Here is a 1153433-nt window from a genome sequence, read left to right on the forward strand (position 1 = left end):
TTTTGCACCCTTTAAACACCCTTTTAGGAGGGTGTAAAGTTGTTAAACACCCTCCTAAAAGGGTGTTTAAAGGGTGAAAAAGAAGGCATTTTTAAGGAAAAGCACCCTTTCAAAGGGTGTCTTACACAGAATACACCCTCTGAAAAGGGTGTTCTAAGACCATATGGTGTAAAAAGAGGTGTCAGTTATAGGACAAGCCATTTACACCCATAAGGGTGTTTTTCAGTTTACAGTGTAGCGACACATTATACGCAATCACCGCAGCAACCGTTAGATATACCTAGAAACACCAAATAGAAACTGCTGTTGTCAGAAATAGGTAGAGAATGAGTACCATTATTAGCAGTGGCGTAATTAACCGATGAAAAACACAAGGGCAGGATCACTGTCTGTCTCAACACGTGCCGTGACAAGCATTCTGTGGACTATTCCTTTTACCCAATCGAAAGTCACCTTTTGTGAATGTCTGCATATCCCATTGGCAGGACTTGTAGCTAGCACCTTGTAGATATTGAATTATTCATCATCTTTCCTACGCTTTCTCCTCACAATGTAGACCAAACACCCTCAAAAACATAAGGCCTCACCAAAGGTTCTCCAGTGGATTTCAGTGGTCTGTTGGCTTCCATCGCTCTGACGGGAAAGAAAATGTAACTTTGATCTGATATATTGTGGTATAACAACTTTTGACACGATACCTTTCAAGAGGAAAATCATACCTTCCTGTCGCAAGTAATGTGGGCGATCTTATAGCAGACGACAATCGTGCGCTGGCTTAAGATGCAGACGACAAGCCACTGAATACACCATCTGTATTCAGGCTGTAACTTTTGAAGCCTGGCAACACCACCTGTGTCAGACAAGATCAACCCGAACGCCCCTGGCGTCATGTCATCATCACTACCAATCCAGTAGTTATTATTGACATTGTACCAATGCGATATCGTTTCGAAAGGGCGCGGTTACGTGCAGTGGTCTGCGAACTGTTCAAGCAGACGAGCGCGTGGCTTTAGCAGACGACATCGAGACTGACCATGTTGCAGACAAGGGTGGGAGCTTTAGTAGGTCGGGACGTGCTCATGATAACGATTCCGAAAACGTGACATACCAGTCGCGCTTTAGGTGGTGTTGTGTGATGACATTTTCATAGATGGCGTGGACACGAGGATGAGGCCTTGTATTCTAGATGGTGTTCGTAGAAAACTTTTCAGTAGTATATACCCGAACCAAGTAACTGCTATACTTGCAATTCCACTGTTCCAGAACCATGTTATACATAGCACCGAGTCCGACCAGCATTTCGCGTTATAGAGTGCTTTGTAAATTGAAGGTAGTCATATATCGAGAGGTTCCGATGGAATTCCATGGGGTATTTTGACCAACTGTTGTCTCCAAGTGCTATCTGGTTTCATGAGCTTTGTCTGTATCCGTCGAGATTTCGCTGACCTTGTCCTCCGGCTTTCTGTGGACCACAAGACGTTTGTGTGTTTAGCACTGTAAAGAGTGAAATAGCGTTGTTTCTATTTTCTGAAGGCCATAGAGCGGACAGCTTGTGGAGCAGATTTTCGTTCGGTTTTGCTGTCATACGCGGGAGCAGTGTGCAGTTTTGAAGTAGAAGTGCTCTTTCATATGATTATCTATCGTTTGAGTTTTTTTTTTTTTTTCCTTAAATTAGGTTTTGTCGCGTCTCAGTATGTGTATGTTTGCTTGTGTGTGTCTGCTGCACATGCTCTATTTAGCGTATTCATCATTTTCTATTAATAACACGCGGGAATTGTAAAGTGTATAAAGTTAATGAGTCAAACCAATAAAATGTATATATCCTGTTTTTGCAGTCAGGTAAGAGTTTTTTTTCTTTTATCTCGAGTTATATTCCTATAATCAGACTGATAAAGCTCGCATATAAGGAGCTTGTATGACCCGCTGAAGTCTTCACTAGCTTATTTGTTGCCTCTATAGTGAAGACTGGGGTCACTAAATAAGCTTCGCTTCTGAGTAGCGACACTGAGTTCCCAGGGCGAGCAGGTGAGGTAATGGGTGCTTTAAAGGGACTATGAAGAGATCTGAAAAGCATATGTAATGCATTCCTAGGCGCTGATTCATTCCATCCATTCCATCCATGTGGGGTATGAACCCGACATTGGCTAGAATAACGGGAATATTAACTAAAACCCAGGGGGGAAAAGTGGCGACTGCTCTGACGCCACCGCTGCAGGCACGACGGAGAAACTGGCTGTGACGTCAAAAGCAGACGACCTTAGCCACCATGTTTGCCACTGCCGGGCTAGCTTGGTGCAAGCTGGGAGTGAAGCAAGGATGTAAGTGACGTCAGACCGCTTGCAGGGGCTGTGTCTGGCGACCGCTCGACGATTTCTTTTCTTTTTTTTTTCTTTTTTGTTACGCGTGAACTGCGCCCGCGTTGAATGCAAAGCCAAAAAAGGATATATTTCTGATAACAGTCGTCCACAGCGATCACGAATCACGAAATTCGAACCAGGACAATAACGCTGCTGCCAACGGCCACTATACAGTCACCCCTGAGGAAGGAGCCGAACTGGCTCTGAAACGTCGGGTATCCCCTTTCTGTTCCTTGGTCGGAGATTTTCGTTACCGTTATTAATGGGGAAGCATTACAAGGCTGATGTTGTGCGAACTACGCAATAATGTCCCAACAATGATATCGAGCGATGTCGGCAGTGGAATGCAGGGTACGACAACACTGTGCCTCGCTGAACACCTCTATCGTACTATATGAACTATATGAACACAAAAGAAAAGGTGTGGGCAAAAGCGATGGCCCCCGGCCTTCATTCATTTATTCTTATTCGTTTGGTCTATTAAATTTTTACACCACATACAGTATGCATTTTTTTCTTAATTCATGTTAGTACCGCGAAGCAACTGTGGCTAGGAGCGGAGTACAGACGTGGACAGATGGAGAGAGAACAGCAGGAAACGAGTGGGGGACAGGGATGTTAGTATGCGTCCTGGGCCGACTTCAGGGGGAACTGCGCTGACATTCGTCTGGAAAGTCTGCCGGAAAACCCAGGGAAAACCTCGGACAGAACACAGCCGGTGACAGGATTCGAACCCGCGTCACCTTCCAGTCTCGGCGTGGAAGGCGATCATCCGTATATACGACTACGCAACGCGAGCTGCATGGTGCAATATGTTTGTGAAGGTCTTAATAGGCAACAATGAACATTGCTGCAGTCGACCAGGTATAGATAGGGCCTGACTTTTTAGGGTTAAACCCGTATCCGCCCGATATTTACCCCCGAACGAAATCTGTAAAATTCCGGTTTAACCCGAATCTACCCGAAAACATCCGGGTCGCGTGGCACACTCATAAGCGTGCATGAAAATAAAGTTTGATAACATTGCTAAACATTAGTTCCATGTTAAGACAAATTTTTATTTTAAAAAAAAATCACCCGAATACACCCGAATTCCGGACGACAGAATATGCCGTAACGGGATTTAACCCGAATACACCCGAATTTTCAAATGAAAAATATCACCCGATATTTACCCCCCGAATTTGGCCAAAAAGAAAACCCGAAAAAGTCAGGCCCTAGGTATAGATAGCACTTATTCACGTAAGAAAACAGAGAAACGAAAATAAGGGAAGATGACCATGCTATATAAGTAGGGAGTGACTTTTTCGGGTTAAACCCGATTCCGCCCGGTTATCCCCCCCCCCCCCCCCGAACTGACCTCCGACCAATTCGGGTTAAACCCGATTTCTCCCCGAATTCGACTCACTATGAAATCCTCAAGTGACGTTTCCACTGAAGACGAACAAAGGTCGCCACGTGTAACACATGTAAGAATGGGTCACTTACGTTCCCAGCAATACACCCATGTGTGTTAACACTGTCTATGTCTTCGGGGATTACCACTTCAAAGTCAGGATCCCGCAAAAAAAAAAAAAGAGAGAGAGAGATTAGGAAATGACTTAATAGACAAGAGGAGAAACAAAAGACACCCGATAACACCCGAAGGCACAATTATCACCCGATTTCTCCCCGAATTACAGATGTAAAAAATAGCGCCCGATTTTTACCCCCCGAATCTGAGAAAGGCATTTAACCCGAAAAAGTCACTCCCTATATAATATAAGTCCAGTAGGCTGCACCAATCGTGATTTCTTGCCTCTCTCGTACTCTCCACGCGCAGGCAACAGTCACGTCATTCGTCCTGCCGCTTTAAGAAACCGAAAGGAAAAGAAACGGAAACGGGATTTGCTTTTAGTTCTTTCAGCGACTGGATCCACGGAAATGAAACACGCTTATGTTATGTGCTTGTGGGGGCAAAGAACGCCTACAGTGCACACATCTGGATGAAGTTCCTTTTGACTTGCATCTCAAGCCTAGAATATCTTGGTGGTAATGCTGTATAGGGATCAACACAAACCCGTATCACTCTGTTGGTCAATGCGCCTGAGAGACTTCACAACATTGCGCAAATTGATTCATTTATAAATGTTCTTACACGCCCTATATGACTACATCTTGTGTACGTTCGAAGTAGTGTGCCGGGTCACCAGATGCCAGATGAAGAGCGTGCTGGTTGAAACTCCGCATGGGGGTCACCAGGCTACCTGCTTGGGCACATGCGCAGGCCTATCTGTATATGTCCTCGGTATGGTATCTACTGAAGGCTAGTACACTTGTGGAGCCTTTGACAAAGTCACTCTCCAGGTTGCTAGCAAACAGCAATTTACCTCCTTTCTCTTTTGTAAATCCTTTATCGCGTCTGAACTTTGCACTGCTCACAAACAACGCTGCACGAGGCGCAGTTTGTAAAGGAACTACCAAACGCGTCACCTACCAGGGAGACGGGCCGTACCATGACTAAGTGCAGAGATAAACGCATCACCTGAATCTTCATCTGGATCTCTTGAGTTGCGCTCGGATATTCCCAACGCGAGATAAAACGAAAGTCAGTTCCGGACTGGTGGGTCCTGATATCTTTGGAACGACGCCTGCCTGAGAGAAAAAGCCAGCGTACGCCCCCTTTGAGAATCACTGCCCCAATGCGAAGGAAAAGGAAGCAGCCTGTCTGCACGGAGCTGGCCCCAGACAACAGCAGCCACGGAGACGCTGCGCGATACTCCTCGGATAACCCACGTCCTGCCGAAATGTCTTCGGTCGACGTCAAGTTCGACACTCTAGCAAAGCCCATGCACAACGATGCCTCCCTTCTGGAGCTTTTTGCGTTGATTGAAAGCAATCCTTGCATCTGGAAGAATGACTCGAAGAACTTCAAGAACATTCACTTGAAACGGCGTCTATGGCGTCGTTTTGCGTGTCACCTTCAGCAGCGATATCCCTTGATGGGGCCTTTTACACCTGGTAAGCAGCATTGCACAAATTTCGATTTTTTTTTTTTTAGGAATTTTTCCAACGATTGTAGAGATAGCTTGGTTAGAGGTTCGTTCGGATCTTGCAGGTATGCGGTTTCACTGTTGTGGACTGTCTGCGAAGCTTACGCGAAACACGTAATTACATCGAGAATAGAAGTATAATGACACTTGAAAATCCTTTACCAGTGGTGTCTTTCGCGTTGGGGGAGTTGTCTTTTTCGAAGTTACGGAACAACAACAGATATGTTCTGATGATGAAGTGGGGAGGTTTTCCACTCTAGGAGTGGAACGCTACCCCATAGCTAGGGGTCTAATAGGAGGTTGCCATAAAGTTCCCGAATTCTACTCTCCATACTCCAGCAAAATTCAGTATTTGAATACAGTCAAACTCCTTTACAACGAAACTCAGGGGACAGCAAAAAAAATTCGCAGTAAAGGTATTTTCGTTAAAAAGGATGTCCATTATTGGACCTATAGGGCTCCAGCGGGACCGCAAAAAAAATGTTGTAGTGGTATTTTCGTTAAAAAGGTGTTCGCTATAAAGGAGTTTGACTGTATCTTTTCTGTCCGGGTCTACATCTCCCAAGAACAACTACATATCTAATGGCATCAAAGTGGAAGTTAAGTCGCATGGACTCGCTCCCTCTAACGTTTTAGTGCCAACTGTAGGATGGGGACGTGCGCAAATGCTTGCCCACATCACGGTTCAAAAATAGTACTGCCCTCGTCCTGATAACGAAGCGCTATAGGCCTGCGCCCCTCCACGGCGATCATAAGAACGCCGGTCTGAAAGGAGACTGCCGTTTCGAGCTTCTTGGCTCTCATTGGCACAGCATAGGATGAGACAAGCGCAAGCTTGCCCACATCACGTTTCAAAGAAACTAGAGGAGATTTGGGGGGGGGAAAATCCTTGCATCCGGGAACAGCACTGCAAACCTTGCCGCAACCACAAAAGCCTTGCGCAAACCGCAGCACCTTGCCGGGAATAGCAGGGTACTGGGGTACTGCCCCGACGACCGTATTGCGGGCCGCGCATTTAGAGACACGGCTCACGCGGTGGGCGGACCGCGTTATCAAGTGGGGGGGGGGGGGGGGGGGGGGTAGTCCCCGTCAACCGAAACTTACGGGGACGTCGCACAAACAACGCTGAAAAGTCTCGCAGTACTGGAACATGATACAATACCGAACTGTGCCTCGAACATTCCGTTACCTATCCAGAGGGCCGACACACAGACGCATGATCTTTTGAAACTGCGTAGATCTCACGTTTACATCCGCTCTTCTATATACCTACTATGCCCTAAGGAACGCCCGCATATCATCATGGCAGGGCCACAGCGTTCGTACGGACGAAACTTGTAATATATATGCAGGTTAGATCTCAAGTTCTGTATTTTGTATTCCCCTGGAAGACAACCTACGCTACGTGTACAGCATCAAGCGACGTCAGTACTACGACGAGCTCAAGGAGAAGACTGTGCGACGCAAGTCTGGTGTCCTGGAATATACAGGTCGTTGGAAGTTCTTCGATTCTCTCAGCTTCCTTCGGGTCCACTCTGAGCCTTTCCGTTCTTACGTGCAGAGCGCAGTGCTTCACTTTGAAGAAAGCGAACTCGTGAGTGCGCATTTTCTTTCTAACAGCTCCATATTGCGTTGGATTTAGGAAGATCTCTTGTGCTGATGTTCCGACAATGACTAAGCTTTGCCCATAAGCTTGTTTCGTAACTTCGACGTTGTTTTGATAAGCGCGTACTAACGCGTGAGTATATACGTACGTGCTCTCGTTATCCACAGAAAGCGACAAAGAAACAAATTCCGGCATTGAATGAAGCTGTAAGAAGTTCCCGAACGTTTACTTTGATGCATAGTTCATATGGTAGCTCACACACAGGCAAAACGAGAGAGAAAATGTGCTTAAACCAGACTTGTGCGTAACGCGTTACTAGTAATTGCGTTACTTGTAATCAATTACTTTTTCGAGTAATTTTTCGAGTAATCAGTTACTTTACTGAGTAATCGATTACTCAGTAATTGATTACTTTTCCGACAGAGATTATCTTTCAGATGTTCTGCCCCAAGTCAAGCACCTCAAGCCTTTGTTGGGCCGTTCTACTATAGCCAGCGAAGGCCATTCTAATAACGTTCTGGAATTGCAGTATCTCTCTCCCTAACCTCTTCCTACACCAGTGTGGTGGTACCTGAAGCTTTGGAGGTTTAGTGAGTCATGGGGAAGTTTCACGCAATGCTCTTCAACAATCGGGTCAACGTCGTCCCTGTCGATAAATACAGCAGACGTACAGATCTACTACTCCTACACTTTTTCGTGTTATTTCAGCTGTTCCGCTGTTGAACCTTTTTCTTCTTTCTTTTCTTTTCGGAGGTACACAAAGACGGGTATAATTTGCGTGGATGCAGAGTAAGGACCGGAGTAACGCGTTACTTTTCTATTCGCTACTCAATTGCATTTGGAGTCGAGTAATTCGTAACGGTAATCAATTACTTTTTCCGTAGAAGTAACGGTAATCAATTACTTTTTCCGTAGAAGTAACGGTAATCAATTACTTTTTTCGAGTAACGGGCACAAGTCTGGCTTAAACATTACAGCAGAGTCATGTATATGTGTGATCTCAGCACAGTTCCGCAGCAAAACACCTCGCAGATGACGCGGCTCTAGCAGACGACGTTTTATATCCAAGAGACTGAACTGCGCTACCTTGGGGACTTAAAAGGAGACTTCGCAAGGATCCGAAAAAAACTTAGGGGAGCATCATACCAAACACGGACCGCTCCCTTGATACCGAATACAACATTCGCATTCGTTTTGTGCGAGTAATTAATCCGTAAAAGATGACAATACCAAACCGAAACCAAAATGCAAAGCGCACAGCGGTTCGCCCGGAGGATGATGCTGTGACGTCAGCCAGCATTGTCGTCTGCTACGAAGCTTGCACTCTTCTATGCCGGATGACGCCAGCAGTGTTGCTTTCAGCGCCCTCTTGCTTCACAGAGACGAAACGCTCACTTCGTAATAATTCGTTGGAATAAAATCTGCGCACTTTGGGAACGCGATATTTCGTATGTATGTTACTGACACCCCAGGGGTTACCGCTATGTCCTAATCTTTGTGGTGATTTTGTTGCGGAGTCCCACTTTAAGGCTGGTTTAGAGTCCGACGTAGTCTTCGCCCATCGCCGCCCGCGTTCTGCGCAGACAGCTAGCGTTCGCTATACCTTCCTCATCTAAACGGAATCATAGTCTGACGCGATTCGGCGCAGCGCAACGAAAACACTACCGGAAATTTTCACATTTTGTAGTGGGAAAGAAGTCGTGTCTGGCAACTGTACCCGTGTGCTGGAATTCGACTAAAGGCAATCCGTGTTCCCATCGTTGGCACTGTTGTTTGTACAACTGTAATACGGTTGGTACCCCCGAACGATGACATTGAATTGAAGAAGAAAGTCGCACGTCTTCCCAGCTGTTCTCGTCCTTTTGCTTGCCTCTATAGTCCATCAGTCGCGTATTATAGGCACAGATATGTTTGTTCACAGCTTCGATCAAATGCTTAATCCGCATCCGACCTCTCGCCATCCGCATCCGATCCGCACACCTCAGTAAGCGTTAAATTTTTATCCGAATCCGAAAGTATCTTGAGGATATCCGCGGATATCTGCTTCCATCCGCGGATGGTGCAGGGCTCTAGTGCGTTGCCGCTGCGCTTCGCCTCGCCGAGTGTCGTGGAACTATAAGCTCACCGGCGGCGGCTCGCGCTGCGCGGCGGTGCGCTGCGCGTCGTTACGCCCCGTCGTACTCCGTCGGACTCTACACCAGCCTTTAGTGACGGTTCAGACGAATACCTCTTTCTGTTACGTAACGTTTAGACAGTGTTGGCGCCTGGATTCCGTATATGCCGTTCAAACGATCCTGTTACAATCCTCCACTACAGCCGAAACCCGGATGGCCAACGACTTTCATCTGTTCTTGCTTAGCGATGAACGCAAGATTACAGGAGACCGGGCTGAACACAAATACAACCACCATATTCATGACGACGTTCTTACTAGCCGCGGTTACATGAACCCGACAGAAACGGGTCGAGTTGGCTTATCACACCTCCTTGCATACATATCATTCCTCCCTTGACTATATTGGTAGACACGGCTTGATGGGAGAGGATTTGCTGCGATAAACCAACTCTACCCGTTTCTGTGGCGTTCATGTAACCGCGGCTACAGTCGCACTCAATGCTTTAATTTCTTACCAATAGGCTGTCCTCGATGAATGCGCCGACTCCACATGCTTGGAACAAGACAGTGGGATAGCCGTCGACATCGACGTTGAGGACTCCCCCTTTGGAGCCCCAGAGATTCGAGAAGGCCCCGTGGACTGCACGCTCGCGTCATACCAGAAGCAACGGTTCACCGGCGAAAGATCTCCACTTGCAACTGAGCAGAGTCCAAGCTTCCCCGACGCTAAAAGACCCCGAACGGACACTGATGACGTATGGCAGACACCCAAAGTTGAAGCTGTACGGTCTCTGACTCCCTGTGTTCCAGCACCATTGTATGACGAGTGTGATCAATTCGGCAACATTATCGCGAACTACATGCGTCGCTTATCTGAGGAGGACAGGTTGGAGTTCCACTGCCACATCATGAATAGTATCAACGACTTTTTCAAATGTTTGAGTAGGTACGCGTAGCGCTGTTCGAAGTCTGTTTACTCTGTTTACTTTCTGTGAATCCGTGTAGATGACACGTGATCAAGCGGTTGCGACATGTGTGCGACATGTGATCCGCTTGCAACAGCGCCAAAATGGTACGTGAAATTGTGTAACAATCCATACCTCAACAGGCGCATTCTTTGCGACGACTCCCGAGCGAAATTCCATCAAATAAAGTCGTCGTCTTTGTTTTCGATGCGACGTATTGAGCATTGTCATTTCTCTCTTCAAGATCTCGGCCATGTCTTGAGTAATCGATGCTGGGGGTAAATTAGGACATTCACAAGATGCCAAGTTTGCAGGACAGTACCCATGGAACATACAAGTAATGATGTCTTGCACCCTCGGTACCGGGTTCGAACCCGGTCGAGGATGCCAGCAACTTGGTGGGTGGCAGGGTACAAGTTGGACACGTCGTCTCCCGCGTGGTGAGCGGTGTGCTGTGGTGAGCACCTTATGGAGTTTGACATCAACGAGCCTCTCTGCCGTGCTTTGATCACCTGACCTGCCATCTCCATCATCATCCTTCATTCTCTACAATTGGCACAGGGGCAGCGCCCAGCCTGCTGGTCGGCATCAGCCCCATCTTCATCGTTTCTTTATGTGTGTGTGTATGTGTGTTTCATCGCACGTTAAAGAACCGTCAGGTGGGAAAAAGGAATCCACAGACCGACCGCTGTGGCGTTGCTCGTGACCTCAGTTGTCTCGCGCCGTAAAACCCCCAATTATTATTATTGTCTTGCACCAGCTGACTTAAAACTAACCATGATTATCCGCCTAACGTTCTGCTCTTTCCTCGGCGTCTTTTGGGAATTTATTGCAACACCAGAGATATAACCAGCAGGACCATGTATAAATTCCACGAGTTTAAACCGGGTTATGGAACAATTCACACTACATTCGTGCGTTTTAGATCCGAAGGAGAATGGAAAATATGATAATATTGAGGCTTTGTATGTATTTGTCCCTTCTGTGTTGTTCCAGCCTCAGAACATCAGTTCTTTCATGTTCAACAGTTGCCGCCTGCGTCGATCCCGTCGTATGAATGTGTGTGTGAGTGAGCAAAAATGTAAGAGTGAAAGGAGGATGAGTGAGAGAGAGTGGCTGGTTTGTCCCTTCAGATGGACGCACCCTGGAAAGTCCCTGAGAAGGCGTGTTAGCTTAGCTCGATCGCAGTGTTTCTTTGAAGCGGGTGACGTCACATTGCTAAGCTTCGATTTGATAACTTCAGTATCGTTTACGGGGGTGGTGCTATGAGTAATCTTAAGTAATTTATTGACGAACAGTGAAAAGGAATATTCTTGGAAACAGTGTATCATTTGTTTGTGTATAGTCTCCCTGCTCCGGGTGCCTCATACCCCCGATTTGGGTGCGCCAAAAGAGGGGCGCCTACTTAACGCTTACGTGACCCTATACTTGCTGTGTGAACCTGATAAGTTCACCGGCATCTCTGTTGTTCGCGACTTTCGCGGGGTACGCTGATGTAGTGTGAACGGAGTGTTTTTGAAGCGGAGGACGGTATATAGTGCCGGCCTTCCCGGGCGTTCGGAGCACAGTGTGAACGAGAGGGTCGCGAAAGCTGTAAAAGCGGTGAATGAGTTTCCGGCGTTCGCGGCTTTCGGTGATGTAGTGTGAACATGGCATTAAACGTGAAAAGAGAATAAAGAAAAGAAAACGCTGGCGACGCAGTAAAGGTAGATCGAAGCAAAACCTCGTGTCGCAAAAGAATGACGGTGGGGAACCCCCGATATTTCGAACATCGGCAGTGATGATGATAAGAGGTGATGACACCCACGCCAGCGGAGCGTCCAGATAATGTTCGCTTTCCAGGCCCCCTCGCCTGATCGCCATCTCTCGGCGCGCAGTAGGACTGACAGGACCGCCAAAGGTTATAACTATGCCTTTCCCGGCGTTGCAAGCGAATGTCTTCTGCTCTTGGCCTCGGCAGCTTGCGCACCGTCAGATGGCGATCAGGCGAGGGGGCCTGGAAAGCGAACATTATCTGGACGCCGCCTTCGCATGGCGAGACAAGAGAGTGTCATTACCTCTTATCTTTATCTTACACCGTGGTGATGATGATCCGCTTATCTAGTTGTCTCTGTCGCAGTCTCTGTTCCAAATGTAGTCGGATCCCGTCTGTAGGTGAACACTTGAAAAAAGAAACTGCAAAATTCGGTAAAAAAAAAGAACTTTATTCTGTATAATAAGCCCAGAGTGAAAATAAAAATGCAAAATTGCCGGGCGTTTCTTTTTTTTTTTTCTCTCTCTTTTTTTTTACAGTATCATTATAAATGTGCACTGATTGCATATGGTTTTCTGAAGCCGTAATGTACCTCAAGGCGAAGCAGCTAGAGAACGCAGTCATCATTTTCGCATAGCACTTACGTATCTGTGTGCATTTTCCCTGTGAGTACTGCGAACTTTTGCAAAGCTGTTTGTCCGCGCGACACATGGGCACTTGGAAACATCACCACGTGCGAATCGTGGCCTCCAGGCAAAGGGCGAGCAGTCTGCAAGTAGCGTAAAGTGTCGCACGGCTTGCCTCATGCTTCACGAGACACCCGCTGTTCTGGCAGGCATCCGCGTCACGCGACGAAACTGGTCTCAATTTTGGAAGTCTGCACACCAAACTACGCAACGTGGTCGCGGGGTAACGCGGGCGAAAACTAGAGTACGTGCACCCCAACCTCAATGTGGGAAAAGCAAAAGCAAACGTCTCCTGGCCCAATGGTACGAATTCAGATCGGAGTGACGCAGCTCTACAGTCGGTGTCGCTGGATACGAAATGCGATAGGCCTGTCGTGATCCTGCAATGTTACGGAATAAATGTACGGACAAAGTAGGGGAATGCAAGCTGGCTGGTCCACACGTGAGAAAGAGAAACAATATTTCCTTCGGTCTTAGGAGACACGTATGGACAGCACACACTCAAAGTCAGCGATGAACATTTGCTTCGTTGCTGGTCTATCACCTGAATCTTCAGGAAATGTTGCTCTTCTCATACGAATAAACGCATGGCACGTTTTTGTTTTCTTCGTGCAATTTCAATTTTTTTCTAAAAGACAGGAAACAGTCCTTTTTTTTTTACCATTCAAAATTTCCTGGAATTTTACATCTCTACTCCCGACGTGAGACTTTTGCCTGGATATCCAAGTACATAACGGCGCTTCGTGAATACCTCGCAGCCTATCTTGAACAAATGGCGCAATACTTTGAAGAAACCTCATTCTTCCTTTTTCAGCGACGTGGAAATCTCCACAGTAATGTTAAGTGTGGCTCGCACGTCTCTGAAACCGAAACCGAACCTGACAAGTTCGTGAGCCTCGTCCTCACGCCAAACACAAGTCTCGTCCCAGACGCCGTGCGCAGTGCACGTGCGCACTACGTCTTGTGAATCGTCGTAGGATGCTTTGTTACAATTGTTGTCATTCAAGTTGTTTGTTTACATCCCTATTACATTAATTGTTCTGCATCAAGATGTACACAACTTCATTACGTGCCAATCCACGCTGTTTACGTCGTGTAATACTTCCGACTGTGGTGAAACGCGTATTAAGGTAAATTCACTATTGCGGGTATAGCAAACTTGACTTTCAGATGCTTTTCTGCTTTGCGTGAAATGTACATACAAACCGCAATTTTACATTTTTTTTTTAGTCTTGCAGTTTTTTTGTCGTTGTGTTTCGAAGTCGTGCTTTGTTTTCGTGTTTTGTTTTCTTTGTGATGTTTCCCAAAGTGGGACGTTTGAACACGTGTGTGTGTGTGTGTGATTGAATGTAGCTTGTGAGAATTTGCGAAATAGCTTCGTGGCCAACTACTTGTCTGTCTGCTCTAACTACCACCTCAAACGCCACTTAGACAAAGCTTACGATGTCCTTCAGGAGAATCGTTGAAGACGTACAATGAGCAGCGTTTTCCATTCCGGAGCATACGTGCTCCCTGGAAACCACTACTATGAAAGCCGAGCCTCAAGTGCGGAGATGTACCTGCACCGCCTCTCTGGGCAAGAAAAGGAGCCCAATATCGTTGTCATGGACCATTGCTACGCGAAAGCGTGGAATGCACATCCAGATTCTCACCACGCCAAGCCTGCGAAGCTCCTTTTTATGAAAGATATCCCATACCCTGAAGGTCGAGACGTTACCTGGTAGGTGGCTTTCGTTGACGTTTATTCTCTGAATGATGTTTCACCCATGTACGCGATGTGAAACGGCGTAGTGTTCATCCTAATCCCTTATCCTGCCAGTGAGGATGTGCAAGTGGATGTGGAAGCGTTCACTGCAAGATGCCTGTTGCCATATGACGGTAGTCGAGCCCGCAGCCTTATGACGGAGTGTGAGCGCAACACAGCCCTCTGTGCCCGTGCCGAAGAAAGCCTGGACGATTGGGAGGAGGCAGTAAGTCGGTAAGTCGTAAAGGGCGTTTCACACTCCAAAACCAAACAGTGACAAGACCCTGGGGACTTGAACCAAACAGGGACGCTGTCGCTGCCCAAAATCCCCTAATTAGATTGTAAATTAATGAATTTTAGGTAATTAGTCATCTTGTAGTTGCGTACCTTCTTCGAGGGGATGTCAGCCTGGCTGTAGAACTCAACTGCAAAAACGGCATCTATTTTGCTCTTCTAGATTTTTAATAAAAATTCCGTAACGAATAAAAATAAACACCCTGTATATTAGGCAGCCACTTCAAAATGGGCTATTTACAGGAACTAAGAAATACCCCAGCGGAATCAACGCTTTTCTAAATCCATTTAATCACTCGAGAAGGCACGACTAAATGTTGTTGTAGTCTTGTTATTGCGTTTAATGAAGCCATTAAACACTTAGTTTGCCTATTCTTTCAGAGATGGCTGGACTAACCAGCAGAACAGGCTGTTCAACAAAATTGCCAAGATTCTCAACAGTGACCGTCTGGCTCATCTGTCTTATGAAAATGTCACAAACGAGCCCATCCTGAGACGCCTCGCCGTGGACACTGCTGCACTTAAGTTTCGCCAAGTGTTTGCCCTTTTCGGCTGGGTACGTCTGGTCTCCACGTGTCTGATACTGAGCTTCCCCGTTTGTACTTTTCTACGTGTGTGTGCGCAGTTCTAAATTTTGTGTCCCCGCAGGACATGAAATTGTTGCAGTGGCTGCATGGCATATTGATGGAAAAGACGAGTTTGTCATACCTGGCAGTCTACTTAGATATCCTGCAGGCGTTAAAAGCCAAGGTATGTCGTGCGAATCTTCGAAGAAGTAGGTTGCTTTTAACGTGTGTTGCGCGATCCCGTAAGGTTAGCAAGATCACGCTTCGTAAGTGTGATCTCCTCCATAAGTATCTACGTAACATTTGTTTATACACATGTGATGCACTGTAGCAAAAGGACAGGGACACACACATAGAGGAAGGCAGTTTGCAGTCATCGTGTTGTGTCCTCCTCTGTGTGTGTGTGTGTCCCTGTCCTTTTCCTGCATACTATCTACAGTGGGATGCATTGCCTTTCAGGTTCCTACGCTCGTTGACAAGATGCTTTCGAAAGCCGTTGCGTCTGGCCGAGCTCACACTATTGCACCCGAGACGCTTAACATACTCCTGAGGCGACCCTGGGACCCTGTAGCTCCGTTCCTTAGCCAACATAAGCCAGTAAGTTTTGCCTCTCTTCTATACGATAACGTGCGCATCATGTTGGCACAAACGCAGTGTTCTCGGGATCCTGGAAATCTTGGAATTTTCGAGCTTCTCAGAAACACTTGCATAACTAGATACTATGCATAACTAGACCCTGATGTTTTAGGGTTAAACCCGATTTTTCCCTCAATTTGCACCCTGAATTGAGGTTCACCTATCTAGTGTTAAACCCGATTTGTACCTGCAAAACTGCACCTAGGCTAGGCACCTCAAGGCATCGACATACTAGTTTCTCACAAAATATGTGACTGGCCCCTTACTTCCGGCACTCTGGATAGACGGTACAGTGAACGTTTATTCTACAATAATGCCCGATTTCTCCCCGAACTCAGTCTGATGGTAATTTTTCTGCTCAAATTTGCACGAATTTTCGACATCAGTTTATCAACCTGATTTCTACCCCCCCCCCCCCCCCCCCCCCCCCGAATTTGGAAAAATATAAAACCCGAAAACTTCAGGGTCTACGCATAGCACATTTCCCTTCTTGAATCCTAGAAACGACTTCCTGGCTCGCCACTGCTGGTCCTCTGTCCGGGCATCCCTGGCCAAGCGATGAACCTCGGCCAACCGCGCGGTCGCTTCTGGTTTTCGCAGCTTTCAATCATGGGCAAACTCATCATGGTCAATGCATCTGGGACAGACAGCGACGGGAACATGAATAACACGCTCGAAAACATGGTTGGCGCGGTCAAGGCGAAGGTGCTCGAGGCAAGTGCCTGCGACTAGGTTCTGACAGGAATTTTGTGTAACGCTTTCAATACGTTGCTGTTTTGTAGCTGAAGAATCACTTCCCGTCGCGGCCCATTGTTTTGATTGGATGGATGATAGGGGGCGTGATCGCTTGCCAGGTATGTGTATGATAGTTGGGTATGTTATCGTAAATGTGCTCACAAATTTTGCGAGTCTTCCGTCGTTGTAGCGAGTGTGTAAAACCCCCGTTTTGTGATGAAAATGGTGGTTTTTGCGTGCATGGTACAGTGAACCCTCGTTAATATGACCCCTGATTATCTGACATACGCGCTTTACGACCATACTCCTGGGGAACAATGCGGTGAAACCTCCGCAAATCCCCCCCATTAATATGACAATTCCGCATTATGACAAAAATTTTCGGGAACGACCATGGTCATAATAACGAGGGTTCACTGTATCTATGCCCTTTTTTCTCTTTCCCCCCGCTTTGTTTTAACATATCCTGCTTTTGTTAGCCTGCTTCTTCTCCTTTGCCAGTGTTATGAGGCTGTGCTGCTAAGCTGCCATATGTGACAAGGACACATTTCTTGTAGTCACTTGTTTCTGTCACTGGCACAAAAATTCCACGATGCAAGAGAGGTCATTCTGTGTGTCATCGTGTTAACGTGTACACACGCACACAATACTCTCTTAATTACGGTGCTGTACGACTTTTTTGTGTGTAAGTGTCCCGTCAGTTTCCCATGTGCAAAACAACATTTTGAGTAAGTAGAAATAAACTTCTGACGAGCCGTCTAGATTCGTGTCTGCTACGAAGGCGTTTGGATGTGGGCAGCTTGCAAAGTTGCTCTCTAAACCTGAATTAGAAAGATCCAGGCCCTGTACCTGACCCCGATGTTTGAAATTTAGGTGTCGCTGATGGAATCGGTCGTGGCCGTAGTATGCCTCGGCTTCCCGCTTGTCGGCATCTGCGGAGCAAGGGTGCGTGGCCTTTTATACTACGTTCTCTCTCTCATAATTGCTCTTGAATGATGCACGTAACACATTGTTGCCCGCGTTTCAGGACGTGGACGATCCGATGTTGGACAGCCACACGCCCACGTTGTTTGTGATTGGCCAGAACGCACTTTCTTGCGGGATTGACGACATCGAGAACTTCCGAGAGCACATGAAAGCGGAGTCGGGCCTGGTGGTGGTCGGCGGAGCGAACGACAGCCTTCGTGTCTCGTCTCTGAAAAAGCGAATGGAAGGCGTGACACAGTCTGTCGTGGATCGATGCATCGTGGTACGCTCTTGTTTGGGATTGCACCCGTTTGTATTCCTTTTATGGTGCCTGTCGTCTGCAATGAGCGGAATTATGTTATTTGCTAAATAATACCTAAATGTCGTATGATTAACGCCTGACTTTTTCGGGTTATATTTACCAGCAAAATCGGGGGGGGGGGGGGTAAATACCAGGTTATATTTCGCTTCGATAATTCGGGTGTAATCAGGTTGAACTGAACCCGATTCAACCTAATTCTGGTCGAATCGGGTTGGATCAGGCTTAAATCTTTGGTTTACTCGGCAGAATACACGACACACCAGTAGACACAGAGTGTCAATATTTAGTCTATGCATCTAAGAGGCAGCAGGGTCTCTGTTTTGACAGTTTGTATTTATGCATTTACAACACAGTTTCCAAAGTTCTGCGTTTGGTTGTGATGACTTCGGATTCCCCTGGTCCGGCAGTTTTCGGGGAAATACCGGGTTAAACCCTGTTTTTCCCGATTTGAATCGGGAGGTAAATATCGGGCACAATCGGGTATAACTAGACCCTGAAGTTTTAGGGTTAAACCCGATTTTCCCCCAAATTTGCACCCCAAATCAAGGTCCACCTGTTTTGGGTTAAACCCGATTTCTACCCGCAAAACTGCCCCTAAGCTGTGCACCTGAAGGTAAGGACATACAAATTTTTCAGAAAATACACGGTTGACCTCTACTTCTGATACTTCTGACAGTCTGGATGAGCACTAGAACGAACGTTTGAGCTGCAATAAAGCTCGATTTCTCCCCGAATTCAGTCTGATGGTAATTTTTACACCCGAATTTGCACGAATTTTTGACATTAAGTTATTGACCTGATTTTCACCCCCCCCCCCCCCCCCGAATTTGGAAAAAAAATAAAACCCGAAAACTTCAGGGTCTAGGTATAACCCTAAAAGGTCAGGCCCTACGTGTGATGCGGGGTTTTGTTCCGGAAAGCTAATCGAGTGTTGATTTCATGTGCCAGGATGAGATGGGTGCATTTCTGGCCTGGGTGCTGACATCTCAGCATGGTGGAGGAGGCGCCACTGGCCACTCCACTGCACCGTCAAAGGTGAACGACCCCGGCCTACTGGTGGGCGGGCGCCGGCGCCGCGTCGGAATCCGAGAGGTGCCCGGACGTGTGGCCGAGTTCAGTAGACGCCGCGGCCGACAGGTAATGTCCGCATTCTTGCCTTCCGCACTCCACGATCACGGTGGGGTGACTAGGGTACAGGAGTAATCCACAGTGGCCCCGAAGTGCTTTAAACTACGGCTGTTGGTAGATTTTGTTGGCACACGTCACGTCCATAGGAACAGTTACAGCGTTTTCATGTTTACTCTTCGTTAATGTCTGTTTCGTTAGATGCGCATAACGATGTTGTTTCCAACCTGAATGTGTTCTGCGAGACAACTTGGGGGTACACTTGGGGGTACAGTCAAACTCCTTTACAACGAAACTCAGGGGACAGCAAAAAAATTCACAGTAAAGGTATTTTCGTTAAAAAGGATGTCTATTATTGGACCAATAGGGCTCCAGCGGGACCGCAAAAAAATTTGCTGTAGAGGTATTTTCGTTAAAAAGGGTTCGCTATAAAGGAGCTTGACTGTACAAACATTTTGTATGCTAACTTCTCACGGTTATGCCTTGTGACTTCAGTGTTAGAAGGACCTTTGAAAAGGTGTTTTGTTTGATAGGAGGTGCTGTGTTGAAATCTGGGGTTCATGTGACTGCCCTTTATTTTTTACTTTTGGCACGTTTTCACATTTGCTGCTGTCTTTTGTTGTCTTTGGTACATTCCTAAATGGAATGTGCTATTCATGTGTATTGGAGCCCACATTGTCTTTGAAATCTTTTACATATTTTTGTTATCTCTGTGTATGTGTATTATTTAGTTAAATGAACCTTAAACAAGCTCAGTGTAAACTCATATTTCTCATTTGGAATACTATAAGTAGAGCCTTGTGTTTCAGAGTTAAACTGGATAAAATTCATTTTTACCTGTCTCCCACCATCTCACATGTTCTTGTTTTCGCTATTGCCTTTCTGACCTCAAAATTTGCCCTTTCACATGATATCACCTGGTTTACGTGCTGTTTTTTGCAGCTTCAAAATATAACACCTGATTTTTATCCCCAATTTGCAGGGAATAAAACTCCAAAATACAAGGGTCTTTATGTAAACATGCCTGCTCTGTGTGTTTTGTGCCTTTGAACTGTTCCCATGCACACTATGTAGGAGAGGGGCGTCTGCCCTACTCCAAGGGCTGGAAGACTTGCCGAGATTGTCCACAAAGCTTGCCACAAAATGGTACTTCATGTTGTACACCCTAAACGGCTGTCCCATTTGCACCCCTTAAAAAATGGTGGCACTGGATCCTTGGCAGCTACCAAAGATAGAACGGATACAACGTGTGGAGAAAAAAACGGTGTCATTGATTCATTTTGTTTTCCCAATTCATTGTAGTACTTACCACCATCCCGTTCTCATTTTGTAACTATTGTTGCATGGCATTGTTCACAGACAGCCAAAGCTTCAAACTGCAAAGCTGAAACTATTAACCCTGTGTTTCGTGATCGTGTAATTACCTTTTTGTCTGAAATTTTAAACACCATGTAAAATGTGTGCATAATACATGCAGAGAGAGATTTGTCCATGTGGTTTTGCCATGTCTTTATTTCGTGCACACAAACATCCACAGACATCGTGTGAGTTGTAGCATCTGAGGACTTCGAGTCAAAGGCGATTAAACTTCACAGGCTGACATGTCTGTGAAGTTGACTGTTTCAGGCAAGAGCGCAAGTGGGATGGGCGGTAGCACGCGAGATAACTGGAACAACTGGTATACGTGGTCCTCTTAAATAGCAGAGCAACAACAACAACAACTTTATTGTGAGATGATGAATGGGGAAACTAGCAGAGCAAAAGTAACAGCACAACTCAACAATGTTCAACAATTTCAATGTTCAACATATCTTCTCATATAGTTTTACCCTGCTTTAAAATACAAAATGCATTCTCAGAGTTTTGTGAACAAAAATTCTAGTACAGTCGTCGACTGATTTTTCGGACTCCCACAGGAAACCGTGACCTTCAGCATAGGATTAACACATTATATTACTAAAATTTTTCTCGTCAGATCGAAATCCAAAGGCCCGATTTTCCGGACTAAATCGCTCGCGGACAAGCACCAATACGACTATTTTCGGAACTACGGCGGCAACTTCGAAACTGCCATTTTGGGTTGTGTGCTTGGATTGGATTGGTAATTAGAATCCTAGGTGAGACTGCTCTAGAAATGGTAGTCAGTAACAGTTGTATCCTAAACCTTTTTTGTCAGGGTGAACACCTTCAGTTGACCAAAACCGTACCTCTAGGTTATGCCTAGAGATGCGAAGCCCCGGAAAAAAAAACATTTTCTTTCGTTTGTTTTCCTCATATCCGGAAAAATAGCCCCAAATTTCCAGGCGACAAAGTTCAAAAATGTAAATTCTCGTGCCTTCGATGCGTTCCAACCCGTCATTAGTGCCTTAGGTGCCTCTAATCCGCCAACAACCACCAACTTAGAGCTCCGCCCGGCTGCTCCAAGCGATCGCCATCTCGTTCACATAATGTCGGAGTTCTGGTCTGAGTGGACGGGTTGTTCAAATTACCGTATTTCCCTGTGTGCTATAACGCGCACTCCTGTATTACGCGGACCCCTAAAAACGAGCCGAATTTGAAAAAAGTTCCATGTATAACGCGCACCGCAATGTTGCTACAACCTCCTGTGCTGCCACCACTATACACAATAAACCAAGGCGGTGTATAATATATGCATATTCTTTATTCGAAACATATTTAGTTTGAAAGTGAACATATTCGACACAAGTGTGTCTGGTTGGGCGAGAACTATGATAGTAACGGAAATCTCCAACCAAGTTACAGGACGGGGATACCCGACGTTTCGGAGCCAGTTCGGCTCCTTCCTCAGGGGTGACTGTAGTGGCCGTTGGCAGCAGCGTTCTTGCCGTGGTTCGAATTTCGTGATTCGCCGGATTGTTTTTCAGTCACGTGACGGAGGCCGCTGACGTATACGCTGGGTAACGCTCCAACAGATCGGTTAAGGTTTCCAGGTGTGGATTGTATATGCCAGGACTCTACAAACATTCTTTTGATCTGATTACCCTCAAGGTCGATGATGCAGGCGTTTTGAAAGTCGATAGGATGGTCTCGAACTTGACAGTGTTCAGCGAGAGCGCTTCGTTCGATGTCCGACTTCCGTACATCATTCTTATGTTGCCGTAGCCTTTCGGGGAAGTTCTTTGTCTCGCCGATATATGATGCGCTGCATTTGGTGCATGGAATTTTATAGACTACACCTTGTGCTTTTTCTTTCGGTGGGCGATCTTTCGGCCGCGGTATATAGTGTCCGATTGTTGAGACGGGTTTGTGAGACACACGTATTCCTTCCTTCGCTAGTATACGTGTCAGAGACTCGCTGATTCCCTTCACATATGGCATGGTGATTCGTCTAGACTGACAGGACTGGTCGTCAGTTGGACGTGGTCGGTTTCGGAGACCGCGAGCTTGACGACGGGCGACTCTCTGAACAAAGCTACTTGTGTATCCGTTCTTTTTTAAATCGGAAGTGATTGCTGCTTCTTCTTTTTTCCTGTCTTTCTCCGACAAACAAATCTTCTTAGCTCTCGAAAAAAGGGACGAAACCACCGAAGCCTTGTGACACGTAGGGTGATTGGAATCAAACCTTAGATATCGTCCCGTATGAGTGGGCTTCCTGTACACGGTGAACTTTAGGTCACTTCCTTCTCTCTTTACGAGTACATCGAGAAAAGGCAAAACGTTGTCCCTCTCGATTTGCCTTTTCTCGATGTACTCGTAAAGAGAGAAGGAAGTGACCTAAAGTTCACCGTGTACAGGAAGCCCACTCATACGGGACGATATCTAAGGTTTGATTCCAATCACCCTACGTGTCACAAGGCTTCGGTGGTTTCGTCCCTTTTTTCGAGAGCTAAGAAGATTTGTTTGTCGGAGAAAGACAGGAAAAAAGAAGAAGCAGCAATCACTTCCGATTTAAAAAAGAACGGATACACAAGTAGCTTTGTTCAGAGAGTCGCCCGTCGTCAAGCTCGCGGTCTCCGAAACCGACCACGTCCAACTGACGACCAGTCCTGTCAGTCTAGACGAATCACCATGCCATATGTGAAGGGAATCAGCGAGTCTCTGACACGTATACTAGCGAAGGAAGGAATACGTGTGTCTCACAAACCCGTCTCAACAATCGGACACTATATACCGCGGCCGAAAGATCGCCCACCGAAAGAAAAAGCACAAGGTGTAGTCTATAAAATTCCATGCACCAAATGCAGCGCATCATATATCGGCGAGACAAAGAACTTCCCCGAAAGGCTACGGCAACATAAGAATGATGTACGGAAGTCGGACATCGAACGAAGCGCTCTCGCTGAACACTGTCAAGTTCGAGACCATCCTATCGACTTTCAAAACGCCTGCATCATCGACCTTGAGGGTAATCAGATCAAAAGAATGTTTGTAGAGTCCTGGCATATACAATCCACACCTGGAAACCTTAACCGATCTGTTGGAGCGTTACCCAGCGTATACGTCAGCGGCCTCCGTCACGTGACTGAAAAACAATCCGGCGAATCACGAAATTCGAACCACGGCAAGAACGCTGCTGCCAACGGCCACTACAGTCACCCCTGAGGAAGGAGCCGAACTGGCTCCGAAACGTCGGGTATCCCCGTCCTGTAACTTGGTTGGAGATTTCCGTTACTATCATATTTAGTTTCGCGTCCCTTCATAATCACGCCAGCCTTCTGAAATGAATTCAGGAGTATTGACTGCTCAGTAGCATCTTTAAGCAGCATCATTAATTTTTATGAAGTCCAAGGCCCTTTCGCCGGCTTTGTCAACTGACCCCAAGTGATTTGTGAGAAGCTCACAGCACACCCTGGAAGAGGCTAGAATTTGTACGACACCGACCAGAAAAGGAACTCTGTAGGAAAATATTTTCGTGTATAAGGCACACCGTTAGATAACGCGCAGGACCTCTTCAGAGCACTTTTCTACTGGATAACGCGCGCGTTATACACCGGAAAATACGGTACCTATTGCCGAGTAGACAGCAGTCTCATGGGATGCTCTGCTCCGCATTTATGCCTAGAGGGTGAACACTACTAAAGTTTCTAGCTCATTGTATGCTGTGGCTTGGCCGGCAATGTTTTGACTCGGCAGTAACCGCGTTGGTTTCCGTTTTTTCAAAATTTTCGGAAAAGAACTGTTTTTTTTTTAGCGATTCACAATTTATGGAAATTTTGCATCTCTAGTTACGCCACAGCGGAAGTGATTTCGAGTGGGCGGGGGATGCTAATAGAGTTTGTTCGGGCGCGCTGTCGCTGTTCACAAGCTTTCGACGCTGTGGCCGTGTCTGTTTGGTGTGTGCGGCAAGTGCTTGCGGAGCCAGAAAGCGAGTCGGACTCTGAAGACGATCGCAGACACGGTGAATGCATTGTCGCTATTGTTGAATGTGTACGACCAACTTATGACACTCGCGCAAGTGCAAGCGCATATCATGACCACAATGATTCATGACACGCAGGCACTACATGTGGGAGGGCACAATTACAGACTTCTTTAGTGCAGTTGAGGGTGAAATACAGTTTAATTTAGCGATCGTCAGATTTTTTAGACTGTCGTATTATTTGGGCTTTTTTCCGGTCACCGCCAAGTCCAGAAAATCAGTCGGCCACTGTAAACCTCAGATGCTATTTACGTCGTGAATGCTTTCACTAAAGCTTTGCACATGGTATGTGTGGATCCTTTGAATGCTCTATCTTACATGTGATACTTCTCTATGACAATAGTGCCGCCCCCCGTATTTCTACGACCAATCACACTACGGAGGCTCGAGTACAGACACGACTCCTGGCTCAAGCCCAACAGCACTCTTTTCAGCTTTAGGAGGTAAAATATGCCTTTGATGCATATCACCAAATGTAACATGGCCCTTGAAAATCATTATGACAACACAACTGGTATAATCAGGCACTTACAATTAAAGGAGCAATTTCTCAAACAGTTTCTAAGAGAGAGAGGGAAAAAAACAAGATATGACCAAATCATGCAAATCATGACTGATGCAAAGTTTGGTGTCCCAGTCTGCACTGATAACAGAGGCTTCTGTCTGCAGTCCCCCCCCCCCACACACACACCTGAAAACACTTGTATGCAGTTATGGCAGAATTACTCATTCGGACTGCAGGTATTCACAACTCACAATATTCGAGTGGCAGCTGAACAAAATTTCAATATTCAGTTCAGCATGGCAAACTCGATCTTTATTTGTCACGCTGCGCCAGTTGTTCAATACACATACACCCTAAGGGGTTTCCTAATACCCTCTTCTAACAGTGTTACAGTGGTTTCCACTTTACAAGTTTCCTCAAGCATCCATCCCTCTTCACAAAAATCCTAGTCGGAGTATCAAAAAAATTTGTGGGGGCGGAGGGGGGGAGTTACAACCCAAAACTCTATTATGACGTACGTACTATCAACACTAGAACCATTACTAATTAAAATGTGAAAAGTTCAAAAGTAGTGGAGTGTGTTTTTGGCAGTGCCCTAGGCTGTGGTGAGTCTAAAGCCAGACAAACATCTCTTTAAACTTTCAGTGCAAAAAAAGCGTGGCACTGGGCGAAGAGTTGGGCGTCCTCCGAAGCAGGTCACTCAAAAACGAAAGTTTGGTGCGTTCTCCCTGGGAGGAGCGGGTCTTCCGACACCGCCGAAGCAGGAATGCCTGAATGTTGACGACGCGGCAACAAGTAGCGTAGCACGTGCGGAGCAAGGGATGCCCTCCGCACTGGAAGCGGGCGATCCTTCTTCTGCCCGGAGCGAGTCCTCGCTTAGTCTCGCAATGCCGTCCTTCCAAAAGCAGGGAGATACCCTCACGCACGCAAGTCCGACAGACAGCGCGGACCTCGTACCGACGCCGTCCCTCTGGACGCAGTCCCTCATCGCGGACTCCTTTACCAGTCCGTCCCCGGTGTCCTCTCCCATCCGCTGGTTCCAGCAGCAGTCCAACATCATCACCAAGTCTCTGCCCTCTTCGTCTCCGGCTTCCGTTCCAGACGCCGCGGAACCTCAGCCTTCCGTCACGGAGTCTCCGAAGACGGAGAGGGAACTTTCGCCGCAGTTACATCCCGCGGTTATATCTGCCGACCCGACTACCCTCGAAAGACCCGGCACGTCAGGAGAGTCGTTGCTTTTCTCAAAGCCGAAAGACGACGGAAGGTTCGTCAGTCTCTCGGCTTCCGGAATCAAGGTTAGCCTCCTGGAGAAGAGCCTCGTCGGAAAACTGCCCACCTCGCGCGTCGTCGCATCCGGTGGGGACTTCGTAGCCTTGCCTCTCCTGAACTTCCAGACGGGTCAGGCTAACCGTGTCGTCCTGCCGATGGCCGGTACCATCGACATGGCGGCGGACTTGCCCAGCTCGGAGTCGGGGATACCCGCAGACGAACCCCTGCTGTCCTCGGACTTCATGGTGGACGAGTGCCCGGAGCACGATGGGGACGATGAATGTCCCACCCCGCTTGTGGGGAGTACGGGCTATAATACGCTAGAAGGCCTCATCAGGAATGGGGAAGAAGAGCCGGGCCTAGCGAAGCTGCATCCCGAGATAGCGTCTGCTCTCGCAAGTCCGTCAAGCCACGCCTCGGACAGCGAGACTTTGGTGGAGCAACACGGTAGGACCTTGTCAAGCCGATACAGGATTCCGTTTCCAACCATTGCGGCAACGAGGACCAGACGAGTGAGGATGCCTCGGTTCTTTGACGTCTGAGAAAACTGTGTGTGTGCTTGTGTGCCAACAACATGTTGCATGCGTGGAAACGTGGTTTAATGGGCTGTGCTTCTGCTGCCTTTAAATTAGTCAGCTGTATCAGTTGTGTATATAGTACTTTTTTTTTTTCAGTCTTTTAATGTTCTGGAAGAGTGGTCTCTAGAGCAGTGGACAATTTAGCTCTGTGAAGTTGTGTTTCTAATTAATGATTCAACCTTATTAGCGACAAGCTTCCACATATTGAAACTTTTGTCGCATGCATCCCTGGGGTACTTGGAGTAGTTTTCACGGGGGCTTTTTCCAAAAATCCAACAAAATCCCTTCCCAAGAAAGATTTTCCATATGCATCTGTATACTGACCAAAGAATGTATACTTTGTAATGTTGCAGTACACACTTTTACACAGGCGCGATGCCTCGGAATCCGGACCGAACAGATTTCCTTAAATTGCAAGGCTTGCTCCTAAGCTTATTTTCTCAGATACAGTGTTGTAGAGTGCAGAGCTATGTTGTAACATTACAAACATGCCAAAAAGAACAATTGAGCTTGCAACATCTCCAGCGGAAAAGTGGACAAATTCAGCTTGGAACAGAATTGTGCAAGCTGAATTTGTTCCACAGCGTGTTGCATTAGTCTTGCTAGTTGGACAGCATCTTCTTGCTACAGAAGCACTGATGCACATTATTTACCAGTGCAATGTTCTCGTGGAACCCCTGGGCAGAACTCCAGGATCCACGGCACCCCCAATTGAGAACCACCTTTCAAGTAGACTTAGGTGGGGCGCTTAAATGGGTGACCCTAGCACACAAGCCAATTTATGTATGTACACCTGAGAACTCTTTCATCATCTCCTCGATAGCAGGGATAAATCCGGTGGGCTTAGAAATTTAACTAGTCACACATCTATTTATGCACTTCAGTAATTACTGAACATTTGGGTCCGCGGTCAAATTTTAGAATTTTATTGTTTTATTAACATGTTTCAACTAGGCGCTTCTCACTATTAGCACCAAATACTGCTAACAGAACTTGAGAGACTCTGGAATAATGAAAGTTTTGTCCTTGTTCTGCCTATTTTCCATTATGCACGCCACGAGGCTGTGAATGTTTACGAGGCTACCAAATAAAGTATGCACAAAATCACTGTCATCTCGTTTGTCGCCGTGTGCTATGATCAGACGTCTGCTGACAAAGTCGTCCTGAAGCGATAGGAAACCACAGGGAACGTACACGTTGAGAGATGGGGACCACACGTCGATAGACACTTCCATGCTGTCGATGAAATCTAGATCCGGTGGCTCGACCAGGGTCAGCTTGAATGGAATTTCTAGTTCTTCGTACCAAAGCTTGACATTTAGCAACATTTCTTCTAGTGCGTGCATTGCATCGTTCTCGCAAGCACAAAAATAAGTTATCCTTGACGATTGTGTTAATGACAGCAGTCCCGGTAGTAGTGCATTGCTTTCCGGGACGTAGAGACGGCCGAGAGCGTAATGTTTCAGGGGCAAGTCCTTCACCAGCCTCCTCGTGAAGTACGCCGCAAAGGATTCCAGTGCCGATGCCCCGACTAAATGAAAATGGTGCCCGCCGCTGTGAAGCTTGCTTTCCATCGCAATGGTGTAGTCCAAGTTGTTCGGATTGAGCCCACAGCCCTCAACTACTGTGTCCACGACTATGTCGGGGCCGCTTAGCGGCACAATGCCGGCATTTTGTAGTTTGGTACAGAAGTATTTTGCAATGCCCAATTCCAACAGAGCAGGCTTGTTTTTTAAATAGCATAGTCTAGGATGGCTTCTCCAAATAAAGTCCTTGGAGCCAATGTCCATGTGGGGAGCCGGTTCAAAATCTAATTGTGGCTTCGTCCCGTATTCTTTGCAAAGGGCTAGAATCTTTTCACTGGGTGTCCGAATGAAGTTTGGGATCTTCAAAAGGACCGGCACGATCTCTTCCTCTTTGGCATACAATGACTGTTTTACTTCTCGCTCTGTCTTGTAGTAAGTCTCCAACTGTGACTTCGTTTCTGCGTCTGTTTTCGCTTTATCTTCGGCCTGCCCTGCTCCCCCTGCGTCCAACTTTCGTGCCAGCTCCAGCATCGATAGCTGGACGCGTTTTAATTCGTTTTTCACAATTCGTAACGATGGAAGCTTTGTACTTACTTGCGAAACGTCCAGCTCTATATTTCGCGCACGCAGTGTTCGCTCGATTGCTGGAATATCACCTAATATCTTGTCGATTTCTAAGTGAGGAAGCACTAGTGCACGCCGGTCCCTAGCATCTTTGCCGCGAATAAATAGTGACGAAGTCTTCATAGTTGTCAATGTCCTGCACTGCTGAAGAAGGCATGCAACGTATCGGCGGGAACAAAGCGCATTCATGACGGGATTTCGTTGGTTTCGCCTTGTGAAGAGTAACGTTTACATCGGTAATCTTTGCGTACCGCAACTACTCGAAGGGCGCAGCCATTGTTGGAAATGGTTGCCAACCGAAGTTACTCGTTACACGCGAGAAAGAGCGTACGCGTTGAAATGAAACATGCGTGGGTTCTGCATCTGCAGTCTGCAACGTGTGGCATTGCGTTGCTTAGTGCCGTCCTACCACTTGCAGGGTTTTGGTTCTCAATATGTGCAGAAAATTGCGCGGAACTGCCGACCATCAGGCTGTTATGGTGAACTAACCACAAGGTTGAATGTGAATACTGTATTTCGAAACATGTGTCTGGTTGGGAGGAAGATGCAAATAGCAGTAGAAATCGTCAACCAATTTGACAAAAAAAAACCTAAAGTTGTTCAGCAGTATTTGCATGTTTCTGTCAACTTGGAATATGTGTCCATTGCGCCGCTTAAAAATATTCTACCCTGCATAAATATCACTAAGCATAAAAATTCTGCCGCCGCCATTACCTTACGTCCATACGCTCTACGACAGTTTGTCTCTGCACAAGGGGAAGGTAAAGCTTGTAGGAACCTCCTCACGAAGTGTCCGTCGACTCACAAAGCAGCAATACACTTTGGTTGACCGTGATGGGTCCACAAAAGAAACCACGTGCGCCTCAAACCTTGAAACGTTACCCCTTATTTGGGAAGGACAAATGAGATCGCTCCACGCGCAGTAACGGGAAGAGGGAAAGCGGGGAGCTGCGCACACAGCTGACCTACTTGCATGGCGTATTGTACAGTATTTCGAGAAAACATTATGTTGACGCGTTCTGTTCTGAAGTGTAGCTCGGTGCAAAAGGCAATGCCCTCGAGAAATGCCTCTAAGTCCGTGATATATCTGTTAAAAAAGTTTTAATCGAGAAGAATAACGTGCTCCATTTGTTATGACAAAGGCATCGGGAGCATGTATGCCACAGACCCGCGGTACGCATTATAACCACGCGGATGGATTCCGGTATCTTAGAGCGCAGGTATCCGGTAAGCTCATCAAAGCTTGTGCACTGATTCATCAAGCTCGGTATATGAACCGAAACGACAAATAATAATAATAATAATAAAATGAAAGCAAAAAAGAAAAAGCAAGCACAGCAGTACTTTGAAGGGTCACAAGGGGCACACAGAACGCCTCTTGAAACAATCTTGAAATGACATGAGGTCAATAATAAGTTCCCGTTGCCTCCCGCAGTCATTTCTTTTCTTTCTTTTTTTTTTTTGCGTACTAACAACCTAAAACGTTTTATGACAATAAGAAACGTGGAGCCTTTCAGAATTATTAGATGAAAAAAAAAAAAGATACTGGAAAATTTTCCGTAAAGTTGTTCCGGAAGGGCGATATCGCATCCGTTCAGGCTATCAGCAATTTCATGCCGATAGGGTGAAGCACATGCATTCGTGTTCGGTATGGTCGGTAGGCGGTGAAGTACTCAGGCGAGAGCGAAGTCGATAAGAGTGTAGCCGAAAGGCTCCAGAAGCACAGGATACGGCATGGAGGCAGCAACAGCGGTAGAGGGGTTCCTGGCACCGGCCAGACCACGCGCCGACACACGTTCGTCTTGCCTCAGCAGGTATTACTGGTGACGCCACGTTTCAGTGGATTCTAATACCGTCGTTTGCAGTCACGATGGAGACGCAGAACAACAACAAGAAGAAACAGGTAAGCCTCTGCGAGGGGCGTTATCGCGCTGGCTGCACACTTTCAAGACCGGTGTCCTGGTATGCTTGCTCATCGCCTGTGTGGTATGTTGGACGTCTTTCTCGACTCTTCGGTACAGATGAGCGCCGTGCACATGCGAATGTCCGAGGATACCTGCGAGGTGTCGCGATTTTCGTTAAAAAGTCGTGCTGGCTGAGAATTGCGGGGAAAATGCGTGTATACCCGCCTTACCCGCAGTCTCTGAATTTCCCCCATTATTGCCGCGTTCCTTGGTTCACGTATCCACGTATGGGCAAAACTCCGGAGGACTGGGTAATACTTCTAGTCGTGTTCAGCCAAAGCACGCTGCCGTCATGTCTTAATGTCGTATTGACCGCGTAGAAGAGAACCGTAGCCCCCTATATGCTAAGGGCTTTGACTAGTCCTGTAGTATACAGTGAACCCTCGTTAATATGCCCCCCGATAATCTGACATACGCGCTTTACGACCATACTGTTGGGGAACAATGCTGTGAACCCCCTGCAAATATCCCCCGTTAATATGACAATTCCGCATTATGACCAAAATTTTCAGGAACGACCATGGTCATAATAACGGGGGATCACTGTATATGCTATATGAATGCATATATTGAATGAAACATGCCGAATAACTCGCTTGCGTGTCGTATACGTTATAGGTGCTCTCGGTGAGTGTAAATCTGAGTCATGTAATAAGATGGTGCTGCTTCTGCAGCACCGATGTTGCCGTTCTCAGGTGGAATACAATTATAGTTATTCATGTCAGCTTGCAAACTTGTTACGTGAACAATGTTGTCCTCCGGTGAATGTCATCTAAATTTGATTGTTCTCAATCATGGGTTTACCTTAGCTTATTAGAAGCTGCAGCTCGCTATGCTTCAGCACCTGGTAACTCGGGTATACCGGGTGTCGGAGTCAGAGCTATTACTATTAAATCGGGGAGAGCACAAGCAGCACTTCTGTCTACACGCGCTTGTAATATTACCACTTGTAATATTACCACTTGTAATATTACCACTTGTAATATTACCACTTGTAATATTACCACTTGTAATATTACCACTTGTAATATTACCACTTGTAATATTACCACTTGTAATATTACCACTTGTAATATTACCACTTGTAATATTACCACTTGTAATATTACCACTTGTAATATCCGCTCAAGTTGAAGTTGTCTCTCGCAGGTGATTATGAGCTTTATAAAAGAAGGCGAAACTACGTGGACGTCTCTTCGTCTCAACGACTCTTATTGTAAGCACTTTAGTCGCTGTTTATTAAGCCGCTGTTTATTAAGCCGCTGTTTATTAAGCCGCTGTTTATTAAGCCGCTGTTTATTAAGCCGCTGTTTATTAAGCCGCTGTTTATTAAGCCGAGGATAAGCTAGACACTTGGGTACCTGTTGCAGATCTTCCGCTGGAGGCAAGTTGGACTGCTGCGCGGGTTTCCCTACGTGGCCCCTTCTTGCCGCAGTCACTGCTGAATACCACTGGTCTGATCGCTGCTGCCATGTCCCTGAAACTGAATGGGACTCTAATCGCGAAGCCGTTCCGTCTGCCAGCGGGTCTTCCCGCTCACGACCTGCCTATGACGAGGGTTGATAAAGTATTTCAGCTGGCTCAGCACGGGTAAGGGTCTCCAAGCTTGGAAACAAAGAAGGGGACGGTGCAGCACTCCAGGGACTCTCTTATTCATTTTCTCGAGCAATTTCGAGAGAGAGAGAGAGAGAAATCAGAGAAATGACAATTACTGTTGACAGAATGGGCTTGCCTTCCCCTCTGCGTAACATAGAAACTTTGCAAGGGAAACGATACGAAGGGCTTGTGCTTCAGCGTTGATATAGCTAAAAAAAAAAGTATAATTCCAAGGTAAAGGGGCAAGGGTGGGCCCTTAGTACATGCCGACTTGTTATTATGTTCTTGTTGTGCAAGAGCTTACCTAGTTCCTCGTCTGAGGTTTGCTTTAGTGATCAATGGAAGACCATTTTATTTTGCAAACTATTGCCCATCAACGGTCTCTACCCTCAAAGCTCGCTTGACCTTTTTGGATAAGATAGGACTTCGATCCTTATTGTGAAGGGGGCTCACTATTTCATTCCCCGCATCCCCACCAGCAATGGGGTAGAGTATCGCCCCCTGGCGATGAAACTCCCCATTCATCCCACAATAAAGTTGTTGTTCTATTTTAGCCACACTTCGGAAAATACTTTACAGTCGTCCAATTTTCATGCAGGAGCCCTCTTGTCCTGGAGCTGTACCCCGAAGGCGAGGGTCCCTTGGAGCTGGAGTTGGCCATTGCTCCACTGCGGGACCGCGAAGGAATGATCCTTGCTGCTGCTTTACTCGTTGGACTCTACGTGCTCATTATATTTGAGGTGAGATTTCCTTTGTTCTCGTGACACTCCACATAAAAATAAAAATGTGGGGAATGCAGCTGGTTCACCGTACGTTGGCGGCATTGGTGGGTGCAACATTAGCCGTGACAGCCTTGTCTCTCGTTGGGGAGCGACCTAGTTTGGACCGCGTTGTGTCCTGGTTGGATGTGGAGACGCTCAGCTTGCTCTTCGGCATGATGGTGCTCGTGGCCATTCTCTGCGAGACGGGGGTCTTCGATGCGACCGCCGTTTTGGTAGGTGACTTTATTGCTTGAAGCTCCTCAGCAGAGCTTTTTCTTTTCTTTTTCTTTTCTTTTTCTTTTCTTTTTCTTTTCTTTTTCTTTTCTTTTTCTTTTCTTTTTCTTTTCTTTTTTTTTCTTTTTCTTTTTTCTACAGGCATACAGAGTAGCACGCGGTCGCGTCTGGAGCGTGTTATTAGTCCTGTGTCTGATATCCGGCGCAACATCTGCTTTCTTGGATAACGTTACCACAATTCTATTGATGACCCCTGTCACTATCAAGTAAGTGTTAGTCCTCCGCGAAACTCTCTCTGACTTTCTGGGACATGGAAGATGTAATCCCAAGCAGCAAAATGTACTGAAAGTCGAGTGCAATAGGGGTGGACGGGTAGGTGGAAGGCCTTGAACAGACTCGTGAAACTAAAGAACAATGATAAGACACATACCGTCCACCCCTATTGCACTCGACTTTCAGTGCATTGTGCTGCTTGGGATGTTTCTTGCAAGAGTTATTGATGGTACAAGGATAAAACTTGGGCGGGTTGGTATGGCATTTTAAAATCGATAAGACCCCAGTGCGAAGGTAAAAAAGGGACGAGACGAACACAAACAAAGCGACGACACACAGCACTGAACTACAACCATATGAGTTTATTTCCGTCACTATCTTCCTTTTAAACCTAATACCTCCTCTCCACACTACCACAGCATCACGTGAGAAACTTCCTACGCGAGAAAACGTTCTATCTTACCAGACGTCGCGTAGGAAGTTTCTCACGTGATGCTGTGGTAGTGTGGAGAGAAGGTATTAGGTTTAAAAGGAAGGTAGGTGACGGAAATAAACTCGTATGGTTGCAGTTCAGTGCTGTGTGTCGTCGCTTTGTTTGTGTTCGTCTCGTCCTTTTTTTACCTTCGCACTGGGGTTTTATCGATTAAAAAAAAATTATTGATGTGTGCCCCGCCACCAACGAATGTGTGAAGGGAACATCTCAATTGGTTCTTCCGCCACTCATCGCGTGCCCTTCCCCCTTGTAGGTTGTGCGAAGTAATGGGACTGGATCCTAAGCACGTGCTTATCTTAATGGTAGTCTACTCCAACATTGGCGGAGCAGCCACCCCAGTTGGGGACCCTCCGAATGTAATTATAATATCCAACCCTAAGGTGCAATCTCTGGTGAGTAATTTACAGTGTAGCGTTGCGGTGCAGCGTACAGTGTGGTATGTGGTTCTTTTCTAGGGCATAAACTTCGCTTCGTTCACTCTGCACATGCTTCCTGCCGTCCTGCTCAGCGCTTTAGCGACTTGGCTGTATGTCCGTTTCTGGTGCTACCGGGATCCTGCGCAGCTGCGCTTCAAAGATCCTCCGGAGTTTGTTGGTGAGTTAATCGTTTTCGTTGGTGTACTTTTTTCCAGTGATGGCCACTAACTACTTCTACAGTAGTTTAACTATAACTGTAACTACTTTGCGATTGAGTAGTTTAACTAGTAGTTCAACTACTTTTTAGGGGAGTAGTTAAAACTACTTTTTTAACTACTGCAACGTAGTTTAACTACATCTATAACAACTTAATGTCGTCCACCAACACCAATCCCTTGTAGTGTTGTTGGACACCTAAATATGAATCACAAGCAATGATAAACTTTGGCTCAAGCCATTGCTACGATCGTCGAATACAAAGCTTGCGGCGGGATTCTTTCCGTGCCTACGCGATAAACTAAGTTGCAGAATTATTTCGCAGCAAATGAGGCTTCACTAGACAAGCATTAAAAGTGAAGATTTAGTACACGTGCACGGCGCAATTGCTCTGCACCTCCGTTCTCATCAAACAAGTAGCTCAAGGTAAAAGTCGGAAGCGCAATCGTGCCGTAATGCTTGCGGCACAATTGGAAGTAGTTGGCGCCTTCAGTAACCTAACTACTGCAGTTAACTACTCAAAATAGCAGTTTAACTAGTAGTTGCAACTACATTTCTGCAAGTAGTTGATAACTATGTTTTAACTACAATCAGGTAGTTTAACTAGCAGTTCAACTACATGTAGTTGACTACTGGCCATCACTGCTTTTTTCTTCCCCTAAAGTGCGCGTGCATCAGTCTTTGGATAAAAGAGATGGCGAGAGAGAGAGAAAAGAGATAAAAGAAACGGAAGGGCGCGTTTTTGATCCTATAGTACTGCAATAGATTAACAACGAAGAACCGCAGCGCACGAATGTGTTTTTATCGTTTTGTCCGTTTCTTCAAATGCTCGTCGCTGGAATTAGTGCCGGTAGTCTGCTTGCGCTCCCGGCCAAGCAGCACAATGTACTGAAAATTCAAATGCAGTGCTGGACAAACGTTTACGATACACTGTCCGGCGCATCCTTTCCTCAGGGTGACCCCCTAGCTGCGAATGTAACCGTACGGACTTATACCCTAGTCAGACAGCATTTCAAATGTCAGTTGCGAGAAATGACCTCCGGCCTCTCAAACGACCTTTGTTCGGGGGCGCCTGCCAGACAGGTGGGAAAGGAGTGCTCCTCAACTGACTGCCCTCACCGGCTCCCTTTTTCGGTTTCGTTTTCGGTTTCGTTTTCCCTGTCTGCTGTGGAAATTTGAAGTTGGTCTGTGCGTCACAAATCAAGATGCAGAAGTCATATATACTTCTCTAAATAGGATCTAAATACGTTTACACGGTTTCACTCCATTATCCGCATTTTATAGGTTTTCCTACATTCAGCTGCGAAGGTAGCGAGGGTACAATGGCATAACACTGTTGTCGAGATTGCTCCTTTCGGCACCTCAAATGTCGTTGGTGGCCTCCTTTCGCGTTGATGGTCATTTCTTAGAAAGGTCCTTTGAGTTGCCGTCTGACGCGACTCTGAGAGGTCATTTTTTGCAAATGAAATTCCCCGAAGTCCTTCGAGCATGCCGTCTGACTGGGGTATTAGACATGTACCTATAGCTAACCCAGTCACCTGCATAGGTCGGCGCAATCATGATCGCAATGCTTTATCAAAGCCTGATGATCGCGATCATGAGTGCGATCACGAAGCACTGGCAAGGCTGCCGCGATCATGATCGCGCCGACCTATGGTCACCTGTTTGCAAGTCCGTACGGTACATTCTAAGAAAAAAAGGAGCACTTTTACTCCTTTTGGGGACTAAATGCATTGCCACAAAATAGTCCCTTTCGGAAGTAAATGAATGTCAGAGTGGAGACTGTATTTCACGCGCTGTTGTAAGAGTCCCAGGTACATAATTGGTGTGCATGCATGAAAATACTTTGAAGCAAACCGTCAACCGTGATATATCGAGTGATATAAAATCTTGCGCCATACTAGGGCACAATTTGCGAAGAAAGATGCGCTAACTGTTTCTTACTCTGTGTGGCTGGAAAATTGCTACGTTGTCTGAGTTATACAGCCTTATGTCGTTCAAATTGACCACGGACACGTATTTACGTAGACTGTTACATTCAGGAGACCATTCGCGAAGTTTACTGACAATTTGCAGCCCTGGGGAGTAAATGTCGGGTTAGGGGACCAAAATGGGGAGTAACTGCAGACTACGGGAGTAGAAGCTGCAATTACTCCCCTATTTACTCCTTTTTTCTTAGAGTGTACCATTCGCTGCTAGCGTGTCATTCTGAGGAAGGAATGCGCCGGAGCGTGTTCCGTAAACGTTTGTCCAGCACTGTACATGGGGATGATTAGGTGCTTCATTTCGGAGATGTGACCACGAGAAAATGTAGCCTGATCTGGCCCCCTCTAAACACCCATGCACTCGCACCTTCAGTGCATTGTGCTGCTTAAGTGTGTTCCTAACGCGTGCCAACTGCATCCGAAGGGTTTTTATGCAGTCGTGCTGAAGATATGTGCAAGCATCCGCTGGTTACGTGGATTTGCTAACTTCCACTCGATGTGCAAAGGCAACAGACACCGTGGGTACAGCTCGAAGCAGAGTTAACTTGAACGCGCCTCCGTCCTGCGGAGCGGGAAGAGAGCCACACTAGCGGCGCTTGCGAGAAATAAAGGGAGTGTTTCGACTGGCCCACACTTAAAAATGAACTTCACCACATAACACGCTCCTAGCCAACCATCATCCCGAAAGACCTCGTTCTCTCCCCTGATTTGATGAAAACGAGAGGCGTACGCCTTTTTGTGACTTATGCAGAAATGTTAATTGTCGTAAAAAGGCCCCGCGCTTTCCACAAATCAACAGTGATAGAGGTATCACAAAGGTATATCTAAACAGGTAGCGCAACTCCCATAGGCCCCTGTGTCTTCAGAATGACGCCATGATAGAGACTGTCAGCGCAATCCATCCGTTGCGCGGACTACTAAGATTGTAAATAAATGAGGTCAGAGGTGACGTCAGCAGTATGAATAATAAGTAGTGCATAATTGGCCATGGCACGTTTACGTTCGCGCACTTCGTTTGCGTTGTATTCCTCTTTTCCTCACCCGTGCAACAGTACCAGACGAGAACACAAAAAATAAATCGTATCAGGTTTAATGAAACATATCAATATGAAATACATATAGTTATCACATATATTGACAACTCCAAACAGAAGGGCACCGTGATGATCACACAGAAACTAGGAAGGTTCACTTAAGCTCCATTTCTCACCCAGAGCATTTATTCAGTGAGTGGCCATTGCAACAAAACATGACATCGTTGGTGCACGGCTGATTCCTGCTAGCACTCACGCTATCATGGCCGCTCGTCCCACGATTTTTTTTTTTTCGCGGGGCCAGCAACAGGGGATGCATTGTATTCATCAGTGCACACGTGTTGATCTTGGCCTACAGCTCCGAAATGTGAACGTCGCTTCCTGTTTAACCCAAAAAGTGTACAAACTCCGCATTACAACGCACGGACACACGGCACGGATACACAGATCCACGGATAAACACGCCCACTGTGATACACGCCTAAAAGAGCAGGATACGGAAATGTACTCGGGTGGTAGATGATTTCGTATATGTGCACTAGTGGGGCAACAAAGTTTTTTCTACATTGAAATTATGAATAACTTATTAGTACGCGCACAACCCATGCCCGCGTTCTAAAGTTTTTGTGTTTACTATCGTACCTCTACTGTCAACACCCAGGATCGCTCGCGCCTCATGATTGTAGCCTTGCCGATGGGTCTTATTTAGTATTTTCTCTTGTTTTCGCTACCAGTTTAGATATACGATGGTATCACTGTACAATGGTTGGCCTTCAGAGTGCTATGTGGTGAAGTTCATTTTTCTAGTGCAGTTGTGCTGCCGGCCCAAGCAGCACAATGTACCGAAACTCGAGTGCAATAGGGGTGGACGGTATGTGTCCTATCAATGTTCCTTAGTCTCACCAGTTTGTTCAAGGCCTTCCACCTATCCGACCACCCCTATTGCACTCGACTTTCAGTACATTGTGCTGCTTGGGGGGTTGTCCGCCTTGCCGTGGGCGGTTGACTTGGCATCGCAATCCCGTTAGCTGTTGCTATCATCGTGACGTTTGTTTGGTTTTGCGGCAATTAGGTAGAGGTGTATGCTGGCCGGTACCGCAAGGATGCAATACCGTTATTTCATTGATACACGCGAAGGTGGCCGCGTTCGCTGAGTGGGGCATTTTCAGCATTGTGATAAAACAAATGAGGATGCACGGGCTCTTGTCGGCAAATTTGTTGGATTCACAATGACTTAGGAAAGAACTGAGTTGACCTGTTGTAGTGATCGCAATCAGTGCTAGACAACTCGATCTGTCTGGCATCATAGAGATATCATATCAATAAGATAACAGCGTCGCATCCTTGCGATATCGCCCAGCATACACCTCTATCGCCACAAAACCCAAACAAACGTCTCGATGAAAACAGCCCAAGCGGCACAACCCAAGCAGCACAATGTACTGAAAGTCGAGTGCAATAGGGGTGGACGGTATGTGTCTTATCAATGTTCTTTAGTTTCATCAGTCTGTTCAAGGCCTTCCACCTACCCGTCCACCCCCATTGCACTCGACTTTCAGTACATTGTGCTGCCTGGGAGCTGATGGTAATGCAGTGCGGAGTTAACAGTTCATAGCAAGGCGGACACCTCCGCGGCACAAGTGGGACAGTCGAAACACTTTCCCTTTATTTCGCCTAAGTGCCGCTAGGGTGTCTCTCTTCCCGCTCCGCAGGTCGGAGGCGCGTTCAAGTTGACTGTGCTTCGAGCTGTACAGACAGTTGCACCTATTCTTGGCTCGGCACCGACACTGAAAAATCACTAACACTTCATTTGGATGATAGCGAGACGCTGGTTGCGACGATCAGGATGCGGAGGACGCTAATTCGGTCATGACTTGGTCTAACAACGGGGAAGGGAATTTTGCAACCTCAGATAACCTGCTACGAAGGAATCGAGTTGTTAGATCAAAGATAGGGGTGCAGCTTTGTTTATTTATTTTTGGTGAAGAAATGGGCTAAACGTACCTCACACGTAACGATGCGTGTGACCTAGCACACTTCATTAGGCAGTAGTGTCTCTTAGCGTATCGTACGCTATCCCTTACGTACGCGAATACTATAGCGTAGGATGCACCAAGACTCCGTGGACCGTTGGTAAGGTTATCGTGCCAATCGGAACCAATTTTCGGAAACCTCAGAATTTTATCTCCCGATTGGTTTCGGTTGATACGGTTCGACGCTTGCCACGTTATTAACGGTTTGCTGAAGCCCTCTATTGTACCATTTATGAGATAACGCAGAAGTTGGTTATTTTAGTCATATATGGATTGTTTCAGGGATCCAGCACGAAATTGACGTGTGGCGGAAAGCGGTGTGCTCTCTGTCCGAGTACTCGCGGGACGAGAGCCATGTCCGGGAACTGCTCAGCAAGAAAGTTCGCCGCCTGGAAAGGCAACAGAGTCGCAGGACCACAGCGCTGCATACCTCAGACGACCACTTCCGCGAAAACCTTCGCTTGCTCAGCGACAAGTACCACATCCGCAACCGTGCTTTGCTGGTCAAGTCGGGCCTCGTTCTTGGAACGGTCATTTTACTTTTCTTCGCCCAGACGATTCCGGGTCTGCAGCTGAGCCTCGGTTGGATTGCCATCTTAGGTGCCATCACGCTTCTCTTGCTGGCTGACCTGGACGAACTGGAAGGCGTTATCGCCCGCGTCGAGTGGCCCACGCTCATTTTCTTCGGGGCCTTGTTCGTGGTGATGGAGGCTCTGAGCGAGCTGAAGCTCCTCTGGTACGTTGGTGAGCAAACGGAAGCGTGGATCCGTAGCGTGCCGCCAGAATCCCGGCTCATTGTTGCCATCTGTATCATCGTCTGGGTGTCTGCTGTTGCGTCTTCGTTCGTGGATAACATACCGCTGGCTACGGTCATGGTGAAAATCGTTACTGGCCTCGGTAGCGAAGAACTGGGTCTAAGCCTGACGCCCCTGGTGTACGCGCTGGCATTTGGTTCCTGTCTTGGTGGCAACGGAACTCTAATCGGAGCCTCTGCCAATGTCGTCTGCGCCGGAGTGGCTGAACAGCATGGGTACAAGTTTACCTTCATGGACTTTTTCAGGTATATTTTTTACCTCCCTAATTTGGGGCTTTATATAGGTTTGTCTGCTATCTATTGTAACATTCTCCCTCTTGCCAAATTTCCACGGGTAAACGAATACGTCCACTAAGACTGAAAACACGAGAAAAAAACTAAAGCGTCTGGAGCAATCCATCATCTTCACATCATGTTCCACGTGCAATGGGGTAGGGTACCGCACCACCGCGGTGAGACACCCCAACTCATCGTCATCATTTATTCTTGTTGTTGTTGTCCACTAAGACTGTGCTGTGCTGTCATTGGAGTTCGACTTTTTGGATCTTCCTGAAACGTCGTAGTTATTGCTTACGTAAGCGTTTTACTTTCTGTGCAGGGTTGGATTCCCAGTGATGCTAATAACAACGAGCATCTCTACAGGTTGGCTCCTGATCTGCCATGTTCTCCTTCAGTGGGACGACTGACCCTTTTTATATTAGTGTTGCACATTTTACGGCGTCAAGACTTTTACATCTGCATCTTGGCCTATAGGATTAAATTAAATGGTTTTACAACTTTTCAATTGTATCATGTCGTCAATGGACGTCGGTTCTTCTTTCTGTAAAGTGTCATCAACCAAATAGTTCCTGAGGCGAAACTGTCATGCAGCATTGCAAACAATTAGGGAGTTAATAGACCGTTGATAACGTCACCCCGAACTTACCGGAATCAATGTTAGCGGGAATGACTCTGAATCTTATCACTGATTGGGTGCAGTAGACATGGCACTTCCCACAAGCAGCACAATGTACTGAAAGTCGAGTGTGCAATAGAGGTGGACGGGTAGGTGGAAGGCTTTGAACAGACTCGCTAAAGTAAAGAACGTTGATAAGACAAATGCCGTCCACCCCTATTGCACTCTACTTTCAGTACATTGTGCTGCTGGGGGGAAGTGCCATGTCTACTGCATCCAATCAGTGATACGATTCCGAGTCATTCAAGCCGACATTGATTCCTGTAGCTTCGGGGTGAACCATCAACGGTACCGCTTACGTACGCAAAGGCGATAGCGTACAATACGCTCTATCAACGGTCTAACACTCAATAAGTACAACAAGCACGGGTTGGTACCTTTGGTAGTAACGCTTAACCAGGGTATAGCTTAGGGCGTGACCTACTAGGGACGTGGACATGCGTAAGTGCCCACAGACGTCGTGGAACAGCCCAGAGTGGCCCACTAACTTAACCAACCCTTGAACCGGCTCTCTCATAGGCGATAGCCGTATGTATCGTAGAAATTAGTAGTATGTAAGTAGTGCGGCGTGGACTGAGTAACATAACCCCGTGGCAGCGTTGCCACTACATACAGCTCGTGTTCAAAGCCTCAGAATTGGAGGGGAGGCATTGAAGGAATTGAAGAGACGATTTTGCTTATTATTGCGACCAGTAACAAATTTAAGTAATATTTGAAGCAGACTAGACGACGACAACAACAGGGTGGTTAGGACGAGTCAAGTCAAGGACGAGGCGAAGACGACTGCAAACTCTCAACTGGTGGTTTATCGACTACTGTTTTCATAGATTACTATAGAAATCCGGGAATCTTTTTAGAGAAAATCCCGGGATTTCTCGGCGAGAAAAACGGCAGGGATTCAGGCAATCCTGGATCCTAACACTACCCCGGGCGTAATGTAGGTAACGGTTAATTTATGGGTAGCTGCTTACGAGCATGAGGCAGCCTTACCTCACTCTTTGTCACCACTAGCTGATCTGGAATTTTGGGTACGGTTCGCACAGCTGCAATATCAGAGAAAGCAGCAGCACGTCAGATGTTCCACGGATAGAGTGAAAGTGCACGTGTGAGTAAAGGTAGAGGGGTAGTTAAGGTCGTTACTCGTGAGCACTCGTTCACAGAGTTCTCCACTGATGACTCTTTTGTTTTATTCAGTGTTAGCGCCGCGAAGCAACTGTGACTATGAGCGGATGTGGATAGATGGAGAGAGGACAGCAGGAAGGAGTGGGGGACAGGGGGGGATCCACTGATGAGGCACCTATCGACTAAATCTATGCATTTGAACTTCGATGCTTGCGCGTGCTTCCGCCTTTGAAATCCGCATGCGGATGTTATTTTCGACAAGGAATGTCACTGCTCGCGATTCGGATGCTGATACTGACGGGTTCCGTTCCGAAACCCGTTCCACAACAGGCGGTGTACTCTATCTGCTCAGCAGCGTTCAAGAACGGCCAAACGGCAGCACAGTGGTCAGGATATCTAAGGTGCATCATGTCTGCTGCTGCCAACTGTTGAAGAACTATAGCTGACACTTGATGACCGCTTTATGGAACCAGCAGATGGAACCTCGAGGCCAGGGACAGATAGGGAGAGTGATGGCAGCGGAAGCGACCACGGAGGGGTTGCGGGAACTGTTGGGTGGATTATGAACGGAGGGAGCTTGGGCCTCACTTCCATGAGACACTTGAAGACAGCACTTTGGTTTCGCCGATATATTTTTCACTAGAAGGGGATGACGGTGGTGCGTTCTGACGCGCGTGTCGAATGGTCTCCATCTGCCGTAAGATTTCTATCGGTAACTCATGGGCTTCGGCTATCACTATCCGCGTTTCCGCGAATCAAGTCAAACCTTCACTGTACCCTTTGCAAAGTTCGAAAGAGAACATGCCGCTTACCTTGTGCAACGACGTGGCCCGCGTCACCACAACAACATCCAAGCAGACAAACACAATGCATCGGACACAGTTTGCACAACTAGACGTATCTTCACTGCACTTAGCAACTTTATTTTCTCGATATGCCCATGGGAATAGCGAAGGAAACCGTCTGCCGTCAGAAATACTCATTGCGTTGCTCACGTATAGATAGTACATCTGGGGACTTGTACAGTCAGGTGTTTTCTCTTTGGCTTTATATAGCTGAAGTTCAGTACACAGCAAATGTTCACTTTAACATTTCCCTGCTCTATAACGGTTACGCTTGGAGATCGTACTACGAAAATAGAGAGAAAGGTGGAGTTAAAGCGAAGGATCTCGAGGAGCTGACATTATGGCGAAGACCAATTTTTTGGCTTAAACTGGCCAAAAATTTACCTTGTCTCGTCTTCAAGTGTTTCTGAGGTCTTTCAAATCGCCCGTTAAAATACGAATCCCATAATGTCAGATGCGGTGTTGAAACCTATACCGATTCCGGTATAAATGCATTCATAAATGCCGTACCTTTCTCTGCACTTTTACAGTAAGACCTCTTCTGAAAATAGTCCACTTATATGCGCAGAAGATACAGCGATAACCATTCTGTAACAGACACTCGATCACTCATGCAACTGTGCGGGTGATGGAAACTATGGAACAAGGATGTGGTAATACACAGGGGACAAGTGTTGAACCTGTACAGTGGCCTGCAGTTGCCCGTCACAATTGGTCTCCGTACTGTTAGTGATTTATATATATATATATATATATATATATATATATATATATATATATAATCGGGGGTATACGTCGCGAGACAACTGAGATCATGAGCGACGCCACAGCGGTCGGTCTGTGGATTGCTTTTGCCCACCTGAGGGGAGTGATGTCTCAAGTGTGGTGTTATACGGATAAACAGGAAGGCATTTCGCTTACATTGTTGCAGTCGTTTGGTACGTTGTTGTTTGCAGCGTATTCATAATACGGCTAGAGGAAATCGACACAAAGGAAGAAGAAGAAGAAAAAAAACCTGACAGGTTGAGTTCAGAGTCATGTTGGAACGCGGTTATTCACTAAATTAATGTCCATTCACGAAATTCATTCGGAAAGAGACTTCGTCAACTCGTAGTCAACTAAATAGTGAACTATGCCTTCTTTGGGTAAAGCAACAGTGCGCATCTGAGGCTGATTATTTCGATGGCCTGCACGCTGCAGAGCTGGACAGCTTGACTTGTCTGGTCAAATCAGTCGACCTCGAAAGAATTCCACAATTTTCACCTGGCAAATGGCTGTGTCGTCGTTTTTCTCAAGCTGTCGCTAACACGTGATTGCATTTACATCCCTCCTTCCATACCTTTTCCAAGGGGGCGAATGAGCCACTTTTCCACCGGGTTCTTCCATGTAAAAATTGCCGAAAAGAGAATTATTGGTAGATGAATGTTTGCAATGTATTTTCCAAATTAAGTTCAAGAAGACAGTATACTCTCGGCACAGTAACATTTGTCACCGAATTTAACCACGGTGTCGGCAAGTTTCCATCACTTTCAATTTCGAATACTGTTTTCGAAGTCCTTTGCTGACAAAATAGGTCGACCTACGGTGCAGTACTCACTAAGCTCTTCTCCAGTAGTCGCTATCCGCATAACATCCCAAGGTTACCAGAATATCTGCAGTTCGCGGTTACCTAAAGAATTCGACATTCCGCAAAGCGATGCGCGTAAGTGGTACCAGTCCCCTTCAAAGCAGTCTACTAAACGATCCCTCTCCAGCCTAGTATAACAGACGTCTGGTCTTAGCAGCCGAACGTTGCAATAAAATGATCGTAAGGCCGTTCAAGCAGCACAATATATGAAAAGGTCACAGAGGAAACTGACAGGAGCAGTGCAGGTGTTGATATGCAGCGCTGGGTGAACGAAAGAACAACAACATACAAGTACCTGTCCATTCCGGGGACTCTCAATACGTTGTGTTGCTAAATACACCCAATCACTAGACAGCCTGACATATCCGTTCACCGGCTGCTGGAGTTATAAGTACCTGCAGAACGACACTAGCCACAATTTTCTAGGATATCCTCTTATGCTATACTAGATAGTGGTAGTGCGGCGGGTAAACAAAAGTGCAGGCACCATTTGCGCACTTTCCAATGTTTGGCTTTCCAACTTATTTGCGTGAAATTTGAAGACTCTCTGGGTGAATACTCTCTGTGACCGTCACCAACTGGAAAAAAAAATAGTTAGGGTCGCATTTTCAAATACAGGTGTTTGTAATGCAAGTGTATATAGCCACCCGGACAGCTCCTTCATCTCTTTCATTGACTTTCTGAGAGAGAAGAGAGAGACTTGTGAAAGGAGGTTTGATCCTCCACCAATCTCTCTTGCACCGTTCGAAATGAAGGTTGCCTGGTGGGTATAGCCATATTCTGCCCTTAAGCCACTTTTTTTTTTCTGACGTTTGAGACGCCCTCGAGATGGACTGTGAAAGTTGAACTTGATGAATTGATGACTAACACAAACACGTACTCAAGAACACTGTCTTAATGGTGATCTACTGCCGTGGTGTTTATGATCCAGCCAAACTATAGTATAAGGAAAACACGGATGCTTGTAAACACTGTTGAACAAGCTTATCGCAACACTGCTAGTCACATGGTTGAGTGACGATGAACACAGTCGAATAGACGTGATTTTAAACTCACTATCAACACGTATCACAACAGCTTGTTTTCGAAGCATCGTTCCACATCTAAGAAGGTTGGATCCTTGAGCGCCACACTGCTGCGAACACAGCATTATAAAAATGCCCAAAATATTACCACTGTTATATACTCATTCTTTATGCTATAAACAATACACGACTTGAGTCTCTGTCTATCCTTCCAGTTGTCTCACTGTTCAATCAAGAGTGTGTGGAATACAAGAACACGTGAAACACCAGCGTAGAAGTCAATCACGTGTCTAAGCATCACTCACACTGGTGCACGAAAACAGGTGCACGTACTCTGGACGCGACACCTCGCGTCAAGGCTTGTCTGGCCACCAATTCCAATTCGCAATGCACTGCCTTTTGTCTGTGAAGACAAGGCGAGAGACTGCTCGTCGGCTGCGATGACTTCCTGAACCTGGCCGGTCTGGGTCACACAGACTTCGCTGTCGGGGGCGTCCCGCCAACAGACACGACACTGTTGAAGGCGCCGTTGTTGATACTGGAGCGGCTCTTGAGACTGCTCTGGAACGTGAGCGAAGTGCTGGTCTGTGTGTTCGTCGTGGATTGCCGTAGAAGTCTGTGACGTCGACAGCCCAGGAGCCTGCAGAAAGCGTCTCGAAACTTGGAGGAGATGGCGTTGTAGAGTATCGGGTTTATAGCCGAGTTGAGGTAGAGCATGAGCCGACAGACATAGAGCAGGTTGTAGAAGACTTCGAGGCTTATGTGCGCCTGGACTGGCTCCGGCGCGGCGATAATCCACACGATGAAAACCCGGTAAGGCAGTAGGCACAGGAAGAAGGACAGCACAACGGCGACCAGCATCATCACGACCTGGCGGCGGGCCCTAATTTGGGCTTGCTCCGAGGACGAGCAGCTGAGGGCCCGACCGTGGATCATGAGATGTTGAGCGATACAGGAATACACGATGACCAGGATAAAGAAGGGCAGCACAAAGAGGAGTGCGATGGTCGCAAGGATGTACACTTTGCGCCACAGGACGCCGTACGAGACGCCGCACGATAGCACGTTGGATCCGTCGTAGTACTCCACTGAGCCGTACTCGGACACGGCCAGCATGGGGCTGGTCACCAGCAGGGCCACCACCCAGATGGTGGCGATTATGGCGAGCGCCCGCATCTTGGTGCACGTGTAGCCGGCTTTGAGCGGCTTGCAGATGGCGTAGTAACGCTCGAAGCTGATCGCCAGGATAGTCAGGATGGAGACATGGGCTACGGCCAGTTCCAGGAATGGGATCAGTCGACCTGCGTTGAAAATACACGTTCGATACAGCCATTGTTGTTAACGAAACAGCGCGCATGCATAATGTGCCAACTCTGTCAGACGGCTCCTGCTAGCCGTAAAATACGCCAAAGCTTGCACGCTCAAAATCGATTTTGCAAAGGAATAAAGTCTCGAGAAGGTGTGACGATGTGATTTCATAAGAGCTATTCTGTTGAATAAACGAATCGGATCCCGCTCGTTTATTCCCAATTTGAGGAGTCGTACCCGGCTATGGTCGCTAGCAGTTGGGGGGGGGGGGAATGTCAAATTGACATTTTGCGCATGCGCTGCGGCGCCCATGACCTTGGGAGCGCCGGACAAGGTTATCTCCATGTTCAATAGCTGGATGGGGGGCCCACGGCAGTGGGGACCAGTGGGGGCACCGCGCAAACTTGTCGGCCCCATTCCAAGATCGGTTTTCATCCTCTATGCTACCCACATGAGTTTGTTTCGGCGCGCGCCGAGGGTGGTTCGCTGGAGAGCTGGTAGGGTACGACGCCAGTGTGGAAAAGGTCCACCCGGTGCCATCGCAAAAGTGGCTTGTGTACATCGCTCCCGTTCAGGAACTGTGCGCCTCTTTTTTCAAGCTCGCGTCGTATCCTAGCGCTCTAGAAAGGAAGCTCTAGGTGATAAGGTGACAGTGTCACCCTCTATAGGTCGATCTCGCAAGATCAAGAGTGCAAGATCAAGAGAGATCTCGCAGCGATAGTCGCTGCGAGATCGACCTATAGAGGGTGACACTGTGTGTGACTAGTGTGGTATGGTCATTCTAGCCCGCCATAAGTGTGGATAACACGTGGGCCGATGTCCGGAGTCGATGGTTCTTCTTCGTAATTCTTGTGTATATTCAGCGGAAGATCACTTGTGCCGCGATGGTATGATACTGTTCGGTTACCCAATGCTCAACCTACTGCACTGAACGCGGCATAAACGTGTAAAAGCAGACGCCGCGTCCACACTACGGTAGTTCATTGTTTCTCCGCAGCGCGCCGACACCGTTCGAGCTCGGAGCGGAGGAAACATAGGGTCGCCGACAGCACTAAGAACCTTTTTCACTTAATGCTGTTCTTGTACTTGTTGAAGATAACAGAGGTATGACTTCTTGATTGATTGATTGATTGATTGATTGAAAGAAAGAAAAAAATGGGGTATGACTTCTTATCTCATCAGTGCTACTATACTATAATGTATTGAACATGTACATGATACATAATGTAGTGACGATGACGTTCTCCACCTGTCCCACCTGTGGAAGACAGCCTCATCCACGAAAACTTGCAATTAAATGTTTTTTCGAGAATACGGAGCGGTAAATGGACCAAGCGGAAGATGACTTATTTCAGTAAACGTTTTGATCGGTTCAGGAGGTTTTATTATGAATTCTTCTGAGTTGCGCTGTAAAAAGGAAGTTAAATACCAACGGTACATTACGGAATTCAAATATTTTGAAATTATGCGTTGGATCTTTTTTTTTTTCGAACAAGAGCAGAGTTCCGTGTCTGTTCGCCACCAACTGAAACGCGTCTTTGTACCAGCTGTAATTTAATAAACGTTGCACGTTCAATATTTGATCTTGAGACGGGCCATTGTAAACAGGTGAAAGATTAGCTGGAACAGCAATCTCATTAAGTCGCTGCACACGAACAAGTCACAAGCACCAGGCGCAAACACTAACCTTGAACATCTTCGACAACCGTTTGGGCACATAAAGTGTGTGAGAAAACAAAGAACACGAAGGGTACCAAGTTCTCCTTTGTAACGAACGCAAATTCTCCTTAATGACCAGGCTTAAGCTGCATTTTTCTAGCCTTGACTATCTATGAGCCTGCACTCTGCAGAGGGTTGCATGTTGCAAGTTATAAAACTGTTTTTCCGGGTCGTCTCAGATTACGCTACTTCATCCTTTATACGTACTTGAAAGAGAAGAAGAAGAAAAAAAGATGCATGGGAATAACGAAGGGACTAAAGGGGGCTTGGTGTGACAAATTTCATTCTTTTGTATTTGGCGTTATCTCCGGTGTAGAAGAAACTGTGTAAAGCTCAGAATTTCATGTCTGTTGTAACAGTTGCTGCTGGTCATATCTGGGTAAATTACTTCTGAAATGTAGTTAAATTACATTACTCATTACTCCAGTTAGAATTTAATTAAACTACATTACTCGTTATTGCAACTGAAATGTAATGAAATTACATTACAGTTACTACGAAAAAGTAGTGACATCACAAAGTCATTACTGCGAGTTTAGTCGCAACGATATTGAGGATGTGGAAATTCATTGTCAGACAACACAATGTTGTAAAAACGAGACATATTTTATACTGTGCCGATTGCGTGTGTCACCGTTCGTAGTGGGCGTTGGAATTCTTTTAAATCGCTAGTTGGCAACTCTCTTTCTGCCAAGTGCCAACGCAGAACACACACTCGATTCTTTTGTAAAAAGCAACGAGTAATATCATTAAATTACTGCCCAAATGTAATTAAATTACATTACAAATTACATAATGTCAAAAGTAATGCATTACATTACAAATTACCAGAAAAAAGTAATTCATTACGGTAATGAGATTACCGTAATGGCATTACTGTAATTCTGTGACTCATTACAGAATTCATTACTCTAATGAAATTACAGTAATGAATTACTTTTTCTGGTAATTACTACCCAGGCATGCAGCCAGGTACGACATTACTACCCAGGCATGCAGGTGGTGTTGTTTCACCCGAACGTCCTTCTGGTCGATGTACTGTCCGTTACAGGCAGCTCACTGTGAATACGGTCTGAGTTCACCGTGTGCCTCATCTGCGGGGCAAGATCGCGCGACGCGTTTTCAGCAAAGAATAGCGGTAGAATGTTCGCTTGAACGATATGGTGTTATTGTGCGACCACAGAAGTTACCGACATTCACTGAATGCGGCTCGCAATCACTGCGCGCTATCCAATTTCCCGTCACGAACCTGTACGCAAGACATCCCTTCACATTATCCTACATTAGCCTCACACGCACCACACGGCAACCTAATGCGTATACGACAGCCAGGTAATGTCGCTACAATGTAGCTAATGCCACCGCTGCAAATTAGGAAGATGTCCCTTCGGTGCAACAACCAAGAAATAGCCCCGGATATGCAGTCCTTGTCAAGGTTGGTCAATAATGAAGCTGGAATGCTCTCTGCGAAGACTGTTCTGCTTCCTGGTTCAGAGGCGTATATCGGGGAAGGCTAGATGTAGATCCTGAAGAAATATGGGTGTGACACGATTGATCGTTGGATGAAGCAATGTCAAACTTTCCACACCACCGTGTGAAGCTCATTTTACCTCACCTTGCGTTTCTGAACCTTTCCCGTTTCGAAGATTCGGTACATCGGGTTGATTAGCACAACCCAGCCTTACAATTTCACCCGCAAGCATAGTAATATGGAACATATCTCCATTTATTACAGTAGCAGCGAACGCCCCGCTACATAAATTTGGTTAGGTCTCAGCCTCACAGGAAAAGAGTTCATGCACTCAAAGATTTTCCCACGCACAAAGATCCCCCTATATCAACGTCGGATAGATTTCCTAAGTGTTGCACATATAGAGCTGTTCAAGGTTTCTATTGCGCCATAGGCCTCGCATTCTTACTGGCATCAAAATGATGCAGTTACAGTCACCTGAAAACTAACTGCCACGCGTTCTCCGTTCTGTGCTAAGCACTCGTACGATGCAATTTTGCAGCCCACTGCTCTTATATAAAAGAAACGACATTCTAATACAAGGTGGCGGTGATGTTTCCCCTTTCGCCGAGCCGTTTATGCCTTCTCGCAACCTAAGGAAACGCAAGTGATGTCGCCTTTGTTGGCTATAAGCGCGTGCAGAGCAGGCTATTTCACGCTCCATGCAACCAAGGCATGCTCGAGTGTTGGTCAGCGCGCAAGGAACTCGGTGACAGTAGACGCTTTCGGCTGTCGCACATTCGACCCGGCGAAAGTGATGCCTTGGGACAGTTCCGACAAAGGTCGGGCAGTAAACTATCGCGCGAGAGGAATGTTGCTCTACTTCACGTTGAAGCATGGCTGAGTTTCTCTTCTTTGGGATGAAGAAGGGAAACCTCTTTTTCATCCTTTGGCGGTTTTGCGCCGCTTTCGTTTCGAAGCTTTCGCTTTTTTTTCTTTTCTTTTGCAAGAAGACTGCATGTCGACAGGAGGGGAAAAAGAATGGAATACACAGCGAAAAGAATGCCTTTCTTTTCGCGGTTGCCTAACACATCTGGCACATGAGCGAAATGAAATGTGGAAGAAGGGTTTACATGTTGTTACTCGCGGTGAATTTGGTCAACGTCACTAGAATATTGACGTTGCTTTCAAAGATGAGTTTATTACTCAGTCTTATCCGTTATTATACGGGGTGGCTTTCTTTTTCTTCATTGCCCACACTACCAGCCTTCCCGAACCGCACTCTCCGGATCTCTTAATCATCCGGATCTCTTGTTGTTATTTTATTTATTTATTTTTTGTAAAAGAGCTATGAGAGACATATGCCGTTTTCGCAGACGGGTTATACGGCGAGACGGACATGCTACGCGAGACTAATTACCTAAAAATTCATTAATCAACTTTGAATTAGAAGTTGTTGAAGTTGTTTGGCAAACGTGAGAATAAATCCTGAAACCAGAATCCTAAAACGAGCACGTCGTTTGAGATATCCATCGAAAGATTTTGCCATACAAATCAGCTGAAACCGAAATCACGAGTGTTACACTCTTAAAAATGAACTTCACTCCATAGCACGCTCCTAGCCAACCATCATCTCGAATGATATCGTTATCTGCCCTCATTTGTTGAAAACGGGAGGCGTACGCCTTTTCTGTTATTATGAACAGCATAAGTGTCACAAAAAAGGCGTACGCCCCCCATTTTCAACAAATCAGGGCAGATAACGATATCATTCGAGATGATGGTTGGCTAGGAGCGTGCTATGCTGTGAAGTTCATTTTTAAGAGTGCAGGAGCGCGAAAAGGACAACCCCCTTCGGTGTCATGGCGGCTTATCTGGGCCACAGGTCCTCTTCCTACCAGCCCGGTCGCTCCCTAGCACGTGGCCCTCCAACATGGAATGGGGCGTGTCCTTACTACGCTCGCGACGTGCGTGGCTTTCCGTTTCGGCTGATTGGCAAAATCTAGCCGTAGATATCTCAAAGTATGTGCTCATTTCAGGGTCAGAGCTCGACGCGAAGGCATTTTCGAGGGTATATGTTGTCAACTGACACACTGCATTAAGAGCAGGACTCAAGCTTTAGGGTAACGTTTAATGGTGGATGCCTATAGGGTTATAGTCTAGCAAACGTTACACATTTCCATCGCATTGTAAAAATAGAAGACAGCAGGGTTGGCCCGCACCAAAAGTTTGCAGACTGATAGTCATTTGTCTGTAGTTTTATTTGAATTTTTTGTAAGCGCTATGGTCATGTAGAAAGAAAATAAAAACTCAAGCAAAATCTCGCCCAATGCATGTTCAATGGCCTATTCCACACAAACACCGCCATTTTTTCTTGTGCCTGCTTCACCATTCACATCACCTCACAGCGATGTCTGACAACTTCGCGGTCTCTGCAGCCCTAAGCGCTTCATTTATTGCCATCAGTTCTGCGTCGGTAGATGATAGCTCTCCTCCCAAGCTCTCTGCCCACTCTAGCTTCAATGATGGTATGCAGTACGCTATGCCGCATTTGCCCATTCTGTTGTCGACGCTGGCGTCAGTGTAAATGTGGGTAGCAGTGCCGTAGACGTCGTGAATACACTGGGCGGCAAGGTACTGAACAACGGCGTCAGAGAGCTCATTTTTCTTCTTAAGTCCAGCTAGGTATAGCTCGTTGTGAATTTCGGAAATTGTCCGAGGCGGCTTCTTACGGGGCATTGCAGGTGGCGTGGGCACTGCCTCGGTGACGGTGTGGACGGTCCCTGCGAAGCGAGATTCCGTGCGGTTTTTCAGTCTCCCGATGATGGGCCTTGCCAGCGGTGGTTCTCTGTGTAAGCGCGTAAGTTGTCGGAGGAGCTGCTGAGTGACGAGCAGAAGAAGAGGTAGCGCTGGACCCTCCGCATACACGGCCTCCTTACGCGCCAAACCAGGAAGGCCGTGGGCGTTTCGTAGGCTTTTCCTATCTACCTGCTCATGGCTCTGAAGTGCAGATGGACTTGGGCGAGCGAATGGGAGGCCACATAGGATCTTGGCATAGGTCGTAGTCTTATGAATGACCACCCCTGTCACACACCACAGCCGGCGGTGAGGTTCGATCCCACCAACTATCCACACTACCATCCATATCGCGGGCAAAGAAAATGGGACAAAGCAATGGACGTCCAAATGACAACAGAATATTTACGCATGGAAGACACGCTCTGAACTGTGATTGGGCAAGGTAGACCACGTGGCCTTAGAGCATTAGTTCCATTTCCGTAAGTAAGACGCAGCAAATGGAAAGCGTTTCTCGGACGAAGCATGACTAGACTTTCCTCGCAAAGGATCGGTCGTGGTGATGGGTGTTCCCAGGACTTTTTCGAGAAGGGGGGGGGGGGGGCAAAGCGTGCACTCTCATCACCTATTTTGTCTGGGGACAAACGCTGCGGACTGTGCGGGTTTTCAGGGCTTCATATTATTATGACATCTGTGAAAAATCAATAAACAGCACACAATTTTCACAAGTGACCTCGAAGCTCCAGGGGGGGGGGGGCACGGCCCCCATTGCCCCTCTCTCGGTACGCCAAGGGTCGTGGTGGAGTAAGGTGCTTTTCTCACCTGCCCCAGTCGGAGTTGGTGCGAAAGTCCAGTTGTACATGTGATTCAGACGGAATAAGCCCTGCTGGATCTAAGCGAGTGCAAAGTGTGGCTGATGATCTCATTCCGGATAATCCTATTGTAGTGGGCGACTTTCTCAAAGTAGAGCTTCTTCATTGTAACGTTACTGCAACGTTGATGCTGCGGAATGACCCACCACATCATCATCCCATTTATGTATGTGTGTGTGTGTGTGTGTGTTTGTGTGAGTGCGTGTGCTGCGGAATGAAAATCTCGCTGGATCTTCTAAAAGATCACCTCGTTGTAAAGCTCAGCGTTTCATGCGGTACTGTGACTCCCGGTAAAAATGCACTTGGCTAGCTCCATTTTAGCCAAGTAGAGCGCCTAAATCTGCCCTCCACTATTATTATTATTATAGTCAAGTAGAGAAGAAGAAACGCACGAGCAATGAAGCCACTCGAGCTCATGCTTCCTTGTTGTGTGTGTGAACTAACATTCGTCTGGCAGGAGGTATGACACGTAAAAGTAAAATCCAAATTATACTGGTAACCCTGTTAGAGGCGCCGATAAAGCATATACGGACACAACGTGTAGCTGTAGACTGCGCGTAACTATCATTAATTTGCTAGTAGCAAATTACAGCAATTAGCATTTCCCTGGAGCAGTACTGCTCCAGGGAAATGCTCCGACCACCAACGTAAAGTAAGCCACAAAGTAAAAGAAACAATACTTCATCAACTTGATAGACGGCGGCAGTTACAATATTCTGTCGACGTCTCGAATGCATTAGCCGACATCTGCATTCTATTTTATTAAATTCCATTTCATATTGAAATGGCGAGCATTAATGTAAAGTTGTTATGCGTCTGTAAAGCGTGCTTTGCCTGCATAGCTCCGGTGCATCGTGACAGAGCACACTCAGCATCCACCGAAGGACGCCAAAAGAGTTCCATGATGCTCATGTTTGGCAGAAGAGCTCAACAAGAAAGATATGGCGCAGACATTTAAAAATATGCGACTGATTATAGCCTCGGTGACGTGTACCTGTGGCAAGCTGTGTAACGGTTGGGTGACAACGAACACCAAAAGGAAGGCGAAAAACAACATACAGTGAACCCTGGTTATTATGACCATGGTGGTTCCCGCAAATTCTGATCATAATGCGTAATTGCCATATTAACGAGGGGATTTGCAGAGGTTTCACTGCATTGTTCCCCAGGAGTATTGTCGTGAAGCGCCTATGTCAGATTATCGGGGGTCATATTAACGGGTAACCGGAGTTCACTGTATATAGGAGGGGTCACTTTTATCCCTCTCCCCGATCAAATATGGGAGGTCTATCCTTTTAAATACACCTTTGGTTACAATACACCACCATTACCACACACACACACACACACACTGTGCAAGGAAAACAAAATCCATATAAGAACATCCTGGAAGATGTGTTTACCGGAAATGGCGTATCGGCGAGTAAATACGATCGGAAAGTGTCCGAGAAAAAGCACCCCCAGAGAAAACCCTCACCCATTGTAAAATAGCGTCAACAACGAATCGAAACAACCGGGAGTGGCGAAGGTTGCGACTTCCCATCTATTACCATTCTGAGCGCCAGAGACAACGATTTCAATCACGCGGCACAAAACAAACCTCGGCTTCGTGTCGTCTCTGCCCAGGGACACCAATTGTTTTTCTCCTGCCTCCAGGGGAACGTTCTTTTATGGGCAGTCTTTCCGCATACATTCTCTCGGTCATGAGAAGAGCGCACTCGGTGTTCTAAGTACATATTCCTGAGCAATCGGAGCTCAAATTCATTCCATTCATATCCGGTTCACACCGAGAACACGGGGCGGAGACGCACAAAGCATTAAATCGACCGGCGGCATTCATCAGAGCTGTTACGAAATGGTCAGAAAGTGACAGCTCATTTCCTTCATGTTGTCAACGAGTTTCGCAGTTCGGCGCTGTCATAGTTGGGACTTTCTGCGCGGACAGACTGATGCGGTGCCCTTGAAAGTGACAATGGAATTGCGTGCGAAAGTGGTAATGAAATGATAGAAACGTGCATAGCTTTGCAAATGACTTTGACAAGGGGGGGGGGGTCCACGTTAGCGCGTTCGACGTCTCATTACCGCTAACTCTTGTTTCGTTTTGTTTTCACTCGACACAAACGCTGTTAGTCTGTCACGCAGTAGCAGCACATGCTGCAGAATCAGTATGGGGTGGTGGTCAGGTGTGGTGGTGGTGGTCGTCGCTTGCCGTTGCCGGCTTACTTACAACAGACCACCCGCAGCTCCACGTCACACCAAGATATCAAGTGATTGTGTATCGTTGGCAAAACAAGCGCACGTTGGTGCTGCCGCCGTGTAACTTCGTCGTTTTCGCTCTTCGTGAGATGAGGTCAGGGTTCGCGCAATGGCATCCATCATCGCAAACAACCATCAAAAGAACGCATGGGATCTCCAGCCGCCAACGCACGTGGCTTTCAGTTCCCAACGACGGATAACGACATCTCGTGGTCTTATATCGTCTGTGACGTGTATTGTTTGCAACCAGCCAGTCGTCTATTGTGGGCAGCGTCACAAAATTTGCCAGGACTGCGTCGCTTTCAGAGATTTGGATGTAGACTCTCCACCTGCATCGAGTAATTGTTGAGCACGGCATATCGGCACTGCGGTAAACTTTTATAGGTCACTATCCTGCATATATTCTAAATTCACATCCAGATACCGGCATACAGTAAACACGTTTCCTCATTTTCTCTCTCTTCCTTTTACCGTGTATTCACACGAGCGACGTTTAATCAGAAGCGGAAGACGCGAAAAACGTCATAACTTTCTGATGTCACGTGAGCGCGAGCGCTCAACGCCGTGTCTTCACGTACACTGCTAACCATGGGGAATATCCTGCGCCACAGCCACAAGGTATTCCGTAGCAGACGACAGGAAAAGACGCTGACGGCATCGTCTGCTAAGTGTCGTCTGCTAAATGCGCAGTACGCCACGCCGTATTCCGCGCCGTGTGAATGCTCAACACAACACGGGACCGAAGTTCTGCTCTGTAAGCAGTGTTTTGGCTTATTCTTCTGGTAGAACCTTCCGTGAGTATGTCGCTCGTGTGAATACACGGTTACTGAGTGTTGTTTTCTCTCTTTTCCCACGGACGCAAGAAAACAAAATACGGGATTCACTCTGTGCAACTTCTCTGTCTGTCTCTCGTGTTTTGTTTCGTCCGTTCTTCCTGAAATTGCCTTCCCGACTTATGAATCACCCCTGGATGTATATTGCTTCTGGTATAATGCAGTGCGAATTCTTTCTTGGCATACAACACTGCGAAACGTGCCTATATGCAACCAACATGCTTACTATATCGTTATCGCCCCTAGCAAATATTGTGGAGAAGTTTTATACGTGCCGCGACTCATCTAATAAGTCAACAACGCAAAAGTTTTATATCTCAAGAAGCCATGCTTGTATGCTAACAACGTGCGTGTGAAAATGCAGCATCACGGCTCGATCGTTAGCGGTCCTTGTACAAAAATTTTGCCGGCTAAAGTGGTTCCAATATTTCATAAAGTACAACTTCCAGAGAGGCGCGAACGTTTCCGTGAATCGCGGTTTGCGCTCGCTTCAACTAAGACGTATTGAAAACACTACGACGTTCAGAAGTAAGGAAGTGTCAGAAGTTGTCATATACAGACTTTTCCTCTTTCTTCTTTATTTATTTATATATCATTAAGGGACCCTGGGGGGCATTACATAATACTTATACATGTGTTCGTATAGACAGAGAACATACAACACACACTACTGGAAAGTAAAAAAAAAGTGATTGGGGGGAGATAACGGCTCTGTGAGCTGGTCAGCTAGAAGCTAAGCATTGGTGACACGATGCTTCAAAGCGATCAGGATCAGCTATGAGAGCTATACGTTCGGGAAGGAGGTTCCAGCCATTAATAGACCTCTCCCTGTTCACAAAGAAATGACGTCAGCTGGTACAACAGCGCCTCACACTTGGTAGACTGGAACTACTATAGCAAAAAAAAAAATCAATACGTCACAAGAAAGCCACGTTTAAACATAGTTTTTCGTGAGACAAAGAGACAATTGATGTTCTGAGGCTGGAACACATAGAACGGACAAATACATACAAAGCCTCATATTGCAAGGTTTTTATGCAATTTCTTGCATATTATTATAGTTGTATGGCCTTGTTCCGCTCCATTCTACATGTATGCCCTATCTTTTCGGCAGCCCTTTCTAAAGATGGCTACCGGGCTCTTCCATAAACGAGATAGGGCGCAGACTAACTGGTGCATGATGATGAAGGAACGAATAACCGAGAGACACGGGACACGAAGGTGTGTCCCGTGTCTCTCGGTTATTCGTTCCTTCATCGGGCTCTTCCATCCTCTGGAGCCTGAAGGGCACGTGTTTCTTCTCGGAGTGTACGTGGTGTCTCTATACCAGTCTTGGGTAAGTTACTTCTAAAAAGTAACTGAGTTGCAGTTATAGTTACTTTCTTGGTTAAGTAACTAAGTTACAGTTATAGTCACTTTCTTGGTCAAGTAACTAGTTACAGTTACAGTGACTGAGAGAAAGTAACTTAGTTATATTACAGTTACTTTTTATAAAAATGACCATGACAGTGTGATACAATCGTTAAAAACGTACATTTATTTACATTTACTTAAGCGCGATAAAAGTATTATTGTACTTGTATTGTATATTATAGTACTTAGCCAGAAGCTGTATAAGTCAATATGTGGCTCTCCCACAGGGAAAAATACGATCTGTGTACGTACGTAAAAAAGGATCGACATTTATTCGAGTAACTAGTTACATTTTGCAGGTACATTCACAGAAACTGTAACCAGTTACAGTTAAAAGCTACTTTTCTGGAAATGTAACTAGCTACTGTAACTAGTTAACCCAAAAGTAACTAGTTACAGTTACAAGTTAGAAGTAACTTAGTTACTACCCAAGACTGCTCTATACTAAGTAAGCGCGAATTATTAAATCGTAATAACAAAGCACATTCCGCACAGGATTACGGCGTTGACTTTGAGAGACGTAGCAAGCAACCCTGGATGGAGCCTTCTTTTCTTTTCGCGGTGGACCGGGAACAAGAACAGCAAACACGTGACCTCATTTGTGTGTACCACTGATACAAAGAAGCGACCCTTTAACTTCGTAAAGGAATATACGGCTTTGTGAAACAGCGGTGTTCTCCGTCCGAGCTAGGGTTGCGTACATTTCGCAGTGAAAAATACCGGCTGAGAGAGAGGAGATGGAATAGGGGGAGAGGGAAATGCTCGCGGGAAAGGGAAAGTGGGTGAGGGGAGGACGAGCAGAGAGAGAGAGAGAAAAAGACCGAGCGTGCTTGCTCAAATAGGGGAGGAAACATATGTTCCTGTGTGGGGCTGGATTATTGATGTTAGAAATTGCTATAAAAAGGCATGAACGCCACACTGGATTGTATTGGAGCAACTGGATTGGATTGCCACTCACTTTGAAAAACGCATCGACGCAGACAAACCCTTCTTTGCAGGCGGGAATCTTATGATAGTTGTATACGGCGTAACTTCAAGCTGGCAAGACACAACCACCAACAGCTTTGCACAACCACTGCTCTTGTCCCCTCCGAACACAAGACTGTAATGAATAACTAAAAAAACGACCGGTGACTGCGGAGTTGGGTCTGGGCTTCAGTTTATTCAAGCTGTGGTGGAATGTTGAAGGGAAAACCCCGAAAAAGCCCATGTGAAAGGTCTTGAGCACCAAATACCGGCAAAAGGCAGCCGGTATCATCCTTCTACCGGCAACCGGCAGAGCCAGCAAATAACCGGCCCTGCCGGTATAATACCGGCCTGGTGGGCAACCCTAGTCGGAGCTGTTTCGGTTTCGCTATGTCTACCAAGGTCATGATTACGCCACGGTGACGTTTCTTTGGTAGAGGTCTGTTGTATTGGGGAGGCAAGATTTCTGAAAGGTAGTTGTACGGCATACTGGTCGCTTCAGTTTATGTATATGATAGTGGCGTGATGAGCTGAAAAAAAAAAAAAAAAAGGCGCTCTCTGGTGAATATGTTGTTAAACATATGTTCTGAGGAAAAGAGACAGCCTAGCAACGAAGCGCCCTCCTAGGAAGGGGTTCTACTGTACTGTTGTTGCTCTGTGGTACTGTTAACTATACATGTTAAATCTACGTATGCAAACACTATACGATGAAATTATTCCGCACGTTGAATTTACAATATGTGCGCCTCTTGGCCTAAATGAATGTCTCTCAGCCGCGCTCCGCAACTGAGGAGGGCTTCCCGTTTTTCTGTTTCCCCCTCGTTAAAAGCGGTTGATCATTATTTTCCAATTATTGATTAGCTTGTTTCGTTTGACTCTACACAAACCTGCGTTAAGCGGCAGACCACTCGAAACACTTTTGCGTGCTCATATTTCTCAGATTCACGCGAACATCGAGCGAGGAACAGCCGGTTCTTCGTGTTTGCCGTTATTTCCTTTTTGTATGTGCCAAGCTAAGACGAAAATTGATTAAATACTTTCGCCCTATATATATTTTCAAATTTTTGTGCATCGATTAATTAGTGAGAAGATTTATAGAAGAGGACAGGAAATGCAGCGCTGCTGTTCTGGCTCATCCCGAGATGATGGTGATGATGAGCTCTATGACTTTTCATTAGTCCTTGACTATTTGAGAGTTGCCTTTTAACTGCAAGAGTTTGTTGCCATGTTTTTTGTAATCCTTTCTAGATGTGTTTCGTAACAAATCTGCTTTCGTTGAGTGATGTTCAGTCCAATAAAATGGAGAGAGAACAGCAAGGAAGGAGCTGATGATATCAAATTGCCGCGGGCAATGAATATAGCAATTCACCGTAGCGATGAAACACTCCAGCAATCATCATCATCATCAAAATGAAGTTGTTGCTGATGGTGATATTGGTGAATTGATGTTTAATAGCGGATGAGCAACTATGGCCATGGTGCGTCAAACAAAACATCAATAGATCGATAATGAAATGTGTTACGCTCCGAGATAACTACCGATGCGGACCACGCCTAGAGATGCAAAATTTCCGGAAATTTTGAATCGCTCGAAAAAAAAACCGGTTTCTTTCGGGGTTTTTTTTTTTTTTCGAAAAATTGGACAAAATGGGAACAAACGCGGTTACTGCTGAGTCGAAGCATTGCTGGCCAAACCACAGCATACAATGAGCTAGAAACTTTAGTAGTGCTCATCCTCGAGGCATAAATACAGAGCAGAACATTCCATGAGACTGCTGTCTACTCAGCGATAGGTAAGTATTAGAGAACAACCCGTCCTCTTCGACCAGGGGGCTTAATCGCTTCATCGTCGTTACGGTCGTTACAAGCTAACGAGTGGCGGGAAATTCAAAAAGGCGGGCGGGAAATTTAAAAAGGTGGGCACGTGATAAAACACGTGCACGGTGCTCTTCGCGCGATACGTGAAGGCCGTGGTATACGTCACGCGCAATGTGTCACATGCCCACATTTTTGAATTTCCCGCCACTCGTTAGCCTGTAACGACCGTATCGACGATGAAGTGATTAAGTCCCCAGAACTCCAACATTATGTGAACGCGATGGCGATCGCTTTGACCGGCTAGACGGAGCTCTAAGTTGGTGGTTGTTGGTGGATTTGAGGCTCCTAAGGCACTGTTGGCGGGTTGGAACGCATCAAAGGCAATTGAATTTGAATTTTGTCGCCTGGAAATTTTGGGCAATTTTGCCGGAGACGAGGAAAAAAACAACAAAAAAAGTTTTTTCCCCAAAATTCCCGGGTTTTTTCCGGGCCTTCGCATCTCTAACCACGCCATGGTAGTTGCCAGGCTGTAGACATAGCCCGGTGGAGGCCTTTTCAGCGTAGTACACTAAAGCCGGCACAGATACGCCGTGTAAGGTGTATCAAGTTTCTGGTGTGATGCGACTAAACTATTGGTATGATCAGCAGAACACGAAGCTGACACCTTCGGGTCGAGAAACAACAATAACAACAACAACTACTGAATTACCATTTCCGGTTAAAGGTACGGTCGCACCCAGAAACCCACGGAACAGATGCCACTAATGTTCGGCATCGGTCTACTTATCAATTTTTTTTTTGTCGAAAAAAGTGAACGAACTTTGAAGGCAACAACGTGATCAGCGTGAAGGCAAGCAGCGCGCAAGCAGCGTGAAGGTGCAAGAAGGAGAGGGAAAAAGGGGGGCCTCAGTGGGTCGACTTCTGGAAGAACTCTACCGACATTCGTCTGGAAAGTTCGCCGTAAAAACCTCGAGGAAACACTCCGAAACTGGCGGTGAAGTTCCATCCTGCCTTCTCTAGTATTCAGCATTGCCTTGGATTAACGAGCGGATGCTGTGGCATGTCGCGGGTAAAAAAAAAATAAAATAAAAATTAGCTATATATAAAATAAAAATAATAATTAAATTAAAATAATAAAAAGTATGTATTATTCTGATGACACGATTAAGTTTGGATATTCGTCATTAACGGCAAAATATTAAAATTTAATCGGACAAAGTTTCTGCGCACTTGAAATGAACGTCATGCACATAACCAAATATGATTTTTTTTTAAATTCCGCGTTAGCGCAGGTGGAGAGAGGCCAGCAGTGGGAGACAGGAGGGTTATTGTGCGTCCTGGGCCGACTTCAGGGGGAAGCGCGCGGACATCCGTCTGGAAAGTCTGCCGGAAAACCCAAGGAAAACCTCAGACAGCACAGCCACTGGTAGGATTTGAACTCACCACCTCCCAGACTTTAGCACGAACCTTGACTACCATCAAGGAGCAAACGCTTTTATCCACTCGGTTATGCCGCTGGTGGTAATTTAGGTAGTCGTGCGGCGTCGGTTTCGCCACTAGCGACACGCGCGAAGGGATTTTCGCACTCTTATAAAACCACGGCATTTCTTTCTTTTTTTTTTTTTTTTTACTAAGATGACATGGAAAGGTCTCGACTAAATTGAACCTTGCCAGGCTTTCAGTCGCGTCGAACTTGTTCCCGTGCAAATGAATGGAATATGTAAATGAGTAACAAAGCTCGGCTTTATTGCGCTACAGATTTGCTATTGGGACAAAGAATTAAGCGAGCGTCTCCTTCGCATGGCTCTGTTCTCGTGTCGCCGAGAAACTAACCGTATCATTGAGAACAAGACAAGAGTGAAGCGACGGAGAACTGGTGTCTGGAAAGGCAGAAGATCAATAGCATGCTCGTTGGTTGCCCTTGACGCATTTGCAAAGTCAGCCAAGCAACCTAGCTAGACCGGCCTAATGAATTTAGCTTATTAAATTACGGGTGTTGTAGCGACTCGAAACCTGGAGGACTTAGTAGTGTACAGACGTCCAGTCAGTGTGGAGTTGAAAATATTTTTATGGAGGGGGGGGAATATAAGTCTTACTGGGGAACGCTGCACCCGACAGAGCAACGCAACCGCTTCGGGAGCAGTCGCTGGTGGCGCAACATACACGACACAGTTAAAGTCACCGGATTGGGGAAAGTCACGCCATCCTTTCCCGCTTGCCACGACCTTGGAGCAACAATGGCGGCCGCAGTATCTGTTGGCATGCTACGGCCGCCATTTGTTGCTCCAAGGTCGCGGCTGCAAAGATCAGAGGATAGCGGTACGACACGAAGCACGGCACACGGAAGCAACGCCACCTAGATAACTCTAGGTGGTTTTGACGCAGCCCGCTTGTTATGCTCTATTTAGTCGTAGGAAAAACGGAACAGCGTGAATTTAGCGGGTGCGCTACGTGTCATTTTCTACAGTGCAGCACTGTGTGGTTTCGCGACTCGCAAACGAAGCATGTCTGTCTTGCCATGTGGTTCTCGAAAGAATGACCAATAATTAAATATCAACTCGAAGAAGCCATCGATGCAAACCTTCTGGAATGAGCTGGGCGTCTCGCTAGAATAACGCGATGCTTCTCGCGGGAGCGTTATATTTTTGAACTGCTGCAACTCTCGGAAGAGAACGGGAACTCATCAATTCTTGCGGTAAACTTCATTCCATTAAGTCACGAGACAAATATCTCCCGTATAATATTTTACAAAGACGCGCGCCTCACCAGTCGCGCGGCGCAAAGCAGCATGGGAACTTTGAGCGACACTGCTCCGTCGTCTGCTTCGGTTATGGTTTACCCAGGCTGACGCCGCTGCTACGCACACGCGAGAATGTTGTTGTTCTTCTTCTACCTCCGCCTCTGACAGTCTCGTAATGCTCTAAGGCGCCCTAAGTGCCCCTGAGCCCTGAACCCTTGCGTGACACAGGTGACGCTTGCTTTTCTAAAAAGGTCTATTCCCATCCTACAGTTGGCAATACAAGGTCTATTCTTAGTTGGCGATACAAGGTCTATTCCCATCAGTCAACAATCAGACAACAATACAAGGTCTATTCCCATGAGCCCTTGCGTGCCACAGGTGACGCTTCCTGTTCTAAAAAGGTCTATTCCCATCCTACAGTTGGCAATACAAGGTCTATTCTTAGTTGGCGATACAAGTTCTATTCCCATCAGTCAACAATACAAGGTCTATTCCCATGAGCCCTTGCGTGCCACAGGTGACGCTTCCTGTTCTAAAAAGGTCTATTCCCATCCTACAGTTGGCAATACAAGGTCTATTCTTAGTTGGCGATACAAGTTCTATTCCCATCAGTCAACAATACAAGGTCTATTCCCATGAGCCCTTGCGTGCCACAGGTGGCGCTTGCTTTTCTAAAAAGGTCTATTCCCATCCTACAGTTGGCAATACAAGGTCTATTCCCAGTTGGCGATACAAGTTCTATTCCCATCAGTCAACAATCAGTCAACAATACAAGATCTATTCCCATGAGCCCGTGCGTGCCACAGGTGGCGCTTGCTTTTCTAAAAAGGTCTATTCCCATCCTACAGTTGGCAATACAAGGTCTATTCCCAGTTGGCGATACAAGTTCTATTCCCATCAGTCAACAATCAGTCAACAATACAAGATCTATTCCCATGAGCCCTTGCGTGCCACAGGTGACGCTTGCTTTTCTAAAAAGGTCTATTCCCATCCTACAGTTGGCAATACAAGGTCTATTCCCAGTTGGCGATACAAGTTCTATTCCCATCAGTCAACAATCAGTCAACAATACAAGATCTATTCCCATGAGCCCGTGCGTGCCACAGGTGGCGCTTGCTTTTCTAAAAAGGTCTATTCCCATCCTACAGTTGGCAATACAAGGTCTATTCCCAGTTGGCGATACAAGTTCTATTCCCATCAGTCAACAATCAGTCAACAATACAAGATCTATTCCCATGAGCCCTTGCGTGCCACAGGTGACGCTTGCTTTTCTAAAAAGGTCTATTCCCATCCTACAGTTGGCAATACAAGGTCTATTCCCAGCTGGCGATACAAGTTCTATTCCCATCAGTCAACAATCAGTCAACAATACAAGATCTATTCCCATGAGCCCGTGCGTGCCACAGGTGGCGCTTGCTTTTCTAAAAAGGTCTATTCCCATCCTACAGTTGGCAATACAAGGTCTATTCCCAGTTGGCGATACAAGTTCTATTCCCATCAGTCAACAATCAGTCAACAATACAAGATCTATTCCCATGAGCCCTTGCGTGCCACAGGTGACGCTTGCTTTTCTAAAAAGGTCTATTCCCATCCTACAGTTGGCAATACAAGCCTATTCCCAGTTGGCGATACAAGTTCTATTCTCATCAGTCAACAATCAGTCAACAATACAAGATCTATTCCCATGAGCCCTTGCGTGCCACAGGTGACGCTTGCTTTTCTAAAAAGGTCTATTCCCATCCTACAGTTGGCAATACAAGGCCTATTCCCAGTTGGCGATACAAGTTCTATTCCCATCAGTCAACAGTCAGTCAACAATACAAGATCTATTCCCATGAGCCCTTGCGTGCTACAGCTGGCGCTTTATTTTTGAAGCGTGATGTGGGCAAGCTTACGCTTGCCCCATCCTACAGTTGGCAATACGAGGTCTGTTGCTGTTCGTGCGATTTCGCAAGAAAAATGGTGCTTCTAAGCTTAATTCCCGCGAGATGGCATTTTGTCAACGCACCCAAGAACCGGTCACGGCCGAGCAACATATTTTGTTACCTCGAAAGCGCAAAATAGACTCGTCTTTAACGTCGCGACGAGTCTCCAAACTAGGATGAAACGTGCCGTCCAGTGGCCTGCTGTTCGTTTTTAGGGCGAGGGCAATAATATTTTTGAAACGCGATGTGGGCATAAGCATTTCGTCTTGGTCCATCCTATACAGTGGGCAATACAATTGTCCCGACCGACCGAATGGAACGAGGATGACAAAGAAAACAGGCGTCTCGTTAGCTATGACTAACGTCTGAGATTTACTTTAGGGAAGTTTTAGCTGCACAATATCATGGTTGCTTACCTTAGTGAAAGTACCTTTGCGACGCAATCTACTTGAGCTAAATTCGTGTTTTATATTTGTCTGTTTCGGTTGTCGTAAGTGAGAAGTCAATTCAGCAAGATACGTTTGTATTGGTAAAGGGGGCTTCCCCTTTGTCCAGTGGTATATGTGTTGGGGCACGCTTTAGGGAACACGGCGGAACAAAAGCTAGATAGGTAGCTGTTGTACCATAGATTAAAAAATAAAAATAAATAGAGACGTAGGTTGCGCTGGTGGATCAGCTCCTTCATGACGCATGGTTCGTGACAGCACTGCCCATATGTTCTGGTTGGTGCTGTTTTGAACTCCCCAATACTTTCTCAGCGCTGAAGGGCGTTCTTCGATGCTTACCGACTAGAGTCAAAGCGTCGGTGGGTGACAAGCACGTCATCCAGAGTTTCGCATGTTCGATAATTCGGCGAGCCGACGACACTATCGTATGCAGGAATGCTGCTGCTAACGGGACATTGAGTCGTATAGGCGATGGATTACGGATTCTAACGGCCGTGGCACCTTGGATGGGGGCAGACTTGTACGTATCTTGAGTACGTACTCAAAATACAGTATTTTAAATACTTTTTCCGGTATTTTGGTACTCTACTCAATACTTTTTGCGACAAGTATTTTTAATGTATTTAAAATACTTTTTTCGGTATTTGCTACTCAGTACTCAAAATACTTTCCTTCCTCGTCAAGCCATATCCAGCACGCTTCCCGCCGTGCCGAGATTTTCAGCTCACTGGAATTTAACCCCCTTTTTCTTCTTTTTCTTTTTTTCGGGAATTCGCGAACCTGTCATTTATCCTCTTGTACAATAGGCTGATCCCAAGCCTGGCCTTGCTTGTCAATAGCCAACTTCGTCCGAAAACCGTTCCTATTAATATTGCCAGGTGAATCACCAGGGGATTAGGTACAAGATAATCCCGGCATTTATTTCCTTGGTCATCAAAGCAATAAACACGTGCCAGAGGTTGAAAGACCCGAACCGACATACAGGAGGGATTACAAAGTTTTGCGTCAGAACATATCAACAAAGTTTACTTGGGTTCACCAAAGTTCACAAAGCATTACTTACGCCAAGACGTTGCAAATGAAAGATATGCATGGCTGATGAAGTTTATTCCTTTCATTTGTAAGGCCACGTTCAGAATACGCGTTTCACTTACTGCTAATACTAAAGTACTTTAAAGAGTATCTTAAATACTTCTTAGAGTATTTAGTACTCTACTCAAATTACTTTCAGTTTTGAGTATTTTGTACTCTATTTTAAATACTTTTTCCGTAGAGTATTTAGTATCTTATTTTAAATACTTTTGCGCAGTATTTTGTACAAGTCTGGATGGGGGGCAATAGGTGCAGCTGCGGTCGATTCGTGCGAGGAACGAGTGTTGCATGTTGTCGCATAGCAACATGTTCTTAGAGCGCCGCTTTCGTGTGAGCAAATCCTCAGCAAATAGTTGCGTCTGATTTCGCGAAGTCCATGACATGCTCCCGGACCATGCAGAGGCATTGAACTGCAAAACACGCTCTTCCATCAAATATTGGTGGCACACTGCGATAATCTCTTTTTTTTTTAGCGATGCTTCACCGATAGCCCCGAAAATATAGCTGGAATAAGGCTTTCGGAGTATGAACCTTAATATTTATTTATTTATTTAAAGTACCCCAAAGGCTCATCAGAGCGCTACATGGGGGAGTAGGATGGTACATGCATGTCAGCAACACAAAAACGACGAGAGAGAGAGAGAAAAAAAAAAGTACAAAACACTGAACCAGTCATATTGCCTGGCTGGCACGAAAAGTAGAGCATACAATAGAAAAACATAATAGTACATTATAAAAAGAATACAAACATCAAACGGAAAGTTGGCCACGGAAATTATCGTAGTCAACGAGCTCAGCTAAGTCAGAGGGAAGATCGTTCCAGTTAATTGGCGGTTCGACAAAAAAATGATTTCGCAAAGATGTCTGTTCGACATTGAAAACGATTTACTTTGCATCGATGGTCGAAACGTGGGAATATAACTGTAGAGCGGGAGAAATGTTAGGTGGGATACTGTGGACGAATCTGTGAAAAAGTGATAACCTTGCGACGGTTCGGCGACTGTCCAGGCTAGGGAGCTCAAGTAGCTGTCTAATTGCCGTTACCGAGGAACTTCGTGAGTAGTCGCTGACAATAAAACGAGCTGCTTACATTGCACTTTGTAAAGGCAATATATCGCCTGTCCATAAAAACGCAACAAACAATTTCCTCGCAGATACAATGTTAAAAAAATCACGAAGAAATTCTCTATTGACAATGAAACTTGAATCCAGCAGTGAAGATCGGAAACGAAACACGCTTCCGAAGAGCAGTGCTCTGCCAGAGGTCAAGCGTGTACCCAAACTTCCAGCTTGAGGCTTCACCATACGGAAGATCTCGTGCAAGTAACACAACGCCGGGGATCGATCGCCCCCGCTGCATATGAGCTTCTTCCGCGATCCGTGATAAATAGCGTACCATATCGCAAAAGAGACTGCTTTGCACACCTCCAGGACCCGACCATATTACATAACAAGCACCAGCACCATTATATATATATATATATATATATATATATATATATATATATATATATATATATCGCCAAGACTCTGCTGGGCATTCGTTCAGTTTACGGAGGACTGCTCAGATTTGCATTTGCATCGAAGGCTAGCTCTGCTTCCAGAAGCGAACTTGAGCAGAAGAAAAAAAGAAAAGAAAAGAAATAAGAAAGAAAAAGAGAAGAAAAGAAACAGGAAAAAAAAAGGGAATTGATAATAATAGAAACCCCCATGTATCACTTGTGAGATCAGCTCATTGAAATTCTGGAAGGAAAACGCGGCGAAGCAAGAACGAAGTTACGCTTCAGGCTTTTGTGTGGGGCCGGTGGACGTAAACGTGTCCGGGGCGACTCTTGGAAATTGCAAATTCTTCACTCACCGCCGAGCTTCTTAAAGCCGCCACGCGAGATCGCTGCATTATCTTTACATATACGCTCTAATTAACGCTGACAGAGAGGAAGCGAGGTGAGGCAGTCATTTCGGGGACGCTCCTTTGTAGGTGCTGTCGGATACGCGGGAAACATGGAGACAATGTAAGCTTAACCACGTTTTCTTCCGTCAAATATTGCGGCGGATCGCTCCACGATAAAAAGTAAAAGAAAGAAAGAAAAAAAAAATCACAGAAGGTCACGTGGACTCTGTACCTGGAGGCGTATGCTGCCGTTTGCAGGCGGTGTGAAAACGGCCATTTTACGGCTATACGAGCAGTTCCAGCGGTTTTGTATTTTTCAGTTAAAGTATCTGTACAAGGAACATTGTTTTAGAAAGAACAGTGTCTGTTACCGTTTCTATTTCATTTCACAATTTCTGCGTCACAGCCGTTCATTGGAGAGGAGAGGTGCTGAAATTATGCGTGGGACATGCAAAAAGGTATATGTGTGGTACAGGGGTACAGCCCGCACAAAGGACACATGTCGGTCTGTATCGCTCAGTATAGCTTTTTGTGTGTTCGTGTAAGAAGCGGTGTGTGGCTTCAAGTTGGTTATTCTTTTTCGGGAGGATTGTCTGGACTTTGGTGTGAGCTTTGTTTCATTTTTTTTCTCTTTTTTTTCGATTCAAGGCAGGAGGATATGGGACAAGACGCAATGCTCCACATCACGTTTCAACAATATTACTGCTCTCGAGTTAGGACCGCGAAGCAGTTGTTTCTGTTCAGAATGTTTATTTACACCGGACTTATATTCACGCGTATAACATACATACATACATTATTCTGCACATTCGTCCCCTTGCTAGATCAATTAGCATACGACTCTTCCCGAGCGCGGTCGATAAATTGCGGCTATGTGGCGCAGAATATTATTGTTATGGGAAAAAAATTATTTCGGGTACGGCTTTTTCTTTCGATATGATGCACATATTTCGTTCGTACAGGCGATACAGAATATTATTTGTTGTATTGTTGACTAAGCATCACAAAAATAGTGAGCCCAAAATATTATTCCTTTTGCCAACTGAAGGATGGGTCAAGACGTAATGCTTGCCCACATGGCATTTCAAACGTATTGCTGCCCTCGCATTGGACGCATTGCTTCCGGACTTATCAACGAACGATTTTTTTGCGGACCGTTGCCGCCACCATTTGGCCATCACACAGTTTGGACGTTGTGTAATGCAGCGCCAAGTCCTGCACATGTTCTTTCCTTGCCTGCTTTACATAAAACACTGCATATCCGCAAGTCAAAACGATCACTTGTGAGCGATGGCTCTCGGAAAATCGTGGTCAGTGTATTGTATGGTGTGTGTATGCGAGTTGTGCGTTTCTTGACTGGCTCCGTTCCTTTTGTAAACCATGTTGTACCACGGTGTTTTTGGACTGTCCATTGAATATATTCTGAACAGAGTTAAAATATGGCCGGCATTCTCCACCGGTACGATGTCAAGTATCCTGCCTGGCTCTTGCATAAGTTCCATAGCTCTTTCTTTTTTCACGCCTCATCCTTTACAATAGTTTGAGGTCTCAACTGAACACTGTCGGAAAGGAGGGACACTGTTTACATCCCTATTTATTTTTTCCCCGCCTAAATGAGACTCACCCACCGCTACCTCTCTCGCCTATACAAATACAAACGCCCGCAAAGGCAGTAGAATATCAATATGCTTAGAGTCGAGAGTGGACATAAGCTGCTGCTGCATTCGTTGAGTGAGTCTCCGTGCCAACACAGCTGGGGACGGCGCTCAACATCGGGAGCTGTCCTTCAAAAATTCATATCCCGAATCTGCAGCGAGGCGACAGTTTGTAGACTTAGCTGTCTGTTCTCGCTGCTTGGCTGCGAGAGCATCTTGTTGTATATTGGTCTTGCGAGTTTGCTGCGCTTGCATTCGTCTTCGTAGGGAAGTATACTTTGTACTGCGGAGCACCGCTAGGGCTATATGCGGAATTACGTTTTGGTTTGGTACGAATTCGACCCGTTTGCATAAAGCTATTCGATCGGATCATTCACGCACTCGAGTTCGATGGGTTGGACAGAGCAACAAAAAGCAAACAAGCTGGTGGTGAGGTGAAACGGCAAAAATGTCCTTGAGTCTGAGTAGAAGAAAATACGGCAGCGGCACGACCGAGTGGGTAATCGTGTATTCGCACGAGCGACATACTTACGGAATATTCTAGCGGAAGAAAAAAGCGAAAATACTGCTTACAGAATCGAAGTTCCGTCCCGTAGTGTTGTGTTGAGCATTCACACGGTGCGGAGTACCGGGAGTGGCGTATTGCGCATTTAGCAGACGACACTTAGCAGACGACGCCGTCCGCGTCTTTCCTGTCGTCTGCTACGGAATATCTTGTGGCTGTGGCGCAGGATATTCCCCATGGTTAGCAGTGTACGTGAAGACACGGCGCTGAGCGCCCGTGCTCACGTGACAGCAGAAAGCTATGACGTTTTTCGCATCTTCCGCTTCTGGGGAAATGTCACTCGTGTGAATACACGGTAAAAGGAACAGCTCGTTGGTGGTAGCCAAAGTCGTCCTGAAGGCTGGGAGGTGGTGGGCTACCACCGGCTGCGCTGTCTGAGGTTTTCCCTGTGTTTTCCGGCAGACTTCACAGACGAATGTCGGCACAGTTCCCCCTGAAATCGGCCCAGGACGCATACTAACCTCCCCTGTCTCCCAATCCTTCCTGCCGTTCTCTCTCTATCTGTCCACGTCTGTGCGCCGCTCATAGCCCCGGCTGCTTCGCGGCGCTTGCGCGGAATAAAAAAAAAAGAAAGAAAATATGCTGGGGCAACAAAAGCAAGTAACGAAATTACTTCCATTAATTACTTCCATTCACACGTTACTTCCGGTAACTTTTAGCTTCCCTGTCCCACCATGTAATGTGGTAAACGGATAAATTGAATTGAATTGAATTGAAATGAAATGGACGCAGAGACTCACAAGGAAATGAAGAAAAAACAAAGCGCGAATAGACACAACAGAAGAAGAGAAGACGGGACAGGCGCTTCTCTTCTTCTGTTGTGTCTATTCGCGCTTGGTTTTTTCTTCATGTCTAGTTACCAACGTGCCCAACAGCGAGTCCTCTTGGATCACAAGGAAATGTCGTCCCAATTCCCTGTGAAGGTGGCCCAGGAAGTGTATACGTGTATATGGAGTGGGCCCAGGAGTGGGCACAGGAAGTGTATATGTAGTGGGTATGTATATATACATACATCTATTGGATGGTGTGGGCGAGTCACCGCCGCTGTGGAAGTACACTGTCCTATTGCTCATCGGGAACGGATGAGGGGATGATGCATCATAAGCACCCTTAATGCTGCACATGTGAGCAGCAGCTACGACGAATGTGACGATTGAAGACGATATAAGCGTCAACCACACGCCGCCCCGCGCGTGCATTTACAATACAGCATGTCAAAGATGAAGTCACGTCCTCAATGGTACCACGTACAAAAGCACCTGAAGAAATGTGAACTGTTACATCAAAGCTTATGCAGAATAAACATAGAAAGTCGCATTGTTTTATATTCATCGTGTCCATGCACCATGCGTATAAATTATACTGAGAGCAGGATTTGAATAGACGAGAAACAAACAAAAAACACAAAAACGTAAAAATCGTCGTCAGCCAGAGGATGGGCTGGCTACTCCAACACGTGAAATTCACGCTTTGAAAGTATTCAAATATGTGAGGAGTGAGCGAAATACTCTGAGAAGTGAGCGATTCAGAACGTCTTCCTGGATTAGAAAAAAAAAAAGCCGCATCCTAAGTGATGCGAAGGCTTGTTGCTCCGAGCCAGAAATTTCCGCAAAATCTTCTCAATCAAATTCTCGCATATTTGAATGCAAAACTAAGCCGCAGCCAATGCATAGAGGGTTTTACGCAGATCCCCGCAGTGAGATGTCTCTACCCACAGGGGATGGATGAAGAGAATGGAGTTAACGGTCCATGGGTGAAGCTAACGTAGCGGAAAGAGAAACAGCTAGGGCCGATGGACACAGGGATACCAGATGGATTCCTCTGACCTTCTTTTCGCCTAGCTGAGAGAAAAAAAAAACGAGTGGCACAGGAGCTAGGAGCTTCTCCGCTTCCTGTGTCTCTTTAGTGTTCGAGGCAGAGAGGGACAGCGCGAGGGGCAAACACAGGTCCAGAGTGCGAGAAGGAAATAATTGGATATTGTTTTTGTCCGAAGCAATTTCTCGTTCGCTTGGGTTGCTCACCATGATCGAAACGCGAGAAGAAAAAAAAAATCCATCTTCAAACCTGCACTTCGTTTGCCGCGTCTTGTTATCGTTTCTTGGACGTTCGAGTCACACTTGTCTGAAATCCGAGCCTACAAGATCCCGTAGTTTTACGAAGTACGTTGTTGAGAGAGCAATATCTGAACCGTAGATTGTGAACTGCTTTTACGACAAAGGCTGATTTAAAGGTACTGTAAAGCAGTAGACAAGCATTATATGCCGGTGATATGACTAGAGACTTCGTTGCTTCTAAATACCATATGCGGAACCATACGACCGACAACGCGCTATAAATATTTTTAATTTGCCATGAAAGATGCGGCGTAGTGGAGCGGTGCGACGCCTGGTGTCAAACAACCCCCTGTACAGCGGGCAACACTGAAAATTGGTATTACACACTATGACATCGGAACTTCGTTATTTTAGTAACCATATTATTAGTTTTCCTGTTTACCTATGCATTCTGAAACCCCTGTTAACAGTTTAACCTGTTAACCCCTGTTTTTGCGAATTAACCCAGTGCTGGCCGCTGTTCGATGAGGGCTCTCCCTACTTCTCTGCTGCGCCTGCGCGCTCCTTTTGTTCGCGGCCTCTTTCGAACGAACAAACTCTCTCTGTGAACAAACAAGTCCCGACGCTGTCTGGCTTCTTGAACGTCTGACACATTTTTTTCAACGGCTCAGTATTTCATTTCAGTTCGCTTATCCGTTTATCCTCAGATGTGGATCGTTGTGTGGATTGCAGGGGCGGATTTTATGGTGGATTGTGGTGGATTCTTGTGTCGGGCCCAGTGTTATACGCATGCAATGTGGTTGCCGCCGTACGTGTCAGAAGTACGGATTCATTTCGAATACCTAGTACAGTGTTGCCCGTAATCTTTCATTGTAATTTTCTAATGAACTGCACCGTCGATTGGAATGAAACTTGCACAGTTTTTGTCCTGGTGGCTTGGACTATCGAATAGCCACACTAAATGACATTTGATCGGTGCTGCTTTACAGTACCTTTAACTCTCACACTTCGATGAAAGCGGACTAGGCAATTTCGGCAAATGTTTCGCAAGCACCACACGTGTTGCGCGCTAAGAACAAGTTCCGTCTCGATGATAAATTTCCGTTGAATATCAATGTGGTGCTCATATAGCTGTCTTCGCTCGATTATTAAGGCTGTATCCCAAGCAGATAATAAAGAGCTGTAGCAAACTGTTACACAGCGAATGGAACGAACGCTTGTTAGAAGAAGCCGACAACACTGCGTGCTCGGGTGTGCGTGCGTATCTTCGCGCACCTGTGTATTCTCAGTTTTTCCATTAAACCTTTACGTCGGTATACGGACTCTACTGTTGCTGACGCTCGACTCCAATAGGTTATGGGCCCAGGCACCTATACTGAGACCGCGGAGACGGAATCTGAGTGAGGACCAGCGATGGGAGACGCAGGCAAGTTCGCGGCGGCCAAACTGACGGATGGGAACTACCGGTCTTGGAAGTTCAAAATGAAAATGCGTCTGATTCGTGAAGCGACATGGTCCTATGGAGCTGAGGCCGAACCTGAAGCTGAGGGTCGTACCGCTTCGTGGGTTGCGGGAGGTTGCAAGGCCCAGAGCACAATTTGTCGGAGCGTAGACGACAGTCAGATAGTACATGTTTGCAACTGCACAGCTGCAAGAAGCACGTGGGAAGAGCACCGCAAGGTGCACGAGAGGGAGAATCTCAGCAACAGGCTCTACCTGCTGTATCAGACGAAGCTGGACTTGACGGCGGACATGCAGGGTTACATCAGGCGCACTTTGGAGTTAGTGGAGCGTCTGAGAGGAATGATGATGAATTGATGCTCGCCCGGATGGAGATCTGGCATTAGAGTACGTGGAAGGGAAGCTAGTGGACGAGTATAAGAGAAAGGCGAAGATGTCTTCCACAGCGGTGGTGTCTGATCTTGCGTTCGGGACACAGGGGAAGCGTGCTGGGCCCATAATCTGTTGGAGTCGAGCGTCAGGGGCAAATGAAGTATCATAACCTTCTCCGTATTTCTGGGAGAATCATTGTGCAACCAGCATGGCTCTTTATACCGCTCGATATTGCCCAACTTATCTCTCTCCGTTTTAAAGATCAACTGGCAGCGGAATGCGCGTTTTCCGGATGGCAGCTCCACAGGGTCCCAGGTGTGAAGCGCGTGCAGAGAATCGAATTCCCCTGTCGCGAAGCTCACAACACTGCGCGTTCTTCTAACATTGGCGGTGGCACAGAGGGCTTCATGTTCGTCACTACGATGTTAAAACTGCGTTTCTGATTGGCGAAATAGAAGAAGACATATATATGAAACAACCCGGGGTCTCATTCTTGAAGGAGAAGAACACCTAGTTTGCCGTTTGAAGAAGAGCCTGTATAGGCTGAAACAAAATGCGAGAGCTTGGAACATTAAGGCGAACGAAGTGCTGCTCCGCGAAGGCTTTACACGTAGTGAAGCGGATCCATGTTTGTACTTGAAGCATCTTCGTGTGAACTGTGTGTATATCCTGCTTTATGGGGATGACATGTTGATCTGTCATCAGGATAATGCAATCATCACTGGACTGGGCCGAAGGCCGAACGAGCTCTTCAAAGACTAGCGTTAGTCGCTATCTGGGCATTGAAATATAGATAGGGCCTGACTTTTTCGGGTTTTATTTTTGGCCAAATTCGGGGGGTAAATATCGGGTGATATTTTTCATTTGAAAATTTGGGTGTATTCGGGTTAAATCCCGTTACGGCATATTCTGTCGTCAGGAATTCGGGTGTATTCGGGTGATTTTTTTTTTGTTTAATAAAAATTTGTCTTAACATGGAACTAATGTTTAGCAATGTTATCAAACTTTATTTTAATGCACGCTTATGAGTGTGCCACGCGACCCAGATGTTTTCGGGTAGATTCGGGTTAAACCCGAATTTTACAGATTTCGTTCGGGGGGTAAATATCGGGCGGATACGGGTTTAACCCTAAAAAGTCAGGCCTTAAATATAGAGGATTGGAGATGACTGCTTCCTCCTGCACCACAGCAACAAGATCGACGCTCTGTTGGACAAGTGTAATCTTACAGATGCAAAAGGGAGTGCAATAGCCATGGAGTACTCAGATTCACTAGGGAACATGATTTACTAGCTACCAACGAGCCCTATCGTCAGGCTGTGGGAGAGCTGTTCTACTTGGGCACCACTACACGGCCGGACATCGCGTGTGCTACAGGGATATACTTTGCCGACGGGTGAGCAAGCCGCGCCAGCGTGACTGGGATGCTATAAAGTTGTTGTTGCGGTATTTAAAGGCTACCCAGGATACCTACCCACTACCCGGATTTCGGCGGAAGCGAACCTGGAAGTAGTGTGCTACGTGGATGCAGACTTGACAGGGGACTTGTCTGACCGGAAGTCTAGTAGTGGTTTTTACGTCAAACTTGGAGGTAGCCCGATCTCCTGGTCGAGCAGAAAGCGGTTGTCCAGCTTCTACAGAAGCAGAATACGTAGCGGTGGTGTACGCTTCACAGGACATTCTCTGGCTTCGGCAATTGTTAACGGACTTCGGACTGGTTGTGGATGCACCCACATGTTCGTTTGAAGACAATCAAGGCTGCATCAAGCTCGCACTATAGGTGAGGACGTCAGCGCAGGAACAAAACACAGCACCATGTGCGACAGCATCACCTTCGTTTTTTACTATGAATTTCTATCACGCTTGGTGGACCAGCCTGTATACAACAACGTTACAAACGCAAACTACATTACAACCTTCGTTTTTTACTATGAATTTCTATCACGCTTGGTGGACCAGCCTGTATACAACAACGTTACAAACGCAAACTACATTACAAATAGCCGATCAGGCTCAAATCCAAATTTTATTGAGTGACGGTCGTGTATCTTTTATTGCCGCGTTGAGGACACAAATTTTTATAACTTTCCTCGTCGGTATAATATTTTCCTCTCTCTTTCATTGAGGCAGTAAAAGATATCTCTGGTGAAAAATGAGCACAAACGGGGCACAGCGATGTAAGCTCAAATATACTTCGCCAGACCGTCGACATAAAGTGTCTGACTTTTTCGGGTAAAGCGCGGTTCCATCAGATAGTTACCAACCGAGCCGACTGCGGTCTAGGAAGAAAACAAGGTGTTAAACATGACTTCTGTGCTACTTTAACACGGATGCACTTACTACTCCCACCTAGAACGACGTGAATGGCACAAATACCAAAGAAAGTCCTGGAGGTACACGATACACGTACACATCTCAGGGAACAGAAAAGAGTCTTCAAGTATCTACGTCCTTCAGCTGATCGCCGCATAAGAAGCTGCTTGGCTCGCAAGCGTTCCAGAACGAAAAGAGAAGAAATCGCTGATCCAGCCAACATTCGAGGGAGCCGCTGACAAAAAAAAAGAAAAAAAGAAAGATGGATCACTGCAGAAGCGACAAGGAGACCAAGAAGTCCCAATCGCGTTGTCATTAGTAGCAACAGTGGGTTCTCTGTGATCTGTCAAGTCGGGCAGCTAAGCTATGTGATCGAGTAGAACAGAAAAAAAAAAAAAGAAGAGGAAAAAAATAAAAAAAAGAAGACGAAAACTTTCGGATAGAGCAAGGCTTTTTGTTTACTCGTTTGCCTTCTAAAAGGTTGTTTTTTTGGAGGGACAGAAAATCCGTACAAAAATCCCGATGATCACGATGATCATCGATCATCACGATGATGATCACGATGATCACGATGATCCCGAGCGTGAAACGCACGCGTAGCATCGCATTGACTGCATATCTCAGCAAACTAAAAGCGACTGGAGTCTGTACTCATTTATGCTAATGTCATCATTAATGATCTACGCTCTCTATACTCATGGTCCCCAACTGCGCATTACTGCGACCAAAAGATAAGAATTTAGGTTAGTACTCACTGTCCTGCACTCTATTCGCTTAGTTAAGAACAGTACTTCAATGTTGCCATCACGAACACAGCATGTTTCATGCTATCACAAAGCCTTTTTTCTTTAAATTTAATTCCGAGTTAACGCCGCGAAGCAAATATGGCTATGAGCGGTGTGCAGGCGTAGATAGATGGAGGGAGGACAGCAAGAGGGAGCGGGATACGGGGGGGGAGGGGTCAGTATCCGTCCTGGACCGACTTCAGGGGGAACATCCTTCTGGAAAGTCTACCGGAAAACAAACGGAAAGCCTCAGACAACAAAGCCGGTGGTACAGTTCCGAACTGCCACCTAGTAGTTTTAGTCACGACCTACTAGATTATAACGACCATGTCACAATCAGCGACCCCTATGAGGAGCCCGTCCGCACGATCCGCCAGGGGCGCTGCTCATCGGCACGCCACGATTGGACGATGGAAATTTGAATTCTGAACGCGCAGAAGCGTATGTACGACTACCGTAGCAGACGACAGCGATAGCTCCTATGAAAACGCGTAGAATGATGATGATAATAAACCTCAGAATAACACATCTGTGGAACGTCCACCGCTTGTACAGAAATACTAAGGTAAGCTGAAGTGCAAAGTATTGTAGAAGTTGAGGAAGCAATAACTGGGACGATGAGAAGCGCCACCGCTAGCTTCCAAAAATGCGGCGCTGGGAAGGGGTGCCCACGACATGTGTTATATACATGTGCCCATGACATGTTATAATCTAGTAGGTCTTGGTTTTAGTATGACCTCGGAACCATCGCCGACAAGAGGTCGTAGCCGTTTGTCATTCATAACTAGGGTTTCGGAATTCATAACTAGGGCGTTTTCGGAATTTGACGAAAAATGAAAAAAAAAAAAAAAAAAGAAACACTCGCACTAAGTATACTCTCGCATATGGTGCGACATGCAGAAAATGCCGGTAGCCGATCGCACTTTTCTTCCTCCGGGGCATCACTTTTTTTTCCCCTTCACCTTCACCTTCCTTCACCTCGTTTCCAGGTGGAATGCAGTGAATACCGCCCTATACGGAGCCTACTAGTTAAGGGACAAACCTGCCTCTGTAACACTTTGATCAGGGGGTCAAGAGGGTTCGAGTACACGTGGAACCCTCCAACAAATGAAACGAAATTCTTTGCGTTCTCAATGTCCTACTAACCAAGCTATACTCTCCTTCCATAAGCCCTTCTCCCTTGCAATTAAAGCTGCCGATTTTTTCATAATCTATTTTTGGCGTAAACGTTTTAAAATGCGGAAAATATCCCGAGTTGACAAAACATGTAAATACAAAAAAAAAAAAAAAAGAAACGCCCGCCGAACCTCCCGAGGAATAAATGCCGAAAACGTGGAATCCCATAGTCATAACAAAGGGCTCAGTGTAGACGGATCACCTAGTAAGCGAACGTGTCAGGTTTACTGCAGCAGATTTGCGTAGTATCCCATATTTGATGAACATAAGGATGTGTGTGTGTGTATGAAAGCGAGACACTGCGGGAGATAATGCAATACATAATACAATACGCGCTCCATAGTACCTTCAGCAGATGCTCCCGAAACATGCTGTGAGCGTGGCATTAAAGCTTCCTAAACCCGACAAAGAAGGACGATGCGGGCAAAATGGAACCTGCTTCCTTCCCTTTGCCTAACATTTTCTCTTGGCAACTCTGCATTTCACGTCGTGTTCTCTTTTTGAGTGGATGCTGCCGCATCCACAGCGTGATCCATTTGAGGCGAAATGGTCTTCTGATGCATGCTACGGTTCACCGACTTCACTTTTTAGAAAACAAAGTGCGATTGCATTGCCTCGAATTCCGCATCCGCTCGGCTGGCAGCAGTTCCGAAGGGACCGGCGGCTTCTGGACGCGATTCAAGACATTACGCGCCGGTCCGTTTCGAGCAAAACTGACGAATGGTCTTGTGATGTTGGTTGTTAGCGTCGGTGGAAAACGCGTATAGGAGCTTCGCTTGAACAAGGAGTTCGTAGAGAGAGGAAAAAGCGTACGTGTGTTGTCGAAGTAGGTATAGTGTGGACGACGTCATTACACGGCCAGGCGGCTTTCTTCGCTGGAATCATTTGGGTGCAATGGCATAGTAAACGGGTTCTTCGAAGATTGTGTTTACACTAATGCGGCAAATCGTCGTGGAGCAGCACTACGAGTAAACAGGAAATGAACGAAGAAAGCAGATACGAAGAGAGAATAGGTTGAATGAATAGGGTTTCTGTTTGTGCGAACAATAGAGCGGCTAGAAAGAAAGCCTAGGGGGTGAACGAAAGATACCCATATTAACAGCCGTATTATATCCGGGCTACCGGAAAGAGAAAAGAAGGTAATTCACTACAAGGCTAGATCCGCTCCATTAGGAACCCGATGCTGGCAGCACCATATCCGGTAAGTAAGTACAGTTGTAAGTACATTAGGTAGCGATGGCGAAGTATGCGTGTTTCCGTGTATTCACAGGAGCGACATACTCACGGAAGATTCTAGCGGAAGAAAAAGCGAAGCGGAAGAAGCACTGCTTACAGAGCCGGAGTTCCGTCCCGTGTTGAGTTAAGCATTCACACGGTGCGGACTACCGGGAGTGGCGTACTGCGCGTTTAGCAGACGACACTTAGCAGACGACGCCGTCAGCGTGTTTTCCTGTCGTCTGCTACGGAATATCTTGTGGCTGTGGCGCAGCATATTCCCCATGGTTAGCTGTGTACGTGAAGACACGATGATGAGCGCTCGTGCTCACGTGACAGCAGAAGGCTATGACGTTTTTCGCATCTTCCTCTTCTGGGGAAATGTCGCTCGTGTGAATACACGGTTTATGGTATTCGTGTAGTGTGCATGAATGGCAGTGTGTGTGGTCGCAAATACATGCCTGTAAACGCTGATATTGCCTGTAACATATGGTTGTGCGCACACATACTGCCTTCGTGACCGAGCACGGAATAAACGTTTACGGACTATATGTACTTTCTTGTAAAATGTATGCGTGAGTATGCGGACGATATGAGTTTTATTATGGCATTTATCGTGGGCTTAAGTGCAGCATCTCGAAGATGGCAGTCCCCTTGCCGGACCAACCATTAGAACAGAAGTGTTGCTATGCTGCATTCGTATATTACCAGAGGATCCAGGTGAAGACTGTGCTATATCAGTGTGCGGGTTCGGATTGTGTAGGGAATTGAATCATTGTGTTGTGGTGCGTAATTTACCCCAATCTGCTGCCTATTTGCGTATTCGAAAGGTAAAAAAAAAAAAAAAATGGTAATTTGGCTTCACTGCAATACATGTTCCCGACTGAGACGTTGTCGGTCTTCTGAATGCTTCCAAGAGAGCAGTCTCTCTGCGACGGAGGGCCACGATGCAGTGGCGTCACTAGGGGGGTGCGGGGGGTGCGGTCCGCACCTGGTGATGTGACAGAAGGGGGTGACGTGCTGCACCAGTACCGCCTCCTCCTCCCTTTTTCTGTAGCGAGGTGACGCCAAAAACAAAGAACTTCTCGGCGAGCATGTGACTTTTTTCTGCGTACGATATGATATCGTGTATCGCATCGGAAGGAAAGGGACACATTATTGCGGGGTGGGTGGTTGGGTGGGTGGGGGTTGGGGTGACGGAGCTCTCGCACCCGGGTGACGCATACCCTAGTGACGCCACTGCCACGATGTGGCTTCTTTACATTACCAAGTATAAAATTTCATGTTTATTATTATTATTATTATTATTATTATTATTATTATTATTATTATTATTATTATTATTATTATTATTATTATTATTATTATTATTATTATTATTATTATTATTATTATTATTATTATTATTATTATTATTATTATTATTATTATTATTATTATTATTATTATTATTATTATTATTAAGTCCTCTGGCCCGTGTGCAGCGTGTTTATAATAATGAAATTTGTGACATTGACGTTTTTGATTCTACAATGTTTAACTAATTAATTTTCCACTGTTTTGTACTAACCATTGTGCCATATTAGAAGCCCATCGCGCTGCTTATGGACAAGCTAATAAAACTATAGCAATAAACTATAATAATAATAATTACCAAGTATAAAATTTCATGTTGATACCCTGATATGGACATGCCGATCATTCTGCACGGCGTTCGAACCGAAACCGTTCGAAAAAAAAAGGGGGGGGGGAGGGGTAATGGCAGGATCGGCTGAGCATGCGGCAGTGAGCTTCGTCACGACTACATAGCCTCGAACCTCAGAGATTGCGAGACCAACGTTCCTTTGGCCAATGAGGTGGCGACGTCCAAAACAACACCTTCTCGTTTTTCGCACGCTAATTTTCGCGTCCGTTGCCACCGCTTATCTTCTTGTTTTTCCGACCCCCTGAAGCCTGAACCATTAACAGCGTCAAAAATAGAACGTAACGGGCAGGGCAGCAGAAGCATCACAATGAATGCAACCGCGAGCGACTATATATACAGGTGCATGACACTCATTGAAATGTGAAGTGACCATGGACGTATCCCGGGGAGTCACGTCAAGCGCGCGACATAGCGGCGATGGCTCCGTTTTAGTGGGAACACGAACAACGTGATCTCTCGTCCTGACGTTTCTCTGCGTCACCACTTGCGCCGTGACGTCGTGTCGCGTCTTGCATCGTCAAGCGGGAACCAGGCAGGCATTGCCTGTAACGGCAGATGAGGTTAAATACCGTTTTCCTATCTCGTTGTACAGTAATTTCACACGTATAAGCTGCACCGCAGATATAAGCCGCAGGACGCGTTTTTAGGAACGTTTCGAAAAAATTTTCTGGCAGATAAGCAGCGGGCAATACGAGGCGTCTGATTTGTGCGACAAAGGAAACCATAGAGAAGGCCATAAACCCTGTGGTCCATACTCCGGGATCGGCATAGTGTACAACAAAGGTGGTCAATTCTAGAGTTCTACCGAGATCGGATTGTGCCCTTGCTGGGCGGTTTTCGTGGATATCAATGGGTGGACTTCCAGAAGACGTGAATCACTGTCACCACTTTCGTTAAAGCTGCTTGGGGGAATGCACCAGGAAGATCAATCTACTCGAATGTGGACCCGTCCCTGTTACCCACCACTATTCGTGAGTTCAGCGCTGTTCCAGAGAAACTGTCGGCCCTTTCGTTAAAACCGGCGTATGGGGAAAATACCAGGAAAAAATATAATAAGATAAGCCGCACCGGTGGATAAGGCGCAGAGCGTCCGCGAGAAAGAAAAATCGCGCACAAACCGCGGCTAATACGCGTGAAATTACGGTACTTCCTGCGTAGTGGGGTCTGCCAATGCTAGGAGCGAATTTTTGGCACATTAGAGGGGAAAAAAAATTTCTCTATTTTTTTTTAACCATTTTCACCACACTTAATAGTCTGGCGGGTTCTTATATGCAAGCTTATGACTGAACCGCGCGAAGTATAAATGCTCTTAATGCGCGTTATGGTATGTCGAAGAAATAGATATAAATGAATCGATATAGAACCGAATAGCGTACGAAGCAAATAGCTGTAGTACTGAAGGGGATACTTGCAAAATCAAATTAAATGTCTCGCATGCCCTCAGCCAAACGCAGGAGCGCGAGCTACTTAACACCCAAGCCCGCGGCCTCCGCATTTGTCTGGAAGTACCACAAACGTCAGCGACTTACTGTATACTCTTGCTGGAGCACGCGAAACGCCTGTTCCCATTCTGCGGAATACTGAATACCCTTCGAGTATATACTCGGTATTTCACCCGTCACCGGAGGAGGAGGAGGGGTGTCGTTGGGAGGAACCCGAGAGGTCTGCCTGATTAGGCGGCATGTTTCTCGGGAAGGGAAAGGTGGTGGAGAGGAGGAGAGGAAAGGGTGAAGTGGAAGACCGAGCGGAATCCGCTCAGGGGGAGGATAGCTGCGTCCATGGGCCGACTTCAGGGGAACTGTGCCGGCATACGCCTATTACACATCTGAGGGAAACCCAGGAAAAACCCCAGACGGCACAGCCGGCCCGCGGATTCGAACCGCGGACCTCCCAGTCTCCAAGCGCACGCGTTACCGCTGCGCCACCGGAGCTGGTTCACCCGTCACCCTCACCACTATCTCCGCCATATTGACGACGACTGCCCTGGCTTCCCTTTCGGGAAGGCCCGGCCTAGAGGATCATCTTCCTTCCCCCTCATCCGCTCCCTCTTAGGCGCCAGCAATGTGGACCTTTGCCCGTCCTGATGTCTACTCCTCCATCCCCGGTCTTCAGCGCAAAAGGCGTGACACTCCAGCACCTGTAGCCCTCCAACTCGCTCCCGACTTTCTGCACTCCGCGTATCAGAACCATCGCCACGTCTATACACGGACGGCTCAGCGACTCCAAACAGCTCGTGCGCTGCACTTTATATCGAAAAGATGAGGGTAACGCGTATGAGCGTGAGAGGCGAGGATGGGACACTGAAGAATGAGATGGCACGACTTGAGTTCACAGGCTGTTCATGAGATCTGTGTCACCGAGGAACGTCAAAACTGCTTTGGTCACAGACCGCTGAGTGGGATGTCGTACTGGGCCGTCTGCACAGTGGGTTTTTCTGACTGACAGCAAGGCTTCACTGGATCTGCTGCTCTCTTTTCGCCACCAGCACAATGTGCACTCTGCGGCCACTGTCCATTCTGTGACACTTCAGTGGATCCCGGGACACGCAGGCCCTCTTTGGTAACACCCGCGCAGACACAATGGCGAGACTCCCAACATCTAGTATATACAGTGAACCCTCGTTAATATGACCCCCGATAATCTGACATACGCGCTTTACGACCATACTCCTGGGGAACAATGCAGTGAAGCATCTGCAAATTTCTCCCGTTAATATGACAATTCTGCACTATGACCAAAATTTTCAGGAACGACCATGGTCATAATGCGGAATTGTCATATTAACGGGGCATTTGCAGAGGTTTCACTGCATTGTTCCCCAGGAGTAGGGTTGTAAAGCGCGTATGTCAGACTATCGGGGGTCATATTAACGAGGGTTCACAGTACCAAGAGCTCTCCCTGCTACCCCTCTTGAGCTTTCTTCATGCCTCCGGCCTCTCGACCAGCCTCTGGTGCCCCCTTTTGTGTTTGCGTGTTTCTTTTTCTGTTTTGTTTTTCTTCTTTATATTTTAAAGGAATAGCAAGTCGGACTATAAACCATATTTCTCGTGCGTTGTCGGGCTTATAAGCGCGCAGCTTCAGAATTATTCCAGCATACGAGGTGTGTAAGTAAAATAATGAGACTGGGTAGCGTGACGTTCGATCTGGCAACACTGGGGACTTCCGGTTTGGAAGGAGGGTGGGTCAACGTGTGATGCGCCGCCAGTACGAGTTTGAACTCCGTAGAGTTCGAACGTTGTTTGTAGGAATTTTTTTCGTAAAAGTGCGTTCTGAAAATGAATGACATCAATTTCGAGCAACCTTGTGCTTGTGTGCAAGCAAGTGGTGTTTTTGACTTGTGTTTGTTCGGGCCGCTGCCGCCGGTGGTAAAATAGATGGGACGCCGCCTCCAGTTAGTTCCATCGGCGCACACGTCTATTCCATACATTCCGGGCGCAGGGTTGTGACATCTTTTTACTTTCCCACGCTCGTGCGACACTAAGTTATCTCCATCGTGATGTGATGTGATGTGATGTGATGTGAGTAAAGAAAAAATTGGGGATGTAAGTTTCGACGAAGTCAAACTGGCTACCCCAGTACACTTAATACAGAAAGTTCAATCTGATGATGAGATGATGAAAACGCAAAAGGATGATGTCCAGAGACGAACAGAGATGATAATTGAGTTCAACATGTAGGTCAAAAGTTCAAGAGCTGCGCCCAAGTTAGAGTAAAGTGGCGGAATCACCGGGGGCACACACAGGACACATCACACATTCACCGTGTCATAGGATGTCCATAAGCCCGGTTGCATGCAAAAAGTCTTCAAGTGCCCTTAGCGCCTTGTCGGACGAAGGAGGACCTAATAGTTTCGTGATGTCGAAGGCTCGGGAGTCCAAACGAGAGAGGCTTGTCTCTAATGCCCTTCGAGCAGCGACGTACTTCTGACACCATCTCCATCGTTATGTTTGCTTTCACCTTACTTGCTCACAATTTAATTTTTTTCTTTTTCTTCATTTGTCCTCCAATTCCAAGCGGTTCTCTGAGCACTCAGCTTTAAGCGTCATGGAGTAAACGGATCCACGGTTGTGGAACCGCCGTCTCGATATCCCCCACCGCATATTCATCCATCCATCCATTCATCCAACCAGCCATATTTTGAAACTCGGCTAGCTGCTACTTTCGGCGCTGTTTTGCCGGAAGAAAGCTTTTAATGTTCTCGTCAATAACACCACGGAAGAAACGCGGTGGGGAACAGGAAGTCCAATAAGTCTTGCTAGATAATCCACATATTCTCTGCAGCTCTCGCCTTTCATTGAAAGCGCCGATGACAGAAAAACAAGCAAAACAGCGCGTGCGCTACAGAACAGGGACAGAAAGAAGCAATAAATTGCCTATCAGACGACGTACTTGTTGCCTGGAGCTCTAGCGTTGAGTCAGGAAATGTTGAACATTTTGAATGCACGTAAAATATGCTTAACGGAAAAATGAAACTACATTCCTTGAACTGGATACCGATAGCGAGGGAAATTCATTTTAAAGATGGAAGTAAATACGACGTGGGGTGCGTTCCGGCTTTTCCACAGAGCCGTGTATAAAAAGGGAGTCTGGCCATTAATGGGACCTGCCTATACCTGGAGCTCCACTCACTTTTTGAGGCGTCTGGCCAATCAGCGGCCGAAATGCAGTTCGGAATTATTACAGGCCATCCAAAGTTATGATGCGCCCTTATTTACTGGGCGCCACCATGTTGGGGAAACTGGATTGGTTGGGATTGAAACGGTCTATCCCTCCCCACATACCAAAAACAATGGGCTTTGCGGCCACTTTTATCAACGCCACCTGGATGGAGAAGATGGAGAGAGACATGTCGGGAACTGAAATCTAGCAGAAATGGTTGATGGTATACACCCTTAAAAATGAACGTCACCGCGTAGCGCGCTCCCAGCCAGCCATCATCTCGAATGATATCGTTATCTGCCCTGATTTGTTGAAAACGGGAGGCGTACGCCTTTTCTGTGACACTTATGCTGTTCATAATTGTCACAAAAAGGCGTACACCTCCCGCCGGAGCCGGCACGGTGTATAAGAAGGGGTTCAGTTCTAGTGTTCTACCCAGATCGGATTGTGCCCTTGTTGTTTGTTTTTCATGGATCACTGCAGTCAGTGGTCTTCCAGAAGACACCAGGAAGGTCAATCTACTCGAATGTGGACGTGCCCCTGTTACGTATGCACGGCGGTGCTGTCCCAGAGACACTGTCGGTTCTTTCGTTAAAACCGGTGTATGGGGAAAATACCAAGGAAAAACAGGGATCAGCTAAGCCGCACCGGTGGATAAGCCGCAGAGCGCCCGTTAGAAGAAAAAATCGCGCATAAGCCGCGGCTAACACGCGTGAAATTACGGTAATATGAAGCTGGTAATTTTGTCATGTACATTGGTAACTATATGAGTCACTTATTCTTTGAAGCGGGGGTATTGCACCAAAATGAAATAAACATAATGTATGGTTATTCATCACGTCATACTGTGATATGTAGCATCATAATAAAGACTGATAGTACCCTCTTCTCTCCTGTATAGCGACGATATCTTTTCCTTGGGATGTGCACCAACGTGCTTTTAAAAAGAACATCTACGTGTGTACCCGCGCTATGTTCCGTATCTGCCGGTAAGATCAGAAGGTGAGCTCCCATGGGACACCCTTGTCTTACTTGGCCTTTATTCGTAGTGGGTTATCCGTCGCATTCTTGACCGTAACGACCCTCCTGTTGGATCATGGCATTTCTTTACGTGATATGTCACCCTCCTTCGTACATTTCTACTCTCTCGCACAGGCTGTGCAACAGACTCCCCTTGGTACCGTGTCCTTGAGCTTCTTATTCATGGCCCAACTGATTATTGATCGAGGCTAGTAGGTTACGTTGTATACTGGTTAACTACTGTCGATAGTCAAGACTAGACTAGATCACCGGAATGCCTCTCCCCCGAGCATCGTGTCACCAGCCTACACTCTTAAAAATGAACTTCACCGCATAGCACGCTCTTAGCCAACCATCATCTCGAATGATATCGTTGTCTGCCATGATTTGTTGAAAACGGGAGGCGTACGCCTTCTCTGTGACGATTATGACCAGCATAAGTGTCACAAAAAAGGCGTACTCCTCTCGTTTTCATCAAATCAGGGCAGATAACGATATCATTCGAGATGATGGTTGGCTAAGAGCGTGCTATGCGGTGAAGTTCATTTTTAAGAGTGTAGGCAGGCCGACCGCTCGTCTACCCAACGTTACCCCCCCCCCCACTTTACCGGAATGCATTATGTAGTTGTCGCAGTATGCAGCAATCATCGTTGCTGTACGTTACTAGTTAGTATGTGTTGTTAGTACTACATACTATGAGTGTGGTGATCATATGCGTGGCATGGTGCCATACATAATGCATATTGCAGTTCATATGCGCACTTGAAACTGACCGTTTTGACGTTTGTCGTCAAAGAAAAACAAAAACTGGTGTGATTAAAATATATGGCCTCCGTGGATCAGTGGGTAGCGCGTCCGTACACTGATCCCAATGTTGCCAGCTCGAAACCGCGGCCGGGGACTCCAGCAGCTTGGTGGCAGGGCACAAGTTGCTGTGATGCGCCGTCTTCAGTGAGAGACGCTATAAATACTGTATGTCGCTCATCGCTCATCGTCATAATTGTCTCGCGACGTAAAACCACAAATTATTCCAACTTCTGGCTTTCGCTGTTACCTTTGCTTTTCTAGTTCCAGCTGTAACTGTTATTTTCCGATGTCCTCGTTTCAAAGTCATTACCGCCGTTTGCAGTCGCAAAAGCTTCTTATCCCGCCAGCCAATCTCTCTCTCTCTCTTTTTTCACTTTTGTCTTTCCCTGTCGAAGGAAGCTGCGTCCGCAATAAATGATGCATATTATCACGCATCAACAGCCATGTTTTCCTTTAAGAACTTCCCTCGAATCATATCCCACACAGGATAATCCCACCCTGTTCTTTCGAAAGAGTCTCTCCGGGAGCTTTTGAATATACAAACTTGCCCACTCACTCCTCTCACCCATACACACACACAATACTGTGGAGGGTTCGGGTTTCTTACTCTTTTTTTAAATATATAATGCGATGGAGGAGTGGGTCAACAAACGCCTCCGATAGAAGTGAAATGAAAACAGGATGATGTAACGCGCAACACGAAGAAAACAAACAGAAAGCAAATTGAAAAACAATACTGCGAGAAAAGAAAAGCATTTTCCTTTTATGAAACGTTCGCTCGGCTGTTTCAAGTATTTATACTGAGGCAGATAGCACGTTGGACGGCACCAAAGATTTTTCGTCCTTGCTAATAAAAAGAAAAAAAAAAGGATGATGTGGGTAAAAATAAAATTTTACAGTGGGAGCATAAAAAGACTGTACACCATGTCTAGTGCCTGTTACACGCCGATGATTTAAATTGTGAAATGTGTTAGCGTAATTTTTAGTAGAACGTAAGTCGTAATATCGGATATTATATATAATATAAGATATAGATAGATAAGATAGATAGATATAGATAATATAGGTATAAATAAGATATTCGTCAACAATTGAGACACGTGCAACAGGTTAAGGGACGATGAATGTATTCCAAGAATCATATTCCTTCTCCCATTCCCTCCCCCATGAAGCAATAAATTAAAAATTGATCGCAATTGTTTCAATTGCATTGATTAGTGCAATCAATGTCTCCCGCACTCAGAATGCATGAAATGGCATTGTTTGCAAGAGTCCAGAAAATGTTGTTCAGCGTCATCAAACATTCACTCCAAAGACTGTCGTCTGCCGGGACCCGGGACTCCTTCCCTCTTGAATTCGGAATGTAGCGCAAACAGCTACGGGGCGACCATTTGCTACGTTTGCTCCGCCTGGGAGATATGCCTAAGAACTACCGATGAGTTTCTGCATGCTGATCGGGTGACTGCCATGAGATAGAACGTACTCGAGGCAAGGGAACGTAACCTGAATACAGAATGCTGCTATTGACGACAGCTATGGCGTCGAATAGCACAGAGAAGGATAACGTCGCTAGGGGTGGCTTCAAGCTTAGGACCATGAAACTGCGCTAAAGAGAAAACACAGCAGACTCGAAGGTCAAAGGGCAGTCTGTGATGCAACGCGATATAAACATCAAGAGACCGGTTGTGAGGGTAGGATGCCTAGTCTACTTTCCGTATCTAATCATCACCCGCATTTCATTCTATAATTCCATCTACAGGGCGTCACAGCTCAATGCGAACATATTTTTAATATATATATATATATATCACTTTTTTTTAGGTTAAGTCAGTTGCAATATAGATTATGCTGAAGGGCACTCCTTTTAAGAGGGCATACCAGCAAACTCCTAAGGCAATGTCCTAATTAACTTTCAATAATTAACTTTTTAGTTATAGAAGCTACGAAGTTGTCCCAATGAGAACATCTGGTCTCTTCGGTCACCTGATACCGTAGCCATTTTCAGAACAAAAATCCGTCCGATAGATCGTCCGCAAAAAAATTCGTGAAGGAACACCATTTTTTCTTTATTTTGTTCATTGCGCATCTCCAGAGACGCGTCTTCTCTTCACTCCCAATGTGAGAGGGTGAAGGAGCACAGTGCCGCCTCATGCTTCGAAGATTAGCTTTAATTTGAGGAAACAAAACAAAAAAGAATGTATTGGGTGACGCTATCGGTAGTTCGGAACTGCCCTTATCTTGGGTTGCATTTTCTGTTTTCTTTTAATCTTTTGCCAGGACTCAAGAGGTGATAGTGTGCTCTTTCACCCTCTCACATTTGGGGTGAAGGAAAGACGCGTCTCTGAGGGTGCGAAATCAACAAAATAAAGAAAAAATAGTGTTCCTTCATGAACTTTTTGCGGACGATCTATCGAATGGATTTTTGTTCTGAAAAGGGCTACGGTATCAGATGACCGAAGGGACCAGATGTTCTCATTGGGACAACTTCGTAGCTTTTATAATTAAAAAGTTAATTATTGAAAGTTAATTAGGACGTTGCCTTAGGAGTTTGCTGGTGCCCTCTTAATGAGGCCCCCGTATATGCTATATTGATATTGACTTCATCTCGAAAAAAGTGATATATATATATTTTTTAAAAAATCCGTTCGCATTTAGCTGGGACACCCTGTATATAGGCCCATACATCATACAACAAAAACTGAGAATATGCATGTAAACCCATCATGCACGCTAATATCTACTAATACTCTCTACTAATACTACACTAATACCTACACATATATGGGTACTAGACTAATATGGGCACTACACTATAATACCCATCGCGTACACTAATATCTCTCCACTTGTTTATTTACTGTGGCTTCTAGCCTTTCTGTCAGCCCTTCACTGTTTGTTAGTTTATCCTTTATTTCGTAATTCTTTTCTTTTCTTTTTATGCATTTTATTCTTGTTTTATTTATCTTTCGTTTTTCTTTGCGGAATACCAAGCCGACGTCCCGTTTGGCTGACCTTTCCTCCCTTTTTTTCCTTTGTTCTAATAAATATATCTCTCCCTCACCCCTCTTCTGTCGGCTCAGAATGCTGCAGCCTCTAGCAACTTCCAGCCTCTGAGCCCTGAATCCAAGTTCATTGAGATTGAAGACATTATACCTTGAGCTTGAGGAACTGCGTCGTGGTTTCTTCAAGCTCAGGAAAACGTCTTAAATCTCAATGTCGCACAAGCTATCTTGCTATATTATCCTTGCTTCCAAGTTCACGTTCCAGGATTAAAGATGGCCCTATGCAATTGGGCGTTGTGAAGTGTTATGTTCGTCCTTATAACTATGTTGCATTGCCTCAGCTACTACAACGTCATGTTCCGGGATGCGTTGCATATGACAAAGATGGAGAGCCATGCATGCAAGGCGCCACGAAGCATAATCAATGCCTACCGATATTCCATGTGACAAGCTGAAAAGCCGTCCATATCCTGCCCTTGACGGCTTCTACGTGGACTGATTAGAATACTTACGCATCGCCATTAAGCGAGCTTTATCGATGTGGATCTAATTGACCGTTACCTGACAAGGCCCATTAAGAACCGCGCATAGACCCTATGGGCTCCAGCAACGTAATCGAGCGGAAACCATCAAAGAAACAACGGGAAAACAATATGAAGGAGCTCGACACGTCGTGTGTAATCCCCCTGAATTCCAGAACAGTGAGCCGTGAAAAATGAGACTGATACATCAGTGTGGCTTAATTTAAATTGTTGAATGCGAAATCGACCATGCCAAAGTAATTATGCTAAGGATTATACAGCGTCCGAATAATTGTCGGGACCAAAGAAGCCGGATACTGCAGACAAGATGTTCATTGCAGCGGACACGTAGCACCCAACGACCTTCTTCTTGGGGAGCTTCTCTCTTTTGCGCACCGCTTCGAAGGTGCGGTGCACAAAACAATACAATACTCTGTGCAAGTTGAACTACTGCGCATGCACTGTAAACTGAAAAACACCCTTATGGGTGTAAATCGCTTGTCCTATAATTGACTCCTCCTTTTACACCGTATGGTCTGGAACACCCTTTTTAGCGGGTCTATCCCGTGTAAAACGCCCTTTGAAAGGGTGCTTTTCCTTGAAAATGCCGTCTTTTGCACCCTTTATACACCTTTTTAGGAAGGTGTTTAACGATCTTACACCCTCCTAAAAGGGTGTTTAAAGGGTGCTAAAGAGGGCATTTTCAAAGAAAAGCCCCCTTTCCAGGGGTGATTTACACGGAATACACCCTCTAAAAAGGGTGTTCCAGACCATGTACGGTGTAAAAATAGGTGTCAGTTATAGGACAAGCCATTTACACCCATAAGGGTGTTTTCCAGTTTACAGTGCAGCAGGAGAGGTGAAAATGGGCGGAGAAATCACGTGGGCAGCGTTCCTCCACTCACCAGTCGGCGCGGAGTAACCAACGTGTTCGATGTTGTGGTTGCGGTTACTTCGTTCCTTCCTTCCCATGTGAACCGACACAAGTGGGCTCTCTGCGTCCAGTTTGTTGTGCTGGGGGGCGGCCAATCACGTGCCGAGTTAGGTTACGTCAGAGGCTGTGGGGAAGAGCGGAACTGAGGAGCTGCGCAGAAGCGTGGCCTACTTGCAAGGCGTGTACCGGAAGTTCGCATGTTTGTCGTGCATATATTTAGATTAATGTTCCTGTTGACCTTGTTGTTCTATGCGGATTACCCTTGAGACATAAGGCGCTCAGTACACTGTAAACTGAAAAACACCCTTATGGGTGTAAGTCGCTTGTCCTATAATTGACTCCTCCTTTTACACCGTATGGTCTGGAACACCCTTTTTTAGCGGGTCTATCCCGTGTAAAACGCCCTTTGAAAGGGTGCTTTTCCTTGAAAATGCCGTCTTTTGCACCCTTTATAAACCTTTTTAGGAAGGTGTTTAACGATCTTACACCCTCCTAAAAGGGTGTTTAAAGGGTGCTAAAGAGGGCATTTTCAAAGAAAAGCGCCCTTTCCAGGGGTGATTTACACGGAATACACCCTCTAAAAAGGGTGTTCCAGACCATGCACGGTGTAAAAATAGGTGTCAGTTATAGGACAAGCCATTTACACCCATAAGGGTGTTTTCCAGTTTACAGTGCAGCAGGGGAGGTGAAAATGGGCGGAGAAATCACGTGGGCAGCGTTCCTCCACTCACCAGTCGGCGCGGAGTAACCAACGTGCTCGATGTTGTGGTTGCGGTTACTTTGTTCCTTCCTTCCCATGTGAACCGACACGGTGGTGGTGGTGGTGATAGGGCTTGCCGTTGTCGGCCTCACGTATGTGGGCAAGTGAACCGACACAGCACAACAAACTGGACGCAGAGAGCCCACTTGTGAACCGACACAAGTGGGCTCTCTGCGTCCAGTTTGTTGTGCTGGGGAGGGCGGCCAATCACGTGCCACGTTAGGTTACGTCAGAAGCTGTGGGGAAGGGCGGAACTGAGGAGCTGCGCAGAAGAGTGGCCTACACTCTTAAAAATGAACTTCACCACATAGCACGCTCCTAGCCAACCACCATCCCGAATGACAACGTTCTCGCCCCTGATTTGTTGAAAACGGGAGGAGGAGCCTATTTTGTTTCCATTATGCACGGCACAAAATAGGCTCCTCCTCCCGTTTTCAACAAATCTAGGGCGAGAACGTTGTCTATCGGGGTGATGGTTGGCTAGGAGCGTGCTATGTGGTGAAGCTCATTTTTAAGAGTGTACTTGCAGGGCGTGTAGCGGAAGTTCGCATGTTTGTCGTGCATATATTTAGATTAATGTTCCTGTTGACCTTGTTGTGCTATGCGGATTACCCTTGAGACATAAGGCGCTCAGTAATTGCATCGATAACTAACTGGTGTTTAGAACGCATACTATACAGACATGCAGTAAAAAAAAGTGTGCTTAATGAATAGCACGGGCTATGAAGTGTTGCCTCGATGTCACTGGATACTGTTCAGCGACAATCGGTGGATTGGCTGCTGCCTTCTCCGGCGTCCGTTCACGCTGCTGGAGTTTTTGCGTATGGTGGACCATATACTCCATACAGTGCGGTGTCGACGACAATGACGCTAATAACGGGAGCTCGTGACGAAGGATGGAGGTTATGGGATGATGGAGTGGACGGCAGGGCTGGCGTCTGTCAAATGTCAAATCGGTCATAATGAATTCTCTAGAACGTACCGGGGGGATCAGTGCGTACTGTGCGGAGTGTTATGTCTGTGTGTGGGGGGGGGGGGAGAGGTGTTACAGTGTCAACGACAATGACGCTAGTAACGCGAGCTCGTAACGAAGGATGAGTTGGTTCGTTGGCTCGTGAGATGGTTGAGTGGAGAACTAGGAACCCGAGGGGGAAGGGATATGTTTAATGCTGATAGAAAAAAATAAATAAATAAAAGAAGGCAAACCGAGGGAATAAACTGGAAGTTGCGGATTTCCTGGTTCTCTCTGGAGCTTTGGAGGGCAACCGCTATACGCAACATCACTGGACAGTTATTTTGCGTTTCGTGATAAGAGTTGCTGTAGAACTCGCCCGCATGGCTGCTCGAGAGGGCGACGGAATCGTGTCTTCCGGTGACGTCAGTATGACGAAACGGGAAACAAACGACTAACAGACTCCTGCCAAGAGAACAGCCTGGGCATCTAGTCATTTTAAAACGGGCAGATTCCAGAGTGACAGCGCGTGCGTCGACATTCCACGACAGACTCTTCGACGACAGTATATTCTGGGAGAACCCTCGGCGCGGTTCACCTTAACAAATACGGGCGGGAAAGAGGACAGATTTAAGGTAGAAAGTTGAGATTTTCCGGAGAAGTGAGGGTAGAGACGTCAATCGAGAGTTCTTCAAATGCAGGGTATTATTGCGGAAGACTTACTGGACAACAGTAATGAGTCAAATCAGAAATTCAAGGGCAGGGCCTCAATAGCCACAGGATGTCTTGAGGTCTCTAGCGACGTCATATCCTATACGCTCTTGACGATAGCTGTAACTTACTTCTCATTGGTCCTTTCGGGTTACGTGACCGTTACAGCGGGTCGAAAAAGCTGAATCTCGTTTCTTATTCGTACGTCGCTTGTCCCCAAGCCTTTCTCCTCTCGAATGCCCCTCAGGGCACCTCCATAGTTTCTTTCCTCCATGATACGAAGAATGAAACACGGGTCGGCGATTTCTCTCGGAGTTGCCGAGAGGCTCATCCTGTATCAGTACACTTTATGTAGAACCCACACGCCGCATACTTGCACTCTTATTGAATATCTCGCTGCAGCCGCATATAGGGCTGCACGGCTCCATCTGAAGAGCACGTCGTGCAATTTCGAAAGCAATCTGTCGCAACGAAACTTCGCCAAACCTCACTTCACGTTTCGAGAGGAGGAAATAGGATTTAGTCGGTAAGTTGAGCAGAGTGTACGCTCACTCTGGTTTCGACTGTTAGGCACGTGGCCTTTATGCTTGGCCTATATTTAGCTCTCACATTAGAAACGTTGAGTTCTTTATTGGAGGATAACGCAGGCTTGCCTGGACAGTCCAGTTATCAACCCCCCCCCCCTCCCTCCAATTATCAACCGCCCGTGCTTGATATATAGAAGCGCTATAAATAACATCTACGCCACACAAAAGGTAGAAGGAAACATGGGATAGGGCGTTCTCCTTGCAAACACAGTACCGCTAATGAAAGTCAATACCGATAAGGTTGACGCATTTGTACCCTGTTGGAGATGGCTGCTTGGTGTACAGGCAGTTACTTTTAGTTACAGCGCTTTCCTCCGACATCAGGCACCGGATAAGTACGACTTGTGGACCATGTAGTAGGGAGCAGGAACAACCGGTATGCAAAAAGGCTGTCTCTAGCACGGGATACCGTGAAGTGTAAAGAAGACATAAAAATTGTTTCAGTTCAATGTCTTCCATTCGGAACACACTTCGCTGGTAGATGGGTAGAAATCCAGCGAACCGGTAGAGATGTAGGAAGGGAGTTGCCTCAGGACAGAAGCCTGTCCTGAGGCAACTCCCTTCCTACACTTCGCTGGTGCCACACAAATGCCAAAATCCTCACAGGGTTTATTCACACGACGTCATCCGCAGGAGACCGCTATACCATGCAGCGCCACTGCGGCCACTGCACTGTCATTAACAGATTTGCCGCCATAATGGAGGTCCCCAGATTTTGGCTGTCTCCACGCCAGGGATTTTCCCAGGACTGTAGTACCCATATTAGTAAAGGGGGGGGGGGGGGGTACCACCTTTTCGTCGTTCAATCAGCACAGTACTGCGTACAGATAGTCGAGGACGGCAATATAGACACCCTTCTGAAGGCAGGTGCATAAAAATGGCCATCCTAGCCCTCGGTGTAACGCACCTGCCCAAGCAGCACAGAATCTTGGCCCAATATTGGCTGAATATTTAGAATGCCGGTCCAATATTTGGCCCAGTATTTCCAAGGTTCTGCCAATATTGGTTCGTCATTGGGCATATTGGCCCAATTTTCCCAAGACCATGCATATGTTGGTTCATCATTGGCCATATTCGCATTTGCCAATATTGGTTACATACTGGAAATACTGGCTTTTTTTCATATTAAACCAGATAACAGATAGACCAGATTAAACCAGGTATGACACTTATGCTGTTCATAATTGTCACTAAAAAGGCGTACGCCTCCCGTTTTCGACAAATCAGGGCAGAAAACGATATCATTCGAGATGATGGTTGGCTAGGAGCGTACTGTGCGGTGAAGTTCATTTTTAAGAGTGTATTGTGAGGATAGGGGCTAGAGGAAGGGCATGCCACAAAGTTGTTTTCACCTATACAGGCTACACTCCAGGACAGATTAACTCCTCCAGGTCAAATCCGCCCACAGATCTTAAGACGTCCGTGATTGGCTTAGGCGGTTAGAGTGTACGTTTTCAAGTATGCCTGTAAGAAGATGCGACAAACAACTTTCGCTGGTCCTGCTTGTCTACAAACTTGTTCTTCAGCTCTGTTCAACGGAGAAGATTGTCAGGAAAAAAGAAAAGAAAAAGATAAACACTCATCCCGGTGACAAGAGGGATATCTTTACATTCCTCTGGCAGACAGAAACCGGTGTATTGGAAACATGATCGGAGTTGGGACAATTTCCCGCGCGGAGCTTTCCATCTGAGCGGGATTTTGTTCCGCAAAACGAAAGTAGAAACAACTTGCTTAATCCTCCGAACACAGATCCCATTCTGCCTTGAAGATCCAAAAAAAGGATGTTTCCTTTGTCGTTCCTACAATATTGCTCGCAGCTGCAGCGCCTGTGATGGAGGATGGCGAGTGAGTGGTTGAATGACCTGTCGCAGACGGAGGAGATCGAATAGTCCTCAAACTTGTAATACGAGCATCACCCGAACCGGGACGTACTCTGACAGTAGTTGACTCCTCGCTTCATTGGTAACGTGGAGCCGTGGATTTGGTGCCTCACGCGGGCGGCACACCTCGCGAGCTTATAGATAATGAAGGAGAGTTGAAGATTGCCTTATCAAGATCAAGATGGGATAACGGAGAAGACGAACACTCTGCAGGAGCCGCCATCACAAAGCGCAATTTATGTATCGTTATACTGCTCTCGGTACGTGCAAGAAGATGTAGAGCGTGTCGGTTGTCTTCAAATATGTCGAAGCAAGGCGTGTCCGTCATCGTCTGCTTCGAGACTGCTCCGTACAGTAAACTTCACCGAGGCAAAGATAGATTGTGAAGGTTTCTAAATTAAATAAAATATGTTCGAAGTCGACAGGGCGTTATCCGTTATGTGAGAGCCAAACTGTTCATTCGGCCTCACCGTCATTGCATGCGCGCGCCACGTGCTGTTGTGCGTTCTTGATTGATTGATTGATTTTTAAGAAAAAAAAATGGAGATGTTAGTCTCGAGTCACTCGGGACTGGCTACTCCATGACGCGTGCGTGCGTGCTTCACTGTACGACGTTCATCATCATACGTCGTCACTCATGGATGTTAGATCCTTGCTTTAGCTCATTCGGTCCTTCATCATCACCCAAATCGTTAGGTATATCTGTTTATTCATTTCGCATCGTATGTATCATACCAGAGTGCTATAGTAAACTGTCTCTGTGTTATCCAAATGCCGTATTCTTGAATCTTTTGGAGTTTGGCAGATAGCGCCAGGGACATCGGGTCCGTCACGGACGCTTATCTACATTCTTCACCCCCTTTCCCTCGGTCTATCTTGCCTCACAGCTATGTTGTGAATTTTACTACTGTTACCAGCTCCCCTGCATAGTGGTTAAGATGATCGCTTTCCACGCCGAGACTGGGAGGTGACACGGGTTCGAATCCTGTCACCGGCTCTGCTGTCTCAGGTTCTCCCTGGGTTTTCCGAAGACTTTCCAGACGAATGTCGGCACAGTTCCCCCTGAAGTCGGCCCAGGACGCATACTAACCCCCCCGTCCCCCCCTCCTTCCTGCTGTCCTCTCTCCATCTGTGCACGCCTGTACGTCGCTCATTGCCACAGTTGCTTCGCGGCGCTAACGTGGAATTTTTAAAAAAAATACTACTGTTATCTATTCGAGGAAATGTACCTCGAAATAAAATGATCGAAATCCCTGTTGCAAAATAAACCCTATATCTACTCTCACTTGGAAATACAGTGAACCCCCGTTAATATGACCTCCGATAATCTGACATACGCGCTTTACGACCATACTCATGGGGAACAATTTAGTGAAACCTCTGCAAATGCCCCCCGTTAATATGACAATTCCGCATTATGACCAAAATTTTCGGGAACGACCATGGTCATAATAACGTGGTTTCACTGTACATGTTTCGCGGTCCCCCGATTGAAAATAAGCTGGCTAAAATGCAGTGTCGCGCGCGAGAAACAGCGAAATTACACTAAGCTGGACAAAAAAACGCAAACACCGAACTTGGACTAACCTGATAATAAGCTAACGAACATGCCGTTCCCTCGTGTCCACCCTGCTAAGCCTAACGGCCACTAAAATGTGGGTTTCATTCGCTATAACTATACTTCCGCAGGCATCGCAAAATTCGTGAAGACGAGAGGTTGATTAGCGATATCGGAGTGATATCTTTGGAGGTGTCGCGTGTAACGCAGTGTGAAAGTGTGCTGCTGAGGGTGCCCAAGTCTGCCAGTCAGTCTAAGTGTTAACGAACGGAAAGTTAGGTAGCAAGCGAGTTGGTGGTGACGATCCATGACTTGAAAACCCGAGACGAGGTAGGGACAATAACAGACAAACACAAGCACGGTCTCAAACGAGACAACGCATATCGGAATAATGTGTTGCAAAGTTTCCTGTTAGGCGCAGCGTTTGTCGTTCATATACATAAGAGGAGCCATCATGCATCAAAATGAATCCGAATTAATTTTCATGCTGTTACAGTAGGTGACGATCCTAAAATGGCACACATAGACTATCCATGACTTGGAAACCCGAGACGAGGTAGGGACAATAATACACAAACACAAACACGGTCTCAAACTCCACAAACTCTTTGAGGAGTTTGAGGAGTTTGGGTGTATTATTCTGTATTATTATTAAAACAAACACGGTCTCAAACTCCTCAAACTCTTTGAGACCGTGTTTGTGTTTGTCTATTATTGTCCCTACCTCATCTCGGTTTTTCAAGTCATGTATAGTCTAAGTATGGTATAGTCTAAGTGTGCCACTTCTGGATCGTCACCTACTGTAACAGCATGAAAATTAATTCGGATTCATTTTGATGCATTATGGCTTCTCTTACGTATGAACGACAAACGCTGCGCCCAACAGGAAACTTTGCTACACATTATTCCGATATGCGTTGTCTCGTCGGCCATCTTGAAAAACAAGACAAAGTCTTTTCATCTGCGCTTCTTCTTCATAAGCTCCCCGCGCGGGGCTACGTTGCTGCCTCCATTCCCTTCCTGTCATTCAAAGACACCTGGAACATGCTTGGCGATTCTATCGAACCGGACTTCTCATTATAGATTATGGAATGTCACATAGTCGGACTTTTGAATGTACCACTGCGAATATTGAAATGAAATGTTGAAAGAATTCAAAACAAACGCGTAGAGCGCGCAAAACGCGGTTATGAAACCGCGTAGCTCAAAAATATCTTTCACAATACACTCTTAAAAAAAGGTGTACTTTCACTCCTTTTTTTGCCACATATATGACACCCTTTTGGAGAGTACAATTACGCTCAAAAGGGTGTCTCCTCACTCCCTCAAGGGAGTAGCATAACACCTTTCTCCCCACTGGAGAGTAATACTACTCCCCGGCAGGGAGAATGTGTTATGCTACTCCCTTGAGGGAATGAGGAGACACCCTTTTGAGCGTAATTGTTGAGCGTAATTGTCTCCTCACTCCCTCAAGGGAGTAGCATAACACCTTTCTCCCTACTGGAGAGTAATATTACTCCCCGTCAGGGAGAAGGTGTTATGCTACTCCCTTGAGGGAGCGAGGAGACACCCTTTTGAACGTAATTGTACTCTTCAAAAGGGTGTAATATATGTGGCAAGGAAAGGAGTTAAAATACACCATTTTTTTAAAGAGTGTACTCGTATGTCGAGACACTTCCGTTCGGTTCTCACCATTTTTGTGTTGTCTAAATGTCGAGATACTGAAACGGACGTACATAACAGGGAAGCTAGATATACAGAATGGCGTAAATGCAGGCTAGCTGGTGGATAAATTCCATGATGGGCAAGACACGCGTGTTTGCAAGACTCGTGTTTGTTTTTGTTTACGTGTCTTGCCCATCGCTCAGGCTTGCCTATCATAGCTAGATATACAGCTTCGTCGCGCCGTTCTTATAGGGCACGAAGGAAGACAGCCAGGCTTTGTTACCTCGGTACTCTTGGATTGGGAACTGTGTATGCGTCCAAGCAGCATTCAAGTCACGCTTCCATTTGGGGAGGTAGACATGGCCAGCAATTCACAGGAAGAAGAGGAACCGGGAAGCATAAAGTGGAGGACACGGCGTGTCATCCTGATATTTGCGCCCGCGACGTTTTGTGACAAAGCGCACCCCATTATCCTTTAAAAGCACCGTGCGAACGGGGCATGAGACTCTACGAGTGTTTGCGTGGCTAAGTAACGGTAAAATGCAGTCCTCGAAAAAGCCACTCAATAGCGGGAGTCGAATACACATTTTTTTTTTATTATTATCAGTCTATAGTGTGCTATCGAATACACAGCACTGGGATGGATCCTCGTCGACTTGTGAAGTACATCATACAGATGGACTGTGTATACTTAGAGTCGTGTATACTCTATGTATACTCACTCGTCTTCTGCACATCGTCTCTTACAGACATGTCGTCTAAAAAGAGTAACATTGCCTAAGCTTTCAGGAGATGTCAAAGAACACCAATCCACGGAGCGACCGCCGTGGAGGTAGTCCAGTTCAAGTGTTGTCCCGTATCCCGCTGTCCCCTTTTTCTTTATTGTTATTCTCTATGATTATTTATCTCGAAATCGACTGGGGCACAGAGATAGAGAGACAGAGGGAAAGGGGGAGTTTGAGGACTTTCCTGTTAAGTATTCACGAAGACCTTTCATATGGCGCACAATTCCGTAAATTCTTTAAGACGTAGATCATATAAGCATCCGCCAGTCTTTACGGCATAATCGTAAAATTTAAATCGTTCGTAAAGCGGCTACGATTTTTTTTCTTTCTTGTTGGAAATTACGTCGTTGTAGCACCAGGCGCTATAGGCGAAAACAAACTGTAAAACAGGCGAATTTCGAGGCGTTACGACAATGCGTTGAGAAAACTACCACCCTCTTCCTTCCGGTATGCTGCGGAGTTGTTAAAAGCCGAGGAGTCGGGGTATTCGTGGTCGTGGTATCTGATGCGCATAGGTATGACTGCGCGAAAAAGGAGAATAAAAAGCTACCGTATGGAATGGGACCGCTGGCCGTTAGCTGTGACCTGCTTTACGGTGAGGGGCATGCACGGATGTGAAGCGCGTGCACGGCAGGATAACTATTTAATATGTGAACTGTAAAATCCCTTCTACTGCAATATAGGGTTGCCACCTTTCGTAGTGAAAAATACCGGCTGAGGGAGAGGAGGTATCATAGAGGGAAAGGAGGAAATGAGACTCGCGGGAAAGGGAAGTGGGCGAGGGGTGGAAGAGCACGCACAGGAAAACGAGAGAGAGAGAGAGAGAGAGAGAGAGCTCAAGACAATACGAGGAAACGTGTTCCTGTGTGTAATAGTAATAATAATAATAATGAGTAACTAAGGAAACAACGGCTGGTGACTGCGCGGAGTTGGGTCTGCGCTCCAGATTTATTCAAGCTCTATTGGAATGTTGAAGGGAAAATCCCGGAAAAACCCGTATGAAAGGTCTTGAGCCATAAATACCGGCAAAAGGCTGCCGGTAATACCTTCCTACCGGCAACCGGCTCAGCAAGCAAATAACCGGCCGTGCCGGTATAATACCGGCCTGGTGGCAACCCTAACTGCAAATGATCATTGCTAAACGGAAGGCAACAAAGAAAGAGAATGAGGAAAGTGCATATAATCTTTCTTTCGCGTAAGGAACGAGGAACCCGAGAAGGTGCTCGTGGCCGCGAAAGAGGACTGCCCTATATCAATATTACCATATCGAAAAGCGTCTTTCCACTAAGGAGCACACTCTGTCGTGTGCTCCACTTATTTCGAGGATCATAGTTGTCACGCGACGTAAAACTGCGAATTGTTAATATTATTGTTCCGTGTTTATATCCTGACTTCGACTGTGGTGCAGCGTATAGCTATATTCTCAACGTGGTTTCGTTAGAGCTTCGTCATGACGTTGCGCCGCCTAGCGGCCAATTAGAAACAACTGAAGCAGACGATGACATCGTTGGGTGACATCACAGTTTTGGTTATTATCGTTATATTGACAACTACAAATTGTATTCAAGCTGAAAAAAAAAAAAAAACATATAGCGCGCAAAGGTCTCATCATCACCATCGTTTTAGGTGAGACGTCGTCAATATGTTTTCAGTGGAATCAGCAGGTGTATAGCTTGGTATAACTCGCACCGAAGACGTGCATATTCATACACTCGTCCTGTAGACAGGCAGATCGCTCGGAAATAGCACACCACCACCACCATCCCTTCCTCCTAACATGTGCCCACGGAGTGTCATAAGTATCACGCTGCTCCAAATTTCTCAACCCCGTTCACAATGTCGTCGCCTCGAATATCTAGGCTGACTGCAATCAGCTCGTCGCGTCCCTTTGGCCTTGGAACCAAATGAATGGGCTGTCTGCTCGTTAGGCCGCATTTGTCGGCATCGAGTGGCCAGGCCTAATGACTTGAATGGGAGATCCAACCACTGTTTGCACCCTTCCCTGAGGAAGTAACTCGATTAAAGTAATATAATTAACGTACTTCAATCTCTCTTCTCGTTAGACTGTCTAGAGGGACACTGGTTCTCAGAAGATGTAATTTGGCATCGTAATTTGATTCTATGTCTTTACTTAGCGTATTAGTTCGCGGTATTCAGTTCCGATCATATGGGCGAACGAGATAACCGGCTCGACTTGCTTCGTTCAAGTGGTTTTCCCGACAATGATTACAAGAATGCGTAATGAAGAGAGGAAATATTATTTCCATCCGCGTGTGTACAAACTTTGCGGAGCCCACTTTAACATTTATTCGCTCATCGCTCTCGTTATACGTATTTGTGCACGTTTTCCAGGCGATCTGGAAGTCACATGAATAACAACAACAACAAAAAAAATTGCCATTATCATCATAGCCGTATCGGGGTCCGAGTGCATCGCATATACCGGGCCTATCGTGTAACCTCTGAATTCCTTGGTAATACGGTGAACTCGAAACGATCTGTACAATCCCCAGACACCACTTTCTATAAATTGCTTTCGTTAAGGTGAGTCTACGGGGAAAATAACAATCAAAATTAGCCTGACAAAGCTATCACTTTATGAGCCCCAGTCCCCTCTGCGCCAACGATAAGAAACTATACAAATTTCAACGCACTGTGAAAACTTACATCACAGAGGTGAAAGGACGAGCAAAAGTCAAGATAAAGGGCCCGCAGGGTACACAAGATCTCTTTTTCAAATCAACTCCCAAACATTGTAACCTTTATGCAATTGAATCACCCTCCTAACACTCTGCGAACAGCAGCAATGTTGTGCTTGCGTTTGATTGGCAACTCTAATTGAATTTTAAGTCGCCGCCCAAGTATGGTTTACTTTGACTTCGCGAGAACGCCATAATTGAATAAGGACAGCATAATCAGCAAAAATGGCTGCTTTGAACAGCGGCTAAAGGTCGAAGCAAGTTTTAAACATCTTGACAGGAGGGGCTGCTGTTTCTTAAAAGATGGTGTCTCTTCAGTAAGGAAGAAAGGGCTTCGTTAATAAGGTAACTTTCGTTAAAAGAGACACGGTGCACAAAGGCAGCGATTGTTCTTGCTACTATATGCAGCTCGGGGCTTCACCTGGGACGGCATTGACTTTATCACTCTATATGTCGATCATAGAAAAGAAACAGGCGCAGATCGTGCTGCCTTACAATTGCTGATTGATTGACTGATTGATTATTTAAAAGAAAACCAGGGAGAAATTGAACTTGTCTCCTGACTACAATTGCTGCATTTTGTGCATTGAACCTGTTACATGCGATCGAGTTCCACAAAAGGAGAAATGGACCGCGTTCGAACCGATCGAAGGGCTAGTGTCAGTATTGCACCGGCAGGCTACTTCGAATGATTTCGCATATTTAAGGAAACATACGCGCGTACCCGAGATAAAAGTATCTGAGCTAACGGGTAAAGGGTGTACCAGTTTCCTCGTTATCTCATGGCGAATTGCATTGATAGTTTTAGTACAGTAAAGCTTACACTGGCAGTGTGCACTTCAGTGTGCATGGTACAGGTCCCGACAAAAGTTTACGGAACACACGAGCGGTGTATTTTTTCCTCGGTACGACACCCTAGCGGCAAGCGGAAGCTGGCGAAATCAGGCCAGTTCACTGCCTCAGAGGGGTGGACGACAGCGCTCTCAGCGACACACAGCGGTAGTTTCGGTATGATTGCTGTTGTATGTGCCCGCGAAGTGAGTTGGATTTAACTGTTGTGCTCGTCAACAACTCGTGACTAACGTCAGTTGTTTATCAATCAATCAATTATCAATGTCAGCGTCAATTGTTTATCAGCTCGTCACGCATCGTCCATAATAAAGGAACTGTAAACAAGATATCTTTCTTTCTCTTGTCTACATATCATAGCTTTCCAATAAAAGCAATACACCATCAAGTGTTGCCACCATGATTCATCCTTGTTGTCACGATGATAGCGGCGAGCTCACTGTCTCAACAAGCGTTGAATCACGTGTTGTTGGCGACCACAACAGTAAAATCCAACTCACTTCGCGGGCACATACAACAGTAATCATACCGAAACTACCGCTGTGTGTCGCTAAGAGCGCAGTCGTCCACCCCTCTGAGGCAGTGAACTGGCCTGATTTCGCCAGCTTCCGCTTGCCGCTAGGGTGTCGTACCGAGGAGAAAATACACCGCTCGCGTGTTCCGTAAAGTTTTGTCGGGACCTGTACATCGGTGTTCTTTCGTTTCTAGACTGAACCCACACCGGCACACTACACTGCGGAGCGCAAGCGACCAGCGGAACTCGACCATCGCTGCTATATATCTACCGTCTGGGCTTGGCTCAAATCGAATATACAGGGTGTTTCACCTACAGTGACAAAAAAATTCTAACTGGCGACGCACCCGCCGGAGGATTGTGGGACGTTCGGCAGTTACCTTCTGGAAACCTTTGCCGCCATTTAGGAAGGCTTTGAACATATTTTAATTGAAGGAAATTTATCTTTTTCAATCGAACTTTGAAAATTGCCAAGCCAACCTCACTTTGTTTTACAGAAATATGAAATCTTCCACTGATAATCGCAGACCCAACAAAAACTATGCACAGTATAGCAACAGAAATAGTCGAAAAAAAAAAGTAAACGTGCTGCTTTAGTCCCGCCCACTTGATTGTCGCAAAAAAGCGCGCGCGAAAGGTGCGGCGATAGGAGGAAGTAGTGTCCCCGCCTTCTTTTGTGTTGCTGATTTTAGCGCTTTGACCTTGGACAGCACTTTTATCGGAAGTAGCTTCCCAGATAAATCCCTTTTTTTTATTTGTGAATGGCAAATGGGAATGAAACAGGGACCTATCTCGTGAGTTCTTTGTGATAAGACGGTCGTCACCAGCATCAAGGTCAAAGCGGAGGAAAGAAAGGTAAAACAAGAGGCGGGGACACGTCCTCCTATCGCCGCACCTTTCGCACGCACTTTTTGCGACAATCAAGCAGGCGGGGCTAAAACAGCACTCTTACTGATGATGGTAATGATGATGGTGACTATTTCTGTTGCTATGCTGTGTATAGGTTTTGCTGGGTCTGCGGTTATCCTTGGAGGACTTCATATTTCTGTAAAAAAAAAGTTAGGCTAGCTTGGAAATTTTCAAAGTTCGACTGAAAAAAAATCCCTCAATTAAAAATTGTCCGAAGCCTTCAGCGGCAAATGTTTCCAGAAGGTATAATTTCCGAAAGTCCCACAATCCTCCGGCGAAAACGTCGCCAGTTAGAATTTTTTATCGCTTTCAAAATTAAGCTTTCACGAGCGCTTCGCAAACACAGCGATGACAGGAAACCGGATGATAACTTTACGCTACTTGTGTAAGAAACTAGAAGAAATAGGTGCTGCTAATTATGTAGCACCTGTTTCTTACTCAAGGAACAGAAAAATAGCACCAGTTTTGCTTTTGTTCGCCTATTTATAAAGTGCCAGTGAAAGCTTAATTTTGAACACCCTGTATAGAAGAAAGAGAGAAAACGTGGTCACATAATTCAACTTGAAGCTTGATATTTAAATAAAGCTGGTACCAACTACTTATAATCGAATTTCATACAATGCCGCAACAAACACAAGACGAAACGAAAATGTGTTGTTTCTATATTTGCGCAACTTAAACGTTACCTCCACCATTTATCGACGGATTCTCATCAACCAGGCTAATTTACGCAATCCAATAATCTTATTCCTCACGACTCGCGCAATATATATATGTATATATACGAGGAATAAACCTTCCTCTTCCCACTTTTCCTTCAGGTCTGTCCTGTCCGTCCGTTTTTAATGAGACACCGCGGCCGAAATGTGTATATATAGGAGGGATCCGCTCTCAGGAGGTGGAATTGAGGGGCGAGTACAGTTGAAATGTACGCGTAACCCCCATTTCTCAGCGACAGCGACCTTACGTGTCCTCGTTTCCTCCCCTGGGATGCTTTGCGAAATATCGACCTCCATCAGATACACTTTGCTACCACTCGTCTCAGTGGCTCCACTGCAGACAGACCGTTACATGTTTTCTGGTCACACGTAGAAAGTGTCTATATATTTCTTAATTTCTCTTCTTCCGTTCCTCGGAGGAGTTGCATTTCGCTGAGTGGACGGTGGGCCGACGGTCGTTCGGTCGTCAACGTTATCATCCTTTTTGGATCATCACTAGTCTTCTTGGCGATGCACTTTCGTCGTTTCGTCTGCGCGACAGGCAGTGTGCAATGCTGCCGGACGGTAGACTGAATAAAAGATGTCAGACGGGGGTTTGATAACTCTCTATGTATTCTTTTCTTTGTATGTATTGTTTTTCTTTCTTTCAATCAATCAATCAACTCTCTATGTATACATGCCGTCAAGAGGGGCGTTAGATGATGTGGGAATGCGTCGGGGCTGTGTTTATGCAGGAAACAGCAAACGCAAGTGATTTTAGGTCCTCTATAGTCGTGTTCAACTTAAGAACGGCACGTTTAAGCCCACCTTACCCTTGGTGCCCCCGATATTGGTGCCGACGATAAGTTTTGACTTTTGTGCCTTTGTTTCCGTTTCTGTTATTTTTTATTTTTATTTATTTATTTTTTATTATTAATTTTTTTTTATTGTTCTGACTTTGTGTGACTATTCGTATCTGCTTCTAGTGTATATCTGAGTTTTCTGAGCTGTCTACGTGGTATAGAGTAGTCGGCTTCTACGTTGGTGGTGCCAATTTTGTCAATTTTTTTTTTTTTTCGTTCACTCACTCACTCACCTTACCCTTATTCCTATTGGCTACCATAGCTGCCACATCACTCGGCGCCGCGACAAGTAGTGCGCCCATAGCAAAACTACGTATAGGAATCCAATAGGGGAACCTGGTGGCGCTGCAGAATAATTTCTCTGACGGAGTAGCTGTGTTATAGGGTTGGCAGGCTACATGTCGAGTCGTTTTTAGGTAAACATGGGCATAGTTGCGCATGTGGTCTGTTTCAAAGAATCGGTTAAGTGGTTTGCAATAGTCACACCACTTTTAACAAAGCGCAGAACCTCGCTCTCACTCTCGAAACGCTCGATGTTTGACCAGGCAGTGTCAATGCCGTCTAAACTAAAGAACCTTCGCTATACAGGCACGTAACGTTGGATTGTCGCCCGCTTTCAACCGATATTCACAGACGATCTCAGGGACAGAAAGCCCGCGACTGAGAGTAACTGCTTCTACGGCTGAAAACACGGCTGAAAACGGCTTGTTTCCATGACAGAGGAAACACAGCACGAAGCGTTCAAGTCTTCTCGCGCTCCAAGCACTCTCTGCCTTCTGCCCATTGCTCAGGCACCTTCGTTATGGAGTTCGTCCACCAGCTAGCCCGTATCTACGCCATTTAATGTTTCCATGGCTACTAAAGCAACTGGTGGTGGTGGTGGTAGCCTGATGTGTAGCCAGGATGAGATGAGATGGTATGATAACAGATGTTGGAATGATGACGGCCGAAAGTTAAGATGTAAGCCGGTCACTGACAGGATTGGTGAGAACTCGGAGCAAAGAAAGCCTCATCGATGGTCTTTGGTCGAGGCCAGACTCCTGCGGAAAGCAGACGAGGCTGTGAGGTTTTGAGTGTCTTTCCGTGAATGAGCCTCTGGGATGTAGGACATCATCCAGCGTACAATTCCTGCAGTGTCCAAGGTATTTTGCCCGCACCACAGCATATGCACTGCAATGAAGCAGGATATGTTTGATAGTGCATGCCACGAATCATCTTCGATAAACTTTCAGGGCAGGCACGAAACGGTATACTCATCCCGGCGCGTGCTGAAGAAGAAGCAAGAAGATTCCGGACACATCGCCTGCTCTCTGGCAAACGCACGTGCAATTTCTAGACTTTTCGGCGCGACGCTTAAATGCTGGTGCGCTCCAGGCTGGAGCATTCATGCTTTGGACTCCAAGCTACCAAGTAGTTTAATAAACCGTTTATTGTTTATTCGACGACTCACCGGCCCATTTCGCTTCGTGACAATAGTTTCAGTTTGCTGACAATGTCTGCAACTTGCAAACTGGAAGCGTGGTTGTGATTGGATGGGTCACTAACGAGGCATCACGTTCGAGCAGCTATCAGGCCCTGTTAAAGCGTTGACAGCGTGCGCACTCCTGCTGTGATCACATCCTTAGTCACATCGTGCCGTATACATATACTCGCGATTTGTGCCGTGATCTGTACGACAAATGACATAGTAATTAGCAATAACCTGCATGCTGTGCGCTCTCCATTAGTGTAACGCTCACATTTTGTGTGAAAACGTTATGTAATGATCGAACACAGCACGAGAACCAAACTATACCGTGGCTCTGAGCGTTCCTTCGGGGTGGCGCCGATGTAACCCATTTAAAAATAAAATGCTGAGAATTAAACATCTGACGTCCAACTTGCAAAATAAACTTTTCAAAAACAAATCGTGGCAGCTCATTCGTCTACTTGGGGTTTCGTTGATGTTCGGTCAGATCTTACACTGCCTCTGGCAGAGGGACTTGACCAAGCGATCACTGTAGGTTCGTAAAAGAGAATCCAGAAAATGAGCTAACCCGTAATAATCACACATTTTTTTTTAGAATGACACGAAGCCGAAAATTATACCGAAATTGAAATTTTTGCATAGTTCCCACTGTGGTACATTCGTCGTTCTTCTTTCTTTTCTACATCATCATCGCTGCACACCCTGTAATATGTTTTAGTTACGTAACAGAGAATGATTTGTAGTATTAAGCTAACTGTAGTAAAGTTCAGCTACCTTTTTCAAGGAGCATGCAACTGCGCTCACTTAACTTAATTCAGTGTTCCAGTGACACCCTGAGACCAATTCGTCAAACCCTGAGAAACGATCAGGAATAAAAGTTGGCTTCTGCGGAAATGTGCACCCTCCGAGAAAGTTTTAATGGTTTCGTTTCCGGTGGACGATCACCATAGTAACCGGGTTTCGATTTGATAACAAGCTAACGTCAACTGATGCGCAACGTGACCATCTTCCCTATAGACGGGGGATTTTCTCTGTCGAGACGCAGGGAAGCGGACAAATCGTGATAAACCATTTATGCCTGCGACCTATTCGTTTTTAAGTTCTTAACTTCAATGACTAGGCATTTACGACAATGTCGGGCTATTGCACTTAAAAGAGGATGCGGCACTGATAGCATTGTGCTGTCTTTTGATCAGCACATGAATGTAATGACTAGAGCACGAATTTTCATGCAAATGATTTGGTTTGCATGCATTTCTCTCGATGATGGTTTCTTGTCTGGACGATGAAAAAACGCTTTTGGCCTTGGGTTCGGACCGATCAGAACGGTTGTATAGTGCATATAAATGCGTGTTTTGCACGTTGTGTCATATTTCGCGTGAATGCGAAATGGAAAGTGCGTATTTTGCCATATTTTCTGGTTCGAGAGTTTACTTCTTCCGTTTCCGTGGATGGTTTTGCGGGTTTCAGGACGGCGTTGGGTCGCCTTTCGAGAAAAAACAGGTCGGAAGCGAATATGTTTCGGTGCGACGTATAGCGTTGCGCAACCAGAGGACGGGAGTTCAAGAGTTGTACTTGCACATAACTTCATTTTCATATTTCACATCTCATGCTTCTCGTGTAATGGGGTAGGGTACTGCTCTCAAGCGGTGAATCACCCCAGGCCATAGTCATGATTTAGTTGTTGTTGTTGTGGTTTCGGTGGTGTAAGGCGCGCTGTTCAGCACGTACCCTGTCTGCTCCATCCTCCAATGTGTGCATGGCTGACGGGCCGTACTACACCTTCGCCATATTACCGCTACGAAGATGGGCGGCGTTCGCATTTTAATCGGCATGATGCAGTGTCGAATACTGAAGTGCCGTTCGTAATGATTCGTTCAGACTGAACGAGTCATTCCAATGAACTGAATGAACCCGTTCACCGACGATCAAAAGATTTGTTCACCAGTTCACTTGGCTTGACTGACGCTTCTTTGCCTTTCGTTGCTGGTTGCACAATTTCTCCGGTCCGCTGACTGGCGGCGACGGCAGCGTAGTCACCATCTATGTTGCCGAACGGTCGCGGAGCAGACGCAGCCGCGTTGCAGCACTGCTCCTGGATGTGGGTGAGGAAGCCGCCAGATCAGCCAGCCGGAGGGCGAGGAGAACCGTTCGTCCTCTGGGAGTCGACCACTTAATGAGCTGGTCGTCGCGGCAGTTCAGTTCCTTCGCCTGTGAACGATTCGTTCACCTCGAACAGCTCTCTGGGACGCGGTCACTTAATGAACGGGTCGGCGCGGCAGTTCAGTTCATCCGTCCGCATTGAACAGCTCATTGGGAACAGGACTGAATGAACACGGTGGCTCCGACAGCTCACTAGTGGATCATTTGTGAACGGTTCACTTGAACGTTGAGGAAGGCGTGCTTCTAGCATTCATCTAAGGACGGGCGTTGGCAATTCGATTAATATAACTTTTTTTTCTCTCTTTCTCTTTTTGTCGTGCACACACACACACACACACACACACACACATACATTGAATGGTGATGGGGTGGGCGATTCACCGCCGTTTTGTCGTGCAACGAACTTGGAAGCTTCGGAAAAGTCATTGAATGGTTAGAGTTGAGTCGATTTTGTTTGCAATGAGTCACCCAACAGCGGCAGTCCGGAGCATGGGGGTGTGACGGCCATTTTGTCGTGATCGCCGGAATCGTAGGAGAACTATTTTGGGGAACTTTCCCAGCAGTTGAAAGGGACAGTGAAGGTCTCTTTCCTGGAAGTCTCAAGGCCAGACGCGAAAGTGGACCACGGGACAAAGACACCACCTGCTATATAAGCGGACGCCCAACAAAAGACGGCATCTTCGGAATCCTCCTGTGAGACAGTCCGCAAGGCTCTGCGCCGGAAGACTGCCTCTGCCGTGACCCACATCGTCCTCAATCGGCTCGCCTGCCAGCTCCCGGGCTTTGACGTTCTCCTGCCGTGTGTAGCCATCCTCCACGAACGCTTCTGTCCCAGTCCCAGGACCCAGACCACCAACTTCGTCGCCAGTACGCTTCACATGAAGACAACGGACTTCAAGGCGGTGAGCTCCCACTAGCTGTGTGTTGGAATTCCGTGGCTTGACGCGCATAGATTGTATCTCATTTCCCCTCTGTAACTACGTGTTGTATATAGCTCGGGATATTAAACCCATATTTATTTGCACTGTTGCTGTTCGGAGTTTTCCCTTACCTTGTGCTGAGTCCATCGATTTGTTTTGGTCGTGTACCGTCAGCCCCGTAAACAGGGCTACGTCACACTTGGTGGCAGCGGTGGGATCTTTGCACAAGGATTAAACGTGGGACACGATTTGTAGCCCCCACGTTCAAGGGAAACCTCGCAGGATGGCAACAGCTCCGCAAACGGCCCAGGGAAGTGCGTTAGGCGCGGGGGTGCTCGCGTTAGGTTCCATGCTGCCTACATTCACGGGGGATGGAACCGGTATAACGATCAAAGAATTCTTCGCTGTCCTAGAACAGTTGGGGAAGATGGGCGGCTGGCAAGACAACCAGCTCGTAGGTATGGCGAGGTGCAAGATGATGGGCACTGCACATAGCTTTGCTTGGCAGGACGAGGAGTCGCTCGCTCTAGAGTCATTCAAAGACTTCAAAAAGCTAGCGATAACCCGCTTTGACACTGAACCAAAGAGCGTCAAAATGGAGAAATTTCTCTCCGCTAAACAGGAAAGAAACGAGGACGCGCGGTCCTTCGCAAATCGCGTGCGCTCGCTCGGAGAGGACACATTGGGCGATTTTACTGGGGAAGCAGAAAAGGCAAAGCTGGCAAGAGAGTTGTTAGACGAACAAATGCTGTCGGTATTTCTGAGCGGTATGCGCGACCCTGTACGGAGATTCGTCCTAACCAGAGAGCCGAAAACCATGAAAAACGCGGTCGAGGTAGCCGTAAAAGAGGAACGCAACGAGAAGCTTGTATCAGAGCGAGCTGCCGTACGGGCCACTTCGACAGGCGGTTTAGAAGAGGTCGATGAGATGAGGCGTAGACTTGACCGCCTTGAAGCACTACTCGAACAGAGTCTCCGACTATCGCAGGAGCATGCCGCAGAAAATGCGTCGAGACGTATAGATCGCCCTCGTGTAGAGTGTTATAACTGCGGGAAAGTCGGACATTTCGCGAGAGATTGTCGCACTCGACGTTTTAGTGCAAGGCGAAGGGAGAACCGGGAAGCTGGCGACCGCATGAGGCCCGGAAACCTCGAGCAGAACCAGGGAAACTAGAAACGCCCTCCTCCGTGGACTCCGCAGAGGAGGGAACAGAGCTTTTGGTTGTCAGGTTTTGCGGGGAAACCAGTCCCATTGTTCGGTGCAAAATTGGTGACAAAGAGTGCGATTTCCTCATCGATACTGGGTCAAAAGTAAGCCTCGTCAAACAAAGTGTATTAGAGCAGTTGCATCCAAATTGGGCTGAATGCTTCGAGATCGCGGTTGGTAGGCACACGCAGTTGGTGGGCATAACAGGCAACCCATTGCACACAAAAGGGACGTACAAAATACCGCTTCAGCTAGGAGAGACGCGCTTTGAATACCCGTGTTTTGTTGTTACGGAAGACATAACGCTATCGGCCGCGGGTATTATTGGTCAGGACATGATTATAGCCCAAGGCATCGATATACTGTCAAGTAAAGGGGTCGTCACGATAAACGACGAATGTGTTGCAGTAGTAAACAGAAAAGTCTCAGGGGATGAGCGCGTTAGTAAAACGATTGAAACGACGCATCGGATGCAGTCCACAGCGATACGTCTTGTCGAGGAGTGTAAAATCCCGCCTGTGTCTGAAGTAATTGTAACTGGCCAACTGGAGAGTTGCGTACGCCCCGGAGAGATGGGTATTGTTGAGGGAAAAATTGAGGTTAACGGGCTTGCTGGCGCAAACTTATTGGTTTATGTTTCAAGGGAAGGTCAAGTGCCAATAAGAATAGCCAACTACAGTCTAGCTGAAGTCCGACTACCGAAAAATAAGGTGGTAGCCTCGTTTACCGGCGCAGAGTACGCGGACCGCACGGAAGTGTTGAGTTGCGACAGGGTGGACGCGGCGACTGCCGAAGATTTAATCGGGAAATTCGAACTGAGTCATATTCGCCCGGAAGAACGCGCGGAGGTCACAAAGTTAATAAAGAGTTATAGCGCTACATTCGCATTTAGTAGCCTTGATCTCGGTCGCTGCGACGTAATTAAACATCGAATACCAACCTCTGACACACATCCCGTGTACCGCAGAGCGTACCGCGTCCCCTATTCTAAGCGGGAAGAACTCGACAGACAAGTAGATGAGCTGATAGAAAAGGGAATAGTGGAACATTCGACCTCTCCGTGGGGGGCCCCTGCTTTGTTAGTGGAAAAACACGACGGATCCTTCCGGTTAGTGGTGGACTATAGGGATCTTAATAAGGTGACGCGTACTGACCCTTACCCGCTCCCGAACATTCAAGAGACCCTTTCGACACTCGGCGCCGCCAGGTATTTCACTGTGGTTGACATGGCATCAGGTTATTGGCAGATCGAGATGGATCCGAACGATAAGGAAAAAACAGCCTTCAATACACCGTCCGGACATTTTCAGTGGTGTAGAATGCCAATGGGACTCAAAAACAGCGCTGCCGTGTGGCAGAGAACCGCGGACGTAATTCTGGCAGGCCTGCTAGGCAAATCATGTCACGTCTACCTAGATGACATAATCATCTTTAGTAGCAGCTTTGAAGAACACCTTAAAGACATTGAAAGTGTGCTTAAACGCTTGAAGGCAGCTGGCTTGAAATTGAAGCCATCGAAATGCCAGTTTCTCAAGGCAGAAGTGAAATACCTGGGGCATATTGTTTCCGCGGAAGGCGTCCGGCCCGACCCTGAAAAAATCACTTGCATAAAAGAGTTTCCGGCGCCGAAGACCATCAAGGAAGTTAGGCAATTTCTGGGATTAGTAGGGTACTACAGGAGACATATAGAGAAATTCGCGCAAATTGCTAAACCACTAACTCGGCTGACCTCTAAAAAAGTATCTTTCCATTGGAATGAAGAAACTGAAAAGTCGTTCCAAACACTGAAAGAACAGTTAACAATGGCCCCAGTATTGCGCTTTCCCGATTTTTCGAAGCCATTCATTCTAACGACAGACGCGTCTAAAATAGCACTCGGAGCAATCTTGTCACAGGACTTCGGAGGTCAAGAGCACCCAGTAGCGTTTGCAAGCCGGCAGCTGGACAAAGCAGAGTCCAACTATGGGGCGACAGAGTCAGAATGTTTAGCGGTAATTTGGGCGGTGAGACATTTCCGCTGCTATCTGTACGGGAGGCCATTCACAATAGTCACCGATTGCCAGGCCCTCAAGTGGCTAATGAACGCGAGAGACCCCAATTCGCGACTCTCACGCTGGAACCTTTTGCTTCAGGAACACGTGTTCGAGATTGTGCATAGAGCGGGGGTGAAGAACCAAAACGCTGACGCCTTGAGTCGCGCAGCAGTACGAGAAGTACATGCCTTTTCGCCTTCTCCTGAAGAAGCTAGATACAGAAACGAACAGCGGCGCGATCCCGAATTGAAACGCATCATAGAGGTATGCAAAGAACGGCCGAACAGGGTATCAGGCAACTTCTATTTGGACAGCGTTGGACTCTTGCGGTACAAGCATAACGGTGAAAGAGGGCGAGGAGACGGGAGGATAGTGGTACCGCGTGCTCTTGTCAGGGAAGTAATTAAGTCGTACCACGATGCTCCGTACTCAGGACATCTCGGAGCAAGGAAGACCCGAAAAAGAATAAGCGAAGCATATTTCTGGAAGGGCATGCGCCAATCTATCCAAAGTTACTGTGGGGCCTGCGAGTCGTGCATGGTCAGAAAGACCCCGAAAAATCGTAAGCCAGTACCGATGCAGATTTTTGAAGAAGTAGGTCAACCCTTTGAACGCACAGGTATGGACATTGTCGGACCTTTGCCGATCACAACCGCCGGCAACCGGTACATACTAGTTTTCGTAGATCACCTTACAAAGTACGCTGAGGCATACGCCATGACTGATCAAAAAGCGGAAACGGTCGCACGGCTGTTTACTGAGCGCATCGTGTTGAGACATAGCGTCCCCAAGCAGTTGCTCACAGATCAAGGGTCCAATTTCACCTCTCAGTTAATGAAGGAAGTGTATCAGCTTTTGGGAATAAAGAAGTTGCAAACGACGGCTTATCACCCCCAGTGCAACGGGGCCGTCGAGCGGCTTAATCAAACAATAGTTCAAATGCTGTCCCACTTTGTGGCTAGAGATCAGAGGGATTGGGACCTCTGGCTCCCGTATGCCGTTTTCGCATACAATACCGCGGAGCACGAAAGTTCTGGGGAAAAACCCTTTTTTCTTCTGTACGGTCGTGACCCCGTTCTCCCGGACGCGATGCACGAAGCCCCTTCAGGGCATTACGGAACCTTAGAGAATTATCGCGCGGAGTTAATGCAGCGTCTTGCGATCGCTCACGACGCAGCCAAATCCACACTGAAGTCGGCGGCTGAAACTCGAAAGAAGAAGCACGACATTAAATCGAAGGCCACTGACTTCGAGCTCGGAGACAAGGTTTATGCGCAGAATATCGCAGTCGCTTCCGGCACGGCGAAGAAGTTCTCGCCGAAATGGAAAGGGCCCTACCGTCTCATTGAAAAGTTGTCTGACGTAACTGTACGGATTAAAGGGATGCAGAAAGGGGACGAGAAGATAATCCACGTGAGCCGCCTAAAACGGGCAGGAGAGCTAAGTGCCAGTAGTTTAAGCATTGCGGAGAACAACAGCGGAACCGACGGGATCGCGCAGGAGGAACATACCGCTCCTCAGAATAATACTGACGGCATCGTCCATGATCTCTTGCTGGCCGAAGCGGCAGCAAATGATTCCGCTTTGTCCCTACCTCAGAACACGCCTTCCGTGTCCCCCCCGGCGTCCGCGGCGATTCCAGAGCATTCCTATCACCTCAGAAGCAGGGGCCCATTGTTGGTGTAACATATGCCAAGCAGAGTTACGGCCTTGTCTCGTCTAATGCAAAAAGAAAATCAAAAGTACGACGGGCAAAATTCTCGCGTCAATAGCATGTTTCTTGATGTTTCATTGAGTCGACATTTTCCTGTGCCGTGTCCCTAACTGTCAGATTAAATGATGGCGATTGTACGCCAAATGAAGTTGTAGCCACGGGGTCTTCAACCGAAGCTCGGCTGGGAGCAAACTGTGCGCTGATGGATTGTTGCGACGCCTAGGTGGAGACAAACACTGTGTTGATGTTGTGAGGTTACGCGAGGAATTTTCATGTACATAGAAAATTCTCCTTCTGGTGGGAGCGGATGTGACGGCCATTTTGTCGTGATCGCCGGAATCGTAGGAGAACTATTTTGGGGAACTTTCCCAGCAGTTGAAAGGGACAGTGAAGGTCTCTTTCCTGGAAGTCTCAAGGCCAGACGCGAAAGTGGACCACGGGACAAAGACACCACCTGCTATATAAGCGGACGCCCAACAAAAGACGGCATCTTCGGAATCCTCCTGTGAGACAGTCCGCAAGGCTCTGCGCCGGAAGACTGCCTCTGCCGTGACCCACATCGTCCTCAATCGGCTCGCCTGCCAGCTCCCGGGCTTTGACGTTCTCCTGCCGTGTGTAGCCATCCTCCACGAACGCTTCTGTCCCAGTCCCAGGACCCAGACCACCAACTTCGTCGCCAGTACGCTTCACATGAAGACAACGGACTTCAAGGCGGTGAGCTCCCACTAGCTGTGTGTTGGAATTCCGTGGCTTGACGCGCATAGATTGTATCTCATTTCCCCTCTGTAAATACGTGTTGTATATAGCTCGGGATATTAAACCCATATTTATTTGCACTGTTGCTGTTCGGAGTTTTCCCTTACCTTGTGCTGAGTCCATCGATTTGTTTTGGTCGTGTACCGTCAGCCCCGTAAACAGGGCTACGTCACAGGGGATTGAACCCACGTCTATGGCTACCCCTGTTTGACTTTTACCATGCTAAGACATTCTTCGAGTGATTATTGCGATAAGAACCCTTGGAAGCTTTTTAGGCTCTATCAACGATGGTATCTTCTAAAGAACACGTGCATGTATTATATAGTTTACAGACTCCCAGGGGAAGTACACACTACTATAGCGTCTATCATATTGTGGCCGACTCTTTCCCTACATGATCAACCTCGCGGGAAAGAAGCTCACCCCATAAATTGACGTAAAGTTAGAATGTCGAACGAGGACAACTGTGGTATCCCGATCGGCACTGATATCATCACATGCGTATATAATCATCCACAGTTTTCTTTTTATGAAGGGAATAGCAAGTCGGTCTCTGCCTGACTAACCTTTCCGCGTTTTTTTTTCAATAAACATATCCCCCCCCCCAACAGTTCGATAAATGTGCCATTCGCTGTTCCCCGTTGTACTAGTGCATACGGTCGACGTCTGAATGGATGGATGGGGGCATATCGCGGCGGTTTTCGTAACTAGTCGTGCCGGCATTTATCACTGCATTTTCTACAATGACCTTTGTAGCAACTGCAAGTGGCTTTATGGGACTTGCCCCACCACCGGTATTTCTGGAAAGACCCGGATATCCCATGGATGCGGTGGCGTCGACACTTTGAATTGTTTCTGGGTGCCTCAGGAGCACGGAACTTGCCAGTGGAGCAGCGCAGAGCCATTCTTGTACATTCTATAGGAACGGAAGGCCAACCTGTTTACTTCTCATTGCCTGAAGTCATTCCGCAACGCGGGGACAGCATATCGGCGGAAAGAGGAGCAGCAAAGAAAGAGACAAGTTCGCCAGACGTTTATGAAACCGCCATGGCTACTCTGGATGCACATTATGTAATTCATACGAATGTGATTTCTGAACGACATCGATTCCGACAGCGCAAACAACAGCCCACGGAGAGCGTTCACGATTTTGTTAAGGACCTTCGGGTCCTTGTTATGCAATACGCATTGTGACTTTGCAATGCTGCAGGAAGATATGGTGAGAGACCCAACTTGTAACGGGACCAATGCTACTATACGTGTGCTGTGATTCCGTTTACAGAAAGTGCACTTGTGGGGGAGAACCTTTTTATTACGTACTGACCACCAAGCTTTATTGTCCTTATTGATGACACAGGAATCTGGGCACCGACCGTGCAGAATTGTATGATGGGCTTCACGTCTAATACAGTATACGTTGAGTGTGAAGCGTAAGAAGGGTTGTGATAACCTCATTGCAGATGCACTGTCAAGGTTGCCGACCCAGTCTGAGGCAGGGTTGCGGGGCTGCCATTCCGGAATTGGAATGATTCCGTAATCATTCCAGATTTATCAGAGCCAGGAATAGAATTGGAATGGAATGGCAGAAACTGTCCTGGGAATGGAATGCGAATGGAATTAGGCATTTTTTCGCAGGCGGAATGGATTCGAATGTAATGGTCTGGGTGCCACACGGTCAAGGGCGATGGTTTGGTTTGGTTTTAAGAAAAAATAAAATGGAGATTTTTGTTACAACACCGATAGAGAAAGAGGAACTTGAACAGGAGGCTGCAGCGGAAAAGCTTCATAAAGGATGGATGGCCAACAAAGAAAGCTTCGGTGACTTCTGAACTGCAAGTATTCTGGAACGTGTGCAATGATCTCGCAGTGGTGGACGACTTAGGACCGATTTCACCAACGCCGATTAACATTTGAACCGAGACCAACGGCCCCTTAACTTGAATTTAATGCTTAACTCTGCTTCCCTAAAGAAGGTTATTGTCACTGAAACATTCACCACTTCACCAGGCAGCGTTTCTGAAAAAGAATTGAGTGTTAACTTCAACTTTTAGACAACCTTGATCCCGGTTCAAAGTTAACTAGCGTTGGCGAAATCAGGCCAGTGTTGCGAGGTGGTCGCATTATCCCACCTAAAGTACTCCGACAGAAGCTGGTAGAAATGGGACATGATGCACATCGTGGCATAGTTCGTTGCATACAACGGCTACGGGAAATTTATTGGTGGCCGTGTATGCATGTTGAAGTAGAATGACAAGTGCGTACGTGCATGTCAAATTTGCCAAGCAGTTGACGAGTCGGCGAAACCAGCGCCAGCACCATTGTGCCCTAGCTGTGTACCCCTGCCGGAGGAACCATGGAAAAAGATCGCCATCGACATCGTTGGGCCGTTTGACGTTCGACGGAGCGCCGGAGACGTGTCGTTTTGCTGGGACACTTGTAGACTATTTTAGTAAGTGGCCTGAGGCGGTGTTTCGCGAACAATGTTACTACGAGTATACTATGATTCCGTTTTTAGAAAGTGTTTTCAGTCGGGAAGGTCACCCATGTGAACTTGTATCAGACAATGGACCGCAGTTTCGTTCCACGGAGTGTGCAATGTGCGGCGAGCAGACTTGTACGTAACGCGTTACAAGTAATTGCGTTACTTGTAATCAATTACTTTTTGAGTAATTTTTCGAGTAATCAATTACATTTTTGAACACGTAATTTTTCAAGTAATTCTATTACAATTTTGAGTAATCAATTACCGAGTTACTTTTGAAGTACAGTCTGACTGAAAATAACAATTCTCTGTGACAAATTTCCTGTGTCTTTGTTGGGCTATTCCCCACTGTAGTAAGCGGAAAAAATATTATTGTTACTTCTCACGCGCGCTATTTCGGCTGTCCCAATCATTTGAGAGTTGGGTTTTTCTTTTTCTTTTTCGAAGGACACAGGGGCGAAAATTTTTGCATGAATTGAAAGTAACGGCCCGAGTAACGCGTTACTTTTATACTCGTTACTCAATTACATTTTGAGTCGAGTAATTTGTAATGGTAATCAATTACTTTTGCTAGAAGAGTAACGGTAATCAATTACTTTTTTGGAGTAACGGGCACAAGTCTGGCGGCGAGGAATAAGGCACCAGTGTTTACCATCCCCAAGGGAATGGACATGTCGAACGTTTTAACGGGACATTCAAGAACGCCATTCAAGTCGCACTGCTGCAGCGTGATAACATCATCAGTTCTGAACTTTTTACCGGTGTATCGTTCGACACCGCAGGGAACGACAGGCGTTAACCGGCTGCCTTATTACATGACCGGGTGATGCGTATATACTACTCTTCATGTAGTAGGGATGAAGCTGTCTGAGTGTCCAGACATACTTGTTGTCCAGACTTCGCCCAACGACTGATTTTCGGCTGTCAAATTTTTGTAGAAATCGCGTGAAGAAACACGTGATTTGGATTGGAATAGTGTGTGACGGTCATATTGCTTAGATTTTTTTCGAGTTTATGATTGCGCAAATTAGCTTAATTAATAGGTCACACGAATGCAAACGGCATCAATCTGTGGCAAAAGTCTGTATGAGTGTATTCCAAGTAGTTTTATCATTTTTGGAAGTAAAATCTATTTTTAGGAATTTAGTGAAATCCTCTCGTGGAACACTACGCCACCTAGAATGACGCGGTCAACGGCATTTGTTCTTACTAGTTTTTTGTCACCTCCTGGTGTGAATGTCTAATTTAAATTTTATTATCTCGTTTTTTACGAACTGAACTCGAAAGTTTACCAAGCAAAGGTCGCTTTTTTACTCCACCAATGTGAACCGCGTGTCGAATTTATTCAAGTTCATGATAGTTGACGCCGATATTGAGGAGCTACCCCATCGGAAGAAATAGCCGAACATCATGCTTTTCGAAGCGTCCAAAGCCTTGCGCTCGCCGACTTTTTGAGCGCTTGTTGTCAGTTCGACGAAAGGAGGTTCTTTCAGTTCCATGAAGAAGACCGAGAGACACGGACACAGAGGGGGGGGGGGGGGGGGGGGGGGGGGCGTGTCTCTCGGTCTTCTTCATGGGTCTGGCCTGCGCCATTTCCCTTGTTTCTACAGTTCCTTTTCCTTTCTTTCCTTCATTTACTTTTCCGTTTTCTCCTCCTTCCTTTTTTGGGGGAATAGCAAGTCGGCTCTTTGCCTGACTAACTTTTCCTTTCTTTTTTTCTTAATAAACATATACCCTCCCCCAAGCCCACAGAGGGATAGTAGAAAAAGTGAGTTCTTGAAGCTGGGAGAGGGAAGGTATGATCCCAAGTGAAGCTAGATGCGATAAGCCATGCCTGTCTTATCTCTTTCCACTATCTCTGTGTAGGCTGAGTCAGCAACATCCTTTCGTCGGACTGACTCCGAAACGCGTGATGCTCGGCTTTTTTTTTTCTTTTCTTTTTTTTTTCGATGGGATAGCTTCTCAATGTCCCGATCAATTATCATGACCTTGAGTAAATTCGGCATACGTTTCACTTCGTGGGTTAAAAAAGCGACCTTTACTCAAATTTTAGAGTTATTTTAGAAAAATTAGAGCAAATTACTCAAAATTAGAGCAAATTTTAGAGTTCAGTTTGTAAAAATTGACATAATAAAACTTAAGTTGGATGGCTTTCACATCAGGAGGTGGCAAAAACCTAGTAAGAACAAATGCCGTTGACCGCGTGCTTCTATAGGTGGCGTAGTTTTTTTTTATTATAATTCAAATGACATGTTTTACCGGCCTCGGTAGCTCAGTCGGTAGCGTGTTCGCCTTCTGATCCCGAGATCGCGGGTTCGAACCCGGCCGAGGACGCCAGCAACTTGGTGGCAGGGTACAAGTTGCTTAGACACGCCGTCTTCCGCGAGGGACGTTAAATACGGGGTGCCGTGTGATGAGCTTTCATCGCACGTTAAAGAACCCCCAGGTGGGCAAAAGCAATCCACAGACCGACCGCTGTGGCGTCGCTCATGATCTGAGTTGTCTCGCGACGTAAACACCCAATTATTATTAAATGACACGTTTTCTGGGACACCCTGTATATCGATATCATTAAAATCTTTGTGTCGAGTCGGTAACTCTATTGCTTGGCAAAAGAGAAACCGGAACGAACTGACTGAGATAGCAAGGTAGCAAAGCACTGGCTATAAATTTCTGTTATAAATCATTGACTGCGAATTTAATTGAAATATTTCGCGCGGTGACTTTGTCTGTTTGTTTTCCTTTAGTTTCGGTGCTGACTTCATATTCAGGGATATACACGAGTGGATGTTTTTTTAAATATTGTTTTCATAATTTAAAGCTGGAGTCAAGACCGTAAGACGAAGCGATTTATTCTGTTGTTTTTTGTGATATCATTAAGTACTAGTCGTTCATGGCATGAACCATTCACATGACTCGTGGTCTGTTGTATGGCTATGCGTGCGTCGAGTATGTGTCGCTATCGAGCGAGTAGAGGCAGCAGGGACAATACTTTTGGCTGTCAACTTGGCCATTATTTTTCGTCCACCCATACTATATATATCATCGTCTTCATCATATCTGGTATATGAGGAGTAAGGCAACATTAGCGGTTATTGATAATGCTGCCGTGTCTGTTTACTGTCACATCTATTCCAGCGTTTCATGCCTCGACCAAATTATATGCAACTATTGCGCCATTTTATCTTTGTTTTAATATGAAAACTGGTCTTGTGCGTAAGAACGCCCTAAGTTTTCCTTGAAAGCAATTCGCAATTGTTCTTTTTTTTTTTTTTGTATAACTGTAGCATCCGCAAAGCTCCTACTGTGTCGTCAGAACGAAGCCAACGAAGCATTCGAGATGTTCTTCTGGGACGACATTTAATTAAATGGAGTACAATATGAACGTGCGACGCACTTACTCCGTTCTACGAACCGCGAACATGGCGCAGGTTACGCACAACACGCCCTCCAGAACCAAAGGCAATTTTCACAACTTGCTTTAAAGGTCGAAGATGGATTTATTCTTCAGAATGTAACGATAATCCGATCGGGTGCGGTGTGAAAAATGATCAGTGAAAAAAAAAAAAAATAAAAAAAATCAAAAACACAAATATAGTATCAAAATTGAGCGTTTGTATACCATTCGAGGATACAGATAAATACGGAGATAACTGCGGTTTTCGAAGGCGGGTAAAAACTCCCATACTCCTCTTCCATACTCTACAGACAACCAAATTTTTCTGACCTCCTTGAGGCGAAATCGCTTCTGGTGTTCAAAATGGCCACTGTGCACTATAACGAGCACGATATATAGGGAGTTTATTTTTTACTTTTATATTAACCTTTACAAAATTTTTATTAAAAAAAAACTATGAGAGCAGCATATAGAAGTCGTTTTTTCCAGATGAGTTCTACAGCCAGGCGGACATCCGCTCGTGTCTCAGCAACTATAGTACCCTGTGACCGTAGAGGCGCGAGGGAACATTAGCGAGTTTTAGTTACATCAGGAAGTGTTCGCGATAACAGTTCCGAAAACATGGTAAGCCAATCGCCTGGTTTCTTTGAAGTTGGTGACGTCACATTGCCTTGATTGATTTGATATCTTCCTTTATCGTATCGTTTTCCTAGAGTTCTTCCGATGTACTAAAACTCCCTATTGTTTCTACACTGGGTAGGCGGCGTTTTACGTGTCCGATTCAGGCGGAAGTCCTCTCTCCGAATGCGACGCATGCTCAGGAAACACGACACCGGTGGGTCGACTGGCACAGCTAGAAGATGAATTATGTGATTAGGTGTTACGGTGCTATATACACCTGGGTTTGTTTTGGGGCGTGACAAAAAGCGGTTCGCTGAAGAGCCGCTACACTCTTAAAAATGAACTTCACCACATAGCACGCTCCTAGCCAACCATCATCCCGAGTGACATCGTTCTCTCCCCTGATTTGTTGAAAACGGGAGGCGTACGCCTTTTTGTGACAATTAACATTTCTACATAAGTGTCACAAAAAGGCGTACGCCTCCCGTTTTCAACAAATCAGGGGAGAGAACGATGTCACTCGGGATGATGGTTGGCTAGGAGCGTGCTATGTGGTGAAGTTCATTTTTAAGAGTGTAGGCTACGAGTTGCATAAGAACAAAGATCCATTCCATAGATCCTCCGAGGCCGGTCCTCCACAGGAAAAAAAAAACAAAAACAAAAAACAGACGGACATATATCAGGCTCCGGAACATATGATCTTCACGAATTTCATTACTCACGACATATCTGCCCTACCTAACAACTAGCTCCTCTCTCATACAGCACCTCTCCCAAAAAGAGAAGAAGAAGAAAAAAAAATCATTCTCTGTATACAGTGTAGTTGAACAAAGAGATGCTTAAACCTGTGAAACCGCGTTCCCGTGCACAATGACTCGCAGTAAGCCACCGGCCACGGAAGAGAATTGAAGACGACATCGTTGACTGCAACGCAATCCAACGAGACCCTAACAACATCCGATAAGCCACTAGTATATCGAACGGACGAAGCGGGCAGGCAGGCGAAACAAAGGGTTCCGGCTCAGAGATCACCGCGATGCGCTCGGAGTGAAGTGGTGCTGCTCTCTTTTGCAGAAGAGCTATGTCAACGTCATGCGTAGTATAAATGACGAGGAAGTTGTATTGGGGGGAAAAAGAGTGATGCTAATGACTCTACAGAGAGAACTGAGTGCATGCTAAAATGAGGTGGAGTGTAGGAGTCGTGCCTCTGCTGCCGCAGTATGCAGGTGCGACCAGGATTGGTGCTTGAACACTCGGCTACTTCTATAGTCTGTTGTAATTCTTAATTGGTCGGAAGCGTTAGCCACGCGTAAATAGTGGAGTTCCAGTCCGAAGCAAGAGAATAGCTCTTTTGTCGGATAATTTCAATATTGAGTCATGTTCTGAGCAATTGCTCATAAAATTGTACTACAAACAACTCTCGAATACTGTAGAAGTGGTTTTTTTCGCGCGGAATTATTTTTCGCGTTTTTCGCGCACACCTCCAAAATCGCGAAGTTAAGTTCCCGCGAATAACTCTGGCCATATGAAGGCGAAAATCGTTAGGCGTTCGACGCTATACCGCGACTACCTGACACTTTCTACTCCATGTAGCATAGGCAGTTTAAGCAAGCGCAGAAGATTGTTTTATCCCATCAGGCAAGATGAAAAGAAATGAAAATTCATCATGCTTTTGTTACTCCTATAAACGCTTTGCACTATACATGCAATATACCACTATACCACGAAGCCAGAACATGCCTTTCCCCGCATTCTCAAAACCAGCTTGAATGATATAGTACCACATCTCAACCGAACTGGTCAGTGCCCCGAGTGCTAATTAATAAGAACTGCTAAAATAAACTGGCTAACTTGCACACGGCCAGTACTATGGCCTCCTACAGGGTCCCTAAAGGGCATTTGACAGTACCTTTCCTCCTATCTCTGTGAGGAGAAGAAAGGAATAGACCTAGAATGCCGCAATCCACGTGAACAACGGATGTCATAGTACGTGCCGAAATATGCCCGAGTATTGACGGCTATTGATATGAAAGAGCAAAGCACTCCCGGAAACCTGTGTCGCGAATTTAAGTTCTCGCAAATCAATCCCCAAAGCAGCTCTGCTCGAAAACGCGAAAATATTTTCCGCGCGGAAAAAACCACTTCTACTATTTTTGATAACCGGAATTGGACTGCTTTCTTTTCATCGTGTCACCACATGCTGCCCGTTGGATTGCTATGGCTTGGCTTCTGGCTTGGCTAGCACAGTTTGCTGCCCGTACGTCCGTACGCCTACGTCTGATCGTAGCAGATGGCAAAAGCTCGGTTCAACACATGACTCTGAAGGCGACAGTTGTTGGATTCTAAGATCCAGAATACTCATTCACGCGAGTAAGCAGGCACGGATCCGGCAGCTTTTATTGCAATCCAAATGAAAAAGACGAAAAACTAAAAACACCTCAAAACCGAAATGAAAAGACAATGGTTGGCAACGTGTTGTCCAACGCAATTGGGGGAGCCACCCTTGTGTCTCCGCGCAGCATTCGGTGACATTTTCGCGGAGTGTGAACGTAATATTACAGAAGGCATTATTAAGCATCATGGAGGTGTTATCCAGCATTACCAAAAATGTCTGGAATTACGATGAATCTGTACAGAAAGGGCGGAAAGAGCTCCCCACAGAAACGTGCCTTTTGGCGGCTTCCAGATGAGTTGCGCTCGCTCAATTATGACAAATTGAATTACAGCGTTTATGGATAGCCAAAACAAGAATGGAGTTATCGTGGTATAGCTGGATCAAAGATAATGATGATATGACTGCACCCAGCGTAATGGCTGAGGATGACAGTCGTGTTCCGTCTGCAAATTTAAGTTTGGCCCCCAGTTTAAGTGCCCACCATAACTAAATTACTCACGCCCTGAGGTTTAATGGCTTTGATTTCGCATGCGATTAATCTAGGCCAAATGTAAGGAGACAAAAATATCGTTGTGCATTTTGAACCAACGTCTAGATGACAGTCTAGTTTAAGTTTTGAGTGCTTTACTGTTCTTTTTCTCTCTCCTTACACTAATAACTATATTGCTATTATTGTTGTTGATGTACTTGTGTTCTTTGTGAGACCTTTTTCACAGATTTTCTTGTAAGGCTGTTACACGCCAAACTTTAAGACATAGTGAAGGACGGGTATAATCGAGTACAAAAAGTAAAAGGAGTGCTCCACTCTGCGAATGCCCTACTAACAGCTGAACATAAAGGAACGCTGAAAGGGCCTCGTAAGGCACCACATATACGACTGTGTGTACCATTTAGGACGCTGCTTCCATTACCCGTGTGAAATTGATTTCAATCTCACATCAAACTCACGTCCACATTTTCCGAAAGCTTCGCCGACACCCGCATTGTCTTGCCAGTCGACTAAATGCCCTGTGGCGGTCGCCCTTGCAAGGCTTCAGTCGAACACGTTATGCAGAAGTGAGTTTTAGTATATCGTACGCTATACCCTTTGCGTAGGTAAGGAATAGCGTTGGTGGAATAGAGTTTTAGTATATCGTACGCTATACCCTTTGCGTAGGTAAGGAATAGCGTTGGTGGAATAGATTTTTAGTATATCGTACGCTATACCCTTTGCGTAGGTAAGGAATAGCGTTGGTGGAATAGAGTTTTAGTATATCGTACGCTATACCCTTTGCGTAGGTAAGGAATAGCGTTGGTGGAATACAGTTTTGCGCATTACGCGGAACCACCATGCCATCCCTTACGTACGCAAAGGCAACAGCGTACGATACTAAAACTCACTAATGGCTGGTAAGGCCGTTGCTAGTAAACGTGCAACAGTGGCAATCAATTCAACGGTCGCGACTCTCTACACAAAAAACAACAAAAAAAAAAAGAAAAAAAAAAAAAACTCGTGGTCTCTGTGCTGATCTAACGAGGCGTAACGCGGTAGCGTTGCTGTTGTGAAGAAGATGCGCGGATAAATTTAAACTTCCGCGCAATGGTTTGTACAAGATATTGCTAAAATTTAGCAGCAGAATCGCATTGAGTTGCGTTGCAACGAGAGAGAGAGAGAGAGATTATTTAGCTATTGTTACGTTTCACGTCAAGACACTAAACGAACATGACTTTATATGAAGAAGAACAGCCCAGAAGAAGAACGGTCTCTGTTCGAAATATCGGCGGCTTCTGTCCTGAGGCAACTCCCTTCCTATGACTTTATATGACTACCGTATATGACGCTTTGACGACAAAGCTTTCATTTTATCACGAGACACTTGTGGTGACAGGTGGACAATCGCTACCAGTGGGTCAGTTCCGCGCCCTGCTGCGCCGCGCATAGGCCGCTCCAGTGGGGTACCCGTGGCGCGATGCATCGCCGCTCAGAGCTAGTAATGGACTTTCGCTCACACCATACAGAAAACTACTGGCGGAATCCACAAGAGCGCAATCGTATTAAAAGTTGTTTAGAAGGCTGTTGCAGTTTTAGAAATACCGTAATTTCACGCGTATAAGCCGCACCGTAGATAAGCCGCAGGACGCGTTTTTTGGGACGTTTTGAAATTTTTCTGGCAGATAAGCCGCACCCGCAGATAAGCCGCGGGCAATACGAGACGACTGATTTGTGCGACAAAGGAGACCATAGAGAAGGCCATAAACCCTGTGGTCCGTACTCTGGGATCGGCACAATGTACAACAGAAGAGGTCAGTTCTGGAGTTCTACCAAGATCGGATTGTGCCCTTGTCGGGTGTTTTTCGTGAACTGATGGGTCACTGATCTTCCAGAAGACGTGAATCACTGCCACCACTTTCCTTAAAGCTGCTTGTGGGAATGCACCAGGAAGATCAATCTACTCGAATGTGGACCCGTCCCTGTTACGCACTGTTCGTGCATCGGCAGGGCAGTGCTGTTCCAGAGACACTGTCGGCCCTTTCGTTAAAATCGGCGTATGGGGAAAATACCAGGAAAAAATAGTCATCAGATAAGCCGCACCGGTGGATAAGCCGCAGGGCCCCCGTGAGAAAAAAAAATCGCGCATAAGCCGCGGCTAATACGCGTGAAAATACGGTAATGTACAACGGTTATATCGCATGTCAAGACCTGTGCTGTGATGCATTGAAAAAGTGTTTCTAATGTGTTTCCAACAGCGATATTCCGCGTTTCTCGGCTTTCCATCTTTCTATTTAAAGAATGATGCTGTGAACCCCATGATGTACAGTAAGAGAAAGAAAAAAAAAAAAAGGTTAAAGAGAGCGTTCACTTATTAAATTTCTTTCGCATCGATCACCAAAGGCTTTTCTTCCGTTAATAAGTTTTATCCGAAGGTCACAGTTTCCCTCGAGCGTAAGTCGACCTCCATTACCGTGGCGCTTAGAAATAGTTTATGCAAACAAGGAGCAGTTTAATCAGCTAGAATAATAGAGGGTCTTAGTAGATCGCGTGCAAAGGTGATAGCGTACGTAACGAATAGCGTCGGTGGTTCTGCGCACTGCGCTTTCTGTTATGGGCGTGCGCACAACCATCAACGCTATCCCATACGTACTCAAAAGCGATAGCGTACCATGTACTAAAACTCTCTACTGTCTGCAAACGTTGCATAACAGAAACAGCAGCAACAACAAGTAGATCATGACTATATGACCTGGGAGTGATTCACCGCTGGAGAGCAGTACACTATACCCAATTACACGCGAAACATGAGATGTGTATGAAAATGGCGTTATGTGCAAGTACAACACTTGAACTCTCCTCCACTGGCTGAGCAGCGCTACGTCACACAAAAGGAAGGTGAAGAAAGGAACACATGAAAGAAGCGCCAATGGGCATTGAGATGCAGGAGAGGACCCTACAGCGTCTGGAGCAAACCGGTAGACAAGAGGAACTCCAAGAACATCAGAAGACATCGATGGCTCTGACATATGGGCCAAGAATGGCAGCCAGGTTGAACGTCTGTCGGCTAGCACCACTCAGCTGAGCACAGAGTTGCCGCCTCTCCGTTTCGTAGCTTACATTCTATTAGGACGTGCTCAGTGGTCGCTACGACGCCACGTTTGGAGTATCTGTCACAGCATCCGATCCGGTACTTGAATTGGGGAGCGAAGGCTACATTGAGACGAAGCCTGTGCAGGACGTAAAATAGCGTGGTAAACGGTCTGGAACTGAGAAGGACAAGGTTGGATCTACCGAATACATGAGAGACCTGTCATAGCAGAAACGAGAACAATGGACGTTAATACGTTTTCGTATCACGCCATAAAATAAAGGAAATCATGAAACGTATGGAGCTAACTGGTATCAGAACTTGCGGCACATGGGAGATGTTGCTGGAAATCAGTTTCGTTCGATAATAGACGGCGCCGTTTCTTTTTCTCGGTTCCAGGTTTACACCGCGAAGCAACTATGGCTATGAGCCACGTACAGAGGTGGGCAGATGGAGAAAGCAACTACAGGGAAAAACGTGAGAGAGGGGGATTGTACGCGTCCTAGGCCGACTTCACGGAGAACTGCAGCGACATTCATCTGTAAAGTATGCAGGGAAACTCAGGAGAGACTGTCCTGCGCCTGTAGTATGAGGCATCACAGGGATGGCCATGTCCGGCCATTTTGTAACCATATACCCTCCTGGCCAACTATATAATGGCCGGCCATTTTGTAACCATATACCCTCAAGTGGTCACAACATCACAACAGGGCATCATTTTGAGGTCACGTGACAAAGTTTATATTCCGTGTTGGCGCTTGCAGATATTTCTCCGAGAGCACAAGACTTTCCGATGAGAGTGTTTTGATGGCGTACATTATTTATTTATTTTCAATACCGTTAGTTCCAAGGAGGACCGTTACATGTACAAAATCAGTTCATTTGAACTTAGACATTAAGAAAAGGGCTGCTAAGCTCTGAACCTGTTCACTGTGGAGACGTAAGCTTGGTCGTGTATGGGGGCCCACACTATGTTACCATATTCCAATAGCGGGCGAACAAATGTCTTATACGCAGTCAATTTAACTTCGCTCGAACTGGGCTTCAGTTCTCTTTTGAGTAACCAGAGTCGATTCCTAGCCTTGGAACACATTTCATTGACATACTTGTCCCACTTTAAATTAGATGTAACACGATGCGATTATACGATGCTTCCTATAGTCGACATGGCAGTGTATTCCTCCGAAGACCCAGCGGCAACGCGCTTGATCAGTGAGTCTGTGCACTGGTGTCGTTATCACATCTTTGCGAGTGGACAGCGGTACGGGTCCATATTTCGAAACCTACTTGTTTTACCGCAAGAATATTGGATAACACTAATTAATGAGGTGTAACTACAAAACGACGCACAGAAACAGCAATCGCGTTGTTGTTGACGAGCGATATGGCCGTCGATCATAGGCGCGGCCATTTTTATGGTCGCGTGCATGTTTGAGGTTGCTTCACGACAAGTCATTTTTAACTCATCGTTTTTGTTTTTTTAAATTTCACAGCGTATGTGTGTATTTTCTCTCCCGAGGCTACCTAATTCTGTGCATTATGAACTAATCATTATTGGTGGGTAGGAAGCCAGTTTGCTTGTTTTAAATCAGTTTCGCTCATCAGATCAATCGGTATATGATTACATGTGGTACGCAGGAGAACATTATTGACGCCATAGCCTCACGTTGGCGGTGCGGTCCTGCGTTATATCTCACAACGAGGTTAAGGAAGTAATGTTGACAGAAAATGTCTTTCACAAAAACTTTCCGGGAACATCTTTGCAAAACACTTTGGATATAGAACCTGACAGAAGCACGAGAGACTAAAAATCTCCGTGCTTTCGCGTAACAGGTTTGATGTACCAATATTCAACTCTAAAGCGACGAAACCGCAGGAAAAAGCTTCCATAAAAAAAAAAAGAAAAAAAAAAGACATCCATCTCCAAGCGCAAGGCTACACATTGCAATCAACTTAAAATGGCAGACTACTAAAGCCCACGATGCGTTGACTTCACCCTCATAAAAGGAGGCAACACTGAATAACGCAGAATTTGCTCGTCTTTTTGCCCGTGCTGCAAGAACGTGTAATCGTGCATCCACGTGGATCTGGTGCTGTAAGCGGGTCTTCGACCCAGTGATGTGCTCGGCATAATAAACGCGGTATCCAAATATGAGCTTCTCCATACCGCCTGAGAGATAATAAGCCCATGGCCTTAATCAGATAGAACTTCCTACGCCGTGGACGTGACGAGCGGTAAAAGGTTTGCCGCCCTGAAAAAGCTCATTGAGCAACCTGTGGCTCAAAAGTTACTCCTCTTTTATTGTACGTTTGAAGTTTTTAGACAGAACTTTGAAAGTGAGACTATCATACGTACGACAAGAAGCAGCATGTGATGGAACGGTTGTTTCAAAGGGCGACTTCGCCGCAAATTACGTGTACTACATAATTCAGATCCCACAATGTGTCGGTAGACGAAATTACCCAGCGCTAGGTTATGATGGCAATTTGACATCGTTTATTTATTGCCTTTTTTTTCGAGCACCCTCCATACTAATTGAGGTGCGCTCTAGCAACACTGTTCATTACGTCGCGACGTCACGCTGAGCAACGCAGAAAAGAGAGGGAACTTTTGGGAGTTTCGGTTTCCGTAGGACGTTTTATCGTGATCTGTTTCCTCTTTTCCTTCCTTTTAGCAAGCAGAGCGCCAAACCAAGTATACGATCCAGCTTCAGAATTCATCGTAGTCGTATAGCTTTGCTATTTTATTTGTGCCTTTTACTGCACAGTCGTGCCACGCATATTACACTGTAACTCGAAGCGCACACTGCGCGTGCTGAAGCAACAGGTATACAACACGCCTAATACACCCCGCTCATAATCCGGCTGAATAAACCACGTTGGCAAACATCTGTTGCGTCATCATGCGCCTTATGAGTAAGAGGGGTATAGGAGCAAGGGGTAGGAGAGTGGTATTAAGACGATGAGAAGGGCTGTATCCGTGGCTTCTTTAGAGATGTTCCTTTTAGAAATGCCAAAGTAACACAGCAAGATGTGCAGAGACTTGCGAATGTCCCATTCGCGGGGTGATGTTCAGAAACAATGAAAATGCTGCTTTGCTGACGCGCAGGACTGGTAGGCGGCACTCAGATAAAAATGTACAGAGAAGTCGATGCTGTTAAACTCTGTAGGGTTTCCGTTGCGACGTATACTTGCGTGGGAAGACATGCATAAAACATTTACCGCATTTGCAAGGCGGAAACACGAACTAGCGGAAAGTGCGGGTGTGTAGTACACTTAGGAAAAGTTTAAAGCGGGAAAGTTAGGAAGACAGCTTTTGGGGGTAAGATAAAAGGGATCCAAAAACTGAGCGATCCCAGGGTTCAGACCGCGAAGGCCCAAAGTTTACGATCTCACAGGAACTTTACGTGTAGCGAATATGAGGTGCGCCTGAGTTTACAACCGCATGCGATAAACACTGCAGCGTTCATGTGTCCAAATCTCGTCCCAGACTTGAAAACTGGAAGACGCAGTGGAAACTTTCAGCGCCCCAAGTATAAGGTGGCGATATTTCCGATGGCGTCGCAGTTTGGAGGAAAATGTCACAGGTAATGTCGGGACGGGAGGAATGGGTTTGTGAAGGCGTAACGAGGAAGCGAAAGAAGGGAGAGGTTTTTACAGGGGAGTGCATCCAGGGCAAAGAGGTGTGAAACATGTCCATACTTCAGGACATGCGTTCAAGATAAAAAGAAAAATTTGCTTTTGGGTTGTAGGTCCAATGCTGATGCGAAAATGATGAATAACACTTTGTGCTTTCCTTTATGTTTTCTTTTTTTTTTAAACGAGCACGCGCGTTGGAATATCCATCGCCGAATATTGCTGTGCAAATGATCCGAAACGGAAACCGAAACCGCCGCGCGTGTGACCTTCATCTTCATGGGCTTGCGGTCGATATAGCCAGAAGAGCAGCATCAACTACAATTATCTTCATCGCTCCAAAGCCGTGGCCGTCTGACATGGAATGAGAGTTCTGCTCCCCGTGATGCTAAGACATACGGTTTCGGCTCGCGATGGAAATTTCAACGTATACGTGTTCGTTTCAGGATTAACAAAAAAAAGAAAAGAAAGATCGGCTTTCAACGAAGACTGTCTCCCGCTCTGCTGCCTCACTTTTACCCGAAAGCTCCTAATTAAAGGCAAAATCATTAAATTTTAACTAATTACTCATCTAGTAGTTACGTATTCCCTTCGAGAGGTTATTCGTCTGGCTGATAACTCTACTGGAAATATTAGATATCGATGCTACAGCTTTTTCTTTTTTTTTACGCTAGTGCAGCTAATAAACAATACACCCTGTATATGCGCTACGGCATGTTCTGAATCTGTAATAAATTGTACGCTATTCTTGGAATTATTGAAACTGTATTTTATATTTGTATGGCGGCGCATAACTATTTAACTTCACTGTATTTCATTTGCACGGTGAATTTGTTATGGCTCTGAGAGAGGCTCTGGCATGCGGAAAGCGAGCGCTGGGTCAACTCTGCGCAGCATGGCGGGGTTGGCGGGTAGCCAGAGGAGTCACAAGGCTTCGAAGTATGGACCGCCGATCGCCCCTCAGCACATTTTCACAAGGCAACTGCCACACATATAAACAGGCGGAGGAAAAGGGATTAAAAAGGCCAACCAACCTGAGACAGAAAGATACCAGGTCAAGCGAGAGCATAGCGAAAGTAAGGATGTTAGGTCACAGAAGGCGCCCGTATAGGCTGGATGAATAGACACCGATGCGACATTTTCACACACGCAAGCACTCTAGTCGTATTCTCTAGGCCACGCTGTTCCACCATTCCGACCAGTGTCATGTCGGCATCGGGCTCTCAAGGCAAGGAACATATATTCTTCAAGTGTCCAAGTCTCCTCCATTCTGGGCACGTGTTGTAAAAAACACGTGTTGCGTTGTAAAGAATAGAAAAAGCAGGTACGCGTCGCTCGGCAGGTCGCTCCCTGTAGACACGTCCCATGCGTTTCGGGTAGTCGTGAACGCGCGCGATCCCTCACCGCGCGAGCAAAGACGCCGCGTGTGCGCGGCGTTTTGACGCGAGGGGAACGTCCCATGCGTTTCGGCCTTAATACTTTGCTTATTATTATTTTTTTTTTTACCTAAAGGAAAGGTATAGAAGAAATCATCGCTTGGACTCACGCTGTGGCCCTGAGCTAGTTTCTGCCAGAGAAGCACAGCCATGGGCGTCGGCAGGGGGGTGGGCAAAAGGGGCGGTTGCCCCCTCCCTCAAGGCCTGCACATCACAGCCACCGGTATGCACGCTGACTTTCGTTTCATACTGTTCTGTTGCACGTCACATGTAGAAGTGCTGGCGATCGTGTTGTGATTGTTGTAGACTCATGTTCTTCTTGTGATTTTCGCGTGTCTAGCTTGAGACCTGCATTGCCCCATCCGCCAGTTCCGGAGCTGCTGCTTGACTTCCTGTTTTTTTTCATCGTGCAAAGCGCTGACGGGGTCCGCGAAAGAAGAATTCGGTGAACGAATAAAATAGGGCCATAAAACATCTGCGCTGCCTTTGTAGGAAGGGCTCGGACGTAATTACACAGAAAGAGAAATACACAAGAGGTGCAAAGCGGGAGAGAGAGAAAACACACCGCCCTCGTGGCCTTCGAGCAGTCGTAACGGGGAGGGGAGGAAGGGACTGTTCAGATCCACACGAACTCGTATCTTTGATAGCGCATTGGGGAGGAGAAAAGGAAGAATGCAATCCTCCTCCTAAATGTAACTATCCATGGAACCCCTCCCGAAGTATTTTGTATTTTCCTCCCTGTATGTCACTGCATTACACAGTCTTAAAATAGGAGGGAAAAGGGCAGCTTTGGTTAAATAAAAACGCTTCGAGCTCTTCAATATAGAGATCTTCCGCGCCAGAAATGACACGTGACACGTCTTCTTTGTTCATTGGGCGAAATTATTTGATAGCGCATTTGGGAGGAGAAAAGGAAGAATGCAATCCTCCTCCTAAACGTAACTATCCATGGAACCCCTCCCGCAGTATTTTGTATTTTCCTCCCTGTATGTCACTGCATTACACAGTCTTAAAATAGGAGGGAAAAGGGCAGCTTTGGTTAAATAAAAACGCTTCGAGCTCTTCAATATAGAGATCTTCCGCGCCAGAAATGACACGTGACACGTCTTCTTTGTTCATTGGGCGAAATTATCGAGGAGGCATTGGAAAAGCACCACAGCCGTTATCCCCGTTTGTCAATGTGTCGTTAATTGTCATTGGTATCATACTGTCACTTATACGTCGGGGTCTCAGAAAAGAAAAAAAAAAAAGCAGTTTCTTTGTTCCCGCGTATAAGCGTGCGTGTCCGTCTGCAACTGTTGAAGGTAAATGTTGTTGTATTACTTTTTCTCGTCATGCTGTAGCTCATTTTGTGTGCACGCAAACTTTATCCCCTCACTGTCTTCAGTCCGCGTCATCGTCAATGCCTTCGGTGATCGAGGTTCGAGACGCTCGTAGAAAATGTTCGGAAGACCGCGATGCTCGGTCATTTTTCTAAACCATGAGCGGGCATAAATAACATCCAGCCACTGTGCGCATAATTCGATTTGTGGACTTTTAATACCGCTCGTCACTGTCGCAGAATTTGCATGTTTGGTGCAAGCACCTCGACGAATGCTCCTTCCATCCCCTGGTGAACAGTATAAGCATTAAAGTCCACGCAGTGCTGATGCAAAGATGTTGTCGCCTATACGCAGTATGTGATCGTTAAACGTTTCAGACTACCAGTGCAAAGATGGAGGTGCGTAACATGCGGCCTTGTTTGAAAGACAGGCCAGAGCTTATTTTCAAGTAAATATCACCGGTGTATCGTGTTATGCCGTGTAATACCCCTGTCACACGGGCATTTCGATCCTTCTCGAATCCGATCTGCATCGAACTTCCCGAGCACGCTCGAGTTTTGACGCTGCTACACGGCCACTTTCAATGCGCATTGAATGGTTGACCTGTGCAAATGAATAAACGGAACTCATTAATTTCGCGTTTCCTGTATAACAGCGATATTAGTGGTAATTTATCGTATACCGATGTAAGCATCATTTGTAGCTTCGCGCGCATGTCCGTCTTAAGTTATGACAGTTCACCGGGGTCGAGGATGCAAATGGCGGCCGTCGAGCCGTCTTGAAATTCTCAATCCTGTTATGGGAACTGTCTTGAGTCAAGCAGGATCAAAGTTCGATCCTGCTTGGAAGCGGCCGTGTAGCACCATCCGATCTGCATTCGGTTCAAGCAGGTTCGGTCGAGCAGGATCGAAAATGCCCGTGTGACAGGGGTATAACAGTTAGGAGTGTTGAGCATGTCCATTGAACTGCAATCGTTCAGTTGTCAGTTGTTGTCTTTCCCGATTTTCTCCGTTTCCCCAAACCATCTCCCCCATCCTCTCATTTCATGCACTGCCGACGCCCATGGGCACGTATCCTTCGTTGCCTGCATGTAATCAGACGAGATTCTATCATCATGTCTGGAGCACGTGTTTTTTCGCATTGTGCACGGATACGACAATATAAAACACCAAGGAACTCCATGAATTTTGTTTAGCATTTTCTTCCTTTCTTTCTTTTTTCTTTTTTTTTTTCGTATAAGCATATGCCACCGAACTATGCAAAAAATTACAAGCGGTAAACAGTCCTCGAAATTGCCATTGCCAAAGCAAGTAACCATGACTACGGATTGCATGAGGATGCGAAACACAATATTACCTCCGAGGTGCTCCTACGCGTTTGTGAGAGCACTGCATATTAAGAGAGAGAGAGAGAGAGAAAGGGTTGTTTGCTTTGTGCGGAAAGCTCCGAATGCTGATACTCACTTCGACATATCACATGAGGCAACGCGTTCTTTTTTTTTTCTATTTTTACTTCTCCGTTTGCGCGTCTAATGGCACTGGCTCGCTTTAACGAAGCTCATTTCCAAAACTACTTACGGATGATGAGCTAGCAGTAGTAATGGTAAGAACTAAAAGGGGGAAAAACAAAACAAAAGAACAATGCGGTTACGGTCAGATTATGGGTAGCCCACCAGAGACTGCTACGCAATAGAAGGTTTTCGAAGCAAAGCATCGCTTACTGCGGCTATGAATTTTTTCGTAGCATTCAGGAAGGTGTCCTTTATGTATAAATATGCGTATATGTACTTAATGTACCACGGAATATTGTATTAGTCACGCAGAGAACCTTTTCCCAGTTGCGAGAGGTAAAACGAAACATATATATCAGGAAAAGTAAAAGTGGGTAAGGGAAACTAGAGATAAAAATCCAACTATATATACATGGCAACGACTGATGGTAGAAGACATCAGCAAAGTTTTTCACCTACATATAAATTCCTCAGCGAAGAAGTGAAAAGCTTTTACTAGAACTTTCTTTTTTCATCGGAAACACACGTGGTAAAATCCTGCTTCCAGCAGTCTGCTTTGAAACTCGTTCGTATGGAAATATAGATCCATTAGGCCTGCATATGCATCAGCAAGCCTTCTAGCGTGACGTGTATCTGTTGAGATGAATTATTGAGACCTGCTCTCACGTAGCAACCTAAAGATGTCTACTCTTTCGGCACGTGTACTCTTTCCTTCTGCTTTTCTCTCTCTCTTTTTTTTTTTTTTTTTTTTGATGGTGCGTAATATCAACGTTGTGCATGCGGCTGTCTAGAGTTGCAAAAGTATTAGCATGTTGTCAAGGTCATTGGTGGAAGTATGAAAGCTGATAGGGCGGAGATTGGTATAGAAACATGCAACGGAGAAAGAGACGTGAAGAGACACGCATTCTGAGTCTCGTAGATGCAGAATTGTGCATACTGTCAAAGACTAACTCACTTTTTTTTTTTTTTTAACCTGAAGAAGTGCAGTCTCGTGCACGAAAGTCTTCCCAAGCAGCACAATGTACTGAAAGTCGAGTGCAATAGGGGTGGACGGGTAGGTGGAAGGCCTTGAACAGACTCGTGAAGCTAAAGAGCGCTGATAAGACACATACCGACCACCCCTATTGCACTCGACTTTCAGTGCATTGTGCTGCTTGGGTTGTTAATATAAACCATGTGTAAATAAATAAGTTGCTCCTACCGTTTAATATCACTCTGTGATTCACTATAGTTTCTCAAAGTTTAGGAATTGTACAAGAATGAAGGCGCAAAACAGAACCAACACGTACTACAGTTTTACTCGGTGCTATACGACAATGGGGTATCTTTGCAACGTCTGCCAGTGTATTCGCTACAGCGTAATAGCAAACGCGGGAGACGTTACTATTAAACTGGAACTTCATTCACAATTCCAGCTGTCCCAGTCCATTGCAAAATTGTAGTTATTGCGCATCTTACATTCACAATGTCAATTCACGTGAGAAAGGCGGCAACAAAAGACAACGCAGCAAACGGAACCTGTCTGACCGCGCGTCGCTTGCCATTTCGCCATACACGTGACGTCAGCAGAAAAGCGAGTATACGGCGAATTGGAGTGCACTCTTTTCCGTGGACAGAGCAGCTCGATATACGCCGTACTCACTCGTCGTACTGTTCACCGAATGACGCCATTAGGCGAAGCGGTTCATATACAATGTGTAAAACCCAATAAAAAATTATCTACAAAAATAAATAAATAGAGAGAAAACTCGAAGCGTATCGAACTGTTTACGTCCATGAACAGGAGTAATATTTACCTTAAAACACATATGTGGGAACTCTGAGAAAAATAATTAGTTACTGTATCATATCGGGAAAGGTTTTTGGGCCGCTATTAAAGGCAACGGCTGCTTTCTGGAAGAAAACACGCGGGAAAAACGCGAACTCAAGCCTCCGAACTGAGAAAAGATTTTCTTTGATTGGATAAATTCCCCACATCCTTCCGTTGGGAAATTTTTTCCACGTATTCGGCTTAATGAGTTTCTAACGGTAAATGCGAAGCTATCAGCGGAATAAATTTTCTGCATTCCTGGAATCGTTGAGATGCCCTGCAATGTGACCCTAATGACTTCAGGAGAAACGTAGCTATAAATCTTTATTTCACCTTCGGTATTGTTACTTGCATTTTTACCTTGTGCTTATGCAATGTACTTGGCGATATCATGTTGCCAGAAAACTAAGACCATGAGCGACGCCGCGCGGTCGCGGTCTGTGGGAGGAGTTTTACCATCTTGGGGGTTGATTAGCGCGCGCTGAAATGTTGGTACAGAAAACGCACTGTTTCATCTTCCTTGCGGTATCTCAGCATTGTACTTGTAGCATGTGACAACATCTTTTGCTACAGTCAGGCTCAAACGCACAACCTTGGTAATCAACGAATCGACGGTTGCACTGCTGAGCCACGGAGTTCAGTCTTAGCTTTTTAAGTGCACCTCAGGCAGCGTTCACACGGGGCAACTTTTTCCAGCATCTATGAGCAACTTTGGAGTTGCTGTTAGCCGGCAACCTCCAGCAACTCGAGTTGCTCCGAGTTGCTGCGAAACGCTCGCCGACCGAAGACTTGAGAAGTTGCTCGTGCACCGGCCAATCAGCGAGGGGAGCATTGCCCCGTGACTCCCGATTGCGCTGTGGATTTTGTTCGTGGATTCATGGGTTCAAATCCTGAAGGTGCATCTGAGAAATAACTTTTTCTTTTTTTACAAACTTCACGTAAACATATCAGTTGCCATTTCTGGAAGGTAATAATGATCTGTTGGGGCTATAAAACTGACTGAAATTTGATAAACAGCAGCTAAAGAAAAGATTCCACCAGTTCGATTCGAACCCACATTATCCGGTCGTCATAAGGTTGCTTGTGGGTGGAGCTACAGAGTTGCTGCGTGTGAACGCGGACTCGAAATTGCTCGAAAGACGTTGGTTTGTGTTGCTTCGAGTTGCTGGGAAAAGTTGCCCCGTGTGAACGCCGGCTCATGTGAGTGTGACGACTTAGTGAAGGCACCCCTTCATAAATATCCCGTTTTGCGCTGTGGCGTATTGTGCGACAAGTCATACCCCGTTCGCACTGCATCGCACACCAATCTGGATCAGCACTCGATCATGATCGCAGCTACCCAGTTCGACGCCCGGGTTATACCTACGCCGTCCGCTCTTGACATTCGGGATCCAGGTTTTCATCTGAAGTTATCCGGCAGAGTGAGGGAGAAAGGAATGCCACTGCGCCTGCGCCAACCATCCTTGAAATGTGTAATCCCGATCACGAGGAGGATGTTCATCTAGGTCGCGGAGGCACACTTTGTGTGCACGCAACACTCTTAAAAATGAACTTCACCTCATAGCACGCTCCTAGCCAACCATCATTTGGAATGATATCGTTATCTGCCCTGCTTTGTTGAAAACGGGAGGCGTACGCCTTTTTTGTGACACTTATGCTGTTCATAATTGTCGCAAAAAAGGCGTACGCCTCCGGTTTTCAACGAATCAGGGCAGATAACGATATCATTTGAGATTATCGTTGGCTAGGAGCGTGCTGTGCGGTGAAGTTCATTTTTAAGAGTGAAGGGTGATCACGATCGCAGCCTGCGATCACGATTGGGCGCGATGTGGATCCTGCGTCAGCGTGAACGGCGTCAGCGTTGCCCACATACGTGAGGCCGACAACGGCAAGCCCTATCACCACCACCACCACCACCACCACCACGGGGTACGACATTTGAAATGGAAATAGGCGCGAATGGACGAGACGGAGGATAGAAGGCACACACTAAGCGCGGGGTACAACTTGCTCCCTTGCGCAAGAACGCTCATTAGAGCTGACCTCTAGCACGCACTGTGAGAGGGTGAAAGAGAGCGGTTTTTGACCTGCGCACCTGCTAGAAACCCCCTCCTTCAGAGAGACTGTGAGTGAGTGATGGATGCTGACGTCACTCCGTGACGTGGAGACTCCGCCGCCAGTAGCGCCATGCCGTGGCCGAACCGGACGATTTTTTCGGTTGGCAAGTGAAAGGTCGCGATGCTCGCTACGGTGATGCTACATCACGCCACAAGATCGGGCCGAGTCTCCAAGGTCACGCCACAGTGCTCATGTTTCAGGGCTTTTTCGTCGTGACAGGACACACGAAAACAAACACACAGCGCGCAGCGAAAATATTTTGCAGGATGGCTTCTGATAGGTTGTTTCATGAACGAAGCAGGTTTTGTTCCTTTAACACACCCACGGCAATAATAACACACTCCGATTCGATTAAATGTGTTGTTACAATTAATGGATCACGGATCGATATTTGATAAAGAAAGGGAAACAATAGGACAAATATGATAGGTTGGTTCAGAATTATGCCCACGGCGTTTGCATAAATTGAAGACTTGTGAAACCTTCAAATTGTAGTTCTACCCATTATCATTACTGGGAGTGAATAATCGGTGCGTTGCACATGAGCTTGCCATGAAAGCAAGTGAAGGCAGCGCGGTTGAAGAGTTTATAACAACCATAAAGTGGGCGTCCTAAATTACCATGGAATGCCAAGGTACTTTCATAATCAACCGTGTAGTTAGCATTACTGTGCTATTACATTAGCATGTCCCATATTCCTTCCGCAGAGTGGGAAGCCACACTCGTTTGCACAGAGGAAACCGGGTGCGAGGACCTTCTCTACACTTGACAGTACCCCAAGCCGCCACCAAATTTATGACTGTTCTCAGCGCCCTCACGGCCAAGACAGAACAGCGTTCACCTCCACCTTCATCATGGACTGAGTACTTTGAAGATGCTTTACTGACCATGTGATGACGAACTTGAAGCAGAGCGGTCTTCTATTAGAAACGTCGCATGCCTATAATTTCGTTTTTACTTGTTTCCGCACGCATTAAATAAATCCAGCCATTCTACAAAATACTTTCCGCGTGAAACATCTTTATCGTGCCACTGACGTGTCAGCGTCATTTCTTCCGACTAATGTTTAAATAGTAAATACATGTAGCGAACCACTTAGTACAACGCACGCTATAGAAGACAGTGACAGATGCCATGCCAAGCTAACCTTGTCACGAACGATATTTCAAGAGCAACCCTGCACTTCCATTTCCAATCACTCTTCCTAAACACGTGGGGTAGGCGTTCCGGGCAACATAAAAAGGGGCCACCTCAGCCTCTGTGCTAAAAGCATCACCTTCCTCAATGCTGCCGAGCTCGAATAGTGGCACGCAAGAGTGCTATCCGTCCCCTATATGTCAGTTGTACAAATGGCACTAGAATGTACCAACATTTCTGTTTGTTTGTTCGTTTGTGTAAGGAGAGAGAGAGAAAAAAAAAGAGGAGAAATTGAACTCGTCTCCCCGAATTGTTCTGCTACTCCTAACATAAATTGTCATGATAGCGCAGGTTAAAGCATGTTGCAAGGTTGCGTGGTTAACGCTTGTAAGGATAACGAGTGCTAGAAAGCTTAAAAGTTGTGTTACGCACGCGAAATTTCCAGACATTAAAAATTATTGCTAGTTTTATCATGTCCAGTGAGAAAGCAGCGATGAAAGTCCTAAAAAAAAAAAATAAAACGTTTTTAAAGAGCGCACTCCTAAAACAGAACTTCACCACATAGCGCACTGAAGGCCAACCATTGTACCGTTATCACTCTCGCTTTGTGGAAGGCGTACGCCCTTTTGTGACAACGGACCTTTTTCTCTTTCGTCAGAGCGCACGCGTGGGCGCTTGTCCTCCTCTCCCGCTTCCCACGTGTTTCCTAGCTGGTTGGAAAACAGACGCGACGTGGCACATAACTGTACAAGGCACGGTTTCACCCACGCTGGCTAACTTTAAACTGAGATCAAGGTTTGCTAAAATTTGAAGCTACCACTCAATTCTTTTTCGCATGCGTTATTTGGTGACGTGATGAATGTTTCAGTGACAATAACTCCCTCTAGTGCAGCAGAGGTAAGCGTTAAATTCAGGTTAAGGGACCGTTGATCTCGCTTCAAGTGTTAACCGAAGTTGGTGAAACCGTGTCTAAGTGTCACAAAGAGGCCTCCCGTTTTTAACAAATCAGAAGAGAGAACAATGTCATTCGGGATGATACACTCTTAAAAATGAACTTCACCACATTGCACGCTCCTAGCCAACCATCATCCGGAATGACAACGTTCTCGCCCCTGATTTGTTGAAAACGGGAGGCGGAGCCTATTTTGTGCCCATTATGCACGGCACAGAATAGGCTCCGCCTCCCGTTTTCAACAAATCAGGGGCGAGAACGTTGCCATTCGGGATGATGGTTGGCTAGGAGCGTGCTATGTGGTGAAGTTCATTTTTTAAGAATGTAGTTGGCTAGCTGCGTGCTATGCGGTGAAGTTCTGTTTAAGTTCTGTCGTGACGTTGCCCACCTCTGTGAGGCCGACAACGGAGATCCCTTTTTTCACCCCCACCACCACCATCTGTTTTAAGAGTGCGATGTTTAAAAATGTCGAAGACACGATATAAAATCAATGAAATAACAATAACAATAGATAAAAAAAGGTATTAACAACGTTGAAGGCACATATACTTCGCATTAATTAGCAAAGTCCGCACCAATATTACAAAGCGCACACATCGTTCTCTGACGTAAAGCATACTTTCTCGCATGGATACTATGCATGCAGCGAAACAAGCTTTACAGGAGCAACGTTTTCTGCCGTTTTGATTTTGTCGTCCTCTCTTGCCCAGTCGGCCCCGTGTCCGGCAAATCATACGAGCAAAAAAAAAAAAAAAAAGTCTCGGCCTTTTGTTGGCGACACTTTCGCGGCGACGCAAAGGGCGATCACTGTCTCCCACTGCAACACCAGCAGCCGATACCTTCGGTTATCACACTTTACCTACTCTGCAGAACATCTCCATCAAACCCTGCACAATGAAGTCTTTCTTTTACTAACATCCCGGCAAGTGCCGCACGAAAGAACCTGTACCTCATCTTTCTATCAAGAGTCAATCAGCACCCTTCCGGCATCCCGTCCAGGAGCTCAGACGTCTCCTCTGCACACCGAAGAAAACCCGAAGAATCAATTAGTTGTATAAGAAAAGCGACAGCGCATTGCATCTAGAATAAAAGGGTTGTAGGTGACCGCCATAAGACTCTCATTCTTCTCTTTACCCGGGACACTTTCCCAAAGCGGGAAATCCGGCGAACAAAGAGCGAGAAAGTGTCAGGGCTTCTCCATTACCGGCGAATTTTCCGCTGGCTGGACCGAAATTGTTTGGGACTGGTCGTTGGCTCCGCAGCGGGCCGCGACCTCAACGGGAGCGCTGTCAGCGGGATGGGGAAAGGCATATCGACGCAAATCCCAAATTGATGGTGCCTCTTCCATTAAAGGGATTTATATTGGCCGCCCTCCGTAGTTTTACTGGGAACATACGTGCACTGCAACGCAAGAAACCTATTTCGTGCCGACGAACAGTTTAGGAGCGTTAAGCTGGCAAGCGACAAATCGTCGGTATACTCGGCGCAATTTGTACGCTGAGACAAAACCCGGGAGTCGGAGTGACGTGATTTGTTCGCATCGACTCGGTTTTCCCGGCGTGCCTCGCGCGTGCCGGGATATTCTCGATAGGGATAGACGGGTGTTCAGGCTGCTCTCACTAATGGCGGTGACAATCAAAGTTTAGCGATTTATTTAAATATAATATTTTATGCAAATATTACTTTTCAACTCAATTTAAGATATTGGAAGAAAGAGGCATAGCGTTAAGATCTGGTACACATCATAAACTCCCCTTTTGTGAAAGAGAATACGGCAAAAGTACTAGGAACTATATTATCCCCCATGAATTTAACACACCATCTGATGAACTCAAGAAGCTGAGATCTATGTCTAGCGTGAAAAAAAGAAATGAAAAAGTGACTGTTGAACACATAAAACGCTCCTAGCCTTATTATGTATGTTCGCTACAGTAAGTTTAGGTTTTCAGTTGTTGTGAATTAAGTTGGTAGTTAGTTTGTATGATAGTAGTAGTAAATAGCAATGGTATGTAGTTGTAGTGGTGTGGTTGTAGTAGTGGTGTGTGTTAGTACTCTATTTGTGTTACATCATCCAGTTTGTATGTTAGCTTATTGTTCCTATGACCTGTATATTTCTATTTATTTATTTTTAGTTATGTCAGAAGAATCTGACAAAGAATACTAAGTATGGTGCGGTTGTCTGCAACCTGTAAACAAGCCTTAAGCAGGCTTAAGGCTTAACAAGGCTTAAGCAGGCGTTACTGTATTGTAAAAAACTTGTGATGAAAAATAAATTATTATTATTATTATTATTATTATTATTATTATTATTATTATTATTATTATTATTATTATTATTATTATCATCCAAGGACTTCAATTAGGCCGACCATACACTCTTAAAAATGAACTTCACCACATTGCAAGCTCCTAGCCAACCACCATCCCGAATGACAACGTTCTCGCCCCTGATTTGTCGAAAACAGGAGGAGGAGCCTATTTTGTGCCATGCATAATGGCACAAAATAGGCTCCTGCTCCCGTTTTCAACAAATCTAGCGCGAGAACGTTGTCGTTCGGGGTGATGGTTGGCTAGGAGCGTGCTATGTGGTGAAGTTCATTTTTAAGAGTGTACCCACTGTTTTTGGCGCTCTATGGCCTTCGTCGCTTCTGCGCCAGACCCCCCCCCAATCAATCAATCAATCAATTGGGCCGACGAATAAACCTGACACACGGGCAGCCCTTTCCAAGATAAGGACACCGTTCCGAACAGCGTCTGCTTCCCATGGTACACGCTAAAGGAGATACTGCCTTTCGAAGAACGGGCCTTTGTGGAAGAGGAAAATGCATATCTCCTTTACGAGCGCGACGGGGCAGCCTCGAACAACGAATAAGGACCAATCAGAGACGTCGTCAGGAGTACAACACAAAGTGTGAGGTGGCTTTGTTTACGGAAGATACGGATCAGGAGCACCAATAAAGTTTACGGCCGAGCCAGAAGATCACGTCGAAGGTCTCTCACCTTGATGTCCCAGAACGATCCCGCACAACAACGTCGATGTTTTGTGCCGGACGCGTTCATATTTTATGAAGCAGACAACGCAACGAGGGTGTCATAAAAAACGATAAAGCGAATGAACACGAAATAAATAAGGCCTCCCGACGGGTGCAAACTGTACAGTCGTGACATGGCGTTTTCGTTCTTACTGTCACGTTCTTGACGACTAGGACAACCACGGATAACATTCCCAAAGGATATTGACTCTGGAGCGGTGGTTTGTACTGAATATAGTGGCAAGAAGAGATATGGGGCCACGAAAGTACAATGCGGACAGCTAGACAGAGAGGAGGACGAGAAGGTAACAAGAAGAAATTTTTTTCGTGACAACTGGCGGCTCCATTGCTAATGAAAAGTGAGGGATATGTATATATTTTCTTGGCTGTTGGCCAGATTACACATACTCCTGTTCAACGAAGTGACAATTGCTGTGCATGATTTACGAAAGGTCTTTTGCACTGTCACAGCGCAACATTTCCAATCGGTCTCAATTAATACAGATATATGGAACCGACCTGCAATGAGTACATCAGCAAGTGGAGACTTTCACGCGGTTAATGAACACCGCAACCTCATCGAATAAATTAAATAAATACATAGCTTAGCTTTACGTACACTCCTCATCGCGGATAAATGTTTCGTTGTTATTAACCACACTTGAACTCTCGCATAAAAACGAGTGACACTATGGGTTACGTACCCTGTTTTCTTCTCGCCTGTTTATGCTATGACGTCCGATGGCGCATTGGCGACCGGCGTTGCGTGGCGCAAGCGGTCTGCTACGACGCGCTACGTCACATTGTTTATAATCGGTCGTGAACCAGCGCAATAGAGCGACGAGCTTTCCCTTGAGCACGTGCATCACCATATAGCGATGCCCGTGCATAGCGAGCCGCGTGGGGGATTGTAGCAATGCGTGTGCCGGTACACACTGTCGTCCAACGTCAAGAGTATCCGTGTATCCACACGAGCGACATTTCCCGCAGAAGCGGAAGACGCGAAAAACGTCATAACCTTCTGAGCGCGAGCGCTCAACGTCCAGTTTTCACCTACACTGCTAACCGTGGGGAATATCCTGCAACACAGTCACAAGATACTCAGTAGCAGACGACAGGAAAGATGCTGACGACGTCGTCTGCGAAGTGTCGTCTGCTAAGCGCGCAGTACGCCATCTCCCGATATGCCGAACCATGTGAATGCTCGCATAACGCGGGACGGAACTTTGTCTCTGTGTGTTTTTGCGTTTTCTTCCACTAGAATCTTCCGTGAAGATGTCGCTTGTGTGAATACACAGTATCGAGCATGTTCTACCCTTGCAGCGAAGCACGGCCAGAGCACGCTGGTCCGCGCCATTGCGTTCTCTTGCGTCCGAGTAGAAACGCTCAGCGAGATGGAGTCAACGTGGCTGCAATCGCTCGCTCGTTGGCGTCACGTGTCAGCACAAAGAGGCCTTTACGCTGCGAAACGGCTATCATAAAAGAAATATGGATATTTTGCGCCGCACTCTGAGCACACGAATTCAATAAGCATTCTGTTCCCGCTTGCAACCACTAAGGAAGTCACGTTGTCGAGAAAGGAGTGAATAAAAAATATTTGTTCCTTATTATTTTTGCAGGATCGCGGAAACGTGGATAATCTCATCTGCGTTTCGAGAGAGACGAGTGTCGACCGCATGCGCAATCATAATGGGCTTTCGTAGCGCGCGTGCGGCCGGGACTGTCTTGAGGAAGCACGACTCTATAGGCCGTGAAATTTTCATTACCCTCCATTTTTTTCACATTTTTCTCTGTCCGTGGGAACTTGCCGCCCGTCTCGGTAGGAAGACCGCCCTCTCTTTCTTATTCTTTTTCTCTTTCTTTCGATAAGCGATACCACCTTTTTTCTAAAGTCATCCGGTGGAACGTCTTTCTAAGTAGGACTGTCTTTCCGCGAGTGACAACAGCATTTTCCACGCAGCTTCGTTTCAGCAGGAGCCACGTCCTGCTTGATGGACAGATACTGGACCATATTCTTAAACAATCCTCGTCGCGACCCTCCACTCGAGCGGACAAAAAATCCTACGCGCCTTCCTCGAGTACTCCACGGCAGCGCCGGTGCTTCCTTGAAACCTTTCCTCAAGTGAAGGAGCGCTTCTTTCCACCTCCCATTGGAGTGAAGGCGGGATGCCGCGTCGAAAGGATCGTCTAAGAATACGGAGGACTATTTTAGAAGAAGCTATCTTAAAGATCTACCTTAAAGGGACTATGAAATTTCTTCTCTTCTAACTTTTCTGTTTTCTGAGTGAGGAAGGTCCAACATAGCTGACACCGAGCCACGGGAAGCCCGAAGAACATGTTACATGATGTCTCGCCATATTAGCGAAGTGGCCTCGCATCCCACAGTGGGCTGGCTATCCCCATTACCGCAGATGCAATTGTACAGACTCAAGAACCACACGCAAGGGAACCACCCGTTCAATCTCAGTAGATGGGTAGAAATCCAGCGAACCGGTAGAGATGTAGGAAGGGAGTTGCCTCAGGACAGAAGCCGCCGATATTTCGAACAGAGAAATTCTTTCTTCTGGGCACCGTCCTCATCATTGGCATGGTATTTAAAGGGTTAGGTGTGACGTGTTTAAAGGTTCATGCGAATTGTGGGTCAACAGCCCGGAGGGCTGTCCCGGGCTGTTGACCGGGCCCGGGCCCGGGCTGTTGACCCACAATTCGCATGAACCTTTAAGCACGTCACACCTAACCCTTTAAATACCATGCCAATGATGAGGACGGTGCCCAGAAGAAGAACATTCTCTGTTCGAAATATCGGCGGCTTCTGTCCTGAGGCAACTCCCTTCCTTCCCGTTCAATCTCATGCCGTTATGCGGGCACTCATGAAGGTTACCACTAAGCGATACAGATTTGACACATATGGACTTGTAGAATAGTTCGAGACATTCCGCTTTGGCAGAAGACAGTACGCTTCGCAGTTATATAGGACGATTTTCAATACTCCTTTCGCAAGACCATGAACAAAAGACCGGCATAGATCAACAACATAGACAAAAGTTATTGCAGCAACATGTTGCCTCTTTACTATTGCATGTCGCGCCATATTGTTTTAGTAAAATACTTCGTTGGTTGGTTGGTATAAAAAACATACAAATTTGACATATGGACTTAGAGAATAGTTCGAGACATTGCGCTTTGGCAGAAGACAGTACGCTTCGCAGTTATACAGGACGATTTTAATACTCCTTTCGCAATGCCATGAACAAAGACCGACATAGATCCACAACATAGACGAAAGTTAGTGCAGCAACATGTTGCCTCTTTATTATTGCATGTCGCGCCATATTGTTTTAGTAAAATACTTCGTTGGTTGGTTGGTATAAAAACATACAAATTTGACATATGGACTTAGAGAATAGTTCGAGACCTCCCGCTTTGGCAGAAGACAGTACGCTTCGCAGTTATATAGGACGATTTTAATACTCCTTTCGCAAGACCATGAACAAAAGACCGGCATAGATCAACAACATAGACAAAAGTTATTGCAGCAACATGTTGCCTCTTTATTATTGCATGTCGCGCCATATTGTTTTAGTAAAATACGTCGTTGGTTGGTTGGTTGATTGGTTGGTATAAAAACGAAAAATATTTCGTATAGAGTGTACTTCCTAGTATCGTCCTATAAAATTCAATTATAAATCATTTCTTACGAATTTAATCAAAGTATTTTGCACGGTAACTCCGAGCATCATAAGAAAGCGCGTGAGAGCGTTTGGTTTGGGTATAGCCTTTAAGCTATAAGCTGGCCTAAAGCTACACATCATTACAATGTCCAAACAACATAATACACACTCATCCAGTGCACAAGTATATCATATAGCGAGGAGCCCTTGACTACACAAAGTACATAATATACTTGACATTTATTAAGTTCATTGAAGCACGGGCCCTTCAACACGACAAAATAGCTGCTACTCCTATGTACATCTCTAAGCTACACCAAAATTGCTCAGAACTATCAGCTCTTCTCTCGTAGAATTCGCAGTGGCATAATCTGTAAGCTGTGCTACACCTCTCAAGAAATGAAGTAGCAGACGTCCTGATGGAGTCACCGAACCCCAGCAGTTTGACCCAGCTAGAAGACCGCAATATATTTTAGTTATCTAGCAAAGGAGCTGATTTTCTGGATGACACAGTTCAACTTAACAACTTGTGGCGACAGCGTTAACGGGACACAAGTGTAAATATGCTATATATTCAGAAGAAAAAAAAAAGCCCTTAAGATGGTTGCAAGTCGAGAATGACTCCCCATAATTAACTTCAGTGCACAGCCTCTGGAGGCACGGACCAGCCTACAATGAATTATGAGACTTGTGAGAGTTAAGTGTTTTCGCCGGGCTCGGTAATTGATTCACCCTGCACTACTCATTACTGCATCCCTGATGACTGCCAAGCGTTCCAAACTTTGTACGCAGCCTTCACAGGAAACGTGAGTTTGGTCACGAAGTGGTGTCACATGTAAAAGCAAAACCCAAAGAAAAAACCGAAATACGAGGAATGCTAGGAGGGGGGTTGTGTAGGCCAGCCTAATGCAACCAAGCCTATTCGTTGTGGCTCTCGTGTTATGATGAACTTTGGGGGGGGGGGGGGGATATATGCCACTGTCGAAACGTCGACCATTCCTTTTTTAATCTATGTGTTAAATAGCCCGTTAAATAAATTAGTTTTTGTTAACGTTCCTGTAATATGTAGTCCAAGTCTTATTATTTCACTTTTATTCAACTTCGTAGCCGTCTGATATATTAACCTATTTGTCCTATATATATATAGTCTCCTTCTTCGGAAAACGATGAATAATCAAGAAGATCAATACGATGTTACAACTACCAACGAAGCCAGAGCTGAACGAAGGACCTCCTGTAGGTAATAAGTGGCCGTTGTAAGAGACCACTGAGGAGGACAAGCAAGAATAAAGCTTTATATGAATGATGATGACTGGGGTGTTTTATCGCGATAGGCGATACTTTGCCCCATCTCTACCAGGCTCTACTCGTGGAGGAGAAATCTCAGCTCCTCCATCTTTTTCTGATACGCCAAACGTCTGTCGTTTCCATCTGATTGCTTTTTTTTTTCCCCATATCCTTCTTGCGTCAATGTGCCATGGCCAAGCGTTGACATCCCGCAGGCTCTCAATCTTCGTCAGATTTACATAGCGGCATATTGGTTACTCTAGGCCACACTGCAGATACATAAATAAAGGGCATTGGTTCCGAGCTTCATACCTCCTCTTTAACGCCCATAGAAAACTGCTAACCAGACTTGTGCGTAACGCGTTACTAGTAATTGCGTTACTTGTAATCAATTACTTTTTTGAGTAATTTCTCGAGTAATCAGTTACTTTACTGTGAAAGTAATCTTTCGAGTAATCAATTACTTTTTGGAGTAATCGATTACTCAGTAATTGATTACTTTTCTGGCAGAGATTAACTTATTTTTCAGATGTTCTGCCCCAAGTCAAGCCCCTCCTGCCGTCAGCCTTTGTTGGATCGTTCTACTATAGCAAGTACAGGTCATTGTACTAACGTTGTGGAATTTCAGGGTCTCTCTCCCTAATCTTTTCCTACACCAGTATGGTGGTACCTGAAGGTTTAGAGGTTTAGTGAGTCATGGGGAGGTTCCAGGCAATGTTCTCCCACAATCGGGTCAACGTCTTCCCGGGCGATAAATACAGTAGACGTACAGATCTACCTGTCCTAAGTTGTTAAGTTTTTGTTGTTCGTGTTATTTCAGCTGTTCCGCTATTGAACCTTTCTTTCTTTCCTTTCTTTTTTTTTTTCTTTTTTTCTGGGGCACACAAAGACAGGTATAATTTGTGTGAATGCCGAGTAACGACCGGAGTAACGCGTTACTTTTTTACTCGTTACTCAATTACATTTGGAGTCGAGTAATTGGTAACGGAAATCAATTACTTTTTGCATAGAAGTAACGGTAACAGTAATCAATTACTTTTTTCGAGTAACGGGCACAAGTCTGCTGCTAACTAGCCGGGAATGTAGTTATATTCGAGTACCCGTTATGTCTGTCCTCCCATAAGCACCATTGTCCTATACAGCACATGTTTTTATGTACTCGTATTACGTAAAGCTTTTTGCTGTCTTTTTTTTTTGTTGTTGTTGTTGTTGTAATATTTGTTTTAGCGCCGTGAAAACTATTGCTGTGGGCGCTGGCGCACAGACGTTGACAGACGCAAAGCTATCCAGTGACTATCCCAAAGGATATCCTAGAGCGCGTCTATGTTAGGGTCTTCGGTGTTTTCAAATAAACTGTAGGCTCTGATAGAATTAATCGTGCCTCGTAAATGTTGAGGAGCTCCGCGGTTCATTCGATATTCTTTTTTAGTTACGTGTCAGTACCGCGACGCAACTATGGTTATAGGCGAAGCAGAAGGTAATCGCTGAGAAGACGGACGACAGGTTGCGAAACGTGAAACTTCTTGTGAACATGCGAATAGTGGACTTCTGAATAGCGAACATGTGAGTAGAGCACATGTGAAGTTTTTTTTTTTTTTTTTTTTTTGTTAGGTGGAGGTGAGAATTTATAGTAGAAGAACAAGTCGGGAGACGAGTTCAATTTCTTCTCTTTTATTTTTTCCCATCTACAAACAAACAAACAAACAAACGTTGCGAAACGTGCTCGTGGACAAGGAACATGTCAGGAATGGAGGCACATGTTTCGCGTGCGCACTGAGACGACCACGATGAAGCATTTGCCTAAGACGCGGAAAACAAATGGATTTCTTAAGGATTGTCGTGACCGATGAAGAATACTGCGGTTGTTTGTAGCAAGCTATTAGAGTATAGGACTCGTCATTTCGAAGAAGAAGAAGAAAAAGAAAAACAAAAAGTAGTTTCGCGGTGTACCCTTCCTGCACTGTCACCGGCCCAACATTGCTGATCGATTGCAATAGCTGACGACGATATTTATCGAGGATGTTTGATGTGACTCGGTTGCAGGCTCGTACAAGGTACTCACAAAAAGTATTTAAATTAAGTTACTGAATACCGGGCCAAAAAGTCACCGAGTAGAGTACTATATACCCCACCTTGAAAAAAATATTTAAGATAGAGTATGAAATACTCTTAAAAATAACTCGTTACTTTCAAGACACTTTGACGTCACAGTGGATCGCTATCAAAGAAATACGAAGAGCGTGAAGTTGAAAATGACGTGACCAGAAGCCTTTATTAGCTCGCGTAAACAACGGGGGGTATATGTTTATTAAGAAAAAAAGAAAGGTTAGCCAGGCAAAGAGCCGGTTTGCTATTCCGAAAAAAAAGGAAAGAAAAGGAAGGAGAAAGAAAAAAACCAAAAGGGGGAATTAAAAAAGAAAAGGAAGGAAAAAGAAAAACGGGGGAATCGAAAAAAAGGAAGGAAGGAAAGAAAGGAAAGAAGAAAATAAACACTAGCACAACGTTACATGCAGTTCATGAGCTTTTCAACATTACTGCCCGACAGCCTGACCGGCTTTTTTTAAACACAATACTTACAATACTGAACAGGCGCTCTATACAGATACGAACGAATGCTCTACCAAAAAGACAATTCAACTGTGGCGTTTTTCTCCTTATCGTTGCTTTAACCTTATAAAGAGTTATTAATATTTTACGTGCCCTCTCTCGCTATGGCTCTCGGCACGGGTCTTCTATCCTGCCGTCAGGGGTCTCAGTGGTTTACCAGCATATCCTTCAGGACAACACATCGCCTCATGCATGCTCGCAAACCCGAGGCGCTCCACGCGCTCCCCTTCCCAAGAGGGACGTGGATGTCCGGAATATCTCGGACGCCGAAGCATATGTACAGCAGAAAGCGCAATGCTGAGACATCAGAAAATCTTTCTCACGACCTCCGTAGCCATGCACAGAGAAGTATCTTCAAAGTAACTTGGAAAATGAGTAGAAGTTACTGAAAAAAGTTTTTAAGTTAGATTACTGAACGTTGACTTTCGAAAGTATTTGCAAGATACCAAACTATACTTTATTTATACTATTAAAAGTTGGTCGGGCCAGAAACTTATGAAAACCCTCGTAAGTTCTTCAGTAAGACCACACCTGTTTAATGTACTCGGGAGCGAATACTCGAGTGACAGGAACCCATAATTTGTTCGTGGCCGCGGAACATACCAATACTCGGGATGCCGAGTGGGCCGGATTATATTATTACTCCTTAATCTAGCACAGCCAGCGAGGGTACTTGTTCTTTTTTCTTTTTTTTTTACGCGACTGAGATCTTGCAGAGACTAAAATCAGATTGAATAGACTGAATTGAATTGAAGGTAAAAATGTCAATCAACAGTGGAGTAGACCGATCCTTTGTAAAGAACAACATACACGGCAAATTCGGGTGGTCATTTCGTGGCAACACGGACAGTGGCAGCACAGAAACTGCTAGGTCGGCGCCCGCGCTGGGTCACGTGACCGTTGCCATTCGAACATGAGTGCCAGGAATCGAGCGGTTTTAGCCGCTTGGATCACGCTAGGGGAATCACAGCCGCTCGTCTTCGGGTTTCGTCGTCTGCTAACCCATGAGAACTTCGACGTGCGGGTCAATGCGCCACCCTCGCAGTGCGGATGTGATGCCCCCTCCTCAATGTGAGGGTCTTCTAGATCCGCCCCTGGTTTCAATGAGCCCACCGCACACGAAGATGTTCTCCAAACTTCATCTTCCTGTTCCTCATTCTTCTTCTTCTCCTCCTCCTCGTCGTCGTCATGCAGCCTTCTCATTTCCAACATACCCTTTGCGTTGGAGGGACGCACCCAGAGCGCCGCAGCGTCAGCTGCATTATTTCTTGTAATATCAGAATGTCCGAGCATCCACCGAAATATTACACCATGGCCATTCAAAACACAAGAGCGGTAAGTAACAATCACGTCATGTACAGCTGCAGAAAGGGTGACAGACGCGAACACATTTTGCAGAACTTGCAAGCCGCTCTCGGAGTGGCTGCAGGCGATCAATGATCTTGAAGGAGCAAAAGACTCTATGAAGTACAACGCCAGTATCATTCCATGAACCAACCAGTAGTGGGGGACGTACGGTGCTATAACCGAGCAGCGCCCCGAAGAGGGAACTACGTATATACGCACAATTGATCACATCCCCACGTCCAAAAAGCTTGTACGTACGAATCATGCTAATTACTACATTGCGTTTCAACATGTTCACGTCACTTAACATAACGTTTCCTATGCACTACCATGTCAATATATTTTAGCATGTCGTTAGCCGACAACATGAATTATCCCTGTGGTATGCAGCATTGGTGGTATGCTCTCGCTCAAGAGAACAGAACGTACTCATGACGACGTGCGTTATCACGAAGGCAATGTCCTCTACTACACTGCCTCTCACAAAGTTGTAATAACATGAAGCCGTGGCATCCCGTAGCCTCCAGTTTTACAATTCGCAGGAAAACTAGCCGGCTGCGTTGTAGCTGGGCTCAAATTTCATTTGGTGTAGAGCGCGGAAAATCGCGCATCTGATAACAGTAATTCAAGATGGGCTGCGTGTTTATAAATGCAGTCTTCAACCCCTTCATTAGCAGATACCCAAAATAACCCTCGCTGTTCGAAAAGAACACATATACGCTCTCTGTTCAATGACTCAAATGTTCTGGGAACATTCCCTTTGCGAGGAACACCCACACTCTTAAAAATGAACTTTACCACATAGCACGCTCCTAGCCAACCATCATCCCGAATGACAACGTTCTCGCCCCTGATTTGTTGAAAACGGGAGGAGGAGCCTATTTTGTGCCGTGCATAATGGCACAAAATAGGCTCCTCCTCCCGTTTTCAGCAAATCAGGGGCGAGAACGTTGTCATTCGGGATGATGGTTGGCTAGGAGCGTGCTATGTGGTGAAGTTCATTTTTAAGAGTGCACGCGGAACGTCCCCACGTATCCTTAAAAAGTCTATGCTTTGAGAACATAGCGGTGTTTGGCAGCCACTTCGTGGATATCGGTGAAAGCTTTCAATGTGCGAAATCGACGAGAAAGAATTTCAGGTAAGGAGGAAAAAAAAAATCACGCATCCACATCGGTGTTGGTACTGGGGTGATGTAACCTTAGCATGTCAACGTTCGCTGATGTACTTGACATAGATGCATGGCCGTAGTAAGTACAGCTTAGGTTTTACGGGCACTAGTGAGACAGGACCCGTGCGACGTCATCGCTACATCGCTACAACACCAAATGTTGTCCGTCAACCTTAACCAGAGTTACTCCGCCGGAGAAGTCACACTGCAGCGCCACCAGGTGTCGCCTTTTGAGCTCCTGTAGTTTCGGTATCGGACGCACGCAGAGTGATGCAACTATTGCAGCCAATATGAATTAACAAGCGTAGGACGTGGCTTAAACGTGTCATTCTTAGATTGAACACCACTATCGGAGCCTTGTCGGTGACAGCCTGGTAAAAAAAAGGCGTATTTATAGCGAGAGGTTCAGATTTGCCTGCCAAAATGCCTGCCGTCAAATCCGCGATGACGTCACCCCAAATGAGACTGGTGGCAGACGTTCGAACTATAGAAGAAACCAACGGTTGTTTTCCCTTGAATTGGACATTTCGTGTTTAGCTTTCGCATACCACGGGAGGTCAACGTACCGTTGAATTATCCGAGGAGTTTGTTTGCTTATCGTTTCAACTGAGATGATGACCTGGGTAGCGGATGACTTTACAGTGACGTCACTAACATAACTGCCCATGTAAAAAACCCCGTTGCGAATATCCCAGCCTCTTATTATAACCCATCAATCCACAGAGGTGACCCACCTTGTTCTCTTCGTCTAGAAGGTGCGTAAACGCAAAGACTATGCAGAGCAAGGTTCCCGCGAAACCTAAGCAACTTAGTCTTCTTACTATAGGTAACACAACATCATACTTGGGTAAATTACTTCTAAAATGTAATCAAATTACGTTACTCATTACTGCAGTTATAATGTAATTAAATTACATTACTCATTACTGCAATTTACATGTAATGAAATTACATTGCAGTTGCTACGGAAAAGTAATGACATTCTATTTGTCTCTTCTACATGTCAGGCTAGTGTGCCACATATCGTTCCACGATGTAGAGACGAAGATGACACAGTGTATCACAACAACAGGAAGATTATCTGGAGGATGGGGCCCGCAAACAATGATTCTCCGATGCCACAAACCGGAACACTTGATTCTTTTGTAAAATGTAATGCGTAATGTCATTAAAATTACTGCCCAAATGTAATTAAATTACATTACAAAGTACATAACGTCAAAAGTAATGCACTACATTACAAATTAACAAAAAAGTAATTCCTTACTGCAATTTCATTACACTAATGACATTGAAAAAATGGCTAAGAAGCAAGCGAGCTGGTGAAGATGATGCATAATGTAAAAACTCCGAGACTAGGGAACACGAAGGGACAGACACAAACACGAAGTCTCAACATGAGACTTCGTGTTGGTGTCTGTCCCTTCGTGTTCCCTAGTCTCGGGGTTTTCCATTATGCACTAATGACATTACTACCCAGGTATGCACAACGTGAGCAACGGAAATATCGAGTCACATAAAAAAAAAAAGAAAAAAAACTTGAGCATGTTTCCCAACCAATTATGAGTGTGCCGGTCCGTAGAATTGGGAAAGGCTCGAATTAGATTTATAATCTGTACTTAATTGCCTAATACTTGCACTAAGCGCAGCCAAGGCACTGAAATAACATAAATAAATTGTTCCTGTGACCATCATTGACGCCGTGTTAGCTCCTACCCAAAGATTACCAAAGAAAAAAAAAGAAGAAAAGCTGAACTCTGGAATCACTGCCCTAATCAGAGATTCTTACTATGCAACAAACTTCTGTAAAGCGTTCCACCCCACTTGGTTCAGATAATGGTTCGTTAAAACAGCAAAATCTTACTGGCCGCAGCGAGGACTTTATTTATGTATTTTTTTATTTTTTGTTCGCGGTTCGCTAATTAACCATCAGGGGCACACACACACACATCAGGACAGGAAACAAAAAGAAAAATGCATACGTAATGAAGTACAAGAAAAATCACAATTTAAGAACGCCGTATCGGTAAGAAAAAGAAGGGAAAAAAAAGCTGTAATAGTTGAGGAATCCCTCAGTGGCGCAAGTGTCGGGTCTAAGGACGTTGATTTTCAACGAAAATGAAGGAGGTGATTATGTAGCGTTCACAATAGACGCCGTTCATACAGACGTAGAATGTTCTCTAAACTTCAGCGTGAAAATTGGTCAGGACGATAATCGCGAAAGCCTAAGAATTTTGCTGGAAAGTGGAAATAGTGCATGGTTGTGAAGGTCGTCAACCTCGCGAGGGGGCAACGCAGAAGGCCAAAAGTTGCTTTAATGTAAATAAATGAAGTTGCTCGCCTTATAAAGATGGTCACTGCACATCTGCACTGACACCTGCAGCTGGGTCTCAACGGCAAATCCGGGTGATCGTAGAATACGCTGTTGGTATTGAGACCCCTTCGCATATTGTTGTTAATGGGGCTATTTTTCATAACTATACACCAAGAACGATTCCTGCGTTCATCAACACGAGCGGAGACACCCCAAGCATTGGCGAAAAGAGTGTGCCTCTCGCGCATGCGCCGCCTCACAAGTGTTTCCAGAAACAGAGGCACTAAGTCATGGCCGACAACAACAAGCAGGTTTTGCTGCACACGTTGCAACCGTTGGCGGAGATATACTTGATGAGCGTGAGCGCTCAACGTCATTAGAGACCTTCTGAGAATTATAAGCTCCCTACGATTTCGACTCCGTATCGCTGTCAACCAATCAGAGCACAGCCCGCTGAGTCGGAGGCTAATACATTTTACGGGATAACGACTCCCTAAGCGTGAAAGGAAGCCGAACCCGTCTCGTGAAATCAATATGGCGACCTGAGGAGGGTACACTCTTAATTTTTTTTAGACCACTGATTCGGGAACCTCACGAATTCCATGCAAGTGCTCAACGATGAACGATGATTTATTCGTCATTTGTGAAGTACTTGATAGAAGAAAGAAAGAGATAAAGAGATGACACAGCAGGTTAAAAAAAAAATAGCTAAACGGATGGCATCTCACAGTGACCCATTCAATCCATCGCATCGGCGCTGCATACCGCGTCGGCCTAGTCGGAATCGTACCATGGGAGAGGCACTCATTACACTAAAACACTTCGAAGGGCGCTCCGCATCCGATTCTCAAGACGTATAGGGAGTCAGGGAGCGCTTACAATTCTCTAGAGCAGCGGTTCTCAACCCGGGTTCCACGAGTGAAAGCACACTCGGCTGGCATGCCACGATGTCCCGTTGTTCAAAATCCACAGTATCAAAATCCCAAATTACAAGGTTACAGCCTATACCTGCGGAGGTCTCAGGGTTACCGTGTTTCAAAATGTAGGATATCACTGAGCAACTTGTCAGCTTCACATGCTTTCGATGTCGGTCGAAGCAGTTTTAGGGAATGAAATGCACGTGTTACCAACGATTAGCCTTAGTAAGGCAGCCGCGCTGGAGCAATGTAAAATGTGGTTAATTTACGGTTAGGTAACTTGCACTAACCAAATTTGAAGACGAGATATACCTCGTGCTTGTTCTGTACGCGGTGCCGGCATCACGGTGTAGCAATTTTTCGGGATACCCCGCGCTCGACCTCAGCTAGCCTCCTCATCTGTCCCTGTCCCACATCTGGTCGATGTCATTCGGATTGGCATCCAGGTCGCTGGACCAGGTTGCCACTGCAGGTCGCCCGTTGAGCCAGCCGTTAAAATTGGACAAGAGATAAACTGATGTTCTGAGGCTGGAACAACATAGAGGGGACAGATACACACAAAGCCTCAAATTGCCTAAGAAATCAACGATGAAAGATGAAAGTCACTGAAAAGGTTAGCCAGCTGTAGGGATCGAACCCACATCTTCTGGATTGCCGCAGATGTGGGTTCGATCCCTACAGCTGGCTAACCTTTTCAGTGACTTTCATCTTTCATCGTTAAAATTGGAGCTAACAGGTATCCTCCTCATCGACTGACCTGGGGTTTTCGCGGCTTTTCTCTTGTGTTCGGAAGTGGTATAGCAAGCATCTGGAAAGTCGAAGCTATTTCGGAGAAGCTTTGGAACTATTTACCTGCATATTGACTTGAGATTTAGCAGGATCAGTTGTTATTGTGGAGAAATACTGTCAAATAGTCCAACGAATCTGGCAAACTTCAAGCTGACATCTTGCGACAAAACGAGAATTATAAACTCATTCGATATTTGTACGCCGCGTTCGATACTTGTACTTCTATACGTCGATACTTATATGTACTTCGCCTGACCCCCTTCTACACTCTTAGAAATGAACTTCACCGCATAGCACGCTCCTAGCCAACCATCATCTCGAATGATATCGTTATCTTCCCTGGGGGCTTAATCGCTTCATCGTCGTTACGGTCGTTGCAAGCTAACGAGTGGCGGGAAATTCAAAAACGCGGGCGGGAAATTTAAAAAGGTGGGCACGTGATAAAACACGTGCACGACGCTCTCCGCGCGATACGTGAAGGCCGTGGTCACGTCACAAGCAATGTGTCACGTGTCCACCTTTTCGAATTGCCCGCCACTCGTTAGCTTGTAACGACCGTAACGACGATGAAGCGATTAAACCCCCTGATTCGTTGAAAATGGGAGGAGTACGCCTTTTTTCTGACAATTATGAACAGCATAAGTGTCACAAAAAAGGCGTACGCCTCGTGGAGAACCAAGTGGAGAACCGCTGCTCTAGAGGTCTATATCGTCTTTTCGTGCACTGCTAACCGTGGGGAATATCCTGCGGCGCAACCACAAGATATTCCATATAGGGCTCTACCCCGGCTCTTACCAGGACAACTCATACCGCACTCAACTCATACCAAGGCAACTCATATACCAAGACATCTCATACTAACACAACTCGTACGCGGAGAACTCATACCAGGACAAATCATACCAAGTAAACTCATGCCACACTCATCTCATTCCAATTCAAGTAGTTCAAGTTGCGCCGGGAAAGACCAAATGAGGGGAAAAAATATCACTTATAGTGACGGAAATGTATGAATCGCACAAATAACATTTACTGAAGCACACTGAAGGGTCGTTGAAGCGACACTACATAAGAAATAAGGAACTTTGAAAAGACACCAAACGGAAATTGTCCCACACTTCCGTCGTCGCGTGAAATACAAGACACTAATCATACGAGTAGGTGAAAGGTGAAGAGACGCTGTCGTCTGCTAAGTGCGCACTACGTCACTCCCGTTATTCCGACACTGTGGGAGTGCCCAACATAACGCGCGGCGGAACTTCTACCCCATCAGCTTTTTTTTTTTACATTTTCTTTAACTACAATATTTGGTGTGGACGTCGCTCCTGCGAATACACGGCGTCTGTAACCTTGGGTAAACAACAAGTATGTGGGTGGATTCTCCGTAAACAGTGTATACAATAGCGAGCTGCGTGTCAACGTGGAGTCTGCGAATGAGCACGAACATTGCTGAATTGGACTTCAAAAGCGAGGTTAAATACACAAGCTGGGTAGAGCAAGATGGCAATGTCTGCGCAACCGTGGGAGAATTTCTTTTTCTTTATTTCTTATTTCTTAATTTTCTTTCTTATTTATTTATTTCTGGAGTAGCAAGCCGACGTCCCGTTTGGCTGACCTTTCCCCCGTTTTCTTTTCCTTTTCGTCTAATAAATATATCCCCCCCCCCCAAATGCTCGAAACGTTTTCCTCATATTAGGCCTCGCAGAAGCTCGTGTCCCTTAATATGAACACAATGCTAACGCATCGAATAATATCGGGTTTTGTCGCTTCAACTCGAATGTTCTGCGTGATTCTTCTTTTCGTTTTTTTTGCAGGCTAACTTCGTTGCGGCGTATTCGCGAGAAACTGCAAATGTATTCAGAGTGCCGTAAGGAGCTTTCCTGACTAAATGCACACCTGAGCCGTTTTACAAGCATAACATGACGCGGGGAAAGTTCCCTTCTTCGACAGAGACATTCACTGTGCAGCGCAGTACCGCTCAAATATTTGTCATGACACTTTTCTTCTTCTTTTTTTTCTGTTCGTTCATTCGAATTTTCGGCGTTTATTCGCTTCCCTCTTGACACAGGAAGTTCTTTCGTCTCACTGTCAACCCTGAGGAACAATGTGGACCATTGCATCGGAGTCCAGTCGTCGGGAATTGCATCACGTCCGTCTCCTTCGCCACGCGCGGAAACCGGAGCATATCAACTAGTTCTCTGCGAATTGGTTTGTAGACAACACTTTGTCTCGCATGTAATCCTGAGTGAATTTCACTCGGCTACTGTATACGTGCGCGTTGACGGAATAGTAAGTGCGCCATTTGTACGAAGATCTGGAGGCAATGGTTTCGTATTGAAATAGCGAGGCATGTTGCCGAGTTGGAGGAATGAAAGGTGTTTTCTTCGGGAAACGGCTAGACAAAACAGAAGGCGCGATCCGTCTCTTGGCGCGTTCGAAACGAAACCGAAATTGCGGCCAAATTCTTCAAGTTTATGTAAAGCGCGTTCTCATTCAGAGAGTCTCGCAAATTGATTGTATACAATTGATATACGGGGTTATAAAAGTGATAAAAATACTGCAGTGCATACTTGAAACTCAACTATTTGTATCGCTTTTATAATGCGTTACCAACAAACTCGGATGTCGACTCTTACGGTATATACAGGTTTTTTATTAGGTGCAGATTTTTTTTTATATATAAACAAGCTATGACAGCAGAACAGATGGCGTTTTGCAGTTGAGTTATACGATCATGCGGGCATCCTGTCGAAGAGAGTATGTGGCTACTAGGTGACTAGTTACCTAGTTAGTCTTTAGTTAGTTAGTATTTAGTTAATTAGTGAGTCTTTAATTAGTTAATCTTTAGTTAATTAGTCAGTCTTTAATTAGTTAATCTTTAGTTAATTAGTTAGTCTTTAATTAGGGGCTTTCGGCAAAAGTGAGCGGAATGGGAGACAATCCTCGTTGAAAGCATTTCTATTTTCCAAAAATCCTGAAACGAGCACTGCGTGCGTTGAAATATCCATATTTTTTTAGTAATTAGTAATTTTTTTGTAATTAGTCACATTGTATTACATACTCTCATCGGGAGCCTGCCCACCTGGCCGTATAACACACGCGCGAAAATGGTATGTATGTATGCTGCTTTCATAGCTTTTTTATATAAAAAAAACGTGTAAATAATTAAAAATAAACATAATTTGCGAAATGTGCACTGTGCAGGCCAGCGCGTGAACTGGCTACCTCGGGCGTTGAAGATGAAGTGTATTGCTTGGGCGCTCGAAGGGCGCTCGAAGTTCCCATAAGCCCTTGCGTGCCACAGGTGGCGCTTGCTTTTCTGAAAGGGGCTATTGGCAATACGTTAATGGCGGCTATAAACGCCCTTCGTGGAGCAAGTTTCGTCATTCCCTCGCAAGACACAACAAAAACGCTCTGTATAATGTAACACATTGATAATCCAAGCAGGCTCCGCGACGACTGACTGATTCACCACTGTATGAGGGTTGGCGAGACCTGATTATTGAGTGCAGAAAAAGGAAAACACGTTGCAAAAGTGTTTAATTTGGCTCTCTTAATAGTTCGTCAGTTCGCTATATGCCGGGCGTTTAGGACTGTTTTTTTTTTCTTTTTCTGTGTATGTCTTATCTACAATGCAGTTGCACCATATGGAGCTCACGCGGGTCTCGATGCTGGAAGTTTGAGGCTCCGCCGGGATATCAGGAATTGTCTGTGCTTCTGGGACACCTACGTAAAATCAAATCTGTGCTTGGTGAACTCGGCGTTGACGATCAAGCACACATTATAGACTTGAGGAGGAGGGGGAATGAAGAAATGATGTTCCAATGAGTGTGTACCCCATGTCTGCATGATGTTGCTAAAGTGTGCTAAAAATGCGTACTAAAATAGTGCCACACTCTCAAAAAAAAGGATGGAGCAGTTACACCTTTTAGGAGGTAAGAGTTGTCGCATATGTTGTGACTAAAAGTTGCAAAGTTCTACCCCCTACCTCACTCTCTGCCACGAATGATAGGGTTACCGCTTCTGATTCGGTGAGCGAGGGGGGCGTACGCCTTTTTGTAGCAATTTGGATATATGATAATTGCTTTTGCCACCCTGTTACACCCTTTATCAGACGCTATGTTGACCTATAGGTGGTAACTATAGAAGTCACCACCTTTTCGCACCCTTTCTTCTTAGAGTGTAGAGGACGTGTAAAGCTACTCCCAATGATCATTTTTAGTAAGTACTGTAAATTACACTTGGTGGGTCAGTTCGACTTGTTGAAACCCATTCGCTCCAAATTACAATCCTTCTATGCTTTCCTGTCATCGTTAACAATATTTCGCTAGAGTTCAAACTTTCCGAGAAAATGACGCTCGCGAAATTCGCAAAACTTGGGTCATCGGGAGAATTACTACATTCACTGAATACTATATCGCTCGTAAAACACGAGCGATTATAAATGTAAATAACACATCACATTAAATAACACACTTACATTAAAAATGTAAATAAACGAGTGGTAGAACACACATCGCATTTTGGTAGTTAAGACTGACCCGTTTGAAGCACCCTTCTCATATATCTTTCTTGTAGGTATATACTGAAAAGGCGCTGCCGATATTGGGCAAGTAAAGATGTTTCAAATTTCGCAAGTGTGAAACGCTTTCACCAGAGCAATTTTAGTCGTCTTCAGCCACTGCACCAGCTCTACTTGAACCTTCCACAACAACTACGCATCCTAGAGATAGAACGCTATTTTTTTGGAATCTCATTGCCCAGTAGGTGTCACTTCCGAAGCAGCAGCCGAAGAGCTGACGTTGTCAAAGCACCTACAATATCGCCGATGGTTTTGAACCCATAAAATGGTCTAGACTGCGCCGCGCAAAGAGCGCCTGCATAACGACCTCCGGCTTCCAAATCCACATCAATATAAGACCGACAGCCAATGATATAGTTAGGAGAAGATGTAGGTCACCCTAACGTCGCTCTCGGGGCCACTCGTCGTAGCTAGTTATAAGGCGACGGACGACGGGATTACTAACACCAGACCCGTAAAGGTGAAAAACTGCACAGTTCATATTCGGCGTGCGCTCACAAATCACGCAGCTCGCGGATTTCTCAGATGACGGGTTATCGTGCTCCCTAGGGCGATGTGAAACGGTACCCTTGCTTTCCGTGTATTCACACGAGCGATATTTCCCCAGAAGCAGAAGATGCGAAAAACGTCATAGCTTTCTGTTGTCACGTGAGCGCGAGCGCTCACGTGACACCTGCTGTCTTCACGTACACCTGCTAACCACGGGGAATATCCTGCGCCACAGCCGCAAAATATTCCTTAGCAGACGACAGGAAAACACGCTGACGGCGTCGTCTGCTAAGTGTCGTCTGCTAAATGCGCAGTACTCCACTCCCGGTATTCCACACCATGTGAAACTTCGGCTCTGTAAGCAGTGTTTTCGCTTTTTCTTCCGCTAGAATCTTCCGTGAGTATGTCGCTCGTGTAAATACACGGTGACTATCCCGTATCTGACTCTCGGAGTGAACAGAGCATTACCAAATGACAAAACATGGAGTATACGCGACGATAAATCTTTTCTTGCCAGAACATGTGTAGCACATAGCATGTACGTAGCATGTAGCATGTATCTGATTGAAGACCTATCCGAAGGCGAAACGGCGAACGACGAAATTTCACATGCCACTACGTTACCCCTAGCGTCGGCATTCAACGCACTTCAGATGTCAACTATACACCATTGAACGGGTAGACCTTCCTTCCGAGCGCCGCCGACGCAACCTGTTGCTTTTCCACATTATTTCTCGCCAAAATTCTCGAGTCGGGGTTCAGTCTCGCCAGGGTATAAGAAACAATATCGAACCCCCATTGATCAGCGTCCCATTCGCGTCATACAGTGTCACAAATTCGCGTTGCCGTTCACACTATGCGTTCGCCGACCAATGCCCTCTAAAAGGTGATATAATGGATGTGAGGACGGGTCAGATAAGCCGCAAAAATAAGCGCCATTTTGGACAACAGTAGTCCTTGAGCGGCCTTTATGAGTTCCCAAAGGATGTCCGCTCGAAACAAACATGGAATGCGAAGAGCTAATACGAGGTTTGTGTCGAGCCAAACGGGTGCGGATAAGGCACGCCGTCGATTTTTCCAGTTTATTTCGTCTTATGGAGTCAAGTCAGCGAACCTTCGCGCGAGCATTTGATAAATACAACAGACTTTTTTTTCTTTCTATCTCTTGCTTTCTTACGTTCTACGCAGAGTCCTACTGAGATTTTCTGTCCTGCAAGGTAACGTAGCGCGCCTGTAAAGTGTTCTTTGGCTGCCACGCACCCTATGATGCAGTAAAGCGCACCATACAATGGTGTGATGTGATGTGATAAAGAAAAAAAAAAGAAGAAAAAATGGGGACTTCGTCGGAACCATACAATGATATGAGTTACTTTGCCATACATTCTTATTCTCTTTGCTCGCAAACATCCCATGTCATCATCACTTCTTCATTTATTGTTGTTGTTGCTCGCAAACCTCCCATGCCATCATCACTTTCCATCATTTATTGTTGTTGTTATTCGCAAAATGCAGTTGCACGCGTGCTGCATTTACAGTACTTTGACGAGATTGTCGAACAGTTTATCGAGAGAAAAAAAGAAAAGAAAAACGGTATTTTCAATTAATCAAATGCTTGCTACTGTGTAACACATACGCTAACAAAATAAAAATAAAAATAATAAACAGATATGGTTGTGGAATGCAAACACTGTCAGCCATCAGAGTCAACATTGCATTTGGGCTAGGTTGTGACATGGTTATGACTGGGTATAATTAGATGATTAAACTACAGCTCGGCCGTGAGACGGCTTGCGTCAGTAGTTTCGGTAATTTCCTTATCGATTTATTGCCTAGATATAAATGAGTGCCCGCCAACAGCCAGCAGCCTGAATAAACGGTGCACTCTACACAACGAAAATAAGTAACACAAGGGAAGATTAAAAAAAAAAGTTACAGACGGTTAAGTCAATACGCCTGATAATGCGACGTGCGCAGCACTCCTGAAGCCTCGTGTCTGGATAAAAACACCTATATATCGTGTTGCAGTCTAACCAACCAACCAACGAACCAGTCTAATGAATGCACGCAGGTGAAAACAAACGTACCTGTGGCTAACACAAAACAAACTTGTCGTTGTGCAACTCCACAGTGATACATGAAACCGTACTGTTGAAATAAGGTCTGGGCATTCCATCTGCCCGCTTATAATTTTAAACAGAGAAAATGTGTCAAGCTCAACTCTGCGGCTGTGCAAAGTAGTTAAACCAAGCTTTTGCGACACCCAGAGAGAATCAACTTGTCAAATACGTATGAAGCGCCTTTGTACTCCTTCAATTTTAGCAGACGTGCACAAGAAGAAGTCGACGTATACTCCTTCTTGTGCACGAGTCCTTCCGCTGGTTTGCTCTAGAAAAACAGAACTGAGAGCCTCCAGCGCTTAAGCACACTGACACATTGGAAGGAGGCACACTCTAAGTCGAACCCTCACTGCTTGATTGCGTGTGCTTGCACAATGTACCAACTAGCCCAGCAATCCACACTTTCTGTTGGAGTTGGAGTTGTTTATCTACCACATTAAGCTTGGTTCCTAGCTATCCTGCAGTGCCATAACCAGGGATCAAACATCTTGAGGAAAGCATGCCCACGTCCTTGATATCCGTACATCTTCGTACGAGCTTCCAGAACGTCTGGAAGGAAGCACTGACGACTGCTACTACTGCAGCAATCAAACAGCTCCAGGGGGCTCTGGGGAGGCTGCGGTTTCAGCCGGTTTCAATCAGGTTAGATTAGGTAAAGTGAGTTTACGTAAGGCTAGTCCAGGTTGTGTCACTATGTTTTCCCCGTGCACGCTCTAGGCGGTGCCGGCATTTGTCTAGGCCCTCGTGTCGACATCAAACTGCGTGTTTTTAGAAGACGTCCGCATAGCTTGCGAGTATGTTATTTTCGTATTTAACTGTAAAAAAAATTGTCGTAAATACGCCTCATTTCGGTTTATTCGCGACAAAGAATTCAAAGGACATTCGTACAAGTGTAGTTTTCTAACTTTAGGCTTTGTTACTTAGAGAAAAAATATTCATCAGTGCTGTCCGCACTGACACTCTCGCACTTGAACACGAACGCATACTTTGTTATGCGTCATCTTGCTTTCGAAAACATAGTATGGATGGCCTAGCACTAACGCAACTATAATGCTGGCAAAGCTGAGCCCTTCATAAATTCACAGTCTTGCTCCGCCCTGCATCTGCTCGAAGGGCATCAGAAGCTCTTTTCTGGTCTGCGTGAATCATTTAGATACGTGTTTCGTAAGTAAAATAAGGGAATGTACATACACTCTTAAAAATGAACTTCACCGCATAGCACGCTCCTAGCCAACCATTATCTCGAATGACAACGTTCTCGCCCCTGATTTGTTGAAAACGAGAGGAGGAGCCTATTTTGTGCCGTGCATAATGAGCACAAAATAGGCTCCTCCTCCCGTTTTCAACAAATCAGGGGCGAGAACATTGCCATTCGGGATGATGGTTGGCTAGGAGTGTGCTATGTGGTGAAGTTCATTTTTAAGAGTATACATACACTCTTAAAAATGAGCTTCACCGCATAGCACGCTCCTAGCCAACCATTATCTCGAATGATATCGTTATCTGCCCTGATTTGTTGAAAACGGGGGGCGTATGCCATTTCTGTGACACTTATGCTGTTCATAATTGTCACAAAAAAGGCGTACGCCCCCTGTTGAAGGGCGTCGCCAAACCACGCGCCGTAGAAGAATGGACATTCGAGCCCGACCTATGCGAACGGACATTCCTTTTGATATGCATTCCATGTGAATGTATTCGCTCTCTTTTCTCGCTGTCTTCTGAAATAAATGTAGATCAAAGAGTGATATTAAACGGTAGGAGCGACTTATTTATTTGCTCCTACCTGCTATTCTATGCTCCTATACCGTTTAATATCACTCTTTGATCTACTCATCACCGGCAACTTGAAATAAATCTAGGCAAAAGAGAAGAAAGCAGAAATGGGATACTGTATTACAACGTTCAACAAAGATTCGGTATTGGATGTGCATAAACACTAGGCATAGAATATATGTCAGCATTTTCAAAATAACAGAGGCCTTAGATTTTGGAATGTAGGGGCTGCTGGATAATCGAGGAGGAGATGTTGATCTAGACGGGAGAGTAAACAGTTATGGTCAATATACAAACGACGGACGCAGCGTGCGACTACACTAGAGTTGTAACTAGCGCATAAAAAAATTCTACTAATGTATTAATCAGTCGTAAAAATTATTTGAGACAACGTGCTTTTTTCTCAACAAGCGTATGAAGGCGGGGTCGTTGGTACGAATTCATGTTGCGTACACTCTTAGAAATGAACTTCCCCACATAGCACGCTCCTAGCCAACCATCATCCCGAATGACAACGTTCTCGCCCCTGATTTGTTGAAAACGGGAGGAGGAGCCTATTTTGTGCCCATTATGCACGGCACAAAATAGGCTCCTCCTGCCGTTTTCAAGAAATCAGGGGCGAGAACGTTGTCATTCGGGATGATGGTTGGCTAGGAGCGTGCTATGTGGTGAAGTTCACTCAGTTCAGTTCAGTTAAGAGTGTACACTCTTAAAAATGAGTTTCACCGCATAGCACGCTCCTAGCCAACCATTATCTCGAATGATATCGTTATCTGCCCTGATTTGTTGAAAACGGGAGGCGTACGCCTTTTTTGTGACAATTATGAACAGCATAAGTGTCACAAAAAAGGCGTACGCCTCCCGTTTTCAACAAATCAGGGCAGATAACAATATCATTCGAGATGATGGTTGGCTAGGAGCGTGCTATGCGGTGAAACTCATTTTTAAGAGTGTAGACAGCAAAAAGACGCGGACAGAAGAACGACGACACGGACGTGCTTTTTTCTCCTTGCTCGCGTAGGCCGATGCAAAACTTCACATGACGAACATACTGTACGCGTGAACATCTAACATTTGATCAATGAACGCATTAATCCTTTAATTATATCGGAACACTGCGCAAGGACGTACTCTACACTCTAAATCTTTTCACACTTTTAAAGGTGTAATAACGTGCATGGCGCACGCCTTTTTAGGTGTAATTTTGGTAACATCATAATGGAGCACGGTTTCGCACAAATTTTCTTTACTCGAGTGTTCTCTGTCCTCCAAAAATTCAGCCTTGCAACATCTCAACATTGTTCAACAGTATTGTAGACACTTGCGCGTGCTCGATTATCGATAGCGATGCATATATGCATTAGCTCGTAACTACGATATCCAAGGCATAATGAAAGCAAGATTTGCACTGACACTTGATCTTTAGTAATGCTTTCCAAATTTTGTAAAATATCGTGCTGGAGATGCAATGTTATGCAACCAGGTTGAATGTGCATAGCGCACACCTTTAAAGGTGTGAAAAAGTTTACAGTGTAATAAATAAATAGGACGCATAAACACGTCTTCCTCTTTCCTCTCCCACATGCCTCTACAGAGGTGATTGATTGATTATTTAAAAGAAAACCAGGGAGAAATTGAACTTGTCTCCTGTCTAGTTCTGCTACTCCTAAAACAAAACAACAAACAAACTCTACACAGGGGTACTCCGTAATACACCATACCGATCCGGGGAAGACTATTGGGGGGGGGGGGGGGGGGGCTCTGCTATACTGAAGCAACCGTGTGACCGACACCCTAGCTACGTGACCCGCAAAATAGTTTCGACGAAGGAAGCCGATCGAGCACACGCAGCCAACAGCGCCGTAGACAACATTTCTTTGTCGTTGGAATGGGCAGCACGAACGGCAAGATGCGCAACAGCATTGTAGGCGTAATAGGTCAAAGAACGAAGGCAACATACCGCGGCATTTTTTTTTTTCCTTTTTCTTTTTCTTTCGACAATACGAGCCGTACGATTGGTCAATTGGAGGACACGCAGGCTACCTCGCCGTTGTCAGCCTCACAGAGGCGGGCAACGTTACGACTAACGCTCTGGGGGAATGTGCGTCCTGGGCAGACTTCTCAGGGAACTGTGTCGACATATATGTCCGAAAGTGTTTGAGGAAAACCCAGAAAAAAAAACCCAAACGCATTTTTTGTGACACATAGGCTGTTCATAATTGTCACAAAAAGGCGTACACTCTAAAAAACAGAGCTTCACCGCATAGCACGTTGTGTGCCAACCATTGCCACGAATGATAGGGTTATCGCTTCCGATTCGAGGAGAGAAGGGGGCGTACGCCCTTTTGTGGCAATTTGGGTATATGGTAATTGCCACAAAAAGGCGTACGCCTCCCTCTCTCCTCGAATCAAAAGCGATAACCCTATCGTTCGCGGCAATGATTGGCGCAGTACGTGCTATGCGGCGAAGTTCTGTTTTTAGAGTGTGCGCCTCCCGTTTTCAACAAACCAGATAACGATATCGTTCGAGATGATGGTCAGCTACAGCGTGCTAGCAGGAGCGTGCTAGGCGGTGCAGTTCGTTTGAAAGGGTATATGCTGTACTAGAACGATTTAGAGAATCCGATGTGGGATCCAAACTGGAAGGCGAATTTTCTACTACTAATCCAGGGCTTACAAAAATTGCCGTTCGAAAACGCGGCAAATGTGCTGCAACGTAATCCGCAGTCATTATCGATTTTTTCTTTTTTTTTTTGCGAACTCTATAAGAAAAGAAAAACATTTGTGCTCACTAAGTGCTATAAACCATTTTCCATTACTAACCCAGAGCTTACAAAAATTAGTGTCGCTCGAAAACGCGGCAAATGTGCTGCAACGCATTCCTCAGTCATGGACTTCTTTTTTTCTTTTTTTGCGAACTGTATCAGAAAAGGAAAAGAACTGCGTTCACTAAGTGCTATAAACCATGTCATGCCAAGCATAAACTGAGTTGAAAAAAAAAAAAAAAACCACATGACCAATACTTTCCTGACTTCATCCGCACATTTCTGCACTCGAATTGAGTTCTGCTACACATTCGAGAAAGTTCGTGACAGTGGCCCTATAATACACAGAACAAACCCTCAACGTAACAGAGTGAATAAATACATTCGTACAGTTTACAAATGAAAAGAACATACCAGAAAACTGAGTGGGAACGCGAGTACGGCATACGAGGTCATTTCCAGTAAACCCATAACATAAACTGACGCAGAACTAAATAATCTGCTGCAGAGTACAAAAGCCGCCGCACAAGTAGCTCGCATGCCAGCTTACAAGCGTACCACCCTTCTGCGCGGGAACCCAAATAATTCCATCGACTAATACATCAGCAGAGCTCTGTCACTCGCTGCAGCACTCATTACTTGCCACATCGCCACTCATATCGGGATAAGCAAATCAAGTACACACACCTCCCGCAACAGTTTCTATCGACATGTCCCAACACATATCCACAAATGGCGCTCATCCGGAAGACAATCAGTGACAGTGGAAACGCATCAGGCGACGCGGGCACCGGACTTCGTCCTTGGAGAGGTCGACGGACTCCTGGGACGTCCATTAGGAATCACCACTCGATAACGGTGCCGGCAAACGCGCGCTGCATGGAAATGAGGAGACCCCCTTGACGCAAGCCTGACTGACAACGTGGCTTCCAGCCAAGTAGCTTTGTCGCCTTTGGGATCAGTAGTGGCGCTTGCTTGTCACGTATATCTGCGGCACGATAGATATAATAATGTCGTCGTTGGAAGGTTACGGTCACCGTCGAAAAGAAAGGTTTTGTTAAGGCTGCTGAAACTAATGTTTGCTGTTGGGGTCTGGTCCTGAGTATTCTGATGCACGTTTAGTAATGTATCGAGAGAGAGAGAGAGAGAGAAAAAAAAAAGAATATATTGCGAAAAAAATGTTGCTGCTTTGATGCAGTTAGGGCAACCTCCATGGAGCGAATTTTTTGCAACGAAGTTCGCGCGGCAGACTGCCACGCGCGTTCCGCGGCCAGTTGTTCGCCGGCACCAGCTCCATGGAGCGAAAAACCAGCGGACGGCGTCGGGAAGTCATGCTGTGATGTCACTGTTGCCAGGGTACAAGGGAAGGTTTAGTGAAATCAGTTGCTCGAAAACGTGCATTTAATGTCACAAATTTTGCAACTAAATGCAACAACTGTCTGAAAAGGTGCGCCCAGTAACGTATCGAAAGGCATATTCACTACTGCGAAAGGAAAACATGTTTCTTGGCAGAGAATGCCTCACGTTCTAACGATGCAGTTGGCGAAACAGCGAGCAGACGACAGCACCCAGTTGCAACAAGAGGACGATGACGATGATTCACGAGAGCAGACGACCACGTGCAGACGATCTGGCGTAGATTCGTAACGGAAGAGCACTTTGATTGGTTCATCTGCAGTTGACGCTTCCGGAATCGCGGACGCTGGGCGAATATATCTGGCATGGGCAGATCGGCGGCGGACGCTCACATTTTTGACGCGTCGCCCAGGGCGTCTGACGCTGAGCGAAGTTCGCAGCTTTTTCGCTGTACATTCGCTCCATGGAGGTTGCCCTTAACATGGCGACAAGATCGAGAAGGGGCAAAGGCCAGGCAAGCTCGTAGCACGCGAAGAAGAACGAAGATGGGCGAACGAACGTGAAGAAGAACGAAGATGGGCGACAAAGCAAACTGCTGGGCCAGCTTGGTCCTCCTCGCTAGCTCAGTCGGTAATGTGTTGTTTCGCTGAGCTCAACATCGCGGGTTCGATCCTGGCCGAGGGCGGTAGCAATGTGGGGGAGGGTAAACATTGCTTCCAGCACGTCAAAAGAAGCCCTGGTGGTCGAAATTATCCGCAGTCCTACCCTGCGGCACGTGCAACATGTCCCCATATAGGCAGACAAACCTTAAAGGTACTGTAAAGCAGCACCGGTCAAATGGCATTTAGTGTGGCTATTCGATAGTCCAAGCCAGCAGGACAAAAACTGCGCAAGTTTCACTCCAATCGACGGTGCAATTAATTAGAAAATTACAATTAAAGATTACGGGCAACACTGTACTAGGTATTCGAAATGAATTTGTACCCCTGACACATACGGCGGCAACCACATTGCATGCGTATAACACTGGGCCCGACATAACAATCCACCACAATCCACCATAAAATCCGCCCCTGCAATCCACACAACGATCCACATCTGAGGATAGACGGATAAGCGAACTGAAATGAAATGCTGAGCCGTTGAAAAAAAAATGTGTCAGACGTTCAAGAAGCCAGACAGCGTCGGGTTTTGTCTGTTCACAGAGGTTCACAGAGAGAGTTTGTTCGTTCGAAAGACGCCGCGAACAGAAGGAGCGCGCAGGCGCAGCAGAGAAGTAGGGAGAGCCTCCATCGAACAGCGGACAGCAGTGGGTTACTTCGCAAAAAACACTGTTAACAGGGGTTTGAAAATGCATAGGTAAACAGGAAAACTAATAATATGGTTACTAAAATAACGAAGTTCCGATGTAATAGTGTGTAATACCAATTTTCAGTGTTGCCCGCTGTACAGAGGGTTGTTTGACACCAGGCGTCGCACCGCTCCACTACGCCGCATTTTTCATGGCAAATTAAAAATATTTATAGCGCGTTGTCGGTCGTATGGTTCCGCATATGGTATTTAGAAGCAACAAAGTCTCTAGTCACATCACCGGCATATCATGCTTGTCTACTGCTTTACAGTACCTTTAACAGTTTTCATCATTTTTCATTTAAACAAATCACGACAGCTCTGCAATTGTGTGAGGTGCAAGCTTGATCGCCCCCTTTAGCACTACAGTGACAGTCACGCATATTGCATAGATTGAACGCTGTCATCGGCGATCACATGTGTTGCTATCTTGTGTGTGCGTAGTAGTTTCGTTCCGGACGCCAGCAGGAACTTGTATGTATATCCGTCTTTGTTTCATTAATACTATTATTGCTATATTGTACAGTGTGATGTCCAAGTCCATGAATTACTCTACAGTGGAAACAATACAGCAGTGTAACACCTTTATTCCTACATAACTAGCTGGAGATATGTGACTGATGTGATACAAGTTTTCTCCAGGTGTGAGACCTAATCTGTATCCTGCGACAACGGCAAAGCACTATACGAAGATATCGATAGCACAATAAACGAAATCGCCCAAAAACATATCTGACAGTGCAGCGCAATGACGATTTTCTCAGGCCGGCTTTTTGATGGAGGCTTGTCGAGCATTCGTGGGTAGATTTCTTGACGCCACAGTATTTCGTTCCTGGTAACAACGTTTCGGACCTGGACGCCAAACGAAGAGCACCATATTGTTGCAGTTTTCTGTCCACCAAGCAGTACCTTACCCTTTTATTTCATTCCGACGTACGTTTCGGCGAAATGCTCCGAACATGCCTCATTAGTGCACCAATTTTTCTGGCGCTCGCTTTCCGTTTCGCAGCTTGATTATCAAGATAATCATAATATTATAAACTTTTCATGTTTCGGCTAGTTCTGGAAGTTCATTCCAAGTGTAGCTGATGACGATTTGCAATTAAAAACAGCGCAATACCGTATAAACACGAGCAAACGCGGTCACTACCGCAGACACGCATCCCGTTGTTTGCACACTACCGGCGGATCACGTGACTTTTAGAGCGCCCCCTGTAGGTCGCGCTCGCCGCCAATAGCCCCATGCTCTTCAGCGCACCGTCGAAACGAACTGGTGACGATTTAGCAGGTCAGCACCGTGGCGCTTGTAACTCGCACTCACTAATTTAACGCCATCTGATAAACCAGTACTGTAGCATCTGCTCTGGTCTACATATGTCTGCTACATATGCTCTGGTCTCCCTTCAAATCCGCGTATTGATCTTTCGATCTATCGCGGTGGAGGGAGGCGAAAGGGAGCCGGTCCTTCATATTTCGAGAAGGGCCCCTTGATAACGCGGTCCGCCCCCGGGTGGGCCGTGTCTTGGAATGCGCGGCCCGTAAAACGGTCGTCGGGGCAACATCGCTTGCGGTGTTGTTTCCGGGAAGATTTTTTCTAAAGACTGTAGCATCGCATTGGTGCGATGGTTGCGTTAAAAGGAGCCAGCCAATATGGCTGGTCTTCCACGATGATGCCAATACATATATGGAGCATTTGATGCCAATACACACTCTCTGTCTCTCTCTCTCAGTCCTTGTGACTGGTCTTTCGCCAAGCTTTCGCTTGTCCCATCCTACAGTTGGCGATACGACTGGTCTTCCGCCTCGATGCCAATACACACACGATGCATTATGGTGGTGTTGGTAGCCCCAGCTGGAGTCAATATGCAATTTTAGTAAGGGATACCCAAGCGCTTGGGGACCCTGAAGAAATAAGGGATCGTCAGTGCGCATGCTCAGATGGCAAACAGTTGCTTGCGCAATTCGTAGTAACGACTCCTTATTCCTTTGGAGGCTCCGAAGCACTTGTGTTCCCGTGCTAAAACTCTCCAAGCCGCTGTCACTGCGTATTGCGGAAAACACTGTTTGGGCTGTTGGCGTGCGCAGTGGCGTTCCCTTATTTCCTTCGGCCCCCAAAGCTTTGGGGTGCCCTACACTCTTAAAAATGAACTTCACCGCATAGCACGCTCCCAGCCAACCATCATCTCGAATGATATCGTTATCTACCCTGATTTGCTGAAAACGGGAGGAGGAGCCTATTTTGTGCGCATTATGCACGGCACAAAATAGGCTCCTCCTCCCGTTTTCAACAAATCAGGGGCGAGAACGTTGTCATTCGGGATGATGGTTGGCTGGGAGCGTGCTATGGGGTGAAGTTCATTTTTAAGAGTGTATACACTCTTAAAAATGAACTTCACCCCATAGCACGCTCCCAACTCGAATGATATCGTTATCTACCCTGATTTGTTGAAAACGGGAGGCGTACGCCTTTTCTGTGACAATTATGAACAGCATAAGTGTCACAAAAAAGGCGTACGCCTCCCGTTTTCAAAAAAATCAGAGCAGATAACGATATCATTAGAGGTGACGGTTGGCTGGGAGCGTGCTATGCGGTGAAGTTCATTTTTTAGAGTGTATTCTAAAACTGCCTAATAGCTTACAGTTGAAGTTAGCGTCATTCGGCAAAGCATATTAGGAGATTTCCTTTTTCTTTTTCTTTTTTTAAACGTTACGTCAGTCCAATTACGGTGGAGGTGAATGTATATGGAACTCAAAGTCGACGCCAGGCCTACGTTTGGCAAAGTCAAATAAAAGCAGTACTTTAGAGTAATATGTTTGTGTGCTTCAAGGAGCCATCTGTGTTCTGTCACTGTGCCTTGCGCTAAACGGAAGGAATGGCCTCTTCGCGACGCAAGTAAAAGAAAACAGAGTAATTAACGGAAAGGACGACGATGCGTTACACACTCCAGAAGCGAGACAGTGATAATGTCCGCGCTCATTTTCTACGAAGTAGGCTTAAGTCTCACGCAGCGTGGATATTTCAGCCTGTCTTGGGATGAAGGTTCTGCTCCGTCGAAATTTCTATCTAATAATCCTTTAAAAATCCCTACGTATTGCCATAAATAGTCCATAAAATGACGACGTCGCATCGCTTCGCAAGAAGGATTCCTGGAAAGTCGCGGCTTCATGTTCAGTCTACGCAGGGCCAGTACTAAAGACTCAGAAATTGTGATGTAAGCTTAAGGTCAGAAGGCCTTCAGTCTGAAAGAGTATTAGCATTCGAACATTAAAAAAAAAAAATAGAAACGGTCACATGACCATATGAACAACATGGGGGCGGCAAATGTGTGACATTCATCAATTCCACTAATAGTTTTCACCAAGCGCATTGTGGTACGGTAATAAAGCAACGGTAAAGTAAAAATAAAGTAAAAAAAAGCGATAAATGTTTTATGGCAACGAAAGCCTCGTCGCTCGCTTCAGCGATTTTTTTATGGATACTGATATTTTGCATGTACGTACTATAAGTCCTCCGCTCCTATCTTTTTCTTCGTGGGCTATACTAATAAGCTTTTTATAACAGCGTCAAGTACTGCAGTGGCTGTGCTGATCCCGCAGGGAGCTATTTCAATTCCATTGCTCGTACTCGTATAACAAATGCTTGAACAGGGGAAATTGGAAAACTATACTCTGTATGTCGAGGAAATCTAGTCGGGTCAAACGGTTTTAAATGGACCCCGTCCACACTAATATGACACCTTTTATAGCCCTTCCCTTACGGAGAGCGAAGGGGAGCAATGCTAACACGACGTGCACTGCAATTCATGGAGTCGTTTTAGAGATACTTCGAGGCAGAGCAGAGACATGCCAAATGGCCACTTGAAGACAAATGTACGATTTTATCCGGCGCACCAGTTGGGGGATCACCGCTTCCGCCTCCCGCGTGGCCACATTTCTAGTAACGCTTCCTGGACGGGAAGGAACCATTTAGAATGGAAGTCACTTTTCATCTCACAGCTGGGAATCGTGTTCAGTAAAGTAGCGGTCAGAACCAATTTTGCAGTTGAGTTGCGACTCGACCGCATCCGGCAGCGGCTGCGAAGAACAAGCTCGTATATATAGTCTGCGCCGGTGTACCCGGAGCCCAAGAACTTTTAACGAGGTTTTTCACGGAGCGAAGATCAGTCATGGGAGGGAATGGCTCGAGGAACGAACATAGAAAAAGAAACGGGACGGAAGAAAAGTGTTGCCTGTTAGTTGCACAAGTAGGACGCACATGCAAAGTGTCCAAACTAATATGGATCAAGTTTTAGAAAAAGACGGAACGATCAATGCGAATGCAACCGATAGAATGTTAGCACATTAAAAGCGCTAAAATACGGACAGAGGACGAGACGCGCTAGTTTTGTATTTTTTTTTTCTTTTAGCGCTTTTAATATGATACTGTACCAACATACCCAAGCTGACATTTTAAGTAGAATTGAATGTTGTTAGCGGTCGTGTACCGTAGCCGCTAGTATATTTGTCTCATAAGCTTAATTAATTATATTGAGCTATACTGAGCATACTTCGAAAATATTGGTTTAAGGGCCGAGGTGTCAACCTGAAAGTTGCAGAAAGGCCTTGATGCACATCCGACCACAGTGTTTCGAACAAGGTACACTTTGTTTGGCTTTTTTTCTCTTTGCCTAAAAAGAAAGCTGGCGAAGTACCGTAGAGTACCGCTTGGTGGCGATGAAACGCCGCGCAATCGTCATAATTAAAATAAAGTTGCTGTGGGTTATCAGCGAAGGGACCACCCCACCCCATTAACTTAAAGTGAAAGAATACTGCCACGCAGTGCTGAAGGCGACCCCATAGTGATCTCACACTGTGGCAACCCAATCTTTCAATCCCAGCGCAACAAGAAAATATGTTTACTTGACAGTTGCGAAGCAGTGTTTACTAAAAATCGGAGGTCGAAAGGAGGTCAGATTTCCCTCTTAATAATTAGAGCATCGTATAAACATGGTTCTCCTGTTGCTCTAAGCAATTAGGTTTCGTGTTACCCCTGTGCTCTTTTGCAAATTGAGTTTATGCTGGAAAACTGGGACGGCTTTTAGTTAACGCGAGAGTTAACGATAAATTGATGTCAAAGTGAAGGGGCAATCACGATGTAGAAACCCATCTTGAAAGCAAAGCTGCACAGTGCGGACCATATCCAATCTCGCAGAAAAAGTCTCTTTCAAGTTATTGCAATCAGGATCAGTCAACCGAATCATCGAGATATAAAGGACTGACAAATGTGATCGTAATCTAAACGGCATCGTATTACAGAAACAAATGTGGCGCCATCACCGGCTGTGCACCAGCGGCACAGCCCATTCGCTCATGTAGCTCCAATGTCACGATCAGGACTGGAAGGTCATGAGTTGCTGTCTTACCACGGCTATGCTGCCAGAGGTCTTCCCCAGGTTTTCTGCTATACTCTCCAGACGGCATAGTTCCTCCTCCTGAGGTCGGCCCAAAACGCACACTATCCACTCCCCCCCACCCTTGTCGCCGAGTCATTGCTGCTCGAATAATTGAATACCATAGCACAAACACGAAACTGAAATCGACAGATATTCTACTACGAGCTGGTCTGCTTTCGAAGAGTTATCCGTTAGTATGCACTACCGCTGGCATTCAGCAAAATCCTTCAAAAAACTACAATATTTATGTGCCATTAGTACGAGGTGTCCTTGATTTTAATTGTGAGCAGGCTTTGTAAAAACAACTAAGTGAAAGGAACTACCTCACTTAGCGCGTTCGTTGGGATGTGCCCTAATGAATGAGACTCAGTGCCATGGTAGATGTTCGCTAACGCGGTGGGGGTTCACTCTAATTAGTACTACAACTAGATATCGGTAACGAACTTTATTACTTCATTAGCGAACTTCATTAGTTAACAAACGCCGGCGTAGGACAGACAGCCCCGAAACTCTGCTCTTTGTCTACCAATGCCACTTCTTGTGTCACAGTAGAGACCAGTGTTCCACTGACCTTACACTCTTAAAAGTGAACTTCACCGCATGCCATCACCTCGAACGATATCGTTGTCTGCCCTGATTTGTTGAAAACTGGAGGCGTAAACCCTTTTTGTGACAATTATGAACAGCATAAGTGTCACAAAAAGGCGTAGGCCTCCCTTCTAGTGTCCACGTCTGTATGCCGGTTATAGCCACATTTGCTTCGCGGCGCTAACACGGATTTTAAAAATATATATACAGGGTGTCCCAGCTAAATGCGAACATATCTTTTAAAAAAAAATATATATATATCACTTTTTCCGCGATGAAATCTATTGCAATATAGCATATGCTGAAGGGTACTCGTTAGGAGCGCACTATCAAACTCCTAAGGCAACGTCTTAAGTAACTTTCAATAATAAACTTTTTAATTATACAAGCTACAAAGGTGTCCCAACGAGAACATCTGGTCCCTTCGCTCACCTGATAACGGAGCCGTTTTCAGAGCAAAAATCCGCAAAAAATTCGCGAAGGTACACACTTTTTTCTCTATTTTGTTCATTGCGCATCTCTAGAGACGCGTCTTTTCCTTCACTGCCAATGTGAGAGGGGAAAAGAGCACACTATTGCCTCTTGCGTCCTGGAAGAAGATGCAACCCAAGATAAGGGCAGTTCCAACAGAATCACCCGCTACATTTGTTTTTGTTTTGTTTCCGAGAGTAAAAGCTCATCTTCGACGCATGAGGCGACACTGTGCTCCTTCGCCCTCTCACATTAGGGGTGAAGGAAAGACGCGTCTCCGAAGATGCGCAATGAACAAAATTATAAAAAAAGGTGTTCCTTCACGAATTTTTTGCGGACGATCTATAGAACGGATTTTTGTTCTGAAAACGGCTCCGGTATCAGGTGACCGAAGGGACCAGATGTTCTCATTAGGACGACTTCGTAGTTTTTATAATTAAAACGTAAAGTTAATTAAGGCATTGCCTTAGGGGTTTGCTAATGCCCTGCATGGCTGACCCTTCCCTTTTACCTTTCCGTTTTACTTTTCTGCTAATAAATCTTTCCACCCTCCTAAGAAGTGCAATTCAGCATACGCTATATTGCAATTGATTTGATCTCGGAAAAAGTGATATATATATATATATATATAATTTTAGAAAATATGTTCGCATATAGCTGGGGCACCATGTGTATATTGCTAATGCTTTTTTTTATTTCTATTCGCTACCACGAAGCAACTGCGGACCTTAAAGCAGGTTGAACCTATTTCAGAGAGTAATTTCCCGACATCTGTCTGGGAAGCCTGCCAGAGAACACAGACAATATTTTTCTCTTTTTCTTTCTTTTTTAACGCGAGGGGTAATCAACGTCTTCAACGTTATTGCCTCGGATTCTGTGTTCTCGCACGCTGCTCCCCTCTGAACACACATTGCCAAATGTAATTTCTAAACCGAATTTAAAAAAAAAAACATCTCACGTGTAGCGATTGCGACGGTGGTGTCAGCAGTGAGAGGTTAGGTCGTCAGCCTTGGGGGAAGCATGTTTACTTTCGCTCTCTCTTTCTCCGTTGAAGTTCTCAAGAAACGCATCGTGTAGCGCATCTCTACTATTTGCACTCTTTAGGAAATTTTCTATTTGTTCGAGTGTGTTATCAAGTTGAAACGAAAGTTTGAGCACCTTCCTTCTGTAACGTCACGGCTGGGCTGCGCACAAAGGCCTCTTGCCTCCAACGCCACTTGCGACAACTTGGTTACCCCAACGTCTCTTTGACCTCTCTGCTCGGTCCAGTCTTACACAACCAGGGGGCGGTTACGACTGCCCCCTTCAGCTTCCTTGATGCCTCCAGCCTCTCGACCAGCCTCCAAGGCCCCCTTTTGTGTGTCTGTGTGTTCTTCTTTACTTTTTTTAGAGGAATAGCAAGTTGGCCTTCGCCTGACTAACCTTTTATTCCTTTCTTTTTTCAATAAACATACCCCCCTTCTTGCGTAACTGCTGCACGCATTGCGTGTACTTAAATGTGTCTATTCATTAGCCCTCAGTACTCTAGCGTCGCAATTTTCGTCACAATTGCTCGCATACTTTTTTAATAGAAAATCAGAATTGAAAATTACGGGCAACACTGTGGCCACCAACTGCGCAATCGCTCGTCAAGTACGGCGGCACAACTACTTTGCATGCGCATAACACTGGGTCTAACACAAAAGAAGTCGTTATTAAAAGCAATGCTAGGCCTAAAACGGGATAAAATGAGGGATCAGAGGACGATACGAGGAACGGCACACAACAATTGCACTGACAGCAACAACTGCAACACCTGCATCACTGCACTTGTTGTGTGTCTTTACACGGAGCTCTGAAGAGAACTCCGACCTGTCTTCGCTTCGTGGGGGGGGGGGGGGGGGGGGGGGGGGGCAATATGTTTAATGCAAAGTAAGAAGGAAAGGGAAAGGTTAGCCACGGTGTGGGCTTGCTATTCCCTAATGCTTTCAAGCAAACAGAAGAAAACCGCTGGGGTACAGAAAATTATCAGAAATTATCAGAAATTATCAAAAAATACAGAAGTAACAGCTCCTTCGCTTCGTGCTTTCATATTAACCTCTGTGAAATGGAGTAGGGTCCTGTGGGGAAACATCCCGTGGCATCATCCCTTCTCCATCATTTATTGTTGTTGTCCTCTGTCCATCTGTGAGGCCCAGCACTGGGGCGTTTATTGCTTTTAATAATGAATAACCAACTTGCCCATATTTTAACCTTGTTCAAAATAAGTCATCATGAGCAGCAACTTCCACCAGCAAGCTAGTCGGGAACATAAATCACTGTTGACCAGCGGTATGACCGAGTGGGTTAAGGCGTGCTGAAGGTGGTGGGTTCGAATCCTACCACTGGCTGTGCTGTCTGAGGTTTTCCCTGAGTTTTCCGAAGACTTTCCTGACGAACGTCGGCACAGTTCCCCCTGAAGTCGGCCCAGGACGCATGCTAATCCCCCTATCCCCCTGTCCCCCATTCCTTCCTGCTGTCTTCTCTCTTCTCTCTGTACGCCGCTCATAGCAGAGTTGGTTCGCGGCGCTAACAGGAATTAAAAAGAAAGAGGATCACTGTTGCTTGACAAATTATTTCCCACCAGACGTCGCCCCGAGCCGTTTTACCGCAGAGCCGTTTATAGAGAGAGTTTGGGCATTCTCCGATCTTTTGCCGCCTTGTGGGTGGAGCCTACGTTAACGTCAGAGTTGTCGTCGCGCCTCCCAAAAAAGCCTTTATCCAAGCATAATCCGTCCAGATTGCGCCGTGTCCCCATCGCCTTCTCAGTTATTGATGCAGAATATGAACGGTTGCGTGCTATTCGTCGTCGGGCTGAACGGAAAGCTCGTCGTTCTGGTCTCCCGTGTCACATCGCTGAAGCGCGACGCATTCAGAAGGCCATACAGAGACACCTGGCCAACCTTGCAAGAAACCGTTGGCGGCGCTTTGCGAGCTCTTTGTCTCCGCGGACGCCACTTTCCCGAATATGGAGCATGCTCAGGGCACTCTCCACACCTGTTGCTCAACGGCGCCCTTTTCAACCACTCGCGCTAGCAACCGCACGTTTCGGAAATCGATGTTGCAAACGAATACTGTGCCCGTATGTCACAGGGATCGTCAGCTTGCGCCATCCCGGTCGTCCTGGAATCGTCACAGGAGCAATCTTTCGATGTTTCGTTCTCCTTCATAGAGTTAGAGGCTGCCCTAAGGAAATCACCCCCCCCCCCCCCATACCTCTCCTGGGCCTGAGTGTATTACGTACAAGGCACTCCAAAATCTACATTTCCATGGCCGACACGCCCTCCTCAGGCTCTACAATGATTGCTGGCGAGATTATGTTTTCCCAGCAGAATGGAAGAATACAATGATAGTGCCGCTCCTGAAGCCAGGCAAGTCTCCGCACCCCATTGGTGCCTTCCGCCCAATCGCCCTCAAGAGCTGTGTCGGGAAGATTATGGAACGGATGCTATCCGCACGACTGAACTGGTATTTTGAGAGCACCCGGTTCTTTTCTGAGGCATTGGCTGGCTTCCGGCAAGCGCGGTCTGCAATCGACAATGTCATCGATCTCGTCTCCTCTATCCAGCAAGCAAAGGCTGATGGGCTCCTAACGGCCGCTGTCTTCCTCGATGTGGCGAAAGCATACGACAGTGTTCTCCATAATGTCGTTGTTGCATCGCTTCAAGAAGCTGGTGTGGGCGGCTGTACCTTTGCCTGGTTGCAAGCCTTCCTCTCTGACAGGTCTCTGTTCGTACGCACAGCAGAGGGTGACAGTGCCAACTACTCTGTGCATCGTGGAGTTCCACACGGAAGCGTCCTCAGCCCGCTCCTGTTTAATGTCATCCTGGCACACCTCCCTTCTCTTCTGCCCAAGCATACGCATATCACGATCTATGCTGATGACATTTGCATATGCACCTCTGCAGCGCGCCGTGATGCCATCCAGCGTCGTCTGCAACATGCCTTAGACCTTATTGTGACGTATCTTGCTGACAGTGGGTTGTCTGTCTCGCCGACTAAGACAGTAGCTATGGCATTCACGCGCCGCTCCTTCACCAAATACCCCCTACTGCTAGCTGGCTCTAGACTGAACTACGTCTCGCACTATCGGTACCTAGGCATAATCATTGATAAGGGACTGACACCATGGTCGTGACAGATTAACTCTCTCCCTGCTAGCGCCCGCATCTACTGTAATGTGCTCCGGCACCTCTGTGGATCCACATGGGGCCCGTCCTGTGCTGACCTCCATCGTGTGCATTGCTCCCTGTTGGTTGGCATTATGCGCTATAGCCTGCCTGTCCTCTATGGGATCTCCAACACTCACGAGCGGGAGCTGCTCAGTATTCAAGCCAGAAGCCTCCGCCTCTGTTTGGGAGTACCAAACACAACGGAAACCTTCTCTGTTTTGGCGGAGGCACGGGAGCCATCGGTGCTTATTCTTCGCGATAGTGTCGCCTTACACGCGTACACGCGCTATCTTGCCCGCCATATCCGGCCCATTACCTCTGTGACATTGCGCAACGTTATCCCGCATCTGCATTCGGTCAAGCTATTCTTCGTTTACGAGGCAACATCCCCTCAGCCTCGGCTCGGACCTCCTACGCGCCACCCATGTGGACACTTCACTACCCCACTGTACAAACGTCCATTCCGGGTCTTAGGAAAAAGAAGGCTGTGCCAACAGTTGTGGCCTGCCAACTGACCTTGCACCACATCTATACAGTCACAATCGGCATCGAACCCAAGTGTACACCGATGCTTCAGTTTCTCTAGTTGGGTCGTCTGCTGCCTTTTGCATCCCAGAGGATGGAATTGAGCACGGCTTCAAGCTCCCTCTTATGTCGTCTGCCGAGGCTGAGGCATTCGCACTAGTGGCCGCTTTGAGACACGTCTCCTCGTCGGCGCCCAGGGCCTGGAATATCCTCACCGACAGTAAAGTGGCTCTGGAGGCGCCAGCCTCTTACTCTGCTGCAGTCATCAGCGACACCTACGCTACGATCATCGCCCTGCACTCCGAACTTGTATCCCTGGGACACGGCGTGGTGTTCCAATAGATTCCGCTCTATATTGTCCCGTAGTCAGCCGGCCGCCGACGCCATGTTGATGCTGAGCTTTGCTTACGATGCAAGAAAGGAAGACGTACGTGCGTAATTTGCCCTTCAAAATCCCTTCGTCCTTTCAGTTTGGCAACCATGCCCCCTCCCCCTCCAAATCACAGGAGGATGTGAGTTCATAAGCCGGCGATCTCTGTAGATTACATTGAGCGTGACGAAGCACCTGTGGACAGCATCAAGATGGCGCGCCCGATCTTGGACGTGGGGGGGGGGGGGCATGGTTAATGCAAATAAGAAAAAAAAGAGAAGGGAAAGGTTAGCCATGATGTAGGCTTGCTATCCCCAAAAGCGAACAAACAAACAAAAGAAGATAAAAGCAGCAGAAACACAGTAAATTATGGGAAAAGACAGCTCCTTCACTAATCGTTGTGCAGACAGTCATGCAGGACGTATCAGAGAGTGCCCAGGAGTTTAGATTCCCGAAGGAATCGCGTCGGCGCAGACGTGATTCCAGCGTGCTGAGTAGGGCCAAATAGCACCACCAGGGAAAGCTCCCGGTATAGCCTAGATGAGCAAGACGGCGCCGGAGACCCGACCGGTGATCTTCGTACCGCTGGCAAGCAAGGAGTATGCGTGTGGCATGTCAGCTTCTACTTGACATGTGGGACAAAGAGGTGATGGATGCTGACTCATCTTAAACAGGAGGAGTGGAGTTCTTGCCACATTCAGCCGCAGCCGATGAAGCAACGATTCCTCGATGCGCGGGATGCGGCCAGGCACAGCATATGTCATTAGAGGGTCAATGGATTTAAGGAAGGCATTGGTTCGTATAGCTTCTTGCTGAAAGAGCTGCGTGCAGTTGGCAATAAAGCGGCGGATTTTCAGCTGGCACATGTGTGAAATAAAATTCAATTCAATTCAATTCACATAGAGAGCGCAAGGGCAAGGCGACTTTACATCTGAATGGCGAGGAAGGTCATTCAGATGTAAAGTCGCATGACGCGCTTCAAGTTGGGCTCCTCCCAATGACCAAACTCTCTCTATAAACGGCTCTGTTTTACCACAATTCTACTCGCAAACTAAAAATATTTAGCTTTCCACTTTCGCATGTATAACTTGTTGTGCTGGCTTTACGAGCAACAAGCTCTGTTAAACTACGCCGCCAACATAACCTGTTTATCTGCTGCTTTGAGCGGTTTCCGCGGGCCTCTGTGGCAACTTTGCTCGATTGAAAGCGGGAGTACCTGCGACTTTACTAGATGGAGCAATAACCATTTTCGTTTCGTGGGGCACAACGTCATGCTAAACTTCTCACCGGAGCGATCACATTGCGGGCCACAAGAGCTGTGCGTGCGGCGTACGCAAAAGGCTCAAAGGAAATACTGAAACTCTGTATTACGTAAGAGGATAACGTGTTCAGGAAGTTGGCACGGTAGATGTGCCTTCTAATCCTCCTTAATCCTATCACAACATAAAGAACTTTCCCCCATGTCATCATCATCATCTAGTTATTGTTGCTTCGCTCGGGAGGAACATCATAGACGACTGCTCTATGTTTTATTGTTGTTATTTCTACTGCCTCCACTTAGCGATCTGAATTTCCGAAGCAATAATATATACGTGCAATGTCGTGTACATCATCACCCCATTTATATAAATATGTGTGTGTGTGTGTGTGTCGGTTTCAGCCTTTCAGACAGAACACGAGCGCAGCCTTTATAAAGCGAAGCTTATTGGATCAGGTTGGATAGAATAGCAATAGTGTTTATTCGTTAGGTGGATGTAACGATGCGTAAGGTCGCGAGACAAATCGGATACGGGACATCATGCAAAATCACCAACCCATACTTCCCACGAAAAGTCTACCCCCGGTCATGTAAACCATGCTGCAAAGGTTACGCACAGGATCTGCGTTCACCAACTCACGAGTATGCAAGATGGGCTCTAGGGATGATGCCGGCAGCGGACACTGTCAACAACCGGAAACCATCGAACACGACCTGAAAGAATGCCGCACATACAATACTACCTTGCACACTCCAGGACTGGCACTTCGGCAGACGTCCTGTATACCCGGAGATTCTTATGCTGATCGATCTACAAAAGCTCGTAACCTCTTGCATTTTCTTCAGGAAACTGGCCTTGCGCAATGACCCGTCTAACGTACCTCCCACCCACAGTGAATCTCTCTCTCTCTCTCTATCTCATTCACCCTTTCGCCTCACCTCAAGCCCTTCACTACTTCACCCTCCACCTCTTCATAGTCGTGACGATGTCCACCCGCCCATGGCTGACAACGACGAGCCAATACCGACACCCCCCTCGCGAGACAGACAGTACACCGCCTGTAGCAACAGCGGCTCTCTTTCGTGTGCACTCTAAGAAAAAAATGAGTAATTTTACTCCTTTTGGGGAGTAATTGTATTGCCACAAAAAATAGTCCCTTTCGGGAGTAAATGCACGGGAGTAAATGAATGTCACAGAGTGAAGACCGCATTTCACGCGCTGTTGTAAGAGTCCCAGGTACATAATTGGCGCGCATGCATGAAAATACTTTGAAGCAAACCGTCAGCCGTGATATATCGAGTGATATAAAATCTTGCGCCATACTAGGGCACAATTTGCGAAGAAAGATGCGCTAACTGTTTCGTACTCTGTGTGGTTGGAAAATTGCTAAAGTTGTCTGAGTTATACAGCCTTATGTCGTTCAAATTGACCAAGGGCACATATTTACGTAGACTGTTGCATTCAGGAGACCATTCGCGAAGTTTAGTGAGAATCTGCAGTCCCGGGGAGTAAATGTCGGGACTAAATGTTGTGTTAGGGGACTAAAATGGGGAGTAATTGCAGACTAGGGGAGTAGAAGCTGCAATTACTCCCCGTTTTACTCCTTTTTTTTTCTTAGAGTGTGGCCCTTAAAAACCCCAAGGAAGACCCACGTGCTGTACCTTTAAAACTTAGCACATCGTACCTCAAATAAGGATGGGCCCAGATACGTATCATGTTTATGGCTCAGTATCGATAAATCCCATATTTTTTACTCCCTTCACTGTGACAGTACGCCAGGAAACTGTTGCAAATTTGGTTGCAAATTTGGTAGCATGAAAGGTGACGGATCAACCGTGCTTTTTTTTTCTTCTTCTTCTTCAAAAGGAAAAAATGCCGGCAAAGTGAACGCTTTTACATATGGCCGAAGACAAGCTCCTGGTACTCCCCAGCAGAGTACACAACGCGGAGCATACACAAACAAGAATGGATTATTTCTGTAAGCTTTCATAGCGGCGCCATTTCTGGGCTTCTAAATCTTTAAATCTCGCGGCACTCGAGATTTATCTCGAACGCAGGAAAGCCGTCTAATGTGTGGGCATATCGGAAACGTTGTTTGAACTCGACTGCGTATCCCGGAAGGATGGATAAGGTGGCGTCTGGATCTCGCAGATGCTCTCAGTGTGTTTGAAAGAAACTCTATGGGGTCTGACGCAATCATATACTTTAAATGTTCAACTATTTTCCACTTTATTCAATAACAGCTCCAACATTGTGGTGTATTTTGTGTCACGAGCCGCGTTTCATACTGCTTAAAGAATGACACGTGGTGGAAACCGAACGCCACGAATGTGTTCCTCTGTGTGAATGTGAATCTGCGCTGCGCTGACGGTGCGCTCCATGAGGGAGAACGCTGGGAAGGGAGAGCAGCAGCACGTATACTGCAAACATGACGGGCGCGTAGTCTGCTGTTTACCAAATTAGAAATAATAAGGATCTAAAATAGCACCAAATGCCGTACGACAGCAAATACATGGGGTACAGAAACATAAATACGAGGACCGTCTCATTGCGGCAACTGAGAGGAACTTGAGGTAAATGTGTCGGGTGTGTAATCAAATGCAGAGATGTAACCGTGTCCCGTTCGCAGTGGGCATCGTTTTCACCTCGCTGAGCGACACATATTTTGTAACTGATGTCGGGGTTTATCAGAGCAACTGTACCCGTATTACACGAAACCGACCTTTAGCACACGACCTTTAGTGAACGAAAGGGCCGCGACAGTAGCAAAAGGCGTGAATGAATTCACGGCGCTCGCAACTTTCAATGTCGTATTGTAAACGTAGCATAAGAAAAAGTTTCCCTGTGTTCCTATAGCGTGACTTGATGTGATGATGAGAAGGAAGCTCTAGCATGGTGTATTTGATAGCACCTTTGACCGGAAATCAGAGGGTGTGGGTTCGGTCCCCATTGGTCGTGCCTTGCCATCAACACTCTTTGATCGAAATATGCAACTATAGGCGTTGTTCGTCATTCTATGTTTCATTGCCTCAGCTACGTTCCATAAGGCGTTTTCAGTTGTCTGGGTATATTATATGCTGTATAATCTGTATTTAACACATGTACATAGGGAGAAAGAAACCGAAGCTCAAAGGCTGCACGTGAAAAAGAGGTTTATAGTTGGTCGTGCCATTCCAACTGCGGACGGCCGTTTCGTCCTATTTCGGACTCATCGGCGCGGCGCAGCGAAGTGACACGATCTTGGGCCGGCACAGACAGTGTGTCTCGGCGAGACATTTGTGTTCCACGGTGGGTCAGCGATACCTGTGGCGGCCGCAGTGCATGTCAGAATGTGCATATACGCCGAAACCCGACTATTTGTGCCGACCCGAGATCGTGTCACCTAACTATACGCCGCGCCGATGAGTCCCAGGTATAGGACGAAACGGCCGTCCGCGGCTGCGATGCCACGATCAACTTATAAACATATTCGTACTTGAAGCAGCCCGAGAATCTTGAAACCCTCAGCTGCTTCAATACACCATACTGCACGTTGGCAAACGTTGTAAACATATTGTTCACGTGCAGCCACAGAGCTTCGGCTACTCTCCATATGAAGGAAGGGGCATGTCGAGGAATGCTGAGGTATGCTGAGGCATATTACTGAGGGAGGCATTCAGCGAAGCTTTTTTTCTTTTTTTTTCTTTTTTTCACTACGAATATTCGATACGTCTGCATTGTACGTGTTTCGATAAAGCCGAGAAAAGGTACAGATTTTGAGAGAAGAAGACATATAACAATTCTACGAGTAGTGAATATATTTATTAAGAAGAAAAAAAGAAAGCAAACGAGGCTTCTCTCAAAATCTGTACCTTTTGTCGGCGTTGTCGAAGGATAATGCAGGCGTATCGAATATTCGTAGTGAGAAACAAAAATGGCTTCGCTGAGTGCCTGCCTCAGTACTGCCACGTGCGCTAAAGCAAACCAACACAAGCAGGCCTTGACGGCGAATGTGATACATTAATGCAGTCTAGTCTAATCTATGACCGCTATCGTCGGTATGTAAATAGCAATAAAACCGATGTCGTCGCTGACTTCGCTTTCTGGTTCTATGTTGAATATCAGTAATGGAAGGAGGACAGTGTACTAGTCTGAAAGCAAAGCTGCTAATATTACTTAGCACACGTTAAACAGCGAGAGACCTGCACACGACTGACGCTCAATCCTCGTTAAACTCTAGACGCGTAATGGCCTATTACAGGGGTTTGGACACGATAACATTCGCGGCACATACTTCTCATAATGGTTGGTTAGTTGGAATAAAAAGAAAAATATGGAGATGGTGGTTCCTACAAAACACAGGAGCCGGCTACTCCAAAACACTTGAAAAAAAAAAACACAGTAAGACTAAAAAGTTAGAGGTGCTGCAATGTCCACAAGAAATGTCATTAGAGCAGCTCTCGCACGCTGTCTAAGATCCCTCGGCCATTCTCCGAGGAGCTTCACTAAGTTTAGAGGACGGTGGTCCAGTCTTTCCAAGGCGGCTCTGAGGTCATTACGTTGAACACTGTATCTGGTGCAGTTAATTAATATATGTTAATGTGTGTCTTAATGTACGTAACTAATATATGTCTCATAATGATAGTGGCCGTATATATGTTTTTCTTACAATCTTTTTGTGTGCGCATGAATGACTCTGCGGAGTTTGTGCGTGAAAACTAGACGTGCTATAGTATACTTTGTACAGTGTGTCGCACCGGATGTGTCTACCCTATCAAGAAAAAAAGAAAAGAAAAAGAAGAAAAGAAAAAGAAGAAAAGAAGAGGAAGCATAAGTTATTTCAAATTGGTGGGGTGAAAGCATTTACTTTCGCAAAACGTTTGAAATCGATTTCTCAAATTCAAAGAAATACATTCATTTCAAATTGATTGCTCAAATTTCACAACAGCACGTGCGTCGCCTAAATTGATGCAACACCCGCCCGTTGGTGAAAGCTTCATACCATACCGAGGATTTGGAGGCAGTTCCTTTCGAATCCTATACCGCGGATCCTGCATTCTGAGGTTTTTCTGAGACTTTCGAGGAAGGTGCCGGCACAGTTCCCGCTTGAAATCGTCCCAGGAAGCATTCTGACACCCCCCCCCCCCTCAATCGTTCCTTCTGCCATCTCTCCATCTGTCCACGTTTGCACGCCACTCATAGCTACAGTTGATCCGCGATGGTATAAAAAGAAAGAGTCAAGGTAAAGCGCACCCTGGAAGTCGCTGAGAAGGCGTGTTAGCTTAGCTCAATGGGTAGAGCCCTGGACGGGTAATCCAGAAGATGTGGGTTCGAGTCCTACGGCAGGCTAACCTTTTCAGTTACTTTCATCTTTCATAAGCTAAAGCGACTTCTTTTTCGTGTGAGAATATGGAGGCGCACTAAGGACCTATAAGACCTATACCCCATAATATAACGCTTTCTGCTGCAATTGTGATCAGATGGAAAAGGTTACGAAAATCGGTGCTTGGAGAAGGTGCAATTCGTCACCAATATATTAGAAGAAGGAGGGCCGGTAGAGCAGTTTCCTTCTCAATGCTTCTATATACCAGGGTTGCAGGGTTGCCACTTCGGAGTTGGAATGATTCCGGAATCATACCAGATTTAGCAGAGCCCGGTATGGAATTGGAATGGAGTGGCGGAAACTGTCCTATAGGAATGGGAATGGAATGGTCTAGGTGCCCCGGTGGCAGTTTTGGTTTCAACGTAGGCTGGTCTCGGCCCTCGCACCCTTTGCACCGCACCTGCACACCGGGTCAAGAGTGACAACCAACAACAACAACATAGATGAATGGATGATGATGATGTGGGATGTTTCCCTGCGTTGAGTGCAGGACCCTACCCCATTCCAAAGAGGTTCATATGAGAGGATGAAGAGAGAAGGAAATCCCTACAGTTCGTGAAGGAGGCCGGTGGCCCTCAGAAAGGAAAGAAAAGCGCCAAGTGCACGGCACTGATGTCCAGGGTTACTCCATGGGCCGAGAACTTTGCAGATGTTGAATGGCCTCTGATCGAGCATTTCAAGTTGACATTTAAAGGCCCGTCGCTCGCATATACGTACTGGCTGCAGTCTTCTAAAATGTGTCGGATTGCTGCCGGGACACCACAAGTTGTACACAGCGCCGTGTTGCTGTGGCCCAGCCTATACCGGAGTGCAGGGGTGAATGCGACGCTAAGTCGTGAACTGTTGGCCAGTTCTCACTTGGCGACGCCCGACGCGGCGTCGTGAGCGGGCGGCGGAAGTAGAGGCGCATTTCCGCCGCCCCGTCAGCGCGCACGATTTTCATGCTCCCACCACAGTGGCATTCCGTCGTCCAAAGCAGACGAAAAGTCAGGAGGCGTGGCCTTTCTGTGGCACCTAATTGGTCGCCAGCTGTCGTTCTCGGCAGCTCTCTCCGACGTCGTGAAAGAAGGTCGGCATGGCAGTTTTTTTTTTTTTTTCGCTCGGCGTATTTCCGCCGCCCGCTCACGACGCCGCGTCGGGCGTCGCCAAGTGAGAACGGGCCCTTAAGCATGATTCTAAAAATCATGGAGGAAGGAAAGAGAGGAGGGGCCCTACAGCTCCGAGAAGTGAAGCCGAGATTGGGGGCCACTCCAGTGACGTCATCGCTCGCCTTCCCCCCCCCCCCCCCCCCGTTTCGGTTCCATACATCTCTATGGGAGGCCTCAAACGCATAGTTTCGGAATACTTGGAGAGGTGTTGTGGTAGCGCGCCGAAGTGGCCCCCAAAGTGGCGTGTGCAAAGCGACCTCATTGGGCTATTCAGGTAACGTGACCCTCTTGGGGCTCCAAAGAAGCTACAGCTCATCTCCTATCCCCACGTCACTTGCCCCACGCTTCTGTCTTCTGTCGAAGAGTCGTTGGGGCGCCTCTTTTTCTTCTTTCCTCCATGCTAAAAATGATCAACGGCAAGCTCAGTGAAGTAATGCGAAAATTTCGGCTCGTCCGCCTTTTTCTTCCGATGCCCAATGTTGTTGTATCGGACACTCGAGGAAGCAGCACCCGAATAGAAACGGAACGTCCGTTTATTGCGCACCTGCTCTCGATCCACGATATGGACTTCTATAGAAGCTACAGCCTTCCTCTCCTGTTCGCTTGCCTTCCCGCGAAATTTTTCCCACAGAAATTTGGAGACACCAAGATTGCCTGCGACGTGAAGAGGTGTACTTGACGTGCAGCGGAAAGAGGACCCAACTCCAACTCGTTCATGCTGCTCCTAATAACTATGTGACTCCCGCAGATGCGCTTCCCTCCTGTGCGCGATTCAGGCTTAATTAAAAGGAAGCTCCATAGGACACATATCGTTCGCAAGCCGTTTACTGTCTCGTTACCTGGGAAATTACTACTAACACGCGACGTCTGTTGGACGTATACAGTTTTGGGGAGATACGGGATGAGCTATCAACAGCGCTATACGCGCCGGTGCGCTGTGTACATTACTCATGCAACACGGGCTTCTGATGATGATGATGATGATGATTGAAAGAAAAAAATGGGGATAACACGGGCTTCTGTTGTCGGTAACATGGTTGACAATATGCGTGCGTAATAAACTCGCGTTACCGCGGAGAAGTTGATTATGAGCATATTATTATGTTTATAGGTATCGTTCTATGAGTGGCGTGTCCACCACAGGCTGTGCTTCTGTGTGTTTTACGTGTGTTCTCCCGAAAACGGAGATATACTCCTATACTACAAGGGACCGACGCAAACTTCGCGTGGCCCTCTTTTTTTCTTTCGCTGAGCGTTATTAGACGTTTTGACCAACATCTACCTAACATCGAAATCCATTCACATATTAATATAAACCAGCGGCATGGCTTTCTTCTTCTGGGACATCTTCCAGCGTGCCTTCAAGAAGAACATCTACCTGAGTGCGCGGGCTATTCGGTACCTCCCGATCCGTCCAGGCGGCGAGCTCCCGTGGGACGTACTTATTTTGTTAGGTTTGTACTCGTTGTGGATATCTCGTCGTATTAGAGATCGCAATGATCCTCCAGTCGGCTCCTGGCCTTTCTTCAGGAGGTACGTGACGTCACTGTGTAGGTTTCTCCTCTCCCGAATAGGTAGTGCGGAGGACCCTATCTGGCTCAAAGTACTTGAGCTTGTTCTGTCAAGCCCCACGGAGTATTAATGGACTGACCCTGGTCCTCAAATCACACCCACACTTTTGTACATACTTCATCTCAAGCATGTATTCTTGTGTCATCCCTCTCAATCACATACCGCATCTTGCATTGTAAATAACATCTACGTCTTGAACTGTAACAGTGTGAAATAAACCGTTCTTGGAAAAAAAAAAAAAAAACCAGCGGCATGGCCGAGTGGGCTGAGGCGTCCGCTCGTTGGTGGTAACCAAGGTCGTGCTGAAGACTGGGAGGTGGCGGGTTCGAATCCTACCGCCGGCTTTGCTGTCTGAGGTTTTGAAAAGTCTAAAGTTAAAGTCTGAAAAGTTAAAATCCATCACGCCAATTCTTCCTCCGACTCATTTTTTTCATCCGCACCGCACGTGACTGGAACAGGTTACCGCGTGACATTGCTACCATACAGGATCTGCCCTCTTTTAGGGATTCCATTACAGAGTTGTTTTCTCCCATTTTCACACCCATATGCTCTCCTGTTTTCCGGTTTCTATGTGCTATGTCTTATCATATGTTAGCTATTATACGATAATTGTTGCTTCTTTATTTATTTTGAGGCTTCAGACTGTGGCTCTTTTGCAATATTTCATAATTTTTCACCATGTACACTTACATGCTTACTGTCCCTCTTGTGTGTGTTCACTCCGCATTCTTTGAGCGCCCAGTGCGCCTTTTTGTAACTGTTTGTATGTGTTTTGTATTTATATATTCAAGCCCCTCCCCTCTTTTGTGCCCTTGTGGCCCTGAGGGTATTGAAAATAAATAAATAAATAAATCCGTGACTTTACCTAATGATATTATTGGTGTTTTAATAATAATAATTGGGTGTTTAATAATTGGGTGTTTACGTCGCGAGACAACTGAGATCATGAGCGACGCCACAGCGGTCGGTCTGTGGATTGCTTTTGCCCACCTGAGGGTTCTTTAACGTGCGATGAAAGCTCACCACACGGCACCCCGTATTTAACGTCCCTCGCGGAAGACGGCGTGTCTAAGCAACTTGTACCCTCCCACCAAGTTGCTGGCGTCCTCGGCCGGGTTCGAACCCGCGTATTGGTGTTTTGTGATCTCAAAATTACGCAGACTCGACTCTATTGCTTCCGACAACACTATACAGTTGAAATATATATATATATATATATATAATGCAGGGGGAAAAGCCATTAAAGGAACAAATAAATGATGCTAGACGTGTTTGTAATTCAAACTTACAGATTAACATGGCTTCTATGGCTGCACGCACAAAAACAGATACTCATGGAACGATGCGGCAGCACCAGAGGACACGTGTTTCGCCGTGTTTGCGGCTCGTCGGCCCTGGGTAGCTGCGCATCGTTCCGAATTGGCCAACCAATGGGTTTTCCAATTCGGGGGTAGCTGCGGGGGTACCAATCGGGGTACCTTCGGGGGTACCAATGGGGTAGCTGCGCATCGTTCCGAATTGGCAAACCAATTGGTTTGCCAATTCGGAACGATGCGCAGCTACTCAGGGCCGACGAGCCGCAAACACGGCGAAACACGTGTCCTCTGGTGCTGCCGCATCGTTCCATGAGTATCTATATATATATATATATAGGTATAGGTATAGGTATAGGTATAGGTACAGCGCGAAAGATACAGCGCCACGAAAGCTTTTCAAGGACGACATACCGTACTGTAAGATAGCGAGGTAATTGAAGTAATCATCATATCTATGAATCAGCAAGCCTGAACAACACATATAGTAGCTTCTCCCAGAGACGAAGAAACCAGCCATCCCAACACCACGGAGTGCAGGAAACAAATTGACGCGACGAGGCCGAGAAAGAATAAGGACGCGAACCATGGCTTGCTGTTCATTCGCTGCCATTCGGGCGTCCCCTATTCAATACGTCTGCTTCGAATTCCGTAGCTCCCACATTTATCGTCGAGATTTACGGCGCCTGTCGGACCAGACGTGCTTTCGTCCTTTCCACACGCTGTGTTCTCGTGTTTTTTTTTTGTTTTTTTGTTGTTTTTTTTGTGAACGGAAAGGGGGGGGGAGGCAGGTCCGAAGTCAACGAGTGTCCACTACAATTTCACTTGGAGATCCAACTGAGAGAGCCTCAAAAAGGTCTTTCTTCCCAAAACGCAACTAGAGTGGCTCTTTAACGCCAATCCCAGACGTGACCGGTTTTCCCTGTCGCCCTTTTCTCGAGCTTGCGTGTAATATGATAACATGAATCGTATATATATCGCGGCCCATAAAACCAAAGGCTATAAGGGAGGGTGGAATGATTTAGGGTCGATCCATGTGTATATATGCCGGAGGGAAATCTCGACGTAAAAATGCTTGCATATATACTACGTACGGCGAAGGGGATCAATGGCTGCCGTTGTTTGTACGGGTGGGAATGTTCGGAATGATGAACACAGAGTGGCGTTATAGCGGTATTAATGTGTGAGTAAGCCTGGATATATCTTACGTTGTGCGTGAGGTTCAATATTGCTGCGTTGATGCCCGCGATGGGATTACGGCTGACCTTCGAGCACTATTCGGCCATCGTAAATTAGGAGTTGACATTGAGGATGCAGCTCCATTATTTTTCTTCCGAACGAACACTAGTTGCTCGAGACAAGGTCAGAAGAGTTGATAAGCATTACATTTAAACGCGCGTTTTTGTGCGAACGCCGTAGAGAAAGGCATTCGACCAGTAGTCCTAGCCGTAAGAAGTTTCAGCCGCCGTTCTACTGCAAAATGTCGGCGCGGAAACGTACTCGGGACGAGCTCCCTAATTATGCGTATATATTTTCCGTTTTCTGCTGAAGAACGAAATAAAACCCTGAAACCGATTCAAAGACGTTCCTCGAGAGAATGTTCGCACGGCCATATAACACAACTGCAAAAACGGCATCTAGTTTGCTCTGTTAGGTTTTTTATAAAACTTCTGTACGGAATTAAAGAAAAAAACACCCTGTATATCGCGATATAGCGACCTGTTCCACCACCACAGACAAAGGCCTGATATCGCTTGAGCGATGTGACGTAACAATTAAGAGTCCGCCAATCACGACGCTCTCAGCGGCCGCAGCTATGGAAACAAAGCCACCATCAGCCGCATAGGCAGCCATTGGTAGCCACAGAAAGCCTTTGTTTTAAAATCGTCTGCGGCGATTGGCTGACATCTTGGCTCGCTGCTGCGACTGGTGGTGCGACGTGAGGCCGAAAACGGCAAGCCCTTTCACCATCACCACCATCACCACCACCACCACCACCACCTGGTGGACTTTATATGTCTACGTGCGAAGGAGTGAGAGGAAGCATTGCCTGTTCCCACTCGTAACGCTAAAAAGCCGCGGTCCCATCGGCTGCCGTAACGTAGCAGCCAACCGCCGTCCTCCCGATCGGCACTCACATCGGGTCCTCTTGCGTCACAGAGTGACGTCAGCCTCACTCATTCTCTTATGGGGTTCCGGAAAGAGGGCGGCACGTGGAGACGTCGCGCGCGCGCTATGGGGCAGCTAGGATCACTGTTCTTGTGCAAGAACGCGTGGTATTTATCTTGCAACCTGCCGCTGCCAAAAACGAAAAATTTATGGAGTGGTCTTGCAGAGCTCCTTTAATGGGACTTTACGCACGCGTGACGATTAATGAACCTTCTGTTGACTTTTACAGAATCTCTTGCGTAAAATTTCTGTTCGTTCATTGACGCGAAAAGAAACTTATAGTAGACGATGTTAACAATAATGTAGACTTTTCTAACATATAGAAAGCTCATAACAGTCTGTAACTGCACGGAAATACGACGATTCTGAACATCGCACACAACAGGAGAAGGAAAAGAAACCAACAAAAACAAAAGGAGGAAAACGCCAAGTTGTCTTAGAAATCTCCAAAAATTGTTGCTTACGGCACTTCAAAGAGAAGGTTGTTTTGTTGATGTAAGCGATAGTAGACTTATAGTATCCTTTTAGAAGTTGTTACTGGTCTCCTCGGTACCGAGGACAGCTTTCAGCCGTCCGCCGATTATCACATACCGTATTTTCCGGTGTCTAACGCGCGCGTGCGTTATACAGTAAAAAAGTGTTCTGAAGAGATCCTGCGCGTTATCTAACGGTGCGCGTTATACACGGAAATATTTTCCTGCAGAGTTCCTTTTCAGGTCGGTGACGTACAAATTCTAGCCTCTTCCAGAGCGTGGTGTGGCTTTCTTCCATATCTCTTAGGGGCAGTTGACAAAACCGGCGAAAAGGCACTGGACTTCATAAAAGGTTAATGATGCTGCTTAAGGATGCTCAGCGGTCAATAATTTTGAATTCATTTCAGAAGAATGGCGTGATTGAGAAGGGACGCGAAACGAAAAGCAGAGAAGAGACTGAAGTATGCTATGACACGAACGGCTGTTGTATTGGAGTTCAACGGATTTGACGAAATGTGTTTCAAATATAGCGTATGCATATATCGTGCACCGCTTTGGTTTATTTATTATTTATTTGTTTATGTTTATTATTTGGTGGCGGTATAGAAGCTTGTAGCACCATTGCGGTGCGCGTTATACACGCGTGCGCGTTATACACCGGAAAATACGGTAATTACGTCGTATAGAGTAAGGTACATACGCGCAGATAATCATACTCAAAATTTCATTCAACGAATCGCCGTAATTTTGGAATTACACACACACATACACCAAAAGGTTCATACATCCGATTTTCGGTTTAGAATGACGCAAGCATAAGCAGGCAACAACTTTGCAGGCGACGTCAAATGGATGTACAGCTTAGGACAAAAGTTTACGGAACACGGCACTGGCGTATTTCTTCATCGGAACTGCTCTCTGCTAGCTATCAGGAAGAGATCGAATAAGAAACGGGTGACTGGCTGTTCTATATCCATCTCTCAGTATGTATGTCCGCTCTATAGTCTTCTGTTAGGGTGTCGCTCCAACTGAGAAATTTGGCACCCTGGTGTTCCGCAAACTTTTGTCCCAAGCTCTATTACCAACATAAAGGCGACAGAAGATTGTTTTGAGAATTCCTATAGGGACTATTAAGTAGCACCATATCTAAGAACTTTCCTCTCTAACCTGGTATGACTCACATGTCCTGCAAGAAAAGAAAAAAAAATGGATACGGTGACTACACTGAAGAGCGTTCTTGCAATCAAATTTAACACTAAATAAATTGGCTGCGGGTTTCATTGTGCTCCCTCTAGTTATGGGGTAGAGTTCCACTCCTATGGAGTGGAAAACCTCCCCACTTCATCATCAGAATATATATGTCGTTGTTGTTGTTGTTGTGCTCCGATGATGGACGCACGGGTCAGCGTGTCGCTTTTAAACTGATCTGGCTTTTAGCCCCGTTTTACAAATACGTGCCATTTGCGCTCGGCGGAAAATTTATATTGCTTAGTTACATATTTATTTGACATTTCCAAATCACTTCCTTGTCGCACGTTTATCCTTCATGCAACGGCAGTAGGATCAGTACCAAAAAGGAAGAGAAAGCCATCGAGGCGTGAAAAACAATTTCGCTGTCGACTAGCCATTCGCCAGCGGCCGAACAAATACAATAAGCAATCCCAGCGGACCGAAACACAGTACTGCCTGTTTGCGCTGACGCCTTTCTTGCTGCACTGTCCACCCTGTTGACATGCGCAACTGCTGAGCCCTTTTGTTTAGAGATTGCCGTTTTTGTCACCTTACAAGCGCACCTGAGGGCATCGTAATGCTCCCGGGGGCTGCGTCGGCACAAAGGAACAAATCAATAATGCATATCCTTCAAGGGCAAGAAGGTATTGAGAAGAAGGTCGAGGGGCAAGCACATCACGAGCGAGTAAATTGCCAAGCGGAGGTGATCATTGGCTACTGTGAGAAGCTTCTGGTTCTTTGATGGCCCGGACTACGCTGACCCGGCAATGACTTTCAGGCAGTGATTGACTCACTGAAGGCTCGTAGTACAGAGGGCCACAAAAAGAAAAAAGAAAAAAAGAAAAAATCAGATTAAGACATCTGATGAAGGTGTGTGTGTCATTATACCGAATAACCCGAAAGGTTTTGATGTGTGCAATTTGTTTCCCAGAAAAAAGAAAAAAAAAAAAAGACATAAACATGGCTGCGCGCGTTCACCCTTAACTCGCCACTTCAGCTATAACGAGGATGAGGAGGTATGATGCCACTGTCACCGATGACATTATAAGGAGAGCTCGTTCTGGTTCGCTGGTCAGTGGGGGTCAGCGCCTTGTCCCTCTGCCGCCGTGAACCAGTTTTGCCAGTTCCGCCGGAGAATTGGTGATAGAAGGAGCGGCCGAATCATTACCGAGCCAGGAGAAAGGCTTTTTCGGAACCCCGAACAGCCGAGTAGCAGACGACAGTGGAGTAGCAGACAACATTTCTCTAGACCAATCAGCGAGCGTTCTCCTTATAGCGTCAGCGCGAGGTTCCAGGCAGATCGCAGGCTCTTCACCGCCGTTGCGCACGGTCGCTTTTTGCGGCGTACATTCAATTCAATTTCTGCGATAATTATGACTCTGTGGTGCGAATTACTTCTCATGGTGCATCTTACTGGACTACTTAACAGTTTTATAGGAAGAAAACAGGGTGTTAAAAATGACTTCTGTGCTACTTTAAATGGTAATTGCACGTACCAAATAAAAAGCAGTGATGGGCAAACTACCCCAAAATTAAAGTAAAGTACAATGTATCTTGCGTCAATGGTACTTGAAGTACAGTACAAAGCACCATATTGTAAAATGTACTTAAAATAAAGTACAAAAGTACTTTAAGGCTCCGTGGAACGTTTCCACGTTTCAGTATTCAGCTTTAAGCGTCATGGAGTAGACGGGTCCACAGTTGTGGCACGTTGGGTACACGGGCGGTCTGTCTTCAAGGGGCAGAGGGGCATAGCGTTGAACCTATGACTTTCACAGGGCCACCCAAGCGATTCCATTCCCATTCCATTCCAGTGGAGACTGGGCGGAATGATTCCATTCCTATACTGTAGTAATAATTTCGCTGTCACCATTTCATTCCCATTCCATTCCAGGCTCTATGAAGGAGGAACGATTCCGGAATAATTCCAACTCCAGAGTGCAACAGATATATAAATATTCGCGTTAGAGAAATATGTGAATCGGCTACCGCGTCTGCCTGTCATCCGCCATCTTATCCCACATGCCCAACTCTCTCAATGGACGGACTACATTCTCCACTGGTTGAGATATACATCTGTGACTGCATTGTCTTCGAGTATGGTTATCGTAGAATGATCAGCTCAGACAGGGTGTCGAATCAGCGCCCTCTATAGTCCCGTTCAGTCTACGAAAGGTACCTGTGCGTAGAAAAGTGCCACTCGTGAAGCGTAACATGGGTAGACGTCATGTCTCACGTTTCCTTCAGTATTGTGGCTTTCAGATGGTAAACACCGAGGGACGGAGATATAGCAGGTTCAGCATGAGTATAGAATAGAAGGCCTTCCCGATCTTGTGAATATACCACAAAGTGCTGTCCAAGGGGTTTTCAATGACTTGGCTGCTGGCTTCGCTACCGCCTGTTTGCGCTTCTCGCAAGAAAAGGAAAGACGCCATTTTCTGCTTCTCGTTGCGATATGTATATCGTGTGACAGAACAACTACTCATCTAAGTACTTTTCCGTCCGTATGTTTATGAGCACACGACATAGCAGACTACATTGATAGCAGACGACATTCATGCAGATGACAATCGCCGACGACAATCGTGCACAGGCGCCGTCAGACACTCGCCTTTGTTTGCAGACGACAACCTACTGGAAGAGCCATCCTTGAGCAGCCGGCAGAGCAACAGACGGACAAGTGATAAGGCCTGAGGACGGAGACGTGTAGAACATCTCATCTTCTGGTATATTCTTGAGAGGCTGGGAGGGGGCAGCGTTTTCATGTCGGGATGTTATTAACCGAAGACAAAGCATACAAGCGGAGGAAGTAACGTTGCAGTTTAGTCGAACTATACCCAGAGACAACTCAAGAGCTGCAGGCCCAGAGGTGTTTCTCCGCCAGAGGAGAATGTAGTCCGCACATTGAGAGTGGGCATACCAGGAGGTGGCGGACGCCATGCAGACGGGGAAATGTTTTGTTAGCGCGAATATTTCACGTGTTTGCTCTGAACACATGTAAATGCGCTCTAAGTAGGTAGTCTCCGACGAGTGTTTTCGCAACATGGTCAGTGTACAAGCATCAGTTTGAAGCAAGCGGGCGCACGAGGTTGTGACTCCTAGTCATCACGCGCCCGCCTAAGCCAATCACGTTCACGTTCTACGTGACCTTCTGACACCACCCACTCGAACGTTCCCTTCCTGCGCACTGCTGACGATGGCCCGATAGGACCGAAACAGCTGTCCAGTGCTGATATGGCGACGTTTGGCACTCGTGCACGGCCTCCACCCTGCACTTTTGCACATGTTCAGGCTTGCAGAACAACCGTTCGACACGCGTAAGAGTACTGTCGTGTACGCCTCCTAACAATGAAAATTTGAACGAAGTTGGCAACACCTGATTAAACAACCGAAGAGTGCATTCTCGTCCGCGTCTGTGGCTTGTACGCACTCTTCGGTTGTTCAATTACCTGTACGCTGAGTAGAGTACGCACCTGATTATCATATTTATCGCTACCGTGTTCTTCAAGCTTCAGGCCATAGACTTTATGCACTTATTTTATTCCCCACTCAGCGGGAACGTAGGGAGGACAATGAATTACGTGGCATCTGTGACGTGTAACTGAGTTGTAGGACACTATGATGCGTGCTAAACAATATTACTCGAGGCAAATAATATCCGTCCACCAACTTTCACGAAAGCGTGCAGAGGTACGAATTCTTCGTGACTTCTGGGCGTGCCCTGAAACCTTCGTTTAGACTGGACTGGACGACAGCTGCTGAATTCATTAATGCTGCAGGGTGAGTAGGAAACAAGAGGACATTTCGAAAGCCGTCAGATCCCTTTTAATCACAAGCTGCTCTCCGAAGCGAGATCCCGAGCTTTGTTCGCAGCAACACGTACATATCCTATGCGTGCGTCACAGTGTGTGTGGTTTGTGAAGGTTCCACTGTACACATTAAGTATGAATGGGCAGCGAGGACGCAGTTGTAAAGGAACGAAAATACGGGAGCAGCCCCGTCAAGGGAGAAACGCTTGAAATGCGCAATTTGGAGGAGATTCAACACGCCTCATGGATAGAGATCTCGTGTGTTTGGACCAGCCGAGTAAACGCATGTCAGTGGGAGCGTTTCGATCTTGATGTTGTATATACTTGATGTAGGAGCTTGTGTGCGCTCTTGTTGTGTGCACAGGGTGTTTCGCGTAACTTTAGACAAGCTTTCTTTAAATACTTATGGTAAATGTACAAGGGTGAAACCAACCAATGCAATTACTATATATATATAGAAGTTCAAAAAAAGACGTGGAAACAGATTTTAGGGAAGTTACAAACACTAGTTTATTACATAGGGAGACGTTAAAAAGGGCAAGGGGTCGACGTTTCGACAGTGGCACTGTCTTCGTCAGGACATCTCAGGACGTCAGGACGTCTTTGTCCTGACGAAGACAGTGCCACTGTCGAAACGTCGACCCCTTGCCCTTTTTAACGTCTCCCTATGTAATAAACTAGTGTTTGTAACTTCCCTAAAATCTGTTTCCGCGTCTTTTTTTGAACTTCTGTAAAACTTCGTGGCCGTTTGATAATCCTTTTACCTCACCCTATATGTATATATATATAACCTTTTTTGTCCCGAAGAAGGCGGAGCTTCCGCCGTAACGTAGACATCCTCCCTAACTTTTATAATTTTTAAGTTTTAATAAACCCCGTTTTTGTTACTTCCCCTACTTTCGTCTTCTGTTTCCCATTTATTTCAATTATAATTACGTAGCCGTCCGATCCAACTCCAACTTTTCAAGATATATATATATATAGAAGTTCAAAAAAAGACGCGGAAACAGATTTTAGGGAAGTTACAAACACTAGTTTATTACATAGGGAGACGTTAAAAAGTAAAATGGTCAAGGGGTCGACGTTTCGACAGTGGCACTGTCTTCGTCAGGACAATATATATATATATAGATTATACAGCCGAGTAGAGCGCCTTCAGTTGTGTGCAATGAAGTACTTCTAAAGTGGTTCTTTTTCTACAGGCAAACACACACAAATCGCGTGCAATTTGAAAAATACCACGTAACAAAATGGTTCCGGGACTTTAGTTCCGCCACGGCGCACTTTATGGCGCTTGTATCAGCATCTTCTAGATAATTTAAGATCTCCGCACTCTTTCAAAAACGGATTCCACGCATCTGGTCCGGCTGCCGTACATTTCCAATGAGGCAACTTTTCTCTCCTTCGCTCTTTCGGTGACGTCACATCTATCTATCGCCAACAGCCGCAGCAGGACCAGATGCGTGGCGTAAATTGAAAGAATGCAGAGGCCTTCTGTTATCTAGAAGTTGTTGACTTGTATCAACAGCGCAGTGAAGTCCCGCATCCGCGTTGTCAAGTGGTATTTTTCAAATTTCGCGCGCTCTTTTCCCTTTCGTTTTTCATTTAGCGAGGAGGGGGCAACCTGAAAAAGAATCACGTAACGGGTACTTGATTGCAAATAACTTTTTTTTTTTTTTTTACAGTATGAGGTTTCTGAAAGCACTCTACAACATTCGCCGCAACTTCAGACTCGCACCGCTCAACGTAAAACTAACACTCTACCGAACGCTAATTCTTCCTAAATTAGAGTATGCCGCTTCGGTGTGGGATCCAGGGCAACAATCACTCATTCACCAACTGGAAATGGTTCAGAACCGTGCTGCACGGTTTATTCTCGGAAATTATAGTCGTACAGCCAGTGTCACTGCGATGAGATCAGCCCTTAACCTATCTTCCTTGACTGTTCGCCGCCAGTTTGCTCGACTCTGTCTGTTCCATAAGATATATTACTACAACGAAACGCTAAAACTCCATTTAATTGCACATCCATCATACGTCTCATCAAGGCTTGATCATCGCCAGAAAGTTGGTGTCCCATCCTGCACTACTAAAACGTGTTTTGACTCATTTTTACCTAAAACCTCACTGGAATGGAATCATCTCCCGGGTCACCTTTCTCCATCACTGACGATAGACAGTTCAGAAAACTGCTTTACGACCACTTGAATGCAGCGTAAGAATATTTAAGCTTTACATATACTAATCTGATTGTCCACCAGTGATACTATCTATGCTCGTGTTTTTGGTTCGTTGTGTGGTTGTTGTTTTTTTATTATTTTTTTTTATTGTATTCCACATTGTTCCTGCTTTGTTTCAAGCCCCTCCCCTCTTTAATGCTGTAGCCCTGAGGGTAAATAAATAAATAAATAAATATTCTTTCTCGGGGGAGGGGGGAGATATATTTATTAGAACAAAGGAGAAAAAGGGGGAAGGTCAGCCAAACGGGACTGACCTTTCCTTTTCTTTCTCGGCTCTAACATTAACATTTAATGTTGGAAATACGAGCGGTCTAGCTGCCTATAGACTGGTGGCACATTGCACGGGGTAGAGACGGAAAAGGTCGGTAGGAGAAGGCGGAAATGAAAGACCCATTAACTTTGTGGCCTAGCGTGGTCTTGTACAGAGTTGTGCCTAACTCGTTACAAGTAACTCGTTACTTGGTAACGGTTACTTTTTTTGGTAACGAAGTAACCATTCAGTTACTTTTTCAAAAGTGGTAATAGTAACGGAATCAGTTACAAAAATTGGTAACTCGTTACTGACGTTACTCGTTCCTTTTCTTCAGCGCGGGGGAGCACATTTCGGCACTCCGTGTGGCGCAATGCGTGGACCTACGTGACCCACGACCACGTGTGACTCAAAGTATTATTGCAGTCCCTCGTTGGATGTGTTGTTGACGTGCTGAATCGTCTTAAACGAAGGCCCTTGTCTTTTCTCTTGTTTCCGTAATCTCCGACCATCACTCCTTCCCAAGGATGGGTACCAATTGTGCTATGGCTATAAAAAACGCGTTTCGACTTCTAGCCTTTTCTTGTCTTTGCTAAGCTTCTGAGAGCCCTAAATTATGACGCAGCCCCTCGTCTGTTTTTGGGAACCGTTGGTGATCGGTGGCACGAAAACCGGTGTCTTTTCTTGTGTTTTCATAACCTCCGATCACCCCCACTTCGGCAGCAGGTGTCATCACACGAAAGAGAACGAAGATCACTGATGTAAATTTCGAGTATTAGCTTCTTGTGAAGTGCAATTTCTTATTAATAATGAGTTGAAGGCAAGTGACGGCATGTTTGTTGGGTCCTCTAACTATGCGGCGGTAACGAAAAAGTAACTCGTTACCTGTGAGTAACGAGAACTCGTTACTTTTATATGTTGGTAACGAGTAACGTATTTAGATACTTTTTTCTGAAGTAACGGGTAACGGTATTTAGTTCCTACTTTTTGGTAACGGGCACAAGTCTGGTCTTGTAGCCACCCTCGAGCGCCGACGGCCTTCGGGAAACATAGCAGATCTCTTTGGAATAGCTTCCAACGATAGAGATTCGAGCGTGAAGACGTGGGCAGTCTCCTTACGTCGGGAGTCACCAATATATGGCAATTTCTAAAACAGTTCTACTGTGACCGGACCGCAATTCTACTTCTAGAAGAAGAACAGTCTCTGTTCGAAATATTGGCGGCTCCCGACTTGTGAGTTTGGCTTCGATTTATCGGAAAATAAGTTTTGAATGAAAAAGGAAAAAGAGAGAGAGTGAGAGAGAGAGAGCAAGAGAGAGAGAGAAATCTCATTGGAGAGATGGACACTACATTTGGCGCAGGGGGACTTGACAACAAGGGAGGCACGCTCTGTAGGGCAACAGCGTGATTTTTGGAAGAGCCGAACGCCATACAGGAACGCAACCCCATGTCCCTGTGATCCCGTAAACGTTATTGGAAGCAGTTGACGATGATCCTCGGTGGGCACGAGGTTTAATATCGAGTCGGAAGTAAACATTCCTAGCCTCTTGAAGCGGCCGTTCCTTCTAGATATGAAACTCAGGGACCTAAAAATGTGAAGAGGCGGCAAGATAACAAAGTCAGCGTTCCAACCTGAGTATACAGTGGGCCCATATTTACCTTCATCACATGCGAAGACTATATTGCCGAGACATTGTAGCTGTCATTTTTATTGCAAGGAATTCGGGTCGTTCGCAGTTCATGAGGGACGCTTTCTTTCAGTCCTAAGGGTAAACAACTGGAGTGTCAGACGTGTCGTCTACGAATTTCAAGCGCGGAATCTGTGCGGGTAAGCCTCGACGCTCGCTTTGAAGTCGCAGAGAAAGTTCGCCCGTTTCTGCTTTTTTCTTCTTTTTATGTCACAATTAAAAGTGACTCCATACAACGAAGTGAAGTGGGTTGGAAAAGGCGGTAACTTTGGAACTATGGAGTTTTTATTTACTTTGCACTTCAAAGGGGTGAAGGAATCGGTAATGAAAGCCTGAAACAATTGCGTTTGGCATCTGCATATACATAACTTGTTGCAGGTGGCGAGTAAAGCGGTTGCGCTGCTCACAAACGCGAGAGGTTCCTTGCAGGTTACCGGGTGCCGAAACTTTGTTGTCACTCTTGGCCACCATGTTGCTTTCATATTGCAGTGTAGCAGCGCTGCAACCTGCAACAGGACTGAGTGTATACAGGATATGATTTGTTCGTTAGTAGTAGCTCGAAGGTCATACTGACGACTGACAAGCGGTGGGTTCAAATCCGGTCGTGGCTGTGCTGTCTCAGGTTATCTCTAGCGTTTCCGCCAGACTTTTCACACGGATGGCGGCCCTGACGCATACTAACCGTAAAGCATGGTTCACACTAGTGCGTTCTGCTGCGCGCGGGCGCCTGCGTGCGTATGCGCGCGTTGTAAGCAATCCGTTCCGCTGTTCACATAGCTGCGTTCGAATGCGTGCGTCACCAAACCGTAAGCCAATCAGCGCCGAGCAGGATTTCCACTCCGCCATGTTGAAAACCAGGTCCCCCAAGGTCGCCATTTTCCCATGTATTTGTTCCTATCCCGATGCCTGCAATGCCGGAGGCCGCCCTTAGATACCCCATTGTTACCAGACGTTGGCTTGCGTTTGATTGTAGCGCGCTAAAGATCCAGTTGAAGCACAATCCAAGCCAGGCCAAGTCACCGAAGGAGAAATGGACGACTGCGCCTGCGGCGCCTGGTACGACAGGTACGCTATCTGATGCACGCAGCCGTGCACTAGATCCTTCCGACGGCTCAACACGTTTAAAAAACGGGACCAAAAAGTGAAACACGACACAGAAAGTTGTTATACGCGTTTTATTTGGACATATAAAGACTAGATTCATTCGCAGAAACAACAAAAACGTTTTGCCGCTAAACTTAGCGCGCTGAAGTGATCCGGAACGGCAACAGTGGGGTATCTAGTGGCGGCCTTCTTCGTTGCACGCTTTTCCGAGGTGAGTTTGGGGGACCTGTTGAAAACAGTCTCGCAGTGAGAAACCTACTGCGCACGCTCTGAAGGCGGCCACGCGATTCGTTCTCCGCTTGCGGGCTGCTGAGTGCGTCGGAAAAGTTGAGCTCGGGCGAACTCCTTGCGTCCTGCTGCGGGAGGTCGCGCGCGTATCTGTTGCCACGGTAACCAGCGCCCGCACGCATCCGCACGCAGCAGAACACCACTAGTGTGAACCACGCTTAACGCATACTACGTTGTGCCAAAAATTCAGCGCCGTCAAAGGATGTGCATGATAAACATCGCGCATAGTCATAACCTCGATTCTAAATAGCATCTGCGCACCATCTACCCCTATACGGTGAAAATCACTCTCACTATAAAACACTCCCAGCTGTCATACTGAACCACATACGCCACAAAATTTTAAGCGACTTCGCAAATATCCATAACGATCCTCTGCCATGCCACAGCCACGCGCGCCCCCCACCCCCTCCTCCTCTACCCACGTGTACGCACGCAAACTTTCCTATTAATCTAAGCAAGGCACATTATCCAAGAGTATACTGTCACGCATCGCCGATAGCATAGCCCTCATCGCCCGCAAACAGGCTCCAAAAATAAAGGTACTGCTCTTAATGAAGGGAGCTCTATCAGCAGCCTTCCAAGGTATTCCCTGCGCAACGCGTGAAGCCTGTGGCTGAGGCTTGGTTGCCGGGGCGGCAACAGAATAACGCGCCGAATTAACGGCGATGATAATTAGCGTCGCGTCACTGAAAGGAGACGAGTTTGCGGTTTTTTTCGGTTACATGTTTTTCGGTTCAAGGTCAAATGAACCGACTTGTTAGTCTCATGTTGCATATGTCGCGAATATAGTATTTGGAATGCGGACCCCACTCATCATCGTAAAATAAAGTTGCTGTTGTTGTTGTTGTTGTTTCGAATACGGAAGGCGCATTGTTGTTATTTGGATAGCGTGTCATAGACAATTTCTTAATGCATGACTACGGGCGAATATATGTATTACTATACATCAATCTTGAGCTTGTGGCCCATCACATAAATCATCCCCTGCATAGTATGTGTGTATGTGCAACCATTCCCATGTAAACATAGAGTACGTACAGCTATTGAGCTCCGACTTTTCTTTCTTCACGTACTTAGTCATCCGTTTGGGTTTCAATTCTGCGTTTAAACATGCAGGAAAATCGTTAAAATGGTTATCAATTGCATTTTATTACCATTATAATTTGTCAGCAGCTTAAGAAACAATCAATTTGTCTTTGGTCACGATACCGTCACTCACCGTACAGCGCTGTAAGCTGTCGTATTTTTAAAACACGGTAATAGGCGTATAAAGTTTTCCCTATTCAATCTGATCCCCAGAAAAGTAGTGCAGCGAGCACACCCCTATACCCATACTCTCAGTTTCTCCCTATATTCCCGATGGTTCCCGCATCATTCTGGCTTCTTACTTTTCATAATTGAAAATAGGTTGGTGAAAAACTCGACTCCCGGCACCTTATCTCCGAATTACTCTCGGAATACATCGGGTACAACTTTCTCCCGCTGAAGATTTTGCTCGAGGGCAAAAGCCATTGGCGAATTGGTAAGAGCATATAGATCGCCACTTCTGTACGCTCCTTTTTGAAACATTTTTTCTTTGAGACGTGTCAAAGCCGCTACTATGGAAGAGAGTCACGCCCGGAATGGGATCCTGAAACTTCGTTCCACCGTTGGTTAAAACATTCCATTCGGCGTATAAAAGAAAGATGGTCCGGGAATTCAATTTCCAGTGCGAGATACACTCGGTATAGTCCGTCTGCATTGGCCAGCCACTTTCTTAACCTGATGGACGGGCTGCGAAGCGCCCGTATCTGCCTCTTTACCGTACCAGATTAGCGTCGGAAGACTTCTACGCTGTGCTCAACTGCCTGAGGGCGAAATTGAGGCGTCACCATTCTTGGTGGAGTAATCTCACGGAGCATTTCTCGCGCGTAAAAAAAGAAAAAAGAAGAAGAAGAAATTATTATAGGAGAATTCGCCTAATAACGTGTGGCCAACAGGATATCTTTCCACAGTATTTTGCAACGAAGGGAGGAGGGCGCATCATCAAGCAAGATGAGTATAATATAGCAATGTATACCTAGGGTTCTTCGTTTTCGGCGTTAAACCCGATTTTTCACGATAGTTCCCGCCCCCCTCCCCCCGAACAAGTTTTCAAGAACTCGGGTAAAACCCGATATCGACCCGAAATCCTTGTGGTCCTTCAACTTGTCGTTAGGTAAACCGTCAGAAAAGTGAATCATAATATCAGCAGGGAGAGGATACAGCCTATCCCAGGTCCCCCAAACTCACCTCGGAAAAGCGTGCAACGAAGAAGGCCGCCACTAGATACCCCACTGTTGCCGTTCCGGATCACTTCAGCGCGCTAAGTTTAGCGGCAAAATGTTTTTGTTGTTTCTGCGAATGAATCTAGTCTTTATATGTCCAAATAAAATGCGTATAACAACTTTCTCTGTCGTGTTTCACTTTTTGGTCCGTTTTTAAACGTGTTGAGCGATCGGAAGGATCTAGTGCACAGCTGCGTGCATCACATAGCGTACCTGTCGTACCAGGCGCCGCAGTCGTCCATTTCTCCTTCGATGACTTGGCATGGCTTGGATTGTGCTTCAACTGGATCTTTAGCGCGCTACAATCCACGCAAGCCAACGTCTGGTAACAATGGGGTATCTAAGGGCGGCCTCCGGCATTGCACGCATCGGGATAGGAACAAATACATGGGAAAATGGCGACCTTGGGTGATCTGGCCTATCCTATTTGTCCTCCTTTTATAATCCCCTCCTGCAGGAGTCAAAGACGAGCTTTTTTTTTTTTGGAGCTGGGGCAAGTGTTTGAATACCGCGGTCATTCACTGCCCCCGGTTCCGAGCGGAAACATAAATATTCTCTTTTCTCGTCCCAGTGTCACAGCAGTGGCTTGTTTCATAAGCCTTTCGTTTCACCCGAAAATTCCCCGATGACACATCAAACAGAGATCGTAGCGCCCGATTTCTCCCCGAATTCTCGTGTGTAAGTAGCACCCGATTTTTCCCTCCCGAATTTGAAAAATCATAAAACCCGAAAACGAAGAAACCCTATGACAGTATACCTAATAGGCAGGGTTTCTTCTTTTTGGCGATTATTATACATTTTTCGAGGTATTATGACGTAGGGCGAAGGGAAGTGAAAAAGAGAAGCTATACCCCGTTGTTTTATGACACAGTTCAAGCTCTTATCACTGTTCACTCTAAATCTTTTCACACCTTTAAAGGTGTAACAACGTGCATGGCGCGCGCCTTTTTAGGTGTAATTTTGGTAACATCATAATGGAGCACGGTTTCGCACAAATTTTCTTTACTCGAGTGTTGTCTGTCCTCCAAAAATTCAGTCTTGCAACATCTCAACATTGTTCAACAGTATTGTAGACACTTGCGCGTGCTCGATTATCGATAGCGATGCATATATGCATTAGCTCGTACCTACGATATCCAAGACATAATGAAAGCAAGATTTGCACTGACACTTGATCTTTAGTAATGCTTTCCAAATTTTGTAAAATATCATCCTGGAGATGCAATGTTACGCAACCAGGTTGAATGCTCATAGCACACACCTTTAAAGGTGTGAAAAAGTTTACAGTGTTGTTTGGTTTTGCGCCCATGTTAGCCGCGTTCTCAAAAAGTATAATCGCCGAAAACGAGAAACCCCATCAGTGGATGAGAGCAGAGACCCAAGTAACCATTTCATTGTTGTTGTTGTTGGTGGTGGTGGTGATGGGATGTTCTAAGGAAGAGGAGTGAGGTTTCATTGTTATTATAATGTTTTGGCACGTCAGATCCATGCTCAGATGTCGCGCGCCAAACTTGTGTGACGCTATCACTTTGCCCAGAACAGTATTAGTCGATTCCGCAAATAGCAGAATCTCCGTGAAACAGGGGAAGTCAAGCCCGATATGAAATGTAGCACAATACAATAAAGCAACACTAAAGCTACCTTAGTTTAATAAATACACGCTTCATCAGGTACAGGTTCTGAAGTCCGCCTATAGAAGTGTATACAGAGTTTACAATATGTCTCGTGGGCACAGACACGACAAAAAGTGTGTGTGGGGGGGGGGGGGGGGAGGGTACACACTGAAAAAGGATACAATACAGAACCAACTACAAAGCCACCAGTTTTAGTGGCTTTGCAGTTGTTTCTGCAACTTCATACCCTGTACCTGATGAAGCGCGGTCTCCCACGCGAAAGCTTGTATTTATTAAACTACGGAAGCCCCAGTGTTGCTTTTTGATTGTGCTACGATTCTGCAAACTAAAGATGCTAATGATGCGTGAACAATTCGATAACATTCGCTTTAACCGCTTCAACGTTGCTTCAGACTATTTTGCGCGTCAAACTGACATGACAGGTAATTTACTACAGACTATCGTCTAACGAACGTCAAAACTTTAGCCGCTTGTTGAAAGCGTAATGCTATTCGGTTACATACATTACAACAAGTTGTAACGTTTGAATCTCTTGCGCAACTTTTAGGTTAGATTAGATTACACGTCAAACCAGTCTATGGAGACAGAAAGGATGGAGAGAGAGCAGGCGAGCTGATGGCAACGGATAAGCATAAAATATCCATCGTGATGCCTTGTCTGCCCCTCATTCTTAGGGTTATGTTATGGATGCGGACGCGTTATTACCGACACGGTCAGGACTGGCCACTCCAATTCATCTGGTAAAATAGATACCCTCACCGAATAAGAAAGTCTCGTTAGAAAAAAGAAAAAAAAAAACGACAACACATAAATCAGAATAAGGGATAAAAAGCTGGAGAGACAAATACCTCAAGCAAGAAACAAAAGAAAAGACTTGAGGTTTGAGACTTAGGTACTAAGTACTGAACGAGGTAAGAGTAAATTAATAACATGCACCATCTTTATTACTGAGCTTCATTGCCCCCAAAAGTAGTACGTTTAATTAATTAAGATTCCGCTATAATCCGCTGAGTTCCATCCAGTAAGGATCCACATTTTTGTTCTTTTCTAAACATCCTACATACCTACCTTGTCCGCGTAGCATAAAATACATGCTCCTCTACTTTTCCAGTTTCAAGTATACCGACGCTAAACTCATTGTGACCGATCTTAATTAAACGTTACGACTCAGTACCGCTTCCAGTATTAACTTACTGTCCCGACTAGGGAAGCCCTCGTTATGTAAATAATTTCGTTGTTGTCGTAACTCATAAATAGTTTGCTCTCCGTGAACTTTTTCGGAAATAGCCTCGCGGCGCTTTTGAGAACTGGACACTGTTATTCTATGGGCACAGACGCGGGATATTGTGACTGGAAAGCAGACGGTAGTGGTGGCACGGTACCCTTCAGGGAGTTTGTAAAATGGGCTGCGCCACACAGTAGATTATAATGCGGTAAAGCACGCTTTACAGGCAGCGCCAAACCTTGAGTGGCATTGTTTTGCGTCTACAGGGTGTCCCAGAAAACGTGTCATTGAATTATAATAAAAAAACTACACCACCTAGAATCATGCGGCCAACTCCATTTGTTCTTACTAGGTTTTTGCCACATCCTGATGTGAAGGTCGTGTAACGTAAGTTTAATTATGTAAATTTTTTCGGACTGAAGTCGGAAATTTGCCGAGTAAAGGCCACCTTTTTATCACACCAATGTGAACAGCGTGTCTAATTTATTCAAATTAATGATAATTGACAGGAATATTCAGCGGCTATCCAATCAGAAAAAATAGCCGAACATCATGCTCTACGGAGCTAGCGCGCGACAAATTTTTGAGCGCAGTCCTTGTCAGTCCGACGAAAGGAGGTTGGAAACCCAGCCCACACCTGCAACGCAGAAAGTGATAACACAGGTATGGCTTATCGCGTCCAACTTTCGTTGGGATCGCACTTTCCCTCTCCCAATTTCAGGAACTGTCACGTTTTCTACTATCACTCTGTGGGCTGGGTTTGGAACCTCCTTTCGTCGGACTGAGAGCGATTGAGCTCAAAGTGTCGTCGCGCGTTATGGTTCAGTGCTACGAAAAGCATGATGTTCTGCTATTTTTTTCAGATGGGATAGCTCGCGAATATCACTGTCAATTATCATGAACTTGAGTGAATTCGGCACGCTCTTCATATTTGCGGGGTAAAAAAGTGACCTTTACTTGGCAAATTTCCGAGTTCAGTTCGCAAATATTTACATAATTAAACTTACGATACATGACATTTACGTCAGGAGTTGGCAAAAAACCTAGTAAGAACAAATGCCGTTGACCGCATGATTCTCGGTGGCGTAGTTTTTTTTTTTATAATTCAATGACACGTTTTCTGGGACACCCTGTATAATACGTGTGCTTCAGTGCAACCAACGTTCTCTGTAACTCAAATGGTCTTGAGTTTTACCGTCACATCACCGCATTACGTCCGATCTGTTTTCACCTCCTGGGATGAGTTCTGCGTCATCGATCAAGTAACGTTGTCTGCAAATGTTAGGAGCAAGAAACGTGCGCTGGTGCTGCGAACCGGGTGAACCGGCGAACCTTATAGTCCCCGATGGTCCCGTAAACTGTGCCGGGAATTCTGATTCATTTGAGCTCTGGCACAGATTGAAAATAACGCGTATTTGATTGTTTTAGCTCAGGTTGTAGTGTGTTTATGCCCGCTGGGCTGGCGTTACTGCCCATAATGCGAGCGGTGCTCGACAATCTCTCCATAGCCGATATTTCATTGGGCCTCAAAGTTTTCGTTCGGTTCAGTTCACCTCTCGAAGTAAAGTACAGTGAACCCTCGTTATTATGACCATGGTCGTCCCCGAAAATTTTGGTCATAATGCGGAATTGTCATATTAACGGGGGGATTTGCAGAGGTTTCACTGCATTGTTCCCCAGGAGCATGGCCGTAAAGCGCGTATGTCAGATTATCGGGGGTCATATTAACGAGGGTTCACTGTATTCCGCTTCGGAACACGAAGGACAGACCGAGGCCCTTCAGAATCGCGAAACTTGCGGCAACGCCCTCTGAGAAGAATTTTATTAATTCGTTTATATTGTGGGAGTGACTTTTTCTGGTTAAACCCGATTCCGCCCGGTTATTTCCCCCGAACTGACCTCCGACCAATTCGGGTAAAACCCGATTTCTCCCCGAATTCTAGTCACTATGAGATCCCCAAGTGACGTTTCCACTGAAGACGAACAATGGTCGCCACGTGCGCCACATGTAAGAATGGGTCACTTACGTTCCCAGCAATACACTCATGTGTGTCAACACTGTTTACGCCTTCGGGCATTACCGCTGGAAGGTCACGATCCCGCAAAAAAACAATAAAAGAGAGATTAGGAAAGGACTTAATAGACAAGACGAGAAACAAAAACACCCGATAACACCCGAAGGCACAATTATCGCCCGATTTCTCCCCGATTTATAGGTTTAAAAATAGCGCCCGATTTTTACCCCTCGAATCTGAGAAAGGCATTTAACCCGAAAAAGTCACTCCCTATTCATATTACATGGGATATCAAATTATAATAATTACATTTTATGATCAACACTCTTAGAAATGAACTTCACCGCATAGTACGCTCCTAGCCAACCATAATCTCGAATGATATCGTTATCTGCCCTGATTTGTTGAAAACGGGAGGCGTACGCCTTTTTTGTGACAATTATGAACAGCATAAGTGTCACAAAAAGGTGTACGCCTCTTGTTTTCAACAAATCAGGGCAGATAACAATATCATTTGAGATGGTGGTTGGCTAGGGGCGTGCTATGCGGTGAAGTTCATTTTTAAGAGTGTAGAATTTAATCAAAAATTGAAGCGAAAATGTCTCAGGGAGGATTAGCGACCAACCTAGGGAGCTTCCTCTGTGTTACAACAGGGAATCTTTGGATGCACAGCAACCATCAATCTCAGCATCTCCCGAGATAGCAAGCGGAGCTCGGCCCGAAGCAGCAAGTGACACGAAGAGATAGCACAGATGGACCCCATCTAATGAAGAAATCGAGGGGCGCGCCGCGCAATAAAATTTATATCCTCTCCCCTATGAGTGAGGATTGCGTTCGCTGTTGGCACGGTCATTAGGCACTACCTAACACTGGACTACCTAAATACGCGGAGGGGATTTAGTCCCTGCTGATCTGGCACTCCGGTGAACTGTATTTCGTGACCAATATAAGCCGTACACGTGCTGGAAAAGGCGTAATCCCGAGGGGAGCCTTGTTCCTGTTGGAGAGAACGTCAAATCATGGCATCCTCGGGGATTTCCGTTTATTTCTTTGAGTAGGGCCATGATTCTCAGTGGATCTAGATGCTATAAAACTCGCTAGCCAAACATCGACGGGACGTGTTTGTATATGGGGATGAGGTGTATGGATTCTCTTTCATAGCAATCGAGAAAGCGCCTGGTGTTTGTAAGGGTCAAGACGTTGGGAGACGGACGGATGGGGTTACTCCGTTAACACAGTATATGGTGTGTTCTCTTTTAATTGCGAATGGCTGATGGAATAATTCGATGTTTCCCGTCACGAGACAACTATGGTCACGACTGACAAAATATTCGACGAAATATCCTTGGATATGAATCGGTTATCGGCGTTGCCCATGTTTATGCGGTTTCTACGCCGTGCTGCGCACGACAAAATGCAGGTTCTCTTTGTTGTTCCCCTAGGTACTGCCCCGTGGTCCCTTTGAGGTACTGCCAAACATACATAAGTAAATACTGCACGTCTAAGTAAGTAGAAGCACGCTGTATACCAGTGATGGCCAGTAGTTAACTACGTGTAGTTAAACTACGTGATTGTAGTTAAAAAGTAGTTATCAACTACTTTTTGTGCAGAAATGTAGTGTGCAATTACTAGTTAAACTACTATTTCGAGTAGTTAACTACAGTAGTTAGGTTACTGCTAGCGCCAACTACTTCCGATTTTGCCGCAAGCTTTACGGCACGATTGTGCTTCCGACTTTTACCTTGAGCTACGGAGCTTTGAGCTGTGCTTTGAGCTTGAGCTGTTTGTTGAGAACGAAGGTGCAGAGCAATTGTGCCGTGCATGTGTACTAAATCTTCACTTTTATCACTGCTTGTGATTCATATTTAGGTGTCCAAGGACACTATAGAATGGGATTGGTGTTGATGGACAACGTTAAGTAGTTAGAGATGTAGTTAAAATACATTCCAGTAGTTAAAGAAGTAGTTTTAACTACCTCCCCTGAAAAGTAGTTGAACTACTAGTTAAACTACTCCATCGCGAAGTAGTTAGTAGTTATAGTTAAACTACTGTAGAAGTAGTTAGTGGCCATCACTGCTGTATACATACCATAGGGAAGTAAAAATACACTGTATACTACGTAGATGGGTAGAAATCCAGCGAACCGGTAGAGATGTAGGAAGGGAGTTGCCTCAGGACAGAAGCCGCCGATATTTCGAACAGAGTCTGTTCTTCTTCTGGGCACCATCCTCATCATTGACATGGTATTTAAAGGGTTAGGTGTGACGTGTTTAAAGGTTCATGCGAATTGTGGGTCAACAGCCCGGAGGGAAGAAAGGTCCGTACGGGTTTTTACGGCGGGAGTGAATGGCTGCTTTGTTAGAGTGTGGAGGGGATTATGTGAACGTAGTGATCTAGGCTACAGACCGGTTGCAGAAGAACGGAAGGTTCACGAACACGTGGACGAAACGGGATAACAGGCAAGAATTCGCAAGCATAGCGAAAGATAAGGAGGTTAGTGGTTACGTGGGGAAAATTCCAGAACGAGCAAATTTTTTTTTTTGTTAGTATATATTTGTAATACAAAGTTGTGGCATGCAATAAAGAGAGCAGAAAGCAGTGGCCATGCAGAACATAACAGATGATAATGGAGGTAGATGGGAAAAGCATATTTTATTTGTGAAGTGTTTCTAGGGTGCCTTGTGATTTGTTGATACCGGACGGGTGAAGAGCGTTGAACTTGTATATGAGATAAGACTCCCTATCACGTCTGTCACGTGTGGATCTAAACCCGGTTTCTAGAATATATAGTTTAATGTTGTCAAAATTGTGACCAGGAACATTAAAGTGTTCGGCGACTGCTTTGGGGAGTTTGTTGGACGTGTCGGTTCTGTGTCCGGTAAGGCGGTTGTTCATTTGTTGGCCGGTTTCACCAATGTATTGCATAGAGCAGTCGCCGCATTCAATGCAGTATATAACATTGGAGCTTGTGCATGTGAATGCGTGGTTAACGGGGTGGGTGTAATTGCTCGCAGTGCTTTTGATGGAGTTAGCGTGTTGAACGTGCTTGCATGTTTTGCAGCGCGGGAGGTTGCAGGGTCGTGTTCCCGTGTACGGGGCGCTCGTTTTGCTGATTTTGGCATTGACCAAGGAGTCTGCCAGGTTTCTTGCGCGTCGGTATGTCACCTGTATGGGATTTGTGAATATGTTGTTAAGTCGGTCACTGCTTTGGAGGAGGGGCTCGTGCTTCTGTAGAATGGCTTTGATGTTTGGAAGTGCGTTGGAATATCTTGTGATGAAGCTTATTTGGCACGCGTCGGGATTTTTTCGGTTTTCCAGAACCTCGTTTCGATCGAGTGTGAGTGCCTTGCGACGGAATTCGGTTAGGAGGGAGTCTGGATAGTCCCTTTGGGCACGTGTACTGCAGAGTTCGTCAAGCTTCTCAGCGTAATCTGTGTCGTTTGAACAAATTCTGCGTAGTCTTACACTCTGCCCATTAGGAATTCCAACCTTACAGTGACGCGGGTGGTGACTCTTGAAGTGAAGGTATTGTTGTTTGTCAGTTGGCTTTTTGTACAGGGCCACAACTTTGTGCCACAACTTTGTATTACAAATATATACTAAAAAAAAAAAATTTGCTCGTTCTGGAATTTTCCCCACGTAACCACTAACCTCCTTATCTTTCGCTATGCTTGCGAATTCTTGCCTGTTATCCCGTTTCGTCCACGTGTTCGTGAACCTTCCATTCTTCTGCAACCGGTCTGTAGCCTAGATCACTACGTTCACATAATCCCCTCCACACTCTAACAAAGCAGCCATTCACTCCCGCCGTAAAAACCCGTACGGACCTTTCTTCCCTCCGGGCTGTTGACCCACAATTCGCATGAACCTTTAAACACGTCACACCTAACCCTTTAAATACCATGCCAATGATGAGGATGGTGCCCAGAAGAAGAACAGACTCTGTTCGAAATATCGGCGGCTTCTGTCCTGAGGCAACTCCCTTCCTACTGTATACTACAGGGTGTTGTTGGGTCCTGTGGCCACCACGGGGAAACATCCCATGTCATCATCACTTCTTCATTTATTGTTGTTGTTGTTGTTATTTTTATTCATTCCAAATTTTAATCAAAAGCTATAACAGCAGCACAGATGCTGGTTTTGCAGGTCGATTACTATACGCCCAGGCGGACATTACGTGAGGTATAGTATGTAAATAGCAGATCACATAATAACTTAATATTTGATAGTTAAATTTTTAAGTCGAGGGTTTCGGGAAAACTGGAGATAATAGAATGGGGAGCCAGCAAAAGACACTCTATTTTTTAAAACTCTCGAAACGAGCAACGTTTAAATATCTATAACCAAAGTTTGCTACGCAAATGAGCCGACACCGAAACATAGCGTACCAGGAGCGCATAACGACGTTTCATGAAATGGCATTTCACCACCAACTTAAAAAGTTGACGAATACATTTTAGGTAATTAGTCATCTAGCAGTTGCACACTCTCTCCGACAGAATGTTCGCCTTGCCGTAAAATGGGCCTGTGAAGCTGGCACCTGTGCTGCTCTCGTAGCTGTCTTTTCTTAAAAGTCGGGAACGTTTAAAAAACACCCTGCATAGATGTATAAGGAGACCATTATTATGCCAAGACAGGTGAAGCTGCCGCTCCGGTCTCGAAGGTAAGGGTAAAAAATTACAGGACGGTTACGACGCGTGTAACGCGAAATTCAGCGCCAGCTGTGCGTGTGGTGAAATGAGGCCGGATGAAAGCGTGTACAGAAATTTATTTAAGCGTGATGAGTATTGATTTGTGGTCGCTGAAGTGGTTGGCGCGGTGAGTGGCGTGCTTAAAGAGGGGGCTCTTCTGGAACACCGCGTCTATGCATGAGCCATGTCCAGTTGTGGGTTGGCGGATGTCGGTGCACAGCGCAAGGTCCAGTTGTTCGGACCTTAGGAAAGTGGTGTTCTTGGCCAGTGAAACGTACACTTTGAAGTCTCCGACGACGAGAAGCTTGTACGTGCGGTCAGGCGCGAGCACATACACGATAAAGTCGCGAATGCGTTCCGGCGCGGCGCGAGGCGAGAAGCAGCACACAGCCACCACGAGCCCTGTTGGAAGCTGCACGGCGCATGTTTACGCTGTAAAACAGACGTACTTTGGTTTTTATCTCACTTTCCATCGATAGCGGTTGTGAACTGGCGGTATGCTCCTCCTTACTCTCGCAGCGCTGAGCGCACACGCGATAAGAGTGTTTTTTTATCTCATTTTCCATCGATAGCGGTTGTAATCTGGCGAGATTCTCACCCCTTGCTGTCAGCGCTGAGCGCACATGCGAATGCCGACGACGCCGACGCGATTTCGGGAAAGTCTCCACTATAGAGCTGACGCTGTAAAACGACAATAGTAATAACAAGAAACACAGGACTTGGTCGAATGTCGTGCTTTCGTTAAAAAAAACAAGCAGAAAAAAATTAATGAAGAAAAACTATAAAGACTGAAACTTGATATTGTTCGATAAGTAGCTATCCACGTGGCAGACCCAATTCAATGCACTAGCTGGAGAAACCAGAGAGGTACTGCTATCGACATTGTTCTGTTCTCAGCCCAAGCCTCGCCGCAATATACCGCGTAATTACGCACGCATTGACAGGCTCTTATTGACGCCCCATTGTCGTAAAACAGTTGCGCCACCAAATGAAGCACCATTAAGTTAAAGGTCAGGTACTAATTGAGTGCCAGCTTAAGCACGGCTGCCACTTGACGCATTCAAACGGAGATCCTCGCCAAGTGCATCCGGGACCGTCTGCGCACCCTTCGGTAGATAGCGCCAGAAACAGGACTGAATGTTTCTTGTGACACTAATAGATGGATGACATGCACGAGAGAGACCTAATATATCTGCCGTACATTACTGGTCGAGATGTCATGTCAGCGATAAACAAGTGGCGTATCTTATGCGGTATATTCCGCCCGAAGGCGAAAAAAAAAAAAAAGAAAGAAAGAAAAAGCTGTGTCAGAGTTTATCGTGCCTCTCTTCGAATATTTCTGCTTCATTCCATGTGCTGGGGAATGTTCTGCAGCGGAACGCAGCCGATTCCGAGAAGAAAAAGTATACGGAGCATTCACGGTGCTCCTTGCTGGGATTTATTCCAAGCTTTTGGGAATAGCAAGCCTACACCGTGGCTAATCTTTCCCTTCTCTTTTTTGTTGCTTTGCATTAAACATATCCCCCCCCCCCTCCTTTGTAGAGCAACAGAAGTGACTGAAGAAACGACTTAATCTCGGTGATGAATTATATCTTCTAGAAAATGTAACGTAATTAATGAATTATTACTCAATGGATAACAATTAATTAATTAATTAATTAATCAATTATTTAGCGTATAGCCTTCAAGAATACGTGAGCCATCAGCGCTGTCTTCTGCCGCCGTCTGCCCACTAACGTCATCTATACTACACGCAAAAAGTTTAAGTGTGTAGAAGTAAGCTCGCGTACAATATTTATTCGTGAACAAACGTCAAAACAAAATTAAAAATGTAAAAGAGGCACAGCGATGATGGCAGGGGACACGTTGCCTACTCCAACTCCTCCACAACACGTTGTACGCGTAAATACCGCGCACTTTTAAAACAGTGTGTGTGTGTGTGTGGGGGGGGGGGGGGTAATGGCAGGATCGGCTCGCCGTTGTCTTAAAACAGAACTTCACCGCATAGCACGCAGCTAGCCAGTCATAACCCCGAATGACATCGTTGTCTCTCCTGATTTCTTGACGATGGGAGGCGCACTCCTCTTTGTGACACTTATGCACCAGTGTAACATGCCACCAGTGTAACATGAACGCTCGAGCCAATGTTGAAAGACACCTTCACTGCAAGACACCTGTATTCTAATCTGGCTCCTCCCACACTCGTTTCCTCTTCTTCCACCTCGGGGCCTACAAATATAATGGCGAATTCTATTTTTCGTTGTAGAGCAGAAAATCTTGCACAGGCTTGAGTGTGCCTGTTACGCCGAGACTGGGAGGTACCCGGGTTCGAATTCTGGTGCCGGCTGTGCTGTCTGGGGTCTTTCCTGGGTTTTCCTCAGACGCTGTCAGACATATGTCGGCACAGTTCCCTTAGAAGTCGGCCCAGGAAGCACATTCCTCCAGAGGGTTAGTCGTGACGTTGCCCACCCCTGTGAGGCCGACAAGGGCGCCCTCTCCCATTGGCGCCACCACCATGTTACACTGGCCACTTCAGTGCAACGTGCGTCGATCGCGTTTCATTGGTCGTTCGTTCTTCCACTCAACCTATCCTGGAACACTACACTGCGCTGCACGAACACGACCAGCGGAATTCGTCATAACTATTTCTGCACTACAATTACCATTTCGCCATTGTGGCGAATTCCGCTGGTCGTTGTAGTGCAGAAATAGCTAAATTGGCCCCAGCGTGCACTGTGCACCAGTGCACTGTGCAAAAGCGAGCACTGTGGACAAGTCGGGTTAGAGAAGGGGAAGTTGAGCTTTAGTGCATCGTACGCTACGTACCTTTGAATACGTAAGGGATAGCGTGCACTCTTAGAAATGAACTTCACCGCATAGCACGCTCCTAGCCAACTATCATCTCTAATAGTATCGTTATCTGCCCTGATTTGTTGAAAACGGGAGGCGTACGCCTCTTTTGTGACAATTCTGAACAGCATAAGTGTCACAAAAATGGCGTACGCCTCCCGTTTTCAACAAATCAGGGCAGATAACGATAACATTCGAGATGATGGTTGGCTAAGAGCGTGCTCTGCGGTGAAGTTACTACCGACGCCATCCCTTCCGTACGCAAAAGTGATATTATTATTATTATTTATTAATCCATCAAGGGCCATTAGGCCATTACATGAGGGAGTGGGCACGTATGTAACACACTGGCACTGTACATCAAACAACAAATATACACTGAAAAAAAAACAAGAAAAAAAACAGCACACAGAAAAAGATTATAACAACATGAAAAGCAAAGAATATATCTAGATTAGAGAGCGATGATGTGCGTGTACATGGAGCGACAATGATCAAGTGAACTCGGCGATTAATGCGTTGGTAAATTGGATATGATCCGTGAGTTCTGCAATATGCCGTGGGAGTTTATTCCAATCTGATGATGTTCGTTGAAAGTAGGATGCCTCGAATGATGTTGTACGTGACCGAGTTAGTAGTACCTTATGTTGATGGTCAACGCGGCAGGAAAGATAAGAAGGGGAGCGGATGTAACTACTGCGGAGCGCGGGAGAGTGATAGAACTTGTGAAATAATGACAGCCGTAATAATGATAGCCGTATACGACGCACTAAAACTCTCTAATACCTTCAGCGTCTCCTCCAGCTGTTCCCTATCTTCCATCACCCTCGTGTGTGAACCAGGCAGATGCGCACTAGTCTGCCCGAACACATGTCTGAGGCACGACGTGTACAGAAAGCTGTCCATAGGCACTTGGTTAAACTGGCACGTACCCACTGGCGGAACTTTGCGACTTCACTGTCGCCGCGCACGCCGCTGTCTCGGCTGTGGTCGGTGCTCAAAGGGCTTCATGTGCCCGTCTCTCAGCGCCAGCCATTCCGATCGCTTTCGCTTGCCTCCGGGCGTCAGGAACTCGAAATAGCGGAGGAGTACTGCGACCGCCTCGCCTCAGCCCCCACCAACTCACTAGCCTCATCCAAGGACATCCCCGTAGTTCTGGAGTCGTCGAGCGAACCTCTCCTAGACATTCCATTCTCCTTTGCTGAACTTGAATCTGCGCTGGAGAATGCACCCGTGCATACCTCGCCAGGCGCGGACCGTGTGTCTTACAAGGCGCTCAGAAATCTACCGCTTTGCGCGCGCCAGTCTCTTCTGAGCATTTTCAACGCGTCCTGGGCAGCCGGTTCCGTCCCGACAGAATGGAAGTGTGCGATGGTAATCCCCATCTTAAAGCCTGGCAAATCGCCACACAACATCGATTCATTTAGGCCAATTGCCCTTACCAGCTGCATCGGGAAGACTTTCGAGAGAATGGTCCATTCGCGCCTTGCCTGGTACCTTGAAAGTACGGGCTTCTTCCCGCAGGTGATGGCCGGATTCAGACAAGGTAGATCTGCCGTTGACAATGTCATCGCCGTCACCTCCTCCGCGCAGCAAGCCCGATCTGAAGGCCTACATACCGCCGCTGTCTTCCTCGACGTGATGAAGGCCTACGACAGCGTACTCCACAGTACTGTTGTGGCGACACTCCAAGAGGCCGGCGTGGGGGGCCGGATGCTGTCGTGGATTCAGGACTTCCTATCGGACAGGTCTTTGTTTGTGCGCACTACGGAAGGGGACACCCAATCCTTCCCTGTTCGCCGCGGCGTCCCGCAAGGCAGTGTGCTCAGCCCTCTTTTGTTCAACGTTGTCATGGCCTCCCTACCAGCTCACCTCCGAGGCAACGTCAGTATCACCATCTACGCCGACGACATATGCCTGTGGACCTCCGGCACCCGCCGTGACGCGATTCAGCGTCGCCTGCAAGGAGCCCTTGATGATGCTGTCCAATATCTTTCCGACCGGGGATTGTCTGTTTCACCATCCAAGACGGTCGCCATGGCGTTTACGCCCAGGTCATTCCGCCAGTTCCCGCTACGGGTTGCAGGTTTGCCGGTGGAGTTCGTGCCACACCACAAGTATCTGGGCATTACCATCGACTGGGGCCTCACCTGGTCCAAACATATCAAAGCTCTGTCCTCCCAGCTGTCGGTCCTCGTCAATGTCCTGCGACGGATCTCTGGAACGTCATGGGGCCCTACCTGCACCGACCTTAAGCTCGTCCACACCTCCCTGGTGACCGGAACCCTGAGGTACAGCCTCCCAGTCCTCCACGCCGTAAGCAAAGCCAATGAACGCGAGCTCCTCAACATCCAGGCCCGCAGCCTGCGCGTCTGCCTGGGTGTTCCCAAAACGACAGACACATACCTGGTTCTAGCAGAGGGCAAGGAGTCTCCAGCACACGTTCTGCGCGACGTGGAAACCCTCCGCGCCTACTCACGATACCTTACTCGTCATCCCGCCCACCACTTGCGGGACATCGACCATGACTGCCCTGCGTCGGCATTCGGTGCCGCTGTCCGGCGACTGAAGGTGTCGGTCCCATCAACTGCGTCTACTTCGTCTTACACCCCACCAATGTGGTCGATGGTCACACCCACCGTGTACACACATATCCCTGGCATCACGAGCAAAAACGACCATCCCCCGCCTGTCCTGCGGTACCTCGTGCTGGAGCACCTGGACGCCCTACACAGCCAGCGACTGCAGATATATACCGACGGCTCGGTCTCCGCGGGCGTCTCCACAGCAGCACTGTTCCTCCCTTCCGAAAACATCGAACAAGCCTTCAAGCTTCCCCACGAAACGTCGCCCACCGAAGCGGAGCTTGTAGCCATTCACGAAGCACTGAAGCTTGTATCCGCTCGTCCACCTGGAAGCTGGACAGTCCTCACAGACAGCAAGTCGGCGCTGGAGGCACTGTCTTCGCCTCGCTCGCAAGTGGTTTCTGACATCCGCTCACTGATCCTGGTTGTGCACAACCTCCTCGTCACCTCCGGCCACTCCGTGTGGTTTCAGTGGGTGCCAAGCCACATTGGCTTGCCGGGAAACACACGTGCCGACACAGCAGCGAAGCGCGCTCATGGCGCAGCTGAGTGCAACACTGTCATCCCGTTATCACCATCCGTCTGCCGCATACACATCCGCCGGCGCGTTTCCTTCGACACCCACCTCTTCATGGAAAACACTGTCGCAGCCAACACCTTCCTCCACCGCATTGACCCGAAGATGGCCTTCAGTGTGTCGCTACGGCTGTCTCGAAAGGAAGAGTCGGCTCTGCATCGTCTTCGCCTGAATGTCGCCCGTACTCCATCGTTCCTGTTCAAGATCAAGCAGCGTCCCTCTTCGGCGTGCCCCTCCTGCTCCACCGACGCCGACACCCATCATTTACTCATGACCTGCCCAAGATATGCCGCTCCTCGGACCGCACTCACGCACCGTCTATCTGCCCTGGGGCACAGAGACCTGTCTTTGGCCACCCTACTGGGCCCCGTAGGGCAGAAGCAATGGGCTGTTACCAGAGCGCTCATATGCTTCCTGGGTGACACTGGGCTCCTGGACTGCCTCTGAGCGGTCGTGTACTCATGCCCCTCTGCTGCCCATGTGCCGCTTGCGTCTTTCTCCCTTTCTGTTTTTTTTTCCTTTTCTTTCTTTTCTTTTTACAAGGAATAGCAAGTCGGCTCCTGCCTGGCTGACCTTTCCTTTTTACCTGCCTCTTTTTTTTTCGCAATAAACATATTCCCCCCCCCCCCCCCCCCCCCCAGGCAGATGAACACGCGGGAGCGCCAACAACCCCATTCATAAATTGGTACCGATGCAGGGCTTTCTGGCAACGACTATTTAGTCAACCGCATCGTCATACATCGCAATCTGGCACTAAATAGCCGTCGCGATTAGCCGTCCATGGCACGGTAGCAATTATAGAGCGAGATTCCCGTCGTGCGAATAATGAAACTGGAGTCGCAATAGGAAGTATAGGGAGAAAACCGTAGGGAATGACTCGGTGTATACGGAGTCATGATCAGCTCCCCGAATGAATGGCAATCGAAAAACACCGCACCATTTATTCAAGGGCCAGTTGTGTAAACGCCCTCTACAGGCATTTTTGGGTGTCAATAAATTGAATAAATTGGAAAGTATACACGTATATCTCAGCAACACTATGACGCTCCTGTTAAAAACGAAAAAAAAAAAAGCGAATCACATCCTGGCACATCAAGGGGGGATATGTTTATTGTAAAAAGAACAAAGAAGGCAGGCCTTTTACCAACTTGTTTTACCAAATTATCATTACCAACTTATTGAAACATTTCTATCGTCCGCTTCGTCTTCTCTTGCTCCATGTCATACCACCTAGGAGGCGCACCGTTCGAGTCAATTCAAACGGGACAGATGATAGTATGATGCTCTAGAATTCTACTGCATCGTAATCATACACTCTTAAAAATGAACTTCACCGCATAGCACGCTGTTAGCCAACCATTATCTCGAATGATATCGCTATGTGCCCTGATTTGTTCAAAGCGGTAGGCGTACGCCTTTTCTGTGACACTTATGCGGTTCATAATTGTCACAAAAATGGCGTACGCCTCCCGTTTTCAACAAATCAGGGCGCATAGCGATATCATTCGAGATAATGGTTGGCTAACAGCGTGCTATGCGGTGAAGTTCATTTTTAAGAGTGTAGGCAGAAGTATGACACGCTAGAAGCAAAGTAGAAGCAAATCAGACATGAGGCGCTGGCAAGGCAGACGAACTTTAACTAATTACATTTTATCGTACTGTTGTTGCTCGTCTCTGTACTCATCCAATACTACACTCTTAGAAATGAACTTCACCACATAGCACGCTCCTAGCCAACCATCATCCCGAATGACAACGTTCTTGCCCCTGATTTGTTGAAAACGGGAGGAGGAGCCTATTTTGTGCTTATTATGCACGGCACAAAATAGGCTCCTCCTCCCGTTTTCAACAAATCAGGGGCGAGAACGTTGTCATTCGGGATGATGGTTGGCTAGGAGCGTGCTATGTGGTGAAGTTCATTTTTAAGAGTGTACGTGTTTAGCGCTTAGGCTGGACGTAGACACTACATGCAGAAAATGTTTTATTTGAACTGCACTTAGCCAATGGCCACAGTAGTAACGAACGTATAGCACGAGAGCCGAGCTCGCGCGCTGGATTTCACGTACGTTGCTATGAACGGTCTTGCTTGTGCCGCTGGCTACAGGTGTATAGTACGGTCCCGTAGCTGCCGACAAAAACCTCAGTGACTAACGATGCTACGACGAGCCGGCGCCCCTGCAGGTACTTCCAGATCTGGTGGCCAACTTCATGAAACGCCCGGTTTCATCAACACTGGTTATCTCTCAACAACTTGAACACGATACTTGAAGCTCACACTAAATTCTTCATTTTTTTTAATTTCAAACGTTAGTTGGTGACGTGATGAATGTTTCAGAGACAATAACTCCCCTTAGTGAAGCAGAGTTACTCGTTAAATTCAAATTAAGTTCAAACTTTAAGTTCATTAATTAGTTAAAATTAATTAATGAATTTAAGTTAATTAATTGAAGTTCAAACTAAATTTAAATTAAGTTCTCGGTTCAAATATTAATCGGCGTTGGTGAAACCGGGTCAAAGACGTACAATACATGTGAAGTTATTTATTCCATGCACCTTTTTACAAACGCGTTTTACTTTCATGCCACAGACTTCATATCGTGAGTATACACTGTTAAAACAGAACTTCACCACATAGCACGCTCCTAGCCAACCATCATTCCGCATGATATCATTCTGTGCATTGATTTGTTGAAAATGAGAGGAGGCGCCTATCTGGGACAGATTATCTTGTCCCAGATAGGCGCCTCCCCCCTGTTTTGAACAAATCATGACACAGAATGATATCATTTGGTATGATGGTTGGTTAGGAGCGTGCTATGTGGTGAAGTTCTGTTTTAACAGTGTAGAGTAGAGCAGGAGACATTGGTGGCGTTAAGTAGCGGCTCTACCCAACGCGCTCGGTGTGCTCCGTACTTCGTACCCCGGTGCCTCTATACTAAAAAGGTCTTTTAGAGCCGCGAGCGCGACACACGCCCCGGCGAAGTTTTCGAGGAGGCTCATTGGTCTTCCGGCCTCCCATTCCTCCATACGTCACGGAGCAGGAGCAGCAGTTACGCGCTCCGACATGCAAAGCTGGAGAGTGAGAGTTCATGAAGAGCACCACGCTCCGGAAAAGGAGTGACACTGACACCATTTAGTAAAAAGGAGCCGCGCTGTTGACACTGTCTACAAACGTTCGAAGCAGACGACGCTAGGCCCCCAGTGATGACGTGCTTTTCATGAGCATGGTTTTTGGTATCTATAGGCGCCGCTGGTATAATTGGATCCCTCCGGCTTTTGTCGCACTTGAATCTACGAGGTCTACAGTCTACAGGTCTACGAGGTCTACTAGTCTACGACGCCCAGGTTCCAGTCTTTTCAGGGGAGCAAAAGTGTAAGGACCAGCGGCATGGCGTCCCCAAAGAGAGTCCGTTCGTTGGTGGTATAGCCAAGGCCGTGCTAAAGACTGGGAGGTGGTGGGTTCGAATCCTACCCCCGGCTGTGCTGTCCGAGGTTTTCCCTGGGTTTTCAGCAGACTTTCCAGACGAATGGCGCTTGAGAAGTCGGCCCATGACGCATATTAACGCCCACTCCTTCCTGCTGCCCTTTCGCCATCTGTTCACGTCTGTGCGCCGCTCATAGCACCAGTTGCTTCGTGGAGCTAACACGGAATCAAAAAAAAAAAAAGTCTGCGCACTCCCCCTGCAGACTTTTCACTATGACTTACGTGAAGGAAGTAAGTCAGAACAAACTTACGTTCTGTACTTCCGACAGGATATACCCGTCTTCCTGGACGGGGAACATAATTATCGAGACAGCAACATCCGTATTATAAGGTAGGAAGAGAAAATAGGATCGATGGGTCATTTTCCTGAAGGCGATGATTAGCGCCTCGCCGCTGGTTCTCCTTTAGTAAATCCAGCTATGGGCGCCTCTATGATTACAGCCATCAATTTCTGGTCTCTTTTCTCCTTAACTAACCATAATTAACCTAGAGAGAACAATTGCCTGACAGTTCGTCTAAATCCATACCAGATCGAAAGGACTGAGGCGCAATCGATTGATCCATAGGATCCAGAAGAGAATCCCCTTCAGCTCATCTGAAAATGTTGATCCGCGAATTCATGGTAGACTGGGGCTAAACCAGTTAAACACACACACACATGAGATGGGGCTGATGCCGGCAAGCAAGGCTGGGCGCTGCACCAGTGCCATTTGTAGATAGCGAGAGATGATGATGGAGATGAGGATTCAGGCGATCAAAGCAGGCTGGAGAGGCCTGTTCCCAAATCCAATCCTGAGAGGCATGTGGCCAATCCCAAAGGTGACGGAGACCTTGGTGCATATGAACGCTACTAGACCAGGGGCCCAGCACCTGGCCTATATGGTAAAGGGGCGGTGGTCCTGATGCGCTCTTGATACGTCAAACGCTTGTGGTTGACCAATCACGTATCCACTCCACCACGTCTCCATTCCGCAGGCAGCCATGAACGGGCAACGTGATGTGGTCGGCGAAACTTTGAATCTCTGAATGAATCTCTGTACTCGGCTCGGCGTGGGTCGTAGAGCCACGGGTATTTCTCGACCCCTGAAATTAGAGCTTCTTGTTTTGCCAACGTGCTTTCACCGGAGGCAGCCATGTTGGAAAAGCACGCGACAGCACAGCAGTGATGCGCTTGCGCGGAGCGCGTTCGCTCATTGGTCAGCTGCATCTCCGCAGGTAGCCCGTACCGCATGGACTTCGGTCGTGCTAAACTCTTGCGGTGCGTGTGCTTTTCGGAGTGTCGTGCTTCGTTGTCATGACAACCGTGTCGCGCCGCATCCGTAACGCATGAAAATGCAACAGTGTGAACCAGGCATTACATGCATTCCGTGCAGCAAGATCTCGCGCTCCCGCTTGTAGACAGGGCAGTCCGTAAGTAGGTGGTGCAGGTCAGCGCGCACATTGCATGATGCACAAAGGTCCGATGGTGCAGGGCCAAGGCGCTGCCTCATGACTGGGGTAAATGCAACATTCAGCCGCATACGGTGAAGAAGAGATGCGTAGTGTCGCGGAAGGCGACAGAGAGAGAGAGACATATCCACTGAGTGGAGCAGAGAGTAGGGTGTCATGTCGTACAGCCACTGTGATCTCGTCTTGTCTGCAGAGATAGCATGGACAAGTGCCCGATGGTCACCTTTGGCAAGATGATAGAGTGCGCTGAAGGTATCTGATGACCCCGTGCAGCCTGGACAGCCTCTTCATTGCCTGCGTATGCCCACATGTCCAGGTACCCATTGTAATACTATGCAGCGACCCAGGTCCGGCAGCTCCTTGTAGGATTCAATCACGTCAGCAACAATGGACACTAGAGGACCGCGAATGCCCGTTGTTGCGAGGCATTGGAGAGCAGCCTTTGAGTCTGTGTAGAAAACCCATGATCGAACCGAACACTGCAGAGTCTTGCGCATGGCAAAGAGCAAAGCATGCCGCTCAGCACATGTTGACGACGTCGGATGCGAAAGACGGGAGATATACCAACTATGTCTTCGGAGGGAATAGGCGCATGCGGAGCTGGTTTTTTTGTGGATGAGCCGTCCGTGAAAACAGGAGTGTAGAGCCAGCATACAGGTCGCTCGTCATAAGCAATGTGAGAGCCTTGGACACACATGCAGCAACAACATTCTTTCTCTGCAGCCCAGGAACGAATAGCGAAGCAGATGGTGGAGCGTTGGTAGAGCGTGGTAGATGGTAGAGGTGGAGTTGAACGCGCTGGGGCTCAACTTGAAAACGTGGCAGGTCAGGCTTCAGCTGTTGAATGCAGGACCAGAACTTGTCATTCCTGCGGCGGGAAACCTTCAGTAATAAAGGATGCCGCCGGTGATGGGCACAGTGACGGCTCGTCTCAACAAAGCGCTGAACGTTATACTAGTAGTTGTGCGTTTCTTGAAGCTGAGATACTTAGATCTTTTCGTTAACGCGGCTCCTGTAAACACACTGTGCTTTATACGTCAAGGAAAACGTTGCGTCTAAAAATGTTCGTCCAGCCGCTGTTCCATTCGCGCCACCAAAGTTTTATTTCTCTGACGATACGCACGAAATCTGATTATATCATCGTCCATCAGACACGAAGATGCATGCGTAGAAACATCGTTTATGACCTAATAAAAAAGTTTTATAACTCGAGGGAACATTTGTTTCTGTGATCAGGCTATGCGTATTAAAAACACACACACTCGGTAAATTGTTCGAAAATGCCAGTAGTCGCAGACAACCGAAAACAATTTAGGGCCAAACAGCCCATGTCCTGGTCATCACAGTTTTTTTGTTTTTGTGGGGTTGCACACCACAAGACATCTATGACCATGAACAAACGTACAAATCCGAAGTTTTCTGTAAGCCCGTTCACTCGGATTAGGTTTCTTGAAAAGTACCTCTATTGTACCCAAGTTACGTTAACAGTGGTAACCATAGTTGTAACTAGTTATATTTCTTAAAGTATACACTCTAAATCTTTTCACACCTTTAAAGGTGTAATAGCGTGCATGGCGCACTCCTTTTTAGGTGTAATTCTGGTAACATCATAATGGAGCACGGTTTCGCACAAATTTTCTTTACTCGAGTGATGTCTGTCCTCCAAAAATGTAGTCTTGCAACATCTCAACATTGTTCAACAGTATTGTAGACACTTGCGCGTGCTCGATTATCGATAGCGATGCATATATTCATTAGCTCGTACGGCGATATCCAAGACATAATGAACGCAAGATTTGCACTGACACTTGATCTTTAGTAATGCTCTCCGAATTTTGTAAAATATCATACTGGAGATGTAATGTTACGCAACCAGATTGAATGTGCATAGCGCACACCTTTAAAGGTGTGAAAACGTTTACAATGTACAGCTGTTGTTGTTGTTTCTAAGTGTTGAGAGAGGTCAGCTGTAGTAGCAGTAATTCAGTTACTATTTTGACGAGGTAACTCTGACTCACCCACGATTGCGTAGACCGCCACCAACGAACTAAAAATTCTCCGAATCATTCGTCAATCTGTAACAAGGGATGAGGTAGAGAAGCAGGGAGGAAGCCCGTTATGCCCTTCCTACCAGTACTGAACTCTATCCACAGCTATACATCTCGCACGACTTCTTCCCAAATCATTAAAATCGTTCCCCGCTCCTCGTCTCTTCCTTTTTTATGTAGACTCCGCACCATAACACAAAAGCCAACCTGTTCCCTTCGCAATTCAAATGCGGCTTTACAGTTTGCTTCGGAAGGAAACGTGTGAGGGGGGGGGGGGGAATTCGCAGCAAAGGCAGAAGTGACGCAAGAGAAATGCGTGAACAACCATTCACTCGAAAAGCTGCCTGCAAAGCCACACACAGAAGCACCACTGTGTCTGAGGGAAAAACAGCAGGCAGAGAGAAACGCCTGTTGGGAAGAAGCAGCCGGAATATTTCCAAGTCGGAAATGGGGCGCCCCCTACGCCGGAAGAAACGATAGCAAACATGTTGAAAGTGAAAGAAAAGTAAAACTTATTAAGCGCTGTCTTAGGAGACAATGACACCAGCAAACAATGAATGGGTTCAGTGGTCTTAGTCAAAATGGATGCCTCTCGTAATATATCTTGCGAAAAGGAAGCGCGCTCGGTTTCGGGTTTAAAAAAAGCAAAGACGGAATTTCTCCGGGAAAGAAAGATGGGGTCGGGACAAAAGTTTCCACCTTTGCGTTGTTAATGATTCAAGGTGCCTTTCGGGTTACGGTGCCGCCTTGTGTGTGTCTGCGGTGGGATTTGGAAACGTCGGTAACGGTACTTGTGTCCCTGCCAGACTTGTACGTATTTGGAGTATTGTTTTTAAAATACTGTATTTGAAATACAATTTGCGGTATTTTGGTACTCTACTCAATACTTTTTGTTTTGTGTATTTGTACTCTATTTAAAATACATTTTATGGTATTTTTTACTCAATACTCTAATTACATATTTTGGATCTCCCTCTCAAACTTTCTGTGTCTCGTCTTTCCATTATCTTGCGTGTTCAGTGGAAATTTCCCGAGTCCCTCGGACTTGACCCGGGCATTGGCCCTTCTTGGATGTCTCCATTTAGAGATCTTGCCCCGTATGTACTAATCCTTTGCGGATGAAGGTTCTATTATGTGTGCCCTAATGTGGTAACGCCGAATTCTGTCCTCGCCGAGCAGGGACCTGCTCGAAGTTTGATTTGTTCTGGGTCGCATATACTTAGTGGAGTCATATGATATCTCTTTGTCATCTTTTTGGGACTTCTGTTTAGATGACTCCTATCATGCAGGGACGGCTTGCATAGTACGCGGGTTTTAGGTTATTCATGTCACATAACGGCGACTCGCCGCATTGACCAGTGACTGGTGACCTTTTTAGTTCAATGATAAATGGTATCTTAATTGTATTTCAAATACTTTTTGAAGTATTTCGTACTCTATCTTAATTACTTTAATTTTCATGTATTTATACTCTATCTTAATTACATTCTAAGGTCAGTATTTGTTATCTTATCTTAAATACATTTTTGAGTATCTTGTACATGTCTGGTCCCTGGTTATGTCCGACGCCGGTACTACATAGTTTTCTTATCCACACATATTCCCTGCAAGGAAGCGTATCGGATGAGACGTTCGCGAATAATATATCTTCATGTCATCCTTGCATCTGGCCATAAGGGCTTCAGTCAGACCAAGGACAGGGATGTCATATCAATATTCATCCATCATCCCATCACGTCATCATTTCATGTCTCATAACCAGTGCGTGTAGCGAGCCGCAAATTAAGTGTCAAATTTCCTCACTCACCGTCATTACATGTATTCGTTGTTGTTGCTGCATCGGGCAAGTATTATTTCCGAGATGACGCGTAATGAGAAAACATTATGAGTATTCTTACAGCACCGAATGTGCCGTTCTTAGGTTAGCCTATCGATAGGTGATATAGTCGTATATTTTGACTATGGTTTACACTAGAACCTGCCCATATACTTGTCAGGCAAGGAATGCGACGCAGTTCATTGCAGTTCTCACCGCAGGCGGACGCACGAAACGCGTTGTCCGCGTAGGACAACGTAGGACATGTAGGACTTCGGTCCTCCTCACTGTGAGACTCGATCTGCATAACATTTTCCACAAATGACCCCCAGCAACGTGGCTGAGTATCGCCTGTGACGACGGATCGGTCATAATCCTTAAAGTGGTTGTGACACTTTGATGAATGACGTTCATTACATGACGTACACATTGTATTGCACACTACAGTATTTAGGAAAGAATTATTATTTTTCTACATGTCGTAGTTGGCGAGATAGCGCGCGTACTCGTCAAGCACTGACATCAGTACTCTGGTCATTCCCATTGGCAGTCGCAAGCACGTGACCTCTCCCGCGCGCTTCCTCACTGGCGGCGACGAGGGCTTGTGATGTCAGAGCCGCATGAGGTTCGGTATTCGCGCTGCCGATTTTCTACGCTACATGTCTATTACCCTCTATGCTGTAAAACTTAGAATGCAGGTTCACATCGATGCGGATAGTTGCAGTTTACATTTATCCGTGCCGAAACCCCTTTAATATGAGAGTGTCGTTGTTGTTTTCTTTCATGCCAAGAAAATCATCTTTTAGGAGCTTTCGCGCACACACTGTTGCGAAAAAGCCATTCAGCTCCCTAGGAAGGGAGTTGCCTCAGGACAGAAGCCGCCGATATTTCGAACAGAGACTGTTCTTCTTCTGGGCCCAGAAGCCCAGAAGAAGAACAGTCTCTGTTCGAAATATCGGCGGCTTCTGTCCTGAGGCAACTCCCTTCCTACATCTCTACCGGTTCGCTGGATTTCTACCCATCTACATTCAGCTCCCTAGACGGTTCTTTAAAGGTACTGTAAAGCAGCACCGATCAAATGTCATTTAGCGTGGCTATTCGATAGTCCAAGCCACCAGGACAAAAACTGCGCAAGTTTCATTCCAATCGACGGTGGAATTAATTAGAAAATTACAATTAAAGATTACGGGCAACACTGCACTAGGTATTCGAAATGAATCCGTGCTCCTGACACATACGGCGGCAACCACATTGCATGCTTATAACACTGGGTCCGACCTAACAATCCACCATAAAATCCGCCCCCGCAATCCACACAACGATCCACATCTGAGGATAAACGGATAAAAGAACTGAAATGAAATGCTGAGCCATTGCAAAAAAATGTGTCAGACGTTCAAGAAGCCAGACAGCGTCGGGACTTGTCTGTTCACAGAGGTTCACAGAGAGAGTTTGTTCGTTCGAAAGCGGCCGCGAACAGAAGGAGCGCGCAGGCGCAGCAGAGAAGTAGGGAGAGCCTCCATCGAACTGCGGCCAGCGCTGGGTTACTTCGCAAAAAAACACTGTTAACAGGGGTTTCAGAATGCATAGGTAAACAGGAAAACTAATAATATGGTTACTAAAATAACGAAGTTCCGACGAAATAGTGTGTAATACCAATTTTCAGTGTTGCCCGCTGTACAGGGGGTTGTTTGACACCAGGCGTCGCACCGCTCCACTACGCCGCATCTTTCATGGCAAATTAAAAATACTTATAGCGCGTTGTCGGTCGTATGGTTCCGCATATGGTATTTAGAAGTAACAAAGTCTCTAGTCACATCACCGGCATATCATGCTTGTCTACTGCTTTACAGTACCTTTAATATAAAGTTTGGAACTTAGGCAATCAGTTCTTTTTTATATACAGGGTGTTTGCTGTTACGTGTCCCTGAATTATATAAAAAAAATCTAGACATTGTACAAGGATGCCGCTTGCTGCATTGGTCTTTGCAGCACTTTTGTCAGCAGGGGAGACTGATTTTGTAAAATTTCAACTGCAATAAACTGAATTTTTAAAATTTATCTCGCTAATTTGCCAAGTCAACCTCACGTTTTTCCAAAGGAAATGGAAAGCGCGTGTTCGATTTACCCCGAAACATCACCGAAGGCGTCCTCAGTTAAGTTTTTACCTGGTGTTCAGTTGCTCCACTTAGATATATTTTTTTGACTACTTCGTACAAATCTGTAAACACGCATTTCAACGTCAGGACATTGTATCTAATTGCCGAAACTTTCCTCACTTCGTGGGCACTGCAAGAGCCGACATGGAAAGAAGACGAGCCCGTTAATACAGGTACACGCCCACCAGAAATACTGTTTCGGCCACTTGAACTGGCTGTGCGCCCCCAGGTGAGACGTGCTCCAAACAGAGTGTAAGGACACTTTGACCTGGCTGCCGGCAGTCGGGGAATAGTTTCAGCATTCATTAACGAAGTTTCCCAAGATTTTGAACCTAATGAATGTAAAATCTCGAGGAATAATTAAACGCCTCTTTTTTTTCTTTTCTTTTTTTTTTTTTGTTTACAAGAACGGACAGAGAAAAGGAAACCTCAGTGGGAATTGGGGTTGTCTACAAGAGAGGTAACGACCAGATTTACGTCGCATACATGAAAACAGCTGCCCAGATGCTTTACCAAGAACGCTGAAAAGTTACATCTGTGACTATTCTCGTTTACAATGGTACAAATGAGCAGGGAAATTAAACCTCTTCGTCATGCAGCCGAAACCTCTCACAAACGTGCATTCGCATAAAACAGCTATAGGAGCAGCGGGTATACGTATAACGGCCTTACAACGCAGCTACAGCACAATTAGAAGGGAACCGACTAGAATTCAAAAGGCTCGTGACTACACAGCGTCAGTTAGTGGCGAGGTTGAAAGCACCAGGCTCTATACGTATGTTGAGGAATGTTTTACATCACATTTGCCTTGTTTGACCTCACGCAGATGGTTCATGTGGGCTGCAAATTAGGAACATAGAGCTTGTCTCGCGTTAGTGCACGATTTCACACTGGCCAGTAATCTCAGTAAGCTCAGCAGCGATTCTTGCATAGCTATAGAAGGCTGTTCCTTCCATATACAGGGTGTCCCACCGAAAAAGGACCAGGGCCTAAAGAAAAAACGGACTGCTGGGCACAAATGGAACCAACTGTACGTGTTTGGCAGTTGTGTGGTCTATCGAAAAAAATTTTTTTTCATCGCCCCTTGTTAATTAATTAGCGGTAATTAATTTTCTAACTTTTTAATTCTAAAAGCTACGAAGTTGTTCCAATGAGAACATCTGATCTCTTCGGTCGCCTGATACCAAAGCCGTTTTCAGAACAAAAATCCGTTCGATAGATCGTTCGCAAAACAATCGTGAAGGAACACAATTTTTTTTTTTTTTTTTTGTTCATTGCGCATCTCTAGAGACGCGTCTTTCCTTCACCCCCAAAACGAGACGATGAAAGAGCACACTATCGCCTCTTGCGTCCTGGAAAAAGATTAAAAGAAAACAGAAAATGCATGCTGCTTTGATAAGGGCAGTTGCGATATAGTCACCCGATACATTTGTTTTTGTTTTGTTTCCGCAAGTTAAAACTCATCTACGACGCATGAGGCGGCACTGTGCTCTTTCACTCTCTCACACTGGGGGTGAAGGAAAGACGCGTCTTCGAAGATGCGTCTGGGAATGCGTCTGCGAATCTGCGCGTCTTGTGCTGCACGCCGGTTTGGCGATAAACTGTTCTAGCTTCATGGGGGCAGGAGCATGTCCTGCCCTCCGCGCATTTTTCCGACTGATTTGGTGCGCTGTTGAATACCCGAAACTCTGAAGCATCAACTTCGGGACTTTTTTGGGGCAGTTCCATTTGTAATATCGAGCGGATTTCTTGGTGGATCTGACTAAGTTCGCTACAGGCTCTCTGATTCTGTAAAAAAAAACATGAGGTTGATTTGGGAAATTTTGGAGTTCAATTAAAGAAATTCAATTTATTTTAATTAAAATCAAATGAACATATTTTTGCAAGATGGCAAATTCAGTTGCCACACAAGTGCCGTTTACCCCGTATTTTTCCGTCGCCCCGTTTTTTTATAAAGTCCGAATGACACGTTTTTTGAAACACCCTGTATGGTGCAAGGAAAGGAGTTAAAGTACACCTTTTTTTAAGAGTGCATGTACAGTTGGTTCCATTTGTGTCCACAGCACTCCGATTTTTCTTTAGCCCCTGGTCCTTTTTCGGTGGGACACCCATGTATGCGTAGCGGGGCACGGTGAACCAATGATATTTATTTCCACACACCCTATATTTACGTTTGACGGTGCAGAGAGCAGCGTACATAACTGCACAACCCTTAGAACTTTTATAATGGTGTAAAATTCCCTTTAAAGCAACGTAGTACTATAGCTGACACAAACACAGCAAGGTCTGAGCACCAAGCTTAGCCATCTTCCATGCTCGCGCTGATCCGGTGTTGTTGTACAGTCTGTAAGCGCTCGTGTCTTATTGTTTTACCATGCTCACGCCTCAACAGCCACGCCTCATGCTCAGTTGGATACCTCGACAGTATTACGACTGAAGAACGGCTGTTGACGAAGATGACAGAGTAGTGGAGCTCGAACCTCCTGTTTACGCATTCGACGTTTTCATTCGACGCAAGTCATTCGAGACTCAACAGATTCCCGAAAAACAAATCATTTTTTTCTTAAAGTCGCGTGGCCAATCATTTTCAACCCTCCAGTATCCATTATGCAACAGGAGGCAGCGCAGGAGAAATAATATTAATAATAATAATAATTTATTTGGTCACAAAGTTGACCGGGGACAGCGACAAAAAGTCACAACGTGACTTGACGAGGTCACTGTAACCGTACAGCAGCATCACATTGTATTTCATTTTCTATTTTATTTTTTACAGAAAAGTGAGGTATTGGAACAGTGCACCTTACAGAAAAACATAAACAAAACGATACACTTATTCGACACACTTCTTAACTTGTAAAATATTCCCTAACCCATTTCCTTGTGGCTCCTAGTAAGTTAATGGAAATGTTATTTAACAATGTAGGCAGAGCATGTTGTATCTGTTGTTCACCATATGATGTTCTACATTTTGGAATGATCCATTCATGCTGATGACGATGAAAGTATGTATGTATCGCAGGTGCGAGGGTGGCGATATTAAGAAATACGCATAGACATTCTCGATGCCAACGTCGCTTCCCTTTTGCGAGCATCGTCATTGTCGTCAGATACCATCACAGTGTGTTCCCAAACCGTACGCAGTCCAGTTGAGACCTTAGCAAATACACACACACACACAAGCGAGCCTGTATATTTGAAAGCCAACAGCGCCGAAGTGCCACTTCTCTTTCCTTTCTTCTCGGAGTCACAAACGACACGGCACAGGTGCCTCTGTGGAGAAGAAAGCTCATATCTTCACACAAGCAGGTGACGACAACTCTCGCCTGATGAACGGCGCCAGAGAGAGAGAGAGAGAACACGTACCACAGAGAAGTGGCCGTGTATTGCTGCCAAAAGAGCCTCTTGTCCGTATAAATAGTTGCCGTCGTCCGTGAAGCAGCTTTTTCAATGAACATCGCGCATGAATATTTTTACACTTGGCCAACTCACTCTTTTTTTTCTCGGTACTCGCGACCGCAAAATAAGTGACACCAGTGTTGAAAACTGGAGCGTGAAGCTGGCGCTGAAAGGATTTAACGCTTTTGTTCGCTTTTCTCGACGTCGAAACGGCCGTCGTCACCTGCGGGACAAAATGGCGTCATTTAAGAGCACGTTGGCTTAAATGCGGTCGTTGGATCCGAGCCTCCGAAAAGCGACTTCGCAAAGAAGAACATTTGTTTCAACTGTAAGAGTACAGTCAAACTCCTTTACAACGAAACTCAGGGGACAGCAAAAAAAAATCGCAGTAAAGGTATTTTCGTTAAAAAGGATGTCCATTATTGAACCTATAGGGCTCCAGCGGGACCGCAAAAAAAATTTGCTGTAGTGGTATTTTCGTTAAAAAGGTGCTCGCTATAAAGGAGTTTGACTGTATTCGTAATACTTGGTATCACTTAGGGACTCACGTCCGCCGCTCGTATTTTGGTTCAGTTAATAGAAATCGTAAGAAAGACTAGAAGCAAAGATGTGAGAGCGAAATGAGGGGGAAGAAAAGTGTCTGCTTTGCGAGGTGGTGGAACCCATTCCCCAGCGTCCAAGTTCGGGAGTCGCCGTGATGGATTCCGCCATCACGGTTGCAACACTGAGTCTTCGTCGTTAAAGTTAAAGGAGCTATGAACTGTACGAAGCGAGCCCGCCGACTGTGTCGGCTCCAAACGGCGATTTCAACGTGTTGTCTGTGACACCTTTTGTATAGCTAAATTCGATAGGTGCGTATCTTCAGCACATAGCATGCTCTTAGCCAACCATTGTCCCGAGTGACAACGTTCTCGCCCATGATTTGTTGATAACGAGAGGCGGAGCCTATTATGTATCTATTATGCGCGGTTACAAAATGGCTACGCCTCCCGTTTTCAACAAATCAGAGACGAGAACGTTGTCATTCGGGATGATGGTTGGCTAGGAGTGTGCCACGTAGTGAAGTTCATCTTGAAGATGAACTTCATCCTGCACTCTTAAAAATGAACTTCACCGCATAGCACGCTCCTAGCCAACCATTATCTCGAATGATATCGTTATCTGCCCTGATTTGTTGAAAACAGGGGGCGTACGCCTTTTCTGTGACAATTATGAACAGCATAAGTGTCACAGAAATGGCGTACGCCCCCCGTTTTCAACAAATCAGGGCAGATAACGATATCATTCGAGATAATGGTTGGCTAGGAGCGTGCTATGCGGTGAAGTTCATTTTTAAGAGTGTGGGTTTTCCTCAGACGTTTTCAGACATATGTCGGCACAGTTCCCCTAGAAGTCGGCCCAGGACACACACTTCCCCAGGGCGTCAGTCGTGACGTTGCCCACATACGTGAGGCCGACAACGGCAAGCCCTTTCACCACCACCACCACCACCACCTCATCTTGAAGAGGGTAAAGCAGAACGTTATGTGTACCTCCGCGTTGACGTCTGATTGGGTGCTACAGTTCTTCGGATGACGTAACGATGGATAGAGGTATCTGGACGGCGGTGAGTCGACTCGCCCGAATACGAAAGAGAGTGCGTTTTTGTATTGATGCTGCACAAATTATGAAGGAGAAGAATTGAACAATAAATTGGTAAATAGAATTACGAAGCACAGAAGAACAATATTACATCTATTAAACCCGTAACTAAATGCATGCAGATAAGAGTTCTTACCTCCTTTAAGGAAAGTCGGTAAAATAAGAGCAAAGTTTGATATTCGCCTAATCCAATCAAAGTCTTTTTTTTTTTTTTTTTTCATGCACGACCTGGGTTTGCTCAGAGCCGTGATTCGAATCCGAGTCACTTCTGATCTGATAGTGTACCAGTGCGTCGACGAACTTTTGCCTGGGAATCAGAGAACCAGACCGAGAGAGAGTCCAATAGTAGCTCGATTTCTCGAAAATTTATTACAAAGGATAAACTTTCCTGTTGGGTCTGAAAAAAAGAAAAAGAAAGAGCAAATGTTGTCAACATGTACTGAAAAGGAAACATAAGTTCGCATATTGCCTTTAGACCAATCTTGCGGTGATATATCAGGTTGCGTTATCTACAGTTGAAACTACAGTCATGCTCAACGTGAAAACGGCACATTTTAACCATATATCTTTCTCGTTTATCATATTTCCAACGGTTCATACCTAAAGGTATTGTCTTTCTCCACGTTATTTTTCTTTTCAGCTCAACTTAGCAGAACTCAAAGATCTGTGGAACATGGCACCCAGTGATGTTACATGTCGGACTGCGACGGTTATTTTTCTTTCTAGGAAACAGACATCAGAAGGCACCCAACCCAAAACCGCAGGTGACGTTCTTAGGCCGGAAATGGCAATAAGGATATCGTGCGGCTCGAAAAATAGGAAACAATCGGAAAGCACGCGAACCGTTCAAAAAGCAACCGGCATGCCTTCAAGACACCCCCTGAAGGTTTTCCAATGTGTTTGATGTGAAGGTACGTAGAGCATTCGTACTACTTTAAGCAATATAGGCGTTTCTTTTCTTGGAACGATGGTGGGCGATACCGGCGTGCCTTTCGAAAAATATTCAAGCGCAAAGAATTCGGTAATAAAAGGCACAGCAATGGTCATAAAATCTTGAAGCATCCAGAACAGCAAAGAGAAGAAAAAGTGAGTGGACGCAAAACTACGAAGGGATGACGCGGTCGCAATGGTAGTGTTCTGCGGCTTCCGGCGGCAGCCACGCTTTGCCCCTTTGGGCTATTCCAATGTCACTTTAGGTTAGGGTGCCTCAATACTAGCTCCTTCTGCATATAGGGTGAAGACAACCGCGTTGTCTGCTACGAATTTCCGCCATATTGACTCCCACGCACAGCTCGCGATGCGCGCACAAAAGTGTAGCGGTACGCTCAGCGACACACTGCATTTTAGAGTTGAGTAAATACTTACGTAGCAAAGGAGGTTTGAAAAAGATGGTAAAATCAGTACACAGCATTCATGCATGGTAAGCGTGGGAGTCAATATGGCGGCTTGGCGGCATTCGCTTCTACAAAGGGTGACTCCTGCCTATACACAGAGGGAGCTAGTATTCAGGCGCCCTACTTTAGGTCACACTAAAGAGACCTCTATGGTGAACAGAATGTACGAAGGTGGGGCAACGGAACGGCCGAAAGAGAGACCAGGATGGCAAAACAGATGCACATTTTAAAGATCCGGGACGGTCTTCGTCTTCAGAACGGGTAAAAATGATCCTGGCTCGCTTGCAACGAACGTTGAGGAAGTTACCCAATGGTGTCCTCACTAGCTTCGGTAGTGCGTCGGGCAACACTCCTCTTTCTTAAAGCACTGGCAAAGCTACTGAGGGCGACACTGAGGAATTGCCTCGACGCTCGTGCAATTTGCTAAATTATGGTACCGGTCCCAACTCCCACGGTTGCATTTTCCATCCAGGCCGAAGACGCTAGCCACTTGGTGGCCGGGTACGAGCTGCTTAGACACGCCGTCTTCGGCGAGGGACGTTAAATACGGTGTGCCGCGTGCTGAGCTTTCGGCGTACGTTAAAAAAACACTCATGTGGGCGTTTTCCTGGAAGAAGAGTTTTATAACTTTCGTAGCAGTGAGAAAGGTTCAACTCTCAAAGTCTTCCTATACTGAGAAGCAGCCCTAGGTCAAGAGTTGCCGATGGTTCGAACACAGAACGATCTTGTGAACAGGTATATGAAAACCACTGTTCAGCAAGATGTGACGTGGAGTGACGGGGAAATCCGGAAGATAGGCAAAAGGACAGTGGATTCACTGCGTGGAATAAATCATCAAGTACACTCTTAAAAATGAACTTCACCTCATAGCACGCTCCTAGCCAACCATTATCTCGAATGATATCGTTATCTACCCTGATTTGTTAAAAACACGGGGCGTACGCCTTTTCTGTGACAATTATGAACAGCATAAGTGTCACAGAAATGGCGTACGCCCCCCGTTTTCAACAAATTAGGGCAGATAACGATATCATTCGAGATAATGGTTGGCTAGGAGCGTGCTATGAGGTGAAGTTCATTTTTAAGAGTGTACACTCTTAAAAACGAACTTCACGGCATAGCACTCTCCTAGCCAACCGTCATCTCGAATGATATCGTTATCTGCCCTGATTTGTTGAAACCGGGAGGCGTACGCCTTTTTTGTGACAATTATGAACAGCATAAGTGTCACAAAAAAGGCGTACGCCTCCCGTTTTCAACAAATCAGGGCAGATAACGGTATCATTCGAGATAACGGTTGGCTAGGAGCATGCTATGCGGTGAAGTTCATTTTTAAGAGTGTAGAGGAACTACCTACATGCGGGTAAGCCTCTTTGCACGGACAAAAGAAAGAAGAAAAAAAAGAAAGAAAAGAAAACACGTTTGCATACCGGATAACAGCACCGGAAAAAGGAAGACTTATACCTTCGATGACGCTATACTTAAATGTCATTCTTACTATACCCGACGCTGTAAGCCAGACTTGATGGCAGGCTTTTGCTCGACAGTGCGCTCTCCATAAAATTCAGGAATTCATGAATCACTCAGCGTTAAGCTGTCCCTTGCTGACTTTGTGTGCATTAGACTCTTCTGAAAGCTCCATGGAGATTCTATCATGTGTTGACACGTAATCGCTACCACTCCAGATTAGTGTCCGCAGACACATGGTTGACATTAGTGACATAAAATAAACATTTTTATCTTTTTTCGTCAGAATTCGTGGTTTCGTGGCTTGTGTTATTACGACGGAATTACCGCGTCTGCCTGCATCGATGTGTGCCTTGTTAGGTTTTGAATCCTTTTCTAGCGCAGTTTTCTGGGGAAGCACGCGCTGCTTTTTCTCGCTTAAAAGCTGTTTAATGACGCAAAACTAATTAGCAGATACAAACTACAGCGCTGTTTATTACTGCACTGAATATCCAGCTCATTGCTTCGTTAAACGTCGTGCATTATCTGTCTGTTCAATATTTTCATGAAAACAAGTTTCTCCCATGTTCCAACGGAAGTTCCGTATGCGAAAACAGAAATCATGCTTTTGATGTGAGCGCGCAATCGGCATTAATGGAGCTACCGAAGCGTTTTATCAAAGCAGATTAAATTTAATTGTCATTTCTCTTTTATTGTGTTTTTTTTTCTTTTTCAGGCCCGCCTGTCATGGTAAAAACAGCGGGCTTAATCGCTTCGTTGTCGTTACGGTCGTTACAAGCTAACGAGTGGCGGGAAATTCAAAAAGGCGGGCGGGAAATTTAAAAAGGCGGGCACGTGATAAAACACGTGCACGGCGCTCTTCGCGCGATACGTGAAGGACGTGGTACACGTCACGCGCAATTTGTCACGTGCCCACCTTTTTGAATTTCACGCCACTCGTTAGCTTGTAACGACCGTAACGACGATGAAGCGATTAAGCCCCCAGGTCTGCTAGCCTGCAGAGAGCACGAACCTTTGAGGGATGCTCAATAACAACATCGTCTCCTTTTTCACCCGCGCCGTCTGGCAAAATTATCATGCCTTCTCATTATGTACAGGAAAAACAGGGTTATATGTAGTTCAAAAGCATTAGAAAAAAAAGGCGGACTAACCTTACGTGTAAACCCGTTCCCATTTATTAAAATTATTACGTAGTCTCTATGACTATGACTATCTATTTTCCCGGCAAATTCGCTGACGGGGGTATGTGGTTATGAAGAAAAACAAAGAAAGGAAAGGATAGTCTGACGGGTTTTCCGATCTAAAAGTGGAACGCGTCAATACACCCATCTTTTGAAAAAAAAAAAAAAAAACAAAGCAAAAAGAAAAGAAAGTGTTGAATCTTCAAAAAAGTGATTTATTCTAAACTATAGGAAGCACTAGAGACTCCCCAAGATTGGTGCATTCCACCGCATGAACAGCCGCACTGACTAGAAAAAAAAATTGACAAATTGACAAACAGCCGCTCAATATCTCCCGAAAGTTACAAAGCAAACGAGGCCCTCTTTTTTTATTTTTTAATTGTGCTAGCGCCGCAAAGCAATGCTGTGGTTATGGGCGGCGTATACAGATGTGGACGGATGGAGAGAGGACAGCAGGAAGGAGTGTGGGACAGGGTGGGGGTTAGTATGCGTCCTGGGCCGACTTCAGGGGGAACTGCGCCGACATTCGTCTGGAAAGTCTTCGGAAAACCTCAGACAGCACAGCCGGCGGTAGGGATTCGAACCCACCACCTCCCAGTCTTCGGCACGAACTTGGCTATACCACCAACGCGCGGGACGCCTTAAAGGAGCTATGAACTGTACCAAGCGAGCCCGCCGACTGTGTCGGCTCCAAACAGCGAATTTCAACGTGTCGTCTGTGACACCTTTTGTATAGGTGAATTTGATAGGTGCGTATCTTCAGTACATAGCACTCTCTTAGCCAATCATCTTCCCGAATGACAACGTTCTCGCCCATGATTTGTTGATAACGAGAGGCGGATCCTATTATGTATCTATTATGCGCGGCTACAAGGGGGGGGGGGGGTCGAGGTAGCTTGCCGTTGCTGGCCGCACTCAAGTGGGCATCGTCACGACTATTGGCGCCGAGAAGTTTGGTGTTCACTGAACGAACCGTGTCGTGGGGATGTCCCCGGGCAGTATTCGCATATTGCATTGCGTATCAAGGCATTGCACGTGTAAGAGGCTGTCCAGCGTTGATATTTCCTGGTGATTCATGACGAAAACGACATATGTGTTCGAAGTTAGTCGCATTTTCGCTCCAATATGACAGTTTTTACTGTAAGTAACAGAAACGAAACCGAAACGGGGATCCCCACCAAGAGGCGGCACAGTGGCGCCCCTAGTGAGGGTCTCGCCGCCAATAGCCAAACAAAAAAAAAGGAAAGTGGGAGAGGGGAGTTGAGGACTTCAAAGTGATGCATAGCGCGCGGCTACAGAATGGGCTACGACTCCCGTTTAAAACAAATCAGAGACGAGAACGCTGTCATTCGGGATGACGGTTGGCTAGGAGCGTGCCATGTAATGAAGTTCATCTTTTTTTTTTTTTTTTTTTTGCTATAGTCGTGACGATGCCCACTTGAGTGTGGCCAACAACGGCAAGCTACCTCGACCCCCCCCCCCCCCCCATCTTGAAGAGGGTAAAGCAGAACGTTATGTGTACCTCCGCGTTGGCTTCTGATTGGGTGCTACAATTCTTCAGATGACGTAACGATGGACAGAGATATCTGGACGGCGGTGCGTGTACTCGCCCGAATACGAAAGAGAGCGCATTTTTGTATTAACGCTGCACAAGTTATAAAGGAGAAGAATTGGACACTAAATTGTAAATGGAATAGAATAGAAGGTGTCTTTAACTTCCCTACCGTTAAGACTATCTACGAGAAACTAACTTTTTTTGTTTCGTAGTGTAAATGAATGGAACATCATACCACCAAACATAAAAAGCGTCAAATTTTTGTTTATTTAAAAAACTAGCGAAATTTTTTTTTGCTGTCAAAAATGTATAAAGGTTAATTTAACTATATATTACATAAGGTAATATTACTGATTTGGGGCACAAAGATGTGCAGCTGTGTCTAGTTGCTATTACATGTGTATTATTCTTGTGCATTGTTTTTCATCTTTGCATTGTTTTCATGTATTACGTTTTTATGTATTTCGTGTATTATGCTTGTGTATTGCTTTTACCTTTGGATTTGTTTTCATGGTTCTAATCTTTGTATGTCACACGGAAGACCCTTTAACCGGGATACTTTTCCCTCTGGGTCTTCCATCTGCATAAATTGTACTATTCATTAAGCACTGTCAAGTTTAAATAAATTCAAATTCGCACGTGAGCACTTCTTGTGGCTCACGAACCTCACCAAATTACGGACACAACAACCTGGTCTTCGCGTGCACTTCCTTAAAACCATACCAAAAATATAGAGACGGAACAGTTATGTACAAGGGCCATTGTATTTCAATTTGGAGTCATATTAAAGCAGCAAACCCGAAGCCATCGATTGGCAATAATGTCAGCTATAGCTGTTTCTCTCTGATTTTTCCTTCTTTTTCCAACTTGAAACGCTAGGCGAAGGCAACAATATAGAGTGTGTAAGTAGGAAATTATGGCAGCGCTTTTGAACATTGTCATAATCGTTTGTGAAGGACTACATACTCTTCTCGAATCATTTTTCATATTTTCAGCATATATTCGGTAATGGATTGGATTCCGACCCAGTCAGAACTGGCTACTCCAAAACGGTATATTCGGCAATGAATTCTGCGTACATCGTCCGCCTCCACTATAACTACACCGCTTCTGTACATTTCGTGTACATTTTTATTTTATTTTATGTTATATCAGGGTACTTTATTTCAATTACCGCCATTCTTTTCTCCGTGGCCCTCCATTAATAGGGAGTGCCTTTTTTCGGGTTAAATGCCTTTCTCGGATTCGGGGGGTAAAAATCGGGCGTTATTTTTAAATCTGTAATTCTCGGAGAAATCGGGCGATAAGTGTGCTTTCGGGTGTTACCGGATGTTTTTGTTTCTTAATCTCTCTTTTCTGTTTTTGTTTTTTTTTGTGTGTTCTTCTTTTTTTTTTTGCGGAGGGGGGAGGGGGGGATCCTGACCTTCCGCCCCGAAGGCATAGACAGTGTTGACACCCATGGGTGTATTGCTGGGAACGTAAGTGTTTCATTTCATAGCGACTGGAATTCGAGGAGAAATCGGGTTTAACCCGAAAAAGTCACTCCCTATCCATAATGTACACCCTTAAAAATGAACTTCACCGCATAGCACGCTCCTAGCCAACCATCATCTCAAATGATATCGCTATCTGCCCTGATTTGTTGAAAACGGGAGGCGTACGCCTTTTTGTGACAATTATGAACAGCATAAGTGTCACAAAAAAGGCGTACGCCTCCCGTTTTCGACAAATCAGGGCAGATAACGATATCATTTGAGATGATGGTTGGCCAGGAGCGTGCTATGCGGTGAAGTTCATTTCTAAGCTTCCTCAGCACACAACAGCTGCAGCCCATCCTTAGCAGTCCCGGCCGACACTGACAGGCTCTTGGTCGTCAAACAGCTAGTTGAGGTGCGTCACCCTGGCATACAGGACATCATGCAGAATCACCGACCCTCTCTCCCCACGAAAGATCTTCCCCGTGGTATGCAGACAATGCTCCATCGATTACGCACAGGATCTGCGTTCACGAACTCTCAACTGTGCAAGATCGGCTCCAGGGAGGATTCCAGTTGCGGACACTGTAATCATCCGGAGACAATTGCGCATATCCTGACAGAATGCCGTGCATACCATGCCATGCGGGAAACCCATCTTCCCCACGCCAGGCCTGGTATACTGACGGACGTCCTCTTCCCCGAAGGTTCTTGTGCGGAACGACTTTCAAAAACTCGCGGCCTCGTGCGCTTTCTCCAAGCAACGGGCCTAGCGGAGAGACCACTCTAGTGCACCTCTCACCTACAGTGTGCTTCCGTCCCATCAGTACCGGTCATCCTGCTTCTACATCACTTTGAAGTCCTCAACTCCCCTTTCTCCCACCTTCGTTTTTTTTTTTTTTTTGGCTATAGTCGTGACGATGCCCACTTGAGTGCGGCCAACAACGGCAAGCTACCTCGACACCCCCCCCCCCCCCTCATTTCTAAGAGTGTAGTCTAAGGTCAATGCTGCCCTCGACTCGGATTTGAGTGTGAGGCCCCCGTTGCACGCGGTGACGGAGGCGATGAACCGTATTTGGAGGAGTCGGAGGATCAGTACCGGGGACCGATCTGGAAATGCCGCGCGTGACATGTGTCCCGTCAAGACGAAAAGGGCCGGCAGACAGACAACGGCTGGTGTCAAAGGTGCGCGAGGAGGAGACACTTATTTCGAGGCCCCTTTGGAGCGAGCCGACCGATCCAATTGTGGGAGCTCCAAAATGCGCTCAGTCGACCGGCACGAACGCACCGACTCGTTGCCGTTTTGACGGGCGACGACACCGCGAGGGAAAAAAAACATTTGCTCCGTGCTGGCTCACCAGCTCCCGCAACGTTTGACGTATGTCTTACGACGCTAATCAGACGAAATGTTCGCACTGTCGTCGTCTCACACTTCTTAAAAGCTCTCGTAGTACGGCTTAATGCCTAGGATGACACGCCCGGGTTTCCTGTGAAGTCGACCCAGGAGGCACGATCCCTCACCGAGCAGAACGCTCGGCAATCATACATCACAAACTAAGGAACGCGCCGGCTCCTTTTTTGGGCCACTCACCATATTTTTCTCTCTTTGAACCAACCCAGAACCACCAAATTTCTTTGTTTTCTTTGCAACACATGCAAAAAAGAAAAAGAAAGAAAAACACTTTTGAGCGGTGTTTTCTCGTGCGTAATATCGTGCATCTCACGCGGAATAGCCCCCAACATTTGCGTTACGTTGCGTTTTATATAGAATTACATGTGCTACCTTAATAGTTAATGGACAGCTTGCCACCCTTGGCTGCCGTCCCCTCAACTTGTCGAGCATCCTCGGCCCTTGGGACACCGCGGCCCACTCCAGGACGGCCTTACGTCATGTGGTTGGCTTTTTTGAGGCGACAGGCCTAAAGGACTCATTGGGACTCCAACAGCGCTCTCGGACATTCCCACGATCACGATCAGGATCGCCATCCCCGCTCCGATCATTCCCGTCATCTCTCATCGTCATCGCTCACCATCGTCATCACTCATCATTGTCACCTCTCATATTAGGCCCCCTATAGCTATGGGGTAGCGTTCCACACCTATAGAGTGGAAAACCTCCTCACTTCATCATCAGGATATATATCTGTTGCTGTAACTTGTGCCGAGTTTATTTTACGGGTTTTGACACGTAACCCCATCTCTTCAGGACACCTGGAAGGCTACAGCCACTAGTGGTCGTCGATCTCGCCTTTGCCCTGAAGCGTTGCGTCAATCGATTTGGAACTTTGCAAACCCCATCCTGCTTCCAGGGCCGAAGAGCGAGGAACACTTCACGTGACTGCTAGAAAACACCTGTCGGCGTCAGCGAGCATCCATCAGTGGCGTCACTTCTTCTCCGTCCGTGTCCTTACTCTGAAGCAGCCTTTATACAGCCGCGAGCTGGTACGCGATACAGATTCCATGCTGTCCCGCACACTGTCGCAACTCAATGATGACAGCAATTAGATGTCAACCGCTCCCTTCCGTGTTTTTTGTTTTTGTTTTTTTTTTGTTTTTTGTCAGCCACGATACACAGTTATTCTTTCCGATTAGCCCGCTCTTTAACCGTACCTTGCCTATTCCTATTCCTGAGTCAACAACCGAGACAAGTTCCAAAAACATTGCCACATTGCTATTCAGTGCGATAGCAATGTGGCAATGTTTTTGGAACTTGTCTCAGTTGTTGACACAGGAATAGAAATAGGCAAGATACGATGAAAGATTAAAGTCACTGAAAAGGTTAGCCAGCTGTAGAACTCGAACCCACATCTTCTGGATGGTCCTACAGCTGGCTGGTCCTACAGCTGGCTGGTCCTACAGCTGGCTAACCTTTTCAGTGACTTTCATCTTTCATCGTTAATTTCTTAGGCAAATTGAGGCTTTGTATGTATTTATCCCTTCTATGTTGTTCCAGCCTCAGAACATCAGTTCTTTCATAGGCAAGATACGGTTAACAAGTGGGCTAAATGGTCGGGGAAAGCTTAGGAAAATGAGCACACAATCTTCCGTGGCTCATCTCATAGAGTCAATAATGCAGAGTTGTAAATGAATAGTCTATGGCGGCAAGGGGCAAACTAGAGCACTATTTCTGAAGAGACAAACTATTTTCGAAGCGTGATGTGTGGGCAAGCATTGCACTTGTCACATCCTAGAGTTTGCAATACAAACTAAAGAAGGAAGCCTGATGATCCCTGAGGCTCCTCTCTAAACATCTGGTTTCAGCTCAACCGCCTATGGAGGGTATCACAGACAAGAGCAGACGAGTCACCCCACAAGATGAAATAGCCAATGGTGCGCCGGAGTTTTACATAACCACACTCTAAGAAAAAAAGGAGAAGAAAGGAAAATAATTGCAGCTTCTACTCCCCTAGATTGCAATTACTCCCCATTTTAGTCCCCTAACCCGACATTTAGTCCCGACATTTACTCCCCGAGACTGCAAATTGTCACTGAACTTCGCGAATGGTCTCCTGAACGCAACAGTCTACGTATGATGTGTGCCCTTGTTCAGTTTGAACGGCATAAAGCTGTATAACTCAGCCAACGTAGCAATTTTCCAGCTACACAGAGTAAGAAACTGTTAGCGGATCTTTCTTCGCAAACTGTGCCCTATGTATGGCGCAAGATTTTATATCACTCGATATATCACGTTTGACGGTTTACTTCAAAGTATTTTCATGCATGCACACGAATTATGTACCTGGGACTCCTACAACAGCGCGTGAAATGCAGTCTCTACTCTGTGACATTCATTTACTCCCGTGCATTTACTCCCGAAAGGGACTATTTTTTTGTGGCCATGCATTTAGTCTCCAAAAGGCGTAAAAGTACTCCTTTTTTTTCTTAGAGTGCATGTTTGAGAATGGGTTCACGGAAAGTGGCTCCTTTCATGGAGCAAAACGCCCAGGAAAAGGCACAGAGATCAACTGCAAAGAGGTGAAGCAGGCGGTTTAGAAGCCTGAAAAGCAGTCTTGGGAAAAGTTACTTTGAAAAGTAACTAGTTATAGTTACAATTACCCGAGCAAAAAAGTAGTTAAGTTATAGCTATACAGTTACGTCGCGAAAGTACTAGCTAGTTAAGTTACAGTTACTAGTTACAGTTACAAATTACAGTTACTAATGAAGATGGCGTATCAACTTTTATCGCAGAATTACTTTTATGGCACATGTTATCTGCACATATTGCACTTAAGAAGCAGCTTCTGCTCCAAGTTCGCATCACTGAGGTTGCCTCTCTTAATTGCGAAAATATCTCGGCCCACGCTGAAAAGCCGCTCAACTGGGGCGCTGGAGGGAATGCCGGTATTATATTTAACGAATATTATTCTTATATTTGGGAAATCATTCAGGGCAGCTAGGGTGCTGCGGCTGCCTTCTTTCCACCTCTTGAATACCTCGGCCTCCTGTACAGTTGTTCGTAGTCCCGTCCTGATTTCCGTTGTTTCCTTGCGTGCAGAAAACTCAAGGCTGTCATATGACACATGCTCCGTTTCAGTGGCGGTCTAGGCTGTGCCAAGTTTATATTCTTCAAAGATGGCATTCCTTATTGTTTTGAGAGTAAGGAACTACAGCATAACCGCAGAGGCGGCCAAAGGGTCGTTAAAAAGGGAAAAAAGGAAAAGAGAAGACAAATTAAGTGTCATGCCAGGTGGCCCCGGAATGGGAAATCTGCGATTTCGAAAAGCAGTAGCTAGTTACCCAGAAACGTACGTAGCTACAGTTAAAAGTTACATTTCCCGTACCAGTAACTAGTTGCAGTCAGTAGTTACATTTTTGTACCTAGTTACTTGAAACTAAGTTACTTCCCACGACTGCTGAAGAGTGGAGGGTCGCCGGGAGGCGGGACCTGACGCGTTTCCGGCAGGATTCTCCAAACGGCATTGGAACGACTTATACCCCAGTCAGACGGCATGCTCGAAGGACTTCGGGGAATTTTCATTTGCAAAAAATGACCTCTCAGAGCCGTGTCAGACGGCAGCTCAAAGGACCTTTCTAAAAAATGACCATCAACGCGAAAGGAGGCCCCCCAACGACATTTGAGGTGCAGAAAGGAGCAATCTCGACAACAGTGTTATGCCATTGTACCCTCGCTACCTTCGCAGCTGAATGTAGGAAAACCTATAACATGCGGATAATGGAGTGAAACTGTGTAAACGTATTTAGATATCCTATTTAGAGAAGTGCATATGACTTCTGCATCTTGATTTGTGGCGCACAGACCAGCTTCAAATTTCCACAGCAGACAGGGAAAACGAAACCCAAAAAAGGGAGCCGGTGAGGGCAGTCAGTTGAGGAGCACTCCTTTCCCGCCTGTCTGGCAGGTGCCCCCGAACAAAGGTCATTTGAGAGACCGAATGCCATTTCTCGCAATTGACATTTGAAATGCTGTCTGACTAGGGTATTAGGCCCCTCTCTGGTGAAGCTGCTTAATGGGACACTTCAGCAAAGATCGTTTCCCGGCAGAAACCTCATACAGGAATCGTTCACTCTGCTATGCAAGGATCAGAAGCGTGAGTAGGAGGTGGACGCCTGGAGATCGACCTATAACATTTTAAGATTTAGATTATAAGACATTATAAAGTAAAGGAGATAAAGTATCGTGTAGTAGTTCAACGAATACACTGAAATCGTTTTGCCCCGAGGGTTGGGTCAAGATGAGACAATCTGCATTTTTTAATTTCTTGTTCTGTGTTTTTTTCTTAACCGGCTGCGTCCGTTCTCCATTTACAGCTCAGAAGCTTTATACGCCTAAGAATGTGCCTATGGCTTGTTTCTTTCTTTTTTTTTTCACGAAAAATAAAAAATGTCATATTCCATTGCAAATTTCTGTCTCATCTTGCCCCATAGGCAAAGCGTGAAGTTGGCTTTGCGTTTGGCGCGTGCGCGGGGTGCAACGGTTATTTCGTTGCACATGAAAAGCTCCCATTTTACGCTATGCTAGAACTCTCTGAAATGACAAATATGGCGAGATAGATACGTGAGGTAGTTCCTCTATCCCTGTAAAGCGCCCTACCTCTATGGCGCTATACCGGTATGGTCCTATACCGGTATGGCACTAACCTTACTTGATGATAGTGTACGCACACATCATCGTAGTACATATCGATTCCGCGGTCTCTCTCAATTTAGGCGCTACTTCTATAGAACTGGGCACAGAAGGGTAATTCTTCTAATAAACCAACAATGCTGAAATAATACAACGGTGCCCAGCATTGGAGTGTTGCCAAACGGACAATCCGAAACCCTGAAGCGGTGGGTGTGCTGTGCTTGCACCCAGCGGTTCCGACATTTTACACTCACTTGGTTGAAACTTTTGAACTATACATGTGTTGAACTCCATCATTTTAACTCGTTCATCTGTTTGTATTTTCTGTGTGTAAGCATCCTGGGGTATAGCCAGTTCAACTTCGTCTCACTCACAACCCCGTTTTTTTTTCCTCTCTCTCTCTTAATCACGTCATTATCACCATCCGCTCTACCCAATGTTACTTGCTTGGAGTTTTAAAGATGTGTGTATCGTATATATATAATATTTCTTTTTATTTCTACAATACATAAATTCGGGTACACTCTTAAAAATGAACTTCACTGCATAGCACGCTCCTAGCCAACCATTATCTCGAATGATATCGTTATCTGCCCTGATTTGTTGAACACGGGGGGCGTACGCCATTTCTGTGACACTTATGCTGTTCATCATTGTCACAGAAAAGGCGTACGCCCCCTGTTTTCAACAAATCGGCAGATAACGATATCATTCGAGATGTTGGCTAGGAGCGTGCTATGCGGTGAAGTTCATTTTTAAGCGTGTACCGGGAATAAAGGCACAAGCCTGACAGAGCACCCGGACCCTTGTGGCAGTACACTGCTAACTATGCATTTAATCCACAGATATATTGTACGAGACTCTAACAGAAAAACAACTAATGGGTTAACAACTAACGCGGAGAGACAGAAACATAACCTGATGGCATTAAGAATCTGCAAACAAGTTGAGTGCAGAATCCTTCGTACGCATTTCTCGAGACGTAAACTTGAGTCCGGGGCGAAATGGTTAGTCGTCTGTTTCACAATATAGACTGGATGGGCGCCATAAAAGCTATCTGTAATGGCTGTTGTTTACCGACTGCAGTCAACGTGATCTACCTATAGCGGGCTAAGTCTGTGTGGGGCAAGGGATGACAGAGCCAGCAACATCTCAAGCGCGACTTGGAACAAATTCAAGTTTCCTACATTTCCTGTCTTTTATTCTCTCTTCTTTGAGGATTTCGTAGCCATTTCCTATGAATGTGACTCGTGAGCTGTTTTTGCTGCCTAGCTTCCAGATAACGATCGGATGACGTAAATTCGGAGAATTATTTTGTCCTCGGCATCTCTCTCTCTCGGGAAATTTTGGGCACAGTGTAGTAAAGCTTCCGAACCACAGGAATAGAATACATATTGTTGTAAAAAGAATTCTCACCCATGCAGCAACAGATAAAGGAGCATCATGGGAAACAAAAACAATCCCGCTATAAGCACACACACACAAAAAAAAAAGGACTGGAAGAAGGTTTTTGTTCGAACCAACACTCTTAGAAATGAACTTCACCACATTGCACGCTCCTAGCAAACCATCATCTTGAATGATATCGTTATGTGCCTTGATTTGCTGAAAACGGGAGGCGTACGCCATTTTTGTGACAATTATGAACCGCATAAGTGTCACAGAAAAGGCGTACGCCTACCGTTTTAACAAATCACGGCACATAGCGATATCATTCGTGATAATGGTTGGCTAAAATCGTGCTATGCGGTGAAGTTCATTTTTAAGAGTGAAGTATGCACTGTTTAAAATGAAATGCACCGCATAGCACGCTCCTACCCAACCATCATCTCGAATAATATGGTTATCTGCCAGGACTTGTTGAAAACGGGAGGCGTACAGCTTTTTTGTGACACTTATGCCGTTCATAATTGTCACAAAGAGGCCGTACGCCTCCAGTTTTCAACAAATCAGATAACGATATCATTCGAGATGATGGTTGGCTAGGAGCGTGCTATGCGGTGAAGTTCATTTTTAAGAGTGTACGATAATTGCCACAAAAAAAAAGCGTACCACCCCACCTCTCTTCGAATCAGAAGCGATGACACTATCATTCGTGGCAATGGTTGGCGAACAGCGTGCTTTGCGGTGAGATTCTGTTTTGAGAGGAAAGCCCAAATGTACCCTCTCAACACCACACAGAAGACTTGTACACTATTGCCTCTTGTAAGTTATTCATTTCAGCTTTCTTGTCTCTGTGAATGGGGTTGTGAACGACGCATCTGCACTCTTAAAAATGAACTTCACCTCTTAGCACGCTCCTAGCCAACCATCATCTCGAATGATATCGTTATCTGCCCTGATTTGTTGAAAACGGGAGGCGTACGCCTTTTCTGTGACAATTATTAAGTGTCACAGAAAAGGCGTACGCCTCCCGTTTTCAACAAATCAGGGCAGATAAGGATATCATTCGAGATGATGGTTGGCTAGGAGCGTGCTATGCGGTGAAGTTCATTTTTAAGAGTGTGCTACGAATGCGGCTTCAAGAAGAGGACGCGAAAAAGTTGCATGGCTAGAACGGCCCCATAGGCAGTCATAAGGAAAACACAGATACCCTAGCGTGGTTCACCTCTGCGACTAAACAAAAAAAAAAGGAAAAAAAGAGAACGATAACCCACCACGCCTTGATGCCAGTACTTTATATAACTCTTTTTCCTACCCAATTCACCTTTCCCCTTCCCCGAAAAAGAGAGGAAAGCCTTGAAGGGCTCCAAACGGCGACTTCAACATGTTGTTTGTGACACCTTTTCTACCGGTGAAGTTGATAGGTGCGTATACTTAACACATAGCACGCTCCTAGCCAACCATCCTCCCGAACGACAACGTTCTCCCCAATGATTTGTTGATAACGAGAGGCGGAGTCTATTATGTATCTATTATGCGCGGCTACAAAATGGGCTACGCCTCCCGTTTTCAACAAATCAGAGACGAGAACGTTGACATTCGGGATGATGGTTGGCTAGGAGCGTGCCATGCTGTGAAGTTGATCTTGAAGAGTCAGACACATGTCGGCACAGTTCCCTTAGAAGTCGGCCCAGGACGCACATTCCCCCAGGGCGTCAGTCGTGACGTTGCCCACATACGTGAGGCCGACAACGGCAAGCCCTATCGCCACCACCACCACCACCACCTGATCTTGAAGAGGGCAAAGCAGAACATTATGTGTACCTCCGCGTTGGCGTCTGATTGGGTGCGACAGTTCTTCGGATGACGTAACGATGGATAGGCGTATCTGGACGGCGGCGCTTCTACTCGCTCGAATACGAAAGAGAGTGCGTTTTTGTATTAACGCTGCACAAGCTACGAAGGAGAATTGAACAATAAATTGTAAATAGAACTACAAAGCGTAGAAGACCAATATTACGTTTATTAAACCCGCAACTAAATGCATGCAGACAGCAGTCCTTACCTCCTTTAAGCTTCGTATACAGGACATTGCATCCGCCCCTCCATTCAATCAACTCCCACCTGAATGACCTCGATTTAACGCAGACACCACAGGCATGCCCGATCTTTCAGTTCTAATTCACGATAAAAAGATAGAAACACCGAAACTACCGTTCACTAACATACAAGCTTTCTTGATTCCTCTGAAATTCCCATTTGTCCACACTATTATACCCTCTTCTCTCCACACTAGTCTTCGCTTCCACGCGAACTGGCTTTGGTGACCGCGTTAAAGCAATCAAGCAAAGAGCTACGGGCCTGTTGTCAGACGATATAACGTAGTGTTTTTTTTTTTTTTTTTCAGTGCGTGTTTTTTTATCTCTTTCTGAGAAGGGCTTTCGCGAATTGGTAAGATCGAAGAAGAAACCGAGGTGGCAGAGCACTGTGCTCTCACAGCTCAGAAGAAAGTCCTCGATAACGCTCTATCCCGCCAGCCGTAAAAGCCACTCTCTCTTTGTAGCGAAGAAAGCAGCGACAACTCTCCGCGAGACTTTACGTATGGGGTAGAAAGAAAAAAAGGAACAAGGAAACCAGAAAGGCGGTTCTTGATGTGCTACCACTGCAGATCGTCCCACGCAAAGAGCCGAGTCAGACACTGTCGCGGATCAAATATTTATCCTCGGTCCCAGCGACACGACCATCGTCGTGGGTGTACCGAAGTTTCGGAAAGCGACTTTCGCGCACTGCGCTATACCGTTTCAATTAGTGAGACGAATCGGTTTTGCATGTTTTTCCACCACGTGGCTTTCGCAAGATACAACACAGAAAGCGAAGATATTCACTTCGCGACATTCGGGAGTTCAATTAAGTCTTTTTCGGGATCCCGAGAAGAAAAAAAAAGAAGAGAAAAGGAACACAGACAAAAGGGAGAAAACGATAGACCGACTTCATCTAGACATGCTGAAGCTTCCCTGCAGTGCAAGGAATACAGTTTCGCCGGAAATCTAGGAGATTTCGGCGTATTTACTTTGTGGTGATTCATTGGCATTTCGCGGGAGGCTCAGAAGCCAAACTCCTTTCCATAGAGACAGGCCCGAAAATGCTCTATGAAAAAGCCTCGACAGCGGGAAGTTGTGCGCCGCGACCGGGATTCAAAAGAAGTCTAATGAGCCAGCGTGCATCAAGACGGTGTACGTTCCTCTTTGAAGCCAATTCCGGAACAGATAATGTTTTTTAAGGCTGGGAAAGTGCACTTTGCTTAGCTTTGATTTTTTTTTTTTTTTTTTGCAGGTAGACTGTTTTCGTGGATGGGTCTTCTTATTTATGCGGCGTCCCATAGTCTCAGCGAGGCTGAACCTAACGGTGTGGTCGGTTGTTTGGACGCTGTCGTTAGGGGAAGTAGAAGACCAGGGTTTTAAAATGAGCCGGAACGGTTTTGCAGGCACTCCTCGAATTATCTGGCTAGCACTCTTGCGAAGAGGCCGTCGTATATTTTAAGAGGAAGCGGAGAGGCTGCTGTTGCGTACGCCACATTAAAAGATTTCCGGTAAAATTCTGGGGAGCCCTTGACTGAGTCGGTGTATGTTGAGTTGAGTGGGCTGCAAAGAAACGTAATAGGAACAACGACTGGCTCTCGTTAAAATTTTGTCATTTTGTCAAATTGGGATTATTGAAGAATATGCGTTTTCTGAACGAACAAAGGCAGGAAGTCGAAAGGACCTAAAACTCGAGAGATTTTACACTCGTCTCCAACACTCGTACACTCGAGAGAGAGAGAGAGAGAGAGAGAGAGAAAATGTTGCGATAAAAAAAAAAAGAAAAAGAAAGGAAAAAGGAACAGCAGAGAGAAATGGCCAGCATTGCGTATTTGGTTTCTGTAATTCATCTTACATCTCATTCCGTCCATTGTGCCTTGGGGTACACTCTTAAAAATGAACTTCACCGCATAGCACGCTCCTTGCCAACCATAATCTCGAATGATAGCGTTATCTGCCCTGATTTGGTGAAAACGGGAGGCGTACGCCTTTTTTGTGACACTTATGCTGTTCATAATTGTCACAAAAAAAGGCGTACTCCTCCCGTTTTCAACGAATCAGGGCAGATAACGATATCATTCGAGATGATGGTTGGCGAGGAGCGTGCTATGCGGTGAAGTTCATTTCTAAGAGTGTGGCCGAACAAGGTAACAATTCCTTCAGTCTGAGGAAATAGAAAGAGACAAGACGGGACACGAAGTATACAACAGTCTGCAACACTTCCTAATCGAATCTGCAACCATCCCAAATAGAAGATAGCAAAATATTCTTGAATCGGAGGAAAGATCAACTCGGGGAGACGAACACGCACGAAGTGGACAAGATGGACTCAAAGCAATTTTTACGTTCATCCTCAGGTTCATACCAGCTTGCTTGCCTCCTTCTATACTATGTTCCCCTATCGCAAATACTCGGATTTGTATCAGTAAGTCAGTGCTTCCGAAACTGTGGGTCGCCACACCCAGGGAGGTCGCGGAGGGGCTCAAGTACTTGGAAAATGGACCGCAACAGTTTCCGTTGAAGTTGCTTTCCGAATTGTGGGCAGGCTTGGCAGGAACGTACACGCTCTAGAAGTGGGGCGGGGGGGGGGGGCGGGTACTGAAGCCAGGAGGATTCTTCTCCCCTTTGCCATGGTGCGAACTTGCCGTACACTCTTAAAAATGAACTTCACCGCATAGCACGCTCCTAGCCAACCATCATCTCGAATGATATCGTTCTCTGCCCTGATTTGTTGAAACGGGGAGGCGTACGCCTTTTCTGTGACATTTATGCTGTTCATAATTGTCACAAAAAGGCGTACGCCTCCTGTTTTCAACAAATCAGGGCAGATAACGATATCATTCGAGATGATAGTTGGCTAGGAGCGTGCTATGCGGTGAAGTAAGAGTGTACTGCGGCAAGCCTTTTATCTTTCGTACCTAATCTCCCATTCCCCCTTTTTCAAAAACCTTATTTCACAGTTTTTTTTTTATTTCACACAACTTTATTTCACAGTTACCATCCTGAGGCAACTTTATTGATCCCAGTTTCCACTAAGTCGAGATCGACCTTTGCCGAGCAGGGGTTTTTCAGAGGTTGCCAATTACGCTTCAAGTTCATTTGCCAACAATACTTCCCTTTATATACTTCAGTTCATTGCATGTAGGCCACCTTGCCACATTAAACTTTCATTGTTGGTGACGAGTCTTTCCTGTGCACTTCGTGTACTCCGTCTTGTGTGTGTCTCTCTCTCCGCAGTCTCAAGGAAATGTTCTTCGAATCTACACTAACGTACTTGCATCCTACCTTTATGTCCAATAGCATAATATGTAGTGTATCGTACTTATAGCACACCTTGGTGCGCAGAGAGTTGGTTTCAACAGGCAGTGGGGACGGTGTCGTAACTTTACCGAGCAATAAGAATTGTACGAGGAGAGCTTGATCCAACTGCTCGAAACTGACAGTGCACTCTAAGAAGAAAAAAAAAGGTATGATTTTCTACCCATTTCGGTAGAGCTGCATTGCAACCACATTTCTATACTCCAACCAGTTTCACCTTTTGGGTATAACTGCAGAGTAGAAACAAACTACGGAGTAGAAACTGTCGTTCTACCAGCTTGGGTAGGAAATTCTACCATTTTCTCGTAGAGCAAACGTGAGAGAGAGAAGCAAGGGAAAGGGACGCCGCCGCTTATACCCGCGGGGGAGAAGTCACGTGTGAATTGGCACGAAATGGTAGAAGTACACTGTAAACTTTTTCACACCTTTAAAGGTGTGCGCTATGCACATTCAACTCGGTTGCGTAACACTGCATCTCAAGGATGATATTTTACAAAATTCGGAAAGCATTACAAAAGATCAGGTGTGAGTGCAAATCTTGCTTTCATTATCTCCTCGAAGAGCTCTAAACAGAACTCCGACCTGTCGTCGCTTCAATCTCACCATAATTCATCCTCTCATATTAACCACTGCGAAGTGGGGTAGTGTCCTGTGGCTACCACGGGGAAACATCCCATGTCATCATCACCTCTTCATTTATTGTTGCTGTTGTTGCTTTCATTATGTCTTGGATATCGTAGATACGAGCTAATGTACATATGCATCGCTATCGATAATCAAGCACGTGCAAGTGTCTACAATACTGTTGAAAAATGTCGAGACGTTGCAAGACTGAATTTTTTGAGGACAGACAACACTCGAGTAAAGACAATTAGTGCCAAACCCTGCTCCATTATGATGTTACCAAAATTACACCGAAAAAGGCGTACGCCATGCACGTTATTACACCTTTAAAGGTGTGAAACGACTTAGAGTGTACCGTCCCGCTGCAACTCTGGGTAGGAAATTCTACCTTTTTTTTTTTTTCTTAGAGTGTGGGTATATTTAAAAGCGGAGGCGGTCCGTCACACCCTGTTCGCAACAAGCGTATACGCTGTCCAATTCAAGGCGACTCTTCCGCAGGCTGTAATCATTACTATATCCCACTTGGAGTATCCGTATACGCGAACAATATGAGCGACCACATAATGGAGCAGTTCTATACAGGCCAAAGGCCGAGTGGCCACACATTTCTATGGCTCCCCCCCCCCCCTTTCAGCAAACAAGGTTGGCTATTGCCCTGTTCGGGCTCAACACTCCAAAGACCACTTGAAAACACTTGTTTTTGTTTGCGCAAATTTGTTTACGCGTGTGGAAAGAAGGACAGTGAGAGCGCAGCAACGTGAACAGTATTGGTGCCAACACTGTCGAAACGGGGACTGCTGTACTTGATAATTAAACAGACACGAGCAAACAACACACACTGAGACACCTATTTTCTTCCGCAGCACGGCGTGCAAGGCTCGGAAGGACAATAAGTCGACAGCTGAAATGCCAATATAATGATTACAAACGTATGCGTGAGCCATGGGAACTCTACTCGAAAATTATATCGTTACCTGGTGTCATAAAAGACACGAAACATCCTCCACGCATGTAAACCAGAGGGACACCCAGGAACACAAGGACCTCCACGTGTTCCGGGCTGTATCATTTAATATTACGTGCAAAGTGAAACTGACAGGGTAATTGGAGGAACGTGTTTGCCGCATCGATCTCGCGCTTTTATTTTTCCTTTTTTTTTTTGCGTTTTAGAAACTGACAAATTCAGAAATATCGCCGCCTCTGGAAGTAGCGGCCGATACCCACACCGAGTAGCGGAGATTAAGCTAGATTAACGGCTTAGCGGAGCGCCACGGCGGGGAGTTGATGCAGGCCTGCTGCACCTGACCTTCGATGACGGCGGAGGTGAGACGCGTCCAGACGAGTAAATCTCGTTCCTGACTATAGGATTGACCGATTACGTGTTTACGCTCGACTGACGTAAAGCATGAATGTCGCGACACGTTGCATGTAAGAGAGAGAGAAGAAGAAGAAAAAACCTCTTTCGTCTTCATCTCCAGACGGGGTATTATTGCTTTCGGTACGTCACAGCATTGTTGCTTGTAATTGGGCGTCCCCAGAACATAATCCGCAATGCTAGAGTATTGAGATAACAATTCTACACTCTTAAAAATGAACTTCACCGCATAGCACGCTCCTAGCCAACCATTATCTCGAATCAGACTTGTGCCCGTTACTTGAAAAAAGTAATTGATTACCGTTGCCGTTACTTCAACGCAAAAAGTAATTGATTACCGTTACCAATTACTCGACTCCAAATGTAATTGAGTAACGAGTAAAAAAGTAACGCGTTACTCCGGTCGTTACTCTGCGTTCACACAAATTATACCCGCCTTTGTGTGCCTCAGATTAAAAAAAAAGAAGAAAAAGTTCAACAGCGGAACAGCTAAAATAACACGAAAAACAAAAACGCGTAGGACAGGTAGATCTCTACGTCTACTGTATTTATCACCCGGGAAGACGTTGACCCGATTATGGAAGACCATGGCCTGGAACTTCCCCATGACCACGTGCCCACGACTCACTAAACCTCCAAAGCTTCAGGTACCAGTACCACCACACTGGTGTAGGAAGAGATTAGGGAGAGACCTGAAATTACAGAACGTTATTACAGTGACCTGCGCTTGCGACAACAAAGGTCGACGGCACGAGGGGCTTCACTTGGGCCAGAACATCTGAAAGATAAGTTAATCTCTGCCGGAAAAGTAATCAGTTACTGAGTAATCGATTACTCCAAAAAGTAATTGATTACTCGAAAAATTACTTTCACAGTAAAGTAACTGATTACTCGAAAAATTACTCAAAAAAGTAATTGATTACAAGTAACGCAATTACAAGTAACGCGTTACGCACAAGTCTGTCTCGAATGATATCGTTATCTGCCCTGATTTGTTGAAAACAGGGGGCGTACGCCTATTCTGTGACAATTTTGAACAGCATAAGTGTCACAGAAATGGCGTACGCCCCCCGTTTTCAACAAATCAGGGCAGATAACGATATCGTTCGAGATAATGGTTGGCTAGGAGCGTGCTATGCGGTGAAGTTCATTTTTAAGAGTGTAATACAGTGGAGAGGAACAGTGATAACAATGGACCACACTAGATCAACTCCCCCCCCCCCTCTGCAGCAGCTTTAGATTGGATTAATTTTACGTACTCAAAATAAAATGTATCACTGCTATTATAACTCATTCCAGATGTTTCAGAGCAATCTCTAATACTTTGAAACTGACTTTGTTCTTAAATTTCCGTTTTCTTTCATTCGAAATCGATCTTATCCTTTCTAAAACGTGCATATAGTAATTCAAAGACGTGCGGAACCAGCAAAAGCCAGCTTAACGAAGCTCTCCCGTTGCTGAGACGCCTTCCCAAATTCACTTCGTACGATTAATAGTTCACGACTGTATCGAACAGGTTACAGACGAGGCGTCTGGGACGTGCGGTTTATGGGGCAGGTTGAACTTCTGACATTCTCAATGTTCCAAAGTGTAGGATGCGTTTACCGTTCATCGATATATCTGGCTCCCGTTTCCTAATGGCACCGAAAATTACCGGGGGGGTCATCCGCTAATTAGAAAGCCGACCGCAATCAAACAGACCCTCAACGTGCGAGCGACAATACGCTCGCAAATTAAACGGCTTGCTCGTCAACAGCATCCCGCCCTTGAACGTTTGTAATCCCTCGTCGAGAGGACGGTTGGTTGAATCGTTCACCATCCTGTAAATATACGGAGGTTTAGGAAACCGCGGTCGCCCTCCTATTCCTCTTCCGTATCGCCATCAGCCAATGGGCTCGTGCTACCCTGATAGCTGATTGGCTGATAGCGAAACGGAAAAGGAATCGGAGGGCGATCACGGTTTCCTAAAACTCCCTAATGTGAAAGCTGAACTCGAAAAGTGCACTCTTAAAAATGAACTTCACCACATAGCACGCTCTTAGCCAACCATCACCCCGAATGACAACGTTCTCGCTCTAGATTTGTTGAAAACGGGAGGAGGAGCCTATTTCGTGCCGTGCATAATGACACAAAATAGGCTCCTCCTCCCGTTTTCAACAAATCAGGGGCGAGAACATTGTCATTCGGGATGACGGTTGGCTAGGAGCGTGCTATGTGGTGAAGTTCATTTCTAAGAGTGTGGGGCTGCACCGTAAACAGTCGATACTGATCGCGATGTTCGCCGCCAATCGAGCGCTTATCGGAGAAGATTACTGGTTGCACGTATAGATATACTTGGAGGGTTGAGCTGACGAAACTACGAGCAAGGGATAACGAACCACGCAATTCAGCGAAACACGAAAATCACTAATGAACACCTCTGTGCCACCCATTTTTGTTTGCCGAAACTCCTGCAACTATGCTATTTTATCAAAAAGAAAAGAAAAAAAGAAATTAAAAAAAAAGAAAACCAAGAACAAGGAAAATAATTAAGAACACGATGCGAACACCGGTATGCAAAACGATAAATTCAAAGAATGACTGGAGAGCGATACCCCGAGGTTAGACATCGCTTATTTAAAGTGTACGCGCGATGGATGATGAGACCACTATTACATGCTATAGACACGGTGGTCTTTATATGAAGACGGTCATAACTGCACTGCGCTGCCCTCATATTTCCTTTTGCCGTAGTACAGCTATAAAAGGACACAGGAAGCAGCACTATAGAACATTCCTCGAAGCAAGCACCGCAATGGGAAGGCTCAGACGGCGATAATGGTTCGGAAATGAAGAAGCAGTCTAGTCCCACACAATTTCATTGCGACATATCATGCTAGGATCGCCTTCTCTGGTAACGTTCAATTTGGGCGTATTCACTAATATGGATTCAGTGCAATGCGGATATCCCACTAATTCCGTTTTGCGCGCACCAGCTTTCTTGGAACTACGTGGACACGGCGGTAATGAGGCGTCGGACAGGTTGCACAGTGTATTCCAATTTATCAGTAACGTTAATAGGCTTTACTACCCCTAGGTTTCGCGTAGAACGAACCATTTTATCGTCCATCGCGTAGATAACAAGTAAGAAGGTAAACTTCGTTACGCGTAAAAAGTATAGCTTTAAAAATGAAAAGTTCTCGTTTTCTTGCCTTTTTGCAACCGCACGAGGTAAAACATGATGACGGATGAGAGATGAAAGTCACTGAAAAGGTTAGCCAGCTGTAGGACTCGAACCCGCATCTTCTGGATTACCGGCCCGTGGGCTCTACCAACTGAACTAAGCTAACACACCTCCCCAGCGACTTCCAAGGGCGCGTGATCTGAATGGACCACGACCATCTCTATGATGAGATGGTCGTGGAATGGACAAACCAGCCACTCTCTCTCACTCATCCTCCTTTCACTCTTGCTCACTCATACACACATTCATACGACGGGATCGACGCAAGCGGCGACTGCTGAACATGAGAGAACTGATGTTCTGAGGCCGGAACAACGTAGAAAGGACAAAGGATTTTGTATGTATTTGTCCTTTGTTTGTATTTGTCCGAAGACAGGACGGAGAGACCAAAGAGGAGAACTGCGTACTCACAACTAACAGTAGTTTATTCTAGAACACACTCGAGTTATCCTACGTCCTTACGACGAATCAGAAAGGAATGCATATTGCACGCCGAATTTCAATGTCGCCTATAGAAACAGACGTCTTGGAATTGTGTGCAAAAGCATTTTTAGCATGAATTTAAATACATTTAAAACGTATAACACATAAGGATACATATATTTCCTTCTCCTCTTGCTTACGTTAAAATACGATGAAAACTTCGCGAATGTTCATCAGAGCACACGACGGTAGCAGCCATAAAATGTCATGCGACATACAGCGCGTGCATAAATATACCAGCGAGCACCACCAGCAGCACCAGCAGGACCAGCAGGACCAGCGGCATGGCGTCCGCTCGTTGGTGGTAACCAAGGTCGTGCTGAAGACTGGGAGGTGGTGGGTTCGAATCCTACCACCGGCTGTGCTGTCTGAGGTTTTCCCTGGGTTTTCCGAAGACTTTCCAGGCGAATGTCGGCACAGTTCCCCCTGAAGTCGGCCCAGGACGCATACTAACCCCACTATCCCCCACTCCTTCCTGCTATCCTCTCTCTGTCTGTCCACATCTGTACGTCGCTCATAGCCACAGCCGCTTCGCGGCGCTAACACCCAATCAAAAAAAACAAAAAAAAAACACAAGGACACCCCTGAAAAAAATGCCGCTACAGCGTCCCAGCCCCACTTTTTCGTGAAAGACCCTGTAAATGTATTTTGTAATTCTATATAAGCAGAAGGAATATTACATCACTTAATACTTCCCGTACTTCGCAGCAATAACGTTGAATTGAGTGAACGCCATTGAACACTCTCAAAAGGTTTTGTACGCTCTTAAAAATGAACTTCACCGTTTAGCACGCTCCTAGCCAACCGTTATCTCGAATGATATCGTTATCTGCCCTGATTTGTTGAAAACAGGGGGCGTACGCCTTTTCTGCGACAATTATGAACAGCATAAGTGTCGCAGAAATGGCGTACGCCCCCCGTTTTCAACAAATCAGGGCAGATAACGATATCATTCGAGATTATGGTTGGCTAGGAACGTGCTATGTGGTGAAGTTCATTTTTAAGAGTGTGGTGTCGGTATCGATGGGCTCCCACGCATCCATTGTCTCTTTGAGCTTTTGGTACGTATCACACTGGCGTCCGTTCGCGTATATCACGAGCACAATGATTCTCCAGAGGTTTTCCAATGGGTTTAGGTCAGGGCTATGGGCTAGCCAAGGCAGGACCGTGACCTCGTTAGCCTCAGCAGAGTGGATCTTTGGCCTATAGCCGGTATTCCAGGAGCGTGAGAATAGCGCTAATGCAGGAAGTAGACAGAACGCAGACGAATATATAGGCGTTGACTTCCAACTGTTTATTGGCGGGACTTTCACGGGTTTATGAGGGAAACAATAAAACAACAAATAAACATGATAAAGGCTATGCTCTAAGAAATTGCAATTATTTATGTGGAAGGGCTATACATGGTTTGCTGACGCAGGTCGACCAATAGCGCCTCGCTACCTCCACCCATGCTCGGGTGGACGGCTCGTGTGTATTGCAGCATTGTTTTGCTGGAAGACCAGGTCCTGACGACGTCGACGACGAAGGAACAGGATAAGGTGACCTTGGTGGACTGTGTGATACGCTGCTGAGTCCATTCCACAGCTGACGAAGGCGACCTTAATCACGCCAATGCAGCAGAAGGTGCTCCAAACCATCACTGGTACACAACCGAAGTTTCGCTTGGAATGGGCCCTTGGAATGGGTCCTTGCGCAAATCCCTCCAGTTGTGATGGGAGCCGTCAAGACCGGCCGTCCAGGTTAAACTTCCTCTCATCGCTGAAGATCACCCCAAACGTGAAACTTTCGAAAGACACGTCCACGGGAAGCCAGGCCTTGCCATCGCCCAGCCGGTGCTGATGGGCAAAGCCCACAAAAAGCGGCAATATGGTTCCCAACGCTTTCAAAACAGCATGTCCTTCGGAAGCGGATGAAGCTTTCACCCCAATCTTAAAATAAGACAGAAGTTGCAGAGAAATGGAGCATACCTCCTATGTAATGTGTAGGTTTACTTAAATAACATGTTGCTCTTGTTAAAAGTAATCCCAAAGTACAACTGCGTGTTACAAAATACGACCGTCAATGCAGAAAATCAGGAGCTAGAGTCAGACACAGCCCACAACGTCTCCGGGGAAATTAATCTCTTTTTGCCGGTTCCTGACGTCTGACAAATTGAGCCTGGGTGATAAATTGTTCAGAGTTTCCAGCACCCTCTTCCTGAAGGCTAGTTGTGGATTCAAGGTACTTGAAACTATTAGTTCACGACTGCGCAAGAGAGACATTATGTGAAATGCCACACATTGATCTGCCTGTTCATTGACAGCGTTTGATGTACACAAGGATTTTTACCGGACAAACCTTTCCAACGTGCTGTATTCATGATTCCCCGAAAGGTGAACTATTCAGTGGTGGCAAATGGAGTAAAAAAAAATACTGACTAATTGACAAACGTGCATCGATCAAGCTGATTAGTGCGCACAAAATTTCAGAAAGCGCTGCTAACTTCTTGTACCGCTGATGGATGGAAGAGAGGATACACTATATATATAGTAGTGTGGGATATGCCATAAAAATAGGTTTCCAGTACAGAAACTGTCGTTCATGAATTTTATTTTTATTTTCTTTTATTATTACTTATTTTATTTTATTTTATTATTACTTATTTTAATTTATTTTATTTTTTATTTTTTTAATCTGGCGAAATCTTACTGTGGTTGTGATTAGAATAGTGTGCACAGATTTCCGAAACCATGTTGAAAAATGCTATACTCTTGCTAAACTAATTTTAGAAATCAACAAAATTTAGTTAATTAATGCGTGGCACGAATGCAAACTACCGTGGTGTGTGACAAACACATTTATGAGTGTCACGCAGGAGGTTGCGATGCTTTATGTCGTGCCGCTTACTTTTAAGACTTAAATAGCATTTTCTTGCCCGTATAGGCTTCTACGAGTCGCAAGTTCTTCTTCGGTCTCCGTATTGGCTGGCTCGTTTGCGTTTTACTACCTATAGCGATCGCCCTGCTCATATGACGCCGTGTTGCTTGGAGGAATCGTGGTCGACAGTTACGTTGCAGCGCCTGAGAGAGAGAAAAAAAACACCTACAGTGAACCCTCGTTAATATGACCCCCGATAATCTGACATACGCGCTTTACGACCATACTCGTGAGGAACAATGCAGTGAAACCTCTGCAAATCCCCCCGTTAATATGACAATTCCGCCTCATGACCAAAATTTTCGGCAACGACCATGGTCATAATAACGAGGGTTCACTGTATATAATATAACACAGCCAGTGTCAGGATTCGAGCCTGAGTCGCCTCCCAGTCTCGGTTTGGAAGGAGATCATGTTAGCTACTGAGCTACGGGACATAGCCGGTCTATCGACCCATTGATGGAGTTCGTCATCACTTGCCACCGCGGTCGCAAAGAAGAGTCCTTTCTCCACCGCCTACGACTCAATGTTGCCCGTATACACCCTCATTCCTCTTCAAGATGGGTCGGCTCAATTCACCGAACTGCAATGTCTGTGGAGTGAAAGCTGACCTCCCACACCAGCTCCTGTATTGCCAGCAGCAACTTCAACATAGGGACACCCTCCGCTGCCGTCTGCTCCAGATTGGATGTAACGATTTTTCGTTGGCCGCTCTTCTTGGCCTGTAACGTTGTGCTAGTGTTTATTTTTTATTTTCTTTTTTCTTTCCTTTTCCTTTCTTTTTGTTTCCCCCTTTTTCTTTTTTTTTCTATTCCTTTTTCGATTCTCTTTTTTTTTTCGGAATAGCAAGCCGGCTCTTTGCCTGGCTAACCTTTCCTTACTTTTTTCCTGAATAAACATATATACCCCCCGTTGTCACTCCGTACCTGGAAAAAGATAGCCGACTAGAACTTTTTGACAGATGACTCTTTATGTCGCAAACAAATTTGAGAAGTTTTTGCGATTATTAGTAATCAATTAATCGCTTGAAGTGCGTAGTTAAACGTTCTGTTTTATTCAGTTGTACAGAATTGATCAGCCATAGGTTTTTGTGAAAAAGGTCACGAGTTATCGTCTGAAAAAAATAAAAGTGTCGTATCAAAGTGTAATTGTCAAGAGACTTTGATTGAGTGACTCAGTTAGAATATTGCAAAAGCTCTCGTGAATCGAACGGGGCACACAATCGCGTCCACTAAATTTCGCAAATTCTGGACGCTAAAAGCCACATTTCGCATGCTTGTGCCAGGAACTAGTTCAAATGCTCACCGGTAACACGTGCGAACAACTATAAAAATAAAGGTTCCGATTTAGTTTTCCAAGCGCCAATGCTTGTTCGAAAGCTTCGTACGCCATTAAAATTCGCGATGTTTTTTTTATATACGAATTTCGCGAAAATATGAGGCTCTCAAACATTAAGAGGTTTACCGTATCTCCGTCAGTTTACATTTTACTTGTTTCAATGTCGACGACTGTGTAGTTCACCACTTCAAGAAACAGCTTCCTCCAAAACACATTACGCGCACACATTACGACAAAATTACGCAACATACAGCGCGCACGCGTTATCTCGTTGATGGCAATTGCACCTCGTATACATTGCTTTCATCTCGAAATCCACTTTGCGTACCTCCTACACTCTAAAAACTGAACTTCACCGCATAGCACGTCCTGCACTGTTAAAACAGAACTTCACCACATAGCACGCTCCTAGCCAACCATCATTCCGAATGATAGCATTCTGTGCATTGATTTGTTGAAAATGAGAGGAGGCGCCTATCTGGGACAAGACAATCTGTCCCAGATAGGCGCCTCCCCCCCTGTTTTGAACAAATCATGACACAGAATGATATCATTTGGTATGACGGTTGGTTAGGAGCGTGCTATGTGGTGAAGTTCTGTTTTAACAGTGTGCGCCAACCATTGCGACGAATGATAGGATTATCGCTTCGGATTCGAGGAGAGAGGGAGACGTACGCCTTTTTGTGTCAATTATCATATATCGAAATTGACACAAAGAGGCGTACGCCCCTCTCTGTCTTCGAATCAGGAGCGAAACCCCTATCACACACTCTTAAAAATGAACTTCACCACATAGCACTCTCCTAGCCAACCATCATCCCGAATGACAACATTCTCGCCCCTGATTTGTTGAAAACGGGAGGAGGAGCCTATTTTGTGCCGTGCATAATGGTCACAAAATAGGCTCCTCCTCCCGTTTTGAGCAAACCAGGGGCGAGAACGTTGTCATTCGGGATGATGGTTGGCTAGGAGCGTGCTATGTGGTGAAGTTCATTTTTAAGAGTGTACGTGGCAATGGTTGGCGCAGAGCGTGCTATGCGGTGAAGTTCAGTTTTTAGAGTGTATACCCTTAGCTTTTTACAGTGTGCACCTTCCGGCACCATTGTTCGTCATCCATCTGCCACCGTGAAAGTGAAAACGGCACCCGGATTAGTTTCATTCGCACGCAGTGCTGGGCTCCAAGTGTCCCGAAACCGCTGGTTTATTTCCAGACGCGGCGCCCTTGACCGTGGTGAGTGGGCCCTTTTTAGATGATGGATGGTGTCGCGTATAATTCCGCGTTCTTGAACACACATACGGCGCAGTGACAAAAAGGCGCTGGATGTTTTAAAAGTTCAACGATCTTCGCCTTCATTTGGTGGATTTTAGCGCGTCGCTGTCGCAAATGATAATGACGAGGCTCAAACTGGTATGTGTTTCTTGTTTCGAGATGATGGATTAGGGGATAGTTTGAACAGGCACCCAGCTCAAAATGCAGCGTGGGTCGATCATGAGCTTACAGCGATGGTGAAGTGAGCTCTCATTAAGACACGTGGTAGGAAATAACGGGGATTCGGCTTTGTAGACACGCATTACAATACAAGGCCTCTCTATGGGCTTTTCAAGAAATGCCATTACACGCTACATGTTGTGGCATGAGGTGGTGTCCTAGAATAAACCTAGAACCGAGAATAAACAAATCTCAACATTGCTCAATAACAAAACCCGAGATTAGGGGAAAATAAATAAAAAAAGGACGCACACAAACACAAGTCTCTACAGGCTCATTCACACATGCGTTTCAAAAAGCGGCGCCGCCGAGAGGGGCCTGTCACACATAGCCGAGCCGCCATCCTGAAAACGCGCTTCGTTGTTGTTGCTACGTCAAGATCGTACCGACACTTCCAGCTCTCTTCCTCAAAATTTACATTGTGAAGCATGTAATCCATTTTATAATTATCGCGAAGCATTTCTGCTGGAACCATCAATCGTTGGAACGGCAGACGTGACACAATAGCAGCGAAAGAACGGCAGAAGAAGCGAGACACACCCTACCGACGACCAGCACACGGCACTCAGGCCGTGGCAGTGGTCAGCCGAGAAGTGACACGGCTTCGCGAAGGAGAAAAGGCAGTTGTCTGCTTGGCATGCGCGGTATTGTATGCACAGGTGACGTACGGTAGCGCCTGGTCTCAGTTATAGTGTGAGTAGACGGAACATACACAAACATCATATCGGTGATGGTGCGGTCTAGGCGTTCCTTTAGGACATTCGTCTGCGGGTGGTAAGGTGTGGTGGCACAATGGATCGTATTGTTGAGCTTAACGATGTTTTGTACGGTTTCCGAAAGAAGACACCGTCCTCTGTCGCTGACAAGACTTTTCGGAGCACCATGTCGAAGGATAGTATTCCGTACAAGAAAGAATACGACATCGGACGAAGCACCAGAAAGGACTGCTTTTGTCTCCGCATACTTTTAGTCGACGGACGTAATTACCCACTTGTTGCCGGAAGAAGGCAGGGGAAATTGTCCCAGCAGATCGATCCCGGTCTTCTCAAATGGCACAGAACGCCCTTCCAGAAACATTTCCTCCGCAGACGAGCGTGCGGTCTTGAAAACGGCCAAGGTGTCCAGCATTAGGATCGTCACGGCTGGCGCAGATGACTGACCGCTCTAAAGTACGAGGAACGCGACGAGGAGTCACGCTTTACCGTTCCCTCTCATATTCTGCCTACACAGTACGCCGTTGATGACCGCAAAAAGTTGGGAACTGCGGGAAGAAGAGGCCACAGCTTGGTCTTGGAACAATGGGGCTAGCGCGTTGTCCATAAGTTGATCTTGACTTAGTTGAACCGGCAACAAAGATACAGGAGGAAGTACAAGACGAGGGACCGGAAACAGGATTGCGGGACAATGCATCGGCGTCCAGGCGACGCTTTTCTGACCTTTACCTGACAGTTATATCGCATTCCTACATTGACTTAAAGGAGCACTAAAATGCGAAAACAAGTTCACTTCAAATAGACCTCTCCCTGTTTGCAAACAAATGACGTCACAGTGTTCGACAGCGCCGCCAATTTGGTAGAGTTGAACTACGCTAGAAGCTACAGGCGAACAAGGTCGCGCCCGAAAGCCACGGTCTTGAGGGGATTACGATGGTCCCTGAAAGGTACGCGACCTTCGGTCCTACTTTTCTTTCAATAGGAGGCAGCGAACAAATACCCATTCGTGGAACCCAGCTCTCCTCTTTTCCCCGATTTCTTTCGGTTTCAGTCTCTCTACCAAAGCCATGATGACGTTCCTCGGGTAGAGTTCTATTACGTCACACGCTATGTTAATTTCGTACTCGTTATCATAATTCAAACCTTTGAGAACGTTACGAAGCTACAGCCAAAACTGTACCGAACTCTTTCTTGCTTCGGCGCTAAGCAGTGAACGCCACTTCAGCTCGTGCATCGGTGTTTTTAGTCCATGCTTCGCGCGCACGCGCGTGGTACGCCATATGGAGCAGTCCCGGGTTGAATTCCAATGGCAGAGTCGGAGCAAGTGGCAGACACGGCAATGGAGCGGCATGATCTGGGCTGGAGCAAGTGATCCGAATCTGCGACTGGAACACTTGCGCCCTACTTGGAGTTTAGCCCTGGCCAACCTCCCTCGGTGGATGGCGGCCAGAGACGAAGGAAGAAAAAGAAGGTACTCATGTTCCATTATAACGCCATGTTTTGCAACATCAAGGTCCTTCTAATCTCCTAACGTTGCCCTGGTAATGTCTCACTTATCGCTTCCTTCATGAAACAAAATCGCCAACGTACGACGCGAAAGACTAGTCACGGCGAAGACGCGTTGCGAAGCGGCCATGTTGGCGAAGCAGAGACAGGAAATAGGAAGCACGAGCGACAAGTGACACGTCACGTAGAGTTCCGGTTGAATCTACCTATTTTGGCGGAGCAGTCTGGGTTGCTCCCTGGAGCGACCTTGGCTCGAATGCCGCTCCGAAGCTCCCATTGGAAGACTCCAGAACTGTTCCCAATCTGCCAATCGAACAGATTTGCTCTCGGCGGAGCAACAAAACCTGCTCCGGAGGCGCTCCGAATCTGCCATTGGAATACAACAATAGTGCACGTTGCGAAGCGGACTGGCGTCGCTATCCGAAGCACGTGAAGATAAATGTTGTCAGTGGAACATTCGCGAGAACTGTTGTGGGTTACAATTCAGTTAATTCCTATTTGAAAAATTCAGCAGTGCGCATCATGCCGCGCATATACGGAACACTACGATGTGACCCGTTCCAAATCCACAAGCCCACGACAGGTATGCGCACGGTTCTCCTGCTGTCTCATTGGATGCCGCCAGTCTTTGCCACCAGGGGGATCCCATTCGTTGCCGCCACAGACGGCACTGTTTTCATTGAGTTTTTTCTCCTAAACGGTAGCGTTGTGTGAACTAATTTTATTTGAATCGTACTAATTGAAACACGGACTTTCATTTGAAAGGAAGTTGTTTTTGCATTTTAGTGCCCCTTGAAGCACCCAACGACCCAGTCGCCCAGATGGATCCTTAAAAGAGGATAACCGACGGAGAGCATGATGATCTGTAACAACTGAGAGGGCGTTCATATAAAGATGGGGGGCGAAACTTAATTGTTAACCGCCCAGATGACAGCAAGGCACTCCTTGTCTCTAATTGCATAGTTTTGTTCTGCGGGTGGTACAGGGAGCATCCCACTGAAGACTACTGCGGGATGCCCATATGTTTTCTGTGGTGGGTAGTCCTCTTGGACTACCCAAACCCTAGAGCAAGAGGGTTAGCACACCTCTCCCTCTCCTGTGCCACCATCATCTCTCCCCTGCCTCTTTCATCCTCCCCTCTTCTCCTTGCCCTGGGTGCACCAAGCTGGCACCTAAGAGCAGGCTGACCGCACCTTCCTTTTACATCACACCCCCCTCCCCCATCTCCACCAATTTTGTGAAGAGGAAAAGTACAGCCGAGTAAAGCGCATGGACAGAAGTTTAATGACAGAATGAAGCAGCGTTTTCTTGAGTCTCATGAAGGGGGCGCAGGAAACACGGACGACGACTTACGAAGACTCACTTACGACTGCCCGATTTGGGATTACAGTGAACCCTCGTTATTATGACCATGGTCGTTCCCGAAAATTTTGGACATAATGCGGAATTGTCATATTAACGGGGGGGGATTTGCAGGGGTTTCACTGCATTGTTCCCCAGGAGTATGGTCGTAAAGCGCGTATGTCAGATTATCGGGGGTCATATTAACGAGGGTTCACTGTACATCAGCTCGCTTGCCTCCTGCTGTTATGTGCTACGGAATGAATGAACCTCTGAATGAACACAAACTTCTTTTTTTTTTTTCGTTACAAACAAACGAACGAAACGAACGAACTTCTTCATCCTCTCCCTCTTCGTAACAATCTTTATTTTACGCGTGTCTATCGACATTGCTTCATTGAACCCGTCTAAAAAACAGAACGAAATCGTTGCAAATAGCGTGCGGTGTCGCAATCGCATTTTAAATGCGTGTGGTTGGTGTTTCACAATAGGGCTGGTTCCAAAATTATCGGTATCTTCGTTACGGAGGCGTCATAAATCGTTGCAAGCGCACAAACTCCCTTTTAGGATGTGGTGACGATAATAAAATTGGAAACTTCGTTTACGGAAAGGTGGTTCTTAAAGGGACGCGGAATTTGTAGCGCAGATAGCTGTTGCGGTGGAAAAACAGCTCCCTGGCTCGTATTTTCATCTATGTATACTCTGCCCCTGATGAGAATATCGTCGTCACACCATATAGTCAGTCTTCCTCGTCTCGATGACGATAGCCGTAACGCGTTTTTGGCTGTGTTTTCGTAGGAAACTTGTTACTATGCCATGCCATTCTCCTACCTGATGCGAAGATTTTTGTTTGTTTCGTGTTAGCGCCGCGAAGCAACTGTGGCTATGAACGGAGTACAGACGTGGACAGATGGAGAGAGAACAGCTAGCAACAAGGAGAGCGGGACAGGGGTGTTAGCATGCGTCCTGGGCCGGCTTCAGGGGGCACTGTGCCGACATTCGTTTGGAAAGTCTATCGGAAAACCCAGAAAAAACCCTCGACAGCACAGCCGGTGGGAGGGTTCGAACCTACCACCTTCCAGTCTTCAGCACGACCTTGGGAAAGTGGAGGAGACTGATCCCATACTCTTAACAATGAACTTCACCTCATAGCACGCTCCTAGCCAGCCAGCACACCGAATGACAGCGTTCTCGCCCCTGATTTGTTGAACACGGGAGGAGGAGCTTATTTTGCGCCGCGCATTATGAGCACAAAATAACCTCCACCGCCCGTTTTCAACAAATCAGGGGCGAGAACGTTGTCATTCGGGGTGATGGTTGGCTAGGAGCGTGCTATGTGGTGAAGTTCATTTCTAAGAGTGCAACAGCCGTATATACACAACGGAAACTGAAGTGGTGTATTCGGAGTGCAAAACTTCAGTTTAAAAGCTATAAGAGACGTCAAGATGGAGGAGGATGGGGGGGGGGGGGGGGGGGCGTCGGATATATTATTATCATCATCTAAGTTTCCCTTCTTCTTTTACTCTGGGCAATTATCCTTGGGTGCAATTAGCAGTTGAAGACATTCTTGTTTTCACACACTACGCTGCGCAAGAGTCGCAAAGGCCGTTGCGTGTAAGATAGGCTGTGTGACGTAACCAAGTACTAGATGCAAAAACTGCGAGAAACGTATACATAAGGGTGTTTCACCTAAAGTGATAAAAAATTCTAACTGGCGACGTACTCGCCGGAATTTTTACTTGAGGGAAATTTATATTGTTTCAATTTCAATAGGCGGGGCTAAAGCGGAAATTTTACTAATTTATTTCGACTATTTCTGTTGAAATAGTCGAAAAAGTAAAATTTCCGCTTTAGCCCCGCCCGCTCGATTGTTGCGAAGAAGAGCGCACGGGAGATGCGGGGAGAGGAGGAAGTGTTCCCGCCTCTTGTTTTACCCTTCTTTCCCCCGCTTTCACCTTCACTCTTAAAAATGAACTTCACCACATAGCACGCTCCTAGCCAACCATCACCCCGAATGACAACGTTCTCGCCCCTGATTTCTTGAAAACGGGAGGAGGAGCCTATTTTGTGCCGTGCATAATGGCACAAAATAGGCCCCTCCTCCCGTTTCCAACAAATCAGGGGCGAGAACGTCGTCATTCGGGGTGATGGTTGGCTAGGAGCGTGCTATGTGGTGAAGTTCATTTTTAAGAGTGTTGATGCTGGTGACAACCGTCTTATCACAAAGAAGGCAAAAGGCGGGGACACTTCCCCCTCAAGACGCACATTTGGCGCGCGCTTCTTTGCGAAAACTAAGCAGGTGGGGCTAAAGTGTAATTCTTAGTAATTTTTTTTTTACTATTTCTGTTGCAATACTGTGCATATAGTTTTTGTTGGGGCTGTGGTTATCCGTGGAGGACTTTATATTTCTGTAAAAAAAAGTGAGGTTCGCTTGGCAATTTTCAAAGTGTAATTGAAAAAATAAAGTTCCCGCAATTAAAAATTGTCCGCAGCCTTCCTTAATGGTGACAAAAGTTTCCAGAAGGTAGCTGCCGAAAGTCCCCCAATATTCCGGCGAGTACGTCGCCAGTTAACACGTTAGGTGAAACACCCTGTATATCCCGTAGCAAAAGAATATTCATATACCCTTGCCTTTGCTATAAATTTTGAGGCTCAATTCCGTAAGCCACGTTCGCTGTTCGAGGCGACGTGCGCAAGAAAAAGAAAGAATATGAATGTTTGTTTCTAATCGAAAAAAAAAAAAGGAGAAATTGAACTCGTCCCCCGACGTGTTCTGCTACTCTTAACATAAAAAAAAAAGAAGAAGATACGGATGTCTTTCTGGACACGACCTTAATCTATGTACTGAAATCACATCAGGCTTCCATAATGTTAATACGCACGTTTGCGTCGCGAAACAACTGAACCCGTGGGTGCAATAAAGGGATAAGTCGACTTATCTCGTTTTTAGTATTTTTGTTGCTTATGACATCTACATACTAGTATGTACCTGCCAAATAAAATTTAGGACCGCATTGCAATTCCCTGACCCGCTACAGGAAGGTAAGAAACGGGAAATGCATGTGTGTCGATGGAATGGACAGTCAGATCAGGCCCCTTTTCTACACACGCATTCAAATGGTGTAGATTAAATTTTGCTACGATGCAGAAATGAACTTCGGCACGTTCTTCCTAGCTCACGTGACCGTGTCAGCAGTGCTGCTGAGCATTGTTATCGGAAAAACGCGTGCACTATGCTAATATAGTAATAAGTCGTATTGTGCTGGTCGTCTTCTAGGACATGATTTTCAAGTGTATGCTCGTTTAGCACCGCAATCAGCCCGATCATGGCTTTTCCACTGCACACTTCATCCTACCTGGCATCACCATTGTTCAGCCACCGAGGTCTGACAACCCTGTGTATGTGTGTTATATTGAAAAAGGGGATAAGTTATGTTCCTGGATTCTGTGCAGTTTCTGCTAAACCACACACGCCAAAACGATGCTAACAGGACACGCATGTAGAGTATATAGACACATACATATATGTCACACATTTTGCATTTGCGTTATTCGAGGAAACCCAGCTGCAGTTACTTCACGAAATATTCATTTCTCGACTTATCCCCTTATTGCAAACACAGGTTCAATTATGAATCGACACCGCAGCGGCCTGTCTCGGGATTTTGCCAAGCTGGGGGCTTAATCGCTTCATCGTCGTTACGGTCGTTACAAGCTAACGAGTGGCGGGAAATTCAAAAAGGTGGGCACGTGACACATTGCGCGTGACGTACACCACGGCCTTCACGTATCGCGCGAAGTGCGCCGTGCACGTGTTTTATCACGTGCCCACTTTTTTAAATTTCCCGCCACTCGTTAGCTTGTAACGACCGTAACGACGAGGAAGCGATTAAGCCCCCTGGTGGGCCTTTACCGTGCGACGAAATATCAGCCCGCGGCACGCCGTATTTAGCGCCCGTCGCGTAAGACGACTGCGTACTCTAAGCAACCTGTACCCTGCCACTATGTTGTAGGCGGCCTTAGCCGGGTTCGAATGGGTCTCCATTTTGGGACAGATTAGTGTGACCATGGTTCGGACCTGCCGTCATATCAGATTAGTGTCAGTAATCAGATCTAATGTAAGGGTGCCTTGTGACTACAAGAATCAGCATACCACCAGCACGATGGCTTCTTTGTCGTGGATAACAGGGGTACTGGGTGCTATATGGGGGCCAACGAGGTAAATTTGGGTATTATGTCAAAAGAAAATCAAATAAATGGCAAATAGGTGTCAAAAGAAAGACCAATTGAAGTCATAAAAGTGTCAATTGAATGGCAATTGCAGAAGTTCAAAGGAGATTCTTTTGACAAATGTCAAAAGGAAGTCCGTACCAAATAACCAAATGGAGTCAAAAGAAGTTCCAAACGTTTTTCCAAATAAATTCAAAAGCAATTCTACTGAATTTCAATTGCCTCTTTTGACTTTTTTCAATTGGAATTCTAAAGCATGTCCAAAAAAAATTTTGCAAGGGACGAAGCGGCGTCCCCATGACGGCTACAGAGGCCTGTTGCGGGGCACGTGGAGTTCTGGGCTGGGTCAAAAACAAACACTCGTACGCAAGCATCCCCTAGTTTAAAGCACGACCTACTAGATTTTAACGACCATGTCATAATCGGCAACCCCTATGAGGAGCCCGTCCGTACGATCCGCTAGGGGCGCTACTCATCGGCCCGCGAGATCTATACATCGTGATTGGACGGTGGAAATTTGAATTTTGAACGCGCAGAAGCGGACGTAACGACTACCATAGCAGACGACAGCAACAGCTCCCACGAAAACGCGTAGAATGATGATGATAATCTTTAAACTTTAGAAAGAAGCATCTCTCGTGGGACATCCACCGCCCGTACAAAAATACTCAGGTAAGCTGAAGTACAAAGTATTGTGGAAGTTGAGGAAGCAATATCCGGGCCGACGAATAGCGCCACCGCTGGCTTCCAAATGCGGCGCTGGGAAGGGGTGCCTATGATCATGGTCGTTATAGCTTATAATCTAGTAGGTCGTGGATTAAAGCAACACCTCAATGTCACCTGGGCCTACGAGGCGAAATGTTACCGTCACCTTTCGCATCAGTACAGGCGAACACGCGGCCAACTCATTCAGCTATAGGTCAGACGTCCATGGGCCCCATTGCAACACAAAGAACACGATGTGCCGCAATCACTGCTCACTTGAAACAGTGGGAACCGGCTGTGCGATAATATTTATTCACAGCCTATATGCACTGTGGCGTCCTTCGCGACCACGCTATGACCAGAGCGCGTGAGTCCATCCATGAATCCATCTAACCACCGAATCGATGCACTCCTTCCATAAGAATAATCGCCTCATTGGTCGTCCTTTCCAAGAAACCTCTCTCCTCGCTATATTGATTTCCGAAAACGCTTCCTTAAGTGGACCGTTAAGGTGAAGAGACAATCCGAGACAAGACGAGTGCGCGTTATACCATCCACGAGATGCGGGACATGTTGTGTAACTCCCCCGCTCGGAGTGATGGGAAGCCCATGTTGTTTCCTTTCTGCCGTATAATCACGGCAAAAAGCCGGAAGGACGCTCAAACGAAGAGGTAACTTAACGCCTACGTCCCGACGAGAGATGATGATTGGCCTCGTGTACGTTTTACTTCTCAAAGGAAAACTGCCTCCATACACTAATGGATGTCATATTTTGATGTGCAACTAAATTTGTGAACGGTAGCGATGAACAGGGTGTGTTTACGTTATAAATGAGATGCCGGATAGCTACTGGAGTAGCAGGAGACGCAGGCGAATGTATATTGACGCTGAAGTGGCTGCTGCTGCTGCGGGATATGATTAGCTTGAGTCGAGGAAGCGAAAGTTCGCTGTCCAAAGGGGCGCTGGTATCAAGGGATATCTGCACAGGGATTTGATTCGTTTAATAACGCTTTTATGCGCTAGACGGTTGTGCAAATAAGAGCGAACAGTGCCATGGACGCTTTTCCATTATGCGACCACGTGACGAGTTCAAACAACCGTGTTCCGTTTACGTTTAATTGATTTCTCAAGAAGTTCAAGTGCGGTACAATTCCCCACACAAAGACGGCCTAGAGATGTCAGCATACATTAAAAACACTCAGGTAGACAAAATCATGACAGTTATACCGCAAGGTAGAGCCACGAATCATCATCATCATCATCATTATCAAGAGGTCAAAAATCGTTTCTATACTTGCTCTCGCACGAGTATTGGTATTGGAAAAAAGAAAAACTTGAATGTGTATGCTCCATCCGTCTGATTTCCTTGACGAGTCTATATATAGGCACTGGGCGTTATGTGAAATAATGTGATTTATCATCGTGTCAAGTAATGGATCATGTCCAAGTCGTGTAGCGCCAACGGAAGGCAAGGTAAACTGCATTCGTCAGGAGGACCGCCAATATGATTAGGATGCACTTTCATCGCTATCTCTGAAAGGTAGCCATAGAGAACACATTCTATCAGGTCGCCCATGTATCGCGCAGCGAAACAGTCACGTCTGAGGAAGGTGTGTGCAGACGTGTTCCGAAAGTCTGACGGGCAAGTTCGCCCTGGAACGTGTACGAAGGGACGTAAAACAAGTTCGCGTCGACGTACCAGCGCGAAGTGCAGTGTTCAGCTATTGCTATTGCGGAATGTTCCAGCAGTGCCTATACGACATTTAGCCAGAAAGAAAGAAAGAAAGAAAAAAAGCAGAAAGAAACCTGAAGATATGCAGCCTATACTGCATGAAAGTCTCGTTTTTTAATGTGTATATTGTAAACAGTTGATGCTCTTAACCGTCTATGTTATTTTTGTTATTTTTGAAAAAAGAAAAAAGCAGGATAGCAGGAAAAGTTTTATGAAGTTCGCTGGAGAGTCCACGAAAATTGCATAGAAATCGGGACAAAATCGCCGCCACAATAGAGCTCACCCTCTCTAGCGTTTAATTTTTTTAATTTTTTCGTTTGTCATAGAAGTACCTAACTCTCTTAACTTTCTTGTTATGTTCGAAATACAACACTCTTCGGGTATTCCCAGATTTTCAAAGTGCCAAAATGACGTTAATAACGTATAATCAAAGACTATACGTGGGTATACACAACCGACATTCCACAAGCGTGTTTTCTCTATGTCCACGTACTTACGCTTTTATTTGGTCCGAATCTATCCATACCTAGCCTTCATGCACGCCATATCGAGCCAATTAGTAATGAAATCCCCAACGTGCAAACCCACAGAAGAGGCAATCATGCCTCTATAATCCTTCGCTTTGCACGCGATCCTGTCTTCCAAGAGGCTTCCTTCCCTATCATCTGATCTTGACTCTGAGCCCCATCAAAGGAGATTTTGGTGCATCTTAATCAGATTTTCGAAAGGTTCGTGGAGGTGTAATTTAAGTGCGGTTTTCCTCGCACATTTTACGGATGGCCTCGTCAATTAAATGATGACCTTACGAATGGCTTCGAACGAGAGTTAACTCACGCTCGCGTGCTAACGAAGGAGGTCAATCTTTATTGTTGCGCGGGGATTTCGCTATACGCTAACTAGATTTACAAGTTTAATGCGCGGTGGAACACCAGTGCGTTTGTCAAGTCGCGTACGGCTATATTTATCATGTCACGCTCGAAAGGTACGATCCTGTCATTTACAAAGAATATAACGTAGCATATTCATACCCTATACCCAAATGTGTTGCCTAGAATGGATTACGAGAGACTTCCTGCATGCCTTTCTGCACGAATGTAGGGGAAGACCCTAAGTCGTCCCAATTAGGACACCTAGGAACCATAAAAAGAATTCTGGGACATATTTCATTAACACAAAACTTTTAAACGAACATACAAAATAGCGGGAAAGTGTGAACTTCGAAAGATGACATGTTAGAGGATCTGCCGGACTTTGATTTTGGTTTTGTGCTGTTCGACGGGGCTTATCCTCTCAGTCCTGTTTTCTACGTATGAATTGCTTACTGTATTGAATAAAAGAAAGGAAGGAAGTTTTAAGTGTGAACAACGACGCCAATATTAAGCGCAAAAGAGGTAATTATTCGATAAATATGGACCACCACTTCGTTCGGCACAGTACCCTCCTGTGGCAGCTATTCATGGACGCCGGACTGCCATTCGCCGAGATTAGCTGATGCATGTCGTCAATGAATTTCACCAGCATCAGCTGGAAATCCCCGCAAACTGAAAGGGGGGGGGATGACGTTCAATAATAATAATAATAAAAAATAGAGTGAGGTCTGCCAGCTCAGCCAAGGCAGCAAGTTTCACCCCCCTTTTTTTTTTTTTTCTGCCAATAAGTTCTCTCCCCCTTTGAAAAAAAAGAAAAGAAAAGAAAATGGGGAAAACTCAAGATACGTTCCTCACGTGGATACCACCCCCGAACCCCGTCAACTTTTTTTTTTTTTCTCTCTCTGGTTGGTCGAACTGCGGTAGAGTACGCCATGTTCCTGAACGATAACAAGAAATGGATTATAACAGTGACACGGGGTCCTGGATGATGTTTCATACGAAGCTTCCATGCGTCCCATCCATTATACATATTACAGAACGCGGGAAACAGTATCCACTTCCCATCAAGAAAATCGCCTACTGAAGTTCATCTGAATGAATTGTCGTTGGTAGCGAGGCTAACGCGCACCCTCCACGTGCCGGTTCGAGGCTATAACGCGAGAAAGTTCATGCACCCCGTATGTCTATACTCCACCTGTGTTGCCTAATCCTTGCAGATGGAGATCTCTGGACATGCATTTCCAAAAGTACTCCCCAAATCTAGGGGATATATGAGTAAAGCAACTTTGGAACATTGAAATCTTGGAAGTAAATGAGGTCCGCGGTTGGCTGATTCGAAAGGTGGATGCTCGCAAGGGCGGCGAACAATGAGTGAACAAGGGTGAACAATGAATTTCTGCAAACCATAATAAGTGATGTTAAGTAATGCCGCAAGAAAGCGTATGAGAAACGTCTGTTTGTTTGTTTGTAAGAGAAAAAAAAAAAACAAGGAGAAATTGAACTCGTCTCCCGACTTGTTCTGCTACTCCTAACAAAAATTATCACCCCACCCCACCCCCCAAAACTACTTCCCAGGTGCTCTGAGAAACGTCTTATTTTGTTCATTGCATTGAGACTTGGGTAGAGACAGCTCCTAATATCTTGTTCCTTGTCAGAGCAGGGTATTCGCTTTTTTTTGCGCATTTATTCGCTCATTATTCGCACGTCGACACGCCTTGCATGTTACCCAAATAGTGCTGTTTACTAGCGTTCGTCTAATCCAGTTTCACGTCGAGACACTGTTTAACGTAGCATAAGCCCCATTTCCGCGCCCGCCGAACTCAGTGGCCATGTTTACCCAAAGAACAGATAACGGACAAACGTTCTAGGAAAACACGGACGCTTGGGCCGATCAAGTATAGTTGCATCAAGGGGGTATATGTGTTTCCCCGTCTTTAGTGTTGTGCGTGGGCAGGCTGAAATAACAGCGGCGCATTTCCCATACAAGCCGAGGTCAGACTCCAGGAACGCGTCGACTGTTGTTTCATTTCCTGCCAATAATCAGCAATGCAGCGTTGTCTCGCGCTGTTATTGTGCGCCGTTTGTGTACTGCGGCCGGCATCGATCTCGTGTCGGTTCTGGTGGCATTACACGGCCGTGTGTTACCCTGCTGGACGTTTCCTATATAGGACTCCGTCGTCGGGGATACAGTCAGCCCTCGATTTATGAACACCCTCGGTTCCCCGAAAAATCGTTCATAAATCGAGGGATTCATAAATCGAAAATTCAGTTAACTGAGTACTATCGAGCAAATGCAACAGTATTTCTGAGTTGGGATTGTGTTTATAATGTCATATATTGTGTAATTTTGCTTTTGACCATGCCTTCTGCTGTATCGATCTCACAAAGAACAGACGTTAGCGCATTCACACTCTGTTTATTATGCAATACTAAATTGTTTAATTTTGCTTTGGACCATTCCTTCCGCTGTGTCAATCTTGGAAATAAGAGATGCCACCACATTCGCACTGGGCTGGTCTCGGATTTCCTCCGGGATTTTTAACCTCCGTTTATTAATCTCCGGGTGACAACGACCACCTTATTCATCAACTGAGGTCAGGAACGCTTGGTCACACCTTGTGCGACCCTGGAAAACCCGTTTGTTGTTCGGGTTTCGAGGGGTTAAGAACCGAGGGTGCAATACCTGGAAAACGTTTTGTCTGTTCAGGCGTCATTCATAAGACCACGGAATTATCCCCTTGAAGGTTTCTGTTGACCTCGGAACGATCCGTTCATAAATTGAGGGCAAAAACGCTGGGCAACTCCTGGTTGGTTCCCAGAAATTCCGTTCATTATTCGAATATCGAGGTTCATAAAACGAGGGAAAAATGAATGGAAAAAGTTTGGTTCCCCATGCACGTGTTCATAAAACGAGGGAATTCATAAATCGAAGGTTCATAAATCGAGGGTTGACTGTATATGCAATTCTCCAATGAGGTGGCACACTGAGATTTTGTCGACGGAGTGGAGAAATGTACGTGGGTTAATTAAACGCGGTACCATAGAATCCGTGCCGTGTTTCCGACATTGCGAATGACATGAAAGACGACAGTCGACGATATAAGTCAGCGCGTGCTGGGAATCGTACACCCAGACCTCTCTGATTGCCGGTCAGGTGTGGACTTGCCTAACAATCACCTGGTGCTATGGTAACACAACGAATACATCACTATGGTACAACGGAGACAACAAATCGGTGCAGACCCATTTAGGGCAGACCCAATGTGATGTGGGCAAGGTTTCGTTTGTCCCATCCTATAGTCGGCAATACGACCCATTTAGGAAGATGATTACACAATCGTCTGTGGCTCATCTCATCGAACCAACAATACGACGACCCATATGGTGCATCTACGGCTATACGCTCCTCGGCAAGACGATCTCGTTCTTTGTTCAGTTCCAGAACACGCGTAAGATCTGCAGCAAACTATCTAAACTGTTTATTCAACCTACCCAAGCAGCAAAACGTACTGAAAGTCGGGTGCAGTAGGGGTGGACGGGTAGGTGGAAGGCCTTGAACAGACACGTGAAACTAAGGAACATTGATAAGACACATACCGTCCACCCCTATTGCACTCGACTTTCAGTACATTTTGCTGCCTGGGTAAGGCCGTGGTTCGCAGGGGTTACGAAGGCGCACTCTTCTTCAATGTGGCCAGCCACCGCTACAAGATCAACAAGTAAGGTTCGGCTCGTGACAGCAGGAGGCCACCTAGGTGTTACTTCACAACGCACGCTGTAACCTTGTTCATTACTTGTCAGAGATAAAGTGTTGTTCTTGTTCGCGCACCGGTTGGTTTAAACAAGCACAAGTACATAACGATAACGATACGATAAACGATGCTTATTGCAACTTCCACATAAAGAATACAATCAGGGGGAAGCCAAAAAGCAGCACGAGGCTGCTTGACACGGGCATTACCCCTTTAACATAATCTTCGCGACGGCATGCAGCAAATGAACAAAATCATCTGTGTAGTGTGAAATATGGAACGCTATTTTAAAATTAACCTTTAAACTACCTAATCTTTAAACATAACCTTTAAAACTAACACAACCATGATAAAATACTGCAATGTGTGCAGTTCGGTAATACTGCACAATACTACACAATACAATATGCACAATACTACATTGTGTATAAAATAACAAGAAATTGAGCTGCTATCCCGAAATATCAAATTAAATAAACGACGATCTTAAGGAAGAAAAGGAGAGGTCATTGATATATACCTTCTGGGTATGAAAACTATTCAAACCGTACGGAAGGCTATAAGACAGGGACTGATGGCCGTATAGTTGGTCCTAAACCTGGGTATTGTCCATTTGTCACAGTGACGAGTACGTTGCATAAGCCACATGATGTGTGAACCCAGCTCCAGGTAGCATTTGAAGTGGTACAGATGTCCTGCTTCTGCTACCGTACAACAATGCAGCGGCAAATATCTGAAGGGCCGCCAAATTTAACGGCACTGCTCCTAAAATGAACAGCGGCCCAAGTCCTGCCGCCACTGCAAGTCAGATGCAAGCCGCAGAACTTGTGCTGAAGAAATTGAAGGCGTGCGCAAACCCATTATACCGCTTCAGCATTGCGACTCCTGCAAACCCTTGCCTTCTCTGCGTTTGTCGTAGTCTATAGACACGACAAACCCAGAGAAGCCAAGGGTATGTAGGAGTCGTAATGCCGAAGCGGTATAATGGGTTTGCGCACGCCTTCAATTTCAATTCATATCTTCTGAGTTATTTATGTGGTATGGAGTAGCCGGTTTCCACATTGGTGATGCCAATTTTCCTCTCTTTTTTTTTTCTTCTTCTTTTCCATTCATTCACTCACTCACTCTCTGGGTTTGTCGCTCACAGCCTATTTCATGAGCAATTATATGATATTGACGCGTCGTTCGGCACACGCAGGCAGAGCTTGCTAAATTAAATGGTACTGCGCAACACTGAACGCAATTTATTCGCTTCAAATGACTGGAAACACCTTTCATTGTAGTGACAGGTAATCCTGTTTTCTGAAACTTAAACTTCCGAGTCCAAAACAGGATCTAACTTTGGAAGGCTGCGTCGCATGTGTGCCTAATTAAGATTATAAGGGTTGTATCATCTACTTAAGGAGCGTTCGCTCTCCTCGTCGATTGCCTAAGTGAATCTCGTCAACTCGCAGGAATCGATGGCTTTGTTCTCAACGTCTTACTCGTCGCAAATATTATCATATAGACCCTGGGCGACGTGCAAACTTGGTGTCTCCTGCAAAATAGCCGTTACATGTAGGCTGAGTTGTTCGTAACGCGTTACTAGTAATTGCGTTACTAATAATCAATTACTTTTTTAGTAAATTTTAACGTAATCAATTAATTTTGTGAGCAAGTAATTTTCCAAGTAATCTGATTACAATTTTCGGTAATCAATTACTGAGTAATCGATTACTTTTTTAACCTTCTGTCAACAATGGCAACACTTTTCAGCAAGCCAATCTGATCTTCTGTTCCACCACGAGTTCGACTGAAGCAATGACGCAGAGGTCACTGTGACGGCCGTCTCTAGTCTACAACCGCGACCTACTGGAGCAACAGTAACAATAGTAACAAAACGAAGAGGATGTTTCGACGCCTATACAGTCACATACGGTCATCTGGGACAGGAGGCGAGACAATTTAAAAGTAACGGAAAAAATAACGCGTTACATTTTTAATCGGTAACGTATTACATTTTTGATGAAGTAATTTGTAACGGTAAAGAATTACTTTTCGCGCAGTAGTAACAGTAATTGTAATCAATTACTTTTTTCGAGTAACGTGTACAACTCTGCATATAGGGAGTTACCATCGGAATTGACAATTGTCACGTTTCTGCGACAGTGAACAGTTGGCTACGTCAGAGACGGTATCAGGTGACAATTCCGATTATCAGGTCACTATAATAGGGCCAGGAAGAAGAAAATGTAAAGGATATCCGAATCTGTGTATAACGAAGCTTTAGTACAAAGTATCCCTTATCCACACCCACATAACGACGGGGGCGATAAAATTTTGAAGTCCTGCCAATTACACACATTCCGAAACGGACGTGTTCTTTCGCAACATCTCCGAACTTCAGCGACGACCGATGTCGTCTACAAGCAGTTATTTTGTAGCACAGGCTGTAGGGAGGAGCTGGTGGAGGCGATGGTCTAACAATCCCGCTTCACGTTGTTCATGTCACATAACACGCATGGTCAGCTGTTGCATGTGAACGCCGGGTGTTATTTGCAGAATATCACGAAACGACACTTTATTTTGATTGCATTGTGCCCTTGTGCATTCACGCATGTTTGGTAGCGTAGCATAGATTAAAGGGACTATGAAACGATTTTTTTCTTCGTTTCGTTCGAAAGAAGACATTTTTCTGAGTCTAGAACCGAAATTTTACTTTCGTCGCGCGAGCGGATTTCTCGGGAGCGAATTTAAACGGAGCGGCGAAGGGAGGACAGCTAGCGCCGCGCCGTGGCGAGCTGCCGAGCGGAGACACAACAGGCAACTTGACGCGACCACGGCCGGCTCAGCAACACGTCATCGTGACGTGTCGCCGAGCCGAGGAATCCCGCCAGGAGCATGCGCCGTAGGATCCCGCGTATGCGTTCATCGGGAGTGGAAAACTCCATGACAGCAGCTTTCGCGTGATCGGCAGATTTCGGCAGTGGCGGCAGCCACAGCGCGAGCTCGCGGCATTACTTGCCATTGTGCAATACCGGTGACGTAACGGGGAACCGAAGTGCGGTCCGTACAGTTACACCATCGGCAGGGAAATATGCGCGGGAGAGGAGGAACGCGGAAGAGACATTTCCAGCGCGCGCTCCTCGCAGAGTGGAGCGATTTCGTCCGGAAAAATTTGTGGCATATTAGTTTCTCTGCGGGAAGAACAGTTTCCATCGAAAAAAAGTATGGGGGTTCGGGAAATTTCATAGTCCCTTTAATACTTAAAAAACTCAATCTGAATCTACCGAAGAAGTACAAAAGAATTTTGCACCCCGTCCAATTGTTGTAGAACGCGTGAACATTATATGACGCTATAGACCCAGTGGCAACAAACAAAATTGCTGAAGTGAGTCATTAACATATTGGCACCCCTGGAGGTGGGTACCTTTCCTTTCCGTGGTTTGTGGGGTCAAAGACATTCCGCGTGCGGGGACTGGTAAACACGTAAACCATGGAGCGTAACGTACCACACCTCAGACCCCAGACTAAGGACGTCGTTTTTGCACGGCTTCACGAATTTTTCTTCGGTGATTTCCGTTCGTGCATGTCGGGAATTCAAATGGCAGAAGCAAATTAAGTTGCGTTTTGTGCCCACAGACCGTAAACAGTCCCCAGTCTGTAAACGGAGGTCGGACTGCCTTTTGTCATTGACATCAACAAAGGTTTCATAAATGAGGTGGATTGGGTCGATCGCGCGTGCCTTCAATTTCACTTTGTTCGCCAACGATGCGTTGCGGAGAACTTCACGGCATCGGGACACGGAATGCCATTTTATATCGCGTCAGCCGTACGTTTGAGGGCTTTATCGAAGTATTTCAAGGATGTGTTCATCTGTTGTACTACCAAAAAGATGTCCTGGCTACCTCACTCTGAATCAGAGTTGTACGTAACGCGTTACTAGTAATTGCGTTACTAGTAATCAATTACTTTTTTCAGTAATTTTTTAACGTAATCAATTAATTTTGTGAGCAAGTAATTTTCCAAGTAATCTGATTACAATTTTCGGTACTCAATTACTGAGTAATCGATTACTTTTTTAACCTTCTGTCAACAATGGCGACTCTTTTCGGCAAGCCAATCAGTTCTTCTGTTCCACCACGAGTTCGACTTTAGCAATGACGCAGAGGTCGCTGTGACGGCCGTCTCTAGTCCACACGTGTTCCATGCACACCACAGTAATATGATAATCCCTTATACCGCGACCTACTGGAGCAACTGTAAAATAGGTGACTGTATTGACAAATTGTGCCGGCTGAACATAACAATAGTAACAAAACGAAGCGGATGTTTCGACGCGGATGTTTCGATGTTGTTTTAAACGTGTATATAAATTTGTAATAAACCCGTGTATGCGTTGTGTATGTTGCTTTCAAATGTATTTGTGAATTTCACTTGTCAAGTATGTTGGTGTCTTATATTAGAATTTGCAACAAGATCTGCATGGTTACATTCACTGCAGGCTTGTTGGCTTTGCTATGGTCCACAATTTAAAAGTAACGGGAAAAGTAACGCGTTACATTTTTAATCGGTAACGTATTACATTTTCGATGAAGTAATTTGTAACGGTAAAGAATTACTTTTCGCGCAGTAGTAACAGTAATTGTAATCAATTACTTTTTTCGAGTAACGTGTACAACTCTGCAGTCTGAATTAACATTTAGGCGTGTCTCCTATACCGTGGCTCCATGGTTCGGCTTTCTAAAGAGCCCTCTTGCGTTGACAGTATAAAACGTGACAGCGTGCTAGGTGCCTACTAGGTACTTTCCAAAGTGCTGCGGAATCGTGAGTACGGCAAAGACATCCTCTTCTTTCGAGCCATGATCTATATAATATGACCTGCGGAACCAACTGTGACTAATGCATAAGAACGACAACAAATGGTAGAAGTGCAAGGGTGCAGGCGATCTGGTACATTGTAAAACGACGATAACAACCGGAGACACGGAACAGAAAAAAGACAACACGACACGTTCTCAGACACAGCAACCCATTTAATGAGAGCCTACGTTCCCAATAACCTCCTTATATATAAGAGTAATCAGACGTGGCCTATCGTCACCGTGGCTGCAGAACAACTGCACGTTTATTGAGTCATATATACGAGCGGGGTCCCCTGCCCCTCGGCCTCATTCTTAACATCCCCAGTTTTTAATTCAGAGTTGTACGTAACGCGTTACTAGTAATTGCGTTACTAGTAATCAATTACTTTTTTCAGTAATTTTTAACGTAATCAATTAATTTTGTGAGCAAGTAATTTTCCAAGTAATCGGATTACAATTTTCGGTAATCAATTACTGAGTAATCGATTCCTTTTTTAACCTTCATTCAACAATGGCAACCCTTTTCAGCAAACAAATCTGTAATAAACGCGTGGATGTGTTTTGTATGTTGCTTTCAAATGTATCTGTGAATCTCACTTATCATATATGTTGGTGTCTCATTTTAGAATTTGCAACAAGAGCTGCATAATTGCATTCACTGCAGGCTTGTTGGCTTTGCTATGGCCCACAATTTAAAAGTAACGGAAAAAGTAACGCGTTACATTTTTAATTGGCAACGTGTTGCATTTTTGATGAAGTAATTTGTAACGGTAAAGGATTACTTTTCGCGCAGTAGTAACAGTAATTGTAATCAATTACTTTTTCCGAGTAACGTGTACAACTCTGGTTTTTATCGTCGTTTTACTTAAAACAAACACTGAGTAGAAATATATACCTTTTACGAAACGAGACATCGTACTCCAGTTCTTGCGTGTATATATGTGACACATGTGACGTGCATGCAAGCATTACACATATTATGTGTAATGCTTGCATGCACGCTGAACGGCTTCAGAGAAAAATATACTGTATCTGCTTCCTATCTTAGAGCTCTTATGCCCTCAAAATGACATTCCGGACCCAAAACGAGAAAAAGAATTCAAATGTGGCCGACACACGGACCATTGCGGCGCTGAAAGTAATTATGCTAATTATTTCAACAAAAATTGCGTTCCTTATTAATAACTGGGTCCTAAGAAAGCGGTCCCGTTCTAGTAACGTCACAAATTACAGCTGCGTCAAATATTTCACGCTCCCGCCGTGGTTGGTCCGACGTGGATTAAATTTTGCCCACGTGAAGATTCTTTAACGTGAGCTCGAATCTCATATAACACGGCGTCCCGGTTTTAACGTCTCTCTCGCTGCATGACGTGTCAGAGCAATTCGTACCTTGCCACTGAATTGCTGGCGTCGTCGGCAAGACACCGAACCTTAAAATCAGTCTGCTGTCGTTGCATTCAACTTTAAGGTGCACTAAAGCGCAAAACTTTTTACTCGCGGAATGAAAGATGGCTTCGCCTGGTTAGGAACACAGAAGGAGCAATTTACGATTTTCCTCTTCTCTCCTACTCAAGATGCACGACACGGCGGCTTGGATATGGTGTCCAGTGATCGCGGGAAATCGTTTGCGGATGCCAATGAGAGACCAATCCGCATATATTCGTGCCTGTCCGGCTCGAGGCACGAAGCGAGGCAGGTCGAAGTGGGGTGGAATAAATAAACTGATTGTCGTGGCAAGCTTGAGTTGCTGTTCTTTTGGCCTGCGTGACCCCGGTGGATCAGGCCCAGAACCCAGTGGGACACGGAGGGATTTCCACAGCTATTGGTAACTTTTGCTATGCTAGCAGGAAAGCAGCGTGACTAGATGAAAGTTTCAAAGCCTCCAGTGTAATATTTATCCTTTTTATCCGTGGAAACGGGACTGTGCCGCCCCAGAGAAAGTCCGAAGTATGAAATTAGTGCAACGGTTGACGTACGTCTTACAAACCCTATCCAAACTGGCTATACACACTGATTCTCCCGTCCTTTGTGTGCACATCAAAAACTGCTGGCCCACGAACTGTTTCTTTCGAATAAACCGTGTGCTCCTTATTGAAGGCATGACGTCATATATTCATCGCATCAACATCAGCCATCGATTTTCTGAAGACATTTGGAAGTCATTTTGAGGGCCCCATTCAGTCCCTTTCTTACTTCTCCTCGAATGTATCTTTTTCTTCTTCTTCCTGCGCTACATCGGCGACCATTTCCGACTCTTGCGTTCCTACGCGAGACAGCTACTTGAGTATCGGGTCCTCGCCAGAAGCCGTTATTGGCATGCACCCACGCCTGACTAATCCGCGGGCTGTTATTCAAGCACTAACGGCTACTTAATCACTATCTCGTTTTTCTTCAACTAGCTCCAACTATGGCTGACGAGTGTTTGTTGCTTTACTGGCATTACTGGCATACGTGCGCGCGAAACATCGTCGGGGCCAGTCACGAATAGAGTAAGAGTCTCCGCCAGTGTGTGCGAGCGCAATCCGTTGCTGCATTTTGAGCCAACACAGCCGTGCTGTCAACGCTTGTCCATCATGAGGAGTGTCAACCGCCATTCCGTGGATGAGCGCCGCTAACGATCTGCCTTTCAAGTTATACTCCTTCGATATTTCACTATGTTGCATGCATAAACGCAGTACAGTTTAGACATTAGACGCCATATACAGGGTGTTCAAAATTAAGCTTTCACTAGCACTTTATAAATAGGCGAACAAAAGAAAACTGGTGCGACTTTTCCTGTTCCTTGAGTAAGAAACAGGTGCTACATAATTAGCAGCACCTGTTTCTTACACAAGTGGCGTAAAGTTATCATCCGGTTTCCTGTCATCGCCGTGTTTGCGTAGCGCTCGTGAAAGCTTAATTTTGAACACCCTGTACATAAGACATTACAAGACATTGGTGTGACACCCGCAATAGAAAGGATAAGGTACGCTTCTTAAAAAACGAGCAATGGAATGACAAAACCTGATTCATTCATCGAGCAGTTTACCAGAAGCCATATGCAAAATATTTTCGCCGAATGTTGTTTCGTCACCGGGCAATTAAATTTACAAAAACGCCCTCAAAAAAAGAGCCATGAGTGGTGACCTTGGGGGCCCGGCACGGCCTACTGGCGTGACGTATTCATATCACTATATGACGTAGCATCAGCGTAGCTATATAGCTCTCGTAAGGTCTCATTGGACGGCGCTACTTGCAGCGTACTCTTACGTCACGGAGTAACGTGAACATCACTCTTTCACGTACGGGTTCTCTGTGTATACGAGTTTAGGGGGTGTGCAGATCAGAAACTTTCCTCTCACGCTACAGGTAGGGTTGCGCCACTCAGCCAGTTATTTGCTGTTCGTGCCGGTTGAAAGGCCACATTGGCAGTACTTTGCGGGTATTTTACCGCAGATGGCTTTTCCCGACGAAACCTTTCAAAATAAGTTTTCCAGTCTCCTTTTTCTATGTACGTTGTAACGCGAACAGTGTGAAGCTGAACAAACAAACAGTATGTTTTGGTACCACGCTTCACTTTCCGCCTCTTTCGCCCAATCCTCTGCTCCTCCTTTTCACTTTTAGCGTCACTCACTCAGCCTGTACTTTTCATGACGAAAGGAGGCAGTTCTACAGGTACAGGTCAGCTACCATTATCGTTCTTAACGGCGCATGTTATTTGTTGCACGATCCGGCGCAGTCCAAAACGCGAAATTTATGGAGGGGGCCTTCCACTGCTTCTTGAACGCATACAATACTTTATGCTCCAAGTTGCTTGGAGACGTCGTCCTCCCATGAGGAACGGGGTCCCAGCTTGGCTATATTTCCTGCCACCAACGCCTTGTCTGGTTTCTGCGCGATGAAGCGTTAGAATTTTTTTTTTTGTAAACGACCCTCTGTTTTTTTTTTTTTTTTCGACGCAGAGATACAACGCTATAACGTCTGCGGAAGTCTTCAAACGAGCATGATTCACTATCATTAATGATATTGCCTCTAAGTAGCAGCACTGTTCAGCATGCAAAGTGAGAAGATTCCACACTATACAGCCACAGCGAGCCGCAGAACGGAAACGACGGCCAGGGACACCACAACAAAGGTCACTGAATGTGTTGGTGCCCAGGACACGATGTTGACTTTGGTTCCACTAAACAGGCAATGTAGCGCTAATGGTCTAGAAACGTAGCTCGCGTATCTTGTACGGCAACAGCTCTGAGGGAAAACATGCGGCTGTTTAATCACTTCGTTGTATTTCGTACTCCCAGAGCTGGTAATTGAACATTAATTACTTTAAAAATAACAAAGACGGTTAAGAGCATCAACTGTTTACTATATACATTAAAAACAAGACTTTCGTGCAGTACACTGTAAACTGGAAAACACTCTTATGGGTGTAAATGGCTTGTCCTATAACTGACACCTCTTTTTACACCGTACATGGTCAGGAACACCCTTTTTAGAGGGTGTATTCCGTGTAAATCACCCCTGGAAAGGGCGCTTTTCTTTGAAAATGCCCTCTTTTGCACCCTTTAAACACCCTTTTAGGAGGGTGTAAGATCGTTAAACACCCTTCTAAAAAGGCGTATAAAGGGTGCAAAAGACGGCATTTTCAAGGAAAAGCACTCTTTCAAAGGGCGTTTTACACGGGATACACCCTCTAAAAAGGGTGTTCCAGACCATACGGTGTAAAAAGAGGAGTCAATTATAGGACAAGCGATTTACACCCATAAGGGTGTTTTTCAGTTTACGGTGTAGGCTGCACTTCTTCAGGTTTCTTCTTCAGGCTAAACCTGAAGCAGTGCAGCCTACTGCACGAAAGTCTTGTTTTTAATGTATATAGTAAACAGTTGATGCTCTTAACCGTCTTCGTTATTTTTGATTCTGCACCGCCGGAAACTTGTACATTGTTTTTCTTCACATTAATTACTTTACTTTGATTTAATGGACTCTGCCGGAACCTCAGCAGCGGCTAGACAAGACAAGAAAATTGAGCAGAGGCGAGACCCGATTGAATAACGCATAATTAGGAGGTGCTTCTTTCTGGGCCCGCTTGCCTCAGTCTCGAATTTACATTGTCGCGAAAATTCCAGTGCATATCATCATCTTCGCCAGCTGGGCATGTCCGTTAATTTATCACGCAGACTGGAACTTCCAAGAGCGACGAACCGGCGCGCGAAAAATTTCCCTACGCGACAGTTCTTGGTACCGTAAGGCCGTATACCAAGCCGTTCGTGAACCAAGACGTCCGTGCGGTGAAACGACAGAAACGTCCGTGTACCGAGATGTCCGTACCAGAAGGTCCTGTCCCGAAATGTCTTGTACCGAACCCACGCGGAATGAGGTGATATTACAAAATCTTCCCCGCGCGTGAGATCGAGACTTCCCGCCGGTTTCCACACGCGAAGCACGTACCACGTCGTTAATGAACAGCTTTGCATTCGCGACACAGTCAAATAAATGAGTGTGCCTCTCTCGAGAGAGAGAGACAGCGGCAGCTGCGTTCACTTCGGAAGCGCCTGAACCGGTGCTGACAAGAAGTGCTTGTCCCAAAGGCACGCGCATTGTTGCGTCTCGAGGGAGAGAAAAGAAAAAAGTGTTCAGTTGCATGGTGAACGAGAACCATTCAACCGAGTGTTAAGTAGAGGGTTTGTGCCCAAGTGATACTTCTTGCGTTAGAGGCGTTCAGAAGCGATAGATGCGCCCCACACTATAGCACGAGCTGAAGGCGCGCTGTGCTATAAGTACGTCCAAAGTGGGTCGCTGCAAGTATTAACTTACTAGAGTACGGAAAAAGAGGGCGTCGAAGTTACGACAGCTGTGAGAATATCAATATAAAGCCCCCAAACATAGACGTTAGATTGCGGAGGAATGTGATGACGCGTTGAACGGCTCGGATGAGAAATTCGAGCTGCGGTGTAACAACCTTAAAATGTTACGCCCAATAGACGTCCATACACATCACTGTCACATCACCTGTCACTACTAAGAAGACTCCTCATGAAACTAACTCAATCGAATTCAGTTAAACCCCTGTAGAAACCATTTAACAAATGAAAGAAGAAAAAAAATACAGGACGGTTACGAGTCGTGTAACGCGAAATTCAGCGTCAGCTGTGCGTGTGGTGAAATGAAAATGTATAGACAAATTTATTTAAGCGTGATGAGTATTGATTTGTGGTCGCCGATATGGTTGGCAAGGTGAGTGGTATCCTGAACGAGGCGGCTGTTCTGGAACACCAAGTCCGGTAATGGGCCAGGTCTAGTTGTGGGTTTGCGGATGTCGGTGCACAGCGAAAGGTCCAGTTGTTCTGACATATCACTTGGGAAAGGGGTGTTCTTGGCCAGTGAAACGTCCACGTTGAAGTCACCGACGACCAGGAGCTTGCGCGTGCGGTAATGCGCGAGTACATACACCATAAAGTAGCGCATGCGTTCCGGCGCTGCGCGAGGCGAGAGCTAGCACACAGACACCACGAGCCCTGTGGGGAAGCTTCCCGGCACACATTTCTCCGACGTCGTCTCCAGGAAGGGTGACTCCAAGTGGTGTAGCCAGTACTCAGGTAAATGGCAACTCCGGCCTCTCGGCTGCCACTCCGGCCGCACTTGAAGCCGTCGACTTGTATCGGTCTCTCCGTCTTCATTCAAGTCTCGGAAAGACACAGAAGTGATGTCTTACGGAGGACATAGTCGTGTGTAACGTCTTCTGCGTGGAGCGGTACTGAGCGTACATTTAGGGCTGCGAGTGTCAACCGAGAGGAGCTTGTCTATAGTTGTTCCACGCACTGCGTAGTGATGGTGCGTAAGCGGTGCTTTTGCAGTCGATGAAATTCGTCCGCCAAAGTTCTGTCGACATTCGCCTTTCCGTGATAGAGGTTGAAGTCATTGCCACCTCACTCAGCTATCCCACTTTCCGTCTATACCCAAGCAGCACAATGTACTGAAAGTCGAGTGCAATAGGGGTGGACGGTATGTGTCTTATCAATGTACTTTAGTTTCACGAGTCTGTTCAAGGTCGTTCTACCTACCCGTCCACCCCTATTGCACTCGAGTGCATTCAGTACATTGTGCTGCTTGGGTAGTGGTTGCAAACTGGTGGAATTCTCCTCCTTGCTCCCAGCGCTAAGCGCACGTGCGATAAGAGTTTTGTGCGGACATGCGAATGCCGACTAGAGATGCGATTCCCCGGGAAACAAAAAAAACGGAAATTTTGGGGAAAAAAACAGTTCTTTTCGGGTTTTTTCCTCGTCTCCGGAAAAATAGCTCAAAATTTCCAGGCGACAAAATTCAAAAATGTAAATTGTCGTGCCTTTGATGCGTTTCAACCCGCCAACAGTGCCTTAGGTGCCTCTAACCCGCCAACAACCACCAACTTAGAGCTCCGTCTGGCTGCTCCAAGCGATCGCCATCGCGTTCACATAATGTCGGAGTTCTGGTCGGAACGAACGGGCTGTTCCAAATACGTATCGCTGAGTAGACAGCAGTCTCATGAGGTGCTCTGATCCGCATTTATGCCTATAGAGGGTGAACACTACAAAAGTTTCTAGCTCATTGTATGCTGTGGCTTGGCCGGCAATGCTTCGACTCAGCAGTAACCGCGTTTGTTTCCATCTTGTCAAATTTTCCGAAAAAAAAACCCGAAAGAAACCGTATTTTTCTCATTTTTTTTTTTCGAGCGATTGAAAATTTCCGGAAATTTTGCATTTCTAATGCCGCCGACGCCGCCGACACGCTCTCGGGAAAGTCTCCACCATGCAGCTGACGCTGTAAAAGAAATGGTCAGTAGCACACGGAATTAGGACTCGCCCTTCAATTCAGTTCCAACCGGAACTGAATAATTCACGGTTTCACGTCGGGACAAATCTATTATCATGGGCGACGCCGCAGTAGACGGTTCAGGTTCCTACCCACAGTTTTGGGATCAGTGAGCGGTCACGTTACTAACTGATTCACCGAGGGCTCCTCTGCTTTGACTCGGGTGCATGAATTCCTAATCACAGCGGAACACCCGATCAGTGGCGTCACCCTCGTGGCAGAGTAAGCTAACCCTGGCTGCACCGAAGTGGTGGACCCAATATGTATAGGACCGACAATGAATGGGTGTGGATGAAAGTGGGGATCATCCTTCTTTTGCCGTATCTCTGCTGGAAAGGGGTCAGAGATTCCTGGCTCACTGCGCACAAGCGACACTCCCCGAAGGAAAATAAACCAAACTCCTACGCTATAGGATCACGTATCGAGTCGGAAGGGTGGCAGAAAAAAGGAAAGTATAGCCGCCAGCAAACAGCGTTTCTCGGGCGCGGTCAGCTGATCTCCTCACGCACCGCGTTCGTGAAGCCGTCGTGCGAAAGAATCGGGCGAAGGCGTCTTATTAAAGGCAACGACAGCTTAGTACCACTTCTATTTGTAGCGTTACCAGTTGACCCTTATTCATGGACCAGTTAAGTATGAACGATGAAAAATGAAAGTCACTGAAAAGGTTAGCCAGCTGTAGGGATCGAACCCACATCTTCTGGATTACCGGTCCAAGGCTCTACCAATTGAGCTAAGCTAACACGACTGTCCAGCGACTTTCGGGGTGCGTCATCTGAAGGGACGACAAACCAGCCACTCACTCTCACTCACCCTCCTTTCACTCTTACATTTTTCGCTCACTCATACACACATTCATACGACGGAATCGACGCAAGCGGCACCTGTTGAACATGAGAGAAACTGATGTTCTGAGGCTGGAACAACAAGGAGGGACAGATACAAACAAAGCCTGATAGAACAAAGCTTGGTAGAGCCCTGGACCGGTAATCCAGAAGATGTGGGTTCGATCCCTACAGCTGGCTAACCTTTTCAGTGACTTTCACCTTTCATCGTTGATTTCTTAGGCAATTTGAGGCTTTGTTTGTATCTGTCCCTCCTTGTTGTTCCAGCCTCAGAACATCAGTTTCTCTCAGTTAAGTATGTTCATCGTTCGACATTTAGAAAAAAAAAAGTATTTCGTTTCTTTGGTCTGAGAAAATGTGTAATAACGAGTTGGAGTAGATCGGAAGGTGTTCATGGTAACGGTACGAGGTACGTGATTTGGCAGTCGCCTGATTCCTTTGAAGTGACATGCCATCACGGATTTGAGACACTACCGTCTTCGGTCGTCTCAAATATTTTTTTTTCTTTTTTTTATAATTGCAGCTTCTGGTTTTGCGTGACGAGATGATTTTAGTGATAAGCAACACCACCTGGTTTCGACTTGGGAGCTGAAAACTCCCACAGCATAGGATACTAAGCAATTACACAAACGCAGGTGAGGCCGGTTTCATTTGGGCATAGCAACATACTGCAACCTCATTCAGGAAATAATTAGCGCGCAGCTTTCAAGTGAGCGGCGTCACAAAGATGGAATGAATACTAAAAATACGTCATAAAGCAGACAGTAGGAGTACAGAATCCCCTTTAAAAAGTATAAGGAAAGTTGATAATCTTAAAAGGATAGTTTGCTCTTGACGGATCAGGTCGTATATGTTTGTTGGAAATGGTAGTACATTTTCTACTTTACCAAGGTCTGCGTTACTTTACGTGAAGCTGTATCCTAAAATTTAGTATCAGCACCGCAGAACACTGGAATCCGCGCGATTTGAAAATCCCGCCCATAGAGACGTATGCGAGACGTCACGTGAAGACACTCCAACGTTACGAGGGCGTTTCAACCGCCAGGTAGCAGCAGCGGCTTCGTGGCCTCCTGTCGGCTGCCATCTTCGCTCCCACGTGACCATCCCAGAATGCACGTCATGGAAAGTCACGCGAGCGGATGAGAGGCTCTCTAGTTTCCTCCCCCCTGTGGATTTGACTGCGCTGCAAGCAAAACACAGAGAACTCGCTTATCCGGAATTCAGGTATCCGGAAATTTCGTTATCCGGACTACATTACCGGGAACGAACCTGCTACCATTGGCTTTTGTCTTGGATATCCGGAATTCATTTCATTTTCATTTCATTTCATTTATTGGAACATTTGTAAAAACATGTACATCACAGGGTGGCCAAAAAGCAGCAAAAAAGCTGCTTGACTAGGGCACGACCCTTTATCACTCATCATTGATAGTTATATCAAAATCTAGCTGTAGAAAAACATAAAGGAACCTATACCTGCACTGCACATTGGAAACAAATCAGCGTAATCAGCTACACAATGCACCACGTATGCTTAGTGTCCTTAGGAAGGACAATGACACATCATTAACGTGCAAATTCAGTGCGGAAAACCTGTTTAGTATATGTGGAAGGCTATAGGTTAGCGACTGGCGTCCGTAATCTGTCCTCAACTTAGCAACTCCAACTTGCTTTCTCCAAGCAACGGGCCTAGCGGAGAGACCACTCTAGTGCACCTCTCACCTACAGTGTGCTTCCGTCCCATCAGTACCGGTCATCCTGCTTCTACATCACTTTGAAGTCCTCAACTGCCCTTTCTCCCACCTTCTTTTCCTTTTTTTTTGTTGGCTATAGTCGTGACGATGCCCACTTGAGTGCGGCCAACAACAGCAAGCTACCTCGACACCCCCCCCCCCCCCCCCCCCCCCTCAACTTAGGAATCTTCCATCTTGCAGTGTGGCGCGTACGCTCGGTGAAAGATTGAATTCGTTATCGGTATCCGGACAGCAAGTAGGGGGACCAACGCTCCAGAACATACGTCATTTGGATTCACTTATCCGGAAATGTTTCAACGGTCTCTGTCTTTGGCACGTGCCATCTACTCTGTTCGCACTATTTGGAAAAGGGTAACATCCCACCGGGGCCTTCCTTACTGTTTCCCTCCCCTTTCCCCAGAGAAGTCACTCCCTTTTGATGTGTGCGGGTAAGGATGCTAAACGCGGAAGTGGTGTCCTGTATCCACCGGGCACAAGGAATCCATATGTTAACGTCGAGTGTCAGGGCCATCCCAGAGCATATCCAAAGTCTTAGCCTGAGCCACGGATGCCCTGAACATTCATTTTGGGAATTCCATGATCGACGACGTTCTATCCTACGACATCTCATGCAGAAGCAGCCCACTTTGCGTGACTTTTTGAGGTAACGAATACCAAGGGCGATGTTTTCCTTTGTTTTCTTTCTTCTGGAGCAATAAACAGGACCTTGATCAGGTCCAATAAACAGGTGCTTGATTCGCTTATCCGGACGAAAAGGGACGACTCCCGAGGTGTCCGGATAAGCGAGACATGACTTACAATAATTTCGAGCGAACGGTATTACACGAGAGCTGTTTGGAGTCGAACCACTCCTGCCACGTACAGGTTGGGACAAAAGTTTACGGAACACGCGAGCGGCGTACTTTTTCTTCGGTGCGACACCCTAGCGGCCACCGGAAGCGGTTGAGTTCACTGTTTCGGAGGGGTGGAAGGATGTGCTGTTAGCGACACACAGCGGTAGCTTCCGCATCCCAGACACTCCCAAGCCACACTGGAACTACCACTGTGTGTCGCTAACAGCGCACGCTTCCACCCCTCCGAAGCAGTGAACTCACCCGCTTCCGCCGGCCACTAGGGTGGCGCACCGAAGAAAAAGTACGACGCTCGCGTGTTCCGTAAACTTTTGTCCCAACCTGTACATTTCTTTCAATTAGCGGAGGAACCGCCCCTTTAAGGCTTCGTGGCATCTCTAGATGGTCCCGTCAGTCTCAGCCTTCGCTTCCTCTTTCAAAGGTCAAGCAACGCAAAGTTTCATCTTACAGCACTCCCAACCAACCAATAAAATCACTATCCAACGAAACGGATTCTTCTACCATTCAACGTAATATGTGATAGCCTTGACCAGCCTTATAGGAATACCTGTCACGGACAAAATTCGACGATTCAGATTTCGATGTAAGCCGTGCTTCAAAATTGGCTGTCGTCTCGCAGATTGTCAGCCGGACGTGACTTTGGGACGGGAAACGATTTCCGCGCTATTTTGTTATTGTGTTTCGCGTCCGCGGAATGGACGCGGGATGTGATCTTATGCGCCAAAATGGCGTTGGCTCGTCGCTGTCTAGTCACTATTGTGTACCACGCTTTCTGAGGATCCCCGACGAACCTGTAAAGTAAAAAGAAAACGAGCACGCCGGAAGCAGGAAAGCAAGGACAGAAAACAAGGACCTTCCGGAATGCTAATATACGGTGGTTACTTCTAGCGTCATCTCCATATTTTCCTTTATGCATGCATCCATCCATCCAGCGCCTAGGTGCAGAGTGGAATATTGACTTCATTTTCCCTAAGCTGCAAGCCGGGCGCTAATTACAAAGTGACGTCTGACGACAGCAGCTATGGAAGTTTGTGCGTAATGCTAACTACGAAATGATGAAACGCGAGCAATATGTCTGCGAAAGCATGATCACCCCCAGCCGCTTTAATTTCAAACAACCCCCAACCGATGTTCACGTGTTGTTTTCACCTTCCTTAAATGGAATTCCGAAGATATTAAAAATGAATGATTTCCGTTTAGTTGGATATATCTTGTAAACAATTAGGACCGTAATTGTATCCTGGCGTAAAACCCCGCATTATTATTACAGATTAAAATGCTTCAAGAAAAAAAGCTTCAACGATTGACTGGAATACACTCTTAAAAATGAACTTCACCGCATAGCACGTTTTTAGCCAACCGTAATCTCGAATGATATCGTTATCTGCCCTGATTTGTTGAAAACTGGAGGCGTACGCCTTTTCTGTGACAATTATGAACAGCATAAGTGTCACAAAAAAGGCGTACGCCTCCCGTTTTCAACAAATCAGGGCAGATAACGATATCATTCGAGATTACGGTTGGCTAAAAACGTGCTATGCGGTGAAGTTCATTTTTAAGAGTGTACGTGCAACTTTTTTTTTTTTCTGACGGATGGTGATGGTTGTGTGATAAATAAAAAAATTGGGATGTTAGTCATGACGATGACAATGGCTACTCTAGGACACTTACATAATCATAATCTGATAATACGATGCCTACACTCTTAAAAATGAACTTCACCGCATAGCACGCTCCTAACCAACCATCATCTCGAATGATATCGTTATCTGCCCTGGTTTGTTGAAAACGGGGGGCGTACGCCTTTTTTGTGACACTTATGCTGTTCATAATTGTCACAAAAAAGGCGAACGCCTCCCGTTTTGAACAAATCAGGGCAGATAACGATATCATTCGAGATTATGGTTGGCGAGGAGCGTGCTATGCGGTGAAGTTCATTTTTAAGAGTGTAGGATTGTGTGTCTATAAGATCACACATTCTTGTTGCATAAACGCGGCACAGAAAAATTTTCCCCTTCCTCCCACCGGCCCACGGCTTTCACGAAACACTATTCGCACCAGAGTTCGAGGTAACTCGTTACTGTAACTAAGTTCCTTTTTTTTTTTTTTTTTTGTGACTCGTAACTTAACTCGGTAATTTTGCGCCGTGGTAACTTTTAGAGGAACTCGTTTCTTTTTCAGGTAACTTGGCCAAAGTAACTTTTAAGCTAAGTTCCAAGTTACTTTTAATTCGCTTTTCACTCACGCCCACTTATTTTCTTGATTTCTCTCCGGTTCCTTTCATGGCATTTTATGCCATAAAGCGTGATATTCAATCATTGACAGTATTCTATTCAGGAAGCAAGAACCGCTGTCATTGGAATGAAGCTGAACCATTGTGCGCCCACAGTGAGTAAGATGCAAAGCGTTCGAATTGTTGTATATAAACGAAAACGATCTAAGCGTGTTGCACTCCTTCGCAGGCAACACAACGTCGAACTCAACTGCTCATGCGCGCTGCACCTGTATAGTGCTATTTTGTGCCCGAAGGAACTTGGAAGTAACTCGTTCTATTTTTGAAGTAACTCCGTGACTGCGAGTTACATTTCAGGCTGAAGAATTTCGTTATTAACTTAGTTACATTTTTCACACGGTAACTTGACTCGTAACTACGAGTTCTTTTTGACGGGTAACTTCTCGATCTATGATTCGCACAACAGTGTATATGCTAACACCGTGCAAGTATTTAAATCCTCAGACATTGCTCCGTGTACTTGAACTATACCTCGCGAGGAATGAGGATTATCTGCTACCCATACAGCCCATCTGCCTTATTAGAAACCAGCACATGTCTTGTGACCTTCACTCGCCTTCAATATTGCTCCCCAATCTCCCCAATACGCTTGCCAGATGACGTAACTTGGCCAAATTTCCCCGTCGTTACCACGGTGCGAGGAGCCAACCTAATGAGGGAATTGGAAGGATGCTTGGATGGTTTTCTGTAGCGCGGTAACTGTACCAATCTACCCTAATCACACAGTCGAACGCCGACGTATCGAACCGGCCGTTACATCGAATCAGTGACGGCCGTCTCGTGGAATTGCTTTTTACTTCGTTGGAAGTATACTATTGGTTACAGACCACTCGAGCTCAGTCTTAAGAACTTACTCGAAGCACCTTTGCCCTGTTGGCTAAGAAAACGCGCCATTAGTTACTATCATTCTCGTGAAGCAGGTTACCCCGTTCGTGCCTGTCCCCTGAGATTATTGCAATAATTCAAGTGCTATGGGTCTGATATAGGGAGAAGGTGCAAAAAAAAAAAAAGTAAAAGGTCGCAATATGAGGAGAGGGTGGGCACAAACTATAGTGCCTGATACATGCGTTGTTGACCACCAGCAAAGTGATGCCCACCAGGTGCACCAAAAGTGCCCACCAGGGAGACCACATAGCTCCAGACACCATCCAGTTAGACGAAGAAGAAGAAGAAGACGGTTAAACACGAAAGGGCACTCCTGTGTCCAAGCTTCGTGGTCAGAGGACGTCCAATGAGCAAGTATGACTGTCAAACTAGATGACAAAACGAATGCCTCGTAATTATTTATTATGCATGCTACATTGCTGCCCTGTGCAAGGCCTGAGGCCTTTCGTTCGTAATCCGGCCTTATGAACCGTTTCTTTATAGATGGCTGCTGCTCGCAGAGCATCGCTTCTGTCTTGTTTTCCGCACCCTTATATTCTGTGTACCTCGAAAAAACTCACTCATGCTCATCGTGACGAATGCGCTGATCATGAGGAGCAGACGGAGAGCTAAGCTGAGTGGATGACGAAAGACTCCGGATGATTGCGGGTGCGGTGCAGATCAGCCGAACAAGAGCCACTGAGTGGATCTCGCTCCACAGTGTGATCTTGAACATCAAATAGCGCTTTAAGTCCTTCTTCATATACTGAACGATTACAATGGCAGCGTAAGAGCGTGGACAAAGGGCAGTCTAATGGCCAAAGCGCCTGCAGCCGTTATACACGGAGACTTGGCAAAACTCATTCATGAGCATTCTCACTCATGCTCAATGTGACGAATCTGCTGAGCATGGAGTGAGCAAACGGAGAGCTTTCTCTATATAGGTATAAGCGCTGACCTTTCAACGACTATCCTGGAGTCAAGATCAGGTCACGTCCTGAGTTTGGCAGTCCTAAATTAGTAGGCTATGGCTGTAGTGACAAAGAAAACGGCAACGCCACTATGACGTGTCGACAAAGCCGTCTCTACTCGACGCGAACGTGCCCTACATATTCGAAAAAATGAACGTTAGAATATAGGATCATATCGTAGAAAGGATTTCCTGCGGCAACACTGCAACGAGATTCCACAGAACCTGAAACAGCCCTGAACATACAAGCACGTGTCTGAGCAAAGAATCGATTTCTCGGGGACATCGAACGTCGGTAGTTTCGGGAAACAGGTGATCAGGAATGGGCAATATTTAAATATATTGTATATTTAAACTGCTATTTATATAAAATTTTGAATGCGCGTATTTATATATTGTACTTAAATACAATCTAAAATGTATTCACGTTTAAATACTGTTTTGGAGCATTTATTTGCTTAAATACTTTGTAAATACATGTCAATACACCAAAATGCGCATCTTTCCAAATTTCGCAGCTGCATTTACTGTCGTCACTGAGACGTTGCTTAGAGGCTAGAGGTTATTCACCCGCATAGTTTGGAGCCATTCGTACACTTTTCTTATTTCTTCTTCACACACCACTACTATACTTCTTCTCGTACACACAGAGGTTTCTTTTGGGCATATACGTGGACACAGCACTTGTGTCAGCAGTCGAGTGGCATCAACGTGATTCGTTTCTACCAATACCGCACTCAGTACCAAATATGAACCTTATGTGGAAAGAGGGGAAAGCTCAAGTTTAAGGACCTCACATTCAAACAACAACAACATAGATGAATGGATGATGATGATGATGATGTGGGATGTTTCCCTGCGTTGAGTGCAGGACCCTGCCCCATTCCAAAAAGGTTCACATGAAAGGATGACGAGGGAAGGAAATCCCTACAGTTCGTGAAGGAGGCCGGTGGCCCTCAGAAAGGAAGGAAAAGTGCCACTCGGTAATCACACACGAAAAAGAGTGCGCAAAGGTTGTACAAGTATCTCAACCCTCAGGGTGACGCGGCTTTGTCGGACAGAATTGAAGAAGGACCTAAGTACCTGCATAAATGACAAGCTTCGCATGGTGGCACTTACAAGTCCTTATATGCTGAAATTTCTCTGACGCATGAATTTTCCCCCACAACCACGTTGTCTTCCACGAAACATCGCGGACATGCCCACTCTCCTACAGTTTTTTCTCCGTATCGACCCTATTTAGCATCGTTCATCACCTCATCATCAGGACACATCTCATCCTGCCCATTGTGCCTTGGGGTAGTGGGCCGCACCTTATGTGGCGAATTTTCCCATTCGTTATCATTAATTTATTTGTTGTTGTTGGTCTCCCTTTCGAATAATTCCTTATCGGAAATTGGAAACTTCGTATCTAATAAAAGGCAACCCTACCGAAACGTTTATACTAGACTTGTATGGTGACGCGCAGCGTCGTCTGCTACTGCCTCGGTGCTCCCAATACAATTGGAGCGTTTCTCCGCCAGGGGTGCGAGCAGCGGCGCCCCTACAGGCCCTGCACACGTCTATACATAGACAAAGGAAGCAGATGACAGCATGTTCGACTCGGACCAGACCGTTCAAATGTATCAGCGTTACATTCAAGTTCATTTTAACAATACGTCGCTCGCGGCAACGTCTGTAACAATATCCATGAAAATGCAACAAAAATATTGCGCAAAGCTCGAGTCAGGTAAGACATGGTTCAAAATTGTTTCAATTCCATCAGCAGATATTGGCTTGGCTGGACTGCCCTATAAATGCCAGACGCAAACACTTCCAGCAGTTTTCCTCTCCCGAGTGTCCTCTCCCCGAAATACTAACGTCGAAAAGAAAAAAAAAACGAAAGAAAAAGAAACGAAGGAAGCTAACAACGTTTACTTCGCCGAAACTCCATCACTAGGTCGGCTCGGATGACACGGAGTTGACAACACAGATCCGTCCGCACACGGTCAGTTTCGAAATGTTTTACTTCAGCTCTGTATACTGTCCCTTAGTTTGGGGGCTCTGTACATATTGACTCTTTTTGCCATTACAAGCTGATAGAAAGATAAGCAGAGTGTTGTCGGGCTAAGACGAGCATTACCCACTCGTTAACAACACACACACACACATAACACCACTCGTTAACAAGGAGGTGAACGCACTACGGACAAATAAGTGTTGCTTGTTAGGCTCTTAAGGCTGGCTATTTTTATTTAGTTTTTTTTTTTTTTATACGGTATTATCCATTAACGAGGCTTTTGTTGACACTCATTAACGGAAACTCTTGGAGATTCCAGAAAACGAGGTGAACAAAAAAAATAAATAAACATAAGGGGCAACGGCGCTTCTCTCGGTCACTGCACAATCCTTTAGGGACGATTTGTACGGCACGCGGTCTTCGCAATGAAAGAAAAATCCTACAAAGTTCACGTCGTTAACGGTTACCGTGGTGATGCTGTTTTGATCGTGGTTTCGAAGGAAAGGTAAGGAGTGATATTCCGAACTGCCCCTTTACTTCAACGGCACAGCTAGTATGCCGAGGTATTATACCACTGTAAACTTTTTCACACCTTTAAAGGTGTGCGCTATGCACATTCAATCTGGTTGCGTAACATTGCATCTCCAGGATGATATTTTACAAAATTCGGAAAGCATTACTAAAGATCAAGTGTCAGTGCAAATCTTGCTTTCATTATGTCTTGAATATCGTAGGTACGAGCTAAGGCATATATGCATCGCTATCGATTATCGAGCACGCGCAAGTGTCTACAATACTGTTGAACAATGTTGAGACGTTGCAAGACTGAATTTTTGGAGGACAGACAACACTCGAGTAAAGAAAATTTGTGCGAAACCGTGCTCCATTATGATGTTACCAAAATTACACCTAAAAAGGCGTGCGCCATGCACCCTATTACACCTTTAAAGGTGTGAAAAGATTTAGAGTGTACTATGCCAGCAGGTTTCCGATTGTGGCTTCTGAGCCAAATTTTAACGTTTTAAAAACAAAAAAATTTAATTTAAAGATATAAAAATTTATTTTTAAAAATTTAACAATATTAAGAAAAATAAAAAAAATTAACTGTCCTACACTGGCAAAAAGTAATCTGTGAAGTTACGAAAACCCAAATGTGCTGATGTTGTTGTAGCTCTTAAAGTTCTATATGGCAGAAAACACAACACTGCCCTCGTATCGTAAAACTAAAGTGGTGTTACAACAAAGACTGCAGAGCGACGATGGCTTCATCGAACACAAGCCGGCTGCTCGCATTACCTTACGCTTAGAGCAAAGGTGTTGTATATTCATGAAAACTTTTATAGGATTTTTTTTTTTTTTAGTTCCAGAGCAAATTACGTAACGGTTTTAGGTAACGGTTACGTAAACGTCTTTACGGTTTCGGATTAAAAAGTACGCGTGCCCGGATGGGTGAGTAGCGATAAAACACTATGGCGTATAATCTCAGAAATGGTGCGTGCATGTGCACGTGGTGAGTGGTGTTTTTAGGGCTCTGTATGATGATGACGATCCATAACAGCATCATCCCTGCCACTTTCAACTTTTCGGGTAAGGCTCTACTACAGCATTTTGTGGGTCTCTTTACAGTTCCAGTGGAGTGGCCGCGCGTTCACCTTACTATATCGTTTCAGAGATTCGTTTCTATGTTAGGCTCATTAATAAAGATCCACTATTCAGGTGCAACCTTTTCCTGACCTTTATGTCACCCTGTTTATCTATGTTTGTTTATTTTGAATATTTTTTGTAGTGTGGTGGAGTAATCCTCCTGCGTAATGACGAAACACATGCTTTCTCTCTCTCTCTCTCACGCTCTCACTCTGTGTGTGGTCTATGGGACTATGACCCACCAAGGCTTTTCTTCTTACACCTTACATTGGGTTCTGCCTCTCCACGCTGTATCGCCAACCATTGCTCTCAAACCTCCTATCATACCTTCCCGCATCTTCGGTTGAGTTTAACGCGTATCACAAATATGCTAATAAGCACACAAAGTTGTACATTATAGGACACACCGTGCGTATAAAGCTCTTGCTTGGAAAATAGGGAGAAAAATGATATACAGCCGTGTTTATTTGCTACACGTTGTGGGGGGATATGTTTATTGAAAAAAGAAAGTGAGGAAAGGTTAGTCGGGCGTAGGCCGACTTGCTATTCGTTTAAAAAAAGAAAAACAAACAGAAAAAACATACACACACAGAAAAGGGGGCCTTAGAGGCTGGACGAGAGGCCGGAGGCATGAATAAAGCTCAAGAGGGCTGTCGTAACCGCCCCCTGCACTCTAAGAAAAAAATGGAGTAATTTTACTCCTTTTGGGGACTAAATGCATTGCCACAAAAAATAGTCCCTTTCGGGAGTAAATGCACGGGAGTAAATGAATGTCACAGAGTGGAGACTGCATTTCACGCTCTGTTGTGGAGTCCCAGGTACATAATTTGTGTGCATGCATGAAAATACTTTGAAGCAAACCGTCAACCGTGATATATCGAGTGATATAAAATCTTGCGCCATACATAGGACACAATTTGCGAAGAAAGAAGCGCTAACTGTTTCTTACTCTGTGTGGGCGGAAAATTGCTACGTTGGCTGAGTTATACAGCCTTATGCCATCAAATTGACCAAGAGCACATATTTACGTAGACTGTTGCATTCGGAAGACTATTTGTGAAGTTCTGTGACAATTTGCAGCCCTGGGGAGTAAATGTCGGGGTTAGGGGACTAAAATGGGGAGTAATTGGCAGTCTAGGAGAGTAGAACCTGCGATTACTCCCTGTTTTACTCCTTTTTTTGTGTGTGTGGTTGTGCAGGACTGGGACGAGCAGAGCGGCCGACGAGACGTTGGGGTAACCAATTTGTCGCAAGTGGCGTTGGAGGACACATTCTGGAGTTTTGATATCACTGCCCCACATCGATGAACGTGTAATATACACTCTAAGAAAAAAAAGGAGTACTTTTACTCCTTTTTGGGAGTAATTTCATTGCCACAAAAAATAGTCCATTTCGGGAGTAAATGCACGGGAGTAAATGAATGTCACAGAGTGAAGACCACATTTCACGCGCTGTTGTAAGTGTCCCAGGTACATAATTCGTGTGCATGCATGAAAATACTTTGAAGCAAACCGTCAACGGTGATATATCGAGTGATATAAAACCTTGCGCCATACTAGGGCACAATTTGCGAAGAAAGATGCGCTAACTGTTTCTTACTCTGTGTGGCTGGAAAATTGCTACGTTGTCTGAGTTATACCGCCTTATGTCGTTCAAATTGACCAAGAGCACATATTTACGTAGACTGTTGCATTCGGAAGACTATTTGTGAAGTTCCGTGACAATTTGCAGTCCTGGGGAGTAAATGTCGGGGTTAGGGGACTAAAATGGGGAGTAATTGGCAGTCTAGGAGACTAGAAGCTGCGATTACTCCCTGTTTTACTCCTTTTGTGTGTGTGTGTGGTTGTGCAGGACTGGGACGAGCAGAGTGGCCGACGAGACGTTGGGGTAACCAATTTGTCGCAAGTGGCGTTGGAGGACACGTTCTGGATTTTTGATATCACTGCCCCACATCGATGAACGTGTAATATACACTCTAAGAAAAAAAGGAGTACTTTTACTCCTTTTTGGGAGTAATTTCATTGCCACAAAAAATAGTCCATTTCGGGAGTAAATGCACGGGAGTAAATGAATGTCACAGAGTGAAGACCACATTTCACGCGCTGTTGTAAGTGTCCCAGGTACATAATTGGTGCGCATGCATGAAAATACTTTGAAGCAAACCGTCAACGGTGATATATCGAGTGATATAAAACCTTGCGCCATACTAGGGCACAATTTGCGAAGAAAGAAGCGCTAACTGTTTCTTACTCTGTGTGGCTGGAAAATTGCTAAGTTTGCTGAGTTATACAGCCTTATGCCATCAAATTGACAAAGAGCACATATTTACGTAGACTGTTGCATTCGGAAGACTATTTGTGAAGTTCCGTGACAATTTGCAGTCCTGGGGAGTAAATGTCGGGGTTAGGGGACTAAAATGGGGAGTAATTGGCAGTCTAGGAGACTAGAAGCTGCGATTACTCCCTGTTTTACTCCTTTTTTTCTTAGAGTGTGGTTGTGCAGGACTGGGACGAGCAGAGTGGCCGACGAGACGTTGGGGTAACCAATTTGTCGCAAGTGGCGTTGGAGGACACGTTCTGGATTTTTGATATCACTGCCCCACATCGATGAACGTGTAATATACACTCTAAGAAAAAAAAGGAGTACTTTTACTCCTTTTTGGGAGTAATTTCATTGCCACAAAAAATAGTCCATTTCGGGAGTAAATGCACGGGAGTAAATGAATGTCACAGAGTGAAGACACGCGCTGTTGTAAGTGTCCCAGGTACATAATTGGTGCGCATGCATGAAAATACTTTGAAGCAAACCGTCAACGGTGATATATCGAGTGATATAAAACCTTGCGCCATACTAGGGCACAATTTGCGAAGAAAGATGCGCTAACTGTTTCTTACTCTGTGTGGCTGGAAAATTGCTCGTTGTCTGAGTTATACCGCCTTATGTCGTTCAAATTGACCGAGGGCACATATTTACGTAGACTGTTGCATTCAGGAGACCATTCGCGAAGTTTAGTGACAATTTGCAGTCCTGGGGAGTAAACGTCGGGACTAAATGTTGGGTTAGGGGACTAAAATGGGGAGTAATTGCAGATTACGGGAGTAGAAGCTGCAATTACTCCCCGTTTTACTCCTTTTTTTCTTAGAGTGTACTAAACACTGACAGAGCAAAACTTCTCTTCGTGGTGCCATAAGCCCGTGTCTATCTTTGCAACGAAAACGAAGTGAATGTCCCACTCGATATTACTCGTACATGCACATCCCCACGAAAGAAAGAAGTAAGTTGGGGAGTAAGTGCGACTTCCAGTTCCGTAGACTGCCCCCCCCCCCCCCCCCCCAATTACACCCCATTTTAGTGCCCTGACCCTGAAATTCACTTCCCAGCACTGCGTGTAGAGCAGCAGACAGACAGGTTATGTTTATGTTGGCGGTGTAGGTTAACAGAGCTTAGTGCTCGTAAACCCAGCAGAGCAAGTTATACATGTGACAGGGAACGCTAAATATTTTTAATATGCGAGCAACATTGCGGTAAAGCGGCCCGGGGCGAGATCTGGTGGGAAATAATTCGTCAAGCAACAGTGGTCTGTGTTCCCGTCTGGCTTTGCTTCTCCTGATGGCTGCGCAGCCGACACGTATAGCCGACTTCTTTTGTTTTTAGGCACAGTGTTATGCGCATGCAATGTAGTCTTGCCGCCGCAATTGCCGAGCAATGCGCAATTGGTGGCAACTTCGACGCAGCGTCGAGCGTAATTTTCAAATTCGATTTTCTAAAAAACTATGAGGGCAATTGGGACGAAAACTGTGTGTTATACCCCTGTCACACGGCAAACTGAATGTCATTCCCAGCGAATGATATTCGCACTGAATGAAATTCGTTTCGTGTCACACGGTGAAATCAAATGGCGATACATGCGAATGATATTCGCCCAGCGAATGAGTTCGGGGAACTCATTCGCTTTTCCTTCTCGCACCGACAGCGTACATTCGCAGTAGGTAGGTAACAAAAACAACAAGATAAACTGTTTGAAGGAATGAAAGACGAATGAAGAGTTGCACTCCAATATTTTATCACGAATTTGATAACTTCTGACACGAAGGAAGAAATGCTAAACGCTGTTTTTCGGTGAACTTCCCTCGTTCCCAGTCGCAACTTTGCCAAGTGCGCTGCAGATAGGCTTCTTTGTTGTCTTTGCTTGCGGTACTTAGTCAATTAAATGTCCTTCAAAAAGAACGATTTTGTGAAATAATCTAATGGTTCGATAGTTCCACCAAAAGAAATGAAAATATAACGAATGTACCTGCATAATGCTTCATATTTTTGGCCCTGGTGTCTTAATTATCCACAGTGACATCGTTTGCGAATGACATTCTGTTTCTTCGTGTAGCTCGATGTAAGACAAACGAATGACATTCGGTGCGACTGTCATTCGCTGGGAATGCCATTCACTTTGCCGTGTGACAGGGGTATTAGAGTATCGAGGGCTCGAGCTATTGAACAGATAAATTTTTTCTGAGACTGCAGCTCTACCGCTTAACAGTACCTTTAAACTTCACGAATTCGCGTGTATTTAGTCTCGAAAGTGACTCACGGTTTGTAGAACCCCGCCTTAACCACCACCCCACCCCCCTACCCCAAAAAAAAGGGTTAAAATTACTCTCTCTCTCTTCTCTGTTTCGTCTTAGAGCGTGCGAGCGGATTTATGGGACACGTATATCGGCGGTTGCCGTAGTTCAACCGCGTTGATATCCGCAGTGACAGGGCCTACACAGACGACAAAAAAAAAAAAAAAAAAACTGCAGTATACAGAGTTATAAAATCAGCAAAATGAGTGACCGATTTCTCCGGAGGAGACAACGGCCCCGCAACAAGGTGGTGGATTCCTTGCTCTTTTACGGCTCTTAATTTGGAATGACTGCGAAGTTTCAGTCATGAAGCGTGAGATGGTTTTAATATCCGAGGGCGGGGGGGGGGGGGGGCGTTCCGTTAATCGGGTCTCCAAGTCGTAAAGGCGGAAGATCGCTAACTGCCTTAGACAGTTTGGAGAAGGCGTACGCTAATCGTCCTTTCGCGCTGGCCGCTTTTAGAAAAGACCGCTTTTAATGGTCGGAAGGAACGCCGGGGGGGTCCGATGCATCGAAGACGACGCCATTGGCGAGTTTGCTCCTTCCATGTCGCCACAAGTATATTCGTAGTTACACGCGGTGTGTCGTTACAGGTTTCAAGACGAACAGAAATACAGTTCTTTCTTCTTTTTATGTACTTTTTTAATTTTTTTTTAACTTTCAGCGTGTAAAAGGGGGCTTCCCACAAAAAACGGGCGGCTTTTGTAAATAAACACCGTTTTTCATACCGAAGGTTTAAATGAATAGCGTTGAACCAGTGTTGAAAAAATGTTTTTTAAAACAAACATTTAAAACGGTGTTTTTCAAGTGCAATACAATCCCCTGAAATGGTGCTCTTTGTAGAATACACCATTTTTGATGGGAAACATTGTGAGTGCTAGGAGCAACGAAAACACAAGGACAAGACGAAGTGGAAAAACATAAGCTCCGATTCACAACATTTTACGGTTTGGGTTCAGGTTCCGGTTCAGCTCCACAGTTCGCATATATCGGTTCGATTAACCGGCTCAGAGGCTGTAGACCGGTTCGAAACCGGTTCGAGGTTTTAATATGCTAGAAAATCATAGGTATAGCCACTAAAAATGATACAAGATCTCTTAATTGCGTTTTTTTTATGCATTTATTTCTGTTTTCGACCAACAGGATATGATTCAAATTGCGAAAAACAAAAATAAATAAATAGATTATAACGGTAACACGTCATCTGAAAGTGGCACGTCGGTGTGACTACCATGAAATATGGGGTGGCACCTTATACTTCAGACGCCAGGATGACATGAAACATGTTTCTTCTATAAGCGGCGGCGAGAGGACAACTTCCTTCACCCTTGGCCTTGTATATGTCCCGCGCTACCGAATGGACCGCCAGGTCACGAGTATTACGTCACATAATACGGATGTCGCCACCTCACTCTAAAAACAGATGGTGGTGGTGGTGATGGCGATAGGGCTCTAAAAACAGAACTTCACCGCATAGCACGCTGTGAGCCAACCATTGCCACGAATGATAGGGTTATCGCTTCTGGGGGCTTCATCGCTTCATCGTCGTTACGGTCGTTACAACCTAACGAGTGGCGGGAAATTCAAAAAGGTGAGCACGTGACACATTGCGCGTGACGTGTACCACGGCCTTCACGTATCGCGCGAAGAGCGCCGTGCACGTGTTTTATCACGTGCCCACCTTTTTAAATTTCCCGTTCGCCTTTTTGAATTTCCCGCCACTCGTTAGCTTGTAACGACCGTGACGACGAGGAAGCGATTAAGCCCCCTGAATCGCTGAAATCACGTCTACGCTGACACGATTCCTGCGTGAATCTAAACTCCTGGGCACTGTCTGATACCTCCTATATGAAAGTCTGCACAACGATAAGTGAAGGAGAGAGAGAGAGAGAGAAATACATGATGACGATGATATGGGGATGACTTCCGCTCAAGGAGCAGAGAGCTGTGACGTGAAGGAGCTGTCTTTTTCTGTACTTCTTAATTTTCTGCGTCTCTGATGCTTCATCTTCCTTTTGTTTGTTTGTGTTTGTTTTTGGGAATAGCAAGCCTACATCATGGCTAACCTTTCCATTCTTTTATTTTTTTTTTTCAGCATTAAACATATCCCTCCAAGTGCCCGCTATCATGGCTAGCGGGGCTTATTCGGCTCTGTCACTGTATAAGCAAAGCCTCAATCGCGTTAATACCAAAAGAGATTAGGCTTTTGGACGGTAGAATAAAAACCTGAAACAAGTGTAGTTCAGGGGAAGGAAAAACGGGGATGTGGAAAAACGGGTTACTTGTTTCCTATAAGTACGTGTTGGTTGTACATGTGCTAAGCAATGTTGATAGTCGGAGCTTATGTTTGTCACCTTCATCTTGTCTGTATACGTTGTCGGTGCTCCTGGCGTTCACAAGGTATTCATATTTTTTTTTTAAATAGCAAGCCGGCATCAGCATGGCTGACCTTTCCTCTTTTCTTTTCTTTCTATTAAACATACCCCCCCCCCCCCTACCTCATTCCAACAAGCCCACTACCCTATCTTAATTTGATGGCAAAATTGGGAAATGCGAAACCCTAAACATTTGCACCCAGAAGGTGTAAAAAGTACTGTGTAGGATGAAGCCACTGGTAATCGGGGAACATTAATATATATATAGACTTATGTGTTCATTTAAAGTCCTCGCACTTGAAAGATCCTAGTTGTTGTGCCTTCCTAAGAAGAAGCGTGCGTAGTAGTTGATTTATACAACGGTCACAGCTATATCATTGAAATTTCATATATCATTGTACGAACACACTATGTTGCTGTACGTTGCGGTACTACTATGCTGGAATGTTGCACTATTTGCGAAATAGTAAGATAACATACATGGTGTTTCACCCAACGTGTCACGCAAATTTATTTATCCGAAAATTATGAGGTCGGCGGTATTTATCTTCTGCGAGCTTTTGCCACGACTTACGACCACTTTTATCTTTTTTTTTTGTCGCGACAAATTGAATTTTCTGAATTGAACTCCGAAATCCGCCAAGTGAAGGCAACGTTTTTTTTTTGTGTGTGTGTGCGTGTCATCCGTGTGTCATCATTTTGTGTCATTTGTGTCATCCGTGTCATCCGAAACGCACAGACGAAACGAACAGAAAGCGCATGCCGCATTTATAACATTCCATTGCAAGATACATTCCCTGTTAGAATGGTAATAGGTGAATAAAAAAAATAAAAAAATAAACTACTCTCTTAAAAATGAACTTCACCACATAGCACGCTCCTAGCCAACCACCATCCCGAATGACAACGTTCTCGCCCCTGATTTGTTGGAAACGGGAGGAGCAGCCTATTTTGTGCCGTGCATAATGGGCACAAAATAGGCTCCTCCTCCCGTTTTCAACAAATCAGGGGCGATAACGTTGTCATTTGGGGTGATGGTTGGCTAGGAGCGTGCTATGTGGTGAAGTTCATTTTTAAGAGTGTAAGGTGAAACCCATCGCTTCGACACGCCAAAATTTTCGGCTGACGTCAGTTCTCCATCAAGTTATTGCAAGAAGCGGCGAAAAACTAAAACGGTCACCCGCCTATTCCAGTCTCCTTCTCACTGTTGTTGTTGTTGTTTTTAAGGCGGACTCACTTCTTAAGAAGTCTATGGGGAATTTTCGTTCCCAGGGTTCTCGTAAACATCGCTACATTTCTACACGAAACAGGTACAGGCATGTTCCCCTCGGGTTTATCTAGGGAATGACATATTTTTGTAGGCCTGATGCGATCTACTGATTTGCTGCGAATTAAAGTTTGTCAGATTTGCAATACATGGTAGTCTATGGGAGAGGCAACAAAACCGCTTCCCTCGGCACGCCCGCCCGCGATATTTGGGCGAAAATGATGTCACTCCCTACAGTAACAATCGGGGAATTGATTCCAAACAACAAATCCGACAAGCTTACTGCAGTTTTCCAGATCCCTGGGAATGAAAATAATGGCTATGTCGCCTGCTATCATGTTCTGCAGGCTGGCGCCGATTACATTACTTCCTTAAAGTGCGGGAGGAAAGCAAAGCGAAGAAAACAATTTTGCGACGGTGCAGCCAACTCTCTCCGGAAGCGAACGCTAACTAGACCGCATGAGTCCGCCTAAAGTGTTCAGAGAGGTCAGCCAATATTTGGCTTGCTTCGCACTGTTGTTTCAGATAAATGGCGTGTAACCTTGCTGCCGGTGTCAGCAGACTTGTGCCCGTTACCAAAGAAAAGGAACTAAATACCGTTACGCGTTACTTCAGAAAAAAGTAACTAAATACGTTACTCGTCACCAACATACAAAAGTAACCAGTTCTCGTTACTGACAGGTAACGAGTTACTTTTACGTTACCGCCAACAAACATGCCGTCACTTGCACGTCTGTTCTGTTCTGTTCGTTATGGGGTAGGGAAGGTTAGCCATTGCACTCCGAAGTGGGGGTGATCGGAGATTATGAAAATACAAGAAAAGACACCAGTTCTCGTGCCACCGATCACCAACTGTTCCCCAAAACAGACGAGGGGCTGCGTCATAATTTAGGGCGCTCAGAAGCATAGCAAAGACAAGAAAAGGCTAGAAGTCGAGACGCGTTGTTTGTAGGCATAGCACAACTGGTGCCCATTCTTGGGAAGGAATGATGGTGTGAGATTACGGAAACAAGAGAAAAGACAACAACACATCCAGCGAGAGACTGCAATAATACTTTGAGTCACACGTGGTCGTGGGTAAGGCAAGTCAAATCTGCACGCATTGCGCCACACGGAGTGTCGAAATGTACTCCCCCGCGCTGAAGAAAAGGAACGAGTAACGTCAGTAACGAGTTACCAATTTTTGTAACTGATTCCGTTACTATTACCATTTTTTAAAAAGTAACTGAATCATTACTTCGTTACCAAAAAAAGTAACCGTTACCATGTAACGAGTTAGGCACAACTCTGGGTGTCAGTAGAAGCAAGGGAAAGGAAACTGAAGGGGCAGATGCATGTCCTCCACTCGCCGCTTTTTAACTCGACGGAAAACGGATGGCGGCCGACAAATTGCCCACCTCGAAACGAAGTTTTTCGCATTTATTACCATTGTAGAACGGAATATATTTCGTCACGGAATTAGGTAAGTAAATCCCACATAAGTTTTCTGTTTCTAGTAAACAAACAAAAAAATCACGAATTTCAGAGTTCAATCGAGAGAATTCAGTTTGTTGCGACAGAAAATTGAGTAAAAGGTGGTTAGCCAGGGCAAAAGTTATCAGAACGTAAGCACCGTTAACGCTATATAGTTTTCGGACAAGGTGAAACACTCTGAATATGTCTTTTTACGGAAGCATGCCGAATACCTTCTGCGTTTTGTACGCGGTATGAAAGAGGAATAGTCAATAAGTAGTAGTATAGTTCTGAGAGCACAAATGAGCAAGGACGGCGCAAGTTCTATGTAACAACTGGGCAGCAGTTTAATACAGGTAATATCTAACAAGAGGAACTATTTTGTGAACCGACTACCCTTGTTAGCACAGTGCCACGAAAGTAGTAATTCATAATTTTGCATGAAACGCCTAGGACTGACTGATGCCCCGTGCTGAAGAAGTACGAATCCGGGCACAGAGAAAAACGACGACAGGGCACAAAGAGTTTTCCCACCAATATGCCTGCATTTATGCCCTACTATCATTGGCTGATACCTAGTTTCACAAGAGGGATATCGTGCCTAGTTTAAATACTTCGAAGACTTAGTTACGCATTTCTGTTATTTTTAGTTATTCCTTATTTTAATCCAATATTCAATCGATATAACGATAGAAACGATAGAAAAAGCAATGTCAAAAATCCAGTAGCCAGTCCCTAGTGGCTCGGGGCTAACATCTCCATATTTTTTCTTCGAATTTCTTTCTACAAATCAATCAATCAAATGTCAAAAGTCCGAATTACCGTGAGTACGACGAATAAAAGAGAACCTGATGAAGTGCAGGCTCTGCAGGAAAGTCTTGTCAACAATTTGTTTTTATAAATTGCTCCGAAGCGCCTTTTATTCGTTGGATTTATTTGATATTTCAGGAATAGTATACTCTAACCTTCACAGGACTTTGTTATGACCGACACATACACATATCATATACATATACAGTTCACATAAAATACCGGCGTCAAACATAAATTTGAATATTAGTCAACGCCATGTCAACGCCTTGACATGGCGTTGACATGGAAAACCTCGCCACTTCATCATCAGAATATATCTGTTGTTGTTGTTGTTGTTGACATGGCACAATACTTTCGCGCTTTCCTAATGTGAAGAGCTACACTTACTGTTCTTCTGCTACAAAAGTGAAATAACTGTATTTCCCATAGCATGTGGTAGAACAATTCTTGCGCATTTTTCTTTCCCATGTCACAGTTAGCCATTACAGAAGACACGTCCCGTCTTCACTCTGTGTTATTCCATAAACTAAGAAAAGAAAAAAAGAAAAACATTGCGGTCTGTTCTCTCTCTCTCTCCCCTCCCCCCTCCCTCCCTCTTTGATTATGCGCCATCTTACGTTTCGCGAAGTCCTCATTCACTGTCGTCCGGTCTATGACCTCCTTGTGCAACTCTATTCAGCGTTCACACCGCGAACCAGATGTGTACATTTGTCCCGCTTCGATCTCTGTTCATTTCCCCCCCACTGTCTTCTGAAACCAGAGCATATCTCACTCCCTCTACGTCTCTACTCCGCGATGCCTTCGCAAGCGTCATCCACTGCACATCCACTGCACAGCGACAGCTGCGAGTGCCTCATGGACATCGCATTGGTTCTGGGTAAAAAAAGAAAAAATGAAAATGAGATATTTGGTCTCACGTGCTGAGAGTGCCCTTCTTCAAGACCGCGAGGACAACGCAGAACGTAACAAAATTAGAATGAATATTACAAAAAAAATGGAAATTGCAATATAGGTATGGGTAGCCTAATTACAAGAAGGCGCCTGTATCTCAACAACGCGATTCAACAACCAGTATCCCATTTTCTTGCCATTCCTTGATGATATTCACTTCATTCACATGCATTGTGGTGTGTTTGTAGCGTTGTAGTTGTGCTTGCGTATTTAACATTAATCCACCTAGTTGTACTACTTACTATATTTCGGGTAAGTGTATCACTTAGCTGTGCTTTGTTCCTTTAGCTTCTTGCCATTTTGCTGTCATATATATTTTATTCTTACGCTCAAGTTTCGTTATGCAATACCTTCTGGCTTTTAATTCACCAACATAAGTCTCATGTGCAAGAAAGGACAGCCTACACAATCTCCTTTTCTTTTTCGTTTTTGTTAATCCAATCCAACCCGATAGAAAAGCGAACTTCTTGTCGTCGGTTGTTCGAGCCAGGAGCACTACACTTTTCCATTTTTCCACACTGTCTCACACGTCCCTCTCCTCCTTGTCTTACCGCAGTCTAATACGCCACCAAGGAGCACCATGATAAAGACGCCCTTGCACTTGTGAAATTTGTCCAGAGCTGTGGGATGGATACAACCTTCTAGCATCCTGTGTGCATGATCTTGGGATAATTGTGAATAGTGTTTAATGGTGGACTTCTAGTGAACATGTGGATAGTGGACTTCTGAACAGTGAATAGCGAACTTGAGAGTAGAGGACCTGGGAAGTAGTTTTGGGGGGGTGGGGTGGGGTGATAATTTTTGTTAGGAGTAGCAGAACAAGTCGGGAGACGAGTTCAATTTCTCCTTGTTTTTTTTTTCTTACAAACAAACAAACAAACAAACGCCCTTGCACCGCTCGTATTCTACGCAGCACAAGCCAATACCGGCCTGCATTTCAAGCAACGGGAAGGTTGGTGTCTTTTGCGAATCGAATGAGCAACCGGTGTTGATGAGAGCTAATCTAAGGGCCGAGGTTTGGCGCCGTCCAGTGGGCGCGTTTAGCGCTGCAATTAACGCCAATTATGGTCGTCATTTGCATAGCAGAGAAGAAAGCTTTCCGCGTCTGTTATTCCTTCGGACGAAGGCTGTCGATGAAGAAATCGCTTTAGTGCCGCTATTACATTAAAGAAGCGCACTTCATTAATTTATCGATAGCGAAGGCCTGCCCTCCGCTGACTCTTCTTTCCTCAGTTTTACGGCTGTGTTGAATAATTATTGGGTTATTTTGTGGCTTGTTCCTCCTCACTATAAGCACGAAGCCCTGGATGATTCATCGGCGTTTTTGTGCACATAATGGAGGCCCGTCGTCTTCAAAAAAAAAAAAAAAAGCGCCAGATTCTTTGCCCAGATTTCATTGTTTATTTGTTGAACGAGGCTTCATCGAAAGCAGATATTTTTTGCTTTGCTCTGAGCGATGAGTCACGCAGAAATATTTATAACTTTGATTGCACGGAAAATACAAGGCCGAGAATTATGGATCAAATTAAACTGTGCGTCAAACTGTCAAACTAAAGTTTTTTTTAATTGTTTTGCCTCGTGATGCCCTTCATCTGCTACAAAAGGAGGAAGGTCTAATGTTAATGACGAGTGAGATTACTATAAGCATACGCTAATTCGGCTTCAGGAGCAAGAGCTGCCTTAACCCAGTGCAGACTTGTACGTATCTTGAGTACGTGCTCAAAATACAGTATTTTGAATACTTTTTCCGGTATTTTGGTACTCTACTCAATACTTTTTTGCGACAAGTATTTTTAATGTATTTTAAATACTTTTTCGGTATTTGCTACTCAGTACTCAAAATACTTTCCTTCCTCGTCAAGCCATATCCAGCACGCTTCCCGCCGTGCCGAGATTTTCAGCTCACTGGAATTTAACCCCCTTTTTCTTCTTTTTCTTTTTTTCGGGAATTCGCGAATCTGTCATTTATCCTCTTGTACAATAGGCTGGTCCCAAGCCTGGCCTTGCTTCTCGATAGCCAGCTTCGTCAGAAAACCGTTCCTATTCATATTGCCAGGTGAATCACCAGGGGATTAGGTACAAGATAATCCCGGCATTTATTTCCTTGGTCATTAAAGCAATAAACACGTGCCAGAGGTTGAAAGACCCGAACCGACATACAGGAGGGATTACGAAGTTTTGGGTCAGAACATATCAACAAAGTTTACTTGGGTTCACCAAAGTTCATCAGACATTACTTGACACCAAGACGTTGCAAATGAAAGATATGCATGGCTGATGAAGTTTATTCCTTTCATTTGTAAGGCCACGTTCAGAATACGCGTTTCACTTACTGCTAATACTAAAGTACTTTAAAGAGTATCTTAAATACTTCTTAGAGTATTTAGTACTCTACTCAAATTACTTTCAGTTTTGAGTATTTTGTACTCTATTTTAAATACTTTTTCCGTAGAGTATTTAGTATCTTATTTTAAATACTTTTGTGCAGTATTTTGTACAAGTCTGAGTCCCAGTGTCAAGAGTATGGCACTTTTGCAAAGAAGCCTAATGCTGTGGGGTCACCTCATACTACCCTTTCACGTAAGTTCTTTCTCACGCGTACGGTGAAATGCGTTGAATCTACAGCATGGATTCTTCAGACAGTAGCCGTCCAGCTGAACAGAATATTTATTTCACTCGTTTACGAAATGTGCATGTGGCCGTCTTACAAACCGATATGTCTGCGCATTGCTATTACGCGTTTTACTCCCGCCTCTTAAAGAACTGACGTTTTCCTCTCGCGCTGTTTTTTTTTTTCTTTCTCCTCCCCTCTCTCTCTCTGTTGAACGTCAAACGGATGTGACCCTTCAAACCTACCGTTCCATGAAGTCGCCTAATTAAAACAGGAAAACAAAAAAGGACGGACGAGAAAACGAACACGAACAAATAGACACCATATATAGGAGATGGAATGCCACCATGTGACACCTCCAAAATCGACAGTTGGATGAGCAAAGCCCCGAACACGCACTTAATATTCCGAAATCTCTCCTTTTTCCTCCGGGGCGATCTGCGACAAGTTGACACAAGGCACCTCCGAGACAACGCCGGACAGACTGCCCAGGGATAGATGGGCAAACGTCCGTGAACGAAGAAGAAATACACACGCGTGCAAAGAGATATATCAAAAAAAAGAAAGAACGACAAAGCCGCGAACCTAGTTCGCCTCCTGTCGCAGCTTTTTTTTTTTTTTTTTTCGAACTCTCAAGTTTGTTCGCTAAGTGTACTTTGTAAACGCTTTGGACGGCTCGGCTTCTTCTTTTCGGAAGTCAAAAAAAGAAAAGAAAGGAGGAGAGCAACCCGAGTGGAATCACTGAAGCGCGGCTTCAAGTACACTTAGCTTACACTTGAGCGTCTTCCAATGGGACGACGCACGGGACCATTAAAGTATTAAAGTACTTCGTGCGTGTATGTACTAAGTACTCACATTGGGCAAGTACACAGTACGAGTATCGAGTAAATGTGTTCCGTAAGCTACTTTGCGAACTAACCTGTGTTCATCTCACACAAAAAAAAAATCTAAAGCGAGCTGATTATTATTATTATTATTTTTTTACGGTACAGTTCAGCGGCCTAAAAGCGGATTTTTTTCCAACGCTGAAGCGAATCATTGCGTACTATAAACGTATTTTTATTTGCTATTTATTAATTTTCGCGAATTTCGCGACCGCTGAAAAATCGCGAAAAATTGTACTCGAGAACACTCCTTGACGTTCATCCCACGACAGGAAACAGGCCTTGGAATCGCGAAATTAAATACTCGCCAATAACTTCTCAAATCACTGAACGCGCGATCCGCGAAAATTAATTTCTTTTTTAAATTTTTAATTAAACTTAAAATTAATACATCGCGAATAAAAATGCGTGTACAGTATTCCTAGGGTTCTTCGTTTGCGGTTTAAACCCGATTTAGCACGATAGTTCAACTCCCCCCCGCCCCCCGAACAAATATTCAAGGATTCGGGTAAAACCCGATATCTACCCGAAACCTTTGCGGTCCTTCAACTTGTCGTTCTCGGTAAACCGTCGGAAAAGTGAATCATAATCAGAGTTGTACACGTTACTCGAAAAATGTAATTGATTACAATTACTGTTACTACTGCGCGAAAAGTAATTCTTTACCGTTACAATTTACTTCATCAAAAATGTAATACGTTACCGATTACAAATGTAACGCGTTACACTTCCCGTTACTTTTAAATTGTCTCGCCTCCTGTCCCAGATGAGGACGATCGTATAGGCGTTGAAACATCCGCTTCGTTTTTTTACTATTGTTACTGTTGCTCCAGTAGGTCGCGGTTGTAAGGAATTATCGTATTTCTGTGGTCTGCATGGAACACGTGAGGACTGGAGACGGCCGTCACAGTGACCTCCGCGTCATTGCTTCAGTCGAAGATCGGGCTTGCTGAAAAGTGTTGCCATTGTTGATAGAAGGTTAAAAAGTAATCGAATTACTCAGTAATTGATTACCGAAAATTGTAATCAGATTACTTGGAAAATTACTTGCTCACAAAATTAATTGATTACGTTAAAATTTACTGAAAAAAATAATTGATTACTAGTAACGCAATTACTAGTAACGCGTTACGTACAACTCTGATCATAATATCAGTAAAGAGAGCTATTTGTGACAACCTATTTGTCCTCCGTTCATGATCCCCTCCTGCAGGAGTCAAAGGCGAGCTTTTGCGGAGCTCGTGCAAGTGTTTGAATACCGCGGTCGTTCCCTATCCCACTTCCGAGCGGAAATATAAAGATTGCTCTTTCTCGTCCCAGTGTCACAGCAGTGGCTCGTTTCATATGCCTTTCGTCTCACCCGAAAATTCCCCTGATGACATATGAACAGAACTGAAATGGCGCTGAAAAGCTGCTGGTGCATGACTGTGAAGTAAGACCCGAGACAAGGAGTTCAGACAAATTCTCGTTTCATATCAAATCAGAGATCATATCAGACATATCAAACAGAGATCCTAGCCCCCGATTTCTCCCCGAATTCTAGTGCGTAAATAGTACCCGATTTTTCCCTCCCAAATTTGAAAAATCATAAAACCCGAAAACGAAGTACCCTACGTATTCGACACCTATAGACAGAACACCCCTGCTTACGTTGCTCCCAGCACGTTTTGTGCCAGGTGCAATCTCATTGTTTAAAGATTGTTTAAGGATTAGAGATTGAGGATGTGATGTGATGTGATGTGAATAAAGAAAAAAATGGGGATGTAAGTTTCGACGAAGTCAAACTGGCTACCCCAGTACACTTAATACAGAAAGTTCACTCCGATGATATGATGAAATCGCAAAAGGATGATGTCCAGAGACGAACAGAGATAATGAGAGGATAATGAGATTGAGGAGTTATGAAATGTCCCGGTGCTCCGGTATGAACTGGTTTCTCTTTGATAATATGAAATCTACTTTCAGCATCCGAACTGTCTCATGGACACGGTCGCCGCGATGGAACGAAGACTATTTCAAAAGCAATACACACACGAGCCCTTTTCTACTCCTGCTACGTGCGCTGACACGCAACATACGCGTTGCTTTATCTTCACGTTCTGGAACTTTGGCACGCATGGCATGATTGTCCCCCAGTATGGAGAAAGGAGAATGCGAGCGAATGCACGTATTTTCCGTTTAGATCACATTAGAAAGGAAAAGTACGCAAGATAAAAAAAGCACGAATCGTATAGAAAGGGACGCAACGCGGTAAGCGGAACCCCGCAACAGTCGAACAATACAACCCGTGCTTTGAATATGCAGTGAGCATATCCCTTCCGTGAACGCAATCCCTTATAGATCTGACGTTGCCGACAGGGATGTCGACGATGCACAAATCACCAGAGTTATGACTAGACCCATTTGGAGGATAATAGCGAGGGAGCGATGGCTTCCGTAACAACGCAAGGAGATGACTTTATGGGGAAATATTACCATAAACGACGTCAGAAGTATGGCCTGAAGAACGATTTTTTTTTTTTTTTTTCATCGTCCCGATGGCTTTCTGCGACGACACGCTGCGGTAAACACCCCGTTTCCGTCATTGAGCCATGGACATTGCGAACTACTCGACACAAAGATGCATATAGTCCTGCATGTTTAGATAACGTGCGTGGTACATCGCTTTTGTCGCGTACATTTGAAAATGCGGAATTGATTGAAACACGGATTTCCTTTCTACATCTATCTATCCTGCAGCCTTTCGAGATATGTATCGGCATACAAGTATATTAGAAAAATTTATACCTTTTGGGGTATAAACGGCTTGTCCCGGGGCGTGTACCTTTTGAGGTATAAACGCTATACCTTCCTCAAGGTATACTATCTTTATACCTCCCTGAAGGCATATTATTTGCACCTCAGGGTATAAACATATACCTCCTAGAGGGTATATTTTTAAGGGCTTTGTGGTATAATTGAAGAAAACGGTAATATTCGACTTGTTTCAGCGTCATATCCGAGTGATGGCTTCCCAGCGCAGCTTTCTACAAATATTGAAAAAAAAAAAAAAAACAGGACGAAAGGAACGATAACAAAAAAGAAAATACCTGGAGACACTCGCGCTTAAACTCACAAAAGCATGGATGTGAATCGGAGAGGAAAGAAATTAAGTAACAATTAGCATTAAATTGGAAACCAAGAAGCAACACCAACAAATATTAGGAAAAATATTTCCAGGAGCAGTTGGCATTTGCTGGAGAACAGATACATATACAACACACCGCGGCTCACATGGTGGAGACCATCCTTCGCGCGGGAAGCAACTTAAGAAGTGAGGGCGTGTAAATTTATTTATTTTGGGATCAAATAATTGGCTTCCAGTAGTCACTACCCAATATAATTAGAATGCTACTGTATTACTGACTATGTTTTTAAATTAACTTATTGTTTAACTGAGATGATATAGTCGCCGTCACAAATTAATGTGATCCCAGATGTTGCGGAAGAAAAGGTATACAAAACGCTGAAGGTATAAACGTAATATAGAAGTACTTTTTTATACCCTCAGCTGCCGTGGAAGGTATAGAATCAGTGATCTGTACCTTACACATGGTTTAAACAGGGTATAGACAATGGTGATGAGGTATAAATGTCCTATTCTAGACCTTATTTATACTTTTTTTATACCTTTTATATACCTTTTCTTCTAACAGTGTAGGATGCAAGCGAGCTGGTGGTAATATGAAGATGATGACGTTCCTTGAGACTGAGCAAGGACACAGGGACCAACGAGTCCTGTTACTTCTCGTCCCTGTGTCCTTGCTCAGTCTCAAGGAACGTCGTCATCTTCATGTATCGGCACAGTTGCCCGCGAAGTGTACTCCAGTACACTTGTGAAGTGTCACGATGCTGCCTGATGAAGCAAATGTGATTTGACACATTTGCTTGTGAATGGAGTTTTCCTTCGTAGTCGATGTGGTCGCACCGGACTGCAGACTTGTGCCCGTTACTCAAAAAAAAGTAATTGATTACCTTTACCGTTACTCTCCTAGCAAAAGTAATTGATTACCATTACAAATTACTCGACTCAAAATGTAATTGAGTAACGAGTATAAAAGTAACGCGTTATACTCGGGCCGTTACTTTCAATTCATGCAAAAATTTCCGCCCCAGTGTGCTTCGAAACAACAACAACAACAAAAAAAAAAAAAACTGTGATTGGGACAGCTGAAATAGCGCGCGTGAGAAGTAACAATACTATTTTTTCCAGGGTGTCGAACCGAACCCGAACCCGAACCGAAAACCGTACCCGAACCGTTATTTTTGCCGGAACCGAACCCGAACCGAAATTTTTATGACACTGTTGAACCCAAACCGGAGCAGAACCGTAAAAAATAATAGCGGTAACCGGTTCGCAACAAAACGGTTCGGACATAAAAGAAGTCAGCATAAGAGTTCCTCTCTATCCCCGAACGAAGACACATTGGTATCATCATCACGCGCCTATATCATAAATTTCAGAAACGTACAGACGACGACGTATAGTAAGTATACTTTCAGCGTCTTTTTAACATGTTGAAGCGCAGTTGTCCTTGTGAGTGCCGCGGTTAGCGCCCCACGCACGCGGTGCGGCGTCTACTCTTCAGAGACCAGGTGCCACGCGGACGAATGAAACACGAATGGAGTAGGCCAGTTATATAGCTCTACAGGACGAATATGTGATCAAATAAGCGCCCAAGATTTCCCTTTACACGTGAGCAGCACAAATTAAACAAGTCAGAAACATGAGAAGTGGAGAAGGAGCGTACGCAGAACGGTGCCTGTTTGATTGGTCGTGCTTGGAAAAGTAAATGTGGTTGTGCTTATTGGTAGCGCAGTTGTGTCGTCGTGACACATTGCCGTTGTGTTGTGGATTAACAAGTACACTGCTGTGAGCTCGGACAGAGTAAGGCTTGCAGGCTTATCTTCGACATGCTTCAGTACGGTTTCAGATCGATTCACGCTGCGAAGGCAGTTTGCCGGCAAGTACTGTCGTCTATGTTACGCTGTCCATCTTATTAGGCTTCCTTTAAGTGTATCTTGCTGGCACTGTGCGTGTGAAAAAAGATATTTTGGGAACAGAAAGTAGCAGGACTACACCGCTTCAACAGCGTGAACTCTAGTTGCAATAAGTGTTCATCCATTTCTCATTTCTCTCACTAAAGGGCTACCTCACCGCTCGAGACGTCAATGCAGACAACAGTAGTAAGCTATTAGCCACGCATTTCCTGATAAAAGCAGTTTTATGGAACATATATAACGGAAGCGTTGAACCGGTTCGATTTCTGGCCTGGCCGAACCGGAACTGAACCGGAACGACATCAAAACAACGCGAACCCGAACCCGAACCGAACCCGTATTTTTTGCGGTTCGACACCCTGATTTTTTCCGCTTACTAAAGTGGAATAGCCCAACAAAGACACAGGGAATTTGTCACAGAGAATTGTTATTTTGAGTCAGACTGTACTTCAAAAGTAACTGATTACTCGGTAATTGATTATTCAAAATTGTAATAGAATTACTTGAAAAAATACGTGCTCAAAAATGTAATTGATTACTCGAAAAATTACTCAAAAAAGTAATTGATTACAAGTAACGCAATTACTTGTAACGCGTTACGTACAAGTCTGCAACGCAGTCATATGATGCAGGTTTGCGTACTGCATACAAAAATGGGCGAAAGCAAACTTATCATTACTGGAAACAAGCGCCAAAACTCCAACCACAAAGTGTCACGCGATTTTCGGCAAGGTTTCATCGTCGCATACAAAGACCAAGCAAACCCTTTAACGAGAAACCCAACTAAAAAGGCCGCGCTTGGCCGATTTTTTATTTTTTTTGCCAAGCCTCAGCGGCGGTGAACTGCCCACCTCATCACCATCCAATGTATGTGTGTGTGGGCCAAGCCGCATTTTTTCACTGAAAAGTTAGATGACGATGACGCTCGGGCGGTGTGATATAGAGATGCGCTGAAACACAACGCGCCGTCTTCTGATAGACGATTCAGACGTAGCTGTGACGTAGATCATGAGGCAGACGTTCGTAAATGCGTACCGTTTGAATGTGCTTATATTAACGTTTCCGACAGCCACGAGACGTCTTTTAGACTTGTCACAATTGCCGGTGTACCGAAAATACTCGAATCCTGTCACCGGCTGTGCTGTCTGAGGTTTTCCCTGGGTTTTCCGTAGACTTTCCAGACGAATGTCGGCACAGTTCCCCGTGAAGTCTGCCCAGGACGCATACTAACCCCCCTGTTCCCCCACTCCTTCCTGCTGTCCTCTCTCCATCTGTCCACGTCTGTACGCCGCTCATAGCCACAGTTGCTTCGCGGTGCTAACACGGAATTTAAAAAATAAATAATTTTACTCACTTCGTAAAAGGGGCTAAATTACTCAAGTAACGCTTTCACCTTTCTCATTTAACTTTAGAGTGATTTACAAGCGGCTTTTAACTTTACGGGAAGGGACGCAATATACGCTTCTCATTATAGTGCAGCTTATGCTGAACATGTGATAGCATTCGTGCAAGCGTTAGTCCTCCGTCAGGCTTTATTACAAAGCTGTGGTATTGTGATAGCGAAAAAATAAAAAAATAAAAAAACATTTGCAGCAATCGCGTCTAAGTTTCAAACGTCTTTCGGTTCTAATGATTAGGCTAACGGAATGTCGGGCAACGAATGTCGTTCTTCGCGCTGCTGTGTGGCACTCTGATTAAGTTTCGCAGACAGAAAAAAGAGAGAGAGAGAGAGAGAAAAAAAAATCGTGCAGTTCGAGAAAATAGAACTAACATTTTTAGCGACAAGGTTTTTGAAACCGCTTAGAATTGTATTTGTATTGGGCGACGATACCTTATCGATATTGTTTCTAATGCCGGGAGATCAAACATATCCTTATTTTACCCATATCATATCGATAATGTATCAATAAGCGCACCGACAGGAATGTCGACATTTGCGTGGCCATCGTTACTTTTTTATGTATTAGCCCGCACATGTAGGATACCTTGCAAACGGTAATAGATAACGTACTTTCGCAATTTATTCGAATGAATGAGATTAAGCGATAAGAATTATTTTAAATGTAACTCAAAGAAATGCTGCTAACTTGTGGATATTTGCTGGTATGAGAGAAGCGAACACACCCTAGCCGGATTTTATTTTATTTGAGTGTTCAAAATGATCGGGACATGGTCAGAGCATAATAGAATATTTATTAACATAAACAAAACTAAGGCAGTGCTATATAGGACACGTAATAAACCTGGATCCATTCCCTTTAACATCATGTTAGGTAACCAGTCCATTGAAATTGTAAGGTCGATTAAAATCCTAGGGGTTCTATTTTCAGATAATCTGACTTGGGATTGTCACTTGACGTATCTTCACAACAAAATTGCGAAAGCCATTGGCATCCTGTCTACTTACCGTTACGCATTCCCGAACTTCGTAAAGGTTATTCTTTACAATACATTAATACGGTCTCACCTTACCTATTGTCACCTCGTGTGGGGTACGACATCTAAGACTAACATTACTAAACTTTATCTATTACAAAAAAGGGCAGTAAGATTGATTGCAGGCGTTCCTTTTGATCATCACACAGCAAATCTTTTTGATGGCCTAAAAATTATGAAGGTAGAAAATATTTACGATTTCCTCCTGCTAAAAACATACCTTAAGGCTGTAAAATATAACAATACGTTAATCTTGTCAATATGCAATCTACAACGTCGAATAGTTAGCAAAACACGTCAGGATCTATTTTGGAAAGTCCCAAGGACGCGAACAATATGCGGAGATCAGTCGCTACCCCATAACATCGCAAAGCTGTTGAATTCTTATTTAAAGAAGGGAATTGATCTTAACTCCATGTCGGCTGTTGCACTACGGGCCATGTTTATGCTCTAGTGTTATGTTTATTGTTCTAGTTAATGATGTCTCTTATTTTGCTTTTTTTTTCTATTATGATGTCTAATTTTCTATGACGTATATATGTATTTATTCCGTTTCCTTGCTACACTATAGTATTTTTCACGACTAATATTGATGTTCACAATTAGTATATTCCGCTTGCTGTTGCTGCACTAAATCAGGGGGATGCGCCCTCGTCAAACAGCATGATGCTGTTTTTTGGCCACCCCTATGTAACTCTGACTTGTATTGAAATAAAGATGAATTGAAATTGAAAAAAAAAGAAACGAGACAGGAATTAGTAGACTGTCTTCGCCTTGCTCGAGAATCCGTAACAGATTATTTGTCAAGCTGTGACCCCCGATACGATCAACCATTCGTTGCTTATAATCATTCAGCATGTATCAGATATTCCTTTATCTTGTGAAGCAAAAGGAACTACTATATTCCAGTTCTATAGGCAGCTACAATCCCAAGTAGGCTTTCAATTGCGAGCAATTAAGCAAGTGTTTGATCACTCGCAAAGAATGCTGCATGGTTGTGATGTAACGAAAAATAAAATGAAGGATGTGGCACTCATGAAGAGAACCTGCTACTCCGGTTCAATTAAATATCCAGGAAAGTAAATAAAATGGTAGTTAAGGAATAGAAATTAAAAGAAAATATAGCACATTCAGCTGAAATGTTGTAAATCGCTGTTCCACGCGCTCTACATTATGAAGATGTCCGTGGGCTCGGTGCAGTATTGGCACCTGTAGCTTACCAAAGGTCAGTATCGAACAATCAGTTGTGTTCTCAATGAGTCATCAATTATCCGGTATGACGCTAACTTTAGTGTAAATCAGAAGATGCGTGCTTGCTAAATCAGCAGTGACACTTCCAGGTCACTCACACAAGTGTGCTTTATCAGATAACAACCAAAGATATCAAAACACGATTGACTGCTCAAATAGAATATTCAAATATAATAGAACAGAAATAGTCTATAGAATATTCAAATAGAATAGAGAATATTCTGTCCTGGGCACTTTGCGATTCACTCAATGCCTTAAGACACTATACTATAGTGTCGATCATACTTTCTGAACACACTGTATGCCACAAAGCTCAAAAGTCTACAAAACGACAGCGGAGAAACAGCGAAAGAGTGACTTTTGATCGATCACTTTTTCTTGAAGGTTCCCCAAACGCTTCGGTAGAAATTCGTCGCGTGCCGCCTCTATTTTGACTTTACAGTCGACCCCGACGGAATGCAGCTTCTGCGTTACACCCGAAAAAAAAAAAAAAAAAAAAAAAAAAAACGCACGCGGAAACCTTGCGAACGCTTACATGGTTCACCGCTTCGCGGCTTCGTGGCTGCAAACCCACACGGATACATGCACTTACGTACTGCAACTGGGACGCGTCGGTAAAAGTTTCACAGTATAGTTATACTGCACTTGCGCAGCGAAGCAACCTCCTCTAGGAGTGTATGACACTAATATGTTGCCACGTCAAAAGGGTACAGGGGAGCTGACACACGTGCGCGAGAACGTGTCGTTGCTTGTTCCTTGTCTCGGGTTACGCTGTTAAAACGGAGCACGACCACATAACACCTGCCCGAGAAACTGACTTGTAGAAAACAGAAAGTGTACGCATGTTTTGAACACATTATGTGAAATGCGAAGTGTCCAAAACAGGCGGATCCATCCAGCTACCTACAGGGAGTGGTAGTGATATACCACTCTCGTCTGAAGGCTATGCCTGTTACACAGACGAATTTCGGTACCCGGATCAAAAGATGGCCCAGTCGAAAATCAGTTTACATGTATGCGAATGGTGTACGAAGGAACGTACAAAACGTTGGAGCTGGACAATCCTTAGGCAAACACACACACACGACACGTCAAAGTGAAACACAGAAACTTTCACTTCCTTTTAGCTCCGAAGAAACATTTTAAGCATGCGCAAAGCGTTACAGAATGAACAAAGCCAAGACTACAGAGTAACGCACGCCGCGTTAGCGTCGGCGTCACCGCATAGCTTGCTCTTGTTCGCATTGCTTTGCGACAACCACATTGCTAGAAGCAGTGAATGAAGTATACAAAATATTTCGCGTAGACTATGTCAGGTATTTTATACTGCAACCAAAGTCCACGGTCTTCAAGAAGCCTCAGACTTTGTGGTATTACGCAAACAAACTACCGTAACAAACGCATTGTGCTTCTTCATCCGACTCGAAAACTCTCATAAAAACCTCTCCAAAAAAAAAAAAAAAGCCAAAAGAAATGTCACTCACACATTCCTTCACCAAGGATCCAGACTTCAGGCTGAGAATGCAGCTCGACGAGGGCTGTAGGCATGCACACCAGAAGCACGAGAAGATCAGATACGCTGAGGTTGATGAGGAAAAGGTTCGTCGAGTTTCGCAGGTCCTTAGTCTTGCACACCACAAGCGGCACGAGCAAATTACCCACGGTGCCCAAGGTGAGCAACAGGGCGATGGCCAACGTTGCCGCTGTCCTGATGTACGGTGGAAACTCGAGCGCCGCAGTCAGCGTGCAGTTCCCGGACACATTGAGCGCGGGACAGGTGCTGTTCAGCATGGCGTCGCTGTCACTCACCATGGCAGCGAGAATCACAGTTCCAGGGGAAGGAACACAGTAGCATCGCGTCGTGCGTTCCTTCAATTTGCTGATCCAAGTAATCCGGCGGGATTTTGAAAGTCGACTTCCGTGCACGGAGTCTCGAGGGGGGAGACGCGTGATCGGGATGTCAGTGCACCGGGTGACGAAGGGGAAATCGCGTTTCTTCCACAATCGATGACAGCTCTGTCAAACACTCGTTCTGCACCGCGGGAGAGGGATGGACGCCGGATTCAATTAGGGAGCGCCGGACGGGACCCCAACTGTGATCGACGCCACCTGAACCGGCGACCGTCGCCGTCCGAAAAAAGCACCTACTTAGCCCGAGAGGTTCAAAGCGATAACACGCTAGAAGACGATGAAGAAATGGACGACCGAAGCAAGAAAAAGTGGCCTATATTCGAAGCAGAACGAAAAGCGAGGCTGACGAGCATATAGTTGGCAAAATAGCTGGCGTTCTGCGACTCCAGGCAAGCAGAAAAGTCTGTACGAAAGTGTCTACCCTTCCAACTGTTCTTAACGGATGCATCATTTCAAAACCTGTCTTTCTTGTTAGATAGAAAGAGACAACAGCGAAGCATGTCAGCAAAGACAACGGGGAAGATTATTTACATGGAAGGTGTCGTTTTCCCATGTTACGAGAACGAGGTCACTAAGCAGAATTCCATTGTTACCGCGGGAGGTCCCGTTTAAAGACAACCACAATCCGAATCAGAAGAAGCTCACACCAACATCCTTAACCAGTCGGAACTGTTTTACTCCGCCGCTGGTAGCAAAGGCGATCCTTAAAATGAATGTCAATACCGGCCTACCAATCTGGGTGGACAAATCTTCCGGTCGGTGGACTTGTGAAGAGAATTCATTCCCAACGGGGGCAAGTGATTGGGGACCTTACCTCGCAGCCCAAGTTAGGGCGGAGATCTGAAAGAGGAACTGCGGAGAAAAAGCGCTGACCCCCGGAGGCACATCCTCCACAGGCAAAGGTTCGAGACCATTGACATCACTGGAGTCGACGGAGGCGACTTGCGAGGCGTCCGATACCAAGTCCCACAACGGGATTCTGGCTAAGCGGGAGCGCACGCTGTCCCGAACTACTAGCGGGTCCTCTTGAAATACCGCCTCGCGGAGCGCTGTCAGCGCCGCGCTGCGCTCCCAGTGCCAACTGTGCTCAGAACCCCGCCGGTTCGGGAGGAGGAACAAAGTTTCCCCGCTGCCTTATATACATATAAAGCGCTTTCCGCGTCTCTTCAAAACTTTTGTTTTTTGGACGCGACGGATCACGGGTAATTAGTTCGAATATGCGCGGACGCCATTCTGCAGGTGAAAATTATGTGATATTTGAAATTGAAGGAAAAGCCTCAGGTTGGGACAACAGGGATTGTACTTTCGAAATAGGCGCCTCATCGACCAGATTCTTCTTCTTGTTTTTTTTTTTTTTTTTCAGTTTGCCGTCATCGGATCGCTCGTTCTTCCTCTCCTCCTACTTTTTCGTGTAGTACTTTCTTTTCAAAATTGGCGGAAGATATAGCTGATACCAGGTTGGACAGAGGACAGTAAGAAGATGTGGAGGACAGGGGGGTTAGTATGCGTCCTGGGGCGACTTCAGGGGGAACTGTCTGGAAAGTCGGCGGAAAAATCTCAGACAGCACGGCTGTGCGGGGTTTCGAACCGTCGTCACCTCCCAGTCTCGGCGTGGAACCACTACGTCGCTCCTCACCACTACGTCGCTCCTCACCACTACGTCACGTGAGCTGCTAATAGCTGCATGTAGTATTGTGTAAATATGTAGGCGTATCTACTATGTAAGCGGGGTCAGCATACGGCGTGGCAGAATAGCAGCGAGTGAGCTGTTCTTAAATGCTTAAATGTTTAAGCTGTTCACGAATGTTAATGGAAACGAATAAGATTAAAACACTTCATTCCTGCCCTGTTCTTTTTTTTTTTTAAGCACTGCTCTCAGAATCGTCCTCGTATTGTACTTTTTCTTTTTCTTCCGCGTTTTTTTTTTTTTTTCGACCTAAATGTTTCCATCGTGAAAACTGAATTCCTAGCGATCGTTTACACTGCATCACAAAGGTCTTATTTATGCCGCTAAACACAACTGTGTAAGCTATTAACCGTGTAAAGAGGTGGACAAATGAAGATATATCAGCAGGAATGAGGGGAAAACAGAGGGGTTACTACGCGTCCTGGGTAGACTTCATGGGCAGCTGCGCCGACGACCGTCTGGAAAGTCCGTATAAGCAGACCCTGGAGAAACATGAGCCTGAGCAGAGCCCAGTAGCAGGATCCGTAGCGACCAACTAGCCACTACCAACGATCAGATGCTGTATGTAGAAAGAAAAAGAAAAAAAAAAAAACAAGAGAAAATAACAATGCCAATTCAAACGTACGGTATGTTTTTATTTTCTTATTATTCTGGGAAGCTTTGGAATTGTCCACCCTATGACGTCCGTGACTCCATATCGCTTTATGTGTTTCGAAATAAGATTATTTCACATCTTGAGTGAATTTCGATGGTTCCTTTTTTCCATTTATGCAGTTGTTATGCTCCTGCCCTGCGGCTGTTGTATTCATGTAATACATTGGTACTACACAACATGTTGTGCAATACTATATTGGTGCTCTGTTGCTTTGATCTTACTATCGTTTTTCGATTTACTTTATCATTTCGCTTGCTGCTATTTATTGCTGCTTGTGACATTGTTTGTTTTATGGCGCTCCCTTAAGTCTGTGTTATCCTTGAAGGGGAACCGCTTCACGGGCTTGCCCTGCGGTTCCGATTTCTATGTTCCATTATTTCCTGACTTTCAATAAAGAAAAGTTGAAGTTGAAACGGGGTATGTAAAGACGAAAAAAAAACAAAAAAACTGTCCAACCACACAGACTGGGAGGAATGAAAAATGAAATCCACCAGTCGTCCAGCCAAAGATAAGACCAGCGATAGGGATGACTTCCGCGAGATACCTAACGCCGGCAATTTATTCCTTATCGATTCACCGCCATGTGCCGCGATAAGATTCATAAACGCCTCCACCCCGCGTTGACCTAAGCTCAAAATGGAAATTAATATTGAACCCAGTGGAAGTACAGCAGTGGACGGAGATAACTGGGCTCCGATGGCGGAGCACAATCTGGTTGCCACGGGCAACGTGACGTGGGAATGGGCAGAAGCGGAACTGCTTATATCACGTATTAATGGTGTCCATAATGAATCCCGTCCGTGACCGCGCGATTCGAAGCGCTTTCCAGCGCGCTTCGATTTTCGCGAGTCCAGCCGCGCAACCAAACAAACGGGGGGGAGAAAATCGAGGGGAGGATACATCTCGCCAGGAAGAGAATAAAGAAATGGTTAGACCAAGAAGATGATCGCAACACATTCCGCCAATGCAAGGTGTATGAGGTTGGTGTGGGCGATGCGCATTATTATTCAGAGATGCGTTACAGTGTGTTGATATCCTCCGGTTTCCGACAATGTTGTCTCGTCGCAGCTGTGGCGGAAATAAATATTTTATTAGAAAATCAGTATATGTACGGGTCAACATTGGCGCGCCGAGGAAGGAGGAAAGTGGGGAAATGCGCGAGCGGCGGGAAAGACGCGACGAACTGTATATAGACGAACGGTGACGTGTGGGTAATTTAGAAATGCGAACGATTCTGAAAAGCGTGTATTTTTGTCACTGAGGGTGTTGTTCTACAGACTGCAGTAAGGCCAGCTAGCAAATGCCTATCGGTGTCCTATCGGATAAAACATTCCACACATAGCTTTCATATTTTTTATCGCTGCCCTAGCAGCACAATGTACTGCCAGTCGAGTGCAATAGGGGTGGACGGTATGTGACCTATCAATGTTCTTTAGTTTCACGAGTCTGTTCAAGGCCTTCCACCTACCCGTCCACCCTTATTGCACTCGGCATTCAGTACATTGTGCTGCTTGGGTGGGATCACTGGGCAATATTCACAAATCGCACAAATTGGTCCTTGCTAGTCTGAAAGGTATTTATGAAACGTAACTGCCTAACGGTACTATTAACAGCTGTTAGTATTAAACATCCTGAATGTATCGCTGAGTAAATTGGTGACGTGTCCGCCTACTCATCTCAAGGTTGTGGGTTCCAGCGCGGATGATGCCGAAAAAAAAAAACGCATAAGGGCAATAAATGCACGTAAAAAATAATGCCTAAAGTATACCATTGACGAACCCTTTATGGTGCGTGCGTGTCTGTTTTGCAGTGCTGCGTTATATCACAGTGTTAGATGTGTGTTAGATATGTTAGATCACATCAAGACTGCTCTGAAAAAAAAAAAATTAAATCTTGGGAAGTTTTGTAGACATCTATACGTCACACGATGCTGTAACGATGCTGTCATTAGAGCGTTTTAGTGCATCGTAATCTACCGCCTTTGCGTACGTAAGAGATATTGTTGGTTGTTCTGCGCACGCGCAAAACATAAAGAGAGGTTCGCGCGTTGCGCAGAACAACCACGCTACCTCTTACGTACGCAATTGCCTTTGAGCACATAAAGGACAGCGTGGTGCTTCTGTGCAATGCCCGATGCACTCTTTATGTTTCGCGCGTGCGCCATTGTATACTGTGTTGTGTCCATCGGTGGGCATTTTCCTGCGGCCTCACTCATCCTCACCTCACGAAGCACATACTTCATTTGACTCACTCACCCTCACCAAATTTTCTTCACCAGTAACTAAACCTCAGTCGCCCTCACCCTCACATTGCATTTTAAATTTTGCCCTCACAAACCTCACCTCAGGGCATCGGGATCCCGAGGGGCCTCACCATCCTCATCCTCAAATGCCTTCACCTCATGAGGGTCCTCATCCTCACGTGTCCTCACCTCATGAGGGTCCTCATGGCCTCACATACCTTCTTCTCATGAGGACATTCATGGCCTCACGACCCCTCATCCTCACGAGCCCTCATGGCCTGACGTTTCTTCAAGTCACTAGGAGGCACATGAGCCTCAAAAGAACTTTCCGTCATGTTCACATGACACGTCGGCGTTGAACTACTGCGTCGGTAGTTGGTACTAATGATACTGCCCGGCATTAAACTGTTTATAGGGTTTCGTGCTGTGCTTGGATAAATTTGGTAACAGTTGTTATTGTCACAGTGAGGTTTAGCGTTAGTGTTTGGCATCAGCAAAGAGGAGCCCGAACCCATCACCTCATCCGTGAGGCCCCTCACGAAAGGCCTCATGGCCTCATTCGTGAGATCCCTCACGAAAGGCCTCACGGCCGCATCCGTGAGGCTCCTCACGGAATACATTGTACACTCTCACGTATTGATGGCCTCACGACGACTGGCCTCATGAGGGCCCTCACGGTGGACCTCATGAAGGACAATGCCTCACGACTGTCCTCGTGAGGAACGTTCAGCGTAGTCTGGCCTCACTCACCCTCACCTCATCCAGAGCTGTACGTAACGCGTTACTGTTTTTGCTAACTAAGTAACGACTTAGTTACTTTCTAAAAAATATAACTGGGAACGTACTTAGTTACAAAAATTGGTAACGCGTTACAGCAAGTTACTCGTTCCTTTTTTTTTTCTTTTTCTTTTTGCTCACTGTCACCAACCACGACCACCAGTTGTGGTTTTTCCCGCGCACACGGCGGCATCCACGAGGCTAAAGCATGCGGAAAAATTCCCAGAGAAGAGAAAAGGATTACCAGAGAGCAACGCCTTTCTCATTGCTCTATAGTGTCCACAGTGTTTCAGCACACTCAATGTGTTCCTTCTTTCAAGTATTCACTGCGCTCAGGGCGTCTATTGTGCCTTGTCTCTCTCTGTCCCCTACTCTGGAACTCATGTCAATGGTCAAGGGTCCTCATGAGTGAGGACGCCCAGCTATGGTTGTGTCGTGTACGTGTTTTTGCCCCGCTCACGTTTGCCGTTAAGACGATAAAATGACTACGTCGAAATAGGCCGTGTTCACGTAGTCTGCTAAGCCTAGTTCATAATTCGCATCGTCTCTTCTCGCTTACCAAGTGCGTTGGAGTCAGTAAGTATATCGACCTTTCAGATACGCTGACGCATTTGTTTCATAGCTGATGGAAGAACATCGGACGAAATATTATGCACCGCTCGTTCCGAACTCGTTGCTTACGCAAAGACGGTAGCGTCTACGTGACAAAAATAAATAAATCAAAAGGGGAAAGGCAGACGACACGACGCATCATTCATGCGTCGTGTCTTCTGCCTTCCCCCTTCTTCATACGTCACGTTACTCAATACGTGTTCACAATATTACATCAATAACACGCATGCTATTATTGGTTGGTTGGTTTGGTTTTAAGAAAAAATAAAATGGAGATGCTAGGATAAAGTGCTATTATTCATAGCATCCGTTCTATCGATGTAATGTTGTGAAGACGTATTTCACACTTGAGTGTTCAACGCCTCTGACGGTATATTAGTCTCCAGCGTTTTGGCAGTTAATGCTTTGCAATGAGTGTAGATGCAAGTTTTCATAAGCAGGCATGCTAAAGGGACTAACCAGACTCAAATCAAGGCCGTCGTTGTTCCAGGATATCTTTCGACGCGCAGCATCTTCATGCAAAATGTTTCAATGTAATTCGAAGCCTATCATTTACGATTACATTTTGTCGTCACCGTGAGCAGCAGCCCAATTCTGCTCAGTGACGCATCGGAGTCACGCATTAATTCCAGTATATCCAGCACTAATTGCAGTCAACTTCTGCACAGTTGTGTCCGGCACTAACATAACGCACGTGTATGTTGAGAACTGCATAAAGCCAGAGCGCGGCACCGCAATGCTTACTGCACACCGTTTCAATAAGGCTACAATATCTGACCGTGTTCAGAAAAGTGTAACTGATAATAACCGATACGTAGGCGTCGCACCTGCACGGCAATCGCATATGCGGGGAGCCTTTTAAAACCAGTAAAAAACATTCTCGGACATAACTTCTTCAGCTCGAACACTCCGTGCCTTCTCAGTATTCATATCCCAGCAGGATGGAAGCAGTCGCCATGGCGCGGGGGAGGATCCAGACTCCCACCTTGGGGGGGGGGGGGGGGACCAATGTATAGCTTAATGTTTTGGGGGGGATCGCCCCCTCCCTCCTTGATACGCCACTGCCACGGCGCATGTCTTGCACGCGCACACAGTGTAACAGCAGCAGAATGCGGGAGATCCCAATGTGGTTTGCAGTGGCACAGGTTGGCGATGATTCACTTGGGGAGCGGGCCCGCATCCAATTAACAGTCGGTGAGCAGAAGAACTGATGAGCGACCAGGACCATCAACAGGCTCTTCCTGCCAGCAGCAGGTGCTTTTCGCTCACATCCATCTTGAAGGATCGATACCCCGATTAACAGAAACGTCGTCCCCACACGGGGAGCAACCACCGCCGCCGCCACACGTGCGCAATCTTCTCGCAATCCAGCAGGTGCGCCTGTACGCTCGGAAAAGGGTTCGAAGGGGACGTGCGAAATGAATAAGCAAGTCACACTGAGTGGCCAGCCCTAGACCAGCGTTTCCCAAACTTTTGGCGGTGACGGACCCCCGGAAGCGATAAGATCCAATTCACGGACCCCCCCCCCCACACACACACACACAAATATACCGGGATACGCGCTGTGTACACTGCATTGCAGACCGCGTTTAATATGCGCGACAGGGTACAACAAGGAACGAAATTACATTTGTGCAAGCATAAACATGGTCAAGTGACTGTCTAGACAGAAGCGAAGTTGACTTCGAACGCCGCGTTCAATGCGAGGTATCATCTGTAGCGCCACCATCGCTGCAAGAGGTCCGCAGGCTGCCAAATATAAAATGCGCTAAACACAGGAACACTCTCAGTCAGTTCGAACTGGAAGCAAAATGATATGACGCACTGTATTTCCCATGCTAGCCAGTGCATATCCAGCAACCTCGTCAGCTGCTGCGTGCTTTCGATACAGCTTCTGAAACGATTCCGGACTGGTTTCTTCTTGTTTGTATGTGTATGACGCGGACAAACGTGGATTGCAGGACTTTTCTATCAGAAATTAGAAGCTAGCCGTTGAAGCATGCTTGTAGCAATTTTGGAAGCTCTGGGTGTTTGGAAATCGGGCTGCATGTATACGAGCGCGTGTTTGTGGGGACGAAAATGCTCACTGAAATGTGAGAGACGGTCGCGGACCACCACGGACACTCTCGCGGACCCCCAGGGGTCCGCGGACCACACTTTGGGAAACACTGCCCTAGACGCGTCACATAGTCACCGGAGTCAAGAAGAAGTACTACGTACCAAGATTTTTTTCTTCGTAGGAATGCTGGCTTGCTTGCGTGTTAGCGCCGCGAAGCAACTGTGGCTATATGAGCGGCGTACAGACGTGGACAGATGGAGAGAGGATAGCAGGAAGGAGTGGGGGACAGGGGGGTTAGTATGCGTCCAGGGCCGACTTCAGGGGGAACTGTGCCAAAATTCGCCTGGAAAGTCTTGGGAAAAGTCAGGGAATACCACAGACAGCATATCCGGTGGTAGGATTCGAACCCACCACCTCATAGTCTTCAGCACGACCTTCGCTACCACCAACCAGCGGGACGCCTATAACCCGCTCGGCCCTGCTGCTGTGGGACTCTACAACAGGTGTCATAGGAACGGGAGAGTCGATTTCGGGGAAAGCGTAGTTTATGGAGGGTGGAAAGGAAGAGCAGGTGACACTACCCCAACAACACCGGATATCCTCTGGATGTACGAATGATGTCCTGACGAGTTCGTACGTCCGACGGATGTCCCTCAGATATCCATAGGACGTACGAATCCGTTAGGACATTCTTCGCACATCCAGAGGACGTTCGGTGTTGTTGGGGTATCGTTCTTGCAGTTTATTGAAGGAGCATGGAAAGGGCTCGGGGGAAAAATAGAAGGAAGCATGCCAGGAGTAGAGGGGTAGAGGGGTAGAAATAAGGACTACTCGTGCCGTTATCCCGGTGGCAGCTCTCCCAAGTTATGGACACGGTTGCACGGAGACGACTTACACGTACATCAATCTCAGATCAGATGTGAGCTGTGGCAGAGGGTTGACATTCAGTTTGTGTTAGCCTATAAGTTCGTTTGCGGCGTTATAGGGAGGCGACCCTTGTGGTTAGTCTTCCACTTTGATGCCAATACATCTACGTAGTTATAGTCTAGTCCGCGTGAAACGTTAGAGGGAACCACTCTCTGTGGCTGGTCTTCCGCTCCGATGCAAATACATATATTCATACTCATAAGAAACGCTGCACGGTGCTAAACGGTTAAGGGAACTTTAAGGAATCTTCTGTGGCTCATCTGTAGAGTCAACAATACAAAAATACAAACACATATTTTTTCTTAATCTCACCTAGGGAGCGTTGTTATACTGTATGTAAGAGTTTCCGTCAGGGGACTACCTTCATAGGTAGTTCTCCTACTTGATGACAATAAGTTGCACCCCCCGATGCGTAGTTCTACTATTACTACTACTACTTGAGCTGTGTGAGCATTATCTTAAAATATTTGCGTTCTGCCGTCTCAGTAGTAGTACTTTTGTTTGCAACGTATGGTCATTAGTGCTGTCATTTTCAATATCTTTGTAGAGTTCATTGAGCTTTGTACATTTTATTGTGCATCGTAAATATAATCAGCCATTCGATCACGTGTAAATACATTTTGTGTATATAGTTATCCTACTTCACGAGAATACACACGTTTGCAGCGATTTCAAATTTCAATCTCCATGATGGGGAGAGCAAGCGAAACAACACTTCTGTTGTGTTGTTGTGTGTTGTTTTGCTTGCTCTCCCCATAAATGGACCTGTACTAACTAGCCCGTCTTGATACGCTTAGTAACTGTTCATCTTCCGGCATGTGTGAGCCGGCAGAACAATGTCTCTTGCGCTGCCATGGGACACTGTTACTATGGGGTCGGGTGGCACGAATGTTTGAGCTTCCCGCCCTTGAATGCTTTCACCCTCTCACATTGGGGGTGAAGGAAATAAGCGTCTCCGAAGATGGGCAATGAACAAAATAAAGCAAAATATGGTGTTCTTTTTTGCGGACGATCTATCGAACGGATTTTTGTTCTGAAAACGGCTACGGTATCAGGTGACCAAAGGGACCAGCTGTTCTCATTGCGACAACTTCGTAGCTTTTATACTTAAAAAGTTAATTATTGAAAGTTAATTAGGACATTGCCTTAGGAGCTTGCTGGTGCCCTCTTAAGGAATGCTCTTTAGCATACTACATTGCAACTGACTTCATCTTGAAAAATGTGATAAATATATATTTTTTAAAAATCTGTTCTCGTTTAGCTGGGACACCCTGTATGTGCAACAAACTGACAGAGCCCACCCCCAACTACAATTCATGCATCGACCTGGTCTTCGAGAATAGAGCATTGGTGCAAATAGTGTCAACTCTCACGACGCATTTCTCAGATCACAAAGGTGTCATCGTCACGCTACGTAAGGGACAATGAAATAAAATACACTCAGTAGAAACTCTGTTGTTAAATCCTTTAATCACCATTTGCCAACAACGTAGCGACGAAAGTCTCTACACCGCCCCTCAGCAGCTGCCGCTGCTCATTCGTGTTAAATCCAAGCGTTGGGTGTCCCTCATTAGGACAACGCTGCCCTCCGCAGCGACTCTTCCGGAGTTTCAGGATTGTTCGCATAGAATGGGGGGGGGGGCATGTATACAAAAAGCAATCTCCCCTAGGGAGTGTTGATGTCCAGCATGTGACACAGGCGTTACACAGTTTTTGAAACGCGAGGTGGTCAAGTACTGGTCAAGCATTGCGTCTTTGTACCTGTCCCATCATCCAGACATCAATAGAAAATGGGGGATGCGTGTACCTTTCGCATGATTCATGTAATTAGTCAACAACATAAACGGGGGCGATTTGAGCATGTATGATGTATGAGAGTCAGTTTTTGTGGCTGGTCTCCCACTTTGATGCCAGTACACATACTCGAGCATGTAGTATGAGTAGTATGTACTACACACTCGGAGTGTTACATATACGGACGGTGGTGGCGGGACGGTGGAGGATGGTGGTGGCGAAGGACTCGCCGTTGTCTCAACTGACGCCCTGGGGAATGTGCGTCCTGGGCTGACTTCTAAGGGAACTGAACGAAAAGGACGACACGACACGAAGTCTCTAAACCAGCGAATGAACGTTTATTTGCGTCAGAGTTAGTCGTATACAGATTTAGCCACACAGACGCACGGAGTAAGCCCCCTTGCGTCCCCGACCGGGAGGCTAACGTGTTGCTGACGCATACGTCCGTCGTCTCACTAGCCACGGCTTCTCGGAATACATGTTTCTTATTGTGGGGTTCCAGCTTGAAAGCGCCAAATTGTATGTTCAGCCTCATTGCCATTATCATCAGTATGCAGCTGCTGCTCATGTTGTTCTTCGTTTGTGATACTCCTCCACTCTTAAAAATGAACTTCACCGCATAGCACGCTCCTAGCCAACCATCACCCCGAATGACAACGTTCTCCCCCCTGATTTGTTGAAAACGGGAGGAGGAGCCTATTTTGTGCCGTGCATAATGGCACAAAATAGGCTCCTCCTCCCGTTTTCCCAAAATAGGCTCCTCCTATGCGGTGAAGTTCATTTTTAAGAGTGTGGGTGTATTGAGATGGGGGCAAGGGGGGTCGTGCACCCCCCCCCCCCGGAACTCCAAGGTCGGTTGTCAAAATAGTGCACTCTTTAGTAAATGATTATTCTCAGATGTCATAATAGGAACCTCTGGACACCCACACAGTGCGCAATGTCCGCCGCCTCCAGAATAAAATTTGGTAGGGGGTGGGGTTTGCCCCCCCCCCCCCTTGGAAAAAATCCTGGGAACGGCCATGGTTATATTCCCACTAGATCGTGATGCATTGAACCTGTCTGTTAGCTAATCCGGCTCATCAGCATCGAAATCGTTAGGTGATGTATTTGGCTTTTCATTGTACGTACACCATAAATTCAGTAACCATGTCCGTGTGATTCTGTAAACCGTACTCCTGAATCTTTTATAAAGTCAGGCGGAGAGGGGTTCGTCGGCGACGTTTGGTTCATCAGCACTTTTTCACTCCCTCGTCTTTCCGCCTCACAAGCTCACAGAAGAATAATTCTGTTTACTCGCTACTTTGACGTGCTCTACAATGCGTACATCGGTGAACAGAACACTGATGTCTAACTGTCACAATACCTTTACGGCAGAAACGTTCGAGCACAAGTTGCGGAGGCGGTTTCTTTAACTGGTAAATCATGGAGACAGCCATTGTCAACAAGTGTTCTCTATAGGTCATATGACCACCGTTCTGACGTCAACGCCCACGGGAGAGCGGTGTTCAATTCGTGCTACGCATGCCGCCCCGTTGCCTTTCTTTTCTCCGTGGTCCAATCGGGCCTACCAATGTACACACGTACAATCAGTGTTGTACCCGCTACCCGAAAAAGGTAGCGCAATACCGATACGCGCTACCTGAGCAAAAAGTAACGAAATCCCGATATCGTTACACGTACCTAAAAGTAGCGGAATACCGCTACCGTTACCCGTAAAAAGTAACGCGATACTTCATGCGCTACTTTTTAGGAAATAAATAAACAGCATCGTTGATGACGTACTTCAAAAGTCTTAAAATAATAAATAATCAAATAAAACAATATCTCAAAATAATAAATCGACGTCCAATGGAGGTTACACGTAGGTTGCCTGAAGGCTAAAATTTTGAAAACAGTTTTTTTTTAAGATTTACTAAAGCCTACTCGGTATCCTGCATATCTTTTTCTTTTCCTCTAAAGCAAATAAAGCACAAAGCAGGTCTACCGATAAAAGGCTCAGCAGCTTTGTCACAAAAAGAACTCGGATTGCCCGGAACGAAAAGTTAGCAAACATACCATAGTGTGCTATTTCAAATTGGACGTTGACTTCCTTGACGCACAGATAAAGCTTTCCCACGGAGGCGCATAGTAGACATCTGAACACCACGCTACTGTTTTGTACTGTAGCAGGCAATGGCCCCTCCATTGCAGCGGACAAGAAATGGCAACTGTCAAGCACCTGAGCGTACGTGGTGCAATGTATGTCATGTGGAATGTCATGACTCATAGCTAGCGAGGACGGCTCCAGAATGGAGTGACGTCAGTTTGCAGACAATGCAGCAAATCTTCAAGAAGGTTCATCCCAAATAGGGAACACGTGGAGGACACATCCTCTTTGTAAGATAACGGCCTCTGTGTCCTCCTTTCGGCTATTTGCCCGGTCTTTCCAGAATGAGTTGTGATATCGGGCAGCTTGATCGAAGGCAGGCAGAGTGGAGGTTTGATGATAGGTCGAAGTCGAGTTGTCGGGAACCCCAGCTCGGAAAGTAGCGGTAGCGCTCAAAGATTGCGCTATCGCAAATTTTTAGCGGAAGTACTTCTTTCGTTACCAGTTTAAAAAAGTATCGCGATCTCTACTCCGCTACCGAAAAAAGTAACGGATATGGTAGCGCCGTTACTAGTAGCGGCGCTACGTACAACACTGCGTACAATGTGGCCTTTCTCAGTCACGTGCGTTCAGTGTCACTAAAACGACCCGCACATGCACTTGCGTTCCATTCATGCGGTAAACATCTATTTGAGCTTCCCTGCGCAATAATGCCAGGCCTTCACCGAAAGGGGTATAGACGCCGCTGCTCCTGCGCGTCCCATACCCCACTGTCCCTTTAGTCGCCCGCCACATACAATAACTTTTCATGACAATTCATACACTCGCTTCAGAATAGCAAGGTTATTACAGGCTTTGGCCCGAAATATAGAAATCAACGCAGCCGATTTCATGCACGGACAACTTTACAAATTGTCACAACAAATGTGCATGGTACACGAGAGTCGCGGCGTGGCAGATGTCATGCCGAACACTCGGAGGTGATGGGGGCCCACGGACGAATCCCAGCTACCTCTCTCTTTCCACAACCGCCGACTGTGACTGTCGACGTCTGTACACCGGTGATAGCTACTGTTGCTTCGCGGTGCAAACGCGGGATTTAAATAATAGCTACACAGCTTAGCACTAAATTGTCAATGGTGCAGCGTACTCGCTCATACGTACACTCTTAGAAAAGAAACTTCACCGCATAGCACGCTCCTAGCCAACCATCATCCCGAATGACAACGTTCTCGCCCCTGATTTGTTGAAAACGGGAGGAGGAGCCTATTTTGTGCCGTGCATAATGGCACAAAATAGGCTCCTCCTCTCGTTTTCAACAAATCAGGGGCGAGAACGTTGTCATTCGGGATGATGGTTGGCTAGGAGCGTGCTATGTGGTGAAGTTCATTTTTAAGAGTGTAGGAAGTCTCTGCGTGTGTGTGTGTCGTCGTTTCCTTTCGTGTGTGTCTTCGAAGCTCCGATATATGATGCCTTACTCACAGACCCAACAAGCCGAAATTTGCACTCGCTTGCGCCGCCTGTTACACACGCAGTCTTTAATGATCATTGAAACCAATCTCCATTGAACATGGACGTGGTGCCACCAAGCATGTAACGTGTCAACTTCCTCAAAGGGCATTAGATACAATTACTCCCCGACAGGTTGCCGCATTACAGGCTTGCTGGCGCTACGCGCATGTTCAAGAGACAATAGCTTGAATGATCATTAAAGACTGCATGTGTAACAGGGGTATATAAGTACCACACCTCAAGCAGGACATCCGAAGCTAGGTTTGCTATGATCGTTATGTTCATTCATCCCAATCATAACTATACGCCAACAATCAGTGTAACTATAACGCCCTTATGACAAGACTACGAAATGCCAACTTTGGATGCTGCTCCCCCAGTCAGATACGAGCATTTCATCAAGTGTGCCCCCGGTTTTTTTTTCTTCCTCGGCATCGCGTATACGCGCCCTTGAGCTCCCACCACGGCCATCACGAACGAGAGCCACGCGCCAAATGAATGACTGCTTTGTTGCAACGCGTCCGACACTTCATTTCGATTCCATCCTCCTTTACTGATTCCTTCGAGGACATCACATATTTGGACCGATTTCCCCCCGGCAATTTCGCACCGAGTTACAGCGGGTACAACGACAGGGCTCTATAAAATAGTTATACGCATCATACGATTAATCTTCCGTCCGCTATTGCACGACGAGCGATTTTTTTTTCGTAACGTTTAAGACACGCTCGCGTCGCTTTTCTTTATCGGTAAAGAAAATTAGATTGTACGTTGTTTACTGCTCCTCCGCGGCAGTAAAAGAGCGACGGCACATGCAATCGCGGATAGTTACTGAGTAAATAGTTATCGATAAGGCGTAATTTCTAACTGTAATATCCTATATACGACGAAACGAGGGAGGAGAGCGGTGTGCGTCAGCAATTGTTAGCCGTGACAGGAAATTTTTCAGGCACGACAATAACCGCAAGAAATAGATGAAGTGATCATGAATGATGAATTTTGCCACACTCTTAAAAATGAACTTCACCGCATAGCACGCTCCTAGTCAACTATAATCTCGAATGATATCGTTATTTGCAGTGATTTGTTGAAAACGGGAGGCGTACGCCTTTTCTGTGACACTTATGCTGTTCATAATTGTCACAAAAAGGCGTACGCCTCCCGTTTTCATCAAATCAGGGCAGATAACGGTATCATTCGAGATTATGGTTGGCTGGAAGCGTGCTTTGCGGTGAAGTTCATTTCTAAGAGTGCACTTTGGTTCAGGATTCAGGTAATGGGTTCAGGGAACCCCTTACGCAACTTTTTCCCCGCATCTCAGCGTCCATCAACGTATATAACAGTTTCTGATGACTTCATGCCTGCCTGTGAGATAATGCAAGTTGCATCAGTTAATGTGGTTATCTAAAAACAGATGACTTATGAGCAGATGCGAGCTTCCACGAAGATGCGCACAAAAAAATGAATTAGAAAGCAAAATACTTTATCGAGAAATAACCACATACATAACCACAGCCATAACCACATCTCTTGCCATAGCCACACTTGCCTTTCCCTAATGCACATTTCGGCGCGCGTTAGAACCCTCAGGTGGGCGAAACTAATGCACAGGCTGCTCATGATCATGGTTGTCTCGCGACCGCAATAGCAACGAATTATATATAATGCTGCTTACATAATTATACTTTCTCTAATGCTGCCGTATAGAGAGGTGCGGTCGCGATATTAACGTCGTGAAAAACAAGCTGCGAAACACGTAGGCTAGACCTGGATACGAAGAACGCAAAAATATGTCATAGATATTAAAAAAAAACGTATGCCCTGCTATATGCAACAACAGATGTACAAAATAAGCAAACTGCGGATGTAATATTCCCACATTCTAGAACACGTTGTGCTACATAGCTTTGGAAATATGTTTTACCTATTCTGGTACTTGTGTCGTCAATCGGGCAAAGTCTTTCGAGTGAAGAAACGTGCATTAGCTGCGTTTACATAGACAGATATGTCGACTGAAGACCCCAGTCGACTGATCGCTAGGGTCGACTGGCGACGGTTTACATGACTGCCGACTAAGATGCCATGGAGCTCTGCAGCATTCAGTCTACAGATCCTCGACTGGAGCGCCATTGTACCCTTGAAATTTACATAATTTACACACAACTTTGTTATCACGTAAATTCTTTTACTTCTCCAACACTTTTGCAGGCTTTCGGGAGGCCATTCTTTTCATACACAGCTTTTCTTCTGCTTCTTCTTCTGCGTCTCCGATTGCTTCAGCACGCCATTCTTTTCATGATCATACAACCGTCACTTGTATTCTTTTGGACGTACTGTTGCCTTCTACCAGCTATTTTTCTTCTTCCTCCGTCTCTGGCCGTCATCTAAATATTGTATTCTGACATACAAGGGTGGGTAAAAAAATAATGCCTCCTCATTTACTCTAACTTTACTTAAAAACGGATCAAGGCAAAAGTTACATATATGATGGCCTGATGTGTGGCGGCCTGTAGACGACGATGACGACGTGCCTCTGCTGGCGCGCCGCACTGCGCCTGCCAGCCAGTTCTACCGGCACAGTCCTAGCGTGAGGCCACGCACATCTGCCCGCTGGGACATTCCATCATCGCCGGTCAGGACTCATGTAGAGGAACCTCCTCTACATTTGGTGACCCGAACAACGAACACCATGTTCGGCGTAATTCGGCCATTCACCATCCCAAATTCTTCGCAAAACCAGCAGCGAACCACCCTCTAGCAGGCAAGGCGCACCGGGACCACTGTTCCACCGGGGACCCGCAGGGAGACCACAGTAAGCTGACTTTCCGGCCTCCACCAGCTTCATGATGGTCCTCCCCGGCACTTCTCTGGCGGCAACCGGCATTCACGCTGTCGTACCGGTCGCGGTACTGTCGCCCACTCAGCAACGCACTCACCCAGCAACAATCAGCACTCTGCAGCAAGCACTCAGAAAGCACTCAGCGCACTCAACAAGGGCTCAACGCACTCAGCACACACTCAACACAATCAGCAACCACTCAAGCACCCAACCACTCAACCAATCGGCATTCACATCCCATCACTGGAACCCGCCCGGATCGCAGCGCTCTTGTTCCCGCCATTCCGCTGCTGCTGCATAAACAGCCACAGTCACAAGCCGTGTGTCGAGTCGTCCACCATCCACGAGTCGTCCTCATTCTCCCCATCACGGTATCGACGCGGACCTCAACCGCATGCACCGCTCCGCGTCTGAGGGAGGGGGAGTGATGTGGCGACCCGTGGACGACGATGACGACGTGCCTCTGCTGGCGCGCCGCACTGCGCCTGCCAGCCAGTTCTACCGGCACCGTCCTAGTGTGAGGCCACGTCCATCTGCCGCTGGGACATTCTATCATCGCCGGTCAGGACTCATGTAGGGGAACACCACCTATTCTACAGATGTCAATTATGAACAGCATAAGTGTCACAAAAAAGGCGTACGTCTCTCGTTTTCAACAAATCAGGGCAGATAACGATATCATTCGAGACGATGGTTGCCTAGGAGCGTGCTATGCGGTGAAGTTCATTTTTAAGAGTGTAAAGCCAGCATGGTTATCAGAGGGTCATTAATATTGAAATCGGACACGGCTTGTTTGACATCTTTGTGACATTTCACAAACATTGCTGGTAAATATTGCTTAGCTTCGCTGTATTAAAAGTGAAGGCGCACAAGTTTATATTCCTTATTACTAGATTGGTAGCAGGGTCCCGTATGTTGTTTGTTGCGGTCAGCGGGAAGGATTGGTATGCTAGACGATGGGAAGTCTTATGAGTAACAAGTTTGGAGTGCGCCCTCTTCGCTATCCTTGAGAGTGTCACAGGGAAAGAGACGAAAACTGGGCCAGGCTATGCTTTTTTTTGGGGGGGGGGGCGACGCCCCCAACGCCCCCCTCCCACCCTTGGGACCGCCACTGGCTGCTTGTGTGGCGCGCCTACTGTCCCCAACAGTGGTTTATCGAGAAACCCCCTCTTTCTGTATCTTTTTTTAAGGAATAGAAAGTCGGCCTAAGCCGGACTAACCTTTCGTCACTTTCTTTTTTGCAATAAACATATCCCCACCCCCACCCCAAGCATGTGGATTGTTGCAAAAAAAAATGGGTGGAAGGATAGCAACGTCTCCACATTGTAGGGAGTGCACAGGTAAAACGTTAGGGGTGTGTCGCCAAATATTTCCGGGTGTTGAGAGCGCAGGGGGTTCTGGATAAATCACTGGTCCTCGGCTTCTCATACCTTATGGTCCAAAACAGTCATTATAAGGTAACAGAAATTCATGGCAAATAGCATACCTGTTGAGATTAGCGTCGTCAGGAGCTTCATTATTATAGCCATGATAGGGAATGCTCAACGGCACACTGTAAATGTAGCCTGAGTTCCCTTTACAATACATTTATTTTCTTGCTCAAGAGTCTCATCCAGTGTCGGTCTTTCTCATTCGTTTGATTTTTCAAGCATGTTCCTTGGAGCTTGTTAGCCCGATCCGAATAATGATCGGACGAACGTCGCGGTGGACACATGCTAGAAAATGACCTTTCCTGAATCGAAATGCTTCCAGTCGTTCGAGCACGTCGCTGGCACATTTTTATCTTTTCGAACAGAGAGAAGACTATGCTGTATCATTCCGCGATACATAAGCACGGACGCGCGCGACCAAAGGCGGGCCAAGACAGCGCGCTCATTTCCTTGTTATTTTGGTTTCGTCACTGGTCATCCTCTCCCATTTCGGAGCGAATCAAATCTTCCTTACCTCCTGAAGAGAAAAAAAAAAAAAACTGACCTGAGGCTTTAAAGGCCATCTACACACCCGCAACACAAGCACACGGAATCGAGTGGTGGCCTAACTCTTATCCCAGCGCTATGTCAACTCCCAGTTGCGTTGGTAATGATGGGATGATCCCTATCTCATCCGTGTCCACATTAACATAACTGGGACTCCTCTAGCTTCGCGCAATGACCATTCTATTCATCCATCTCTCCAGCGACGACAGTGTAGGGATTACAGCTCTGCTACCTAAACGACAACTTGCGGACGTTTCCAAATTCAAGGACCCTATCGGGCACCCTAATTAAGCGAGGGCGATACAGGCTCCGTGGAATTTCTCATCAACTATAATCCGACCATTAATTGTTCGGATTATATCGCGCGACATATTCCGGGTGGCTTAGGGCGAGAAATGTCCGAGGAGGAATAATTGGGACCAATCTGTATCAGAGCTTTCGTAAAATAACTTTTTTGTATAGCTGTGACGGGTGTGCACGTGTAAGTAATACAGTCCTACAGTCCAATAGAAACAGTCCTACCTCAGGTATTGCGATGAGACGCAGGAGAATATTGAGGCAGTAGAATTGTGATGGTGAGGGAGTAGTATTTGGGAAAATATAAACCGGGTTCTTCAACCAAATAGTGGCAATAAATCAGTGACTCAACTATGTTTAAATGGTATTTATGTATCCATCCGGATCTCAATTAGCATACGCAGGGTGTCCCAGAAAACGTGTCATTGATTTATAATAATAAACAAACAAAACAAACTACGCCACTTACAATCATGCGGTCCACGTCATTTGTTCTTACAGGTTTTTCCGCCTTCTGATGTGAGTGTCATCTAACTTAAGTTTTATTGTGTCAGTTTTTACGAACTGAACTCGAAAATTTGCCAAGCAAATGTCGCTTTTTTACTCCACACTCTTAAAAATAACTTCACCACATAGCACGCCCCTAGCCAACCATTATCTCGAATGATATCGTTATCTGCCCTGATTTGTTGAAAACGGGAGGCGTACGCCTTTTCTGTAACAATTATGAACAGCATAAGTGTCACAAAAAAGGCGTACGCCTCTGGTTTTCAACAAATCAGGGCAGATAACGATATCATTCGAGATAATGGTTGGCTAGGAGCGTGCTATGCGGTGAAGTTCATTTTTAAGAGTGCACCAATGTGAAGCGCGTGCCGAATTTACTCAAGTTCATGATAAGCGACACAGATATCGAGGAGCGATCCCATCGAAAAAAATAACCGAACATCATGCGTTTCGGGGTGCCCAGGGCCTAGCGCTCGACGACTTTTTTGCGCCCCCCCCCCCCCCTTGTCAGTCCGATGAAATGTTGTTGCTAAAGTCAGCCCACACAGGGATAGCGGAAAGAGATAAGACAGGCATGGCTTATCGCATCTGGCTTCCGCTGGGATCATGCCTTCACTCTCCCATTCAGGAACTCACTTTTTCTACTATCACTCAGTGGGCTGGGTGTAGTAACCTCCTTTCGTTGGGCTCGGACTGACAACTGGGCGTGCTTTTTTACTGAACTCGAGTAACCCGCGAGTTGGGTATGACGTAGCGTCACGTGACCATAGATTAGTCACCTTCGACAGGCTTTTTCTAACAGGGGGAGTTATTCTGCGCTGCAAGATGGCGGACGTTGAAGTTTCGAGCGCTGCTTTGTGCCAAATTGTTATGGGCATACAGGAAAAGGACTGGGGACAAGAATCTGGTTCTATTCTTAAAACTCGTAAATTTGGGGTGAAATCGGAAACAACAACAACAGATATATTCTGACGATGAAGTGGGGAGGTTTTTCACCCTAGGAGTGGAACGCTACCCCATAGCTACGGGGGTCTAATATGAGTGGTGACAATGTTGACTGATGACGAGGATGAGAGATGACGAGGATGATCAACGCGGCGATGGCGATACTGATCGTGATCGTGATGGTGGGAATGTCCGAGAGCGCTGTTGGATTACAATGGGTCCTCTAGGCCAGTCGCCTCAAAAAAGCCAACTACATTACGTAAGGCCGTCCTGGAGTGGGCCGCGGTGTCCCAAGGGCCGAGGATGCTCGACAAGTTGAAGGAGCGGCAAGCTGTGACTGCAGTGTACGCCTCTCGTTGATACAGGTCCGACAGCGGAGGGAACTCACAATTTCTTGTGAGTTTCGCCAATATGGCAGTGACTCGTGACACTCTGTAGCGAGCACCATGTGCTATCGTTTCTTGTTTACAACTTGTTTGCTCTTTAGTAGCGGATGGATATGCCGCTATTTTTCAAGAATGCACAGGAGGCTTTCATTGCCTTGTGTTGTTGTTGAGGGCTGGGCCAAGGTCCAAAAATCTTGTAGAAGCTGAATGGACGGTTGTGAAGTTTTTCCAGTGTCGTTTGAAGTGTTCTCAGACTCTAGGCAATGCGTTATGACGTGACGCGTATCTTCAGGGACGGTGCAAGTTCTGCAGAGTGGGAAGTTTGCTAGCTTCATTCTGGGAAGTGTTTTTCTTTTATATAGTTGTCCCAGTCGGATCCTGTAAATAGCTGTTTGAATAGTTATTTCTAGGCTGACAGGGATATTTGTTGTCAGACCTTGTTCTATTGTAGAGAGGTAATCAGCAGGCTGTTGAGATACCTTCCAGAAGTTTCTAGTGAGTTGTTGAATTGTGTTCTTCAGGTGGATTCTGCTGTCGGCCTTTGAGAAGGGTATGCCACTAAGCTTGGTCTTCTGCAATGCTGCTTTTTCTGCCTTGTCGGCAGTCTCGTTGCCTGGAATTCCGCAGGGGGAGGGGATCCCCTGTAGAGTTACATCGTGTCCATTTTGTATGACCTCTTGGAAGGTGACAAGAATTTTATAAACCAAATAATTGTTGTCACACTGTTTGGCGATGGCCTGTAGAGCTGACTTGCAGTCGGTACATATTAGCCAACTTTTCTGTACGGATCTCTTGATAAAACAGAGTGCCTTCAGTATGCCGTGAAGCTCCGCTGCGGCATTGTAAATTTCAGAACACCTTTTTTGGTGTGTTTGAGGTGTAATTGGGGTGTAACATTGCATATACCCCCTATTACACCTTCTATGGAAAAAACAGTCACCAGAAGTGGTGTTAATGGGGTGTTAATGTTCCGAAACACCCTCTTTCCAACGTGTTATCACATTTTGGTGTAAATATGGTGTAAATGAACAACATATATACTAATGAGACTTTTATTTTGGGGATATCCACAGTGGGTGAAACATGTGTTCCGGTTTGACATTTTCTTAAGAAAAAGGCAATGAGTGGATATGTACCTGTATCATTTATCTGTATTTGTTTATTTTATTTTTATTTTATTATATTTTATTTATTTATATGTATTCATCTGTATCATCCGTATCACTTATGTATCTGTATCAGTTTGGCTTACAGTGGTCACTGGAATTAGATTGCTGGGATTCCAAAGCCCAGCCATGGCATCTTCAGACATTCCTCAGACGCGTTCGCGGACTTCATTTTGCCGTGTCTCATATACGACACATGGTGTACTCCATTTACACCCTTTCCAGAAGGGTGTACAGATTCCACTGGGTGTAAGATTACACCAAAAAGGGAGTCAGCTATGATACCGTTGAAATACACCAACTTGGGTGTAAGGAATACACCTTTTCGGAGGGGTGTAACTTTTCCAAAGGGTGTTGATATACACCAAAAAGGGAGTCAGTTATGATACCGCCGAATTACACCAAAAATGGTGTTTTGAAATTTAGTGTGTGGAGGATGTGTCGTGTGAGAGCCTGTATCCTTTAGCTGTGTTCTCAGCGGCGAAGGCACTTGATGATTTTCCTGCGGCAATTGAGCCATCAGTGTAGATCACTGTGTCCATAGGGAAGTTGTCTTGCAGGTGGGCGAGGGAGAGTGTTTTTAAAGGAGCTATGAACTGTACGAAGCGAGCCCGGCGACTGTGTCGGCTCCAAACGGCGATTTCAACATGTTGTCTGTGACGCCTTTTGTATAGGTGAATTCTATAAGTGCGTATCTTCAGCACATAGCACGCTCTTAGCCAACCATTGTCCCGAATGACAACGTTCTCGCACAGTTCTTCAGATGCTTCAGGTGGTACAGCTCTTCAGATGACGTAACGATGGATAGAGGTATCTGGACGGCGGTGAGTCTACTCGCCCGAATACGAAAGAGAGTGCGTTTTTGTATTAATGCTGCACAAGTTATGAAGGAGAAGAATTGAACAATAACTTGTAACTAGAATTACGAAGCATAGAAGAACAATATTACATCTATTAAACCCGTAACTAAATACATGCAGATAGGTGTTCTTACCTCCTTTAACACGGACAATCACGGTGGTACCGGTGCATCACGTCGCAACGAGATATCCCGTGACTGCAGCAGGATAGCGCTCTGTGCTCGGTAGGGCAACCGGAAAAACAGCGCCAGATTTTGAGCGCTATTTTCTAGCGCTATAAAGCGAAACCCGTGATGGGAATACGTTTCACCGGTACTTACAAAACGTCGTCATTGACCCTCGTGAACAACTCGACTTCGTTCAGAGACATTCACTCCCCAGTGTAAAGAACAGACGCAAAGACGCAAATGCTCCTTGACATGACCCGGCACACGAACTAGAAACAGCTCCACCTCCCCCGCACCGCTCGCTTACATGAAGATGTGGAACAAACGGGATAATATGACCATGGACCTCTTGCTATAGCCGAAGCATATATTAAGCATACGTACTGGGGAGCAATGCATTGCAACTGAGTAATGAATGAGTAACGGTAATGTATTATTGGGAACATCACATTTAACACATTACGTTTTGAGCATTACTCATTACTTGGGTCGAATGTTCTGACACTTGTCTAAAGCCAACAGTCAAGCCACAGAAAAATATTTTTTCTTTCTTTCTTTTTTTTTCATTGCAACTTTTACGATGACCAGGAGGTCACAAAGAAGGACCAAGCGCAGGATATTCTGGGGTAGGCCAACACCAATCAAAATCGCGTGTCATCACGCTTTTTCATATTCTCGATTTCCCGATTTTCTTCTTGTGTGTGTGTGACAGAGAGAGATAAAGAGTGTGAGTGTGTGCCCTCGCGCGTGCGTGCATGTGTTTAACATTTGCTTGCATTCTAAGATGATAGTCTGCAAGCGATGCTCACGCGGCTGCTGGCGAGGTACACCGCTTACCCCCAGGAGTGAGACCCACAGCGATCGCTGTAATATACGCTTACAATATAGTTTTTGCATGTCACTCGTTCCTGCACAAATTCGCTAGTATACCGATTTGGAGTTCATTCGTGTGACCGTTACCTATAATGCAGGGCGTTGCTGGAGAGTTCTGAAGATAGAATGTAATGCCCGAGTATTTACATTACTTTATGAAAGTAATCGCATAAGTGAGCGGGGACTCTATCTTGCACGGAACGTTTATTGAGGCGATATATGATGAGCTTCCATATCCAGCACCTCCCTATCTCATTTCGGACATCTTCATATACACGTCCGCCAAGGCATGTGTTCAGAATGGATTTTCGTGCGAAACAGCCTCATCGTAATAATACGGCTGTTGCTGTCGCTCTGCGGTTACCTATAGGAAAAAGCAGCCGAGGCTGCGAAAAAACTGCGCACGCCGCGTGGGACAGATTAATAAGCCGCATCAAGCACCCCGGCATGTCCCGCCTCCACCACGACCACCCGGTCGTCACTGTTCACGGTCGTACCAACGGACGTTACCAACGAAAGAGGGGAACAATGTAATCGTTCTTTAGAAAAAATCTTCCCGGAAACAACACCGCAAGCGATGCTGCCACGACGACCGTTTTACGGGCCGCGCACGGTCCACCCGGAGGCGGACCGCGTTATCAAGGGGCCCTTCTCGAAATATGAAGGACCGGCTCCCTTTCGCCCAGTGTTGTATCCGCTACCCGAAAAAGGTAGCGCAATACCGATACGCGCTACCTGAGCAAAAAGTAGCGGAATACCGCTACCGTTACCCGTAAAAAGTAACGCGATACTTCATGCGATACTTTTTAGGAAAGAAACAAATAGTATCGTTGATGACGTACTTCAAACTCTTAAAATAATAAAATAAAACAATATCTCAAAATAATAAATCGACGTCCAATGGAGGTTACACGTAGGTTGCCTGAAGGCTAAAATTTTGAAAACAGTTTTTTTTAAAGATTTACTAAAGCCTACTCGGTATCCTGCATATCTTTTTCTTTTCCTCTAAAGCAAATAAAGCACAAAGCAAATCTACCGATAAAAGGCTCAGCAGCTTTGTCACAAAAAGAACTCGGATTGCCCGGAACGAGAAGTTAGTAAACATACCATGGTGTGCTATTTCAAATTGGACGTTGACTTCCTTGACGCACAGATAAAGCTTTCCCACGGAGGCGCATAGTAGACATCTGAACACCACGCTACTGTTTTGTACTGTAGCAGGCAATGGCCCCTCCATTGCAGCGGAAAAGAAATGGCAACTGTCAAGCACCTGAGCGTACGTGGTGCAATGTCATGTGGAATGTCATGACTCATAGCTAGCGAGGACGGCTCCAGAATGGGGTGACGTCAGTTTGCAGACAATGCACCAAATCTTCAAGAAGGTTCATCCCAAATAGGGAACACGTGGAGGACACATTCTCTTTGTAAGATAACGGCCTCTGTGCCCTCCTTTCGGCTATTTGCCCGGTCTTTCCAGAATGAGTTGTGATATCGGGCAGCTTGATCAAAGGCAGGCAGAGTGGAGGTTTGATGACAGGTCGAAGTCGAGTTGTCGGGAACCCCAGCTCGGAAAGTAGCGGTAGCGCTCAAAGATTGCGCTATCGCAAATTTGTAGCGGAAGTACTTCTTTCGCTACCAGTTTAAAAAAGTAGCGCGATCTCTACTCCGCTGCCGAAAAAAGTAACAGATACGGTAGCGCCGCTACTAGTAACGGCGCTACGTACAACACTGCATTCGCCTCCCTCCACCGCGAAAGATCGAAAGATCAAGAAAAGATCTTCCCGGAACAGCACCACAAGCGGTATACTGCCCCGACGACCTTGTTATCGGCCGCGCGTTCAAAGACACGGCCCACCCAGGGGCAGACCGCGTTATCAAGGGTGTATCAATGTAATTGTTACTCCTGCCCGATGCGGTGACCAGTGGCTGAAGAAAACCCTGACAGTGTGATCCGCCTCTAACAGCTTGACCGCGCGAGCCGACAACAGGTGGGTCTCCTGCAGAAGAAGAACATCAGCGCGAAAACTTTTTTGCCCATCGCAACACAGAAAACTGATTGGGGTTACCATTAAACCCCCTACGACTTAGCGCCACTATTCTCAACGACATCAGAAAAAGAAGGAAGAATAACCCCATTAGGCTTCCTAGAGAGGAGACAGGGAACGCACTTACCAGGGCTTCGGACAACAGGGGATCCGATGCTTGTCGTTTCACGCCCTGACGGCATATAGCTCGTACGCTTCTGTGGCGTCGCTGCTCATACTCTCCAACGAGGAGCCACTAGGGAACCAAGGAACCTCACCACAGTCTCGGACGACTGGTGCACCGTACGCCACGCCCGGAACCGCAGCCCGGTCCACAGCGGGCGCAGAGGAGTCCTCAGCGCGATCAGCCAGTGGCGCGACGTCGCAAGAACGCTGAAGCAGCACTGTAGACTCGCCAACAGGGCCCGAAGGTACATCAACCTGTGGCGCTGCGGCATCGACAGCAACTTCAACTTCAGTTGCACTGCTCCCGCAGAACGCTGTCCGCCCGATATAAAGGGAACGGTCAACACGATCATCATCATCATCATCATCATCAGTTGCCGCAGAAGGAACCACGTCAGACTGTTGTGGGGAACCAAGGGGATGATCAGACGCGCGAACATCGGTCTCAGAGTCGTTAGGAACGGCTGCCACACGACAGGGCCGAGTACAAGTGCAAATCATCAATTTTTTTAAGAAAAATTCTTTCCCGGGACAGCACCGCAGGCGGTACTGGCCCGTCGACCTTTTTATCGGCCGTACCATTCAAAGATACGGCCCACTCAGGGGCGGACCGCGTTATCAAGGGGCCCTTCTCCAAATCTGAAAGATCAGCTCACTTTCGCCTCCCTCCACCGCGAAAGATTAATACGCGGAGTCCAGAAAGGGAGACCAGAGCATTTCATCATTGCAGAGCACATATCATCTATCATATATGTATTGACATCTATATATATATATATATATATATATATATATATATATATATATATGTATGTATTGGCATCATCGTGGAAGACATCTCCACGATCATACTGAATAACTTTTACAGCTATGTACAGAAACGCAATAGAGCATGCTGCATGCTTTGCAGAAATATGGGAGTTCGGTCTTCGCGGTGTCGACGCTGGTAAGGTTATCAAGGAACAGAACTCATGCACATGGCCGGCCTTTGGATTATGATTTGGATTGTTCATAATTTGCTACTCAAAATAGATTCGTTGTTCGGCTGATTGTGGCTCTTGCATCAGGAAACGGGTGGCGTGATCAGCGTATATGGAAGTTGGTCAGTGCAGTCTTCGGTCGCTTTCCTGGTTTCCCCGACTCTACCTCTGCGTTGGCAACCTGCATCCTTTTGGGGCACGTGATGTGCCTATAATAATAATACATAATACTAAGTGGTAGTAGATTTACATGTAAGGTGAGTCCGCGCGCAATTGTGTGGGTACATGCTGCAAGTGCCGCGGTCTAGGACTGCGGGTACTTTCGACCCCCATCAGGGGTTCTTTTGATTTGCGCGGGAAATCTCTGACGCATGATTTTTCTACGTAGATTCATTATAGCGAATAACGGCACTCAGTTGTGAGCACTATGTCTACCTGCTTGCTTTTCAAAGGTTGAAAATGGTCAGCAAAAAAAATAAAATAATAATAATAATAAAAAAGCCCTGCCACACTTGTCGAGATCGTTGTCCATTCCTGATTTCCACGTCTCCTGCGGACGAGACGGTAGTCCAGATCTCAGCTGAGACGCCTCGATGCATTGAGGAAGTCCAAACGCATGTTCATGAAGTGACTGACAAAAAGGATGCTGAGGGAACCTATCAAACTTTTCAGTTGAAACGTACCGTCATCAACGGCCATTCGGAGGAACTTCGTTCCAGGCAATGGGGACACTGACTGGAAGTTTCTTTGTCGTCCAGTGTACCAATGTCCAGTGGCATATGGGAGAATCTGCACTGACTGACTGATGGAGCGTCTCCCTCGAATTGTATACCTTCAAGGGGTGGCCCTTTCGTGGAACCGGCTAGAGTCCACAGGGGTGGCACTCACTGTATTGCTCCGTAGAAGAAAGCGTGCTGGGCGAACGCTATGCACCCTGGTCAGGTCCTGGTCGCACGTCGCAGCAAACGTCAAGGCACACGTGACCATAAATATGGCGGCGCCCGTGATCGGCGGCCAAACCGTTCGTAAACAATCCGGTTCTCGTTTATGCGCAACGTTTTGGATGTCTTTCGATCACGGCAATTATTTTTATCCGATAATCTCGCAGTAAAACGCGCAGTTTTGCACATAAGGCCTCGTACTGTTTACGACCTCCAAAGATGTGATGACGACCGCGCGTTAAGACTCACCGAGCCGATGCGATGTACTTAAACTAAGGAGAAATGGGATACCATGTTGCGGAAGAAGAACCGCATGGTTTACCTTAGCAAAATATGTTCATCTCTTGGCTTTATGACGACGGAGATATGTCGGAAGGTCACGTTACCTCAAAATGACGTTTTCTATGACGTGCGACCAGGACAAGGTAGCAGTTCTGCCAAAGGCACCCGCTTCAGGGTATACTCTTAAAAATGAACTTCACCGCATAGCACGCTCCTAGCCAACCATTATCTCGAATGATATCGTTATCTGCCCTGATTTGTTGAAAACAGGGGGCGTACGCCTTTTCTGTGACACTTATGCTGTTCATAAGTGTCACAGAAAAGGCGTACGCCCCCCGTTTTCAACAAATCAGGGCAGATAACGATATCATTGGAGATAATGGCTGGCTAGGAGCGTGCTATGCGGCGAAGTTCATTTTTAAGAGGGTAATTACAACAATGGCGGGTTTGTGTCACCTCTGTGCTAGAGTCACTAAATAGGCTTCGCTTCAGAGTATCGACACTGAAGTCCAAGGGAAAGCAGGAGCGCCATCTTGTTTCCGCACCACACCGGTGCTATCCCCAGTTGAGGTTCAAAGACGGCTAACGTAATGCTCGCTGTGGGATAGAGAAGCGTGCAATGATTGTTGTGCGATAATCCATGTAATGTCCACCAGACCCTCCTAGAGTCACTAAATAAGCTACGCTTCAGAGTAGCGACACTGTGCCGCCATGTTGTTTCGAATGACCTCCAGCGCCATCCATTTAGGGCTCTTCGAAGTGTCGTCTTCTTCCACTGCTGAACTTCACCTTCATCTATTTCTACTGCCAAAATAGAGGTGGAGCTGGAGGTCATCCGAAACAACATGGCGGCTTAGTGTCGCTACTCTGAAGCGTAGCTTATTTAGTGACTCTAGACCCTCCAGAAGATGTTAAGGTGAGCTCAAGGCCGTCAACTGCTGCTTGCAAACGAAAGGAACATTTCACCCGCGCGCGATAGATGGCATCGTGCGCAGTGCGCTTGCGCGTAGGTAGCGTGGCGCGGAAACAAGATGGCGCATGCTCGCTCTTGGAACTCAGTGTCGATACTCTGAAGCGTAGCTTATTTAGTGACTCTAGAACCGGCGACACTGCCCGCTCTTGCATTGTATCTTCTTTTATTATTATAATTCATTGCACGTGTAGACTGCCGCAGCACGCTGATAGCACTCGCCTCTGGAAATCAAGCTTCGTGATTGAGTTTTTGTGCATCCACAGTATGTTTCGGCCTAAGTATGCCCTTGCAACAACAAAACCTTCAGGTCTATTCATATTCATTCATCCGCAGTATGTGTTGTCGATATTACAACAAATCGCTTCTGATGCCGTAGACACATCACCTTGTGGACAGCAAAATCCTTAAGGCCAGTTCCCACATATGGCGCTTTCCTACATAGCGCTAGAAAATTTCCCTATATGTTCCTCCTCGCATTGCTGCGAACCGCTATAAAACCACTCTTGTCGAAGTAGAGCCCCGGTCAACTTTTCTAGCGCTATTTTGAGTGGTGAGTCTGTGTTAACCAATCGTGAGCGTCTTTCAGCCGTGACGTCGCGGGAGCTGGGGTTTGTTTTGCTTCCGATCATTCGAAGCAGCGAGGCGGGAAGGCGACGACGACGACGACGTGAAAATGGCCACGAGTTTCGTCTGCCCGTGCATCTGCCGATGCTATATGGCTGTTTGGTTACTATAGTTCGGTATCGCGATCACAGCATCGAAAGTGTCATCCCCGTTCATGCTACGGGTATCCGGCGCGGACCATTTGTTTTCGTCTTTTTAGTTATTCCTGGGAGCTGTGTGCTGATTTTCGGTTCGAAGGCTATAGAACCTGCTTTACCTCGGGGAGTTGTTGGGCTTGTGGGAGAGACACAACACTCGTGTCTACACACGACACACTCTCCAGACACAACACAACACACGTGCGGACAAACTGTCCGCACGTCCGAACGTCGGCGAGTAGGGTAGCCTTGTAAGTAACGGTGTAAACAAAGGGGAACAAAGTAGGCTTAGCGGCTCTATGCAGGCTTAGCGGCTCTAGGCTTAGCAGCTCTATGCAAACACGTTCTTACTCGTTTTGTGGAGGAAAACAATGACCCTCCCCTTCAGTGTCCTCCAGAATCGTCTGAAACATTGAAGAGGAAACTAACTTTTGTTTCGTCGTTTCTTGCATGAACTTGACGGCGAACTGAACACGGCCAACAATTTTCATGTCTCGAAACATGCAGCTGCGTCCTCTCTGTATCTTCGTCTATGGTTTTTCTTTTGTAATACTGCATGCGCCTTTTTAACAAAAATTATAACTTCTTTTCCAAGAATTAGTATGTGTAGTCCGGTACATACCAAAATCTAGCCAGATTTAATGTGGCTAGTGCATTCGAATTCAAATTTTTCGGTCGAGGGGAAAGACAACGCTTTCTTCATTAAAAGTGCAATAGCGATTACTCGAAATCAAGATTCGGAAGTCTTCGGTATCCTTATGACCAGCTCGCTGCAGTATAGCGTGAACAATCTCACGGCCAAGAACGAGCTGACATCTGGAGGGCTATTGCATTAACGCGGCGGGATTTTACATCCAGCGCCATCTGCAGAGCGCTCTTCGAGCCAACTTGGCTTCTGCATCATCCGCATCTCGCATCTTCGTTTTCATGGAGGAATAGGAACACCTTGCAAAAGCATCGCGTCGCAAAACACATAAATCTTTGCGAAAAAAAAATTGCGCGACATTCATCTGCAATTCTAGACGACGTAATTGCTTTATTCCGAAATTGCCACCAACGCGGGGGGTTTCCTATCGTTCCTCCGCAACCTGAGCGGCCTTCCCTTCATCCGTGACTCATTCGTCCGCTGTCTCGCGTCGCTGCCGCCAGGTGGCTGCTGACGGACTGAAGGGTGATTCTAACATCTCGAGCTTTCCCCCCCAGGTTTCAGCCCCAACTATTCACCATGTGCTTCGCTCCAGGTAGCTCCATTTGGTTCTGCGTGGTGGGGAAGAGTTACGCGGACGGGATATGCCACGAGATAACACCAAGTCGTCACGGATAGCATGACTTGATTTTGTCGTCTGCATTGGAAGTGAAAAGCGCGCCATGGCTAGCCGCAAGAGTCATTCTCCGAAAGAAGGATCTTCCGCGTGGAGAAAACAGCCTCCAGATGGCTTGTCCCCCGATCTGTTTACAAAGATGTCCAAGAAAATTGCGCAGCTCACGAAGGTGAGTGACCGCTGCCTTTGCGGTACCGTTTTTTGGCTTCTATTTCTAGCATTGCGCGCTGCCGCTAATTAGAAAGGTCTATGTGTTTTATTGTGACAATTTTAATATTTACGATTCTATGTAATGTCGACACAATCCCAAGCCAAAGACCGTATCATCCTTCGTTTTATGTTCTACACTCTTAAAAATGAACTTCACCGCATAGCACGCTCCTAGCCAACCATCATCTCGAATGATATCGTTATCTACCCGGATTTGTTGAAAACGGGAGGCGTACGCCTTTTTTGTGACAATTATGAACAGCATAAGTGTCACAAAAAAGGCGTACACCTCCTGTTTTCAACAAATCAGGGCAGATAACGGTATCATTCGAGATGATGGTGAGCGTGCTATGCGGTGAAGTTCATTTTTAAGAGTGTATAAGCAAAAAATGACACTGAAGCTTTCTAAAGATCTAATATGCACAAGCTTCCGCGTGGTTGACCACACTTGATCAGGTAGCACCTGGTCATCTTCATCAGATCCGCCACGCGAAAGGTTGTACACGGTGTCATTTTTTGTGTGTGTGTGTGTGAGTGTGTGTGTTCTACAGCCATGTCGGTCTTGACTCACTATTGTACCCACTTCTCTAATGTTTATAAGCAAGCACCGTGCTGTTCACTCCGTTTACATTGTTCAATCCGTTGCACGTTATTGGATGCCAGTGCATACAAAAGCCCTTTCAGTATACTGTATTAAAATTGCAGTGACATAACGTTACGCTAATGTTACCGACGTCACATGCTAGCGATAAAAGAAGCGCTTTCTCGTACGCTTGAGATTGTTCAAGAGTGCTCAGTGTCCATCTTGCAATAGAGGAAAAATACAATGTAGCGAAACACCACAGGGAAGCAGCACTTGGAGCCTCGATCATATATCAACCCCCAGGAAGAGGCATTCAATGAAAAGAAGGCAGCTGTCTGACCATCTCCTCTCTAGTCAGGTCATCGGAGAGGTGTACACTCTTAAAAATGAACTTCACCGCAAAGCACGCTCCTTGCCAACCATAACCTCTAATGATACCGTTATCTGCCGTGATTTGCTGAAAACGGAAGGCGTACGCCTTTTTTGTGACAATTATGAACAGCATAAGTGTCACAGAAAAGGCGTACGCCTCCCGTTTTCAACAAATCAGGGCAGATAACGATATCATTCGAGATTGTGGTTGGCTAGGAGCGTGCTATGCGGTGAAGTTCATTTTTAAGAGTGTAGGTTGACAGGAGCGCGCGGGGAAAGGGGTGCACGTGCAAAGCTTTATCACTATTGTAAAGAACCGTCCTCCGGACCGTCTTAGCATACCCGCTTTCAGCGTGGCTTAAATTATGCACTTACAGATACACTTGCACATGGATCGCAGTGCTCAAGATAAGAAACCGATTAGGCACCGCCGCACTGCCTGGTTCCACCAGTGCGAACATACGACTCCATTCTTTTTTGTCACAGTATGGACACGCTACACTCTTAAAATTGTCACTTCTAATAGAGGTAAAAAATGTATATGCGTTTTTACCTCTAAGAGTAGAAGGTATAGGAAACCCTCTAACAAGCTAACCGAAAATTCGCACGGCATTGCAAAACATCGCGTAATACTGGGATGTGGCTGTCTGTCAAGATTGATAGTATGCCGAAAATACACAAACTAATTCTTAAATCTGCTCTTTCTCTGCACTGTAAGGGGTAATATTTGTGCACAGACATTTACTGGCATTTACTGACATGCACTGGCGCAAGTGATGTCGAGTTGCGGGCCTCACATTAGTGAAGCCAAAATCTCCATTTTATTTTGTCTTTAAAACCAACCAACCAACCACAGACATTTATGAAATAGGGCGTGACTACTTCGTCTCGCGGGACAAATCTGAAAGTATTCCGCTCGTACAGTGCCCATAAAACCCTCATAAGTGTTACCTGTTTATTCCTATTTACGAGTAACAGTTTGTTTACGCGTTACATATTCATTTCCTCGCTGGATCATCCATAGCGACTCAAAATGTGCGTTACAGACTCTAGCTTCCATGTTTACAACGAGATCTCTGGCATCAGCAGGGCAAGATGTCCCGCACGCATACCATGCGGCAGTTTTAAAATGTCATGACATCCAAATGCAGTGGATCCCTAGTCACTGTGGCATTGCAGGCAACGAGGCTGTGGACACTGCTGCACGTCGGGCTCTTCAACTCAGGCGTGTCCAAGTGATGCCCATTTATTTTCACCTACACTCTTAAAAATGAACTTCACCGCACAGCACGCTCCTAGCCAACCATCATCCCGAATGACAACGTTCTCGCCCCCGATTTGTTGAAAACGAGAGGCGGAGCCTATCTTGTGGCTATTATGCACGGCACAAAATAGGCTCCGCCTCCCGTTTTCAACAAATCAGGGGCGAGAACGTTGTCATTCGGGATGATGGTTGACTAGGAGCGTGCTGTGCGGTGAAGTTCATTTTTAAGAATGTAGGGTGACGCGGGGCGAATGCTGAACGAGCTCAAGCAACAAATGTGCAGCTCCTCCGGGCTAACAGGATCTGCTCGGGATTCGCTTCTGTACAAGGTCGATCCAGAGTTACGCTTTCGAGAACCACCTTCCTTCACGCGACAAACCACGATAGTCCTACACTCTTAAAAATGAACTTCACCTCATAGCAGGCTCCTAGCCAACCAGCACACCGAATGACAGCGTTCTCGCCCCTGATTTGTTGAAAACGGGAGGAGGCGCCTATTTTGTGCCGTGCATAATGAGCACAAAATAAGCTCCACCTCCCGTTTTCAACAAATCAGGGGCGAGAACGTTGTCATTCGGGGTGATGGTTGGCTAGGAGCGTGCTACGTGGTGAAGTTCATTTCTAAGAGTGTACATATACACTCTTAAAAATGAACTTCACCGCATAGCACGCTCCTAGCCAACCATTATCTCGAATGATATCGTTATCTACCCTGATTTGTTGAAAACAGGGGGCGTACGCCTTTTCTGTGACAATTATGAACAGCATAAGTGTCACAGAAATGGCGTACGCCCCCCGTTTTCAACAAATCAGGGCAGATAACGATATCATTCGAGATAATGGTTGGTTAGGAGCGTGCTATGCGGTGAAGTTCATTTTTAAGAGTGTAGGCTACGGCTCAATGTACCGTACAGCGCACGTCTCCTCTTCAAACTTCGAAAGCGAGACTCTCCGAACCGTAGTGAGTGTGGCGTTGTAGAGCACGTAGAACACATCCTTCTCAAGTGTCGGAAATAACGTTGATGCTCGAAGGGTATTAGAGACGAGCCTCTCTCGTGTGGACTCCCGAGCTTTCGACATCGCAAAACTGTTAGGTCCTATGTCGTCCGACAAGGCGCTGAGGGCACATTAAGATTTTCTACATACAACCGGGCTTATGGACATTCTATGACTAGCTGAATGCGTGCTGTGTGTGCCCCCAGCGATTCCGACATACTCAATTGGTCGAAACTTTTTAACTGCATGGTGAACACCATCATCATCTCTGTTCTTCTCTGGTCATCATCATCTTTTTTTTTTTCTCTCATCATCTGTTTTTACTCTCTGTGTGTAAGCGTACTGGGGCAGCCAGTTCGACTTCGTCGAAACTTACATACCTTTTCTTTTTTTTAATCACATCATCATCACCATCACGGGTTACATCGAGCAATGCCACTCTTGCGGATGATCATGACGCTGCCTGTAACCTCTGGCCACCAGAGAGTTTCGCCTAAGCTCGTTACCGATTCTGTAACCTCTACAGCAGGAATCATCCGTTTTCAGAGGTAACGTGAGAAGTGACCGCTTTAAGAGTGTACATGGAGCCAGACACACACACACACACCTCTCGACAACAATGCCGAAGTTGCGACTACTATACCCGCGAACAACGGGCGACCCCACGTATTTCAGGAAGTCTGACCTAACAGGGACCTAGTAATAGTCAGCTTGCTGGAAATAATCTGCGCGTCTAATTCAGGCGGACGAACAGATGCTCAGTCCTTTGCATGTCTTGCTTGGCTAGATCATGATTCCGTAGCTTTAGCTGACGGTGCCAACAGCTGGCGTGCTTTCTGGCGGCCAACAGATAAAAGGGACGCTGGTTTCATTAGAGAGCCCACGATTCCACCTCCCTCGCTGTCTCCGTTTATTTTGGGGAACGCACCGGCTGCATGGCTGCGTACGGCAGAGCCACGGCCTGGTACAGTTCACGAGTTTGTCACCGCTGAACAAACAACCCTGTCACCCGCCGGGGGAATTCCCCCGAGCCTTGCAGTTTCTTGGTGATGTAAGGCTGCTGTGGGGGGGGGGGGGGGATGTGTGAGAAGAGACTATAAGATGGTGGAAAGATTGAAGGCTCATCGCAATTGTGGGCAGCGACTAAGTGACAAGTAACTTGTAAATCTAACTGTACACTCTTAGAAATGAACTTCACCACATAGCACGCACCTAACCAACCATATTCTCGAATGATATCGTTATCTGCCCTGATTTGTTCAAAACGGGAGGCGTACGCCTTTTTTTGTGACACTTATGCTGTTCATAATTGTCACAAAAAATGCGTACGCCTCCCGTTTTCAGCGGATCAGTGCAGATAACGATATCATTCGAGGTGATGGTTGGCTAGGAGCGTGCTGTGCGGTGAAGTTCATTTTTAAGAGTGTAGTTACGTTTCTCAATAACTGCTTAGAGCAAGAAGCTGCTTTTCTGAACTTTATATGGCTTTCTGTGGCAATATAGACAGACGTATACGTAAAACCTGGACAAAGCAAAAAAAAGAAGAAGAAAAAAAGGTGTGCGCCGAATAGCCCCCCCAAAGCAGAAGACAGAACAATACGGATTTTTAGGGTACCCAATCGTTTTGGGGCCCCAAAGTCGCTTGGGTGTTCCCATTTTGAAACCGCCTAATGTCATTCTGAACGACCGTCGGCGTGTTATGTGGCGAAGCTCTGTTTCCAGAGCACACTAGTCTCGCAGACGAAAACGGCTTCGCTGCTCGATACCGCTCCGCTGGAACTCGCTTTTTTTTTTCTTCTTCTTCTTCTTTTTACAATCCGTGCTGGCACTGCAAACCAACTGTGGCGATGAGCGTTGTACGGATGCAAAACAGTTGGAAATAACATAGAGAAGAAATAAATACATAAATAAATAAATAGAAATTAAACACAGCAGGCAGGAACGGGAGACATCCCGGGTGTTAGCAACATGGCTCTCGCGTGTGGATGATTGTAAAATAATCGGAAGAGGACTTTGTGCGAAGCCCAGCTGGGATGTCACATAAGAAAGGCGCGCGCTGTTTGAAACAAAAAATATACGAGAATCTCCAAAACGTGGTAAAATTCGAGAGAGCGTTCGTCAGGTGACGAATTCAATATCTTCCTCTTTTTTCTCTCTGTCTCTCTCTCTCTCTATAATCAAAGTCAAAATCCCACTCTCGAGAGAGAGCTATCGGGAAAGTGTTTTCTACAAAATGTGAGAGGTCCCTCAGATTCATACCTGGGTAAATTACTTCTAAAATGTAAATAAATTACATTACTCATTACTCCAGTTAGAATTTAATTAAATTACATTACTCATTATTGCAATTGAAATGTAATGAAATTACATTACAATTACTACGAAAAAAGTAATGACATTACAAAGTCATTGCTACGAGTTTAATCGTAACGATATTGAGGATGTGGAAATTCATTGTCAGACAACACCGCGTTGTAAAAACGAGACATATTTTATTCTGTGCCGATTGCGTGTGTCACCGTTCATAGTGGGCGTTAGAATTCTTTTAAATCGCTAGTCGGCAACTCTCTTTCTGCCAAGTGCCAACGCAGAACACACACTCGATTCTTTTGTAAAAAGTAATGAGTAATGCCATTAAAATTACTGCCCAAATGTAATTATATTACATTACAAATTACATAAAGTCAAAAGTAATGCATTACATTACAGTAATGACATTGATTGATTGATTTTTAAAAGAAAAATGGAAATGTTAGTCTCGGGTCACTCGAGACTGGCTACTCCAGGACGCGTTATTAAGAAAGGGAAATAAAGGGGAAAGAAAGGGAAATTACACAAAACTCGACGACTCGACTCGAGTAATGACATTACTATCCAGGTATGCTCAGAATAACTCTAAACCACGTTAAAGCTTAATAAGCTGAAGGTTGTGGTAGGGTCATTATTTGCGATATACTTACATTCTTGTTTCGCTGTTGTCTGATGCGTCAAGACGAGAAACGTCTTGTAAGAGTGTCCGTCAGCAGCACTGACTTCCCACATGATCATTCCACAGGTCATCTTCACATTAAACACGCGTGTGGAAGACCAAGAAGCCCTGATACAGGCCATGAAGGAGTTTCACGAAGAAAGCATGCAGAAAATCATAGCCGACGCCAAGGAAAAAATTGCACAGTGCCAGACTAAGGTGAGACGGCTACATCAGTGGACATTCACAAGGTAGGGGAGTTACAAGGTGGGACGTTACAAGGAGAGGGCATCACCTGCCCTCCTAACTCATACGGAGTGCTTGGTCAATAATCCTATACGTTGGGTTTAATCCCGTTTAGAGAATTCACTAGCTCTATCTAACCTGTGCCCATTGACTTTCCCCCTCTAAACCCAGTGGGACATATTCTATTCCTACGTCACCTTTTAAACATACATACACAGATGAATTTTTATTTAAAAAAATATCCAAAATGCAGTGTTAGTTTACACATACCTTTACGCAGTATTAGTAAATATGTGAAGGGAAATAGTAAAAGGACTTGTAAGACTATGCGGTTATATTATTGAAAAACTATCACTCGAGATTGTCTTCGTTGTAGTTTCTTGCTCGGCCATTGTGACTGAATGGCCCTTGTAGTTGTACTGCCTTTTTTTTTCCCATCAACTTTATATCAACCTTTTATCGAGCTCGTTGTCATTCCCGAACAGCGTTTATACCATGCCATGACTGCGTTCTGCAGGTGAGACGCGAAGTGGACCTTCTCCAGCAACTGGGCCAGCTTGAGAGCGAACTTCTGCAGGAGCGCGAAGATAGGACACGATTGGAGCTCGATATGCAAATGCTTCGACAGCGGATCGCCACTGCTCCGCCGGCCAACTGTAACGGGGTGTGCGTTTCGCGGAACCAACAGCTCGTTGCCCTATACCAGGATGTTCGGGCAGCCGGAGACGCATTCAGGAGAAAAGTAGACGACTTCGAGCTACTTCACATGAAGATGATGGTACGTTCTTGTTCGTGAATGACACACAGAAGACAAAGCACTGGTCATTGACGCAAACTTTAAAAGCGATAAAACCCCCGTGCCGGGGAACAAGTCAACAGACGACACAACACACAGGCACAGACTGACGAACAAGGGTTTATTATCAAACTTGGTTTATATCCTCTAACCTAACCAACAACGCCCTCTTCAGCAAAGTTCCCAGTCACACCCCCAGCATGCCTAGTGACTTTATCTTTATCAAAAGCATAAGACTTATCTTGCGTCCCTCCCTTTTTAAAGTATGCTGTACCGAACAGCCCAATTTTTAACCATTTTCATTGACGCAACCAGCTCAAGGATCGAATTTATTTGTCTGTGTCTGGCTTGGAACGTTACAGGACCAGCAGTCCCCTGTACGCGGTGCTCTTTATCATACCCTGTAAAAACGCTCGAAATCAGCGTTCTTATGAGCACTATACGCAAACGACGTGCTAAGAAGTTCTTCCATGTATAGGTTTATTATGTTCGGTGGCAGCGCTAACCATCTGGTGACAATCTAAGTATGGAGTTCAGACGAAAAGGTAAGGATGAGGTGCAACACATAGAACATTCACGCGTAAGTTGCAATAGGTTCTCAAACAGCACAGGTGTACTCAAAATAGAAATAGACAAGAGGTGTCTTGTCGATGTGGTGTCTCATTCCACAGAGAAGCCCAGGAAGAAAACAACATTGATCTGCCCGTCCAACCCTATGCACTCGCACTTTCACAGTACGTTGTGCTGACTGGATTTGTTCTAATAACGTTACGGACAGACCTTATCAAGCGCGCAATGTTTAGGAAAGCAGAATTAGCAGTAAATTAGCCGTCCAGTATAGTTACATACGCTCTCCGGCAGGATGTCCGCCTGGCCGCACTACCTCATCAGTGGCACCAGCACTGTTCTCACAGCCCTTTTTTATTAACGAATCTTAAGAATGTATAATAGAAAACACCCTCTTCCTTTAGTGTGCCACAGTTGGCTTCCGGAAGATTGCTGACGTATCATGTTGTCGAGCAGTGGTTCCAGGACCGAAGTTTGAAGCATGACGATCAATCTCTGAGAGATTTCTTGCTTTCTCTTTCGTTTTTGGAGGGGTCGGGATGGCACACACCCTTGCCTACTTATCCGCTTTATGGATCCGCCTCGTCTGCAAGAAACTGTTCAGCCAACATCCCCCAAAAGACACGGCTCGTAATGCTGACACTGCACGTCTGACGGGCATGTCTCACTAATCCCTTTCAAATAACGTCCTTTCATGTGGGACGTTGCATATATCTTCACTGCTATATTCTGACGTCTATATGATGCTACGAATTTTAGCGAGACCCCTATATTATATCGTTCTTTAAGCTTAAAACTCACCAAAAAGTTGCTTACAATACTAGATGGGTAGAAATCCAGCGAACCGGTAGAGATGTAGGAAGGGAGTTGCCTCAGGACAGAAGCTTCTGTCCTGAGGCAACTCCCTTCCTGCTTACAATACTAATAAGATATGCTACTAGTATACTGTATCGTTTCTCGTAAACCGACATTGCAGCCTTCCAGCAGATGATGTTTATGCGCTCATTAAGACGAATCCTGTTTCTCCCTCCAGCTTGCTCTGGAGAACGGCTACCAGAACGGCGACAATTCCGTCGTGCCGAGCAGCAACGCTCTGGTGAAAAGCGACTATGAAAGCAAAACCCTAGCGGCGTCTTACGAAGCAGAATGGGGACACGTTGCCAAGAAGAACGAGTTCTTGCGAGAACAATGCGACCGGTAAGCTTCGGGACGCGTCGCGGCAGACGATAAATTTACGTTATTGTTGTGCAGACTGTTTGATGAGAACAGCAAAATACGACGCGAATTCGAAGGGAAGCTGGCCGAACTGAAGTCCTTCTACGAGGATTCCTTGCTGAAGATCCAAGGCAGCCATAAACTGGAGCTGGCAAATGATTACTCACTGGCTTGCTGCGACAAGCAGGACGCAGCCGGGAAGACGTATGAGAAACTCAACCTAAATTTCCGCCGACGGGTGGACGACTTGCTCCTTCAGCTGTCCAAGAGCGAACAGGAAGTAGAACGGTAATATATTTACAATATTCAAACGACACAACTGCCGTGTGGAAGTGATGGATTGTTGCGCAGGATGTTCTACTTAGCCGCTAACAAGGCTTAATGTGGTTCAGCGTATATCTCAATTGAGGTAGTCAAAGATGCAATGGACGACTCTCTGTGCCACGGCAGCTCTTGTGTCATGCACTGGCTCTGACCTTGTTTGCCAGAAACTGTGTCTGTCGCCGACTGGCCCGGCTACGATTCAGTTGGTGTGCGCTGGCACAGGTGGCGCAGTGGGTGGTGACGATGTCTTGCAAGTGAAATGGCGTCGATCGCTCAGTGAAGACGCTATGCACTTAAGGTTATTTATAGCTTCTTGTCTACTGTATACTGCTCTTTCCCTATTTTGTTCTACTCTAGTGCCAACCTTCTGTGCTCTACTCTACTTCCTAGCCTCTCTGTGGTTTGCTAGCTTATGTCTGCTCTGCAACCCTATTATCCCTCTCACCACTTTACTCTGCTACTTTCCCTCTACACTCTTAAAAATGAACTTCACCACATAGCACGCTCCTAGCCAACCATAATCCCGAATGACAACGTTCTCGCCCCTGATTTGCTGAAAACGGGAGGAGGAGCCTATTTTGTACCCATTATGCACGGCACAAAATAGGCTCCTCCTCCCGTTTTCAACAAATCAGGGGCGAGAACGTTGTCATTCGGGATGATGGTTGGCTAGGAGCGTGCTATGTGGTGAAGTTCATTTTTAAGAGTGTACTTGTTTCTTGCACAGTCTTCTACTATCCCTCTACTATATCATGCTACGCTCTCTACTTCATTCTAATATCCTCTCTACTTTCTACTATGGAGTTTCTACTACATGGCCTACAAGGTACGCAGAAGCCCCAATTGGTGATCGATCAGAAACTTCAACTGGGAAAGGATTTTCGTTTCCTTACGCGAGTCTCCTTCTCAAGCGACTTTTTTTTTCTTTCTTTTTCTTTTTTTTTTACTACAGCTTGCTACGATATGATGCCACAACTGCTGCACCGTTAAAATAGGAATTTGAGACGTTACCAGAAAACTTCCGTCAAAGAGTAAAAATAAGGCACTGTTAGATTTTGGGCAAAAACGTTGAACGCAGAAAGTGTTCTAGTGAGGAACTAAAGCGGTTGGCAATACATCGATCCACGTGCTGGACACTGATGCTTGATTATGACACCTCTGTATTTCGCAGGTATAGCAAAGAAATGAAATTTCTCTGCGAAGAACTGCAGAAGCGCGAAAAGACCTTGAAAGTAATGGACGATCAGGTTTGTACACGAAGTTTTCTATGTCGGAGTTTCAGCGCCATCTCTACACTGTAAGGACTAGCGCTGCGCTGAATACTATAGGCTTGAAGTATAGATGCAACATGACTGGATATTGTTTCACTTCACAAATATTAACGTTTCAATACTACGTTGCGTTTTAATTGTTCATCTACCGGTTTTGAGCCTTCGCGTCGTGTAGTTCTTTCAGTGTCCCTCAAGCCCATTCCTGTTCTGGTATGAATGTGCACCACCTCGACGAATGTACTCCTTTATTTTTTAAATTCTTTTTTCAGTTTTCTATGAGTGCACTCTTTTTGTGTAGCTTACAGCCCTTGTCATTATCGCGTTCCCTTCCAGGTTAATTGCGGCAAAGAAGAGCAGCAAAAGTTAGTGTCTAGGCTGAAGCAAAGCGAGGCTGCCCTCACGCAGATCAAGTCTTCCTGCTCGCAACAGAAGCAGGAGCTGATGAACAAAACTGGTGAGAGGCAACATCGTCTCGCTCCTGCATGAGATACGAACCTATAAAGCGTGGGCAGCACGCCATTGTAGAACGCGTGGAAGTTTTAAGGAGGGAATCAGTAAGGAGCTTTGTGCAGTATGCCCGTTGGGATCAAGATCGTCCCGGATACTGTAAACCACACTCTTACAAATGAACTTCACCGCATAGCACGCTCGTATAGCCAACCATAATCTCGAATGATACCAGTATTTGCCCTGATTTGTTGAAAACGGGAGGCGTACGCCTTTTTTGTGACAATTATGAACAGCATAAGTGTCACAGAAAAGGTGTACGCCTCCCGTTTTCAACAAATCAGGGCGGATAACGATATCATTCGAGATGATGGTTGGCTACGAGCGTGCTATGCTGTGAAGTTCATTTTTAAGAGTGCAGGAGAAAGGTATACGTGATTGGTCCTCATTTCTGTAGACCCTTTTGAGCTCTACGTACCCCAGAGCACAAACTCCCCATACTCATCAGAAAAGAGCACAAGTTTGAAATCGCCAAATAAGAATTATGAACGGCTTCATTCATCCATGTCGTTTTTTAAGAGGCTATATTTTCCACCACTTTTTGAGGACAAAACAATGTAAGTAAGCCTCACCTGCTTTTCTAAGTAAATATTACAGTGCTTATAACGACTATATTCGTTCGTCGTAGTGCTTTCACTAAGATGTACGAACATAGTCGTGATAAACACTAATATACATGCCGTTTTCACCGCCAAAACGACATCCGGCTTCGTAGCACACACGCTCTGCGCCGCTTGCCACCACTGTGCCGATTGATACAGTTAGCGCTTCTGATTTGAGGAGAGAAGGGTCGTATACGCCTTTTCGTGGCAATTCACATTGCCACAAAAAGGCGTACGCCTCCCGTTTTCAACAAATCAGGAAAGCGAAAGATATAATTCTCAATGGTGGCTGGTTCCGAGCATCCTTAGTCGCGGAGGGACCGGAAGTTTTCGTGGCACCGGAAGTTGTGGCGGGGACTTATGTTTACCCCGCGACCTACTAGATTATAATGACCATGTCATAATCAGCAACCCCTATGAGGAGCCCGTCCGCACGATCCGCTAGGGGCGCTACTCATCGGCACTCGAGATCTTCACCACGATTGGACGATGGAAATTTGAATTCTGTACGCGCAGAAGCATATGTACGACTACCGTAGCAGACGACAGCAATAGCTCCTATGAAAACGCGTAGAATGATGATGATAATCAACCTCAGAATGAAACATCCGTGGAATATCCACCGCTTGTCAGAAATACCAAGGTAAGCTGAAGTACAAAGTATTGTAGAAGTTGAGGAAGCAATAACTGGGACGATGAGTGGCGCCACCGCTACCTTCCAAAAATGCGGCGCTGGGAAGGGGTGGTCGTTATAATCTAGTAGGTCGTGGTTTACCCGAGAATGTCACCTATTTACTTAGAAAAGCAGTTGAGGTTGATTTACTTGATTTCATTGTTTGGCCGATTTGGTGCTTCTGCGATCTGCCTTTGAAGGTCGCAGAAGCACCAAACTGCTAAGTGGGATGGGGCGTGTAACAAACGACGCGAGAATTGTATTTCTAAACTCAGCCATAAAAATGTACGCCGTCACAGTGCAGACATTGTTCGACGTATACGGGGAGAAGCACGCTGGTGCATACCTTCCGAATTATCCGCAAAATCTACCGCAGCGCTGGATATAGCTCGTGATTACTGATCCGTCCGAGGTCTCTCGCGCCCCGTGGTTCTCACGCGTGAGAGTGTTCGCTTAAAATAACGATCCCCCTCTATGGTTTTATCGGTTCTTAATCCCGCCTTCAAGGGCCATGAACTGTCAGCTCCCTCTTTCCGGTATCGGAGGGCGCCGTCTACACCCTCTTGAAAGCAGAACTTCACCGCATAGCGCGCAGCTACAGCCAACCATAATCCCAAATGACATCGATCTCTTCGCTGATTTGTTGAAAACGTGGGGCGTGCGCCTTTTTGTGATGCTTGTGCAGTTATGTTAATTGTCACAAAGAAGGCGTAGGCCCGGCGCTTTCCACAAACCGGGAGTAATAAACGTATCATTCGGTACAACGGCTGGCCTTCAGGTTGCTGTGTGGTGAAGTTATCTTTTAATAATGTGCCACGTCAGTTCGTGGACTCCAAAGGTACCACAGTGCAGCTTTACAGCGATGACGACTGAAAAGGTACTGTTGATAGGGCATGATGGCAATGAGAAAATGTTCTAAAGTACACTCTTAGAAATGAACTTCACCACATAGCACGCTCCTAGCCAACCATCACCCCGAATGACAACGTTCTCGCCCCTGATTTGTTGAAAATGGAAGGTGGAGCCTATTTTGTGCTCATTATGCACAGCACAGAATAGGCTCCTCCTCCCGTTTTCAACAAATCAGGGGCGAGAACGTTGTCATTCGGGATGATGGTTGGCTACAGGAGCGTGCTATGTGGTGAAGTTCATTTCTAAGAGTGTAGCTGCACGGCAAGGAGGTGGTGATCTTGAAAGGGCTCGCCGTTGTCGGCCTCACAGAAGTGGGGAACGTCACACGACTGACGCCCTGGGGAATGTGCGTCCTGGGCCGACTTCTAAGGGAACTGTGCCTACATATGTCTGAAGGCGTCTGAGGAAAACCCAGGAAAAACCCCAGACAGCACAGCCGGCACCGGGATTCGAACCCGGGTACCTACCAGTCTCGACGTGACATGGCCAGCACGCTAACCACTGAACCACGCGAGCTGGTAGCCACCCGGCAAACTTAATGCATTAAACGGAATGGCAGTAACTTCACCTCCTAACGAATCATGATCTCGAATGGCATCGTTCTCTTCCCTGATTCGTTGAAAACAGGAGGCGTACGCCTTTTCTGTTACAATTATGTTCCGCATAATTGTCACCAAAAAATGTGTACGCCTCCTGTTTTCAACAAATCGAGGAAGAAAACGATGTCATTCGAGATCATGGTTCGTTAGGAGGTGAAGTTACTGCCATTCCGTTTAATGCATTAAGTTTGCCGGGTGGCTAGGGTATTAGATGCTTTTCGTTTCAAGGGTAATGCACATACTGTACGCCTCAAAGATGGTAACTACGATAGCCAACGGTGACTGCCGATCGTGTCTCCTTCCTTCACACCCATTTCTTCCAGGCATTTTTCTTCTCCGTCATATCATAAACCATTAAATAAAAGGTCAAGTGGGCATTTGAGTCGTACTGCTTTTCATCCTTTCCGTCTATATGCACTCTAAAAATAGAACTACACCGCATAGAACGCTGTGCGCCAACCATTGCCAAGAATGATACACTCTTAAAAATGAACTTCACCACATAGCACGCTCCTAGCCAACCATCATCTCAAATGATATCGTTATCTGCCCTGATTTGTTGAAAACGGGAGGCGTACGCCTTTTTTGTGACAATTATGAACAGCATAAGTATCACAGAAATGGCGTACGCCCCCCGTTTTCAACAAATCAGGGCAGATAACGATATCATTCGAGATGATGGCTGGCTAGAAGCGTGCTATGGGGTGAAGTTTCGTTTTTAAGCGTGTAGGGTTATCGCTTCGGATTCGAAGAGAGACGGGGGCCTACGCCTTTTTGTGGCAATTTTCATATATCCAAATTGCCACAGAAAGGCGTACGCCCACCTCTCTCTTTGAATCAGAAGCGATAACCCTATCATTCGTGGCAATGGTTGACTCACAGCGTGCTATGCGGTGAAGTTCTATTTTTAGAGTGTTCTACACTAGCGTATACGAAGAGGGGAGTCAAGTCCTGTAGATCACATAAACAAAATCTACACTCTTAGAAATGAACTTCACCGCATAGCACGCTCCTAGCCAACCATCATCTCGGATGATAATGCTATCTGCCTTGGTTAGTTGAAAATGGGAGGCGTACGCCTTTTTTGTGACAATTATGAACAGCATAAGTATCACAAAAAAGGCGTACGCCTCCCGTTTCAACAAAGCTAACGATATCATTCGAGATGATGGCTGGCTAGGAGCGTGCTATGTGGTGAAGTTCGCTTTTAAGAGTGTATATTACATATTCACGCAATACAAGTTTTTTTTTTTCTCGAACCATTAGGGTAATCGGGCAAAGTAGTGTGCCTGAGAGTTGTGTACCATGACACCTGGTACGCTCTGCAGATATGTACAGGTTTCTTCGCACACAACATGGCAAACACGCAGATGAGGAAGCAAAGACCTCCGACGTTGCCACACGTGCGTACTATTTCTGAGCTGACGTATTACGGCGCGACCGAAAAATAGCGGGGGTTTCGCGAGAAAACAAGGTCATATCTGAAGCTCAGCGCGCCGCGTTCAAGCAAGGTTCCATCGTCAAAAATCGGGGACGAGGTTTCCGTCCCATTGGTCCAGTAATACATGTTACGAGCTATCGCAGCAGTATTAGCTAAAGAAAGACTCCTCCTGAAGTTGTCACTCGAAAATATGCAGATAACAGGTGAAAGCTACTTTAGGCATTCATGGTTTATGGCCCACGCCACATGCAACCCTCCGTGCCAGGCAGGCTTCAAGGCAGTGACATCGTGGTGTCTCGCTTCACCACTTGTACTACTGCAGGTTCTTGGCGGACAGCTGCCGGAAAAGAGACTTCTATCGTTTCGTGGTTAGAGAAGCACAAAAGAGAACGGAGAGCGAGCTACATAACGTGATTTTTCGAAACATATGGTTGTAGGTGCACGCCACGTTGTTTGTTTGTCTTCGTTTGTTTAGCTGTTTATTCAACAGGCATACAGCATTCGAACGATCCCGTGCATGATCCCGTGCACAGTATAGTATCTGGCAGAGTGGAGCCAGACACTACAACTACTACTGAGACTACTGAGGGATTCGTCAGGGGGATTCGCTAGAGGCAGCAAACGCACGGCAACCACGGACGTCAACATGTGATGGTGGGGGTGAATGGGCTACAGGAGAAGACGCCAACGTCCAGTTCACCTCAGTTCAGATCAAAGAAAAGGAGGGTGGCATGGGCGCACGCACGCTCACGGACCCTAAACAATCGAAGATTGGAAAAGGATAGAACTTCACCACATAGCACGCTCCTAGCCAACCTCCATACCGAATGATATCATTCTGTGTCATGATTCGTTCAAAACGGGGGAGGAGCCTATCTGGGACATGCATAATGTGTCCAAGTTAGGCGCCTCCTTCCATTTTCAGCAAATAAGGACGCAGAATGATATCTTTCGGAATGACGGTTGGCTAGGAGCGTGCTATGTGGTGAAGTTCTGTTTTAACAGTGTACGACGAACCCGCAGGCCGCAGCCATCCGTGTTGCGCTACACTCTTAAAAATGAACTTCACCGCATAGCACGCAACTAGACAATCATCACCTCGAATGATATCGTTATCTGCCCTGATTTGTTGAAAAGGCGTACGCCTCTCGTTTCCAACAAACCAGGGCAGATAACGATATCATTCGAGGTGATGGTTGGCTAGTTGCGTGCTATGCGGTGAAGTTCATTTGGAAGAGTGTATACAGACGTCAGGGCAAGAATACGTGTGGCGTCAACAGCACGATGGCGTAGACTCATGCGGTCTAACATGAACTAAACACTGCAGTAGCGGGGAGTTAGAGTGTAGGGGCTGTTGCGCAAGTACCCATTATGTGTACTAGTAGGCAAATTTTTTGAATGTCACAACTGCCGCAAGCAATGTCGCGGATCCATCCTTTCAGGTCCACTCTCGGCAAGACAGTGCCATAAAGTTACGTTTACGCAGAATCTCATGACTTCTGGTAACGCTTCTGTATTTCCCTTGTATGTGTCTCGTAAGCACATTATGTGCCGCGTTCCTTAGTGCCTACACTCTAGAAACAGAACTTCACCGCATAGCAGACTGTGCGCCCTACCATTGCAACGAATGATAGGGTTATCGCTTGTGATTGGAAGACAGAGGGAGGCGTACGCCTTTCTGTGACAATTTTCATATATACAAATTGCCACAAAAAGGCGTACGCCCCCCTCTCTCTTCGAATCACAAGCGATAACCCTATCATTCGCGGCAGCGGTTGGTGTACAGTGTGCTATGCGGTGAAGTTCTGTTTTTAGAGTGTACGTCTAAATATGCAGGAACAACACCATCTAGAATGCGATGCATCGGCACTTCCACTTGCAAATTTGCAAAAACTTCACGAGATGTGGCCCAGTGTCTCGATCAGTGGCTTTTCGTCTGCAAACAAAAGCCAGCGTCTGACCTTGATTGTGCTGGGCTGAGCTTCGTCTGTAACGATTGCTCGAAGGGAAAGGATTCGCTCTCTCTTTTTTCTTTTTTTTTACGTAAAATGACTTTGTCACAAAATGTAGAAGTCACAATAACAAATGCAGAGCCCATCTTCTATTCCTTTCGAGCTATGCCAACAGATGGTAGCGAAGAAAGCAGCACGACCACCGGAAAGCCATTGGTCAACACTGGGTGACGTCAGGGCGAGCGGGAGTGGTCTTATATATTCTTGTAGGAGTTGGTAACAACCGTACGAAAAGGAAGAAAAACGGGGGAAGGAAACTTAAGCGACTTTTCCGATTGGAATATACCTTGAACCACAATGCCACGTCAGTGTGGTGCAATCGATGTGAATCAGGGTTGTCCACGTTAAAACTTTGGCACCTATGGACGACAAAGTTTCTCATAAAAAAAAAGAAGAAAAAACTTCTTTCGACGTGTTAACCCGCAGTCTAGTCTTAATCAACAGTCACCGAGCTATTGACGGGTGTCTCCATGTTGACGTGTCTCAGTTCGAGTTTCGCTGTCGCATTCTATATGTGTGTCACTCGTGTGCACGACGTGTGAGTAACACGCTTATATTTGAACCGCAACTGCTCCAGCTTTCTTTCGGCCATTGTTCCGCGTGTGCTTTGGAGGCCATCCAAGGGGTCGGCGCCAGAGTTCCATGTACGCATGCGCATTACGGGCGAGAATTACGTCACCGTTCATGCTGATTTAGACGGAGAGCAATGCTAAAAGAACACAAAGGACAAAATCCCGGGAAGAGGGCCATCAACTCGAAACGTCTGCTGTTAACCCAATGCAGACGGAGCTCACTCCTTGCATTCTCCTACCAGCATCTCCTCTGATCTCTTACTTCTGAGTCTGACAACCACGCTGATGGAAGACGTCTCCTTCGTGGCCTTTTCTCTACTATATATACTCTCTATTTATATACTCTCTACTATCTAGACGTCTACCACGGCTATGACAAATACACCCAGACATATAGGACGTGAAAGAATTCAAATACTGCTCCATTTAATGCTTATTGTAGTCAACGAAATGTGGCGCACGCATATAAATGGCGTCGTGTTTGCTATAGTATCGATATTTTATGTAGAAGTATGTTGTGGGGATGGGGAAGCTTGCATTTCAAGCAGTTGATAAGGCTTTTGATATTTCCGGTGGTGCAGACGGCGATGTCGAAGCGAATGACAGTGGTATGCAATGTACGTCAGAACGTCGTACGTGGTGGATAGACTTTATGTATACAGGGTGTTCAAAGTTAAGCTTTCACGAGCGCTACGCAAACATAGCGATTACAGGAAACCGGATGATAACTTTACGCTAGTTGTGTAAGAAACAGGTGCTGCTAATTATGTAGCACCTGTTTCTTACTTAAGGAACACAAAAAATAGCACCAGTTTTTTTTTTTTTTGTTGTTGTTGTTGTTGTTCGCCTATTTATAAAGTGCTAGTGAAAGCTTAATTTTTAACACCCTGTATACCTCGGAAATGAACAACTATCAACAATAAAGAAAACGGGCTTCATCAATACGTTGCTACGTTGGTTGTGTTCGGATGGTTAATTTCTGCAGTCATTCCTAATGGACGGGTAAGATGATACAAAACGGTAAAGTGCGTGTCAGGTGTTTGTGAGGCAAGACAGACCGAGGGAAAAGGGGTGAAGATGGAGTTAAGTATCGGTGTCGTAATTGTCTTTTTTTGTCGTAATCGTAATCTTTATTTAGTTAATATTGCAAAATGTACAGAAAGCGGGACGGTGAAGCCAAGCCCTGTAGTATACAGTCCCAGCACAGTTCAAGAATTAACAGCTAAAAGCAGTGATGGCCAGTAGTTAACTACATGTAGTTAAACTACTAGTTAAACTATCTGATTGTAGTTAAAAAGTAGTCATCAACTACTTGCAGAAATGTGGTGTGCAACTACTAGTTAAACTACTATTTCGAGTAGTTAACTACAGTAGTTAGGTTACTGCAGGCGCCAACTACTTCCGATTTTGCCGCAAGTTTTACGGCACGATTGTACTTCCGGCTTTTACCTTGAGCTTCTTGTTTGATGAGAACGGAGGTGCAGTAGAATTGTGTCGTGCATGTGTACTAAATCTTCACTTTTATCCCTGCTTGTGATTCATATTTAGGTGTCTAAGAACGCTATAGAATGGGATTGGTGTTGATGTACAACGTTGAGTAGTTATAGATGTAGTTAAACTACATTGCAGTAGTTAAAGAAGTAGTTTTAACTACCTCCCCTGAAAAGTAGTTGAACTACTAGTTAAACTACTCCATCGCAAAGTAGTTAGTAGTTATAGTTAAACTACTGTAGAAGTAGTTAGTGGCCATCACTGGCTAAAAGATACAGTTTAGTTGTGATTAAGATATTGTTAAATCGATATAAGATTAAAAAAAAAAAACAGTACATGGGGAGTTACCCGACAACTAATACACTGAGTTACTAAAGAACACACGGGGAGTTACCCGACAATAAACAGACAGGTACGTTATTGAGTATAGCCTTGCGAGCACAGCAGCCTTATACAGTTGTTGAGAGAAACAATTTTAACCAAAACATCATATATGTTATCATATAATTCATCACATGGTTACATCTACGGTGATGATGGGGTATTATGCTGGGAGTGTATAAGAAACTGCGTAACTGATACTTAAAATGGGGAAAAGATGTTAGGGACCGTATATGAGACGGCAATGAATTCCAGACATTGGATCCGAAATAACTCGGTGAATGTGAATTCGTGCGAGGTTGAGGTACCTGTAGCATACCAGGTTCGCACCGCAGCGAATAAGGTTTTTGAAGATGTGTGATTGAAATAAGATGATCTGAGATCATGCCGTTGCATAACCTGTAGATTACGATGGCAACCTTATATTTCAGTAAATTGTATATGCTCTGGATAAACAGACACTGGAATGCAAATGAGATACTATCGCGGGCATGTGCGAACATCATTATGCGCATTGCTCTCTTCTGAGCGTGAAGTAGAGGAAGCAGGTTGGATGAATAAGTGAGCCCATAAACCTCCAGGGTATAAGAAATATGCGATTGGACTAGAGCATGGAAAACCATTAGGAGACAAGTGACGGGGACCAGGTATCGAATTCTTGAAAGAGCATAGAGCCCGCTGGTGACCTTGGAACGCACAAACTGGATATGGTTAGTCCACGATAAATGTTCATCCAAGATAACGCCGATGACGGACCCGATGCCCCTGGCTACCTGCCTAACTCAAAGAATTCAAGAATACGGCATTTGCTTACGACAATGACTATGAGGCTGATTCAACAGTTTGGGGTTCACACGTTGAATTCCACTGGTCGTTATAGTGCAGAAAACCTTACACTTGCTAGAGTGTGCGTGTTACACCTCGCTTGTATGCAACGTACATGGCGTTTTATTGGTCTTTCCGTTCGCTCTTCGTTCGTTCCTACACTCTAAGAAAAAAAGGAGTAAAACGGGCAGTAATTGCAGCTTCTACTCCCCTAGTCTGCAATTACTCCCCATTTTAGTCCCCTAACCCAACATTTAGTCCCGACATTTACTCCCCAGGTCTGCAAAATTGTCACTAAACTTCGCGAATGGTCTCCTGAATGCGACAGTCTACGTAAATATGTGCCCTTGGTCAATTTGAACGACATAAGGCTGTATAACTCGGACAACGTAGCAATTTTCCAGCCACACAGAGTAAGAAACAGTTAGCGCATCTTTCTTCGCAAATTGTGCCCTAGTATGGCGCAAGATTTTATATCACTCGATATATCACGGTTTGCTTCAAAGTATTTTGATGCATGCGCACCAATTATGTACCTGGGACTCTTACAACAGCGCGTGAAATGCGGTCTTCACTCCGTGACATTCATTTACTCCCGTGCATTTACTCCCGAAAGGGACTATTTTTTGTGGCAATGCAATTACTCCCCAAAAGGAGTAAAAGTACTCCCATTTTTCTTAGAGTGTACACTGAACCCACACGGGCACGCTGTGCGCTGCGCTGCACGAAAACGAATATTCGTCATGAGGTTCTCTCCGTCTCTTTCTCTCTCTATCTCCTCTCTTTCTCTTTTTCCTGCAAAGCCACTGAATGCTACCTTTATATTACTATTGTTTCTGTCTCTCATAATAGTCGACTCTCTGATTACGTAACGCCGCCGCGCAAAGCATGCTGGTAGGCACTATCAGCTTTATCAGCCCACCAGACGTCGCGTTCTTCCCGCTTCTTGCCCACCACAGCAATATAACCTCGAACCGGTCTTCTGTTACGTCACATGCGTCACATGTTTGTAAACAGAAGGTTGTCTCTACCATCCTGGACACGTCCAGAAAGAGCACGGACTGATTTCAGATTGTTATCTAAGCTAATACGCTTAATATTGTCACCGTACCCCATTTTGGCAACACAGCTGATGTACATGAAGTCAATCATAAAATCTTTCAATCTTAAGTGTGATTCAAATACAGTCAACCCTCGATTTATGAACACCCTCGGTTCCCCGAAAAATCGTTCATAAATCGAGGGATTCATAAATCGAAAATTCCGTTAAGTGAGTACTATCGAGCAAATGGAACAGTATTTCTGAGTTGGGATTGTGTTTATAATGCAGTATATTGTGTAATTTTGCTTTCGACCATGCCTTCTGCTGTGTCAATCTCACAAAGAACATGTGTTAGCGCATTCACACTCCGTTTATTATGCAATACGAAATTGTTTAATTTTGCTTTGGACCATGCCTTCCGCTGTGTCAATCTTGGAAAGAAGAGATGTCAGCACATTCGCACTCAACTGGTCTCGGATTACCTCTGGGATTTTTAACCTACGTTTATTAATCTCAGGGTGACAGCGGACACCTTATTCATCAATTGAGGTCAGGAACACTTGTGGAAAACCCGTTTGTTGTTCGGATTTCGAGGGGTTAAGAACCGAGGGTGCAAAACCTGGAATACGTTTTGTCTGTTCAGGCGTCATTCAAAAGACCACGAATAATCCCTATGAAGGTTTTTGTTGGCCTCCGAAGGGTCCGTTCATAAATTGAGGGCAAAAACGCTGGACAACTCCTAGTTGGTTCCCAGAAATTCCATTCATTATTCGAATATCGAGATCCATAAAACGAGGGAAAAATGCATGTAAAAAGTTTGGTTCCTCGTGCTAGTGTTCATAAAACGAGGCAATTCAGAAATCGAAGGTTCATAAATCGATGGATGACTGTATACGTATACCTTCCCGGGTAGGTATATCTTCACTTTCCCACTTATATTACGCTATAAAGTTACCGGAACACTGGCTACCGACGGCGTCGTCTTCGTATCAAACAATAACCATCCCCACAGGAGCACAGCCAGGATTTTTTCCAAGGGAGGGAGCGGGGCAGAATGTTTGGGGTGGTGGTGCGTCAACTGCACCCGCAACTACATTGTCTTGGCTCTTAAACCCTACGTTTCTGGAAGCCAGGGGAGGGGCGACGCCCCCCCCCCCCCTTCTGACGACGCCCATGCTTCTCCACCGCACCGGAAATTCGTACCCGGGACCAGTGGCGAGCGTTTCGGCTTGGTAACAGCGAAAAATAACTGTCCCTGTTTTCGGTTCAGCTTCAGTACCCGCTTCAAACTCACACACCGCGAACGCCAACAGCGGGCAGGCAGGAAGGAGCCACGTCTTTCGAGCACCGTGTCTCTCTGCCACGACAGCGCTGTCTGACTGGCGAGCACCACCTGGTTTCTTCTGAGCCAAACTATTTTGGAAGCCCACGAAGAGAAACGGAGGAAAGAGAAGCGGCGAACAGGTGAAGCTCTCTCTCAAGGAAAGTTACCACGGTCGACGCACGCCGAGGATTCGTTGCTGCTGCTGCTGCTGCTGCGAGCAAGTTCCACGACCGTGGACGGCTCCCTGGTTGGAACACATCATGGAGTCTTTCTTCCTGGGCCATTATTTCGGTGGGATTTTTCTCGTAGTTTCTCCGCTATTCATTGACGGCGAGGATGCTTTAGGAGTGCTTTGCGGCCTCGGGAGATGAACGCGTTTCGGTGCTCGTCTATACAGCAGGCACGTGCCGGATATGTTGTTGTCGAGTATGCTCTTAAAAATGAACTTCACCGCATAGCACGCTCCTAGCCAACCATCATCTCGAATGATATCGTTATCTGCCTTGATTTGTTGAAAACGGGGGGCGTACGCCTTTTTTGTGACACTTCTGCTGTTCATAATTGTCACAAAAAAGGCGTACGCCCCCCGTTTTCAACAAATCATGGCAGGTAACGATATCATTCGAGATGTTGGTTAGCTAGGAGCGCGCTATGCGGTGAAGTTCATTTTTAAGAGTGATACCTCTAACTATTTAAATTTGACAGTGTTGTACTGCTGTTAAGTTACTTGTTCCGCGGTGGAGTACAAGTAATGATAATGGCTTTACGTCACGAGACGAACTATGATCAGAAAGAGTAGTAGAAGTTGGTGTGAAAGAAACAATCTAATGCTCTCAAAGCTGGCTACTGGTCCGTGACAGAGGCATGCTTCAGAAAAAGGCATAACATCCGTGTAAAAACTTGAGGAACCTTCGAAAATGTTATTCAAAGTTTTGAGACCGCGCGATCGTCGTGTACACAACAAATGGGTGACGTTTTAAACTATCGCCAAGTTCAACATTATATAGCGTTTCATCACGTCCTCGAGTGTCCAACAGTGGTGCCTCACTCTTAAAAGTGAACTTCACCGCATAGCACGCTCCTAGCCAACCATCATCTTTAATGATATCGTTATCTGCCCTGATTTGTTGAAAACGGGAGGCGTACGCCTTTTTTGTGACACTTATGCTGTTCATAATTGCCACAGAAAAGGCGTACGCCTCCCGTTTTCAACAAATCAGGGCAGGAAACGATATCATTTGAGATTATGGTTGGTTAATTAGGAGCGTGCTATGCGGTGAAGTTCATTTTTAAGAGTGCTTGCAAGACACGCGACATAGAGGAGATCACGTCGCATCACTTTACTCCACCATTGTAGTTGCTGGAACTGGATTAGCATGTTACAAAGTTATCATTTACGAACACACTGCTCGCTGAAGCACAGGTTCGTAGCTCAGACGTACATTCACCGATTATGCTGATTTCATTTGTACCACCCGCGTACGGTAGACTTTCAAACCAGTATTAGATAGAGCATAGTCTTTGTATATGTCTCCGGTATCGCTGTCAAAGGATGTACATAAGCTAGGATAGCGTATATTCATCGTTTTGAGCGTATACGTTGATTTTCCTTGAAGTATGTACAGCCTCACAAATTATTTTTAAGTTCGGCCACAGAAAAGCATGCTGGTCATAGTAGCGTATAGAGTGATGTGGTGGAAGCACAAGACAAGGAGAAAGTGAACATAAAAAAAGAGTCCGTTGTTGCGCTTGTCGTATGTGTAATGTCTCCTTGTGTTCTGTTTAGTTGTCACGCTAAGTCTTCTTGTCATGCTGCTCAGTTTGAGTTCGTGGAAAACGTGTGCTAGCCTTTAGTTTACGTTGCTGCGCTGACGAATGGAGAGTTTGTTTGTAACAGTGGGATATTAGAATGAACAATTATTACATATACGCTCGCCTACCAAGAAGCAGGTGTCCACGTACCCCATCCACCGTTGTGCAGGAAGCAAAAATTTCGGCCCAGCAAAAGTGCTCCATCTGTCACTCGCTTCCGGAGTTTGTACCTTGTTTAGAAACACGAGTTTTTTTTTTTTTTCTCTGTTGTTCCTCTGGCGCACGAAACAGACGGCTTGGCGTACGGATGTCAAGGGGTCATCCACCCTGCCCCGCAGTTGGTGACCTGCCGGATACACACATATAGCTTTTCATTAACAGAGCATGGAAACGCGTTTTAAAATATGCCAGACAAATAATGTCAATTTCGGAGACAAAGGAACAATTTTCTAGAACAACACTGAAAGAGGTCACGGTTGACAGAGAGGGCAGGTAACGGCTTCGCTGACATGTCGACAATCTTTTTCACAAAAGAAAATGTGTAACAGTGGTGTAACACAGAAAGTAAAAACGGTTCGGAAGCCATGCGACTTCCGTCATCAAGAGACGAGAAAACGACAGCATATACAGCGAGAGCCTATTTATAGACTAATGGTTACGCCACTAATGGTCTGGTTGTATGCTCTCGTTTTCTTGTCTTCTGACGACGGCGATGAAGTCGAGCGACTTCAGAAACGTCAAGTTAACTGTTTCTACTTGTGGTGTTGCATCGGCGTATTTTATTACTTGTAGTAAAGATGTCCTATATACCCGGTGTTTGGACCGTTTTGAAAACAATATGTGTGTAGGAATGCTGCGTGTTCCTTGTCATTGAAGCTTGATGCAGGCATATTTATTGGTGACGCAACTACTTTTTGGGCCATCCCACTCGATCTGCATTGTTTACATCTGTCTTGATCGAAGTGACGTCATTATTACATCATAACTGTCGCTCGCTACCCCTATCTCACATTACTTTACGAGCTGGGACTCGGTGGTGTGACACATAGCATTCTTTGCTGGTCATCTTTGTGTTTTATTGTCTTTTTTTTTTTTTTTGTTATCATTATGTTTATGTCTTGCGGAGCCTCCGTTCCTCGTCTTTTGTCTTTATGCTTGGGACAGGAACGTCTCCCGTCTTCGGAAGAAAACCAAACACCACAGAGTCGATTTTAGAGCGCAGAGCGGAACCCTGTGTATCTGTCTACATTTTGTGGGCCTTTATATTCCGACCTCATAACTCACAGTCCGCTAAACAAATCACGAAACGTGAGGCGTCTTTTGCCACACCTGCGCTTCTATTGGATCCCAAAGGAAGCATGCCATCCCAAACAAACAAGCACGTTTAGAAAACAAATGGAAGAAGACGTGCGGTTCCTGCGTTATTGCCGACCAAAATATCCTCCTGCGTCCTTCAACTCGATAAAAGCCCGACGAATAAATAACATTTTTCGAGATTGCAAAAAGAAATATAGTAGGGGGCGATTTCTGCTCCCGTAATTTTGGAAGCCATAAAAGACGAGTGGACAGCGTAAAAGCTGCGCCGCGTCTTTCGTTAGTGCATGCCTCAAATGTCTCCGGAGCAAGCGAAAGAGAGGTTGGCCTTTGCCACTTCCGTTTCTGTGCCTGTTACTATCTTTACAGCATCTCCCGTTAAAACTGCTTTCTTATTGCAGCCATTTTAATGTTACGAGATGAACCTAGTAAACAAACCCGTGTGCAGCATTCAGCAAGGATGGAGGAGACGTCGTGCAGCGTTGTTTGGAGACTTTGTGTGGTAGACAGTGCAGAGGCTGATGGTATGCTATATGGAAGGCGCGTTATCTTTTTCAACTCGCCTGCCTCTTGGGTACACTCTTAAAACTGAACTTCACCTCATAGCACGCTCCCAGCCAACCATCATCTCGAATGACATCGTTATCTGCCCTGATTGGTTGAGAACGGGAGGCGTACGCCTTTTCTGTGACACTTATGCTGTTCATAATTGTCACAAAAATGGCGTACGCCTCCCGTTTTCAACAAATCAAGGCAGTTAACGCTACCATTCCAAATGATGGTTGGATAGGAGCGTGCTATGCGGTGAAGTTCATTTTTAAGAGTGTAGGGCAATGACGCGCGATCCTCGGCCGAATACACGGACGTATGTATAGACGGAGAGCATGCATTCGCGTACTATAAACCGAAGAATACGCACCTCCCTATCCTCCGACAGGTCCTCGCTCACCGTCGGGGCGGAGTTTCAGGATGGAATCCATCTCGTAGGCGGTGAAGCAAACTGTATGGTATAGCAGGCCGTATATCTTCGCAACCTAAAGAAACCGGCTTGTTTTGTATTCCGCAAGGCGCCTCTATTTTCGGGTCTTGCGCGTCTTCTTGGCGCTGCCAAAGTTTTTTCCCTGGTAGACGAGTAGATGAATGAAGTTTCTTCGTATACTTTAGGTTATATTAGTGAGCACGGTTCACGGCAGAGTTTAAAATAGCCCCGTATCCGTAACGCGCTTGCAAACAAGAAGCCAGAAATATGTGCATGTTTAGCTCGTACGTCCAACTCTTTCCATGATGATGAAGTGAGCGTGCGTATTCACTGTTGAAAGGCGTTATGTGCCACGTAAATTGGCCCGCACGCTTATAAGTCTTAGTATCTCTACTTATTTTTGCACGGTGCTTGGTATAGGACGCCGAGGATTTTCTTCTTCTTCTTTTTTTTTTTTTATTCTGACTTCTTCGCTTACCGGGTTCTTGTGTGGATATTTGGCGTATCTTACTCGTCCTCGCTTCATGAAGGGGGTGTTGCATAACTTATCTTATATATTCCTTACCTCGGTATCCAAACATCCTCAAAAAAAAAAAAAAAAAAAAGAAACAGTTTCGAATTAAGCAGGGGTAAACACCGAGAGAAAAACCGCAGAGGTAAGCCCGAAGCTTAAACGCGTGCAAAGCAGCTTTTCCGCACGACGCTGCTACCGAGTGGGGAAGCGCCCTTTACGGTGCGCGCGCTCTGCAACTGATGTTTGTTGTTTCTTGCGCTTTTCGTGTATATGAGATAGAAAGAAAGGACCTAGCTAAGACGTGGACACACGTGAATTTATCCTACGTAACATTTTACGCACTACCAGGTGGTTGTCATTTCCCCTTGCTAGCAGCCTGCATCATGCAGATCGTACACTCTTAGAAATGAAGTTCACCGCATAGCATGCTCCTAGCCAACCATAATCTCGAATGATATCATTATCAGACCTGGTTTGTTGAAAACGGGAGGCGTACAACTTTTTTGTGACAATTATGAACAGCATAAGTGTCACAAAAAAGGCGTACGCCTCCCGTTTTCAACAAATCAGGGCAGATAACGACATGCTTCGAGATTATAGTTGGCTAGGAGCGTGCTATGTGGTGAAGTTCATTTTTAAGAGTGTAGATCAATTTTGGCTTTCGCCATAAGATGTCAGCCAGATTTTCGCCAGCAGGAATGTACACACCTTTCATCGATGCATCGCGCATACTTCATTTACGTGCCGTGTCTCTGTTCCGATGGATGGTCACACAGGTAGCGAAAGTGAAAATTATCGAGCAACTGAAGTTATTGTCTGCGTGTAGGCTAGATCTTATTAACGCTAAAGTTCTTAAAAAAATACAAAGCAAACATCTTCATTATACCTGTGTGCCACTTTCACGCAGTCCCTTGATCAGGGCGTGGTCCCGAGTGACTGGCGTCTGGCGAAGGTTATTCCCGTTTTTAAGAGCGGGGCCAGGACATCACCTCTCAACTATCGACCGATCTCTTTAACCACACTCTTAAAAATGAACTTCACCACATAGCACGCTCCTAGCCAACCACCATCCCGAATGACAACGTTCTCGCCCCTGATTTGTTGAAAACGGGAGGAGGAGCCTATTTTGTGCCGTGCATAATGGCACAAAATAGGCTCCTCCTACCGTTTTCAACAAATCTAGTGCGAGAATTCTCATTCGGGGTGATGGTTGGCTAGGAGCGTGCTATGTGGTGAAGTTCATTTTTAAGAGTGCAGCATATGCTGTAAGATCCTTGAACACATCATTTGTTCGGCTCTTTCTTGTCATTTGGAAACTAATAACTTATTTCGATATCAGCACGGCTTTCGTAAAGGGCTCTCCTGCGAAACCCAGTTATCATCATTTCTCTTCGATATCACATCTCACATGGACTATTATATCCAAACTGGCGCGTTCTTTTTTTTTTTTTTTTTTTCTGGACTTCAAAAAAGCGTTGGATTCTGTGTCCCATGCTGGTCTTCTTCGTAAACTCTCTCTGCTCAATCCTTACCCTGATGTCCTCCGTTGGATCTAGAGCTACCTTTCTGATCGAACGCAGGCTACACTCATTAAGAACGTTCTTTCTCCTTTCCTCCCTGTTTCTTCCGGTGTTCCGCAAGGTTCCGTTCTCGGACATTTGCTTTTCCTTATCTTCATTAACGATCTCCCTAGTTCTTTAACATCTTCTACCAGGCTCTTTGCAGACGACTGCGTCCTCTAACGACCCATGCGTTCTCCTTCTGACCAGTTGGCCCTCCAGCAAGACCTCAACTCCATCTTTGCTTGGGGCACTTTATGATGGGCGCTACTGCTAAATGCTTCAAGGTGTCGGGCACCATCCTTTTTCTCGGTCCAGATCTGCCCTAGCCCATCAATGCCCTCTCTTTTTTTCTTAATAAACATATCCCCTCCCCCCCCCCCCATCAATGCTGCATTGGTCCTTCTCCCGTCCCTTTGTCCAACTCTTACAAATACTTGGGCCTTAACCTATCTGCTAGCCTCTCTTGGTCCGACCGTATCAGAGCTGCTGTTAACGACGCAAATCGCGGCTTAGGATTCCTTCGTCGTACTTTAAAATCAGCACCAACCGCTGTAAGATGTCTCGCATATCAGACACTAGTTCGGACCGAACTAGAATACGCATCCAGCATCTGGGACCCTCATCATGCTAATCACATCAGCCTTTTAGAATCTGTTCAAAATCGCGCCACCAGGTTTATCCTCTCTAATTTTTCTTACTCTTCCAGCATCACTTCGCTTAAGTCGTCGCTTGGTCCGTTGAGTTAAGTTGATAAGAAAAGAAGAAGAAAAAAATGGAGAAATAGGCACTCATTACGAGAGCCGGCTACTCCAGATCACTTAGGAAAACACAAATGGCTATCTACAATAAAACCGATGAGTGGCAAATACACTCAGTCAGTCACTCACACACACTGTCCACACACACGGTCAGTCACACTGTCAGTCACACTGTGTCCACCATCTTGGAGTCTGCTTGTCTTGTCGTTTTGCTTGGTCCGTCTTTACTCTCATCACGTAGGAAATGTTCCCGCTTATGTCTCTATCACAAACTTTACTATGGTTCTTCCATTCGACCTTAATTTCATACGTCCTGCAAACTACACCTCATCTAGGCTAGATAATTCCTCTAAAGTAGAGCCCACCAGTTGTCACAATTCCCACTTCATGCGCTCGTTTTTTTTTTTTTTTTTTCCTAAAACGATATCCGACTGAAACCACCTGCCGCAGCCACTCGTATCCATAACTCACTTTGCCTCGTTTCGTTCCAATCTTATTGCATATCTTATCATATCTTGAATGCTAGTGTAAGCCAGCATATATTTGGTCTTTATATTTACGTATTCCTCCCCCTCATGTATCGCACCAGGAGGGCATTTGAGGTTATTGTCATAAATAAATAAATACATAAACTCGCTGGATTATTTACGATAACGTTGTGGAAGCCATTAATCTCCTCTTTGGTCCCCGTGATGAATAACTGCGACTAATCGAACTCTGATCGAATAGCAAAAATGACCGGCTCAATCAATGTGCCCAGAACGGGAACAGATACGGGATTCACACTGTTCCAGGACCAATTCATTTCCCATGTGCTGTGTTGTGAAAAGTATTGCACTAGCTTTCACCTTACACACCATTGCAAAGAAACCAATAGCTCTGTGTGTTGTTTCAGCTGAAAATTTGCGCTTAGACACCCGATATCGCACATATATATTGTTTATCATAGCATGACGATGATAATGTTGCTGAAGAAAAATATGGAGATGTAAGTATTGTTTATCAGCACATAGTCTCTCACATTATACAACCAACCACGAGTTACGTAAAAATCCTCACTATCAACGACTACAATATGGGTTTATAGTACACTGTTAAAACAGAACCTCACCACATAGCCCGCTCCTAGCCAACCATCATACCGAATGATATCATTCTGTGTCATGATATGTTCAAAACAGGGGGAGTCGCCTATCTGCGACAAGATAATCTGTCCCAGATAGGCGCCTCCTTCCCCTTTTCAACAAATCAATGCACAGAATGATATCATTCGGAACGATGGTTGGCTAGGAGCGTGCTATGGGGTGAAGTTCTGTTTTAACAGTGTAGTCGCGTTCATGGATGCACTCTTAAAAATGAACTTCACCGCGTAGCACGCTCCTAGCCAACCATTATCTCGAATGATATCGTTATCTGCCCTGATTTGTTGAAAACAGGGGGCGTACGCCTTTTCTGTGACAATTATGAACAGCATACGTGTCACAGAAATGGCGTACGCCCCCCGTTTTCAACAAATCAGGGCAGATAACGATATCATTCGAGATAATGGTTGGCTAGGAGCGTGCTATGCGGTGAAGTTAATTTTTAAGAGTGTGGGGATTACTGATGTAATTTGCAGTTGATTACAAGTTTCATTACAGTTTAGTACACATAGTCTTGTGTACATGTGTATAGTCGCTCAAATATGTACTGCTCGCGACACGATTGTCTGAAATCGCCTGTCAGTAGTCCTGCAGTCCATATTTCCTTGATTGCCATCGAAAATATTGCTCCACTATTGTATTTAAAGGTGAACCATATGCCGCACGTGTTACTCGAAATAAATGATCGTGCAACACCTCGAGATTTGAGATGGGGCAAACCACGGGGTGCTGATTTCAGAACCGTGTCGCAAGCAGTACCTACACTCTTAAAAAAAGGGTGTACTTTAACTCCTTTTTTTGCCACATATATAACACCCTTTTGGAGAGTACAATCACGCTCAAAAGGGTGTCTCCTCACTCCCTCAAGGGGGTAGCATAACACCTTTCTCCCTACTGGAGAGTAATATTACTCCCCGGCAGGGAGAAGGTGTTATGCTACTCCCTTGAAGGAGTGAAGAGACACCCTTTTGAGCGTAACTGTACTCTCCAAAAGGGTGTTATATATGTGGCAAGGAAAGGAGTTAAACTACACCCTTTTTTTTTAAGAGTGTAGGGTACATATTTGGCTATAGCGCTTACACCCGTCCTTTAGTAATATGCATTAAATAATATGCCAGATTAATTCATAAAGTTACGTATTATTTATTATCCATATTTATTTATTCGTAACTTTGCGTAAGTCATGCCCGATTTCTTCATGTTTTAAAAAATAACACCGTACACTCTAAAAACAGAACTTCACCGCATAGCACGCTGTGCGCCAACCATTGCCAAGAATGATATAGGGTTATCGCTTCTGATTCGAAGAGAGACGGGGGCGTACGCCTTTTTTGTGGCAATTTTCATATATCCAAATTGCCACAAAAAGGCGTACGCGCACCTCTCTGTTCGAATCAGAAGCGATAACCCTATCATTCGTGGCAATGGTTGGCTCACAGCGTGCTATGCGGTGAAGTTCTGTTTTTAGAGTGTACTACATTACCGTGGAAGGCACACTCTTAAAAATGAACTTCACCACATAGCACGCTCCTAGCCAACCATTATCCTGAATGACAACGTTCTCGCCCCTGATTTGTTAAAAACGGGGGGCGGAGCCTATTCTGTGCCGTGCATAATGACACAAAATAGGCTTCGCCTCCAGTTTTCAACAAATCTGGGGCGAGAACGTTGCCATTCGGGATGATGGTTGGCTAGGAGTGTGCTATGTGGTGAAGTTCATTCTTAAGAGTGCAGCTGTAGGTATGTTCTTAGCCCAGTTATCCTCGTAGAAACGCAACCACGGAAATTTCGAAACGTTCAGACAGGGTTGTTTACATATTCAGACGTGCCAAAACTAAATGCAGCGGGGAAAGCGAACCCACTGCGATTTCAACAGAACAGAGCACTGTCCAGTCTGCTAGACGATTCCACAACACAATAACAAACGCGTGGCTTCCGCTACTGTTAGCTCAAAACTAAACTGTTTTGAATGGCAGAAATGTTTTCGGCAAATAGCCGGGTTTCTAAAGTTACGCCTGCAGGAGAAGAAAGCTGCGTGAACGAGTCAATGTACGGGTTGCTGTGAACAGAGGAGTACACGCTTAAAAATGAACTTCACTGCATAGCACGCTCCTAGCCAACCATAATCTCGAATGATATCGTTATCTGCCCTGATTTGTTGAAAACGGGAGGCGTACGCCTTTTTTGTGACAATTACAGCATAAGTGTCACAAAAAAGGCGTACGCCTCCCGTTTTCAACGAATCAGGGCAGATAACGATATCATTTGAGATGATGGTTGGCTAGGAGCGTGATATGCGGTGAAGTTCATTTTTAAGAGTGTAGGTATCCCGGGGGGGGGGGGGCTTCCGATTCTATATTCTATTCTACATAAGTTTTGTATTCCGTAACATGGTCTTGGCAACAAATATATTCCGCGTGGTTGTAAATCGGTCACAAAAATCTTGTTTGTACATGGAACGTACACGTCGCAAACAGTGTTAATTGGTACTAATCCAATATCTCAGAAGCCTGCATTACGCAAATGCATATAAACACATCCAAATAGAAAATACAATGAAGAGACGTTCCAACTATGCAAATTCCGTAACCTGCAAAGTTACGAAGGCCGCGTGAATTCCGTATTCTGTGACACCACACTCTAAGAAAAAAGGGTGTGAAAATGTGGTAAATTCTATAGTTACCACCTATCAACATAGCGTCTGATAAAGGGTGTAAAAGGGTGGTAAAAGCAATTATCATATATCCAAATTGCTACAAAAAGGCGTACGCCCCCCTTGCTCACCGAATCACAAGTGGTAACCCTATCATTCGTGGCAGAGAGTGAGGTAGCAGGTAGAACTTTGCAACCTTTTAGGCACAACATATGCGACAAATATTACCTCCTCAAAGGTGTAACTGCTCCACACTTTTTTCTGAGAGTGCAGTAAAATCTCTCTCTATATATATATATATATATATCTGTGAAACTGCATAGGCGTCCAATACATCGCTGTCAGCAGTCCCTGAGAGTAGAAGCTCGTTTTGCTTTGTCAGTTTCAGTATCGCTTTGAAAACCACATCGACTTTGAGTATCAACACGCTTCTCTCCAAAACAGCAGAAAAGGGATCACTGTTTTTATCTATATATTATTTATCCATTGTTATCGCGTTGTTAATATCATAATTTATCAATGTCGCTCCGAACTCGGCATTTGCCCATGTTGACTCACTAAAAAAAGAAAGCAACTTGTTTTTATCAGATTCATTACTGCCATTCACATTGAGGTAAGTGCGTTACGGAACGACCCCGCGATAGAAACATAAGGCACAAGTAGAAATAACATGCGGAGTGACACGCTCTTTTTGTCCGTTTCTCTTTTGCTGTATACGAGCAAGAACACTTCCTGTTATGCCCCCTTTTCCTGCAATCCCAGATCCGGTGAATGGGGATGTATTCAACGCAAGGGGATTTTCAAACATCTTATGGATTAGGATGCAAGCCAGACCCACTTCATGGCACATTATTCAGGAGACGCACATCGTACACTCTTAAAAATGAGTTTCACCGCATAGCACGCTCCTAGCCAACCATCATCTCGAATGATATTGTTGTCTGCCCTGATTTGTTGAAAACGGGAGGCGTACGCCTTTTTTGTGACAATTATGAACAGCATAAGTGTCACAAAAAAGGCGTACGCCTCCCGTTTTCAACAAATCAGGGCAGATAACGATATCATTCGAGATAATGGTTGGCTAGGAGCGTGCTATGCGGTGTATAGCAAATGTGTGGTGAAATAAATCCGATGCTTTCTTTTGCACGACAATCCCAAATCGGGACCGAGCACAAACTGGGCTCAGAACGTGGATTAACCAGAACGTTATTTTGTTTGCATGAATCGATGAGCAGTGGTGGTTTTCTGTGTGAGCAACTGTGAACCATAGTTAGTCGTTGGGCGCGCAGTATTAGGGGAGACCGGGGAGAGTTGTCACAAACTTATCACAAAGTTGTCACATACACTCTAAGGAAAAAATGGTGTGAAAAAGTGGTAACTTCTATAGTTACCAGCTACACTCTTAAAAATGAACTTCACCGCATAGCACGCTCCAAGCCAACCATCATCTCGAATGATATCGTTATCTGCCCTGATTTGTCGAAAACGGGAGGCGTTCGCCTTTTTCTGTGACACTTATGCTGCTCATAATTGTCACAAAAAAGGCGCACGCCTCCCGTTTTCGACATATCAGGGCAGATAACGATATCATTCGAGATGATGGTTGGCTTGGAGCGTGCTATGCGGTGAAGTTCATCTTTAAGCTTGTAGGTCAACATAGCGTCTGATAAACACTCTTAAAAATGAACTTCACCGCATAGCACGCTCCTAGCCAACCATCATCTCAAATGATATCGTTATCTGCCCTGATTTCTTGAAAACGGGAGGCGCGCGCCTTTTTTGTGACAATTATGAACAGCATAAGTGTCACAAAAAAGGCGTACGCCTCCCGTTTTCAACAAATCAGGGCAGATAGCGATATCATTTGAGATTATGGTTGGCTAGGAGCGTGCTATGCGGTGAAGTTCATTTTTAAGAGTGAAGGGTGTAACAGGGTGGCAAAAGCAATTATCATATACCCAAATTGCTACAAAAAGGCGTACGCCCCCCTCGCTCACCGCATCAGAGGCTGTAACCCTATCATTCGTGGCAGAGAGTGAGGTAGCAGGTAGAACTTTGCAACCACTTGGGCAGAACATGTGCGACAACTATTACCTCTCCATATTTTGCTTTCTTTTCCAATCCAATCCAATCCAACTATTACCTCCTAAAAGGTGTAACTGCTCCCACCCTATTTTCTGAGAGTGTACTTTCACTGTCATCGAATGCCTGGCTGCGAGTACACACCACAAAGCATATGTTTCAGTGACGACCGACGAGTAATGAATATTTTCCGTTCTTGCAAATTTCAAATTTTGCATTACGCGTACAAAAGCTCTAGAGGATGCACATGTTTTGCACACTCGTTCATATTTCGTGCATCTTTTCACGGACTTCCAGCAGGATATGTTGGACAGTTACAAGTTCCACTGATGAGGTAAATACTCTGTAGGTTTAAGTGGGTTAGGTTAGGTTAGGTTAGGTTAGGTTAGGTTAGGTTAGGTGGGTTTTTGGTGGGTGCGGTAAGCGTCCCACTTCTGGTGAGGTGGCAAGAAACTCCTTCTGTGGCTTTTCTTTTTAGTATAGCTTAGGGTTCGTGTAATATTTTTATTCCCGCTTTTTGCATGTACAATGCCGGCCTATACGAGCGAAAATCGGCGAGCTCGCAGTGAACACATGAAACCTGCACAGCTATATAGGACAGTCCTGTCCATTCAAAATGTAGGCCTTAAGATAATAGGTTCTTTCCTTCTCGTTTAGTTTGTTTTTCATATGCACTGCTTGTATTGTTGACTCTATGAGATGAGCCACAGAAGCTTGTGTACTCATCTTCCTAAGCTTTCCCTAACCATTTATCCCGCTTGTTACCCCACTTGTTATTCCTATCTCGCCTATTTCTATCCTTGAGTCAACAACTGAGACAAGTTCTAAAACATTGCCACATTGCTATCGCACTGAAGTGCAGCATCCCATCGTATACTCTCGAGGAGTGCCAACACCACTGTGCTTCACATTTAAACCGCCCCGCATATCTTACCAATTCCCTCCCCTGGAAAGCTTTCAAATGCTCGGGAAACATAATTTCATTCATACTTACTCGCTCAAGTGGAACTTGATGATCCCGTCCACCACTCTGAAGCCTTTGCACTGCCACTGTTTGAAGAAATTTCGCTGCCCCAAACGTAACCTTTCCCTCCCAAGCCACATGCGGACATAATAGCTCACAATATTTCTAAATTTCGCCTTGCTCCAACAATCACCTCCATGAACAACCCTACACCTATTAAGCCACACTTGATAGACAATTTCTGCGGCGACCAATAGATAGAAGCTCTGCTGCTTCTTAACTACTTGCCCAATGTGGATCCCCACAGCTTGTTCAAACGTAAGACTACTTAATCCAAAATATTTTTTGAAGCATAACCAAAGGTATGCAGGCACTTTACACTCAAAAATTGCATGTTTTACTGTTTCTGTGCGACTACAAAGCGCGCAGTTCCGTCTACTGGTCTTACCCCATAAATAGAATCTGTCTTTCACAGGTAGTACTCCATGCCCTATTCTCCACAACAGCGATTTCCTTTTACTATCCAACCAGAAGCTATTCAGTCTTCTCCATCCCTCTCGTGGTATCTGGGAAGAGGAGTTCTCAACAAATTCTTTCCTCAAGTCATTGTATATTTCCACGACCTTGCAATCGCCATAGTCCTTATTATTGTTCAACGTTTTAAGCTGCACAAGAGCCTGTTTCGCTACTTTGTATAGTCTTGGCTGGTTTTCAGACATTGGGACTCTATGATCAATGCTTTCTTGCCTAAAAAGTTTTATGTTAGTGCCCAGCCAAAATCTCGATAAGAGTTTCCCGGAACCTTCCTGAGTTAGCATCCTGTAAGCTCCATGTACCGCGTATGCCTGTGCCAAATGTCGAAAGTCCGGAATTTGCAGGCCACCATCCTCTATTGGAAGCTTTAATCTTTCTTGCGCCACCCACTGGGTCTTTCCACTCCAAATGAAGCTAAAACAACATTTCTCTATTCCTCGGCATACATCCCGAGATGGGTGAATGACCGAGAACAAGTATGTGTACTTTGGCACCACGATCGCTTTAATGACCTGTGCTCTAGCCATCAGTGACATTGCAGGCTCGTCGTGATCGTTCATAATCTTTTCGACTGCTGCCTTCAAGTAGGACCAATTCTTGCAAGACGCTCCATGCTTATCAAATAGGATACCTAAAATTTTTACTTCATCAACAACTTTGAGCCCTAGATCTCTCCTTGGGTACTCGCCCCCCATGTACAGCATTTTCGATTTCTCTTTGTTAATTTTCGCTCCACTTCTTGTCCCATATTCTTCTAAAACCTGCAATGCGTTCTCCACGTCCTTTTCACTCTGAACAATCATTGACAAGTCGTCTGCATAGGCGACTATTGTCTTTGTCTGTGCTGAGCCAGGTATTCCCACTCCCTTGATTGATGAACACTGATAGAGCTCCCGCAAGAGGCGATCAAATGCCAGGACGTACAAAAGAGGAGAAAGAGGGCAACCCTGCCTTACACCTCTTCGAATAGTAAATTCCTTCCCTAGACAACCGTTGATGAGCAACCTGCTCTTGCATCCTCTATACATCGCTCCTATAGTGCTTACTATTTCATTTTCTGCTTCGACTTGTTCTAGCGTTTCCCTCAAAAACGCATGTTTCAACCTATCAAAGGCCTTTTCTTGATCAAAGGCCATTAAAATACTTCGTACGTCCCTCTCCGCTAACCACTGTATTACATCCCTGATTTCCCAAAGTTTGTCCTGTATTTTTCGACCACCGACTGCAGCCCCCTGAAATGGAGATATCCAGTTTTCCATGTTTTTTTGTAGCCTCTTTACTAGAACCTTTGCTAGAATTTTGTAGTCTACGTTTAAAAGTGTTATCGGCCTCCAGGCTCCCAACTGCTCCTTTCGCTGGGGGTCCTTGCATAACAAAGTAACGGTTCCCTCCATAAACTCGTCTGGTAGTGATCCCTGTTTTAGAGAGTTATTAAGCACCTTAACCAGAGAGGGACCCAGGAGGTTCCAATACTGCTTGTAGAACTCAGCAGGCAACCCATCGGGTCCAGGTGCTTTTCTGTTTTTCAGGCTACGGACAACCTGAACAACCTCCTCGCAGTTCAGTTCAACACCCCTGCGGGTGTAATCGGAACTGAAACGGTCCGACTCTGTGAGGTCTCCCCCGTACAAGTCTGAGAAGAACTCTCTGGCCATTTCAGCTATTTGTCTCTGACCAGTGATTCTGCTGCCGTTTTTCATTAGAGCCTCCATTGGTGGCTGAGCTGAAGAAAGATGTTTGGAGAGGAGCCTTCGGGAGCACCAGGCTTCCTTCTCAATTTTATTTTTCGCCGCCAAATACCTTACTGCCTCCCACCGCTCCTCCCTCAGGAGTGCCAGGTGATCGTTGGCAGAAGAAAATGTCACACCGGAAAGAAACCCAGTGCCAGTTTGTTGAAGTTGGCGCAGATGTGCCTGAAGTCTGCATGTCAAAGCACGCTTCTCATGGGCCTTTTTCCGGCCCCAGGCTCTCAGACAGTTCCTGATGTCATCTTTGAGTTTTACCCACCAAGCAAATGTACTGTCACTCTCCCGGACCGCTCTCTCAATTAAGGTCTGTATGTCCGCATGAATTTCTGGACACTGCAGTAATTTGGTGTTCATGCGCCAGGGGTGTCGGGAGCCTGGAAAACCCACTTTTGTCAATTCAACTAAAACTCCCTTATGATCAGAGATGTCAATGGTCTCCATCGTCTGAATATTTTCTACATTACCCAACAAGTGACTTGACACATAAATTCTGTCTAGTCTACTTCCCCCCAATTTATTTAGTCGTGTGAACCCATTTCCTCCTCCTCTAGCAAGTGTCCAAGCGTCTGCCAACTTAAAAGCATCTATAGCCTGCCGCAACTCTGCAGCTCCAGAAACGTTTTTATGTACACCCGATGATGTATCTTTTGCATCAATTACACAGTTGAAATCACCTCCCACAATGAAACTGTAAGCTCCAATGAAATAGTAAGGAAGCTCATCTCCATAAAACTCCCCCGACTCATTTGCTTTATTTGGCCCATATATATTGATCAGTCTAAGCAACGTGCCATCATTATCTATGTCTACGGTTACTATTCTCCCGTGCAGGTCCTTCTCAAACTTGATAACTTTGACCTCTCTTGGTTTTAAGAAGATAATGCCGACCCCTCGTGAGTTATGAGTTCCGTAGCTCCAATAAGACAATGTGTTGAAACATCTGTCAAAGTCTTTTGCCTCCAGCTGTTTGTGCCAATGCGATTCTTGAATGAATATACAATTCACGCCTAAAAAACCTTGCTAGGTCTATGACTTCGTTTTGTTTCACTCTACTTCTAAATCCCCTTACATTAAACGTTAATAATTTGAAAGTCATTGACGAAGTCGGGGAAGGGTTCAAGAAAAACACGCCGGAGAACAGCAATCTCATCTAGACACGCACCTTAGGCGCATTTACCCGCCCTCTTCCTTCTCTTCGATATCCTCCTCCTTTTCAAAGTCATACCCCTATCATTCCTCTCACTACTGTCACTCACACGCCCTTCACTTTCAGATACCAGAGTAGCTACGCTCTCTCCACTATCCGACGCCTCGTTATTTGACCCAGGAGACGCACAAAGCGTTGGGGTGGTTGATGCGTCCGACACATTCCCTGGGTCACCACTAGAGCGATTTTCGAGCACCTCAACTTCCTTTATGTCCACCCTACTACACCCTTCTACATCCTCCGGCTCCTCCGTACCCTGGCTTTCGTCATCCTCAGCATCTTGCTTGTTCTGATGCTGAAGCTGATGAACCACTGCACTTTCCTCCTGAAGTGCGCGCTGATTTTCTTTATCTTCTTTTCCCGCGATATTTTCCTGCATTTCTACCGAATTTTCACCGCCATCATCCACATCTACCGAATTTTCCACATCCTGAGCGACACCATTGTTCCCCTCCTTGTCCTTGTCCGTGTTTCCCAAACAAGGAAAATTCTCGTCGGAAATCCACGGAGTGTGAACAGGATCAGGAACTCCTCCCCACACCGAATCTCTAACGTCGGCTGGGACGTTCCGTTTCCTCTCCTTTGCTGCCTTACACTTCCCACATTCTCCTTCATAGAAGGAGCTACACCACCGGCATCTAAGGGCCTTACAGTCACGAGCTAAATGGTCTGTCGCGTCACACTTAGCACACCTTCGAGTAACCCCGTGGTACAGACATTCAACACGGGTCCCTCTCACCGTCAAAAAGTTGGGAAGTTCCCCTCTAAGCTCCATGAGAACGAAACGCGTACCCGTCTCGCAGTCGTCGTGGTCACCACCGTACTTCTCCCTCTGTGTCTTAATTACAACACCGTAGTTCCCAAGTTCCTTCTCTAAGTCTGTGTCAGGATAATCAATCGGGTACCTGAACACCGTGACCCTCCTCATCTTTGCTCCCAAATAAAACGCATCAACTTTTTTCCCCCCAATCACAACCGATCCTTCCTCCTTAAGCAACCTCACTCCTTCCAAATCATTCATTACCACCTCATAATAACCATACCCTTGATTCTGCGCACCACGAACTTTACCAGGCGCGACACGTTTACAAGCATCCAACACATCTTTTCCGAAATAACCCTGCGGGGCTCGCACTTTGAACACCAAGATGCGGTCATCTTGGTTGTCGTACATTTTAGCTTAGCCGGTGTCTCAACCGGGAGACACGGCTTCGCAACAACAACCACAAAGTGCCAGTTACAAGCAACGAAAAGTGAAGAAATTATAAAGGAAAGAACTCGGTTAGGCCTAACAACAACAGAGCAGCAACAGTGCACGTCTTACCACCTCGTCGTCTTCCTTTGCACTGCTAACGGGCATTCTATTCGGTATATATCTACAGTAAACATTACGAGAGAATGTCGACCTGCCCCAGCCCGTATGACAACCTGCCCCGCTACTGGTGCGTATTGTCACACTTGACAACATTCGCGCGGCGTGTTTTTTATATACTATTTTTGAAGCCCGCTTTAGTTTAGTTTGTGCGTTGTGTAGCCAAAAGATCGCACTAAAATCCAGCTTTTATTTCGTCAGCCTGACGAACGTACACTCTTAAAAATGAACTTCACCACATAGCACGCTCCTAGCCAACCACCATCCCGAATGACAACGTTCTCGCCCCTGATTTGTTGAAAACGGGAGGAGGAGCCTATTTTGTGCCGTGCATAATGGACACAAAATAGGCTCCTCCTCCCGTTTTCAACAAATCCAGGGCGAGAACGCTGTCATTCGGGGTGATGGTTGGCTAGGAGCGTGCTATGTCGTGAAGTTCATTTTTAAGAGTGTCCTTTCGTCAAAGCAAAATCAGCGCTAAAAAATGTAACCCTGGTCTCACCTTCAAGGTTCCTCTTGACGTAAAGAGTGGGAGGCCGTTCTGAGTGTAAAATCGACGAATTCAAAGAAGATCTGGTTTGACGACCAAGCCACGTGAACGACGACACGGATTGGCCCGTTCCATGCATGAACACCATTACAATAGCATTCTTCCTTTTTGGCTTCCGCCTTAATTTTGCTACGAAGCCAAGAGGTGTAGAATGGGCAATCCTTGTTCAACACTTCGATTCGCTTAGCACAACAGCTATTCTGGATGCGGTCTTTGTCGACGCCTATTTCGGGCGGTGCACATCGCGGAATAGGCTCTGTCGCGTCGACAGTTTTTGACGGCTCACTCGAGGAAGAACAAAAGGCCCTCTGTGCCATCGCGGTTCCTTACGGACTTCACTTCCTCGAATCGCCCACTGTGTCAGCTGGTAGTTGGCTGTTATCGAATCTCTCTTGAAACTGTCTTGGGGGGAAAGCAACGTGTGTAGAAATTGAAGCATGTCGAATGAAACGCCAGGGAGTCTCTTTGTTTGCACATCTTCGTTTACCATTCAACGCGGTATCCACACTCTTGCAGATGAGAGCGTCCTGTATAGCTGTCTTAGGAATGCCCTGTACGCTTCTTCTAGAAGCCCTGCTCTAAATCGTTCCAGAACATTTCTTATTCCGCGTTAACGCCCCGAGACAACTGCAGCTATGAGCGCTGTATGCACGTGGATAGATGGAGAGAGGAAGTAGGATGGGGAGCCTATTACGCGTCCTGGGTCAACTTCAGAGTGAACTGTGCATATATCGGACTACCGAAAAAAAAAACAGGGAAAACTTCAGATAGCACTGTCGCTCGATCCCATAGACAGCCTAGATGCCCCCATACAGTTCCTGTGTGTGCATGACCAGACATTCAATGTGATGAAAGAGGAAAGTCACTGAAAAGGTTAGCCAGCTGTAGGACTCGAACTCACATCTTCTGGATTGCCGGTCCAGGGCTCTACCAGTGTTCTCTAGTGTTGCATCTATGTTGTTGCAGCCTCAGAACTTCAGCTCTTTCATATTCAATGTGATGTTGCTCTTGAGCTTTCAGAATTATGTTTTTTTGGGACAGGGCGACGTTCAGAAGATGCCGCCGTTGTTTGTTCGCGGATAGTGATTGTGGTGCAGCCCTGCAAATCACATATGTAAATCGTTACACACTTGTTATCGGTGTAGAGGTATATCGCCTTCCCTCGCAAAGGTATCGCTACGTCTCAAAGGCCCCTCTACGATTTCCCATGCCTGATGCCACAGAACATCTGAGTCAGGGACTGCAACGGCCGCTTTGTCCTTTAGAGTGTTGCAAATTGCTCGCACCATAGCATCGAGGAACGCTAACCTAACAACTTTCAATGTGCAGACAAAATCAGCATGCTGGAAGCGACGAAGAGCGAGCAGGAAGCTGCCATCTATCGGCTACAGACGGAGCTCGTATCGCTGAAGGAGAAACTGCGGGGTATCGCAGTTCTTAAAGAAGATTGTGCTCGGCTCCAGGCGCAAGTTAGAGAACACGAAGCTTCCAACGCTGCCCTTAAAGCCGTAAGTACCATTCGGAGAAGTGAGAACATTAGACACGGCGAATATTCCACTGGGTCTACACCATTGAAGAATTGGAGTAACGTGGCCCATATTCAACAACAACAACAACTGCATGAATCACGATGGGATGAGGTGTTTCATCGCAACAATTGCGATACCATATCTCAGTGCATGTTGGTCAATATATGAGTGGGATTGCGATGAAACGCCCATAGTTCTCCAGTTTATTTTTTTCTTATAACCAAACCAACCAAAGGCCCATAGTCGAATATAGGGCCTTCTGCGCAAATTTCAACGTTATGCATGGTTGACTGCAACCTCTAACTAAAGTGCTCTGCGTTACAAAGTGCTACGCTACAAAATTTGTTTAAAAAAAATGAAACACGGACACAAGAATGTCCCGCAACCTCAAAATTTCCTCTGAGCTGAGTTTGAGTTTGATTATAGGAAAAAAAAAAAGGAGATATTGAATTCATCACCTGACGAATTCTGCTGCTCCCACAAAGATACGGAACGGAAAAAGAAAAATGAAAGGATAAAAATAGGAAAACATCACCCCTCCCGGTCACCGAACTGTACGTGCACATGCGTAGCCACATCCCGTAAAAGTGAAACGAATTGCGAGTAACTAACAGGGGAACGAGGAACTGGACGACACATGCCTAGAACGCGGTCCTATAAAATACAGATTCCATATCACTGCTCACTATGAAGTTGACAAAAGCGCTGATAACGCCGCATCTCTCTTCTTGGGTTCCCATACTCCCTGCACACATTGACTATATCGAAGGTTCTATGGTCCACGTGGTCTATAGAGCAGACTTCAATGTAGCTCTTTGGGATGCATATCTTGTGCAGCGCATAACGATGTGTTCCGTGTTTTCCACAGGTGCACAAACTGGGCAGCTCTGAGCTGTTCTGGTGTACCACAGCACTTTGTAGTCTGAGCCCGTTAGCTAGGTGAAGTCTTGAGGGATACGGCCTCTTATTAGGTTGCTCATGGTGGTGTTTCTATGACCGATGGCATGACCCTCATTACTCGCAGAAGTTTGTATCACTTCTATGTGACCCATGTTTACAAGGATATTCGGTTGTAGCGAAGCATATAGAGTTCGCTGGAGTCATAAGTGTACCCTGTGGTCCAGGCTCATGAACGGGAGGTCGCGGGTAAGGATTCCAAGCTGGAAGGTGTAGAGAGGATGTTGCAGACATACAAGGAGGAATCTCGGTGTCTGAAGGCCATTCAGGAACAACTGAAGGCCGCTCTGCAAGAGGCCCACGAGAAGAACGAGGAGTTAAGCAAACAGCTGAAGGAGCGGATGGATATACAGGCCGCTGAAGGCATTCTGGCAAAAGCGCTTCGGCAGGAAGTGAAAACCCTCAAAGTGAGGTCCTACACAGAACGCTGTGAAAAATGTGACGTACACACTGACACATGTTATTTGTTACAGATACAGTTAAAGAACACCATAGAGGAGCAGGAGTCCTTTCTTCAAGTTACGTTGAAGGATTTCAAGCGAAAGGAAAACGCGCTTAACAGGACGTGGGAGGAGAAACTGTCGTAAGTTTAATGACTAGCACGAGTCACAAATCAACGGGGTGTTCCGACTAAAACGTTACAATCGCAACGCGTTTCTCTGCCGTTCTTTGGATGCCCCTTTTTGAGGCCCTATACATACACTCTCAAAAACGAACTTCACCACATAGCACGCTCCTAGCCAACCATCATCCCGAATGACAACGTTCTCGCCCCTGATTTGTTGAAAACGGGAGGCGGAGCCTATTCTGTGCCGTGCATACATTATGTACGGCACAGAATAGGCTCCGCCTCCCGTTTTCAACAAATCTAGGGCTAGAACGTTGTCATTCGGGATGATGCATCTCTTAGAAATGAACTGCACCGCATAGCAAGCTCCTACCCAACCATAATCTCGAATGATATTGTTATCAGCACTGATTTGTTGAAAACGGGAGGCGTACGCCTTTTTGTGACACTTATGCTGTTCATAATTGTCACACAAAAGGCGTACGCCTCCCGTTTTCAGCAAATCAGGGCAGATAACGATATCACTCGAGATTACGGTTGGTTAGGAGCGTGCTATGCGGTGAAGTTCATTTTTAAGAGTGTGGTTGGCTAGGAGCGTGCTATGTGGTATAATAGACTGATTTTCCCACAAATCGCCTTCGATAAACATGTCTTTTGTGTGGTATAAGTAAAATCAATCTAAAACCGGATGTGTACGCTTGCTCGCCGCCCACAGAATCGCATTAGCATTCTGTTGTCGGTTATCGGTCTTGTACGTGTCAATGCATACACTGTAAACTTTTTCACACCTTTAAAGGTGTGCGCTATGCACATTCAACCTGGTTGCGTAACATTGCATCTCCAGGATGATATCTTACAAAATTTGGAAAGCATTACTAAAGGTCAAGTGTCAGTGCAAATCTTGCTTTCATTAGGTCTTGGATATCGTAGGTACGAGCTAATGCATATATGCATCGCTATCGATAATCGAGCACGCGCAAGTGCCTACAATACTGTTGAACAATGTTGAGATGTTGCAAGACTGAATTTTTGGAGGACAGACAACACTCGAGTAAAGAAAATTAGTGCGAAACCGCACTCCATTATGATGTTACCAAAATTACACCTAAAAAGGCGTGCGCCATGCACGTTATTACACCTTTAAAGGTGTGAAAAGATTTAGAGTGTAGTATGCACCGCGAATTTTATATGCGCTCCTTTTTGTAATGACATTTTTCTGTTACGTAACCTTGTAGGATTCGATCTGTAGTAGGTGGCTTACTAGCGAGATGGACGAAATATACATTCACCACGAAACAACTATAACGGTTTAGAAGGGACACTCTGCTAGCCGGAAACTTGTACGAGAAATAAAATGATGCATATGTGGAATCGGTTACGCATACATTACGTAAGAATGATTCCTGCAGTTAACAATGGAATGTTACCTTTGTATAGGAGAGAGTTGGCAAAGGAAAGGGAGCTCCTAACTATAAACGGGGAGCAAGAACGGGACAGAGCTGTCGACACAGTGACAGCGGAAAAGGACGCCAGCATTCGAGCCCTGGAGCTCTCTTGGACTGAGAAGTACCAAAGTCTCCACGCAGAGGTGCGTACAACTTTTGACTGTGTAATAGTCCGTTAGATTACCCGTAGCTTCGATTCTATAGTAGCAGGTCGAGCAACAGCAAGGCATTCGTAGCAGGGCGATGAGCCACTGTGTCGCTTGGACACCACTCCATATTTCCGATGCGGAGAATCATAATCCTCGTGCAGACAGATGCGTCTTTTACCGCCTAGATTACAAGGCCGCAGCGTTACCTAAACACCATCAGCAAGAGGTCGTTGCCAAGCACAACACCAGTGACAGCCCACTTTGTACGCAAATAACTACCGACTCACGCAGTCAGAATCTTTCTGGACTGGAGTGATGGCGACATTCTTAGCTGTGGTCAGGCCTTGGAATCTATAAATAGCGTTGGCCTTAAAGGCCCGTTCCGACATACAGCGCTTTGCTCCAGAGCACTGGAAAACAGCGCTGTTTTTCCCTCCTCTCCCGGCTGTGACTCGATGGAAAACAGCGCTTGGCGAAGTTGAGCTTCGGTGAACTTTCCCGTCGCTGTCTCCCAGCGATAGGCTCCCTGAAACAATGAGAACGCGGCGCCGCGTTGACGTGACGGGGTTGCCTTTTTTTTTTTTTTTCGATCACGTGAGATCACCAAGTACAGCGCTGGGACAAGCGCTGCAAGTGCGAACCCCACAGTGGAAATACAGTGCTGTTTTGCAGTGCTGTGGTGCAGCGCTGTGGAGCAAAGCGCTGTATGTCGGAACGGGCCTTTATAGGAAGACAACTAGCATTCTGCCTGTTTTTTTATAAAGAATAACGCTCCTGCGCACGATAGGTTGACCGAGACTTTTACTCGACAAAAATCAGTGAGTAAATGTAATTGAATAACACTTTCGGAGGACGAAGTGCAATCCTCCAATCAGAGGCATGTGCAGCACGTGCAGCAGCGGCAGCTGTCATGGCGGCGGGCACTGTGCCTGTATGCTGTAGAACAGCGATACAGAATCAACGTCGTTGTGAAGCAGAACGTCAAACCAGCTGAGATTTTGCAAAGGCTATACAGGCACAGTATGAGGAACAAACGATGTCAAGGCGAAGAGTGTATGAAGGTGCATACAGTTTGGCGATGGACGGGATACGGTGACGAATGAACCACATGAACACGTCACTCCGACTGCAGTCACGCCAGTGAACATCGCAGGCGCTGAGCAAGCCATTCTGGAGAACCGGCGTGTAACAGTTCGTGGCTTGCAGCCCAGCGTATTAGTGTCGGAAGTGTGGAGACAATCATTCACGAGCACTTACTGTTCCGTAAGGTCTGTATAAGATAGGTTCCCCGACACCTTACTTGTGAGCGGAAGGGAGTGCGCATGGCAGTCTCTTACCAACCGGTCGAACCGGTTTCCTGAACCGGTTTCAATCCGAGCGGGACGAACTTTTGCAATCAGTCCTCGCATGTGATGAAACCTGGATGCATCGTTTCAGCCCAGAGAGGAGAAGAGAGTGCGCATGGCATGGCGACATAAGGCTTCCTGGCTTCATTTTCCTGGGGAGAAGAAGAAGAAGAAGAAGGCTTCCCCGCCGCCGGAGAGCAAGATACAGCCGTCTGCTGCGAAGTCCATTGGAAATGTCTTCTGGGACATGCGGGGTGTCATCCATGCGGACTTATCGGAGCAAGGGGTCACGATTAATGCCCAGTACTACTACAAGTTGATAAACACTCTAAAAACAGAACTGCACCGCATAGCGCGCTGTGCGCGAACCATTAATCCGCCTTTTGAGAAAGAGCTGGCGCCACCGCGCGGCTAAGCCGCAAAATAAAGTGGTATAGGTATGAGTGCAGCGGGTGAGCACGTTATCTTCGTATCCACGATGGACATGGAAGGCTATTTTCGTTCTTTGGACCGCTGAGCCCCAGGAAGCAACATCGTCTACTTAGGACACTCATTCATTCATCACATATAGCAAGCTCGAGGAAGATCGTAAGCAGTTTTCTGTGCCGCAGCTGCGAGCAAAAAAAAAAGGATTTACAGGATAGATACAGGATAGGATACAGGATAGAATGGCGTAGATTCAGGCTAGCTGGTGGATAAAATTCATGATATAGGCAAGCCTGAGCGGTGGGCAAGACACGCAAACACAACACGAACAGGACGAACTCGTGCTCAACAACAAGAACTCGTGTTGTGTTGTTTACGTGTCTTCCCCACCGCTCAGGCTTGACTATCTTGAAATAGAGGACTTCTTGCGTGCGCCGGATCTGCTACGTTCACGCCAAGCGAAGAAGCGATTTCCACTTACAAAAGGAGGAATACAGTTGCAACATTGATGTCAGCGAGCTGCGAAATAACAGTTTTGTGCGACTTTTTAAAGCACGCCACTTTTTATGCCTGCCACCGCTGAGGAAATGCATAAACGGTATATACGTTGCCATTAAGATGTGAAGCAATGACGTCGACGGTGCACGACCAATTTTAGGGTGCTGCGCTGCTCTAGGATATACAATTATCTATACGGTTTATCAGGGGGACAAGAAACGTTGTTCGACCTTCTGCAGTTTTGCAGTCGTGTCGTGCAGTTTTCAATCCCGGGAAAAAAAGGGACGGAGCAGCAGGTAAACAAAGGTGCGTATGTTCCGTGTCAGTAGGCGAGAAAATGTCATTTAGTCTAGTTTCACGTGATGTCGTTTGAGATATCATTATATGTGTACCGTCGGGAAATAAACGTTAAGGTCCGTACTGCCTTTGTGCTGCTGAATTAATGCGGGTGAGTAAGTTACCACTGCACTTGAACAAGATCTGCTGAAAAAGCTCTTCCACGCGTAAAACTTGTATACCAGACCGCGGAACAAAAATGTGCAACAAAGAGTTGCGGCCAAAGTTGAAGACAAATGTCCTGGGTCTACAACGCCCAGCCCGCGCCCAAAGGCAAAAGAACTGAGATCGCACGCAGAATCCAGTGTGCAAGCTCCTGGTTTTCTGGTGTGGGGCACGTTCCCAGACTTTAAAACCAAATAATGATAATCAGCGCCTGACCCCGATTTTCGTCCCAGTGCTGTCCGTTGCAGCGCCCTAATGGCTCTACTTCGAATGCTAGCTTCTGCTTCACGTGCCTTCGCGCTTCGCCACACCGGCGAAACAGAGCAGCGAGCGGCTCCGTGCCTACCAGATCGTTTCGGCATTCTGCCGCCCGCGCGGTGCGCAGCGACCTTGCGCATGCGCTGTACACATTTTTAGAAAAGGCGGATTGCCACGAATTTCTTTGAATATCTTTGAAATGTGACGTGGGCAAGATTTCGCTTGTCCCGTCCTACAGTTGGCAATACTATTGCCACGAATGATAGGGTTATCGCTTCTGATTCGAAGAGAGAGGGGGCCGTACACCTTTTTTGTGTCAATTATTTTATGTCCAAATTGACCACAAAAAGGCGTACGCCGTCCTCTCTCTTGGAATCAGAAGCGATAGCCCTATCATTCGTGGCAATGGTTGGCGCACAACGTGCTATGCGGTGAAGTTCTGTTTTTGGAGTGGAGGGTGCCATGCGAAACGCAATTCACACGAAAAGGCCTCTCAAATCTCAAATGATATCGTTATCTGCTCTGATTTGTTGAAATCGGGAGGTGTACGCCTTTTTTGTGACAATAAGTGTCACGAAAAAAGCGTACGCCAATTCTTAAGCGAGTAATTGCTTTTGTTTTTCTCCTTCAAACTGAAGCCGCGGGACCTCTTTTTTCTGACCTCTTTTTCGGGACCTGAAACACTTTTCCTACCACGAGCTTGCTTTTTATTTGTAGCTCACGTGTGTCAAGGCCGAGCTGGAACAAACAACGAAAATGGTCAGGAACCTCGAGTGCGACCTAGACTCAAAAGCAGCACGGTGGAGCGCCGAAAAGGAACAACTCGATCGGGAGCTGTTACGGGCCACTGCGGAATACGAAAAGAAGCTGGAAGACATCGCCTCGAAACATAGCAACACAATGGCTGCTGCCGTCCATGAGAAGGAGGCGCTGATTGAGGTATGCCAACAGCAACAACAACAATAAATGTGTGCATAGCGATGATGACGTGGGTGTTTCCTCGCGGTCGTCGTAAGACCCTAGAGGTATGCGACGTATAAAGTATCAGAAGCGCAGAAAGATGCCGAGCGTGAGGTAGTTGTAGTAGATTTACACGTACGGTGTTGTCAGCCTACACTCTTAAAAATGAACTTCACCGCATAGCACGCTCCTAGCCAACCATTATCTCGAATGATATCGTTACCTGCCCTGGGGGCTTAATCGTTTCATCGTCGTTACGGTCGTTACAAGCTAACGAGTGGCGGGAAATTCAAAAAGGAGGGCACGTGACACATTGCGCGTGACGTGTACCACGGCCTTCACGTATCGCGCGAAGAGCGCCGTGCATGTGTTTTATCACGTGGCCACCTTTGTAAATTTCCCGTCCGCCTTTTTGAATTTCCCGCCACTCGTTAGCTTGTAACGACCGAAACGACGATGAAGCGATTAAGCCCTCTGATTTGTTGAAAACGGGGGGCGTACGCCATTTCTGTGACACTTATGCTGTTCATAATTGTCACAGAAAAGGCGTACGCCCCCTGTTTTCAACAAATCAGGGCAGATAACGATACCATTCGAGATAATGGTTGGCTAGGAGCGTGCTATGCGGTGAAGTTCATTTTTAAGAGTGTACTTGTGTGGCGACATGCCGCACATGCAGAGCGTGTTGGTTTACTTGAATCATGATGAGCAAACGCAAAGACACGCCAAGACTATAGAAAGACACAAAAGACGGATGGACACCGACAGCGCTGACTACAGCAATCTGTGTATTGGGGCAATCAGAAAAGACAATGGTAAACCCTGGGAAGCCGAGGGGAGAGAAAATGGCTAACCTGGCATGTCTCTAGCTACAAAAGTGACCTCTGCTTGGGAAAGGTCCACTGACCTTTGACTCACGTTACCGTGGGAGAGGTCCCATAAGCGTGGTTTGGACAGTCCACCTCCCGCGCCGGGAGGGATGTCTCCAGCCAGGGCCGGCGAGAGGGTGGAGCAGCCTGGGGATGGCGCCCCGGGGCCCACGGGACTTAAAGAAGAAATACTTGGACTGTGTTATCGAGATGTGAGAAGGGGGCCCCCGGGCATGACCCATCCCAGGGCCCGTATGTTCCCTCGCCCGCCCTGTCTCCAGCTGACCATAGTGTTCTTGAGAACGCTGTCTTCGGCGGAAGACATCCTTCCAGGGGCACGCTGGAGACTGTCGAAACGTTATGGACCTCTCCCACGGCAATGTGAGTGAAGGCTAGCCGCTGTCTTGTCTGTTTGTCACATTTGCTAGTGAACGCTGTCAATCTGTCAACCGGTAATCCAGAAGATGTGGGTTCGATCCCTACAGCTGGCTAACCTTTTCAGTGACTTTCATCTTTCATCGCTGTCAATCTCTCATGCATTCGTTCATCATGTGTGGAAAGGCAGATTCCATATCTGCTTTGGGAGAAGAAAAGTTTACAATAAATTGAACGAAGAAGAAATAACACGGGAAGCAAACAAGCCATTGTCCATCTTAATTAGGTTGCAAACTCATGCCAGTATATACCTGTTTCCGCACGAAAACCGGAAAAGCAAAATCAGAACGTTAATTTCGCCTCTTCTTTTCATCTCTTGTCGCCGAGGCTATTGAAGACGAAAAAGACGATGATTGCGATAGAACTAACTAAACCGCGCACATCTTACATGTTTTGGCACGACAAAAAAAAAAAAAAGAAAAGAACGCGGCTCGACTTGCCAGAGTATGATGTTCATAAAGTACCATCACAATAAAGCGCAACGAAAGTGTAAACGGAAACGTTCGAAGGCTGTTTGACGGCCTACTTTGTACGTCAGAAACGTCAGATATTGGAGTAGCGATGACAAGGCCCTCCAACTTTCCTCTTGCACGACATTGTGCATTAGTGTTCATGCGCATACACTCCGCGTCATCTTGTTTTTATGTCGTGTGTCATCTGTGTCGTGTCGCAAGAACTCGCATCAAACCTTGTTCATCTTTCGAAACTGTCACTCCACCGTTATTGTTCCACCTTCTCCCAGAATCTAAAGCAGCAACATCGGCGAGAGCTCGAGTTGCAGGCCGCCTACTTCGCAGAAACGACTGAGAAGCAAAAGCACGAAGCAGACGCTCGGCATAACGAAGAAAAAGCGAAACTGATTCAACAACAAGTTGAACAGCTAGGTAGTGTTTCATTTATATGTAGCCATAACTAAAAGACGAACACCAGTTTCCTGACAAATGGTAAGAAATCATCTAATCAATCGCAGCGGAACTTGAGAAGAGGCTCAACGAGGAACACGAGCTTGTCAAGGCAACCATATGCCAGTCGTACAAGTCAGAGACGCAGAAATTGAAGGCCGAGTTAGAAAAGGTTCTACAGCAAGTCCGTTCTCAGGTAAAAGGGGGCGCTCTTCTACTAAAGGTAAAGCTCGTAACCGTCCTTATCCTGCAACGTACCTTTCCGTTTGCGTTGGTTTGTCAGTGTGCGGATATTGGGTGAAAAAGAAAAAAGAAACATTTATGGCGTCTTCGAATGTCTTGGTGCATTTTTGTGTGCTTCAAAGGAAGCTAAGGGAAGATTCTTTATGGTGAACCCATAAGCAGTTCTCCTGAAGAACCTGACTCCTCGAGCCAGAAGGGCGCGAAGACATGGCCTCTTAGCTGTTGTCGTTTAGTAACTGCATGGCGTGGCAGCCGACTTAATTAGCAGTGGTAGCTCGTAAGCGACAGACGCAGTCGACGATATTGGTTTGACAAAGTCAGACGGCAGTGTTGTGGCGCTTATATGTGCGGAAGGGGGGGGGTTAAGGGGAAGCGTGAGAGGTCAATCCTCAGCATCAGTCTGTGGACATAATTTCGTCCGCTCGAGCGTTCTTACGTACAATCTCAGCGCAGATCACCTCGGGTTTGGCGTCTCTACGGACTGTCGTTTCTGTGTTCTGGAGAAGATAAAGTTGGCGTTAAGTGTAGGGAGTTTGTATTTTTACGGTGACGCACAAGTAGAAGACTGAAACGTTCTTTTCTCTCTCACTCTCTTAAAACATAGTGTTATGACGATAAATCCCGTTTAAAGCGATAGTCCAGATCCAAATCAAAAATAAAGTACCGCCTGTTCTCTAATTCCTTCTTAACATATACATCGCCACGCAGGATAACTACATTAAATCTGCTAACGATTTCTTTGCGGTGACGTCGCCGTAAGCAGCTTCCGGTTTGGGTTCTGCGCAGCGTCAGTGACACAGGTTTCAAGTAAAATTGTTAATTATGGTTTGGCAACGCTTAAGACTGTCCTCGGTTGGCTTTATCTCGGCCACACGCACCTGTGACATTCAAGTGCTAAAACTTTAAGTAATCGATACAGAAACCTGGTATACAGGTTGTTTCCTACGTTTACCTGGAAGAGCTTTGCGTACAGTATCTGTACATATAGCCCACAATATCGGACACCAGCTCAGGACACACACACACAACCGGTAAAGTGCTCTATAGGCTGTCCCTATACCTCCTCGCACACTTTTCAGGAAAGCGCCTTCGCAGGAACAGAAAAAGTCCTCCAACAAAGAATCATGGCACAGTCGTCGGACATCAAACAGCTAGAAGCATCAAGTGACAAGTATCAAAGCGAGCTGGGAGCAGTCACCAAAGAACTCGAATTGAAGAGGGACGAAATTCTTCGAGTTCGCACCGAAGCTACCCAGCAGATCAAGTAAGGAGCTATGAATATAGTTACCATTGTATTCCGTGCGCCGACTCAAAAGAAACGTCTCAGCATAGCCAATCCAATTCGTCTCGGGCGTGACGGCACATGTACGGCGAAGATTGCCCAATAATGATCTTTTCAAAACGAGCCACTTCCCGTACAATTGCACGTATAGCATGAACTTCAACGCGATGAAAGAAGCGACAGCTGCTCCAGAAATTGACCCGTTACAAAGAAATGGATCGTTGTGCTTTCGACAGTGCCAGTGATTCTGAAACTTTTATCTTTGACCAGAAACTTGGAGCTGTATTGGCAGGGGAGAATAACGAAGGAACTCAAGGATAACGCTGCAAGATTCGAGCGGGAGAAAAACCTAACGCAGTACAAATTTAACAAAACGCAGCAGTTGCTAAGGGACAAAATTTCATCGTTAGAGTTCATGTAAGTTTCATCTTTCGTTCTCGGCTCCTATAACGCCTTCACCAGTGTTGCCAACTCGGAAATACTGAAAGCTGGTGCCACGGTAGAGTGTATATAGAGCCGTTAACCGTCGATTCGACATCACGCGCGTTATCAAATTAATATGATATCGGGGGATATGTCGTGTCGCTAAAACAACAATGCACGATATTAAAGATGTAACTGATATCAGCTCATTTAAACCGATGTTCAAGTACGATTAAAATACAAAATTATTGGAAGCAATAAGCGCTATTACTATTTGACGTGCTGCATATGGGTGGATGTGGATTTGTAACGTCAGTTATGCTCACGTTATCATGTTTAGTACTAAACTACATTATCATTACTGTTAACTGACTTTAAACAAAATCGAATTTTTCATTTTTTTTTTTTTCAGTATTCTCATCAGCTGTGTCGCATTTAAAAAAGGTGTCTTAGCTTTCGCCAAAACTCCCATCGAGAGAGACTGAAATCCTACAAAAAGACGGGACTGTTCGCAGGACGTGGCAACACTGGTTCTAACCACGTGGTTCTAACGCATCTGTGTGTGCGAAGCGTGCTGCTTTCTAGGTCTTTTTCATCCCGTCATATTAACGACCTGTCCTCTGCTTTGTGTGTCGTGGCGCAGTATATATACCTTCGCCTCCGCTAAATACCGCCTCGCCATCGTTCCAGGTTAAATCGTAATCCAAAGCATACACCCGTGGACGAACCACTACCTACCTACCAAACTATAGAGGTAAGGGATACACCTCTTCTCTATCTTCTGACGCATGCCTTGAATGCGAATTTGAATGAGTATATATATTTCACGTGTATAAGCCGCACCGCAGATAAGCCGCAGGACGCGTTTTTAGGAACGTTTTGAAAATTTTCTGGCAGATAAGCCGCACTCGCAGATAAGCCGCGGGCAATCCGAGACGACTGATTTGTGAGACAAAGGAGACCAGAAGGCCATAAACCTTGTGGTCCATACTACAGGGCCGGCATAGTGTACAGCAAAGGAGGTCAGCTCTAGAGTTCTACCAAGATCGGATTGTGCCCTTGTTGGGAGTTTTTCATGGATTGATGGGTCAGTGGTCTTCCAGAAGACGTGAATCACTGTCACCACTATCGTTAAAGCTGCTTTGGGGAATGCACCAGGAAGATCAGTCTACTCGAATGTGGACCCGTCCCTGTTACGCACTGTTTGTGTATCGGCAGGGCAGTGCTGTTCCAGAGACACTGTCGGCCCTTTCGTTAAAACCGTCGTATGGGGAAAATACCAGGAACAAATAGTCATCAGATAAGCCGCACCGGTGGATAAGCCGCAGAGCGCCCGTGAGAAAAAAAAATCACGCATAAGCCGCGGCTAAATACGCGTGAAATTACGGTAAATGGAACGCATGTTTCTCGGAGCAACTAAAACAACTTTTCGTTACTTATGTGTTTACCTCATGTTACCAGAAGCCATACTAAAAACGTGTTTATATTCACACAATACCTGTTGACTACCTTGGAGGGGTTGTGACATTTTGATGTACAGGTTCAATTTTTTTTTTTTATTCGTTACGGATATTTTATTAAAAAGCCTCGAGATGAACATGGATGCAGTTTTTGCAGGGGATTCTGGAAATTCTGCTATAGAGAGTATGTAACTACTAGATCACTAATTACCTAAAATTCATACAACAACAATAAATGAAGGAGAAGTGACGATGACATGGGGATGTTTCCCCTAAAATTCATACTTGAGTTTTTAATTATGGGTTTCTGGGAAATGTGATAGCAGAACTGGAGTCTACACTACTACTCTACTTTTGAAAAATCATGAACCGAGCAAATACGTTGAAATATCCATCGCAAAATTTTGCTATGCAAATGAACCGAAACGGAAACAAGCGGAAACAGAGCCTCCAAGCGCGCAAGGGACAACGTTTGGGAAACAAGAGTGTCGCGAGCGCAGGGGAGAACAACGCTCATTCCACGTCTGAGGATCACGTGCTTTGAAGCGATGAAGCTGACTGGAATAGATGCCGATCAGCTGACCAGATAAACCGCTTTGCGGCCCAGATAGGCAGCCGGAGGGCGAAGGTCGTGTCTGTTTCCGCGCTCCTGATGGGAGTGATTTCGGTTTCAGTTCAAAGGTTGGCGACGTATACTTCAACGTAGTTGCTCGTTTTATGACTTATCTCTCTCTCTCTCTCTCTGTTTCTTTTTCTTTTTTTTTTCAAGTACGGTGGCCCTAAGTAAGCACTGGCTCCAATTCCGTTATCTCACATTTCCTCGAAAAAAAAAACAATCAAATGACAGATGTAATTAGCGAGCTAGTAGAATGCTCTCTTCGACATAATGTCCGCCTAGAGCCGTATAACCCACTCGCAGAAACGGCAGCTATGCTGTTCGCGGTGCTTTTTCTAAAAAAAAAGAAAAAGAAGAAGGAAAAACCTGCAACAGATCAACACAAACACCCTGTATGTGATAATTACATCACATACAGCCATCGTACTGCACGCCAGCGTACGGAAGAAAAACAAAGAGCAATTTTTGGCGAGATACAAACCCATGAACGCACCTCAGCGTCGAGCTCTGACGCCCGAGGAGCAAGACCCTCGATCATTCGTATTGGTTCCCATGTGCACGTGACCTATCCCACAACTGCTTCACTGGCAGAGGTGCTTGCCGTAATGTTATAGAAGCGGACGTGTTTTGGTCTTCGCGGTGCCGACTTTCTGCGCGTCTATTTGGCCGTTTACGGTAAAACTTGCAACGCAGGTTCGCGAAAGAAGCAAATAACCTTTGTCTTTTTATTATTTTATATTATATTTTATTTTTACTATTATTTATATATTTTTATATATTTATGCTCAAATGCCACCAACATTAAAGGTCTCTCGAAGTGTTCAGCTGCAAGTATAGGAGTAACCTATCACGTCCGTAACGCTCTGCTTGTGGCCAGACTTGTGCCCGTTACCAAAAAATAGGAACTAAATATCGTTACCCGTTACTTCAGAAAAAAGTAACTAAATACGTCACTCGTTACCAACATACAAAAGTAACTAGTTGTCGTTACTTACAGGTAACGAGTTACTTTTACGTTACCGCCGCATAGTTAAAGGAGCCAACAAACATGCCGTCACTTGCCTTCAACTCATTATTAATGAGAAATTGCACTTCACAAGAAGCTGATACTCGAAATTTACATCAGTGATATTCGTTCTCCTCCGTGTGAAGACATCTGCTGCCGAAGTGGGGGTGATCGGAGGTTATGAAAACACAAGAAAAGACACCGGTTTTCGTGCCACCGATCACCAACGGTTCACAAAAACAGACGAGGGGCTGCGTCATAATTCAGGCCGCTCAGAAGCTTAGCAAAGACAAGAAAAGGCTGAAGTCGAAACGCGTTTTTTGTACCCATAGCACAATTGGTGCCCATTCTTGAGAGGGAGTGATGGTCGGAAATTACAGAAACAAGAGAAAAGACAAGGGCTTTAAGACGATTCAGCACGTCAACAACACATCCACGTGGTCGTGGGTCACGCAGGTCCACGCATTGCGTCACACGGAGTGCCGAAATGTGCTCCCCCGCGCCGAAGAAAAGGAACGAGTAACGTCAGTAACGAGTTACCAATTTTTGTAACTGATTCCGTTACTATTACCATTTTTTAAAAAGTAACTGAATCGTTACTTCGTTACCAAAAAAAGTAACCGTTACCAAGTAACGAGTTACTTGTAACGAGTTTGGCACAACTCTGCTTGTGGCAAGTGGTGTCCACGAGACCCTGGTACACCAACACCCCCACGCTGACTCTTGGTTTTTTCAAACGTTCACCCGTGACGTAGGAGAGCGTTTAAAAGGTGAACCCCACGTTGCGCCGTCCACTATAGGCGTCGAAAGATGAAAAATATTGCTCGAAACGTAGGTCGCGTGACAGATCCGTTTTCTGGTAAGGTTGCGAGACTTAAAAATACACTGGATGCCTCATGCACGTGTGATGACCTGTTGCTTCAAGGGTATACTGTGAAGCGGTCCAGTGTATTAGCGTGGCAAGGGTGAAGCACGTGCTGATATATCATCCATGACAGAGCTACAAGGCACAATACACCGGATTTCTGTCTCGCCGGGCTCAATTAATATGACGTCAAGAGTGGTTGACAGGAACACGAAGACAATGGGAATATAGACCGATAGCGACTGTGTTGCGGAGATGCGGAACTCTCGTTTCACAGGAGGGATCTGTCTCACGTAAGTTAGTTACATGAAACAAAGGATGTATCACGTATATACAAGATGCCTAACGAAAATGCAAGTACAAGTTCCCCATGAGATGTCGCGCGTTTCGAGATAATGCGGGGGCGGATGAGGGTCGTGAGCATGGAGGTCTGAAGATAGAGGCGAAAAGAACCCGCGGGGAAGCGACATGGAAGGTCGGTTGGCAGCGAAACACGACTTGTACCTATGATCATATCAAGTTTGAACTGCTCGCTGTAGAGCGCTGGAAAGATTAACTTGTCGATATTCCATGGCAGGGTTGGTGTTGGGTGGTGGTGGAGGTAGTGGTGCTGCCGTTGTCGACCTCACAGAGGTGGGCAAGGTCACGACTAACGCTCTGGGGGGGGGGGGGGGGGAATGTGCGTCCTGGGCCGACTTCTAAGGGATCTGTGCCGACATATGTCTCACAGCTTCTGAGGAAAACCCAGACAGCAAGGCCAACAACAACAACTTTATTTTCAGAAGGACAGTGGGGAGGTTCATCGCCAGAGGCGATGCTCTACCCCATTGCTGGTGGGGATGTGGGGTATAAAATACAGAGCCCCTTCACAATAACGATCGGAGTCCGATGGTGTCCAGAAATGTCAAAAGGGCTTTGAGCGCTGATCGTTGCTGGGCTGGATTGGGCCAGGGGCCAAGCAATTTCGAGAGGGAGAAGGGGCGAGAGTCCAGCAGACGAAGAGTCTCGGAGAGTGAGGTCCGGGAAGGTTGGTAGTGAGGGCAATGAAGAAGAATGTGCTCCAGATCCTCTAGAGCACCACAGTGGCAGCAGGTGGGAGAGTCAACAGTCAGCAGGTGGGAGAGTCTCAAGCGGTAACGCCACTGAGCTGTAAAGGCCACATCGAGTAATCACAGCAAGGCCTATCATGACATTTCTCCGAAATCCTGGCCTACCAAAACGCTTTTCACGTGCCCCGTGACATTTTGAGCGCGCCAACTTCAAAAATAACGACAACGCGTGCTATGTGAGAGTTCAAGATCGGGGCCTGGAAGTATCGGTTTCACATTCACGTGTTACTCGCTCTGATCAGAACTGACGTTGCCTAGAGTCAAGAAAATAACGCTTATGCGCCCACTGAGCACTGGGCTGTTGAGAGTGATGGGTAAACCCATGTATTTCCCCCTTTTTGCTGAGAATGTCTTTCTTAATTAGCTATGCTCGTGACAAAGGGAATCAACGTAGTGTGCAGAAACATAAACGAATACCAGCAATTAATGCTCCGAGTGCTCGGAAGATAAGATAGCTCTGCCCCTGTTCTAGAGCATGGTTACGTTTCCCGTGTAAGCCTGATTTGTCTGTCGCAGATGTCCACTGCCGTTCATAGTACCGACGCAGAATCTTCAGGAGCGCATGTAACTGCGTCATCAAACTCTTACATGGCATCTGCACTCTGTTCTCCACGATTGCTTAAGGTGAGACTAAAATCAATTTCCTAGACCATTACGAAGTCTGCCATTTTTCGCTTATTCTAGGGTACAACATGTTAGGGCTTATAAGCGGCTGTGTAATAAAGTTTACGCATGACGGGAAGAGACGCCAAATTCAATTTGTGTGTGTGCATATATATATATATAATCGTGCTTGAAGCTCTGGAATGCCTCCTCGACGTCACTGCAATCTACGGTCTCTGACTGCATGGACAGCGTTTTTCGCGATAAAGATCATCTATATGTGACAAAAATATCACTGAGGAATGAGGTCTGAACCAAGAGGAACCAAATTCAGCGAACGTAGGTCGGGGGCGAAAGACATAGGTTGGGCATTGCCAATATTTTGAAGACAAGGCTTCTACTGAGCCATTAGAAGTACAGTATTTTATTCGAGATATTGGCAGCCATTAACATGAGTGCTTTCCTGTTTGAACGCCTCCTCAAATCTAATAATTTAGAAGTACTGCTGGTGGCGTGCAGGACATCGCGAACGTGCGGTATATGTAACGCCTCGCTGGCGATCCTCCCACGTAAAAAACACTTGCAACTAAAACACCAGTTCACTTGCACTTGGGATTTCTCGCCTGCAGGGTATACGGACGTCAACTGGTTGCGCCAGAACGCCTTCCTACATGAAGGGCTGGGCTGCCGCATAATTTTTTTTTATTTATTTATTTATTTATTATACGTCAAAGGCCCGTAGGCATAACATGGCGGAGTCGTGGGTTGCATAGTAGCAACGTACAAAGCAAGTTATAGGCAAAGTGCAAAAACACTTATATGAACAGAAACAAATAAACAAGCAATGGACAAAGTGCATGGCAAAGTGCAAAAACACTTATATGAATAGCAACAAATAAACAAGCAATGGACATTACACAGTATAACTAAAGAACATTGTGGGCACTAAATGCTCAAGTCACCCATTACATCAACAATTCTCTTTTTGAATGAAACAGGATTAGTAATGGTTGCAATATCATGGTCAAGATCATTCCAGTGTCTTCTTGAACGAGGCAAGAAAGACTCCTGATAAAAGTCGTGCTTACAAAATGGCCTCATTATTTTATTAGGATGGTCAAGGCGCGATGAACTGTAATATGCACTCTGTAGCATATCTGTGTGTAATGCCTTGTTGTGAAAAATCTTGTGAAAAAGTGTGATGGATGCGATCTTGCGACGCTCAGACAGCAAAGCGAGCTCAGCCTTTTTCTTCATGAGGGAAACACTGCTGTACGGAGAATAGTCACTGAAGATAAAAATGAACGGGGACGTACAACAAGCTTAACTCTACAGACTATACAAGAGTGCGGTGGCTTTCCACAGATGTTTGGCAGACAGAGGCAATAGGAGCGCGTGGCAAATGCCTGTCGCAGGGCCTGCCTAGCGATAAAAGAGAACGTTCTTCGCTATGCAAGCATTCTAATTTTGTTTTTCAAACTTGGAGTCGTACAAAGTTTTCAAAGACTATAGCTTATGACACATGATGCGATCACTCACCTATATTTTATAGCAGCGATTTTACATTGTTGTCGTGGAAAACCATAGCATCTTTCTACTAGACAGCGGACACATTTCCTCGCACTTTGTAACACGTCAACTCTTATTAATGGGTGTGAAGGATTGCCAATGACGTAGTCTTAAGTAATCACGTGACCTACCCAGGCGCGTGGCATAAGGCGGCCGGTCGCCTCGCTGGGAAGTCCACTAGTGTTGGCGCTTGAAGTGGCGCTTGGGGTAGCGCTTGGGGTAGCGCTTGGACATGCATCTGTGGAAGCCACCCGCAAACCTTCGTTCGACATGCTGATGCAACATACCTTGTATGCTTTACTTTCAGAGAGCCGTGAACTTCAGTGAGTCATCTTACCGTTCCCTTCTGCCACGGAGGCCCTCCCTCCCGGCCACCAACGCGCCACATGACAGCATAGCCAGCCGGAGTCCAGTCCCTCGACCCTGTGCTCAGATCCCATCTTATGTCCCTACTAGAAGCCTCGAAACAGCATCGTCTCCAGTCACATCACCAGAACTCCTACGACGTCTAAGATCGCCAGAGACACCGTCGAGGATAGCCTCTCTAGAAAGGTCCCCAGACCTCCATCGAAAGCGCTCCGTCTGGTTTTCAGACGGCCCTCGACCGAGCACGTCCGTAGAACCTTCAAAGGTTGACAGCAGCAAAAAGAACTCGAGAGACCACGACGCACGGAACAACAAGGACGGCGCGCACACGCAAGATGACAATAGGTCCTCTGGCTACAATATCCAGAGGATGCTCGGTGACACGTTCAGAAGAATGAAGTCGCATAAAAGGGAAGAGAACGGCACGACGGACGTCGAAGTCAGGAAGAATGGTTCGCGATTTTGCGCCGCACTATCAAAAAGTCCCCGGTTTACGCGGCGTACCGGTTTCGGTACGATTCGGGAGGCCGACGAAACCGCGCCGGACAAGTGAGAGAGAACGCAGTTCGCAGGACGTATTTTGTGTATATTGTACTTACTGCCTCGAAGCATGACGAACTGACCTTTTTTGGATGCCAACAACCGTGCGCTCTGCTACCGAGAACTGAACTGTGACCTATATGTAAAGAGGACTGGATGTGAAAATGTGTGACCGTTGATACGCGTTCGAGAAGTCGTGCCTGCGAACTCATGATTCTCCATCCTTTATCGTTCGGAGGACATTGGAAGCGCAAAGACTAGAAGCGTGTAAACAGAAGTTGATGGTGCACCCCGAGGCAGGACTGGCAGAGTCTGCGTATCTTAGTACAAACATCGATGAGACTAAGCTCTGATGAGACTTGGTCTGCGTGTATTCTCTTCACAAAGTGCCTTGGATGAATGGACCCATAAAGGAAAATCCAGCAGCAGCCTTTTTGTTTCTCACAAGTCTGTTCCCTAAATTTCGGGTACCTTCCGAACGAAAATACGTGAAAACAAAAGAAAGAACACGGAAAAAGCGCAATCCGCTCACCCACGTTTTTTGCCATTTTGTCAGTTTCTGTATCCTGTACAGGTGTCTCCCAGCAGACCTTGCAAAGTGGCCAGTGATTGTATGCCATTCCTGCGCGTTATTGTCCAACGAGATATTGGAAACAAACCGCTATCACAATAACGTATACAATTTTACGAAAACCGCGACTATATCCGGAGCGACAGGTGCGCTCCCCGAGTTAAATAAATTTAAATTAAATTGAAGTGAATTAAACTTGCAAACTCTGATATAAAAGAGGGCCGAATATACCTGGGCGATTTAAAGGTATAGTTCGCTCTCCAAGCGTAGTTTCGTAGTTTGTATTACCACCGATACTACGATTCCAGATTTATCGAATCACGGCTTCACTTTTCGTCGACTTCAGCAGTACAATTTATTACCGGCTTTATGAATCATAGGAATTCACACGGCTTGAAAATCCCGCGCAGAGAGACGTATTTGCGACGTCAGCGTGACGGCATGAGGGCGTTTGTATAATGACATGCCTGTTTGGCTCACTATTGGTCCGTTTTCCCGTGACACCCAGCAGTGTGAATGATATACTCCTGCCGCTCCTGTTGCGTGTCGTGCCGCCGTGTGGAGAATAGTCACAGGAACGTCACGGGAGTTGATGAGGTGATTCTTCTTCTTCTTCCTGCTTCGTCCTCCCCGTAGGTCGGAGCTCGCTGCCGGTGGTCAGGAGGAAGCACGAATAACTCTGGAAATATACGTCGATTTCGAGCGCGAAAGAGCTCACAGTTTGGAGTCAAATAACTCTTGTCAAGCATATTATTTAAATTATCGTAGGAGGCGAACTTTCCCTGTAAGGAGTATGTTGAAAGAAATTGGTAAACAGGTCTGGACAATCTATTACAGAAGGTACAACGTTATGTTAGAAAGCCTATATAAACATATAACATGTGCCTGAAAGATGCCGCTATACGTGTTTACGGACGACGTACAGGTTGGCAATTGATGTTCTGAGGCTGGAACACATAGAAAGGACAAATACATACAAAGCCTCAAAATTGTGCCTCGGTGTGTTAGCTTAGCTCAGTTGGTAAGAGCCCTGGACCGGTAATCCAGAAGATGTGGGTTCGAGTCCTACAGTTGGCTAACCTTTTCAGTGACTTCCTTCTTTCATCATTGACGTACAGGTGTTTGTCATAGACATATGTGTGTGGTAGACTATGCATAGGCTACATCGCATCCTAACTCAAGTGAAAAAAAAAAAAAGAACGGATGACGAACTGTCTATAACTAAAATAGCTTACTCTATTCTGAGTCGTTATTGAGTAAGCTGTTGAGTTAGGTAAGCGCTGTTTATATAGCTCTCTCTCTCTCTCTCTAAAAGACCAGAGCACGTCCCCCGAAGACCAATCAGTTGTGCGAGCTCCTATTTCCCTTCGTCGTACGTTCCACCAGTGAAGCACTTATCCTTCATCTCTTCGTGGACATTGTACACGGAACTTGCAGCGAAGAACTGCAAAAAAAAAAGAAAAAAAAAAGAACAGGGCAAACTTCACCATTCTGGGACATGCACAAACACATGGACCCCAAGAAATCCAGGGATCATGTTCTCTCCTGAACGGACGTGAGGAAAGGGAAATGCCTTTTGCTGTTATTACACGCTGCTTATTGTGGGTGAGGAGCAATGGGAAATCTTATCCTATAGACGACATTTTCGTCCTCATTGTATTCCCCGGTAGTACGTAATCGAGAATATCACCAAGAATTATTATCTATCAACATAAAAAAATCAGGAAAATACTTGCGGCTTCAGTTTCCAATGTTTTCTTTTATTTGACATAAAACAACGTTACCCAGATCGACGAGGAAAGTGTTAACAGTGGACGTTCTGTATTTTTATGTAGCTTTTAAAAGATCGCGAAACTTTCACTTGTTTCGCCCATGCGAGAACTGGAGGCGCGTCCGTCAGGGAATTGTATCGATACGGGGTAACGGGATACAGATACAAGGCAACGGTACGCGAATCTTTCCGCTCATTCAGCTTGAATAACATGTCGGGCTGGCTGTGGCTTGCGAAGCAACAATGTTGTTGCCAGGCGTCAACCACAGCGCTCCCCTAGAATACATCGGAGCACCTCAAATCTGAAAATTATTTTAACGTTACCTTCCGCGTGATGAACAATAAAGAGAGGTTGCCTGACCATAATGCAAAATACAGTAACATTGCTTAACTAAGGTGCGAAGGCGAAGCCGACGGGAAATTGGAATTTAGAGTACAACAGACCGTGAGTATACTAACTAGCATTATAATAAGCCTGGACGGGAACACGCAGAAAACGTGACACAACGGAACTGTCTCAAAAAAGCTATCTCTCGATTGCGTCAGTGGTGTCGCGTCGCGTTTTCTCTCTGAAGTATGGTGGCTAATTCTCTTTTTTTTTTCTTCAGTTGTGTTGCGCCTTAGAATTTTTCTGAACGGCCTTCGAATGAATTCCTGTCGGTCATTCCCTCAACATCCTGTATATTGAAGGAAGTGGAGAGGTATCGGTATCGCAAAACCAAAAGACAGATGTTTATTTTTCGACTGCTTCGATGAAGGGAGGACACCGGAAAAAAAAAAGTTTCAGCTATCCGATCTCCAACAGAGGTGTTTAATCCTCCTCTCCTCACAGGCAGAGACTGGTAATAAACGCCCATGGAGAATTCGCCGACGCTGAGTGGACGCGACCGGACTGCAAGATGATTTCAAAACTGAAAACACCAAGAAGTAAAAGTGAACTAATAGAATTGAGCTAAATGTCCACATTTCGCAGGCAAATTTCCCGAGAGTAATCGATGTGATCTCATCCGATTAAACCACTGTGTGCAGCTGTGCACATAATTACTTTCACTCTCCGCCGCCGTACATCGCTTCCCAAAGCGCCTAGTTTTCAGGCAGCTGGCAATTCAAAACAGCCGTCACCTCTCCCATTTTCGTCGACCACGACGAAACACCGAAATGCGTACTTTCGAACTGGCCCGGGGAGAGCGCCTTCACCTACGAGTGACGTCACACGTGTCACACCAACCAAACGTCACAGCACTGCCACAATATGGGGCCGCCATTTTACTGCCCGTTCGTCCCCGTTCCTCCCCGGCGTCCCGAAGTTCTCCAACCCGCCACGTTCCAAAAGCGGCCGCGTGATGGCGCTGTGCGTCTTGCCACGGTGCGCCATTTGAGCCTTCCAAATGACCTGCCTGCGCAGCCACAGCGGATGGCCAAAACTTGCTCCTCTCAGCTAGGAGTCCCATATTTTCTGTGTCGGTCTGTATATCCCCCGAGAAGCGCGTGATTGCCGTTTGTGTGTGATTATTTTTCGGTTTTCTACCCCTCTAACCGTTGAACCATGTCTGAGTCGGCAAACGTCCCCAACGCTGCTTCTGACACTCCAGCGGCGGCCACTCAAGAACCTCAGGTGCGTATTCTCAAAAAACTTGGATTTCCTGCGTTTGCTGGATGTTGTTTTTGCCACTGCAATGTTTTTTCGGGTGCGCCACAGCACTGCAGCAGCGGTGACGAAAGCCGACGGCTGCGGGGGTGTGGCGCGCCAGTTCCCTTCGCTTGGTGTTTCTTTTTCTCGCCTGTGGTTCGATTTGAGGCCGCGTCCTCCAAAGCTCTCCCAATAACCTTTCCTGTCCTGCACATACCGGAGGGAGTGCAATATGCTGCACTTTTCAGGCCGTGTCTCGTAGAAACAGGATGTACGCGCACGAGTTTGACCACACGAGCTACGGTCGATATATCACGTCACGCGTTTCATAAAGGTTTCTGCTTCGACATCGCCTGCTGTGTGCGTGGTTTAGTATTTGGCTTCCCGGCATGCAAGACGCGCCTACCTTTTCTTTTCGAGTCGGCGGCAGTTTTGAAAAGGTTACGTCTAACTGCAACGTTGTTGTTTTGCAAGGAATGTAAAAAGAAAAAAAAAAAAAGGATCGATTGCATCCTTCGGTGGCTCGTCAGCGGGTTTGATTTCGTTAGCCCTGGGGGGGCAACGTAGCTCACACCACAGTGCAGTGGGAACAGGATGGGGCGAAGGGCGCGGAAGCACGGGTCGATCTTCTGCGCAACTGCTCCCCTTTTCCGTCATGGCTGGGGATCGAACGTAAACAGTGCGCTGCACCAGCAGCTTCCATAGTCTCCCCATTCGTAATATGGCATTGTAACGTCTCCCAATACAATTAAAAGTGTGCGACAGCCCACACCGTTTGCTGCATGGACTAGTCACGCCGCATTTCATTATTAAAGTTACAAGTGAAATCATGGTGTGCGTGACAGCGAGGTGTCTGCATTCGCACGACGGTGCTGGACGACAAACGAATTCCCGGATGTTATTCTTTCCCACTTTTCCGTCAGTTGTACTTTGGTGAAATAGAGGCCGATACACTTCGTATCGTGAGTTCGAGCTGGCAAGCTCTGAATGTGCACCATATTACGCGTGCTTTCTCTTCATTTGTTACACAATTTGTCGTCTGCAAGCATTTCTCGTCTGCGCCGATGTGCGTGACCATGTCGGGACGCAGTTTGCTCTCGCGCAGCTGTGTTTGTAGAGCCGTGGAAATAGTGTACAGCTGCCAGTTACAGCTGCGCCTCACTCTGGAAAGCGCGTTGTTCCAATGGAGCGTGCCACCGACATGACTGACGATTTAATACAAGCGCGTAATATGATGCTAGACTTACGGGCACCGCTATCCACGGACACGAAACATATAAATGCGCGCTGAATTCGCCGGCAGTCTGTTGCATACTTTCCAAGCTCGCGTTTTATCTCTTCTTCTTCCATTTTATCCGAAATCGTTAGGACGCTGCCAACGTTGGGAAAAGCGAAACGCTTTGGGTCGTAGTAACTCGATATGTTGTGTAACGTCGAAGCGGAAGTTCGGAAACTTTGGAATCAATGTATACTCGTATAGAAACGAAGTTCTTTGAAGGAAATTCGAGTCCATTTTAGGGCGAAAAAATCGCCGGACAAAATACCCCGGTAGCAAAGCCTAATTATACCGCAGAATACTTTTCTTTTCTCTCCGATGAAAGTATCCAAATACTGACTTTTTTTTTTTAATATTACTTTTACTTTTCTTCGTAGGACCGAAACGTGATCATAGTCAACGGAACAAACCATTGCCTGGGTACGGAAGTGTTTTCTCGATGCAATCCCTTTGAGCGTACTTGCAGCCTATAATATAGCGTAGCTGACATAGAGTGCAAAAGCTTCTGAGTAACCATGGCATCGATAAAGGGCTCGTACATCCAGGCATTTAAAGCTGAGCTCGAACGAAGTGCTTCCACTGAAGGCCGGGATTAACGTCAGACGGACAGAAGCGGCGGGCATTATGGCTATCAAAAGCAAGGATTAAAAAAGCGTACATTAATAAAAATACACGGCAAAGACTATACAGATAACGGATTGCGTAATCTCTTTATTCTGCTTTCCTTGCGTGGTGGGTTGGCAGCCCCCGAAATGGTATTGCGTCATGAAGAGTATCATGAATTTTTTTTTTTTAGTCGATGCATTACGTGAACGGCCCTGAAATTATTTGCATACAGAATTTTACATGGTTTAATAATGTAGGGTTTACATCGTGAGACAACATGATCAGGAGCAGTTTCGATTTGCCGGTCTGTGGAGTCACTCATCCAGTGTGGGCTGATATGTATACATATAACGAATACACACATTTCACACGCAAGCAGTGCAACACGTCGACACGTTCAGCTAAAGAAACAGCGGTTTCGAAGCTCGGTTTCGAGTTGCAGTTACTGTGACGCCGCAGGTGGTCTCGCGTGTCGTACATGGCCATGGCGAGAAACACGGGCGGGTCCCTGTCATGCCAGCGGTCCCTCACCACAAACAGGACACGAAGCAAGCATGTATAGCTTGCTGTTACCGTTAATAAAAACGCGTGTGGCGTTATATGCAGCCTAAGTAATGACGTCAGGGAAGAAAAATGCGAAACTTTCCTTGTGTACGGCGTTTCGCTAAGAAACCAAAAATTTCGGATGAGGGCTAAAAGATTCAAATAGACAGTCTCAGTTTGCCTATGCAAATGGCGCACGCCATTTAACCTCCATCGCCGAAGGTGACGTACATAAGCAAGTTGTATCGTATCAGGATATCACTGATCTGCTCGGTTGCTTTTGAATACTAGAGTATCAATCCAACAGCATAATCACGGGTCAGGATCCAGAGGTGTGCTTCAGTATTAATTCGACTTGAGCCAAATATTACGCTCGGATATTTTTCCTCGTTTTCTATAACAACGACGTCGATGATGTTAGGAGTAAAAAATATGAAAAAAAAAAAAAAACGTTGCCACTGGTTTATTCGGACAACATGAAAGCAGTTGAATCCAGTGCCGAATAATGCACCTTATATAGTACCTTGTGCTTCTTTTTTTCATCTGTTACTTCTAAAGATTAAGAGTCACTGCACACTAAAATTCTAAAATGACCCATCTGTGAAAAAATTCCATATCGGGAAGTCGTTCTTTCTCATGAGACAAGAGCCGAACTGTACACTTTTCCTGTCGCGAACAGAAACCCCTTTGTGTGTTATGGCGTCAAGAAATAAAGCTCACAAGGACGTCGATGCCATCTCAAAAGATGTGTCGTCGCCCAAACGAACCAGCGCGAAAGATTCGAAAGCAATAACGGCCGAAGGAGGAAAACCGGGTTTTGTCTTGTCATCGTCTCCTTTGACAAGCGCGTGTTGACGTTACTGATCAAAGACACTATAGCGCCACCATACCCCGTAACGCAGCCAGTTCATTCCCATATGAACAGCATCACCCTTTGTGCGATTCACCTCTCGTACACTCTAAGAAACAAAAAAGAAAAGAAAGGAGTAAAATGGAGAGTAATCGCAGCTTCTAGTCCCCTAGACTGCAGTTACTCCCCATTTTAGTTCCCTAACCCCGACATTTACTCCCCAGGACTACAAAGTGGCACTGAACTTCACAAACGGTCTTCCGAATGCGATAGTCTACGTAAATATGTGCTCTTCAGTTTCAGTTTCAATTTACTACTTCAATTTTTGCGGTACAGCAATTTGGTCCATGTACAAAAGGCCCAGGCCTGACGAGGTACATGGACCAACATAATGCAGCCAGTGGAAGCACAACAAGATGTATACCAGTGAACATGAAAAGATCACACATCATTTGAAATACAATCAGTATTCAAGCAAAGTAATGACACCCAAACATAAGTCATTGCACATTAAAATCCATTCCGCACTTCTCTCGTTCAATTTGATGGCATATAAGACTGGTATAACTCAGCCAACTTCACAGTTTTCCGCGCACGCACAGCAAGAAACAGTTAACGCTTCTTTCTTCGCAAACTGTGCCCAGTCAACCCTCGATTTATGAACCTTCGATTTATAAATTCCTTCGTTTTATGAACACGAGCACGGGGAACCAAACTTTTTCCATTCGTTTTTCCATCGTTTTATGAACCTCGATATTCGAATAATGAACGATATTTCTGGGAACCAACTAGGAGTTGCCCAGCGTTTTTGCCCTCAATTTATGAACGGATCGTTCCCAGGTCAACAGAAACTTTCAAAGGGATAATTCCGTGGTCTTATGAAGGACGCCTGGACGGACAAAACGTTTTCCAGGTATTGCACCCTCGGTTCTTAACCCCTGGAAATCCGAACCACAAACGGGCTTTCCGGGGTCGCACAAGGTGCGACCAAGTGTTCCTGACCTCAGTTGATGAATAAGGTGGTCGCTGTCACCCGGAGATTAATAAACGGAGGTTAAAAATCCCGGAGGAAATCCGACACCAGTCCAGTGCGAATGTGGTGACATCTCTTATTTCCAAGATTGACACAGCGGAAGGCATGGTCCAAAGGAAAATTAAACAATTTAGTATTGCATAATAAACAGAGTGTGAATGCGCTAATGTCTGTTCTTTGTGAGATTGATACAGCAGAAGGCATATGGTCAAAAGCAAAATTACACAATATATGGCATTATAAACACAATCCCAACTCGGAAATACTGTTGCATTTGCTCGATAGTACTCAGTTAACTGCATGTTCGATTTATGAATCCCTCGATTTATGAACGATTTTTCGGGGAACCGAGGGTGTTCATAAATCGAGGGTTGACTGTATATGCCGCAAGTATTTTGATGCATGCACACGAATTATGCACCCGGGGCTCTTGGAATCAGAGCGTGAAATGCAGTCTCCACTCTGTGACATTAATTTACTCCCCTGCATTTACTCCCGAAAGGGACTATTTTTTTGTGGCAATGCATGTAGTCCCCAAAAGGAGTAAAATTACTCCTTTCTTTCTTAGAGTGCGTACACTGTCGTGTGTATATCACATGGCAACCTTCCGCTCGCTGTCGTTCTTTATGAACATCCATAATTTATTTGTGTATACAGGATCGATTTCAGCGAAAGCGATTGCATTTTGCTTGTCAATATACCGAGTCTCCCTCACAAGACCATTGCCTGCAAAGATATTTCCGTATTACACGGCAGGTCGCACGTGTTGCATTTGTCCTGCGTCGCCGCTTGCGGTGGTGTAGTGGGGAATGTGCACAACACACTGTACCCCTACAATTGTTGCGTACCCTTGTCCCGAGTAAAGACGCAAGCCGTACAAGTTGCTTCCACATTTCCTCTCCTGGGAAAGATATTGTAATCCGTGTGCCCTAGTCCGGAGATTTCATCGCGCTTAAAAGGATTTTCCGGTGAACAAAATCATAACCTTCATCATTATATCAGTTAAATGTGTGTTGGTGTCGATCAGCTGAATGTCAGTGTATCCATGCGGGTTACAGGAGAGACAGTTTGTACCTTCTGTACATGGTATAGATGCAACATTGTTCAGACAAGAGCAAAATGTGGGAGTCTGTAATAAAATAATATATATAATTGGGTGTTTACGTCGCGAGACAACTGAGATCTGTAAAAAAAAAGAAGAAAGAAAATCAGAAATACCAAACGCTAAAGAGAATCTCATTTCGTGAATACCTCTGAAGATACAGCACTTGATAGCATGATATGCTTACCACTAACGAACTGTTGCTGTCCTCGTCGCTTGACGTGTATAAGTAAAAACCTGCAATGAGATTTAGTTTAGGAAAAATTCTTGACAGAGCAATCAACAAAGGGGGGGGGGGATATGTTTATTGAAAAAAAAAAAGGGGGAGGAAAGGTTTGTCAGGCGTAGGCCGACTTGTTATTCCTTCAATAAAGAATAAAAGAAAGAAAGAAAAGAAACACACAGACAGACACACAAAGGGCTTTAGAGGCTAGTCGAGAGGCCGGTGGCACGGAGAGAGCTCAAGAGGGTAGTCGCAATCAACAGCATTGGTAATTAGGGCACGGATACCTCCAGAGCTCTGGCGGGTTAGGAGACAAATCTGTTCGTACATACTCCAAGCGTCTTTGGTATAATCTTTGGTAATCTTTATTTAGTCTATGTTGCAAAAATGTACACAAAGTTGGACTGTGAGGGCAAGCCCTGTAGTACAGTCCCAGCACACCACCTCGACCATGCCAGCGTTTAGATTGTAATCGTGAACATGCTATATATTTTTTTTATAATTTTTAGGCAGAGCGTGTCTAAGTTCAATTGAGAACCAAAAACGTATTTTTATTCGTACACCCTCGAGGGACATACAGATGGATGTAATTTTTCACTCTCGACGCAAAAGGTTCAGGAGCAACATTCCCGTCAATAGACCACCTGCTGTTTGCAAACAGTCTACGTCACAACGCCAGATGTCGCAACCCGTCGTTGGCAAAATAAAGCCACGTTGGCAGTCGCCGATCACATGAGTTGTTTTGGGGCTTGTCTCCGATGATGAATGCCATTGCGCGAAGGAGATACGAAGGAAAACTTTATGCGCGAGGCGGATACTATCCTGACCTCATCTCACAAAACGCTGAAGGCTGGTTTAGAGTACGACGGAGCGGGGCGTAACGACGCGCAGCGCACCGCCGCGCAGCGCGAGCCACCGCCGGTGAGTACCGTATTTTCACGCGTATTAGCCGCGGCTTATGCGCGATTTTTTTTTCTCACGGGCGCCCTGTGGCTTATCCACCGGTGCGGCTTATCTGATGACTATTTTTTCCTGGCATTTTCCCCATACGCCGATTTTAACGAAAGGGCCGACAGTGTCTCTGGAACAGCACTGTCCTGCCGATGCACGAACAGTGCGTAACAGGGACGGGTCCACATTCGAGTAGATTGATCTTCCTGGTGCATTCCCCCAAGCAGCTTTAAGGAAAGTGGTGACAGTGATTCACGTCTTCTGGAGGATCACTGACCCATCAGCCCACGAAAAACACCCGACAAGGGCACAATCCGATCTTGGTAGAATTCCAGAACTGACCTCCTCTGTTCCACACTGTGCCGTTCCCGGAGTATGGACCACATGGTTTATGGCCTTCTCTATGGTCTCCTTTGTCGCACAAATCAGTCGTCTCGTATTGCCCGCGGCTTATCTGTGGGTGCGGCTTATCTGCCAGAAAATTTTCAAAACGCCCCAAAAAACGCGTCCTGCGGCTTATCTGCGGTGCGGCTTATACGCCTGAAATTACAGTACATATAGTTCCACGACACTCGGAGAAGCGCGGCGCGGCGGCAACGCGCGATACCTCAGACGCCGTCGGGCTGTGCACGGCGTGGGCTCCGGTGGACTCGCATTTCCCAACATGGCGTCGCCCATTAAGCTTTTAACCGAAGCTGTTAAGGAACATCCGTGCCTATATAATACACGACTGTATAGAGACAAGCAAAAGAGGGAGAACAGCTGGGTAGACGTGTGACTTTATTCTTCAATTCAGTGTATATGCACACACAGAAAAATAACCGTTCGAGAAATAACTTTTTAAACTTCTTCAGCTTGTCCGTGTTTTTCACCGCGGAAACGTTCTTCAGAAGTAGGACGCCAGGATATCCTTAGCCATTCTTTCGTTCTCGAAGATAGGAAAAGTTCAGAGAAAGGTTGTAGCACGATGAAGAACTCTTGAAGAACGGTTATTTTTCTGTGTGTATGTTTGGGGGTGCCAACCAGACTTGTACACGTTACTAAAAAAAGGTAATTGATTACCGTTACCGTTACCTTGTACGAAAAAGTAATTTTTTACCGTTACAAATTACTTGCCGGAAAAAGTAATGAAGTAACGCCTTGAAAAGTAACGCGTTACTTTGCCAATTACTTTCGATATCTGAGAAAACGATATAAAAAAAAGATAGAAAGAAGATATCCACACAAAAAAAAGGGTTATCGGGGTCAAGAGTTCTGTGAAAAATGTGTCGAGAGGTTGAGAGTTTTGATAGTTCTGTGAAAAGAGTCCCAACTGGAACTCCCACAAATGACTCATCAGGTTCACGGTACAACCTACAGTCCAACTTACTGCATACAGGCCGGGTTACGGATAGATAGTACACATGAATGGGGAGAGGACAGTGGACTCAAAAATACACTACACGTGCGGAACACTGTGGCAATTGACCTCGGGGTCCTCGGGTAAGTAATTGTTGCGGGAAAAGCCCTAGAGATAAGACAGCTGCCTTGCACCGAACTTGCAGAGGGCAGTTGGTTTTGTCTTCTCGCGGCGGTGAATCATCCCATATATGTGTGTGTGCGTCGTCCCGAACAATGTGGATTCTTTAGTTTCCAAGTAATCGATTACTTGGTAATTGATTACTGAAAGTTGTAATTGAATTACTCAAAAAATTACTGGGCCCCAAAAGTAATCGATTACGTTACAAATTACTCAAAAAAGTAATTGATTACTAGTAACGCAATTACCCGTTACCCGTTACGTACAAGTCTGGTGCCAACCGTATTACAGTAGTACAAACATAACAGTGCCAACGACGAGAACACTGATTGTCTTTAGTCGGATTCCAACAGGCGGATACAGTTGCCAGATGTGCTTGCTTTCCCACTACGACATGTGAAAATCCGCGGTAGTGTTTTCGCTGCGCTGCGCCGAATCGCGCCAGACTATGATCCCGGTAGGATGAGGAAGTGTGGCGTAACGAACGCTAGCTGTGGGCGCGGAACGCGGGCCTTAAACTACGCCAGCCTTAACACTACGAAGTTACACGACGGCAACAACCACGCGCTTGTTTTGCCGACGATCCACTCTTTCCCAATCTCACGCTATCTAGATGTGACGTGCCGCGGCGGGTGGTCTGTTGCACCTAGAACTGGTAACTAGAGTTCAGTGACTCTAGTGCGGAAACAAAATGGCGCTCCTGCTCTCCCTTGGACCTCAGTGTCGATACTCTGAAGCGAAGCTTATTTAGTGACTCTACTGGTAACCAGTCCAACTTTTCAAACCACTTAACCCTCTCTCCCCCACCTACACTACCACCGCGCCTTCTTTCCCTTTCTTTCTTTTTCCCTTCCTGTACGCATTACTGTTTCCATTGCACCGATGCAATACGGGAGCTGGAAATGATTTGCGAGTTCTTATGTTTTCATCAGTGAATGTCGCTGGGAGCAGCCAGCTTCCACTTGTATATAGGTCTATTTTAGGGAATGTTGCAGTCGGAACCAAACCAAACGCGATCGCAGAAGCGTAAAGTTCGCGTTATTAGTTGCGACATCTAGAATTTCGACGTTTCTTGCCGGAATTAAAAATATCGACACGTTTCACTTTTATTTTGTTCAGGCTGCATCAATGCGAATTTGGGGGCGTATATGGTCACACAGCCGTCATTTCGGTGTTGAGACGTCATGCTTTCGAACTACATATGGTGTTGTGTTACGTAGCAAGCAGATACAGGTGTACGCGTGTGTCTATAACTGCACATTAAGATTTCTTCAGCTGTGCAGAAATCACACTAAAACTACCGTTCTATAGCATCTTTCGCTGTATTTGCGGTAAAAGGTGGTGATATTGTGCTGCCCAAGAAAGAGGTAAAACTTGATTTAGGCCGACAAAATTTGATATACTGATTTGGTAGCAAAGCCCATTTATACCCCAGGGGGAGCCCGTGGCCATGCTTGAAACCCTGAAATTAGGGAACATTTTGACGAACATGACTTGCTTAGAAGTTAGAACCTAGTAACAGCATGTAATCTATACAGGGTGTTTTAGTTAAATCCCCGGGCTAAATTCTCGAACGGGTGCACCAACCGCAGAAGTTTCTTTTTTACAAGTATCGGTCCGATACCACCTACAAGCCGCGTACCGTGTGAATGAGTTGGGGGGGGGGGGGGGCGCTCATTATTTAAATAAAAATTCAAATGAGTTTCGTGAAAAACATAACTTCTAAAGCAGGGCGCCGTCGGCATTAAAATGGGTACTGCCCCTTTTGGGACTTTCAGTGGACACCTTTTAGAGGAAAATCTGCCACCGAAGCGGGTCATTTGTTGCAGTAATTAATTGGTTTCGGTTTACATATTTTTGTCGCGGCTGGTCGCGGTGAAGCGCAAAAGGACGCTGTTCCACTCCCTTATCCACCAATGAATTACGTCCGTTGGTCTCCTTGGTGGTAGCCAAGGTCGTGCTGACGACTGGGAGGTAGTGGGTTCGAATCCCACCACCGGATTGCCGGTCGGAAGGCCACGTGGAAGGCCACGAAAGGCCACCGTCGGAAGGCCACGTGACCTTCCGACGCCACTCGCTCAAACGTCGCCCACCTACGCATTGCTGATGAAGGCCCAATAGGGCAGAAACAGCTGTCCAATGCTGGTGTGGCGACGTTTGGGACTTATAAACATATGTTCAACGTGCAGCCAAAGAGCCTATGCTATTTTTTTTTCACTATATATATATATATATGTATATATAGATACTCATGGAACAATGCGACAGCACCAGAGGACACGTGTTTCGCCGTGTTTGCGGCTCGTCAGCTCTGGGTAGCTGCGCATCGTTCGGAATTGGCAAACAAGGGGTCGCTCAGCGAGCTATATACACCCTGGAGGGTGACTGAGCACTCCCCAATGCCACACTGCAAGCCAGTGAATTATAATGAAGGAAAAAAGCCATTAAAGAAACCAGTAAATGACACTAGTCACTGACCATGTTTGGTTGGAAATGGATTGCTGAGTGTGTGTGTGTGTATATATATATATATATATATATATATATATACACACTCAGCAATCCGGCTCCAATATATATTTTGCTGTTGCCCAATAGCACAACCGATAACACGGAACAACCCTGTGAATGCATTTCAAAGACCACCCACAAGACTTCCCATGTGCGCTCGCTCGCGTACCATACTGCGCGTCGCTCAATAAAGCAATTTACCCCGGCACTTCACCTCTCTCTTTGCATTTCAAGCATATTTTCAATGGAGAATGCCAAGTGAGACCGATTGAATCCATCAACAAAGGCGCAGGCCAAGTTCGCTGGCGCATAATAGAAATCTGGGCGTTGTGCCAGCGTTTGAAACAGTTCGTCTGCCCAGGGTCTGCGCTATCTGGCTTTTTCACGTGTCAACCACCATCTGGTTCACACTGGACCAATCTTCTAGGCGTCTGTTAGCGGCTGCCTTCGGGAGCAGCTCGATTGCCTGCCACCAGAAGCGGCTTGGGAATATTTTTTTGGGTAAACACAGTTGTTCAGGGTTTACATCTGTTTGTGTACCTGGGAGCGAGACGATTTTACGCAGACGACAGCGATATAACAGACGCCATATGCAGTAGTCTGCTCTAGAGGCTCAAGTAGCGAGTGCAGGGAGCAAGTTTAGCTCGAACACATCAAACGGCTGTGGTTTACAATGTCTTGTAAGCTTTATTTGCAGAGTATAAAAAGTGTACGAAAAAAATTGTGATGAAACTGCGAGAAATTGGCGAGCAAATTTGAGTCATGTATTACACCATCTGGTATTTGAATTCATGTAAAGAGCATAATGTATGGATGAATAAGCCTATTGGTCGTTGCTCAAATTCGAGGAAGCGCTTAGAGCGATGACGTCTGTGGCAGGTTCTGAGTAATACTGTGTATACAAGAAGCGGTAAATGATGAGTCAGATTGTGGTAGCCACTTTACAGGGGGGGGGGGACGAAATTATGGACTGTGCCTTTTTAACAGCCGAGTTTGAATCGTCCAGAGTCTTGTAAACATCATGCGAAATGGAAACAGGTGCACAGCCCATATATTTGTGGACATCTAGCGATTTACTAAACCGCATTCGCCTATAGGATTGCGTGCCATACTAACTCGAGTTGATGAGTGCGTCGAAACAAGATCTCGTTACAGCATGAATGTCGTGATCAAAAAGCACTGCAGTTACACGCAACATTTAGTTCTCCTATTTCGGATGCAATAATGTTCACAAGAGGCGAGTTTTATCACAAGTAACGTCTCCAATGAGTTTGCTAGAACAACGGTTCACAGGGTTCCTCGGACCTTCTTCTGCGGTTCTGGAAACTCGATGATGTCATACCAGCCTTACAAAATTCAATAATAGCAAAATATTCTTCATCAGTCGGTTCCTGCTAACGTCCAAATACAAATGCATCTTTTCGGCTCATGTCCCGTTCCGTGCTCAGTCTCCTTTTCGTTATATGGCGTAATCAGTTATGGAACGTACTGTCCTTTGAAGGACTTAGGCCCGGTTTCACCAACCTCGATTAACATTTGAACCGAGATCAGCGGTCCGTCAACTTGAATTTAACCTTTAACTCTGCTTCACGAAGAGCAGTTATTGTCACTGAAACATTAATCACGTCACTAAGTAACGTTGCACATTGCCAAAAAATAATTGAGTATTCACTTGAAGTTTTAGCGACCCTTGTTCAAAGTTAACCATACCGCGTTGGTGAAACCGGGCCTTATATAGAAGGAGAAAGGCTCCGAAACTTCTGTATATCTTCAAACTATTCCTCGTTTAAAGGCCCACACGAGATCTACCTCTACACGGTGCGCAATAGACTCGTGCAAAAATTTTAAATTACATCCCTCGGGGGACGCGTTCAGATTGAAAAGGAACGAAGAGAGCGCAGACAACAAAGCTGATCGCTAAATTCGCATCCCAGCAGAAATAAGGTCCCGTCTGCGCTTCTTTATGTATTCATTCGCTTTCTTTCGTGATGGCAGAACATTGCGACTGTATACTTCCCAGTTTGTGTGTTTGTTTTTTTCTCTTACCAAGAAAGAAATAAAGGAAGAGAAAGATACGAGACTCTGTAACAAAGAAAACCACGCATTCATGAGAAGATATAACGTGCAACGCCATCACCATCATCATCGTAACGTGCATAAGCAGAGTGAAAGACGCCGACGGCGGAGCTGCGCAGGACTGCATGAAAATCGGCTTTCTTTTGCATCTTCTGTACGTTGCCTTGACAGGCACTTCGTTCCATGGTGTTTTCGTGGAGCTGGTATGTTTGTTTGTTACGAGAAGGCGAAGAAACTGCTTTCGCCTACGGCGTAACGCGTCTGTTTGTGCTTTCGTTATGCGAACTACACGAACTACGAAAACAAACGGAAAAGCCAGCCGGCATACAATAGTGCGAAAAATAAATAAACAAAGCACAAAAGGTGCAGACGTAAGGGAGAACTTATTTAAATGAGGCAGCAGAGCTTGGCGACAAAAAAAAAAAAAAATAGAATAAAGGCGTCACGTCAAAAAAAGAAAAAGAAAAGGCTCTGCGGCGCAGTCAGAGTTGTGCCTAACTCGTTACAAGTAACTCGTTACTTGGTAACGGTTACTTTTTTTGGTAACGAAGTAACGACTCAGTTACTTTTAAAAAAATAGTAATAGTAACGGAATCAGTTACAAAAATTGGTAACTCGTTACTGACGTTACTCGTTCCTTTTCTTGAGCACGGGGGAGCACATTTCGGCACTCCGTGTGACGCAATGCGTGCAGATTTGACCTGCGTGACCAGTCCCTCACTGGATGTGTTGTTGTCCTTTCTCTTGTTTCCGTAATTTCGGACCATCACTCTTTCCCAAGAATGGCCACCAATTGTGCTATGGCTACAAAAAACGCGTTTCGACATCTAGCCTTTTCTTGTCTTTGCTAAGCTTCTGAGCGCTCTAAATTACGACGCAGCCCCTCGTCTGTTTTTGGGAACCGTTGGTGATCGGTGGCACGAAAACCAGTGTTTTTTCTTGTGTTTTCGTAATTTCCGATCACCCCCACTTCGGAAGCAAGGGAGAAGGTCCAGGCAAACTGATATACATTCATGGTAACGGGCCGAGAGACACGGAACACGAAGGACGGACGACAAATTTCGATTATCAGCTTCTTCTGAAGTGCAATTCCTCATTAATAAAGAGTTGAATGCAAGTGACGGCATGTTTGTTGGCTCCTTTAACTGAAAGTATGCTGCGGTAACGTAAAAGTAACTCGTTACCTGTGAGTAACGAGAACTCGTTACTTTTGTATGTTGGTAACGAGTAACGTATTTAGTTACTTTTTTCTGAAGTAACGGGTAACGGTATTTAGTTCCTTTTTTTCGGTAACGGGCACAAGTCTGGGCGCAGTAGGCCTGCTCTTTTGGTATAATGCATTTCCTGGCTGTAAAAAGTAGCGGTTCCTCCCGTGACGAGCATGGTGGTATCACATGCGATGCACCGCTTCAGGAAACGCGTGTTCATAAAGGAGACACCAAGGCTGACCCGGGAACGAGAAATATCTTTTCTTTTTTTTTTTCAATCACGCGTCGTGCATTAAACAAAACGAATAATTGAGCCGAGTTTCCGTTTCGCCCTTGTGATGACGTCGCTGAGTCAAATTTGGCGATGGCGTGAAAAAAGAGAGGGTCACAAAGAAGGCGTTTAGCAAACAGGTTTAGCACGCTGTGGCATTTCGTGGAATAAACCCGAGAGGGCATTATAGTACAACTCAATTAGCCAGTGTTATAGTGCCGTAACCAAGCTGGGATACCCGACGACAGAGGGCGTCCCGGACTTTCAGACCCTCGTTAGTCAGGTACACGGAGGAGCGATCGGCGCCATTTCTTTTTCGCACGTGCTGACGCCACTAACAAAGCCACCTGTCGGACGCACTGCGAATGTGTGTCACGGCAGTGTGGGCCTTGTTGGCACAGGGGTGACACAAACCCGCCATTGTTGTAACTACCCTCAAGCGGGTGCTTTGGCAAAACTGCCATCTTGTCCTGGTCGCACGTCATAGAAAACGTCATTTTGAGGTCATGTGACTTTGTTTGCATGTCGTTGTGCCGCTTACCGACATATTTTCACCGTCATAACACCAAGAGATGACCGTATTTTGCCAGCGAAAACTAGGCGGTGCTTCTTCCGCAACATGGTAGCCCATTTCACCATAGTTTAAGTATACATCGCATCGGCTCGGTAAGTCTTAACGCGCGGTCGTCATCACATCTTTGGAAGTTGTCAACAATACGAGGCTTTATGTGTAAAACTGCGCGTTTTACTGCGAGATTATCGGATAAAAATAATTACCGTGATCGAAAAACATCCAAAACGTCGTCCAGAAACAACAACCGCATTGTTTACAAACGGCTTGGCCGCCGATCACGGGCGCCGCCATCTTTAAGGTCACGTGTGCCTTGATGTTTGCTGTGACGTGCGACCAGGACCTGTCCAGGATGCATTGCGTTCGCCCAGCACGCTTTCGTCTACGGAGCAATACGTTGGATGCCACCCCTGTGCTTGTTGGTCAGGGGCTACAAGTTTCCGTCACTCTTTCGTACTCCGAACTGAAGTCTATCAGTAATAATGACAGCTGCTCGAGGACGGAACGGAAGCAGCAACTGCAATTTCGCGCCATGTGGACACGGCCCGAGAAAGACGTAATAGAATGACGTGTACGGGTTTACGAAGAGAATGGAGAAATATTTCCATTTCCTTCACAGGTTCCTTCGGTATTATCTGGTTACCTCAAAAGACCCTGGCTAAGAATATTTCCGGTCCAGACATCCGCCGAAAGGTTCAGAATGAGATTTCCCCTTGTCAGTCATCTAATAGAGGCGTCCCGAGATTAAGGACAAACTGCGTTCCCCTCTTTGCGTCAAAATCCGTTCAAGTCAACTAACTTCGCTGGATGACTGTGCAGAAATTGATTTTCTACCTCTTCCTCCCACACACAACAGCTAGCACAGACGAAGTACATCAAGAAAACAATATTAAGTGTATTTATAAGTTAGGTAGTGATAGACAAAAGGATTGCAAAATTTATGACAGCAAACTTTTTTTAAGTCTAAAGAAAAAACGAAGTTGCAAACCCAATATGGTGTGCGTGAGAGCGCAGCTAAAAATATTCGCAAGCACGTTATCTCTCCTTCAGGTTGTATGTTTTATCTATTGGCTGCCATATATATAGACCTTTTCTAATCTACAGAATTTCCGTTTGCGTCTGAACCCTGACAGGGCTGTTGCAGTCACCGGAACGAAACTCCTAACATGTCGATTGGAACACCTTCTTTAATTTTTGTTGACCGCGCAGGCATAGTAAATGCGGGGAGATCTGCAGTAGCCTATGCACTCCCACGAAGTTCTGGTAACAGAAAGAATGGCTAGAACGCAGGCGAGCTGGTGGCACTGCTGAACATCCCTACTTAGGACCCTAACATTGAAGGGTGCCTTCTTTCCCCTTAATCTCAGAGTTCTAGGTATGGAAGTTCTGGTGTTGGAAAATGTACTGAATGTAGAGAAAGTTAGAACTCAACCCCCAAAACATACAACAACAAAAAGATTAAAAAGACATTACTCTTATGATTCATTACGATGCTTCAGATGTCCACGCAGGATATTTCCATGAAATTCACGGCCAATTATTAATAATTGAGTCATGCTTCCGACTATGTCTCTCCCGTAACATTACGAAGGCAGAAAAATAGGCGATGTCAAGTTGCCGGTGGTGAGTAAATCAAAGCGTGATATTAAACGATAGAAGCAACTTATTTATTTACACGTGATAAACAAGTCTCGTGCAGGAAAGTCTAGTTTACCACGTGAAAAGAAATAAGTTGCTCCTACCGTTTAATATCACTCCGTAACGTTACCGTCAGGCATTTTCCGGTTTCTTGTTCAGAGAAGCACCGGAGCCACAACAGATCCGAGACAAAAGTTCCTTTAATTTAGCGATTCTCACAACAGTCATCGGCTGCTTCATTTCAGTCTCTCACAGAGGTGATATCTATAAATTGATTCTGCTACGCTTACGTCACACCAACAGCGAGCAACAAACAATGAATTAATAAGTAACCCGCTTCGTTCAACAGACGCATACATACAAAAAAAAAAAAAGAAAGAAAGAAAAACGCCATGCCGCGCAGTTCTGCGCGCTGACATTTAAACCGTGGCTGCTGAAGAACATCGATTGATTAACTGCGGCGGCCTTTCGAGGATCTCCGTCTCGGCGAGACTTTCCAGCGGCCTGGTCGCGTTATTCCAATATTTTGGAGCGATGGCGGTCATATTGGAAAGCTATCGATCGGCGGACATTCGGTGAAGCTAGCGTGAGTCGAGCCAGGAGGGTCGGGCTTCGAAACCTGAATATTAATGCACCTAGTTACTGACAACTGACTCCTGAACTGACATCGAAATTGGAAATAAAGCGTAATTGGCTGTGCAAGCGGGCAGTTGAAAAGCTGCACACCTGCAGTAATTCATGGAAACGGGACAAGGCGCAGGGCTAGCTGGTGAAGCACGATGATGGAGGAATACCCTGAGACACGGAACCGTGTTGTGTCGTCCTCTTCTTCGTTCCATCATCAGCACTGGCAAGTTTCCACACTACGTCACAATCTGACACAGCTCGCGTAAGCCTGGGACCATCGTGTGTAGCGTTTAGAACGACTCCTAGGATTGAACAATTAATTGTCCTTTAGGTCGAACGTGGTAGTGAACACGCAACGCTTCTGAAAGGACTTCGCTGGCTATCCTGTGCTGGCCATGCTTGCAATGCTGTAACGAGCGCCTAATGAGACAAACCAATCAGAAGTGACATCAGCCCATTTTCCCGTGAAAAAAAAACAAAAAAACTCTTACTTTTCGCTTTGTATTACCACCGCGAAGCAATAATCACGACTATGAGCGGTGTACAGACAGATCGGATGGAGAGAGGCCAGCAGGAAGGAGTGGGACCGGGGGGGGGGGGGGGGGGGGGACGTCGCGGGTCGACTTAATGGCGAACTGTACCAACATCTGTCCAGAATGTCTGCCGGAAATATCAGGGAAAATCTCAGACATCACAGCCGCTGGGATGGGAGAGCTCAAACCCACAGCGTCCCAGTCTCCAGCATGACCTTGGAAAACTTTGCTGGGCTGTGTTCTACGATGAACGATATCTACGATATAAAATCTACGATACTGGACGTTTCGCTCGCCTTCGAACGATATGGATCAAAATTAAGGTCACGTAAATCTAGATAAAACGTAGTAGCTCTGGCTGGATGAAACGCGACCAACAGAACGTCTTCAGTTCTAAAACGCCCAGTTACATCGCAGATTAAACAACGGCGATTTCACTGTTTCAATTCGGATCGCTCGTGCACGTGCGCTTACCATATTAAATGGGACGCAAGCTCCATATTCGGTAGAGGTGCCGAAGGAAATGGGCAGCTAACAGTTATAAAATACGCGCGCTGTGCATCGTCCCACGTCCTCGCTGTGATCTTGGACAAGGAGACAGGATATGTTTGGCGCCAGCTCGTGTTTCGCAGCCGCCGCTTTTAATCTCATCGCCGTTGCGGCAAAGCGATAACGTTCGCGGACACACGACAACACATCGTCGCAATCGCGCGCGATAAAGCGCCGGTATTGCACGCTTCATTGACGACCCAATGTGTCAGGGTATCGACGAGTGGTATTTATCGGACCCACAAAGGGTGGTACTTGAGTTGAAAAACAAACAAACAAATATCTGGCATTTGTCCTAACTCCTTCTGCCCCGCACATGTGTGGATCAGATACACATTCCCGGTTGGTTGTGTATTCGTGCGTAGGATTCCCCGCTGACGCACTGGCAGGCTAGAATCGGTTGTGGGGGTGCTTGACAACTTTGAAGGACTCCTTTATTGGAAAGGAGCTGCAGACGCCCGACACTGCTGATATCACTTGACTGTTTCTCTCACCGCACGCTGCTGGAACTATGGCACTATACACTCTTTAAAAAAAGGGTGTACTTTAACTCCTTTCCTTGCCACATATATAACACCCTTTTGGAGAGAACAATTACGCTCAAAAGGGTGTCTCCTCACTCCCTCAAGGGAGTAGCATAACACCTTCTCTTTGCCGGGGAGTAATATTACGCTCCAGTAGGGAGAAAGGTGTTATGCTATTCCCTTGAGGGAGTGAGGAGACACCCTTTTGAGCGTAAATGTACTCTCCAAAAGGGTGTTATATATGTGGCAAGGAAAGAGAGAGAGAGAGAGAAATACATGATGACGATGATATGGGGATGTGGCAAGGAAAGGATTTAAAGTACACCCTTTTTTTAAGAGTGTAGCTGTTCAGACGGGAAATGACGGAGCAGCAGAAAGTGTTTTCGAGCGGGAAATTCAATTTTTATTTTAAATATTTATGTAAGTAACATAAATATTAACGAATCCCGATGATGGGCTTTGAAGATGAAGTCGCATGGTGGGTTTTGGAGCTGAAGCGTTGTGATGTTGATGGTTATGGATGTTGATATAACGTACATTGTTCTCACCTCTTGCTGTAGAAGCCTTACGCAAAACACTTTCCTGAAAAATAGAGAAGGCTATTTGAGCACACCTCATTACGGAAAACAAAACAAACGTAGCTTGCACACGGTCTTCACAACCGCACAATTTCGCACGTATGTCTTGGATTCGATTAGATATACCCTGGAGAAAGTATGTTCAAACGGGACTGGCACCACGGAAACCGGGTCAGACCCAGCGTTGCAGCAATGTATGAATCTATCATGTCGACTCATCTGCTTGGACACTGACAGGAGCATAGAAATCTTACGGAGAGAGGCTAGAAGGAAAGTCGGGGAGGAGGATAGGCGGAGAGCAAAGAACTTGAACGAGGCTCTTCCCTCTCTCAATGTATGCGCTCGGAGGCAGCCATATTGAATCAGCCGAGGAAACGTCGTGTATTTCCAGCCCGTGAAAGCAGCCACAGTTCCAAAAACTGTTGCAACACTTGCTCGGTTGCTCCTCTGCTTCCGTCGGCTACATATTTTGTCAGTGTCCGCCCCTATCCAGGCTTGTAGTTAAGGCTGGTTGAGGCAGCGGCGGAGACGGCGTCACCATGTGGCGTCCGTGTCGTGTGTGTTTGGATTGGATTGGATTGGATTGGAAAAGAAAGAAAAATATGGAGAGGTTAGTCCCGACCCAGTCAGAACTGGCTACTCCAAAACTACTACTGTGTGTTTCTTCGTGTGTGTGTGTGTATGTGTTTTCATATATCTTACGGTTTAATGGGTTCTGGCGGTGTGTTACTGTTCCAAAAACATTTTTGGCGTTATGTTTGCTGTATGCTTACTGGATTCCTTTGTTTGCATGCGCCGCGGCAACAGTAGCTGATTCAATATGGCGCTCCCCTCGTCCGTACGTCCCAGTTTCGGAGGTTTCCTTCTAGCATACTCCTTAAGATTTCTATGGACAGGAGGAACCACTTCCTTAGAAATCCCTTGCTTTCCTCGGTTTCTCGTTGGTACACCGCCAAACTGGAGATGGCTGACCGGACCTTTCTCAAACCCATCCCGTTCATTTCTGTATCCCTCACAGTTCGTTTCCTAGCATCTCTTCACGATTTCTTTGGCTCTATGATATTGATTTCATTGATGGATGAATTTGGTTCTCAATCAGCTGGTGCTCTCGACAGCCCCACCTTTAGATCTACCACGGAGTGATTTTCACTTTAGAGCGTCGTCACTAAACACTGCCGACCGACCCCCATTTCTTATCAACGCCACCGAATGACAATTACTAACCCATCTTTTTAGCACACAGTGATATAGTGTCAGCTGCGCGTGTCGATCTGGATGTGGCGCAAAGGAGCGGTGGCTGAGCGGTGCACTTAAACGTCGACATACACGTGACCTTAAAAATGGACGCGCCCATGAACAACGCGATTGACCCCCCGCTTTGTTTTGTAACCTCTTTCGACGTCTTTAATTGGTTCCATCCGATATACTCGCAGTAAAGCAAGCAGATTTGCAAGCAAGGCCTCGTACCGCTGACCACTCCCAAAGACAACGACGACACCGACACGCTGCACTCAGACATCGGAGGAGTAAGCTACCATGTCGCGTAAGAAGCGCTGTCTAATATGCACCGAAGAAAAAAAACAGGACGTTCTCTGGGTCTTATGTGATCCCTAGCACCAAAACGGAATATAAGGTCACACGCCCCCATAATGATGTTACCTATATCACTTGTGACCTTTTGAGAAATCAGAGAAGTAGGCGCCGCGTGGAAGGGGGAACGTTGGATGAGAGAACGATAGAAGGTCTCAAAGGGGGAAAATACCTTGCGTACGTTGAGTGAGAAAACAAAGGCTGAGACGACGTCCTAACTTACAGCAATCACAGTCCAGACTTGTGCCCGTTACCAAAAAATAGGAACTAAATATCGTTACCCGTTACTTCAGAAAAAAGTAACTAAATACGTCACTCGTTACCAACATACAAAAGTAACTAGTTCTCGTTACTTACAGGTAACGAGTTACTTTTACGTTACCGCCGCATAGTTAAAGGAGCCAACAAACATGCCGTCACTTGCCTTCAACTCATTATTAATGAGAAATTGCACTTCACAAGAAGCTGATACTCGAAATTTACATCAGTGATATTCGTTCTCCTCCGTGTCAAGACATCTGCTGCCGAAGTGGGGGTGATCGGAGGTTATGAAAACACAAGAAAAGACACCGGTTTTCGTGCCACCGATCACCAACGGTTCCCAAAAACAGACGAGGGGCTGCGTCATAATTCAGGCCTCTCAGAAGCTTAGCAAAGACAAGAAAAGGCTAAAGTCGAAACGCGTTTTCTGTACCCATAGCACAATTGGTGCCCATTCTTGGGAAGGAGTGATGGTCGGAAATTACAGAAACAAGAGAAAAGACAAGGGCTTTGTTTAAGATAATTCAGCACGTCAACAACACATCCACGTGGTCGTGGGTCACGCAGGTCCACGCATTGCGTCACACGGAGTGCCGAAATGTGCTCCCCCGCGCTGAAGAAAAGGAACGAGTAACGTCAGTAACGAGTTACCAATTTTTGTAACTGATTCCGTTATTATTACAATTTTTTAAAAAGTAACTGAATCGTTACTTCGTTACCAAAAAAAGTAACCGTTACCAAGTAACGAGTTAGGCACAACTCTGAATCACACCATATGTTCCCGAAGAAACATCACATTATTGATTGTCAGGTGCTGCCTTATGGTATGACAGTAGAATACACTCTCTGCACGACCCGCTGGAAAAGCTACTGGCACCTTGCGCCACCGCCATTTTCCGGAGAGCGCGCGAAACTGTGGTACTCTCGCACCTGTCTGTCCTTACTCAATGGAAGAGTGCATGAGGGATCGCTAACGGTTGAGAATAGAGAGTTTTAGTACATCGTACGCTATCGCCTTTGCGTACCTATGGGATAGCGTCGATATGATAACAGAAAGAGAGCTTCGCGCAGTGCGCAGAACCTCCAACGCTATCCCTCGCCGGAAAGGCGCTAAACTCACTATTGAGAATATTTATTTATTTTGTTACCGCGGGCCATAAGCTGGACCAGGCTACAAAAACAGTGCATTAGTTATTAGAGCAGCGCTTATATGGACACTAACCATAAATATCGATAGCAGCTCTTTCAAAGCTTTCAATGCTCTCCATGGAGACAGCAGATTCAGGCAGTCTATTCCACTCCTCCGTTGTTCTCACACACACACACAAAAAAATGACGTTTAAAAAAAATGGAAAAAGCAAAAAGTGATGCTGGTGTCTCCTCCGTCTCACTCGGTGCGGTTTCAGCAAACTCTGTGCGCTAAAGAACGCCTTACATCGAACTGCTCGCTACATAAATTTTAACCTATTAATAGCTCTACGTGTTTAAACAGTAGTAAAATCGTTCAATTTCATTAATCGTATAGCCTACGGTATTTGTTGAAAATGAACGTAACTTCTGTCTCTTTGTACATTTTCTATCATATTAATATCACGTTTAGTAGCCGGATCCCAGACAATATATCCGCATATTCTAATTTGGTTCTTATAAAAGAGTTGTACGCCAAAAGCTTTAAATCGGAAGAATCGACGGATTTGAGAAGATCGGAAGGCGCGCACGATAACGGGTTCGAAAACAGTATTTGAAGTGGCGGACATCACGTTGGAGATTTTACTTTGATTTGACGACAGCGTCCTTTACCGTGTCGTTTTCGTCGAGTGAATCCGCCCTACTGACCCCCCCCCCCCCCCGCCCCCCAAATGCCAGTTTCGCTGCGCGAAACGTCAATAAAGGAGCTTTATAACCGTCAAACTGCACTTCATTTAAGGTCGTTACATATTGAGGGCGTGTAATGAATCGTGCGATATTACAGCCGCATGCGAGCCGTCGTCAACTGAGGCTTGACATTTATTTCGGCACCTGGAACACATTCGAGGAGTGGAGGAGACCAGTGGTATTTATAAACGCAGCATCGCAGCTCCGGGTCGAGAAACTCCTCCCAAAAGTTGTCCGCTTTTGCAATGCAAGGGAAAACCGGTCAAAAGATATTCCGCAACTTCCTGCTTACGCAGCCGCATTGTGATGACTACACTACAGGAACGCATTGTTTGTTCAGCTCCTAGCTCGCCCGAGTTATCTCAGCCAGCCGAGAAGAAACGGATAGCTGCGTGTATGGCGCACGAGTTGCGCCAAGTTCTATTCTAGGAATCGTAATTGTCTCTCATATAGTACGCACTATAAGCACGAGCGGAACAAACAGAGCTGCATTACTGTTGCCAGAGAAGCGCGTGTTCGTGAAAGAGATACCGCATCGAAAAAAAGGACGATGATAAGAACAAGGTGGCTTCAAGTATCCCACAGAAATGGTATTGGTGTAGTCTAATAATGTTTACTTCATGCAGAGAGTAGAACAGGACGTTTCTTTTTTCTTTTCTTTTTTTTCGGAACATTTGGGTTTGGCCAAAAACTTCTCGCTCCGGTTTAACTCGAAGACAGCCATTTTTTCTAGGATCAGTTCAGCTACCTGTACACACACATACACATAAATGGGATGATGATGGGGTGGGTCATTCATCGACGTTATGGCGGTACTGTGCCCCATTGCGCTTGTGGAAGGGATGAGAAAGTGATGATGATGAAAAGGTGTCCTACTAGAGTTCGTCCATTAGTCCAGTGCTGGAGAGGAACTCAGCAACAACTCGTAGGCCTTGCATCTGATGTGAGGGGTCCAACCATGGTCCGAGAATTTTGGCTAAACTGAATTGGCGTTGATCGACGCGTTGCAGAGCAGTTTCCATGAGGACGCACTCGCGATCGTACTGTCCGCAGACCAGAAGGATGTGATTGAGGTCACCGCGCACACCTCACGTGGACCAGAGGCTGGATGCGACGACACCGAGGAGGTGTTTGAAAGCCGGTGTAAAAGCCACATTAAGTCTCATGCGGTGGAAGACTGTGGTAAAGGAACGTGGCATTCGGCGGGGGAGAGTAAGGGACAATGGTGGGGTCAACGGAGTATAAAGCAGAGAGTGGGTGGTGATGTCATGTTGCCATTGAGACTGCCTGTACGTCATTGGCACCTGCTGCCTGTATATCGCCATTTCCATTGCACCAACGAAGCTCACTCTGAAGCTCGCTTCCATTGCTGGCCGGTTCTTGATTAGATGGACTTCTCTATTGGCGCTGCGCTTTGCCCTGCTTCCACAATTACGACTACATTGAGGCCTCGCAGCGGTTGCCAAGGCAGGCTCTATCCCAGTTCGTGGAACTTGAATTGCCGGCCCCGTTAGATAGCTGACAGCTGCACAAACACCGCTCTGTCAGCTGGTTCCATAAACACTTCCCTTGTCGCTGGTCATCAATTGGAATTACGTCAACTGTGACGTAACAGCTCGGAGAAAAATGGGGCCGGAGGCGGCGGTGATAATGCACTCCTCGGTTGAGGGCTGGCCGTAAAAGAGCACAAGAGGAGAGCAATTTACTCGGGCTTTGGACGATTCAGGGGTGTTAGCTGTACTTAACATCTCACGTTTGAATCCCCATCGAGAGACCGTTGAAGGTGTTAGCCGAAAAAAAAAAGCCGATAAAAATAACGTTATTTATTTTTCCTATGCGGCCTATTTTCGAAACTTGTCTACCCATACGCCTAAAAGTGTTTTTTTTTTTTTTTTTGGAACTTGATGTGGATTTCTTACTTCTAACGAATGACGATGGACCTCCCGTTTAGTCATAACTATAGTTCACTCGGTTTGGCATGCACACTTTGTCTTTAGCGCCTTTAGACGGCTTCAGAAGTGTAACAAAGGTTGCTAGATCCAGTTGTACAAAAATCGCTCAACAATTGCAGGAAAAAATGCCGGTTGCAAACTTGCAATAGCGGGCTTCAGGAGCTTGTTCTTTCGTTCCGACGATTAATGGCAGACGTCACTCCCGGTCAGGCACTGTCGGCTCCAGGCTAGCCAAGCCGAACCAAGGCCGAGCCAAGCCGAACCCAACAGACAAGACCCACATAATAACGGCGAAGTGTCTCATAATTGTGGGATGATTTGTCCGCAAAATGAGACGAGCTTCTGGAGCTGAAATTTTAGCCACGATTGTCGGAACGGTGCTTTCGTTTTCAAAAGCATCAGCAGCCTAGAAAGAACGGTCGCTTGAATAAGGTTACAAGAGGTGCGCATTAAAGCCCCCCCCCCCCCCTTAATGTGCCAACACATTAGCGTTACAGTTTGTGAAAATACGGAAAATATGAATACTTGTTAGATAAATTTCGCGCTACTCGTGTTATCTCTTGAACGCTTGTCGTACTGGAGCTTTGGTTGCGTATTCAATACCGGAAGTAGTCGGAGTTGAATGAGACGAAACATTGGTACCTCGCTTGACCGTTTAATGTTTTCCGCAAAAGAATACTGGGTGCAAAAATGAAACAGGCAAGGTGAACCGAAACTGATGCAGTAGCGTATAGAACGGCATTCCACTAGAAGGTGTTTTTCCTCATGACGTCGCGTGACGTCATCATTACCAAGAGAGGGTCACTTAATTCATCCGAGTGCTGCCTGGTAAAGATGCCGACCAGAACCTATCGCGGGCAGTAGTGTCAACAGCTTTACGTCCTGCAAAAATTACTTAGAGACTTTGTAAAAAAATATATGTGAGAAGTATCAAGTGCAGAATCCCTCGTATTTAGGGTAGATGGTTCAGGGTTTTCGGGTAAAGTCTGATCGTGCCTCTACCTCGCCAATCAAATTTAGTCTCGTGACGTTAAACGAGATTTTTTTACTACGCTGCACCAAAAGAGCACAGCCAGCAGCATCTTTTTAAACATAAGTTTCTATTTTTGTGCTTTCTACTTCTACTCTGTTCTATTCTATTCTATTCTGAAACACACGTGTGCCTTACACGTTCGCAACAGCTATTCCTGTCGCAGTACAACACTCTGAACGTTTCACACCTGTGTATACACGGTCTGTGCACAACACACGATAGCGTTTTACTACGTATAGGGTAAGGTGGTCTATGTTGAAGACAGTTGAACTATTTTGTTAATAGCAGTCGGAATAAGCGCCTAAATTCGTACCGTAAATCGTTAACTGAATCCCCAACCCTTTGAGAAATGGTTCACAAATTACTGTGGTGCTAAACCAGGTATTTGTTTCGTACGAGCCAAAAATGACCAGCTACATATTTTCATCAACTTACCCCAACCTATGGGTAAGTTGTGGACATAACAAAATTAATACCGGATTTAAATTTTGTCTTTTGTTTGGGCCAGCCGAAACGGTCAGCCACGAGTAATGCACATGGAAACACTGGGCAGTGACACAGCATCATAACGGCCATGTCATATTTTATTAGCCGACGAGCAGAAGTGAGCAAACTGGAAGGCAATGCTCGCGAAAGTTACAGATGTGACAAAAAAGGCCCCTCTTACCTCGACCACATCTGCAAAACAGCGTCTGACGTCTTCCTAAAAAGCCACGTGCAGAACGTCAACACGTTACTTCAAAGCCCAGACAACGACTGTGCTCACCCCGGTGTCACAGACGAGAAACAAATATTGAGCTAAGAAAATGCCACGCGAAAACCCCAAACTGTCCTCAGCTTGCCCCCGTCTTCAAGTAGCACCACTTTACCCTATAGTTAATGCGGTGTGATCTGGTGCAGTGTTGATCAGAAACTCGCTTCACTTTATCGCGAGAAGACCATAAGGAGCACCGGTTGTTCGTTCCGAAGTACGCGTTAGAGCCAGTTAGCGGACAATTTTTACTCGTGAAATTTCTGAGAAGCATTTGAGCCGAATACGTCTGACTTTGTTTATATTCTACAAAGTGTTCACGACGCACACTGCTCTGCAACAGCAAAACCGAAAGCAAGCAGGAAGGAGAAGTAGTGAAAAAGGTGGGAACCACTGAAATATGGCAGACAGCGGCGGGAATCGAACCACGCACCTCTCTGTCTGTTTTTTTTTTTTTTCACGACTACCATATTTCAGTTGTTGACGATCTTAGGCACCTTCAGGCTTGTTTTGTGTATTTCAACCTCAATACCGTTACTCTCCAGTATTTATGCTATTTTTAGCTTGGTTTTCTTTCTGCTTTGGTATTGTAGAGCCGCATATTTTGTGAATACTTTCTGCAAAATAAATGAGGCTTATTTAAACGCTTTTCAAAGATTTGAAGGATAAAAATCGGGCGCTGTTTTTAATCCTTTTAATTTAATGTTGGGATAAAAACGAGCGCTAGGAAAGAAGAGCAGAAAATGGACTACTAGGTGCAACCTACACCTCCATATTTTTCAGCCGTCGTCAGAACAAAATATACCGCTTATCTTCCAATCCAGTCTATCCAAACAAACCATTAAGCACAATGACTCATTTGAATGACGTCGCTAATACAACAATATCAGAACCCCGCCCATCACTTCATTCCATCGTCATTCATGTAGTTGTTATTGTTGTTCAGAACAAAGTGAGAAGCACGGAAGCAGCTGCGTGTCTGCTTTTTCCGAACTGAGCCATCAACGCGGGAAGATATTCATGCATGGCCACCCGCGCCATAACCGCTTGCCCAGATACTTTCTAGCGATGAAAACGGCCGTTCGAGCCGTTTATTTAGAAACGAGCAAAGCGGCCGCGAGACCAGAGTCGCCCTTGTTGTGCAGCGGTCGTCGAGCCATTGAAGCGCTTGTTACGGCCAGGAGAGGGCGTAAATATAAATAGTGCGCCCTTGAAGAGGAGCCAAGACTTGATCTCCCCCAGCGCCGGCAGGACGACGTTGTCCGCTTTCCGGCCCCGCTATCGTAGTCAGTAAACGCGGAAAGGGACCCTCCTTGTATGCAAGATAGCTCGCACAATCGTCATCGTCATGAAAATCGCCGCCCTTATGGAGGCAGCTTTTGTTTAGGGCCTGTTCTCACATATATACTGCACTTTGCTTCAGAGCGCTGGAAACCAAGGGTTATTTTCTACCTCCGTGTCCTCACTTGCGAAGCAGAGCGCTCCGCCGGCTCAGCAGCTCAAGTCTCGTTAAACGTCATTGGCGACGTTACGTAGCGTTCTTGCGTCTTGTGTCGAATTCGTGATTCCCGTAAGCTATGCGGACGCACAAGCTCAATTAGCTTGGTAAGCGGGGGAAATCGTTCGTTCAGTTCATGTTCGGTTCACCACGACACCAACAAAGCACTGCAAAACCAGGAAGCAAAACAATCCCGCAGCTTCCGCGACGTCATGAAGACTAGGAGGTGCTGGGTTCGAATCCTTACCATCGGTTGTGCTGTCTGAGGTTTTTCCCTCGGTTTTCCGAAGACTTTCCAGGCGAATGTCGGCACAGTCACCCCTGAAGTCGGCCCAGGAGGCATACTTATCCCATGTCCCCTAGTCCTTCCAGCTGTTGTCCTTTATCCGTCTGTCCACATTTATATGCCGCTCATAGCTACACTTGCTTCGCGGCGCTAACGCGAAATTTAAAAAAAAAAGCTTCTAGATTGGGCACCACTAATCAGATATGAAAAAGTTGCTGAAAAAGTTGACAGGAGCTGAACTCCGACAAAAGCCCTGTTTTCAGGCGGTTCATATCTGTGCGAGGAGGAAAAAAGCAGCGTTGTTTTCTAGCCCTGTAGAACAAAGCGCTGTATGTGAGAACGGGCCCTAAGTTTTCATATCGAAGGGAGGCATTCCGTCAGTATCCTACATAAACATCACTTAGGTTTATCGCCCACTATGTAAGTCTTACGTTCCACTTTATACACGTCATCCGAGTTGCAGGTTTCGCAGAAGAACACACACAGCCTTCATGCGACAATCAGTTAGTTATACACACCACGCGAAGCTTCATGTCGGAGATAGAAACGAAGCGAGGCTAGGCCACACCACCTATAGATAAAGAAAGCCTGACGGCTTAAACGACGCCAAGTATAGCCATTAAGATCAGTAGGGAGGCTTGCTGGGCTAGTTGGTGCATAGCTACTTGAGTATAGAGCGGAAAGAGCTGAGTCATGAACCACCCGCAGCGATGGGAGAAAACAATGTAGCCCAACATGCTCTTGCGTTACGCGTGCTATGGGACGAGGATCTATGACAAACCTAGAGTCGGGTCACATGGACATCATAGTACAACTCGCATTTCAGTTGCGGTGCATTTTACGTGTGGAGTGAAACTCGACTTGGATCTGCCTTGCCTACAGTGCTCAAGACAGGCTTTGCCCTTCGATGTGCGCAAGTGTTCGTGGTCAGCGCACTAACATAAACGTGAACTGCGCGTGGCGCATTCATCCAGTCACAGTGCGCACGTAACAATCAGACGAACCACATCCTTGGAAGCGTTTTGGACTAGTGGCCCAAGTTACTTCGACCACCGCCATCGCAATGAAACGCCAGTAAAACATTTTCTGCGTGTTGTTTTTTATGCCGTGTTAACGCCACGAAGCAACTGTGGCTATGAGCGGCGTACAGATGTGGACAGATGGAGAGAGGACAGCAGGAAGGAGTGGGGGGTTAGTATGTGTCCTGGGCCGACTTCAGGGGGAACTGTGCCGACATTCGTCCGGAAAGTCCCTTTTCTGCGTATACCGTTATACAGTATTTTTTTTACTTCAACATATATATACGTGTATATATCTATATGTCAAAAGCCCCTTCAAAAAAAAAAAAAAAAAGAAAGGAACGAATGTCACAACCGCAGGCAATAGGCCACAGCGTATAAGGGGATATTGACCTATTGCGCACCTGGGCTGCAGGAAGACTGCTTCTCCACTTTCCGTTTACACTTTCGTGTACCGGATAGCACGCTTCAAGACAACTGCCAGGGTTACCCGATACCGCATCACATGCTTCACGTCACCTGACAGATCGCCCGCCACCGACAGACAGGTGCCCGCCACCGAAAGTGCCTGTCGATTTTTTTAGTCTTGCCCTTTTTTGGTTCGTGTGTTTTTTGTAATATCATAACCCGGGAGCCCTTGCTGAGTCGGTCGAGTTCTGGACGCCGACTCATTAAGACGCAAGTGTGGCGTCTTTTCTGTAACTGTGGATTGGTTCCCACTAAGTGTGAATGTAGCGACACAGAATAAACCAGTTATCCAGTTTAACGATGCGACGCTTTGCTCCTCCGGGACGACAACATATATAAACTATTAAAGCTGCATAAATTTCGTTTTCGCACTTGGGTCATACGGGCAGGAGGACGTCCTGCAGGGCAGCGTACGCTACTACTGGAAAACTAAAATTCATTAATTAACTTATTAATTGCTTTTTTTTTTCGGGGAAATAGCGAGATAGCAGAGTTGGTGCCAGTCATTATTCGAATCCACCGTTCTTGATAAACACCATATGAAGCGGACGTACCTTGAGATATAAATTGCCAAATTTCGCTATGCTAATGAGTCGAAACTAGAACTACGTGCTTTTCGAGCCCAGAAACGACGCGACCTTCGCTTTATCGGAAAGTGGCGTATCTGACCAATAGATTAGCGCCTACGCCAATCAGCTCCATGGCTCCAAAGTACGTGGCCCTGTCACGTGGATTGTCTGTCGCTCTCTCCGCGCTCGAGTCTAGCGCGTAGTTCTGGTTTCGGCTCATTTGCATAGCGAAATTTATATCTCGAAGTACGTTCGCTTCTCAGGGTGTTTAATAAGGACAACGAATGGGTCCAATTCTGCTATCTCGCATTTCTCAGAAAACAGCTAATTACTAAGTTAATTAATGCATTTTAGATAATTAGTCGTCCAGTAGGTGTATGCACTGTCAGGATGTCCGCCTGGCCGCATAACCCGCCTGTCAAGATGGCATCAGCGCTGCTCTCACAGATTTCTTAATAAAAAAAATCTGTGTCGAATAAATAAACAAACAAACAACAAAAGAAAAAAACACCCCGTATATGTACATAATCATCCGTACCACCATGTGCCACAATTTCTACTCGGCGCATATTCAAGCCGGTCCACATGTCAGGAACTCGTCAGGTGACAAGTTCAACCTCTCCGTATTATTTTTAGTCCGTCCAACTCCGGTCCACATGGTACATACAAGCAGCGCGTAAAACGCTACGCGAAAGCAGCGTGCGTAAAAAGCAAAGCCACCAACACGGGCGCGTAAATGTGTCAAAAGCGAGACGCCCGTGTTGTCAAGGCAACGTCGAGGCTGGCAACAACCGGAAACACGTCCGTTTGCCGTTTCTATTTGGCGACTGCGCATTTGCGACCTGTTCGTCCTGCACGAAATTCGAGTCCGCGCTGCCCTCGCACTGCCCTGCGTGCGTGAAATTTTAAGCAACGCGTGAACTCGCAGATTGATGTACTGGAATGCGTAACATGCGGAAAAACCTTTCCCGTCATCGATCACTTATGCCGAATTTCACTTGTCCAAATGGAGCAAGCACCCACAGCGAGAGCGAGCGCCACAGAGCAACAAGATCCGGTGGAAGCGATTCCGCAGAACAACCGCGCGCTCCAGCCTGGCGGAAGTCGTTGCGTGTATCCGGTAAACTCAGTGCTCCGTTGCAGTGCCGGCCATATACCCGTGGTTACTCGGCAGAGCAAGAAGCAGTGGTCCCTGGTGGAGCTACACTCTTAGAAATGAACTTCACCACATAGCACGCTCCTACACTCTTAAAAATGAACTTCACCGCATAGCACGCTCCTAGCCAACCATAGTCTCGAATGATATCGTTATCTGCCCTGATTTGTTGAAAACGGTAGGCGTACGCCTTTTTTGTGACAGTTATGAACAGCATAAGTGTCAACAAAAATGGCGTACGCCTCCCGTTTTCAACAAATCAGGGCAGATAACGATATCATTCGAGATTATGGTTGGCTAGGAGCGTGCTATGCGGTGAAGTTCATTTTTAAGAGTGTAGCCAACCATCATCCCGAATGACAACGTTCTCGCCCCTGATTTGTTGAAAGCGGGAGGCGGAGCATATTCTGTGCCGTGCATAATGGCCACAAAATACGCTCCGCCTCCCCTTTTCAACAAATCAGGGGCGAGAATGTTGTCATTCGGGATGATGGTTGGCTAGGAGCGTGCTATGTGGTGCAGTTCACTTTTAAGAGTGTACTTTAGCTGAAAAGAACAGCGAAACTCAGTTCAGGATCGAACAGTCATTCTTCGTCGATCCAGGAGCGAAAGATCAACTACACTCTAAGAACAGAACTTCACCGCATTGCACGCTGTGCACCAACCATTGCCGCGAATGGTATGGTTATCGCTTCCGATTCGAAGAGGGAGGTGGGCGTACGCCTATTTGTGGCAATTTGTGAAAATTGCCACAAAAAGGCGTACGCCCCTTCTCCCTTCGAATCAGAAGCGATAACTCTATCGTTCTTGGCAATGGTTGGAGCCCAGCGTGCTATGCGGTGAAGTTCTGTTTTTAGAGTGTAGTAGACTTCGCCATTCGATCACGGTACCGAACCGTTCACAAAATCACGTCTGTTAGTTCTCGTCAACTGTGCTCTTCAGCGTGTTCTATATAGCGTCACAGGCTGCCATCCACTTTTTACGCGCTGTGTGCTTGTTCTACAAATACGTGCTTCGCCGCGCTTCCTAAAGACTGCGTTGGGGAGGCTTAAGTGTTGTGTTTGTCCTAAAGTTGTTGATTTAGCTCTGCAATTTACATCGATTTGCTACATTTCTTTCGCGTAGCTGGAGAACGGTCAATATTTAGGCAGGGAGCCGGTACACAGCAATATCATTCATACAAAGATAACTTGCGTTGAGTATCGCCTCAAGAAACCGGCTTTCAAAGTTCCCTCGAAACTGCGATGTCGCCGGCCCCCTTATTATAGTTAGGCGCGTCGAACGTGCTACTAGTGTTGCCACACGTTTGAAAAGGAAAATATGGAGAATATTCAGTTTAAAAAATCTGAAAAAAAAGGTGAAAGTAAACACGCTTCCACACGAAGTTTATGCCGTTTCAGAGGTCAGGTTTTGTTTCAGGTTTCGCTTGTATTCCTTCTTTTCTGTATAAATTTTTATTATTCGCATCGAAAAAGCAGCAATCAGTAAGCGTCCAGAGCAGAATGCACTACACATAGTGCTGTTTGACGCAGGGCAAACATGCAGTCACGATGGAGCTAGAGGTGGAGCCACAGGCGTAACAACAATTCAAATTACACCCATACGTAAAAATGCCTACAAAAATTTTCACTTTTTCAGCAATACTTGAGACATTCATATTTGACTAGGCGGCGCTGTGCTAGCCTCCGCCACGCACTCGACGGCATTGCTTCACTTGCGGTTTTGACTTCATAATGCGTGCGACGATGCCTTCTGCATATTCTATCGCTTCAACATTCACTGACGCGTTAGTTCGTAATGCTTCGCATTCGAGCAGGACGTGGCGTAGGCAGTCGGAGACTCGTTAGTTGCAAAAAGAGCTGGGAAGCTCAAAACGAAACCGAAACTTCTCAGAGTTCCCTCTCCTACCTCCTGTCCCATGCGTGACGTCATTGGTAGTGTGGTCACGTGTGGGCGGCATAGCTGGGAGTCCTCACTCATGAGGACCCTCATGAAGACGCCTCACCCTCACCTCACGACGATGAGGTGAGGGTGAGTGAGGCCAGACTACGCTGAAAATTCCTCACGAGGACAATCGTGAGGCATTGTCCCTCATGAGGCCCACCGTGAGGGCCCTCATGAAGCCAGTCATCGTGAAGCCATCATTACGTGAGGTACAACGTATTCCGTGAGGAGCCTCACGGATGAGGCCGTGAGACCCTTTGTGAGGAACCTCACGGATGAGGCTGTGAGGCCTTTCGTGAGGAACCTCACGGATGAGGCCGTGAGGCCTTTAGTGAGGGACCTCAGGGATGAGACCGTGAGGCCTTTCGTGAGGGACCTCACGAATGAGGCCGTGAGGCCTTTCGTGAGGGACCTCACGAATGAGGCCTTTCGTGAGGGGCCCCACGGATGAGGTGATGGGTTCGGGCTCCTCTTTGCTGGTGCCAAACGCTAACGTTAAACCTCACTGTGACAGTAACAACTGTTACCAAATTTATCCAAGCACAGCGCGAAACCCTATAAACAGTATAATGCCGCGCAATATCATTAGTGCCAACTACCGACACAGTAGTTCAACGCCGACGTGTCATGTGAACATGACGGAAAGTTCTTTTGAGGCTCATGTGCCTCCTAGTGACTTGAAGACACGTCAGGCCATGAAGGTATTCACGAGGCGAGGGATCGTGAGGATGAGGGTCCTCATGAAAAGAAGGTACGTGAGGTCATGAGGGCCCTCATGAGGTGAGGACACGTGAGGATGAGGGCCCTCATGAGGTGAGGACACGTGAGGATGAGGACTCGTGAGGCCATGTGGGTCCTCATTAGGCGAAAGTACGTAAGGCGCCGTGAGGACATGAGGGCCCTCATGAGGTGAAGATACGTGAGGCAATAAGGGTTGTGAATAGCCTCATGAGGTGAAGGCATGTGAGGATGAGGATGGTGAGGCCTCTCGGGATCCCGATGCCAGGAGGTGAGGTTTGTGAGGGAAAAATTTAAAATGGAGGGCGACTGAGGTTTAGTTACTGGTGAGGAAAATTTGGTGAGGGTGAGTGAGGCGAATGAAGTCTGTGCTTCGTGAGGTGAGGATGATTGAGGCCGCAAGAAAATGCCCACCTATGGTGGGCTTTCTTTCTGCTTCCTCAATTTCGTACTAAAATATTCGCCAGCGGTAAAAGCAAAACCTACAGAAAGCCGTACACGAGGAATACCGGTGAGGTGAAACCCAGTGTTGCTGAACTGCTTTTCCGTTGGAGGAGCGCCTAATTACTCAAAGGAAAATGTTCCTTTTCGAATTATCTGTGCCACTTGGGGATGCAAAATTCTGTTCACTGAAATATCATACGGTACGGATTAATGTCGCACCGTTACCTCAACACATTTTTGATGCGGAGTCTCCCTTTAAAAGCCCAGGAACGGATATAGTCTTATTTTTCTCGAAGACTCGCGTAAATTAAAAATTCTAAAGCGTCACTGAAATACTTAACGCACAGTTTAACAAAAACGTGGCACGACAAAGACGTGAAGTGACTGGCCAGCTGCGTGAAGACCGGACGACTGGCCAGCTTTTTGTCAGTTTAAGCACGTCCTCTTCCAACTTTAAATTAAAGCAACGCGACGGGTTCTGCAACCAATTTGTGTGCAAGAGACCGGTGCCGATGCTGCTAATAAGACGGTTCGTTTGACAGCCGACGCCGGGGGGCGGACTAAACGTACAGTCACTGGAACCCAGAGACCAAAAAATTAAGCGACGCATTGGGAAAACCTCAAACCCTGTATCCGTCGCTCTGCTTTCGGTCACTCAGAGTGGCGCAGCGCGACGTAAAAGTTCGTCCACAATTTTCCTAATGAGATTTTAAAAACCTGTATATTTGATGAACAATTCGCAAATGTAAAAAAAAAAAATCTCGCCGAGAATCTGTAGATATCCATACAAATCTGTCGCAACACTTTTGACGCTGCCCTGACAATAAAGGTCAGTTGCGACTGTGTGGTCTTTGAACGGAAGCGTGTCCGGTCGCAGGGCGGAGATCGTTTCCGCATATTATAAATGTGCTTCTGTTGACGTCTACCTTACGTTGTCCAGGTGAACCCGTTCCAGGTCATGTTTCTTTCCTTCCTCCGAAACTAGAAACGCTTTTGTGACACCAGCAGTTTTATGGTATATCAGCGTTGCGTCCTTTGCCTTTTGCTCCGTGCTGGGAATATAGTATGGATGGTTCAGTTGCTGTACTTTCATTGCTGCTTTAAACGAAACTGTGTTGGTTTCGAGGCAGTTCTACTAATATTAGCGATTACCTTAAAACCCTACCTGGCCGTCAGGAAATTCCGGCGTTGGCATGTATACGGGTGCGCTCTTGGTCGTCATCATCAACGTCCGGGACATTTTGCTCGATACCGTTCATCCCGCATTTTCTGTTTCTTAGCATCGACGCAATTGTACAGACGATCGTACACATGTGGCAAATTCCCATGGAACTCATAGTGCATCGAGGGCCATTAGTACAAGAGAAGACATCACAGTTTATCAGAGGGAAATCTCTTTCGCACACGCAACTCTTTCACATACACACGGCTTTTTGCTCCGAGAGCGAACGGTGTCGGCGCGCTGCGGAGAACCGATGAACTACCGTAGTGTGGGTAGCTTCCTCGCGTCGTCTGTTTTTACGCGTTTATTTTCCGCGTTCAGTGCAGTAGGTGGAGCATTGGGGAACCATCGCGGCACAAGTGATCTTCCGGTGAATATACGCAAGAATTACGGAAAAGAACCATCAAATCCGAACATCGGCCGCCGTGTTATCCGCACTAGAAAGGTGACGGTGTCGCCCCCCATAGGTCGATCTCGCAACGAATTGCAGCGCAGGAACATGAATGTTTAACCTGATAGCTGAAAGAACCAACATCGGGTCTTTGACGAGAGACACGCTTATTCAACGCCTGCGCGATTCGTGTAACGATATATCCTTTAGCAAGCTCCGCCACGTTGTCGCAAAATACGCAGATGTGGCTACACTCTTAAAAATAAACTTCACCGCATAGCACGTTCCTAGCCAACCATAATCTCGAATGATATCGTTATCTGCCCTGATTTGTTGAAAACGGTAGGCGTACGCCTTTTTTTGTGACAATTGTGCATAAGTGTCACAAAAAAGGCGTACGCCTCCCGTTTTCAACAAATCAGGGCAGATAACGATATCATTCGAAATTATGGTTGGCTAGGAGCGTGCTATGCGGTGAAGTTCATTTTTAAGAGTGTAGGCCACAATTTTGACTTAATCATTAAAGAGCGCATAATAAGCAACAGTGAACTTGAAGGTAATAGTCAGTTTGCCAAAGTAACTTCAAGTTCATTTTGACTAGTAACGAGTTCTGTCGTTTGAGTTTCGTCTGTCTCGTAAATAGCATTTTGAGGGTTCGAAAGAACACGCAGTAAGGAAAGTGCTGAACATGAGAGAACTGATGTTCTGAACTGAACTGAACTGAAGAACTGATCTTTCATAAGGAAAGTGCTTACGGTAAAGTGATCCTACGGCATCAACAGCAGCGTTCTCAGCGTGAACATGTCCGTATACGTCCTGATTTCATGGAACATGGAGGAACCACTATCCGTTGATGATCCTACACGAAATGTTCACTTAGACATTCCAACAAGCCTGTGGTGTGAAAGCAATTGCCCCGAATTAGCCGGTGCGTATAGGAAATCAAACCCGACACGACGAACCGCTCGAAGACGCAAAACGTTACGTCGTTCCTTCTGACGGTGTTCACACACATCTCATTCCTCTTCGTTGGCTCGGGATTTCACGTGCAGCCTTGCCACGCGACAGAAAGTGTTTGTGATTCTTAATGTTCTGGTGTGTCTTGTTACTTGTGTGTCGGTGACCGCAGCCACATCCAATCTTTGTCATATCTCCGTCAGTGAGTGCGATCCAGTTGTTTATCGTAAGCAGTTTACCACGGCTACCAGCCCATGTCGTCCGAAAGATTGATTTAACCGTGGATTATCGCGGTAGTGGAGCCCCGAAAGTTTTTACGGTAACCAGACTGGATCGGCGGCTTTATTGATTCTCTGTGACATGATTGAGCGTTTCTCTTTTCTTATCATCCATCTTAACACTGGCTCTCTCCTTTTCTTCCCTTTTTAGGCTCTAGGAACAGTATATGAGGAAGTTAATTGCAATGTGAGACACCCATCAGTGAGCTATCTGAGGCAAAGTAAATCCCTGTGTTGTGTTGGCAATCGTGGCTGCTCGTCAATGCATGCTGGCCTGTCTTTCTGTTTTGATCGCTCGCTCGCTCTCGTTTTGTGCTGCTCTTGTACTGGCCTCGTCAACACTGTCTTCGACGAGCGTCCTGTCTGTGGCACGTTGGCTGCTACCGGAAGTCGCCGGAAATAGCGAAACTAAGGCTGCGTTGCAATACCCCGGTTAGTGGACTGCCTAGCGGTCTAACCGGAAGTGCCGCCATGTTAAGTCTCGTTCCAAATCTCGCCAAGTCCGCTATTCAGTCGGCTACCGCCTAGTGCGCATCGATGCAGTCTAGTTATACGCCTGACCATCTGACAGCCGGGATGGAGACGCGCGTTGACGGTACCAGCGTGCCCGCTGTTTCTGCTGGCTTTAAATGTAAAGTTGCACATAGTGGTATGTTTTTTTTTTAACTGCGTAGAGAGTTGCAACACATGTTTAGTTGCGAAGGTGACAGTTTATGCACGATGTCCTACAAACTTAGAGCATTACAGTCCTGCTGCGCTTGCGCCGTACGCATTTCTTGCGTGAGCAACGAGATGGCGCCACAGGCGCCTCGGCTAGGCAAGCCTGTTCCAATAGTGACAAGCAAAGGGGTCTACTCAGCTGCCTAGTCAGGCGGCTTCGCGGGCGCGAGGTATTGGAACGCAGCCTAAGATTGTGGGCTACGTACCCGGGTTGCCAACTCAAAATAGAGATTTCTGTATTTAAAGTTCTGTTCGATCGTAGTGGATCAGGCATCGGGTACGTGCACAATTTGCCTCTGTTTGTTAATGTTAACTTTCCCTCGGCTCTCGTACATGCAGACGAACATGTTACAATGGCATGACGTAAGGCTGAATTAGTTACTAATAATCACAATTATTAAAAATCTCGTTTTCGGTTCTGAACAATAAAGAGCACAAGAGAAGGCAAAAGGATAAAGTGCACACAAAAGTGCACATCTAGCGCAAAAGCTTCAGTTGTACCGCACTGGCAACTTTGTATTTAGATGTTACGCCATATTTGGATCCAGCTGGATTGTGGATACAGCGTTGAGAACACAAAGTTGTCAGACCCTGTGATACCCTACAGCCGTTTAACAGCCGAAGTCGCGGCTTGACTCCGCAAAAGGACATTGGAGATGTAGCGACCTTTAAGAACCCACTACTTTTGACTCATTTCCGGCAACTTCCGGTCTTCACCAATGTGGCGTAGATACGACCGAACCACGGGCATATCTATTTAACACGATGTTGCCGAGGCCAGTACTCCACTTTGGAGAGGCAGGTCCGAGCGTGTGCCCCTTGCAGGTCTCTCGCCAAGCTCACCTCTCTCCTAACAGAAGCCATAAACGGACAGTATCCGGCATAATAAACATATACAAACGTGCCTCAGTCAAAAATTGGAAAACATTAACCGCCGTATAGATGAAGAGAGGTGAGGTTTGGGTCGTTCATTTCCAGTTGGGCTCTGGCTGGTTGTTTCAGTTTGGCCGAACCGCTTTCCTTTCCGTGTGTGGGCGTTCCAGGCTTGCTCCATTGCATCGATGTCCTGTATCGGTCATGTAGAACCTCTTGTAGTTTCCAGCGAGTTGTCGTTGCCATGTTCGACTCAATGCTGTTGGTGCTAACAGCTTTTTTTTTTCTTCTTCTTCTTCTTTTTTTCAACTTCCACCCCATTACCGTTTCTTGGGGTGACGGACTGTGCGGCTGTCGATTATCGTTTAATGTATACTTGACGTTGAACTATAACACTGTGTAAGTATCATAACATGTTCAATATTGCACGGTCTGTCGTGTGTGCAGTCATTCATTAACCACTAACGGCTTCGCGAAGTAAAGAGCGCGAATTATAACTGATTGCTTCGCCTAAAAGAAAGATAATGCAGCTTATAAAACTTTGCTGAAACACGCCGAGCGCGGGTAATTATGCTTATCCCTATCTGGATCTCGCTTAACAACGCGAACACTTCAGTTTAAACGGCTTAAAAAGGAGCAGCGCTATTTGCTGAGCGCTTGGAAACAGCAACTAAGCGGGGAATGAACACAGTGTGCATATGTACACTATTAATTACAATGAATAACACTGTTTCCGCTTCTGGTAGACAAGAAGACGGGTTTCTGTTTCCTTTACTGGATTCCTTTCAGTTCACTTCTGTTTTCGGCTTGTCGTTCTGTCTAGTTAAAGAAAAAGATAAAATGCGTTACAGAACTATCTTTTTTTTTCATCTTACCGATACTCAGTACAGAATAGTTTAGTTCAGAGCTTACGTACAAACGCCATCGAGGGATTCAACAACAGTTTTACGTGCACATGGTGAAAGAACTGTAGCAAAAGGGCTATAGGGCACGGGTTACGTGCACAGCCGTGTGAAAGGGTTAAGTATCTATTCTCCCTTCAAGGTACTGTTTGATGCGCCAAAAAATCCAAATCATCATCATCATCATCATCCCTTCAAGGTCTTCATGCATTCTAGTGTAACTACACATAAATATATCGATTAGTCTTAGTATTAAATTTAGTTGTATCGTTGTAGCGTGTTCTTCCCACTAAACGCGACGTTGGTTCGGTAGTGACAGAGAGATAAGAAAAGTGCTCCGTGTTGAAGTGCCGTTCATTTCGGTTGGAATAATTCTTTTAACGGAATCCGGACTATACAACGAGAGCGTATATCATGCCCTACCACGAACGAAGGTACGCCTGAGAGAACTGAGAGAACTTTCAACTTTCATCGTTAATTTCTTAGGCAAATTGAGGCTTTGTATGTATTTGTCCCTTCTATGTTGTTCCAGCCTCAGAACATCAGTTCTCTCATGTTCAACAGTTGCCGCCTGCGTCGATCCCGTCGTATGAATGTGTGTATGAGAGAGCAGAAATGTATGAGTGAAAGGAGGATGAGTGAGAGAGAGTGGCTGGTTTGTCCCTTCAGATGACGCACCCTGGAAGTCGCTGAGAAGGCGTGTTAGCTTAGCTCAATTGGTAGAGCCCTGGACCGGCAATAATCCAGAAGATGTGGGTTCGACTCCTACAGCTGGCTAACCTTCTCAGTGACTTTCAACTTTCATCGAAGGTACGCCGTCAACTTTTATAAGCGTACACCTATCGACAGAAAAGAAGCCCCACTTTCGAATCAAAAACAGACCTAAACCACGACCCTAAGCGGCCACAAAGCTTCCAAACAGGTGTCCCCAAAAGTCTTGCGCTTCCATTGTGCAGCCAGGCGACAGCATAGGTCGATGACTATGCGGCCGCTGGCAGTCGCGCGGAAGGCTTCTCTATTTTTAATCGGCGCGAACCCAAGAAACGTGACCGGGGCCTGGTTGACCTGGGCGTGGTCGACACCAGGGACGCGGGCCCTGACGCGCAAACCACATTTCGCGATATTACCCGCTGTGTGGGCACGGCACCTCGGTTGTCCACAATTCACTACGGTTCTCAGCTTTTTGAGAATAAATTTCGTTTGCATTGCACAATCCGCTACCACGCTGCATATTGAAGTCGTAAGTATACGCTGGATTTCTGTAACTGATTAATATACTGTTTGATAATAATCATATATTTGAGTGAAGGCAAACGCATTGCCAGCGAAGCGAATGTAACTTGTTGCGTTCGAAGTTACGAGCACGTATAAGTACATAAAAATACTTTCCAGACGGGTGTTGGCACAATTCCCCCCGAAGTCACCCCAGGCAGGGATGGGCATAAATACATTTTTTGAGTATTTAAATATAAATACAAAATACTTTGTTGAAAGAGGTTTTTAAATACTCTGCATAAATACTTTTCAACATGAGTATTTACATACAAAATATAAATACAGTATTTAAATACCGTAACTACAACCATAAATACTATGAGAAAAATGTCACCTGGAATTACAGAAATAACGATGATCATAACAACAAATCAGCAACGAACAATAGCATTTATTTGTTAGATTATCATGGCAATTTTAATATTAGAAGTTTCTCGAATATTGCATCTTTTAGGCATCTTCTGTTCGGCCGTACAATCAGATTCGCAAAGGAGAAGAGCATCTCCACAGGTGCCGATGAACAAATGCTTTTATTAAATTTGACGAAGATGCTTCGTACAACAAGGTAATTGGCTAGCCGCGACCGTTGTCCGCAGCAACAGTGAAAAACTTGCCATCTAAAGGAATAGCAAGTCGGCCTTTGCCTGACTAACCTTTCCTTGTTTTTTTTTTTTCTCAATAAACATATCCCCCCCCCCCTTGCCATCTAAAATTTTTTGTCGCATGCGCATGGTAGCGCAAACACAGCATAACTGCGCCCCAAACTCTCTCTTCTTCCCGAAAGGTCAAATGGAGGGCAACTTTAAGATATGAGTCAGTATATACTGTATTTAGGAGTATTTACAAAGTATTTACAAGAATAAATACAAAAAATTGGTATTTAAATCTATTTATAAATACATTTTTCAGGTCTGTATTTAAATACAAAATATAAATACATGTATTTATATTTCAAATAGTATTTTAATTACAATGTATTTAAATACTGCCCATCCCTGAGTCCCCAGGACACGTACTATCCCCCCCACCCTGTGTACCCCCACTCCGTCCTGCTACCCTCTCTCAACCTTTCCACACGTCCGTATGGCGCTCATAGCCACGGTTGCTTCGCGGCGCTAACACGGAGTTCAAACAGCAAAAGTACATACAAATTAATTACTTGGCCCTGCGGAATCCAGTATAACTAGTTTGCAGTATAAAAGAACAAGTTCGTTTTCATGATGATAGTTGAGGTGTGCCGGGGATGATGTTGGGTGAAGTATAATCCAGTAGTTCTATATAACTTCCTAGTTACAGTGTTACTAACTTGCGAGTTACAGTTACAAGTAGTTCATGCAACCTCCGGTGCTTCCCCGAATGTCTACCAGCTAGCAATCGTGCTATAATTTGTTATTGCTGTTAAGCCTGATGATGGCTAATGACCAAAAACGACATGACATGATTTCTTAAACGTTGAGAACGACACCACACTCAATGGCACACTGATGCTTCCCGAGTTAATTTTGCCCGGCCTTACGATATACCTTTACGAGCAAGTATAAGAACGGTCTCTGTGAGTATAGTCTAGAGCTCTGGAAAACAAATTACGCCGCTCCGGACAATTACCTGGCTTGACTCATTTCGCACCTGCAGTTCCTGCATTCCTTCATGACCACCCTGCGGTGTTATTTTATTTAAACGACGCAAAGGAACTGTATGTCTTTACTGGCGTCATAATTGGACACGAACGCGCTTCGGCATTAAATATTGCATTGTACGGCAGCAAAAACAGAGGACCGCGAGCACGAAATTCGTTACGCTTCCTCCTGAGACAGTTTCTGTGCACGCCATCCACGTAATAGCTATTCCAGCATGCATAATGAAAGACGTGTACTCGCGCAGCGTGAAGAGAAGGGTCGCATACCAGGGTTGCTTGATCCTATAGTTCGAAAAGTACAAAGAGCTCCTCAGGGAGCACACATACCATGCTTGTGCTGTGGGATTGTGGGCTAACGAGTTCCAAATCTAACGAGTTTGAAATGGCATTTGTGTGCGCTGATTGCACGCGGAGCTAGGCTAAGTAGCAGAGCTGTAAATTTTTTCGGAAAATTGGCTTTCGAGGTGTGTTTTGACTTTCGCAAGCGGTGACGAAATCTAAGATTTTGGTGTTTCATGCCGGCACTATCCGGGCGTGAAAGCACGGGCGGATAGAGCGTGTATAACCTTCCGTTACTGATTGTGTCCTCAAGGTGTGGAACTCGTTGCCACGGTGACCTGGTCAACAGACGTGACTGACTAGAAACAATATAGGAAAGAAGGAACTCTTTTAAGAGTGTCTGTAACGTTAGCAACACCAACGAGACCGACAGCGAAACAGGGAAGAGTATATAGAATCGCAGGAATTTCTCAATAGGCAGCGCCGTATAGGAGTGGCCGGACACCAATTTCAGGAAATATAGCTCTCTATAGGAATAGAAAACAGGAAAGGGAAAGACTCTTTTCCAAGGAAGGAGTCAGAACCGGGCTGTAATGTCAGCATGGTTCCGTATTTGCCACCTCAGCTTCTTCTCAGATTCAAAATACGTTGTAGCCTTCATATCGACACACTCTATTGTCTCCTCCTCCATTCTACGTTCAACAGTCGCGCATTGCCTCGAACAAACGTTTGCATTCGTTCGCAGACGGTAAGCCCCCCATTGAGCCGCAGGGCAACTCGTGACGATGAGTTTTGCGTAGGACTAGCTTATTTAGTGAATCTACATAGGACGAGGAAAACCGCAGAGGCTTTGCATTCTGCGATGCTTTGCTGCGTGTTCATGCAGTCAGCGACGTTCGTCGTCTGCAAACGCTCCGCCACGTGGACATATAAAGCCGGGATGCCGTCAGCCAATCGACGCAGACTGTTTCAAACGCTTGGTTTTTTTGTGGCTGCTAATGGCTGCACGTGCGGATCGTCTCCATAGCCGTCGAAGGCGCAGTCGCCATTGGCAGACTCTCTTTACCACGTCACGCCGTTTAAAAGGACTGTCGCATCCGTCCCAGTCGATTCCGAAACTATAATGCCGTTGTTCCGTAATGAACTCCTCGTTCATTACCGACAAAAACGACGACTGTCCTACACGAAGAGAGCAGTAGTTTCTGTGGAATTTGAGTGCATGGCAAGAGCAGAAGACGGATGTTGAGAGTATGCCGGAACTCCCTCTCTAGAAATTGGAGAAAACGTCAGTCGGACAAGGCCAATCAGGGAGCGCCCTTTGACGAGGACAAGTCCAATCAGGGACCGACGGGAGGGACCTTGGCGACATGCGGCCGGGTGGGACGGCGTCTGCAGGTCGCGGAGAGTCTGTGATCCGCTTGTGGAACGTGGTACTTCTGGGTTAGCGTCGGACACGTTCGTATGGCCAGAACTCACACTGGTAAGCGAAAGTCGGCGTATTTACCGAGAACTTGGTATACTGTAGTGCGAACGCGAAGCAGGCGAGTTCGGAAACAATTGGCTGCACTCCCATTCGTGTGCCTTGCTTACGTCATCATGATGTCACTATCGCTGGGACTTCCTTAGGTGCAGAGGGAGTGCCAATCTTTAAAACTCGTTTATTTAATAGCGCGCTTTAGCATACCGTACGCTGTCGCCTTTGCGTAAAGGGATAGCGTTGGTAGTTCCGCGCACGCGCAAGACATAAACAGTGCTTTGCGCATTGCGCAGAACACCATCGCTATCGCTTAGGTACGCGAAAGCGACAGCGTACGATATACCAAAACGCACTAATATGCAAGCTGCTTTCGGAAGAGAAACGTAGCCAAGCAGACTGTGAAGCGGTATCGAACATTAAGCCGGAAACAGAGGCGGAGAGTTTTCATTTTCCCGGGGGGGGGGGGGGGGGGGGGCAAGGGCGCACCGCGAAGTAAGTACTCTGACGGGGGGGGGGGATATGTTAAGAAAAAAAAAAAGAAAGGAAAGGTAAGCCAGATGGATGTCTGCTTGTTATGCAAAAAAAAGTGAAAGGGGGAAGACAAAAGAGGCAAAGAACAAAGAAAGCAAAAGAAAACAGAAAGAAGGAAAGAAAAGGAAAAGAAAAATTAAGAACACAGAACGAAAGCTGAAGAATCACACACTCTGGCGGGATCCTATGATGTATGCACAACTGGTATAGAAATAAGAGGAAGGAAGAACAGAAAAAACAAAACAAAAAAGAAGAAGAAAAACAGAGAGTACGTAAACAGTGAACATGTGCACAACTAAAGGCAATATGCCTTTGAAAACTGAGTGCAAAAAAAAAAAAAAAATGCATTGAATCCTCGGTGTCTGATCCGAAATGCGCGCAATATAATGAATATGGTCAATGAAATGGAGCAGCGGGAGTTGAACCCGCTCCCAACGGATATGCGTTCCGAAGACTGGCAGCTGGTGGTGCCTTTTCGACTGCTTCGTTTCATTGATCCGATTGCTTTGGGCAAAATTCAGGCTATGTGCTGTGTCATCCTCTATGTTTCTTCGCCTCACCTTCTACTGTGATAATGAGTATGGTGGGCGGATACATATTTTACAAATTGCAAATGCATTTTTGGGGTTGGTGCCTCTTCGCTCTTCGGACTTCCCGGGGGAGGCGGCGCCCCGCCTAGTTCATGTTCCGGGGGGGCAAGGGCCCCCGTGCCCCCCCCCCCCCCCCCGCAGTCGGCGCCTATGGCCGGAAATGCATGGGACGTTTTCCCAACGTTAAAACGTCGCGCGCACCCCATGACCTTGCACACGCGGCGAACAAACGCCCGCGAGGCGAACACCCGAAACGCATGGGACGTGTACGGAGCGAGTGACGCGCGCCACTGTTAATATATTCGTCTACCACAAACGTCTATTAGAACGTGCAGATGCTTTTTTTTCCCCTGTGGTTCCTGCGCTCATTCATTCCAGATACCATTAAAGTGTACAAGTAAATTTAGTGTGGTGGATAATGTCCCAAAAATTTACGCGAGCTACTCATACGCAACCTTGTCTCCCGCACGGCGGCCATCGTTCTGTCTACTTCTCGGAAAACGCGCCCAGACGCGGGCGAATATCTGTAGTCGAGAGATTCTTGCGTACACCCTCGGCGCGCGTTGAAAAACTGTGTTTTTTTTTTCTAGGTCACACGCACGCCGAGCGCGTCCTGAAAACGTCCTCAAAACGTTAGGCCTTTAGCCTATCGGTTTCGTACACACGTTTCCGGATGCTGTAGTCACTTTAAGCGATCGGGCTTTGCTTACTCTAGGTGACGTTGGCTGATCACGTCTATAGACGGCTGTCGTCTCCTGCGATCGCTTTTGCCAACAAGCCGAGGCAGCTCATAGGAAGAAAGCACATCTTCCTCCCTTTCTTCTATACGGGGCGATGTTTCCTTGTGAAATATCGCGGCAATCACGACAACAACGGACCACGATGCCCTTTATAAATAAGCCGAGGTGGAGCCGCTGTTAGTTCCTTGCCAACTTTCACGTCACGTCAGGGGCCGGCTGGCGTTGTAACGGAGCGCCATTTATCCCTTTATTAGAGAATGAGAACTGTGTTGAAGTATATACCCCTTTTTCTACACACTACAGGCTAAACTGTAGCGGGAGCCTCGTTATCGTGCAACAATTTTACACTTGTGAGACCCAAATGCTGCTACGTATATGTTATGTGTAGTTAACCGAGACTACGTTAGAGGCTTGCGCCTAACGACACTCCTGCGTCTGGGTACATGAATCATTCCCAGGGTTTTGCTGGAGCAATGAACGCACGATGTTTCCCGCTTCTAAATTATGTTGATTCGTCCTGCTCTTTCAGTGCACTGATGTATGCGGCCGCTGAATATTTAGAACAGAAGCGCTAGGCCGTCCGATGCCGAGAGAACATTGTGATTTTCAGCTTACGTTATGCTTCCGCGGAGAAAATGTACTGTATTAATCAGTCGAACTATCTCCAGCGTGTATTCTAGCTGTACCGCGTACTTCTCCACACAGCGGCGTAGCCAGAAAAATATTTCGAGAGGGATTCCATGGGGACTTTACATGGGAGAGGAGGGTTTCCCTCGCGAACTGTGCCGACATTTGTCTTAAAACTTAAACCCAACTTGGCACAACTTCGGTATAAACTCGAGCACAGCACACAGTTAGTTGCGGGCTTACGGCGTTGCGGTATTGTCCGGATTGGATTGGATTGGATTATTTTAGTATTAACGAATTCAAACAACTCAGGGAAAAATCCCCTAATTAAACAAACTAATCAAAAAGTCCCTAATTGTGGTCTGCTTCGGCCAATTCTCGTTGTTTATTTTAGCATTCCGAGAAGCTTTTGAGCCTCCAACTGGAACCTCTGTGCTTGAATCATTCGTATTGCCTACACCTACTTATTTCACGATGACTGATGAGATGTGAATGACAGAATACTTATATATGCATATTTATTTGCTTATTTAGTAATACCCTGAAGCTACGCAAAGCACTACAGAGGGGAGTGATGTTTAGTTATAATTTGCGTATCAGGATTCATCCAAAACAATGACGATGGGAGGTGATCCACTCCACACTTGTTCTATAGGTGTGAGGGAATTAAAGACATACATATTCAGAGGGAAGTTAGGGGAATTACGTTTCGTGAATTCCGCTTCCGTTAACGTTTCCAGGTTTGAATTTCGTTTCCGTTTCGGTTTCCGGTAAAGGTAACGGAAACATTTTTGTTTCCGTTTCTTCTTTCGTTTCGTGTGGAATTTGGGTAGGTAACGTTTCCGTTTCCGGTAGCCAACCCTGGGGGCTTAATCGCTTCATCATCGTTACGGCCGTTACAAGCTAACGAGTGGCGGGAAATTCAAAAAGGCGGGCGGGAAATTTAAAAAGGTGGGCTCGTGCCAAAACACGTGCACGGCGCTCTTCGCGCGATACGTGAAGGCCGTGGTACAGGTCACGCGCAATGTGTCACGTGCCCACCTTTTTGAATTTCCCGCCACTCGTTAGCTTGCAACGACCGTAACGACGATGAAGCGATTAAGCCCCCAGGGTGATCTAAGGTGATCAAGCCACGAATGCGGAGCTTCCATTTGTACTAGAACGCATACGATACTTATTGACCAATTAGTAAGATCTTCGGGCAAAGTTCTTGAGGCACGCGATATCTTCAGAAAAAAAAAAAAAAAAAAAAGGACCAGGGTCGTGTCGACGCGACGCGTTCCACGCGAAACATGACCAGAGAACGGAACATAACAAGCCTAAGTGACCATACCATAATCAAGGAGATCCCTCATGGTAATTCGTGTAACGATAAGGCGCTTCTTTACGTTGCAACATGAGCGACACTACAGCGTAGGGTCGGTGGATTAATTTCACTCAACCGAAGTATATTTATCCAGTGCTAAAACCCGAGCACAGAAGCAAAACAGCCCGGAGGACATCATACCGATTGAGAAAAAGGTCGATCGCATCAAGGAATTGACGAATAAACGCATTGTGCGCACTTCGGCATTACAGGTACACTCTAAGAAAAAAAGGAGTAAAACGGGGAGTAATTGCAGCTTCTACTCCCCTAGTCTGCAATTACTCCCCATTTTAGTCCCCTAACCCAACATTTAGTCCCGACATTTACTCCCCAGGACAGCAAATTGTCACTAAACTTCGCGAATCGTCTCCTGAATGCAACAGTCTACGTAAATATGTGCCCTTGGTCAATTTGAACGACATAAGGCTGTATAACTCAGACAACGTAGCAATTTTCCAGCCACACAGAGTAAGAAACAGTTAGCGCATCTTTCTTCGCAAATTGTGCCCTAGTATGGCGCAAGATTTGATATCACTCGATATATCACCGTTGACGGTTTGCTTCAAATTATTTTCATGCATGCGCACCAATTATGTATCTGGGACTCTTACAACAGCGCGTGAAATGCGGTCTTCACTCTGTGACATTCATTTACTCCCGTGCATTTACTCTCGAAAGGGACTATTTTTTGTGGCAATGCAATTACTCCCCAAAAGGAGTAAAGGTACTCCGTTTTTTCTTAGAGTGTACGTGTCGCCACTATGAAAAACCATCCCATTTTAAGCACACAGAAGCCCCAAATGTAGCGCCGAGGAGCATCCGCAGAGTAGACAGAAAATAGCCAAGTCGCCATCGCCAAAATTTCGTCGCCACGACAGTCAGAAAGTATAGCCCATTTGGCTCAAAGTAGCCAAATCTGGCAATGCTGTTCTGACTGGCGACGAATGTTCGCTGATTTCGCTTCAGTTCATTTCAAGGCCGAAACGATCGCGGAATAACCATAATCTGCGTAATGCGCCAGTACGGAAAATTCGAGGCAGGTGGGGAAATGAGTGATCGATTACCTGTGCAGCCGTCGCAATGGCTAAACGTCGAGAACACCCAGATCCCTGGCGGTAGTCAGATGCTGGATGGCCGTTGATTAAGCAAAATTTGAACACTCGGTAAAAAGAGACTCCTGTCAAACTGAGGCGTCAAGAATGAGCGCAAGCGGCAGTAGTGGCAAAGATTACCATAGTATTGGAAAATGATAACAGGGTGATAGCCGTGGCGGTAGCACTTTTGTTGAGAAGACGAAACCGAAACTAAAATCTTCCCGTCACTTTATCGCAGACGTCGGATAGGAATTGAATTAGCTGTCGGTCCAGGAGTATAGACATGGTCGATTCGAAAGGCCTGACATCTTCGAACACTCCGTTGTGTTCAAATAGCTGAATATCTGCAGTTCGTTATATGCCTTCCTAACATATTTCTACATACTATAGACACTTTGGTAATACATAGTACGCAACCCTAGTTGTTCAAACAACTGCCTGCCGAATGTATTCCACGTGGAGAAATTCCTTCCGGCAAAAGAGCTCAATACAGCCTTAATGTAGCTGGACACGAATATGAGGCATACCTTTCAGATTGAGACCGTGCAGTTAGTTTATTCACGTCGATGACGATGTTGATATAAGATATTTTCCGCGGCAATACGCTGGCCGACAACGGTGAAATATAGGGTAAGATGATTCTGATTAGGAGCCGTCGTTTGTCCCAAACCCGTCCTCTTCCCCAAACTAGTTGACAAAATATCGGGAAATGATTATTGATCCGCCGTTCGATTGCGTGCAAACTGACCTTAGGCTGCGGCATTCATACGCCCCCGTCTGGGTTCGACGAACTGTGTCTCTTAAAGGAGGACTTTCGCGAAGGAGTTGCTGTTGTGTGCGTGATTCTTGTGATTCTCGTGAAATACATGAGAACCAAAGGTCTTCATAGGAGGGCGTGTACTGTCGCTAACCAGAATAACTTACTTATTGGAGCTTCTTCACAAACACACCGGAAGCAAACCCAGCGTTAACGCGCGCAATACAACGCGGTTTTAACCAGAGAGGTAATACTGATGTATTGGCTTCAAAGTGGAAGCTCACTCACACGAACTGGCTCCCGTGTAATTTGAAACGGACTAGGGTATAACGTGTCGAATGAAGAAACACGCACTCCTGAACAAAAACACGCATCAAGTCAGTATTCATGTGCGAGCAAGTCGTCGCAAAGCACAGACCGAAAACTGAGAAAAGTTCAGAAATTGAATGCACACACACACATGCATTGGATGATGATGAGGTGGGCGATTCACCGCCCTACCTCTGAAGGCAGTACCTCTGGAGCCACCTAAAAGTGACAACATATACCCACCATAGGCATCGTCGAAGAGGACAGACGATGTCTGCCACAGCCTGCAGAAATAGACAGCTCCAAGAACTGCTCCCCACTCTCTTTAAAGTTCTGAGCGAATTTCCACTCCAGTCGGATCTATTGCCACACTCTGCGTGCAGATACCGTTTGCACTGCAATGCATTGCGCTATCCTTACTCTAGGTTAGCAGAGGAATATGCCGTTCTGCCGTCCTAGACATGCTGCAAGGTCATATTATATATATATACATATATATATACGTTTGATCATGATGATGAGGTGGACAATTCACTGCGATGAAGCAAGCTAGCTGGTGTATGCGGAGAAAAGGCATTTCCTTGAGTTTGAGGGAACATAAAGGTGCGTCCTCACTATGGCGATCGGCATAGGGAGCCATAGGCAAAGCACACCGAGAAAGCCGATCTGAGGACACACCTTAAGGAACCCAAGGAGGCAGTTCCCTTCCTCAAGGAAATGCTGCCTTTTCCAAGGAATTGAGCTCACCTGTCCTGCCTCGTTATCGTGGCTTCTCCCGCTAAATTTACATTTAACTTAAACGTACATGGGTCTAAATTTGAAGTAGATTCTGTATTGCCAACTGTAGGAAAAGCTAAGTAGATGTGTGTATTGTCAGTAGAGTAAATCTACTGAGAAAAATGGAGGCTAATGTTATTGTAATCACTCCCGCACGGGGCAGGCCGCTGAAGCGACATGTTTTTGTAATTGTCCAGCCCTCACGGTGTGTGGCACTAAAACATAATAATACAAAAAAAAAAAGAATCTGTGGTCGTAAACTTCATGTCGCAATGAAACTTAACTTGCTTAGCAACGACACGGCGAGTCGAGGCACCTCGCGTGCCGCCGGTTACTAGCCTCTCTCTCCAGTTAATGGGTTCAGTGCGACAAATAGACGAAGAAAGAAATGGTCACGTGATCGTCGTCTGCGGGGGCGCCGGACGTTATCGGAGCCCCAGCCGGGTCGCCACACCCGCTAATAAATATTTCCCACCGACATCGATTTTCGACGGCCAAGAATATCGCCGATGGCGTGACGAACCTATGGGGTTGTATTGTTCGTACGTAACACGTCGGAGTAACTGGTCGCCATCACGTCGCAATAAACGCATTCCCCTACCAACTATGTTTGGCAAAAGCAGCCTCAACGGAGGCAACCGCGCTGTTTTTATTCAATATAGTTTAATGGGCGCGTAATGCACAGAGTTCAAATAAAGCCGTAGAGTATTAAATGCTCTTAAAAGTAGCCCCCCCCCCCCCGTCAGTTTCAAGATACAAGTTGGACTTCGCTATCAAAGAAATACGAAGAGCGTGAAGTTTAACAATGACATTACCAAAAAGCTTTATTAGCTCGCGGGAAAAGCTGCTTTTCAAACTGCCTATCCATTTTTCATTTCATTTTCATTTATTGGAACATTTGTAAAAACCTGTACATCACAGGGTGGCCAAAAAGCAGCAAAAAAGCTGCTTGACTAGGGCACGACCCTTTATCACTCATCATTGATAGTTATATCAAAATCTAGCCGTAGAAAAACATATAAAGGAACATATACCCGAAATGCATGCACTGCACATTGGAAACAAATCAGCATAATCAGCTACACAATGCACCACGTATGCTTAGTGTCCTTAGGAAGGACAATGACACATCATTAACGTGCAAATTCAGTGCGGAAAACCTGTTTAGTATATGTGGAAGGCTATAGGTTAGCGAGGCTATAGGGTAGCCTGCCCCCAACGCTGGACAAGCGCTCTACAGATGCGAGCGAATACGCTACAGAAACGACAGAATTTACCGTCGTTTTTCTCCTTATATCGTTGCTTTAACCTCATAAACAATTATTAATATTTTACGTGCCCTCTCTCGATCGCTACGGCGTTGGGCACGGGTCTTCTATCCTGACTGTAGGGGTCTCAATGGCTTACCCGCATACCCTTCAAGACAACACATCGCCTCATGCATGCTCCCAACCCAGAGACGGTAACCCTACCCAAGACCAACGTAGATGTCCCGAACGTCTCAGACCCTAAAGCATATGTAGAGCACAAAACGCATTGCCGAAATAAAGGAGAATGTTTCGTTCGACCTCCGCATCACGCACACAAAAGTAACTTGGCAGAGTGAGTAGAAGTAATTGCAAAAATATCTAAGTTAGACTACTAAATACTGACCTTTGACAATATTTGCAAGTTGCCAAGTTACTCTCAAAAGTATTAACTTAAATACTCTACTCAAGTTACTGTACAAGTCTGGTCCTTCCTCACCTCTTTGGCGGATCAGTTGGAAACATATCCGCTTAGTCGTCTCAATGTTGCCGGTCTGGAGGACGCCAATAGACCTCTACCCGAGAAACGTCATCATGACGTTGATCATGAAACCGAAACAAATCGGAAGGGGAGACCTGGGTTCCACGAATGGGCACTTGTTGGCTGCCTCCTATTGAAAGAAAAGTAGGACCGAAGGTCGTGGCCCTTTCCGGGACCATCGTAGTCCCCTCAAGACCGTGGCTTTCGGGCCCGACCTCGTTCGCCACTAGCTTCTAGCGTAGTTCAACTCTACCAAACTGGTGGCGCTGTCGAACGCTATGACGTCATTTGTTTACAAACAGGGAGGAGTCTATTTGGTTCTCCCACCGTCAACCAAGGGTTACATGTTGAGTCACCATTGCGAGTCTATGCACGACGAAATTAAAAGCGAAACATTAGTGAGTTTTAGTGTATCGTACGCTATATCGCCTTTTGCGTACGTAAGGAATAGCGTTGGTGGTTCTGCGCACGCGCAAAACAAAGTGAGCTTCGCGCATTGCGCAGAACCACCACGCTATCCCTTACGTACGCAAAGGCGATATAGCATACGCACTGTTAGAAAAATTTATACCTTTTAGGGTATAAACGGTTTGTCCTAGGGCGCATACCTTTTGAGGTATAAACGCTATACCTCCTTCGAGGTATAGTAACTTTATACCTTCCTGAAAGTATATTATTTGCACCTCATGGTATAAACATATATCCCCTTGAAGGTATATTTTCGAACCCGGGATGTAATCTTGAAAAATTGGAATATTCGATTTTTTTCAACGCTATTTAAGAGTGGCACTTTTCTGATCCAGCTCTTAACAAAATTATAACAAAATAATATAGAGCAACAAGTGCTTTAATAACAGCAACTACCGCGAGAAGGAGAGAAAGAAAGATACCTGTACACGCACGCACACAAACGTACCCACAAGCTCATATTCACAAAGTGCAGTTGTAAAACGTAAAGGAGAGCTCGTGCAGATTACTCGTCACGCAAGAAGCAACGTGGGAGGATTTGGTGGAGAACAGATGCTGGTGTAACACATCGTGGCTTCGCAAAATGTGGGGCACCTTCGCCCGACGAGCAAGTATACGAGTGAGGACGCGTAGATTTGGTCACTTCAGGAATAAATAGCACGGTGCTATAAACCACTCCCCTATTAATTACGATGCAACTGTATTACTGACTGTGTTTCCTAATTAAATTACTTCTTAGCTGAAATGGTATATACTGTTTCCACCACAAATTAATGTGGTACCACAGGTTCATATCCAAAGGTATACAAAATACCGAAGGTATAAATGCAAGAGAGAAGTATCTTATTATACCCTCAACTGGCGTGGAAGGTATAGCCTCGGCGATTTATACCTCCCACATGGTTTAAACGGGGTATAGACATTGGTGATGAGGTGTAAACATGGGTTTAGTCCTGGTTTATACCTTCGTTATACCTCTTCTATACCTTTTCTTCTAGCAGTGTGGTGCACTAAAACTCCCTATTTTTACCCGAGATATAGGAGTGAAAGCTTCAATGGGTGCCCGTAAGCTTCAATGTGCCCTGAGGGAAGACAATGTCAAGCAATCGATACATGCGTGTCACAAGCGCGTTGTTCCTTTCCATGGTAGACCCGCAGACATGGCACGCTTTGTTGTATCGAACGACGCTGTGCACACACGCGACGATTGTTTCGAATAAGAGATACGTTTCGACGGCCTTGCTAGATGTTTTCCTGTCTGGCAAAGCCAGACTTATCGATGTCGCAACATCGAGGCGAGGCGCATCTTCATGCTCGGAACAGCAACATGGCTCGATGCCAAGTAGAACATATCTCGAGCCAACATGCTGCGCGTCCAGGTCAACATGATCCTTGCGTCGTACACGCCAACTAAAGGTGTATCGTCCTCTCATGAATGGGTGCATTGACGTGATATTCATTCGCAGTTGGGCAACACTGTAATATTGCATTGGGTGCCCTGAAAGTGCAAGTGTAATTTTTTTACTGCACTCTGAAAGAAAAAAAGGGTGTACTGTAACTCCTTTTTTTGCCACATATATAACACCCTTTTGGAGAGTACAATTACGTTCAAAAGGGTGTCTCCTCACTCCCTCAAGGGAGTAGCGTAACACCTTTCTCCCTACTGGAGAGTAATATTACTCCCCGGCAGGGAGAAAGTGTTATGCTATTCCCTTGAGGGAGTGAGGAGACACTCTTTTGAGCTTAATTGTACTCTCCAAAAGGGTGTTATATATGTGGCAAGGAAAGGAGTTAAAGTACACCCTTATTTTTTAAGAGTGTGCTCGCACAGTCAAGCAGATGCTCAGGTACTGAGCTTTAACAACAACAACAACAAATAAATCGTTACTATGACATTGGGTGATTCACCACTGGAGAGCAGTACACTACCACATTACACGCGAAACATTAGATGTGAGATATGAGAATGAAGTTAAAGTTACGTGCAAGTGCAAGAATTGAGCTGTCCTTCACTGGCTGCGCTACGCCGCAAAAAGGAAGACGAAGAAGAAAAAAACGCACTTGGAGACCGTAAAAGCTCTAGCAGCCACGTGAACGTGAACTCTAGAACGTGAACAATTAGACAAGGAACTAAGAAAGCTTAGTCACACGCCTCTCACCTTTGCCAAGATAATGGGCAATTGGAATACAAGCTCAGATCGAAAAATTGCACTCAGTGTGCTGTGTGACTTCCTCAAAGAAACGCAAATCGTGCAGAAATATTAGGACAGGTCCACTGAAGAAGGAACTCCGCATGTTGACAATCAGCAGATAGATCCAAAGGGCAAAGGATGATCCTCCTGCGATCTATAAATGTAATAATCAACAAGCTACCTAATCCAGCTAACCCCCTCCCCCCAGCCGACATACAAGCGAAGAAGAGGAACATACTCCTCAACTAAAAGAAATGGAGCAGCAGACCCCAAACTCGGGCGTCACCAAGCTCCAAAACGCAGCTACTTCTACTCTACTCTCTAGCAGCCATGGCAAACAATTTTTGTGATGTCGTTCCCTGATCTGTGCAGTCTCCGGGCCTTTTTACACAGATAATATATCAGTGTGGGACAGAACGTGTGGGATTAGGGGTAGAGAACTGCCTCGCTGATATCAATGCTCCATGTCCGGCCGAGGTCGTCAGCACTTCGTATGACAAGGTGCGCCTCCTTGCGTGCAGAGACAGTGTACACGGGGGAGCCGTGTCCTCAGATTTCAGCCCACGTTAGGGATGAGCAGAATGAAATCCGCGGACAAGCTACTGTGGTAGTGGGAAACAATAGCTCCGAATCACCCTTCCCCTAACCAAATCCTCCACTAAGGGGTAGTCATACTCCTCACGATATCATTAAAAGGTGTCAAATGATGCTCAAAGGATCACCAATAGGAAACTCGCCAAATATGTTTTTGTTGTTTTGTTTTTCTTGCAAAGAAAAAGTTTTCTTTGAAATGAGATACGGTAAGCTCTTGATTGAGAGAGTGACGTGATGTGATAGTGGAAGAAAAAAAAAGGGGGGGGGGATTTAAGTCACGACAAAGCGAGGCGTCTTGACTGAGAGTCTTCTACGGGAGTATGCGTGAGACCTGATATATCCTTGTCCAAGGCGTGTTCTGACGTCTGTTTCTTCTTTTAGGCAACGAAGCCTCCAACGGGAGCTACTAAGAAGTTCTTGAGGGTAATTATTGTGTGGCTAACACAGCGTGCCAGGTGTGCTATTGTGTTGTGTGGTTGGCTTGCCGCACTTTAAACGCCAGCTTCGTTTATCTTGACTTTGTCACACTTTGCAGCGCGCTTGTGCTCATAATAAAGCATGTACCTTTTGGCTTAACTGACCACGCAGACCACGTTCTGCGGAAGCGCCAGCGCCAGTGAGGATGCCGGTCCGGCGTCAACCGAAAATAGTAGTCGTGTGTCATTTTGTGGAACGTTATCTCAGCAGGAAGGTACTACATGGTGAAGAGCTATAAGTACAACATCTTCCAGACTTTGACACTGCATGCGCCTTAGTTCCTAACCACACTATATGTCAGTGTACGTGTAGATTATTCTAACGAGCGCGTACGTTTCACTGCGTTAGCAAGAACCATACTGTGACTCAACACTTCGCGTATGCAGCTGATACTCGTATAACAAACTTAATTGTATGGTGTAAATTATTCGTAGCGTCCTCTTTTTTTTCTCTTCTTCTTCTTCTATGAGAGTGTTTCTTTTCCACGAATCCCGTAGAAAGTATAATAATCCTTAATGATGTCGTGCATTATTGTTCTGAAACGACCCTCCATATGGCTTTCTTTCTTTTATTTCATTCTTTTTTTTTACATTTCGTAAGTACAGTCGCAACAAATGATGAAGAACAAACGTGAACAGGACGTAAGCACACAATGGACCTTTTCCATATTCGCGTCGCCCCTGGCGGTGGAATGTCGGACGTCGTGTCTTTCCCCTCAATAACGCTTTACGAACTGGCACGTACGTTGCGTGGGAAAGTAGCAAAGGAAGATTGGAAGAAACATGCGGAAAGGGTGAAAGCGCATTGTGCTCATTACCAGACCTCAAACGTCCGCTAACCTTGAAACTGATTATCTCCCCACAATGAACATGACAGTAGCCCGAGGTGGGACCATGGCGATGTTTTCCGCTCAAAGATGGCGGACTCAAGGGCTGGGCATGCGCATACGCGTTGTCGGAAACGGTCCATTCCGTCCTGTCATCTTTCCGCGCCATGTCTACGTTTGATCCAAAGCAACTTGCTCGCATCAGTGCTTTCTCCAAATGATTAGAAATTATACTCGGAACGTCCGCATTAAAAGTAATGCAATGCACTTTCTTCGCTTTTTTTTTTTTTTTCCTTTTCAGTATAAATTCACCAATGCCAAAATATGTGCCAAAATCGAATTATGCTGACAAAAAGCTCAAACCACGCCCAGGAAAGTTATTGCTGGCTACGCGAATGAAAAGGGGGAACGTACCAGAATGACTCACGTGGAAAAGATCGGCTCTTGAGAAAGAACCATAATGTAGAAGCATAAAAATAAAAATAAGAGGTAGGTGACTGAATTTTCTTCGGCTCACATCTTTGAATAACATTAAAATTCGAGCACGTCGACGATTTACTTGCGAGAGTTCCCAAAGAGTATTCTCAAGTTTTCAGGAAAGCTAGATTGGATTCACGTATCGGGCTTATTTTGTTTTCTGTTTGTCGTTTAGTACGCAGTGGAAGTAAACTTGGTATCGGCATAAAGGGGTAGACACTGCGTTAGAGAGAAAGCCAGAAAGGGAATCAACATCTCCGGGAAGATTTGTGGCACGTGATTTTATCGTAACAAACGAAAAAACAAACAAACAAACCTTTCCGAAAAGGTTCTGTCGCGGGTTTCCGTTGAAAATTTCGCTATTCCTGGCAAACTGTTTAATAACTTCGTGAGCGCGATTGGATTTTCTTCCTCGTCTTTCACAAGATGGCACGGATGGCGTCCGAAAATGCGAATACCTCTAATAGAAAACATCGCTAAGAAGTTTGCGCAGAGATAGCCTACAGTCGGCTTTTGTTATCCTCGTAGGCATGTTGAAGGATTAAATTTATGATTTTCTTAACCGTTTAACGAAAAAAAAAGAGGGAAACAAACTGCGGCATCCGTGGCCAGTGTGGCCTAATTGGCTTCTAAAACTGCAGACAGGATTGATTGTACGACTGGTACATACAAGACATAACTGAAATCTCGCGTTACCATATCACACTGCATGTAACCCTAGGGGTAAACGAACTTTCTGTTGTTAATACTCCAAGCGTTCAATTCAACTCTTCACTTCCGGGACCTCGATCTCGAGTCCTATTGAATAGTGAGAATTGTGACCATCTCCCACATCAGAGCCATTTATAGGGAGAGTTTGGCCATTCTCTGATTTTTTTTGCCGCCTCGTGGGTGGAGCCTATTTTGACGTCACAGTCATCGTTGCGCCACCCAAAAAGTCTGAATCCAAGCGGAATCCGCTTATCAGCTATCTAGTCCGCGCCATATTGATGCTTTCCGCCAGCTGGTCGGCAGTTTCGTGGTCGCGCTGAATGTAATCTACGGGAATAACCGGCTTATGACCCACAGGCGCCATTGATAAGGGGGGCTTTGTTGCCGGACTGAAAGAGTTCAAGGACGGAAGGCTTTCGAAGCAAGAAGTACGCACATGTCTTCTCGCCTTGGAGTGTAAACAACGAACAGCATCAATATGGCGTCGCCGACAGGTTGACGACTGGATAACAATGGAGTACGACGAGGGAGGTCGTTCAGCCGTGATGTCACATGACGCGCTGTATGTTAGGCTCCTCCTAATGGCCAACCTCTCTCTATAGGGAGCGCACTTCTCTTTCAAGCACGCACCGGATGCCTTCTAACGAACCAGAGAAGGAGTGAATTATTTGAAAACGTTGATCCTACGTGCCAGTTATGCGGAAAAGCGGCGGAAACCATACGACACATTTTAATCGAGTGCGAGAAAATCCAAGAGTATGCTCCCAAGATCAAAAAAATGGATGAGAACATGCAGTGCTTGTTCAAACAAGCTGAAACAGAAACTGAAAGCGAAGTGGAAGACCCGCCATCAAACGAGCCCTTCAAGCAGATACAGAGCCGCCTAGTGCACTGGGAGAAAATCAAACACAGACTCACGAGACCCACGAGACAACCACAGAAGTGACCTAAGTAACAAACAGAAACGAATTGAACTCATCGAGAACTATTTTCTTTTCTTTTTATTTTTACACCTGTGACTCCATCCTGGAAATCTGCCCTGTATCAAAAGGGATTAGGTGCCACTATCACTATCTATAAACGGCTCTGTCCCACATCAGAGCCGTATATTAAAAGGGAGTCTGGCCATTGGGAGGAGTCGCAAAAAGAGGCTCGACTTGTCAATCACAGTTTCGCTCCACTTATTGGTTTGCTCTTTATCAAGGGGGTCGCCATGACACCTCACTGCCACCCAAAATGGCGACGAAAACAAACACAGTGAAGCGGGGATTTCGTGACAAAAAATTTTCACAGACTACTCTGATTTTATGCCGCAAATGTACATCCTCATATACGTTTCTTGGAAATCAGTTTCAACTGATGCTCATCCATCGATATCTAACCGAAAATAATACGTTTTGTCGCCGGTGTTAGGCCTAGTGAACACGGCGATCGCGGCGATCACAACGAAATCATAACAAAAAACGGCACTGTGCTGTACAATCTTATATTTGATTGCTGGATTTCATGGATATAATCATTCTTGCCTTTTATATTCCAACTATTCATGTAGATTTGTTTCAAAAGCGTACCGACAGAATGTGCCCCCAGCAGGTGGTTCTGCCGGCAGCGGTACAACGACTGAAGCAGACGACAACTCCCGACGTTCCCCACGCACTCTAGGTGGTGTTCATCAAATTTGCACCAAAAATCCACTAGTTTTGCAGATAGCGAGAGGTATCCATTTCAATCCCATCCAAACCACTTGCCACCCAAAATGGCGCTGCCCATGTTGGATAGGGGGACAAGTAGTGAAGATAGGTTGATTGATATCGCCCGATATTTCAAGACTCTATTGGTCAGAAAGCTGAAAAAGTGGGTGGAGCTTCAGGTATAGGCATGACCCATTAATGGCCAGACTCCCTTTTAATATACGGCTCTGTCCCACATAGGCCGTTAGCGCCATCTAGGAGAGCGCGTCGATGCAATCTTCAAACCTAAAGCTGTGCGGCGCACTCTTTTTGGCTCTGGAGTATGAAGACATATGCTCGTTGGTTGCGTCTCCCGAGGTAATGCTACCAACTGGAAGGTAGCCGGATCGAATCCCACCACCAGCTGTGCCGTCCGAGAACCTTCCTGAGTTTTACGGATGCCGGCACAGTCCTCCATGAAGTCTGTCCTGCACGCAAACGACCCTTTGTCTTCCATTCCTTCCTGCTGTCATTTTTCCATCCCAACAACAAAAACTTTATTTCGAGATGATGAACGGGGAGCTTCATCGCCAGGGGGCGATACTCTACCCTATTGCTGGTGGTGATGCGGGGAATGAAATAATGAGCCCCTTCACGATAAGGATCGGGGTCCTATGGTGTCCAAAAAGAAGAGCTTTGAGGGCAGAGCATTGGTGGGCTGGATTTGGCCAGGGACCAAGCAATTTTGAGAGAGAGAGAGAGAGAGAGAGAGAGAGAAGGGGGGGCGAGAGTAGAGATGCAAAATTTCCGAAAATTTTGGATCGCTCGAAAAAAACTGGTTTCTTTCGGAGTTTTTTTCCGAAAAATTGGATAGCATGGAAACAAACGCGGTTACTGCTGAGTCGAAGCATTGCCGGCCAAGCCACAGCATACAATGAGCTCGAAACTTTAGTAGTGTTCACCCTCTAGGCATAAATGCAGAGCAGAGCATCCCATGAGACTGCCGTCTACTCAGCGATAGGTAATTGTAACAACCCGTCCACTCCGACCAGAACTCAGCATTATGCAAGAGATAAACTGATGTTCTGAGGCTGGAACAACATAGAAGGGACAGATACAAACAAAGCCTCAAATTGCCTAAGAAATCAACGATGAAAGATGAAAGTCACTGAAAAGGTTGGCCAGCTGTAGGGATCGAACCCACATCTGCTGGATTGATCTTCTGGAAGTCGCTGGAGAGGCGTGTTAGCTTAGCTCAACTGGTAGAGCCCTGGACCGGCAATCCAGAAGATGTGGGTTCGATCCCTACAGCTGGCTAACCTTTTCAGTGACTTTCATCTTTCATCGCAGACATTATGTGAACGCGATGGGAATCGCTTGGAGCAGCCAGACGGAGCTCTAAGTTGGTGGTTGTTGGTGGATTAGAGGCACCTAAGGCACTGTTGGCGGGTGGGAACGCATCGAAGGCACGAAAATTCACATTTTTGAATTTTGACGCATGGAAATTTTGGTCCCGGAGACGAGGAAAAGAACAGAAAGAAGCTGTTTTTTTTTTTTTTTTCAAAATTTCCGTTTCTTTTTTTTTTTCGGGGCTTCGCGTCTCTACCAGTGGGACGACCTTACTTGGAACCACCTCTAACGCGTGTACACCTCCCACAGCCGCAGTACCTCCGCGGTGGTAACACTAACGGGTGAAAAATATTTCTGCTGGGACTCGCTTCGACGATTCGGCTTCAAAACGAAACTCTCGATGGCAAAATACAGTATGTGCGATTGTGGCGGCTATAAAAAGCCGTCGTTCAAATTGCCTTTCGGACAATCTGATCAGTACACACGGAGAGCACTCTCAAAGGAGAGATTAGAAAGGTGCAACAGGTGTTGCAAATGCCGAGGCAAAGAAGTAACGGGTCATTTGGTTGGTTAGTGGCAGTGATGGCCAGTAGTTAACTACATGTAGTTCAACTACTAGTTAAACTACCTGATTGTAGTTAAAAAGTAGTTATCAACTACCTGCAGAAATGTAGTGGCAACCACTAGTTAAACTACTATTTCGAGTAGTTAACTATAGTAGTTAGGTTACTGCAGGCGCCAACTACTTCCGATTTTGCCGCAAGCTTTACGGCACGACTGTGCTTCCGACTTTTACCTTGAGCTACTTGTCTGATGAGAACGGAGGTGCAGAGCAATTGTGCTGTGCAAGTGTACTAAATCTTCACTTTTCTCACTGCTTGTGATTCATATGTAGGTGTCTGAGAACACTAAAGAATGGGATCGGTGTTGATGGACAACGTTAGTAAGTAGTTATAGATGTAGTTAAAATACATTGCGGCAGTTACAGAAGTAGTTTTAACTACCTCCCCTGAAAAGTAGTTGAACTACTAGTTAAACTACTCCATCATGAAGTAGTTAGTAGTTATAGTTAAACTACTCTAGAGGTAGTTAGTGGCCATCACTGGTTAGTGGCATGTTATTGCCGACCGGTCTTTATTTAGGGGTTCATTATTTCGAAGAAAGAAAAAAAAGAGGGGGGGGGGCGATTTCCACAATCGAAGAGATGACAAAGCCAAGTGCAGTCCTCTTCCTCAACAGCTTGCGCATAAATAAGTAAGAAGAAGAAGGCCAGGACCAAAAGAGTGCCAGAAGGACTGAAGTGGAAAGTGAGGCGACGTTAGAGATCGATCAGTGTTATCCATAGCTTGACTTGAAGCTACAACCCTCTGCGCATGTATCAAACGAAAAATTGCGAAAGGATTGGAAGTCTGGAAAATGGTCGTTATCGAAGAAATCAAAACGATTCGATTTCATATTCACAAGCGATACCTGTACTTCCTACTGTCGTTTCGCTTTTTCTTTTTTTTTTCTTTCTTTTTTTTTGTGTGTCTCATCGCAACGTTAGTAACAGCAGCCGTTATAAACCTTGGATTGGGTCGGATGACGCAATATGAAATCGATGCCCTGTATTGTAAGCCAGCTTACGTAAGCTTGAGATGAACGCTACTCTCTAGGCATTTTTATAGCTCCTGTTTTCAGTGAGATTATCACGGCACCTATTTGTGTTGAATCATCACCACCCTATAATAAAAGCATAACATCAATGCCTTGTACCACGAATCGAGCACGGCGCGTAAGGACACGGAGCAGCCACCTTGCTAATCAGCACACTGTGCCCAGACTGCAAAGGCGCCCACAGCTGTCTGTTGAGAGCACAGAAGTCTCATGGCTGAGCTGGTCAACCATCTGTCCGAGCCACGCCACAAAAAACTTTGCCCTAATCCGCTCAGCTGTCAGGCCAATAGCTAATCCGCATAGTTGTTTAGCTCACCCACAGCGAACTCACCAAACAGATTGTATGAAGGCGCCATTCTTGTTTGTTTGTTTTTTTTTGGGGGGGGGGGATTATGGAGGATTTTAACGCGAAGCGAACGACATTAATCACCATTTTACAGGGCGATAGATGTACAGACATACGAACTAGTTCTTTAATGCGTGCTACTTGGCTATTGGTTACTGGTGTAGCTAGTCCGGGCATGAACAGCCTGTGAACTCAAGTCCTCGTTCTTCAGTGTCCCACCCTCACCTCTCACCCTGATACGCATTACCCTCACCTTTTTTTTTTAAAGTCATCTTTGTCTTTCATCTGTCTCATCTTGGTTTCACCTTTTGTTAGTTTATCCTTTATTTCCAAGTTCGTTTCTTCTCTTTCTTTTTTTTTTTGCGGAATAGCAAGCCGACATGCCGTTTGGCTAACCTTTCCTCCCCTTTTTTTCCGTTATTATAATAAATACATCCCCCCCCCCCAGGACATGGTCGGCAATTAACGCCCACACATTTTTTTTTAACTGTCAATCGATCAATCATCGTGAATTTATTTTACCTCCGCACTTAATATACATAAAGTCTCCAACTTCGAACGCCTCTCCTTTCCTAGCCTAAGAGATCCTCCGGCAAATCGTAATCACCCGAGCGTCTAATTGGCGCGCACATCTTCGACGGACGTCATCCTCTTCCCCGAAGGTTCTTATGCAGAACGAATTACGAAAACTCGCAACCGCGTGCGCTTTCTTCAACAAACGGGCCTCCTCGCGGAAAGACCACTCTATAGTGCACCTCTCATCTACAGTGCACCTCCGTCCCATCAGCATCGTTCATCCTGCCCATGCCTCACTTTGAACTCGTCAACTCTCTTCTCCCCCCGTTTTCTCTCTCCGTCTTTCTCTCTCTCTCTCTTCTTTTTTCTTTTTTTTTTTGCTATAGTCGTGACGATGCCCACTTGAGTGCGGCCAACAACGGCTAGCTACTTCGACCCCCCCCCCCCCTCCTTGTCGGCAGACTTGTGCCCGTTACTCGAAAAAAGTAATTGATTACCGTTACTTCTACGCAAAAAGTAATTGATTACCGTTACCAATTACTCGACTCCAAATGTAATTGAGTAACGAGTAAAAAAGTAACGCGTTACTCCGGTCGTTACTCGGCATTCACACAAATTATACCTGTCTCTGTGTGCCCCAGAGAAAAAGAGAAAAGAAAAAAAAAAAAGAAAGGAAAGAACTACTGTATTTATCGCCCGGGGAAGACGTTGACCCGATTGTGGAAGAACATTGCCTGGAACCTCCCCATGACTCACTAAACCTCTAAACCTTCAGGTACCACCATACTGGTGTAGGAAGAGATTAGGGAGAGAGACCCTGAAACTCCAGAACGTTAGTACAATGACCTGTACTTGCTATAGTAGAACGATCCAACAAAGGCTGACGGCGCGAGGGGCTTGACTTGGGGCAGAACATCTGAAAATTAAGTTAATCTCTGCCGGAAAAGTAATCAATTACTGAGCAATCGATTACTCCAAAAAGTAATTGATTACTCGAAAAATTACTTTCACACTAAAGTAACTGATTACTCGAAAAATTACTCAAAAAAGTAACTGATTACAAGTAACGCAATTACTAGTAACGCGTTACGCACAAGTCTGCTTGTCGGTAATTTGAGCGACACTCCCCTAACGTCGCTTCATCATTAACGCACTCGCACGAATCATACACCGTTTGCAAGAAACATTGTCTGCTACGCGCAAAAAAAGCCCATAGCACCTACGTAAGACGGTGCTTGTCGAGTGGCCGATTTAGCCTGGGAGGCAAGCAGCGCGGAGAAACATCAATCAGACACTATCCGTGTATTCACACGAGCGACATCCTCACGGAATATTCTAGTGGAAGAAAAAGCGAAAACACTGCTCACATTGCCGAAGTTCCGTCCCGTGTTATGTTGAGCATTCACACGGTGCGGAATAACGGGAGTGCCGTACTGCGCGTTTAGCAGACGACACTTTGCAGACGACACCGTCAGTGTGTTTTCCTGTCGTCTGCTACGGAATATCTTGTGGCTGTGTAGCAGGATATTCCCCACGGTTAGCAGTGTATACGGGAAGACACGACGCTGAGCACTCGCGCTCACGTGACAGCAGAAAGCTATGACGCTTTTCGCATCTTCCGCTCCTGAGGGAATGTCGCTCGTGCGAATACACGGTGTATATAGTGCAGCTATTAGGAGTGCGACAGAAAGGAGAGGAAATATTTACACGTCGGAAGGAATTGCGGAGTCGGCGACGATACGGCGAAAGGACGAGATACTGGCAGTTTCAGTCCCGTGGGTGTCGTGAGAGCAGTTTGTAATTGAGTCGGCGGCACCCTTATGTTTTATACAGTGTGGGCTGGTAGACGACACTACCTGGGTCTTGGTCGCCTATTTGACTGCACTGAAATGTCACTTGTCGAAGCTACGGGAAAGAGAAAAGCAAAATAATGTCCCAGAAAAATCGGTAGGCCCTATAGTGAAGGAATAATGAAATGGGACGTAGAATGAACCGTACTTATACAGCAGTAGTTGCAACAACTTCATATATGCAGCCGGACACCAGCTGTTTATCTATACGAAAGCGCTGAACGAGCCATTGCGTCCATCTGAAACGTACCCCGTATAGTTTGAACACCTAAGGCGATCTAAGCCGACTGCCGTTCAGACTGGTATTTCGGTCTGCATACTGATTTCGTAAATATTTGGAGCGTAAGGCGTTTCTGTTATATATTTTGACACTGGACATATCAGATGAAGTTCTGGTATTACGAGATCGTTTAGTTGGCATTCTATACCCAAGCAGCACAACGTACTGAAAGTCGAGTGCAACAGGGGTGGATGGTATGTGTCTTATCAATGTTCTTTAGTTTCACCCCAAGCAGCACAATGTACTGAAAGTCGAGTACAATAGGGGTGGACGGTATGTGTCTTATCAATGTTCTTTAGTTTCACGAGTCTGTTCAAGATCTTTCACTTACCCGTCCACCCCCCATTGCACTCGACTTTCAGTACATTGTGCTGCTTGGGTAACTATTGTAGCTACGTTTTTCGCAACCACTGCAGCCGCGTCGATAAACCCCATCGCGAGCGAGATAACCCCGTTTCTACACCCCCCCCCCCCCCAACTTCATGTCATAGAACCTTACACGGCGCGAGGCTCGCTGTTGAACTGCTGAGCTGCTCTATACTTCCGGCAATCTCGGCGAACGTGCCCCGTACGCAGAATTTGATATGGTGCATAGAAACCCAGCAGGGAAGCAGGCACGTGACTGAGTATGTTGACGGTGTGGACCATCGATCGTCAGGGTTAGTGCTGCACCATTTGGATCACGCCGAAACGCCCCGAACAAGAAAGAAGACGCGCCCGCTGGTACTGCGCAGTTTCACTCGTCCATGTTTCCTCCTCTCCCAGGCGCTACTGCAATGTCGTTAAAGCACAGCTGCATCGGTATCTGCGTAGTTTGAAAGGGGTCAATACAACTGGCACGTATGGTAATATGAAATACTCGAACGTATACGACTTCATGGTCGTCCGATCTTCCACCCTTGATCCTGTATACGCGTTGCGATATGAAACGTCAGACGGCCACGAAGCGATAGAAATACAAAATAAATTACCCGGATGCGGAATTACAGCAGCAGGAAAGGTATCAAAGGAGGGTCTTTATTGAGGGGTGTTAAGGGTGTTAAAGGGAAGTTAAGAAGAGCGCCTACGTTATAGCGGAAGCCTCCATCTTCTTAAGGACAAAGGCTTTGCATAATCTAGGAGCGCTTTTAAAGGTACTCTCAATGATGCCATAAGCTGGTGGTGGGCGATTCACTCGAATGCTTCTTTTGTGTGTGTGTGTGCGCGCATCTAATCTATTCTCACAGTGCGTAAACAAAAATGTCGCAGATCTACCTGGCAAACGGACAGGATGTGGATCAACGAGGCCTCGAACGTTTGCAGGTAAAGAATATCATGGCAGCAATTTATTAGGATCGAATGGGGACAGATAAATTTATATCCGCCCGGGCCTCTAGCCTATAAATGGCTCGCTGTACCTAAGAATGTCGGTGTCTGTCGTAATTTCGTCCGCGACACCCCAGAGAGATAAAAAAAAAAAAAGAAGAAGAAGAAGACAACGTTCGGCTGTCGAGAATGGCACCTCGCTGACAGAAGCTTCGTATAGGGACTCCACCCAGCGAACGAAAGTGGGTCGAGCTGGGCGTCGGCGGTCGCCCTTCCTGGTCCGTGTTTTACGATCCGCCCGCAACGAAAATCGCCGCTATAATCACTCGTAATTGAACTAATCATTTGATAGATGCTGAGGCAGTGCTGGACGTTCATGCGTGTTTTTTTTTTTTTTTTTGGTGGGGGGGGGGGGGGCTTCGCTGAACGATGACACCGTTTATCGACTTGTGCCCTGAAAACCACCTGTCATGGCGGCCCGGCTCTAGGGCGCCGTCTAGGTGGGGGCGTTACACGAGAGGCATTATAAGGATGTTTTAGAGAATCGTAAGCGCCTTCCGACTCCAGTCAATCCGATATCAGCAACGTGACGTCAGCCACTCCAAAAGGAATCAGGCGACTGGCTTTCGCGTTTTCAGAAACGTTATCGTGAAAAAAGTTTTCCTAAAGCTCGGTACTGACTTCGTTACGCACGTGGGAAGCAATCGTTACGGTAACGTGTTAACACGGCTTGAATGGGGCTGTCGTGACGCGATGCATGGCAAGAACAGACGACGGATGATGAGAGCATAAAGGAATTCCCTTTCTGGAAATCTGAGAAAACTTCGCTCGGACAAGACCAATCAGTGAGCGCCCTTTGGCGCGGACAAGTCCAATCAGGGAGCGCGGCCAGAGATGCTTTGGCGACCGGCTGGCGGCACGTCGCGGAGGGTCTGTGATGGGCTTGTAGACTGTTGTTTCAGAAGCAGACGAGCTTGGAGACAATCGTCTACGCTGCGCTTGCATTCGTGTGCCTGGCTTACGTCATCATGACGTTAGTATCGCTGGAGCTTCCTTAGCTGCAGAGGGACTGCGAATTTTGAAAACTCGTTTATTTAATACGTAAGCTGCTTTCGGAAGAGAAATTTGGGCACGTTGACTGTGAAGCGGTGACGAAGATTACTGTACCGGTCTCATATGTACGTTTCCGGATGCTCGGGAAACGCAATTGAACATTAACAAACAGCGCTCTGACGCGTCTTCGCTCTGACAATGTATGCTGTGAACAGGGGTTATGAGAAGGTGTACCATTGATCGTTTTTCTAGGACACTCTGGGCCAGTTTCACGAACGGCGGTTAAGAGTTGATCCCCGCGATCAAGCGTCCCTGACCTTGAAATTAAGATTGAATACTCTTTCTCTAACATTAGCTAGCGTTACTGGAATCCACCTTGAGTCGCTAACTAACGTTATCGAAAAATAATTGGCGGCTAACTTCAAGTTTAAGGGACGCATGATCGTGGTTTAATGTTAATCGGCGTTGGTTAAACCGGGCCTATATATAGCAAAAAAATCATTAGTCGCACAGCGATGGTGATACCTCCGACCAGATACCTCCTAATAATTCACGGTGAAAGACCGCCCCTGATAGGCGAGGCAGGTGATAGAAAATTCGGTTTTCGAGAAAATTATAAGATTATTTTCGGTTTATTGTTTTAATATTTTGGTCAAGTTACAATTCTATGAACAGCAACGCCTGACGGGCGGTACCAGTCTGCAGAAGATGCGCATGTGATAAATCTGTAAAGCGTGCTTCGCCTGCAACAGACCGGTGTTGTGCGGCGTAGCCACCACACCATGTCGCGTTCACTCTGCTTGCACCATGTGTGATATGAAAGCTATCACGACGTGTTACGGTAGATTCCACCACACTAATGCCCGTTCCGGTTTGTGCTTTACGTAATGTGTCATTTAATTACATTTAATTATCCATAATGTAAAAACCCCGAGACTAGAGAACACGAAGGGACAGACACAACACGAAAGTCTCTGAGACTTCGTGTTCCCTAGTCTCGGGGGTTTTTATATTATGCATCATCTTCACCAGCTCGCGTGCTTCCTAGCTATTTTTTCGTTTAATTGTCCGTTTACCCTAACAATCCATTTCGTTCTGTTCCTTTATTCCTCTTTGCATGCCAGGCTGAGGCGATCTACCATCTGTCATACGTACGACGCGCATACAAATTAAGCCCAGTCATGGAAGACGAACGCAAAGAATAAACTGCGGCTGAAAGAAGACTCGCCCGACGCCTAAAGCCCAGTAAATTGTCTAATTAGCATTGGCAGCCGCCTGGATCATTATGCCCTTTCATACGGTGTTGATACAGTCTCCCTATATTACGTTACCCAGCAAAGACTAGAGCAGGAGAAAGTGCATCAGCGACCTTCTTTTATCCGCCCCTGTGAGCCGCAATTTGGGACACGATGCGCTCGGATCTTTCCCCGAGTACATTTATTAGCTGGTGGCTGGCCGAGGCAAATGCAGAGGAAGCGACGTCTTGGTAATACCCTCTATCAAGTTTAGGCCACTCCTAGGATAGCCGGATTAGTGAGCCTCATCTACTGCACCCGCTTTGACTCCATCGGTGGCTTTGACCATGAACATTGCTACTGTGGTGCGGTTTAATGCGAGGGCGCCCGAGTAGTGTATTTGAAAATGAGGGCGTCCGAGACGGTCTCGTTGTCCGGATAGAAAGTTTCCCTCTAAATACTTTTGCGGAGTTATCTGCAGGATTAAAGATGAGAATGTTTCTTAAAGAGACGCGTCGCTGCAACTCAGGGTTTAAAGCTTGGGGCTTAGTAACTTAGTGGCTTTTAACTGTGTAAAGGGAGATAACGCTAGGAGCGTTGTAGTCAGAGAGTCATACCACGCGCGTATACGGTTAGATACGTTTGCTCGGTAGAAATGTCCATGAAGCAAATGTATTTCTAGTCAGGAATCATGCATCATGAAGAATAAATGATAATTTAATGAATAAATAAATATCATTAAATCAAAAGACACCAGTGACGTGATCGAGTGGATACTCGTTGTTCGCAACTCCAAGTATCATGCTTAAGTATGGGAGATTGTGGGATTGAATCTGGCTATTCTATTCATCTCTCAATATGTATGTCCACTCCTTATTGCTACTAGGTTGTCGCTCCATTGGAGAAACGCGACACCCCGGTGTATTCCGTACACCCCGGTGTGTTCCGTAAACTTTTGTCCCAAGCTGTACCTGGTACTTCCGGCAGATATTCCCGTCCCGGAGACAATTATGTGTAGAATTCAAAGGAATCGGACACCGGGCACTGCAAACCCCTATCTGGGACACCCTGGTGCCAACATTTAATGTCCCTCTTGGGGGACAGCCCAACTTAGAGGACATTAATTTATATCATATCGCTGTGTACAAGCTCCAGAATATTTGGAAGAAAAACATTTTGGTTATTAGCAGCTTCTCCGAGTTGCTTTTCTCCCATGGGGAACATATGTGCCCGTAAAGTCACCGCCTCACCGTTGTTGGGCATGTTTTAACGTGTGCCACTTACAAGAGCGTGCACTCCACTTTGTGACATCATTTGCGACGTCATTGTGACGACTATTTTGCTGACGTCACCAGTGTGGTGGAAGGGAAAGCGGCGCGTCAGGTGTCGGTTTCCGTGTTTTGTTTCGTTCCCTAACTTCGCCTTTCCCGTGTGAACTATCTCCATATATTCTAAAAAAATATTTTCAAAACATTGCGCCTGGGTGTCATCCGTCACGGGACTGCTGCTCCACTTCTCGGAAGCGTCTCAAAGATGCGAAAATAAACTAATAGGACGAGAGACAAAACAGAGCAAGCACACATACGTATACAAAACACAGATGCACAATATTCTGGGATGTGAAGATGCAGCTCAGTGCTGAGGTGACTGTAGTGTAATGATTTCCTTACTTGTTAGTGACGCACATGAATGTGAATGTCTGCTATAATGCGGTTGTTTGATGAGCGTCGCTTTGCCAAGAACCCGTGACATTTACGAAGGAGAAGCGTTGGTTGTGCAGTTTCGCAAACTTTGATCGTTCTGCGGAATACTGCACCATTACATGTAGGGTCTCTTCGATGTTGCCCCACGTGGGACAGTCTGCGGAGTCCGAGAGTGCATGCCTCTTTACAGCACTACCGGTGAGCAGCACACACAGTTGAATTCGATTATGGCCTGTCTGCAGGCTTCGTGACAGCTAATAAGAAAACGTACAATTTCGCAACCATGTGTGCCCAAGCAACCACGACTGCACGTGTACGCATGGGCATGACACAATGATTAGCACAATACTTCTCTACACTGAAGCAATAAACGTACTACCCAGGAAGCATCTATACGAAAATATGGCTACAACTGTGCAACGGACACTAAAGTACTGTTCCGCAGTGATGGCCAGTAGTTAACTACATGTAGTTAAACTATTAGTTAAACTACCTGATTGTAGTTAAAAAGTAGTTATGAACTACTTGCAGAAATGTAGTGGCAACTACTAGTTAAACTACTATTTCGAGTAGTTAACTACAGTAGTTAGGTTACTGCAGGCACCAACTACTTCCGATTTTGCCGCAAGCTTTACGGCGCAATTGTGCTTCCGAGTTTTACCTTGAGCTAGTACTTGTTTGATGAGAACGGAGGTTCAGAACACTTGTGCCGTGCATGTGTACTAAAACTTCACTTTTATCACTGCTTGTGATTCATATTTAGGTGTCCAAGAACACTATAGAATGGGATTGGTGTTCATGGACAACGTTAAGCAGTTATAGATGCAGATAAAATGCATTGCAGTAGTTAAAGAAGTACTTTTAACTACCTCCCCTGAAAAGTAGTGAACTACTAGTTAAACTACTCCATCGCGAAGTAGTTAGTAATCATAGTTGAACTACTGTAGAAGTAGTTAGTGGCCATCACTGTTGTTCTGTAGCCACATAACATTTTTACACACGTACACTACAGCGCAAGAAACAGAAAATCGTTGTATACATTGCGCTTCAATATTACTGCTCACATATCTCGTTCATCAGCAAAACTGCATCTTGGCCGCCAAGCCTGTCTTGCATCCGAACAAGCATATCCTCCAGAACAGCGCGCAGTTTGCGTATCGGGCGCGAGGTCAACGTCGAACCGATATATGTATGTAGAGTACAACCATTGCGCAAGCAAGTGCATGCACTATTTTTACGCCCGCGTGTGTGTGTTTCTCTCGACTGTTGGCTATTTTAGGTACGCGTTAATGATCTGCGCTGTACCACGGCGTCACCCGTCGTTGACTGATATGTCTCCACTGCGCGCGGAAGCTTTCCTCTATCAACTAGAAAAAAAAAAAAAATGAAAAGCAACTGCAGTTTCTGCTCTTCAGTTTTCCCTCAGTGTCGTGACTGGCTAATACGTTAAAACAAGAAAGAATGTGGAAATTGGCAGTTGCTGTTACAACGCGTGCATCGCGTTGCACAGCGACGCTCGCGCAGACTGTAGTGTGGAACCGGGATAATTGTGAAGTTATGTTAGCATTGAATTGTATAGCAAAAGGAAACTATTCTTTTTCGCTATTTCTTGTTTTTATGATTATTCCGTTCATTATACGAAGTTTAAAGGACACAATATAGGCGTGGTTATTTCGGCTTGAAAGCGCACCTTCGGACACATTCAGTGACGCCGGCTAGAACTGATTATTCGTGATTTCTCGGTGAATTTGAAATTATAAAAAGACCTAATGCGACATAAAATAAATAAATAAACGTGACACACGTTATTCTTTATGACGTTCAGAGGAGTCACACAAAATAGGTCGGCTAGCGATTTTCTTTTGTCTTTTTTTTTTTAAATATCTATACATGTACCATGAGAGTAAGTTGGACTAGTCCGTGGTGATCCAAGGAACTTTGCACAAATGAATATTAAACAGAGACACAGAACCATGCTTCCGAATTGGATCGTAATGGCTCTTTAATGCTTCTCGGCACAAACTTTGGTGTAATAGATGCCTGGACGAGGAAATGCTAAAGATAGACATTTTGGAGAATCGCACAACTCATATTTACGTTCTGATATCGGTCTCCTGTGACGGGGTCGCGTTGTGGTGACGTCGCGTTGGTGGTATTGGAGGTTCTTCTGAGGTGATGGTTCATCAATGCGTGACTCAGGCCCGGCTTCACCAATGCTGGTAACCTTTGAACAGAGATCAACGGTTGCTAAAACTTCAAATTAACACTCAATTATTTTTTACAAAAGTTAGCTAGTTACGTGATGAATGTTTCAGTGACAATAACTCCCTTTAGCGTTAAATTCAAGGTAAGGGACCGTTGATCTCGGCTCAAATGTTAATCGGAGTTGGTGAAACCGGGCATCAGTTTACAAGAACGCCCCCCAAAAAATCACTCATCTGTCACAAGACACGGCTAGGTCTGCTGCCGTGACAGTAGCAGCCGTGAGCGAGCCTCCTCATCGATGCTCCCGTCGGGTCCTGCTGCGTCACCGAAGTGACGTCAGGCTCACTCATTCTCTTACAGGATCCTGGAAGGAGGGCAGGGGATTCTATACCGTCTACAGAATCCAAAATACATCTCTCGCGCACTACCGGTCCGCTAGGATCAGTGTTCTTGTGCAAGAACGCATGGGATTTGTCGTGAAACACGCCGCAGCCAAAATAATAAGCATATGGAGGTTTTTTCTTTTCTTTTTTATACTGCTCCTGTACTACGTTGACCGCGTTCACCAGGTTATCCGGGGAATATAATGCAACTACTTTACGTGGTCTACCCCTCGTGATGGACGACCACGAGCATCCCAGCTAACGTGTCAATATCTCTGCGGGTTTGCTCGTGTGATGCTTTGTGATTCACCGGCTGTCTCTCTGCTTGTTTCCAGGATGTCCACGACACGGAGGCTAGCGCGTCGGTATGTACAAATTCCCGCTCTGACTCTCAGAACCTCCGCTCCCTCTGAGACCTCTTTCATTCTTGCTCGCTTCTTTACTCCCTGGAAAAGCACCGCTCAGCCGTAGCATAGTTTAGCCTCAAAGCCTCATTGTTTCCTTCTTGCGATGCTCTCTTTCTCTTTCTCTCGCTTCTGACGCCCTTCTTCCTTGCTCGTTTCTTTTTCGCTACCCAGGGTAGAGAAAGTAGTTGCTTCCGTAGAGCAGCGTATTAGTCTTCGTCACTTTCGTGGATTCCATTGGAGTTAAAAATAATATAGAGAGATTGTGTTTCAGCAAGTGTGCAGCCGGCTACTCCGCCAGCTGGATTCAGTGTGGTTGCCCAGTCGTTCCATGCAACCACAGTTAACACGAGGTTTTATTCAAATCTGTGAACTTAATGGCCCTGTGGAATGACTTATCCTGGACACTGTGATTAAGTGAAGTCTGCATTATTTTTTTTCACGCGGAGTGAATGTTGAAACAAGGTCTGGATGCGGTGTAGTTGGTAACACTCCAGCGTACGAGGCGAAGGTCACAGGGCGCGTATAACACCGCTAGGACGGAAATGAAATTGAAATGAAATTACTTCCAAATAAGAAAACAAATACTAAACCGAAAAATGAGGACGAATGTATTCCCAGAGGCTATCCGTCTTGCACGAGACGCCTGGTCACGTGACTACTCCTACAAGTGTTTCAGTTTTACGATGGCTCAAGCATAAATACGCCCTCTACAGACGTCGCAGGGTTATGCAACCGAGTTAAAGACTACTAAATCCTTAACATTGTTACTTGTACGGCAAAATCCCTGTATTCTAGAGACTGTTTCAAGGCGAAGGTAAAAAAGAAAAAGGGCACGTTATGCTTTAAAAATGTAAAGAGATCAACGAAATAAATGTCGTAACGAAGCTTACGCTGAAACTACGTGAAACTACGCAATCCCGCACGCACACGAAGCTTTGCACGTGGTATGGGATGGGCGATATATTTATTAGAAGACAAAAGAAAAGGGGGGAAAAAGAGAAGGAAAGGTCAGCAAAACGGTGTGTCGGCTTGCTATTCCGCAAGTAAATAACTAGAAAATAAATGAAAAAAGAAAGGCGAAAGCAGGATGAGAAAAATGAAAAAAAAAAGAGAAAGAGAGAGAGATTAAAGTAATGTGGGTGAGGGTGGGGGCATTGACGAAGGAGATGACGCAAGCGTTGAGGTCACAGGCTGTGCGCATGAGACCTGTGTCGCTGAGGGATGTCAGAACTGCTTTGGTCACAGAACGCTGTGCAAGACGTCGTACAGGGCCGAGTAGAGTGGCCAGAGAAAAGTCTGTGCACCGCAGCTCGAGAAGGCGTCGTCTGAGGATGGCTCGCTGTCGAGGAGATGTGGAATATCAGCTTCAACAGCGCAAGTATTCCATTTTGGCGAGTGGAGAAGACCCATCTTGTAGAGAAGCAGAAGGGTTGTGGCGACATGAAGTCGTAGACGGTGTAAAATCGACGCTTCTCTACGCGAGCGGTGTTGTGTGGCAACAAAATCTATCGTTGGGTCGATGTACCGGAGGAGATCGTTGAATCAGACAGCGCCCTCTTGAAACTGCCGAGTGCCGCTGTGGCGCATTCGGCGTACCTGCAATCGACATGCCGAAGCCGAAAGTGGTAGTGGACAGCTATTCAAGGTGACGTCCCCATGGGCACGACGTGCTAAGGCGTCTGCGCGGGTGTTTCCGTGCAGGCCGGTGTGACTGGGTCCCATTGGAAGAATAGGCTATGGCCCGAGGACAGAAGCTGGTTGTAGGTTGCGATTATCCTGGTGTCTAGACCGCCGATTGTTCTGGGACACTACTTTATCAAGACCTCCTTACGGTCCGTGAACACAGTCTACGCTCCAGGCGCTGACCCCGCGATGTGGTTCAATGTGGTCAGTCCAGCGAAGAGGTTCGATTCGGTATTCTGCGTCACTTCGACGTTTTCATGCGGGATGTAGAAGGATGCGGTTAATCCGCGAGACACTGAGCCATCGGCGTACACTGGGAATCATTGATGGTAAGCTGAGCTGAGGTGTTCCAGCGTAAATTTGTTGAACCGAACAGTTTTTCGCGTCCAGCGCAAGTCCTTTCTTTCTTTTTTCCTTTTTTTTTTGTCTATCCTTTTGTTATAGTCGTTGGTATATTATCGATTATATTTCTTTGTCGCTAAATTGCACGTGAGGTTGACGAAAATAAATGGTCCTGGTGGAGGATGATGAAGTGCGATCATTAGGGCTGGACCAGAACAGATGGTTGGTCGAGTCTGACTCGCTTGCTTGCCCTGGGACAACGCTAGCTCAGAGTTTCGTCCTTAAGTCGTCCTCCCCCAACAAAGGTTATGGACCCAGATTAGTTCCAAGGCAGCGAGAGAGCGTGGCAAGCAATTTGCCGTGAACGTCTCTGAACGATCAAGGTCACTGTCAAGGTCGACAAAATGGCGGATGGGCAAACGTCGACTCACCACTTGGAGAAGCTCGAGGGGAACAACTACCCGACCTGGCTTTACAGAATGGTGATTTTGCTGAAGACGAAAGGACCGTGGTCTACCGTGGAAGGCGAACCTCCTACCGAGGCGGACGCTAGGCGTACGTGGGAGAAGCATGAAATGGAAGCGGTAAACGCCATAGTGCAATCTCTGTCCGAGGCCTATGGAAAAAGCTGGAAAATGCCAATAGGGGCAGAGTCTCAAGCGAGAACTCAGTCGAATCCAGTGGAGAAAAGAGGAAACTGCAGCCCAGTACATTAATCGTCTGGAGGCACTAAGCGAGCAGCTACGAAACTTGGGTGAGACCTTGACTGATGCCGAGGTAGCTGCCATTGCCATTCAAGGGTTGCCAAAGCCATATTATGGTGTTGCGCGAGGCTTCGATATGTGCGCCATGGCAGACATTACCCCAGAGAAGGTGAAGTACGCACTTCTCCAAGAACAACAACGCCAGAAAAAAAGACTCTACCGACGAGGCAGCATGCAAAGGCAAGGTGCAAAGTCAGCAATGCCACATGGAGCATTGACAAACCCGCTTGTCTTGGTGGCTATTGTTTTCATGTGCCGGGACCAGGTCGTGCCTCTGTCTAATGTCACGCCTAGGTACTTGCAATGAGACGGTGGTGGTGGTGGTGACGAGATCGACTTGCCGTTGTTGGCCTCACTCGTGTGGGCAGCCTCACGACTGTAGCCGAGATGAGATGTAGAGATGATGACGGTCGGAAGTTAACATGTAGGTTGGCCACTGCCAGGCTTGGTCAGGGATCCCGTGTGCAAAAAGAAACTCTATCTCATAGTCTTTGGGTGAGTCCAGATTCCTGGAGGAAGCAGACTATGCTGCGAGTTTTGGAGTGTCTTTCCGTGAAAGAGCATTTGAGGTGAAGGACATCATCCAGCGTGCAAGTCCCGCAATGTCCAAGGTGTTTATCCCGCACCACAGCATATGCACAGCAATGAAGCAGGATGTGCTCGGTGGTTTCGGTTTGCTAACAGTGTCTGCAATTTGCGTTATCCAAAGACCCAATCTTGTATTATTATATAAATTGTAATTGCCAATCAGACAAAAAGTTCCGCGGCGCAGCACTAACGAATAGGGGATACTTTTGGAATGTTCGTAGGGTGAATGCCTTGACAACAGTCTTAATAGAGGAAACCGATAAGCCGCGGTCGGCAAGGTACCCTACAATAGAATCTAAGGCGCATTATAGCCAGCGTTGGACAGTGTCTCAACGGGTGGCAGAGGTCCATATGCAGATATCGTCTGCGTACGGAGTGATGCGGGGAAGATGGCAAAGCCGTGCATGAAAGGGAAGCCATTATAACGTTAAACAGAAGAGGACTCAATACACTTCCCTGTGGACAGGATTGAAAGCGGTGTCACCTTCCGTGGTACGCACGAAGATGCGTCGGTCAGAGAGAAATTCTCTTGGACCCATGAGAGTGCGCAGCCTCCCACTTTAGCTTCTTGTAGCGTCGCGACGATGGCACTGTGCAGCACGTTGTCGTACGCTTTCTCTACGTCGAGAAACACTGCACCAGTGAGTTTCCCTACGGCCTTCGTTCATTGCACTTCAGCGACGAGACCGAGAACGTTGTCAATAGGCGAACGTTCCTGGCGAAAGCCTGCCATGACCTCAGGAAAAAATCGCGCGCTTTCCAGGTACCAGATCAAGCGGCAGAAAATCATGCGTTCCATAGTCTTCGCAACGCAATACGTGAGAGCTATTGTGCGGCAGGAATCAATATTATTATGCGGCGACCTGCCTGGTTTGAAAAGGGGAAACACCATTGCAGTTTCCCATCCGCGTGGAACTGCACCTGTACGCCAGGTTCCATTAAAGAGTCGCAAGAGGAAGCGACGCCCACATAAGGGAGGATTCCAAAGAGCTTTGCACGTGACCTGGTCTGCCCTTGGCGAAGTGTGCTGGGGGGTTTCCTCAGGGCAGATTCAAGCTCAACAAGCGAGAAAGGTACGTCCAAGGCAGGGTCTGAAGAGGAGTTCAGGACGATAGGAATATCAAGGGTAGAAGATATAGTGCAGAGGCCGAGAGCGTGCTGAGGCGAGCGCAATACTCCTCGGCGTCCTGCAGAACTGAGCGCCCGGAAGCTAGTGACATGGAGAGGAATGGGTGCCGCTGAACAATTGGGGCAAAAAGCCCCCTGAGCACGGTCCAAATTCGGGACATTGGTGTACGGGGTGACAAAGGTGTACTGAAGTTCCGCCAGCGGTCGCGCGCGCCAACTTGAGTAGGTGCCTTTGGACTGCCTTCTGGATCCGTCGAGCTTCAGCGTGATGAGATGGTAGCTGGGTGCGACAAGCTCTGCGCTCGGCGCGACGACGGATGGCTGGGAGTCTCTCGTATTCGGCATCAACCGCAGAAAAATTCACGGGCACAACGCTTGTAGCAATTTGCGCTGCAGATCCCGTGCTCCTGAGATCCCGTTCTTGAAACAGGGCAGCAAGCTTATCTCCTCTCGTATCCGAGCGTGTGCTGCCCCAGATGACGTTATGAGCATTGAAGTCCCCACAGACGACATACGCTGATGGAACCCTGTCCAGCAGGACGCCTAAATCGTCCACATTATAATCAATTGCCGGCGGGATATATAAGGAGACGACAGTGAGGTCAAGGGAAGCCAAACGAACGGTACAACATACATATTCGCCAACTCCTGTCACCTGCACGTGGTTTTGTATAGGAAATTAGAAATCCGGCCATTGGAAATTGGCATGTGGAAACGCAGAATATAGGGTACTGGCAGTGTATAAGGAACAGTGATTTTTAAGTTTTTCATAGTTTTCTAGGACAACTCTAGAAACCGAAACATTTTGACACGATATTTAAGCTTACCGCTACGGAACGTTTGCCCATACGTGCCGTTCCCGCGGTATTTTTACGGATAGGAAGAAACACCATACTTTATCCTGGGAAACCTTTGGACATAAATCAAAACACATCATAATGAACGCTGAATTCAAGTGACTCAGGGAAAAAGTGCTGGCGCCAGGAATCGAAGCTGGGTCTTCTGACACTATTCCAATCCAGCTATTGCAACCGTTCTGCTCGCCAATCAAAATCGCGCCAGCGACGTAGCCGCTGTGCATTTATAACTACGTGGTAATTCTTGAAAGAGGATAGCGTCATCCAACCAAACCTTGAACGCAAAAGCATCCGCGGTGGGGTCTTGCTCCTCAAACCGTGTGTGGTGTTGATGTTGCTTACATCGGAATAGCCGTTCTGTCCTATCAGACTCATTCACAAGGAAGGTAGTGGTGGTGGTGGTTATGTCGCAGCTTGCGTTGTTGGCCTCACGGCGGTGGGCATCGAAACGACTGTGGCCGAAGATGCTAATGCTCTGGTCTCCTTTCAAATCGGCGTACTAATGATTCTCAAGGAAAGCGTTGCGTGTGCAAATCGGTTAGCGAGTGCACGCGAGGCCATCATTTGAAAGAAACGACGGTTTCGCATGTGCTTACTGCGTTGCAGACGAAGTAGACGACGAATATTTACCGTAGACTATAGACTCTCTCTTTGCCTCTTCTGCGAAATGAACTACGCTGCTTCAAAATTGTCGCGAACTCCAGATGAAACATTTGTAGGAGGCCGTGCAACTCTTTTCTTGAGGACAGTACGAAAAAATAAAATAAAAATAAAACAAATGTGGGGCGATACACCGCATCCTTTCCCCTGAAAGGTACTGATTCACTGAACTGCGCGTTGCATGTTTGTAGTTGCTGTCTTCCAGCAGGAAATAAGAATGAGAAGAAACGATGAGCAATAGATTTCTACAACACATTCTCGTAGTTCGCGCCTGTCTTAGAAGAAAAATCGTGTCGAGTCAGGAGTATATAGTTTACTGAGAAATGAGTTGTATGCTCCCTGGCTGAAAAGGACTCCACACAAATGCAAGTGATAGCCGTATTGTCAAGTTTGAGAACTACTTCTGTAATTAGCAACACGTACTTTTTCTTAAGTTATATTTTGCAGCGGCACTTCAGTTCGTGTGATTATCAACAGCTGGTTCCCACGAGCACCCTCTTGTTTGTCATTTTCGCTGAGAAACAAGCAGAAAAAGTTCGTCTCCGTGCTGCTCGTGCGGTGCGCGTAGATTAGGGCCAGTTCTCACTTGACGACGCGACGTCGTGAGCTGGCGGCGGAAATAGACGCGCATTTCCGGCGTTGGGAGAGGAGAGACGTCGAGCCAAAAAAATTGCCATGCCGGTCTCATTCACGACGTCGGCGAGTGTTGGCGAGAACGATACACTGGCGACCAATAAGGTGCCACAGAAAGGCCACGCCTCCTGATTTTTCGTCTGCTTTGGACGACGGAATGCCACTGTGGTGGGAACATGAAAATCGCGCGCGCGCTGAACGGGCGGCGGAAATGCGCCTCTACTTCCGCCGTCCGCTCACGACGCCGCGTCGGGCGTCGCCAAGTGAGAACTGGCCCTTAGAATGATCTTGGCAAGTAGAAAAAGAAAAACAAAAACAATGAAGGAAAGCGAGCAGTAAAGATTGTCATGGTGCCGGGATTGGGCACTTCGCGGCTTTTGACCCCGGGCCACGGGCCGGGCCGACTTCATGAACCTTTATGAGGACTCCTTCATGAACCTTTATGAGGACTCCCTTTGCTATACCCAAGAAGGAAAAAATGAATGAAGACTAAAAAATCTCCTCCATAGCTGTCACCTAGTGCCCTCCAGCTCCGAATGCTAAGCCAAGAAGAGAGACGGGCTGTGAACCTCGCCGTTCAAGAAATATTGCTTTCTACAGGAACGGAACCCTCACAAACGGCTGATGACGATGAAACTTCGCGACCTGAAGGACAACTGATTTACAGAATATCTTGCGAAGATCAAAGACAGCGAAAGGATCTTACGTGCAGCTGGCTACATACCTGACGAACTTCCTTTTCCTCCACAATAGTCTTTAGCAGCGAACAAGGAGTGCAGTGTGTGGAGACATCTCTGTCAGAAATGTGTAATCGAGCGCACCCGTGGAGAGTTCATGGCATTTGGGAGGTACACACCGAAGAATAGCAGCCTGTGTGAATCTCTAGCGAGCGGTACTGGAGCTCCATCGAACTCAGGTCGAACGCCCTGTTGCCGCAATTGCCCAATTTGTTTTGTTTCCATTGCAAGACTTTCCACCGTGCTCACCATACACTGACGACGAAGCACAAACAGGCATTATTTTTTTTTATGTCCGGATCCACGAAAACGCAACACTGTTATGGCCGAACGGGATGAGCTGAGTACATGCTATTTGTTTCTGGAGCAAGCAAATATTAATGATTTTCTGATTTTTCGAGGCATTATCTCGACATAACATGACATATATAGCGTACACGTGAGTACAGCATGAGATCAAGCGAATCTAGGCAATTAGTTGTGATGATCAGTAAGTTCTTACTGTTACAATAAGGAACTTATGGGGAACCTTTAACGTGAACGAGAAATAATGATTGGAGAATTGCACCTCAAACCACGACTACAACATCGCATTCCTCGAGAACCATTTCCTTTCGAGTGTGCACGTTAAGCCAGCACTTCTGCCCCTCGATTAGACGTTGAGCATGCCTATAGCAAGACAGCTCATTTCTAAGCGCTGTTGCCTAGTACTGGCTTCCGGCTCGTCTGTGGCACTCAGTTAGTGCACATCGATTCGCCATTAAGGCTAATGACGCTGCTCTCCGCCTGACGTCACACCGCCTATCCAATATAACAGACCAGAACCCATAAGAGGTGCACAGATGGAAGTAAACATTGCCTTTATGACACGCACGCCAGACCCTATATTGCTTCTTCTCGTAACACGTGAATCATTCTAGGCCCTCAGCTCAGAGGTGCTAATCGGCTCACCGAGGATTTAGTCTAGAAAACGTTTATGGTGGCCTCGGTGTTTTCTTCCGGTGTTTTTACTTGGCTTTAGATCTACTTCAGGCTATACTATATAGCAGCGCGCCGCCGCTGTTCCAAAGCATTTCCGGTAGCGTTCTCGTAGGAAAAAACAAAAACGAAAACGCAACGAACTTATTCTTTTTCGTTTTTTGTGCGTGTTTACCAGTAAGTCCCTTAAATGCGCGATTTCGCTTCGTATTCACCAAAGATCTTTTTTTTTTTTCAGACAAGTAGATTTTTAAATATATTTTTATCATACGTGTGGTCAAACACCCTGTATATCGACTATACTTGAGTGGCGAACCAAAAGCATAAGCCGTGAGCGTGGCGACCCGGCAAATATGTTAGTAGCTTCTTTGAGAATTAGCTTGATCGCAATGTAAAAAAAAAAAAAAAAAAAAAAAACTCATTTTTCTCTTTAACGCTGCGTCCTTGTGCTATGCTACTTCAGAGACTGCTTTATTTATCTGTTGACTTGAGTGCCTTCGCGCAGGGCTCACGCCCACTTATGAGAATGATTCATGAAGTCATGTGAAGTGATGAAGTCATGTACATTTTCAATATGTCTGAAAAGTAAAAGATTATCCTTTGCTTGCAAACACACACCCGGAGGTATACCGACGTACCCTGTCCGCCATCGAGGCTGATCTCTGTGCATTGCATTCCTTGATCAGTTGGTTATGACGGGATGATTAAATAGAGTAATTAAACTAATGCTCGGTCACGAGATCAGTCTTTCGCACAGGGATACCGCTAGGAGGCGGAATCCCTGCCGCTCGCGTGCGGATTTATACCGTGGCTTAAGTATCTTACGAATAGCGAATGCAACTTAATTAGTTAGTTGCGCGTTGCATACTCTCTCATGCGACGATGAGGATGGATCACAAAGCCCGCTGCATAAACCTCGTAGCCCATTCCACGCAGATTCATCCGGATTTGCTGCAGGAACCAAAACCGTGGCTGAGTCTGTGCAGCACAGGCTCGTTGGTGGTATAGCTGCAGACTTGTACGTGTTTGGAGTATTGTGTTTAAACTACTGTATTTTAAATACAATTTGCGGTATTTTGCTACTCTACTCAATACCTTTTGTTTTGTGTATTTGTACTCTATTTCAAATACATTGTATGGTATTTTCTACTCAATACTCTAATTACATATTTTGGATCTCCCTCTCAAACTTTCTGTGTCTCGTCTTTGCATTATCTTGCTTGTTCAATGGAAATTTCCTGAGTCCCTCGGACTTGACCCGGACATTGGCCCTTCTAGGAAGTCTCCATTTAGAGATCTTGCCCCGTGTGTACTAATCCTTGGCCAGTGAGGGTTCTATTATGTGTGCCCTGACGCGGTGACGCCGAATTCTGACCTCGCCGAGCAGGGACCTGCTAGAAGTTTGCTTTGGTCTGGGTCACATATACTCAGTGGAGTTATGTGGTATCTCTTTGTCATCTTTTTGGGGACTTGTGTTTAGATGACCCCTATCACACAGCAGCGGCTAGCGTAGTGCGCGGGGCTTAGGTGATTCACGTGACATAGCGGCGACTTGCCGTATTGACCAGTGACCGGTGACTTTTTGCGTTCAAGGATAAATAGTATCTTAATTGTATTTCAAATACTTTTTGAAGTAGTTTGTACTCTATCTTAATTACTTTAATTGTCATGTATTTATACTCTATCTTAATTACATTCCAACATCAGTATTTATTATCTTATCTTAGATACATTTTTGAGTATCTTGTACATGTCTGTATAGCTCCAAAGTACACCTCCTTCCCCCGGGCCTTTCATTCTGCTGAGAGTTTGGTCCGTTGTAGTGTTCCATGATCAGGGCTGGTTCCAAGAGGTGACGTCCGACGGGCTAAGTTCTCAACAACAACAGGATTTATTCACGCTGTTTACAACAAGAGCAAACTGGCTTACGGCATGTCGTGAACACAAACCCGGCGGGAAAGAAGAGCGACGACCAGGTCCCTGACCTTCTGGTAGTTGAAGTCCCTGCTCGAGCTCCTCAAAATCGGCGCCGACTTAAATAGCCCATAATTGAACCTCTGTATGCAACAAGAGGATAAGTCGACTTATCCCCTTTTTACTATTTTTGCTGCAATGGCATCTACATACCAGTATGTACCTGCCAAAGAAAATTTAGGACCGTATGGCAATTTATTGGCCTGCTACAGGAGGGTAAGGAACGGGAAATGCATGTGTGTCAATGGGACGGACAATCAGATCAGGCCCCTTTTCTCAGTTTGGGATTTATCGACTTATCCCCTTATTGCATACAGAGGTTCAATTGGGCACTGCCCATAACTTTCACGTCCCAATGAGAACGTTTACAAGAAAACAGAACTAAACCACTTAATTGGCAAAACTAAATAGGTTAGTCTTAAGTAGGGATGTGCCAACCGAATCCACGAATCCTCGAATCCTAGACAGGGATTCGTGATTGGCGAATCCGAATCCCCAGTGCCCAAAACGGCGAATCGAATCTCTTTCGAATCCACCAACCGCGTTTGTTTGTTTGTTTGTTTTTTCAAATTGGCGCCTCCGGAGTCCGCCAATAGCCTCATCGGCCGACAGGTGTTTTCTTGTTTGTTTGTTCACATTGCTCTGGACTGAAAGAGTTCAGGGAGGAACTGTTACATCACAAGTTTGAAAGTAATCTCGTTTTGCTTTTGATCGTTGCTTAGTTTTATGGAAATAATTCCGACTCGATAATTTACGCTTACTTAACTTACTTGTAGTCGATGAACAACGTGTTAAATAAATTACGTTTAAGAAGAACTATATGTGAGTATATTTTCTCCTGAAACTGAAACATTATTTAATTTTTTTTTTATTAAACAAACGCATCATATTCTGCTTCAAAACACTTTTCACTAGAAGTGTGTGTGTGTGTGTATGTGTTTTTTCTGGCTTTTTAAACTCTTTTTAAAGAAAGGATTCGAAGAATTCGAGATTCGTAAGATTCGTGGCTTCGTAGAACCTTCCTTGGCTTCGGATTCGATAAATTTTGGATTCCTCCCATCTCTAGTCTTAAGCTAATAATCCCGTCTGCCATCTTGAACACAACATAGTTTCCACAGTGCTTGGGGATCAGGGCATTATTTAAGCTGACCACAAAGGCCAAGATGGAAATGCAGCATGCCTGCCCTTCTTCTGCGTCATTAAATATACACAACTCTTACATCCAAGATCATGCAAAAGACTGAAAGGTTGCGGGTTCGAATCATACTACCGGCAGTCCTTAACCGGCTTTCTAGACAGATGTCGGTATACAGTTCCTCCAGAAGTCGGCCCAGGGTGCATATACTAACTTCCCTCGTCTCCCATTCCTTCGTGCTATCGTCTCTCCATCTGTCCACGTCTGCACAGCGCTTATAGTCACGGTTGCTCCGCGGCATTAACGCGGAAAAATGTGAGCGAAACTTACCTCGATATTCCCGGTTGCGAAATTCCCGATCTCGAAATTCACGGTTTCGAAACAAGGAAAAATCAAGGAGTATGCTCGATTGCTTCGTAAGATGATTTTTTTTCCGTTCAATCGTCATCATCATCATCATGATATGCCGCGTTAAAAAATCCGATATCACTATTGAACCAGTCAAATTCACGGGTTTAGAGTCTATAGTTGAAATGTAACTTTGTACCTCTGCAGTCGAAATGTGTACCGTAGTAGTAGATGACTCAGTTCCTCAGCTGCCATTATTCAATGGAAATGTGTACCGTTCGAATATCGAACGAAGTACACTCACTGCCATCTTGATGCTGTCTCTGATCGGCCCTGTAGCAGCGCGACGCTTTCGTTCGTATTTATTTGCATTTTTACGATGTTCTCGCGAAAACAGCGCCTTCAGATCCACATTTATAGGTCCGTCTAGACTTAAAAACGAAATTCTGCGCGAAATTTTTGCTGTTCCGCGATAAGGACTCCGAAACTCGAATCGTCTGCAGTGACCCATTTGAGAAGTCTAGCGCCGAGAGTCCGAGCAGAGAAGTGCGTCTTTTGAGAAAGCCCCCCCCCCCCCTTTGGACATGCGATGTCAACAAATTGCCGTTGCATGTGGGCTAGACCTCCGCCTCCAGTCCACTCGAGAAAGGAATCAGTATATAGGCACGTTGCGATCTTGCGATGAAGTTTTGAAGGCCTTTGAAAACTACGAAGTCAACGCTTTAGCGCGAACTGAGCGCTGTATACGACATTATGATGCATTAGACACGAGAGATACGAAAATGCTACGTAAAAACCCATTTCTTCCAGACATTGAAGTGAAAGCCAGCGAAGTTTCTTTTATTTTATTTTTTAAGCTGCGCTGAGGCATGAATAACGTCATGTTTCTACTGCGAGTAGCAACCTTATCGTAAGGTTCATAGGGGAAGCGTGTCAAAAAAAAAAAAAAAAAATCGATCAAGTCACGGTGATAAAAGTGACCTCATCTCAAAGCAGCGCTGCCGAACAAACCAATCTGTAACGGCGTCAGCACTTGGAATCCTTCACATTTTCGCCCTGAGGTGTTTGTTTTGTGCTGCCACTAGGCAATGCTTACCTACAGGGAATCTGTCCTCGGGACCTTGCAGCCGTTGCTACGAATTTCCTATTTACAAAAATGGTCACATGGGTCATCCTGTCGGGGCCCTTTGAAGTGCAAAACGAGCAAGACTGGCCCAGGGGAGAAAGCCAAAATTGCGATGTTTTGTGATGGCACACCGACCAGATTAGACCTGGCACTTTGTCTTTACGCCGTGGCACGAGTACTCGACGCGTTCGTATTTTTAGTTGACGCAGCCTGTCTGCGACGACAGCCTTCTACGCAGCTCCTCGTCTTATACTCAAGGATACTACAAACGCCGGCGAACCGAGCGCTGCTGCAACCGCACCCACACTGTGACATAATGCCCCTTGGGAATTTCCGTAATATCTTCCGTCCCCTCACTTGAAAGCTTGTAGTGCATGTAACAGCCACGAAACTGAACGTACCGCATAGACCACCGGTGCCGCGAGTAAGGTCGTCTGTAAACACTGAAAGGCCGAACTGATAGTGCCATGCTTTCAGAAAAAAAAGTACAAAAAAAACTGTAGAAAGCGTTGTGATACACTTACAGGAGGTAGTGTTATAGGCAGCCACGGTGCATTCATGCACCGCTTGCTTGACGTCTCCATAGGAACCAAATTTCCGGCCGCCAAGCTCCTCCTTGAGTCTGTCAAATACGTGGTTGTCAGGTGAATGTGGCGGATGTGGGAGATGCTTAAATCGAAGATCACGGATGGTTGAGGTTGTCATACGTGACTTTGTCATGTATACATATAGCTCAAAGCTTAATAAACCTTATGTACACTACATCACAGGTCCTTAACTGCACTTAACAGGCGCTTTACTGTACCTTCAAGATCGAATGATATTGGCAGATCAGCTGTACCTCTAACGGCTTTCCTCTGAAGCACAGATGGCGAATGTTGGTTCCCCCGTGTAGCAGTTCCCCATATTAATATACCAAGATGAGCTTGAAAAAGTGCATTATAAATAGAGCCTGAAGTTTTAGGGTTTTACCCGATTCTTCCCCGAATTTGCTCTTTAGGGTGAAACCCGATTTTTACCAGGCAAATTGCCCTCTCTGGGATGTCTGTAGGGATGTACCAACTTACTTGTTTGGCAGAAAAATGCAGTTACATCACCGTTTGTACCAAACCGCTACAGTTAGTTTGAATAACTGAGCCTGATTTCTCCCCGATTTTAGCGTAATGGAAGTTTTTTCACCCGAATTCGCATGAATTTAGTGCACATGTTCATTTACCCGATTTTTACCCCCCGAATTTAGAAAAAAATATTTCCCGAAAACTTCAGGCTCTAATTATAAATCATGAATTTAGCTTTTTCAGGTAAGGCAAGACTGTAACGATTTTTGGCACCTGCCACCAGGGGCGGATCCAGACCCACGGTTTTTTTTGGGGGGCGGGGGGGGGGTTCTTTGTCGGAGCGCGTAGTGGGGAAGGGGAGAGAGGGAAATCCAATGTATAAACTGACGTTTAGGGGGGAGGGGCAATCGCCCCTCTTCCTAGATCCGCCATTGCCTGCCACTTTGGGGAGAGTTGACCTCAAGTTAGAAATGTGACTGTTCCAGATCAGTTGTTCATTTAAATGCATTATATATGTATATTTAAATACATACACATTAAATACATAAAAGTCTGTTCATTTAAATAACTTCCGATTTTGTATCCATAGAATTCTGTCCAAGTTTTATATCAGCATTCAGTGCAACTTGTTTATTCTTGGGTTTGAATACCGGCAGACGCCTTCGTCTTGTTCGTATTAAGTTTCAAGTTATTAGAAAGAAGAGAAACAAATAGAACAGCTTAATGGAAAGATAACTAGCGCGCAGCGACCTGTTTGGGCCCACCTGTTTCGAGGGACGCAGTTACATATCTCCATATTTAACTGTCTAACGTATATATATTTAATGTGTCTAACAATATATTTAACTGTCTCCGAATGGCGCAATCAGCTCATTTTATAAGTAACGTATTTTCGTCACTGCTAGGTTTGTTCCGTGTCCTGTTTTGAGAATGATGCTTTCAAACCTTTATCCAAAGAAACGCGATGTTCCCAAGTCGTCCGCAACGGGCATACCAGAGCCACACCCGGGCTTTACACACCGGGGGAACTTTACATGGAGGAGAGGATTTACTCTATTTTTATCTCTCCCAAATGCACTACCGACGGCACGACTTGCGGGGAGGGGGGAGGGTTGAAAAACCCTCTCCTTCTGGCTACGCCACTCGCACACCTCCAGTACAGTCCTATTCGACTTTTGAATTCGTCGTCGCACGTTCGACATTTCTAAACGCGTCCTTGCCGCACCTTTACGATCTTTCCGAGACTGACCTTTATCCCCGTTTTTTCCCTTGAGGAAATGCGTGCAATATGACTAGAGCCTGAAGTTTTAGGGTTTTCCCGATTCTTCCCCGAATTTGCACCCCGAATTGAAGGTTGCCTCTTTATAGGGTGAAACCCGATTTTTACCCGGCAAATTGCCCTCACTGGGATGTCTGTAGGAATGCACTAACTTACTTGTTTGGCAGAAAAATGCAGTTACATCACCATTTGTACCAAAGCGCTACAGTTAGTTTGAATAACTGAGCCCGATTTCTCCCCGAATTTAGCGTACTGGAAGTTTTTAAACCCGAATTTGCATGAATTTAGTGCACATGTTTATTTACCCGATTTTTACCCCCCGAATGTAGGAAAAAAATATTTCCCGAAAACTTCAGGCTCTAAATATGACTCATCATTTATCGCCGGCCCTTTTCTCCAATGCCGACAATGGCGTGACGGGACTGTTGACAGCCTCCTTTTACAGTTCCCATACCTTGTCAACTTGGTACCATGAGTACGTTGATCTCTCAATGACCCTACTGTTCCTCCTGCTTATTTACAAACAAGGAGGGAGATGCATAATGTAAAACCCAGAGACTAGGGAACACGACGGGACAGACACAACACGTGTTCCCCAGAGTCTCGGGGTTTTACATTATGCATCATCTTCACCAGCTCGCTTGCTTCTTAGCCATTTTTTTTCGAGGAGGGAAAGAAACGAAGCTTTTGCGAGAAGCAAAAAAAAATGCGCAAGAATGCATTCCTTCCACCTCCCGTGAATGTCTTTCTGAAGAGCAGCTCTTAGGGTGTGTTTACCTACCAATTGTGTTGGCGTAGTGCTTTCGACGGTATTTGTCTAAGCTCAATATCAATGCTGCCTACTGTTGTACGCGCCAGCGGGCTTTTAGGCTTTCAGAAATTCTGTATCCGCTCTAGGAACTCGACGGCGCCACAAACAAAGCGTATGTAGGTGTGGAAGAGGGTCCAAGGGGGTGACATCTGTTGATAACTATGCAACCAGCAAGGACAGTTTTTGAAAGCAATTTGCAGGAGCGGCTCGTTGGTGGTAAGCGAAGGTCGTGCTGAAGACTTGGAGGTGGTGGGTTCGAATCCCTACCACCGGCTGTGCTGTCTGTGGTTTTCCCTGGGTCTTCCGAAGACTTTCCAGACGAACGCCGGCACAGTTCCCCCTGAAGTCGGCCCAGGACGCAAACTAACCCCCCTGTCCCCCAATCCTGCCTGCCGTCCTCTCTCCATCTGTACGTCACTCATAGCCAGAGTTGCTTCGCGGCGCTAACGCGGAAAAAGCAATTTGCCTAACAAGTTGAGCAACATTTAAAGATTTTGTGTTATACATGAACCTTTCCGCGACTATAACTCTTTGGGAATGGGAAACAAGTGTTCCCCCTCACACACTCCGTAATCGATCCTAAGTCCTTACAGCTTCTGATTTGTCTTTTCTCTTCTTTTTTAAGGTCTCGATCAGTCCGATTATTGATTTTCTATCCAGGGTTTGCCGATCTGCCTCCTTTTCGAGATTCTTCATATTTTCTGTTCGTGTCTTTCTTTTTTCTTTTTTTTTTCTAGACTAGGCGTATTCGAATAACTGATCCATAGGCAACATCATTTTTCTTTCAATCTTCTTGTTCTCGTCTGTCTGGAGAAACGTATGGGAGTTCCGGTCGCTTATTGGACACAGAGTAAGGTCGTAAACTGTGAAGCTGGCATTTTTTTTCCCCTAACACCGATACTTTGTGGAAATAAATAGATATCAATCCCCAAACCGATGTTGTGGCTTCTAGTCCCACTGCTGGTGAGTGATGAGATGAGTGAGTGAAAAAGAAAAGAAAAAAAAACGAGAAAATTGGCACCACCAACGTGCGAGCCGGCTACTCCATTCCACGTAAACAACTCTGAACACATGAACTGCTGGTGATCGTTTCATCAAATGCCGTTCTTTTATCGTAATATCCAAATGGGCGTTCTAAGACTTAAGCGTTGTGTTCGTCTTTCTGCGTTTAATTGGCGCAGTTACTACTAGAGGCTACGTCTTAGAGATACTCCTGGACGTATTGGGGGCATAAACAGGCCATTGGTCCCCTCGAACAGGAAAACTTTACATTGATTTTCTATAATCACGCAGGTTGACCCCCGTACCGAAGGACTTCACTAGAAAGAATCGAATAACCCCAGCGAAAGGAAACCTTTATAGCCTGACTCAGGATTTCGCGAAACATTCCACCACAGACTTCCTGAGCAGAGCAACTGACAAACACACGAGCCCTTCGACCAATTTCATCCCCCAGGCACAGCTGCAGTCTAGACCCTTTCATAGACCTCCCTGAAATGGCAAAGGTCATCGCGCCCGCATTATAATCGTGTCCGTACGGGCCGCTTCTTGCCTGTATTCTGCTGGCGATTCAATTAGGAGGCAAAGCAGCTTTTGGGCACGTTGAGTGTCCACGTGATTGCCGCGATTATCGGCGAGCCCTAATCTGATTAACTAAGAGTGTCTGTGCGCTGCCAGTCTCCTAAGCGTGACATTCGTACCTGTGAATTGTCTTGGCTTTCAAGTCTACGACGGTGAATGTATTAAAAGGGTCGCGACAATTCGCCCAGAGTTATACTGGGTAAATGTAAAAGGAAGCATCGCACCTGCATTGGAAGTTTTACACTAGCGGGAGTAATAGACAGAAAACCGGCACAGCCAATACCCAAATACGTCGCATCACTGCGGGCGTCTCCGCCAGTTAGCGGCGCAGAAGAGATCACGTGCTTATGACTACCAATGGGAATGGCTCTCGCTCCTCTGACGTCGGAGCTTGACGCGTGCGCGTCTTCAAGGGTTAGTATCGCGCTAAGTACGACACGTAAAAAGTATAATTCTAGATTCCTCAGAACGGTGCGTGGGTGATGTTATAAGCCACATATATCAAAATGTCCCCCCCCCCCCTTTGGGCAACGCTTGCCAGGCTTTCGTATCTGTGCACTTCGTCTGGAATCTATTTTGGAGACATCTATAGTATAGTGTCTCATTATGCCGCACTCCGATAAGGGAAAGTTCTTTTTTTTCGTTGTTGTTTATGGAAAACAGCAACGTAGTCAACAACAACTCCAGGGCTTGCTAAAGGGCGGGTCACTATACGGTCAACAACATCCATAGACGTCATGATGTGTACTTTCAATCCGGTACAAAGGGAACAGTTTAAGATAAAGGTTAAAAAGAGGAGGTATGCACACAACTGCCGTTGACGTCATGGAAGTTCTGAAATATGTAAGTCTAACGGTAAATGAGGAATGTCAGCAGACAATACGAAAATGAAAGGTGCACCCATATCGCGTCATAGCGATTTCTTATAGTCACTTCTAGCATAGGGTGAGTACGAATGTTATTTACCTGTTCGTCAAGGGTCTGAATTGGAATTTATTTATTTTGACGACTCAATGGCGACGAGGGTGCAGTGCGACTTCAGTTCTTGTCGAGTGTCTCAAAGGCGTTTTCTCGGGAGGCGCTCCTGGTTGCCAGATCAGAAGTAGTTTATTCAGTATTTGGCAATTTATGCTCGACTAACTTGAGTACCCAAACTTTGGTCAGGTCAAACTGGATGGGATTAAGCTTGAAATTTTAATTCGATTACCACTGATGGCCACTAACTACTTCTACATAGTTTAACTATAACTACTAACTACTTCGCGATGCAGTAGTTTAACTAGTAGTTCAACTACTTTTCAGGGCAGGTAGTTAACTACTTCTTTAACTACTGCAATGTATTTTAACTACATCTCTAACTACTTGACGTTGTCCATCAACACCAATCTCATTCTACAGTGTTCTTGGACACCTAAATATGAATCAGAAGTAGTAATAAAAGTGAAGATTTAGTACACATGCACGGCACCATTGCTCTGCACCTCCGTTCTCATCAAACAAGTAGCTCAAGGTAAAAGTCGGAATTACAATCGTGCCGTAGAGCTTGCGGCAAAATCGGAAGTAGTTGGCGCCTTAAATGTACTTAACTACTCGAAATAGTAGTTTAACTACTAGTTTCACGCTATATTTATGCAAGTAGTTGATAACTACTTTTTAGCTACCATCAGATAGTTTAACTAGTAGTCTAACAACATGTAGTTAACTACTGGCCATCACTGGCGATTACAACACATCTCGGAGACGTTGTTTCGACGGTATTCGACGACAGAAATATAGCCGGAGTCCTGGGAAAATCGCAATGTATGCACCGACGAGCCGTAGATTAAACTAAGCCTAGAAACTCGAAAGCCCAGTTCATAGTTGTTAACTGGGCTATAAGGAATGTTGGTATAATTTCCGTGTCACCTACCAGTTTTGCACAGAGGCGATGCCAGGAAAAAAACTATGACAGAGGCTGGGAGAAGATGATGATTTTTCAGGTTCTAAAATCTCGTGGATTTCGGTATTTAAATGTAGGAAGAAATTATGGATGAATTAAGGTGTAAAGACAGTTGAGGATGCTCGTACGTCAACACCTCCCCCAATCGGGACGTTACACATTAATGCGGAATAGTTTTTTACTTTACCGAACAATGGTTATTGGTTAAAATGGTAATTATATCTTACGTTCGTTGATTAGCGTCCGAGATTTTATATTGACGACAGGCAGGATATATCACTGACTGCAGAATCATCTTCAAATGGTGATTTTTTTTCTTTTTTGTAATTACAACTAGTATTTTAACCCTATCAGAAAGCGTGTCTATATTTCTGTCACTTTCACTTGTTCTGCGTGCTTACTTTACTGTAGCCATTCTTCGGTGATTATGCGTTCACGCGAAATTGGTTGGAAAACCGTGGCCAATGGGTGAGAAGGGTCGTACGGTCGTTTGGTTTCATGTCGAGCACCCTTGGGCTGGATCTAAATGGGTAAACACCGGCGAGGTTTCCGTCCTCGCCTCCATTACGTTGGGAACACAGTAAGGGCCCTCGGGACACAGCATGCACTCCTTATCGGTGGATTTCATTAAGTGGTACGGACCACCTCCCCAGATCTCCCTTCGAATCTCAGCGGACATCTCAGCGAGGACTGCATTGGATGGCCGAATTCAGTATGTGTTGTGCTGTTCCGCCGTTAACGTTTCTTCTTCTGTGTACCACTACGAAGCAACCCAAGCAGCACAATGTACTGAAAGTCGAGTGCAATAGGGGTGGGCGGGTAGATGGAAGACCTTGAATAGACTCGTGAAACTAAATTACATTGATAAGATATGTACCGTCCACCCCTATTGCACTCGACTTTCAGTACATTGTGCTGCTTGGGTGCGGTTCTGAGTGGTGTACAGATGGGGAGAGGATAGCAAGAAGGAGAGGGAAGCAGGACGCGTTAGCACGCGTTTTGGACCTACTTTAACCGATGCAATTTGTTCCAAGATAACCAACGTGTATGATTTTCAGTTTCCATCGCGCAAGCTACACAGAGCGAAATCGATACGTGTCCATGACTTGAGAACCCGAGACGAGGTAGGGACGACAACAGACAAACACGGTCTCAGAGACCGTGTTTGTGTTTGTCTGTTATCGTCCCTATACCTCGTCTCGGGTTCTCAAGTCATGGATCGTCACCACCAGCTCGCTTGCTACCCCAAGCAGCACAATGTACTGAAAGTCGAGTGCAATAGGGGTGGACGGTATGTGTCTTATCAATGTTCCTTAGTTTCAAGAGTCTGTTCAAGGTCTTCCACATACCCGTCCACCCCATTGCACTCGACTTTCAGTACATTGTGCTGCTCGGGACCTAACTTTCCTTTCGTTATCGATACGTGTGCTTCCCTTGCACAGACAAACACAAGACACGCACGCCCGAATGATCACAGAAAGGGACGAAAGCTTATCTTTCGCGCTTCTGGCGGACCATGCAAACTAGAGAAGCCAGAACAGGAGCGACCTTGGTCACATGGCACGAGGGGGCATCATATTCTAAGGCCTGTCCCTGCGGAACAGAAGAACGTCGAGCACAGCGCTAGGCGATCCCCTATTCATCTGTTGATGCCCAATGAGCGCAAGAAAGATCGATGCACACTTCTCGAAGTACCACGGTCAATACCGGAAACCTTATGAGTGTTTGATACAGCGTGCATCCTGCCATTAGCATGCTTGGACGCGTCCCATTTTCGAGAGCCGTTTCCACCGGGCTATGAATATCCCAGCGTGCCTTGTTTCTGTCGACACTTTTTGGAACGCACCGCACTCACGGCCGTTAATCGTTCGTTTCCGTCAGCACAGTTCGTAGCTGGCTTTACTTGCGACGAGCGGAAACTTTCCGCCGGGAACCTCGGCACCCCTGCCGCGGCATATCGCGGCCTTATCTCCGTGTGTGCACAAAACGTTTACATCGGCCAACAAGCTCTCAAATTATTCGCAAGCGTCCCTCGAGGTTTTCGGGGAAGGGAGTCCATCTTGCACTGTTTGCGTTACATCGTGAGCTCAGCGTTCACTAGCGTTCACTAGCGTGTGCACGAAAAAACAAAAACAGGAAAGCCTAGTTTGAATGGAAGCATATTGGCAACAGCACGTGATGTTTGCTTCTTCGTGTGAGCACCGCGAAGCAACTGTAGCTATGAGCGATGTACAGGCGTGAACACATGCAGAGAAGACAGTCGGAAAGAATAGGAGGCACGGGGCTTGGCATGGGTCCTAGGCCGTCTTCAGGGAGAGCTGTGTCGAGTTCCGTTGGGAAAGTCTGCCGAAAAAGTGCCTAGGGAAAATCTCACCCTGTCCAGCTGGTGATAGGATTCGATCCACTCACCTCGTCTTTAGCAAGATCTTGGAGCTACTGCCAACAGTTTGTGATGGCTAAAAAATATCGTCGACTGACAGCTTTTAGAAGAGCGCTGAATCAAACCTGATATGACAAGAGGGGTAGTAGGTACTTTTTCGAAGGACCGAGATCACTCAAAAGGTGGCGTCACACAATTTCTGTAACATCATATATCGCTTGACTCAAAGGGTGCGTTTTTTTATTCTACCCGGGTAACCCCCGGGTTACGCACCACGTGACCCGAGTGAGATGTCACGTGACCTGTGGGTAGGTAACCCCCGTTTAGAAATTTTCGCCCATTACGAGTTACGCCCGTCTCAGCGAATATGGCGGCAGAGGCAGACGACATTTTTGACGAGGACATGATTGTAGAAGTTGCGGCACTTGTGCTGCTTGACGCATGACGAAGGGGAAGATGATGAAGAAAAAGGCATGCATCCAACGAAACAACAGTCGTGCTAAAGCCACCGAAATATGCTCGGAATCCGAAAGTTAAAAGACGCGGGACTCTCACTTGACGTCGTGTGACGTCATAACTCTCTGCTACCCACCTGCTTAACTGGGTCAGTGAGAGTAGGTACCCATAATCCTCCAGCGACTAGAGTTGAATTTTCGCCGGTACGTTATGACGTCACTTCCGTCACCCTCGATTTTTCGCCCAGTAAGGGTTACCCCCGAGTTACCCGGGTAGAATAAAAACACGTACCAAAAGTCGCTGCACAATGCTCTGCCCGGGCCGACAAAGTAAAAGCTGAGCCATCACTCGTCACAATGAGCTCCAGTGAGTCATTCAGTGGTCAGCTGTTGGCCGATGTCTCAAAGATGTTTACCAAAAGGAATGCTTTTTCATAACGTCAGCCGTGTCTGAATCGTTCAGCTGGGGCATTTTCGTGAAACATCCAGTTTGTGTGCGGCACATGTCTCCAAATTAGAGACTCCGTGGTTCCCGCCTTATCAGTGCCACCGGGCGGCTGCCGGAAGTAGCTCGTAACCGGCAAAAGCACTCACGAAATTTGGAGAGGTTGAGATACGAAGCCGTACGGCTAGAGACACCATGATCTAGTAGGGTGAGGACATCAGGTGTACTTTGGAACACTGGTGTAGGGCGCAAGAAAACTTTGAGCGATTAAAGCTTGATACCACCAAGAAAAGTAGATTAAGGTTGAAAATAGACCAGAAGCCAGGAGTCATGTTTAATAAAATGAAGGATAATGTAAGCCAGTGCTATCCTTCATTTTATTAAGTAGATTAAGGGCAACACAGGAGCTGTACCATAATGTTCCATCGCGATGTCTATATTCACGCGTTTCTTCCGATTAACGTGATCGAGACTAGAACACGCTTTACTTAACCAAGTTTTCCGACCGAACATTCAACCTTCGCCGCGAGTGTTTTACTCACGTCTTCACCTAAGGTGGCGTTGAGAGTGTGAGACGTTAACAGTTTTCTCGAATAGCGTGCAAAGACGTGTGAGAAAGCGTACCGGAGGTCTTTGTACCCTGCCAGCGGATTGCTCGTGTCCTTGCAGTCAGGGCAGTGACACTCAAACCTGGAAGTCAACGAGGCTCGTATTCCGATACAGAAAAAAGACACAGATAGACACGGGAGAGAAAGATAAAGATAAAAAAAAAACAGTTACTGTCTGCTTCCAGGGCCTACACAAAAATAGAGGCTCCCATCGGGTGCGATCACGTGACCCTGAGAGATGCGACTCACGCGTTTGGCATCCTTGCGGAGGAATGCGCGTACCTCTTAGGTTGACGTGCACAATGCTGGATCAGCTTTTGACTCGGCACATCTTCTATCTGCACGCTGTCACGTCTCCAAATCGTATTTACACGAATGGTGGCTCACGCAGAAGAGAGAAAATGCTAGAAAGGAGCGGAAGAGGAACTTGGAACACTAGCTCATAGAAAACGGTGCGCGTTAGTGGAGAGTTCTAGGAGAACGTAGAAGTTTCACGATAACGTTTCCGAAAACATGATAAGCCACTAGCAATCGAGAGATGCGTGGTTCGATGCCCGCCGGCTTTATCGACGACTGTCATATTTCAGTTGTTCATGTTCTTAGGCACCTTGAGGCTTGTGTTGTGTCCGTCTGTTTGTTTCAGCCTCAAAGCACTTATACTTTCAATTATGATAAGCCAATCGCCTGATTCCTTTGGAGTGGCTGACTTCACGTTGCTGATATCTGATTGGCTGGCAGCTATACGAAGTCGGAATCGGAGTACGCCTATACGATTCTCTAAAACTCCCAGGATGTTCACGGCAGCGGGGTTTAGTGTATCGGAAGGTGTTCACGAGAACAGTTCCTAAAACATCATAAGCCAGTTAATCGTCCCATTTCTTTGAAGCGGGAGACATCACGCATTGCTAAGCTTGGATTCGATAACGTCCTTTATCGTATCGTTTTCATAGAGAGCTTCCGGTCTACTAAAGGTCCTTAATCATTCGGCGGAGGACGGAGCTCTTGATCGAAGTGAAGTGATCGAAGAATTGAAAACGCCTTTTGAAATTGGTCGGAGACGACGTTCTCTTTCGTGTACGGTTTTTAAAATAGCGTCACATTGGGCGTGCCCCTTGCATTTCCATTCAATTAGAGACCCGCGGCGCCATCTCTCACACGAAGTAAAAGAATGATTTCTTATACTACGTCGTTCTGAAGAGATGGAACTTACATGAACATTGTATTTCTCCATTCGTGTGTGCTAGCTTCGGTTATTTTCCGTCATATTCACACGACCTGTGTTCGAGAAAATGCGAGAGATGCCCTCGCTAAGTCGTAGAGACATCCTGCAAGCGCGGTATAAAGGCGGCTTCACACGGCTGCGTGTACGGTTACGCGTGGTACGTCCGCTGACAGGGAATTATTGCAACGGAACATCCTTCCGGATGGAACGAAGGTACATGTTATACCCTAGTCAGACCCTAGTCAAACTTAAGACCGTTAGCGCAACGGCCGTAACTTCACCTGTAGCTCAACCATCATTTCGAATGACATCGTTCAATTATGAACTGCATAATTGTCACAAAAAAGGTGTACGCCTCCCATTTTCAACAAATCAGGGCAGATTATTATAGAGATGGTCGTGAATTGGTCTGAACATTTGAACTTTGACTAACTGAGAAGCGCCTTCGGCCGACATAAGGTTCATTCCAGCATATATTCACTGTACTACACGTCACAGCATATATTCAGAAGAAGAAAAAAAATATATACAGGGTGTTTCAAAAAACGTGTCATTCGGACTTTATAAAAAAACAGGGCGATGGAAAAAGACGGCGTAAACGGCATTTGTGTGGCAACTGAATTTGCCACCTTGAAAAAATATTTTCATTTTATTTTAATTAAATTAAATTGAATTTCTTTAATTGAACTCCAAAATTTCCCAAGTCAACCTAACGTTTTTTTTACAGAATTAGAGAGCCCGTAGCGAACTTAGTCAGGTCCACTAAAAAATCCGCTCGATATTGCAAATGGAACTGCCCAAAAAAAGTCCCGAAACTGAGGCTTCAAAGTTTCGGGTATTCAACGGCGCACCAAATCAGACGCAAATATTCGTGGAGAGGAGGACATGCTCCTGCCCCCATGAAAGACAGAAGGTCGAAAAAACACGGGGCGGGAAAAAAGAGGCGGAATCATTTTTGTTTGCCGCTTATCAACGTATGGTGGAATGTCACCTGCCTTCTTATCTGCGCGTCTTGTGCTGCACGCCGGTCCGGCGATAAACTGTTCTCGCTTCATGGGGGCAGGAGCATGTCCTGCCCTCCGCGCATTTTTCCGACTGATTTGGTGCGCTGTTGAATACCCGAAACTCTGAAGCCTCAACTTCGGGACTTTTTTTGTGCAGTTCCATTTGCAATATCGAGCGGATTTCTTGGTGGATCTGACTAACTTCGCTACGGGCTCTCATATTCTGCAAAAAAAACGTTAGGTTGACTTGGGAAATTTTGGAGTTCAATTAAAGAAATTCAATTTATTTTAATTAAAATCAAATGAAAATATTTTTGCAAGATGGCAAATTCAATTGCCACACAAGTGCCCTTTACCCCGTATTTTTCTGTCGCCCCGTTTTTTTATAAAGTCCGAATGACACGTTTTTTGAAACACCCTGTATACGTGTCATACTTGGCGAGATATAAACCCTGAACACACGTACGCGTCATGCTCTGACGTCAGAAGATCGAGAGTCATTCCCATTGGCAGTCGTAAGCACGTGACCACTCCCACGCTGCCGGGGACGCCTGCCGAGGTGTCACAGCCGGACAAGTTTCTGTATTCGCCGGGTGCCCATCTTTTCCGCGTCTGTGTATTGCCCCCCCCCCCCCATCTGCTGTAAAACTTGGAATGGAGGTTCACATCGATGCAAATACATAATTCTATTTCACGTTTATTTGGAGTAACTTGGGGCGCAACCAGACTTGTGCCCGTTACCAAAAAATAGGAACTAAATATCGTTACCCGTTACTTCAGAAAAAAGTAACTAAATACGTTACTCGTTACCAACATATAAAAGTAACTAGTTCTCGTTACTTACAGGTAACGAGTTACTTTTACGTTACCGCCGCATAGTTAAAGGAGCCAACAAACATGCCGTCACTTGCCTTCAACTCATTATTAATGAGAAATTGCACTTCACAAGAAGCTGATAGTCGAAATTTACATCAGTGATATTCGTTCTCCTCCGTGTGAAGACATCTGCTGCCGAAGTGGGGGTGATCGGAGGTTATGAAAACACAAGAAAAGACACCGGTTTTCGTGCCACCGATCACCAACGGTTCCCAAAAACAGACGAGGGGCTGCGTCATAATTCAGGCCGCTCAGAAGCTTAGCAAAGACAAGAAAAGGCTAAAGTCGAAACGCGTTTTTTTTACCCATAGCACAATTGGTGCCCATTCTTGGGAAGGAGTGATGGTCGGAAATTACAGAAACAAGAGAAAAGACAAGGGCTCTGTTTAAGATGATTCAGCACGTCAACAACGCATCCACGTGGTCGTGGGTCACGCAGGTCCACGCATTGCGTCACACGGAGTGCCGAAATGTGCTCCCCCGCGCTGAAGAAAAGGAACGAGTAACGTCAGTAACGAGTTACCAATTTTTGTAACTGATTCCGTTACTATTACCATTTTTTAAAAAGTAACTGAATCGTTACTTCGTTACCAAAAAAAAGTAACCGTTACCAAGTAACGAGTTACTTGTAACGAGTTAGGCACAACTCTGGGCGCAACCTCTTTAAGTGGAGTTCGTGTTAAAACCTCATCGTAGCTCGAACAGCGTGAGATATAGTGCGCACTTTTATGTCCAGAATGACCGACCGGTATCTGCAACACGGCATTCAACGTTTTCCCAGCAATCGAGTATTTCGAAAATCAATAGCGCACGCTTTATGGCCACCTCATAAATTATTCAGAGCCGATTAGCGAATATAAACCGACGCTCCATAATCTAAGTGTTCGCAGAAGACGAAATTGGATTATTCCGCGGAAAATTCGGATATCGTGTTTTCCGTGCATTATCCCATCTTCTTAAGTGACTCAAACCTTCCCCGTCTTTTTCATGATTTCCCGCGTAAAAAGGGGGTTATGGGAAGGCTGGCCTTTAAGTATCATATTATTTTGCATTGCAAACTGCAGGATGGGACACGCGCAATGCTTGCCCACATCACGCTTCAAAAGTAGTACTGCTCTCGCCCTCTAAACGAAGAGCAGGCACTTACTGCTTCGGCTGCTCTCCCCTTATTATTCGTCTTCTCTTTAATTTCCCTTATTACGCACATCAAGAGCTACTGTAGGCTTTTAAGGGCAAGATAATAAATGAAATGAATCACTATTCGGATATAAATGCAACAAATCACGAATATATAATATGAAAGACATCAGTGCATGCGTTTCAATGTAATAGACGATTTTTTTTTCTTGTTTCTGCAACATCCGTGAGCCCCCAACATGATTATCCTCTATGCGCCTGCATTCTGCCGGCTGAATGAAAATGAGACGCGTGCAATAAAGCGATTAATTAATCTCCAGGATTACTTACGTCACCTCTTTATTCATCGACTGAGGCATCGAAGGGTCGTTAGTTACCAGGGCGGATGAACTATCACCTAAGCCAAAACTCCGTGTTCATTTATCAAAGGTCTCCGTGAGACGTCGCTTTCACGAGATCTGGATGCAATCGCTGCGATGCATCGGCGACGTTAATTACTGCGCAAAGCTGCGGGAAAACTCATTCCACATCCTAGAGCTCTTCAAACATGCCCACACACAAACACGTTTGTGATTCGAGAAGAGTTACGCATATAAGCGTGACGGGCATTGAGTCTGAATATGAGGGATCCCGCGGGAAGCTGCGATGCGGTATTTTGTCAAATGAGAACCTGTACATGTTTGCAGCGTCTGTATGAAATGAGGAATCTGCTTTGTTTAGTTCATTCGTTTATAGACTAATTGTTATCGCAGCAAAACAGCGTAATGCTTTGAAAGGTCAAGTGTACTGAGGTGGCACAGAGATAGCTTATCAGCAGTGATGGCCAGTAGTTAACTACATGTAGTTAAACTACTATTTTAAGTAGTTAGGTTACTGAAGGCACCAACTACTTCCGATTTTGCCGCAAGCTTCAGGGCACGATTGTGCTTCCGATTTGTACCTTGGGCTACTTGTTTAATGAGAATGGAGGTGCAGAGCAATTGTGTCATGCATGTGTACTAAATCTTCACTTTTAATGATTGTCTAGTGAAGCCTCATTTGCTGCGAAATAATGCTGTAACTTAGTTTATCTCGTAGGCACAGAAAGAATCCCGCCGCAACCTTTGTATTTGACGATCGTAGCAATGGCCTGAGCCAAAGTTTATCATTGCTTGTGCTTCATATTTAGGTGTCCAAGAACACTATAAGGGATTGGTGCTGATGGACAACGTTAAGTAATTAGAGATGCGGTTAAACTACGTTGCAGTAGTTAAAAAAGTAGTTGAACTACTAGTTAAACTAATTAATTGCAAAGTAGTTAGTAGTTATAGTTAAACTACTGTAGAAGTAGTTAGTGGCCATCACTGCTTATCAGTGCAGCGTTTCACTGGGACAAAATGCCCCGTGGGAAGAGCACTGGCGGGGCTTCACAGCGGGGGTATTCCGATATCCCACATTTAAGAATCCACGTATTCAAAATCCCAGACGTTCAAGATCCCAAATCGGCAGATAGTCTAATGCTGGCGCCGCCTAGAACACGCGCGCGGAGACCTGTAGTCAACAAACATGAACCAACCTGGGTCTGGCTACAACACTATGTACATGTATTCCTTTCTTTCGCTTCGTTTTGTGTTACTCCAGCACGTCCTCCCTGCTAAGCCTAACCGTCGCTTGAAATATGCGTTTCATTCGCTAACACAACTTCGGTGAACATCGGAAACACGCGAAACTGGCACGTTGCTCAGTGATATCCTACTTTGAAACACGATCATTCTCAGATCTCGCGTGATATAAGCTTTGATTTTGCAATTTGGGATTTTTGTATTACGGTTCAGCTAAGAGACAACAACAACAATAAATGAAGAAGTGACGATGACATGGGATGTTTCCCCGTGGTAACCACAGGACCCTATTCCCTCGCCTCACAGCTAAGAGAAGCCACACTAGTGCATACGCATTCATATAAGCGTTCTTGTATCGGGTAAAACCAAGAAATAAATAAAAAATGTACTGTCGAGAGAATGAGCTAGGATCCCCACCGAACATTCACGTATAGCCAGTTCGCATTAACTCAGTATATGCGATACCTTGTCCAAAAACGTATGCCCAGCGTGTCGGAGGTATATACGACTAAATTAGATGACTAAAGTAGTCTGTCATGCACCTCTAAGTTGAGGCGTACCAGGTGGGTCCTGAATTCCCGAAACGTCTTCACGCAGCAAGTGCTACAAGCGGCGTAATAAGCCAAATTAACGCGCTGCAAGCTTCCCAATTATGGCTCTCAATAAGGAGTTTGCTTGATGGATTTAATATTGGATTGGATTGGATTGAGGTTTTACTGGCGCATGAGCAACTAATGAATTTAATATGCTGATGCTAAGGTATATAAGGCTAATTTCGCTGCCTGCCAAACACTAATGCCAAAGAGATACACTACAACATTGGAATGTCCTAGTTTGTAGTGATCAGCTTCGCATTTTTTCCTCCTATAGAGAGTCCCATCGCTAAGGAGAACAGTTTTCTCGTTTGATTGTTTTTTAATCTCTACGTCTTTGTGAAAGAGATGGCGGCAAACTTGCGAAGTAACCTCGAAATGTGGTTTCCAGGCGTTTCCTTATAAGTGGGCCCATTCCGATCGCACAACAGTGCAGTCTGGATCGATAGGAAATATGGCGTCGCACTTTCTCAGTAGCATCACAACCAGGCGGCACAACTATTGAGGCCTTTCTCGGGATGGATAGATCTAAATGGATCCGTGCAAGTATTTCTGCTATTGACGGATGTTGTTTCTTCTCCCTCTCCACACTTCGTAGTGCGTGCTTCGCTTATAAGAGATGAATAGGAAACTGTTCCGTGTGGAATGCTAAAAAAAAAAAAGAAAGGAAGTAAAAGTATCGTCGAAGCGAGGGTTCTACTTTTCATGGGTGAATATATTGTTACCAGAAATTCCATTGATGAAAGACGGGTGTACTACTTTTTTTTTATCTCTATAGCTGTGAAGTTGAAGTAAAGGTGAATTTTGGTTAACATTGCATGTGCAATAAAGACGTCAATATAATACATCGCGATACAAAAAATGATCATGGGCAACCCCAGAGTGGTCGGTTCTTTGATTAATTTTTACTCAGCCGAGGGTTCTTTGACGCGCGTGTCTCAGCGCGTCCCACGCGGCGGAGTAAAAGTCGCGAGTAAAATAGAACAGTACGTACACTCTTAGAAATGAGGGGGGGGGGGGGGGGGGGGTGTCGAGGTAGCTTGCCGTTGTTGGCCGCACTCAAGTGGGCATCGTCACGACTATAGCCAAAAAAAAGGAAAAGAAGGTGGGAGAAAGGGGAGTTGAGGACTTCAAAGTGATGTAGAAGCAGGATGATCGGTGCTGATGGGACGGAAGCACACAGTAGGTGAGAGGTGCACTAGAGTGGTCTCTCCGCTAGGCCCGTTGCTTGGAGAAAGCGCACGAGGCCGCGAGTTTTTGAAAGTCGTTCCGCACAAGAACCTTCGGGGAAGAGGACGTCCGTCAGTATACCTGGCCTGGCGTGGGGAAGATGGGTTTCCCGCATGGCATGGTATGCACGGCATTCTGTCAGGATATGCGCAATTGTCTCCGGATGATTACAGTGTCCGCAACTGGAATCCTCCCTGGAGCCGATCTTGCACAGTTGAGAGTTCGTGAACGCAGATCCTGTGCGTAATCGATGGAGCATTGTCTGCATACCACGGGGAAGATCTTTCGTGGGAAGAGAGGGTCGGTGATTCTGCAGGATGTCCTGTATGCCAGGGTGACGCACCTCAACTAGCTGTTTGACGACCAAGAGCCTGTCAGTGTCGGCCGGGACTGCTAAGGATGGGTTGCAGCTGTTGTGTGCTGAGGAAGCTAGCTGGTCCGCTCGTTCGTTGCCTCTGATGCCGACATGAGATGGGATCCATTGGAGCGTAAGCTCACCTCCGGTTAGCCTATGCTGGGCTCACGATCTCCTTATACATCGGGCCAGAATGCTACCACACATGGGGTTTATCACGTTGTTGAGGGCACTTTTGGAGTCCGTAAGCAAGACGGCCTTAGGTATTCCGGTGACTTGAACCGCAGCAGCTGCGTGTAGCAAGGCCAGGAGTTCGGCCGTCGTAGATGAGATTGGGTAGCGAACTGATTTCCCTTGCCAGGCCTTGTTTATTGACGGGATGTAGTACGCACTGGTAGCACTTTTGGAACGGTGGTCAATGGAGCCATCTGTGAACACCAGAGTATGTGTGTGATAAACGTCGCTGATCAGGTTCTCAGCCGCCATCCTGGCCACTAGGGGGCTGGACTCGCTCTTCTTCCGTAGACCCGGGATGTGAAGCGTTGTTGCGGGCACGAACTCCCGCCACGGCGGCGTAGGTGGACTAGCTGGGAGCCGAGGAAGAGCGCCCCTGTTGGCTAGAGAGCTGGTGGCACTAGCCAGGCGTCCTAGGGATGTGTGTGTCCTCTGTTCGAGGTCGGTGAAGAGGGAATGCTTGCTGATGGATGTTGATGCATCATCCAGAAACTGGAGGCCTTTGAGCTCAGAGTGGACACTAACAGGCTTTTCCTTAGCTTCCAGGTACGTTTGGGTGACGCTAGAGAACGTTGGGAGACCAAGCGCAGTTCTTATGCCAGCGCGATGAAGGCGCTCAAGGGCCTGCCATTGTGTAGGCGCGAGGTCTACGTATGGCGCCACGTAGAGAATGCGTGACAAGATCAGGGCTTTGTGAAGGGTGAGCAATGACCGCGCATTGCAGCCCCATGACTTACCGCTGATTCTGCGTAGCAAATTGAGCGTTTTCTTCCCCTTGCAAATAGTCTCGTTTACTTGCTTAGACCAGCGTAATGTGCTATCGATGGTGACACCAAGATATTTACATGACGCGCATCTTGGGATGGGAGTGTTGTTAATGCTGAGGCTTGGGAAGTCTTTGCCCACGTACTTTCCACGGGGAATGCAGACCATGCATTTTGACTTCTCTGGTGATGCTTCCAGCCCTCTCGCAAGCAGCGCTGCATTGAGCCCGTTCAAGGCAATATCAGCTGTGTCACGAACTTTCTCCTTGTCCGTTCCCACAATGCGGAGGCAGATGTCGTCCGCGTAGATGGTGAGATGAAGGGCATACGGTGTAGGGCGAATTCCTCGGTGAATCCCTGCCATGATTAGGTTGAATAGTATAGGTGATAGAACACTGCCTTGTGGGACTCCTCGCTCAAACTTCTTCACAGAGCTGATACACCCGCGGACGGAGACGTCAAACGTTCTGTTGGACAGAAAGTCACATAGGTATCCTAGAAGGCGGCCAGTGACTCGAGCTGCTTCGAGCGCAGCGAAACATGCCGAGTGCGTTACCGAGTCGTATGCCTTCTTCACGTCAATGAAGAAAGCGAGAGCAAACTCATTGGACTCTCTCGCTTGCTTCAGGCTAGTAGCCACTTCAGCGATTGCGTCAGACGCGCTCCAGCCCTTCCGGAATGCCGTAATGTGATCTGGGAAGCAACCGCCTCGCTCCAAGACCCAAGCCAGCCTTTTGTGAATTATACGCTCCAATAATTTGCCAACGCACGAGGTTAGGGCAATGGGACGGTAGGAGGACAGTTGGCTCGGTGGCCTCCCCGGCTTTAGGACGGGTATTACTCGAGCATGTTTCCAATCAGATGGGATGCATCCAGAGGTCCAGACGTTGTTGTATAGTTGGAGCAGAGCGTCGAGTTGGTCGTCGCCTAGGTTCTTGAGGGCCTGGTTAGGGATCCCGTCCGGGCCAGCTGCACTGCGCCGCTTTAAGCCTTGGATGGCGTACTTCAGCTCGGACATCGTGAGGTCGTCGTCCGCCGGGGAGCCATTTGATCCTGTGTGGCTAGGAAAAAGGCGTTGGGCACTGCAGCTTGCGACGCGAGCTAGCTCGCTGGCATAGTCTTCGGCTATGTTCTTGGGCTCCCTGTTTGAGGCTACCGATAAGGTGACAAGCGGGTCGACAGGCTCGGGAAGGCTTTCGATCGCTCGCAGGGTATGCCAAACCTTCGTTGTTGGAGTGTGGGCATTGAGGGACTCGCTGAACTGTCTCCATTGGGTCCGCCTTAATTTCAAGGTATACCTTCTATGGGCAGCACAGACACGCTTGTAAGCGACCCAATCGCCCTGGAGGCCGGTTCTCAGAGCTCGTCGCTGTGCTCGTCGTCGCGCAGCACGGAGGTTGAGGTATCGGAGGTCAGGGGCAGGCATACTGGCCAGGTAGGATACTGCTTTTGAGCTATTAGCCAATGACGCCTTTACAGAGTCGAGCAAGGTATCTACCGTGGAGCCGACCAGTCCCTCCCTGAACTTCACCCAGTTGGTAATAGTCTTCGTTTTCCTGGGGCCGTTGCTGCGACTCGGAGGCGAAAGCAGGATGGGGAAATGATCTGAACCCCATGTGTCAGGCTCGGCTTCCCACTTTAGGGTGACGTCAGGAGAGACCAGAGTCAAATCGATGGCATTTAGGTAGCGCGGCGAACGCATATATGTAGGAGAGCCGGTGTTGAGCACCGCGAGGTCGAGGTTAATTGACTGCAGACGTGGTAATTCCATTGTCAATTAACTCTTAGAAATGAACTTCACCACATAGCACGCTCCTAGCCAACCATTATCCCGAATGACAACGTTCTCGCCCCTGATTTGTTGAAAACGGGAGGAGGAGCCTAGTTTGCGCCATTATGCACGGCACAAGATAGGCTCCTCCTCCCGTTTTCAACAAATCTAGGGCGAGAGCGTTGTCATTCGGGGTGATGATCGGCTAGGTGCGTGCTATGTGGTGAAGTTCATTTCTAAGAGTGTAGAAGTCCCAAGACGAGTAAAAATGCAAATGTTGTCGTCAAAGTGCAACTTTGCATTCTCGTGTTTAAAAATGGCCGACGTTACAGTTGATTGCGAAAGTAAACTGTTCAGCAATATATTATTTGGACTATACAGCTACGCATCAGAGTGCACCATCAGTGGTACATCAGTTGCGAGCCCTATACTTTGCTCTTACAACAATAAGCACACGCTTTTAATGTGTTTATCGTGTGTTCGCGCTGGTAAACATAGTTGCTCGCAGCTCTGTATGGCTATTCTCGAGCGTGCACTTTTACACGAAGGCCTAGGTGGCACCCACTGGGCATCGTGTATGCCTCGGCGAATTCGATTAAGCCACATACGTGGGCGCTCGTATCGATTAGACGAGGAGAAGTGTGTGTGTGTTATCTACACGGAAAGGTCAACGGAGAGAAAATTGCCAGAGGGTATACCGAAACCCTTTCTGCACCACGTCATCAAAAGAATATCGAGTTGCTGCGCACTCTAAGAAAAAAAAAACGGGGAGTAATTTTACTCCTTTTGGGGACTAAATGCATTGCCACAAAAAAAATAGTTCAATTTCGGGAGTAAATGAATGTCACAGGGTGGAGACTGTATTTCACGCTCTGTTCTAACAGTTCCAGGTAACATAATTCGTGTGCATGCATGAAAATACTTTGAAGCAAACCGTCAACCGTGATATATCTAGTGATATAAAATCTTGCGACATACATAGGGCACAATTTGCGTAGAAAGAAGCGCTAACTGTTTCTTACTCTGTGTGGCTGGAAAATATCTAAGTTGGCTGAGTTATACAGCCTTATGCCGTCAAACTCACGAATAGCACATATTTACGTAGACTGTTGCATTCGGAAGACCATTCGCGTAGTTCAGTGAGAATTTGTAGTCCTGGGGAGTAAATGTCGGGGTTAGGGGACTAAAATGGGGAGTAACTGGCAGTCTAGGGGAGTAAAAGTTGCAATTACTCCCTATTTTACTCTTTTTTTTTCCTTAGAGTGCGTGAAGCTCTAATTCACATTTACATAAAGAATGCATGTTTGGAGATACACTCCTTTGGAAGCGTTTCCTTTCGCTTGCGAATCGGTATTCTTATCGCACGCGGTCTATAAATAGCGCTTTCTCGCCGAACACCCTGCGTCTGCTGCAAGCACTTATATAAAAGACAGGCGAATATCTCTGCGGGAGTTCTGCCACTTTCATGGGCGTGGTTCATTACATCATATACACATTGTTGGGGAAAATATAATTATTTTTATACGTGTCGTACGTGGCGAGACATACGCCATCGAACGCACGTGCGCGTCGGGCTCTGACGTCGAGGGAGCGAGAGCCATTCCCATTGGTAGTCGTCGGCACGTGACCTCTCCCGTGCAGTCAAACACTCGCGGAGATGCCTGCAGTGATATCAGAGCCGGATGCATTGGCGCCGATTTTCTACGCTATGTCTATTCTCCATTTTGCTGGAAGGTTGCTGGAAGGTTGCTGGAAGGTTGCTGGAAGGTTGCTGGAAGGTTGCTGGAAGGTTGCTGGAATTCAGGTTCACGTCGATGCAAATGGTTGCCTTTCACACTTATTTGGCCTAACTTGGGATGAAGTGTCGCCACCCCTTTAACGGTGAAGTAATAAAGTGATGTGTGTACGTAACAAAGTGTACGGCATAAGTTTACTAAACGCAGCACGTATACACCAGCGGTAGAATACAGACAGGTCCTTCAGGCGCAGAAATATTCCTGGAGACCACTTTTAATCCTTCTCTCTCTCTCTTCTTGTTCTTTTTTTTTTTTTTACTCCTATACATGCTTATACATATTTTTTCTCTCTCTGTCCCTCCCTCGACTGGTTACCGCCTCAAGAAAAGCGTAACTTACACAACGTTGTGTCTTCCTCCCGGCAATAACGGAGAATCGTCGTTGCGACACAGGAGGATACCTCCATTATATTCACCCTATCCAACCGTATCCCAGCTGCATAGTGACGTACAATAGTAGGCGCAGTGGTATTTCCTATAGCTTCAATAGTTGGCGATTGTCTGCGCACGTCGTGTCATTGTCCGTGAACAATGTCCATTGACCGCTTATTGTCTGTACGGAAAAATTTCCATCGCATGCGCACATCGAATCGAAGAACGCATGGGGTAGTTGCTGCATTGATGCCATGTTCAGATAGCGAGATGTACATTTCTTATGGAATTGCATCTTCCTTTGCGTTTGGCTCTGGCTTTACTTGTCTTCCTGCTCCTTGCCTGTTTCTAACGGAAGAGAAATATGTTGTTAACTTATGCATGCTGATGTTTTTAGTTTTATCTTTCGCGTCGTCGTATTTTTGAATGTTTCTCATCAACATTCTTTCCTTTCTTCTTATTTTGATCGGTTGCGATAACTCCGACAAACACTGGTCACCTTACTTAGAATACGGAGAGACGCATAAAAAGTTCGAATAATTTTATCTGACTGCAGGTTTGCAGACTTGAATGTAAAGGTTTTTCTTGTTTTTTTTTGGGGGGGGGATATACTTTTATTAGTAGGAAAGGTCTGCCAGACCAAGATCGGCATGCTATTCCATAAAAAAAAAAAGGTTTGTAAAGGTAAAAGGGTAAAGGTTTGTTTTCAAGGTTGCCAAACGAATACTGCTTTGTGAACTGCTAATCACGCGGGGATGTACATAGATTATTTTATATCTAGGTGAACCCTAGAAAATGATGTGATGTATGGCTCTTCACTTCGTGTTACCAGGACAGTGTGTAGTTCATGTCTTTTTTATGTGTTCATTTTTCCTTCTTGCATTCTTTCTAAACTTTTTTTTGTCTCTCTCATTTGCAGAAAATGGAAGTCATGACAAAGAACTGCGGGAAGCTAACAGTCCATGTGCAGGTGAGTGGACTCTGGAAAGTTTCACGACCTTTGTGTGAAAAGGTCAGATATATATATGCAGATGTACTGCGAGTTGACATTCTGCGAAGAGAATTCGATCGAGATTCGGTCGCCTGCAATCCAAAAGTGTTCTTTGTCTCTTCGTATCGTTCTTTCAAACGGACGGTGACAGATAATGACTGGCAAAATAGAAGCAAATCTGTCATATTTTCTCAGATTTCATTTTTCGACTTCAATAACTACGTCCATTGCAGAAATGCGAGTCCCGGTCCAATGTGTATTTCTGTATCAGCTAAAGGAGCGGCGTACTGATAATCCGACTAAAGAGGGTGTTTAACGCTGATGCAATTGTGGACTAGTTTTGAGGGCAAGAACGAACTAGCATGCGCTGTCTTGTGGCAAGCTTCAAAACTGTGATTTTTTTTTTTTTTTTTTTTTTCAAAATTTGCCGGTTAAACCCAGAAATACCTGAAAAACGAAACTTACAAGGCGTGAGTACTTGGTATGTTTGAGATCAAGAAAGAGAACTGTCGTGCTCTGTGTGAGTAATTTTGGTGCCTCTTAATTTGGACTTAAATAGGTTGGTAAGGACGCTACAAAGGGTTATTAGTTACTCACGAAGTGGAGAGAGATTTTCTGCCAGTCGTCATTATGTTCACAGTTGTCTTCCTTGAGGAGCACTAAAAGATAGGGGCTCTGAATTAAAGACTATCGAAAACACAGAGAAAGCACTGTATTTAGTCCTACTCTCAACATTCACTCTCATTCAAGAATCAAGGGTTGAAAGGAAAAGAGCGATGCAAGCGAGCAAAAGAAGTCACGTGCTTTATGCGGAGTGGTGTGGTACTGAGACAGGGTCAAAGTGCTAGCCTTTTTAACATCTCGTTAATATTTTTATTGTATTTTCCGTTGCGATCGGGTCCCAGTTACGCCATAGCATAATTTACGTAAGAGAAACACTTACGTGATGTAGCTGAAAATGTAGCTGAATTACAGTTACTTCTTTGGTGTCGTTGAGTTACCCCACGAATTACCCTGGCGCAGTGTGTGCCTCGATGCGGACGAGTCAACGGAGACGTGTTTCCTGATAACCGATTCTGTAAACCTATGCATGCATATTATAAAAACTGAAAGACTGAAATGTAACAGCTATCCAGCCACAGGTCAAAGCCATAGTGACGGATTACTGGAGTGTCATCAAATAAAAATGGAGTAATTTGGTAACCTCGTAATTGAGTACCTCGCGTATCTTCTCGCAGCACTAACTTAACGTTGCAACGGTACTTTTAGAGCGTTAATCGTGCCCTATAATATCGCACGACTCTCATTCGCAATTTCCTGAAGCACAACGAGACCTCGACCTTAAAAACAAGGATTCCCAAATGCTACTTACAAGTCCCTCTTCCTCCTTTATTTTGCTTTCCTACAGCTATCTATTACGCACTTTCCACGTTTTACTAGGCTTACGCGACGCTACGTACAAGCACTGGACCTCCGAAAGCACACGAAATCCTCTCTTCAGCCGTGAGAAACGTACAAACTGCTTCTACGGCGAGTCCGCCTCCAATTCCACTCGCCAGAGTGGAACTGCAGAATGAACCCATCCAGAAGTTGTCGTTAACCCAATTCCCACGTCGACTGATGCGTTTCCTCCTTCGTAATCTTCCGCATAACTCGCTCAAAATCCTTCATTAACGAAAGCGAGCTTCGAATTCCCGTTCAGGGGAACGCATCGTTTTGCTCACTCTGCTGGCTATCGAGGCAAGACGAGCAAAAAATAAAAAATAAATTAAGGCAGGTCAGATTGCGAAAAATAATGGACGGGTGAGGCACCCATGCGCTGTGTTCGAAGACGGTTGTCGTGTCTGGTTGTTTTTAGTCGCGTTATTAATTTCATGCACGGCTGCTACGCGGACGTAAGAGGCGTCAGGAATAGTAAGCTCTTGCGTGTAGGTTATGGCGAACTGACATTTGATGTCGGATTATTTGCTACGGCCGCATTTCCGCGCCGTGACTTCAAATCGATGGTGACACACTAATATTTCCGTGCGATATTACGTGCGCGCGCGTAGGACTGCGCCCTAGGGTAATCTGCTCGCTCCTCTGCAGTTAATGAAACCACAATTATAATAAAAAAATTGAGAGAGGTACTCGCAAATAAGCGAGTTCTCTATCAACAACGGGGTTGTTGCTTTTTTTTACTTTTTCTGTTTTTCTGACTGTTTCTCATCCGCATTAAGTGAAAAGGTGACATTACAGCGACATCAGCGACCACGGATGCCAACCATCCTTGCTCCAACACTGTTGGATAGGATAGTATAAGTCAAAATTAAACCAGAATTAAAACGCTAATTTTTGAACAGAAAGGAAAGGAAAGTTATCGATAATACGTATGTAAGTGTGTAGAATCGGTTTAATGTAACCAGGACTTGTTGCGTGACCTCTGCAGACCTGTAAAGTAATTAAATACGGGTAACCAAGACTACAGTAATTACATTCTCAGTACCTAATTACTTTCGGGATTACTTTCGACGTCAGGATTACTTTAAAGTCAGTCTGAGAGCGCGTGTCCCTCCGTCCGTTGCTGTCTCCCGTTAAGCGTGCTTTCACTGCATTGTCCCAGTGTACGTAGGAGAAGCAACCGAACAATATGTCTCTTCCCGGCGCTTTTAGCGAGCAGACGTAATGCTGGAGTGGAGTGTCATGAAAGTGAAGCGGATTCTTCGGATTTGCTTAGATACACACATAGCAACGCGTTATAATTCAAGAAGGCGAAGTAACCCGCGCAAGACGACCACATCAACAGGCCGAGGCCTCTGTGAGTAGTTCTAATGTAACCAAGTTCTAATAGGCAGGAAATAAAGTTTTCTGAACAGGTAGACTCCTACTTGAGGGCTCTACATACCACATCACTTATGGCGAATTCCACTGGTCGTTGTAGTGCAGAGAAGCTTGCACTGGCTCGGGCGCGCATGTAAAAAAACATTAATGTATACTGGCTTTATCTTTCGCTACGAAATCGCGGAATACATTCTGCATTCGCGGACTTAATCGGAATGACCAAAGGTCCTGCAGTTTTTGTTTATCTGTTTGCAGAAAGAAAAAATATATATATATATATACACAGGGTGTCCCACCGAAAAAGGGCCAGGGGCTAAAGAAAAAACTGAGTGCTCTACACAAATGGAACCCACTGTACGTGCTTGGCAGTTGTGTAGTCTATCCAAAAATATTTTTTTCATCGCCCCTTGTCAAATAATTAGCGGTAATTAATTTTCTAACTTTTTAATTATCGGTTTTAGCTCTCAGATATCAATGAGGAAGTTGTAGTACATGTCGAAAAAGACGCAACTGAAGTGGTTCGAGGTTGCTGTGGCTTGTGGTTTCGTTTTTTTCCCGGGTTTAAAAATTGGTTTCAAAAGCCGCGCGCACCACAGAGCGCTCCCCATAATTCGGCGCCCGCCCCGCGCGCGACGATTGCAGTGCACTCTGATAGGTGTGCCATGAAACAGATGAAATATCTTCCTCTTGTGTGATGTGGCCCAAAGATGGTCTCCAAGCGCTAATCTCAAGGTCAATGTACGCCGGAGGGCGCTGGAATCGTCGCGCGCGGGTGCCGGATCGTGGGAAGCGATCTGCGGTCCGCTCGGCATCTGAAACCAACTTACCCTGAAGACACCCTGTATATATACCGGGTGTTTCAGTTAAAACCCCGGGCTTAATAATTCGCGAACGGGTGCACCAATCGACGAACTTTCTTTTTTACAAGTATCTGTCCGATAGCACCTACAAGCTACACCGTGCGAATGAGTGGGAGGCATTATTTAAATTATTTAAATAATGCCTCCCAAATGCTCATTATTTAAATAGAAATTCAAATGCGTTTCGTAAAAAAAAAGAACTTCTAAAGCAGGGCGCTGTCGGCATTAAAATGGGTAATACCCCTTTTGGGACCTTCAGCGGACACCTTTTAGAGAAAAATCTGCCACCGAAGCGGGTCATTTGTTGCTGTAATTAATTGGTTTCGGTTTACATATTTTGTCGCGGCTGGTCGCGTTGAAGCGCAAAAGGACGTAATTCATTGGTGTAAGGACATCATTCATTGGTGGATAACGGAGTGGAGCGTCCTCTTCCGCTTCACTGCGACCAACCGCGACAAGAGTATGTAAACCGAAACCAATTAATTACTGCAACAAATGACCCACTTCGGTGACAGATTTTTCTCTAAAAGGTGTCCCTTGAAGGTCCCAAAAGGGGTAGTAAATTTTAATGGCGACAGCGCCCTGCTTTAGAAGTTGTTTTTTTACGAAACTCATTCCAATTTTTAATTAAATAATGAGCGCCTCCCACTCGTTCACACGGTGCGCAGCTTGTAGGTGGTATCGGACAGATACTTGTAAAAAAGAAAGTTCGTCGATTGGTGCACCCGTTCGCGAATTATTTAGCCCGGGGATTTAACTGAAACGCCCGGTATATATGGCGGGGCGTAGAGAAATCGATAACACGCCGCCAGCTTTCTTGTTATCTTGGCACCTGCAGACTCTCTCAACATGCGCGCCTCTACAGACAGCTAGTCTGTTGTCTAACGATGTTAATGGTTTCCCACCCAGAAACCGCGCTGACGTAACGCAAGCAAAGCACACAGTATAGACGGCTCCCGCCGACCCTTTCAGTTGGCCACAATGACGCATAAGCAGCATAGATTTGTCACCCGTGGCGTCAAAGGAAAACGCAGCGAGAAAGGCTACTTTATTCCGTCCTCTATTCACCCGCTGTGTCATCTACGCACCGTCGGCGTCTCCGTGTCTCGCCCCATTTTGTGTAGTTAGTCTCGGTATACGACCGGACACTTTGCGTTTGATTACCGCATTGGCAAGCAGCTGAGCCCACATGCTGACGTAGGAGTTTCATGTATAGAGCAAGGTGAACCACACGTGTTGTACTGGAGGGAGTCAGAGAGTTCCCTGTATAGCTATACTTGCTGAGTTGTGCGAACTCATTACCGTCACGATGGAATGTAACTGCTCTGAGGCTGGGACACAAAACAGACGACACAACGCAAGCCTCAATCGTCCGTCTCAATCGTGTTCCAGCCTCAGCCACGACCTACTAGATAATAACGACCATGTCATAGGCACCCCTTCCCAGCGCCGCATTTCGAAGCTAGCGGTGGCGCCACTCATCGGCCCGGTGATTGCTTACTCAATTTCTGAAATACTTTGTACTTCAGCTTACCATAGTATCCTTGCACAAGCGGTGGATGTCCCACGGGAGATGCTTCGTTCTAAAGTTGATTATCATCATCATTCTACGCGTGTTCATAGGGGCTGTTGCTGTCGTCTGCTACGGTAGTCGTACGTCCGCTTCTGCGCGTTCAAAATTCAAATTTCCACCGTCCAATCACGATGTAGATCTCGCGGGGCGATGAGTAGCGCCCCTAGCGGATCGTGCGGACGGGCTTCTAATAGGGGTTGCCGATTATGACATGGTCGTTATAATCTAGTAGGTCATGGCCTCAGCACAGTTACTTCCCATCGTACCCACTAGATGCCGCTGCGTCGTACTTGTGTTGTACGTGTGTTGTACGTGTGTTGTACGTGTGTTGTACGTGTGTTGTACGTGTGTTGTACGTGTGTTGTACGTGTGTGAGTGTTGTACGTGTGTGTGTGTTGTACGTGTGTGTGTGTTGTACGTGTGTGTTGTACGTGTGTGTGAGAGAGAGAGAGAGAGAGAGAGAAGAAGTGTAGGAGAGAATGTGAAGAGAGTGAATGCGTGTCCCGTTAGCTGAACGAGACCCCTTGGTAAGTCGTTGAAAAGCAGATGCCAGCGTAGCGTAATTGGTTAATGCGCTCGACCGGCGATTGAGAGGTGCGTGGTTCAAATCCCGCCGCTGTCTGAATTTTTCGACGACTGCCATATTTCAATCGTTACCGTCTCTTCCTGTAGTTGTTGTTTTAGCAATGGAGTAGGAAGTGTTATGAAAAATTGGTATCGCTTCTCGAGTGGGAGGTTCATGTGGTGGAGAAGAGGTTAGGAAAGAAAAAAGTAGAGATGTTTGCCTGGAGGCGGTCGGGGGACGTCTGCTCTAGGACGCGTATAGTCTGGAGGGAAATAGACAGCAGGGAGAAATCAAACAGCAAACCAAATCCTCGAAAAAGCGGTATTTATTTGTCTATATTCAGAGGTCAAGACCTCTGAACATAGACAAATAGACAGAGGATAAATGTGTAAAAGGGGGAGGATGATTACGCGTGTCCCAGGTCAGCAGCGACTATCGCGACAGCATCATGCCTGTTTCAGATTACGGACAACCGCGAATCACAAGGAGTTTCACAGTACGGCGATGGGATTGCCTGTCCTTCAAAATTTCACCAACATGTGCATTGCAAGAAAAAAAAAAAGCGCAACCGTTCTTCCAAAGCTTCTTTACATTTACGTTTACAGTGAACCCTCGTTATTATGACCATGGTCGTTCCCGGAAATTTTGGTCATAATGCGGAATTGTCATATTAACGGGGGGATTTGCAGAGGTTTCACTAAATTGTTCCCCAGCAGCATGGTCGTAAAGCGCGTATGTCAGATTATCGGGGGTCATATTAACGAGGGTTCACTGTATAAAATTATTTGTGCATTCGTAATTCGCCTGAATCCGACGCAATAAGGTTGTTTACAGGGTTTACTCTCTAGTTTATTTAAAAGTTTATATCAAGTTTAATATTTAAAAAACGAAACTGTACCATTACACTCATGCTGATACCGGGCGCTTCTCATCACCATACCGAGGCCCTTTCGTTCAGAAATACACGCATTCACTCTTCTCTTACATTTCTATCCATGCGCTCTCAGATTCACTCCATGGCGTACAAACGTGTGTTTCTGCGATGAAAGATGAAAGTCACTGAAAAGGTTAGCCAGCTGTAGGGATCGAACCCACATCTTCTGGATTGCCGGTCCAGGGCTCTACCAATTGAGCTAAGCCAACACGCCTCTCCAGCGACTTTCGGGGTGCGTCATCTGAAGGGACGACAAACCAGCCACTCACTCTCACTCACCCTCCTTTCACTCTTACATTTTTGCTCACTCATACACACATTCATACGACGGAAATCGACGCAAGCGGCACCTGTTGAACAAGAGATAAACTGATGTTCTGAGGCTGGAACAACATAGAGGGGCCCCTCTATGTTGTTCCAGCCTCAGAACATCAGTTTATCTCGTGTGTTACTGTGTCTTCCTGAACGAGGCATCTCTTTGGTGACGAGAAGCGTGACCTAACCCCCGAGCCGTGGTTTCTCCGGGACCTTGCCCCGGTCGCTGCCTCCACTCCGGGGACGCTACCCGCTTGTGCAGGCTGAAAAAAGAAACGAAGGGTGCTGCTCACGACCGAGTCAGCGTTCAGTTATTTTTGCTGGCCGCGTTTAGACGAAACATGCTTCAGCGCAACTTCTCAGTTCAAATCGTGCTTCTTTCTGGCTCGTGTCACGCCCGAGAAACCGCAAAGGTGGTGCTTAGAGCCTTCATCTTTTTTTTAACGACAGTTTGAATAAGAATCGTACGTCAGGTAACTGACGGAAGTAGAATGAACACTTTAAAGTAGCACAGAAGTCATTTTTAACACCCAGTTTTCTTCCTATAAAACTATTAACTAGGCCAGTAAGATGCACCATGAGAAGTAATTTACACCACAGTGTCATAATTATCGCGGAAATTGAATTTAAAATATGCCGCAAAAAGCGACCATGCGCAACGGTGGTGAAGAGCAGTACCAGCCTGTGATCTGCCTGGAACCTCGCGCTGACGCTATAAGGAGAACGCTCGCTGATTGACCTAGAGAAATGCTGTCTGCTACTCCGCTGTCGTCTGCTACTCGGCTGTTCGGGGTTCTGATAAAGCCTTTCTCCTTGCTCGGTAATGCTTCGGCCGCTCCTTCTATCCCCAATTCTCCGGGAAAACTGGCAAAACAGGTTTACGGCGGCAAAGGGACAAGGCGCTGACCCCCACTGACTGGCAAACCAGAACGAGTCTCCTTATGCCGTCATCGGTGACGTGCCATCATACTTCCTCATCCTCGTTATAACTGGAGTGGCGAGTTAAGGGTGAAGGCGCGAAGCTATGTTTATGTGAGTTTTTTACTGGGAAACAAATTGCACACATCAAAACCTTTCGCACTATTCGGTATGACACACACACTTTCATCAGATGTCTTAATCTGAATTTTTTTTTGGGTGGCCCTCTGTGCTCCTTTAAATACCCAGTAACGGTCACATAGTACCTGAAGCACGCGGTAAACGTAAACATTCCGCTTTAGGTGTTCGGTAAACATTAAAATAGACTCGAATTGTCATGTAAAGAATATGCTTCAAGTACCCGGTAAAGGTAAAAATAATATTTCGCATATACGAGGGGTATCCGGAAAGTAATTTCTGATTGGCTATTAAAAAAAAGAAACACCCACACGAAAACATTTTGAATATTTCATTTTCACCTGGGTTCACGTACCTTAAACTACATGTATACGCAAATTCCACCATTATTGAGGCAGTTGTCATAGCGAGGTACCACCTTTTGCATCCCCGCACCGTCGAATGATACCGCCTGTTATGAAACTCAACTGCTCCTTATCATACCCATACTCAACAACAACAACTTTATTGTCGACCTTGGAGAGTGGAGAGTTTCATCGCAACAGGCGATACTCTACCCCATTGCTGGGTGGAATGGGGGGAATAAAATAACGAGCCCCTTCACAATAGCGATCGAAGTCCGATGGTGTCCAGAAATGTCAGAAGAGCTTTGAGCGCAGAGCCTTGCTGGGCTGGATTGGGCCAGGGACTGATAGACAGGGACAGGGATAGATACTCGACAGGGACAGGGATAGATAGACAGGGACAGGGACAGGGATAGATACTCATATCGTCGGCTAAACTTCCAAAGCCATGTCCTTGCCATTGAATCACTCATAGCGACTCCTAAATACAAAAACTGACGAAGAATGCCTGCTAGTTTCGCATCCCATGCATTGAAGCAATAAAGCACATTTCACAGGCAGCGCGGTCCGATCTATTGCCTTCAATGTTTTAGATACGAAGAAAGATGCGCATGGGCGCCGCCATTTTTATGGTCACGCGTATATTGACGTTTCCAATGACGTGTCCCCCAGGACCTGCCCATAATACACTGCGTTCGTCTGGCAAGCTATCGTCTCTGGACCGATAGGGGCACTCCTGCAAACGGCGGGTTAAGTTCAACAGCCTGTGCCGCGCGCTGAACGATGTATCGCTGTGACGTTCCTCATAATCACAGTTGTCTCGCGATGTAGAGCCACCCACTGTAAAGGAAAACCAGACCGTGAAGCCTACTCACCGTCGCTACATTACACGAAAATTCGCCACAATAACTCACATTCCTCTCCTTCGCCGCAAAGAAGTCTCAGAAAGCGCGATAAGAAAGACAAGACAGAATGGCAAGTATATACGCGTATGCTGCACATTTGATCTTAACGTTCCCATTTTAAGAGACACCCGACGCTCACTAATCCACATTCCACCATTGAACAAAAAACGTGTTCATGCATCTACGAAGGACGACAATCAAATTCAAACTTCATATCGGAGCGGCGCAGCGAAGGGGACCCAGGAGGAGCGCATGATAAAGCGTTGGAGCTAAAGCGGCTCCGGCCACTTGCAATCACTGCAAAGGCACGGACTCTACCCATGGGATCCATTCTGAAACCATATGGGGCAATCGCCAAGCGACAAAGGATGGCCATAGATAATGCGGGGCAAAACGCCATAACATTTGATAAGGAAGGCCGCATATGAAATGCACAGTTCATTGGGTGCAATCATGGTTGCCCGGATATGATCGTCATTTTCCCCTATTGGTGATCCGTTCTCAAATATGCACGAATCACTTTGCTTTCCCCTCCTCGTTTTATTGAAGCGGCCGCGGTTTAACAGTAGCTTACGAATAGACATCGGAGTCAATATGCGGAATGTGTCACAAAAAGTAGTCCATGCGTTAAACGCAATACCTTGCAAGACCAGAGCGAAGAGAAGCAACACTGGAACAACCTAAGCTGCAGAACGCGGTCTGCCGACCTATAAGACTCCCCCTACAACCTCTTCCGCAACAAATCCGTACCGTCAGCGTAACTAGCACACTTCATCTTGCCTCTCTACCCATCTACTACTCGACGTGCTGATACGATTCCACTCTAGAGTCCTTTGACAAGACAAGCGCCGACAGGACTCCACACTTTTCGGTCCCTTTATTTATTTCGCATGATCCGATTTCGGCGGGCAACGCAAATCAGCTCACTTCCACACGTGTCGCTCCTTCCCATCTAATTCCCACACACAAGCGAACGCGGCGACAGCAGCTTCTTGTTAGCATCAGCGGCGCTGTCACGCATGGCGATGTTGTCGTCTGCTAGGCCAAGACAGAGGGCGAATGGATATCTCGCTGTCGTCTGCTATCGAGTATTTCAAAAAGACGTTTGAAAGAAGATGCGACCATTTCTGCTCTGCGAGTGTTTGAAAGACAGTGAGCACTGGTAATATTCGAGGGGACAGTCAGAACAGGAGTCTATGAGTCTGGAGCCCCCTGGTGCTGATGAAGGAGGACTTACCAATAAATCCTTTAGAAAACCTTGAAAATATGTCGCGATTCGCCTGCAATGCGGCACTAAACATAACTTTACGCACCGCAGTACATGTGTCCGGTCAGGCTTCTTCCGCGTCTTTTAGCTAATAGTAGCCACTCCACTGCACACCATCTCGCCTCTCCGTATCTTTTAGCGTCTTGGTAGACGGCAAACAAATCACGAGACAGTAATTCCAAGAGAACTCTTTGAGCAGAGTTCATTGCGCGCGGAAGATCACTTACTGCACCACTTCCATCATGTGGTGCGTATTATACGTCACAGGCACGCCTGGAACGAAACGAGCTATACTTTCATGTAGCGGTCTTCACAAATCTCAAATATTTACCAGAACACACGACCAGAGGTCACAAAAAAGTATCTAACAGCACAGAATCCTAGGTGGAATACTGCAAAAGTCTTGGCGCCCACTCTGGCGATATTGGGTGCGTCCAACTTGAAGTGCCCGTAAGCGTACGGCCGTGCTCCAATAACCCGCGCTGAAGCAGAACATACGGTGCAACGCTGAACACGCGGTGCCGCTCAGGCTGATTGAATTGCAGGCTATGTCCGGCTCCCTCAATCGATCCATCGAAGACAGCGTCTGGTACCCCTGTGTGTTTGGGGGAGGGGTGCTTCCTCACCTATACACTCCGCTTCCCCTTGCATTAGGCAGGATTGTTGGCTCCCACGGCGGGCGATCGTATGGAACGAACCTGACCAGTCTCCGAATGACTGGGATGGAATAATGCTTTGGCTCCGCGTTGGGAAGGAAAGGCTTGCGTCGACAGCGCCTCAAGAGAGCATAGGGCACTGCTGGCAACTGAGGTGGGACATACAATACGCTGCAAATGCCAATGACACCTAAAGTAAACAAAGCGTAATTGCTTAAACGCACGTGACGTGGTCATTAACAGCCACGACCGTGCTTTCGGGGCCGTAGCTATGGAGGCGAGACGCCATATCAGCCGCATGGGCAAAACCATTGGGTGCGTTAAGTAGGCACACCGGAGCGCGAGTTTTTCAAACTCCACACAAGCGCCACTCGCGCACCCGAGAGTGTGAGACTCCGTTGCCGCTTTTCGAACTCCCGTTTCAAACGCGTGCACGGAAGCAGACGACAAGCGCCCGTCTGCTAGAGATTTTCCGTGACGTACTTCCTGTTGAGCGACGGCAGGACCACCTTCGAAGTGTGGGCTCGGAAGCAAAATACGGACTTTCTGCGTTACCCAGTGCTCCGATTTCAGTGAACTGTAATATTTTTATAACTGTTATCACGCTTTTCTATCAGTGGACAACTCCCACGCGGATATTGGCGGTTATTCGCGGGAAATTAATGCAGACATCTTCACGCCATGCAGTCATCTTCGCAGTAAATAGCTCTTACGGTGTCTGTTACAGATTCCAAACTACAACAGGAAGCGGCATCAGCGAGCGAGCAGTGTAGCGTTCCCAAATTGCTTTTCGCTGTTTAGTGGCCGCTCCGAGTGTCTCATACTCCCAATTTGAGTGCGCCAAAAGAGGGGCGCCTACTTAACGCACCCATTGGTAGCCACAGAAAGTCTGTGTTTGAAATCGTCTGCTCAAGGCTCACGACAGCTCAGGCGCAATCAGACTACAGCACGACTTTGAGGAGGAAGCGGAAGCGTTTCTTTTGTCTAGGTGGCGCTGGCACTGTGTTCTCGAGCTATGTACATAAGCTCAGGAACAGAGACAGGGCCAAAGCACGATTAAAACCTTAAAGCTCAAGTCTTCTGCAACGACGTTTTCGAGAATCTCACAATGGTTGTCACGCGCATTTATTTCGGTCGTACACCTCCGCCGTGACGTTTGCACAGATGGACGACCTTCTCGTGTTTACGTCACCATAGAAACGTAACCGGACGTGCACACGCGCACTCTTCAAAATGAACTTCACCACATAGCACACTCCTAGCCAACCATCATCTCAAATGATATCGTTATCAGCCCTGATTTGTTGAAATCGGGAGGCGTACGCCTTTTTTGTGACAATTAATGAACAGCATAAGTGTCACAAAAAGGGCGTACGCCTCCCGATTTCATCAAAACAGGGCAGATAACGATATCATTTGAGATGATGGTTGGCTAGGAGCGTGCTATGCGGTGAAGTTCATTTTTAAGAGTGCGATTCATTTGTCTCTTTTTTTTTTTTTTTCTAAAACTAATGAGAGCAAATCGAACGCGACTCTTATCTTAAATTCAATCGACGCCCCCAGACTGTCCCCTCAAAAATTGTATTATCGTGACGCTCGAAACCCCTTGTAAAGATTTTCTGGAACATTCAACAACAACAACAACAAAAAAAAAAAAAAAAAAAGAAAGAAACCGAAAGAGGACACAACCGCATAGTTGGTTCACTCATATTGGAAAGTATCTCCACGTCTCCCTACCGGCTGCCGCCGCAGTTATAACCTTCTCCATAGCCATTTCAAAGTGATCTATAAGTCCAGCACTGCACCAGCTTTAGACGGATGGCTCCAGAAATCGATGGCGCCCCATATTCTTTACGACCTTCTTCATACGACCGGGCCCACAGAAAACTTCCCGGATCCCAAAGGATTGTAATACCAGGCCCAGAGTGAAAGAAAAACATTATGTCGGCTTAAATTTTTCATGGGAACTACCTGGAGGGAATAAAAGAGCCGGTTTCCTGGCCTGTCGTCAGGTCTTTTATTTTTATTTTTTTTATTTTTCTCGCTGCGTTGTGTTCCTTAGCGAGAAGGAAAGCGATGAAGCAGGTGATCCGGTAATTGTCAGCTCTACCTACGTAAATAGACAATTTTCATCGGAACTGGCGCCATCGCCAACCGCGAATGGTTGTACGCTCGTATATGCGAGAACGTTAGAATGTAGTGGTATAGAAGACGTGTGTAGGAGAACTGTCCATGGAGGTCTCTGTTATCCTTGCGCCAGTAAAGTCAAATCAAATATTCATGGGGGTATGGCGGGTGTATATTGTCATCAAGTAAGGGTACCACCAGAGGAGGTAGTCGTGTTTACACGGACAACGACTCCCCCAAAGAAAGACTGCTGTTGGTGCATGCCCTCACCATACGAACAAACCGGAATACTTGGAAGAGTCGCTACTCAGCAAAGTCCAAAGCAAAGTTTGTTTTGGGTTGTTTGTTTGTTTGTTGTTTTGTTTTGGGAGTAGCCAGAACTAGTCAGGAGACAACTTCAATTTCTCCCTGGTTTTCTTTTAAGTAATCAATCAATCAATCAATCCAATTTGATTCGCCATTCACCTTCGATATCCTGGAAAGGACGAGTCCCTCCGAGCATTGGAAACTCTCCGCAAGCCTGAACAGTGACTGCACACGAATAAGGGTGGGTGACGGGGGATTTAGGAAGCGACCCTGGCCACAGCCCACGGTAGAATTCGTATTTAATGTACTATGCTGTACTTATTTTTCGAGCAAATTTATTGATAAGGCACGAGCATTCTAGACACTGAACATTACCCGAAGGCATTGATTGATTCACAATTTTGTGATTTCGCTAATGGTGGGAAAGCTGCGCAGTCCGGTAACAGCTCGTATAGAACTCGAACTACACTCTAGAAACTCGCGCCAACCATTGCCGCGAAGCTCTCTTTTTAGAGTGTACACTCTTAAAAATGAACTTCACCGCATAGCACGCTCCTAGCCAACCATAATTTCGAATGATATCGTTACCTGTCCTGATTTGTCGAAAACGGGAGGCGTACGCCTTTTTTGTGACACTTATGCTATTCATAATTGTCACAAAATAGGCGTACGCCTCCCGTTGTCCTGATTTGTTGAAAACGGGAGGCGTACGCCTTTTTGTGACACTTATGCTGTTCATAATTGTCACAAAATAGGCGTACGCCTCCCGTTGTCCTGATTTGTTGAAAACGGGAGGCGTACGCCTTTTTTGTGACACTTATGCTGTTCATAATTGTCACAAAATAGGCGTACGCCTCCCGTTGTCCTGATTTGTTGAAAACGGGAGGCGTACGCCTTTTTTGTGACACTTATGCTGTTCATAATTGTCACAAAATAGGCGTACGCCTCCCGTTTTCAACAAATCAGGGCAGATAACGATATCATTCGCGATGATGGTTGGCTAGGAGCGTGCAAGGCGGTGAAGTTCATTTTTAAGAGTGTAGTTCTTCGAGGGCGAGGCAGAGAGATCGAGGTGACCTGGTTAATCACGATGCTATTTACCTATGGATATACCTACGCTTGCGGCTATGAGGCATCCAAACTGAAGTAATCCGTTTAAAAACGTCAAGAATATCAACCACTCGCTTCATACAGTGAAAGTTGCGCCAGATCGCCGTATCTAAACATCTGATCTGCCATATTCTACCTCAATGTAATGACAAGTGCCCTTGCTTGTAGTCATTCTTACAGTTACAGGAAAGCCACAATACGGGCCTCAGTCAAGCTTCCTAAAAAGAAAAAGAAGAATGTCACACCTGCTCCTCTAAAGTGGTTTTGCTGCATTACATCCACACTTGTAGTGAAGCACGCTTTCTGGGTACAATCGTGTCCCTGCTTCTTTTACTGTTTCGCAAGTTCGGACATCAGTATACTGCAGTGGCTCTTTCTTTATCTGCATTTTGTGCTGCGCATAAAAGAAAATTCGTAATGTGAGTAACTGGACGAAGCGAATGAGGTTGTTACGGACCTGCCTCATCTCATCAAGTCATTTCGCAGCAGCTTCCTGCATCATGTTCTGCTGACTTCATAAAGCAAAGCACGTCTATGACTCCCACTTAAGAAAAAAGAAAGAAAAAAACCTGAGAATCGCCACGACGTTTTTACGAGTAAGTTTCGCTCGAGTGAATTTCTCTCTTTCGACTGGCACAATACGAAGTTGAACGCATGAGGTGACACAATCAATGGATAGCATAGCGGCAAAAGGAAAGTGTTCCAGGAAAGAAAGATATCATTTGAAATAGGAACCTCCGTTCATTCCCCTTTGTGAGAACGATTTTCGTCGTTACTCGGGAAAGTTCCGTTTGCTGTTACTGGTGCCAGGTTCCTGTTCGTCGGGCACGGGTGACAGGTGCGAGCATCAACCAGCGGATTCGTGGAACGGGTCTATAGCGGTAGTTTCGGAGAGAGGATTTTTAGCAATTGGAAAACTGCTGTTTTCGATACGAATCTCGAATACTTGACCTTTCCTGTTGGGCTTTATACTCTTGTCTCTTATCCAAGTAACGAGCCAGTTCAGCAGCAATACAAGGTGGTCGTAATAGACGATTTCAGAAATTGCATAGATGGCCCACCAGAGAGCGCAGTGTTGTGAAAGCCCCGCTGCACCTTGGGATTTAGTTTTCATGAGTCAGAGAGAAGAAAAAGAGCGCAAACGGTTTCGGTTTTCTCTCTCCTTCACCTCCTGCATCTTCGAGCAACAGGCAGACGGGCAGACGAGCACGGATGTAAACCATTTCCCACGACGCATTGCGCGATGCGCGTGACTTGGGCGACAGAGGGCCCCCGTGCGGAGCACAATGGCAATATCTGAAATCGCCAATTGGAAAACTTGACTTTTCCTGAATTTTGGAATTAGTGCAGTAGTTTGCGCGTCATCATGGTCCCACACACATCACAATCATTCCGCGTGTTCTTCGGTTACATTTTCTCCAACCGGCCTGAACGATTCATGGTCGGTTTACTCATTTCAAGGATGCGGGATCGAATCCCTCGACGAAGGCGTTACTTGTTGCTGGGACGGGTTGATCATGTCGATGCTGTACCGCTCCGTAAATCCCCGAATAAAACGATTTTTCAGTAACCGTAACATTAAATTCATTTGGTCGCGTATTCGTCAATTCTAATGTATCCGCCCACCCCGATATTAGATGTGTTGTGACACTTTGATATGTGTGGTTCGCTGCATCACGCACGCATTGGACTACACACGAGACTTTAGGGAGAAAAAAAATAATTATTTTTGTACGTGTCGCACTTGGCGAAGTACAGATCCTTGAGCACACGCCCGCGTTAAGTTCGAGAGCTATGACCATTCCCATTGGTTCTCGAAAGCACGTGACCTCTCCACCCGCTGCCTCACATGTGGATATACCTGCGGGAATGTCAGAGCCAGACGACTTACCGTCTATTCGTGTGAGCGAGATTCCCATGGAATATTCTTGTGGGAAGAAACAGCAAAAAGCTGCTCATGGGGCGGCAGTTGCGCCTCATGTTGAGCATTCGCACGGCGCTGGTGGTGTTGGCCGGGAATGACGCTCTGCGTGTATAGCAGACGACACCCACCAGCCCTGTCGTCTGCTACGGAATATCTTATGGCTGAGATGGCTGTGCCGCAGGACAGTCCTACTGGTTAGAGGAGCGCGCAAAGTAACGACCTTGAGCGCTCGCGCTCACGTAGCAGCAGAAAACTATGACGTTTGGCGCATCTTCCGCTGGAATATTCCGGGGAATGTGGCTCGTATGAATACGCGGTGACGACATTTATGGCGCCGATTTTCCACGTGTCTATTGCCCCATCTGCTGTAAAAAAAACTGGAATTCAGGTTCACATCGATGCAGAGAATTGTCTTTCGCACTTATTCGGCGTAAGTTTGCACGAAGTATCGCAACCTTTTAATCATGGGATGGTGCCCCTTCTTCCTGCTATAAGTGGAGCATAGTATGTGTTTCGAGCAACTATGATAATAGAACCAGTTGTACTTCCCTCTCTCTATCGACGTTGCAGACGAAATTCGCCAGCATAAAATGATCCCGAAATACCCAAGACCACAATGGCGAAACAACAATACGGATTTTCCATACGCGAACGCTCCTAGATTTCCCTAGTAACGGGGGATACAAAGGAAGCATTACTGTAATACTGTTGTACCGCTCTGCATTGTTTCCCGGTTACCCAGGACAAAGGCACGGTTTTATTCTTCGCTGCTCCGAACGACGACTAACTTTTCTTTTCTTTTTTTTTCCGTCTCCTGCGCCGAACTTTCGCACTCGGGGTGACGGTGTGGTACTGATGAAGAAAACGTGACGAAACCGAAATTCATTCGGGGGGGGGGGGGGGGGGGGGGGAGACCGCGTTCAGCGTGACCTTCTGAGGCCATTGCTATCCAGTGCTGGTATTGCGACGACTGAGTCATAAACTTCTATATTATGTGCATCTAGAGAGCTTCGGCTTCTTTTTTCCTTGTCATTTCATAGCGCTCTCTTCTTTCGTCCGTGTCATCATCAACCGTGTTTTATTCCTGATCAATCTACAGCGACGTTCTGCAAATGCAGAATAAGTATTCTCTTCATTCAACAGCGTTCCCGACATTTGACCTCCCCCCCATGTGCAGACCCATTGGATGCAATAACTGCCCCAGACACGCAACGAGAGACAACGCGCAAATCATACTGGAATCTACACCTACGTTGCAGACAAGGCCGTGACGCCATTCTGTCTCGCTTAGTGCTAGACACATAGACGTTGTCTCGTTTCCTTAGCACTACGCCCGAAACTGGACGCCAGCTTCTGACGGCGCCTCGCATTTCGTCTTCGTTCGCCTCGTATTTTCGTGGGCGGTATCATTTCCTTGAGCTTGGGGAGGTGATAGGGACAGAGACACAAAACTTGTATATCTTCGCGCTTGGCGTGGAACACGACGAGAACGTTTCAAGACCTTCGATCGACCAGCTGCGGCATAACCTTTCGGTGACACCCCCGTTCCGCGCTCGTTAGGCAATTAGCAGCTAAAAGTTTCGAGGAGAACCGCGTTTCTTTGGCGCATTACTATCTCCTCTGACAAGAAGGTATCCCTGCAGTCGTGGCGGTTTGAGCAGAGTTCACTGGCTCGAATTCGTTTTCGTTCTTACGAAAGTTATGAGCCACAGAACGACAATACGTGAGTGGATGGACACCGTATTCCCGCTTTCGTGAAACCGCTCTCGGATGGCGAAACTCTCTGTGAAGACTGTCAAGCGTGCTGCCACCTGCGACTGAAGTACGCTACTTCCGAGCACGGCCAAGATTACAGCGACCATGTCATTTGCACCCGTTCCTATACCAACGGCGTTCGTCATCGCCCCGTTTATTGCTTCTTCAGGTGCTACATTACCTTGTATTCAAGCTTACGTTAGGGTTTTTGTACAAGCAGTGCATGTCTCACGGGGTATGTGTTATTGCAAAAGTTATAATTTAATAATCATTATCATTCTTCGCGCTATGATGGGAGCTGCACAAATGTTGTCGTCTGCTATGATGGGAGCTGCGCAAATGCTGTCGTCTGCTATGATGGGAGCTGCGCAAATGCTGTCGTCTGCTATGATGGGAGCTGCGCAAATGCTGTCGTCTGCTATGGAAGTGAGCCCGCATCTGCCGCTCAAAATTCAAATTTTAACTGCAAAGTACCCGTGATTCTGCAGCTTGGTCGTAACAGGTTCAGCGAGAGAATGTAACGGCGATTGATTCTGCGTTTGTCCGTTCAGGGGCCCTTTTTCGGAACGGCCCCCGCCGAAGGGAAACAAAAATGATGGGCCAATTAGGCGCCCTTGCATCCGTCCGCTAAATCGATGGAGCGGGAAAGTGCAGCAGCACCACCAGTGCGATGAAGAGTAATGAGAAACAAGTCGCCGGCGATGCGCATTTGTTCGCGTATTCGCCAAGCATTCGAACCACGCGGACACAGTGTTTGCACGCGGAGGGATTTATAGTCGCGTCGCTCAGATATTAAAAGGGCCGAATCCGCACCGAATCCATCTTTTCTCGTTATCGGCGGGGTTTGAGTGCCCGTCGCGATCGTGGAAGTAAGCAGAAAATGTGGGCATCGCCGGAGGTTTTCTTCTTTTTTTCCGTTTTGCAGAAGTGGGGGAAGCCGGAAGAGAAGTACATTCTGGGTTAGCGCGGAGATAAAGTACGGCATTTCCTCCGCTCCGTATAAAATGGCAGATGCCGAAACTTTCGTCAACGATGTGCGTAGTGCTTAAAAACGATGTCGAAATTTTTCGACGTCCAGATGGCTTTCAGTTAAATCATGAAAAAAAGGGGCTCTTTCCCCTGTATTGTCAATACCCTATAGTACCGCCATTTTTTTTTTTTTTTTTTTTAGCTGTCGGGACAACAGTAATGCTCTGAAGTGACTTCTATAGAAGTGTACTGAACGACAGACGTGCGTGTTATGCTTCAAAATTGTAAAAACGCGTCGAAATGATATCGTAGCAAAGCCGTGACTGCTACGAAGTATGTAAACCCGCATGCCCATAAGGCTTAGCAGGCGATAGAGGTCATTTGAAATGTTAAGAGGGTCAGGGGGTTTTTGTTTCCTCGTTTTTTCACGATTCACACGCAAAGAACTGAAAAATTGGCAGTTTTTACATAAAATTTCATCGCGTATGTCCTCCAGCGTATAGTAGTTAGCTATACTTAGATTCTATACACTCTTTTTATTCATTCATTTATTCATTTTATCTTCATGAAAAACCCCGCGCTTTTTTTTTGGACCCCGCACTCACGCTAGAACTAAATGTGTAATGCACGTGGATTGTTGCTTTTGTGATAGTGTTTATCTTTAAGCCTTATTGGAACAGCACGACGCAGCAAGGCGGTACCAATATTTGAAATTTTCGATGCTAACTTCAGTTCCATATTGCAGGGAGCGGAATTTCACAACAACATCGGTTTAGCATCGAAATACCTGCTTTGCCTCCCAGTCACTCTGACTGCGACGAAGTTGAGCTGAAGTTTGCCCAATATGTGCATGCGTGATTATCCGTGATTGATTGATTTTAAAAGAAAAAAAAATGGAGATGGTAGTCTCGAGCCACTCGGGACTGGCTACTCCAGGACGCGTTATTAATAAAAGAAAGGGAAACTACAGGGAACTACTAAGGGAAAGGGGGTTAGTGTGATTATCCGTGTTTTATTCCATGGTATAGCACCGCGAACAAACTGTTACTATAAGCGGAATAGAGGCGTGACCAGAGGGAGAGAGGACAGTGGAAAGGCGTCAATAACTATAGCAATACGTAACCGCCAAACATGACGAACAAAACACCTATCTTAGCACGAATGTATTTCTAAAAGTATCCCTCGAGAAAAACTTAAGCAAAACGATGCCGCTTAGCCAACTTAATAGTCACCTAATCAAGGCTATAGTCTAATGACATATATTGCGTTTTCGAATGTTCAAGAATGTACTATTTGTACCTTTACGAAACGGCAATGCCGGAGAAAACTTTAGGGAGATTTTACGCACCTTTGAAAGTTCCGACTCGAACGGAGTAAAGAAAAAAAATAACGACGATAATAAAAAGAGCGATGTCATAACCGGGACAGCAGAGAGCGACGGGCACGTAGATCCCACATTCATCCCGGCGACAATATGAGCAATATTGCGTCTCCAACGACCGACGCCGCTGTCGGTTAACGCTGCACGTTGACAGCCGCGATCACTCAGGGACGGAACCTCCCTTTATTTAAGGCATTCATCCTGCCTATAGCTCGTGCATGGCGTGCCTGTCCACCGTATGGAAGCCCCCGTGTTTTCCCATCCCAAGATATATCACCCGCGAATCGGTAAACGGGCCGGATCATAATTCGGCGTACGTTGTTTTACATTTGCTTACGAGCTCCGATCTTTCATGGTTTGCGTGCCTGGATATGACGGCGGAGCCGACCAACTCTAAGGACGCCGAGGACGTTTGCTGTCGGCGGCAGCAGCGAAACAGATCCTTTAGTTGCTATCCTCCTTTTTCTTTCTTTTTTTTTTTTTTTTTCTCTCCGCTGGAAGGATGTGTTGCCTTTCATTTTAATGGGTCGTTAGGCAGGAACAGAAAGTCGTGGGTGTCGCTTCGGTACTCCTGGATCTCTGTGTGCTGCGAAACTTCCTTATAGTTTTGCATTTGTTCCGAATTTTTTACACCCAGTATACAGTCGTAGTCGTCGCGATTTTCGTAACGTCCCGAATGGGGAGCCACTTAAAAGTGGAATGTCCGGAATATTCGAGAAAGCTACGATAGATGGATAAAGTTTCACCTGAGCACTGTGACCGAACTGCAACTGGACGTTGTGAGGCTTGTGTTGTGTTGAGCCTATTGTTTGATTGCATCATCTACACTCTTAAAAATGAACTTCACCACATAGCACGCTCCTACACTCTTAAAAATGAACTTCACCGCATAGCACGCTCCTAGCCAACCATAATCTCGAATGATATCGTTATCTGCCCTGATTTGTTGAAAACGGGAGGCGTACGCCTTTTTGTGACACTTATGCTGTTCATAATTGTCACAAAAAAGGCGTACGCCTCCTGTTTTCAACAAATCAGGACAGATAACGATATCATTCGAGATGATGGTTGGCTAGGAGTGTGCTATGCGGTGAAGTTCATCTTTAAGAGTGTAGCCAACCACCATCCCGAATGACAACGTTCTCGCCCTAGATTTGTTGAAAACGGGAGGAGGAGCCTATTTTGTGCCGTGCATAATGGCACAAAATAGGCTCCTCCTCCCGTTTTCAACAAATCAGGGGCGAGAACGTTGTCATTCGGGGTGATGGTTGGCTAGGAGCGTACTATGTGGTGAAGTTCATTTTTAAGAGTGTACTACTACGCTACACCCTGTAAGTCGTGCTTTGCCTGTTGCACACCTACGATATGCGGCGAAGCCACAACACTGTTAGCAAGTCCACGTCTATATAATCAAGTAAATAGCCACTGAAGTTGTTATAAACTTTTCTCTTTTTTCGGAATCTATAAACAATCCGTTGTTTCCCTCTGAAGATGTGAAGCGGGTAATCAGTCATAAGTGAGATAGGATCACCCGCGATCATTAGCCGTCAGTTTTACATCGGGGTATATGGAGTTGCGACAACTCGCGAATCCTGACGATAACGCAACAAAATTACTTTGCACATTAGCATTTCAGCCAGCTATCCCGATAATGCGGTAACTCGTTTAGAAACAGAAAACAAAAAATCATCAAAATCCAATACAAAAAAAAAAATCAAATACCACCAAAATATTTTGGTGAAATAAAGATTTTGACTGATTGATTGAAAACGCTCAACGTACAAAAGGAAATGCTTTTTCGGCCCCACGTATAATAGCGTGTTCCACCCAATTAATAAACGAACAAATTAACGAGTCATTGTACAAAGTCCCGCTTGACGTAATAATCTCGGTCTGACAACGCGTTCCATCCCAACTGAGAACGAGAGTAAGAGAGAGGTATCGGATAGAGGCAAAACGGTTGGGCACCTTGGACGACACAAATAGACACCCCACCATGTCGGCACAATTCCCCCTGAAGTTGGCCCAGGACGCATACTAACCCCCCACCCCCCACTCCTTCCTGCTGTCCTGTCTACGTCTGTACGACGCTCATAGCCACGGTTGCTTAGCGGCGCTAATACCGAACTTAAATTTTAAAAAATGCCACAATTTGCGCAATCTGCCATCTGTCTGGCAACACTGATTCTCCAGAGTCGCTTTCCATCTCCTCACCAGAGCAGATGGTATAGTCTTCGAACGTGGTGGTGGTGCGTGCGCTGTTGCTAGGAGACAGAGTTCATGGTGACGCCACCCACTCTTGTAGAATGCGGACCAATGAAGTTTCGCCACGGTAGTCTGTCCGATCTGCCGTTTGAAATTCCGTGGACACGAGGGGTCTACCTGGAGCCTACCACTGTTGCTCTTCGCTCAAGATCATTAGTTGTCTCGCCAAGTAAACCCCCCCCCCCCACCCCCAAAATGTATTATTCGTACACTCGGAGACAAAGTTTCGGTGCGGTTATCATCACGTTGCTTCACTCCCGGTTGTGTGTACCCGCATGTATGTGTCCATTTCCATCGCACAAACTGTCATAACTCGTCGCGTGTCCCGGCATGTAATGTATGCAGTAATCAAAACCACTCTCCGGACCTCACTGTCTCGAGGTCACAGCGTGACTGATTGCTTTCGCGTTCACACAGCGTGGCGCTGACAGAGCTGGATGCATCACGTGACATTGAACTGCCAAACTCAGTCTCAGTATAGGAGCCAAGCAAAGTACTCTATTCGCTCCCCACAGGACGTGCTGCATAAAGATGTAGCAAGATAGCGAGCATCGTGGTCTATTGTGTCCGCTTTTTATCTGTTCGTGGTACGGAGGATGAAGAAATCGAGCCGAGCAAATGAGAGGATGAAATCTGGATAACCGGTGCACTACTCAGGCACTTTCTTGTTTTTGTTGTTCTTCTTCTTCTTTTTTTTTTAGTTCTGCGTTAACACCGCGAAGCACCTGCGGTTATGAGCGATGTACAGAAGTGAAGCGAATGGAAAAATGGAATATGCGTCCTGGGACGACTTCAGAGGGAATTTTGCTGGCGGTGGGGCTCGGTCCTGCCACAAACGAGAGCTACACTCTTAGAAATGAACTTCACCGCATAGCACCCTCCAAGCCAACCATCACCTCGAATGATACCGTTATCTGCCCGTATTTGTTGAAAACAGGGGGCGTACGCCTTTTTTGTGACAATTATGAACAGCATAAGTGTCACAAAAAAGGCGTACGTCTTCCATTTTTACCAAATCAGGGCAGATAACGATATCATTCGAGATGATGGTTGGATAGAAGCGTGCTATGCGCTGAAGTTCATTTTTAAGAGTGCACGCTTAGGTCTCACCACGGGCGCACGTTATCGCTTGCGGAAGCAGCTTATACTGCTCCAGCGTGTTGCTTGCGTCGTCGACTGGGTTCGAACTATGTAACAACCGCGGAACTAGGGAGCAGATACATTCAGCACTGAGTCACCCCCTCCCTCTGTCCCTACACTGTTAAAACAGAACTTCACCACATAGCACGCTTCTAGCCAACCATCATGCCGAATGATATCATTCTGTGTCATGATTTGTTCAAAACAGGGGGGAGGCGCCTATCTCGGACAAGATAATCTGTCCCAGATAGGCGCCTCCTCCCATTTTCAACAAATCAATGCACAGAATGATATCATTCGGAATGACGGTTGGCTAGGAGCGTGCTATGTGGCGAAGTTCTGTTTTAACAGTGTATGGTTGCTCCACTTTTGTGTACGTATATCCTCAGTACGAAGAAAACGCGTCTCACCCCACCGTAGCCTGCACTCTTAAAAATGAACTTCACCGCATAGCACACTCCTAGCCAACCATAACCTCGAATGATATCGTTATCTGCCCTGATTTGTGGAAAATGGGAGGTGTACGCCTTTTTTGTGACAATTATGAACAGCATCAGTGTCACAAAAAGGCGTACGCCTCCCGTTTCCAACAAATCAGGGCAGAAAACGATATCATTCGAGGTTATAGTTGGCTAGGAGCGTGCTATGCGGTGAAGTTTTTAAGGGTGTGTGTTCCTTTCAACGTCATGCACACGTCACGACGGTTCAAAACACAAATTGTACTGCGCGTTTTATTATCTTCACAATGGAGCAACGTCGTCGCCAATTTGTTTGAAACTCAAGTTATTTTACATGCGCAAACTTCACTCGCAACCTCGCGTCTGTGCCGCCAACTTTACGGTCAAGCATGGCAGACTCCAGCAAAAAATAAATAAAGGCATCCTAAAATATAAAGACATGCTCCGCGCTGTATTGCCCCAATCAAACTGAGTTGCTCCCGCTATACTGGCTCCTTGAACAGTTTTTTTTTCTTTTTCTTTTTGCTAGGAAGCCTAATTCAATGCTCGGCAAGATCTCACTGACCTTTCTCAATTTGAAGATTGCTAGGCTGCACTATTCTTCTCGGCCGGTCAGCTAGATAGATAGGTTCCTTGGAGAAGGGTTGGATTATGTCCAGTTGTTCTTCGCAATGGATTACGACGGTGCTGCCGAATTTCACTCCGGCCAGATTGCCGGCAGCAAAAGAACAGCAGCTTGCCGTGTTACGTAATGTAATAGGATGATACAGCGCGCAAACGGCGCTTATTTGACATCTGCTCCAGCATATTTAGTGCGACAGCGTTCAATCTCCCAGTAATTGAAGGAAGTTCGTTTTTTTATGTCTTTAGCGGGGGGAGGGGGGTCGCGCAGAAGGGAGAAAATACTGTCTCTGCAGTATGAGGCCTCAGTTTGTTCTCACCTACACGTCAGTTCGTGGTATGTGAGAAAGGTGATAGAATCCAGAGGTACACTCTTAAAAATGAACTTCACCACATAGCACGCTCCTAGCCAACCATCACCCCGAATGACAACGTTCTCGCCCTAGATTTGTTGAAAACGGGAGGAGGAGCCTATTTTGTGCCATTATGCACGGCACAAAATAGGCTCCTCCTCCCGTTTTCAACAAATCTAGGGCGAGAACGTTGTCATTCGGGATGGTGGTTGGCTAGGAGCGTGCTATGTGGTGAAGTTAATTTTTAAGAGTGTACGAGTAGTAGATGCGCCGACACTGCACTTTGAAGCATTTACACAATCTGCGTTATACGTGAAAAGTGGGCGTACCCTTGAGGCACGACCACCACCGATGGCGAGGTTTTCCCTGGGTTTTCCGGCAGACCACAGGCAGACAGCGATGTGTTGAAGACGTTGCATAATCTTCTTCTGCACCGGCATGAAGCTCACCTTATTATCTGGATTGCAATATGATACAGGCTATAAATGTGCCCGCCAAGTGCCTCCGACGTAGGATCTGTAGCTGACGTTTTGTTACGTGCATTGCCAGTAGCAGATCATTTACATTCTGGATTATCAAGAGCGATTCATATTCGCCTTGGCACCCTAACAGATTCAGCTCTATGTTAACTGTATTAGCGGCCTCTGTTCCATCTATCGTGTCATGGTTTACTTTGCAAGTTTTCGCAAGCGTGGTTCGTAACACGAAAAGCCCGGTTAAAAATCTGATTGAAATGGAATAAATCGCTTTATTTTTTTCCCTAAAAGATCGTGATATTTTATAAGCCTGGTAATAACTATCTGCTATAACGTCAACACCCGCATTGAAACAATCGTCTACATGATCCATATTACCATAGATACGTAAAGATTGCGTCACTCTTTTCCATCAGGTCTTATTTGAATCGATTACACATTTTTTTATGTTAAATAGTTATATATATATATTGCTCCTCCATTCCAGGGCGATCTGGACAACCTGGAGAAGAAAGCAGTGTTTTTAACTGTCCACGACATAGGCAACAACCGTGAGTATATGCCATTTCTCCATTCATCTCGTGCACTTTTACGCGCATTACGAAGCCGGAAGAAACCAATTCGCGAGACTGAAACATTCTCCATATATCATTGCGCCAGGAAGCCGCTATGGAGAACCGTGGTGTATATAGATTATTCAAAGCCGTTACGACATAAATCTTCCATTGTAGGTCCGGGCCATATTTTGTAAGCGCTACATGCTATACACATTGTACTACATAAGGGCTGCTTAGCTATAGACCAGCAGCCATGCTGAAGGTAACACCCGAAAGATCCCACGTACTGTTGGGGACACGGTTGTCTAAAATCTCCAGCCCGTGGCGGAGCGATATCCTAGCGGCCATGTCGCGCATGAAGGAACTATACCAATACTTAGTGATGGCCACTAACTACTTCTACAGTAGTTTAACTATAACTACTAACTACTTCGCGATGGAGTAGTTTAACTAGTAGTTCAACTACTTTTGAGGGGAGGTAGTTAAAACTACTTCTTTAACTACTGCAATGTATTTTAACTACATCTCTTACTACTTAACGTTGTCCATCAACACCAATCCCATTCTATAGTGTTCTTGGACACCTAAATATTAATCACAAGCAGTGATATAGAAGTGCAGATTTAGTACACAAGCACGGCACAATTGCTCTGCACCTCCGTTCTCATCAAACAAGTAGCTCAAGGTAAAAGTCGGAAGCACAATCGTGCCGTAAAGCTTGCGGCAAAATCGGAAGTAGTTGGCGCCTGCAGTAACCTAACTACTGTAGTTAACTACTCGAAATAGTAGTTTAACTAGTAGTTGCACACTACATTTCTGCAAGCAGTTGATAACTACTTTTTAACTACAATCAGGTAGTTTAACTAGTAGTTTAACTACATGTAGTTAACTACTGGCCATCACTGCCAATACCCTCCTCCAGGGGAGACCGCGCTGAACTGCTCTCCCTAGCAGACGACGCTGAGAATGCGATGGTACTCTCTCCCGACAGGCGGCGCTGCGTGGGAGAGAGAGTCTACCTCGGAGACTGTAATGGTATACTTCGTGCGCGACATCGCCGATAGGGGAATGCTCGGCCACGGGTTGGAGATTTTAGACAACCGTGTCCCCACAAGTACATCATATTCCACCAGCTCCCGCGGCATAGTGGTTAGGATGAGCGCTTTCCACGCCGAGACTGGAAGGCGACACGGGTTCATATCCTGACACCGGCTGTGCTGTCTGAGGTTTTCCCTGGGTTTTCCGAATACTTTCCAGACGAATGTCGGCACAGTTACCCCTGAAGTCGGCCCAGGACGCATACTAACCCCCACCCTGTCCCCCACTCCTTCCTGCTGTCCTCGTCCGTACGCCACTTATAGCTACAGTTGCTTCGCGGCCCTAACAGGAATTTTAAAAATAAACATCATATTTCAAAACCCAGGATGCAAAAATTTTTAGCACCCTTGTTACAGACCTGTTCCACTTAGCCTCTGGGGGACAGATAATCAACTGCATCAAAATCCAATGGAATGTTTATTTCACTAAAATATTTTGTGAAATAAACGTACGAAAATAAACAATATTTTCGCGGGGAGCTGGGAGACAAAAGCTGGGAGAAGCGAGGCGACCTCCAACGTCGGCCTTGTTTCTTCTCTAGAAGGCGAAGGTGTTTGCATTGAAAAGAGCTATAACGGCCGCATTTGGCTGCGCGTGCCTGGAAAGTTTACGACCTCCAGGTCCATCCACTTTTTTTCTATATACTGTACGGTACACCCGCTCTTCCCTCGCCTTAAAACAAAACGGGAGGACACGTTCGACGACGAGGATAACAGCGAAGAGTGGTATACCACGAGGCGTCTGTACGCGTCACCGTAGGTTGCCGTATTCACAGAGTACGTAGTAGAGCATGTACCGGGTACGTAGTGGGTACGTAGTGGGTACGTAGTGGGTACAGCATCCGCTCGTTGGTTGGAAAGGTCATGCTAAAGAATGGGAGGTTGTGGGTTGGAGTCCTATACCACCGGCTGTGCTCTCTTAAGCGCGGAATTTGTCGCTGTCGCGTCTGGTCATGGCGCGTTATCCCGGTCCATTTGAGCAGCGACATTTCGTCGCCGAGAAATTATGGTTTTGGAGCAGCAATGCTTATTTTATTCGAGCTAAAAGTTGTAAATTGCCATAAATATACCAAAAATAGTATTTCATTCGTCAAAACGAGGAGAACCTGTAATGAAGGTGCTACGTAATATTCGCCGTAACGCAGTGGCGCTGCGGTTGAAGTACCCAACGCCCCGTCCACTTCTTCATCTGCTACGTTTGTTTATTGCCCTCTCCACCCTTTCCCCTTGCCCACGCGTTCAGTTCTTGTTTCACGCCGCCAAATCTAGCTGGTTTTGTCAAACAACAGGCAACGAACTCAGCGACATGCTACAAACGTATCTACTGGGAGTAGATGCAGAAATATTGAGCCGCGACAAAGCTTTTTTGACGCTCGCGTGGCGGCGGTGACGTCGATTTTGTCGCTTCTTGCGTGTATCTGCCGCGTGTCGCTTGTTATGGGATTCGGGCTTTAGGCAGGTTTCCCGGTAGACTTTCCAGGCGATTGTTGGCGTGGTGCCCTTTTTGAAGTCGACCCACGACGCCTACTGACCTCAGATTCCTTTGTGCTATCCCGTCTCTTCCTGTCCACGTCTGTACACCGCTCCTAGCCACAGCTCCTTCGCGGTGTTATGACGTGTACAGTGACATGTACGTTATAACGGTGTTACGGGAAAAAAAAAGTAGATACTACTTTTGTATTACAAGAAGCTATGAGTAAAGATGAGTACGGTGCGGGTACCCGCGCAAGTTTGTTCTTTGCGGGTACACATTCCGGTGTCATCGCGGTTCGCGGGTAAAGTGCGGGTATAGACCCGCACTACCTCCGCGGATTACGCGGGTATGCCCGCAATACCCGCAGGCGCAAAACCAACCCGTCGGATTTTGGTGTATTACCCGATTCCATGGCGAACATTTGGCCCAAAATACTTTCCCGACGTTCCATATCCAACTCATCATCTCAAAATAAAGTTGTTGTTGTTGTTGTTGTTTGCCACATAGGGTTAAGTTTGGCTATCTTTCGACACCAAGACTGGTACACTTCGCATCAGTAAGCTGGCAACCATGTCAGCAGTGGCCACAGCGTACGCGTTGGAAAAGTGGCTCGCTAACGGACAGTGTCCTCAGCATCAATAAATCATTTCGTGCTGTCACGATCATGTGGCATAACTGAAACATGCGCACGCATTGTGCTGCGGGTATATCGGCGGGTATGCGGATAGGCGTCGGGATGTGCAGGTGCGGATGCGGGTTGAGCCAATGACAGTGCTGCGGATGCGGGTTGTGCCCCCGCGGGTGCGGTGCGGTTGCGGGTACGAATTTTCATACCCGCACATCATCTCTAGCTCTGAGAGATGCTTCCGGGCGAAGAATCGCCAATTATATTTTCTCGTAGACACGGTGCTTTGGTTTCCACGCGTTCATATCCTAGACAGACGTGTCCGGGATTAAACAAAAAAATTGCCGTGCGCCCCCATTTTCCATTGAGCCATTTTCTGGACAGCCCTTTGCTGCAAAACAAAACTTGTGCTGATTCACGTTCACGTAAACTGTTGCCACCTCTTTATAACAGTAAAAGTCGAGTTTTACGCTGAATACAAAACCCCCAAAACCGTTGTGGCGTCCGCTAAGGGAATTTGATTGATTCAAACAATTCTCTTCGCTTCTGACAGCGCAAGAAGAAAGAATTTCCGCTGCATGGCAAAAAGCGTCATGCACGGAGCTAGCGCATCGGCCAAAGCGTGCGTGGCTTATTCCACCCGCACGGGGTAATATCCTCCATCCAGACAAGCCCTTCTTTTTCGTTTTCTCGTGCCCATTAGTTGTTCGTCGGCGGCTTTCTTATTCGTCGCCCCTTTGGTCCCCACGGGCGCTGAGTCTCTTTTCCTCCTCCTCCTCCTCTACCCGCTGTCCTCAGTACAGGACAAGAACGAAGAGTGCAAAACTTGGATCGATAGCGCCCAGAGACGTCTTTCTTGTGGTACACCGTCGGCCATTTTGACGAGTCGCGCTCCAGTTTCAATAGAAAAAGCTCTCAATTTTGAAGTGGATCGTATCGGTTGACAACCGTCCTCGCATAGCATAAATTCGTCTGTCATGTCGCTTTTCTCCTCTTCTTTTTTCAAAGAGGAGCAAAGTGATATCCCAACTTGCTTTCTCTTTTGAGCGCCAGAAAGTCTCTCAACCACCACAAGGTAAATCCAAAAGCATCGTGGAATGTCTTCGCCGCCACGATAGCATGCAGGAGAAAAAGAAGAACCGACTGGCACAGCTCATGCATTATAGCTGAACAACAAACAGAAAGGAAGTTTCGCGCAGTGGTTTCAATCTCGTCCTTTCATCGTGTGGCTCGCTTCACCAGCTCGATGTCAGACTCAAGAAATGTTACCTACGAAAAAAACTACCGGGCTCGTGTACGGGGAATGACACGCGCAAAACTTCCTCAGGTTTGGAAGATGAACGATGGAAGATGAAAGTCACTGAAAAGGTTAGCCAACTGTAGGACTCGAACCCACATCTTCTGGATTGCCGGTCTAGGGCTCTACCAATTGAGCTAAGCTAACACACCTCCCCAGCGACTTCCAAGGGTGCGTCATCTGAAGGGACAAACCAGCCACTCTCTCTCACTCATCCCCCTTTCACTCTTACATTTTTGCTCACTCATACGCACATTCATACGACGGGAGGCTTTGTATGTATTTGTCCCTTCTGTGTTGTTCCAGCCTCAGAACATCAGTCCTTTCATGTTCCTCACGTTCCTCACCCCCCCCCCCCCGTATGTGACCGAAAATAAAAAGTACCGTAATTTCACGCGTATAAACCGCACCGCAGATAAGCCGCAGGACGCGTTTTTTGGGACGTTTTGAAAATTTTCTGGCAGATAAGCCGCACCCGCAGATAAGCCGCGGGCAATACGAGACGACTGATTTGTGCGACAAAGGAGGCCATAGAGAAGGCCATAAACCCTGTGGTCCATACTCCGGGATCGGCACAGTGTACAACAGAGGAGGTCAGTTCTTGAGTTCTACCAAGATCGGATTGTGCCCTTGTGGGGGGGGGGGGGGGGGGTTCGTGGACTGATGGGTCAGTGATCTTCCAGAAGACGTGAATCACTGTCACCCTTTCCTTAAACCACTTGGGGGAATGCACCAGGAAGATCAATCTACTCGAATGTGGACCCGTCCCTGTTACGCACTGTTCGTGCATCGGCAGGGCAGTGCTGTTCCAGAGACACTGTCGGCCCTTTCGTTAAAATCGGCGTATGCGGAAAATACCAGAAAAAAATAGTCATCAGATAAGCCGCACCGGTGGATAAGCCGCAGGGCGCCCGTGAGAAAAAAAAATCGCGCATAAGCCGCGGCTAATACGCGTGAAAATACGGTACACTTTATTATTCCGCTTTAGTACCACGAACCAACTGTTGCTATAAACAGTGTACAGGCAGCAAGAGGGAAAGCAGGAAGGAATTGGAATCAATATGCGTACTGGGTGTACGGTAGGATGTAGGTAGATAGGTAGGTGTACAGTGGGATATCGTCGGCATAGTTCCTCCTGATGCATCAGGCATCAGGAGGAATTGTACCCATACCCCACTGGAAAATCTGCCAGAAAAAAAAAAAAAGAAAAAATGCAAAAATCTCACACGGTGGTAGGATTGGAACCCACCACCTTCGAGTCTTCAGCTTGCCTGGAGCTACCGGCGGGTAGCGATACTATATTGTCTCGCTACGCTGCTCTGCAATCTCCCCGCCAGGAGTTCCAACCAGCCGAGATTGGCAACGGCCCAGTGCCTGGCCGATCGAGATATAGCTTCGTTGGCAGCTTTGCCATCTTTTGTCTGGTGCCACGCCTTTCCAATATCATTAATGGTATATACGATATGATTTAGAACTTTCAGGGGTACTACAATACAGAGGGCCTCCACGCCACACAATATGCACGCTGTTCCATCATTAATCCACATGTGTGCGCTGTCGCCTCCGTAATAAAATCTTTATTGACGGCAACGGAGTATCGCGATATATATATATATATTGATTCCTGCAGGCTCCTTAAATTTCGCGACGCGCAAATAACCCTATTCGTGTCCCCAGCCGTGAATCACGTCGATGTCAACCTCGACAACGACCATCGATGAAAGAAAATAAAATCTTTTCTGACTTTATACGGAGCCATACTAACGGAGACGGCCGAAATAGTGCAAATTACCGCCCCGTGATTAACGCAATGATTTATTTATTTATGCGAATAACCTAGTTTGCGAGCCTTAGTACGCTACCGCTTTTGCGTACGTAAGGGATAGATAGCCTGGTGTTTCTGCGTACTGCGCGAAGCTCTCTACGTTTTGCGCGTGCGCAGAACCATCAACGCTATTCCTTACGTACGCAAGGGCGATAGCATACGATGCACTAAAACTCTCTATTATCTTTCTTCTCTCTCTTTTTTTTTTTTTTTTTTTGAAAAGGGACTGCAACTGCATTCGTCACTCACCCTGCACCGCAATCGCTCGCAGACGTTCGCAGACGTTGTTTTCACTGTCTAACACAGCGAGCAGGCGCGTGTAATCAATTGCCTTTCCCCCGCCACGAGCCCGCTACTTCGTTTTGTTTCTCGCTCTCATCCTCAACCACACAGCGAAACTCAGAAACTGTTTCGTCTAGAGTCCAGACCATTCCGTTTAATAAATCTGTAGTGCTTCAGACGCTGCACGAAACGCACAGCAGTGTATCCACGTGCTTATTGCGCAAAGAAAAAGAAGGATACGAGCAGGACAACGGTATCTCAGGCGCAGTTAAGTCGTTGTCCAGTAAAAAATACATAGACAATTAAAAAGAGGAAAACCTCCTACAATCGGCACAAAATTGCTGATAGAATCGCACCGCGTTCTCCGGCATGATAGGGAGCATTATCCGCCACCAGATATTCCGTGCACTAAAAAGCGGAGAACCTTTCCGTCATTCTACAGCAATCGTGTCCTGAATGTTATCCAAATACTTCTTTAGGGAACCAAAGGCCGAAAACCAGTAGTGCCTAAACATCCGGTTCCGCTGGACATTTTTTTTAAATCTTTTATTACATCTTTCTCTGTTACTCCCATTTATGTAATAAAAAGCATGTAAAAAAATATGTGATACAAGCTTTCATGCAGTGGACTGCATTTCATCAGGTATCAAGCTCGTATCACAATAAACGCAGTAGTTTCAATGTTGTATCTTTTTATCACTTGTGTTAACCGTACTTGACCCTGTTTCGACATTCCTCGATTCCCGTTTATGTATTATGGACCGTCTTTCGCACATTTTTCCACCGTCTTGGCTTTCTCACATTTAACGAGCACGCTTAGCTTGTTAGTCATCACATCTGTGAATCATTTAGCACAGAAAGCTGTACTCATGCTTTCAAAACGAAATTTCTTCTACAACACAAGCACTGGTTTCAACACGAAGATACAGCAAATTCTCAAATTATTTAACTCTGAACTTCGCATCATCAATACGGAAGTGCGTTCTGCTCTCAGCTAGAAGCCGTTACGATTTAACGACAGCAAAGCGATAAAAAAGCGGGCCAAGATGGCCGGAAGTATGAAGCGTGTTTCTCTTTATTTTCTTTACCAATCCAACATCAAGACAGTACGTCGATTCCAGACAACGCTTTCTAGACTAAATAATGCTTGATATTTACAACGTGACGCAATCCTTCGAAATTTTTTCAGTTACAACGACGCTTGTAGCGGCCGTAGCCACCGAAATCAACCACCTTCAGCAGTAGGCTTTCGTGTGTCTGAAGTCGTCTGTGGCAATTGTCTGAAGCAGACGACACCTCTGCCTCTATCCGTGTGTTCACAAGAGCACCACCTTACGGAATATTCTAGCTCAAGAAAAAGCAAAACCAGCCACAGGACAGAAGTTCTGCCCCGTGTTATGTTGAGCCTTCGGACGGTGCCGGAATACCAGGATCGGCGTACACGTAGCAGACGACGTCGTATACCTGCGTCTTTTCCTGTCGTCTGCTACGGAATATCTCTGGGCTACGCCGCATGATATTCCCAACGGTTAGCAGTGCACGAAAAGACATCACGCTGAGCGCTCGCGCTTATGCGGCAACACGGAGGCGTTTTTCGCATCTTCCGCTGGAGTATCTTGGGGAATGTCGCGCATGTGGATACACGGTATATGTATGTCCACATACTGAAGGAGGCAGAGGAGGCATCGAGCAGACTTTCTTTCGACAAGGTGGCGTTGCGCCATAAACGCATTCCTTGCAATGCAGTTTCTAGCTGACACAGGATGTATAGGGCCGGTTGGTACATATCTTGAAGCGAGACGACAGGAGGTGAAGAACAACACAGACATCGACGTCGATGTCTGTGTTGTTCTTCACCTCCTGTCGCTTCGCTTCAAGACGAGTTTCTAGCTAGCACGGCTCATTTAAAAACTGAGATGGCAAAGTACTTATTTTTTTTTTTCTGCGCAGACTCATCTTTCCAAGACTTTGTGGATCACCCTTGCATGGCCGAAATCAAGCAGCGGTCAGTTTTTATCCACGTGGATGTTCCAGGCCAGGAGGATAATGCTCCAGATCTTTCCAGCGAGTAAGTATGGAACGAAGCTAAGACCGTTTTTTCGCACGCAATTCTAGGGTTCTTAACCGACGTAAAAATTGCGAATTTTTAAGAAACTATCATTACAACAATTTTTCTTGTGACATTTTGACACTGCCACATCCCAACATTTCCTCTTTAAAAAAAATAAATAAATAAAGCATAGCCCAGAAAGGAAAAGCTTGTTTCCTGTATTGATGAATGTCTGTGGTCTCCCAGAAGGTAACCAAGTCTAGCCCAAACGAAAGCTAGACTGCACCCACCTGAATTCATAGCCAAATCCCGTCTTTGCTGCAACGGTACATTGATTCAGGGTTGTCCGTGCCGTGTCGTGCCGTGTGCCATCAAAGGGAGAACCTGGAGAACACAAAATTCTCAAAAAAAGAAAAAAAAAAACACGAAAGTCTGGTCGCCAGCAAACCATTGCGAGCGCGGGCAGATACTTGAGGTATAATGGAAAACCACACTACATTTAATTCGCGTTTCGGAATATGAATTTCGTCATGATTCAACGGGCACACGACGGAATGTTACTGCTTTTAGCGACGTTTATACAGCGTTGCCAACGCCGTTGGGGTATTTAGCAACTAGCAATGTTTTAACAACAAATGGGTGTGTCGTTTATGGGTTGTAGAAGGATTCAAAGGTAGCCGGTAGGCTTCAGTATGGGGACGTTCAAAGGAAAACACGGGTCTTGTGCATGGCATACTGCTATCTCGTTACGTACTAGCTGTGCGTCAACTTCAACTCTAGCCCGCCATACTTCAACGGTACACTCTTAAAAATGAACTTCACCGCATAGCACGCTCATAGCCAACCACCATCTCGAATGATATCGTTATCTGCCCCGATTTGTTGAAAACGGGGGGCGTACGCCTTTTTTGTGACACTTATGCTGTTCATAATTGTCACAAAAAGGCGTCCGCCCCCCGTTTTCAACAAATCAGGGCAGATAACGATATCATTCGAGATGATGGTTGGTTAGAAGCGTGCTATGCGGTGAAGTTCATTTTTAAGAGTGTACAAGAACCCCCATCGTTGCGTGACTTTAAAGCGTGCTTTCCTGCAAGCATACCCATAGTGTGGGGAAGCCCAACTCGGGTACAGTTTGAGGGCTGCATGTATCGACTGGCAGTGCAGTTGATCTACAAGTAGGACGAGTAGTTCGGACGAGTGGTCGGACAAATTGTCCAACATTTTTAACGTAATGAAATCAAATAGCTCAGGAAAAGCGGTGCTGACTTCATCGATTATCGGGCGTTGGAGGTCCATAAATGTAGCCTACCTCGGCTAATTCCCGTTGTTTACGTTATATTTTTTACGTACCAGATACTATGATAAAATTGGCCATTTGTGCAGAAATTTGTAATGGGTAGGTTCATATACACCGACTAAGCGCAACTCAAGCAAACGTATTGTAGCTTTCGCTGCTCCGCTACTATATGGCCCGGTTTCACCAACGCTGGTTAACTTTGAACTTAGATCAAGGGTCGCTGAAACTTGTAGTTAACACTCTTTTTTTTATTTTATAAACGTTAGTTGGTGACGTGATGAATGTTTTAATGACAATAACTCTCTTTAGTGAAGCAGAGTTAACCGTTAAATTCAAGTTAAGGGACTTTGGTGAAACCCTGCCTACGTCGCTCTGTGCTAGCTATCGCGCCGTTTTAACGCTCGCGGTTGCTTTGACCACACGCACAAACATCCGAACAATTTCGTGTCGTCTGCCGAACCAACCCTGCTGGGCAAAGATCGAAAATTTATCTCCTGCCAGCACTATTTGTTCTGCACCCTTTTATCCGCGCGAATAGAACAGACGTGCGTTTCGACATTTTGAGAGATCGATTTCCCGTTTGCATAGCATATACGGCCAGGCCCGCTTTCCAAGCACGATAATGTTGTTCTTACTTTAAGACATGCAAATGAGGGGAACGGTTTTTTCTCCCTCTCTCTCTTTCTTTTTTTTTTTTTTTTTCGTCATGCGGCGTAACTTTCTCCTTCCGACCGACCCGAGTGCGTTTTACGAGCCCCGTTTTAATGTCGCGAACCCAGTATTATTCGCGACAGCGTCGGTTTTACACCCACCTCCATTTCCAAATGCCGCATGCAGGACACGAAAAGAGAAAGAAGCTTTTAGCGGACCCTATCTCGTGTCGCAGAAAGATGAAGAAGAAGAAGAAAGCCACGTCCTCTCGGATCTTATGTTCGTCCAAATTGTTGATCCAGCTTCTGTAATTTACCCGGATGATGCCGAGGTAGAATTTTTTTTGTTTTTGTAAAAGGAGGTGAGTGGTGCTAAGCGAAAGAAACAAACCAACGAGTCACAAAGTTATGAAAAGTGAGACGCTTACTGGAGGTGGACGCAGCGGCAGTTAGAGCGCGCCAGCGTGCGCTTCATGGGGACTCGACGACGAGAGAATTGAATAATGGCAGTTGAAGAAAAGGTTAAAAAGAAGAAAAAAACTGTTAAGATTTTTGCCGCTTCTCTGCCAAGCATGTCAAACCAACTATACTCGAGTTCACTTCTTCGTTGACTGGTCGTCGAATCTCCTATCCATGGTACCAGACTTGTGCGTAACGCGTTACTAGTAATTGCATTACTTGTAATCAATTACCTTTATGAGTAATTTTTCGAGTAATCAGTTATTTTACTGTCAAAGTAATTTTTCGAGTAATCAATTACTTTTCTGAGTAATCGATTACTCAGTAATTGATTACTTTTCCGGCAGAGATTAGCTTATCTTTCAGATGATCTGCCCCACCCCCAAGTAAAGCCTCTGGTGCCATCAGCCTTTGTTGGGCTGTACTAGTACTACTATAGCAAGCGGAGGTCATTGTAATAACGCTCTGGAATTCAGAGTCTCTCTCCCTAATCTCTTCCTACACCAGTGTGATGGTACCTGAAGCTTTGGAGGTTTAGTGAGTCATTGGGAAGTTCCACGCAATGCTCTTCCACAATCGGGTCAACGTCTTCCCGGGCGTACAGGCCTCCTTGTCCTACGTGTTTTTGTTTGTCTTGTTATTTCAGCTGTTCCGCTGTTGAACTTTTTTTTTTCTTCTGAGGCACACAAAGACGGTTATAATTTGCGTGAATGCAGAGTAACGACCGAAGTAACGCGTTACTTTTCTACTCGTTACTCAATTACATTTGAAGTCGAGTAATTGGCAATGGTAATCAATTACTTTTTCCACAGAAGTAACGGTAACGGTAATCAATAACTTTTTTCGAGTAACGGGCACAAGTCTGCATGATACACCATTTTATCTTGCCACATCGTCTCTCCTATGCCGCGCGCATACGAATACTACATCGCCTTCGCACGGATATAAGTTTTGGTCGCACCCCCTTCTTTACGAGCCCGTATACATGCGGAAAAGTAGGTGGTGCTGAGCACGTCTTGCTTTGCTGTATTCGATATAATTCCTATCCACGTGACATTCGTGTCTGGAGACTGGACGGTAGAGCTAAGGCAACAGGCGCTGGGAGCCCTACCCCTTTCTGTCTCTCTCTCTCTCTCTTGGAGCTATCGCGGCTTCTTCCACATTTTCCTGAGTAGCTATATTCTTTATTCGAGTTCACTAAGTATAGGTTGCATATTCTTGCTGGCTCTCTCCAATCTCACAAGGCTCCCGCATTACATCCACGTGCACCATCACAAACAGTTCCCACTAAAAATGTGAAGTACAGTAGCAAAGGGGAAAAAAATGAAAATGGACGTTCTGAATTTCCAGTTGATGTAACTACAGTTTGGCCTCACGCAACGACTATCGCGTATTGCTTCAACAAATGTCAAATGTCAGGCAGTTGTTTCTTCGTTACTCTGCGTCAGAATGTCATTTTTTACGACTCTTCTACGCGTACGAATGAAATGCGGAAGTAGCTTCCGGTCGTTGTTTCTACAGCATGAAACATGGTAATGCCTTCCAAGACAGCGAAAGGGCTATTCCGTGTACGCTTTCTGTTGTAAGAAGACGCAGAATAGCAACTTGTGCCTATAGAAGACCTCACTTAAATCCTTATTGCTATCGCAGTGCGAAGGGAGAAATTTTCTCGTTAGTAATAGCACCATAAAAATGACTGTCTAGTACATAGTGTAGTAATCACTTCATAAAAATTTAATGTGTTCATATATAGTACACTAATGCAGAACCATTTCTAATGTAACATGACATAAAAATCCTCTGGAATGTCCAAGAAAGATTTGTAGTCGGTCAAGTCGACAAGTCAATCATTAGTGTATCAATCAGTTAATGATCATAAAATCAAATTACTGAATCATCACAGAGATCCTTTGATAGTACGTATCCCTAATCGGTCCGCCGTGTTCTTTTGTACCTAGCCTCTGGGCACCCCCACCAAACCATTTTCGCAGACAAACTCTAAATCCTCTCCTCCTTCCTGCAGGTTCAGCTTCCCAACAATCCAGATGATTGGAGAAGACCTCATATCCGTACTGGATCACCTGAAGTAAGTTTGCCACCGTGATCCATGTCTTGTTTTCCAATGCCACTAAATAATGACAAACAAATCTTGTTGCAAAAAATTATCTTTGCGCAGACCGTATGAGGTCAGATGAGGGTGAGGCTAATGCCGTGGCTTAAGTGGTAGAGTGTGGTGAGGTGAGTTGAGATTGGTAACGGGGTTACGTGTGTTGGGTGGGAGCGAGTTTGGTGAATGCCGCATTTCGTATGGGTGACTTGCCGCTTTGCTTCACTTGTAGTTGAACGTTTTCTGACATTTTTTCGACAAAGTCCTTCACCTTGCACCTTACTATTCACACGCGTGAAGGAAACATCCCGTTTTCGATTATCGACATGCAAACGAATCCAAGGAATAGCAAACATCATGGACATGTCCTGCAGATATCCTTATTAGGTCTACAAATCGTATACAAGTTTTGATGAGAAATTATGGTGATCTTCCATCAAAACGCTGTTGTGACACAGTTCCACAAAGTTCATGCCGTTTGAGCATTACACTGTTTCTGAAGTGTAGTGTGGCTCATTAACATTTATCAACTCACGTTGACGCTGCTGGCCAGCGGTTCCTCTAATGTGCAAGCATTTAGTGTTAGCGGCGGTATTTGGATTGCAACCTCCGTGGAAGCTTACATATTTTTGTGTGTCATCATTCATGGCTTGCAGAATGCGCTATCGACCACGAGGTCTACTCTTACAAGAAAGCAACGCATCTAGTTAAGCATTCACTGACCCTCCTTTTTACATAGAACTAGAGTAACTGAGACGACAGACGTCAGTTTTAGGTTCTTCCTCTTTCACTGCAAGTGTGTACAGGACAAATAAGAAGGTGCATCAGGGAAAAGCATGATGATGTGGTCTCCTTGGATCGTCAGTCGTAATTCAAAACAGTAAGGAAACTGAAGCGCAGCCTTAAAATGAAAAAGGACACAATGTTGCACAACACTGTCTCCCGCAGCGCAGCACCGAGCGTGCCCACATCCTTAGTCGTTTTAGCCCTGTATTCCGAGCTGTTAATCGCGGTATAGTAATTATTCGGGGACAAAGGTTTTGCCTGAAAACGTTCAACTCGGTACATTATGCATGGACTCTTAAACTCATCGTTGGTGGTGCTCGTTTTCCCTAACCATTTCTTGTCATTATTGCCTAGCAAAAGAGCAAAGCTTAATTTCCTCTCTTCAGAATCAATCTGGTCGTTGGCTTTGGAGAAGGTGCTGGGGCTAACATCCTCGTGCGATTCGCAGTAAGTTTTGTGTTTTTCCCAGAGGGACGCATGGGCTCTGTGTGCTATTCTGCAGCCATAGGTCAGCAAATTCGCTCACGATGGCCATCATTGCCATCATTCACCATCACAACATAGAGAATGATGTGATGTTCAGTGATGGGCAATGATTATAATGTGGTGTGATGTTGAAGTTGCAGTTGAATGATGGGTTTTGAAGTCGATGCCCAATGATGGCTTATGATGTTGAGATGATGTGATGGGCTGTGATGGGCAATGATTATAATGTGGTGTGATGTTGAAGTTGCGGTTGAATGATGGGTTTTGAAGTCGATGCCCAATGATGGCTTATGATGTTGAGATGATGTGATGGGCTGTGATGGGCAATGATTATAATGTGATGTGATGTTGAAGTTGTAGTTGAATGATGGGTTTTGAAGTTGATGCCCAATGATGGCTTATGATGTTGAGATGATGTGATGGGCTGTGAGTATGGCCCACCATTATGCAACACTGAATGAATTTCTATAAATGTACCGACCTATGCCTACAACATTGAGGACAATTGCCACTCAAAACGTGCTTGTGTGCCATGTTCATAGTGTATAGCACATTTACACATACTGTGTGCAAATGTCGGCTACTGCTACGTGCATATCAATGCTCACAGAAGTCTTAAAGAAGTCTTAAATGCACAGTTAACACTTTACAAAACAGACACAGAATAGAAGAGAAGTAGAAAGAAAACAGACACAAAGCTACAGAGCCTGTATTACGTTTGTTACATTTGCAACTTGGGAAAGGAGAGATGTGAAGTGTATGAAACACTCATGTAGTGTGATCAGGTGAAGTGGTGCACCGCAGAAGTCACCAGGCCCACATAGCTTCCCAGTATGTCCTGAAATGGATATTTTGCGGACACGCGTTTTAGTGCTGCATGTTGTATCAATTTACGCACATTCCACAAAATTTTAAGTTTCCCCACACCAAATTGTACACATGGGCATTTCACTGCATCGCATAAACATGAATTTTTTTCATTTCCAGCTGGCCCATTCTTCCAGAATACTGGGCCTTGTACTCATGCACCTGGTATCGACAGGTGTTGGAATGATGGAGTACTTCAAAGATAAGGTACACTTCATACTGCCACGGGGGTTCCCACTAGGATTTAGAAAGATGCATTACCTGGCTCTGTCTTCCTTTCACAATCAGATAATGAACTGGAAGCTCCAGAATGTCGGCATGAACCCATCTGCTGAACAATACTTGGTGCTTCACAAGTTTGGGGCGGTAAGCAGCAGGTTACATGGCACTCACAATTTCGGATGTTATCGATTATTTAAAATAGGAAGTTATACAAAGTGAACTTGTTTGCTATATGTACCAGTATGCATTGAGAATCTAATGTGAGGTGATGTTGGGAAAAAAAACAAAGGAGAGAGAGTGATAGTCTATTACTAGCCTTAATGCTTTTTTCTTCATTTAACTGAGTCTGCCTTCGTTATTTCTACTGACATTTGCCTTTTCTACATTTCTACTGCCTGGAACTTTGCACTGAAGAAAGATATTGTGTGCATACATCTTTACAACACAGGTTCACGATTGAGAATATTTTCTGAGCGCAGGGTGATAGGTACCTTTCACTTCGGAATACAAATCAAGCAAGACATCTTGGGCCACGTATTTATTTGAGCTCAATCAACAACTACATCATGCATAGCTTTCTTATTTATATACAAATTATTTTCAGGTATTTCATAGGATTTATTGCAGGCACTCACTTAGTTTGATGGAGTTACACCAAATATACTTTGTATATATATATACTGTGCACTGTTGTTGTATAGCATAGTTGAACCTCCCTGTAATGATATTGCCATGCGCACATGAATTTTCGGTGAAATCGCAGTTTTCTCTGGAGTAACGTATGATTCGTTGATTTAGAAGGAGTCTAATGGGCAGAGAGGTCAGTAATAGATGCAGTGATGTTGCCTGCCAGGCCAGCATATCACACTCTTATGCAAAAAGCAACCTCAATTTCACATGAAGCATCAGTATGTAGGGGGCCATTATGGGTGGATTTGGATGGAATCAAATTTTGGCACCTGAAAAAGTTTATTACATCGCAGAATTCATTATATCCACATTTGTTACAAGAACAAATTTTTTGCAGTACTTGCTTGATTGATAATCGAGGTCTTTACACTGCAAGATGGCCTTAACAACGATCAATACCACAATATGATTGGTCTCTGAATTAATTCTGTCTTTCTGAGGGTGCACAGAGAACACAGCTTAATGTCCTGCAGTGACGACAACGTATATACGTATGCAACTCGTAAGACATTACTCCGCTGCGGGTGCCCTCAACTCAGTCTGCACCCTTGCAGCAGTGAGCAGGAACATTTACCTCCGAGCCACAGAGACCTGTCAGCATGCTGACGTTTGTTACACAGAGGTCCAACTGTATGTGTAAAAAAAAAAAAAAAGAACAAATATCACTCACTAACACATGTGTTGTGGCACTCACAATGAGCACTCAGTTGCGGGAAGGCTATGTTGTTCACTAACTTGTATGCTTTCTGCTGTGGGTGTTGTAATTGTACTGGAATTTAACTTTTTTATGATTACCTTGGTGTCAAGTGGTCTTGGTGGTGCCATGTTGATGTGTGCTGTCGTTCTCTCGTTCCCTCTAGTTTTCTTTAGTACCACACGGCTTCCGTTGTGCTGCTGTGAGGTGTCTAACTGTTCTGTGTTTACTTTGGTTTCCCCTTTGCTTTTTGTGGTTCTCTTTTATAACATTGCTCATCTTGTGGCCCATGCAACTGTGACTGGCAACTGCAGGAGGTAAATTTCAAATGCATGCCCACTCTTTCTTCAAATTCAAACCTTTTGCAATGCAGCATCCTTTAGATCAAGGAAGGAAACTAACTTAACCCATAAACAAGTCAGAGATTTAGGTGTAATCAGAAATTACGGGGGCTGACACTGTTGGCTGTCTACAAAATTCTGTGTGTACATCTTTGACATAGTTAAGCACAGTGAATTATTATAAATTTTGCAAGTGTACCATTTTATTCAGCAGACCATTATGTTTTGAATCACAAGTGCAAATGATTTTCTTATAGTCTGGTTGCAAGTTACCCACGCTCTTTTTTTTTTTTTGTCAGCTTCTCTACCAGTGTGCCCGTGCTTATAGGTGATTTTGTCATAGACAGCAGACCCCAAGTACAGTCAATGTGAAATAAAACTGCTTTATCCTTCTCTAATTTCTGACACTTATCAGTCATGTATTACAAATTGAAAAATAATCCATCCATGCTGATAATGCAACTTAAAGTCAGTAATTAAAGCGGGACTGCTCTTTGACGAATTTTACCTGCAACGTAAAAGTTTGAACGTTTCACAGTAAGTGCACAAGGTAAACAATAAGACAAGCGGCAGCCATTGACAGCGTTAGAGTACATTTTGCACGTTTCTAGCGTTACCGAATCAAACATGCCAGAGGTCTCGGGACTTCTTGATACTCTTTGCACTTTTATGCAATATACAGCCTTCCTTGATACTTGGATGATAGCAAGTGGTAGTGGAGCTTTCTTTTTTTCTTAAATTCAGTAGGTACCTGCTATGAACCTCACCATAGTCATATGGCCATACATCCCTCTTTTCCAAAGCCACAGATCTGTCCCTCATACAGACTCAACTAAAATTAGATCAGAGGTTGTAATAGTTGCTCATACTCCCCCACGAAGAACTAGATGTATACGTAGTATGAAAACATATTGTAAGTTCAAAAAAGTTTTTCATTTGACTTGATATGTCCAACTGGGCTGTTACACATAACATACCAAATATATATACAAGGTGTCCACGCTAAGTGCGAACAGATTTTTTAAAAATATATCAATCACTTTTTCCCGAGATGAAATCAATTGCAATATAGCATATGCTGAAGGGCACTCCCTAGGGGGGCATTAACAGACTTCTAAGGCAATGTCTTAATTAACTTTCAATAATTAACTTTTTAATTATAAAACCTACGAAGTTGCTCCAATGAGAACATCTCATCTCTTCGGTCACCAGATACCAAAGCCGTTTTCAGAACAAAAATCCGTTCGATAGATCGTCAAAAAAAAATTCGTGAAGGAACGCCATTTTTTTTTCTTTATTTTATTCATTGCGCATCTCTAGAGACGCGTCTTTCCTTCGCCCCCCATACGAGAGGATGAAAGAGCACACTATCGCCTCTTGCGTCCTGGAAAAAGATTAAAAGAAAACAGAAAATGCAGCCCAAGATAAGGGCAGTCGCGATAGAGTCACCCGATAGATTTGTGTTTTTGTTTTGTTTCCGCAAGCTAAAGCTAATCTTCGACGCATGAGGCGGCACTGTGCTCTTTCACTCTCTCACACTGGGGGTAAAGGAAAGCCGCTTCTTCGAAGATGCGCAATAAACCAAATAAAGAAAAAAATGGCGTTCCTTCACGAATTTTTTGCGGACGATCTACCGAACGGATTTTTGTTCTGAAAACGGTTTTGGTATCTGGAGACCGAAGAGATGAGATGTTCTCATTGGAGCAACTTCGTAGCTTTTATAATTAAAAAGTTAATTATTGAAAGTTAATTAGGAGTCTGTTAATGCCCCCCTAGGAAGTGCCCTTCAGCATATGCTATATTGCAATCGATTTCATCTCGGGAAAAAGTGATTGATATATTTTTAAAAAATCTGTTCACACTTAGCGTGGACACCCTGTATATACATATACCAAAATTATAGCTCCATAAAATTGAGCCTGTTCATTGTAGGTGTACCTTTTACTATAACCATTTCTACGTGAATATCTGATGCACTGCACATCATAATTCTGAAAAATTCCAGCTTCATGACAGACACTTGGGCAAGATGACATCTATTGTGGTTGCATCTATTTGCTGTCAATATGTACTAGTGGAATGTCTGCCACACATCACATTGCTATAGGCTGGTAGTTTGCTCACTCAGCTGGCTGCTTACGCATTAGGGTGACCATTTGTTGCATGACTAGATATGGATGTTGCATGACCTAGCAATGCTGTGACTTTGGAGAATGACAACTTAGTAGAGTGCTCTTAGCACCATCCTACAAACCGCGATTACCCATTATGGAAATGGAAGGCGGTACGTGCTCCCAGGTATTGGGTTCTTGGTTCAGGACTTACCAAAGATGTGTACTTCACTGTGTGTCCCTGTAGAGCTATGCAGAACAAAAAAAAAAAAGTTGCGCGAGGCTTTCGCTTCGTCTCCGTCAAATTATTCGTAAAGTATGTTCATTAGACTGTTAAATAGCCTAGCACCGTTACATTTCGGATGTAGTACTATCGTTTCAGTGTGTACCTGTTTCAGACATACATTTGCTTGAAACCAGTTTTGTTTCTAAATTTACCTGTTCTTTGTAACAATCCTTCGTTATTGAAAAAAACATTGACAAAAGGCATAAATAGGAGCTCGCGTATAGTAGAATAATTTTGGTACTTCCGATTTACATATTAACAATTCCAAGCCATAATAATATTAGAAGATGACTGTCTGTTGAAAAACAAACTTTTACCAAATTGGAACCAGTTCGTTAGCATTACTTTGAATTAATGCACAATTATGCATAGTAGGTAACCATGTTCAGCTACTCCATTTTCAACTGGGTGGATCGTGTAACAGCCTTGCACATTTGCATTCATACGACAACAAACAATCAAATACCACACTTGCAGTGTGACAACGTTACGACGGTACATTCTTACTACATTCCATAGCAGTGCCAAAAAAAAAGGAACGATGTAGTCCTGTAGTCCATGTAGGAATAGTAACCGCTTACATCTGTTAAGGACTGCTACCTTGTGTAGAGAAGCCCTCCAATAGTACTTAGCCTTTTGCCCCTCTTAAGTAGTAGTCCTGCAGAAACAGAATGATGTTAGACAGGGAAAGAAGGGTAGGGGTATGCTGCATGAGTGCTGTAAGTATGAAGGTAGGCTGTAGGTGTAGACCATGTAGACTGCATAGAAAATGGTATGTACATCCTTGGCCCCTAGGAAGTAGAAACTCATGTAATTGAAACTTGATGTGAAGGTGGTTCTGTCATCTCTTTGTACCCTATACTTTATTAGGACACACAACGTGCAGGGTGCCTCATGAAAAGCGGACCAAAGTTTTCATAAATCCACGTTATGTTTTTTCCTCCAAAAACTGGACTGCATATACCTATTTGCAATTATGACCTACTTAGACATATAATATTGGCTGAACAGCCAGTGCCAATCTTAATGAGCTTCCAAAATTAATTTTGTCGATTAATAAAATGGGTTGCTAGTCCAAATTAGAAAGTTGTCAAGTAGAGCCCTGAGGTCTGGAATCAGCAAAAATGGAAACTGCATTGAGCTTCTGTGGTGTGGCGTGAAAGGGACTAACACAAAACCTGTGTGCATCCAATGGAGTTCCATCTTACATGCGACCGCTTTTTCGTCTCCCCGTCGCTGTTTCACTTTCTCTCAGTCTGCTGGCTGGCTATTCCTCGATGTGTGGTGCACCCCCGTTCTGTACTGCCGAATTGCCAAGAAAAGTGCCGCTATTCTTTCTATTTCATTGTTGCCTGTCACCCCACATCATAGATAGGAACTTCTGGGAACCATAGCGAAGATAAGATTTCCTTTCAATTTCATTGCACTACAGAGTGGGGCAGCCAGTGCATGGAGGGGGACTGAACACAGCGGAGACCGAATAGAGAACTACAACGAAACTTTGCAGGATGATATTTTGCCTTTTCCATCTCTCATAGTGCGCTATAGAAGTTTGCTGCAGTTTCCATTTTTGCAGTATACAGACCCCAGGACTTTGCTGTACATGTTTCTAATCTAAATGACAGACCCATTATTACTAATTAACGAAATTAATTATGAAAGTTAATGAAGGGTGGCACTAGCTGTTAAAACAATATTACGCTGAAGTAGGCCATACCACAAATAGGGATATGCAGTGTAGTTTTTAAAGAAAAAGCACGACATGGATTGAGGAAAATTTTGGCCCACTTCTCGTGATGCTCCCTGTATGACATAAAACACATAAAACTAAACATAATGTCAAATAGCACAGTTCACTGCAAACAAAGTAAAACTCGAACGTGTCCCCCCTTTTATGCACACCTTTTCTTGCAATGCTCACTGCATATTTAATTGCACCCTCACCTTCATATTTCCTACATCAAAGCGTTTGTAGTTTCTCCAAGTGTAATAAGATCTTTGTGCTTCATCTTGCTTTGTACAGCAACTTGAGATGGTTGACAACAAAGAAAGACTCATCACAGACTACACAGAGAAGCTCAAGAAGCAAATCAACCCTCGCAACCTCAAGCGTTATGTCGAATCGTACATGAAGTAAGTTTCTTTCACTTTACATTGGAACACATCTTCAGAAGAATCAAAATTCTTACCCCATACTGCAAAAAATATATATTTCATCCTCAGAGACAGAACTAAATGAATAGGGGAACTAAGCCTAAACAATTCGGAGCCGTGCACCTCAAATAGTAATCTGCTTTGTCTGAATCTGCATATTTCTTTTAGCTCGAATATGTCTCGTGCTTCACCCCTTTCAGAAGTGGAACTTGTGTATGTTTTACTACTGTGGCTACTTTAACGCATCATGAACAACACCCGCAAGCAATATGAACAATGTTGTGAATGGGTGAATATGCAAAATGGGCCCCTAAAGCTACCCCTCGATAAACACGCGCCAGGAGCCTTCTTCCAGATCACCCAGCAACGTGCCTGGTACCAAGAGGACGGGCGTTTCGAGGCAAAAAAAAAAAAGGACTACCAATCACGTTAAGATGTGCCCATTTCATAAACAGCAAAAAGGTGCCTAAAGAGTGGATAATTTTACAAATGGAGCGACTTTGTGGTTTTTTTAACTATATATTCACAATACCTAGGACCTCAAGAAGCAAGCAGGCAGGCAATATACCACAACATCGACACTATGTATGAAAAAAAAAAAATTTGATCCGTGCCTTTAATAGTTACAAAGGTACAATGCCTGTAAGTTGAGAAGAGGTGCAGTGCTTTGTAACGATGTAATCAACGATTTTCAAATATGTACTTTCACTACTGGTATACTTCATAGGCACTAGGCATCCATATATGTTATATATATGTTGTAAACAAAATAACTGGATGGGTCGACCATACCAACCTGCCTGATTTGGCGTGAAATCACCCCATAGTTGACAGATTCACATTCGCACACCTCGGGTTTACGTTATCAGTATTCCTTTGTTTACTGCACACCTGTCCAATAACACGCACTCCCAAACGCCATGACTTGTGTTGAAAACAAATCCTCTTTGGTTAATTCAACAACCACGATCTCTACTGCTTAGGCATTTCTTAGTAATGATAGGCAATGTATTATGTATGCTGTTTCTTTTGTTGCTATACGTCTATACTTGTAATTGCTTGTTTGCTTTTTCACCATTCTAACTCTTTCACATGCCGCGGCCAGCAACAATTGGGTAGCATTATGCTTAAAAATGAATAAAAATAACTTTGGTTGCCTCAATATGCTGTATGCATTAACCCAGCAGGTTTGTTTGTCTGTGCAGACCTCAATGGCTACAATTAAAACAGGCTATGTAATTATGCAAGCAGCATATTGGCACATTTACACCAAATGCATGTCTAGAATATAAAATTTGGCTTAGTGCATTACAAGCTTATAAGATTTGGCATATAAAGGGTTCACATACCTATGTAAAGGGTATAACCCATCTGTGACCTGTGATGTGCAGACAAATCTCAGCATCACAATCCCATGATGCTTTTAGACAATGTTTTTTAAGAACAAGTGTCAGGTTTGTCAGCCTGCTATTATGCCTCGTATTACATAAAGTTAAACCTTTTCTGATGTTTGTCTTTCCAGCCGCAAAGATATCAGCGGACTCATTGAAACCAACTTGAAGTAAGTGCGTTTTGTTTCCCCAAATCTAGACTACTTTGTGGGAAACCACACTGAATGCTGATTACACTAAGTTAGCAGTGCAGTCCAGCAGAAGGATTTTAAGCTACTGTTAAGAAGGAACGGATCAGAAACAGAATTAATATTAAATTAATGCCCTGGGTATGGTACAACATCCATAAAACAGAGGAGAGCCCTGTTGAGATGTCTGACCTCACATTTTCCTTCGGGGCTTCCGTATTTGTTGACATCCACATATTACACCTTCCACACGAAAGACAGACAGGGTCTATCAACTATCAGCAGATGCGCCCGTCAAATCGGGATAGCGTAACTGCAGCTCCAAAAACAAAAATAAAAACATTTGCAAGGATATTCACGACAAAGGTTACTGCCAGATGTTTGCTGCTGTAGTGCAGTGTTGCAAATATTCGCAGTTTAGGATATAAATTGAATAGTTCTGCCTGAAGTACTTGGTTCAATTAAACGATGTTAACTTTTTGTAATGTCTGGTCCCCTCGTACAATGCAGATACAAAGTTTTAAAGATTGCTGCTATAGGTTAATTCCAAGAAATATCATTGGCCCTGCAAATTTTCCCCAAAACAGCGCAGAATATTGTCATTCAATATTTCAATCTCATTCCTGTCGCTATTTGTACACAGTACATATTCGGATAGTATAGTACAAATTTTACTGTATCACATTTTGTGGAAGTGTAATATACCTCTTACGTGACCTGCAGGAGTATGGACACACTGCTGGTGACAGGCAGCAAGGCTGCTCATGCCCAAGCTGTACAAAACATGTATGCCCGCATGGATAAGCAGAAGTCGTCCATACTCAAGGTCGATGCTGTCGGCGACGTGTTGCAGGAGGCAGTAAGTATGGATTTTGTGTGCTCTAGGAGCAAGAAAGAACATGACAAGTGCATACCTAAGAAGCCCAGATAAAGAGATAAGATGCACAAAGGTGTATAATCTTCTGTGATCATAATAAAAGCCCTATGGTAGTTCTTGCTCTATGGTAGTTCTTGCTCTATGGTAGTTCTTGCTCTATGGTAGTTCTTGCTCTATGGTAGTTCTTGCTCTATGGTAGTTCTTGCTCTATGGTAGTTCTTGCTCTATGGTAGTTCTTGCTCTATGGTAGTTCTTGCTCTATGGTAGTTCTTGCTCTATGGTAGTTCTTGCTCTATGGTAGTTCTTGCTCTATGGTAGTTCTTGCTCTATGGTAGTTCTTGCTCTATGGTAGTTCTCTAGTTGTGGAGTCCTATGGTAGTACCTTCTGAAACCCGTACTCTGCAGTTGCTTTATTATTCATATGGGTTAAAAGAACATCAAGAACACAAAAAGGAAAGTGCTCTATATTCAGGGCCTGACATTTTTGGGTTAAAACCTGATTCCTCCCAATTATCCCCAAAACCACTTTCGGACCAAATCGGGTTCAACACGGTTTCTCTCTGAATTCAAACCACATATTGCGTTGTATCATGTATGCTATTTAGTAGCAAGTTGTACGCATGTCTGATGTAAATATTATTTTAGTGCAGCAATAAATTATGTGAGGCACACTTTATTTCATAACATGTGGTGCTTATTGCGACTATAATTTGCAAGGAATACATTATTTAACCAATATGTGCACCTTTAACTGTGGGCCGCTTTGCTGACAGAGAGGAAAATATAACCCGATTACTCCCAAACGTATAGCACTGGATTTCACCCCGAATTACAGACTTCAAAATGGCACGATTTCCCCCCCCCCCCCCAAAAAAAAATAAAAATAAAAAAAATCTGGGGAAGGCAGTAACTCACAAAGTCTGTGCTATTGCCCTATCCAAATTGCATCCAAATATGCCCTATGCATATTTGGATTTTGTTTGTATGCCTTTTTACATTTTCATGAACTTCATCATTTAGATAACTAAATTTTCCCTATCCTTATCCATATGAGGGATATTCCAGCTTCAATAACCAAGAACAGTCGTCTGTTACCTAAGCCACAATCTTGGAATAACTAAACGTGCAATTTTTCGTTTTTATTAGTAATTTACACCTTCATCTAACTTAATTATAAGTACTGTATAAGTGGTCAATTTCGCAGTCTTAATACTATACACGAATTCGAATGGATACACGTTTGGGGAACATTTCCCAGGACCTAAATTTTGCGGTACATTGATCCTACGCCTAGGTTCCTAGTTCCTAGTGAGAGTTCCGAGTTCCTAGGTGCGCGCTTACTTCGCCGGACTTTAATTTTGCGGAAAAAATAGCAGTCACGAAATTTGTGAAAATCGTGTCCTCGCAAAAATTACTGCTTATACGGCGCTTTTCTAACTTAATTTTATAATGACATTTTGTCCATATATACGTGACGATAAGTATGGTAGCTTGTGAAATTCACTTTTTTTTTACAATCTGCTTCTCACAACATACAATGCCCTTCACGGTCGTGGCCTGTTCGCAAACGTCGGCAGGGAAACGACTGAATAATCTTACAACCCAGCAATATAAAAAATGTGAACACTGTTTTCTATTCTTGATGGTGTTTCGGCACCTTTCTGGTAGCAAAGTGTCGTTTTGCTGTTGATGCCTACTCCTTTTTAATGCGTGTTCAGTTGTTCGTTCAATTATTGTTTAATTGTCATTTAAGTCTTGTTAATCTTGTTCTAATTCAGAGACGGTGGATTTACTTTTGCTGTACAATATGCTCATGACCTGTACATTTTTTTAAATTTTCACACTCCTGCAAATGACATCTTGGTGATGTCAGCAGTATCCCTTAAATAAATAAATATAGCGTGATGCGTGTGATAAATATGACACATTTTTTACTTCCAGCCCGAAAAGCTTGCCCAGAGTCTGTTGTTGTTTGTCAAAGGATTGGGATTCCGTAAGTACTGACATCTGCTCTTGCTGTAGACATAGATGATATGTGCTGACAGGGGCAGATTTAGGGGGGGCTCCAAATGTCCTGCCCCCCCCCCCCCCATTTCAGTCGTTACATAGAGTTTCAAATGATCTTGCTGGTGTAATATGCTGTCCAAGGCAGCAAGACTGCAAGAAAGAATGCGAGATACATGATCGCCAGTGTGGCCTGCTGAAATGTGGGTTGTCTCACACCAGGCACCACTGAGACAGGGTTTTGACAACCACAGTTTTGACTACAAATTACAGATCATCAGAGCGACGTATCACACGTGTGCTATGTTAGGAGATATTTATAGGTGACAAGCTCCCAAATGACATCAAACATGTAAGCTACCTGGCTGTTGCTTTACGGTACACGTAATTTGAAATTGTAATTATATGGTGTTCGAAAGCATGAGGAAGGACGTGGGACATGCTTTACCGTTGTGTACTGGTATCCCACTGAACATAGACATAAACAGGTCTGCTTGCTGCCTTTGCCATTGCTAGGAGTCTCATGGTGTAACCTTTCCAAGTGAAAGACGTTTGTGATTACAAGTAGTTCACAAAAACGTAGCTACTTGCAAAGCACTTTGAAAACCACTTGTGGTTTTTTTAAAGTGGTTTGCACACGAAACTTTTTCATGGTAACTTGTAACTGATTCCACCAGCAAACATTTTCCATCTGTACTTAACAATGCACTAACAACACATCTTGTAAACCTGTCAGTTTTGCGAAGGCTGAAATTTTGCTAAGGATACTGCTGTATGGATACCATACTTGTCTGCAATAACAAGAAGTGCACATCAATTCTGAGCGCTTTCTAACAACATGTGGTCGCAAAAATATGTTTTTACGGGTGCCCGGCACTGTAGGTTGTCGTGGATTTCAAATCTCCTAACGCTTTTGCCTTCCAGTGACCTCTATCACCTTGCCGGGTGTGGAAAGACAGAGAACCTTTTCTGGAGGCGATCACAAGATGCTAGGCGCTGTGGGCCGCAGACACACGCTCTCAATGGAGGATTACGACATCCCCCGGACGAGAAGGACCTCACTCACTGCTGTACAGAAATAAGCAGCGTTCCACCGTCAAGCTTTGTACCAGCCGCGACGTAGATAAAATGCTGCCAGGGCGTTGCTGGCTGCGCAAGGGTGGGGGTGCGGCTATCCGAACCTCCGTCTTTGTGCAGTTTGATGGTATCACTCTTTAAGTTACACAAGGTATATAGTTTCCGCACCCAGTCAAAGTGCTGCCTTTATTTTTTTTTTTTTCCTTTAGAGAGTGTAGTTCCACCTGCTTGTGATTGCTTTTCTTCAGAAATAACCTCAAAGTTTCAGATTCATCCTTGCTCATCTGAGAGTTGTTTCTGCCATATAACCAGACCAGACATTACTTGCCTTCTGTATGTCCTGAAACGATTGCTAGGGGGAACAAAAAAAAAGACTGCTTCGGAACAGTTTCGTACCCTTTGGCTTCGGCATGAGTAGACAGCTTTTTGTACATGTTTGCTTTTTCCTTGCAAGCTTTGTAGGGTTCACCATCCCGTAACTAGATAATCGAGCCTTTTCGATATAATCTCACACTCGCACTCCTGATTTCTTCCGGATGGTGTTAAGTCCGCTTTTGTACACACTTATTTTTCACGAGGGTTTTTGGTACGTTTGAGTGCCATTAAGTGTTCTATGAATGATAGGTTACGAGTGTTGGTGAGTTAAGGTTCAAGTAAGAGGCAAAGCAACGCTTAATTCCACCTTTTTTTAATCTCTCCCTCCTCTAGTGTGGTGTGTTTGATAGGGTTTTCAAAGTGTGAGTGACATTTTGAGTTTGATCCAATTTAAGTACCATGTCTATGCTTTCGATCAAAGCATTCAAGTTGTGGGCCAACCAAGACACCGTAATACTACGAGAGCAGCATAAGCGCGTACTGCAGTACACAAGACAAGCTTCGTGGGAAAACGTACAGCAGTTGCCAAGTCCTATCCCATCTGTCCCGTCAGATACGGTGGGCAATCGGGTCGCGAGCAGCCCTGCGGTAAATTGGCGGGATAACGCACGACAGTGAGAGGCTTTAGCAGCTCACCCTACCCAACACACACTTCTTGACAGGTCGGATACACTCTTCAACGTCCGAGACGGTTGCTCCACCGTTGCACACTGCGACCTCGTCGAATGTGCAACGTCCTCTTCTTGTGGAATCCCTGTCGTGTTGTATCGTCGAGATGGAAAAATGTCCCATTCCGGTGCAGTCCCCCTCATGTCGTGGTGTTAAAACAAATGCATAGTTGTCTGCTCTACGAGACATCGTTCTGCATGTACCATCTGTGTCCAGGGTGTTGTGTGTACCTCTCAAGCTACGTGTTGCTCCCAAAAAAAAAAAAAAAAAAACGCATCGCTTCCACCCCCACGTCCCACCTATCTGAACCTTCCTCGTGGTGAAATTGCTGTTGTCTGAGAGCCACGTCCTACAGAAGACCTTGCGCTTTTTTCCTTGCTCTATGGCAGGGTCGTTTCTATCATGCTGTCGTGTCCGTGATTGTGCCCATGGCGATGTGCATGCTTGTCAGTGGCTTAGCCTCGAGACAGGGTTATACATAGACATCAACCATTGCTGACGTGTGTGCAGTGGCTGCTTTTATGGCTGTACATACATTTCTTGAATGTGTTTTCTCTCTCTTGTGTCTGTGAGGATCTGTAAGCTTCCCTGAAAAGCTTAACACCATCCACGTTTCGTTTCGGAGGTACGGATAGAGAGCCCTTCAATCTCGAATTTTCTGAAGACTTCTGTCAGCTGTGTGTGCTGCTAACAGATATCTGCGTCACTGCCAAGCCCTACGTTCGAACGTACTTGGTTGCATTGCACTGCACAGCCTGCACATGATGGCTGCCAAAGTCCTGTGCCAATGCATCATAAATGCCTAAAGTATTAAGACGGTGTATGTTGTAGTTTGCTCGCTCCTATTATCGAAAGTCGCATCAATCTGAATCGTAGTCGAATCTTGGCAGTGTGTACGTATCAAAAGAGGAAAAGAAATTAAATATATCGCGTACAAGGAACATACACTGCTGACACACACCACGATGCATCGCGAGATTTTTTAAGAGACGATCCACAATTGTGCAGCAATTCGAACTGCAGTTATTCTCACCCATTGACTCTGTGCCCTTTAACATTATGTAAAGTTAAACAAAACTACATTATACTTTCCTGTCACAACCGTACCATGCTTTGTTCTATGGAACATAACGCTCTCCGTCAGGCTCCCAACAGTTTCAGTTTTCTCTGTTTGAGCAACATGAAGGTTTATTGAAGGTTCATCATATTAACGTTACACAATACTAGGGCAAGCTTCATCCTCTTCCTCAGTAGAGCCTGCAATTTGTCCATTCGTGTCATAGTATGACTACTACATTTCACGAGCTTGTTACTCGATGTTTATGTTTGCCCGCGCACTTTACTTTGGACTGACAATATGCAGCATACTTTTGTGCATGTTTGCTATGGCATAGCTGCTTGCAAGTTCATTTCGCAGCAGCAGCAGAGCAAAGGTGAACCATTCTCATACAATGTAGTCCCGACTGAAAGCATTGACAAGGGCTGTAACAATGTCCTGCATCACTTAACAGCGCCAGACCAGAGCTGTCCGACGAGAGTTGTCACAGCGAAATACAGCACGGTTACCTCCGCGCTGCCAGAGCAAAATTAGAGTTTGTAGAGAGAGAGAAGCCAGCATTTAGATGGAAGTTGAAAGCGAAAGATTTTGCTGTATGCTTTGTTTGTCCTTCTCTGGATGTGTAGTTGTTAGCTGCTAACTATTACAAGCGTTAGAACTTATACCAGCCGTACGAGCTAGTTACCATGTGTATATGCATTTTAACTATCGTTGCAGTATGCTGTATATTACAGTTATTGAGCACGATGCGTTGCATAATATACATATATATAAACACACACTATAATAGATGTCTCTGCTTCCGCTTGCGTCTTATTGTGTGAGCTATTCCTCTGTTTTATGGTATATACGTATATATTATATATGATACACATCATACACGGTGCAACGTTTAAAATGCTCTGCGTGTACGAGCACTATCGCACACGCTAAAAGTTTTAATAGTCCCGCGTACGTCTAGCCACGACAGTTTTCAGGACAAGTGCTTTCCCTTTTTCTTTGAAGGTGGCAGACCTAATGGTGATTCTTGTTTGCCATGTGATTGCCATCAGGTGAGAGTAAAGGTCGGCTGGCAGTTCCCCATATAGTAGCAGCCATGTATTCCTGTACTACTAGCAAATATCGGTGATGAAATAAACGGAGACATGTACATTAACCCAGTTGTGTTGGATCCTTTTCACGGTTGCATGCACAATTTTCAAGTAGCACATGCACATATAACGATCTCGCCGCTTTCCAAAAAAGACACGAGCGCAGGGCACAGTGCAGCGCACAGTACACAGTGCACAGTACCAATGTCACAAAACAATGCCTCTGTGTGGTGAGGAAGGCAATTCTTCAAGATTAGACAACCGGAGAACGCTGAGCCACTGACCTCAACACTAACTGCACCATGCTTCACAATATATCCTACGTGAGACAAGCCTGAACCATCCGAGGCATTTTGCATCATGAAGTGACAGGGATAATAACATGGGCAAAAGGTTTTACCTTTGGCTTTGCTTCCCACCAGGGAATGGTAATGGGTGCATTCTTGTTACTGTTTCGACTTTCATTTTCGTTACTCTCATATTTTTGTTTCCGTTCTCCATTTCTGACACGAGCCTTTCAATTACGTTTCCGTTACTGTTCCTGTTACGGCTACTCAAATGAGCGACCACAACAGATGACGAACAGGAAGAGAATGTACTTTAATGGAAGACTCAGGTGCATGCAGTGGCTTCTTCCTCATTGAGTGAGTAAGGTCACCACAAGCCTTCAAGGAGCTACGAGTCAATGCTACTTTCAGTGTTGTCTATCCCAGGAGCAATCTGTTTTTAGACAGGCGGAAGCTCACCTCAGGACAGCACTTTTGAAATTCTGGTTCCTACAACTCTACAGCAGCTTCTGGATACTATGAAAACAGAATGGTGATGCCACGGTCAAAGGAAAAGGTCGTCGGGGCACGTCCTTTTGCTGGGTAGCAAAGTCTGCCGTTTAAATTTATTTTACGCGTGTTTGTGTCATAGCGATGTATAATAGCCATCATAATACCCTGCTAAGTCTTGCTCTACATCCCGAACAAGTACCAGTCCCAACGCCCAAGTTACAATAGCAACGTAAGGCCATGGCCAAAGGGCAGTCTCATGGTGAATGCGCATCACCGAGGAACGTGGCATTCTCGGCGAGTGTGTCCTAACTACTTACTTGGGAAAACACATACTCATGGGCATGCTCAGGCATGCTCAATGTGTCGAATCACCTGAGCATGAGTGAGCAAACGGAACGCTCAGCGGGAGGTGAGCGAGAAAGGGAAAGCTGAGCGGTAAGATGGTGAGCATGAATGAGCAGAAGTCACAAGTGCCAACCTCTGGCCATGGGAAATAGACAGCACGGTTCCTGACACAGTAGTAAGAAAGAGCCGAACTTGTTGTTTTGTCATGTATACGAACGATTGATATTGTCAACTAGAAATATATCTAAACTTACGCTTTTTTTGCGAGACACCGACTAACAGCAGTCAAAACAGCTGCGCTAATATGGATTGGCTTGGCTTGGATATCGCACTTCGATTGGATTCACGGTGGGTACAACCACAGTTGCCAGAGTCAGTGAACCAGTGTCGATATGATCACAGTCACGGTGGTCACGGTGAAAGGCAAGCTAGATGGGTAAACATTCAGGTAAGCAGATAGTTAAATACGAATAATAATAACTGGGGGTTTACGTCGCGAGACAGCTGAGATCATGAGCGACGCCACGTAAGCAGATAGCATTCCCTTGAATCTGAGGGGAAAAGGGGTAAGAACGGGTAAGAAAATAAGGGACTTCATCTGACGTCGACGGCAAAGGTGCCACCAACATTCAAGAAATGCTGATGTAATAGATTGCCGATATGATTATTCTTGGTTTGACATAGCGAGATGGCCGTAATGTCCAGTCTAGAAAGCAAAAAAAAAAAAGTCGATCCATAGGTGGGTCTGACGGAAATGCTTTTGGAACTCCCCTTCACACGACCCTACATAACGCTAACGCAAGACAGCATACGTGGGCAAACGAGCCTTTTGGGCTTGCTCCTATTCAGCTTGGCCCCGGTCGACACATCTGGTTTCGACACAATTTCGACGCCGGTCCTACGCACAGCTTTCATAGTCCATGGCGAGCCCACGCAGTCACATCTGAAACTGTCGACCTGCCGACCACCACAGCTGCACCTGCCACTGCCGCCACGTCGGGATATCCATGGGCCCTCTCCCCTCGCAGCGCCCCTCTCCACTTCCGTGGCTACAGACAGAACACGCCTCGATTCTTGCTTAGCGACGACTTTAGTGCTCACGCATTAAAAATGCCTGCTTTCCGTATGCTTTGTGAGGCGGGAGGAAAATGGAACGTCCTGGGATGGTCAAGCGTGGAAGGAAGGTGGACGGGCCGTGGCTCACTCCAAGGCATCATATCTTCCGCCAAACTCTTGAAATAATGATGCGGCAGCCGAAGGAGCAACAAATACAAACGTTCCATGATGATGAGACGTATTTATATACAGGCATGCATAATAATTTAGGATGGTAAAGTGCCGAATAGGTCGTTTACTGCAGCAACATATGAATGACGACTGACAATCACAACGTGGCACACCGCCGTTAAATACTAACGGCGGCGCCACTTTCTCACATTGACAATGGGCATATGGGCATGTCAGCTGACGATGACAATGACGCCGACAGCTTGGAAACCAGAATGCCACAGAATATGGCATCCCTGCCATGTCACCAATGTACGAGGGTCGTTCAAGGTTGACCGAGATTTTTGCTCGAGAGAAATCAGTGAGTAAATGTAATTGAATAAAACCTTCGGAGGACGAAGTGCAATCCTTCTCTGGTCAGCGGCACGTGCAGCAGCGGCAGCTGTCATGGCGGCGAGCAGTGTGTCTGTAGCTGTGGTACAGCGATGCCTAATCAAGTTCCTTGCGAAGGAGAACGTCAAACCAGCTGAGATTTTGCAAAGATTACAGGCACAGTATGAGGAACAAACGACGTCAAGGGGAAGAGTGTACGAATGGTGCAGACAGTTTGGCGAAGGACGGGATATGGTGACGAATGAACCACATGGACACGTTCGTCCGACTGCAGTCACGCCAGCGAATATCGCAGGCCCTGAGCAAGCCACCTTCAAGAACCGGCGAGTAACAGTTCGGGACATTGCAGCCCAGCGTCATATTATACCGGGTGTTTCAGTTAAATCCCCGGGCTAAATAATTCGCGAACCGGTGCACCAATCGAATAACTTTCTTTTTTACAAGTATCTGTCCAATACCGCCTACAAGATGCGCACCGCGTGAATGAGCGGGAGGCGCTCATTATTTATATAAAAATTCAAATGAGTTTCGTGAAAAAAGCTAACTTCTAAAGCAGGGCGCCGTCGGCATTAAAATGGGTACTACCCCTTTTGGGACCTTCAGTGGACACCTTTTAGAGAAAAATCTGCCACCGAAGCGGGTCATTTGTTGCAGTAATTAATTGGTTTCGGTTTACGTATTTTTGTCGCGGCTGGTCGCGGCGAAGCGCAAAAGGACGTAATTCATTGGTGTAATTCATTGGTGTAAGGACGTAATTCATTGGTGGACATGGGAGTGAAAGAGCGTCCTTTTGCGCTTCACCGCGACTAGCCGCGACAAAAATATGTAAACCGAAACCAATTAATTACTGCAACAAATGACCCGCTTCGGTTGCAGATTTTTCTCTAAAACGTATCTACTGAAGGTCCCAGAAGGGGTAGTACCCATTTTAATGCCGACGGCGCCCTGCTTTAGAGGTTAGCTTTTTTCACGAAGCTCATTTGAATTTTTATTTAAATAATGAGCGCCTCCCGCTCATTCACGCGGTGCGCATCTTGTAGGCGGTATTGGACAGATACTTGTAAAAAAGAAAGTTATTCGATTGGTGCACCGGTTCGCGAATTATTTAGCCCGGGGATTTAACTGAAACACCCGGTATAGTGTCGGCAGTGTGGAGACAATCATTCACGAGCACTTACCGTGCAAGATGGGTTCCCCGACACCTCACTTGTGACCGAAAGGGAGCGCGCATGGCATTCTCTGAGCAGTTGCTGAAGCGGTTTCAATCCGAGGGGGACGAATTTTTGGCAGTCAATCATCACATGTGATGAAACCTAGATGCATCATTTCACCCGAGAGACAAAAATAAGCAGCACTGAATGGCGACATAAGGCTTTCCCGCCGCCAAAAAAAAAAGCAAGATGCAGCCGTCTTCTGGGACAAGAAAAGGCTTGGGATGTTGTCCGGAAGGGCCATTCTCCTTCATGCCAATGTCCGGCCTCACGCGGCGAATTTGACGGTAGCAACCCTGGCCGAAATGCGCTGGGAGGTTTTGCCCCGTGCCCCTTACAGCCCAGATTTAGCCCCAATCGATTACCATTTGTTTGGGCCCCTTAAAGAGCACCTTGGAGGAAAGACGTTCCACGTATAGATGAAGCCCTCCAGAAAGGTATCCTGCAGTGGCTACGACAGCAGCCCACTTCTTTCTACGCGAGTCATCAAAGAGTCTAAAGTCATCTTCTAGAGTCAAGAGTCAGAGTCAAGTTCTAAAGTCATCGAAGAGTTGCCACGGCGATGGCAACGGTGTCTAGATGCGCACGGTGAATACTTTGAAAAATTGACGTAGTTTGGTGCTTCCCGAATTTATTTTCCATTGTATTTAAAGAAGTAAAAGTCTCGGTCAACCTTGCCCTTAGACGACCTTTCTAGTTTGCCGGCTTCGAACCCACAACGCTGAGGTCCAACGAACACCCCATGTAACACTCCGTATAGCATGTGTCCGCATAGATAAACATGTGTCTCGCTTCTTCTCTGCATCTCTGCTATATTGTGTCACGTCTGTCGTTCCAACGATTGATGACCCAACAGAAATGCTTCACAATAATGGTAAAATAGATAGCATGCTTCACAATGTAAATTTGGAGGAAGAGAGCTGGAAGTGTCGGTACGATCTTGACTTTGCAGCAACAACAACAACAACAACAACAAAGCGCGTTTGCAGGCTGGCGGCTCGGTTATGTGTGTGCACCCTGGGCAGACTTCAGGGGACTGTGCTGGTACCAGTCTGGAAAGTCTACTGGAAACCCTAGCGAAAGACACTACATTTCTAAAGTATCCATACGGGATACAATAAAGACATTAGGCAACACAACCAATTGTGGGGTTCTATCCAATCATCTCACAGACTGTAGCGTGACTTTGGAGTCACCCCCAGGAAGCGTATACGCTGGGTCCATTCGGCCATGCCGTTGGTAATCCCAAGCCAGAACGTCTTTGCTCGGCTCTTGCGAGATTGCCCTGTCACTCTTAGCGGAATTTCTACACGATATCGCCTCTGTACAATAAATGGCAGCATAAAAATATTGCAATACTGAATCGCTGAATCATTTCGCGTGATTATTGGACGTCAATGCATAAAGCACAAAACCCTACAAAATAAATATAATAAATAAATATAAATATAAAGCACAAACCCTACAAAGTCCTACAAAGTGCGAATAGTGTTGTCAGGAGAGACGTTTGCACCCAGGCCCGGAATACCTCAATCCATCCCGAACGCGACAACCTTCTTTTCTTACGAAACAAGACTGACCTGTAACACATAATCTGTGCGCAGTTGGCAAAATAACAATTAGAAGGACTTCAGCAGCAGTAAGTCATCAATCACACTGGGAAACGGAAGTTTCAGATAGGGTAATGAGCAGTGCAACGTTGCGGAACTTACAACGAGGAGACATTGGGAAATTTTCTATTGCTGCAATGGCTTCGAGCCATTCACTGTAACCAAAGCAGAAACCGAAAGCAGGCGAGAGCAACGTCACGGCAGTGAAACTGCCGAGTAAAGTTTTGAACTATAAACAATCCACTTTCATTTCAATACTTTGCATGGTGGCTCTGAGCAACACTTTTTCGCGTTCGCTTCCCTCCTGCGTTGGGCTTGCCAACAAACGAAAACCGAAACTTGCGAGCGCCACGAAAGCGAAACTAAGACTGAACTCTCATTGGACGCTCGAAAAAGGGCACGTGATTCATTCTCGTCTGTTGCGCGCACAGGGACCGTTTCGCGGCGCACTAGACGAGCGTAGGATTTGAAAACAGTGGTGACGGGCAGCGGTGGCGCATCATCAGACACACGGAGGATGTTGGAGGCAGGGCACCGCACACGACTGCAACGTGCTCCATCGTTGTTTACCGCCGTGATTGCGCTCAGATAAATTGGTCCTGATAACGTATCCAGACAGCGGTAAGTGATATCTCTCCCGATTATAATGAAGGCGTCATAATACAGGGATGGCAGCTCCCACTGAATGTTTTGACTTCGTCTTCTGCTTTTGCCAGCGTTGCCAAAAGATAAGAGTATCTCGTGTTGAGACAAACAAGAGTTGTTACCATCATCGAAGCGTACATGCGCTCTAGTTGACTGTCAACGTAGTTTTCTTCAGTTTTTGAGGGTGCATCTGTATTCGTATTAATGTGAGCGGGCTTTTGCGCCACTGAACGACAGTATCGATCCAGAACAAAAAGACATAATTTGTTTAAATTGTTGAACGCTCCCGAACTGAAATATTAATCTATTTAAGAAACAGGAAAAGCTTCTTCTATGTAAAAGCGACAAAACATTAGCAATGTTGCCAACCATAACTGTGTAATGCCTCTTTTGTGCATAATTTTTTCTGATATTATTCTTAGTTATTCAGGATTATACCAAAATATAAAGCATCATGAGCCCGTGTAGGTGAGGATAATCCTAAGCATATGCTGAGCTGAGTTTCCGTGCCAATAGGTCTCAAGAGTCACTTAAAGTTGCGTAACAATCGTAGGGGGTGGCTTAAAAACAGGAGCTGGAATGGAAAATGCCAGCGAAACCGATATAATTTTACGTAGCCCCCCCAAAGCGCTTTACAAAAGCTTTATACCCCACGTTAAAATTTTTCATAAACTGTCGTGAAAGCCAGGTTCTGAATAAATGCATCTACATTAAAGCCCATTCGTTTTCTTTCGTTCCTTCGATAGAGTTCTTCTTTCTGCCACGTGCACTCATTAGCGCCTGTACATGACACGTGCAAATGAGTGCCACACGTTCAGTCCCTGAGTGAATGGTCTGCACAACATATCGCGGATAGCCGCGAGTCACTCTTTTCCTGTATCAGATATCTTTCACGGTTCAGACATGAAAATTAAAGAGAGAGAGAGATTGGACTTTTTTTCCCCCGTGAAAGCTCCTCGATTACAGTATTCCTGGATGGATGGGACGTTTTTATGCGGTTTTACATCGTGGATGATCTGTTCCGCACTTTTCAGGAAAAAAAGAAAGAGAGGAAAAAAAAATATGGAGCTCTGGCAAGCGTAAAACGAAGTGCAACCTTCTACATTCGAACTTTTTGCTGCTGCTCGGCCGCCGAACCGCGACAGTTTTCTCTGTAACGATAGAAAAGTTATAAATTTTAGGCAGCAGCAAAGCAGTCAAAGTACGTGCGCGAAAAGCCTCCATTCCCTATGTCAAGCTGCCGCTCTTCTTGGTTATGCTTGCCGCACGGGATAAGCGAGCTCTCTCATGTAGCTGCTGTTTCAAAGGCTTATAGATTGCGGAAACCTGTCTCGTTTGTATTCACGTGTAAATGTAAATAATCGGTGCACCCGCAAATTCTCAACAGCATTCCTTGGATTTATCCATTTCAGTTTGCACCGAAGGTAATGACAAAAAATTTAATAATTAGTTTTAAATATTTGCCATCTTCCTACTAATGGTAAAAAAAAAAAAAAGATGGGGTTGGCACTTTGGTGCATTCGAAGCATTGGGCCACAATGGTTGGCCAATCAACTGTTTGACCGTTTGTCACTTCAGTTTGATCACTGGAATGCTTGCCATGATCAAGAACAGCGTTATTTTGGTGATAAGTGTTTGGTGATTATGATAATGCTTCGCCATGCCATAAAATAATTTTTTACTAACGCTTTTCGTTTAGCGTGACCTGTAAGGGTTGGAACGCGGCGACAGATGACAACTTTTCGGATGTTACGCAAACAGGAGCAATAACATTAGAGTATACACGTCACATTCTGAATGTCAAAGCGCAGTCGCTCATTGCTGACAGCAGAAAAAAAAAGAAAAGAAAAAAAGAAAAAGAAGAGGTCATGTTGAAGATTGGAAGGTGGTGGGTGCAAACCCTACCACTGGCTGTGCTGTCTGGGGCTTTTCCTGGGTTTTTCTGGCAGACTTTCTAGACGGACATCGTCACAATTCCCCCCTGAGGTCGGCCCAGGGCGTCTACTAACCCCCCACTGTCCCCCACTCCTTCCTGCTGTCCTCTCTCCATCTGTCCATATCTGTACGCCGCTCATAGCCACAGTTGCTTCGCGGCGCGCGCACACACACACGCACACACAAAACGGCACTTTACAATTGCACAACCCCGTGAAGGCCCATTACGTACACCGCTAACATTGGTGAGTTTTAGTATAACAGGTACGCTGTCGCCTTTGCGTACGCAAGAGATAGCGTGGCGGTTCTGCGCAATGCGCAAAGCTCCGCTTGCGTGTTGCGCGTGCGCAGAAGCACCAACGCTATACGTACGCAAAGGCGATAGCGTACACGGCTATACTCACTATTAAGGCCAAAATAACTACCACCGGAACCATGACCACAGTACCGTCATGAACGAATGGAAGGTATTTTAGATGAAAAGTGAAAAAGAATGCCGCACAAGGTATCCCATTGTTCCATTGAATGCCTGAGCAGTAGAAGGCGCCTACATCGTCTCATGTAGGCGTAATAAATGAATTCTGACAGGTGTTCTCTCTGTCGAGAGGAGAATTTCACCACCTGGTTTTGGAAGCAGAGAGCACTTCGAGAAAGGCCTGCTCGAATCATCAGCTCCGTAGATTCCACGTCACGTACAGACCTTGTCTGAGAGCTTGGGCGGCGAAACGAGTTAATTGTTGCAAAAGGGAATTGCTCTACACTGCTCATTACGTTCTGGCTTCTGCCCTGGCTTCATATTTTTTCTTTAGAATCTTGTTTCTTTTTTCTTTACTTTTTTTTAGCATCTGAGAGCATGCGTACTATGAATGTATAGTTTTGAACCGTGTCTCCCGCATTTTTTGTATTGTGCATTAATGGCAGAGATTTCACTAATGTATGCCGTGGAAGGTTTGAAGTAGTGAAGTAGCAGATTGCAAGGTTTATGCGTGGCATCAGTATTTAATTTTCCTGTATGTGGGTTGTTCCGTATAACGTGCGTGAGGCAGAAATAGCTGTAAAGGAGTGGACACAAATTTGGGGAGCGCGGCGCAGGTTGTAAAGGTCCAGCACCTTCGTTTCTCAAAAACCTTTTTGTGAAGAAAACGCTTTAACTTTAAGCTTTCGTTTTATTCTTTGGAATCGTACGTTACGATATTGGTTGCATAGCATAGTACAGTTGGGCTGATGTGGGGTTAGGTGGTTATCTCATTTATTATCCCACAATATGTTTTCTCGTATTTTTCTGTCTAAGCTTTGCCCTTTTTTTTGGGGGGGGGGGGGGGGACTGCGAGCAAGGCAGTTATTTGAGGGAAACTCATTTCTTCTTTCTCCGTGCTGGCATAGCGTCACAAAGTAACTGTTGCCATGAGCTCTATGCTAACACGGACAGACGGAGAGGGGGACAGTGTGCGTCCGGGGCCGACATCTCGGGAAAGCTGTACACTGAAAGAGCGTCTTACCAAAAGGAAATATTGGTGGGCTACTTATCCAGGGTAATGAGTACGTGAATTTCAATGCTGCTTTTGGCTCTTGTAAGGTTTTTATAAATAAATTAATTTCTACTAATTTCCACTAAATAAATTAGAATTGCAGATTTGTGCCGCTTAGAAAGGACTGTAACATTTGATGTTGAGCTGCATACTGTACATCATTGAGTTTAAGCAAAAAAGAACTATTCTTCTGAGCGGTGTAGTTAACGAGATACACTCGCGCCGTGGGTCCCAACTGTGACATCAGAGGCGCTTCCATCATTCCTATTAGTTCTCAGAAGCATGTGATCTCTCCCATAAGAGCTATACCCTGAACACCGTACATGCATAGGGACACTAGCTTGCGCATCGCATCAGCCTATAGGGCCGCTGTCACACTACCGTGTCTTTTCGCCGGTTTGCTTCAAAAAATAGAACCTAAGGGCAATCGAGCCCCGTAGATTCCAATGGGTCCGTTTTACCTCCCTGAAAAACACGGACGAAAAAAAAAAAGACGTTAGTGTCAAACGGGCCTAAGAATGAAGAACAAGAACTTTATTTTGACTTTGGAAAGGGGGGAGGTTCATCGCCAGGGGTGATACTCTACCCCATTGCTGGTGGGGATGTGGGGAATAAAATAATGAGCCCCTTCACAATAACGATCGAAGTCCGATGGTGTCCAGCACGGATGGGCATAAATACATTTTCTGAGTATTTAAATATAAATACAAAATACTTTATTGAAAAGGGTATTTAAATACTCTTCATAAATACTTTTCAACATGAGTATCTAAATACAAAATATAAATACAGTATTTAAATACCGTAACTACTATTATAAATACTGTGAGGAAAATGACATCTGGAATTACAGAAATAACGATGATCGCAACAACAAATCAGCAACGAACAATAGCATTTATGTGTTAGATAATCACGGCGATTTTAATATTAGAAGTTTATCGAAGACTGCATCTTTTAGGCATCTTCTGTTTTGCCGTATACAATCGGATTCGCTAAGAAGAAAAGCATCTCCTCAGGTGCCCATGAAAAAATGATTGTACTTAATTTGACGAAGATGCTTTGTACAACGAGGTCGGTAGTCGCGACCGTTGTCCGCAACAACAGTGAGAAACTTGTCATCTAAAATGGTTTGTTGCATGCGCATGCTAGCGCAAACACGGCATAACTGCGCCCCAAACTCACCCTTCTTCCCGAAAGGTAAAATGCAAGGCAACTTAAGAGTCAGTATATAGTACTGTATTTAGGAGTAGTTATCAAGTATTTACAAGAATAAATACCCGAAAATTGGTATTTAAATATAATTATAAATACATTTTGCAAGTCTGTATTTAAATACAAAATATAAATACATGTATTTATATTTTAAATAGTATTTTAATTACAATGTACTTAAATACTGCCCATCCCTGGTGTCCAGAAATGTCAAAAGAGCTTTGAGCGCAGAGCGTTGCTGGGCTGGATTGGGCAGCCCAATCCAGCCCAGAGTTAAGAATGAGCAGCAAGGCGACTCCTTAAAATTCCTTCCCTGTAGGTTTTCTCTTACGGACGCCCAAAGGCACAAATATTCACCAAAAGGACAGAATAGTGTCGAATGCCGCAGGTTACTGTGGCAACCACCAAACATACCTGGCGCGTGGCGCGCTCATTTCCTGCGAGTAATTCTATGTGACATCTTGCAAGTGCAACCAGTTCGTGATCGCAATAAAGAACGCGCGTTTTCTTTTCTTTTTCTTTTTTCTTCCGAAAACTGTAAAATAACGGGTCTTTGTTCGTCGTCCTTCGTGGGCTTCGCGAGAGGAAAAACTGAATATTCTACTATGTGTAGTATAATACTGCTGGCAGTGATGGCAGTGCTGTGTGATATTGCACGTGTTCCAGGTGCATAAAGGACTTGTTCTCTGTTGTGCTACCGATTTTGTCTGATACATGTTTGTATGGTTTTTCATTTTTTAATTATTATTTTTAATATTCAGCAGCCTGCTGGGTGTACCACATTGAGCGGGTCACGCACGAGAAAGAAATATTGCGGCATCCGAACGTAACGAACCGATAAACGTTGAAACGGGCAGCATTTCTTTGGGTCAGAGGAAAACTTTGACGACACGCACAAAAACGAAGTGGACACAGAGACTTTTCTGAGCCTCTGTGTCTTTTGTGTGTCTGTGCCGTTTTTGTGTGTCAACCATTTAACGTTTCACGTATCCACTAGCTAGCTTGCCTCCTATATCTACTGCTTTGTTTATCAATAAAACGTTATTGTACCATTTCCACGTTACAAAACAAAGTTAATGATCGTAACGAATTAACGATCACGTGGCTCGAATGACATAAGTAGCGCGTGTGTGCGATAATACTGACAAAATATTCCAGAAATCAGATTACGGAGATATCCATCGGTTCGAGCTATATATTCAGTTCTGCACCTCATAGCCCTGGCGCTATGATGAATAAATGTTGATTTTTTAAATATATTTCGTATCATACATTGGTAGTAATGTCATTACTGTAATGAAATTACAGTAATGAATTACTTTTTCTGGTAACTTGTAGTGTAATTCATTACTTTTGACATTATGCAATCTGTAATATAATTTAATTACATTTGGGCAGTAATTTTAATGACATTGCTCATCACTTTTTACAAAAGAATCGAGTCTGTGTTCTATGTTGGCACTTGGCAGAAAGAGAGTTGGCAACTGGCGAGTTAAAAGAATTCCAAGGCCCACAATGAATTTCCACATCCTCAACATCGTTACGATTAAGCTCGCAGTAAAGACTTTGTAATGTCATTACTTTTTCGTGGTAATTGTAAATGTAATTTCATTACATTTCAGTTGCAGTAATGAGTAATGCAATTTAATTAAATTCTAGCTGGAGTAACGAGTAATGTAATTTAATTATATTTAGAAGTAATTTACCCAGGTATGTTTCGTATCCACACCTATAGTCTGAAAGACGATAGTTGATCAGTTGACGAGAGGTCAGCGAGTGCCCGGTGGTGGGATTCGAACGCACAAGCTCTGTGGTTGCCGATCAGGTGTGCTATACCAAATCCCCATCGCGCTCTCGTCAACATACCCAGGCCTCGTTCATGATGACACGGACACGCACGTTCACCCTGGCGTAGTGTAACAACTCCCATCTTTCAGATCATTGCTTGGGCGTTGGCTTGGCTTAAATCGATTTGTTTGCAAAGCTCCTCAAGCTCCTCAAACAAAGTTTGGTTTAATAGAAAGATATTACCTTTCCCAGGAAGGAGCGTGATTCGATGCCCTAACAATAACAACCTGAAAAAAAAAATGGCTAGGAAGCAAGCGAGCTGGTGAAGATGATGCATGATGTAAAACCCCGAAACTAGGGAACACGAAGGGACAGACACAAACACGAAGTCTCAATTGAAACTCTCTCTCTTGAGACTTCGTGTTTGTGTCTGTCCCCTCGAGACTATAGTCTCGAGGTTTTACATGATGAATAATAACGTGTCCAGAAGCTTCGAGTTAGATGCTTTTGCGACTGTTCGGGCATTGGCTTTCTACGCCTATCTATGAGTCGCATTAGCTTTGCACGGACACAAGTTTCCTAGCTGATCAGCGAGTCCAGCTGTGAGAATAAGCCTCACAAGGGCTTGCAGTGTTTGAACCCGTGCATGGAGTTTTTTTGCACGTGGGTGGTCAGATTTAAAATGTAGCTCCGCTCATGCGTTAAGTAATTATTAGTACATCGATGTCAATCAATCAATTAGTGAATCAATCGAAACGAATAAATGTAATGTATTGCAGCAATTGTCTTTTGCACAGCTGTGCTACCTATATGTTCATGAAAGTCGAAAACCGTGAACAAAACATTTAAGCTTGCGTGAATCTTTGCGCTGCACAAAAATGGAACACTCCCGCGATCTGGGATCGCTGGGGCATCCCGTCCATAATATGGCGTGGCACATAAGTTAAATTCTATGAAGAAGCCCAACGGAGGACTCCATACAAAAATGCATCGTACAATAACCGCTACCTCAAAGGACTTCTCCCTGACATTTGTGGTTGCCCGCTACGCGACTTCTATATATACGCAGTGACATATTGTTTAATAATTGGGGGTTTACGTCGCAAGACTATTTCCTCACTGATGTAGAAATTTATTTGAAGCGCACGAATCGACGCGTTCTGTACTCGGGCTTTTCGAAGTGATGGCCAGCAGTTATGCACGGTGTTCCGTCGTTGGAAAAATAAGCTCGTAAACCGTAGGCGGCGTTAACGCAAACCGGTGAAACGCGTGGAGTTATGCAGAGTTGTACGTAACGCGTTACTAGTAATTGCGTTACTAGTAATCAGTTACTTTTTTCAGTAAATTTTAACGTAATCAATTAATTTTGTGAGCAAGTAATTTTCCAAGTAATCTGATTACAATTTTCGGTAATCAATTACTGAGTAATCGATTACTTTTTTAACCTTCTATCAACAATGGCAACACTTTTCAGCAAGCCCGATCTTCGACTGAAGCAATGACGGGGAGGTCACTGTGACGGCCGTCTCTAGTCCTCACGTGTTCCATGCAGACCACAGAAATACGATAATTCCTTACAACCGCGACCTACTGGAGCAACAGTAATAACAGTAACAAAACGAAGCGGATGTTTCAACGCCTATACGATCGTCCTCATCTGGGACAGGAGGCGAGACAATTTAAAAGTAACGGGAAATGTAACGCGTTACATTTGTAATCGGTAACGTATTACATTTTTGATGAAGTAATTTGTAACGGTAAAGAATTACTTTTCGCGCAGTAGTAACAGTAATTGTAATCAATTACATTTTTCGAGTAACGTGTACAACTCTGGAGTTATGGAGCCCGTTGCTTTGTCCGTCGAGACTGCCAAGACGATGCCGTCAACCGATGGTGGCGAGGGAGTAAAAGTTATGGCGCTTAATTGCAGAATCGGCCACATGCATATCAGGGCATCTTCTGGCTTCATACTCACAGGCCTTTCAGTGATTTGCATGAAGAAGCATGGATTAGAGAGTTGAAGGAAGGTGAACCATACGCTCTAAGAAAAAAAAGGTAGAATTTTCTACCCATCTCGGTTGAGCTGTATTGCAACCACATTTCTACTCAAACCAAGTTTACCTTTTGGGTATAACTGCAGAGTAGAAACAAACTACAGAATACAAACTGTCGTTCTACCAGCTTGGGTAGGAAATTCTACCTGTTTTTCTTAGAGTGTACATTTGCGAGCAAGTAACAGTATTGAGAATACCTCACAATATCGTGCAGACAACTTAGGTGGCGTACCGCGCAAGCAATGTAAAACAAATGCATCACGCGAAAAGCGGTGTATCACTGCGTGCAACACGCGTGCTGAACAGTCTGTTTTTCCGCTCCGGAAGTGAACCGAAACCGAAACGCTATGGCTGGAGCCAACCCAGATCCCTTCAAAATGGCTAACCTTTCCCTTCCTTTTTTTTTTTTTCAAAAAAAAAAAAAACATCATTAAACACATCCTGCCGCTTCAAAATAACGGTTCCAATGTCTGGTCCATTAGTGCCAAATATACCACGTATCTTTTACCCACTGGGAAAATACAGCGCAGGCGCACTGTATGACAACGACAACAGGCAAGTGCACGAGTTTTCATTATTATTATTAATATCGTTATTATTTCCCTCGAAGTTCTATATATAGCAGTGCTCTCAGCACAATACGGTCGCGCCATTTCCACGTTTTTTTTTTTCTTTTATGCAAAGGTCAGGAAAAAAAGACACAGAAGCACGACGAGGAAAAAAAAATGGCGGTGAAGAAAAGTGTTCGATCGGTGGTAGGTCATCAGCACAAGCTATTGGTAGCAGGTGTTGGAATCAAGTAGAACTGCACTTTCGCAGAAAAAAAAAAAAAGAGAGAAAACGAAAAAAAAAATGGGATGGAGGAGGGGCGAGGAGGCAAAAACCGACATCCTTGATCTTCGGACTGACTTTCATTGATATTTTCGAATGTCGGTAGACGACAATGAAGAGGAAGAAGTCGCCGACTAAGTGGACGCACCCTTTAGCCGTCTATAGCTTCAATGAAGATTAAGTTGACGCTCACAGTATGTAAAACGGTGAGCCATAAAAGTCCCTATTATACGCAGAACGTGCTGATCAAGCAGCTCACAATAAACGACGCGGACTTAAGCGGAGTAGAAGCTAGGAAAAGAAAGAATCAGAGGATAAACATTCTCGTTAGAAAAATATTTCCGTTTACACGTAGTGAAGCGAAGAGCATATACAGGGTGTTTCAGTTAAATCCCCGGGCTAAATAATTCGCGAACGGGTGCACCAATCCACGAACTTTCTTTTTTAGAAGTATCTGTCCGATACCACCTACAAGCTGCACACCGTGTGAATGAGTGGGAGGCGCTCATTATTAAAATAAAAATGCAAATGAGTTTCGTCAAAAAGCGTATCTTCTAAAGCAGGGCGCTGTCGGCATTAAAACCTGAGACGGTCGTGGGATTTGAACCCACCACCTCCCTGTGACCTTGGAGCTACGAAGATCCGGTAAACATTCTAATAAAAAAAAACAAAAGAAAGAAACAGTAAACTACCTAGCACACATTCGTAGAAAAGTATCTTTCAAAAATCGCTAGACCAGCTCCCGTGGCATACTGGTTAGGATGATCGCTTTCCACGCCGAGACAGGGAGGCGACACGGGTTCGAATCCTGTCACCCGCTGTGCTGTCTCAGGTTTTTCCCTGGGTTTTCCGAAGACTTTCCAGACGAATGTCGGCACAGTTCCCCCTGAAGTCGGCCCAGGACGCATACTAACCCCCGTGTCCCCACCATTCCTTCCTGCTGTCCTCTCTCCATCTGTCCACATCTGCACGCCGCTCATAGCCACAGTTGCTTCGCGGCGCTAACGCGGGATTAACAAAAAATAATAACAAAAAAATCGCTAGTCGCTAGGTCAACAATGTTAGTCGCTGAGACAGCTCCAAAGTGGCCAAGTTCTCAGGGCTGTGCAATGCGAGCAGCCATCCAATAGATTTGCATGGGCGGAAGGGCGGCTCTGGATGATGCATGCGCGTAAACATTTACCTTCCGCAAGATTTCAATCGGCCAGGATGCAGACGGCGCCTGTGAGATGCACTCGTCGCGACACCGATTCGGTTAGCGTCCCTCGAATCAGGAAATGCTCTTCTTCTGAAGCCTTCGGGCCTTCAGGGCACAGGTTGACGTCACCTACAAAAATATGCAAAAGGGGGGCACCAACAAAGAAATAGGAAAGGCCCTGAAGTTCTCGAACAAGCTTTTTTTTTTGTTACTTTTACGCTGCGTTGTCGTGGGGCAGGCTCTCTTCTTCTCTCCTATCTAATTCCGAGTTAGCACAGCGATGCAACTGAGAGTGGTATGAACAGACGTATAGACAGAGGCAGGCAGTAAACAGACGGAATGGTACGCGTCCCGGACCCGAACGCGGCAAAAACCGGTCGTAAGAGACCACGACCTCGTGGTCTTTAGCACGCAAGCTTGCACCCAGAGTTGTACACGTTACTCGAAAAAAGTAATTGATTACAATTACTGTTACTACTGCGCGAAAAGTATTTCTTTACCGTTACAAATTACTTCATCAAAAATGTAATACGTTACCGATTAGAAATGTAACGCGTTACTTTTCCCGTTACTTTTAAATTGTCCCGCCTCCTGTCCCAGATGAGGACGACCATATAGGCGTTGAAACATCCGCTTCATTTCGTTACTATTGTTACTGTTGCTCCAGTAAGTCGCGGTTGTAAGGAATTATCGTATTACTGTGGTCTGCATGGAACACGTGAGGACTAGAGACGGCCGTCACAGTGACCTCTGCGTCATTGCTTCAGTCGAAGATCGGGCTTGCTGAAAAGTGTTGCCATTGTTGACAGAAGGTTAAAATAGTAATCGATTACTCAGTAATTGATTACCGAAAATTGTAATCAGATTACTTGGAAAATTACTTCCTCACAAAATTAATTGATTACGTTCAAATTTACTGAAGGGAGTAATTGATTACTAGTAACGCGTTACGTACAACTCTGCTTGCACCCAACGATCTGATGTTTTATCCACTGGACCACGCGGACCGTATAGCAGCTGTTTGAGGCGCACTCGCGAAATTCGGAAACGGTTTCTTGAACGCATTCTCGAAAATGGGGTGCGTAAAAGATGAGCATAAAAGATGGGATCGACGTGGGTATTGACACCATGCCGGCCCCGGCATGCCAGTGAGAAAGCCGCGTATACTAGATTTTCGGTTCCACTGAGGGGAGGTATGTGAAGTTCCCACTTGCTTCACGCGTGTTTCACATCATAATAGCATTTCACAAAACACGGCGAGTATGCGAAAGCTTCCGAGGGAAGGCAATTTCAAATTTCGTGTCTTCCCATTTCGCCTATTCCCATTTTGCCTAATGCTTCTTAGCAGATTATCTCGCCATCCCTTAGCAGGTTCACCGACCTCGAACTGCAGGGGGTCCCATTTGGCCTAATGTATGCTGCAGACGGTCCCACTTCGCCTACTAATCCGTGTTACGTAAGAAAGAAGGCCGTCCTCTGGCATGCTGCCAAAAGTCAATTTCGGATCTTCATATAACTTTACATGCAACCTTGTTGGTTTCACTGAAGCATGAGGCCTGTATTCATAATTCATATCACACTAGGGTTTCTTCCCTCATCTGTTGGTTCACAAATATAGACTGTGCAAGAGTGAAAACGTAGTTTTTATTTACATTTTTTTAATTAAAAGGGCAGCTTTGTTTTCTGCACTTCAAAATTCTTCCAAATTTGCAGCTCTACTCAATATGCATTAGATGTCCCACGGCATCGAGGTACGACATCATGTCCCGTTCGCCATTCTGAATTATTGACTGATCAATGACATTCTTAAGTAGCATCACAACTTGTTATTAATTCCAACGCCCTACGCCGGCTTTTTCAACTGACCCTAAGTGATTTGGGAGAAATTCACAGCACACCCTGGAGGAGACTAGAATTTGTACGACACTGACCAGAAAAGGAATTCCTGTCGGAAAATATTTCCGTGTATAACTCCCACCGTTAGATAATGCGCAGGCCCTCTTCAGAGCACCTTTTTACCGAATAACGCGCGCGTTATACACAGGAAAATACGGTAGTTAGGTTGAACGTGGGTTAAGGCGTCTCGCTCGGTGGTGTCGTGCTAACTGGGAGGCGGTGGGTTCGAATCCTACCACCGGTTGTGCTGTCTGAGGTTTTCCCTGGGTTTTCCGAAGACTTTCGAGACGAATACCGGCACAGTTCCCCCTGAAGTCTGCCTAAGACGCATATTAACCCCCTATCCCCCCACTCCTTCCTGCTGTCCTCTCTCCATCTGTTCTCATCTGTACGTCGCTCATAGCCACCTCTCATCTCCACATAGCCACATCTCGCTCATTACCCACCACGCCGTCGCTCGTATAGCTTCGCGGCGCTAACACGAAAGAAAGAAAAAAAAAGTTAAATTAAACACGACTATAGTGACACCAGTTTCCATATTTAACATCGCTCAGGTGACACTGAACATGGCTCGAAGCCTTGTTTCATTCGTCATGCTGTCCATCAGGATTCACTATGTAAAATGTTTGCAAAATGTTTTTGTTATATTTGTACATTATATTTACACCTTATATTTGCAAATGTAAAGGGTCTTTGTTTCAGACGACGTAAGGTAGTTGTCCGACGAGCACATTCATTTCTTGCACACGTCATCATCGGGTCGGAGCGTGTAACGCCCACTTGCCGACAGTCCCGTTTTGCCTAATGAGATTGCACCGCAGTCCCATTTCGCCTAACGGCTGTTACCCCTCCCGCCTCTTTAATCCGATAATCCGGGTTAGGCAAAATGGGAATAGGCGAAATGGGATGTAACCTTCAAATTTAGTGAAAACCACGTCGTGGTGTGGTAAGATTTTACACAATTTCCGGCGTCTGTCTCTGTATCAATCAAAATCCTCCGAAGAATATCGGAGGAATCCTTCCCGTTATTTTAACTTTGCATATTCCCCTCCCCTCTCCGAAGAAGCTCGAGTATATGAACCGTTATTGGTCGAGTGCAGACTTGTACGTATTTGGAGTATTGTATTTAAAATACTGTGTTTTAAACACAATTTGTGGTATTTTGGTACTCTACTCAATACTTTTTGTTTAGTGTATTTGTACTCTATTTAAAATACATTTTATGGTATTTTCTACTCAATACTCTAATTACATATTTTGGATCTCCCTCTCAAACTTTCTGTGTCTTGTCTTTCCATTATCTTGCTTGTTCAGTGGAAATTCCCTGACCCGGACTTGACCCGGACATTGGCCCTTCTTGGAAGTCTCCATTTAGAGATCTTGCCCCGTCTGTACTAATCCTTGGCGAGTGAGGGTTCTAATACGTGTGCCCTGACGTGGTGACGCCGAATTCTGACCTCGCCGAGGAGGCACCTGCTAGAAGTTTGCTTTGTTATGGGTCTCATATACTTAGTGGAGCTATGTGGTATCTCCTTTTCATCTTTTTGGGACTTATGTTTAGATGACTCCTATCACACATCGGCTTGTTTGGTGCGCGGGGTTTAGATGATTCATGTCACATAGCGGCGACTAACCGCATTGACCAGTGACCGGTGAGTTTTTGCGTTCAAGGATAAATAGTATCTTAATTGTATTTCAAATACTTTTTGAAGTATTTTGTACTCTATCCTAATTACTTTAATTTGTCATGTATTTATCATGTATTTATACTCTATCTTAATTACATTCTAACGTTAGTATTTATTATCTTATCTTAAATACATTTTTGAGTATCTTGTACATGTCTGGACTCGAGTGAACTTTGGGAACGATGAAAATTTGCCCGCTCGTGTGGGAAGAAGTTTCATCGTCGTTGTCCTGCCGCCTGTTATAGTTTGACATCGTTGACGTCACTTTCCCATTGCACTGCTTATCCATATTACAGAGATTGCCTTATTTTTTTAAGACCTCGCAACCGCATGGTACTGCGGACATTTCGTAACATGTGTCCAAGTCATATGCCTTGATGAGCAAATTAGAATGGTGCAAGTGAGCTGTCGGAAGAGGTAACATTTCCTTGAGTTTGAGGAACACGCAATACGAAGCGGACAACACAAGACTCGTGTTGTCCTCTTCGTATTGTGTGTTCCTCAAACTCAAGGAAATGTTACCTCTTTCTCATATGCCTTACCGATGTGTGTAGAATTTTTATGTGCGTAGATGATGTACACGTTTCTGGGATAACAGCCAATACCATACCCTGTTGCCATACCGAACTGTATATTACCATTCCGTATTACCGTGATTACTTTAAACCTACACCTCGTGAAAGCAGACTTATACGTAACGCGTTACACGAGTAATTGCGTTACTTGTAATAGATTACTTTTTTGAGTAACTTTGCGAGTAATCGATTAGTTTTGCGACCAAGTAATTTTTCAAGTAATCTGATTACAATTTTGGGGAACCGATTACCGAGTAATCAATTACTTTTCGACTAAGCATAATTGATAGACGAAACCAACCCGCAGGCTCCATTGCAGCCTTTCCTACCTGCTTTGCACTACATTGTAATAGCGTTCCGCACATGCCTTTTGAGCGCCTGGCGACAAGCTTCGGACATAGTAAGTCACCTTGAATTTCCAAGTTAGGATGTGGCGCGGCTGAAGACCACAAGGGTGAACTATAGCCGTGTTCAGTTTAAGAAGGACAGGAAATCTAGTCCGTCAGCTACATACGCCGTTGGAGATAAGGTGACGCAATAGTGCGCCAGGAAAACGAATGCAGCGCCACCAGTAGGGGAGTGCACTTTCCGCGGCAGCGTAGTGTCATGCGGCCAGCCTTAACAGCCAATACGGAAGCAGAGTCAGTATGATGGATTACATCATCTGGTGCAAGGAGGCAGCGTGACCTCATTGTGTCCAGCCATCCTATCCGCGGCGCAGTAATATTTTGAGAGTTGATGGACTAGATTTCTTTTCCTTCTTAAGTTGAACACGACGTGAACGCCTTCCAAGGAGATGCACAGAGAGGTTGCTCAGAACACCGAGTTCGTAGTTGCGATTGTCCTTCCTTCGGAAATGTTTATGGTGATGGAGGGAAAAGACGAAAACAATGTGTTGTTTAAATGCGTAATGCGTTTACATAAACAAAAGCTCTCCTATACCGTTCAAGGGCGACAAACTCCAATCTCAGAAAGCAGGTCGAGGTATGCGTAATTTTACGAACTTTAATTAGCCACATGACTTATTATTATCGAAAGTAAGGGGTCAAAGTAACGCGTTCCACTTTTAGCCGTTACTTGATTACAATTTTAGCCGAGTAATTTGTAACGGTAAAAAATTACTTTTGTCACCAGAGTAATAGTACGGGTAATCAATTACCTTTTGCGAGTAACGTGTACAAAGTCGTGAAAGTCAGGTGGTGACTGAGCAACGGGGTCCTCTCAGGAGTACTGAGCTTGCCATGTGGAAGCAATTACTTTTTCTGATTTTTATTTTTATTTTTTTTAAAGTGCCACCGCGTTTACTACGCAAACTGTCCGTTCCTCATCTCTCCCTCTATCTTTTTTTTTTTTTTTTTTTTTTGATAATGATCCGTACATTGAACTTGAAATATGTTGATAAACGTATAAACGACATAACTCTAGATAAGTTGCTTCCATTTTTCTTTTTCTTTTTTTCGCAGAGGATACTCTGCCAGTCTAGCTGTTGCATGATTGGCAGTCAGGCACCCCGTGTCACGAGTGTTACCGTCTCATCTGTATTATGAGTACCGTTGGGTACGGAGAAAATAGCGCTCTCAGTTCATGGTTCTCTGGGAAGCGTAAGGGACTAACGCTTTTGTCTTCATTTATATTACACTTTCATGGACGCACATCCTGTGGGATATCTCCTTACGTAAACAAAGCAACACTTGAAACTTTGTTTTGTAAGCCGTCGTTACTGATATTTTTTTTTTCGACCTCTTTTTCCTGTGCACTGACTTATGATTCCCGTTAGTTACGTCAGACCCCTAATATAAACTGGTGATACGTGAGGCCTTTTAGATAGGATACGTCCTGACCTTTTAGGCCAGGACGTATCCTATCTGGGGCCCTTTACCTCCCTTTACCATTGCGTTTGTCGTGCATACGGGCAACGCGATGAGCACGGCTGGAAACAAGCGCACAAGGACAATCAAAATGTGCATGCTATTTGTAACGCAATAGAGACAGTGGAGAGCTTGCAAATTGAAAGTGCTACGAAACAGACAGTTCTGACGGATTTCTTTCGCAAATAAATTGTAAATCAGCAACTGAATCGTCTTCATTTTAGTACAGCATGTAGCAGTAGATCCACACAGGTGTATGTGTGTGTGGGGGGGGGGGGGGGCGTTTGTTCCGTGTGTTTCTCCCAGACTTGTACAAAATATTGCGCAAAAGTATTTAAAATAAGATACTAAATACTCCACGGAAAAAGTATTTAAAATAGAGTACAGAATACTCAAAACTGAAAGTAATTTGAGTAGAGTACTACATACTCTAAGAAGTATTTAAGATACTCTTTAAAGTACTTTAGTATTAGCAGTAAGTGAAACGCGTATTCTGAACGTGGCCTTACAAATGAAGGGAATAAACTTCATCAGCGATTCATATATTTCATTTGCAACGTCTTGGTGTCAAGTAATGTTTGGTGAACTTTGGTGAACCCAAGTGAACTTTGTTGATATGTTCTGACCCAAAACTTCGTAATCCCTCCTGTATGTCGGTTCGGGTCTTTCAACCTCTGGCACATGTTTATTGCTTTGATGACCAATGAAATAAATGCTGGGATTATCTTGTACCTAATCCCCTGGTGATTCACCTGGCAATATGAATAGGAACGGTTTTCTGACGAAGTTGGCTATTGACAAGCAAGGCCAGGCTTGGGATCAGCCTATTGTACAAGAGGATAAATGACAGATTCGCGAATTCCCGAAAAAGGAAAAAAGAAGAAAAAGGGGGTTAAATTCCAGTGAGCTGAAAATCTCGGCACGGCGGGAAGCGTGCTGGATATGGCTTGACGAGGAAGGAAAGTATTTTGAGTACTGAGTAGCAAATACCGAAAAAAGTATTTTAAATACATTAAAAATACTTGTCGCAAAAAAGTATTGAGTAGAGTACTAAAATACCGGAAAAAGTATTTAAAATACTGTATTTTGAGTACGTACTCAAGATACGTACAAGTCTGGTTTTTCGTTAATATGACAATTTCGCTTTATGACCAAAATCGGCGGGAACGGACTTGGTCATATTAACGAGTTTAGACTGTATTCGTTTCATCAGTTTAGAGGCAGTCAGTCACCTTGGTAGTTAAAGAAAACAGAACTCCTAAAGCAGTAAATTGGGAGACGTTAGTGCTTAGATACCGGCACAGACGATCCTCGACACTTGCGCCAGTTAATTTTGCGAGAAATTAACATTAAATATAGAATAAAGCAGCTATGTAAACAATAAAAAAAAGCGATGTGAACGGGGTACGTTCAAAAGATGATGAGTACCTTCAGACTGTTCAAGCATACCAATTCTATTGCGGGTTACAGCGTATATGGCCGCATACTCTGCACACATAATCAGCACACGTCCAATATTCTATATGCGGCAACGTAAATAGCAGAGACTGATCAAACACTTACGAGACAGGCGTATAACACCCAGAACAAAATAAAAAAGAAGGCTATGACGTGCTTTCTTTCGATGCTCAGAGTCATCGTATAAAGCAATTAAATTCGTAACCAAACAATCATTTACAATTCAATTTTATAGCCAGCGTCTCTGAGTTCACTGTCAGTATATAGCCTCCCGTTTTTTGCGGTCTGCGGGGCAATCAAGCCACGCATTCGAGACAAAACTTGCCGATTACATTTCATAATATATCCGCCGCCCACTAGCACTTTTCGAGATAAAGAAAATAAAACGAAGCTTTCGCGTTTGAAGTGACGTAAGCATTGGTAGGCACATCTTCGTCGATGTCACGACGGCGTGGGAGCAAAGTAAAGGCCACCGATGATTGGTATGGAAATTGCAAAAATCGGAAGCAGCTTACCGTGACGTCACCTGAGATGGGACGCTGGCAAGAAAATTCAGTTATTTGATTCATATATTTCGTACGGTGAATTTGATCATCATACGAAAACATGCGAGCGCAGTATTGTGGCTTTCGGTTTGGGTCCGGACAGTCGCTTCAAAGCTTCCCAAGCTATGACAAAAGGGCGGCACTAAACGACAAAGGGTAACATTTAAAGCCACCCATTGCACGAGCAACGGCTTAAGTTGAACAGTTCGTGATACAGAGGGGAATACTTCTTCATAAAAAAAAAAAACAAAAAAAAACACTTCGGTCAGTGGTAATACAGTGTTGTTATTTGTTGCTTCCTCTTCCTGGTATGACAACACCATTTACGTTGGTTACAGGATACCTATTCTTCGCACCATCAGATGTCTCAGCTTATCAGCTTGGTCCCTTTGTTGTATTGAATCTCAGAATTAATAGTATATCCCGGACGAATCAGGCGAATTATTAGAATCCCGGACGAATATTTAGTATCCCGGAATCAGAATTATAAGAAATGCATAAAAAGGTACGAAACCCAGGAACACGAGCGTTTTTTTTTTTTTTTTTTTGTTCCCACACCAAATATTGGATAGACGCTTTAAATGCTTCATTCTGGGGTACAGGTAGGGTTCCGCGTTTTCGATTTTAATTTTTGGGCGGATTCGGCGTATGTTTTTCGACGTTTATTGATTTTCACGAAATCGGCGTTTTTGTTTTTTCTGGAGTGTACACGGTTTACCCGAAAGTTATTGGCGAATAGAAATCACAATGTTATTTCCGCACGACGCTCGTTCAACATGGCATTGTTCGCTGCGGTAGAAGAAAAGGTGAAGAAGAAAAGAAAAGGTGAAGACAGAAGAAAAGGAAAAGGCAAAGAAAAGGAAGGACACAAAACTAACTAACCTAAAACTGAAAAGTCACACACACGGTCCCACAATCCAGCAGGCTGGGCGCTGCCCCAGTGCCATTTGTAGATAGTGAAACATGATGATGGAGATCGCAGGTTTACCAGCAGCTTGCACTGTATATACACAAAAAGTGGATGTTTTATGGTAGGAAACCTTTAAAGTAAAAAAAAAAAATATTAACATCACTGACTGGAAGGTGCTTGTTTGGTTCGGCAATATGTCCCGGCAATATGTCGGTATATGTGTCAATATAAAAACAAATCGTTAGCGTTTTGCCGGGTATGTCAAATCTACACAGGATGCCAGTTGGAAGGTATGCTGTAAATCCATGTCATGCACTTTTGTAATGTGGCTTTCCGTTTAGAATGTGTGTTATGTTTGCGGTACATGGAAATATTATCGTTCAACAAAGCAAAAATTAAAACATGCGTTTTCAGCACACAAATACACCTCACATTACACATGTATCACGCCCCCTATACAACAATATTAGGCCAAAGGGTGTGATACACCACAGTTACACCCTTAAAAATTTCCAAAAGGAGAATTGTAAGAGTGTAAAATGGGCGTGATCCTCTTTTACACCCTTAGAGGTGTGGAAAGGTTAAGGGTGAGTGGAAAAAACTGGAAAAAGACGAGCGGACAAATAAACGGTGCACTATACAGCACAAGACTCAAACTCCTTTGTTCATTCAAATTGCTGCATTCAATTGCTTCAATTCAATTCAATTGCTGCATTCAAATTGCCAAATCCAGCCCACCACCGCTCTACTATCGTCGTCATCTTGTACAGCTACAGTATTAGTCAGTTTTCGTGAATCGTTTTCGGTTCGCGAACGGTATCGCGGGTGACCAATGGTGGCCAACCGTTCGCGAACCGTTTCAGTGAAAACGATTCACTCCCTTCCAACGCGTTCGTACCGAACCCTCTGCACGCTTGCTGTCTGTCTTACTTGGACGCCGTTGCTTCGTTCTACTCTTTCCTCTAGGGCGACTCTCCTCGTCCTCAGATGCTGATATGGAGGTGACCTGGGCTCGAATCCCGGCACCTGTGAAGTCGGCCTAGAACCCCCGAGCCTTCCGCCCCACCGGCAGGCAGATCACTCGGCAATAACAGACCACCAACTAACCAGATGCTGTTTGACCTCGAAAAAAAAAAAAAACAGGCGGTAAGCCATCGGGAACTTAGTACGTCCTGGACAAACTTGAAAGGAAACTGCGCTGGGGTCTGTCTGAGACGCGCCAGCGGTAACCAGTAATGAAGAAAAAGCAGCGGACAACGGAAACGTATGGAAGACTGTTCTCCCTCGATGACGGCCGTTGAACAAATTAGAACGGTGCAAGGACTAAAATACTCGACCCGATGAGGACAACAGGAGTCTTGTGTTGTCCTCAAGCTCAAGGAAACTGTTACCTCTTTCTACGCCCGTTGTCCAGAAGGCAATCGGAGCCTATAGTTGACGGGACCTGTATGAACAGGGGTTGGGCCTACAGTGGTCCCGGCAGGACTAAGGACGTTGTGGAAGAAGATGCGCCTGTTCCACCTGAGCTAAAATTAGAGGCGTCAAACTTTTACGGTTTCGGTTTTACCAGTCGTCTATATAGAGCCATTTCAAGGAACTCCTGGATTCTGATGCCAGAGCGTGTCAAAATGGCCCCAAAACTGTCGTGTGCATAGCCCTCGATCCCAAATCGTCCACGTCGTCGTAATGCTCCCCGCTGAATGTCTTCGGCGACCGTGCAGGGGCTATGGGCGTGGCAACAGGTTGCGCCACTTGGGTACTGGTCTCCGCAGTCATCTTCTTCTTGCGTTTAGGGGGTTCTAATGGACCGAATTCTGCAGGCAGACCAAGCTGTCTTCTGCTTTGTCGCAGTTGGTCTTCCAGGCCGTTGGACAAGGAATGCCCCGCACCTCCACCAGAAATGTCACGAAGCGAAATGGGTCGGCGAGTCGTCGAATAAACAGCGAACGGTTTATTAGACTACTTGGTAGCAAAACACAAGAGTGATATAGCTCTCTGAACACAACTGAGTCCAAAGAATGAATGCTTGGAGCGCACAAGCATTTAAGCGTCGCGCCGAAAAGTCTAGAAACAGCACGTGCGTTTGCCAGAGAGCAGGCGATGTGCCTGGAAGCTTCTTGCTTTTCCTTCAGCCGGGATGAGATGTACCGTTTCGTGCCTGCCCTGGAAGTTTCGCGATGATGATTCGTGGCAATATTGACCATGCAAGAAACGTGCTATATGCATACAAGACTCTAAAGAAGTTAAAACTCATCCCCTATCCACGTCACTTGCCCCATGCTTTTCTCTCCTCTCGGGTACCTTTGAGGGCACCCACTCAATGGTTTGGGATCTGGGTGTTCTGTATGTTCCGGGGGCACTATATGCTGAGCTCGCAAACGTTGGCTACGTAGCATTTTATTCAGCTTGACGATAACGCGCTCCCCTCATGAGGCGCATAACAATTGACCAACGAAGAGAAGGCAAGATGTGTCGACAGCTGGCTACTTGGCAGAGCGGAGAAAATCATGGAAAGGGCAGTGTTCAATCAAAGGCTCAGGTAACGGTACGGGCGTTTCATCATCTGCCCGATGGCGAAACAGTTTCGCAGCAAACTTAAATGGCCTTCCTGGCCGTTGGGATCGATGGATATATATCTTGAAACACCTCGTTAAACATGTTTTCTTGCTCTTCTTGGGGGGTCACATGTTCCAACTATGGAGCGTTTTTTTTTTTCTTTTCTTTTCTTTTTTTCGGGTGGCAGAACATTTCTTGCCGGAGAAGGTCTGAGCCTTGTTCCTTTTATTTTTTCGAAATGATAGCAGCTGCGCCGTGTTCTAAGAAATATGAAAAGAGTATAGATCGTGTGGCACAGCAGCTCATCAGAGCTCTGGCCAGAATTTCAATGATTTACAGGGGGGGGGGGATATATTTATTAGACGAAAAGGGAAAAAAAACGGGGAAACGTCAGCCAAACGGGACGTCGGCTTGCTATTCCAGAAATAAGAAATAATAATAAATAAATAAAAAGAAAAGATAAGAATTACAGGTTGATGATTTACAGGTTTAATGCCGTGTCCATATGCACATGTACAGGGCGATCTTTTCATAATCGAGACAGAATTTTATAAAAGAAGAGGCTCACTGCTATACACAGATGGCTGCTTCGCTATGTGTTTCTTGTTGTTGTTTTTTTACATTTTCCTGTTAGCGCCGCGAAGCAACTGTGGCTATGAGCGGCGTACAGACGTGGACAGATGGAGAGAGGACAGCGTAAAGGAAGGAGTGGGGGACAGGGGAGGGGAGGGTATAGGTTTCTTCAACTCGTTTGATATTACACGGATAGGCATGTCTGTAGTGTAATTATAAACACAATTCGCTATTTTTTTTTAATCGGAGGTTTTCGGGCAATGTGAGATGGCAGACTTGAAGCCGGTCATTATTCAAGTTCAAGGCAATTCTTTTTTTTTTTTCAGGATCCTGCATGAAACGAGCAAAATAGGTTGAAAAATGCATCACCAAATGTTGCTATGCAAATGTGCCGAAACCGAAACTATCGCGTCTCGCCCGTTGGAAGAACAACGCACATTTCACGTCGGAGGACCACGTGCTTTGAAAGGATGCAGCTGATTGGCGTTGGCGCATATCCGCTGGCCAAATAGGCGGCTGGAGGCGAAAGTCGCGTATTTTCCTGCGTTCGTGATGCGCGTGGTTTCGGTTTCGGTTCATTTGCGCAGCGAAATTTGGCGATGAATACGTCAACTTACGTGCCTAGGGTACGTCACCCTATAGGATGCTACACCTAATAGCACTCTAATCTTCAATACATTGTCCTCTGCAAACATTCGCTTACCTCATTTCTAACAATGCAGCGGGGACTTGGAAAACAAAGAAAGTGAACCTTCAAATACATGCAGGATTAATCAGTTCCGCAATTAACTCTTAGTTTTAGGTCTTCACGATGCTGTCTGCATTACTTCACATATGAAACGCGTCCCAAGACTCTTTCCTTTTTCCCTCGACTCCCTCGGACAGATTCTCAAATACACTGGCACTGGAGAACTTGCACACACGGGCGGAATCTTGCATTCCTTGAGTCGAAAGAATATTCATTCCCGGTGCTTGCATGGACACAGATCTGGTCCAGGACCCTGACCAAGCTTTTCTCTCTCTCTCTCTCTCTCTCTTTTCTGAGACCGTGCCTGCTGCATACAATCGGTAGCAGGCTTTTGTCAGTGCTGGATGTTGCCTTCTTGCCACCGACCTTCGTGTGGCTTTCCATGAATTCCAGTACGAGGAAAGCATGGGTGTGTGCGAAAAGTGAAAGGGGCGATGCGAAGACAGTTGCCCACGCTCAGGATTTTCTCATCTGCTTCCACCAACCGGCCTGCGTTTACGCTGTTTTATATTCATAATTTCATAGTTTTTCTCGCAGGCTGGCAACCATTGAGGTAGCGGAAGGTCGTCCTTGCTGTCTCTGCTGTCGCATAGAAAAGCAGTACTTCGTGTGTCAGCTGGACATCCACGTTGCATCGTAGAATAATGCCGTAACTTTTGGACGATAAATGTGTATACAATATGCTGATGATGGTCTATTTCAAATACGTTACGGTGCTCTACATAAAGCGTTGGATCAAATCAACCTAACGGATACTAGAAAGATTGCTCTATAGCACAGGTTGCCATAAAGCATAACAGCTAGACAAGAAAGAACCGATAATAAGGGTATATGTCACACTGCGCCATAGAAAACGTGAAATATCCGAAATCCTTAACACTTAACCGAGAAGCAAGTGAGATTCTGAGAATACTACGAGCCAGAGAAAATAAGATAGATGAAAATATGTAGCATCACTGCAACATGCGTGATGCACACGTCCGGCAACTTAAATAATAAGAGATCCTGAATTTAAGCTACTGTGGCTGTAGTAGGAAGGGAGTTGCCTCAAGACAGAAGCCGCCCATATTTCGAACAGAAGAACAGTCTCTGTTCGAAATATCTTCGGCTTCTGCAGGAGGCAACTCCCTTCCTACATCTCTACCGGTTCGCTGAATTTCTACCCATCTATGTGGCTGTAGTAGGGTATTCCACCCGGTGAGAAAATATATGATCGCATCATCGTGCAGCAGTTCTACTAAGGCACATTTCCTACTAAGCCACAAGTCCTACTAAGGCACGTTTAGAGTCAATATTCTTTGGATACCACAGGAGGATATTGAAAACGAGAACCAGTTAAATATTTTCCGGTGATGTCTGTGTACAAAACGTTAAGAATAACGAAGACTCGTGTCTTTCTACCCTAGACTTATTTTTATTGTTGGCCGTTTACGTAGCTAACATGCGCGTAAGCGATGTTGGCGATACCTCTGGACTTTTCGTGCTGCTGCGCCTTGATGTTGGGCGACTTATCTTTTTACTACCGCCACCAGAAGTTCACCGACATTATCTAAACTAACATTGCCAAGGTGAACTCCTGCACTGATCCACGCACTCATAAGTCGTTCACACTATATGTCGCTTTCTTTGGACATAGCTCTGCAAAAGACTTTGGGAAGTAAAATATTCTTACGATATTGAAGGGGCTAAAAGCTTAGCTATACCAGCGCATTCTTCTTGATGAAACCCTGGACGAAAACCTGGAGCTATCGAACTTCGCAGAAGGCGTGCAATGAGGTGCGGCCCAATTTGGCAACCGCTTCGTTTACGTTGGCAGCGACGTTTTTCGAGGCTGTTGATAGTCTGACCTGAATCCCCCAGCCTCGAAACTACGTCACCAACGTGTGCGACGCCTTATTTCAGTTACCTTTTATAGATTCGTCGTGGCACCTTTGGACGTGGTGTCAATCAAGGTCTTCCGGATAGTCGCAACCACAAAGTCACAGCAAGCAAGCCTTGGAAAGCGCTCCTTTGAAAGTGGCCGTCGTTGGTACACAGATAACGTGCATTTAAAAACACTAGGCCTGTTCACGTACGACTGAAGGACGGGATGCAGGGCATTTATCCAGAACCGTGCGGAGTCTGCACGTATATGTTCAGGATTCGTAGTAAAGTAAAGTAAAGTAAATACTACGTTCCACACACACACACGAACGAAAACAAAACAGCGTTCCTCTGACCGACATTCAGCGTGGTGGTTCTGAGTATTATATGGGGTTTATTCACATGACGTCATCCGCGGGAGACCGCCACTGTCGCTAGCACGCAGATGTTCTGCATTCGGCCGCCATATTGTAGGTCCCATACAAGCCGTTACACATATCGTACTCACCGTATATTTGCTGTTTCGAAGTTATTGTGCTGTGTGATTTGTAGCATATCCAAGTAATTCCCATGTTTCCGACGTTAATAGTCATTCAAAAAGCATATGGCAGCGACCGAAGGCGGGAACATAACTTCGAGGGACCTACAGTATGGCAGCGAGGTGACGTCAGTGAATAAACCCTATAAGGAATTAGTTATAAGAAAGAAATGTATGCAACCCCCAAGTACAGATGAAAAGCGAGGTTACGTGCAAAGAAACAAGGGAAAGGGTGCAGGCTAGCTGGTATAGATCCATGAAGAAGACCGAGAGACACGGACACAGAAGACGACACCTACGTGTGTCGTCTTCTGTGTCCGTGTCTCTCGGTCTTCTTCATGGAGGTTACGTGTCTTCCTAATTTATGTGGTGGCTTACGTTAGCTCTTTGTAAAGTAGCGTAGAAAATTGCCCCAGCGGCTTGCTGTACGCGAGATGCTTAGGACGCTTAGGGCATTTAGGACGCTTAATTTCTTTGCGTACGAGGCTGCCTTGGAGGCCTCAATTTTCGGCTTCTAGTGCCGGACAATCACCAGACCTGCTTACTTCATACCCTCATCTCCTTTTATCATCATCACCTCATCTACCAGCTATAATCGTGACGATGCCCACAGCTGTGAGGCTAGCAATGTCAAGCTTCTTGCAACATCACCACCACAACCTCTTCTTTTTATTGTTTTCCCTATCATCGTCATCATCATCACTCCGTCGTCGCCGCCGCCGCCGAGAAGAAAAGCCAAATAAAAAGCGCATGAGAATCACACGCTGAGAAGGCATAAGGAAATCCAGATCTTGACACTCTTCCAATCGGTTCGGGAACGACGTTCGTAAGCAATTACCGCACAAATTGTGTGTGGCACAGCCTAGGCGCCAGGAACCTCTCTTTATTTCTCACGATGCTGATGCTGATAAAGGCATTCGTTTTCTTCCGATGTTAAGCCTGAGGAACCTAGTCCTCCGAGCTGCCAATGATTGAGCTGCGATGGTTGTTTATTTCTCCGCTTCTACGCGAGCGGCTTCCATGGAGTTTCCAACAAACATCCGTGTTTACGAAAGTCCCTGAAAACTGCTCGCTCCTTTCTGGTCAAGTAAGTTAGTCAGCGAAGATTCATATAACTATGCATCTCAATTACAAGTATATATCTATATAGTTGTGGAAGGAAAAAGACGCGGACAACAGATTTTAGGGAAGTTAGAAACACTAGTTCATTTAATGGGCAGAAATTAAAAGTTGAATGAAAAAAGGGGTCGACGTTGCGACAGTGGCACTGTGACAGTGCCACTGTCGAAACGTCGACCCCTTTTTTCATTCAACTTCTAATTTCTGCCCCTTAAATGAACTAGTGTTTCTAACTTCCCCTACAATCTGTTGTCCGCCTCTTTTTCCTTCCACAACTGTAAAACTTCGTGGCCGTTTGATTTTTTGTACTTCCCTCGACCTATATATATATATATATATCTACACTTGTACGACGAACTATTATTCAGTTCACCTGTGGCTGGCTTTACGAAGCTCTCGAACCTTGCAGGACCCTGAACTATGATAGAGGAGTACGTTTACCCCGGTGGGCGATTAAAGCGATTATATCTAATTCGTCATTCTCAGTAGGTCGGTTCTTCGCTTCAGTCGGTCGGTTCTTCGTAATCCTACCAGAACGTTACATGAAAATGCTGGCCTAGCGGACTAAATTCCTCAATAAATGTTGAAACTATATAATGTTGAAATTATTCGGTACAACAACTATCGTAAGCTACAAATATAAAAAATATATAGATGAGTCGGGCGAAAACCCGAGAAAATTTATGATGGTAATAAATTATTAATTACTAATTAAGTAATTAAGTAATAAATTTATTTATTTATTTATGGTAATTTATAAATCATAATGGAAATCTAACAATTATAATCGATTAGGTTTCTCGGGTACTTCCCGGCTATACTAGACAACATTAGTTAGTTATAATTATAATTATTATTAATTATTAGTTATAATAATAATTAGGTTAGTTATAATTAAAGGCATGCAAGACGCTTATGATTGTCGCTGTCTCGTGACGTAAAAACACGAATTATCAAGATATTCAAGTGAATATAGTTTGCGCTCGCTCAGGGCAGTCCTTTTCACTTCTACTTTTTACTAATAAAACGATGGATAATTACAACTTCCACACAAAATCCAACGTTTTTAACAGACACACACACACACACAAATTGGATGCCATAACAAGCCAATGTACTGGTCGTATTACTTAAACATCAATCTGCTCGAGTATTTATTTATTTATTATGCATGCGTCAAGAACCCTTCACACATTACGTGACAGAGTGGTAAGTGCATGGGTTTTATTTTTTTAAAGGTACATAACATATAGAATGGAGAAAAACACACAATAAAACGAGCTCAGAGTACTGATGCAACAGGGGATGATAATAGATGCAAAACAGACGCTCCGAATTCTACTTTGTCGCGTGCGGATACATTTCGTTCTGTTGTTCTCTGTTGTTCTCGTCCATATTGTTCTGTTCGAAATATTTCCTCGTCATTGGTACGTAGCATATTAAACGTCGCCGGTTTTCGCCATCACCACCACCAAATGTCGCTGCTCGTACTGTCTTCATTATGTCTACCCGCGTTCTCACCGACCTTTTTTTTTACTTTTTTTGTAGACATACGTTTCCTGCTGCCTGTCAAGCCGCATCTTTTTCTTTCGCGAAGCCTCCTTCTTCCAGGGACGATAACAATAAAGCTATTGAACCCGTTGATTGCCCAGCATAATTAATGTCAAAGTATCGGCCACCGGAAATGCGACTGCATAATGATATTTCTAAATCCCCAAAAGATGAAGCAGAGCTTGCAGGATTAATGAGACAGCATGCCCAGACAGAACATCATCTCCCACGGACGTCCAAAATAGATATCAATGTCCATATCCGGAAATTGATGTCCGCGGGACTTTTCTAGGATATTCATGGAGGGATATCCGTAGCCGTATACACGGCTGTTTCAAGATTGTCCGAATCAGCTCCCTGATGGGATGCTGTACGGATCATGTATTGCGTGAGAGAGAGAAACGGTGGACGATGTAGCACTGCACAAATTCGAGTTTCCATGGACCAACTCAATTTCTCAAACCAAAAAACTATTTAAAAAAAAAACAGACTTTATCTTCATGGTGACTTAATACGCCCATCATTTCCTCATTTCAATGTTGTTTGTGTACGCAATCGAATTAAACTTAGACATCTCACCCTTCAATTCGACACACTGGCGAACAGGGCTCTGGAATGTGTGTAAAGTAACAGAAAATAAAACAACCTTACGACAGTGGCAGAAGTTAGAAAAATGGCAGAAAGAAAGACTCTGATTATGCTACTACAAGTGTATACCGTCTTTAAAAAAAATAAAAAAGCAACAATATTCGCTGGATACATGCAGCATCCGGGAGAGCTCCTTCTTACGTCCGTATCTCCTGGATATGTGATACGTCAATGAAATGGACGTTCGTAGGAGGTACTTCTCGCGCCCACCTGGATGTCCCACGGATGTCCGCTGGGGATATCAAGATTTATTAAAGAAAGGGAAAGGTCAGCCAGAGAAAAAAAAGCAACAAGAAATACTGAAAAACCACACACACGGAGAAATCCGGTGGAGAAATCTCTTTATTCTATGGATATCCTTATCTCCGTGAAAGTATGTCCGATGGACATCCATGGGACAGAATGACTGGGTGGTAGAGTTAACGTTTATTTCGACGACACCACAATACGTGAAAGCTAATGCGAATAAATTACATTGCTTTTCGCGAGAACTGTTGAGTGGAGCCCGCGAAAAAGTTGCACAGGTGAGTTCACAAATCTGCGGCTTCAAGTCGATTAATTGGCATCAAACGCGATATTAGCAATAAACGGAATTTAAGACACACACGGTAAATGGCTTTTCGTAACGTGTACATCGGGTTAATGCAATAGAATGCGTGAGAGTGAACAACCAAGCCTCCGGTCGTATAGCAGACGACATTTCTGTCGTTATTATACACTTGCGTGCATTTGCAAATGACAAGCCCTGGCTGAGCCACAGGAACATGTCTGTAGACTGTATTTTCGAATGCAAGGTAAAGGCTTCCTATTCTGCAAGGTGTTCTTTACTTCTGCAGACTTCCCATATAGGAACGCCACAAAATCTTGCGCTGTGGTTGTTGTATCAGGGTATCATTGTGGTTGTATCAGTGGTTGTCGTTTGCAAACAAGTGCAGGATAGTAGTTTGCTACGATCGTTCTCGCACACATGCTGACCAGCCTGACAGCAATGTACACCCTGCTTCCTTTGATGGTGTCTTAACACAAAATGTAGACATCACAACGACGGGCACTGCGTGCATCTCTTCTCTAACGGACACAAAGCCAGCAGCCGAGCCAATGAAAGTTCGCGGTCAGTATTTCGCGACGTCACGTCACAGCACGGAGCAAAGGCGGAAAACTAATAGACCGCGCAATAAGGAATGTAACGAAACAGAAAACCGGAAGCGCAAATTTCATCGATAAAAAAAAATCTTATTGGCCGGAAATTACATTGTTAACCTTTCGGAAAGCGAGTCTCCGTTCCAGGAAATGCACGCCGCTGAGCGTCTACATTGGTGCCTGCAGTGGTCATTTGTAAAAGTTACTTTCCTGATAAAAACTAGCAGAAACGCAATGTTTTCAGCGTTGATTTTGGCGCAGTCTGGTGGGTCTTTTCTTCTTTTGTAAGTCCGTGTTAGCGCCGCGAAGCAACTGTGGCTATGAGGACGTATAGGCGTCGACAGATGGAGAGGAGACAGCAGGACGGAGTGGGGGACAGGGGGTTAGTATGCGTCCTGGGCCGACTTCGGGGGGAACTGTGCCGACATTCGTCCCAGATAAAACCTGAGACAGCACAGCCGGTGACAGGATTCGAACCCATGTCACCTCCCAGTCTCGGCGTGGAAAGCGGTCATCTTACCCACCATGCCACGGGAGCTGGTATAGGGCGTTTTACGTATACACACTCGAGCCAGTGTAATTTTTTTTTGTGCGCCACTACAACGACCAACGGCATTCGATGACCCGAACATATCGCGTGGCAAGAGGTGACTTGTCCGTGACATCACAGTAGATTTTCACGCTGACTTCGCACTTTTGTGCGGCATAAAATTGCGGCGCATCGCTCCAAGGCACGTTTTTTCGATTTTTAATGCAAACCCAAGCAGCACAATGTACTGAAAGTCGAGTGCAATAGGGGTGGACGGGTAGGTGGAAGGCCTTGAACAGGCTCCTGCAACTAAAGAACATTGATAAGACACATACCGTCCACCCCTATTGCACTCGACTTTCAGTACATTCTGCTGCTTGGGAAGAGCTTCTCGTAATTTTTGCCTCGCAATCAATAAATAACGAATAAACATTACTCGGCTAACTGGCGTAAAATAACAATTTACTTCAAATAGGTTGTTGAGTGAGTGTTGAATCAATGGACCGTGTGAAGTTTCCATTACTTTTTACACGGGTGTTACGCCAATCGTTTAAATACTATGCAAAAGCAATCCAAGGTCAACTACGTGTGGCCTAACAATATCTCGTCATTGGTGGCTTGACTACCTCGGGACTTTACACAGTACAGAGACAATTAAGCCGTCTGAATGCAGGGGGGGGGGGGGGGGGGGGGTCTATGAACGAAGATCGAGTCGCGAAAATACATGAACATTCCATCCTATTGTTTGAACGTCCGATGTGATAATATTCCTACCGAAACAAGCCCAGTTCGAGGTTATCAGCCAGGCTCTCCGTCAGGTGTAAACATGCGCCTCACTAACAAACCCCGTGACGTTGCAAGCATGGAAATTTCCCGTTGCTTCTTCCACCTGCTGATTACGACCCCCCCCCCCCCCATTAAAACCATAATCTCTCTCTCCCCCCGAATAAAGTCACGCTGGTTTCAAGTGTGACTTCTGTCCTGCAGAGATAAAATTCTTCTGCCGAACCCAAAGTTATATACACACTACATCCCATCTAGCACAGGTTACTTACACGATAGTTAAGTGCTTCGACAAACATGTTTTCGACTGACAACGTGTCACTGCCCCTTTAATTCTCTAATGCCTAAAAAGATATCAAAATGCCATGAGGCAACAGACGTCACCTACAGGGATCTCACCTGTTGTGATTCCATGTCAAGTATAGATTACCATCAACAACAACTTTATTTGGAGATGATGACTAGCCATTACCCATTACACCATGCTCGCATAGCATTCCCGTCACATTGCGAAGGGCCTGTCGTTCGCCCTTACACCGAGGCTGTATATAAATTATTTCCCTTTATTCTTGTTTCAAACGCAAATACAAAATCTTTGGGGCCAACGCCGGTGTCGCAGCGGTAAACGTGTCCTCTCACTCAGCCATGGGTAAGTCACTAAAACAAGTAATTAAGTTACAGTTAGCCTGCAATAGTAGTACCTCAGCTAGGGTTTCTCTGAGTTACTCCATTTGAAATGTAGCTAGTTACAGTTACCACGTTAAAGTAACTTAGTTACTTTACAGTTAACGTTTTAGGGGGGAAAAAAAAGGCCGAATCAATATGTATCTCAACAACTTTGTTTTGGCACTTGGACTGTTCTAGCCTGGTTATACCCTGTTATAAATAGAGGATGGATTGTAAGGGGATGGATCGACCATGGATCGTAACAGAACTGTGGGAGTCAAAAGTTAAAGTTAAAGAGTAAAGTTAAAGCACAATAAAGTAAAGTTAAAAGTAAAGAGTAAAAGTTAAAGCCCATACGGGCTTCGTGTGAGATGACAAAATTCATGAAATTCCAGGCTGGGAAAAAAGGCAGCGAATTTGAAGGCTCCACAAAAGGACACAGGGAACTGACGCGTGGAAAGTATTGCAATACCAGAGTAACTTAGTTACAATTACATTTTCCAGTACTCGTACTTGTAAGTTACTGCCCAATACTGCTCGCACTTATCTCAAGGTCGCGGATTCGAACCGGGCTCGCACGAGCGGCATAGGCAGGTCATCTTCGAGAGACGTAGCTGTGCGACATGTACTGAGATGGCTGTGGTTTTTCATTATTATTTTTTTTATTAAACTCGCGCGACACGCGAGTCGGAGTCGTGACGTATGACGGCGCATCGTACGTCATCGACTCAGAGTTGTTGGGAGTCGACTCTCGAGCACCTCTGATGTTGAATTTCCGAATTTTAGAACGAGAGCCACTGCCACGGGGATAATGTCACGAGAGCCGCGCGACGTTGTATTTTCGGGTTGACGCTGATATAAACTACTTAAAAATAAATACGTTGAAAAATAAATTCCTTAAAAATCCAACTTCCAAAATAAACTTTCAAGAATAAGAACTCTGAAAAATAAACTTTGCAAAATCAACGCGTCGAAATAAATCTGTCAAAATCCATCCTCTCTAATTGGTGGACAGCCGAAGTTTTCTACGACCACGTAGGAAAATAGTGCTCTCTGCACTCTTGGAATGAGCATTCATCTGAGAACGAGAATTTCGCTCTATACTGGAAGTGGGTTGTGTGCACATTCTCCGTGACTACGTGCTTCGTATACAGTGAACCCTCGTTATTATGACCATGGTCCTTCCTGAAAATTTTGGTCATAATGCGGAATTGTCATATTAACGGGGCGGGATTTGCAGAGGTTTCACTGCATTGTTCCCCAGGAGTATGGTCGTAAAGCGCGTATGTCAGATTATCGGGGGTCATATTAACGAGGGTTCACTGTATTTGTATTTCTATTCTAAAGGAGAACAGTAACGAAGGGGACAGATTCGAAGCGTCAGCTATATAGCTTGAACCCACGTATACGTGTAGCCGTTCATGCATCCACCACTTCCGCTTGCCATGACTACGTAGGCAGCATACCTCCGAGTGTGAGCAGAAAACAAGGAATTCGAACAAAGGAACTTACATACAAGACGAATAACTTTATGCCACGGGGCGTTCCAGCGTATATAAGGATGGCATCGTTCCACTAGCTCAACCCAGGAATGCGTGTGTTATTCTTGTATTCATACGCGTCGTCGTCTAACTCTCAAACTGGATATTTCGATTCCCTCGCCTATTATTGGAAGAAACATGGTTAATTATGGAACAGTTGTGAATAGAGAACGTCAATATTTTGGATTTCGTTGAACAAAACATTGTGCTGCCCTTCGACAAACGTACGGCGGAGTTCCCCGCTAGGCCTATCTATGATTTATTTTGACGGTGTACGTAGATTTTAAGAGCGTGGATTCTTAAATGATTTATTTCAGCAGTCGGATTTTAACGGATGGAATTTTAAGCGTGTACTTTTTAATGTTTTACTCAGTAAAACATTAAAAAATCCACGCTTAAAATTTTAAGCGTTTACTTCAGCATACACGCGTATTTTCGCCCACCAGGAATCCACTCTTTTGACTCTCGAGTTGCTCGAGTCCAATAAACGAACACAAACACATGGGACCAGCTCCCGTGGTTTCTTTTAAAGAAGAAGAAGAAGAAAAAGCAAAAAAGCCCCCGTGGCACAGTGGTTATAGGATGATCGCTTTCCACGCCGAGACTGGGAGGTGACGCGGGTTCGAACCCCCGCACGGGCTGTGTTGTCAGGGGTTTTTCCTGGGTTTTCCGGCAGACTTTCCAGACGAATGTCGACACAGTTCCCCCTGAAGTCGGCCGAGGACACATACTATAACCCCCCTGTCCCCCACTCCTTCCTGTCCTCTCTCCATCTGTCCACGTCTGGACGCCGCTCATAACCACAGTTGCTTCGCGGCGCTAACACGGCAAAATAAAAAACTGTGGTGTCGCTCACAGTCGTAATTTTCTCCCAGCGTAAATCCTCCAGCTCATCACAGTCGTCACCATCACCGCAGTGGTGACGTCACAAGGCCGGTGTGGGCAAAACAAATTAACAGAGAGTCCGGGACAATGAAAATAATGTGACACAGTTTGCCAGAAATTACCATTCGACAACGCCTGAATCAATCTGCAATTACATACGGCAATCAGGAGTCGCGTTCGTGTGGCTGCCCACACAAGAATGGCGTCCTTTGTTTGTAAACGGAAAGAGGCCTAAACCCAATTCGCGATTTTCCAGAGCCCACATGTTTACCACCGAGTAAGAAAGCATTTGACCCCCAGGGCAACTTTCAAGTCAAGCAGCCATGCCGGGCCTTGCGGCTCCAGGAACGACGCCCCCTATCAGTCCCAGAAGATTGAATAAATAAACCCAGCTCCCGTCCTTATAACGAATGCTTAACATTTTAGCGCATCGTAAACATATACGTCGGGTTGAAACGGCGATACCAGCATGTCAACACCATCCGTCGGTGCATCTCCGATGCGGGCTGCGACTCGAGTTTCCACATTACGGAAACTGTTTACTCTTCTCCACTCTATATTTCGACATGGCTTCCAGTCACGAGTGAGGGCACAATTTTTGAGATGTGCTCGTTTCGTGGAGTTGCCGTGGGTAGAACTTTTTTTGTGTTTAGCCAATGGACATTTTTACGTCTCAGGTACGCAAATGAAACGGGCTACCCACAACTAGGGTTGCCACCAGGCCGGTATTATACCGGCACGGCCGGTTTTTTGCGCGCTATGCCGCTTGCCGGTAGAAAGCTGATACCGGCAGCCTTTTGCCGGTATTTGTGGCTCAAGACCTTTCATAAGGGCTTTTACGGGGTTTTCCCTTCAACATTCCATTGCAGCTTGAATAAATCTGGAGCACAGACCCAACTCCGCAGTCACCGGTCCTTTTCTTAGTTCATTATTATGATTATTCATTGTTATTATTATTATCATTGGTATTCATTACGTCTTGTGTTCGGAGGGGACAAGATTAGTGGTTATGCAAAGCTCTTAGTGATTGTGTCGAGCCAGCAAGAACGTTCCTCACCCACTTTCCCTTTCCCACGAGCCTCTCCTCCTTTCTCTCTATTCCACCTCATCTCCGTCAGCCGGTATTTTTGACTCCGAAAGGTGGCAACCCTACCCACAACCCGTTTTAGTTTCACAATGACAGTGACGTCATTCCTGAAATCAAGAGGCCTTGGGCCAAGATAAATACCGACTTTCTCGAGTTAAATGCCTTTCATAACGCCGGATGGTGTTAGGGTTAAGGGGAAAGAAAAAGGATTTGGAAATAATTGCGGTGTTTTTGTAGTCCCTAACCTCAGGGTTTTAGTATTAGGAAAAAAGGATTTCCTTAAAATTGCATCTTGACGGACGGGACCTACTTTACACGTGGGAAAGGTGTGTGCCGGTTCAAATTTTCAACTTATACACTGCTATGCAGCGATTTCTTTCGGACGTATCGAGCGGTTGTGTCTTGCAGAAGGTGCTGTGCTGTGATGGGACACTATAGTTGTAAAGTGGAAAGATAATTCGTGAAAAGTCGGGGTCAACCCGACACAGACGAAAGTCGATTCGTGGCCACTGCAACGCGCCGAAAAACAAAGCCACAGCTGAAGTTAGACAGAACACACGGCGCACTTCCAACACGTCTTTACTACACAGAAACACAAACAAGGATCCGATAACGAAAGGAAAGTTAGGTAGCAAGCGAGCTGGTGGTGACGATCCATGACTTGAAAACCCGAGACGAGGTAGGGACGTTTCGTCCCTACCTCGTCTCGGGTTTTCAAGTCAAGGATCCGAAGCACTCCTCTTCGCAACGCCCACTATCTTTATATATATATATATATATATATATATATATATATATATGAATGTATAACTGAGTACAGATGGACGCGAAAACAAATAGACTACAAGTAATGAAGAGACTTGGGAGGCCGTATAAGGGTTAAAAACACTTGCTACTTTTATTACATTAATAATTAAAGGGGCGCTAGGAATAAATTTACAGTTAGGGGTCGACGTTTCGGCAGTCAGCGCTGCCTTCAACAGAACTCAACTTCTGTTGAAGGCAGCGCTGACTGCCGAAACGTCGACCCCTAACTGTAAATTTATTCCTAGCGCCCCTTTAATTATTAATGTAATAAAAGTAGCAAGTGTTTTTAACCCTTATAGGGCCTCCCAAGTCTCTTCATTACTTGTAGTCTATATATATATATATATATATATATAATGTATATATATATATATATTGCGGCGTGTTGCAGTGGCATCATGTACCAGCAATCCCATATTTCTACGTTGTCGATTCATGGGTATAGAGGCAGAGCGGAATGTGGTTTTACCCGAAAAAGTCAGATCCTCCAAAGGGAGTAAAAGACGTTGGGGTTACGCTGCGCATGGACCTCTGCGCCCGATTTAAAATTAGCGCATTAGCTTGACCGTGGCTGATTGAATAAGAGAAGGCTCTGTCAGCGCCATTCCTGTATTTATTTCAAACGGTGCTTTTATGTGTACCCGGGAGCCTGCCTGTCGTCAGAGGCGCTTATTTATTTAGGCAAGGCACTCCATCCGGTTCGCTGGTGCCTGCTTCTATACTTAAGAAGGAAAAGGAGATGAAGAAAGAAACGGAAGAAAGGAGCGATAAGCGGCCGTGCTTGGTGACTTCCGCTTTTTTTTTTACGACCAGGAAGCTGTAGTGTATACAAGCATTAGATTTTCTATTTTTCTCGGGTTCTGGGAGTATACCAGTAAAGTTTTATTTATTTTGATGCGGGGGAGGATTTATTTATGGTTGTACGAAGACAATATTCGCGGAAATATAGTTTGGAGGGGGCATCTTGCATGCTTAGATTGATACCCAACAACAACAGTGGTGCGGGTTGACACATTTTGTATCAAACTTAGGAAGTGCATGTCATTGCTTGGCGTCACTCCGATTCACAGGGATGGCCCACGTTCCCATGTTTGCAACCACCCTCAAGCGGTCGCTTGTGGCAAAATCCCCATCTTTTCCTGGTCCCGTTTGACACTGACAACCTACATCCTTTTGAAGTCATGTGGCACTGGGCGCGTTTTGTTGTTAGTCCAGAGTCATGACTCTGTTCGCTAAACGACTTATTCACACTTCACGTTATACAATGTGTGCGTACTTTGAGACAAACTCTGTGACTCGTCTCCAAAACGGAGTCACGAAGTGAAAGCGTCCGAAACGGAAGTGGAACTTTCACACGTTTTTGCGGCATTCAAGTGGCATGAAGAGCTTGCCGATACACCTCAGTATAACTTTGGATCCCCGGTACTGGTACGGTAGTATTCCTCCTACACTGTAAACTGAAAAACACCCTTATGGGTGTAAATGGCTTGTCCTATAACTGACACCTCTTTTTACACCGTATGGTCTTAGAACACCCTTTTCAGAGGGTGTATTCTGTGTAAGACACCCTTTGAAAGGGTGCTTTTCCTTGAAAATGCTTTCTTTTGCACCCTTTAGACACCCTTTTAGGAGGGTGTTTAACAATTTTACACCCTCCTAAAAGGGTGTTTAAAGGGTGCAAAAGAAAGCATTTTCAAGGAAAAGCACCCTTTCAAAGGGTGTCTTACACAGAATACACCCTCTGAAAAGGGTGTTCTAAGACCATATGGTGTAAAAAGAGGTGTCAGTTATAGGACAAGCCATTTACACCCATAAGGGTGTTTTTCAGTTTACAGTGTACTTCAATGGACTCCACGAACGAAGAAGCGGAAACACGTGAGAGTACATGAGTGGAAAGTGCCCAGCGTTTTCGGCAACGGATCTGCATGGTATTTTCATTCCCTCAACAGCACGAGAGGGACGTACCCATTTGTTTAGATTCTGTTTTGGTGCTGGCCGAAATTTCCCCGTCAGCTTAACATAATTAGATTATGTGGATAAGACTAGAACCATCATTAGATATTAGACAATCATTACATAAAACGTATTTTGCTGATGTGAACAACACGATGATTCTTGTTCGACGTGGTAGTTGATTCCTGCGAATTCTCAGTGCGGCTTAGTGAGTCTTGTGAAGGGCGGGCATACGAGGATACATTCGCAAGACTACGTGTATAACTTTAAGAATAGTGGGTAAAACGCATCACTGTAGATTTTTTAAAAAAAAACTTTACAGAGCCACGCACAGCAATCGCGTTGTCAGCATCTATTGTTGTTGTTGCGTTTTTTACGCAAACGGTTCAACCGTTGTGTATGATGACGCTTGCAATGACGTGTGACAAGGCTCTGTCCAGAATGCATTGCGTTTCTTCTGACATGCTATTTTCTATAGACGGATATAACGGTAGGGCACCCCTGTGCTAGGGTTGGTCAGACACCCTCCATTTGCGTGATGTAATTCATACGAATGAACTCCATCCTGTCTCCTTCTAGTCACGTTGATATATGGAGTTAGTTTGGACAGCAGAATGAGCGCTGGTTGGTGTCAGCAGCCTTCTGAGCACTATACGTCCCTGAAGCAGAACCACCTCTCCTGTCACTTGCGCCTTTAGGGAGGCTGACAGCACCCTACTGCGTGCAAATAACCCACTTAGAAAGCCATCACGAATCTGCTAAACACTCACATTTGGCGGTTCAACGTCAAAGTTATATCAACATCACCTAGAATATGCAAGGCATCGCTCCTTACGTCGTTAAGAGACGTCCTATCACAGTTGTATATTCTCAGGCAAGAATGTGAGTGTTGCGCTATGGCGGCAGTGAGCATTCACGAAACACTAGCAGACGACAGGGCGACGAAAGAAGCGGGAAAAGCTCTCTGTCATTGTTTATTAGAACACATTGTATTTTGAAACAACTAGTTCGGCATGATCTGTTCACGTGTCTGGGAATTGGCACGGCGACTCATCGTTTTACCTGACGGGGATTGATGACGGCGTTGTTGAAGGGGAGCATGCTCACGAACACGCCCTGTGTTTTGGTGACGGCGGTTGTATCGGAAGGAATGGGATAGGTTCGCCCTGAGCTCGTTGCTCGGATGTAGAATAGAATGCCACATAATGTGTGGAAATATGTTTTAAAAAGTTGAGTCTTCAGCTGAACGTGCAGATTACTATCGACGCGTGCGCAGTAAATGCGAATTTATTTACAGTGGCTGGGAACCTTGCGATACGATGTAAACCAATGTAACTATATATGCGTGTTCTACATTCTCACCTGTCTGTTCCGCGTTGTCTCATCTGTTGTGCGTCGAATGTCTTCGACAATCCTGAATCGCGTGTGTTTAAAGGAGCGCATCTTCTTGGGCGCGCACGGCGTACCCTGTCACAACAGAGCTGCGTTTACATGAATGCGACAAAATCGTATCGTATCAACTTATCGCAACAAATCCCCTCCGACAGGGCCAACATCAACCAATCCACCGGTCGGGATAGGTGAGAGGAAGTGCGATAACTCGATACGATGCGCTTCTGTCGCATTCATGTAACCGCGGCTAATGACGTCACCTGTCCCCTTTGGGAACGTTCTCCAGGTCACGTGACCTGCCACGTGCCCGCACCTGAAATTGCCGAAGAATCTTGTGTCGCGACAACGACGTCTTTATGGAGAGTTTCATTAGTTCGGAATGTGTTCGTGATAACATAAGCCAGTCGCCCTATGCCTTCGAAGTGCTCATCTATACGATTTGGCATGTTCCTATATACCGTATCGCTTTCGTAGAGTCCTTCCGATCTACTAAAAGCTCGTTAATATAGGGAGCGGAAGAACTACTATACGAAAACGGAGGGGTAAAGGAAGATGTCAAATCGAAGATGAGCACCTCCAAGGAATACAGCGACTAGCTTATATTTTCGGGACCGCTATCTCTTTTTTTTTTCGTTTTCTTGATTCCGTGCTAGCACCGCGAAGCAACTATGTCTATAGACGACCTGAACGCCTTCGTCATCGCTTACGTAACGCCGCCGCGCAAAGCATGCCGGTGGGCACCTAGCAGCCTTAGCAGCCTATCAGCTGACGCGTTCTTCCCGCTTCGTGCCTACTCACCACAGCAAAATATAACCTCGAACCGGTCTTCTCGTGACGTCACATATTTGGAAACAGAGGGTCGTCTTATGAGCGGCGTACAGATGTTGACAGAGGGAGAGAGGAGGGCAGGATGGAGTGGGAGACAGGGCGTTTGTGGCTCAAGGGTCCAATGAGCTGGAGGGCCCAACGAGAAGGGGGATCCAACAGGGTCACGTGACAGCGTGAAAAAGTAGCCAACGCGAAGAAGGGTCCAATGCGAGACGGATGATCCAACGGGAAGAAGGACCCAATGCGAGACGGAGGGTCCAACGTGGTGTGTATGAATGTGAGGGCCATGGAGGGCGATGTCCTCCATCTCCAGCGGGACGCGACGTCCATCCATTTCTTCAAATTGATTCATTGACTAAGTTCGTCACTTCGACTGCCCTTCTGTGCAGTTGGGCTGTGGTGACCGAGCACAGCGGACGTGTCCGGCTGATGATGGAGTATTACTACGGTGCTCCAATCGACCTGCCCTCCCACAACGACATTATCACTCACGACATTATCCAATACCGTAGCAGTAGGTGGGCAAATGCAGTGCTCGAATTTTCACTAAATTCCAAGCACCCAAGGAACCCTTCAGTCAGTTATTATAGGTGTACTGCGTGCTACAAGTCTGCTGCGTCTCAGAAGTCCTCATTTCAGGAAGTTCGCCACAATGAGGCTTCGTTTAGTAATTCTCCTTATAATAACACATAGGGGCTTTCATGATGTTAAACAGCCACCAAAATGTCAAGAAGAACTTTGGATAGTATGCGCACGGGACATTTAATCCACTTACTCATTTCGAACGCGGTGTTAATCGTTGACGCATGACCGTCCAGTGAATAATGGCGGCCGTGGATCCTTCGACTCGTTGGATGCTTCAGCACTTTAGACACTTCGACATATAACCGACCGTGAGGAAGGTTGCAAAGAGCTGAAGGATACAAAGGTGCGGAAGGTGGATCCTTCTGCTCGTTGGATGCTTCAGCACGTTGGATCCTTTGACATATAATCGGGGGGCTTAGTATGCGTCCTGGGCAGACTTCAGGGGGAGCAGTGCCGACATTCGTCTGAAACGCCTGCCGTAAAATCGAGAGTAAACCACAGAGAGCACAGCCGGTGGCAAGATTCGAACCCGCTACCTTGATTACCACCAACGAGCGAATGCTTTTATCCACCCAGCCGTTATCACGAACGTCTTCCCGATCTACTATAGAGCTCGCTACTAATGGATGTTTCAGATGCTTCTTCCATTACTCCACAGCATCATTGCAAAGAGTGGCATGTTACGACTCGGGGAGTACTCTCGAAACACGTTCGCTCTAATCCGAAAACCTTATAAGTCCAAGCATTATACCCACTACCAGTACGAGCGGCGTTTACGAAAAATTTCCTCGACAATCGCCGATTCTCGGACTGGAAATCCCTTCAGAATCCCGGATCCCTGTTTTCGTAAGGTATCTCTCTTTGCTACCGCATTACTCAGTGAGGTCGTCGGCCGTATAGAGAAGCAGCCGTACGCATATGATGCGGATTGGCGCATGCAGATTAGAAGCGCAGATGATATAAGTTTGAGACCGCGTAGAGTAGCCACTTTAGGCTATACTCCTGCCGACGTGATCGGCGCTGCATCCGTGGGATTGGCCCGCTCTCGTCGAAGCCACTTGGAGTTGGTTGCAATTTGCCGCTGAGCTCCCCTACCCGCATCAGATAATAAGGGTAATGAGCTACGGTATGCGTGACATCTACGCAGCTTGTGCAATCCTTATGATCCCCACTCGTCAACGGTGAAATTAATGCAGACACATTGGAACGTTCGTCTGTCACGTTCCTCTCAGTGAAAGGATCTTCTTACTCATCATCTCATCATTTATCGGTGTTGAGACTGTCGCTTATATTCGTGTCTTGTTCTTTGAGAAATGTTATTCAAATCCACTTAGCGTTGTTAAAGATTGAGAACCTGCATACACCGCGCAGCAGACGAGACACCAACGTGGTTTTCGCGGTCCTTCCAATTTTTGCTAAAACTATAACTCCCCTTTTCGTCAGAACAATCGAAGATTGGACTTACAGTTGCTACGGACAAAATTGAAGACTTTCGTTCAACTCCTATAGAGTGGAAAACCTCCACACTTCATCGTCAAAATATAATTGTTATTGTTGTTGAAGACTTTCATAAATAATTTACTGCTACCCATTGTCAATAAGAATGTTTTGGTTGTTGTTTGGGGAACATAAGCTAGATTTTGTATTTCGTCGCGGTGATTAATTATTGCCCTATGTCTCCATACCTGCTGTATCCGATATGTAAGTAAATAAACGTGCTAAAACGGCTGGAGAAATATTTTGAAAAGAATAGCGGCGAATTTGTGACTGACTTGAAATTGAATTCTTAGCGGCACCACATTTACGCCGATAATGCCCGAGTCTTTCACATTTCACGTTTCGTATTTCTGCCAATGTCACATTCACGTGGTAGCTGTCAGCACTATACGAGGCTTTGTGCAGAGACATTTCACAAGTAATGTTTACTACTAAGCTTCAATGGAACGTAAGAAATGTTTCAAGAGCTTAAGCCCCAAACGCCCAGAAATTCCCTGAGTTGGTTGAATTCGTTAACAAAGTGTTCGGGGTGGTTCCCGATCTTGTGTAGAAACTGGTCACTTCATGAGACATTCAACCGAAATTATGTAACTATATGCATGAAATGTAACTATATCTGATCCCCTTTTATTCGAATGAATTAGTTACATTTTATACTCCAGTGAAATTTCATTCTCTTTATGTGATTTGGTGCCGACTGAACCTCTCGTTCTTACGCTTTACACAGGACGTCCCCACTAACATGCATCATGATTTTCAAAAAGACGGAGCACTCTACGCGAATAAAACCAACTGAGTGTTGTTATCAGTGGTGTATCGTAGACGACAGTATTTTTTCATGGCTCCTAATTAATTAATTAGATAAGACTAATTAGCGAACTCTTGTGCTAACATTGGTTTAAGGAACAAGGCATCAGTTCGAGAGTTGTCAAGTGCCTTGAGAAACACCCTACCAAGGTAGTTTCCAATAAGACATTCTTTGTGGGTCTTTTTTTTTTTTTTTCTTTCTTTTTTCTCGACCCAAGAAGCAAACGAAAACACGACAATGTGTCCTGCGATCGCGGCGGATTGTCACACGAACGACTCGAAAACAACCCAAGGTGTTATTTATTTATTCTATTTTCTCTCTCTCTCTCTCTCTCTCTCTCTCTCTCTCTCTCTCATCTACGCCGGTACATGACTGAATCGTGACGGTGCATCAACTCAACGACGTTTAGACGAAAGTCGTGCGAGCGCGCTTCCAAGCAAGTCGTTCCGCCAAGATAGCGAGGTTTCAAAAAGATCGGGGACGTATTTTCGTGCCACAAAGAGTGAAGTATATAGAACTTGTACAATGCCACCGTCGCTTTCAATGCATTTACAAAAAAAAAAAAAAAAGACGCAATCAACTTCTTGCGTAACCCTTGCCCTATCCCCGGAAGACTGTCTTTCCTCCGCGGTTGACTTTGTCGGGGTCCTTTCGAGTCGAGCAATTTATTTTTTTTCGTTCCCCAGGAATTCCCAAAGCCATGCTTTGTGAATGTGTCACTTGTTTGCGGGACTGTGGTCAGAGAATGTTTATCGACTGCCGCGAATTGGTTTCCGCGGCTTGTGAGGCAGGCATTCCGCCTGCTATGACGTCACACCGTTTCTGCCCTACAGTTTTGTCTTTTTAGTGGCGCGTTTTGAGCCCTTTTCTTGGCTGAGTACTCAACGGCCGCTGTTAACGAGTTTTTCCGCCAGCCGTGCTGGAAAGCAGGCGCGTGGTATTTGGCCCCTCGGTTTTTACGACGTGAGTGCGGCGTTTGGGACGAGAGATAGCAGCTATCAAACGTGGACGTGCCCCGTTCGAAAAAAAAAAAAAAAGGGTCGACTTTGAGAACTTTCCGAAAACAGTTCCATAATTGCGTGCAGAACGAAAATGGCGTTGGGACTTGTTTCGCAGAAAGACAATTTTAGGCGGCTCTCGATATAACGAGTTTGATCCGAATTGGATACTGTCATTAGCTAGCTATCGGAAATGTTGTGATTCTCAGGGGGAGGAGGGTGGGGGAGTAATGACTGAATCGGCTTGGCGTTGTTTAGTTATGAAGCGAATGTTTTGACCAGTTGAAAAACTTACAACGTTCTGTCGTATCACGCGACATTTTCTTGCCGTCATTGCTCCGCCTGAGAGGAATGTGAACTGAGGCCTGTATAGTTCGCTGTATCTGCAGACGTGTGCGAAATCCTGGGGATCGTGCAGATCTACAGAGAAATGGCGACAACCTGATGCCTGTATCGCTTCCCCGTCCCCGTCTTCCGCGAGGGACGTTATATATTTATTTATTTAACATAACCTCAAAGGCCCGAGGACATTACATGAGGGGTGGGCGTACATAGAGAAAATTGTTTTGCTGGCTACAACAATATAGTCAACGAAAGAAACGTAATAACTGAATAGTAGCTGCGGATGGAATGGGATACCTTCGCACAAGGCAGCAATGTCACAGTGCAAAAGTAGACAAGCAGAAATGAAGTAAACGCGACACAAAAAGCAAACAAGTCACAGGTCGTCTCGTGATATATGGTGTGCCGTGTGTTGAGATTTTCGGTGCTACGTTAAAGAACCCTCAGGTGGGCAAAATTAATCCACAGACCCGACCACTGTGGCGTCACAGTTGGCTCGCGACGTAAAGCCCCCAATTTTGTGTTTCAAAATGTCCTATAGCAGTACGACACAAGAGGTGGAAGCACAAAGGAAATGAAACGTAAGAATCTAATATAATCTAGATCCAGTCCGAGATTTTCATAAACTGTTTCACGGTTTGTTTCTGGCGAAGCAGCACGCCCCAAGCAGCACAATGTACAGGTCCCGACAAACGTTTACGGAACACTGGAGTGGTGTATATAGTCATCTGAGCGACACAGTTGCTGCAAACAGGAGCAGATAGACTCACAAACAGGTGACCGGGTACTCGACACACCTCTCAGTAAGTCTGTCCACTCCCGTTCGCTGCTACGGTGTCGCTGAGATCAAGAAATACGTCGCTCTGGCGTTCCGTAAACTTTTGTCGGGATCTGTACCGAAAGTCGAGTGCAATGGGGGTGGACGGGTAGGTGGAAGGCCTTGAACAAACTCGTGAAACTAAAGAATATTGATAAGACACATACCGTCCACCCCGATTGCACTCGACTTTCAGTACATCGTGCTGCTTGGGGCGGTTTATCACGGAAATCTGCCCGCCAATCTTGCACGTTTCTTTTTTTTTTTTTTTTTTTTGTGTGTGTGTGTGTGTGTGTGTGTATGTGTATTTGAAATGTATTGTACCGCAGTGATTAGATGTCGAGTGTCTGATCGCGTCACAGAAACTCTAGAGGCACAACGGCACGACACATTACAGGGGTGATGCCTACGCAATAGAGACTTTGATATGATTTCACTTTACTGGCGCAAGCATAACAGAGATCATGTTATGCAATAGAGACGATTGACGGGATAAAAATGCTGGCATGTGGAAGACTTCGACTGCGTCATTGCTAGCACAGTACAAGCAGGGAGTCTTTATTACATGAATAGAAGGTCGCCGAGCACTTAGCTTTAAGTGTCATGGAGCAGACGGATCCACATTTATGGAACTGCCACCTCCATGTTTTTCTTCATACATCTATCCATCCCCGAATTGAAGGCGCGCTTCATGAAGCCTTATGGTATTGCCCAAGTGATAAAGTTAGAACGCCGGGAAGATTAAGCATAAAAAAAATACTAGGAATCGAAGTAGATTAGTTACAGAAGCATTTAAAACGTACCAAGCAACATATGTGAGCGTAATTGTGCAGCGGGAGTATGCAGGATAGCCCCCGAAGTCTGCATGCAATGCGAACCAGCTGAATACTCAGCGATGATTACATTATCACCTACTGCAATTGTGAAAAGATGCAGTAACCCAAGCAGCAAAATGTACTGAAAGTCGGGTGCAATAGGGGTGGACGGGTAGGTGGAAGGCCTTGAACAGACTCGTGAAACTAAGGAACATCGATAAGACACATACCGTCCACCCCTATTGCACTCGACTTTCAGTACATTGTGCTGCTTGGGAATATTAATAGAGGGCGCTGGAGTATCAGTGACAGCGCAACTTCCACACTGTCCCGAAAAAAGGCGCGTGTGACCGGATGACAAGGAATAGAGGACGTTCATCACCGACCCGAGATACCAAGTATTGCTGCGCAAACAAGCGGTCACAGAGCATCGCTTTGTTTGTCGTAATGATTCCTTCTTTCAACATCCGTTTGTTAACTAGCGTAAACAGGAATTGGGTTCTGCTGAAACCTTACGACTTATCTCTGTAGCCCCGAACCACCTTGATTCTTTTCGTCTCCGTAACGACGTTGAAGCACGTCGCTACCGCACGCTGACCTCTATTGTTTGCCGCAATTTAAGTTGGTAATCCAAGAATTTCATTTGTTGCCCCCAAATGAAGTAGTTTCTGTGACGCAATCGTTATATCGAGAAACAGCCGCGTGACTTATCACGTGAATAATTTGACGTTTCGTTTCGTATAGCTGCTGCAGCTGCCGACAGATCTACACGACCAGTTGGTATCCACGATGATTTGCATATGTCCCATGAGGCAGACAGAGATTGAAGAATGTAGGTCTTCCCGGGCGAAAATTGTGAATTGGTTACTGACAACTTCATATGACAATTTCAGGTCTGGTGAAACGAGCTAGGACCGGTTAAATTCAGTGAAAAACACAGCTGCTTCAGCTGCATTGTGTAACGAGTCTCATAATGCTGTTACACATTCTGGCTAGGTTGTGGTACATGGTAGCTTCCAGAACAAGCGTCTGCTTTATCTGCCACAGAGGGCAAGGGTCGATGTTACCCTCTTTCTCAATAATTTTGGTGCCCTGGCTGCTAGCGCTTTCGAAGGGAATAGTTGCCGCTTGAGCCTCCCTGTAGAAAGTGGCCTTTAGAAACTTCTGTGACAGTTAGTTCTACTGAGCTGTCTTGCAGAGAAGTACTAACAAAACTCAAATTAAACTCAAATTGCCAAGTTGACTGGGGTTCTTATATGCCATCACAGACTAGTATTCTCCTTCGCAAAAAAAGAAAAAAACTGAACACGTGCATGTTGATACATACGCAAACAATAAAAGCGCTAAAAACACATTTCTCCTTGTTTCGTCGTCTACGTGCTAGTTGTCGTCTGAAAGGAATATTGTTTTCGCATGGCGCTTCCGTATCATATCGCTTTATCATGCTATCGCTGTCACCCTCGGCGCATCGGCCCAGCTTTTCCTTATACGCAATAAGCCATATCAACTCAAACGAACAACAACGTGACACTCACCATCCAAACGTAGATTGCAGAAGCGCTGCTCATTTTGCTGCCGGACCACGTTGAGAACGGTTGTTACTGTCAAGACTGCTTGCGGGTGCTTTTGTCATCCATATCGCTACCTTCGCCACGTTGCAAGCGAGCGGTGGTCCCTGTTTTGCACTTCCCTCGGTAAGCAGAATTATCACCTGGGAATGTGTCTTGCTGTATCAGAGTGCCAGTATTGTCACGCCCTAAAATCGAAAGGAATTCTGGGATACAATTGGAAACAGGACGCCCCCTAGTCGTCTGGCAGCGCTGCCTTCTTCCACAGTGTCTCCCATACTCTGCCGAGGCCCTGGTCCAGGAATGAAGGTAGACCCCTGAAGCTGCTGCGTTTGGCCGGTTCGCTGCGAAGGCGATAAAGGCCACTGGACGACAACCTTCAGGTCAAGCGGAAGTTTGACTTAACGACGACGAAGACGGCATCGCCATGGAGCAAGTCATGGCTATTGCAAACCTGTCCGCGTACTCCAAAGACGAGGACACCGACTGCACTATCGTCAACACCTTCAACGACACTGCTACACGGTGCCTCATCGTACAGGGCCTAAATGATTGTCAGACCGGCCGCGCCGTCTTACCGTACATCAACCTGCTGTACTGCAACGAAGAATCAGTCTATGCGCCGCTGTTTACCCTCCTCGTGTGGCTGGTGGCCCTGTTCGTAGCCCTCGGGTCGACGGCAAGTTCCTACCTATGCCCAGCGCTTGTTGTCATCTCACGATCACTGCAGCTTTCTCAGAGCGTAGCGGGCGTTACATTCCTGGCATTCGGCAATGGAGCGCCAGATACCATCGCAACGATCGCCAGTATTCGGCTAAACCGTACGGCTCTGGCTATTGGAGAACTGTTCGGGGGAGGAACCTACGTGGCAACCGTCGTCGTTGGGCTCATCTTCATCAACAATAAGTTTGATTTAATTCAGTCATCCCTTCTACGAGACGTGTTCTTCTATTTGGGCGCTTCGTACTGGGCATTCGTGCTGTACTACGGCGGCTCGATAACGCTGAGTCACGCTGCATGTTTCATTGTGCTCTACCTAGTATACATTTTCGTCGCCGTATTCGGTAGTTCAGTGCTGAAGAAGACGTCCGACATGTGCACATGCGTACGAAAGCTGGTGGTGCGTTCTGACACAGCGAGCAACATCAGTACAGAATCCGAATACAAGGTTGAAGCCACAGACCGGGTCGAAACGCCACCACTTTACGTTCCGGTGCCATCTCCGGTGCTTCGACCAAAACTGCGCCGGTCTTCGTCAGGCGTCAGCTTGCATCACCACCACGAGAACGCTATTTACCTCTTCACCACATCGGTGGAAGAAGAACCATCGAACTGCGCGGATGATTTCGTCAATTCCTTCAGCGCGGAATACAAGCGGAACGCCTGTTCTGTGAGTAGTCAGGCATCGTTCCACTTGACAAGAAGCAACTCGTCCGTGTTTCCCGGCGAGAGCACGCCGCTCTTGCACTGTCCTTCCGTCGAGAACTCGGAAGGCGACGCTTCACTCTGCAGAACGGTCCCGAGATACAGCGAGTGGATGGAACTGCTCCTTCAGATTTCTCCCGTAGAGCCGGAGGAATGGTCTCGTCAGCACTGGCTCTGCAAGGTCTACGACGTCGTGACCTTCCCCATCTACCTTGTCCTAGTACTCACCATACCTGTGGTTGACCGCGAGAACCGCCGTAATAATTGGTGCCGGCCACTCAATACCTTGCAGTGTGTTACTAGTCCGCTAGTGATCGTTTTCTTGTTCGGGGGGTGGCACGTGAAAATAGCGGATGTTCTCCCGCTTGCGTGTCTGATTCTGGTGTTAGGCACGATACTTGGGATCGTGGTCTGGTGCACATCGGTTGCTATGCGACCGCCGCGGTATCACGTCGCATTCGCGTACGCGGGGTTTGCAGTCTCCATAACCTGGATCTATGGCATCGCCACAGAGATCGTGTCGCTACTAAAGGCGTTCGGAGTTCTGTACGGTATAAGCGATGCACTTCTGGGAATGACCGTGTTAGCGTGGGGAAATAATATTGGCGACCTGGTAACTAATTTGTCTCTGGCCAAGCAGGGCTTTCCTCAGATGGCGATGTCCGCCTGCTTTGCAGGGCCGGTGCTCGCAATGCTGTGCGGGATTGGAGTGGCATTCACCATCAATTTCACGACGCAAGGCGTATCGGTGGTCGAGCTGCAGTACAGCAATCTCTTGGCTGTTATCTACGGAGCTCTCGTAGGCGTTCTAACAGTTTTGCTCATTTCCACCCTCGTCACGTGGTTCCGGTCGTCTCGCGTGGTCGGCTACATGTTGCTCACCCTGTACGCTACATTTTTATTCATCACAGCAGCCCTCGAGTTTGGATTCACCCACATTGCATGAATTAAATTTTTCTCTTACGATGCACTATGACCGTATTTATTTGTAATTGTTCGCTCGTTTTTATTGCTAGTTGATTTTAGATCGTCTTTTACGGGGGTATAAAGAGTCTGTAAGCAGGCGCCATTCCTTTAATACATTTTAGTGTCCGTTTGAGTACCCCCGGGGTAGCGCGCTCTTTTACGTCGTATCGGTTTCACTTTGAAAACACGTAAAATAAAATAAAAAATCCCTAAACACTACAGCGACTGTTTGTCGCAGCTGCGTACCGTTCTCGTTTCCAACTCAAGGCTGATCGCTGCATATGCCGTACTACAGTTTTTGCCACTGACTCTGAAAAACGGCTTGCGTCTTTATTTTGAGCGCGCAGCATGTCTGCTCAATCCCAACGCCTGTTGGAAGCACGTTCGGGTGGAACACGTTGACATGTTTCTGTTGTTTTACTAACGCGTTATTCTAACTTATCTTGAACGAAGGTTGTTTCTCCTTCATTTAGTGCGTTTGACCCTGGCACTTTAATGTGGAGCATGCGGACATGATTGGAGGTCTTTTAGTGACCCTTTTATGCTGTGTATTCTCATCGTATAGTTTGCCTGTACCTGTATTCGCCATTACAGACTCGGAGAGATATGCATTAAAGTATAAATCTTTCGTATCGGCTCTTGTTTGGAGTTCTTTGTTAAGACTTGTTTGCCAAGGCAGGCTGTTTCATTGAAACTCGAACAGCAAACATGACATTATCGCGAATAGGACTACGCTATCTTCGTGCGTTCATGCAGAATGACAAATGCTTTTTTGTATTTTTTTTTAGCTTTGTTTTCATGATACGGTTTCCTGAGTTGCTATCAGATGACGGTATGCGTGGAAGCAGGTCGGTGTGTATTTGAGTTGGCTCTTTTGTCTGAAGTGTGATGTATAGCTTTGGGTTTTTGATAACAAAATACGAGTGGCGTACTACGATTTGTCTGTGATAATCATTTTAGTTCTTTCGACGAATGGACACCTCGGCCCTTCAAATAGTATTTTAAAAGCGAACTGATTAGTCTCATGCAGTTAAGTACAATGAAACAATACCGTTGACTGCGATACATGACTACTTCATTCATTTCGTATTATTATTACGTATTATTATTACGTATTACGTATTCATTTCGTTTAGTTCGTTTTCAGCGCTCCGTCTCTTGGATGCATGTTAGTTGAAACACCCTTTCGAGTCGGCTCTTGGCCATCTTGCGAGAACAGGTACCGTAAAGCGACACTGCGAGTCATCCGATGAAACTGATACCAACGGCGTGGGCCTAGTATGTTCGCATTGTGTGTGTTGAATTCGTGTAGATTTGGGCAGTGGAATGCTTCCGATAAACCAAGGCCGACGTGCGGTGCTTAACTTCACTTTTATTTTCGGAAAGCTATTCGCTGCGAGATCGACCTATAGGGGGCGAAACTGTCACCCTTCTAGTGTGGATAACACGCGTGGGCCAATGTTCGGAATTGATAATTCTTTTCCGTAATTCTAGTATATATATTCACCGAAAGATCACTGGTTTGATGCTGTCCGGTTCTCCAATGCTCTACCTACTGCAGTAAACGCTGAATAAACGTGTAAGAAAAGCAGACGATGCGTCCACACAATAGTAGTTAATCGTTTCTCCGCAGCGCGCCGACACTGCTCGATCTCGGAGTGAATTCCTCCTGTACTTTTTAGAGACGCGTTGACGCAAAGCACAGATATCGCAGTTTGGGACTTCCTTTTATGCGTACCACGACAGCAGAAAAGCTCGTGACGTCACGCCCATTTTCATGATGAATACCACGTTCATAATCGCAAATTACGGTGGTAGGGTAGACTGAATTCACGTTTGAGCAAAAGGCCAGCGTGGAATGCAGTAACCGATTCGTTGCAACTGACGCAAGCTGTACACGGTGTGCACATGCGTAGGCGTTTGATGCGCACGCTTCTAGTTACGAAGAATAATCTACTGCGCGCACCTGCTGCTCGTGCCCTGATCGGTTTTACGTGGAACCTGCCGTTCGAGCCGATCTGTCTGTGGAAATACATTGTGACCACTTATATTACAACACGTGTTCGTGCAGATTGCACCTACGACATTGCTTCGTTGAATAACTTTTCTTCTCTTCGCTGTGGGCTATTGTGGGATAGAATAACTGGTGTGTCTACCGCCATATTCAATCCATTTTCGCGCAAAAAACTGTTGCACCGGCTCGATTATGCATGTCACACGGCCGCTTCAAATCCAACGTACATCGCGTTTCATTGGTCCTCCTGTTCGCTCTTCGTTCGTTTCTATGCTGAACCGGCTTCAGTCTTGACGTTGCCCACCTCTGTGACACCGACAACGGTGAGCCCTTTCATCATCATCATCACCACCACCACCACCATCTATGCTGAACCCACACTGGTAACTGTAACCAATTCCATGTGTCTTTTCTCTTTTTGGTTGTTGTTGTTTTCCTTTTTTGCTTCTTTTGTTGGGAATAGCAAGCCCCCGTAGCACAGGCTAACCTTTCCTTCCTCATTTTTTCATAATAAATATGTATCCCCCCCCCCCAGACACACACACTGGTACACTGCGCTGCACGAAAACGATGGGCTGCGTTCGCTTTGGGGGGGGGGGGGGGGGGTCCCGGTAGTGTTGTAGCGGCATTCGTGTGTGAAGGCCTTGCATCGATTTTCAAAAGTTTTCTCTTTGACTACTACTTTAGCACCGCACGCCTTTGCTACGGGTCAGTGTGCATTATAAGTGGGACGCTGCTATTTAGGAGCTCTAGTAGTCCTCGACTGGGGTCGGCAACCATTACAATCCCAAGGGTGACAATTCACTCTCCCCTCGTATTTTTTTTTTTTTTTTCAGGGGGCCCAGAAGATATTTGAACCCAGTCTAAAATAAGTCTAAACCCAAGGGGGAAAACAACGTCGGCAAAATGCCGGGCCGACGTATGCTTCCGACCTAAAAGTCGTTGGGCCGTGCTTGCAAAACAAGGTTCGGCCAAGCTTGCGGATTGACATTGGCCTTACTTGGCCCGACTTTGGGCCTCACCCTTGGGCCAATGTAGCAGACCGACCTATAAGACATGGGGCCAACACAGGGCCAGTGTAGAACCAAGTCCGGACAGTAAGTAGCCGGCCCTTACTTGGCTAGATGGCAGCCCACCGATTATCAGCAACGATGGGCCAACTATAGACCACTTGTAACAAGGAGCACGGGCTGCACGGGTTATGCAGTACTCTGCGGGGAGGGAGGGAGGGAGGAGGGGGAGGGTGAAAGAGGGAGAGGAGAGACGATGGTGGCACAGGAGAAAGAGGGTGTGCTAACCCTCTTGCTCTAGCATTTGGATAGTTCAAGAGAACTACCCACCACAAAAAATATGCGAGCATCCCTCAGTATGAACATGAAAGAACTGATGTTCTGAGGCTGGAACAACATAGAAGGGACAAATACATACAAGTCGCTGAGAAGGCGTGTTGGCTTAGCTCAATTGGTAGAGCCCAGGGGGCTTAATCGCTTCATCGTCGTTACGGTCGTTACAAGCTAACGAGTGGCGGGAAATTCAAAAAGGTGGGCACGTGACACATTGCGCGTGACGTGTACCACGGCCTCCACGTATCGCACGAAGAGCGCCGTGTACGTGTTTTATCACGTGCCCACCTTTTTAAATTTCGCGCCCGCCTTTTTGAATTTCCCGCCACTCGTTAGCTTGTAACGACCGTAGCGACGATGAAGCGATTAAGCCCCCTGGACCGGCAATCCAAAAGATGTGGGTTCGAGTCCTACAGCTGGCTAACCTTTCCAGTGACTTTCACCTTTCATCCCTCAATAGTCTTCATTGGAATGCTCCCTGTACCACGGTAACCGCCAGGAGTATTGGCGAAGTCACCCCATCTTAGGTAGAGGAAGAGCGTACGAGCGGGAAGCTAGGCAAAGCTTTACTTATCCCGACGGTAGCAAGAACAGGAATTCACGATCAAGCTCGAGTAACACGAGCACAAGCTCCCGCCCACGCTGATCTTAATCTTCCTCAACACATTCCTTCTATTTCTTACTCGTAAGGCCACTTTGCATTCCTCAACGGGGCAGAGACTATACAGAAGCTGCTTTACTTAGCTTCAAACGTGTGAAAAGAGAAGAAATTGTGAAATTTATTCGTCCGTCTGGAAAGTCAGTCAGTTCGGTAAGCAAGACATCTGTCGCACGTGGGGATATTTTCTCGTTGGAGTATTTATATTGTCCGGAGGGAAGTTGCATACGTCAGTGTACCACAGTGTAACGACGATACTTACGCGACCCCGTGGTTGCGACAGAGCTCGTTACTTAGTTGGGAGCGGGATTTTTCTTCTGTAGACTTCTCTTCCTCTAGCACTTGTTGGCCTTAAGTCAGAATCGATCAATGCCTCAGTGAGCTGGAGGCCACGCATGATGTTCCAGATGTCAATCAAACCACGGCAATTATGGAAGCGACAGCGGTGGCCTTCAAAGCGGTCCAGAGACAGGTGCGTTAAAAGAAGTGTGAGGTCACTGAGGCCGGCAACGTCGCCTCGATTAGAGAAGCAGTGGAAACTACCTTCGAACGTGTGTCATCCCCAGGACTCCAGCAAACGAGAAGCACGGAAAGCACTCACGTAAAAACGGGATTCCGTTACATATTGCGCGTGATAATGATAATTTCATCAGCGGCATGACCGAGCGGGCAAAAGCGTCCGCTCATTGGTGGAAGCCAAGGTCGTGCTGAAGGCTTGGAGGAACTGGGTTCGAATCCTACCACCGGCTGTGCCGTCTGAGGGTTTCCTTGGGTTTCTGACAGACCTCGCAGACAAATATCGGCACAGTTTCCCTTCAGGTCGGCCCAGGAAGCTCACTTACCCCCCCCCCCCCCCTTGTCCGCTACTCCTTCCTAATGTCCTCTCTCTCCATCGATCCACGTCTGTACGCCGCTATGGCCACAGTTGCTTCGCGGCGCTAACACGGAATAACAAAAGGATAATAATGATAATTTGTGGCTCAGTTACGTTGCGAGACAACTATGATTATGAGCGACGCCATTTGTCTATGGATTAATTTTTCCCATCTCGGGGGTCGTGCTCCGAAATCTCAGCACAGTGGCACACTGCTAACGTCCCCCGCCGAAAACGGCGTGTCTAAGTAATTTGTACCCTGCCACGAAGTTGCCGGCGTTCACAGGCGGGAGTGAGGTTGAGCCCGCAAACTTGGGGTCAGCATAGGCGGACTCGCTACCAACCGACCCACCGACATATTGCGTGTACTTATTGGCAAGAAGGTTTTGTATTGGTGGTGCACTTCTGCATTTGGACCGTATTAGTAGAAATCAACCAGCTCGAAGACTGCTTCCTCGAATTTTCGAACGAAGCCGCAAAACTTGACAGTTTTGCATCCTCCAAGAGGAAGTGACGTCACCGCGAGCTCCGTCGCGTGTCTCCTAGCAACAGCTCGCGCACGTACTTTCCCATCTCCGCCCGACGTTGGAAGACTGCTGGCAGCTGTGGTGAGGGGGACGGAAATGTCACCAGGCGCGTGGCAGGTTGCACACCCCATGACGTCACGCTTCTCAGAACTAGAAATTAATTTTACGATACTTCCGCGCCACGTAGTGAGAAACAATATTTTAGGGGAATACCGCGTGAGACACCTGGATTGCAATGGCATCAATTCGGCATCTATGAGGCACGTACAGACACTGACAGATGGAGAGAGGACAGCAGGAAGGAGTGGGGGACAGGGAGGTTAGTATGCGTCCTGGGCCGGCTTCAAGGGGAACTGTGCCGAAATTCGTCTGAAAAGTCTGCCGGAAAACCCAGGGAAAACCTCAGACGGCACAGCCGGTGTGAGGCACAAGGTTTTATGGTTGATTTTGTCCTGCCCCTTGTATATTTCTGTGTATCTTCTGTATATTACTGAGGATCACCTCACTTCGCCCCTGTGTCCTCAGTAATATTGGATCATTCAAATCAGTACTTTATCCAGAACCGTAACCTCGGGGCGGTTGCAAAATATCGAGGGTGCAATTACACAGGAACAGTACTACACAGGAAAAAACTTAGGGGGCTGGTGTTGCCAAGCGTTTGGAGTGTTAGGGGGCTGGATAAGTCACTGTTTCAAATCAAACTAGACTCATTATGCATTGTTCTGTCACGATGAGAGGTAAGCAATGTAAGAGCATGTGGTTACAACAATTTATACAAAAAAATAACGAACGGTTACACAATTGTAATGCGATTGTCAGCAGCCAGCTGTGCGTGAATCAGTGTTTAATGGTTTTTATAATACATTGTTTGAAATGATTCATCATCATACGATGTCTGTCGGCCAACCCGGTCGTGCCTTCATAATGTTACCCCTGGTATCATACGCTGTGCCTTCACCAGTGAAGTAAAGTACCAAGTACCTAGCGCCTGTTGCAGTACAAAGTACCATACTACAACTGTACTTAAAGAAAAATACAAAGTCCTTTACAGATTACTTTAATCAGTAAATCCATTAATCCAGTAATTTAATCCAGTAAATAATCAGTTAAAGTAATTTACAGATTACTTTAAACTACTCATCAAGTACATTCCAAGTTTAGATCGTATCGCTGGACGTCTCAATACTTGGTAGTGAAAAAAACTGAGGTCATTATGTTTCGACTGTTATCGCTAGAAAGCGAGAAAGGGGGTCACGTGACGCGCGTTTTCTGCCGCCGACCACGTGATCTCGGGTGTATCGCGTTTGTGGACAGCTTGACGGCCAAGATTCTGTGGATGGTACATAAAGCGAAACCTCGGCGGTCACGTGACGTGCGTTTGCTACGGACGACCACGCGATCTCTGGTGGGTCTGCCCTTAACAGCTGACGCTGTGGAAAAAAAAAAAAAAAAACAATATTTACACAGTACAATATTTGTTCTTTGTCTGAGAGGCCAGACGACGGAAAATGTAATTACTCGTTCTGGATGATGTCGCAGTGGGTATAACGGTATTATGTTTCGGATTGCTGCTTATATCAGTATCTGTTGGGATGGCATGTATTGTCGTCTCTCACTCGCTTTCCGATACTAATGTAGGGCGTGTATATGTTTTTTTTTGTTTTTTTTTTCTCTACTACAAGGCATTACTACATGAAGGACAGGTTATTTGATTAGCTTGGATCGCTTAGGGTATTTTCCAAAATTTTTTATACGTGGATCGCCCGAGTTGATATAAGGGGCATGTCAGGTTTTATTTGAACGGTATCCGAATTCTACAGATTAAAAATGTGCGTAGTAATTATAATAATATCCGTTTTTGTTTACTCGCACTCACTGGATTACCCAAAGGAATATGTATACCATGGCGAAAACGCGCTAGTACGTAATAAATCACAATATTCGGTATAACAAGTGGATTACAGCATAATTATTATTATTCTTATTGCAGAATTAATAACGAAAATATCGATCACTAATTTTAAATTATCCATAGATGAATTATACTTTTTGGTGTGGTGGACACAGGATTTTAGGGGCAAACACTGTTCGTAGTACTCGCATAGTTGCTTGCGTATCGAGTCAAGGGAAGCTCCTCTTGGTCGGTCAGTCTACCGTGCCGTACGTGTACACTGTACATGTGAACAAATGTGAGCCTGTTTGTTCTGCAAGTTCATTTCACTGGTGTACGTTTTAGAGGGCTCTCCATCGAACACGAACAGGTGTGCAAATCTTGTAGACTGTGACTTCTGGCTTTTGTTCTTTTTGTATGTATATTACGCTTCAGTTGTAAAACCTTAGAATAATTAGGATGAAATTCAATTGAAGCCGGGCGATGGCAAAAATTTACTCGCGCTTCACGAAAAGAACAGCATTGCCGCTCGCGTGTGCCTGTTCGTGTCCCCTGTTTTTTTTTTTTTTTTTTTTTCACTTCTTTGTCTTCAAGGAGAGAGCTAAGCTGCGACAGAATAAGGACGAGGGAAAGATGTTTCTGTTAGGAGTTCTGTGAAACGAGTGAAATATTCGCGTGACATTGTGGTGCTGATGTTGGCGAAAAAAATAATAGGGAGAGACATTGGAACATTTGTTTGCGTTTGTGTTGTTATAATGCTTCATGCTAACACCTCACGCCAAGCCTCTGGCACCATCTGGGAGATATTGCTATTGTTCTCGGTTTGATACGAAGCGCTCGGTACATAAATGACTTCTGAACGGCGTTTACGGGATGGCGCAAAGTGCGAGATCATGCGGAGTGTGTTGGTTTAACGTAAGTGTCGCCTTTTCCGAAAGCGCAAAGGTCTATGCTTAGAAAGTAGTAAATTATCTTCTGTCCTGGATCAATTCCAGCTATTTCTTTCCTTCTGATTTTTCCGTCGATCTTCGGCGTCACACTTTTTCTCCTACAGTGTTCTACATAGTGTGCTTCGAAACACTTTCCTTTCTGAGCAGGCACAGCAGCCGCCCTGCCGGCGGCGTGGCTGGAAAGCGTGGCGGGCTGATGGCTGGACCTCCGCGGTTCTTGATGGCACCCCGCAGCAAGACGGTACCCGAAGGCTCGCACGTTCGCTTCCTGTGCCTCGTCAGTGGTGAACCTCAGCCCCGCGTCCGATACACTCACGACGGCAAGGATCCGAAGGACGCCACCGTCACTTACCTGCAGGACAACCTCTGCTGCTTGGACGTGGGAGCTGTCACGCTGGAACATGCCGGGCTCTACCGCGTGGAATTGAGCAATCCTTCTGGGGTCGCCTGCGTAGAGACGCATCTGGAAGTCACTGGTGAGAGTGAGCGCGTCGCAAATGAAGGCTTTGAGCGGAATTTAGCTCTCGGTCATTGGCCCATTCTTTTCAGATTTATTCTTATTCTCGTATACAGGGTGCTTCACGTAAGACTGACCAGAATTTTTATTTAAAAAAAAAACCTATGAGAGCAGCATAGATGGTGTTTTTGCAGTTGAGTTCTACGGCAGGGCGGACATCCTCTCGAAGAAAGTGTACAACTATACGAGATGACTAATTAATTAAAATTCAGTAATCAACTTTTTAATTAGGGGATTTCGGGCAAAAGCCAGATGGCGGATTGAGGGATTATCCTGGTTGCGAGCCATTTCACGTTTAACGAATCCTGAAACCCGCACGTGCGTTAAAGGTACTGTAAAGCAGCAGGCAAGCTGTTGATATTGGCAGCGGCATTTGAAAGCTTATTCCGAAAGAAATCCACACTGCAAATTTTATGTGCGACAAAAAAATTCTAAATATTTTTTAATCACGACTGTAATTGCGATGAAAAGACGAGGGGCGACGCCTGGTGGGAAACAATCGCCTATTCGTCGAGCAAAAGTGTTACATGTCCCCAACCTTGTATCGGCTACGTCATGGGCTAAGTAGCCGGTTTCATGAACTTAAGTTTGTTCAAACGAGATAGTTCCTGACATATATTATTTCAAAATGCAAGAACATTGGTACATCGTGGAAATGCCTAACAAACTGTCAGCAGAAACACCATGAGAGTCACCCACGCAAAAATGCACCACGTCAGGCAAGCCGACGTGGTGGTGGTAGCGGTCCACAGATGTCGCTGTACACTCCCATTGTTATTGGCATGTTTATGTTCGCCGCCATACAAGGGGGAACTGCGGAATTCGTGTCGGGTCTTAGACACAGGGTTGCCCGTAACATTAAATCTGAATTTTCTAAGAAACTACGAGATGGATTTTAACGAAATTTGTGGCGTTTGTATACTGAGCACCCAGCCTGTAAAATGCGCCAGCAGTATAAAATTGTATGCCTGCTGCTTTACAGAGTACCTTTAAAATATCCATCCCCGAAATTTTGATATGCGAATGAGCCGAAACCGTAATCGCGGCGACCGGTAACGCGGGGAGTACAGCGCTCATTTCACGTCAGATGGCCACGTGATTGGAGCGGTGAAGATAATTGGAGTACCGTAATTTCACGTGTATTAGCCGCGGCTTATGCGCGATTTTTTTTTTTTTTTCACATGGGCGCTGTGCGGCTTATCCACCGGTGCGGGTTATCTGATGACTTTTTTTTTTTTTTCAGGTATTTTCCCCATACACTGATTTTAACGAAAGGGTCGATAGTGTCTCTGGAATAGCACTGCCCTGCTGATGCACGAACAGTGCCTAACAGGGATGGGTCCACATTCGAGTAGATTTCCCCCATGCAGCTTTAACGAAAGTGGTGACAGTGATTCATGCCTTCTGGAAGACCACTGACCCATCAATACATGAAAAGCGCCCAACAAGGGCACCACAATCCGATCTTGGTAGAACTCTAGAACAGTGTTTCCCAAAGTGTGGTCCGCGGACCCCTGGGGGTCCGCGAGAGTGTCCGTGGGGGTCCGCGACCGTCTCTCACATTTCAGTGAGGATTTTCGTCCCCACAAACACGCGCTCGTACATGCTGCCCGATTTCCAAAGACCGAGAACTTCCAAAATTGCTACGAGCATGCTTCAACGGCTAGTTTCTAATTTCTGATAGAAATGTCCTGCAATGCACGTTTGTCCGCGTCATACACATACAAACAAGAAGAAACCAATCCGGAATCGTTTCTGAAGCTGTATCGAAAGCACGCAGCAGCTGACGAGGTTGCTAGTTATGCACTGGTTGTGACGGTGTGTGTGTGTGGGGGGGGGGGGGGGGGTCCGTGAATTGGTTCTCATCGCTTCCGGGGGTCCGTCACCGCCAAAAGTTTGGGAAACACTGCTCTAGAACTGACCTCCTTTCTTGTACACTATGCCGATCCCGGAGTATGGACCACAGGGTTTATGGCATTACTCTATGGTCTCCTTTGTCGCACATAGGAGTCGTCTCGTATTGCCCGCGGCTTATCTGCGAGTGCGGCTTACCTGCCGGAAATTTTTCAAAACGTTCCTAAAAACGCGTCCTGCGGCTTATCCGCGCTGCGGCTTATACGCGTGAAAATACGGTACTTTCCGCTCAGCTAGCCAGATAAACCGTTTTCCGGCCCGGATAAACCTCCGTCGGCGTGGGCGATGCGCTTCTCAGGTGCGCTTTTTCGGTTTCGGCTCATTTGCGTACAAGAACTCCGGGGATGGATATTTTAGCGCGCGTGCGTGTTTCAGGATTTTTTAAACGTGGAATGGTGTTCAAGGAGGATAGTCTCTCAGTCTGCTATCTCGCTTTTGCCCGAAATTCCTTAATTAAAAGTTTAATTAATGAATTTCGGGTAATTAGTCATCTGGTAGTTGCATACTCTCTTCCAGAGGATGTCCGTCTGACCGTAGAACTCAACTGCAAAAACAACATCTATGCTGCTCCCGTAGCTCTTTTTTTTTTAAATAAAAATTCTGGTCAGTCTTACGTGACGCACCCTGTATATCGTAATGAAATATATCTGCAATATACCGGGTGTTTCACGAAGGTTCCCCGGCTCAATGATTCGTAAACAGGTGGCGCTATCGAAAATCCTTTTCAGTTAGCCTCCCTAAGACATCGGCCAAGAACTGAGCAGTGCAGTGGCTCATTTGCATGCACTCATTAATCAAATAAAACACCTAAATTTTAAATTTTACTTCGGACGCTTTCGCAACATCTGTTTTATCGACCGGAACCTCCGGCGAAAAATGTTCCAGAAAAAGCCCGCGTCGACACTTAGGGATGTTTAGAGTAGGGTGTCGAACCGGAAACAATCGGGTACGGGTTCGCGTTGCTTTGATTTCGTTCCGGTTCAGTTCCGGTTCGGCCATGCCAAAAACCGAACCGGTTCGAAAACCGGTTCTCAACCTCGAACCGGTTCACGAACCGGTTCAACGCTTCTATTTTATATGTTCCATAAACCTGCTTTTATCAGGAAATGCGTGGCTAATAGCGTACCGCTCTTGTCTGCATTGACGTTTTTGGCGGTCAGGTACTCCCTTTGGCGAGAGAAAGGAGAAATGGATGAAGCGGTCGTAGACCTGCTACTTTCTGTTCCTAAAATCTTTTTTCACACGCACTGTGCCAGCAAGATACACTTAAAGGAAGCCTAATAAGATGGACAGCGTTACATAGACGACGGTACTTGCCGGCAGACTGCATTCGCAGCGTGAATCGATCTGAAACCGTACTGAAGCATGTCGAAAATAAGCCTGCCAGCCTTACGCTGTCCCAGCTCACAGCAGTGTACTAGTTAATCCACAACACAAAGGCAAAGGCAACGACACAACTGCATTACCAATAAGCGTAACTGCATTTACTTTTCAAACCACGACCAATCAAACAGGCACTGTTCTGCGTACGCTACTTCTCCACTTCTCATGTTTCTAACTTGTTTAACTTTTACTGCTCACGTGTAAAGGGAAATGTTGGGAGCTTACTTAATCACATATTCGTCCTATAGAGCTACATAACTGGCCTACTCCATTCCTGTTTCATTCGTCCGCTTGGCGCCTCGTCTCTGAAGAGTAGACGCCGCAGCGCGTGCGTGGGGCGCTAGACACGGCGCTCACAAGGACAACTGCGCTTTAGCGTGTTAAAAAGACGCTGAGAGTATACTTCCTATACGTCCTCGTTTGTCTGCTAGGTGAAAATTTCCGAAATTCATGATGTGGACGCGTGATGCTGATACCAATGTGTCTTCGTTCTGGGATTGAGAGGAACTCTTATGCTGACTTCTTTTATGTCCGAACCGCTTTGTTGCGAACCGGTTACCGCTATTACTTTTTACGGTTCTGCTCCGGTTCGGGTTCAACAGTGTCATGAAAATTTCGGTTCGGGTTCGGGTACGGTTCCGGCAAAATTAACGGTTCGGGTACGGTTTTCGGTTCAGGTTCGGGTTTGGTTCGACACCCTGGTTTAGAGTAATTTTCGGTTTATACATGTTTCCTGTGCGGAGCAGCCTACCAATGCGCCCTTTCACTCAGGTACTGGACTGCCAATTACGTGTTGATCCGCGTGATTCACACGCGGGGGTGACGGAAAACAAGGGACCGCCGCAGAGCGTGCCTTTATCGTGATGGGGACGAATGTACCGAAGCCTCTCTTCGGTCTGGTCCATAGAAATCATAAGTAGAAAGGCTAGCAGAAAAGCTGGGAGAGAGAGTGATGCGTGAGAGGCAAAGTAGTTGTACCGAGGCAAGACCCTCTCCCAACGTCCAAGTCCGGGAGGCGCCATGATCGATATTTTGGATTGGGCCGGATTCCGCCTCTCCACGTGTGAAGACCAAGCACATTCGGCGCAATGGTGACCAATCCAATGCAAGTCGCTTCCGCTTCCGCTCTGCTCCGCGTGCCAAGCCGTGCGCGAAGTGTGTTTGTTTTGCCTGCGATCACCTGTACGCTTGGATTCTCTATAGGGAACGAGTATCGTACGGTTTAAACCTTGTGCTGCAACATGAAACAACGGCGCACAGGGAACTCGTAGGTGCCACCGTTCGTAACACGCTAGGCCTACCCACGACCTACTAGATTATAACGACCATGTCACAATCAGCAAACCCTATGAGGTGCCTGTCCGCACGATCCGCCAGGGGCGCTACTGACGCGCCCTGGCAGACTGGCGCACGATTGGACGATGGAAATTTGAATTCTGAACTCGCAGAAGCGTATGTACGACAACCATAGCAGACGACAGCGATAGCTCCTATGAAAACGCGTAGAATGATGATAATAATCAACCTCAGAGTTAAACATCTGTGGAAGTCCACAGCTTGTACAGAAATACTGAGGTAAGCTGAAGTACAAAGTATTGTAGAAGTTGAGGAAGCAATAACAAGGACGATCAGAAGCGCCACCGCTGCCTTCCAAAAATGCGGCGCATGGGAGGGGTGCGCCTGACGTGGTCGTTATAATCTAGTAGGTCGTGGGCCTACCGTATCCATCATGGCGGCTCACATGCTGAAATGCTCCTCTTCGCTGGCTTGGCTTCTAGTTATTATGAGAGTTCGATGGTCCGTTCCGAACCTTCCGTCACCATTGGCAGCCGGACAGCTAGCAGAGTGAAAGAGCACATTGGTACATGTTGGGACAAAAGTTTACGGAACACGCGAGCGGCAAACTTTTTCTTCGAAGCGACACCCTAGCGGCGGGCGGAAGCAGGTGAGTTCACTGTTTCGGAGGGGTGGAAGGGTGCGCATTTAGACACATAGTGGCAGTTCCGGTGTCGCTTGCGTGTGTCTGGAAGAGGAAGCATATCGCTGTGTGTCGCTAACAGCGCACCCTTCCACCCCTCCGAAACGGTGGACTTACCCGCTTCCGCCAGCCGCTAGGGTGTCGCATCAAAGAAAAAGTAAAGCGCTGGCGTGTTTCGTAAACTTTTGTCCCAACCTGTACTCTGCTCCGCGCAAGAAATATGAAAACTAACCGAAACCAATAGACGAACCTCTGTTTACAAACATGCGACGTCACGAGAAGACTTTGAAGAATTTGCTGTGGTAGGCAAGAAGCGGGACAAACGCGTCTTCTGATAGGCTGATAAAGCTGATAGTGCCCACCAGCATGCTTTGCGCGGCGGCGTTACATAATCAATGACGTAGGGGTGCAGGTCGTCAATAGACCTCCACCCGAGAAACGTCATCATGACGTTGGTAGACAGACGGAAACCGAAACAAATTGGAAGGGGAGGGCTGGGTTCCAGGAATGGGCACTTGTTCGCTGCCTCCTATTGAAAGAAACGTAGGACCGAAGGTCGCGTCCCTTTCAGGGACCATCGTAATCCCCTCAAGACCGTGACAGGCGCCCACAGCTCCCCATAGAGCCCATAGTTTGAGATAATTCAGGCAACACTGGACATACGACCAATGAAAATGCGTCGTGATGCCTAGCAGCCAACCAATCAGCAACCTCTCAGTTTGGCTCGGCTTTCGGCCGGCCCTGGCTGCCATTGACTTCTACTGGTTTTCATACCTTGCGCCCGTTATTCCAAAATAACTAAGACATTTTTGATAGGCGAAATACATATTTATTGATGCAACGTATAAACTCAAATGCTTGACTCATATATTCACCGTGCGTACAGGACGTTTCGTTCCTTGAATAGACAGCAACCAAACCAAGTTCGAACTTGCAAAGCACACATACAGTCTACTTCTGGAGGCGAGCGAAGTCCACGAGTGCGTGCGTTTCACAGATGAACATCTTCTTCTCATTCTGGCGATGCACCGTAGGTCACACAGTCACGGGAAATACTTTTGTCGTTACGAACACTCTCTTCTTAGTCACTGTATTTGAAAATGCGACAGCGCTCGAAAGTGTTCCTCAGGCGTCAGCTTACCAAGCATTCCAGTTCCGACCCGGCAAGAATGTCCGTAGGTTGACACTTTATCAGAGATCAGTACATGGCCAGAGTCACTATAGCTCACGAACAAACCCGCGCGTACACTTCCTCTTTGGTCGTTGTGGTCAACCGCCATCGGCGAGCCGCGGTGACGCAGCGAGCTCGCTTGGAGCTGCCCTCCTGGCCGACTGCCCAGACTGCCCGCGAAAAGTGAGCTGTCAGATATTTCGAAACGTTATCAACCAATCCCGGAGCGCGCATCCTCCTTTGGCCAATGGGCATCCGTCATGATGCCTGACGATGTAAGACCACGTGACTGTGACGTTATTTTATTTTTCTACTGCCGCAAATGCGGGGAGCTGTGGAGGCCTGACCGTGACTTTCGGGCGTGACCTTGTTCGCCCCCTAGCTTCGAGCGTAGTTCAACTCTACCAAATTGGTGGCGCTGTCGAACACTGTGACGTCGTTTGCTTACAAACAGGGAGAGGTCTATTGCTTATTCTAACAATCCCAAAGTGTCGACATGGGTTTTCTTCTGGAACATTTTTCGCTGAGGGTTCGTGTCGGTAAAACAGTGCTTCCTATAGCGTCCGAAGTAAAATTTAAAAGTTAGGAGTTTTATTTAAAGGAACTGTAAAGTGCAATATAACCACAATGTTTAAAGATACCATCATGTAGAACTTGGCTGTGTGATCACACACAAACACACACGTCATCACGTCTCAGTTTTTCGCACTAATTCATTTTGAACACTTTTAGAAACTCAAAAGGTGGCGACCCTCAACGTTCGCAAAGAACAAAGTTGTAGTCAGCCCCGGATTGGCGGACAGACATCACGTGATACTGAAGTACAACGTAACGCATTTAAGACAGGTTACTAGTCACCATTTGACGTTTCTTTTTTTCTTTTACAACAGCTCGGTTGGAAAGTTCGGTTTAAACTGTTAACGGTTGTAACGTCCGAATTCCGTGCCTGTGAGGTGATCTGCGCCATCTGTTGGTCTTTCTCTCTCTCCGCGTCTCTGTGTCGTCTGCTCGCTGTATCGCTGCTGTTTGTAAAACCTCGTATCCAAGTGATTCAAACGAATGTGTGGTTTGCGTTCTTGTGTCCCGGAATACACAAACCGCGCACCTTCGCAATGAAATGCTTACTGCACTTGCGAGAAACGCACTACATCGTCTGGTTGCTTGCGTTCTCAATACATAGCGCGCGAGTCGCCTCATTGTTGGGGCGCTTCTGGAGTCTTGCTAGCTTGCTTTGCGTAGCAAAACTCGATTGCTGAAAAAATGGTCAATATACAGCAGAACTACGTATCTGTTACAAGTCGGCCAGGTTACAAGCTTTCAGAAAACTGTACGGTTTCTACACGTTTGCCATTCACTTTATAGTTCCTAAGTGATGCAAATGAGCCGCTCACTACGGTCTTGGCCGATGTCTCAGCGATGATGACTAGAAAGAACACTTTTCGATAGCACCACCTGTTTACGAATTATTCAGCCGGGGAGACTTCGTGAAACAACCGGTATGCAATATCGAACGGGCCCTAACAAAACGGGGAAGCTAAGCGCATTGCATTTACAATGTTATAGTTAGAGTAAAGTTTGCAAGTGTCAGATAATGCTACAGTCTACGATGCAATAAATTTCAGATATTAGCGCTGAATGGTGTGCTGAAACAACGCAAGTGACTAGGGTTAGAGGTGCGTTTTCCTCAACGGAACTTTGAACTGTCTCGGCAGTGTCAAATTTATATATACGTATATATATAAAAGGTCCTTCTAATTCGGTGACCGCGAAACAACTCATGCGTGTACACAACATGTCGTCTGTAGGGTGTGGCGTGGACAGGTGGAGACAGATGGAGAGAGGGGCAGGAAGCTGAGGAATTGGGAGACGGGAGCATATCATTAGTCTACTTCTGGCAATCAGAAACAACATCCGTGAGAAAATTCGACGGAATATTCCGGGGAATCTGTTACGGCAGTCCTGCATCGTATGTTCGCTGCACGCTGTATCATCTCACATTTGCAGTATAGACCGGATTTCAGAAAATCCCAGTGCTCCTTGCGCACGCGTTGCATTCTGGGAGATTAATGAAATGACCAAGGGAGAACCGACCTCGACTCCTCGTGGACAGTCGGCTAAGAGAGAAGGAACCGAAGCAGCTTGGAGACCTTCACGTCGTCCTTTGTTATAATAAGCAAGTTCCCATAGTTCAAAGTGGCGCCAAGCTCTCTGGGATTTTCTGAAGTCGTTTATTCCTCACCGGTGCGACTCCGAACAATTGACGGGATACGGCTTGCTGAGTCACACCTTGCAAGTCTCACGTAATTTCATTCACTATAAGATCTCATTTCTTTGACTAATTTTCGAACTGCAGGAGCCGGTTCTGTAAAAAAAACTTGTGAAACATGCAGCGCAGCCTTCCCGAATGATGAACCAGGGGCGGATCCAGACACTCGGTTTGGGGGTGAGGGAGGGGCGGTTCCTTTGTCGAAGCTCGTAGTGGGGGAGGGGAGAGAGAGAAATCCAATGTATAAACTGACGTTTTTTTTGTTGTTTTTTTTGGGGGGGATCGTCCAACCGCCCCCCCCCCTTTGGATCCGCCACTGGAATGAACCTACAATTTTGCGTAACTTTGTGAGGTGGTAGCCAAGATCGTGCTGAAGACCGTGAGGTGGTGGGTTCGAATCCTACCACCGACTGTCTTATCTTAGGTTTTCCCTGGGTTTTCCCTGGCAGACTTAACAGACGAATGTCGGCGCATTTCCCCTTGAAGTCGTCCCAGGACGCATACTAACCCCCTTGTTCCCCACTCCTTCCTGCTGTCCTCTCTCCGCCTATCCACGTCTGTACACGGCTCATAGCCACAATAGACGAGTTCACAAAATCCCAGAGTGCTTATAGTGTCGCTTTGAACTGTGGGAATTTACTCATACGAAAGAAACGGGTGATATCCAAACTGTTCCGATTTCTCCTCTACCGGTCCATTGTCAAGGACGTGTCAAGGTCAGTGAAAGCGAAATGTGAAGGATTATTCTTTGTTCCCCCGCTCAGCAAGTGCCCAGGATGCAATGCGTGCGCAAAGAGCACTAGGCTTTTCTGAACTCGTCTATTGCTTCGAGCCGTTAAGATTGAATCAAAAAAGAAAAAAAAAACTCTGTGGACTGGCACGACGGCTTCAACTCTCCGTGCCCTCACCGACTTTCTCTTTCAAGGCAAAGAAACGAAAGTGGTCCCATCACCCCCGAAAGTCCTGGTTCCATTACGCGACACGACAGTAGAGGACGGTCAGTCGTTCACTCTATCGTGCGAGGTATCCGGCCAGCCCCCTCCTTCAGCTGTGTGGAGCCGCGACGGAATCCCACTGGCGCCGTCTTCCCAAGATTTCCAAGTGATTCTCGACGGTTGCGGTACCATTCTGCTGCTGGTACGCGAAGCCTTCCCGGAAGATAGTGCCCGCTTCGCTTGCCGCCTTCGGAATCCCAGCGGGGAGGCAACCACGTCTTGTATGGTGACAGTACGAGGTATAGATCGCACAGATTGACGCGGAAAGTTATTGAGCTGTTCCCAGTCTCGTACACTGTAAACTTTTTCACACCTTTAAAGGTGTGCGCTATGAACATTCAACCTGGTTGCGTAACATTGCATCTCCAGGATGATATTTTACAAAATTTGGAAAGCATTACTGAAGTTCAAGTGTCAGCGCAAATCTTGCTTTCATTATGTCTTGGATATCGTAGGTACGAGCTAATGCATATATGCATCGCTATCGAGAATCGAGCACGCGCAAGTGTCTACAATACTGTTGAACAATGTTGAGATGTTGCAAGACTGAATTTTTGGAGGACAGACAACACTCGAGTAGAGAAAATTTGTGCGAAACCGTGCTCCATTATGATGTTACCAAAATTACACCTAAAAAGGCGTGCGCCATGCACGTTGTTACACCTTTAAATGTGTGAAAAGATTTAGAGTGTATGCGTTCATTCTGATGTTCTCTGTCTTGTAGCTTTTCAACGACGACTTTCGTTTTTACTTACGTAGATAACGGTCAACAATATCGTATGGGGTCAAAAGAAGGCAACGAAAGAATTCGTGATTATCACGTTGTTTAGAATTCACGAAAGTTCGTGAAATCTCCAGCACCGTGTGTCGGAGATCTCAGGATCACGTTAAAGAATCCCAGGTGAATGCAGTAAATTATGCATAATGTAAAACTCCGAGACTAGGGAACCACGAAAGGACAGAACACAACACGAGATCGCAAACACAGCTGAAAATTTTACTCCATTATGACTTCTTGTTCTCCCGAACTGACCTCCTATTTTGTCCTCAACTGGTTGTTCCCTTCCCTCTGTTTGTATATATTTCTTGTACGTCAAGTACAATCTTCAGCTGTGTTTGAGACTTCGTGTTGTGTTCTGTCCTTTCGTTTTCCCTAGTCTCGGGGTTTTACATTATGCATCATCTTCACCAGCTCGCTTGCTTCCTAGCCATTTTTTCCAGTAAATTAACCTCAGTCCTACCCTGCGGCACGTGCCGCTTGTAATATATACAGTCGGACCTCGTTTTATGAACCCTCGATATACGAATTCCCTCAACCTACGAACGGCTCCACAGGGAACCAAAGCTTTTCCGTGTATTTTCACCTCGTTTTACGAACCTCGATATCCGAACTATGAACGGATTATTAGGGAACGGACCCAGAATAGCCAAGCCAATCTGACCTCGATATACGAACGGGCGTTATGAATGTACAGAGGACAGGCCAATGGACCGGAGGATAATGAGACTTCCTCAGTACATGCTGCCAAGGTTAAACATACAATGTCCCAACGCCACTATGTTCCACAAACATGATTCACCATTTCCTGAAAGAATAATTCCGGGGTTTACAGCCGAACGGTTGTGAGTTTGGACCAGGTCTCCGAGATGGAAAAATCTTGCCATTCTAAGAGAAGGCGTTCAGTCGGTGACAAGCGTGATATTTGCCGTTGGAAACAGTCTCATCCGCGCGCGATACGGTACTTTGAGGACCGGGAGGATGAGTCAAGTGTCAGACTTCTGTCATCTCTTCTAAACAGGATAGACCCTGCAGAAAGTATGGTGCAAAGCACAATTTCGCAGTATTTTCAAAAATAAAACTTATTCAAATCAATTTCCCGTGGTTTTGTGAGGTATTTGTGCACTGCACACCTCGGATCTCGATTTACGAATACCTCGATTTACGAACGATTTTCTGAGAAACGAAGGGTGTTCGTAAAGCGAGGTTTGACTGTAGCCACATCGGTGTGGGCGGACTCCCGTTACGTGTAAATCTACTTCCAATTCATATTAATTATTATTAATTCACGAAGAAGCAGAGCTTTTCACTGTACGACATTTAGTTACGCGAGGAAAATCCGCAGAGGATTCCATTCTGAACCACTCCCTCTTCTCAGTGAACCTGCGCGATACCGTTCGCGAACCATTCGCGCAAAGATTGTTCACTAAAACTCCCTGTTGATGATATGCTGAAAAAGATAGTGGTTCATCCTTGGGGTACGGTGCGACAGCCATGACGTAACGACTGAAATCACTACAAGAATGAATCACCTCTTGTGTGTTTCCGACAGGTGTAAAGGCCCCTGCTCCGCAAGACATCGAGAATGTTATCTCTGAACATGTAAGTAGACACAACAGGTATTTATTATTTATGCACGTTCGTCAAGTGGGGAATATATACGTATATGTACAGGAAGTTTATATATATACAGAGAGCGTCACGACGAATGTATTGTAATGATGACTGGAAAGCAACAATGGTACCTGAGCCGAAGGGATAGTACTTTTTTCTCATTCCCCCGGGTATACCTATACAGGGTGCATCGCGAGAAGTGGGCCAAATGTTTATACATTTACGTTACGTTTTGCCTTCAAACACTACACTGCATATACGTATTTACTTAGACCTAGAGGGCCTATACTGTATATGACCTACCTAGACGTAATATTTTTGAACAGTCAGCGTTATTCTTAATGAGCTTTCAAAATTAATTTCTTTAATTAACCAAAATAGCTTGGTTGTCTCAATTAAACTTGTAGAGTAGAGCCCTGAGGTCTGTAATTCGCAAGATGGAAACCGCAGCGAGCTTCTGTATTGCATTGTGAAAGGGGCGACAACATAATATCCGCGTGCGTCCTGCGGAGTTCCATTTTACGTGCGGCCGCTTTTTCGTTTCTCCCTCGCTGTCTCACTCTCTCTCTCACTCTCAGTCCTGGGGCGTATGTTTTTATGCAACTTGAGTAACCCGCGAGTTGCGAGTTGACGTAGCGTCACGTGACCCCCTTCACGAGTCTCCCCCCCCCCCTCCCACGGGTTTTCTTCGTCAATGGAATGCTAACAACTGTCCAATGTACGAAGCGCGCGCTGTGCATAGCGCGTGAGCCCGTGCTTTCCCGGATTCGCTTTGGTCTCGTGGCTCAAAATCTTGCGCTTTCGAGCAAACGTATTGCCCTTGCTCCGCTAATGAAACATTCAACGTCTGAGACGGTTCTGCCAATGGACCAGTTTTTGTCCCTTCCCCGGTCAAAAATTTGACCCAGCTCTGCCACTGGAATGCGCCATGACACACTCCGTACAGATGACCATTCTGGTTAAGCTTAAAGGGACTATGAAATTTCCCGAACCCCCATACTTTTTTTCGATGGAAACTGTTCTTCCCGCAGAGAAACTAATATGCCACAAATTTTTCCGGACGAAATCGCTCCACTCTGCGAGGAGCGCGCGCTGGAAATGTCTCTTCCGCGTTCCTCCTCTCCCGCGCATATTTCCCTGCCGATGGTGTAACTGTACGGACCGCACTTCGGTTCTCCGTTACGTCACCGGTGTTGCACAATGGCAAGTAATGCCGCGAGCTCGCGCTGTGGCTGCCGCCACTGCCGAAATCTGCCGATCACGCGAAAGCTGCTGTCATGGAGATTTCCACTCCCGATGAACGCATACGGCGCATGCTCCTGGCGGGATTCCTCGGCTCGGCAACACGTCACGATGACGTGTTGCTGAGCCGGCCGTGGTCGCGTCAAGTTGCCCGTTGCGTCTCCGCTCGGCAGCTCGCCACGGCGCGGCGCTAGCTGATCCTCCCTTCGCCGCTCCGTTTAAATTCGCTCCCGAGAAATCCGCTCGCGCGACGAAAGTAAAATTTCGGTTCTAGACTCAGAAAAATGTCTTCTTTCGAACGAAACGAAGAAAAAAATCGTTTCATAGTCCCTTTAATCCCTCTCTCTTTTTTTTCTTTTTTTTTTTTCAACTTAGAACCCCCGGAAGAAGCAATTCACAGAGTCATAATTATCGCAGAAATTGGATTGTACGCCGCAAAAACCGACCGTGCGCAGCGGTGGTGGAGAGCAGTGCCAGCCGCGATATTCCCATTCGTGGAACCAACGTCTGTCTACCAACGTCATCACGACGTTGTTCGCATTCCTTTTCCGCGCCGGAGCCGCCGCGTCTTCGATTGGGCCGATCGTGTCACGTGATTTCTCCTTCCAAGAACGCGCCGTCCATGTTGAGTCCCCTCCATCCAAAACCGGTATCCTCGGTTGCGAGCTGGCTCGACTGCGCCCAGTTCTCCGGCGGAGAAGGGGGTGGTTGGCATCCCGTTGCTAGGCGACGCAGCCGCGCCGGACTCAAGATGGCGTTCTCGCTCGCCGGCGTGGCTCAGTGTCGCTACTCTGCTTCCTATTTAGTGACTCTAGTTCGCCCCTAGCTCCCCCCCCCCCTAGCCTAGTTCGCCCCTAGCGCTGTCGAACACTATGACGTCATTTGTTTACAAACAGGAAGAGGTCTATTCGCAAAATGCAGCTAACATAGAAGGCACTAGGTAAACACGGAAGTTTTGACCTCTGCATGACAGCACTATCAAGCAACTTTTTCCACGCAGAAACGGGTTATTACAAATACAGACCGGAACGATTATCACAGAAGACGAATGGTTCCCCGGTTTTATTGAATAATCCTGTCGCTTTCTCGTATTACAATACAAAGAGTGTGCTACAAAATTGGGGGGGGGGGGGTTAACTAACGTGTAATGTGTAATATCATAATATCACGCTGCTTAATGGTGGCTACTTAGATGTTGAGAACTTTATGGTACACTAATTCCAACTCAACGGAAACACTCCGGTTCAAGCCGCGTTGTCAAAGACTCTTGCCCAGAGTAAAGATCTATACTTCAAATGCGTTTATGCCCACATAATTTCAGACGGAGAAACAGAAGGATCTCCAGGCTGCCCTGGTTAACGGGAACGACCGAGTGGCCACCGATCACAGCACCCCCGTGAAACGGCGGAACCAGCTACAGCTACCAGGAACCCACGGTGTCCCAGCTTGTCTTTCTCTGCTTCCTATCTCTACGTGTTCCGGTGGCATGAAACGACGGAATAACAGTTCGTTCCACGCGCGCACTACTGACCACGCTTACTCTGTGTTGTGCCCGTTCCTGCTTGGAAATTTGGAACTACCAGCGTGGCTGAAGCATCACGTGGCTAGGCTTTCCACTAACTCACGCTATGCCCGAACGCCTATAAGGACTACCATTTCTCTGCCTCGCACTATACAAAACTGCGTCCAAATCTGTCTGCAATTGTTGTCTTCTGGTGCGCTCTCCCCTGCGATGAATGCAACATTTTCCATGCCTGGCTGGTACCGGAATCGACAGCATGCGCACTTTGCCATAACCGCTTCTGAGAGCGACGCGCAAATGCTGACAGACTCGATACCGCCTTGTGTGCCCAAATACTGTGGTTTCCCGCGTCTCTGCAGTGATTCCACAGGTGTAGTACCGGACGTTATTTTCTCCTCAGATGCGTCAACGTTCAAGAATGCTCAAACTGCTACACTTGCGAACATTCACTCGGGACAAACATGCGCCCGAGTTCTCAGTGATACGAATTCTTCGTGCCCGGAACAACCACTAAGTAACGGCAACCCTACGAACTACAGGTAGGACTGCATTAATGTATCAGTTTTGTTTAACGTTCTGTGCTGTCAACACATAGAAGCAAAACGCTTCCTTCTGAGACATGTAAGGAAGTGGACTACGCAAGAATCAAACAAGCAGTGATATACACTGACCACATGGAAGCTTGGGTTAAACAAAAGCCTTAATTTGGGTGGAATATGAATATTAATTTGCCAGTTTCAACCTTGTGTCGTTCGCTTGGTTATGTGTGCAGGGGATCACTTTTGTGTTGCGCCAGTATCGTGAAGAACAGACGACTTGCAAAACATATATAGAGCCATCTGCTGTGAACCTCACGTACTGCCTGTGCCCTGTGGGAACCATGGAACGTTCTTTTTACATATGACGTCATGGACAAAGCGTTTGTGGGTTACTCTTTCGGATAATTTCGATTCGATTACATGTGAATTAATTTGCGCGTTACGTCTTCCGTAGACTATACAAACTGCTGTCGTACGTCGCATAGCTTGATTGCCGGCGAATGTCACCATCGCACAGCATCACGTCCCTCCTTTGCCATGTTGAGCATGCTGATTTGGGACATCATTAGATAGTTTTAGCAGACCGTTGATAACGTGGCTTGCGTCGAATCGTATCAACCGGAACCAATCAGTGGATAAGATTCTGAGTCACGCACCACTGCGATTGGTTCTGATAGGCACGATAACCTTATCAACGATATACTAAAACTCACTATTGTCTATTGAGGTAAAGGCGGTATATTATCTACTGAGAACGAATTTATTTCGTACCTATCGACTCGAAACCGAATTATCGCAGTGTACGCGAGCATGCCTTTTTCAGGTAACTTTTCACGATGTATGTTTTTGGGTCGAACTAGAATGCAGTGGCTGTAAATTGCAGCAGAACTGCAATTCCGTTCAGTGCAATAAACCTGAAAGAATGAAAAAAACATCGCACCATTGCACGTCCGCACAGAGAATAAGACACTGTGCTCGCCGGAGATCGCGGGGACAGCAAAAAGTTCAGGAGAACAAACTCCCACAGAACACCGGGACGTTTAGCGCTTCCCCCTGAGATTTATGCAAGTCGTCTGTTGTCGTGTCATCTGTACCGTGACATCACGTTGTCTTGCGCAGTTGCTTTGATGCAAGACAAATGTGGCATGAAGACAAAACAGTGGACTCTCGATCCGCGCGTTGTCCTGATGTCCGGGGACATTCCTTGTAAGATGGTAAAAAGCTGAAGCAACATAAGCAAACTTAGCAGACACTGGGTATTATGTTGTGACGTCTTTGTAGAGGGCGTAAGGGGAAGTTCGTATATCTCGAATTATAAAAGTGATTGGTTAGAAGTAAATACAATGCCAGTGCATCGGTACACATTGGGGACAGTCGGCAATCTTTGAAAACTTTAAAGCATTGCAAAAGACAATAATTATTATATATATGCAACTATGGAATGGTATGTACGAAGAAAGAGTAGTTAGTACTCAAGAGACATCCGTCTCCCGTCTGTGAGAGGAGTACTGATGCCATTTCTGCAGGCATGTTAGGCGGCTAGGCGGACATCATGGTGGGAAAGCGCATGGAACTACTAGACGACGAATCACCTAAAATTAATTAATTAGTTTTTAATCAGGAAAATGGGAGACAGCACAGTTGGAGGCAATCATTATTTGAATCCACATGTCTTTTTTTTTATATCCTCAAACGAGCACATACTCTGAGATATAAATCACTAAATTTTGATTTTGATAATTTTGTTTTTACGTACCGCTCATCGACCAAAACCAGCTCTGCAGCGCCTATGTTAATTCATCGGAAGACATAACCGGCAGTTCCCGTCTCTCGCATCCGACGTCTTCGACGTGTGCTGAGCTGCATGCTTTGCTTTTGCGATACGCAAGATTGCGCTTGAACAGTGTTCAGTTCGACCATGGGTCTTCTACACAGACTCCAGGGCTGCCCTTCAGTGTTTGGCAACAATGGGCATCCGTGGACCTTTAATGTCCATTGTTGCTGACGTGCGGGAATCTTACAAGAAGCTGTTGGACATGGGCCATTGCGTAGTGTTACAGTAGGTACCTGGTCATGTGTGCATACCTGGCAATGAAAAGGCAGACCAGCATGCTTTCCGGGGTCACCAGCTTACATCAACCCACCCCATCATCTTGCCCAAAGGCGACCGTCGGGCCCTCCTCTGTGCTATCTCTGCAGACAAGACGAGATCTCAGTGGAAGCATGACATGACATCCTACTCTCTGCTCCACGCCGTGAATCCGTCTCTCTCACTGTCGCTTCCTCATCGCCTTCCGCTACCCTATGCATCTCTTCTTCACCGCATGCGACTGAACGTTGCGCTTACGCCAGTTATGAGGCAGCGCCTTGGCTGTGCGCCGTCGGACCTTTGTGTAACATAGTACAATGTGCGCGCTGACCTACGCCACCTCCTTATGGACTGCCCCGTCTATCAGCGGGGGCGCGATATCTTGCAGAGCTGGATGCATGCAGTTGACCGCCGCCCTTTTGCCCTCGGCAAAGTGCTGGGCCCCTGGTCCAGTCCCGCTCATATGCATCACGGCCTCAGTCACTTTGGGGGGCTTCTGACATCAACGGGACTCCCCGCCACCGTGCTTTGATCACCTGAACTGCCATCCCCATCATCATCCTTCATTCTCTACAATTGGCACTTGGACAGCACCCAGTGGCAAGCATCAGTCCCATCTCATCATCGTTTCTTTATATGTGTGTGTATGACATGCAAATGATCCGAAACCAGAACCACGCACTTCTCGAGCGCAGAAACGATATGACCTTTGGCTTATCTGGGCCGGAAAATGTCAATCTGACCATTAAATCAGCATGGTAGAAAAGCGCACAGAAGACAACCAACTAGCCCAACGTTGTTTGTTGTTGCATTAAATCAGCACTTACTTCAATCAGCTTCATCGCTACAAAACACGTAGCCCTCCGTCGCGAACGCCCGTCGCTCCTTTTACGCGCGAGAAGTGCGTGGTTTCGGTTTCGGTTCATTCGCATAGCAAAAATTAGCGATTTATATCTCAGACTCTGTGCTCGTTCCAGGATAATCAATAAAGAGGGTGGGCTCAAATAATGACAGGCTGAGGTTCTGCTATCTCGCATTTCCCCGAAAACATCTAATTAATAAGTTTTCGTTAACTTGAAAAAAAACGGTTAGAACGATTTTTTTATTTTTTATTATATTTTGATGTGTTTTTTTATTTTAAATATTACTTAATTTGTCTTGCAGTAGTTACGTACGTTTTCCGAAAGGATGTCCGCCCGGCCGTATAACCCACCTGTGAAAACTGTAAAGGTAGCTCACGTAGCTTTGTTATAAAAGTTCTGCAAATGAAAAAAAAAAAAACTTCCTGTATAACTTTCTTCAAATAAATTAACGCGCGTACGAAATGCATTAAGTGATGGTGGAAATGAATTTTCAAAAGGCGAGGCTCAATCGTTAAGAGTCAGTTCATGTTGACATAAGCATAGGCTCGTTCCATACTCTACAGCGCCCGTCATACTATATTTCACGATTTCCAAATGGCACGTGTCATACATTTCAGAAGGAGGCCACCGGCCGACCTTTTGCCGCCGGAACAGTACGAAGTGCACTCTCCAACCTCGTTGGACGATGACGAGCTCGTTCCAGCACAGATCATCCGCGGTCCCCAGAGCGTTGTCACTCAGATTGGGGCCGACGTCCGACTGAACGTGCGATTCGTCGGAGTTCCGGTTCCGAAAGTCACTTGGATCAGAGCTGTAAGTCACCACGATGTGCGCTATGGGAGAGGACAGCTGTCGTGTCTTTTAAACATCCAAGATTATTTTTGTCCGCACTTTTAGTCAAAATAATTTCGGGCGAGAGATTTTTCTCGCTTGTATGTGTCGTTTTACGGGAAAATGGAAAGTGGAGATATTTTTGAATGGAACACTCGAATGCTGTTGTTTCTTTTTTTTTCTTTTTTTTTTCTTTTTTTTTGGGGGGGGGGGTTAGTTTTCCAGACGTACTGTACATGTTGAACTCGTGATCTCTTCAACACAACACTGTGCCAACCTAAAGTATGGAGCGGGTTCGATCGAGAAAAGGTCGAGGAAGTAAGGGACGGAATTTTACGGTTGTTAATAATTCCGGGCTTTACGTCGCGAGACAACAATTTTACAGTTGTATACAGTCGAGACTGTCTCTAAGTGGAGCAGCCTGGATAGGGGTTATCGTGCTGCTAAACAAGCACAATCTTGACACGTCCTAGATGGCCAGCATAATATGACTTATTAGCTCAGTGCACACGTTTTTTCCCGATTACAACGCTCGGTAGCACTGCTGACACGGTCAGGTGAGGTAGGAAGACGGTGCTTTTCTAGTGGAAGTCAAAGTTCATTTCCGCATCGTAGGAAAATTTAAGCCACACCATTTTTATGTGTGAGTAGAAAAGTGGCCTGATCTGACTGTCCATTCCATCGACACACAGCATTTCTCGTTTCTTACCCCCCTGTAGCGGGTCAATAAATTGTAATACGGTCCTAAATTTTCATCATTCACCATCGCATGCACCATTCTATGTTGTTGTTTGATGTTGTGGTATTATGATGTAATGTTGAATGATGGGCAATGACGTGATTTGATGTTGATGGGTTATGAAGTTGATGTCCAGTGGTGGATTATGATATTGATGTCGGATGATGGGTTTTGAAGTTGATGTCCAGTGTGTATGGCAGCATGAAGCTGCCCAAAGAATATCTGTTTGTCCCTTGTCAGTCCCGGCCCAAACAGCCCAATGTACTGAAAGTTGAGTGCAATGGGGGTGGACGGGTATATGGAAGGCCTTGAACAGATCCGTGAAACTAAAGAACATTGATAAGACGCATACCGGCCACCCCCATTGCACCCGACTTTCAGTACATTGTGCTGCTTAGGGGATTTTGTCTAATTTTATCCTGCTTGCGTGATAAGATAAAAGAGCACCTAAAGCCCGTCTGTCTTTCCCCGATTTCCTAAGATTGCCCCGGTCTTTGTAACAGCAAACTACTCAGCTAGTCAAACCGTGGTATTTCCATTCAATGTACGATAGGAATGTGGACACGTTCCTTTCGCAACTGCAGAGCAGAGCCGTTTATAGGGAGAGTTTGGCCATTAGGAGGAGCCTAACTTGAAGCGCGTCATGCGACGTCACGGCTAAGCCACCTCCCTTGCCGTGCTCTATTGCTGTCCCGTTGTCAGCCGGTCGCCGACGCCATATTGATGCTGGTCTTTGTTTACGATGCAAGGCGGCCAGACACGTGTGTACATTGTCCTTCGAAAGCCCTTCGTCCTTGAACTCTTTCCGTTTGGCAACAAAGCCCCCCTTATCACAGGCGGCTGTGGGTCATAAGCCGGTTATTCCTGTAGATTGCATTCATTGCGACAACACAGCTGACGGACAGCATCAATATGGCGCGCATCAGGTGGCTGATAAGCGGATTCTGCTTGGTTTCAGTCTTTTCGGGTCGCGCAACGACGACGCTGACGTCAAAATAGGCTCCACCCACGAGGCGGCAAAAGATCAGAGAATGGCCAAACTCTCCCTACAAATGGCTCTGCTGCAGAGATAACAGATACGCCATCTGTTTCCGTGTCGACGACTTCCGAGAAAATATATGGATGACACACGCTAGCAATCCTTATCTTCTCGCTAGGGGAGGATTGTGGTGGAAGGTGGCCCCGTGTCCGTTCAATGCGGCGAACATTCGTCCAAGCTCTGCATCCACGGTGCCGGTTGCGACGACAGTGGCAAGTACCTCGTGGTGGTCGAGAATCGCTGTGGCTGCGACTGTGACTACGCCTCCGTAAAAGTTGAAGGTAAGTCGCCTAGTGTGTCCTTAGACAAGCCCTGAACAATATGTTGACTACATAATTTGATATCTCCGAACGTTTATGTTGATGTTGAAAAAGAAAAAAAGTTTGGATGTGTATCATCATATTTCTTAACGTTTAGATTTCCTCTGTTTCTCCCATCTACTGAGGTCACTTCTGAAATTCACTGGTTTTGAACTTGAGCGTATAACATCGCAATCGTGAGAAGAGTGTCAACACTTTTTTTGTTTTACGTTTAATCCACTCAAAGATTCTAATGCATTCCCTGCCTCGGTTTAATTTAACGCGTTTTAATTGCGTGTAACTAATCTCGTAATTTAAATTTTATATACCCCCTTAACCATACTGGAACCTTTACACTGCCATTAGTAGTGCTTCCGAAGCACCGTATCGACTGCACGCGATCAAGGGATAGGGTACAGGTTGGGACAAAAGTTTACGGAACACGCGAGCGGCGTACTTTTTCTTCGGTGCGACACCCTAGCGGCTGCAGGAAGCGGGTGAGTTCACTGTTTCGGAGGGGTGGAAGGGTACGCTGTTAGCGACACACAGCGGTAGCTTCCACTTCCCAAACAACCGGGCGATACCAGAACTACCGCTGTGTCTCTGGCATCGCACGCTTGCACCCCTCCGAAGCAATGAACTCACCCGCTTCCGCCAGCCGCTAGGGTGTCGCACCGAAGAAAAAATACGCCGCTCGCGTGTTCCGTAAACTTTTGTCCCAACCTGTACAAGGGACACACGGCAAACCGAATGGGATTCCCAGCGAATGACAATCGCACCGAATGTCATTCGTTTGCCTTACATCGCGCTACATGAAGAAACAGAATGTCATTCGCAAATGATGGCATTGTCGATAATTAAGACACCAGGGCCGAACACCTGAAGCATTATACAGGTACATTAGTTATATATATTTATTTATTTTGCTGGAAACTAGCGGAACATTAGATTCTTTCACAAAATCGTTGCTCTCGAAGACACTTAATTAGCTAAGTGCCACAAGCAAAGACAACTAAGAAGCCTATCTGCACCGCACTTGACAACGTGGCCACTGGGAACGAGGGTAGTTCTTCGAAAAACGGCGTTTAGCCTTCCTTCCTTCGTGTCAAAAGTTATCAAAAGTCGTGATAAAATATTGGAGTACAACTTTTCATTCGTCTTTCATTTGTTCGTACGGGTTATCGTTGTTGCTGTTTTTGATACTTCTCTACTGCGAGGGTAGGCTGTCGGTGCGAGAGAGAAAAGCGAATGAGTTCCCCGAACTCATTCGCTGGACCAATATCATTCGCATGTATTGCCATTTGATTTCACCGTGCCATTCAGTGCGAATATCATTCGCTGGGAATGACATTCAATTTGCAGGGGTATTATGCATTCTGCCATTGATTCCGGTATTTCCGATAACTTCGAGGTGACGTTATCAACGGTCTACGAGCACACTCTAGTATTTTTCATCCTCAGTGCACTGCTCTAACCCAAACGTCGTATAATTTCGACTGCCACCAACAGGTAGAATCTTTGTTGCCGTTTTATTATTTTCCTCACGTGGAATTTATCTTTCACTATGGTATGGCCTCGTGTGCCTTTTGGGGCAATAGTAATTTCCCTTTTGCTCTCTAAATAAAAACTATTCATCCTTCTCCATCCGTCCTTTGTTGCCTTACACGAATTTTCTCAGTACTCTGCATATTTCTTCTGCCGTGTTTCCACCATAACGTTGTTCTTGTCTAACGCCTTTAGTTGCATCAAAGTGTCATTCTCTACTTTACGACTTGCTGGCGGCCTTCCAGAGATTAGGTGCCTGTGATCTACCTTTCCTCGACCAAAATACTTTGCGATTATCCCCAAAATTTCTTGATGTGATGTGATGTGATGTGAATAAAGAAAAAAATGAGGATGTAAGTTTCGACGAAGTCAAACTGGCTACCCCAGTACACTTAATACAGAAAGTTCAATCTGATGATGAGATGATGAAAACGCAAAAGGATGATGTCCAGAGACGAACAGAGATGATAATTGAGTTCAACATGTAGGTCAAAAGTTCAAGAGCTGCGCCCAAGTTAGAGTAAAGTGGCGGAATCACCGGGGGCACACACAGGACACATCACACATTCACCGTGTCATAGGATGTCCATAAGCCCGGTTGCATGCAAAAAGTCTTCAAGTGCCCTTAGCGCCTTGTCGGACGAAGGAGGACCTAATAGTTGCCCTTCTTGACCAGAAGTTTATGAGTTCCCTGCAGCGCACGTCCGCTAAGCCAAATCAAAATCATTACGTTATCAGCTCTACACCTATCACGCTGTATACCAAAATATTATGCTTCACTTCATAGCGAAATCAATTATTGGTGAGATGTAAACACCAGTACCGGCCTTCGAAGTTTAGCCAAAACCAGAATTTGCGAACGTTTTCATTTCGAGTAATAATGGGTCCGTCGTTGCTGCTGCTCTCGAATAAGGAACCGCTGTCCTCCAGAGCTGTGAGATTTGAGTTTTATAGATGTCGCACTGTATCTCTTCATAGCACGCAGTCTCCCCCTGTAGCTGACTCATCTGAAGAGCTTCATTCCCCAAACTGGTTTCTTCGTAAACAGCCAGGACAAATATAAGCGACACCGAAGCGAGTTGCTCAGAAGTCGTCTTGGAAAACAACATCCAGACGACTAATCGCTGCGAAATAAACGACACCGAATTACGCGCTGGCATGTGCAACCATGTAGGAAGGAAGCACAAGGAGCGGCTCTTCGCGCCGGACTAGCGTAGCCACCCTCTAGCGGTCGCTCGAGTCAAAATCGCCATTGCTTCCTGTCCACCACGTGATCCCCTCTAAAGTTTCGGTTTTGCAAGGCTTTGTTTCTCGCGCTGCTCTCCGTATGATTTTGCTTTTTGAAAGTAATTTATTGTGAAAATGTGAGCACCATCGCAGAAACGACGTATGGTAATGTGTTCCTGTCCCGGCTGCGGCTCTCGTGAACTGAAAGCAGCTCTGTCACGGGAACGCGTTGTGTTCGTGAGTACACGGTAAGTTGTTTTAGTCGCCCGTGTGCGTTCGAGTCATCTTGAATAGTTCATTTGGGACCTCAAACTGTGCCGCAGATTCATTTCATATCCTCTGTTGTTGTACAAATCTGATCAATAGTATTTTGAGTACGGCATTCTTTACCACTTAATCAACGAACGTACATACGTTTGAAGTAACTGTTGCCACACGTGATGTTTCCGGTCCCGCGTGCTCCTTTTGCGTTCCGCACACTGCGACTGGTCTCCTAATAGAACAGTAAACATTCGAACATACAGAAATAAAGTGCAGGCACGCGTTCAACGTAATACTGCCATCTGAACTGTGACACAACTACAGCTCGCTCGCGTCGTCTGCTCTGCTGGCGTCATGCTGTCTGGAGGGTCACGTGAGCGGTCACGTGGATGACAGGAGCATCCCAGAATGCTATGCGATGCCGGCTACGCTCGTCCCGATAGAAAACTGTCGGAGGGGCCGCTCCCTGTGTTTCCTTCCTCCATGTGTGCAACCGTAATTCAGCTATCTTGGACGTTGAACGTCGCATAACGAAAGGATAGATGTTGTCAGAAGGTAGGCACTGTTGCTTCCATTGTGTATGTGCCCTGCGGCATACCTGGGTAAATTACTTTTAAAATGTAATTAAATTACATTACTCATTACTCCAGTTAGAATTTAATTAAATTACATTACAAATTACCAGAAAAAGTAATTTATAACTGTAATTTCATTACAGTAATGACATTACTACCCAGGTATGCCCTGCGGTGCTCGTAGACAGAGCTGGCGGCTATGTTAACAAATTTCCTCCAACGTTATGCTGAGGTTGCAGGAAGTTATCATCCGTGAATCTTCGATTTCAGTTTCTCAAACATCCGCCATATTCGCCTGACCTCGCGTCGTCGGTCTATCGCATATTCGGCGGTCTCAAGGAGGATCTTAGCCGCCGGAAAGTTGGATACGACGAAGACGTCAAACAAGCGTTGCATGAATGGCCTAGCTACGCAACCTATACTTACCCAACCAAGACCTTCTTATCTGGTCCGTCAGCTCGCAAAATATTACTGCGCCGTAGATAGGATGGCGGGACGCAGAGAGGTCACGCTCTCTCCCTGCGCCAGATAATGTAATCCATCATACTAAAGATCATGCTCACTCTGGTGCCGTATTGGCTGTTAAGACTTGGTCGCATGACACTACGCTACAGCAGAAAGTGCTCTGCCCTACTAATGGCGCAATGGTGGCGCTGCAGTGCGTCTACCTACCTCCAACGGCGTATGTAGTTGACGGACTAGATTTATTTTCCTTCTCAACACGACTATAGACGCTTCCGAAATGACGGTGCACCTGCATTGAAGAGCAGGAGGGCTACATAGAAAAACGATTCATCACAGAATATTCACTTTTACTGTTCGTTTTACTGTCTGTTTTACTGCCCGTGCGCCAGAAAAACCTGAATCATCATCATCATCACTGTTCGTCAATGAAATGTTTAAGGTTACGTATTGCACCACGCTCGTATTGCGAAAAAAAACCTATACAGGTACCATCTTTTGAGTCTTCAAAATGTCATTCGGTTCACCAGCAAAGCCGAGACTGTGCAGATATTTTATGAAGTAGTTTATGGTCCGTCAAACTTAATATTCAAGATGTACACCAACTAATTCACAGCAAAGCATCGCAAAGTGTTCTGAAGTCATCTATTCTGCCCCCTTAGAACGAAATATCATTCTTCTCCTTTTTTTTTGCGCTCGATGTCTTTTGCGTTTCTCCTCTGCGCTAGATGTCGACCTTTCATTCCCAGCATCTCTTCTGTAGGTCCTCCTGATCCCCCCGTGATGGAACCCCGTGCTGTGGCCAAATCCAGCACTTCCGTCGAAGTCACGTGGTCTGGATCGCCGTTCGACGGCGGCTGCCAGATCCTTCGTTACCTAGTCGACATGGCGGAGGTTGATGGCGGGCCACGAACATGGACGAGGGTTTCTTCGGAGCTAAGCACCTCGTGTGTGGTGACCGGGTTAACCCCCGGGATCAGCTACACCTTCGTCGTGCGGGCCGAAAACGTGCGGGGCATCGGTGACCCCACTGCTGAATCCAACGTAGTCACGCTTCCCGTAGACGACTGCGACGACATGGAAGACAGTGATTCGGAGGGTATGCCTGCGTCCTTGTATAGAACGAGTGCGACGGTTGCACAAAGCCGCACATTCATTTATCTTGGATGACCGATGCGACGTTCAAGTCAAGCGTTTATGACAGAGACAGAGGTGTCCCGTCTGCAAGCTCAGCTATGCGGACCGGCCGCTAAAGAGCATGCACACTCTTAAAAATGAACTTCACCACATAGCACGCTCCTAGCCAACCATCGCCCCGAATGACAACGTTCTCGCCCTAGATTTGTTGAAAACGGGAGGAGGAGCCTATTTTGTGCCGTGCATAATGGCACAAAATAGGCTCCTCCTCCCGTTTTCAACAAATCAGGGGCGAGAACGTTGTCATTCGGGATGATGGTTGGCTAGGAGCGTGCTATGTGGTGAAGTTCATTTTTAAGAGTGCAGTGTTTGAACTTGGTGCTCGGCTGACCAGTAAAGTGGCCCGAAACATTTTCGACGTGAAATCGAAATGAACGTTCGAGGACAGAATTAAGGCTGCAGTAGCTCTCATGGTAGCGTTATCATTGCGGTAGAATCAAAACAAGCGCGCAATATAGTTCCAGTCTTAAAGGAGCTATGAACTGTACCAAGCGAGCCCGCCGACTGTGTCGGCTCCAAACGGTGATTTCAACGTGTTGTCTGTGACACCTTTTGTATAGGTGAATTTGATAGGTGCGTATCTTCAGCACATAGCACGCTCTTAGCCAACCATCTTACCGAATGACAACGTTCTCGACCATGATTTGTTGATAATGAGAGACGGAGCCTATTATGTATATATTATGCGCGCATACAAAGTGGCCTAACGCCTCCCGTTTAAAACAAATCAGAGACGAGAATGTTGTCATTCGGGATGATGGTTGGCTAGGAGCGTGCCATGTAGTGAAGTTCACCTAGAAGAGGGTAAAGCGGTAAAGCAGAAAGTTATGTGTACCTCCGCGTTGGCGTCTGATTGGGTGCTACAATTCTTCAGATGACGTAACGATGGATAGAGGTATCTGGACGGCGGTGCGTCTACTCGCCCGAATACGAAAAAGAGTGCGTTTTTGTATGAACGCTGCACAAGTTATGAATTAGAAGAATTGAACAATAAATTGTAAATAGAATTACGAAGCGTAGAAGAACAACGTTACATCTATTAAACCCGTAACTAAATACATGCAGATAGGAGTTCTTACACCCTTTAATACAGAGTGATATTTGGGCACCGATCACGAGGGATGCTACCTCGGCGGCACTTGTGAAACTTGTTCAGAACTGTGGGACCTAGGATTCTCTGTGCATGATCTTGGGATAATTGTGAATAGTGGATAATTGTGGACTTCTAGTGAACATGTTGATAGTGGACTTTTGAATAGCGAACTTGTGAGTAGGGCACCTCAGAAGTAGTTTTTGGGGTAGGGGGTGATGGGGTGAGAATTTATGTTAGGAATAGCAGAACAAGTCGAGAGACGAGTTCAATTTCTCCTCGTTTCTTCTTCTTTTTTTTTTCTTGCAAACAAACAGAGTGATATTTGCAACATTTGAATAACACTCCTTGACATGCTGCAGTACGTGTTCTTATTTTCTCCACTAGAACCAGTAGCACCAGCGGAAGCTCCAGTAAGCGTTCAACAAGGATCTAAGTTTCAAGATCTCTACGATCTTCACGAGGAAGTGGGCAAGTATGTGTGCAGTACTGGCCTGCCAGTCTACAGCTGCGCCCTCACTATGCCGATCGGCATAGTGAGGACGCACCTAAAGAAAAAAGCCTTTGCGAACAACAGGTCAGACAAAGACCATGAGTACAGCAGTATTGACACCAGTGTTCTGGAATTACTAAGAACAGCTTTATCAGAAGCGCGGGGGGGGGGGGGATGAAGCTGAAGAAGATCATGCTGTATCGGATGCATTCTGGGCGAAGATCAAACTATATGACTCACACGTGCTGTCGCGCTATAGGGACGGCGGCCATTGCTGTACGGGTTGACGGGCTCAGTTTTTGAAATTGACATCAGTTAGGTGCCGAAAACCACGGGGAGCCCCGGTGTATGAATAGAGTATTTAAGCGAACTGCTACAAAACTTTGTGGGCGTGTAGCAGGTAACGATAAACTTTTCTTAATTTGCGTGAATGCTGATTCGACCGTTGCTGCTTATGCAAATTTCATGTGTATGTAGACGTTTGTAAACAAACTGAGCAGAGTAGCAGGAATTTCAAGCTTCTTTTTCCTTTCTCTTTCCTTTTTTTTTTTTTTTTTTTTTACTTGAAAACGTCTAAGTTGGGTTTGGTAGCCAGGTCAAAATTTACGATGCAACGAAATTATGCCGAATTTCGTGAGGCGATAACTCGGGGAGTAATAGACCGATAGCAACAAACCGGCTAAATCCAGATAGCTTATACATATAAGATTCTTTGCAATGAGGTCACTGCGGCGGCTGACTCAATCTCTGGGTGTGGCGAGCGCGTGCGGGAGAGACGCAAATATAGGGGTACGCGTACCTTCCGGGCAGCTTATCTCGCGAACCCACGAAGCTGCGTAGTCACCAGGCTGCTCCTCCGTTACCTCGCTGCAACCGACCTACTGGTCGCCCTGTGAACCGGACTATGCCCGCCTGGGTACTCTCTCTCTGTTTCTTTTTTGTTCTTTTTTTCTCTTTTTTCTTTTTTTTCTTTTTCTTTATCTTTTTTATTTTTTGGGGGGAATAGCAAGCCGACACCCTGTCTGGCTGACCTTTCCCTCGTTCCTCTTCTTTGTTTGTTTGTTTGTTATCATTAAACATATCCCCCCCCACACACACACACGAAGCTAGGACGCCGATGGAGGCGTCATTGAGAAGCTTGATTTGATTTGATTTGATTTGTTTTTTTTTTTTTTTTTCTGGCGCATTAGCTACTAAGGCCTCATTGGAAAACGCTTGAGAGTTTCTACCTGGACCTTGAGTGAACGATATGGGCTTCAACACACAATAACCAAAATTTTATACATTTGCAAAGTTGAAATCATAAAATTTTGCCAGAATGTCGGCATATATGAAACTTAAATATGATCAGAATCGAAGGAAACTGCAATCAGAAGAAAGGGTGGCTCGAGAGGAACCTCAAAAGCCTGCAAAGTCCAGCACCGAGTGATCGAGAGAGCTACACGGGCGCACCGAAGAAGATTAGCGGCGGAAGCAAATTCGACTGCGGGCGCGCACAGCGAGCCCTTACCCTGTACCAGCGGTGCAACTTCGACTTGTGCGAGTGTGAAAGCGACCTACAAAGACGATGGAGTGCATCTAGAGGGGGGGGGGGAGGAGCCAGAGCCGGACAAAGGAATCGGAGATTGTGACGTTTTCATGTAAAACACTACGGTTCGGACACGACTGAGCCCGGCCCCAGTTCGTTTTTCTTTTTTTAGCTTTATGGGACCAGCCACCGTGTAGGTCCGTCCAAAGTCTTATAGGGCCACGTGACACCACATGATCGTCAAACTATGTTCGCAGTATGCTAAAAAAGAGAAAACGGCAACGATGACCCTAGAAAGCTACAGCAATCAATTCTCTCTTTGCTTGTTGTAGTCGCGTATTCTCGATTTGTATTGTGTGCAATGTATTTTCATCTCTCCGTCTGGTTTCATTTCAGAGGTCGCTTTGGAACCGTGTACCGGTGCATCAGGAAATCCGACAACAGCGAAGCCGCCGCGAAAGTTGTGTCCTGCATTCGCATTGTGCAAAGGGACAAAGTGCTGGATGAGATCGCTGTCATGAACCTCCTTCGAGGGCATCCGAAACTTCTCAATCTTCAGGCAGCTTTCGAAAGAACTTCCGAAAAACCTCGCCAGATGGTTCTCGTCACGGAATTGTGAGTTGAGCAGGTTGCTCGCCGAGGGGCAGCCCGTGTAATGCAATCTGCTTTGTTTGCAGCGTGTCCGGCGGAGAGCTCTTCGAGCGAGTTATCGCTGACGACTTTGTTCTAACGGAGAGGGACTGCGTCTTGTTTGTGCGTCAGATTTGCTCCGGAGTGGCGTATATGCACCAGAAGCGGGTTGTCCACCTGGACCTGAAACCGGAAAACATTCTCTGTCAGGGAAAAAATAGTCATAAGGTTGGTACAGGTTTTTATTTGGGCCACTCGATGTTATTAGTAAAAAAATGCTAATTCTCAGCAATCATCGTCATCCAATACTCGATTTCCAATAACATCGCTGCATTGGAGAGACGGATCTCGGTGGATCAGTTGGTAGCGAGCCTGCCTACTGAACCCCAGGTTGAGGGTTCGAACCCGGCCTAAGACGCTAGCGACCTAGTGGCGACGTTTGCGAGAGATGTTGAATACGGTGTGCCATGTGCATGTTAAAGAACCACCAGGTGGGCCAAATTAATCCACAGACCGACCTGTGTGGTGTCGCCTATTATCCTAGATGTCTCGCAACGTGAAACCACGAATTGTCAATTATGAACACTGGAGGGAGAGTTGGGGATAGGCAGACTGCAGGAGCAGTGAAATCACTCGCGATATGCAGTAAAAACTGCTGCACTACGAAACTCTTATGACAGGGATTACCAGCGATATATATATATATATATATATATATGCAGTGGTGAAGCGCCATCATCACAGGGAAATTCCGGCTCAACCCTCTCATATGTGTAAGACCCTCTTGGTCACGCGGTTCTTCATGGTCTTTATTCACCACCAGGTCGAAGAAAGAGATGGTGTAGACATATCGCTGCAATTTAACGAGGTACGCAACTCAGAACTTCTTCTGTGTTGTGTCCCTCGTTAAATTGCTGCGATATGTCTACACCCCGCATATCTACAGTGCGAAGCAAGAGAGCCGCGAAGAGACAAATGAACGATAGTGCTCCCTCAAAGGAGTACAGAGGACCATAAAAAAAAAAATCGGGTTAAGACGTCTGATGAAAGTGCGTGTGTCATTTTACCGAATAGCGCGAAAGGCTTTGATGTGTGCAATTTGTTTCCCACAAAAAAAAAAAACTCACATAAACATGGCTCCGGGCACACTCTTAAAAATGAACTTCACCGCATAGCACGCTCCTAGCCAACCATTATCTCGAATGATATCGTTATCTGCCCTGATTTGTTGAAAACACGGGGCGTACGCCTTTTCTGTGACAATTATGAACAGCATAAGTGTCACAGAAATGGCGTACGCCCCCCGTTTTCAACAAATTAGGGCAGATAACGATATCATTCGAGATAATGGTTGGCTAGGAGCGTGCTATGCGGTGAAGTTCATTTTTAAGAGTGCATTCACCCTTAATTCGTCACTCCGGGTATAACGAGGAGGAGAAGGTATGGTGCCGCGTCACCGATGACGTTACAGGGGGAACTCGTTCTGGTTCGGCGGTCAGTGCATGGGGGTCAGCGCCCTGTCCCTTTGCCGCCGTAAACCAGTTTTGCCAGTTCTCCCGTAGGGATAGAAGGAGCGGCCGAATAATGACCGAGCCAGGAGCAATGCTTTTTCAGAACCTTAAACAGCCGGGTAGCAGACGACAGCGAAGTAGCAGACAACATTTCTCTGAACCAATCGGCGAGCGTGTCCTCTGTAGCGTCAGCGCGAGGTCCCAGGCACATCACAGGCTGGTACTGCTGTCACAGCCATTGCGCACGGTCGCTTTTTGCGGCGTACTTTAAATTCAATTTCTGCGATAATTATGACTCTGTGGTGTGAATTACTTCTCATGGTGCGTCTTACTGGTCTACTTAACAGTTTTATATGAAGAAAACAGGGTGTTAAAAACGACTTCTGTGCTACTTTAAAACTTTATAGATCGCTTGAAATGAAGTGCATTTGCAAGTATGTTAGCAGCGTACTTCTAGTAATATGGGGCAACGTTTCCCTTATGTGTATACCAATTTTGCGCAGCTTAACTAACACCGTGCCTTAGGTAATTAATGTGTTTAGCTTATAACAAGAAGTTTGTGTGCCATTGGAGGAATGATTTCTGTACATCTACCAGACCGGTAATCCAGAAGATGTGGGTTCGATCCCTACAGCTGGCTAACCTTTTCAGTGACTTTCATCTCTCATCGTTGATTTCTTAGGCAATTTGAGGCTTTGTTTGTATCTGTCCCTTCTATGTTGTTCCAGCCTCAGAACATCAGTTTCTCTCTTATCTAACTGTCGTGTCTTGCTCGGACCACAGCCAGTTCCAGAACACTTTATTGATCACGATGGCACTCGTGCCTCTACACATGCGCCATAGTGGCGACACCACACTAACCAGAGCCGTTCCGATGGGGGTGCGAGAAGGGCAGCCGCCCAGGGCGCCCTGGCCAGAGGGGGCGCCGTACGGCAAGCCCTGAGAGGTTAGTTGGGCAGTATAAAGCGGGAAGTAAGAGAATTTGAATTTAAAATCTCAGCAGTTCAAATTAACGTTTTTCTTTGCTTTGCTTTGTTGTTCTGGCGGCAGTGAGGGAGGGAGGGGGCGCTTCACGTTTACCCTGCCCCGGGCGCAAACTCGCCTCTGGAGGGCTCCGCATGTAACAGCCGTTTATACACGCTCAGAGATGGTACCGTTATGCTTAACAAGGGCTATCCCTTATAAGGTAAACCACGTTTTCATTGCAGATAAAGCTGATCGATTTTGGACTAGCACAAAAATATGATCCGGAAGGAGACCTGAAAGTCCTGTTCGGCACTCCCGAATTCGTTGCGCCGGAAGTCGTGAACTACGAACGCATCAGTCCTGCGACTGACATGTGGAGCGTTGGTGTCATTTGCTACGTTCTGTAAGTACACCTGCGCCGGCTAAGAACCCATTTTGTACGGTTCTATTTTGTCGTGTAGCCTGTCTGGGCTGTCGCCATTTATGGGAGACACGGACGCGGAAACCTACAGCAATATCATCAAGGTGGACTACGATTTCGACGACGAGGTCTTTGAGAAAATTTCGGACACGGCGAAAGACTTCATTCAGAAACTGCTGATCAAAAATCCACAGTAAGTTCCTCTGTACAGTGCTTTGTACTAAAGGATATTTGTGCAATTCCCCTTGTATGACATCTTTTATTGACTAGGTATGTGTTTTATTAGATATGTAGTTTCAACGTGATGTGCATCACGCATATCAGAAAGCAAGGAGCAATATGAAGCAGCTCTGACAAACACTAAAGCTCTCCAAAAGTATGACCTCTCGCCACGATGTCACAAAATGCCATCCTCCGGCTTCTGGTGACTTTTCCGCTGAGCATCTTATTGCAGACGACAACTACTGGGCAACTACGTTTATCCACTAATGGGTTAGTGGGGCGTCTGTTCAGAGTCAAAAGATTTGAGGACCCATGAACTTTCAGCAGTCTTTCTCAAGACAAGACAGAATGGCGACTGCTTGTGTTGCTGGAGGTGAAGTATGCGAAATAAGATGGGATACTTCTGCTATAGAACACTGCACGTGCAGCATTCTTAGGCCGAGGCCCGACACGAGCCCAGCCTCCCTTTGATTTACCTGCCCGTGCCCGTTTCGACGGCTCCCTACATGGACCGTGCCCGACCCAAGCTCGAATAATTTCTAGGTGTTCCGGCCCAAGCCCCGACTTCGCTCATCGGCCCGGCACAGCCCGGCACAGTGTAGCGAGCTGTAAAATTTGACCGTGGCTAACTAACAGTGCGGTAACACATGCCCGAGCTCGATCTATAGGACTGGCAGTGTACGGGCCCGTGCACATAGTGTCAAACCCGAGCCCTATCCAGGCCCGCACAAAGAAGGCTGTACCTAGCCCAGCCAGACCCGTGGGCGCGGGCCGGACTTTCGGACAAACCCGAGCCCGTGCAGTGCTGTAACTTCTGCTTCAGACGATAATTTTAGTTTCTTTTCGTCTTTTTATTTTGTGTGTGTGTGTGTCATATGTTAATGGAAACACCAACGTTATTTTGATGATAACTAGCAGTGTCTTTCATCGCCACAGTCGATATGTTACCCAGTTGCTCGCGGTAATTTAGTTAAGATGTAAAGATGAACTTCGCAGAGGGTACTACAGTGCTACCGTGTCAAGAACGATGATCAGTGCTTTGGGTACGGCGTTGGTGAGCTGGATTCGACCATGGACCAAGCAATTTTGTTCATGGAAAATTTGTTGCAGTGTATGTGCAGAAGCACACTGTAGTCGTTCTTTCCTTGCTGAGAGTGTGCGTTGTACAGAGATCAATATGTAGTGGCCATTTTTACTATCTGTGGTATCTGCAAATCTAGTACACTATACAGATAGCGAAAATGGCCATTACATAGGAGACATACCCTACGTTTTCTATTTTCTATCTAATCTTATTAAATCTGCACGTTTAGGAAACGGCTCAGTGCTCAACACTGTCTGGAGCATGAATGGTTGAAGAAGGTGCCCCGGAGAACATCTTTCTCGCTCCCTAAAGAGAAGTTGAAGAAATTTGTGATCAGGAGGAAATGGCTGGTGCGTACTGTTGATCGCTTTCTTTCAAACTGCCAAGAACGTATTTTGCAAACCAGAAAATATAAGCCAGCGTATTTACTTGAGCGCAACCAAAAACACGGATATGGGCAAATTAACAGTTCAGAATTAGAAGTGTGGTGCATGCCTTTGTAGAAGGACGCAGGTACACAAGGTGCTGTGTACCTAGGTAGGAAAGCAGCCTATAAACAACTTGCACAGACTTGGATAGGGTAGTTGTTTTGCTATGGTGCCACAATTTTTGCAAGCTGCCTACGACAGGCTGGCATATGCTATCGTCTGCCAGCCATAGCCTTACTAGTCTTGCTCGTTTTGTGTTATACTCTCTTCTGTGGCATTTTAACCAGCTTGAAGCCAGTGGATGCATATTGTCTTTCAGAAAACCGGCAACGCCATCATGGCCTTGGGTCGCATGGTAAACCTGACGAGCATCAGTTCGTCACCCACAAAACAAGATGATCCTCAGCTTCTGGAACGGCCTGCCCCAAACGGATCCTAAGATTGTCGGGATGATCCCCGTCAAAGAGTCACAAACGTCCCCTTCGGCTAGCTGCGAGTTAACGCCCAGGCATAGCAGCAAATGAACGTTGCATTTATTAACATGTTTCACGAGTTTCTGTTCTAAAGGACCATGTAAAATAGCCTCACCTCCCTGCCCTAATGTCTGACGAAGACAACCTGATGTACATATCATTCCTCTTTTATTTATGTCCTTCGGAATCTTGCGTTGAGAGGCCAAATGCGTTCTCAGCTGCCTAAACGGAGTGAAATAAACGAATACATATAGGATATATTAAGAAGTTGTACATAAAGGGTATACATAAGAAAGATCTACACCTGTCAGCCATTTCTGCCCTGATACGTTGTGCTTGTTTTATGTATGTTACAAAATCACTTGTTCCTGTACATTGTAAGTCGTGCTACATGTAACGCCACGCGTAATTATTGAGTCCATTTTCATTTATGGTGTTTCATTTTTAATGTAACCGCATTATAAGAGGGTCGACACAAATTGAGTCGTGAATGACCAATCGCATTTGCAAGTGAGAGGCATGGTGGTGTTGGGGATAGATGTATTTATTATTTTCTATTCGCTTGTGTGCTCCCATGCTAGTAGTAAAGACTGTCATGACCTTTTGTATATAGCAGTGTGTAGGTTACTCTGGATGACCTCAACAATCGTGGCATGACCTTAAATAAGCTCTGTAGGGAGTAGTTCGGGTTGTGGAGCGGTCAGCAAGCCAGGACTGGCGGTAAGTTGTCCGGGAAAACGGCGAAGTGGGAGAGTGGAGAGGGATGGCTTGTTAACTAATTTTGCATTAGCGTTTGTAGCAGTGGGCGGTGGCCTAAAGTCACGTTTGAGGGACACCGGCCTTCGAGATACCCATAGCTCCTTAGACGAGCTTTCATTGCGAGACGTTGCAACAGGGGTACACGATGTTCACGAGTTGAAACTGGGATATGTCGGTGGGCCATACAGTTGCAGAAGCCTACGCCTTGTGGCGGAAGTAGCTTGGCGGCGAATTATAATTTGCTCTTCCATTTCTTTCTCCGCATTGAGAGGCACCAAGGGCTGGGAGTCCAGCAAGAGTTGAAGACGTGTGCGCGTGCTCTGACACTGAAAGTGCAGCTACAGAGCAGAAGGGAAGTCTAGATTCAGGAGAGTTTACAAATTTTACATTGTGGTGTGCACGTGCGTTTCCCACGCAGTTATCAGAGTGCAATTCCACACGTCATCTGACTGCGTTTGAAAAGCAGAGGTTACTTCGGGGGCGTCTGGGCTTGTGGTCTGGGCTTCTTGCAGACATTTTGCGCGACGCAGTACCTTCCGTTGTGTTCGTTTTTAAGGGACTGTAAAGTGGACGGTAAACCTATAGAGTGTGCTTTTCTGACAGCTTGTAACTCGGACGCTTCAGATACGTAATAGATCTACTATGCATTGGACTCTCTTTTTATTTTTTTATTTTTTCAAAGATTACTGCACCATGCAAAACTTGTGAACTCCAAGACTCGGCAACCCTGAGGCAACTCGCGTGCCATCTATTGAGAACGAAAGCAGTTAGGCTAGCCATGTGGCATGTGCCCAGCTGCAATGTGCGCTTCGTCGTCGAAGGTGCACGGTGGGTGCATCCCGGAACAGTAGAATGTAAACCAGACATCCGGTAGAAATCGCCTGGATGCGAGGTTTTGCCCGCAGTACCAATGCCAAAGTGGCTTTCACAGCTTTCATATTGTGGTCACTCTACTTACGCCAGGACCGTGGGTAATGGCAGAAGAGTAGACGACGCGGAGAGAGAGAAAGGCAAACAGATGGCGCACATCGCACAGATATTCTTACGGTTTGAACGGTTTGAACCGGACTTCTCAATTCTGTTGCTGTTGTTCTTCAAAACAGGTGTAATAGTAATTTCTACCCTGTCCCAATGTCTGTCTTACGTAGTACTTCAGTACTTCAATATCACGCGATGTCTGTCCGCCAATACGGGGCGGGCTTCCACTGTTTTCCTCAGCGAACGTAGAGTGGCGCCACCGTCCGGTTTTTAGAATCGTTCAAAATTAATTAAACACATGAAGAACCGAAAGGTGATGACTTGTGTGTGTCATCACAAAGCCAACTGTAGGCGTGCTGTTTACGGAATGTATGGGAACGTGCAGCCGGCCAATCCCAGGCTAGAGGAACATGACACATGCTTTGGCTTCTGAAAGCATCGGCCCACGAGCGGTAATGTGGCTGTCCAGTGTCCACCGCAGTGATGCCATTCTGGTTTGCTCGAGTGGGCTTTTCAGCAGCTTCTCCTGACGCGTGTATCGTCTGCATATGCAAGATACGTGATAATCTCCGGTAAAGGCCTCGGAAAACCAACCCGAACCATGTTAAAAAGATACACTGAAGTACACAAAAATACTCCGAGGTTCTGGATTCCTAGCAGGTTGAATGTCGTTCCGAGGCGTACACTTAAAGATACTGAAAAGCAGTAGAACTGCAATCTCAGAAAATGTATCAATTCGGTAGCCCTCAGTACTTTTACGTCATAATTTTTGTCCCAATTGCGCCCATAGTCTCTTTTTTTTTTTTTAGAAAATTAAAATTGAAAATTACGGGCAACACTGCGTCGAAGTCGCCACCAACTGCGCGTTCCTCGTCGGCACGTTCCCCGCACGCTCACATGTCGGCACGTCGGCGCGTTCCTCGGCAGCAGCCTCAGTCGGCTGCCGCCTAGTGCGCATCGATGCAGTCTAGTTATACGCCTGACCAGTCGGGATGGCTGACAGCGGAAAACGCTAGTACCTGCTGCGCTTGCGCCGTACGCATTTCTTGCGTGAGCAACGAGATGGCGCCACAGGCGCCTCGGCTAGGCAAGCCTGTTCCAATAGTGACAAGCAAAGGGGTCTACTCAGCTGCCTAGTCAGGCGGCTTCGCGGGCGCGAGGTATTGGGACGCAGCCTAAGTCTGCTACGTGCCGACTACGTAGTCATCATGAACATCAAGCCAGTCGGGAATTGCTGTGGCTGCGTTCCAATACCTCGCGCCCGCGAAGCCGCCTGACTAGGCAGCTGAGTAGACCCCCTTTGCTTGTCACTATTGGAACAGGCTTGCCTAGCCGAGGCGCCTGTGGCGCCATCTCGTTGCTCACGCAAGAAATGCGTACGGCGCATGCGCAGCAGGACTCTAATGCGCTAAGTTTGTAGGACATCGTGCATAAACTGTCACCTTCACAACTAAACATGTGTTGCAACTCTCTACGCAGTTTTAAAGAACATACCAATATGTGCAACTTTACATTTAAAGCCAGCAGAAACAGCGGGCACGCTGGTACCGTCAACGCGCGTCTCCATCCCGGCTGTCAGATGGTCAGGCGTAAAACTAGACTGCATCGATGCGCACTAGGCGGTAGCCAGCCGAGGGAACGTCGTGTATTTCTAGCCCGTGAAAGCAGCCACAGTTCCGAAAACGGTTGCAACACTTGCTCGGTTGCTCCTCTGCTTCCCTTGGCTACGTATTGTGTGAGTGTCCGCCTCTATCCAGGCTTGTAGTCAAGGCTGATTGGTCTGGTTGAGGCAGCGGCGGAGACGGCGTCCCCATGTGGCGTTCGTGTCATGTTTTTGTTTCTTCGTGGGTGTGGATGTGTTTTCATATATCTCACGGTTTCATAGATTCGGGCTGTGTGTTACTGTTCCAAAAACATTTTGGCGTTGTGTTTGCTGTATGCTTACTGGATTCCTTTGTTTGCATGCGCCGCGGCAACAGTAGCTGATTCAATATGGCGCTCCCCTCGCCCGTACGTCCCAGTTTCGAAGGTTTCCTTCTAGCATAAGATTTCTATGCTAGGCAGTCGACTAACCGGGGTATTGGAACGCAGCCTGTGTTTCAATACTCGGCGCAGGAGAAGCTGTCTGAGTGGACAGCTAGATAGACGCCCTATCGGCGGAGATTTGGAACAGACTTCCGGATTTGGCGCCGCTGTCGCCATCTGTCAAGGCCCGTAGGAACATCAGTTCCGCACTTTATTTAAAAGCCGCGCAATTCATTATTAAGCGGTGAAATAATTCAGCTCACATGTCGATGCATTCTTCCTCTGTATCGTTATATTGCAGAACACCTAGTGACCTCAGTATCATTAGTTAGCAATGACAGGCAAAAATGCCGTCACGGCTCACTTCTATTAAGGCGTAGTCAATAAATATGCGTTTCTTGTATTTTCTTGATGTGTTCATATCATTCGTATATGTCTCTATTTCCTCAGTGTTCCTTGCATTTCGTTGTTCTTCACGTTTTGCAAAGCTTCACTCCGCCATGTATTAACCCTGGGCCCTTACGGTACTACAATAAATAAATTCCATAAAATATCACTTTTTGGACTTATTGTTGAACGCCGTAAACATGCCAGACCGAAGCGCATCTATGTCGCAGACAAGTGTATTAATTTTCACGGCTGCTGTCAATGACGACCACTCAGACGCATAGCTATAGTCTGCATCGATGCAGACTAGGCGAAAGACACCTGAATAGCAGTCTAGGCGGGAATTGGAACGAAACATAAAATGGCGCACTTCCGGTTAGCCCGCCAAGTAGTCGGCTTACCGGAGTATCCGCTCCTTGCACAACGCAGGTGGAGCCAGCGTTGTATGTCCCCTACCGGCGCTGTGCAAAATGTTGGGTAGTAAGGGTGCATATCCTCGCTTGCTTTGATTACACGATTTGACTGCGTTGCGGCTATTTCTGCTCTACTTGGCCTTAGAAATATAGGAATAGCTAAAGTTGCTGATTGTTGTTATGACACGGTTTCTGGCCCATGAATTTCCTGGACGAATTTTTTGACAAAGTAGCGCTGTCAAAGGGTCAAGGATCTGTGAATGCGCATAATTCGGCTAGTGCTGAAGATTGTCGCAACGTGTGCTTACTTGGAAACATGCTAAAATCCCTGACTTTTGCGAAATTCTATTTCCGCACGCACGTAATCTCAGTAGTTGTCGGTTTCCCCAATTGTTATGCTGTGGTCGAACGGTTATGGTATTGTTATGGTTGGGGGGTGGGGGTAGATATGTAGAGTTAAAACACGTGGAGAGGTAGGTCACAGCAAAGTTGGTCACTGAGTTTGCATAAAGTATTCGCAAACGGTACAGGTGATAATAAATTTAGATTACAATTGCCATGGATATTGAGCTGGCGTTTCCTTTGCCTGGTGGCTCTCTGGCATCAACGAAATTATGTCTCTGAGAGTTCATTGCACAACTTTAATAGTATACCCTGCAGAAACGTTTGAAACGAAAATGAAATTGCGAAAATGCAGAACTACACAGCACTTTTTAGACATTATTTCATTGAACAGTAGACATGACTGCACCTTTAGCTTAATAATTACGTGAGGTCTCTTTAGGTTGCCGTTTAGAAAGCCCTGTAATGAGAGGGATGGATTTCTGCGTATTTTGCTGCACACTCAATAGTGAGTTTCAGTATAACGTACCCTGTCGCCTTTGCGCACGTAACGGACAGCGTTGGTGGTTCGCACGCGCAATACATAAGCAGGGCTTTACGCATTGCGCAAAACCAAGACGCTATCCCTTACGTATACGCAAAAGCGACAACGTACGATATGCTAAAACTCACTATCATCTATTACGGGTCTTTCCTATAAGGATGATCGTGTAGTACCGCAATTTCACCTCTCCCTCGTATTCCACAAGGAATGTATCAAACGAGAACACCAACCATCCGTCACAAACCAGGAAAACTAAAATCCACCGGAAAAAATAAAAAAGAAGGAGAGAAAGGAAACCGTAGAAACCAGCAACCTTAAAAAGGTCAAACCCACGGAAGAAATTTGGAGTATTCGGCTCATTTTTAATTTCGGCGAGGTTTGCCTGGCTAGAGTCATGCCTAGCAAGCTCGTCGCGTCTCATACATGTTTCATTACAAAAAATTACGATCGCACAGTGTAACTTGTCTAACCTAGACCCACTAAATAAAGGTGCGTTGTACTGAGCGATTGTAATAAGCTTCACTTTAGTGGATACCATTTAGCGAGACAAATCTAACCGAAGGAAAGCAGGAGACCCGCCCCGAAGTTACTACTCAAATGTTAACACGTGGTTCGTAGAGGGCGCTTCAGCTGCTGGAGAAACTCTACTGCAAGGAGCGGATTGGAACACAACCAAAACATAGATCACTGTTACTTGAAAAGTTTGGGATTATATTTCCCATCAGACGTCGCCCCGAGCCGTCTTACCGCAATTTTACTGGCAAATTTATAGCGTTCCCTGTCACTTGTAGAGCTTGTTGTACTGGGTTTACAAGTCACAAGCTGTTAACTACGCCGCATAGATAACCTGTCTGTCTGCTGCCTTACGCTACCTTTAAGAAAGTGAAGGCTCAAAAAGCTGAAAGGGGCGTCCACTCATAGCTCCATAAACTTCTGCATTACTAAACAACGAACGACAAACGAAACATTCGAAATGAAATTTTAAATTTCTTAAATTCTCGCGCTCAAAAATTCGACTACACTCTCCATCCGGCCTCTCTCTCTCTCCGTCTCCGACGCGCAGGCGCTTGTATCCCTGCGTTGGAGCCATGATTGGAGCGCTCATGGCGCTCGTACCAGAAAACAAAAAGTTAACTCGGAAAGGTGCCGGTAGGTGCTGTGTTCTCGACGTGCTTGAGAGCTCTCGCCCCAAGTCCTCGTTAGTATAGTGGTCAGTATCCCCGCCTGTCACGCGGGAGACCGGGGTTCGATTCCCCGACGGGGAGGTTTCTTTTTTTTCCTCTATAGCGTGCTTCTTTTTTTTCATGTTACCGCCGAGAAGCAACTGTGGCCATGAGCGGCGTACTGACGTGGATAGATGGTGAGAGGACAGCACGAAGGAGTGAGTGACAGAGGGGTTAGTTTGCGTCCTGGACCGACTGCAAGGGGAACTGTGAAATTCATCTGGAAAGATTGCCGGAAAACCCAGATAGGCACAGACGGTGCGGGGTTGCGAACTCGTGTCACCTCCCAGTCTGGGAGTGGAAAGCGGTCATCCTAACTATGCCACGGGAGCTGGTAATTCTTAATTGCTGAATATTAGTGCTTTGTCATATGCTCGTGAGCTCTTTCGTGTTTGCCTTGTGTCCCTCCATGTTCGCTCAAGCTTCTCCTTCAAAGGATGTTGTCCACAAACTTTACCTACAAACTTCGACGCTCGGAGTGGCACCGTCTCCTTATTAAAAATCTGCCGTTACGGTTCTCTCTTTTCTGTTTCTTTTCTTTCTTTCTGTATATGGGTGACGTGGGCGGCGAAAAGCAAACGCCATTTCATGGATTCTTCTTGCTGTCTTCGAAATGTTTTCGCGTTGTGGACCCGCTTCAACAGTGTCGGACGTCACCTGCTGGTTGATACGGTGTCTAGTCCCCCCCCCCCCAAAAAAAATAATCAAAAATAAAAAGGAAATGTAGCTCTGAAAGCAGTTATTGTCTTGGGTGGCACAAATGCCGTTTGCACCCCAAGCCAACTTGCGACCGGCTTGGTATTTTTTGTAGGGGAATCAGGGTGTCGAACCGAAACGTTTTTCGTTCCGGTGTTCGTTCCGGTTCTATCATAAACTGTCCGGTACCGGTTCTGCTCCGGAGCAAAAAATAACAGTTCATACCGGTTCCGCTGACGGCGGGCATATTCATTCCCAGAAGAAAAAAAATCAATGTTGCAAAATGTAAACCCGTTTATTCCGCATACATGGTATTTAATATTAATAGGCAGCTGTGAAATCCGTAGCTCCTGGTTCCTGTAAGTGACTGTCTGTTCAAATAGGCTTTCTCCTTTCTTGAAGCGCTTGATACAGACGGACTTGTTTGTTGTAATGTCATACGTAACGTGCTTTCTTGCTGGATTCGTGCGATCGCATCCCATCCTAATGCTGCTTCCTCGCCAGCAAGCACACGAGTACGACGCAAATCGAGGAACACCTTCACTCATAAACGCGCTCCGTTTTCTTTTCTTCGTGTCCTGTCCACAAAAGAGGCGCCACTTCGCACGCACTTGCCTCGCAGATACGTAAATGTATTCAACTTCGCTGCTCTCAAACAAGGGACACGGTGCGAGACATTACCGAGGGAAGCCGTTTCGCAGCCACCTTGGGTCGCTGTTTAGTTGAGGAGAGTTAGGGCAGATGAAATTAAAACGAACACCCTCGTAAAGCATCGCATCTGTGTAGCATTCCCCTTATCACCACGCAGCCAATCCGTACTCGAATGGACAAGCAAAAGGACCCATCAAAAGTGGAACTGGAGCTAAGACATCCATAAAAAAAAAAAAAAACAGATGCGTTACGTCGTGTCCAGTTAGTGGGAAGATTGCCTGTAGGTCTATGAACCTTCAAATTCTGACGGTTGATGTCCCCAATGTTTTAAATAGCCTTTCGTATTCGATACAACAGTCTCAGATCAATGTTTCACTAGGAATTAAAATTTATTTGAATGTTGCATATATGTATATAGAAATATGCACTTAAAATCAACCGAGACGGACGAAACTGGCCGATATCTTGGAAAGTTCAAATTCACTCAGAGGCTGCGACTCCGGGCAGCGTGGAAGTCGTGTAGTTACGAGAGTAGATGTCCGTATCGATTGCTTCTGGGTCCATCCTAGGAAGTGGCACCCCTGCAAATTGAGAGGAAGGAACGATTCAGCCGAAAATCTTAGACGTAATATACACGACAAATATGCAAGCTTCAGCTCTCACGGCAATACTGTATCACACCATATCAGCTCAACGCCCGTCAACACTGACAGCTTGCAACTGAACGATTTGCTCGTTATGAGTAGAGAGTTAGAAACTCAAACGAACCAGTAAGGGCATGTCTAGGAAAGAGTCTCAGAACGAAAAGCAGACATATTTCGAACATGCCGTTCCCGTAATTCAGGATATTTTATATGCCAGGGCCAGGAGAACAAAATTTTGCCAGAAATGCACGAACACATACGGTAGATCCGGTTCACACTTCTACCTTCTCTGGCCTATATTGCGAAGATTTGAACGAAGCAACACGCGAAGGCGGAACAGCATTAAATTATCCCTCGGCACCTGTTCATAAAATACCGTTTATATCCAAACCCTTGGAACCATATTCGTACAGGTAAGCAACGTAGTGGTTCTAGAAACGAACAATTTACCTGCGACACACCATGTTCCACCGCAGGGCTTCGGACAGCATTCCAGGCCATCTTGTTCGCATTGTTCTGGCGTACACGCTTCAAAGGCGCAGTCGCTCACCTGCCCATCATTGCTGGGACAAATAGCGTACGCTGCAGCAAACAGGTAAACGCAGAACAGGAGGACGAAGGTATGAGAGACCATTGCTATAGATGCTGTATGGGGCAAGTGCAAGAGGGGTTGTAGCGCGGGTCTGTGGAAAGCTTTTCCCTTAAATAGGGTTGAAAGGAGGAGGTTAACCTTCGTATATGTGTTGTTGTGGATTCACTCCCCTTCCCGTGGAAAGAAACATGCAGGTATGTACACATGTATCCGCCTCATGCGTGATTGCACCAGCGATACGAAAACAGGACGGACAGAGTAAAAACAGATAATATCCCAAGCAGCACAATGTACTGAAACCCGAGTGCAATAGCGGTGGAAGGTATGTGTCTTATCAATGCTGTTTAGTTGCACGAGCCTGTTCGAGGCCTTCCACCTTATACCCGTCCGCCCCTATATTGCAGCTGGACCGTTTAAAGATAGGAAAACTTGATATGCTACCGCAATGAAAAAAAAAAGTGATTAATTGAAAAAAAAAAAAAAACTCAGAGATACGGAACACAGAAATTTATTGTGAACAACCCGCCGCGAAGCAACTGGTGGCTATGAGCGGCGGACAGATGGAGAGAGGACAGCAGGTAGGAGTGGGGGACAGGGGGGTTAGTATGGGTCCTGGGCCGACTTCAGGGGGAACTGGGCCGACATTCGTCTGGAAAGTCTTCGGAAAACCCAGGGAAAACCTCAGACAGCACAGCCGGTGACGGGATTCGAACCCACCACCTCCCAGAATTCAGCACGACCTGTCTCTGTCCCACCTCCTCGAGCTCAAGGACATGATACCATCCACGTTGATTGTGTCATCTCTTAGTGTGCCGTGTGTCTCGGCTTTTGCAGCGCCTATAGTCTGTGCCCTCTCTCTTCTATCTGTTGTGGGAGGTTGTGGGAACTTAGGTTTCCACAGGAGCAAGTGAGTAGTACGGTATCGAACCGTAGTGTTCAGAATCGCCTTTCACAAAATTCTTCGAAGCACACTTGTCTGGCCTCGACAGCTTTGTGCAACTCGACAACAGAGAGAGGGCGCAGACAAGCTGGTTCATGATGACAAGGATGCAACCCGAGACAGGGAAATAAGCAACAGACAACAATTTTCTCAGACACAGCAACAAAATTTAATAGCAAAACCGTCATTATATACACAACAACCTCCGGAGAGGTTGTTGCAACTCACTGAATTGAAAAATTCCTTGGCGTATCTTCTTTTAACACTGCGTTGCTCTTCCTTTCGTGCAGCATAAACTATATACGCTATGCCTAACAAAGCACCAACGTCCTCCAGGCCTATAGTATTTGTCATGTACTGTTGGGGACACGGTTAGCTAAAATCGCCTTGTCAGTAACTTCCCCGTCCCATATTACCTCTGCTGCGCTTGAAAGTGTTGTGCCAATATTATATTTGAAAGTGTTGTCCCATATTACCATGTGTTGCGCGTGTTTATTACTCGAAAGAAATAGTCTCGCAACACCTGTAGATTATGAGCTTTTGTCCCCGCGTTCAAGCTTCGGGGGTGAACATTGGGGGACCCGAACAAGGAAGTAATAGATTTTTTTAAATTTCCTTTTTCGTTTCTTTTATTTTTATTTTTTTCATACACGTCGAGGTACGCAGCCTAAACGCACCACCATCTCGAAGTAATGGCCTTGTCATCCCTTCACCTTTCCCTCGGGCAGTTTCTTGCGTTTTCTAGCTTTCTACGTTAACATTGTGAGTCCAAAACCCATCTTCTCCCGTGAGGCATAGCGTAAAAGGCATAGCGTAGTCAATTCAATATACTTACCACTGTTACGAAAAGATCCTACATTCACCACGTTAGCGCTACCACTTCTACTCAACTCAGATAACGTGCCATCATCAGTCACGTTTCTCGTTCGAGTCCGTGCGCAGAATTTGATGAGACTTCTTTATTCCTATTGGCAATCCGCCGCCTCCTCGTCGCTCGAGATGTGACCGTCATGTTGTGTTTTTTTCTTTTTTCGTGACATTTCGCATTCCATCGCCAAACTAGCGGTTGCTGGTGGCATCAAATACACGACTTCAGAAAATCCCAGAGAGCTGAGCGCCGCTTTGAACTATGGGAACTTGGTTATCAGAAAGGAGGAGGTCTCCAAACTGTTTCGATTTCTCCTCTCTCTATCGGCCCGTTGTCCACGATGTGTCAAGGTCAGCGAAAATGAAAGTGAAGGACTGTTCTCCCTTCCGCGTGACAATAATCTCCCAGGATGCAACGCGTGCGCATGGAGCACTGGGATTACCCGAAATCGTCTATTCACCGTTTACGGTTTCCCACAGGCTATCTAACCTTACCCCCTTCATACACCCCAGTTCTCCAAATGGTTGTATCACAGTCCACAGCCAGCCAAATTGCCCTCGTTGCAAAAATGGGGTCTACCGGCATTCCTTTGAAATGAATCGAAAATACGTCTCAAATACACCGCTTAAAGCACGACGTGGCCGCATGGGGCGTATTTCGGGGCGTAAAACGCTCCGGCGAAAACACGCGGGCCAGACCACTGCGGTCTACGAGACTCTATAGTATCGAGAGGAGCATCGGTAAGGAGCGATCACAATCGCCGCGAGCTACACTTGCCACGTTTGAAATTTCCTTGTCGCTTCTATCGACGGCGCATTTAGCTTGGCTTGGCACGTCATGCCGACGCCTGACGCGCAATTGACAATGTCTGGCAACAGCTCCTCTCAGCCAGTTCCTAATGAGGAAGAGAAACGCGCAGAAAACAATTTGATTGGTGGTGGTTGTACGATGTTCAAAGAGGAAGAGGAGTGAGGTCTGCCTCCTCAGGGTCAGGCTATATAGACGGCAAATTTCACTCCTTTGTGAAAGGGGGAGTAAAAGCGAAAGGGAACGATACACCTCTCCATGTTTACAAACGAATGACGTCAGATGGTGCAACAGCGCCGCCAACTCGGTAGACTGGAACTAGCATAAAATAGGAATAGCAAAAAAAATTAATCAGTCACAAGAAAGCCACGTTGAAATATAGTTTTTTCATGTTGTAAGGTGTTATGCAGGTGTTATGTCGTGCAGTGACGTCACGTTTGGTCACGTGACATTGGAAAACATATTGCCGCACCAGATTCACAGTAGGAGGGCATGCCCTAAGTTGTTGCGATATGCGTTCAATTACGACAGGAATTGCAAAGACGCGCTACCGCCTCATTCGGCACGCAGTAAGACGCCTGTGAGGCATCCCCATGTTTCCCCACGTCACGTGGTTCTAAGGCGCTCAAAGGCTGCGCGTGACGTCACGTGCACAAGCCTTATTCCTTGCATGTTATGGCCTTGTTCTGCTCCATTCTACCACCGTGATTCTACCCTATATTTTCGGTAGCCTTTTCTAAAGATGGCTACCGAGCTTTTCCATCTTCAGGAACGCGTTTCTCTCGGAGTGCACGTAGGGTTGCCGCACGGCCGGTTATTTGCTCGCTCTGCCGGTTGGTGATACCGGCAGCCTTTTGCCGGTATTTGTGACTCAAAACCTTTCATAGGGCGGGCTTTTCCCTTCAACATTCCACTACAGCTTGAATAAATCTGGACAAGAGACCCAACTCCGCGCAGTCACCAGTTGTTTCCTTAGTTACTCATTATTATTATTACTGTTATTGTTATTATTACACACAGGAACACGTTTCCTCCTATTGTCTTGAGCTCTCTCTCTCTGGTTTTCTGTGTGTGCTCTTCCCCCCTCACCCACTTCCCTTTCCCGCGAGCATTTCCTCATTTCCCTCTATTCCACCTCCTCTCCCTCAGCCGCTATTTTTCACTACGAAAGGTGGCAACCCTAAGTGCACGTGGTGTCTCGATACAAAACAAGCGCGAAGTAAGCCGTAACAACAAACCACATTCCACACAGGATTACGACGTTGACTTTCGAGACCATGCAATACATGCAACCAACCTTTGGGTGGAGCCGTCTTTTCTTTCCGCCGTGGACGCGGAAGCGGAACGCGAATGAAGACACCAAAGCGACTAAGAACGTGACCTCATTTTTGTGTACCACTAATACAAAGAAGCGACCCTTGACCTTCATGAAGGAATACGTTTTTGTGAAGCGGCGGTGTTCTCTGTCCGAGCTGTTTCGGTTTCGCTATGTCTACCAACGTCACGATTACGTCACGGTGACGTTTCTTCGGTAGAGGTCCATTTGATTTGAAAGGAGGACGCGGCATTCAGATGCACGTGTTGACTATAGACAGGAGCCCCAGAAGAAGACGGTTACGTTACATTCCACGTGCATCCATTCCCGAGCTCCTGACCCTCGAGATCCATCTACTAGTACCTGTCCACGCACGCATACGTTGACTTTCAAAGGTGAGACAGAACCCTGGATCTGCCTCTGGTTATACCAGCAGGTACAAGGTTGCAACGGCAAATTAGACGCTGAAGTTTTTGTTTGTGTGCCATGAGGGCAAAGGCACAAAGGAGGGATTTTGCTGCCCAGGGAGAGGTAGAATATAGCTAAATAGGGTTTACTGACTCCAAATCGTCCTCACATGAAGCATGCGTGAAGGTCACTTCGACTTCGTTTAGTCTAGCCTGTAGAATATAAAAATTATTTGTCCTCCGTTTTAGCGTCACACCTGTTGGTGACCCTGGTGGAAAACGCGGAAAACAACATTCCACATTTGTGCCAGAGTGGCAACGTCAAAAAAAAAGAAGAAAAGTACCGTGGTGGTTAGGTACACTCAACTCCCATTAGAGGTGACGTCACCTACACGCATCATAAAGCTAATGTACCCGAGAAATATCCTCGGAATTTAAAAAAAAAGAAAGAAAAAGAAAACCGAATTGAGTCATACCGGCCACCACGACAGACAAAGTGGTCTAACAAGAATGGTTGAGGTCGAGAGTGTACAATCATTTCGTGTTTCCCCATCCCTTTCACCCAACGATAAAACCGTCCAGACCGTTGGAATGTGGAGTAACCTAGAAACGCTATCGAAAACAATACCTCTGCGTCAAGCAGCTAATCAGAATGAAGCGGTAGCTGTCGACACACGCTTACCCCCCCACCTCAAAACGGCGCGCAGGCGCAGCCTGGCACGCGGGGTTGTTTTTTCCTCAGTTGCATGTCAGTGTTTTCTCCGGAGCCAGGAAGGCCACCACGACCGAGCAGTACACGGATTTCCCTTCATGTTTACCGGCAGGAGACCAGCCAGGTAAGCATGTGGCGTGTCTTTGGAATCATTACTGTGCTATTGATAGCGGACGTGACATTGCGCTGCCTCTATAGTGCTGGTTGCGTCAGGACGCAACGGGCCGGCATGGACGGCTGAAGCAGCGTTCTGTAATAGATTACGATTCGGTTCGTGGTGATCGTGGCACGCTTGCTCATTGTTTTTGCGTTTAATGAATCGAAATATCTGCGAGTATACTTACAAATCTTGCGCGATTCCAGGCAATGTGGAAGGTTGTCATCTTAGCAACTACCTTTTGCATCGCGGCGGCCGCTCCACGTGAAGGTAGGGTTATTGGAACTCATTTCTGACACGTTCAATGATTGCTCTTGCGTTCTTCCACGCAGGCATAACAACATCAAAGCATACTCGAGACACGGTCTCCACGATACTCGACAGCCTTCCGTCCCAAGCGGCGCTCCAACGTGTTCGACTGCTCGACCGTTCTTTTCGTCTGAGCTTCGGCGCGTTCAGCGGTCAAACCGACCTGTCCGGTGGTTTGCTTCGCGGACTGCCTTCTTTGTCAGTCGTCGACTTGACGTCTCCAGGCAAGGACAGCTTCCGGGTGGGCTTGAGGGCCAGTAATCTTACCCTGGAGTACAAGGCGAATGTGACCTTCAGTGCCCGTAGTGATATTTGTGAAATGAAGGCGGACGTTGACTTCATTGTAGTTGACATTGAACTACAATCCGATGGCGATGATCAACTGGCGATTTCAAATGCGGAAGCAACGGAAATGTCCGACCTTGATGTGAAGTTCGTTGGTCTACAGGCGTACTCGCTGCAAGCTGACCTTCTCTCTCGTCTCTTCGCTAGCGCTTTCCGTTACGACATCGAAGACGAGCTGGTGAGCACCTTGGAGACTGTCGTAGATGACTTGTTGTTCGAGTATAACCAGAACGGCTCCTGATGGGAGAGTGGAAATGTGATATAACTATTCACGCGTTGTAAATATGTACACAACTGACGGTATTTTTGTATACACGGATTACGTGAGCATGGATCGCCATAAAGCTACGTACCAGCTATATGTGAGCGTGTTTTGTGCTTGAATATAAACGGGTGAGTTATTTGCGTTGCTTCTGCGGAGCTCACGCGATCCTTACTTTGGAGCATAAAGCCGTCGTTTTTAGTGCCGTCCATCGGTCGGCGAATTCATTTTGTTTCGCCCCGTTGTTCCTACGTTGTTTGTATGTGTCCCCTCTATGTTGTTCCAGCCTCAGAACATCAGTTTATCTCTCATTCATGATGCCCTTTCACGGACATCATTCACCATCTCATCGCGAAGAATGATTTGATGTTGATGCTGCGGTGTGATATTGAAGTTAATGTTGAATGAACGTCTATAATGTGATGTTGAATGGTGGGCTATGATCAGTTACAGCTTATAACTGATCTTCCGACTTCTACTTATAAGTAGAAGGCGAGGGATGAGTTTTCAAGTTGAAGCCATTGTGATGGGCTTGGAATTAAGTTGATGTTTAATTGCCGGTTCCGGATTTTTTTTTTTTTTTTTTCTCGTTAGCGCGACGAAACAACTCTGTGAACTGAAATGTGAACATGTGAATCTACAACAGATTGAGTGGATCAAATCGCGACACATTCCTTGTCCCATGAGCGTGACTTTGCAAGTAAGAAAGGGCAGGTCTCCTCGTCCCCGTTCGCGCGACCTTGTTTTGTGCTGTGGACGAGGAGGTGGTGAGCGTTTGTAAGTTCTGCTTGACATTGTAGACAAGTGAAGCTAGTCGTGCTAAAAAGAAAAATACATATAGTCCGTCAGCTTTCAAATTACTGCTCCGCGGATAGAATGGCTCCCCCTTGCGCCAGATAATACAATCCACACTACTCACTCTGCTTCCGTATTGGTTGTGAAGACTGGGCGCATGACACTACGCTGCGGCAGAAAGTGCGCTCCTACTGATGGCGCGTGGTGGCGCTGCAGTATTCAATCAAGTTAAGGAATCTGAGACAGAAGTCTGGCGTTCACATATGGAGGGGAAGAAGGCGCTGGGACTGTACAGAGAGAGAAAGAACGACATCGCCAAGGAGAGTTTTTTTTTTTCTTTTTTATAATTCCCAGGGGAGCGCGCTGCTGTTCGAGGCCAGAACCGGTATGATGAGGACTAAAACGCATTATGCAAAATTTCAACCTGACATCAGCACGCGATGCGACTTGTGTGAAGGAGAAGAGACCACCGCGCACGTCATCCCAGAATGCAAGGGACTTCATCCGGGACCGAGGGAGGGCCCAGAATAACGAAGGCCAGGTTGGACTACTGGTGGATAAGGAAGCTTATCAACGGTTGTCAGTACTAAAATTGGGGTCGCAAACGATTAAGCTTAGTCTTTTTAAGACTTTAGTTTAACACTTATTTGTTCTTTCTATGGCTAGGTGGCGCAACGTCACCGCCCGCTACAGAGGGAACAGCCACTATCCATCCATCCATCCATTCGCACCCTATTGCTTCCCCTTATCTCCAACGGCGTATGTCGTTGACGGACTAGACTTCCAGCCACAAAGAGTTCCAAGTCAGTTGTCAAGTCTGCCTTGGCTGTCCCTCCTGACCTATACCCAGAAAAACCTCTAGAATTCGGAGAACAACTTCCGCCCATTGAATTCTCCCCTGAAACCACGTTATCGACGCGCATACTTTCGTCGAATACAGTTTCATGTAGTCACCCGCTGCGCACCTCAGTTAGCGACTATGACGTTTCCGTAAATACGATATAAGCCAATTGCTTGATTTCTTTGGAGTGGGTGGCATCATGTTGCTGATATCTGATTGACTGACAGCGATACAGAACGCTCTTACGATTTCCTGAGACTCTCCACTTATCTGCAAAAAAAAACATGCCAACTGAAAGAAGAAAGGGATGCAAATAAGACGACAGTAATAAATGGACAGGACGTCCAGACGAGTGGCAGGAATATCGTCTGGAATGTCGTGTCGGAACCTGGCGAAATGCTCGATAAAATGCCGTGTTGTCAGTGGGGCCGAGTGCTGCCATAGTATGGTTCCTGTGGAGCTCATGCAACACGTTTTCCAGCATTTCACTTTCTTATAGCCTAGAATTAGTACTCCAGACCCATTAACACTCCCCCAAATATGTACCAGAAAGGCAAAAAAATCATAGTCAGCGGATATGGGTGCCCCCCTCCCTCCAAACACGAAACACTGAAAGCCGAATGCATTTCTTTTTGTTTGTTTTTTTAATTCCGTGTTAGCGTTAGGAGAGAGGACAGCAGGAAGGAGTGGGGGACGGGGGGAAATGCGTTATCTATCGTGCGCTTAATTCAGGGACACATTTTAATTAAAGGGACGGTCTCGTACCCCCTGCCCCTCTCATAAAGTATACCATTCGATTTCCCCTTTGTTGAAAATAGAATACTGCAAATTTACCCGACAAAGCGCGTCACAATTATTAAATAACCGAATTAAATTGATAAAGACTGCCGATCATGCCGCGATCTGTGTTGGCAACAATAAGAACGGCTACGTCGCCCTGCGGGAAAGTCCGTGATAGGATACAGAAATCGTCTGCTTTTGCGCGCGCTAGTGCACCGGCGCGAGCAGACGACTTACCAGGGATTTCCCTACACCCCCCTCAGGGGGGGGGGGTGTACACCCTCCCTGCATTTTTGCAACACCCCCCCCCCCCCCTGAAATTTCTCAGGTGACTCCACCCAGCTCGGCCACCAACACGTTCTGGTAGTGAGTTCGGCGCAGCGAATTACATCCTGTGCTGTCAAACTTGGGCTGTAGGACCACAGTCATGCAGATGATCGTACCATGCATTCGTCCAAAATCATTTGAAAGTGACTGTGCAACGCATATATTGCGCGTATGTACGAGCAAAAATGCGTGCGGGCACGCAAACTCAATGTGGATCATCAAGAGCCATTTGCGCCCAACTCAACCAAGCGAGGTATTCTAAGGTTTTCACCGTTGATTGCTAGGTGTTCGTTGACAAGATGGTAGTCTCTTATCTTTGTCGGTCGTGTGATTATGCATCTTAATGTTGAAATGCCGTTCACAATGAATTACTATTCTAATGTACTGTGTTCTAAAGTAATAACATGTACAAATAAACCGGGAAAGCTGTGCAGATATGTCACCATTGTGCCACGATTCTCTACGTGTCTAAGAAAAATTCCGTAAGTGGAACCATCACCAAGCATGACCCCCCCCCCCTTGAAAGCTCGGCACCCCCCCAGTAGTGAATTTCTGGGGAAATCACTGCGACTTACAGAAGTGACTGGGGACCGCGGCAACTCTCGTACATTTTCTTTCAGTTCTCCGGCGAAAAATGCACATTCTAAGAAGTGGCCCACATGGTGGTTTAGAACAACTATGGTGATCCTCAGCGACAAGGTAAAAGTCGCAGGACAACCCCACCCACAATCTCAAATCCGAAGTCGCCTGCCATCGGGGCGCGCGGTCACATTACAGCTCCGACCAACAATATATTATGCGCGCTTCCATTACACTCCCCGTTGCACACTGACCATGTTTCGAAATGAAGTGTCGCTGACGACGTACATGGAGAAGGAGTGCGTGTTTATTTAAAAACGGCATTAAACACTGACGGAAAGAAAACACGTAACCTATATTCCACGTATCCGATTATGCGCCACATTATCGGAGTCCCCACAGTCAACACACAGACAACATTCTCCGCTCGCGGAGATATATGTCTGAGTGTCCCCATTTCGAGAGCAAAGGGGATGACTCAACCCAAGGGCCTTCTGCAGGTTCCGATCCCCATGACAACGGCGACGTACCCGCAGGCCGACATCATGCGTGACGTTGCATGTGAGTGAAGCGCAGGGTTTGTCGTTTGCTATTACGGCACGTTTCGACAAATTCCTCGAAAAAGACTCGATTATTCTGAGTGAAACTTTGACGGTTGTACGTGTACAGTACTCGTGAAGATAGTTTCGGCTAAGTTTCGGAATCACCCCGGCTGTACCAGATCTACCCTTTAACAACACATAACTACAAAGTACGCTGCTATAAATATTGCGAAACCTGCAGAGGTTCCCTCCAGCCTCTAAATCGAAATTCTTTCTGCTAGGCTGCGGCACCAAAGCTCCAGAACTGGAGGGAAAAGAAACATCCTATTTGGCAACGCTGGGTTATTTATGAGCGAAAGGATCCACAATTTACCTGTCCTTCTCCCTCTCCTTCTCAAGAAGGCCCACAGTACAGAGTTGGCTCTCGTTAGTCTCCTCAAACGACTTGCCCAATCATCGCGGGACATCGTCTGAGGAGGCCAATCAGAGGAGTCCCCGCATTATTTGTCGCGCTTCTTTGAGAAGGTGAGGGAGAGAGCGTAAGTTACGCTTTTTTTCTATCGATCATAATTCAGGAAGGGCGCTACGGATGAATCCCGTTCCTTTTGTTGGTCTCAAGGTAACTGCATTTTCCATTCCGCCAAGAAGAACTTTAAAGGACGCCCTCGGACAGAAGACGTGTGGCTCCCCCGAAAGAACGATGGAAGTTACTGGCATACAGAGCGGCACAAACAGGTCGAACGTCTCTCTGCGCGTATAAAAATACAAACTGCTGTCAGTGGCGTAACTGTAAAATCTGGCAACCGTAAACTGGCGTCAAGTGCCCAGGAGGGGTGTTTCGGTGGTTCATCCTCCCTCCTCCGAAATCCTACCTTCGGTAGTGCATTTGTGGGAGTGTAATGAGTGTAAGATTCTTCTCCCTCCATGGAAGGTTCGCATAGAACCCCTCCCAAAGTATTTTTATACGCCGCTAAATGCGGTTTATCTGACCCCCCCCCCCCTCCTTTCCACACACAAACAGCCGCTTACTGCTTCCCGAAAACAATTTTTTAGCTATGGTATACCAGTTCCTCACATGGGCATTGCAAAGGGATGCTAGATAACTGTGATCTATTGGTCTTCCAGCTTGAGTAATACGTACACGCTCAGCGACCTGCTCATGAGTATACATATACAGGGTCATACCTTACAAAGGTCTACCCGAGCCGGCATGCCGTGCTCGCCACTAAATACAGGTGGCGCATAGTGTAGTCTAGATATCAAGTTCTTAAGGGCATTAAATCGTGGCAAATTTGTAAGTAATGGGAACACCGCCAGCGCAAAGTTATATAAGGCGTGTGTTGCGTCGCAGTTCAGACGCTGCTCCACGGACGGCGACGTGTCGCGTATGCTGCCAGTCGGATGGAATTGCTGTTTCCATTTCGTTTTCGCGTAACTGTCACATTTTGCTCCCGAAATGAGCAACGTGAGGAACGAAATTGCCGACGTAACTGGCAGACGACAACCAAAAGAGAGATCGTCTGCTTACTGTGAGATAACATAACGCGGAGACGTCTCTGCCGAAACGACAAGTCGTCTTTTTATGTAGTCGTCTCGTCGTTTTTATACTGTGTGTCAGTTTTATTCATGTCTCATAGCCCAAGGCTATTATTGTTAAAAATGCCCTCGCCCTAAAGAAAACAAATTTATGAGTTTTATTGGTATACACACACTGCCCGTTCTTGATTCAATCTTGTTATCTTTCATAGTTAAAATACGTATAATACCGGGTGGTGGTGGTGGTGGTGGTGGTGGTGGTGATAGGGCTTGCCGTTGTCGGCCTCACGTATGTGGGCAACGTCACGACTCACGCCCTGGGGGAATGTGCGTCCTGGGCCAACTTCTAAGGGAACTGTGGGACCGGGAGTGTGGGACTATAATACCGGGAGTCTCTTCCAACAAGCGGTTTTGCCGGCCAATAAGTTCTGCAGCAAGCTCTTCTGCTATTCTGCGTCTTCCCGACATGCCCCTCTCCATCCAGAGGGCGTTAATAAAACTGGTCGCAAAATGTTCGTAGGTGGTCAGGGAATATCCTGTTCAATCTAATCCAGTACAGTTTCCCGAAAATGTCGGCACCCTGTGAATACAGATGATATATGGCTTGGATAGCCTGGGATTAATAGCGAACTGTATTTTGGCTCGTGATTGGCCAGAGCCAGACAGCTGAAGCCAGAGACCCCCTTTGGCATACACTGCACTGCACATGAGGGGACGGGACTCGCCCGCACGGCCACGGTGTTCCTCTTCTCAAGGTCGCGCCGTCATTGGTTCTTAGTGAGTGACGTTTTCTCGTTTTTCCAGAAAGGGGAATTTCGGAATTACTCTAAACATCCGTCGTCTGCTCTTGTAACATTCCAGCGAATGACAGTCACGCTATTTCGAGCGGGATTCTCGATACTATGGTCGGTGGTCAGGGAGGAATGAAATAACACTATGGTTTCGAAATCGACTGGAACAGGTCCGACCGTCTCTTTAAATGTACCATAAAGCGACAAGCAAGCAGCCCATATGTTTGTTGCTTGTTGCTTAGAATACGTGATATGTCGCTCTAAAAAAAAATAATTTTTTAACGGGCAACACTGGCGCTCGTGACATTTTCTGTTGTGGTTTTGGCTTCCAAGCGGCGAGCAGTAGACGTCGCCTCGTTAGACCGTTAGACCCAGTATTATGCGTATGCGATGTAGTTTCGCCACCGTGCTTGTGCACAGAGTTGCCCACAATTTTTGAATTTTGATTTTCCCAAACTATGACCCAAGCAGCACAGTGTACTGAAAGTCGAGTGCAATAGGGGTGGACGGGTAGGTATAAGACCTTGAACAGACTCGTGAAACTAAGGAACATTGATAAGACACATACCGTCCACCCCTATTGCACTCGACTTTCAGTACAGTGTGCTGCTTGGGGAGTCTGACTGGGACGAAAGTTGGGACGTCCTGAGGGCGAACTCATTTTGTGAGATTGTGCCTCAACTATCCCAACAACACCGAATATCCTCTGGATGTACGTCCGATATGGATGTCCCTCAGATATCCATCAGACGCGCACGAATTTTTTAGGACATTATTCGCTCATCCAGAGGATATTCGGTGTTGTTGGGGTACTTTACGGTTAATATATCCCTGTTTTCCTGCGTCAGTTGCCTCTTTTACAGTCCACCAATCACGGTTCCGGCAGCCGCATAGGCAGCTGCTTGTAGCCACAGGCTTTTTGTTTGAAATCGTCTGCAAAAGTTGGCTGAAACAGACGATACCCGCGACGCTACAGCAGGTCTATGTAAGGAAGGAAAGGAAACGTCGCCTTCTTTAGTCCGGACAGTTTCCAGTGTCTTTCCGTTGCATCTCTTTCGCGGCTCCATGAGGCATCTGACAATAGTGCGAACTCAACCAAGAAGTACAGACAAATTATCCAATCGATAATTTGTCTGTACTTCTCGTCTCGAGTTTAGTTCGCGGTCATGCACCAGCTTGTCAGCACTAGTTCGCTTTTGTCGGTCATCTGACTATATAGTTGGCTATTTTGTCCATGACTGTTTCCATCGTCATCCTTACAGCAGACACTCCTGAAGCGGTCGATGTCGACATGGCGGCTGTACGCCTGACGCCGGACGATAGCTTCTTCGAAGCATGCGAAATCCGTAGTATTACCAACGGCCTACTTGTTGAAGATCAAGACCCTGACGTTGAGGAGACTTTTGCACACATGGGGGACCTGAAATGTCCGTTTTGTGAGCAGCTGTTCCACCATGTCCCAGGCTTGGAAGGCCACTGGAGGACGCATCATTGGATAACGTGCGGGACCTGCGGAAAGAAGTTTCCAAGTTTTAATCTCTTGGACATTCACATTACAGAGTCTCATGACCCATTCTTCGAGATCAGGTCCAACACTATACTACCAAGTTTCCAGTGCATTGTGCCCGGCTGCAAGTCTTCGTTTGAAAAGTCCTTCGAGAGAACAAGCCATCTTGTGGAGATTCATAGGTATCCTGCAGATTTTCAGTATGTTTTAAATGAAGAGGCCCAAGCGTCAAGTGAACTTTTGGTCAAGATTGCAGTACCTGATGTGGTCCGTTTCGGAAGGGATGCGACTAAGGCATGGGACTGTAAGATGGCGTCTATGGACGAACTGGTGAGAAATATGAGAGTGTGAGTGAGTTGAAGTGCTGCTCACCCTCAGCGTATGGCATCTGGCATTGCATGACGCGTCAGGAAACTTGGGAAGGCTGCTTCTTTATTAAAAACTCTTCCTGGGGTCTGTCTCTGTGTACCTCACATTTTACCAGCAGCATCTTTAAAAAGTCGAAAGATGTAAGTCACTGAAAAGGTTAGCCAGCTGTAGGACTCGAACCCACATCTTCTAGAAGGGTTGGAGTCCTACAGCTGGCTAACCTTTAGTGATTTACATCTTTCATCGTTCATTTCTTCGGCAGTTTGGGGCTTTGTGTGTATTTGTCCTTTCTATGTTGTTCCAGCCTCACAACATTAGTTCTCTCATATTTAAGAAGTCGTTCATTGTAAGACCCGACTTTTATTGCTGTTTCCTTTCTTGCGTGGGCACACTTTAGTTTCCATTAGCGTGGGGGTAGTGTTACCAGTAATTCACAGTGTCAATGCGATACTCTGTGCTAGGTACATTTTACAAGATCCCTCCGTTCTGAGTGTGTGTTACGCCCATCAGTGTTCCGTCAGTTGCCCGTTTCGTCAAGTAACTCTCCCCCCCCCCCCTCTTAGGCAGAGTGCGGTCAAAGTTAAACCGATCTGGGTGGTGTAGGTGGTGTCCTCTTTTGTTTGCTGGTGGTTTCAGACGTCAGTTTGGCACGCCAAACTGACTGTTGCACTTCTCTCGTTCGGTATTTCGTATTTCGCTACTTATTTGGTATGTGCTATAGAACTCTAGCGAAGGAATATATCTATTACAGCCCAGGAGGGAGTATACGTTTACTATTTCCTGCAGTGGCAAATGGAGCTCCTCTGGAGGGGCACGCTATATGGGACAAGCCGTTTACTCCTCTTCTGGAGTTAACGTGCACTTTTTTTTTATAACAGTGCCCGAGCAAAACGAATGCGAGCACATTTATTAGCCAGAGGCGCGAAACGTGTACGAAGAGTGAAATAGTACACGTCCAAATTCGAATCCAAACCGACTTATTGGCCATTAGTATTGAAGTGTCCAGTATCGACCACCACACATACAGCAAGAAGAAATGGAAATCCGAAAAGTCACAGTACCTACACACTCTAAGAAAAAAAGGAGTAAAACGGGGAGTAATTGCAGCTTCTACTCCCCTAGTCTGCAATTACTCCCCATTTTAGTCCCCTAACCCAACATTTAGCCCCGACATTTACTCCCCGGGACTGCAAATTGTCACTAAACTTCGCGAATGGTCTCCTGAATGCAACAGTCTACGTAAATATGTGCCCTTGGTCCATTTGAACGACATAAGGCTGTATAACTCAGACAACGTAGCAATTTTCCAGCCACACAGAGTAAGAAACAGTTAGCGCATCTTTCTTCGCAAATTGTGCCCTAGTATGGCGCAAGATTTTATATCACTCGATATATCACCGTTGACGGTTTGCTTCAAAGTATTTTCATGCATGCGCACCAATTATGTACCTGGGACTCTTACAACAGCGCGTGAAATGCGGTCTTCACTCTGCGTGACATTCATTTACTCCCGTGCATTTACTCCCGAAAGGGACTATTTTTTGTGGCAATGCAATTACTCCCCAAAAGGAGTAGAAGTACTCCTTTTTTTCTTAGAGTGCAGGAGCCACTGCAAGTTTTGTAATACCATATGACGCCTCAGTGCACCATTTCGTTAAAAGCATGTCTTTACCATGCGATATTACTTCTCCGGGGGATTCGTAGACCTCCTATACTCCTTCCTCTCAAATGAAGGGTAAGAGACCATCGATTCTCCTTTTGTGAGGAGTAAATCTGACGTGAAGAAGAGTATAAATTAAAAATCTACCTGTTTCACTCCATTAGAACACCTTTTCGAATAACAGTGTATAGCGTATATTGCACGTACGACTAGGCCAACGTTTACCTTGTTCCGATGGCGGATTCCATTGGGAGAGCAGATTTTGCCCCGCACTGGGTGGGGGTTTGAGTGTATGCTCCCAGTGGGGTCACAAGAGTTTGCTTCGTCAATGGAATGCTAACAATGGTTTTGTACGAAGCGCGCGCTGTGCATAGCGCGTGACTGTGAGCCAGACTTGTACAAAATACTGCGCAAAAGTATTTAAAATAAGATACTAAATACTCTACGGAAAAAGTATTTAAAATTGAGTACAAAATACTCAAAACTGAAAGTAATTTGAGTAGAGTACTAAATACTCTAAGAAGTATTTAAGATACTCTTTAAAGTACTTTAGTATTAGCAGTAAGTGAAACGCGTATTCTGAACGTGGGCTTACAAATGAAAGGAATAAACTTCATCAGTCATGCATATCTTTCATTTGCAACGTCATGGTGTCAAGTAATGCTTGGTGAACTTTGGTGAACCCAAGTAAACTTTGTTGATATGTTCTGACCCAAAACTTCGTAATCCCTCCTGTATGTCGGTTCGGGTCTTTCAACCTCTGGCACGTGTTTATTGCTTTGATGACCAAGGAAATAAATGCCGGGATTATCTTGTACCTAATCCCCTGGTGATTCACCTGGCAATATGAATAGGAACGGGTTTCGGACGAAGTTGGCTATTGACAAGCAGGGCCAGGCTTGGGACCAGCCTATTGTACAAGAGGATAAATGACAGATTCGCGAATTCCAGAAAAAAAGAAAAAGAAGAAAAAGGGGGTTAAATTCCAGTGAGCTGAAAATCTCGGCACGGCGGGAAGCGTGCTGGATATGGCTTGACGAGAAAGGAAAGTATTTTGAGTACTGAGTAGCAAATACCGAAAAAAGTATTTTAAATACATTAAAAATACTTCTCACAAAAAGTACTGAGTAGAGTACCAAAATACCGGAAAAAGTATTTAAAATACTGTATTTTGAGTACGTACTCAAGATACGTACAAGTATGCAGTGTGAGCCCGTGCTTTCCCGGGTTCGCTTTGGTCTCGTGGCTCAAAAACTATCGCTCTTTCGAGCAAAAAGTTTTGCCCTTGCTCCGCTAATGAACCATTCAATGTTTGAGACGGTTCTGCCAATGGAACAGTTCTTGTCCCTTCCCGGGGCAAAAATTTGACTCAGCTCTGCCAACGCTAGGAATACTCGTTAGAATCCATTCTAAAAATACGCATTATGTACGAAGTCCCGGTCCCTATACTCATAAGAATGTCTCCACACAGCACGGTTTGATTTTCCGTCAACTTTCTCACTTTATTTTCACGCAATCTTTGTCAAAGTCACTGAGGGGTGGCTGATGGGTTTGCTGACTGTGTCAGTTTCTCAATGATGTCCCCGCAATGTTGAATGCGCGTTATAAAATCCATTGCTTCCTTGCTTCGCAGTGCGGCTTCGGAGATGAGATAGTCAGTTTTACGATGCTCTTGTGCTGCCTGTACTGAGGACATTTTTGGTGCCACAGCCTCCAAACAAATATTTAATTCTCCCAAGCTTTCGCAAACGTCGTCAATTTTCCCGCAAAGTTCCTTTACTGTTGTCGAGGATGGAAACTTTAGGGGTTGAACACCCTCAAGGAAATCTTCCATGCTTTTGGCCTTTTTACATAAGTAGTCCAGATACTGCTGCATCCCTGCACGCGATGGAGATGCCGGAAAAGGTGGTGCTTCGTCCAACGATTCCACTGACTGGGCTTGATATGATGTGGACATAGACGCTGGATCAACTTTACTTTTTGCTGAAAAATAATATAGGTATATAGTTTGCTGCGTAGCAATGATAGGCGTCTATACGTATGCTTACCTGCATGTTCGAAATTCAACTTTGAGCTGTCATCGGGCACGCCTTCAGACGGCGAATCGAGTAGCTGCAGTGAGACGCTTTTCCCCAAGCAATAGTAGCTCGCAGCGTTTAGCAGATCCTGCCATACTGAGACCTGTTCTTGGACTGTGGCAGTGCCGTTAACGAATGAGGAGTTCGTCTGTTCGTCGTAGTACCCAGAGGAATTGAGGAAATCTTCCAGCAAACGATAAAACTCCTCGTCGTTTGGTGAACTCCGCAGCTTGTCTGCCATAAGTGGTTCTATCAGCGCACACGTCCACTTCAAAAGTTCATTTCTCCGTGTACAACGCCCATAAAAAAAGAGTTCCCACAGTTCGTACTCACTAGAAGGAACGTCTGGGTATTTTAGAGCACACAGCACATCTCTCAACTGCGTAGCTCGTTCGGGTGTGTACCACCCTTCCGATGAATCCACACTGGCACAGGCCATTATAACGAGAGAAAACCGTATGGACAGTTCTAGCACGGTAACGCCGGTCTGCTTCTTATTCTTCTTCGGCCTCGGGGCAGTGGCTACTGGGTATGCGCACGAGCGACTTTTTCGGTGGTGGTGGTGGTGATGTTGAAAGGGCTTGCCGTTGTCGGCCTCACGTATGTGGGCAACGTCACGACTGACGCCCTGGGGAAATGTGCGTCCTGGGCCGACTTCTAGGGGAACTGTGCCGACATATGTCTGAAAGCGTCTGAGGAAAACCCAGGAAAAATCCCAGACAGCACAGCCGGCACCGGGATTCGAACCCGGGTACCTCCCAGTCTCGGGCGAGATTTTCCCTCGCTGTTGAAAAATTCGGCCACTCGGTGGCCACTATTCCTAGTGGTGGAAGAAGAAGAAGAAGAAGAAATTCGGTCCAGATTGGGCCTGCACGGCCAAAAAACTCAATCTAGACCTGGGTTCCGATGCGGAAGGCACGCTCGGAAACATTCCATCGCGAGCCCACCAGGTTCCCTGTCTTATGGTTACCAAATATCAAACGTAAATAGCCATATGTAAATATAAACCATTTGCATCCATCACGAAAGGGTTTCCAGTCGTCGGGACTCCGGGAGTGGAGAAAGGTACAGGATCGGTGTGAAAACTTCGGGCCTACGAATGAGGGCACCAGCCATCGTCATGGCACGGCCTCGAGTTATCCGTTACTGCATGTCTTTGCTATGCAATATCACTTCTCCGGGGAGTGAGTTCGTACACCTCCTCCTTCCTCTCAGATGAAGGGTAAGTGACATCCATTCTCCTTTTGTGAGGAGTGAATCTGACGTGAAAAAGAGTATAAATTGGAAATCTACCTTTCTCACTCCATTAGAACACATTTTCGAATAACAGTGTAGCGTATATTGCCAGTGATTTCCCCAGAAATTTACTTCTGGGGGGGGGGGGGGGGGGGGGGGGGTGCCGAGCTTTCAAGGGGGGGGGTTATACTTGGTGAAGGTTCCACTTACGGAATTTTATTTAGACACGGAAATAATCGTGGCACAATTGTAACATATCTGCACAGCTTTCTCGGTTTATTTGTACATGTTATTATGTTAGAACACAGTACATTAGAATACAGATTCATTATGAACGGCATTTCAACATTAAGATGTATAATCACACGACCGAAAAAGAAAAGAGACTAGCACCTTGTCTCACGAAGCTCAATGAACACCTAGCAACCAACGGTGAAAACCTTAGAATACCTCGCTTGATTGAGTTCGGCGCAAATGGTTCTTGATGACCCACATTGAGTTTACGTGCCCGCACTCATTCTTGCTCGTATATGCGCGCAATATCTGCATTGATCACTTTCAAATGATTTTGGACAAATGCATGGTACGATCATCTGCATGACTGTGGTCCTACAGCCCAAGTTTGACAGTACATGATGCAATTCGCTGCGCCGGACTCACTACCAGAACGTGTTGGTGGCCGAGAGGGGTGGGGTCACCTGAGAAATTTCAGGGGGGTGTTGCAAAAATGCAGGGAGGGTGTACACCTCCCTGTTACGACTAGGCCAACGTTTACCTTGTTCTGATGGCGGATTCCATTGGGAGAGCAGATTTTGCCCCGCACTGGGGTGGGGTTTGAGTGTGTGAGCTCCCAGTGGGGTCACAAGAGTTTGCTTTGTCAATGGAATGCTAACAATCGTTCAATGTACGAAGCGCGAGCTGCTTTCCCGGGTTCGCTTTTGTCTCGTGGCTCCAAAACTACTGCTCTTTCGAGCAAACGTTTTGCCCTTGCTCCGCTAATGGCACCAGTCAACGTTCGAGACGGTTCTACCAACGGAACAGTTCCTGTCCCTTCCCGGGGCAAAAAGTTGACTCCGCTCTGCCAATGGAATGCGCCATGACGGACTCCGTACATAAGACCACTCTGGTTGAGCTTAATCTTTTCGTGTTGTTGTTTTCTTTTCTTCTTTTTTTTTTTTTCAAGTTAGAATTTCGGAAGAAGCCGGTCAGATATGCACCATGAAAAGCAATTCACCCCACAGAGGCGTAATTATCGCAGAAATTGGATTTAAAGTACGCTCGCAAAAACCGACCGTGCGCAGCGGTTGTGAAAACCAGTACCAGCCGCGATATTCCCATTCGTAGAACCAACGTCTGTCTACCAACGTCATGGTGACGATGTCCATGACCATCCATGACGATGACCATCGTCATCATCACGTTGGTAGACAGACTGAAACCGAAACAGATCGGAATGGGAGGGCTGGGTTCCACGAATGGGCACTTGTATGCTGCTTCCTACTGAAAGAAAAGTAAGACCGAAGGTTCGCGTCCCTTGGAGGGACCATCGTAATCCCCTGAAGACCGCGACTTTTTGGCGCGACCTTGTTCGCCTTATAGCTTTGATCGCAGTTCAACTCTACCAAATTGGTGGCGCTGTCGAACACTATGACGTCATTTGTTTACGATGATGTTTCTATGACGTAAATGTCAGAATTTTACCAAAATACATCACAACTTTGAACTGAGCAAACCACAACAATTTTATTTGCAAACATTGCTTGTGGTCATACATAACCTGCTCCAAACAGATACCTCATGCAAGAAAAAAAAAAAAGAAAAACTTGTTTGGACACATTCATAAGTAGAGCCAGAGACATTGTGCACAAAAATCTTCCAAAATGTGCACGCAAATATGCGGCGCAAAACACCTAAATATGCGTAAGTTATGCAGAATGATAATGCCAGGGACGTTGCTCTGGAAGCTTTCGCATGACTGGGAATTATATAAACACGTAAATTGTCTGAAAACATTTTACAAATAGACCTCCACCCGAGAAACGTTATGACAATGTTAGACAGACTGAACCCGAAACAAATCGGAAGGGGAGGGCTGGGTTCCACGAATGGGCACTTGTTTGCTGCCTCCTATTGTAAGAAAAGTAGTACCAAAGTACCCTTTCAGGGACCGTCGTGATCCCCTCAAGACCGTGGCTTTCGTGCTCGACCGTGTTCGCCCCTAGTTTCGGGCGTAGTTCAATTCTACCAAATTGGTGGCGCTGTCGAACAGTATGACGTCATTTGTTTACAAACAACGATAGGTCTACTAAAATGCGTGTTTTTTATTGTATGTTGGAACGTACGTTCACGCGTACGCAGTCAGTATTGCTTGTTGGTCATTGCAGAGTGCTGCCATATCCATACTCAGGTTTTCAAAGGTGTGTGCACGCATATGCAAGCATTTTTAGATGGGATGATTACATGGGATTACATTGGATGATTAAAAATGTCCTGTTTTGCCAGTTAAGAATGCCATGTATTGCAAAAATGTGGACTGTATACTCTGCAGCATGTTATTCCGCGCGCATACAGCTCTTCGTTGTGCTGTTCATCGCCTTTGGGTCTTCAACTCGTTGACTACTTGTTCAGTCTTCAGAAATTGGTGCTAGTCAAATCTACCGACTCCGTTGCATGAAGCAGCAGCGCAGTAACGTAGATGCGTTGCTCGAACACGGGTTTAGGACTTTTTAGACTTTTGAAATTGTGAGCAAAACAAAGGGAACCGCAAACTTTTAAAAAAATTATTAAAATGGCAGTGAAACATGACATAATATGCAACAGAATGGCGTGGAAATATGACAGATACAACCAAGCGACGCCGAAATACGATAGAACGTGCAACCGTGAAATTATATGATGATCACGATGAAATATGCCGAAATATGCAACACGAAACATTGTAGATTTGTGTTGTTGTGGTTTGTAATGTGTGGGAAAACGCTAGGATATTCGTTAGAATCCATTCTAAAAATATGCATTATGTACGAAGTTCTGGGCCCTACTCATAAGAATGTATCTACACAGCCAGGTTTGATATTCAGTCCACTTTTTCACATTATTTTCACACAATCTTTGTCAGAGTCACTGATGGATGGCTGAAGGGTTTGTTGACTGTATCAGTTTCTCAATTATGCTCCCAGAATGTTGAATGCACATTGCAAAATCCAGTGCTTCCCTGCTGAGCAGTGCGGCTTCGGAGATGAGGTAATCAGTTTTACAATGCTCTTGTTCTGCCTGCACTGAGGGCACTTTTGGTGCCACAGCTTCAAAACAAATATTCAATTCTCCCAAGCTTTCGCAAACGTTGTCAATTTTCCCACAAAGTTCCTTCACTGTCGTCGAGGATGGAAACTTTAGGGGTTGAACACCCTCAAGGAAATCTTCCATGCTTTGGGCATTTTTACATAAGTAGTCCAGATACTGCTGCATCCCTGCACGCGTTGGAAACGCCGAAAAAGGTGGTGCTTCGTCAAACGATTCCACTGACTGGGCTTGACATGGTGTGGACACAGACAGTGGATCAAACTTACTGTTTGCTGAAAAATAATATAGGTATATAGTTTGCTGCGTAGCAGTGATAGGCTTCTAAACGTATGCTTACCTGCATGTTCGAAATTAAACTCTGAGCTGTCATCAGGCACGCATTCAGACGGCGAATCGAATACCTGCAGTGAGACGCTTTTCCCCAAGCAATAGTAGCTCGCCGTGTTTAGCAGATCCTGCCACACTGAGCCCTGTTCTTGGACTGTGGCAGTGCCCCTAACGAATGACGAGTTCGTCTGTTCGTCGAAGTAACCAGAGGAATTGAGGAAATCTTCCAGCAAACGATATAACGCCTCGTCGTTCGGTGAACTCCGCAGCTTGTCTGCTATAACTGGTTCTATCAGCGCACACGTCCACTTCAAAAGTTCATTTCTCGGTGTACAACACCCACAAGAAAAGAGTTCCCACAGTTCGTCGTCACCAGAAGGAACGTCTGGGTATTTTAAAGCACACAGCACATCTCTCAACTGCGTAGCTCGTTCGGGTGTGTACCCTTCCGAGGAATCCACACTGGGACAGCCCATTATAACAAGATAAAACAGTATGTACAGTTGTAGCACGGTAACACTGGTCGTCTTGTGTCTTCTTCGGCCTCGGGGGCAGGCGCTAGATCCTCAGGGGTATCATTCGTTGTGTTCGTACGCCTCGGCGGCGGTGGCTATGAATGTAGTGCCCTGGTCAGCGCATGAAGACATCAATTGTTCTCAGTCGTCGGTTTCACGCTGTCGTAGGTGGATGTGTGTGTGTTGTGCTTCTTGTTTCATGCTGATTACCACATGGAGGTAAGTAATTTTAGTTCCTTGATGTTTGTACTCCCGAATTTTTAGTGAAACATTCGCGCCCGGTTTCAACTGTGGTGAAATCCGTTAAATAAGTTCAATTTCGGAAGATTTACAGGCAACAGTGCCGAATGATACTCCGATCAAATTTGGACAATCAAAAAACGTATATCTGTTCTCATATAGTCTTCGATAGCTTATAAATAGCCTCTGTGAGTGATTTAACGTGTGATACAGTTAGCATTTAGGGCTCAAACGCCTGCAGTGGAGCAGCAGTTACGAATGATACCCCTCAGGTTTTAAGCGCCGACCAAATTACAACAGCCGAACGACGTTTTCCTGTTCTCGTGCAAGTTTCGATAGCTTATACAAGCCTCAGTGAGTGATTTAACGTGTGATACAGTTAGAATTTAGCGTTCAAAACCCTGCAGTCAAGCAGCAGTTACGTATGATACCCCTCAGGTTTTAAGCTCCGATCAAGTTGCAACAACCGAACGACGTTTTCCAGTTCTCGTGCAGCTTTCGATAGCTTATGAAAGCCTCAGTGAGTGATTTAACGTGTGATACAGTTAGAATTTTGGGCCTCGAAACCCTGCGGTCAAGCAGCAGTTACGAATGATACCCCTCAGGTTTTAAGCTCTGATACAGTATCGACAACAGAACACAGCTTTCCTGTCCTCATATAGCCTTCGATGGCTTATAAAAGCCACAGTGAGTGATGTAACATGTGATACAGTCAGAATTTAAGGCTGAGAAATCCGCAATCAAGCAGCGGTGTCGAGTGATACCGCTCAGGTTTTAAGCTCCGACCTGATTTGAACAACCAAACAACGTTTTCCTGTCCTCATATGGCCTTTGATAGCTTAGAAATGCCACAGTGAGTGATCCGATCATTTTCTTTTCAAAAATTGTAGAGGATTTTATAAATGACACTGCCGAAATTTAAGGCTTGCAAATGATGATTACGGAGAGTGAAATGCTATCCAGCATTTAAAAGCTGCAAACTTGAAGCTTTTTGTTGCCTAAATACATTTCACCCTGTTGTTTCCAGGTGGAACCCCTGTAGCTGACCAGAAAGGCCAGGACTGTCAGATGCCATACATGAATTGGGTATGGGATAGGAAAAGAAGTATTGGGATTCTATTGGAGAATTTGCATACCCCTGCTTATGCTAGTCCTCACTAGGCCAACCAAAGCAGGCACACAATTGTTCTCGTACTGAGCTGACAGGTTTGTAACTGACACTGTTTACTTATACTTCTCAGTAATTTCACACTACTCACAATTATGTTTTACTTTCAGTTCAAGGTCTTCAAACAGAGCTGACCCAGCAGAAGGCCTCTGGTGGCATACTGTAATTAAGTGCGCCACTCCCACGGGATTATTGCATTGGCCTTTTGCATTCATGCCTTAATGCTGTCCAGGGCATCCCCCAGGCACCAGCTGCGTGACGATGCCCCACCCCACGGATTGTCTTATGTCAACAGCGTGCTCCCATAGGGAACTATGGACACTAGAAGATGGACTGTGGATATGCTAAGGAATTCTTCAGTAGCTTCATGGTGCACGGCAGAAGAAACAGCAGACCTGGACGAAGTAAACAAACGGCCCTTGTCAGGGCCACCATATGTCTGCCACAATGGCTAGCGTTCTGCTGATAGCACAAACCCTGATGGTGATAGAAGATCACTGAACGAACCATAACTCAAGCACGATGGCTACAACAGTGGTGATAGAAAGCAATCATTGCAGTTGCAAATGCCATACATTTCGTTAAGCACTATATTTTTGATGACAGTAATATTTAGAGTTGAAGGAGTCATGTTCTGCCACTTTTTGGATAGTCAAAGTATGCATCACAGAACATATTGCTAAGGTGAACATTATGTGGAACTGACTATAACTCCGGTTATTCATTTGCACATAAAATATGAAGCAGAAAATGTCGAGGCTGTTGCGAGAGACCTGTATTATGTCTGTTCTATGTCTTTTACAAACGCTATCACTGTTTCTCGACAAAAGTAACGTGGAGACTGTACTGGATGCCTCCATTTATCCCCTTTCTCTCCGTACTATAAAGGTAGTTCTTTTTGTGTAGGCCAATAATACGAGAATTTGAAAAAAGGTCTTTGGGTGTACTTGACATAATTGTATGCCAGTCTATATCATTGAACCCCCGTGTCACTGAAGACAAAACTTTACGAGACAGTATATTTGGGTCCGAAGAACGCCATTGGCGCCACAGGGCACATTGACTTTAAACCACATCATGGAGGGCCACAAGGAAAAGAAACGACTGTAGTTACCATAAAACTTTGGTATATCATACATAACATTGTACACAAAAACAGGACCGACATAGTTATTGTGGAGTCGGATAGTGGATAACACAAAAAATTAATGGGCTTACTAGGCTAACGCCAATAAATGGGCGGCCTTTCAAATAGAGTGCTGAAAGTATGAAAAACTATTCGACCTTCACAAAGGTTTAGGAGAATGTTCAGGATCACTCCAAATTATCTATTTACTTACTGTATTGCTGCCTTAGCTCACAGTTGCAAAAATAAGTATGGAAAATCAAAGAGAAAGAGCTAGCTGGCATATTCACGGTGGGTTATGGCTTCGGGTTTGCTATGTTGTGTTTAATGAGAAGTGCAGAAATTTGGGCCAGTTGGTACATAACTGCAAAAGGGAATAAGAGCATACAGACTGGACAATGGAGAGACAGAGCTGCTTACAACTAAACTATAATGATAGGAAACCCGACGCAGTCATGTGCGCAGGTGCATTGGTATCCCACCATGTCAAAACAACGAGTACAGTGCTAGACAAATGTTAGAGAGCACGTTCCGGCGCATTGCTTCCTTAGAGTGACAGTGAATGGGACCTGTTAGATCCGAGTTTCCGTGAGTTCCTGATGGCTTATAAGCATAAGCGAACACCGATGTCCATGGATTACCTTTTATTAGTAGTCCCCTGCGTACAGACAGTACCGGCTTGGCCAGCGCACTATTCTCTTTTTCTCGATCGGAACTCACGCATAACATTAACATTGGATCGCATCTCGTCCGTGAGCCCGGTCATCACGCAAAGTTCGGGTACCAAGTAAATGTTCTGCGTTCGGCCGGCCCTGAGGTCCTTCTCCTTTGGCCGACAAACCAGTAGAGGTTGGTTAAGATCTCTGATGTCTTTCTCGTACTGTGCCTTGTAGTAATCCACGAATGACTTTGTGCCTTCCTTTGTGTCGAAGGTGCTCCTCGGGTTCTTACCCCAATCAATGTCGTCAACACGGTAAGTCTTGTTATTGTACGGAGTCATGACAATTGCACCGGTTACTTTCTTGATGGCGTCATCTCTGTAGTTGCTCCTTCCCGTGTCCATGATTTGAACCAGAAGGTCAAGTACGCTGTCTCTTCGCAGTACCTTATGAACTGTATCGGTCACCATCATGACTCCTGTCTCATGCTGTCCGATAGCCGTAACAAGGCCTTGCCAAAGTTCCAAACCGTGCTGTGGTATTGAGGAAACGGCGCATTTGTCAAAGTAGTGTCTGTTGATCTGGACGAAGTCCAGATGTTCTAAGTTGCGCCTCATCTGTGTGTTGAACAGCCTCAACAAGTCAGGATTATTCGGCGCGAGCTCTTGAACACGTTTGATCTTGATGCAAACCATCGCCCCGTCGCTCCGGCGTCTGGAGAACAGTTCAGTCAACTTGAGCTCTAACCTCGTTGGGGTCTTGAGATCAGACATGCCATCAAACACGTAACACTTGCCGAACTTCTCCTTGTGGTCTCCAATCATTGCTCTCCGCATGCGACTCGACTCAACGTTGGGGGCGAAATCCACGTGGTACTGGTAAACACAGTACTGCGGCATCGATAGTAGCCTAAAATAGTTTGCTAGTAAACGTATAGGCCTTCCGGACGTACCTGTCTTGTCGGTCACGTGGGCCGGTCTGGTCGCCAAGAATGTTACTTCATCGTAGCGCCCACGTCGTGACCCACGAAGAGGCAGTCTCTCGATCGGAGTGTGAGTTTCAACTGAGCGAAACACACCTGGCTCGACTTGCAGCTTGGGCTTCACAGACAATGAAGCAGCGGGCAGACTCTTCTGTGACGCGTTGCAGGAATCGGACAACGACAGCGTGTCAAATGAGCGTCGCTTTTCGTCCGGGAGCACTTGCCGTGGAAGTATGGGCTGTGATATATGGGTCTGCGGCAATTGCGGCACACAGGCGGCCGGGCCAGTTGGGCCCCTTTTTTAATAGGGTCTGTGATTCCTTGCGCTTCGAAGAAGAACGTCAAGCGTTCCGCCCATGTGGCCCAGTCGGTACCTTGAAACTGTTCTGAATATGCCTCAGTCGCTGCCATCCTGCTTCCGTCTCGTCGCCAGTGTTAGATCCGAGTTTCCGTGAGTTCCTGATGGCTTATAAGCATAAGCGAACACCGATGTCCATGGATTACCTTTTATTAGTAGTCCCCTGCGTACAGACAGCACCGGCTTCTTCTTCTTCTTCTTCTTCGCGCGCCCATCGTCGTCGTCTTCGGACCGCGCTTACATAACCCATGTGATAACAAAGAACTCGACACATAAACAACCCAATACATAACAGGACCATACAGACTTAGACATGTGCATATAGGTAGCCCAGTCACCTGTATGCAAGTCCGTACAATACCATTCGCTGCCAGCTTGTCACTCGGAGGGAGGAGTGCGCCATAGTACGTTCCATAAGCTTTTGTCCAGCACTTTACAAGTATAAAACTGATTAACAATGTAGAGTGGGCTGGTTGGTATGACATCTTAGACTATGGAGCTACGGCAGACAAGGACAACACACCACTCCACAATCAACACGTTTATTTCTGGAAGAACAGAAAAGGAAGGTTGAATTGGGAAGGTTGGGATTGGGGGTTTTGAGACGACCTGATTAAAAAGGAACTTTACACCTAGTGGTGATCTTTTCCTGCTGTCCTTGTCTGCCGTAGCTCCGTAGTGAAGAAGTCCGTACAAGTATGTCAGACAAGACCCTCAAAATGACATTTCTAGGCATGTGCTAACCAGGGTGTCGAACCGCAAAAAATACGGGTTCGGTTCGGGTTCAGGTTCGCGTTGTTTTGATTTCGTTCCGGTTCAGTTCCGGTTCGGCCACGCCAAAAACCGAACCGGTTCGCAAACCGGTTCGCAGCCCCGAACCGGTTCGCGAACCGGTTCAACGCTTCCGTTTTATATGTTCCATAAAACTGCTTTTATCAGGAAATGCGTGACTAATAGCTTACTGCTGTTGTCTGCATTGACGTCTTTAGCGGTGAGGTAGCTCTTTAGCGAGAGAAATAAGAAATGGATGAACACTTATTGCAGCTAGAGTCCACGCTGATGAAGCGGTGTTGTCCCGCTACTTTCTGTTCTCAAAATCTTTTTCACACGCACAGTGCCAGCAAGATAAACTTAAACGAAGCCTAATAAGATGGACAGCGTAAGATAGACGACAGTACTTGCCGGCACACTGCCTTCGCAGCGTGAATCGATCTGAAACCGTACTGAAGCATGTCGAAAATAAGCCTGCCAGCCTTACTCTGTCCGAGCTTACAGCAGTGTACTAGCTAATCCACCTCACAAAGGCAATGTATCACGACACAACTGCACTACCAATAAGCAGAACCACATTTACTTTTCAAACCACGACCAATCAAACAGGCACCGTTCTGCGTACGCCCCTTCTCCACTTCTCATGTTTCTGACTTGTTTAATTTTTACTGCTCACGCGTAAAAAGAAATCTTGGGCGCTTATTTGATCACATATTCGTCGTGTAGAGCTACATAACTGGCCTACTCCATTCCTGTTGCATTCGTCCGCGTGGCACCTCGTCTCTGAAGAGTAGACGCCGCATCACCGCGTGCGTCGGGCGCCAGCCGCGGCGCTCACAAGGAGAACTGCGCTTCAACATGTTAAAAAGATGCTGAAAGTATACTTATATACGTCGTCGTCTGACTGGTAGGTGAAAATTTCTGAAATCCATGATATAGGCGCGTGATGATGATACCGATGTGTCTTCGTTCGGGGATAAAGAGGAACTCTTGTGCTGACTTCTATGTCCGAACCGTTTTGTTGCGAACCGGTTACCGCTATTATTTTTTATGGTTCTGCTCCGGTTCGGGTTCAGCAGTGTTCCGAAAATTTCGGTTCGGGTTCGGGTTCGGTTCCAGCAAAAATAACGGTTCGGGTACGGTTTTCGGTTCGGGTTCGGTTCGACACCCTGGTGCTAACAAAACCACCGTAGTGATAAGGGGTGACACAAGTGAAAAAAATTCCTATGATTTGAATAAAAATTCAAGTTCCTTATCCATCAGAAAAATAGAATCTTCTGTAGTACAACTGGAAGAACCACTTATTTAAGCCACTTCGACTACCTCTCTTTCAAACTGACAGTTTGCTGGTGGATGGACACCAGATCGACTCAATCCTCGCATTAGCTACGGTGTGCTAGTGTACCATACCGCACGCGAATACCAGGTTGCCGTCTCCGTAATTTTGTGAGGTTCGAGAGCATGCTCGAACTGCTCGAGAACTGCTCGCATGCAGTGTACTCTACCTAACATGGACAGCGCAGCAGCAGTACGGCGGGCCAGGCTGAAAACAATACCTGAAAATCTGTTCTCCTAATTCGTCTTTAAATTTTTCGAGAGGGTAGCTTCGTTCTCTTTGGCGGCCAAGAGGCCGCGTGTTTGAGATCCCTGTAGATAGGGCAATCGCTTTCGAAACTAAACAACAAGGATGTCCTATATCTGCGCAGAAGCACCATAGCTCATGTACAAAGCAGGTTGGTTGGTTGGTAAAACAACAAGAGGAGATTGAATTCGCGCAAGCGAATTCTGCTACCCCCCCAAAAAGGTCTTCCAAAGGCATGAACGGGTTTTTCCGAGGAACCACCACCGTGGGAAAACAGACACAAGTGCAATGGTAAATGTGAATCATGTGTCGCCCCCAAGATTTTTCTAGAATTTCTTTGAGAGATGTTCAAAATTTAGTTTGCAGTTTATTGAGTTTATACACGTATATCCAGCACCGCGGGTCCCGTGATTTCTGTCCTTTCTTTTTTTTTTATGATTCATTTGCTACAGCAATTCCCATGTAACACCGACTTAGTGAAAGTATACTTAATGTATTAATTGTAATTTTAATGCTTTTCATATCTTAGGGCTCCTCTTTGTTCGGTTTTTCGATAGTTCTGTCTTCCGACTTTCCAGTTTTCTGATAGTTCGGTCTCATGATTATCGGCCTTATATGATTGCCACTGCTCTTGAGCCCCGGATCCCGACAGCCTCGAAATACCCTTATCTCGTGACCACTTCTTCTTCCAACTGGTTACAAAAAGTGAAGTGTTCATAACCAAAGTATGTTGATATGCAGATTAAGTAGAAAGGAAGAGAGGCAGATAAAAATGACAAAAACATAAGAGAAGGCGCCAAATTGTCTTTGATCAAGAATACTTCTTTATTGATACTAAGGTCACAAAATGATCACGATGATCGGGTATGTTTAGGGCAAATCGTGCAACACAGTCCTCAAAGAAAATGACAAAAATATATACACAGTACCGAGAGGATAGAGGTAGCAAGCGAGCTGGTGGTGTAGATCCATAACACAGACAAACTTTCTGTGTTTGTCGTTTTTTGTCCCCCAGTCTCCGGTTTTTAATTTAGAGATAACCATATATAAAGTAACTGAACCTCTGTATGCAGTAAGCAATCCATGCATGTAATGCAATCTCCTTTCGTGTATTTTTGCTGCAATGACATCCACATACCAGCATGTACCTGCCATAGAAAATATAGGACCGTATTGCAATTTATTGATCTGTTACAGGAGGGTAAGAAACGAGAAATGTATGTGTGTCAATGGGATGGGCAGTCAGATCTTGCCCCTTTTCTACACACGCATACAAATGATAGCTTAAATTGAACTGCGGCTTCCACTCGAAAAACACGTTCTTCCTAACTAACACGACTGTGTCGGCAGTGATACTGAGCGTTGTAATCGAAAAAAAAAGAAAGAAAAAAAACGTGAGCACTAAGCTAATAAGTCATATTATGCTGGTCACCTACGATATTATTTTCAAGATTGTGCTCGTTTAGCAGCGCGATACGCTCGACCCATGCTGCTCTGCAACGCACAGGTGACTTCACCCCAAGGGCGGATCAAGAATTTTCCCGGGGGTTGGGGGGTCCGCTATGGACAAGTGCCAGGTGCATGCTGGGATTGGTCCATTGAAGCCTATGTTCAAGTCTGGAATTGAGGGGGGGGGGGGGGTTCAGGACATCCGGACCCCCCTAAATCCGCCCCTGCTTCACCCTACCTAGTTCTTCAGCAATTCAAGTACGACTTGTGAAAGCTGCTTGTATTTGCGCGATAACTCTGTGTGCATGCGGTGTTACATTAAAAAATAATATATCATGCTCACGGACAATTTTTGCTAAGTCACAGACCCAAAAAACACAAACATGTATGTTACACATTTTCCATTGCATTTGTCGAGGTAACCCGGCTGCAATCACTTTACCAAATACTACCCACTTAAAGTTTTCTCGGTTTGGGATTTTTCGACTTATCCCCTCCTTCTTGCATACAGGGGTTCAATTTTCAACTGAAGGGAAACTATATACATGCCATCAGCACAAAGCTTGCCTGTCTGTATTTAAAAGAAAACAAAAATGAAAGAAAAGAAACACACGGGGCACCAAATTTATGAACCAGAGCGGGACGAAGAATGTGCTTGCAATGTGCAGAGCAATGTGCTTCCCATGGAGAAAAACGACATTCCTATACCTAAACGTTGTTCGGCCTAGTTGGGCCGAGCTTGCGAAAAAGAAGGTTCGGCCCAAGCTTTGATTGACATTGGCCTTACTCGGGCCAACTGAATACCGCCAACTTTGGGCCAGTATGTGACAGACCGTCCTAACAAACACGGGGACCAGCATGCATTGCCGTTGGGGCCATTGTAGAACCAAGCTTGGTTTCTAGTCGGGTATTAGATGGCTAGATAGCGTCCCATGAGGCACCAGCAATGATGGGCCAAGTATGGTCCAAATCTAATAAGATTCTCAACCAACCATGGTTATGAGGTATCCCATGCATCTTCTGCACCCTTCTACGCGATATTCTATTCTATAACACCAGTGTGCCCTACAACTGTATCTGGCAGGTGTGTATATATTGCAAAAATAAAATCCAAAGGTTGAAAGTGCTGCTGCTGGTCGTGTGTGGCCTGTCTTACCATCGTTTTGCCGATATTGGAACAGATATGTATACGTACCAACCTGCTCGACAGCTGTTATTGTCAAAGGTTATACACATTACAAACGAGTAGGAAATGGAAATTCCTACTCGTTTAAGTAATGCTGTCCGTGTCACTATGGCTCAATGTATGAAGCTGGTTTTCACCTTGTCTGAAAATAATTTTGCAAGCTGAAGAAAAAAATGTAGAAATGGACTTGTATACATCGAATTGAACTACATAGACTAGCATCGTTGCTTTGTTGTTTCGAGCAGCAGCTGCTGTTTTGGAGTCTCCTCTCAACGCTGGGCCAATATTGGCCCGCATTTATATGCCAGGGTTTGGGGGTTTAACTCCCCCCCCCCCCCAAATTGTAAGTTTGGTTCATGCATTTGGAAGAGGGAGATGATAATGAAATCCTCCTCACCCATGTAAAGTCCCCATAGAACTCCTCCATAAATATTTTTGGGCTAGGCCACTGCTTTGAGCCCAACGCAGTTTTCGAACTGCCTTCGCAGGTGATATTATGACGACGTCAGCCCAAGTTGCAGCGACTTGTGCCAACCAAATACCGATCTCCGGCAGATTTTCGGCAATTGTGTCTAGCTGGACACAAGGCTATTGAAAGATGTAACATTTCCTTGAGTTTGAAGAACACAGAAGACGACGAGGACGATACAAGACTCAAATACGAACTAAAAAAATGTTATAAAGTACATCAGTTCTCTTGCACTATATTAATTTGCTCATACATAATCATTGTTTTCAATATAGTAGTGTGGTATTGCAGCGAAATTGTAAAACCTCCTCGTGACATATTGCACCCGGACTGTTTCCACACCCTTGTCAACTTGTATTCTTCGAAATCTGGAGTACTGAAGTATTCCTCATATATATTCTTGATACCTTGAACTTTTTACTGCAGAACCGGTTCCGAAGCGTTGCGTGCCTGTACATTATCAGTATGGGATCCGTACGAAATGCTTTTAATTCAGGAGAGGGTTCAGAATATTGCGGCCAGATGAGTTGCATGGACGTTAATATAAGCGAGATAAAGTCAAGATTAGGTTGAGATAGTTTGTCGACAAGGAGACAACAGTTACGTTTGCAATTTTCAGATAATATTATTCATGATAAAATTCAAAGGAACCTCCATCGTACATATCGAGATTGATCATTAGAGGAAAATTAAGCCTAACGGATGTATAGAGCTTATTGACAGAATGGCGTAAATGCAGGCTAGCTGCTGGATAAATTTCATGATAGGCAAGCCTGAGCGATGGGCAAGACACGTAAACACGTTTCGTGTTTGTGTTTGTTTACTTGTCTTGCCCATCGCTCAGGCTTGCCTATCATGGATGTATAGAGCTTATGTTTTCGGGACCTGAGTACCTGTTGTCTTATAAATGTGTGCTTTTTAATTTTTCTTTTTGTATGCTGTACTTATTGCTTACTTTTATTTGTATGTATCCCCGCCACAGTAATGTCGTAAGACGTTGTTGCGTAGCAGAAATAAATAAATACAGAATAAAAAAGCTATAATTCTGGATACATAATGACTTCATTTGGTTCTCGAAAATAAAGACTTGACTTGAATACGATTTGTTCCATCAAATCCATATCACTGGCGTGAGGTGCCTCATGATGACCCATGATAAACATAGCGGTGATACGCAGTGCAAACTGACAAATTACAAAGTGCTTCGCATGCTTCAGATACACTTTCAACGTTTCGAATATGAGCGGGCTTCTAAGCCATGACGGCTTCAACCGCTTCAACCTTCAACACACAAACCCAACACACTACAAAGCAGGCAAAAAGTTCCCAGCATTTCAACAACGCGAAAAAGATCGTCCGTGCAACATTCGTGTGAAAGAACAGGCCTATTAATAAACAGTACAACAAAAATAGATGAAATTGAAATAATGGTTTCATTTTTCCCGCGGAGGCAACTAGAATGCAAGGCGTCCCACGCAGCAGCCAATGAGAAGTAGGAGCTACATTTTTGCGCGGAAGCACCTGGAAGAGTGAGTGACGCGGCAATGATACCCCTCAGGATCTAGCGTCTTGTGGCCTCGGGAAGTTATCCACCGGTCTTTCACGATTCGTCCCAAATGACGTAAGTCATTTTCGTTCCTTTTTTTATTTATTGATTTTATTGTGAAGCCGGAGCCAAAGCCAACAATTCCCGGATGTAGGGGACGCAAACATGGTGGCTATGGCTACCATACTTCAGACTTCAGTAAATTTCAACTGTCAAAATCCAATCCAATCCTTCTAACGGAGCGTTTACATTTGTTGTCGGGGGTTATGGTATGCATTTGCCATACTTTGCGATGTTTATGTGACCCATGTAAGTAACTGAACACGACTTTACATGTTTATGTTCGACAGTCTGGCTGATGCTTTCTTGGTGAACTACATTTCGCATTGTTTCTTGTTAGATAGTCGTACAGCTGGATATTGCTACCACCATTTAAGCATATCTCAGGTTATAGTTATAGCATACGTGTTGTGCGAATAGAATGATCAGTTGCCAACAGATGTTTGGTGGGGGTTCGATTTAACTCTTTGAATCTCAGCTGTACGGCGCAACCTCCGCGTTTCACACACAATTCCCGGAAACATGGGATCAGCGTATCTCCGTTCCACGCAGACACATGTGTCATATGGAAGATGTTTTCCCACGTCGATCGCCTAGAAGACCACGATACAGTAGAACACGATCATCTCGGTGTGATAAGAGCACGTTAGATACGTTTGTATGCTATAAGATATTTGTTTATTTTTGAACTTTTTCTGCTTCATTTTCTTGACGCGATAATGTATGCCAGCACAGCGCCGTTCAACGACCTGTTCTTGCATTGCTAGTGTGTTTATACGGATTGTACATATTCTCAGTCTCGTATTGGTTCTATATCTGGTGATATATATTCTGGCGATCTAATTTGATTTGGTGTTGTATTTACCGCACTGTCGAAGTCGTTCTTAGCCTTTCAAAATTATTAACGCAGTGGCAGGTCATCAACTTTTGATACTCCGTTTGGTAATCCGTTCTCCTGAAAGGTATTCCCTGTGTTTTGTAAACAATCCTTATCAATATTATAACGGTTGTTTCCTTCGCGCTTTTTGTTGGTGTACGTGCATGCATTTTGTGTTATAGGTTCACTTTTGTGTTGAACGTCTAACTATAGTTATTTCAGTGGCAGTAGAAGGTTGTTGTGAAACTGATAAAAAAATTATTGCTTAATGCATGTTGTTTTGTAGAAACATTGCACTGCATATTTCTACAGGACAGTTCTCAATGCAACGCTGATGACGGTTATCACAGGAGCACCAACTACTGTGATGACCGTCATTCAGTGTTGCCTATTATTCTTGTCAGTGCTATTCTAAAATGCTCTTAGAAATGTGTCACATTCCACAAAACGGTTTCAACCTCCATTATTTTTTGGTGGAGCATTTTAATTGCTCTCTCCACTTTATCAGCACTTCTTTAACGGAATGTCTCCACAGCATGCAAACTGCAGGGTTAGTCTAGCAAACGTTACAAATTTTGATCGCATCTTAAAAGTAGAAGACTGGGTTTGTCCAGCACCAAACTTTACAGACTGGTAGCCATTGGTCTGAAGTGTTGTTGGAATTTTTTGTGAGCATTATGGTCCCGTAGAAGGAAAATTAAAAAACAAGCAAAGTCTCACTCTGTGCATTTTCTATGGATTATCTGTGTGGTTAGCTGTGTGCGCTTCACTTTCATTTCACCACACACAGGTGGCACCAGCATACAGAACAAGAGGATTGGTGCATAACGTCAGAATCGGCATGTCACATTGTTGTAGGCAGCGCTACCTGTGTGAAGTGGTGTGAACGTGAAGCAGACACAAGAAAAAATGGCAGTGTTTGTGTGGGATAGGCCATTGAAAATGCATGGGGCGAGATTTTGCTTTATTTTTAATTTTCTTTCTACATGACCGTAGTGCTTTAAAAAAATTCGAACGAAACTTCGGATAAATGGCTATCAGTCTGCAAAGTTTGGGATGGGCCAAATCTAGTCTTCTATTTTTACAGTGCGGTCGAAATGTGTAACGTTTGCTAGAATAACCCTGTAGTTAGAATAAGTGTTACGTAGTTGTATTCAGGGCCGGGGAGATCATAACACGCAAAATATGCTAGGCATGGTCGGCTAAAGTATGTACCACGTGAAAGTCCAAGTGTCAGAATGTGACACGTATTAGAAATACTTAGTTTCTACCGCAGGAGCTAACATGCATTTCACTGTAAACTTTGTAAAATTAAATGCTAAAAAAAGTGTGAAAAAAGTAATCAGTACAGCAGCAGACCAGTTCGCTGCTTATTTGCTCGATGCCTTTTAGACAATGCTCTACAAGCTCACGTACGTGGGACTGGCAGCCTCATGCTGTAATGATGTCAATTAGAACCTGCTGTGTCCAGCCAGGCCTCTGCTAAAAAAATTTTGAACATTCGAAGTTTAAACATTTTCAGATTGGGTAGCCATCTCGTCTGCCACATCTGGTAGAATATCTGCTGAGTTGATAACAGTAATTGTCATGAACAATGCTTAGCTTTGGCCATTCTATGGCCATTCTTTGGCCAATGTATTAAACGATACCTTAAGCTCAAACTGGCGGTGCTGTGCAGTGGAAAGCAGGCAACTGATAAAATAGCATAAAGCTGCTGGAGGAGCTGGGGGAGGAACTCCATATACTGCAACAAAAAAGCCTGCAAGCAATAATAGGCTATATGAATCGAAACAATCCGTACTAGATAATGTTGCATTTGATAACAGTAAAAGTGAATTGATAACAGAGAGACTGGTTTTCACACATTATACTGATCACTGTCTCAAAATCACTAACATCGTCAGTGGTCTAAAAATTGTCAGAGACGTAATCGTAGACAAGAAGACAAAAACAAGGAGCCACATAGAAAGCAAGCAAACGAGATGATGTTACTTTATTGTTTTTATTTTGCCGTCGTGACTGACACACTTCCGCATTTGTACTGACCTACGGAACTTTTTCCTTTTGCCGCAGGTCTAAGATGGAAGTAAGATTTCTTTACAATGGAGAATTTTTCCATGCTCAATGGAACCAGTAATGGCATCTCAAATGGAGATGAGTGCATTGAGACTTCAGCAAGTTCAAGTCGGGATGCAGTGCCAACTTCCCAAACATCGCGTTCCAACTCCCCTCTTGCACCCGAGGTGTGCGCTGACTCTTCACCTCCTACACAAACCAGCCCGACTAAAGCAGCGCCTACGCCTGTCCTTGTGCACGAAGTGTGTGCCGCAAAACCACCTTCCAACGTAGCAGAACTGTCGACCAAAGCTGACGACAATGTTGATTCTGAAAGTAGCAGCGTAATTGTTAAGCAGGAGCACGGAAGTGCTAAAAATGAATCGTCCGCTCACGCGTGCAGCACTCGGCTCGACTCGGAGTCCGATAGTTCTTCGCGTGTATCCGAGACTGCGGATCACCTGCAAGAGGCATCCGGTGCCGATAGGGTTAGCCCAGAGGTGGAGCCACGCTGTGGACGCACTCCCACAGAGTTGTCCTTTTGCAGTCAAGAAAGTGACGACAGTGACGTTTTGCTTTCTGAGTTGGAGTCGGAACTTGATGGAGGCGAATTGTCAGAATCTTCTAGGGCTCTCTGGCACATGCGGAATGGGTCCAAGCAGGGATTCAGGTGAGTTATGTGCTCCTCTAATTATTTTAAACATAAGGGTGTAAGATGAAAGATGAAAGTCACTGAAAAGGGAAAAGTCTGAAGGGACAAACCAGCCACTCTCTCTCACTCATCCTCCTTTCACTCTTACATTTTTGCTCACTCATGCATTCATACGACGGGATCAACGCAGGCGGCAACGTTGAACATGAAAGAAAATACAGGGACAAATACATACAAAGCCTCAATTAGTTGAGACTTTGTATGTATTTGTCCCTTCTATGTTGTTCCAGCCTTAAAACATCAGTTCTTTCATAAGGGTGTCCCAGAAAACGTATAATTGTATTATAATTTTAAAAAAAACTATGCCACCTGGAATCATGCGGTCAATGGCGTTTGTTTTTACTAGGTTTTTGCCGCCTCCTGGTGTGAATGTTATTTTAAACTTACCAGTTTAATTATACCAGCGTTTTTTAACTGAACTCGAAAATTTTCCTAGTAAAGGTTACTTTCTTACCCCACCTATGTGAGGCACGTGCAGAATTTACCCAAGTGCGTGATAATTGACACCGATATTGAGGGGCTTTCCCATCAGAAGAAATAGCCAAACATCGTGGGTTTTGGAGCGCCCAGAGCATAGCGCTGGAGGAGTCTTCGCGCACCTTCATTGTCAGCCCGACGAAAGGAGGTTGCTGTGCTCAGCCCACACAAGTATAGTAGGAAGAGATAAGACAGGGATAGCTTATCACATCGGGCTTCCGCTGGAATCATGCTGTCCCTCTCTCCATTTCAAGAACTATCACTTTTTCTACTATCCGTCTGTGGGCTGGGTTCAGCAACCTCCTTTCGTCCGATGGCACGAAGACAGTCAAAAAATCGTCGAGCACTAGAGACTCTGAAATGCTCTAGAGACTGCTAGAGAATGCTCTAGAGGCTCCGAAAAACATGATGTTTGGCTGTTTTTTCTCTACAGGATAGCTCCTCGGTCTTGCTGTCATTTATCATGTAAATTCGGCACGTGCTTCACATTGGTGGGTAAAAAAGCGACCTTCACTTGGAAAATTTTCAAGTTCGGCTTGTAATAATCAGCGTAATAAAACTTAGGTTAGATGGCATTCACATCAGGAGATGGCAAGAACCTAGCAAGAACAAATTCCGTTGACAGTGTGATTCTAGGTGGCGTAGTTTTTTTTTATTATAATTCAACGACACATCTTCTGGAACACCCTGTATATATAATGTCATAAATATTTTTATTTATGAATCTGCTTATTAGAATATCGGCAAGATGACAATTTAGTTTGTATGTTTTTCTACTGATTCAACTTCTTAATGCATTATTGTTATCCCCGCCCTTGTTTGACTTGCTCCTCGCTGACTTGGGCAGTCCGATTTGACTTGGTATGCACTTTGAACCTGCTGCAAGTATCTAGATAATGTCCATGTCTATTCGAATGGGATATGCAAATATGTCAAAGTAGACCATTCCGTAAATGAAATGTGAAAAGCAATTGCATGGATGTGAAAATATGCTACAAGTTTATAGCAAAGGAGTAGAAAATCGGCACTGCTAATGCCGAAATTAAGTTAGCTCTGACATTGCAGCAGACATCCCCGGCAATGAGGCAGCTATGGTCATATGCTTTTGAAAACCAATAGGAGTGACCGTAGCCTTCACTCCTCTGATATCAGAGGGTGTGTATCTAGCCAAGTACGACACACAGAACAATAGTTCATTTTTTCTTTTCTGCGATATTCTGGCGAACAATAAAATCCGTGCATGGCGCAATGAGCCAAACATACGAATGTGTCACAGCCGCTTTAGCTATGGCAACAACATTTATGCATCGAAAAGTTGCCTGTAACCACACATGAATGACAGCAAAAAGTTGTTTCTGACCAAGAAACACGTCAAGCAGCAAGTGAAGTCTTGTGTGGAACGAAACATGGGCCATCCCAGCTTTATAGGCCATTTTTGCACTTTCTCAAAGCATTACCTTATGTTAACTTATGCAAGTCGGTACATCTGCTGTGTGACAATCAAAATCCCAGACAGATTAGCTCGAGAGGAACACACAATTGTTAGGGCAGCCTGTTCAGGACCTAGGAGGAAACATCTTGTCTCCTCTGACTTGGGCTAATGCAACATTTTTGCTTAACTGATGGTAAGAGTGGAGACAAAGAGACAAGACCATACTATGTTACTAACATCTTGTCTTTTTATTATTATTCATATTTTTTTCTTCCGCTGTCATTCTTTTAGTGTGATAGACAAACTGGCTCAACTTTACGTATTAGCTCCTAGCACTTTCTCCATTGCTTGCTAGAATCGCTGTGTGATATTACTATAGGCATGAAACACATTCATGGGAAAATGTAGAAATAATTTGACGTACTGAAATATAGAGGCATGGGTCAGTTGTTTCGGTCATGATTGTGTTATGAATCCTTTTGGCTGCTCATAATAGAAGCATCATGAAGGTGCTTATGGACGAAACAAACAGGACATGAAGTGCGCGTTCAACGAACCATTATTCGTGTTTGCGCGACTTGAAACACTTGCAAGAATTTCCTTGTCTGAAAGTGCTACAGATGGTGTGCAGACTTTTTAGCACCTTTAGCATATAAGCACAACCAGCCCAAAGGACCATTTTAGTGTCTAACCACGAAGAGATGTTTGTAACAGATGCTGTAAAATGTCAGAAATTCTTTGTGAAATCTCCCCAGACTTGAGAATAACATTCAACCTGAAAGTATGTGACTTGAGTAGAAGGGCTAGGGGACGTATGGAATCGCAAAGGCAAAAGAAGCGACATTAATTCACAAATACGGCAGAATAGCCGTTACTGCGTTTTACAGATTCATTATTATCAGGCCCTCAAGGACAGTAATGATATTTTTTCATGGATTTCTCAGATGGTCTTCGAGGTTAAGAGTAATATTTTTGAACATCGTTCTTGCTTAGCAGTTTGTGCCTGAGCCCGTCACCGAGAACAGTTTGCATTGCATAGTGGAATCTTGCATTTGTGACAAATTATATTGCATACATGGAGTCATGCTGTTGGATGAAAACCACAGATCGTCCCTTCCTCTGCTCAGCTCGCTACATGGTGCATTTTTAACTGCTCATTTAAAAAGATTGGAGTGATGCTTACACATGGTGTCTACCAACCTGGAAAACCTGGAAAACAGGGAATTATCGGGGAATTTTGATGTGACTGGAAAAGTCATGGGATTGTCAGGGAATTTGAAAAAAAAAAAAAAACAGCTGAAGTCAGGGAAAATTGCAGACAAGTTCCGTCACAACGCGCAGTGAATCGCGAGTGCTGATGAGCGGTTGAGCGGCCACGCAGCAGCAACGTTGCCGCGAGTAGCAGTTGACCAATACGACAAGCTCAGAGTCAGAAAAGTAGGGCAGTCTTACTGATTCCTCAATAAACGATCTGTTTCATGAGGGACCTGTATCAAAACGTAGCAGCAGGCACCAAGTTTCCTTTTGTTTTCGTCAGGGAATTTGCTTGAAATAGTGAGTGAAAACCTGGAAAAGTCAGGGAATTTGAAGGCTGAAGTTTAGCAGACACCCTGTAATATGGTTAGCCGGAACGTTTGTTTATGCCACCCTTTGACATGACGAACAACAGGGAACACACCATGGGTGCGGATGTGCTAGAGAAGCTTCAGCAGAGCAATGCACAGCTCATGAGCCAAGTTGCTGCCCTCAAGGACCAGATATCTATCCAGGAATCGGAGCACCAGCGTGTCCTGGCCCAAACACGAGCAGAGCTCCTCTCCAGGAACGAAAAGGTTCGTTGCTACCGTTCTTTAGAATGGCAAAAAAAAAAAGTTGCTAATGAGTCACGAATTCTGGAACCTTCAGCTTGTCAAGCAGCAAGAAGCCATCACCAAGGAGAAGGACGCCATGGTAGTGCGATATGCCACGAGCGAAAGGGAGGTGATTGTCGCCCGCAAGGCTCTGGAGGACGCGGAGAGGAGGCAGAAGGACCTCGTGAAAGAACGGGATCAGTATTTCAGCCGTGTCAGGTCCCTGAACAACGAGCGTGCGCGGCTATGCAGCAGTCTAGACACTAAGGTAGCGGAACTTTAATGTTTAGCGCTGTGCGTTGTGGCTTTTTTATGCGGAAAGGGAAAAAAAAGTAATATTTGTATTTGCAGCTTGTAGATATAGCTAAATTGCAAAAGGAGCAGGAGAAGCTGAAGGAAGAGTTGTCGTCGCGCGACATTAAAATTAAATGGGCGCAGAACAAGCTCAAGACAGAAGTCGATGCGCATAAGGTAAGTCCAGTATTACGTGTGCAATCCCCGTTGGTTTACCTGAGAGACGTTTTAGCTCGAGTGCAAGCGCACACAAAAACGGTGATCTGCGTTATTTTGTGTGTGTTTGTGCCTTGTGCGTTAGATGTTTTCAAACTCATCATAAGACTGAGCAATCACCGTTGTTTTGATTTTCTGCGCGTGAAGGACAGAGACAAGGTGACAGTGTCTTATAGATTGCGAACAGCACACAGTGTATTAACAGTATGAACTGGAATGCGCATACACGTTGTCGTCACTCATTGGTTTATTTCAGGTGTCATTCGCATATGTTTGCTTTGATATCCAGTGAGTGACGTGTTGCATGTCCCGAGCATATGGCATCTGGTGTTGCATAGCGTTTCAGGAAACTTTTAATAAAAAGAAGCTTCTTTATTCTGAAAGAAACCAGTGCTGCTGTGTTACTCCCATCACCGTAATTTTAGCTTAGTTGCTTAATTGACTGGAATGTGTATGGCAGTCCTTTTTTTAGTAGTGCTTCGTCAGCCCAAGGTGCAGAATCCCGGATTCATTGGAAAGAAAAGTTTCACAACACGTTAATTTCTTAGGCAATTTGAGGCCTTGTATGTATAGTCCCTTCTATGTTGTTCCAGCCTCACAACACCAGTTCTCTCATGTTTCACAACACATCTATCCCATTTTCATACCTCTTCCCTGGATGCACTGGATACCCATGATGTTCAAAACAACCGCTGGCAAATGAAATTTGCTGCTGTATTTTTGGCAAGAAATATAGTGGTTGTGATCAGGAAGCTATGCAGTTGTTTTTGCACAATTTACTGTTTTGTTGAATGCTGTATTGAGTGGGACACGTCATAGTGTGACATCTTCTTACAGAGTTACCATTAATGCAAAAGGTCAGAGCCTTGTATATCATATCGGGTCCAACCCGACTGATATTTTTAACCTGGTATACCACTGCGTCAATCCCCTGGCATTTGGCCTTATTCGAGCCATTTTGCAGACGTTTTGTAATATTTTACCGTGGCAGGAAACACAGGTAAAGCTGGAACAGTGCCAGATGCGACTGAGACAGACCCGAGAAGAAGCGGAGCAGGTTCGTAAAGATTGCCAAGAGATGGTGCGCAAGTATCAGGAGTCTGAGGAGATAAAGTCAGCATCTTTGGACAATGAACTGAGGAAGAAGGAATCTGAATTAGAGGAACAGAAGCTGGTTAAGGAAAACCAGGAAGAGGTAACGACATATATGTTGACTGTGCTGTTTACTTAGGGTTATTTTTATGCAACCATTACTTAACCATTTAGGCAGTAGGCTCGTATCACACTGATTTCATACCGTGCTCTTGTTGTGTGTCCGTCGTGTCTCATGTTTGAGGTTGCAGCGAGCAGACGTGGACGAGGGTAAACACAAATCACACACAATAACAGCTCCACTATCAACTGGATTTTATTCCTAAAGCATCACAATAAATAGCGCAGGGGAGGGAAAGCATATCAGAATCAAACATGACCAGCGACCGACAAGCCCATGCTGCTATTTAAGTCCATTGTTTCTGTTGTAGATAAATGCTAGGTGCCGAAATATACTTGGCATGCAGGAACACGTTATTTTAAATGAATGTGTTTGTGAAAATTATATCTGTGAATAATGATTTATGTTGGCTGCTAATATTGAACAGTAAGCATTTCTGCAAACACAGGCACATTGACACAGCACTATAGTAATAATTAGTGTCATGCATATATTGCATATTATCGTATGATAAATATTTAACATTGTGGTATATACAGTCAAACTCCTTTACAACGAAACTCAGGCGACAGCAAAAAAAAGTCGTAGTAAAGGTATTTTCGTTAAAAAGGATGTCCATTATTGGACCTATAGGGCTCCAGCGGGACCGCAAAAAAATTTGCTGTAGTGGTATTTTCGTTAAAAAGGTGTTCGCTATAAAGGAGTTTGACTGTAGTACATAGTAAATGCTTAACATTATGTTTATTATGTAGGCCGAAAGGGGAGAAAGGAAAACGTTCAACATTCATAAACATTTTTACTTCACACATTTAAAAAAGCAAATCTCTGACAGTTTAACTTGCTACTTCACTGCATTTTGGTACAACGTAAAAATGAAGGTACTGGCACTTCATTAGTAAGGTCTAATTCTGTTTTTCGAAGGTCTATCAGATGATAAAGCAAGAGTCCGAAATGCTGAAAAAGAAGCACAAGTTGAACATAGAAGAAAATAATACCTTGACTATGAAGGTAAACCTTGCTAAGCAGTGTACTTTTGTACAGTTCTCAGAATGACTGCGTGTGGTTCGGACAAACGGTTTCACAGCCATTTGTTTTATATTGCAGATTCACAACCTTGAGAAGGAACGCTTAGAATATGAACAGACCCTTAGTAAGCTGAAGGAGAAGCTCAACGCTTTGAACCAGGAAATAGTTGACCTCACAGGAAAGTTAGACGAAAAAAAGAACTTAGAATTGCAGATGGAAAGGTACATAAGTGTTGGTCAATTTAGCCAATAATTGGAATATGTTGCATTTATTGTTCAGCTCACATAATATGCCGGGGTGATCCAAGAGGATGTGAAAGCTTCACAAAAGCTCAAAATATCTGCATAGCTGCAAAACTTTGGGCAATTAATGTTAAGTACCATTGTGGAGACGTGGTAGCAGTGGCTGGCTCAGTAGACCGATGGACAGTATGGCTTATATTCATATAAGGAGCACTACATAACAAATTATGGAGTGTAGATTATTCATCATGAGCTATTCCTAACTGTTTGGTGGTCGTGAATGGCATTAGAAATCGTAAAGCGGGTTTCCAAGATTATGTTTGAAGCATGATTGTCCTTTTGTCGCTGATGCAAAGAATTGTCTCCCAAACCTTAGACCGTGGGTAGTTTGCTCTTCCTTTGCAATTTTCGGCAATGCATTCCGTTCCTTCGGATCATGCCATATTTTCTGGCCTACAATATGGGTGTGTATTAGTGATGCAAAGCTATCGAAACTTTCGATATTGATAAATATCAGCATCGTAAAGAGATAATCGATAAAATTGATTAAAATATCGACATTTTATTGATATATCAGTATTTTGAAAAGAAATATCGATATTTGAAAAGCCGTCGTGCCATTACTTGAGCAACTAAAAAAAAAAGTAACCTTGTTTTATCATTCTTTATGCGTATTACCGCTGAGGCACGTGATGAAGACACAATCAGGTAAAATATGTTCGCGTGGTTAATCTTGCTGCAAAACCGTAGTCTCTCTACAAGTTTAATTTTATCATACCTTTGCATTTTCATTTCAAATAATTAATCTGTACTAACTGACCTTGAAATTAGCGATCACGACACCACTCGGCTCGAAGGAATGTCAAAGGGCTGGATTCCTGAGAGAAGTCTCACGGATAAACAATTGGTTAACAATAAACATACATACATCCAACAATAAACAATAAACACACGGCACTTTCAATGCGGATTGAATTCGATCCACATCGAGTTTCTCAAGGGAGATCGGTGCACGATGCTGCTACACGGTCCAACTCAATGTGTATTGAAAGGTTGGCTTGTCGAGATTAAACAGATTAGCAAACGCAGTCGCCCGTCATACCTAGATTGAAACGTAACCGTGAAACTCCATGGGCTTGTATAGGAACATTTGCAAATTAATGTAATTTTTTTGTTTACTACTACAAATTGGCTGAGTTCGAGGATGCCAATGGCAGTCTTCAAGCCATCTTGAGAATCTCAAGCCAGTTTAACGAACTGGATCGGGTTAAGCAGGATGGGAGTTCAGTGTTCATATGTCACTGTCACGAGGTATGCAATTGCTGACACCACATAAATTCTTCCTTACATACTCCGCAGAGAGCGAGAAAAAGTTGCTGCTGCCCAGCAAGAAGTAGAGCGGATGCGGCAGACAAATGCAGAACTCCAGGCTGACATGGAAGCCTGCCACATCAAGGAAGGGGAACTACTAGAGTTTACTGAGAAGCTGACTACAAAAAGTGTCCAGCTACAATCAGAGCACACACTGTTGGAGCTGAAGGTATGAGCAAGTACGGTAGTGCGTCATTTTTACATTGCCACTTGGCAAAGAAAATATTTAAGGGTCAAGCAAACTTTTCAGCATGTGTGTTTATGGCATGTTTTAAGTCTAGCGCATAGTTGGCGCTGCTGGTTAAAGCCTGCTAGAAAAATGCAGCCAAAGGCTTCCACAAACCTCTTCTGATGATTTTCTTCCACCAGTGGGGCTACCTTCCTTGCCAGAAGGTAGTTTGTCTAGGATAGACACCCCTTTTTGAGTGCAAAATTTTGAACCATCCTCTATGATATTGATGGATTCCTTGCTGATCTAAATACTCCCCAAGAGGCATACCTGGGGATTTTCCATAGACTCTGTGGTGCCTTTTAAGTTGCAGCTTCTTGGACTCCTCTTCCAACGGACTTTGATCTCATCATTCAACAACCCGAAATAGTGTGATGTGCATCGAGCTCCCTTCTCATCCATGTTATCGCATAGACATTTTAGCTGCGTTGTGTAAGACCTGGCCTGGCAGTACATTTCCCTACGTAGTATGGCCTTTGTCGGTCGTGCGCCAGGAAAACCCAAATCATCATCATCATCATCACTCTACGTAGTATTCTAGTAACTCACATTGCATGGCCCATACCTGGTGAAGGCTGACTTTTTGTGGTACAACGTGTTTCCAAAGGCACAGTCCCACTAAACATACTTTACACGTGGCAATTACGCCCCTCTCCCGCAGGCAGCTTGAAATAAACGGACACCTCTGATTGACGGTCAGGTGTGCTACAAATTACACTATGCTGACATTGTGCCCTCTCCAACATACTAAGGATTTGTCCATGAGGACCAGTGATAGGCAGTAGTTGAAGTGCTTGGTACTTAAGTACATAGTACTTTTTTCGGGTTCTTTTCCTTTACTTCAAGTAATCCTGAACTATACTTTCTACTTTACCTGAAGTGCATTTTGCTGCACTTTCCATTGCAGTACTTGATGTAAGTAAGCAAGCTTGAAGCAAGTACCGTAATCTCACGGGTGTAGGCCGCACCGCAGATAAGCCGCAGGGCCCGTTTTTAGGAACATTTTGAAAATTTTCGGGCAGATAATCTGCACTCGCAGATAAGCCGCGGGCAATATGACGCGACTGATTTGTGCGACAAAGGAGACCGTAGAGAAGGCCATACACCCTGTGGTTCATATTCCGGGGTCAGCATGCTGTACAACAAAGGGGGTCAGTTCTAGTGTTCTACCAAGGCCGGATTGCGCCCTTGTCGCGTGTTTTTCATGGATCGATGGGTCACTGGTGTTCCAGAAGACACGAATCACTGTCACCACTTTTGTTAAAGCTGCTTCGGGGAAGGCACCAGGAAGATCAATCTACTCGTATGTGGACGCGCCCGTGTTACGTACTGTTCGTGCATCAGCAAGGCGGTGCAGTTCCACAGATACTGTCGGCCCTTTCGTTAAGACCAGTGTATGGGGAAAATACCATGGAAAAATAGTCATGATATAAGCCGCACCGGTGGATAAGCCGCAGAGCGGCCGTGAGAAAAAAAAAATCGCGCATAAGCCGCGGCTAATACGCGTGAAGTTACGGTACTTAACACTTCACTTGAAGTGTTTTCCCAGTAGATTTCTCATCACTGATGAAGACACGCCTGACCGGCAATCTGAGAAGTGTGAGTTGGAGTCCCGGCACTCGCTGACTTTTCGTCATCTGCTGTCTTTCGGATCACTGCTTGGGTGTTGGGAAGGCTTAATTGTTGTGTTTGTCTGTGTGTGTAGTTTGTGTTAGTGAACTCTGAACTTGAACTCTGGATTTGGTCAACCACCTGCAGAACTTGCGCCATCTCACTTGCGTGGCATAAATATAAATGGTCTCCACTCGAGTCAAATGCAAGTTTGGTTGTTACGGTATTTGAAATAATGTTTGTTGGAGCCACATGTATTTGCACCACGATTGGAAACTCAGGTGTGAGGAAAACCAACCAACAAATTTGAACTGGCAGGTCTTTAATGCAAAACCTGTTTGTCAAGCTCCCGTTCTAACTATCCCTCTTAGGCTCAGAACTTGGAAGAAGAAAATACTAATTTGATGCAGCAAGTTTCACGGCTTGAAAAGGATTCGGAAGAACTGGTGAGGAACCTGACCTTGTTCGGCAGCAGGCTGTCTCTAACGGAAGCGTCTTTTTATTTGGTGGCTGTTGCAGACTGCAAGCCTGGAACAGGAGAAAAGGCAGCGCCAACAGGAGAATCAACTGCTGGCTCGGAAATTGGCTGAAAAGACAAAGCTGGGTAATGACGTTTTGCTCTCATAGAGCGCCATGACAGAGGGGTCGCATCATTGGCTAAATAAGGGGGCAACTTGTCAAACACATGCTCACCGTTTTGGCATATGGCTTCGTCAACTTAGCCTCCTTTTGTCTCCTATTAGGACAATAGGGACAATTTGAGACAATGTGGGAACACACTTTGTCCACGCCAAACTTGTTTTCTCTGTACTTGAAACCCTATCATTGAGGACACTGCCTTCACAAATGGAGAAAGGATAATATGACCAGATGTCCTAATTTAAGCAGGACAGGTCCCACTTTTTATGGTCCCGCTGTCCCACTACCCTGCTTGAGGACAGTGTTTTGTCCCACTTTTTTTTTTTTGAACGATCCTCGAATGGAAAAAGTTGCAGCTAAACGGGTTTTCTACTCCCACATGGCCTTCTTTCGGCTCATATCTTTCCATGATCTAGCCAATGGAACATTATGATGTGTTGTTTAACGACAAGCCATCCCTTTGACAATACTTTGTGCGAAGCAAAAATCACCTGCGCATGCTTTGCTGATGAAGCTACCTCGGTGGGAGCATGATCTTCATAATAATCACCAATCATCGCAGCGCTGATGACCATGACAAGATGGAAGTGCAAGTATAGCGATTCAGCGAGTTTAGGGACAGATTTTCTGTTCATAACTACAACTATGAAGACACAGTTAGCAAAATGCAATAAAAAAATAAAAAGTACACAAAATGAAAATCAATTAAAATAACAGCATTGGGCATTAGCAGAGTGCAGTGTATTTAATTTTCTTACTGACAACGACCCCCCAATGCCCCGCCTGGGGTTGGAGGAATATGGTCATGTTAGGAAAGTAGCAAGCTGGAGGGATGCGCAGTTCCATGCCCTACCTGCATTCCATATAGAAAAGTAGCACTTTGTTGTGTTTCGGGTGTGATTTCATGTGCCATCTGGTTGCAGTGTCTTCAGTTTTGTTTAATATTTTTCCTACAAATATGCAGTGGAGCAGCTGACTGTGAAGGTGGAGGATGCTGAGAATGAACAGAAAGTCATGAAAAGGAGGCACATTTCTAGCGTTAAGGTATGTAAGCTCCATTAACTGCAGTGATGTTGAATGTTAGTTCTCGTCTCATTTTATTTACCTTCTTAATTGCCCGTGGGGACTACGGGGCGGTGCCCATTTTAGTAAACTTATTGTGTTTACAGCACTTACATATAGAAGTAGCTGCCTTACTATTCAGCCTTGATAGCAACGTCTGTCATCTTGTACAAGCACGTTTGGCATTTTATGGCATCACCACAAAAATTCTGAAGTTCTGCATTGTAGATATTCCTTCGTCACACGAATATAGAGGGTGTGGCCATTGGTTTGGAACGTTGATGTCACTCACGCATTTCCATTGTTGTAACATTGTTTCCACTGGTGTGTGTGTGTGTGAGAGTGTGAGAGTGAGTGAGTGTGAGAGAAGGGGGGGATACCAAACCATGGAACTGACATGATGGCTGTGACTGCTAGCACGGAGCTTGCAAGGTAAAGGGAGCCCTTGCTAAGTTGTAATTAGGCACAGACAGTAACTTTTCTTGTGTAACGTACTGTGTATGTAACTGTTGTTACAGCAACATGGCCCAGTTTTCTTTGGGTTGGCCACATAATTGCAAATGTTGGTTTGCGCAGTTCTACCAGTACTAGTTTAGTTTCTCGCGTCTTGCCTCAAACGGTACTTTGCGAACAAGAAAAAAATGTGATGTATAACAGTCTGTTGTTGGTGGTATGTGTGCCTCAGGAGCTGTCTCGTGAACTGCAACAGTCTAGGAAGAGGTTGGAGCAGTACGAAACGTCGCCTCCCAGTTCCCATCAGCAGCCGTCATCAGAGGTGGCTAGCCTAGGGTCTAGAGCCAGTTCGACGACATCCCTCGAAACAATTGGAACGAGCATGCACTCAATGCCTCACCCTGCCTCTGGCCACCCGACTGTGTCCTTTGTCAACGCTGGACGTCCCGCAGTTCGGGTATATCGTGGTCTTATGTCAGTGTTGATGATGAGGTTCGTCTTAAATGCGAGAAATGGGCATTTAAATGTCGAAATAGTAAAATTTTTGGCTACAGGTAACTGCACCTGTTAGTACACATTTCTGTAAACTTACATATATGCAGCAAAAGGCACAAAAACGTTTAGGGTAAAAAGAAATGTAGCGATAGTATCAGCCATCTTAGTTCTGCACTTCTTCCCCCTCTCTATTGTGTGTTTCTTTTCTCTCTCTCTCTCTCGGGCTGTACTGCTGTGCACTAACATGTCGGAAAGGGTGCAAGAAAAATGTTCTCAGTAATGAGTGAACTTTCTTACGATTACGTCCCCTTTCTTTTCTTCTCCTTTGCATTGCGAGGGTTCATTGTGATTATGTGAAGCAGTGATTTATCCAGTCCCCTCCAAAAGCTTGTTGACACCCCGCTAACTTTTTGGGCATTCCCTACGGGGGGGGGGGCTTACTATTTCAGCTTTAGACAGTGACACCCCATTTTTTGCAGCACCTCTCCGTGCTTGTGATTCTGGTTAAGCCACTGTGAAGTATATAGCCCAGCTTCCTCATTCTTTCTGTACAAAAAGGTTGCTGTCACACTTGAAACGACCTGTTTTTTTTTTAACATGTTTCTATAACCATTGTAGCCCACAATCTCACTTTCTTGCCAGTGTGCTTGAAAATTTGTTGCAATTTTATCCCAACGCGGGTCATGAGGTACACCACTTCGTCATGTTTCAGTGCATGCCAGGCTATGATTGCTTTACTTTTTGTTTGGTCTTCTTGTTGGTACAGAAGTTTTGTGTCCTAATTCTTGACTGGGTCATGTTCAAATGTAACATATCCACACCACACCACTTTGGCACCCCTGGCCTAAGCAAAACTGTTACTATGTGTGCTTAGATGCACAGTGCTTACTGCTTTACTTTGCACTACTAATTTTTACAAACAAATGCTGTGACCTAAATGTGAAAAATGCACCACTAGTGCAGTTTGCAGCCTGCTTTATAACCCACTCCCATTCTGCTTGTACGTGCATGGTGTACTATTACAGTTACTTTGCATCCTGAACGCCCTGTTTCCAGTGATTTTGTTTGCAAATAGTAGTGCTGTCTGTTTTGTGCCCTGCGTTGACTGTCTTACTTTTCGTTTCTGTTTTATGCTAGACAAGACGAGCTTTTATGCATGCTTCAAGGAGTGCTGCGCTTACTAACAGTGCTTCCGTGAGTGTAAAGTTTTTCTGGTCAACTTTTCATTGTCTACGGCGTAAGCTTGGAGAACCCTTAGCCTTATCTGTGTTTTAACTTAGATTATGTGTTTTCGACTTGTAGTTTCGACTTGTTTCGTTTTGTATTGTACTGTATTCAAATGATGTGCTTAAGAGTCTATCCCTAGAGAAATTGGAGCTGATCAGGTCTTTCTTGTGCCAGTTGTCTCATTGTGAAATTGAAATTGAAGAGCAGGTTAGGTTTGATATACTGTAAGCTACCTGTACTTTCACAAACATCTTTAACATCATCAATGCAAGATGTTCAACAACCAGAAGCAGAAGAGTACCTGCGAGAAATGTTGCTTTAGTGACATTAAGCATGCAACATAGTTAGGAGGCATAGGTAATCCGACTGATGTATCTGGAAACTTTGTCTGCTAACTAATTTTAATGTACAGTACAAGTTGAGAGGTTGTAATTTCGAATTGAAATACACGTAGTAGTTTAATTTTTCTGTTTTAGGAAAGTGCCACTAGCAGCAGTGCCCCTTCACCACACCAGTCTCCTGCCCCCCTCGAAGTGGACAAGCAGCTGCTGGTCGAGCGAATCGTGCGTCTTCAGAAGAACCTGGCAAAGAAAAACGATAAGATTGAGTTTCTTGAGGAGCACGTAAACCAACTCCTGACAGAAATTAAGAAGAAATCAAAGTAAGTGTAGCCCTGTGTAGTTGTTATGTGACCACCAACATTTGGCAGCCTAAGCGGGCCTAAAGTGCCACACTGTACCGAAACAATGCTTTTATATTTTCTATTCACACTGTGGCTTCGAACTTCTCAAGACTATAAATTAATTTTATGTTACTTTCGCGTTTCATAGAGAAAAAAACAAAATAGTTTGAGAACACAATGTGGGGCGTGTACCGTATTTACGCGATTCTAAGGACCCCCTTCTTTTTCAAAATGTGGCAGCCCAAAGTAGGGGAGGGTCCTTACATTCGAGTACAATGACTTCGAGACGAACAAATGCCTTTAAAAAAGCGAAAATCCTGGCCTTTATTGCGCTAAGATGTGTCGTCACCTCCGTCAGTTGAAACAACGGAATCAGAGTCGGAGTTCCCGGCGAGGTTATCCTCCCACAAAATGTCATCTTCTGTGCCGTCCAAGGCGTTGCTTATCGAGCACTTTTTGAAGAACTTTTCGACAATCTCTGGGCGAATGGCTTTCCACGCATCGGAAACCCACTGCGCGATGGTTGCCGGAGACGCCTTCTGTATCTTGCCAGCTGGCGTCCGCTCGCGGGCACCATCCCGAATCCACGCTTCGTATTCCGCGCGGAGATTCGCCTTAAACGGCTTGTTTATGGAGACATCGAGGGGTTGCAGAACGGATGTCAGCCTGCCAGGTATAACAACGAGGTCGCTGTCGTGTTTCCTACACTGCTCCTTCACTTCCTCCGTAATGTGGCCCCGGAAAGAATCGAGCACCAACATTGACGGGAGATGAAAAAGTGCTCCCGGACGCCTCAGCCCTCAGCCACACGGTCTTCAACCAGTCCACCATAAGTTCGGATGTCATCCAACCCTGTGCTTGGCAGCGGACAACAACGTCCTTTGGGAATGGCTCCTGTTTCGGCAGGGTCTTCCGCTTCAGAATCTAGTACGGAGGCAGCTTTCTGCCATCAGCCGTAATGCACAGCATTACAGTAACACGAAATTTTTCGTGCCCCGTGGTACGGATGGTCACTTCCTTTGCGCCAACTTCATTAACCGTTGTAGACTGCGGCATGTCTAAGTACAGAGCAGTTTCATCTGCATTTCCTATCTGTCCCATCAGGAATCCTTTTGTTCTTCGGAGGTCAGCCACGTAATGTTGGAAACTGATAACTTTCTGCTCGAAATCTTGGGGCAACTTCTGGCAGATTGTGGTGCGACGACGAATCGAAAATCCCTGGCGTTTCATAAAGCGTTGCACCCAGCCACGGCTGGCTCGAAACACGCTGCGAGGAATGTCCAATCTCTTCGCTACTGCATTAGCTTTCTCACGGATGCCGTCGCAAGTCACCGAAAATCCATTTCTTCTTTCTTCTCTGATGTAATCAGCAACTTCAGCTTCGAGCTCCGGGTGCTGTCCGCGTTGGGGGCCTGTGAACTTCTTCCTCGTGGAGGCACAGCCGAAAATCTTGTCCCGCTGCCGCCGCCATCATATCACACAAGTCCTGCCAACACCGTATTCTTCTGCAGCGTAGTGGTTACTGTTCGATTCGGCGCACAAGATAACTTTCCGCTTAAACTGTGCGGAGTACGATTCACGTCTTGAAGTCATCGCTATGGCAAGACAAGCGAGGGTCCAGCGAACCCGCGCAACCAAAACCTCTGTGGAGTGCAGGGTCGCACGTGGCTGGCGGACTCCGCACGGTCGGCGAGGAGAAACGAAGCGAGGGCGAAGGATGACTCAATGTCACGGGGGGTCACGGGAGGCATTGCCGTGAAGTTATGGCGGAGGCGCGAAGGGCCCGACGCGAATGCTCTTGCCACGCGGGGCTCTGCGCAAGGGTCCTTAGATTCGTGTGCAAACTTTTTTCTAAAATTGCAGGGGCCAAACTTAGGGGGGTCCTTAGAATCGCGGGGTCCTTAGATTCGAGAAAATACGGTAATTTGCAACGACGTAGATCGGTTGGGATTCTGAAGACGGCAGATTTAGTCCATAATTGAATTTTAAAGCGACAATCCGGACCAAACCGAGGCTTTAAAAAAAAATGCTCTCAAAAACTTTCTCGTAGTGCTCAGATGCTAAATACAAAATCTTTCAACTAAATTTGCAGCCAATTATTTATAGTAGTAGTTGCATTTTACACTAGCGCTTTCCCCGCTGTGATCATTGCTGTCAGTAACTTATGCATGGAAGCCACTGATTTGTGAATAAAAGCACTTGTTGATTACGTTTTATCACATCTTGGAACAGATCATGTTCAGTTGCACACCCACGTGACACCTGCAAAGGTTCTGCGCGCTGTTCTCTGGTTCACAAAGTCATCTGCAACACTGTGAACATCTTCATTTATCTCGTTTAACATCAGCGTTTCCGGTATTGCAGTGCTTATTTTTTTCCAGCTTCGGTGGGAAAATGAGTGGTTATTTTGCGCACCACGAATCAGTGGCTTTCGGTGCCTATATTTTTAAGGTATAGACGCTCGGCGAAAATCGGTGAGAAATAAAACAGAAGCTGTCTACGCACACATCAAATGTAAAGCTTTATTTACAGAACAGATGCAGTAACTGCTAGTACAGATCCTTAGGCAGTAGAGGTGACAAAGCTTACGTGTCATGCAGTACTCGACCTTCTTATGTCTTTCCAATGATAGGTGTGCTGTTATCTTGGACTTTCCATGTCCACTTTCAAATGTTATATTAGTACGGCAGTATTTGCACACGAGGTGATTTAGGCCAGCTGCTTTCAAAACCTCCAAGTTATATACACGGCTGCATAGTATTCTATGTGCTTACGCTTACGTCTTATCCTGTTGCACATAAAACGCCAAATGGCAACCAAGCAGTCAAGAACTACTGTGCCACGCATTCCCAGGAAATTACGTGGGACACCCATGTTTTTTTTTTTTTCTGAAGGGATTATCTTTGTTCTTACCTGTGTGCACCATTCAGCCTCTGTGACATAGCCTGGTCTAGTACATTGCAGAGTATATTCTAGCGTCTAAGCTGCAGCTAGTACACTTCCTGACCAAACGGACCTATTTGTCAGAATCCTGGATCTAGGCTATCTTCACATATGATCCCGTGAGAGGCTAGAGGGAGATTACTGTTATTTTGGGAAAGGCCTCAGCTCGGCTAACCACTATCAGCTGACCACTATCAGCTGCACAAGAGGGAGCCACAGAAAATAAGATAAAGTAATTGGAAGTGCTTATCTCAGTTCTTATCAGTGGGAAATCATTTTCACCGAGCACGTAAAAAAGTTGTTTTTTTGTAAATACCGGAAACCCGGCAAAAAATGGTAAATATAATAAATATAAATATATAATTAATATACAGTCGACCCCCGTTTATCCGGACTTCATTTATCCGGATCCCGTGGTATCCGGACAAAAGGCACGGGAACGGATTTTCCTCCATGTATTTTGTTCTCGTTTATCCGGACTTCAGCTTCCGGACTCGGACACGAATTCCAGGGAACGAAAGTCGAAAATTCTTGTAATTCAGCTTCAGGTATCCGGACTACCGTGAGTAAGAGGAGACGCTGACCCCGCTTCGTCACCCTTTTCGCTGTGTTGGGGTTATTCCCGTCACACGTCAGGGACCTACATTCCTCCGTAGGGGAGACCACCGTGCACGATGACCCCCTTTTCTATTTGTGTGGGTCACGTTGACCAGTCGAGTCATTTGGAAATATCTCGAGCAACTGTCCGGTTCTAGAGGGGAAAACTCCAACCCGAGGGCCTGCTGCTTACGGCCCGTTGGCCGACGAAGACATTCCCCTAGCTGAGCTGCGATCCCTGATGCAGAGGCTCACTGCGACTGCCGTAGATGATGAAGCGGTTTCTGACTACGTTGACGTTGATAAGGACGATGACGCGTGTGCAGCTAAGACTGATGACGGTGTGATTGCTGCTGTTGCCTCCGATGATATGCAGCAAGACGGTGCCGATGACGCCGGTGAGAAACAAGGCTCCGACATTGACACTTTGCGTCCGCACTGACATTCTTTGAGCAGCGCAACAGTGTGGCTCAACTCTATGCAATTAGCAAAAGTTTGCAGGAATCGAGTGCCTACACTACTATGTAACAGCTGTCATTGACGAGATTTCTGTGTTTTAATTAAACCTTGCTCTGTAGGACGCTTCTATTCGGTCGTTTCATTTATCCGGATGCCCCGGTATCCGGACGATTTCGCCGGGAACGGCACCGTCCGGATAAACGGGGGTCGACTGTATATATATATATATATAGATATATAATATATATATAGATAATACATATATTTAATATATATATATATAAATATAATAATTTGGTAAATAACGGTTCGGGCACGGTTTTCGGTTTGGGTTCCGGTTCGGGTTCGGTTCGACGCCCTGATCAGAATGACATAGGTTCTGGAACATTGGTCCCTGTACTTGCTGTCCGGATACGGATAACGAATTCCAGATATTTGAGTCAAAAGCCAATGAGAGCACGTTCGTTTCCGGAAATGTAGTCCAGATAACGAGTTTTCCGGGTATACCTGAATTACGGATAAGCGAGGCACGACTGTATTCACTAGAGTGAGTTTGTTTGTTAGACATGGGGGTGTCTGCTAGCATGAGCTTTTTTTGTGGCTCAGAATAGTGGGCAGTACATGATCTAAGGACGTCATTTGCTGTCTCTTTTTTCAACATCGAGGAAAACCGAGAGGCACGGACGAAAACGACACACACACAGATCGTGATTTTTTTTTTCAAGTTCCCGAGTTGTTTCGGGACCCCCTGCAGAATCTGTCGCGACCCACCGTTTGGGTAACACTGGCGTAGGTTGATGTTTGCTGAAGCTCTGTACACGTCGATTAGATTGTTGTGAATGTGAGTTCGTATGGGTGTGCTTACACTTTTGGGTTTTCTAAGCTCATGTATTGCACATATTTCAGAATTATTCAGAACTATATAACGAGGGAAGAGGCTGGTGCACTTGTTCCTACGGCAATGGATAAGAATAAGGTAGGGCAGAGCCCACTTGCTTGGACCCTTTTTTTTTTAATAGTGTGCGGAAATTTTATGCGTGCCAGGTACTGCATTGTTCTCTGAACCTTTCCAATTTGCAAGCACTTCCTCGGGAAAAAGGAGAAGGTAATCATTCACACTTGGGGTCATATTTTTTTTTTACTTAATACTTTCCATAAAGTCGTGGAGGTAAAAATGGGAAGCAATTTTTAATATGTGAATTTTCGCTGATATTGGTGTCTATACTTACGTGTTTAAGTTTTGTTATGATAAAGTAAAAAAAAATATCAATACTGTACTGGACCACACACGTGCATATGTGGGAAAATACGTGCCAGTTTTATGTAGAGGTTCAGTTTTGGAATGTATCGTGTTGCATGGACAGGTGGACTTGATTTGAATTTATCATGATGCTGTTTGCTATAATGTTTCGCTACTCTTTTGTTGTGCTAAAGTTGTAAAATTAAACGGTCATTTTGGAGCTGGGGAAAATAGAGTTTAACGTGACCTAGACCGGAATTCGTTAATGCGTGTGGATTATGTGTAATTGGGTTATGTGTTTACCCAAATAAGTCAGACCTTATTTATATACTGTATAAATGTAGCATGAGGGATCCAAGCTGTAGTCAAGCTACGTTGCAAATAACAGGGTCGTCGTCGTCGTCGTATTTCAGGCTGAGCTTTCAAAGAAGGGTGGCATCATGGCTTCAGTTTATAACTGCCAGCCTGTGGATACCAGCATGACATTGGATTTGTCATTAGAGATTAACAGAAAGTTGCAGGCAGTATTGGAAGATACCCTTCTGAAAAATATCACTCTGAAGGTAAGATTTTCTTACCCCTTCAGCTTACCACTGGGTTGGGTATCGAGAACCACTACTACTGGAATGAACCCTGGGTGATACTATTTTCATGGAAGTGCAAAAAAAAAAAATCAGGTTATATGCAAGGAATTGTATGGGGAGCTTTGGTTTACCACTGCTAAAGTGTGACCCACATCTCGTAGGTCGCCAAGTTGTCAATATTGATCGGGACTCCACTGTACATGTAGTAGATAAGAGTTGAAATATATCTTTTTGTGCCAGTTATTGTCTTCCATCTAAGGGAAGCAGAAGGGAGGTAGAGGTTGACCAAAACACAGTTCATGATCGTGCTATAGAAAGATAGCGAGGAAGAAGACAATAGTGCTTCTAATCAATTCGCATTTCATATCGATTAATATTTTTGTGATAACATTTGGATGTGCAGCTGGAGCAGTGAACTGCTTTATAGGAAGTATAGCACAGTTGAAACTGTTGCTCGACTTGCTTAGGTGAAGAGCACTTAAAGATAAGCTTTACAGACAAGGCAGTTTAGACACCTTAAAGTGACAAAGTTTTGGTGTCATCAATCCTAAAATCCTGTAGTGGAATACATTTGTCATTTTAAGGTCCAGTGAGTCTGTAGTACATATATAATGTGCAATACAAATGCCACAAGCATGCAAAGTGCTCCGCTCCTTGCGTTGCTCCCAACTGAGCACTCAACCAATCTTAGTAGCACCTCAGATTATGCCATCAAAATGCTGCCGCCATAGCGGCTGGTATAATAGCAGCCTGGTTTTGTTCTTTGCAGGAGAACATTAACACGCTTGGTGAGGAAATTGCACGGCTGACGAGAGAAAGATCCCGTGTCAAATGATACCATCTCCCTCCTCTCAAGAATAAAACCGTGTGTATAGACAAACTTTGGATGTGCATTTACATGGTAAAGATATGGTTCAAATATGTATTTTTCATGTTATATATATATATATATATGTAATTAGACGTTCTCTTTGGAGGAATCGTATTTACTTGGGTTGTCACAAGTCGATAGCCATTGAATGTATTTACACAATCATTTCTATGTGCCCTGTATACTGCATAGTTGAATATTATGTCACGTGCCTTGTTCGCCATTCTTCTGCAAGCAGTGATGATAAATTGTTTCTTCCATTCTTAGCTACACGTTCTTCACAGCTCTTCTCCTTTTTGTGCATTGTTCTTGCCCCGACTGGATCTACGGACATCATAGTTTTGTAACCGTTTTGTTCTCATAAAACCATATCATTCGTGGAACCATCGATACGAGGCAAAAATGCAGATTCATAGTTTCTGGGGAAGCAGTGTGGCCTGGCAGCTTGGGACTTTTTGCAGTACTTGCCGTGGCATCTATGCTTTCTATTGCGCCGCTTCTATAGCTAGCTGCAGTTCACTTGTCACAAAGTACCTTGGTAGTCGTACTTCAGTACCGCCAAAAGCCCCAAGTTTGCCAGGTGACTAAACGAATGACGATACGATACATAAAATGTAAGTAAAGTATTCACCAATGTTTCACTCTTGTGCAGAGCCAGTCAAAACAGCTGGTGATCTCTGTGGTTACTGTAAACCATTACAACAATGTGCAATTACCGTTAAAGAACCTTTTATTTGTAGAAATAAATATTTATTTCATCTTGCCAGAACCCAGTACTGTGCATGTAATTTTCCTTTGACTGTCGTCCGCAATATGCATGAAATAACGTGCGATGACTTGATTATGTGAACTTCTGAATTTGGGAATATATTTTGCACCAAGGAAACGTTTAACTGCGCTAGCACTTGATAGTTCTTTGCAGGTAAGAAATGCCTCCATCGTGTTGCTTGCAACATCAGTTTTTTTTTTCACTCAAAGTAGATTAATCAGGGTACTTATTCTTGTTTTTCACCAACAAGTAGGCAAAGCCAGCCTCTACAATATGGGGAGGACCAACTCCTTGTATAGAGCCTCTTTGCTCTTGATATACCACCATGAAACGTTGCTGAGTAGATCTCAGTGGTTTTGGTGGCATGAAAACGGGAGTAATAAACGTAATGAAAGTTTATTTGCAGATGGCAAAACATACAGACTAAGCCATTGGGCAAAACGTTTTGTCTGCAAAACAACATTTTTCATTTCTCTTCGCCACACCCCAAATTCATAATTTCTTGAATTCATGTACAACAAAAAGTAGTGTAAGAACGCTCCCTGGAATTCAGACAACACTGTCATAACATGCCACTTTAATGCTTTTCCTACGCAATACAATATATATCTTTGTCAGTTTTTAAAATCTTGCAGAATATGATTTTTCTTCCACTATCGCTGCAAGGATTTATTGCGGAGAACACATGGAAAGCAGATAGCAGACCCGCGGACATATCCAGTGGCATGTGTTCGTCTGTGAATGCAAGCTCTGTGACATGGTGGGGGCAGCTACATTCGTTGCTTCTAAATTACCAGCTCTGAATTGTATTGCTAAAGTAATTCACTGTACACTTGCTTCCTTGTTTTCCCTTTTCCTAACTCCAGCATCGCGCCGTACAGAGGACACTTGTCTTTGTTGTGGCATATCTCGAAGTATAGCACAACTTGCACGTTTGGGGCCATGTTGCATGCATAGCAACCAAGACACGAATTATTTGTCGCTTAAAATTAACAAAATGCTAAACCTCACTGGTGTGTAGGGTTGCCACTTTTCGTAGTGAAAAATACCGGCTGAGGGAAAGGCTCGCGGGAAAGGGAAGTGGGTGAGGGGCGGAAGAGGAGCTCAAGACAATACAAGGAAACATGTTCGTGTGTGTAATAATAATAATAATAATAACTTATGAAACAACTAATGACTGCGCGGAGTTGGGTCTGTGCACCAGATTTATTCAAGCTGTAGTGGAATGTTCAAGGGAAAAACCCCTATGAAAGGACTTGAGCAACAAATACCGGCAAAAGGTTGCCGGTATCACCTTCCTACCGGCAACCGGCAGAGCGAGCAAAAAATCGGCCGTGCCGGTATAATACCGGCCTGGTGGCAACCCTACTGGTGTGTAGGCGGCGAGCAGGACATGAATATATCAATGGTCAAAATGATGAGATGGTATGCACCAGATAACGCCGCAAGTGTAAATAGAATCGAGCGAAAGGCTGCTTAAGTTAAGCTAGACATTTACATGACATGTACACACTTGTTCCTGGTGGTTGTTTTTTTTTCCCAGTGTTCACAGAGGTATAAACATCACATCCACCAGACGTCTAATCCTCTTCATCAGGGTACAAGTAAGGCTTGAAGTCCTTTTTGACAATGCCGTCCAACTCTATTATTTGTGAACACATGGGACACGTCCCTTCACTCCGAAGGATTCTCACAAGTTCCGAGTGTATCGCGGGGAAGTCACACTTTGGACATGCCGTGAGGTCATCCTTGAGGAGATGCTTTCCCGTTGCCAGGCAGAACGGAATGTTATTCCTGCACTTGGTACAGAACAGCTCCGTCTCCGGCAGGACGTTACCACAATAGGGGCACGGAGATGTTGCTTCTTCCTCCTCCGCCTTTTGCGGCTTGCGAACGATGCCTTCAATCTTCTTCTTGTACTTGCCGTCGATGCTGCTGCGGTACTCCGGCCTCATCAGCATGGTGGCGTAGTTGAAGGCAGAATTCTTGAGGCCGGCACGATGGCATTCGATAACGGTGGAGGTCAAAATGGGAACGACGTGTGCCGGAAACTTGCTGATGCTGTTGGCAACACGCACGAGTAGTCGGGCGCTCTGGGTGTGGTCTCCGAGCCGGATGTGGAGTTTCACTAATATGTAGCTATGGAGCAGGGTTAGGTTGGAGTACATCTCGGACGGAACTTTGATCTTCTGTTTCTTCAGTTCCTGGTACATGCTCAGCAAGACATCGTGCGCGTTCCTGTAGTTGCCAGCATTCTGTTCTTCTCTCGCAATGATAACTGCTGTTTTTCCAGCTTCTCTGTACTGTTTTAGGCCCATATAGAGCCTGAAAAGGTGCTTGAAGTCTTTGGGCATTCCGTCGGTTTCTCCCATCAGAAACTCGATCACCTGACGCGTCAGTTGGTCGTCGTTAGCAGCGGCGACCGCCTGAACCGCAAGGCTGATGGCTTCGCTGTTGTCTTTTTCTGCCGCTTTCAATAGGAACTTTATAGCTTTTCTGTGTTGGCCCGCCATAATGTAAAATTTGCCCGCCTGGAAACTGTTCTTTGCCTCTTCGTAGTAACTCGCAATGTTGTAGAAATCATCCGGCGATCCGTTCTCCCCAATAATATCTGCATAAACATCCATTTTATTGGTACTTTTTGCGAGCTGAAAAGCTTCTTCCATGCACTTTGAAAGAACGAGAAACTGTATAGCCGACACCATGTCATTGAGCTTTTGAAAGAATCTTGCAACCATTTTTGCTCCTTCGACACTCTTTGTCTCCTTGACAAGTTGCACAGCTTCTTCGGGGTTGTTGAGGTGCCCAAGTTGAATACGGATAACATTTTCAAAATCTCGCGCCTGCGCGTACGCTTTTACAGCCTCGTGGTACTGTCCATCGGCTTCTTTAGCCTTTGCATACTGCGCATATATCTTGGGTGACGTAATGTTTGGCAGCAGTTCCCCTACCTTGTTCCAGTTCTTGAGACGTATGTAGAGGCCAGCTGCCTTGTCGTAATAGTTTCCACTTTCGTAAAGCAAGGCTGCTTCCAAGTACTGTTTCATGCTTTCCAATATCTCGGCGCATTCTTTGCGTAGCACCCTGCTGTCGAGCTGTTGTGTCAGCTGCATTCCGCGCCGAATGTCGCCGCATCGGACCGACATTCGAGCTATGCCTGCCTTGCAGACCTTGTCATGTTCAGCGTGCGGTGGGTCATTCGTTAAGCCGTGCTCGTAGTGTGCAAGGGCGCTGGTATAGTCTCCGACAAATTCGAGCTGTTGAGCATATTCGCGTGAAAGAAACGGCATCTGCTGCGGTGCTAAGCGTTTGGCCAGCTGCAGCGCTTGGTCCCAGTGCTGGAGGTCCCTTCTGAGCGTGAGCGCTGCTATGGGCTGGGTCGATGCTAAGAACAGGTCTTGCGCAAGGTTATACTCCCCCTGGAACATCGCTAGGTAGCCCGCCAACAGGTTTCGATCCTCGATGGCACGGATGTGTTGGAGCGACCAAACGATCCCGACGTCTCCAATTTCTCGGAATATACGTACGGCGAGGTCCACGTCGAGGTTTTGGAGCGCCGCGTTTCCAAACGCAACCCAGTCCCGCTTTGAGTTGAGTTCGGTGCATAGCTTCCACGCGTCTTGAAACCTGCGCAGCTTGAGAGTTTCGAGCAAGCCGTTGTGTCGGTTCTTTGCATTCTGCTCGTTTTTGTTGTCGTCGGTGGAGAGAGCCAGTGTCACTGTTCTTCCGCTTTGAGTCTGGCACGTCAGGCTACCGTTGTGGTAGAGGAGAGGGCTTTGTCCACACTGAATTTTTGTTTTTCTTACAAGCTCGACTACAGGTCCATGTATGGTCTCCTGGGCATAAATAAAGGTGTATATATTGTGACTGTCGTAAGCCACGAAACATCCCTTGTCGTCTACGTGCTGATCCCACAACACGTTACAAATGGACTGTGGAAATTCTGGTATATTCACCGCATCGTCATTAACGGGATTATAAACGTAGCCCTTCGATCTGTCGTCAATCACCACAATCCGAGTTCCGGAAGTATCGGGGTAGATCTTCTGAATTCCGCAGGAGTGGCGGTACTGGTTGACCATTACCCAGTCTTCGAGGAAAAAGAACTCCAAAGTACCCGTCTCCGTGGCATAGACTAAGAAGTCGTCTGTCATCGCATGGCAGCTTATCTTGACTTGGCTATGATCGCTGTCTGGGAAAAGCCGGCCTTCCCTTTCCTCCATTTCGCCCTGGTCATTCTCTATGAGCTGCAGTTGAATCTTCCCATCAAAGAGAGCCGCCGAGTAATCTCCATTGAGTTTCAAGCTCTTCACGGTGCCAAGATACTCTTTATCTTGCAGAGGAATGGTGGACTTTGCTCCGAGAGCATAAAACCACGCCCTGTTGTTCATTCCTACGACCACGTGAAATGGGCCAAGTGCAATGAAACCCGGTTCCACATCGACCTTGAGCGTCATCTCAAGTTCTGGCTCTGTGACGCTCGCAACCGTGACCTCTGTAAGGGACGTCAAGTACGCGTATCTATGGCCTAAGCTATTTCCGAGCACCGGGAGCTTTGTGAGGAACACGTGCAAGCTTCCACCCGCACCCCCGGCCCCAAGAAGTTGACCATCGTCGGACCAGTCCAGCCACTCGATTTTCCTCACGTCATCGACGGTTACCACGGTTTCTACTTCCTGCAGGTCTGAAAGGTCATAAACCTTTATGACATTGTCACTACATGACGCTACCTTATTTTGTGAGAGGCATATAGCTATATGGGACAAACTCTGCTTATGGCAGCGCACCTGCATCATCTCTTGGCCCATTTCTTTCGCATTTGTGGAAATGGCAACAAAGTAGCCATTTGTAAAACCCAGGAGAATGTAACCGTCCCCATACCAGCGATACTCTATGATGGTCCCGTATGTTTCTTGGAAGGCGAGAACATATGGGTTCTCGGGATCGTAGATGTCCAAGAGGAGGAGATTCTTCTTGTTCAGCACCAGACTCACGGTGTTCTCTGCTGACGGTCTTTCGTCCTGTTTAATGCTGGAGAATTGTACAAGGGTGGCTTCAGCTTTGAGGCTCGTCTGACACAGAGTGTCTCCTTCTTGGTTACTGACTGTTAGGATGCTGTCCTCGCCAACAAGGGCAAGCATGTTCTGTTGACTCCACGCACCGTAAGTTATCCGCTTGGAATGCTTCCCTAATATCGGCACTTTCCTCGAAGAACGATTGTGATATATAAGTAGATTACCCTTTGATGTACCAATGGCAAGGAAAGGCCCAGTTTTTGACCATATTAGCAAAGTCAAAGTGTCTCTCAAACCTGTGTCCACTTGGGTGATCCTCTGGCTGTTCGCATCCCATAACAGTAATGACGGTGATCTATCGGTGATTATGCCGAGAATATCGCCATCTTTCTCCCAGCCTAAACCTGAGCACATGCCTGGTAGCGAAATGCGATCTTTCCGAGTTCCATGTCGGTCGTAGATGTTTACGTTTTGATCGTAGCCAGTGGTGACCAAGTAATTTCCGCTGGACTTCTGCCACGTAAAGAACACTGGTCCAGTGCCGTGAGTTTTCTCGGGTAACGTAAAAATGGCTTTCATGTTAGCTCACGACTCTGCCACAGATGTACGAGCACGCAACCACACCAGTCCGCGTGCGTGGTAGCCAGTCGTAAACAACCTGTCTCCATGGTGACCAGAACCGGACACGCACGATGAGGAAGCGAAAGATTGACTCAACAGGAGGGGCCTATGGACAATGTTTAGACCAGTTTCTAACCATTGCTGACAGAGTTGGGTTCCTTGTTCACACAAAGGGGGAAAACGCTATTCTTGCAGGTTGCGAAGAAAAACTGCTCATTTATTACGTTTTATTGTTAATAAAGACTTCCTCCGAATGCTGCCCGACTCTTGCTTCTAATCGCACCGAAGGCCGCTAGAAATTTCGAGGCAAAGCAAAACTGAATCTCTCTTGTTCCAAACACACATCTGGAGCATGTACCATACTTGAGAAAATGAGAATGTGTAAAAATATATTTCATGAGATGTCTTTCCATGAACATTCAGCTTCACCACCTTACTACCCAGGCTAGAAAAGATGACAAAGGCACTCTTCTAGAAAGCAGTTTACACAGTTTTTACATTGTTTACTGCACTTCAAAGAAGTCTTCTTGGATTTTGATGAATCTAGCCACTCAAAAAAAATTCCAAACTGCATTATACCACCTCCCCATTTACTTGCATGTAGGCCAACACACATGATCAGTAAGAAGAGAAAATTTATTAAACTCCAGTACACGATCAAGGCAGATTTGGAGTTCACTCTGTCCTGCTCCATCAGCACCTCCTGGCAGAAGGAAACACTGGAACAGAAGACAATGAAGTTAATACATGTCCTTGCATTTTCCAATTCCACTTACCACACCCAGACAGCTTTGACATATCTTACCCAATCTTCTTGATGGGCCTTTGGCAAGCATTGAAGCCATCCACAGCAAGACAGTTGGGGTTTTTCATATATATAAACGCTAGTCTCTGCCGCATCATTTGTGGGTCCTCATGGAGGACCCGGAAAGGGGGAAGGAAGAGAGTGGGGATTTTAAAGACTGAGAATGGTGGGTGAGTTTTACAGGATGCTTAAGAGTGTCTAGAGCTGACCAGTAGAAAATGATTTTTTTTTTCATATTTTTTGAGTAACATAGACAAAAAGCATAAAAACACACTTAACATTAATAACACCAGTATGTAAACTATTGAACTGAATAGGATGAGCATTCGTAGAAAGATGACAACATTGAGATGGTGAATCTTGGTGGTGCTGGCTGGCAATGGGCTCTGAATGAAGCAAAACAGGTCTGATTTGGAAACAGGATGGTGAGACACCATGTGGCTGGTTGGCCCATCACTGGCCATTATTCGCATGGAATTCCCTCAACATGGACCATGATTGGTGGATGGAATGTGGCACCGAACTCTTTAAGTGAACCATACAGGTAGTCGGTGCAAAGGCTTCCTTCCTTCGATGAGATGCAAATGCATGCCACTGGCCCAGCCAGATATTATGATATATATACTGACATATATATATATATATATATAGTATATTATTGCTATGTAAACTGCTGCCAACCATTTCTTCTAAGATGATGTGCCGATTGTATGTGTGCGAATATCTTTAGGTACAGGGATGAAAATATCACAGCCCTTGCAAAAGTGTATTGGCAACAGCTTACAAAGAAACAATGTATCAAAAAAATAGGCTCATCTCACTTATGTATACCAGGTAAAAAAAAACATCGGCCTGTATGACTAGACCCACATACTTATGTACACGACAGCATGCCAGCAAGATTCACTAACTCGTATACACATGGAAGCAGTGAAAGAAAGGGAGTAATTTCAGTTTACTCCATAAGACAGACAAACCAAAGAAAAACGGGGTACGTTGCTTGAACAGAATTTTCCCAGGATCAGGTTAAACCCGAATTGGATACATGTCAGAACAAGGTACACTCATCTACATAATGTATACATCTGCAAAAATCCGCAGAGGATAAAAGTCCGCCTCATGCTTGCACTTTGAGAAGTACTTTTAAGCGATTTGTCAGCTCCACACAGACCTCAGGTTGTTGTTCCTTTTGAAGGGGCTTTGCAGGAGCACAGTCCGTCCAGTGAAGCGGAGGCTTGGGCAGTGCTGTTGGAGATGGAGGTTCACTGAACCTCGGTCCAGCATAAAGTCCGTTTGGAGGAGATTTTCGTGGCATTGCATTGGACGGAGAATACCCCTTCGCCCTCGGAGACCCTCGACGATCGAATCCGACCTTGTTGAACTCTGGCGACGTGCGAGTTTTCTTGATCGGAGCGTGTTTAGAGTCCTTCGCAGGAGGTACCACTTTGCGTGGTATCGTAATGCTCGCCAAAAAATGCCCATTGACTTTTTCTTTGGGCAGCTGGGCAGCGATCGGACCGGGAACAGGCTCAAATGCCCTCCCAACTTTCGTAGGCATCATTTCAAAACAAAGCGTACGTCACACACACACAACATACAATGAAGACGCAGCCCAATATACAACTCTATAATCCTTGTGACAAAGCAATAATCGAACATTCAGCAATCAGTTGTCTAGAACAGCCAAGCTCACCCACCTTCTCAAAAGATAATCAAGAGAGGCGATACACGTTCGTAAACACTATGGCGACCGAAATCGAATGTTCCTTGTTTCTTCTTCACAGCGTGGGAAACTTCAAGCAGATCCACAAAATCAATGTCGCCGTTGATCAGTACGAAGTTGCAATCCAAACAAGTCTCAATATAGGCTCACTTCTGCGGTTCATACTCTTCGAAACAGACAACGTCACCGCAATTCCATAACCCTCGTTGTCCTCCAACGTTTCAGGCAGATCTTGTTCTGCTGCAACAACGACGTGACGTCAGCAGCACGCGAGAGCAATCACGTGAACGGTCACCCTGCCGTTTCAGCCAATCGCAGTGCCGCACCGTGTCGTTGAGGTTGAATCAGGGTTGAAAGCGGGAGAGAAATGTGATACGGAAACAGCTGGCTTTTGACAAAAATTCCTGCTTTCTAAGTTTGTAGTGTCCAGAGAAGCTTCGCTTCTGTGAAATAAAAACGCACAATTTGATGCTTCTGCAAAATGAGATTTGTGTAACGAGCATTCACTTCGCGTTTGATGTTAACGCTGTACTTGTGCACTTTATCGATGAGAAGCTTGGAGACGAACAGGACAAACGACAAACATTGCAAATGTGAACTCTGCACTCTGCGCTAATGATACAATTGACGACCCCACCTGTGCACATGGATGTTCGGAGTGTTCGGAGTACATGGAGTATGCTTCTTGGACAGAGGCTGCTAATCCTGCTAATGAACTTTACGCCATGTTGGGAGTTCGCTTCGGTACTCCAGGAGAGGGAACAACAGAAATTAAAAAAACAAAAAAGAAAAGAAACGCTTTTAGGCAAGATTGTGTTGTCTGAGGGCATGTGGATCTTGCCAAGAGCTATGTGAGGGGGAAACGGTTCTTTTTTGAATGTGTTGGGAACGGGATGATGTCATGCTGTCCCGAAAAGGAGGGGTGTCTTCAGCTTTCTGTGCACGGTGACCTGCATCTGTTTACAAACACGTGACGCCACAACCCATAACGTAGTTTGTGGTGGTTTGTTGTTTGACGGGTTGGGTTTCCTTGTGGCATTTGGTTGGCACATGTAACGCCATCTAGCCTAAACCACCTAAACGAAGCTCCTCCTTTCTTCGGAGTGGCTGTGGTGGCTGGCTACCCGTGCGGCTGGAGGCCGACCGTTACATTCCGAAACTTTGTAGCTGTGTAGTTTCAGCGATGCTGAATTGCTGATGATCCTGTGAACTTTGCATGTGGAAGCCTCTTCGTCTTCCCCTCCAGACACACAACATGTTGCTATTCTGCCAATTGTTTCGTTTTTCTGCCTGGTTACTGTTGCATATGCTAGAGTACCAGTATCCGGGTGATACAGGACGCGTTCGCAACTTCCAGTTATCATTCGAGCGGAGACTTTGTGTTATTGTCACAGCTTGTGGCAATTGCTTTCGGCAAACCAAATTTTTGCTTTGATCTATTCTCGCGTTGGTTTCTGAGGAACTTGGGACGCTGGGAAATGGCAACGGCACAGAATAATTCCTTTGTGGGCTGAAAGTGAATCGCATTTTGTTGGTCCTCAGAACTCAAGGATATGTTATTGCCATCTTCGCAATGACCTGACTGTGGTAAGCTATGTCGAAAAGCACATATTTTATCTCAAAGATTTGTAACCGGATAATTATACAAAGTTCCTAGGGGATTACTGAGTTGCCTGTCTGCTTGATATTATTTTTTGCGTCCTCAACCGACTTTACAGGGAATTATGCCGGCCTTAAAGTTCTACGGGCGTGATTCAAGTGATAACCGCAAGTGTGTAAATATCGAAGGCTCAGCATATAGCGGCATAATATAGCGTGATGTGCGGCGTCACCCTGCCCACTCGTTTGGAAGCGCAGCACGAAAGAAGAGCAACGTTCTGTCATCGGATTTCTCGTCGCGGACGATGCGAAACTGCTGAATATTTACCGTACGGATGACAAGTGTTATATGTGTTAGAGCAAGTGGGCTGACAAGTTCAGGAACGGTGTAGGTGGTATATCATTAGACCCTGATGTTTTAGGGTTAAACCCGATTTTCCCCCGAATTTGCACCCCGAATTGAGGTTCACCTATCTAGGGTTAAACCCGATTTCTACTTGCAAAACTGCATCTAGGCTAGGCACCTCAAGGCATCGACATACTAGTTGCTCACAAAATATGCGACTGCCCCTTACTTCCTGCACTCTGGATAAACGGTACAGTGAACGTTTATTCTACAATAATGCCCGATTTGTCCCCGAACTCAGTCTGATGGTAATTTTTCTGCCCGAATTTGCATGAATTTTCGACATCAATTTAATGACCCGATTTCTACTTTCCGAATTTGGGAAAATATAAAACCCGAAAACTTCAGGGTCTATATATCATCCATTACTCCGGAGACATTTGCGGCTGCAGAGAGGCTGATTGGTGCGAATCGGGGCATCACCGTAGCAGAAATGGTCGACACGGACTCTGCCTACGTTATCAACCCTGGTAGCACACTATGCTTCCAAAACGTTGTCCCAATGTTTTCGTCAAATGTTGCCTAAACGTCGCTAATGTCCTCTTCAGGCCACATCCTAGCAACGTTGCTAGAAAATGTTCTTACAACATTGCTGCAACATTCCACACAGGGGCAACGTTATGACGACATTTATGCAATGTTGGCAAGAGGTTGGCGGAATTATTTGTGCGCTTTCTTTTTTTTTTTTTTTTTTTTCTGTGTCGGAACACAGATGCAAGCTGACTGCAAGGACTTGTACGCCACTGGCGGCCGACTTGAGCTCCGCATACCTCCGCTTCGCTTACTGGGGTGGGGCTAAGGGAGAGCGCTCGGGTATCCCGTTTGGATAGAGGTACTGTCATCAACCAGTAGCTTCTATTTGCCAACAGGATAGAGCATGTACTAAAATGCAAAGTGTTGGGGCATGCTCATTAAGTGCAGCTGGGCGTACAACGTTTTCAACGGTGACCATGGATGCGTCTTTGATGTTAACCCTTGCATTTGCAAGAGTCAAGTGCACTCAACATTTTGACATCCTTCCCTGTCATATATTGTGTTTTTAATTCAGGCTTTCGTCTCTAGTGTGATTACCTACCGTTTTCAGCTGTGAAACGGGTAGGTTTCCACCGTGGGTAAGAGTGTTACGCAGTGCTATGTTGCTGGAAAGTCAATACACAACGTTCAGGAAACGTTGAGTCACAACGTTCCTCCAACGTTTCTCTGCAATGTTGCATGAACATTGGTGGATGTCAACACAATTGGTCAATGTTTCTGGTAGGGGTGAATGTGAATGTCAAGTAAGGTTGGTCCACTTCTGACAATGCTGCAGGAATGTTGGGCCGCAACATTCCTCAAACGTTGACCCTCCTATGTTGCTTGAACATTGCTGATGTCAGGTAACGTTGGTCCACTTTTGATAATGTTACACGAACGTTGTGAAATGTTGATAAACGTTGCCCCACTTTGGACAACATTCACAACATTGCTGCAACATCGAGGCCACAATATGTGCTACTAGGGCATGAGGATCAGAAAGTATCCGCAAGGTGGATACCCCGCCAGCCGAACGGTGAGTGAACGCTTGCCAGGAGTTGTCACAGCATTACGAGACTCAACGAGAGAGCTTTTTGATTCCCATCGTGAATGAGGATGAGATCTGCGTTGCGTCCACCGTTACCAGCCCAGACGCAAATGCGGACGTTCAAAGAGTGGCGGCACTTCACGTACGTCACCGAAAGCAAAAAAAAAAAAAATAATAATAAAACGGACACGATCGTTGGCTAGAAAAGTGGCGTTCACTTTCTTCGCGGATTATCATCTTGAGTGAAAAGTACAACAGGCACTTGGTGTACTCGGTGGCAGCGAAACCTATTGTCAGCTCCCGTACGTACTGATCTGAAACTTGCAATTCGCCGAAAACGCCGAGCGGTGTTTTACTTGAAGCCTTCCCTCCGCTCGTAGGACGGTCACAGCCTGCGTGTTCCCTTGACCTCGCTCTACTCGCATTTTTTGGAGCTCTCAAAAATCCCCTTGGTGGCAAAAGGTTTCAAGACGTCGACGAAGTGGGAATGCAGTGCATGATTGGACGCGCTCACGCACGAAATACTTCTTTTCACAGAGCATCACACTTTAGTGCACCGTTGGCGCGAGTGAATTAGCATCGGGATTGATTACGTCGGAAGATAGGCGCACGTTAATTGCACCCACATGCAACATACAGTTAGTACAAATTCATTTGTGGTTTTCATTTCAACCACCCTTCGTCTATTGCCCTGAATTTAAGCAAAAAAAAAAAAAAAAAAAACTCTTCCAACCACTCCTACAGTCACCATGTCATCGCTTGACATCACATCACATCACAACTCTCAAAAATCTCCTGGCAAACAACCAACGCACAAAACTGTTTCTGTATCGTCACCCTGGTGTTTTACCCCGATGCCCTGCAGTTTTACCTCGTTTAGGAGGCTAAAATAGAATTTAATGTCCATATTTCGTACAACAAGCCAGATGCCTAAAGGCATTGGGCTAAATAAGCTTCTTGGTAGAGCATAAAAACTCGGCTCGGCTATTAGACCAACTTTAGGGCGTAAGTTGAGCCAGATTCATTAACCATACTGTTCTCTATCGTTTATTTGGATCTTATATGAGGAAGCAGAAGGCAGGAAATGGAAATCCACTTATTCGATGGGTATATGCACTCCTGGCCGCGGCTTCCCAATCTGTCGAATCCCAACTCGCCGAATGCATTGAAGGCCGGGAGACATGCTTTGACCTTCAAACGTACGTGCTGCTCCAACCGGCCGAGTGACCCACGTAACATCGCTCCCGTACCTGTGGGGCTCAGATGATCACCTTCCACTTCGAAACTGGGAGGTAATCCGGGTTCGAGTCCCGGCACCGGCTGCGCGGGTGTCTTCTCTGCGTTTTCCTCGGAGGGATGACGCCGAAATACACCACGTAAAAATAAAACGTTCAAAAATAAATCTCCTTAAAGATAAAACTTTCAAACTAAACTCAACATAAATCATGAGAAAATCCACGCTGTCGAAATAAACTGCGAAAGATAAACTTTGAAGAATAAACGCTTCGAAAGAAATCTTTCAAAATGCACTGTCCCTGATTGGTGGACAGCCGGGGGGGCTCCTACGTGCGCCCCGGAAAATAGTGCGCTCATCACGCTTCGGGCTAGCCAGGGCTGGAACTGTGAACGAGGATTTCGCTACACCGGAAGTGGGCTGTCTGCCTGTATGTGACCCGTGGCCAATGTTGCCAACTTAGAGGGGGCAAATGTCGGCACAGTTGCCTGTGAAGTCAGCCCAGGACGCACGGCTCCCCTATGAGCGACATGCCGCCGACCCGATTGGGTTGTTCGTAGGACGTTGTGCTCTTCCGTCATAAGCAATACTCTTTCGCCGTAATTTGTTAATAAGCATTAGAGGCCTTGACATTGAAATTACACAACGTTGCGATAAAACTTCTGACGGTAGTGACGCAGAGCTTACGGCCTCTAAGTGTATGGACCAATAGGAGCTGTAATAAAACATCTGACATCCGCAACATCAGAAAAAAAGGTAATGGTCTGAAGTGCCTCGAAATAAAATAGGCGATGCAAAAAAAAAAAAAAATTCTTATTCAAGGTGAACAAATTGCAGCATGGCACACATATTGTACTGAAAGAATGGTAAGAAAACACTCTGGTTGGCCAGGCATAACAAAAGTACCAACTAAGCCCGGATTTCCACCATTTTGCTGGTGGCAAGAATTCATGACAATACCCCCCCGAAACCAGGAAATGTAGAAAGAACGTACACAAACTATGTCTCAAACACAGCTGGGAAGTTTGATACAGATCCCACCCCCATTGTTATTTTTGCTGTGGATCAATTTATCTCACAAACTTCTCAGTTGTGTTTCACACCTTCTTTGCGCGTGTTCATGCGGCGTTCCCTAGTCTCCGGGGTTTTTCGTCGCGAATATTGTTACTGATATTGTGATATTGATACTAAACGGCAATATATTGTTGTCGTGAGGGGTTAACCTTCAGAAGTGTAAATCTTTAGTCTCTATTCCGTAGGAGTAGTGATAGGACGAACTGGACACTATAGGACGGACGAAAATGAGCGCGTGACTCCCGTCGTTTCATGTCTGGTTTGAGCCCCACAATGTGAAAAGAATGAGTCTGGGCACGACAAGAGGGACCGGACAAACACACGTTTCACACCTGTTGTGTTTGTCCTGTCCCTCTAGTTGTGGTCAGACTCAGGCTTTTCGCATTATGGAATTTATGTCCATGATCCGGCCTGCAGCTGTATGCTATCTCTCCCCTTTTTGAGCCAGAGCCGTTTCTGGTTGGAGCGATTCACACTCTGTCCATAGGTTGACCTTCCTCCTCACAGATAATACGATTAACTGCATTCGGCGAACCGTGATTCGGCACGTTGGGCTGTGACCGAGAGAGAGTCCGAGACGAGAGAGAGACCCTCAACAGCCTCCTTCTAAATGATGGAAAGTAATTGTTCTGATACTGGAACATACAAAGGGACAAACATAACACAACTCCTTCTAAATGTTCTAAATCTTCTAAATGTTTGAATATTTCGGACCCGTGTCTGTTTTATACCTTTGAGGCATGCTCACTGCCTCTTGAGGTGCCACAGAGGCTTGCTTTGAGGGCGCGGACAATTGCCCACCGTCGAAGGAGTGCCTGAAACCTGATAGTATTATTATTTTCTGTTTGTGTGTGTTTGTTGGATCTTCTCCACCTTTCTTTTAATTTTTCGATAAGTCCCAGAGCGACTGTGAGACTCCTTCAGGAGTCGAGCCCGGCCCACTTTGACGCAAGAACGATAGGACGAGGAGGCTACTACTGCTACTGCGAAGCACAATTATTGCGGACTCTCGTCCGCTCTCGCCTGCACGACATTCACTACGTATCAAACACATGTGCATGCCGAACATAATCAGTTTTTCCAGCGTACGTTCGCCTTCTGCGGCCTTCAGATAAAAGATGGCGCCAGTCTCCATTTCCTGTGGTGTCTGCTTACACAAATTGAAGTAATCACAGGACTTTTCGGCGTTTTAAATCGTCAATGGCTGTATCGAGTAGGGCTAATGAAGTCTTCTAACTGATATGGAAATCAACTTCAACGAAGGCATTGTTTCCAGATATAGAAATAACGTCGCATCCGGTGTTCACCGTGCACCAGCGCGAGAAGGCGTCGCCAGTGTCGCAACCAACCACCCCTCGCTGCAAAAGTGGGACGACCTGCTCGGCGGCGCGGAGCGGGCACGCAGGCATTCGGAGATCGGAGAGTTGGCCTTCTACGAACGTCGGCCATCGTACGCTCCGGTAGGAACTTTTGCGTGCTTTTGTTCCTGGAGAAGCTCGGTAATGCCCGTTGCGAGCCCCCCGCACAAGGAGGCAGCCACCGTGTCGCGCTACCTGTTGCCCAAGCCTCCGCGGCACAGCCCGGCTTTATTGTCGTCTTCGGGGGCTGGTTCACACCACGGCTTTTCGCCCGACCCTCAGGCTTGCCTTCAGGTGAGTAACGTTTTGCGAACCCTGCCGGTCTCAGGTCGTGCCCCAGCCCTTGTCGTTGGTGCAGATCTTGACCAGTACAGATGGTGATGTTGTCAAACGCAAGTTGTGTGCGCCGAGAGACTCAAGTGTGTTCATTTCACGATACATACCGCAGCATCCGGTGCAGCGGAGGCGATTGCGTTGTTTTCCTGGCGAGGATGCGATTCCTTTGGTCATTTTGTCGTCGTTGTCTGACCATATTCGCGCAAGTCGACTGGCAGAGTGACCAATAGGACCGCAGATATGTCTCATCCGAACATGTGTTAAGTCACTGCGATCTGTAGACGGAATGCGTCATTTTCTTTTGTCCTTTTGTGCACACGTGCGTCGTCATGGGTCGTGTGGCCGTCCAGTGCGTGTGATTGGTGAAATGTGCGTACGTGCTTCAATTGTTACCTGGTACCACTAGTACGCTTGGTGTTTGGTACGTGTTGTGGTGTCAACGACGGACTAATCCTTGTATTGGGGGAAATGGGTGGTGGACCCGTCTGAAATCGGCATTACACTGTAGCGCAGATAAAGCGCTCGCGTGTGACGGTGATTTCATAATGCTCCGATAGCTTGTGTCATTTTATTCTGCTTTGTCGAGCCAGGGTCAGCGTGACATGTCGGTGTTGTGAGAGAATGTGGCAGTCGGTCAGGAGCGGCGAACCTTGATCCCTTAATATCGTGATAGAGCGAGATAGATGTAGGTAGAATGTTGGGTGGAACAACGTTTTGGATGCGGTTCACGCATTTGAAAGTTGAATGTTGTGCCACAGAACGCTTTTTGTCTCCTGCCGCCATGAATTTGTCGTCGAATTTATCAATACAACAATTGTATTCAGAAGCTCATTTAATAGATACCTCACGCCATCTGTACTAATTCGGTGTCATTCTGCAAACGTCAGTTAGCGAACTCGTCATAGTACTAGTGTCATAATACTACTACTACATAGTACTACTACTAGGCTATTCCTAAAATTTATACTGGTAAGCACGTTTATGCACCTCTTGCAACGGTAACAAACGAGTGTGTGTAGGCACAACAACACACGATAATCAATCAATCAACACACTATAAGCTTCAGAGACAAAAGGAAATTTTAAAACAACAGTCATTTTACAAACCGTATAAATTCTTATCGTGCTGTATTTGGTTCACTTACTGTGAACTAAAACTGTTCTGGAAATCAGTTACAACCATCTTCACCGGGGAAAGTTATCCTCATGCAAGGTACCGCCCAAAAGTGAATTCGAAATGGCGTCATTACATTTTGAGCACACCGTAGAAACATACACGTGGTGAGGATGCAATAAGTACGCCGAGATGCTAAAACAGAGCTGCAGGCACTCCCACGTTGTCTAATATCATAGATATTGAATATGCTAATTTTTCCAAGTAGGCATGAATTACAAGTGTGTGAAATTAGTTTTTGACCACACCACTTTTCCGCAGTAAGCATGGTGGCTTGTGTCTGGGGAAGTTTCATCGCTACAACCATGTCTTATCCTTGAGGAGGGAATTTGGGGGCAGGGCCTACCCCCAGAGAGTCCCTGATGGTACCCAAGGAATGGCATGGCACCTTATTTATTTATTTATATTACGTTGAAGGCCCCCTGGATGGGGGGCATTCTTGTATAGGTTATTGGGACTGACGATTCGAAATATATGATACATACCAATTGTTCATTTCATTCTCTCTCAATGAACGCGTCTTGTAATTGGAGTAAGACATGTAAGAAGGCACCTCTACAAGATCAGACGTGCCATTGTTTGGTGGACAGTAGCGAATAATTTGCAAGGGAATACCTCTTTCCGTTTATGATGGTACAGAACAGGAATATTGTGCGTACTATAATGATTTAAGTTCATTGCATGTCAGGAACAGTGGATGAACAGGCACACGTTGGTTGGAAAGTGTAGGCGAACCGGTGAAACATGGCACAAAGTAATCCCGAGAGAGAGAAAACACGCAAGAATTTCGAAAATATGTTGTTGTCGGCTGCGTGTTCCTCTGTCTCTGGGTTACTTTTCGTCATGAGTATCAGTTTCATTGCAGAAGCTTAATAGTACAAAAAAGGAAAAGTAAAGTAAGATGGACGACCATTGGTGGTGTGTTCGTGACCGTACCTCTACTCTACGTCCATCGGACCCGGGTTCGAATCCCGACTCCGACTGTGCTGCCTGTGTGATTTCCCTCGGTTTTCTTCAGTCGGCGACGGACGTGTAGAGGTTCATTCAGTGAAGCTCTGCGAGTTCAACGTGTAACGCTTTTCAGGCAGTATCGCTTCGCACTCATTAATCGGGTTACCTCCTCGAGCAAAAAGCATCGGTACGGTCAAGGAAGTTCCATGTTAGAATGCGTCATTCAAAATCGCCCACGACGTCTTACGTAACTGATACACGTGTGCCGTGCTTAGGCGTTGCGTAACATTATTGTGCGCGCAAAGCGTGAGTTTTTGTTATGTTTTGTTTGTTTGTTTGTAAGAAAAAAAGAGAGTTTTTGTTTTCTTGGCTTGTATACGATAGGCAAAGACGACAGTGGGGACCCGAAGCGAGACCAAACAAACGGTGTCACGCGCTTTCGTATGACGCGCAGAGTCATCGCGCGACACATTTCAATGAAGATCGCGGACAGTAATTTATAATTGGATTTTGTGTCAATGCCGCAGCGTCACTGCCAGCCACATCTGGTTTCTTTTCTGCCAAGCAGTGTGATCCACCCAGACGGAATCTTACTGGTTTCTGATACTGAACCAAATTTGGAAAACAGTCCTCAATACAGGGTGTGTGCAGAAAAACATGACCCGCATTTAGGCACATGGCTTGTTGCCTACCTAACTAACGAACTTCCGGTGGCGCACGATGGTGCATTTATGCGTGCGAAATCTGCAGAAAAATTGTGGAAGCCATACTCAGCTTAAAAAATAAACGGAACAACCAAAACGTCGGCTTCTGTGCATCAGTATAGGGCAACATGGTGGACGACAGGGTGTATGTGAAAGGGCACCATGGTGAACGTAGGAGAGTTGTGTTCAAGTCCCGCTAGGGGCGCTATCGGTGCCTAAATCGAAACGATGTCCCACATCCCACATGGATGCTCATCGGCAGTACCCCTAGCGGTGCCTGCACATAACTCTCGTGAGACCGAAATGCACTACGATGCACTATCATGACCGCCCTATTCTAATGCATGGAAGCTCATGTTTTCGCGCTCTGTTTATTTTTTTACACTGAGTATGGCTTCCAGGATTTTTTTGTAGCTTTCGCACGCATAAATACACCATCGTGCGCCACCGGAAGTTCCTTGGCTAAGTAGACAACGAGTTACATGTAAAAATGCGGGTCATGTTTTTCTGCACACACCCTGTATATTACTACGTATATATATATTATACGTATATATTAATACGTAATAATACAATATATTAATACGTATTCTCCGTCAAACACTCTTTGTGAAAACGAAACTGGATGGGAACGTGCCGTTTGTTTTCCTTGTTTTAAAACGTTTGGGCGCCTTGCTGGATGAAATTTGCAATTTTGCGTGTGGCATCAACAACTACCCTGCACTCTGATACAACTTTAATTCGAAAATCAGTCTACGGCACTAAACTGTCGCCCACAGGGCCGGCAAGAGGGTTGGGCAGCCGGGGCCCGCACCACCCAAGGCCCGTCGTAATCTTATAAAGCAGAAATACTTGGACTGTGTTACCGAGACCTGAGGAGGGGTCCGTGCATGACCCATCCCCCGTGGCCCGTAATTTCTCTCGCCGGCCCTGGTTGCGCTGACTGCGAACGAAGGTTGTGGTAAGGCAGCGAAAAGCCCGGCACCAGGAGGAATGTACACCTCACATTGGACCATCCGCGTAGCCACGTCGATACAACCTTCGCACATTTATGCTATCAACAGGGTCATCCCACTACGGTCTCTGCTGTCTGAGGCTGTGTAGGCAAATGGAGCAACAATTTCGCTGTGAAGTCGGACCAGGACGCATGCTAAGTCTCCCGTCTGTTTCTGCTGCTCTTTCTCTTCCTGTACGCGCCTCTATGCCGCTCGTAAGTTGCAGATAATTCGCGGTGCTAAGGCGGGAATTTAAACAAAAGATGAAGAAATGAGGGTGTGAACTCGTGTCCCCATTTCTGATCGTAACCTGCAGTTCCGGGCTCGGTGGCTCAGTTGGTAGCCTTTTCGCCTATTGGTCCCAAGAATGCGGGTTCGAACTTGGTGGCAGTGCAGTACAAGTTACTTTGACATTTGGCGTGAGGGGAGTTAAAGAGGGTTTATTCACTGGCATCCCCTCGCCGCCATACTGTATAGGTCCCTCGAAGTTATGTTCCCGCATTCGTACGCCGGCATATACGCTTTCTGGATGACTATTAGCGTCGAAAGCATAGAAATTACTTGGATATGCTACAAATAACACAGCACAATAATTTTGAAGCGCCAAATATGCGATGACTGCGATGTGGGTAACGACTTGGATGGGACCTACAATATGGCGGCCGATGGCAGCACATCTGCTCGTTAGCGACAGTGGCGGTCTCCTACGGATGACGTCATGTGAATAAACCCTGTACGGTGTGCCGTGTATTGAGATTTCATCTCTTATGTATGCGAAATGAATTCACCAACCGACCACCTTGGCGTCGATGATGACCATAGTTCGCGGTGTAAAGCCACAAATAGAAGAGTTCAGAAAATCCCAGTGCTCTTTGCGCACGCATTGCATCCTGGGTCCTTGCTGAACGGGGGAACCAAGGACAATCCTTCACATTTCGCTTTCGCTGACCTTGACACGTCGTGAACAATGGACCGGTAGGGAAGAAATCGGAACAGTTTGGAGGCCACCCGTTTCTTTCGTATTAGTAAACTCCCATAGTTCAAAGCGACGCTAAGCACTCTGGGATTTTCTGAACTCGTCTATTATTGAAAGACGGCAAAATAGTGTATCATAAGACGCTAATGGGGGTTAATACGTTGGAGGTAAATACCTCGAAATTATTAAAGACTCGGGTAGTTGGGGTACACTTTGCTAGAAAACAAACAAACGAAAAAAAAAAAAAGAGAAACTGGTGAATCCACCGTTCGCCGAGACGTATATGCTGCATTGTATAAACGCGCGCATGTGCTGCTTTTGTACATTTTTATTTTTATTACTTTTTTTTATGTCGAACATGTGCAGCCACCCGATTGTAGGATTCCAGGAAACGCTGCTTAGAAGGCCGTCATTCCGCCACCTGAGGCATGGGTTTCCACACATGTCATGATTCATGTACACCCGCACATAGAAGAATACTTTTTTTGTGTGTGTTATTGTTCGTATAGTGTGCGCGTGTCAAGGTAAATTCATTTGTTAAGCAGGAAGAAAATTTTCCACTATGTCGCGCTCGTAACGAGGAAAAAAATTAATGAATGCCGTCGGATATGGCTGAGCAACGTAACAATTCTGGGTGTGCACGTGGTGGGGCTATAAGCTGGCATAGCCGCCAATAGAACGAACAACAGGGCGACGATCTTGCATGGTCAACCGCCGCGCCCCAACTGGATGACTTCTTCAAAATTCCGTGTTAGTGCAGCGATTGTGTGGACAGACGGACAATAAACCTCTACCCGAGAAACGTCATCATGACGTTGGTAGAGAGACTGAAACCGAAACAAATCTGAAGGGGAGGGCTGGGTTCCAGGAATGGGAACATGTTCGCTGCCTCCTATTGAAAGAAAAGTAGGACCGAAGGTCGCGTCCGTTTCAGGGACCATCGTAACCCCCTCAAGACCGTGGCTTTCGAGCGCGACCTTGTTCACCCCCCTAGCTTCGAGCCTAGTTCAACTCTACCAAATTGATGGCGCTGTCGAACACTATGACGTCATTTGTTTACAAACAGGGAGAGAGTGGGAAACAGGGGGAGGGGGGGTTCTTTGTTGAAGCTCGTAGTGGGGGAGGGATGTGAGGGAAATCCCATATAAACTGACGTTTTGTTGGGGGAACGGCCCCCCCCCCTCCCCTTCTGGATGCGCCACTGGGTTAGTACGCGCAGTGGGCCTACTTCGATGGGAAGTATAGGCCTCCGTTCTTCTCTGCAAGGCTGGAAAGTTTTGTTAGTAAAACGTCGCCGCCCAGTGTTTAGCATGAGCGGGCGCTGTATCCATCCGGTATTTGGTTCTGCTGAGTGGAGCCAAGCTGGTATACCCTTCGTATAATTCTTCTAAAGTAGGTTTTTATTTTTCCCGTCACTAATGGCGTTCATATAAGTACGGACCACCCATAGACATCTTCTGTGGCTGCTTTGTGTCATGTTTCGACGTCGCTAAAACAATCAAGATGGGCATATACAGTGAACCCTGGTTATTATGACCATGATCGTTCCCGAAAATTTTAGTCATAATGCGGAATTGTCATATTAACGGGGGGATTTGCAGAGGTTTCACTGCATTGTTCCACAGGAGTATGGTCGTAAAGCGCGTATGTCAGATTATCGGGGGTCATATTAACGAGGGTTCACTGTAAATTGTTGCCGGGAAGCACTGCTTCGTACATCACATCAAAATGCAGTTGTATTTCACGGAACTACACGGAGAATGAAGGGAATTGCATCAGGACGAGAGCCGCCGATATTTCGAACTGACTGTGCTTGGGCACCGTCCCCATCATTGGCATATTATTTAAAGGGTTAGGTATGACGCTGTTAAACGTTCGTGCGAATTGATCCACAACTCGCATGGACCTCTAACACGTCATACCTAACCCTTTAAATACCGTACCAATGATGAGGACGGTGCCCAGAAGAAGAACAGTCTCTGTTCGAAATATCGCCGGCTCTCGTCCTGAGGCAATTCCCTTCAAATTGAACTGAGAGCGCAAGATACACGGACAAAGAACGGAGAAACAGACAGGACGGGCGCGAACTTCCAACTAAGTTTATTGGAGAAAATGAGTAAAAAAGCAGAAACCCTCTCACAGCACACGTGTCACTTTCTGGGCGCACCGGTTCTGAGCACACCGGTTCATCAGTTCCTTTTCGGTTAGAGATACAGAAGGTGTGCTAATTAACGCATACATCTTGATGGTTATTTATCTTTTCTGCTTCTATTATTTCCCGCATTAGTTTAGTCTTGTTTCTTGCGATAATATGGCAATCTCGATAGATAGAGATCTCTCGATAGATCTCTATCTATCGAGATTGCCATATCATCGCAAGAAACAAGACTAAACTAACGAGGGAAATAATAGAAGCAGAAAAGATAAATAACCATCAAGATGTATGCGTTAGCACACCTTCTGTATCTCTAACCGAAAAGGAACTGATCTTCCTCAGAACCGGAGTGCTCAGAACCGGTGCGCCCAGAAAGTTACACGTGTGCTGTGAGAGGGTTTCTGCTTTTTTGCTCATTTTCTTCAATAAACTTAGTTGGAAGTTAGCGCCCGTCCTGTCTGTTTCTCCGTTCTTTGTCCGTGTATCTTGCGCTCTCAGTTCAGATGTCTCAGTACCAACTAGCCCAATCCTCAACCGTTCTCAATTCCCTTCATACTTCCCTACCGGTTCGCTGGATTTCTACCCGTCTAGATACACGGTGAAAGGAACGGTAACGGGGCAGTCACGGAAAAACATGACAGCGGCGAGAATCGAACCCACACCGCTCACCGGTGCTCAAGGGGAGTAGGTTCGATCCTCGCCCCAGTCGACGAATGCGCTGTTCCAGTCTTTCGATGTGCTTAGGCGCTCAGACTTTGTGTCTGTCTGCCAGCCTCAGTTCGGTTACTTAACCATCATGTTTACCAGATGTCGCCTGTCTCGTTCTACGTATGTACATGTGTGAGTGCGAGGAAAACAATACAGGAGAGAGAAAGAGAGAGAGAGTGAACATAGTAAGAGCGTGGCTTGTCCGTCCGAAAGGGGCCCCTTGGCAAGTCGTCGGGAAGTCGCGCCAGTGTGGCGTAATCGGTAGGGCACTCGACCGCAGTCAAGAGGTGTGGCTTCGATTTCCGCCGGCTGCGTGGCTTCTTCCTCTTGGTTTTACGAGCGTATATAGTTTAGGAATCCCTGGATAGGTGTGCCTACCACAATGGCCCTCAAACTGGCGTGTGCAAAATTCCTCTTCCTGGACCCTTTCCGGTAAAGTGACACAGAGGGGCGTCGTCACGGGGGGGGGGCGTTGCTTCCCTCCCCCCTGGCTTCAGCAAGTAAACATTGCCGCTGCAACACAATCACAAATTATGGCTCCTTTTTTCTCTCTACGTTCCTGAAACGTAGGGTGTCTGAGCCAACGGGCGCAGTTCACTCAGAGAATCAGACGCAGATCCCGTACCGTGAACCCCCCCCCCCCCCCCCCCCGTACAAAATCCTGGCGGCGCGCCCATGGGTGACACAAAAGAACCAGTCGATAGGTCACTTGCCCCACGCTCCTGTCTTTCCTCCTTCCTCCATGACCATGAATGCTATAGCGATGACATACGTTGCTGTTACCTTATCGACCTTGGCTAACCTTAGCGGCAGGGATATGGGCAGCAGTTGGTGGTCGTATCTATCATGGCAGCTTCCGAACTTGGGACGCGATGAAAGAACCTTGCGGATCCTTTGCCTTCTCCCATTTCCGTCCTCTCCCTTGCCCTCCCTCTCTACCCTCTTTCTTCAAGATTGCCATGGCAGCGTCCACTCGCCATTTTTTTTTTTTTTAACTATCAGCCTCAAGCGTTTTCGCTTGCTTGTGGCACCTGTCTTTTTCCTGGTCGCACGTCCGATATAGCCAACATCATTTTCAGGTTCTGTGACTTCGTTTATATTCCATTTTAGCGGCATTGCCGGCATTTTCCCATCAGCATAAAACTTCGAGGTGAACGTATTTTGGGCAGTGCTGATCGCCTTCCACGTCGAGACCGCCAGGTGACCCGCGGGTTCGAATCTCGGCACTGGCCTGGGTTTTGCGACGGGCTTTCCAGACGAATGTCGGCACAGTTCCCCCTGAAGTCTGCCCATGACGCATACTAACCCACCTCCTTGTCCCCCACTCCTTCCTCGTGTCCTCTCTCCATTTGTCCACGTCCGTACGCCGCTCATAGCCACAGTTGCTTCGCGGTGCTAGCACGGAATAATAATAAAAAAATGCCAGTATAGAAATTGTACGCTGATTCTTACGCGACGTGGTGAATCGACTGAATGAGTCCTACACTCTTAAAAAAAAATGGTGTACTTTAACTCCTTTTTTTGCCACATATATAACACCCTTTTGGGGGGTACAATTACGCTCAAAAGAGTGTCTCCTCACTCGCTCAAGGGAGTAGCGGAACACCTTTCTCCCTACTGGAGAGTAATATTACTCCCCGGCAGGGAGAAGGTGTTATGCTACTCCCTTGAGGGAGTGAGGAGACACCCTTTTGAGCGTAATTGTACCCTCCAAAAGGGTGTTATATATTATTGGCAAGGAAAGGAGTTAAAGTACACCCTTTTTTTTAATAGTGTAGCACCAGTATCTGGAGATGAAGCTTATTACCGAGGTCCAAAGAAGTTACGAAACAGTAGTCCCGTTGTTTACAAACTGTTTGGCCGTTGGCCATGGGCGCGGCCATTTTTATGGTCACGTGAATTTCGACGTTTACAATGACGTTCCCCTGGCACGCTATCGCCCATGGAACGATTGATTGTAAGAGGCACCCCCTGTGCCTGGCAGAAAGGGACGGTGTCGTTATCCAAAGTTGCCGAGGACATACGGTAGGTCGTACACATGCATATCCCTGCGTCTATATTCGTGCAGACGACAGAAAATTTTCCTTGGTCGGAGATTTCCGGTGCACGTTAAAAAAAAACCCAGGTGGTCGAAATTATCCGCAGTCCTACTCTCCATTTTTTTCTTTTAAAATCAGTCAATCAATCAATCAATCCGCAGTCCTATCCTGCGGCATGTGCAGCATATTGCCGCACATTTACATAGGCTGACTCAACTTACGTGTAAATCTATTACTTGCCTTCACTGTTTTATTTTTTATTTTTTCTAATAAGCAGAAGTGGGGTCCGTATTATGCAAGCACCGATAAGACATCTCTCCTGTCTACGAGAAGACATGCAACGCAAATTAATTTGATCTAATCATTGGCGCATATCTCTGAGATGTGATAGATTAGCTGAAATCTGATATATGTCTTCCCAGTTCTACAGCCTGGCTATCTAGGTTGTTTCTCCCTTAATTTCGTTCATTAATGAAGCAATAGACCGAACTATTCAGGCAGGCAGGTTCTAATTTTATGAAAAGAAGGCAGAATACTCAAGAAGGCGTAACCTCGTTCAAAGAGTTATACTCCGGATTGGACGAACAGCTTATGGTGTACTACGCGTTTATAGGTTGGACTATGACGCATATTCGCGGGATACTATCTAACCTGTGCGGATGTGTTAATGTAAGAGTGATTCAAGGAATACCCATTCATCACGCATGCGCGCGTATGCCCCACGTGAAGCCCTTTCATCACGTGACCTTTCGCTGTGCAACAACTGCATCTTGATCAATGGGCTTCGCAGTGCTGGTGACATACAGCTGGAGACGGCCTCATTACGACATGACCTGTCACGTGAAAGATAATCTCTATAAGTTACATTCAAGCGATTGGCTACTTAACTCCTGTACACGGATGTTTGTACGTCGTATTGATTTTTTAAAACAAATGTTATCTCCAACTTTAAATCTTATCTGTTTTGAAAGTATGTACAAGAAGTCTTGCATTATGTTTATAAACATTAGCACAAACACGGCAACTGCCTCTTACTATAGCCAGTGTGTACACGGATCCGGTGGAAGCTCTGTCCCTCAGTACTCAATGCATACAAAAAATATATTAAAAAAAACTCTAGATTCTAACGTCACGATCATGAGCCGGCACGAGGAAAGAAACAAATTAAACTTGGAAATTCCGCACGCGTATGCGTGATTTCGATGAACTACGCAGTACAACTGCTTTTGTAGTGCGCCGGGAAAAGGGGGAAAAAAAGAAAGAAATTTCAGGACACCTTTAACGTAATGCTCCGTTGTTCGACTCTTTGTTTCCTTGCTGCTTCATGATAGAGTGATAAAGAGGAGTCAGACGTACACGGCCAGGTCATTTGCAGTGTACACACGTAATGGCTGTTCAGGATGAATGCATACATGCATCACGATATACGATCCATTTTCTTGCCGATATCAGCCCTTCGTATACGGAGCAGGATAACCGGAATCCAGCCGGACCTTCTTAGAAACCATCGTTTCCATCTCGTGCATTTGTCCACCGCCTCGCAGCATGCTGTTCCCGCTTTGTCAAATCCTTTCGGTGGCTCCGAATGACCAGAATTTTAATCTCTTCCTCGACGTTCCGCTGGCAGAGGTCTTCGCTGAACTCTTCCGTTCGCTGTGACCCTCAGCAACGGTTGCTGAGGAGAGGGCACCGCTTCGAAAACGTCATGGCGCTGGATCTCAAAACTGGACAGAAGGGGCCGGGGGTCACAGAACGCCGAAACTCAACTATTCAGTGAAGTATCTTCTACTTTACAGTTTCATTACGTAGAGCGCGTGGCCCCCGCGTGAGGTCAGGAATTCGGCCAATAGCTGGATCTTGCGGAACGGTCTTTTTTAACGAGGGCAACCGCATGGTAACCGTGACAGCCGGACGACACTGTATAGCGGCCGATTATACAACGGTCGTTCAAGGTTGACCGAGACGCTTACTTCTTCAAAAACAATGGAAAATCTAGGAAGCACTAAACTACGTCAGTTTTTCTAAGTATTCACCGTGCGCATCTAGACATCGCTGCCATCGCTGTAGCAACTCCTCGATGCCTTTGGCGTAGGAAGAAGTGCGCTGCTGTCGTAGCCACTGCAGGATATCTTTCTGGAGGGCTTCATCTATGTGGAACGTTTTCCCTCCAAGGTGCTCTTTAAAGGGCCCAAACAAATGGTAATCGCTTGGGGCTAAATCTGGCCTTGGGACAAAATCTCCCAGCGCATTTCGGCCAGGGTTGCTACCGTCAACTTCGCCGTGTGAGGCCGGGCATTGTCATGAAGAAGAATGACCTTTTCTTGCCAATTGCGTTACGCACAGCACCCTTTATCAACTACTGGGCAATGGACACTAGCTCCGGTGGCGCAGCGGTAACGCGTGCGCTTGGAGACTGGGAGGTCCGCGGTTCGAATGCCGTCTGGGGTTTTTCCTGGGTTTCCCTCAGATGTGTAATAGGCGTATGCCGGCACAGTTCCCCTGAAGTCGGCCCATGGACGCAGCTATCCTCCCCCCGAGCAGATTCCGCTCGGTCTTCCACTTCACCCTTTCCTCTCCTCCTCTCCACCACCTTTCCATTCCCGAGAAACATGCCGCCTAATCAGGCAGGCAGACCTCTCGGGTTCCTCCCAACGACACTCCTCCTCCTCCTCGGGCAATGGACAGTAATTGTGACTCCATGCTCCAAGAAGTCCATGTCCACATGGATGACACCCCGCATATCCCAGAAGGACAGTTCCCGTGGACTTCACAGCAGACGGCTGCAGCTTTAACGGCGGGGAAGCCTTACGTCACCATTCCATGTCGTGTCCATGCGGTTCATTCGTCACCATATCCCGTCCTTTGCCGAACTGTCTGCACCATTCGCACACTCTTCCCCTTGACGTTGTTTGTTCCCCGTGCTGTGCCCGTAATCTTTGTAGAATCTCAGCTGGTTTGACATTATCTTTCACAATGGACTTGATTATGCATCGCTGTTCCATAGCTACGTAGCTCACTGTCATGACAGATGCCGCAGCTGCACATGCCGCTGGCTCGAAAAAGGATTACAACTCGTCTTCCGAAAGTTTTATTCAATTACATTTACTCGCTGATTTTTCTCGAGCGAAAGTCTCAGTCAACCTTGAACGACACTTGTAATACTAAATGTTAAATGCAACGAAACAAAGCAGTCTTGCGTTATACCCCTGTCACACAGGCATTTCGATCCTTCTCGAATCCGATCTGCATCGAACTTCCCGAGCACGCTCGAGTTTTGACGCTGCTACACGGCCACTTTCAATGCGCATTGAATGGTTGACCTGTGCAAATGAATAAACGGAACTCATTAATTTCGCGTTTCCTATATAACAGCGATATTAGTGGTAATTTATCGTATACCGATGTAAGCATCATTTGTAGCTTCGCGCGCATGTCCGTCTTAAGTTATGACAGTTCACCGGGGTCGAGGATGCAAATGGCGGCCGTCGAGCCGTCTTGAAATTCTCAATCCTGTTATGGGAACTGTCTTGAGTTAAGCAGGATCAAAGTTCGATCCTGCTTGGAAGCGGCTGTGTAGCACCACCCGATCTGCATTGGGTTCAAGCAGGTTCGGTCGAGCAGGATCGAAAATGCCCGTGTGACAGGGGTATTAGATATTGAGAGCATTTTGTGACAAATACATATTTTGAGGGTTGAAACTGGGGATGTTACTCCAGTCATCTGCGCTTTGTTGAATGGGCGCTTCACCTTAGCTGGGACACCGGAACTCCCTTTATGACGATGACGTTTCGGTGATCTCATTTTCTTCACATGAAAACAGCGTTAGCGATAATTTGTATTGACCGTTTGAGCCCGTTCGATAGTGCCTTATCGCGTGTTCATAGCATGAGTGGAACCATTGCATGCTCCGGAGAACCCTAAATCAACGCTATCAAGGTTATTAGAGCAACGTGAACTTGGTTTTCGGAGCTGGGTTATACGGGCAGGCGGACATCCTGTAGGACAGCGTATGCAACTACTGGACGACTAATTAGCTAAAATTCGTTAATTAACTTATTAATTAGATGTTTCTGGGAAATGCGAGATAGCAGAATTCGAACCAGTCATTATTGAAGTCCATCGTCCTTATTAAACACCCTGAGAAGCGAACGTTCCTCGAAATATAAATTGCCAAATTTTACTATGCAAATGAGCCGCAACTAGTACTACGCAGAAAGAGCAACAGGCAATACACGTGAGAGGGTCACGTGCTTTGGAGCGATGGAGCTGATTGGAGTAGGCGCTAATCTGTTGACCAGATAGACCGCTCTCCGACCCAGATAAGGTGAAGCTCGCGTCGTTTCTGCGCTCGAAAAGCGCGTTATGTTCAGCGCAGTTCTAGTTTCGCCTCTAGTACGGCATAGCGAAATTTGACAATTTATATCTCGCTACTCTCTCGAGTACGTTCGCTCCTCACGGTGTTTATTAAGGACGATTGATTTGAATAATGACTTGCTCTAATTCTGCTATCTCGTATTTCCCGCAAAACATATAATTAATAAGTTGATTAATAAATTTTAGCTAATTAGTCGTCCAGTAGTTGCATACGCTGTCCTACAGGATGTCCGCCTGGCCGTAGAACCCATCTGCGAAAACGAAATTTATGCAGCTTTAATAGCCTTTTTATAAAACAAATCTGTACTGATTAAAAAAAAAACACCCTATATATTATTTGTTTTTCGTCGCCTTCAAAACTTTCTACTCACTTAAAATCACAGAACAAGTGACTGCGCCTTCTAGAATAAGCTCCTTGAAATTCCGCGCAGAGTGTATCCGGCGTATGTCATGGAGAGAATCCCAGCTGGGACAGTTTCAATGATAATTGAACATGCGCGTGGCGCCACCAATCATGTAACGCGTCAACTTCTCAAAGGATATTGGATCCAAGGCTGCCTGACAGGTCGACACGTTAGACGCTTGAACCGAGCCAACGTGTTTCTCCTCGAACGCCACCTTGCGGAGCGCTCGTTGTCAGCGGTAGGAGAGAGGATCACGTTGTACACATTGGTGTCTGCGGTTTCTTTGCATTGCGCTTGTGGTGCAAACTGCTAAATACCAAGCAACGTCAGTTGTTACATAGTTGGGTGCAGTGTGATTGATAGGAACTCGTAGAGGGCAAAATTACATCATTATGGGTACATCATTTATCTGTGATTAGCCAACCAGGCTATTTGGTAGCTGTGGGAAACTGACAAACATTTCGTTTGTAATATGAGAAGTGTGACGAGCAGAGGCACCCTGCCCTTTGCTCTTCCCCAACGAGCTCACACTGACTGCAGTATCAGCAACAGTTTTGAGACGTCTTTCATGGTTCAGGTTCAGATACCGCCTAATCCCCTTTGTATCAGGTCAGGTGTACTGCACACCAAAGGCGCGGTCCGGACGAAATAGTCCAGGTGTCTAAGTAACAATAAAATCGTCAGTAAAAGAAAAACCGTCGGTTACAAACAATAGTAGAATTGCTCGTTTGGCACAGCACGTCGCTGGGTATCGTCCGGCAGACTCTTCGTTAGATTTGGACTGGCTAGTGTCTTCGGTTTCTGTGTCCGTTGGTCTGGGGGTGCGTGCTGTTGGTGTCTTTCGTGTAGTGCCTTCCTTTGTGATGTCTTTGGCTTTTACTGTCGTTGCTCTGTCCCATGCCACTAGAGTTCGTTTTGCTTCCATTATTTCGTGGTTGTTCGCCCTGGCAAAACCGAGGGCTGACGCTATCGGTTTTCGTGAGGGTGATTCATGTAGAGCAGGACATGACCTTCATCACATGATCTTCATCTTGGCCGGTGTCGCATAAGATACACGTTGGGGGGGGGGGGGGGGGGGGGGTCTCTTCCGAGCAGTTCGTGCAGTCGTTTCCTCGTAAGCAAGGATACCGTGCGTGCCTGGAACAGTAGGCCGCTGGTTCTGTCTCCCTGGTAGAGTCGTTCTGGAGATGGTACCATTTTATTCTGACCGTATATGTACACGCTGTTTTTTTTTTTTTTTTTTTTCCTGTGTGGTGCCAATTTTCTTCTTTAATCATGTGCATCTCTTTCTTGATACTATTGTTCCATTCGCGCTCGTTTTTTGCTGTGTTTCGACTGGTGTCCCTGCATATTCTTTGGCTAGGTGGCGCGAGCTTCCGAAGGAAAAAAAACACACAACATCCATTCATTCGTTTCAATGACCATTGAAGGACAGTCTGGGTATGAAGCGAAAGCTCACCGAGAAAGCTAGAATTGAGTGAACTTTTAAGCAACAGGACCGATAATCACGTGGGTGTGAGAGTGAGCAAGGTTCTGAATAACGGCTAGGGTGTTCATTCCTTCAATTGAATGATGTGTTTGTCTTTCACTGCGGCACGCTTTTTCGACAACAGCAGCGTTGCGCGACGTTCCCTGTTGCGTATCTCATACATTGGGGAGCTGTCGAGTTTCCAAGGGGGCCGTGCGCCAAGACCCCTTCACTCTCGTCGTGACGTCACAGATCCTTACCTGGTATCTTCGCCCGAAGGATACAGAGGGTGGACTATTCGTATGCTGTCATCATATAGAAGGCGTCCCTGTCACGTGTCACAACATTGTCATACCATGTCATATGTGAGGAAAACATAATGTCCTTCCGGCCCATAAACCCCTGAGGCGCAATGGCAGACGGCAGCCGTGCACCACCAACCCTACCAGATGGCTAGGGGTTAGCCTTCGTTTGGCAGACGACGTTTTGTGCAAGATCTCGGCCATCTCGGGTACACACACCTAAAACAATCTACCCCGAAAACGTTTAAGTTCTTCACAAACCTGCTGGTGCCTCACAACACATCCATCAGGAACAAAAGTACAGCGTATGAACCACCAGTAGCCTCACGGTACGCCGGACCAACCTTTTTTTTTTCTCTCTCTCTCTTCTCATTTTCTCTTCCCGAACTCCGTTTCCCCTTAGATATGGTAAACGCAATTGACCTTGGAGAATTCTATAGTGGAACTAACGGTTGTCACTCGGATGTTCTAAAACACCGCAAAGTCCGTTCCAACACACCGCGCCGTGAAGCCCAGAGGCCAAGAGGGTGGTTTTATGGCGCAGAACGACAGCCGCCTGTAAGCTCGCATTGTCTTCTGCCGACAATGCTCAACTGCAGTAAAAAGTTCACTGGGCTTCCAGTCTTTGGGGTGGATACCTCGTCGAGAAAGTCCCCAAAGGGCAGGGGCATAAATCACACAGTGGACGGCTGCCACGCTCCGAGACTTTCTTTCGGCGGCCTTTGTGACCATTTGTTTTTTTTTTGCACAGGAGAGGAGGCGAGCGGGCGGCTTTCAAGGTTTGCTCGCTCGCCCGACTCCTCTGGCATCGAAGCCAGTTGCGAAGGGTCGCCCGTTCCGAATGTGTGTTTCTTGCTCTGTTGCTGGGAGTCCAGCTACGGATATGCCGGTAAGCGACGGATCGGTCTCACCGTTGCCCGTAACTCACGCTTTTGTCACGTTCACGGATGAAAATTCGATGTATTTGCGATACTTGACTGATTTTAGTAACGTGCCGGCAACCATGTGCATACTCTTTTGCGCGCACGCTACGCCGTGCTGTTTACGTTTACATGCTTGTTTTCTCGTTCAACACATGTGTCCCGATATGATTGAATTCGTATCATGAAATTGATTAAATGTATGACGACGAGGAAGCGAAAGTGTGGGCCCGTCCGTTGTGCAACACCCTCTCGCGTTGTGCGGGATTTTTTCGAGGATCATGTCCGAATCGCCCAGCAAGGTAGCCGTCGTCGAGTGTTTGAATTTTGTTACGATTTCTAGATGACCTATCTAGCGTGCGTGTAACATCAAGGGGCAAGCGTATTCCGCGAGTTCCGAAGCTCGCTGTCGCTGTGGTGTGGCTGCTTACGGCTAGCACAGGTGCACGCTTCGATGTGGGCTGCCGGAGTTGCGCAAAAGCTCCGTTGTCAACGTTCCTGTGGGCTAACTCTTGTGTGGTGCAAACTTTCGCAGGAGATCCGTCAGCTTGCCTCGCCGGGCGGCCCACTGCCCCCGAACGAGCATTCGTCGACGTCGCCCTTCGGTCGGCGCACGCCATCCTTGGGGCCATCGGATCACTTGGAGCAGGGCCCTCCACCAGGTTACCACTCGCCCCTGTTGCACCATAGAGCTTCTCCAGGTGGCTACGATCTCCGTGATATAGCTCACAGGCGACCACCCGTATCCGGTGAGTACACACAGGCTTTTCTTGGTATTAGGTTGGTGGCCCAATGTCTGTTTCGCTTTCAAAGGTGCTCGCATGGAAGGGTTGCTTCTACACGGGCTAAACCTTTCGTTTATGCGTGTCTATCATAAAGGTACGACACTTGAGTGTCTAGCATACAGAGGAAGCACTTTATGGTAGCTTCAGTCTACCACAGACAAGCTTACACATGTTTGAGGCATTGTGGTTGTTGTGGTTGTGTGGTTTGTAGCAACGGTTTGAACAGCATCCACAATGGCGAGCAGCGATGCTGCTAAAAACACTGTATCACAGCCTTATAAACTGATCTGAAAATTTATAATTGGTCGCTTGGGTGGAACCGGTGCTTTCACGGAGCCCAGTTGCCAGGTTACGTCAGCCTTGTACCCTTGCAAGGTAAATAGGAAGGTCCGTCCTCTTGCAGACACTTTTGACCTTGCTTTGTGAAGGTATGCCTTTTTACATCACAGCTGTCATTCAGTCTTGCCTTGCTCCTCCGTGCTTTTTCTCTCTGATGGCCTCTGGATTAGGGTCGGTGAAGGTTATGCTCAGTGCTTGATTGCTTTGCCCAATTTGTGTCTGTACCATTCCACTGAATGACACCGTTCACGATTTGCTGCTTGAGTACAAGCCTCGTGACGTGAAGCGCTACAGACATGTTGGGCTACATCTGACCATCTTCAGCTTGTGTGACTTTAGTCACGTACACTTTCGGTGCGATCAGTAGTTTGTTCGGAGAATGTACAGAGCATGGACAGTAAAGGTGCCTGCACTGTGCTGCATAGGGTGTTAGGCTCGAGAAGCCTCGATTAATTCTTTATGCATTTATCTGGAATTCATTACGTGTGTAATGTTATTAATGTGGTCGCTGTGGCATCATGTTGTATCTCGAAACATATATACAACCCTGTACACAGTTAAGCACAACACTATGTGTAACGTCATTCATAAGCGCAATGAAACATCTCCGTGCCACTCACATACTACGCAGTTGCGTGGTGCGTGAATCAGCGAGAAATAATAGGCCCGAATTCCCCCTATGCACTATATTCAAATGTGTTAGCTGTCATGTGGATACACTTAGTATGTAGAGACTACTGTTTCGTATGTTGCAATGATATGTGGAGACTTTAATAATTTGCAGGTTTTTCTTAGCACGTGTATGTCTTATTTACCATCAGTTCATCAATTTGTTATAATTTTACGTAATTCGTTTCGTGAGGTTCCAAGGTACAGTCTCTCCGATGCGAGTCGCATTGAAGAAAATGTTACGATCCCTATCATGTGCATGTTTAGAAGCGTTGGCTGTTAAACCACAGATTTTCTTTACCAAAAGTGGTTTGCGCTCTTGGTCCTTTTACTATATGATCTTCATACAGTGTAACCCCATATGGGGTTGTGTTTATTTTGTGTTAGCATTCAGATGCAGGAAAGAAGCATGCTTACCAAACTGCAGTATGTATGTATCCCTGAAACACGTGTCTGTGCTTTGCCAGTGGAATGCACCTGTAGTTTGCAAGGGCTAGGGTTGCCAAATGACTGTTGCCACTGGACTAGGCCACTGCTAGGCAGTGGCATGCACCGAGTCAGAGATAGAAGAAGACAGGGGCATTTGGTGTATCACTTCTATATTTGTTTAGTCCAATTATCTCAACAAGCAAATTCTGCCACTCGAAGTTTTTCATAGTTTTCGCTTTGGATAGAGGTAGTGACCATTACCTGTCTCGAAATTCATCTAAAGGACCATACTTATTCTATTATCAGGTTTAGTCAGCTTTTTTTTTCTTCTTCTTCTTATACATATAAAACGTACATAGATCCTTGACAAAGTCAATAAGAAGAGCATTGAGAGTGCAATAGTCTTCACGGTATGAAAAGCAGCGGCGCCTGTTCCTTGAGCCTTTCTCAACCAAGGTGCGTTCGAGAGCCCGTCAGAGGCATTCCGACAGCTTCCACCTGGCAAAGAAAACGGGGGCGCACCTGGGGCCGGGGACCCAGGTTCCCACGCTCTCCTGGTTTACCTTGCTATTCAGCCGTGTTTGGTCTCCGTCTGACCCATTATCCGACTGTCCTGCCGCCGGTGTGAGCTCGCATTCGAACCCGTCGGGGCGTAGAGATTCTTTAGTGCCACCACGGTGGGGAGTGAGTGTGAGAGAGAGAGAGAGAGTCGTGCAGGCGGGGGATGTTTTCAAAATGGGTTTTTGCGCGCCGAGGGGTGGCTGTGTACCACCATTCCTGTACGCCTCGAGTTTCCTCGGCTCGTGCTTTAACGTGCGTGCTTCCATGACTCATTTAGTTGCAGATGTATTTGGAGAGCTATGTCTGTTCTACTTAGGTTAGGTTTGTTGTCGGTATCTCGGTTTGTTTGGAAAGGCCGTTCTTCTAGCGGTATTTTAGGACTCCGACATTTTGCGCTGTTCAATGTGTTTACGGCGGAGAAAAACTGGCGCGGAAAAGTGTCGTCTGCTTTGAGTCGCGCTTGAGAGTTTCTTGCAGTACGTAAATTTCCTTCGCAAAGTGAACGTGCCTCGTTGGAAATTAAATAAAAAGGACTAAAATCTGTTGCGCAGGTAAGCAGCGATCTGAATGGCAAGCGCACATTTTCTCTTTTGTCCATCCCTGCTCGCCGTGCTTCGTTCTCGTACTATAGAATTAGAATCACATTACTTCTACCGTCTACAGAGTCAATACCACAAAGTCAGTCTGTGGTTGTTACAAGCGACTGCTAACAGAGAGTTACGGTATTCATAGCTGTATAGTATGAAAAGTGGAACCATCTCGGTGGCTAGACTTACGCTCCTTTTACCTGCCTCGGCTCACAAACCATTTCGCGTGGCTTTTCAACTCACTAGGTTTCGACTTGGATTTCAGATCGCGGTCGCCCGCCATCACCTTCAAAACCTCTGCTGCTGCCTGGCACTTCACTTTGTACGGAGCTCCACCGGCACGTCAGAAAAGCTTTGAAGATGATCGCTGGAAAAAACATTTATTTCGATGTTACTTGTAATAGAGGGAACTGTTCTTAAATTATTATATTTCGCAGAAAGAGAGACCCTCCTAAAGCCTCTTTCACCCCCTTCGTGAATGCAGCCGCTTTCCGTTGCTGCAGAAGGGAGGCTTTGGTTGTTAAGTTTACCTTCTCGTTTCGGAGAACGCGGCTGGCATCCCGGCAATCCTGGAAGATTGGTAAGCGTGCCGCTTACTCGCATCCTCGCATGTTCCCGCACGTCGTGCTCCACGGAGCGTTACGTCACATCCTGCGCCCGTGGGCACGCCTGTTTGACGGGCGCCATGTTGGTCGGCCCTCGGAGTGGTGATTCGGGCGCTCAGCGAACCTTGCCTGCCTTTGGCCGGAAGTGGTCGGCGTGCATAGAGACGGGAATTCCGCGTTTTATAGCCCCTCCGTTCTGGCGGTCGACGTGGCGCCCCAGCTGTAATCTGGCTCTGCTAAGGTGGTATTACCGCATCGGTATCTCTGCCGAGAGCAACGAGAGAGAGAGTGTGTGTCTTGCAGGAGGTTTTTTTTGTAGATGCCCTTTCCAGAAGGAAAGTCGGAGGAATGTACGTGTGAGTGAGTGGAGGTGGTACCCCTTCTGGGCGAGGGTGCAAACGATGGGCATTATCTGTTTTTGGAGAAATTCCACGTTTGTGCTCAGAGGAAAGAATCTGTGTCAGCAGGCACCTAAAGTTTGGAAGGGACGAAGTGAGACATTTTGTGGAATAATGTGTAAAAGCCAGTCATCCTCAGAGTTTCCTGCTTTTCCGTTTATTAGAGAGAGGGGGCCCTGCAGTGTCTCGTCACTTGACCTCTTCCTCCTCCTATAAACCCTCACTGGATCCTCTATGCTGAGAGACCTTGGTTCGGAGGTCGTACCTTCGTACACTATTATTGTCCCACCTATGTGCTCACAAATTTAGACCTGGCCTGACTGCAGTATGGAGCGTTCCACGTATCCACCAACATCTAGGAGCGCTCCTTTTTAGTGCTGTTTTACTCCTCACAGACCGTATACCTTGGAGCGAGGTTCCCGTTCTTGATGTGCGCGTTCTGTGCTGACCATGGAATCCGTGTTTTCCACTGGTATCGTTTCGTGCGCCGCCTAATCGTGACATTCGAGGGAGGTGCATTCCACGGAACTTTGCGCCGCCGTAAGCGCATTGGGGCAGTCAATTAGGGTCTCAGCGTGGCGGCTTTCCTTGCCTCGTACCCCGCGTTTCCTTGCGGGGTTCCGCCGTGTCTCTTTTCCAGCCGCGGGGGTAGCTGACCTCTCCCCTGCTGTTGGCGTCGTTCTTTGTGTTTGCTGCTTTCTCGGGCTGATTCCAATGGAGGGGGGCATTTGGCCTGTCAGGTTGAAATGTGCCCACAGGGCAGGGGGCGTCCTGCAGCTGGTGTTGGGTATCCACACGGGTTCCGTTGCGATCTCGTGACGGCTTATGGACTCCACCTGGGGTCCTCCGCCGAGGGTCAGTGCGGGTTAGACCATTTCGGGAACCTGTTGTGTTGTTATGTTACGATGCGGTACCGAAGTCTTTTGGGACGGGACTGACACGGTGGGGCTTTTGTTTATGTAACCGTGATCCTGGTAGTTGAGAGAGGAACAAGTATCATAAAGACTCGCATCACTTCTCGCTATGCGTTTTCGGAGTAATCTGCCTGCCCCTATTCGGCGGCTAAGGGAACACTGAGAGAGCACAGCCGGTGCACGGTTCGTGTGAACCAGAATGCAAGTCATTCGAAGGTTCTTTGCGTGTTGCCGTGCTTTGTAGTTTCGGCGTAGCCAGGTTTCGAATACCATAGGGCTCGTGTGTGGTTATATTCACGTGGCTGAACCTGGGAGAAAAGTGCGCAGCTAAGGAGATGCCAAGTTGAGCTTGCGTCAACCGTGAAGCCGTCCGTGATGACGTCAAGGTGCTTGGCGAAGGGATCTCATCGCTGCCAAAGTCATTATGCGCCGCCCGCTGCACTTTGGCTTCCATGGCGTCGTCCCTCGCAGGCGGCTGCTGGGACGCCGGAATATATTATGCAGCCCAGAGGATGCTGGCATCGGGTTTCCCAACAAGTGCAGTGCCGTCACTGGGGGAACCGTTGGAAACGGCACGAGATGGAACGATAAAAAAAAGCACGTAAATTAGCGCCCTCCTACGTTGATAGCCGGTGACACTTCTTCGGAGTCCTCTCGGAGATGGAGGCGTCATAACGGGAGGGCTTACCGTGTGGCTTTTCTGGCTGATAACAAGGTCGGTGTTTGGAAGAACGTGTCGACTAAAAAGGCACAAACGTACGTACGAAAACGTGCGTGTGTGTGTGTGTGATAGATGTGGATTCGCGCACGGTTCAAACGAGGTTATCAGACCATAGTCAAAGATAGTCAAAGAACATAAGTGTAGAATATCATTAGGATACGAACCGTGCCTGAATAATGATTACGTTCAGCCAGCTAGAAAATCGTAGAAATGCGTAGTTTTACGTCGGGAGACGGCTTTTTCTTTTATTCCGAGTTGGCTCCGCGAAGCAACCTTTGCTTTGCCAGGGTTCGCCGAATGGACCCAGTTTAAAAAAACCCACCCGGGTTTTTTTGGGTCCACCCGGGCTGAAAAACCCAATAAAGCCCACACGCGGGTGAAATACAGAAACGAAGGGAAAAAAAAAAAAAGAAAAGAAGGAAAAGGGACGACTGCTTCGGAGATTCCTTTACCGTAAATTCTACAGCGGCAAACAATTATTTCTTCCAGAAACATGAAAAATAGGTGGAGAACGGCTGTTGCGTGTCATATGCAGCAGTTCGGAAAAAAAATCCCAGCACCCGAAAAACCCACTGGGGCGGGCTTTTTTTAAAAAAAAACGGGTTTTTCCGAACCCTGCTTTGAGCGCTGTACAGACGCGTGAACAGAGTGGAAGTCGGATTATTGTGCATACGGGGCCGATCTTAGGGAACTATATGCCGATCTGAAGAGTCTGCCGGAAAACCCGGGGAAAACCTCGGAGAGTCGGTGGCAGAATTCCATGTATAGAGGATTTAGTCTGGAGCTGCCACGAACCACGACCGGTGCTGCCAAAGAGACCTGGACATACGGCATCCGTCTACTGGTGATGCGATAGTGGCTGCTAGAAGCTCTACTTGACGTTATCGATGAGAGGAAATGACGTGCACATTATCACCATCATGGCTATCGTCGTTCGTCTTCCGCACGCAGTGATGGCCACCAACTACTTCTACAGTAGTTTAACTATAACTACTAACTACTTTTCAGGGGAGCAGTTAAAACTACTTTTTTAACTACTGCAATGTAGTTTAACTACATCTATAACTACTTAACGTTGTCCACCAACACCAATCCCTCGTAGTGTTCTTGGACACCTAAATATGAATCACAAGCAATAATAAACTTTCGCTCAAGCCATTGCTACGATCGTCAAATACAAAGCTTGCGGCGGGATTCCTTCTGTGCCTACGCGATAAACTAAGTTACAGAATTGTTTCACAGCAAATGAGGCTTCACTAGACGAGCATTAAAAGTGAAGATTTAGTACATTGCTCTGCACCACCGTTCTCATCAAACAAGTAGCTGAAGGTAAAAGTCGGAAGCATAATCGTGCCGTAAAGCTTGCGGCAAAATCGGAAGTAGTTGGCGCCTTCAGTAACCTAACTACAGTAGTTATCTACTTAAAATAGTAGTTTAACTAGTAGTTGCCACTACATTTCTGCAAGTAGTTGATAACTACTTTTTAACTACGATCAGGTAGTTTAACTAGTAGTTTAACTACATGTAGTTAACTACTGGCCATCACTGTCCGCACGGCCCGGTGCAGTGGTGGGCTGGAAAGTCTTTCTAGTCAGCCATATTGGCTGCTTGCCGTGCACGCGCAACTGGAAGCCCCGCACATCCTGCAACTCTTCAACTCCAATCAACTTCATCAGTATGTTGTAAAGACATATTGGGTACACAGGTGTAATGAGAGATACATATTTTTCCTTCTTTTGAGAGAGCGCCAGAGAGACGGTGTTTGCCTGTCACGAGCCGGTTGGCGCGGAACGCCTTTGTCCCAGGCGTCGCCTGTATTGGACAAAGCTAATTTAGAAGTACTACTTCATCCCGGTGGGATCCGGACGGCTGCCTCCCTGCCGAGAGAAGGAACAGGCGCCAGCCAGCGGTCTTCGATCTGACTCCCAAGTCCTGCTCATATCGTGGGGGCTGCGTTTTTTCAGCCAGATATTTCTCGGTGTGGCCAAGTGGCGTGAGTGGCACCTAGATTAATTTTCGAAGAAAAATCGCGTCACTCGCATATTGACGATGTGAGAATATTGCATTTCAGGTTATTTCTTCCATTATTTTGACGCCCGCATTCGAATTTTTGTGTCGAAAAGTCCACTAGAAACGGTATCAATCGATGACCGTGTTCAGTTGCCTTTCGGCTAGCGGTGAAAACCGCAAAGTCTGGACAGGTTGACCTGTTAGCTCGTGTTCCATTGCCGTTCATACTTAGGGTCTGACTTTTTCGGGTTAAATGTCTTTCTCGGATTGGGATTTGTGTGTGGAAATTTTCGGGTGCTATTTTGAAATCTGAAATTCGAAATTTTGAAACTTGGGTACTATTCCCCCCCCCCCCCCCGGATCCGCCACTGGAAGGTACGCACACGAATCAGACCTGTACCACGGTTTGCCATTGTTATAGTCAACTGGCATTGTTTTACGGATAATTGTCCCGTTTCAATTAACCGCTGTTGTTTCTACTGGTCCTGACAGTACCATAATCGACTGTGACGTGAGCTGATCGATCAATTAACGACCAACCTCCAGCAGTTTCGTATTGGCCCACCTGTGGGCGAATGTATGTTCGAAGTGTACTTAGTGTGAGTTTTCCTGTCTGTACGTGACGTTTTCCGCTTGTGGGCAATTACACTTGCGATTGTCTAAGATGGCGTGGCCGTGTGTTTTGATCTCGCGTGCACTGGAGGCGTAACAGCTGCGCTGGGCCGCTGGCTTGACGGAACATACGGTCGTCTTGCTCGGCTGCGCGCACAGCCGTTGCAGTATTAGAACCTGCCCTCCATATGCGTTCCGTCTTCGAGTCGCGGGCTGCGGGACGCTGCCCGTGACGGTGAGCTCCGTGTTTCTCCGAGTAAAATTCGAATCACGAAAATGAAATCAAAGACTATGAGATGACTTGATTATCAATAGTCGTAGCCTCAAACTGTCAGTTATCGGGGAATATCGTTTTTTCATTTTTATTTTTTTTTTGGGGGGGGGGGGGGGGCGTCTTGATCGTAATTTTTGTTATTCGGCATATCTTTTTCTTATAACGCGCGCTTATATATAGCCTGTGCAAAGTAAAGTGGTGTTTCGCAGAGAAAATGCGCTTTTTTTTTTCAGAAGCTTGGTGCAAGAAATGTATGATACGGGTAATTATGCAGTGTGATGTGGCGTGCTTAACGTGACGTGGGCTTCCCACAACATCGTCCACTTCTGCTTCGTCAAATGCCAACTCGATTTAAAACTGTGTAGTGGCACGACGAGACACACGTTTAATATTTCGAGTGACCGAAAGGCCTTCGCTGCTTCCAGTTGGCTGAGGACCAGCGCCAACTGCCAAGGAGAGAAAGAAAGAAAAAAAAAAAGTGGCTGCATGCTGCGCCCCCTTTGTGCTTTGAAAGATAGCGTCCTTGGTAGCAAGCTCCACCTGACATGACTCAAAAGGTTTCATGTCATGAGCCGCATGAGGGTGTGTCTGACGTCGAACGTCGGATGCGCCGCCTGGTGGGTGGATTTTCGGATCCTTTCGCGGCTGGCTTCATATTGGAGATGGAGAAGTATATATACTAAAAGTGACCAAATTTTTCTTTTGGCAAGCGTCTGAAGTGTCAATCCGGATAATCTTTATTATGTCTCATGTTGGGAGAAGATCCCCCTCTACCTCTGCTTCCTCCTTCCACGTTGGTCGTTCCTTACACCTTATTCTTAGGGCCTGACTTTTTAGGGTTAAACCTGTATTCGCCCGATATTTACCCCCCGAACGAAATCTGTAAAATTCGGGTTTAACCCGAATCTACCCGAAAACATCCGGGTCGCGTGGCGCACTCATAAGCGTGCATTAAAATAAAGTTTGATAACATTGCTAAACATTAGTTCCATGTTAAGACAAATTTTTATTAAACAAAAAAAATCACCCGAATACACCCGAATTCCAGACGACAGAATATGCCGTAACGGGATTTAACCCGAATACACCCGAATTTTCGAATGAAAAATATCACCCGATATTTACCCCCCGAATTTGGCCAAAAATAAAACCCGAAAAAGTCAGGCCCTACTTATTCTTCGTTATGGGTATTGAGAGGTTAGCCCGGACAAAGCCGGCTTGCTACTCTTAACACCGCGCGCTGAAGTCTCAGCCATGTACCAACCTGTACAACCAAGCTGTACCATGCCACCAAGTTGCTGACCTCCTCTCCCGGCAGCTGTTCCCACACCTTGGGATGAGTAAGCCGGCATATTCATCACTGATTCATGCCGTCCGTGCTGAACAGAACCTGATCGTTGCTCGAACGTGATGTCATCCTTAAGAATTTCTCCAATCACAACTTCACAGATAGGTTTGTAATATCCTGGTGATAGATGCCCAGAACTGAAGAGGAAACTGGCCCAAAGCGTGAACACATTGCAAAGGACGGCTCTCTTAAGGCGTTATGAGATAGGAGTAGTATCCGCATTTATTTTCAGCAGGTACATTCTGTACGAGTGCCCTCCGCAGTCGCCTCCAGGTATCCTTGGCCCTTTCATCGTGCTCTTCACGTTACCTAACCTGAAGTTCAGGTTATCTGTCGCATGGCGTAGACGCCATCTTTTTCATTCCACGAACCAGCCTGAGCGATCCCCGCACTCGCAAACATCAGGATGGGAGTTTTAATTGTTGCATGTTAGAGTGATCTAACAAAAGTCAATGTGCAACACGCCGTATAGCCATGCATGCGCAGCCACTGGTAGCTGAACCTTTCTGCGTGTGAAATAGTGGATAGCGGCCAGTGGATTGGTGAAAGGGTACAATTTGCGTAGACCGTTAAATATAGTTTGCTGAGGTTTTTGCGCACGTTAAACAGCTATCGGCTGGTCAAAATGAATCCACTCACACTGATGTCGCCCAATGTCATGCTCATCGTTGTCTCGCCGTCAATCTTCTTATTTTGACCCTTTCGCACAGCGCGCGTTTCCAAACCCCATCGGAGAGAACGCTTGTCGAAAGCAGGTTCCAAGCTTTCCCCCCATACACGAGTTAGGGGGCCGAATGAAGTGCCTTTCGGAGTGGCGACGAGATATCACCAGGAGCGTGCGGGTAAAACCAGTTCGGAAGGGCCGGTTGCTTAATTAGAAATGTGGATCACGAAGTGACTGCAGCCCAAGTTCCGTTCACTTCATGACGAGAATGTTTTGCTATTATAGGGGGGGCACACGTTACGGCGAATGCACGATAACAGATGAGAGAGGTTAACGTAAGCGAGCCAAACGGTCACCTGTAGCACGTGTTGTTTCTAGTCAACGTTCATGGCCTGGTTTCTGGGCTCTAATTTCGACCCGTAATTATTCTCTTCGCGCGTAAGTTAATGTGGCATTGTTTATATGCTCCCCTGGGTTATTTGTTTGGCCTTAATTTGTTTTTGCGTTATTCGGACGTGTCCGCATTCTGACACCGAGGTGGCGGGAGCGAACTATAGAGATGCGAAGCCCCGAAAAAAAACCGGAAATTTTTTGGGGATAAAGTTTTCTTTTCGTTTTTTTTCCTCGTCTCCGGAAAAATTGCCCAAAATATCCCGGCGACAAAATTCAAAAATGTAAATTTTCGTGCCTTCGATGCGTTCCAACCCGCCAGCAGTGCCTTAGGTGCCTCTAATCCGCCAACAACCACCAGCTTAGAGCTCAGTTTGGCTGCTCCAAGCGATCGCCATCGCGTTCACATAATGTCGGAGTTCTGGTCGGAGTGGACGGGTTGTTCCAATTACTTATATCGTTGAGTGGACAGCAGTCTCATGGGATGCTCTGCTCTGCATTTATGCCTAGAGGGTGAACACTACTAAAGTTTCTAGCTCATTGTATGCTGTGGCTTGGCCGGCAATGCTTCGACTCGGCAGTTACCACGCTTGTTTACATTTTTTCCAATTTTTCGGGGAAAAAACGAAAAAATAACCGTTGTTTTTTGTTTTTTTGAGCAATTCAAAATTTGCCGGAAATTTTGCATTTCTAGTTCGAACCGACCGAGGACAGATACTCGGTGCCGTGCGCAAAATTGATCCACAAGGTGACGTCGCGTCGCGTTAGACGTCTCGTGACGTAGGGTCATCAGTTGTCGTTTTCATCATCAAGTGCGATTGTTCAAGTTGTTAAGGCCTGTTTCGCACGAACGATTTTCTCGTTCCGTGTTTTTGACGGAGCCAAAACGGGCCCATTGGAACCTACGGGACTCGAATGCCCTTAGGTTCTATTTTTGAAGCGAACGGTCGTGCGAAACAACGCCTAACACCAGAGTCTGGGAGAGCACTGTTGTAGCTCAGTAAGGTAAGCGTAGCTAAGTAAGTAAGCGCGTTCGGAAAGGTCGTAGTGCTCGATGCAGTTAGTCGGTTAAATGAACGAAACAGCCTCAGAAGTGAGGTTCGCGTAACTGTGTTGCCGGCTTCACGTATTGATATGCGCTGATTGTTTGGGATCAAGAAACGCATGGCCCGAAAAGCGTCCGAATCCTTTCCGAACCGAATTCGGGACCGAACTTTTTTCGGATAACAGAATTCCGTGCCGGATTCGGCCCGATCTGGCCAAGCCAGATTTCTCCTCCGAAATGGGAAGTGACGCCAACCGAAAAAATAGAAGCACCCAATCGCTATCCAGCCGGAAGGAGAACCATAGCAACGATGACGTAGTAATGGGGTTGACTGTTGTCGTGTGTGCGACTTCTACCCCTATGGATACAGGGATTATCTCATTGACTGGTTGAAAGGCGATGTTCCCCAAGGCCTGAAGTCTTCGGCCGAAATTCGGGGTGCATTTCGGTAGCATGCGGTGATGCACAGAAAAAAGTTCGGTCCCGATTTCGTTTTTTTTTTTGCAGTTTTTCGTGCCAACGCGTTTCACCCTTTACACAAATTGGGAAATAGTCGCGCTATTTTACAACCGTCTACCATCTATTTTACAACCCCTAGTTCGGTGTCAAATGGGGTGACGCTTATGTATTCTGTACGGATTGAAACCTCAACTCGGATGTTCAGCTGCGTATCGTGTGCATGTAATATCGAGTTTTAGTGGACCCGTAGGTGAAAGATGAAAGTCACTGAAAGGTTTAGCCAGCTGTAGGACTCGAACCCACATCATGACTCGTTGGTGTTCACGATGCCGGTGCCGAAAGCACGGTAAACCAGTCGCCTTACTGATTCTTGATTTAACAGCTTCCTCTACCGTACCGTTTTAAGAGAGTGTTTCCGACCCACGAAGACTCCCGATTGTGGCGTTTCCTGCGAATAATAACCAGTATAACAAAACGCGTATGAGCTCACGCGAAAGTGCCCATCCCAAAAAAAAAAAAAAAAAACTCGTAGCGGCCCGTTCTGCGTACGCGCTTTCGCCCCCGCTGCCAGCTGACTGACGTTGGGACAGAGCCGAATGATGACGTCGGCGTGGACGCACCACTGGTTTGGGCTTAGCTGAGTAGACGATAAGGATTAGTTTCGGAGCGAACAATAGAGGTTACACAACGGTGGCCTTGGTCTTGAGTTCTCTTGGCGGCCGTAATCACCACTGTGAAGTGCAAGACACGAAGGATATCCTTATTTTTCAATCTACCTTCGAGGGCAGCAAGACCATTGCGCGCTGCCTGACCGACCCGAAAGCGTGAGAGGAACAAAAAAAGAGGTCAAGACCGAATGTGCAGTCCTGGGTGTTCCGATGAAAGATGAAAGTCACTGAAAAGGTTAGCCAGATGTAGGACTCGAACCCACATCTTCTGGATTGCCCGTCCAGCGACGCCTTCTCAGCGACTTCCAGGGTGCGTCATCTGAAGGGACAAACCAGCTACTCTCTCTCACTCATCTTCATCTTTCATCGTTAATTTATTAGGCAAATTGAGGCTTTGTATGTGTTTGTCCCTTTTATGTTGTTCCAGCCTCAGAACATCAGTTCTTTCGTGTTCCTTATCGCTGATTTGGTGATTGCAGTACGGAGGAACAACGTTTTGTTCCTAGGGTTTTTGGTATCTCTGGTTAATCGTATCATGTGGTCGAGGTTTCTTCGTTGAGCCATATCCTTGTGCCCAGTTCGCAATTCGGCAAATGTAAGGAGTATATCCAAAAATGCAACTTCTTTTGAAACTGACACACACACACACGCAAATGATGATGATAGAGACAAAAACGGTTACATAAATTCGATACGGTTTTCATCCCTTCAGGATTGCGCGACGCAGTCGTCCTTGTCACAAACCCCACTTGATCATTCTTGTTTTTCTGGTTTCTTGGCAACGACTGAACTATATCGAACCGTAAAATTAAACCTTGGAGCTCCACTCCACGAAGTCCTTTCATGCGGCCCTGCTAATATCCGTACTGTGTCACCGCACGAAAAAGAAAGAAAAAAAAAAAAATGTTGCTTAATTCTTCGGGCACGTTTTGAGGCCGTAGTAATCCCGTCTTTTGACTATCCCGTACACGGGATTTCGGATGGCAAGCCATCTTATCGCGCTCCATCAGAATGCAAAGCCTTTAGGCATTCCGATTGGCCGATATTACCTCTTTCCCGCTCAGCTGCGATCCGACCTAATATGATACGTCCCAGGTTGTTCGCTATCACAGTCGTTGTGATATATATTTTGTGAAAGGTCGGCCCAAAGATGATACTGCTGTCGAGCTGTTATGATAAGCCGTGGCTTTACACTGGTAGAGAACTGTGATCATGAACGACGCGGTCGGTCCCTGGAGAAAATTTGCCGACCTCAGGGTTCTTCAGCGTGTCCCGGAATCTCAGCGCACGGCGCACCGTGTTATTTGACGTAATTCACGTGAACCTGCGCCGCCAGTACCGAAAGTTACCCGGCTGTCATGTCACGGCAGGTGTCTTCCTCAGTGAGGCGGGAGGAGTCAATTGAGGTGTCACGTGCTTTCGAGAACCAATAGGAAGGCTCTCGTGCCTCTGACGTCAGAGCTCGACACTGAAGCTTGTTCAGTGTTTTCTGTCTCGCCAACTACGAGCCGTAGGAAAATAATCATTTCCCCCTCCCCCCCTCAGTATTCTGTCGTGTAGTACTAGCAGGTGACTGGGTTACCTGTTTTTTTTTTTTTTTTTTGTTTTTTCATGCATGACTGGCTTGCGCCACTGTGCCATCTTAGCCCTAATCGTCATTAAAATTCAATAAATTGTTCAATAGCGCAATCTTAATTCAGCGACATCGTCGAAAAGACACGTCACATAACGCTGGCCGCTGTTTGAAAACCGGCTCATGACTCTCGCTGAGAGAGTTGGTATACGTCGAATGCGATACGTGCAAATGCCCTGTGCGGTTTACAAACACGTCCGTGTTATGGGTTGACACCACTGGGAGAGGATGAAGGCGCACCGACGGGCTTCCCCCGCGGCCTTCGAGTGTCACTTCCCACCTCACTCCCCTACGCTGTTGTAATGGGCCCTTCCCTCCGCTGGGGAGCTGCCGATCAATGGGTCCCGCGGGCGTTCCTTCCTTCGCCGCGCCGCTGCTCATGGGTGTGGGCTCTCTCCACTGCACATTTTTGGGGAGGCCATGATGAAAAACAGAGCCTTGTGTAGTGACTTTCTTTGTCGTCCCTGTCGTCTTGATAACGCCCTGTTTTCTCATTACAGAGTTTTAGTGCACCGTACGTTTATCGCCTTTGCGTACGTAAGGGATAGCGTGGTGGCTCTGCGCAATGCGCGAAGCTCGCTTTGTTTTGCGCGTGCGCAGAACCATCAACGCTATCTCTTACGTACGCAAAGGCGATAGCGTACGATGAAACAATTTTTTTCGCATTTACATTCTGAGCGGAGAGTAGCGTTTCACTGAATGACACCTCTGCTGAATGATACACGTTGCGAGTTTTGGTTTCGGTATTGCTTTTTGTGTGGTTCTCGTACAAGAAAAATAGCAACGCCGAAAGCACTTTTATCGTTCCTCAGAGATGCCACTTGTTTCATAGTAAATAAAATGACAAAAAAAAAAGAAAGAAAGAAAAGGTGCAGAATCCTGATGGTACACTATCGGAGTGTATTTTCTCGAAATGGCAGTGCTATGGACGCCAAACAGAGAATGAGGAATCAGTCAGGAGACTTGCTCAATCGGGAAAGCTCGGATTTCCCCCATCTTTTGGCTCTCGTGAGGTTCCCGATTTTCACTCGTACTTGGGTGCGCGTCTCAGACATAGCGAGTACGTATATAACCATGAAGCCGACGATTCCCCCCAATTAACATGGCGGCCGCCTGCATGTGTCTGCGCATGGCTAACGCAAAACGGCTTTGCGCATAGCAACAGTTCCACGCATCCAACAGAATCGACGTGCGACGCTTTTAGCAAAATCAAATACCGCCGTTTTTAGAATATATTCGATTTTTTTTTTGAGTTACCGAACGATATGTTTATCGGACTTCGTGGCGTCCACCGAAAAAGTCTGAACGTTAAACGTAAGGTCGAACGCGTTAAGTGCCTTCGACAAATTCGGGGACAAGAATCGGGTTTTTGTGATTTAACGTATTAAAAAATTGGGACATAATCGGGGTTACTTAGAGTAAAAGTAAAAATCTTTCGATGACCATCTACAATGCAGCGTTATATGTACACGTTCATGAGTGCACGATTATTCGTTGTTCGAATACGAATAGTGAGAAAAGCGAACTTCGGTTGAGCCGTAATATTGAATAATTTGCGCGATGCTAGTGAAGAAAAGCACGCAGCAATACAAGGTGTATTCTAATGCATATAATCTGTTAGGAACGTGATGTCCTTCAGGTATATAAGTGCTAACTCCTTTTGATCGCCTCCTTTCTGCGATTATCCCGCTATACACTCGCAGCTGGATAGTGATGTAGAAAGTGCTTGATGCTGTCGCGCGCAACCTTCAGCGTTTTCCTAATGTCGTAACGCGCCCTCGTTGCAAAGGCTGACCCGGAAGGCACCGTGACGCTTTCATTGTCCGAGTTCGGCGATCCAAGGACGTAGAATTCCTCGCCGTGGCGTGCCTTTCAAGGGCGATCTTCCGTCCAGTCCGCATCGCTGACCGCCACGAAAGTTCCCCTCTCAAGGTTAAAAAAGACGCTGACCTACTCTAGATTACAGTTCAGAGCTCGTGGTGGTGGTCCTTGCCTGCGTGTGGTGGTCGAAAATCGCCGAGTTTCTACACAGTAATCTTTCGGGTGTAAATGTCTTGTCCCATAACACACTCCTTGGTGGTGTAAATTCCACACCATACAGAGGGGTGTTTTGAAAAAAAAAAAAAAAAAAAAAGAACACCCTTCTAAATGGCATATTCTATATAAACAACCAACATTTTAAAGGGCACACACAACAGAAAACACTGCTTTAGATGTGACGCTTCAGGAGCCTGAGGCGACAGGCAGTACAAAGGAGTGCAAACGAGATGCACGACAGGTGCTGCTCTCGTGCAAAATACACTGAGCCCAATTGAATAGAAACGTGTAAGCGTCAGATACTTTCTCACAGACGTCTGTACTGCATGGCAATTTTCTGAGCGATTATTGGCTGTAAATTGGCTCGAGGAGTAAAGACGGGCCAATCTTAACGAAAATTGATGAAGAAAGTCACTGAAAGGGACGATGAAAGACGAAAGTCACTGAAAAGGTTAGCCAGCTGTAGGACTCGAACCCACATCATCCGGATTACCGGTAATCCAGAAAATGTGGGTTCGAGTCCTACAGCTGGCTAACCTTTTCAGTGACTTTCGTCTTTCATCGTTAATTTCTTAGGCAACTTGAGACCTTGTATGTGATTGTCCCTTCTATGTTGTTCCATAGTTCAGTTCCCCGTGAGAACGTGTTCCAGTTCCAGAACGTTCAGAACATCAGTTCTCTCACTGAAAAGGTTAGCCAGCTGTAGGACTCGAACCCACATCTTAGGCACTTGATGCTTTGTATGTATTTTTTCCCTTCTCTGCGTTCCAGCCTCAGAACATCAATTGCCATCATGTTAACAAAAATTGACCGCCAGTATGCTCCATATCGGTGACAAAACATCGCCGAAACGACAGCTACCCTATTTCCGTCGTCACGGCGCACGAAACGTTGCACGGACGTCGGTGCAGCATTTTCGTGAACTCGTGCTGCATTAGAGCTGCACTTTTTCCAATCGAATGGTAGAGTGTAGTGCAAAGGCTGCACCTCCGCTGAATCGAATGCGGGAACTTGCACCGTTCGCACTAGTTCAGAATGTGCAGCCCAATCGAAGACAACTAAAAGCGACTTATCCGACAGAAGTGCCTGCCTAAGCTCGACAAGAAACATTGACGACGAAACGGTAAAACGTTGAACATGAGATAACTGATGTTCTGAGGCTGGAACAACATAGAAGGGACAATCACATACATTGTCCCTTCTATGTTGTTCCAGCCTCAGAACATCAGTTATCTCACGTTCAACAATTGCCGCTTGCGTCGATCCCTGTCGTATGAATGTGTGTATGAGTGTGCAAAAATATAAGAGTGAAAGGAGGATGAGTGAGAGAGAGTGACTGGTTTGTCCCTTCAGATGACGCACCCTGGAAGTCGCTGAGAAGGCGTGTTAGCTTAGCTCAATTGGTAGAGCCCTGGACCGGTAATCCAGAAGATGTGGGTTCGAGTCCTACAGCTGGCTAACCTTTTCAGTGACTTTCATCTTTCATCGGTAAAACGTTATCGTACCGTGAAATATGTGCTTTCATCATATGCCGCTTGTGAAAAATTATTATTTTTTATCTTCGATTACTCATCTGATAACGGGTGCTACTTAATTACGCAACTAAACGAATCGTGCCCTATTTCATTCATTTGTTGTTCGATGTTTCTGATTTTTTTTTCTTCCTTTGGTGTTTGGAGTCAAACTGCGATGCAATATTCATTTCCAGAATGATACGTAGCATCAAATTCGATTCGTGCTGTCATCATTCAAAATGCATCTCTGCTAGTTTGAAACTAAGCGAGGTAGTAGTCTCGTTTTCGCCATGTTTCTTCTTGCGAGCAGAAATGACAGGCGGGGAGGAAGTGACGTAGGGCATATACGACTCGCAAAGTCGTCTTTGCCGGTTTGCATGGCAGATGGCAGTCAACAACTGTCGCCTAAACTACCCTACTTTGTCGATTCGACGACGTTCAGCCGACGCGTCATCTAAGTCGTGTGTGTCGTTTACACGCAAACCGTACGTTGCCTTCTGTCGTGTGGCCACAAGCAGCCATAAATATATTTGAACATGTTCACTCATAGCGCGAAGCAAAGGTACACGTATACTGTGTCCAAAAATGTAGCCGCTATTGCTGGAGACAATGGCATTGAAGGCAGCCATCCGCGCCAGCAAATATGGCGATTCTAACGGCATATTTTTTGACGTTTTATATGACATTATTTTGCAGTAACTGTAGTCTAGATTGGATATTATAGGGCACGCCGCAAGTCACGGCCATTGCTTACAGTGACAGGTAGGGAGTGCACAAACTTACCAAGCGATCGGGAATTTTATTTATTTCGAGAGAGGGCACTTTGAGCACGGAAATTTTGCAACTGGGGATACCGTTTTACATTGCCAATAGGGAGTTTTAGGAAATCGTAAGCGTCTCCAGATTCCGTATCGCTGTCACTCAATCAGATATCAGCAACGTGATATCACCCACTCCGAAGGAATCACGCTTATCGTGTTTTCAGGAAAGTTATCGTGAATCTTGTTTTTCTAATGTTTTTTTCTAATACCCCTGTCACACGGACACCTTCGATCCGCATTGAACCAATGCTGATCGAGCTCAATGCGGATCCGGCGCTGCTACACGGACACGTTCGCGTAGGTTCCAACTCCGATCTTGCTTAACCCGATCCAGTTTGTTATACCCTTGTCACACAGGGAGTCTTCAATGATCATTGAAACCAATCGTCATTGAAAATGCGCGTAGCGCCACCTAGCGTGTAACGAGTCAACCTGTCGGGGAACACTGAATCCAATACTGTTTGGGAAGTTGACACGTTACACGCTTGGTGTCACTACACATTTTCAATGGTCATTGGTTTCAATGATCATTGAAGACTGCCCGTGTGACAGGGGTATTAAACGGGATTGAAATCCTCGAGACGGATTGAAGACCGTCATTTTGCATCCTGGAACTCGGCGAATTTGTAGTAGTCAACAAAAGCATCACATTAATTTGCAAATGTTCCTATACAAGCCCATGGAATTTCACGGTTACGGTTTTAGTCTAGGTATGACGGGCGACTGCGTTTGCTAATTTGTTTAATCTCGACCACTCTCGACACCGCGCCCCCCGTAAAGGCTTAGTAAACACCACAATGCGGACGCGGTTATTCACGACTTTTTAGGAACATATTTGTCAATCCCAGCGTACTGCCTCGGGGTGTTAGCGCAGCCTGTCGACAAGCCAACCTTTCAATACGCATTGAGTTGAACCATGTAGCAGCATCGCGCACCGAACGCTATTGAGAAACTCGATGCGGATCGGATTCAATCCGCATTGAAAACGCCGTGTGACAGGGGTGTAAAACTCTGCTCCTGATGTATCTATTCCGGTTCGAGAGCACTTGCGTTCCTTTGCCGATCTTTATTGCACGGCTTCCGCAGCCATTTTGGACACGACCAGTCTGCACTACTGAACCCCCCAATTAGGTAATACTATTTGAATATGAACCGTACATCACTTTTCCGAGCCACCGGTGCAACAAACACCTGCTTGAGCGCTATAGTCCTGCATCCAAAACCGTCAGTCTTGAAACACCATGCGCTGCCATGTTGCATCTGCTGGGAGTAACAAGACGAAGACATACGATCGCAGTCCAACTTCCAGATTTGTTTCATCTTCTGTCGGGCGCATCACCTTCCGCGTGCCGTTCTTGCAGTTAGAGCACTTTGTGTTATCCAAACAGTTCCAGTTTCAGAGGTGGTACTGTTTACCTGTAGGCATATAAAAGCGACCAGGTACTGAGGCGTTACTGCCGAGAAAACCCTGAGCGTCAAATCTGGACAACGCCTCGAAGCATAATTTACGTCAGACAGCACTGATATGCTCCGAAGATATGGGCCTGGAATATTTCTTGCTCGAGTTTCGACCCCATTACGGAAATTACCTCCGATGTACGGAAGGTGTTGTGCTTGTACCAGTCGATGATGCATCGGGGAAAGGGAAAGGCCTTTAAATGTTTAAAAGGGGAGGCAAAGCCATCGAGCGGGGGAAAAACGCTCTGGGGCGCCTTCATGCATGCACGATCACCCGCATGCGCACTATCATTCTCCACCCACACGTCAGTGGCTGTTCGAACGGGAGGGTAGATCACGTCGTGTTCATGCAAGGTACAGTGAACTCTTCCGCGAATGACAATGACGTAAGACCCGTGGTACATGATCGGAATGATCCAATCGGGAATTGAGGTATATACCGTTGGGGGATTCACCGGACCAGTTTTTGTGAGCGTTGCCATTCTGTATCGACTTCTGTCGGCTACAGATCTCGCTGCATATGGTGCACGATGAGATGTTATATGGCTGCTTTGAGTCGAACGAAACTTTTCTCTCTCTCTCTCTCTCTCTGACGAAGTTCCAAGACTCTTCGATTATTTCGCTAGTGTCAAGGTGAATGTTTCATCTTGATGTGAAATGGCCATATAGAAATACCTTCTCGTAGTGAGCACATATATCGCAAGGATCAAATTATTTAATGCGCAGAAATTTATAATTTATCTCTCTAAATAGTGCCCGGCCTATTCCATAACCAGTTATTATTCATCGGGGTGTGCTGAAAATCGACGAGTTGAACGTACACTCTTAAAAATGAACTTCACCACATAGCACGCTCCTAGCCAACCATCATCTCGAATGATATCGTTATCAGCCCCGATTTGTTGAAAACTGGGGGCGTACGCCTTTTTGTGACAATTATGAACAGCATAAGTGTCACAACAAAGGCGTACGCCCCCCGTTTTCAACAAATCAGGGCAGATAACGATATCATTCGAGATGATGGTTGGCTAGGAGCATGCTATGTGGTGAAGTTCATTTTTAAGAGTGTAGCTGCAAACCAAACATGAAAATCATCAGAAAAAGAAAGAAAGAAAAAAAGAACTTAAGCGGAAAGCCTGTCAAGATAGTCATGCATTGCACCGTGGGTTGTTTGCGAGACCAAGGTACGCCACGGTTTTTGCGGTTACGTCCAGATACTTGGGTTGGCCAGGCGCTTTAGTGGCTGTTTCCCGACGGCGATAACTTTTTTATACCTCGCTGTCGCTCGGCCATCTCGTCGTCCCTTCTCAAGGTCTTGCCCAACTTTTGTAATGCCGGTGTGCCCGGATGTCGTCAGTATAGCTGTCGTAATAACGCTGCGTAGTGCTTCCGCTGATGCACTGCATGGGCACACGTTGATGGCTTCGCAACCTCTGCACGGTAGGCGTAGCAAGAAATCGCGTATGAATGTTACATGCGTGATGTCAGTTGCGTGTTCCTCAGCTATCGTTACCTGCACGGCGGGTTAGCTCTCTCGAGGCAGCCGGATTGGAGCGTCAGTATTTTGTAGTTTTGTTTCTTCTCGTTCAGTCTCGTATGTACATATGTCGTGTGGGGGAAGTCTGCATGCACACATATGTTCCCTTCGTATATGGTGCTTTAGTTTCTTTTTGTAACGCGGCGAATATTTCTTGTGTTGATACCTGTATGTATTAAGAATGATAATCATGAGCGAGGTCACAGTGATATGTGCAGCGGAACCTCGCGCACCGTTTGTTGGCGTCCCCGACGGCGTATGTAATGAGCACCTTGTACCATGCCACCAAGTTTCTTGCGCCCTCGACACGGTTCGAACCCTTAACCTTGGAGATGGCTTCATCCGGTGGATATTAATATAAGCAGTACAGTTGCATTGTATTAATGCCTGTTTATATTCTTCGGTAATGAGATGCAGCACTCATATGATGTCGACAGCATTACGTAGTGCTATGAATAGTACGTGCTAGTAAACAAGAATATCACGTGATACTGACTAGCCGTTCCGGCGTTCAAACAAGGCGTGATCACTAGCCGATCACAATCGATTTTCTACGATCACCGATACTCCAACCTCCGAAACCCCAAAGCGATCGCTGCCACCGATTGGACTGGTAGTGATAACGTAACCTCGAGAAGCGAGTACGACCCGTCTAACCTAAGTCGTGGTCCTCAAACCCGATGACAACAACCAGCTTTTTTTTTGGCGCATGGTATACGCTAATTACAAACCGCTGTGCTATCTAAAGGAAAAAATTTATCGCTTCTCAAACGTACTTGCATATTATCTGCGCGCAGACCCGTGTTTTATATTACTGCGTCAGCCAACGGTCGTTCGCGTGCAGGAATCTAATTTTGCCAGCCTTTATGAGATCCGGCCGGCTGTTGTTTTTTGTGCCATTCTCCTTTGACACTTAATCTGGAATCCCCTGACGCTGCGCAGTTTTCTCTCTCTCTCCGCGGCTCCCTCCTGGTCCCCACACTGCTCTGTGTGCTTCGTACACATCCCGTCTCTGCCAGGCCAACCAACGTGGGGAGAGGGAGAGGGAGAGAGAGAGGATCCCCAGGAGGAGGAGGGGGGCGGGAGGAGGAGGAGGAGGATGCGTTTTAGAATGGCGTTAGTCGATGCAGGGAGAATGCGAGGAGCTGGGCTTTGATTTCCATTTAACGTCGCCAAAGAAAGTAACACGAGCCAAAAATGTTTCACTCGAGATTAGCAGAGCCCTTTACTATTATTTCGCCATCAGCTTTTGTAACTAGGGGAATGGGATTCCTTTTTACGACATTCCCCCCTTCCTCCGCTCCCTCGTTGCTTTTCCTTTGGTAGTTTTGAGAGCAAACGCGGATCAATAACATTGCACACTTCTTTGTTCTCGAGTTTTAATTTTTTTTTTAAATTTTAATTGTGGCTGATTAAGGTTATATTTTATTATTATTGCCGAGGTGATCGTGTTCAAGGCCTCGTTCCTGCGATAGCTCAGTTTTCGCTTAAAAAAAAAAATATATATATATATATATATATATTCGCGATTCTGCGAAGCGTTGAAGAACGGCGAAAAGATACTGCGTAGCTGCCACATCGCTGAGGTCCCTCTTCTTTCTGCGGGAATGCTTTGAAATGCGGACCCTGAGAGGCAGCGCAGCATGGCGTATAAACTAGGCGACATAAAGAAGAAAGTCAGGACGTTGATATATGCTAAAGATCATTCGGTAGAGATAGAAGTTGTTTACTGTTATTGGCACCCTCTGCATGTGGATGCTGTGTTTGTCAGAGATGGCAAAATGCTATACTTCGGTTGCCTAGCCTCATATACCACGACAGTGCAACAAGGGGAGAGGGTAAAGTTTGGAAAAAACACGTGACCAAGTGTCTGTCCAATCATAAGGCAGCAATGAGGGGGTATCCGTAGAGCCGGTAAGGCTCCACAGATGAACAGCCGTGCGGCTTACCTCGAAATCTTAACCCCCCTTATTTGGGAGAGAGGGACCAATCAGGTCGCGTCACGGGCAGTAGGAGAGAGAGAGGGAAACTGGGGAGCTGCGCAGGCAGCTGATCTACTCGCGGAGCGTGTTGCACATCACAACAAAAACTCCCATGGCCGAGTCCATACAACTTCTGCTCATTGGTACTCACTTCAAGGCCACGCTGGGAGGTGGTGCGGTCGTGTCCCACCAACACTGTCATCATCATCATCATCATCATCATCGTCGTCGTCGTCGTCATCATCATGATCTCTGGATTTTCCAGCGGACTTTCTAGAGAGATGTCTATATAGCTCCGTCTGAAGTCTGCCAAGGGCGTTGTACTAATCAGCCACTCTCACACCTCCTTCGTGCAGCCCCCTTTCCATCTATGATACGTTCGTGGTCACAGTTGCTTCGCGGTGCAAACGAGAGAGAGACAGAGAGACTTAACTCCGCTACGTATACTGCGAGATTCTGCCTGTAGATAGCCTTCGGTTGATGGACTGTTGCCACCAACTTCCCGCTTCATGTCGAGTTCTGCTTTGCGGGACCCCTGGACGTTCTGCAATATCTACGGCTAGTGCTGTCGTTGTGAAGACAGAATTGACCCGAAACGACGTGGTATCTCAAAATTTTTCGTCGCATATATCAACGTATATATTGGGAAGCGCACGTGGGCTAAACGTGCGGACCACCCTCTTTGGCGTCACCCGGTACGCGTAGCTTGCCAAGCACGCTTCCTTCTCAGTTGGCCTGCGTGCGTCGCTGGGTATTTGCGCAGGAAGACTTGGCGACGGAGTGTCTCCAGAGTGGTGAATTTTTCCCATCTCTGGGCGATCGCCCGGTTAAGTGGAAGCGAAAACGTTCGTGGTGCCGGCGGCCTTCGAACTTGATCAACTGGGAATCTCCGATTAAACCTGTGTCGGACGCCCAGAGAAATAGGCTTCGGGGATAAATTAAAAGCGGCCCAAATGGCGGGTTCCACGCTTGTGCCAAGGGTGGCAGGACGGTTTGGGTTCTTCCTCTTTTTTTTTTTTTTTTTGATTTCACGTTAGCGCCGCGAAGCGGCTGTGGCTGTGAGCAGCGTACAGATGTCGACAGATGGGGAGAGGACAGCAGGAAGGAGGGGGGGGGGGCAGGGGGGTTAGTATGCGTCCTGGGTCGACTTCAGGGGGAACTGTACAGACACACGTCTGTAAAGTCTTCGGAAAACCCAGGGAAAGCCTGAGACAGCACAGCCGGTGGTAGGGTTCGAACCCACCACCTCTCCGTCTTTAGCACGACCTGGTTTGGGTTCTCCAATATGTCTCTGCAGTGATGGAAATGAAACGGTTTAGGATAAAATAGAGGAGGCCGGATCTGGCAGTGATTCAGTGAGATTTCCACGAATGCTGCCATACAGGATTTCAGCTTTATAGGGCTGGCACCTCGACCTAATGTAGTTTTTTTTTTTCCCCCGGCCAGGACTGTGCAGTACACAGCGCGACGATACCTGTACGGTCTGCACATGCGGTGAACCGAAGGCCTCAAGTGCAAGGCCGTAGCGCTGGCGCATGCTCCGTCCGAAGTGCAACGAAGCGCACGTTGCCAAATAGATAACTGTAGCTAGTAATACAAAGTGTACTAGTATTTTGCGTTGTGCCTGTGTTTGCGGCACAAACTCCTTCCAATAAGGGCTCTTACAAAGCCGTAAAGGTCTCTATACCTCAAACGAATTCTAGCTGCCCCCATGTGTCAATTCACCACTGAAAAAAAAAAAAAAAAAAAGAAGGGGTAGTTGGTGTCAGATCATATCGAATAAGTTGCAGCAAGGAAACACGGACAGAAGGTTAAAACCACCGGAACAGGACGTCTGGAAAGAATCAGTTCACATCTGGAAGTGATAACATTACGATTGTGTTGTTCTTCAGTTCTACAATACAGTGATCTGCATCTCGCTGTGTTGCCGGGAAAATACGGGGATAACGGTTGCCAGCTTTCCCGCTAATGTTATTCCTACGTCTGCAAGGGAAACCCCTATATTATTATCGTTTTTTTTTGTTTTTTGTTTTTTGCCGAATAGAATTTTGGACGCCTCTGGAGATAATGTGAGAGAAAACCTGTAGTAATGGAAAAACGTTAAGATCTTCGGGAAAAAGCGAAATAAAATGTAACCGTGCAAAAGAGTCTAGCAAGCAGTACATTGTAATGAAAATTTTGTAAACGAATATACGCATATGATGGTGATAATGATGATTCGTGACTTTTCGTCGCTAGACGACTATGATCAGAATATACACAACGCCGCAAGAATGTTCGAAAGCATATCGATGGCAAGATAAATAATAAGATGGCTAAATATGTTATGATGATTGGAGGAACTGTAGAGGAACTGAGGAAGGGCCGTTTTGGAACATCTCTGCCATTAAGCCATTGTTAAGCCAATTGAAAAAAGAATGCGACAGCCGAAGATATACAGGAAAAAAAAAGAAACTCTGAGGAATTCCATGGCCCTCGTCGCTAATGCGCCAAAAAAACCTTCATCATCATCATCATCTCTGAGGAATTCCGCTTTCTCTGATAACTCAGTACCACGACCACGAAGAAACGTGTCCCGTTTTGAACCCGTTTTTGGCTACAAAGTCAAGCTCGTCAAATTGCCTTTGCAACGTGGCTGCACTCTGTGCGGTAGTGCGGAGCGTCTACCATTGTGTGTGCGTGGTGCGCCTGGCCGACTGACCGGAGCACCCAGTGACACGGTGCGCCATGGCCGCTCCTCTCGGCGAAAGGGGTTTACGTCACTCATGGACTAGTCCACTGCGCTGCGCCTTGGAGGGGGGGGGGGAGGGAGAGAGGGAAGTGATGACGACGCACGGACTCAGGAAACTCCTCCGCGCTCTTTGTGTTTGCTTTCGCGCTTTGCAAAAGGGGGATTTTCTCTGTAGTGTTTTGTTTGGTTCATCCGTCGCCTCCTCGCCGTGTTTTGGTTGAGAGGAGCTTCGTTTGCGCCGCTACCTCGACCATGCATACATGGACCATCGCAATATGCTGCGCGGCAGCTTCCCGGAGGGGGTAAAAAATGCGGAGGAGGAGCAGATGGGACGAACTGAGAGAGCAGGGCGCGTCAGAAAGTGGTTGTAGAAAAGCAGCTTTGCCTCACCGTTCGGGGCACAAATGTATGGGAGTTTGGGAGCGTTGCACATTTTAGCGTTATTCAGTTCACACACATACACACACACCCCGGGCCCGCCAAAATCACAGCATAAAGCTCCGACATTGCAAGTTTAAAAGTAACGTGGTTTTGCTTTTGATTGGTTGGTTCTTCATTTTTTAGGGAAACAATTCAGACTCGAGAGCTTATGTAGTTCCTGTATAGTCGATGAACAACACGTTAAATAAATTACAGTTAAGGAGAATTATATGCGTATGTTTTCTCCTGAAAGTGAACTGTAATATAGTTTGTTTTTCATTAAACGAAGATGTCAAATTCTGCTTCAAAACTGCTTTTTCCCCTGGCTTTTTAAAGTTTCGTTTAAGGAAGGATTCGAACGGTTCGTAATATTCGTGGGTTCGAAGAACCTTCCGCCCCACCTGTAGCTTCGGGGTAACTTGTGAAAAAATTGTGCACTCCTCATCCATAAGTCGTCGTGATTGTCCTCAGATGTTATAATAATATGAACATCTAACACCCGCACAGTCCGCAGCGTCGGTCCCCAGGAAAAGAGGTGAGGGGGGTTGCACAGTTTCCACGCTGGAAATCAATCGAGACATTCACTTCGTAATTGCCGTGCCAACATATGTATCGTTGCGGCGCTAAAGGGAAGCCATACTATAGTGCAACAGAAGAGCTTGGTTCTCCTCCAGTATGGTCCGTCACCAACATGCCGAACTTTCGTGCCGTGGAGCTAGCGCATTCACTCCGTTTTTTTTTTCTTTTCTGCGCGTCACGCTCACGATCAGAGAAGACGATGTAAGGGACATCTCGCGAAACAAATAAATCAAGAAACCAAAGAAAAAAAAAAAAAACAACAAGAAAGGCTTCACCACCTGGGGACAAACACGCGAGCCTCCCACGTTGAGGATGCGTTGACGATGCGTTGACGAAAACGGAAAAGACCCACGGAGGCGGCAGAATGGATTATTTCGTCAGCCTTCGTTTATTGATTTTTTTTTATTTTTTTCTGGACGCACCCCCGTTGCTGAAGCTTGGCCCAATTCCTGTATTGTTTCTCCTCAGATGCTACAGTCGAAAGGTTCCGAACCACGAGTATTTTCAGTGATAATATCTGAATACTCCCTTTTGTTCCCACCCCCGAAGAAACACATGTCGACGCATACATATATGGAATCCCTGTCTCGAACCGTCCCCTGCCTCTATAGGTGTAGGTGTATGTCTTTAGGTATCGTACATGTTGCGCTAATACTCAGTTACTAGATGCTACTACAGTCAAACTCCTTTTTAACGAAAATACCACTACAGCAATTTTTTTTTTTTTTTGCGGTCCCGCTGGTCCTATAGGTCCAATAATGGACATCCTTTTTAACGAAAATACCTTTACTGCGATTTTTTTTTTGCTGTCCCCTGAGTTTCGTTGTAAAGGAGTTTGACTGTATATTCACATGTGTTGCTGCAAGATGCCGCACTAGTTCATCGAATGCGCCTCGACGTGGCCTTCACGGCACAGTGGCGTTACCGCTTGAGACAAGTTACCCTCTCCCCACTGGAGCCACTGCGGTGCTGTTGAAGATCTCGAACACATTCTTCTCCATTGCCCACACTATACCACCCTTCCCACTCCGTACTCTCCGCCTCCCTCGACGAGCTAGACTCCCGCCCCCCTCTCTCTCACAATCAATCAATCAATCAATCAATCAATCAATCAATCTATCTCTCACAAAATTGCTTGGTCCCTGGCCAAGATCCAGCCCACCAATGCTCTGCCCTCAAAGCTCTCTTCACCTTTCTGGGTACCATATGGGACTTGGATGCTTTATTGTGAAGGGGTTCGTTATTTCATTCCCCGCATCACCACCAGCAATGGGGTAGAGTATCGCCCCCTGGCGATGGAACTCCCCATCCATCATCTCGCAATAAAGTTGTTGGTTGTTTTGCTGTTGCTATCTGCTACTCCTATATACACTGAACCCTCGTTATTATGACCATGGTCGTTCCCGAAAATTTTGGTCATAATGCGGAATTGTCATATTAACGGGGCAGGATTTGCAGAGGTTTCACTGCATTGTTCCTCAGGAGTATGGTCGTAAAGCGCGTATGTCGGATTATCGGAGGTCATATTAACGAAGGGTTCGCTGTAATATGACTTGTGAAAGTCAATGCATTCAACTCTTCCCTGTCGTTTCCTCCTTAGATCGTTATGCTTTGCCATCCTTGCTGGCCAACCACACACCGTCCCGATGGCTCGGTTCACCGAGAAATTGTTCATAAGTGGAGGTTTGGAACGAGCAAGTGTCTTGTCCCAGAGGGCAGCGTTCATAAAGCGGGGGATTCGTAAATCCGAGGGTTCAGAAATGGAAAGTTGATAATATTCTCCTCTTCCTCTTAACAGCAATTTACATTGACTATTTTACTGAAGACCGGCCAGCGCGTAATGCCTGACTGCATCAGTTTAAAATGGAACTCAGCTTTTGTAAGACTGGGGTTAGGCCACAACGTCTGCAATTACGGTAGAAAGTTTTGCTCCTCGATTGGCGTCAAAGTTGAAATGCGGCTCCCTATAACATCTTAAGGAAATGCATGTACCGTCACAAAGTAGTAGAACTATACTTATGGAGATAGACTCCATTACACAGGCAGAAGCTCTGTCTTACCTACCGGATACCAATGCTCCCAAGGAGAGCTTTTTTTTTGTACATGCCATACCATACGAACAATCCTGAAAATCCGGAATAGTCGCTACGGACGGCAGTACAGTACACACGTAGTGTGCTTACTAGAACTCAGTGTGCCGCTCACCTTCATGTTGGACGAGAGAGGTTAGCCAGTGTCGAGAGCACTCCACAAAAGCCTCTACTCTCACTGTCCGGAAGATAGCCATACCCCACCAGTAGTTTCCTCAGAAATCGAGCTCGAGGTAGGATTATGTCCATAGATTTATGGGTACTATATGCATTTGTAGCCGAGTTGTATTTTTTTTTTCAGCCGAGAGGAGGTGTTGCATAAATCCAGGTAGGGTATACAGTGAACCCTCGTTAATATGACCCCCGATAATCTGGCATACGCGCTTTACGACCATACTCCTGGGGAACAATGCAGTGAAACCTCTGCAAAAGCCCCCCGTTTATATGACAATTCCGCATTATGACCAAAATTTTCGGAAACGACCATGGTCATAATAATGAGGGTTCACTGTACTCCCACCCAGGAAGGCCTTGACTCGCACCATTTGGGCCACCGAAAGCTAACCGACACAAGCGAATCCAAATCGTTAGTTTTTATTTCTGCAGTCAACACTGACAACCGCTTCCATTCTGTGCGCGCTGCTGGCGACGGCCCCCTCCGTCGTAGTAAAAGAGTAAAAGAGGAACATGGAACCGCAAAAACAAAAGAAAAAAGAAAAAAAAAGTTCTGCAGTTTCAGGCATGGAGCTGAATGAGCAGGGATTGAGGTACTTTTATGTATTGTGAATCTACCTATGGAGGTTGTCGTCGTATTGCCCACTGTAGGACAACACGCTTCAAAAATAGTACTGCCCTCGCTCTTAAAGCAGTACTCCGCAACAAAATCACCACAAAGATTGTGACATAACAGTGACCCTTGGGGTGTCAGGAACATACATAACGAAATATCGCGTTCCCAAAGTGCGCAGATTTTATTCCAACGAATTATTACGAAGTGAGCTCTTCGCCTCTGTGAAGCAAGAGGGCGCTGAAAGCAACACTGCTGACGTCATCCGGCATGGAAGAATGCAAGCTTCGTGGCAGACGACAATGCTGGGTGACGTCACAGTATCTTCCTCCGGGCGAACCGCTGTGCGCTTTGCATGTTGGTTTCGGTTTGGTATTTTCATCATTTACGAATTAATTACTCGCACAAAATGAATGCGAATGTTGTATTTTTTATCGAGGGAGCGGTCCGTGTTCGGTGTGATGCTCACTTGATTTTTTTCTTTTTTTTTTTTTCGAATCCTTGCGAAGTCTCCCTTTAAAACGAAGAGCAGGCAGGCAGTCCCACGTCGGAACTGCCGATGCCAAACATCCCTCAGGGGTTGTGTGTTGGCATCGAAGCGGAAGACCAGCTGCACGACTGGTTCCCTCTAACGTTTCACACGGACTAGACTAGGACTCCGTTGATGCCAACTCTAGAGCAATATGATCTCTAGATTAATATGTGTGCTGGACGTCAGCATGCAACGATCGAAGACGCACGGAAAGTTGCGTACGTGACAACGGCACAATCTAGTACATGGCCACGTAAAAGTGAAGCACATACGTACCTCTATCATCTTCAAAGAGGACCGAAGACGTCTGTCATCGCCTTGCGAAGTGTGCAGCTCTACGAAGGCGAAAGAAAAAAGCCTTCCTGGAAACAGTACCGTAAGCGATACTGCCCCGACGACTGTTTTATATATATAGGCCGCATGTTCAGAGACACGGCCCAACCAGGGGCGAACCCCGTTGTCAAGGGGCCCCTATTCCAAATATGAAGGATCATCTCACTTTCGTATTGCCAATTGTAGGATGGGACTTGCCCACATCACGCTAAAGGTTAGTACACCACCTGTGTATTGGCATCGAGGCGGAAGACCAGTCACAAGGACTGGCTCCCATATAACTATCTCAACAAGCTAGGACTAAAACTAGAACTAGTGCAATGCCAACTCCTGCTTGTGAAATCACGTCACGTTAAGGATTGCTGTTCGTGCTTGTCGTCGCCATGCAACAGACCAAGACTGCGGAGAGTTGCGTACGGGATAACGGCACGAAAGAAAGTAACGCTACATACCACCACCATAGCACTTAGTGACTCAGAGTTTGAAGCACAACAGTTGAATCGGAAATGGCTAGCTGACATCGTCGTTTTGTTAACTTATAGTATTGACGGTGCGCAGGGAAGGGTCCATGCACGTGCTACGTCAGAGAAGGGCAGATCACGTGCTGGAATATAAAACGTATATAGGCGAGAGGTAGTTATGGTGCGAATTTCCCGTGGCTGCGACTCATACGTCCATGTTTTGGTACAGTGTTTTACGAACTTAGACAACAGAATGAAATGATGACGAAATGTATGCGTGCGGGCGGGCAAGTCTAGGATATGTCTATAGGATGTGTCCAAGGTTGAATCCGGCTCTTTCCCGAACTGCCTCGGTTAATTTCTTGGCTGATCCGTATCGTTCCGACGTGTGCAGCTGTCTGCTGCGTCTACTCGAAGCTTTCTTTGTATGTGCGAACGTCCCTGCGAACGCTGAAAGTTATATATATACGCATAACGGTCTCTGTATATAGGTGAGCGCTTGTTGACGATTCTCCACTCGTCGTGCGGAAATGAAAGCCGGGAAGAGCGCAGTTGATTGTTCACTTTGGCACGGACCGAGCTTGTTGTGATATTGGATCCTTGGGAAGGGGCCCCATATAATCCCCATCGGGGGGGAAAATGCGCATATAGATGGACCACTAAACGGGACGGCTAAAGGGACGCTGCCGGACCGATGCCAGCTGATTGTTCTTCACCTGAGTGAATTCTCCGAGTGACACGATGCCTTGTCTGTGTGATTACGGCGAGCACTGGAAGCGAAAAGGAGACGTCAGTTTCACTTAAAATGCATCGTTTTTATTTAACGAAATAAGACATATACACTGAACTCTCGTTATTATGACCATGGTCGTTCCCAAAAATTTTGGTCATAATGCGGAAATGTCATATTAACGGGTAGGGATTTGCAGAGGCTCCACTGCATTGTTTCCCAGGAGTATGGTCGTAAAGCGCGTATGTCAGATTATCGGGGGTCATATTAACGAGGGTTCACTGTAGATCTTCCCTCTGAGCAGGGGTCGAAACCGGAACTGAGCCGTAACCGAAAACCACACACACACAAAAAAAAAAACGTTTTTTACCGAACCGAACCTTAAACATTTTTTCTCTCCCCTTGAACGAACCGGAACTGAACGGAAAAAATACGATGCGGTAACCGGTTCGCCTGACGGTAAAAACGCCACTCGACTGCCGCGCACCAGCTCCTTGCGTCGCTATCGGAATCTTGCCGAATTCATAGAGCGGACAAATTGATAAACCAAGAAGTGGTGAGTCCATGCACCTTCTATAGCCTCACCTCCAAAAGGTTCGCGACATTCTTGTACATTTTTTGTGACTCGAGGTGTAAAAAAAAAAAATGTGCTGCACGATTGCTACGCTTTGCGCGTAGCTGCCGCGGCTTTCTTTCTTTCTTTCTTTCTTTCTTTCGGCGTCGCAGTGTGAAGGCGACGTAAATTTTAATAGTTCACGGTGCCATCCACAAGCAACACGAGCAACTGGCAACTACGGGAAACAGGTTGGCGTGTAGTATGGCCCAGAGAATGGAGGAAGCTCTGCTGTACGCCATTTCTCAGCGCTTTTCGGTGCAGTAAAGGATGATCTGCTGTGCACTGCGTGGTTCTTCTTTGTGCCTATGAAGATGAGATGGTGCCTATGTGTGATGTGCTGATGAAGTTTATGCCTATGAGGTGTAGAGGCGGGGGTTTAAGAGGAAGGAACGAGGAGCAAGGGCCATCGCCGGAACCTGATGTTACGTACCTCTCACATGTGGTACACTGATTAGCACCGCACACGTAAGCCGGTTCGGGTCGATTAATATCGGTTCAAACCGTTATTTTGGTTGCGCTGAACCCGAACCGAACCGGAACTTGAACATTCCCAACGTATTCCCAACCTATTCCCATCGTACGCCGCAAAGACGAAGCAAGGGACGAAGCAAGGGACGAAGTCTACTTGGATCTCGCCAGCCCTGGGCAGTTAGACTGAACTAAACCGTATTATAAATACAAATGAACACACACACACACAAATGGACGTACATGTAATGGGTCCGTTGTTACATGTTTTTGTATAAGAAAAGTATATACGTGCAGTACAAGGTTTGCGATTGTTCAGCGACTTACGAAAGTGGGGTATCTGCTAAGCCTCCACGGGGAAACGTAGTGGTTTTCTGCAGCGCATGAAATAATTCTTTTTTTTTTTTTTTGTAACACAGCAAATTGTTAGACTGTGTTGACGCAAGAAACATGTAGAAACACTAGAGATTCTATCCGCAACACGTGTATTGCAGATACAGGAACTACGTCAGAGAGTTTAAAAAGCAAACTTTCGTGTTTTGTATAACACATTCTTCTAGTGACTGACACCCATTCAGACAACCCGTTATTGGAGAGTCCATTCAATCCCGCGCCACATACACGTTTTTGGTCCTAACTGGGTATTCCGGCATTTTTATCGATGCAGATTTATCCAAAATAAAAAAATAAAATATGAGCCGTCGATAAAAAATAAAACTCCCATGTCTTACACAGTCTCAGAAGCAACTGCAGCTTTTGCGATCCAGTGTTTCGATACGTATTTGGTTCGTAAGTACGATTCGAAATCTGCAAGTTGAAACCCCACCATTTGGGAGGACAAAAAGCAGCATGCTCAACATGGTCGCGTCACGGCGTCATCGGTCGGTAAAGTTTCTTCGCTACACCTACGTCGTATACGCTTTCGGAAGCTCCTACGGGTAATAACACGAAATATCCGCATATTTATTTATACATCCGCGATGGTACCCATGGTAACGGTGCGCGGCCGTGCTCATTATAACCGTGAGGAGGACACGTCCTACGGCTATATAGGGAGGACGAGTCGAATGTCCACCTTAACTATATGACAGCGCGTTGTGTACGCTATTCTAGCTTTCGGATATTGAACGAAGCATGTGTCCTCTCTGAAGGACGGACACAGCTCCGCCATGCGCTCCAAGCAGACTTGTACGTATCTTGAGTACGTACTCAAAATACAGTATTTTAAATACTTATTCCGGTATTTTGGTACTCTACTCAATACTTTTTTGCGACAAGCATTTTTAATTTATTTAAAATACTTTTTTCGGTATTTGCTACTCAGTACTCAAAATACTTTCCTTCCTCGTCAAGCCATATCCAGCACGCTTCCCGCCGTGCCGAGATTTTCAGCTCACTGGAATTTAACCCCCTTTTTCTTCTTTTTCTTTTTTTCGGGATTTCGCGAATCTGTCATTTATCCTCTTGTACAATAGGCTGGTCCCAAGCCTGGCCTTGCTTCTCAATAGCCAGCTTCATCAGAAAACCGTTCCCATTCATATTGCCAGGTGAATCACCAGGGGATTAGGTACAAGATAATCCCGGCATTTATATCCTTGGTCATCAAAGCAATAAACACGTGCCAGAGGTTGAAAGACCCGAACCGACATACAGGAGGGATTACGAAGTTTTGGGTCAGAACATATCAACAAAGTTTACTTGGGTTCACCAAAGTTCACCAAACGTTACTTGACACCAAGACGTTGCAAATGAAAGATATGCATGGCTGAAGAAGTTTATTCCTTTCATTTGTAAGGCCACGTTCAGAATACGCGTTTCACTTACTGCTAATACTAAAGTACTTTAAGTAGTATCTTAAATACTTCTGAGAGTATTTAGTACTCTACTCAAATTACTTTCAGTTTTGAGTATTTTGTACTCTATTTTAAATACTTTTTCCGTAGAGTATTTAGTACCTTATTTTAAATACTTTTGCGCAGTATTTTGTACAAGTCTGGCTCCAAGTCCTGATCGATGTAGTATCTTCACCCTCGTGGGTGTCCGCCCCGTTCGTCGCCCACAAACAGATAAAAGTTTCTGTTCCACTTGCGCCTTCGATACGATGTGTTTCCTCGAGGCTGCCATCCCCCTTATACTTGGATCATAGTTTAGGACTTCCTGCGGCGGAGTGTAGCGCATCGCAGATTGAGGACGTCATATGTTGTTGTTTCTGTTGGAGAATCAAAAATAACAAAGACGGTTAAGAGGCATCCACTATTTAGTATATACATTAAAAAACGAGACTTTCGTGCAGTAGGCTGGATGCTCTTAACCGTCTTTGTTATTTTTGATTCTGCATCGCCGGAAACTTGTACATTGTTTTTCTTCACGCTCTACGATTTCTGTTGGAGAGCAGATTGAAAGGGATAAGTCGAGACCGTTTTTAGGAAAACGTCCTTCTCCCTTTAAAAAGAAAAAAAAAAAAAAAAAAAACACGATATTTTACAGCCCCTTCCCTCTCATTTGTATTCGTGCTTTTGAAAGTTTCGTGAAAGTTTTACTGCGAATAGAACTGGTGGACAAGATACTTCGTCTATGAAGGATGGGCCAGTGACAGAATGGAGTATCACGCTAGAAATTTCGAGAGGCTGTGCCAGTTTGCGAAGAATTTTGGTAGAAGATATGCAGGCGTCGTTTCCTTCTTCTTCTTTTTTTTTTTTTTTTTTTGTACTTCCTTACGGACAGTTACTGGCGCTGGTAGATGCGTCTCCGCGTGCGCGTTTTCTCGAACACGGGTCCCTCCTTTCCGGAATAGGACGTTCTCTCCCGTTTCATCAGCCTCAGGGCCTTTCCTCCTCGTGGTATTCAGCTGGGCGGCGAAAGGGCAGGCCGTTATCATAGTGCGTGCACACACACACACACCGTCTTCAGGCAGACCTCTTCGGACCTCGCCTATTGTTGCCACACGAAGAGCGAGAAAAGAAAAGAAAAAAAAGAGAGAGAGAGAGAAAGACCCGTCCATAATGGCTGGCCGACGAAATTACAGCCTCCTCCTCGACAGGCGAAATTACATTGTATTTACCTCGACGGGGGATCCCCCCTCACTTTTTATGGATCCCCTCTTTCTTTCTTTTTTTTATTCCGTTTTCTTCCGTTTATGGAGCAGCTCATCCCTCGACGCTGCATGCAGCTATTTACTTCGAACGGTGCCTCTTCTTAGGCCGGTTATTTTGGCCCGCTTTAGTTCGGGTTTCTGCGAGTTTTCAATGCGGGTCTAGGGCCGGTCGTACGCATTGTGCCAGTGCCTGGGAACCGAGACTGAATGGCGCCGAACGCTCGGTTTCCTTCGGCGCTACCCGCATCAGTCTTTGTTACGGTGCTGGTTTACGGCTCAGAAGGGACTTTCTTCGGAAGGCTAACAGTTCTGTGCCGGTTAGTGCGTACCGGGCCGGTTCACCTGGTTTCAGAGACAGGGTACATATGGGTGCAGATGGGGTTAAGGGTGCTTTATGCGACAGTGGCAGTTAGTAGCGGGAGAATGTTGGCCATTGGGCTATACGCCTAGTGATGGCTGTGATGTGAACAGTGTGATTAATTAAAGGGTGCCGAAAATAAGCGCTTGGATGGCTTGGTGGCCAGTTTAACTGAGCCCTTTTATCAAAAGAAAGCGTTCGGGGTCTGAACCTGGGCCCCTATCTTGGAACTTCCACACTGTGATCGTTATCGTTATATTTAAAGTTCGCGCGCTCGAAAGCCGCTTTCGTGGCGAATCACGGGCCGAAGCCAGCTCGCGTGGCTCGGTGTTTAGCGTGCTGGCCATATCACGTCGAGACTGGGAGGTACCCGGTTTCTGTGCAGGCTGATTTTTTTTTTGTCCTGGGTTTTTCCCTGTCTGGGGTTTTTCCTGGGTTTTCCTCAGACGCTTTCAGACATATGTCGGCACGGTTCCCTTATAAGGCGGCCCACGACGCACATTCCCTCAGGACGTTACTCGTGACGTTGCCCACCTCTGTGAGGCCGACAACGGCGAACCCTTTCACTGCCACAACAATTTCCGTGTATTCACACGAGCGACATCCTCACGGAATATTCTAGTGGAAGAAAAAGCGAAAACACTGTTCACGGAGCCGAAGTTCCGCTCCGTGTTACGTTGAGCATTCACACGGTACGGAACATCGGGAGTGGCGTACTGCACATTTAGCAGACGACACTTAGCAGACGACACCGTCAGCGTGTTTTCCTGTCGTCTGCTACGGAATATCTTGTGGCTGTGTAGCAGGATATTCCCCGCGGTTAGCAGTGTACGTGAAGATACGACGTTGAGCGCTCGCGTTCACGTGACAGCACACAGTTTAGCGTGCGTGATGGGATAACGACAAGTTGAAGATCGGGCTCCTGAACCTCTCTATTCGTGTGCTCGTGCCAGAACACACCAACCTCCTCCGTCAACTACCTTATTTGCAATTTATTTTCTCGCAGTCTCGAATATCTGTATCTTCCCCATTAGTGTATAGCTAGCCTCCTCTATTATATGTGTCCAACCAATAACCTGAGTTGTTTCTGAAAAAAATGACGTTAGCGCGTCAACCAGCTCATCTTAGAAGAACTCCACGCTCAGCGAAGTATGTAAGCGTGACCATATACCTTCAGCAGCTACCGCTGTCGATCCGTCGGCCCCTATAACCGTGTGGCTGTATATAGCATTAGGCGTTGCTCACTCGCTGAGATCCGCTGACTCAACCACGTTCGATGCCCCCAGCAGCGTACTCTCTAGGGGTAAACTTCGGAATTTCCCGCGCCTGCTGGTAACCCTCCCGGTGCAAGGGGACCTGAGATCGCGACCCATTTGGATTTACAGGATGAAGGGGGCTTGATGGAGGGCCCATATGGCACGCCGAGCGGCGCTCCCACTGGCATAGCGAAAACAGCCGAGCGGGGTTGAGCTTTCTCGGAAAATTTATTCAATTTTGACGAATTTTTGGCTTATGCCGCATTGCACCACCCTTTTCGAGGCCCAATCTTCTTGGTGGTAAAGCGAGAAAATGTAAATGTTTCCACTAAAGCGTCTTACTTACGATTAACTAGGATTTATTCGATGAATGATTTGATTTGGTTTGTTGTAGAATAGCATGGCATTACAGTAGATATTTCTTCCCAGACCCTAGGTGGAACGGTATGGGAGCACAGTTCATGGACTTGCCTTCACTTTCGTGGTACCATTCGCCTTCTGAGGGATATTTGGGGTTTGGCTTTTTGGGGATAAACTCGATTTTTCCTTGAATTCCAATCACATATATCACGTGCGCTATTTGATAGTAGTAATTCGTACGCGTGTGTCTGATGTAAATATTATATGAGTGCAATAATGAACTACGCGAAGCACATTTAATGTTACAAGATGGGGTGCTTGCCACTAGAAATCGTGCATGTTCGCATAATTAATGCATGATTGACACCAATATATGCACTTTTACTGCGGTCGGCTCGCTGGACAGAAAGAAAAAAACAAATAGCCCGGATAACACCCGAATAAATTAGCAGCACCCGATTTCACCCTGAAGGATTTAAAATATCACCAGAAGCCCCCCGCCCCGAAATTTGGGTAACTCATTTACTTCGAAATTTTGTCGCAGTTTTCACGCGCGCATGCGCGAGGGACGCAGCAGAATTGGAACGAGCCCAGGCACGAAATTTTAAAGACTCCCTCCTTCCATCACTGCTTTCGGTCTCCTCCCCTGCTGTCTTGGGTTCCGCGTCGTCACGTAACTTTCTTTTCGGAGGCCCCTCGAGGTAGCGGGCCCCTATAGACATCTGTTTCCTCCTGCCCAGTGCCAGTGGTGGCTATACGCCTCTAGTGTGTGTTACGTTGTGGGTTCAGCACCAACGGTACAACTTGGGAGTCGTGCACGACAGTCATGAACTGCAGCGGAACCACGCTTCGTGGAAAGTCCATTGTGAATGCCAGTCAGAAATGAAAACGAAAACAAATAAATACTCGACCACTCGCTGCACCGGCCGGCCCGCCGCGGCCATGCTTAGAAATTTTCTCACCTATCGTATTCGTCCCGCCTGAGCACTACAGTACATGGAATGGATGTGCGTGTAATGTGGAGCCTGTAGCGGCGGCACTCTCTATTCCCACGTAAACACGTCCATCCATTCACCCATCTATCTATCCATCCATCCACCCATTTATCTCAAGGCCTGCTTTCCTCTTCCATCGGAATTTGGTGGCAGAATAGTGTGGAACCGCTGCTGCACTTCGCCACTTCGCTTTCATTTTCGTTGGGTAGATTTTCGAGACGTTTCCTGCAGTGTTCGTCAGGGGGCGCTAAAAAGAATCGAGCAGCTTCCAATCTGTCTACAAGAACTCCTGCGTAATTTTCGGTACACCGTTTGTTACGACGGTACTTCAATGCTCTTAGTGGGTTGTCCTTTGGCCCGCTATTTTTGTATAATCTAGGGCGCTTCAGTCCATGTTTGGAGGGAAAATGTGCTTTTCCGTGCGCGAGCGATCGTCGCAGACGACAGTCGTGCACCGGCGCGGTGAGATGATAGCTGTATATCCGCACGCAGACGACAGACAGGTCTGGCGTCCAAGGTGGGGGGTGATAGAATTTACTCTTCCGCGATTTACCTTCGAAACGTCGTAATAGCAGCGGTATGAAAACAACGTAAATTGCAGAGGTTGAGCGAACAAACGCAACTCACCAACGCCAAAGCAATAATGATCTGAAGGACGCGGTAGTTGACGAAAAGTCAGCAAGTGCCACCCACAACCTGTCTGATTGCCGGTCAGGTGTGCTACCGTTAGACTAGGACGCCAGGGTGAATGTGTGTCCGTGTCTTCATGAACGAGACCTGGGCATGTTGACGAGAGCGTGACGTCGGCGCAGTGTAATTGGTAGTACACCTGACCGGCAATAACACAGGTGTGGGTTTGAGTCCTTTCCTTCGACATTCGCTGACTTTTAGTCAACTGCAGTCTTTCAGCCATGAAAATAGTTTACGTTTATAACGAGTTTTTATTTGTTACAACTTCATTCTGACGAATTGACATTTCGGGACGACATTGATCTCCCATGGATACGTATAAATTTCTCAAGCCGTCGACCGCTACTTACGTACTTGTATATGCACCTGCATTCGTTGTTACCTACGTACCTGGTAGTAATGTATGTCGGCTACAGTGAAAGTTGTCTTATCTAAGTTTAATTAACTACTGTAGTTGAAAGAAACAATGTATATCACATTCCACGAGTTTGTAATGCGAACTAAACGAGCTATCTAAAACGAACAGCGCTGTCGTCTGCTACGTTTTCTCCGTGCTTATACTATGACGGAACATGTGGCGGAGCGTAGAAAATTTTAGCGTGGATCACTTTCTGTTTTATCGTTACGTTATGCCAGCTGACAAATTGCAATGACGAAATTGTAATGAAACTGCAAGGAGCGCACTATAACAGCGCAAGGTTTAAGTGGGCTACTGCCCACTGTTATTTTCCCTTTGAGGGTGTCGTCTGCTTGTCCACTTGATACCGTGAAACATCGTGAAGCAGACGCAGGATAAAATTGAGGCTTTCGTCAGGAATAGGCCACCGAAATGTATCGAGCGAGATTCTGATTTTTCTATGTTTTCTGCTTAAGTATATAGTACTTGTCTGCACAACTTTCTACAAATTAAGGTAAATCGCTAACGCTATTACACAGTGAAGCTTTAAGGTGAGCTGGACGCCGTCTTAACATTCATAACTAGGGCTCCAGGTTTTCGGAGTTTGCTTTTTTGCATATGTGAGTCTGTTTTTCGGAGTTTATTATTTTGCGAAAAGTCGAAGTTTCCCAGCGTGCGTGCGTGCGTGGGTGTGAGTTAATACCCGAAATTCGGAGAAAAACTGCAGCTGTGAAGCGACATACTCACAAAGGGACCGAGGAGCTGTCTCGCTAAAACGCTTACTGTTATGCCGGAGAACTTGCAGACAGCGACATATACGTATCATTCACATAGTGGCAAGGCAGCTTTCGCTTGCGCCGCATCTTAACTGTCATCGTTGCAACAACTAGCTGCCCTTTCACGAAGAAAATCATCTGTGCTCCCTTGTCCACATTGGGAGGAAGCATGAAACTCTAGACGCTGGACGTTATGCCGAGATGACCACGAAATCGAAGTGCCATCATATCGAGTATAGAGTTCATATCCAGTGACTCAAATGTCGAGGTGCCTCTGTGCAAGGATGGAGTTAACAAAAATTACACAGATGTTTCCCGTATTGTTAAGCGAAAGACGGCTGCACGGTTGATTTGGGCCGGCGGAATATGAGTCAATTTTGGCGCAAAACGAAATGGACATCGTCAACCAGTTATCAGAGCAAGGATTTTCTTGCTGAGCTCTCGGCCACAGGAACCCGCGAAAGCGGATAAATCGGATAAATCCGAGAACCTGGAAACTGTATATGTTGTGTACTAAACGTCAGAAGACGAGATTGGCTTTGTTACATTTTTATATCTATATGATGACAGTGGCAACGGGCAGCTTGTGGACAGCGTATATATATATATACATATATGAAAAGTAAAGTAAAATAATATGAAATATATGAAAAGTAAAATAAGACGTGGACGACAGATTACAGGAAAGTTAACAAAAAACTAATTTATTTAATGGGTAATTTAACACACAGATTATAAAAGAACTGTCGACGTTTCGACAGTGCCACTGTGTGTTAAATTACCCATTAAATAAATTAGTTTTTGTTAACTTTCCTGTAACCTGTAGTCCACGTCTTATTATTTTACTTTTTATTCAACTTCGTAGCCGTCTGATATATTTACCTCTTTGAACAAATATATATAAATATATATATATATATATTCTCATTTGAAATTTGCATAACTTGCACAAACCGATTTCAGTAGAATGCTCAGTGCACGTTGCCGAACGTGGCGTTTTGCTACAACACTACTTTGAAAGCACTTAAAAGTAGTTTAACCACATAGTGTCGAAGAGTGACACTTGAATTATACTACAAAAGGAGTTGCGAGTAAATGAAACACGTGTTTTTCGGTTCCATTTTGAGCCCCATAAAATACCACATGCCTTCCCTCCAACTGGCCTCCCTTATCGGCGTTGGCCATCTTCCGCATGTTTCGAATGTTTGCCTGGATGGCATCCACGAGGTGTTAGGGCCGGCCCGTAATAGGACTCGGCCTTTAATTTTGCTTTGGACGCCGATCGATCGTGACGCTGCCGTGGGGACTTTGGGGAAATCCGCGGGCCTGCGCATGCGCACCATCGATTTGCCGGCCGCAGTTCGTGGTGGTGGCATTTTTGTTTTCCCCATTTTTCTTTTGGACGCTGTTTTTTTAGAGGAGGATGGAGGATAATGAACGGGAAAAAAGGTGGGCGGAAATTTGAAGGGGGATTCGCGACGTGCTTGTGCACTGGTTGCCGGGGCAACGCGATTTGGCATCTTCGGTGCGGTCTCCTGATTGGTCCGAATGCTGAGGCGTGCCGCTCCCTCGTTTTTATCACGTTTCAGTTGGGAGGCCCGACCATTTGCTGCGAGTGCCTCGCTGCTGATACTTGCTTCGAAGGAGCCCCATTTTTCTTTCATTATCGTCCGACCGTTGCATCGTGATGGTTATCCTTTCTGGACGCTGCTTCAGTCAGTGAGGCGATGCAGTGAGACAGAAGCTTCTTCGTGTCTAGCTTTTTAAATAGATATATCGTACCGGATGTCCCCGTGTCTAGCCCCGAAGAATGTTGACTTCCTAGTTCAATTCACTCGCCTCCTCGAACGGCTAGTTCGGCTCTTTTACTGCATTGACTAAATTAATTCTATTGGCCGAAATGAGGTTTAGGAATGGGATGAGACGAAGCATATCCAACAACAGTCGAGCTTCTTTTGGTTTTAGCTTTCGTGATTATATATCAGTGTTTATGTGTTCAGAGGCACATGTGTTTGAACATACAGCGAAGAATATTTCGTATTTGCAGCCTTCAAGCAAGTTGTTTCGGTTTCTGAACGGAATCTTTCTGTAGTGCAGTGTGGTGTGAGCATTTTTTTTTTTTTTTTCCTGCCGTGTTCCACGGGAAAGCCCCCCCTACTTCGTCGTCCTCTCAATCTTGCTAAACGTCAGTGGTATGCCACAAATGGCGCTCCTTGCTGTTTTCTGTTTGCGTTTTGTTTTATTCATGTTTTGCGTAATTACTTGGCATTTGTCCGTAAAATGGGCGACCCATTACGGTAACGGGGCAACCACAATTTTGCAGGGTATCGACGTTTGCCAATGATGAGAATAATGAGCGGGGTTCCACTCTTAGATGCGCGGAAATATCGAAGCATGAACTGCATGGAACCTATATAAGTCAAGTCCCCCGAAATTGGAATGTGATGCACAACTGGAAACGTACTTTAAGTAGACTCTACGATGCTAGGAAATTTCCACACGTTCCCGGCAGGGCTGTTTTGTTACACACAGAGTTAGGAGCAGCAGTATATGGGTCCAAAAAGTCAGAGGCAAATACTGATATAAACCTTTGTTCACAAACTCCTCGCACAGTCTAGACATTAAAAAAAAAACAAAAAAAAAAAAAACACCGACTTGTTCGCAAAAGTGCGTCATGTATACTCGTAAAATTGGGTGCAAGAATCAGTACTTGGAGCAGAACTCGAGTATAGTACCCGTTTCCAAACGCTCATCCTTCGAACGTGTCGTGCAGAGGTTCCACCTGACGTCCAGTACATTCACCTTTCCACAAATTGCAGCGCAGCTTGGACTGTGCAAAAGACGGCTGCTGTCCATTCTGGCGTAGCTGCTTTCGAACACCTGTTCTGTGCGTCATTTCCGCCGGATGCGACACTGGCGTCGCATGAACCACATACGGTTAGAGTACTGCAGTTTCAAATCTGCACCGCGTACCTTTGCAGCCAATCAACTAGAAAATTTTACCTGGGGTCGGGGGTTGTGGAAGAGAAAGGGTTGATATGCACGAGCGCTCCCAGTGTTGTCATTCGTGGTCTAGTTATTTATAGACACTTGTAGCAGCAGTGGTACCGTGCAAGTGTGTACCATGCTGTAGTTCATCTGGTATTACGAGTGCGTAGCGATCGCTTCCTAACCGTCTCTTTTTACATTTTGCAAAAAAAAGAAAGGAAAGATTTGCACGCGGCATGTACACAGGGTATTCTTTTTAATCATTTACAGATTTTTTATTTATTTTTCTTCATTTATTTTTTTCACAATAGAGCTGTGAGAGCAGCGCTGATACCATTTTTTGCAGGCGGGTTATGCGGCCAGGCGGACATCCGGACGACTACTTACCTAAAATTAATGAGTTAACTTATTAATTAGATGTTTTGTGGAAAATGCGGTACAGCCGAATTGGACTCAGTCGTTATTTAAATCTATCTTCCATATATAAAAGTCCCGAAACGAGCACGTATGTACCTTGAGATATAAACAGTCAAAATGTTGCTACGCAAATGAGCCGAAACCAGAACTACGGGCTTCTTGAGCGCAAAAGCGACACGACCTCCGCCGTCGGCGGTCTATCTGACCAATAAATCGGCGCCTGCTCCAATCAGTTCCATCGCGACAAAGCACGTGACCCTCCAACGTGAATGCGCGTCGCCCTTTATGCGCGCGAGAAGTGCGTAGTTCTGGTTTCGGCTCATTTGTGTATAGGAAAATTTGGGTGACTTATATCTCGAAGTACGTGCTCGTCTCAGGATATTTATACAAAAGACGGGTTTAAATAATGGCTGGCTCCAGTTCTGATGTCTCGCATTTTCCCGAAAACATTTTCCCGAAATAAGTTAATTTAAATGAAGTTTAGGCAGGTCTGGTAGTTTCGCGCAATTTCCGACAGGATGCCCTCCTGGCCCATAACCCGCCTGCAAAAATGGTATCAATGCTGCTGACGCAGATTTATATATATATATATATATATATATATATATATATATATATATATATATCTTGAGAAGTTGGAGTTGGATCGGACGGCTACGTAATTATAGTTGAAATAAATGGGAGACAGAAGACGAAAGTAGGGGAAGTAACAAAAAAAAAAAAAAGGTTTATTAAAACTTAAAAATCATAAAAGTTAGGGAGGATGTCTACGTTACGGCGGAAGCTCCGCCTTCTTCGGGACAAAAAAGCTAAAAAAAAAAGCTCTTTTGTCCCGAAGAAGGCGGAGCTTCCGCCGTAACGTAGACATCCTCCCTAACTTTTATGATTTTTAAGTTTTAATAAACCCTTTTTTTTTGTTACTTCCCCTACTTTCGTCTTCTGTCTCCCATTTATTTCAACTATATATATATATATATATAATTTTTTAAATTTCGTGTTAGCGCCGCGAAGCAACTGTGGCTATGAGCGGCGTACAGATATGGACAGATGGAGAGAGGGCAGCAGGAAGGAGTGGGGGACAGGGGGGTTAGTGTGCGTCCTGGGCCGACTTCAGGGGGAACTGTGCCGACATTCGTCTGGAAAGTCTTCGGAAAACCCAGGGAAAACCTGAGACAGCACAGCCGGTGACAGGATTCGAACCCGTGTCACCTCCCAGTCTCGGCGTGGAAAGCGATCATCTTAACCACTATGCCACGGGAGCTGGTATTTTTATTTTTAATCAGTAAAAATTTAAAAAGAAATACTCCGTATAATAACTTGTACCGTGCCATCAAGCTGTGGTCGTCTTCGGCCGGGTTCGAACCCGCAACCGCCGAGGGATGAAAAAGCAACCTCGCCGCTGTTACTGACGATATACCGGCACTTTCTGGCACCCGGCCGGAGGCGACCGCTCGACTGCGTTCGGTAAACAATGAATCGTTTGAAATCGTTTCGGCGGACTCGTATGGATTATTATAGGCGAGAAGTGCAATCTACAGCAGACGAAACGTGTGCAGGCGCCTCCGACGGAGCCGTAGAAGGTATAGGAGTCGGAGGAAGGCGATCGGCGCAACCGCTCAATCAAGGTCAAGGCGGCAAAGAAAGTGGCTGCACATGCAGCTGGCCGTCGTTTTCTGGCCTGTCAGTCGCCAAATTGTGCCTTCATCGACGGGTGCTGTCATTCACAGGCCCCGGGGAAAATTCCAGCCACTTTTCTAATTAGGGAGCCGTGCGGAAAAAGAAAAAAAAAAGGAGAAAAACGCTCCATGCACAAATCAATGCATTCTGTAGGCAGCAGTGTTCAACCCCCCGTGCCTGGTTCGCCGCCATAAAGCAAGCCGTGCTTCGCAAAGCGCACAAATAATTTCATTGAATTGATTTAAATTCGAACGTAAATTCTTACTGCTTTGTGCGGGGAGAAGAGGGGAGAGTTGGTGTGAGGGGCATGAGATAGAATATACATACTACTATGATTCGAAAATTCGGAAAGGTCAGTCAACCCCTGAAAAAGGAGGAGTTGGTGGGGGTTACACTCTCTCCTCCTTGTCTGGAACCACCCGTGTGTGTCGTATACATTAGTACACATCGAAAACAGCTTCACGCCACTTCCAGCAGCTCGAAACAGTTGGGAGGGCAAGAATTCCTTCCGACTCTGTCCCATTCCATCCGTGTTTCGTGTACTTCTTTCTGTTTTCGTTCGCTAGCGGGACCCTATAACGATACGATGTCCTTGGGCCGACCAGCGGCCGTCCCATCGATTGGTCCCGGCCGGATATGGCCGCCGTTCCAAGTGCTCGGCAATTTTTGGGACCACTGGCCCTGCAGCTTGAGCACGGCAACTTCGGAAGGGAAGGTGGGGGGGGGGGGGGGGGCAGATGTGCAGCGTATAGAAGCTGCCGGAGATCCGCGCAGCCCTAAGCCTCTTGGCGGCAGGATAGCCCGCATAATCGGATTGCGTCTCCTCGCCCAAAACAAATTCGAGGAGGCTGGGTGCAGTACCTTTTTCCCCCTTCTTATATGTTTGCTTATTGTGTAAGTCTGAAAAGACTAGAGGGCGGTAAAATGGGAAGAGCTTGAAAATAAAAATAAAAAGAGGGGGGGAATCCAATTTTGAAGGACCACTGCGGCACCACAGTCATCTTGGGTGCGGTACTTAGGTGAACTTTGAGTATCTTTGCAAATTCATTTGGACAGTGATTTCTATGGTTTAGGAATTTTTACGTAAAAATCAATCAAACAATCAATAACAATCCTTATAAGTAGGGTTCTTCGTTTTGGGGTTAAGCCCGATTTTTCGCGATAATTCGCCCCCGAACAAATTTTCGAGTTTTCGGGTAAAACCCGATATCTACCCGAAATCCTTTGCGGTCCTTCGACTCGTCGTTCTCGGTATAAACCGTCGGAAAAGTGAATCATAATATCAACAAAGAGAGCTATTTGTGACAAACTATTTGTCCTCCGTTAATGATTCCCTCCTGCAGGAGTCAAAGACGAGATTTTTTTGTGAAGCTCGGGCAAGTGTTTGAATACCGCGGTCATTCACTATCCCAGTTCCGAGCGGAAATATAAAGATTATTGTTTGTCGTCCCAGTGTCACAGCAGTGGCTCGTTTTATATGCATTTTCGTTTCACCCGAAAATTCCCCGGTAACATATCAAACAGAGATCATAGCGCCCGATTTCTCCCCTAATTCTCGCGTGTAAATAGCACCCGATTTTTTCCTCCCGAAAAAACCCGAAAACGAAGAACCCTACTTATAAGTAGGGAGTGACTTTTTCGGGTTAAATGCCTTTCTCAGATTCGGGGGGTAAAAATCGGGCGCTATTTTTAAATCTGTAATTCGGGGAGAAATCGGGTTATAATTGTGCCTTCGGGTGTTATCGGGTAATTTTTTGTTTCTCCTCTTGTCTACTGAGTCATTTCCTTTTTTTTTCCTTTTTTGGTGACCTACCAGCGCTAATACCCGAAGGCATAGACAGTGCTGACACACATGGGTATATTTCTGGTGACCCATTGATGGTGGACCTAAGTGACCCATTCTTTCATGTGCTACACGTGGCGACCTTTGTCCGTCTCCAGTGGATCGAAGCGTCACTTGAGGATTTCATAGTGACTGGAATTCGGGGAGAAATCGGGTGTAACCCGAATATGTCGGAGGTCAGTTCGGGAGGGGGGGGGAATAACGGGGCAGAATCGGGTTTAACCCGAAAAAGTCACTCCCTACTTATAAGTAGGGCCTGACTTTTTCGGGTTTTATTTTTGGCCAAATTCGGGGGGTAAATATTGGGTGATATTTTTCATTTGAAAATTCGGGTGTATTCGGGTTAAATCTCGTTACGGCATATTCTGTCGTCAGGAATTCGGGTGTATTCGGGTGATTTTTTTTATTCAATAAAAATTTGTCTTAACATGGAACTAATGTTTAGCAATGTTATCAAACTTTATTTTAATGCACACTTATGAGTGTGCCACGCGACCCGGACGTTTTCGGGTAGATTCGGGTTAAACCCGAATTTTACAGATTTCGTTCGGGGGGGGGGGGGGGTAAATATCGGGCGGATACGGGTTTAACCCGAAAAAGTCACTCCCTACTTATAAGCAGGAATATTGTAAAACAACTATGCACGCCAACGCGTGCACCCCGTGCTCGAGTTGTTACTCCATTGAGGAGACGTACCGTCGTCGTTTTAGACTGATGTCGAGAGATCTTCGGAGCATTTACTTCAAAGCTTCAGCGCGGCAGCGTCGTGTTCGAAGAGAGCGCGTTCCACTTTCGCGGTTTGGCCTCCGTTTCCCTTCTGTGTCAACATTTGTCTGCTTTCCGTCTGCCTTGAATGCGTTTGTGCGTTCGTCACCTCTGAAGCCAGGTTATGCGCGGGTTATCTATAAAGCGCTCTAGTGTAGCAGAGTCCTGCTCGGAAGCGATGGAATGTCTTGGGGCCCCTCAACCCGTCTCCTCTGTCCAGGGACTCGCTAAGGAAACTCAGGCTTCTGTACTGCGTCCTTTTATCAACAGACTATATACAGTCAACCCTCGATTTATGAACCTTCGGTTTATGAATTCCCTCGTTTTATGAACAGGAGCACGAGGAACCAAACTCTTGACATGCATTTTCCCCTCGTTTTATGAACCTCGATATCCGAATAATGAATGGAATTTCTGGGAACCAACTAGGAGTTGCCCAGCGTTTTTGCCCTCAATTTATGAACGGATGGTTCCGAGGTCAACAGAAATGTTCAAATGGATTATTCCGTGGTCTTATGAATGATGCCGGAACGGACGAATCTTTTTCCAGGTATTGCAACCTTGATTTTTAACCCCTCGAAATTCGAACAACAAACGGGTTTTCTGGGGACGCATTTGGGACGACCAAGTGTATAGCAGAAGGCCTGGTCGAAAACAACATTACACAATATATTGCATTATAAACACAATCCCAACTCACAAATACTGTTTCCTCAGCCGATAGTACTGACTTAACGGAATTTTCGATTTATAAATCCCTCGATTTATGAACGATTTTTCCGGGAACCGAGGGTGTTCATAAATCGAGGGTTGACTGTATACAGTGTGTCCCAGCTAACTGCGAACATATTTTGTAAATATATATATATATATATATATATATATATATATATATGTTTACAATTTGATTCCGCACTCCCAGCCGAGGACAGCTGTTTCGCTCTACTTGAGGCTCGTCGCGGTGAAGCGCCAAAAGCACGCTCTTTCACTCCCTTATCCACCAATGAATTACGTCCTTTTGCGCTTCGCCGCGACCAGCCGCGACAGAAATATGTAAACCGAAACCAACGAATTACTGCAACAAATGACCCGCTTTGGTGGCAGATTTTTCTCTAAAAGGTATCCACTGAAGGTCCCAAAAGGGGTAGTACCCATTTGAATGGCGATAGCGCCCTGCTTTAGAAGTTACGTTTTTTCACGAAACTCATTTGAATTTTTTATTTAAATAATGAGCGCCCCCCACTCACTCACACGGTACGCAGCGTGTAGGTGGTATCGGACAGATACTTGTAAGAAAAAAGAAAGTTCTTCGATTGGTGCACCCGTTCACGATTATTTAGCCCGGGGATTTAACTGAAACACCCTGTATATATATATTTTAAACGTGTTCGCCTTTAGCTGGGACACACTATATATGGGTCCGCAGTCTGTTATTTCATTTTATTTTTGTACTCACCAACAGCAGCTGCCTACACGGTGCACATCAAATACAAGAAACACATAACTAAAGCACTAACAAAAATAACGTTAAAACTTATTAATAGGGAACCTTTGAAATAATACACATAAAAGAAGCAGGGTGAGAAAATGAGTCTTCATCTACATCGCGGCAACTCAAGTTACTCCATAGACATTGCATGCGGACAATGGTAGTATAAGAGTACATGTATAAAAAACGTAATTATATCTGCATCGTCTGTAAGGAACATGAAAGCTAACGGCGGATAACAGGGACGGTGCATCAAGGATTCCTATCTATAACGTTACAAAAGAACGTCCTGTCCCGAAGATACCACTCGAAGCTTTGATAGAAGATGATTATATTCGTAATACCATGTCCTGTTTGGAAAAGTCTCCTCTGTACGTTTTCAAGGTAATCAGAGTGAGACTGTGAGTCTTGGAAATATTGTTCCACACGACAGAGGCAAACCCTACTACGAACAAGACTATAGAAGAGACATATCAGTGCATGATAACGGGAAAAGCCACGAGAGATACGACTAATAAAGCCTGGTGTCCAGACTTGTACGTATTTGGAGTATTGTATTTAAAATACCGTATTTTAAATACAATTTGCGGTATTTTGGTACTCTACTCAATACTTTTTGTTTTGTGTATTTGTACTCTATTTAAAATACATTTTAGTGGTATTTTATACTCAATACTCTAATTACATATTTTGGGTCTCCCTCTCAAACTTGCTGTGTCTCGTCTTTACATTATCTTGCTTGTTCAGTGGAAATTTCCTGAGTCCCTCGAACTTGACCTGGACATTGGCCCTTCTTGGAAGTCTGCATTTAGAGATCCTGCCCCGTGTGTCTTAATCCTCTGCCAGTGAGGGTCCTATTATGTGTACCCTGACGCAGTGACGCCGAATTCTGACCTCGCCGCGCGGGGACCTGCTAGAATTTTGCTTTGTTCTGGGTCACATATACTTATTGGAGTTATGTGGTATCTCTTTGTCATCTTTAATTTTCATGTATTTATACTCTATCTTAATTACATTCTAACGTTAGTATTTATTATCTTATCTTAAATACATTTTTGAGTATCTTGTACATGTCTGCTGGTGTCGTATACGAACCATATTCATACGAAACATGGTGATCAAACTTTAAGGCGGAAGACCTGTGACCTGACGTCGCCTGACCCTGACTATACCCCAGCAACTTGATTACTATCCACCAAGGAACTATTTACTAAGGAATAGCAAGCCGACCTTACTGGCTGACTTTCCCTGCCGAAATAAGTAGATCCCCTCCCCGACGAAACGCAAACCGTTTGTCCACCTATGACACGCTGTACACACATTGCAGCACGTTGGCACGTTACTGTCACGCTTATGCATCTTTCCCCCCTTTCCACATGTTTCGTACTCTCCGATACACTGACAACGCGAGGTACACGTCACGTATGATGTTCCACTAATCAGAGCTTTGCTTCCCGTGTGGCAGTTTTTTTTCGAGGAAGTGGGATTTGAGGCCGTGCCTGCCCGCGTGAGGTCGGTTGACGTCACGTGCACAACAGATTGGAGGCCGGCCGCTGTGTCGAGTCCCATACATGCCAGCGGCGGATCGATGCTATACGAGGAGCTCTACTATTCCTTCCTCGCGCATGTGTACGGACTCGGTCATCACTAACGTGGTGCTTTACCCGCGTTGAAAGAGAACTTTAATATTTACGTTGATGGCCATTCTGCCGTGTGGGATCTTTCGTTGGGTTGGTTTCAATATTCATGTTCGTCCGCATCCGTGTGCCGGAATGTGTTTGCAGCTTTCCTGTCGCAACATTTTTGCGAAGCGTAATAGCGTGGGTGAATATAGTAGTGCTTTCATCCGAGTTCATTTCTGTGGGTTAAGGCCAGCCGCTCGTTGGCGGTAGTCAAGGTCGTGATGTTGATATGCAAGGCTTCTGTGGACATCTTTGCTGGGCAGCTTTGTAAATCAGCATTTATAGCGCAGGTGTGTCCACGCTAAGTGTGAACATATAACACTTTTTTCCAAGATGAAATCAATTGCAATATAGCATATGCTAAAGGGTACTCCCTAGGAGGGCATTAGCAAAGTCCAAAGGCAGTGTCTCAATTAACTTTCATTAATTAACTTTTTAATGATAAAAGCTACAAAGTTGTCCCAATGAGAACATCTGTTCCTTTCGGTCACCTGATATCGTAGCCGTTTCCAGAACAAAAATCCGTTCGATAGATCGCCCGCAAAAAATTCGTGAAGGAACGCCTTTTTTTTTCTTTATTTTGTTCATTGCGCTTCGTAGAAGACGCGTCTTTCCTTCACCCCCAATGTGAGAGGAAGAAAGAGCACACTATCGCCTCTCGCGTCCTGGAAAAAGATTAAAAGGAAACAGAAAATGCAACCCAAGATAAGGCCAGTTCCGATAGAGTCACCCGATACATTTGTTTTTGTTTTGTTTCCGCAAGTTAAAGCTCATCTTCGACGCATGAGGCGGCCCTGTACTCCTTTCCCCTCTCACGTTGGGGATGAAGGAAATACGCGTCTGCGAAGATGCGCAATGAACAAAATAAAGAAAAAAATGGCGTTCCTTCAGTAATTTTTTGCGGGCGATCTATCGAACGGATTTTTGTTCTGAAAACGGTTACGATATCAGGTGACCGAAAGGAACAGATGTTCTCATTGGGACAACTTTGTCGCTTTTATAATTAACAAGTCAATTAATGAAAGTTAATTAAGACATTGCCTTTGGACTTTGCTAATGCCCTCCTAGGGAGTGCCCTTCAGCATATGCTATATTGCAATTGATTTCATCTTAAAAAAAGTGTTATATATATATTTTTTTAAAATATGTTCACAGTTAGCGTGGACACCCTGTATATCTCCCACCCTGCGGTGTTGACGGAGCTGTTTAAATGAAATTTATAAATCTTGTTCGCGGTAGGTTCCGCTAATTTTCGCTTAATTTTGCAGGGTTGGAAAAATAACAAATCTGTAACTTAGCCTCCACTACAATACCCATATGCTCTATGACACCCTATCAAACGGCTCAGTGCCCGCAAGTATCCGTGGCACTTAACTTATAGCTGCCACAGCGTATCGTAAACATTCCTAAAAATGAAGAAGTACATCTTTGTGAAGCGGTTCTACGAACAGCAACCACTGTATTACAACTTTACAACTGTATTACAACTTTACAACTTTACTATTGGTTCTACGATACTGTTAAACTCCACCTCAATAATGTAATTTTAAAGAGTGTCTTGGTGTTTATAAAAGCTGACACGCCACAAAGGGAATTTGTAATGGAAAGCACGGTGGAACATGCATTACTGGTAGTATAATTCTGTACCGTTTTAATAATTTATCTCCTGCCGTGTCAGGAATGCGTCTTACACTGCATTGTTCTTGTGCACTTCTTGCGATGTGCATCAGTCACTTTCACTCATGTAGCGGCGCATATTTTTCTCGTCTTGCCGCACAGTTGCGTGTTCTGCAGTTCATCCAAGCAAAGCATGTGGAACGCACGCATGTATCGCAAGTACATAGCATTGTATAGTCGTCATGCGTCAGCTTTGTGGGGCTCTGCATCCACTTTGGTTAAGGCAGCGTTGTATGACGATATCTCCTTTTTCTTCTGCAGATCATCCCGGAGGCCCGCTTTCGCCGCTCTACTTCCCCAATCTCAGACCGCCAGAGGACTCCAGGCAGAAAGTAAGTAGTTTACACGCTGTTATGTCCGTCCAACACCACCCAGATTAGACAAAGCCTGCTCTCGCCCCTGCCCGGTGTTATACAGCTAGAAGTCTATAGTCGGTCACGTTCATAGCGGACGATCGTATTTGCGAATCAGTGCTGCGCAGTAGGTGTAATCGTCTGCCAACAGTGATTGTTGCTTTGTAGCAGACGATAGCGATACTATACACAAAGACGTCGAAACACGCAAAAAAAAAAAAAAAGAGAGTATGACATTATTTGCAGACTTATGTACTTGTACTATACAGTTGCATCATTACTTGATGCCACAGGTTTGAAATTCCACGTTAATGCCCTGTCTGCAAATTGGCAGTGCGGTGCATTGCCGTAGCAGACGACACCCGGGCTCTCGTGTGATGACCTCGGGAGAGGAAGAGAGGGTTTGAGGGGCCATTCTGTATTAAAGCGGGATACTTTCGTAAATGCTCTGTCCGATATTGAGTGCCCCTTTAATTAGACAGTGTCGCAGATGACATCACGAATGCGTCGTTGAACCGCGCTTCAGGCTTCAGCCACGTTTTTTTGTGGTGTCGTACGCCAATTCGCTACACGTTCGTCCGCATGTGCTAATCTTCATTGGGACTGCTGGTTCTGCTGTCTTCGATGTAACCTGTAATTAATATTTACAACGGCCTCTCAAATTTAGGAAATTTGTAGAAGTATTGCGCACTATGTCTGTGCGAGTCTCGGTTTTTATTTCGTCTCGCTTCTGTCCTCAAGGCCGCTGGACTTTTGAGAAACGAGCGAGTTGTCTGTGGCTGGTTCCATTACGAGGCCAGTCTTGATGATAATTTTCAGGAGCACCGAGAAATCCCTCTGGAACCGGGTCGCCAAAGGCCCTGCGCGCATGCAGTGTACAGCTGTAATATACGCGCACTGACTAAAAATAGGCGAATTGTGTGTTAGTGAGCCTCGGTTTGCTGTTGTGAATGAGCCCAAATATCCCACAGCTGCTTCCTTTTTCGTGGACGCCACATACTAGAAGGTAACCGGTGTGTTGAATCTGACCCATGTAAATAACCCCTTTTGAGGTAGGCTGCTGGTCACGATATGTCAATAGGTGAACATGAAAGAACTGATGTTCTGAGGCTGGAACAACATAGAAGGGACAAATACATTTAATCTTTCATTGTCAATAGGTTTTTCCTTTCACAAACTTTAGTACATGATGAGGCTGGACTTAAACATGGACTGAAGGGTCGTGTCCGCGAGAAATCCAGAATTCTAAAGTTAATGTGATATCAACTTGGAGGTGCCTTCCAAGAAGAAAACACCAAAAAAGTTTTGCAAAATTCGTTCGCGTTTTTTTTTCTTAAAACACCAAAAACATCGAATTCGAAACCAACTGCCAGCGTCCGTTTGAAACGGCCCTTCCCTGCTTCGCCTCTTCGTGTGACGTAATTGGTATTGCCTGCGAGATTCCCAATCAGCTGATGGCGTCGCCCGGATGGTTGCGATTCGATACCAACGAAAGCGTGAACGCAGATGTTTCTATAGAGACTGTTCGGCAGCAGACTGAGAGTTCCGCATTTTGTGGCGGACAGCCTGACTTCGTAACCGACTCCCGTGACGTCGGTCCGCACACTGTTGCCCGAATTCAACCGGGAGCGCGCAGCCGACTGCAAAATTCGACTAAATTCATTTTCTAATGTTTGCGACAGTTTCAAAATGAAATATTCCGGTTACATGTGTTTCAGGCACCCACTATTCCGATAGCACCTTCGTTTCAACTGCATGCGTTCACCGGACACCACCTTTAAAGGAACTATCGCATCCGGGAACGTATGTACGAGAGCGACACGGTAATGTTCGTCACCGCTTCACAGTCAACTTGGCAAGTTTTTCTTCCGAAAACAGCTTATACAGGGTGTTTGCTCCAACGTGACCAGAAATTGTATTTAAAGCGAGCGCTACTTTTCAGCTACTTGAGTAAGAAACAGGTGCTACTAGTGAAGCAGTACCTGTTTCTTACTCAAGTAGCAGAAAAGTACCACTTGCTTTTCTTTTATCGCTCGCTTTTAAATATAATTTCTTGGACACGTTAGAGCAAACACACTGTATATTAAATAAACGAGTTTTAAAAACTCTCACTCCCTCTGCAGCTAACACCATGATGACGTAAGCCAGGTATAGGAATGGGGGCGCAGCGCAGGCGATTGTCTCCGAGGTCAACCTGCTTGGTGTTCGCGTCGCAATACTCTAGGTGAAAGTCCTCGGTAAATACGCCGACTTTCGCTTACCAGTGTGAGTTCTGACGTGACCATGTTGCGTGGAACACTGTGTTACGCTCCTGGCTGTACGAACACGCTCGACGCTAACCAGAAACAACGTTCCGCAAGCCGATCACAGAGTTGACGCAGTCCCCTAGTCCCTAGTATTCGGGCTCGCCTGCCTGCCTGCCTCTGGTCAGTCGGTCGCCAAGGCTACCAAGGTCCCTCCAGCCCCGCTCCCTGATTGGTCTCGTTCGCGCCAAAGGGCGCTCTCTGATTGGCCTTGTCAAGGTGACGTTTCCAGAGAGGGAATCCCGGAATACTCTCAATATGCGTCGTCTGCTCTTGCCATGTGTTACATCAAACTGCACAGGAACAACGGCACCAATTCGCGTCGGATTTATTTTCGGCGTTATTATCGGTGATGAACGCGGAGTAAAACGGCACTACAGTTTCGGAACCGATCGAGACGGATGCGATAGTTCCTTTTAGTTAGTCTTTGTTAAAGTCACCATATTCCCAGGCAGCACACGACATCTGGCCGATATCGGCAGCAAGTTGGGCATGTCGACCCAACATATCCCCGGCATTGCCAACTTGTGACCGATGTACGACAGAAGTTGGCAATGTCGGCTCGTTGTTGATGGAAAAACGCGACATCTAGCCGACACTGCCAACTTGCGACCGATATCACGCTGAAGTTGGCAATGTCGGCTCGGTGTTCACCGAAACAAACAAGCGACATGTAGCCGACAATGCGAACTTGCGACCGATATCAGTTTGAAGTTGGCAATGTCGGCTTGATGTTGACCGACACCAGCGAGATGACGTCCTCGGTGGAACATCTGGGGAGTGACTCCACAAGTAAAGTTTTTTTTAAATAGTTATTTATTTCGCCTTCACCCCGTGCAGTTGCTTGAATTTTACGTATACTGCCTAGCTCATACATCAGCTACGTTGTCTACAATGTAATATTTTCTCGGGTGTCTATTCGCATTTGTAGACATGAAGGTACAACTCGCTATCTTTCCAACTGGTTGCTGAACTTGCCCTTCCGGTCCGTCATTGTCATCAGCGCCGCAGTGAATGATTATTACCATGTTCCCACACCGAGGCAGCTTGATGAACAAAGCGTGCTCAAGCGAGGTTTCCTTTGGACACGGTTTTGATTATAGCCAATGGCCCGTTAGCAAACACGTTAAGTACTTCCATGGGCTAGATCGAGGAAAGATGCCAGCCACGTGGAAGTTGAAAGCGCTTCCGCTGTTTAACTCTTTGAAGCAAATCTTATGTTGAATTGACTGAGTTGTTTAATGATAATGATTGTTTAATTATGTCCTGTAGAACACAAAACTTCAGCCAGAAAAATATAAGTTATATTGGTTACAGTATACAGGGTGGTCAGTGGTGTTAACCACCGTGCATAAGGGGCTACAAAAAAAAAAAAAAAGCCTGTGGTAGAGCATAAGTTTTTTCTTTTTCCTTTTTCATGCACAAGGCAACACAGCAGGTGATGCCCATCCATGTAGAGCATGATGGACTTGCTTTTGCGCTGCAGTTAGCGGCTGATGTTTTGCAGCTGTGAGATGGACAACGGGGACAAAGACGTAGTCTCGCTCGTTTGTTTTCATTTGTTAAAATATTTCCTTATCAATCAACCTGTTCGCTGGAACTGTCGGAATCAGAGACCGATACGTCTGGTAAATTGTTTCAGGATGCAGACGTGCTGTCGGGCAGGCTATGTGGACTATATGTTGGATCCTATAATCACTGTTAGCGTCGTCCGAACAGCTTCCTGCGTCTCAGGGGGGGACGTCCTGAATTATATGGAGCCTCCATGTCTTCGAGCGCACTGGCGCACCTGCGAAAAGCATCAAATCCCGTTTCGCGTATTAGTGACCCGGTGACCGCTTCCTGCACGATGTTTCCTCCAGTTGACCACCAGTTTTTCTCAAAATTCAGCGTTGAGTCAGATAGCGTATTCAACGTTATGTAGACATGTGATGAAACAAATGAACGGCCTGTCAAGAGATTCTTACCTGGTTTTCCGTAAAAAGTCGATGACGAGCACAGGGGTGGCATCCAATGTATTCCTCCGTAGACGAAAGCGTGCTGGGCGAACGCAATGCATCCTGGACAGGTCCTGGTCGCACGTCACAGCAAACGTCAAGGCGCACGTGACCTTAAAGATGGCGGCGCCCGTGATGACGACTGCGCGTTAAGACTTACCGAGCCGATGCCACGTACTTAAAGGAGAAATGGGCTACCATGTTGCGGAAGAAGCACCGCATAGTTTACGCTAGCAAAATACGGCAATCTCTCGGTGTTATGACGGCGAAAATATGTCCGTAAGCGACAAAACGACATATAAACAAAGTCACATGACCTGAAAGTGACGTTTTCTATGACGTGCGACCAGGACAAGATGGCAGTTTTGCCAAAAGCACCCGCTTGAGGGTAGTTACAACAATGGCGGGTTTGTGTCACCCCTGTGATGACGAGAATGGAGCGCCCGCCATGATGCGCTTCTTCTTCGCAAAGCAGAGTAGAGAAGAGTTGTCACTCCCTGACTACTCTGGCTAATTTTCACCGCAGAGTTATGACGTCATTTCCGCTACTCTGTCTATTTTTCGCCGGCTGAAAGTAACTCGGAGTTGCCAGAGTTGAATAAGAAAACGCACCCAAAGATGTCGCGTGTTCCGGACCTTTTTTTTTTGCCATTTGAGTTTCGTAGCTGTCGAAGTGCGAGGCAAAACACCGTTCCATAACCGGGTTTCCGGACTACGACCGTAAATCTGATTTATGGTCGTGACCAGACACTTCCACCAAAACTGTTCAGTTTTTATTACGTTTAATGGATGACCAACATGATGATGATGATTAGGGTTGAGTCCTCCAGCTAAAGCTCAGCGCCCCCGGCTCTGATTAGTCTATTATGAGACTAATAGACGCCCCCGGCTCCTATTAGTCTATTCAGCCACGTGTCCCTATTTTATTACTTTAATTTATTTAGACATATTGCAAGCCCGTTGGAGAAGATACACCATTGCGCTGACGTGAAATGCATGAAATGGTGACGCATAATGAAAGCAAAATGACAAAATCAGATTATCTCTATCAGGTTCACTGCCTAGGTTAGCTTTAATTCGCCATTTGCTTCTAGCTTCAGTTTCTTCAATGTAGCTTCCTCCGACAGAGGGGGGTTCACTGCTTTGAAACCGTATTGGAAGCGTCACTTCTATAGCCACCAATATTAGTGGCTATTTTCATCACGTTCGTTGGCAGCTGGTACGTGCTGTGTCGTTTCTGAGCCGGACTACTCTACTAAGGTATACGCTGCAGAAATCTGGTGGTCCTTTCCAGGAGGGTTATTGACACTGTAAAGTCCCTGGTGATGCGGATCCGCGATTGAGTCCAGTTTCCTTCTGCGATATATCGATTATTGACTGATACCGCATGCACATGGTCCAGTTCCAGCGGATAAGAACGATCCCGATGCCTCGGGAACAAGGTCAGCTGTGTTGGACGTTTTAGCCTTGCTTTCAGCTGGGAAAGGCGTTTGCAAACGATGCTTCAATGCTACCAAATGGAGTCGCACGTGGCGAGGTGGAAGTCCACGATGTTGGAGATAAAAGCTGTGACATTGAACTTTATCCGCGAGCGAGAACAGTATTTTTCCCCCTCTTCTATGTTTAATTGCCTCATCCACGACAACGTTACATGCGAACAATTAATTGTTAATGAAAAAATGGCTAAGAAGCAAGCGAGGCAGTATGCAATTAATTGTTGTCAGGATCTCGCGACTTTCAGGCTCCGTTGATGCGGGATTACGGGTGGTGGCATATGTGGAAGCATGCATACACTCGACCTCATGAGAAGATTGGCAGATTACTGATCCCAAGGTTGCGGGTTCGAACCCCGCCGAAGTCGCGAACAACTTGATGACTAAAAGTGGGACTCTGCAACAAAATCACCACAACGATTGTGACATAGCAGTGACTCTTGCGGTGTCGGGAACATACATACGAAATATATCGCGTTCCCAAAATGCGCAGATTTTATTCGAGCGAATTATTACGAAGTGAGCGCTTCGCCTCTGTGAAGCAAGAGGGCGCTGAAAGCAACACTGCCGACGTCATCCTGCATAGAAGAATGTGCAGGCTTCGTAGCAGACGACAGTGCCGAGTGACGTCACAGTATCTTCCTCCGCGCGAACCGCTGTGCGCTTTGCATGTTGGTTTCGGTTTGGTATTGTCATCATTTACGAATTAATTACTCGCACAAAATGAATGCGAATGTTGCATTCGGTATCGAGGGAGCGGGTCCGTGCTCGGTATGATGCTCACCTAATTTTTTTTTCGAATCCTTCCGAAGTCTCCCGTTATAACTTCGCGGGAGTGTTAAATTTGAGGTGTCACGTACTAAGAGTTCAGCGCAGAACACTCAGGTAGGCAGAATTAATGCATTGTACAGTTGTTTCGTGATGTAAAAACCGGAATCATTACTATATTATGCGAGAATATCTTGCGCTATGTCAGTATTCCAACATCGTTTATGCTGTACTCCGAGACGGCGTGATAGCTACAGCCGCAGGGGTTTATCTCCGCCAGCGGATAATGTAACCTCACATGGAGAGTGGGGCATACAAGAAGGATTGCGGACGCCGGCCAGACTGGGAAGACTATTCGCATGTTTCGTTAGTCGCGTCAGTCAGTCAGTCAGTCAGTCAGTAAGTATGATCAGTGTACAAGCAACAGTTTAGGAGGCATCATGATCCTATACCTACAGCGTTTGCAGACGTCTTTGGATCAGCAAGCGGAGTTGACCTGTAGGTCACAAAGTGGCCTCCCTAACAGGAAACTGAGCAACCATATGCGGTAGTGCTACTTTAAAAAAATGTAAAAATTGTGACATTTTTCTGATTCTCACATTATGGTCCTGCAGCGCGGGTCAAAATACAAATGCTAACTCATCTCACGAACGTAGATCTTCCAGTACAGACCCCCCCCCCCCCCACGCATCATTTCAGTGCGTCATTTTTAGTTTAAAAAAAAAGGAAAAGAAAAACATGTAATGCGCCCGTTATCTTGCAGAGACCACGCTTTCGAAATTTAGGTGTTTTTCTTCGAGAGCTTGGAATTTTTTTTATACGCATTTAGCTCGTTTATTTTGCCGGCCCTGAATGGTACCGATATCGGAGTACTATAAACACTTTGCATCGTTCATCACAGCTTATCTGCTGGCAGCATTGCTGTGAATGCACTCCACATGAAACACTGCAAGTGGACACAATGCTGCGAAGAACCCGCGTGTGAAACTGCTCTGAACGGGTTAACGGCTGACCGATTATTATGAAATTAGCGACATCCCATCGAAACAACGAAAGAAGAAACATACAGCCTGTTGGTCAGGGTGAGAGAGGGCGACACCGAGAACTGGAAGCGGCCGATTGAAAAACGGAACTCCGCAGGACGCTCGAAGATTGTGCATTTTCGCGTCTCTTGGATAGAGACCTTAACACCTTTGCAATTGAGCCATCAACCTATTTTCACGAATTAAGGATATTCATTATGAAAGTTAATTAAAATTTCCGCTAATTACTGACACAGTTTTACCCTTCAGTAGGCCACATTTCGGAATAACCATAGGCAGCAACTTTTTCGAATAAGAATTTAGGAAACCTTTGGTCAGTTTCTCGTGACGCACCCAGTATAGTTTTCAGGTTTTTTTATTTTTATTGGTTGAGCGCAAAAACCATCCATGTCATTTCATGGAGAGGGCCCGTAGTTGAAACTTAATACAAGACTTCTATGTTGTGTGCAAATCGTTTCCTCCCTAGTAGATGCGCCTCGTAGAATTAGTCACGCTGAATTTCACATGTCGTTTTTCTATCTCTCTCTCTCTTTTATTTAGGCTACTAATCACGGAACTGTGATTGCAAGGACGAATAAACATGTCTTGTACACACAAGGAAATCGTTTTGGGAATTGCTCAGGCTTCTGAATTCTGTTACGAACGCATCAATATCATAGCCAAGCTTTCGGTCAGCTAGTTGAGTCGGACTTGCGACTCACTTGACTGGACTTGGACTCGTGCCTGTACCCAGACTACGAATGGGCGCCGTTGTAATTGAGATCCAACGAGTGCACACAAGCGCAGGTGGTCTTCTTTCTTAGTTTTTCACAGTTAATTGCTGGACATATGTTAATTTTTGTTAAACAAACCTGAACAACGACAGAAATCTATGGAGCTCCACTGAAAGTTAGAAATCACGTGGCCACTGCGTTACGTTGGGAGGAAGCTGAAAACCACCAATGACACTGGTTGCTACTGCACGTAAGGGAGAAAACGTGATGGTGTCATATCCAGCACGTTTCGTGTGACAACATCGCTTCATGTTGGGAAGAAAAGCGCACATTTCCATCCGTCTGTCCGCGAGCAGACGACAGTCTTGCGCCGCTGCGATTCGTTCGCAGACGACACGCGGCTGGCTGAGCAGAAGGTAACGCTTTTCTCCAGAACCGCCTCGTATTTTCGACGACATTGATTTTGCGCGGAACCTTCGACCGGGCCGTTTATCCACCACGTGGTAAGCATCATATTGTACCATTTCATCGCCAGTCAAACGTGTGTGCGTTTCCTTTTTCGTACTTCCGACTCGCCGTATATCCCCTTCGCTCTAATTCGACTCCGTCGACTGCTACATAACGCGTCACCTTTTCCTCCGTGAGTTTCACCTAAAGTTACGCTTTCCGCAGAACGACTGTGCGACGAGGAATTCTTGTCGAGACAATGGTGAGAGGCAGACAATGATTCGACCGGCCGGGAGACGTCCAACAGCTGAGGTGACTAGCGTTGTCCTTTTGCGTGGTTTGAAGGCGGTGTACGGTGACGTCACGGCCTCGTGGCCTCCATCTCTGGCGTAGCGTGGCCGCGCGAAAGTGAGTGACTGGGACAGCACGAGTGGGAAATCCAAGTGGAACAGGAAATACGGAAGCACATGTGGCTCAAGGGCTTCCCCTCGTCCTGGCTTTTTTTCCCTGTAGCTCCGCTGTTTATCGACGGTACTATCGTGGCTGGATATCGTCCAGCTTATCTGGATTTGAGGTTTACCTCCATGTTCGAAGCGAGGTCAGATTGTGGGCTTATAATCTTGCTCAGGGAGGTCTAAAATCTTATCTCCTCAAGATTGTTTCCACGTGGAGGGGTTAGTCGAGGTTAGTAACCAAACTCCAGGTTCGAACCCTCGCGAGGTGATGGGATTTCTTTTTGTTTCGGTAGCTTTCTGTCCTTGAGTTAAAATAAATTCGAGGGATATTTATGTGAACGTATGTCTGGCACACCGTACCTTTTTCTCATGTATAAAGGTCAGACAGAACCAAAGGGAAGTATTATGCAAAACTAAGATAGCTTGCTCTTCTTATCAGGCTCGACGAGAGTTACGCAACAATACGAATGACATTAATACTTAGGTGAGCGGATTGTAGGAAAATATGTAGATAAGTAAGGTGGAAGTGAAGTAGCATGACGTTGCATGACAAGCAGATCGCTAGGTAAACCTCCATCCAGAGGCAGAAAGACGTCTTCGGACAAGTCGAGAGAGAGGGAAAAAGTCTTTGACAATGGTCGTTTTCGTGCAGCGCAGTGTAGTGTGCCGGTGTGTATTCAGTGTTGAAATGAACGAAGGGCGAACGGAAGGACCAATGAGACGCCACGCGCGTTGCACCCAAGCGACCAGTGTAACATGCACACTCAAGCAAGTGTAAGCTTTTCTGCACTACAACGACCGGTGGAATTTGCCATAAGGAAGCTATAATTAAGAAATGTGTGCGGGTGCGGTCATATCCGCGGACCCGCGCGACATTCTCGTTTGCGGATAGAAATACCACGCTTTGAAATCCGCGCAGACAAGAAGCGGATAAAACCGCGTGTCTCTGTGGTGCCTGCGGACATCCGCCTTTTTATCCGCAAATAAGCATTAGTGTCTCTGCCGACGTCCTTTAGGGGGAGCCACAGTTGAGAGCACGCGGTGAATCCAAAATGGTGTCCAAGTGTGTCGTCGCTCGCATTACTGTGCCTTAAACTTCTACTATTTGCTTCCCTGAAGTCGGCCCAGGACGCATACTAACCCCTCCCCCCTGTCCCCCACTCCTTCCTGTTGTCCTCTCTCCATCTGTCCACATCTGTACGACACTCATAGCCACAGTTACTTCGCGGTGCTAACACGGAACTTAAAAAAAATACTATTTGCTTAGATGCTGCGCTTTTAACTGTTATACAACTGTCGATGACTTTAACTTTGTATGCTGAAAGTAAAAACGTTTGTTACGTAATATTTTCGTCGTGTAGATTTCTTATGACAAATGAACCGCGGTCATACCCTCAGTCAACCCTCGCTTTGTGAATGGTTTACGTCCCCGGAAAAATGGAAGGATGCGCAAATCGAACAGTGTTGGCTGTACCTGATATCTGATTGGATGTTATCTATTTCAACTAGTGCGGTTGCGGATCTCACATGCGCGGATATCGTGCGGGTGCGGTCAGTCTTATCCTCGTTTACCTCTCTAACCATAATTGTTTTTCACATCCTTCCAGAACGGTGATGCTGTCCTCTCTCTCGATAATTTTATCTCCACGATATTGCAATACTGCGCATGTGTTGTGCAGATAGTATACACTCTTAAAAATTAACTTCACCGCATAGCACGCTCCTAGCCAACCATCATCTCCAATGATATCGTCATCTGCCCTGATTTGTTGACAACGGGAGGCGTACACCTTTTTTTGTGACAATAATGAACGGCATAAGTGTCACAAAAAAGGCGTACGCCTCCCGTTTTTAACAAATCGGGGCAAATAACGATGTCATTCGAGGTGATGGTTGGCTAGGAGCGTGCTATGCGGTGAAGTTAATTTTTAAGAGTGTAGACGGGAACACATTGGGATGAAGGGGAGGGTAGATGTGGCGGAGACATTTTCATTGATGAAAGAATGAAAGTCACTGAAAAGGTTAGCCAGCTGTAGGGATCGAACCCACATCTTCTGGATTACTGGTCCAGGGCTCTACCAATTGAGCTCTACCAATTGAGCTAAGCTAACACGCCTCTCCAGCGACTTTCGGGGTGCGTCATCTGAAGAGACGACAAACCAGCCACTCACTCTCACTCACCCTCCTTTCACTCTTACATTTTGTGCTCACTCATACACACATTCATACGACGGAAATCGACGCAAGCGGCACCTGTTGAACAAGAGATAAACTGATGTTCTGAGGCTGGAACAACATAGAAGGGACAGATACAAACGAAGCCTCAAATTGCCTAAGAAATACCAACTCTACCAATTGAGCTCCAACGAGCTCCTACCAATTGAGCTCTACCAATTGAGCTAGCTCAATTGGTAGAGCTCAATTGGTAGAGCCCTGGACCGGTAATCCAGAAGATGTGGGTTCGATCCCTACAGCTGGCTAACCTTTTCAGTGACTTTCATTCTTTCATCGTTGATTTCTTAGGCAATTTGAGGCTTCGTTTGTATCTGTCCCTTCTACGTTGTTCCAGCCTCAGAACATCAGTTTCTCTCTTGTTCAACATTTTCATTTGTCCACGCGCGAAAAGTTATGCGTTGTTTACGTGCAGGGAATTCTTTCCCTCTTGTCTCCACCGTTTAGTGCGATGTCTCGGTGGCACGAACTCCGGAAGGTCTCCCTATTGGGGCCACTGCGAAGGACAGTGATCGAACTTGATGGAACAAAGTTGACGGTAATACTAACGCATCGCTCGACAAGGCCGCTTGCGGCGAAATTGACCTCATTCTATGAGCCGGAAACAGCTCTTCGCCGGTGGCACGCACCGCGTGCACATATTTTTATTCGTCTGAGGGAAAAAAAAAAAAACATTGCTTCAGTGACGCAATTCACTGCCGTGCAGTTTCTTAAAATGCGTGTGTAGTAATTGGAACTTCGTGTAGTCTCGATTCCTAGTCTTGGTTCCTGGTTCCGAACAATTGCCGCAGTGGGAAGGAATTGAACAGCGCCACCTCGCTTCTATGTAGAGTGTTTGTTGAACTAACGCGAGCAGCACCTCCGTCAGAAATGCATAATCGGTACGTACAGAGCAGCCAAGAGATGAAAGAATTGACGAACATAGCTAGGTTAGGAAGGGAGTTGCCTCAGGACAGAAGCCGCCGATATTTCGAACAGAGACTGTTCTTCTTCTGGGCAGTCTCTGTTCGACAGTCTCTGACAGCAGTCTTGACAGTTGACAACAGTCTCTGTTCGAAATATCGGCGGCTTCTGTCCTGAGGCAACTCCCTTCCTACATCTCTACCGGTTCGCTGGATTTCTACCCATCTACGATAGCTAAGTTAGGTTAGCTCTTCCGCTAATGCATGCTATGCTTTACCCCGCGTCGAGACCTTATAGTGGAAGCTCTGCTTTTGTTGGTATGCGCACGGACAAACACAAACGGACCAGATCTGACTCGGGGATAAGCCAATATCAGCATTTTTGTTCGTTGTATGCGCTTTCGGAATTCGACTATCAAGCTAACGCCTTCGCAGAAATAAAGATGGATAAATGTCACCCACCTCCCAGTCCTGCGTCGTCTTCGCGACCTCCTCCCCTTTTGGTCACGCTTTTCTCTGATCATTGTGCTCTCTCATTCGTCGAGAGTGAAGGCTGTGTGCGCTTTATGGGTGTAATGCTGACGTATGGTAATATGAAAAGTATGACATCATGAGCGGAGCCCATCCGTTTATCGAGAGCCGTTTTAGCGACTTCTTCTTAAGAGAGCCGCGTTTTAGAGAATAACGTTTTGGGGAAGATGGCGCCGCTTAACGTTTTAGCGAAAGTCGGTTCAGAGAATGACGCCCTTTAACGAAGTGACCCGATCTTCGCGATGGCTTCGGTTTTGTTTTTGTTTCTTTCCTCTGTTGACATATGCGAGAATGTACACCTCCTCCGGAAGCGTAATTTTGGACTCATGTTGTAGGTCCCTATGCCGTCTCAACGCAAAGGCCATAACGTACGATCCACTAAACTCTCTATTATGGACGGATAAAACTCGATAGCTAAAAAAAAAAAAATCTTTTCAGAACTCCGGGAAAACACGGAAGACTCTATGAGGCGCGTTTCACTCTGCACCTCTAGCTTGCTCTGTTGATTGTGGTTAATGATTTACTACGAGAGCGTAGTTTTGCCTCTGCGTCATCCCTGGAAGGGGCGAGATTAGGCACCTGCCTTCAATTTCCTGTATTGCTTGCAAATGAGCTCTTCGTCGGTTTTTATAGGCGAGCGAGAGCCCGAGCCGCAAGCGACTGAAGCTCTCCCTGGGAGCGGCGGCCGAAATCCCGGGAACCCCTTCGCCTGTCCCGCTCGCTCCCCCGGCTGCCTGGGGTGAGGCGTCTCCGGTCCTGCGCAGGCGCAGCTCGTCGCACCAGCAGAGGCGCATGGATCCTCCGCCGCACCATTCCGCTAGGTGCAGCAGCAACACTCCCAGGTGCCGTCGGAGGTAAGACCCGCATTACGAAATACATTGGGCCCTGCTTGTGTTGTATGCTTCGCATCATCCGTACCGACTGCCGAAGGAGATAGCCCTCTAAGTCGTCGTCCGGTCCACCGAATCGCGTCCCTTCTGTTTTCATAAGACCGCGACATTTTTTATGTCGTCTGCTGCTGCTCGAACGGATAAGACGGCACCATATCTACTGGTCGTGTGGCTGTGAGTGTCTTTGTATGATTTGTGTCCTTTATTCCCTTCAATGGAACAGTATTTTAACGAAGAAAATGCCTTAGATATTGTAGTATAGGATAGAAAAAGTCTGGCGCTCAATTCACTTCTCATTGCTGTGTGAAGGTGGGCGATTGACCTTCACATTGCAGGTTAACAATTACGAAATTATTGGCTGGTTCCCGAGCAGTAGTTTCTTGTGTTGTACAGTGTGTGAGTATTACACAAGCTGCTTGTTGTCATCCGCTTGTATGAATGGATTCCGCGTGCAGTATTTATGCAGAAAGTGATCTTGGCTTTGATCCAGCTCGCGAGCGCTAAGACCGCGGCGGAGCATTTTTCTTTTTTTTTTTTTCTGTTTTTTGCGGGTTCTGTGTTTTGGCTTGTGAATTCACCCGAACATACTCCCCGCGTCATAGCAAGTTCGTCAAATAAGTACGTGTTATTGTTCATTGTGAGAATTCTCAGCGTGTTAAATCAGTACAGCCCAGTGCCACCATGGGCAGCTATGGCTGCTGACCGTTATGTGAAATCTGAGTGCCATATATCTTCTCAGAAGACATTTTTTCGACTTTGTTTTCTCAAATTGTCGTACTCGTATGTGTTTTAATATGTAAACTTGTTCTCTTTTTGAACCTTATATTCTGTGCTGTAATAAACAAAAACTGGATATATACACACATAATTTTTCTTGTCTAACAACACATGGCTGTGATCAGTAACATTACTAACTTGAGTGACAAAATGTACTCTTTAGCAAGTATAGCACTGTCAAAACCTTAGTGGAGTGTATATTATGCTTCTGTTTTCATGCTTTCATCACTCATTCTTTAAATGTGATGCAAGTATGAGGAATATTTCCTGCACCTCCTGCCTTTTCCTTATACCATTACGATTTGGATTCAGTGCCAAAGAATGCGAGTGTCTTTCGATTCAGGTTGTGCAGATGATTGGGTCAACTATTCATCGTGTGAGACTGCACTGGTTCTGCTTTGCAACTTTTATGGCACCATGGGAAAACACATCCAAGGTGTTTGATGCAGCTCAGTGTTGAATTTCAACTAACCTCTTCGACACAAAGCTGTAGAAGGGCAGTCAAGACCGTAGTTGAAGAACACGAAAAGTGCTTTTGTTTTCGGGTTTAACCACTTTGAGAAATCACCAGAAACAGTAACACCTCTGGAGTGGAGTGAAGTGTAGCACTCATTAGTAGATGGTGATACTAGCTGAAGTAAATACCAGGGTGTCTATCAACTTGGAAAACCAGGAATTGACGGGGAATTTTTATGTGACTGGAAGAGTCATGGGGATTGTCAGAGAAGTTGGCAAAAAGCTGCTGAAGTTGGGGAAAATCGTAGACGAGTGCCATGACGGTACGCAGCAAATCGTGAGTGCCGATTGGTGTGGTAGCCGTTTGCGCACGTACCTGTTTTACCCGCACATACCCGCAGCATGGCCGAGTGGGTAAAAGTATCCGCTCGTTGGTGGTAGCCAAGGTCGCGCTGAAGACTCTGAGGTGGTCGGTCCAAATCCTACGGCTGGCTGTGCTGTCCGAGGTTTTCCCTGGTGGGTTTTCCGACAGACATCCCAGACGAGCGTCGGCACAGTGTCCCCTGAAGTCGGCCCAGGATGCGTAATGCCCCCTGTATTGCCACTCCTTTCTCCTGTCCTCTCTCCATCTGTCGAGTTTCTGTACGCTGCTCATAGCCACAGTTGCTCCGCGGCGCTAACACCGAATAAAAAAAGTTTGCCAGTATGACGAGCTCGGAAGCAGAAAAGTAGGGCAGCCCCATGCTCTGCACCTTCTTGCACTTCTTTCACTAATAAGTGACCTTTCACAAAAAAAAAAGGAAAAAGATAAGGGCTATATGAGGCACAGCACAAGGTCTGCCTGTATTGTTTGAATTCAATAAATGATCTGTATCAAAACAAAGGAGCAGACACCATGTGTCCTTTTGTTTTGGTCAGGGAATTTGCTTGAAATAGTGAAAACCTGGAAAACTCGGGGAGGGGGGGGGAGGAATTTGAAGGCTACGGTTTGATAGACACCCCGAATACAGGGTTAGCCAAGATAAAGTACAGGGTTTGTAATGAAGATGAAACAATACAATACTTTGTTACAATATTTATCTTTTTTTAACAATTTCCAAGCATAATATGCAGTTTTGTGCTACCACCTTTAGCAAATCAATCTTCCAGAGTTAAATGCAAAGCCCAGAACTTTTCATCTAAAAATAATAATAATATATATATATATAGATATATATATATATATATACGCTGAAAGAAATGTGTTCGGGCGACCGCGATATTAAATAGGTAGTTGAAAAAAATTAGAGGTAGACAATGAAGGTGTAGGAAGTAAGGAAAAAGGGGGAAGTTATTTACTTACAGGTGGAAAGCTATTGGGTTACGTCGACGTTGCAAAAATCACCTACCGCTCCACCTGCTGCTGGGTGTTGGCACTCTTTTGCCGTTTGGTGGAGTCTATGGTTTTGTTTGGAGACACTGGTTTTCTGAACGCTTTGTAATTTTAGTGATATTTTCTGGCGGCACAGTGCTTGTGTGTCATGCACTAGTTTTTGACTTTTCATTCCATTTTTGACTAGTGACATTTTTAACAATGTTTTGGCGCATTATAGCCTCCGTTGCTGCTGCGCCATTAAAATACTAATCATCATCATCATCACCGTCGACATTGCGGCGGAGGCTCCGCCTGCGTCAGGACTAAGGGGTGGCAATGGTTGCTTGGAGCTTTTGCAAGTGTCTAAAATGCACTTGACCTACCAACATCCGCCAGGTGGCAGCCCCCCCCCCCCCCCCTCCATTTCTGACATCATGTTAGACGCGTGCAAAAGCTCTAAGCAATCAGGAAGGGAAAGGACAACATATTTTAGGGAAGTTAGGTAGCTAGCTTATTGAATCGGGAGGCATTAAAAGTTAAATGGAAAAGGGTCGACGTTTCGACAGTGACATTGTCTGTGTGTAAGGGAAAAAATTAGCTGGAGCTCTTCCTTTTTTCCTTCTTTTTCCTTTTTACAGTTTTGTTCCTTACATACTTCTCTGGCTTTGCACTGGGCTTTCAGTGGTGAGTCGCGCACCCTGATGGGAGGAATCATGTGGCATCAGGCAACGTTTGAGCGGATGGCGTCAGAAGGTCACGTGTCACGTGATTCCTCCTGTCAGGGTGTGCTAACACACCACTGAAAGCCCAGTGCAAAGCCAGTCAAGTGTACAAGGGAAAAAATAGCAGAAGCTCTTTGGCTGCACGTATAGCATATGTTTGTAAGTCAAACGTCGCCATGCCAGTACTGGACAACTGTTTCAAACACATTTGTTTTGTTTTAAACATGTACACCATTGATTTGTGGTGAATTGAAATGTATCTCCGTGTGCTGACTAATACAGGTGTATTTTCCGCCCTTGCTGTGACAAATATACCAGCACTAGCCAGCACAGTTTGCCAAACTTGTGGTGGCAAATATCATTGGCACTGCCACACTTGTAGCAGCCAAATGCTTGCTTGTCTAAGTGGAGCGTGAAGAAACCCGTATACCGGGTGTTTCAGTTAAATCCCCGGGCTAAATAATTCGCGAACCAGTGCACCAATCGAATAACTTTCTTTTTTACAAGTATCTGTCCAATACCGCCTACAAGATGCGCACCGCCTGAATGAGCGGGAGGCGCTCATTATTTAAATAAAAATTCAAACGAGTTTCGTGAAAAAAGCTAACTTCTAAAGCAGGGTGCCGTCGGCATTAAAATGGGTGCTACCCCTTCTGGGACCTTCAGTGGATACCTTTTAGAGAAAAATCTGCAGCTGAAGCGGGTCATTTGTTGCAGTAATTAATTGGTTTCGGTTTACATATTTTTGTCGCGGCTGGTCGCGGTGAAGCGGAAAAGGATGCTCTTCCACTCCCATGACCACCAATGAATTACGTCCTTACACCAATGAATTACATCCTTTTGCAATTCGCTGCGACCAGCCGCGACAAAAATACGTAAACCGAAGCCAATTAATTACTGCAACAAATGACCCGCTTCGGTGGCAGATTTTTCTCTAAAAGGTGTCCACTGAAGGTCCCAAAAGGCGTCGTACCCATTTTAATGCCGACGGCGCCCTGCTTTAGAAGTTACGTTTTTTCACGAAACTCATTTGAATTTTTATTTAAATAATGAGCGCCTCCCGCTGATTCACGCGGTGCGCATCTTGTAGGCGGTATTGGACAGATACTTGTGAAAAAAGAAAGTTATTCGATTGGTGCACCGGTTCGCGAATTATTTAGCCCGGGGATTTAACTGAGACACCCGTATATAAACTGTTCCTGCGAGCTGAACAGCGTGTTGTTGTTATATTAAGTATGCCAGGTACGCTGTCATATCAAGAATGAGAGACCACCCATCCTTTTGGGAGCATGCTTTTAGTGTAAGCACAAATTTGTCACACTTCGCACCACTTTCAGTCCCAGCATGCGGCGGCCCCGGTACCGCGAGCCTCCGCCTTCGCAGGGAGGCTGGCGTCCTAGTCCACCTCCAGAATCCAGGGGAGGCTTTCCTGCAGCACGGGGAGGTCCCAGTCCGCCAGTGCGAATACCGTGGGAGCCCCCCGTAGGGCTCCTAACAGCGGCCAACCCCGCTGCGGCGCCCCCTCCGCCGTTCCAACAGGCCGCTGCAGCCGCTGCTTCAGGCTTTGTCTTTGACATTGCACAGGTGAGATGACTGCGTCCTCTCTTAATGCTTGGGTGCCTCAGCCCTCCTCTGGCTTACGATGGTGGTTGGGTCATTTACTCTTACCTTTTTTTAGATTGATGACATTATGCAAAAAAATGGAGAAGTGGTCATTTGACGGAAACGTTACGCAGTGGGACGTGGTTATAAGACGTGTACGTCGCTTTGTACTGCTTACTGAGGGCCTTATTTTTGCACGTTTTAACCCCACTGCCTCATTAATTGAGCTGTCACCTCTTCTCATGTTGGCAAGAGGAATGGAACCATTACATATTAGCAAATAACGTGTAACATATAGCATGTGTAGAATTACTGTTGTGCTTGAAAGGGTGCCCTTTAATGCTGTGTTTTGCTGGAACATGTGTTTGCTTGTGAACAGGGTTTAATAGGGTATTGTGCCATTTCAGTATAGCTTTGTCCCAAGCTGTGATATTCTGCTTTAATTTGGAGAAAACTTTAGACTCGAAATTAGAATGCAGACAGGAGAACAACCCAAATCCGCACGCTTACCAGAAGCGAGTTGCATAAGTTTTACTTTGTGCACTACTGCAGTATTTGGTTTGTTGAACACGTACTGTCTGGCGACCAGCAAACAAAATAATGTTACTGCATCGTTTTTGCCTTTTACAGCGTATCGTAACGCTTGATAGGCATTAGTGCGCGCTTTTTGAAGGTTCAACGGGAACGACATAATTTCGACGTCATTTCTCTAAGTCTACTTACACGTGACTCAGCTAGCACCAGAGGCATCCGAGCTGCTTTTTTGAAGGCCGATAAAGTGTTCGATAACGAGGTTGAGATGTGCAGCGACCGCCGACCTAGTAGTGAGTAGCAAGCGGTGGTGGCATGGAAAGTAAGTGGGGCAGCTAGGTAGTTTTGTCGCCGTCCTGAGCCAGAGTGCAAGACTATGGAGGCACCCCCTACCCCTCACCCCCCCACAGTCTGGTTGAGAATGGCTGCGGCTCTCTCTTCCTTAGAGTTGGGTGCTGGTGCCTGTCCCGGTTTTGCTATGGCTTGAGGTAAATGTCTCTCCTTGGCTTTCTCCTCCTACCCCGCCACCGTTGGTTGGTCCTTCCATGCATACCACTCTTGCATGTGTTTGTCATCTGGGTGTGTCCTTTTTCCTTCCACTGGCTTGTGTGTGTCGTTCTCGTTTGGTTCTGCACGCTTCGTGATGTGGTCTTAGATGCCGTAGGTGCGGATATTTTTCCATAGGTAGTATAGTCTTCTGTTTTTGTGTCGGGCTCGGCGTAAGTTTACTAGGATATCCTTGGCAGGTTTTTTGGGGAGGGCTTCGGCGTCGGTAGCGGTTTAAATTTGCGTCTGGGGGGGCCTCAACGTTTTACAACGTAATTTTGACGTTAAACATACATTGGTAAAGTTTTTTTATCCCATTGGTTTCGCACAACGTGTCGTTACAACGTATTGTATCTCCGTGTTCGAGATTTTTTGTTTGCGACTTCAAGAGCTGATCTTCGCGACACCAGTCGGGCTGTTTGGAAACACGAGGATAGGGTCTTGTTCCACTTCTATACTGACTGTGGGAATGTGGGCGTCTGGTTGTTTTCTGGCCATTTCACTTGCAGTGGTATGCACTATTCGTGTGTGTGAACTTGAGCTTTCTGATGGACCTAAAAGGCTTTTGGTTGTTGTCACTATGGATCACGCACTATTTCAATGCAATTTCAATGCAATTTCAATGCAATTTCAATGCAACGAATCCTCCTCCTGGGACCATTCAAATGTGCCCACAAAGAAACCACGGGATCTCCTTGTACGATTCTCACCCGAAATTTCTAAGCGTCTTACTCTGTTGATGAAGGATTTAGGATTGCATTTGTATGATTGCCATCATTGCATATGGCATTATAGGAGGAACAAGCTGGGGCCCACTACTGTAGGTAAAACACGCTCTCGAAGCACCTAGTATGCATGAAGCTCAATGTATCTTTATCTATTAGGTTGGCGGCATGTCTGTTGTAGTTTTGTGCATCTTTGTGCATTGGCATAGTATTTGTGGTATGTGTCAAGTGTATATTACAGAATAGACGTACAATTTCTCTTTGTGGACAGTGTAGAATACCGAATGTGTCTCTCACATGTTCCAGAGTCTTATTACTAATCGTATCTTCTGGTCTGAAGGTGTTTAATGTGAGTAGGAGCATTGGTTGTTAAAGCTGAGGATGGCGTGGTAATTTCACGTCATGGAAAAACCAGTAATGTAGTAGTAGGGGTCCAGCTGATTAGAACGCGCACAAAATGAATGAATAATCTGGCTTGTCCTGGGAGATCGAAGGTAATGGGACCACTCATAGATCATTCAGTTTCTCATATGAAATGGGAGCAGACTAACATAATGTATGTACAGCTTGGGACAAAAGTTTACGGAACACGCGAGCCACGTACTTTTTCTTCGGTGCGACACCCTGGCGGCTGCCGGAATCGGGTGAGTCCACTGTTTCGAAGGGGTGGACGGATGCGCTGTTAGCGACACACAGTGGTGGTTCCAGGTTCCAGTGTCGCTTATGCGTGCCTGGGAAGTACAAGTTACCGCTGTGTGTCGCTAACAGCGCACCCTTCCACCCCTCCGAAACAGTGAACTCACTCGCTTCCGGCAGCCGCTAGGGTGTCGCTCCGGAGAAAGAGTACGTCGCTCGCGTGTTCCGTAAACTTTTGTCCCAACCTGTACTTAACAGAAAACATGGTGTCACTGTGTGAAAGCAGTGAACCACGTATTGTAGCAGTTCTTGACTTGAGCTAAACTTGGTCAAACTCATGGCATAGGATGTCACTTGCACACATTTGGAGCCATTTTGTTCTCTTCATGGTATCTGCAAAGTAGCGATGAGGAACTTTCAATCCCCAGTCAACATACTTTTCTATAGGTTATGGACTACCAGTAAGTAATTACGATACACTATGAATTGCTGTTGCCGAAGCACTGCCCTTGCACTGTAGAGTATGCACACCTTGCACAACATCAGGCCTCTTGAGTCCCTCTTTCGAGGTATTCGGTGACCCTGTTAAGGGAAGCGGAGGGGAATTGGATTTGAGCACCCCTATAAAAGCAAGAGGCATCTCGTGGCAATATTCCTTGCACGAAACATGTGTCAGTGTGTTGACCATACTACAGCAGCCTTATATGTCCCAAAGCGGCTAAATGCCCAACAAAAACATAGGATGTGGGATCAGTAGATCCAAGATCTAAGCTTCGATTATCATACTCTAGAATCCCCCCCCCCCCCCCCCCCCCCCACTTCTACTACTTAATAAGCCCTGAAAGGGGGAGTGCAGTGGTACAGTCACTGAGCTTTAGCTTCCCGTTACTTGTAACTCCCGGTACTTGTCCCGTACTAGTACCCGTTACTGTCCCGTCGCTTGTTGTAGGTCCGTAGATTGGATATAAACTTGAAGGGAGTGCTGCCCAAAATTTATACTCACAAATGCGTGGTCGTGCCTTTTGCATGGCTTCCTTGCAAAGAAACCTAGGTATAGTTTGAAATTAATGTACGGTCACCTTCCGGGTCTGAGCTTGCCAGTATGCCAACTATGGACAACTGATTTTGCTATGATACAAACACACTTTTACAGATGGACGCATGTTGGTCACATACCCTCGTCAACATTACAGCCGAGGCAGCACACCACTATTGGTTCAATATAATCCAAGGTTGGCAGCCAGTATATGACAAGCAGCAGAGCTGGTGGCAATTTAGGAGATAAAACTTGCAACGTTGAGCACACCCTTGTGTATCACAGTGTCAGTAGTGCCCGGCGCTCGGGCTGTATCGATCTAGCTGACGTGTACTGGTATTAGTCACAAACGTGTGTAATTATCAATATTCCTGGTCACCCATTATTCACTTATTAACGTTAATGAAAGCTTTTTCATTCTGTCCACAGTTTTAGTGTCCCACGTTTCCACTTAGAAGAAATGCAATGCGTCTCGTGCTAGAGAACTTCTCGCAAGGTCAATTAACACTGACAACAGGTCCCCTAATACCGCAAATTTTTGGCCTCCGATAGACGAGTTCAGAAAATCCCAGAGCTCTTTGCGCTCTTTAAGCTCTACGCACACGCATTGCATCCTGGGCGCTTGCTGAGCGGGGGAACAAAGAATAATCCTTACGATTTCGCTTTCGCTGACCTTGACACGTCGTGGAACATGGACCGGTAGGGGAAAAATCGCAACAGTTTGGAGGCCACTCGTTTCTTTCGTATTAGCAAACTCCCACAGTTCAAAGCGACGCTAAGCACTCTGGTATTTTCTGAACTCGCCTATTGACATGCGTGTAATATTTTAAGAATAAAACTTTTACCAAGGTGGCAAAATCCATCAATATTCACAAGGTGCTACAACTATGCACTATAATGCTGGTTGCTTTGTGATAGTAACGATCTCCGATAGAAACAATGTATTTCAGTACCTACCATATGACAGAGCTATCTATTGTGAGCGAGTAGGTGACACCAGCAGTCATTGCAAACAGGTGATAACACAACTATCACCATTCAAATCCATCCCCTGCCTTTGCAGTTTGTCCAGTAGAAACTTGTAAACAATAGTTTTTGTTGAAACTCGACTGTTCGGAAGTGTATTTGGCCGTCGTTCTTCTTCTGTCAGTGGACAGAGTACCGTGTGAAGCAAAGTTCTTGCGTAGGGGTGATGCTTGTGTACTGCAAGGTAATGACAAGGTGGTGTACAGTTATCTTTTGTTCTTGACAAGAAATATGTTACAACAGAAGATTCTTGTTTCATGTGTTACTTAGATGCACTAGGTTTTATATGAATGCAGCAATGCAGAATGTAGTTTGTGTTTCAATATAATATTTTACGTTTCTTTATTGTGTTCACGACGAAATGGAAGAGGAGTAGAAACATCAAGAGGTTATATTTGCGAACATGGAAACAGCGTCATCGTGCACACAGGGTTCATGGCAAGATATGCCCAATGTTGCTGGCAGCTCAACAACACACATCTGTAGGACATGTAGAAATTGAGGGTGACAGTGATGCAGCAGGCATTCAGGGGGTCATACCATACAGAGAGATTCAAATTCAAATACTGCTGACTCGATCAATCACAAAACTTCAATCTAAATCACAAACATTAGATTTCCCCCCCCCCCCCCCCCCCTTTTGGTGTCCTGCAATGGTGCTCAAATAAAATAAACAAGGTATCCCAGTACCGTCAGGTTGCCTATTCCAATATGAAAATGTAGCACATAGCTGTTAGTCTTATTCCAATTTTTACCACATTTCTATTATATATTATAATATCGGAAGGCTTTATGCCATCCCAGTATTTATCCAGTCATGGCTGTATCTGATGGCAGAATATTTTCTATTTTGCAAATATTCAGTCAACATTTGCAGGCTAATAATAACAGTTTCAATATTCCCATTTCTATATTGGGAATAATGGGCCAATATGCCCAGTGTTAAGCCAACATTGGGACTCTCCTGAGAATATTGGGCCCATATCTCCAACGTTTAGCCAATATTGGGACAACGTTGAGAATATTGGGTGCATGTACCCAACCTTTGGCCAATATTGGAAGAATCTTGGCAGTGCTGGTCCAGTATTGGACCAGTTTTGCCAATACTGGGCTAAGATAGTGTGCTGCTTGGGCGGGGCGTGATACAGAACACAAAACGGCACAGGCCTGTGACACATCATAGTACGATAAATCGTTGGTAGCGTGAGTTAATGGCACATTTGTTGACGGTTTCCACATTTTAAACGAGACAACTTTTCTTAATTTTAACATTAAATTTTAATTATTTTTGGGATGCAGATATTCACGACTAATTAAAATTGATAATATGAGTGGAAAAAGAATGACAAAACTGCAAATCATGCACTTGTTATTTGGTACTTAGGCTTCATCTAGAAATTTGTACTTCAGCTACTTCCTTCCTGCTCCTACTTTGCTCAGCCTAAGCTTTTAATGCCTAACCTCACGGAGAAAGCTTGGAGGGGCAACACAGTGTTAACACAGTGTTGGTCTTAACAGTGTTGCCAGTAGGGCATGCTCCCTCCAGATGGTGTCATGGAAGAGCAGCCAGCAGAGCAGCGTATAAAAAGGGAGTCTGGCCATTAGTAGGACCTGCCTATACCTGGAGCTCTACCCACTTTCCGGAGTGCCTGGCCAATCACTTGTCCAAATACAGTTTGGTTTCCAGGCCATCCAAAGTTATATTTTACCCTTATTTACTGGGTGCCACCTTGTTGGGGAAAACTGGATTGGTTTGGATTGAAACAGGTACCCCTAGCGACATACCAAAACAATGGATTTTGCAGCCACTTTTATCCACGCCATCTGGATGGAGAGAGGCATGTCGGGAAGACCCAGAACTGGTTGCTGGCAGAACTGATTGGACAGGAGAGCATCATTACCATCTCTTGGTACACAGACAGCTGCCGGTATGATCCTTTAATTACACAACATAACCAGATGGAATCAGAAATGAGCAAAGTTGTATGTATCAGTGAAAGTCATTAGTACGATGCAAAATTTAAAAAAATAAAAGACGCAGTTTTGTGCATCTGAGTGCTTTTTTTTTTTTTTTTCTGCTATGTTCTTGGGATTGTGGTCTTCACTTGGCCTAACCTCAATGATGAAACATATCGTTTTCATATAGTGGAGCGAAAGCTGTTTTTGTGGATAGTTACACGGTGTTTTTTAGTATGTTTTTCAGGCTGTTCTTTTTTTTATGTGTACTCACAGAATAAAGTTAAAGTAATTTACGAAAATTTTTTGTCACGAAATCTCCGCTTCGCCATTCTAAGCTACACCTCCATGTTGGGGAAATTTCGGTGTCATGGCAGCTCCCATAGAAAACAGCAACCAATAAAAAGGCGATCAAGTTTGATTGACAGGTCGAGCCTCTTTTTATAGGCTCCTCCCAGTGGCCAGACTCCCTTTTAATACGAAGCACTGGTGGCCGAAAGTGGGGTGTGGTGTATCTTGTCCTGATCTTGTCTTGTCCTTGGTGTATCTTGTCCTGAATGTGCCAGTGGCTCTTCCTGTTGGCTGCTGAAAGTGAACTTAGCCAGGGTTGTATGTCTTCTGGGGCGTGAAGGCTAGCCCCGCGCAGTCGTATCAGACATCTTATTGGTCACCGTTTAGTTGGACGTTAACAGTGAGGTCCCCACGAGTCTCGTTCCATTCGGTGTTACGTCGATACACTGACGGTCATCAAATAGCATTGTTACGTGAATTTTCTAAATAGAACTCTTTTCCTCTCATCCTGTAGGAAGCGGTTTGTGAAGAGAGGGATGAATGAAGATTGTAAACTTTATTGTACATTCCTATCTCCCTAGCATAAACACATATATAGTTTTTTTTTTTTCAAATGCTGTACATTTTATTTATGTTTGGGCAAATTTAAATGCGACTTTTATACATTCCTTCTTGCGGTGTTGAGGCTTATGTTACGCAGTGCTTTGCTGCCTCCTGCTTGATCCTAGCAATGATGTGGATGTGACGACACAAATCAAATGCTCATTTTACCAACGAAAATAGATCCAGTCCATATTTAAATTTGTCTTGGCAAATTAAATAAACTCGCTTTTAAATCGCAATTTCATAAATCCATAAAGTCTGCTTTCTCTAAAAGGCCACAACTGAAAAACACCTAGACTGACTGGAATCAGCCCCTGTGACAAATCCTTCAGATGATAGCGTCACTAACAGGCATCTGACACTCGTAGCAACGAATGATTAACAACTGTATAATTGGCTAACACAGGAAGGTGGAGAACATAACTAGAATTTCATGATAGTATGTTATTTTAAGAATGCACACACACACACACACAAAGTAAAATAAAGTGGAAGCTGTCAAAAAACTTACAAGATTGTATCTCAGAGAATATCTTTCCAATTATCACTTTAGTCCCGATATACTGGGCATTTGTGTCGATTCTACACAAATTTTTAATAAAAAAAAGTTAAGAGAGAAGCGCAGATGCGGTTTTTGCAGGTGGGTTGTACAACGTGGCACACCAAACTTTTAAATTTTAGCTTTTTGAGAAAACGTTAGATTGCAGGTTTGGAGGCCCAGTCATTATTTAACACCAGCCAGTCTTTTAAAAGATCCCGAAATACGCATGTACAAAGCAGTTTATCTGGCAGCTGCCATCATCTTCATTGTCAATATATTTAGAGGTGAGCGTGCGTGCACTCATACCCTTGGTTATCCACATATACTGGCGCGGTTTTCCGATTTACGGGTAGAAATTCAATGTCGCTGTGGGGTACGCGTAAAATGCGGGTGTACCCACAATGCATCCTCAGATAGTGCGGGTAAACCCGCATTCCCTAAACTTGCCTTTTGCGACCCTACCGTATTCATTGATTTTGTCATTTTCCTCAGGTTTCATTGAGAAAAAAAAAAAAAATATCCGAATGAGCAAACTTTTTTTCACGTAACATGTGGTGATTCGACCTTTCGCCAGCGCACATGTGGCTTTCACTTAAATAGCTGGCAAATTTGACGCTGAACATAAGCGAAACAGTACACAGATTTTTTTTCCTGCTTAGTTATTTGCAAGTAGAAACTCAGTGTCCCTGCATGTTGCGGTTAATTGCGGGTGTACCCACACTGCATCCGTGAATAGTGCGGGTGTACCCGCGTCAGACGCCGTGGGTTGCAGATGGGCACGTCTGCGGGTGCGGTGCGGGTAGGAATTTACTTACCCGCGCACACCTCTCAACATACTCATATTGCCTACTCGCGAAAACGTCATCAGCTCATGACAGGAGTTTCAGAGAGAGTCACCGGGCACACTTCCTTTTGCCAAGAACACGTTTAAGTAGGACAGGCATCGCCGGAAACTGTTGGCACGGCATCTTTACTGGGCATTGGCTTGCTTTGCTGCTCATCAAGAATCCCTTAGCCCTTGTGATTCACATAGTTCTTACCAGAGATCAACTTCTTAATGTTTGGCGCAAAACAGTCCCTAGGCTGGAGCATGTGATCGGGTCGTGGAACGTTTTGTCACCCCAGTTCCAGTCGCGCTGGGCTCGATGGCGCTTTGATCAGACTCACGCTGTCTTGCACATCGTATAGCCACAGTTACAGTTGGGACCTTAACTTTTTTACCCTGTTCCTTTGGGACCGTCATGCGAAGATCCGATAAGTGAAAGTTAACTCGCACAGCGAACACAGACAGAGAACAGCCCTCTGCAATTTTGCGTTCTTTGTGCGCCCTCTTGTGAGAAGGGCGGGAACGAGTAGCGTTATCTCTCAAGCGAATCGTAGCACATACAGGGCACGCGTGCTCTGCTAGAAGCCTTCTCTTTCTCTGTGCTTATGCTTTTCCATGAAGCACAGCATGAAAGGAAGTAATTCCTGTGCAGGTTCCAGTGACATTGGCATCGGCAGTCCCCGCGCAGACGTTTGCTGTGTGTAGCACAAGTGGCAGTGGTGCTAGTGGTAACATGTCAGCGGCAGCACAAAGTGGCACAAACCACCCAAGTGCACCACACTACCACCTACCAATCTTCCCACCCTCATTCTTTGCGGCACCGGCCACGCTTCTAGCTGCGTCGAGTCATCACCACCATCATCACGTGGCCCCGTGTGGTTGCTGCTTCCACCATCAGTTGGCAGCACCGGCAACTGCATTTTTACACCCTGGCCACCAGGTGGTGACACCTCTGCCACACCAGCGTCCTCAGCATGCAGCAGCAGCACTTATGACGCAGGTATGCCGTGGAGGCAGAATGCTTTCGTCTTGGCCTTTGGAAAGCATGGAGTGTTTGTAGCCATATTGCAGCTTCGGTCTTGTCCACATCTATGCGTAATGACAGTAACTAAAAAATGCCATCCACTTGAATGCATTCAGGGTCAGGACGCAGACCTTGACCTTCTGGCAGAGCATGCACACCATCCGCAGCGGGCAGCTTCGTATGCAGGACTGTCGTCCTCTCTGGGTCACCATCACCACCACCACCACCATCACCCTGGCAGTGTAGGGGGCCCACATTCCCCTTCCCCTCCAGTGTCTCACCTCCTCCAAGACCCCGTAGGGGCCATGGGGGCACAGTCGGACTTCATTTGCATGGTGAGTCTTCCTGTTTTGTGGTTCACACTGATGTACCCCCAAGATTCAGCAGTAGATGTTTCCGATTCCTGACGACAGAATTCCAGTGCAGGAATTTCACACGTAGCTCCGTTTGCTGCGTAAAACTTGTATGTGCGTTCCTGTAGCATGTTGCGGACAACTTCAGTGCGGTTATTACTTCCTTCCTTGTGCTAATGGGATACTCGTTATTGTGTCCATCTTTTGTGTTCCAGGGTCCCCACGTACATGCCAGGCGCCTCCTTCACGGGCGACGCAATGTGAACCGCCGCTGGCGAAGTCCCCTAGTGGCGCCCTCCCCGCGACCTGCGCCCCACCCGGGTTTCCTTTTGCACCTCTTGTAAGTACGCAGCCTCACCTCAACTTGCATTTCATATAGTATGTACATAAATGCATGATACAGGAGGTCTTGTGAACGACGGTTGGTCTTTGCAGTGCCATGCTGTCAAACAACACGATGCCAGCATATGCCCCCGAGATTGCCAGCACAGAGTCTCCGGCTGCGGAAAACTACGAGGCCCTTCTAAGTCTGGCTGAACGTCTCGGTGAAGCTAAGCCGCGAGGACTTCCCAAAGCAGGTACTTATAAGCTTTCATGTCGTGCATGTTGTGAACCTGCAGTCTGCATAAGTGGCTTTCATCGAAAGCTACATTTAAAGCGCAAATAAAGCCACTGTTCGAGATCATGTGTTTCATAGACGCATAAGTGTGAAAATCCCACAAATTAGGACCAGGGCCATATATGTACTTGGGTTTAATTGCCATGTAATGGGGCTTTATTTCTGACTATGAATGTCACATTACTTTCTCTGATTCTCATGACGTGAAAATGCTTTTAGAACGAGCAGTGAAACCGCTATGCACCCGTGAATTTTTGTGTATTCCTGCCCATCTATTTCTCCAGTGTTACGTGGTAGTGCAGCAGATAGATACACGTGAGGTGTGCAAACTGGCAAGTAGCACGAACCGATTCGTTCTGCTTCGTTTCCTCCCAACAGAAATTGAGCAGCTGCTCTCGTACCGTTTCAACCCGGAGACGCACGAGTCTGAGCAGACGTCATGTGTGGTGTGCATGTGTGATTTTGAAGCACGGCAGGTCCTCCGTGTACTTCCATGTGCGCACGAGTTTCACGCACGCTGTGTTGACAAGTGGTTGAAGGTAAGTTTTCTTCTCCGTTAACTGTGCAGTGAAAGCGTGATCTTACTTGCTTTTGTTTCATCGTAACGATCACGAATCAGTGATACGTGATTCATCGTACGGTGGAGACTATATATGTGCAAACTATGTCACCTGCGAGGCCTCAGTTTCACTTTCCACGTGTTTTAACAGACAAAAAAAGCCACTGCGTGATGAAGAATTCACTGCAGATGAGGAATTTGTAGCTGCATTCTGGGACGTGGTGGAATCGGGGATGTCGGATAGGATAAGACCAAACCAGATGAACCTTCATGCATAACATCTCTGGCAGCATCGCAGCATGTTAAGCGAGTCAGAATTTATATTAAGCGGAATAGCCGTCTCGATGACGTTTCACGATATCAAACGTGCAGGCGTCATAGGACAGGCTCAGGCGTTGCTCAGGGTAGATGCCTGTGTCACATCTTTTAAGTAATCTTCTGCGATAACAGTTCTTTTGTCGTAGAACAGCTCACTTTCGCCAGTCACGAGAGTATAACTCATATTCAGCGATGTTGCTTATACAGTAGAATCTCGATGATACGATCACGGATGATACGAATTCTTTTCCGGTCCCGGCCGGAATGCCTATTCTTCCCATGTATTAGAGTTCGGATGATACGAACGCGTTATCATGCCTTTACGGATGATACGAACAAGTCGAGGATGCGACAGAGGTCGTTCCCCCGTGACTCGAGAGCGCGCGAGTCACGCTGCTCCTTCTTTCGAAAAGGGAGGGCGATCCTCACCACGGGCTCCCTTACATCATGTAGCGCAATGCAAGCAATGACTTTCCCTTTGGTGGTGGTGGAGATAAGATCAAAGGGATTGCACGGCCCGGAACCTTATCGCCTTATCTCTGTTTTGACCTTTTTATCACCCTCGCAACAATAAACCGCGAAGCTGTGTGACATCGCTCTGGCGGAAAACAGCGACCAGAACACGCGGAGGGAACATATCAGGACAACTTCTGGCAACATTACGCGTCACCATTCCGTAAGTCGGCTTCACCTAACGCCTGCGTGCTTTAGGAGAAGCTCGCTTTAGAACACTGTCGCGCGACTCGCGGGTGGATGGAAAGCACGTGCTGCGTCTTTTGAATCATCTCGCGTATTTGGGCAGCATTGGCCAAAAACGGAGACACAAGAGCGTTACGACCGACCTCTTTCACTGACAGTAACGGAAAATGAACAGACACTGTCTATTTCCTTGCCTCAATTTTTATTTTTGTTTAATTCGTTGGATACGAATTTCGGATGATACGATTTTTTTCCCGCTACCCCGTGAGATTCGTATCATCGAGAGATTCTACTGTAGTCAAATACTGATATAGTCAGCTTTCCACGACTCCCATGGGGTTAACCGGAATGTGATCTCCACTGTATGACTTACCCGTGAGCCACCTCGAAGACGACGACTACTTTCTTTTTCCTTTTAGAACAACCGGACGTGTCCCATCTGCCGAGGCGACGCCTCTGAAGGAAGCCAGAGCTCGGAATGAGTGAATACACACAGTGAGAGCAACCGTCTTCATGCACAACTACGGCAGTGAGCCCACACGGGTGCCATGACCGATCTGACTTTTCCTCCAGTTTCGTTCTGTGTGATGCCTTTCCTCCTGTATGTACAAATATGCTTTGGTATCACCGATTGAAGAAAAATGCTGGCTGGGCATATCCGCTGGTTTGTGTGTGCCTGCAGGTCTTGCTTTCCTTTGAGTGACAACTGCAGCTGTGTGTGGGTTGGTTGTGGAGCTCAGAAGCTGGACTCGGAAATTTCGGCGGCTTTTGCGGAACCAAAAGAAAGAAATAGGGAGCGGTTGTTTGTTTTCTCTCGACTGTCCCAGTTAGGTGATGCCGTATTAGTGCAATAGGTTTTTTCCTGCACTTCTTCTTCCCGGCGGACGCTAGTCCGTAGCTTTGCTCAGGTTCGGTTTGACTACACACGTTTCTGACTCCACAATCAAGAGTGTACTAGCTAGCAGCACTTTGTTAGTTCTAATACATGTAGGTCTTTGTGCAGTTACTGTTCACCATATACCGTTTGCTGGGTTTGCGTTTACTGCAGGTACTGTGAAGCACTGCTTGGACTGTTGGCACAAAACTGTTCTTGCAATTTTCGCACTCGTGTCGTCAGGTCTTAGGACTCGCCGGAAAACAAAACGAAACAAAACAAAACAAAAAAAAACCTTTCAGTACCACTTCTCAGGCCGGTAGATGGCAGTTTGTTCTTGTTAATTGCAAAAGTGGGAAGCCAGTGTCTCAGTCAATGTGTTACCTAGCTTTTCTTTGCATTACTCACTGTGCTTAGTAGGGACTCTGAAAGTTCTGGTCGGGGCACGAGTTTGTCTGGACGTGTTTAAAGGCCGTTCTACTATGAAGAAATTATCACTTTTCGCGTCTCGTGAGTCGGCGTGACGTGCTGCCACGGGACGAGCAGTGACAGGACCCAGTGCATTTAATCACAAAATCTGGCGTAGCCTATTTTGTACGCCCTGCTTAGAGGGTTTTGACGGAATATTGCACGTATTCGTATGTATCCTCGGTTAGCTTTCCGGTGCCAACTCTCCGCACCAGACGCTAGCCTCGAGGAGTTCTTCCTCCTTCGTTCGATGTGAGACGACAAACCCACTTGCGACATTGTATATTTAAAATGGATCATACCACGTTGTTATGTAAGATTTTTTGCTCATGCATTCACATTACCACATTATTTCGTTACGTTTGTTTGCCCACCTTTTTTGTTGTATTGTTGCGTGGAACTCCCGACTCGACGTGTAGTTTCACATTTATGTTTTTGCTGCTGCATGTTTTGAACAGTCACCTGGCGTGTGTGTGTGTGTGTGTATGCCTGTGTATGAAAAACGTGCGATTGTCAGCTCTTTCTGGGCCTTTGAAAGGGTACCAGCACTGATTGCTCACTACCACTACTCAATGAGATGAGTTCCACTTTGGCATAGCGTAGGTTACTATTTTGTCTATTGTTTTTTATCTCCGACATTGACTTGCGTTATGGCGGGACTACACTGGTTCTAGATGGAGTACCTTCTTGTTTCACCCGGAGTTTCTTTCTATAACGTAACATGAGGCTGAATAAAGCCCAGACTTTTTTTTTTTTTTTCTGATGCGGAATAGGAAAAAAGAAACACTTGTTGCTGCCTACATGTTTCCATTCCAAAATGCCTGGACAAAGTACCTACCTTCTCAATATGCACTTGCTTCTGTCCCAAAGTGGGCAAAATTCCTACTTGTTTCCCTCTCTCTCCATTTCCGTCCCAAAATATGCAAGGCATTTGCTTGTTTCGCCCTGTATGTTTTTTACAAAATAGACAAATATTGCTTTTTATTTTTGTGTAAAAAAAAAAAAGTGCAGGGAACCCAATAAATTATTCTCTGTCGTGGTTCCTGTTCATAAAACTGGCTAGAAGCTTTCATACAGATAAGCTAGCATTTTGCTGGGAGCACGAGGCCGCCAGATTCTCTCCGATTAGAGCATTTTGCCCACATTCTGCAATTTAATGACGAAGGGGAAAATGTTCTCTTGCCAAGAAAATCGTGACCGAGTGAACACTTGTGCTTTGAGTGTAGCGTCCTTGTTTATGTTGACCAAAAGCTTGTTTCTTTTTTCTCAGGGCCTTCACAAAGAAAGCTGTATAAATGATGTATGTGGTCTCTGCAAGTGTACTATAAGGCTACTACCCCAATGAACTCGTGCTTGCTCGCACGAAACGGAATATACCTGGCTGCTTTTCTATTATTCCCAACGTGGTTTCCCCCTCTAGGGTACCTAACCATTCCATCTTGTTTAGCAATGTATTGCTGCTTTTTTTTTTTTTTTTTGGCCGGTCATAGCAAGAGTGGGTTAGCGCGACAGTATTCCTCTAGCAGCCCATTACGCAGGTGTTTTTGCGGTGCCAAGTAAACACTACTTCCCTCCAAGAAAAAGCCGGCTTCTCCGACAGTGCAATAATTCCTCTCAGCGGGGACCCACACGGAAACAGCACGCTAAGACGCGCCCCATCCACGCCCCCCACCCCACCCCCCTTGATCTCAGTGTGTGCTCCTCAGAGGAGGAGCTTTGTACATATAATGCTTCCCCACGTTGGCAAAGATTTTTTGGATACAATTGCAATACCTGTAACAGTGTGGCCCGTTCCTCAGGAGTCCATAGTGTCACGTGCCCGCTGACATCGAAAGCTATTTTTTAGTGATTCTCGATAATGCCTTCCATTTAAAGAAACAACAACAACAACAACAAAAAAAAGAACCTCTCTCTGGCACAAGGCGGCGAGGATTTAACCTTCGCCCCCCCTTGTTCCGTCGCTTTGTGATTGCTTGTGTGTGCACAGAGTCGCTCGTAATTGTTCCGACACCTTCACCGAGAAATAACCAGACCCTGAAGTTTTCGGGTTTTATTTTTTTCCAAATTTGGGGGGTGAAAAAAATCAGGTCAATAGCTGAATGTAAAAAATTCGTGCAAATTCGGGTGTAAAAATTACCATCCGACTCAATTCGGGCAGAAATCGGGCTTTATTGCAGCTTAAACGTTCGTTCTAGCGCTCATCCAGAGTGTCAGAAGTATCAGAAGTAGAGGTCAACCGTGTATTTTTTTGAAAAAATTAGTACGTCTTTACCTTCAGGTGCATAGCTTAGGTGCAGTTTTGCGGGTAGAAATCGGGTTTAACCCGAAACAGGTGGACCTTGATTCGGGGGTGCAAATTCGGAGAAAAATCAGGTTTAACCCTAAAACTTCAGGGTCTAAGAATAACGCATCCATGTACGTCACAGAAAAGCATCTGCACTCTGTCGTTACGATTGTCTTCCTATTTGCAGGTTCAAGTAGGGGATTTGTTCTTGTTTCATTGTATCTTCTTTTTTTTCTTTGTGCCATTCTGCAGTGTAACTGTTTGTAGGGGCATTATTTAATGGGAGGCAGCGTACGTACCGTTTGCAAGCAGACGTCGCCTGCCGCGCAAAGCACTTGTACAAAATGTGAAGTACTTTGCACATTCGAGCGCGCAATCCGTGCCTGTTTCCTAAGCATCGGGAAGGCGTACCTTTAGATTTTTTTTTTAAAGGAATCTCTTTCTCTCTCTCCGCTAGTTGCACGTGTTTCTTCAAAGTATCGCGTGGCCGAAAGTGTGGTGCAGCATTGGGGAGGGGCGCACGGAGCAAAATGAGATTAGGCACGCGGACACGGACAACGGGCGGCTGGGAGTTCGAAAACGGATTGGCTCTTCTTTTACGTCTCTCGTCTGTCGCACTTTAACTGTACGGTGTGTGCTTTTAGACATTCCAGTTTTTTCTGACGATAGGCCCACTTTCTATGCAAAGTTTCCGTGTCTAAGCATAACCTGCGAATCGTCTGATCCGGATCACCCTAGGACGTTGCCCGACGTTTTTTTTTTTTTTTTTTTCAAAAAACACCTAGGCACCTCACTTTCAAGCTGTGTATCGAGATTGTCCAAAAAAAAGTTAACCTTCCCAGATGGTCAGATTTGAATTCTAGTGCAAGTCCCGAAGTGCCAATAAATTCAGTACCACATTTGTGTGCATTTACATGTGCAGGCTATATGAAAATTCAGTTCATGTTTGAATGTGTTCATTTCATGTGTGTTTGTATAATAAAAATTTTTAATCAGTAGGTCATCTTTACTGGAAGTATTATTTCCTCATAGTGCACAAACTGTTTCCGTAAGAAACTTTTCTCAACATAGTAGTGGCCCACTTGCAAATCCAACTTACTGACCATGTCAGTGCAGTGGGTTTGTGATATTGGCGAACAAGAAACAATGCAAGACTACCCTAGATTGCCACATCCTGAAAAGCCAGAATATTTTTGGTGGATTTAACACTGCGTAAATATCTTGGAATCATCTTGTGGCATGTTTACATCCTCACTTAAAGGGACCATGGAAAGATATTTGACAAGCCCACGACAATTTTCAATTTGTTCCTCTGTACTAAAGCATTCACCCTGTAAAATATTAAGTTTAAAATCGATCAAATAGCGAAAACATTCTATATTAACCACGACCGAGAACGGTGGCTACCACAACACTATGACCTGGCTGAGAGGCAAGGCAAGCTGCCCGTGACGTCAAACACAGGTCATGTTGCCGATTGGCGGACGGTCCTTCGTGAACAAATTGCAAAATTTGCAAGTGAGCTTGCAAACTTATCTATGGAATATGTTTTATTTTCACCTGGAGTTAAGATTGTATTTAATCGTTGACACTGAAGCCTACCGGAAGTGTAATGTAGCCGATGATTGTCGGTACGGTTACCGGAGCTCGTTTTCCTCTCTGAGCGGCTGCTTTTGTCAGAAAATGTCTTTGTCGGTGGCCTTTTGGGAGCTGCTGCGTACGTCGCATAACCTCTGCCTCCATCGCAGACAATTTGAGTTTTGTCGTATTTCTACTGATTTCGATTTTCGAGGGCAAATATACGACAGCGTGGTTTGTTGTCCAAACCAAAACCAATGCACTCATGTGGCCCCACTATTTTTGCTTGGTAACTGCGCCCCTGGCATTTATGATGGTGAAAACTAGGGGTGTGCGAATATTCGAGTTCTCCAATTTGATTCAAAATACCAATCACTCGAAGCATTCGATTTGCGAATCTAATTCTCAATATTCGATTTTCCGAATCTTCGACTACTCGCCGAATATGAACGACACCTCCCGAAAGTGGGCTTCCCCTGATGCTTCCCTGCATGAGGTGAAGCCTGCTTTACGAAATTGCCAGTGCAGCAGGACGAACACAGACGGATTGTAGTTTAGATTAAGATAACGTTTATTGTGCATGGCTCGCCTGAGGAAGGGGTGGCGTCCCTCACGTGTGCAGTTTAGCGGTGCCAGCTGGGGATTTCTTTAAAAAGCTTAATGCCTGCCTACAGCCCAGGAACAAAAAGGGTGTACCTTACGTTCAAAATTTAAGCAGCGTAACTTGCCCAGGCGATCCGTAAGCGATCCAGCAAAGAAGCTAAAAGACGCTCATGCCAAAGCTGAGGCAGGACACCAATTTGTTTGTGTCTTGTCTGTGTCTATACTGCTTTGTGCTGGAGTTTCATTATGCATGTATTAACTTCGCATACCTATTCGATATTCGCCATTTTTTCCTCCATTAGATTCCATATTCGATTCGACTTCAAATATTCGGATTCGCATACCCCTAGGAAGAACCATTTCCAGCACAGTACTCTGAATTCGTGAGAATAATTTCATGGTCCCCATTAACTGACCAAGCAGATCAATTCGCACGTAACAGCTTTAAAAGTTATTTCATCTCATTTTGAATATGGTTATGGAAAGTAACTTGTATAAGAAAAGAACAGTATTGTTACAACACACAAAAATTTTAACACTAGTCAAGTTCAAACTAAAAATGACTCTGTGTGTGCCCCTTTCATAAAGAACGTCTGAAAGACCAAGTGTACGGTATAAAGGCTTCTGTCATCCTTGCTCAATAGAAGTGTTACGTCCACACTGCAATAGGATTAACGAATAGATTTAAGAGTCTTGAAAGTGGCAATGTTGTGCTAGTGTGTACTACAGGGAATATTAGTATTATGCCCAAGTTAAGACAAATTCGACTGCAATAAGGTTTTGGTTTGAAGCCATCGCAAAGCATCAAACCAGCTATTCCACACCTTGACTAGGGGGGCTATCCAGACAGATTTTGGCACAGATCCCCCAGAAGTCGGCCCAGGAAACACACTGTCCATGTCTGCACGCCTCTCACAGCCACAGTTGGCTTTGCGAGAGCTAACACAGAATAATAATAATAATAATAGTTAACAAAAAAAAAAAAAACAGTTGAAGTAGGAATATTCTGGTTTGCATGATTAAAACAGTGGCAATTAACGTTTCCATAATAATTTTGCCGAATCGGTAGACTTTCGTAAATAGCTCCGATTGCTTTGAATTTCCTAGAACGGATAAATCCCGGAAACAGTTATCCACGTTACCAACAATCATGCAAGGTGAAACAGCTGGACCACATACCGTAAATCCTCTAGCTTTATTCAATAAATACTGGTCGTCATAAAAATAGAGTAGTACATACTGGACTTCTGCATATACACAACATTATGCTACACAAGAGGCTAGAACCTTACTGAGGTAAATGTTCGATACATTTTATGAAGATGTACAGCATATATACAGCGTGGTAGTTGATAGCGTAAAACCACAAACAAAAGTGAAAATCTTGGGCACCTGGTCCATAGTCTGAACGTGCCTGTTCTCGCCTTCATCATTGCAAAACATATCCACGGACTGGCTCACAGGGACTCACAAACAAGTCACTGGGAGTATGACAAACACGCGAGGTGGTTAAAATGATAAAATAATAACAGAAGCATGAGAGTTTGGCTCATTATGATCAACTTGTGGATACTTGGTCAGAAACTTAGGTCGACGAAGCTTCTTCGAAGTTCACCTCACACTGCGGCTCCATGTCGAAGTCCACGTCCAGATCGAAACTGCATCAAAAGGCGATCAACTATATTGTAAGTAGCGCTGGTAAACAATGCTACCCCAAAAAATGCAGTCAAGTCTTATCTATTTAGCTATGCCATGCAATTCTGCGTATGTGTGACCTCTGTAAAAATGCACGAGTGGAGAGTAGCTTTTTCGCCGCATTTTAACCAATTTAGGCGTTTATATCTTAAATATCGTGGCACAAGTTTGTATACCACACGAAGTGGGAGCAGCTTATTTCAACGTGAGCACTGACCTGTCGTCAGAGAAGTTTTGCTTCGCACCTTGGTCAGTTCCATCTGCAGGAGGATCCCAAAAGTGCAGTTGGCGCCGCCAAATTTTAATCTGGGCATCCCACGACCGCCGGCTGTATTTGAGATAGCGATTCGGAGTTTGCGGGTGTTGCTTCGTACGATCCTCCCTATTTGCAGATGACGACGTTTTGTCAAATATTTTCACGATAAAAAATATTCGCAATACACACAGCACTCCACTAATCATCAAAATAGCTTATCGTCGTTGTTCACAGTGTGGAGGGAAACGGCGTACCTAGCCACCTGGTCCAAGTACCGCTTGTACCCCATAGTGCTTTTCCCATATTCGATTTGCTTCTGCCGCCTTTCAAGAACCGATGGGTCCCGCTCGTACAAGTGAGGCCTGCGATTTCGTTCAGCAAGGTTGAGATTGTGGTGCGTTAAATCAATATAAATAGGTATATACAAATTATACCTGGTGTCTGGGAACGGAGACTTGCGTTTCGGAACATCGCTCCCATTTCTGTAACAATTCAAGTTTATAAAGACTGCAAAGAGAACATGCTCTATGGACTTTCATAGAGGATGCTACGCTTATCAGTCATCGTGAAAGAGACATATTAGTTGTGCGCGCGCAATCGTACTTATTTTTCTCCGTTTCTTCCACCATGCTCGACCAAGAATAACCTATTTTCTCCGTCAGTGCCCAGTAGTCACGAAGTTCTTCGCTGAAAAACAGAAGTGCTGCTTTACAGTCAGCAACTTTTGGAACAATTGCAGATGCAGAAATGGGAAACTAGATAAGCAGAGGCGGATCCAGGATTTTTCGCAGGGGGTTCCCGCCTTGGGACAGCATGCCGTTACAGCACAGAGGTCAATTGAAACTCTATGTAACGAGTGAAATTGAGGGGGGGGGGGGGGGTCAGGTCAACCAGACCCCCCCCCCTTAAATCCGCCCCTGTACACAACATGAGTGTCGAAGATCAGATAAAATTAACCCTCTGCACCAGAGACGGATATAAATAGTCAAGAATTTCTTTCACTTGTTGTACATACTCCTGACGAGAAAATATGTTTGTCTAAGAATCTATTCAACGCACAATAATGATCAGAACCAGCTCAAGTGGTATTTGGCGCAAAATCGCACTTTATCTTATGTCCGAAATGTGGATGAAGCGCGCAAGGCCGGAAAAAATACTATTCGAAATATACATACTCAAGTGCTGTCTTGACATCGTTGGGTTTGTCCATCGTCGCCCACGGTATATGTCCCAAACTGCAATTAAAATTTCTGTGAAGCAAACTACACCACCAGCAAATCACGCACGGATCAACACAATGCGGTAACTCTCACTGCTCACACTTCTCCCGCCAAAAATTATACATTCGCCCCCTGACGGTGAACGCGCGGAGGTATAAAGGTATAAATTATTTTATTTGAAGGTTCTGTAAATCACTATTGAAATTCTATTTGTCGAATACCGCCACAAAAACTTATATTGCGTATGCTGTAAGCAATAACGCACGTCACTGTAACTTGGATGAGACAACAATTTAAAAATGACTTCTGACTTCCCAACTGGCATTGAAACAACCTCTTAACATTTTTACATTGAGTAATAATTAATCCAGTTTACAAAATTTAAAACGTATTTATATTTTGCTCGTGATTCTACTGTTCTTCTTTTGCATTCGAACCTTCGAAACGAAAGCATGAACGATTGAACGCGCTGCGCGTGAAGAACTGGCAACATTGTGGTGGCATTCCAACTCGCAGTGCAAGCGGCGATTTCAAGCTATCGAGTCGGGGGGCCTTTTGCTGCAGGCATGCAATCCCCGAAGTTGAATATTTAGGAGCCAGACCTTTCAACAAGGCAAAGTGCATGTCAACGTTGCACTTGAATTTCTCTGAAGTTTAACCTGGTGCGTATACTTGAACTGCATGCATGGTCGTGCGGCTGTGTTATCAGCCTTGTTAGGGGTGTCGGTACCCTACGTTAGCCTGACATTACGCGGAATAAGTACGTTCTTATCTATTTCTCGTGTTCTTTGTGCTAATTACATTTGTACTTCCTCTAGCCTCATTGCCCCGGCACCGATACCATGCCAAAAGAAGCAATGGAAACACCTAGGCAGAGGTGTAAAACTTCATCGGAGATGGAGGTATCTCCTGTTACTGGCCTGGCGGAAAATCTTGGCGGGCTAAGAACTGACAGGTAAATTCACAAACTCTTTTTAAATTTCGGACGTTTTATCGTCTATTTTTCGTTTCGTTTGCTTTTCTTGCTTACGTGGCTTGGCGCGCTTGTCGATTACAGATCATGCGCTGTTGCTTGTTGTGGAGTCCTAACTAATGATCGTACGTACTTGTTGTTTTCAGCAATGAAAACACCCCGTTCCGGCGTTCGAAGTGGCCATTTAACGCTCCGGATGCCCTGCCATCTCCAAAATGGCCTCTGTGTAAGTAACATCTCCCTAACATGTCAAAATCTAGTTTATTATGCTTCCTTGAGATGCTCTTGTACGCTTTTGGCGAACGCAGTGAAATTGTGTCGTTCACGCCAATAAGCAATAAGGTCAGTAATCAAAGCAGTGCGTTATTCACAGCACTATGCATGAAGCCATTGTCTACAAAGATTCTTGTGGCTTTTATGTTGGTTTCCAACACAGGAGTCGCTTGAGTCGAGTCGGTTTGTGTTCAGTTACTGTTGGATATGAGTTGTCTCCATGTTTTGTCTTTATGATCATGTAAATAGGACTAGCCTATGCAACACATGACAACTTAGATTCATACCAACTCACCATTGTCTTTGATCGCCATGCTCTGTTACCGGCTAGCACTTTTTTCAGCAAATTGTTACTGATTACTGGATGCAGTTCTAGCGTAGCTGTGCATGTAGTGTAAGGGCAGCACAGCAAGAGCGTGAAGTGTCACATGCTCCCTCTAAATTTCGTTCACTAGAAGCAGGGTTTTGCCTGAAAGGTTTGCACCACTTTTGAAGTGGGCAAGGCAGTCTGCTAGAGGGGTGGTGACATTTTGGTGCAGGACGTTTCTAGAGCTTGCACGTTATGTGTGGTCATTTAGCTTCACAAGCATTTTGGCGACTGGACTTTCACTATTGCCATACCTTGCACCAAGGTGCAATGTATAAACCGGCTCAGTTGTCTCGTGACATACACCCCCAATTATTATTAAATTTCTCTGATTTGTCCTATGCTGGGCGTAGACTGGCCTTGCGACGGCTGTGATTTTCATAGATGCGGTTCATTACATTATGGACGCATTGTACTGCACGCATGAATATTGAGGAAAAAAATTCTTCTTCTTCTGCGTGACATGATTATGTGAGATACAATCCCGAGCAAAGCACATTGCGTCCATTCCGACTGGCAGCCGTAATCACGTGGCTTCTCGTGTGCTGCCCCCCACTAGTGGCGCTGAGGGCTGTGATGTTAGAGACGAATGAGTTCAGGTATTCACAGAGCCCATTTTCTGCGCTTCTATTACCCTCCTTGCTGTGAAACTTTCAGCGCGGGTTCACAAAGTGCTGCGAAGAACCACCTTTTACGTTAATCTGACACAGTGGCGTAGCCACGGGGGGGCTAGGGGGGGCTCGAGCCCCCCTACCTGCCTCGGACCGACCCACACAAATCGTGCAAATCCGAGAACATAATATATGTGGGAGGAGAGGGGGGGACCAGTGTGACGATTGCGAAAGTTCTTGCAGTTCATGGCGTCTATCTAAGAAGCACTCTTGAATGGTTTTCAAAGTATGAGCTTTTCAAAATACTTCCAATCTCGTGACACCACCTCATTGGTCATGACAGCCTATACATGTAATCGTACTGTGAACGTCTAAATCAACTATTTTCGTTCCTTTTTTTTAATCCTCAGTTTGCAGTGTGCACAAGTATGTGTGTGTTGTCGACATAGGATCAGGGGGGGTCGAGTTTTCGTATCGAGCCCCCCCTACCTTGGAGGTCTGGCTACGCCAGTGATCTGGCATAACGTGGGATGACCTGTCTCAACCCCTTTTAAGTGATCAAATATTTTTAAGATCTCCCTCTCTATTACCAATTGCAGGTGGTCTTCGTGTCCAAAATTAAGCGTACTATTAGACTACTATAAATACTATTTCATATACATTTCCACGAGGTCGTATCCCCACTGAGGAGGGCTTATAGGCGAAGCTCTGCCTTGTTCGGAGGGATGCACTCTGGCCCCTGCTATGTAACCTTGTTGCCTTTTGTGTTCATGTAGCGTGCCCCCGGTACCTTTTTCCATGGGATTGGTTCCTTTTCCTCCCGGCACCCCACCCGAACCAAGTTTGGTGTCTTTGGTGCTCCTTATGTTCTTGATCCCTGCGATAGAACAAGCTCACTGTTCCTTCGGATAAACGCACAACTGGCACAATTGTTTTTCCGAATGCCACGTTCCAGAGGCCTTGATGAATTAAATCTATAAAAAAATTGAATGGAAGAGCGTGAATGGATGTGATGGGCAGTGGATGGACTTGTTTAATTATACGTGGCACTACACCTGTCTTTTCGCCTGATTACTATGGGGTGCATATATCATATAAGAATTTTCAATTTTCTTCTAAACGTCCCACCATCCAGCACGCTTACGACATGGCTTCTTAAAAGTGACCCTCATTATGTTAGCTACTTCCGCCGTTTTGGATTACGTTTGAAATTTCTTTGTGCATCATGCAGCACTAATGAACACACTGCTACACTTTGTAGTGAGTGGGTTTGTTAGGTCCCTCTTTTTTTTTTTTTTTTGACAATGGGACTTTTTGAAACTTCGCCACTCCTCTAAGTCTTTTCGAAGGCATCAGTGCCCTTGAAATGTACTTTTTGTACTCACCATTGTCATTGTCACTTACACAGCTGCATTATTTTAAATGAGGAAACCGTAAGATGGTGTTGTCTAGTTCTTGCACCAGGAGGTTATGTAACTTGAGAAGGCATAAGAGAAGTGGAGCTCGTTGATAGAGAATAATTCCCAGAATAAGCTACAGAAAGCATAGTCTCGATATTTCTGGTCTGTGATGATAATTATCATGGACTTCGTGAAAACGACAAAAACTTGTCATCCAGTGGCGATGGGAAAAACTGTGCAGGATATGCATAATTTTGCATTGAAGAAATCCTTCCAATCACGTTACGGCATTTTAATGACGAACGCTCACACCATTCAGAGGCTATCATAACGCTACCACTAAATGCGCCACCAAAGCGTGCAGATTTGAAATCCTTCATTGATGCCTGTTTGAGTAACTTCACCTGTTCCCACATGTAAACGTTCACAGGTGCGAGAAAAATTGCAAAACTTGGCTCCGCGTTAAAAAGCGTTTCTTCGACTTCCCGACAGGCACGGTTGCGATTCCCAGGCGTTTCTGCTAACGTGTCTACTTGTTCCACCGCAAGTTGGCGAAAGTGTGCGACTGGTAACTGGCCTTCGGGTAACTGTCCATTATCCCCCGGTTAAAGCCGGAGGTCATTCTCTCTTCTCCGCTAGATTGGAAGGCAGAATGGTCCGGGAACAGGTTTCTGTCCCCTTTCTGGCGGTGTCGAGTTTCTCGTAGGATTTTCTTCTCTTCCGAACCTCTCGCTGTCGATTTTCCCACGAAGACGTGGCCTCGCCCTGTCGATGTTGTATCCGCTGCTCGTGTTTTGACTTTTGATTACTCTTCTCTGTAGTCTCGGTCAGGAACGGATCCAGACCCTGGCTCTTTCTTTTTTTTTTGGGGGGGGGGGGGGGGGTTCCTTGTCTAGGCCTGTAATTGGGGAGGTGGGAATCTAACCTGTAACCTAGCATTTTGGGAAGGTCATTGGTCTGTGTTTATGCGGCTCGTCCTGTCAACTTCGTGTTCGTTTCAGTCTCGCGGGACATCTAATTAAATCGAGAAGATTTGTGATAAGGCGATTAAAGGAGTTTGCGCAAGCTGTCTAATTGATTGATTTTCCGGAAGAGCACGGGCGCTACAAAGTTTTTATTGTTGCTGGTTTTCTGGTAACGAGATTTCGTGGAGCACTGACATGCATGCTGCGCGGACAGGGTCGGATGTAGTTTAACCAACTAGCCCAACTCTCCACTCTGTATTCTCGTGTACGAGACCACAGGGGCATTGGGTCTCAAATGTGTTGTCGTCCGAATTTTGGACTCGCTAAGCGCTCTCTGAATTTTTGAACTTTTGTTTTTTAAGGATCCGAGTGTGAACAACGGAACGAGCGAGAGAGCAAGCATTGACAACGGTTCTCTTCGGAGAATCGAGTAAACGTCTGACCGTTGGTCCACTCGTAATGTTATTCCGTGTTCCCGTCCGATAACGTCTGCAATGCGAGCGCAACAACTCTCTTGTGTGAAGCGTTGGCAGGGACACAGCATATTGCGAATGAACAGGTGCGTGCGACTTCGAACGCACAATGCGAAAAAGAAAGAAAGACAATTACATGTCTAAACACTACCGGGCCAACGCTATTTATCTCGGGGAGGATTTTGCCATGACTTCTGAGCGCAATTGAATTCTCGAGAAATTGAATTTTCCCAGAACGCCGAAATTTGGCAAATCAACTTCACGATTTTTGACTGTAACAGAAAGCACATGCCGGATTTACCCCATTATATCGCAATAGATTCACTACTACAATGGTAATTATCGTAAAAAAAAAAGAGTCTGAAAAACCGTCACTTTGAGGCGCGCATATTGTAGGCCGCGCTCAGATCTCCGAAAGAAGCGTAGCGAGGAGGCCTTCCCTTTCACTTCACTTCACTTCCCTTTTCCACGCTTCTGCTGATAACGGCAGCATGATTGCAACGCAAAGTTATCTGAAATAGCGAGAAAGACAGGAATGGGCAGTGGCGGGGGTAGACACGGAAAATATTTCGCGAGGGGTTCTATGGGGTCTTTACATGGTGGAGGAGGATTTCTCCCTCGTTTCTCCCTCTCACTACCAAAGTACGGGGTGGGTTTGAACCCCCCCCCCCCCGACTACCCCACTGGGCAGGGGCGGGTGACCACTTTTCTTCCGCTCATCTTGCAGACGGAGAGCTGATGACGACGGTCTTGCTTTTCTTTCTTTCTATTTTCTTTTATTTCAAAGCTCCAGGGCATGTATTTTACAGTCAATGCAATGAGGTAAATCCGATGTGCGCTTACAGTTTCTGTTTAAAAAAAAGTGATTGTGACATGGAAAGTTCCGGAGATCAATTGAGATAATTCAATTTCTCGCGCATTAAATTTTATAAAATTGCTTGTAAGTTATGGCAAAATCTCCCCCGAGATGAATAGCGTCGACCCCATAATGTTAAAACGATAAACGATTTTTCTTTTCTTTTTTTACGTTAGGTGAGACACCCTCTATATATTTCAGTCTCAGACACAGGTCGCAACCGATCGCGACTTGGATCTCGTCGTCTGCTCCGCTGATGCGTTAAATGCCACATTCTACCAGTCAAGGTGGATATGTTCTAGCAGAAGTTGTACGCAGGAAGTTCTGTAGCTGCGGAAAGCGTACACAATTCTGTTCTAGACGTTTTGAACTCCAATATTGTCCACATTGACCAGGAATAGAAGGGAAAAGAACCCCGGGACAAGGAAGGACAAACACGAAACGTTCTCCAACACAACAAGCCCTTTTTAATGACACACAACCCAAGTTTCCTGAGAGAGAGAGACGGAATACTCCTTCCAACTCTCCTGCGCCCTTGCTCTTCTAGCGTTGGTGGATGTGGCCGTGCTACGGCAACACTGCATCCGGTATATGTGTATGTATATGTATTGGAAATGAACACTCCTCAATATATAAAGACCATTTTAGTTCCCATTATTCAACCATTGGCAAAACGGCAGTAGGATTGGAACAACAGATTGGTTTCGAATGGTAGTAGTGGGCTATCCTATAGCCTCACATATGGTGTCCATTGATTGCGTCAAGTAATACCTCCAGGGAAAGGTACCAGAAACGGAAACTGTATTATACCGGAAATATAGCATATAACGGTAACGGAAACTGATATCGCACAGTTAGAATACCTGAAACGGAAACGACAATAATTTACGGTAATAATTTGGGTACCGCAGCACCCGAATTATTGCAGTTCTTCACCATATGTAGATAAATTTATGAAATAAACCTGAATGAAGCAAACTAAAATAAAGCTAAAACTAAAATCAAGTTGGAGCATGTAAGAAGTATACAGTAAATAACAAGAAGCATAGTTTTATTCGCTTATGGTAACCTGGAATTTGCAAGCGTAACATTCCTGGAAGCCATGTTCATATTAGCTGTTCACAAAAATCACGTACCTATGTGCATTTTGAATGAACGTTGTCTCTTGTATGCACGTATCCCTGGAATCCTCAAAATAGACTTCAGAACGTAGAGGGATGAAGTTCTGTCACGGTCTCAATGGCCTTTTTTTTTTTTTTAAGAAAAGGAAAGAAAAGAGAGAAGGGCGGTACTGAAACTGAAACGAAAGCAACAATGTTGGTAACCGAAACAGAAACAAATAAGGGCCAGTAACGGAGGTGGTAACGGAAACGAAAAAGATTCCGTTACCTTTCGCTGGCTACCTCCTCCTAATGCTGATTTAATGATAAGGCGCTTTGCGTGATGCATTGAAATGTCGATGTAGCGAGACCGTGCTATAACAAATCATCATTCAAATATTTCACACGCGGCGTCTATTCACGCGGGCATGAAACGGTGGAATGCATTGCCTCGGGGGAAACTGAGCTCTTCGTACGGCATTCCTTGGGTTTGAGGCGTAGGAGAGAAGATGGTGCTGTCTCTTTCACCAATATGTTAGCTCTACAAACGCTTCACACCAGCTCTCTTGCCGCCTATACTTCTCCCCATCGTGGGACAAGTCTTTCCCTCGCTGTCCTTTATTTTTGAACTCCGCGACTGGGGTTGTTACCAGGGGGGGTGCTTCCATGGCAGCCAGCACAAAGAAAATCCGGTCTTACGGGAAATAACGCCAACAATTTCGGGAATGGGACAACAAGGTGGGGAAGTGGCCCTTTGTAGTGGAGTCCGCTGCTTTGTCCGCAGGGCGATGCGACTTTCGATGTTTTATGGGTCGCTCCCCAAATACCAAGCTGTGAACGAAGATTCCCAAAGATCCAATACGCGTAGGCTTTCCAACTAGGAACTAGAGACACTAAATAAGCTACGCTTCAGAGTAGCGACACTGAGCCGCCATGTTGTTTCGGATGACCTCCAGCCCCACCTCTATTTTGGCAGTAGAAATAGATGAAGGTGAAGTTCAGCAGTGGAAGAAGACGACACTTCGAAGAGCGCTAAATGGATGGCGCTGGAGGTCATCCGAAACAACATGGCGGCACAGTGTCGCTACTCTGAAGCGTAGCTTATTTAGTGACTCTACTAGGAACGTGTCCTCGGGTGCTTCTGTTTCGTTGATGAACCGTCCTCTTTCTCTCGACCACTCGTGCGGAACTGGAGAATGGGATAACAGTTTCGAAAACACGGGAAGGCCAATCGCGGCTAAACAGTGGAGGACACACAATTAGAGCCCTGCACGGGCCCGGGCCGTCAAATATGTTTCCGAGAGTCTGCCTTGGCCGCGCAGCTAATTCCACACAATGGAGGACTGTTAGTTCGTATCCTCTCGTGCTTGCGTCATTCCTGTGCTATTTGCAAACACAAGCAACGGACACTGCATTATGCGCACGATTCGACCCTCTAGAACATTATCGAAGCCACTTCACATTGCTCCTGCCTCCTCACATATTCCACAATCACGTTCGCAAGCCTTGGTGAGAGGGGTAGGGACTGGGAGAAGGAGTTCGTCGACGACATTCTCTACCTACACAAAAACTTGGTAGTGTAATGATAACGCGCTTGCCCGCGTGCGTTCTGGATTTAATTGTTGTTGCTGGATTTTGCTGCTGTTGCTGGATTTAATTTGGTCTCGTGCTCTCGTATGTTTGTGTCCTTGTCTTCTCTTATAAATTTACTTATACTCATATAAATTTACTTATATATTTACTCTTATAAAGTCACAGCTGGAGATACTAGGCCTGGCTTTACTCGCTGAGTCGACGGGACGGGACGGGCTGCATAAGAAGAGGAAGACCCGGGCCGGGCCATTTTTCGATGCGGCAGGGGCGATGCACGCCCCTTTCTCGGGGATGTATTATGGAATACGTTCCATAGAATCACGGTACTTTGACGACATAAAGGTACTGTAGGCATGGCACAGCAATATAGACGAGGCGCCGTGCCTATACAGTGTCTACATACCAACTATCGCCTACGGTATAATACCGGCCTGCTGGCAACCCTAGTAGAACCTTTACAGGCATGAACGTAATGACGAATACGTATATAATACAACAATATATATAGATGAACAGTAGTGCGCTTACAGTCTCAGTCTCAGTTCACCACCTGTCGGGTTCTCCTCTCGAATGCTGCTGCTTTCCCTAGATTGTCCGCGGCTTGCCTTTGTTCGCCATACTTCTCCGTTGAACACAGCATTCTCCGTTGGCCTTGTTGCTGGACTCCCGTCCGTTTCTCGGCTAACTGTCACCATGAATGCGTCACTTTCTTTGGACGTGTGGTCGCGGAAAAGCCTCTAAAACCTATAGTTTAAGTAACAAAAGGCAAAAGTAGGAAAGTAAAAACAATGGAAGGGATTGTACTGCCCCTTGTGGTCGCCTCATCCAACGTGGCACCTCAGCCATCGTGTCGTTTTGTCCATCGAGCTGCCTCATTCATTCTGTGCGGATTAGACAACATGCCAAGTCATCGTGCACCGTGCAAGGCTCATGCGTGTCAGGGATCATGCCATGCTGTCCAATAGGCTGAATCATCCACAGACCGTGCCATGTCATTCATCGGGCTTGGTCATTCACCGTGATCCACAGACGCGCGTTTATTCACTGTGCTGACTTCATCGTTCCGAAATCCATCCGAAATTTGAAATGTCAGGGCTCGCGCTTGGAGTGAGAGGATATAAGACATGTATAGGCAATAAATCGTCTTATCTAACAAACAAGCGCTTTGCATTAGGAATAGCATAGCGCTTAGCACCACATCGAAATCTATAGGATGCATACAAAATGTACTGTGCTTATTTTAATGTTTGGTTCATTGGCTTACATTTATTGTTTATTTTTTAACATGTAACTACTCTTCTTCGACTATCCCGCGGTTTAAAACTTCTTCAATCCACCTTGCAGCATGCATGGGTTCCACGTTTGTGGAGCTGAGGACAGCCTTGATTCTCGAGTCACAGGGTCCGAACAGGAACAACGCTCATCTATACCATAGTTTTCACACATGTTGCGCACAATATTATGAAATGTCTAGGAAACTTCCTACTTCTACTAGGAAAGGAAACTTCCACCGAAATCGCGAAATTAAGTTGGCGCGAATATTTTTGTAAAGAGCCGATGGTTCAATTCGCGAAAATTAATACACCGCGAATGAAAATACGCTTACAGTATGTCAGTCCAACACTGGCTCTGCGAGGTCCGATATTGAGCCCGTGAAAATGCCAGTGTTCGCCCAATACGAATGACTGGCACACTTGGCTGTTTCCTCGTTCGGAAGAGGGAGAAGGCAGCTCGCTAAGGTAACGAAGTTACCTGATAAAGAAACGAGTTCCTCAAAAAAAGGTACTACGAGTTAATTTACCGAAAAAAGAAGCTTAGTTACCCTCCCCGTCCCTCCCACTAGGGTTGCCACCAGGCCGGTATTACACCGGCACGGCCGATTATTTGCTCGCTCTGCCGGTTGCCGGTAGGAAGGTGATACCGGCAGCCTTTTGCCGGTATTTGTGGCTCAAGACCTTTCATAGGGGCTTTTGCGGGATTTTCCCTTCAACATTCCACTACAGCTTGAATAAATCTGGAGCACAGACCCAACTCCGTGCAGTCACCAGTTGTTTCCTTAGATATTCATTATTATTATTATTATACACAGGAACACGTTTCCTCGTATTGTCTTTTTCTCTTGGTTTCTGTGTGTGCTCTTCCACCCCTCACCCACTTCCCTTTCTCGCGAGCCTTTCCTCCTTTCCCTCCATTCCACCTCCTCTCCCTCAGCCGGTATTTTTCACTACGAAAGGTGGCAACCCTCCCACCCACCCAACACTAGCCAATCCCATGCGGGGTAAAGCGGTGAGTAATGCAAGAAAAAGCCGGGAAGATCACCTTATCTCGAGCGTTGATTTCACGTCGTTCTTTTGTCCCGCCAGTCTGTTCCTAGGGTTTTCTAAAAGAATCTTGGCATTCTCCGATAGAGGCGGACATTGTTTTACGTTCCAGGATGAGTGCGTACCATGTCCGTCTTGGTCCCAGTGTACGTTTGTTATCGCTGGAAGTCTTATTTTGGCTCGCGTCTCGTCTTTGTCTTGGTACTACCACCTGTCTATAGGTCGTCTTGAGGGTTTATCGCTATGGAGAGCAACCCCACGAGTATGCATGTACCCGCACAAGGTCGCACAATACGCCCCTCTCTCGAGAGAGAGCTCTCTTCTATTGTTTCGACATTAGCTCGCAAAAATGGAAACCTCCCTAGTAAACAAGGTGCCTTTTGGATGCTTCTGGCCATTTCATACGTGTGTTCATGAAAAACGATGGATAAAGAAAAAACGGGGGCATACGAATGACACGATAGTGACTGCTGTATCGCAGGACAGTGTCCTGTTCGAAGGTCATCGGTGCTAGCGCAGACTCGTAAATACTGCGCAAAAGGATGTGAAATAAGATACTAAATACTGCACGAAAAAAAGTGTTCTAAATACTCTAAGAAGTACTTAAGATACTCTATAAAGAGTATCTTAAATACTTCTTAGTATTAGCAGTAAGTGAAACGCATATGCTGAAGCGTGGAACCAGCTTATTGTACAGGAGGATAAATGACTCCCGAATTCAAAAGAAAAATAAATAAAAAAGAATAATCCAGTGAGCTGAAAATTTGCACACAACGGGAAGTGTGCTTAATGAGGAAGGCCAGTATTTTGAGTACTGAGGAGCGAATACCGAAAAGTATTTTAAATACATCAAAAATATTTGTCGCAAAAAGTATCGAGAAGAGTACCAAAATACCGGAGATAGTATTTAAAATACTGTTTTGAGTACATACGTACTCAAGATACGTACAAGTCTGGCTGTCGGCAAGGCTGTGGCTGGCTATGGCTGTGGATTGCTTTTGCCCACCTGAGGGTTCTTTATCGTGCGATGAAAGCTCGCCTCACGGCACCCGGTATTTAACGTCCCTCGCGGAAGACTGCGTGTCTAAGCAACTTGTACCCTACCCTGTGTGTGTGTATATATATATATATTTTTTTTATTTTTTTTTCTCGATCGAACAGTTATACCACAGTACACGAAGCGATGTTCACCATTTCACCATTCCCTACACTGCCACCTGCCAGAACATGGAATTTACGTTCTTTGCAACATCGGTCTCGTTTGAGTCATTTTCAAATTGCCTTGCCTGTCAGCTAATTCCTTATTGCTGATGGCGCTCGACAGAACTCAATTAAAATGTTTCTTTCGCCAAAATATTTTGATGATATTTGGGAGGAGCTGTGAGCAGCAGCAACTGAATATGTTGCAGCTGGTCATCGATAGACTTCCGCGGAATATAGCCTGTGCTCGTTACTTCGAAATACGTCTGGACCACTGTAATACTTGTGCCTATTGCCTCTTTTGTGGTGTCACAGTCCACACACCCATTCTCACTTAGTTTAGTGAGGCAGCGGTTGTGTGACAGCATCTTCTGCATTGTGTCAGCCTTCCAGGGAGCGGCGGTGAGGGCCGACAGGGCACGCGGGCTTAGAAGAGCAGGAGAGCTCTCAAATCGCGCAGCAGGAGGCCACCATATGGGAGCTAACGGTTTCACATGGGCATCCTGTCGCCCAAGTGCACAATCCCTCCCAGTTTAGTTCCGGTCCCCCACTGATCTACGTTTCAGACCACGGCTACCACAGTGCGACAGGAAAGCTAGACATAATGTCACGTCACTTGCATGCACTGCGTGCCCCTACGGAAGCTACGGAAAATCGGAATTTGAAAAGCAGCTGGAACCCAGCTGAGTGCAAAGAACGCGGGTGTGTTGGTTGTTACTCCCCCCGACAGGAAAGGCGTGCAACATAGCAATGTGATCTCGTCTCTTCCCAAGCAGCACAATGTACTGAAAGTCGAGTGCAATAGGGGTGGACGGTATGTGTCTTATCAATGTTCCTTAGTTTCAAGAGTCTGTTCAAGGTCTTCCACCTAACCGTCCACCCCTATTGCACTCGACTTTCAGTACATTGTGCTGCTCGGGTTGATTCATCGCAGATATGACCGTTCTAGGAAAGTAATCTTTAGAACCGCCGACTCTGTGATCTCCAGAGGATTTTTCCCTCGACGATAGTCCGGGACCTCCGCATTACCTCTTGAGAACACACTATCTCCTAATAAAAGTTCAGAAGGCCACGAAGTAAATACAGTTATGAAGGAATGAAAGGCAAACAACGAGGGGGGGGGGGGGGGGGGGGTAGGCGAAGTAAAAAACGGGGCGATTTATTACAATTTATGGTCAACGTTGCGGCGGAGGCTCAGCCTTCTTCAGGACTATATTATATATAGGCAAATTGGGGCTTTTTATGTAATTGTCCTTTCTATTAAAGATGAAAGTCACTGAAAAGGTTAGCCAGCTGTAGGACTCGAACCCACATCTTCTGGATTGCCGGTCTAGGGCCCTACCAATTGAGCTAAGATAACACGCCTTCTCAGCGACTTCCAGGGTGCGTCATCTGAAGGGACAAACGAGCCACTCTCTCTCACTCATCCTCCTTTCACTCTTACATTTTTGCTCACTCACACACACATTCATACGACGGGATCGACGCAGGCGGCAACTGATGAACATGAAAGAACTGATGTTCTGAGCCTGGAACAACATAGAAGGGACAAATACATACAAAGCCTCATACAGCCTCAGAATACATACAGCCATGCATGCATACATACATACATACATACATACATATACATACAGCCTCAGAACATCATTTCTTTCATGTCCTTTCTATGTTGTTCCAGCCTCAGAACATCAGTTTTCTCAAATATATCAAGTTTCGATTCAAAAAAAAAAAAAGGAATCGATCGCAATTATCAGTAAATAGATCTGTGCAATAAATACTTTTCTGCGTTCATTTGCAGTTGACGACGCCTATAGTACTATAAGCGGTACTTTCACCTTCTCAATGTACCTTCCACCTCGTTTCCCAAGAGAGCCATCCTAACTTAACTGAAGTAATTTTCTGGTAACTGTATCGTCGTGGAGAGTACAATGGTGCGTTTTATTGCCCGTGATAATAAGGCTAACAGCTGTCCAGCGACGAGGGCAAATCTGGGCGAACGGTTATCTGGAGGCACTTGCTGATGGGCGGTCTTTTCCGGCGTGTCGTTTCCGGCCACTGTATCCTGGACGTTGCCGCCAGAGCGCGAAGTTCCTCAACCTCTCTCCGTACCGAAAACCGCGCAGGTGCTTTTACCCTTTGTACTTGCTCCCCTTTCGAGGGGAGGGCAAAACCCCTCCGTGCATTGGCCGCGTGCTGGGCATATGGCGAAACGGGAAGTGTGGCTACTTTGCCAAGGCCGTTGTGGTTTGTGTGCCTTTGTTTTTCTGGTAAAGGGGAATCGTGTCATTGAAACGCGACAGGGAAGGGCATTTCGAAGCGCTCGTTGTCAAATAGGTGCGACCTCGTACCCCGTACCGGAGATACTGGGTACCTGACTCCTTCTGATCTCGAGGCGCTCCCTCACAATGTGTAGCGGTTTTGTAGTGCAGTAATGGGGGAATACTTGAAGTACCAAGTACTACAGTCAAACTCCTTTACAACGAAACTCAGGGGACAGCAAAAAAAAAAAAAAAAAATCGCAGTAAAGGTATTTTCGTATTGGACCTATAGGCTCCAGCGGGACCGCAAAAAAAATTTTGCTGTAGTGGTATTTTCGTTAGAAAGGTGTTCGCTATAAAGGAGTTTGACTGTACTTGTTTTCAAGTACATTTCTGGGCACTTGAACTTTACTTTAAACACGTTTCAATTGAGTTCCTTTCGTTTTTGTCTTGACGGGGGGGGGGGGGGGTACCTTTAAGAAAAATTCGTTACTGACGCAGGCACACCCGGGTTTATGCACTGCCATATTTGGGTTTGCCGTTTCTGTGCCTCCAAGGCCGCAATCTGTTGCTTCTCTCACATTGTTCCCTCTGTTGGCAGTTAATAATCATTCTGGTGCACAATGTGCGACTGGCTTCTAAAAAAAAAAAAAAGAAGGTGGAAGAAACTGAGGCGCACATATTCTTTCGTTGTTCCTTTTAACGTTTTACCTGTTTGACATATGTGATATGGATTATTTTATTTCAAATAACGAAGCCACATTAAGAAATGTAGTCGAGCTTTGTTTTGATTTCAACAACCCGCGCAATTCCAGTACGTAGTGCGGAGTTCTTGCGGAAATCTCTGTTGGTCTGTCTTTTCTGTCTAAATGCGTGCCTCATCCATGATAAACCTGATATTAACACCATGTTGTTGCGCAATATGCAGATGGATAAGTTGGGACATAATGCTTTGCACTAACGCACCTGATTGCCCGTGTGCATGCAGATGCAAATCATTTAATCTGGTTCACTTCTTATTCATGACAAAGCGGTAAACTAGCAAGGCATGACTGCAGTAATTGCAAGAAAAGCTTGCTAAAATGTTGACAGTAAATCCAAACGTGATCGCTTTACTTATCGCAACCACCAAACAGCGAAGCGTGAAGTGATCAAACTAAATTTGCGATGTATGTGATAGGTACTTCGAAGAACTTTGCCTAGTACTAGTACTAGAACTGGTACTGAATATATGTTCAGTATGGTACGTGTGCTATTTTTAAAGTACCAACGATGCCAGGTACCTGGTGCTTTGCTTCAAGTAGAGTGCTGGACAAAACGCCCCGTCGCATTCCTTGTTCTTAAACTTTAAACATAGAAATAAGATACTGATGTTCTGAGGCTGGAACAACATAGAAGGGACAGATACAAACAAAGCCTCAAATTGCCTAAGAAATCAACGATGAAAGATGAAAGTCACTGACAAGGTTAGCCAGCTGTAGGGATCGAACCCACATCTTCTGGATTACCGGTCCAGGGCTCTACCAATTGAGCTAAAGGTAGCGCAGCCAGGGTAGAGCCCTGGACCGGTAATCCAGAAGATGTGGGTTCGATCCCTACAGCTGGCTAACCTTTTCAGTGACTTTCATCTTTCATCGTTTAAACATAGAACTTTGGTCCAGCACAGTACAGTCACTGCGCTCTAGTCTCCAGGAAGTGTTTTGTGACGGCGGTTTCGTATGGCCATTTAACCTCTTCGCAGCCCAGACTTCCTAGTTGTTAACCATAAGGATGATTGAACGCTGTGCAGGAAAATTGATGAGCACTTTGTTTTTCTTTACAGTTCGCAGGCCCAGTCCGGACCCATCGCCTACCGTAGTGTACGGGTACGTGTCCTTGGCATGCTTCTCTTTGCTGGCTGTTGAGGATGTCACAATTCCGCTCTTGTGTAACGGGGTTCCGATGTTTATCAACACCGCTTTTCTCCGCCCGTTCTTCTTTGGGCGAAGCGGGATCTGCTTCTCTGCCCTCTATTAATGGGGGATTTGACGCATACGGTGCCCAGAAAATCACCCGGACAGCTGCGTTATAGACACACATTTATCTGCTTCAGGCGGCTCACAATGACATTTTTTTTCGGTCGATATTTCTTAAGTGCGTCAGTTGGCTTCTCCGTCAAACAGATTAGATTGGCCGCATTTGTAATGTGGTGATGCTGGGAAGTGCTTTACTTGGTTAAGATGGCTCGCATTATCTCGCCTTTTATATATAGAGGTTTCTGCCATCTGCGTGGGCTCGAAAATGGATTTGAAATTGTTGTGGAATCAGGGAGGACGTAGGCCAAATGATGTTGCGTACATGGTGGTCCGACCGCTGGTTTAATTTTTGTCCCTCGCACAGCTCTACATTTTCTACGCGAATTATTGCCACGATGTCGCACGCATTACGGCACGGTGAGGAAAACGAAGAAAACACGGTCGCTCGCGCCCATCTTCTCTCCGCGTGCCAGCCCGTATTTGAATTCATCGACCACCGCGTACGCGGTGTCACTACCCGCGAAAGGACCACCGACGCCGATGCAGCACTACTGCTGCCGAACTTGGCAGGACGGTGCCGCGGCAGTTGTCCGACGTCCTCAGCTTCGAGGAGCCGCCCAGAGATGGCGTCTCGTGCGTGCGAGCCCGTTTCTGCCACGGTGGGAGTCTGCTACTGGAGCTGTGTGTCGTACTCCGGGGGTACTGCCCCTCGCCTGGGAACGGAACCGCGACAACGTTTGCTGCTGGCGTGCATTACAGCGTGCATGTGTCGTGTCTGCTTCGAACGGATGTCAAGAACAATCGCTTGGACTTTGCGCGGCCGATAGGGACGGCCCCTCAGCGCCGATAAAACTAGGTCGTCGGTCGTCGGTGTGTTCCACTCGCGCGGTGGCGAGCAAAAGAACGGTCATGTCCAAGTCCGCGCTCCTCTTCGGCATGGTCGGCGTTGTCGGCACACTGTGGTCGTTCTGGACCACAGCGTTGCTGGTGGCGTTTGTCTACCTGGTTACGGGCGGATGGCGAACCATTCGTCTAATGGTCGAAACCGCACCGCGAGACATGAGGGCGGGAATAGGCTATGCCCGTCTCAATTGGTACATTTACCAACGAGTGCGCGAAAATGCTACCGTGGGACAGCTCTTTCAACGTACCGCTGAGCGTCTACCCAACAAACCGTGCTTCATTACACAGGAGCGCAGCTGGACCTACCAAGACGTGGAGCGGTGGACCAACCGCGTGGCTCACTGCTTTGCGCGTGAGGGCTTCCGCTTTGGCGAGGAAGTCTCCCTGTTCACGGCCTCTCGACCCGAGGCCCTCATGCTCTGGTTGGGCCTCTCCAAGATCGGCGTCGTTTCTGCTCTCGTCAATAACAACCTGAAGCAGGCGTCACTCTTGCATTGTATCACCTGCATCAACAGTCGCGCCGTCATCTTCACGGTGGATCTCCTAGAGACACTCAAAGAGGTGCAGCCTGACATCGTTCAGAAACTGAGAGGAGTGCGCTTCTATGTCCTAGGGGCCCCCAACGACGAAGCCCTCCACGGATTCAACGCTAAGCGACTGGAGCCTCTGCTGGATGAGAGTTCCACCGATTCCCCCGCTCCGTGTGGTGGTATCCACGACCGCCTAGTGTACATTTACACGTCGGGCACAACTGGCCTCCCCAAGGCTGCCATTATCAAGCACCACCGCTACATTTACATCGCAAGCGCTGTGCACTTCATCATGCCTCTTCGCGAAGACGACGTGCTGTATGTCTGTCTACCGCTGTACCACGTTGCGGCCTGTGCCTTGGGCTGCTCGCAGAGTCTGATGTTCGGCCTAACCACCGTACAGCGAGGCAAGTTTTCGGCTTCAGCCTTTTGGGATGATTGCATTCGGTTCAACTGTACAGTGACCCAATACATCGGAGAAATATGCCGGTACCTTCTGGCACAACCGCAAAAGCCTCAGGATCGCCAGCACAAAATCCGGCTAGTCTTCGGCAACGGTCTGAGGCCTCAGATCTGGAAGGAATTCGCTGATCGATTCGCTATCAAGGACATTCGCGAGGTATACGGCGCCACTGAAGGCAATTCGAATCTGGTGAATACTGATAATCGCGTTGGAGCTGTAGGCTTTGTTCCTACGATCTTCAAAGTGATTCCCTGGTTGGGTGAGCGGCTGCTTCCCGTTCGTCTGATCCGAGTAGACGAAGTGACCGGAACCCCTCTGCGAGACAAGAAGGGACTCTGCATTCCATGCGGCCCAAACGAAGTGGGCGAGCTCGTGGGCAAGGTACATAATTCGCCCATGCTACGGTTCGACGGATATGTCAGCAAGGAGGCAACGCGAAAGAAGCTTTACACGGACGTCTTTCACAAGGGCGACATAGCCTTTGCTTCCGGAGACCTTCTGGTCATGGACGAAATGGGCTACGTCTACTTCCGCGACCGCACGGGAGATACTTTTCGCTGGAAAGGCGAAAATGTATCTACCGCTGAAGTTGAAGGTGTCATATCCCGGGTCCTGGGTCTCACCGACTGCGTCGTGTACGGCGTCACCATCCCCGGCGCCGAAGGTCGTGCCGGTATGGCTGCCATACTGGACCCCGACCGAAAAACCGACTTGGACCAGCTCTTGCGGTCGCTCCGCAAGGAGTTACCAGCGTACGCTGTGCCCGTCTTCATCCGTCTGCTGAGTTCCCTCGACGCTACAAGCACGTTCAAGCTGAAGAAAGTGGAGCTCCAGAAACACGAGTTTCATCTGGACCACGTGGACGACCCGTTGTATTTCCTCGACCCTCAGACGAAGCGTTTTGTTCCGCTCGACAGAGACTTGTACAACCGTATCTGTGCTGGTGAAGTTCGGGTTTGAAAGGACCTCCTCAAATTGTTGATGCCGTAGCGCTGGACATAGAACTGTGGGACGAGCAGCGGAATCGCTTCCCTCCCCCGGGGCTCCTGTACGGCCGTGTGATCCCGGGCACATTTTAGTCAAACTGAAAAAGAATGCATCTCCTCCCTGGACTAAGTGCGCTACGTGTGTATCATACCTTCATTAAGAGTATTGCGTTTGAAACGTAAACCATGTGGTTCCATCTCTCTCTTGGAGTTCAGAAATGAAGCGTTATCATTCCTTACGGTATATGTTTATCGTGGTGGGCCGACAAGGCTCAGAGTGGGGTGCGTTCTGCCAACGTTGCGCTGAAATTTCAAAATTTCACTTCTCACGGCAGATTTGTCTTTCACGAAAGGATGTGGGTTACAATCTTATGTTATCCACTCCGCTCACGAGTTGTTAGCTCTTGTGTTGTGCTATGTAACCCCGCGTCTTTGAACTGGCCCCTTACGTTAGGTCAACGCAAGCCTCTGTCTCCGAACTTCGAGGCTGATGTTTTGCGTTGAACTTCCGCACTGTGGCCAGCTAATATTGCCTTCTTTCTGGCTGCGGCCCTGCATTTTTCCAGTACTTACGCTAGGTCAACTCGCTGAAGCAGAATTCATGAGTCTCGATTTTTTTGTGTTTAAATTTCATTGTGAGCGTCATTCCTGTATTTAGGGGCTCTTCAGAATTGTTCCATTATTCTTCATTAATGAATTTTGTTTTGTTTTGTTTTGAGTTTTGTTTGTTTCTCTCGGGGGTGCTGGCCTTGGGTGCGCTAAAGTTTCGTATTTCGTGCCGCGAAAAAGACAAAACTCTCTCAATGTTCGTTGCACTTTCGGCGCCATTCCTCGGTTTCGACCGAACGAGCGTCAATCTAGGAAGAGGCCTACCAGCGGTTGTATGTATACGTCCCCAAACTGGCTGTGGCAGCGTAGGACCGTCTTCGGAACAGGAAAAGGAAACGGGCATCGCAAGTTAAAAATACCCGTTCGTTATCGTTGCCAGTCTTCCTCCATCAGGTGGAGGCCGCATAGCGTAACATTGCACTTTCGAGGTACAGAATCAAGTGCATATCCGGCCTTGCTTTGGTAACCCAGTTTCTTCAGACTCGGAGGCTGCTGTTGTTTGCGGGCACGACAAGAAACTGGTTAACTGGTGACCGCAGTTTTGAGCGAGGTTTGCTCTCGAGCGGGTCCATCTTTGTATTACCTTGACGTTTGACTGTAGGGACACCCACTGCTTCCGGATTATCGGTAGCGGAAGCGAAGGTACCATGGTTTAAGTATTGAGGCTGTATGCGCGTTGAAGGACTATACATACCGTACCCAACACGGCTGCATACGGTGACCTCACAGTATCCAGGCGTGTGGCACGTTCTAGCCTCCGGTGATGTCAGGCACTCTGTGTCGTGATAAGGTTTCAGACCTGCTCTAGAGCAGCATGGATTGATTGCAGCAATTGCACAGTCCATTATTACTCCACCTGTCTGCCCATCGAGCTTTCGATGCAGTTCAGTCAAGATCTTGCTCAACATCATATGCTGAGGTGGCGGGTCCTCCTGCTTGTAACCTCGTCCCTGAGAATGGAGGCCGCTTTTCGAGAACAGGCGCTCTGCACATATACGCTAATAGCTCCTTATATCTTGTGTTTATCCTGCAATTCTTACATCGTCTCCTGATATCTCCCGCGATGAGCTCTTTTGACACGCCTGAGTTACTTAGCGTTTTACTGGGTTAAGGCAAAAGTTCTCTGCGCCGTCGAAAGGGAAATTTGTCGGGTCTCTCGGGTAGCTGTTTCATTTTCAGTTTCCTCGAGAGGAATTTTGTGTGTGATCCCATTCCGGGGCTTTTCGGTTAGTTAGCACCAAAAGCAGGGCCCTTCGTGGCAATATTTTTTTAATGGTGTGTGGAAACTCACAAAAACTGTCCAATGAATGATCCTTACTTATCTGGAGGCTAATCGTAATGAATTGGTCAACGGGTCGCGCAAGAGTAGCATTCTGATGTGGCGGTATGTTTCTAAGAACGATCGATGCAGCTTAAATGCTTAAACCGGTCTCATCCTCAAAGTTGGTTGGAATTCCCTAGCACTAATTGCATATATCCATGTTATAATTAGGGCCTGACTTTTTAGGGTTAAACCCGTATCCGCCCGATATTTACCCCCCCGAACGAAATCTGTAAAATTCGGGTTTAACACGAATCTACCCGAAAACATCCGGGTCGCGTGGCACACTCATAAGCGTGCATTAAAATAAAGTTTGATAACATTGCTGAACATTAGTTCCATGTTAAGACAAATTTTTATTAAACAAAAAAAAATCACCCGAATACACCCGAATTCCAGACGACAGAATATGCCGTACCGGGATTTAACCCGAATACACCCGAATTTTCGAATGAAAAATATCACCCGATATTTACCCCCCGAATTTGGCCCAAAATAAAACCCGAAAAAGTCAGGCCCTACTTATAATCAGGAACAGTTACAGTAAAGGTTGGCTGAGGATATTGCCTGTTTTCGTTAACGAGCGTTGGGCAGTATTAAACTGGCGAAGGTTTAACGCCTGCAAGGTAACGAGGATGACTAATGAATGCTCGCAGTCGCATCCATATGGAACGTCCAAATAGCTCTCCATTGTCCCTGCAATGTGATTCCCAGTCTTGCGAGGATCACGTGATTGTCTGGGTGATCGATGCGGGGATTCCGGTTGCACTGTTAAGGGTACCTTCGAGGGAAAATTCTCAAGGTAGAGAGAGTTGCCAACCGTTTGGTTTTTTGTTTGCCTCACTTTGGTCGGAATTGGATTACACAATGGAAAAGTAACTGAAAGAACGGATAAATGCTTACCAAGTTGCACAGCCAAGGCGGGGCAACCAGACGATAGCGTAGAAGATGGCATCTCCCCCAGTCAAGCCACGTGCTTCCGAGAATCAAAAGGAGCGGCTCGCTTCTTTCACGTCAGACCTTTTAACTACAACATGTAAGAAAATAGTTCCCATGGAGGCTAGATACACAAAATGACTATTGTGCCACTGTATGGCTGCCTTGACTCTCACGACGACGCAACGCAAAACGATAACGCAAAATGTCGTGCACACGCGCACCTGAGCCGATGTTTCTATATTTACGCGTGCTCTGAGCAACACGCAATCTCTTGTTGCCATGTCGAGCTCTCTTTTGAAGTTGGATGAGGTAACCGGAACCAACTGCTGGACAAAAAGGTGTGGAGTCTGTTTCGAAAAGGTGGCTCTTGTAAGACACACCACTGCCCTAGCACGCTAGTCTCGGCATTTAAATACCGGCAAAACACATGAACTGCACCTCAACCTCACCCATGAAGCCGTGGGTAGTTTCAACGTCCCTATGGGAGCGGACGCTATTTAGTATGACGTCATGCTAATCGGGGTGGTTTCCTGGCACCTGGCGGTCGAGGGGGGCAATGGGTAACGCCAAGAAGCATTGAGTGAAGGACCTATACGAAGAGCTTCAGTGCTTTTTAAATGACATGGCTCGTGGTTCGGAGATTTGCTTCCTACTAGTGGGCTCCTATTAGGCACCATCCTAAAAGGAGATGCTCACAGTCCCGACGTATGTGTCATCTCGTCATTGACCATCAGTTCAAAGTAGCGGTCCCACAATGCAGGACAAACGCATTCTTCAATTCCTTCATGCCATAACAGAACAAGCGTGGAGTGGAACCACCTTCCATCATTGTTTTGCATGAATACTGAAATGTTCCATCATAATTTAACCACCGCATCCCCTCTTGTGTGCTTTGCCTTGAGGATATCAATATAGTCAATAAATATATAGAAACCGAATACGAGCTGCCCCACTTTTATAACGTTAACCTTTCTCGAAACTTGGATTGAAAACTGGTGCGATACTTACCCCAGCTGAGCGTATTTCAGGCAGGACGACTGGCGCTCTGAAGACTTTCGCCGAACCGATTTGAGAAATTCGTTTGCAAGTGGTGCTGTCTCACCGATTTCGTTTACGGGGACCTTGTCTGTAAACGAACTCCTGCGCTGGAGCCGCAGCCTCAGTCTACTGCGTCAGAAATCACGGCTTCGGTTCTTGGCGGCATGCGTGCTTGAAGAACCGTGGGTTCTTACGGTTGTTGTGGATGAGGCAACTAAATATACAGGGTGTTCAAAATTAAGCTTTCACTAGCGCATAGGCGAACAAAAGAAGCCTTTTTCTGTTCCTTGAGTAGAAAACAGGTGCTACATAATTAGCAGCACCTGTTTCTTACACAAGTAGCGTAAACTTATCTGGTTTCCTGTCATCGCCGTGTTTGCGTAGCGCTCGTGAAAGCTTAATTTTGAACACCCTGTATAGAAGGACAAACAACGTCCAACTGCTTACTTCAGTTGAATGATGTCAGTTCAACTGCCATCATTCAATTGAAGTATGCAAGTGTGCGGTGTGAGGCTTGTATTGTGTTTGTCCTTCTATGTTTAATTGCATCATCCTCTACAACGTTACGTGACAAAGATGCCACGAGTGTCTGTGTGAATGTGGGAGCGACTGGCAACAATGTCAGAGAGAATGTGTTGTCCCCCCTTTTCCTGGCGTGGCTCGGTATACGTTGAAGAGAGGGTAGCTAGCATGGTGTAATTAGTAGCATCTCTGACCGGCAATCAGGGGATGTGGGTTCGAATATCCCACTGCCGGTGCCTTTTCTTCAACTGCCATCATTCTTCGCGGGTTGCACGCTGATATGCCGCACGAACACCGCGCGCGCGCGTCTTATCTGAAATCGTCTAAGCGGAATCGTGTAAATATGTGCTGCTGCTTTTCCTGCGTATAAACGGCGGATGTGCGACCATGGGTTATGCTTCCTGTGGGATCGCACCTACAATGCTTCAATCAGGGTGGCTTCCCCCAGCGGGTAGGTCGCGTGGCGGGACCCCTGCACGCGTCGCTCGCGCGACTATAATTTCCCTTCGCTATAAAGCGCAGCTGCTGCCTCTCAACAATGCAGCATCTGTGATGGGGGAAAAAGGATATCAAATCGGCGGGCGCAGTTGGACCCTGGGTCGGGTGGATGGCGGTTGCGGAGAGCTGCCGCTCAACTGACGTCGTCCTTCTTTGCAGCCTCCTGCACGATATCGGCAACACGGCTGCCGGGAGCGGTTTCGCGGAGAAGCCGCCAAAGTTCCTTCACAACCGCAAGACGTTATTCAACTGCAGTCCTGGCGCCGTGAGTATGCCCATACAGCTGGAAAATTTCTTGTTGTTGTAGCAGGAGGCAAGTGTCGGTACGGTTTCCCTCTGATAGCTTCTTCCCAAGAAGCTGTCGGTTGGAATTTCTTGAAGGGAATTTGTACGAGTTCTGACGCATTGTGTCTCAAAGAGAGGCACAATGCATCATGGCAGACATAAGTTCTGGCTTTAGTAGCTGCGGTGAATGGCTCGTTCAGAATGCGTAGATTCCTACCTGTTGTATTTGCTCGAAAAAGAAGCCGCGTTTTATCTCGTCGACTCAGCGCGACGTTAGAGAGGGTCCCAGGTCTTCGTGTTCTTTCAGACTACTGCCACAGTAGATGTCTCAACCGTCTTGATTTCACATCCGCGGCAACACGATGCTGTTTCGCGCAGCGAAATACGTCCATGTGACATGACGAGACCGCGAAGGGACATAGACAAGACAACGGACGGCGTCCGCGTTCTCGTCTTGGCATTGGCCGTTCCGTGCCTATTCACGATTGCTTCTAGAAGCATGGGTGCACAGAGTTGAACAGAATTATTTCTTTATTATTGCCGTGTGTCGGTATCGTTTCGCACATAGCCCGAAGATTCAGCCAGCTTTTCTTTTTTTTTTTTTTGCTTTAGTTCCAGTATAACGTGTCTCGTTTCCTTATTATTTCTTTATTAAGATGCCCGCAAACAGTAATAATAATAAGAAATTTGGCGCTGTCATCACCAGCGGTCGGTCGGTCTGTCGCAACGCTTGGGTCCACGCCAGCGGAGGACGGGTACATGGCTCTTCAGGGACCCGTAAATATCGTCTTTCTAGTTTTCGCAATCGTCGTTGTCGTCGTGTTTACAAGTTGTAATAACCTTGCGCATTACAAATAAGAAAGGGACATGACCGACACTTCGGGGCTTCGTGGAAACCAGCCGTGGAGCTTCGTTGGAGAACGCTGTCACTTCGAATGTAACCGGAAACCATTACAAACCATTACGCATTGTTCAGTTTAATTGCGCATCCAAGTGGGTCTTATCTCAAGGAGACGACCCTTTTCAGAAGTTCTCTGTTGGCAGCTCATTGAATGCATTGTGTAACTTGGAGTGGCCTCTTCTTGGGAAAATACTCCGCGAAACGCGAACAATTTAAGGTTTTTCATCAACTTGATAGTTTTGTCTCTGGTATCGGCGCCTGCTTGTCGCGTACGGCTTCTGATAGGTATATTTGCCTAGCCTTCTCTCGCGCTATCATTGTCGACGCGTGATTCAAAGTGTATCTTGCGAGAGAAGGCGTATGGAGTAATCGTGTCATGTGGGCGTAAAGCGGTTCTGTGAGGGTGGAGGGCGCGGAAATGCGCTCTCAATATAGAAACAGTTGAAAGCCAAGACGCTGGATCGCTTTTCGCGTCCCGCCAGTAAAGCTGGGCTGTTCAGAAATGTGGCGCTACATTAATAGCGAATTCGGGTGGTCATTTCGTAGCAAAACGGCCGAGCGCTCGGAAACTGCTAGGTCGGCGACCGAGCTGGATCACGCAACCGTTGCCACCCGAACATGATTGCTAGGAATCTAGCGGTTTTAGGTACTTGGATCACGCTAGGGGCGTCGCGGTCGCGAGTCTTCCGAGTTCTGTCGTCTGCTAAACCACGTGATTTCAACATGCGGGCCAATGAGGGCACTCACCATCGTTGCAGTGCGGATGTGACGACACCGGATGCAGTTGAGCAATCTGCTGCTCGATCGTTTTTGAGACCGGGCAAAAAAAAGTGCTAGCTAGCAAATTCCGAGCGCTCGGAAAGCGCCACGCGAACATGCGAGATTTGCTTTATTTTGACCAAGCGAACATGACTGCTCGAGATCTGGCAAAAAAAGCTCCGAAATGACTGGGCCGCACGGCTGCAGTCTGGTCTGAAAATGAAGACTGTCCGCTACCCTGCGCATGCGCAGGACCAACGCGGGAGGCAGGCGATGTTTTCGTGTACACACATTCGTATGGTAGTGTCCCAACGCACTTATGCAGATCGGTCTGAAGCTGGAGTCAGCTTCGCGAATCACAAGGATGGTGCGAGACAATGCTCTCAGAGTCGCAGGCCGGAAATAAACGGGCAACGCTTTCGTTGTCATCCAGCGAGGCGCGCGAACTTGGGAACGAACACATGGGAGGAAGCGGTTGCGAATAGCACGACCTATTTTTTTTTGTCATATGTCTCCGGTTTCGGCAGTCCGATTTAAAAGAGAATATAGACGGCGCATTTGCTAAGCAGTACCACTCGTGATAGACTGATACTCAATGAGACTCCACACACTTGGAGTTATAAACGGGGGAAGCAGAGATGGCAACTAGGACAAGAGATAGGCAAGTGAGGCGGAAGCTTGCAGGAAAGTAGAACGTTTCGAATTTGAATGCGTTGAAGGACTATTTACATAATTCTGTGGGTCCGTTTCACCGGGGGTTCCTCTTCCACAGGAAACGGCATGGGGAAAACTCGCTGTCGCGCGATCCACTCTGGCACCGGTTAGGAACCATTGGGTTGGGTCTTGTACACTGTTCATTGCTGAATGAACAGGATAGTCTCGACTTGCTTACGTCAGCAACTGCATTATATTTTTTGGGCACGTGAGCTGGATACACCCAAAGCCTGACAGCCTCGCTCGTGATCAAGGCTGTCTTAATGAGCTAGACATACAAGCCTCGACCGTCAATCAAGCAGTTGTTCCAAGAAAAATAGAAAGGCATCGTTAGTCGTCTCATTCCAGATTGCAACAATGTTTGCCCATTTGGATGGCGGTGATATTACCGCGCTAGCTTTCTCGATGGATGTCAGTCTGAAGCAATACCTTGTCCTGCACTAATACTAAGGTATCTTAAGATATCTATAGATAGAGCGAAGGGACTATGTGAACAGCAACTGGGAGTAACTTAGAAAATCTGCGAACACAGAAAGTGAATCTGCCAGCGCGGTACGGGACAGGGGTCACGTGCTTATGAGAACCAATAAGAACCGACAGTGGACACTGGCGTCAGAGCTCGAAGCGTCTTTGCCCAGGTACCATTTTATGGGTGCTATTGTGCAAAACGCGACCAAAATTTCGCTCAATACTAGACGCCCGTGTGAAAAAGCATGCGCGAAAGAGCAAAGTGCCAGGTGGTGGGGATAACGCACACGTCGGACAGAATACGCAGTTGTCATTCAACGGTTGGTTTATCTCCATGAAAGGTTATCAACGATAGCCACACGAGAATCGATCCTTGACGCAATGATTCCGTTGTATTTGGCATCGTTCAATTGAGCAACGATCCACTCATCGAGATACCCTGCAAGGTTGGACTTGCTGAGTGGACTTCGATACGGATTTTTGCGCTCGGGGAAAACTTTAGTGCTCTCGCTATAACTCTGTAGTATAATAAACAATGCACATCCCCGGAGCGCGAATTTAAACTGGCAAACTTAACGCGATTAGTAAACGAGCTTACCTATGCAATGGTTAGTAAAAAGTATCCAAATTATTTTTAATTTTGACGCAAGCAGTTGATGGCAAACCGGCCGACTGTATTATTTAGAGTTTGAATCTATATCCGAAATATTAGTGAAAAGCGGTTCGCAAACCGGTTCTGACGCGGCCCCAGGCGAAAAACGGGTTTTCACTCCCCTCTTTTTTTGGCTAAAAAAAGTTTTCGTCCTTTTTTTTTTTTTGCATAATCTGTTGACTGAGATTACAACTAAAAATTAAACTTAAACGACAGTAACCAACTAACATTTGAGTTACGCGTTCAGCACTGGCTGCACCGTGTAAAAAGAAGAAAAAAAATCGTGCATGTACAGGTGTGTTCTTTCTTTGGATAGTTTCGTCCCAGCTGCAGCTGACAAAACAGGCTGTGTTTGACGGTAGCCAGATCGGGCGTATAATCAGCGACATTCTCTGGGCGCCATCTCATGGGATACACCCTACATGGGTCTACACGGAAAAGCTGCAACCGTAATGTCATCCTGTACTGAGACAACCTGGAGCTATCCGCAGGTTATGAAATTAAAGCCGCCGTGACGTATGCGCAGATGCTGCAACCAAAATTTCATTCAGCCAACCACCCTAGTTTTGGTTTGATTGACGTAAGAACGACGTCACGGGGGTGTGAACCTGAGGAAAAGGTAGAAAAAATCTGCGGCTGCAGTGCTTGACTGAGAGAAAAGCCGGAATCGCATCACTGGAAAGACTGTCTGCAATATAAATTTTATTTTAATTTTATTGAACTATTCTGCGTGGTAGTTTGATATCGGACCTCTTGGGTGGTGAAGAGTGGCTACGCTCTAAGAAAAAAAAGGACTCCTTTGGGGACTAAATGCATTGCCACAAGAAAGTCCCTTTCGGGAGTAAATGTACGGGAGTAAATGAATGTCACAGAGTGGAGACTGCATTTCACGTGTTCTAAGAGTCCCAAGTACATAATTCGTGTGCATGCATGAGAATACTTTGAAGCAAACCGTCAACCGTGATATATCGAGTGATATATAAAATCTTGCGCCATACATAGGGCACAATTTGCGAAGCAAGATGCGCTAACTGTTTCTTAGTCTGTGTGGCTGGAAAATTGCTACGTTGGCTGAGTTATGCAACCGCATGCCGTTCAAATTGACAAAGGGCACATATTTACGTAGACCGTTGCATTCAGGTTACTATTCGCGAACTTTCAGTGACGATTTGCAGTTCTGGGGAGTAAATGCCGGGACTAAATGTCGGGTTAGGGGACTAAAATGGGGAGTAATTGCAGACTAGGGGAGTAGAAGCTGAAATTACTCCCCGTTTTACTCCTTTTTTTTCCCTTAAAGTGTACAATGCCGCTTTTACATTGAGAAGTGTCTGCCCATCTCGCATGACATGCACGTTGAAATCTTTATTGGGCAACAGTCCGAACCACGAGAGTGCTATAGTTGTTCGGACAACAGTGTATAGGACAACAGCTCAATTTCTCCTCTTTTTTGTTTCCTTACAAACAGTGTATAGGCAGTAGAGTAGAGCGTTACAGCTGTTTTGGGGAAAAAAAAGCATTATGCGCAACCATTATGGTAAAATGTACGCAGCGCATCCTGCGAGGTCATTCAGAAAGAATTACATTACAAAGCATTATGGTAAAAAGCGCGTATGTGCCAGCAGCACATACAATGTGCCCTTCTTATTTTGGCGATGGATATAGCCTATACCGGTGCTGAGAAAATTCCTTCTTTGCCTACGTTTTCGATAAGCGTTACAGAAAGCTCCAGATCCCCGCGGGAGACTAATTCGCGACAGCAGAAATTATTCCGTTAGCATTTGTCTGTTGCCGGGTAGAGAAATGGACCAGAAGGAACGCACTCGCATGACCCTGCCTATGGTCATGCGTTGGGGATCGAAATATCGCCGTTCCACTTGGAACAGGAACTACTCGATTCAATTCATGGTGCTCGCCAGGACGGGTTTACTCGCTGGCAATGCGGTAAGAAGAGGTTTTGCTTGAGACTATAATACCAGTACAGTATTGGCGGCGGACATAAGCGATAGAGGGTGAATGTCAGCCATGTCCCCCGCTCCCCCCTCCTCTCGTGTAACGCCCTTCCCTTAGACCCTTGGGGTGTCGTAATAAATTGTAATACAAAATAAATCGGGAACGCGCGGGCAATGACGGACAGGAATCAAGTTAGTAACTGCAATTACGAACACAGGAATATGTGCCTGTTGGTGGGAATTCATCCACATACAAGGAGGCGAAACACACCGAAAGGACAAGGTAATGAACGCAATAAGAGCTGTTTTTTTTTCCCTTCTGGTATGTGTGTGACAGTAACTACCATAAAAACGACGAAAAACCTTGAGACAAGGAGCAAAAAGCAACACACACAACACGTTCTCAATACTACCACTCACTAACTACCACATCGAAAGTAATTGGAACTGCAAAGCCCGAAGTGCTTTATTTTCTGCGTCGCTGCCTTCGACAGTAGGTTTAAGAGGAAAACATACTTTCGCTTTGTGTAAGGGCTTTTCCCTGCAACCTTAAGGTTTTTTTTATAGCGCCCCCCACAAATTGTCCCCCCCTCCAACGGCATTCGACCGCCTCGTCAAATGAAGAGTGAAATTTACGTCAGTCTACTACACCGACGTTAAAATTATAGTTAACATGTTTTCGCCTAAAAGTATTTTTAGCTTATCTAGCGGACACCTTCGTTCAGAGCAGTGGACGTTCATCGCATCTGATAACATACGCCGGTACGAGATGGGCGATTGCGTGCGATTCGAGTGGGCCATGAAGTATTAGCGCCTCTCGCAAGCTCCGGAGGAAAGAAAACTTTTGACCCGGCCGGATTCTGAAATACCCGAAGAGCTATATACTCCCATCATTGATGGGGATCGAGAAATCCAGATATTTAATATTCGTGAATGATGCGGAAGGTTGACGATGCGAATTGGATGCAGATAAGCGATCTTACAAGGATGCAGGGAGAGAGGAGGAATGGGCGCCCTTGGCGAGGAGAGCCTTTGATTTTTTTGTTTCCTGGTAGGAAGCCGATGTTTACCGCCACTTAACATCCGTGACAGTGCAGTGTTTTTTTTTTTGGGGTGAGTGGCCGTCGTAGCTGCGATGTGGGTCATTCGATTTCCTGATCTTTGATTAGGACGTAGCCTTGTCCCCCAACCATTGTTCCGGCCACGTGAGAGCTGTCCTATGTATAGGAAGTCTTCCTTCACGCCGAACAAACTCGTTCGGGGACACACGGCGTAAGATGTATTCGCCGCCCGGGGGCTCTTGCCCAGTGTTGAAAGGCGTGAAAACAGGCGTGACACCTTCTACACCCACTTCTCGTTTGCTTTTTTTTTGTGTGTGTGTGTGTAACAGGTACCGAAAACATCTTTGTGGAGCCATTTTGACAACTAATGTGTGTGTGTGTCTTCTAGACACACATGTTCAGGAGCGGGCGTATCCTTGGATATCGGTACAGGATGAACTGCCCAATGTGTTCGTATTGCGGACACACTGGAGTAACACTAGGAAGCAGCACGCGTGACTTCCTGACACGTTCAGGATTTTCCATCCAGCATCGTCTTACACCCTGTGGTCAGTGCTCCTTTTACGCCTTCTAATTAAATCTTAAGCGAGCAGCAAGGCTGACGTTCAAGCGCTGTCAGCGAAGAAGTCAGCTCTGAGGCTCGTCCTTTACCCCAATTTTCTTGAGAAAGGGATTCTGTTGTATGATGTGCAGCTGGGCATGATCTGTCTCCAGTTACGGCAGTCTCAAAACGTCCGATGCGTTCCGTATAGCTGCCACATACTAGTAGAATGAGGCTGTACATGAAACAGCACCTGCTGATAGACTTCCCAGTCATAGTTCATAAAAAAGCAAACTCTGGAAAGAAGCCCGCTCCAAGATGTGTGCTACCTTGTAATTTTTTTGGCTCTATATTTCCAGGTAGCGCTCTAGTGCAGCCTCTCCCCCCCCCCCCATATGTTACGTCTACATCGCGCATGTCTACAGTCGTGGTACAAGCCCGACTTGTTCTGCAGACTGACCACTGTGGCGTGGTCATAGCTATTCCCAGACGCGAGAGAACGACAGGGAACAAAGTGGCCTGCCCTGGTCGAGTCTGCCCTGTTTGTCTCCGTTTGTTTTCTCCTCGTACCTCCTCACAGTCGAGGAAATGGTGGTTTGCCAACTAGCTTGCCTTTCATACCTGCCGTTCTCTGGAGCCTCGTTCAGGTCTTCGTGTGCAATCAACGTATTCGGGCTACAAAAGACCGTCTTTACGAAATGCAGCACGAGGCTTCTCCGGGGCGCATTTAGCCCTACATGAGTTACATCGGCACGGTGAACTCGCTTTCGTTAGCGCGCCGGAGTAGGTGAAGGTTGCTCTGCGGAAGAAGGGTGTCACCGGAACGGGACTGGCTGACCGCAATTCACCTCTTGCGTAGTCATGGAATTCGGAGCGTGTCACAAACCTTCAGTCGTGCGAAAGCGCGGTCATCGTCTGCTGGCGGGTAGCCGGGCTCGGCCATGCGATTTGCTCACGTTTTTTAACGATCGCAGAACAAACGTTTCACCCACCTTGCGGACTCCTGGTTGTCGCAGTCACAACAACGTTGATACAACGTTGATACAACGGGGCCTCTCATTAGAGGGGACGCTCCGGAGGAGTCTTTAATTGGGAATCGAGCTTCCGAGGCTTTTCGAGAAAATTCGGGGTTGCGCAACCCTGCTTTGTCAGGTGGTATCGGATAAGACCGAAATGTCTCAATACCCTATAGGGTCTCAGCTCGCATTGCATTCAGAAATGTCCTCGTATGTCGTCGTCTCGTTAGCTTGCCGATGTTGACACAAATAGGTTGGTGTATCGGGTATCAATTAAAGCTTCTAGAAACTTTAGATTGCAGTTATTCTCAGTCCCCTGGCCCTGGAATTTACTCCTCAACACTGCAAATAGTCCCTCAACTTCTGGTACTTGCGGGAATGCATTTAGTCTCCAACTAGAATTGTACCTTTTCAGTGCATGCCAACTCATCTCCATCGTATAATGAGGAAACACAACGCGAAAGTGGAAGGAGCATAGTTTCATCATCTCTTCACGGTGCATTCATTTGTACGAATCACCCGAATCACGAAGTTGCGCATGCTCAGTTGTCCCGTCGTAGTGAGGGTCGTGATTTTTCATTAACGCGTTCAAGGTAACACCCAGGTGGAATATTTTATGCGTCGTACGATGTTCTTCGTTGGCATTATGTGCAGTCCGATTATGTGCCCCCTTGCGATTTTACGCAGCTGCAATGGAATTATCGTACGAGCATGTGTGCGTCTGTAAACGATTTGTTTAAAACCACAACACGCTCGGTGCTGGCCGAGACAGAGGCAAAACAGGATTTGTCTGTTTTGTCTAAATCGCTTTCCTGCGGAAAGGGAGTGTAGAGGAAACCTTGGGAACATTAGCGAGACGTAAATGTTTCGGCCACAGAGAGGAAAAGTGGACGTGCTTATGAATGCTTCGTCCGCTGTCTTCGGATGCAAAGAAAGCTTGGATGTGCTGCCTCCCTCCCCAATCATTGTCCGATCAAAACATAGCTGACATTGGCCCCCCGTGTCCTTCAGTCAACCTTCTAATGGCGGCATCGTGATAAATTTGAAGGTTACGCCTTCCTGCGGAACCGGAAGCGTGCAGATCCCGTTTCTTCTGCGGCTTCCGGCGTCTTTTGGCGCACGAGGTGCAGGAGTGCAACGGAGGCCACGTGTACTACGTGTTGATAGTGCGTCGTGTACGCCCAAGCAGCACAATGTACTGAAAGTGCAATAGGGGGGGACGGGTAGGTGGAAGGCCTTGAACAGACTGGTGAAACTGGTAGTAGCTCATAAGCACCAAATGCTCATAACCTCCAAACGCTCAAAACCTCCAAACGCTCATATGCACCGAAAAAAAGTTGGTGGTTTTGAGCGTTTGGTGGAAATGAGCAAGAGGGGAGAAGCTGCTCATAAGCACCAAACGTCCAGAACATCCGAATGCTCATATGCACCGAAAGGCGAGCGACCACAAAGGCCGGGTCTTCCTCTCCCGCATTTGGAACAAGGTCATAGGGTGAGAAAGGTGGAATGAATGGCGACTACCAAGACCGCTTAATGTGTCAGTTTGAAGTTTATGTAACAGCGTGGTCCTACTTGTATGTAGTCAGAACGAATTTTTATGGAAGTTCATTTTTATCTATCGTGAGTCAATGGGGGTTTGAACGCCGTAGTGTCCGCCCATTTGGTCGAACGCCGTTTGGTCTAATGACGTTTGATCGAAGGCGTTTGATCGAAGGCGTTTGATCGAACGCCGCTTGGTCGAAAACCGTTTGATCGAAAGCCGGTTGATCGACGCCGTTTGTTCGAAAGACGTATGTTGGAAGGGAGTTCAAAACTGCATGCACTGTGTCATCCGCACCTCTTTTTCTGTAACTTTTGACTCGAGCATACAGAGCTGGCAATCATGGTACTCTGCTTTTTTTCATATTTATTGTTATTATTTCTTTTTCTTTTCTTTTCTTTTTTTTTTCAGGGAGACCGCTGGTTACTTGCAGACGTTTGTAATTTACGAACCAGTCGGACACATGTTGAAGAAAGTTACCCCAGGTTGGGAGCAGCCGATAGTCTGTGTTTCTTCTGAGCACCATTCTCATTGCTGGTGACACATTTAGAGGGAACGGTCTGAAACGGGATAGCCATATGTGCGCGAAAGCCACTCGTAGTCTGTGGATGCTAAGAAGGAAATTTCGCCATGGCACAACGAAAGATATTAAATTAACAGCATATAAAACCTTAGTTCAACCTCGTTTAGTGTATGCATCTGCAATCTGGGTCACTACACATGGACGCTATCCGAAAAAATAGAGAAAGCACAAAGATCTGCTGCCCTGCTTATCTTGTCTAGGTTTCGAAGGACTTCTTCGGTTACATGTCTGTTGCAAGAACTAAATTTAGATTCACCTGCACATAGGCGAAAAGTAAATAAACTAAAACTGTTCTTTCTCCTATACAATGGTCAGTTGATTGTCAGAAACAATAATACATTGTTAAAATTTATCCACATTCAACAGGAATAAATAATCGAAAAATGTCATTAATTTATTTTTTCTTTATTTGCCAAGAATGTTTAATACTTGAAATCAATTATTATTTGACAAAGTGGGTTAGCATGAGGAATGTGTTTACGAGCAAACGGGTTACATGCAGTTAAATGTTGCTTAGGATAACGGCATTTAGAACTCCGCATTTTAACTCAACACTCCAAGTGAACCAATAAAAAATCGATCAAACGACCGCTGCCGTTTCGATCTTCGATGAAATGTCTTTCGACCAAATCATATGTCGGCACAGTTCCTATAGAAGTCGACCAGGATGCACATTCCCCGAGGCCGTCAGTCGTGACATTGCCCACCTCTGTGAGGCCAACAACGGCGAGACCTTTCATCGTCACCACAGTGAATTAAATTCGCCTACCTGAGGTAGAGCGTGGTTGACAAAACGTGTAAGAGAAAATGTGGCCGATGAACGGATATCAACATGGAACGCCGTCTACTCCATAGCGCCTTAAGCTACATAAACGAGTAAACACAAAAGAAAACGAGTAGTAAAAATAAACTGAAGAAATAACATTAAACCGAATATATGCTAGAGGTTCAACGATAACACCCAGTGAGCTTGAACTAGCGGTGCAGGAAGGAGGATTGACGCTGCACAGCGTCGCAGTCAGGCACTGGCGTCATCGAATGGTTCTGTAGCATTCGCTACAGTCCCACAGTATAAAGTCTGCGTCGTGAAGCGTACATTAGAAGTAGTTTTGGCATGTGCTACAACGTGTCTGTTTTTGCATGTTCTTGCCTGTTTAGGTTCTTTTTTTGGTCTAAATATCTGTCTATTTTCATGGTTTTGGGACGTAAATTTCCGAGTTCTACTTATAAGAGGAAGTAATGTTGTTCTTGAATGCCTAACACGGTGGGCAAACGGAAATGAGTTGAAAACCAATCATCCAAAGAACCAAGCCAGTCATCTTCCAGACCGAAGGTAGAATAACTATAGGAGCGAGAATGTGTAGAGCATGTTGGATGGAGTTACGGAAAAAAAAATAGTCCCGGAAAAGTTCGTCCCGGAAAAATTGGTCCCTGGTTGCGTGGCGGAAGAAATGGTCCCGCGAGGTTCCGTGCGCCCAAAAATACAGGAGCGTCATTGTGGACATCTGATAAACCGAATCATAGCCAATCAAGTGCTATCATTCGCACTCCTCATTTGTTCGAAATTGGAAGACATGCTTTTTAAAATTAACATTAATCTTAATGAACAATAAATGCTGCACGGCATTTAATGAGGAACATAAAAGCGGTTCCATTTGCTGCACCGCTTGTATTGTACAATTTGCGTCTGTTCTTTCTGTTCCTCTCTTTATTTTGTGGAGTACAGACAATGCGACAAGATCATGAAGCAGTTCTGCAATGTCTGCTACCTTCTCCTAAAAGTGAAAAAAAAATAAATAAATAGAAAGGAAGAGTCGTCTTTCTGCAGAACGAAAATTTAAATCTCAGTTCTTTCTTATTCTCACTGATCAGGCCATATCTTCTGTTTTGTCGACCAACTCGTGGAGTGGTAAAAGTTGTTTGGATTTATGTAAAACGCTAACAACTTGGGGCAGCGTCACTGGGAACTTGAACTGGAGAATCGCAGCAAAAATTTTGAAGTAAAAATGGTAGACATCGATGCCAGCGGCGAACTTATAATGGAATATCCTTTCGTGTCATTGAGAAAAAAAGAGGACGCCAAACAAAGAGACGCCAAACAATTTTTAACGTACACATACAAGAAAGCCTCCAGGAGATATATCTGAATCCTTGCATTTGCGTCAGCATTCTATTTTCTGACCACACCAGCTACTGTCGCTGATGCTGAAAGAAGTCTCAGCAAAATGAAACTGACCGATCAAGAATATCCTGCGCTCAATTAACCATAAGAAATGTCAGGCTTTCTGAGTTCGTATAGTCAACCGAAAACATGATTATCATATCTCTGGACTATGACGCATTGATTAACCAACTTGCGAAGAACAAGGCTCGAAAGAAGGGTTTTGCGCAAATGTTCACTGCAGGCCTATGTATGCATAATATAAACCCTATATAAATATCGTATTCCAGCTTCTGCACTGTAAGTGAACCCGGACATATGTTCGGAGGGGACCACGCTCTTTGTTGCTACAGCCCTGGGAACCGAGTGCCTTTCGAGCTAGAATCAAGTCTTTTGTCCTATAGGCTGCCTCCATGTCTATGAAAATAAAGCTCAAATTTAAATCCACAAACGAGAAGGCGCTATTCGTTCTGGCTACATACAAGCAGGACCAAGCTGTTACATAAACTTTAAACTGACACATTAAGCGGCCTTGGTAATCGCCATTCATTCCACCTTTCTCACCCTATGACCTTGTTCCAAATGCGGGAGAGGAAGACCCGGCCTTTGTGGTCGCCCGCCTTTCGGTGCATATGAGCATTCGGATGTTCTGGACGTTTGGTGCTTGTGAGCAGGTTCTCCCCTCTTGCTCATTTCCACCAAACGCTCAAAACCACCAACTTTTTTTCGGTGCATATGAGCGTTCGGAGGTTTTGAGCGTTTGGAGGTTATGAGCATTTGGTGCATATGAGGCACAACCGGGCGACGACGTGTTCGAATTGCCCCAAAGATCAGAATATGTACTAACTGTACATCGCAATACTGTCACGTAGAAGTCTCGGAGGTGTGAGAACAATGTAAATGCAGCCGAGGATGGTTTCACAAAATTATGCAATGCAGTTGTGCAGTGTATCCCGTATCTGCGACACCGGGACAGACACCGGGATCCGCCAAGGAACTACTGACTACAGGACTACAGGAAGGAGGACTACAAAACAAGTGCCCGCGAATCCAATGCAAACACAAAACTAATATATTAATGACTGTCATCTTCGATTTTTTATTTTTTTTTGAGCCGCAGTGTTTGTTCTGGACTGTCGCTTTAATGGATTTGCCGCACGGCAACAAAATTCGACTCCTGGGCAATCGAGAACAGCTCCTTACGACATAGCTGTTGCTTTTCTGGGAAGCGTCAGTCACTTCCGGCACCCGCTCGGCGACTCATTCTATCGGGTTCGGAAGTGGATTGCCTCTCTGTGAGTGACACTTCAGTACAACCAGCCAACTTCCTGTTATACAATGCCTTTACGAGGGCGATTTCCATCATTCTTCGGTTCAGACCGATTTAGCAGCTTGTAAGGAACAATGATGTCGCATTTATTGGTATTTTATAAACAGTTTTTACCTCTTGAGCCAGCCCTATCGCTGGTTGACCAACCTGTTACACCCTCAAAAATGTGTATTTAGCATGCTGAAAAAATCGGATTTCATTTTGATTCTAGCCTCATTTAATGTAGATTATACAGCCCGGGGATTTAACTGAGAAACCCTGTATATGTGTGTATACAGGGTGTTTGCTCTAACGTGTCCAGAAATTGTATCTAAAACGAGCGATAAAAGAAAAGCAAGTGGTACTTTTCTGCTACTTGAGTAAGAAACAGGTACTGCTTCACTAGTAGCACCTGTTTCTTACTCAAGTAGCTGAAAAGTAGCGCTCGTTCCTCTTTTATCGCTCGCTTTAAATAAAAATTTCTAGACACGTTAGAGCAAACACCGTGTATATAGTTAGCTTGTGGGAGGCACAACTGATTGCATGCCATTATAGCCGTAACATGCAAAACCATATGCACTGCTCTCGGTCACACAAGCTTCTTTACTTTTCCTTATGCCATCGAAGGAACTTCACACCGGCTTGAGCTACGCCCCCTCAGAGTGTTGTCACTTTATTGGTCGTTGGCTCGTTATGATGAACTCGTGCGCATCACTTAGCGAACTCTTTTCGGCGTGTCGCTCGCATTGCGGGCTGCCGCTTTCATGCGCACGCGAGCTAAAAAAACGCTACAAGTAACGCCGTGCTCCAGAAGCGTTAACGGACTTTAGTGCAATTTCGATGCATTTTGTTCTTCCATTCAAGCTTCTATCGCTATACTTATCCTTGTTATCTTCACCTGCTCCGAACATGTGGATACCATTCAATGTAATCATTTACCTTCTGCCGTAGGAGTCATTCGACAAGGGCGACATAATCCAGAGAAAACAATTGCCAGAATCCAAAATGACCAGTTGGACCGCTGTAGTGAGACAAACATAGAACAAACATAGGACAAAAACAACACAATCCTCACAATTGGTTGTGGTTCGAAAATAACCCATAAGTCAGTGCCTCTCTGAAGTCTACTGCTTTCGGACAATAAAATAGCGATATAAAAAAAATACCGACAATACAATAAGTATACCGAATAAAACAGTTCTTTTCGCGACATAGCAACCCGAACAGAAAGGCTTCACTGGCTTCACCAGCAGCGCAGGTGAACAGTGTCTCTGTGAGGGCAGTGCCTCTGAATGAAACGAAAACCCGCGCGCCAAACCGGGTTTGAGGGCGTTATCCCCTTCGGGACATAAACTGGCCATGGTCGGGTGCGTCCCGCGAGCAGCAATTCCACAGCTGCCGGGCCCCTCGACGACGACGGCGGCTGGCTGGCTGCATTGTTCGCTGACCCATGGGGCCTGCAAGCTGGGCTCAGGCTCGTTGTCGAGCTAGGGCTTTCCGTCTCTGCGTAGCTGGTTTTGTGCGCGAACAGGTAGGGAAGGCCCCTCAACGATATTTCCTCATTCGAATAATGTTGCGTATCGAGTCCGAATGTGTTCAGGGGGAGAAAAAGAGCGTCGATGCAGGACTCTATTATCGATCTACTGTTGTGGTTGAATGTGTTACATGATGTGGTGAAACTTTTGCACAGGAAGCCGCGATGCGAGCATATATTCACGACGGCCAGCCATGGAGGCGTTGCCCGGGCGTTGTTTACGTCTCCGGCAGTCTTTGTGTGTGCCTTGATATGAACTTTTTTCGCATAAATGTTACGCTGGTATATGGGGCTACAAAGAATGAAGTTAACCACTTGATGGACTCTGACGAATGTTCGCTAATACCCAGCTTGGAGGAGAGGATTTTTTTTTTTTTTTTTGTGCCAATCGTAGTTCCTGGTTTGTTGGAAACGGTCGATATGTGTCGCGCATTTTTGCCTCCTGAAGTTATTTTGCCTAAAGTGGCTTGGTTTTGTAAGATACGTGCACCTGTTGCAGGAGCTCTATCAACTCTGTAGGAGAACCGATTGAGGTGGGGGATGTATGCGACCCTGTGCTTTCATATTTATTTATTTATTTATTTATTTACACTACCCTACTGCTCCACCTAAGTGGCATTGTGTAGGGGAGAGGAGATAACTTAACAACACAATCACAAAAGTTCACATGCATGCACTTTTCACAAAAAATGGCACTTGGGGGAAAAAACAAGATCTCGTGGAAGTCTATTCCATTCCTCAACTGTTTTAGGAAAAAAAGAATTTCTAAAAATGGACATATGAAAACGATAGGGTTCAACCTTATACTCATGGTCTACACGTTCTGAAATGTAACTCTGTGGGAAAAGATAATGCCCTCGAGGAATGCCTGTATGTCCGTGATATATGTGATAAAAAAGGTTTTAATCGAGATTGTCACGATATTGCGATCCTTTACAGTGAACCCTCATTATTATGACCATGGTCGTTCCCGAAAATTTCGGTCATAATGCGGAATTGTCATATTAACGGGGGCGGATTTGCAGAGGTTTCACAGCATTGTTCCCCAAGAGTATGGTCACAAAGCACTTATGTCAGATTATCGGGGGTCATATTAATGAGGGTTCACTGTATATTGTATTTTGAGCAAATTTCCATATATTTTTGCTATATTAATATGCCATATTTTCCCATATACACCATAATATTGTAAAAGTGTGTAACACAAGTAGAATTGTATATGCACAAGAAGCACGCACACAAGCATGCACAAGTGTAATGGTACAAACTTTTTTGAATGCAGAATGAGGGTTCCTTTGACAAGGAGAACCTCCCTGGTTCAACGGAGGGACCAACAAGCTCTTCTCCATATTCACCTCCAAAAGCCAAGCCTAGCATTCCATTAATATCGCAACCTTCGCGACAAAACTCTGAAGACAGTGGCTGTCCAATCGAGCTGGTATGTAACAGTTTTGCTTCGCATCGGCTGTTCGTATGCTACAGGTACAGGAACTCATACTGCCTTATTGCTTCCTTTTCTGAAGCACACTGATAACAGATATGCGCTTGACGCCTTCGGGTACGTGTTCGACTCCTTCGGCGATCTTCGGCAATCGAAAGCCAGCTGCGCCAGCAGCGACGAAGGAATTCGAAGGTTGGACGGTTCGTCCATGTCCAGCAAGGATGACAGCATGTCGCAGAAGGTGGGGTTCAAAGATCGGCTGGTTGCGGACATTGCTCTTGACCGGTGCTATTGTTCTTGCGTGTATTTTTTAGCAGACTAGTTGGGAGTCTGGCCTACCTGCAGCCAGCAGCGCACGCAGTTCATTTCTGGCAACTGGGGATAGTGAGGATGGATTTCCTACGACACTCGAGGAATTTTTCCAGGGACAGGTAATGAGCGTAAGCCTATCCTGGACCTAATTCTGAAGGGACAGTAGAAAGTGTCGTTTGCGCTTCTCCTTAAATACTCGTACTGTAAGTGCAGCATAATTTTGCAAACAATTTGCACTATTGGCGAATTCCGCGGGTCGTTTTTGTGCACTGCAGTGTGTGCCGGTGGCGGTCCAGCCTAGAAACTGACGAAGAGCGGACAGAAGGGCCAATGCAACGTGACGGATTGAAGTAGCCGCGTGCATGCTCGAGCCAGTGTAACATTTTCTGCACCACAATGGCTAGCAGAATTCGCCTTACCTAAAGCAGAAGAAAGTAACTTCTCCAATCGAACTAGTGCAGTATGAAGTGCCTGAATGTCATTCTGCAATATAAGATACAATATCTCATTTGTGAAGATGATCAACAATGTACAGGGTGAATCTAGCAAAGATTACACATTTCGATCCCGTCGTAAAAATAGAAGGTGAAGTCCCTGGAGCTTCAAACTTTGCACACTTACAGTAATTTGTCGCTATCGCTAAGTTTTATCGCTATTTTTTTAAACAGTATCATTTTGTAGAAAAAAGTTTCCTATAGCGTATACTGCCATGTTTTCCTCTCTCTGCTTCACGTTCAAGTCACCGTGTATAGGTGGCGCTGCCTTGAAACCCTGTATCTGGTTCAACTGGTTGTGCTTCGTCTCTAGGCAGCGCCACTCATGGTGCTATGAACGTATGGCAGACAGCGGGCAGTTTTTATCTACAAAGTGATAGCATTTGAAAAAAAAAATAAGGGTAAAGCTTTGGGTGAATGACGACTCTTTTACGACCCTATAGAAATGTGTAGCCTTTGCTGAATTCACCCTGTGTATTGTCTGCAGTAAATGCATTCAGCTCTTGATTATATCTTAACGCAAATGGTACTAGGAAAGTCCTCATTGCGTATGGACCAGAAAGGCACTGTGGAATACCACGGAAATGCAGGCTTATTTGCAATGCGGGCCACTTTCAGGATGTGGAATCTCACATGCCTCCCAGATACAACGACCTCCTCAGTGCCCCACTATACAGTGCTCCACTGTCTGCGTCAGTTCCTAAAAAATCAGTGGGTACTCCGTCGTTTCATGTGTACAGCGAGGGCTCGCCCGAGAACAGCAAGGAACAAATACGGCGGCGCCTAATGCTTGGATCAGAAGACGAAACTGTGAGTATCGCGTTTGTGCGTGTATCATATATGCACGAAGCAAGCATTGAAGCAGTTGAAGTGAAACATTAACTGAAACTTAGGTAATTCAGGATGCATATTCTATTAGGGAGACATTAGTGAACTTCCTTTTCCTGCAAGAAAACTTGAGCCAAAGCAATTTTGGGAGCCAAATTTTTCCATGAATTCGGAATGTATTTTCCGGCCACTAAACCCAGCCAGGGCTCACGACTTTATTCACTTATAAACGACATGGTGTTCTACAGTTCAGTGTAAAGCGCATCTTTGTAGCGGATATTACTCATATATAGAGCCTGAAGTTTCAGGGTTTAACCCGATTCTTCCCCGAATTTGCACCCCGAATTGAAGGTTCACCCTTTATGGTGAAACCAGATTTTCACCCGGCAAATTGCCCCCACTGGGATGTCTGTAGGAATGCATGAACTTACTTGTTTGGCAGCAAATGCAGTTACATCACCGTTTGTACCAGACCATTACAGTTTGAGCAACTCAGCCCGATTTCTCCACGAATTTAGCATACCGGGAGTTTTTTCACCCGAATTCGCATACGTGCACACGTTTAGTGCACACGTTTATTTACCCGATTTTTACCCCCCGAATTTTGAAAAAAATATTTCCCGAAAGCTTCAGGCTCTATCATATATACTCATATCAATGGCAGCAATTGGAGTTGCTATCGCCATTTCTCATTTCACGATTTCGTCTGCTGCACCTAAATCATTGCTTTTTTTAAAATTTAATTAGAGCCGTCATATAGACATGTATTAGCCACAAGTGGTGTTGCACATATTTATTTGGTAATGAAAGTTCATATGGGGCTTACTAGCGACACTATAGCGACTAGAGAAAATAAAGTTTGAGATTGTATCATTTTCGAAGTGTAGACAAACTGTGCTAGAAATTTTTTGCGTATCCTTATAATTTTTGAATTTGCAAAATGCGAATCATGCGGGTTTTACAGTACTTCCAATTTCAAAATCTGTGCTTAATGAGGGTCATGCACATCATATCTCCTTCAGCTCTCCTTCCTTGTCACATAATAGTGCTAAGCAGTTGTCACTGAATTTCGAACGGAATTAGTACCGAAAGTGTGCAACCCAAAACAAGGTATGTCCCGTATTTATCAGGTGTCAAGTCCACCCAGACGGCTGAACTGCCCTCCGGTAACCAAGCTAGGAACTCCGTCAACGCCTCTTGGTTCCCTAGAGTCCGTGCTGAACTGCAACGTCTCCATAAAGAATCCCTTCAAGCGTCCTGTGTCACCTGGAGAGGGATGCTCCTCCTCTTTATTGGTCAAGCGCCCAAAATCAGACAGTTTCCAGAGGGTTATGAGCTGCAGTGAGGTCAGTAATACATCTTGGGCTCAATGACTTCATTGACTACATTCTGTACCTGGCTACGCTATATTTCAGCCAAGCTGCACAACAAAGGTGATCACCCTTCAGCGATGCCATTCTGAGAATGAAGCATCAATCAAACTTGCACTACAGAAGTGTGAGTATATGCTGATCATATATAATGCAGGAAAAGTAAATGTGGCACTAAATGGTACTGATGGATTCCTGGTTTCCTTAACAGCTGAACAGCAGCCAGATCTTATAGGAGATTTTTCAAAGGTGCGTTTTCATTTCGTTATTGTCCTGGTAACGTGGTTAATGTGAAAGCGTTCGGATATATGAAGTGGGGGTGTGTTGGGCATCGCAAGCACATGTAGAGCACTTTACGTTAGTGCCTGCAGAATCTTCAGTGCCCTGAGGGTCAGAACGATCAATAGGGTCTCAATCAATAGATAATTTGTTAACTGTGTACTCTGAGAGGGTACTCTGATTGTGCTATCAAACCCAAGGCAGCAGCCTGAGTGTGCCTGAAGGGAGCTGGTGGTGCTAATTGTATTTTCTTTTCCAGCCTTATGCACTGCCATTGATGAAAGGCAAACACGATGACCTTAAAATGATCTCACCAGTGACGGTTAGTCCATATCTCAGTATTTTTTGGGAACTTGTTTTTGAGGGCTTCAGTAAGGAGCTGGTGCATCTTGGGTTATCACAGGGAGAGAACATGTAATGGAATTGTACAGCCTTCATGCAGGGCCACAATTTGTGCTGAGGCTAGCCATTTTTACAGAAGAACATGTAGTTAACTTCTCAAATGATTAGACACCCGGTAATGTCTTTCAAAATATTGTGCACTCATCTCCTGTGATTGAGATTGTATCAGCAGACGCAGTTTTGAATTTTAGGATGGCGTGATCACAATTGCAGTGGTGAATGTGTAACTTCATTACATGTAAATCATGTGAACCATGTACATTGAGTAGGATCTTCTGAGGAATATGTGAGCGACTGTATATGCCACAGAACATGGCAGTTTAGTGTTAGTTACCTTAGTTTGTAGTACTTTTAGTTAGTCCAGTGTTTAATATCCAGTGACCCATTGCCTTGGTTCTCATACCTCACTCCTCATATTTCAGCTAGCCGAAGTCTTGGAAGGAAAATACAACCATTCCGTGAAAGAGTATGCTGTGATCGATTGCCGATATCCGTACGAATATGAAGGGGGACATATCAGTGTAAGAGCATTTTGTTTTCTATTTTCAGAGCTACTTTAGTCGCTATAAATTAATGTTTGCTTATCGCAGGGCGCAGTAAATATCTACACGCGTGAAGACTTAATGTCGTGTCTTCTGCCCGAAAAGATGACCAACCAAGAGCAGAAAGTGCTCGTGTTCCACTGTGAATTTTCATCTGAACGTGGCCCCAAAATGTAAGTGTTCAAAATGCTTTTCCTTTCCTACAATTAGCATACTGAATAGCATACAACATAGCAATAGCATTCCAACATAGCATACTGTGTTGCATTCTGTATTGGAAACAGAACTGATTGGTTGCTCTGTAAACATGAGCCCTCTTTTCTGCTATGACAAATGACTGCGTGGAGCATTAATCCAGCCGCCATCCTAGTCTGCAGAAATTAGCCACAATTCATCAGTTAATTTATCGGGAGGTGGTTATTTATCTGACTTGTGTAAAAATCCCTTTTTGTATAGACAAATAGAATATAGGCAAATAGATGAGAATAGACAAATTCTGTTATTTAAAGGCAGTGGTGGTGGTAGTTCTTACCTTACAGAGCTTAAATGACAATACTGCGCCAACATAGGATGATTTAGGATCACATAGGATAGTGCAGGCTGTCGTCACTCGTTACAACGCTGAGCGGCTGATGGATGTTGCATATTCAGCAGTTCTCCCACCTTAAAGGGGCACTAAAATGTAAAACGAGTTCACTCAAATTACGTTACATGCTATGTTAATTCCACACATGTCGTCATAATTCAAAACTGTTACGAAGCTACAATCACAGTTATACCAGACTCTTTCTTGCTTCGGTGCTAAGGAGTGAACGCCGCTTCAGCTCGTGCGTCAGCGTTTTTAGTCCATGCCATGGAGCAGTCCTGGTGCAATCTGGAGCAATCCACTTCGCAACGCGCACTATGTTTTTACAAATATGTTTTTGTTTTATGTTCAAATTTGTTTTTACTGGGGATCTCATTCGTTCCCGCCAAAGGCAGCCCTGTTTTCGTTGCATTTTCCTTCTAAACGGTAGCGTTGTGTGAACTACTTTTCTTTGAATTGTACTAATTGAAACACAAACTTTCATTTGAGAGCACATTGTTTTTGCATTTTAGTCCCCCTTTAGTTTCTGTTTTTCCCAATCAGTGTTCTGGGCGCAACACTTTAGGTACAGGTCCCGACAAAAGTTTACGGAACACGCGAGCGGTGTATTTTCTCCTCTGTACGACACCCTAGCGGCAAGCGGAAGCTGGCGAAATCAGGCCAGTTCACTGCCTCAGAGGGGTGGACGACTGCGCTCTTAGCGACAGAGGACTGTTGTATGTGCCCGCAAAGTGAGTTGGATTTTACTGTTGTGCTCGCCAACAACACGTGATTCAACGATTGTTGAGACAGGGAGCTCGCCGCTATCATCGTGATAACAAGGATGAATCATAGTGGCAACACTTTACAGTGTATTGCTTTTATTGGAAAGCCATGATATGTAGACAAGAGAAAGAAAAGTATCTGGTAAACAGTTGCTTTATTATGGACGACGCTTGACGTGCTCAAACAATTGGCGCTGACATTGATAATTGATTGATTGATAAACAACTGAAGTGAGTCACGAGTTGTTGACGAGCACAACAGTTAAATCCAACTCACTTCGCGGGCATATACAACAGTAATCATACCGAAACTCCCGCTGTGTGTCGCTAAGAGCGCAGTCGTCCACCCCTCTGAGGCAGTGAACTGGCCTGATTTCGCCAGCTTCCGCATGCCGCTAGGGTGTCGTACCGAGGAGAAAATACACCGCTCGCGTATTCCGTAAACTTTTGTCGGGACCTGTACACTTAACTCTCGTGTTATTCCGAGATATCTGTGGTGATCGCCCCCGAATCGAACGGCACGATTCTCCCACGTCAATTGGCCTTCCATTCGGGCTGCGTTTAATGTGTGGGGAATTAAAAAAAGTACCAGCATTTAAGCGCCCAAGTTGAGGTTGATCCAATATGGTACCGTAAACAAAACGTAGCTACCCTATGAAAAAAGTAATTGAGAATTAGGAATAAAACCAGTTTTTCCAGCATTGTTTTTACCCTTGCATGGTGTACTGCTGCACCTGTCTATGCCAGGCAGAAGATATGCACATGAGCACTTGCACGACAGCCATTGTAACTATTGTGAGGATTAAAGTGGCCTCATCTTAATTCTTGCACTGAGCGAAATACTAAAGCATTACAAAAGCAGAGATGACATGCCAAATTGAAACTCTTGCAAACTTGCAAAGGCAAGAATACAGTGTGTAAATAGGAGATAATTTCAGTGCTTCTGAACGTTGTCATAATCGTTGTGAACTGCATATTTTTCTTAATAGTTTTTCATATTAGTACTCGATTTGGAGAAGCAGCTTTTGAGCAGAGCCTTTCAGTAATGAATTCCCCATACACCATCTACTCCACAATAACCATACTGCTCCTGTTTTTTGGTGTATATTTTTAATGTATGGCATACTAAGATATTTCATGGTCACTACGTACGGTCATTTCTTTTCCGCGCGGCCCTTCACGTTGTGGTTCCTAGTCAACGATTTGAATCGGAGGCCCGTGCATTATGATAACCCCAGTTTAGTGAAAGGTCTGAACACTATCACGTGCATAACACATTGCACCACAATGATGTCATGTCTATTCACGCTCACGGCCACACAAATGAGATACCACCTGAGATGGCTGTACAATGATGTATTTGCTTTAGTGTGTTGAACCAGCCATTCACAATTCACACACACTATTCCTGTTCGGTATTCTAAGTGCATCCATGATATCAGGCGTTCACTGTAGAATTGGTGGCAGGGAAAATGCTTGTTCCAACTGTGAGGTCATATTGCGATTTGAGTTCTGTGTTTGCCGTCCTTGGTTGTGGCCACATGAAGATAGCGTCCTTTGTTCCTTCCCAGGTCTCGCTTTCTTAGGAACATGGATCGGCAGATGCACAACGAAATGTATCCGAAGTTGAAATATCCTGAAATATACGTCCTGGAAGGGGGGTACAAGGCATTTTTTGAAGGCTTCAAGGTAGGTTGGACCTCAGAATTACTCAACTAGGAAACACAACTGCTTGCAGAAGGGTAAAATTTCATATGCCCCTATTTTGTTCCAGAGCTTCTGCGTTCCAGAAATGTATGTGCCAATGAGGCACAAAGACCATGAAACTGAACTGAAAGAGTTCAGAGCTCGCTCCAAGTCTGGTGGCTCGCTTAAAGGGAGGGGCCTCTGTGCTCGTTCCTCAAAAAAATTTTAAGGCTCCTCATACAACCTCGAGTCAACATGTAAAGCAGTATTCTTCTCACTCACCGTGACGTAGAAAAAGTGCCAATGAGGACACAAAATAAAAAAATTCTGGCACGACCATTACCTTGTAAATATCCATTACAAGTTATCTACACTGCCATCACTTGCCACTGTCCACTAACTGTCCACTGCTCTTTTTTGGTGCTCGGACATTGGCAATTTTTAAGTTGCAATTTTACTGTTTTTATGTTTGTGAATGCTTTTTTTTTTTTGGCATGAGGCTACACTGCAATATATATTTTTTGTTTGTTTGTTTGCTCAAGGAGAAGCATTGCTAAGTATTTGGTATAGGGGACGTGTATGAAAAATGTAAGTGACTGGTTTTGTCCAACAGAACGAGGTGTGGTGATTGGTTTCAGCTTATTTATTTCTCGAATGAGGCAATGCATGTCTCATTTACTATTGCTGCAAGTGAACCAGAAATTTTTGACATTCACAAATGCACTGTGACGAAGTGCTACAGAAAACTTATGGTGCAAATTTCCCCAAAAAACATCCAGTTTGAGGTTATTGTGCTGTGACCTTCTGTCTGCATGTTTGTTTGTTTGTTTGTTTTTATGCACTATTTCCTTGTACGATGCTTGGAGTGAGATGAGTATCGTAAAGAAAAAATTTTATTCTTCAATAAAATTTTGACATGGTCATATTTAGAATTTTATACCATCTAGAGAAGGTGTTCATGCAGGTAACAGATGGTGCTTCACCACTACATCTAAAACTGGTCATTGTATCCGAACAGAGTAGCCATTTCTGTACTGAGAAAACGACTGAGTACCATATCTCTGTTGTCCATTGTATTTTTGCATATCACATGGTCACACTGCAACTGTGCATATTGATCATCAACACAGTTTGCTCTCTTGGTCTGTCCATAAAAAGTGTCGCAAATGCGTGTCTGGTCTCTCTATTACACATATAAGCTGTGGATAGTAGGCAACTATAAAGAAAGCCTTGGAACAAAAATCTCAGTAGGCTTTATGTAGTTGCATAAGTGAAGTGGTCAGTTGAGTAACAAACTGAATGCAGGTGTGTGCTCTTAACATAAAATGTGCCAAATAGATGGTTTAAATTGCTTGCAACATTTGTAGCATACCGAAGTGATATGGAATGTAGAGGTGGAATGTGTGCGCTTTACATTGAAGCACGAAGGACAAAAGGCAGTGTGCTGTCCTAACTCCAGCGCCCTGTGCAACTAATGGTGTCTGACTAGTTTCTTCCGAGTGCTCCGAGCTCTGCAATGCCGTGGCAGCCGTTCCGAAATCTGGCTGGGCTCCAGTCACATGACTGCGCCAGCTTCCACTGAGTAGTGCTTGTTCGAATATGCCTGCCATGTTCTGAACTTCGTCGTCTAGTCTCCTCTACTCAAGCCTGTCGCGTTCAGCTTCTGCACGATTCCTCCGGCTCAGAGCCAGAGTGATATGCTCCAGCTCGGGGTATCGGGACAACCAGTTGGACACCATTAGGATGGAGACAACACTGTTGTCATCACTGCACGTACATCTAGCAAGAAAACTATACAACAAGAAAACGTCCACACAAATCCAAGGTGAATCGACGTGCACACACACAAAATGAGTAACTCACATCAAGGAGAACAAAAAAAAAAAGTACAAACTGTAACGACACACACACATGGTAGATAACAATGAAGGTTAATAACCTTTACATTTTCTCATATGGCACCCACCAGCAGGTCTATAAATATAAGAGATTGGCCTTTGGTGTGTAACTCGAGTGGGATCAGTAACACGTTCGCGTGAATTACAATGTTACCCTCGTTCATTGACAGCTGAATGCATAGGGTTTGTACAAAGAGTAGAGTGGCATCTTGGAGAAGTTCAACCAAGCTCAATGCTATCATTTGACAAGGACTTTTTGAACTGCTGAGGGCTCGCCATCTTGGTTCCAACCAAGAGGGAGCTTCATTGTCATTGCCACCAGCAATAAGTAACTTTCAGTTCCTCTTTTCATTCACATACATATTCATAAGGTGGGGGCCACAGTATCCATGCCCACTAGCTTTGCAAGAGACATCTATCTGTTTTCATCTCTTTTATTGCTGCAGAATATCACGGGGGGAACCAGCCAGGGGCGGATCCAGACCCTCGGTTTGGGGGAGGGGAGAGAGTGAAATCCACTGGATCCGCCACTGGAACCGGATTTGGCTGACACTGCGTCACACCGCTTCTCTAAGAGTGGTTTCTGCATTACTCCAGTACAAACAACCTCTAATGTTTGTACTAACCCTATGGCAGGTTAGGAGATGTTATCTCACGGGTCAACTGGCTGTAACCATGATTGCATTTTTTAGTAGAGCATTATGACCCCCTCTGGGTTCTTGGGCGCAATGCGTTTCGGCTTTTTCCACTCCCAGGGCTGGAGGCTCGTAATGGCAAGGATGCAGATATTGACGCAGAACAGGCCCAAAGCGACGACGAGGAAGTAGAAGCTGTAACCCAAGGAAGCCCTTCCGTCCGAGGTCCACCTGTCCTGTTGCTCCTCCACTGTCATGACGTTTCTCTGTAACTTGAGGTAGAACTGCACCACCCAGGCTATGATGGCAGTCAGACAGAAAAGGGCTACAAAAAAAATGAGAGGTGATGGAATAAGCACATTATTCTGCTTTCTGCAGACCTTTGTACTGCCCTATGGCCTTTTATGCAAGGATATTTCACAAACTGAAATGAAATCCAAAGTGCCACATGCAAAAACTTTGCTCCTTGTGCCTCTGCTCATTTAAAAACAGTAAACAAACAGTTCCACCGTGCGCTTGTCCTGTCTACCTCTCTGTTGTGTGATCATCTCAAGTTCAGTACGATTCCCACGTACACAGATACGCACCAACAACTTTTGTTATGCAAAAACAACTGAAACCGAACAATGAGGCAAACACTCATGACCAGGAAATGATCCTGGCAGATCACAAGTCCACACTGAACCGGTGTTGCCCATATTGTGTGTACCTGCAACCATTTTTGGTTGGATAATGCTACGGTAGTCAAACTGCTAGTTCAGTTGCAAAACCTATCCATGTAGCCTCCACCGTCTATCTTTTACTAGTACCCCTAAGGTGCTGAAAATAGGATTATCTGTATCCATCAACGATGACCAACTTTGTAGCTGGTCCGAGTCGGCCGACACCACTAACCAACATGAGGAGCATTGCCACGTGACGTTATTTGTGACTTGTTTTATACAGCTCTTTTCACTGCCATTTCATTCATTTCACTATATTTTGATGTCAAACTTGTTTTTACCCATGCAAACACAGTTTGGGAAGACAAGTAGAAACATCACACTGGAAATGAGAGAAGCTTAAACATATGCATACCATACATACAAATTGGAGCAAAGAAATCGAATACATTATACGGCACAAATTAGATGGGTCAAAATCAGAAAAAATAAACACAAAAGCGGTGCCACTTATCACCATCATGATTTGCGCACTCTCACCAGCCTTAACTAATTCCTTTTCTCATTTAATTCCCTTTCTAAATCACTTTTTTTTTTACAATACACTAACTGCAATTTTTGAAAAATGTTGCGTTTCAGAACTCAGTGTTTTGAACCTCAATTGCAAGAATGCAGGCCACATATCTTGTATCCTTTGCAACTGAGGTTCAAAACTAGAGCTTACCTGCAGCACTCAGCATTTCCGCAACAGTTAACGTAGACAGGACAAAACTTGGTCTGGGAACTGATGTTTTAGTTATGGCAAACTGGAAGAAGTACAACCTGGCTCTACCACTGTCATAATTCTGCCTGAGCAGAATAGAAGCTAACTGTCCTTGTGATGTATCATCAGCCTGCATGTACTAGGGCACTACACCATATTTCCACAGACAAGTGTATCAACAAAGACGATAATGTAAGACAGAGCCAGAAACAATTCATTCTGCAGAATCTTGTCACTGACTAGGTCTGTGAAAACACAATGGCCATGTGTACCTTTGAAAGAGTGCCTTTGGCTGGCAAAACGAAATAATTTGACTAAAGCAGATTTGGATAGGAAACACTTCATAAAGTAACAAGCGTTCGAAATACGTTTTGGAGTACCCTGTGTATTACATTAACTTTACTGAAATTACTGCATGTTCAAGCGAACAAGACAAACAGCATGTCTGCATTGTATTGCTTCTCTTGCCATACCAGACGCGCCCACAAGTATGGAACGTCAACCAACTAAAACAATTGGCACAATTAATGTCCGCAAGATGCAGCTCACGAGAAACTAATTCCATCATAGTACAGATGACAAATAAATTACCTCCAACTCCATTCCACAGGTAAAGACCCACTCGGCCCGTAACAGTCTCAACTGGCGTCATTACTGAGTTAATGACCGCAAATATGCAGCTCACGAGACCAAATATTATGGCCAAAGAGATACCTAGTACTGTGACCAACCACAGCGCAAATATCATCAGTGTGGGGTTCTTGGTCATCTCTTCTTTCACTGTAATAAAGAGGATACCCAAACTTAAAACTTGCCAAACATGGAGTAAAATGCTCAACTCATGCTGTTAGTGTAGTATGCGTAGTAAATGTGTAATGAAGCTAAAGCGTCTTTGACCCACCGTGTGCAGAAAAGCCGTCCAGAAGTCAGACGTTAGCGTTTCATAGACACATCCATCTCGTTGGAGAATATGGCAAGTATCATGCAGTGAACAGTCTGATGGTACTGTGCAGAGAAAGTCAGTAGCCAAGGGTGAGGAGGAAAAGAAATATCATTTTGTTAAGACAGACTCGCGTGAGAAGGTCAAGAGTGGGAAGTGTATAGAAGGTAGCAGTTTAACCAATGCCATTTCTGAGCTGAAGCAAGAAATTACGTGCACAAAGTTAATTGCAGTGGTAATATTAAGCAGAGTGACCATAGCATAAACATGACTGTCGACAAATCCAGAAAACTGCAAGTATAACGCTGTTGAAACTGATGCTCCAATTCTGACACAATAGGTCACTCATGGTATTGCCAGAAGTGCCGCAGTCCAGCAGTTAGTACAGGCATAGGCTCGTCACACGAACATCGTTCGAACGCACGAGTTTCTATATAATCTAGTTTAGATCGGTACGATCATTGTTTCTGAAAAACTTTAAGGACGAGGAAATAGGCCTAACTGTGAATCATGAGTACTTACGGCTGAAAGTTGAATGCCTGGGACCCAGTCCATAATTGAGTACTTTTTTACCGTGGAAGAGACCAAACGTTACCTCTCCTCTGAATTTTCCCTCATTTTCACTCTGCGGAATCGAATCATTAGTGACGTACACCAACATAAACGGCTTTGCAGAGATCCATTCTTGAGTCGCCAGCGAAACTGTCAAAAACGCCAAGCACCCGCAACAGACGAAAAATGTAAGGAAAGTGAACACTCGCTGTACAAGATCCATTCTGCCGTGATTTTGCGACGAACAGCATGCAATCAGATCATACTGGTAAAAAATTCATTTGAAGAAAAATCGAAACAACGCTATGGAATAACTTTAGATCGCACACGCGTCCCTCCGCAATCGCAATTCCAGCGGAAGTTTGACGTACCAGCTTCCGGCGCGTTGCCACAGCAATATAGAGGGCGCTCAGATCGGGTGAACAAGATGGCGTGTTCTTCAAGTATGACTTTTTATTTACCAATTTCATTTGAAATTTTTAATTCATTATGTGTGCCTCGTATGACAACATGCCACTGCCTTGGCATTGTAGTGCGACACACCGGAGTGTAGTTTGTAATGTTTATAGTTGCCAAGAAATCAGTAACGTGCGGTTGCAGTTACGCAGATATGGAAGTTTCGCTGCATCGTTTCCGAGCGATGCAAATTTATACAATAAATAGGTTGAATGTTACGTTTATATACTTTCAAGTCAGTCCATAGTTATTCGCTATGCTGATGCGAGCTTTAGTACAGATGGAAAACATGTCTATACGTTTGTAGACGTCCATGATTTGAGCAATGCTATCTGTCATGTATTCATCGTCTCCTTTGTTGCAGAATACCGGTTGAAGCAGACACCCACAGATGTATGGTCGACACGAGAAAGGCTTTGTTTAGCCTCATCTGTACTCAGAAGTGGGGACCAGAATTGGTACGTCATTCAAATTTCCCGTGGTGACGAGCGACCACAGTTTCGTATGGCGAAGTGATGTTGTGAATGCACGTTTTTAAAGTTGACATCTATGATATCACAAAAGTAGTTCAGGTGCAAAACAAATAGTTCTGCTAGCTTTTTCGTGGTGGTATATGAAGAGGAGGGAAATAAAATTTTCCTGTCATGTTCCCAAAATACGTGTCATGGTCGAAGAAGAGCGAAGTCGGCAAGAATGTGTGATGCTGTAAACTTTTTCTCTGCTCTTTTCATTTCTTTTGCCATTGGGCAGAATGGAGCTTTAATAAAACTACTACACAAATATATGCAAGATATAAACTTATGTAGATGCCTTTGCACAACTACCAAACTCTACTACACGCATGAATAATGCTGTAACTGTGCCAGAAAAAAACAAAACAAAAAAACAAAATATCATTTCCCCATGAAGTGTCAAAACAGACTTGGTTTCTAATCCCTGAAGAATGTGTTTCTAAACTTGTCATTTTTGTTTCGATTTTCTATTATTATTACTTTGTTCACTTTGTCTGATGTCCTAGAATACATAAGTATTGCTACGACAAGTATGCAGAGAGAATGGCACAAAATCAATTGAAATTGCTGTGCAAGCACGGTTCATGACCTTGCTATTTTGAGGCAGCGATGATGATAAGGACATGAGGCCATTTTGTTTTGTGCATTCATTGCCATTTCATTAGGTAATTATTTTAGCAGTATCAATGCACATGATCAGTGCTCAGATTTTTCTTACTCTTGCATCAAGTGGCCTTAGCCTTTCTGTTTAAGGTGAACTGTTTAACACAGAGGAAAAGATCACCTGTATCACCTGTTTGCCTATGAATATGATGCTCCTATATACAGGCCAACTATATGATATGATAGGTAGAAATCCAGCAAACCGGTAGAGAAGTACTAAGGGAGTTGCCTCAGGACAGGAGCCGCCGATATTTCGAACAGTCTCTGTTCGAAATATCGGTGGCTCCTGTCCTGAGGCAACTCCCTTCGTATATATGATACGATATATTTGTACTCATATTTATTGAGTAAAAATATTTGGCATTTAGGATGTATGTTGGGGTAATGTTATATCTTCATGGTATTTATTTGCGAATAAGTTTGCATGCTATATATAGGCATCTGTAATTTTGGAAATTTCAGACTTTTCTGTCATTTAATTTCAAGAAGGAAGATAAGTGCATAAGTTTGGGACTTTACAGATACATTGTAGCAACAGTGGCATGCTGTTTTCAAGCGTAGTTCCATCTCAAATTGAACAAGCTGTGACGTTTGATCTCTCGAATTGAGGTGAAAAAAAAAAAAAAAAGTTGACGCCATTGGTGAGTGAAGAAAAATAAATGCATTTTGAAGTTCCTGCGTGACGCAGTTCGTGAGTTGGGAGAGGGGGAAGAAATAAAGTCGCGGGCGAGTTTGAGTGCCTCCCGCCACAATACCTTTTCGCTCATGGCCAAAATTTTTCTTCCTTACAACTTTCCACTTGCCGTGTAATGGGTGTATGCATTCGAATGATGCCCAGTTTAATCCTCTGCTGGATTTGCAACATATAGGGCGTTTGCCCATGCAGGACAACACCTCATAAAAATTCCACTCGCATTTATCTCAAAAACTCACTGAAAAAAAAAAAAAAACTCTCCAAAATTGAATAGAATCTAGAAGGATACATGAACTATGTGTAGAATAAAACGTGAAATTCGATCTTTATCAGTATAGTCAGTGCGATTTTTAGATTAACTGTATAAAAGCGATCCTTCATGCCATCCCGTAACCGCGGACAGCGTGGAGGCATAGCCCTCCTCCTGTTGTGTTTCATATCCTCGAGGTTAATTTGTGCTGCCCTTTGTGAACCTTGCCCAAACAAAACATCTACATCTGGCACCTCCGAATCTGATCCATTGTCTCCTGTAGAGGCATGGTACGGCCATGGCTGAGGCCCTAATCAGATTACAACGCACGTCATGTTTCCTTGGTTTTCTCCGATGGCCTGGGCTTGTGTTCATTCCCACGATAGGTCTGGACTCACAAGCGCTGTGTACCCTTTTGCTTCTGTTCGTAGATATTTGTATGTTTTCTAGTTCCTAGCACTGGTGTTACACTGTTTTTCACATCTGCCTCAGTGGCATCTTCACTGTACAGTCCCGATGGTTTCTATTGTGCTGACTACTGTGTTGTACAAGAAGAAATTTATTTTCACAAAGGCCTTCTGCTTCTGCTTTCAGCAAGCCAAAGCTTTACGAGACAGAACGAACCCGCCGTCAGAGGTCATATTAAAGAACAAGTAAAAGTAGTTGCACAAGTAGTAGTAAGGTTAAAGTAGTGCAGAAGTCATTTTTAACACCCGGTTTTCTTTCTGTAAAACTGTCAAGTAGGCCAGTAAAATGCACCATGAAAAGTAATTCATCCCACGGAGCCATAATTATTGCAGAAATTGAATTTAAAGTGTGCAGTAGAAAGGGACCGTATGCAATGGCGGTGGAGAGCAGTACCAGCCCGCGCCCTTGCGCTTACGCGGCATCGTCTGCGCTCGCTGATTAGTTCAGAGTATCGTCTGCTAGTCAGCTGTTCGGGGCTCTGAAAAAAACATTGCACACAGGGAAACTCTGCCGGGACAATGAAATCCCTCACGTGCACGGTCACCCTTTCAATTCCTAATCTTCCCCTAGGGAACATGTTTACCATCTACAAAAGAAGAAAGCCCTGGCACAAAAAAAAAAAAGAAAAAACAGGCGCAGACAGTATGATGTTACAGTGGGGTTTTTTAGATGAACACGGCTGAAATTCGTCACTTTTGCGAGGTGTTGTCCTGCATGGGCAAGTGCCCTTTCCGTAACAAACGGAGCTGAAGATTAAACCAGGCGTCATATGAAATCTCTGTAAACGAGCTGTAAAATGGTACTTGGCTGATTTTTATCCGCCTCGTAGGTGGTCCAGGAAGCCGCTCTGAAGGCAGCTCTTTTTTGCTCTATGAGCCAACTTTGTCATTTTTTTGCGGATAAATGGAAAAAGATACAGCGCTAAAAGTGTGTACACCCACTGCATGTCAAGTGGAGAGTTGTAAGGAAGAAATTTTGGCCATGGGCAAAGAAGCGCTCAAACTCGCGACTGTCTCACCTCAAAGGCAAGTTCTTCCCTCTCTCGCAACTCACAAATCGCGTCATGCAGAAATTTCAAAATTAATCAATTTCTCTTCACTCACCAATGAGTTCAACATATATTTTTTTTCACCTCAATTCAAGAGACCAAATGTCACAGCTTGTTTGATTTGAGATGGAACTTCCCAGCAGCCAAAAGCAGTGATGCGTACGTCATTAGTGATACTTCTTAGGGGTTTGTCCAGCACCTGTTGATAATGAAGGACCAGATCGCATTCTGCCATCCTACAATGTATACACATGTTTTCTTTCACCTTGCTGTCCTGGCGAGGTAGAAGTAGTTATCTGCAGACTTAAGGAAACCAAGTGGGATATGATAAAATATCAGTTTCATTTATCAAAAATATAGTTCATTTTATAACTACACCTCTCTCATGTATTTTTAACGAGCTAATAAATGAAGGACGCTTTCCCAACAAAATAAAAATTGCGAAGGTCTGTCCCATTTACAAGAAAAGGTAACAAGGTACAACCGGACAATTACAGGCCAATATCCATTTTGTTCATGGTCAGCAAAAAATAATAGAACGACTACTACTTACTAGACTTGAGGATTTTTTTGATAAAGCATCACCTATTATCAGAGTATCAGTTTGGGTTCCGAAGAAACAAATCTACAGAACTGGCTGCTCTTTCTATCAGCGAACTGATTAAACATAATATAAATTCAAAGCTTTTAACCAGTGATGGCCAGTAGTTAACTACATGTAGTTAAACTACTAGTTAAACTACCTGATTGTAGTTAAAAGTAGTTATCAACTACTTGCAGAACTGTAGTGGCAACTACTAGTTAAACTACTATTTCGAGTAGTTAACTACAGGAGTTAGGTTACTGCAGGCGCCAACTACTTCCGATTTTGCCGCAAGCTTTACGGCACGATTGTGCTTGTGACTTTTACTTCGAGCTACTTGTTTGATGAGAACGGAGATGCAGAGCAATTGTGCCATGCATGTGTACTAAATCTTCACTTTTTTCATTGCTTGCAATTTATATTTAGGTGTCCAAGAACACTGTAGAATGGGATTGGTGTTGATCAATCATGGTGTCAATCTCTTTAAATACTTATGTTATCCACTTGCGAGTGCTAGACTTCTCCCATTTTTGCCCGTTAGTTTAGTTATAGATGTAGTTAAAATACATTGCAGTAGTTAAATAAGTAGTTTTAACTACCTCCCCTGAAAAGTAGTTGAACTACTAGTTAAACTACTCCATTGCAAAGTAGTTAGTAGTTGTAGTTAAACTACTGTAGAAGTAGTTAGTGGCCATCACTGCTTTTAACTATGGGCGTCTTTGTGGACCTCCGGAAAGCATTTGACATCATTGATCACCCATTGCTATGTGTGAAGTTGGAGCACTACGGAGTTTGCACTGTCGCTCTTAGTTTACTTCGTAGCTGTATTTGCAGAATCGTAGGCAATTTGCACAACTCGGGGGGGGAAGCGACTTCACTCCTTGGTGTCAGTTCGTCCGGTGCCCCACAAGGATCAATTCGAGGCCCGTTTTTATTCCTCACTTATATAGGCGAATTGTTTTTTTATTTATATACACAAGTAATTTTGTATGCAGATGACACATCAATTTTTTTTACAGAGTCATGATATTGTGGACTTGCATAGAAAAGCTAATAGCGTTCTTGCAAGGTTAAATACTTGGTTAACCCCACAATCAACTTGTCATCAGTCCAGCCAAATCCTCCCATGTCATATTTAAACCACCGCAAATGCACATTCCTTTACATAGCATACTTTTAGTCCTCTGTACACACACTATCGTAAAAACGTTCATCGGTAAAATTACTAGGCCAAGTATTCGATGAACATCTCTTATGGCATGGACATGTCACGCACGCTTGTAAAAAAATATATGCAAGTATATACGTGATTGTCAAACTTGGATTTCTTTTTCCGCTATCACTTAACGGTTTATGTGTCACATATCCAAAGTTATGTATCCTATGGTATAGAATGCTATGCATTGACACATTGATCCACGATACACCCAGTGTATAGCTCAGAATAAAGTGCTTCGCGCCATGTTATCGCTGTCATCACAAGAAAGTGTTTCATTTGCATATAACCTATTTAATATACCATCAGTTCACGTATTGCTTATGCGTAGATTATGTGCAATTGTTTATAAGTTGAGATACAGCCTTGTTTCGATACCATATGTAAGCTTGCAGAGTAAGACTTGTGTAATTCCATTAAGGAACTTAGGACTCTTTGTTTTATCTTTGCCCAGTGTTCAAACAAACTAGATTTACTTCTCATTCCAATATCTTGCTGTTAAAGTTTGGAACTCACTTCCACTCCGTATCCATACTTGCAAATTGTTAAGCGTTATGTGTTATGTGTAAAAATACCTTGTAATTTTTAATTTTGTTTCAAGGGTAAGATGCTGGTCCCCTTGTTTTTGTTGCTGGTGTTCTTTTCGTTCCGCGTCAGATGTTTGAAATACTGGCCATTGTCTGTCTGTATGTTTTCCATTGATGACGGCCGATAGTTAGCTTGAGGTGTGTATGTAATACTGGGTCAATTTCACGCCTATGGCGTTTGATCCTTTTAGGTCGTGTCATTTTATGTATATTAATTACTCTGTTGAAATCTGTACGGCATTAATTCTGCACAAGCTGAGAAAATAAAAAACACCTGAACTTGAACTTGATATGATAAACCTACACAACACTTTTTGTTTATTTTTGCGATAGGATGTCCGTAAGCAGAGCAATTCGACCATTTGGAGAGAACAACCGGCCAAATGATTGGTTCTCGCAAAAGGTTTGTTCTGCATTCTTAAGATCTATTTCACTGTGTGAGTTCATTGTGTGCTATTTTGTTCCTTTCTTTTTCAGAACTGTGCATTGCAGTATTTTGATCTCTTAGAAAAAGTTGAATCACCAAAGTGAGTGCACCTTTTTGTCAATGTTGTACTGGGGGGAGGTGCCAGAGGATATCTAGAATGCACGTGTTTTACGCTGAATTAAAGTGTTAAAATATGAATTGTATGAGACAAATGTGTACTATATAATTCCGGTAATATTTCTACAGGTTATTTTTTTGCTTCTTTTTTGCTTTAGCTTCTGACGGTTTGATTTGCTTCATGCGTTTGATCAGTCATCCACAGTTCTATAGTAATAGCAGTTAGCTGTGCAGCTACACTATGGATGATGTACCTCAACACACCTTTTTGGATTCACTAAGTACTCAGTTGCAGCTGCATCAAGGGAGCACTTGCAGGGGCAGTAATGCTTACTTGCAGATATCTGCGGATGAGTGCGGTTGTACAGCTTGGGACAAAAGTTCACAGAACACGGCACTTGAATATATTTTTCTTCGTTCGTGTGTCCTCCAATACTGAACACGAGTCGACGAATTACAAATACGTGACGGGGCAACCGAGACAGCTGTTTTTAATTTTGTCCACTCCTGTTCGTTGCCATGGAGACAGTCCGACAAAGGAATGCATGTGTGCTGTGCTCCGTGAACGTTTGTCCCAAGCTGTACCGGCATTTTATCGATGCAGGTTAGTAAGCGTTCGATTTCCATCCACAAGCCAACATGTCACACAAACATATGCACAGATCTGCACCTATGGACACCTCTATCTGTGACTTTTGAATTTACTGCATCTATTACGATGCATGCCCCTTTTAAGGGGGGAAAACAGACAAACACCAAGCAAAGATTGCTCAAAAAAGGGTCCCGATGTTTCGAAGGCTCCTGCATTGTCAACCAATCCCGCACTCCCACAAGGTCAGCCGCGGGGGAGAACCTGCCGAACCTCTTTGTTTTAGCATTGTTGCGGCTCCGCAGCTGTGGAGGGGTCTCACTTCGAAGAATAAGTGCAGCTCATAACATACCAGTAATCTCGTTTCTGTTAGTGAAGGCAACTGGAAAAGATGTACAAATGATGCATTGTGGTAGGACATTCCTTGTGAATGTAGTCTAGTGGCTGTGAGAAAAACACTTATGCACGAAATGTCAAAATGACATAGACCCTATCGTTGTGAGAACGTTGAGGGTGGAGCAAGTTTGAGAAATAGTGCGCAAGGCGTTTTGTAATTGCCCCGCTACTACGTCGTTGTGGACCTTCATAATTTAAGAAAAGATGTTTCAGAGTTAAATGAACATATTCCAGATCTTACATCATTGCTCTTATATCGGTTTAGTGCCCCTATAAGTCGCATTTCGGCAGGATTTGATGTTACTGCTCATTCGTATATATGTCCATTGTTTCGGATGGTGCTTCTATGCATGGAATATTTTAGTTACGTAGATATTTTCAGCCTAAATGTTAACAGTTTTTGTGCATTGAAAGTGTTGCAAAGTTATTCATTACAGTTTTCTTTTCTTTTTTTTCTTTTTTTTGCTGTATTTTCGTACATAACGCCATTATAAAGGCTTATGCTGTTGATGTGCATGCAAAAAATGAAAATTGAGATTGAGGTTACGTACACCCAGGCGAAAACGAGGAGAACGCGGAGAAATCGACACTCCGGGCGCCCTGATCATCCGCAAGCTGACGATCGAAAGAATAGAAGAGCTGAAAAAAGTGATCCAGGATGAGCAGCAGAGACATAAGTATGAACATTCCTCTCCTTCAAAGTGACCAGGAATGTCAAGCTTTCTCTTTTTCTTTTTCTTCTGCTTCTTCACTATGTAGACGCTATCGTAGAGAGCTCGACCTTCTCAAGGCAGGCCATCTGGACGAAAAGCTGGAGGAAGTCTGGAAGCAAGTTCAAGAGTAAGTTGACCAAGTTACTGTGCTCTCTTCTACATTACGCTCGTTCTTCTACAAGGCGGAGTGTCCGATATTTTGAAGTGCAAAATGAAAATTTTGAGGTTACTACTTCTACCTTGTGCCTCCTTCAGATCGGCACAGATAATTATTGGGTAGTGCACTTTGGGGCACTAAGACACACTCTTTTAGCCAGCCACTTGATGTAGATAAGTGTAATTTGGCAGGAATGCCCTTGTGAACAGAAATGTTGCTGCTTAATTTTAATGACTGTCATTAAAATATGAGCAAAAGGATTTTCTTGCATGGTTCCCACTGGTCCTTGAAGCTCTTGAATACCCTGGAATTCGAAAATGCTGCTTTCAGGGTCGGGAAAGCTACAGGTTTACCACAGTTCTTGAAAACCGTTGATTTTTAATCTTTGTCTTATCCTTGTGGAGCTGCAGCTCAAATTTTGCTTATCCGAAGTGAGAGCTATAGTTTTGGAATCACAAGAGATTGGAACCACTGATTGCAATAGCAATCAGAAAGTAGGAAACTAGAAGTGCTAGAAGGTGAATGGTGCCATCCATTGCATCTGCCTTCTGTTCTACTCTATGATATGTATATAATATGCATAAGCCCTCAGTCATGTTTGTGGACTGATCACTATTGCACAGTGTTCTGTCATGTGATACCTGTGACTTATAATTATTTTTGTGAAATATTGATGTCCTGTCCATAAACCGTGTTTTACATCCCAGACAAAATTACGACTGAGCCCTAAAAGGTCTTCGAAGGACCCTAGGATTTTTGTTCCAACATTGAGTGGAAAACATGTCTTGTGTGTTCTGTTTTACATTAAATAATTGGTTCAGGAGGATAACATATGAGGCATGCTTGTTGTTTTCGTTCTTTCTGCTATTATTATGATTTTTTTTTTTTTTTTTTTTGTCATACATTTTGAAGCTCAAAAAATGGTGCATTCACAGCTTAAATTGTGCCTTATGGTACTTACGGTGCAAAATTCCTCGTTTCTGCTATAACAGTTGTTTTCTTTATATCTCATTTGTTTAGAGGATGCAAATCCTTCCCTTAATCTCTGTCCTTAAAGGGCCTTCCTATATTGCTCTGCCATTTGCAGTGAAATGCGAGCCAAAGAGATAGCCGAGATCGAATTCCAGAAATGGGTTAAAGACAGGGAAATCCAGTTAGCAGCGATCCGTGCTGCTCGTGCTACGGGATCAAAGATCAAGAAGGCACGGGGGACCCATGAGGTGCGCCGCAGCAGTTCACAGTCCGAACATAGCGAGCCTGACAGTGTTGCCGATTCACCGCTGAGTGTTGAGGTAAGGCACATTAAATGTCACGGGCGTGATGTCTACCCTCGGAATTGTTGTGTGTTTCTGCTCATTATAAAAATATGCCTGTTCCGTTTACGATTTACCAGTTGTTTGACATTAAGATCTTCAAAACAGCTGACCAGTTAATTGTCGTACGAAGATCTTCCATGTGTGTCAGTGAATGAAAACTTGGCTGTAGAACAATCTGTCGGATTCATGGTTCTGTAGATATGATAAACTACAAGGGCCTTAGGAATAGTTATTGGTATTTGCTCTGGAGCACATTCTCATGTCATCATACAGTTTCTCAGATTTGTTGGCTTGCATGAACCTTCTAAACTAGAAAAAAAAAAAAATATTGGAGGTGTTACTCACTTGGAGATGTTATTGTTATTGCTGAGATATTAATAATAATTAGGAGTAGATTTATACTCAAGGTGAGTCAGTCTACAAGGGCGTGCTGAAAAGTTCACAACCGGACCCACTTCCAGATATACAAACGCGATCTCGTGATTATAAACACAAAGAGCAATACGAAGAAGAAGAAGAGAAATTGTAGATTTGTAATGCAAAGTGTTCATTTTTTACTCCGGCTATCAACAGAACTGTGTTGACGACAACCATGAATTTTTTTCAAAAGTTGAACTTCGGTCTGTCATGAAGTTCCTGTTCATGCAGAAGACAGCTCCAATCTATGAGTGCATGATGCAAACATTAAGTGACGAGTGCCAGACATACTCAACCGTGAAGAAGCGGTATGCCAAGGAGACTTCCAGCGCTGTCAGCACCAAAAATTACCGATTGCGTCCGTGACCTCATTTTGGCACATCAATGAATCTCGGCTAAAACAGTTGTGGAGACCTTCGGCATATCCAGAGAACGCATTGGGTTTATAATTCATGGAGTGTTAGGTATGCAGAACCTGTCAGCCAAGTGGGTGCCGCAATGTTTGAATGCCGATGAAAAACAACCCTAACTGAGCGCCAACTGAGTGACTGAACTACAGTTGATGAAACATGGTTACATCACTATCGTGGGACAAAACAGTAGTCCACGGAATGGCGGCGCTATGGTTCTCCGAGGCCGAAGACATTCAAGACTCGGCGATCAGTGGGAAGGGTCATGACCATGGTTTTCTGGTGCAAGGAAGGCGTTGTGATGACTATCTCCAGAAGGGTGAAACAGTTAATGCAGGATACTACCGTAGCTTGCTCTGTCGGTTAAATGGGCTTTGATAGAAAAGGGGTGCGCAAAGCTATGGAAAGGTGTTCTCCTCTTGCAAGACGATGCACTGGCTTACAGGCAAGACAAAAAGTTGGAAAGAAAAAAGGTTCTCGAAGGACTCTGAGGCGATAGGAGCAGCCGAAGCATGTTTAGGAGAGCAGATGTCAAATTCATTTTTTAAGGGTTAAAGGAGCCCAGAAAGCTATCTAAAGGCCCGACGTTTTAGGGTTGCACTCCATGTTCCTCCCCAATTCAAATCAGCAAAAACAGGGTTTAACCCGATATCTCCCTGAAAACTGCTTGATCAGGAGGATCCAGATTCATCAGAACTAACACAGAACTTTGGAAACTGCGTCGCAAATGCATATGTATCCCATACGAAATGGCACAACAGAGACCCTGCTACCTCATTACATGAATATACTAAATTTGATTTGATTGATTGATTGATACTCTGATACTCTGTTGATACTCTGATACATCGATACTCTGTGTCCACTAGCGTGTCATGTATATTATGCCGAGCAGAGCGGAGATCTACACCTGACACAATCTGACTCGACCCGAATTGCGTTGTATAAGATTCGATTCAACCCGGTTACACCTGAATTATTTAAGCAAAATACTATAACCTGATATTGACCCCCCAGTGCTTCTGAACAATATAATCCAAAAAGTCTGGCCCTATTTATAATTAAACTCCACAGACGGCAAGCATCGCCATTGCCATCCTGCATAGTTCAGGGACCAACAGTCAACAAACAAACAGTAACACAGGAAGGATCAACAGAGGTGTAAGTGGAGAGACCCCTGGTATTGGGAGACAGTGTACACTAGACCTCCCTCGCTTGCACTGCCAGTGTGGGGGAGACTCACTGGCAGCAAAAAATGATAAGGGAACTCCATGAAATTGCACAATGGTTTAAAGTAGCACAGAAGTCATTTTTAACACCCAGTTTTCTTCCTATAAAACTGTTAAGTAGGGCAGTAAGATGCACCATGCGAAGTAATTTACACCACAGAGTCATAATTATCGCAGAAATTGAATTAAAAATACGCCGCAAAAAGCGACCGTGCCCAACGACCGTGCGTGGAACCTGGATCTGCCTGGAACCTCGCGCTGACACTATAAGGAGAACGTTCGCTGATTGGCCTGGAGAAATGTTGTCTGCTACTCCGCTGTCGTCCGCTACTTGGATGTTCAGGGTTCCGATAAAGCCTTTCTCCTTGCTCGGTAATGCTTCGGCCGCTCCTTCTATCCCCAATTCTCCGGGAAAACTGGCAAAACAGGTTTACGGCAGCAAAGGGACAAGGCGCTGACCCCCACTGACCGGCGAACCAGAACGAGTCTCCGTATGCCGTCATCGGTGACGTGCCATCGTACCTCCTCATCCTCGTTATAGCTGGAGTGGCGAGTTAAGGGTGAAGGCGCGGAGCTACGTTTATGCAAGTTTTTTTTCTGGGAAAGAAATTGCGCACATCAAAACCTCTCGCGCTATTCGGTATAATGACACATGCACTTTCATCAGATGTCTTAATCTGAAATTTTTTTGGATGGCCCTCTGTACTCCTTTAAGTATCAAATGTAATCATGCAAAACAGCAGTGTCCTAGTCTTAGTTTGAGCTTGGACTGTCGCTTGAAGTTGGAAGCATTTACTACAGGTGGAAGATGTGTCCAGCCCCTTGCCCACATCTGTGCACCGGAGCGACGGAGATGTCATGTCAACGCCCCAGAGATCCCATCCGTCCCCAACTCTAGTGACCGTAACTCCTTTAACGCCTCCAGCAGCATCTACTTCCCTCCTTACATCTTTATTGAAGTCTCCCACGCCAGCCAGTCCAGTTTCTTCATCTTCGGGACTGTGTTCTTTGACCTCTTCACCCGTTCATCAACCCAAAGAGGTATGTTCATACAAATACGGCTCATAACACACATATTGTAATTGATGTTTTTAATACTGGCACGCGCAGTTACAGCTGCGGAAAGAATAAAATAAGAGTCGAAATTAGCTTAATTATTAGTAATTTGCGCAGCGTTATTCAGACACCAGACATATTTCCGCAAACGAAACGGTACTTCTCTCTGCACAAGAGGTTCCCATATCTGTTCGCTGTTCATTCTGAGGAAATTACGGCATAGATAGGTATTTTTCTGGGCAAAAGTGACCAACATTGACGTTGGATTGTTTTTGTCAGGGTTCCATTCCAACAACGCTCCAAGGGAGTCCACGGGCCAGCTTACCACCCTCCTTTTTCAACCCAATGGCTGCGCGGCAACTGGCAACGGGGGCCGTCTCCCCGGGGGTGTCAAACACTTCCGGCCAGCATCATATCTCTCCAACGCACGGGGAATCTCCCCTTCATGGGTCCCGCTCCCCAGGAGGCGCTCTGTTATCTCCTCATTCAGCAACGTCATCTGGTAAGTTAAATGGTTTTCTGTTATAGTATGTAATAGTCTCTGTACCAGTGGTGGGTAGTAGTTAAACTACCTGATTGTAGTTAAAAAGTAGTTATCAACTACTTGCAGAAATGTAGTGGCAACTACTAGTTAAACTACTACGTGGAGTAGTTAACTACAGTAGTTAGGTTACTGCAGGCGCCAACTACTTCCGATTTTGCCGCAAGCTTTACTCGTCTAGTGAAGCCTCATTTGATGTGAAATAATTCAGCAACTTAGTTTATCGAGTAGGCGCAGAAAGAATCCCGCTGCAAGCTTTGTAATTGACGATCGTAGCAGTGGCCTGAGCCAAAGTTTATCAATGCTTGTGATTCATATTTAGGTGTCCAACAACACTACAAGGGATTTATGTTGACGGACAACGTTAAGTAGTTAGTGGCCGTCACTGCTCTGTACAAACCATATTTGCATATTGCATAACTTACAAGCTCGTGTAATCATTGCACTCCCAGGTGTTGTTACTTGATATTTTCCTGCATATTGAAAGCACGCTGGTGTTGTCACGCTACCAGCGCTACTGGCCTTTACGGCGCAGTGCCAGCCACGACAGCGCATGCTTTTGAGGATGGGGAGCTCCGTGCCAGTCACCCAAGAAGATGAAACAATTGAACACTCGGCAGCATGTCGAGTAGTTGCAGTTTTGATACATGTGGTTCTTGTTTTGCATGGTTGTGCTTGCACTTCAGTATTCTTGGCAGTCAGTGGACAGTTTTGGAGGCTGCTGAGTTTGGAAGAAAGACTCAATGAGTGCCGAACTGAATTTACAGGGCAACATTAGGACAAAAGTGTAGTAGAATGTTTCTTGGGTGCTTTTTTTCTTTTTTCCCTTGTATAACACAACACCCCTGCTGTGACCTAGTAGTATGTATAACTAACACACCCGTTACACCTCGCTGTGCTACCAACCTTCGTCCGTTTTCTATCGTCAAAGCTATCGGATTTCGTGAACCAATAGCTGAGGTTGTCCCGGACTACTCTCTACCTCCGGTTCGGCGCGATGGTGAGAGCGATGGGGATGAGCGTGATCGGGATCTCCCTCACAGTATTAACGTATCGGCTTAGCGTAGGGCATACATGCCTATATGCACATGTACAGTAAAACTATTTTTACAGTGAAACAATGTGCTGTTCTCATGAGGCAAGCTGACAACAATAAAAACAGCTTGCACTTCAAAAATTTTTCATGAACAGTGAACTCCTGTGTTGGCATTGTAAGTGCTGGTGAAACAGACAGAATGGAATTAAAGGGCAATGACATATTGTTCAGAATGTGGGATGGTTTAGTGATGAGCGCACCTCAGAAGGAAAATGAAGGTGGCAAGTGCTCTCTTCTTGCACTGACAATGCCTTCCACATTTGTCGTGTACGCGAGAAACTGCACGGTTTCACCCAGGGAAAGGTAACGGAAACGGTATTATACCGGAAATATAGCAGGTAACGGTAACGGAAACAGAAACGGATATCGCGCAGTCAGAATACCTGAAACAGAAACGGAAATGACAAAAATTTACGGTAATACCCCTGTCCATAGGTGGGAAGTTTTCTATCTGCCAGAGGTGGCCGGGACACAATGCCGAATGTGTTTCCTGTTGCAGTTTATGGCAGTTGTTGAAAAAGCCAATGCAGCGATGGGAATTGAACTGACCACTATGCTGTGCTGGGCACGGCTTGCTTACGGCTTGCCAAGGGGCTTCATTCAGCAAATGCGACACACACTGACTTTCTTCACATTCCCCTACACGTTTTCTCGTACACGCATGGACATAAAAATGTGGGACCAGGCAACAACATCTGGTGAGCATGATGGCAAGTAACTATGCTGAAGCTGGAACGCACAAACAGACGAACGCCACATGAGCCTCGAGATGCCTGAAAACATAAAATCATCATCATCATCATTCTTACAACTGAACAGTGGGCAAATTTGGTGCGTGCTACATTAGTGAAGTCCAACCGCGCTGATATTTTGGTAAAACTGGTTGAAGCTCTCACGATTTGCGGGGGTGTTGTTTAGCGTACAAATTAAGGCAGTATGATATGCATTTAACCGGGTACTTATTCTTTAGCCCCAACGCTCTCCAAGTTGCTGGAGTTGCCCCCGAGTACCCCAGGCGGCAGGCTGCCTTCGTTGCCTTTCTTCACGTCCCAAGCGAGCTCACTGCCACCAACCGTCACCCAAGTTACAGTGCCCGCTCCCGTGGAAATTCCAACTACACAGAGCACTGACACGACTGATGCGAGGTTGGTTCCCGCCCAATAACCGTTGCGTTGATCTTCCCTCTTAAGATCTATTGAAATGTTGTTGTCGAACGCAGTTCATGCGCATCCATTTTCATTTTTCTAGTTCCTCCAATGTGGAAATCCCAACAGAGAAGGAGGAAGAGATAATGTTGACAGAGAAGCCAGATGTGCCTTTTCCTTCTACGGACGTCGTGGAAGAAATTCCCGTTCCCGAAGCGGAACCGGCACCTCCGACGCCCGAGGCCACGGAGCTCATGGAAGAGCCATCCGAGGAACCGATACCCATTGAAAATGAAGTGAAGATAGATGTGAAAGAAGAAGAGATAGAGGTTGAAGAAGATCAGATTGTGTCATCTACGGAAGGTATGCCGTAACTCATTGTGTGTGCCCTTTGTTCCGACACTGTTCAGGGGCCGTTGACATTGTTTGCTTGTCGTGAAACTTACTGGCGCAGAAATAACAAAGACGTAACATCTTGCAACAAAAGGGGCAGTGCGCGATGCCACCTGGATCCCTTAACACGTATGTAGTACCGTAATTTCCGTATTAGCCGTGTTAGCCGTACCGTATTAGCCGCGGCTTATGCACGATTTTTTTTTTTTTTTCTCACGAGCGTTCTGGGGCTTATCTGATCACCATTTTCCCCTGGTATTTTCCCCGTACGCCGGTTTTAACGAAAGGGCCGAGAGTGTCTCTGGAACAGCACTGCCCTGCACAAAGAATGCGTAACAGGGGCGCGTTCACATTCGAGTAGACTGACCTTCCCGGTGCCTTGCCCCAAGCAGCTCTAACAAAAGGGGTGACAGTGATTCATGTCTTCTGGAAGGCCTGACCCGTCGATCCATGAGAAACACGCAACAAGAGCACAATTCGATCTTGGTAGAACACTAGAACTGACCTCCTGTGTTGTACACCATGCCGACAGTGGAGTATGGACCACAGGGTTTATGGCCTTCTCTATGGTCTTCTTTGTCGCACAAATCAGTCGCGTCTTACCTAGGGTTGCCACCTTTCAGAGTGAAAAATACCGGCTGAGGGAGAGGAGGTGGAATAGAGGGAAAGGAGGAAAGACTCGTGGGAAAGGGAAAGTGGGTGAGGAACGTTCTAGCTGGCTTGACACAATCACCAACAGCTTTGCACAACCACTGCTCTTGTACCCTCCGAACACAAGACGTAATAAATAACAATGATAATAATAATAACAATGAATAATAATAATAATGAATAACTAAGAAAACGACTGGTGACTGCGGAGTTTGGTCTGTACTCCAGATTTATTCACGCTGCATTGGAATGTTGAAGGAAACACCCCGTAAAAGCCCTTATGAAAGGTCTTGAGCCACAAATACCGGCAAAAGGCTGCCGGTATCACCTTCCTACCGGCAACCGGCAGAGGAAGCAAATAACCGGCCGTGCCGGTATAATACCGGCCTGGTGGCAATCCTAGTCTTACCTGCGAGTGCAGCTTATCTGCCCGAAAAGTTTCAAAACGTTCCTGAAAACGAGTCCTGCGGCTTATCTGCGGTGTGGCTTATACGCATGAAATTACGGTACTTTATTACAACAAGTTCGGGATTTAGCAGTTTAGCAGTTGGCACTATGCCAAAAAATGTAAATAAGGTGATGTGTTCCCTGGATGCATAGGAAATGCCAATTTCATTTCTCACCGATTATCATTGAGTGTTTTCACATTTAGTAGATGATCACTGGAAATCGCTGTGAGGTCAAACACAAACTCAACCAGTGCCCATGGCTTCACGAAGGGTTTCTAAGAACTCTAATAACCATGCTCCAACAATCTTAATTTTTAGCCATGACACGAATCTCCTCACATGTATCACAGGCCATAGCAATACCGCATTTTACATTGCAGCGGAATCTATAGTGGAGGCTGTTGCCTCAGAAGAGATGGTAGTAGAAGAAACTGTCATAGAAGACTCCTTGTCATCTGGAGTCAACATTGAAACGGAAGATGACAAAGTGAGCGTAAAATCGGAGACACTTGACCTTGAGGTATGTACTGCTCTGTGTTTACCAACAAGTAATGACAGACCTTTCTTCGGTGAAGCTATAGTTTAATTTTCTTTAATAAATAATCTTATCTTCACACGTCACTGGTGCAGAAGGGCGTGTCTGTGGATGCAGTTGACATTGCGGATGACAGGAGTGCGGAGGAGACCTTGACCAAGGACATAGTGTGTCCAGATAGTAAACCTTACGTTGAAGAAGATACGGAAGAGAAGGACGATGCAGAAGAACAGCAGACGGCCGACGAAAGCGAGAAGGAAGGCAAGGACACCGGCAGATCTGAAGACAATGACGACGAGCCATCCTCTCCCAGCTCCCCCAAGAAGAAGGCCAACCTTAAATTTGGTACAATGTGCACCATTTCCTATAAATTGACATCATGTTTATGCCACGGCCAAAAACTTGCAGCACGCGTGGCTTTTGGAAAACATCCTGCTGGCTTAAAAAGTTTCATGATGATTTTGAAAATACGTACTATACCTTGATTGTTTGATGAATGGAGGTGCAGAGCAATTGTGCCGTGCATGTGTACTAAGTGTTCACTTTTATTACTGCTTGTGATTCATATTTAGGTGTCCAAGAACACTGTAGAATGGAATTGGTGTTGGTGGACAACATTAAGTAGTTAGAGACGACGTTAAAATGCATTGCAATAGTTACAGAAGTAGTTTTAACTACCTTCCCTGAAAAGTAGTTGAACTACTAGTTAAACTACTCCATTGCGAAGTAGTTAGTAGTTATAGTTAAACTACTGTAGAAGTAGTCAGTGGCCATCACTGGTGTTTACGAACGCTGTGCATTTCTGTCAATTTTTGAAGATCTGCTGAGCCTGCACAAGTTTCGATGACGCGAGGAATGGGTGATGTAATCATAAGCCCACAAATTGCAATGATGTCATGTTCTGGAGAGGGCACTCGTCTCATAGCAACGGCGCCGTCGTCCGGGGAAGGTCACGTGGTGGAGAAGTCACGTGACACTGATCGAAAGAGGGGAAAATGAGAGAGATGTCTTCTCTCTCCTTTCTGTTTTCTCGAAGGTCGGAGTGGTCGGATGATATGTCACGTGGTGCTCCGCTAACGGAGTGCAAAAAGTGAGCCCCCCCCCCCCCCCCCCCCCCCCGGAAGACATGAAGGGCAACAACAGATGAGACAGATGAGAGCTGGGCATTCCGTCGGAGCCTATAACATGACGTCGCGGTTCTCAAAAATAAAAACTAATTTTCTCTAGCTTTCGCGGCACGTAGAGCCAAAATATGTTGCAGAAATGTAAAGTGAGGCAAGAAGATTTCAGTAACATAACTTTGGTAGGATTCTGAAGGCGTGAGATTTAGTCCGTAGTGCTGAAATCTCACTGCACTGCATGCCCAGTTTAACGCCCCTCATACAGCGAACCCTCATTAATTTAATTAATTATGTAATTAAAATTAAATTTAATTTAAAAACCCTAGAGCTCTTTGTCCATTTGAAAATATGGCACAAAATACAAGATCTGTGGGGAAATTAGTTAAGGCATGCGCCCGCAATCATCTTTTTCTAATTCAAGAAAATATGGCTTAGCTCAGTTTGGAAATCAACACTAGTCACTACAAAAAATGTTTTCATAAGTACACATCCGCTGCTTGACTGTTCCCAGAAGATGAGGATTTGTTCGTCCATGCAGGTATGTTGCGTAGACGAAATCCGCTACGTTTAGTCGAAGAGGAAGAAGAGGACCGAGACTCGAAGGACGCTTCCATGCCAGAGACTCCAAGCTCGGCATCGCCGGCAGCTGAAACTTCTTCAAATGTTGACGAGCCAGCGAGCGAAGATGCCGATGATGAGAAATTGAAAGACGACAAATCCTCTGTGGAGGACGTAAAGACCCCAGAGACCCCCGCGGTGGACACTAAAGACGATACCTCGCAACATGCTGACTCTGGCGGAGAGGAAGTAGCGAACGAACTAAGCAAGCACTTTGCTGGCACATCGATGAGCGATTCTGTTCCAAACAGTCCCGCATCAATGCTGCACAGGTGGGTCGCCAAGAGTGCTTAATTATTTGTCGTGAGATATGCGGGTCTGTTCTCGGAAAGCTCGCACATAATAATACTCCGACGTAATTTCTCATTCCCCATAACATTGTTATTAAGGAATGTACTTTTAGAATATGTGTGGCAGTGCAAGAATTTATACAGGGTGTTCAAAATTAAGCTTTCACTAGCACTTTATAAATAGGCGAACAAAAGGAAACTGGTGCTACTTTTTCTGTTCCTTGAGTAAGAAACAGGTGCTACATAATTAGCAGCACCTGTTTCTTACACAAGTAGCGTAAAGTTATCATCCTATTTCCTGTCATCGCTGTGTTTGCATAGCGCTCGTGAAAGCTTAATTTTGAACACCCTGTATATTGTGTAAGACAAACCCTCACTTTCTGAAACATACTTTGTGATCCTGTGGGATATTTTGTGTAGCTTCGTGCCTGTACTTATTTCTGATGGCTATGCATCGCAGTGACGACCCTGAAAGCTTGCGGGACTACAAGCTTTGGAAGAAGGCCATCATGTTGGTTTGGAGGGCTGCTGCCACTCACAAGTTAGTCTCTCAATGTTTTCATAGCATACAGTACCTTTACAGGGAAGGGAGTGCACCACAACCAGTATTTTCGAGGCATAGAAAACACTTGTATTTCTAAAAACTTCCAGGTATGCCAATGTTTTCCTTCACCCAGTGACAGATGAAATGGCACCTGGGTATCACAGCATTGTGTACAGGTAGGATCAATAAATTTACATTGTTGCGACAGTGACCCTTTTCTATTGCTTACTGTTTCTTTGCATTATATTTTATAGGCCGATGGACCTCCTTACTATCAAGAAGAACATTGAAAGTGGTTACATCAAGACGACGCTGGAATTCCAGCGGGATATAATGCTCATGTTCCAGAATGCCATCATGTATAATAGTTCTGACCATGATGTTTTTCACATGGCCATTGAAATGCAAAAGGAAGTCATGGGTCACATTCAGGTACAGTTTTATGCCCACATTTCTGCCTACATCTTGCTCCTAGTAATTATGCCGTCACACACATGTTGTGTACTCTTGTACTACTTTAGATGTACAAATGATGCAAGAAAATTTTATTCAAAAATTTCGGTGGCTTTTGCCTTAGAGTTGAGAACTGTAAAAGTTACTCGATTAGTTAAACTTGGTGACATCATTGTCCAATAATTTTGCCAGTTTTTGTCACATCTCCAGCGTGTTCACTGTCATGATTGTACAGCGAATGAGTGTGCTTTTTAATCCCATTGCGAACTTCTGCAGGATTTCTTAGCCACGCAGCTTATGGTGAGGACAACAGAAACCAAAACATTACGTGGCCGTGAACGAGATGTTCGTGAGAAGAAACCAGAGACTCCAAAAGAGGAAAAGGTAAGGGGTTACATATTCATAACGGACGTGGAATATTAGGAACCTTGGGAAGTGTTACATAGCGGTTGTTTTGGTTGAGAGGTACAGTAAAACCCGCGCACAACGATATATACCTCGTAGAACGATAGTCTTTACTTTTACTCTCAAAATATACATTGTCTCTATGGAGAATGGAACCATGCACGACGATAAAGTTGGCCCTTCTGAATACTGACACCATCACGCTCGCGGACTAACTTAGGCAACGCGCCGTTGGGCATTGCACCCTTTCGTAAATTGTAGGACACGGCGGGAACACTGCGGGGCCAGGAGGATGCACCCTTAGTAGGGGTGTGCGAATATTCGAGTTCTCGAATTCGAATCGAATACCAAACGCTCAAACTATTCGATTCGCGAATCGAATATCCAATATTCGAATATTCCACTAATATGAACGACACAACCCGAAAGTGGGCTTCACCTGATGCTTCCGTGCATGAGGTGAAGCCTGCTTTACGAAATTGCCCTTGTTGCAGAACCAACACAGGCGGGACGGGGTTTTGTTTGAGACAACGTTATCCAAAGTTAGTTTTGTAGACATCGTCTGTGAACTGTGGGACTTTGATTTGATGTCTGTGAGGTTGCCTTTAAAAAGTTAGAACTCTCGAATAATGACTACAGCCCCACGAACAAGAAGGGTGTCTTAAAGATGTCCTTTACATCTAAAATTTCAGTAGTGCAACTTCCTGGGGCGAGTGCAAAAAAACTAAAGGGTGTTCATGGCAAAGCTGAGGCAGGATGCCAATTCGTTTGTTTCACAAATGGCCTGTGGTTGTCTGAAGCAATTACAGCCTCATCCGTGTAACATGCTACTGCTGGACATAAAATTTTGAAATGAAGGTAACCACTCTAGTACTCCAGTAAGTGTAGGCTCAGCTGGAAAGCAGGAAGCACTCTCGTGTAAAATTAAAGAGTAGGGGCTTTAAACGGAAGAATTGCACGCGTCTCTCTTGTGACAGTTAATGCCAGAAATATTGCACTAAAGCCATGGGCTACAAAATGGAAACTTTTAGTGCGAAAGTCACATATTGTAAATTTTGCACAAATGTTCGATATTCGATTCGGTATTCGGAATTTTTTCCCCTCATTCGATTCGATATTCGATTCGACTTAAAATATTCGGATTCGCACACCCCTAACCCTTAGTCATCACACCCTTTGGGTACGGAAGTCCGCACGGGAAGTCGAGGTTCCCGTCGGAGACGGTCAGTCGTACTCTGGTGACCTGCCGTTCACGACACATCTGCTCTCGGACTCCTGCTTTGACGCATTATCGGTACCTCTGTCAGCGATGGCGTCACAACCAAAGAAACAAAAAGCGATAGACTTGGATGTCGAGCGATCGTCGAGGATCATCACCGCAGAACAAAGGTGGCGTCCATCGTTCGAAAGTACGGCCTGTCGCAGTCGACGGTGTCAACAATCCTGAAGACTGAGAAAGTGCGAAAAGAAGCAGCCGGTGACAGCGAAAGTACGAAGCGCGAAAGGATCTGAGAGCGTGCGTACGAAAAAGTCAAAGACGCACGCGCAGGCGCGCTTCATGCTGTTGACGTTCTCAAGAATTGGGAGCGCGGGCTGCCGGCTCATTACGTCGCCCGCCTCGACGCAGTTGAACGGGCATGACGTTGTGCGTATCTACAACAGCAACCGAAAGCAATCGGAGCTGACGAGCTATTTTGAATAAAATGTTTGTATTTCCACCCTCTTTCGTAGCATTCGTCGTGGAATAACGTGCAGTGCGCAGCTTTCGTAGGATGGCTCTGACCTGGGTCAGCCCTCCTGTGGCGATATCCCTCACCTAACGATTAAATTCACTCATAAATTCATTTAAATTCATTAAATTCAGTCACAACTGTCGATATCGTTATACGCGGGTTTCACTGTATAGAGAGCAGCGTAGGGAATGTGCATAACCTTCCAAACTAAAGAGCTGATGGAAGTGCAGGATTGTAATGAACCGTAGCCGTGTTCAACTCGAGGAGGAAAAGAAATCTAGTCCGTCAGCTCGCAAAGTATTGCTGCGCGGCAGATAGGGTGTCTGGACACAGAGAGGTCAAGCTCCCTCCTACACCAGGCAGTGTAATCCACCATATTCACTCTGCTTCCGTATTGGCTGTTAACGCTGGTCGCCTGACACTACGCTGAGGCAGAAAGTGTGCATGATGGTGCATGATGGAGCTGCAGTATTTCTCCTGGTGCACTATTGCATCTCCTTATCTCCAACGGCACATGTAGTTGACGGGCTAGATTTAGATAAAACGGCAAGGACACAGGCGAGCTGGTGGTTACGTACCCCCCCCCCCCCCCCGAGATTGGGGGGAAAACAACCAAACACTCGGAGTTTAATCATGCGTGGACTAGATTTGTTTTCCTTCTTTAGTTGAGCATGACTATAGATTTTTTTATTTTTTTCATACCTAAAAATTTGACATGTATCGTACTTACTCACATAATTTGCACACCTTAGACACAGCAGTAACTTCAGTAGCACTGACAGTGTGGTGAAAGCCACACAGTAAGCAGAAACCAATCGGCGCAGTCGCTGATGCGCTTGGCAAAAATGCGGGTGCACAAATTATGCAAGTAAATACAGTACTAGGAAATTGTACCTTTTGTATTGCATTTGGGAGAGGGAAACGAAGGCGAAATCCTCCTCTCCCATGTAAAGTCCCCGTAGAACAGTGGATTGATGGCAGTTGAAGAAACCATTCCCAAAATATTTTTCTGGCTCACAAAGCCTAGCGCACATAATTTTGATGCTTAAGAACGAATCCCTCCCAACTTTAATGACATTTGTGAATGTTTGTGTGTGCTGTCTTCGCCTGTGGTAATCAGCGAATGGTCTAGCTACATCAGTTTGAAATTGATCTAGCTTTATATAATTCCTGTACTTAAAAATACTGCTCCAACTAGTACCATGTACATGTTGAAGCAACTGCAGTACAACGTGGAATGTTTATATTCGTGGCAACAGTTGCTTGAGCATAGGAAGAGACATACCAGTTGATATGAAATGCCGTTTAATGACAACATTTGTGCTGTAAAACAAAGGATTTTGTTAATATAAGCTTGATCCAAGCAAGTTGTTACTACGCTGTTCAACCTTTTGCAAGCCCTAGCAATTTTGAACCTCAAATGACTGTTGATGAGCTCAGAAGGGAAGTCTTTCTACATTGTAACTGGCGTACTCTCTAGCTTCCAGCTTAGCTTAATCATCCATTTGAACTGGCATGCATTTGTTCAGTGATTCACTATGCTACTCCCTCAAGGACGATGGAGAGTTATAGCCACAGCCAATAGGTACAGTGAGGATAGCTTTCGCTGTTACGCGGAGTTGTGCAGGGTTCGCAGAAAGGGCCTTAATTACGTAACAGAAGGAAAGAACAAAAAATGAAATATCCTTACAGGAGGATGAAAAGAAGAAGAAACCCACACCTGGGGCACCCACCGAAGAACCGCAGGCAAAGAAACGCCGCACTCGTACCAATGAGTGACCTCCCCCGCCCCAAAATATTTGCACATCATTTATGTACATGTCCACATAACATATTCACTGTATTATACCACCACCAGGAATAGTGGAGGTCGTTTTGTGCCCCACCATGTACGGCAGTCCCTGTGGATACCCCCCTTTTGTAGCTCTTTTGTATTGTATTATGCCATAACTGGCTGCAAACGTTTTTGTCCAAGGCAGAACATAGCACTCCAAGTTGGTAATCAAGAGATCATTTTCCATACTTGCTCAAGTGGAAGCTGACTGAGCAACATTACGGTACAGACAGTTAACGATCTTCTCAGAATTAAGTGTAACGCAAGAACATGGCGAAGTTGAATTAGAGAGGTAATGCATAGAACAGATTTTGTATCTCAAACAATTTTGTATTTAACATGGGGTGCCAGGGTATTGCCAGCGGAACCTTGCTTTGCAGCCATTCCTTATATGTAAATGGAAGAAATGTGAGCAATGTGACCGGGTGGATTTTAAGAGCTGCACTTTGTGTAGTGTCTGTATATTACTACAACAGCTTTGTACTGTTTACATCTTAAGCTTTTTTTTTTTTTTTCCTTCCTACTGTACAGTTCTTGCATCTGGCCAAAGTGTGGCCACTTTTTTTTTACTGCAACATTGTTCGAGCCTGTGTAATCACATCTGTGTATGGCATTTTGTAGTTAGTAATTTTTACACCCTGTAACCCTCATTGTTAACAACATTGGCTGCTTACGTGCTGTAACAGTGGACCTTCCCAGTAAAAAAAAAAGACTCAAAGAATTTGTTGCAAGGCTTCTCCCCCGTTTTATTTCAATTTTGAAGAGTGTCAACAAAATGCGAATAAGCTCTCCAAGGCTACATAACCACACTTCCGTTTTTCTTTTTCGGAAGTGAAGCAGCGTAGAGCAAAAACCCAGGTTCGCAATTACATTTCTGTGCTCCTCCTACGCTGTGGTTGGGCTTTGAACCCTGCACATAGTAAACGTGCGACCTCAATAAATCATACAGCATTATTGGTTACACGGAAGATGGGATGCTAATAAAAAACTAACGGGATGGGCCTGGGACCAAAGTGCCAAAACTGGGGTTTCAATTGCACACCCACAACAGTTTCCAAGCACAGCCCTCTACCAGAGTCTAACGGGCAGTCTTCCAGCCCTCTTCGTCAGCCTCATCTTGAGGTTTGCTTGAACGGTCCTCCTTGTCACGCCAAGAGACTGAGAAGCAGTCATCTGCAAATAGCAAAGTATGGCCACCACCATAACTGGTTTGAACAGGTTCCACATAGGCTTTTTCATGGTTTTCTCACAACACTGGACATGCACAGAAGTGAACAACAAAAGTGGCAATACACCCACTTAATGCTCCTGAATAGCAAAAGATGTACTGGTTGCAACACGCTTGTCTGAATTATCCCATCTCAAATCTCCCGGTGTTGAAAGGTAATTTATCTTGAGTATTGAACAAGAGCAGCATATGGTCTTTGTTTAAATACAATATTGGAAGAACACTTCCGAGAGCAACCAGGGAAATATGGGCTCCAGAACTACTGACAGGCAATTCCATACAACCGTACTGCAACCAGTGGAAGAACCAAGCCTTGAAGCTAGTCAACCTTTTCAGAGCCATTATTAACCACAAGTAGGGTAGTGCAAATAGTGTATTTGAACAGAGTGCTCATGTATTTGATATTAGATTCGAATAGTATTTCCTCGAATAATTTGAATTTATTTGAGCCATCGGTCACCCACTGTAACAACATGCACATCTGTTTGTTTCTACAGGCTAAATTTGGCTGATTTTGTGATGCAACGACTCCAGCTTTTGTCTTAATATTTTACGATTAAACAGCATCTAAAGCCCCTAATAATGCAGCATATTTTTCAACATTGAAGCGTTACTTCGAAGTGCTGCTTTAGGTAGCATTTCTTTGCTGTTTTGGTTCAGGAAGCCTGAAAGCAATCACCTGCAGCAAAACCATAATGTGGCACGAAAATTCGCGACCGTGGGTTGCTTTCATTCCGATAGCTGGAGGCACTTTGGTTAGCTAGAAGGGATCAAGACATGGGGCCTTTCTTGGCGTTTCCAAGGCTCAATGACATTATTGCCTCGAGTTTGAGGTAAAACACAGGGCCCTGTCTCTCTTGCAGACTGTGTATTAAAGCTTCATTGCTGGTTCGTGAGTCTGTGGTGTGTTAGTCTCGTCCTTTGTTTTACCTCAAACTCGACGCAATGTTAACGTCAGCTAGCTTGCCTACTCCTATTACGTTCATCTCCAAGGCTGGCTGAGACACCGAAAAGAATGACTCGTTATAGTTAGGGCCTGACTTTTTCGGGTTTTATTTTTGGCCAAATTCGGGGGGTAAATATCGGGTGATATTTTTCATTTGAAAATTCGGGTGTATTCGGGTTAAATCCCGTTACGGCATATTCTGTCGTCAGGAATTCGGGTGTATTCGGGTGATTTTTCTTTGTTTAATAAAAATTTGTCTTAGCACGGAACTAATGTTTAGCAATGTTATCAAACTTTATTTTAATGCACGCTTATGAGTGTGCCACGCGACCCGAATGTTTTCGGGTAGATTCGGGTTAAACCTGAATTTTACAGATTTCGTTCGGGGGGTAAATATCGGGCGGATACGGGTTTAACCCTAAAAAGTCAGGCCCTAGTTATAGTGTACTTTCGGGACAATAAGCGTCTAAAATATTAGCGTAAAAGTGATGCATAGAAGTATTCTTGTTGTGAGGTGTTGAAGCTTGTATAGCATCATATTATTTAAAGGAGTGCAAACATTGCTTTCAAGAAATTCGGGGAATACATCCTCACCTTTCCGAGGGGGAGGCCGGCTGTCATCTTTCCTCCAGGAAGTTCCTCCCGGCGCCGCACCACCACCGCGGGGGGCGTCCCTGCTTCCCCACTTGCTTCCCATGTCTCTGCCGCCACGAGGTCCTCTCTCGTCCCCGATGTCTCTGCCGCGTGGGGGGCCACGATCAAAGTCGCGGCCCTTGCCGTCAAATTCTCTGTCCCGGTCGTCTCGGCGCCACATGCCTCCTCCTCCTCGATCTCCGCCTCTTTCCCCACCACGATCTCCCCCACGCCTTGCCCCGGCACTGCGCCAGGAGCCGCGTTCAGAATCGTGCCGTTCCTCGCGCTCTCCATCTTCGCGATCCTTCCGCCACCGGGACTCTGGTGCTCGTGGTGATGGCCGAACTGCGAGAGTAATTGTGCGTCGGATCAATGCTTGCCCTTTACAGGAATAACGATACAATACAAAGTAAAAAGCAACGCCAAAGTCCAATTAACTGTGATTACACTGAGGGAAGGTAAAACGGGTAGGAACACTTTATTACAATTGAGATGAACGAGGCTTTCGTGCAGAGCCTTGCACTTCGTCGGGTTAAAGAGTAGCCGTACAACGGGACGTATACATACCAGTAGAAAGGGAGGGAGAAAGGGAAATAGAAAAGCAAAAACACAATCGAAGACACTTATCTAGCTGAGGGAGTTGAAAAAACACTAAGTAAAATAAGTAAAAAGCGAAGCAGACCAGACAAGACCAAAAACTAGCAGAAAGGGAGAGGGAAATAGAAAAGGGCTGTAGTTTTAAAGTGTTCCTACCCGTTTTAAATACTTTGGAAAGAACGAGAACGGGTCACTGCTCTATGTTGTGTTGCCTGTGTGCATCTTTTTAGCGCTCTTATCGTCGAGGAATCGTACCAACGGGCCCAAATGGATGTTTGAGAGAACAAGTAGTTTTGATGTCAAACCTTGACACAGTGGACGTTACATTTATCGCCAAGCAGCGAGAGTTCCTGAATAGGAATCTGGATAAAATGGCATGAAACCTCGTAAAATCAAACTAGCATAGCTGACTAGCATAGCTGACTAGCATAGCCAAAACTAAGGGAACTGGGCAGGCCATCAGAAGCTGGCCTTTTTTTTTTTTTTTTTTTTACAAATTCCCACTAATAAATAGAGCTGGGCACTGTGTTTAAGCTTTGCACGAGCTGGTGCAAAAATGTCAGTGCGCCAACATAGCTTAAGCCTTTGGAGGTACATGGGTTGAGACAACCCGCAAGTTTAATGGCTGATGCACCTGCGCCGGACCTGCACTGTGCAGGCTTCAGATGGGCGGAGACCAGCGATAACTATATGGGAGCAGACCTTCAAATAGAGCCATACCACACAGTCCTTACCATCATCAGCCTTGTGTTGTCTCCAGTTGTCTTCTTCGATGCGAGACTCCTTTTCAGTATCACGGTCGCGCCCCCATGGCCGTTCTTTTGGCGGTTCCTTGTCATCGTCTCTGCCTCGACGAGGTCCATCACGGTCTGCATCACGATTATCCCTTGCGCGAGCTATAAAAAATTGAGAGTTGAACAAGTCAATAAAAATGCGGAATAAAAATTATGCAAAATCTTACTTGGTCTCCAAGGTTCGTTCTTGCGCTCCGGTTCACTATCACTGCGGAGAAAATTCACAGTGTGAGGCAGACTGTATTTGTAGATGTATTTATGAGAGACTTACCGTTTGCGCCAGTTCATTTCTTCAGTTCGAATTTCTCGTTTTCTCTCCCCTTCTACATTCATTTTTTCCTCCTCCTCCATTCTACGCTGTTTCTCTTCGATCTCTCGTTCGCGAGCCAGCTTGATTGCTTCCATGTCCTTGAGCTTTGCCAAACGTTCCTGCTCAGCTGCAAAGCAGTGCACAGTAACGCGTGTAAGATACTGTGATTCATGGCAAGGCTTATCATTAGAGCCTGAAGTTTTCGGGAAATATTTTGTCCTACATTCCGGGGGTAAAAATCGGGTAAATAAACGTGCACTAAATTTATGCAAATTCGGGTGAAAAAACTTCCAGCATGTTACTAACTGTAGCGGTTTGGTACAAACGGTGATGTAACTGCATTTTTCTGCCAAACAAGTAAGTTAGTGCATTCCTACAGACATCCCAGTGAGGGCAATTTGCCGGGTAAAAATCGGGTTTTACCCTAAAGAGGCAACCCTCAATTCGGGGTGCAAATTCGGGGAAGAATCGGATAAAACCCTAAAACTTCAGGCTCTACTTATCATCGAGACTTCGAGGCTTTAATGCAGAATCAATCACAGCAACTCCAATGTAAAATGCGAGATCTTTTCTCATAATTACTACTGCAAATTGGTTTTAAACACCACAGTCAGTAATGGATGCAGATACATTACATTTGATAGCTAAACTTACTAATCAAAAGACCTAGAGCCAATCGCAAAGAAAAAAAGAATGCGAGTAGACGACACAGTTTCTACCAATGCGCCTATGACTACATCAGATGCACAGCACATATGGCATAAAAAGCGAAGTAGACACTGTGCTCAGAGAGCTGTTCAAGCTGAACGCATTGTGATCGCCGAAAGGCATCACTCAGTATTAGCATGGCAAACTCATCACCGCACAGTGGCATAATCTCGCAATTTACCGTAAATGTGAAAAAAAAAAAAAAAAATAGCAGCTCAAAATGTACAAACAGACAGTCCAGTGGTGCAGCACCGTATGAGGTGCTGAGACCTCTACCCACCACGCCTTTGTTCCTCGAGCAGCTGGTTACGCTCCGCCTCTTCTTTCTCGGTGACGTACTTCTCGCGACGGGATTCCTTACGAGCTGCCTTGCGCTCGGCGAGTCTCTGCGTCCGCTCCTCTTCGAGATGCTTTTCAAACACGCGCCGTTTCTCCTGCAAGACACACACACACAAGTGGTGATCCTCTACCGTCCTCATCCTCATCCGTCCCAGACACAACGTTAACTCACCTTGTAGACGGAGTAACGGTCGGCGGTGAGTTTGTTGAGGAAGTTCTCCTTGTCTTCCTTCATGCGCAACATGCGTTTCTTGTGCTGGAGCGCCAGCTCGCGCTCCTGGATGAGCAGCTTGATCCGCTCTTCTTCTTTCTGCTGCCAGAACTTCTCGTCCTCCACCTTGAACTTCTCGTAGGCTTCCTGGAGCAGCGGAATCTCCTCGATCCTCTTCGCTCGCTCCATGTAATCCACTTTACGCTCCTGCTTTTTCAGCTTCATCTGCATCTCCTTGCGTTCGCGATCCAGCTGTTCCACTTGGCGGTTCAAAATCTCTTCCGGATCGAGCCGCTCTAGCTCCTTCTCTTCGAGCCCCTCAAAGATCCGCGCTCCTATGTCTGTCTTGCGGAGCAGCTCGATCTTTTCCAGGACCACCTTTTTCTTCATCTCGTCCTGCTCACGCTGGCTACGTTGCTTGGCACGTTCTTCTGCCTCTCGGACAATACGTTCTTCTTCTGCCTCCCGCAGCTTCTGCTGTCTTTCTTCAATCTGTTTCCTTTCTTCTTCCTCCTGCAATATTATTGTGCATTGCATCAAGGTGTGAAGTTAAAACAGACAATGGGGCTGAAACAGATTTCTTTCCAAAGCAGTAATACTCACGAGCCTTAAACAACACTTCATCTATAGAAGAACTTTGCTTTTGGACTAAAGTCTAATCCCCTTATAACACCATGTTTAACATATATTGTCTGTTTCACGAAGGCTCGACCGTACTAAAAGCATTTGAGTTATACTCCAGTTGTATACCGAAAAATAGTCATTCAAACGCGACATAACGTCTTCTGACTGCTCACCCTCTGGATGGTCAAGGTTTCCAGAAGTTCCTTGCGAGCCTCAATGATCTGCTGGCGCTCCAGTATTTTCTTGTGCTCTTTCTTGAACACCAGCCTGTAGGCATCTATGATGTGCATCTTGAGCTCTTTCGTCGATTCCTGCACGCAACGGAGAACCGTAAGAAAACCGTCCGGTCACCTACTGCTGCCATCAAACCTACCTTTATCTGCTCTGGTCGAATCAAATGTACAGATCGCTGGAGAACAGAATACAACTTGACCAGCTGGCAGCGAATTTGTTCGCTGGGCATTCCTTGTAGGTGAGGGCCTTCAATGACTTCCTCGCGTTGGGAGACGCTCAGTTCAGAGCCAAAGTGGAGGCAGTGGCGGCTGTGGTCAATGCGCACCTGGAGGTCATTTCGCCTCACGGCCTCTACCACCATGTTCTCCAGGTAGAAGGCGGTAGCAAACGGGGCCAACTCCAAGAGGCGGGAAAACTCAATGGTCTCGTAGACTTGCGAAACCTGCAAGGGCAGAGTTTTGACAACTACTCCGCCGCACCCGGTTGTCAAATTTTGGAATGACCGATGACGATGCAAAAGACACTGTGCTCAGATAAACATTCAAGCTGAACGCATTGTGATCGCCTAAAGGCATCACTCAGTATTAGCATGGCAAACTCATCATTGCACAGACGTGATGCACACTCGGAGAACGACGAGTCGCGATGGCACGACAGGCTGCCAGGGTGGAAACAGTACCTGGAGATCTACTGAAACCCTTTTCTCAAAATAGTCCCGCACATTACATGAATAGGGCCTGACTTTTTAGGGTTAAACCCGTATCCGCCCGATATTTACCCCCCCCCCCTTCGAACGAAATCTGTAAAATTCGGGTTTAGCCCGAATCTACCCGAAAACATCCCGGTCGCATGGCACACTCATAAGCGTGCATTAAAATAAAGTTTGATAACATTGCGAAACATTAGTTCCATGTTAAGACAAACTTTAAAAGAGATCACCCGAATTCCTGATGACAGCATATGCCGTAACGGGATTTAACCCGAATACACCCAAATTTTCGAATGAAAAATATCACCCGATATTTACCCCCCCCCCCCCCCCGAATTTGGCCAAAAATAAAACCCAAAAAAATCAGGCCCTATAACATGAATTGTGGAAGACTACCGAAAATAATGTGTTAATGATGTCGCCTGTCCTTTCTTGCTGTCACCCTTTCTCCAAATTAGCTTCATTTGAAGCGCACATGCCCAAGAAAAATGTATCGCATGCGAGTCAATGTCATTTGGCAAGGGTGCGTCTTTAGGTAACCTTAAATTAGCACACGGAAGTAGGGCGAGCCTGCACTAGTAACCACGTACCTCTTTGAGAAGCCGCATGACGGTGATGTCTTGCAGGGCCGAAACGTATACGCGAAGCTCGGAGCATTCCTCCCATTTGTTGATGAAGTCGAAGCACTGTGTCACGCGGCCACAGAGCTTGAGGGGGTGGAAGTCAACTTCCAACCAGCGATAAAGGTCTTGCAGCTGGGTAGGCGCAAGGCCCACAACTCCCAGTCGGACCTGTTCAGAACAGCCACTGCCTAAGCAAAGACCCTGAAATAGGTTATACGTCGTTCCTTACCAGGTCCTTGACAAGGGAGGCACGAGTCGGGGGCCCAGTGAGCCCCAGAAGAGTTGCCAAAAGGCGTTGGTTCTTGTCGATCACGTTCTCGTCCGTCTCTACAAGCCTGTCAATTTCGGGTCTGTTTGGAGGCATGGGAACGGCAAGGGTGGCTAGCACCACGCGAGATGCCATCTTCTGAATCTCTTCGGAAGTGATGTTCTTCTTGAGGTCCTTCGCTAAGTGGAAGTAACGGAAGAGGGCTGACGCGTGGAACAAGTGGTTCCCAGCTTTCCAAAACACTAATGCTAGTTTCTGGTAATAGTTTGCCATCAGCTGAGGCTTTGGGGACTTCTTGGAAAGGGTCATCAAGCCGTGAATGTCCTCGGTTGCTTTGTAGGCTTCCTAAATGGGACGAACGGTATCAATGAGCCGCGACATCTAATCGTCGTTGCTAAGGGGAACCATACCTGCCACAACTCCATCTGAATGGCACTGTCCAACTGGACGAGTCTGGTCTCCAGATGCATGGCCTGGCTGTCGGGGTTGTTGAGGTTGACGGCCGTCTGCTGACTCTGGTGACGATGGATGTGACCCAAATGCGTTCTCAGCTGCAACGTTGAAATGGTATTCAGCTGCGCTCATACGCAAGTGCCCGCGGCAGAGCTTACGTGGTCACAGAGCTTCCGGAATTCAGTTTTGCGATTGTACTTTAGGCAAAACTTGAACGCCTGCTGAGCAATGTCGTGGTACAGGCGCTCCACGCGAGAGTTGTTTCGCAAAAGCTCGAGGCACTGGCGGTAAGACTCCCACAAGAACTTCACCCACGGGGTCAGTACTACCCGGTCAGTTCGATCTTGCGTGTCTTCACTGCTTACAGCACTCAGCAAGAGACTACAATGAGGATGATTATCGTACAACTGCTTAACCACTCCCTTATTGAGCAATAAGGGAATACGGCGATTCCCTTATCACCCAACAAAGACATATCTCCGAACTACTCCTTTCAAAAACAGAAAAAGGTTGTTAACCTCTCAGGTGTCTGCACGTTGTCAAGATCATCGATGTCGACCACTGCCTGTTGCGACTCTTCTCGGGCCGCTTCGGTCTTTTCCTCGGCAAGATCGAGATACCCGCGTACCACATCTTCCAGGGATTTGATGTTCACCTTGGCAAACAATGTAACACTTAATGATTGCCATTGACATTCTGAACTTCACAGCCATTGACTTTCGACTGAGGAAATGAGCATTACTTGTGAACCGCTAAGATGGTCCTGTGTCTGTCCGTACAAATTGTTCTATTGGGTGGTAGGAGGATGCTAACGAAATGACACTTGGCATTTCTCAAAAACCTGCTTCATTCATCACCGTATAAGAAACAAAAACCCAAGAAACGCAGGTTGAGGGGTTTCTAGAGGGATCAAAGGCCTCTTGCACACACTCGAGATCATCGCTCTTGCAAAATCTGCTGCAGCAACGAACGAACGATTTATGGAGGAGGGCTTTCGCTGCTCCTTTAAAATCTTCCGTTCATTGACAGCACTTGCGTACAACTGAGTTAAAATACCAAGCAAATTAACAGTATTGCTAGATTAACTAGATTAAGCAGTACACTATTATAGTAGAGAAGAGCTGCTCTGCCATAAACTTTAACAACTTTGTGTCGCTCATCCTCTGTGCTTAAATTCAAACTTCAGTTCGCTTTTTCAAATGCAAAAGCTTCTCTATGGAGTGTAACAGCATCAAAGTGAGCAAATTTCTGCGTTATTATTGCCTTACCTGTTGGCATATGTTACGGTACTGGAACAGGCCTTCTTTGGCAACATGGCTCTTTTTCAACTCCACACAGAGTTCCAAGTACTGTTGCATAATAGGCTCATGGACCTTTTGCCATGTCCTATGTTTCCGACTCTTGATGACATCGTACAAGGCATCAAGGGCACGGTGCTTTTTGCCAACATCGATGAATTCTAAAAACAGTAAACACGGGAGTCTTAAGTCACACACTGAAAACCATTGTTTACAGGCGACTTTCAACCCCTTTATTACATCAGCACACTCCAATCACCCCTACGTAGCAAGATCAGTTCAATATGCTTAAGGAATGTCTCTAACACGACGCCCTGTATGTAACACATGTCACGTGTCCCCCCGTGTAACCCCATTCTTCAACCCAACATATGCAAAAGCATGCACGTGGAAAGTAATAGTTTGCATCGCAATTTATGTACAATCACAAACCTGTGTGCGATGAGTTGTTCGTAATTTTCTATACTTATGTGTTGAAAACAAGTTTTTGTGCTTGAAAGCATTGGTGACGCATGCAATGCCGCACCACTAGGTCCCGGCAACATTGCGATATCACAGAAAATAACGTAGTCACACAAACAAATTAAGCAAAGCGATGTAGTAACGAACACGCTGTAATACAATAAATGAGTTTTAAGCTACAAAGAATCTGGCGATCAACAAATATGCGGATGCCCAAGCACGAGTTGTAAGGTTTGACTTTGAGTAATAATCTAGCAGTCTTACCACGAGCTCTTTTAAGGGCATTTTCAGGGCGTTGAAAATACGTTGGCATGTTCAGCGAGAGAAGATTAGATCATCTGACGACTGAGCAAAATACCGATGGCAAACCCGCCAGATTTCGATTATCACCCCAAAAGACGTGCTTCACAGAAATAAAATGGCGAGAAAAGATCACGTGACTATTCATTAACCGCGTTCCTAAAATTGATCGATTGTTTTTCTTTGCAGTTATATGTTTCTGATAAAACTTATATGCATTTATGTCTCAACCATAATTACTACCGACTCAAAAGATTGAGATGGCTTATGTGTGCCTTTTGTAATTAATGCCATGTGCTGATCCATTAACTGCTTACACCCCCTACAGTTACGAAAAATGTCTCGTCCACTTTGCTTCTGTTGAATAATTTTCAAATAACAATACGCCAAAGAGACTACGAAAACTTTAATTTGTTAACCTAATTTTTCATTTAAACTGTGAAGGTTTCTTTTTTGTTTGTGAGGGGAGTGCCTACAGTGGATGTAACGGCATCGTGCCGCGCCCTGCCGTCCGCTAGACAAGTCACTTTGGACGATTGCACTTGGTGTTTGCTTTGAAGTGGTGATTTTGAGCTCGTTTTCGACCAAAGGTAAGGTTCTAGGTTGTTATAAAAGAGAACTATGTTGTGTACGTTCATCAGAACCCACAAACGCTGCATAAATTTGATATGCTATGCAAAGGATATCGTGGGATTCAGGCTTAGGTGTATAGTTTACGGGGCTGCTCCTAGGAGGAGGAGGTACACTTGGTGTACCGACTGTTCCTAAAGCGCTGCCGACAGACATAATGCTATCTTTTGTTTGTGCGTAATGCAGTTGGCGCTCCTTCCCGTTGTTTACAGTATAACTCTATAGTTGCACCTACTGATCACCGTGCTGCCCGGCACGTTCAGGTCCACGGTTTTTCTCCAGTCCCTGCGGAAGACGCCATGTTCACTTCGCGCGGATTGTTAACCTATACGTGTACACGTCCTTTTCGTCGTTATATGGAGCGACAGGCCATTTAGTTGCTAGGTTATTACAAGCAGCAAGAACGCGTGGCTTCCGAATCTGACGATCCCGACGGTCGATATGATGGTGGTGCCGCATTGCTTGTTCGCCAAAAACCGCGTCAGTGGAAGCATTTGTATTCGTGGGCGCACATGCGGTCGTTATCATTACTACACAAACAAATACTCGCACCTCGCTAACCGATACCACCAGCACCATCGCACTCTGTCCTTACGTTTGGCGCCAAGCCAGCGATTCATTCTTTATCAATGAGGTTGATTTCCGCCGCTGTTTATAATCTCTTTTTGATGAGACCGTAGCTTGCTGAGTTTCTATCACCGTGTGTACAGTACTCTATTTTGTGAAGCCACACCTTCTGTATGACGGTGCTGTTACACTCGTGGCGTTGTGCGCGGAGCACCCAGATGATTTCATCGGCTATATCGAACATTGGTCGAGCTGAGCTGTGTTATTATGCTTCCTGCGAACTAAAGGAAGTGATAATTTATCCAAATTGGCTGTATTCCACGCAGTAGCCGTTTTCTGGTGCAACATCAGGATGCTTAGACAAGTGGAGGTCAGATCCTCAAATGCCATTTGCGCGATGCTCAAATTTGTAACTCGCGTTTTGAATTGCGCGGTGCGCTAACTAAATTGTATAGGTATTTGTGTATTCTGAAAGGTGTCGTTTAATTTACTCGCAAGAGATAACGTAGAGAATGGTACTTGCCGCATTCAAGAGGTTAAACGCAAATACTCGAGTGTACTGCAAGCACGTGGTCTTCGATTTACTACCATCGTTTTCACCCACTATGAGATAAGGGCCCGTTTGCATAAAAGTTAAGCACGCGCTGGCAAAGCTATCGAGAATGAGTCCGAGATTCAAACTAAACTTTTACGCAAACGGGTCCTGCATGATGGCAGCAGAATCAGCGAGCGACGCGCAGGAAGACCTGTGGCAGTGGATGCTGACATTGGTTTTGTCCTACGCCGACCTTACGTTCTTTCTAAATGGCAAATATGGCATGCAGTAACAAAAATCAACTGCATAGAGGGTTATGTACATTAGTATATCTAGATGACTGCTTCGAAAGGGAGCGAATACCGCAGCTAAGTCAACGCGGGCAGTTTGTGTACTTGATGAAAGTCTAGTCCTGGTGTGACACTTGTTTCCATGTTGTTTTTTAAATATTTTTTCGATGGAGTTCAAAACTATCCTAGATACCGTAAAACACGTACTATTAATTGTCCATATGTCCATTGAATTCGGCGTTTTGGAAAGTAATGTTTTGTACATGGCTCCCCAGGGGATTGGTTAATATTGACAAGCACATGGTTCAACATAAGCCACAGTGTCCAACAGTATTGTGATAGACAAACAGGAACGAAAAAACACCATCCGCAAAAGCTCGTTCGGGTAGGTGTGAGCTGTTCCTTGACACTGGTTGGGTACAGATAAAAGACGGAACACGATGTTGATGAGATATGAGTCCTCACCGTATACACCATGCAGCCCAAACCAATTTCGAAGCTTTTTCACTATGAGCCTCTCGTCATTTTGAAACGGCGAGCGAGCTTGGATCTATTTTTACGAGTTTGAACCGTCATGACGATGCGATTGGGCTGCTATCTTATACTTCGCGTTCCGTCTTCCTGGCGGCTGCGATAGGCAGGCCCTTCTTGGGAACGCGTGACCCAAAGGCTCGGCCAAGTGTCTTATCGCGCCGTTGATAGAACATGCTTGGGCGGCGCATGATGGCCGATTTGAAGAGTAACAAAACCGAGTGTGTGTCCGGCGGACCGTGGCGGCGAAGGGCATTGTTCCGGTGTTGTGACGTAACCACCCTTCTCGGCGGCTGCTATTGGAAGGAGTGCTTCTTTTGCACCGCACTCGACTTTTTAACTTTGTTCAAGCTTTGGGTCGGTCCTTTCGACCCCATTTCACCATCTCTGTGCGATCATCTAACCGGCGATGGTTAAGAGCAGCGGGATCACAGTAGAAGAGGACGGTAGTTGTGACGTTACTGAGGGTGGTGCAAATGTCACCATTGGCAGTGTCAAGTGACGGGTACAGCTTGGGGCCTGGAATCTCCGGATCGTTTGTTTCGAGTAATAAACACGTACTGGGTGCGTGTCTATTAGTCGGGAGGAACAATTCTTGCAACACCTGGAGATTCCGAGGCGGGATAAACCGCAAGCTGTCGATTCCAGACAAGTATGTGGCAAGCTGTACTTCAGGTACCTGCCATTTGAAAAGTGCAGCATCAGCAACGTCGTTTGACTTGCTGCAAGGGTGGCACAAACGGCGATATCCGTAACGTGTCGTAGGTTCAAATTTTATCGGTTACTGGTCTGGTGACGTAAAGCCAGGAATTATAATTTTACTGCGGCATAAGGTCCAAGCGCACCGAATAGGGAGTTTTAGTACATAGGAAGGTGTTCACGATAACAGTTCCGAAAACATAAACCAATCACCCTCTTGCTTTGGAGCGAGTGACGTCACGTTGCTAAACTTGGATTTCATAACATCTTTTGTCGCATCGTTTTTGTAGAATTCTGCCGATGCACGAAAGCTCCCGATTATATCGGCTCTCCCCTACGATAATTTTCGAGTTTCACAGATGATATGCATGGACATTGTATAGCTGTAGTACGACAACATGGTGGCGATGTAGCTAGATAAATTAATACAATCGTTTCGGAGTGAAACATTTTGGGACGGGCAAGCCAGCCGGTGCGGATGCGATGAGGGAAACATCCCCTTGGGTGTGAGGAGTAAGCTCAGGGAGATTTCGGAGTTAGACGCGCCCCCAAAATATGTACATACTACGACCAACAACAACAGCAGCAGCAGCGTTGACGCCGCGCGTATATTGGTTCATCATGATACGAGACGCCCGCAGCGCGTAGGTCTCGTGTGGGCAGCAAGGGAAGCATCTTCGGAGCCATTCATTCCGGCGCTTTATTTTCCAAGGATGAACGTGGTGAATAACGCTTCCGGTCGTATTCACGATGCACTGGTCGGGACCGAAAACAACGCATAATTGGGCCGCTTTCTTCTCATGTAGTACATTGCGCCGCTTGGGTAGGAGCCGTAGTGTTATTACCCAGCCTGTCATCACGGGCATTAGATCCAATGCTGTTTCAGAACTGTTACGCTTCGTGGCGCTACCTGCATATTCAGTGGCGATTTTGTTAGTTGAACACAGCCCCCTGGTTAATAGGACAGTTGACCTCCTCGTGATTTGAATTGAGTGGACTACTAAGGTCGAAACGATTTTTGATGCCGATGTAGCTGGCACGAGTCTTGGATCACGTGATCGCTGGTCACGTCCGCTGTGACGCGCCACGAAATGTTTGATGAGTAATCTACGGGGACGGGGAGCCAGTCAGACCATTGGATAGCGAAATAACCGCGCTGTTACCCTGCAGGGCGAAAATCGATTCCAATGTTCAAGTATTTGGACGGTTCTTCTTCACATAGGTCGCAGAAGCGTCAAACTTGTATCAGAAATATTTCGCGCGTCTTGTGGCGCGAATGGCGAAGGAATTCATCCGTTTCTTCCGTTCGCTCGAGTTTGCGTGCTTTAGGCAACCGTTCGCAGGAGCGCACAGGCTGGGCGACGGAAGTGTATCTTTTTATAGCTGTCCTTCTATACGTTAAGGCGGTTATTTCGCAAATCCTCGGAGGTTCCTAAACCTATAAAGGAGGTTCCTCTTCACATATTTTTTCTTTCCGACCCGTGGTCGTCGTTCCTCCATAAATCATGAATTCGTGACGTCCCGGCGCTTCTCCATTGGCAGATCGGGGATCAGCCCTCTTTTTTTTGTCTACGCTGCATTCTGATGGTCTTAAATTAAACGGTTTTCCTGGCGGTTTGTGACAGGAAGCGAGTGCCTTGTAACGCTCGCTCTGGTGCCTTCGGTCTAAGAACTGTGAATGACATTCGCCGAGGGATGTTAAGTGCGCTATTTTTAGCTTGTGCATCAGGGATAATGGAGAATTGGAACTCCTCACATTGTCGCTCATAAAGACGTGTAACATTTTGGCGAGAGTTTTTTCACGATCGTGAAGGTGGTAACACGGCGCTGTATGATTTGCGAGTGGAAGGTCGTAGTCGGTCTATACTTATGTAGCGGAAAGCAGCACATGAATCGACGCAGGATGAACTGGAACATTTAAGCGTGATTTGAATGGAGAGCTTTTGTGTGATGTCAGGTTTAGGGACTTGCGCAAAGTGAGGATTCTCGAGGAGGAGCGGTGCCTCTCTGTTCGCTTGGGCCGAAACACTCCGAGGAACTTACGTAGCCGGCCAATCTCTCGCCGCCACTGTAACGGCGTCACATGACGTCATCGTCATGACTGGCATCTACGCTCGATTTTGGTATCACTTAAATTTTTCGTGCAGAAAATAGAATACCCAAGCGCTATGGCCCCTCGATGTCGCCCAAGTGATGATCCCTTACACGTATCTTCGGGGCCCCAAGGCCGCTTGGGAACCCTAGTTCTACGACTCCCTGTTATGGAGCCCCTTGGAGCCCCTCCGACCGCAACCAGTAGCGTGTCAGCGAGACATCTGTCTGTCGCGAGTGAGTCAGCCAAGACAAACGCAATCCGCACTATTGTAAGTCGAGGTGCACTTCGACACCGGATGCACTCCGAAGTGCAACGTTTCAGTCTGAAGGTTCCCGCGAGGGTCCTTCGTAAACAGCGTCTCTCTCTCTCTCTCTCTCTCTCTCTCTCTCTCTCGCATGGGACGTCTCTGTACCGTGACAAGCGTGGGGTTGGCGTCCCCCAGGGCCTCGAAGACATGTCGCACGGTGCGGAGAAGCGTCTGGGAGCACATCGCAATGGGTGTGGCTGTGCACATTCAGCATTGCTGCCGATATTGTGGACGCCCTCTTTAAGAGCCTGATGTAGAATTTCGCGGTGTGGTACGACTGTTTCCAAAATGTTCGCAGATGACCGCTGCCTTTGCGGCCCGGGAAAGTAGGGTTTTACACGTTTGTTGCGCATTTGTGTCGAATAATCTGCAGCCAACTCTTACGTGCATCATTTCATCAGCTTTCGTACTTGGTCGTCGAAGGTGTTTTCCCTTCTAAGCCAAATATTGGGCCCGATTTTGGTGGAGCTGCGTTAGAGAACGAGTGCAGTGAGGGCTGTATTTTGTGCTTATTTTTGTGAGGGCTGTTTTAGAAGCCAGCTGCCTTCCGCGTAATTTGTACCGCTTGCGTGGTCTTCCGTGCAGAGTAATTTGATCTCGTTGGGTGCCAGCTGCTGCTGGTGCAGGAAACGCCGCGTTTTCGTGCCTGACCTTGAAGAGACGCTGTCGTGGTGAAAGGCGCGTGTGTGTGAGTACGGCGATTGGTGGGACCAGAATACTTCTCTGTATTACGTCGAAACGCGACTGTGCTTCTGGGGCGTGGATTTTGGCCTTCCTGGACGAATGGGTTCGTCATCTCTGGAGGTCGTCCCGGTCGCGCTCTAGTTGCGCTGAGATGCGCCAGCCGTCGTCGGGTCACCCTCCTGCCATCGCACCACGGGACAGACAAAGAGAGGGAAATTGGCGTTGCTTTTGCGCTTTGGAAGGTCGCTCAGTATGGAAACACTAAACGTCGTCTGTCAACCAGGGCACGCTGTGTTGTGTCTTTGTAAGTGCACCTTAGGGTGTTGTTCACTAGGCCGTGCTTCGTCATGTGCCGGACGAGCATTTGAAAGACACAGCAGCAGCAAAGAAGCGTTTCCGAATATGCCATACGTGTGACTGTACACGTAACGAGGAACGCGGCACTCGTCAAGAAAGGTGCGGCGCCCTTCGCGTGTTACACAAAGGGTGCATCTCCTCGTTAGCTCGTTATATCTGGACGAGTACCACGATTTGGTTCTCAAAGACAGCAGGTAACCGTTTAATAATGGGATAATGGGATAAGCTCACTGGAGCCTGTACAGCGTATCAAATTCGAGATGCTGCAATCTCATCGCATTGACTCCAGTTTTATGGGTTCGAACCCGGTCGGACACACCGGCGGTACCCGTGACTGACGCAGTGCAGAAATTGAACACCAGTGCCAGCTGAAAAGGTGCACTTCCTCAACCTCTCGGACTCATTAATGGTCAACGAGTAATTCACGAAAAAGCCAACGAGTGCCAGCACCAGGGGTTTGAACCTGCGGAGCCTCCTGATTACAGGTCAGGGATATGATACCTTTGCACCACATTGGCATCCGTTCTGTCATTAATGGTTGTTGCTCCAGGCGAGAAGTCTCCCAGGATTTTCATCTGAAGGGGGGGGGGGGGGCGTGATACCTATATCTGCTGCTTTCCTGGCAGATATTTTGGGTTAAGTGGGGGGGAGTGCTGTGAAAATCCCTGGCTCTAGGGTAACGCTGAAAGACTTGTGGAGGTGGTGCGTTCGTATCCTACCACCACCTTTGCTGTTTGACTTCCACGACGCATTCTGTCTTCTTTCGACGTCTGTGCACGCGGTCTTAAATCAACCTCTCGAATGGGTCGTGAGAACTTTCGTGTGCCTTCGTAAACGCTGCTACGTGAGGACATTGCACGCGACTCGGGTGACGTTCAGCCGTGAAAAGTGGCTGCTTCCGCCGGCGAACACGCAAGAAGCGAGTGCGTGTGCCAATGAACAGTGCAGAAAGTCATTATCCTTCCCTCGCACGGTAAATGCGGCGAGTCGGTCCCTGATGGCACCAAAGGCGGTCGGAGCGCTGTGGCGCCCAGCTTCCGCGTGTACAATGCAGAACAGGAAGCAAGTGAAACTGTTGCCCCGACCTCTTTTGCCGGTAATCGACTCGCATACGGGGGAGGGGGGGGGGGGGGCTGTCTGCTAAACCAGACCGACGTGAAATGAACAGGCCACAACGTTTCGGGGAACTCTGTCGCAGAGGAACGGTCCGCGTGGCACTGAGGTGATGGGCGGTATGATGTCAGAGGTATCGTCTACCACACTTCACCGGACAACTTAGCATTTAGCAACGATTTTCTGGAGACGTTCTCGTGCGTTAAAAAAAAAAAAAACTCAGAGAAGTTCGTTTTTAAGAGGGCAGCCCGTCATGACTGGACGCTCTCAGTCTCGTCAGAGCAGTGTTATCAGTTCGATACTACCGTCGACGTACGTTTCGTTCCGTATCCCTTGGGGACTTAGTTTGGAGAGTTCGCCAAGAACGACGCCAACTTGTTTCTTCCGGCACCTTTCGGGACAAAAACGAAAGTATAGTTGGTACGTGCCTGGCATTTTTACTTTGCTTCCCATCATCTTCTCCGATAAGGGCTGGAGAAACTGGCTGCTAACGAGAAAAGCAACGGCTTTTTTTTTTTTTTTCATTAGGGACTCTTGTAGTACAAACATAAATGTCCGCGGCCCCAATAAGACATCTGTCATCAACTGGCGTGACAACAGCGACTCAGTTTGTGTGGAGTAATGTTTGTGTTACGTAGTTTTGACAAATCAAACTGTAGCCTTTGTGTGAGTTTTTTTTTTTTTTTTCCTTTTCTTTTCTTTTTCTTTAAATTTTATTTTCTTTATTTTTTTTATTTTTTTGCTTTGCGATGAATAATTATCCCGCCTATCCTTCCATCCTGCTCTGCTACACTCAGAGTACTTCGGGCCTTCCCGCGCGTTGAGAGTACGAAAGCAATTGGACGATTGGGTTGCGTTTGACAGTTGCGGCAAGAGCGGCGATGTGGCACGACGCGCCTGTGTGGGTTGTGGCCAATGATCGATTGTCACGCACCGCTTCCTCTTTCCTGACCAGAAGACGTGCCATTACAAGCTGAGTATGTATGCATGCATGCAAGTACAACCCTTCTGCCCTGTCCCGCTAAGCTAAGTGCTCGCATCCTTGGCCTCAATGCCCCGCACACACACACACATTCTGTACTATTAAGAAACGAGCGAACAATCAGCTTTTCACAGAGCAAGCCGGCTCCAACGAGAGCAATGTTTATCAAGCTGGATTCTGTCGGACGAGAGCGCCGTGCATTAGTCACGGTATATTTCTGTCGCGATGTATCGTGCTACGTGTGCGGTAGAGTATAATACTCGCTTTTGCGGAAAACCGAGCTACAGCAGCTATGCGAACGCGCGGAGGATTACTTGCATGAGTGTTGCATATCATCTCGGAAGATCAGCTAGCGACGGACTGTCGCTAAGGGCAGCGAGACGTCTTGCTGTGCTCGCTGCGATTTTGCTTCTGAAAGTATCGACGCGAGAGACCCGTACACTCTAAGAAAAAAAAAAAGGAGTATTTTTACTCCATTTGGGGAGTAATTGCATTGCCACAAAAAATAGTCCCTTTCGGGAGTAAATGCACGGGAGTAAATGAATGTCACAGAGTGAAGACCGCATTTCACGCGCTGTTGTAAGAGTCCCAGGTACATAATTGGTGCGCATGCATGAAAATACTTTGAAGCAAACCGTCAACCGTGATATATCGAGTGATATAAAATCATGCGCCATACTAGGGCACAATTTGCGAAGAAAGATGCGCTAACTGTTTCTTACTCTGTGTGACTGGAAAATTGCTACGTTGTCTGAGTTATACAGCCTTATGTCGTTCAAATTGACCAATGGCACATATTTACGTAGACTGTCGCATTCAGGAGACCATTCGCGAAGTTTAGTGACAATTTGCAGTCCTGGGGAGTAAATGTCGGGACTAAATGTTGGGTTAGGGGACTAAAATGGGGAGTAATTGCAGACTAGGGGAGTAGAAGCTGCAATTACTCCCCGTTTTACTCCTTTTTTTTTCTTAGAGTGTATGTAAACGCAAGACGGTGCCCTGCCATGAAATTGCAGGACCCGCCGGGTGACTGAGTGGATGATCACCGGCGTCCGCTTGGTGGTCGTGTTGAAGATTCGAAGGCGATGGGTTTCATTCCCTTTCTCCATGCGGTTGTGCCAGTTTGAGGTTTTCCCTGGAAGTTTCTGCAAACTTTTCCGACGGATATCGGCACAGTTACCCTTGAAGAGGCTCAGGACCAGTGATGGCCAGTAGTTAACTACATGTAGTTAAACTACTAGTTAAACTACTATTTCGTGTAGTTAACTACAGTAGTTAGGTTACTGCAGGCGCCAACTACTTCCGATTTTGCCGCAAGCTTTACGGCACGATTGTGCTTCCGACTTTTACCTTGAGCTACTTGTTTGATGAGAACGGAGGTGCAGAGCAATTGTGCCGTGCATGTGTTCTAAATCTTCACTTTTATTGCTGCTCGTGATTCATATTTAGGTGTCCAAGAACGCTATAGAATGGGATTGGTGTTAAATGGACAGCGTTAAGTAGTTAGAGATGTAGTTAAAATACATTGCAGTAGTTAAAGAAGTAGTTTTAACTACGTCCCCTGAGACGTAGTTGAACTACTAGTTAAACTACCCCATCGCGAAGTAGTTAGTAGTTATAGTTAAACTACTGTAGGAGTAGTTAGTGGCCATCACTGCTCAGGACGCATACGAAGCCTCTGCCTTCCTGCTGACTTCTTTCCATCTGTCCAGTGGCCATAGCCGTAGATGCTTCGCGGCGCTAGGCACGGAACTAAACAAAAAAAAAAAAAAGAAAAAAAAACTGCTGACGGCTTGCGTGGAGGCCTGCGCCCGTACCTTTTGATATCGATGTTCAGGCACGCATACTCGGGGGAGGTCGACGCGCTTCTCTAGCGGAGTTAGGCTTGAGCTCTGGCGGGCCTCTGGGCTCGCTTTCTTTTCCGAGGAGTGCGTTCAGTAGCTCGGTACAGGTTGGGACAAAAGTTTACGGAACACGCGAGCGTCGTACTTTTTCTTCGGTGCGACACCCTAGCGGCCGCCGGAAGCGGGTGAGTTCACTGTTTCGGAGGTGTGGAAGGATGCGCTGCTAGCGACACACAGCGGTAGCTTCCACATCCCAGACACTCCCAAGCCACACTGGAACTACCACTGTGTGTCGCTAACAGCGCACGCTTCCACCCCTCCGAAGCAGTGAACTCACCCGCTTCCGCCGGCTGCTAGGGTGTCGCACCGAAGAAAAAGTACGACACTCGCGTGTTCCGTAAACTTTTGTCCCAACCTGTACTCGCACGATGCAAACTCGCGGTGCAAAAAATAAAATAAAAAGAAAACTCTGTACATTGGTGGTGGAAGCAGGCAATCATTGGGAAACCTGTCGGGCGTGCGCGGAGCAAGGTGCGGGACGTCGAACTGGAGCACGCGCGACTGGGCACCGGAAGGTGCGCACGTGCGAAGGTGTTCCGTCTTGGTCCAGAGTACACTCATTTTAAAAGCGCCTATGTGGTTCCAACCGGTTCTGCTCGAACGGTTGTTATGAGATCCCGGCGCCGAATTTGCGTGTCAGAGAGTGACTCGATAGTTGTTGGGTCTTCCAGACAAAATCATAGCTTGGCTGCGGAATTCGTGGAACACGCTTCTGTGAGGTCGTTCTTCGTGTCATATTATGGGTTGTGCGGGATATTTGAGAGTTCGTTGTAAGTCTTAGGTGAGTGCTCGTGGACTTGCCGATGTCCGTGAAACACAAATGCGCGTTGGACGTTAAAATTTCACGGGTCTCACTTGGATCCCAAAGTTGCGCTGGTTCGAGTGCGTATACAGTATCCAGTCTTTGCTGGTCAAGCTGGAGACTGGATGATGGTGGGTTCGAACCATACCTGGGTAGTAATGTCATTACTGTAAACAGTAATAAATTACTATGCATTACTTTTGATGTGATCTAATTTAATTGCATTTTGGCAGTAATTTTAACGACATTACTCGTTACTTTTTACGAAAGAATCGACTCTGTGTTTTGTGTTGACACTTGGCAGAAAGAGAGTTGCCGACTGGCGAGTGAAAAGAATTCCAAAGCCGCACTATGAACGGTGACACTCAGTCGGCACAGAATAAAATATGTCTCGTTTTTACAACGTATTGTTGTCTGACAATGAATTTCCACGTCCTCTGTATCATTACGATTCAAGTCGCAGCAATGGCTTTGTGATGTCTTTACTTTTTCGTAGTAAGTGTAATGTAATTTCGTTACAGTTCAATGGCAGTAATGAGTAATGCAATTTCATTACATTTTAGAAGTAATTTACCCAGGTATGGTTCGAACCCTGCTACTGGTTCCGCAAAGGCCATCCAGGTGCTCGTCGGTACATTTCTTCGTGAATTCTAACTCCCCCCCACTCAATCTTGCTGCCCATCGCACCATTCGTCCATAATTCGTCGTCTCATAATTCAAGCTTCGAGTGTATAGTATCATATAACGATAGAATTTCGTCTACGATACCTTACTGTGTTCGTAGAATCCTGTGTTTCTTTACTGGCCCCTTCTACCTGTCAAATCCACAGCGCCACGTCATATTTTGTCGAAAATTTACCCATGTTGGGCGTTTGGGGGAGGGGGCTCTGTGATTGCGAAACGCGCGTCTCGAGCTGCAGCACCAAAAATAGCGGGACGGCGTATCAATTTTGTCACGCTTGTTGAAGGGAAGAATCTTGAGGGGAGCGTGTTGGAGTTCGACGTGAGGCCAGAGTAGGTTTTTTTTTTTTTTTTCGTGCCCTCGGCTCCAGTGTCGCGAGAAATCTATCACTTCAAACATAACGCTTCCATCCTTTTCCCCTCCGGCACTCAAGGCCATGGCTCGAAGCCTTCCATAGAGTAAAGCGGGCGGGTCATTCAAACTGACTGGCAGCGTCTTCTTTCTCCGCTGTACAGAGTGCAGTCATACGATCATAGATTGCGAAGTTACCCTTCAAAAAGAACTCGTTACAAGTTAAGTTACCGTCTGCAAAATGTAACTAAGTTAATAACGAAGTTCTTCAGCGTGAAATCTAACTCGCAGTTACTGAGTTACTTAAAAAAAAGAACGAGTTACTTCAAAGTTACTTCGGACACAAAATAGCATTACACAGGTGCAGCGCACGTGAGCAGTTGAGTTAGACCTTGAGTTGCCTGCGGAGGAGTGCAACACGCTTAGATCATTTTCGTTTATGTCCAACAATAGACCTCTCCCTGTTTGTAAACAAATGACGTTATAGTGTTCGACAGCCCCACAAATTTGGTAGAACTGAACTACGCTCGAACCTAGAGGTGAACAAGGTCGCGCCCGTAAGCCTCGGTTCTGCTTTTCTTTCAATGGGAGGCAGCGAAGAAGTGCCCGTTCGTGAAACCCAGCGCTCTCCTTCCGATTTGTTTCGTTTTCAGTCTGTCTACCAATGTCATGATGACGTTTCTCTGGTAGTGGTCTATTCGAACGGTTTGCATCTTACTCCCTGTGGGCGCACAATGGTTCAGCTTCATTTCAATGCGAGCGGTTCTTACTTCCTGAATAAAATACTGTCATTGATTGGATATCACGTTTTATGGCAAAAAATGCCATGAAGGAACCGTAGAGAAAGCAAAAAAATATGTGGACGTGAGTGAAAAGCGAGTTAAAAGTAACTTGGAACTTAACTTAAGTTACTTTGACAAAGTTATCTGAAAAAGGAACGAGTTCCTCTGAAAGTTACAACGGCGCAGAAGTACCGAGTTAAGTTACAAGTTACCCAAAAAAGGAACTTAGTTACAGTAACGAGTTACCTCGAACTCTGCATACGATATCCTTTGCACGTGGGACCAGTGGGATACCTTTGCCGCGAACGGGCAGAATCTGTGCGAGTTCATTTCCAGTCTGTACACATCGTTTCCTTCGTTCGATAAGTCCACGGGGCCGCGCGTCGAAGGTTCTCGCGTTGATTCCTGCTTTTTCGACTCACGGATATGATAAGACTTGACTTGTATAGACTCCGTAAGTTGCCTCCAAGGCCATATGGGCCATTTGTTGCGCTCTAATCTTTTTATCGCCCAAGATGAGCTACTCACTGTCGCCGCGTAACAATGTGATAATTTATGCTCGTGGAATCGCTCAATCTGTGTAGTGCTGGAGTGATTGAGCCACTTGGAACCACCGCATGGTTGTGCATGGATGTAAGGCCGCGGTGGTACAGGAAGCTTTTTTTTTATGTCTAGTTTGAAGAAATGAACTTCGAATTTGGCTTACTTCTGGCTTTGGCTTCTTACTTCTTTGGAATCACTTCTGCGCAAGACAGTAGAGAAAGTTTGTTCGCACACCGCTCCGAAACGGCGTAAAATATAGTAAAAACAGAAGCACTGGCTGTTCTCCTTGCTTTGCCCTTGTCAATGACACATTTTGTAGAATTCCAGGACTATCCGTTGATTTGTATTGATCCCGAATTCGCATATATTTTAGTGTGCGACACTCTATCGAGATGGCAGCACATGTTCGAGACGCACCAAACTTTAATTCATTAAAAATGGACGGCTCCACCTTTTCCTCTAAAAAATACGTCATTGACTAGAGAAAAGGTAAGAGAACACGCCAGTATACAAATCTTAAGATGCTAGTTTAGAGGGCTCACTGTCTTGTGTGAACGAAAATCGCCCATAGATTTCTGAAGAAGTGATTCCCCCTTTAAGCGGCCTTTTAGCACTTATTCAACGAGGGACCATAATGCATCGAACCTTCAGGTGGTGGGTCTTGTAGCTTATGTCGCGGAGCTGCGCACGAAAACAACCCGTGCACTCGCACTTTTAGTATATTTCGCGAATCTAGGTTTGCAATTCTGCCACGCACGTTATCGTAGCTCTCAACGGAATTTTCGTGTCCACAACGCGGACACAGAACAGGTGGGAGCTGGGCTCCTGTGTCCATCTACCGCCAGACGACTGTTGATGTGCGCCGTAGCGTCTATCGCCGCGTTGGAATAGTTGGTGTCTGGCGAAAATGAGGCGGCTGACCACACCTCCTATAGGAGGCGTGCTTAGCGGCACCCACTCGTGGGCCTTGACCTTGTGGCTGTACCCGAAAATACGCTCCCTGGACCTGGAAATAGGCGCTCGAGGCGGGCCCGGCGCGAGTGGCAGCGAGGGCCGCACGACGACCATGCAAATGCCCTCGTGAGCTGGTCACGCAATCACGTGACACTGTACGCATACAAAGCACCTGGCGGGGCGGTGTTGCCCGCCCGCTCCCCGCTCGCTCCAGAACACCTGTCCCGCACTGGTTTGAGCGCGAAAAAAAGAAGAAAAAAACCTTTTCCCAACGGCTTTTTGCGGGTCGAAGTCGACCGTCTACCTTCCGTGGTGAATCGAAGAAAAGGTATTTTGTCGGCAGAGCTATATAACGAAGTGTGCACAAATACTACGCTGTGCCTTTATGCATGTGGGGTTCCACAACGTTTGTCGATGTCCTCATAGTGCGTCTCCCATAGCGCCGTGAAACGATTTTCGCCGAGGTTACCCCCGCACTTTCTTTTTTTAAAAAAAGGGTGTACTTTAACTCCTTTTTTCTTATGATGAAAGATGGAAGGAAGTCATTGAAAAGGCTAGCCAGCTGCAGGACTCGAACCTACATCTTCTGGATTTGAGGCCTTGATTTGATTTGGTCTGGATTTGAGGCACTTTGAGGCCTTGTATGTATTTTCCCTCTATGTTGTTCCAGCCTCAGAACATCAGTTCTCTGATGTCCTTTTTCTATCCACGTATGTCACCCCCTTTTTGAGAGTACAGTTACTCCCAAACTGGAGAGTGTAACACTACTCCCCGGTAGGAAGGAAGGGAGAAATTGTACTCCCTGGAGGGGGTGAGGAGGCTCCTTTTCCATATTTGCTCTCCCAAAAGGGAGTGATATTTGTGGCAAGAAAAAGGAGTTAAAGCACCCACACCCCCTTTTTTTTAAGAGTGTGGGTGTAGCATCAGGTATACGCGCACTACCACTTTTCACGAATGTTCAGGATCCTGTTGTTTCATAGTCTCCGAGAAATGATGCACATTTACTTTGTACATCACCGTGCGTTGTAGTCTGTTTTCGCATTTCAACATATCGCGTGCATGCTACCTTCGTGCTTAGAGCCCGAACTATAGAGACGGCCGGCTCTAAATCTCCGAAATTGATAGCATCCGATTTGTCAGTGAGTAATGACTCCCGACAACGCCTTTAGCCTCGCCAATAAAGCGCAGATAATCGAGCGCCGCAGAAATTGTGTCCAACAAAGATTAGACGTTCGTGCTTCCTCGGCACGCTGTGCACCACAAGAACATCACCGTTTCTGGCCGTGCTTTCCTTTTTTTGCCCGCTTTCCACGAGTGTGTTGCCAAGAATGTCCGGCCCCCCCTTCCATGGCGATGCAGCGAAAACTGGTTTTCCTGGGCGCGATCGATGTTACCGGCAGCTTCACTCGCCCGATCTTGGGCTTCTACACGCGGGCCTACGTGTAACCTGAGTTACCAAAACCTGGTTAAACTTGGGGTGTACCTCGAAGTAATGTGATCGAAATCCCCGCTGCAAACTAAACGTTATTCGACTTTAAAATGCCAACAGCGAACTTAGAGTATAACCTGGACAGAAAAATGCGACCATTAAACTTGGACTAACCTAATAATAAAGTAACGAACGTGGTGTTCCGTCGTGTCTGCCCCGCTAAGCCTAACGGCCGCTAACATTTGGCTTTCGTTCGCGCAAACAACTGGGACAGACATCGAAAACTCGTGAATTTCGGTGGTTAAATAGTCATACCGTGTTTTTAAACATATATATATAACATATATACCCTCTTACGAATGAATCGAGCATTATTCACTTTGATTTTTCTTGTTTCGCGCACGGGAATTTCCAGATCGGGGATTTCGCAAACGGGAATATCGAGGTCCATGTGAGTGCATCCAGCAGCAGATGAGTGAGACGGGTGTGTAAATTATCTTGGTGGGATAACTTCGATCACTAGGTTTGGTTGCCTTGGTTAGGGGTACCTGCTTGCGGTTACTATTCCGACGACCCAGTTTGTGTGTAATGTATCCTATATTTAAATTCGGGATGCGCACATCGTTGGCGTGGACAAGTAAACCGGACGACACGCTCAAGCTTTTTTCTGGTCATGCTCACTCACTCCACTAGCTATACGCGGTATCGTTTTAGGTAACATTTATAGCTCTGGTTTTCGTAATTCTTAATGCTGCACTGCCTGAGAGGTTGGTGTTGATTGATAGCCAACAATGGCGTTCAGGAATTGCAGACGATGCTACAGTTAGTGTTCGTACCATCGCAGAATCCCCGAATATTGAATGCGCTTTCTTGGAGACCAGGGTCAGACTTGATAACACGTGCGACGTTACCAGTCCAGCAGTTGCAACGGTTGACCTCCCATTCTGCCGACAGGTCGTCTTGTGTGTTTCTGTCATGTTTTTTTAAAAACAATTTTTTTTAGTAATACGTACAGTATACCGCCCGATTTTTGTTCCTCTCCATCTTCCCGGTTGCTACACAGCTGTTCACTTCGACTAAATTCTCGACATTATCTCCTTGCGCCATTAAAGCCAAATAAAAAATCGACATATTCTTTCAATTTTTTTTTTATTCACACTGTTTGAGTAAGTCGTTTCCGGTTTGTCGGCGCGTATATAGTACATTCAGTTTTTCGGCGGAGCGGCTGTCACTGGTGGCTGAAAATCGTGCCGGAACCGAACATAAGCCAGAACACACGTTTGTGTATACACGAAGATTCGACGGGCGATATTACGATGCGTCTCCATAAAACGTTGATTGCTTCCGGCATATTTAGTTCTGTGACTCTCCGTCAGATACAACATCACCGACTGCGTGCCTGCATGGGAGCACGCACCACACACCGTGTTCTTCGTGAGCGTTCGTTCGAAGCCCGGATGCATTCTCGTTTCTCCCGTCTTCGATACACTGTGACTTGTCTCGAGCGCGCGGGGTCGTTGTTTGGCTTGTCTGGTACCCGTTGTTTAGTCTACAATCGTGCACCCGCCCCGACATTCGATCGCAGTCCGGATATCGAGTTCTTCGGCAATGCTGACACGCTTTCTGTATAGTCAGCGTGTATAGTATTTCCGCAGCTCTTTCTATAGCTGGTCCCGTGCTGCTTGGGAAGTTGCTAGAAGACGTTGACGAGTTTGGTTCTGAGGAGCCCTTTCCAAGTATGTAAGTTAATATATATGACGCAAGTTGAAGTGTCCAATCACGGGACGCTCTTTCTGTCCATCCCGCTTTCTCCGGTGTAAAGTCGGATCGTGCATGGACCGCTCCTGGTGTGCACGTTACTGAACTAAGGGGAGGGCCTCAACATGCCCGATATCAAAATTAACGGTCTCGCATTGAAAATGCTCGATTGCTTCATAAGATGATATTCCATGTTTAAAAAGCCGATATCACTACTTAGCCTCTTAGCTTCACGAGTCTTCGATGTCCAAGTCCTTTGAACGAACAAAAGCCCAGTGATGGCCAGTAGTTAACTACATGTAGTTAAACTACTAGTTAAACTACCTGATTGTAGTTAAAAAGTAGTTATCAACTACTTGCAGAAATGTAGTGGCAACTACTAGTTAAACTACTATTTCGAGCAGTTAACTACAATAGTTAGGTTACTGAAGGCGCCCAACTACTTCCGATTTTGCCGCAAGCTTTACGGCAGGATTGTGCTTCCGACTTTTACCTTGAGCTACTTGTTTGATGAGAACGGAGGTGCAGAGCAATTGTGTCGTGCATGTGTACTAAACCTTCACTTTTAATGATTGTCTAGTGAAGCCTCATTTGCTGTGAAATAATTCTGCAACTTAGTTTATCGCGTAGGCACAGAAAGAATCCCGCCGCAAGCTTTGTATTTGACGATCGTAGCAATGGCTTGAGCCAAAGTTTATTATTGCTTGTGATTTATATTTAGCTGTCCAAGAACACTACAAGGGATTGGTGTTGGTGGACAACGTTAAGTAGTTATAGATGTAGTTAAACTACATTGCAGTAGTTAAAAAAGTAGTTTTAACTACTCCCCTGAAAAGTAGTTGAACTACTAGTTAAAGTACTCAATCCCAAAGTAGTTAGTAGTTATAGTTAAACTACTGTAGAAGTAGTTAGTGGCCATCTCTGCAAAAGCCACATTTTGGCGGCCGTTATGCTTACAGCAGGGCGGACACGCCGGCACAGCCGAAGCATGTTGATTGGATATCAGGTTAGTTGGGTGTACTTTTTTTTGTTTTTGTTTTTTTAGGCTAGTCTAAGTTCTCTGTTGGCCATTTCCCGCGCACGACTGCTTCTTTTTCAACCGGGGACCACGAAACATTTATTTCAAGCAGTTTATTTTGCAACGGGATTTGATTTCGAGGTACATCCGAACTAAGACTTGTTGGGCTGTTTGGGTTAAACTTGGCACATCGCCAATATACCTTGCAGATGCAGGGATGATCATCTTCTGTAGTCTGTTATCTGGAACGCCGGAAGTGGCTGCTTCCAGTGTACGTGGCGTTGGCTGCTTCTTCGCATAAAACCAGAAGTCGGGCGTTTGGATGTGCGCTGAGTTGAGCCAGGCCTCAATTACTGAAGCAAGTTTACAATGTCTATCGTAGTATTTGCTTGTTTGCACTTGAAACGGGAAGAAATTATTGGATCGCTTCTTTTAACATACCCCGCAACATTTAGACTCGTTGTTTACGTTCCTGCCATTGGGATCCACAGAGCTTCGTATTCGCTTTGCCAATTATACCGTCTCGAGTGGATCGCGATTAGATAGCCTTTCTGACGCCCGGCGGATTGTGTTTTCCTTATCGGGGAGCCAGTTGGGTGTTGTTTGAAGAGAAGTTATCTAGTCCCATCTTCGAGGCCTTGAGCTCGAACCGCTGTTTCTTTAGGAGCCGCTTGCGATAGGCGAGGTCACACAAGTGTCTACCGCTTCGGTGTTGATTTTAACAAAGTGAGGGTAACGGGCTAAAAAAAAAACTGGCAGATATGATGCCAATTGCAGTGGCGTCAAATCAACGACAGCGACAGGGCTGTTTATTTTAGCTCGGCTATCGCCACGTACATGGTTAGTCCTGTCGATTGCGGTCTGCAGCAATATCTTCCATATACGTGCGCCAGACAAGCAATACCGTCTTATGCTCCTGCTTGCGGGCGAGGAGGAGCCGGCACGCGCGCGACGCAACACCTCGCGTGCCCTGACATGTGAACAGGGTTGCCAGGTCAAAATCCTGCAGTCGCCAACGCGTCACGAGAAAGTAGCCACCTTCCCTCGTATTTAGCCAATTCTGTAGCCAGTGGTGTGCAGGCATCATGTTGAATGGACTCTTTATAGCGAGTGCTAAAGCGCCAGGCGCACAAAGAAAATAGTCCGAAGGACGTCGTACCGACTGGGAGAAGGCATATTGCCAAGGGGAAGCAGGAATGAACGCTCTTCGGCATTATGTGGTGCACAGTGAAGACTACCCCGATTTTGGTGCTCAGGAGTCTCAAATGTAGTGCGCAGAAGTATCCACAAAAGTAGCCAGAAAATAGCCAAATCGCCATTGCCCAAATTTCGGCGCCACGACACTCAGAAAGTAGCCAATGCGGTACAAAGTAGCCAAATCTGGCAACCGCGCGTCTCATGCAATCAGTCAACGTGACTCTCCTAAATGAGTAAATGACCAATCTGCATCTCGCGCCTTTTTTTTCCTTTTTTTCTTCTCTCGTTTCTTAGCTTGATCTCGCGCCAAGGAACACCTGCGGCGCGCGCTGGGTTTTCGGCGATGCGACGTACGGGACCTTCACGAAATTGAGCCCTTAAAGGGGCAGTAAAACGCAAAAACAAGTTGACTTCAAATCACGTTCCACGCTCTGTTAATTTAGTACTTGTTATCACAATTCATAACTTTGATTCCGTTACGAAGCTACAATCAAAAATATACGGGACTCTTTCGTGCTTCGGCGCTAAGCAGTGAACGTCGTTTCAGCTCGTGCATCGGTGTTTTTAGTCCATGCTGCGCGTGCCACGCCATGGAGCAGTCCCGGCGAAAAACATAGTGCGCGTTGCGAAGCCGACTGGCGTCGCTGTCCGAAGGACGTCAAAATAAATGTTGTCAGTGGAACATTTGCTAGAACTGTTGTAGGCTACAATTCAGTGAGTCGGTATCGAAAAATGAAGCAGTGCGCATCATGCCGCGCATACTGTATAAGTAGTAATTTTCGCGAGGACCTATTTTTCGCGAAATTCGCGAACGCCCTTTTCGTGAATTTAAAGTCCCGCGAAATGTTCGAACCAATGACAGAAAAATGCGTGAACGAAATATATAAGAAATTTGACTCAGGACGCGGAGGCAACTTATGTACACGGGGTTTCTTACGCTATTACACTGCACTGCCTCGCAAAATGTTCTGTTCGCCGCTGCAGCTGGAGACAGTAGTCCCGCCTTGATGTAGGCGTCCCGTGATCCCAATTCCTTGTAAGCCTGGATCATCCAGCAAGTTTGTATGCACTCTGCCACGCGCAGAGCAATTGTATTTGTAAAAGTTGTCGCATCACTACCTAGCGCCAATCGCACCTGCTCGATGCGATGACAAGAATGACGGGAGACAGGGCAATTCGGCAATGGCATAGATACAAGTCGAGTAGGAGCCCTTAATCGCAGCCCTTTCAGTCAGAACTGCTCAAAAGGAAGACACATTGAACGAGGGGCCCAGTTGTGATACGTTTTATTAGTTTCTTCCAGGAAGTTAAGGTGGAGGGCCGCGGTTCCGCGAATTTAAGGTTCCGCGAATAATTGCCTCATCCTGGCTTCTCGCAAATTCGCGAATTATTGAGCCCGCGAATTTAACCACTTATACAGTATACGGGACACTACGATCGGACCCGTTCCAAATCCACACGGCCACGATAGGTAAGCGCGCGCTTCTCCTGCTGTCTCATTGGATGACGCCAATCGTCGCTTCCTGTGGATCCCAGTCGTTGCCGCCAAAGACGGCTCTGTTTTCATTCCATTTTTCTTCTAAACGGTAGCGCTGTGTGAACTAATTTTGCTTGTGTTATACTAATTGAAACACGGACTCTCATTTGAGAGCAAGTTTTTTTTTTTTTTTTTTTGCATTTTAGTGTTCCTTTAACAGTCAGCGGTCCCCTCTTGGGTCTAGCGCAGCCTGTGTTCGTCTGACTCGTGCGGCAGCGGGGAGAAATCGACCGCTTTGTGTTGCCGGCCCACGCAGAGTCATCCGCAGTAGGGAAATTCCGGTTAGGTCACGGTTTCAACGCAAGTTTGAAGTCGATACTGTGCTATGGTTAACGTGACACTTCGTAGATTGCTCTTTAGATTTTCTTAGGTGTGAGGTGCGGTCCAGGTGAAGTGATATGAAATTGTAGTCGGCCGAGACTGTGTGCTTCACGTTCTCGAAACAAGGAAAATCAAGTAGAACGCTCGATTGCCTCGTAAGATGATATGCCATATTTTAAAAACACATCACTATTTATCCACTCAAATTCACGTCTTTTCAATGTCTGTCCAAGTCGTACGAACGAAAGACACATTTTAGCAGCATTTAGCATTCGTTAGTTTATTATGAAGTTAGTCCAAGTTCGGTGTTTGCATTTTAATGTCCAGGTTAGTCTGAGATCTCCGTTGGCAGTTTCCCGCGCGCGACTGTGCATTTTATAGTCGAATAACATTTCGTTACGATTACTTTGGAACGGGGATTTGATCACTTTATTTCGAGGTACACCCATCATCTTAAATCTTAATCGTCGTCGTACAAATAAAGTTGTTGCTGCTGTTGTTTCTGTTATAATTTTGCTAGTATCAGCAGCTGCTCAACAAAGCGACATTTGAGACGAGTTTTAATCGGTAGGGAGCTTTAAATTGACCGGGAGCACACTGGGCGAAGATGGAAGCTGTCAAATGGTAGAGCAGCAACGTGATGTCTGTCACAGGGCAACCTGTAGTTGTGCGAGTTTGTGTATAAACATATTTCGGTTCTCCTTTTTTGCGAGTTAATTTAGACAAGGGTTAGAACGGGCACTTGTTCGGCCGTCCATGACAGCTTGGGGGTTCCAGAATTTACTGCCTCCAGATGTTTTGTAAGATGTGTTGGAGGGACAGTCCGAGCCAAGAAACCGGACACTTCGACGCAACTATGTGTGCGTACTCCGGGTTGTTCTCGACCCCCTGCGGCGAGGCCAGGCATGGCGTTTTTGGGTCGGTCGCACCGTTTACGGTAACCCGATACCACATGTTGTTCGTCCAGAATCTTTTGGCCCCCAAGTTCTGGGAATTGTCTTCAGACTCTGTCTTTTGGAAAGTGAAAAATACATTATCCTTTTTTATGTTAAGTGGCCAGTCGTGTTGGGTGGCAGGGGCGTGGTGACCCTTTTTCCCGCCCAAGAAAAGAGGGATACCCCGTGAAATAAGTTTTGGAAGCCCCGTTTAACGAGGTTATATAACGAGATGGTTGGAAGAAATTAGGGGAGTCCGGTAGTCGATTTGGGAAGGAGAAGAAAGACAACGCGAACGGGGTAGCAGCGGTTTTCCCGCCGGGGAAGTTTGGGAAGAGTGGCGGCGACACTAAGTTCTGTTTCAAGTAACGGTCGGTTTGTAGTATCGAATGCAGGTTGCTGCATAGAAAGTGGTTGATTGATGTGAAGTGTGCAAGAGTTGTGTGCCACGGTGTGACGTCGAGGGAAACGCAGAAGACACGCCGCCGCAACAAGAAGACGTCTCAGGCTCTTCGAAGTTTCTACGGACTTCCCCACCCCTATACAGCTAAGTGATTTGGATGAGACTGGCGTAGTGCAGTTTTGTAAGAGTAGTCTGAGTTGTAGCTTTGATTGAGAATTTAGAAAGCCAGAATACATGTTGTGCATTTTGTTGGGCGCCTGAGTGGCGAGTGTGATTTCAGGTTCATTGAGCAGAGAGTATCGTTGGGAAAGTTTGTAGGATCGCAGAGGTGGAATGGTTTTAGCGTGTGATATACCTTCATTTCTGTGTTTGTCGTGAAGTATTCAGTAAAAGTGCAAGTTTCATTGTTTGTTGAAAATGAGTCTGGGTTCATTCATTACCGCACTGGCCACAGTCCCTCCACTAGCCGGGTCCGAATCTATACATTGATCACGGGTGTAGGTTTATTCCACTCATTTAGACTCGAACCCGTGACAATTAACTGGCGTCCGCGACAGGACTCGGCAGTAGCAGTGGAGAACTGAGTACGTGCGTGGGTGAGTGAGCTGATTGTGAGACTCGGAGTTGAGTGTGCGAAAAACGGTGGGGTAATGGATCTGCACGAGTTACTTGCGATCGGAAAGGAGTTAGGCCTTGAGGGTGGCGCTTTGAAGGAGTGGGTAGAAGTAGAGCAAAGAGAGCGCAGAGCGCGAGAAAGAGAGCTCTTAAAAGAGCAGATGCTTGCCAGAGAACAAGAGCAGATACGGGAAAAGGAAGCGGCTAGGGCAAGAGCGGAGGATGAGCAGCGAACACTAGAGCTAAAGATCAAGTTGCAAGAGCTACAAAATCAAGGAACGACCGCATCCACCGCTAGCGTCGTGCGAGAGGTGACGAACACCTTACCTGTCACACCTCATCGATGGCTCGCACCTTTCGACGAAAGGCGTGATGATTTAGACGCGTACTTGATGCGTTTTGAGCGATTGGCAACAGGACAGCGCTGGCCGAAAGACCAATGGGCGACAGCGCTTAGCGTATGCTTGAGCGGCGACGCGTTGGGAGTCTTTGCAAGGCTGACTCCAGAGGACTCCGCCGATTACGATAAGGTCAAGAAGGCGCTTCTGCAGAGGTTCCGTCTGACAACGGAAGGGTTTCGGGAGAAGTTCCGCAGCGGAAAACCCATGGACGGAGAAACCGGTACTCAGTTTGCGGCGCGCCTGAGCAGTTTGTTTGATCGCTGGGTTGACCTGTCCGAAATAAAACACGACTATGACAGCCTACGAGATCTACTGCTGATAGAGCAGTTCATGAAAGGTTGCCAACCGAAGTTAGCAATGTTCCTGCGGGAAAGGAAGGCGGGCTCCTTGACAGGTCTAGCCGAACTAGCAGACCGATTTTTAGAGGCTCAGTGTCAGAACCACCTGGGGAAGAGTAGAAGAGATGACGCGGAGGTGCCCGAGGAACCTCGACGGGGAACGGTCATGAAGCATGCACGAGAGCGGGAAGAAGCACGGGGACCAAAGAGGTGCTTCCTATGCAACAGGATAGGACATGTTGCGTCCGAATGCCGATCGCGACCGGGCAGACAACCAAACATCACGTGCTACGTATGTGGGAGGACAGGGCACACATCACGGAATTGTTCCGAAAAGGCATTCGCCAAACCGCAAGCATCGTGCATTGTGGCTCCGAAGACAGACAAAAGCAACACCGCAGAGGATTGCATCCAAGAAGGATACGTTGAGCTAAAGAACGGAGTGAAAGTACCAGTGGTGAACGCTTTTGTATCACCAAAAGACGTGTTCCGGGTAGATGGCATGCCAGTTGTCATGGGAAAGCTTGGAGGAAGTCAGGTTACTGTGTTACGTGATACGGGGAGCAACACGGTCATAGTACGGAGGAGACTAGTCCGAGAAGAGGAGATGACGGGGGAAAAGAGTCCCGTTTATCTCGTAGACGGCACCGTTAGGAATCTACCAGAGGCGAAGATAACCGTGAAGACCCCGTTTTTTAGAGGGACCCTCATAGCAAAGTGCATGGACAACCCCCTCTATGATGTTATCTTGGGTAACATCCCAGGTGTGCGAGGACCGAGCGATCCCGACAGTGAATGGGAAGAGGATAGTGCAGCCGAGAACAATAAGCAGGAGGAGCACAGGGCCAGTGGGGACGCTCGAGGGAATTCGAGTGCTGCGGTCGAGACGAGGAGCCAAACGAAAGAAAAAGAACGTGGGAAGAGAGAACAGGTACCGCTACGAGTCCCAGAAATACAGGGATGGCCGTCCCAACCGGAGGAAGTTAGGAAAGAGCAGCAAGATGACAGTACGTTGACCTGTTGTTTTGATAGAGTAGGACAGACTCTACAATGTCGTAACGAAAAACACACATACGAGTTCGTTGTGAAGAGGGGCATCCTGTACCGAATTTATAAAATGGGAGCAGGAAGGGAGTTTCAGCAGATGATCGTACCGAAGAAGTTTCGGGAAGCTGTGATGAAGTTGGCACACGACGGTATAATATTCTTAGCGATGGGGTCGTGTCACAGGGCAACCTGTAGTTGTGCGAGTTTGTGTATAAACATATTTCGGTTCTCCTTTTTTGCGAGTTAATTTAGACAAGGGTTAGAACGGGCACTTGTTCGGCCGTCCATGACAGCTTGGGGGTTCCAGAATTTACTGCCTCCAGATGTTTTGTAAGATGTGTTGGAGGGACAGTCCGAGCCAAGAAACCGGACACTTCGACGCAACTATGTGTGCGTACTCCGGGTTGTTCTCGACCCCCTGCGGCGAGGCCAGGCATGGCGTTTTTGGGTCGGTCGCACCGTTTACGGTAACCCGATACCACATGTTGTTCGTCCAGAATCTTTTGGCCCCCAAGTTCTGGGAATTGTCTTCAGACTCTGTCTTTTGGAAAGTGAAAAATACATTATCCTTTTTTATGTTAAGTGGCCAGTCGTGTTGGGTGGCAGGGGCGTGGTGACCCTTTTTCCCGCCCAAGAAAAGAGGGATACCCCGTGAAATAAGTTTTGGAAGCCCCGTTTAACGAGGTTATATAACGAGATGGTTGGAAGAAATTAGGGGAGTCCGGTAGTCGATTTGGGAAGGAGAAGAAAGACAACGCGAACGGGGTAGCAGCGGTTTTCCCGCCGGGGAAGTTTGGGAAGAGTGGCGGCGACACTAAGTTCTGTTTCAAGTAACGGTCGGTTTGTAGTATCGAATGCAGGTTGCTGCATAGAAAGTGGTTGATTGATGTGAAGTGTGCAAGAGTTGTGTGCCACGGTGTGACGTCGAGGGAAACGCAGAAGACACGCCGCCGCAACAAGAAGACGTCTCAGGCTCTTCGAAGTTTCTACGGACTTCCCCACCCCTATACAGCTAAGTGATTTGGATGAGACTGGCGTAGTGCAGTTTTGTAAGAGTAGTCTGAGTTGTAGCTTTGATTGAGAATTTAGAAAGCCAGAATACATGTTGTGCATTTTGTTGGGCGCCTGAGTGGCGAGTGTGATTTCAGGTTCATTGAGCAGAGAGTATCGTTGGGAAAGTTTGTAGGATCGCAGAGGTGGAATGGTTTTAGCGTGTGATATACCTTCATTTCTGTGTTTGTCGTGAAGTATTCAGTAAAAGTGCAAGTTTCATTGTTTGTTGAAAATGAGTCTGGGTTCATTCATTACCGCACTGGCCACAGTCCCTCCACTAGCCGGGTCCGAATCTATACATTGATCACGGGTGTAGGTTTATTCCACTCATTTAGACTCGAACCCGTGACAATGTCATCGACTTCAAAAGAATCAGGAGATTGGCATCACGTTTTTTTCGGAACCATTATCGTGAACATCTTCCCGTCAGTATAGACGACCCTCTGTTCACAAACATGTGACGTCACGAGAAGACTGGTTCGAGGCTATATTTCGCTGTGGTGGGCAAGGAGCGGGACAAACGCGTCCTCTGATAGGCTGATAAAGCTGATAGTGCCCACCAGCGTGCTTTGCGCGGAGTCGTTACGTAATCAATGACGTAGGGGCACAGGTCGTCTATACGAAGACCCCTTGGTGATTCCACTAATAATGTGGCCAGTAAAGCTCAAACGAACAAGGCAACACTTTTTTTTTTCTCTATTCACCGTTCTAATGTTTGTGAAGCAAATTGTGGTTGATACAGGAATCATCATCTAGGCCGCACTAGAGACGTAAAATTTCCGGAAAATTTGAGCCTCGGAAAAAATTTTCGTGATTTTTCCAAAAATTCGAGAAAAAAAACTGAACATAATGAAGATACTGTTACTAGTGCATATTACTTGTTTAGTGACATGTATATACGGGGTGTTACCCAATAAAAATTCACCCGTGCCAGCGTGCCGTGCTCCTACGATTACGCTATGCATGCTAGCGAAACATTGCGTTGTCTGCATATAAAGCTCTGAAGGACATTCAGTCCCTGTAGATTTCAAAGGGATCGCAGTGCAAAGCTATGATGCAAAACGTACGAATCTCGTGTTCAAAACAATCAGGATGGCGGTGCGAAGTGCAGTTGAGAGACTGCTCCGCAGACGGTGACTTGTCGCTTTGTCAGAGATGTCTCCGTGTTTTTATTTGCCCCTTTTCCTGGGGTTTGCGATTCGCACAAAGAGAAATGCATCCAACGTTCGATCGACAGCGGACAAACTATTTTACAAAAATGCCACGAACACGGCGATTAAAGCAAAAGCGGTGAATGACGATGGCGATCTTTCGCCGCTGCTCATCGAAGTACTTTGCAGGCTGAATGTGAAACCAAAACTCTGGTGCCTCACAATGTGCCGGCGCACGAAAGACGCCATCTCGAATTTTCGAGGTTTTATTCCACCTTTGAGCTGCTGAAAAAAATAAAATATTTCCGGGTTTGTTTCCCTTCCTTTACATCTCTAGGCCGCATTCCGCACTGGAGTTCTTGCTGCCATTAATTCCGTTCACCGCAACTGGAGTAGGTAGGAGCACACCTGAACCTGAGCAAGGTGTTGTGGGTGAAACTTGGGCCAGACAGGCGGGATCGTAGAGATGCTCAAGGAGCACGAAACAAGGCGTTTTGTTTGCTGCTTTGTCTGGCGGCGAAGACGAATAAATTTTTAACTCCCCATGGGTGAACTCTGTAGCGCCTTGTATGTAGTATGCTTGAGTAACACCTACACCGGAAGGGCATACGAAACGAGTCGGAATATTTTTTGGGGCAGGAGAAACAACAAATAATCATGCGCATGCGAGGATGGTTCAGTAAACAACCTTGGAACATAATTTACATAATTCCGAACTCTTTATCGTATTTAATATTTTTACTGCTGGTGGTAGTGCACGTCGTCTACTCTACGTTGTTTTTTTATTATCTTCTTATTTATTTTTTATTATCTTCTTATTTATTTTTTATTTTCTTATTATCTTCTTATTTGTTTTTTATCTGTTTTTTGCGACCTTCGCGTGGTACGTGCAAGCACGCGACAACTGATAAACACGGCTGCCCGGCTTCATGTTTGCACCAGGGAGGAGCAACGGTTAGTCATCCGTTTCCTTATGAGCGAACCGTCCCGCCGTCGCATGAAGGCGCAATATGCACGGTATAGTTCTTGCATACGACGAAAACCCGAGACTAGGGCAAAGTAAAGAAAGACGCGCGCAAGTACAAGTGCGTCTTTTTGTTTATTTTCCCCTATAGTCCCGGGTTTTCGTATTGAACCACCCTCGTGCAGGCCGCTTCGCCTAACGTACTGAAAATAGTATTGAAATATCAGCTTGTCTGAAAATTATGGAATCAACGTTTTCTCTCCTGGGGGAACTTTTTTGCCATGATTTCCGAGCGCTTTTATTCATTTTAAGTCGCGAGCAACTGAATTTTTTTTTATTTGAACTCCGAAATTTTCAAACCAATCGCATGGTTTTTTAATTTCCTTAATTTTTTATTTCCTTTTTATTTCTTATTTCGTTTTTATGTTTTCATGAACGGATTTGCCTTTTCCCACTGCAAAAGACATTTCCTACTACTCGGAAAAAAAAATTGACGCGCATGCGCTATACCTCTTGCATTGCGCCTCTTTTTTTTGGGGGGGGGGGGGGGGGGGGGGACTTCCGAACGAAGCTGAAACATGGCCGACGCGGGGTGATGCTCATATATACAATTCTCTTAAAAATCGAACTTCCGAAATAAATTTCGACGTCGTAAAAAAATAAACTTCACAAAATCAACGCGTCGAAATAAATCTCTCAAAATCCATCCTCTCTCATTTGTGGACAGCCGAAACTTTCTACGTCCGCGTCGGAAAATAGTACGCCCTTCACTCTTGGAATGCGTATTCATCAGAGAATGACGATTTCGCTCTACTGGAAGTTGGATGTGTGCACATTCTCCGTGACTGCGTACTTCGTATATTTGGATTTCTACCTTTAAGGAGAACAGTAAAGAAGGGGATGGATTCGAAGCGTCAGCTAGCTATGTGTTGCCATGCATCTACCACTTCCACTTGCCATAGCGATACCACCGTGACTATACGTAGGCAGGATATCGCCGAGTTTGGGGAGAAAACAAGGGAACGAACGAAGGAACATATAACGCATAATGTAAAACCCCCAGACTAAGGAACACGAAAGGACAGACACAAACACGAAGTCTTCGACTTGTCGACGAAGACTTCGTGTTTCTGTCCTTTCGTGTTTCCTTGTCTCGGAGGTTTACATTATGCATCAACTTCACCAGCTCGCTTGCTTCTTAGCCATCTTTTCATAAATATATAACTCTAATCTCATCATGCCACGAGACCTTTCAGCTTATAGGAATATCATTATTCCATTAGCTCGACTCAGGAATATGTGCGTTATCCTTGTATTCATACGCGTCATCGTCTGCACTTTCAAACTGCATATTTTGATTTCCTCAACTATTATTGGAAGAAACATAGTTAATTACGGTACAGATGTGAATATAGAACGTCGATATTGTGGATATCGTTGAACAGAACATCATGTTGCCCATTAACTAACGTACGGCAGAGTTCTCCGCTAGGCCGAACTATATTTTGACAATGTGGATTTTAAGGGCGTCGATTTCTTAAACGGTTTATTTCAGCAGATGGATTTTAGACTAGAGGTCAGAAATCGAAAAGGACCGCTACAGTAATTTTCAATGCCATTTCATGTAGGGATGCTGTGGTGATGTACAGCTGTTCGAACATTCCATTTAAATTGTACAATCGTGTTTTATCGGTCAAATATACGTATGGGAATACGCTTATTGTTCTGTAAACAATGTTTTACAGTGCCTCGGAAAAAAACTTTTTTCTTCTATTCTTGACGAGAGACGGCGCCACGTGTAGCGTCCCGAAAACTCTTCCTGGCGAGGCTCCGATCGACCGCATGCACCGACCAAAGCTCACTCGAGGTAAATAGCGCTGACCCCATAATTTTGCGACGAGTAAATTTTGTAATGCGCTTTTTAATACGTTAGATGAAACACCCTGTGTAATAGATTTCTAAAGTAACACAAGATCAATGACACGAGCGCCCCTTCCAAGAAGTCTGACCCCTTCACGTCTGAAAGCAGCATGTTTGCTGCGAAGCTCGACAGATCGATATCCATATTAGATTAGCGAACAAGACAGCACCCTTTTCTGGTACTTGGTGGCTAATTTGCGTGTCTCTGGGTCTATTTAAAAAAAAAAAAAAAATGCATGATTCGGTAACTACTTTAGATCGCACGTATAATCCGAATATGTATTTGCATATTTATCTAAACCGATAAATCAAAGCAGTCGTGCACGCTCCGGTTTCTTGTGTCCGCTGCTAGGAATTTTCTCCGTTCTACCGCAGAATATTCGCCGGGTGGCGAAGTATAGATAGCTCGCGTAGAAGCGACGTATCGGTAGCCCATACAATCGTGACAAATATGAATATAGTTGTACATGCGAATAAAATCTTATAAGCAGAAATGTACTGCTCCACAATGCCTACAGCACAAAAGCTCGGTTAAGACTTCACTCGATTCTTAGTTGTAGTTGTCCAATAATCGAATGCACCTCCGGACGAGCAGTTTTATTATCCGGCTATATTTCGCGATTCATTGTTAGCGCCGCGATGCAACTATGGCTATGAGCGTCCTCCTGCTATGTGTCGTCGTACGTATACCAAAACTGTGAGAAGTTTCGCTTTTGTCGTCTGCTTACACTGGCGCACCCAAGCGAGGGGCGTCTGCCGCGTTTTTATGCTGTCGTCTGCGCACTCATTTTTGTGGGACGTTCATGCCCCGCACATGAAGTGCTGCGAGAACATCTGTAGGATCACGTGATATATCTCAAAACGTTTCACTTAATTCTCATTTTTCATATCTTTGGGAATATTCCACTTGATGTCCCTACTGTTAGATACGCGGAAAGGCTGTCCCTTTTTGCACCCTTCTGCTCATCCAAAATGGCGGTGAAAGTAGGACAAAGTAATGACTACAGTGTAGTAATGACAGTCGTATTTTTTCTACTCCGAGACTCCAAAGAGCATACTACGGTTGTCGCGTGCATTGTGCACGAAGTGTCCTTGTTCTCGAGCTGGAAATCTCAACTTTCGAAATCCCGCGTGACAAACGGAATGAGCTTTCGGTTTTCTTTGAACCTCCCAGGTGACCTCGCTTCAAGGAGACATTGCGTTTGCTCCTAATGTGTACTTCCACTCTGGTGGCTGCTTGTTCGCGACTTTGTTTTATGACCCAGTCCGATTCACTGGTTTTCGATCACGTTTCGTCTGCTACGAAATCCGTCTGTGTTTCGGGTTACTTTACGTCTGTCGCTGTCAAGCGAAGGTTATGCTCCGGCAACGGCACATTTTTATTCACTCTGGGATCGACGCGTTTGTAATGTTACCGTCGTAACCGGTAATTATTAGCGGAACAATACCGATGTTGAACGACTTCTAGCGTCGTTCCAGTCGCACGTGGGGGTTATATCCGGCAATGATCTTTCTTTCTCATTAATTGTCTTAGCTGCAGTGACAAAAGTATATGTATTAAGATTGGGGGACAGTGCCCCGGCCATCGAAACCAGCGTCGTGTCATTAACCAGCAGGCTATCAACTGGCGCCGTGCGCAGCGAAACGAGCATCAAAATATATACTTTGGTCGAGCCGTCTAGATTAGTCTTTTATTTGTATATATATAGATTATGGTACCAGGATTGTTGCGGGGTTGAAATCGTCCTAAAACGCGGTAGAGTTGGGGTGGGGGGAAGAGATCTGCTCGCCATCTGGCAACCAATGTCGCCGGCACCACGGCGTGATTCAGTGCGAGTCAGGAAATGGACAGACACTTCGATCGTCGTCCCTTTTTTTTTTTTTTGTGCTTATGTTTTTTAGTTCGCCGACGACGCGACCTCCGGACATGGACCCCAGCGTTGCCATGACGACGCCACCACGCATGGGCTGGCCGTTGACGCCAGTTTTGTATTTGCCGTCTGGGGAAGTATGGGGAAGTGCAGCCGTTTGTTTGCTCTACGCACGACATGAAGACTCGCAACATTGTATCAGCTCGAACCATAGGGACGAGTTGGCGAGCGATAATTCGTCCGGCGTCTGGCACTGTAGGACGTAAACTGGCGCAGGTTCAAATTCAGTTCTTCTATGGAGTCTGTGCCAGAACTACCTTCATATTCGTATCAATTTTCTTTGCATTTTCGCGTTATTTTCCGCTCGCTCGGTGATAACGTTAAATGGATCTCATGATGTCGATGCCGACATAACTTTCATAAAGATGCGTGAAAATTGGGATCCAGAAAAAAAAAAAAAAAACGTGATCTGCCTCCGTCGACTCCCGTGGCTTAGGCTTACGTTACAAAAGTCTGAAGGCAGACAAGGGCAGGATTCAAAGCCACACTTGGTTACTGATAAAGTGCGGTAACCGTTATGGGGGCAGCACTATAGAGTGCACATGACTAGAAATTGAGACGCGTGGGTTGGAATCCCGCCGCTGTCTGTCTGTTTGTAAAATGGCAGTGTGCTTTCGTTTTTCTTGGTGGGTTTTTCTTGATGGAATTATGACGCTTTGGTACATTGATTATGCATGGCATGGCATGGCATGGCATGGCACTGCACGCTAAGGTAATGAGGGGTGAAATTGTTTTCTACGGGTCGTAGTCGGCGAGATAGAAACCCTTGAAGAAACCCGAGCTCTGACGTCAGAAAAGTGTTCGCAAACCACTTTACTGTTTGCAAACAAGAGGCGCCATCTGCGCACCCACGGGGTTGGTGTGAGCAAAACACACTGAACGAAGCGTGTGAATGCTTTCCGCAAGTGCGACATCGGCCCTTGTTGCACTGCTACACCGCTTTCGACTGTCTCCTTCCACAATGCCCGAATAATATAGGGCTCTGAAGGAATCAGACAAGTTGTTTATGAACGGTATACAACATGACGATCCCTCTGCGCTGCACATCCACAGCTGGACAGCCCAACCACAAAACATGCCGCCGATCACAATCGCATTGTAGTTTATATAATATTTTCGCCGAGCCAGTTCACTGCTCATACGATGTAAGCGTACAAGTCACTGGAAGCGCACAATTACTTCACCTTAGGCGTGCTGTTTGATCGGGGCGTTTCTCAAAACTGCGCTAATTCGCTACCGTGCACCGATTCGTGTTAACGTCGGTTATTTGTACACAGATTATCGTGAGGGAATCTCACAAAGGCGATATGTCAGGGAATCTTTCCGTGTAACTGCAGCGATGAAACGATTTCTTCGTTCTGCGTTGCGCGGATACTGACGAAAAGTGATTTCGTCACCTCTTTTCCATCGGGTTTGTGTGCCCGAAGGATACACGGCTTCGCGGCATGCCCACTTTGCATGAAAACAGCGATCACACCCCATTTCAAAACTGCGGCTGTTCAGCAAAGCAGGCGCTCTGCTGACTGCAGGGCGAGTGTGACGTCAGGCGCGCACACTGGTCTATTGGTTCTCGGAAGCACGTCACCCCTGCAGAGTACGTCTGCCGTGTGACGTCACCATCGGACGAGTTTCGGTGCCCGGTTATTTTCTAGGCTACCGCCTTTGTCGTAAAACTTTCAATACAGGCTCCCATTGATGCATACAACCGTTCTTTTTCGTTTATACCGCATAGCTTAGAGTTAGTGTTGTGTGTGCCATCCAAAGCCAATCTGAGGTCACACGACAAGTTCTCCGTCCTTGTCGCTGCATTTGGAATGTGGGCTACGTCTTTTGGCCGAAGGCTTGATGGATGCCTCCTTGTCCATGTAGCTGTGTGGAGCATTGTGTTGGCAGGCCGCGACAGCGTAGCGGCAACGGCTCCTCCCGTACGGGCCTTGCTCTCTGTCTTCAACCAGGCTGATTGAGTGCAAAAAAAAGGACTCTGGGACGGATGCATTCGAGGTTCCAGAGGCACACGGAAGTCACCGGCCCATTCCCCTTCGTGGCTCTCGCGAACGCCAACAGTGAAGAGCGCGCTCAACGAAAAATTCGATCCAATCCCCGCTGTGCTGTCTGGGGTTTTCCCTGGGTTTTCCTGCAGACTTTCCAGACGAATGTCTGTACAGTTCGCCTTGAAGTCGGCCCAGGACGCACACTAACCCCCCCCCCCCCTGTCCCCCCACTCCTTCCTGCTGTCCTCTCTTCATCTGTCCACATCTCTACGCTGCTCATAGCAACAGTTGCTTTGCGGTGCTAACACGAAATTAAGAATAAGAAAAAAAATCGATCCTATATGTTTTTCTCTTTCAATTCAGGATTTTATTATTTTTATTAGTTCCAAAGGCCGTACAGGCTTCCTTACTGTGAGGCGTACGTGGCCCGCCCTCACGCAAAAGGGACAAGTCTTCCACTACTACTACTACTACTACTGCTACTATTATTATTATTATTATTATTACTACTACTATTACTATTACTACTACTACTACTATTACTATTACTACTACTACTACTGCTACTACACAATATTATTATGTACTAGGCACCCGCCCACACACACGGCTATCCCGAATTTCGCATTGTAAAACCAGTACTGCGTTCACTTTGCCGCAGAATTGTAATGCGATATCGTGACTTCAAACATCGAATCTCTTCGCTATAAATGAATTAATGACTGGGACGTACGAGGCATTTATTTTTCACGAAGCACTCCATTTCACTAATACGATATATGGTTATACAGGGATTTCTTTCTTTTTTTTTTTTTCTTTTTTTTTTTTCTTTTTTTTTTCTGCTGGGTATACGGATCTGATGGATAGCGGATATACTCTTGGACGTCCGCTTGGCAGTATAACTGCAAAAACGAAATTTATGCTGCTCTCATAGCGTTTTCAGGAATCTATACAGAATATAAAATTATATAAAAAAAAACTGTATCTGATTATATTATGGTGGTAGTGAGTTAGGTTGGATACTCTCTAAACAATGTCCGAAGCATAAATACCGATAAGATCCCAATAAAACGGCCTTGCTTCCTGTAGGATTGCGAAAAATAGGAGGTCCCCTCGATTTTGAGAGTGGGTAAATATCGTGGGCTGATAGAATCCTTTTCAATTCGTAGCATGCCCCGGTTGCGACATCGGGTGACCTATGGGCGTGTTTATGCTGCCGACGCGTGGGCCAGATGTTTGTGCTTGCCACGCTGCTTGCAAGGATGCAGTCTACGGAGACAATGGCTTTAAAGAGAATCGTGACAAGTTTAGAGGGTCGCGGCTGCTTTCATTGAGGGATGTTCGGCAAGAAGTAGGAAACTCGTTACCGTTCAGTCATGCCTTAGCTCGACGTCTTAGCGCAAGTAAAATAGTTGCATAATGCTGGGACTCTCATCTGAGTTTCTTTTCTTTTTTTTTTGTTAGTGCTGCTGAACAACATCGCTTGCTTTCCCACGTATTCTGTATTTACATTTTACGTCTTTTGTTAGTCGTTCAGCTGGCAACTTTTTCTTGGTGGTGGGGGGGGGGGGGGAAACGTCCGGTGACGTTGTGGGCGGTCATCTGTCACGTAAGCCCTGGCAGAGGTTCTTTTCGTGAAACAAAGGGCGTTCTCTTGAAGATCCAACCGAGCACAGCGAAAGGGAGCCGCGAACCGTTGAATCAGGTGAATGACCCACCCTCTTTGGTTTACGTCGGCTTTAGGATAATATACACTGCTGCTGTTTATATAAATGCAGGGTGCCCCCTAATAGCGTGCACCAATCTATATTAAAAAGGACAGGGCGCTCTACGGCGAATAAAGTCGCCAGCATTTTTTTTTTATTGTGCCCGATTACTTCGATAAGACGGCTAACTTTTAACTTGGGAACCTCCTATAGAAGTTGTCAGATTAGTTTCGTGATGTGACCGGGTACCTGCGCTTTGTTAGGCCTACCCGACAAAGGGGCTATTGGGTGTCTTGACCCCCACCCCCTGGCGATTGAATCTATCATTTCGCTGTCCTAATAGACGCCATCTAGTTTTGATTCTGACTCGCTACTATGTGCACGCGAAACGCCGTGACCACACGAACCGCCGGACGTGCTAAGAAATCTGTGAACGCAGACGGCTCCCCACCGTCACTCGCTTTCCAAGTTCATCGATATTCCGTCCGCGACACTGCAGCTATGGCGTCACTCTCTATTTCTGGCGCGTATACTCGTTTCCGCCAGTTTTGTTTCATGGAAAGAAGGTATTAACCGGTGTGCCGCTCGAGTTTACCTTCATCAGTTCCCGTCCTACGGCATTATCTCGAGGAATATAGAGGGGGGGGGGGGGGGGGTTCCTGGAAGCGTGGCGTGCGAGAGAGGATGCGATCGCAGCTGATCTGCTACGATCACGAATATGAGCTTTGTGCGCACCGGAAGTGACCGGGGTGAAAAATTGTTTTCTCCTTCCCGTGCAGTTTCCATTCGTTCGGACGACACCGGACGAAAATCTCGTCCCGTCGCAATCTTCGTCGCATTTCACAGTACCCTCGTAACCCTCGTAAACAAAATCTCGGCGAAATATTATTCCGAGGTGGGGAAATCAGTATCGTGCACCTTATTATTGTTTGCGGAAAGCGGACTTTCCTTTGATTGGGGAATCGCGAACAGCAGACGACGCGCTGTTTGACTGAGCAGCGTATTCGTGTACTCTGTCGTCTGCGCTAGCCCCCGTACTCATAAAGCACAATACGAACAACTTTACTGTCGGCGCCAACGTTGATTAAGCCCTTAGAGCCAGCTTGAGAACGAGTACGGGGTCATCCTCTTTCTTCTTCTTCTTCCGGCCAAGCGTGCTTCGTTGCCTCGGCTGCCTCCACTTTCCGGGGCGTCTTTTGCAGACGGCATGGTGGAACTGGTTTTTGACTTTCAAAATCCCAAGCGCATGTCTGTCGCTGGCCACCAGTATCGGGAGATTGGGTAACCTGCCAGTCGTGAGACAGACGACGGGGTTCTGAGAATGCATCAATGCGGCATGAGTGGCGTCTCTCATCTTGTTATTATCCTTTCCACCTCCATTTTTCTTGAACGGTTGACCTTGAGAGTTCCGACGTGTATCGTCTTTTCGGCTCATCTCCGTTGTTGCAGGCCTTGACAGTTTGCGCTTCGAGGGCGTGCCCCGAATAGAATATCGCATCGCCGCGCGGATAAGCAGGATGTCGGTCGATATTACTGGGCGGGTCTTGGAAGGGCCCCCCTTCTTCTGCCCATCCTTTTTGTATGGCAGTGTGCGGTGAGGAATCCCGGAAGGTTTGCTTCCTTCGGCGCTTGTCAAGCGGACTCCATTTGACGCCCGGCGTCCGCGCTTTTGATATCTATTTATAGCGGAGGCCCCTGCTCTTCTTTCGTATATATATCCGGACGTTTTGTGTAGCTTTGATAAACGGCGAGGCCTGCATTGGACACACGACCACCAATCAGCCCACGCTCTGAAGGGGGCATCAGGTCGTTTTTTTTTTTGTTTTTTTTTTTAAGGTGGTGGTTTCGTTTTAGCTGTCCGAGGTTTGGGACAGCGGGTTCACACTGAAGAAAAATAATTCACGAATGCATGACGCCATTAATACCCGGCCAGTCGCAATTCCTTGTCTCCACTCCCATCTAAATTGTTCATTGGGTCATTGCATGCGGTTACGTCACCATTGAAAGTCACACCAATATTGAAGGCTACTTTCGAAGATTACACTGTGTCATCGAGAGAACATGTGGGCGGGGGGTATTTCCCAATATATTCATCTCTGGGAGGGGGGGGGGGACACCCATATCTGCTGCTTTTGTGGTGTTTTTGGCCTTTCTGGACTGCTTTTTTTTTGGGGGGGGGGGGTGCTGGGAAAATCCCTGCATGTGGGTCACTGAGAACGTGCAGTATGATCAGGTTTGTCTTGTTCATATTAAACTCAGTACAGCACTGACGCTACTTTTCATGCCTCACCGTACTCTTAATTGCAACAGTTTACAATTGAGATGCCCAAGTGAAATGTACCAGGTACACACTTGTGTTTTGAGACCTGGCATACCAAATAATGATAGCCAGGAAGACGGAAGGGAAAAAGACAGGCGGTGGTAGTGCAGTGCGTAGACTCCTCCAGCATCGTAACGAGCGGATGCTCTGCTGGCATCGCTGCACGGTGTGCTGCAGAAAAAAGAAGAAAAAAAAACAAAAGAGAAAGAAAAGCCAGAAGCTAAGGGCTGTTACTAATTTTAAACCGCAGTCATTCTGCTTTTCTTGGGGGTGTTGTGGTTTCATCCCCAGCAGGAGCTTCACGTTTCTGGCTGGGCTTACACTCGCTTGGGAAGTAAATAAATATGTAGCCATTTCTGTTTGCCTGGTGAAAGTTGCTCTTCTATAAACAGTTTGGCATAAGTTTATTGGGAGCAAAAGCTGCACAGCAGGCTGTGCCTTGTTTCTTTGAGTTCCGTAAAGCTGTTGCTGTTGTAGTTAGTTGCACGCGGCTCTGCACAGTGATTTAGTAATTGAAAATGGCAGTTACGAATCGATAGGATGCAATTCGGCGGTAACATTTCGTCGCGTTAGATATGTCGAAGGCATAACGATGGTATTTCTCTCGCTGAGAGCACCTTGTTATATCTGCAAAGCAATAAAAGCATTTCAGAAATTCCTTCTGCTGTTTGCATCAGTATTAACTCGAAGCACTTCATCCACTGGCAGTCGATTTTCGTGAGATCCCGCTGTCTCAAGTGTAATGGAGATCTCCATAAACCATAGATTGAGAAGTTTTAGAACTCTTTACGAGTTAAGTTACCGTGTGAAAATGTAACCAAGTTAATAACAAAGTTCTTCAGCCTGAAATGTAACTTGCAGTTACTGAGTTGCTTAAAAAAAGAATGAGTTACTTCCAAGTTACTTCGGACACAAAATAGCATTACGCAGGTGCAGCGTGCATGAGCAGTTGAGTTAGAACTTGAGTTGCCTGCGGAGGAGTGCAACACGCTTAGAACTCCGTGTGGGCGCACAATGGTTCAGCTTCATTTCAATGGCAGCGGTTTGATTGAATATCATGTTTTATGCCAAAAAGTGCCACGAAGGAACCGGAGAGAAAGCAAGAAAATAGGTGGACGTGAGTGAAAAGCGAATTAAAAGTAACTTGGAACTTAAGGGCAAAGTTACCCGAAAAAGAAACGAGTTCCTCTGAAAGTTATCACGGTGCAAAAGTACAGAGTTAAGTTACAAGTTGCCCAAAAAAAAAAGGAACTTAGTTACGGTAACGAGTTACCCTGAACTCTGCCGTAAACGTAGAGCTCTGCATAAAATGGTGTGAATCGGTCGAGGTTTGTGCCGTTTACGGGTGTGCGTTCTTTGCCTTGTGTGCAGGTGGAATCTGAGCCGAGATGGCAGGCACCACGCCTAATGGCCTTGATAGTCATTCAAAGCCGTACGACACCGACGATCCAGAGACGCAACGACAAATGTGGCGTCCACCAGACATTGAGCAGGACATGAAGGAGATGGAACGTCGAAAGCGTGTCGAGATGATCATGAACAGGTGAGTGGACATGAAACTGGACACACCTGTGGGCAAAAGCCATCCGCTCATTGCTGGTTACTCCAGCTGGTTGCTCCAAGGTTGGGTTGTAGACCGGGAGGTGGTGGGTTCAAACCCTCCCACCCCCTGTGTGCTATCTGAGGTTTCCCCGGGTTTATCGGCAGACTTTCCTGACTGACGTCGGCACAGTTGCCCCTGAAGTCGACCCAGGATGCGTACTAAACCCCCCTGTCTCCCCCTCCTTCCTGCTGTTCTCTCGCTCAATCAGTTGCTTCGCAACACGGGACTTAAAAAATAAAAAAAAGTGAACACGAACAACTTCACTGGTACTGGCACATTCAAACAATTGCGAAAGCGTCCTCCTGACTAGTTGAATCGTGCATTAACGTTTTCCAGAAATTATATCATATTAATAATTTGGCTTCGTAACATAAGTATCACTCCTTATTGGAGAATGGCTGTAAAATATCTTACGTATTTCAATAAAGCATTGCCACCGACTCTTCAAAGAAACTCTTTAAAAAAAAAATTATACATGCTCCCCTTTAAGGTCTTGCGTTGGTCACACATCCAGCCTGTTGAATACGTGAAAAGAACGGGCCGAAATGTTCCCCGAGCATTAACAACATCGATTGCGCTTTACCTTGCAGTCAAGTTTTTCGAGAAGAACTGGAAAGGATCATTGAGTCTCAGCTCTCCGAGGGATACACACCATCCAACATGGCTGCTCTGCAGCAGGTGACTGAACTTCTCCTTCCACATGCAACAAAACAGTCTACTTTGAGGGGTGGCCGTGGACTGATGCCCGTCAACGACGTTCGAGGAGTGGACGGCTTGCGGTACTCCAAAGGGGAACGCCTGCTGAGGTGCAAATTGGCTGCTCTCTGCCGCTTGCTGGACGCCTACGGCTGGACAACCACAGCTTTCAACCACGTCACAGTAAGAGCATGTCGTGGTCGCTACAAACGGGCATGTTTTACGCTGTTTCTTAAATCAGTTCTTCTGGGCTTATGCTGTGGGGCTTCTCAGCAACTACGTGATTGATGATTGACCTTTTGAGTACTGGAATTGGCATAATTTCAGGCGTATTAGCCGTGGCTCGTGCGCGATTTTTTTTACTCACAGGCGCTCTGCGGCTTATCCATAGACCCTGATGTTTTAGGGTTCAACCTGATTTTTCCCCCGAATTTGCACCCCGAATTGAGGTTCGCCTATCTAGGGTTAAACCCGCTTTCTACCTTCAAAACTGCACCTAGGCTAGGCACCTCGAGGCATCGACATACTAGTTTCTCACAAAATATGCGACTGGCCCCTTACTTCTGGCACCCTGGAAAAACGGTACAGTGAACGTTTATTCTACAATAATGCCCGATTTATCCCCGAACTCAGTCTGATGGTAACTTTCTGCCCAAATTTGCACGAATTTTCGACATCAATTTAATTACCCGATTTCTACCCCCCAATTTGGAAAAATATAAAACCCAAAAACTTCGGGGTCTACTTATCCGCCAGTGCGGCTTATCTGATGACTATTTTTTCCTGGTATTTTCCCCATATACCGCTTTTAACGAAAGGGCCGACAGTGTCTCACTCTCTGGAACAGCACTGCCCTGCCGATGCACGCGAACAGTGCTTAACAGGGACGGGTCCACATTCGAGTAGATTGATCTTCCTGGTGCATTCCCCGCTTTAGCAGCTTTAACGAAAGTGGTGACACTGTTTGGCGTCTTCTGGAAGACCACTGACCCATCAATCCATGAAAAACGCCCAACAAGGGCACAATCCGATTATTGGTAGAACTCTAGAGCTGACCTCCTTTGTTGTACACTATGCCGACCCCGGAGTATGGACTACAGGGTTTATGGCGTTCTCTATGGTCTCCTTTGTCGCACAAATCAGTCCTCTCGTATTGCCCGCGGCTTATCTGCACAGAAAATTTCCAAAACGTTCCTAGAAACGCGTCCTGCAGCTCATCTGCGGTGCGGCTTATACGCGTGAGATTACGGTACGTAAAAGTGCCCTTCTTGGCACTCTTGTCACAGATCATTGAGTTACGCAGAGACTTTTCCCCCATTTTGGGTCTCCCAGTTTGTAAGACACAGTCACAAGCAGAAATGAACATTAGGATGTTCAGGCTCTCTTAAAAAGCGTTTTCCTTTTCTCTCATTCCGAAAGGTACGTGTGAGCCAGGACCAGGAGCACTTCCTGGTGAACCCATTTGGGCTACTCTACCACGAAATGACTGCTTCGACCCTGCTCAAGCTGGACATGCAGGCCAATGTGATTGACTCTGGCATGACAACATTTCACTTCAATCGACCCGCATTCATGAACCACACTGCAATTCATGCTGCCCGTCCTGATGTTAAGTGTATCATCCACGTGCAGCACCCACCTTGTGTGGCGGTTAGTTCGCTTCAACTTTTTTTTTCTAATACAATAATGATCAGAACTCGTCGTGACCAGTGGTTGAGATTCTTCCCTTTTCTATTTACTGTGTCATTGTAACTGCTCTTGCCTCTTCTCTGTTTCTTCTTTTTTCTTTTCTTTTTAAGGAAGAAGGTACGTTAAGTCGATGCCGCATGTTCATTTCACATTAGCTTCACGTTTACGGAGCTCGTAGTGCCCATGCTTAGTCTTATGCGAGATTGCTAAGAGCTGTTTAATAATCCACCAGAAAGGATTGATTGTAAATAAATATCTGCAGGTATCCTCGATGAAGTGTGGTCTCTTACCCATTACTCCCGACTCAGCCCTCCTGGGTGACGTCACGTACCATGAATACACAGGGAGTATTGCACAGAGCCTGGGTCCATCCAGCAAGGTGAGTCCTTTAGTAGCTCGTTTGTTGCTCAAAGAATAGTCGGCATAGCTAAGTATAAATTATAGCTGCATTTGGAGTCGCTCCAACTCTCTGTCATGTTCAGGTGCTCTTCGTGCGGAACCAAGGCGTCTACGTCTGTGGAGACTCCGTCGAAGATGCTTTCTCTCTGCTGTGCTCAACAATTGAAGCATGCGAAACTCAGGTACGGATCTTTGCTACGACTGGTAGCTTTGTGTGCTGTCATTATTTACTCCCAATTCTGCCGGGAAATCGTCCCAAAAGGGTATTGAGGGTTAAGTCAAACATCATAATATTTAATCGTTTCGAACGTAGTCCAGATACCGAAAATATCCTCAGTTTGACATTGGCCAGGATGCTCCTGCTTGTACCAGTGTGCATTAGTGGACTAGTAGAAATGCAAACTGGTGTTACAAATTCTGCTGCGTAACACTTATTGCAGCGAAATCTGGCATTCACGGAAAGCAGAAGAGTACCATAAATGCTCGCGCAGGAATGAAACCCTTATAGATAGAGCCTGAAGTTTTCGGGAAATATTCTTTTCTAAATTCGGGGGGGTAAAAATCTGGTAAATAAACATGTGCACTAAATTCGTGCGAATTCGGGTGAAAAAACTTCCATTACGCTAAAATCGGGGAGAAATCTGGCTCAGTTATTCAAACTAACTGTAGTGATTTGGTACAGATGGTGATGTAACTACATTTTTCTGCCAAACAAGTAAGTTGGTGCATTCCTACAGACATCCCAGAGAGGGCAATTTGCCTGGCAAAAATCGGGTTTCACCCTAAAGAGGTAACCTTCAATTCGGGGAAGAAACCCTAAAACTTCAGGCTCTACTTATAGACAGCAAAAAGCATCTTTTGGTGACCCTCGTGAAATTTTACAATGAACAGCCACTGCTGTTGCCTGGCCCGTTCCGAATTTATCCGACCCTTTTCTCACGCCTCCGTAAAGTGTGTGCGTCAGAAAACTTCCGCCCTACACCTACGCTGTCCACATTTTGGCTCAGTAATATTACCGTGACGTTTCAGATGAAGCTGGCTCCCATTGGCTTCGAAAATGTGCACCTCCTTTCCGAGGATGCCCAACGCAGCGTTCGTGAGGAGCACGCACGCTCGCGCTCGGACGAACCGATCCACGGGGGAGACGAAGACAAAGAGAAGGCAGACCCGAAGGAAAAACCCAAGCGTTGGCGCCCGTGCGACGTCGTCTTTGAGGCACACATGCGAGCTCTCGATAATGCGGTGGGTTTCCCTTGCGCGTCACCTGATAGCGAAGCGACATTGTTGCTCTCGTTGTGCCAATCGGTACGGATATCTCTGCAGGGTTTCAGAACTGGGTACGTGTACCGGCAGCCCCTGCTGCGTAACGAGCAGCCTCGCTTCACAACGGACGTGGCAGTCCCACCTTCTGCAAGCTCTGTGTCACAGTTCCTCGAGGAGGACAAATGGCTCAGGTACGATGGCTGTTCAGTAAGATCGTACATTTCGTTTGGAACGTTCGCCGAAATACGGATAGGTGTGGGAGCCGTCGAAAGGAATGGCTACCCGACAACCTGTTACTAAACTTGTAAGCCTTGTACTAGAGTCACTGAATAAGCTTTGCTTCAGAGTATTAATTAAATAATTAATTAATTGTATTAATTAATTCAGAGTTTTAATGATCTTCTTTATCAGTGGTCTTTGTCGCTCATGATCTCTGTTGTCTCGCGACGTAAACCCCAAATTATTATTATCAATAGTCTTGGAGAGCATGTTGAAAGAAGCAGTGAGGACTAAATTTATTAGTTAGTAACATACCTTTTTTAGTATGCATCAAGTGTGCTTTTTTTCTAGGCCATTTTGCCTTGCCACGGCTAGTTTTTTTTTTTTTTTTTTTTGTCTTATGTTCAGCTTTTTATTCTTGAGCCGTGTGGCAAATAGCGATTATTGCGTTCTTGTCTTTGAAGTTTGAGCTAACATATTATACATGTAGTTCGGCTATCTATGCTGCTGTCGTAAGTTTCTATTAAAAAATCTACAACGAATTTGTGGCTTTTTTGATATCTAGGAGTTATATGTGATTGTGAAGGCCTCACGATATAATTATTTCTACGTTCATGATAGGCGTTCGTCCTATCCTTCACTGGGTGGTACACTGCTATTCTGCGTTTTCAAAATAAGTCTAAACTTGAGACGTGTGTGGAGCAGAACCTGTGAGAGCTTAGTGGGCACTGTTCTATGACACCATTTGACCAGAAAGGCATAGGCTTGAAGAAGCTCTCATTGCCATCCCCCCAGTCCTAGATTCCTTAGTATAATGCGCCTTCTCATTTTACAGTCCTCTGAAGAAGTTGCTGGACGGCAAGAAAACTCAGGACAAGCTACGCTGGGTGAACTCTCCAAACACGTACCAGCGCGTCGAAGTCCTCGAAACTGGCACCACCGACCCCAAGAAGATCACAAAGGTACCCCAGTAACTGGCTCGAGCTAGCTCGTTACCTTCACACTTGGGGCTCCTTGCTAACCACACAAGGCATTTTTACGAGTGTGACAATTTTTTTGTGCACCTTTCTTTTCCATAGCCGAAGAAGAGCTTGTAGCACTAGTGACAGAAGCTGCAAAATTGAAGTACCCACGTGACACGTACATCGTGCTGCATTGAGATTAGCCTTGGCTTTCCACCTAGCTACGTGCTTTTGTATCTGTGCCGCGAGCCCTTCCCTCATCGGACTTCCGTGTCTGTCTGATGTCTAGCTTATAGAGTATAAACGGGCACCTGTGGCGCAGTTGTTGGCATTATTTCTTCTTCTTTACTAACTACGTGTAATAGCCTCATTTTATTTGGCACCTCTCTCGGCTGTGCTTGAAGGCGGGGCGGAGACGGGGCAACTAACGTCCCCCCGAAGATGGGGGCGAGTTTATGGGGCTTGTGGAAGTGTTCAAGGAGCAGTTTGTACAGTACAGGCCGCGATAATTTGTGTACTGTTTGTGGGTAGCGATAGGATTTCCTCGTAATGGGGAAACGACATTCCACCGATTGCTGTCTGTGTGGTCAGCTAATGTTGTGAAGCAAGTGTGTGTGTCCTCATTTGGGGCCGTGCTACCAGCCAATGAGCGTACGCCTGCTCGGGAAGACAAACTAGGAGAGTGGCCAACTTGTTGTCGAAAATCTTGTGAAGCACGAGGTAACGCAAGTATTTTTGGAAGCATACTCTATTTTTGCTCTAAATAAAGGTGCCCTGCTAAAGTGTTATAAAAATGTACGTGCATGCTTGAAAGCTTTTATGCGACAACTTGAATTGGTGCGAAAGCTGTGCACCGCGGGTGTTTTGAAAAAAAAAAAAAAAAAATGTTAGAAAGTTCGTTTGCAAAATAGCCCGCTCTCAGTATAGTTTTCTGTCTGCCTGGCTTGCATTAACTATGCAGTTTCTGATCTTAACCTTGAAGCATCCAATAAGTCTCATTTTAATAACCTTCTTTATCAGTAAGACTATTAATAAAGAAGTCGCTCATGATCTCTGTTGTCTCGCGACATAAACCCCCAATTATTACTATCAATAGTCTTGGAGAGCATGTTGAAAGAAGCAGTGAGGACTAAATTTATTAGTTAGTAACATACCTTTTTAGTATGCAGCAATTGTGCTTTTTTTCTGGACCATTTTGCCTTGCTGCGGCTAGTTTTTTTTTGTTTTTTTTGTCTTATGTTCAGCTTTTTATTCTTGAGTCATTTGTGGCAAATAACGATTATTGCGTTCTTGTCTTTGAAGTTTGAGCTAACATATTATACATGTAGTTCGGCTATCTCTACTTTAAGGAGGCGAGAGATTAGAATTTAGCATTTACAGTGTTTTTGTACATTGTTTTGGCTAGTAGCTGGGAGTTTTTCTTTGAGTGACTTCTTGCCTGAAATTCCTGATCGCATGCTGCAGGTTGTTTGTTAATGAGTGTGCTTTGAGGATTCTCTCACCATTACAACCATTGGGTACAACCTACGACTTGAAGGTGGTTAGTTTCTCTAGATTATGCAAAGCCATTCCTTTGCCATATAATATTTACCAGTTTGCCAATAATTCCAGTTGTTTGTAACCTAAAGTAATAGCTGAGTGTTTAGGGGATTTGTGTGGACCAGCCAGTCTTAAACTTGCCTGTCTTGTGAGTGTGAGCATCAGCTGTGATCAGGAATTTACTGGAGTGCTCTTACTTGTAATCTTAGTCTATTCTTATATTCCTGTCAGTATTACGATGCTCATCTTGAAACCACTGCCCTATGCTGATTCTTACAGAACCCAAGATGTAGTGTGTAGAGGGTGTTCCAAGCTTGAACACTGTTTTTTGCTTTTTATATTCCCTGTATTGTAATAAACAAGTTTTGTGGAGAGTTAATAATCCTTTCAGGACGCTCTTATCTGTAGTTGTTCTAAGAAGGGTTACTCGACTTACTGCGAGAGAATTGTACACGTTTATTGTTTCTGTGCCCAGGTAGCTTTATGGAATACAGCTGGAAGCACTTGACAGCAGCTTTTTTTTTTGGATTTCACAAAGAAATTTTTCAGAGAAAATTCAGAGAAAAATAGCCAATGTGGCTTACTATGATATGCAGCCCTTGAGCATAAATTATGTGGCAGTAACCATCAAAATGGACGAAACTGGTTTGTGTTCTCGATGACCGCTGCAAGTCTGTGGCTTTGTGCCTCGGCCCTAAATTTAGTGACTTTATTCGACAAAGAATTCCCAGCACCAACGCTGAAGAGATATGCAGCGATATTTTGCGCCACTGTGCCAAAATCTACCAGTTGGATCAGTGGAAAGGGTCGCTGCATTAAAAACTTGACGGCGAAGGAATTTGTAGGACAGTTTTTTTGTGGTTCAGGCCAACATTGAGTTGAACAGTTATTTTTACAGGAGCATTGCGTCCCTGTGTCATGCCAACCTCATCCGCACCCGTGGCCATAATCTTGTCAACTGATCTAATTGGCCCCTTTTATCTTTAACAGTTTGAGCTGTCCTTTTTCCTTTCTGTGTGAGTTGTATGACTTGAGTTTTGTTTGTTTGACTGATCTGTTTTGTTTCTCTTCCCTAGTGGGTAGAAGTTGGAGGGAGTGGGGATGCTGATTCAGTAAGCTTGCATTTGCTATTTGTTTAGTTATAATCACTCTAGCTCTCCCTGTGCTAGTTGTCTTATCGATTGTTCTTTGCCCTCCCCTTCCGGTTACTTATCCGTTTAATTGAGCATGCATTAGAAACACATGTTTACTTCTTCTACCTGAACATGTACATATCCTTTACGTTCTGCATGCCTTCTCTGATGACTGCTGTCCCTATCTAGCCCTCCGGAGTCCTCAAGCTCCTTTCAGTTATTTTCCGCACGTTTTCTTTTTTTTTTTTCCCCGTGTGAGATGCTGAGATTATTTGTTTTACTCCCTTCATAGCAACCTTTTTGGTTTTTCTAGTTTCTAGTTTAGAAGACAGGTTTTTCATGTAGGTGCTTTGCAGAATGTGTAAGACTGCCTAGTGCAGCAGGTGCTTTTTTTCGCTTTTGAGGAACTAATCTTCATGCTCCGATAGAGGTTTTACACTCTGACTTTTCTTCTGCAGTGGGTACAAGAAGGTTCCCCTTCCCATTCCACATCTGTAAAAATAGACACGTCCCATCAGTTTGTCCCGAAAGGCACTGACCCAGGAGAGTTTAAACGCAAGCAGAAAGAGGTCAGTTGGATTTTTTTTTAAGAAATCCCCCGTGCCACAGACTGCACTGCACTTCCATTTGTAACGTTTCTCTGGGGGTCAGATGTAAGGGTATGCGTTGCCTAACGTGCTCGGATACCTGGAGACGGTGCGAGTGCTTTTGAAGTCTGGCGAAACGTTCAACTGGAGCTGCATGGCTTTTTGTTCGTTTTTGTATTCTTGCATGTGCATTATGTGATGCATGCCTCTGTTAGCATTTGTCATCTTTCTGAATCGTGCCCCCCACTCCCTTAAGGCATTCCCTAGACTAAGGTGCACATAAGTGGGTGTGTAAGGGAGAGTGTTCAGTAAGCGATAGTGTGTGTGTTAGAATATTTTGAGGAAAAGATGTAACCTGCTGTATTCTGTCTGCCTGGCTGCTTTACAATAAATACTAGATTTCACATCCCGTGTGCGGTTCTTGACTTCTCTTACTGGGCATCGAGGCTCCACATGCGCAGTGTTCATCCTTGATGGTGAGCCCAAAGTGATGCATACCTGAATAAGGAAAGATGGCAAATGCTCTTTACAACTTTTTCGGTTGATGTTTTTTATTAGAAATTAATTTGAGCGAACAGCATACATTCCGTGGGCAATTTTTTTGCCATTTGTGTTGCTCTCCTGCAGTTGAAAGAGAATCGTCTCAACTCGAAGATTAACGCTGGCCCTCAGTCGAACCTGCTGGAGGGTGTAACTTGGGAGGAAGTAAAGAAAATGCAGGTGCGTTACTTTTGCTGTACTTAGTGTTGCCAAACGTAAGTAATTAATATTTTCAGTGGTTAACTACTTTGACATATATCCCAAACCGCAGTAAAGGAAACTTCGGTGCGTAGGTGGGACAGTGAAAAATAGATGAGGTTAACTCGTTAGATTTTGTTGCATGAATCTCGAGATTTTGAGATTTCTTAGTTTGTACTATGGGAACCAAGGAGAGATACTACAAATTAGAATTCATAATGCCTGCATTACAGAGGTAGAGTATCTTTAAGTACTGTAATCAAATCCTACCACCGGCTGTGCTGTCTGAGGTTTTCCCCCGTGTTTTCCCGAAGGTTTTCCTGAAGAATGTCTGCACAGTTCCCCCTGAAGTCTGCCCAGAAAGCATACTAACCTCCTCCCATCCCCCACTCCTTCCTGCTGTCCTCGCTTCGTGGCGCTAACACGGAATAAAAAAAAAAGAATCCTAATCACATGGTCCCCCCCCCCCCTTTTTTTTCCTTCCCAAATCATGGAGTCTAGGTTGCCCCTGGTTTAGATTCCCTGTCCACTTATGACAGTATCCTACCACGTTTGGCTTTCAGCCAATCTTAGTCAGGTGCAGATCCAAACCCTCACCTTGAGGGGGGCAGATTCTTTGTCGAAGCACCTAGCGGGGATGGGGAGAGGGGGAAACCTAATGATTTTGGGAGGGGTGACCCCTTCCCCTGGATTTACCACTGTTCCTAGTATTCTTCGAAATGGAGCAAGTTTTGGCTTGTGCAAGTTGACAGCACTGGAGGTGTAAGAAGAAAGTGGCAATGCTTACAGGATGCTGTAATGAGCGCAACGGGAGACCAAGTGATTCTCGTGGGAGCTGCTTCCAAGGGTATCATCCAGAGGGACTTCCAGCATAATGCCATGGTGTACAAAACGGCGTACAGCAAGAATCCCTTTGACAATGTCAGCGACAGCGACTTAGAAGAATACAAGCGCATTGTTGAGAAGAAGCAGCGCGGGGAGCCAAGTAAGCCCGGTCATTGCTCTGTGATAAGTTTTGTGCTGTAGTCATTGTTTCACAACTGGCTGCTTAGTCATAGCCCATAGCATCAGCGGGTACCGGAATGCGGAGTCGTTCCGAGGGGAGGGTGGTAGACGTCCCCAGGCACCTTCCCCATGGGGGGCACCCATGACCACGTTCCAGGATCTGCTGATAAACTTGGGCAATAAAGCGAGAGCGGAGAGAATTTTCACTTGCTGATTGGAAGCTTTTCATTTCGCTTTTCTGACTGAATCTCTCTTTAGAACTTCGAAGTGTGGAGCATTTGTGCAACAACGGAAATTAACGTGTGTGTGTAGCTAAACATGAAGAGCATATGTAAATTATGTACCTGGCTATCGCTGTGCAATCTTCTTGGACAGTGCATCTAGAAAGTGGTGCGATAGAGGGGCCTCGTATTTTTATCCTGCTCCAGGTGGAAGGCCTAGGGACGGCTCTGCCAGAGTGTATCGTGAATAATATTCAGGGTTTTGAAGATGGGAAAAAGTGAGGGTTAGGAGCATGTAAATACCAGACTACCCTTAAACTAACGAAAGAAAACATGACGTGTCAATCACTGCGCGATTAATATCGGGTGTAATTACAAATAGCTAATGTAAAGTGATTTGTTCATAACTCTGTGGAAGTGCTGTGCACAGAGTAACAGCAGTGGTGTGAGCCAACTGAACTAGTACTACGTTCCTATTAAAGACTACTATGTTGCTGTTTGATAATGTTAGTGATGTTGACGGATAAGTCATCCTCTCCAGTTGAAGAAGATATTCCAGAGAGCTTGAAGCCTCTGCTTGTGGAGCCAGTGTCCGTACCAGAGCACACGTCAAGTCCAGCCCAATCCCCTCCCCAGTCTCCCACTTCGCCTGCGTCTGACGAAGAAGGTATGTGTTGCGCAACTTTTTCTCGAGTTCCCATTTACCCGAAATAAATTTGTCAGAGCCTCGATTCCCCAGCCAATTAGTGTGAGCCCCATGTGAGTATGCGTGAAACTATCGCAAGCATATGCACTACTAGTGCTATAAGTACACTGGGGAGCAGTACATTCATGCAGCTGGCCGATTACAGATATATTTTTTAACCATAATCTGCAACAGCGAATGAAGCATAAAAAAATCTTGCTACCTTGTGCAGTAGTGTTGGTGGCAATAGGGCAGACATCTAGAAGGAAATAGAAATGGTGGGCACTTTTTTTACTTGATCATTAGGGCAGGTGGTGACAAATCACCTCGCAGACTTCAGTGGTACACACACGTTGATGCAAATCATAGTATCTTCCTTGGTTTATTGAAGAAATTATTACCTGAGGCCAATTGAGGTTATTTATTATGTACGAGACCTTCACTGTTCTTACCGTGGCGTGCGTGTATGCAGTCATGTTATGTTTGGTTACTGAAATATGTGGGTACATAACACGTAGCAAGCACTTTGAAACCTTGCATCTTCTAGACACTAGCGTTAATAGGTGGTGACACATTTTTATTTGACCTGCAACTTTTTCGTTTTGACTAGCAAAGGGCAAATCGACAACGAAGTACCTTCATCCCGAGCCACAGATTATCATCACTGACGGTCAGTTTTCGTAGTCTGGCAAGGACTGGCTCTATATGCGATAGTTTCTGTCCTCGTGGCACCGTACTAAATTTGTCCTCGTCACTAACACATCACCTTCCACATCTGGTTAACCGTCGCACTCCACTGTCGACATAATACTAAACAGTCTGGTTCCGTGTAATTGTGTGTCTCTGTCCGTGTGTGTGTGTGTGTGCGTGCACCATAGTGAGCTGATTCATGCACTGCAGTTTGAGTAAACTTGATTGTATTTGCTCCAGAGCTTACATGCTATCCAGAGTTGTGAATAGTATTCTGTGTGGTAGTAGTGTTCTAAAGGATTGTCCAGCTGGGTGGCTTTCTGTTGAGATGCGCACAGGCAAGTGAGCGTTGGCAACCAGGTGGCTAACTTCGAATCTACCATGAAAGCTGTGCATTGAATTTTACGTGACATTGTGCTTGCTGGAGTTAGTTCTGATTTGTTTGTACCAAGCTAGCAACATTGAGTCAGTTGCTACACATTGTTGCATATGCCAGGGTTTTCTTTAACCCGAATCCCGAACTTCTATGAGTGAACGTCCCATATGCTAAATTTGGAGGACACGTTTACAATCCCTGGCAGATGCAGATGTATCATTACGGGTGTGTGTGTGCGCAAACATTCAAAATCTAGTGTATGGATTGAAAGATGGGGTTATATTTGAATGTAGTGCTTTTTTTTTTTTTTTTTTCATTTATTTTTGCAGAAATTTGGCAGGTGATTATTTGTATTTATTTTGTATTGGTATGTTTTACCAGTAATATTTACTGTAGAAGTCATTATTTTAATGCGGAAGATATTTTCGCGTTGTTGGGTAGAACTGACCAGAAACGCGATTAGCAGGAACCTAAAATTCACGAGAGATGCCAGGATCATGGTTCATTTTTTCCGCTCCTATCACTTTAAGGACAAATCCTATGAGTTACATTTCAAGAAAGGCGCATCCCGGTGTTTCTCCTAGTTTTTGGTGAGTTGGGGCAACAATACACTCAAGGCCAGGACATGCCCTGGTTTGGTCAGTGGCTGAGATTGTGGAAGCACCGTTTTGTGAAACGCATGCTACTCATTGTAGTCACTCTAGGAGAAAGCCTAAAATGGTGACTAAATTCATACAGATACCTTTGCGTTTTACGTCTTGGGTGGTCCCAGCAACTGTTCAGTACGTTGACTGGGTATCACGCAGTACTTATCTTCAGAATTTAACGTCAAAAGTGGGTATGGCATTCACGGGTACTTAAATTTGCACTTTTTTTTTTGTCCACGCAAGTCGTGACGACCATCCTTGCGTTTGCTGACCAAGAGCGAGGGAGGCTCCGCCTCCTGGTTCCGGGCCAATAGGAGGACTCGGAGGGCAGGCACTTCCCAAGCCTCTGCTCTCGCCTAAGAGATGGTGCACCAATCTAACCAACTGCTTTGCCGTCCGTTAACCAGCAGCTGCCGCTGTTTTGCCTGCCACAAGGCTTCTGCCATGGTGCACCAATCTTGGCCTCGTTCCCATGTTGACGGATGGCAAAGCTGTTGGCTAGGTTGGTGCGCCATGGCAGAAGCGGCAGGCGGAATAACGGTAGCTACACTCCTGTCTAAGCCTCGTTGAGCCGTTGATTAGATTGGTGCGCCACGGCTGAGGCCTCGCGACACGCTAAACAACGGAAAGTGCCTACCCTCCGTGTCCTCCTATTGGCCAGCATCCAGAAGGCGGAGCCTCCCTCGCTCTTGGTCAGCAAATGCAAGGATAGTCCCCGGCTTTAGCTTGCGAATATCGGGGCAAGATCTCGTCTGCAGTCGTTCCGAGCGACATGTTGCCAGGAGATGTTTCTGCAATTATAGGATGCAAATCCTGAACACTTAAGTAGAGTTGTAGTAAGTGTGATAGACACTGCTGCATGTTAGCCAGCAGACACTTGTAACCCCTTTTAGGCATGTTTGCATGAGGCACGACCTCTTCTCTAACTGCATGCAGATTCCAAATCCAGCGCTCGAGTGAAGAGGTCCCTGTCGTCTCGGCTGGCTACAGAAGGTAAGGCTCACTCCTCTGTGTGACCAGCATGGAACACTCAGTCTGCTTTTGTGCATTTGTTAGGTCTCTTTTCATTTGCTGCAAGGAACAGTTGAGTTATGGGTTTGACTGTGGCATAAACGCAGGCCAGCTGGTGAACGAGATCCATGAGGAAACACAGCCTGAGCTTGTCGTCTGTGTCATCCTTATTTGTTTGCTGCCTAAGCTCAGGCTGTGTTCTCCATGGGTTTCGCTGTTTGGCTACCGTGTGCCTGCACTTCCTTTTGGCAAGAGTAGTACTTTTATCCTTACAAGAGTCTTCACTTTGGTTGACACAGGATGTCTCACTAATGCCAACACCAGTATAGATTATTGGAATTGTAGTGGAAATGGGGCAAAGTATTTTCGTCGTTTATTTTGTGGTCATGGTTGTTGTCACACCTTGTTTGCATTGTGGTCATGCCCAGAATGTTGTGTTGAGGTTCTGTGGCATAGTGTGTTTTTGACATAGCTTTTGCAATTGCATGGCTTGTTGCATGGCGTTGCATGATGCTAGCTGCTGAAGAAGAGCGTATCGTCGCACAGCAGTTTGGTCGCCGGGCTCAATCCGAGCGCAAACCCAAGCGGCACAGTAAGTTGTTAATGTTCAGAGATAAGGTGCAAAAATACATCTAGAGGCTCTCACTGTTTTTTGTTTGTCATCGTCTTCACTTTGCCTGTCTTATGATGCATTATCGAGGATTTTGTTTCTGAAAGTTTTAAATTGATAGTGCCCTTTGCTTGAACATGGCTCAGTTGATTTGTGCTGTGTGTCTAATCTTTATAGCGATATTGCTTGCATAGTAGTTGCCTCAGCTTTGTTGCTGGTTGTAGTCTCGTGTTTACGTACTTGCTACGAAGATGCAACACTGCGGTATTGTTTAACATTTGTACTGTGTCAGTTGTAATGGTCTTGTGCCGAGATATGCAAACTAATGGATCCTTCGTCATCATGCCTCGGTCAGTAAGAGATTTTCTGGAACTTGGGAGAACAAAACTTGATGGGATGGGATGGGTTGGGATGGGATGTGGGGATGGAACAAAAGTATGGCAGCGACAAATACTGGGTCTTCTGGAAATCCTTTTACTGACTACAGCTATTAACGCTAAGATCCCTTAGAAATGTGATGCTCAGATACCTGAAGCCTGAAACACCTTGCAGGTGATGCGCCAATGAATGGTGACGAGAAGCTGAAGTCCACAGAAAGTGGGGACGTTTCGGCGGCTTCACGCAGTAGTAAAGAGGTCGGTGTCCCCTTCCTTATTCTGACCTCTCCCCCGCTGACCTCTCCCTCAGAGAGTCCCGCACTGTTTGCTGTTGCTCGGTGAATACTGGTGGCCCAGAATAGTGTTGATGCAGATTGTCGTATTTTAGGACCCCTACCATTAGAAAAGATTAAGGAAGAATAGCAACTTTGCAAGTGTCTCAAAAAAACAATGTGCATATGTTGTAATTCACCAGTCTGCGGTTGGGATTAACTTCGTGGTGGGCTTAAGTAAAGACTAGTGTGCAGTCTGCTGCTGAAAAGCAGTGTAATATTGGAGGATATCTAAGGATTTTGTCAATAGTGATGAGTCCCTTTTGCATCACCCGCAGGTGACAAAATTTGTGTTAGTGCCAGGCTATGCTTGATTGTATGCTCCACTAGTAATGCTGATGTATGAATTCTTTTTTTCTCTGCCAGAGTTCACCTGTCAAAGAAATGGACGGTGACTCCCCTAAGAAAGACAAGAAGAAGAAAAAGGGTCTCCGGTCACTATCCTTCCTGAAGAAGAAACAGCACCGAAAGGAAAAGGAAGACAAGGAGAAAGCAACATCAGAGTGGCAGAATCGTAGCCAGTAGCAATTTCTGGTGGGTATCTGTTGGCAGAAGCAGCGCCTTTCTGTGCTGAAGTCCGTTGACATCCTGAGTGATGTACATAGTTCATAGCCACTTTTATGGGCGCCACAACGATCTTCACCATATTCGCCAATTCATTATCTGCAACGTGACTGGATAAAAATATGACACACTTGTATAATAAAAAAAGGTTCAGGAGGACCATGTAATCCTTGAAAAACAAGTTCTCCCCAACTCTTGCAGCAGAGTTCCACAGAATATAGTTTGCATGACTAAAGTAGCACGTATAATGTGGATTGATCACTTTTTCTGTCTTTGCAGATGTGACGCTCTGCTGATAAAACTGCCAGTCACCATAAGCTCATTAGCACCGGACCCACAAAGGCCACTGCCGACAAGACAAAATAATCCTGGCCAACGTTTGGAAGCTTTGGAATAGTTGACTTGGAAAGTGCACTACCAAAAGGCTAAGCCGTGTAGCATTCGGTGTCTCCTACAAATTGTTCAGTTACTTGCATTGGGTTTTATGCAGGTTTTTAGCATCATAGTATTTTTAAGGCTTTCCTTGACCCATTGGAGCTTGCAAAGGGTGGTTAATGGGGGAAAGAGAACATTTTAGGTAGGATTTTTTTTATCTTAAGGTACATAAAGGAAGACAAACAAGTTGGGGCTTTTTTCGGTTGTGTCATTCTTAACAGGAAGCAGTTCAGTCCTTCATGCAGCTTGCTGTGTTGTTGCACTTGTTCTGTAGTGCAGAACTTTGTGTGTGTGTTGTTCATGTGTCAAAGCACAGTTTGTTTTGCTCAAACTGCCGTTCGCCGTTAGATGTGAAAGCTTGGGCAAGGCAAGCTGTCAACTGTTGTTGTGCAGTTTGGGCAGTACAAATGCGTTTGTCCCCCGCTCTTTGGAAAGATGATATATATAAAGTATATATATATATATATATGACCGCATACTTAGTGCTTTTACCCCGTATTTCAGTGGCACTTTGGATACTAGATGCTTGCGAAAGGGTACGCAGGAGGTGGGGGGGGGGGAAGGCTGTAAAATCGAAATGGTGAAATAAAAACGGAAAATGTTTCGTTCCAACCCAGAACTCTCTCTGACATGTGACTAAGGCTAGGCTTTGGTGATGCGTGTTTGCAACATATGCATTATGGCCAATGTCCCTGCCTCGCATTTTTATGAGTGCATGCGTGTGTGTGAATGTCAAGATTTTTAGACTCGATTTTTGTGGCAGCTGTACTACCGCTATTGATCTACACACTAACTAACTGGAGTAACCTATAAAAAAAAAGCTTGTTTTGTACATAAGGACATAAAGCGGAGCCTCTGTTTTGAATTGACATGTCCCATAAGTTGAGACCCAGCATGGGCTAGGTGCTAGATCTAGCAGGGCCAAAGTTTTGAGCCCCACTGTGCTTGCTAGGGCTTTTGTGTTGTACATGCATCTTGAGTTGCTCTAACCCTTAGCTAAATGTAGTGTTTAGCATAGTTTAGGCATTTTGTGGAGGCACGGTCGGCCTCCTATGACATGTGCAACAGGTAGGCTGTTCCTGGACTCTGTGGGCACATGTGTGCGTGCTTGAAACACTGGTCTTGTGGCATGTTGTTGACGTTGAGGGGATTTTGCAGCATCGCACTTTGTCCATTGGCATTAAAGAGTGTTTAACACTGCGATACCCTCCGTTTCAGTATCCGTCACTGAAATGCTTTGAATCTTTGCTGGGTCTGAACTTCATGCTGGCCGGTGTGAAGGTTTTTCATGCAGCGATTCTCATTGTGCATCTGACTATTTGCTTTTTTTTAGTTCCATTACCCATTGCACTCTGCTGTTGCCCCTTCCTTCTCTCTAAAGGCACGATGTAGCAAAACTATTTCAAAGTGCTCTGAAATTGCTTTATATAGTGGACAAAAAATGCAGAATGTGAATAAAAATTGAACTTGTGGTTATGTGTGTGTGGATGCGCATGGGTTTAGAGTGGGAACGCAAAAAAAAAAATGGAATTTTGAAAACTTTCTTCGTGTGTGCCGGTGACTCCACCTCTGCACCGGAAATATGTGCTGAAAGCATGTGACGTGCCATTCCCTATGCATTTTTAAAAATCTCATTACGCCGCTGGGAATTGGTTCGATTTCAGTTAAATTGGCTGGTGGATTTCGGTGATTTCTAGTGCTTATTCGAGGCTAGATATTCGGTGTAGACCTTGGAAACCTTACTGCATCGCTCAAGATGACAAAAATCTCATTTTGTGCCTCAAACGAGAACACTCCATTAAGCGCTAGAAAAGTATATCTAAAATTGATACATGCAACAAAATATTTCTTCTACATTGAGCCATCCACCACCTATGCAACTTTTTGTGGGTTATATGGTTAGCCGAGAAGACTATTTCGGATTCCAACTGCAAGGTGACATAACAGGATCCCTCTGTCGTGCGTGGTTGGAGGGTGTAGAACCACCTTGACGCGCTTGCTGTACCAAGCTACGCCCTAGCCCTACCTCAGGTCGCTTGTATACGCGTTTCCCCAGATGGGTGAACTGCCTCTGGATGGCTACGGACCAAGACACGGACGCGTGGTGAAGGCTTCGCTAACATCCTTCAGAAATATCTAATCTTTTGCAATATTTGGCAGCTATGGGTGTGCCTCATCTTTGCCCCATTTAAAACTTCTAGTGTGAATTGGGTAACCTTGATTCGTCCTGAAAGGATCCGTTGTATCCACAAAACCCCTGTGGTTAGCGTGCTTGCCATGTCACGTCGAGACTGGGAGGTACCCGGGTTCGAATCCCGGTGTCGACTGTGCTCTCTGGGGTTTTTACTTGGTTTTCCTCAGGCGCTGTCAGAAATATGTCGGCACAGTTCCCTTAGAAGTCGGCCCAGGACGTACATTCCCACAGGGCGTCAGTCGTGACGTTGCCCACCTCTGTGAGGCCGGCAACGGCAAGCCCTTTCACCGGCACCACCACCACAATAGATGACTTCAGAAAATCCCAGAGTGCTTAGCGCCGCTTTGAACTGTGGGAGCTTACTGGTAGAAAGACAAATCGGAAGGGCTGGGACCGAAGGTCGCGTCCCTTTCAGGGACCATCGTGACCAAGGTCAGCGAAAGCGAAACGTGGATTATTCTGCGTTCCACCACTCAGCAAGCGCCCAGGATGCAATGCGTGCGCAAAGGGCACTGGGATTTTCTGAAGTCGTCTATTTGAAGGGCGCACATTCTTGTCTTATGTGTCGTCGTCTTCGTTTCCTTCACCGCAGTGCAATAGTATGTACGTGTAACATCACGGCACCATTACCATTATTACTTCATCCTTTGATACGAAACCTTGCTTCGGGAACGTTTTCTGGGACGGCTTCCACCTGCCGTGCACCTGCCCTACAGATGGTTCTGGGGGGGGGGGGGGGGGGAGTGATGTATTTGAGGAAAAACAGGTGAGGTCTGCCTACTCGGGGTGGGTGGCACGTTCCACCTAGCGATGGTTCTGGCCACTGGCGTAGCCATAGGAGGTGTTTCGGGGACTCAAGCTCCCCCCCCCCCTCGAAACCGTATCTGTGGTTGTGCAGTGGAGAGGGAATAAACGAGGGTGAAATACTCCTCCCCCATGTAAGGTCCCCATGAAACCCCTCCCGAAATATTTCTCTGGCTACGCCACTGGTTCTGACCACAGCTGCGGAGTTGCCCATCTAGGAACTTGCCCAGCACGCACGGGAGTCGCCGTTCCCACCGTGGCAGCTTTTGCTGCAAAAAGTCGGGCACACTCTAACCCTGGGGGGGGGGGGGGGGGGGGGCTCGAGCCTCCCCCTACCTGCCACGGACCGACCCACACAAATCGTGCAAATCCGAGGGGAACATATGAGGGGATTAGTGTGACGATCGCGAAAGTTCTTGCCGTTCATGCCGTCTATCTAAGCGGCACTCTCGAACGGTTTTCAAAGTATGAGCTTTTCAAAATACTTCCAACCTCGTGACACCACCTCATTGGTCATGACAGCCTATACATGTAATCGTATTGTGAACGTCCAAATCATTTTTTTTTTTTCATCGGCAGTTTGCAGTGTGCACAAGTATGTGTGTGTTGTCGCACACAGGATCAGCGGGGGGGGGGGGGGGGGGCGAGTTTTAGTATCGAGCCCCCCCTACCTTCGAGGTCTGGCTACGCCACTGGCAGCGAATTGCATCCTGTACTGTCAAACTTATGCTGTAGGACCACAGTCATGCAGATGATCGTACCATGCATTTGTCCAAAATCATTTGAAAGTGACTGTTCAATGCAAAAATGCGTGCGGGGACGCAAACTTGATGTGGATCATCAAGAACCATTTGCGCCCAACTCAATCAAGCGAGGTATTCTGTTTTTTTCGTCCAAGGTTTTCACCTTTGGGTGCTAGGTATTCATTGAGCTTCGTGAGACGTGCTAGTCTTTTTTCTTTGTCGGTCGTGCGATTATGGATCTTAATGTTGAAATGCTGTTCATAATGAATCTATGTATATTCTAATGTACTGTGCTCTAATGTAATAACATGTACAAATAAAACGGGAAAGCTGTGCAGATATGTCACCATTGTGCCAAGATTCTTTCCGTGTCTAAGAAAAATCCCCCCCCCCCCCAACGGTGAATTTCTGGGGAAATCACTGCCAGAGACCTACTGTCGTAGCGTATACCAGTGATCTCCCAGGATGCAACGCGGGTGCGCAAGGAACGCTGGGATTTTCTGAAAATGCCTATTTTCCATCCGCTGACACAGACAACCGCCGCCTTGCTGGTACAGGTTGGGACAAAAGTTTACGGAACACGCGAGCGGCGTATTTTTTCGTCGGTACGACACCCTAGCGGCTGGCGGAAGCGGGTGAGTTCATTGCTTCGGAGGGGTGCAAGCGTGCGATGCCAGAGACACAGCGGTAGTTCCGGTATCGCCTGGTTGTGTTTGGGAAGTGGAAGCTACCGCTGTGTGTCGCTAACAGCGTACCCTTCCACCCCTCCGAAACAGTGAACTCACCCGCTTCCTGCAGCCGCGAGGGTGTCGCACCGAAGAAAAAGTACGCCGCTCGCTTGTTCCGTAAACTTTTGTCCCAACCTGTACCATGAGCGTTCCGGAGAAGCCGCGTTCGACTGCGCCCGCCCCTGCGGCTGGCAGGGAGACACTCCCGGGAACCGGTGACGGCGACCACCATTTCCCCTTCGAAAGCTACCAAGGCAGAAATTTGGGCCGGAATCCCACGTGTGGATCCACTTGGGTTCGAACTCAAATTTCTGCCTGTAATCGCCTTTCTTTGTCGTTGACCGTGCCACCAAGACTTGTAAGACGCGTTTCGTTGTCGACGCTGGACCTGCAGTAAGCGTTTTACCCGCCTCTTCCTGCAATTGTTGTGACTCACCACTTTTGCGCCTCATGACTGTCAATATTACCGCCATTCTCGTTCATGGAGAGAAGCTCTTTTGACTTTTAACCTTGGCCTGCGGAGAGTTGCCTGCCTTGGATCTCCCTGGTTGCTTAAGTTGACTCAGTATAGCTCGTAGCCAGAAACATATTTCGGGAGGGGTTCTTCGGGAGCTTTGCATAGGAGAGAAGATTTCATCTCGTCTTCCCTCTCCCAGCAACAACGACTTTATTCGGGGGTGATGAATGGGGAGTTTCATCGCCAGGGGCGATGCTCTACCCCGGTGCTGGTGGTGACGTGGGGAGCCCCTTCACAATAAGGATCGAAGTCCTATGGTGTCCAAAAAGGTCAAAAGAGCTTTGGAGTTGGCCAGGGACCAAGCAATTTTGATAGAGGGCGGGGGTGGGGGCGAGAGTCCCTGCTGATCAAGAGACCCGGAGAGTGTGGTTCGGGAAGGTTGGTAGTGTGGGCAGTGAAGAAGAATGCATTACGAAAAGTACGATTTTGGGGGGGGGGGCGCCCCCTGGCCAACCCATTCCCAGAGCTGATGTTCTCCACCATTTTGCCCTTTGTGTCGACGTTGCCACTGCCTTCTCGTCGACACGCAGGCCCTCATGTCCTCCTGGCCATCCTCATGGCCTCTGTCCGCGCCCCTTTTCATCCACACCTCCTCCAAGTGTAACCCTCAGCGGAACTTCCTTGTCGCCGTTGTCACCCCCATATGCGAACCTCTTGCACCAGTTTCCCTCCCTCACTCACCCAACCTCCAGCCTGGACGTTCATTATACAGGGTGGTCCACCAACCATGATAGAAATTCATAGTAAAAAACGTAGGTCCCGGAGAGACATGCGGTCAAAGGATTTTTTCTGCCAATAACTTTTGCCACATATTGGTAACATTTTTATTTCATTTCAATTGACGGAAAGTTAATTTCCTGAATTGAACTCCGAAATTTCCCAGGGCAACCTAACGTTTTCTTTGTGGAAATGGGTTCCCCGTGCTCGTTTTACTCAGTATAGCACATAGTCCCACTCGTAATGCAATGGCAATTGCCGAAATAAATTCGCCGAAAATCCGTAGAAATGAGCCCTTGGCTCCGCCTCTTTTTTGACGGCTCGTAGTTTGAGCGCAAAGCTGCGAAGAAAGGACGTTGACACGCCACACGAGGGGGGAAAGGGTTACAAGCCGTCGGGTGACCTCATTTTTGATAAGATAGCTCTGATTCTCGCACTCACCGCGCGTGTTTGTTCCATGGGTAAGGCCAAATCCACACGGCCACGATAGGTATGCGCGCGATTTTCCTGTTGGGAGCGGGAGCACCAGCTCCGGTGGCGCAGCGGTAACGCGTGCGCTTGGAGACTGGGAGGTCCGCGGTTCGAATCCGTCTGGGGTTTTTCCTGGGTTTCCCCCCGATGTGTAATAGGCGTATGCCGGCACAGTTCCCCTGAAGTCGGCCCATGGACGCAGCTATCCACTTCACCCTTTCCTCTCCTCCTCTCCACCACCTTTCCCTTCCCGAGAAACATGCCGCCTAATCAGGCAGGCAGACCTCTCGGGTTCCTCCCAACGACACTCCTCCTCCTCCTCCTCCTCCCGGAGCGGGAGCTGACGATCTATTCGTTGCCGCCAAAGACGGCCCTGCTTTCATTGCGTTTTTCTTCTAAACGGTAGCGCTGTGTGAACTAATTTTGCTTGCATTATAGTGGTTATACTAATTGAAATACGGACTTTCGTTTGAGAGCAAATTGTTTTTGCATTTTAGTGCACCTTTCACTACCAACCTGCACAGCGTGGTGTACTCCAAGCGTATCACCAGATTCATGAAGCGCACCACTGATGTTCCCAAGACGTCTATGCCACCCCATTGCCGACATCCTGATCGCGAGCGCCGACTATACGCTATCGAACGCCTGAAATTGCTTTTTGTTCGCCTAGGAACACGGGGTTGTCATCGATATTTAGAAATGTAAGTCTGGATCACATCATTGGAATTCCGCAGACATATCGTCTCAGCTGAAGGCATAACCTCCGTTCATCAGAACATTGATACAGTGGCGCGCAGACTTGCCTCGAACAGCGGAGCGCGTGTCCTCGGGCGCTGATTGTCAGTTGGAAACGGGATTGTGACCAGAGGCGGAGAGTTTTCGTTTTCCCAGGGGGGGCAAGGGCGCACCGCGGGCGGGGGGGGGGGGGGATATGATTATTAAGATAAAAAAAGAAAGGAAAAGAAAGCCAGATGGGATGTCGGCTTGTTATTCCAACAAAAAAGTGAAAGAGGGAAGAAAAATGCAAAGAAAAGAAGAAAGGGGGGCAAAAGAAAACAAAACGAAGGAAAAAAGAGAAATGAACAACACAAAACTAAAGTTGAAGAATCACACACTCCGGCGAGATCCTATGATGTATGCAGAACTGGTATAGAAATAAGAGGAAGGAACAACAGAAAAAACAAAAGAAAAAGAAAAAAACAGAACGTAAACAGTGAACATGTGCACAACTGAAGGCATTACGCCTTTGAGAACTGAGTGCAAAAGGAACAAAATGCATTGAATCCTCGGTGTTTGACCCGAAATGCGCGCAATATATGGTCAATGAAATGGAGCAGCGGGAGTTGAACCCGCTCCCAACGGATATGCGTTCCGAAGATCCTACCGTTACACCTCGCAGCTGCTGGTACCTTTTCGACTGCTTCGTTTCATTGATCTGATTGCTTTGGGCGAAATTCAGTCTATGTGTTGTGTCATCCTCTGTGTTTCTTCGCCTCACCGTCTACTGTGATAATGAGTATGGTGGGCGGATACATATTTTACAAATTGCAAGATGCATTTTTGGGGTTGGTGCCTCTTCGCTCTTTTGACCCGGGCGCGCCGAGCCCCAAAGGTTGGTGTCAGTCTCTTAGCGGGACTTCCCGGGGGAGGCGCCCCCCCCCCCAAGTTCATGTTCCGGGGGGGCAAGGCCCCCCCCCCCCCCCCGCAGTCGGCGCCTATGATTGTGACGATCCACTATCCCCCTTGAAGGGAGGGTCGGTACGTACAACGGATGCGTTCGCCGCACCGCACCGCATCTGACGCATCCGTTGAGCGTACCGACCCCTCCCTTCAACGGGATAGTGGATCATCCCAATCTCGTTTCCAGCTGTCTATCAGCGCCCGATGACACGTGCTCCGCTGTTCGAGGCAAGTCTGCGCGCCACTGTACAGTCATCAACTACCCGTGTGCCAGTTACGTCGCTTCCTGGGCAATTTGTACAGACGTTTCGTACCTCACTGTGCACGTACTTTGTGTCCTGTGTGCAAGTCCAAAGCGCCCTCTTCCCACTCACTTGGACCAGAGAAGACGCCTTCGCCTCTCTCCTGGCATGAGCCACGTACGCTTCTCGCTTCCTGGACCACCGACTGCACTCATGGTGGATATGTGCCCGGCACTGCTGTTTGCGCCGTCTGACATCTGAAATTTGGCGACGCCTAGCGCCTGCTTTCCCTGCTTTCTAAGGCAGTCAAGCCCGCTGAGAAGGGATACAGCTCCTTTGGCCGGGAACTGCTAGCGGCAATGTGACTGACCTTTTAGAGCACAAACACCCTGCATTTTCGCTACTTCCTCGAAGGTCGTGAATTGACCATATGCACAGAAGCCGCCTACACATTCGTTCATCACCTCAAGAGAATGTGGTACTCGAGTTCCCCGTGAAATACGTCATTTGACCTACTTAGCTGGGTTTACTACCCGTGTTGAACCCGGCTCAGCCAGCAAGAACGGCACAGCCGAACCGCATCACCCAGCGGCGTAGCGAGAAAATTTTTCGGGAGGGGTTCTATGGAAACCTTACGTCGGAGAGGGGATGTTAGTTTCTGACACCCTGCCGGGTAGGCTGCAGCTGCAGCGGTCAAAGAAACCGACAGGGTAATGCCACTGGCTTGCGTGGCTGGTCCCCTCGGCCACCCCTATGTCTGTTATCGACGATGGGTTCCGGATTCCGGGAATCCTCTGCAGACGCAGCCCTCGTTGGTTTCACACGAAAATGAGACGAGGCACTGGTTGACTCGTAGTAACGACAGTGGTGAGTACGGGACAGTGTTCCCTGAGAGCCGTGTCGTCTTTCGTTATTTACGACTCTCGTGGCATACGTGGGCAAACGTGCAACACGTGTGCCGGCCCATCCACACGTATATGTTTACATTTGTATTGTACTGTGAAGCGTCCTGGAGTGTGTCACGAATTGACAGTTCGTGGAATTTGCCTTGCACGTGACTGGGTGTCCCGTGGGAGAGTGGGTAAGATGAAGATGTATATAGGGAACCGCCATACTGGTTGAAGGGGTCTTTGGATTGTGAGCGTCATGAAATAAAGATCGTGTACAGTCTCCACGCCTGGCCCTGGCCTGTCTTCTTGCGACTCCGCGACGGACTTGCGGCTGCACCTGACCACCACTCCATCACTTCTACCACCACCCCGTGAGCGGGGAAACCCTTAACTGGCGCAGTCGACAGGATAGGTGCAGCGTCAACAGCAAGGACAGCAGAAGTCGGCCAGGACCGAGAGGCGCCAAAGTCCAGAAACAGTCATCACATAGGAGCGACTGGAGGAGAAATATCTTCGGACAAGGCGATAGCCAGCAGGTGGGACGGCATCTTCGGGAGAGGTCCACCATCGAATATCACGGCGAAGTGGCATCGGAAGGAGAGACTTCGCAGGCCTATAGGCGCAAAAGGGTTGGAGGTGTCTGAGCTCATCGTGGAGTCCCTGAAGCAGAGGTGGAGCAACATAGCAGCGCTGGACGGTATCGGAAGGAGAGGTCCACCATCGTCTGTGGAACGACGCGACGGAGCGACGCCGAAGAGGATGACCCTGAGTTACTAACGAACAACCAAGGGACAATTATACAGTGTCCATCCTTGAAGTGGAAAGGGATCAACGTTGGACTGTTGAAGTCAACGGGAGAAACTGTGTCTGAGGTAGGCTCTTTGCGATATCCTTATTAGAGATTCACCATGTCGGTAGTGACGAGGCTAGGCGCAAAGAAAGGAAACTCAGATACAGATGAGGGCGACATTCTTGGCGATGCTCAAAATGTCGAGCATGCAACGAATGAGGATAGCTCCGGAGGAAGTAGCGACAGAGAAATCGAGAAACTACGACTTCAGTTAGAGATTGAAAGGATAAAGCTCGCGCAGATTCAGGCGGGAGGCGACAGCGGCTATAGGCCTAACACGGAACATAGGAGTAGAGTGGGCGAATATGCCAGAGATCTACGTGGGGTTTTGACAGCAATGCCCGAATCAGAAGCTCTAGTGCCTGAGTGGTTCGTTAGTGTCGAAACTGTGTTTAAAAACTTTGGTGTGCCGGAAGATATACAAGGCACGGTACTGTTGGCGTACCTCAATGAAAAAATGAGGGCAGTGATTGCGCGGCACGGCAATGGGACGATTCTTTTGTACCCCGAAGTTAAAGAGAAAGTGCTTGCCGAACTGCGTTTAACGCCGGCCGAATACAAGAGACACTTCTATCAAGCGAGAAAAGGTGACTCGGAGTCGTGGGGCCAGTTTCTGACGAGATTGTCAGCTCTCTTTGACCATTACACGGCGAGCCGTAATGTAAAGACGCTAGACGACTTGAGAGACCTAATTCTGGTCGACAGACTTACGTATGTAATGTCGGATGAAACACGCTCGTACGTAACACTCGCAGACACAGGAAAATGGCACAGGCCCGATAAAGTCGTCGAAATGGCTGAAAACTTCGAAGAAACTAAAAGAGGGGCGAAGCAGCGTAGAACGGTAGCACCGGCGACTCAAAGGCGGCCGCCTGAAGCAAGGGAGAAAATTGTCCCAGGGAAAAACAACGCTGGCAGCCGTGTTCCGATGCCGACACGCGAAATGTCAGGTCGTGTGGTCCATTGCTACAATTGCAAGGAAGAAGGCCATTACGCTAGGCAATGCCCTCAGACTTCAGCAAAACAAACGGGAAGTAGATGTAATGAGCCACGGGTTCGACAGAACGACAGTTCTAAGCTGGTTGCTAAGGTAGCGCTATTGCACGGGGATCAGATGAGCTCGACAATTGAAAGGGCGAAAGAGGGTGTGACCGCAGATCTAGTAACGCTTAGAGTAGGAGACAGAGTTGTCAAAGCTCGTCTTGATTCAGGTGCCGATATAACGGTGCTGAAGCGAAACATTGTTTCGTTTCCTGATAGCGAAATTGAAAGTGGTGAAATAAGACTGAGAGGTGCTTTCGGACACACGGTTGGTGCTCAGCTGATGGAAATACCTCTAGGAATAGAAACAGAGGATGGCTGTGGACAACAGGTTCTAACGTTGTGTGCTGTAACCGAAGAGCTAGCGCAGGGGATAGACGCGTTGATAACACCTCACGATTTTGAGGAGATACGAAATGTAAACGAAGAGCTTGGTAGAGAAGCTGCAGAGTTAGCAAGCATGGGATCGATAGGAATCGAGCAAATAAAATGTCGGGAAACGACTGACGAGGATGAGGTAGATGAGGAAGTAGAGCAAAACCAAAATGCCTCTATTAATGTTGTCAGCAGCGAGATTGATGCTGAACCCGAAATAAGAAGTGAGGAGTCGCGTAGGTTTGCGGCGGAACAAAGAGAGGACGTATCCCTAAAAGAATCCTGGGAACACGCTAAGGAAGGGTCGCACGGCATGATTGTAATCGATGGGTTGTTATACCATAACGACCGCACTGATTATGGTGACTGTAGGCAGTTAGTTTTACCGATATCTCGTAGGAACGAGGTACTGACCCTTGCGCATGACTCTCCATGGGGAGGTCATTTCTCCCAGAAGAAGACCAAACAACGGGTTAAAAGTGCTTTCTATTGGCCTTCGGTGGCAACGGATATAAAAAGGTATTGTCAATCATGTCACGGGTGCCAAATGTTCTCTAAAGCCAGGAGTACCGATCGCGTCCCGATCACTCCGTTGACTAGACCTGAGGAGCCGTTCAGAGTGTTGTACATGGACTGTATTGGGCCCCTAGATCCCCCGTCAGCACGTGGGCATCGATATGCGCTGTGTATAGTAGATCTTTGCACGCGGTGGCCCGAAGTTGTACCGCTTAGGTCTCTAACGGCTAAGGCTACATGTCAGGCATTGGTTGATGTGTTCGCGCGATATGGCGTGCCCGAGACCATCTGTTGTGACCAAGGGACAAACTTCACCAGTAAGCTGACGCAGGAGTTAGCACAGAGAATGGGAGTACAGATGAGATTTTCGACTCCCGATCACCCCCAGAGCAACGGACTCGTTGAACGTTGGAATGGGACGTTCAAAGCGATGCTACGTCATGTTGTAGACGAGGAGGGCAGAGAATGGGACCGTTATATCCCGTGCCTCCTATGGGCATACAGGGAGGTACCGAATGAAATTACAGGAGTGTCACCATTTCAGTTGATGTTTGGTAGAGCTCCGCATGGTCCTCTCGGCATCTTGCAGCAAACATGGGCGGGCGATTGGACGCCACCGACAGGGCTAAACAAGCCGGCGGGAGAATATCTAGGTCAGCTCCGCGAGCGAATGTCTAAAATGTCCAGGGAGGTATCCGAAAGGGTGCAGAGCGCACAGGAGGCGTACGCAGGTAGATACAACTTGAGGGCGCACGCGAAAGCATTTCAACCCGGCGACAAAGTGCTGGTACTCGAGCCTGAATCCGCAAACAAAATGAAAGCAAAATGGAAAGGTCCGGCGGAAGTAACGGAAAGGGTAAGACCTGATAGTTACAGGGTGAAAATGCCTGATGGTAGCGAACGCTGGGTTCATGCGAATAAATTGAGGAGTTATATTGCTCGTGTTGACGCGGTAGGAGTTATATTCGACGAAGACGTTGAATTTGGAGAAGTAAACACGTGTCCAGTTCCTACAACACAAGACTGCCCCAGAGTAGTAGATAATTCCGCGAATCAGCTAAACGCTAAACAAAAGACAGAATTGGACGAGTTGGTAGCGGAATACCACGAGGTGTTCAGTGAGAATCCGGGAAAATGTAATGTAGGGAGCCATCACATACGCTTGGTTCCTGGAGCAAAGCTTGATAGGGGCCACATTTATAAAGTACCGGTAGCATTGAGGGGCGAAGTTGACAAGCAGGTTGAGGAATTGCTACGATGGGACTTCATATACCCTGTCGAGAGTAATGTTGCGCACCCCGTGGTATGCGTATCGAAAAGGGATGGCACCATGCGCATGTGCGTCGATTACCGGAAATTAAATACAGTCACAGAACAGGATCGCTTCCCCATGGAAAACATAACTGAACTTATCTATAAAGTGTCAAAGTCGCGCTTCATATCTGTATTAGATATGACAAGAGGGTACTGGCAAATTCAGATGGACCCTGAATCGCAGAAATACACTGCCTTTGCCACCCCTAGTGGTCTCTATGCGTGGAATGTGATGCCTTATGGGCTTCGGAACTCGGCTGCCACATTTCAGCGAGTGATGAATGGTTTACTAAGGCGCCATAGAGATTACACGTGCGTGTATATTGATGACATTGCAATTCATTCCAATTCATGGGAGGAACACGTCCGACATTTGCGGGCAGTTCTCAGTACACTCAGGGAGAGTGGTCTAACTGCGAATATAAAGAAATGTCGATTTGGAGAGCCGAAAGTTAAATACTTAGGTCATTGGGTCGGTTCCGGCGTACATTCACCGGACCCGGATAATGTCGCGGCCATAATGAAATTGCAGCTGCCGACTGACAAGAAAGGGGTAAGAAGTGCGCTGGGTATGTTCAACTATTATAGGGAATACATACCTAACTATTCAGAACTAGTACTCCCGTTGACCAACTTGACCAATCGGCGCGTACCAAATAAGCTGCCATGGAATGCCGAAGCAAAGAAGGCGTTTGAGGTGGTGAAGGAGAAGCTGGCTAAGATCCCAGAGCTGGTGTCACCAGACCCGCGTCACGGATATACCTTGACCACGGATGCATCTGAAAAAGCTGTGGGTGCATGCCTGTCCCAGAGAATTGACGGTCAGGAGAGACCAATTGCCTTCCTGAGCAAGAAGCTGTCCGATTCACAATCAAAATGGTCAACAATTGAGAGGGAGGCATTTGCCATAGTATGGGCACTCGGGCGTCTGGATACGTGGCTGTTTGGGGCAAAGATAAAGGTGCTCACCGATCACAATCCCCTGGCATATTTGGCACGCTCATCTCCTAGCAGCGCACGCCTAACGCGCTGGTCTCTCGCGCTCCAGAAATATGAGCTAGAAATTTCCCATATAAAGGGATCGCACAATAAATGTGCCGACGCGTTGTCGCGGTTAGATTTTTAGTTTGCCAGATTGGCTACATAAAGACATGGTGAGTTCCTTGTAAGTGTCGTATAAAGGGCCTTTCCTGACGGTGTAACAAATTGTGTAAAAGAAAAAAAAAAGTGCATTGCCAATGAAAGTTCTGTATAGCGTTGGTACTACGTGTATAACTTGTCAAGTGTATCATTTACGAGTGCAAACTGTATAATACGCAGAAACTCTTTGTGTTGTGTGTTGCACTTTCCAGAGGCCAGTGCAACACATTTTTGGGGGGGAGGTGTTAGTTTCTGACACCCTGCCGGGTAGGCTGCAGCTGCAGCGGTCAAAGAAACCGACAGGGTAATGCCACTGGCTTGCGTGGCTGGTCCCCTCGGCCACCCCTATGTCTGTTATCGACGATGGGTTCCGGATTCCGGGAATCCTCTGCAGACGCAGCCCTCGTTGGTTTCACACGAAAATGAGACGAGGCACTGGTTGACTCGTAGTAACGACAGTGGTGAGTACGGGACAGTGTTCCCTGAGAGCCGTGTCGTCTTTCGTTATTTACGACTCTCGTGGCATACGTGGGCAAACGTGCAACACGTGTGCCGGCCCATCCACACGTATATGTTTACATTTGTATTGTACTGTGAAGCGTCCTGGAGTGTGTCACGAATTGACAGTTCGTGGAATTTGCCTTGCACGTGACTGGGTGTCCCGTGGGAGAGTGGGTAAGATGAAGATGTATATAGGGAACCGCCATACTGGTTGAAGGGGTCTTTGGATTGTGAGCGTCATGAAATAAAGATCGTGTACAGTCTCCACGCCTGGCCCTGGCCTGTCTTCTTGCGACTCCGCGACGGACTTGCGGCTGCACCTGACCACCACTCCATCACTTCTACCACCACCCCGTGAGCGGGGAAACCCTTAACTGGGGATTTCCCCTAGATTCCCTACCAAAGGTACGATTTCGGGAGGGGCTTGAACCCCCTAGACCCCCTCTGGCTACGCCAGTGGCATCACCGCTCTCATTTGTTCCCTGAAGTCATGGCCCGCGCTCAGCATGACGACGAGGACTTTCCCACTATGCGGCTAATCACCAAAACTTGGAAGACATTCTTCTCCCCGGGTCGTACATGCTGCTGTTCAGCGACACTTCCTTAACCGTACTGGTACCCTAGGTTCTTCTCGCTTTGCGCAGTCTTCGATTCCATCCTGCCGTGTGTGGTACCCAACACCTAATCAGCGCTGGTTTCGTTTAGCCGAAGATGAATGCGACATTCGTGCCTATGGGTCTCCACGTCCTCCTCATGCCAACTAGTTCCAAGTTCACCCGGCACCCTGTGATCTCCCCTGAGATCGACAGACTCTCCTGGAGCTTCAAGGTCACGTGTGAAAATCCTGCGCTCTTTATTCCTAGGTCGTCATGATCTTACGCGGATGCCATAATAATATGAACCTCGAAACACCCACACAGTCCTCAGCGTCTGTCTCCAGGAAAAGAAGGGAGGGGGTTACAAGCTCAGCCCCCCCTCCCCGTGTTGGAAAAAAATGCAGAGAACGCCCATGAGATCCGGCACACGTCCGCGCCCATCCGACTTGACCACGTGCACATTGATAGCCTTGGACCCCTACCACCCTCTTCTGGCAATCGGTACCTCCTCACAGCCGTAGACCGCGCTGATCTCGTACTCGTTGGCCTAAAGCTGCTCCATTTCCTTACTCCGCCGCCGCCACTGTGGTGTCAACTTTCTTCGCCACCATTGCCGTCGCAGGTGACCGCTGACCGTGGCCCTCAGTTTGAAGACAACATTGGCACATTATTGGCAAAAAAACCGCATACGTACACCTCTTACCACCCGTCCTCCAACGGTTTTGGTCGAGCATGTTCACGGACAGCTGAATCCTGCCATCATGACCCACGAGGACACAACACATTGAACCACCACCCTAACCTGTCGGCCCCCTTGACATTCTCGCTACACTCATGCCTAACATTGCTTGCAGCCCAACTGATTCCTTCGATCCCTCGCCCCATGACGACACCAACCATGACAACTATCTTCAGGAAGTCTGAAAAGTTTTTGCCGACTTCCGCTCTTCACTGAGACGCTCCCATCCCTCCTTTGCTCCCTTCGTTCCCCAGCACCTGTCTGCGGCGACGCATATGTGAAGAAAGGCAGTTGAAGAAAAGGCCATGTTTGTGTTGTGTTTGTTCTTCCATGTTTAATTGCCTCATCCACTACAATCTTGTCCTGCGGCGTGCCCACAAATACTATACCATGTCAACGGCAAGCACGCCAATGTGAGCACTGCCGGACCCTCGAAGCTGTCGCACCTGTCCACACCATTTATTTCCCTCTGTTGCCACAGCACCCACTCCGTCTCGACCCCCCTCACCGCGCCTCCGTCGCCACCCACAAGCACGTATGCTTGTCCGGAGTCGGGCAAGGGGACTCTCTGGCGCCCTTGCCGTAAATAACGACGAAGCAAGCCAAGCTATCACGAGGCACGTGCGCAAACTGTTTTCGGGGGCTGATGTTCTGTCGATAATGAACCAGTCGTAGTTCGGTCCAGTCAAGTATTCGGTACTTGCTGAGCTCTACAGCCTAATCTGTCCAAATTCAAGACGTAGTCACTGCGTACCACGTGGGTCTGGTCTTTGGCGGGTTCGGGCCGGACCGAAAAATGGTGGCCTGTATCAGTTTCTAGTTACAGGGGCTTTGGAAGGCCCTGAGCTCAAGCTGCGGGGTGCCTCGCTGCCAACCTTGTGGATACATGAACACCGCGTGCAGGGTGTGTTCACTTGTGTGTCGTTCTACTCGTTATTATTATTATTTTTTTCGTATTCAAAATTCATTGTGCAAGAATCCTTCCTTCGAACTTCAACCCTTGTGGTACCCACCAGCACAACCCCTGACAGAGGGTTAGACTCACATATCATCATCACTAAAAAAAAAAGGGGGGGGGGAGCTCAGTCGTGTTCAAGCTTTAGTGTTTTACATAAAAAACGTCACGATCTCGGATTCCTATGCTCTTTTGCGAGATTTTAGCGAGAGAAATACAAGTCTCTATTCATTTATTTATTTTATTCTTTACGGTCATTTATTAATACCAAGAACATTTAAGTTGATCGCGCCGCCTCCCATCGCCGCTGCGCCTGGAGGACTCTGGTGGGCTCTGGCTCCTCCACGGTACTGAGCCCGCCCCTTTGGAAGCAGTGTATCGTCTGTGCAGGTAGGTTGCCGTGCTGGCAGTGGGTATCAGGGCTCGCTTTGCGCGACCGAGCCGCCCTTTACCCTGATTGTCATTGCCATTTTCTTCAATTCTGATCATAAAATAGTTAGATCTTATCATATTTTAGTTTCATATATGCCGACATTCTGGCAAAATTTTTTGGTGCTTCAACTTTGCCAATTTATTAAATTTTGGTTATCGTTGTTGAAGCCGATAGCGCTTAAGGTAATGGTAGAACCTCTCGAGCGCTTTCCAACGAGACCTCGATCGGCGTCCTGGCTTTACGCGTTCGCGAGATAGATATAGCTCAGAATGTACGCGTACCCCTATATTTGCGTCTCTCTCGCACGCGCCCGCCACACCCAGAGATTGCGTCAGCCGCCGCAATGACCTTGGTTGTGTTCTAGACTTTCTTTTTCTTTCGTTCACATTCAGGACACCTTTCATCGTTGAATTTAACGTTTAACTCTGCCTCATTAAAGGGAGTTATTGTCACTGAAACATTCATCACGTCACCAACTAACTTTCGTAAAAAAAAAAAAAAAAAAGGAATCAATGTTAATTTGAAGTTTTAGCAATCCTTGATCTCGGTTCAAAGTTTACCAACGTCTGATGAAACCGGGCCTAAGTGCAAGGTTCCTGAAGGTCCATATTGCATGGATTGCTGCGCGTCATCCTTCGGGCCTTTTTTTTCTTTTTTTTGCTACTACTATCTTCATCGCACGTTGATGGAAAAGTACCATTATAAGCATTAGACGGTAAAGTTGAATCTCTGCACGGGGGGGCAGCTGATGTTGGCCGAAAAGTTGTGCCTTGCCACATCTTTGCCAACGGCTAGAAAGGTCGACGAACTCTGTTGGGATCGAAAGAGCCAGACAGGTCTGAGAAGAAGTGGCGTCGCTTTGGACCATGTTGGCTGCATGAGAAGAACATTAAGCGGTGATGCCGGGCGTTACATTCCTCGCCGTGACGCTCGAGGGGGGAAAAAAATTAACCACGGTTTTGTGTTGCAAGCGCCGTTCAACTATCCGCCCGGTAGCTGTTGTACTTCAACATTATGGAGCTTTTATGTACCTTTTTGAGGACTTTACGGAGTGATCCCAAACGAGATTACGCTTCGGCGTTTGTATGGTTATCGACGTCGTTTACAGTCGTCAGTACACAACAGTTTAATTTAACCCGCAAGTGTAAGCACGCTTGCTCTCAATGAAAGGCAGAGGAAGCCAAACAGGGGGAATCAGGGGGCTCAAACACGTGCGCTACATGTGGCCCGCACTCAGCTATTCCGTGGTCCGAGGGCCCTTGGATATGAAATAGATAACAGCTGCCTTCTAAAAAAAAAAAAAAAAATTAAAAGTAATGAGGAATTTGGAATGGAACGAAATTTTTTCTGGCATTGCTGTCTAACCTTGCTCTGGGTATGGTGTTGCCCCTGTCCATTTTAGGCAGCTTGTCACTTGTCACTTGTCACTTGTTGAGGTGAGCACCTCAACAAGTTACTAACGGTCACAGGCCGATCTGCGCGAGCACTTTGGTAGACTAAGACTAACTACTTCTTTTTAGTGTGCAAATAGGAGACAATTTCAGTGCTCCTGAACATTACCAGAATCGTTCGTGTAGAACTATGTACGCATTTTTCTTGTGTGTGTGTTGTTATTTTATGGTACCTGTTTTAGGGTATTTTACGGTCATTACGGTCTCAGGTAAATGGAGTACGCAACTCCATTTGAATTTGAGGTCCCTGGGTTAAATAGTAAGACACTTGTAAAATTCAGCTGGGAGGCCGTCGCGCAGATCGTGATTGTAAGAACGACTGGCTGTCTGCACCAGCACTCAGTGTCGTCAAGGGAAGCGTAACGTCAGGTCCGTACGTCTACTGAACTGCGGCTATGGTCTCACGCTACACAGTCCCTTGGTTCGTGGATTCGTTTGTCCCTGCCTGTGAGGAATTGTTTGGTGTGTGCTGAAATCTCACGTCACTCGAGGACACAGCTCCTCGGCCGGGTATCGAACACGCGCACGGTTGATGCCAGTGTCTGTTCTGGTGCGCCAACTATTATGGCTGTCTTCTTGCCGTGAGCTTGAGGACTTCCATTCCACATTGAAAGGGCCCATCTCGAGATTGAAGATGCTACATTTATTTTCTGTCAACAACAACAACAACAAATAAGTTAATGATAATGAATGGGGAAATTCGCCACGTAAGGTGCGGCCCACTACCCCAAGGCACAATGGGGCAGGATGTGGTGTGTCAAAGTGACGACGGAAACCGTGCTGATATTGGTAAGTCATATTCGGTGATGCCGGCGGGGTAGAGTGTCCAGAACTGGAGAAAGGAAAACAGGGATCCAGAATGACAAAGATGAGAGAGCCTTTCGCCTTGGTCATGTATTGCTTTTCATACGCGACTTTTACGCTTTCATGTTTTTTGCACCTTGGGATTTCTCAAACTTTTGGTGCCACAATTACTACCACAACAGGTAATACGAGTAGAATGCAAGAACGTAAAATTACGTGTTGGCATGTGATGTGCTCACATGTCCAAACGTACGCTTTATTCTTTTAGTATTATGTGTTTCATTTTTTTTTTTTTTTTTTCAATCGAAGGTCAGCTTTGCAAGGTATTTGGAATGGTTGCGGGTAACTTTCAAGAATAATATGAGATGGTCTAGTCATTTAGAGGTTTTGGGCCGCATCTGACGAGGTCTTGATGAGATAACTTTTTTTGGATACATAGAAGGTCTTTCTACGACTTCACGACTCTATAAGACGGCGTGGTGACATCGTGGAAGATTATGAGCGACAAAGTGAGGCCAAGCATCCAAGAGCGGGAGCGAAGACGGAGGTAGACCGTCGGAAGCGGAAGCCGAGACGTGCAAGCAGCGTGCAGATGCATGGCACACACAGAGACATTTTCCACCGCCGCAAGCATCTGGGCAACCGACTCCAGGGTTCCAGACTCTACGGCGCCACGGCGCGACCCGTGTTGGGTGCGCATCGTCGATCTTTCAGAGTGTCTTTGTAAGCGGTCAAGGTGGAGAGCTGGGCTAGAGTTGGTTAGAAAAACGGCGAGGAGATACACAGAGGCAACACCGATGTCCGGTGAGCCTGTCTGAGCCTGTCTGTGTACCACGCTCGCCGTCTTTCGCCATGTCTTTGTAAATTGAATAGCGGAATTATAAGACATGTTTCGACAAAAATATTTTGCGTGGCGGTTCCCGATTTCAGAAAATCCCAGTGCTCCTTGCGCACGCATTGCATACTGGGAGTTTACTGAGTGGGGTAACGAAGAATAATCCTTCGCTTTCGCTGACCTTGACACGTCGTGGGCAATGGGGAGAAATCGAAACAGTTTGGAGGCCACCCGTTTCTTTCGTATTAGTAAGCTCCCACAGTTCAAAGCGGCGCTAAGCACTCTGGGATTTTCTGAACTCGTCTAGTTTTCGAGCAAAGCGAACTGCAATTTCGTTGCTAAAAGTTTTAGCCCCCCTGTACACAAGAACGGCATAGAATCTGTATACAGGGTGTCCCAGAAAACGTGTCACTGAAGAACGTAAAAAAACAGACGAACATTATGCTTCTCGGGGCACTTGAGTATAACGCGCGAGGACTTTTTGAGCGCAATCGCTGTCAGTGCGACGAAAGGTGGTTTGAAACACAGCCCACAGAGTGATCCTCGAAAAAGTGACAGTTCTTGAAATTGGGAGAGGGAAAGTGTGGTCGCAGCCGAATCAGGACGCGATAAGCCATGTCTGTGTTATCTCTTTCTACCATGCCGGTGTGGGCTGGGTTTCCAACCTCCTTTCGTCGGTCTGACAATTATTTCGCTGAAAAATTCGTTGCGCGCTATCCTCTGCAAGCCCCGTCGAGCATGATTTTCAGCTATTTTTTCCGATACGATAGCTCCTCAATATTCCTGTCAATTATCATTAATTTGAGTAAATTCGGCACGCTCTTCACTTTGGTGGTGTAAAAAAGTGACCTTTACTTGACAAATTTCCGAGTTCAGTTCGCTAAAATTTACAGAATTAAACTTAGGACACATGACATGCACATCAGGAAGTGGCGAAAATCTAGTAAGAACAAAGGCCGTTGACCGCATGATTCTATGTGGCGAAGTTTTTTAAATTAAAATTCAATGACACTTTCTGGGCCACCCTGTATACGTAAATGCACACAAAGCCTCCCCACATGGATAGCACCACAGGAGTTGTGTCGACCATGTCCTCGGCTGACGATGGACAGATGTGATAGCGTGTTAGACGGGAAGGAAGCTACATGTAACAGATATTAATTCCCACCTTTTATGACGGTACTCCTCCACTTTAATGGTGTACCTATGTACCGCGTGGATTACTTGATCGAAAACGCAAGATAATGCAAACGGTGCCAGAGGCTCGGCCAATAAGAACTGTGAGTCTGGCATTCACTGCAGACAGTGTGGCGACGCGGACGAGCTATGTGTAGCAGAAGATCCCCGCTGTCCCAACGGTTGAGGTACACGAAACGTTCACCGGTCCCAAGCTTCGCGACTGTCCTAATTTGTAGATCAGGCCACAGAACAACCCTTTACAGAAGTGAACTTCACCCAAGTCGGAAAAATACGTACAACGTGCCCACGGTCGTATTGACCACTTTGAAGACACCCTGTCCCTAATGCCCCTGATGATATATGGCTCCTCCTCTAAAGCCTACCCCCCTTGTTGAGTGTCCTGTGAAACCTCAATCCAAATCCGCTCTCCTCGAACGGTAATAAAAACGATACGGCATCATCCAGACGGGGGATCACTTGTCAGGCATCTTGTGGATGTGAACGCATAGACCTGTACAAGCCAGCTTAACGTTTTGCACTGTGTCGATTGCTCAACTATATGCAGCCGACTCTATAGAGTCGTGTGCAGCACTTTTTCCTACATAGTTTCTGGTCAGCTGACGACTTGGATTGCCTTCTATACGTCTTGGTCCCCGGACGTCCTTACCATAGGCGGTTTGACCCGCCCGGAAACAACTACCAGCCGACTGCATTCCATTCAGCAATCCCATATAGAAGCGGGCTTACGCTCACTTGTTCCTGGGCACTCGAGTCCGCAGTTCGACGTGACCACAGATGGGTTAGCAAAGTCCATTACGATAGAGGAGTGCTATCCAGTTAGTAGTGGCTACAGACGCTTCGAGGACTTCGACGACTCGCTAACGCTGGTATCCTGGCCACAAACCATGCGGACTCGTTGTGGCCATGTCCTTCTCGCCAACGTGAAACCGGCTTTACCTTTTGCCTTCTACCATATCTGCAAAGTGTTCCGCCTAGGATACCCTTCTTGGATTGCATGCTCTACAGCACTTCCCGCCAAACTTACCTGACGTATCGTACGTTGGCCCTCGTCGTAGGTTGACCAAATGTACATTGACGTTGGCCCTCGTCTGAGTGCGAAGAACCGCGACTAATGCGCTCATTAGAGAGTTCTAGTACACCGTACGCTATCGCCTTGGCGTACGTAAGGGATAGCGTTGATGGTTCTGGCGCACGTACATAATAGAAAGAGAGCTTCGCGCAGTGCTCAGGACCACCAACGCTATCTGCTACGTACGCTATCGCCTTTGCGTACGACGTACTAGAACTCTCTATTACCTGGGCATATTTACGCTAGCAAGAGCCAATCTCTCAGTTGTTGCGGTGATACATATCTGACTTATTGGTGTCCTGGGTTGCCGTCCTATTAGGTAATCGATGACAATCAAATAATCAGTGTATCAGAGGTAACACAACGTTTCCGTGCTTGAATCTTGCACGGAAGTGTACTATACTAACCCCACATTCTGGATACGAACATAAAGAAATTTCCAGAAATAATATTCTCGCTCATATGTTTGAGTCCAACACCAGACAAGCACCTCGGACCGACAGCATCCGAGAATCAGAATTATAAGTTGGACTCTCGCGGGAGGAGCAAATCGACTTTCAATTTCCGTCCTTTGGTGGCATTGAGGCAGATGGTGCTTTGCCCTCCTGAGAGCAAAGCCAATAGGAAACTCTCGAGCGGAAATTTGGTATCAAGATAACCGTGATGGCGTCACGTCACCGGTTTCACACTAACGTTTTTCTCGTCCGTGTTTTTCACGAAGCCAAAACGGACCCATTGGAACCTACGGCGCTAGCCCTTGGGGTTCTATTTTTGAAGCGAACGGACGTACGTACGGAAGTAGGTCATACCTACGGAACGGGAAAGGGTGTAAAACCCCTTTCCCCCTGTTATCAGTCTGTTGTCTATTCCCTTCCCCTCGAGTATGGATCAAACGAGCCGTAGTCTGGATGAACGTCTCCGAGACCACGTAGCTCACAAGAAATTTCGCAGTTGTAGCCAGGTGTGTCTAGGATATTCCACTGCAAGACATTTTGGAGTTGTTCTTTTCGGCGAAAGAGATGCTGGAAGAATCTCTCGCGCCCTACAGCTGGGAAATTTTGCAGCTGCCTCGTCCCCTCCCCTAGCTGGTCATAGAAACACCTTACTGCACTGGTGCCCTTATTTCTATGTTTCTACATATTTTTTTGTTAAAATCCACTGTCAGCCACTCTTCTGTCCTCCAACGTCATCCTGGCTTGTGGGCAATATCACCACGCGCGTGCACTAATGGAAGTCTCTATGCAACGCATTGACAAGCGGCCGTTCAACCTCGCGAAGATCCTCGGACCGTGGTCGAACGCTGCCCACCAGATGCAGGGCCTTCGTCTTCTTGTGGAGTACCTGCGCTCCACCGGTCTGGTGGAGCCCATCACCACCCCCTCATCCTTTCCCAACGCGCAATAGGGCAGTGCACCGCCTCAGCGGCGATGAATCGCCCACCCCATCATCATCCAATATATATGTGTGTGTTGTTAAAATCCCGCCCAGGATGTACGCATCCCACCGATGGGAAGTTACACTCAGGGAAGGGTAACGGTAATGGTAACGGAAACAGAAACGGTATATTACCGAAATTGGAGATGGTAACGATAACGGAAACGCATAGCACGGTCCTCCATTACCGGAAACAGAAACGGAAACGAAAATTATCGTCCGGGATTGAATTCGGGTCATGGCTATTCCTGTTGTGCAATGGAATTTGAGTGGCCTTCTATTTTTGTTTTTTGTATTTTGATGACTCCATTCCCTGTAATGCTCTACATAGTACACGAGAGCATGGCAAGAAGGCACAATAATGGATCTTGAGGGTGCACGTGCATCCCTCGTTTCTCGTCCCATAACTCGTCCCTCCATAACTCTCGTCCCTTCGTAACTCCATAGCATCAACACATGACTACATAGCACGAGAATGAGCACCTACGATTTTTAGTTACTTATTTCGTACTTTTTTTTTTTCATTTCACCGTTACCATGGCAGTATAATTTACAACTGAGAGCGTCCGCTTATGAATGCGACATTCGATGAAGGTTACGCCCATCTAGAGTTGCTGGACTCCGAGTGACCAAACACATGTTCCTACATTATTTATTTTAAGACTTGCAAGATGTGCGCATCCCAACGACGTAAGATTACTCTGCAACAGCCGTTCCATTACCGGAAACAATATCGGAAACGCAACGGAAACGAAATGGAAAGGCCGGTATCAGAAACGGATAACGGAAACGAAAATATAGCAGTAACGAAAATGGAAACGGTAACGAAAATACGTCCGTTATCCTTCCCTGGTTACACTTGTAACGCGTGACGTCGAAGCAGCACTTGGGGCAGAAGGGGGTGCTGACAGACCTGAACGAGCTGTCCGCCCGCCCAGCTCTGTAAGAACCTTTCCACTACCGGAAAGAAACGTATCACGGAAACAGTTTTAGTATATCGTACGGTGGTTCTGCGCACGCGCAAGACATAAACACAGCTTTGTGCGTTGCGCAGAACCACCACGCTATCCCTTACGTACGCAAAAGGCGATAGCGTACGATAGATTTTTTATTTCCGTGTTAGCGCCGCGAAGCAACTGTGGCTATGAGCGGAGTACAGACGTGGACAAATGGAGAGAGGACAGCAGGAAGGAGGGGTTAGTACGCATCCTGGGCCGACTTCAAGGGGAACTGTGCCGACATTCGTCTGGGAAGTCCGTGAGAAAACCCAGGACGATACAGTAAAACTCACTAATACTGCAGTAGCGGAAATGGTTTGAAACGGTAACGAAAATACGTCGCAGCAACGTTTAGTTGTTGTATGCGTGATAAATCTACGTTATTTTTGCGTACACACTTTGCATATGTGGAATCGTGAATAAACGTTAGAAACAACATTGCATATTCCGCATTTGCAGCAACCTTAGGTTCTAGCATAATTATGAAGGCTGTCATTACTGTTAAAACTGCTGGCTGCGACTATTCTTCATATTTTTTGGCGATGTATGCCATGGTATGTATGCTACATAATTATACTAACTGAGCATAAGATACAATTCATCGCAATGTCCGGTTCCCGTAGCCAGCTACTGCACGCCATATCTGCAAAAATAGCTCACTCTCAAACGCACCGCACGTACTCGAGAGTTTTTGCAAGACGTTGATAGCGTCGGAGTACGGCGTCGACCGCCGCCAGTTAACAGATAAGATAGCGAGTCGCACTGTGCTCTTTACGGGTAAGGTATACCTCAAACAGGGCGGTGTCAAGCCCAAGCAGCACAATGTACTGAAAGTCGAGTGCAATAGGGGTGGAAGGCCTCGAACACACTCGTGACACTGAAGAACATTGATAAGACACATACCGCCCACCCCTATTGCACTCGACTTTCAGTACATTTTGTTGCTTGGGAAGAGGGGTGGACAGGTAGGTGGAGGGCCTTGAACAGACTCGTGATACTAAAGAACACTGATAAGACACATACCGTCCACCCCTATTGCACTCAACTTTGAGTACATTGTGCTGCTTGGGAAGGGTTTGCTAAGACATGTTCTGCGCGTGAAATGACAGTTCCGAAAGAAATGTGATTCTGATTGCGGGAGCGTTACATTCAGGATTAGCTGTCTTAATCGCACAACCGCTAGGAAATTTTTTTCAGGGAGGGGCAAGATCTCGGACCCGGGAGCCACTGCACAGTTCCACATTATTTAGACGACGCGGTAACATACCTTGAGCTTGAGGGAACGAGTGGACGCACGAGAAGTAGACCGGACGAGGACCTTGAGCCTCGTCCTGTCTCTCGGTCCCCCAAGCTCAAGGTATGCTACCGTCGTCGAACCTTCACCAGCTCGCTTGCCTGCTCACCCTTATTTCAACATTATTTAGGACAAGTCGTGGGCTGATTGCGGGCGACGGAACGAAGAAGAACAGTATAAGAAGTACGGCGGGAACCTTCAGAGATGTGCAGCCTTGACGGCAGGCCTCTGGTAAAGTCAATAAAAAAAAAAGAAAAAAATCTGAGCCAGGGGGGCAAGTGCTCCCACCCCTCAACGACGTCACGTCTGGTTTTTCGGAACGCCAGGGTTTCCACTCTTCTTTTTAACCACGATTCCGTCACAATCTTGATAGCCCCTGTGGTACGAAGTGCCTGGGGCTAAGCTAGGGTAATCGAGTTGTTAATTAAGTGAGCTGTAGTACTAAAATGTAAAAACGAAAAAATCAAGAGAGGGATAACTGTCTGATTCGATATAGTCGACCTACTGAAGCATGACCGTTTGCAATATTAGGTCAATCTTGATGAGACTACTTCCCTTCCAGAAGCGTTCTAAAGATTGATCTTCATGTTGTGATCAGAAAAACCAGTTTAGAAAAAAAATCTCCCCTGTAAAAAAATACATCTGAAGAATAGTATTGACGTAACGCCGAAATATGCTGGCGCTGTAATAACTGTAATTATTAATATAAAGACATGTATAGTATGTAATTATTAATATAAAGACGCTGTAATCAGGTGGTGTAATCGTGGCAAAAAATCTGAAAAATCGACGGTCATTATCTTGAAAAGCTAAGCGACACACAGGAAAAAACATTGTCTATTTCTATTATATGACAGTATTGGTTCTATGTCAACTTCCAACTTTCATTAATCAGAGGGTGAGTCAGCGTATATACCCTTCGCATATAATTTTCTAAATTTTCGAGTTTTTCACAAAAAGATGATTCAGAATCAATCCCTATTGAGCTGTTTTCAAATTCAAATTCCATCCCATGCCATCAAAGTAAAAAAACGGCCATGTTAGTATTGATCTTGCATGATGAACTAGCACTGGGAAAGGGACAGAGAGAAGAGACGACAGGACGGTGTGCTAGGGCAAAAAAACATACGTTTGCCTTGAACTACACGTTGAAAAGTCTGTCATTCCCAATCAAGATAAACACAAAAAACGTCAACAAATAAACTACAAACAGTTTCACTCAAATTATAATACATTTCTACGATCCAATTATATTTACTGTCCTAGTTCTGTACTGGCGCATTTCACAGGTGTTTTATGTGAAGTTATATTGGACGTAGTAAGGATAGGCACAGCAAGGTTTTGAATTTTTTTTTTTATAGCAAAGTGTGCGAAGAAAAAATAAAACGTACGTCTCCAATTCCCAAAGGCTCCAGGACGGGCAACCGGCACCAGCTTCGCCCGTTGGGGTTCATTTTTTCTTCTTCTTTTAATTAGCTCCCAGGAGGGGCAACCTGCATGCCTGGCTTTCCCACAGCGGCTGCAGCGTATGGAAAAACCCCATCGAGGCCCTCCATTCCCCATGTCCCCCGTTTTCCCTATCGCTGCAGTGTATTCGAAGAAATCCCCCCCAAGGCAGCTCCGTCTGTTCTCTTTGTGTTGCTTGTGCCACCAGCTGCATTCTACTACAGGAAACGCGGGAAGTGGAAACAATGTCAACTATTTCTGTTGCTGATTTCAAGCAGACGCATTGTACCGTGAAGCGCGGGAAAACAGAAACAGACAAAGTTGTGGCATGCGCATTTTCCTTAGATAAATTCTGTTCTACTGAGGTTCGGAAAATACGACAACAATCAATAAGCGCGTAAATGCGTATTGCCTTTTAACTGAGTATTTCGCGGTTTATTTTGGTAGAAGAAAGAATGGTTAGAAAGCAAGCGAGTTGGTGGCAAATAGCCATAACGAAACACCCACGTGACTAGGAACAAAAAGAAAAACTGACGAAACAAGGTCTCAAACACAGCTAAGAATGATGGAGGCATACCCTAAGAGAAACCCAGCTCGTAAGTTTATTATAAACAGAGCAATAGTCGTGACACCCAGGATCTGGCGGGCCAGAACGTGCTAACACAAAAGCAGACCACGAAGTACGCCAGAAATTCGTCTGCAAAAGATTGTCACACGGCTTTAGTCATGAACACCGACTTTTCTCCTGTCTTTGTAGAATTTTCGAAACAAAACGCGCTATCAAAAGTTTCATCTCGGAAGTCAAGAGGAAGAAAAATCTGGTACACTTCGTGGCTCTCCGTAGCACAATTAATAGGAAGTAATGCTAAACGTATTCAGCGTCCAGTTGTAATTCACAGAAAACGTGAAAACAAAAGAAAACGTGTTTCTAACTTGTCCAGCCCGAGTCTGGCGAGGCGGGAAAAGGAAAAACAGACCAGCCGTCCTGTTGCTTGTATTACGTGGCCATTATCAAGCCTTTGGCATTACCAACGCCACTATACTCTCTATATATAGTACATATATATACTATAATATACTATTTTGTTCTAATGGGTTGAGACGGGGCAAGCAAGGACATCAAAAATGGGGCTTCGTATTGTGCAAGTGCTCGAATTACTTCACACGATGCACACCGTGCACTCGGAACACAAAACTGATGCCAGGTCACTTTCGACGTGGGATACTGATATTTAACGTTATCAATCAAGAAGTTTAGAAAGTCAAAGCAGTCTCGTTGTGAATGTTCTGGAAGTGCCACGCTTGGGAGGGCATCGTTTGTTATATATATGCCGGCCTGGCCCCGTTCTGCGTAGGTATTTCAACATAACAAAAAAAAAAAGCGGTGCAAGTCATATTTCAGTATTACAATCTAAGTGAACCATATCACTAACGACTTATTTCGCCCAGTGTCCAATGCAAACTTTATTCGCAGCCAATGCGATAAATACAACAAAGAAGCGTGCACCACGGCGTTGTTGTATTGCGCAGCTAGGTGTTTATCAAGCATAACACCCTGCGTGGCTTGCTTATTTTCATTACTGCGATTCCTTCGTTGACGCAACAGTGATTTAGCGTAGTATTTCGCATTAAATGTAAAGAAATACCCGCGTTTCACTACAGACATTCTTAGGCCTAATCACATTCACACATCTGCACTTGCGAAGATATGCAGCCTGAATACGCATGGTAATGTTTATTACTGGTAAACAAGCTACACATCAACCAGCTTTCTTGAACTGTTCACTTGCTAAGCCATTTTTCACTCTGAAACCTCCGATTACAAACCTTTCGTAAGTAGGCTTACAGCGTTCCCGCGTTTTCGAAGCATGGGGCGTCTTCTGTGCCTTATATGGGGCTAGAAATGCATATTGGTCTTTCGAGGTGGGCTGTATTAGTTCCAAACCAAGTGATATTTTCAATAAAAAGAATGCATTTCCGTCCTCGTTTTCTCTCTGTAGCCCCGTCGCAAGCCTTCGTTCGTAGCATTCCAATCGAACGTTCTAGAAGTCCCCACGTGTAGGGAACCCTAGGAGGAGGACATAGGGACTTCTCGACCCATGTTACAGGGAAACTCTGGACGAGAGCTTCAGTCGCTGAATATTATTATTGATACTTTGTCGTAGTTTTAGTCATTTCGAAGGGAAATTGGAGAGTAGAAGGCAGATAAAAATGTTGAGTACTGTCTAGTCACTTCATATAAAAAGTTTTGTGTGACAACGAACTTAGTGGTTGCTGATGCTAGGTCCTGAAATGTTCCCCAGCTTGTGGGGACTTCTCCGTAGTGGTTCACCGCTCTTGCCAGACATCTCTTGGCTTTGGAGGACTGCAGACGTTTCTTCGTCAGCTGAAGCATTCAGCTTAGCTTAGTCAATGCTTTTGATAACACGGTAACATTGGAGCATCCCACTGCTCTACTGCACCTTTAGCTTAGCGAAGTCCACTGCTAGGCTATTGCTTTTATCGGAATCATGAAGAACGTCGTCTTTGGCGGGGCACACAATATGGCGGTAAGTAATGGATTTTTCCAACGGGTTTTGGGGTACAAGGGGTCAGTTGTAGATCTTTCTACAAACTGAAATGCAGAAATGACATTACCACAGGATCAATGTCGGCTTTGTATTACGAGACTGGCTCTTTGTCTCCTATGTTGGGAAGTCATTGTCTGACGCAGAACTTTGCGTTATATGACTGGACGTAGCATGAAAAGAAACTGGGTATTTAGTGCAACTATTGAGATGCCCATTCTAAATACTATCTCGTGTCTTATCTCACGAACCCTAGCCTACTTTTTATAGCAATCGTTAGGAACTTCCTTTTCAGAAACCGGTTTTGACGGTTAGGCCTAGGGCTTGCCAACTCCTTAAAGTGCGCCGCATTGCCACAAGCTGTTGATTCCATAGCTCTTTATGTCCCACTTAATGTTCCTCTGCATGAACTTCGCCCATTAACTGTGTTTTCAAACTTGTAGTATGATTCAATCCTGGCACAAGGTTAGGCTTAACGGCGTTTCAAAATGGCGGACGTGGCCTGAATGGCATCCTGCGCGGTGGCGTCACAAATCCGTTGGGCAAATGGCAGCAGGAGGGAGGTGACGCCCGTACCAGGAATTGCTAGGCCTACTGCGGCCAAAAATAAATAAACCTTCGAGGGCTGGCATCGCCAAGCGGCTTATATCTAGGATAAGGAGCCTTTCGATTAAATCGTGGATGGGTACGAATTTGGATTCCCGAATTTCTGTTTTGGATATTCGGACAGGACTAAACTGCGCCGTAGAATCGAGGTTCCCTTGGCCTATTCGCCGACCGGTTCGTGGGAAATTCGCGCCAACGGCTACGCGATACACCCACCTGCCGCATCCTGCCGCGGGTAATTCCGAGATTATCCTGCACTTCTCACGCTCATCATTAACGGTAACAAAAATGCCGCAGACAGTTGCACTTTTACAGTCAAATGTGGGAAAGACACGTCATGAAGAAGACTTGCAAATGGTTTTCCCTACATACAATGATGCTAGGGAAACGAAATAAGGAATTTTTCTCTCAGGTGATTTTTCTTTGTAATTACCGAACTTTGCTAGGGTGTTTCAGTCGCGTATGGGCAAAACCTGGATATCCCAGAATGGTTTCCAAAAACATACATAATGTTAAAGATGTGCATTTCCCTACATACGACATGCTAGGGAGATGAACTCAGGAAGTTTTATTTCGGGTGACCTTTCGTTGTTGTAATTACCTAATTACCGAACTTTGTTAGGGTGTCTCAGCAGGGTGTGGCCATAACCTGGGCCATAACCTGGGACCTGGGTATAACCAGAATGGTTTCCAACAACAAACGTAATGTTCAAGATGTGCATTCCCAAAGAGCTCATGGAAATTTCTTTGCAGCATTAAAATTTTGCAAATAAGTAAAGAAATGCAAGTATTAACATCCCGAGTGCATCTTTTAGAAGTGCACATCTTGGACATGGTTTACCTATAGAAACAAGGACATACCTCCAAAACACAGTGAGGCTGTTTACTCATGCCCCACTAGAGTGCTATGGGTGGGACTTGTTGGTACAAAAGGTCGCTTATCAAAAGAAAAATGTGGGAGAGATTAGTCAACAGCCAATCCGTAGAAGCCCAAATTTCAGGTGGAAAGAAGAAAATTTTTGTGACCTCTTCCCAGATGTCTGTAACGATGTCGGGGGTACAGTTGCAGTGCCATTTACCAGCCAGGACAGTCCCCTAAATTTTGTCCACTGTTCCAGGCTTAAGCCCTGTCTCTATTTATGCCCTGCCAGACTTGTGAATGAACTGCAGTGTTCAATTCCTCCAGGGGAACATGACAAGCAAAACCAACACCTGGGCAATGATCAAAACATGGCAGATGATATAAAGTCAGTGCCATCGGCGGGATGGGACATAGACCCACACCTCTCTGATTACTGGTCAGGAGTGTGTTACCAGTAACACCATGCTGACATCATGCTCCTCTCAACATATCAGGATCCTGTCCCGATGGACAGGGATACACATTCACCACACCCTGAGCTGGCATTTGCCCTTACATTTTTTCATTACTGTACAGAAAAGCACAATCCAAGGCAGGTGGTAGTTTTAGATAGCAACCTGGACTACAAGGTCTGACTCAAGTGTGAAATTAGCCTCTGCATTACTGTTATTATCAAATTTTCATCTGCTTTGGTTTGTGCATTTGTGAGAGGTAATTAAAAATGCAAGGACGAATTTAAAAATGGTGAATGGGTAACATGTTTGCCAGTCCTGGTAGGTGGGTGTGATAATCTCAGTGTGGTGTAATCAAAGGAGCACAACAAAGCGACTTTGATGACTACCAAGGGTGAAAACAACTTCGGGGCAAGAGAGAAAATAAAAATGACTTGCAGCACTTGCTCTTCATTGGAATCGAGCAAAAATAACCGTACTGTTCATTCTGTGGGTCGTTCTAGATTTTTACAAAAAAATCTTTTACGGAACAGGGGTCATAGTGGAGACCGTGATCAGATATTTCTGTTGAGAATAAACTACTTGAGCTGAGACTCTGCGAGGTCCATCTAAACCATTGGGAATGAGAAAGGTAGAAATTCGTACATTTGCAAATTCCGTTCTGTTGACACCTTAATAGACCTCTCCCTGTTTGTAAACAAATGACGTCATAATGTTCGACAGCGCCACGCGTTTGGTAGAGCTGAACCACGTTCAAAGCTAGTGGCGAACAAGGTCGCGCCCGAAAGCCACGGTCTTGAGGGGATTACGATGGTCTCTGAAAGGGACGCAAACTTCGGTCCTACTTTTCTTTCCATAGGAGGCAGCGAACAATTGCACATTCGTGGAACCCAGCTCTCCCCTTCCAATCTGTTTTGGTTTCGGTCTGTCTACCAACGTCATGATGACGTTTGTCGGGTAGAGGTTTATTCACCGCAAAATCGAGCAGCGTAAAAAAAGACTTGTGACTGCGTCGGTGTGCCACAAGTAGTCTTTATGCATCATCTCGCAGTAAAATTTTGCTTTAATTGGAGTGGCTTCACTACCCAAGTGACTATGATGAGTAATGTTCGAGCTACAGCTATTTCAGTGGGCAGTGTCACTCAGAAACTAAGGCTTAACCTCGAGGCGAGCCGAGGTTAAGCTTACTATTGGCTTTGTCGAGGGTACACAGATAGTGAGGAATCGGTCTGGCTCCAGCATGACCAATGCCATGGCAAGCATTTTTTGAGTGACATTGCCCACAGCAAAAGCTATAAGTCACAACATTATACTTGTCCCACTTAGCCCTTGAGGTAACAAGGTCCTCACCCAGCTTCTACTATTCAAATTAAATCGAAAGTGAGACTTTTTGTTGAGCTTGGCTGTGGAAGGATACATAGTGTTCGTAGGAGGTGAATATACAACTGCAAAGTTTTTCTTTGAGCATCTCGTATTTGCTAATTAAAACTTAGTTTGCTCGCTTTGCAATCACATATTCACAACTGAAACACTGTACCATCTTCAGTGGTATTTACGTTAACTTTAACCGGCTACCTATGTATTATCATAAGGTTTCACAGGTTGAACATATCCAGGGTGTTCAAAATTAAGCTTTCACTAGCACTTTATAAATAGGCAAACAAAAGAAAACTGGTGCAATTTTTCTGTTCCTTGAGTAAGAAACAGGTGCTACATAATTAGCAGCACCTGTTTCTTACACGAGTAGCGTAAAGTTATCATCCATCATTTACCATGTGGCTGTTAAAGGTGTGCAACAGCAGTGGCTTTTTAAGAATTACTATTGAAACAAAGAGCACGCAAGTGAAAGGGTTATACATAATGTCTAACGCAGTAATGTCTAATGTGTAACCTCTTTCGTTCACTTCAGGTAGTGCCCCAGTCACTCCGCATCTCTGGTAGTCCTGTCAGTGAGCTACGATACACGCTCGCAGCAAAAAAATGAGGGCACACGAAGACTTAAGCTTGCAATGACTGCAAAGTGAGGTGCACAGCATCCCTTTGGTGAGTCATTTGTCTTTTCATTGCCTCTCCGCTGTCGTGAGCAGAAAATGTCATACGGTTCTTCATCTAATCCACAGTTCATCAGCGACAGTCAGCTGACGCTCGGGCAATTGATCTCCGCGAAACACCCCCGTTAGAAATGGCACTAGGGAAATTTACGAGGCACTGTCCAGCTGGATTTGTTCAGGGGTTCAGTCATCGGTTGGTGCGCGCCGGTAGTTGGAGGTTTGAGGTCAGACGCACTTCAACTTCGGCGACGTAGCATCCCCCGACATAACCCCTGGGCACTTGCAGACGGCGTATGCTACGAGAATAAAAGCACTTGAAGGATAGGACTTACAGATAGAGCTGAAGTCTGACCAACTATACGTGACTGAAAGCTCCAGTACGGTTGCAGAATATTTCACGAGGCACTAGAAAACGACTACAACTTCTTGCAGGATATTGCAGCTCACTGGTAGTGGTTAGATTCAGGCCCAACTTTGGTACATGGTTCTTTTGCTACCCCGAAATTGTCCTTGGTACGATTGGCATTTTGGCAACAGAGTCGAAAGCTATCCAGCAGTGCAAATATGCACAAATGCCATTCACCCATTGGTGACAGACGAGGACTTCGAAAGACTTCATTACGAACTGCGCCGCTTCCTTGAGGATTTTGGCAAGATTCGTCCGGGGGTTCGGTTGGTGGTAGGTTTCTGTTGTTTGGCAGGGGTTTTTGAGGTCAGACGCCCCCTATCAGCTGCTGCAAAACTGCTGTTAACTTTGCCCCCGAGCGTGTGTTGTCTGCCTCAGCACTCGGAAGCCGCAGTTCCGATTTCTCAGAAGTCCGTTTCCAGGAGACAGACCTGTAGACATAGCTACGGAACATAGTCTTAACACCACTGAAGAGAAGTGGTCGAAAGACAGGCCTACAAACAAAAACACAGCAAGCACCTCATTAATGGCTGTGGACCTTCCATGGGGAACGTGATCTGGATGCGCCCGGAGGTTTGGCCGGTTGGTGGGTTTCTGCCGCTAGGGAGAGGTTTTTGAGGTCAGACGCCCTCTATCTTCGGCTGTAAAACTGCCGGTGGCTTTGCCTTCGAGCGCGTGTAGGACTGCCCCAGCCTTTGAAGGGCACAACCTAGAGGACCGCCTTGCTGTGTACTGCGAGCCAAATACCTGTTTCCTCAAGAACGACTGGAAATAAGCCACGTCTGGGCTTGAAACCAGAACCGTCATTGTAAATGACCGCAGTTGTTTTACGACATAGGATATCACATTTTGAAACAACAAAACAGGTTCAACGCTCATTTCAAGCCGTGTTGCTCAGGAAGATCAGCGCTAAATTCGCCCGGAGGTTCGGTCTTTGGTGGGTTTCTGTTGTTAGGCAGGGGTTTTGAGGTCAGACGCCCCCTATCTTCGGCTGTAAAACTGTCGGGGACTTTGCCTCCGAGCGTTTATGGGGCACTCCCAATCTCGAGGGATACGTCTTGGAGCGTTGACCTGTGTCAGCCAGGCGGAGCAATAAAGAAAAACACTGTGCCATTCTTGATTCTGCCGCCTTTCAGTCACGTAGCTCTATTCTTGCCTATCCCAGCTGGCTCAGTTCCAACCTGACTCCTCAGTCACAACCTAGCACTCCCCCCCGTAGTGTTGACGTATTTGCAAAGTGAGATGAGCTGTGCAGATATTGCCGCAGAAAGGACATTTTTCACGTTGAAGTGTCATGTTCTTGCGCGTCTAATATGTTGTTTGTTGAACGCCTGTCTGCCTTGTGGCAACCAACAAAAGGAAGACATCCTTAGACACGCTTCATTTTTTTGAAGCACAGTTAAGCGCTCGCGAGGTATAGTTTTCGACGCGAATTCGGACAAAATCGTCCTCGGCCTCTTCCTCCGCTGGCTCGGCCGCCCGGGTCTCGGTGGCTGTGCGGGTCGGCGGCTGTCGTTGAAGGATGATCGAGGTCAGATACCTGTCGACGCGGTCGCATGACCTGCCGGTCGCTTAGTCACCGGCGAGCGTGCCAGTGGGACCCGCCGTACCAGAATTCGGAACCAGCTATTGGTCTGCCTTTTCGGACGCTCCGGGCCCAAAATACTATGACAATCTGGTCCACGCAACGTGGTGGAAGCAGCCACCAGAGTAACGAACCGCCATGACAGTCTCTCGCTACTGCCGTTTTCGCCGTGGGGCTTCGTTTCCTTTCGGGACTGCCGGGATCCGTCCGGGAAGCCACGCGGGCACGGGGCGCGCGGGACCCAGGAAGCGGTTCGGCTGGCCCTTTGCAGGTCGTCGCTGGATCGCCGAAGCGGGTGTCCGCGACCATCCCTCCGTGCCCGGTGGATACAACGGAGCGGTGCGTGGACACCCGCCCCCGCGGGAACCTCCGTCGTGTGTCGTGTTCACCGCCCCTCCCAGGATATAGGGGCGGTGCCGGTGCGGTGCCTTGTGTTAAATATTGTGGTGAAGTGCGGTGTTTGTGCTGGTGCAGTGCAGTGCAGTGTAGCGGGCTCGCGGGTCATGGTGCGTCTTCCCCCAAAAGCATTACAGAGTCGGATGCTTGTTGGGCCCCACGCGCTTCGGTCCCGCTTGGACCCGAGACGACCCGAGAGTCGCGTCTGCGGGCGATGTTGCCATGGCGATCTCGGGCAGAGCTGTCCTGCGCTTATTCCAAAACTCCGCGTGTAGCCGACTTGGCTAGGGCCGTCTGGGGTCTGTTCTCGGGGAGGTGACGACCGCAAAATTTAAAACTTCTGCAGGGTGAGGCCGAGGAGGCTCAGCACAAAAAGTGCACAAAAAACGATGCTCGAGAACTGTGCCATGCACAATGCGCTTTCCCAGATTCTCTTCCATCGGCTTCTGGGTGCCTCTTGCGCACTAAACATTTCCCCCCGAGGGGGAAATTTGTAAAAATTTGTTACGAGCTGGCAGGTTGTTCTGGTGAGGTGTTGAGATGCAAATAAAGGATAGGTTTCGTGTGGTGACAACAAATTCGCGTGCAAAGATGTCCTGGATGTAGCCATATCTGCAGGCACGCGATGTCTTCCTCAAAGTTTAAGCTTAGCCTTGACTTTTCATTGGCGTAAAGTTGTGCCGCACAATTTGTATCTTGTCCCCTATGAACACACTTTGCTTCGAGCGTCTCTGACAGTGGAAGAACTGCCAAGACTTCGTGTCTCCATTGCACTTCGGGGCTGCCTTCAAACTGCTATGGGGCTACCACACACTCAGGTATGATGAGACGGAGCATTGTTACAAGATTTATGGGTACTAAACTTGAGCATTTCTCTGCTTTCAGACGAACGAGTCACAAGGGTACCTGGTCCCTCAACAGATGAATGCCTTAACGAGCCTACATCTTTTTCCAACGTTTATGTCATCGAGGCTTAGCAAGAAACATCAAGGTGAGGTAGCCTCTTGAGCGGCAACGGACAAAAAAAAAAAGCATTAAAAAATTGCCGATTCGTGTTTGGCAGAAGGATTTGGAACATCCGTGAAATGTTTGTTATTGCAGCAACGCAAGCTCTACAAGATTCGAACAGCATGTCACACACAAGAAGCTTCGGTTCCGAACATCACATCTGACACAAAAAAATCGCAACGTCCCTCTCGGCAATTCGTATCTGAACATAACCCAAATTGCACAGCACGTGATGAGCTAAGCAAGCAAACTTTCTCCGTCCCCTTCGTGGTGAAGTGTCCCGACGGGTAGACCCGTTCCGCAAGTTTCCAGCTCTGACATGAGTCGAGAAAAGCAAGTGTGCAGTGGGGTGCTTTTTTCTTATTATCACTGATGCATATGGCGTGGTGGTTGCAAGGTGCGGTGATGTGTGCGTGATTATGAAACGCAATTAAGGCCGCGAAAGCCTAGCTGCGTGTTCACTATAGTGATGTGCTGTGAAGTGCTGGTGAGGAATCTCGTGAGCATCATACTTATCAAGCGCGTAGCCCCTGTGGTGAAGAAGACGACGACGAGGACGATCTCTGCAACGCAAGCTTACGCTCATCACGCATGACGTGCATTGTCACACATCACACAAAAAGTACAAAAAACGCAACAGTCAAAGAAAGTTACACGCTTGTGCCTCGGTGGTTGATAGGGAAAGGGGTGGGCTTTTACCGTCAAAACATGACAAGTCTGGGTGCGTGCTGCAGCATCCGCAGATCCTTGTCGACGGGCAGAATTCGTATTGCTCCGCAGCAATACGCATCGAAAAAAATTTCAAGAGGCCTCGTTGGTAACGAAGACGTTGTGTAAATCATCCGTGAGAAGATTGTAACGTGACTTGCAAGCATAGTGCTGTCCGAGATATCGCAATAAATGTACAGCAAAGATGCAACTACTGCTTCTGCGTTAATATTTTTTTTTTTTTTTTTATAACTGTCCTAAATATTTGGCTCACCAATGCCCTGCTGAAAGAATTCAGTGCCGATTAGCTATATTAGTAAGGCTTTTTCTTTTTTTTTTTTTTAACATCTTAGTAATATGGAACATTTAATCGTAAAAAAAAAAAAAGGAAATTCAGTGCGAGCAAAAGTGATTAGGTTGAGATAAAGCTTCTTTCACTCTTAGGTGGAATTGGAGTAACAAGAGTAGCCAGCACAACTACAGACTGAAGAAGAAAATTTCATGATGTGGAAACTGTCCTCCTGTGGAAATGTATGCAGCAAGGCTTTCCCGTGAAGTTTTAGCACACTGCCTGTGCACTATTTCTGAACAAGGTGGGACGCCAGCCCAATTAATAAGCAATACGTGGGGATGGCCATAAGTATTTGTTCGCAAGTGAAGCGAATACTTGTTTGATTCGAATTCCGAACCGAATATGAATCGAATCGAATCCCTCTTCTATACTGAATATATATTTAAATGGTTGCCAGGAAAAAGGCCACGCAAGAACAAACAATTAAAGGGCAGCGAAACCACTAGAGACACTGTTAAAGTGCACTAGCAGACTTGTCCTATCACTTAAGTCAAAACAAGGTGGCGCAGCACTCGGTTTTGTCTCGAATGCGCCACCTTCTGACAGAGACTTACACTTTTATACCGCTACAAACTAAAATATATTGCCTGTATCTGCTCTCTGTTGAGGTTTCCTGTATGTTTGCACTTTATTCCTGCGAGATTGTACAACCAGAGGGACTCAGCCAAATATAGCGCACGCACAAATGTACACAGAATCGGCACACAAGGATCGGATAAGGAGAGCAGACAGGCATCCGGCTTTTGAACACCTGTGGTCGCTCTTAGCGCGCTCTCAGGTTTCCGGAGGGCCGATGAGAGTCAGTTGGCGTCTCTGCCTCAACGTGATAAGCACATGGCATGCATTCCTTTTAGTAAAGTAAAGTTTCCCTATAACCGTTCCCCTGCCTCAACTCACATTGCCACTCCGCCTGTGCTGGCAAACCGTTCCATTTTGAAGCTATTCGCTTTGGTTCTACAGTTATTTGCTTGCCTTTACATTGCCTTTAAGCACTACTTGTGTAGTTAAAACTCTTCACAGATTCAGTATACTATCACATGTAAAGAAAAGTAGATGGGACCAGGGTGACTGGAACGATCGCAAGGTTATCGCATGCACACACAGGCAAGGAATTCTTCCTACAGCTCGTGGCTCATTTTAATGTGCATAAGTTTCAATGCCAACCATTTCAGTAGATGCTTTGTTCTTCAGATTCAATGCAAACAACCTAGCGGTGTGAGGGTCCAGGAAAGGAAGGAGCACACCCTAAAGGGTACAAGATGGAAAGAACTATTTTCCAGATTCCACACACGTCCAACAGTGCAACAGAAGGAGTTTAGTGCTCTTTTAACATGGGAATGTTTAGTGCATCTATATACGAATCACTGGTATTCTGCAAGACTCTTCCATTGATGTAACTGCTTCTTTGAGTAAGAACTGAAAAAATGAACAACCAAAAAGTTCCAAGCTAGTAAACGTGCTAATTAAGCACTTGTTTCTAGTTGCTGAAGAAAGTGTAAAAACCTCTACTGGGCATTCCTATATTTAACGGTTAAGCCCAGGCTAATTGACATTGCCCAGAAAGCGCTACCTGACGAGAGCCGATTATAGGGCATTGGTACATCGAAAGCGGGAGTTTGTAAGTTTCAAAGGGTGGCTTGCATCTTTCATTCTTCATCTTTTATCATGGCTTGCAAGTTTATTTTTTCTGCACTGTTCAGAGTTTTATGAAGCACAAGAATAAGTAAACTGCAAATTTGCCCAGACAGTAAGGCCCAGTTCTAAGCGTGTTCACTACATAACCCTCTGGATTTTACTCACATTAATTATATTATATTACAACTGCTTCCATGTGAAAGTTTATTGGGGAAACATCAGTAAAAACATCACAATATTTGCAGAGTTCATAAATATTTTTGAAACCTTTGTGCCGAATCATTTTCTCACAGCTCCATTTCAATATTTTTTGCCATTTCATGTCTTTGCCTTACACTGCAGTTCTATCTTTCATCTGTCATTTATGACTAATGTTATTATTTATGGTGTACCATATCTATTATGTATGGCATGTCTTAGTTGGGAGGCCCTAACTCATGCCCACTACTGGGTTTCCCAGGCAATACCTAGATGGCTAAACAAGGCAAGGAACCAAGCTGTTTTGTAGTCCATGATAAAAAGTTTAGGAGAGAGCCTGGTGGTGCTTTGTATGTAAGGCTGTGACCTTGTTCGGATGATGAATTTCATTGTTTTGCAGTGCTCTGCTTTGCTGTGTTGTCTTTAGTATCTTTCCCCTGCACTGGGTTTTAGCACTTTTTACGCCTAACACCTATACTGATTAAAAGGAGGAGGCACCTCACAGGTAATGTACAGGTAAGATCTTACTGTTTGGTTAAATGCTTTCTCCAGATTTGAGAGGGAAAAATTGTGTGCGATCGATACATTCAGGTATCAGGTTAGTTTTGTTCTTTCTGTCCGGCAAGCAGACCACAGTTAAAGTGGTTGTGACACATTGACAGATGTGATTCATTACATGATGCACACGTTATATGCACACTAGAGTACTGGGAAAAAAAAATTTTTTTCTACACATTGTACTTCGCATGATGTAAACCTCAAAGAGCTCCGGCCATTTCCATTGGCAGTCGTAAGCACGCGACCTCTCTCGCACTTCCTCCCTGGTGGAGACTCTGCTGTAAAACCTGGAATGCAGGTTCCCGTCGATGCAAATGGCATCTTACATTTATCCGGAATGCGCTATGCAGTGATGGCCAGTAGTTAACTACATGTAGTTAGACTACTAGTTAAACTACCGCATGGTAGTTAAAAAGTAGTTATCAACTACTTGCAGAAATGTAGTGTGCAACTACTAGTTAAACTACTATTTCGAGTAGTTAACTACAGTAGTTAGGATACAGCAGGCGCCAACTAGTTCCGATTTTGCCGCGAGCTTTACGGCACGACTGTGCTTCCGACTTTTACCTTGAGCTACTTGTTTGACGAGAACGGAGGTGCAGAGCAATGGAGCAATGTGTACTAAATCTTCACTTTTATTACTGCTTGTGATTCATATTTAGGTGTCCAAGAACACTGTTGAATGGGATTGGTGCTGATGCACAACGTCAAGTAGTTACAGATGTAGTTAAAATACATAGCAGTAGTTAAAGAAGTAGTTTTAACTACCTGCCCTGAAAAGTAGTTGAACTACTAGTTAAGCTACTGCATCGCGAAGTAGTTAGTAGTTATAGTTAAACTACTGTAGAGGTAGTTAGTGGCCATCACTGCTGAAATATTTATATCAGACACGCTTTATGTTTGGTACTAAATAGTGGATGTGATACGTGATAGAGCACATACGTGAGTGGAATTCGGAGAAATCGGGCTTAACCTGAAAAGGCCATAACCTATTTACAGGTGGCACACTTCTGCTAAGAGAAAAATTGAGTAGAAGCTTTTGGCAGTACACAAGAGCTACAGCAGTTACAGCAACATTTTCCAATATCGAGCAATAATATTTACGGATTCACAGAAGCAGCTATAGTCAGAAATTCAGGAGGTGTTGCCACTGTTTGTAGTGTCCTATTTTTTTCTCTAAATGCCCCAAGAAGATTATGAAGCTTTCATCTATCCTGCGAAGCAAACAGTTCTTTTTCTCAGTTCAGGCTGACGCTCAAAGTTTATTGCCTGCTTCAAGCTTAGTTGCAAAGCAGAAGACTACAGGCTCTAACTTGTCCAAGAAGCATACTTTCCATGTCCCAAAATGAGGTTTTATTAGGAACACCAAGATGCTTGTCTAAAATAATACACAAATCATTCTCAATCAATTCTCAATTCAATTTTGCACATTCTATTTTCATTTCAGTAAACTATGGTACATATGCAAAAGCGTAGACTACAGGGGGCAGTGGGGCTCGGGGGGCCCCCCCACCGGGATGCTCTATCGGGGGCAGAGTCCCCCGATAGTCTGGGGGTCCTCCACCCTCCCTTCACCCCACAGTATTTACATGAATCCACCTGGCAAAACAAAGTGTGACAATGAGATGAAGACACATTTGTATGTGTCTGTCTTGTCGCACTTTTCGTTTCCCCATGTGTCTTCACCTTGCACAACATTCTACCTTCCCAAACCTATGAACCCAAACCTATGTGAGACTCTGGAGTCCGCACCCGCATTTGTTTCGCGACAGGCGAGGGCGAGAAGGATCCTCCGTAACGTTGTAGTAGATGGGGCAATTAAACATAGATGGACAAACACAACACGAGCCTCACAACGCCCAGTTGCATACTTCAAATCCCACAGCCAGTGCCTTTTCTTCAACTGCCATGATTCAGGATCCTCCTTCCTTCCTTAAACGCACAGATGAGATCATACGAAAATGTACTCCGTCCTCAGTAGTATCGCTTCGCCGCTTGTCTGGTCTGCTGAAGACACCCGGTGCTTGACATGTCAGTCTACGGGAACAGACTGTCAGCCTGACATGCAGGATGAACAAATATCTCGTCAAGAGACCACGGTTGCGTGCTGAAGCATATGAAACTCCAAGCTCGCCAGGTCCACCTGCCGCCGTGTCACCTAACTATGGCAATGCCTACAGTACGCAGTGATGGATCCAGGGGGGGGGGGGGGGCTTTTTGGAACAGTGGCAGGGATTGAACGCTTACTTCTTCATGCGGTGTGCACTGGCCCATTCGCACTGACATTCCTAATGAAAAAGGCCACGCTACATTATTTGAAATAACGTTTTCATAATTTAATGTTTGGCTTTGTGTCCTGAAACTTTTGTAATTTGCGAAAAATGCCCGGTAGTTAGCTGTTAAAATTTGCTTGGAACCTGAACAACAACAAATAGAAAAAAGCATCACAAAGCTTAATTCAGGGTTTCCACTCATGGTCCCTTATCTAATCCCTAATCTTATTTGCATAGGTTGTTTGTGCATTCAACCACAGTGCAGTGAGAGTGGTCAGAGTGCACGAAAATGCCAGCTTCTCCTGGAGTCCCCACGCCGCCCATGCAGTGTAGAGAGTAAGGGTGAGGCGCGTTTCGTGCTGCAGTAAAGGCTAAAGTTCTGGTCTATGTGTAGATGAAAGTACAGAGCAGTCATAGCATTTGTGATCCAGCAATCATAACCCCATGACCCAACAATCATAAGAATCATTGTTAAACCTACTTACACACTAAACCAAATAGTGGCTATACTTTGTGGCCACTGCAGCACTGCACAAAGTATGACTAGGTGCGGCTCGGTCCAAAGCTACAACCATCATGCACATGAAGGTTTGACTAAGCGACCCTAGGCTGAATTTTTAGAAAGCCTGTATGGCAAAGATACACTGCGGCTATTGATAATGAACATACATATGCATACCCTAAAAAGCAAAGAGGTATATTACACATTCCATATAGAACCAAAGATCAGACCCAGCAATCCATACAAAGCTAATTACTTGGGGTTGCAAAGATACTACTCGATACTGTATTGTGTCCACATTACGTAGATTTAAAAAAAAAGTTCAGTGTTAACGCCGCGAAGCAACTGCGGCTATGAGCGGCATACAGATGGTGGGCAGATGGAGAGAGGACAGCAGGAAAAAGTGGGGGACAGGGGAGCTAGTATGCGCCCTGCGCTGACTTCACACCTTAACTGGCTCGGCCATGCCGCTGGTGTAGAAAATTACTGCCCACAAAAGGTCTCTGAGCTGAGTAAGTCAAGAATGCGATGTTTAATGTGCTTGTACTTCAGGCATGGACGCACACTTCTTGTCTAATATACAGGGTGCCTGTGCTACTGCAGTGCAGACTGTTTACAGCCTCCCAGCACATAGAATATAAATGTTTTCAACGAATCAAAGCACCCACATTTTTGGCAAGGCACCTCAGTAGCTGATCCAACAGGTATTTTACTGTATGACGCACACACTGCCAATTTCGACAGCAAGCCCAACCTCCTGAAGCTGCCCTTCTGTGGGTATGATGATGATGATGATGATTTCGGTTTTTATGGTGCACAGACAACTAAGGTCATAGTGCGCCAAAACTGTGGTGAAATTATGACTAATTAAATTTGTGCGTGAACAATGATAGAGATGCGATCAGTTAAACTTCTATGCGACGTCCAGTAAAAGCTTCTTTACAAATGCATAAAACAGCTATATAAAATTACGAGAGATTGACTATCCCGGTGTCTTTCAAGAAGTTAAAAATGCTGTTACAAGGGACGATAGCCTCATCACCCAGCACTTCTGTGGGTATCTACTTCACATATCTATCACTGGCAACCTCATTCTTTTGAATGTGCGAGAAAAAATTACTTCCGGTGCAACTATACTGCACAAACTCTGGCTGAGAATGTGTGAGGTAACTGTGCAAGAAAATGTGAAAAAGAGTGAAAAGCTCACTCTCCTTTTTTTTCACCAGAATACTTTCCCGCCCAGACATGACACACGCTGTGGTTCTAGGAAATAACATGCTGCAAGCATTTATTCAGCATAATCCACCTGAAGCACAGTTTCTAGAGCCTCTGAGGCTAACGATATCGGCCTTCCCAGATTTATTCTCCACGACTATGGACCCAGCCCCCAGGTTTCCTTACTTTTCCCTGTCCCCTTTGTCCTTTTTGTCGTCCTCCTTGTGCTCCTTGGGGGGGTCAGCCTGAGAAAGCACATCGAGGACGTTGCGGACCGCCTCGCTCTCCGGGTCGACCCCCGGTAGGTTGCCGAGCGCGTAGAGGAGGAAGGCTGGGTCTTGAATCATGTCGAAGTCCTCTGGCTCCTCGCCCTGCAAGGTGGTGTTCACTGAATTTTCAATGGCGGGAATAGTACGGCTCGTTCGGGGGATCACTTTGGGCGAGAGAAAAAAAAGCGAGTGTCTTTCTTACCTTCTTTTCCTCGGGAGGCTGATCGGGTTTGGGTTGATCAGTCTCCATTGGCTCTGCATGGCTAGCCTCACCCCCCACTCCGCCTTCTGAAAAGCAGAAGGTCGAAAAACTGTGTTCGCACTTTCTGTGTCCTGCTTGCCATGAAAGTTTTTCATCTTTGCATTGTTTTCGTGTAATATGTTTTTATGTATTTCGTGTATTATGCTTGTGTATTGTTTTTACCTTTGCATTTTTTTCATGGCTCTAATCTTTGTATGTCACACGGAAGACCCTTTAACCGGGATACTACTTTTCCCTCTGGGTCTTCCATCTGTATAAACTGTACTGTTCATTAAGCATTGTAAAGTTTAAATAAATTCAATTCAATTCAAAGATAGAACAGGCGGGCTCGTTTAACATTTGGGAGGCCCAACAGACTACATTGGAAACCAACGTCTGATTCACTGCCCTTCGTGCTTGCACAGTGCACTTTGTCCTATTTCTCGCAGGCTCTATGTCGGGGTTACTTAGACCACATTTATTTGATTATAACGAGAAATCCACATTTTCAGGGATAGAAGAAGAAAGTGCAAGCACTCACAAATAAGTGTTTAATGGATCCAGATTTATCGGAAAAAGCTACAGACAATGGCAAGTGTCACATTTTTTATGGAATGTTGCTAAGGCATTGGTTCAGGTATTGCTTGAGGACACAGAACAAGTGCTTGGGGAATGAGAAGCGAAAAGGTAGTGTAAGGAGAAAATCTGTTCAACGTGATCCTCACAGAAAAAGCACCAGGTGCAAAAAACCAAATAGGATTCTTCTTTAAACGTTGAAGGGTTGTTGTTTAGCACAAAAAGTCAGACTACTTAGAGCCTTTGAAACAGAAGTGGTTGAGAAGAACAGGTACTATGGACTGCACCAGCAAAGTAGGCTAAGTTGTTTACGAATCAGTCAACAAATTTGGGTCAAATGAATGTTCTTAAATTTCGAGTGTGTTCAAATTTACTCACGAGTCACAGTTATCATGCAAGTTGAAGCTCCAGCTGAATAATGTCCACAAGGAAGACAGATGACTTTCTATGTATTAAATGTTCTACTGACGATGTTGCACTTGTGAACCGCACAATTACATGAGGTTTCAGATTAGACAAAATATTTACGAAAAAACTCCCCCAAATCTCTTGGGCCTTTGGACACTTTTAACTTGAAAGCACTGTTGTGTCATGAAAGGAAACCTTTTGATCACACAAAAGAGAGCAGAGAAAGAGGAAAATAAACATATTCTGCTACTGCTACACATGTACTGCTACGTCAGTATTTGCTCTAACTTTAACTTTCCGACTGAATGAGGAGGGGAAAAAAAGAAGAAAAAAAAAATCTGTTGTTTAACCAACCTCACTCTATTTCTTCAAACTCATTATATACAATAGCTGTCATAATGCATAATAATAAAACACTTACGAGCCTGCTGAAGTGACATCTGCATGGCATAGGCTATTTGTTCTTCCTCGGTCATAGCAGCAAAATCAGGCATTGTGGCACTACCAGCACCTGTAGCAGTAGCAGTCGTTGGTTCTGGGTCCAAGGACATAGCCAACGCACGTTCAAGCAGTTCTTCCTCTGTAGTTCCTCCTGAAATATGCAATGGCACAAAGAAACTGAGAAATACGGTGCAATATCGTTAAATGGAACTAAAAGCGACCAAGAAAAAATCTGTCCCATTCTTCAGGAGTTTTTTTATTAATTGAGGAAATGTGGTGTAGGATTTCTAGAGTGCTTCCAGAAGTGCAGAAGCTGTAAACACCCCTCCTTTGTGCACATTGCTGTAGCAAACATAGTTTATAATAATAATAAAAATATACACTGGCAGGATCACAAAATTAGATTTTTTTTGCTAACTTTATTGTGCTACATAAGTTACTGAGCTGCAAAAATCGTGTCAATCTTTGACATCTTGCGGAACCACTTTTTAAAAAAATAAGTGAGCACATGGTGTGCATGCTTCAGTTTGAAGTTTTGCTCGTTCTGTTTAAAGGGACTGTCGCATCCGTTTTACTCCTCGTTCATCACCGAGAATCGGAGTTCGAGGTAGCTCGTTACTGTAACTAAGTTCCTTTTTTTGGTAACTTGTAACTTAACTCTGTACTTTTGCGCCGTGGTATCTTTCGGAGGAACTCGTTTCCTTTTCAAGTAACTTTGCCAAAGTTCCAAGTTACTTTTAATTCGCTTTTTACTTACGTCCACATATTTTCTTGCTGCCTCTCCGGTTCCTTCGTGGCATTTTTTTGCCATAAAACGTGATATTCAATCAATGGCAGTACTTTATTCAGGAAGCAAGAACCGCTGCCATTGAAATGAAGCTGAACCATTGTGCGCCCAAATGGAGTAAGATGGAAAGTGATCTACTCCTCCGCAGCACTCCTCTGCAGGCAACTCAAGTTCTATCTCAACTGGTCATGCGCGCTGCACCTGCGTAATGCTATTTTGTGTCCGAAGTAACTTGGAAGTAACTCGTTCTTTTTTTTAAGTAATTCAGTAACTGCGAGTTACATTTCAGGCTGAAGAACTTTGTTATTAACTTAGTTACATTTTTGACACGGTAACTTAACTCGTAACTTCTCAATCTATGAAGCCAATAACGCCAAAAATCTGATGCGAACTACTGCAGTAGTTTCTGCACAATTTGATGTAACACACGGCAAGAGCAGAAGATGGATGTTGACAATATGCCGGAATTCCCTCTCTGGAAATCACATCACACGGACAGGGCCAATCAGGGAGCAGCCAGAGGGCCTTTGGTGACAGCCGGGTGTGTGGGAGGGCATTTGCTTCGTTGCAGAGAGTCTGTGATCGGCTTGTGGAATGTGGCACCGTCTGGGTTGGCGTCAGACACGTTCGTACAGCCAGGAGTGTAACACCGGTAAACATAGAACTTACACTGGTAAGCGAAAGTCAACGCATTTACCGAGGCATTTTTCACTATATTTTTACACTTTTCGTGGTATATTGTGCTCTGAATGCAAAGCAGACGAGCTCGGAGACAATCTCCGGCGCTGCGCTCCCATTTGTGTGCCTGGCTTAGGTCATTATGATGTTACTATCACTGGGGCTTCCTTAGCTGCAGATTGAGTGTGAATCTTTAAAAATCGATTATTTAATATGCAAGCTGTTTTCGAAAGAGAAACCAAGGCCAAGGCCAAACCTTGGCCAAGTAGACTGTGAAGCGGTGCCGAACATTAACGTCTCATACACACCTTTCTGGATGCAATAGTCCCTTTAAGAGATTACACAGCAGACACAAATACACCTGACATATGGGCAGACTCTGAACGGCTTTGAAGTAGGGGCCTTTTACAGACAAACAAGTGTAGTAGTGCAGAGGTGTTACCAGAGGTAGCAAAACTGTGCCTTGCTCCCGACTGGTTTACTATAAGAGACTCGTACCTGTATATCACTAGGGAACCACAGGAAAGCAAGCTTCTCCTATATAATCTGGATATGATTCCTTTGGGCAAAACCAGATTTGACCTGATATCTGTCCCAAACTGATTCTTGATTGAGTTGGGTTTCCTCCAAATTATCTTTGGATTTCTACAACTCAAGTGAACCAAAAGAAATATAAACACTGTAGCCAGCAGCACTAGCTAAACCATAGGTGCACCTAATAAAAAAATAAAATTAAAAAAAGTCAATCCTACAAGACATATATATATATATATATATATAAAAAAACAAAACAAAAACGTACGTGCACATTTTCCCACACAGAATATACGTGTAGTCTGGTACAGTGTTGACGACCAAATTTCCGTAACATTAATGTGGACTTATGGTATTGATACCACACAAGTAGCCTGCAAAACTGTGTACAGTGAACCCTCGTTAATATGACCGCCTCCGTTCCCGCAGATTTTGGTCATAAAGCGAATTGTCATAATAACGAGAAAGCGGTCCAGTGGGGACCAGAGGGCATGCACGGCAGAACAAAACGTATGCATGATGCTGTACAACAATTTATTTAATAAAAAGTCTGTCAGCAATGTCTGCTTGGAGTAGCTTGCAGTGATCAGCTTTTCTAACTGTACATCGATGTTATCGATCACGCAAACATTATTAATGCCATTGTGTTGCTCAAAAAACAATAAGGCAACCTTCAGTGCTGCAATCCCAGAAGAGGTATGAGTAATCTCGAGGTCAACAACGCCTTGAGTCACCCTAATCCTTTGCGCCCCACTTAAACTGTGTCACTTTGTTCCTGACAAACTTAAGCAGCCACTCAAAGGGGTGCGTGACGCGGTCATAATAACGGGAGTATAATACGTGCGTTTGACCCCAGCTGTGCCCAAAAATCTCGGTCATAGTCGGATAAGCGGAATGTCATATTAACGGGAAGGATTTACATGGGGAAAAAACCGTTCCCCAGGAATTCGGTCATAAAGCGTGAATGTCAGATTAACGGGGGTCATAATAACGAGGGTTCACTGTATCTACTTCTGTGCTCACCTTCTGTTTCTGTCTTCACTGGAGTTGGAGCTCCCTCCTTGGCAGATGTTGCAGCTGCCCTCCTGGCCTCATCTTCTTGACGCTGACGCTGTTCTTCCATAGACACTCGTAGTGCCTAGAAGTTGTGATTCAGGAATAAGAACACACAGAAAAGCAGTGCATATGGCTAGATGAATATGGTGCACTTATTTGTGTACCACAACAAACAAGCTAGTTCACAGTAGTCCCCATAGGAGCAACAAGAAAGATGGCTAAATCTGCAGCATGCTTCTGAGTACATTGGTGAAACGTAGCTTTGCCAAGTGGCACCCAGCTTCTGGCAACGACAGCAACAACTATTTTAATGATGGTGATTGGGGAGTTTCATCACCAGGGGTGATTCTCTACCCCATTGCTGCATGCGAATTGCATTACTGCGTTTTATGCAAGGCTATAAAGTTATACGTAACCATCACATACACACAGTCATAGTTCCATTTTTCGAACAGTTTGGACCTTTTGATTTTTCAGACACCTTTGGCATCATCACTACACAGAGCCAGTATCTTTCCATGTCTGATAATGTAGGAACAGCTTGATATAGTGTTTTGACTCCACCTTGCTTTCTTTTTTTTTTTTAACCTGAACCTTTTGACGACAAGAGCCAAGACAAATTTTTCGGAATACTTGTCGCATATGCCTACCACGAGGCGAGCACAGATTGCCAGCATTTTCAGACAGTTTCGAATTTAAGCTTTAGAAGGTTAAATTTGTAAATCGATAATGTTGACAGATTTGATGGCTTCTAGAAGTAAAACAATAAAAAGCAGCCAGCAGTTCTATTTTCCCAGCTTTCTGCACTTGAACACTGAAGGTGCATTTGAGTGTGCATAGTAGTACACTGATCAAGAAAGGAAGCACTGTAAACAGGCAGTAAGAAAGTAAAACTCATCGCAAAGGAGGAGGAAAATGAAGCACCCACCAGAGCCAATTCTGGATCTTCGTTGGGGTCCACACCAAACTCAAATCCACCAACACCGAGGCCAATGGCACCGGAGCCATCTTCTCCTTGTATTACCGGCGAACTTATGAGTGCATCCGAGAGATGTGGTCCAGGAGGTACAGTTACCAGGTGAGAACTGAATGAGTGACATACATCAACCTGTGCACATATTTACATATACTCTGGAAGCTATTATCTCCTACTTCCATCACAACAGAAAACCACATACGGTACAAGTGGTTAAATTCGCCGGCTCAACAATTCGCGAATTTGCGAGCAGCCAGAATTATTCGTGGAACCTTAAATTTGCGGTACCGCACGAGGCGTCTTTGGGACTTCCCACCTTGAACTAACAAAAGGACAACAACCCATTTCATCCCTTTTAAGCCCTTCTGACTCAGAGCGCTACAGTGAGGGGTCATCATTCGGGTGGCCATCTGGGTCATTGCCGAACTGCCGTGTCTCCCGTCATTCTTGTGTCTGCATCGATTCGGTGAACATTGTGACAGCTTCGTACTTTTCGATTCATTACAGCCACGTCCTTGCTCCGGTACTTCAAGCCAACGTCGCCGCGTCCTCCTCCTTCAACCAGCGACCACGTGCACAGACTGCACGACACTGCCGTCCTCCATACGATAGAGGGCAAACAAACTTTTTTTCTGCTGCCAATAAACATGTATCTCTCGCAAAGTCGCTGATCGGCGCAACCAGAACCGGAAATGTGGCAACAACAACAACAACTAGAGTCCTGAAATCAGGTGCAGGACTGAAAGGGCAGTATAAGGGTGTAATAAACCGCGTACGTAAGATGTATCAGCGTCCTGGGCCTTATTTCTTTCGCATATTTTTCTGTCATCGCTTCGAATATTTCGAGGAACTTTAAATTCTCGAAAAAAAATTTTTTTTTAAGTAAAATAAATAAATAAAAAGGGCGTTCGCGAATTTCGCGAAAAATAGGTCCTCGCGAAAATTACTACTTACACAGTAAACTCAAAAGGGCACATATGTGGGGCAGTGCTTTACCACCGCGACCACAGTCAGCATGCTTGGCAAAAGTACGAAGGCACATCCTTTGCCCACTTACTTGGCTGGCTATCACCCGTCACTGGCTGCATAGCTCTTGGTCTTTAAAACTTAGCTCCCACTAACCAATCCAACATGTTACTGGTATAGTACTATAGTCGTGTTCAACTTAAGAAGGAAAAACCTAGTCCGTCAGCTCTCAAAATATTACTGCGCCACGGATAGGATGGCTGCGATGGCTGGACACAGAGAGGCCATCCTCCCTGCTTGCATCAGATAATATAATCCATCCTACTCACTCTGCTTCCGTAACTGTTGAATGTGCAGGCTTCCCAAAAACAGAAATGCATTTTGCCAATAGCTTTCATTTTTGATCATTTAGTTGTGTATGCAATCTGATCATGTGAATGGCAGGCACAAGAACAGGCGCAAGATGTGAAATAAGCACGAGCGCTGCAGCATTAGCACAAACCCATACCCCTGTTTTTCATCACAGAAAGGTAGTTTTGTCACAGGTTACATAAACATGATGCCAACAACATTCTAATGTTGAGAAAATCACCGAGTAACAGGTTTAATAACACACGCGGGACAAGCATGACACACAGCGCTCAATCGTCAACAACATTTCATTCTTTACATCTGTGAAACTGCCACAAATTCACAAATTATTCCACTGTCTTTTGAAGGTTTTCCAAATGTACGCGTATCCAAAACGCTACATTCCTTTCTTTTTGACATATAATAGCATACTTTGTCGAAACCTCGAACTGGACTTCATCCTGGGAAAAGCAGGTAGTGTTTTTGTCTGGGGAACCAACATCTGGAGAGGGGAGCGTATGTGTGTGGGATTTCTCCTTCTTGGAACTAAAGAAAAACAAGACCAAGGCACGGTAGTCCTGGTTTGAAAATGAGAGCGTGTAACAGCGTCAGTTCCTGAAGGGACACATAGGCAAGTTCCTTTACTTGGGCACGTTGCGGAATAAACCAGAGAGACCACCGACCAAGACAGAAAGCCCCTACCACACCGGACAAGAGGCATCCAGAACGCCTGTGCAAAACGGCTAGGACTGCAGTTCTCTGTGATACTGTTTCAAAGGCATACTTGAGGACATTTCTATGTGAATTATGGACTTGTTAATTGGTATTGCTGGTTTTTCATCTTGCATTTTGGGATAGTTAGTGCATTTAAAAGCTACTGTTTCCATTTAACTTTGTTGCAGCGTAGTAAAATGATGGGTGATCCCTCTCCTTTTTTTTTGTGATGCTTTATCTTGGAGAAAGCAAGTACGTGGTATTCCGTTTCCATGACGACATAAAGGCCTGTAAAGAGGGATCCAGCCACCAGAGAACTGTCTTTGCGAAAGCATGCACGGATAAAACAGCACCTCCCGTTTGCCTGCAAACGTCTCTCCGCGCTAGATGGCGCCACCATCGACGGTGGCTTGAAAAAAAAACAAAAAAAAAACGTTCAAATGAGAAATGTGGGGTTTTGTCTACTGAATCCATGTACTACTACGTATAAATCAGAATCGTACATATAGTTTTCGTGTTTCCCGATTTTTTCTGGTAATACCTTTACAGTAAAATCGGGGGAGGGGTAAATATCGGGCTATATCTTCCTGTCAAAATTTTAGTGTAATGAGGATATATTTATTTTCTGCCATAGTCGTTACATAATCATGATTCAAAACAATACATGTTCAAGATGCTTTCAGAAATACTTATCAAGTAACTTACTGAGGAAATGGCAAATAAGGTACAGTTCAACCCATCTCTAGGTTTCACAGCATACGTATCAGGAGCACAGTTCAGTACCTTCCACAGCTAGTACCCTCCACAGCAATACTGAATGCTGCAGCTTCAAGCACTCATCTGTCCTTCAAAAATGATGCCCTTGAAAGCATCAAACTTTTATTTTTTTTCGTGTGTGTGCTCACATGGGGTGATGTGTGAACATCACCTTGATGCGCTTCATCCTGTGTAGGAGTAGATTTACTCAGCTCTTATCTATTATTAATACGCATCTTCAAGTGCATTTTTAAAAGCTCTTCAGTCACACTGGAACTCTGTGGCCCTTGTATCCAGCTTTTGAAGACCACCTCACTATATCGCAGCTGGTACTTGGTGGCATTGGTATGGTGGTATTGGTATACTTGGTGGTAACGGGCCATCACGGTGTTCTGAAACATCATACGGTCTCTTCTTAGAATCCCCATTGATCTTCAACGCGTGCTTTCTCGTTTCCATCCTCTAGTGCCTCGTACTCTATGGCACCAGGCCTCAAAAAAGCCTTTCGTTTCTTCCCCCCATAGGACACACCAGTAACCCCAAACTTGTCTTCATTTTAACGAACTTGGGCTTGTTCATTCGAGACATAGTTCCCTTCGAAGCTTTCGCTTTGCTCCCACTCTGTGCGCACACGATCGTACACCCTCCACAGTCTCCTTCTGATGAAAAGACCTACCCGGCATAGCGCTCGCCGGTAACTCATCGCAGTGTACATTGCAGTAAGTGGCAAGCGAGAAACTTTCGATCAGCTCAGCAAGTCTAGATCGGCCACAGTGTAATACATATGTCAACATCCAATGAATGGCAGCAAATAAGATGTAATAAAATGAAATCCTGCCGTGGGCTGGCTTTTTCGATGACTGCCATACTTCCAACTGTTTATATTTAGAGCCTGAAGTTTTCGGGAAATATTTTTTTCTAAATTCGGGGGGTAAAAATCGGGTAAATAAACATGTGCACTAAATTTGTGCGAATTCGGGTGAAAAAACTTCCATTACGCTAAAATCGGGCTCAGTTATTCGAACTAACTGTAGCGGTTTGGTACAAATGGTGATGCAACTGCATTTTTCTGCCAAGCAAGTAAGTTGGTGCATTCCTACAGACATCCCAGAGAGGGCAATTTGCCTGGTAAAAATCGTGTTTCACACTAAAGAGGCAACCTTCAATTCGGGGTGCAAATTCGGGGAGGAATCGGGTAAAACCCTAAAACTTCAGGCTCTATTTATATTCCCAGACAAATTGAGGCTTGCGTTGTGTTTGTATGTTCCAGCCTCAGAACAATTACTTTCCATCAGAGAAGTCTTAATTCTGACTGTTTCATGACGAGGTCGCCAGCTGACGTCTGGTTAAACCCGAAAATGACTAATTTGGATCGCGGGGGGCGGGGGGAGGCAAATATCGGGCGTTTCCAAAAAGTCAGGCATACATACAGTGGGTTACATGTGGTTTCCCAACTTCTTTAAAAGATGCAGTCGTATTGCAAACTTACCCACTGCCATCTTTGCCATTGAGCAAGTTGATGAACGTTGTTAGCTTTTCAGTGTTTATGTTCTGAAAAAGAAAAGGATATTAACGCCCTCCTGCAGCATGTAAAGCTGCATAGCTTACGGAACGCAGGACTACGATTGGAACCTCCAATGTGGACTCAGAATTTTGTGATATACGGCACAACAAAAAAGGAATTAACTTGATGAGCACGCGACTCACCACAGGCGTGGGCAATACGGCATGGTTCTTTTAAGAAGTGCTTTCTACTGGTCAGATGCTTGCTTATTCCATTTCTATTAAGTGGGGAGCGGTAATTTTTCTTATTGCTGCGACGCAGCATGAAAGACTGGGTCAATCGAGTTGTTTATTTACTGTTATCGCACCAAAGGACCTTTAGGTCATCACTATATTTCTACATAGTATTTTCTATATAATGCCATCCAAACAGATGTGCTTCCTTGTTCAAGCTACGAAGCTTATCTGTACTTGCGTCTTGAAGAAGAAAAAAGTAAAGAGCACACAAGTGATAATTGAAGTGGCAAATGGGGAAGCAGTACTATAGCACTGCCAGGCGGGATAGCATTTTCAAACTAAGCAATGCACGCTTGGACCCAGCCTTGTGCCCACACTGAAACTATAGGAGCCCTATTCACCCTTTCACTGTTTCCAAACAGAAGGCCACAACCGGAAGTTGTCTGGGGGTTCCCAGTGTCAGCGGTTACGTGTGGTGCAATGCTGTGTCACTCGTTTCAGTTAAACCCTTTCACTGTTTACAAATAGTGAAAATGTTTAACTCAAATGAGTGACAGGGCGTGGCATCACATGCAGCCGCTGACGCTGGGAACTCCGGACAACTTCCGGTTGTGCCTTCTGTTTGTAAACCACAGGGGTGACATCCAATGTATTGCTCGGCCGCGATCGGCGGCCAAACCGTCTGTAAACAATGCGGTCGTTGTTTCTGCGCGACGTTTTGGACGTCTTTCGATCACGGTCATTATTTTCATCCGATAATCTCGCGGTAAAACGCAAATTTTTGCACATAAAGCCTCATACTGTTGACGACTTTCAAAGATGCGATGACGACCGTGCGTTAAGACCCACCGAGCCGATGCGATGTACTTATAAACTAAGGAGAAATGGGCTACCATGGTGCGGAAGAAGCACCGCATAGTTTACATTGGCAAAATACGTCCGTCTCTCGGCGTTATGACGACGGAAATATGTCTGTAAGCGGCAAAACGACATGTAAACGAAGTCACACGATCTCAAAATGGCGTTTTCTATGACGCGCGACCGGGACAAGATGGTAGCTTTGCCAAAGGCACCCGCTTGAGGGCAGTTACAACAATGGCGGGTTTGTGTCGCCCCTGCGTTGTAAACAGTGAAAGGGTGAACAGGCGCCACCTGGAGGCACCGCAGTAACTCTGATAGGAATGACGGACTACATTTTCAGTCCTTCTTAGGTGAAACCACGACCTACTACAGGTTTTCCTGGTGATTTTAATCCAAGCACCATCGAAATTAATCCACGTGCCATGCAAACTTTATGGGGCATGGATTAATTTAGCTGGAACTTGGATTAAAATCGCCGGGAAAACCTGTAGATTATAGCTACCACGTCATAATTGGCAAACCCAATGAGGAGCCCGTCCGCACGATCCGCTAGGGGGCGCTACTCATCGGCCCGCAGGATCTGCATCGTGATTGGGCGATGTGGAAATTTGAATTTCGAACGCGCGGAAGCGGACGCGCGAATACCGTAGCAGACGACAGCCACAGTTCCCACGAAAACGCGTAGAATGATGATGATAATCAACTTTAGAAGGAAGCATCTCTCGTGGGACACCCACCGCTTGTACAAAAATACTAGGGTAAGCTGAAGTACAAAGTATTGCAGAAATTGAGGAAGCAATAACCGGGCCGATGAGTGGCGCCACCGCTAGCCTCCAAATGCGGCCCTGGGAAGGGGTCCCTATGACACGGTCGCTATAATCTAGTAGGTCGTGGGTGAAACACGGGTTGATTCAGCTCATGCTGCCTCCCATCAAGAGTGACAGATGCAGACTTACATCTTCCCCGAAGTTGACGATATCAACATTCACCTTCTCCTTTTTTAGACGCTTTGCCAGCTTCACTAGCTAGTGGCATAGAATAAAGAATTAGTCCGTCGTGTTCGCAAATCATTTCCACGCTGCCTCACTCACCTCTTTGGAATCTGTCTCAATAGGGCTGCCAACGAACACCACTATACGCATTTTGTGGTTCTTTCCTTGTCGATGTTTTAGCACAAGCTACAGAGAGAGAAAAGTGGAGCCTTGGCTAGTGTGAACATGGTGCTCCAATGACAGGATGCTCAAACGTGAACTTACATGAGCAATGCGGATAGCGGTAAGAAAGTTGATGTTTCCTTTGGGCTGAACTTGATGTAGTTTCGACAGCAGACGTCCCACATCAGTTGTCAAAGTGGCGAGCACCTCTGAGCTACTTTTGCGGAGAGAATACAACAGCATAATATATAAAGCAGCACATATAGTAAGTCACTTATCATCGTACTAAGTCACAGGTTGCATCCAGTACGGTGTAAATTATTACCTCGCTAGAGTTAACAACCCTACGTTATTTTCGGGGTTGGATCGTGTCTTTGAGTGGCAAACCAAGCTGACTGCATCCTGTTGCGCTTGGAGCCGGGTTGGTATGAAGTCGCCATTCCTCATATATTCGCTGTTGTCCACGCTAAGCAGGTCGGAAACAAAGACAACCAAGTTCAGTTATAAAGACAATGGCATTTACGCTACGTTTGTCAATGGCATTTACGTTCCGTTTGCCAATGGTAGGCTTAGGAATTGAGAGCAACAAATCCTGCAAGTCACCGCAAGCATCTATCACGCTCAAAGCGACGAAAGAGATCCAACTGTCAGCGCACTCAGGTTCGGTGAGCGCATTGAAAGGAATCCACATATCGTAACAGAATATAAACAAAGCCAAGAGGAATACTTACCAAACAACTGTGCTTTCGAGGACCATCCTGAACGCAACGACACAGCAGCAGTGACTGATTATCCCTCAGCCGCACAACTTCTACAACTGATGGTTGCGTAGTACCTTGCAAGTAACATGACACAAATATGGGGCAATATCTTGCATAAATATAAAAAGTATTAAGATGAAAATGTTTTTTAAATGGACAATTTGAATGTTTACATATGCTGGACACATACACACCTTCTACAATCGTTAATCATCACTGGCTTGTTCGACAGTAGGAAAGATGGCGACGATTCATGTATCGTAGTAGCTTTAACGCCCACATTCATGTAATCTTCATTAAAATTGATACGCTATATTAAACATGGCAAATTTCGTAAGTTCGTCGGGTGGTCCTATTAGGCCACCAAGGACCTTTAAGACAACAAAAGACTCGGTAAGTGAAATTGATCACGGCTTTCCGCATATTGGTAGTCGAGACGGATGTCCACATATTCACCGTATCATCGGTGCGTAAAGTTTTTGGCATACACATACTCGCTTCAAAACGATCCTTGCAACTGCTATCGAAAAATTGGCGGTGCACTCACTGCTTCAGCAAGCCTGTAAGCTAAGAAATAACCAGTTTCTCGCAGTTGCCCGTGTATTCAGGTGACATTGCGGTATTTCTTTTCTTAACAACGTGGTAAAAATATGTTTCAGAATGGCCTACTTATTTCAGTCATTCGATCGCTTTCAGCGAGGTAAGTATCCTGTAGTACATGCTAGATTCCAGGTTTAAGGAAGAAGGTAATTCCCGTGTATGCACCCTTTCGTAGCCAAAGCAGCGCCGATCGTGACAAGGAGAAAGCGAAATTGGAGAAAGAATTCAAGAGAAGTGATCAAAAATTGGATGACTTGGTTTCACGTAAGTTATTTGCTTTCCATGACATTGCTTTCACACATCAGTATCTTCATGTTTGGATAAACGAAGTACACAAACAAGCAGGGGCGTATCTCAGATCGCGATTTGAGGCGCAATATGGGGAGCAATGTGTCAATGTCAGTAGCATGTCGAGCCCATTTCGGTGACCATTTGATCGTCTAACTTTGCACATCCGATACCAAAGTTACAGCAGAGAGATACATGCTGTTTAATGCTAACAAGGATTTGTTTGTTTATGAAACTTCCATCTCACAGAAAATAAAGAAGACCTAACGAAGGCAATGCAAGATTTCAGCAAGATATCATCCAAAATATCAAGTAAGACTTGAGTGTGTTGTATCTTTTATTGATTTAAAACCTGCAATCACAGTATTATGCTTGCACAGTTTTTCTCACCCAAGCCGTACACACGCTGTTTGCATAAATAAAAATATTAGATGCTGCCTTACCTGTCACAAATTTTATGAACGCATGCTATTTCTCTTCCAGTTTCATTACAATTCCTTCAACCTCTGTTGTCGTACACAGAAAGCTAAAACATTATGAATCACACCTGCTGGATGATTTGGTCAGCCTACTGAAGCCAAACAATGTTATCGCCTGTCTTCATTTTGTTCTTTTTGTATTTCATTTTTACTGCTGCAGCAGGACAATGCCAATGGAAAATGAAACTGATGCAATTGCAAGAAAAGTGCAAAGTGGGGTCAGACAAGGCATTGCGCAGTATCTTTGATGCAGTCAAGAGGGATATGGCTCGCGTGAATCAACCTGTGGTTTAGCGGCAGTTTTAAGTCAAATGTTTCAAACTTTTGTAGTGTCCAGAGAGAAAATCCACTCCCTCAAGGAAAAACTCACAACATGCAAGGTTCTGCTGCACTGCAAGCGAGATGAACTGAAGAAGTTATGGCTTGAAGCAATTGAGCACAAGCATGTGCTGCAGCTGTTGGAAGAGATGTGAGGATTTATGCCTTTCATACTTATAATTATGATAGGTGTTATCCACTGCAAAGAGAGTTTACACCACTGCTCGAACATCTCAAATTTTTGGTAACATTTTTTTGTAGAACCAAACCAATACCAAATGAATACACCTAAAATATTTTTGCCTCCCCCCCCCCCCCCAAAAAAAAACATATTCTCCATTATACAGGCAACCATGTGAGGCATGTAAGTCCATGGGAATGCAAGCCTCATTGAATAGAGTAAATGCACTGTTGTGAAATAGCTACAGCACAATGGCATATCTGTTAAGGGGGAATCACTTCGTCGCAAGACAATAGGGAAAGTTTGTTCGCACACCTCTCCGAAACGGCGTAAAATATCGTCGAAACAGAACTACTGGAGTCTTCTCCTTGTATTACCCTTGTCAGTGACACATTTTGTAGAATTCCAGGACTATCCGTCGATTTGTATTGGGCCCGAATTCGCAAATATTTTAGTGCGCGACACTCTATCGGGATGGCAGCACATGTTCGAGACGCACCAAACTTTAATTTATTAAAAATCAACGGCTCAACCTTGTCCTCTAAAAAATACGTCATTGACTAGAGAAAAGCCAAGGGAACACGCAGTACCAATGTTATGATGATCGTTTAGAGCGTTCACGTGTCTTGTGCGAACGAAAATCACCCATAGCTTGCTGAAGAAGTGATTCCGCCTTAATATTTTGGACACCCTCAGTCTTTTTGGCGCATAACATGCCAGTAAAAGGAACTCTTTTTTTTTTTTTCTCTGCACATTGGTAAGGTCGCAGTACTACTCATGTGATTTCTCTATCTTGACCAGCAAATGATGTGGATGCAGTGTTAGTACACACACAGACAGTACATCAACAGCAGTGTCCTTCCCCCGTCGAAGTACAAAAGCCGCACATGTACCACATTTACTTACAACATTTGTGGGGCTTTTCACTAACAAAACCGCATATTTCCAAATTTTTATGCGTCTTAAAAACAGGAAGCAAGACATAGTTTAGACATAGCAAGACAGCAAGCAGACATAGACATAGCAAGATATAGACATAGACATAGCATAGATAGCAAGACAGCAAGCACACATAGACATAGCAAGACATAGACATAGACACAGCATAGACATAGACATAGACATAGCAAGACATAGAACTTTAAAGTAGGTGATCACCACTAAATATGAGATGTTTCAGCAATGTCTGTTGCACGTGGTTTTGTGGAATGACTCTTACGGTGTCTTCGACATATTTTCCTTTGCAGCGAGTCTCTCGTTGAAGTGCCAGACAAGGTCAACACGTTCCTAAACAAGAAGCAGTATCTTCATGCGACAAAGCTTCTTGTGTCGTCTGGTGAGTTCCTGGTAGAACAGGTTTTCTTTACTAGATTTTGTTAGAATCTTTGCGCGCAAACCTCTTCTTTTAATTGTGTGCCGCTGCAGTGTCCCTCGTCGAAGGAAGTCTAGAAGGCGTCGAAGCGCTCAAAGATGTAAAAGCGAAACTTATTTACAAAAAAGAAGTAAGTACGGTCCTTATTGATGTTGTTCCTTATGATGGCAGAGTCTAACTTATCCGCACGTTTCCATATCCGTAGCACATGCATGAAGTGCTCGTGGAAGAGCTCCATCGACACGTATACCTGCGAACAACCAACGAAGCTTTGCAGACGTTTCGGCGTCAGGGCTCGGATCGTCGCTTGCAAAATGTTGGGAGCCCAGCGGGAAAGGCAGCCCCTCGAAACACGTCTACGTCTTCCCTAATGAATGGAGCCACTGGGGACAACAGAGGTAATACCCCTTAAAGTAGCGCAGAAGTAATTTTTATCACCCAGTTTTCTTCCTATAAAACTGTTAAGTAGGCCAGTAAGATGCACAATGCGAAGTAGTTTACACCGCAGAGTGATAATTATCGCGGAAATTGAATTTAAAATACGCCGCAAAAAAGCGACTGTGCGCAACGGCGGTGAAGGGCAGTACCAGCCTGCGATCTGCCTGGAACCTCGCGCTGACGCTATAAGGAGAATGCTCGCTGATTGGCCTAGAGAAATGTTGTCTGCCACTCCGCTGTCGCCCGCTACTCGGCTGTTCGGGGTTCTGATAAAGCCTTTCTCTTTGCTCGGTAACGCTTCGGCCGCTCCTTCTATCCCCAGTTCTCTGGGAGAACTGGCAAAACAGGTTTACGGTGGCAAAGGGACAAGGCGCTGACACCCACTGACTGGCGAACCAGAACGAGTTCTCCTTATACCGTCATCGGTGACGTTATCATTCCTCCTCATCCTCGTTATAGCTGGAGTGGCGAGTTAAGGGTGAACGCGCGGAGCTACGTTTATGTGAGTGTTTTTCTGGGAAACAAATTGCACACATCAAAACCTTTCGCGCTACTCGGTATAATGGCACACACACACTTTCATCAGATGTCTTAATCTGAATTTTTTTTGGATGGCCCTCTGTACTCCTTTAATTGAGCAAGTGCTGTTCGTTATGTACGCCATGTTCACTTCATCTTAGGTCCCACTGCGGGTGAAGATCACCTCGACCTGCTCAAGCTTGAGGAAAGTGGCATAGCCGACAGCAGTCTTCACAGCTCAAAGTACGTTGCCATACTTGTTGAGTGCCTCGCACTTTTGCACAAGACCCCCGAAATGATCGAGGTAAGTGTTCCGAAATGTTTCCAGACTTCTCTCCAGACTAATGCTGAAATTGCTTGTGTGCTGGAGTTCGTGATATTCCTTTTTTTTATGTGTTTGCGCGTCGGCCTTCCAGCACTCCAGATCGTTGGCTTTTCCTCACACAAATTTGGTTCTGATATTGACTCGAAAAAAAAAATGACTTAAAAAAATGAGCTTTTGGGACAGTGAAGGCCATAGGCCTATGCAGTTATTACGATACGCAAGATAATTATGCGCTGTATCCTGTTCTTTGCAACCTACAGACAATCAAGGATAGAGGCCAGACGGAACTGTTGTCAATGGTGTGGAGAACAACGCAGTTCCTTCTGGACAATAGCCAGAATATTTCTAGTCAGCCAGCAGTCTCTCAACCTCGACTTCTACTAGACCTGCTAGACCTGCTATTTGATCAGTTTCATAGCGTGGTGGCGTGTCATGAATGCATACTAGCAAACGTACGGCGTGTCACTGTGAGTATGGTTTCCTTCTTTTCATTCCGCGTAGCACAAATTGGTATGATGTCATCATGGCAGGGATTTTCTCATAGGTTGGCCAAAATGAAACTGAAACTGCTACGTACAGTGTGGCAGACGTTTGGACGTGGGCACAGTGTGTGGTGAGTAGTACAGCTAGGCACAGAGTAGACTGGCTCCAGTGTTGGTGTCGAATTACCTTATGTAGGTACTCAAGTCCGGGTTGACTTCTAGATCTAAAGAAAAAAACTCTTTACACAGTTGCTGTTTGAGTGATTCCGTTGAAATGTAGCGGCTCTTTAAATGTTGGGATCCCAATGAGTGGGCCTGAAGTTTTAGGGTTTTACCCGATTCTTCCCCGAATTTGCACCCCGAATTGAAGGTTGCCTCTTTAGGGTGAAACCCGATTTTTACCCGGCAAATTGCCCTCACTGGCATGTCTGTTGGAATGCACTAACTTACTTGTTTGGCAGAAAAATGCAGCTACATCACCGTTTGTACCAAACCGCTACAGTTAGTTTGAATAACTGAGCCCGATTTCTCCCCGAATTTAGCGTACTGGAAGTTTTTTCACCCGAATTTGCATGAATTTAGTGCACACGTTTATTTACCCGATTTTTACCCCCCGAATGTAGGAAAAAATATTTCCCGAAAACTTCAGGCTCTAAGTATGGGACATGTTGACGTACCTTTGAAAACTCGGATACCATAAGTTCCCGGAGACACACAAACACACACATTCAATCTGCCCCTGTACCTCTTCGCCATTATCGCTGCCAAGGGAGCACGTCGTCTCGGCTTTGTACATCTGTACTCCTTTTCCGAAATCCAGATGAAATATGTCATTGGAAAATACCTCGACATTCATAACACCGGGTCCACCCAGCAAGCTCCACCACCAGCATTCACTGAAGTGGTGGCCACAAATGACATTGCGTCATATTTCACAAGAAGAAGAAACATCAAGCAAAAGAAAGTAAGCTAGCACAAGCTGAAGATTACAATGTAGATGCAGGTATTACACAATTGACTTGCTGCGTTCTTTTTTTTTTTTTCTAGTTCGCATTATTTCGGTTCGACTGCTCTTCTCATGCGATCAGCATGAATACGTACTTGAAGGAGAAAAAGAAAGAGGAAATGGAAGAAATGAAAAATGAAGTAAGTGTAAGGGATAGATATTTTAAGGTCATAAACTACCTGAGAAGATCATCTTAGCATCTCGGGATACAAATCCTGGTGTCTCACTTACACCAAGGAACCGTGCTTGATGAGAGCGGCGGAACCAGAGACGAGGAGGGAAGAAGGACGACACAACAAGAATTCTCGAACACAGCAATGATTTTAATTTTCCAAAGCTCTATATATTCAAAAACCTCCGGAGAGGAGGAAGAAGAAGGAGGGAAGGCTTGCTTACGCTCCGGAGGTTTTTGAATACAGGGTGTCCCAGAAAACGTGTCATTGAATTATAATAAAAAAACTACGTCACCTAGAATCATGCGGTCAACAGCATTTGTTCTTATTAGGTTTTTGCCACCTCGTAGTGTGAATGTCATGTACTCCAAGTTTAATTATGTAAATATTTGCGAACTGAACTCGGAAATTTGCCAAGTAAAGGTCACTTTTTTACCCCACCAATATGAAGAGCATGCCGAATTCACTCAAATTCATGGTAATTCACAGTGATATTCACGAGCTATCCCATCGGAAAAAATAGCCGAATATCATGCTTTTCGGGGCACCTGACCATAGCGCGCGATGACTTTTTGAGCGCAATCGCTCTCAGTGCGACGAAAGGAGGTTCCGAAGCCAGCCCACAGAGTGATAGTAGAAAAAGTAATTGTTCCTAAAATTGGGAGAGGGAAAGCATTATCCCAGCGAAAGTCGAACGTGATAAGCCGTGCCTGTTTTATCTCTTCCTGCGACGTCGGGGAGGGCTGGGTTTCTAACCTCCTTTCGTCGGACTGACAAAGATTGCGCTGGAAAATTCATCGTGCGCTATTCTGTGCGACCTCCGTAGAGCATGATGTTCGGCTATTTTTTCCGATGGGATAGCTCCTGAATATCCCTGTCAATTATCATTAATTTGACTAAATTAGACACGCTCTTCACATTGGTGGGGTAAAAAAGTGACCTTTACTAGGCAAATTTCCGACTTAAGCTCGCAAAAATTTACATAATTAAACTTACGTTACAGGACATTCACATGAGGAGGTGGCAAAAACCCAGTAAGAACGAATAGCATTGACCGCATGACTCTAGGTGGTGTAGTTTTTTTATTATAATTTAATGACACGTTTTCTGGGACACCCTGTATATAGAGCTTTGGAAAATTAAAATTATTGCTGTGTTCGAGAATTCTTGTTGCGTCGTCCTTCTTCCCTCCCCGTCTCGGATTCTGCCACTCTCATCATGCACCAGCTTGTCAGCGCCCTCTCACTTCTTTGGACCGTGCTTACACATTTTAATGCACTTTTCCTTTAGCAGTGTGACTATGTGGAAGTGGGAGATAGCCGCCAAAGACTGGTCTGTGCTCCAACGTGCAAAAACATTACATGTAAGTGTGTAATGGCATAGCTGTGTCGCTGTGTTGAGCCAAAATGATTTGGATGCCATTCAATTTCTGCTCACTTATTCCAACTCTTACAAAAATGTATAATCTGTAGACATCTTCAAGCCACTCATGGTTTTTATTGAAGAAGTGGAGCGAGTGTTGAAGCTGGAAGATGGGTGAGCCTCATTTAATCACACACAGGGCGCTCGAAGGTTGACCTTGGTGTCTGGGTGTCTAGTACAATTAGCATCATCGTTAAGTGATTCATCTGGGCGTTTCTAAAACTATGAAGCCTATATGTACACACGTTTATCTTCTTTCTCTATCATTTTCCAGTAATCACTGTAGTTTGTACGAACACCTGGTCGAGTGCGTCAACATTTTTCTGTCGCACATCAGCAATGAGCTTGAGAACACAATTGAGAGCGCCACCAAGAGTAAGCAGTCCACATCTAACACTTTTATCATTAAATTAAGCAGCTCTCTCAACTTTGAGCTTCTACATTTCAGGCCTCGAAACGTGGAAGGTAATCTCTGAGCCGGAAACTCTAAAACACTATGCAGCACAGAGACCTCTACTGCAGGCAAGTTATTGTTTGTATCCACCCGTGATCCTTGTGATTTCTAAGTAAATTTACGATTCTCTTTTCTGTCCCCCTGCAGAGTGCAGTCTGTGTTGACCATAGTCTTCAGGGACTCCAAGAGCTCATGCAGGCATTACCCATGTACCTTGGACATTTTCTAAATTTGGCAAGCAACATTCTGCAAAGCTACAAAGAGACAAGTCAGGCCGCATACAGAGGTATGGAGCAATTGAGCGGAATTTGTTTTCTCTTGGGTAAGTTCACGAGTTCTTTCCAAAAGGAAAATGTCCCTCCCTTATCCTTTGGCGGAGCCAGTAAAGCCAATGATGTGGCTAACAGGTTTCACGCATGAGGTGTACTCTTCAAGACACTGTTGTCGCAAAAAAATTAATTATATGAAGCTCGTTGTGATTTGGACCTGCACTACCATGCTCATATAGTTAGACTGGCATGATACTCTCATCTAAAATTGTTTGGTTTGTTGCGGAATAATGTTGCGGAATAAACTGCTGTCAGCTAGAATTTCCCATTAATGGCTTGACTGAAAAACAAAACAGATAACACTACTTCATGATGAGAAAACTTTTTCTTTCAGGTGTGGTTCAACCTGAGTCTGAAGACAAACGAATTATCAGTGCAACGTGGGCAAAAGATGAAGATATTAGCAGGTTCCTCATGTAGGTTAATAATTATCATTCTTAGAACATGTTTTTTTAAATATATCTAATCCCCTGGTGTGCCAGAAAAACGATCAGTATATGTCACCACCACATCCAATGGGAAATCTGAGATTACCGTAGTAAATTCGAAACACGTTATACATACCCTCTCCGAACCCTAAGTTCAGACTCTCTGAAGACTTGTAAAAGTTGAGCTAGCCACAGTAGTGCAGTTCTTTGAACGACTATTGTGAAAAGATTGGACATTTACAGGTCCTTACCCAACTGGGCTAACCTCCAACACCTGAAAGAGAACAAGGGAAGTGTGGACGTTGAAGAATCGCCCGAGGAAGTACGCCTGCGGAATAAGAAGGAGTCCGAAATTCTCATCCGCAACCTGACGGGAGGCATGCTCATACCGCAGCACGAAATCTTGTCCGATGTTGCACAACTCAGGGTATTAGCACAGTTGCAGGAAAGCCTTGTAAGTAGCCCCATTCTTGAGCCATTTTTTTGTAACAAAATTGCCTTTTTAAAAGGACATAGCTGAAGTAAAATTTTGGAATCTTAAAGGTAAAGGGTTTTAGCAGCCCAGACTTTCATGATATTGAATATGGAGAGAGCTATAGTACAGCTTGGGACAAAAGTTTACGGAACACTGGGGTGTTGCTTTTTTTCCCCTTGGAGCGATACCCTAGAAGCAACCGAGAGCGGACACACATACTGAGAGATTGATAGCGCAGCCGGTCGTCCGTTTCCTATTCGACCACTTCCCGACATCGAGCACGGGACTGTTCTGGTGAAGAAATACGCCAGCGCCGTGTTCCGTAAACTTTTGTTCCAAGCCGTACAAATACTAGTAGATGCACGAAAACGTAATACAGTCAGACCTTGTTACGGTGAACACGTTTACCGTATTAACTTAACTAATTAAGACGTACCCTGCGTTCAGGGTACACAAATATGAAAAAAAAAAAGTAAACAGATATTGGGAGGCAGTATAAGTTGGGAACGATGCACAATACTAGAGATGGGACAAATCCAGAACTGTCCGAATCCGAATCCGAATCCAAGGAAGGTTCTGCGAATCCACGAATCTTTCTTACAAAAGAGTTTAAGAAGTCAGAGAAAAAAACACTTCTACTAAAAAGTGCTTTGAAGCAGAATTTGATATCTTCGTTTAATGAAAAACAAATTAAACAATGTTTCATTTTCAGGAGAAAACAAATCCGCCATCTTCTAACATTTGCTTCCGATACTTGAAAACACCTTGTTGCAGCATTCATGTGGCGAAAGCCATAAGTGACGACACCATAACAGCCTATCCCCATTTGCATTGTTTCATGCTGACTGGTGCTGACAACCACAACATGTGGTATTGGTTGTGCCGCGTACATTGAGCATATTTTTCTGTAATCTAATTTCAAAGATCGCTGCATTAAGCAAGCTTTGCGGACACCAGGACACGGCAACCCTGAGCCTGAGGCGACTTGTGCGCCATCTCTTGAGAACGCGAGGAAGTACACTAGCATCTGGCGGGCCTCATGGCCACCTGCAATATCCTGGAATCCTTTATTTTTAAGGGTGTGTGGATATTAGAGTTCTCAAATTCGAATCGAATATCAATCACTCGAAGTATCCGATTCGGGAATCAAAATACTCAGTATTCGGGCTTCCGGATAATTTGACTATTCGCCGAATACGAACGACACCTCCCGAAAGTGGGCTTCACCTGACGCTTCCCTGCATGAGGTGAAGCCGCCCCTACAAAATTGAAACCTGCTTTACGAAATTGTTTATGATGCAGGACGAAACAGACAGATTGTAGTTTAGCTTAGGATAACATGAGCCCAAGTTTATTGTGTACACTTCACCTGAGGAAGGGGTGGCGTCCCTCCCGTATGCAGTTTAGCGGTAGCAGTGGGGGATTTTGATTTGATATCTTGGAGGTTGCCTTCAAGAAGTTAAGTCTTTTAAATAATGGCTACAGCCCAAGAACAAAACGGGTGTACTAAAAATGTAACTTCCCCAGGGCATGTATTTTAAACTCATTCCTATAAAGTCTGTAGATGCTCAAAGATCTTTCAGCAGGTATAAAATGATTTCAGGCGACAGACCGCATCATATGATATGTATAATAATATATAAGATATCATGTATGTAATGCTGAGCCAGAACAGTGCTTTATAACATATTTTTTTGGTTCCCACATTATCCAAGAAAATAAAGTGTCTCCCATTTCACGCAGCTGTTGACTGCTCGCCGCGGTAAATCACGGAATTTACAAGTCAGTGCCGCGGAATCTTGAATTTGCTGCAGCAGAAAACAGAGGGCCTTAACCATAGTTAATGGCGGAGGAGCGGACGACACGGGGACGCATAGAGAGAGGAAGGCCAACAGATGGCGCACATCGCGCAGACATTCTTACAGTTTACAACAGTTTAAACCGAACTTCTCAAGAGTTGCAGTTATTCTTCAAAACAGGTTTGATACTACCGTAATTAGTAACCGGTCTCAAATACGTTACACAGTACTTCAATATCACGTGATACCTGTCCGCCAATCCGGGGTTGGCTTAAGTTTCTAAAACCGTTCAGAATTAATTAGTACAAAAAGCGTAAAGAAGTGAGAGATGATGACTTGTGTGTGTCATCACAAAGCCAAGTTCTGCATGATGGTATCTTAAAACATGGTGGTTATATTTCACTATACAGTCCCTTTAAAGGAGCAATGAGGTGATGTTTAACAATGCTCGAAACCCTGCCTCATCTGTCAAGCTGTCCACCAGGAGCCACCATGCAAAGAATTTTCCGCTCTGCGGTGTATTATATAGCTGTGCATTAATTTACAAAATTCGCTCGAATTTACAAAAAACAGTCAGAGAAAGCAGCCGCGGACGACCGACATGATCCTCGCAGGACGTAAAAAAGACCCTGAGCCTTTTTTTTTCCTTTTTTTTTTCTTCTGAGCTCATTCCCCACTTACATATGTTGTGGATGACATGCAGGGGGATCATGTTAAGTCAGACGTCCTCTCGGTCTGTGATGCGTTCTTTTTTTACGATGAGAGTATTTTTGAAAGGTCCAGACTCCCCAAATTTCAATCACTTACAGGAATGGCTCAGCTCTCGCATCCAAGCCGTTGCTAGCTGTGCCGTTCAGCTTCAGCAACAGAAAGGCCTTTCCCCCGTTGCATCCAAAGCCGTGGTAAGTTATCATTTGTTTCTTTGGAAAATTAGTGATTGGTGTCTGCGTATAGTGAAACTGCTCTCCATGCTGTCTCTGAGAGTGCATGCCTGTGCTAATCGAAGATCTTACGAGAAGAAAGCTGAGTCGTGTGTATAACCCATTATCGTCTGAAACGCAGGCGCAGGAAGCTACCCCTGGTGTGCAAGATGTAACAGTCCAGTAGGTGCAGTCATATTTTCTATTGAGAAGATCCTCCTGAAATGTGCTGTCAGTCTTGCTTGTAACAACTTCACATGTAGCGAAATATTGGCCATAACAGACAGGGCCTGATTCATCGTCACTCTACGTTAGTCTTACAAAAATATTATCCGCACGTTATAAGTAGGGCCTGACTTTTTCGGGTTTTATTTTTGGCCAAATTCGGGGGGTAAATATCGGGTGATATTTTTCATTCGAAAATTCGGGTGTATTCGGGTTAAATCCTGTTACGGCATATTCTGTCGTCAGGAATTCGGGTGATTTTTTTGTTTAATAAAAATTTGTCTTAACATGGAACTGATGTTTAGCAATGTTATCAAACTTTATTTTAATGCACGCTTATGAGTGTGCCACGCGACCCTTATGTTTTCGGGTAGATTCGGGTTAAACCCGACTTTTACACATTTCGTTCGGGGGGTAAATATCGGGCGGATACGGGTTTAACCCTAAAAAGTCAGGCCCTAGTTATAAGTAGAGCCTGACGTTTTCGGGAAATATTTTTTTTCTAAATTCGGGGAGTAAAAATCGGGTAAATAAACGTGCGCTCTAAATTCGTGCAAATTCGGGTGGAAAAACTTCCAGCACGCTAAATTCGGCGAGAAATCGGGCTTCGGTTACTCAAACTGATTCGGCACGAATGGTGATATAACTGCGTCTGCTGCCAAACGAGTTAGTGTGCATTCCTACAGACGTCTCAGTGGGGGCAATTTGCCGGGTAAAAATCGGGCTTCACCCCTAAAGAGGCAACCTTCAGTTCGGGGTGCAAATTCAGGGGAGAATCGGGTTAAACCCTAAAACTTCAGGCTCTAGTTATAAGCACTACCAGATGATCAAATGATGACAGTGAATGCTATTGACATGGTAGCGATCCCAGAAAGCCTTTGCGTGTCTGAACAACAACCTGCAAAGAAACTTGTGTTTTGGGCAGCCAAAGGACATTCAGCTAGGGCTACTGTCATCGTTAAAGGCAGTGAACGTCGAAACTCCTATTCGTTACCCACGTAATTGGCTATTTTTGGTATCTGTAGCACTACACCCTGTTTGTTACGTGATGTGGGAACATAACATTTGGCGTGTAACGTTTTCTATTCGCTTACATAATTATCCGATTCGTGTGACTGCGTGCCTGACATAATGACTTGACTTAGTATCAGCATTCTGAGGTTTCTTCTTCTTCTTTTTTTTTTTTTTCTTTCTGCAGCACGCTCAAAGACCTAGCGAAGGATTTCCAGGAAATTGCTGACACGTGTCTGTTGGTTTTGCATCTCGAGGTTCGGGTAGGTAGCTCAACCGAGGCAAATTGGAGTTCTCCTGCGATAAGATGAAGTTCACAGAGTTGCGTCATTGACTGTAACTGAGCTGGTATAATTTTTTTTGCGGGCAACATTGTTTTCAAATTTGGAGACGAGGGACTGGACGTAACGCGAGATGATGAGAATCTCGAAAGTAGTGATATATCCAGACCACCCCCCTACATACCCTAACTTTTTTATCTGTGCACCCCCTATAGGGGGGGGGGGGGTTGCTATATCAGCTGTTATGATGTAACTGTAATAATGACCCCCCCCCCCCCCCCCCCCCCCCATGCTCGGCATTATGGATAAACCGCTGTTACAAAAACCTTGTCGTCTTGTGCCGCGTTCAGTCTCTTCTCCTCGAACTCGAGATAGACGTTATCAACAAGTTCATTACACCAGCTCTCTTACATTGCTGAGCTTATTAATTTGTTTCTCTGTCTCTCATATCACAGGTGCACTGTTTTTATTATCTTCTGCCTGTGACAGTCCAAGTAAGTACACACAGTTACCTGTTCTACTCTTTCACACGTAAATAGGCAATATTCCCATAGGTCCCATATTTCCATAGGCCCATTCTTTTGGTTATTTTCTTATTGAGACAGAATCTGTCTTCTTGTCTTCAAGAATAGGCCGTGACGTGGTAGCGATCAGCGGATCAATTACTCGCGATTAGTGACTGCGGATGTACGTGTCCGAAGAAAGAAGGGACACCTGATTTGGTTAAAAACTACAAACTCTTCATAGCAACAAACTTACGTGCCTGCCGACGTAACCAAAGCGTTCTAGAGAACACGTAGCACATGAACTAAAAAAAAGCAAAAAAGAGAAAGAAGCTACTGTCCACATTGTCGTCGTAGTTCTCCGTTTTCGACTCGTTCACTTTTCGTAACTGGCTGTGCATGGTTCTTTGTCATCCGCGAAACTACGTAACAGATACAGTTTCAGCTAGAGCTAGGCTCATCCTAATGGTGCTCACTTTTGTCAAGTGACGTCACTTGCAAAACTGAAGAAAACATGCTCTAGAGCAGTGGTTCTCAAACTGGGTTCCACGGAACACAGGGGTTCTGCGAGCTGCTTTCCTGGGTTCCGCGAGAAGGCTGCCGCCTCGGCCCCTATCCATTCACAGAACTTGAATTCCCCCGCCCAAGCTCACTTGGCAGGCCAGAAGCGTGTGCACCACAGCTGCGGCGTTCGTTCGTGTCCCCTTTTCCATTGTTTATGGGCGCTTTGACCCGTTGACAGACCCCTTACTAGGCAAAGGAGTAGGCCTGGAATGTGCCAGCGAGAAGCTCCGTGACCTCTTCGTGGAGGCCTGATGTACGTGATATCTGATGTACTGCGATGTTTAGGAACAGGGGTTCCTTCGTCCTTCTGGCTAGGTCCAAAGGGTTCCCCGGGCCAAAAACGTTTGAGAACCACTGCTCTAGAGGCCTAACAACATGTTTGACGGTAAAACTGCTAGGGTGCAGGCGAGCTGGTACATTGTAAAACGCCGAAAAAGTAGGCGTGTAGGCATTTTGTGTCATTAAAGGGTTTGTTGCGCTTGAGAACGTGCTGTGTGTGTGTTTCTTTTTGCTCCTTGTCTCCGGTTTTTCGTCGTTTTATAATATGTTTGACTTTGAATATGTTGTGTGCATGACTAAACAAGTAATAAATATCAATAAAAGCACTGTCCCATATTCAAGGGCAACTTTGCCAGCGGGGTCGATAATCAAGAGCCCGACCCTGAGGTCACAAGACTTAACAAGGACCTTTCTGCTATTGATGAAGCAATGACCGCTTGCTTACAGCAGAGGAAGCACAGGCAAGTTTTTCTTGTAATCCCTTCGGATCCCAAACTACATCCACCGTTAGCTGATGCAGTGAACATGTTTATCCTTTTACAGATACATATTTGAAGGTTTGGGGCACCTTATCGCTTCCATTTTAATCACCAGCACGTCTAGAATACAAAGGGTCAATGAGAACGGCATAAAGAAAGTGTAAGTGCATTTTGTATTTGCATGCCAGACTCGCAGCACTATTTATCTATCAGACTGTCACATTCTTAGAATCATGATACGAATAGACGTTATTGAGATTATTATACAGAGACGAAGCAGCGTTTTCATTTACATTGTAACAAATGTACAGAAATACATTGCATTATCATTACCGATACAACTTAAGAACCTCTTTTTACCTCTACAGTTGCAGAAACATCTTTGCCATTCAGCAGAACATAACAAGTATTACAATGAACCGTGAGGTTGCATTAGACCATGCACGGCAGTACTTTGAGCTATTTTATCACACACCCGAGGTGAGAATTTACATACTTTTCCTTGCCCACCACCCCCTTAACGCAATGTTTATGGACACCTTTCAGGATGTTTTAAACCTCATAGTTGAACATGGCTCCCAGTTTCAAGAGAGGGAGTACGAGAATGTTCTACAACTCTTACACAAGAGCCTGCCAAGCACTGATCGCGACCCAGAAGTTCTGAAGGTGTTACTATCCAGGCTGAGAGACATTCTTAATGAGGTCGCCGTTGCAGTATAGGACTGGAGTTTGTGCTATGTGAATAGGGTCACAATGAGACAGAGAGAGCTGTTGTTATTGTTATACAGACCATCTTTTGTAACTGCTGCTTGATGCATGCATTATTTTGCATTAAATTACAAAGATAGAAAACAAGTCTTGTCGCTCATCATTGCATCCCTTTGTATTAATACAATGAATGCAACTTTCTGTGGCATTCCGAGGAGCTGTTCCATTCCTCACGCAGAACCTGCATTCTTGTCTGATCTAGGGTGCCTCGATGCATCAGGAACCCAAGTGCCCTAGCCTACTGTAGTCTGATCCAGGCTGGCCCGCTTGCACGAAACTCTTAGAGTGCAACACTCAACGACTGTTGAATTCAACCTATTGCTTGTCAATGGGCTTGAGTGAAATACTCAATGAGTGTTTCACTCAAGCCCACTCATTGAGTATATTTCACTTTTGTGCACGACCTACTAGAATATAACGACCACGTCATAATCGGCAACCCCCATGAAGAGCCCGTCCGCGCCATCCGCTAGGGGTGCTACACATCGGCCCGCGAGATCTACATCGTGATTGGACGATGTAAATTTGAATTTTGAACGCACGGAAGCGGACGTAACGATTACCATAGCAGACGACAGCAACAGCTCCTATGAAAACGTGTATAGAATGATGATGATCGTCTACTTTAGATAGAAACATCTCTCATGGGGCATCCACCTCTTGTACAAAGTATTGCAGAAATTGAGGAAGCAATAACCGGGCCGATGAGTAGCGCCACCGCTAGCTTCCAAATGCGGCGTTGGGAAAGGGTGCCTATGACATGGTCGTTATAATCTAGTAGGTCGTGGTATGTGCAAGCGGGCCCGATCGCGACAGCTGTGCAGCTGTGCGCAGGAAAGCACTCCGTGGCGTGTATGACTGCGGCGCTGCACTCTAGCGGACTTTCTCATCTGCGCGTCTGCGGGAGGGTAAATCCCGGAGGCATCCTTGCTGTACGGCGTAACCGGAGCAATCGTCGGAGTCTTGACTACGTATAATTTATCGTGTCAGCTTCATCTGACCCAAGGAACCCCAGAAGTCCCCCTGCGCACTCACCCCGGCGTCTGATTTCGTAGATGCTGCGCAGTAAATTCAGATCGACGTTTTCTATTGATTGCGGGCTATTTTCGCAGCCCGTAGCCGAATCCGTTTCGTTCCCTTGTACCTTGATACGATAACACGAGCGGAATGGAACAAGTTGGTTCTTTCGATTGGAAGCCTTTCTGCGGTGATTGGAGCAACCCCCTCCCCCTGAGCGCTGTTCGATCAGAGAGGAAGCCATCCGCTTCTATCGTACAAGTAGCTTCCCATGTATATGTTCCGCAGAAAGATTGGCTGACTGGTCGTTCTTTCGCAGGAGCTCATTTTATTCATTGCAGAACACGCCGCAGCGAAAAACAAACGCAAAAATGTTAGGGTCACCTCAGTATACCCGACCTCTTACGTCTCTCGCGGAAGCCGGCGTGTCTAGGCAACTTGTAGCCTGCCACCAAAATACTGACGTCGTCGGCCGTGATCGAACCCGCAACCTTGAGATCAGTATAGGTGGACACGCTACAAACTGATCCACCGAGGCCGGTAAATATGCGTCGTGCGCAAAACAACCCGACATTGATTGAACACACGCCAACGAACGACGCGGAAGCAACCCGCAAATGGAGCCTCGAGCATGGAGCACGCACTATTCCCTTACTTTTGTCGAATGATAACACGCCGAGTTTCTAGCGCGTCTGACGATGTGTCATCTATATTAATTGTATAATATTATTCTTCATTATTGTTAATCTCATAAATCGGTACGTTTATCGGCAGTAAGTGGCAGTAGCGTAGCCAGAAGGATGTTTTGGGAGGGGTTCTTTGTGAACTTTACATGGCAGGAAGAGGACACTCATCCCCTCCACCCCGGCCCAAATTCAGTACCAAAGGTACGGAGTCAGGGGGAGGGTGGCTTATTTTCCTGCTCTGGCGGAACTGAGTGGGCTTGTAATCCAAAACTGCTCCTTCGGAGGTTACAACAACAACAACAACATAGATGAATGGATGATGATGATGATGTGGGATGTTTCCCTGCGTTGAGTGCAGGACCCTACCCCATTCCAAAAAGGTTCGCATGAAAGGATGACGAGGGAAGGAAATCCCTACAGTTCGTGAAGGAGGCCGGTGGCCCTCAGAAAGGAAAGAAAAGCGCAAAGTGCACGACACTGATGTCCAGGGTTACTCCATGGGCCGAGAACTTTGCAGATGTTGAATGGCCTCTTATCCAGCATTTCAAGTTGACATTTAAAGGCCCGTCGCTCGCGTACGTACTGGCTGCAGTCTTCGAGAATGTGTCGGATTGTTGCCGGGAAACCACAAGTTGTACACAGCGCCGTGTTGCTGTGGCCCAGCCTATACCGGAGTGCAGGGTGAATGCGACGCTAAGTCGTAAACGACGCACGAGAGACGTAAAGAGGCGAGAGAAACCGCCTGGCATTTCAAATAAAAGCGTTGGGTCAACAGCATACAGAAGCGACCACCGGGTGATGTCATGACACCATTCCTCATGGGCCCAAGGCGACGTCAACGCGGACAAGAGGGAGCGCCTATCCCCATTAGAAAGTATGATGGGGATTGCTGAGCGGCGATGGTGAGCCGCAGCAGCTGCCCGATCCGCTACTTCATTGCCTCTTATGCCAATGTGGCTAGGGACCCATTGGAGGGTGAGCCGGTGGCCCCTGTCTTCTAAAACCTTGAGCGTCGTCAGGATGTTCACTACCACTGGAGCCAAGGAGCCACGGATGCCCATGTTGTCTATGCACTGCAGCGCTGCCCGTGAATCTGTGTAAACCACCCAGAGGCGGGGGTGGTGATCCAAAATAGACTTTAGGAATAGCTGGATGGCATACAACTCCGCAGAGGTGGCCGAGGTGCGGTGCGATAGGCGGAACCCACGTGAAATTGACTCCTCTGGAATTACAAATGCCGCAGATGAGCCGCCAGTAGTGGAGGAACCGTCCGTATATACGGCGGTTTGGTTTCCGTATGCAGCGTCCATCCACTCCAGAGTAGCCTGCTTGAGGACTGGAGCTGGGGTTTGGCTCTTCGGCCCCTTGATCCCCGGGATGTGAGACGAGATGGATGGTTTCGGTGGTCTCCATGGTGCTACTGAAGAAGCGGTTGGGGCAACAGTGAAGGCAGGTATATGGTCCGTTAGTTCTTGCGCGCACTGCGCGATTTTGCTGCGGTTCCGCTTACGAAGCTTCTGTACCAGTGGGTGGCGGCGATGGTGAGCGCGCAATCGCAAATAGTGTCAGAAAGTTTCTCTCTTGCGGATGACGCCAATTCGGAGTTCCCTGGCTTCGGCTACCACCACCCTCGTCTCAGCGCAACGCGGAACGCCAAGACAGGTCCGCAAGCTGCGCGCCAAGACGCAACGGAGCTTGTGTTCGGACGTCCGTGATAGTCCGTGCAGCACAGGAAGGCTGTAGACTACTGAGCCTCGAACAAGCGCTTTGTGGAGTGCAAGAAGGTCCCGCTCAGTACATCCCCAGCGCAAGCCGGCAAAGTGACGTATCACATTTCCCCAACGTTGCGCCTTTGAAGTGAGATAAGTCAATGTGTCTTACCCACGAAAGGTTGCGGTCCAACACAACACCGAGGAACCTGTGGTGCCTGACCTGCCTTAACGGGGATCCCCCGATGTGTACTTGGAACCGGCGCATCTCTTTCCGGGTAAACGGAAGGGTTGCACTTTTCTCAGTGGAGATGTCCATCCCTGCGTTCAGGAAGTAGGCATGTATGGCATCAAGTGAGCTCTGAAGCCGACGCTGAATTGCAGGGCGGGACTTGCCAACCGCCCAGACGCAAATATCATCAGCATAGATGGACAGATGCATTCTCCGAGGAAGGCACCCCTTGAGGCCCATCAAGACAATGTTGAATAACAGGGGGCTAAGGACACTTCCCTGAGGAACTCCCTGTGGCACAGTAATCTTTTCCGTGTCCCCCTCGCCTGTAGTGACGAAAATCTTCCGTTGACAGAGGAAGTCGGAGAGCCACGTCAGCGCCCTATGAGGCACCTGGGCCTGCAACAACCCATGAATAACACAAGGATGGCTTACGGAATCGTACGCCCGTTTGATGTCCAGGAAGACAGCCATCGCTATTTTTCTTCGCGCCTTCGCTTCTTCGACCGAAGAGACTAAACCGAACACCGAATCCATGGAGTTGCGGTGCCTGCGGAAAAACAGATCTTCGCTCCAGCCACCACTCGAGCCTGTCCAGTACTATGCGTTCAAGGACCTTGCCTAAGCAGCTGGTGAGGCTCACCGGTCGGAAAGACGCCAGATCAGAGGGTTGTTTCCCCGGTTTCGTGAGGACTACACGTGCCTCCTTCCACGCAGCAGGGACCTGCCCATCCCTCCATGATGTGTTATAAACCTCTAAGAGCGCCAAAAGGGATGCGTCGTCCAAATTGCGGAGCGCCACGTAGGTGACCTTGTCTGGACCCGGCGACGACTTCTTTTGGGAGAGTGCCAGCGCAGCCTTGAGCTCGGCAAACGTGAGGTCTGCGTCCATGTCAGGGTCAGACACTGACGGGGCTTGACTAATAGCATACTGCAGCTCCAATGCACGGCTCCGAAAGGCTGCACATTTAGCTGCCTCGGACCTTGCTGCAAGAATTTTGCAGAAGTCGTGGGCAACTTCCTTCTCAGGCCTAGATACTGAGAGTGCCAGAGATCTGAGGGGGTTCCTCGCGGGAGGAGCTTCCCGGAGACTCCGCGCAATCCGCCAGACCTTCGCCGGGCTTGAAAACGGAGTCAGAGACGCGCAAAACTGACGCCATCTTTTTTTGTCAGCAGCCTTCAAGGCTTTCTGTACCGATGCATTCGCACGACGCGCGACTTGTGCATCTTCAAGTTGGCCGGATCGCCGAGCCTTCCGCTCTGCCCGTCTCCGAATGGCACGCAAACGCTCCACCTCCGGATCCGTACCTGCGTGGCCAGCGCTGATCTTTGCAGTCGTGGTGAAAGACGAGGTTACAAACTAATCAGAAAGGTATAGCTTGTTTTCGCCAAGCGTTCCGTGTATAACGTATTGAATCCCACTGCACATAACCATTAGCAACCGAGCGCAAACACCATGATAGGCAAGCCTGAGCGATGGGCAAGAACACGTAAACAAACACAAACACGAAGGCTCAAACACGCGCAAACACGCATTGGGAACAAGATAGCCAGACGCACCCTTGTGTGCTGTCTGGCGGCGTGAAGCGGAATTATCATTACCGCAATGTATGTTAGCACGCAATTATCGATGGTTCAGCATCACCAACTAGCCGGACGTTGTTCCCTTCTTACATACATAGAACATAGAACCTACTACATACATACATACACCTTCTTACATAACCTTCCTACATAGAACCTACTACAGTCCTGACCCTGGTCCTACCTAGGGTTCGGAATCCCGAGCCGGTTTTACAATCCTGGGATTTCTAGATGTGAATCCCGGTATCCAGGGACGGGATCGGGATTTTTTTGCAACTGTCCTCACAGTGTTGTACGACCGTATCCACCTGTACACCTATGTTATATCACAAATTGCGATACAGTGCGCGTTTACTGTCATCCCCGCGGACCATTCTTATAGTTGAAGAAAACGCAAGAAAAAAAAAAGCTGCTCACGTGGCAAAAGTATTGCCGCATATTGACCATTCGCACCGTGCCGGAATATTGACTTTGCGTTAGAATGCCGTCTTGTCTTCCGCTACGAAATAGCTTCAGGCTGCGCCACATGATATTTCCCGCGGTTATCAGTGCACGAGAAGACATGACGCTCACCACTTGTATTTACGCGGCAGCTAACATCAATGACGTGTTACGCATCTTCTGCTGGAGTATTCTAGGGAATGTCTCTTATGTGAACACATGGAATGGTGCGTTTTGCCCTTTCCCCGTTTATTCATCAACTGTTGTATTCTGTCTAGAACAGCCGAGTTTAGTTTTCTCCCCAAAAGGCTGTCTCCATTTTCTCTTTCCATTTTCAAATAATACGTATTCGTGAGGACCAAACGAACAAAAAGAGAGGTTCTGCAGAGAGGGAGAGTTTTAATGCTACTTGAGGACTGTTCTCATCTATAACTATGACTTGCGTGGTCCACGTGAGTCAGCAGCTAACGTCTTTGTTATGTGTCGTGGAGGAGGAGTTGATTCGGTGTTGGATTGCAAATTATGAACAAGGAGGGAACTGATGTTCTGAGACTGGAACAACATAGAAGGGACAAATACAAACAAAGCCTCAAATTGCCTCAAAGTCGCTGGGGAGGCGTGTTAACTTAGCTCAATTGGTAGAGCCCTGGACCGGTAATCCAGAAGATGTGGGTTCGAGTCCAACAGCTGGCTAACAGCTGGCCTACAGCTGGTTTTTCGGGGAAGGGACGCTTGAAAACGAAAAGTCGGTAGACACCGTTCTTTCTTTTTCACTCGTACCACCGAATGTCCGTTGTCAAGAAAGCCGAAATGTATTATCCCGCGATTTGACCTTGTGAAATCCCGGGATTCCGGGACGTGAAATTGTGTCGAAATCCCGGGATTTCGGGATCCCGGGATCGGAACCCTAGTCCTACCGTAGGGGGACAACGTTATACTTGTTGTCTTACCCCGAACATTAATCTTGAACCGGATGACTGTCGTATGTCCGCACACCTGGACAGTGATCGTCGCTTCACACAGTGATTCGTGGATCTTTTGTTTCCAAAATTTCCGTCGGCGATAGGGACGCATTCAGACCACACCTCATTCAGCGACATTGCGACTGCCCAACATATACTATAGAGTGCTATGCAGACGCACAACTGTTGCTTGCAAGCTGTCGCCTAGACCATTCCCCGCGACACCATGACTGAAGACGATTGCATTCCATCCTAAAAGAGATACTACTAGATGGTGATGACGACGAACAGAAACTCCTGGAGACCAGTACGGACCAGGACCAAGTTCCATCGTCTTGCTATCCTGTTGATGATGATGAGAATGAATGCATTCTCCATGACAAGCCAAGTGACATTTGCGGAAGGTGAGTAATGTTGAATATGAGGCTCGTGTACCGTTTCCAAGCATGTGGGACGCTCAGCAGCAAATGCAAGGGAAAACGGGCGGGATGTGGTCGTACTAACTAAGGTGGAGGAATTTAGCATTTTTGGGCTCGGACCTCGATATACATCGATGATTTTGAGACTTATTAAGAGAGACTTACTATAAAAGAGGCCGTGCGAGAAGGTGTAGAGCGTGTTGGTTGGGACAGAACATGATTAAGAACGCGGAGGGACAGGGACAAACACACACGGAAGCGTTCAACTAGCAACTGAATTTATTTGGACACAAACACTAGTCTGGAAAGTCCCGGCCACCAAAGAAAAGACAACAAACAAAACACAAACACAACAAACAAAAGAGGCCGGACTAAAATGGACAGTATAGTTGCAGCTTCTAGTCCCCTGGACTGCAATTACTCCCCAGTTTATAGGCCCCTAACCCTGTAGCCCCTAACCTTGTACGTACTCCTCGGGACTGCAATATGCGCTCTTCGTGAATTTGATGCAATAAGGCTATGTATAACTTAGCTAACTTCCCTGTTGAAAAAAAGCCAAATAGGTTGTATGCGATCCTATTTATCCTATACAAATTGATGTAGGATCCTTTATGTCCTATTTTGTATCATGTGGGAGAGTTGTGGGCTCCTACATGCCCTATATTAATTCACATATAGGTGAGTCATAGGATCCTACATGTCTCATATTAGGCTATGTAGGAGAGTTGTGGTGTCCTACTTGTCCCATATTCGGCAATATAGGAGAGTTGTAGGACACTACATCGCCTATATCCGGCTACGTAGCAGACTTGTAGGATCCTACAAGGCATCAAAAAGGAGCTATGGGAGATCTTACGTGGCCTGTTTGGTTTCATGTGGGGAGGACGTGGGGAATTATTTTGAGATATGGAAGTGATATATTAACACAGCAACAAACATTATTTGATTCCTTCAAAACAGGGGCCCAGAACGAACTAGTCATGTTCAATCATGTTTTGCCAACGCGCACACATACGGCAGGTTATCAAGTGCGAATTCTATTAGAACCACTGCAAATGAATATATTTTTTTAGGTTGAAAACAACTGAATGGACTGGTTGCATTCATTTATGGAACATGCATAGAGTATGCCCATTACTAGTCGACGAAACATCAAGCATACAATGATGCGTGCATTCCTTTGAGTACTATTTAAGCACAAACTTCGACAACAGTGCGCAACAGGTCGAGGTGGCGGTTGAACGCCATCGAGCGACATTGCGGTGTCGATGGGGTTTTCGGTCTAATTTCTACGACTAAACCGGTTCTATCAGGACGTGGCTTGTTGTGACGGATTCCCCAATCCTTCGCCTTCACGTGCACGCTCACGGCTCGCAGGAAATCCTAAGAGTAGTCGAGATACTTGAAAATTCCAGGCCTCCGTCTGCACTTCCGATACATTCGGAGCTCCGTAACATCCGCCCCGGTGGTCATGTCGACGCCAGAATTTCCGTCCTAGTAGGACATGAGTCGCTCTACGATCGGTCAAATGGAACCATGAGTCGGTCTTTAGCGGTTCGGGGGTTGTGGGCAGAGACGCGTTCGTAACTCTGTTTTTTTAAGCTTTGATGCCCTTTTTCGGACGGAAGCCCGCGTCGGACAGTTTTCACCTTTCTAGAGTGTACTCGCCTCAACTCGGTGAACGTGGCAAAATTTACTACAGCTGTCAAAGTCTTCTGGTTCTCGAGCTACCGGTTTCCGTGTTTACACTCCTCCCAATACATGGGACTGCCGGCTGTTTTTCCCCTAAAACCGTTTCCATCGCACCTACAGAGTCGTGTTTGACATAGTTTTGAAGCTCTTGACGTGCTCTTTCCAACCGCTTTAATCCCGTAAGCGCGAGACTCTCCGTTCCCCAGATATGGGCTTTGCAGTTGGAGGGTCATGGCACTGGCGCCAGCAAGTCTGGCTGACGCCGCTCGGAGACGCTTCCGTGGGTGCCGTTCCTTTAGTGCCGTAATCTCGCTTACCTAACGTCCAATTTACTGGAAATTTTGGATGCGTGTTCTTCGTTCTTTGCTCTACAACTTTTCAATTCGCACCTTCCGTCTATTTACTACAGGTTATGGCGTTATTCCCGAAATTCCTTAGGCTGACTCTCCTTCTGTGCACCTTCGTCCCTGTTTTTAGGTTTGAACCCTGTGGGAGATCTGAATCACCTATTAATGGATTCGTGCACTCCGAACACCGAACGGCTAGAAACTTGCGGGATCTTTTTATCTCTCTCCATCCTCGAGTGAGGACAAACATGGCAAAAGCGGCTCGTTATACATGGGGCTGGGGGCATTTTTTTCGATGTCGGTTGTTTGTTGGCGTAGAAATGTGATTGAAGACTTATTTTGACGGGAAAAACGTCCTCTTTCCAATGGCACTGGTCACCCGTACGCGCGACTTTCTGCTTTCTGGATGTAGCGCGAGGAGAGCATGGTGGAGAGAGCCGTTACAGCCAGGCGGCGCCGTTGGAGCTTGGAATTCCTCCAGCTCATTTGGAAGGGAAATCATAGAAGCGTTCGGACGCATGTCCAGAGAGCTCTCGTTCGGGAAGCGTCTTTCGTCGTAGTTTTGGTGGTTTTGGTGCCCCGCAGTGCTGTGACTGTATTTCATGCCTTACTAGTGGTATCTGGACCTGTTTCTGTGTGTGTACCTTGGAAGACCGAAAGCTGTTGGATTTCGTGAATTGAAGGTTAGTTGTGTGCATGTAATGCCATGTTTCGTGCACCTTTTGCTTTGTATTCTTCCTAGCGTGTGGGTTCCTATAACTTTATCCGCTCAGTGCGATTATTACCCTATTGTTACCTATTTCCTTATCCTCCATCTGTAATCTTGTGCTCTTACCCTGTTGGTTAACCTGTATCATCACTTAACATCAGGTTGATATAATGTGTGATGCTTCTGCGGCCCTGCTACAGGGTACCGGTGCTCTAAAGATACAGATCTTCCTTTTTTGGTTATTAATTCATAATAACTCAGCTTGTGTCATGCATATTTTCCCCGAGTGTGGAAGGAATATGACAGAATGTAAATAGTTGCGGATATTATAACTCAACGTGCATTGTTTTCACCCTGTTCAGGTAATGCCTTACTGACACCCTTGCTTTAGCCCCAGTTGTCATAGTTAATTGATCTTACTGCTAACAAACAAAGCCATTGTCTTTGGACCTCAAGTAACAGCATATGTGGGAAGTCTGGTTAACCTGTGCACGAGTTTTGGCATATTTTATGTGACACATAATGTATTATCCCTTGTTAAATCTAGCTTCCTAACTCACTTTATTGTTTCAGATGCCTACAAGAAATATATCTTAGAGCTATCATCTAGCATGATCTGTAAAGGTGTTGAAGACGCTGTACATCAGGCAAGAGTGTGATTGTTCAACAGACATGTCACAGGGATGATGAACGATATCAATAAAAAAAAAATAGAAGCTGCATGATTTGTTATTTCCTAATATACACAGCACAATAGGGTGCACAAATTATACGGGATCACAACGAGAGACTTGAACCTATTTGCATGTAGGACCCAACGTAGGTCCCACAATCAAATAGGATCCTGTTAATATGTAGGATCGCATTTGCATGTAGGTCCCCCAACCAAATAGGATCCTGTTTATATGTAGGATCGCATTTGCATGTAGGACCCACAATTAAACAGGATCCTATTTGTATGTAGGTTCCTTCATCATGTAGGACCTGGTGTCATAATACCATATGGAGTCAAGTAGGAATTTCCAATAGGGTTAGCAATTTTCCACCCACACAGAGTAAGAAATAGAAAACGGTTCTTTCTTGGCAAGTCGTGCGCTATGCATGTCTCAAGATTATATATCACTCAATATATCACGGTATAATTCAAAGTATACAGGCTTGTATGTAACAAGAACAGTTGGAAGACAGCGTGAAATGCAGTCCCCGACCCTTTGACACTCAGTTAGTCCCGAGAGGGGCTAATTTTTGTGGCAACGCATTTAGTCCCGAAAAAGACTACACTTTCACTACTTTCTTCTTCTTCTTCTTAGGGTGCATACAGGTGTGAAACACACGTTGCAGTCACATCATCGAACTGTCTCTCCGAAGATGTCACCCACACAGGCTCAAATGATCGCATAATCTACTATGTACTATACGTACTCGCAAGTCAGTGATGATGTAGGAATTCACTCGGAGAAATTTGCTCTGACGTTGTCCGTGGCTTGAAAGTTCGCTCATGCCGCAAAGTTCTTCGAGATTTGAACTGCAATGCAGCCAGCATGCAGCCACGATGGGCGACTTACGACAGCTCAGTGGCTTATGACAGCTCAGTAGGGATTATGTCGTAAGATACCAATGTCTTATAACGCCTCTTGAGTCCTGGCTTTTCGTAAGTGCCGCGTGCAACGCAGTTAAGAGAGGTTTTTTTTTTCGCTGTGGGCTTTTTGTGAATCTAACCCCTGGTTCAGATGGAAGACAGCAGCGGCAATTTCTGTTAATGTTTTCCACTCAGTTCCACTGCGTATAAAAGCCCAGTAGGGAAACTTATGCGACTACAGTGAAGAGCGGTTAAAAATGTTTCTCTTTTACTGGAAACTTCAAGACTCTGCCCCACCGAGGTCCGATACGGACCAGAAACCTAACGTGGTCTTTCCGACAGAATCCACACAAGCCCTGCCGCCACCCGAGAGCAACAACAGAACCTTGCTAAAGAATGGCAACAGAAGGACCCAATTTCGAGGTCTGCTGGCGAAGTCTTCCTCAGTATAGCAACTTGCACTGGGTTCCCCTGAGAGAATATGTAGTTTCAAACAGCTTTTACTCATTTTCTCAACGTCTTTTAGCCTTATGCATTCTCTCTTTTAACATCCATCAAATCGGCGCGTATTTCAATAAAAGTTACAATTCGCACTGTGTGGAGGAATTATGATGTTGCATCTTAGACTTCTTGCGTCCTGGATGTATTGCGGCTTCCATTTGCAGTGCCTGACTGAGGGCGGCATAGCACGCACGAATCAGCTGCGGGTCAGGAACTCCAGGTGACTTCGGAATACCAGTGCGCCCCGGACGTGACGCCACGTTCTCCACTCGGCTGGTAGACCTGTATTTTTAAAATAGAGAGCCGTACCTTGTAGGTAAATAAACGTTAACAATAATAACAAAAAATATAGTAATAGGTAATAAACGATACTTGTACACGGTGTGCGTGCTTCTGTTGCTATGTACAATCGGGGCGACACACAGCCTATAGTTCCTGCACTGGAGAGTAAAGAACTGAAAATTGCGTGACTGTGGTACGCGTTATACACCGAACTCTTTTCAATTTTCGCTAATTTTAAGGGGTGCGCGTTATACACAGATAAATACGGTAATTAATTACTTTACAGGTCGGAGAAAGAGTTCATCAATCGATCACACTATGAGGACCCTAGAACATTGCAAAACACCCTTTTGGGAGGGTGTGCTCTTGTATGAGAGTGTAGATATACGTGATGGAAAGTAATTTTTCCGAGGCTGGAACATACAAAAGGGATAAACGCAACACAAGCCTCAAGGTACCTAGGGACATGAACAGTTGAAACATTGGCGGCGTCGAAAGAGCCAGACAACGGCGGGATTTGAACCTCGCATCTCTGGATTACCCGTCGAGCGCCTTTACCAATTCGACCACGTTGGCATCCGCTATCCGACGACTTGCCTGGGGGCCGCATTTGTCTGGGCATGCCTCGTACTTATATGTCGTATGAGTGCTGAAATACACATGAAAAGGAGTTAGTTAGGATACCGCAGAATTACACCGAAAAATGTGCTTAAAATTGTGATGGGCGCTTGAAGATGGAAACGGGGGAATATGCGGGGAGGCTGGTTACGAGGACTTGCTACTCCATATTCGTAACCTTGTTGCAGGGTATCGAGCCTAAATGTGTCGCTGTTAAGAGCGCTCGATCCACAGAAGCCCACTTCAACCACGGCATCATGAAAAAAAAAGAAAAAAAAAAAGAAAAAAAAAAAAACGACGACAAAGACTGCATGCATTCGAAGTGTCACTTTCGGTACAATAGTCGCTTTAATAATAATAATAATATTTTTTTTCAATTCAATTCAATTTTATTAGTTTAAGAAGATCTCGATTGTAACGTACCCGCCTAAGCCTTGAGGCTTGTGGGCAGGTAACAGTCTGTGGCGTGCTCAACACTTAGAGTAAAACATTGATAACAACAGTAAAGTAAAAAAGGAAAAAGCAAGCAATAAGATACAGATAATGAACCATCCATTAATATACACAAGAATCCTACAAACCCTCAGAAGTAATAATAATAATAATAATAAATAATAATAATAGTAATAATGATGATGATTGGATTTTGATTGCATTGTAGCTAGTGCAGTAAGAAAAAGGATTGCACTTCGTCGCGATCTCAACGTGACATTGACATTTCCGCTTTGAGCATTTGAGTGTGTTTTTTTAGTCTTTTTTATTACTCTTAGACAACTAAAACTTGCGTTTAGCCGAATAGGTGCCACATTATTATTTAAACAACAACAACAACAAAACACACAATCGCTGCAATGAATAATAATAATACTAACTTTATTTTTGTTTGGGCACCCAAAAACAACCACTAGGGTCTACTGAAGCGACATTCATTTCCACGGTGCTGGAATGCTGCTTCGCTGGCGAAAAAACACCCCACTTTCGTGTGGGGTGAGAATTTTTTCCCTTCCATTTTCTTTCTCTCTCTCTCTCTCTCTTTTACCACGTCACCTGCGAATTATAGCTCATAATCTCGGCTGATGTTGCCGAGTTTTGTGCAATGATTTTGCTGCATAAAATTTCTACTTCGGCAGACACGAACGAAAGAGGGCACTAACTGCAGTTTATTTACTTTACTTCAAGCGCATTACGAGGTAGCTGCACATTAAAGACTACGTTTTCAAGACATGCTCCACATACGACACTCTAGTGCAACGTCGAGGGGCTCCCGCGGAGGAAAAAAAAAAAAAAAAGATTTTAGAAAGTCCCGAAATAACCAGCTGGAGAACCAACAGCGTTAACTGCCTAGCTCCAGCAGGACATCCATCATAAACGATCACGAGTAAATTGTAGGGTACAGTGTGTCAGGGGAAGTGAAGAAGAAGAAGAAGAAGAAGAAGCGGGGGGGGGGGGGGGGTCGGCGTTTGCAGCATTCAAACCACCGAGTTGTATTGCAGTAAAGAAAAGAGAAGAAATGACCTTGCGTAAAATTCGTCAAATTTTGCTGCCAATGCGTTTGACAAGCATTTGCTACAGCCACGTCCGCGGATCATCGGGAAGGAGATATGGTTCATGTCTGTCACGATTTGGGCCCCAAGAGGCAGTGCGTGTACATGCGTAACGGCGAGCCCTTTCACCATCACCACCATCACCACCACCACCACCACCGCGTCGGCGGCAGAGCTATACATGCTTCGAGGCCGAGACAACGTGCACGGATCTGCAAGTACCCGAGCGTTCTGCGCATACCTCCTCTCCCGGTTACTCCACTCGGAAAGCCCCATTGGCTACGGCGGCACCCTCCCTCTTCCCTCTCACTGCCTCCTCTCATGCGTAGAGACGCACTTGCACAGCGCATTCTCTGGCAGGCCATCATCGAGGGGACGGGCTACGAACTTGAAGAACAACCACAGGATCGTGTTCTCAAGTCTTCCCGGCTTCCACACCTTTGAACGCTTTCGTTTCATCCTTTCTGTCTTCCGGGCCTCCTCCAGACGGGTACCGCGACACGTTTTTTTTTAAATTTATTTATTCCGCGTTAGCGCCGCGAAGCAACTGCGGCGTACAGACGTGGACAGGTGGACACAGCAGGAAGGAGGGGGAGACAGGGTGTTAGTATGCGCCCTGGGCCGACTTCCAGGGGAACCGTGTCGACGTTCGTCTGGAATGTCTGCCGGAAAACCCATGGAAAACCCCAGACATCACAGTGACAAGTCGTGTACAGGTCTGGTACATGGGCGTTTCCAGGATTTTTTCCAAGGGGAGGGGCCGAAGTGCTTCCAGTTGGGGGGGGGGGGCAAAACGTGCAACCCCCTCACCCCTTTTCCTGGAGACGGATGCTGCGGACTGTGCGAGTGTTCAGGTGTTCGTAATATTGTAACGACGACGAGGGTGGCGGGCCCATGCCACCACGCGCGGCCATTCTCATTGTACCATTCTCATTCTGCTCATTAAACCATTGCCATCATCACGCTGTGCTGCCCGTATCAATATTATGACATCTGAGAAAAAAATCATGACGACCCACGAACGAGAGTGCAGAATTTTCACATGTGACCTTGAAGCTCCAGGGGGGGGGGGGGGCACGGCCCCCTTTCCCCCCTCTCGGTACGCCCCATGAGTCTGGACCAAAGTTTACGGAACACGCGAGCGGTGTACTTACATACAACAACAACAACAAATAAATCGTGACTAAGACATGGGGTAATTCACCACTGGAGAGCAGTACATTACCCTATCACACGCGAAACATTAGATGTGAGATATGAGAATGAAGTCAAAGGTATGTGCAAGTACAACAATTGAGCTCTCCTCCACTGGCTGCGCGGCGCTACGCCACAAAAACGAAGGAAAAAAACAACAACAACAACAATACATACAGAATACAATACAGGAATACAATACAGAATATACATTCCGTTGTAACGCATGTAAGATTGAAAGGTGCTTTTGGAAATCTCGTGCATAGCGTTCAGTCAGTGTCTTGCAGGAAGACACTACACACACTTCGTTCTGAGGTGCACAAGTTGACATAAGAATAGGTCCCGAAGGCTGCCAAGTCTCTCGGCAGCCATACATCACTAGATCGCCCCTGGGATAGCGGAGTAAATTACCTCGAAAGCGAGTATATAGCTCAGCAAAGTGGCTTCGTTACGTTTGAATAGAGCGCTTGTTACTGCGATTCGACCCATGAGAAAACATATTTTAACCAATATGTGTTAGTCCTTCAATCCGTATTGGCACCGCGAGGCAACTGTGGCTATGAGCGACGTAGAGACGAACAGACGGAGGGTGGACATCGGGAGGTGCGATATGGGGATGTGTCTTGGTGCATCTTCCGTGTGAACTCACGCGCTAGGGCGGCTGTATGGGCCGCCTTTTGTCGCACCTGCCGTGGCTTAGATTTTTTTTTTATTGATTATTAAAGGATTTTTCTTCACCAAACAGCCGAATTTGAATGATAGGTTCTGAAGTTGAAGTCAACTTCAACTTCAGTTCAACTTCAGGAGTTCAATTTCAACTTTAGTCAACATTGGACATCAACTTCAAAATCCAACATTCAACTTCAGTTTCACATCATATCGCAGCCTAACGCGCAATGTCGCATCATTATTCCTCATGATGTGATGGTGAATGACGTCCGTGATGGCCGCCGCGAGTGAATATGCCGACCTATACAGGGTGTCCAAGAAAACGTGTAATTAAATTATAATAAAAAAAAAAAAAACCTACGTCACCTAGAATCACGCGGTCAACGGCACTTGTTCTTACTAGGTTTTTGCCACATCCTGATGTGAATGTAATCTAACTTAAGTTTTCTTTCGTCACTCTTTACGAACTTAAGTTAGCCAAGTAAAGGTCGTTTTTTTACCCCACCAATGTGAAGCGCGTGCCGAATTTACTCAAGTTCATGATAAGTGACACGGATATTCAGGAGCAATCCCATAGAAAAAAAAAAACAAAAAAAGAAGAAAAATAAGCAGCCGAACATCATGCGTTTCGGAGCGCTGACAGCAAAGCGCTTGATCGCTTTTTGGGTGCCCTCATTCTCAGTCCGACGAAAGCAGGCTGCTAAACCAATACAAAAACACAAATATTCCATACAAACACTCCCCATACAGAAATACATAACTTCTCCACACAAAAATTCACCATTCGAGCCCCTAAGTCCATGAAGTCTCCGTTCTCTTTTGCAATTCGGAGTCGAATCCCACGACCCGCTGTGCTGTCTGCCGTTTCGAAATAAGATTTTTCGTTTCTGAGGAATAACTACGGTTATTGGTGAAATCGGCTCAAAACACTCAATTTATAACCCTTCACCCCATACGCCTTCCTGCTGTGCTCTTCAAACGTCACACTCGCTAATTGCTACGGTTGCTGACATATGACATCAAAAAAATCAGGCAATCATAACAAGAGTTAAACGCTGAAAGTATACAGGGTGTCCCGTATGTCCTAATTAATTTTCAATAATTAACTTTTTAATTATAAAAGTTACAAGGTCGTCCCAATGAGAACATCTGGTCCCTTCAGTCACCTGATACCGTTGCCGTTCTCAGAAAAAAAAATCGTCCGCAAAAAATTCGTGAAGGAACACCATTTTTTTCTTTATTTTGTTCATTGCGCATCTTCGTAAACGCGTCTTTCCTTCACCCCCCCAATGTGAGAGGGTGAAAGAGCACACTATCGCCTCTTGCATCCTGGAAAAAGATTAAAAGAAAATAGAAAATGCAACCCAAGATAAGGGCAGTTCAGATAGCGTCACCCGATACATTTCTTTTTGTTTCGTTTCCGCAAGTTAAAGCTCGTCTTGGACGCATGAGGCGGCACTGTGCTCCTTCACGCTCTCACATTTGGGGTGAAGGTAAGACGCGTATCTGAAGATGCGCAATGAACGAAATAGAGAAAAAAAAAAGGTGTTCCTTCACGATTTTTTTTGCGGACGATCCATTATACGGATTTTTGTTCTGAAAACGGCAACGGTGTCAAGTGACCGAAGGGACCAGATGTTCTCATTGGGACAACCTCGTAGCTGTTATAATTGAAAAGTTAATTATTGAAAATAAATTAGGACATTGGCCTTAGGAGTTTGCGGGTGCCCTCCTGAGGAGTGCCCTTCAGCGTATGCTATATTGCAATTGATTTCATCTCGAAAAAAAAAGATATATACATTTTTTAAAAATCTGTTCGCAGTTAGCTAGGACACACTGCATATATAATAACAGTAAATGTACAGTATACGCAGTATGGCCCTTAGAGTTCATACTGTCCACGGCCTTGCGTCTGCTAGCTGGAGTCGCTACATAATGGGAGGTGTGGGAATCCTTTTCCGTGGCGCCACCGCGCGGACAACTAGGAGAGGAGCCAGCTTCCAGGATCTATCTCGTGGGTCTGTATAGCAGGGTTTTTGCGGGCACGCTTGACAAAACCTTTCCTGTCGACTTCAGATTTGTGTCATTGTCGAGAAGTGAATTTCTGATGCGTCCCCGCAGCGAAACTTTTATCTCGGATATGATTGTGGAAGATAATAAGGTTTCGCTGGAATGGACGTGGAAGGCGAAAAGAGCCGATCATAAATCCGCCCACGCTGTCCCTCTGGGAAGATGAAAACGGCGTGGGAGTGCATGTCTCCGAGGAAATCTATAAGACGGTCAATCATATCCCGACGGATGGCCCCGAAAAGACTGGCCTTTGATTCCGAATAGTCTGGCCACCTTGCCAGTCTCATCGTTAAAAGAACAGCAAAGCAGCCTAGCGGCAACTACTGACTATACTTCTCAGCCGGTAGGACGTGTTGATCTCGTTTGGGCACCCGTGATGGATGAACAGCTTTCATTGTCTCAGACTGGGTGGTGACCATAGTTCCAATCCCGGTAATGATCTTTCTCGGACGCATTAAGACAAACTACAGCGCAATTCCCATATGAAGTATAGGCCTAGCGTGCACGGTCTCCTACTTGCCGTCACGTGGGTTCATTTCAAATTTCGCGCGCTTTCTTTGGAATGATTGAAAAAGAACGAGGTAAGAGGTATTCCCTTTCGAACAACTTATTACAGGGCTTTTAAAGGCAACCTACGTCTCTACGAACAGACAAAGGGTTGTAAATTTGATATTTAAAAAAATTTCCATAAGCAATCTTCAGTCATCTGTTAGAGACAATAATACAAAAAACACACTGCCTGAACAGTCTTTTCTATAGGTTTACCAGCAGGCTGTCCTCTGGGTTTTCCGGCGTGATGGAGGTTGGGTTTCCTTGAAGTCGGCCCAGGGCACACAGTAATCCCCCATCTCCCACTCCTTTCTGCGCTCCACCTGTCCGTATGTGTAATCCGCGTATAACCAGAGTCGCTTCGCGGTGTTACACGGAATAAAAAAGATGCCCCGCCCCCCAATGACTGACTTAATCATCATTAATCCATCCCTGTGAAGATCAGCACGTTGCCCTAATGCAGAATTTTCTTTGCTTCTATGAATTACTGTAATTTGTATTGCAGCACCGATTAAGCATTATAGCTAGGGAGTGACGTTTTCGGGTTAAACCCGATTCCGCCCGGTTATCCCCCCCCCCCCCCCCGAACTGACCTCCGACCAATTCGGGTTAAGCCCGATTTCTCCCCGAATTCCAGTCACTATGAAATCCTCAAGTGACGTTTCCACTGAAGACGAACAAAGGTCACCGCGTGTAACGCGTGTAAGAATGGGTCACTTACGTTCCCAGCAATACACCCATGTGTGTCAACACTGTCTATCGGGGATTACCGCTGGAAAATCACGATCCCGCAAAAAAAAAAAAAAAGAGATTAGGAAAGGACTTAATAGACAAGAGGAGAAACAAAAACACTCGGTAACACCCGAAGGCACAATTATCGCCCAATTTCTCACCGAATTACAGATTTAAAAATTCCGCCCAATTTTTAGCATAGAGCGTATTTGTACTATAGCGATAAACATCAATGCTACATATTTTAGGTATAAGAAGATAAGTGATGTAGCCCTTCAGGGACACCTATAGCATCTGCGCACCATTTACAATACGCTTCGCGCCTCTTTATCGATACGCACTAACAAATGATGACCTGGAGCAACCGTTGAGGCAACCTCGGGCTTCCCTGAGGCGACTAGTAAGGCCCAATTCGTTTCTGGGGCTGTTTTTTTCGACGGCGTTGCCGTTTCCTTTCGCACGAGAAATCAATACAGCAAACGTGTACCACGCTCTTTCTGATATATATTTTTTTTTCTTCCCGTGGCACGCATGCCTTGATCGATTCGACGTACGCTTTGTCATATGGCAATTTGGGCGGCCCCAGCCGCCTTGCTTGTAATAGGCTCATCTGATTTGCTCACTAGGTCACGGGTGACACAAATAGAGTGGGAGTACTAAAAACGAATTCATTGAATGTCCGTTTTCGTGGTTTGCGTGCTTAGGGGGCGGAGTATTTTCGAGTTGGGTCTTTTCAAAAGTGTGGCTGTACAAATGGGTGGCTAAGGTAATGCTATACGGCGAAAAGTTGAATGGAAAGACAGATAATGTGTGTAGTGCTAAGAGGTAAGCTCACAGGTGAGTACCAGCAGGTGGGGTGCGTTGTGTACCACTGCGCGGGGTGTTGCAAAAAAATGGGGGTTCAATACTACGGTGACGTTATAACAGCTTTACGCATATCATTGCCAACGTACGTAAGCTGAAATAACAGAGCTCCCTCTGTAGGGGATGCACAAAAAATACAGTTCGGGTGGCGCGTCTCCAAACATTTTGGAGGTTTTGGGTGGTGTAGGGGTTCCGGATAAACCACTGATACATTATCAGCAATATATAGGTCGCGTCGTTATATATTTTGCCCACGTGGTGGTCCTTTAGTGTGAATCTTCACAGAACAGACAATTAATGTTTAAGGGCCTTCGCGGTGGACGATTAACGTGGCGATAGTTTTCTCGTCACCGAGCATATTTGTCTGACGATACTCGGTGACGTGCGGCTCGGAAGAGACCGTTCGTCTTGGGCAGGCTTCACAGGAAACTGCCGATATACGTCTCATATCGCCGCGGTTAATACAGACATATGTATGTACAGGTAGACTCCAAGATAAAAGGAAGTAGAAACCCCAGCGTAGAAGGGAACTATGCATCGCGGTCGTAGCGTATGTATATGACGACGCACGCCTGAAATTTCCATGGCAAAACGCGACCTGAGATGTGTGACAACGCGCGCTGCAATTCCGGCGCGCGGGCGTTGTCACGTGGTGTTCTTTCGTATTTTTTTATTTATTTCGTGGGCCATACAGGATCGCTAACGACATTCAATTGGTTCCCTTCGTGTAGAGCGCTCCGTCTGCTTTAAGATCTTGGTGCGCGTTAGTTGAGACACTCTGTCAAAAGTCTAGGAGATTTCAAGATTTCACGTTTCCCTCTCTATACTGTTCCACGGTCTGTCAACAAAAAGAGCGGAAAAAGCATGAAAGGGGTCCACCATTGACGGTATTCGAATCGTACGTAAGCAGTTCAGCACCGATTCCACCTCATGGTCTCCCCCTTTACCATCGAGGTGAAATATCTACTTATTTACAACATTGGAGCTGGGTGACACCCATCTGGGGTCTGCTGCCCCATTTCTTGAATGCGTAGAAGAAGAATGCTTGAATGTCGAGCATTCGTACGGTGCAGGAATATTGTGAGCAGCGTACTGCGCTCTTAGCAGACGACATCATACCTGGGGCTTTTCCTGTCGTCTGCTACGAAATATTTTCTGGCCGTGCCGCAGGATATTCCTCACGTTTCGCCGTGAAAAAAAAAAAAAAAAAAGACATGCCATCGAGCGCTCGCGTTTTCGCGGCGGCAGAAAGCTTCGACATTTTTCGCATCTTCCGCTGGAATATTCTGGGGAACGTCGCTCGTGTGAATACGCGGCCCCTGTACCGTTCCTAACGGACGGCCATGCGCGAACTTCAACCTGCCGTGCATGGACGGGCATCAGCTCTGCACTGCTCCATTGGCCTTGCTTCGCAGTTCCCCAAGACCGCATCGATTGCCGATAGCGGGACCAGGGTAGGGAGGAGAACAAAAGGAAGTTCGACGCTAGGAAAGGGTCGGAACTGAGGGTAACGAAGGGGGTACATCCCAGCTCTTCGAGATATTACTTTGGCCAGATCGACCGATTTAGTAGGGCAGTGTTATTACGGCCGAAGCGAAACACTGCTTTACGATGATCGTTAACGTTAGAGCGCAGGGATACAAATTTCTGTATCGTTTATGTGCATTCATGTCTGTATCAGTACGCATTTCACATCCGCATAAAAGTGCAGGAAATCGGTGTCCGATACGCATCCGCGGGCTTTCTCTGTATTCTACCCGCATGCAGAGATTGATAGAAGAGACGGATGGAAAACCATTGAGAACGTCACTGAGCAAAAATGCGAAAGTAGGAAACGCGGCCTAATTTGAGTTTATAGTT

General features: G+C 45.9%; 28 protein-coding genes, 5 long non-coding RNA genes and 3 other non-coding genes across 58 annotated transcripts; 21 read left to right on the forward strand and 15 right to left on the reverse strand.

The window, feature by feature from the left end:
• The first annotated feature begins 4951 nt into the window (after nucleotides 1-4951).
• Nucleotides 4952-10141, forward strand: LOC135377405 (uncharacterized). The gene is made up of 3 exons (XM_064609783.1): nucleotides 4952-5357; nucleotides 6781-6983; nucleotides 9633-10141. Exons 1-3 carry the CDS (start codon nucleotides 5039-5041, stop codon nucleotides 10065-10067), a joined length of 957 nt encoding a protein of 318 aa, XP_064465853.1. The 5' UTR covers nucleotides 4952-5038; the 3' UTR covers nucleotides 10068-10141.
• A 3316-nt stretch (nucleotides 10142-13457) lies between these two features.
• Nucleotides 13458-26874, forward strand: LOC135377407 (KAT8 regulatory NSL complex subunit 3-like). Its single transcript, XM_064609785.1, has 13 exons — nucleotides 13458-13645; nucleotides 13970-14235; nucleotides 14335-14493; nucleotides 14935-15109; nucleotides 15202-15303; nucleotides 15579-15716; nucleotides 16257-16469; nucleotides 16538-16609; nucleotides 17364-17435; nucleotides 17518-17739; nucleotides 18727-18915; nucleotides 24627-24726; nucleotides 25434-26874. Exons 2-13 carry the CDS (start codon nucleotides 13991-13993, stop codon nucleotides 26597-26599), a joined length of 2853 nt encoding a protein of 950 aa, XP_064465855.1. The 5' UTR covers nucleotides 13458-13645; nucleotides 13970-13990; the 3' UTR covers nucleotides 26600-26874.
• Nucleotides 26875-27545: 671 nt separating this feature from the next.
• On the reverse strand, nucleotides 27546-29111 carry LOC135377406 (serine--tRNA synthetase-like protein Slimp). The gene has a single exon (XM_064609784.1). The coding sequence runs from the start codon at nucleotides 28972-28974 to the stop codon at nucleotides 27619-27621; it is 1356 nt and encodes a 451-aa protein (XP_064465854.1). The 5' UTR covers nucleotides 28975-29111; the 3' UTR covers nucleotides 27546-27618.
• Nucleotides 29112-30419: 1308 nt separating this feature from the next.
• LOC135396846 (P protein-like) lies at nucleotides 30420-41384 on the forward strand. Its single transcript, XM_064628054.1, has 11 exons — nucleotides 30420-30599; nucleotides 30651-30771; nucleotides 31899-31965; nucleotides 32120-32339; nucleotides 32944-33085; nucleotides 33145-33339; nucleotides 33482-33606; nucleotides 34360-34498; nucleotides 34562-34700; nucleotides 40073-40850; nucleotides 41203-41384. The coding sequence occupies exons 1-11, from the start codon at nucleotides 30520-30522 to the stop codon at nucleotides 41288-41290; spliced, it is 2094 nt and encodes a 697-aa protein (XP_064484124.1). The 5' UTR covers nucleotides 30420-30519; the 3' UTR covers nucleotides 41291-41384.
• Nucleotides 41385-44323: 2939 nt separating this feature from the next.
• On the reverse strand, nucleotides 44324-459896 carry LOC135377413 (growth hormone secretagogue receptor type 1-like). 2 transcript variants are annotated; one of them, XM_064609800.1, is made up of 3 exons: nucleotides 459803-459896; nucleotides 447388-447437; nucleotides 44324-47479 (listed from the first exon to the last, which is right to left on the reverse strand). In XM_064609800.1, exons 1-3 carry the CDS (start codon nucleotides 459826-459828, stop codon nucleotides 46647-46649), a joined length of 909 nt encoding a protein of 302 aa, XP_064465870.1. In that variant the 5' UTR covers nucleotides 459829-459896; the 3' UTR covers nucleotides 44324-46646. The 2 variants fall into 2 exon arrangements, with proteins under 2 accessions (XP_064465870.1, XP_064465869.1); XM_064609799.1 differs by lacking the exons at nucleotides 447388-447437; nucleotides 459803-459896 and adding an exon at nucleotides 342247-343343.
• On the forward strand, nucleotides 374303-438249 carry LOC135377408 (protein FAM184A-like). 2 transcript variants are annotated; one of them, XM_064609786.1, is made up of 19 exons: nucleotides 374303-374678; nucleotides 380990-381121; nucleotides 381666-381926; nucleotides 383545-383708; nucleotides 383763-384014; nucleotides 385222-385297; nucleotides 385655-385775; nucleotides 418223-418401; nucleotides 419547-419786; nucleotides 419853-419962; nucleotides 421385-421535; nucleotides 425288-425509; nucleotides 427577-427718; nucleotides 427805-427932; nucleotides 429059-429243; nucleotides 429532-429678; nucleotides 430375-430438; nucleotides 435257-435364; nucleotides 437220-438249. In XM_064609786.1, the coding sequence occupies exons 1-19, from the start codon at nucleotides 374556-374558 to the stop codon at nucleotides 437829-437831; spliced, it is 3417 nt and encodes a 1138-aa protein (XP_064465856.1). In that variant the 5' UTR covers nucleotides 374303-374555; the 3' UTR covers nucleotides 437832-438249. The 2 variants fall into 2 exon arrangements, with proteins under 2 accessions (XP_064465856.1, XP_064465857.1); XM_064609787.1 differs by lacking the exon at nucleotides 429532-429678.
• Trnat-ggu (transfer RNA threonine (anticodon GGU)) lies at nucleotides 439393-439466 on the forward strand. Its single transcript has one exon. It is a non-coding gene; the product is annotated as a tRNA-Thr (tRNA).
• LOC135377412 (uncharacterized protein ZK1073.1-like) lies at nucleotides 441522-611644 on the forward strand. 5 transcript variants are annotated; one of them, XM_064609794.1, is made up of 15 exons: nucleotides 441522-441775; nucleotides 479563-479598; nucleotides 498788-498829; nucleotides 554239-554289; nucleotides 580978-581041; nucleotides 589598-589715; nucleotides 594130-594192; nucleotides 595386-595446; nucleotides 596473-596559; nucleotides 596641-596718; nucleotides 602720-602829; nucleotides 604373-604411; nucleotides 605153-605288; nucleotides 607248-607299; nucleotides 608235-611644. In XM_064609794.1, exons 1-15 carry the CDS (start codon nucleotides 441707-441709, stop codon nucleotides 608390-608392), a joined length of 1164 nt encoding a protein of 387 aa, XP_064465864.1. In that variant the 5' UTR covers nucleotides 441522-441706; the 3' UTR covers nucleotides 608393-611644. The 5 variants fall into 5 exon arrangements, with proteins under 5 accessions (XP_064465864.1, XP_064465866.1, XP_064465865.1 ...); XM_064609796.1 differs by lacking the exon at nucleotides 498788-498829; XM_064609795.1 differs by lacking the exon at nucleotides 479563-479598.
• LOC135377415 (uncharacterized) lies at nucleotides 553577-614079 on the reverse strand. The gene is made up of 4 exons (XR_010418110.1): nucleotides 612958-614079; nucleotides 589988-590081; nucleotides 554908-554969; nucleotides 553577-553667 (listed from the first exon to the last, which is right to left on the reverse strand). It is a non-coding gene; the product is annotated as an uncharacterized LOC135377415 (long non-coding RNA).
• Nucleotides 614080-617602: 3523 nt separating this feature from the next.
• LOC135377411 (myosin light chain kinase, smooth muscle-like) lies at nucleotides 617603-696347 on the forward strand. Of its 4 annotated transcripts, XM_064609793.1 has the most exons (7): nucleotides 671300-671418; nucleotides 676712-677040; nucleotides 686719-687027; nucleotides 689119-689168; nucleotides 691744-691858; nucleotides 692345-692483; nucleotides 696053-696347. In XM_064609793.1, exons 1-7 carry the CDS (start codon nucleotides 671378-671380, stop codon nucleotides 696330-696332), a joined length of 1263 nt encoding a protein of 420 aa, XP_064465863.1. In that variant the 5' UTR covers nucleotides 671300-671377; the 3' UTR covers nucleotides 696333-696347. The 4 variants fall into 4 exon arrangements, with proteins under 4 accessions (XP_064465862.1, XP_064465860.1, XP_064465863.1 ...); XM_064609792.1 differs by lacking the exon at nucleotides 671300-671418 and adding an exon at nucleotides 617603-617765 and having other exon boundaries at nucleotides 691744-692483; XM_064609790.1 differs by lacking the exon at nucleotides 671300-671418 and adding an exon at nucleotides 670653-670704 and having other exon boundaries at nucleotides 691744-692483.
• Nucleotides 665862-668939, forward strand: LOC135377410 (mitochondrial sodium/calcium exchanger protein-like). The gene has a single exon (XM_064609788.1). The coding sequence runs from the start codon at nucleotides 666344-666346 to the stop codon at nucleotides 668285-668287; it is 1944 nt and encodes a 647-aa protein (XP_064465858.1). The 5' UTR covers nucleotides 665862-666343; the 3' UTR covers nucleotides 668288-668939.
• A 1796-nt stretch (nucleotides 696348-698143) lies between the features above and the next one.
• Nucleotides 698144-713060, forward strand: LOC135377416 (myosin light chain kinase, smooth muscle-like). Its single transcript, XM_064609801.1, has 9 exons — nucleotides 698144-698325; nucleotides 703177-703512; nucleotides 705088-705175; nucleotides 707118-707336; nucleotides 707399-707579; nucleotides 710071-710231; nucleotides 710290-710442; nucleotides 711785-711905; nucleotides 712303-713060. The coding sequence occupies exons 2-9, from the start codon at nucleotides 703197-703199 to the stop codon at nucleotides 712420-712422; spliced, it is 1359 nt and encodes a 452-aa protein (XP_064465871.1). The 5' UTR covers nucleotides 698144-698325; nucleotides 703177-703196; the 3' UTR covers nucleotides 712423-713060.
• A 6037-nt stretch (nucleotides 713061-719097) lies between these two features.
• On the forward strand, nucleotides 719098-719169 carry Trnad-guc (transfer RNA aspartic acid (anticodon GUC)). The gene has a single exon. It is a non-coding gene; the product is annotated as a tRNA-Asp (tRNA).
• Nucleotides 719170-720838: 1669 nt separating this feature from the next.
• On the reverse strand, nucleotides 720839-722014 carry LOC135396855 (uncharacterized). The gene is made up of 2 exons (XR_010423548.1): nucleotides 721569-722014; nucleotides 720839-721055 (listed from the first exon to the last, which is right to left on the reverse strand). It is a non-coding gene; the product is annotated as an uncharacterized LOC135396855 (long non-coding RNA).
• A 3899-nt stretch (nucleotides 722015-725913) lies between these two features.
• Nucleotides 725914-727931, forward strand: LOC135396862 (uncharacterized). The gene is made up of 4 exons (XM_064628068.1): nucleotides 725914-726035; nucleotides 726755-726883; nucleotides 727123-727186; nucleotides 727249-727931. Exons 2-4 carry the CDS (start codon nucleotides 726794-726796, stop codon nucleotides 727809-727811), a joined length of 717 nt encoding a protein of 238 aa, XP_064484138.1. The 5' UTR covers nucleotides 725914-726035; nucleotides 726755-726793; the 3' UTR covers nucleotides 727812-727931.
• Nucleotides 727932-729289: 1358 nt separating this feature from the next.
• On the forward strand, nucleotides 729290-735986 carry LOC135396870 (uncharacterized). The gene is made up of 2 exons (XR_010423554.1): nucleotides 729290-729386; nucleotides 735286-735986. It is a non-coding gene; the product is annotated as an uncharacterized LOC135396870 (long non-coding RNA).
• A 3066-nt stretch (nucleotides 735987-739052) lies between these two features.
• LOC135396875 (uncharacterized) lies at nucleotides 739053-740183 on the reverse strand. The gene is made up of 2 exons (XM_064628089.1): nucleotides 739608-740183; nucleotides 739053-739542 (listed from the first exon to the last, which is right to left on the reverse strand). Exons 1-2 carry the CDS (start codon nucleotides 740074-740076, stop codon nucleotides 739088-739090), a joined length of 924 nt encoding a protein of 307 aa, XP_064484159.1. The 5' UTR covers nucleotides 740077-740183; the 3' UTR covers nucleotides 739053-739087.
• Nucleotides 740184-742597: 2414 nt separating this feature from the next.
• On the reverse strand, nucleotides 742598-745064 carry LOC135396879 (uncharacterized). Its single transcript, XM_064628102.1, has 2 exons — nucleotides 744514-745064; nucleotides 742598-744448 (listed from the first exon to the last, which is right to left on the reverse strand). Exons 1-2 carry the CDS (start codon nucleotides 744977-744979, stop codon nucleotides 743994-743996), a joined length of 921 nt encoding a protein of 306 aa, XP_064484172.1. The 5' UTR covers nucleotides 744980-745064; the 3' UTR covers nucleotides 742598-743993.
• A 3161-nt stretch (nucleotides 745065-748225) lies between these two features.
• LOC135396888 (piwi-like protein 1) lies at nucleotides 748226-749179 on the reverse strand. Its single transcript, XM_064628111.1, has one exon. The coding sequence runs from the start codon at nucleotides 749108-749110 to the stop codon at nucleotides 748244-748246; it is 867 nt and encodes a 288-aa protein (XP_064484181.1). The 5' UTR covers nucleotides 749111-749179; the 3' UTR covers nucleotides 748226-748243.
• Nucleotides 749180-756750: 7571 nt separating this feature from the next.
• Nucleotides 756751-782240, forward strand: LOC135377417 (coiled-coil domain-containing protein 186-like). Of its 2 annotated transcripts, XM_064609803.1 has the most exons (18): nucleotides 756751-756863; nucleotides 759565-760216; nucleotides 763837-763999; nucleotides 764073-764285; nucleotides 764369-764488; nucleotides 765519-765722; nucleotides 766662-766748; nucleotides 766845-766987; nucleotides 768368-768548; nucleotides 770591-770665; nucleotides 770739-770823; nucleotides 771823-771902; nucleotides 772606-772830; nucleotides 774006-774062; nucleotides 774572-774756; nucleotides 779683-779752; nucleotides 780430-780579; nucleotides 781370-782240. In XM_064609803.1, the coding sequence occupies exons 2-18, from the start codon at nucleotides 759594-759596 to the stop codon at nucleotides 781433-781435; spliced, it is 2727 nt and encodes a 908-aa protein (XP_064465873.1). In that variant the 5' UTR covers nucleotides 756751-756863; nucleotides 759565-759593; the 3' UTR covers nucleotides 781436-782240. The 2 variants fall into 2 exon arrangements, with proteins under 2 accessions (XP_064465873.1, XP_064465872.1); XM_064609802.1 differs by lacking the exons at nucleotides 756751-756863; nucleotides 759565-760216; nucleotides 763837-763999; nucleotides 774006-774062 and having other exon boundaries at nucleotides 764031-764285.
• Nucleotides 782241-783425: 1185 nt separating this feature from the next.
• On the reverse strand, nucleotides 783426-787882 carry LOC135396895 (WD repeat-containing protein 19-like). The gene has a single exon (XM_064628123.1). It carries the CDS (start codon nucleotides 787832-787834, stop codon nucleotides 783821-783823), a length of 4014 nt encoding a protein of 1337 aa, XP_064484193.1. The 5' UTR covers nucleotides 787835-787882; the 3' UTR covers nucleotides 783426-783820.
• A 1916-nt stretch (nucleotides 787883-789798) lies between these two features.
• LOC135384371 (proline-rich nuclear receptor coactivator 2-like) lies at nucleotides 789799-790239 on the reverse strand. Its single transcript, XM_064613788.1, has one exon. It carries the CDS (start codon nucleotides 790237-790239, stop codon nucleotides 789799-789801), a length of 441 nt encoding a protein of 146 aa, XP_064469858.1.
• A 7274-nt stretch (nucleotides 790240-797513) lies between these two features.
• Nucleotides 797514-905764, forward strand: LOC135377418 (RING finger protein 44-like). 3 transcript variants are annotated; one of them, XM_064609805.1, is made up of 12 exons: nucleotides 797514-797930; nucleotides 815678-815891; nucleotides 870075-870145; nucleotides 883684-883904; nucleotides 888587-888833; nucleotides 895157-895279; nucleotides 898221-898568; nucleotides 898709-898927; nucleotides 899161-899285; nucleotides 899381-899523; nucleotides 899943-900103; nucleotides 901560-905764. In XM_064609805.1, the coding sequence occupies exons 1-12, from the start codon at nucleotides 797520-797522 to the stop codon at nucleotides 901620-901622; spliced, it is 2346 nt and encodes a 781-aa protein (XP_064465875.1). In that variant the 5' UTR covers nucleotides 797514-797519; the 3' UTR covers nucleotides 901623-905764. The 3 variants fall into 3 exon arrangements, with proteins under 3 accessions (XP_064465875.1, XP_064465876.1, XP_064465877.1); XM_064609807.1 differs by lacking the exon at nucleotides 797514-797930 and adding an exon at nucleotides 815252-815444; XM_064609806.1 differs by lacking the exon at nucleotides 895157-895279.
• Nucleotides 905765-908128: 2364 nt separating this feature from the next.
• Nucleotides 908129-910227, reverse strand: LOC135396906 (histone RNA hairpin-binding protein-like). The gene is made up of 6 exons (XM_064628135.1): nucleotides 910074-910227; nucleotides 909502-909585; nucleotides 909333-909380; nucleotides 909153-909260; nucleotides 908860-909024; nucleotides 908129-908605 (listed from the first exon to the last, which is right to left on the reverse strand). The coding sequence occupies exons 1-6, from the start codon at nucleotides 910106-910108 to the stop codon at nucleotides 908533-908535; spliced, it is 513 nt and encodes a 170-aa protein (XP_064484205.1). The 5' UTR covers nucleotides 910109-910227; the 3' UTR covers nucleotides 908129-908532.
• Nucleotides 910228-910590: 363 nt separating this feature from the next.
• Nucleotides 910591-958851, forward strand: LOC135377422 (M-phase inducer phosphatase-like). Of its 3 annotated transcripts, none has more exons than XM_064609811.1 (17): nucleotides 910591-910780; nucleotides 910937-911073; nucleotides 911238-911317; nucleotides 926334-926376; nucleotides 934495-934600; nucleotides 951091-951246; nucleotides 951332-951490; nucleotides 951564-951680; nucleotides 952674-952865; nucleotides 954014-954229; nucleotides 954299-954380; nucleotides 954465-954502; nucleotides 954792-954854; nucleotides 955357-955455; nucleotides 955525-955649; nucleotides 958398-958515; nucleotides 958601-958851. In XM_064609811.1, the coding sequence occupies exons 2-17, from the start codon at nucleotides 910961-910963 to the stop codon at nucleotides 958739-958741; spliced, it is 1848 nt and encodes a 615-aa protein (XP_064465881.1). In that variant the 5' UTR covers nucleotides 910591-910780; nucleotides 910937-910960; the 3' UTR covers nucleotides 958742-958851. The 3 variants fall into 3 exon arrangements, with proteins under 3 accessions (XP_064465881.1, XP_064465882.1, XP_064465883.1); XM_064609812.1 differs by having other exon boundaries at nucleotides 951567-951680; XM_064609813.1 differs by lacking the exons at nucleotides 910591-910780; nucleotides 910937-911073; nucleotides 911238-911317; nucleotides 926334-926376; nucleotides 934495-934600 and adding an exon at nucleotides 949604-949805.
• LOC135377419 (long-chain fatty acid transport protein 1-like) lies at nucleotides 927003-929647 on the forward strand. The gene has a single exon (XM_064609808.1). It carries the CDS (start codon nucleotides 927067-927069, stop codon nucleotides 929380-929382), a length of 2316 nt encoding a protein of 771 aa, XP_064465878.1. The 5' UTR covers nucleotides 927003-927066; the 3' UTR covers nucleotides 929383-929647.
• A 1977-nt stretch (nucleotides 958852-960828) lies between the features above and the next one.
• LOC135377424 (clarin-3-like) lies at nucleotides 960829-964324 on the reverse strand. Its single transcript, XM_064609814.1, has 3 exons — nucleotides 963933-964324; nucleotides 963062-963250; nucleotides 960829-961370 (listed from the first exon to the last, which is right to left on the reverse strand). The coding sequence occupies exons 1-3, from the start codon at nucleotides 964183-964185 to the stop codon at nucleotides 961099-961101; spliced, it is 714 nt and encodes a 237-aa protein (XP_064465884.1). The 5' UTR covers nucleotides 964186-964324; the 3' UTR covers nucleotides 960829-961098.
• A 32-nt stretch (nucleotides 964325-964356) lies between these two features.
• LOC135377421 (bromodomain-containing protein 8-like) lies at nucleotides 964357-990253 on the forward strand. Its single transcript, XM_064609810.1, has 19 exons — nucleotides 964357-964405; nucleotides 964783-964876; nucleotides 970773-970842; nucleotides 970917-970966; nucleotides 972526-972645; nucleotides 972728-972808; nucleotides 973926-974130; nucleotides 977012-977251; nucleotides 977546-977768; nucleotides 979874-980048; nucleotides 980152-980411; nucleotides 981922-982061; nucleotides 982172-982421; nucleotides 983736-984087; nucleotides 984566-984646; nucleotides 984757-984825; nucleotides 984904-985081; nucleotides 985379-985486; nucleotides 988933-990253. The coding sequence occupies exons 1-19, from the start codon at nucleotides 964390-964392 to the stop codon at nucleotides 989017-989019; spliced, it is 2799 nt and encodes a 932-aa protein (XP_064465880.1). The 5' UTR covers nucleotides 964357-964389; the 3' UTR covers nucleotides 989020-990253.
• Nucleotides 988529-999935, reverse strand: LOC135377420 (eukaryotic translation initiation factor 3 subunit A-like). The gene is made up of 16 exons (XM_064609809.1): nucleotides 999776-999935; nucleotides 999020-999210; nucleotides 998270-998406; nucleotides 997910-998132; nucleotides 997709-997849; nucleotides 997260-997643; nucleotides 996998-997198; nucleotides 995838-996140; nucleotides 995638-995775; nucleotides 994802-995353; nucleotides 994571-994724; nucleotides 993544-993709; nucleotides 993440-993480; nucleotides 993213-993374; nucleotides 991843-992226; nucleotides 988529-990247 (listed from the first exon to the last, which is right to left on the reverse strand). Exons 1-16 carry the CDS (start codon nucleotides 999822-999824, stop codon nucleotides 990153-990155), a joined length of 3321 nt encoding a protein of 1106 aa, XP_064465879.1. The 5' UTR covers nucleotides 999825-999935; the 3' UTR covers nucleotides 988529-990152.
• Nucleotides 996223-996308, reverse strand: LOC135379671 (small nucleolar RNA U6-53/MBII-28). Its single transcript, XR_010419133.1, has one exon. It is a non-coding gene; the product is annotated as a small nucleolar RNA U6-53/MBII-28 (small nucleolar RNA).
• A 349-nt stretch (nucleotides 999936-1000284) lies between the features above and the next one.
• LOC135377425 (protein hu-li tai shao-like) lies at nucleotides 1000285-1057911 on the forward strand. 6 transcript variants are annotated; one of them, XM_064609815.1, is made up of 20 exons: nucleotides 1000285-1000401; nucleotides 1040026-1040197; nucleotides 1040848-1041136; nucleotides 1042373-1042603; nucleotides 1042905-1043021; nucleotides 1043125-1043223; nucleotides 1044071-1044283; nucleotides 1044365-1044495; nucleotides 1045359-1045485; nucleotides 1048101-1048136; nucleotides 1048616-1048726; nucleotides 1049372-1049464; nucleotides 1050272-1050467; nucleotides 1051250-1051375; nucleotides 1052004-1052063; nucleotides 1054043-1054099; nucleotides 1054635-1054709; nucleotides 1055280-1055362; nucleotides 1055803-1055970; nucleotides 1056280-1057911. In XM_064609815.1, exons 2-19 carry the CDS (start codon nucleotides 1040043-1040045, stop codon nucleotides 1055959-1055961), a joined length of 2358 nt encoding a protein of 785 aa, XP_064465885.1. In that variant the 5' UTR covers nucleotides 1000285-1000401; nucleotides 1040026-1040042; the 3' UTR covers nucleotides 1055962-1055970; nucleotides 1056280-1057911. The 6 variants fall into 6 exon arrangements, with proteins under 6 accessions (XP_064465885.1, XP_064465889.1, XP_064465888.1 ...); XM_064609816.1 differs by lacking the exon at nucleotides 1000285-1000401 and adding an exon at nucleotides 1030590-1030653; XM_064609819.1 differs by lacking the exon at nucleotides 1054635-1054709.
• Nucleotides 1057912-1066329: 8418 nt separating this feature from the next.
• On the forward strand, nucleotides 1066330-1070643 carry LOC135384989 (uncharacterized). The gene has a single exon (XM_064614441.1). It carries the CDS (start codon nucleotides 1066330-1066332, stop codon nucleotides 1070641-1070643), a length of 4314 nt encoding a protein of 1437 aa, XP_064470511.1.
• A 14353-nt stretch (nucleotides 1070644-1084996) lies between these two features.
• On the reverse strand, nucleotides 1084997-1087007 carry LOC135377427 (uncharacterized). Its single transcript, XR_010418112.1, has 2 exons — nucleotides 1086240-1087007; nucleotides 1084997-1085109 (listed from the first exon to the last, which is right to left on the reverse strand). It is a non-coding gene; the product is annotated as an uncharacterized LOC135377427 (long non-coding RNA).
• Nucleotides 1086753-1095264, forward strand: LOC135377426 (uncharacterized). The gene is made up of 5 exons (XR_010418111.1): nucleotides 1086753-1086961; nucleotides 1090809-1090942; nucleotides 1091020-1094155; nucleotides 1094223-1094328; nucleotides 1094439-1095264. It is a non-coding gene; the product is annotated as an uncharacterized LOC135377426 (long non-coding RNA).
• Nucleotides 1095265-1101832: 6568 nt separating this feature from the next.
• LOC135377429 (26S proteasome non-ATPase regulatory subunit 4-like) lies at nucleotides 1101833-1116476 on the reverse strand. Of its 3 annotated transcripts, none has more exons than XM_064609825.1 (12): nucleotides 1116387-1116476; nucleotides 1115026-1115129; nucleotides 1114620-1114760; nucleotides 1114397-1114508; nucleotides 1114232-1114318; nucleotides 1114097-1114165; nucleotides 1112029-1112090; nucleotides 1107705-1107861; nucleotides 1106744-1106858; nucleotides 1103702-1103872; nucleotides 1102258-1102343; nucleotides 1101833-1102157 (listed from the first exon to the last, which is right to left on the reverse strand). In XM_064609825.1, the coding sequence occupies exons 2-12, from the start codon at nucleotides 1115049-1115051 to the stop codon at nucleotides 1101969-1101971; spliced, it is 1215 nt and encodes a 404-aa protein (XP_064465895.1). In that variant the 5' UTR covers nucleotides 1115052-1115129; nucleotides 1116387-1116476; the 3' UTR covers nucleotides 1101833-1101968. The 3 variants fall into 3 exon arrangements, with proteins under 3 accessions (XP_064465895.1, XP_064465894.1, XP_064465896.1); XM_064609824.1 differs by having other exon boundaries at nucleotides 1114397-1114511; nucleotides 1116387-1116475; XM_064609826.1 differs by having other exon boundaries at nucleotides 1102071-1102174; nucleotides 1114397-1114511; nucleotides 1116387-1116473.
• On the forward strand, nucleotides 1115297-1131257 carry LOC135377428 (exocyst complex component 4-like). 2 transcript variants are annotated; one of them, XM_064609822.1, is made up of 28 exons: nucleotides 1115297-1115448; nucleotides 1115715-1115755; nucleotides 1115831-1115919; nucleotides 1116193-1116255; nucleotides 1116753-1116891; nucleotides 1118169-1118257; nucleotides 1118347-1118423; nucleotides 1118499-1118691; nucleotides 1119412-1119554; nucleotides 1119836-1120042; nucleotides 1120120-1120188; nucleotides 1120878-1121021; nucleotides 1121105-1121203; nucleotides 1122527-1122599; nucleotides 1122709-1122772; nucleotides 1122933-1123033; nucleotides 1123107-1123180; nucleotides 1123260-1123398; nucleotides 1123776-1123857; nucleotides 1124113-1124323; nucleotides 1126953-1127045; nucleotides 1127206-1127246; nucleotides 1128487-1128562; nucleotides 1129036-1129074; nucleotides 1130269-1130387; nucleotides 1130470-1130565; nucleotides 1130774-1130885; nucleotides 1130952-1131257. In XM_064609822.1, the coding sequence occupies exons 1-28, from the start codon at nucleotides 1115377-1115379 to the stop codon at nucleotides 1131123-1131125; spliced, it is 2919 nt and encodes a 972-aa protein (XP_064465892.1). In that variant the 5' UTR covers nucleotides 1115297-1115376; the 3' UTR covers nucleotides 1131126-1131257. The 2 variants fall into 2 exon arrangements, with proteins under 2 accessions (XP_064465892.1, XP_064465893.1); XM_064609823.1 differs by having other exon boundaries at nucleotides 1122530-1122599.
• Nucleotides 1131258-1153433: the final 22176 nt, after the last annotated feature.

This window comes from Ornithodoros turicata, chromosome 1 (assembly GCF_037126465.1).
Source record: "Ornithodoros turicata isolate Travis chromosome 1, ASM3712646v1, whole genome shotgun sequence".
In the NCBI taxonomy this organism is placed as follows: domain Eukaryota; kingdom Metazoa; phylum Arthropoda; class Arachnida; order Ixodida; family Argasidae; genus Ornithodoros; species Ornithodoros turicata.

What these genes read in the sequence shown, in the direction of transcription:
- LOC135377405 (XM_064609783.1), top strand. Translation starts at nt 5,039, where the DNA reads ATGCGAAGGAAAAGGAAGCAGCCTGTCTGCACGGAGCTGGCCCCAGAC. An exon ending in GATGGGGCCTTTTACACCTG is followed by an intron (nt 5,358 to 6,780) that starts GTAAGCAGCATT and finishes TTCCCCTGGAAG; the next exon opens with ACAACCTACGCTACGTGTAC. An exon ending in ACTTTGAAGAAAGCGAACTC is followed by an intron (nt 6,984 to 9,632) that starts GTGAGTGCGCAT and finishes TCTTACCAATAG; the next exon opens with GCTGTCCTCGATGAATGCGC.
- LOC135377407 (XM_064609785.1), top strand. Translation starts at nt 13,991, where the DNA reads ATGAGCAGCGTTTTCCATTCCGGAGCATACGTGCTCCCTGGAAACCAC. An exon ending in TCCTTAGCCAACATAAGCCA is followed by an intron (nt 15,717 to 16,256) that starts GTAAGTTTTGCC and finishes CTTGAATCCTAG; the next exon opens with AAACGACTTCCTGGCTCGCC. An exon ending in GTAGACGCCGCGGCCGACAG is followed by an intron (nt 18,916 to 24,626) that starts GTAATGTCCGCA and finishes CTATGACAATAG; the next exon opens with TGCCGCCCCCCGTATTTCTA.
- LOC135377406 (XM_064609784.1), bottom strand. Translation starts at nt 28,974, where the DNA reads ATGAATGCGCTTTGTTCCCGCCGATACGTTGCATGCCTTCTTCAGCAG.
- LOC135396846 (XM_064628054.1), top strand. Translation starts at nt 30,520, where the DNA reads ATGGAGGCAGCAACAGCGGTAGAGGGGTTCCTGGCACCGGCCAGACCA. An exon ending in CGTTCGTCTTGCCTCAGCAG is followed by an intron (nt 30,600 to 30,650) that starts GTATTACTGGTG and finishes CGTCGTTTGCAG; the next exon opens with TCACGATGGAGACGCAGAAC. An exon ending in ATGACCCCTGTCACTATCAA is followed by an intron (nt 33,607 to 34,359) that starts GTAAGTGTTAGT and finishes TCCCCCTTGTAG; the next exon opens with GTTGTGCGAAGTAATGGGAC.
- LOC135377413 (XM_064609799.1), bottom strand. Translation starts at nt 342,574, where the DNA reads ATGGTGAGTGACAGCGACGCCATGCTGAACAGCACCTGTCCCGCGCTC. An exon ending in GATCCTTGGTGAAGGAATGT is followed by an intron (nt 47,480 to 342,246) that starts GTGAGTGACATT and finishes TTTTCAACGCAG; the next exon opens with GTCGACTGATCCCATTCCTG.
- LOC135377408 (XM_064609786.1), top strand. Translation starts at nt 374,556, where the DNA reads ATGGCTAGCCGCAAGAGTCATTCTCCGAAAGAAGGATCTTCCGCGTGG. An exon ending in TTGCGAGAACAATGCGACCG is followed by an intron (nt 383,709 to 383,762) that starts GTAAGCTTCGGG and finishes ATTGTTGTGCAG; the next exon opens with ACTGTTTGATGAGAACAGCA. An exon ending in AGGAAGTGAAAACCCTCAAA is followed by an intron (nt 419,787 to 419,852) that starts GTGAGGTCCTAC and finishes TATTTGTTACAG; the next exon opens with ATACAGTTAAAGAACACCAT.
- LOC135377412 (XM_064609794.1), top strand. Translation starts at nt 441,707, where the DNA reads ATGTCTGAGTCGGCAAACGTCCCCAACGCTGCTTCTGACACTCCAGCG. An exon ending in CGGCCACTCAAGAACCTCAG is followed by an intron (nt 441,776 to 479,562) that starts GTGCGTATTCTC and finishes TTCCCTTTTTAG; the next exon opens with GCTCTAGGAACAGTATATGA. An exon ending in TGTCAAAGGATTGGGATTCC is followed by an intron (nt 607,300 to 608,234) that starts GTAAGTACTGAC and finishes TTTGCCTTCCAG; the next exon opens with TGACCTCTATCACCTTGCCG.
- LOC135377410 (XM_064609788.1), top strand. Translation starts at nt 666,344, where the DNA reads ATGGAGCAAGTCATGGCTATTGCAAACCTGTCCGCGTACTCCAAAGAC.
- LOC135377411 (XM_064609789.1), top strand. Translation starts at nt 671,378, where the DNA reads ATGGGGCCAACACAGGGCCAGTGTAGAACCAAGTCCGGACA. An exon ending in TGTAGAACCAAGTCCGGACA is followed by an intron (nt 671,419 to 676,711) that starts GTAAGTAGCCGG and finishes CTTTCTGAGCAG; the next exon opens with GCACAGCAGCCGCCCTGCCG. An exon ending in GGCAACCCTACGAACTACAG is followed by an intron (nt 692,484 to 696,052) that starts GTAGGACTGCAT and finishes CATACATTTCAG; the next exon opens with AAGGAGGCCACCGGCCGACC.
- LOC135377416 (XM_064609801.1), top strand. Translation starts at nt 703,197, where the DNA reads ATGGAACCCCGTGCTGTGGCCAAATCCAGCACTTCCGTCGAAGTCACG. An exon ending in GGTGTCATTTGCTACGTTCT is followed by an intron (nt 710,232 to 710,289) that starts GTAAGTACACCT and finishes TTTGTCGTGTAG; the next exon opens with CCTGTCTGGGCTGTCGCCAT. An exon ending in CTGCTGATCAAAAATCCACA is followed by an intron (nt 710,443 to 711,784) that starts GTAAGTTCCTCT and finishes CTGCACGTTTAG; the next exon opens with GAAACGGCTCAGTGCTCAAC.
- LOC135396862 (XM_064628068.1), top strand. Translation starts at nt 726,794, where the DNA reads ATGTCAGTGTTTTCTCCGGAGCCAGGAAGGCCACCACGACCGAGCAGT. An exon ending in ACCGGCAGGAGACCAGCCAG is followed by an intron (nt 726,884 to 727,122) that starts GTAAGCATGTGG and finishes GCGCGATTCCAG; the next exon opens with GCAATGTGGAAGGTTGTCAT. An exon ending in GGCGGCCGCTCCACGTGAAG is followed by an intron (nt 727,187 to 727,248) that starts GTAGGGTTATTG and finishes TCTTCCACGCAG; the next exon opens with GCATAACAACATCAAAGCAT.
- LOC135396875 (XM_064628089.1), bottom strand. Translation starts at nt 740,076, where the DNA reads ATGGCCTGTGCCAGTGTGGATTCATCGGAAGGGTGGTACACACCCGAA. An exon ending in GTTGAATTTCGAACATGCAG is followed by an intron (nt 739,543 to 739,607) that starts GTAAGCATACGT and finishes ATTATTTTTCAG; the next exon opens with CAAAAAGTAAAGTTGATCCA.
- LOC135396879 (XM_064628102.1), bottom strand. Translation starts at nt 744,979, where the DNA reads ATGGGCTGTCCCAGTGTGGATTCCTCGGAAGGGTACACACCCGAACGA. An exon ending in GTTTAATTTCGAACATGCAG is followed by an intron (nt 744,449 to 744,513) that starts GTAAGCATACGT and finishes ATTATTTTTCAG; the next exon opens with CAAACAGTAAGTTTGATCCA.
- LOC135396888 (XM_064628111.1), bottom strand. Translation starts at nt 749,110, where the DNA reads ATGCCGCAGTACTGTGTTTACCAGTACCACGTGGATTTCGCCCCCAAC.
- LOC135377417 (XM_064609803.1), top strand. Translation starts at nt 759,594, where the DNA reads ATGGAGAATTTTTCCATGCTCAATGGAACCAGTAATGGCATCTCAAAT. An exon ending in GGCACATTTCTAGCGTTAAG is followed by an intron (nt 771,903 to 772,605) that starts GTATGTAAGCTC and finishes TGTGTGCCTCAG; the next exon opens with GAGCTGTCTCGTGAACTGCA. An exon ending in CTGGACGTCCCGCAGTTCGG is followed by an intron (nt 772,831 to 774,005) that starts GTATATCGTGGT and finishes GTTTTATGCTAG; the next exon opens with ACAAGACGAGCTTTTATGCA.
- LOC135396895 (XM_064628123.1), bottom strand. Translation starts at nt 787,834, where the DNA reads ATGAAAGCCATTTTTACGTTACCCGAGAAAACTCACGGCACTGGACCA.
- LOC135384371 (XM_064613788.1), bottom strand. Translation starts at nt 790,239, where the DNA reads ATGCCTACGAAAGTTGGGAGGGCATTTGAGCCTGTTCCCGGTCCGATC.
- LOC135377418 (XM_064609805.1), top strand. Translation starts at nt 797,520, where the DNA reads ATGGAAATCAACTTCAACGAAGGCATTGTTTCCAGATATAGAAATAAC. An exon ending in GGTTTCCTTTTGCACCTCTT is followed by an intron (nt 899,286 to 899,380) that starts GTAAGTACGCAG and finishes TGGTCTTTGCAG; the next exon opens with TGCCATGCTGTCAAACAACA. An exon ending in GTGTTGACAAGTGGTTGAAG is followed by an intron (nt 900,104 to 901,559) that starts GTAAGTTTTCTT and finishes TTTTCCTTTTAG; the next exon opens with AACAACCGGACGTGTCCCAT.
- LOC135396906 (XM_064628135.1), bottom strand. Translation starts at nt 910,108, where the DNA reads ATGGACAAACCCAACGATGTCAAGACAGCACTTGA. An exon ending in GAAGAAACGGAGAAAAATAA is followed by an intron (nt 909,381 to 909,501) that starts GTACGATTGCGC and finishes GAATTGTTACAG; the next exon opens with AAATGGGAGCGATGTTCCGA. An exon ending in TCTCCGTTCCCAGACACCAG is followed by an intron (nt 909,261 to 909,332) that starts GTATAATTTGTA and finishes ACGAAATCGCAG; the next exon opens with GCCTCACTTGTACGAGCGGG.
- LOC135377422 (XM_064609811.1), top strand. Translation starts at nt 910,961, where the DNA reads ATGCCAAAAGAAGCAATGGAAACACCTAGGCAGAGGTGTAAAACTTCA. An exon ending in ATCTCCAAAATGGCCTCTGT is followed by an intron (nt 911,318 to 926,333) that starts GTAAGTAACATC and finishes TTTTCTTTACAG; the next exon opens with TTCGCAGGCCCAGTCCGGAC. An exon ending in AGGAATTTTTCCAGGGACAG is followed by an intron (nt 951,681 to 952,673) that starts GTAATGAGCGTA and finishes GGCCACTTTCAG; the next exon opens with GATGTGGAATCTCACATGCC.
- LOC135377419 (XM_064609808.1), top strand. Translation starts at nt 927,067, where the DNA reads ATGCAGCACTACTGCTGCCGAACTTGGCAGGACGGTGCCGCGGCAGTT.
- LOC135377424 (XM_064609814.1), bottom strand. Translation starts at nt 964,185, where the DNA reads ATGGATCTTGTACAGCGAGTGTTCACTTTCCTTACATTTTTCGTCTGT. An exon ending in CAGGCATTCAACTTTCAGCC is followed by an intron (nt 963,251 to 963,932) that starts GTAAGTACTCAT and finishes TCTTTATTACAG; the next exon opens with TGAAAGAAGAGATGACCAAG. An exon ending in CCTGTGGAATGGAGTTGGAG is followed by an intron (nt 961,371 to 963,061) that starts GTAATTTATTTG and finishes TTTTTTTTGTAG; the next exon opens with CCCTTTTCTGTCTGACTGCC.
- LOC135377421 (XM_064609810.1), top strand. An exon ending in ATTCACCGCTGAGTGTTGAG is followed by an intron (nt 974,131 to 977,011) that starts GTAAGGCACATT and finishes CATTTACTACAG; the next exon opens with GTGGAAGATGTGTCCAGCCC. An exon ending in TATCACAGCATTGTGTACAG is followed by an intron (nt 984,826 to 984,903) that starts GTAGGATCAATA and finishes TATATTTTATAG; the next exon opens with GCCGATGGACCTCCTTACTA.
- LOC135377420 (XM_064609809.1), bottom strand. Translation starts at nt 999,824, where the DNA reads ATGCCAACGTATTTTCAACGCCCTGAAAATGCCCTTAAAAGAGCTCGT. An exon ending in AAACCTTGACCATCCAGAGG is followed by an intron (nt 995,354 to 995,637) that starts GTGAGCAGTCAG and finishes ATAATATTGCAG; the next exon opens with GAGGAAGAAGAAAGGAAACA. An exon ending in ACAACACAAGGCTGATGATG is followed by an intron (nt 992,227 to 993,212) that starts GTAAGGACTGTG and finishes TTACTCTCGCAG; the next exon opens with TTCGGCCATCACCACGAGCA.
- LOC135377425 (XM_064609815.1), top strand. Translation starts at nt 1,040,043, where the DNA reads ATGGCAGGCACCACGCCTAATGGCCTTGATAGTCATTCAAAGCCGTAC. An exon ending in AGCACCCACCTTGTGTGGCG is followed by an intron (nt 1,042,604 to 1,042,904) that starts GTTAGTTCGCTT and finishes AAATATCTGCAG; the next exon opens with GTATCCTCGATGAAGTGTGG. An exon ending in GCCTGGGTCCATCCAGCAAG is followed by an intron (nt 1,043,022 to 1,043,124) that starts GTGAGTCCTTTA and finishes TGTCATGTTCAG; the next exon opens with GTGCTCTTCGTGCGGAACCA.
- LOC135384989 (XM_064614441.1), top strand. Translation starts at nt 1,066,330, where the DNA reads ATGTCGGTAGTGACGAGGCTAGGCGCAAAGAAAGGAAACTCAGATACA.
- LOC135377429 (XM_064609824.1), bottom strand. Translation starts at nt 1,115,051, where the DNA reads ATGGTCCTCGAAAGCACAGTTGTTTG. An exon ending in CTCGAAAGCACAGTTGTTTG is followed by an intron (nt 1,114,761 to 1,115,025) that starts GTAAGTATTCCT and finishes CGACCTGCTTAG; the next exon opens with CGTGGACAACAGCGAATATA. An exon ending in GGGTTGTTAACTCTAGCGAG is followed by an intron (nt 1,114,512 to 1,114,619) that starts GTAATAATTTAC and finishes TCTCCGCAAAAG; the next exon opens with TAGCTCAGAGGTGCTCGCCA.
- LOC135377428 (XM_064609822.1), top strand. Translation starts at nt 1,115,377, where the DNA reads ATGGCAAATTTCGTAAGTTCGTCGGGTGGTCCTATTAGGCCACCAAGG. An exon ending in AGACCCCCGAAATGATCGAG is followed by an intron (nt 1,119,555 to 1,119,835) that starts GTAAGTGTTCCG and finishes TGCAACCTACAG; the next exon opens with ACAATCAAGGATAGAGGCCA. An exon ending in TTCTGCCTGTGACAGTCCAA is followed by an intron (nt 1,129,075 to 1,130,268) that starts GTAAGTACACAC and finishes CCCATATTCAAG; the next exon opens with GGCAACTTTGCCAGCGGGGT.